The sequence below is a fragment of the Pseudophryne corroboree genome, chromosome 3 (assembly GCF_028390025.1).
Source record: "Pseudophryne corroboree isolate aPseCor3 chromosome 3, aPseCor3.hap2, whole genome shotgun sequence".
Classification (NCBI taxonomy): Eukaryota; Metazoa; Chordata; class Amphibia; order Anura; family Myobatrachidae; genus Pseudophryne; species Pseudophryne corroboree.
Window position 1 is genome coordinate 511,861,742 of NC_086446.1, and position 1,025,091 is coordinate 512,886,832.

A 1,025,091-nucleotide genomic window follows, 5' to 3' on the forward strand; every position below is an offset into this window, starting at 1 on the left:
GACAGGGTCTGCCACATGACTGTGGCTGAAATGACTGGTTGGTTTGGGCCCCCACCAAAAAAGAAGCAATCAATCTCTCCTTGCACAAACTGGCTCTACAGAGGCAAGATGTCTACCTCCTCCTCATCGTCCGATTCCTCACCCCTTTCACTGTGTACATCCCCCTCCTCACAGGTTATTAATTCGTCCCCACTGGAATCCACCATTTCAGGTCCCTGTGTACTTTCTGGAGGCAATTGCTGGTGAATGTCTCCACGGAGGAATTGATTATAATTCATTTTGATGAACATCATCTCCTCCACATTTTCTGGAAGTAACCTTGTACGCCGATTGCCGTCAAGGTGACCGGTTGCACTACACACTGGAGGGGGGGGGGCAACTTAGGTAAAATAAATCCAGTTTGTGCAAGGGCCTCCAAATTGCCTCTTTTTCCTGCCAGTATACGTACGGACTGTCTGACGTGCCTACTTGGATGCGGTCACTCATATAATCCTCCACCATTCTTTCAATGGTGACAGAATCATATGCAGTGACAGTAGACGACATGTCAGTAATCGTTGGCAGGTCCTTCAGTCCGGACCAGATGTCAGCACTCGCTCCAGACTGCCCTGCATCACCGCCAGCGGGTGGGATCGGAATTCTTAGCCTTTTCCTTGCAGCCCCAGTTGTGGAAGAATGTGAAGGAGGAGCTGTTGACGGGTCACGTTCCGCTTGACTTGACAAGTATCTCACCAGCAGGTCTTTGCACCTCTGCAGACTTGTGTCTGCCGGAAAGAGAGATACAACGTAGGCTTTAAACCTAGGATCGAGCACAGTGGCCAAAATGTAGTGCTCTGATTTCAACAGATTGACCACCTGTGAATCCTGGTTAAGCAAATTAAGGGCTCCATCCACAAGTCCCACATGCCTAGCGGAATTGCTCCGTTTTAGCTCCTCCTTCAATCTCTCCAGCTTCTTCTGCAAAAGCCTGATGAGGGGAATGACCTGACTCAGGCTGGCAGTGTCTGAACTGACTTCACGTGTGGCAAGTTCAAAGGGTTGCAGAACCTTGCACAACGTTGAAATCATTCTCCACTGTGCTTGAGTCAGGTGCATTCCCCCTCCTTTGCCTATATCGTAGGCAGATGTATAGGCTTGAACGGCCTTTTGCTGCTCCTCCATCCTCTGAAGCATATAGAGGGTTGAATTCCACCTCGTTACCACCTCTTGCTTCAGATGATGGCAGGGCAGATTCAGGAGTGTTTGCTGGTGCTCCAGTCTTCGGCACGCGGTGGCTGAATGCCGAAAGTGGCCCGCAATTCTTCGGGCCACCAACAGCATCTCTTGCACGCCCCTTTCATTTTTAAAAAAATTCTGCACCACCAAATTCAATGTATGTGCAAAACATGGGACGAGCTGGAATTTGCCCAGATGTAATGCACGCACAATATTGGTGGCGTTGTCCGATGTCACAAATCACCAGGAGAGTCCAATTGGGGTAGGCCATTCTGCGATGATGTTCCTCAGTTTCCGTAAGAGATTGTCAGCTGTGTGCCTCTTATGGAAAGCGGTGATACAAAGCTTAGCCTGCCTAGGAACGAGTTGGCGTTTGCGAGATGCTGCTACTGGTGCCGCCGCTGCTGTTCTTGCTGCGGGAGGCAATACATCTACCCAGTGGGCTGTCACAGTCATATAGTCCTGAGTCTGCCCTGCTCCACTTGTCCACATGTCCGTGGTTAAGTGGACATTGGGTACAACTGCATTTTTTAGGACACTGGTGACTCTTTTTCTGACGTCTGTGTACATTCTCGGTATCGCCTGCCTAGAGAAGTGGAACCTAGATGGTATTTGGTACTGGGGACACAGTACCTCAATCAATTCTCTAATTCCCTGTGAATTAATGGTGGATACCGGACACGTTTTACACCACCGCAGTTGCCAAGACTTGAGTTATCCGCTTTGCAGCAGGATGACTGCTGTGATATTTCATCTTCCTTGCAAAGGACTGTTGGACAGTCAATTGCTTACTGGAAGTAGTACAAGTGGTCTTCCGACTTCCCCTCTGGGATGACGATCGACTCCCAGCAGCAACAACAGCAGCGCCAGCAGCAGTAGGCGTTACACTCAAGGATCCATCGGAGGAATCCCAGTTAGGAGAGGACTCGTCAGACTTGCCAGTGAAATGGCCTGCAGGACTATTGGCTTTCCTGTCTAAGGAGGAAATTGACATTGAGGGAGTTGGTGGTGTGGTTTGCAGGAGCTTGGGTACAAGAGGAAGAAGGGATTTAGTTGTCAGTGGATTGCTTCCGCTGTCACCCAAAGTTTCTGAACTTGTCAATGACTTCTGATGAATGCGCTGCAGGTGACGTATAAGGGAGGATGTTCCTAGGTGGTTAACGTCCTTACCCCTGCTTATTACAGCTTGACAAAGGCAACACACGGTTTGACACCTGTTGTCCGCATATCTGTTGAAATAACTCCACACTGAAGAGGTGATTTTTTTTGTAATTTGACCAGGCATGTCAATGGCTGTATTCGTCCCACGGACAACAGGTGTCTCCCCGGGTGCCTGACTTAAACAAACCACCTCACCATCAGAATCTTCCTTGTCAATTTCCTCCTCAGCGCCAGCAACACCCATATCCTCATCCTGGTGTACTTCAACAGTGACATCTTCAATTTGACTATCAGGAACTGGACTGCGGGTGCTCCTTCCAGCACTTGCAGGGGGCGTGCAAATGGTGGAAGGCGCCACCTCTTCCCGTCCAGTGTTGGGAAGGTCAGGCATCGCAACCGACACAATTGGACTCTCCTTGGGGATTTGTGATTTAGAAGAACGTACAGTTCTTTGCTGTGCTTTTGCCATCTTAAGTCTTTTAATTTTTCTAGCGGGAGGATGAGTGCTTCCATCCTCATATGAAGCTGAACCACTAGCCATGAACATAGGCCAGGGCCTCAGCCGTTCCTTGCCACTCCGTGTCGTAAATGGCATATTGGCAAGTTTACGCTTCTCATCAGACGCTTTTAATTTTGATTTTTGGGTCATTTTACTGAACTTTTGTTTTTTGGATTTTACATGCTCTCTACTATGACATTGGGCATCGGCCTTGGCAGACGGCGTTGATGGCATTTCATCATCTCGGACATGACTAGTGGCAGCTGTCAGAATCCGTTTGGATCTCTCATTGTGGAAACATATTAGCAGGGACTGATGTTCACGGTATAATGCAAGTTTATTAAACACTGTACAACTGTAAATAATAAATATAAACCAGGGGTAACTAGAGAACACAAAAGGAAAACTGAAGGGACATAGGATACCAGGAGACTATGAATACACGGGATGCCAGGATTGCACTGTGGTAGCTGGATCACAGGATAGCAACAAGCTGAGGAAATACAGGTTACCTGAGTACTGGGAGAATGCAGGCCAGTTACTCAGTTCTTTAACCACAGGCTGAGAGAATACAGGTTACCTGAGTACTGGGAGAATGCAGGCCAGCTACTCAGTTCTTTAACAACAAGCTGAGGGAATACAGGTTACCTGAGTACTGGGAGAATGCAGGCCAGCTACTCAGTTCTTGAACAACAAGCTGAGGGAATACAGGTTACCTGAGTACTGGGAGAATGCAGGCCAGCTACTCAGTTCTTTAGCCATAGGCTGAGAGAATACAGATTACCTGAGTACTGGGAGAATGCAGGCCAGCTACTCAGTTTTTTAACCACAGGCTGAGAGAATACAGATTACCTGAGTACTGGGAGAATGCAGGCCAGCTACTCAGTTCTTTAACCATAGGCTGAGAGAATACAGGTTACCTGAGTACTGGGAGAATGCAGGCCAGCTACTCAGTTCTTTAACTATAGGCAGAGAGAATACAGGTTACCTGAGTACTGGGAGAATGCAGGCCAGCTACTCAGTTCTTTAACAACAAGCTGAGGGAATACAGGTTACCTGAGTACTGGGAGAATGCAGGCCAGCTACTCAGTTCTTTAACAACAAGCTGAGGGAATACAGGTTACCTGAGTACTGGAAGAATGCCGGTCAGCTGCTCAGTAATCCATTAACAATGGGCTGAGATATTGCAGCCTCAAAGAAGACTTGATGAACTGGCACAGGAGTGCTTGTGAACAGAGGATAAATAGCAGCTTCCCAGGTGCAAACCACAGCTGCACATAACTAGATAATCAATGCTGCCAGGTCACAGAGTGGGAACTGCTAGACAGACCAGGAGGCAGAGAGTGACACCTAGAGGCAGAAAGGATATATGGCACGGATCATGACAGTACCCGCCTCCTCAAGGGCGGATTCCAGACGCTCCACAAATTATTTCTTCTTCTTTCTCCTCTTTGTGGATTTCCCAGTAGGAACAGTAGACTGAAGCTGAAGAAAACCAACAGGTAAGCTGATTGCTGGAGTCTAAGTTAGCAACAGGATTCTCTGATGAACCAAGATAGATAGGAACCTTAGATGACACCGGCTGGGCAGGAACCTTAATTGGGACTGAAGACTGGTAAGACCATGAATTGAATTTCTTAATTACCACTTCACTGAAGGCCACAAGATTGAGAAGGACTGGGTCATTGGTTTCAATTAATGGACTAACCCATGCCAAGACTTCTCCTCTGAAGGTCAGGAATAAAAATGTAACTATGTTGGATGGAGTAATTCCGAGGGAAGGATCTGTCTCCATCATGGAAAGATATCGATTAACTAGTGCGAAGTATTGCGTTAAATCTCCATCAAAGTAATCCAAAGATGGAGCGTTGGATGAATTCTGTGAAGTGGAAGCTTGATTTTCTGGAAACGTTGGAGATGGATCATCAGGACACTGAGGAGGGGACAGACTTTCAGGAGACTGGTCAGAAATATATGATGATCCTAACCGAACTTTGACTAGAGACTTGGATGGCACTTTTTGGATTTGGTCCTTCCTGGAAGTCCTTGGGGACTGGGCTGTACCCAAATCGTGAGCCAACAAGTTAGTAGTAGGATTAGAACCCAGGACTACAGCAGTGCCTACGTGCCTAGATATATGGCCTGTGTTGTGAAAAGCAAGGGTGCTAGATTCCTCTTCTGAGATTGGCATAATGCTCAGAGCCCCCTCCTGGGGCTGGACTAAGGCAGACGCCCCCACTTCACGGGGCTGGACTAAGGCAGACGCCCCCACTTCACGGGGCTGGGCTGAGGCAGACGCCCCCACTTCACGGGGCTGGGCTGAGGCAGACGCCCCCACTTCACGGGGCTGGGCTGAGGCAGATGCCCCCACTTCACGGGGCTGGGCTGAGGCAGACGCCCCCACTTCACGGGGCTGGGCTGAGGCAGACGCCCCCACTTCACGGGGCTGGGCTGAGGCAGACGCCCCCACTTCACGGGGCTGGGCTGAGGCAGACGCCCCCACTTCACGGGGCTGGGCTGAGGTAGACGCCCCCACTTCACGGGGCTGGGCTGAGGCAAGAGCCCCCTCTTCACGGGGCTGGGCTGAGGCAAGAGCCCCCTCTTCACGGGGCTGGGCTGAGGCAAGAGCCCCCTCTTCACGGGGCTGGGCAGCGCTCTGAAGGCTCTCTGGCTGGGCAGCGCTCTGAAGGCTCTCTGGCTGGGCAGCGCTCTGAAGACTCTCTGGCTGGGCAGCGCTCTGAAGACTCTCTGGCTGGGCAGCGCTCTGAAGACTCTCTGGCTGGGCAGCGCTCTGAAGACTCTCTGGCTGGGCAGCGCTCTGAAGACTCTCTGGCTGGGCAGCACTCTGAAGACTCTCTGGCTGGGCAGCACTCTGAAGACCCTCTGGCTGGGCAGCACTCTGAAGACCCTCTGGCTGGGCAGCACTCTGTAGACCCTCTGGCTGGGCAGCACTCTGTAGACCCTCTGGCTGGGCAGCACTCTGTAGACCCTCTGGCTGGGCAGCCCTCTGTAGACCCTCTGGCTGGGCAGCTCTCTGTAGACCCTCTGGCACTGGACCCTCGGAACCCCTTCCTGGGGCTGGACACTCTGAAGAACCCCCTCCTGGGGCTGGACACTCTGAAGAACCCCCTCCTGGGGCCGGACACTCTGAAGAACCCCCTCCTGGGGCTGGACACTCTGAAGAACCCCCTCCTGGGGCTGGACACTCTGAAGAACCCCCTCCTGGGGCTGGACACTCTGAAGAACCCCCTCCTGGGGCTGGACATGCTAAACCCCTCACTGGGGCTGGACACTCTAAAGAACCCCCTCCTGGGGCTGGACACTCTGAAGAACCACCTCCTGGGGCTGGATGCTCTGAACCCCTCACTGGGGCTGGATGCTCTGAACCCCCTCTTGGGGCTGGACATTCTGAAGAACCCCCTCCTGGGGCTGGACGTGCTGAACCCCTCGCTGGGGCTGGACACTCTGAACCCCCTCTTGGGGCTGGACACTCTGAACCCCCTCTTGGGGCTGGATGCTCTGAACCCCTCACTGGGGCTGGATGCTCTGAACCCCCTCTTGGGGCTGGACATTCTGAAGAACCCCCTCCTGGGGCTGGACACTCTGAAGAACCACCTCCTGGGGCTGGACGCTCTGAACCCCTCACTGGGGCTGGACATTCTGAAGAACCCCCTCCTGGGGCTGGACGTGCTGAACCCCTCACTGGGGCTGGACACTCTGAACCCCCTCTTGGGGCTGGACACTCTGAAGAACCCCCTCCTGGGGCTGGACGCTCTGAACCCCTCACTGGGGCTGGATGCTCTGAACCCCCTCTTGGGGCTGGACATTCTGAAGAACCCCATCCTGGGGCTGGACGTGCTGAACCCCTCACTGGGGCTGGACACTCTGAACCCTCTCTTGGGGCTGGACACTCTGAAGAATCCCCTCTTGGGGCTGGACACTCTGAAGAACCCCCTCTTGGGGCTGGACACTCTGAAGAACCCCCTCCTGGGGCTGAATACTCTGAAGAACCCCCTCCTGGGGCAACAGACTCGGAAACTTTAGGTGGAAGACCAGTTTTGTGACAGATGGTATTTAAAGATTGGAGATGCACTCTGCCCCCATTCCTTGGTTTTCGAATGGGACAAGTTAGAATAAAATGTCCTTGACCCCCACAATACAAGCAAAGTTTATTGTCTCTACCATACTGGCGTTCTGCTTCTGAGAGGCTAGGTCGAGGGAAACTTTGGAACCTGCCTCTTGTCTGTGGAGGAGAGGTGCCCCTAGCATGCCTAGTCCATGGGTCAGAAGAAAACCCCTTTTCTGGAGCTATTTTACTGGGTTCCACCAGTCTCCCCAGGAATTCAGGTAGAATGCATTGAATACTGGATACTAAAGTCTGTAGCTGGTCTAACTTCCCCTTTAAAACTCCCAGTTGTAAGAAATCTAAAGAAGGTGATGTCCTGGGAGCTGAGGGGTTAACGAGCTGTGAGAAAACTCCCTCAGGCAGACTGCAATTATCTCCCCTGCTGTTTGTTTTAGGCCAGTTCATACTGTCAGAATCCGTTTGGATCTCTCATTGTGGAAACATGTTAGCAGGGACTGATGTTCACGGTATAATGCAAGTTTATTAAACACTGTACAACTGTAAATAATAAATATAAACAAGGGGTAACTAGAGAACACAAAAGGAAAACTGAAGGGACATAGGATACCAGGAGACTATAAATACACGGGATGCCAGGATTGCACTGTGGTAGCTGGATCACAGGATAGCAACAAGCTGAGGAAATACAGGTTACCTGAGTACTGGGAGAATGCAGGCCAGTTACTCAGTTCTTTAACCATAGGCTGAGAGAATACAGGTTACCTGAGTACTGGGAGAATGCAGGCCAGCTACTCAGTTCTTTAACCATAGGCTGAGAGAATACAGGTTACCTGAGTACTGGGAGAATGCAGGCCAGCTACTCAGTTCTTTAACAACAAGCTGAGGGAATACAGGTTACCTGAGTACTGGGAGAATGCAGGCCAGCTACTCAGTTCTTCAACCATAGGCTGAGAGAATACGGACCACCTGAGCACTGGGAGAATGCAGGCCAGCCACTCAGTTCTTTAACCATAGGCTGAGAGAATACAGATTACCTGAGTACTGGGAGAATGCAGGCCAGCTACTCAGTTCTTTAACCATAGGCTGAGAGAATACAGATTACCTGAGTACTGGGAGAATGCAGGCCAGATACTCAGTTCTTTAACAACAAGCTGAGGGAATACAGGTTACCTGAGTACTGGGAGAATGCAGGCCAGCTACTCAGTTCTTTAACCATAGGCTGAGAGAATACAGATTACCTGAGTACTGGGAGAATGCAGGCCAGCTACTCAGTTCTTTAACAACAAGCTGAGGGAATACAGGTTACCTGAGTACTGGGAGAATGCAGGCCAGCTACTCAGTTCTTTAACAACAAGCTGAGGGAATACAGGTTACCTGAGTACTGGGAGAATGCAGGCCAGCTACTCAGTTCTTGAACAACAAGCTGAGGGAATACAGGTTACCTGAGTACTGGGAGAGTGCAGGCCAGCTACTCAGTTCTTTAACCATAGGCTGAGAGAATACAGATTACCTGAGTACTGGGAGAATGCAGGCCAGATACTCAGTTCTTTAACCACAGGCTGAGAGAATACAGATTACCTGAGTACTGGGAGAATGCAGGCCAGCTACTCAGTTCTTTAACCATAGGCTGAGAGAATACAGGTTACCTGAGTACTGGGAGAATGCAGGCCAGCTACTCAGTTCTTTAACAACAAGCTGAGGGAATACAGGTTACCTGAGTACTGGGAGAATGCAGGCCAGCTACTCAGTTCTTTAACAACAAGCTGAGGGAATATAGGTAACCTGAGTACTGGGAGAATGCAGGCCAGCTACTCAGTTCTTTAACAACAAGCTGAGGGAATACAGGTTACCTGAGTACTGGAAAAATGCCGGTCAGCTGCTCAGTAATCCATTAACAATGGGCTGAGATATTGCAGCCTCAAAGAAGACTTGATGAACTGGCACAGGAGTGCTTGTGAACAGAGGATAAATAGCAGCTTCCCAGGTGCAAACCACAGCTGCACATAACTAGATAATCAATGCTGCCAGGTCACAGAGTGGGAGCTGCTAGACAGACCAGGAGGCAGAGAGTGACACCTAGAGGCAGAAAGGATATATGGCACGGATCATGACAGCAGCAGCTTCAGCACGAGGTAGAAGTGGATCTTGATCTTTCCCTATTTTACCCTCCACATTTTTGTTCTCCATTTTTGAATGTGTGGAATTATATGCCAGTAATATATCAATAGCAATGGCCTACTGTACTTTACTATATATGTATACTGTTGGTCACCAAAATGCTGCACTGTAATACTAGAAGCTATAGAAAAGTATATATATTATTGTATATATATATCAGTACAGAGCAGTGTAACTGTGACACGTGTGTCCTGACAAGCAGTATAGAAGCTATAGAAAATGATTTAAAATTATTCTGTATAATTCAGTACAGAGCAGTGTAACTGTAACACATGTGTGTCCTGACAAGCAGTATAGAAGCTATAGAAAATGATTTAAAATTATTGTATATAATTCAGTACAGAGCGGTGTAACTGTGACACATGTGTGTCCTGACAAGCAGTATAGAAGCTATAGAAAAGTATATATATTATATACTGGTGGTCCCCAGTCCCCACAATGCAGCACACTGATCAGATATTTGCAGCACACTGAGCACAGATATGGAGCGTTTTCAGGCAGAGAACGTAGATATTTTCAGCACGCTGAGCACAGATTATTTGCAGCACACTGAGCACAGATATTTTCAGCACACTGAGTACAGATTACGGAGCTTTTCAGGGAGAGAACGCTGCCACGTCCTCTCCGTTCAATCTCCAAAGCACGAGTGAAAATGGCGGCAACGCGCGGCTCCTTATATAGAATACAAATCTCGCGAGAATCCGACAGCGGGATGATGACGTTCGGGCGCGTTCTGGTTAACCGAGCAAGGCGGGAAGATCCGAGGCTGCCTCGTAACTGTGTAAAATGGGTGAAGTTCGGGGGGGGGGGTCGGATCCCGAGGAGCCGAACCCGCTCATCTCTAGTATTGACTAGAAGATAGGTTAAGTTAGAGACGGAAAAGCACATGAAGGAAGAGGGGCCTGCTTGTAAGAGCTTACATTCTACTCAAGCATTTCACTAATATCTACTGTTAAGCTTGTGTTGTATTTTGTGCTGTAAAGGCAAATGTAAAGCACTTTTGAGTCCTATTAGGAGAAAAGTGCTATATAAATAACATTATTATTATTATTATTATTATTATTATGTTTGGGATATATATACCATATAACGCTTTTTGCCCTAATAACTATCACCTCGTATTGCCACTACTTGCAGGCGATTACAGATACTCTATCAGGGCAATTACCAAGAGACTCTTGTCGGGAAAGCACGTCCCATAAGAAGCTGTCCGAGCGATGAGTTTTCAGCATAATGATAGCTTCTGCTACAGTATCGCAATATAGCCTGGTCCTGACTTGCCCACACATACAAAGAGGGAGAGGAGGAGCTTCAGTCTCTAGCTCTGGTTTTACCACTGATTAAATTGGCTAGTGCCATCTAAACATTGTGTTAGCTAATGGAGGAAGCTCCGAAAAGTTAATACAGTAGTCCACCCCTATAGATAGAGAACTATTTAAATGGCTGCTGTGTGCACTGTTGATACAGCTGATTACGTATATTTAAGAATATAAATCATTTGATAAATAAGCCCCAGTGATCATATTTGTGGCTGATCATGGTTTGTGTAAGAAAGGAGACGACTCCTTATGCCAGGCAGCAAAATAGTTATTTGCAGTCCTGAACACAACCTTGCCGCAAACAGTTTTGCAATAAAATGTAAAAATTGAAATATTAATGTTCAACATCGAAACATGAGCAGTGACACAAAATAATTAATCCATTACCCTGTTGGCTTTGACTTGTCAATACATTTAACACTATGGTGTTTATGTACCATTTGTGGCTCAGTGACTGATATGACATCTTGCTGTGTAAGGTAAGCATATTTTAACCTAAGTATTATATTGAAATGATAGATAGATAGATAGATAGATAGATAGATAGATAGATAGATAGATAGATAGATAGATAGGTAGATAGATAGATAGATAGATAGATAGATAGATAGATAGATAGATAGATAGATAGATAGATAGATAGATAGAAATTGTAAAAGTGAAGGAAGAGGATATGTATGTATTGTACAGTGGGGTTGTAATTGGATAGGAAAGTTTGTGAAGGCTGAGTGAGCGGTTCTGGAATTTGATAGGCTAGCCTGAAGAGGTGAGTTTTCAGGAAACGCGTGAAGGTTCAGAGACTAGAGGAAAGTCTTATTGTGTGCGGTAGGGCATTCCACAGAGTGGGTGCAGCACGAAGAAAGTCCTGCAATCGTAACTGGGAGTGTGGGTGAGAGACGTGGATATTGTGAAGACCAGACAGGTCGGATTGGGAGATATTTTGAGATAAACGAAAAGATGTACATTGGTTTAGTTTTGTTAATGGCCTTGTGTGTAAGTTGAAGTATTTTATATTGAATACAGTAGAATACTGGTAACCAATGGAGGGACTGAGAAAGCGGATCTGCAGACTATGAACATCTAGCAAAGAAGATTAGCCTTGCAGCTGCATTCAGAATGGATGTAATGGTGAGAGTCTCTTTTTGGTAAGACCAGTAAGAAGAGTATTGCAATAATCAATCAGAATCAGCTTTATTGGCCAGGTATACTTGCATATACTAGGAATTTGTCTTTGGTTTGCTATACAACAGCTAAGTAGGTAACAGATAAGCAGGTGGTGGGGGCAAGTAAAGTCACACAGATAGGCATACCCTAGGGACACAAGTTAGTTACATGTACGTCTAGTCAGTCAATGTTCAGAAGTTCACTAGGCAGACCGCTTGGGGAAAGAAACTTTTGAGGCTTCTAGTGGACCTGGCGGGGACGGCCCTGTAACGCCTACCTGAAGGAAGCAAGTTAAACATGCTGTGGCCGGGGTGTAGCTGGTCTTTTACTATCTTCGTTGCCCGCTTTTTAGCTCTGGACAGGTACAGGTCCTGGACTGAGGGAAGGTCGGCTCCGATGATCTTCTCTGTGGTTCTGACCACCTTTTGGAGCCTGCATCTGTCCCTCACACTGGAGGAGCCGTACCATACCAGTATCGAGGAGCACAGTACCGACTCCACAATCACGGAGTAGAAGAGGAGCAGAAGCTTCTGTGGGATGTTGAACTTCCTTAGTTGCCTGAGGAAGAACAACCTCTGCTGTGCTTTCCCAACAGTGGTGTTAACATTGGTCCCCCATTTAAGGTCCCGGGAGATTGTGGTCCCTAGAAATTTGAAGGAGTCCACTAGTGATACCACACTGTCAGCAATCGTTAGCGGAGCTGCACTAGATGACTTCTTCCTGAAGTCCACGATCATCTCGACAGTTTTGAGGGGGTTGAGCTCAAGGTTGTTGTGGATGAACCACTGGGCCAACCGGTCTACTTCCCGTCTATAGGCCGATTCGTCCCCGTCCTTGATGAGGCCAATGACAGTGGTGTCATCTGCGAATTTGATGATCTTTACTGATTGCACCTCTGTGGTGCAGTCATTTGTTTACAGGGAGAAGAGCAGGGGTGAGAGGACACAGCCCTGAGGGGCCCCTGTACTAATAGACCGTGCTTGAGAGGTGAATTCCCCCGCTTTCACCACCTGTGTCCTATTTGTCAGGAAGTCTACTATCCAGGAACAGGTATCTTCTGGGACCCCTAGGCGAAGTAATTTGGGGTAGAGGATGCTGGAGACGATTATATTGAAGGCCGAGGACGCTCGAAAGTTTTCATGACCATAGACGTCAGTGCTATCGGCCTATTGTCGTTCAGGTTCGTGATAGAGGGTTTATTGGGGACCGGGACGATAGTAGACCTTTTGAGGCAGGAAGGGACTTTCTGTAGCTCCAGCGATTTGTTGAAGATCTTGGTGAATATGGGGGCGAGCTGACCCGCACATGCTCTTAGGGCAGATGGTGACACTCCGTCAGGACCCAGAGCTTTCCTGGGTTTGACCCTTTTGACCAATGCCTCCACCTCTTCTTGGGCGACTTGCAGTGCCTGGGGTTGGCCGTCGGTGTTCGTGGCATCGTAGAGGCGATTGTTTGGGTTGCAGGGGACTTCTTTTGTGAACCTGCAATAAAAGTGGTTCAGTTCATCTGCTAGGTCTTGGTGCATGGTGGTGGACTTCGATTTTTTCTTATAGTTGGTTATGGATTGCATTCCTTTCCATACAGATACGGGGTCATTGGTGGAGAGATCGTTTGTCAGCTTGTCCGAGAACCGCTTTTTTGCTAGCCTGATTCCTTTAGTCAGAGAGTACCTAATTCGGTTGTATAGTGCTCCGTCACCGCTGCTATAGGCTTCCTCTTTGGCCCGACGAAGTTGCGTGAGCTGGGTGTTGAACCAGGGCTTGTTGTTGTTTTAAATGCGGTAAGTCTTGGTAGGTACACACATGTCCTCACAGTAGCTGATGTAGGATGTGACAGTGTCTGTCAGGTCGTTCAGGTCGGTTGCCGAGGCTTCGAAGATACCCCATTCCGTGCAGTCAAAGCAGGCCTGGAGCTTCATCTTAGCCTCATTGGTCCATTTCTTAACAGTCTTGACGACGGGCTTAACCGCTCTCAGCTTCTGTGTATAGGAAGGAAGTAGGTGGACGAGGCAGTGGTCAGATAGGCCGAGTGCAGCACGCGGGATAGACCGGAAGGCAGACTTGATGGTAGTGTAGCAGTGATCAAGGGTGCGCCCTTCCCTAGTGGGACACATGACTTGTTGTTTGTACTTAGGTAGCTCCTTGCTATCACTGACCTGGTTTGGGAGTGTTGTGGACTCGGGGCTTCTTCCGATGACCGGGAAGAGGAACCGCTACTGGGTCGCAGTAGAGATGGCCGGATGTAGGTCTTCCTCATGCAGGATTAAGACGGCAGGCAGGAAGCACAGAGGAATTCCTGAAGGTCTCCTGAAAGACAAGACTTGTAGAAATACTGAAGGCTGAGGTACTGAGATATTGAAGGCACTGTGGTGTTGGAGACACTGTGGTGTTGGAGGCACTGAGGTGCTGGGAGTACAGGGAGTGCTGGGAGGCACTCGGAGGCACGAGGGTGCTTGGAGGCACGGAGGTGCTTGGAGGCACGAGGTAATTGGAGGCACGGAGGTGCTTGGAGGCACGGGGGTGCTTGGAGGCACGGAGGTGTTTGGAGGCACGGAGGTGTTTGGAGGCACGAGGTGCTTGGAGGCACGGAGGTGCTTGGAGGCAGGGAGGTGCTTGGAGGCACGAGGTAATTGGAGGCACGGAGGTGCTTGGAGGCACGAGGTGCTTGGAGGCACGGAGGTGCTTGGAGGCACGAGGTAATTGGGGGCACGGAGGTGCTTGGAGGCACAGAGGTGTTCGGAGGCACCAAGGTGTTTGGAGGCACGAGGTGCTTGGAGGCACGGAGGTATTTGGAGACACCAAGGTGTTTGGAGGCACGAGGTGCTTGGAGGCACGGAGGTACTTGGAGGCACGGAGGTGCTTGGAGGCACGGAGGTGCTTGGAGGCACGAGGTGCTTGGAGGCAGGGAGGTGCTCGGAGGCACGGAGGTACTTGGAGGCACGGGGTGCTTGGAGGCACAGGAGATCACAGGGACGAGGGAGCTCTGGAATCACAGCTTCCGCAGGAGAAACGAAGATACTCAGGCACCGGATCTCTGCCTGGTGTCTGGTTTTAAATCCCCCGCCCTAGCCTGATTGGCGGAGCAGGCAGGTGACGTCAGACCTGCTCCGCCTCCTTGCCCTCGCTTATGATGGCGGCGTCCTTGCTTCCGGGAAGCCGCCGGAGGGACGCGCCGACCCGCCGCCGAAGCCGGAGACCGCCAGGAGAAGAGAGGCGCCGGGCAGACCAGGCCACCCGCAGGGACAAGCGCGGTCGCCGCTGCCCGAGGTGCGTGACAGTACCCCCTCCTCCAGGAGTGGCCCCTGGACACTTCCCGGGCTTAGTCGGATGTCTGGAGTGGAAGATCCGAACCAGACGAGGAGCCGTTACTTCAGTAGCCTCAATCCAACTTCTCTCCTCAGGACCATAACCCTTCCAGTCCACCAAGTACTGTAATTTTTTATGAAGATAACGAGAGTCAAGAATAGCTTTGATTTCAAACTCCGCTCCAGCTTCTGCCACTACAGACGTTGGCCTAGGGAATGCTGAGTGGAACCGATTCAGAATGAGGGGACGGAGTAGAGAAACATGAAAGGCGTTAGGTATTCGAAAATGAGCAGGCAAACCCAGTTTACAGACCACAGGATTTAAGACTTGTAGCACCGGGTAAGGACCGATGAACCTTGGAGCGAATTTCATGGTGGGCACCTTCAACCGGAGATTACGTGTGGACAGCCATACCCTGTCCCCAACTTTATATTGAGGTGCGGCTCGCCGTTTCTTATCTGCGAAGAACTTGTACCGGACAGAAACCTTCTTAAGATTAGCATGAACCTTTCTCCAAATTTGTCCAAAGTGTTGTAGAGTGGACGCTACAGCAGGAACCTCTACTATCAGAAGGCTTGGAAATTCTGGAACACGGGGATGGAACCCGTAGTTGACGAAGAATGGTGATTCCCCAGTGGAAGAATGAAACAAATGGTTATGGGCAAACTCCGCCCAAGGCAACAACTCCACCCAGTTGTCCTGTGAAGGAGAGAGATACAAACGAAGAAAAGTCTCTAGATCTTGATTGACTCGTTCCGTTTGACCATTTGTTTGGGGATGATAAGCGGACGAAAACTTAAGTTTAATTTGTAGGGTTGAACAGAGGGCTTTCCAAAACCTGGCGGTGAACTGTACTCCACGGTCAGAAACAATCTCTTGTGGCAACCCATGCAAACGAAAATGTTCTTGGATAAACAGTAGAGCCAGTTTCGGTGCTGTCGGGAGACCAGTCAAAGGCACAAAGTGTGCCATCTTCGAAAAACGGTCAACGATAACCCAAACGGTGTTGCAACCCTTGGAACAGGGCAAGTCAGTGATGAAGTCCATGGAAATGTGAGTCCAGGGTCTCACAGGGATAGGCAGAGGACGAAGTAACCCTGCAGGAGGCAGACGAGGAGATTTATGTTGTGTACATTGGGGACAAGAATTAACGCAATCTTGTACATCCTTCCTCATGGTGTTCCACCAGTAAGACCTTTGCAGAAACTTGTACATCTTCTGGGCACCGGGATGACCGGAAAACTTGGAGTTATGGACCCACAGTAGTATTCCTGGCCGGAATCTAGCTGGTACGGACATTCTTCCAGGAGGAGGAGCTGGAGTAGTTAAAGCAGCAGAGACAGAAACTGGATTCAGAATTAAACCCCGCTCAGGAGGTTCATCCTCGTCTGTGGAAACTTGTGAACGGGAAAGCGCATCTGCTTTAATATTGAGAGTCCCGGCCCGGTACTTGATAATGAACGAGAATCGGGAAAAGAAAAGTGCCCATCTCGCCTGGCGAGGATTCAAGCATTGTGCGGATTTGATGTACAGCAAATTCTTGTGATCCGTGTAGATGGTAAACACATGTTTAGCCCCTTCCAGAAGATATCTCCACTCTTCCAAGGCAGATTTGATAGCCAAGAGTTCCTGGTCTCCAATAGTGTAATTTCGTTCGGCCTGAGAGAATTTACGAGAATGGAAGCCACACGGATGTAATTTCTTATCAGAGGAGTACTGGGAGAGAACAGCCCCAACCCCGACTGAAGATGCATCAACTTCTAAGAAGAAGGGTTCATCGAAATTTGGTTGTTGGAGAACTGGAGCCGTCATGAAAGCTAACTTTAAGTGAGAAAAAGCTACAATGGCTTCCGGAGGCCACAAACTTGGATTAGAACCCTTCCTCGTCAGGGCGGTAATGGGCACAACAATGGTGGAGAAACCCTTAATGAATTTCCTGTAGTAGTTCGCAAAGCCCAGGAACCTTTGTATTGCTTTCAAAGAAAGAGGCTGAGTCCAGTCACGAATGGCAGACAGCTTTTCCGGATCCATGCGAAGCTCCGTCCCCGAGATGATATAACCGAGGAACGGAATAGATGTTACTTCAAAGGTACATTTGGAAAGCTTGGCATAGAGATGATTCTCTCGTAAACGGTGGAGCACCTCTTTGACTTGAGTCCTGTGTTCAACAAGATTCTTGGAAAAGATCAGTATGTCGTCCAAATATACCACAACACTCTGATACAGCATGTCACGAAAGATTTCATTGACGAATCCCTGGAAAACCGCGGGAGCATTACTAAGACCAAACGGCATCACCAAGTATTCGTAATGCCCATCTCGGGTATTAAAGGCAGTCTTCCATTCATCCCCCTCTCGGATGCGTATAAGATTATAAGCTCCCCTCAAGTCGAGTTTGGAAAAAATGCGGGCACCACGAACCCTATCAAATAATTCTGTGATTAGTGGCAAGGGGTATTTATTCTTAATAGTAATGTCGTTTAAGCCACGGTAGTCGATGCATGGTCTCAACCCCCCGTCCTTTTTCTTCACGAAAAAGAAGCCCGCACCAGCAGGGGAGGAAGAGGGGCGAATAAATCCCTTGAGCATATTGGACTTAATATACTCCGACATGGCTTGAGTCTCGGGAAGAGGGTATATGTGCGACCACGGGGTGGCGTCTTCCCTGGGACAAGGTCAATAGGGCAGTCCCAAGGCCTGTGAGGTGGTAACAGGTCAGCAGCTTGTTCCGAAAATACGTCCTTGTACCCTTGATATGCCTCCGGAATGTGCTCTTCATCCGTTTTGGAGGTGACACGGAGCGGACAAACAGGAGTAAGACAATTAGTGTGACAAAAGGAACTCCAGGACAGAATTTGTGACGACTTCCAGTCGATGTGGGGATTATGACTTTTTAGCCAAGGCATTCCAAGAACCAGATCATGGGGCATTTCTGGGATTACCAAGAGTTCCAAATCTTCCTGATGTAGAGCCCCGACCTGCAGCTTAACTGGCCCCGTGCGCCACATTATAAGACCTTTGGAAATTCTAGTCCCGTTGATGGCCGTCAGTGAAATTGGCCGCTCGATAGGCCGTAACTTTAAACCCAAGCTTTGGGCACAGAAGGAAGAAATGAAGTTCCCTGCAGCTCCGGAATCCAATAGGGCTTCACAAGATTTGGAGACTGAATCGGAGACTAGAGTTACTGGAAGCAAACAGTCCGAAGTTGGAGAAGCTTTTGTCGTAACCCCCAGCTTGACTCCTCCGGAACAAGCTAGGCCTGCCCGTTTCCCGGACGAGATTTACAAGATTTAAGAAAATGATCCGCGGTTCCACAGTAAAGGCAGAGTTTACCCTCACGACGACGCTGTCGTTCTTCCGGAGACAGTCGGGATCGGTTAATTTGCATGGGCTCATCTGAGCTAGGTGAGGCCACCGGTCTAGGAGTAGGATTCCGGAACCTGGAACGATCCGGACAGCTACGTTCTCTTCCACGCTCCTGCATCCGAAGATCCACCTTGACGCAAAGGGAAATCAAATCTTCTAATGGATCCGGCAGATCTCTGGTAACCAGCTCATCTTTCAGCCGGTCGGAAAGACCGTTCCAGAAGGCAGCTCTCAGGGCGTCATTAATCCAGCGTAGTTCGGAAGCAATGGTCTGGAAATGAACCACGTACTGACCCACGGAACGGGCGCCCTGTCGAACACGGAGCAAGTCGGAAGAAGCAGTGGTCATTCTGCCGGGTTCGTCGAAAATCCTTCGAAAGGACGAGATGAAGTTGGTATAGTTGGAAACCATGGGATCAGATCGTTCCCATAATGGAGACACCCAATCCAAAGCAGAACCTTCCAGCAGAGAAATAATATATGCTACCTTGGACCGGTCTGTAGGAAAGTTGTGTGCAAGTAGCTCGAAATGTACCTCGCATTGGTTCAAGAAACCACGACAATTTTTAGGATTCCCATTATAGCGGGACGGAGTAGGCAGCTGAAGGCGTGGAGTGATACCGGCCGATGGTTGAACATTGCTGGCAACGGCGACTGGTGCGACTACTGGAACAGGTGCCGGAATTACTGAGGCTAGAGACGCCTGAATCTGATCCAGACGCCCGGACAACTGCTGGAGGTACTGCATCACCTGCAGGGCCGGTTCAAGGGCGCTCTGCGCCCCGGGCAGGAAATGGGGCGTGGCCTAATACAGGGGGCGTGGTCAATTATGCCCCCTGCACATTAAAAGCGCCGCTTGAATGCTGAGCGGTGCGCGATGACGTCATCGCGCACCGCACAGCAAAAGGTCCTCTCCACGAAGGGAAACTAGACGCTATGAGTCTAGCTCCCTTCGTAGAGAGGACCTTTGCTGTGCGGTGCGCGATGACGTCATCGCGCACCGCTCAGCAAAGTTACTCTCCAGGAAGGGAAACTAGACGCATAGCGTCTAGTTCCCTTCAGGAGGCGGATGGGGACGCGGACGGGGATGGGGACGGGGACGGCAGCGGAGGCGGACAGGGACACAGCGGGCAGCAGTGGCGGATCTTGCCACGGTGCGGCGCCCTCCGGATGGCGCCAGCGCCCTCCGGAAGGCGGCGCCCCGGGCAAAAGTCCTGCTTGCCCGTGGCAAGATCCGCCACTGATCACCTGGCCTTGTGCCGCTTCCTGACTTTGTACTCGAGAAGCCAGGTTCTGGATGGCACTTGAGTCCGTGTTCCGATTCCCCGGGTCCATGGGGTCTGAGTATACTATCACTGACCTGGTTTGGGAGTGTTGTGGACTCGGGGCTTCTTCCGATGACCGGGAAGAGGAACCGCTACTGGGTCGCAGTAGAGATGGCCGGATGTAGGTCTTCCTCATGCAGGATTAAGACGGCAGGCAGGAAGCACAGAGGAATTCCTGAAGGTCTCCTGAAAGACAAGACTTGTAGAAATACTGAAGGCTGAGGTACTGAGATATTGAAGGCACTGTGGTGTTGGAGACACTGTGGTGTTGGAGGCACTGAGGTGCTGGGAGTACAGGGAGTGCTGGGAGGCACTCGGAGGCACGAGGGTGCTTGGAGGCACGGAGGTGCTTGGAGGCACGAGGTAATTGGAGGCACGGGGGTGCTTGGAGGCACGGGGGTGCTTGGAGGCACGGAGGTGTTTGGAGGCACGAGGTGTTTGGAGGCACGAGGTGCTTGGAAGCACGGAGGTGCTTGGAGGCAGGGAGGTGCTTGGAGGCACGAGGTAATTGGAGGCACGGAGGTGCTTGGAGGCACGAGGTGCTTGGAGGCACGGAGGTGCTTGGAGGCACAAGGTAATTGGGGGCACGGAGGTGCTTGGAGGCACAGAGGTGTTCGGAGGCACCAAGGTGTTTGGAGGCACGAGGTGCTTGGAGGCACGGAGGTATTTGGAGACACCAAGGTGTTTGAAGGCACTGTGGTGTTGGAGACACTGTGGTGTTGGAGGCACTGAGGTGCTGGGAGTACAGGGAGTGCTGGGAGGCACTCGGAGGCACGAGGGTGCTTGGAGGCACGGAGGTGCTTGGAGGCACGAGGTAATTGGAGGCACGGAGGTGCTTGGAGGCACGGAGGTGTTTGGAGGCACGGAGGTGTTTGGAGGCACGAGGTGCTTGGAGGCACGGAGGTGCTTGGAGGCAGGGAGGTGCTTGGAGGCACGAGGTAATTGGAGGCACGGAGGTGCTTGGAGGCACGGAGGTGCTTGGAGGCACGAGGTGCTTGGGGGCACGGAGGTGCTTGGAGGCACAGAGGTGTTCGGAGGCACCAAGGCGTTTGGAGGCACGAGGTGCTTGGAGGCACGGAGGTATTTGGAGACACCAAGGTGTTTGGAGGCACGAGGTGCTTGGAGGCATGGAGGTACTTGGAGGCACGGATGTACTTGGAGGCACGGAGGTACTTGGAGGCACGGAGGTGCTTGGAGGCACGGAGGTGCTTGGAGGCACGAGGTGCTTGGAGGCACGGAGGTGCTTAGAGGCACGGAGGTACTTGGAGGCACGGGGTGCTTGGAGGGACAGGATGCTTGGGGGCACAGGAGATCACAGGGACGAGGGAGCTCTGGAATCACAGCTTCCGCAGGAGAAACGAAGATACTCAGGCACCGGATCTCTGCCTGGTGTCTGGTTTTAAATCCCCCGCCCTAGCCTGATTGGCGGAGCAGGCAGGTGACGTCAGATCTGCTCCGCCTCCTTGCCCTCGCTTATGATGGCGGCGTCCTTGCTTCCGGGAAGCCGCCGGAGGGACGCGCCGACCCGCCGCCGAAGCCGGAGACCGCCAGGAGAAGAGAGGCGCCGGGCAGACCAGGCCACCCGCAGGGACAAGCGCGGTCGCCGCTGCCCGAGGTGCGTGACACGTGCTCAGGTTTGTTCTGTTGAAGTCACTATGTACTATAAGCAGAGAGTCTGGGTGTTTTTGTTCTATGTCAGATATGCATACGAGGTGGTGCAGGGCTTCGTTCGCACAGGCGAGGGGGGAATGTACACTTCCACAAGCACAATTGAGGCAAATTCCTGGGGGGGGGGGGGGGTTGCAGTTGATACTTAGCATCTCCAGGTGAGGGCTACATGATTTGCCTAGGATCGTGACATTGGTGCACCATCCGTCGTTGATGTAGAAGCAGACTAAAACCCTTAGTTTTTCCTGATAGAACCTTGGAGCGATCGGCCCTGAAGAGACTGAAGCCCGGCAGAGACATCGGGTTGTCTGCAATATGGTCGTCCAGCCACGTCTCCGTAAAGCAGAGGACGGACGACCGTGTAATGCCTGACCCTGCGCTGCCCAGAAGGAGGGAACAATTCGTCAAACTTCTTTTCCAGTGAGCGCACATTCAAAAGCAGGATCGCAGGAAGTGCTGACCGATGCCCTCGCCGCCGCCACCCCACTAGGGCCCCTGCGCGACAGCCTCTCCTCTGAGCCCAGGTCCTTCTGCTAGGGCCGACATGAGGGCCTCCGTCATTCTCTTTCTGGGGCTGGCGATCCACGCACCAGTCGCCGCCCAGGCTGCGCGGGAGGGGGCGCGGCCGCTCGGTCATCCACTTTGGTGTCCACGACATCTGTATTCCTGCCACACAGGACAGCAAGGGCTGCAAGGGCCGCTGATCCGCCCGCCGACGGGCCTGAACGTGGGGTAAGCACTGCAGGAGCGCTCCAACTTAGGAGGGCTTCCCTGCTGTATTTGGTCACCGGTGAGGTAGAAAAGGGCGGGGGAAAACAAGGGGAAACAGGTATTTTGGCTGAGCTGCGTAGCTCTGAGGCAGCCATCTGCGGCGCCATCTTAGATTGTAATCTAAGGATGCAGGAGATAATGAGAGTATGGATTAGAGATTTGCAGTGTCTTGTGTAAGATATGATCATATTTTAGATATGTTTTTTAGATGCATGTAACATGATTTTGAGACTGATTGATTGTGTGGGACATAGGATAGGTCAGAGTCAAGGATGACACCTAATCAGCGAGCTTATGGTGCAGAATTGATTTTTGAGTTCTCAACAGTGATATTTTTCACCTCAGTAGGCTTATCATGTGACTGCCTAACATCACAAACCGGCTTTGTGATGTCACTCACCTTTTGTAAATAATAACGATGGTGTGTTTCACCTCTGTGGTCCTTGTTGTCCATTCAAACCCTGGTACCCATTAGCATGTGTGTTCTTCCGGCATCTCCCTTGGGGAATTGAGTATGTGGGATGCAGTTTGAATTGCAATCTAGTCTATTTATCTATCTATATTTTTATATAATGCTTGATTTCAGAAGGGAGTGTCGAGTACTGGGCATTGGGACTCCTCAAATAATTGCATGACTGGACAGTAGTGACAGTAGCACCAGCAGAGATACCTAAGAACCCAGAGACTGCACAGGATGTAGTTATGGTATTGAAAGTTACTATGTCAACAGTGTTGATCCCAGAATGCAGGTGCAGGCATTTTGAGAAAGTAAACATGCTTATAGCATGTTAACCAGATAGGCAGTACAACTGTAAAAAATGATGCTTTACCAGCACCTGTACACGTAATGCCAATCCAGTTAATATGCTGTAAGTAGGATGTTAACCTTCTCGACATGTTGGTGTCTGCACTCTGGTATCAATATCATCACTGTTGACAATACCGGCTTATCTCCAAGCAACTCCAGCAGCAGCCAAAAGTGCCCTCCGCCAGCTTCTCAACTTGCACTTAACCATTATACAATATTAATGAGAAAAACGCAGAGCCCACTTCTGATGCACTCCACTGACCCCTCTATTAACCCCCCTTCCTGACCCCTCTATAACCCCTCTTCAGCAATATTATCTGATTTACTTTGGTTTATTTATTCTCCCGAGGTTGTTCGTGCCTGCTCTTCTCACTTGACCTCAGCTTGCCTGGGTCCCTCGCACATGCGCAGTCACTCCTTCCAAAGCCTGCCGAGGTCAAGGAGTCTGCACTTCTTGGCTGTTCCTTTGTGCTATTATAGCTCTGCTGCATAGAGTTGCCAGCCGCCGGGGAGCTTCGTGCATTCCTCTGCCTGCCTCACACAGCCAGCCATGTACATGCAGAGTGCCGCTGCAGATGGCACCCTGCGCCTGGCCAAGCCCGCCACTGATGGAGCATGTAGTCACAAGACAGAGCAGCACAGAGTGGCACTGCCCTGCACAACTCATACCCTCACCAGACGTTCATGAAATGATTTTTCTCATTCCCCAGCTTATTATTCCTTGCTAATAAAAGAAAACAAGTTTGACATAAAATGCTGGCAGGAAAGAGCTCTCAGGCTTTTGGGCCTAATTCAGACCTGATCGCTAGGATGCATTTTTTGCATTCCTGCGATCAGGTAGTCGCTGCCTACAGGGGGGGGGGGGGAATCGCTGTGCAGGGGTGCGATCGCTTGTGCAGGACAGCTGCACAAACAGAAGTTTGTGCAGTCTCTACACATCCCAGGACTTACTCTTCCAGTGTGATGGTTGGGGCCGGAGCTGACGTCAGAAGCCCTCCCTCCAAATGCCTGCTCCCTCCTGCGTTTCTCTGGACACTCCTTAAGAACGGTCAGTTGCCACCCACAAATGGCCTCTTCCTGTCAGTCACCTCACTTTTCTCGCACCATCCTGTCACTGCCCGCCGATCCCCGTCACTGTAGACCAACGTGCCTGCGCATTGCGCTGCATATGCATGCGCAGTTCAGACTTTGTCGCAGGCAGTAGGAAACGCAGCCTAGCGATCAGGTCTGAATTAGGCCCTTTGTCCTGTAGACTTAGGCCTCTGTGCCGAATACTAAATATGGCCTAGCTGTAGAACAATGTACTATTTATTAAACAGGAATAGAGTGTGAAGGTGTGTGTGTCCGTTGGTGAGAAGAGGGGTAGTAAACAAAGGAATACCTATTAATTACTTAAATTGGAAAACTCCCTTTATTTTCAGGTTGACTGATGAATGAATTATGGGCGTGATTCAGATTTGTAAGTAGAGCACAAAAAAGCACGTAACTTTGTGTCTGGAAATAAAACCTATTGCAAAGTAAGGGGAGCAAATCTATATATATAAAAGTCAAGTACTGTATTTATATGTTTTTGTTCCCCATAGGCTCCTACGTGCCTTGATGGATCTGGACCAAACTTGGTACACAGGGGGTAATTCAGACCTGATCGCTAGGCTGCATTTTCGTACAGTGTGCGATCAGGTCTAAACTGCGCATGCGTATGCATCGCAATGCGCAGGCGCGTTGCACTGGTACAAAGTGGATCGCCGCTCAGCGATGGGTTTGTGCGAAGGATCCATTCGTACACGTGTTCGCAAGGAGATTGACAGGAAGAAGGCGTTTGTGGGTGGCAACTGACTGTTTTCTGTGTGTGGTTGGAAAAACGCAGGCGTGTCCAAGCATTTGCAAGGAGAGTTCCTGACGTCAATTCCGGTCCCGGACAGGCTGAAGTGATCGCAGCGGCTGAGTAAGTCATGTGCTGTGCAGACACTGCACAAAATCTGTTTGTACGGCTCTGCTACACATGTGTTCGCACACTTGCACAGCTAAAATACACTCCCCGGTGGGTGGCGACTATCTGATCGCAGTAGTGCAAAAATCGCTTGCTAGCGATCAGGTCTGAATTACCCCCACTTACCCTTCATTATCCAACTTAAAATGCCAGCGGGGTTTCAAGTGAAAAAATCCACCACTTGTTGGGCCTCTGCTCCATTTACAAATATACATATCGAAAATGCATTGGTCTGTTTGTGTGTCTGTCTGTGAGGTCATGCTATGATGTCATGATGGTAACAACTGCCTATACCAGGACTTTGCTGCTGCAGCCCTGTTTCATACTCCTCCAGAGCTCTGGCAACACACAGCTCACCAGCAGTAGGCAATATCACCGGAAAAGCTACTCAATGGGGGTCATTCCGGCCCAGTCACACGCTGCAGTTTTTTGCAGCCGTGCAATTGGGTCCGGAATGCGCATGCGCAACGGCCACAATGCGCAGGTGCGCCGCTGCCCGGCGAAGGGGAATGGCAGGCAGCGATTGTTCTAACAAAGATTTCGATCGCAGCGGCGATCGCAAGGTGACTGACAGCAGGAAGGCGTTCCAGGGTGGCAACTGACCGTTTTCTGGGAGTGGAGAGGAAAACGCAGGCGTGTCCAGGCGTTTGCAGGGCGGGTGTCTGATGTCAATTTCGGGACCTGACAGGCTGAAGTGATCGCAGTGGCTGAGTAAGTACAGAGCTACTCAGAAACTACACAAAACCTTTTTGACCCGCTCCCCTGCACATGCGATCGCACACTTGCTAAGCTACAATACACTCCCCCATAGGTGGCGTCTATCTGATCGCACAGCCTGCAAAAAGTTGCAGCATGCGATCAACTCGGAATGACCCCAAACAATAAGGTTAGTGACTGGACAAAGATACGGGCAGCTTAGTGCAATGCAGTGGCGGCAGACTTGGAGCGTGATTAATGAGAGTCAAAGGAAAATACATACCCTTCATACTTAAAATGCTGGCGGGGTTTCAAGTTAAAAAAATCCACGCCTTTTGGGGCCAGGATCATATATATTTATATCTTATAGATAAAGATCATTGCTCTGTTTGTTAGTTTGTTTGTCTGTCCGGTTATGCGTTCGGACACCCCTGCACCGACTGGTATGAAACCAGTGCAAGGTAATTTGGATCCTGGTCAGGTTTTAGCGGGGTTAGTGTCCCGGTCGGACCTCACAGCAGAATGCGCCTTGATACAGGGAGCCTGTTCGGGGCCTTCCACTGGATGGATTTGAAAGAAAACCTCACAGAGTAGTAACACTGGATCCCAGAAGACATACTAGGGGGTTGAGGTCCTGGGAGGTCCTCAGGGCTTCTGGCGACACCCCAAAAACAAAAACACTTGGCATCCACCTCACGGGTGGAAGAGCTACTAATTATTTATAATATGTTGACAGTTCCAACCAACTCATTGCTAAGTTAATAACAGGAAACTTTTCTGCACGGTAAATACTGGCTGTTTGTGCATGTAACCCACAAATGTTAAAAAGCTTTATTTTTTACACTGCAATTTAGATTTCAGTTTGGACATACTGGGGCAGATGTATTAACCTGGAGAAGGTATAAGGAAGTGATAAACCAGTGATAAGTGCAAGGTGATAAACATACCAGCCAATCAGCTCCCATATGTAAATTAACAGTTAGGAGCTGATTGGCTGGTGCCTTTATCACCTTCCACTTATCACTGCTTTATCACTGGTTTATCATTTCCTTATGCCTTCTACAGGTTAATCATACCTCCCAACTTTGTGAAGATGTGAAGAGGGACATGCCGTGCCACGGGCAGAAAGGGGGCGGGCCTCGGGTTTGGACCCGGGGCCTCAGGTGATGGGGGCGGGGCATCACACTACGATCCCTGTTTTTTTAAGTTTTGGGGGCGTGCCCAGCGCTCCTTGAGCAGCTGGGCAGCCCCTTCCTCTCCTCCCCGCACTGTTCAGATGGCGTGCGCATGTGCACGGCATCTAGTCAGTGATCGCCGGCTGCTTTGCAAAGTAGAGCAGCGGTGATCACTGGTTCCCCCAACTGCCCCCCCCCCATCCGCCCACGGAACACTGCAACCTGCGGTAGGGACAGCGGGACAGTGTCCGAATAGCGGGACTGTCCCGCTGAAATCGGGACAGTTGGGAGGTATGGGTAAATACATCTACCCCACTGCACCCAAATCTAAGTCTCTCAGCACATGTTACATCTGCCCCACCTGCAGTGCTACATGGTTTTGCCCAGGTGCACAGTTACATGCTTTTTTGCTCTACTTCCAAATCAGAATACAGTCTGTCCCAATGTACTTCAGGGTTAAGAGTTGCATACTACATTGAAGTGTATGTGCGTGTGTACGTGTGTGTGTGTGTGTGTGGGGGGGTTTCCTCAGCCAATGTTCTGAATACTGAAATGCTAATGTCACTGACCTGGTTTGGGAGTGTTGTGGACTCGGGGCTTCTTCCGATGACCGGGAAGAGGAACCGCCACTGGGTCGTAGTAGAGATGGCCGGATGTAGGTCTTCCTCATGCAGGACTAAGACGGCAGGCGGGAGGCCCAGAGGAATTCTTGAAGGTCTCCTGTAAGACAAGACTTGTAGAAATACTGAAGGCTGGGGTACTGAGATATTGGAGACACTGTGGTATTGGAGGCACTGAGGTGCTGGGAGTACAGGGAGTGCAGGGAGGCCCTTGGAGGCACGGAGGTGCTTGGAGGCACGAAGGTGCTTGGGGCACGGAGGTGTTTGGAGACACCGAGGTGTTTGGAGGGATGAGGTGCTTGGAGGCACGAGGTGCTTGGAGACACGGAGGTAACTGGAGGCACGGAGGTGCTTGGAGGCACGGAGGTGCTTGGAGGCACGGAGGTGCTTAGAGGCACGGAGGTGTTTGGAGACACCGAGGTGTTTGGAGGGATGAGGTGCTTGGAGGCACGAGGTGCTTGGAGGTAACTGGAGGCACGGAGGTGCTTGGAGGCACGGAGGTGCTTGGAGGCACGGAGGTGCTTGGAGGCACGAAGGTGTTTGGAGACACCGAGGTGTTTGGAGGGATGAGGCGCTTGGAGGCACGAGGTGCTTGGAGGTAACTGGAGGCACGGAGGTGCTTGGAGGCACGGAGGTGTTTGGAGGGATGAGGCGCTTGGAGGCACGAGGTGCTTGGAGGTAACTGGAGGCACGGAGGTAATTGGAGGCACAGAGGTAATTGGAGGCACAGGATGCTTGGAGGCTCAGGATGCTTGGAGGCACGGAGGTGCTTGGAGGCACGGAGGTGTTTGGAGACACCGAGGTGTTTGGAGGGATGAGGCGCTTGGAGGCACGAGGTGCTTGGAGGTAACTGGAGGCACGGAGGTAATTGGAGGCACAGGATGCTTGGAGGCTCAGGATGCTTGGAGGCACAGGATGCTTGGAGGCACAGGATGCTTGGAAGCACAGGATGCTTGCAGGGACGAGGGAGCTCTGGAATCACAGCTTCCGCAGGAGAAACGAAGATACTCAGGCACCGGATCTCTGCCTGGTATCTGATTTTAAATTCCCCGCCCTAGCCTGATTGGCGGAGCAGGCAGGTGACGTCAGACCTGCTCCGCCTCCTTGCCCTCGCTTGTGATGGCGGCGTCCTTGCTTCCGGGAAGCCGCCGGAGAGCAGCGCCGACCCGCCGCCGAAGCCGGAGACCGTCAGGGGAAGAGAGGCGCCGGGCAGACCAGGCCACCCGCAGGGACAAGCGCGGTCGCCGCTGCCCGAGGTTCGTGACAGTACCCCCTCCTCCAGGAGTGGCCCCTGGACACTTCCCGGGCTTAGTCGGATGTCTGGAGTGGAAGATCCGAATCAGACGAGGAGCCGTTACTTCAGTAGCCCCAATCCAACTTCTCTCCTCAGGACCATAACCCTTCCAGTCCACCAAGTACTGTAATTTTTTATGAAGATAACGAGAGTCAAGAATAGTTTTGATTTCAAACTCCGCTCCAGCTTCTGCCACTACGGACGTTGGCCTAGGGAGTGCTGAGTGGAACCGATTCAGAATGAGGGGACGGAGTAGAGAAACATGAAAGGCGTTAGGTATTCGAAGATGGGCAGGCAAACCCAGTTTACAGACCACAGGATTTAAGACTTGTAGCACAGGGTAAGGACCGATGAACCTTGGAGCGAATTTCATGGTGGGCACCTTCAACCGGAGATTCCGTGTGGACAGCCATACCCTGTCCCCAACTTTATATTGAGGTGCGGCTTGCCGTTTCTTATCTGCGAAGAACTTGTACCGAACAGAAACCTGCTTAAGATTAGCATGAGCCTTTCTCCAAATTTGTCCAAAGTGTCGTAGAGTGGACACTACAGCAGGAACCTCTATTATCGGAAGGCTTGGAAATTCCGGAACACGGGGATGGAACCCGTAGTTGACGAAAAATGGTGATTCCCCAGTGGAAGAATGAAACAAATGGTTATGGGCAAACTCCGCCCAAGGCAACAACTCCACCCAGTTGTCCTGTGAAGGAGAGAGATACAAACGAAGAAAAGTCTCTAGATCTTGATTGACTCGTTCCGTTTGCCCATTAGTTTGGGGATGATAAGCAGACGAAAACTTAAGTTTAATGTGTAGAGTTGAACAAAGGGCTTTCCAAAACCTGGCGGTGAACTGTACTCCACGGTCAGAAACAATCTCTTGTGGCAACCCATGCAAACGAAAATGTTCTCGGATAAACAATAGAGCCAGTTTCGGTGCTGTCGGGAGACCAGTCAAGGGCACAAAGTGTGCCATCTTCGAAAAACGGTCAACGATAACCCAAACGGTGTTGCAACCCTTGGAACAGGGCAAGTCAGTGATGAAGTCCATGGAAATGTGAGTCCAGGGTCTCACAGGGATAGGCAGAGGACGAAGTAACCCTGCAGGAGGCAGACGAGGAGATTTATGTTGTGTACATTGGGGACACGAATTAACGCAATCTTGTACATCCTTCCTCATGGTGTTCCACCAGTAAGACCTTTGCAGAAACTTGTACATCTTCTGAGCGCCGGGATGACCGGAAAACTTGGAGTTATGGGCCCACAGTAGTATTCCTGGGCGGAATCTAGCTGGCACGGACATTCTTCCAGGAGGAGGAGCTGGAGTAGTTAAAGCAGCAGAGACAGAAACTGGATTCAGAATTAAACCCCGCTCCGGAGGTTCATCCTCGTCTGTGGGAACTTGTGAACGAGAAAGCGCATCTGCTTTAATATTGAGAGTCCCGGCCCGGTACTTGATAATGAACGAGAATCGGGAAAAGAAAAGTGCCCATCTCGCCTGGCGAGGATTCAAGCATTGTGCGGATTTGATGTACAGCAAATTCTTGTGATCCGTGTAGATGGTAAACACATGTATAGCCCCTTCGAGAAGATATCTCCATTCTTCCAAGGCAGATTTGATTGCCAAGAGTTCCTGGTCTCCAATAGTGTAATTTCGTTCGGCTGGAGAGAATTTACGAGAATGGAAGCCACACGGATGTAATTTTTTATCAGAGGAATACTGGGAGAGAACAGCCCCAACCCCGACTGAAGATGCATCAACTTCTAAGAAGAAGGGTTCCTCGAAATTTGGTTGTTGGAGAACTGGAGCCGTCATGAAAGCTAACTTTAAGCGAGAAAAAGCTACAATGGCTTCCGGAGGCCACAAACTAGGATTAGAACCCTTCCTCGTCAGGGCAGTAATGGGCGCAACAATGGTGGAGAAACCCTTAATGAATTTCCTGTAGTAGTTCGCAAAGCCCAGGAACCTTTGTATTGCTTTCAGGGAAAGAGGCTGAGTCCAGTCACGAATGGCCGACAACTTTTCCGGATCCATGCGAAGCTCCGTCCCCGAGATGACATAACCGAGGAACGGAATAGATGTTACTTCAAAGGTACATTTGGAAAGCTTGGCGTAGAGATGATTCTCTCGTAAACGGTGTAGCACCTCTTTGACTTGAGTCCTGTGTTCGACAAGATTCTTGGAAAAAATCAGTATGTCGTCCAGATATACCACAACGCTCTGATACAGCATATCACGAAAGATTTCGTTGACGAACCCCTGGAAAACCGCGGGAGCATTACTAAGACCAAACGGCATCACCAAGTATTCGTAATGCCCATCTCGGGTATTAAAGGCAGTCTTCCATTCATCCCCCTCTCGGATGCGTATAAGATTGTAAGCTCCTCTCAAGTCGAGTTTTGAAAAAATGCGGGCACCACGAACCCTATCAAATAACTCTGTGATTAGTGGCAAGGGGTATTTATTCTTAATAGTAATGTCGTTTAGGCCGCGGTAGTCGATGCATGGTCTCAACCCCCCGTCCTTTTTCTTCACGAAAAAGAAGCCTGCACCGGCAGGGGAGGAAGAGGGGCGAATGAATCCCTTGAGCATATTGGACTTAATATACTCCGACATGGCTTGAGTTTCGGGAAGAGACAGAGGATATGTGCGACCACGAGGTGGCATCTTCCCTGGGACAAGGTCAATAGGGCAGTCCCAAGGCCTGTGAGGTGGTAACAGGTCAGCAGCTTGTTCCGAAAATACGTCCTTGTACCCTTGATATGCCTCCGGAATGTGCTCTTCATCCGTTTTGGAGGTAACACGGAGCGGACAAACAGGAGTAAGACAATTAGTGTGACAAAAGGGACTCCAGGACAGAATTTGTGACGACTTCCAGTCGATGTGGGGATTATGACTTTTCAGCCAAGGCATTCCAAGAACCAGATCATGAGGCATTTCTGGGATTACCAAGAGTTCCAAATCTTCCTGATGTAGAGCCCCGACCTGCAGCTTAACTGGCCCCGTGCGCCACATTATAAGACCTTTGGAAATTCTAGTCCCGTTGATAGCCGTCAGTGAAATTGGCCGCTCAATAGGCCGTAACTTTAAACCCAAACTTTGGGCACAGAAAGAAGAAACGAAGTTCCCTGCAGCTCCGGAATCCAATAGGGCTTCACAAGACCTGGAGACTGAATTGGAGACTAGAGTTACTGGAAGCAAGCAGTCCGAAGTTGGAGAAGCTTTTGTCGTAACTCCCAGCTTGACTCCTCCGGAACAAGCTAGGCCTGCCCGTTTCCCGGACGGGCTTTACAAGATTTAAGAAAATGATCTGCGGCTCCACAGTAAAGGCAGAGTTTACCCTCACGACGACGCTGTCGTTCTTCCGGAGACAGTCGGGAGCGGTTAATTTGCATGGGCTCATCTGAGCTGGGTAAGGCCACCGGCCTAGGAGTAGGATTCCGGAACCTGGAACGATCCGAACGGCTACGTTCTCTTCCACGCTCTTGCATCCGAAGATCCACCTTGACGCAAAGGGAAATCAAATCTTCTAATGGATCCGGCAGATCTCTAGTAACCAGCTCATCTTTCAGCCGGTCGGAAAGACCGTTCCAGAAGGCAGCTCTCAGGGCGTCATTATTCCAGCGTAGTTCGGAAGCAATGGTCTGGAAATGAACCACGTACTGGCCCACGGAACGGGCGCCCTGCCGAACACGGAGCAAATCGGAAGAAGCAGTGGTCATTCTGCCGGGCTCGTCGAAAATCCTTCGAAAGGACGAGATGAAGTTGGTGTAGTTGGAAACCATGGGATCAGATCGTTCCCATAATGGAGACACCCAATCCAAAGCAGAACCTTCCAACAGAGAAATGATATATGCTACCTTGGACCGGTCTGTAGGAAAGTTGTGTGCAAGTAGCTCGAAATGTACCTCGCATTGGTTCAAGAAACCACGACAATTTTTGGGATTCCCATTATAGCGGGACGGAGTAGGCAACTGAAGGCGTGGAGTGACACCGGCCGATGGTTGAACATTGCTGGCAACGGCAACTGGTGCGACTACTGGAACAGGTGCCGGAATTACTGAGGCCAGAGACGCCTGAATCTGATCCAGACGCCCGGACAACTGCTGGAGGTACTGCATCACCTGGCCTTGCGCTGCTTCCTGACTTTGCACTCGAGAAGCCAGGTTCTGAATGGCACTCGAGTCCGTGTTCCGATTCCCCGAGTCCATGTGGCCTGAGTATACTGTCACTGACCTGGTTTGGGAGTGTTGTGGACTCGGGGCTTCTTCCGATGACCGGGAAGAGGAACCGCCACTGGGTCGTAGTAGAGATGGCCGGATGTAGGTCTTCCTCATGCAGGACTAAGACGGCAGGCGGGAGGCCCAGAGCAATTCTTGAAGGTCTCCTGTAAGACAAGACTTGTAGAAATACTGAAGGCTGGGGTACTGAGATATTGGAGACACTGTGGTATTGGAGGCACTGAGGTGCTGGGAGTACAGGGAGTGCAGGGAGGCCCTTGGAGGCACGGAGGTGCTTGGAGGCACGAAGGTGCTTGGGGCACGGAGGTGTTTGGAGACACCGAGGTGTTTGGAGGGATGAGGTGCTTGGAGGCACGAGGTGCTTGGAGACATGGAGGTAACTGGAGGCACGGAGGTGCTTGGAGGCACGGAGGTGCTTGGAGGCACGGAGGTGCTTAGAGGCACGGAGGTGTTTGGAGACACCGAGGTGTTTGGAGGGATGAGGTGCTTGGAGGCACGAGGTGCTTGGAGATAACTGGAGGCACGGAGGTGCTTGGAGGCACGGAGGTGCTTGGAGGCACGAAGGTGTTTGGAGACACCGAGGTGTTTGGAGGGATGAGGCGCTTGGAGGCACGAGGTGCTTGGAGGTAACTGGAGGCACGGAGGTGCTTGGAGGCACGGAGGTGCTTGGAGGCACGGAGGTGCTTGGAGGCACGGAGGTGTTTGGAGACACCGAGGTGTTTGGAGGGATGAGGCGCTTGGAGGCACGAGGTGCTTGGAGGTAACTGGAGGCACGGAGGTAATTGGAGGCACAGGATGCTTGGAGGCTCAGGATGCTTGGAGGCACGGAGGTGCTTGGAGGCACGGAGGTGTTTGGAGACACCGAGGTGTTTGGAGGGATGAGGCGCTTGGAGGCACGAGGTGCTTGGAGGTAACTGGAGGCACGGAGGTAATTGGAGGCACAGGATGCTTGGAGGCTCAGGATGCTTGGAGGCACAGGATGCTTGGAGGCACAGGATGCTTGGAAGCACAGGATGCTTGCAGGGACGAGGGAGCTCTGGAATCACAGCTTCCGCAGGAGAAACGAAGATACTCAGGCACCGGATCTCTGCCTGGTATCTGATTTTAAATTCCCCGCCCTAGCCTGATTGGCGGAGCAGGCAGGTGACGTCAGACCTGCTCCGCCTCCTTGCCCTCGCTTGTGATGGCGGCGTCCTTGCTTCCGGGAAGCCGCCGGAGAGCAGCGCCGACCCGCCGCTGAAGCCGGAGACCGTCAGGGGAAGAGAGGCGCCGGGCAGACCAGGCCACCCGCAGGGACAAGCGCGGTCGCCGCTGCCCGAGGTTCGTGACAGCTAATTTGCAGCGTTCTGCGATGGTGCATTTCCATCTTGGGGTATCTGTAGACACACCATCAAAACTTGCATCAGCCCTATGGCAGGGGCAATTTCTCCATCTGACGATGGCCTCCAGTGTGAGCGGTTGTGCTCACAGCAACACACCCGCAGTATGCACTCATGTGCATAGCCAATCCGCTGTTACCTAGCAGGAACATCCACTGAATAACACAGACCATACATGCAATTCTATTCCACGTCTCCCATCAATTGGGAAGCATGCGCTGTGCAACTTGGACATATGAGCAGACTTAAAACATCGGCCAACTTCATGCTGAATCGACACTGCTGTGTGCATCTCAGTATCAGGACCTTGATCTAGTGTCATGCTCTGAATATTGTTTTTTTGAGAGCCTGTGTAATATAAAGTGTGGCAATAGGTGCAGTGTGCTACAAGGTGTTTATTTGTTATGCCCAGGAAAACCTTGCATTTGCAGTATAGGAAATGTGTGTCTTACTTGCTTGATTCATTTCAGTGCAGTTCTCCCCCCCAGCCTGGGGAAGCTGAAAGCATGAGATGAATCAACCAGAACAGCTGTGAAGAGCTTGCTTTTAATGACAAGGTGGGAGTGTTATTTGCCTGTCAGTCTCGGAAAGGGAGGAGGAGTCTAAGGTATAAAAGAGTGTTTGGGGGGGATTTATGTTAATGACCAACGCCAGGAAAGCTGGCCGGTGACTATGGAGTAGACCTCTATTAGTCAATGACAGGACCATTTTTGTTAATTCTATTTTTGTTTGCAAATAAAGGAGTACGAAAATTACAATAATAACAAAGCCATTGACAGTGCAAAACAGCTCAGTTCAAAACAATACAGTACAGCAGAGATAACAATATACGTCAACTAAATAGAACATAATGTGCTGAACACAAAGTACATATCTGAGCAATATATTAATGTATTACATTGTATAAATAAAGAACGAAAATCAAGAGCACTGGTACTTATATAATAAAAAGTCATTTAAGGAAAATTAAAAAAAGAAGAAAAAGGGGAAAGAAAGAATATGGTTGGGAAGGGGGGGTCATGAACATTTTTACTGTGTAGTGGTTGCTGGTCTGTAGTCATCCTGATGAAATAAAGCCATAGTGGAGAAGTCTGGAGTCAGTGTGTGCTTCCACTACACAGCTTCTTTATCACAGACAATCTTGTCATGAATGGCATGTAAATTGTAAAGGGGGTACACACTATGGTGGCCAATCCCGGGATCGGCGGGATCCCGGGATTTAGGGCCAAAAATGGTCGGGATTCAATCCCGGGATTGGAAGCCCCAATCCCGAGGATTGAGGGATCAGCGTTGAGCATCCACAGGACGTTCAGACGCTGCCCGGCTTCTTCCTTCCGGCTACCCAGCGCAGCAGCTGCTGCAGGGAGCCGCCAGGAGAGATCAGAGGTTGTTCCTCACCCGCCCGCCCCTGTATATGGTGAGCTATGTGTGCGGGGCAGGCGGGGCGGGGTGGGGTGGGGCGAGGGGGTGGCCACATAGCTAAAAGCCAATCCCGGGACTCTCGAGATTGGCCATTTTTCAATCCCGATACCCGGGATTGAAAAAATGGCCTGGGATTGGCTTCCCTAGTACACACAGAGAGATCCGTTCTTAAAATCTAACCAATCTGACTAGATTGCTTAGAAGTTAAGCATGGATCTCTCCGTGTGTATGCCCCCCAGCGATAGTGATGCGCGGCGAGGTGCGGCGCTATCGCCGGTGCTAGATTGGCCTGCATGCACCAAATATGGTGGGTGTGAATGTGTGTGTTTCACTATATAGATAATGCTCTCAGCCGCTCTACAGAGACTGGAGCCCACAGGGAATTGTCAGGGCTCCAGCTACGCTGTGTGTCAGCATGGTCAGACTCACGAGATTCAGCGGTCTGCAGCATGTAGTGGGTCCTATCTCACAGTCCAGCAGCAGCAGCGGTGCACCATTGCTTGCTGCAGCGTAGGCTGAGTGGTACCAAGCCGTCCTTTATTGTACATTATTAGGCTATCCAATTAATGCCTGTTTTTTGGGGGACAAAATGTCCCGTTTTCAGCTGATAACATATGGAAGTCGGGATAGATATCTGGCCCCATGTATTATTGCAGCTCTGAGGACTGCTTATCAGGGGTTATGGTTTGCGCGCCTGAGGCATGTGAAGCTAATTTCCAATAAGTGTCGGCTATTGGGGCTAACAGATAGCCCCTGGCGAATCCATTAACAACGGTAAATTGCCATGGCTAATTGGATACCGCCCTTAGATTTGGGTGGGTTATTTTATTTCTGTGCAGGGTAGATACTGCCTGCTTTATTTTTATATTGCAATTTAGATTTCAGTTTGAACACACATCAACCAAATCTAAAGCGCCCCATACACTACAACGATATGTCTGAGGCTGAAGTCAGAGGTGATTTCCCTTGAACTCTCCTGGGAGCTTCCCGGGAGTGGTTCCATATAATTCCATACGATTTGGTACATTTTGCATGCGATATATCGTATGCGATCCCAGCCATACCTGCGGTAACCGACATATCACGAGTGCAGCACTAACGATCTAGGGGAGCTGATCCGACCCTCACGGGGAACGCGCATCGGATCGGATCGGATACACCTCCAAAATGCCAGATTTCACCCGATATATCGGCCCGATTGCCCGAAAGTGGATGAAATCGGGCATTATTGTTCTAGTGTATGGGGCCCTTAAATCCCTCTGCACATGTTACATCTTCCCCACTAGCAGCGCAACATTGTTTCGCCCAGTTGCTTGATAATTTGCTTTACTTACGAACATGAATCAGGCCCATAGTTACATATTATGATAGCATAACATTAACTGATGAGGATAAATAACATATGCATTATACAGAAAGTGCTGCATTGTGACCTGGATAACACATATCTACAAGAATTTCCAGGCATATGGAACTAATGATTACAGGCCAACATATATTATTAAAGGTCATCACTTTATTGTAGGTTGAGATACACATTTCTAGAATAACATTCAATTTCACAGTGTAACTTTCACAATTTTTTTCATAGTGATCCTGCATTTGTGCATAATGGCCCTCATTCCGAGTTATTCGCTCGCTAGCCGCTTTTCGCAGCAGTGCACATGCTAAGCCGCCGCCCTCTGGGAGTGAATCTTAGCTTAGCTGAATTGCGAACGAAGTATTCGCAATATTGCGAAAAGATTTTTCTTTGCAGTTTCTGAGTAGCTCGAGACTTACTCTTCCAGTGCGATTAGTTCAGTGCTTGTCATTCCTGGTTTGACGTCACAAACACACCCAGCGTTCGCCCAGACACTCCCCCGTTTCTCCAGCCACTCCCGCGTTTTTCTCAGAAACGGCAGCATTTTTTCACACACTCCCATAAAACGGCCAGTTTCCGCCCAGAAACACCCACTTCCTGTCAATCACACTACGGTCAGCAGAACGAAGAAAAAATCTCGTAATGCCGTGAGTAAAATACCAAACTTCTTAGCAAATTTACTTGGCGCAGCCGCAGTGCGAACATTGCGCATGCGCAGTTAGCGGAAAATCGCACCGATGCGAAAGAAAAGAACGAGCGATCAACTCGGAATGAGGGCCAATGTGCTTACATTGAAATGGACCACTCGCATAGTCACAGTGGTGACAGCTATTCTGTATGCTGAACGAATATTTATCATAATGCAGCCAATTAGCTCACTAGGAAATGGTAATATCACTGATAAGGCCACGGGCACACTGGAAGAAAAGCTTTCTTGACAATTTGCTGTCTTTATAGTCACTGTAGAAGTGTTGGGTGAGGTGCTGTATATGCAGAGACACTGGACAAGAGTGTGTTCTTCCATATTTGCACCATTGTTCATACAGTATGTGGCAGTAATTAAACAGAACATTAAGTGGCTGGGTATTGGGCTATAAACTGTCATTACAAGTAGAGCATTTACTTATATACAGTCATGATGTTTGACCTTTGTCCCTTTCATGGTTAATTCTCCTCTTAAAGGTCTTTATTCAATGATTGCAGGGTTACACGCAGGCATAGCCCCTAATCGTACATGCTACATGGATGCAGACATTGGTGGCATACTGGCATGCAAGAGTCATGGGGCATCTTTCGAAGAGGGTAAAGGCAAGCAGCCATGTAAAACATCTCTGGACATAATAAAATACACGTGTGTAGATGTTATTATATTGTGATTTAGGGGCTTTTAGCTACACCATTGCTGTGTGCATTAATGCCAGCCATATAGATCTCTATTTATTTTATATTAAGTAATTATATAATACAATGGACTGCTGCTAAGAACACTTCTCCAAACATTTATGTTATTTTTCATATTTACTTATCACATGATGAAAACACATCTGAAAATCAACCAATAACAACATTATTCACAGCCAAAAATGTATACCAGTATAAAATAAAGGAAAATGACACACAGGAATGCCTAGGCCATATACAGAAAAGAAAACATGAGGATGTCCCAAAACAGCAGAACTGTAACTAAACATTTTGGTGATGCATGCCAGAAAGAGCACTGCCCCAATCCCCCATATTATGATTAGAGGACTATGGGCCCAATTCAGACCCTATCGCAACAGCAAAATTGTTCTCTACTGGGTTGTGTTAAAACTGAAATCTAAATTGCAATGTAAAAATAAATCAGCCAGTATTTACCCTGCACAGAAACAGTATAACCCACCCAAATCTAACTCTCTCTGTACATGTTATATCCCCCCCCCCACTGTGCACATGGTTTTGCCCAATAGAGAACAGTTTTGCTGCTGCGATCAGTTCTGAATTAGGCCCCATGCACGCCGAAGGTGCACAACAAACAAATGGGTGTGTTCTCATGGATAAGGGCCGTGGTCACACAATAGTTCCACCCAATTCAAATTACGCTACACAGTAGTGCAGTCTTATTTACATCAAACCACACAGTAGTGCCCCTTATTCCCATTATGGCCCAAATGTATTAAGCCTTAACAAAAGATAAAGTGGAGATGGATAAAGAGTGATAAATTACCAGCCAATCAGCTCCTAACTGCCATGTAACAGGCTGTGTTTGAAAAAAATGACAGTTAGGAGCTGATTGGCTGGTACTTTATCACTCTTTATCCATCTCCACTTTATCACTTTTTAAGACTTAATACATTTGGGCCTATGTCACACAGTAGTACACCTTATTCATATTACACTACACAGTAGTGCACCTTATTCACATTACTTCACACAGTAATACCCCTTATTCACATTTCGTCACACAGTACTGCGCCTTATTTATGTTGCATCAATAATAATACTCTGTATACATGTTACACCACACAGTAGTACCTCTTATACATGCTACACCATAGGGAGAGAAAGAGGGGGAAGAGCATTAGAGTGATAAAGAGAAATAGAGGAGGAAGATAACGAAGAAAAATGAAATTATGGGCATAGAGAGAGGAGGAGAAAAAGGGAGGAAGCGCTGAAGAAAGAGATTAGACAAAAGGGTGACAGGAGGAAATAGAGAGAGATAAAGGACCTCCGGCAGTGTGTGGACAACAGCTAGTTCCCCATAACCATTTTCCATAGTCCCTTGTAAATCAGAATCTGATTTTTAGTGACCTATAGTATCGGCTTTAATGCACGCAACTCCTGGATCCCGATATAATAACATCTTAATATGAATTGATAAATACTAATTATGGGGCGATTTTTTCATACAGCAGAATGCATTTAATTATACTTATCCTTGAGGTTACTGGAAAAGTTTCAGTGTGTGACCCAGGTGATCATTAGATCTTGCATTGTCATACACTTGTAATTGTAACAACACAATAAAATTAATCACTTCTAAACTATGTTGCAACATCAACAATGACAGCTAGGATTGCTATGACATCTCCGATCACCTCCCTGCTAGTCCACAACACAACTCTAGGAGTAGTAGTGGTGTGGACTAGATGGCGCTATCGCTCAGGCAGTGATGGTGAATGTGAGAGTGCTAGAGCAAATACTTAGCTGTGTTGTCTCCAGACGAAGGATCAGGTACAATCTATGTCCAGTTTCTGATGGAGAGCTCAGCCATATTAAGAAAACAAAACAGAAAAACAATGTGTAGCGATATCGCTTGAAATAGGGAAAATGTAGAAATATTTTATCTAGGGTTATTTCATCAATGAGGTCTGAGGATTTTCACTAGGTGATATGAATAGTCAGAAAATAAGTAGTCTTTTAAATCCCAACATTCAGAGACAGTATCCTCATCTGAACACACCTGACTTACTCAAAGACAGGTGGTGACAGGTCCATAAAGGTATCTTTTAGAGATATGATGTGCTCTTTATCAATAGATGGTTTAAGTGGGCGTACCTAACACTCACGTGAAGGACAGTAGATATCCTCATATAACGGTTTCTTTCTATGACATCATTCCAAAGGGATTACCATGGTAGTTGAATGTTCAATGATGAAATGCTCGATCATATATGGAATGTGAAACATAAACACACAATGTGTAGTATGTTCAAGAAACGTAAGATATCCTAGATGCTATATATAGGCGTACCTAGGTATCTTTCTAGGCTGGTAATGCAAACATAGAATTCTTGTAAACACACCTGACTTACATAGAGACAAGTGCCTGGATGACCATAACAGTATCTTTCATAAAATATGCGATTCTCTATCAGTCAATGGTGAGTAACCAATTTTATAATGGTAGGAGAGGCGTACCTCACACTCACATGCAGAACGGTCGATATCCTCATATAACGGTATCTTTGAAAGACCTCGCTCCAGAAGTAGTAAAATGTAAAAAAATTATTCAAGGTGTATAGCATAAAATAACATAAAAAACAGGCTAATCCCAGCGCACGAGTCCGGCTCTGATGGAAGTAAGAACCGTCTTGGAACCATAAGGGGCCAACTTTGGGGTTCCAAAAAAGAAGATAATTGTAAAATTATGACAAGGTCCTACCTTCCTTCAGAGTCCAGAACAAAAGGGACAAGTCCGCCGCAGAGAAGCCCACCTCAGAGCCAACGCGTTTCGAGTCAGAAGACTCTTTTTCAAGGCATGAGGGACCAAACAAACAGGTTCCCCTATTTATGGCAAAACATAATTACATAATTTCCTGTCACATGACAGGAACAGGTTGTTAAAAAGTTAGAAAAATAAATAGAATTTTTCCTTGCTGTTTAAAATATATGTCAGCATATAAAATACTACATTATGAACATAAAACAGTACTCTTATGAGATGAAGATTCTCACATAGGATTATGGGACATGTAGTTTTTCATAGTCTAAGAAATCTCCGTGACCGGAAGTAGTTAAACTTGCTGGGAAATGTAGTCAAAATCTATACAGGAAGTCGCGCTGTTGGCGGCCTGATAGCTTTGTTATTAACATAAAAGAGGGCTTATTTGGATGATCTCATTCCAAGATTGACATATGAGTTGTTAAACAAATTCCTGTGACAGGAAATGATGTAATTATGTTTTGCCATAAATAGGGGAACCTGTTTGTTTGAAAAAGAGTCTCCTGACTCGAAACGCGTTGGCTCTGAGGTGGGCTTCTCTGCGGCGGACTTGTCCCTTTTGTTCTGGACTCTGAAGGAAGGTAGGACCTTGTCATAATTTTACAATTATCTTCTTTTTTGGAACCCCAAAGTTGGCCCCTTATGGTTCCAAGACGGTTCTTACTTCCATCAGAGCCGGACTCGTGCGCTGGGATTAGCCTGTTTTTTATGTTATTTTATGCTATACACCTTGAATAATTTTTTTACATTTTACTACTTCTGGAGCGAGGTCTTTCAAAGATACCGTTATATGAGGATATCGACCGTTCTGCATGTGAGTGTGAGGTACGCCTCTCCTACCATTATAAAATTGGTTACTCACCATTGACTGATAGAGAATCGCATATTTTATGAAAGATACTGTTATGGTCATCCAGGCACTTGTCTCTATGTAAGTCAGGTGTGTTTACAAGAATTCTATGTTTGCATTACCAGCCTAGAAAGATACCTAGGTACGCCTATATATAGCATCTAGGATATCTTACGTTTCTTGAACATACTACACATTGTGTGTTTATGTTTCACATTCCATATATGATCGAGCATTTCATCATTGAACATTCAACTACCATGGTAATCCCTTTGGAATGATGTCATAGAAAGAAACCGTTATATGAGGGATATCTACTGTCCTTCACGTGAGTGTTAGGTACGCCCACTTAAACCATCTATTGATAAAGAGCACATCATATCTCTAAAAGATACCTTTATGGACCTGTCACCACCTGTCTTTGAGTAAGTCAGGTGTGTTCAGATGAGGATACTGTCTCTGAATGTTAGGATTTAAAAGACTACTTATTTTCTGACTATTCATATCACCTAGTGAAAATCCTCAGTCCTCATTGATGAAATAATCCTAGATAAAATAGTTCTACATTTTCCCTATTTCAAGCGATATCACTACACATTGTTTTTCTGTTTTGTTTTCTTAATATGGCTGAGCTCTCCATCAGAAACTGGACATAGATTGTACCTGATCCTTCGTCTGGAGACAACACAGCTAAGTATTTGCTCTAGCACTCTCACATTCACCATCACTGCCTGAGCGATAGCGCCATCTAGTCCACACCACTACTACTCCTACTGTTTTTATTTTTTGGACTATCTGGGATAAGTCCACCGTTGGATTTAGAAGGCAGCAATCGGTTCGTTAGAAGCGCCATTAAGGATTTCACCACTCTCTTTTCAAGTCTAGCACAACACAACTCTGCTCATCTTCAGCTGTACGTGTGTAGTAAAATGTTCCGGAAAACCTCTACAATCCACTGCTCTCAATTCCTCATGTGGGGAATTGTGTGACATGCTATCATTTTCTAAACAATCTTTAACTGTATATTATTTACATTTTGCCACTTCTGTGATTGACTTTACAAAATAAAGGATAGTAATATAAGAATACACTTTAAACACTACAAATCACAATAATCAAATTGTTGATGCCCATCTACCACATGGTTACCTTATCTATCTATCTATCTATCTATCTATCTATCTATCTATCTATCTATCTATCTGTCTGTCTGTCTGTCTGTCTGTCTGTCTGTCTGTCTGTCTGCCTGCCTGTCTGTCTGTCTGTCTGTCTGTCTGTCTGTCTATCTATCTATCTCTGTCTTTCTGCAATACAAACCCTTGTAGCACCACCTCCTTTTTCTTTCCCTCTCCAGATCTCTCTGCCTCCGTATGTCTCTCTCTGCCCCCATGCGTCTCTCTCTGCCCCATGTGTCTCTCTCTGCCCCATACACAGTGGCGTATCTATAATGGGTGCACCCATTTCTTCTATACTTACCTTTCTGGTGTCCGTGCATGGGCCCCCTCCTCTCCTCTCACCATAGCCAGCAGCAGCGCTGTTAGCGCTCTGTCTGAGCCGTAGAGACTCTGGCATAGTGCCAGAGTCTACAGCGCATGCACAGGTCTTTGACAAAATGGCCACCATGCCGCTGCTGCCAGCTACGGGACGTGAGAGGAGGGGGCCCACACCCAGAGACTGCACACGGGTCCCCTCCTCTCTAGATATGCCCCTGTCCATCCATACGTCTCTCTCTGCCCCATACGTCTCTCTCTGTCCCTTGCTTCTCTCTCTGTCTCTCTCTTGACTCTTACTAGAGACTGCATTTTTTTTTCTATAGCAACTTGTACCAGTAATGTTAAATTAAGAAAATTGGCTCTGCATAGTCCTGTAATTCTGTGGTAATAAATTTAGCGAATGAGGCTGGACTCATGGGGCCCCTGCTATTTTGCGTCCTGGCCAGTAACCCTATCAGCTCCTATTTTTGTGTAGCTGTCTCATGCATCACGGAGAATTGCCCTAATACATCTTGTTGCTGCTGCTGCTGCTTCCTGCTTCACCTCGGTAAAGAGGTGAAGCAAGACGAGCTATAGTGGCACGATCCATGCCGCTATAGTACATCTTCCCCTCTGTTCCTACCCCACTCATTACTCTTCATCAGCTTCTCCCATCTGGACAGAAAGAAGAAGAGGACCTAATGCCGATTATTGCATGCCATTAATAGGTAGATTTTAGAAATGGTCATCGACCATCGCCGGTCAGCAATCGATGGCTTAACACCAATGATCAATGGTTTCCCATCAATGGCTGAGTTCTAATGGTTCTCCACATCGACGGCAGACAGGGCACCAATGTTTTTTTTTCCCTGACAGAGGGTGGCACAGAGCTTTCCCCCACCCTGTGCAACTAATTCCCACCCTGCATTGCATATTTAAAACCATCCCTTGATCTGATTGGCCCACAGCCCGCCATGATCACTAGCCAAGATAACCATCGATGAGTGCAAACCATTGATGGTTCCATGACATAGATGTTCATCACCAGTGGCACCATTGATGCTGAACAGCTATTGTTAAATCACTGTTGGTCAGCATGGTGCATATGTTATAACAGCAGAGCATGAGAGAAATTGTTATTTTTCTTTTTTTTTTTTGAAGGAAAGAAGATGAAAAAAGTTTATTTTATTAAATTATTTTTCACTTAAAAAAAAGGCACACTTCAGCCATTTAACAGCTTAAATACCTCCAGTACTTTCCTTATGACCTCTAACAGCCTTCTCTATGATTCTGCAAATGAAATTACATACCTCCCAACTTTATTCTTTCTGTAATAGGGACACTCTGGAAAGGGGGTGTGGCCTATGGAAATGGGGCGTGACTTCACGGAGGACCCGTGATCGCAAGCCACGTCCCCGTTTTCGTCACTGAGGGGGCATGCCCAGCGCTCCGTGAGCTGCTGCCATTCCCCCTCTCCTCCTGTCTCCACTGATAGCCTTCCAACTGCCCCCCCCCCCTCCACTGCGGGACACTGCGGCCCGCGGGTGGGACAATGGGACATTCACAAAAAAATGGGACTGTCCCGCGAAAATCGGGACAGTTGGGAGGTATGAAATTGTCATATTTTTGAGGTCCAGGAAGGCCACCCCATTTTTTCATGCACTTCTCTCACATTGCATATGGCTGACATATTGCAAACCCCCACTACGAGTACTGCAAATAGGCATTTTTAATTGGGTTGTAGTATTCTCAGGAGCACTCATTTGCGCAAATGTCTGTGAGTTTCATGAAACAACTCGCAACTCACACCTACTGTAATTGGATTGATTTCAATGAGTTAATTATATTGCACCATATGGAAAAACCAATGCATTTTTATAAAAATGTTTCTTAATAAAACAATATTTTTATATATTGTAATTTGGAAGGTAAATGAAAAAGAAAAAAAAAATCTCAGAAGTTGTTTTCTGGTCAAGCTCATTTTTGTGACACTTATACCCCTTTTCCACCTACTAAGCACGGGTCGCAGCCGGGAGCCTGACACGGGTGCTACCCGGCTGCGGCCCGTGCTCAGCCCACTTTCCCACTGCGCTCACCAACCTGGCATATTGCCGAGTTGGTGACGCTGCTAGCAACGCGGCAGTGGCGGAGCTGGAAGATCACATGATCTCCCAGCGCCGCCCTTCCATAGACTGTGAACGGGAGCCGTGTCGCATCGACACAGCTCCCGTTTACACTGCAGAGCTAACCGGGTTGAACTCGTGTTCAACCCGGCATACAACCCGGGTAGGATTCCCGGAACACTTGATCCGGGTTGACCCTTTTCCACTAACAAAAAACACGGGTAAATGCGCGCCCCCGTGTATTTACCCGTGTTTTTGAGCTAGTGGAAAAGAGGTATAACCGACCTCATAATTCGACCAGTAGTTGAGGATATGAAACACTTCACTCCGTAAGTTGCCATTAAGCAGTTAAAACACAATAAAAAAAGGTGAAAATAATAGACTGAAGCCTTATAGTAATAACAATAATAATAATCAAAAAATCAACAAATGCTGTGACAAAATATGGAACGCTTCACGAATTTGCGTGTCATCCTTGCGCAGGGGCCATGCTAATCTTCTCTGTATCGTTCCAATTTTAGTATATGTGCTGCCGAAGCGAGCACAAACACACTGCTCACCCCAATGGTATATATAGTACAAAAAAAACGTTTATTTTAACTCATGGAGAGATATTGCATTCACATAATGACTGAAGTCTCTCGAGAACATCCATTTAAAATGAACTAATAACCTTTGTTGTTTAAAGCCAGAGTACTGCAATATGTATATATGCAAGCTGCTACACACAGAATCAAAACTCTATATGCAAATAAAGATTCTATATGCAAATTAGTAGGCGAGCTGCAGGGGATTATGGGAGCATCCGGCCAGCTCGCTTTGCAAGTTGCAGCCGCTGTGGGTGGGTTTACTCATATGCTGCACGCAGAAAGACCGAAAGAGGCGTTCTGTTCTCAGAGTAGGAAGACTGCATAATGGGATGTAGCAAGCTGGTAGCTACAGAGATCACGGTTTTGTGTCAGGATATTCTCTGTTAGCGCTAGAATGTGTGCGTCGCAATATGCTCACCTTGACTGTGTGTATCAGAACAGTATCTGCTTAGTTCCAGAATGTCTGTGTCAGAAGAGTCTCTTCTTAGCTGTAGGATGTTTGTGTCAGACTATTCTCTGCCTACTTGTAGAAGACATTTGTGACAGGCAATTAGGGTCTATGAGACTCCTAGCCTGTGCTTGCTTCCCCAGTGCCAACACATCTTTATTCCACACATAGACACAACCATGCAGACAGTGCAGTACAGTCATGTGATGACCGATCATGCTGTGTTCCCGCCAGTGTCCCTGTAGCAGCGGCAGTGCATGTACTCCGGCATATTAGACTACCTGGCTGCTGTATAACCAAGTAGCAGAGTGGCGCAGCGGAAGCGTGCTGGGCCCATAACCCAGAGGTCGATGGATCGAAACCATCCTCTGCTAGATGTTTTTTTTTTTGCATAATTACAAGAATTTGTTTTACAGTAACAAAATATTCTCCTGTAGAAGAACGCAGCCAACGATTATTTATAGTTTTATTTTTCTGTTGTGGTATCTTTGAAATGCCCCACTAATTTTGCCTTCTAAACTCACCAGTAATGCAATGAAAACGTCACTATTTTAACCAGAAAATCCGCGTTTAGAGCTTTAGATCAACATATGCTCCTGTAACAACTAAGTGGTTGCTTATTCACTTTACCATAGGTCACTAATTTTACATTACATGGATATGTAGATTCAGATTGTAAATGTGTGTGTATTTTACAAGTCAGATTTACATTTTTTCGCTTCACAGTATTCAACTATTTGTATTCCCCTATTTGTATTCCCACTGCATTCCCCTATGTGTATCCACACTGCATTCACTGTATTCCCCTATGTGTATTCCCTCTGTATTCCTTTTATTCCCCATGGTATTTGAAAAGTCTGCGATGAATCAGCATCTAGAACTAGATAAACTATATAGTATAGTATATTTGTATAGTTAATGGGACTACAAATCTCCCAGACACAGGCTCTGCTAGCAACTATGTTATCACAACAGGTGAAAAGTGACCTATCCCTGACTGCATGGGACACTGCTGTTGGTTCACCAAATATACACTTATACGTTGATTTAATAATATCACTAATTAGGACAAAGTGACGTTTACAAAGTGTACTTTCCTGCCTGTACAGAAGGTGGTTCCATGGTGTAATGGTTAGCACTCTGGACTCTGAATCCAGCGATCCGAGTTCAAATCTCGGTGGAACCTAAGATTTTTTTTTTTTTTAAACTAGTGTTCATGTAACGATTTCTGTGCTAGCAGTTTTCTAAAAACATCGTTAGCATTTGTGAAGAGAGACCGTATCTGGTAATTAAACCAGTTTCACAGTTGTAAGTGGTATTCTCTTTCATTGCAAACATAATATACATGAATGAATAAATAGTCCACTTTTCTGAAGTAATAATTTTTGGAGCCACCTCAATGTGTATAAAATGTTGGACATAACTGTACACTTGTGTAGCATCTGCTTTCTGTTTACTTCACATTCACTTTTCTGTTTCAAGTCAATTATGTATTGGCCGCTGAATCTACCCTGCTAAAATTCAGCTGGTTTCAGTGGTGTCTGCGTGATACATATTTGTAAGTACTGTAGACACGAGTAACATGCAAAGGACTTAAAGACTCTATACAAACACGTTTCTAGGGGTGCTAGTCTGGAATTCAGTCATCCACACTCATAACGCCAAACCCCATAAGCAGAATGATCCTAACAAACATGTACTATAAATATAAAGACAGGAGTGATGAGCCTTGTACTTTGACTGAGCTATCAGCTGGTTCCATGGTGTAATGGTTAGCACTCTGGACTTTGAATCCAGCGATCCGAGTTCAAATCTCGGTGGAACCTGAGTTTTTTCACCCCCCCCCCTGATTTTTTTTTTACTATAATTTCTCATACGTCCTAGAGGATGCTGGGGTCACTTCAAGAACCATGGGGTATAGACGGGATCCGCAGGAGACATGGGCACTTTTAGAGTTTCAAAGGGTGTAACCTGGCTGCTCCCTCTATGCCCCTCCTCCAGACTCCAGTTTAGAATCTGTGCCCAGTGAGACTGGATGCACTCTGAGGAGCTCTACTGAGTTTCTCTGAAAAAGACTTATGTTAGGTTTTTTATTTGCAGGGAGAACTGCTGGCAACAGTCTCCCTGCATCGTGGGACTTAGGGGAGAGAAGTCAGACCTACTTCTGTGAGTTTCAACGCTCTGCTTCTTTGGCTACAGGACACCATTAGCTCCTGAGGGTTTGATCACTAGGTACGCCTAGGGGCTCATTCCCAGAGCCGGCTGTCACCCCCCTTGCAGAGCCAGAAGTCAGAAGACAGGTGAGTAGAAGAAGCAAAGAAGACTTCAGTGATGGCTTCTGAGGTACCGCACAGCGATCGCACGCTGCGCGCCAGGCTCCCACCCACAGAGGCACTACAGGGTGCAGGGCGCGGGGGGGGGGGGGGGCCTGGGCAGCATATATACCTCAATATAAGACTGACAACAGGGGACATAGGGCCTGTATAAAGATTTTTAACAAAAATAGTGGGACTGAAGCGCGTCATTATGGGGGCGGGGCTTAGCCCTCACGGCTCACACAGCCAGTGCCATTTTCTCTTGCAGAGACACTGGTCCTTCCTCACACTGCTGAAAGTATCAGGGTGCAAAACGGGGGGGGGGGGAGGGGGCACAGTAAATTTGGTGCAAACTATAACATTCTATAGTGTTCAGAACTGTTGATTAAGCGGCGCTGGGTTATGAGCTGGCAAACTCTATCTGTGTCTCTCTGACATGTTTGGTACACGTGTGTCGGCATGTCTGAGGCGGAGTGCTTCCCACAAACGGCTGTGGGAGTGACCCTGTCGGCACCGCCGACTCCTGATGGTACTTGGTACATGTGTGTCAACATGTCAGTGGATCAATGTTTTTTCCCAAGAGAAAACTATATTAGGGACACAGACGTGTGTGGGTGGCCCAGTTGGCACCACCAGTTTCTGACTGGGTAAAAAAATTGCATGTTAATGTGATGCATATCAGAAAGGGCTATGTATATATATATATATATATATATATATAGTAAGGTTGCATAAATCGGTGACACAGACGTAGAAATATCTATGGAGGATGTCTTGTTCATAGCTATATTTCCCTCAGACCCCTCGGGGTCGCAAAAATGTTATTTTGCTCAGTTACTACTCCCTGATACCGACACAGATGCTAATTCCTATGTCGACCATAATGTTTCCTGATGAGATCCGGAAAAAAAAAAAAAGAGCATTTAGTACATGATTAGTGCATAATAAGGACGTATTAACGTAACTGTGGACCCTGCTGTTCCGAACAAAGGCGTCTATGTGTGTATATATGTATATATTTGTATGTATGTGTATATATATATATAGAGAGAGAGAGAGAGAGAGATAAATTTATAATAAAGCTGAAGTAACATTCTTCATTCTCATGTGCTGAACGCTCTGTTTGAGAAAGTCTGGGTCAGCCCTGACAAGATGGTTTCAAATCCTCAAGAGGATTCCGATTGTTTATTCTTTTCCCGCCGCGGATAGAATAAAGTGGGAGTCACCCCCTGTTCTGCACGGGGCCCTGTCACAAAGCCAGCGGATCATATGTAGGAAGCTACATTATATTCTAGTTATGTGTCCACGTGTACATCAGTTAGACCTGCCATTACATGCGCATGGGGGAGTAGTAGTATTCAAAAATGGTCGGTTGCCTGGTCATCTGTTATAGATACCCTGGGGAGAGATGGGATACTCCTTACGTTGGGTCATATCATGGACGCTGCAGCATGCTTTTCGTGTGACTGCAAGGGATATAGGACTCTTGGGTTCGCGGGCCAATTCCATGGCAGTCTCGGCTAGGAGGGCGTTGTGGATTCACCAATGGAATGCTGATGCTGACTCAGAGAAGAAATGGAGTCTCTTCTCTATGAAGGTGAAGCCTGGTTTGGTGACGGGCTAGTTAATTTGATCTCGGCAGATGCCGCTGGTAAGTCTACCTTCTGGGCCTATGTTCCCTCACAACGGATGATGACGTATAATTGTCGGATGCAGTCATGTCGGCCCAATAGATACTGATTCCCCTTTTCTTTGCAGGTAGAGTAAGGAGAAAAGGGAAGAGGTCAGCAGCCTCTTCAAGGTCACAGGAGCAGAAATCATCCTCTGTTTCTGCCAGATCCATGATGGCATCTCGTATTAACAAGAAGCTTCAGAGTCCAGGTCAAGGGACCCTCAAACAATAACAGTGAATGCTCTGGTGACACCGTGAGTATTTTTTAGTTGGTATATGTATTCCCTCCGGTTTCTCTCATTCCAAAGGTTCTGGGATCATAAAAAGTACAGAAATTCGAGCGAGCCTCATTGTCCCAGACTGGCCAAGGAGAGCTTGGTATCCAGATCTAAGTAATTGCTCATAGGAGATCCCTGGCCTTTTCCTTTGCGCGAGGACCTGTTGCGGCGGGGGCCGTGTGTCTATTAGGACGACATGGCGGTTGAACGCTAATTCCTAGTCCGTAAGGGTATTCCCACGGAAGAAGTTCCCACAATTATTCGGGCTAGAAAAGGGGTAACGTCTAAAACATTACTACCGTATTTGGAGAAAATAAGTTTCTTGGTGGGAGTCCAAGAAGACTCCTATGGCAGAGTTTCAGCTAGGACGTTTTCTCCATTTTCTACAAGCAGGTGTGGATGCGGGCCTAAAGTTGGGCTCAATTAAAATCGGCCTTATTGGTTTTCTTTCAGAATCAATTGGACTCCCTTCCAGAAGTTCAGGCTGTCGTGTAGGGCGTGTGTTGCACATCCGACCTCCTTTTGTGCCCCAGTGGCACCATGAGATCTTAATGTGGTGTTGCAGTTCCTTCAATCACATTGGTTTGAACCTTTATGTAAGGTGGAGTGTAATTCTTCACTTGGAAAGTGGTCATCAGGTTGGCCTTGGCATACGCAAGGCGAGTGTCTGTTAGGCGCCGAGGGTCCGCCCGTCAGTGCGGCCCGGCGCCTAGCAACTAGGGACGCCGCAGGCACACAGCCGCCGGCTCCCTAGCAACGCTAGACGCCGGGCGCACGGAGCCGCTCAGACCATAGCAACGGGGACGCCACTGTCGGACCGCGTTCCCCGTTGCTAGGTCTAGATAATGAGTTCATTTGTATCCTGGCCGTGCAGCATGCAGCTGCACGGCATGATGTTTATTATCCTGTCTGGATCCTGATTGGAGGGTTCCCAAATAAAGGCACTCTCAGGACTTCTTACAGACGCCGGTGATAGCTTCCTGTTTGCTTAGTCTGTTACAGAGAGTTTCCAGTCCTGCTCTATCCGGTTGTTCCTGTCCTCAGTGATCCAGTACTCGGAATTTGTCATCTATTCCTGGAGTCCGACCGAGCACCTTTAACATCCTGTGGTGTTCGTGAGTCGCGGCGTAGCCGTGTGTTGCGGCCTGACCGCTTACTATTTATTATTTAGTTTCTTTGTGTTCCGGAGTTTTTGCGGAGGATTCCGCTCCCACAGATCCACTCTGGTATCCAGCGGTGCTGGATAGGAGTAACGGATCAGGGGATCTTTTGGTTGTCCTTTTCCCTGGCGGTTTGTCCGCACATACTTTTGGTTTAAGTTAGATAGCTTGTAACCCCTGGCCTGGTTGCTTAGTCAGAGGGCCCCTTGTTATCACCCTGTCTCGGATTTCCCTTTGTCTCCCATTAAGACCTGAGGGGGCATCGGGGTTGGGCAGACATAATCCGCCCTTCGAACGCGGCTGCCATGGGCTCAAGCAACCATAGTCTCGCAGGGGATTTCTGACAACACGGGCGAGACAACGGAGTTAGGGCGCCAGGGGTTACTAGGCTTTCCTGCTCCCGTAACCAGTATATCTTTCCAGTACCCAGACCTCTGCCATAAGATCTCCTCTGGTCTGGAGTACGGGAATCATAACATTATCACCGGCCAGACTAACATTTAAAATTAAACAGGAGTTAATTTTTTCCTTTATTCTGTTGGGAGATTTGTCAGCCTCATGAATCCCACCGGTGTTGGGCCAAATCCTGGCCAGCTTTTAGTTAGCCAGATTCAAGAGCTTACTCAGATGGTTCAGGATCTGTCCCTTCGGGTGAGGTCACAGGAAGATCTGTTACGGACTTCCCCGAGGGTCATTCCTGAACCAAAAATGCATCTGCCTGACCGTTTTTCTGGGGATAGAAAGCAGTTTTTTAATTTTAAAGAGTCTTGTAAACTGTATTTTCGTTTAAGACCAGTCTCCTCAGGTACTGAATCTCAGCGGGTAGGAATTATTATTTCTTTGCTACAGGGGGATCCTCAGACCTGGGCTTTTGGTTTAAAGACAGACGATCCGGCTTTATTGTCTGTAGACGCCTTTCTAGGGTCTTTAGGGCTATTGTATGACGACCCTGATAGAGAGGCATCCGCCGAGAGTCAGTTGCGTGCTCTCAGACAGGGTAGGAATCCCGCAGAGATTTATTGTACGGAGTTTCGCCGTTGGTCGAACGACTGTGGATGGAATGACCCAGCCCTGCGCAGTCAGTTTCACCTCGGCTTATCCGAGTCTATAAAAGACAGTCTCCTTCAGTATCCCGCTCCTGAGACGCTCGATAAACTCATGGAGCTCTCTATTAAGATTGATCGTCGTCTCAGAGAGCGGAGGGCTGAAAAAGGAGCATCTGTCAGGTCTACTCCTTGTGTTTTTTCCATTCCTGTGGACATAGAGGAGCCCATGCAGATAGGCCTCTCCAAACTGTCTCCTGAAGAAAGAACCAGAAGGCAAAATTCTGGTCTTTGTTTATACTGTGGGGGTAAGGGACATTTTGCCCGTAGTTGTCCGAACAAGTCGGGAAACGCCTTGACCAAGTGAGTTGTGAGGGGGTTCACTTTGGTCTGCAGCTTATCTCCTCAAATAATTCACTGTTGGTTCCAGCTAAGGTTTCCTTTGGCAGCCTCTGTTCCTCGGTCTCGGCTTTTGTGGACAGTGGAGCTGCAGGGAACTTTATGGATTTAACATGGGCCAAGGCCTTAGGTATTCCTCAGTTAGCCTTGGGTAGGTGTATCACCATGCATGGTTTAGATGGGAGTCCCTTGTCCAATGGGGTTATTTCTCTCTGTACACCTCCTGTTCTACTTTCGGTAGGAGCTCTGCATTCTGAAAAGATTGAGTTTTTCCTTACCCATTGTCCAGCAGTTCCTGTGGTTCTGGGTCACCCTTGGCTGGCCTTTCATAATCCCATCATTGATTGGCAGTCGGGGGAGATCTTACAATGGGGTACCATCTGTATTAAGGAATGTATTACGCTTCCCATCAGAATAGCTGCTGTCATTCCCGCACCCATTCCTGTGGAATACCAGGATTTTGTTGATGTATTTTCCAAGGGCAATGCGGATATTCTGCCTCCCCATAGGCCTTATGATTGTGCTATTGAGTTAATTCCTGGTGCCATTTTTCCTAAGGGAAGGTTATATGCATTGTCCGGACCTGAAACTGTGGCCATGAATGAGTATGTTAAAGAAAGTCTAGGGAAAGGATTTATCAGGCCTTCTAAATCCCCTTTAAGTGCAGGCTTCTTCTTCGTGGAGAAGAAGGATGGATCACTCAGACCTTGCATTGACTTTAGAGCCTTGAATAAAATCTCAGTAAAGAATACTTACCCTTTGCCGCTGATTTCTGTCCTCTTTGATCAGCTACGTTCGGCTGTGATTTTTTCTAAGATTGACCTGAGAGGAGCATATAACCTTATCAGAATCAAGTCAGGGGATGAGTGGAAAACGGCATTCAGTACTCAGTCAGGCCACTATGAGTATCTGGTTATGCCATTCGGCCTGTCCAACGCTCCGGCAGTTTTCCAGGATCTCATTAACGATGTGCTCCGTGAATTTCTTGGAAAATTCGTTGTAGTCTACTTAGACGATATTTTGATATATTCTGACTCTATAGAACAACATGTTACCCAGGTGCGTCAGGTTCTAAAGAAATTACGTGAAAATCACCTATATGCCAAGCTGGAGAAGTGTGAATTTCATGTCACGGAGGTATCCTTTTTAGGGTACATTATTTCCCCTCGGGGATTCTGTATGGAACCAAAGAAGCTCCAAGCCATCCTTAGTTGGGCGCAACCCACCAATTTAAAAGCAATTCAGCGCTTTTTAGGGTTTGCGAATTACTATAGAAGATTTATTCACTCTTTCTCTGACCTAGTTGCTCCCATTGTGGCACTGACTAAGAAGGGAGCAGATCCTACCAACTGGTCACATGAAGCGGAGTTATCTTTTCAGGCCTTGAAACAAGCCTTTGTCTCAGCCCCTGTCCTCAGACATCCCAACCCAGATTTGCCTTTCATTGTTGAGGTTGATGCCTCGGAGGTTGGAGTAGGGGCCATCCTATCTCAGAAGGATCCGGATTCCCTAGAATTACATCCCTGTGCCTTTATGTCCAGGAAATTCTCGTCTGCTGAATCCAACTACGATGTTGGTAACCGGGAATTACTGGCTATTAAATGGGCTTTCGAGGAGTGGAGGCATTGGCTTGAAGGAGCCACTCATACCATTTCAGTTTTGACTGATCACAAAAATCTTCAATACATTGAATCAGCTAAACGGCTGAATGCCCGGCAAGCTCGTTGGGCTTTATTTTTTACTCATTTCAAGTTCATTATCACCTTCAGGCCAGGTTCCAAGAATACCAAGGCAGATGCCCTGTCACGCAGTTTTCTTCCAGTTCAAGACAACAGTCCTGTTACTCCCATACTTCCGTCTTCAGTCATTCGGGCAGGCCTCACACAAGATTTATTTACCCAGTTAAAGCAGCTTCAACATCAAGCTCCTGGAAATACTCCTGCTGGTCGTCTTTATGTCCCCGAGTTTTTGAGAGCAACAGTTTTGACGGAGTTTCACGATAGCAAAGTTGCCGGGCATCCGGGGATCGCTAAAACCTTTGAATTAGTTTCCCGCTCGGTATGGTGGCCTGGTCTTTCCAAAGACGTTAAGGAGTTTGTTTTTTCTTGTCAGGTCTGTGCACAGCATAAGGTTCCCCGTTCCTTGCCTATCGGTCAACTTATGCCCTTGAATGTTCCTCTTAGGCCATGGTCTCATATTTCCATGGATTTTGTGGTGGACCTCCCTCTGTCAGCCGGATGCCGAGTCATATGGGTGGTAGTGGACCGTTTTAGCAAAATGGCCCATTTCATTGCTCTTCCCCGATTGCCATCTGCCCAGGGATTGGCAGTTTTGTTCCTCCGCCATGTTTTCAGACTCCATGGGTTACCCACTGATATTGTTTCTGATCGGGGTCCACAATTCATTGCACAATTTTGGAAGTCTTTTTGTGCCTCATTAAAGATGAAATTATCCTTAATGTCTGGCTACCATCCCCAATCCAACGGGCAGACTGAGCGAGTTAATCAGTCATTGAAACAATATTTGCGTTTGTACTCGGCCAAACTCCAAAATGACTGGTCTGAGTTTCTTCCGTTAGCAGAGTTTGCTTACAACAATGCCTGTCATTCCTCCACCAATGTATCTCCATTTTTTACAGTTTTTGGTTTTCACCCCAGAGCTAATTCCTTTTTTCAACATTCCTCTGTCTCCTCACTGACCTTGACCTCTCATCTCAAACTCATTTGGAGAAAAGTGCACCTGGCTCTCAGAAAAGCGGCATTTCGGGAGAAATTTTTTTCTGACAGGCTCCGGCGGCCGTGCACTTTTAAAGTTGGAGATAGGGTATGGTTGTCGACTCGCAACATTAAACTTCGACAAACCTCAGCCAGATTGGGTCCTAAATTTATTGGACCATTTCATATTATCAAAAAAGTCAACCCAGTTGCTTTCCGGTTACGTTTACCAAAAACTTTACGGATCGGGAATACCTTCCATTGCTCCTTGTTAAAACCATATGTTTCGTCCAGTAGATTTCCTCGCAAGATCCCTCAGGGGAAATCACCAATAGATGTACAGGGTCAGCAGGAGTTCTTGGTGGAGAAGGTTCTCGATTCCAAGTTGTCCCGGGGTCGGCTTTATTTTTTGGTGCATTGGAGAGGTTATGGTCCAGAAGAAAGGTCTTGGGTCCTGAATGAGGATCTCCATGCTCCAAGGCTTAAAAAGGCATTTTTTCGAGAATTTCCTCAGAAACCTGGCTTTAGGGGTTCCTTGACCCCTCCTCAAGGGGGGGGTACTGTTAGGCGCCGAGGGTCCGCCCGTCAGTGCGGCCCGGCGCCTAGCAACTAGGGACGCCGCAGGCACACAGCCGCCGGCTCCCTAGCAACGCTAGACGCCGGGCGCACGGAGCCGCTCAGACCATAGCAACGGGGACGCCACTGTCGGACCGCGTTCCCCGTTGCTAGGTCTAGATAATGAGTTCATTTGTATCCTGGCCGTGCAGCATGCAGCTGCACGGCATGATGTTTATTATCCTGTCTGGATCCTGATTGGAGGGTTCCCAAATAAAGGCACTCTCAGGACTTCTTACAGACGCCGGTGATAGCTTCCTGTTTGCTTAGTCTGTTACAGAGAGTTTCCAGTCCTGCTCTATCCGGTTGTTCCTGTCCTCAGTGATCCAGTACTCGGAATTTGTCATCTATTCCTGGAGTCCGACCGAGCACCTTTAACATCCTGTGGTGTTCGTGAGTCGCGGCGTAGCCGTGTGTTGCGGCCTGACCGCTTATTATTTATTATTTAGTTTCTTTGTGTTCCGGAGTTTTTGCGGAGGATTCCGCTCCCACAGATCCACTCTGGTATCCAGCGGTGTTGGATAGGAGTAACGGATCAGGGGATCTTTTGGTTGTCCTTTTCCCTGGCGGTTTGTCCGCACATACTTTTGGTTTAAGTTAGATAGCTTGTAACCCCTGGCCTGGTTGCTTAGTCAGAGGGCCCCTTGTTATCACCCTGTCTCGGATTTCCCTTTGTCTCCCATTAAGACCTGAGGGGGCATCGGGGTTGGGCAGACATAATCCGCCCTTCGAACGCGGCTGCCATGGGCTCAAGCAACCATAGTCTCGCAGGGGATTTCTGACAACACGGGCGAGACAACGGAGTTAGGGCGCCAGGGGTTACTAGGCTTTCCTGCTCCCGTAACCAGCATATCTTTCCAGTACCCAGACCTCTGCCATAAGATCTCCTCTGGTCTGGAGTACGGGAATCATAACAGTGTCTGAGCTAGCGGCCTGATCTCACAAGAGACCTTATTTGATCTTCCATGAAGATAAAGCAGTGTTGGTAACTCATCAACGATTCCTACCGAAGGTGGTTTCTTCCTTCTACATGGACCAACCTACTGTGGTGCCTGTGGCTACTGACGCCTTCGCTGAGTAGAGGTCTCTGGATGTGGTTAGAGTTTTGAAGTTATGTCGCCAGGATGGCTCAGATTAGGAAAACAGAGGCTCTGTTTGTCCTGTAGGTTCCCGACAAAGATTGGGTGTCCTGCTTCCAAGCAGACCATTACGCGCTGGATCTGTGGTGCGATTCAGCATGCTCATACCACGGCTGGATTGCCGTTACCGAAATCGGTGAAGGCCCATTTTACTAGAACGGTGGGCGCGACCTGGGCAGCTGCCCGGGGGATCTCGGCATTACAACTTTGCCGAGCAGCTGTTTGGTCGGGTTAAAACACCTTTGCAATGTTTTACAAGTTTGATACCCTGGCAGATGAGGACCTCATGTTTGGTCAATCGGTGCTGCAGAGTCATCCACACTCTCCCGCCCGTTTTAGAGCTTTGGTATAACCCCATGGTTCTTGAAGTGACCCCAGCATCCTCTAGGACGTATGAGAAAATAGGATTTTAATACCTACCGGTAAATCCTTTTCTCTTAGTCCGTAGAGGATGCTGGGCTCCCGTCCCAGTGCGTACTGTATCTGCAGTTATTGGTTGTGGTTACACACAGGTTGTGTTACGGTTTTTGTCAGCATAGTGCTGAAAATTCTTCATGCCGTTGGCTTGTGTTCTATTGAATGCCACGTTTTGCAGCATGCTTGAGGTGTGAGCTGGTAAGATGCTCACCGTGGTTTAACAATAAATCCTTTCCTCGAAATGTCCGTCTCCCTGGGCACAGTTTCCTTAAACTGGAGTCTGGAGGAGGGGCATAGAGGGAGGAGCCAGGTCACACCCTTTGAAAGTCTTAAAGTGCCCATGTCTCCTGCGGATCCTGTCTATACCCCATGGTTCTTGAAGTAACCCCAGCATCCTCTACGGACTAAGAGAAAAAGGATTTACCGGTAGGTATTAAAATCCTATTTTTTTTCTACTCGTTTGTTTTCGTTTTTCATTTAGTTCATAGGTGCCCTTATCCACTTCTCTAACACTATACAGCCAACCACTACACAAAAAGTTTACCGTGTTATATAAGCATAATTATCAAGCAAGCAATCTGAAATTAGATGTTGCTATGTGACTTCCAACACTTGCTTCCACTTACACTGGCCAAAAAAGCCAGAAGGGGATTAGTTGAAAGCCGGAACGGTCCAGACTCTGGAATGCTGGAGGGAACCAGCAGCCTGCACTGCAGTGACCTTGGCCGATAGAGAGCATCCTGTGAGAGTCTATCTGCACAGTTTGCTGTATGTTCAGCTGTCACATACAGTGATGTGCGGTGAGGTCAATTGCTGGGTAGGCACCAGATTATAGGGTGGGGGGGGGCCCTAACAAGGATATATATATATATATATATAAAATATATGTGTGTGTGTCTCTATATTCCATAACTACTGTTTAAATTCTCACATAAAAAGGCTGATGGGGGGGTAGGCAATTGGGGATCTCCCCGTTACCTCTGGGTAAAAACACTTCTCGGTGTCCCGTCCACACAGCGCTGGGCTCACTCTCCAGGACATCGCCCTCCGGTTCCTTCCGCACATCCTGCAGGGACAGCACCGGGTCCTCGGCAGGGGCCTTCTCTGTGCTCAGACCCAGACTCCCACAGCCCATTTTCTGCCGCCATCAGCCCAGGGACAGGAGACTGACTAACTCTGGCGGCAGGCGAAACTAGTCAGCGCAGCCGCTGGCTGGGAGGATGTGAGCGTGGAGTGTCCGTGCAGCGCAGAGCGGGGGATGGCGAATACACCAGGACAATCACCGGAGGTGGTGTAGCTCCAGTAGCGTAACTTCATCCCAGTTGTCTGGAGGCAAGATAGATGTTGGTGCCCCACACTTTACTCACCACATGCTAAATAGGGACAGCACCAATAAAGACCTTTGAAAAAGCTGCAGGTCCTGCAGCGAAACGCGTCAGGTATTCCAGATCACCTTGCCCATTTGGAAGTTGTATGAGCTACATCCGGACCTTTAGTGGAATTTGACTACTCATACAGATGACCAGATGAACCATCATCCTATATTGGTGACACCCAATTACCAACTCAGCATTGAGGATTCCGCAATCTAGTGAGGACTAAGGACCCCAAAGATCCCATCCATTCAAAGGGACGCCATCCAGAGGACTCCTTCCCTCCAGCGGTAATCATTGTGGTAACTATCACCAACAGGACTGTGCCATCAGTCCTAATGTTCATTCTGATTTGATTCATCTGACGTCCACACTAATTAAGGAACGGACACACACCTAGTAGCTCCCTGGTGATCTGAATATTGATCTTACTAGTTATCAATTTCTAAATATATTTTTAATATTGCCTTCGCAATGTTGTGCACTTTTAATTATTCATGCTATTAAATAATTTGGTACCTTTTCTTTTCAGTCCATTCATCTCCATTTGTTCCAAAGCGATATACATTGTTGTGTTGATTATACATTCCAATTGTTGACTGTAGCGCTGCTATTTTGTTTGTTATTCGTTGTTTCCATATTTGCAGGATTGACTAGTCCTGCTTGTGTAGCAGCCGCTCAAAATTAGCACAGCAGCCCTTCTTGCGCCTGATTTAACTTTGGTTAAATCCCCCTTTTTGTGTCAACACACTGAGCCCAGCACGGTAATTTAGACTGATCCGGAGTCTGACTGCAGGTATTGCGGCACTCCGACGGAAATGCCCTCCCTGCCAGCGGATACTATTCCTGCACTACATGGACGAGAGGACAGTGAAGGAGCCAAGTGCCCCCTTCAGGGCTAGAGCCCGGCGGCAACTGACTCCGTTGTCTCCGGGACTTCCGCCCCTGGGTAGCTCTCTCTGGCCGGCCCGGCAGCAGGAACAACAGTGGATTTGATCCGCCACTGTCTGTATGCGGGCGGCAGGCTTAACTCGGCTCTGAAGGGCAGAGAAGTAGGGGAGAGAGCGCACTGCTGCACCCGGCTCTGCCACCAGCGGGGTATCTGGAGTACTGGATCCGCTGTCCAATCACATCTGCAGCGCTGACAGGGATGTGCTTTCATGTGAGCTGAAAGCCCGTCCCTGTCAATGAGGCACTGATACTAGTGCCGCTTTCACCACCTTTTTCAATGGGCTTTTTCAGCCCAGTACTTGGCCCCGCCCCCCCACTGTATCCCATTCCCATTGTGAATGGGAGGCACTGCTATTAGTGCCTCCCAAACTAATTATATGTATTAAAATGATTGGAATAATATAAAAGAAGAAACTTATGACACAGAATATGTGTCATAAGTATCTTCTTTCTATTATTTTAATTATTAATGACAGGGGAGGCACTGCCTCCCCTGACTGCACGTCCCTGGTCACATACATGGGAACAGAGGTCTCCACAGCGGCAAAAGTGGCTGTAGGGAGCCAGCCCGGACTGTTTGGGCTATGCTTCTCTCATTCTCGCTGCCTGAGTGCAGCAGCTGCAGGTCAAGAGGGGTCTGTAGATCTCCCTGCACCATTTGCTGTGTGTCATGCATGGGATCACGCATAGAGAGCTCCGCAGCTGCAAAGGTCACTGCAGGGAGCCGTTCCAGTCTGGAGTTCCGGAGTCCGGACCGTTCCAGCTTTCATCCAATCGTGCCAGAAGGTGCTATGATGAATTTCTGGCTGATTCACGGTAGCTTAGCTTTATACCCATGGGAGACATAGGTGCTTAAGTGGGTGCAATATTTGTGCTGCTACAGCTACTAAACATGTCTATGCATGACATTTGTACGTCATAATGGGAGGGAGTTGCTGTTTACATGAGCTCCTTCTAATCACTTTAAAAGGTTGCCTAACATGGTAATGGCCATACCGAGAAACTACAGCCAAATGCTTCCCATTAAAATATAATTAAGTTTAATGAATCTGGTAATGTTTTCCATTACAAAAAATAGTGTGCACTTAGGAGGATCACATCATAAAGATTATACAATTACCTTATATAAATATTCTGATTACATGAAAGAATGTGTGATTAAAGCACCCATGCAATAATAGAACTGTATTAAAAGAAACATTTGAACTTATACATTTGCAATTGATGCAATCTGATGTTATTCTAAAGCCCAGTACACACTAGGCGATACCCGTCTACGCCAATATTGGCGTCGGCGGGGACCCGGCGGTGTGCCTGCATCGGCAAGTGCATACACACTTGCTGATGCTGGCGGGAAAGGGAGCGACAGCGGGGTCGGGCGGCAGGGAGGAACGGCAGCCATGCTGCAGATCTGTTGTTAATGAGGATCTCTCTCGTCTGTACATGTTGAGACGAGGGAGGGGGTCGTTAACACAGGAGCGCGCATCGTTAACGATGAGTGTACCCCCGTAGGCAATATTGTGAACAATATCGCTCAGAAAGCCCTTCCTGAGCAATATTATTCACAATATTGCCTAGTGTGTATGGGGCTTAACAACATCAAATATATTGTAAGCATTCTATGGTAATGCTGTGTGGGTGCATAGTGTAATCAAATAATAAGATTTTAAACCTATCGGTAAATCTTTTTCTCGTAGTCCGTAGAGGATGCTGGGGACTCCTTAAGGACCATGGGGATAGACGGGCTCCGCAGGAGACATGGGCACTTTAAGAAAGACTTTAGGTATGGGTGTGCACTGGCTCCTCCCTCTATGCCCCTCCTCCAGACCTCAGTTAGAGAAACTGTGCCCAGAGGAGACGGACAGTACGAGGAAAGGATTTTTGTTAATCCAAGGGCAAGATTCATACCAGCCATACCAATCACACCGTATAACTTGTGTATCCATTAAAAAGTTAACAGTAAAAAAAAACAACTTAGCATCAGTCCAAAACTGATGAAACTATAACATAACCCTTATGTAAGCAAAACTATATACAAGTTTCGCAAGAAGTAGTCCGCACTTGGGACGGGCGTCCAGCATCTTCTACGGACTACGAGAAAAAGATTTACCGGTAGGTTTAAAATCTTATTTTCTCTTACGTCCTAGAGGATGCTGGGGACTCCGTAAGGACCATGGGGATTATATCAAAGCTCCCAAACGGGCGGGAGAGTGCGGATGACTCTGCAGCACCGATTGAGCAAACAGGAGGTCCTCCTCAGCCAGGGTATCAAACTTATAGAACTTTGCAAAGGTGTTTGAACCCGACCAAGTAGCAGCTCGGCACAGTTGTAGTGCCGAGACCCCTCGGGCAGCCGCCCAAGATGAGCCCACCTTCCTAGTGGAATGGGCCTTGACCGATTTTGGTAACGGCAATCCAGCTGTAGAATGCGCCTGCTGAATCGTGTTACAGATCCAGCGAGCAATAGTCTGCTTTGAAGCAGGGGCGCCAACCTTGTTGGCTGCATATAGGACAAACAGTGCTTCTGTTTTTCTGACTCTAGCCGTTCTGGCCACGTAAATTTTCAAAGCCCTGACTACATCAAGGGACTCGGAATCCTCCAAGTCTCGCGTAGCCACAGGCACCACAATAGGTTGGTTCATATAAAAAGATGACACCACCTTAGGCAAGAACTGAGGACGGGTCCGCAATTCCGCCCTATCCATATGGAAAACCAGATAGGGGCTTTTATGAGACAAAACCGCCAATTCCGACACTCGCCTAGCCGAAGCCAAGGCTAATAACATGACCACCTTCCAAGTGAGATATTTTAACTCCACCGTTTGAAGTGGTTCAAACCAGTGCGACTGAAGGAAACTCAACACCACGTTAAGGTCCCAAGGCGCCACCGGAGGTATAAAAGGAGGCTGAATATGCAGCACTCCCTTCACAAAAGTCTGTACTTCTGGGAGAGAAGCCAATTCTTTTTGAAAGAAAATGGATAAGGCCGAAATCTGAACCTTAATGGAGCCTAATTTTAGGCCCAAATTCACTCCAGTCTGTAGGAAGTGAAGGAAACGGCCCAGATGGAATTCTTCCGTAGGAGCATTCCTGGCCTCACACCAAGAAACATATTTTTGCCATATTCGGTGATAATGTTTCGCTGTCAAGTCTTTCCTAGCCTTTATCAGAGTAGGAATGACCTCATCCGGAATGCCCTTTTCCGCTAGGATCCGGCGTTCAACCACCATGCCGTCAAACGCAGCCGCGGTAAGTCTTGGAACAGACAGGGCCCCTGTTGCAACAGGTCCTGTCGCAGAGGAAGAGGCCACGGATCTCCTGTGAGCATTTCCAGCAGATCCGGATACCAGGCCCTTCGTGGCCAATCTGGAACAATGAGAATTGTTCTCATTCCTCTTTTCTTATTATTCTCAACACCTTGGGTATGAGAGGAAGAGGAGGAAACACATAGACCGACTGGAACACCCACGGTGTCACTAGGGCGTCTACTGCTACCGCCTGAGGGTCTTTTGATCTGGCGCAATACCTCTGTAGCTTTTTGTTGAGGCGGGACGCCATCATGTCTATCTGGGGCAGTCCCCACTGACTTGGAATCTGTGCGAAGACTTCCTGATGAAGTCCCCACTATACTGGATGCAGGTCGTGTCTGCTGAGGAAGTCTGCTTCCCAGTTGTCCACTCCCGGAATGAACACTGCTGACAGTGCAATACAAAATTTATAGGAAAATATCGTGCGCAAAAAAGCAGCTGGTAGAGTCCCCAAGTTTCTTAGGAGGTTTTCCTTCTCCCCTCACCCATAAAGTGCACAACAAAGAATAGAAACTGGGACTTAACTAGCGCGTCTTAATCTTCTGCTGGTACTTGTTGTTCCACGTAGTTTTGTTACTCACAACGGGGTACCATATATAAAGGAAAAAGGTATGTATATAGGCCCTCATTCCGAGTTGATCGGTCGCAAGGCGAATTTAGCAGAGTTACACACGCTAAGCCGCCGCCTACTGGGAGTGTATCTTAGCATCTTAAAATTGCGACCGATGTATTCGCAATATTGCGCTCACAAACTACTTAGCAGTTTTAGAGTAGCTCCAGACTTACTCTGCCTGTGCGATCAGTTCAGTGCTTGTCGTTCCTGGTTTGACGTCACAAACACACCCAGCGTTCGCCCAACCACTCCCCCGTTTCTCCGGCCACTCCTGCGTTTTTTCCGGAAACGGTAGCGTTTTCAGCCACACTCCCATAAAACGGCCTGTTTCCGCCCAGTAACACCCATTTCCTGTCAATCACATTACGATCGCCGGAGCGATGAAAAAGCCGTGAGTAAAAATACTATCTTCATAGCAAAGATACTTGGCGCAGTCGCAGTGCGAATATTGCGCATGCGCACTAAGCGGAATTTCACTGCGATGCGATGAAAAATACCGAGCGAACGACTCGGAATGAGGGCCATAGTGTAATACCGTTTTAATAGTAAACATATATAACATACAATGAGATAAAAGTAATGGTAAAAGAATCCAAAATATTGCACAATCCCTTCAAGTACAATAGGAAGATGGGCTAATTACCGGATAGTTCAGAACTGTTGTTTAGACAACAGTTCTGAACTATCCGGTAATTAGCCCGTCTTCCTATTGTACTTGAAGGGATTGTGCAATATTTTTGATTCTTTTACCATTACTTTTATCTCATTGTATGTTATATATGTTTACTATTAAAACGGTATTACACTATATACATACCTTTTTCCTTTATATATGGTACCCCGTTGTGAGTAACAAAACTACGTGGAACAACAAGTACCAGCAGAAGATTAAGACGCGCTAGTTAAGTCCCAGTTTCTATTCTTTGTTGTGCACTGCTGACAGTGCGCTTACATGATTTTCCGCCCAGCGAAGAATCCTGGTGGCTTCCGCCATTGCCACTCTGCTCCTTGTGCCGCCTTGGCGGTTTACATGAGCCACTGCGGTGATGTTGTCTGACTGGATCAGAACTGGTTGGTCGCGAAGTAAGTTCTCCGCTTGACGTAGGGCGTTGTATATGGCCCTCAGTTCCAGGATGTTGATGTGAAGACAAGTCTCTTGACTTGTCCAAAGTCCTTGGAAGTTTCTTCCCTGTGTGACTGCTCCCCACCCTCTGAGGCTCACGTCCGTGGTCACCAGGATCCAGTCCTGAATGCCGAACCTGCGGCGTTCTAAAAGGTGAGCACTCTGCAGCCACCACAGGAGAGATACCCTGGCTCTGGGGGACAGGGTGATCAGCTGATGAATTTTTAGATGTGACCCGGACCACTTGTTCAATAGGTCCCATTGGAAAGTCCTTGCATGGAACCTGCCGAAGGGAATGGCTTCCTATGTTGCCACCATCTTTCCCAGGACTTGAGTGCAATGATGTACTGACACTTGTTTTGGCTTCAATAGGTTCTTGACTAGAGTCATGAGTTCCTGAGCTTTTTCTATCAGAAGAAAAACCCCTTTTCTGGTCTGTGTCCAGAATCATGCCCAAGAAGGTCAGACGAGTCGTAGGAACCAGCTGCGACTTCGGGATATTGAGAATCCAGCCGTGTTGCTGTAACACCTTCAGTGAAAGTGGCACGCTGTTCAGTAACTTCTCTCGTGATCTCGCTTTTATGAGGAGATCGTCCAAGTATGGGATAATTGTGACACCCTGCTTGCGCAGGAGCACCATCATTTCCGCCATTACCTTGGTGAAAATCCTCGGGGACGTGGAAAGCCCAAACGGCAACGTCTGAAATTAGTAATGACAATCCTGTACCGCAAATCTCAGGTACGCCTGGTGAGGTGGATAAATGGGAACATGAAGGTACCATAAAATCCCCCCCTTCCAGGCTGGCGATGACCGCTCTGAGCGATTCCATCTTGAACTTGAACCGTTTTAAGTATAGGTTCAGGGATTTTAAATTCAAAATGGGTCTGACCGAACCGTCCGGTTTCGGGACTACAAACAGAGTTGAGTAGTATCCCTTCCCTCTTTGAAGCAGGGGAACCTCGACCACCACTTGTTGAAGACACAATTTATGAATAGCATTTAACATTATCTCCCTTTCTAGGGGAGAAGTCGGTAGAGCCGATTTGAAAAACCGGCGAGGAGGCACCTCTTCGAATTCCAGCTTGTATCCCTGAGAAACAATTTCTATTGCCCAGGGATCCACCTGTGAGTGAACCCAGATGTGGCTGAAAAGTCGAAGACGTGCCCCCACTGGGGCGGACTCCCTCAGTGGAGCCCCAGCGTCATGCGGTAGATTTTGCAGAGGCCGGGGAGGACATCTGTTCCTGGGAACTAGCTGTGTTGTGCAGCTTCTTTCCTCTGCCCTTACCTCTGGCAAGAAAGGACGATCCACGTACTCTTTTGCTTTTATTTGACTGAAAGGACTACATTTGATAATGTGGCACTTTCTTAGGCTGTGAGGGAACATAAGGCAAAAAATTAGATTTACCTGCCGTAGCTGTGGAGACGAGGTCCGAGAGACCTTCCCCAAACAATTCCTCACCCTTGTAAGGCAAAACCTTCATATGCCTCTTTGAGTCGGCATCACCTGTCCACTGCCGGGTCCATAAGACTCGCCTAGCAGAAATAGACATAGCGTTTATTCTGGAACCCAGTAGACTAATGTCTCTTTGAGCATCTCTCATATATAAGACAGCATCTTTTATATGCCCTAGGGTCAATAAAATGGTATCCTTATCTAGGGTCTCAATTTCCGCTGACTAGGAATCTGTCCATGCTGCTACAGCGCTACAAACCCAGGCCGACGCAATTGCCGGTCTGAGTAACGTACTAGAATGTGTGTAAATGGACTTCAAGGTAACCTCCTGCTTGCGGTCAGCAGGATCCTTGAGGGTAGCCGTATCTTGGGATGGCAGCGCTATCTTTTTTTGATAAGCGTGTCAATGCTTTATCTACCCTAGGGGAGAATTCCCACTGTATCCTATCCTTTGGCGGGAAAGGATACGCCATAAGAATCCTTTTGGGAATCTGCAGTTTTTTGTCTGGAGATTCCCAAGCTTTTTCACATAATTCGTTCAACTCATGTGAGGAGGGAAAAGTTACCTCAGGTTTCTTTCCCTTATACATGTGTACCCTCGTGTCAGGGACAGGGGGTTCCTCTGTGATATGCAAAACCTCTTTTATTGCAATAATCATATAACGAATACATTTAGACACTTTTGGCTGTAACTTTGCATCATCGTAGTCGACACTGGAGTCAGAATTCGTGTCGGTATCTGTGTCTCCTATTTGGGATAGTGGGCGCTTTTGAGACCCCGAAGGTCCCGGCGACATAGGGACAGACATGGGTTGACTCCCTGACTGTTCCCTAGTTTCAGCTTTGTCTAATCTTTTGTGCAATAAATTTACATTAGCACTTAAAACATTCCACATATCCATCCAGTCAGGTGTCGGCGCTGCCGACGGAGACCTCACATTCATACGCTCCCCCTCCTCCCTAGGCGAGCCTTCTACCTCAGACATGTCGACACACGCGTACCGACACACCACACACACAGGGAAACTCTTATCTGAAGACAGTTTCCCCACCAGGCCCTTTGGAGAGACAGAGAGAGAGTATGCCAGCACACACCCCAGCGCTATATGACCCAGGAAGAAACACAAAATGTTTACCCAGTAGCGCCTTTTATATGTATATGCGCCAATTATGTGCCCCCCCCCCCCCCCTCTTGAATACCCTCTGTCACCGTGAGTAAGCAGGGGAGAGTCCGGGGAGCTTCCTCTCAGTGCTGTGGAGAAAATGGCGCTGGTGAGTGCTGAGGGAGAAGCCCCGCCCCCTCGGCGGCGGGCTTCTGTCCCGCTCAAAAATCTTTAAAAACTGTCGGGGGCTCTTTATATACATGTACAGTGCCGAGCTGTACATGTATATACACTGCTCAAAAAAATAAAGGGAACACTTAAACAACACAATGTAACTCCAAGTCAATCACACTTCTGTGAAATCAAACTCTCCACTTAGCAAGCAACACTGATTGACAATCAATTTCACATGCTGTTGTGCAAATGGAATAGACAACAGGTGGAAATTATAGGCAATTAGCAAGACACCCCCAATAAAGGAGTTCTGCAGGTGGTGACCACAGACCACTTCTCAGCTCCTATGCTTTCTGGCTGATGTTTTGGTCACTTTTGAAAGCTGGCGGAGCTTTCACTCTAGTGGTAGCATGAGACGGAGTCTACAACCCACACAAGTGGCTCACGTAGTGCAGCTCATCCAGGATGGCACATCAATGCGAGCTGTGGCAAGAAGGTTTGCTGTGTCTGTCAGCGTAGTGTCCAGAGCATGGAGGCGCTACCAGGAGACAGGCCAGTACATCAGGAGACGTGGAGGAGGCCGTAGGAGGGCAACAACAAAGCAGCAGGACCGCTACCTCCGCCTTTGTGCAAGGAGGAACAGGAGGAGCACTGCCAGAGCCCTGCAAAATGACCTCCAGCAAGCCACAAATGTGCATGTGTCTACTCAAATGATCAAAAACATACTCCATGAGGGTGGTATGAGGGCCCGACGTCCACAGGTGGGTGTTGTGATTACAGCCCAACACCGCACAGGACGTTTGGCATTGCCAGAGAACACCAAGATTGGCAAATTCGCCACTGGCGCCCTGTGCGCTTCACGGATGAAAGCAGGTTCTCACTGAGCACATGTGACAAACGTGACAGAGTCTGGAGACGCCAAGGAGAACGTTCTGCTGCCTGCAACATCCTCCAGCATGACCAGTTTGGCAGTGGGTCAGTAATGGTGTGGGGTGGCATTTCTTTGGGTGGGCCGCACAGCCCTCCATGTGCTCGCCAGAGGTAGCCTGACTGCCATTAGGTACCGAGATGAGATCCTCAGAACCCTTGTGAGACCATATGCTGGTGCGGTTGGCCCTGGGTTTCTACTAATGCAAGACCATGCTAGACCTCATGTGACTGGAGTGTGTCAGCAGTTCCTGCAAGACGAAGGCATTGATGCTATGGACTGGCCCGCCCGTTCCCCAGACCTGAATCCAATTGAGCACATCTGGGACATCATGTCTCGCTCCATCCACCAACGCCATGTTGCACCACAGACTGTCCAGGAGTTGGCGGATGCTTTAGTCCAGGTCTGGGAGGAGATCCCTCAGGAGACCATCCGCCACCTCATCAGGAGCATGCCCAGGCGTTGTAGGGAGGTCATACAGGCACGTGGAGGCCACACACACACTACTGAGCCTCCTTTTGACTTGTTTTAAGGACATTACATCAAAGTTGGATGTGTGAACTCCAAATCCAGACCTCCATGGGTTAATAAATTTGATTTCCATTGATAATTTTTGTGTGATTTTGTTGTCAGCACATTCAACTATGTAAAGAACAAAGTATTTAATAAGAATATTTCATTCATTCAGATCTAGGATATGTTATTTTAGTGTTCCCTTTATTTTTTTGAGCAGTGTATGTATTTTTGCCAAAGGAGAGGTTTATATGCTGCCCAGGGCGCCCCCCCTGCGCCCTGCACCCTTACAGTGACTGTCGTGTGTGAGGTGTTTGGGAGCAATGGCGCACAGCTTTACTGCTGTGCGTTACCTCTGTGAAGATCAAGAAGTCTTCTGCTGCCTCTGAAGTCTTCTTTTCTTCTCATACTCACCTGGCTTCTATCTTCCGGCTCTGCGAGGAGGACGGCGGCGCGGCTCTGGGACGGACGGCGAGGGTGAGACCTGCGTACCAATCCCTCTGGAGCTAATGGTGTCCAGTATCCTAAGAAACAGAGCCTTGAAACTCACAGAAGTAGGTCTGTTTCTCTCTCCTCAGTCCCTCGATGCAGGGAGTCTGTTGCCAGCAGGCCCCCTGAAAATAAAAAACCTAACTAAAATACTTTCTGACAGGAAACTCAGTAGAGCTCCCTGTAATGCACCCAGTCTCCTCTGGGCACAGTATCAAACTGAGGTCTGGAGGAGGGGCATACAGGGAGGAGCCAGTGCACAACGATACCTAAAGTCTTTCTTAAAGTGCCCATGTCTCCTGCGGAGACCGTCTATCCCCATGGTCCTTACGGAGTCCCCAGCATCCTCTAGGACGTAAGAGAAATAGCGTTTATCATTTTCAATGAGCGGTCACACAGTTTCCCGCACAAGCACATTTCTTGGCTGCAAAATGCAGTGTTCTCAAGCATGTGACAACATTAACTGGTCAAGGACTGTATCAGGGAAGGGCCGCATTGAGAAGCATGAAGTAGCTCCACATGTTTATAGAAATGGCACCCCCACTCAAAACTGCTTGCTCCATAGTAATGCACATGAAAACATAGTAGTACAGTTTAATGTCTGACATTAGGACCGGCATTACTAACCTCTGTGGTTGCCAAGTGCATTAATCGTTTGGAGGCTCCGAAGCAGTGAATGAGTGGCGTAATAGTAGGGAATTCAATTCCAGGTGAAGACATCTGCCTGGCTGAATGAGTGCTGCAGTAGCCGCGCTTTACGGCAGCCCAATCTTGCACAAAGGCATTCCCAGCCCTATAGAGTAGCGAACACTTTTGAGCTATTTTGGGATTCGGCAAATAGGGCAAAGGCTATGGGAAGCAGTGCCGTTGCCGGCGTTGAAATGCTGCAGCAATGGCAATTTGCACCCTTTGTTTGGAATTGATTTCCCACCAGTGTCTCTCATCCTGTGTTTTTTATTCCCACACTGAGGCGCAGATGTATTAACCTGGAGAAGGCATAAGGAAGTGATAAACCAGTGATAAGCGCAAGGTGGTAAGCGAACCAGCCAATTAGCTCCAATATATAAATTAACATTTAGGAGCTGATTAGCTGGTGCGTTTATCACTATGCGCTCATCACTGGTTTATCACTTCCTTATGCGGTCTCCAGGCTTAATACATTTGCTCCTGAGTTAGCACACATGGGGTGGAATTCAAATGTTTTGTATGCCGGCAGCCTCTAGATGGCGCCCTATGGAGCTATTTATTTGTAGCTTTATTCGGGCGCAATGGCTGCCGGTGTCTGCATTTTAGCTTGCACCCCCAGGGGATGCGAGTTGAAATGCATGAAAAGTGACCCGTTTGGGTACCCAAACTGCACTTTTCGTTATCACACCCAGCATGTGTTACGTGGCTAAACTCAACCTTTATGGGTGCAGTCTGTGCAAAAATAAAATACAATTGAATTGTGCCCCGCAATCTCCAATCACTTTAGACTGGAGATCAGGTGTGCAAAATAACTGAATACCACCCAGAGTGCCATATGCTGACATGGAGAAGCAACCAGTGGTTTCTTCCATTACGCTTCTGGCTATTGCTCTTCCATGAAAGTGTTACATTAGCAGTGATGCCAGTGGCACAGTCAAGGGAATATTTGTGACTCTAGGAACAAATTCTTGCCCGGAGGGATCAGCTAGATGCTATGGGTAGCTCCTTTCCTTATCATTTACCAAGTAGCACATAGGAGTACATCATGGGGAGGGCTGATGAGAACAGAAGCCCATCAGTCACTGGACATCCTCTATCATTACCATGCTTTACAACAGCGACCAGAGCGCAACCTGTGGAAACTGGCGTATAGCAGCTGTCCAAACAATATATGTTTGTTTGTTTTTAATTGCTGACCATAAGAATGGAACACTATATATGTACTAGACACCATTTTTCCCTTTTACACTGGCCACCCGATTGTGGGCCTGATTTATATACTAGTCAACAGCATACCTCCCAACATGACCCTCTCCAGGAGGGACAGAATGCTCTGCTTCTGGATTTTTCTCTTAATTTATGATCGCCATCACCTGTGCTGAAACACCTTTCTTATCCATTTACCTGTTCAGCACAGGTGCCGGCAATCATAAATTAAGAGAAAAGTCCAGAAGCAGAGCATTCTGTCCCTCCTGGAGAGGGTCATGTTGGGAGGTATGCAACAGATGTGGGTCAGTTTTGTAGAGCTGTCTCTAGAACCCTAGAAGTGGTTGCTGTTTACTAACCACCAGACTGTGGGCCTAATTCAGACCTGATCGCAGCAGCAAAATCTTTCTCTAATGGGCAAAACCATGTGCACTGCAGGTGAGGCAGATGTAACATGTGCAGAGAGAGTTAGATTTGGGTGGGTTATATTGTTTCTGTGCAGGGTAAATACTGGCTGCTTTATTTTTACATAGCAATTTAGATTTCAGTTTGAACACACCCCACACAAATCTAACTCTCTCTGCACATGTTATATCTGCCCCACCTCATACCTCCCAACATGACCCTCTCCAGGAGGGACACAATGCCCTGCTTCTGGACTTTTTTCCTAATGTATGATTGCCGGCACCTGTGTTGAACAAGTTAATGGATATGAAAGGTGTTTCACTACAGGTGATGGCAATCATAAATTAAGAGGGAAGTCCAGAAGCAGAGCATTGTGTCCCTCCTGGAGAGGGTCATGTTGGGAGGTATGCCCACCTTCAGTGCACATGGTTTTGCCCATTAGAGAAAAATGTTGCTGCTGCGATCAGATCTGAATTAGGCCCTGTATTCAGAATGAAGTGTGGATCAGGCAGGTTGTACAGGATCTCAACAAGTCCAATGGCCACTTAGCTAGTGTAATAAGACACAGCTGAGTCAAGATAGTAAAACTGGCCATACAATGATCTATGGGCCTGATTCAGTTATACACTAATGAATTCACAGCTACGATCCCATACGCATTTATGTTCTCAGCCACCAGCACTTTTATTGAGACGCCCATGGGTGGCTTTGCTAATCTCAGAACTGCGTGCAAAGACGCAGTGCGATCGCATAACCTTGGATAATCGACCTTCAGCGTGACCCCATGGTCACACAGAATGGCCGTGTGTACTGAGATACTGGAGCAATCTAACAGTAACGTGAGGTGAGGCAGACCCTTTCCGGTCATACTCCAGAGTTTTGTCTATAAAATTATATGAAAAATACAAATAAATCTCTACTCTGTATTATTCTAATCCTTTTTATAGTCAAAACTCTGGAGTAAAAAGTCTATGGCAGTGTCTCCCCTGCCTCTCTTCCACACATCTCTGACCAAAACTCAACAAATTTCCAGCAGTACATACTGCTGCAGCTGTGTATAATGCCCACATGTATATACTGCTGCTCCTGTGTATAATGCCCACATGTACTGTATATACCACTACACCTGTGTATAATGCCCGCATGTATATACTGCTGCACCTGTGTATAATGCCCACATGTATATACCGCTGCACCTGTGTATAATGCCCACATGTATATACCGATGCATCTGTGAATAATGCCCACATGAATATACAGCTGCACCTGTGTATAATGCCCACATGTATATACCGCTGCACCTGTGTATAATGCCCACATGTGTATACCGCTGCACCTGTGAATAATGCCCACATGAATATACCGCTGCACCTGTGTATAATGCCCACATGTATATACTGCTGCACCTGTGTATAATGCCCACATGAACCCTTTGGCTCATATATTGTGTATAAATCTGGCTCTGGTGCTAGCCAGTGCCTCCGAAGCCATTTACCTCACCACATGTCACTGCAATCTAATGTATAAAGGATCGCAGATGCAGGCAGCGTCACAGCCAAAAAATGCCAGCAACACCCCTGCAGTTTTACCGGTACTCCCCGTTTCCTCCCACAAAATACTTCCCGTCAATTACTTTGTGAATAAATCCTCACAGTGAGCAACGATAATGGACTTTGATGCATAATGGACGATAATTGCTCAACAGAGAAAACATCGGTATAGCATAAAACTCTGAATCAGGCCCTATAAGAATTCAGATCAGCTGGTGAAATAAATATCATTCAGTGAATGGACCTGAGTGATAATCATTCAAAGCCATTTGTTTTCATTACCAAACCTGTCCGATCCTGCCGACTACCTGTCAGTTGACGCTAGGCACTGAAATGGACACGGACACTGTACATCTTGCAGAGTATGGGAGGGCTGCACCATCATGCAGTCTATGGCCAGCGTAACTTGAAGGATAGTGTTTCTCAGCTCCAGCTCCCAAACACACACAAGTCACATTGTGAGAATTTCTTTTTCTCTAACGTCCTAGTGGATGCTGGGGACTCCGTAAGGACCATGGGGAATAGACGGGCTCCGCAGGAGACATGGGCACTTTAAGAAAGAATTTAGATTCTGGTGTGCTCTGGCTCCTCCCTCTATGTACCTCCTCCAGACCTCAGTTTGAATCTGTGCCCGGACGAACTGGCTGCTGTTCAGTGAGCTCTCCTGAGCTTGCTATAAGAAAGTATTTTGTTAGGTTTTTTTTATTTTCAGGGAGCTCTGCTGGCAACAGACTCCCTGCATCGTGGGACTGAGGGGAGAGAAGCAGCCCTACTCTCTGCAGATAGGTCCTGCTTCTTAGGCTACTGGACACCATTAGCTCCAGAGGGATCGTACACAGGATCTCACCCTCGTCGTCCGAGCCCAGAGCCGCGCCGCCGTCCCCCTCGCAGAGCCAGAAGACAGAAGCCGGGTAAGTATGAGAAGCAAGAAGACTCCGTTCTTCACATGAGGTAATGCACAGCACTGCAGCTGTGCGCCATTGCTCCAAACACACCTCACATAAACCGGTCACTGTAAGGGTGCAGGGCGCAGGGGGGGGGGCGCCCTGGGCAGCATATGGACCTCTGTTGGCAAAAGTACTCATATATACAGTTGGGCACTGTATATATGTATGAGCCCCCGCCATAAAGATATGTATTTTAGCGGGACAGAAGCCCGCCGTCGAGGGGGCGGGGCTTCTCCCTCAGCACTCACCAGTGCCATTTTTTCTCCACAGCTCCGCTGAGAAGAAGCTCCTCAGGCTCTCCCCTGCAGATCACGGTAGAAAAGGGTAAAAAGAGTAGAGATGAGCGGGTTCGGTTCCTCGGAATCCGAACCCGCCCGAACTTCAGGTTTTTTTACACGGGGCCGAGCGACTCGGATCTTCCCGCCTTGCTCGGTTAACCCGAGCGCGCCCGAACGTCATCATCCCGCTGTCGGATTCTTGCGAGGCTCGGATTCTATATAAGGAGCCGCGCGTCGCCGCCATTTTCACACGTGCATTGAGATTGATAGGGAGAGGACGTGGCTGGCGTCCTCTCCGTTTAGACTAGAGTACTAGAGAGAGACACAAATTTTGGGGAGCATATTATTAGGAGGAGTACTACTTTCTGCTGATAGTGTGACCAGTGACCACCAGTTTAATTAATCCGTTCTCTGCCTGAAAAAAAACGATACACAGTGTGACACAGTCACATACCATATCTGTGCTCAGCCCAGTGTGCTGCATCATATGTAATACTGTATATCATTATCTGACTGTGCTGAGTGCTCACTGCTCACACAGCTTAATTGTGGGGGAGACTGGGGAGCAGTTATAGCAGGAGTACATATTTTAAGTACAGTGCACACTTTTGCTGCCAGAGTGCCACTGCCAGTGTGACTGACCAGTGACCACTGACCACCAGTATTGTGATTGTCTGCTGACCACCAGTATATTGTGATTGTCTGCCTGAAAAAGTTAAACACTCGTCGTGTGGTGTTTTTATAAACGCATTCTGCAGACAGTGTCCAGCAGGTCCGTCATTACATAATATATACCTGTCCGGCTGCAGTACTAGTGTGATATATATATATATTTTAATTTTATCTCATTATCATCCAGTCTATATTAGCAGCAGACACAGTACGGTAGTCCACGGCTGTAGCTACCTCTGTGTCGGCAGTCGCTCGTCCATCCATAATTGTATACCACCTACCCGTGGTTTTTTTTTTTCTATCTTCTTGATACTAGTAGCTTACTTTAGGAGTCTGCAGTGCTGAGTCTGACAGACAGTGTCCAGCAGGTCCGTATTACATAATATATACCTGTCCGGCTGCAGTACTAGTGTGATATATATATATATTTTAATTTTATCTCATTATCATCCAGTCTATATTAGCAGCAGACACAGTACGGTAGTCCACGGCTGTAGCTACCTCTGTGTCGGCAGTCGCTCGTCCATCCATAATTGTATACCACCTACCCGTGGTTTTTTTTTTTCTATCTTCTTGATACTAGTAGCTTACTTTAGGAGTCTGCAGTGCTGAGTCTGACAGACAGTGTCCAGCAGGTCCGTCATTACATAATATATACCTGTCCGGCTGCAGTACTAGTGTGATATATATATATATTTTAATTTTATCTCATTATCATCCAATCTATATTAGCAGCAGACACAGTACGGTAGTCCACGGCTGTAGCTACCTCTGTGTCGGCAGTCGCTCGTCCATCCATAATTGTATACCACCTACCCGTGGTTTTTTTTTTCTATCTTCTTGATACTAGTAGCTTACTTTAGGCGTCTGCAGTGCTGAGTCTGACAGTGTCCAGCAGGTCCGTCATTACATAATATATACCTGTCCGGCTGCAGTACTAGTGTGATATATATATATATTTTAATTTTATCTCATTATCATCCAGTCTCTATTAGCAGCAGACACAGTACGGTAGTCCACGGCTGTAGCTACCTCTGTGTCGGCAGTCGCTCGTCCATCCATAAGTATACTAGTATCCATCCATCTCCATTGTTTACCTGAGGTGCCTTTTAGTTGTGCCTATTAAAATATGGAGAACAAAAATGTTGAGGTTCCAAAAATAGGGAAAGATCAAGATCGACTTCCACCTCGTGCTGAAGCTGCTGCCACTAGTCATGGCCGAGACGATGAAATGCCAGCAACGTCGTCTGCCAAGGCCGATGCCCAATGTCATAGTACAGAGCATGTAAAATCCAAAACACCAAATATCAGTAAAAAAAGGACTCAAAAATCTAAAATAAAATTGTCGTCGGAGAAGCGTAAACTTGCCAATATGCCATTTACCACACGGAGTGGCAAGGAACGGCTGAGGCCCTGGCCTATGTTCATGGCTAGTGGTTCAGCTTCACATGAGGATGGAAGCACTCAGCCTCTCGCTAGAAAAATGAAAAGACTCAAGCTGGCAAAAGCACAGCAAAGAACTGTGCGTTCTTCGAAATCCCAAATCCACAAGGAGAGTCCAATTGTGTCGGTTGCGATGCCTGACCTTCCCAACACTGGACGTGAAGAGCATGCGCCTTCCACCATTTGCACGCCCTCTGCAAGTGCTGGAAGGAGCACCCGCAGTCCAGTTCCTGATAGTCAGATTGAAGATGTCAGTGTTGAAGTACACCAGGATGAGGAGGATATGGGTGTTGCTGGCGCTGGGGAGGAAATTGACAAGGAGGATTCTGATGGTGAGGTGGTTTGTTTAAGTCAGGCACCCGGGGAGACACCTGTTGTCCGTGGGAGGAATATGGCCATTGACATGCCTGGTGAAAATACCAAAAAAATCAGCTCTTCGGTGTGGAAGTATTTCAACAGAAATGCGGACAACATTTGTCAAGCCGTGTGTTGCCTTTGTCAAGCTGTAATAAGTAGGGGTAAGGACGTTAACCACCTCGGAACATCTTCCCTTATACGTCACCTGCAGCGCATTCATAATAAGTCAGTGACAAGTTCAAAAATTTGGGCGACAGCGGAAGCAGTCCACTGACCAGTAAATCCCTTCCTCTTGTAACCAAGCTCACGCAAACCACCCCACCAACTCCCTCAGTGTCAATTTCCTCCTTCCCCAGGAATGCCAATAGTCCTGCAGGCCATGTCACTGGCAATTCTGACGAGTCCTCTCCTGCCTGGGATTCCTCCGATGCATCCTTGCGTGTAACGCCTACTGCTGCTGGCGCTGCTGTTGTTGCTGCTGGGAGTCGATGGTCATCCCAGAGGGGAAGTCGGAAGCCCACTTTTACTACTTCCACCAAGCAATTGACTGTCCAACAGTCCTTTGCGAGGAAGATGAAATATCACAGCAGTCATCCTGTTGCAAAGCGGATAACTGAGGCCTTGACAACTATGTTGGTGTTAGACGTGCGTCCGGTATCCGCCGTTAGTTCACATGGAACTAGACAATTTCTTGAGGTAGTGTGCCCCCGTTACCAAATACCATCTAGGTTCCACTTCTCTAGGCAGGCGATACCGAGAATGTACACGGACGTCAGAAAAAGACTCACCAGTGTCCTAAAAAATGCAGTTGTACCCAATGTCCACTTAACCACGGACATGTGGACAAGTGGAGCAGGGCAGGGTCAGGACTATATGACTGTGACAGCCCACTGGGTAGATGTATGGACTCCCGCCGCAAGAACAGCAGCGGCGGCACCAGTAGCAGCATCTCGCAAACGCCAACTCTTTCCTAGGCATGCTACGCTTTGTATCACCGGTTTCCAGAATACGCACACAGCTGAAAACCTCTTACGGCAACTGAGGAAGATCATCGCGGAATGGCTTACCCCAATTGGACTCTCCTGTGGATTTGTGGCATCGGACAACGCCAGCAATATTGTGTGTGCATTAAATATGGGCAAATTCCAGCACGTCCCATGTTTTGCACATACCTTGAATTTGGTGGTGCAGAATTTTTTTAAAAACGACAGGGGCGTGCAAGAGATGCTGTCGGTGGCCAGAAGAATTGCGGGACACTTTCGGCGTACAGGCACCACGTACAGAAGACTGGAGCAACACCAAAAACGCCTGAACCTGCCCTTCCATCATCTGAAGCAAGAAGTGGTAACGAGGTGGAATTCAACCCTATATATGCTTCAGAGGTTGGAGGAGCAGCAAAAGGCCATTCAAGCCTATACAATTGAGCACGATATAGGAGGTGGAATGCACCTGTCTCAAGCGCAGTGGAGAATGATTTCAACGTTGTGCAAGGTTCTGATGCCCTTTGAACTTGCCACACGTGAAGTCAGTTCAGACACTGCCAGCCTGAGTCAGGTGTTGACATATAGGTAATTGTCCGCACTCAATATAATATTAGGGCAATGGATGTTGTCTGAATCAAAATATAATTCATTATAAATAGGCGATGTAACCATAATGAACAGTATACTGGATATATATATAGTAAGGAATAGATATGAAATAAGTTTGAATGTATGAGGTAATGTGTATGCTTTTGTGTGTATATGCATAGTAGGGAATAATGTAATGCAATGTCTGCATACAGATATATGTCTGTAGCAAATGAATAATTTGATTCTGATAGATAAAATCAGCAAGCCACTTGGTTTAGGTCACTTCAAAGGCACACAGGTAATGGCATGCGCAAGGAAGTGCCTAAGACTACAATCAGGAATCTGCATATCCTGAGCAATGTATGTTATTCGGCCTTCTGCTTTGAGACAATGACTCCTAGGATCAATTGAATTAACGAAGTCTCAAATGTTGATGAACACTAGCAGTATTTACACTCCAAAATAACCAAAGGAAAACCTTGATAGACAAACAAATATCAGACGCTATGACTCCAGAATTCACCCCCTGCTCGTCACTGTTGAACAAATTATCTGATATGTTTTACAACACCTTTGAATATGTAAATTGGGATTGTTAAAGTTGGGATATAAGACAGGGTTTGGAGCAGTCTTTAGTTAGTGCAGAGGGAAAGAGACAAGGAAGGATCCTAAGACATCAGAAGAAGGTAGCTATGCATTTAACCCTCAATAATTCTTGCAAGTGTACAGTATGTGTGTTAATTGTTTAAGTTTGTAATATTGTTTGTGTTTGTTTAATATGTACTGCAGTTAATAATAATTATAGGATTTATTATCATTGTGTTTTTTATATCTTGTATTTTGTATACCTAGAATAAAGTGTTATTGAAATAGAGCTATTATTCCATGGTTCAAACTCATTTTTTGGAATCTCTAAATCATACAAATCTGCATATATTATATAAGGCTCTGCAAAGTTGGACAATATATTTATACCCCTAAGGTATAGAGCATTGATATATCAAATGAGCCAGAAGGATACATCCCTGCATAAAGTATATTTACCATGTGCACAGATGTATTGCTTGGACAGTAATTGTTTTCAGTAGCTATATTCATACCCACATAGTCAATGAGCCAGGATTATATATCTCTGTAAAGTATAATTACACTTTACCTTGACATATCTCTTGGACAAGTAGATATATAATTCCTAAACCCAAATGAGCCAATCACATGCATATGTATAGGAATGTTCATATAATGTACATTGCTGTGTGATTGGACTAGTGCTAATCTCTGCCCCTTTAGCTATGAGCCAACCTAATTTGTAAGCCTATTATAATATATTTGCAGATGTAAGATACATAAAGCATAAATCAATATATGATATAATAAATATATATTATATAAGATTCCACACTTCAATACAGGTCATTCCCCTCATCAGGCTTTTGCAGAAGAAGCTGGAGACATTGAAGGAGGAGCTAACACAGAGCGATTCCGCTAGGCATGTGGGACTTGTGGATGGAGCCCTTAATTCGCTTAACAAGGATTCACGGGTGGTCAATCTGTTGAAATCAGAGCACTACATTTTGGCCACCGTGCTCGATTCTAGATTTAAAACCTACCTTGGATCTCTCTTTCCGGCACACACAAGTCTGCTGGGGTTCAAAGACCTGCTGGTGAGAAAATTGTCAAGTCAAGCGGAACGCGACCTGTCAACATCTCCTCCTTCACATTCTCCCGCAACTGGGGGTGCGAGGAAAAGGCTCAGAATTCCGAGCCCACCCGCTGGCGGTGATGCAGGGCAGTCTGGAGCGACTGCTGATGCTGACATCTGGTCCGGACTGAAGGACCTGACAACGATTACGGACATGTCGTCTACTGGCACTGCATATGATTCTCTCCCCATTGAAAGAATGGTGGAGGATTATATGAGTGACCGCATCCAAGTAGGCACGTCAGACAGTCCGTACTTATACTGGCAGGAAAAAGAGGCAATTTGGAGGCCCTTGCACAAACTGGCTTTATTCTACCTAAGTTGCCCTCCCACAAGTGTGTACTCCGAAAGAGTGTTTAGTGCCGCCGCTCACCTTGTCAGCAATCGGCGTACGAGGTTACTTCCAGAAAATGTGGAGAAGATGATGTTCATTAAAATGAATTATAATCAATTCCTCCGTGGAGACATTGACCAGCAGCAATTGCCTCCACAAAGTACACAGGGAGCCGAGATGGTGGATTCCAGTGGGGACGAATTGATAATCTGTGAGGAGGGGGATGTACACGGTGATATATCGGAGGATGATGATGAGGTGGACATCTTGCCTCTGTAGAGCCAGTTTGTGCATGGAGAGATTAATTGCTTCTTTTTTGGTGGGGGTCCAAACCAACCCGTCATTTCAGTCACAGTCGTGTGGCAGACCCTGTCACTGAAATGATGGGTTGGTTAAAGTGTGCATGTCCTGTTTATACAACATAAGGGTGGGTGGAAGGGCCCAAGGACAATTCCATCTTGCACCTCTTTTTTCTTTAATTTTTCTTTGCGTCATGTGCTGTTTGGGGAGTGTTTTTTGGAAGGGCCATCCTGCGTGACACTGCAGTGCCACTCCTAGATGGGCCAGGTGTTTGTGTCGGCCACTAGGGTCGCTTATCTTACTCACACAGCTACCTCATTGCGCCTCTTTTTTTCTTTGCGTCATGTGCTGTTTGGGGAGTGTTTTTTGGAAGGGCCATCCTGCGTGACACTGCAGTGCCACTCCTAGATGGGCCAGGTGTTTGTGTCGGCCACTAGGGTCGCTTATCTTACTCACACAGCTACCTCATTGCGCCTCTTTTTTTCTTTGCGTCATGTGCTGTTTGGGGAGTGTTTTTTGGAAGGGCCATCCTGCGTGACACTGCAGTGCCACTCCTAGATGGGCCAGGTGTTTGTGTCGGCCACTAGGGTCGCTTATCTTACTCACACAGCTACCTCATTGCGCCTCTTTTTTTCTTTGCGTCATGTGCTGTTTGGGGGAGTGTTTTTTGGAAGGGCCATCCTGCGTGACACTGCAGTGCCACTCCTAGATGGGCCAGGTGTTTGTGTCGGCCACTAGGGTCGCTTAGCTTAGTCATCCAGCGACCTCGGTGCAAATTTTAGGACTAAAAATAATATTGTGAGGTGTGAGGTGTTCAGAATAGACTGAAAATGAGTGGAAATTATGGTTTTTGAGGTTAATAATACTTTGGGATCAAAATGACCCCCAAATTCTATGATTTAAGCTGTTTTAAGGTGTTTTTTGAAAAAAACACCCGAATCCAAAACACACCCGAATCCGACAAAAAAAATTCGGTGAGGTTTTGCCAAAACGCGGTCGAACCCAAAACACGGCCGCGGAACCGAACCCAAAACCAAAACACAAAATCCGAAAAATTTCAAGTGCACATCTCTAAAAAAGAGAGGGGGGGCACATAATTAGGCGCAAAAAACACAATATACAGCAGCTACTGGGTTAACATTAAGTTACTGTGTTATTCCTGGGTTATATAGCGCTGGGGTGTGTGCTGGCATACTCTCTCTCTGTCTCACCAAAGGGCCTTGTGGGGGAACGGTCTTCAAAAAGGGCATTCCCTGTGTGTGTGGTGTGTCGGTACGCTTGTGTCGACATGTCTGATGAGGAAGGCTATGTGGAAGCAGAGCGGGAGCAAATGAATGTGGTGTCTCTGCCGACGGCACCGACACCTGATTGGATGGATATGTGGAAGGTTTTAAATGATAATGTTAATTCCTTGCATAAAAGGTTAGACAAAGCTGAAACCTCAGGACAGTCAGGGTCCCAACCCATGCCTGATCCTATGTCGCAGAGGCCGACAGGGTCTCAGAAGCGCCCACTATCCCAAATTATTGACACGGATACCGACATGGATTCTGACTCCAGTGTCGATTACGATGATGCAAAGTTACAGCCAAAATTGGCTAATTCCATCCGTTATATGATTATAGCTATTAAGGATGTGTTGCACATCACAGAGGAAACCCCAGTCCCTGACAGGAGGGTTCATATGTATGGGGAAAAGAAGCCGCAGGTAACTTTCCCCCCCCCCTCACACGAGGTCAATGAGTTATGTGAAAAGGCTTGGGAATCTCCAGATAAAAAACTGCAGATTTCCAAAAAGATTCTTATGGCGTATCCTTTCCCGCCAACGGACAGGTTACGCTGGGAATCCTCCCCTAGGGTGGACAAAGCTTTGACACGCTTATCCAAGAAGGTAGCCCTGCCGTCACAGGATACGGCTACCCTCAAAGATGCTGCGGATCGCAAACAGGAGGTTACCCTGAAGTCCATTTATACACATTCTGGTACCTTACTGAGGCCCGCAAACGTGTCAGCTTGGGTGTGTAGTGCTGTAGCAGCATGGACGGATACCTTATCTGAGGAACTTGATACCTTACACAAGGATACTATATTAATGACCATGGGGCATATTAAAGACGCTGTCCTTTATATGAGAGATGCTCAGAGAGACATTAGCCTACTAGGTTCTAGAATAAATGCTATGTCGATTTCTGCCAGAAGGGTCCTGTGGACTCGGCAATGGACAGGTGATGCAGACTCAAAAAGGCACATGGAGGTTTTACCTTACAAGGGTGAGGAATTGTTTGGGGAGGGTCTCTCGGACCTGGTCTCCACAGCTACGGCTGGGAAGTCAAATTTTTTGCCATATGTTTCCTCACAACTTAAGAAAGCACCATATTACCAAATGCAGTCCTTTCGATCACAGAAAAACAAGAAAGTCCGAGGTGCGTCCTTTCTTGCCAGAGGCAGGGGCAGAGGAAAGAAGCTGCACAACACAGCTAGTTCCCAGGAACAGAAGTCCTCCCCGGCTTCCACTAAATCCACCGCATGACGCTGGGGCTCCACAGGCGGAGCTAGGCCCGGTGGGGGCGCGTCTCCGAAATTTCAGCCACAAGTGGGTTCACTCACAGTTGGATCCCTGGGCAATAGATATTGTGTCTCAGGGATACAAGCTGGAATTCGAAGAGATGCCCCCTCACCGATACCTCAAGTCGGCCCTGCCAGCTTCCCCCTTAGAGAGGGAAATAGTGTTAACTGCAATTCACAAATTGTATCTTCAACAGGTGGTGGTCAAGGTTCCTCTCCTTCAACAAGGAAAGGGTTATTATTCGACCATGTTTGTGGTACCAAAACCGGACGGTTCGGTCAGACCCATATTGAATTTAAAATTCCTGAACATGTACCTAAAAAGGTTCCGGTTCAAGATGGAATCGCTGAGAGCGGTCATTGCAACCCTGGAAGGGGGGGGATTTTATGGTGTCTCTGGACATAATGGATGCATACCTTCATGTCCCATTTATCCACCTCATCAGGCGTACCTCAGATTTGTGGTACAGGATTGTCATTACCAATTTCAGACGTTGCCGTTTGGTCTCTCCACTGCTCCGAGAATATTTACCAAGGTAATAGCGGAAATGATGGTTCTCCTGCGGAAGCAAGGGGTCACAATTATCCCATACTTGGACGATCTCCTCATAAAAGCGAGGTCAAGAGAGCAGTTGCTGATCAGCGTAGCACGTTCTCTGGAAGTGTTACGGCAACACGGCTGGATTCTGAATATTCCAAAGTCGCAGTTGGTTCCTACGACTCGTCTGCCTTTCCTGGGCATGATTCTGGACACAGGCCAGAAAAGGGTTTATCTCCCAATAGAGAAGGTTCAGGAACTCATGACACTGGTCAGGGACCTATTAAAACCAAAACAGGTGTCAGTGCATCACTGCACTCGAGTCCTGGGAAAGATGGTGGCATCGTACGAGGCCATTCCCTTCGGCAGGTTCCATGCGAGGACCTTTCAATGGGACTTACTGGACAAATGGTCCGGATCACATCTTCAGATGCATCGGTTAATCACCTTATCCCCCAGGGCCAGGGTGTCTCTCTTGTGGTGGCTGCAGAGTGCTCACCTTCGAGGGCTGCAGATTCGGCATTCAGGACTGGGTCCTGGTGACCACGGATGCAAGCCTCCGAGGGTGGGGAGCAGTCACACAGGGAAGAAATTTCCAAGGTCTGTGGTCAAGTCAGGAGACTTGCCTTCACATCAACATCCTGGAACTAAGGGCCATTTACAACGCCCTACGTCAAGCAGAGACCCTGCTTCGCGGTCAACCAGTTCTGATTCAGTCAGACATCACCGCTGTGGCTCATGTAAACCGACAAGGCGGCACAAGAAGCAGGGTGGCGATGGCGGAAGCCACCAGAATTCTTCGCTGGGCGGAGAATCATGTAAGCGCACTGTCAGCAGTGTTCATCCCGGGGATAGACAACTGGGAAGCAGACTTCCTCAGCAGGCACGACCTCCACCCGGGGGAGTGGGGACTTCATCAAGAAGTCTTCGCACAGCTTGCAAGTCGGTGGGAACTGCCACAGGTGGACATGATGGCATCCCGCCTCAACAAGAAACTACAGAGGTATTGCGCCAGGTCAAGAGACCCTCAGGCGATAGCTGTAGACGCCCTGGTGACACCGTGGGTGTTCCAATCGGTCTATGTATTTCCTCCTCTTCCTCTCATTCCCAAGGTGTTGAGAATCATAAGAAAAAGAGGAGTGAGAACAATACTCATTGTTCCGGATTGACCAAGAAGGACTTGGTATCCAGATCTGCAAGAAATGCTCACAGAGGACCCGTGGCCTCTTCCTCTAAGACAGGACTTGTTGCAACAAGGGCCCTGTCTGTTCCAAGACTTACCGCGGCTGCGTTTGACGGCATGGCGGTTGAACGCCGGATCCTAGCGGAAAAAGGCATTCCAGATGAGGTCATTCCTACGCTGATAAAGGCTAGGAAGGACGTGACAGCTCAACATTATCACCGTATATGGCGAAAATATGTTGCTTGGTGTGAGGCCAGGAATGCCCCTACGGAGGAATTCCAGCTGGGCCGTTTCCTTCACTTCTTACAGTCAGGAGTTACTTTGGGCCTAAAATTGGGTTCCATTAAGGTCCAGATTTCGGCCCTATCCATTTTCTTTCAAAAAGAGCTGGCTTCTCTACCTGAAGTTCAGACATTTGTGAAGGGAGTGCTGCGTATTCAGCCCCTTTTTGTGCCGTCGGTGGCACCTTGGGATCTTAACGTGGTGTTGAGTTTCCTGAAATCCCACTGGTTTGAACCACTCAAAACGGTGGAATTGAAATATCTCACGTGGAAGGTGGTCATGCTACTAGCATTGGCTTCGGCTAGGCGTGTGTCAGAATTAGCTGCTTTGTCACATAAAAGCCCCTATCTGGTTTTCCATGCGGATAGAGCAGAATTGCGGACCCGTCCACAATTTCTGCCAAAAGTGGTTTCATCCTTTCATATAAACCAACCTATTGTGGTGCCTGTGGCTACTACAGACTTGGAGGATTCCGAGTTACTTGATGTGGTCAGGGCTTTGAAGGTTTATGTAGCCAGAACAGCTAGGGTCAGGAAAACAGAATCTTTGTTTATCCTGTATGCTTCCAACAAGCTTGGTGCTCCTGCTTCAAAGCAAACTATTGCTCGCTGGATCTGTAATACGATTCAGCAGGCTCATTCTGAGGCTGGATTGCCGCTGCCAAAATCAGTTGAGGCCTATTCCACTAGGAAGGTGGGCTCTTCTTGGGCGGCTGCCCGAGGGGTCTCGGCATTACAGCTGTGCCGAGCGGCTGCTTGGTCAGGTTCAAACACTTTTACAAAGTTCTACAAGTTTGATACCCTGGCTGAGGAGGACCTTGTGTTTGCTCATTCGGTGCTGCAGAGTCATCCGCACTCTCCCGCCCGTTTGGGAGCTTTGGTATAATCCCCATGGTCCTTACGGAGTCCCCAGCATCCACTAGGACGTTAGAGAAAATAAGATTTTACTTACCGGTAAATCTATTTCTCGTAGTCCGTAGTGGATGCTGGGCGCCCATCCCAAGTGCGGACTTCTTCTGCAACACTTGTATATAGTTATTGCTGCAATAAGGGCTATGTTATTGTTGCATCAGGGTTGAACTGATGCTCTGTTGTTCATACTGTTGACTGGGTAAGTTTATCACAAGTTATACGGTGTGATTGGTGTGGCTGGTATGAGTCTTTCCCTGGATTTCCAAAATCCTTTCATTGTACTGTCAGCTCTTCCGGGCACAGTTTCTCTAACTGAGGTCTGGAGGAGGGACATAGAGGGAGGAGCCAGAGCACACCAGAATCTAAATTCTTTCTTAAAGTGCCCATGTCTCCTGCAGAGCCTGTCTATTCCCCATGGTCCTTACGGAGTCCCCAGCATCCACTACGGACTTCGAGAAATAGATTTACCGGTAAGTAAAATCTTATTATTAACTACATGGAAATTATTCCCAATTATTTCCCACAGACGGTAATTCCTACAAAGAGAAACCTTCAGAATATGACTGCTGCTCAGTATTTAAGAAACCTTATTAAAGACAATCATATTTGCAGTATGATCTATGTGTGATATGAACAGCCAAAGTTGCTATGCAATATGTTATTATATCACTGGACTGTATAAATGAACACACGCAGGGACAGGGGCTCCGAAAGGAGACCGTTCCCCGATGTATTCATTCCTGTATGCGCGGTGGCCATGGCAGGGGAGGGTCCAGAGGATTTCTGAAGATTGGAGCCTATAGGCTATAGTGGCTGATGTTATCTTTGGATGGTGTTAGCTGTGGAGACCCAAACTCCAGAATGCGAGGATGGTGAATCTGATAGCATCGCATCCGCCATAGAAACCTATGGGGGCTGCTGCTGCTATCAGAAATGGAGGCACTGTGGAAAATATGGAGATATCTGCTGCAGTCTCTTCTTCTTACATTTGGGTGTTTTCTGGGAATATACCACAAATATTTAATGATAAATGGCCCCCTAAGAGTATCTGGTGGCGATAAACCATGTTATGGATGAAACTTATATACATGGGAATGCAGCCTATTCATTCACTAGGCACTACTAGTTTGGGTCCAGGCCACAAAATGTCTACCTCCACACTGTGTTCTTTAGGATGCAGTACAAATACTTTGGGGTCTATTCAATTAGTGCCAGTATTTCCGACAGTCGGAAATACCGTCACTTTCCGACAGGAATAGGTTGAATTTGCATTTGGCCTATTCAATGCAAGTGCCATTTTTCCAACTGTCTGAAAAACTGGCACTTGTCGAAAACCACGTGGATCAGCGGATTAGTCGCGGATCCACGGGTTTTGTCTAATTCGCGGCCAATTCCGGCAGGATTTTGGCACGTTTTCAACAATGCTGATCCGACTTCAAAAAGAGTCGGATCAGCATTGTCGAAAAATGGGCAAAACCTGTTGGAATTGCCCGAGAATTGAATACTGCACTGTTGGATCCTCTACGTCGAAGAGGATCCGACGTGCATTGAATACCCCCGTTTATATACAAAGGAGGGTATTCAATTGTTTGAAAAGTCAGTTGGGTATCTGTTTTTTCAAAAAGACTTTTCAAACAATTAAATTCCACCCAAAGACTTTATTTCACATTTAAAAGGCATTTCTATGAAATTCTAAGCAAATGAATAAGCAGATTGACTTGCCCTTTTGGCCATGTGGTAACAATGCCCTGATGATCTCTCAGTTTACCCCGCAGGATAAGCTATGCGGCAGCTTATGCACATCTTAGATATTGATTACTATTCAAATAGGAACACCTTGATTTTAAGGTTGATTCATGGGCTGCACTTAAAAGAAAAATGTATGTAACAAAATAAAATTGGAAAATCAAATATTTTTATAGAGTATCTTTACATCATACAACATAAACACAATTCTTGAAGGCTTCCTTATTGATTAAATACAGAAAAAGAAAAAATACACAGAAAACAGTAGAAAGTTTGTATGGAAAACAGACATGTAGCCAATTTAATTTGAAACAGCAACAAATCAGACTAATGCCCAAAAATATTTACAATTTGCTAAATATTTGTTTTTCTTCATCGTTTCAGTTTGCCATGACAGCAAATGATGTCATGAAATGTAAAGACATTTTATGGAATACCAAATAAAATAAACATTTTGATAAATAATTTATCTCTTTGCCACATAAGAGTCTTTAATACAGAAAATACGAATGATATGATGATTTAATATGGTATTGATGTGTAATCAAATATGTGACATAAGAATATTACTAGGAATTATTGTATTTTCCTATATAAATCTCATTAAGAACAAATACTGCTTTGTAATTAGTTAGGGCTGGAATCTTGGCATTACAATTTAAAACTGGAGTTAAAACTGGACGGATACATGAAAATGGATGCAATTTAAATAACACAGAAAGAAAAAAAGACTGGTAATCTGAGATATATTGAATGGTTTCAATCCCAAATTCCTTTAGCGCTACATATAAACGGTACCATTACTTTTACTGGTAAATTTGATAACATCAAAAGACAATGTGGGTGCAAATTTCTGTTTTCTTCCACCAAGTAATGTACCATGTACCACAGAATTGCTGTTTTTGAGTCACCTACAAACAGTAATGGCAGCCATTTTGTGGTCTATTATTTCTTTTGGAACTAGTTACATTACTATGCCTCGTGCCTGAAGACATCACTAGCTCCTAGTAAAATAATAGCGTGGCTTGTCTCAAAACACAAAATGGCTGCCTGCATTGTGCAAAGGCAACACGACAAGTATGAGATATCGTTCTGGAAGCAAATTGCGGAGTATTCTTTGGATAGTTTCATGGCAGTAGAAGACATTTAACAAGACTCGACAAGATAAATCTTTGGCTGCCAGAGCTAGCACCACTTCAGGGATACATGGGTTGCCATGCCAAGAATGTTAAAAGGGCCGTTGTAAGCAGCAATGAAATGAAAAGAAGGCAATATAAATAAAATACAAACTGCATTCTGGGATGGAATAGGTCAAGAGGCATGCACCGCAGCGTGAACCCTTTATCACCACAAGGTCGATCCAGCAGCAAAGGGTTAAGTGTTTAATATTTATATTGGACATGTCGACCACCTAAACACATATTACATCAAGCACACAAATACATAATTTCCCCTCTGCTTTTTAGCCTTTTCCACTTGCAATACATCTGTAACAAGTTTTTTTTTACCCATGGTTCTGATTTCTCCTCAGCAGCATTGCGAGATGTTTAGCATGTAAAATGGTCCATTTTGTCCATTCCTTTGTGAGGCAATAGACAACCTACTACTGGCAGCAGTCACCTGTATATTGCATAGGACAGTACAAGTGTGGGACTTCAGTCAATGCCCAAGGGATGTCACCATTTCATATCCACCCGTGTAGCATTCAGGGAAGTGGGTACCAATTTGGTATGCAGAGTCTCCCTTGATTTCTGGGACTCTGCTCCTTCAAGCCAGTTGGCATATAGGTCTTGTATGTGTGGGTTGCTCTCTGGGTTCTGCACTGGCACACGTGTGTATAAGGCCTCCATCTCTTGCAGCTGGGCCCGCTCTGGCTTTCCATCAGCTGTCTGTGCCTGGCCTTTTCCATTGAAACACCCTAGTAACAAGAGAAAAAGTAGAATTAGAAATAAAGGCAAAGCTAAAACCCTTTCTACATGATTAGAACCTTTTCTCTGACGTCCTAAGTGGATGCTGGGGACTCCGTCAGGACCATGGGGAATAGCGGCTCCGCAGGAGACAGGGCACAAAAATAAAGCTTTAGGATCAGGTGGTGTGCACTGGCTCCTCCCCCTATGACCCTCCTCCAAGCCTCAGTTAGGTTTTTGTGCCCGTCCGAGCAGGGTGCAATCTAGGTGGCTCTCTTAAGGAGCTGCTTAGAAAAAGTTTTTAGGTTTTTTATGTTCAGTGAGTCCTGCTGGCAACAGGCTCACTGCATCGAGGGACTTAGGGGAGAGAAGTTCAACTCACCTGCGTGCAGGATGGATTGGCTTCTTAGGCTACTGGACACCATTAGCTCCAGAGGGAGTCGGAACACAGGTCTCACCCTGGGGTTCGTCCCGGAGCCGCGCCGCCGACCCCCCTTGCAGATGCTGAAGATTGAAGGTCCAGAAACCGGCGGCAGAAGGCTTTTCAGTCTTCATGAAGGTAGCGCACAGCACTGCAGCTGTGCGCCATTGTTGTCACACACTTCACACCTTAGGTCACGGAGGGTGCAGGGCGCTGCTGGGGGCGCCCTGGGCAGCAATGTATAATACCTTTTATGGCTAAAAAATACATCACATATAGCCCTTGAGGCTATATGGATGTATTAAACCCATGCCAGATATCTCAAACTCCGGGAGAAAAGCCTGCCGGAATAGGGGGCGGGGCTTATTCTCCTCAGCACACAGCGCCATTTTCCTGCTCAGCTCCGCTGTGAGGAAGGCTCCCAGGACTCTCCCCTGCACTGCACTACAGAAACAGGGTAAAACAGAGAGGGGGGGCACTTTTTTTGGCGATATTTTATATATTTAAGCTGCTATAAGGATACAACACTTATATAAGGTTGTTCCCATATATATTATAGCGCTTGGGTGTGTGCTGGCAAACTCTCCCTCTGTCTCCCCAAAGGGCTAGTGGGGTCCTGTCTTCGATAAGAGCATTCCCTGTGTGTCTGCTGTGTGTCGGTATGTGTGTGTCGACATGTATGAGGACGATGTTGGTGTGGAGGCAGAGCAATTGCCGATAATGGTGATGTCACCCCCCAGGGAGTCGACACCGGAATGGATGGCTTTGTTTATGGAATTACGTGATAATGTCAGCACATTACAAAAATCAGTTGACGACATGAGACGGCCGGAAAACCAGTTGGTACCTGCCCAGGCGTCTCAGACACCGTCAGGGGCTGTAAAACGCCCTTTACCTCAGTCGGTCGACACAGACCCAGACACGGACACTGAATCTAGTGTCGACGGTGATGAAACAAACGTATTTTCAAGTAGGGCCACACGTTATATGATCACGGCAATGAAGGAGGCTTTGCATATCTCTGATACTGCAAGTACCACAAAAAGGGGTATTATGTGGGGGGTGAAAAAACTACCTGTAGTTTTTCCTGAATCAGAGGAATTGAATGATGTATGTGATGAAGCGTGGGTTAACCCAGATAGAAAAGTGCTAATTTCAAAAAAGTTATTGGCATTATACCCTTTCCCGCCAGAGGTTAGGGCGCGCTGGGAAACACCCCCTAGGGTGGATAAGGCGCTCACACGCTTATCAAAACAAGTGGCGTTACCGTCTCCTGATACGGCCGCCCTCAAGGATCCAGCTGATAGGAGGCTGGAAACTACCCTAAAAAGTATATACACACATACTGGTGTTATACTGCGACCAGCCATCGCCTCAGCCTGGATGTGCAGTGCTGGGGTGGTCTGGTCGGATTCCCTGACTGAAAATATTGATACCCTGGATAGGGACAGTATTTTATTGACTATAGAGCAATTAAAGGATGCTTTTCTTTATATGCGAGATGCTCAGAGGGATATTTGCACTCTGGCATCGAGAGTAAATGCGATGTCCATTTCTGCCAGAAGAAGTTTATGGACGCGACAGTGGTCAGGTGATGCGGATTCTAAACGACATATGGAAGTATTGCCGTATAAAGGGGAGGAATTATTTGGCGTCGGTCTATCGGATCTGGTGGCCACGGCAACTGCCGGAAAATCCACCTTTTTACCTCAGACCCCCTCCCAACAGAAAAAGACACCGTCTTTTCAGCCGCAGTCCTTTCGGTCCTATAAGAACAAGCGGGCAAAAGGACAGTCATATCTGCCCCGGGGCAGAGGAAGGGGTAAGAGAGGACAGCAAGCTGCCCCTGCCCAGGAACAGAAGCCCTCCCAGGGTTCTGCAAAGCCCTCAGCATGACGCTGGGGCTTTACAAGCGGACTCAGGAGCGGTGGGGGGTCGACTCAAGAATTTCAGCGCACAGTGGGCTTGCTCACAGGTGGACCCCTGGATCCTGCAGGTAGTATCTCAGGGTTACAGGTTGGAGTTCGAGAAGTCTCCCCCTCGCCGGTTCCTAAAGTCTGCTTTGCCAACGTCTCCCTCAGACAGGGCGACGGTATTGGAAGCCATTCACAAGCTGTTTTCTCAGCAGGTGATAGTCAAGGTACCCCTCCTACAACAAGGAAAAGGGTATTACTCCACGCTATTTGTGGTACCGAAGCCGGACGGCTCGGTAAGACCTATTCTAAATCTGAAATCTTTGAACCTGTACATACAGAAATTCAAATTCAAGATGGAGTCACTCAGAGCAGTGATAGCGAATCTGGAAGAAGGGGACTTTATGGTGTCCCTGGACATAAAGGATGCTTACCTGCATGTCCCAATTTGCCCTTCACATCAAGGGTACCTCAGGTTCGTGGTGCAAAACTGTCATTATCAGTTTCAGACGCTGCCGTTTGGATTGTCCACGGCACCTCGGGTCTTTACCAAGGTAATGGCCGAAATGATGATTCTTCTACGAAGAAGAGGCGTATTAATTATCCCTTACTTGGACGATCTCCTGATAAGGGCAAGGTCCAGAGAACAGCTGGAGGACGGAGTAGCACTAACCCGATTAGTGCTGCAACAACACGGGTGGATTCTGAATTTTCCAAAATCTCAGTTGACACCGACAACACGTCTGCTGTTCCTGGGAATGATTCTGGACACGGTTCAGAAAAAGGTGTTTCTTCCGGAGGAAAAAGCCAAGGAGTTATCCAAACTTGTCAGGAACCTCCTAAAACCAGGAAAAGTGTCTGTGCATCAATGCACAAGAGTCCTGGGAAAGATGGTGGCTTCTTACGAAGCGATTCCATTCGGCAGATTCCACGCACGAACTTTTCAGTGGGATCTGTTGGACAAATGGTCCGGATCGCATCTGCAGATGCACCAGCGGATAACCTTATCACCACGGACAAGGGTGTCTCTTCTGTGGTGGTTGCAGAGTGCTCATCTGTTAGAGGGCCGCAGATTCGGCATACAGGACTGGGTCCTGGTGACCACGGATGCCAGTCTGAGAGGCTGGGGAGCGGTCACACAGGGAAGAAACTTCCAGGGAGTATGGTCAAGCCTGGAGATGTCTTTTCACATAAATATACTGGAGCTAAGAGCGATTTACAATGCTCTAAGTCTGGCAAAACCCCTGCTTCAGGGTCAGCCGGTGTTGATCCAGTCGGACAACATCACGGCAGTCGCCCACGTAAACAGACAGGGCGGCACAAGAAGCAGGACAGCAATGGCAGAAGCTGCAAGGATTCTTCGCTGGGCGGAAGATCATGTGATAGCACTGTCAGCAGTGTTCATTCCGGGAGTGGACAACTGGGAAGCAGACTTCCTCAGCAGACACGATCTACACCCGGGAGAGTGGGGACTTCATCCAGAAGTCTTCCACATGATTGTGAACCGTTGGGAAAAACCAAAGGTGGATATGATGGCGTCCCGCCTCAACAAAAAACTGGACAGGTATTGCGCCAGGTCAAGAGACCCTCAGGCAATAGCTGTGGACGCTCTGGTAACACCGTGGGTGTTCCAGTCAGTATATGTGTTCCCTCCTCTGCCTCTCATACCAAAAGTACTGAGAATTATACGGCAAAGGGGAGTAAGAACGATACTCGTGGCTCCGGATTGGCCAAGAAGAACTTGGTACCTGGAACTTCAAGAGATGCTCACGGAGGATCCGTGGCCTCTACCTCTAAGACGGGACCTGCTTCAGCAGGGACCGTGTCTATTCCAAGACTTACCGCGGCTGCGTTTGACGGCGTGGCGGTTGAACGCCGAATTCTAAGGGAAAAAGGCATTCCGGAAGAGGTCATTCCTACACTGGTAAAAGCCAGGAAGGAGGTGACTGCACAACATTATCACCGCATTTGGAGAAAATATGTTGCGTGGTGTGAGGCCAGGAAGGCCCCCACAGAGGAATTTCAATTGGGTCGATTCCTACATTTCCTGCAAACAGGATTGTCTATGGGCCTCAAATTGGGGTCCATTAAGGTTCAAATTTCGGCCCTGTCGATTTTCTTCCAGAAAGAATTGGCTTCAGTTCCTGAAATCCAGACTTTTGTAAAAGGAGTACTACATATACAGCCCCCGGTTGTGCCCCCAGTGGCTCCGTGGGACCTTAATGTAGTTTTGGATTTTCTCAAATCCCATTGGTTTGAGCCACTCAAATCGGCGGATTTGAAATATCTTACATGGAAAGTAACCATGCTACTGGCCCTGGCTTCAGCCAGGAGAGTGTCAGAATTGGCGGCTTTATCCTATAAAAGCCCATATCTGATTTTCCATTCGGACAGGGCAGAACTGCGGACGCGTCCTCATTTTCTGCCTAAGGTGGTGTCAGCGTTTCACCTGAACCAGCCTATTGTGGTGCCTGCGGCTACTAACGATTTGGAGGATTCCAAGTTGTTGGACGTGGTCCGGGCATTGAAAATATATATTTCAAGAACGGCTGGAGTCAGAAAGTCTGACTCGCTGTTTATATTGTATGCACCCAACAAGCTGGGTGCTCCTGCTTCTAAGCAGACGATTGCTCGTTGGATTTGTAGCACAATTCAACTTGCACATTCTGTGGCAGGCTTGCCACAACCAAAATCTGTCAAGGCCCATTCCACAAGGAAAGTGGGCTCATCCTGGGCGGCTGCCCGGGGGGTCTCGGCATTACAACTCTGCCGAGCAGCTACGTGGTCGGGGGAGAACACGTTTGTAAAATTCTACAAATTTGATACCCTGGCTAAAGAGGACCTGGAGTTCTCTCATTCGGTGCTGCAGAGTCATCCGCACTCTCCCGCCCGTTTGGGAGCTTTGGTATAATCCCCATGGTCCTGACGGAGTCCCCAGCATCCACTTAGGACGTCAGAGAAAATAAGATTTTACTTACCGATAAATCTATTTCTCGTAGTCCGTAGTGGATGCTGGGCGCCCATCCCAAGTGCGGATTGTCTGCAATACTTGTACATAGTTATAGTTACAAAAAAATCGGGTTGTTATTGTTGTGAGCCGTCTGTTCAGAGGCTCCTACGTTTGTCATACTGTTAACTGGGTTCAGATCACAAGTTGTACGGTGTGATTGGTGTGGCTGGTATGAGTCTTACCCGGGATTCATTATCCTTCCTTATTGTGTACGCTCGTCCGGGCACAGTATCCTAACTGAGGCTTGGAGGAGGGTCATAGGGGGAGGAGCCAGTGCACACCACCTGATCCTAAAGCTTTATTTTTGTGCCCTGTCTCCTGCGGAGCCGCTATTCCCCATGGTCCTGACGGAGTCCCCAGCATCCACTACGGACTACGAGAAATAGATTTATCGGTAAGTAAAATCTTATTATCTCAAGTATACTTTCAAACATACTTGCTGAACCAAACCCTTGAAACATTTGCATATGAACTGTGAATAATAACTGCAGCTCACTCATATAAAGTAATTACGTTTTAAAATGTTTAAGCACTTTCGTCAGCGTTCACACAACATAAAATGTACGTTTCTGACTCACAATACATTTAATTTACTTTTGAAAGAAAGCTAATTACATCTCTCCATCCCTTTCATGGCTTATGTTTACCAAACAATCCAACAATCTAACATTTTTTTGAGGCTTTTGCAGCGTGCCAAAAGCTATTCTGTAGAACGTACCCCCTGGGCAAGCTAAAACCTCCACAAAGTGATAGTGAAATTTCCCCTTTCGGAGTTTGAGCACCATGTTCTGTATGTTCCGGAATCCATATGCAGCAGCAAATCTCAGGACGGTTTCTCCATCCTTTTCTAAGCATATCTCTTGGAAGTCTTTGTTCCTGAACATAATAAAATAAAAACATCTGTCACTTAAGTTCCCATGATGTAGGACTATTTTATTAGCAGGCTGGGGCCCACTCCAACCCCCCCTCAAAAAATATGCCTAAATATACAAAAAGAAATATAAATAAGCCATATAAAATTATTTGTCTACCATCAGTGTTAGATTGCTATTAATGTGCTCAGTTAAGCTCATTGTGCCAGTCCTACTCATATAATATATTTCAGAAAGTTTTGTTGCTTTGTTATTTCCATCTACCAAATATAAAGCAAATAATATTACATGTATCTTTTAAAATATTGATCAAAGGCTTATCTAGTAACTGACAATACTACCAGAATCAAGTATTTGTCTGGAGATATTGGACACTGTGTGATCTTGGCAATGACAGACATTTGGTTCTGGTCACATTTATCTGAGAAGCCCCTTTATGTGCTCATTAATAATTGCAGTAGGTGCATCTATGGGGCCACACTGCCTCTCTGCTTGGGAAGTTAGCCATCATCACTTAGCAAAGAACAGGTGTGCAAGAGAGACACCTGAAATCAGAGGAGTCTGTGTGTAAAGTCAACCCAACATGGGTCCTAATTCAGTAAAGATTGCAAATTCGGCTAAGTAGCAGAATTTGCAATCCTTTTCCTAGCATGCTGGGGGCTGCCCAGCATGCTGACCGCTGCCTCCCCCTTTGATGAAGCAGAAATTGCGATCGCCTCGCAATTTCTGCTTCATCGTAGAAATTAGTGAAGCCTCTTAGCTGCGCCTTGCAGGAGGCCTGCCGTGTTCTTCTCGATCGCGGCTGCTGCGTGTGACGTCATGCAGCCGCCGTGATCACGCTCCCGACACGCCCCCGTCTATCCACCTCCGCAATGCCCCGTCTCCGCCCTGGAAGCAGAACGTTGCAGCCCCCCCCCCCCCCCGCCAGTTTGACAGGCAGAGGCGATCGCATTTTCTGCGCCCCCCCCCGCAGAAGGTGCGGGCACATGTGCAGGACAGGAGATGCGCCTACGGGGCGATCGTAATAATTTCCGGTTGGATAGAGATTTGCGATCATACCTGAATTAGCCCACAGTCCGCAGTTCCTCCTACATGCCCACAACCCGTCCCCACAACACTTAGCCTGCATGCAAACATCCAGTTGCCGCCCAGTTATGCCCATTAAGCCACAAGTGAAAGCAGCAGTGTTATAGAGGACTCTAAATTTAAGTAATGGGTTCTATTGCCACCATGGCCCTAACTGTGTGGAGTTTGTATATTCTCCCCGTACTTGCGTGGGTTTCCTTCGGGTACTCCGGTTTCCTCCCACAATCCAAAAATATACTGGTAGGTTAATTGGCTCTCAACAAAATTAACCCTAGTGTGCGCGTGTACATGTGGTAGGGAATATAGATTGTAAGCTCCACTGGGGCAGGGACTGATGTGAATGGCCAATTCTCTGTAAAGCGCTGCGGAATATGTGTGTGCTATATAAATAACTGTTAATAATTATAATAATAAATTGCTCATAGGTGAAGGACTTTGGAGAGCTCTCCAACCTTAAGATTAATGCTGCTAAAACGGAGGTCCTTGATTTTAACCTTTCTGACACTCTCCGATCGACATGGTCTCAAAACTTAAAATTTAACTGGGAACAGACACAACTTAAACATCTAAAGAAAAGCATTATTCTCAGTTGTATGAAGCGAAATACCCTGGCCTGTTCTATGTTATTGCCGGGGACCTCCGAAGCTGGTCTACTCAGTTTATCTTGTGAACAGGGCGAGCTAACGCCCTTAAGAAGAATGTCCTTCCCCGTCTCTTCTATAAGTTTTTCAGGCTCTTCCTGTTAAAATTGCTTCATCTACACTCTTAGTTTTACAAAGAAAATTCTCGTGTTTCCTTTGGGCAGGCAGAAAGCCACAGGTATGGTTGAGGGTGTTACATAACCCGGCTAGAAGAAGGGGCTTAGGGGTCCCAAATCTTTAATTATACTTTTATGCAGCACAGCTTACTCAGGATGTGCTCTGGCACTCAGATCCAGCTTCTCGTAGTTGGGTCAAACTTGAATATGATCTTTTGCAAACTTTATCCATTTCATCTATATTGCGGGTCCCTCGACTATGTAGGACACCATCTGTGTCTAAATTTCTATCAATCACTCTTACAGCCGCAATTTGGGCTGAGTCAATACAGGCCTTTGCTCTCCTATCTTCACCGCTCCCGCTTTGACCTGTATAGGACAGCCTGGCTTTCCCTCTTGGCTTTAATCATAGGGACTTTTCACCCAGCATAGGAAAAGGTATTCGGTGTCTAAATGATATTGCCTTATTAGGCTCTTTTCCGTCTTTTGCAGATCTTTGGGAGCGATATTGCCTTCCCTCTTAATGCTTCTACCAGTACCTGCCATTGCGTAGTTTTTGTACCTCAACTAATTTCCCTGGGAGGCTCTCAGAGAACTACATTTGAAACACTTTGCTTCCTCTGCTCTTCCACTAGGGGCTTGCTTTCCACTATCTACCGCCTCTTACTCTCTCATAATTCTCTGCCTTTGGCTTCCCATGAACAGTCCTGGGAGTGTGACACGGGGGAGACTCTAGGGATAGATGTCTGGGAACAGGTTCGATTCAAACTGGTTTCCTCAGCTACTTCAGTCAGACACTGCGAAAATTCATTGAAAATATATTTGCGGCAGTACATGATCAATCAGTGCTTACATAAAAATTTCCTGGCTTTCTCTGAACTGTGCTGGTGGGGATGCAGCCAGAAGGGCACCTTGCTCCATATATTTTGGTCATGTCCAAATCAAACCCCTGTTTGGGCCTCCTACAAGTAACCAATGGTGCCATGCCGGCTTCCCACACTTACCCAGACCAATAGATTGGGTTTCTAGACCCAAGCAAAAACTTATCTGGCATATATTAAATTCAGTAAAATGCTACACAGCGTTTCTTTGGAATTCTCCTTTGCCACCCTTACCGACTTCAATCTCAAAAGCAATTTGGGTCACTTATCAAATGGAATTTATCTTCGGTGTCATTGACAATAAAGCAGCTCCACCTGGACCCCTTGATTATCATTTAATAAAGCTCCTCGGCCACTGACCAATGGACTGTAACTTGTTCTTTGGTAGTAGATCGTCACCTGGGTACTATGGGTCCTCTTGTGTTCGGCTTTATGAGGGTATTATGAAGCCTATTGTTAATGTCAGACCTAAAATGATTTTACTCTTCACTTTTTACAACTGCTCTTAGCTTTTATGTCATGCCATACGTAATATCTCTTGCCCCTACCCTTTTTTCCTTTTGTCCTTTCCCTCCCTCCTTCTTTTAATTTTGCTATGACAACTTCAATAAAAGTTGGTATGTGAAAAACTCCAAAAAAAAAAAAAAAAAAAGCTCATAGTTGCATATTCTTGGACACATGTACACTGCTAAAAACTCAAGATACAGCTGCAAAGTGGACTTACATGTAACTCTGAAGCAGGCCCATTATGCAATTATACATACAAACAATAAGCCTTCTTTGGTAAATCAAATGTCTGTTTCTTTTATGAAGACCTAGTCTGACTACTTACTTTAGTGTTTTGTATGTGATCTCCTGGACATCCATATCAAACAGTTCTTTAGCTGCATGACGGAACACATGTGCTAAATACCCGTCAGAGCTTGTGCCTTCATGGCGGACAAATTCACAAGTTGTTCCTCCAAAGCTGTAGAATAAAACAAAACATTTCAGCTCAGGATTAGAGGAGAGTGCAGGTCACACCATGAAGTAGTCTACCCCATGACCGCTGGTCACAGCGTACCAAAGTCAATCAGCTGATTAACACAAGAGATAGGAAATCAAAACAGTTTGGGGAAATAATCAGTACTTGTGCTGCAATATTCCTGGAACAAAGACATTTGTTTTTCTCTAACGTCCTAGTGGATGCTGGGGACTCCGTAAGGACCATGGGGAATAGACGGGCTCTGCAGGAGACATGGGCACTTTAAGAAATAATTTAGATTCTGGTGTGCTCTGGCTCCTCCCTCTATGTCCCTCCTCCAGACCTCAGTTTGAATATGTGCCCGGACGAGCTGGGTGCTGTTCAGTGAGCTCTCCTGAGCTTGCTGTAAGAAAGTATTTTGTTAGGTTTTTTATTTTCAGGGAGCTCTGCTAGCAACAGACTCCCTGCATCGTGGGACAGAGGGGAGAGAAGCAGCCCTACTCTCTGAAGCTAGGTCCTGCTTCTTAGGCTACTGGACACCATTAGCTCCAGAGGGATCGTACACAGGATCTCACCCTCGTCGTCCGATCCCAGAGCCGCGCCGCCGTCCCCCTCGCAGAGCCGGAAGACAGAAGCCGGGTGAGTATGAGAAGCAAGAAGACTTTGAAATCGGCGACAGAAGACTCCAGTCTTCACTGAGGTAGCGCACAGCACTGCAGCTGTGCGCCATTGCTCCCACACACACCTCACATACTCCGGTCACTGTAAGGGTGCAGGGCGCAGAGGGGGAGGGGGGGGGGGGCGCCATGGGCAGCAATTGGAACCTCTCTGGCAAAAGTTTAGCATATATACAGTTGGGCACTGTATATATGTATGAGCCCCCGCCAAGAAAATGTATATTTAAGCGGGACAGAAGCCCGCCGTCGAGGGGGCGGGGCTTCTTCCTCAGCACTCACCAGCGCCATGTTTTTTCTCCACAGCACCGCTGAGAGGAAGCTCCCCAGCCTCTCCCCTGCAGATACACGGTAGAAGAGGGTAAAAAGAGAGGGGGGGCACATAATTAGGCGCAAAAAATCATTATAAACAGCAGCTACTGGGTTAACATTAAGTTACTGTGTTATTCCTGGGTTAATAGCGCTGGGGTGTGTGCTGGCATACTCTCTCTCTGTCTCTCCAAAGGGCCTTGTGGGGGAATGGTCTTCAGATGAGCATTCCCTGAGTGTGTGGTGTGTCGGTACGTGTGTGTCGACATGTCTGAGGTAAAAGGCTCCCCTAAGGAGGAGATGGAGCAAATATGTGTGTGAGGGGTGTCTCCGTCGACAACGCCGACACCTGTTTGGATATGTGTAATTAAGTGCTAAGGTGAATTTATTGCACAAAAGATTAGAGAACAGACAGGGAATCTACCCATGTCTGTCCCTATGTCGCAGAGACCTTCAGAGTCTCTCAATGCTCACTATCCAAAATAATAGACACTGATATCGACACGGAGTCTGACTCCAGTGTCGACTACGATAATGCAAAGTTACAGCCAAAATGGCAGGAAAGTATTCAATATATGATTATTGTAATAAAAGATGATTTGCATATCACTGATGACTCATCTGTCCCTGACACAAGGGTACACATGTTTAAGGGGAAGAAAGCCGAGGTAAATTTCCCTCCTCTTATGATGAAAAAGAGCGGGAATCTCCAGACAAGAGTTTCCCACAAAGAATTCTCAGGGAATATCCTTCCCCTACTAGGGCCAGGATACGATGGGAATCTTCCCCTAGGGTGTCACGTTTGCCCAAAAGGTAGCCCTGACTTAACAGGTATCCTCAGGGATCCTGCGGATAGCGTACACATTCTGGTACACTACTCAGACCGGCGATTGTGTCGGCATGGGTTTATAGCACTGTAGCAGCGTGGACAGCTACCTTATCAGCAGAGATTGAGACCCTAGTATGTATATATATATATATATATATATATATATATTAAAGATGCTGTCTTAAGATAGATATATATATATATATATATATAAATAAAACATGCCCAAAGAGGCATTAGTCTACTGGGTTCTAGAGTCAACGCTATGTCGATTTCTGCTTGACGTGTCCTGTAGATATGCAATGGACAGGTGATGCCGACTTAAGAGGCATATGGAAGGCTGAGGATTTTGTGGAGAAGGGATCTCGGACCTGGTCTCCACAGCTATGGCTGGTAATTCTGATCTTTTGCCTTATATTCCTGCACAGCCTACGAAAGCACGACATTATCAAATGCAGCCTTTCGATCACAAAGAAACAAGAAAGTCCGAGGTACGTCCTTTCTTGCCAGAGGCAGGGGCAGAGGAAAGAAGCTGCACAACACAGCTAGTTCCCAGGAACAGAAGTCCTCCCCGGCCTCTACAAAATCCACCGCATGTCGCTGGGGCTCCACAGGCGGAGCTAGGCCCGGTGAGGGCACGTCTTCGTAATTTCAGCCACAAGTGGGTTCACTCCCTGTTGGATCCCTGGGCAATAGATAGTGTGTCTCAGGGATACTAGCTGGACTTTGAGGAGATGCCCCCTCACCGTCGGCCCTGCTGGCTTCCACCCACGAGAGGGAAATAGTGTTAACTGCAATTCACAAATTGTATCTTCAACAGGTGGTGGTCAAGGTTCCCCTCCTTCAACAAGGAGGGGGTTATTATTCGACCATGTTGTAGCCCCGAAACCGGACGGTTCGGTCAGACCCATATTGAATTTAAAATCCCTGAACATATACCTAAAAAGGTTCCGGTTCAAGATGGAAACGCTGAGAGCGGTCATTGCAACCCTGTAAGGGGGGGATTTTATGGTGTCTCTGGACATAATGGATGCATACCTTCATGTCCCCATTTATCCACCTCATCAGGCGTACCTCAGATTTGCGGTACAGGATTGTCATTACCAATTTCAGACGTTGCAGTTTGGTCTCTCCACGGCCCCGAGAATCTTCACCAAGGTAATTGCGGAAATGATGGTGCTCCTGCGGAAGCAAGGTGTCACAATTATCCCGTACTGGGACGATCTCCTCATAAAAGCGAGATCAAGAGAGCAGTTGCTGAACAGCGTATCACTTTCTCTGGAAGTGTAACGGCAACACGGCTGGATTCTAAATATTCCAAAGTCGCAGTTGGTTCCTACGGCTCATCTGCCTTTCCTAGGCATGTTTCTAGACACAGACCAGAAAAGGGTTTATCTCCTGATAGAGAGAGCTCAGGAGCTCATGACACTGGTCAGGAACCTGTTAAAACCAAAACAGGTGTCAGTGCATCACTGCACTCGAGTCCTGGGAAGGATGGTGGCATCATACGAGGCCATTCCCTTCGGCAGGTTCCATGCGAGGACCTTTCAATGGGACTTACTGGACAAGTGGTCCGGATCACATCTTCAGATGCATCGGTAAATCACCCTATCCCCCAGGGCCAGGGTGTCTCTCCTGTGGTGGCTGCAGAGTGCTCACCTTCTCGAGGGCCGCAGATTCGGCATTCAGGACTGGATCCTGGTGACCACGGATGCAAGCCTCCGAGGGTGGGGAGCAGTCACACAGGGAAAAAAGTTCCAAGGTCTGTGGGCAAGTCAGGAGACTTGCCTTCACATCAACATCCTGGAACTAAGGGCCGTATACAACGCCCTACGTCAAGCGGAGACCCTGCTTCGCGACCAACCGGTTCTGATTCAGTCAGAAGCCACCAGAATTCTTCGCTGGGCGGAGAATCACGTAAGCGCACTGTCAGCAGTGTTCATCCCGGAACTGGACAACTGGGAAGCAGACTTCCTCAGCAGGCATGACCTACACCCGGGAGAGTGGGGACTTCATCAAGAAGTCTTCACGCAGATTGCAAGTCGGTGGGAACTGCCACAGGTGGACATGATGGCATCCCGCCTCAACAAAAAGCTACAGAGGTATTGCGCCAGGTCATAAGACCCTCAGGCGATAGCTGTGGACGCACTGGTGACACCGTGGGTGTTCCAGTCGGTCTATGTATTTCCTCCTCTTCCTCGCATACCCAAGGTGCTGAGGATAATAAGAAAAAGAGGAGTGAGAATAATCCTCATTGTTCCAGATTGGCCACGAAGAACCTGGTATCCAGATCTGCAAGAAATGCTCACAGAAGTCCCGTGGCCTCTTCCTCTAAGACAGGACCTGTTGCAACAGGGGCCCTGTCTGTTCCAAGACTTACCGCGGCTGCGTTTGACGGCATGGCGGTTGAACGCCGGATCCTAGCAGAAAAGGGCATTCCGGACGAGGTCATTCCTACGCGGATAAAGGCTAGGAAGGACGTGACAGCTAAACATTATCACCGTATATGGCGAAAATATGTTTCTTGGTGTGAGGCCAGGAATGCTCCTACAGAGGAATTCCAGCTGGGCCGTTTCCTTCACTTCCTACAGTCGGGAGTGAATTTGGGCCTAAAATTGGGTTCCATTAAGGTCCAGATTTCGGCCTTATCCATTTTCTTTCAAAAAGAGTTGGCTTCTCTACCAGAAGTTCAGACGTTGGTAAATAAGATTGTACTCACCGGTAAATCTATTTCTCGTAGTCCGTAGTGGATGCTGGGAACTCCGTAAGGACCATGGGGAATAGCGGCTCTGCAGGAGACTGGGCACAACTAATAGAAAGCTTTTAGACTACCTGGTGTGCACTGGCTCCTCCCACTATGACCCTCCTCCAAGCCTCAGTTAGGATACTGTGCCCGGAAGAGCTGACACAATAAGGAAGGATTTTGAATCCCGGGTAAGACTCATACCAGCCACACCAATCACACCGTATAACTTGTGATACTATACCCAGTTAACAGTATGAAATATAACTGAGCCTCTCAACAGATGGCTCAACAATAACCCTTAGTTAGGCAATAACTACATACAGGTATTGCAGACAATCCGCACTTGGGATGGGCGCCCAGCATCCACTACGGACTACAAGAAATAGATTTACCGGTGAGTAAATTCTTATTTTCTCTGACGTCCTAGTGGATGCTGGGAACTCCGTAAGGACCATGGGGATTATACCAAAGCTCCCAAACGGGCGGGAGAGTGCGGATGACTCTGCAGCACCGAATGAGAGAACTCAAGGTCCTCCTCAGCCAGGGTATCAAATTTGTAGAATTTTGCAAACGTGTTTGCCCCTGACCAAGTTGCAGCTCGGCAAAGTTGTAAAGCCGAGACCCCTCGGGCAGCCGCCCAAGATGAGCCCACTTTCCTCGTGGAATGGGCTTTTACAGATTTAGGATGCGGCAATCCAGCCGCAGAATGCTCCAGCTGAATTGTGCTACAAATTCAGCGAGCAATAGTCTGCTTAGAAGCAGGAGCACCTATTTTGTTGGGTGCCTACAGGATAAAAAGCGAGTCAATTTTCCTGACTCCAGCCGTCCTGGAAATATAAATTTTTAAGGCCCTGACTACGTCCAGTAACTTGGAATCTTCCAAGTCCCTAGTAGCCGAAGGCACTACAATAGGTTGGTTCAAGTGAAAAGCTGATACCACCTTAGGGAGAAACTGGGGACGAGTCCTCAATTCTGCCCTATCCATATGGAAAATCAGATAAGGGCTTTTACATGACAAAGCCGCCAATTCTGACACACGCCTGGCCGAAGCCAAGGCCAATAACATGACCACTTTCCACGTGAGATATTTCAAATCCACAGTTTTAAGTGGCTCAAACCAATGTGATTTTAGGAAACTCAACACCACGTTGAGATCCCAAGGTGCCACAGGAGGCACAAAAGGGGGCTGAATATGTAGCACTCCCTTTACAAATGTCTGAACTCCAGGCAGTGAAGCCAGTTCTTTCTGGAAGAAAATCGACAGAGCCGAAATCTGGACCTTAATGGAACCCAAGTTTAGGCCCATAGTCACTCCTGACTGTAGGAAGTGCAGAAAACGACCCAGCTGAAATTCCTCTGTTGGGGCCTTCCTGGCCTCACACCACGCAACATATTTTCGCCAAATACGGTGGTAATGGTTTGCGGTTACTTCTTTCCTGGCTTTTATCAGCGTAGGAATGACTTCCTCCGGAATGCCCTTTTCCTTTAGGATCCGGAATTCAACCGCCATGCCGTCAAACGCAGCCGCGGTAAGTCTTGGAACAGACAGGGCCCCTGCTGTAGCAGATCCTGTCTGAGCGGTAGAGGCCATGGGTCCTCTGATATCATTTCTTGAAGTTCTGGGTACCAAGCTCTTCTTGGCCCATCCGGAACCACGAGTATCGTTCTTACTCCTCGTCTTCTTATTATTCTCAGTACCTTTGGTATGAGAGGCAGAGGAGGGAATACATAAACCGACTGGTACACCCACAGTGTCACTAGAGCGTCCACCGCTATCGCCTGATGGTCCCTTGACCTGGCGCAATATCTAGTTTTTTGTTTAGGCGGGACGCCATCATGTCCACCTGTGGCCTTTCCCAACAGTTTACCAACAGTTGGAAGACTTCTGGATGAAGTCCCCACTCTCCCGGGTGTAGGTCGTGTCTGCTGAGGAAGTCTGCTTCCCAGTTGACCACTCCCGGAATGAACACTGCTGACAGTGCTAAGACGTGATTTTCCGCCCATCGGAGAATCCTTGTGGCTTCTGCCATCGCCATCCTGCTTCTTGTGCCGCCCTGTTGGTTTACATGAGCGACTGCCGTGATGTTGTCTGATTGGATCAGTACCGGCTGGTTTTGAAGCAGAGGCCTTGCCAGACTTAGGGCATTGTAAATGGCCCTCAGTTCCAGAATATTTATGTGTAGGGACGACTCCTGACTTGACCAAAGTCCTTGGAAATTTCTTCCCTGTGTGGCTGCCCCCCAGCCTCGAAGGCTGGCACCCGTGGTTACCAGGACCCAGTCCTGTATGCCGAATCTGCGGCCCTCTTGAAGATGAGCACTCTGCAGCCACCACAGTAGAGATACCCTGGTCCTTGGAGACAGGGTTATCAGCCGATGCATCTGAAGATGCGATCCCGACCACTTGTCCAAGAGGTCCCACTGAAAGGTTCTTGCATGGAACCTGCCGAATGGAATTCTGCTTCGTAAGAAGCTATCATTTTTCCCAGGACTCGTGTGCAGTGATGCACCGATACCTGTTTTGGTTTCAGGAGGTCTCTGACTAGAGATGACAGCTCCTTGGCTTTCTCCTGCGGGAGAAATACTTTTTTCTGTTCTGTGTCCAGAACCATCCCCAGGAACAGTAGGCGTGTGGTAGGAACCAGCTGTGACTTTGGAATGTATAGAATCCATCCGTGCTGTTGTAGCACTTCCCGAGATAGTGCTACTCCGACCAACAACTGCTCCTTGGACCTCGCCTTTATAAGGAGATCGTCCAAGTACGGGATAATTAAAACTCCCTTTTTTCGAAGGAGTATCATCATTTCTGCCATTACCTTGGTAAAGACCCTCGGTGCCGTGGACAGTCCAAACGGCAGTGTCTGGAATTGGTAATGGCAATTCTGTACCACAAATCTAAAGGTACTCCTGGTGAGGATGGTAAATGGGGACATGTAGGTAAGCATCCTTGATGTCCAGGGATACCATGTAATCCCCCTCCTCCAGGCTTGCAATAACCGCCCTGAGTGATTCCATCTTGAACTTGAATTTTTTTATGTATGTGTTCAAGGATTTCAAATTTAACATGGGTCTCACCGAACCGTCCGGTTTCGGTACCACAAACAGTGTGGAATAGTAACCCCGTCCTTGTTGAAGTAGGGGCACCTTGACTATCACCTGCTGGGAATACAGCTTGTGAATTGCCTCTAGCACAGCCTCCCTGCCTGAGGGAGTTGTCGGCAAGGCAGATTTGAGGAAACGGCGGGGGGGAGACGCCTCGAATTCCAGCTTGTGCCCCTGAGATACTACTTGAAGGATCCAGGGATCCACCTGTGAGCGAGCCCACTGATCGCTGAAATTTTTGAGGCCGCCCCCCACCGTAACTGGCTACGCCTGTGGAGCCCCCGCGTCATGCGGTGGACTCAGAGGAAGCGGGGGAAGAATTTTGATTCTGGGAACTGGCTGACTGGTGCAGCTTTTTCCCTCTTCCCTCGTCTCTGTGCAGAAAGGAAGCGCCTTTGACCCGCTTGCTTTTCTGAAGCCGAAAGGACTGTACCTGATAATACAGTGCTTTCTTAGGCTGTGAGGAAACCTGAGGTAAATTTTTTTCTTCCCAGCTGTTGCTGTGGATACGAGGTCCCAGAAACCATCCCCAAACAATTCCTCACCCTTATAAGGCTCTATGTGCCTTTTAAAGTCAGCATCACCTGTCCAGTGTCGGGTCTCTAATACCCTCCTGACAGAATGGACATTGCATTAATTCTGGATGCCAGCCGGCAAAATATCCCTCTGTGCATCCCTCATATATAAGACGACGTCTTTAATATGCTCTTATGTTCGCAAAATAGTATCCCTGTTTGACAGGGTCACAGACCACGCTGCAGCAGCACTATCTGCAGGTCTCAGTCTAGTACCTGAGTGTGTAAATACAGACTTCAGGATAGCCTCCTGCTTTTTATCAACAGGCTCCTTCAAAGTGGCCGTATCCTAAGACGGCAGTGCCACCTTTTTTGACAAACGTGTGAGCGCCTTATCCACCCTAGGGGATATCTCCCAGCGTAACTTATCCTCTGGCGGGAAAGGGTACGCCATCAGTAACTTTTTAGAATTTACCAGTTTCTTATCGGGGGAACCCACGCTTTTTCACACTTCATTCACTCATTTGATGGGGGAACAAAACACTGCCTGCTTTTTCTCCCCACACATAAAACCCTTTTTTAGTGGTACTTGGGTTAATGTCAGAAATGTGTAACACATTTTTTATTGCCGGGATCATGTAACGGATGTTCCTAGTGGATTGTGTATATATCTCAACCTCGTCGACACTGGAGTCAGACTCCGTGTTGACATCTGTGTCTGCCATCTGAGGGAGCGGGCGTTTTTGAGCCCCTGATGGCCTTTGAGACGCCTGGGCAGGCGCGGCTGAGAAGCCGGCTGTCCCACAGCTGTTACGTCATCCAGCCTTTTATGTAAGGAGTTGACACTGTCGGTTTATACCTTCCACCTATCCATCCACTCTGGTGTCGGCCCCACAGGGGGCGACATCACATTTATCGGCATCTGCTCTGCCACCACATAAGCCTCCTCATCAAACGTGTCGACATAGCCGTACTGACACACCGCACACACACAGGGAATGCTCTGACTGACTGAGGACAGGACCCCACACAGCCCTTTGGGGAGACAGAGAGAGAGTATGCCAGCACACACCAGAGCGCTATATAATTTAGGGATTAACACTATATTGAGTGAATTTTTCCCAATAGCTGCTTGTATATACAATATTGCGCCTAAATTTAGTGCCCCCCCTCTCTTTTTAACCCTTTGAGCCTGCAAACTACAGGGGAGAGCCTGGGGAGCTGTCTTCCAGCTGCACTGTGAAGAGAAAATGGCGCCAGTGTTCTGAGGGAGATAGCTCCGCCCCTTTTTCGCGGACTTTTCTCCCGCTTTTTTCTGGATTCTGGCAGGGGTATTTATCACATATATAGCCTCTGGGGCTATATATTGTGATATATTTGCCAGCCAAAGTGTTTTTATTGCTGCTCAGGGCGCCCCCCCCCAGCGCCCTGCACCCTCAGTGACCGGAGTGTGAAGTGTGTATGAGGAGCAATGGCGCACAGCTGCAGTGCTGTGCGCTACCTTGGTGAAGACTGATGTCTTCTGCCGCCGATTTTCCGGACCTCTTCTTGCTTCTGGCTCTGTAAGGGGGACGGCGGCGCGGCTCCGGGAACGAACACCAAGGCCAGTTCCATGCGGTCGATCCCTCTGGAGCTAATGGTGTCCAGTAGCCTAAGAAGCCCAAGCTAGCTGCAAGCAGGTAGGTTCGCTTCTTCTCCCCTTAGTCCCTCGATGCAGTGAGCCTGTTGCCAGCAGGTCTCGCTGTAAAATAAAAAACCTAAAATAAACTTTCTTTCTAGGAGCTCAGGAGAGCCCCTAGTGTGCATCCAGCTCGGCCGGGCACAGAAATCTAACTGAGGCTTGGAGGAGGGTCATAGTGGGAGGAGCCAGTGCACACCAGGTAGTCTAAAAGCTTTCTTTTAGTTGTGCCCAGTCTCCTGCGGAGCCGCTATTCCCCATGGTCCTTACGGAGTTCCCAGCATCCACTAGGACGTCAGAGAAAAGGGGAGTGCTACATATTCAGCCTCCTTTTGTGCCTCCAGTGGCACCTTGGGATCTTAACGGGATGTTAAGTTTCCTGAAATCACACTGGTTTGAACCACTTAAAGCGGTGGAGTTAAAATATCTCACGCGGAAAGTGGTCGTGCTATTAGCCTTGGCTTCGGCGTGTATCAGAATTAGCGGCTTTGTCACATAAAAGCCCCTATCTGGTTTTCCATATGGATAGAGCAGAATTGCGGACCCGTCCACAAGTTCTGTCAAAAGTGGTGTCATCTTTTCATATGAACCAACCTATTGTGGTGCCTGTGGCTACTCGTGACTTGGAGGATTTCGAGTTACTGGATGTGGTCAGGGCTTTGAAGGTTTATGTAGCCAGAACGGCTAGAGTCAGGAAAACGGAGTCACTGTTTATCCTGTATGCATCCAACAAGCTGGGTGCTCCTGCTTCAAAGCAAACTATTGCTCGCTGGATCTGTAACACAATTCAGCAGGCTCATTCTGCGGCTGGATTGCCGCTGCCAAAATCAGTAAAAGCCCATTCCACTAGGAAGGTGGGCTCTTCTTGGGCGGCTGCCCGAGGGGTCTCAGCATTACAACTATGCCGAGCTGCTACTTGGTCAGGTTCAAACACTTTTGCAAAGTTCTACAAGTTTGATACCCTGGCTGAGGAGGACCTATTGTTTGCTCAATCGGTGCTGCAGAGTCATCCGCACTCTCCCGCCCGTTTGGGAGCTTTGGTATAATCCCCATGGTCCTTACGGAGTCCCCAGCATCCACTAGGACGTTACAAAAAATAAGATTTTACTTACCGGTAGATCTATTTCTCGTAGTCCGTAGTGGATGCTGGGCGCCCGTCCCAAGTGCGGACTTTTTCTGCAATACTTGTATATAGTTATTGCCGCAATAAGGGCTATGTTATTGTTGCATCAGGGTTGAACTGATGCTCTGTTGTTGTTCATACTGTTGACTGGGTAAGTTTATCACAAGTTATACGGTGTGATTGGTGTGGCTGGTATGAGTCTTGCCCTGGATTTCCAAAATCCTTTCCTTGTACTGTCAGCTCTTCCGGGCACAGTTTCTCTAACTGAGGTCTGGAGGAGGGACATAGAGGGAGGAGCCAGAGCACACCAGAATCTAAATTCTTTCTTAAAGTGCCCATGTCTCCTGCGGAGCCCGTCTATTCCCCATGGTCCTTACGGAGTCCCCAGCATCCACTACGGACTACGAGAAATAGATTTACCGGTAAGTAAAATCTTATTTTTTTAAAGAAGCACTAGGAAACTAAAATTCCCCGGGTTGGTGGGCCCATCATCAGTGACTCTCAAAACCAATTCAGCCATGCAGTTACTCAAAAGGATTAGTGGTAGCGACCTGGTTATCAGGAGCAGAAATGGTGTGTGAAGAGACCGACTTCTATTGATCAGAACAGGCACACAGTGTTGCATCATATAGAAGGTGCACTTGATGACAGCTATAGCAACAGTCACTGTCTAATACTGCCTGATTTTTCCAGGCTATGATTAAACAGAACTGTTTTAAATGGAAATCAACCTGTGAGATGCTGCTCAGTTAACAAAGTGATAGTGTATAATCTAGGTATGGATCATCAGATCTACGTGAAAAAGATCTACAGTCATTAGGCTAACCACTAATGGTTGACATGCATGAGGTCGACAGGGTGAAAAGGTCAACACATGAAAAGGTCGACACACCATTTTGAAAGTTTTTGCTGTCAAAGTACGTGGAACCCCAATTAGTGTACCGCGTCGCTTGCCATGCTTTGGGCAGGGTGCCTCGCTTTGCTACCGCTGCGCTCGCCACAGGTTACTATTCCCAATCATAGTCGATATGGATGGTAAAGTATGAAAAGTTGATTGAAATGCTAACCCCCCCCCCTCCAAAAAAGCTGTGTCGACCTTTTAGAACTGTTGACCTTTTACATAATGACCTATTGCCAATGTTGACCATTAGTGGTCGAACTAATGAGCCTGGATACCATATAACCTTGTGATTTAAAGTGAGGCCCATCTTTTTCTTCTCAACAAATATAATAATCTTCAATATTGGTTATAAATTTCGTCAAGATTACATATCGAGGTTTATTTAACTAACAGTTAAAAAACACGGAGATAGGCCTTTTGTGGACCAGGTAATGCGGAGCAGAGAGGCATGGCTGTTCAGCAGGAAGCACTGACATATCTATATACTACTGATTTAAGGTAGGTACACTCTGTTATATATTGTCCGTTCACAGAAATACTGCGTTAGCCCTGCAGCACAGCCGAGGTATCCTGCATATATATCGGCAAGTCTGGCGACACACCAACCGCCCATACACTGGCTGCAGGGACTGAAGTCACAGCTGGGCTAGCAAATTCAAATGCCTGCCCAGCTGTGATGTCAGGGCCGGTATATTGAGCAGCTGATCAGTAAATGTACATGCTTATCTCAGTCAGTCAGCCGTCTGGCAGGTGTGTACCCAGCTTTACAGGGCCTAGGAACCCTTAGCTTAGGCACAGAGTCCTAATAGCCTGACATGCCTCACCCAGAGTAGGGAGGAAGCAAGGAAGAAATTCAATCTTACGCTTGTGACTTCTGGTGCTAGGGATTATACGTCTCAAAATGAGCAGCATGCAGCATGACATAAACACAGGCGCTTTACTGCACAGCATGGGTGACAACTTGAAGTCTGTTTCTTTATGCGGTACACTGGTGTTGGACAGGTTACCATTCTTGTTACGGCATCTGGGACAGCGCTAGCAGATCTGACAATGTAACATGTAGGCAACCTATTTAAGCAGTGAGGTGTCAAAACCCAAATTCAATCAACATTTTAAAAAACACCCCGCTGTAAATCAAATGGCTTACAAATAAGTATTGATATGGAGATCTTGCTACAAGAATTCTTTTTTACTTATTTGATAAAAAAATACAAAAAAAAATATATGACAAATATTTGATAGGGCCATTTAGACTGTCAAGGTGACCACTCGACCAGAAAATGGAGGCCTTGACAGAGGCCATTGTTAAAAATAGATGGTCTCTCATGAAACTTTGTCTCTTATGAAATGTCAAGGTCCCCGGGCACGAACCTAAGGGGAGATGTACTATAGCGGCACATGTCGTACCTCTTCCTACTTCACCGCTTTATCGAGGCAAAGCAGGAAGCTACACCACAAACTGTACTAACATCTCATTTGCTGGAGTGGGGGAGTGAATATTCTCCCCTTCTACAATCCCAGCCAGTGCCCACAGCGCATCATCTTAGTGTCTCTCCCCCTGGCCGGCTCACTGGGCATGCGCATAGTGCCCCTGTCATGTGCAACACATATGCTCCTTAGTACATGGGGGCAGTGGCGTGCAGTGAGGTCAGTGGCTGGTGAGGCATGCCCACTAAAGCCGCCGCTATGGCCGCTGCCAGAGGCGAGTTTAGACCTCATGGGGCCCTAAGCAACACACCGATTTGGGGGCCCCTTTCTCATACAATCCATAGCACTATACCATGTCATCACCGCCCCTGGCTGTGCCTGGGTTGTGTCTATGTTGCCTTCGTGCAAAGGACCTGGACGTGACAAAACGAGTGGGCAGGAGACAACTTCCGCCCTTACAGTTCCTAAATGTTTTCTTCGTTCTCCGTTCTTTTGGGGTATTTTTTTTTCTTTCTATGCAGCATTGGACCCTCGCGGGCTCGCTTCGCTCGCCACGCATCGGGCTCGCTTCGCTCGCCACGCATCGGGCTCGGTGTCTCGCTTCACTCGCCACACTTTTCTATTCCAAATAGATGGTGACATGGACCCAGGGGGTTATGGGAAAGGTCCTCTGCACGAAGAGAATCTAGACGCTACCGCTGTGCCTGCTGTACTTGTGTCTCCTTCTACCTTCACTACAGCAGTAGGGGGCAGATTCTGGAGCCTACCCTCTCGGACAGCATGGGGACAGACTCTGCTTACCTCCATTCTCCGCCAGCAGCAGCAGGTCTCCCAACAGCTGCGCTGCTGCTTGTGGTGGAGGCTGGAGACAAGCAGAGTCATCCCTGGCCAGCAGTACCAGTTTAGGAATGGGCTCTACCTGGCACAGTTTAGAAACAGGCTGCAGGCCGGGAGGGTTTGGGGGGTTGTCGGGATCCTGCACATCGGGATGACGCTGTCGGTATTCTGACAGTCGTCATCTTAAGCGCCAGGATTCTGATACTATCCCTCACAGTGGTCGAAGTGGAATTTTGAAGTGGGGATATGGAAAAGTGAAGGTTGCAATTATGTGCGCGGCGAAGGTGCGTGCACTCCGGATAAGGGGGCATGGCCACTCACATGTGGGCGTGTCCTTCCATGTAGTTTACCACACCATATACCCCACAATAGTAGGACCCCTTATACTGTCTAGTACTGGTGCCCGTTTCACATTATACCACACAGTATATGTGGAAATTCACTTTATAGCACACGGTATGAGCCGAAATTCACATTATAGCAAACTGAATGAGCCGAAATTCACATTATAGCAAACTGAATGAGCCGAAATTCACATTATGCTACATGGAATGAGAAAAAATTCAGGGAGAGTGACAGCAGGGACAGGGAGAGTGAAAGAGGGACATAGGGAAAGGGGGAGTGACATGGAGAGTGACAGCAGGGACATAGGGACAGGGAGAGTTACAGATAGAGGGACAGGGAAAGTGACAGTAGGGACATAGGGACAGGGAAAGTGACAGCATAGACATAGAGATAGGGAGAGTGACATGGAGATGGACAGGGAAAGTGACAGCAGAGACATAGGGACAGGGAAAGTGACAGCATAGACATAGAGATAGGGAGAGTGACATGGAGATGGACAGAGAAAGTGACAGCAGAGACATAGGGACAGGGAAAGTGACAGCATAGACATAGGGACAGGGAGAGTGACAGGGAAAGTGACAGCAGGGACATAGGGACAGGGAAAGTGACAGCATAGACATAGGGACAGGGAGAGTGACATGGAGAGGGACAGGGAAAGTGACAGCAGGGACATAGGGATAGGTAGAGTGAGAGATAGAGGGACATGGAAAGTGACAGCAGATACATAGGGAAAGGGGGAGTGACATGGAGAGGGACAGGGATGGTGACAGCAGGGACATAGGGACAGGGAGAGTGACAGAAGGGACATAGGGAAAGGGGGAGTGACATGGAGAGGGACAGGGAAAGTGACAGCAGGGACATAGGGACAGGGAGAGTGACAGAAGGGACATATGGACAGAGAGAGGGACAGCAAGAGCATACAGTAGGGACTAGGGGGAGAGAAAGGCAGCAGGGTAAGATTACCTCTTTAGTAGCGGCGGTGCTGAGGATGCTGTGGTCTGCGGTGCAGTGGATGAGGAGGCTGTGGTCAGCATGGTGCGGAGAAGGCAGAGGTGCAGAGAAGGACTGAGGGCAGCCGCGCGGCTGAGGGTGGCAGAGGTGTAGCGAGGAGGAGGCAGAGGGTGGCGGCGGTGCAAGGAGGAGGAGGCTGTGGTCAGCGGCACTGCGGCTCCTATGACTGCGGCGCTACTATTTCAAATCTGCTGCGGACCAGCAGCCTATCAGGAGCGGTACACCACAGAAGAGCCGCTTATACACGTTACACCACAGAAGAGCCGCTTACACATGTTACACCACAGAAGAGCCGCTTATACACGTTACACCACAGAAGAGCCGCTTATACACGTTACACCACAGAAGAGACGCTTATACACGTCACACCACAGAAGAGCCGCTTATACACGTCACACCACAGAAGAGACGCTTATACACGTTACACCACAGAAGAGACGCTTATACACGTTACACCACAGAAGAGCCGCTTACACATGTTACACCACAGAAGAGACGCTTATACACGTTACACCACAGAAGAGCCGCTTACACATGTTACACCACAGAAGAGCCGCTTATACACGTTACACCACAGAAGAGCCGCTTATACACGTTACACCACAGAAGAGCCGCTTATACACGTTACACCACAGAAGAGCCGCTTATACACGTTACACCACAGAAGAGCAGCTTATACACGTTACACCACAGAAGAGCCGCTTATACACGTTACACCACAGAAGAGCCGCTTATACACGTTACACCACAGAAGAGCAGCTTATACACGTTACACCACAGAAGAGCCGCTTATACACGTTACACCACAGAAGAGACGCTTATACACGTTACACCACAGAAGAGACGCTTATACACGTTACACCACAGAAGAGCCGCTTACACATGTTACACCACAGAAGAGACGCTTATACACGTCACACCACAGAAGAGCCGCTTATACACGTTACACCACAAAAGAGCCGCTTATACACGTCACACCACAGAAGAGACGCTTATACACGTTACACCACAGAAGAGACGCTTATACACGTCACACCACAGAAGAGACGCTTATACACGTTACGCCACAGAAGCGACGCTTATACACGTCACACCACAGAAGAGACGCTTATACACGTTATGCCACAGAAGCGACGCTTATACACGTCACACCACAGAAGAGACGCTTATACACGTCACACCACAGGAGAGACGCTTATACACGATATGCCACAGAAGAGACGCTTATACACGTTACACCACAGGAGAGCCCCTTATACACGTTACACCACAGGAGAGACGCTTATACACGTTATGCCACAGAAGAGACGATTATACACGTTACACCACAGGAGAGCCCCTTTGGGGGAGGGATGGAGCGGAGGGGAGAGAAGGCAAAAAGCTACTCACCAGTGTCTGTCAATAGCGGCTGTGGTCTCTCACATATTCCCAGATGCTGCGGCCAAACCTCTGCAACTTCTCCTGCGCTCCCTACAGCTGACAAACCAACCCAGCTCATCTGGCAGGTGAACGGCGGGCGGCAGTGAGGGGGGGGGGGGGGGGATAGGCAGTGAGCAGCTGTGATGAGCAGCGGGGGTGGGGCTGGGGGTGATGAGAGGTGAGTTGGGGTTGATGACTTTGATGAGCGGCGCTGGGGTTGATGACTTTGATAACTTAGTTGAGTCTGGTTGGTGGTGATGAGCGGCACCAGCGCTGAGCCGGGAGGGAGGGGGGGTGGTTGATGAGCGGCACTGGCGGTGAGCGGATGGGGTGATGAGCGGCACCAGCGGGGGTGGGGGAGGGTGATGAGCGGCATCAGCAGGGGTGGGGTGATAAGCGGCACCAGCGGTGGTGGTGGTGGGGGGGTGATGAGCGGCACCAGCGGAGGTGGGGGGGTAATGAGCGGCACTGGCGGTGAGCGGATGGGGTGATGAGCGGCACCAGCGGGGGTGGGGGAGGGTGATGAGCGGCATCAGCGGGGGTGGGGTGATAAGCGGCACCAGCGGTGGTGGGGGGGGGTGATGAGCGGCACCAGCGGGGGTGGGGTGATAAGCGGCACCAGCGGGGGTGGGGGGGTAATGAGCGGCACCAGTGGGGGGGGGGGGGGGGGGGGGGGGGGGGAGTGATGAGTGGCACCAATGGTGATGAATATCTTTCACAACAAAATTCTAACCAGGGTAAATGAGTTTGGGAACTCTAGTTCGGAAGAACAATATGTTATACAATCATTTGATAAATAGTTATTACCCTCTGGGAAATACCTGTAGGTGCAACTGTGTGCACTTCAAGGATAACAGTGGCCATGGAATAAGTTCCTGTCTGGTTTGTGGTACCTCAATGAGAACATGCTGGGTACTGGAGAGCTGAATGAGAATACCACTCCTGTTATAGAAGGCACTGGCGGTGAGCAGGGTGGGGGGGGGGGGGGGGGGGGGGGGGGTGACGAGCGGAGCCAGCGGTGAGCAGCGGGGGGGTGAGCAGGGGGGGTGACGAGCGGTGCTGGCGGGGGAGATGAGCGGAGCCAGCGGTGAGCAGGGGGGGGGTGAGCGGCACTAGCGGTGAGCAGGGGGGGGTGACGAGCGGTGCTGGCGGGGGAGATGAGCGGAGCCAGCGGTGAGCAGAGGGAGGGGGGGTGAGCGGCACTAGCGGTGAGCAGGGAAGGGTGACGAGCGGTGCTGGCGGGGGTGATGAGCGGAGCCAGCGGTGAGCAGGGGGAGGGGGGGGTGAGCGGCACTAGCGGTGAGCAGGGGGGGTGACGAGCGGTGCTGGCGGGGGAGATGAGCGGAGCCAGCGGTGAGCAGGGGGAGGGGGGGTGAGCGGCACTAGCGGTGAGCAGGGAAGGGTGACGAGCGGTGCTGGCGGGGGTGATGAGCGGAGCCAGCGGTGAGCAGGGGGAGGGGGGGTGAGCGGCACTAGCGGTGAGCAGGGAAGGGTGACGAGCGGTGCTGGCGGGGGAGATGAGCGGAGCCAGCGGTGAGCAGGGGGAGGGGGGGTGAGCGGCACTAGCGGTGAGCAGGCGGGGGGTTGTTGAGCAGAGAAGCGGGTGATTAGCGGCACTGAGCGGGGGGTGAATGCAGCAGCGCCCATCGCTCTACTCAGCCGCCTGGTCAGGGGAGCAGAGGCGGACAGGGTCTCTTCGGCAGAAGTTCTGCAGAGGGTCTGGGTGGAAGAACAGAAGTGCCCGGCGGGAGTAGCCAATGATCGGACAGCGAAAGTAGGCTGGTGAGTGCAATCATATTTGCATCAGTGACACAGGGGCGTGCTTTCATATGGGCTGAAAGCACGCCCCTGTCACTGAGGCACACACACTGGTGCCGCTTTCCTGTTTTTTTCAATGGGCTTTTACAGCCCTGTCCTTGGCCTCGCCCCCTGCCCGCCCCCCGCTTCCGGCCCTTTGTCATTATACACAGGAGGCACCGCTCTCGGTGCCTCTAAAAAATCTTTTAACCTGTTTTAAAATGTAGAAATGAGTACAATAATATAAAGCATATACATAGGACACAGAATATGTGTCATAAGTATCTTCTTTATATTATTCATGTAATCATTAATGACAGGGGAGAATGACAGGGGAGGCACTGCCTCCCCTGCCTCCCCTGACTGCACGTCCCTGCATGGGGGAGAAGTGGTATCAGCACACATAACGTGCACTGATACCACTTTCCTCCCATAACACCCTTTCATACATCTACCCCCAAATGCCTCATCTCCACACTTTTTTCTAGGATTCCTGTGGAGGAGTATTTTTGTTCCCAGCAGATTTAGGGCTGATTCTGAGATGGGAGCAAAGTGAAAAGAGCAAGTAACTTTGCACCATGATTTAGATGCCAGAGGGGCGCGTCAATCTCAAATCTAAATTACAATGTTAAACCAAAGCTGTTCAGCAATTGTGGGCTACATGTAAAGGCAGTCAGTATTTACCTAACATCAGTGGTATTTAGTGTTCATTCCAGACTGTACTGCTGTGTGCGCACACTGGAAAAGGGGGTGTGGCCACTCAAAAGGAGGTATGTACTTAAGAGGACAAGGGCGGTGAGGCAAGCTGGGGTGGCGAGCCCCTCATCACCTTCCTCATCCCTTATTACCTTCCTTACCTTCTTCTGCCCCTCAGCACATTCCTCTGCCCATAATCATCAATGTCAGCCCTCATTACCTTTCTCAACCCCCTCGTCACCTTCCTCTGCACCTCATCACAGTCCTCTGCCAGAGGTTCCCCCGATGCTCCTCCTTACACAGTATCTTGCTGAGCTCCACATTGTGAAGGTCCAGGTTCTGCTGGGCTGGGGTGCCTTATGGCCCAAGTCTGTCCCGGGGAAGAGTGGAGAGCTGCTCTGCAGCTTATGGGTGGGTAGGTAGGTGCTGGAAGCAGTGATCGGGAAGAGACTGCTAAAAAAAAAAGTGCAGTGCTTGAAGTGTTGGTATGCCATACTGTTGTATACTGTCACACTTCGAGCACTGCCCTTCATGCATGAACAATATATGTAATTTTCACCCTTGCATTGCAACATGGTTTGTTCGAGATACAAAGTTACTTGCTTTTTCTGCTCCCAACTCAGAACTAGCCCCTTGATGCAGACCATACACAAGAAATGGTTTGCCTTAGCTAAATAAGCCTTTGCATGACTTGAATTCCGTCTGGCATTAATCTGCAGACACACAGGTTGTGGGAATGGGTGTAGTATGGTATGCCGACAGCTGGGATCCCGGCGGCCAGCACACAGACAGCTGGGTGAGCGCAAATGAGCCCCCTGCGGGCTCACGCTGCGCGCGCCACACTATTTATTCTCCCTCCAGGGGGGTCGTGGACCCCCAAGAGGGAGAATAGTTGTCGGTATGCCGGGTGTCAGGATTCCGGCGCCGATATATTGAGCGCCGGGATCCCAACAGCCGGCATACTGAATACCACCCATCGGAATGTGTCAGTCTGTAAATCCTGCATTCCCTAGCAGTGTTATTTTGTCGACAAAACTTCTGACTAAAAGTCCTCGTTGACTACAGTTTTATTTCAGCTCTAAAATTAAAACGGAGATCCACTGACTAAGGGGGTCATTCCGACCCGTTCGCACGCAGCGTTTTTTTCGCTGCGGTGCGAACGGGTGCGGAATGTGCATGCACGCCGGGCGCTGTGCGCGATGTTGCCCGGCGACAGGGGTCTCCGGGTTATGTCGCGGCTACCGACGGAAGTGGTCGCAGCGGCGACCGCTAAGAAGATTGACAGGAAGGGGGCGTGGATGGGCGGATCCGGACCGTTGGAGAGCGTTTTCGGGGAGTGGTGAGTAAAACGCAGGCGTGTCCAGGACAACGGAGGGCGAAGGAGTGACGTTAAAGCCGGGCCCATCATCGCTGGATCCATCGCACAGGGTAAGTATGTCCAGGTCTGGTCTATTTCTGCTTGAAATTTTTTTAGCTTAGCAGGGCTGCACAAGCGATCGCAGCCCTGCTAAGCTAAAATACACTCCACCATAGGCGTGGACTATTGATCGCGGCAGCAGCTAAAAGTTGCTGGCTGCGATCAACTCGGAATGACCACCTAAATCTTGATTAAAACAAAGCAAAGAAAAAAAAAAAAGCAACTGAGATTAAAACTAGATTTGTCAAAATTAACACTGAAGTAGGGTATTACATTTTTAAAAGAACAATTCTGTATTCTAGATAATTGTGGAAAATAAATATGACCTGCTGTGAAGGAAATATGATTACGTATTGCACTTGTTTGTTCTAACAAACTTAAGGCATTCATTTGCATATGATATATGGGAGTACAGTACAACGTATGTAACAAGCTCTCAGCCTGACTAAAACAAAGCAATAAAAATAAATAAATAAATAAAGACTACAATGTGCCCCTACAAGCCCTACACTGGCTCCCCTTCTTCAGAACCCAACTCAAGCTTCTCACGCTCACTTGCAAAACCCACACCCAATCCTCCCATTTACAACTCTTATCTCAACTCCCTTTACACTCACACTCGCTCGCTTCACTCCAGAAATAAAGGACGCCTCTCCTCCCAACTGATTACTGCCCCAAGATTTTCCTGAACTGCTACCTACCTCTGGAACTTTATCCCTTCTCCTTATCAGACTTTCCACCTCTCTACAAAACTAAAAACAGGCTCTCAAGAGCCACTTCTTCCTCAAAGCCTTCCAGCTCTCATCTTAACCCAGTGCTCCATGCTCCTTGCTCACGGTCTCTCCACTCTACAGTATGTCACCCCTGTCTGTCTATCCCTCCCCTTTAGATGTTAAATCTCTCAAGTAGGACCGTCCTCCCTCATGTATTTTTCCTTCCCTCACTTACACCATCATCTCCTTCCCACTGCCTACAATGGCGCCTAACCATTTGTTTCTGCCGCTTATTTGAGAATTATGACTGCTGATACAGAAATGTTTATGAACCATGTCCTGATATGTTCAGTACTGTAAATGTGGGTACACACCTAAAGATATACAGGTTGAGTATCCCATATCCAAATATTCCGAAATGCGGAATATTCCGAAATACGGAATTTTTTGAGTAAGAGTGACATAGTGAAAACTTTGTTTTCTGATGGATCAATGTACACAAACTTTGTTTAATAGACAGTTATTAAAAATATTGTATTAAATGACCTTCAGGCTGGGTGTATAAGGTGTATATGAAACATAAATGAATTGTGTGAATGTACACACACTTTGTTTAATGCACAAAGTTATTAAAAATATTGGCTAAAATTACCTTCCTGCTGTGTGTATAAGGTGTATATGTAACATAAATGCATTCTGTGCTTAGACTTGGGTCCCATCACCATGATATCTCATTATGGTATACAATTATTCCAAAATACGGAAAAATCCGATATCCAAAATACCTCTGGTCCCAAGCATTTTGGATAAGGGATACTCAACCTGTATTTGCAGATGGTACACACTGACCAACCACCACTGCCATCTGCAGATATATCTGTTGTTGAGGACATTGGACAATTAATCTTTCTTCCATACACACTGAGATTGCGGTCGTGAAATGTGCCAAATATTCCAGCAATTTACACCTCCAGTCTCTCTCTCACTCCTTCCATTTCCTACCATCTCTATCTCGCTCCGTCTCCCACTGTTTCTCTCTCGCTGTCTGTCTCCCTCCATCTACTTCTTGCTCCTTCTGACTCCCACTGTCTTTATCTCGCTCTCTCAGTCTCTCTCTCTCAATCCTTCAGTCTGTCTCCATTGGTCTACTTCAATCCTTCATGTTTCTGATGAGACAATATATAACTAGCGTGCGTAACTGACTTGCCTCCACAAAACCCAGGGCACATGCTGGCCAAGGCACCTACATGTTCTCGCTGATCAGGCTCCTGGAGAACATGGCTCCAGCTGGTAGGATCTCAATGTCACCAGCTGTCACGCCCCCCCCCCCCTCCCCCTCCCCTCCCCTGATGGTCAGAGCACACCAGCACACGCTCACCTCCCCACCCCCGATGGTCACAGCACTGGCAACAGACACCCCATGTACAATGTCTGCTGGAAGACAATAAGCTTGGGTAGATGCTAAAGGACCTCTGATGTCACAACCATGTGACCTGCCTCCTTACTATGAGGATTCAACCCACTAGAGGGGGTTAGGGTTAGGCTGCCAGAAGGGGAGGTTAGGGTTATGCTGCAGGAGGGTCGCTGTGCCCTGCCTGATTTGTAAATGGCGGAATGTACCCTGCACTTATTGGGACACACTGCTAAAGCCTTGTACAGTCACCACCCGTGGGCCAGAAAACTTGCAGTTACTGATCACCACTGGGTGAATAGATGCCATACGCAAAACCACACCCCCTCCCCTGCAACCATGCCTCCTTTTTGGGAGCAAGCACACTGGGATGGCCTCTCCACAACGCCCTGCCCCACCCTTGGTCTGGTATGATCCATATTGCTAATGGATCTTTTAGCCGTTAGCAAATGTAAAGCTCAAAAACAACAAATTGGTGCGGATACAGTAACATAGACTAAACACGACGGAGGACCCCAGGGATGGACTGGAGCTGTTAGCAGTCCTGGCACGTACCTGTGCGCACGCGCTTCGTGGGTGCACACTCATGTCAATGGGGAGGAACGGCCGTGGCTGAAGGGGACGTGCCACGAGTCCGGGGGGCCTGGGCTCACTGCATGCCCCCAACTGTCAGAAACATGCTATAAATGGGCAGATAAGAGCAGAATAAGAATCTAGGGATTATATGTAAAAATGTAACCCAACATTACAGTAGGTATAATCACAGCAGGGCAAGTGTCCTACCATCTGAGATTGTCCTTACATGACAGGCATCCCAGCAGTGCAATGTATACACTATCCTTGCACAGTAGCAGTCCTAGCAGTGCCCTATTATTTATTACCTGTTATTTATGTAGCGCACACATATTCTGCAGCACTTTACACAGAATATTTGGCCATTCACATCAGTCCCTGCCCCAGTGGAGCTTACAATCTATATTCCCTATCACATGTACACACAGACACATTCACACTAAGGTTAATTTTGTTGGGAGCTAATTAACCTACCAGTATATCATTGGAATGTCGGAGGAAAGCAGAGTACTCGGAGGAAACCCACGCAAGCACAGGGAGAATATACAAACTCCACACATGACCTCAGTGCTGTGAGGCAGTAATGCTAACCCTTTCAACATCCGTACTGCCCATAGATATACTGTCCTTACATGGTGGCAATGTATACACTGTCCTATAAGTGCCCTGGATGCACTGTCCCTATAGGATGGAGGTCCTAGCAGTACCCTGCATGCACCCCCCCCTCCCCCCCGATCGTCCAATATATCTGCCAGTGTGTACCCAGCGTAAGTCACTTTTTTCTTGTTTTGTTCATATGGTTTTTGTTTATGTACTTTGTATGCACTGTATACATAAAGGATAATAATAATAAACCCTCTTATGATCAGAGAGTATCCTTCTTTATAGTAATTGCCCAGCAATGTTCCCGGAATGACCTCTAATATCTATGTAAACTACAGCCAAGGCTCAGCAAGTTGCGGAAACTCCCAATGCGGCTCTCTATGCCCATCGTAGGCGGCTCCCCCTCACATTGTGCCTCAACACCGCTTAAAGTGAGTGAGGCACCCTCTCCTCCTGGGAATGGAAGTGTGGCAGTTGGCATCTTTGTATCTCAGTTCAACAATTGCATAAGGACTAACAACCGGCAGCTATTCAATGTAAAAAGCTGCTGGCTGCCTTTCATTCATTTCAGTGGTGAGAGCACCTTGTGGGTACTAAAAACACTGGATAAGTGATATTATAACAGGAGAGAGGAGAAGCCCTTAACTTGGGTACAGACTCCTAAGGGACTGAAAGTATTATTTTATACAGAATATTAGCATTAAAGACCTACACAAAGTGACACATATACAGTATCTAACACAAGGGTTCTCAGAGGGACACTAACCCAATTTTTTTTTTTTTTTTTAGGTAGTTGAATAAAAGTACAAACGTTGAATAAGAATATTCTTGTTAGGAGACTTCTTAGATTCTAAGATGGCACTAGTAAGTACTTTTCTATTGTTTGCTTTCTCTTCTCCAAAATCACTTAACCACTGACAGAGGTCTGCCATCAATCTAACTGAGGTGATAATCCTTCCCACAGAAACTTGGAGGACATGGTCTACAGACAAGGAATAATTGTGACATCACTGGGGGGGGGGGAATAAGATACCAGTGGGGATGCGCCATGTCCAGGTAGGTCCAAGAATATAACAAGAAGCAGATACAGTAGCAGCAGACACTGGGGGTCATTCCGAGTTGATAGCACGTAGCAACTTTTTGCTGCTCGTGCAATCAACCCGCCGCCGCCTATGGGGGAGTGTATTTTAGCATAGCAGGGCTGCGATCACTTGTGCAGCCCTGCTATGCTAAAAAAGTTTCACGTAAAACAAGACCAGGGCTGCAGTTACTCACCCAGTGCGACGGATCCAGCGATGAAGGTACCGGTCCTGAAGTCAGACCTCCACCCTCCAAACGCCTCGACACGCCTGCGTTGTACTCACCACGCCTGGAAAACGGTGAGTATCCGCCCCGGAACGCCTCCCGCCTGTCCGTCTTCTTGTGATCGCCGCTGCGATCACATTTGTTGCTGGCGTCGTCGTTGCCCGCAACGAGGCGCATGCGCAATGCTTCCGCCGCGCATGCGCATTTCCGACCCGTTCGCACCGCAGCAAAGAACTGCTACGTGCGAACGGGTCGGAATGACCGCCACAATGCCTTGAGGTTGCTAACAGCCTGCACACTGGGATAGCAGAAAACTGTGGGACTGTTTTAGGAGTAGGAGCAAATTCAGATACTGGGTGCACCTGAAAGAGTTATTTTGTGCCTGACAAATGCACCATCTAATTTATAGTCGTGATGGGGGAATGACCTAGTCTAACCTAGACTGACACAGTCGCATGAGTTGCAACCAAGCAAAGCTGGGCTTTCCCTAAGTTGCATCTGATGAAAAAGTGCCAGAGGAGCTAATCTTCCAGTAAGTGCCGGGACCAAGCCATTGGGTCAGCACCTCGCTTACCGCAGCATCCTCCCTAACATCTTCCTGCCAGACTACAGAAGGGTGGTGATAGTCAACCATCCGCGGCTTCAGACAGTTTTACCCGCCGATTGCGGATTCTGCACATCAGCGAAACAGCTGAATTAGGCTCCATGTCCCCTTCCAAACAGCTGCTAGTGGCTCACCAGAAGCGGAAGTAAAATTCGATTTTATATAATATTATCACACATACACTTGCACACATAGCATAACGGATTTTTTTTTAATTTTTTTAACCAAAATAAGACTATTCAAAAAATGTCCACATTTTTTTTAGTATTCTTTAAATGATGAAAAATAGGATTTTAATTACCTATCGGTAAATCCTTTTCTCGTAGTCCGTAGGGGATATTGGGAATCCAATTAGTACCATGTAGTATAGACGGGTCCACTTGGAGCCATGGGCACTATATAGTAGTTTGATTACGTGTGCTGGCTCCTCCCTCTACGCCCCTCCTACCAGACTCAGTCTAGGAAACTGTGTCTGAGGAGACGGACATACTTTGAGAGAAGGATATAGAAAAAGTAAAGTGGTTACAATACGAACCAGCACAACCAGAACAAGAGGAAAGCCATGCTAACCAAACTTGCAAACCGGGACAGCAACAGCTGAACCAAACAACATTACTTAACCAAGTAACAGAGCAGGAAGAACGAAGCACCGGGCGGGCGCCCAGTATCCCCTACGGCAGGGGCGGCCAGACTTTTGGAGTCGGTGATCTACTGTGAAAGCTAAAAAGCTTTTGTGATCTACCTAGGAGGAATAATAGCGCGCGCGCGCAAAAAAAGGGGCGTGGCACAACAAAAAGTGGGCGTGGTATAACTAAAAAAATAAGAATTTACTTACCGATAATTCTATTTCTCATAGTCCGTAGTGGATGCTGGGACTCCGTCAGGACCATGGGGAATAGCGGGCTCCGCAGGAGACAGGGCACATCTAAAAAAGCTTTTAGGTCACATGGTGCGTACTGGCTCCTCCCCCTATGACCCTCCTCCAAGCCTCAGTTAGGTACTGTGCCCGGACGAGCGTACACAATAAGGAAGGATCTTGAATCCCGGGTAAGACTCATACCAGCCACACCCATCACACCGTACAACTTGTGATCTGAACCCAGTTAACAGTATGATAACACAAACGAAGTAGCCTCTGAACAGATGGCTCACAACAACAGTAATAACCCGATTTTTGTAACAATAACTATGTACAAGCATTGCAGACAATCCGCACTTGGGATGGGCGCCCAGCATCCACTACGGACTATGAGAAATAGAATTATCGGTAAGTAAATTCTTATTTTCTCTAACGTCCTAGTGGATGCTGGGACTCCGTCAGGACCATGGGGATTATACCAAAGCTCCCAAACGGGCGGGAGAGTGCGGATGACTCTGCAGCACCGAATGAGAGAACTCCAGGTCCTCTTTAGCCAGAGTATCAAATTTGTAAAATTTTACAAACGTGTTCTCCCCTGACCACGTAGCTGCTCGGCAAAGTTGTAATGCCGAGACTCCTCGGGCAGCCGCCCAAGATGAGCCCACTTTCCTTGTGGAATGGGCCTTTACAGATTTAGGCTGTGGCAGGCCTGCCACAGAATGTGCAAGTTGGATTGTACTACATATCCAACGTGCAATCGTCTGTTTAGACGCAGGAGCACCCAACTTGTTGGGTGCATACAATGTAAACAACGAGTCAGATTTTCTGACTCCAGCTGTCCTTGAAATATATATTTTTAATGCTCTGACAACGTCCAGTAACTTGGAGTCCTCCAAGTCGCTAGTAGCCGCAGGCACCACAATAGGCTGGTTCAAGTGAAATGCCGAAACCACCTTAGGGAGAAATTGAGGACGTGTCCTCAATTCTGCCCTGTCCGAATGGAATATCAGATATGGGCTTTTGTATGACAAAGCTGCCAACTCCGAAACTCTCCTGGCTGAAGCCAGGGCCAACAGCATGGTTACCTTCCATGTAAGGTATTTTAAATCTACCGATTTTAAAGGCTCAAACCAATGAGATTTGAGAAAATTTAGAACCACGTTCAAATCCCACGGTGCCACTGGAGGCACTATTGGGGGTTGTATATGTAGTACACCTTTGACAAAAGTTTGTACTTCAGGCACTGACGCCAATTCCTTCTGGAAGAAAATTGATAAGGCCGAAATTTGAACTTTAATGGACCCCAATTTGAGGCCCATAGACAATCCTGCTTGCAGGAAATGTAAGAATCGACCCAATTGAAATTCTTCCGTTGGAGCCTTCTTGGCCTCACACCACGCAACATATTTTCTCCAAATGCGGTGATAATGTTGTGCGGTCACTTCTTTCCTGGCTTTAATTAAAGTAGGAATAACTTCCTCAGGAATGCCTTTCTCTTTTAGAATCCGGCGTTCAACCGCCATGCCGTCAAACGCAGCCGCGGTAAGTCTTGGAACATACAAGGTCCCTGCTGAAGCAGATCCCTTCTTAGAGGTAGAGGCCACGGATCCTCCGTGAGCATCTCTTGAAGTTCCGGATACCAAGTTCTTCTTGGCCAGTCCGGAGCTACCAGTATTGTTCTTACTCCTCTTTTCCGTATAATTCTCAGTACCTTTGGTATGAGAGGCAGAGGAGGGAACACATACACTGACTGGTACACCCACGGTGTTACCAGAGCGTCCACAGCTATTGCCTGAGGGTCTCTTGACCTGGCGCAATACCTGTCCAATTTTTTGTTGAGGCGAGACGCCATCATGTCCACCTTTGGTTTTTCCCAACGGTTCACAATCATGTGGAAAACTTCTGGATGAAGTCCCCACTCTCCCGGGTGAAGGTCGTGTCTGCTGAGGAAATCTGCTTCCCAGTTGTCCACTCCCGGGATGAACACTGCTGACAGTGCTACGACATGATTCTCCGCCCAGCGCAGAATCCTTGCAGCTTCTGCCATTGCACTCCTGCTTCTCGTGCCGCCTTGTCGGTTTACGTGGGCGACTGCCGTGATGTTGTCGGACTGGATCAACACCGGCTGACCCTGAAGCAGCGATTTTGCCAGGCTTAGAGCATTGTAGATCGCTCTTAGCTCCAGTATATTTATGTGAAGAGACGTCTCCAGGTTTGACCACACGCCCTGGAAGTTTCTTCCCTTTGTGACTGCTCCCCAACCTCGTAGGCTGGCATCCGTAGTCACCAGGACCCAGTCCTGTATGCCGAATCTGCGGCCCACTAACAGATGGGCAGTCTGCAACCACCACAGGAGAGACAACCTTGTTCTCGGTGACAGTGTTATCCGCTGATGCATGTGCAGATGCGATCCGGACCATTTGTCCAGCAGATCCCACTGAAATGTTCGTGCATGGAATCTGCCGAATGGAATCGCTTCGTACGAAGCCACCATCTTTCCCAGGACTCTTGTGCATTGATGTACTGACACAGTTCCTGGTTTTAGGAGGTTCTTGACAAGTTCGGATAACTCCCTTGCTTTCTCTTCCGGGAGAAATACCTTTTTCTGAACCGTGTCCAGAATCATGCCCAGGAACAGCAGATGTGTTGTCGGGGTCAATTGAGATTTTGGAAGATTTAGAATCCACCCGTGTTGCTGAAGCACTACTTGTGTTAGCGCTACACCGACTTCCAGCTGTTCTCTGGACTTTGCCCTTATCAGGAGATCGTCCAAGTAAGGGATAATTAATACGCCTTTTCTTCGTAGAAGAACCATCATTTCGGTCATTACTTTGGTAAAGACCCGAGGGGCCGTGGACAACCCAAACGGCAGCGTTTGAAACTGATAATGACAGTCTTGTATCACGAACCTGAGATACCCTTGGTGTGAGGGGTAAATCGGGACATGTAGATAAGCATCTTTTATGTCCAAGGACACCATGAAGTCTCCTTCTTCCAGATTCGCTATCACTGCTCTGAGTGACTCCATCTTGAACTTGAATTTCTTTATGTACAGGTTCAAGGATTTCAGATTTAGAATAGGCCTTACCGAACCGTCCGGTTTCGGTACCACAAATAGTGTGGAATAATACCCCTTTCCCTGTTGTAGGAGGGGTACCTTGACTATCACCTGCTGAGAATACAGCTTGTGAATGGCTTCCAAAACCGACGTCCTTTCTGAGGGAGACGTTGGTAAAGCAGACTTTAGGAACCGGCGAGGGGGAGACCTTTCGAACTCCAGCATGTAACCCTGAGATACTATCTGCAGGACCCACGGGTCCACTTGTGAGTGAACCCATTGATTGCTGAAAATCTTGAGTCGACCCCCCACCGTTCCTGAGTCCGCTTGTAAAGCCCCAGCGTCATGCTGATGGCTTTGTAGAAGCCGGGGCGGGCTTCTGTTCCTGGGCAGGGGCTGCTTGCTGCCCTTTCTTACCCTTTCCTCTGCCTCGCGGCAGATAAGACTGTCCTTTTGGTCGCTTTTTATAGGAGCGAAAGGACTGCGGCTGAAAAGACGGTGTCTTTTTCTGTTGGGAGGGGGTCTGAGGTAAAAAAGTGGATTTGCCGGCAGTTGCCGTGGCCACCAGGTCCGAAAGACCGACCCCAAACAATTCCTCTCCTTTATATGGCAATACTTCCATATGCCTCTTGGAATCCGCATCACCTGACCACTGTCGCGTCCATAAACTTCTTCTGGCAGATATGGACATCGCGCTTACTCTTGATGCTAGAGTACAAACATCCCTCTGAGCATCTCGCATATAAAGGAAAGCATCCTTTAATTGCTCTAGAGTCAATAAAATACTGTCCCTATCCAGGGTATCAATATTTTCAGTCAGAGAATCCAACCACACTACCCCAGCACTGCACATCCAGGCTGAGGCTATTGCCGGTCGCAGTATAACACCAGTATGTGTGTATATACTCTTCAGTGTAGTTTCCAGCCTCCTATCTGCTGGATCCTTGAGGGCGGCCGTATCAGGAGACGGCAACGCCACTTGCTTTGATAAACGTGTGAGCGCCTTATCCACCCTAGGGGGTGTTTCCCAGCGCGCCCTAACCTCTGGTGGGAAAGGGTATAATGCCAATAACTTCTTGGAAATTAGCAGTTTTCTATCGGGGTTAACCCACGCTTCATCACACACGTCATTCAATTCCTCTGATTCTGGAAAAAATACAGGTAGTTTTTTCACCCCCCACATAATACCCCTTTTTGAGGTACCAGCAGTATCAGAGATCTGCAAAGCCTCCTTCATTGCCGTGATCATATAACGTGTGGCCCTATTGGAAAATACGTTTGTTTCTTCACCGTCGACACTAGATTCATCTGTGTCGGTACCCGTGTCGACTGACTGAGGTAAAGGACGTTTTACAGCCTCTGACGGGGTCTGAGACGCCTGAACCGGTACTAACTGGTTTGCCGGGCGTCTTATTTCGTCAACTGACTTTTGTAATGTGCTGACATTATCACGTAATTCCATAACTAAAGCCATCCATTCCGGTGTCGACTCCCTAGGGGGTGACATTACCATCATCGGCAATTGCTCTGCCTCCACACCAACATCGTCCTCATACATGTCGACACACACGTACCGACACACAGCAGCCACACAGGGAATGCTCTAATCGAAGACAGGACCCCCTAGCCCTTTGGGGAGACAGAGGGAGAGTTTGCCAGCACACACCAAAAGCGCTATAAATGTATATAAACAACCCTAGAAGGTGTTGTTTACTATATATGCGCTCTTAATATATAAATATCGCCAATTTATGCCCCCCTTCTCTTTGTTACCCTGTTTCTGTAGTGCAGTGCAGGGGAGAGACCTGGGAGCCTTCCTCACCAGCGGAGCTGAGCAGGAAAATGGCGCTGAGTGCTGAGGAGAATAAGCTCCGCCCCTTTTCCGGCGGGCTTTTCTCCCGGTTTTTAAGAAACTGGCCTGGGTTAAAATACATACATATAGCCTTAATGGCTATATGTGATGTATTTATTTTGCCACTAAAGGTAATTATATTGCTGCCCAGGGCGCCCCCAGCAGCGCCCTGCACCCTCCGTGACTGAGTCAGTGAGCCGTGTGACAACAATGGCGCACAGCTGCCGTGCTGTGCGCTACCTTCAAGAAGACTGAGGAGTCTTCTGCCGCCTGCTTTCCGGACCTCCGTTCTGCCGTCTCTTCAGCGTCTGTAAGGGGGATCGGCGGCGCGGCTCCGGGACGAACCCCAGGCTGACCTGTGTTCCGACTCCCTCTGGAGCTAAGTGTCCAGTAGCCTAAGACTCCAATCCATCCTGCACGCAGGTGAGTTGGAAATCTCTCCCCTAAGTCCCTCGATGCAGTGATCCTGTTGCCAGCAGGAATCACTGAGATTGAAACCTAAAAAAAAACTTTTCTAAACAGCTCTTTAGGAGAGCCACCTAGATTGCACCCTCTCGGACGGGCACAAAAACCTAACTGAGGCTTGGAGGAGGGTCATAGGGGGAGGAGCCAGTACGCACCATGTGACCTAAAAGCTTTTTTAGATGTGCCCTGTCTCCTGCGGAGCCCGCTATTCCCCATGGTCCTGACGGAGTCCCAGCATCCACTAGGACGTTAGAGAAAAGGGACGTAGCCTTGCTGCACAGAGTGTAATGACTGCCTCACACGAAATAACACATTGGCCCCCACAGGTAAAAACCTCAAACACATATGCCCCCGCAGTGCCAGATACACATGCCCCCACAGTGCCATGTGCCCACAGTGCCAGATATGCCCCCACAGTGCCATGTGCCCACAGTGCCAGATATGCCCCCACAGTGCCAGATTACAGATATGCCCCCACAGTGCCAGATATGCCCCCACAGTGCCAGATACAGATATGTACCCACAGTGCCAGATATGCCCCCACAGTGCCAGATACAGATATGCGCCCACAGTGCCAGATATGCCCCCACAGTGCCAGATACAGATATGCGCCCACAGTGCCAGATATGCCCCCACAGTGCCATGTGCCCACAGTGCCAGATATGCCCTCATAGTGCCATGTGTCCACAGTGCCAGATATGCTCCCACATTGCCAGATATGCCCCCACAGTGCCAGATACAGATATGCCCCCACAGTGCCAGATACAGATATGCCCCCACAGTGCCATGTGCCCACAGTGCCAGATATGCCCCCACAGTGCCAGATACAGATATGCGCCCACAGTGCCAGATATGCCGCCACAGTGCCAGATATGCCGCCACAGTGCCATGTGCCCACAGTGCCAGATATGCCCTCATAGTGCCATGTGCCCACAGTGCCAGATATGCCCCCACAGTGCCAGATATGCCCCCAGTGCCAGATACAGATATGCCCACAGTGCCAGATATGCCCCCACAGTGCCAGATATGCCCCCACAGCGCCAGATTACAGATATGCCCCCACAGTGCCAGATATGCCCCCACAGTGCCATGTGCCCGCAGAGCCAGATATGCCCCCAGTGCCACATATGACCCCACAGTGCCAGATATGCCCCACATTGCCAGATATGCCCCCACTGAGCCATGTGCCCACAATGCCAGATATGCTCCCATAGAAGAGCTCTCCGTTGCTGTGTGGAGAGCGCAGCGCGCGCTTCTCCTGCCTGCCGCCCTGCTTCTCAGTCTAATCTCCGGCGGTGACGGCAGCGTGTATAGCTCAAATCAGGCGCCGGGCCGCGAGCTCTCATTGGCTAACGAACCGGCACCTGATTTGAGCTATACACTCGGCCGTCACTGCCGCAGACCAGACTGAGGAGGCAGAGCGGCAGGCAGGAGAGGCGCGGCTTCGGGTGGCTGGGCGGCGGATCGCGATCGACTGGTCGCATGTCCGCGATCGACCGGTCGATCGACCGGTCGATCACGATCGACTGTTTGGCCACCCCTGCCCTACGGACTATGAGAAAAGGATTTACCGGTAGGTAATTAAAATCCTATTTTCTCTTACGTCCTAGGGGATACTGGGAATCCATTTAGTACCATGGGGAAGTACCAAAGCTCCCAAACTGGGTGGGAGAGTGCAGAGGTTCCTGCCGAACTGATTGACCAAACTGAAAGTCCTCAGAGGCCAAAGCATCAAACTTGTAAAACTTAGCAAACGTGTTCGATCCTGATCAAGTAGCTGCTCGGCAGAACTGTAAAGCCGTAGGAAGAAAGTATAAGAAAGTACGACTCATGGGATATGATATCGGCAGAATTGAGCCATTGCTTGTACCTATTCCCCACCTAAAAGGTTTGATTTTAGGCAATGGTTTTGGTATCGGCGTTGCACCTGTGAGAGCGTAGAGATGTCAAGCTTGCAAATGTCTAAAAGGCGTACGTCTCTAAATATTAAAGATAGTACAGATCGTACAGGTTGAGTATCCCTTATCCAAAATGCTTGGTACCAGAAGTATTTTGGATATCGAATAATTGCATACCATAATGAGATATCATGGTGATGATGATATCATGGTGATGGGACTCAAGTCTAGGCACAGAATGCATTTATGTTTCATATACATCTTATACACACATCCTGAAGGTAAATTTTAGCCAATATTTTTAATAACTTTGTGCATTAAAATAAGAATTTACTTACCGATAATTCTATTTCTCGGAGTCCGTAGTGGATGCTGGGGTTCCTGAAAGGACCATGGGGGAATAGCGGCTCCGCAGGAGACAGGGCACAAAAAGTAAAGCTTTAGGATCAGGTGGTGTGCACTGGCTCCTCCCCCTATGACCCTCCTCCAAGCCTCAGTTAGGTACTGTGCCCGGACGAGCGTACACAATAAGGAAGGATTTATGAATCCCGGGTAAGACTCATACCAGCCACACCAATCACACTGTACAACCTGTGATCTGAACACAGTTAACAGTATGATAACAGCGGAGCCTCTGAAAGGATGGCTCACAACAATAATAACCCGATTTTTGTAACTATGTACAAGTAATGCAGATAATCCGCACTTGGGATGGGCGCCCAGCATCCACTACGGACTCCGAGAAATAGAATTATCGGTAAGTAAATTCTTATTTTCTCTATCGTCCTAGTGGATGCTGGGGTTCCTGAAAGGACCATGGGGATTATACCAAAGCTCCCAAACGGGCGGGAGAGTGCGGATGACTCTGCAGCACCGAATGAGAGAACTCCAGGTCCTCCTTAGCCAGGGTATCAAATTTGTAGGATTTTACAAACGTGTTTGCCCCTGACTAAATAGCCGCTCGGCAAAGTTGTAAAGCCGAGACCCCTCGGGCAGCCGCCCAAGATGAGCCCACCTTCCTTGTGGAATGGGCATTTACATATTTTGGCTGTGGCAGGCCTGCCACAGAATGTGCAAGCTGAATTGTATTACACATCCAACTAGCAAAAGTCTGCTTAAAAGCAAGAGCACCCAGTTTGTTGGGTGCATACAGGATAACAGCAAGTCAGTTTTCCTGACTCCAGCCGTCCTGGAACCTATATTTTCAGGGCCCTGACCACATCTAGCAACTTGGAGTCCTCCAAGTCCCTAGTAGGCGCAAGACACCACAATAAGCTGGTTCAGGTGAAACACTGACACCACCTTAGGGAGAGAACTGGGGACGAGTCCGCAGCTCTGCCCTGTCCGAATGGACAAACAGATATGGGCTTTTTTGAGAAAAAAAAACCCACCAATTTGACACTCGCCTGGTCCAGGCCAGGTCCAAGAGCATGTTCACTTTTCATGTGAGATGCTTCAAATCCACAGATTTGACTGGTTTTAAACCAATGTGTTTTGAGGAATCCCAGAACTACGTTGAGATCCCACAGTGCCACTGGAGGCACAAAAGGGGGTTGTATATGCAATACTCCCTTGACAAACTTCTGGACTTCAGGAACTGAAGCCAATTCTTTCTGGAAGAAAAATTGACAGGGCCGAAATTTGAACCTTAATGGACCCCAATTTGAGGCCCATAGACACTCCTGTTTGCAAGAAATGCAAGAATCGACCGAGTTGAAATTTCTTCGTGGGGCCTTCCTGGCCTCACACCACGCAACATATTTTCGCCACATGTGGTGATAATGTTGTGCGGTCACCTCCTTTCTGGCTTTGACCAGGGTAGGAATGACCTCTTCCTGAATGCCTTTTCCCTTAGGATCCGGCGTTCCACCGCCATGCCGTCAAACGCAGCTGCGGTAAGTCTTGGAACAGACATGGTACTTGCTGAAACAAGTCCCTTCTTAGCGGCAGAGGCCATAAGTCCTCTGTGAGCATCTCTTGAAGTTCCGGGTACCAAGTCCTTCTTGGCCAATCCGGAGCCATGAGTATAGTTCTTACTCCTCTACGTCTTATAATTCTCAGTACCATAGGTATGAAAAGCAGAGGATGGAACACATACACCGACTGGTACACCCACGGTGTTACCAGAACGTCCACAGCTATTGCCTGAGGGTCTCTTAACCTGGCGCAATACCTGTCCCGTTTTTTGTTCAGACGGGACGCCATCATGTCCACCTTTGGTAATTCCCAACGGTTTACAATTATGTGGAAAACTTCCCCATGAAGTTCCCACTCTGCCGGGTGGAGGTCGTGCCTACTGAGGAAGTCTGCTTCCCAGTTTCCATTCCCGGAATGAAACACTGCTGACAGTGCTATCACATGATTTTCCGCCCAGCGAAAAGTCCTTGCAGTTTTTGCCACTGCCCTCCTGCTTCTTGTGCCGCCCTGTCTATTTACGTGGGCGACTGCCGTGATGTTTTATCCCACTGGATCAATACCGGCTGACCTTGAAGCAGAGGTCTTGCTAAGCTTAGAGCATTATAAATTTACCCTTAGCTATATTTATGTGGAGAAAAATCTCCAGACTTGATCACACTCCCTGGAAATTTTTTCCTTGTGTGACTGCTCCCCAGCCTCTCGGGCTGGCCTCCGTGGTCACCAACATCCAAAACTGAATGCCGAATCTGCGGCCCTCTAGAAGATGAGCACTCTGTAACCACCACAGGAGAGACACCCTTGTCCTTGGATATAGGGTTATCCGCTGATGCATCTGAAGATGCGATCCGGACCATTTGTCCAGCAGATCCCACTGAAAAGTTCTTGCATGAAATCTGCCGACTGGAATTGCTTCGAAGGAAGTCACCATTTTTTTACCATGGCCCTTGTGCAATGATGCACTGATTTTAGGAGGTTCCTGACTAGCTCGGATAACTCCCTGGCTTTCTCTTCCGGGAGAAACACCTTTTTCTGGACTGTGTCCAGAATCATCCCTAAGCACAGGAGACTTGTTGTCGGGATCAGCTGCGATTTTGGAATATTTAGAATCCACCCCTGCTGTTGTAACAGTATCCGAGATAGTGCTACTCCGACCTCCAACTGTTCCCTTGACTTTGCCCTTATCAGGAGATCGTCCAAGTAAGGGATAATTAAAACGCCTTTTCTTCGAAGAAGAACCATCATTTCGGCCATTACCTTGGTAAAGACCCGGGGTGCCGTAGACAATCCAAACGGCAGCGTCTGAAACTGATAGTGACAGTTCTGTACCACGAACCTGAGGTACCCTTAGTGATAAGGGCAAATTTGGGACATGGAGGTAAGCATCCCTGATGTCTCGGGACACCAGATAGTCCCCTTCTTCCCGGTTCGTTATCACTGCTCTGAGTGACTCCATCTTGATTTGAACCTTTGTAAGTGTTCAAATTTTTTTAGATTTAGAATAGGTCTCACCTAGCCTTCTGGCTTCAGTACCACAATATAGTGTGGAATAATACCCCTTTTCTTGTTGTAGGAGGGGTAATTTAATTATCACCTGCTGGGAATACAGCTCGTGAATTTTTTCCCATACTGCCTCCTTGTCGGAGGGAGACCTTGGTAAAGCAGACTTCAGGAGCCTGCGCAGGGGAAACGTCTCGACATTCCAAACTGTACCCCTGGGATACTACTTGTAGGATCCAGGGGTCCTGTACGGTCTCAGCGTCATGCTGAGAGCTTGTCAGAAGCGGTGGAACGCTTCTGTTCCTGGGAATGGGCTGCCTGCTGCAGTCTTCTTCCCTTTCCTCTATCCCTGGGCAGATATGACTCTTATAGGGACGAAAGGACTGAAGCTGAAAAGACGGTGTCTTTTTCTGCAGAGATGTGACTTAGGGTAAAAACGGTGGATTTTCCAGCAGTTGCCGTGGCCACCAGGTCCGATGGACCGACCCCAAATAACTCCTCTTCCTTTATACGGCAATACACCTTTGTGCCGTTTGGAATCTGCATCACCTGACCACTGTCGTGTCCATAAACATCTTCTGGCAGATATGGACATCGCACTTACTCTTGATGCCAGAGTGCAAATATCCCTCTGTGCATCTCGCATATATAGAAATACATCCTTTAAATGCTCTATAGTCAATAAAATACTGTCCCTGTCAAGGGTATCAATATTTTTAGTCAGGGAATCCGACCAAGCCACCCCAGCTCTGCACATCCAGGCTGAGGCGATCGCTGGTCGCAGTATAACACCAGTATGTGTGTATATACTTTTTATGATATTTTTCCAGCCTCCTGTCAGCTGGCTCCTTGAGGACGGCCCTATCTATAGACGGTACCGCCACTTGTTCTGATAAGCGTGTGAGCGCCTTATCCACCCTAAGGGGTGTTTCCCAACGCGCCCTAACTTCTGGCGGGAAAGGGTATACCGCCCATATTTTCTATCGGGGGGAACCCACGCATCATCACACACTTCATTTAATTTATCTGATTCAGGAAAAACTACGGTAGTTTTTTCACATCCCACATAATACCCTCTTTTGTGGTACTTGTAGTATCAGAAATATGTAACACCTCCTTCATTGCCCTTAACGTGTGGCCCTAATAAGGAATACGTTTGTTTATTCACCGTCGACACTGGATTCAGTGTCCCTGTCTGTGTCTGTGTCGACCGACTAAAGTAAACGGGCGTTTTAAAACCCCCGACGGTGTTTTTGAGACGTCTGGACCGGTACTAATTGTTTGTCGGCCGTCTCATGTCGTCAACCGACCTTGGCGCGTGTTGACATTATCACGTAATTCCCTAAATAAGCCATCCATTCCGGTGTCGACTCCCTAGAGAGTGACATCACCATTACAGGCAATTGCTCCGCCTCCTCACCAACATCGTCCTCATACATGTCGACACACACGTACCGACACACAGCACACACACAGGGAATGCTCTGATAGAGGACAGGACCCACTAGCCCTTTGGAGAGACAGAGGGAGAGTTTGCCAGCACACACCAAAAACGCTATAATTATATAGGGACAACCTTATATAAGTGTTTTCCCTTATAGCATCTTTTTTATATATTTCTAACGCCAAATTAGTGCCCCCCCTCTCTGTTTTAACCCTGTTTCTGTAGTGCAGTGCAGGGGAGAGCCTGGGAGCCTTCCCTCCAGCCTTTCTGTGAGGGAAAATGGCGCTGTGTGCTGAGGAGATAGGCCCCGCCCCTTTTTCGGCGGCCTCGTCTCCCGCTCTTAACGGATTCTGGCAGGGGTTAAATATCTCCATATAGCCCCCGGAGGCTATATGTGAGGTATTTTTAGCCAAAAAAGGTTTTCATTTGCCTCCCAGGGCGCCCCCCTCCCAGCGCCCTGCACCCTCAGTGACTGCCGTGTGAAGTGTGCTGAGAGGAAAATGGCGCACAGCTGCAGTGCTGTGCGCTACCTTAAGAAGACTGAGGAGTCTTCTGCCGCCGATTCTGGACCTCTTCTCGTTTCAGCATCTGCAAGGGGGCCGGCGGCGAGGCTCCGGTGACCATCCAGGCTGTACCTGTGATCGTCCCTCTGGAGCTAATGTCCAGTAGCCAAGAAGCCAATCCATCCTGCACGCAGGTGAGTTCACTTCTTCTCCCCTAAGTCCCTCGTTGCAGTGATCCTGTTGCCAGCAGGACTCACTGTAAAATAAAAAACCTAAGCTAAACTTTTCTAAGCAGCTCTTTAGGAGAGCCACCTAGATTGCACCCTTCTCGGCCGGGCACAAAAATCTAACTGAGGCTTGGAGGAGGGTCATAGGGGGAGGAGCCAGTGCACACTACCTGATCCTAAAGCTTTACTTTTTGTGCCCTGTCTCCTGCGGAGCCGCTATTCCCCCATGGTCCTTTCAGGAACCCCAGCATCCACTAGGACGATAGAGAAACAAAGTGTGTGTACATTCACACAATTCATTTATGTTTCATATACACCTTATACACACAGCCTGAAGGTCATTTAATAATAAGATTTTACTCACCGGTAAATCTATTTCTCGTAGTCCGAAGTGGATGCTGGGAACTCCGAAAGGACCATGGGGAATAGCGGCTCCGCAGGAGTCTGGGCACAACTAAAAGAAAGCTTTTAGACTACCTGGTGTGCACTGGCTCCTCCCACTATGACCCTCCTCCAAGCCTCAGTTAGGACACTGTGCCCGGAAGAGCTGACACAATAAGGAAGGATTTTGAATCCCGGGTAAGACTCATACCAGCCACACCAATCACACCGTATAACACGTGATACCATATCCAGTTAACAGTATGAAACATAACTGAGCCTCTCAACAGATGGCTCATAACAATAACCCTTTAGTGAACAATAACTATGTACAAGTATTGCAGACAATCCGCACTTGGGACGGGCGCCCAGCATCCACTACTGACTACGAGAAATAGATTTACCGGTGAGTAAAATCTTATTTTCTCTAACGTCCTAGTGGATGCTGGGAACTCCGAAAGGACCATGGGGATTATACCAAAGCTCCCAAACGGGCGGGAGAGTGCGGATGACTCTGCAGCACCGAATGAGAGAACTCAAGGTCCTCCTCAGCCAGGGTATCAAATTTGTAGAATTTTGCAAACGTGTTTGCCCCTGACCAAGTAGCAGCTCGGCAAAGTTGTAAAGCCGAGACCCCTCGGGCAGCCGCCCAAGATGAGCCCACCTTCCTTGTAGAATGGGCTTTAACCGATTTAGGATGCGGCAGTCCAGCCGCAGAATGCGCCAGCTGAATTGTGCTACAAATCCAGCGAGCAATAGTCTGCTTAGAACCAGGAGCACCCAGTTTGTTGGGTGCATACAGGATAAATAGCGAGTCAGTTTTCCTGACTCCAGCCGTCCTGGAAACATAAATTTTCAAGGCCCTGACTACGTCCAGCAACTTGGAGTCCTCCAAGTCGCTAGTAGCCGCAGGCACTACAATAGGTTGGTTCAAGTGAAAAGCTGATACCACCTTAGGGAGAAACTGGGGACGAGTCCTCAACTCTGCCCTATCCATATGGAAAATCAGATAAGGGCTTTTAAATGACAAAGCCGCCAATTCTGATACACGCCTGGCCGAAGCCAAGGCCAATAACATGACCACTTTCCACGTGAGATATTTCAGATCCACGGTCTTTAGTGGCTCAAACCAATGTGATTTTAGGAAATTCAACACCACGTTGAGATCCCAGGGTGCCACTGGAGGCACAAAATGGGGCTGAATATGCAGCACTCCTTTTACAAATGTCTGAACTTCAGGCAGTGAAGCTAGTTCTTTTTGGAAGAAAATCGACAGAGCCGATATCTGTACCTTAATGGAGCCTAATTTCAGGTCCATAGTCACTCCTGCCTGTAGGAAGTGCAGAAATCGACCCAGCTGAAATTCCTCTGTTGGGGCCTTATTGGCCTCACACCAAGCAACATATTTCCGTCATGTGCGGTGATAATGTTTTACAGTTACATCTTTCCTGGCTTTAATCAGCGTAGGAATGACATCCTCCGGAATGCCCTTTTCCTTTAGGATCCGGCGTTCAACCGCCATGCCGTCAAACGCAGCCGCGGTAAGTCTTGGAATAGACAGGGCCCCTGCTGCAGCAGGTCCTGTCTGAGCGGCAGAGGCCATGGGTCCTCTGAGATCATCTCTTGAAGTTCCGGGTACCACGCTCTTCTTGGCCAATCCGGAACCACGAGTATTGTCCTTACTCCTCGTTTTCTTATTATTCTCAGTACCTTTGGTATGAGAGGCAGAGGAGGGAACACATAAACTGACTGGTACACCCACGGTGTCACTAGAGCGTCCACCGCTATCGCCTGAGGGTCCCTTGACCTGGCGCAATATCTCTCTAGTTTTTTGTTTAGGCGGGACGCCATCATGTCCACCTGTGGCCGTTTCCAACGATTTACAATCAGTGTGAAGACTTCTGGATGAAGTCCCCACTCTCCCGGGTGGAGGTCGTGCCTGCTGAGGAAGTCTGCTTCCCAGTTGTCCACTCCCGGAATGAACACTGCTGACAGTGCTAGCACGTGATTTTCCGCCCATCGGAGAATCCTTGTGGCTTCTGCCATTGCCGTCCTGCTCCTTGTGCCGCCCTGTCGGTTTACATGGGCGACCGCCGTGATGTTGTCTGACTGGATCAGTACCGGCTGGTTTTGAAGCAGGGGTTTTGCCTGACTTAGGGCATTGTAAATGGCCCTTAGTTCCAGAATATTTATGTGTAGGGAAGTCTCCTGACTCGACCATAGTCCTTGGAAGTTTCTTCCCTGTGTGACTGCCCCCCAGCCTCAAAGGCTGGCATCCGTGGTCACCAGGACCCAGTCCTGTATGCCGAATCTACGGCCCTCTAGAAGATGAGCACTCTGCAGCCACCACAGCAGAGACACCCTGGTTCTTGGAGACAGGGTTATTAGCCGATGCATCTGAAGATGCGATCCGGACCATTGGTCCAACAGGTCCCACTGAAAGATTCTGGCATGGAACCTGCCGAAAGGAATTGCTTCATAAGAAGCCACCATCTTTCCCAGGACTCGCGTGCAGTGATGCACCGACACCTGTTTTGGTTTCAGGAGGTCTCTGACTAGAGATGACAGCTCCGTGGCTTTCTCCTCCGGGAGAAACACTTTTTTCTGGACTGTGTCCAGAATCATTCCCAGGAACAGTAGACGTGTCGTCGGGACCAGCTGTGACTTTGGAATATTCAGAATCCAACCGTGCTGGTGTAGCACCTCCTGAGATAGTGCTACTCCTACCAACAACTGCTCCCTGGATCTCGCCTTTATTAGGAGATCGTCCAAGTACGGGATAATTAAAACTCCCTTTTTTCGTAGGAGTATCATTATTTCCGCCATTACCTTGGTAAACACCCTCGGTGCCGTGGACAGTCCAAACGGCAGCGTCTGGAATTGGTAATTCTGTACCGCAAATCTGAGATACTCCTGGTGAGGATGATAAATGGGGACATGCAGGTAAGCATCCTTGATGTCCAGGGATACCATGTAATCCCCCTCGTCCAGGCTTGCAATAACCGCCCTGAGCGATTCCATCTTGAACTTGAATTTTTTTATGTATGTGTTCAAGGATTTCAAATTTAAAATGGGTCTCACCGAACCGTCCGGTTTCGGTACCACAAACAGTGTGGAATAGTAACCCCGTCCTTGTTGAGGTAGGGGCACCTTGACTATCACCTGCTGGGAGTATAGCTTGTGAATTGCCTCTAGCACAGCCTCCCTGCTCGAGGGAGTTGTTGGCAAGGCCGATTTGAGGAAACGGCGGGGGGGGGGGGGGGGGGAGACGCCTCGAATTCCAGCTTGTACCCCTGAGATACTACTTGAAAGATCCAGGGATCCACCCGTGAGCGAGCCCACTGATCGCTGAAATTTTTGAGGCGGCCCCCCACCGTACCTGGCTCCGCCTGTGGAGCCCCACAGTCATGCGGCGGACTTGGAAGAAGCGGGGGAGGACTTTTGCTCCTGGGAACCAGCTGTTTGTTGCAGCCTTTTTCCCCTACCTCTGCCTCTGGACAGAAAGACCCGCCTTTTCCTCGCCTGTTTTTCTGGGTCCGAAAGGACTGTACCTGATAAAACAGCGCTTTTTTAGGCTGTGAGGGAACATGGGGTAAAAATGCTGACTTCCCAGCTGTTGCTGTGGAAACTAGGTCCGAGAGACCATCCCCGAATAACTCCTCACCCTTATAAGGCAAAACTTCCATGTGCCTTTTGGAATCTGCATCCCCTGTCCACTGCCGAGTCCATAAGCCTCTCCTAGCAGAAATGGACAATGCACTTATTTTAGATGCCAGCCGGCAGATCTCCCTCTGTGCATCTCTCATGTATAAGACTGAGTCTTTAATATGCTCTATGGTTAGCAGAATAGTGTCCCTGTCTAGGGTGTCAATATTTTCTGACAGGGAATCTGACCATGCAGCGGCAGCACTGCACATCCATGCTGACGCAATAGCTGGTCTAAGAATAATGCCTGTGTGTGTATATACAGACTTCAGGATCGCCTCCTGCTTTCTATCCGCAGGCTCCTTCAGGGCGGCCGTATCCGGAGACGGAAGTGCCACCTTTTTAGACAAACGTGTGAGCGCTTTATCCACCCTAGGGGGTGTTTCCCAACGTGCCCTATCCTCTGGCGGGAAAGGGAACGCCATTAGTAATTTTTTTGAGATTATCAATCTTTTATCGGGGAAAGCCCACGCTTCTTCACACACTTCATTTAATTCTTCAGATGGGGGAAAAACTACGGGTAGTTTTTTCTCCCCAAACATAATACCCTTTTTAGTGGTACCTGGGTTTATATCCGAAATGTGTAACACCTCTTTCATTGCCTCAATCATGCAACGAATGGCCTTAGTGGACATTAGATTAGACTCATCGTCGTCGACACTGGTATCAGTATCCGTGTCGACATCTGCGTCTGCCATCTGAGGTAGCGGGCGTTTTAGAGCCCCTGATGGCCTTTGAGACACCTGGGCAGGCACGAGCTGAGAAGCTGGCTGTCCCGCATTTGGCATGTCGTCAAATTTTTTGTGTAAGGAGTCGACACTTGCACGTAATTCCTTCCATAAAACCATCCACTCAGGTGTCTGTCCCGCAGGGGGTGACATCACTTCTATAGGCATCTGCTCCGCCTCCACATAATTTTCCTCCTCAAACATGTCGCCACAGCCGTACCGACACACCGCACACACACCGGGAATGCTCTAACAGAGGACAGGACCCCACAGAAGCCCTTTGGGGAGACAGAGAGAGAGTATGCCAGCACACACCAGAGCGCTATATAATGTAGGGACTAACTGAATTATGTCCCCTATAGCTGCTATAATATTTACTGCGCCTAAATTTAGTGCCCCCCCTCTCTTTTTTACCCTTTTCTGTAGTGTAGACTGCAGGGGAGAGCCAGGGAGCTTCCTTCCAGCGGAGCTGTGAGGGAAAAATGGCGCCAGTGTGCTGAGGGAGATAGCTCCGCCCCTTTTTCGCTGACTTTTCTCCCGCTTTTTTAAGGATTCTGGCAGGGGTAATTATCACATATATAGCCTCTGGGGCTATATATTGTGATTGTTTTGCCAGCCAAGGTGTTTTTATTGCTGCTCAGGGCGCCTCCCCGCAGCGCCCTGCACCCTCAGTGACCGGAGAGTGAAGTGTGTATGAGGAGCAATGGCGCACAGCTGCAGTGCTGTGCGCTACCTTGGTGAAGACAGAAGTCTTCATGCCGCCGATTTTCCGGACTTCTTCTTGCTTCTGGCTCTGTAAGGGGGACTGCGGCGCGGCTCCGGGACCGAACACCAAGGCCAGTTCCATGCGGTCGATCCCTCTGGAGCTAATGGTGTCCAGTAGCCTAAGAAGCCCAAGCTAGCTGCAAGCAGGTAGGTTCGCTTCTTCTCCCCTTAGTCCATCGTTGCAGTGAGCCTGTTGCCAGCAGGTCTCACTGTAAAATAAAAAACCTAAAATATACTTTCTTTCTAAGAGCTCAGGAGAGCCCCTAGTGTGCATCCAGCTCGGCCGGGCACAAAAATCTAACTGAGGCTTGGAGGAGGGTCATAGTGGGAGGAGCCAGTGCACACCAGGTAGTCTAAAAGCTTTCTTTTAGTTGTGCCCAGACTCCTGCGGAGCCGCTATTCCCCATGGTCCTTTCCGAGTTCCCAGCATCCACTAGGACGTTAGAGAAACAATATTTTTAATAACTTTGTGTATTAAACAAAGTTTGTGTACACTGATCCATCAGAAAACACGGGTTTCACTATCTCACTCTCACGTATTTCGGAATATTTGGATATGGGATACTCAACCTGTGTTACACAAAATGAGTTATTGTGGTGCTGTGTGATGAAACCCCGGACTTCGAACAAAACACAACACATTCATGATGCTCCAAACAAATTTTGTATTATATAGAACTAACTCCAATACAGATAAATGCTGTCTGTGGGGAAGGAAACGGTAACCAATGGTGGAGGGAGAAATAAAGATCATAGTATTTAGCATCCCATGAGTATAATTACTAAAGTGCAGGTGGAGATGTTGCCAACAGCAACCAATCAGATTCTAGCTATTAGTTTCTTGGTAAATGATAAGTAGAATATAATTGGTTGATAAAAAATACTGCACTTTAGTAAATATACCCCCAGAGTTAACTTCTTTAGGGCAAACAGAGACAGGGATCTCATTGGTCCACAGAAATGTAATCTCTTTCAAGCACTCACAACCAACATACCTTGTCACTTCCCCGCCGACAGTCACATTAGGATTAACACATTTAATATAAACACACTCAAACATTTGGGGAAGTAGCACTCACAACTTATATACCTTAACAAAACCTTTCTCCTACACACAGCAATAACAACTCGCCATGCTTTAAGAAACCCCCCTTCCAGCCCATCTGAAATATGTGGAGTTGGAACGCCAAAACTTCAAGAGGTGACAGAGCCCAGGGACTGGATGAGAGGGGGTTTGCAGATTCTGATGGTGAGCTGGGTCAGCACCTAAAGGGTTAATGCCAGTGTGAAAACATGGGGCCGCTAGCTATAATGAGAGTGCAGCAGGGGCCATTACTCCTGCCAAAGTCTCTACCGGCTCAACCCCACAGGCTGAGCATCAGGGGTCAGGGGGAGTGTAGTTGTAAGCAAAGTGTTAGAAATGCACACATTGTGTACAACTGTACACTATATTAACCTGTACAGCTAGCTATAGAGTCCGCTTTAAGAAATAGATCATTCTGAACAATTTAGAACAAACAACAACAACAGTAAGCCGTTTCCTATACAGTGCCCAAAGGAGCTAACAATATCTGTGGACCATGGAGATCCCTGTGTCTGCCAAAAAGAAATGTTCTCTTACTCTGCTATTAGATACCACGATCTGTATTATCTGAAGGACAATCAGTTCTGCATGTATGTTTACCCCCTCCACTATTGGCTGCCCTTTGTGTACACCCCCCTCCCCACCCTTCCCCTCAGCCAGTATTTATCTGTAAGATAGTTGGATCTACATTATACAAGATTTGTTTAAAACTTTACCAATTTGTTGTGTTTGGTTTGAAGTCTACAGTTTCACCACACAGCACCGCAACCACACATTTTGTGTAACGCTGTCCTTAATACATAGACATACCCCTTTAAGACTTATGTGAGCAAATGCTATATTCCACGTATCACAGGTGCAGCGATGATACCAAACCCATTCTCCATGTACATTATGAATCAAAAGGCTGAGCATATTTTAAGGTACAGGAGCTCCCAACTCCCCATATTAATTATCCAACTACTCAGTGCTGCCAGCACCCCCCCCCCCCCCCCAAATCATAAGTATTAACATTATTTAATATGCTTCTTCACAGAGAACTTCATTCAATTCATATGGACATGCATCTCAACCCTCAGAGCCTATTTCTTTGTGTTTAATCACATGAACCTGTACAACCCTTCAATAAAGCCATGACACTGCAGTGAGGCATAAATTACTCACACATTCTCTAGAGGGCATTCTTCCACTTCTTTGACAGATATGTTTCTCTGCTCCATAATGTGTATCACTTCTCCTAGAAAACAGTGTAGAAGACACATAAAGCACATGTATACATTTATAAAATGGCATTCGGTTTGAAAACACCCCACCCAAATCTAACTCTCTCTGCACATGTTATATCTGCCCCCTCTGCAGTGCACATGGTTTTGCTCAACTGCTAACAAATTTGCTGCTGCGATCAACTCTGTATTAGGCCCATTATTTCCCAACAACAGCAAATCTTCCAGCGTAACCGCACAGTCGGTGGATGTATTGGAGTCAGATCGCTGGAGGTGTGGGATGCCGGCAAATCACTTACAAGACATGGTTTTGCCTTGTGTTTGCCCCTTTAACAAAAAAAACAAAAAAAAGGAAGTCTGAGATTGGCCAGCATCCCGCACCTCCAGCAATCCCGGACTTCATTACTTCCCGCCGGTAGCGTTCATTCTAGCACCCTGCATCTGTCACAACCAGTGCAGTTCCTCTTTCCTGTCTGGGATGTCGCTCTGCTCTGGTGCTTCTAGCACACTCTGGTCTGTATCTCAGTGCTGATGTACAGACCAGAATGTGCAAGAAGCACTAGAGCAGAGAGCAACAACCCAGACAGGAAAGAGGAACTGCATGGGTTGTGACAGGTGCAGGGTGCTAGAATGAACACTACGTACACTTGAACTGCTTGCAACTGTCACACTGCTATCTGTAAACAATTCAACTGTAACATCACTCACAGAGACAATACTCACATACAAGCAGCTCATCACTGCCTCACTGACAGCAGCTCATCACTGCCTCACTGACAGCAGCGCATCAACGCCTCACTGACAGCAGCGCATCAATGCCTCACTGACAGCAGCGCATCAACGCCTCACTGACAGCAGCGCATCAACGCCTCACTGACAGCAGCGCATCAACGCCTCACTGACAGCAGCGCATCAACGCCTCACTGACAGCAGCGCATCCCCGCCTCACTGACAGCAGAGCATCACCGCCTCACTGACAGCAGAGCATCACCGCCTCACTGACAGCAGAGCATCACCGCCTCACTGACAGCAGAGCATCACCGCCTCACTGACAGCAGCGCCTCACAAAGAGATAGAGAGAGAGTGAGAGAGAGCATGTGTGAGAATGAGAGAGATGGGTGGGGACCAACACTCGTGGATAGCAGTTAAACAGTTACCTTTATTTAAAGATGTGCACAGTGTTATTTATGATTGTTTGCTTTAATTAAGTGCTGCTTTTATATCATAATTACCATTAAGTCTGGTCTGGGAATTCTAGTCGGACTGCCATGTGGAAGATCCTCAAACTAAAACAAGTCAGTGATTCTCCGTCTGGCAGATGATATGACTAAGTGGAAGCCATTTTGTTCTCTAGTATTTTATTAAGAAGGCATGCGCTCTCCAAATTAGCACACATTCTAGAATTGAATAATCACTACCTTTAAGATTGCAGAGGGTAGCAGAAAAAAAATTACCTAATGTCAGCACACAGTCAACATCACGGCAATTATACAGCTCAGTGTAATAGTCTTCCCTGAGGGCCTCCATTTTCCTGTCATAACAAGGAGCCACAGTGAGATGGAATATTTTGTCAGGAGCCAGGTTCTGGGAGAAACGAGAAACAGCAGATGCATTCTGAGAACAGGTTTAATGGCTTCCTCCATGGAACGTGTTGACAGAGGCATTTGTACAGCATGTTAAGAGGACAGAGCTCGTGAATGTCATGCTAACCTGTTGTGTCGCAAAGTACCCCTTCACTAATGACCCCATAATCTGCTGAGCCGATTTTGCACTGCAGATGTGAGGAGTCACAGAATCACCCAAAACCCGCTCAGCATACTGCACCCACCCTAGGAAGAAAGACAGAGTCAGTACAGACAAATGGACTGCATGTGCAATGCTCTACTAGAGTCTAGTCCAAGTTTAAAAAATTCTAATGAAAAAATAATAATAATGCTTACAAACTAATGAAGTAAATGATTTTAAAGACACTTAAAACAACCTCCCCACTTTTCTGCATTCACTTTGATACATCTGGGGGCAAAAAACACAGGAAATATATTGTGGGCTACAAAAGGTCAGTACTAAGTTCTAAAAATATGTATGAGATCTCAGAATCCATACAGGAGGGATAGAGTAAAACGAATAGGTCCTACACATTAGGCAATATCACTGAAAGATATGAACGATCTCGTTCATTAATGAACAAGATATCGTTCATATCTTTCAGTGTGTAGGCACCAACGATGAACGATGCGCAGCCGTGGTGGTGCAATCTCGTCCATATTAGCATGGATTGCTATGGGGCTGGATGACGGAGGGAGTGAAGAAACTTCACTCTCCCCCTGCCACCAGGTTGCCCGTATCGGCTGTTGGGCACCTCGGCGGCATATTGCCTAATGTGTAGGGCCCTTAAGTTTCACATGTGCATAACTCAATACTAGTCATAATTTGGCAAAGGTTAATGAGAATGTAATTCATCTTCTGGTTCTCAAGAAAAATAATCTTAAAATGTTCTCTAGCCTAAAACAAAAATTTGCAAATGTACAACATTTACATTCACTACGAGTAATTGCAATCAGTGAGGCATGACGTTTCTAGTGCCTCAGTTTGAAATATTGTTTTAACTGGAAAAAAGTGAAATATATAAATTTAAGATCAGATTAAAGATAGTAGCTTATAAATTCGTAGTACTCATTTGAGTTGCAGTATGTGAATTATGGTGCTAAACCGGCTGATGTGAAACTTAAATCTCAGTACCTCACCCTAGTTATGGCCAAGAAGAAGCTTTTAGGATTTAGCTGTGTCACTGTTGACTCAAATGGAATTCTCCATGACTAAGCACATAGTGCATTTTTAGCAGAACTGAATGCAAACAAGATGTTCTGTCCTTCCCTTTCAATGTTTTTACCATCCATCAGCATATTCACTTCTACAAACTGTTTGCTAATCGGATACCTTGGGGGAGGAAGTAGAAGAAAGTATATGGCTCTGCATTTTGATATATTATATGGGAGAGGGCAGAATATAGCTAGAATTATTACTAGACTGAGGGAAGTATTTATATGATGGAATGGGTATGTGTTATCAGAAAGTTGACAATGAGAAGGACCGCATTATGGTGGTCATTCCGAGTTGTTCGCTTGTTGCCGATTTTCGCTATATTGCGAATAGTCGCTTAATGCGCAAGGTTCGCAGAGCGCATGCGCTTAGTTATTTTACACATAAGTTAGGTATTTTACTCACGGCATAACGAGGAATTTTCATCGTTCTGGTGATCGTACTGTGATTGACAGGAAGTGGGTGTTTCTGGGCGGAAACTGGCCATTTTCTGGGCGTGTGCGAAAAAACGCTGGCGTTTCTGGGAAAAACGCGGGAGTGTCTGAAGAAACGGGGGAGTGTCTGGGCGAACGCTGGGTGTGTTTGTGACGTCAAACCAGGAACGAAACTGACTGAACTGATCGCAATGGCTGAGTAAGTCTGGAGCTACTCAGAAACTGCTAAGAAATTTCTATTTGCAATTCTGAGAATCTTTTGTTCGCAATTCTGCTAAGCTAAGCTACACTCCCAGAGGGCGGCGGCCTAGCGTGTGCAATGCTGCTAAAAGCAGCTAGCGAGCGAACAACTCGGAATGAGGGCCTATGTCGACATAGTAGTAATGCAATGTAAAGCACTGCAACTGTGTTGACTTTAGAACTGTGGTAGAGCATCATGTCTCAAGTTCTAAAGTCCAAAGAGTTATAATGCTTTATATCGTATTACTAAAATGTTGGAATGCCGTGTTCGACATAGTGCTGTCCTTCTTCACATTGTCGACATTCTGACTTTCAACAAAGTAATTACATCCCGATGTGATGAGTATGCAGCAAATGACTTCGTTATTATGTTTCTGGTTCCTTGTGAAGTCATAGGCTGAATTCTGAGTGATTTTGCTTATTCCAAATTAACGGATATGTCCACTTCTCATGAATATGGTTTAAATTAAAATGGCAAGAGGTCCACTTTAGGAGTCCACTTAAAACACAGCCCATGTGAGCAGACTGCAGCTTATGTTTGTTCCATGTCCATACTGCATTCTCATCCTAACCAACCGTTTTATCCTCCTTCACTCACTGTCTCTCCCTTCTGTACTGTCTGCCCCTCTCCTTTGGATTGTAAGCTCTCATGATTAGATCCCTCTTCCCTCTTGTGCTTTTCCCTCCCTCACTATATCATCTCCACCCCATTGTCCACAATGGCACCAAGCCCTTGGGTCAACATCTGGTTCTACTTTTGTTGATATTTTGACTGCATATGCAACAATGTTTATATAGCTTGTATTCTGTTTTTTTGGCAATGTTTGACACTGTAAGGCTGAAACCTGTGCCCAGTAACATGGGTGCAACTAATAGGTTTAGAGCCACTAAAAGAGGTGCAAAGACAATACAGCAGTGGAGCCAAGGGGCAGATAGTCCAAGGAGGAGGTGCACACCGTTAATGGTGAGCAAGAGTAAGGGGATCTGAGGGCAAGAAAAGAAAAAAAAAAAAAAAAAAAGAGTGGGAGAGAAAAGTGTGAGGTATACTACATGGTGAAATGGTTAAACGCAGGACTGGTATGCTTTTATAAAACAGGTTGTTTTTTCAATGACCATTTGAAACTATACAGGATAGTGGATAGTCTGAAAGAATGAGAGAAATCATTCCAGTGGTGGGGGGCAGCATGGGAGAAATCTAGGATTTGGGAGTGAGACGTGGTTACCAGAGGTGAGAAAAGCCGGAGTCAGTGGCTAACCGGAGGGGGGGGGGGGGGGGGGGGAGGGAGAGGTGCGGCTGGAGATGTTGAGAGCAGTGGAGTTGTAGATGGCCTTGTATGAAAGGGTGAGAAAATTCAAGAGGATCCTGTAGGGGAAGGGGAGACAGTTTAAAACTTGGTAAAGAGGGGAGGCAGAATGGATTGGCGATACAGGAAGATAAGTCTAGCTGCAGCAATAAGTATAAAACAAAGAAGAGTGAGATGGGAGCACGGGAGGCTCAACAAGGTTGCAGTGGTGGAGATGAGAAATAAAGAGTGAGTGGACAATAGTTCTGGTAGCATCCTGGGAAAGTAAGGGATAAATTTACTTAAGCTTCTAAAACAGAGAATTGGTGATGTTGCCCATAGCAACCAAACAGATGCTGTCTATCATTTCTCTATTGCCTTTTAGAAAATGATAGAATCTGATTGGTTGCTTTGGGCAACATCAGCAATTCTCTATTTTAGAAGCTTTAGTAAATTTACCCCTAAGGGTCTGATACGAGCGATTATGCGGTGCAAGAAATTGAATGTGGGGGGCGAAGAGGATGAGGGTATCAAGAATGACCCCAAAGCAGTGAAGTAGGTAAACAGAAGGGATAGTGGTGTTGTCAATAGTGATAGAGAGGTCGGAAGAGGAGAAGACTCTTGATGAAAGAAAGATAATGAGTTCAGTTTTGGCAATGTTGAGTTTGAGAAAGCGTAAGGACATCTAGGAGTAGATGGTGAAGACAGGAGGTAAGAGGAGAGATTAGGAGATAAGAGGTGGGTGTTGCCGGTACAGAGATAATACTGGAGGAGAAGATGCCAGTGGAGAAGGATAGATTAAAAAGGTGGGAGCAGGCAGTGGGAGAGACGGAGAAAACAAGGTGAGAGGGGTTGGGATTCAGTACCAGGTTGAGGGGGGAGAGGATAATATGAGTGAATGGACTTCATCACCCATAGTGGGGTGGAGGAGCACAAAAGGTGGTGCCTGGAGAAAGAAGATAGCGGCGTGGTAGGGGTGGCAGAAGATTAATGGGTAAAGGAGGTTTCCGGATGGCCTCAGTTTTGGAAGTGAAAAAGGAGGCAGTAATAGAGGATGGGTGGGAGACAAAAGAGTGTGTTGAAAGTGGCAAAAAGGAGTCTGGGACTGGAGGACAGTGAAGAAATGAGACGTAAGAAGCATTGCTTAGCAAGGGAGAGGGCGGAACTGTAGGATGAGAATATGAACTTAAAATGAAAATAATCCGCCAAGAAATAAAGATTTCCTCCAGTGACATTCAGCGATACTGTATGTGTGCATTTTTGAAAGAATCAGGTAAATTTGGAGTGCCAAGGTTGGGGTTTATAATGGCGAAGGTGGACATAAGAGGTGGGAGCAGCAAAGTCAAGAACGGTGGTGAGGGTGTGATTGTAGAAGGAGACTGTCTGGTTGCGGCAGGCCAAGGTGGAGAGGAGAGTTCCAAGCGAAGAGGATAAAATAACGGGATCAAGAGCATCAATACTGCATCTAATAAGAGTAGATTTAGGTGTGCGGAGGGGTGCAGGAGAGTGAAGTAGAGGAGATGATAGCGAATAGGAAACTTCAGAGAAAGCACAATGATGCGAGAAGAAAGGTTAAGGGAGTGATCGAGACAGTGGGTGGGGTAAGATGTCCATTGAGAGAGGTGAAAGAAGGAAGAAAGGTCAAAAAGTTTGATGGACGTTGAGTCAGCAGAGTTGTCAATGCAGATGTTAAAAGTCACCGAGGATGATGGAGGGGAGGTCTGAGAAGCGTTTATCTGGTCTTAAGGTCGTCAGTAAAAAGATCGACAGTCAAAAGGTTGACTACTAATGGTTGACATGCATTAGGTCAACGTGGTCCAAAGGTCAACACAAGGAAAGGTCTACATGAGGTTGTTGTTTTTTTAAATCCAACTTTTTCATACTTTACCATTCACATGGACTACAACTTGGAATAGTATGGCATGCAAAGCAAGCTCTGCAAGGGGTTGCAGTACACTAATTGGGGTTCCCGGTAGTTGGACAAAGTAAACGACACCAAAAATCATAGAAATACCCTCATGTTGATTTTTTTCTGTGTCAACCTAATGATCCACAACCGTGAAGTGGTAGCGGGAAAAACAGGCAAAAAAGTTATCAAGGACTAGGGAAGTAGGGCCACGGAAAGGTAGCCAAGAAATGGAGATGAATGGGGTAGACGAGAGGCTCAGGGGAGATGACACAAAATGTGCAGTTGAGGGATAGGAGGATGCACAGCAGTATGGACGACCATCATGTCTGATGGAGTGGGTGAAGGAAAGGCCCCCATAGGAGAAGGCAGTGGGGGAAGCTGTATCAGTGGAAGAAAGCCTGGTTTCTGTGATGGCAAGAAGGTTAAGAGATTTAGGGATGAAGAGGTCATTGATAGAGGGCAATTTCTTTTGGATGGATGTGGAATGTCAGTGGAAGCATGAGAAAGTGAGCGAGGGACGTGGGGAGATATGGATGAGATTGACCTGGTTGCTGGTGCGTGGGGGGCGGGCTGGATCTGGGACTGAGAAGATGGCAAAGGGTGAGAATTGGTACTGGATGGTAGCGAAGTGACATGGTGACAGATTGGGAGAAGAGGGCGGAAGGAAAGAAGTGGAGAGGATGGATTAGCTACTGTGTGGGCGAAAGGTGTAGGGGTACTAATAGGAGGAGAGAAAAAAAAGACAGAATAATGAGATGGATCAGATTAGTTACAGAGTAAAAAACTGTAGGAAGAGAAAGCAAACTTGAGTGATGGATACATGAAGTATCTAAAGTTTGTGAGGATTATGTGGCTTTTCGCAGGACCTATGTAGTTTTGTGAAAAATACATTAAATTGTAAATAGGCAAGAGAGTCCAGACAGAGCAGGCCAAGCTAGTAGTAGTAAAATCAAACTCACTGGAAGTTTTAGGTAAAAGAATTTCCACATGTATAGTGCAATGGGACCAAAGTGGGACAAAAGGGGGTAAACTAAAGTGTAGAGCAATGCGTACAACACACTCGGAAAAGTAGGTAGAGAGAGGGAGGATAGGAGGAAGAACAATCAGTACTGTGGGGGCTGCAAATGTTTTCCCAACAAGGAGTTAAGGAGGAAGAGCAGTCAGGAGTCAAGGGCAGTCTTGAAGATCAGTCCCGACGTGAGAAGGGAACCCCATACCGCAGCAGGTCCACGGAAAGGATTGAGGAGCCTGGTCTTCAGGGTGATAGGTGTAGCATGGGGGCAGAGGAGAGGCATGGATGAGGACCGGCATGGCAGCAAAGCCCACAGGGACCCTAGCAGGTCAAACAAGGAGCTGAAAAGTTCAGAGGAAAAAAACCAGCAGTGGATACACCAAAAAACTTCCCAATCCCTACAGGGGAATCCATCACAGTACCAGCAGGCAGGCATAGTCCTCCACCGGAGCCCCTCTACAGAAGCTGCCGCCCCTGGATTGACTTCAGCGGTGAAGCAGAAGACCGTTAATTCTGTCATGGCTCCAGTTGCTGTAATTTCAAGATGGTTTCAGCAGTGGGTACTACACCAGTAGAGCTCAGCTCCCAGGACAACAGCATTCCAGAGCCAAATTAAATGGCTCATAGGAGAGCTCCCACACTGTGGCAGCAACCAGGGACCACAGAGAAACTAAGACAAGGGCCCTCATTCTGAGTTGTTCGCTCGCTAGCTGCTTTTAGAAGCATTGCAAACGCTAGGCCGCCGCCCTCTGGGAGTGTATCTTAGCTTAGCAGAATAGCGAACGAAAGATTAGCAGAATTGCTACTAAAAATTTTCAAGCACTTTCTGAGTAGCTCCAGACCTACTCCTAGATTGCGATCACCTCAGTCCGTTTAGTTCCTGGTTTGACGTCACAAACACGCCCTGCGTTCGGCCAGCCACTCCCCCGTTTCTCCAGCCACTCCTGCATTTTTCCCTGGCACGCCTGCGTTTTGTAGCACACTCCTGGAAAACGCTCAGTTACCTCCCAGAAACACCCACTTCCTGTCAATCACTCACCGATCAGCAGTGCGACTGAAAAGCGCCGCACGAACACCAGCAAATCTACTAAGTTTTGTGTTAAATAACTTAGCACATGCGCACTGCGTACCATGCGCATTTTCCACCTAATCGCTGCGTTGCGAAAAACAGCAACGAGCGAACAACTCGGAATGACCACCAATGTTCGGATACTGACGGAGCTCAGCTAAGGTGCATTTTCCATTGTGGACATGCCTCTATAGCAGCAATGGGCCAGGTTTAGCAGAGCGGCAGAAATTATGATGTTACATTTCTGCTGTCAACTATGCAATATTAATAAATGCTAAATATTTTTTTTAAATAGGTAGATTATGCAATATAACTTCTCCATGTCTTTTCTTTATTGGGTGTTAGGGACAATATCAATCCTACATTTGTTATGGTAGGCATCAGAAATTACTAATTTTATTTTGCTGTAAAAGGGTTAACTTGTAATATACTTCTAGGAGCGGCTGAGAGAATTATTGTGTCACACTCAGGTCATTAACAATGTATGCTAAAGACTCTGCAGACTCTGCAGTCAGATGTGTGTTGGAGGTGACTGGGTGAGATTAACCTCTCCCCTACTATGGAATAACAAACAGGTACCTAATCCCCATGGGTGTTCCTGATGCAACAGAATGTGTTACTCTGGTACTTCCACTTATGGAGGTAGGGTTGGGATTAAAATGCCGGTGTTCGGGATGCCAGCAGCCAGAATACCGACCCCAGCATCCGATGTTCAGAATCCCGACAAGGGATAGTAAGTATACTTACCTTCCCCCAATGGCTCCCTAACCCTCCCTTCTAGCAGCCTAAATTTAACCCACTCAACCCCCCCCCCCCCCGCAGGCAGCCTAACCCTATCCTCTACAGTGGTGCCTAAACCTAACCCCTCCCTACCCTGCAGCCTAACCCTTTCCCTCCCCCCAAGAGTACCTAAACCTTGGGGGGAGGGCCAACAGACATTGGTTTGGGATACCGGTGCCGGGCTGGTGACCCTATTCGGGATGACAGTGTTGGCATTCAGAGTAGTGTCGGAATCCTGGCGTCAGCATTTCAACTGGGGGATCACGACCGGATCCCATGGAGACACTATGGTTGTCGTAAACAGTTGTTTGCATTTGCTTTGACTATTCCCCCCCCCCCCTAAATTGCCCAGAGGGGTGTGGATCATTAGATCGACAGTGTCTAGGTCGACCACTATAGGTCAACAGTCACTAGGTCGACAGGTCAAAAGGTCGACATGAGTTTTTCATGTTTTTTTGTGTCATTTTCTCCGTACAGTGACCGGGAAGCCCAATTAGTGCACCGTGTCCCCTCGCATGGCTCGCTTCGCTCGCCATGATTCGGGTTACCGTTCCCAATCGTAGTCCGCGTGGATCGTTAAGTATGAAAACGTTCAGAAAAATATTTTTTTGGGGAAAAACTCATGTCGACCTTTTGACCTGTCGACCTAGAAATCCTGTCGACCTATAGTGGTCGACCTAAACACTGTCGATCTTTAGACGGATTCCGCCCAGAGAGCTTTGTCTATCCTGATCCTACAAACAGTTTCTAAATTGCTAGCTGGAAACATGCAATAACATTCACTCTGTTATATAAGTTCAATTCTCTGAATGGGAGAAAGTAGACTCCTTAGTGCTGACCATACAAATCAATTTAAATCCACATTAAACATGGCAGTTTCTATAGCTTAGTCAGGTGGGAAAAATAAGAATTTACTTACCGATAATTCTATTTCTCGGAGTCCGTAGTGGATGCTGGGGTTCCTGAAAGGACCATGGAGAATAGCGGCTCCGCAGGAGACAGGGCACAAAAGTAAAGCTTTCCGATCAGGTGGTGTGCACTGGCTCCTCCCCCTATGACCCTCCTCCAAGCCAGTTAGGTACTGTGCCCGGACGAGCGTACACAATAAGGGAGGAATTTTGAATCCCGGGTAAGACTCATACCAGCCACACCAATCACACCGTACAACTTGTGATCTAAACCCAGTTAACAGTATGATAACAGCGGAGCCTCTGAAAAGATGGCTCACAACAATAATAACCCGATTTTTGTAACTATGTACAAGTATTGCAGATAATCCGCACTTGGGATGGGCGCCCAGCATCCACTACGGACTCCGAGAAATAGAATTATCGGTAAGTAAATTCTTATTTTCTCTATCGTCCTAGTGGATGCTGGGGTTCCTGAAAGGACCATGGGGATTATACCAAAGCTCCCAAACGGGCGGGAGAGTGCGGATGACTCTGCAGCACCGAATGAGAGAACTCCAGGTCCTCCTTAGCCAGGGTATCAAATTTGTAGAATTTAGCAAACGTGTTTGCCCCTGACCAAGTAGCTGCTCGGCAAAGTTGTAAAGCCGAGACCCCTCGGGCAGCCGCCCAAGATGAGCCCACCTTCCTTGTGGAATGGGCATTTACATATTTTGGCTGTGGCAGGCCTGCCACAGAATGTGCAAGCTGAATTGTATTACACATCCAACTAGCAATAGTCTGCTTAGAAGCAAGAGCACCCAGTTTGTTGGGTGCATACAGGATAACAGCAAGTCAGTTTTCCTGACTCCAGCCGTCCTGGAACATATTTTCAGGGCCCTGACAACATCTAGCAACTTGGAGTCCTCCAAGTCCCTAGTAGGTGCAAGGCACCACAATAAGCTGGTTCAGGTGAAACACTGACACCACCTTAGGGAGAGAACTGGGGACGAGTCCGCAGCTCTGCCCTGTCCGAATGGACAAACAGATATGGGCTTTTTTGAGAAAAAACCACCAATTTGACACTCGCCTGGTCCAGGCCAGGGCCAAGAGCATGGTCACTTTTCATGTGAGATGCTTCAAATCCACAGATTTGACTGGTTTTAAACCAATGTGATTTGAGGAATCCCAGAACTACGTTGAGATCCCACAGTGCCACTGGAGGCACAAAAGGGGGTTGTATATGCAATACTCCCTTGACAAACTTCTGGACTTCAGGAACTGAAGCCAATTCTTTCTGGAAGAAAATCGACAGGGCCGAATTCGAACCTTAATGGACCCCAATTTGAGGCCCATAGACACTCCTGTTTGCAGGAAATGCAGGAAACGACCGAGTTGAAATTTCTTTGTGGGGCCTTCCTGGCCTCACACCACGCAACATATTTTCGCCACATGTGGTGATAATGTTGTGCGGTCACCTCCTTTCTGGCTTTGACCAGGGTAGGAATGACCTCTTCCGGAATGCCTTTTTCCCTTAGGATCCGGCTTTCCACCGCCATGCCGACAAACGCAGCTGCGGTAAGTCTTGGAACAGACATGGTACTTGCTGAAGCAAGTCCCTTCTTAGCGGCAGAGGCCATAAGACCTCTGTAAGCATCTCTTGAAGTTCCGGGTACCAAGTCCTTCTTGGCCAATCCGGAGCCATGAGTATAGTTCTTACTCCTCTACGTCTTATAATTCTCAGCACCTTAGGTATGAGAAGCAGAGGAGGGAACACATACACCGACTGGTACACCCACGGTGTTACCAGAACGTCCACAGCTATTGCCTGAGGGTCTCTTGACCTGGCGCAATACCTGTCCCGTTTTTTGTTCAGACGGGACGCCATCATGTCCACCTTTGGTATTTCCCAACGGTTTACAATCATGTGGAAAAAACTTCCCGATGAAGTTTCCACTCTCCCGGGTGGAGGTCGTGCCTGCTGAGGAAGTCTGCTTCCCAGTTTCCATTCCCGGGATGAAACACTGCTGACAGTGCTATCACATGAATTTCCGCCCAGCGAAAAGTCCTTGCAGTTTTTGCCATTGCCCTCCTGCTTCTTGTGTCGCCCTGTCTGTTTACGTGGGCGACTGCCGTGATGTTTTTCCCACTGGATCAATACCGGCTGACCTTGAAGCAGAGGTCTTGCTAAGCTTAGAGCATTATAAATTTACCCTTAGCTCCAGTATATTTATGTGGAGAAAAGTCTCCAGACTTGATCACACTCCCTGGAAATTTTTTCCTTGTGTGACTGCTCCCCAGCCTCTCGGGCTGGGCTCCGTGGTCACCAGCATCCAATCCTGAATGCCGAATCTGCGGCCCTCTAGAAGATGAGCACTCTATAACCACCACAGGAGAGACACCCTTGTCCTTGGATATAGGGTTATCCGCTGATGCATCTGAAGATGCGATCCGGACCATTTGTCCAGCAGATCCCACTGAAAAGTTCTTGCGTGAAATCTGCCGAATGGAATTGCTTCGTAGGAAGCCACCATTTTTACCAGGACCCTAGTGCAATGATGCACTGTTTTTAGGAGGTTCCTGACTAGCTCGGATAACTCCCTGGCTTTCTCTTCCGGGAGAAACACCTTTTTCTGGACTGTGTCCAGAATCATCCCTAGGCACAGCAGACGTGTCGTCGGGATCAGCTGCGATTTTGGAATATTTAGAATCCACCCGTGCTGTTGTAGCAGTATCCTAGATAGTGCTACTCCGACCTCCAACTGTTCCCTGGACTATGCCCTTATCAGGAGATCGTCCAAGTAAGGGATAATTAAGACGCCTTTTCTTCGAAGAAGAATCATCATTTCGGCCATTACCTTGGTAAAGACCCGGGGTGCCGTGGACAATCCAAACGGCAGCGTCTGAAACTGATAGTGACAGTTCTGCACCACGAACCTGAGGTACCCTTAGTGAGAAGGGCAAATTTGGGACATAGAGGTAAGGATCCCTGATGTCCCGGGACACTATATAGTCCCCTTCTTCCTGGTTCGTTATCACTGCTCTGAGCGACTCCATCTTGATTTGAACCTTTGTAAGTGTTCAAAAAAAATTTTTTTTTTTTTTTTTTTAGAATAAGTCTCACCTAGCCTTCTGGCTTCAGTACCACAATATAGTGTGGAATAATACCCCTTTTCTTGTAGTAGGAGGGGTAATTTAATTATCACCTGCTGGGAATACAGCTTGTGAATTTTTTCCCATACTGCCTCCTTGTCGGAGGGAGACCTTGGTAAAGCAGACTTCAGGAGCCTGCGAAGGGGAAACTTCTCGACATTCCAATCTGTACCCCTGGGATACTACTTGTAGGATCCAGGGGTCCTGTACGGTCTCAGCGCCATGCTGAGAACTTGTCAGAAGCGGTGGAACGCTTCTGTTCCTGGGAATGGGCTGCCTGCTGCAGTCTTCTTCCCTTTCCTCTATCCCTGGGCAGATATGATCTTATAGGGACGAAAGGACTGAGGCTGAAAAGACGGTGTCTTTTTCTGCAGAGATGTGACTTAGGGTAAAAACGGTGGATTTTCCAGCAGTTGCCGTGGCCACCAGGTCCGATGGACCGACCCCAAATAACTCCTCTTCCTTTATACGGCAATACACCTTTGTGCCGTTTGGAATCTGCATCACCTGACCACTGTCGTGTCCATAACATCTTCTGGCAGTTATGGACATCGCATTTACTCTTGATGCCAGAGTGCAAATATCCCTCTGTGCATCTCGCATATATAGAAATGCATCCTTTAAATGCTCTATAGTCAATAAAATACTGTCCCTGTCAAGGGTATCAATATTTTTAGTCAGGGAATCCGACCAAGCCACCCCAGCTCTGCACATCCAGGCTGAGGCGATCGCTGGTCGCAGTATAACACCAGTATGTGTGTATATACTTTTTATGATATTTTCCAACCTCCTGTCAGCTGGACCTTGAGGACGGCCCTCTCTATAGACGGTACCGCCACTTGTTTTGATAAGCGTGTGAGCGCCTTATCCACCCTAAGGGGTGTTTCCCAACGCGCCCTAACTTCTGGCGGGAAAGGGTATACCGCCCATAATTTTCTATCGGGGGGAACCCACGCATCATCACACACTTTATTTAATTTATCTGATTCAGGAAAAACTATGGTAGTTTTTTCACATCCCACATAATACCCTCTTTTGTGGTACTTGTAGTATCAGAAATATGTAACACCTCCTTCATTGCCTTTAACGTGTGGCCCTAATAAGGAATACGTTTGTTTATTCACCGTCGACACTGGATTCAGTGTCCCTGTCTGTGTCTGTGTCGACCGACTAAAGTAAACGGGCGTTTTAAAACCCCTGACGGTGTTTTTGAGACGTCTGGACCGGTACTAATTGTTTGTCGGCCGTCTCATGTCGTCAACCGACCTTGCAGCGTGTTGACATTATCACGTAATTCCCTAAATAAGCCATCCATTCCGGTGTCGACTCCCTAGAGAGTGACATCACCATTACAGGCAATTGCTCCGCCTCCTCACCAACATCGTCCTCCTACATGTCGACACACACGTACCGACACACAGCACACACACAGGGAATGCTCTGATAGAGGACAGGACCCACTAGCCCTTTGGAGAGACAGAGGGAGAGTTTGCCAGCACACACCAAAAACGCTATAATTATATAGGGACAACCTTATATAAGTGTTTTCCCTTATAGCATCTTTTTTATATATTTCTAACGCCAAATTAGTGCCCCCCCTCTCTGTTTTAACCCTGTTTCTGTAGTGCAGTGCAGGGGAGAGCCTGGGAGCCTTCCCTCCAGCCTTTCTGTGAGGGAAAATGGCGCTGTGTGCTGAGGAGATAGGCCCCGCCCCTTTTTCGGCGGCCTCGTCTCCCGCTCTTAACGGATTCTGGCAGGGGTTAAATATCTCCATATAGCCTCCGGAGGCTATATGTGAGGTATTTTTAGCCAAAATAGGTATTCATTTTGCCTCCCAGGGCGCCCCCCTCCCAGCGCCCTGCACCCTCAGTGACTGCCGTGTGAAGTGTGCTGAGAGGAAAATGGCGCACAGCTGCAGTGCTGTGCGCTACCTTTAGAAGACTGAGGAGTCTTCTGCCGCCGATTCTGGACCTCTTCTTACTTCAGCATCTGCAAGGGGGCCGGCGGCAAGGCTCCGGTGACCATCCAGGCTGTACCTGTGATCGTCCCTCTGGAGCTGATGTCCAGTAGCCAAGAAGCCAATCCATCCTGCACGCAGGTGAGTTCACTTCTTCTCCCCTAAGTCCCTCGTTGCAGTGATCCTGTTGCCAGCAGGACTCACTGTAAAATAAAAAACCTAAGCTAAACTTTTCTAAGCAGCTCTTTAGGAGAGCCACCTAGATTGCACCCTTCTCGGCCGGGCACAAAAATCTAACTGGCTTGGAGGAGGGTCATAGGGGGAGGAGCCAGTGCACACCACCTGATCGGAAAGCTTTACTTTTGTGCCCTGTCTCCTGCGGAGCCGCTATTCCCCATGGTCCTTTCAGGAACCCCAGCATCCACTAGGACGATAGAGAAAATAAGTTAGGCATGCGTATAACATTTTTAACTATGCAGCACAGAAAATAATTGACAGATTCAAATAAGAAGATTGTGAAAAGCTACAGCTTAACCTAAGCACAGGGGATTATAAAATAAAGAGACTTTAACAGGAAAAATAGCTAATAGGCAAGATAATTCTGTAACATCAAATGCTACATCGCCTACACAATGCAGGCCCAGATGAAGTACCCAGCGAGTGGCAGGAACCAACATTAATCCAGTAATTTAGACTGTAGATTTAAAATGGCAAAAATGTAAAATGCAAAATCACGTTGGTTTTGCCTTTTATAGTGTTCCTTCTAGGCTGTTTCAGCAGGGTGCTGCACCCTGCCCATTTTTGAAATGTGAAAAAATAAGAATTTACTCACCGGTAATTCTATTTCTCGTAGTCCGTAGTGGATGCTGGGAACTCCGTAAGGACCATGGGGAATAGCGGGCTCCGAAGGAGGCTGGGCACTCTAGAAAGATTTAGGACTACCTGGTGTGCACTGGCTCCTCCCACTATGACCCTCCTCCAAGCCTCAGTTAGGACACTGTGCCCGGACGAGCAGACATAATAAGGAAGGATTTAGAATCCCGGGTAAGACTCTTACCAGCCACACCAATCACACCGTACAACTCGTGATACTATATCCAGTTTGACAGTATGAAAACAACTGAGCCTCTCAACAGATGGCTCAACAATAACCCTTTAGTTAACAATAACTATTTACAAGTATTGCAGACAATCCGCACTTGGGATGGGCGCCAAGCATCCACTACGGACTACGAGAAATAGAATTACCGGTGAGTAAATTCTTATTTTCTCTGACGTCCTAGTGGATGCTGGGAACTCCGTAAGGACCATGGGGATTATACCAAAGCTCCCAAACGGGCGGGAGAGTGCGGATGACTCTGTAGCACCGAATGAGAGAACTCCAGGTCCTCCTCAGCCAGGGTATCAAATTTGTAGAATTTTGCAAACGTGTTTGCCCCTGACCAAGTAGCTGCTCGGCAAAGTTGTAAAGCCGAGACCCCTCGGGCAGCCGCCCAAGATGAGCCCACCTTCCTTGTGGAATGGGCATTTACAGATTTTGGCTGTGGTATGCCTGCCACAGAATGTGCAAGCTGAATTGTACTACAAATCCAGTGAGCAATAGACTGCTTAGAAGCAGGAGCACCCAGCTTGTTGGGTGCATACAGGATAAACAGCGAGTCAGATTTTCTGACTCCAGCCGTCCTGGAAACATATATTTTTAGGGCCCTGACAACGTCTAGCAACTTGGAGTCCTCCAATTCACTAGTAGCCGCCGGCACCACAATAGGCTGGTTCAGGTGAAACGCTGACACCACCTTAGGGAGAAATTGGGGACGAGTCCTCAACTCTGCCCTATCCATATGGAAAATCAGATAAGGGCTTTTACATGATAAAGCCGCCAATTCTGACACTCGCCTGGCTGAAGCCAAGGCTAATAACATGACCACTTTCCACGTGAGATATTTCAGATCCACGGTTTTTAGTGGCTCAAACCAATGTTATTTTAAGAAACTCAACATCACGTTGAGATCCCAAGGTGCCACAGGAGGCACAAACGGGGGCTGAATATGCAGCACTCCTTTCACAAATGTCTGAACTTCAGGTACTGAAGCTAGTTCTTTTTGAAAGAAAATCGACAGAGCCGAGATCTGTACTTTAATGGAGCCTAGTTTTAGGCCCATATCCACTCCTGCTTGCAGGAAATGCAGAAATCGACCTAGTTGAAATTCCTCTGTTGGGGCCTTATTGACCTCGCACCATGCAACATATTTTCGCCATATGCGGTGATAATGCGTTGCCGTAACATCTTTCCTGGCCTTAATAAGCATAGGAATGACTTCTTCCGGAATACCCTTTTCTTTTAGGATCGGTGTTCAACCGCCATGCCGTCAAACGCAGCCGCGGTAAGTCTTGGAACAGACAGGGCCCCTGCTGTATCAGGTCCTGTCTGAGCGGTAGAGGCCACGGGTCCTCTGAGAGCATCTCTTGAAGTTCCGGGTACCACGCTCGTCTTGGCCAATCCGGAACCACGAGAATTGTGTTTACTCCTCGCTTTCTTATTATTCTCAATACCTTTGGAATGAGAGGCAGAGGAGGGAACACATAAACCGACTGGTACACCCACGGTGTCACTAGAGCGTCCACAGCTATCGCCTGAGGGTCCCTTGACCTGGCGCAATATCTTTTTAACTTTTTGTTGAGACGGGACGCCATCATGTCCACCTGTGGTTTTTCCCAACGGTTTACCAGCATCTGGAAGACTTCTGGGTGAAGTCCCCACTCTCCCGGGTGGAGGTCGTGTCTGCTGAGGAAGTCTGCTTCCCAGTTGTCCACTCCCGGAATGAACACCGCTGACAGTGCTAGTACATGATTCTCCGCCCATCGGAGAATTCTTGTGGCTTCTGCCATCGCCATCCTGCTTCTTGTGCCGCCCTGTCGATTTACATGGGCGACTGCCGTGATGTTGTCTGACTGGATCAGCACCGGCTGGTGTAGGAGCAGGGATCTTGCTTGACTTAGGGCATTGTAGATGGCCCTTAGTTCCAGAATATTTATGTGAAGGGAAGTCTCCTGACTCGACCATAGTCCTTGGAAGTTTCTTCCCTGTATGACTGCCCCCCAGCCTCGAAGGCTGGCATCCGTGGTCACCAGGACCCAGTCCTGTATTCCGAACCTGCGGCCTTCTAGAAGATGGGCACTCTGCAGCCACCACAGTAGAGACACCCTGGTTCTTGGAGACAGGGTTATTAAGCGATGCATCTGAAGATGCGATCCGGACCACTGGTCCAACAGGTCCCACTGAAAGATTCTGGCATGGAACCTGCCGAAGGGAATTGCTTCGTAAGAAGCCACCATCTTTCCCAGGACCCGTGTGCAGCGATGCACTGATACCTGTTTTGGTTTCAGGAGGTCTCTGACTAGAGATGACAACTCCCTGGCTTTCTCCTCCGGGAGAAACACTTTCTTTTGGACTATATCCAGAATCATACCCAGGAACAGTAGCCGTGTCGTCGGAACCAGCTGTGACTTTGGGATATTCAGAATCCAGCCGTGCTGGTGCAGCACCTCCTGAGATAGTGCTACTCCCACCAACAACTGTTCCTTGGACCTCGCTTTTATTAGGAGATCGTCCAAGTACGGGATAATTAAAACTCCCTTTCTTCGAAGGAGTATCATCATTTCCGCCATAACCTTGGTAAATACCCTCGGTGCCGTGGACAGTCCAAACGGCAGCGTCTGGAATTGGTAATGGCAATCCTGTACCACAAATCTGAGGTACTCCTGGTGAGGATGGTAAATGGGGACATGCAAGTAAGCATCCTTGATGTCCAGGGATACCATGTAATCCCCCTCGTCCAGGCTTGCAATAACCGCCCTGAGCGATTCCATCTTGAACTTGAATTTCTTTATGTACGTGTTCAAGGATTTCAAATTTAGAATGGGTCTCACCGAACCGTCCGGTTTCGGTACCACAAATAGTGTGGAATAATAACCCCGGCCTTGTTGAAGTAGGGGTACCTTGATTATCACCTGCTGGGAATACAGCTTGTGAATTGCCGCTAGCACCGCCTCCCTGTCTGAGGGAGCAATCGGCAAGGCAGATTTTAGGAACCGGTGGGGTGGGGACGCCTCGAATTCCAGCTTGTACCCCTGAGATACTATTTGCAGGATCCAGGGATCCACCTGTGAGCGAGCCCACTGGTCGCTGAAATTTTTGAGGCGACCCCCCACCGTACCTGGCTCCGCCTGTGGAGCCCCACCGTCATGCGGCGGACTTGGAAGAAGAAGCGGGGGAGGACTTTTGCTCCTGGGAACCTGCTGTTTGTTGCAGCCTTTTTCCCCTACCTCTGCCTCTGGACAGAAAGGACCCGCCTTTTCCACGCCTGTTTTTCTGGGTCCGAAAGGACTGAACCTGATAAAACGGCGCCTTCTTAGGCTGTGAGGGGACATGGGGTAAAAATGCTGACTTCCCAGACGTTGCTGTGGAAACTAGGTCCGAGAGACCATCCCCAAATAATTCCTCACCCTTATATGGCAACACTTCCATGTGCTTTTTTGAATCTGCATCTCCTGTCCACTGGCGAGTCCATAAGCCTCTCCTAGCAGAAATGGACAATGCACTTACTTTAGATGCCAGTCGGCAGATTTCCCTCTGTGCATCTCTCATATACAAGACTGAGTCTTTTATATGGTCTATGGTTAACAGGATCGTGTCTCTGTCTAATGTGTCAATATTTTCTGACAGTTTATCTGACCACGCAGCGGCAGCACTGCACATCCAAGCTGACGCAATAGCTGGCCTAAGTATAATGCCTGTGTGTGTATATACAGACTTCAGGATCGCCTCCTGCTTTCTATCAGCAGGTTCCTTGAGGGCGGCCGTATCCGGAGACGGAAGTGCCAACTTTTTAGACAAACGTGTGAGCGCTTTATCCACTCTAGGGGGTGTTTCCCAACGTGACCTATCCTCTGGCGGGAAAGGGAACGCCATTAGTACCTTCTTAGGAATTACCAATTTTTTATCAGGGAAAACCCACGCTTCTTCACACACTTCATTTAATTCATCTGATGGGGGAAAAACTACGGGTAGTTTTTTCTCTCCAAACATAATACCCTTTTTAGTGGTACCTGTAGTTATATCAGAAATGTGTAACACCTCTTTCATTGCCTCAATCATGCAGTGAATGGCCTTAGTGGGCATCAGGTTAGACTCATCGTCGTCGACACTGGTGTCAGTATCAGTGTCGACATCTGGGTCTGCTTGAGGTAGCGGGCGTTTTAGAGCCCCTGACGACCCATGCGACGCCTGGGCAGGCACGAGCTGAGAAGTCGGCTGTCCCACATTTGGCATGTCGTCAATTTTCTTATGTAAGGAGTCTATACGTGCACTCATTACTTTCCATAAGCCCATCCACTCAGGTGTCTGCCCCGCAGGGGGTGACATCCCTTCTAAAGGCATCTGCTCCGCCTCCACATCATTATCCTCATCAAACATGTCGACACAGCCGTACCGACACACCGCACACACACAAGGAATGCTCCGAATGAGGACAGGACCCACAAAAGCCCTTTGGGGGGACAGAGTGAGAGTATGAAAACAGAAATTATTCCCCCTCACAGCGCTGGTAATCAGCTGCTCAACTCCAATCCCAGGTATACACCAACACCTGTAGTTAACACTGCACAAAAAAGAGATTTGGAGAGGAGTGTACAGCGCTGAAAAACCCTTAAAATCCGGATAGTGTCTATATATAAAACACAAAAAGGATTATTCTATCCTTTGTACATAAAAATGGGCAGTAATACAAGCTCTAACAAATAGCTTAGTGGATAATTAGTGAAAAAGCATATGATATAGAGAGCATTAATTAGAGCAGTTGGTAATCGTTATGCAAACTTCTATGAAAACAGAAATTATTCCCCCTCACAGCGCTATGTACAAAGGATAGAAGTTTGCATAACGATTACCAACTGCTCTAATTAATGCTCTCTATATCATATGCTTTTTCACTAATTATCCACTAAGCTATTTGTTAGAGCTTGTATTACTGCCCATTTTTATGTACAAAGGATAGAATAATCCTTTTTGTGTTTTATATATAGACACTATCCGGATTTTAAGGGTTTTTCAGCGCTGTACACTCCTCTCCAGAGTGAGAGTATGCCAGCACACACCAGAGCGCTATATAATGCAGGGACTAACTGAGTTATGTCCCCTATAGCTACTTTTTCTATATAATATATACTGCGCCTAAATTTAGTGCCCCCCCTCTCTGTTTTTACCCTGTTCTGTAGTGTAGACTGCAGGGGAGAGCCAGGGAGCTTCCTTCCAGCGGATCTGTGAAGGAGAAATGGCGCCAGTGTGCTGTGAGAGATAGCTCCGCCCCTTTACCGCGGACTATTCTCCCGCTTTTTTCCATATTCTGACAGGGGTATTTTCCACATATATAGCCTCTGGGACTATATATTGTGGAGTTTTTGCCAGCCAAGGTGTTATTATTGCTTCTCAGGGCGCCCATCCCCAGCGCCCTGCACCCTCAGTGACCGGAGTATGAAGTGTGTATGAGGAGCAATGGCGCACAGCTGCAGTGCTGTGCGCTACCTTGGTGAAGACTGATGTCTTCTGCCGCCGTTTTTCCGGACCTCTTCTTGCTTCTGGCTCTGTAAGGGGGACGGCAGCGCGGCTCCGGGACCGAACACCAAGGACTGGGCCTGCGGTCGATCCCTCTGGAGCTAATGGTGTCCAGTAGCCTAAGAAGCCCAATCCGGCTGCAAGCAGGCAGGTTCGCTTCTTCTCCCCTTAGTCCCTCGCTGCAGTGAGCCTGTTGCCAGCAGGTCTCACTGAAAATAAAAAACCTAAACTATACTTTCTTTCTAAGGGCTCAGGAGAGCCCCTAGTGTGCATCCAACCTCGGCCGGGCACAAAATCTAACTGAGGCTTGGAGGAGGGTCATAGTGGGAGGAGCCAGTGCACACCAGGTAGTCAAATCTTTCTAGAGTGCCCAGCCTCCTTCGGAGCCCGCTATTCCCCATGGTCCTTACGGAGTTCCCAGCATCCACTAGGACGTCAGAGAAAGCACCCTGCCTTTTTTAAGTGCACCCTGCAGGACCATAAATCGCCCCCTTGTATACACAATGCAACAGTCAGAGTGCATGTTACAATGTTGTCGTCTACTCCTTGCCTACCTCTGAAATCGGAACACAATTTCTATCCTTAGCCAACTGAACGGCAGAGGAGGCACTGTAAATAACACAGCACTCTGATAAAGAGGGAAAGAACAGGGTAAGCAGTGAGCATGTACTGCTTACAGTATTTCCCTAGTACAACAGACTTATTTTTTTCCTATATATTTTAACCCATTGTTTAACTTTTCTGTTTTATAACACATATGGATTATAACTACTTCAGCACTGAAAAAGACATTTATAATTATCTACTTATGTATATGCTACAGCCGATCTTTCAAGAAGACTGGACATATACAGTATGTTTCTCAGTACAGATGTTAGGTGTCTTATATGTATGCATGGGTATATGATTTACTAAGGGCAAAATGTATGTACAAAAACAATAAACATATGCGCTATGCTTTGTGCGCAAAGCGTCACATGAAAAATGTGCCCTTCAAAATAAAAATGTGCCCTTCAAAATAAAAATGTGCCCTCTTCAATGCTCAGCATCCTGCCCTAAAAAAATCCTAGATTGAACACTATTTTAAATTATTGCTGTATAAAATGGCCAGTTCCTGAAACTCGCAGACTATTATTCATGGGCAACCGTCATTGTATTCAAATTGACACTTTCATCTGAAGGAGAACCAGACAAGACATTTTTTAAAAGTGGAGATGTTGCCCATAGCAACCAATCAGATTCTAGCGGTTATCTTCTAGAAGGTGCTAGATAGATGATAAAAATAATCTGATAGGTTGCTATGGGCAACCTCTCCACTTTAAAAAAAACACCCACTTAAGTAAATATACCCCTTAGTCTGGCGGTTCCCAAACTGGGTGCTCCCCCTGGCACACTTGCAGGGGTGGGTTGGTGCCTTGGTGGGGCAGGTCAATTAAATTATTTATGGTCAATATAACAGGTAAAACAAGTGCTTGTGGCTTTCAATCATAAAATGTATGACCAAACAGAAGCGCAACACTGTCCCTCACCACATTACCGAAACTAAGGATGACCTATAAACACATTTACTTCATTTAATATTTTTTTTCTGAACATCTTAATAAGAAATGTTTGGCTTAGGACTAATGTGAAAAGAATTCTGATACTCTAGGGCGCTGAGATTAAAAAAAGTTTGGGAACCGCTGCCTTAGGCTATGGCCACACAAAATGGCCAAGCGGGTCATGCTGAACAGGACACGCTGGGCTGGGCTGGGGGGGCATGTGCACACGGATCCTGTTCTGCGGGATTCCGCAGAACTGGATCCGGCCAGTGACACAGGATTTCATTGAACACAGTGCGGCACAGCTGCACTGTGTGAACACATACATTGAAATGTATGTGGTCACAATGAAATCCCATTGTCCTGCCGTCCGGCCCAACCGCATACTGTGGTTGGATCCGGCGGGACTGCCGCACATGTGTGGGCGCCTGCATAGGCACCCATGTGCACTCTCCTTCCGCTGACCGGGACTCACTTGGCTGCTATGTGTTGCCGTAGCCTTAGACTCTTCTTACCAGGGCATGCTGACGCAAACATGGGGAAGGCGTGCTCGTCCTGTGTCTGCCGTCTAAACCTTTGAATAAAATCTTTCTGGGTCTCAAGGATGCTGAAATCTGCAGCAATGGTGGTGTCAAAAACATGATGAACACCTAAGGATGAAGAAATAAACACACATAATATCTGCAGGTCTAATGTCTCATACACTGATACTCAAGAGTGGAATAAACCACAGAGCTGTGCCAAAAAAAACCCAAGCAAACTGAACTGCAGGCATCAGCAGGTTTTGCACGAGTCTGCTTAATGTTTTAAAGTAGCAATCATTCAAAAGACGAAATTATCCGACAAGTTGGGAATTTCGACTTGTCGGAAAGCATGTGGATCGCCGAAATAGCTGCCGATCCGTGTGCTTCTGTAGCAAACAAGGCCAAATCCGACAGGTTTTGGCCCCCATTCCGACCATCTCAATCCGACTTTAAAAATAGTCGGCTTGAGATGAGGGAGCTGAGAGGAGGAGACGAGGGAGAGCAGCGGCTACAGCAGTGTAGCAGGAGGATGGGGCACCGCCGCCGCTTACGGCAGCGTCCATCCGGCTCCAGCAAGCGAGGTCCCGCTTGTTGGAGCCGGGTGGACGCTGGTTGAGGTCTGGCAGTGGTGCCACATCCTCCTGCTACGGCGCTACGTTGCTGTAGCCGCTGCTCTCCCCTGTCTCCTCCTCTCAGGTCCCTCATCTCAAATCAGACTTTTTTTAAAGTCGGATTGAGATGGTCGGAAAGGGGGTCAAAACCTGTCGGATTTGGCCGTTCATTGAATAGTCCTTGTCGGATCCATTCCGACAAATGCATGTCGGAATGGATCAGACTTTAATTGAATATACTCCTATGTCTTTTTAATGATTGAGACTTTAAAACATCGGACAGACTCGCATGGAACCTGACGATGCCTGCAGTTCACAGGCCTTTACATTACATTAACCCCTCAATCTGACATTAACATATAGCAAAGGATGTGTACTATTGAGCTGCATAAGTCTGAAATATGCCTGTTTATACTTCTATAGATGGTAAGCTTGTGAGCAGGGCCTTCCTACCTCTGTGACTGTTTGTTATTACCCAGTTTTGTTTTATCACTGTGTCCAAATGCAAAGTGCAACGGAATTTGCTGCACTATATAAAGAAATGGTTAATAAATAAATAATACTAAATATTTCCACTATAACCTCTTCTATCATGTTAGGAGGGAGAAATGTCTGAGGCGGATGTCGGATGTGATTTCCCTTGAACTACCCCGGGACCTTCCTGGGAGTGATTCCATATGATTGTGTACTTTTGTGCTATTTTTTGTATAAGATATAGCGCATGCGGTTGATCAAGCTGCTATAAATTGCATGTTATATATTGTATGGCATACAATTGTACCATAAGATACAGTGTATCTGATGGGCTGGATTATCACCTTGCGCTTATCACTTCTTTATCCCTTCTCCAGGCTTAATATATCTGCCCCATAGGGACTTACAGTCCTCCCAGCATACTTTCATTCATTTTCAGGTTTCCTTTTCTTTTCCAAATCTGAAACACGGCGACGTCAGTGCCCGGCACTCGGCTCAGGTCCTGAATACAGAATCCACCAGTCATCTGGACTGGTGGGTGGGATTTTTTTTTGCTTGGCAGCAGGATGCAGTCAATGTTGATGACATGTGGAACTCGTTGTTGGCAGTATAGGTGTATATACAGATGACGAGTCCCACTGAACAACACATTTTACCTCCATGATTGATAATTTAAAATGTAAGTTTGGGTATATGTAATGGATCTTTAAAATGTACATCAACTTACCTAGGCCTTTGAGAAACCCACAGAGCTTCCTCGCCGCCTCGCAGACAGACAGATGGAACTTAACAGCAAAATAAGGCACGGCCTGTGGACTTACAGATGCCACAACCACCCTATGCAGCGCAGAGTCACATTTCTGTAAAAAAATGGAACTGTGTTTAGTATAGGTTATGATAGTGCCTGCTACAAGCAGCGATCAGTGTATATGAACCACCACAATTCTTCCTTTTGCACTACTCTCCCTACTTTAGAAAGAAGTACTTTACTTTCTACTCAGACATCCGTTTAGAAGGGAAGATGCAGGGAGGGAGCAAAGTGACCACCAAGAACTATTTATGGCTTCTAGCTGTGAGAGTTTGAGTTTCAGTGTCTAAAGAGGTAACATAAAACCAAACCCTCGTTTCCCCATTTATGTTCTTAAACACAACACACAAATAAAAACAAAAAAAACATTGAGGCAGCCAACTGTACCTTATTGAGACTTAAAACATTTAAAAGCTCCTTCTGGTTCTGTGCAAAGATCTGGGCACCCTCCTCTGAGGTCACACAGTTTCCACATGCCAGGCAATCGCTCAGAAAGATACGGGCATCTGACAGGCGGTGAAATTCACTTTTCTGGAGAGGGAATAAAAGTGGTATAACTTTACTGTGAGGGAAGGGAGTTCAGAGTCTACCTGCAGATAGAGGTCAGAAATCTAAGCGGAAACAAAGAGCACAGTACTTTCAGATTTTTTTTTTTTTATTACATGAATCTTAAACTTTGTCAGTAGACAACAAAGAAGGATTGCAAAGTTAAAGGGGGTTACCACTATATGAAATTACACTATTTATTCTAATTATAGTACTTTGCTTAAGACCCCCCCACCTTTATTGTGATTAGCAGAGTCCTGGCACTCACACAAAGGATCTCTTCAGAGGCTTCTTACCACCTTTGGCATTGTGCCAGTCTCCCAGTATCAGGAGTTAACACTACAGCAGTGAATGTAGGGTTAACGTTCATATTTATAGAACTCAGAATAAATGTGCCGTTAAGTAATCCTGTAAGAATATTAATTTAATGTCACTTACAGACCTTTATTCATACTATACTACTGAAGTATACTTTTCATGCTGAAATATAGTAGAAAGACCCCCCATGTGGCAAAGAGTAAGTCATCAGACAACACCTGCTGTAAAAGGGTGGCTTTGTCCACGTAAAAATATATAAAACATTATATGAACAGTCTGATTTAATACTGAAATTCAACCTATACACTAAATATTCTTTCCGTGGCTATACACTTTTAGACACAATAGACATCAAAGTGAGTATATAATGAACTATTTTTAACCTACTTGTGACATTAAAATATATGAATATTTCCCATTCTTGAAGGTAAGTTTGTTTGCAGAATTGCCGGTTATTGAAGGATCTATACTTGATATAAATAAAGTGAAAACTAGTAACTTTCAAGGGTGTCGACGATGAGTCTAGCTTGGGGCAGGGTGACAAGCACAGATAAGTCTGTAGGATGGGTGTGTTGTTGAGCAAGATGGTCTCATCTGCAAGGACATGTGGAAGGTCTGAGATAAGGAGCTGGATCTTACCTCATCTTCATCTGCAACAGACAGTGGCTCGGACAGTTCAGCGTCTTCCTTATCCTTCTTCTTCCTGCTGCATTCCTAAACACAGACACCAGGGGAGAGGTAAAGGGACAATGCTTTGCAGTATACTTATTTTGCACAGTTTCCAGATGTTTTGGAAAAACATAGCGATTAATAATATATACACATACACAAGGAGGGATCATAAAGTTTCAATTATCACCATGAACAGAATGAGATAGCAAGTTAAATGTAGTATATTGAACTTTAGTCTTCTCCATGTAGTTGCCCTGCAGAGTCACACATTTCTGCCAGCGTTTCTTGACCTTCCGTAGCCCATCATTATAGAAGTCCTGCCATTGCCTCGAGAACCATTATTCCACTTCCCGAATGACATCATCTGTGTTGTCAAATCGCCTACACCTGAAGTGTTTTCTTTATCTCAGGGAAGAGATAGATGTTGCTGGGTATGGGATCAGGTGAATAGGGAGGGAAGAGGCAAAAGTTCATAGCAGCACCTGTCTGCTTCCACAGTGAATGCTTGGGTGGAATGTGCGGGTGCGTTATCGGCTAGCAGACTGATGCCTTTGCTGATCATACCACAGCGGTTTTCTTTCACAACATCTCTCAATTTCTGCAGAAGGGTGCATTAGTAAGTGCTGGTGATGGTCTGACCCGTCGGAAAGCAATCAGTTAGGATTACGCCACGACAGTCCAAACAAAACGAACAGCATGACCTTTCCTGCAGATTTCTGCTCCTTAACTTTTTTTGGGATGAGGGAGGAGTGTTTCCACTCCTTGCTAATTTCTTTGATCTTTCGATCATACAGGTAGACCCAGAATTCATACATAGTCATAAGACGTGTAAAGAAATTCTCTTCATCCTGCTCCAACAGAGTCAACATCCGCTGCAAAATTCACATCAAGTTTGCTTGTGAAATGGGGTGAGCAAGAGGGAAACCCATCGTGATGACCCTTTAGACTAGAGATGAGCGGGTTCGGATTTACTCGGTTCCTAACGCCCAAATTAACGCAAGTTCAGATTTTCCAGATTTTTCTTATTGGCTAACCAAAACACATCCATAACCAAGACCAACTTCTTTCATGATCAATTTAATGGTTTGCCGTCTGTCTTTGAGGACAAGAGCCTCCACTTTCTTCACCGTGTCAGGATCATCCTTGATAGAGGGTTTCCTGGAACAAGGCTCATCTGAGAGGAACATGTGTCCAGTCTGAAAGTTCCTTTTCCACCTCTCAACACTGTCATATGATGGAATGTCATCGCAATAAACAGCTAGCATTTCATCATGGATTGGGTGGGCGCTGTTACCCTTTAATTGGAGGAACTTAACACTGCAGGTGTCAATTGTGTCCATAATGAAGGTTACGGACATATACCAGCTCCAGAAACCAAATAAGTTAACATAAGTAGCTGTAATTTACAACATAAGGATCAATGATTATGTTCATCAAATTACATCTAGATATCTCAATAACTTCATGGTGATAGTTAAAACTTTATGAGACGTGTGCGTATATATATATATATATATATATATATATATATATATATATATATATATATATATATACATACATACACACACACACACACACACACACACACACACACACACACACACACACACACACGTGTGTGTATATTGTAAACTCAGTATATGTTAAACGCTGTCGGTATGCATGTAATGCCTTGATTGCACAATAGAAGGAATTGCTAAATTTCACAGAATATCACCGCACGTCACCGGTATACAGTGCAATGAAGGAACAATTGTGCATGTGATGTAAATACGTAGCTGAAAAGCACTGAAGGAAGCCAATATATGATAAAAAGCACGAAAATAGAACAAGCACACATTGAAAGCTAAAGGAGGACATGTACATGTCAATACATTAAAGTAATGTGAAGGTGGATAATCCTTGAATGTCGGACATTTAATTTATATGATATGGCGGCAGAGTCAAAATACAGAATATTTAAAAAGGGAAAATAGCCACTGACACAGCAGTCTTGAAGAAAGATAAGAAGTGGGACAATTGTAGAAATCCCAGTAATTACATGGTTACCCAAAATGGACATTTATTTTAGACACTTATTTAGCTTTATGTGGAGACTAGAGGTGTAGACAACCCTCCTCATAGCATATCTCCCAACACAGTGGAGTCCTAGGGGCCGATTCAATTGTTTTTCTCTGCGACTACCACCAGGGGACACAAAACGGAGCAATTCAATTGTTGCGCAATTTAGATGGCCAGTAGTTACGGGACTGACATTTTTTCTTGCAACCTTCTGAGGTGCGAGAAAAAATTGGACACTTTGGACGCCCAAAGCAGGGAGGCTGCTAAACCCGGGCTGTTTTTGCGCAACATGCACAATGCTGTGACATTTGTTTGGGCGTCTAAAAATCCTGTCTAAACAATTGAATCGGCCCCTAGATGTGAAAAGTCTATTATAACTAATAACATATAAAGGTATACGGTGATAAAAAGTATCATGTGACAATTACACAGCCAGATTCCATGTACTACAGCACACAACAAATAAAGGGTTGTCCTCCTCGAGATTACTTTACAGCTTCGAACATGGCAGCATTTTGTTAATACATTATTTTATCTTTTTTTTTTTTTTTGTCTTCTCTGCCTTCCAGACAGAATGATTGGAAACATCCCACCCCCAAAAAAACAAACAAAAATGGATGGGTTGGATAAGCCCACTCAGCGGCGGTCTTAGGTGCGGGCTAGCAGGGTGGTCGCCCAGGGCGCTGTGGCTTATGGGCCCGGCCGCAGTCACCCGCAGTCACCCCGCCAGGGTCATCTCATTTGCGTACGCTTGCCCACTTCCTAGACCGCACTGGCCACCTCCCACTGCCCGCCCCCCGCTGGCTGCTTCCCACTTAAGTGAGGTATGCACTGCCTGCAGCTTGAGTAGGAGAGATGGTCGTAAGCCGGTGGACCTACTGGGGCAACGTGTCTGAGGGGCTCTTCCTGGGGCAACGCGTCTATGGGGCTCTACCTGGGGCAACGCGTCTACGGGGCTCTACCTGGGGCAACGTGTCTACGGGGCTCTACCTGATGTTATGTGCATTAAAGGGGCTCTACATGGCAGGGACGTGCGGTGAGCTAAATGGCTCAGGAGGCACTAGCTGGCCCCAGAGCCAGATTTACACACAATATATGAGTCAAAGGGTACATCTGGGCATTATACACAGGTGCAGCAGTATAAACTCCTGGATATTTGGTGAGTTTTGATCAGAGATGTGTGGAAAAGATAAGCAGGTGAGGCACTGCCTCACCCTCCATATACTTTTTACTCCAGAGTTTTGGCTATAAAAATTATTAGAATAATGCAAAGGAGATAATTTCAAACATGTTCTTTGTATTTATCATATACTTTATACAGCCAAAACTCTGGCACAAACGTAAGTATGACAGGAAGGGCTCTGCCTCACCCCACCGCACGTCACTGCTACATGGTGTAATCTGTATAAGAGGCTCTACTTAGCGTAATGTGTATAAGGGGCTCTGCCTAGCGTTATGTGCATTAAAGGGCCGCTACCTGGTGTAATGTGTATAAGGGGCTCTACCTGGCATAATGTGTATAAGGGTCTCTGCTCCACTGTGGTGTAATGCAAGTAAGGGGCTATAACATGGCATAATGTGTATAACGGTACTACTGTGTGGTGCAATGTTACTGACAGACACTACTGTGCAGTGTAATGTGAATTGGTACTATTCTGTGGCCATACCACTTCCCCACGAGGCCACACTTCAATATTTTTACCACACACACCTTTGGCGCTTACCGTCTCTGTTTTAAATGAATTAAAGGATATATGAATATTTACAAAATGTATGTTACCAGCTGGTTCTGAAGAATATTATTGGATTTTCAAAATATTTGTTTTCCTGCCCTCTTGCTGAGGCCTTGACCAGGATGTTTGGTAAAAAAACATGTTTATCCTCTAGCAGTGTTAAGCTATTGACACTGACAATCTACCTCAGTGACAACACATAATACCCAATGATTAACAGATGGGATAATACATGTTCTGCTGTAAATTATATGGATATTAGGGTAAACAAGAATTTCTGTGATCATACAAAAATACGAGGCTATGCGACGGATTTTTACAAGCTATGAATCTGTGGAGACTTCCAACATCCTTAATAATGTACAATAAAATAACAATTCATTTGAATACAAAAAAAGCTTTCATGCTTAAGTGATTACGTCAGAATTCCCCATTTATACATGTATAGTTTACAGGCGCTCCTACATCTATTGGAACTACCTGCATATTATGAACAGGTAAATGAAGTAGAATGTGAGAGACACACATTTTGGAGGAAGTTTCAATAGGGAGATACGAAAGGGATTAAGCCTCAGTATAGCAAAATTCACACAGAGATTTGGCTATTTCTGTTAGAAATATACATGTTTAGGCTTGTGCTTGTGCTTATCCCTACCAACAATGAAATCCCGATGCTAGGTCATTCTAACACTTATAAAGAAAGTGCTCTTTTTAGTAGAGATGAGCGGGTTCGGTTTCTCTGAATCCGAACCCGCACGAACTTCATGTTTTTTTTCACGGGTCCGAGCGACTCGGATCTTCCCGCCTTGCTCGGTTAACCCGAGCGCGCCCGAACGTCATCATGACGCTGTCGGATTCTCGCGAGGCTCGGATTCTATCGCGAGACTCGGATTCTATATAAGGAGCCGCGCGTCGCCGCCATTTTCACACGTGCATTGAGATTGATAGGGAGAGGACGTGGCTGGCGTCCTCTCCGTTTAGAATAGATTAGAGAGACACTTGATTTACTAATTTTGGGGAGCATTAGGAGTACTCAGTACAGTGCAGAGTTTTGCTGATAGTGACCACCAGTTTTATTTATAATCCGTTCTCTGCCTGAAAAAAGCGATACACAGCACACAGTGACTCAGTCACATACCATATCTGTGTGCACTGCTCAGGCTCAGGCCAGTGTGCTGCATCATCTATTATCTATATATAATATTATATATATCTGATTATCTGTCTGACTGCTCAGCTCACACAGCTTATAATTGTGGGGGAGACTGGGGAGCACTACTGCAGTGCCAGTTATAGGTTATAGCAGGAGCCAGGAGTACATAATATATTATATAGTGAGTGACCACCAGACACACAGTGCAGTTTATTTAATATATCCGTTCTCTGCCTGAAAAAAGCGATACACACAGTGACTCAGTCAGTCACATACCATATCTGTGTGCACTGCTCAGGCTCAGGCCAGTGTGCTGCATCATCTATATATATTATATATCTGTCTGACTGCTCAGCTCACACAGCTTATAATTGTGGGGGAGACTGGGGAGCACTACTGCAGTGCCAGTTATAGGTTATAGCAGGAGCCAGGAGTACATAATATTATATTAAAACAGTGCACACTTTTGCTGCAGGAGTGCCACTGCCAGTGTGACTAGTGACCAGTGACCTGACCACCAGTATATATAATATTAGTAGTATACTATCTCTTTATCAACCAGTCTATATTAGCAGCAGACACAGTACAGTGCGGTAGTTCACGGCTGTGGCTACCTCTGTGTCGGCACTCGGCAGCCCGTCCATAATTGTATATACCACCTAACCGTGGTTTTTTTTTCCTTTCTTTATACATACATACATACTAGTTACGAGTATACTATCTCTTTATCAACCAGTCTATATTAGCAGCAGACACAGTACAGTGCGGTAGTTCACGGCTGTGGCTACCTCTGTGTCGGCACTCGGCAGCCCGTCCATAATTGTATATACCACCTAACCGTGGTTTTTTTTTTCTTTCTTTATACATACATACTAGTTACGAGTATACTATCTCTTTATCAACCAGTCTATATATTAGCAGCAGACACAGTACAGTGCGGTAGTTCACGGCTGTGGCTACCTCTGCGTCGGCACTCGGCAGCCCGTCCATAATTGTATATACCACCTAACCGTGGTTTTTTTTTCTTTCTTTATACATACATACTAGTTACGAGTATACTATCTCTTTATCAACCAGTCTATATATTAGCAGCAGACACAGTACAGTGCGGTAGTTCACGGCTGTGGCTACCTCTGTGTCGGCACTCGGCAGCCCGTCCATAATTGTATATACCACCTAACCGTGGTTTTTTTTTCTTTCTTTATACATACATACTAGTTACGAGTATACTATCTCTTTATCAACCAGTCTATATATTAGCAGCAGACACAGTACAGTGCGGTAGTTCACGGCTGTGGCTACCTCTGTGTCGGCACTCGGCAGCCCGTCCATAATTGTATACTAGTATCCAATCCATCCATCTCCATTGTTTACCTGAGGTGCCTTTTAGTTGTGCCTATTAAAATATGGAGAACAAAAATGTTGAGGTTCCAAAATTAGGGAAAGATCAAGATCCACTTCCACCTCGTGCTGAAGCTGCTGCCACTAGTCATGGCCGAGACGATGAAATGCCAGCAACGTCGTCTGCCAAGGCCGATGCCCAATGGCATAGTACAGAGCATGTCAAAACCAAAACACCAAATATCAGTAAAAAAAGGACTCCAAAACCTAAAATAAAATTGTCGGAGGAGAAGCGTAAACTTGCCAATATGCCATTTACCACACGGAGTGGCAAGGAACGGCTGAGGCCCTGGCCTATGTTCATGGCTAGTGGTTCAGCTTCACATGAGGATGGAAGCACTCAGCCTCTCGCTAGAAAACTGAAAAGACTCAAGCTGGCAAAAGCACCGCAAAGAACTGTGCGTTCTTTGAAATCCCAAATCCACAAGGAGAGTCCAATTGTGTCGGTTGCGATGCCTGACCTTCCCAACACTGGACGTGAAGAGCATGCGCCTTCCACCATTTGCACGCCCCCTGCAAGTGCTGGAAGGAGCACCCGCAGTCCAGTTCCTGATAGTCAGATTGAAGATGTCAGTGTTGAAGTACACCAGGATGAGGAGGATATGGGTGTTGCTGGCGCTGGGGAGGAAATTGACCAGGAGGATTCTGATGGTGAGGTGGTTTGTTTAAGTCAGGCACCCGGGGAGACACCTGTTGTCCGTGGGAGGAATATGGCCGTTGACATGCCAGGTGAAAATACCAAAAAAAATCAGCTCTTCGGTGTGGAGGTATTTCACCAGAAATGCGGACAACAGGTGTCAAGCCGTGTGTTCCCTTTGTCAAGCTGTAATAAGTAGGGGTAAGGACGTTAACCACCTCGGAACATCCTCCCTTATACGTCACCTGCAGCGCATTCATAATAAGTCAGTGACAAGTTCAAAAACTTTGGGTGACAGCGGAAGCAGTCCACTGACCAGTAAATCCCTTCCTCTTGTAACCAAGCTCACGCAAACCACCCCACCAACTCCCTCAGTGTCAATTTCCTCCTTCCCCAGGAATGCCAATAGTCCTGCAGGCCATGTCACTGGCAATTCTGACGAGTCCTCTCCTGCCTGGGATTCCTCCGATGCATCCTTGCGTGTAACGCCTACTGCTGCTGGCGCTGCTGTTGTTGCCGCTGGGAGTCGATGGTCATCCCAGAGGGGAAGTCGTAAGCCCACTTGTACTACTTCCAGTAAGCAATTGACTGTTCAACAGTCCTTTGCGAGGAAGATGAAATATCACAGCAGTCATCCTACTGCAAAGCGGATAACTGAGTCCTTGACAACTATGTTGGTGTTAGACGTGCGTCCGGTATCCGCCGTTAGTTCACAGGGAACTAGACAATTTATTGAGGCAGTGTGCCCCCGTTACCAAATACCATCTAGGTTCCACTTCTCTAGGCAGGCGATACCGAGAATGTACACGGACGTCAGAAAAAGACTCACCAGTGTCCTAAAAAATGCAGTTGTACCCAATGTCCACTTAACCACGGACATGTGGACAAGTGGAGCAGGGCAGGGTCAGGACTATATGACTGTGACAGCCCACTGGGTAGATGTATGGACTCCCGCCGCAAGAACAGCAGCGGCGGCACCAGTAGCAGCATCTCGCAAACGCCAACTCTTTCCTAGGCAGGCTACGCTTTGTATCACCGCTTTCCAGAATACGCACACAGCTGAAAACCTCTTACGGCAACTGAGGAAGATCATCGCGGAATGGCTTACCCCAATTGGACTCTCCTGTGGATTTGTGGCATCGGACAACGCCAGCAATATTGTGTGTGCATTAAATATGGGCAAATTCCAGCACGTCCCATGTTTTGCACATACCTTGAATTTGGTGGTGCAGAATTTTTTAAAAAACGACAGGGGCGTGCAAGAGATGCTGTCGGTGGCCAGAAAAATTGCGGGACACTTTCGGCGTACAGGCACCACGTACAGAAGACTGGAGCACCACCAAAAACTACTGAACCTGCCCTGCCATCATCTGAAGCAAGAAGTGGTAACGAGGTGGAATTCAACCCTCTATATGCTTCAGAGGTTGGAGGAGCAGCAAAAGGCCATTCAAGCCTATACAATTGAGCACGATATAGTAGGTGGAATGCACCTGTCTCAAGTGCAGTGGAGAATGATTTCAACGTTGTGCAAGGTTCTGATGCCCTTTGAACTTGCCACACGTGAAGTCAGTTCAGACACTGCCAGCCTGAGTCAGGTCATTCCCCTCATCAGGCTTTTGCAGAAGAAGCTGGAGGCATTGAAGAAGGAGCCAAAAGGGAGCGATTCCGCTAGGCATGTGGGACTTGTGGATGCAGCCCTTAATTCGCTTAACAAGGATTCACGGGTGGTCAATCTGTTGAAATCAGAGCACTACATTTTGGCCACCGTGCTCGATCCTAGATTTAAAGCCTACCTTGGATCTCTCTTTCCGGCAGACACAGGTCTGCTGGGGTTGAAAGACCTGCTGGTGACAAAATTGTCAAGTCAAGCGGAACGCGACCTGTCAACATCTCCTCCTTCACATTCTCCCGCAACTGGGGGTGCGAGGAAAAGGCTCAGAATTCCGAGCCCACCCGCTGGCGGTGATGCAGGGCAGTCTGGAGCGACTGCTGATGCTGACATCTGGTCCGGACTGAAGGACCTGACAACGATTACGGACATGTCGTCTACTGTCACTGCATATGATTCTCTCAACATTGATAGAATGGTGGAGGATTATATGAGTGACCGCATCAAAGTAGGCACGTCACACAGTCCGTACTTATACTGGCAGGAAAAAGAGGCAATTTGGAGGCCCTTGCACAAACTGGCTTTATTCTACCTAAGTTGCCCTCCCACAAGTGTGTACTCCGAAAGAGTGTTTAGTGCCGCCGCTCACCTTGTCAGCAATCGGCGTACGAGGTTACATCCAGAAAATGTGGAGAAGATGATGTTCATTAAAATGAATTATAATCAATTCCTCCGCGGAGACATTGACCAGCAGCAATTGCCTCCACAAAGTACACAGGGAGCTGAGATGGTGGATTCCAGTGGGGACGAATTGATAATCTGTGAGGAGGGGGATGTACACGGTGATATATCGGAGGGTGAAGATGAGGTGGACATCTTGCCTCTGTAGAGCCAGTTTGTGCAAGGAGAGATTAATTGCTTCTTTTTTGGGGGGGGTCCAAACCAACCCGTCATATCAGTCACAGTCGTGTGGCAGACCCTGTCACTGAAATGATGGGTTGGTTAAAGTGTGCATGTCCTGTTTTGTTTATACAACATAAGGGTGGGTGGGAGGGCCCAAGGACAATTCCATCTTGCACCTCTTTTTTCTTTTCTTTTTCTTTGCATCATGTGCTGATTGGGGAGGGTTTTTTGGAAGGGACATCCTGCGTGACACTGCAGTGCCACTCCTAGATGGGCCCGGTGTTTGTGTCGGCCACTAGGGTCGCTAATCTTACTCACACAGTCAGCTACCTCATTGCGCCTCTTTTTTTCTTTGCGTCATGTGCTGTTTGGGGAGGGTTTTTTGGAAGGGACATCCTGCGTGACACTGCAGTGCCACTCCTAGATGGGCCCGGTGTTTGTGTCGGCCACTAGGGTCGCTAATCTTACTCACACAGCTACCTCATTGCGCCTCTTTTTTTCTTTGCGTCATGTGCTGTTTGGGGAGGGTTTTTTGGAAGGGACATCCTGCGTGACACTGCAGTGCCACTCCTAGATGGGCCCGGTGTTTGTGTCGGCCACTAGGGTCGCTAATCTTACTCACACAGCTACCTCATTGCGCCTCTTTTTTTCTTTGCGTCATGTGCTGTTTGGGGAGGGTTTTTTGGAAGGGCCATCCTGCGTGACACTGCAGTGCCACTCCTAGATGGGCCCGGTGTTTGTGTCGGCCACTAGGGTCGCTTATCTTACTCACACAGCGACCTCGGTGCAAATTTTAGGACTAAAAATAATATTGTGAGGTGTGAGGTATTCAGAATAGACTGAAAATGAGTGTAAATTATGGTTTTTGAGGTTAATAATACTTTGGGATCAAAATGACCCCCAAATTCTATGATTTAAGCTGTTTTTTAGTGTTTTTTGAAAAAAACACCCGAATCCAAAACACACCCGAATCCGACAAAAAAAATTCGGTGAGGTTTTGCCAAAACGCGTTCGAACCCAAAACACGGCCGCGGAACCGAACCCAAAACCAAAACACAAAACCCGAAAAATTTCAGGCGCTCATCTCTACTTTTTAGAGGAATTAAACCAAAACTATTACTTACCTCCCAACGTCCCAGGTCATCTGTGGTACCCCACTCCAGCAGACATCGTGCTTACCTCACTCCTGCTGACAGCTGACATTGGGTTGTCGATAAATAGTCGATAGGGGCTGAGGCAGACATAGGAGACCCTCTTCTCTCATTTTAATTTGCTTTTTTTTTCTTTTTAGTTTTGAGTGAGGGTAATCTTTACATGCAGTGGTGGCAACACTTTTTTGTACCTCAAATCTCACTTCTGTCACAGGTTCCTAATTAATTAATACCTGCTATTCTCAAAAATGCTGGTTCAGATCACAAAATAGATGCCTCTATACATATACTGTAACACTTGAGTCTACTATACCTTTTTTAGGTCTATTGGGAAGCTTCGCTTACAGGAGAAGTGACATCAAAACCTCTCATGCTAACACAATGCAGGTTTTTTAGTAGAAAAATCTTGCTACACTGCAAACATTAATCAAGGTTTTCTTTCCTCATGTAAGTACCCGCAATGTGCACAGCCACACATTGGGGATCATTCTGACCTGATCGCACGCTAGTTTTTTTCGCTGCGCTGCGATCAGGTCAACACTGCGCATGCACCGCAATGCGCAGGCGCGTTGTACGGCTACAAAGCGGATCGTTGCTGGGCGATGGATTGTACGAAGAATCCATTCACACGGGCGTTCACAAGGAGATTGACAGGAAGAAGGCGTTTGTGGGTGTCAACTGACCGTTTTCTGGGGGTGTTTGGAAAAACGTAGGCGTGTCCAAGCGTTTGCAGGGCGGGTGTCTGACGTCAATTCTGGGACTGGACAGGCTGAAGTTATCGCTAGGTTTGAGTAAGTTCTGAGCTACTCAGAAACTGCACAAACTGTTTTTGCACAGCTCGGCTGCACATGCGATCACACACTTGCACAGCTAAAATACACTCCCCTGTGGGCGGCGGCTATGTGTTCGCACGGCTGCTAAAAACAGCTACCGAGCGATCAACTCGGAATGACCCCCATTGTCCCAGGTGCCAACAAAACCTTAAGCTTAATTGAATATCCCACTATGTACATAAACAATACCTACAGCTCCTGTCCATTGGATATTAGAGGTAGGCAAAGTATTGCTCTGTATGTGCTGTGGACCATCCCCTGTGCCTATTCTTCTGCTGACTGGCAGGAAAGGCTGGGGCCTGTAATACTACAACAGCTTGAGCAAAACTAGCTTAATACTGGTTTTTACCAAGGTTGTAAGCACAAATTGACAATATTAATAAATATATATATATATATATATATATATATATATATATGGGAACATCATACTGATTTTTTTTAAAACTCAAGTCCATATATTTAATTTGCATTTTGCAGCATGCATTAAAAAACTAAATTCTGAATCACATTTGAAGAAAGAGCTAGTAACCATTCTAAAACTAAAACATAGACACTCTAAAACTTTAATAACGATAGTGTTCATTCCAGCACTTGTCACCTGTCACATCCCATGCAGTTCCTCTTTGCTGCCTGGGGTGTTGCCCTCTGCTCTGGTGCATCTAGCACATTCTGGTCTGTATCTCAACACTGAGCTACAGAGATTGGCGTATTTATAATGGGTGCAGTGTGCACCCATTTTTGGAATACTAACCCCTCCGGAGTCCCGCGCAGACGTCAGCAACACTGTTAAAACTCTGTGAAAATGGTGCAGCGGCCATTTTCATGGAGTTCTGCACATGCGCAGTAAGGAAATCACTGGGAAAATGGCCACTGCACCATTTTTTCAGAGATCTAGAGCTCGGATTCTCAGCATTGCCAGCAGAGAGGAGGGGTCCTGAACAGAGGAGGCTGCACACGGGCCGCCTCCTCTCTTAAAGCGCCCCTGGATACAGACCAGAGTGTGCTAGAAGCACCAGGGCAGACAGCAACATCCCCAGGCAGGAAAGAGAGACTGCATGGGTTTTAACAGGTGCATGGTGCTAGAATGAACACTGGTGCTATGTCTACATATAGGGCTATTGCAAAATTGACTACTCACAGATTACGTGAATGGAACTAAGATTACGATTTGTATGCAATTGCACAGTCGCAGCGGTTGTACAATTCTGTACAAATAAAATACAAATGCAGCATGGCAGTAGTCGTCTGTAGGAGATAAATGCCTCCTGCATACATCTGTGATCGAGTGCTACATCCGATGATGCAGCATCGGATCAACATCGTGACTATAGGTCCCAACATTAGCTGACCGCGGTCAGTCTACATATGCCGAAGTTTATGCAGTCTGGCAGACCCTGATCTCGGCACGCCTACAAAATGTGGCAGCGACACCCCACCATTTTGAAGAACGGTGCCAGTTGCCACCCCCTCAACATGTCAATCATGTTGCAGCTAAGGGGGTGAGGGGGGGCTAGGAGTAATATTGCAAGACCTGTTCTGCACATGTGCAGATCACTAGCCTTCGCATATGCATGTAAACTATCAAGTTTTTGTACAAATCCGAATCTGGCCCTAAATGTGTATTTGTTTTACCCCATTTTTGTACACTTGGTTTGAAACCAGTCACTGGGCAGGATGTAATGACACCAGAATTGGCCGGAGGTGCAGGTTCCCAGCTGAACTCTGACCTTTTTCTTTTAAAGGGGCAATCATTTACAAGGCATGATTTTGCCTTGTACACGATTGCCTCTTTAAAAAATAAAAATAAATAAATAAATAAATCAGAGTTCAGCTGGGAACCCGCACCTCCGGCCACCTCTGGCGTCATTACATCCGGCCCCTAGTCATTAGTGTGAACTCAAAACAGCCCTATTATTGAAGCATACAGTATTTACTCTTCTAGCAAACACTGCGTATCCCACAAATTCCATCGACACATTCACTGAACTCACATTTTTTTTTACTTTTTCATACTTTATGATCCAAGTGGACTACAATTGGGTATAGTAACTTGTGCCGAGCTCAGCGGTAGCTGAGCGAGGCATCTTGCTCCCCATGGGAGGGGACACGGTGCACTAACCGGGGTTCCCGGTCACTTTACAAAGAAAATTACACCAAACAAGAAAAACCTCATGTCGACCTAATAACCGTGTCGACCCAACGATTCACACCCATTTACAGTGGGAATAAAGGCTGTGCATACAACTTTACTTAAGCCCCATATGCTCTAACAGACAGCAGATAATCAGATGTTTGCTTTGCAATTTCTAACCTATACTACAAAAATTTCTGAAACTCCACCATTTTATCACAGAAATTTACCAAGAGAAGTTCTGCTCAGTGATGATAAGATGCAGCTGAAATACAGTATTACATGTTATTATCATGTATTTTCTTAAAATAAGAATTTACTTACCGATAATTCTATTTCTCGGAGTCCGTAGTGGATGCTGGGGTTCCTGAAAGGACCATGGGGAATAGCGGCTCCGCAGGAGACAGGGCACAAAAGTAAAGCTTTTACAGGTCAGGTGGTGTGTACTGGCTCCTCCCCCTATGACCCTCCTCCAGACTCCAGTTAGGTACTGTGCCCGGACGAGCGTACACAATAAGGGAGGATTTTGAATCCCGGGTAAGACTCATACCAGCCACACCAATCACACCGTACAACTTGTGATCTAAACCCAGTTAACAGTATGATAACAGAGGAGCCTCTGAAAGATGGCTTCCTAAACAATAACCCGAATTAGTTAACAATAACTATGTACAAGTATTGCAGATAATCCGCACTTGGGATGGGCGCCCAGCATCCACTACGGACTCCGAGAAATAGAATTATCGGTAAGTAAATTCTTATTTTCTCTATCGTCCTAAGTGGATGCTGGGGTTCCTGAAAGGACCATGGGGATTATACCAAAGCTCCCAAACGGGCGGGAGAGTGCGGATGACTCTGCAGCACCGAATGAGAGAACTCCAGGTCCTCCTTTGCCAGGGTATCAAATTTGTAAAAATTTACAAACGTGTTCTCCCCTGACCACGTAGCTGCTCGGCAGAGTTGTAATGCCGAGACCCCTCGGGCAGCCGCCCAAGATGAGCCCACCTTCCTTGCGGAATGGGCCTTAACAGATTTAGGCTGTGGCAGGCCTGCCACAGAATGTACAAGTTGAATTTTGTTACAAAACCAACGAGCAATCGACTGCTTAGAAGCAGGTGCACCCAACTTGTTGGGTGCATACAGTATAAACAGCGAGTCAGATTTTCTGACTCCAGCCGTCCTTTAAATGTATATTTTTAAGGCTCTGACAACGTCCAACAACTTGGAGTCCTTCAAGTCGTCTGTAGCCGCAGGCACTACAATAGGCTGGTTCAGGTGAAACGCTGATACCACCTTAGGGAGAAAATGCGGACGCGTCCGCAGCTCTGCCCTATGTCGAATGGAAAATTAAATAAGGGCTTTTATAAGACAAAGCCGCCAGTTCAGATACTCTCCCGGCCGAAGCCAGGGCCAGTAACATAGTCACTTTCCATGTGAGATATTTCAAATCCACATTCTTTAGTGGTTCAAACCAATTGGATTTGAGGAAATCTAAAACTACATTTAGATCCCACGGTGCCACCTTAGGCACCACAGGAGGCTGTATATGCAGTACTCCTTTGATAAAAATCTGGACCTCAGGGACTGAGGCCAATTCTTTGTGGAAGAATATTGATAGGGCCGAAATTTGAACCTTAATAGATCCCAATTTGAGACCCATAGACAATCCTGATTGCAGGAAATGTAGGAAAACGACCCAGTTGAAATTCCTCCATCGGAGCACTCCGCTGCTCGCACCACGCAACATATTTTCGCCAAATACGGCGATAATGCTTCGCGGTGACTTCCTTCCTTGCCTTTATCAAGGTAGGAATGACTTCTTCTGGAATGCCTTTTCCTTTTAGGATCTGGCATTCAACGCCATGCCGTCAAACGCAGCCGCGGTAAGTCTTGAAAAAGACAAGGACCCTGCTGAAACAGGTCCCTTCTCAGAAGTAGAGGCCACGGATCGTCCGTGACCATCTCTTGAAGTTCCGGGTACCAAGTCCTTCTTGGCCAATCCGGAGCCACTAGTCTTACTCCTCTTTGCCGTATAATCCTCAATACCTTTGGTATGAGAGGCAGAGGAGGAAACACATATACCGACTGGTACACCCAAGGTGTTACCAGCGCGTCCACAGCTATTGCCTGCGGATCTCTTGACCTGGCGCAATACCTGTCCAGTGTTTTGTTGAGGCGAGATGCCATCATGTCCACCATTGGTTTTACCCAACGGTTTAATAGCATGTGGAAAACTTCTGGATGAAGTCCCCACTCTCCCGGGTGAAGGTCGTGTCTGCTGAGGAAGTCTGCTTCCCAGTTGTCCACGCCCGGGATGAATACTGCTGACAGTGCTATCACGTGATTCTCCGCCCAGCGAAGGATCCTGGCAGCTTCTGCCATTGCCCTCCTGCTTCTTGTGCCGCCCTGTCTATTTACATGGGCGACTGCCGTGATGTTGTCCGACTGGATCAACACCGGTCTTCCTTGAAGCAGAGGTTCCGCCTGGCTTAGAGCATTGTAGATTGCTCTTAGTTCCAGAATGCTTATGTGAAGAGACTTTTTCAGGCTCGACCACACTCCCTGGAAATTTCTTCCCTGTGTGACTGCTCCCCAGCCTCTCAGGCTGGCATCCGTGGTCACCAGGATCCAATCCTGCCTGCCGAATCTGCGGCCCTCCAATAGATGAGCCTCCTGCAACCACCACAGAAGGGATACCCTTGTCCTCGGCGACAGGGTTATCCGCAGGTGCATCTGAAGATGCGACCCTGACCATTTGTCCAACAGATCCCTTTGCATGGAATCTGCCGAAAGGGATTGCTTCGTAAGAAGCTACCATTTTTTCCCAGGACTCTTGTGCATTGATGTACAGACACCTTTCCTGGTTTTAGGAGGTTCCTGACCAGGTCAGATAACTCCTTGGCTTTTTCTTCGGGAAGAAAAACCTTTTTCTGAACTGTGTCCAGAATCATCCCCAGGAACAGCAGACGAGTTGTCGGCATTAATTGGGATTTTGGAATATTCAGAATCCATCCGTGCTGCTTTAGCACCTCTTGAGATAGTGCTAAACCCATCTCTAGCTGTTCTCTGGACCTTGCCCTTATTAGGAGATCGTCCAAGTATGGGATAATTAATACGCCTTTTCTTCGAAGAAGAAATATTATCTCGGCCATTACCTTTGTAAAGACCCGAGGTGCCGTGGACAAACCAAACGGCAGCGTCTGAAACTGATAGTGACAGTTTTGTACAACGAACCTGAGGTACCCCTGGTGTGAGGGGTAATTGGAACGTGGAGATACGCATCCTTGATGTCCAAGGATACCATAAAGTCCCCTTCTTCCAGGTTCGCTATCACTGCTCTGAGTGACTCCATCTTGAACTTGAACTTCTTTATGTATAGGTTCAAGGACTTCAGATTTAGAATAGGCCTTACCGAGCCATCCGGCTTCGGTACCACAAATAGAGTGGAATAATACCCCTTCCCTTGTTGTAGAAGAGGTACCTTGACTATCACCTGCTGAGAATACAGCTTGTGAATGGCTTCCAAAACCGTCTCCCTTTCTGAGGGGGACGTTGGTAAAGCAGACTTCAGGAAACGGCGAGGTGGCTCTGTCTCTAATTTCAACCTGTACCCCTGAGATATTATCTGCAGGATCCAGGGATTTACCTGCGAGTGAGCCCACTGCGCGCTGTAATTTTTGAGACGACCGCCTACCGCCCCCGAGTCCGCTTGCGAAGCCCCAGCGTCATGCTGAGGCTTTTGTAGAAGCCGGGGAGGGCTTCTGTTCCTGGGAAGGAGCTGCCTGTTGCTGTCTCTTCCCTCGTCCTCTGCCTCGTGGCAGATATGAATAGCCCTTTGCTCTCTTATTTTTAAAGGAACGAAAGGGCTGCGGTTGAAAGGTCGGTGCCTTTTTCTGTTGGGGAGTGACTTGAGGTAGAAAGGTGGATTTCCCGGCCGTAGCCGTGGCCACCAAATCCGATAGACCGACCTCAAATAACTCCTCTACGCATCGCCTGTCCACTGTCGTGTCCATAAAGCTCTTCTGGCCGAAATGGACATAGCACTTACCCGTGATGCCAGTGTGCAGATATCTCTCTGTGCATCACGCATATAAAGAAATGCATCCTTTATTTGTTCTAACGACAGTAAAATATTGTCCCTGTCCAGGGTATCAATATTTTCGATCAGGGACTCTGACCAAACTACCCCAGCACTGCACATCCAGGCAGTCGCAATAGCTGGTCGTAGTATAACACCTGCATGTGTGTATATACCTTTTTGGATATTTTCCATCCTCCTATCTGATGGATCTTTAAGTGCGTCCGTCTCAGGAGAGGGTAACGCCACTTGTTTTGATAAGCGTGTTAGCGCTTTGTCCACCCTAGGAGGTGTTTCCCAGCGCTCCCTAACCTCTGGCGGGAAAGGGTATAAAGCCAATAACTTCTTTGAAATTAGCAGTTTTTTATCGGGGCACCCCACGCTTCATCACACACGTCATTTAATTCTTCTGATTCGGTAAAAACTACTGGTAGTTTTTTCACACCCCACATAATACCCTGTTTAGTGGTACCTGTAGTATCAGCTAAATGTAACATCTCCTTTATTGCCAAAATCATATAACGTGTGGCCCTACTGGAAAATACGGTTGATTCGTCACCTTCACCACCGGAATCAGTGCCTGTGTCTGGGTCTGTGTCGACCGACTGAGGCAAGGGACGTTTTACAGCCCCTGACGGTGTTTGAGGCGCCTGGACAGACACTAATTGAGTGTCCGGCCGCCTCATGTCGGCAAACGACTGCTTAAGCGAGTTGACGCTATCCCGTAATTCCACAAATAAAGGCATCCATTCTGGTGTCGACCCCCTAGGAGGTGACATCCTCATATTTGGCAATTGCTCCGCCTCCACACCAATAACGTCCTCATACATGTCGACACACACGTACCGACACACAGCAGACACACAGGGAATGCTCTATACGAAGACAGGACCCACTAGCCCTTTGGGGAGACAGAGGGAGAGTCTGCCAGCACACACCAAAAAACGCTATATATGACAGGGATAGCCTTATGATTAAGTGCTCCCTTATAGCTGCTTTTATATTAATATATTGCCATTTATTCTGCCCCCCCTCTCTGTTATACCCTGTTTCTGTAGTGCAGTGCAGGGGAGAGACCTGGGAGCCTTCCTGACCAGCGGAGCTGTGACAGAAAATGGCGCCGTGTGCTGAGGAGATAGGCCCCGCCCCTTTTTCGGCGGGCTCGTCTCCCGCTATTTAGTACATTTAGGCAGGGGTAAATATCTCCATATAGCCTCTGGGGCTATATGTGAGGTATTTTTAGCCTTTTTAAAGGTTTTCATTTGCCTCCCAGGGCGCCCCCCCCCAGCGCCCTGCACCCTCAGTGACTGCCGTGTGAAGTGTGCTGAGAGGAAAATGGCGCACAGCTGCAGTGCTGTGCGCTACCTTAAGAAGACTGCAGGAGTCTTCAGCCGCCGATTCTGGACCTCTTCTTGCTTCAGCATCTGTGAGGGGGCCGGCGGCGTGGCTCCGGTGACCATCCAGGCTGTACCTGTGATCGTCCCTCTGGAGCTTCATGTCCAGTAGCCAAGAAGCCAATCCATCCTGCACGCAGGTGAGTTCACTTCTTCTCCCCTCTGTCCCTCGTTGCAGTGATCCTGTTGCCAGCAGGAATCACTGTAAAATAAAAAACCTAAGCTAAACTCTCTAAGCAGCTCTTTATGAGAGCCACCTAGAATTGCACCCTTCTCGGCCGGGCACAAAAATCTAACTGGAGTCTGGAGGAGGGTCATAGGGGGAGGAGCCAGTACACACCACCTGACCTGTAAAAGCTTTACTTTTGTGCCCTGTCTCCTGCGGAGCCGCTATTCCCCATGGTCCTTTCAGGAACCCCAGCATCCACTTAGGACGATAGAGAAATTATTATTATTATTATTATCATCCTTTATTTATATGGCGCCACAAGGGTTCCGCAGCGCCCAATTACAGAGTGCATAAACAAATAATCAATGGTTACTTTTCAAGGCATTACACTCCCATAAACAATTTCCACCTAATTAACAAAAAATAATTAACAAACGCAAATGTTGGAACGTAATTTGTTGCCAAAACACTTTATTAATAATGACGACGATGATAAATATGAAACAGCAATAATAATAGGTCAAAAGAATCTTACAAAGCTTGAGGCATATTCTAAATCAGGGGTGGGGAACCTCAGGCCCGAGGGCCGTATAAGGCCCTCAAAGCCACTTGATCCGGCCCGGCCAGGCTCACCTAAACGAGAGGAGATGCTGAACACCTGCTGAGATTTTACCACCAGCGGGCGCCCGGCTCAGCAGCAGCCGGAGGCAGGAGCTCACTCCTGAGCTCCAGCTTCTGACTCAGGCAGTGTACATGTGTGGCTGTGCGGCGCTATGGGAGAGACGTCATGACATCTCTCCCATAGTTTCAAGGAGAGGGAGAGCAGCGGTCCGGAAGCAGGAGCAGGGCTGGTGAGCATTGTGGGGTTTTTTCCTTTTAATGTGTGTGTGTGTAAGCGGCACTACTAGGGGGCATATTAAATGGGGCATAACTACAAGGGGCATATTTAATGGGGCATAACAACTGACGGGGCATAACAACTGACTGGGGGCAAATCTAATCGGGCATAACAAGAGACTGGGGGCATAACTACTGACTGGGGGCAGGCTAATTTTTAAGTTGATAATTTTTGTATGGCCCCCCGAAGGATTTTAGAAATATCCAAATGGCCCTTGGTAGAAAAAAGGTTCCCCACCCCTGTTCTAAATGCTTAATAATAATAATAATAATAATAATAATAATAATAATAATAATAATAAATATTATTATTATTATTCTATGCACACATTTATCCCCTAAAAAAGAATATTAGAAGTTCCCAAGTTGTTTGTTTATTCATAATCATCCTTTGCTATATCCACAATACAACTGTAAACATCTTATGAAACTAGTTAACACAAACTAAAAATAAGAACGGCACAAAAACAACGATTGCATGAATCTTTATATAATAGTAAAAGGTTAATAAAAAAAAATAAATATATATATATATATATATATATATATATATATTTTTTTTTTTTTTTTGTAGTGTTAATTAAACACATCACAGACAGCTGGAAATACATAAATAAATAAAATAAATTATACACACACTTACTAATAGTATATAAATCCAAAGTTTGTAAACTTCCAAGAAAGCGAATTTCACAGAATAAATATCATGATTAACTATAAAAAAAGGTACTGTTACTTCTTATGTCCCTCATTGTTAAAACAAACAAAAACAAATAAATCTTAGCAAGGGTTAACCTTATGTTGGTTTATTTTTCTTACTCACTCTGTCTCACAATACATAATCGCTAAAACACTGAAATGAGAAGAAACTCCAATGTTTCACATAACGATGGGTTTATTGGGTGTAGATTATAAAAGGTAAACAACCTACCATAGGAATGCAAGATAAGCAAACCACACTGCCTACTCTAGCTAAATATGATAGCATAGTGATATTCAAAAATAGTGTAACAATAATGTCATTCGCTATGTACAAAATGACACAGGTGTGGGTAATTTAGCCACATAAAAGACACTGCGCCCCCTGGGCTATGGGCATGTCAGCCATTTAAAGGATTCCAAATAAACAGAGCCATTACCGTTTTGGTGCAGTTTTCACACTTCATGCCTCGCTGCGGGTCCGCACTGTGCCCAGGGGCGAGTATTGCTGGGTGTCCTGGCACAGGTGGTACACAGACTGCCCCTCTGCTGTCACCCTGCCCTTTGTTACACACACTCTGTTCTCCTATGTGCTGCTGAGTGACAGCTGCCAGGCCAATAGGAATCAGAGAAGGGAAGATTTCCTTCTAACACCCGCCCTGAGCTTCCTCCCCCTCCGCTTCTCATCGGTAACACATGGGATAGGAGAACCTCCACGAAGTGTCTGCTATGCTGTAAAATGGTTTGTACGTGTAGACGCCATTTTTATGAAGACCCCATGTGTATTTAAGTGAAAGAAGCTCCAACAAAATGCCTCTTCTAAGACGGACAAAACAGGAGCGCAGCGTTCATTCAGTTTAGCTGTCTTGTTATAGATCATGTGACCAATAGTTTTCTTGCTGCTGATAAAGTGTGGCGGCGTCTCCCTTTATGAAATAGTATCCATCAAGTGGGCTAAAGGACCTCCAACGTCAGGGGGAGGAGCTAGTCCAGAGGGCTTCTACTATCTGCGCCACCAACTACAGTACTACCTTTAGTAACGGTAGATGCTAGAATCAAGTGGGCTAAGGGACCTTTTCCGTAAGGGGGAGGAGTTACGACGCAAGGGGGAGGAGCTACTATCCACGCCACCAACTATTACCTTTAGTAATTAGGTGGTGAGCGAAGCGAGCCACCGTGCCCGAAGCGTGGCGAGCGAACTTTTCGATTTCGGGTACCCTGTTCGCCCGTAGCTCCTCCCCCTGGTGACGTAGCTCCTCCCCTCAATACGTCACAAGGTCCCTTCAGCCCCTCCGATATAGAACCAACCCTTTAGTAACCCGGTGGCAAGCGAAGCGAGCGTACATTTCGAGTACCCTGTTTGGCCATGGCTCCTCCCCCTGGTGGTGACGTCAGAGGTCCCTACTCCAACTTGGTTTTAGACCTAACCGTATCCATTGAGGGGGGAGAAGGTGCATTAGGCATTATTGCCTCTATTGTATGGAACAGCAGGATTACAGGAAATATGTAGGCTGCATTTTCCACATCCATATGTATAATACGGTGGATGCCCACAGGAGCTAGCCTATATATGCAGGGTTTAGCAATTTTGGGCTTTCCACTTGAAAAGGAACTAGTAGTCCCAGCATTCTGAGCCTCTGTTTGGCAAAACATGCGGACACAGGTAATAGCACCACAGCTGGGAAGACTGATATCGCTACCTTCTTGCAGTGCGCGTTTAATGCTTCACTCTTAATTGGATTCCCCCTTAGAATTTGAAAGCAATAGCTCTGCAGGACCGGGCTGGCTGCCAGTGCCGTCTTGTGCTATGCGGAGTAGATGCAGCGCCGCCGCCGCCACCTAGTGCTCAGGGCGGGCACTGCGAAATGATTGTGAAGCCTGGGTGGGTCCTCCCGCATCCCAGCATGCCCCGGGCCTGTACCGTGTGCTCAGGAAGCGCAGTAGATAGTAGTGGCTGCTGCAGCTGCGGAGAGAGCTGAGGTTCGGGTGCAGACAGCCAGGTATGCGGTGGGTGTGTGTGTCTGTGTGCTGCTCAGTCACTGGGATGCGTGTGCTGCTAGTACAGGGATAGCAGCGTGGGGAGTCACTAAATACTTCTTGTGCATTCTGCAGCAGGAACAAAGGGAGGGAGGGGTATTGCTCTGTTATGTACAGTGTACCATTGTGGTATCCATTCTCACGGTTATTTTACATGATGACATCCTAGGACCCAAACATACAGAACTGTAGAAGGATCCCCAAGGTAGTCTGAACTTAGATTAATATTGATAATGAGTTATGGAACTACAAGTCCCAGCATGCAATAGTTCTGGACTGCTTATGTATCTGTCAAAAAAAATCGCATAAACTCACACCTGCCACAGGTCTGGGAAGCCTATGGTTCTCTTCATCTGTTGTGGAACAACACGTACCATCATGACATACCTGTTTCATCTGAGGCAATTGAAACTTGCTAGTTGTTTTTGGCACGTAACTCCCAGTATGCCCATTCCAGCTTCTGGAGTAGGTAAACTGGGTTTAGGCATTCAGTGGGTCCTTACAGCTAGACTACAGTAGAAGTATAAGCCCCAGAATGCCTGGCCCATTGTATGCTCTTTAGCTTGTGTTTACCTACAGATATCTGCATGCTTTGCTTTGCCTACTGCTTATGCAGTCATAAAAACATAGAATTTGATGGCAGATAAGAACCACTTTGCCCATCTAGTCTTCCCCCTTTTTTTATCCTTTAGGAAATCTCAACCCATTTTGAACCTTAAGGCCCATATAGATGGGCCGATGTGGGAGAGATGTGTGCTGAGCGAACCGCTCAGCACACATCTCTTCCGCTGCTCAGCACAGCGTGATCTGTGATGAGCGTGCGGGGGGAGATGGGGGGGCCGCTCATTTCACCCAGCGGGTGAAGTGAGCGACCCGCTAGATTGGCCTGCATGCAGGACAATCTAGCACCAGCGATAGCGATGCGCGGGGATGCACATCGCAATCGCTGTAGGGGGTACACACGGAGCGATAATGCTCAAATTCTAAGCAATCTAGTCAGATTGTTTAGAATATCGCTCCGTGAGTACCCCCCTTTAGTTCTTTGTAAAGATATTCATATGCCTATTCCAAGCATTTTAAATTGCTCTACAATCTGTAGATTAGGGATGGTCATTGCAATATGCCCTGCAAAGGTCTGCAGCCATTACAAGATAACAGTTTAATGGTTCATCCATCAAGCATATGATTTTGGCAACTATTGCAACCCTGCCATCAAATGGTAGAAACATTTCCATTGAATGAGTAACATCAATTGGTGCCAGCCTTCGGATTCCAATGGCTACTCTTATACCACTTTTATAATAAAATGACAGATCACACCCGGGAGTTGTACACGGGTGCGACGCGTCAGACAGTGGCCCGACCTATCATATTGCCGGGTTGGTGATGTCTCCGCCGACATGTGCGGAGGCGTCACTTGGAGATGAAATGATCTCCAAGCGCCGCCTCTTCTCTATGCAGCGAACGGGTCCTGGGTTGCATCGACCCAGCTATCCAGTTTACACTGCACCACAATGCGGGGCCTTCCCGGGACCAACCCTGCAAGCTAGCCAGGTTAACCCTTTTACATCAAACCACTCCTGGGTTATCACGGCAATAACCCACGTTCTTAGTGGCGGTGTGAAAGGGGTATGAGGGCAGAATTCAGCTAGCTGTGAGAATTTACCACATGCTAAAATGAAGCAGTGAGACTGCTCAGTAGCCCCGAAGGATGCCGCAGCCAGCTGTTAATGGAGATTTTTTTTTTTTTTTTGAGGCTGAGAAGGCTCGGCAATAAATCCTGATAAATAGCCTATTTCTCTAACGTCCTAGTGGATGCTGGGGACTCCGTAAGGACCATGGGGATTAGCGGCTCCGCAGGAGACTGGGCACAACTATAAAGAAAGCTTTAGACTACTGGTGTGCACTGGCTCCTCCCACCAAGACCCTCCTCCAGACTTCAGTTAGATTCTTGTGCCCGGCTGAGCTGGATGCACACTAGGGGCTCTCCTGAGCTCCTAGAAAGAAAGTATATTTAGGTTTTTTATTTTACAGTGAGATCTGCTGGCAACAGACTCACTGCAGCGAGGGACTAAGGGGAGAAGAAGCGAACCTACCTAACAGGTGGTAGTTTGGGCTTCTTAGGCTACTGGACACCATTAGCTCCAGAGGGATCGACCGCAGGACCCGACCTTGGTGTTCGTTCCCGGAGCCGCGCCGCCGTCCCCCTAACAGAGCCAGAAGCAACGAAGAGGTCCGGAAAATCGTCGGCAGAAGACTTCGGTCTTCACCAAGGTAGCGCACAGCACTGCAGCTGTGCGCCATTGCTCCTCATGTACACATCACACTCCGGTCACTGATGGGTGCAGGGCGCTGGGGGGGGGGCGCCCTGAGGGCAATATATGACACCTTGGCTGGCAAATCTACATCATATATAGTCCTAGAGGCTATATAGATGTAAAATTACCCCTGCCAGTATTCCAGAAAAAGCGGGAGAAAGTCAGCCGAAAAAGGGGCGGGGCTATCTCCCTCAGCACACTGGCGCCATTTTTCCCTCACAGTTCCGCTGAAAGGAAGCTCCCTGGCTCTCCCCTGCAGTCTGAACACTACAGAAGGGTAAAAAAGAGAGGGGGGGCATTAAATTTAGGCGCAGTATAGATATATATATATATGATATATAAAAAAGCAGCTATAAGGGAAAACACTCATTTATAGTGGGATCCCTGTGTTATATAGCGCTCTGGTGTGTGCTGGCATACTCTCTCTCTGTCTCCCCAAAGGGCTTTGTGGGGTCCTGTCCTCTGTCAGAGCATTCCCTGTGTGTTTTCGGTGTGTCGGTACGGCTGTGTCGACATGTTTGATGAGGAGGCTTATGTGGAGGCGGAGCAAATGCCTGTAAACGTGATGTCACCCCCTGCGGGGTCGACACCTGAGTGGATGGTGCTGTGGAAGGAATTACGCGACAGTGTCGACTCCTTGCATAAAAGGTTTGACGACATACCTAATGTGGGACAGCCGGCTTCTCAGCCTGTGCCTGCCCAGGCGTCTCAAAAGTCATCAGGGGCTCTAAAACGCCCGCTACCTCAGATGACAGACACAGATGTCGACACTGATACTGACTCCAGTGTCGACGACGATGAGACTAATGTAACTTCCAGTAGGGCCACATGTTACATGATTGAGGCAATGAAAAATATGTTGCACATTTCTGATGTTACCCCCGGTACCACAAAAAAGGGTATTATGTTTGGATAGAAAAAACTACCAGTAGCTTTTCCTCCATCTGAAGAGTTAAATGAAGTGTGTGAAGAAGCGTGGGCTTCCCCTGATAAAAAGCTGGTAATTTCTAAGAGGTTACTAATGGCGTACCCTTTCCCGCCAGAGGATAGGTCACGCTGGGAAACATCCCCTAGGGTGGATAAAGCGCTCACACGCTTGTCAAAGAAGGTGGCACTACTGTCTCCGGATACGGCCGCCCTGAAGGAATCTGCTGATAGAAAGCAGGAGGCTATCCTGAAATCTATATATACACACACAGGTGTTATACTGAGACCGGCTATTGCTTTAGCCTGGATGTGCAGTGCTGCTGCTGCGTGGTCAGATTCCCTGTCAGAAAATATAGATACCCTAGACAGGGACACTATATTGCTAAACGTAGAGCATATAAAAGACGCACTTTTATACATGAGGGATGCACAGAGGGATATTTGCCGGCTGGCATTCAAAATTAGTGCAATGTCCATTTCTGCCAGGAGAGGGTTATGGACCTGGCAGTGGACAGGAGATGCAGATTCCAAACGACACATGGAAGTTCTGCCTTATAAGGGTGAGGAGTTGTTCGGGGATGGTCTCTCGGACCTCGTTTCCACAGCAACAGCTGGGAAGTTTACATTTTTACCCCATGTTCCCTCACAACCAAAGAAAGCACCGTATTATCAGGTACAGTCCTTTCGGCCCAATAGGGGCAAGTGGGTTAAAGGCGCATCCTTTCTGCCCAGAGGCAGAGGTAGGGGAAAGAAGCTGCAGCATACAGCCAGTTCCCAGGAGCAAAAGTCCTCCCCCGCTTCCTCTAAGTCCACAGCATGACGCTGGGGCTTCACAGGCGGAGCCAGGTACGGTGGGGGCCCGTCTCAAATATTTCAGCAATCAGTGGGCTCGCTCACGGGTGGATCCCTGGATCCTTCAAGTAGTATCTCAGGGGTACAAGCTGGAATTCGAGACGTCTCCCCCCCCCACCGTTTCCTCAAATCTGCCTTGCCAACCACTCCCTCAGGCAGGGAGGCAGTGTTACAGGCAATTCACAAGCTGTATTCACAAGTGATAGTAAAGGTGCCCCTACTTCAACAAGGAAGGGGTTACTATTCCACAATGTTTGTGGTACCGAAACCGGACGGTTCGGTGAGACCCATTTTAAATTTGAAATCCTTGAACACATATATAAAAAAATTCAAGTTCAAGATGGAATCGCTCAGGGCGGTTATTGCAAGCCTGGACGAGGGGGATTACATGGTATCACTGGACATCAAGGATGCTTACCTGCATGTCCCCATTTACCATCCTCACTAGGAGTACCTCAGATTTGTGGTACAGGATTGTCATTACCAATTCCAGACGTTGCCGTTCGGTCTATCCACGGCTCCGAGGGTCTTTACCAAGGTAATGGCCGAAATGATGATACTCCTTCGAAAGAAGGGAGTTTTAATTATCCCGTACTTGGACGATCTCCTCATAAAGGCGAGGTCCAGAGAGCAGTTGTTGGTCGGGGTAGCACTATCTCGGGAAGTGCTACAACAGCACGGCTGGATTCTAAACATTCCAAAGTCACAGCTGGTCCCTACGACATGTCTACTGTTCCTAGGGATGGTTCTGGACACAGAACAGAGAAAAGTGTTTCTCCCGGAGGAGAAGGCCAGGGAGCTGTCATCTCTAGTCAGAGGCCTCCTAAAACCAAAACAGGTGTCGGTGCATCACTGCACGCGGATCCTGGGAAAAATGGTAGCTTCCTACGAAGCGATTCCATTCGGCAGGTTTCATGCAAGAACCTTTCAGTGGGACCTGTTGGACAAGTGGTCCGGATCGCATCTTCAGATGCATCGTCTGATAACCCTGTCTCCGAGGACAAGGGTGTCTCTGCTGTGGTGGCTGCAGAGTGCTCATCTTCAAGAGGGCCGCAGATTCGGCATACAGGACTGGGTCCTGGTGACCACGGATGCCAGCCTTCGAGGCTGGGGAGCAGTCACACAGGGAAGAAACTTCCAAGGACTATGGTCAAGTCAGGAGACTTCCCTGCACATAAATATTCTGGAACTGAGGGCCATTTACAATGCCCTAAGTCAGGCAAAACCCCTGCTTCAAAACCAGCCGGTACTGATCCAGTCAGACAACATCACGGCGGTCGCCCATGTAAATCGACAGGGCGGCACGAGAAGCAGGACGGCAATGGCAGAAGCCACAAGGATTCTCCGATGGGCGGAAAATCACGTGTTAGCACTGTCAGCAGTGTTCATTCCGGGTGTGGACAACTGGGAAGCAGACTTCCTCAGCAGGCACGACCTCCACCCGGGAGAGTGGGGACTTCATCCAGAAGTCTTTCAAATGATTGTAAACCGTTGGAAAAGGCCACAGGTGGACATGATGGCGTGCCGCCTAAACAAAAAGCTTGAAAAATATTGTGCCAGGTCGAGAGCCCCGCAGGCGATAGCTGTGGACGCTCTAGTGACACCGTGGGTGTACCGATCGGTTTATGTGTTCCCTCCTCTTCCTCTCATACCAAAGGTACTGAGGATAATAAGGAGAAGAGGAGTAAGAACTATACTCATTGTTCCGGATTGGCCAAGAAGCGCTTGGTACCCGGAACTTCAAGAAATGATGTCAGAGGACCCATGGCCTCTACCGCTCAGACAAGACCTGCTGCAGCAGGGGCCCTGTCTGTTCCAAGACTTACCGCGGCTGCGTTTGACGGCATGGCGGTTGAACACCGGATCCTGAAGGAAAAGGGCATTCCGGAGGAAGTCATTCCTACGCTGATTAAAGCTAGGAAAGAAGTAACCGCAAACCATTATCACCGCGTATGGCGAAAATATGTTGCGTGGTGTGAGGCCAGGAAGGCCCCAACGGAGGAATTTCAGCTGGGCCGTTTCCTGCACTTCCTACAGTCAGGGGTGACTATGGGCCTTAAATTGGGTTCCATTAAGGTCCAGATTTCGGCTCTGTCGATTTTCTTCCAGAGAGAACTGGCTTCACTACCTGAAGTTCAGACTTTTGTTAAGGGAGTGCTGCATATTCAGCCCCCTTTTGTGCCTCCAGTGGCACCTTGGGATCTCAACGTGGTGTTGGATTTCCTAAAGTCACATTGGTTTGAGCCACTGAAAACCGTGGATTTGAAATATCTCACGTGGAAAGTGGTCATGTTGTTGGCCTTGGCTTCGGCCAGGCGTGTATCAGAATTGGCGGCTTTGTCATGTAAAAGCCCTTTTCTGATTTTCCATATGGATAGGGCAGAATTGAGGACTTGTCCCCAGTTTCTCCCCAAAGTGGTATCAGCTTTTCATCTGAACCAACCTATCGTGGAGCCTGCAGCTACAAATGACTTGGAGGCTTCCAAGTTGTTGGACGTAGTCAGGACCCTGAAAATCTATGTTTCCAGGACAGCTGGAGTCAGAAAGACTGACTCGCTCTTTATCCTGTATGCGCCCAACAAGTTGGGTGCACCTGCTTCAAAGCAGACTATTGCTCACTGGATCTGTAGTACGATTCAGCTTGCACATTCTGCGGCTGGACTGCCGCATCCTAAATCAGTAAAAGCCCATTCCACGAGAAAGGTGGGCTCTTCTTGGGCGGCTGCCCGAGGGGTCTCGGCTCTTCAACTTTGCCGAGCAGCTACTTGGTTGGGGTCAAACACGTTTGCTAAATTCTACAAGTTTGACACCCTGGCTGAGGAGGACCTAGAGTTTGCCCATTCGGTGCTGCAGAGTCATCCGCACTCTCCCGCCCGTTTGGGAGCTTTGGTATAATCCCCATGGTCCTTACGGAGTCCCCAGCATCCACTAGGACGTTAGAGAAAATAAGAATTTACTCACCGGTAATTCTATTTCTCGTAGTTCGTAGTGGATGCTGGGCGCCCATCCCAAGTGCGGATTGTCTGCAATACTTGTATATAGTTATTGCTTAACTAAAGAGTTATTGTTGAGCCATCTGTTGAGAGGCTCAGTTGTTATCATACTGTTAACTGGGTATAGTATCACGAGTTATACGGTGTGATTGGTGTGGCTGGTATGAGTCTTACCCGGGATTCCAAATCCTTCCTTATTGTGTCAGCTCTTCCGGGCACAGTATCCTAACTGAAGTCTGGAGGAGGGTCTTGGTGGGAGGAGCCAGTGCACACCAGTAGTCTACAGTTTTCTTTATAGTTGTGCCCAGTCTCCTGCGGAGCCGCTAATCCCCATGGTCCTTACGGAGTCCCCAACATCCACTACGGACTACGAGAAATAGAATTACCGGTGAGTAAATTCTTATTTTTTGGGTGCCACAACTACATTAACCCATAGGTCTGGGAAATTATCCCGTATTGTATGGGTTAACATTGGTTAAAACTGTAATTTTACTGGGTGAGATAAAGGGGCTGTAATTGAATAGACCCTGCTGTTAAAGCCTGAGGCTACCAGCATATTTCACACACTGTCAGTTACCGCATCTGATCGAATTTCACCCACAAGGTGCATACACACTGAGCGATGGAGCGCGCATCAGCGCTCATCGCCGGGGCATACACACTGGGCGGTTTTGAGCTGAAAGCAGCTCAACACACCAAAAGAGACTTGCTTTCAGCTCAAAATCACCCAGTGTGTATGGGCCTTTATCTGTGGCTTTTCAGGGACTTCTTTAATAGGTGGAGAGCTTAAAGCTGCCAGTATATAGTTTCAAGCACTTCCTGTGTCCCTGACTATGTAGTTTGGACGCCATAGCAGGACTTTAGACGGGTTTAGTTGTTTCACGAGGCTAAACCCTCTGTGTTTGGGCGCGATATGCATGGCGCCCAAACACAATTGAATACTGACAATTGTTTGGGTGTCTAAACGGATTCTGTATGAGATCCCGGCGGTTAAGAGACCAACGCTGATATCCCGACAGCGAGAAGCCCAAAACAATTTAATTCCCCTCAGAATCGCTGAAATGGACGTCAGGGGGACGCCATATGTTACCTGTATGACTACCTTGGAATAAAGTGGTATTCTTCCACTTATTTTTTTCCTGTCTGGGAAAGGGCGAGTGTTGACATTTTGTATATTGATGATCTCTTAAAAAGAAAACTGTCAGACTGTTGTAGACTTCTGCTGCTTAACTTCTAGGTAGAGGGTGAATGATGAGAATTCAAACCTGCTCAATCATTTCCTGGCAGAGTGTTATGTATCAGTATTCCTTGTACAAATGGAAGTTCTGCACCTTGCTGTATTGCTCTAACCCAATAGCAAGCTACGTTCCCTCATCAAACATTCATGTTTTGTGAAATGAAATACAAAAATGTAATACTCCACATCCTCACTTCCTGCTGACTGTAATAGTAAATACTGATGGCAAATGGGAAGAGGTTTAAGGAAGTAGAACAAAATGGGGAAGTTACACTGTAATGAATCAAGTGAAAATTACCATGCAAATGAGGAGCAATTGAGTGTCGTGGCAGGCATTTTGTGGGCTAATCCACTAAAAAATGTTTTTAAATGCATTCTATAAATAAAGATGACATAGCTGTAGTACAATGTGCATTTGTGATGTCACTGATTGCTAATGAATTACTAGGTTACAGTTTTCAACATATTGGTTCATCTCACAAAATGGCTGCCACAAAGTCCCTCACTGATGTCACTGGATCCTACTAAATTATTAGACTGCATTATTATTAACATTGTGTCAGTCAGCAAGACTGCTGCCTCCATTGTTTGTGTGACATGCAGTTTAAATATGTCAAATATCTTGACATCATTTTAATTGTTTCAAAATGAAATAATATAAAATGTGGATGCTTTAGTATTTTATCATCATTTAGGAAATGCACTATACAGTGCATATTGCTTCAGTTCAGTACCAGTTCAGAGAACTTATAGTGAATAGTAGTTGGCAATGTTACCGACACAATTGCTGGAGTAAAGGAGATCTGCACTTACTATTTGTACCATCCTTCAGTTACTCATTCCTTGCAAATCCTACTCTTCGTAGTAATGGAGGAAAGAAAAGTACTAGGCACCATCGGAGAGAGTTAGGGTTAGGCTGTGGGAAGGTTGGGGTTAGGCAGGTGTCAGGATCCTGCGGGTCAGGATGTGTCTGTTGGTATTCTGACTGCCGGGATCCCGATGCCATCCCTCCACATTCTGCCTCTGCTGCACATGTCTGTTTAGCTCTATAGGTTAGGCCTATATGGACCCTCTCTCCCTAGGGTATCCGGTCTCTAGGTCGGCCACTATTGGTCGACAGGGTTTCTAGGTCGACATGACAAAAGGTAGACATGAGTTTTTAAAACCAGAAAAAACAACCCTGATCCAGGCGCTAATTTGTTAATTGTATTATTTATTCTTAATTTAAGATTTATAAATTTAGAGCTGCAATCTTTGTCCAGCTGTACCTGTGTACGTACAGCTAAAACTTGATCAAAACACTGATCAAGAAGCTACACAAGAAAAAAGAAAAGTGACTGATTGCGCTATTTCTCCAGGTGCGTATATGAATACTCTTTGAGGAAGCACCTGTGTGCGAAACACGTTAGAGCAGGCATGTCCAAACTGCGGCCCTCCAGCTGTTGAGAAACTACACATCCCAGCATGCCCTGACACAGCTTTAGCATTCTCTGGCAGCAAAACTGTGTCAGGGCATGCTGGGATATGTAGTTTCACAACAGCTGGAGGGCCGCAGTTTGGACATACCTGCGTTAGAGAATTGCCTTTCACCCTGCCAAGTGATCAGCGACATTGTTTGGGATCAACCCTGCCGGATTGGGAGCTAAGGACAACCAACGAGACCTCCTACACACCTGCCGCTCCAGCTGAACTGCAATCAAAGGAGACGCGGCTAGCAAGGTGGAGAGTCTATTCTGAAAATTGTCCACATACAAGCGGCCCCACTCACGTTGAGGGTTAGAAACCATCCAGCACCGCTACCACCACGGAGGATGGACGGGGAGAAGGAAAGCAAACCAGCATCGCTGTGCACGGCGAGGATCTCCCCATCACGTCTGCATCCACGGACACGGTGGTAAGCGGCTCAATTTAGAAACTGTCAGTCTATGGACTTTGCAATTATATGAATGAGAACTGTGGTCCTATGCTAAAGACTGAGTTCTAATACAACGAAGATAAGCAGTATTCAATGTTGTGGAAACTGTGTCTTTAAACAGAGAACTGAGTTTTCACCTTGGAAAATCACCGTTTAAACGTTGTGGATACATAAATCATGTTGCATTTTAATCCAGGAGTGTAACTATTAATTGTCTCTGATAGATTTGAGCACTGGATGTCTAAAACAGAGAAATATCATTTTTATTATTATAAAATAATTTTTTAGAATGTGCCCATAATGAGTATGCATACTTAATTTTTTTATTATATTGTTGTATGAGATATAACGTTTGTACTAAAATAAACACCAGAGAAGTGAAAAACACGTGTTTTTATTCATATACGCACCTGGAGAAATAGCGCAATCAGTCACTTTTCTTTTTTCTTGTGTAGACATGAGTTTTTCACAATTTTCTTAATTTTTTTTTTTTTTTACTTTTTCATACTTTACAATCCAAGTGGACTACAGTTGGGAACGGTAACCTGCCCGAAGCACGCCGAGCAAAGCGAGGGGACACGGTGCACTAATTGGGGTTCCCGGTCACTCTACGAAGAAAACAATACAATTTTTTTTAATTTTTTTTGTAAACCCACATGTCGACCTTGCTCATGTCAACCTATTTTGGGTGTCGACTTAGTAACTGTCGACCAATAGTGGTTGACCTAGACACTGTCGACCCTATGAACCACACCCCTCCCTAGTGCTGGCAGCAGAGCTGCATTAAGGCTTAAGGAGGCATGGGGCATTTAAGATACTATGGTCTGAAACCCAGCATCATTATGCATGACAGAGTTACTAGTGGGTGTTAAATAGTAGAGAGTATATCAAAAAGGAATATTTAACATATATCCAAATATAAAAGTACAGTACCGTGAAAAGCATTTGCCTCCTTCCCGAATTAGTTTAATATTTCATGTTTGTAATACTAAATGTTTTTTGACTACATTAAATGTAAGATACAAACAATATGAGTGAATAATTATACTTTATTGGGATGTGTGAGGTCTGCAGGGGTTTGAGGCTGTCATCAGGGATCTTCACTGGGGAGGGAATTACGTTTTTTTTGTTTCAGCTATTTGACCCAGGAATTATTTTGAGTATTCAAATCTTTTTACCCCCTTCCACACTCGTTCTGTTTCTGCTGACAGGCGTGGTATAATCATTTCAGTTTGCTTCCCCCGACCCTTTATGCAGCTAAACCTGATTACTGTGGGCGCGATATGCGCAATAACGGGTATCATTTTAGAAAGGGATTGGGCGTGCCCCGTCGCTTGTGCATGCAGGCCAATATGGACGATCTCATCCATATTTGACTGCACTGCTATGGAGCCAGGTGACGGGGGGAGTGAAGAAACTTCACTCCCTCCCGTCACTGCCCCCCCTCCCGCCGCCGGGTCGGCCGTATCCGCCGTCGGGGCATCTCGGCGGCGGATCGCGCAGTGTGTAGGGCCCATTAGACAGAGGAGACAGATTCGGCAGCCATTTTGTTTTGTGTGTGTGTGCACATAACTTCACTTGTTATTCCAGCCTGTTATAATCTAAAAGGAAATGTGTTTGATACTGCTAAATATGCGATTTGCCCTATATGGTTTGTACTAGGTGGCCCCAGCGGTGCTCCACAGATGTTGGCGCCCTAGGCAGATGGCTAATTGCAGCACTGACCCTGGATACATGATGTTTAAATGCCCTTATTCCACCATGAAGCAACAAACAATTTGTAACAATGATCTTTCTGTCTTTTTCTATCCTATACTCCTATACCTTGTTACCTACTACCCCTTGATCATTTACACTTTGCTTTTATCTGTCTATTACAGGAGACAGCCAGTCATGTATATGCAAGTAGAAAACCGTACAGGCACCCTCTTACATTTGAAGAGGAATCCCAGCATTCGCTCCTGGTCCCTTTTAGTTGGTGAGTTTATTTGCCACTTTTGTTTGGAGGCTAGCTCATGTAACCACCATCATTCATTGGATTTCTCAGAACCTTAATGGTTTGTTCACCCAAATTATTATCCCTTCCTCCACATAAGGCACAGAATTATATGGGTTCCACACTTGAGATACCCTCTGGTCTGGTGCTGTAACCTTTACTTAGATAAAACTATGCAGGATTATTCAGGGAGGCAGAGCGGACAAGTGGCATCTATTGACAGAGCTATCGCTATTGGGTGACTTTTACTGGCAACTCCTGATGATGATCCCACCCATTTTGTAATTCTTTTGGTAGTGTTCAGAATAATTTAGGAAACAATGGGAAAGGGCGGGGCTATACAAGGGGATCTGCCACAGTTGTGTGGCATATTTATGGAATGCCACATGGCAGCCAAACGAACATTTTCTGTCATTTTCTAAATAGTGCTAATATTGATTGATATTGGTTGCTATGGGCTACAAATCATGTATGCACGTTTACTTTATTAAATAAGTACGTAAATAGTGTTCATTCATTTCACCTTTATTTCTGTAAATATATTTAATGCAGAATAACAATTTCTATTTATTTTAGGGCTCTCATCTGTGGGTTTGGCTGCTGCCTATTATAGTACAGGTATGTTCAAAGTAAATCTTTTTATTTGATTCTCATTTACCTTTTACCACAGTATTATAAATGTCTTCATTTGTTTGCAATCTAACGGCTGGCTGTAGAAATTGCTAAGCCACTATAGCAATACAATACTGTAGTGACTAGTGAAGCAGGACCATTGCTCTGCAGTGAGTAGCCAATCAGCTGCAGAGGACAGGATGTTATTTAGAAGGTGAGGCCTAAAGCATAATTTGTGTCTAGCACAGCTTTATGTGCCCAGTGTCACCCACCATTCTATATGCCAGTGCTCGTTACCAGTCTGACATAGATGGTGCCAAGCTGGACAGATGGCTGCCTAATAGGAATTATTGGGCTCTCCGTACGCATCACATAATCACCTGTCTGGTTTTACAATAGCTTAGATTCAGTATTTGAGTACCAGATGACCCCTTAACATTTTCACATACAAAATCACTATTCTATACTTTGCAGTCTGGAAAAGAGAAAATACTACAGTTGGTCAGTTTAGAGATAATAATGTAGAAGTACTTTACCACTTTGGCTGTGACAGAACTCACTGGCTTAGTCATCCCCATAAGTAGCATCTGGGGAGCGGATTAACAGTGTCTGTATCTCATTCTGCGCTCTAGACCATCTGATGTAAAACACTTTCGACTCATGTCTTTGACTGGATTGAGAGTACCTCCGGTGAATGGTCAGCCTTTATTGTATCACTAAAGCTGACCTGTATCTCTCCAACACTAGATTCCTGGGCCTGGAAGCTGTTTTATGTGGCCGGCTGCCTGTTTGTGGCTATTCAAAATCTAGAAGATTGGGAGGCGAGTATTGCTTGTGGTATCTTCTCTATTTTTGTTATTTTGATGCAGTTTTCTTCACTTTTCTTCACTTTAGTTGGTAGACTATTCCCTGAGGCTCCCACTACTTCTTTTATTTAGCAGGGTCCCAACATTCAGTTATAACAAGGACCACTTACCATTTGTTTCAGTGCTGCTCGGTCATCTCCACATTATAGGGGATCCGCTACAGCAGCTATAATTGAATTAGATGTGTTGTGTTAAGCTAGGAGCAACGGGCATTCGTTCCGGCATCATAATGAATACCCTTGAGCCCAAATTCTGTGTACACACTGGGACAATCATGTTCCGTCCTTCATTAGCACAAACAAGGTCACTAGTGATAGCGGTAGGTTTGATGTGCAGCACATAAAAACTAGCGTCCGTCACTAGCAACCGCGGGAGTGCGCAGTCATCCGTACATAGCGATTTGTTGTTATGAAACGGCAAATCAGCCCGACATCGCTTCAGTGTGCACCCAGCTTTAGATCTGCGGAGACCTTTAACTTTTTATCTGATTTTATCAGTTTTTGTTTTACTAAACATAATGGGAAACATCTGGTTGGTTACTATAATCAACACCAATGACTCCCAATATATATCTGCTTTTATGTGTAAAAACTTTTTTCTTACAAATCGTACTGTATCATTTTCACCGTTGTCTCTGTGCCAGCTTTAAGTGGAAAGTCAAATAGGCATTCTCCCACTTTCAATATAATGTGGCTGCTGAGGGTTTTCTGGGGATTTAGCTTTTTTGCCTGTAAGTATATTTCTCTAACGTCCTAGTGGATGCTGGGAACTCCGTAAGGACCATGGGGAATAGCGGGCTCCGAAGGAGGCTGGGCACTCTAGAAAGATCTTAGACTACCTGGTGTGCACTGGCTCCTCCCACTATGACCCTCCTCTAAGCCTCAGTTAGATTTCGTGCCCGGCCGAGGTTGGATGCACACTAGGGGCTCTCCTGAGCTCTTAGAAAGTTATAGTCTTAGAATTTGTTTTTTTCAGTGAGACCTGCTGGCAACAGGCTCACTGCAGCGAGGGACTAAGGGGAGAAGAAGCGAACTCGCCTGCTTGCAGCCGGATTGGGCTTCTTAGGCTACTGGACACCATTAGCTCCAGAGGGATCGACCGCAGGCCCAGCCTTGATGTTCGGTCCCGGAGCCGCGCCGCCGTCCCCGTTACAGAGCCAGAAGCAGGAAGATGGTCCGGAAAATCGGCGGCATGAAGACGTCCTGTCTTCACCAAGGTAGCGCACAGCACTGCAGCTGTGCGCCATTGCTCCTCATACACACTTCACACTCCGGTCACTGAGGGTGCAGAGCGCTGGGGGGGGGGCGCTATGAGGCAGCAATAAAAACACCTTGGCTGGCTAAAATACCTCAATATATAGCCCCTGGGGCTATATATGAGGTAAATACCCCTGCCAGAATCCCAAAATAAGCGGGAGAATAGGCCGCGAAAAAGGGGCGGAGCCTATCTCCTCAGCACACTGGCGCCATTTTTCCCTCACAGCTCGGCTGGAAGGAAGCTCCCTGGCTCTTCCCTGCATTTCTACAATACAGTAAGAGGGAAAAAGAGAGGGGGGGCACTAAATTGGCACTGTATACAGTATAAGCAGCTATTAGGGACATAACTCAGTTAGTCCCTGTATATATATATATATAGCGCTCTGGTGTGTGCTGGCATACTCTTACTCTGTCCCCCCAAAGGGCTTTTGTGGGTCCTGTCCTCTATTTGAGCATTCCCTGTGTGTGTGGAGTGTGTCGGTACGGCTGTGTCAACATGTTTGAGGAGGATAATGAAATGAGTGCACGTATAGACTCCTTACATAAAAAATTTGACGACATGCCGACTGTGGGACAGCCGAGTCTTCAGCTCGTGCCGGTCCAAGGGTCTCAAAAGTCATCAGGGGCTCTAAAACGCCCGTTATCTCAGGTGGCACAAGTAGATGTCGACACGGATACTGACGCCAGTGTCGACGACGATGAGTCAAATTTAATGCCCGTTAAGGCCATTCGCTGCATGATTGAGGCAATGAAAGAGGTGTTAAATATTTCTGATTTACATCCAGGTACCACAAAAAAGGGTATTATGTTTGGGGAGAAAAAACTACCTGTAGTTTTTCCCCCGTCAGATGAATTAAATGAAGTGTGTGAAGAAGCGTGGGCTTCCCCTGATAAGAAATTGGTGATTCCTAAGAAATTACTAATGGCATTCCCTTTCCCGCCAGAGGATAGGTTACGTTGGGAAACACCCCCGAGGGTGGATAAAGCGCTCACACGTTTGTACGGCCGCCCTTAAGGAACCTGCTGATAGAAGGCAGGAGGCGATCCTGAAGTCTGTATATACACACTCAGGCATTATACTCAGACCAGCGATTGCGTCAGCTTGGATGTGCAGTGCTGCCGCTGCATGGTCAGATAACCTGTCAGAAAATATTGACACACTAGACAGAGACACGATCCTGTTAACAATTGACCATATTAAAGACTCAGTCTTATACATGAGAGATGCACAGAGGGAAATCTGCCGGCTGGCATCTAAAGTAAGTGCACTATCTATCTCTGCTAGGAGATGCTTATGGACTCGCCAGTGGACTGGAGATGCAGATTCCAAAAGGCACATGGAAGTTTTGCCTTATAAAGGGGAGGAATTATTTGGGGATGGTCTCTCCGACCTAGTTTCCACAGCAACGTCTGGGAAGTCAGCATTTTTACCCCATGTCCCCTCACAGCCTAAGAAGGCGCCATTTTATCAGGTTCAGTCCTTTCGATCCCTGAAAAATAAGCGGGGAAAAGGAGGGTCTTTTCTGTCAAGAGGCAGAGGCAGGGGAAAAAGGCTGCAGCAAACAGCAGGTTCCCAGGAACAAAAGTCCTCCCCCGCTTCCTCTTCCAAGTCCGCCGCATGACGGTGGGGCTTCACAAGCGGAGCCAGGTACGGTGGGGGCCCGCCTCAGGAATTTCAGCGATCAGTGGGTTCGCTCACAGGTGGATCCCTGGATCCTTCAAATAGTATCTCAGGGATACAGGCTGGAATTTGAGGCGATTCCACCCCGCCGTTTCCTAAAATCCGCCTTGCCGATTGCTCCCTCAGACAGGGAGGCAGTGCTAGCGGCAATTCACAAGCTGTATTCCCAGCAGGTGATAATCAAGGTACCCCTACTTCAACAAGGCCGGGGTTACTATTCCACACTATTTGTGGTACCGAAACCGGACGGTTCGGTGAGACCCATTCTAAATTTGAAGTCCTTGAACACATATATAAAAAAATTCAAGTTCAAGATGGAATCGCTCAGGGCGGTTATTGCAAGCCTGGACGAGGGGGATTACATGGTATCCCTGGACATCAAGGATGCTTACCTGCATGTCCCAATTTACAATTCTCACCAGGAGTACCTCAGATTTGTGGTACAGGATTGCCATTACCAATTCCAGACGCTGCCGTTTGGACTCTCCACGGCACCGAGGGTATTTACCAAGGTTATGGCGGAAATGATGATACTCCTTCGAAAAAAGGGAGTTTTAATTATCCCATACTTGGACGATCTCCTAATAAAGGCACGATCCAAGGAACAGTTGTTAGTGGGAGTAGCACTATCTCAGGAAGTGCTGAGCCAGCACGGTTGGATTCTGAATATCCCAAAGTCACAGCTGGTCCCCACGACACGTCTAATGTTCCTGGGAATGATTCTGGACACGGCCCAGAAAAAAGTGTTTCTCCCGGAGGAGAAAGCCAGGGAGTTGTCTTCTCTAGTCAGAGACCTCCTAAAACCAAAACAGGTATCGGTGCATCACTGCACGCGGGTCCTGGGAAAGATGGTAGCTTCTTACGAAGCAATTCCATTCGGCAGGTTCCATGCCAGAATCTTTCAGTGGAACCTGTTGGACAAGTGGTCCGGATCGCATCTTCAGATGCATCGTTTAATAACCCTGTCTCCACGAACCAGGGTGTCTCTTCTGTGGTGGCTGAACAGTGCTCATCTTCTGGAGGGCCGCAGATTCGGCATACAGGACTGGGTCCTGGTGACCACGGATGCCAGCCTACGGGGCTGGGGGGCAGTCACAAAGGGAAGAAATTTCCAGGGACTATGGTCAAGTCAGGAGACTGCCCTTCACATAAATATTCTGGAACTAAGGGCCATTTACAATGCCCTAAGTCAAGCAAAATCCCTGCTCCTACACCAGCCGGTGCTGATCCAGTCAGACAACATCACGGCAGTCGCCCATGTGAATCGACAAGGCGGCACAAGAAGCAGGACAGCGATGGCAGAAGCCACAAAAATTCTCCGATGGGCGGAGAATCATGTACTAGCACTGTCAGCAGTGTTCATCCCGGGAGTGGACAACTGGGAAGCAGACTTTCTCAGCAGGCACGACCTCCACCCGGGAGAGTGGGGACTTCATCCAGAAGTCTTCCAAATGATTGTAAATCAATGGGGTCGTCCACAGGTGGACATGATGGCGTCCCGCATAAACAAAAAACTAGAGAAGTATTGCGCCAGGTCAAGAGACCCTCAGGCGATAGCGGTGGACGCCCTAGTGACACCGTGGGTGTACCGGTCAGTGTATGTGTTCCCTCCTCTACCTCTCATACCAAAGGTACTGAGAATAATAAGAAAGCGAGGAGTAAACACAATTCTCGTGGTTCCGGATTGGCCAAGAAGAGCGTGGTACCCGGAACTTCAAGAGATGATCTCAGAGGACCCTTGGTCCCTGCCGCTCAGACAGGACCTGCTACAGCAGGGCCCCTGCCTGTTCCAAGACTTACCGCGGCTGCGTTTGACGGCATGGCGTTTGAACGCCGGATCCTGAAGGAAAAGGGCATTCCGGAGGAAGTCATTCCTACGCTTATTAAAGCCAGGAAAGATGTTACGGCAAAACATTATCACCGCATATGGCGGAAATATGTTGCATGGTGCGAGGCCAAAAAGGCCCCAACAGAGGAATTTCAACTGGGTCGATTTCTGCATTTCCTGCAAGCAGGAGTAAATATGGGCCTAAAACTAGGCTCCATTAAAGTACAGATCTCGGCTCTGTCGATTTTCTTTCAAAAGGAACTAGCTTCAGTACCTGAAGTTCAGACATTTGTGAAAGGAGTGCTGCATATTCAGCCCCCGTTTGTGCCCCCTGTGGCACCTTGGGATCTCAACGTGGTGTTGAGTTTCTTAAAATCACATTGGTTTGAGCCACTAAAAACCGTGTATCTAAAATATCTCACGTGGAAAGTGGTCATGTTATTGGCCTTGGCTTCAGCCAGGCGAGTGTCAGAATTGGCGGCTTTATCATGTAAAAGCCCTTATCTGATTTTTCATATGGATAGGGCAGAATTGAGGACTCGTCCCCAGTTTCTCCCTAAGGTGGTGTCAGCGTTTCACCTGAACCAGCCTATTGTGGTGCCTGCGGCTACTAAGGATTTGGAGGACTCCAAGTTGCTAGACGTTGTCAGGGCCCTGAAAATATATGTTTCCAGGATGGCTGGAGTCAGAAAATCTGACTCGCTGTTTATCCTATATGCACCCAACAAGCTGGGTGCTCCTGCTTCTAAGCAGACTATTGCTCGTTGGATTTGTAGTACAATTCAGCTTGCACATACTGTGGCAGGCCTGCCACAGCCTAAATCTGTCAATGCCCATTCCACAAGGAAGGTGGGCTCATCTTGGGCGGCTGCCCGAGGGGTCTCGGCTTTACAACTTTGCCGAGCAGCTACTTGGTCAGGGGCAAACACGTTTGCAAAATTCTATAAATTTGATACCCTGGCTGAGGAGGACCTGGAGTTCTCTCATTCGGTGCTGCAGAGTCATCCGCACTCTCCCGCCCGTTTGGGAGCTTTGGTATAATCCCCATGGTCCTTACGGAGTTCCCAGCATCCACTAGGACGTTAGAGAAAATAAGAATTTACTCACCGGTAATTCTGTTTCTCGTAGTCCGTAAAGGATGCTGGGCGCCCATCCCAAGTGCGGTCTATCTGCAATACTTGTACATAGTTATTGTTAACTAAATCGGGTTATTGTTGAGCCATCTGTTGAGAGGCTCTATCGTTTCATACTGTTAACTGGGTTTCATATCCCGAGTTGTTCGGTGTGATTGGTGTGGCTGGTATGAGTCTTACCCGGGATTCAAAATCCTTCCTTATTGTGTACGCTCGTCCGGGCACAGTACCTAACTGAGGCTTGGAGGAGGGTCATAGTGGGAGGAGCCAGTGCACACCAGGTAGTCATAAATCTTTCTAGAGTGCCCAGCCTCCTTCGGAGCCCGCTATTCCCCATGGTCCTTACGGAGTTCCCAGCATCCACTACGGACTACGAGAAACAGAATTACCGGTGAGTAAATTCTTATTTTTTATTTTCTCTTGCACCTGTTCCAGGAAGCAATTTTTGACAAGAGGGAAAGAAAAGCCACTCTGAAAACTTTCAATTTGTACAAGAAAATCCTGACATTATGTAAAGGAGGGCATGAGCAAGGTAGGTGAGGAGGTGTTAGATAATAGAAAGCCCATTAACTTGGTTATGGTAAACACATAACTATATTTTCTTCCACAGTCGTGGTTCTTCTCAGTGACATCCGGGATGTGAATGTCGAGGAGGAAAAAGTGAGATATTTTGGAAAGGGCTACCTAATTGTCCTGCGTCTTGTAACAGGAATTTCCCACCCCCTTACACAGAGCGCAGTACTAGGAGGCAGAAGGTAAATACGCAACAGATTTCTTGTACTAGAAAAGTGGAGAAGTTACATCTATTATTTTTTTATATTTTTTTATATATATGATAAATATATTTTATATTTTAACTATTCTACCTCCAGCGACGTAGAAGCTGTAGCCAAACTACTCACAACATTCCTAGATCTAGACCTGGCTGGTTTTCACTCCCGGATAGCAGAAGAGAGCAGTGACAGCGAGGAGACATTGGACAAGGAGGATGAAGAATGAGTCTGCATTAAAACAGGGCATGGAGGAATTCCGCAATTAAGGCAGGCTGTCATCCCAACATCAGCCACTTCATTTGGTGGCATTACAGTGCTGTTGCCTAATTTTTATCCTGGTGACATCACAACTTGGCTTGTCCCATAGACCCTTCTGTACCATCACAAAAGATTTATCTGATCTTGAGGTAGAAATCTTTGTTGCCTTTCTTCAAGCTGGTCTTTTCACAGAAACATAGGTATGCATCTAGTAAGCCTGGCTGCTGTTTCTCACTGTGATGTGAGATGAAGCATGCCATAACCTGGATATTTGATGCCACAAGGGAAAACCTTCTTTAATTTTCTGGAAAGCTAAAACCTGCATCTGCTAACTGTTTTTTTTTTTTTGTTTGTTTTTTTATAATCTTGCCTCAAGATGGTCAACTTGATTTATTTTAACAATTTTATTGCACTAATCCTTATTGCGTTAACTCCTGCTCTTTTTGAAGGACGTGCCTTAGTACATCAATTCCATATGTTTTTATTTATAGAAGAGAAATACCAAAATCCATATGTGGCTCAGTGTTAAACTATATAAAACTTGAAAAAAGAACCATTAAATTCCGCTAAGAGAGAAAGTATTAAAACGCTTGCCACTTGAAGGGCTGGCCACCTTTGCTTGCTTTCCCCACTAGAGAGAGTTTAATGAGATCTGATTTTGCTGACTCCACATCAGATACCTTCTAGAATAGATGTCTGTTCTTGATTGCCTACCCTGCCTTTGGGGGGTCATACAAATCTAAGACTCACTATGTCACCAAACCCAACTTCTATGACCAAATCCAGGATTAACTGAAAAATACAAGTGTTCTTTTCGTTTTTTAAAAGTTTTTTTTTGAACATTGTTATGACCAGTATATCTGAGTAAGACTAGCTGTTGAATCGTTACGTAGTTGTATTGAAAGCAACTCGCTGAGCTGCTTTGTTCCATAACAACATTCACATTCTCGTATAGGTACTATAGAAACATTAAGCACTGCTATGTTCTCCTGACACTTCCACTGTTCTTTGCAGCTGACAGAAGGTACGGTATTGGCCTCTATCAGGAGATCTAGCAGTCTAATATTTGGGAGGTCTTGGTTGGTTTGCACCGTTTCCACTGTGAAGGAGATGCAGTTTTTTCCATACCTATTATGTTTTAAATATATTTACAGATATAATAGGTAATACAGGTTGAGTCTCCCATATCCAAAATGCTTAGGATCAGAAGTACAGTATATTAGATTTTTCTGTATTTTGGAATATTTGCATCCTATAATGAGATCTCTTTGGGATGGGACCCAAAGCTAAACACAAAATGCATTTGTTTTATATGCACATTGCCTAAAGGTAATTTTATACAATGTTTTTAATAATTTTGTGCATGAAGCAGTTTTGTGTACACTGAACTATCGGAAAGCAAAGGTGTCACTATCTGTCAAATATATTTAGATTTCAGAATATTTTGAATATCTGATTTTTTTGAAACTCGGGGCCGGATGTAATGCCGTCCGAATTCGGCAGCTGTGTGTGATACTGGACTCTGGCATTTTTTTAAAGGGGCAATCGCTTACAAGGCAAAACTATGCCTTGTAAGTGATTACCCTTTTAAAAAAACAACAAAAAGTAATAGACTTCACCTATGCGCTCATAATATACAAGTATATGGATTATCGCTATAAAAGTCCAAAGTCTTTCAATAAAATATGGGAATAAACGTATGACCAGTTTGAACAATTGATGGTTTCCTCTTAAGTTCCTCTACATGAGAAATATGACATCGAAGGAGGCACTGGTGTTCGTACCGTACTCACGTTGAAACAGGTGGTTTTCCTCCTATAAAGGTATCTTTTATAATCGTATTTCATGATCCTCGGTGCAGACTGCTCTTTTGGACACTATTTGGCTGTGAGAAGCTTTTTGTGTACAGCTATCCACTGTGAATGATATTTACATGGTTTGTGACTTGAAGTGAACTATTGGCATTGACATGTCCATACTGCATTTGTTGTGAACTACTGTCACATGATCTATAGAAGTTCTCGTATCTGATCCATGGGAATCATTTTTTGACGTGAAGACTACATCGAGGATCACGAAATACGATTATAAAAGATACCTTTATATGAGGAAAATCGCCTGTTCCAACGTGAGTACGGTACGAACACCAGTGCCCCCTTCAGTGTCATATTTCTCATGTAGAGGAACTTAAGAAAAGGAAACCATCAATTGAACAAACTGGTCATATGTTTATTCACATATTTTATTGAAAGGCTTTAGACTTTTTTATAGAGATAATCCATATACTTTTATATTATGAGCGCAGAGGTGAAGTCTACTACTTCTTGTTGATATTGTTGCGGTTGTTAAGGGACATCCTATAGACATCCCCACTGCAGCTCTAAGGAGCGCTGTAATTCTCTAAAACATTTTTTCGTCCTTTTAAAAAAACGTCCGAGTTCGGCCGGCATCCCACACAGCCGCCAAACTCTGGCGGCATTACATCCGGCCCTTAGCGCGGTATCAAGTTACCCACAATGAAACATTGGGAGCGAAAAAACTGGAGTTTTTCATGATTGTTCCTGATGTTTCACTAATATTGTGTTACGGGTTATCCAATTAGATCTCCCGTAAAAAAAACAAAAAACACTTTTTCGTGTGAAAACACGCAGGTTCAGTGAAACTTATGTCTTCATTCCCGCAGCCCCCGAAAAACCTGAGGCAGTTGAAATCAAATCCCTGATAAGCCGTGGCTTGTGCTGTCTTATCAGGGCTAATAGGATTGCCTCCGGGGAAGCAATTGGTAATTAAATACCGCTTTTGACCTGTCTGCTGTATTTCTGGTACGCTGTGCATTTTAATTAATTTTTATTTTTTATTTTTTTTTATTTATGGCTGGTCGTGGTCCATATGAGACATATACATTTTGTTTGGTACAATTTTCAGGGTTCAACTATATGCTTGCTAGCATGGAAATGTATGTGCGACAAATACGGTAACCCTCCATGTACAAACCGTTATACATAGCTTGTTAGTTGGCGTTTGTGTGTGATGTCCTTAGTGGTACTGCAAAAATCTTATGCCTACGTTGTTTTGGCAAGTGGTGGTGATGAGTGTATGTAGGACTGATGTAAAAGCAATGAATAATGAAAATAAAAAGTTTTCATTGTATAAATGAAATGGAAAAGACTTAATAGATCATGAAAAAGAAACAAAGGAATGTAATTAGATGTAAAAATGTATATATAAATTATTTTCCAAAGTAGATAGATGACTAAATAAGTGTCAAAGTTTAATGATGCCAATGAATACCATGAATTTAAATGAGTATGGTGGTATAAACTTTACAGTGATGACAAACTACAAGTCTTATAAAATTGAGAGTTGGTTGTGGGATATAAATATTAGTGAATAAAGATATGAATAAAAATTAAATAGATTGATAGCCATTTGAAGTGTTCGGTTTTATTTGGATCTCAAAATGGCATCTTACTGTGTTTTGGATAGCTAATAAGAAAAATCTGGATAAATCTGAACTTGCGTTAATTTGGCATTAAGAACTCCGTAAATCTGAACCTGCACATCTCTAATAGAAATAGTAATAAGGTAAAATAAAAATGTGCTATAAAAGTTATTCCAATGTGTGAAGTACATGTATATGAAACATGATACTAATGATATAATTACATAGACTAGATTACATTTGGTGTGCAAACTGCAGTGGTAGTCATGTTTCTTTTAGTAATGCCCTATGGGATGTGTTGATTCACAGCAGCTGGATTGCCACAGGTTGTCTACCCTAGCGTGACCACCTTGAGCAGCAGTGACTTCAGTAAATTGTTCATTTCAATTGTTGACCAGTCCCACACAATCATGGGTGTTGATGGTCTTCATTTTATGAACATCCTACTTCAAATTCTGTCACAGAATTTCCATTGGCTTCGCTTTACAGCATAACATTTTTTCTGCTTAAACCATTTTTTTAGACTGACTTGTGTGTTAAGGATCGTTGTCTTGTTGCAAGGCCCATCTTCTTTTGTGCTTCACTTCAGACTGATACCCTGACATTTTTCTGTAGAATTCTTGGGTACAACCCACAGTCCATAGTTCCACCACTGATGGCATGCTGCCCTGATCCTGAAGCAGCAAAACAGACCCGAGCCATGATATTGCCATTGCAACGTTTCATGGTTAGTATGAGGTTCTTATGTTGGTTTGTAGTGTTTAGTTTTCTCCAAATACATTATTTCTCCTTTTAACTCCAAAAAAAAGTTCTGTTTTAGACTCATACATTTACAGAACTCTTTTCCAGTAGTCCTCTGGCTCATCCAGGTGGAGACTAGCAAACTTTTTAAATGGGTACCAATATTTTTCTTGAGTTGTGTCTTCCTCCTTACTATCCTCTCATGTACATTGAGTGTTATCCTAAAGGGTTGTCTAAAGCTGGAAACACACCTGATGGCGTGCTGATTATCCAACGGTCCTTCCAATGGTGCGGATTGTGTGTACCTGCGTACACACTATGCAAAAATCGTGTGCAATGCCGGTGTCTACTCCACAACACATTCTCCCATCTGCCGTGCAGCACAGTTCTTTGTAAGGCCTGCAGAAATCTACTTTGATTAAGGCATGTCATGTGATCATAAACTTGTTTGGTGAAGACCAACCATTACATTTGAAGATAACGGTTTGTTTGTTTTTAAATAGGACAAAACCACCAAAATCTGCACCTGATTGTCATGCAATTGATTGAAACTCCTGACTGTAATTATCCCCATAAGATAGCTAGCATACTACTAATTAATTTAACTGTGCAGTCCTGGAGCTGTGTGTGATTTTCTGCACACATTTTATGGTACATTAACGGTTTGTAGATAATCAGAAAATTATAATGGCTTCACAGCTATCGCCATTGTATTTTTATTATACTATTAACTCTGTGGGATAATATCCACCGTAAATATACTTTTGATTACTATTTCTATCAATTTTCTTTCTAATGATTATCTTATGCCTTTCTTCATTCTTCTATGCTAACACTCACCACCAGCTCTTATACATTAGAAAGACTTAAACCTTGATAGATATATATATATATATATAGTTTACAGAAGACCTTGGGGTGCCCTATAAATGATAATACTATAACGATACGTTTCTAAATTTCATTGTATTCATTGGCTTCAATCTGTCACTATTATTTAGTCCTCTATCTCCATTACTTTTTCAACATTTCTTTACATGTTTTATTTCTACATTTTAAATTCTCCACATACATTCCCTATTTTTTATTTTGGGTTTTATTTTCCATTTACAGTGTATTTAACTTGTAAAATACATTTTTACTAACCGTTCTGTATTCATCCACCACCAGCTGCCAAAATTACCTTAGGACATGTCTTTTATCTGGACATCTAGGTGAAGGAAACCAAAGTCTCAGCACTCCATGCCAACTTATGGTTATGTGTACATCTTTCTGTTCTGTAACAGAGTTTTGTGTACCTGTTTTTATTATCAACTTAGATCATTATATGCGGAAAATGTCTGTTACAGTTTGCTTTCCAAAATATTTATTCAGCTCAGTTACACTGTAGACATTAATAATATAAATTGTGTATTGCAGTCTGTAATGATGCAGTCACTACACTGTTACTTTTTGTACAGATGCCAACACCGCGATATGGCATGGTTTGCGGTGTAGCAAAAAGCGATGGTATGTGCGGTATGCTCCTACCCCCTGAATATATATTTAGAAAGGCGTTTTATTTGAGGTAGCATTTATTTGTACCGAACGTGACAGTGCATCAAATGCCACATTCCATACCTGCCCATCATTTCCTTTTTCAGTTCCCAACAATTAAAGATTTGTCTACAAAGAAACTGTTTAGTGCTTTAAATTCTTTATTTTTCAGTCTGCTTTGCAGTACCTTTGGAGATGACAAGGGATTATGCCTACAGAAAGAATTGCTCAATGTTAATGCCACACTCAGATGTGATCACTGAGCACTTCCTCCTACAGTTACTGTCAGAGAAGCACTGTTACACAAGGTAGTGAGGATAAGAATGTATTGTACAGACATAGTGGGGGAAATTCAAATGTTTGAAAAGTTGGTCAGGTGCCTGTTTTTTCCTGTCTATTAGATAGGAAAAAACAGACACCCAACTGACTTTTCAAACATTTGAATTCCCCCCCAGTCACTGAGGATCTCCTCCTACAGTCACTGTCAGAGAAGCACTGCTACACGAGATAGTAATACTGGGAATGTAATAGAGACATGATCACTGAGCACCTAGTCACCGAGAAGCACGCTACACAAGTTAATGAGCACCAGCTACTGATAGTCACTGCGAGGAGCACTGTTACATAAGGAAATGAGAATTAGGAAGTAGTTATAGTCTACAGTTAAGCTGCAGACATCATAATGCCAGTGAGAAAAAAAACAATGCAGTTGTAATGTTTAAAACAAAACAAAACACATTAACAGTTTTATAACTGCATGTGATACTTTACTATCATGGCTAAAGTTATGATGCTGGCATGGTTAAATACTTAAAATAACATTACAACCATGTCTGCATTACACTGTCAACATTTTGACTGTTGACTAATCAAATGCATCCCTGAGAATCTTCTACCCAGACATGACCATCGATGAAGAAGCAAAATGACTTAGGATAATATAGATGCGCTTGCAGTACATACATGGCCATGGAGCACCTCCTACAGGCACTGTAAGGAGCGCAGCGACACGAGGGAATGAGGAATGATATACCATACAGACATGATCACTGAGAACCACTTTCTACAGTCTCTGGAAGGAGCAATTCTGTACAAGGTAATGAGGATGGAAATGTAATGCACAGACTCTGGGAGCGTTCTAATTCCATTTTGCACTTTAGAATAATAAAATGCAGTTCTAGGTTAGCAACCCAGTGTATGAATGTTATTTCTGGATTCTATGCATAATTTGTGCAAACAGTAATTATTTTGTATTACTTGAAAGTACATGCCAGGTGTTTAAATGTTTTATACAATCAATAAAGTAATAAGATGCTGAGGACGGAGTCAATTTCTTGCTTATAAAAGGACTTTTATTGTCAAAGTATGAGGCCTGTGGATTCCAATGACTGCTGAAAAATCCATTTAAATCATAGTATTGTTTGTAGAAATTTGGATGAGTTTAAATAATCTTGTGACCGTTTGCCTGATTAACCTAAGTGAAGGCTGAAGTGCTTTAGGGATTTTAACACCTTCATATCTAGAGTTTTTCAGATAAACTGCCCGATAGTGATCCAATGCCAGTCCTAGGACGCAGCTTGGATCATTTACTGCAGCTGGAGGTAACAGATGCCTCCATTTACATACAGAGTTATTGGTAAGCAGCAGCGATAGCCACTCCGTCCACATCCGAATTAGCCCCTATACGTGTCCAACCAGTGGAATTACGTTAAATGGGGTTCTGCCAAATCCATTTTCTCTAATGGGATGAGGTAGGGTTGTAAACTACTATTTGGAATAGCTAAAGCCAACACTTCCATCACTATCAGAAAAGATACATTAAATGAAATCCATATTAAAGACCATAGAATTGCTTTATTTGCAGAAGACTTCTTGCTACCATCACACCAACTTCAGTCTTGTCATGTGCGCTTAATAAATTACATTGGTTTGGAAATTATGCTCTTTTCAAGGTAAACATAACAAAAAAACAAACCTTGTCTCTGTGCCCCAGTCCGCCCCTGCTTATTTCCCAACATAAAGTCACCCTTCTGCCTAGATCATCTGAAAAATTGTACCAACACCTCCAAATCTGTAATATTGTTTGAACCTGACTAAAGGTTGGCGATCGGGACAGGGCTGTTGTCTGTAGCTGCACACTATACTCATGTGTCTGACCGAAAAGTCTACTTGTCTCCTCCAATTGTGTTTTTAACACATTAGAGTGGCTGGGCAGAATTTTCTTCCTGCATCTCTGGCACAGACGTGTAGCATGCGGCTGTGGTGGCACACGAGAGATGAATGGCAACAGTCATACGGTCATTGCCCCCTCTGGATCTGCCACAGCAAGCCAGTTAGCAACATTTATACCCCTTTCACAAAGAATGTGAAGGTAATTCGACGATTTGTCATTTTGTCTGTTTACCAAAACACACGTAATGAAGACGGTTTAAAGTGCAGTTATTAGCTTTAATTTAAGGATATTCACATCCAAATTGGAGAAAGGGTTTAATAAGTGATATAATATGTAGCCCCCTCTTTTTCAAGGAACCAAAAGTAACTGGACAATTGACTCAAAAGCTATTTCATGGACGGGTCTGGGCTATTCCTTTGTTATTTCTTCATCAATCAAACAAACTTGATTTGGCAACTTCTAAGAGGTTCCTGTAATCTTTCTGATGGATTTTGTTTGGTTTTGCACCCTAAAGGGCCCCATACACTAGAATGATAATGCGCAATTTCAGGCATTCGGCCCGATATATCTGGTGAAATCGGGCATTTTGGAGGTGTTTCTGATCCGATCCACGTTCCCGTGAGCATCTGATTGGATCCTCCAGATTGAACGTGCTGCACTCGTGATACATCGGACCCCGCAGGCATGGCTGGGATCGGCCAAGGTATATTGTATGCAAAAGGACAGCATACGATGCATCTTGGGCGATCCTGCCGCTGGGGTGATCGCCTGCGACATGTTAGACGGACATGTCGCAGTAGTGTATGGGGCCTTTAAGGATGTCTTGTTTCGCTTGCATTGAGACCTGCTTTGACCATATGTTGTGAGTTCACAGCAACAGATTCCACATGCAAATACCACACTTGGAATCAACTCCAGTTCTTTTGCCCGCTTAACTGATAGAGAAATAAAGAATAGCCTAGACATGTCCATGAAACAGCTTTTGAGTTACAGTGGGGATTGAAAGTTTGGGCACCCCAGGCAAAAATTCATTTTAATGTGCAAAAAGAAGCCAAGGAAAGATGGAAAAATCTCCAGAAGGCATCAAATTACAGATTAGACATTCTTATGTCAAAAAAAGTTTGATTTTATTTCCATCATTTCCACTTTCAAAAGAACAGAAATCAAAAAATGGCGTCTGCAAAAGTTTAGGCACCCTGCAGAGTTAATACCTTGTACTGCCCCCTTTGGACAGCTGAGACCTGGCAGTGTAATGGATTGTTCTCAATCATCGTCTGGAAAGAACAGGTGATGTCAATCTCAAAGGTTTTAAAAGTCCAGACTCATCTGACCTTGCTCCAACAATCAGCACCATGGGTTCCTCTAAGCCAGGCATTCCCAACCACGGTCCTCAAGGCACACCAACAGTGCAGGTTTTAGTGGTATCGAGGCTTCAGCACAGGTGACTTCATTAGTAGCTCAGTTATTTTGATTTAACAATCTGTGCTGCAGCCTGGATACCACTAAAACCTGCACTGTCGGTGTGCTTTGAGGACCGTGGTTGGGAATGCCTGCTCTAAGCAGTTGTGTAGAACACTGAAACTGAGAATAGTTGACGCTCACAAAGCAGAAGAAGGCTATAAGAAGATAGCAAAGAGTTATCAGATGCCCATATCCTCTGTTCGGAATGTAATTAAGAAATGGCAGTCATCAGGAACAGTGGAAGTTAAAGCAAGATCTGGAAGACCAAGAAAAATATCAGACAGAACAGCTGGCAGGATTGTGAGAAAAGCAAGTCAAAATCCACATTTGACTGCACGATCCCTCCAGGAAGATCTGGCAGACACTGGAGTTGTGGTACACTATTCCACTATAAAGAGATACTTACAAATATGGTCTTCATGGAAGAGTCATCAGAAGAAAACCTCTTCTACGTCCTTACCACAAAAATCAGCGTTTGAAGATTGCAAATGAACATATAGACAAGCCTGATGCATTTTGGAATAAAGGTCTGTGGACCGATGAGGTTAAAAATCGAACTTTTTGGCCGGAATGAGCAAAGGTACGTTTGGAGAAGGAAGGGCACAGAATTTAATGAAAAGAACCTCTGTCCAACTGTTAAGCATGGGGGTGGATCAATCATGCTTTGGGGTTGTATTGCAGCCAGTGGCACAGGGAACATTTCACGAGTAGAAGGAAAAATGGATTCAATAAGATTCCAGCAAATTTTGGACGCTAACTTGATGCCATCTGTGAAAAAGCTGAAGTTAAAGAGAGGCTGGCTTCTACAAATGGATAATGATCCTAAACACACCTCAAAATCCACGGTGGATTACATCAAGAGGCGTAAACTGAAAGTTTTGCCATGGCCTTCACAATCTCCTGACCTCAACATAATTGAAAATCTATGGATAGACCTTAAAAGAGCAGTGCGTCACAGACAGCCCAGGAATCTCAAAGAACTGGAAGACTTTTGTAAGGAAGAATGAGCGAAGATACCTCAAACAAGAATTGAAAGACTCTTGGCTGGCTACAAAAAGCGTTTACAAGCTGTGATACTTGCCAAAGGGGGCAGTACAAGGTATTAACTCTTGCAGACGCCATTTTTTGTTTTCTGTTCCTTTGAAAGTGTAAATGATGGAAATAAAATCAAACTTTTTTTGACATGTTATAAGAATGTCTAATCTGTAATTTGATACCTTTTGGAGATTTTTCCATCTTTCCTTGGCTTCTTTTTGCACATTAAAATGAATTTTTGCCTGGGGTGCCCAAACTTTCAATCCCCACTGTACTTTTGGTCCCTTGGAAAATAGGGGACTACATATTAAACAGTCTTAATTTCAAAACCCTTCCTCCTATTTGGATGTGAATACCGTCAAATTAAAGTAGATGGTCTGCACTTTAAAACCATCTTTATATACATTATATAACTAACTTGAATATGTTTTAACAACTAAAACAAAAAAAATTCAGTGTCCAAATATATATGGACCTAACTATACTGATGAGATACAGTATCCTACCTGAACTTTATATGACACTGCTGCGGGATCTCCAAGAATCCCTATTTCTCTACTTCTTGACCCCCGTGTCCTCCATGATATCTGGTATACATTGATGAACACAATCTGGAATCTCTTTGCCCTCCAGGATATCCGTCTACGAAATACATATGTATTCCAGGCGGATGGGATGCCGGCTGTCAGTATCCAGACAGCAGGATGCCACCTGCCAGAATACCAGCAGCGCGCGAGTCCCCTTGCGGGCTCGGTGGCTCGCCACAGGATCTATTCCCACTCTATGGATGTCGTGGACACCCACGAGTGGGACTAGCCCCTGTGAGTCGGTATTCCGGCTGGCGGCATTGCCGGCTGGCGGGATTCCGGCATCTCTCTCCTGACCATCGGGAACCCGACAGCCGGCAAATTGATTATCTTCCTTGACTACAAGCAGAGGTTCTCAAATGCAGGCCTCAAGGCACCCCCAATGGTCCTGGTTTTAAGTTTATCCATGCTTGGCTGCAGTGACTTAATTATCAACTCAGTCAAGTTGATTTAACCATCTTGTTGAGCCATCTTGTTGGGGTGCCTTGAGGACCACATTTGAGAACCTCTAGTCTACTGTAATGAACACAATTTGGAATCTGTCCTCCAGAATATTTTGTATATAGTGATGAATACAAATTGGAATCTTTGGGCGGGATTAAATCTTTTATTGCCCCCGATCTCCCGTCTAAAGTGACTGGAGATCGTGGGGCGATATTCTATGGCCCCCTGTTATCGCGCCCATAAGAGATGGGTTTAGCCGCGTAAAGCAGCTAAACCCGACTAAAGTCACGGGCGCGATTGTGAAAAGTCCCGTTTGGGGCGTCCAAACGGGTCACTTTTCGTGCATTTCAGCTCACCACCCCAGGGGGTGGCAAGCTGAAATGCTGATATCGCAGCCCATCGGCAGTAACATTTGAATACTTCCGGCGGGCGGGAGGGGAGCTGCAAGATTTGAATCCTGCCCTTTATGTCTTCCAGTGATGAACACAATCTGGAATCTCTGTATCTGCCAGGATATCTGGTATATGGTGATGAACGCAATGTGGAATCTCTATGTCCTTTGAGTATCTGGTATACAGCGATAAACACAATCTGGAATCTGTATGTACCCCTGGATATGTGATCTACAGCGATCAACTCAACGCCAAATCAAATAAAATTTTGTGTCTAGTTATATGCCGACTTGTTGCTTTCCTACAGATAACTGATCAAAAATTGAGAAACAATCATTTGTATTAAAGTATGTATCATGTTTACATAATAAACGAACAGCAGAAATGGTGCCGTACATTACAAATATTGGTTTACAAAAAATTAAAAGTTCATGTAGTGATGTAGAGAGTAAGACTGACAAAAAATGTTGGAATTAAAATGATATAGAAGAATTGGCTGCCAGTTAAGTCTGGGTCAGTGGAGGAAATTAGTGCACTGAATGCTATAACTTATGTCTGGTTCTCCAGAGCAGTTTTAAGATCTTCCACTAGCTCTTGAAGTTGCAAATAACAGGGCAGTGCGTTCTCCTCCATCCATTCCTCGGCTGTAACTGAAGGAAAGATCTTGAGCAGAGCGGTCTGGAGATCGCCCATTACTGAACTCCATTTAGACAGGAGGCTGAGGGCAAAAGTGAAAGGTTAATAACCATTACCCCATTTCATTACAATCTTCTTTATACATTGAGAGTCAATATTAACCTCTTTCTTTCCATTCTGTTTTGCTTGCATGATTTTACACATTGGGTGGTTGGTTTGAGAGTGGACCTAGTGGTGAGTTTCCAAGACCCTCCCCTCCACTTAAATTAGTACAATGGTTGGGATCATTCCTCTGAGACCACAAGGTTTACAAGATGTCGCTACCCAAAAGAGATCTCCAAGGGATTGGTACATTATGCTAACACGCTGGTGTCTTTTACAAGGCAATTACTCATCTATATGACTGTTTAGAAATACAGACACACAAGGCCGGCTCCAGGTCTACTAGCACCAGGTCTACTAGCTGTTTTTCGCAGCGAACAAGTGAAAAAACTGCAATTATGCGCAGCGCGCATGCGCTAAGTACTTTCATACAAAACTTTGTAATTTTACCCAAGCTCCAGCGACGTTTTTCAGTCGCTCGAGTGATCGTAGTATGATTGACAGGAAGTGGGTGTTTCTGGGCGGCAACTCAGCGTTTTCAGGGAGCGTGCCAGGCAAAAACGCAGGAGTGGCTGGAGAAACGGGAGTGGCTGGAGAAACGGGAGTGGCTGGCCAAACGCAGGGCGTGTTTGTGACGTCAAACCAGGAACTAAACAGGCTGCATTCATCGCAAGATAGGAGTAGGTTTGGAGCTACTCTGAAACGGCATGACATTTTTCACGCGCAGTTCTGCTAATCTTTCGTTCGCACTTCTGCGAAGCTAAAATACACTCCCAGAGGGCGACGGCTTAGCGTGTGCACTGCTGCTAAAAGCAGCTAGCGAGCGATCAACTCGTAATGAGGGCCAATGTCTCCAGTATAATGTCAGATACACATAATGTTTACAGTAGTGTAGTGCCAGATAGACCTGATACGCCCCCCCAGCAGTGCCAGATAGACATGACATACCCCCCAGCTGTGCCAGAGAGACATGACATGCCCCCCCAGCAGTGCCAGTGTCAAAGTCAGAAAAATGTCTCAATGCACGTTGCCATATTTGCACCGCACACTGGTCCGTGCTGCGCATGCGTACGCTCTCCCGTGGAAGCGCATACCCGCAATAGCGTGCACTCGCACGCGCAGTATGCGCATTTACGGTAGAGTTTATGTGATCGTAGCGTGCGACTCATTAGTTACAAATGTTCACAATTAATGTAGTTTATAGATCATGATCCCTTTGATAGTTTCTGTAAGTTTGGTTAAAGTATAATGTCCCAGAGCTGAGGAATCCCTCTTTGCATCGTACTAAGGGTTTAACAGGAATCATACTGCAGTGTTTGGTACCCATCGGAAGAGTATTTAATTAGCAATATTCCGGTGTTGGTTTGGAGCGTATTAATCGCTCGTGCGAATAGTTATGGACATAAGAAGTTTATGTCCATTTCTATGATTTGCACATACTCAGGTATGCGGCGGGAAACCCAGTTTCCCACCCACCTGAGCTGTTGGAAATCGTCACAGCCCACCTGTATGAATCACCCTATGACCTTTTGTTATGATGCAGGGCCGAATTCCTTCGGCCAATGGACAATGGGATTGTAGGACCAGGAGATTGCATTGTGTGTGGAGCATAAATAGGCAGGCCGACCACATCCAGCTCTCACTCTCTCATCAACGGTTATCTGCTGATAATCGGGAGCTGGATATCGAGGCGCTGGCGATCATACCCTTTGTGCGTAAGTTCTCTCCATAATCATTGTCTTTCTGCGAGCCAATCTCTCTCTCTCTCTCTCTATCTCTCTCTCTCCTCTTTTTCTCTTAAATACCTTATAGTATTATAGTATTGTATCGTATTGCATTTAGGTCAGTGTAGTATTGTCTTTTTGTATTTATTGTTTAGTTCTGTGGTTAGGAAGTCTCTGTTATATTGTAGTGTATCATATGTACTGTTATCCCCTTTTACAAGTATATTAGACATAATACAGTTAATAGGCCTTGGAAACCTAAACCAGTATCTGTGTATTTCCTATAGTGTTAAGTGTTCACTTGAGCGTCGGTGACGCTCAAACAGCTTTGTAGATAGTCAGGTTACACAAGGTTGCATTTACACCCTGTACTCACATTAAGGTATTCTGTGTGTTTCATCGGTATAAGGTTTAATATCAAGGTATAGTGTTGTGAGCGTCTGCACCGCTGGTGACCTCCTCGTGGTCTCTAGCGTATGCTACGTTACAGCGAATCTTTCCCCTAGACATAACCAATAACGTGTCCTGTGATCACTAGGCCGTGAGCGAACGTGACGCTTGAGCGTCTCGCTTACCGCTGAGCGATCGTTACGCAAATAGCGTATCTTTACGGTATTTCCTAAGCAAACAGCGTACAGTGTTCTTAGCTTCATAAAGGGTTGATTATACGACAAAGGAATTTAGCATTGTCAATTGCGGGCTCGTCCGGTCCTTTTCACATCTGCACTAGGTAGATCAGCAGACATTATCCCCCAGCAAAAGGGTGGGAGGTTGTCTCGCAGTTGCTGACGGGATAAGCGTCTGCTTCGCTTAGGTAAAGAGTGCTGAAGGAATCCGGTAACCGGAAGTAAGAACAAAACGCTTGTGTCTTTTAAAACTGTTTAGTTTTCTTTTGTCTTGCGTACGCATACATTTATCTGCATTTCTTTTTCAAATTTCGTATATCACTATTCCTGTTTGCCAATTTTTTTATAGTTGATAGAAAGTGCTAAAAAAGAGATTTGCTGTTATTTAAAAGTAGAGGTAATAGTTAAAGTATAGAACAAACACACGGTTTGTCTGAGATACAAGGCAGTCAGTGTGGATTGCGGTAGATGATCAGGGATCATCTACATTGATAAATAAATATATTGTGTTACGGTGGATCCTTTGCATTGCGTACACGTGTCGCTAACAAAGACTAGCGTACGCAATCCAAAAGGCAGACGCACGCAGCGTTCATTACGCAACGTAGCGTCTGGTTACGCCCACGTAGCCCAAGTCACGAAAAGCGATAATTAGCGCAAAAGCGATAAGTAACGCACAGCGGTAGATAACGCGACGCGGTAAATAACGCAAATCTATTTTTTGGAAAATCTGAAATTTAGTTTAACAGATCCTGCTCCTAATTGGTAACACTCTTGGCCTGAAGACAATTTCTGCGCAGAAATAGATATAGAAACAAAGTGTACATGTGTTGAGTGAGTGTGTTTTGTATACAAAAGTTTATATAACTTTAAGGTGGAACCAAAAGGAAAGTTGGGTACTCGTTAAGGAACATACGTGTAAGTGACATATACGGTGGCCAGGGAGGCATCTCTGGTTAAAATAATATTTGAGCATTAGAGTATAGCGGACCATAAGGTAACAAGACCAGGAGGTCATAAGGAACAAGACCAGGAGGTCGTAAGGTAAAAAGGTCCGCTATAAAAGTCCAGTGGCACAACGCCTGGGGTGTTGGTGCAGAACCCATATAGGCCATACAAGCTCTGGTTGAAGGAATCGCAGCCGGAAACATCGATTCCATTGATCTTTCAGTACATGACAAGTAGTGCTCGTATACTGAACGATTGGACCGCACGTTATTGTGTGCAGTAGTTAGTAATCTGACCTAATACCATTAGAGTAAAGTGGTCACAAACGCTATCTGTACATTCTGACGTGATTTGTGTAATTTTTTATTTTTGGAAGGGAAGTTCGCTGGTCACTCAGGAACTATCTAACAACCCCAACTTTACTGGAAAGAGTAAGTGTCCTGCGGGTAACCCTCATATGTTCCAGTAAACTAAAGGTTCACAGGGGCCCTGGGTTGGGTACCACAGCTCTGGTTTACAGTGATTGCGGCACAGGCCAACGTGGGCGAGAAGTAAGTGGGGTACTTGATAAACCACCACCGCCGGCCTGCCCAAGGACATCTTGGTTTGTTTGTAAGGGTTCGCTGAAAACCTTGAGATAAAAGATCCAAGGAGGAATAAGCAACGCCTACAGATTATGGGGGCCATTTGTTCCGGTAGGGGGCGATCAACCCAGGTTCAGGTTGATTCGGAGGACCGACCAATTGGGTCGGCAAGATACATTATGTGTGAAAAATACGGTAGTCACACAGAGGTTTTATGTGATGAATGGCAAAGAATGACTGTACAAGACAGGGACAAGTTCCCAAGAATAGGTAGCTTCAGTCCAGAGGTGTTACAAAATTTAAGGAGGAGGATAAGTCTCGTTGAACTAACGAAGAGACAAAATAAACATTATGAATATTTACAGTTATGGCAACAGGAAAGTGAATTACAAAGAGAGTCTATTGACTTTTCTGACTCTTATCTTGAGAGGAGAGACATGGCATCGGGAGAGGAGTTGATTGCGGAGAGAAAAGCACAAGGGTGGAACAATAAAAACGCTCTTAGCAACTGTAATATAGATTATAAGAATAAGTGTAATAAATGTAACAATGATTATTGTAATACTGTTGAATGTACAACTATTAACCTGTGCCAGTTGCACCCCATGTCAAACCTCCCTCAGGAATACAAACAAGACAGTGAGCCCAGAACGATGTCAGCACCTCTTCCAACAACCATCACAGAAGCCATCCAGGTGGACACGACCAAATGGGTAAAGGCAATAATCGAACCCCCTAACGGAGGGTCAGGTGAGGTCGTGTCCACAGGTACGTACAATGTTTCATATCACGCACAAACAGATGTACCCCATATTGTAAGGCCAACACAAGATGATGGAACTGAGCTCAATCTGGCCAGGGTGATCTCAGTCCCCAATGGGAAGACTGACGATCAGGGAATCATTCCCGTCAAGGACAGTGCAATGCGCTGTCTCTTGTCCCGGACCGAATTGAGATCAATTGTGTCTGAATTTCCTGATCCTAGGAAAAATCTAGCCAAATGTCAAAGGTTTATAAAAGAACTAGGAAACGCCACAGAACCCACCAACAAAGAGTGGCGGACAGTGCTGAGGGCATGTTTGCCCTCCAGGGTTGACCCTGAAAAGTTCATTGCTGATTGTAAATTAAACACAGAGGTACCTTGTACGGAGGAACACAATCAGGAATGTATTAGGCAGATTAACCGACAGTTAGGAATATATTTCCCAGCTGCTGTCAAGTGGAATGAAATTTTCTCCATAAGACAAAACGAAAGGGAAAATGTTTCTAATTATTTCAATCGAGCACTGCAAATAATGGCTGGAAACACTGGGATCACAGACATCAAGACAAATGCACAACATAGAGGAATAGCGGTTAAGGTATTAATGAATGGTTTAAAAGATGAATTAAAAACAAGGGTACAGACCACCAACCCAAACTGGAGAGATATCTCGGTGACTGCACTAAGAGAGGCCGTCATCAATCAGGATCAGAATATCACCAGATACAGAGAGTCACAAAGAGATAAGTTAATGGCAACAAAAATACAGGCCCAAACCACAAGACCACCCCAACAAAAGCCCCACACCCCTGCGAGAAATCCAGATATGGTAGTCTGTTACCATTGTCATAGAAAGGGACACATTGCAAGAGATTGTAGATCACGAGAAAGACAACACCATAATCATAAAATCCAAGGAACCAGGGAAGTACAGGGGAAACGATTGATGATGATGAGCATCCGAGCGTTTGAGGAGGCATCAAATCAGCCAAGACCCCATTTCACTGACACTTGGAGGAAACCCAGGATTTGTTACCATTGTAGGAGAGAAGGGCATTATGCCCACAACTGCAACAGCCCACATAAAGTTAGACCCCCTAGACCAAGAAATGAGCAAAATTACAACACACACCATTATAATCAAGAATCACATAGGCAGGAAAGGTGATTGTTAGGAATGGAGGCAAGCCTGAGGTAACGGTTAATGAAGTGGGAGGTCATTCACTGAAGACACGGGAATGACCAGGTTAAACGTTGTAAATGTATTTGTGAAAAATGTTTTTCCCTTTTCTCACTCTCTATCCCCATCTCTGATGATTATTGGTAAGAATTCAAACATTGCATATTCGCCTGGTCCTTGCAGAAGTCTACCAAACCCCAGCATGACCTATCCGCCACTATGTATTCTGGCCAGATACAGACAAGTGGAGTAATGCAAGTGCTGGTGGGGAGGGACTGCTCAAGGAGACCATTAGACACGTAGATACGACAGCCAAATAGTCTGACAATGTTTTCTTAATGTTGACAATGTTTAAAAATGCTTTGTTTCCCTTCTCTTATTGGTGGTTATTGTCGGGTTATGTAATGTATATATGCACATGAATTGTTCTCTATCTCTTTTGTTTTTTTTATTTTCTCTCTCTCCTCACTCATGTTCCCATGATTTAAAGATGGTATGCCACCCCTAAGTGTTAACCAATGGTAATGCCAGATTTTGCTCCACACAGAAAGATCGCTAGTTAGGAAGAAAGATTACATCACCAGAAGGTTCATTCGGAAGACTGAAGAGACAGCACCTTTTGAGAGGACAGCAGAACAAAAAGAACAACAAAACGAGAGAACTTATTATCGTAACGAGTTCTCTCCCCCTCAAACTGATTTTCTTATACCCCATTTACAAATTTCTTCTTTTCTCCTCCTGTAAGATGGACTTGCCCCAAGAGACTGTGACATGGATTTTCCCGCTAACCATGATGTTTACCAGAGCAGTCTGTTTCGGTGAGAGTACCAGTGAGGTCGAGAAAGGATCCAGAAAGGTCCTGATGACTGAGACGGAGGTGTAAATTTCCAATAGCAACCCAATCACCAAGCAAAGGCGAGTACCGGGCACGATCTAACAACCATGTTATTTGTAAACAACTGTGAAGGAATGTTAGTTCAAAAAGAAAATTGTATCTGTAGGCTCTGTAACAAAGTAATGCCAATCCAGTTTTAATATCCATATGGACCGGCATCCATTGAGTGACTATCACTCTCTAGTGGGTAACGTGTTGAACCAAACAGATTGTTGGGTATGCTCTCAAGTACCTCAGGGTCACAGCAAATCAGGGCTAGTACCATTTCCTTTAACGTTAGGGGAGGTACTTGAGCTAAGTGGTGGGAGACCGGTGGACCGGAGGTTTAATATCTCCAGCCCTCCTAGTTTGAAGCTCCACCAATACCATGTGGATAGGTCCCTCATATGTTTTAACATCTCCAATCCCAGAAAACCGGGAAATTGGGAAGTGTCATGGAGCAACCTTACCATGACCTTTTCACACAGAGCAGATAGAATGCCTACAGATACAGAGCTCGTACGCCACATAGACAGTAGAGGAAAATCATTCCGGTATCGATATACCTTAGGAAATAGGATTACTAAAGTTGGAGAGGTATCACCAGGATGCTGTGCACATATCGTACAAACTGATACGTGCATTAGACAGATGGAAGAATTAGGGTCAGGAGATTTCACCTGGAAGGTTTGTAACATGGTCATGTCCTTCTCCGTCCCTTATGTTCTCCCCGATGATGCATATTTCATATGCGGGAGAAAGGCGTACAAGTGGCTTGCCCCAAACTCTGAAGGATTGTGTTATATTGGAAAAGTATTGCCTGAAGTAATGACTGTTACACATGACAAAATGAAGGACATACACCGTGGTGCCCAAACTCCTTATACTCACACTCACTACGAGCACCTTGTTAAAAGACAACTGTCAGAAAGGTTAGAGCATCCGGCCTCTGATCTTATCCATGAATCCACCGGGATTCAGGTTCTGGTAGCGTTAGATTTCACTCGCACCGCTCGAGGTGTGATGAATTATAAATACATTTCCGCACTCGCCAATTTGTTAGATAATATCACTGAAATGTATGATGACACGTTTAGATACACTGGAAGAGAACTTCAAGCTTACAAAACAGAACTAGTTCAGCATAGAATGGTTCTTAATTATCTTACAGCAGTAACAGGTGGATATTGTGTTACATTGGCAACACAGTACGGCATAAAGTGTTGCACGTATATCACAAATAGCACCGAGGATCCGGTAGAGGTCATAGACCAAAAGATGGACGATATTCTCCAATTGAAGCGGGAATTTCGTCGAAAACACAATCTCACCCTTGCTGCTGTAGGTAATGAGCTGACTGGTTGGGTGTCATGGTTGAACCCGCGAAATTGGTTCTCCGGTTTGGGAGAGTGGGCTCAAGGAGTCATAATGGATGTTGGAAAGTTTCTACTGTGTATCTTGGGTGTCGTTATATCGATTGGATTGATATTTAGATGCGGGCAGGCTTTGACGAAGTGCAAACAAAGTACAAAAGTGATGAGCTTGAGGAGTGAGGAAACTGTAATTAACCTGGATTTGATTTATGACCCAATGATAGAAACCAGAATGTGATGAAAATGCGATTATACGGTCCGTTTCTTTCACCTGTTTTTCTGCTTTTCCCCAAGATACAAAGACCCCCTTGGACGAGGAAGTTGACGAGACGGTATACAGACAAAGACCACAGACAAGACCAAAGATGAAGAAGATTTGACAACTTTAAATATGGACACTTGATGAACTTTGCCATGGATCCCCAGTTTCCCTAGTACTTTTAAATTCACGCTAGCCCAACATTTTTTGTAAATCTGATGGCTTAGACAAAGCTATTTGCTCATGCTTAAGGAGCAAAACAGCGCAAAGAAGACGACTCTCAACAGATACCGAAAACGACTTCGACGACAGATGTACATTCCCCTGACATAGAATACCATTGCATTTTTCATAAGTGTTCTCTATCTTCATCTCTACAACCCTCAGGTAATGACACACATAGACGATAGGGAATTCAGGCACAGATATCAGCAACCACATACCTCCCCAATTCATGTATCATCAACTAAAATGTGCATCCCCATTGTGTTACAACCACAGCCGAAATGAGCTCGGTAGAGTTTGACAGCCCATCCACAGACCTGTACCACAGGATAAGAAGGAATTCAAATGTATACTTCGCAATACCTCGAAGCTTGATTTACCACACGTACGGCACGATGATACATGACCCTCCAAACATGGACTCATACACACATGCTTCTACTTTCTCACTAGGTCATACTCTCTTCACACCTACTCCATTCTTCCTCCTTTCCCCACCATGGAAATCAATTAACCCCTGACTTACATTTTTTCTCCTTAAATATTTTGTGGCAGTTATTATTGACTGCCAAAGGGTGGACTGTCAAAGTCAGAAAAATGTCTCAATGCACGTTGCCATATTTGCACCGCACACTGGTCCGTGCTGCGCATGCGTACGCTCTCCCGTGGAAGCGCATACCCGCAATAGCGTGCACTCGCACGCGCAGTATGCGCATTTACGGTAGAGTTTATGTGATCGTAGCGTGCGACTCATTAGTTACAAATGTTCACAATTAATGTAGTTTATAGATCATGATCCCTTTGATAGTTTCTGTAAGTTTGGTTAAAGTATAATGTCCCAGAGCTGAGGAATCCCTCTTTGCATCGTACTAAGGGTTTAACAGGAATCATACTGCAGTGTTTGGTACCCATCGGAAGAGTATTTAATTAGCAATATTCCGGTGTTGGTTTGGAGCGTATTAATCGCTCGTGCGAATAGTTATGGACATAAGAAGTTTATGTCCATTTCTATGATTTGCACATACTCAGGTATGCGGCGGGAAACCCAGTTTCCCACCCACCTGAGCTGTTGGAAATCGTCACAGCCCACCTGTATGAATCACCCTATGACCTTTTGTTATGATGCAGGGCCGAATTCCTTCGGCCAATGGACAATGGGATTGTAGGACCAGGAGATTGCATTGTGTGTGGAGCATAAATAGGCAGGCCGACCACATCCAGCTCTCACTCTCTCATCAACGGTTATCTGCTGATAATCGGGAGCTGGATATCGAGGCGCTGGCGATCATACCCTTTGTGCGTAAGTTCTCTCCATAATCATTGTCTTTCTGCGAGCCAATCTCTCTCTCTCTCTCTCTATCTCTCTCTCTCCTCTTTTTCTCTTAAATACCTTATAGTATTATAGTATTGTATCGTATTGCATTTAGGTCAGTGTAGTATTGTCTTTTTGTATTTATTGTTTAGTTCTGTGGTTAGGAAGTCTCTGTTATATTGTAGTGTATCATATGTACTGTTATCCCCTTTTACAAGTATATTAGACATAATACAGTTAATAGGCCTTGGAAACCTAAACCAGTATCTGTGTATTTCCTATAGTGTTAAGTGTTCACTTGAGCGTCGGTGACGCTCAAACAGCTTTGTAGATAGTCAGGTTACACAAGGTTGCATTTACACCCTGTACTCACATTAAGGTATTCTGTGTGTTTCATCGGTATAAGGTTTAATATCAAGGTATAGTGTTGTGAGCGTCTGCACCGCTGGTGACCTCCTCGTGGTCTCTAGCGTATGCTACGTTACAGCGAATCTTTCCCCTAGACATAACCAATAACGTGTCCTGTGATCACTAGGCCGTGAGCGAACGTGACGCTTGAGCGTCTCGCTTACCGCTGAGCGATCGTTACGCAAATAGCGTATCTTTACGGTATTTCCTAAGCAAACAGCGTACAGTGTTCTTAGCTTCATAAAGGGTTGATTATACGACAAAGGAATTTAGCATTGTCACCAGATACACATGACATGCCTTGCAGCAGTGCCAGATACACATGACATGCCCCCCAGCAGTGCCAGATACACGTCCCCACAGTGCCAGATACACATGTCCCCACAGTGCCAGATAAGCCCCCAATGCCAGATACACATGTTCCCACACAGTGCCAGATATGCCCCCAATGCCAGATACACATGTTCCCACAGTGCCAGATACGCCCCCAATGCCAGATACACATGTTCCCACACAGTGCCAGATACGCCCCCAATGCCAGATACACATGTTCCCACACAGTGCCAGATACGCCCCCAATGCCAGATACACATGTTCCCACACAGTGCCAGATACGCCCCCAATGCCAGATACACATGTTCCCACAGTGCCAGATATGCCCCCAATGCCAGATACACATGTTCCCACACAGTGCCAGATATGCCCCCAATGCCAGATACACGTTCCCACACAGTGCCAGATACGCCCCCAATGCCAGATACACATGTTCCCACACAGTGCCAGATACGCCCCCAATGCCAGATACACATGTTCCCACACAGTGCCAGATATGGCCCCCCTCTCAAGTGCCGCTCACCTCGCTGTTCTTGAGGCGGCGAGGCTGTTGCTGTTCCTGAGGGCGGGGAGCAGAGCGCAGCATGCGCCCCTCCTGACCCTCAGGCTCCTGCGGCCGCGGCGGTGTCTAGCTCCAATTAGGTGCTGGTCCGCAAGCCAAACAAAGCTTGCGGTCCGGCAGTTGAGCCTCCTGATTGGCTGCTGGACCGCGAGCTTTGTTTGGCTCGCGGTCCAGCAGCCAATCAGGAGCCTCAACTGCCGGACCGCGAGCTCTGATTGGCTCACGGGCCAGCACCGGTTAGCAGGGAGGGGGTTTACTTAGATGGAGGGCTGTGGGATGCAATGCAGTGTGCACACGTCTCTGCTAGGAGGCGGACGCTGCTGCTGTAGGGACGGCTCCAGGCTCCAATATGGCTGCAAGGGCTAGCGGCACCCGTTAAGTGTGGCGCCCTGTTCGGCCGCTCTATTAGAACGTGCCTGGAGCCGGCCCTGTGGACACAAACAAGTACAGTTGAAGCCTCAGATAGTTTATCTACACATCCATCCATCTTACCTGACTGCTTCTGGCTCAATCTGCTGCACCATAATGGGGTGGACAACTTTTCTCTTCCTGTGAAAGGGACTGAACCAGCCTGTAACAAACCTTCAAATAAAAGGATAAAAAGTGATGTATATGACTGTAACGTTAATGTACTGTATATACGCAGATAACTGACGATGCCTGCGACTGTGCATATGATGTAAAACGTGTCTTTTTCTTTTACTTATGTCATTTACACTATAGTATATATACTAGCGGCAGATCTCTTCAGTGTATTACACTGGCTAATCCTCATGGTCTGCCTTAGTGTGTAGGAAAACTCCACTGTGTAAATGCTGTGGCGCTACCTACGGCTTCTTATTGGGGCTCCGTAAGGGTCAAGTCATCTGGGTTTAAATATTGGCAAAACATGGATGCCTTTATTATTTATTAGATTTTACAGGTACATCAAGTTCTGTGCCGATTATCAGTATCAACATCAGTAACAAATGCACAAGAGGGGAGAAAGCCACAGTAAATACACGTGTAAAAACGTATATCTAGATTTTCCCTCCTCTACATAGTATGGAGCGTGAACGCCCTTAATGTCTGGAGCTACGTGAGCCGGCCCGCTCTCCTCCGTGTTCCGTCAGTCAGTCTGTTTACAGAATGAAACGTACACATTTTTACTACACATGCTTACACGAGCCCATTTGTATCCTAGATATCTGTCTGCACTACTTGAATACCTGATGTTAATGAATATCTGTAAGCAGCGCTGGACACTATACTGAATCCATTCATCAGTATATCCTCTTAGATATCTGGTCTACATAACTCAACACCGCTCTGAATCCTTCTGTCATCCTGATTGTCACTTTCATATTTTATGCTGAATTTACTCAATAAGCTATGTCATTGCTCTGCACATTTATACCCATGTTTGTATTATTATATTTACCGTTTTAAGGTACTGTATGTCATATCTGTGCGAGTATGTCCGGTACTATGCAATATGTGGCTCCATACAAATAACGGAGGGTGATCCTTGAATCTTTGTTGTCCTATATAGCTAGTTTGAGCAGTCATCCTCAGAGACTTGAGCTGCGCTGATAGATGACAAGCCCATTGATAAATGATTGACATATGGTAATGAGGAAGCCACTAACTCTGCACCAAACAAGTAGCTTTCACATTCCTAGCTGTCAGTCATTTGCATATGTCATAAACTGGCACTCCATCCATCAGCGGAAGCCTCAGGTTGTTGTAGATCCATCCCAGGAGATGGCTCTAGAAGTAAATACTAGTATATTCAAGTTATTTTAGGTTAAAATATAACTTGCATAAAATGAAAAAATGTTACCATTATAAAAGGTCTGGACGAGCGCTCTAACCATCAGAAAGATTACCATTACACCATTATCATGCTGGTTGCCCTAACGACAAGACTCTGGCATGGTTGGAGAAACTTTTTATTTCAATACGTTCCTAATCAATTAGTAGATCACCGCCTTATTAGACATAATAAAAACTAAAATATTAAAGGTCATTACTTCATAGGTGTTTGCACTTACCGGTTTTCCTCCAGGAAATCTTTTGTAGGCGTCTTCAGAAAAAATGTAACCTGAGTTATAAGTGTCAGCACATCACTGCCTGGGAAACTGGCTGAGATCTCACTGTCAGCAGAAAAACACAGTCATTATTGATGGTGAGGCAATGAGGCATGTAAGCCTTCTACACGGTTTGCTCACCCAAAGTGGTTGCCATAAAGACAACTATTTTGAGACTTTAGTTATATATAGCGCTACAACAAAACAGCTTCCCTAACACTTATGATATACCGTATTTTTCGGACCATAAGACGCACTTTTTCTCCCCAAAAATGTGGGGGGAAAAGTACATGCGTCTTATGGTCCGAATAATACATATGCAGAGCAATAAAAACCTTATGGAGCGCTCTCAATGCGCTGGGTGGGAGCGCACTGGGTGGGAGAGGCAGCAGTTATCGAGTGCGGGTAGCGGCGGGTCCTGTCTGCTGCTGCTGCTTTGCCGTCATCTGAGAGCGCGGCAGCAGAGCGCCGGCATCACGTGACTCCCCCGCTCCCTCCCCTCACCTCCTCCGAGTCCTCGGGCAGCGCAAACTGACAGGCTGGATGCGGGGAACCTTGTATACACAGTACATGTATAATATTTGCCACAATAAAGTGACTCCCCCCCCCCCCCCCCCTCACCTCCTTCTTCCTCAGAGTGCTTTGGGCAGCGTAATATTTGCCGTAATAAGGTACCCATATACTACCATACAGTACTGGTATATTAGTGGTAGTAAGTGAAGAGCCATGATGAGCAATATTTCTGCTGCTTCAATTTATAATGAATGGGGATTTTTTTTTAAGTTCCTTATACTGTATGTTGTGAGGTAAAAAGGTTCTCATCTGCCTTAAAAAGCTGCTCTGTACTGTGACTATGGCTGTGCTTGTGTGGTTGCCTCTGTCACACACTGTCCCAGAAAAATCTTATATTACACTATTTGGTTCAGAATATTTTTTTTCCTGTTTTCCTCCTCTAAAAACTAGGTGCGTCTTATGGTCAGGTGCGTCTTATGGTCCGAAAAATACGGTAACATGAATGGATGCCAAATAGTGCATTGTGCAGGACTGAGCCAAGCAAAATCTGTCCTGAACTAGTGAGAATTATTTACTAACAATACTGAACAATGCTAGAAACAAGACAGAAATTAGATTTATTCCATCCAGTTAGCACTACACAGATAAATACTAATACTGGTTCTGGGTTTATTGCAGATAAGCAACTTTGAGCGGGTATGGGTTGTTGGGTAGACACAACTTAGGTCGACAGTCATTAGGTCGACCATGGAAGGTCGACATGCATTAGGTCGACATGGTCATTAGGTCAACAGGCCAAAAGGTCGACATGGTTTTTTAAAAACTTTTTTCGGCGTCGTTCACTTCGTAAAGGGACGGGGAACCCCAATTAGTGCACCGTGTCTCGCCATACTTCAGGTTACCATTCCAATCATAGTCCACGTGGATCGTTAAGTATGAAAAAAATAAAAAAAATTGAAAAAATTCATGTCGACCTTTTGACCCGTCGACCTAGTACATGTCAACCTAATGACCACGTCGACCTATTGCCCATGTCGACCTTCAGTGGTCGACCTAAGTTGTGTCGACCTAACGACCGTATCCCCTTTGAGCAACTCTCTATTCAAGTATGGTCATGTACTGGTTGGCATGACTGTTAAAGCTATGTGCTGTTAGGCTAAATATTATTATCAGAACATTACAATACTGAGGTTGTCGTGGAGCCACCAAAAAGCATCAGAGAACAATATCTGGACCACCAGCTTCTAATTATGTTGTAAGTCATGGGTCTTCATCCTGTGGCCCTCCAGCTGCTGTGAAACTACACATCCCAGCATGCCCTGCCACAGTTTTGCTATAAGGTATGCTAAAACTGAGGCAGGGCATGCTGGGATGTGTAGTTCCACAGCAGCTGGAGGGTCGCAGGTTGAAGACCCATGTTGTAAGTCAATGAATTCCTCCTAATTATGCATGATACATAAGTGAACCCCAACTGTAGGTGTAATCTACAAAAACAGGATTTACTCAACAATATATAGCTAATGCTGTTTACTAATCTAGACAAGTAGTTCTCACAAGGTGAAGAGATTGTGACTCTGGGGCTGGATCAGAAATCAGTAGCAGGCTCACGTGTCCTTTTCCCTTTGTTGTACAACCCAGCATCCATCAATCAATACTAATCTCATTTTGCTATGATTTTATTTTTGTTGTAAAAAATTATTACATCATTTACATTCTAGTTCAGTACCTCTCCGTGATAATTAATTTAGCAGGGTCTATCTTGTTTTATTGTGTTTGATAAGATGAATGTTCCTTGGATACATTCAGTGACCAGAAAAACATAGGTAGTGTTCAGTCTAGCACCCTGCATCTAATAAGTAAGGACGACAGATTTTAATTTTGAAGAGCAAAATGTTAGATGTGATATATTGCTACTTTTAGTGTAACGATACATCAACTATAAAATTTTGCACTTAAAAATTAAAATATGCCCTCTTCACTGATTAGGTGCAGGGTGCTAGACTGAACACTATATAGGTGATCCTAATGCTAAGCTTCCAACATTGCATTTAGGGGGTAATTCAGACCTGATCGTAGCAGCAAATTTATTAGCAGCTGGGCAAAACCATGGGGGTAATTCTGAGTTGATCGCAGCAGGAATTTTGTTAGCAGTTGGGCAAAACCATGTGCACTGCAGGGGGGGGGGGGGGCAGATATAACATGTGCAGAGAGAGTTAGATTTGGGTGTGGTGAGTTCAATCTGCAATCTAAATTGCAGTGTAAAAATAAAGCAGCCAGTATTTACCCTGCACAGAAACAAAATAACCCACCCAAATCTAACTCTCTCTGCACATGTTATATCTGCCTCCCCTGCAGTGCACATGGTTTTGCCCAACTGCTAAAAAATTTCCTGCTGCGATCAACTTGGAATTACCCCCCATGTGCACTGCAGGTGGGGCAGATATAACATTTGCAGAGAGAGTTATATTTGGGTGGGTTATATTGTTTCTTTGCAGGGTAATTACTGGTTGCTTTATTTGTACACTGCAATTTAAACTTCAGTTTGAACACACCCCATCCAAATCTAACTCTCTCTGCACATGTTATATCTGCCCCCCCTCCCCCCCTGCAGTGCACATGGTTTTCCCCAACTGCTAACAAATTTGCTGCTACGATCAAGTCTGAATTACCCCCTTAGGTGCAACATTCTCACTAAATCCCAGTAACAATGCACTTGCTACCATTGGGTTCAATTGGTAACATTAAGCTTTTTAGTATTAAGGCCCTTATTCAGTAAGAATTGCAGTTTCTGCTAAAACGCAGTTGCTGCGATCAAATAGTTGCCGCTAAGAAAGAGAAAAAATGCCCATTGCAGAAATTGTGATTACATCGCAATATGTGGTCTGATCGCAAAACCATACACAATTACCGGTACATCGAAGATTTTTCCGATCTGTGTCAGGCAAGATCATCCACAATTCTTGCGACACAAGAGGCAGGAAGTGGTCATCACCGACGTCAGAGTCCCTCCTTAAAAACACCTGCGTTTTTTCAGACACAACCAGAAACGCCAGCTTCCCGTCAGTCAAACAGCGTTTGCATTGCAATCGCAATGTGTACGCATTTTCTGACGCTATTTTTACTCACGTGTGCGCAATGCGAACGTTCGATAATCGGCCAGATAGCAAATCGCAAATTTTGCAATCCTTACTGAATAAGGTTCTAAGACTCATAAGGCTTATTCTCCTCCCAGCCTATGAAGGTGTGAAAAGAATCCGCCTACTGTAAAAGGCTGGAAAGTGCGCAATACATGCTAATTAAATGTGGCCCATTGTCTAACCTGTGCCAGGCTGAAAAGAAGCAAATTGCTGATGTAGATGTATACAATGCATGAGTTCTACAGGGTACTAGATCACTGGCAGGTGCCAGCTCATGGCAAATCAAACCATAATTATCATCATCCTCAAACAAATATACATGTTAGAACTAAATATTTAAGTCATACCAACTTAAAGACACATGAAGCAGACTCTACTACTAGATGCTAATGCTGGTGTCCGTTGTACCGGTGCACAGTGGTAATCTCACAATATAAACTGTGCACGTGCAACTAGTGTCCATGGGGTATATTTGCTACAGTGCATGTTTTCAGAAGTGGAGGAGATGTTGCCCATAGTAATATCAGATTCTACTTATTTATTTAGCAACTTGTAGAAGATAATACCTAAAACCTGATTGGTTGCTATGGGCAACATCACTTCTGAGAAAACCAACACTTTAGTAAATATACCCCGATGAATCTGGAAATGTATTACTTGTTTCTATACTGTGTGTCTAATTGACAATACAAAGCTGTTTACCTTATCACATCTGGGGGTATATTCAATGTAGGTCGAAACTGCCATCTTGTTGAAAAGACGTCAGTTTTTGACTTTTTCAGTCCCCAACTTTTTTATTTGACAAGTCGGGGAATTCGACTTGTCGAATAGTACGTGAATTGGTGGTATAGCTGCTGATTCACATGCTTCTGAGGAAAACTGGGCCGAATTCGACAGGTATTGACCCCGTTTCCGAACCATCTCAGTCCGACTTAAAAAAAAAAGTCGGACTGAGATGAGGGACCCGAGAGGAGGAGAGGGGGGGGGAGTGCTGCGGGCAGACGGGGGACAGCAGCGCTACAGCACAGCGCTGCATGAGGATGTGGCACAGCCGCCACTCACGGCAGCGTCCACCCGGCTCCAGCAAGTGAGGTCCCGTTTGCTGGAGCCGGGTGGACGCTGCCGTGAGGTCTGGCGGCTGTGCCACATCCTCCTGCAGCACTGCTGTCCCCCGTCTGCCCGCGGTTGTCCCCCGTCTCCCCGCTGGCCTCCCCCCTCTCCGGTCCCTCATCTCAATTCGACTTTTTTAAAGTCGAATTGAGATGGGCATTGAATAGCCCTTGTCGGATCCATTCCGACAAATGCATGTCGGAATGTATCCGACCTCAATTGAATATACCCCAAAATGTATTTAGCACCTTATGCTCACCTTGAGTAGTTTTCAGTGTCCAAGTGGGACATCCCCAAGAGGTCTCTGACTGAAGCGGCTATCTGTTCAGAAAAAAAGCCTGGAGGGATACAGAAGGCACAAATGTGGTCATACAGTATATATATATATATATATATATATATATATATATATATATATACACATACATACATACACACACACACACACACACACACACTATATACACCATATACTATATGTATTTCAGTCTTATGATGGATATATATTAGGAGGGGAATGTAAGATTTATGCCACATGTCAGGTCATGCTATGGATAACACAGCAAGTAAATAAATACTATTATTGAGCAAGTCTGTTCCTGTTGAAATACAATGGCAAACAGAGCCTCCTTCCATGGGTCGATGAGAGAATCTTATCTCATTGTGATGAAGAGTTGAGATTCTCAGCAAACTCCTGGTCTCCAGGTCTTCTCCTGATTCCTGTACCTTCCCAATCACCGCTCTCACAGACAGAGAGTGCTATGTGACCCTATATCCTACCATAACTTTACCAGCAGAGGAAGGATATTTTTTCTCCTTCCTGGAATTTCTGCTCACACCACCAGGCATACCTCTGGTAATGCAGTGGTTACAACAGAAACCAGGGTAGTGTGGTGGAATTATAGAGTGGAATGTCACTGCTGACAAGTACAAACCAAGTCCCGTCACCTGATCAGAAACTTGACTTAATCCTGGGTGCAAATGCTGAAATCTGTTCATTCACCAAGCTAATAAATCTGGGGTGTTTAGAGACAATACTTGAAGTATGAGACTGAATAACTACATCTCAAAGTAATGAGGCCATCCTAAACGTCCATGATCTCAAACATGTGCCACATGTAGTCATTTTCAAATGCCAATGAAGGTTTTTAGGATCCATCTGACAAAATTTGATCAGAGGATGAGCGGATATGGATTGGATGAGAATCTACTTGTCAGCATGTACACACGGACTTCCATAAGAATATGAGACTTTGCATCAGAAAGGACTCAAGGTGTTTATGAAGGATCATACCATTCTTCAAAGTCTGCAGACACACGGCCAGCGAAGGTATTCCCACTGGCAAAAGCTCGCAGAGAACGGAGAAGTGGTCATACCTAAAAGACACAGAGAGAAGATTCATTGGTTACGCTACACAAGCTAAATTGACTATCGGGGTCATTCTGACCCGATCGTATGCTGCGCTTCCTCGCAGCCGTGCGATCGGGTCGGAACTGTGCAAGCGGCGGCCGCATTGTGCAGGCGCGTCGTTTCCCGGCGACGGCCATCGCCAGGCAGCGACGCCGCTAGCGAGAAAAGCGGTTGCAGCGGCGACCGCAGGAAGATTGACAGGAGGAAGGCGGAACCGGGCGGCAACTCACCGTTTTCAGGGAGTGGTGAGTCCAACGCAGGCGTATCCAGGCGTTTGGAGGGCGGATGTCTGACGTCAATTCTGGGACCTGCATCGCTGGATCGATCGCACAGGGTAATTAATTCTTACCCTGGTCTTCTTTTACAGGAAACTTTTTTTGCATAGCAGGGCTGCACAAGCGTTCGCAGCCCTGCTATGCAGAAAAACACTTCCCCATAGGTGGCGTCTAGTTGATCGCACGTGCAGCAAAAAGTTGCTATGTGCAATCAACTTGGAATGACCTCCTAAGTGGCTTGTGCCTATTAGCAGTACAAAGTAAACTGTAGTAACTGCCCTTTGCTGCTCCTGCCGGCAGCTAAACTGCAACATTCCTGACTCCTGTATGTTCACTGCGCCTTGTTTTGTGCAGCGAGGTTCACTTTAAACTATGATTTGACAGCTCTAAACTACTCTCCAAGCTGCGTATAGAGGCATGCTATTTCAAAACATGCACCTTTTATGTGCTGTGTGGAACCTGAGACAGCGATATACAAAGGGAACAAGGGGGACACAATAAGAACAGAGTGAAGGACTTGCTGGAAGTACTATATGCCTGGAAATACATAGGGCCTAATTCAGACCTGTTTGCTCCTCTGCGAATTTGCAGTGGTTTGCAATCAAATAGTTGCTTCCTAGACAGAGTAGAAAACCCGCCTGTGCAAGTATGCGTATGTCTTGCAAAAATCTCTGCGAACGCCGGTCAGCTGCAAATCCGTACGCAACCTACTCACCATCGAATTATTTTTTTCCAGTCTGTGCGTAGCCCAGAACCTGCCCCTACAGTGCGATAGAATCAGGTTGATCGGAGCTGGAGCTGACGTCATACACTGTCCCTGAAAACGTTTTGTCCATGCCTGTGTTTTTTCTGACACTCCCAGAAAACGGCTAGTTACCACCCCCCTCCCCCTTCCTTTCGCAGTTTAGCCTTGCGCGTGTGCACTATGACCCGTACGCATATAATCGTCCACCTTGTGAATTCGCACAACAGAGATTAGGTCCGAATTATCCCCATAGTTTGATGTTAACCATAGGACTTATTAAGTAAAATAATTACTGCTCAAGGAAAGGGGTTATACACTATATAATATATGTCAACAATGCCTCTCCATATACAGGACCACAGGGACACTTGTTCACACAGGGTGAACCCTAGTTATATATACATTAATGTTCTTTTTTTATTTATTTTTCGTGTTGTACACTACTGAAAAAAAGCTCATGCGGAACCCAACTCCACCTGTCATAAGTTGGCTACAAGCTGGTTTTAGTATTTTTTATTAGTGTTTTTAATTAAGTGATACAAAATAAAATCTCACTCATTCATCTAGGAGAGAGGCTGCACTGCTGTGTGCCCTATATGCTAAACAGGATGTGGGCAGTGCGATATTCCCTTTGCTAACCAATAGAAGCACTGGGAGGGCTGATGTAGGCTGGACAGGATGGAGACTGGTGCGGGACACACTGTTTAATGATCCATCATATCACAGGGTGAAAACATGTTTTATTTAAATGACCTATGAAAAAGTACTTTTCTATAAATAAATCCAGAAATAACGATACTTTTATATTACGATAATGGTATAATATAACAAAATACATTTTATAAAAGATCCACATATCTTAAAGTGAGAGAAAAGAACCGCCATTGTTATATAGCGCTGTACCTCTGCCAGCCTGTAATCGCTAGTCCTTGCAGGATACCCTGGGGTATTTTCTTGACCACCTGCTGCCAACGTCTGTGGTTTTCTAGATGATGTCCAATGTGGGTCAGCTGTTGGGAGGTGCCAGTGGCACCTTTAAAAGCACTTGCAAGCCAGATCTTATGGAAGCCACACTGCCAGTATTTGTCAATCAGGGCAACTGCAGGAATGCACACACAAAAAAATAAAATAAAATTAAAAAAAATCAGCGACAAGGGGGCAAAAGTGACATTGATAGAAAAGAAAAAAAAAACCTGAAATGGTGATACTCTTTTATGAGTTTGATAAAAGAGCCATGTTGCAACAATTGTGAATTCAAAAAGTGCATTTGTTGCTTCACATTTCTAGTAGCAGGGTCAATTTGCACACTGCCTTAAAAAAATAAAACTCAAAGCTTAACAAGAGGTGATTCTGAGTTGCATGGAACTCTCTTCATGGACGCAAATGGTGAGTTTGTGCGTACAATGCATGCGCAGACGCTAATTTATGCATTTGTGCTTCTGTCTGTCCTATTCTGCATCGGACACAACTTGGCCGGATCAGTCTTTCAGTGAAATAGGGCGTTTAGGGATTTGAACTGGGCAGTGTCAAAGCAATGTGTACGAAAATAAGAATTTACTTACCGATAATTCTATTTCTCGTAGTCCGTAGTGGATGCTGGGAACTCCGTAAGGACCATGGGGAATAGCGGCTCCGCAGGAGACAGGGCACATCTAAAGAAAGCTTTAGGATCACCTGGTGTGCACTGGCTCCTCCCCCTATGACCCTCCTCCAAGCCTCAGTTAGGATACTGTGCCCGGACGAGCGTACACAATAAGGAAGGATTTTGAATCCCGGGTAAGACTCATACCAGCCACACCAATCACACTGTACAACTTGTGATCTGAACCCAGTTAACAGCATGATAATAGAGAAGCCTCTATAAAAGATGGCTCACTACAACAATAACCCGAATTTTTTGGTAACAATAATTATGTACCAGTATTGCAGACAATCCGCACTTGGGATGGGCGCCCAGCATCCACTACGGACTACGAGAAATAGAATTATCGGTAAGTAAATTCTTATTTTCTCTGACGTCCTAGTGGATGCTGGGAACTCCGTAAGGACCATGGGGATTATACCAAAGCTCCCAAACGGGCGGGAGAGTGCGGATGACTCTGTAGCACCGAATGAGAGAACTCCAGGTCCTCCTCAGCCAGGGTATCAAATTTGTAGAATTTTACAAACGTATTTGCTCCTGACCAAGTAACTGCTCGGCAAAGTTGTAAAGCCGAGACCCCTCGGGCAGCTGCCCAAGATGAGCCCACCTTCCTTGTGGAGTGGGCATTTTAAGATTTTTGGCTGTGGCAGGCCTGCCACAGAATGTGCAAGCTGAATTGTACTACAAATCCAACGAGCAATCGTCTGCTTAGAAGCAGGAGCACCCAGTTTGTTGGGTGCATACAGGATAAACAGCGAGTCAGATTTTCTGACTCCAGCCGTCCTGGAAACATATATTTTCAGGGCCCTGACCACGTCAAGCAACTTGGAATCCTCCAAGTCCTTAGTAGCCGCAGGTACCACAATAGGTTGCTTCATGTGAAATGCAGAAACCACCTTAGGTAGAAATTGAGGACAAGTCCTCAATTCTGCCCTGTCAGAATGAAATATTAAATAAGGGCTTTTATATGATAAAGCCGCCAATTCTGACACACGCCTGGCTGAAGCCAGGGCTAACAGCATCGTCACCTTCCATGTGAGATATTTTAAGTCCACAGTGGTGAGTGGTTCAAACCAATGTGACTTTAGGAAAACTCAACACAACATTGAGATCCCAAGGTGCCACTGGAGGCACAAAAGGAGGCTGTATATGCAGTACCCCTTTTACAAATGTCTGAACTTCAGGCACTGAAGCCAGTTCCTTTTGGAAGAAAATCGACAGGGCCGAAATTTGAACCTTAATGGACCCTAATTTTAGGCCCATAGACAGTCCTGTTTGCAGGAAATGGAGGAAACGACCCAGTTGAAATTCCTCTGTAGGGGCCTTCTTGGCCTCCCACCACGCAACATATTTTCGCCAAATGCGGTGATAATGTTTTGCGGTTACGTCCTTCCTGGCCTTGACCAGGGTAGGGATGACTTCATCTGGAATGCCTTTTTCCTTCAGGATCCGGCGTTCAACCGCCAAGCCGTCAAACGCAGCCGCGGTAAGTCTTGGAACAGACAAGGCCCCTGCTGGAGCAGGTCCTTTCTTAGAGGTAGAGGCCACGGTTCGTCCGTGAGCATCTCTTGAAGTTCCGGATACTAAGTCCTTCTTGGCCAATCCGGAACCACGAGTATAGTTCTTACTCCTCTCCTTCTTATGATTCTCAGTACTTTTTGAGAGGCAGAGGAGGGAACACATACACTGACTGGTACACCCACGGTGTTACCAGAGCGTCCACCGCTATTGCCTGAGGGTCCCCTGACCTGGCGCAATATCTGTCTAGTTTTTTGTTTAGACGGGACGCCATTATGTCCACCTTTGGTTTTTCCCAACGGTTTACAATCAGGTGGAAGACTTCTGGGTGAAGTCCCCACTCTCCCGGGTGAAGGTCGTGTCTGCTGAGGAAGTCTGCTTCCCAGTTGTCCACTCCCGGAATGAACACTGCTGACAGTGCTATCACATGATTTTCCGCCCAGCGAAGAATCCTTGCAGCTTCTGCCATTGCCCCCCTGCTTCCCGTGCCGCCCTGTCTGTTTACGTGGGCGACCGACGTGATGTTGTCCGATTGGATCAATACCGCCTGACCCTGAAGCAGGGGTTTCGCTTGACTTAGGGCATTGTAAATGGCCCTTAGTTCCAGAATGTTTATATGAAGAGATGTCTCCAGGCTTGACCATAAGCCCTGGAAATTCCTTCCCTGTGTGACTGCTCCCCAGCCTCGCAGGCTGGCATCCGTGGCCACCAGGACCCAGTCCCGAATGCCGAATCTGCGGCCCTCTAGAAGATGAGCACTCTGCAACCACCACAGGAGGGATACCCTTGTCCCCGGTGACAGGGTTATCCGCTGAAGCATCTGAAGATGCGACCCGGACCATTTGTCCAGTAGGTTCCACTGGAAAGTCTTGCGTGGAATCTGCCGAATGGGATTGCTTCGTAGGAAGCCACCATTTTTACCCAGAACCCTTGTGCATTGATGCACTGAGACTTGGTTCGGTTTTAGGAGGTTCCTGACTAGCTCGGATAACTCCCTGGCTTTCTCCTCCGGGAGAAACACCTTCTTTCTGGACTGTGTCCAGGATCATCCCTAGGAACAGAAGACAAGTCGTCGGAACCAGCTGCGATTTTGGAATATTGAGAATCCAATCGTGCTGCCGCAACACTACCTGATATAGTGCTACACCGATCTCCAACTGTTCCCTGGATCTTACCCTTATCAGGGAATCGTCCCAGTAACGGATAACTAAAATTCCCTTCCTTCGAAGGAATATCATCATTACGGTCATTACTTCAGTAAAGACCCGGGGTGCCGTGGACCATCCCTACGGCAGCGTCCGAACTGATAGTGACAGTTCTGTACCATAACCTGAAATACCCTTGGTGAGAAGGGTAAATTTTGACATGAAGGTAAGCATCCTTGATGTCCCGAGACATCATGTAGTCCCCTTCTTCCAGGTTTGCAATCACTGCTCTGAGTGACTCAATTTTGAATTTGAACCTCTGTATGCAAGTGTTCAAAGATTTTAGATTTTAAAATCGGTCTCACCGAGCCGTCTGGCTTCGGTACCACAATAGTGTGGAATAATACCCCGTTCCCTGTTGCAGGAGGGGTACCTTGATTATCACCTGCTGGGAATACAGCTTGTGAATGGTTTCCAAAACTGCCTCCCTGTCAGCGGGAGACGTCGGTAAAACAGACCTTTGGAAACGGCGAGGGGGATACGTCTCGAATTCCAATTTGTACCCCTGAAATATTACCAGAAGGATCCAGGGGTCTACTTGCGAGTGAGCCCACTGCGCACTGAAATTCATTGAGAACGGGACCCCACCGTGCCTGAACTTGTAAAGCCCTAGCGTCTTACTGAGGGCTTGGCAGAGGCGGAAAGAGTTTCTGTTCCTTGGAACTGGCTGATCTCTGCAGCCATTTTCCTCTCCCTCTGTCACGAGCAGAAAAGAGGAACCCTTTTGTCCGCTTGCCAACCAGGCCTGCGCCTGATAATACGGCGTCTTATTTTGAGAGGCGACCTGGGGTACATCCCCTCTTTTAAGGCAATACTTCCAAATGCCGTTTGGAATCCGCATCACCTGACCACTTTACTGGTATAATTGGACAACGCACTTATACTTGATGCCAGTCGGCAAATATTCCGCTGTGCATCATGCATATCTAGAAATGCATCTTTTAATTGCTCTATAGGCAATAATATACTGTCCTCATCTAGGATGTCATATTTCCAGTCAGGGAATCCGACCACGCCAACCCAGCACTGCACATCCAGGCTGAGGCGATTGCTGGTCGCAGTATAACACCAGTATGTGTGTAAACACATTTTAGGATACCCTCCTGCTTTCTATCAGCAGGATCCTTAAGGGCGGCCATCTCAAGAGAGGGTAGAGCCCTTGTTCTTACAAGCGTGTGAGCGCCTTATCCCCCCTAGGGGGTGTTTCCCAACGCACCCTAACCTCTGGCGGGAAAAGGTATACTGCCAATAACTTTTTAGAAATTATCAATTGTTATCGGGGGGAAACCCACGCATTTTATTTCTCAGATTCAGGAAAACTACAGGAAGTTTTTCCTCACCAACATAATACCCCTTTTTTTTGGTGGTATTCATATTATCAGAAAAGTGTAAACTTTTTTCATTGCCTCAATCATGCAATGTGTGGCCCTATTTGGAAATCACGGTTGTCTCTTCACCGTCGACACAGGAGTCAGTATCCGTGTCGGCGTCTGTATCTGAGGTAACGGGCGCTTTAGAGCCCCTATATGAGACGTCTGGACATGCACAAGCTGAGTAGCCGGCTGTCTCATGTCAACCACTGTCTTTTATACAAAGCTGACACTGTCACGCAATTTCCACAGTACATCCACTCAGGTGTCGACCCCCAGGGGGTGACAACACTATTACAGACACTCTACTCCGTCTCCTCATCATTTTTCTCCTCATACATGTCGACACAAACGTACCGACACCCAGCACACACACAGGGAATGCTCTGATAGAGGACAGGACCCCACTAGCCCTTTGGGGAGACAGAGGGAGAGTTTGCCAGCACACACCAGAGCGCTATATATATACAGGGATAACCTTATATAAGTGTTTTTCCCTTTATAGCTGCTGTATTGTTTATACTGCGCCTAATTTGTGCCCCCCTCTCTTTTTTAACCCCTTTCTGTAGTGTAGTGACTGCAGGGGAGAGCCAGGGAGCTTCCCTCCAACTGAGCTGTGAGGGAAAATGGCGCCAGTGTGCTGAGGAGATAGGCTCCGCCCCTTTCTCGGCGTCCTTATCATCCGTTTTCTTGTATGTTTTGGCAGGGGTTAAATGCATCCATATAGCCCAGGAGTTATATGTGATGCATTTATTTTAGCCATAAAAGGTTTTCTAACGATTTATTGCGTCTCAGGGCGCTGCTCCCCCAGCGCCCTGCACCCTCAGTGACCGGAGTGTGAAGTGTGCTGAGAGCAATGGCGCACAGCTGCGGTGCTGTGCGCCTACCTTTATCTGAAGACAGGAAAGTCTTCTGCCGCCGATTTTTCCGGACCTCTTCGCTCTTCTGGCTCTGTAAGGGGGCCGGCGGCGCGGCTCCGGTGACCCATCCAGGCTGAACCTGTGATCGTCCCTCTGGAGCTAATGTCCAGTAGCCTAAGAAGCCCAATCCACTCTGCACGCAGGTGAGTTCGCTTCTTCTCCCCTTAGTCCCTCGATGCAGTGAGCCTGTTGCCAGCAGGTCTCACTGAAAATAATAAACCTAAACTAAAACTTTCACAAAGAGCTCAGGAGAGCCCCTAGTGTGCACCCTTCTCGTCGGGCACAGAAATCTAACTGAGGCTTGGAGGAGGGTCATAGGGGGAGGAGCCAGTGCACACCAGGTGATCCTAAAGCTTTCTTTAGATGTGCCCTGTCTCCTGCGGAGCCGCTATTCCCCATGGTCCTTACGGAGTTCCCAGCATCCACTAGGACGTCAGAGAAAAAACTATGTGTTCCCTAATGCACACCGAGTGAAAAATATTACTACATAATAGTCAGATAATACGGAGATCTTAGTTGCGTATATCTGCAGATATAGGGTTAAGCCCCCAGGCCGATCGACAAGGCTTCTCAGTCACTGGGGTCCCTAATACTAGGTATGGGTCCGGGGTGCAGGACCCCAAGATGTCGGCACAGGTCGGCCACCCCAGGTCAGCACACAGGTGAGAATTAATAGGGGTTAATAAGAAGCACAGAAGTGCTATGTAAGTGGTCAAAGCAATCACAAGTTACCACCCTGATGTGTTGGAGTGTCATGGGAGTGTCCGGTGTAAGTGTACAGGGAAGGGAAGCCTGTGTGACTGATCTCTTGCACCTAGATTGGATCTGGTGCAAGTGCAGATACCAATGCCGACATCTGCAGCGGCTGTCGTAAAATGAATGGGCGGTACTGGTTACTGCTTGCATATGCACAGTCCTCCACATTAGTTGAACAGATACTTGCATTAGTATAATGTACTGAAAACAGGTTTCCATGGCTGCCCGCAACTAAAGCTACTGCATGAACATGCACTCAGGAACAGTCCCAAAGTACGCTCATAAAATATGAAGATATATGTGTTATCGGCACAAAGGTGCCAGCTGAAACTTGTTGGTTTGAAAATAATGTACAATCACACAGTATACATATAGTAAATGGAACTATGGTGATACATATGACCCCATGCAGATTAGTATCTCATGCTACAGCTAACCTTTTCTTTTGTATGTAAACAACTTTGTATTTTCTCATTTGGTATTACATAAACTATATGTAAACTACATACAGTTTACAAACAGTCTCTGAAATTGTTATACTGCACATCTTTTAGGATTATATATATATATATATATTCTATCCCATTTTATTCTGTCATTATATGCTAATCTGCCTTATCATACCCTGCTATTTGAATATAGTGTATATGTCATTCAGGTTTCGAAACCCAAGTCACCAACATACTACGACAGTCTACAATTAGAATGTAACAATAGAACACACGTCTAACACCACTGTATTAATAATATATTCCATTAAGCCGCATTCTTTTAATTGTGGTATGTAGCGTTTTTTATTGTTCTTATTTATATACTAAAGCTGTGCACTAACACCAGGGTGAAAATACGCCCTGTTTCGTAGCCGCCCATGTGACATGATGACATCACAACGTGGTGGCAGGGCTGATGAGGCCAAGGAATAGCTGATCAGCCAGAGTATCCAAAGGCTGATCCAGGTGGTGGCTTTCTAGGCTGCAGAATACCATTCTGTGCAACCAGCATATCAAATACAGGTGCCATAGGGAGGCAATGGTGCCACGCCCTAGGTTCTAAGCCCTAGGCAGCGCACTGCTAACCCATCCCTAGTTATGGCCCTGATTAACACTAAAAAAATTATTCACTAAGTATAAGTTTATTTGTCATCATATTTATATATGTTTATAAACTTGATTATGTATTCAAAATGATTTTCTAGAAATATACATATTTCTGTAATTATGAGCTTAAAGCCCAGTACACACTAGGCAATCCCCACCGACGGCGATATTGGCGGCGCCGGGGACCTGGCGAGGTGCATACACACTTGCCGATGACGGCTGTCATTAACAAGACCTCCCTCCTCCGGACATGTTCAGACGAGGGAGGGGGTCGTTAACGATGTGCGGGAGTGCGCATCATTAACGACACAGAGTGTACACACTGGACGAGATTGTGAAAGATCTCTTTCAGATAGGCCCTTCTGAGCGAGATCTTTCACTTTCTCGTCTAGTGTATATGGGGCTTTACACACATTCTCTATATAGTTATTTTTTTTAAATTAACAAATGGAGGTAATGTAATAGGGTCAGAGAACGGCCGTATTTTTAAAGCAGCAATCATTTACAAGGCAAAACCAGGTTGGTTATGCTTTGTAAATGATTGCCACTTTAAAAATACGCCCATTCTCGGTTGAAATCCCAGACCTCTGGCAACTCGGATCCTATTACATTTACCTGATAGAAATTGAAAACACAATATAATAAGTATCACTTATTTTTACTTTAGCACATATATGGGGCCGGATGTATTGGATTGCGAGACGGACGGAGCCCCGAGACCCCGGCCGAACTTTTAAGTTTTTTTAAAGCAGCGAACGTTTACAAGGCAAAACCAACCTGGTTTTGCTGTGTAATTGTTTGCTGCTTTAAAAAAAATGTACGCGTTCGGCCGGGGTCTCGGAACTCATTCCGTCTCGCAATCCAATACATCTGGCCCTATATATGTGCTAAAGTAAAAATAAGTGATACTTATTACCATTGTGTTTTAAATTTCTATCAGGTAAATGTAATAGGGTCTGAGTTAGCATTTGCTACATACTGTATGGGAGATATATGTAAGATATCAGATCAGGATGATTTTATTCGCTATACATGGATAGGTCTGAATTCAACTGCATAAAAAGTATAACTTGTTATGGAACATATACCACCATTATATAAATGAGACAATTGGATAACTAGAAATTATTACAATAAATTATAGTACTACAACCAATAGATCAATATAACTTAGCTAATTGGATAACCATCATTGCATCATAGACATTATTACAATTTTTAATTTCGCACCTAAAGTAACAGTTATCCAATTAAACAATTGAAACTATCATCCTATTTATGGACTGTTATATAGCAATGTTTACCATGTAAACTGGATCATTTTTGAATACGTAATTATATAGTCCTTATCTTCTAAACCATGGACAAGAGGTCTATGGCTAAACATCCCTTTTTTCTGACTGAAGTGCGTCACAGATGCCGCAAAGCTTTTGAGAACAGGCGATAATACAGAACTGCACACTAGTGTTTTTTATTAACAATAGGTGATTCTGGTGCAGGCGTATGTGCCTGGAGACTGTAATGGAGTACCACAGGGTGCTTTCTGCAGAATGGAGCAGCTGTGATATCCTAACACTTTCAGGCACAGTGCTCTCTGCAATTACAGTACTAAGAACGCTAGTTAGTTTCCAAGCTGGTAACTGCATTCAAAGTGCCTGTGACACTCATTTCTTCATTGACACTGTTTGTAGCAAATATAAGCCGCGTGTTTTATATAGGTCTCTTATTCATTAAGACTTTGCTACATTTTCATAAAAACAAAACAAAACACCAGAACAAATTTTCATAAAAAAACAACAGCTTGTATCTTCAGGTGTATTTATGGCTGCATCTAAAAACAGAACAAATTTTCATAAAAAAACAACAACTTGTATCTTCAGGTGTATTTATGGCTGCATCTACCATAGAATAAAAATCACATTATATTTGTATATATTCCACGTACTTCTGTTGTCAACATCCAGGTTTGGTGTGTAGTCCCAGATCATAGGCTCTACCAGCTGGGCCACGCCGGATTCTGAGGAGACAGCAATTACTTGTTGAGGAAGTATAAATACCAGGCATCAATTTCTAACAAGTGTTAGGGTGCAAGACCAAGATGAAAATACTGCGAACCTATGCCTACGGAAAACATTACATTTACTAAAAATGCTTATTAAAATGCCACTTGCTGTATGAGCTACTGAGAGCATTCATTAATATGCCTCATACAAAGGCTTACAGAGCTTATTAGACGTTATGCAGGACAAGTTTGCCTAAAATGGCTTATAACAGACTATTGTAATTTACAGTGAGGGAGACGATACAGTTAAATACAATATATCAACTGCTCTCATGGCTTTGAAACTATACATTTCTGAATGTTAAACCAGGTCTGTTTAAATTAAAGTAGGTTTTAGGTTCACTGCCATGAAAAAACACACAAGTATATTATAACAGTATACAACAGCTGCGGGGTAAAGGCTAATGGGACACTGCTTGCTGCTCACTGTTGTGGCAAGTCTGAAAGGGCATAAAACGAGGTTGCTTTACTAATGATTACTTTTCAAACTAGAGAGAAAATAATATTTTAAACAGTTTTGTAAAAAAAACCAAATACTTATTTGGTTAGGACAAAGCAGGTTTGCACTGATCTTTCTGAGCAAGTGCCAGTCATTCCAATCAATGCCTAAAACCTCTCTGCTGCATTGTATCTTATCATGCCCTAATGCTCACACTCCTATGACACCTTGGTGGTGACTGCCAGCCTGAGTGGTGGCAGCCAGTGAATAGACACAAACAAAACTACAGTAAGAGGAACAATACAGAAAATACAATGGTAAGGACAATAGGAAAGAGGGAAGGACAGCAGCGGTTGACAATGAGCAGATGATAGGGACAATGGGGGTAATTCAGAGTTGATTGCAGCAGCAAATTTGTTAGCAGTTGGGCAAAACCATGTGCACTGCAGGTGTGGGGGAGGGCAGATATAACATGTGCAGAGAGAGTTAGATTTGGGTGGGTTATATTGTTTCTGTGCAGGGTAAATAATGTCTGTTTTTTTTTTAATACTGCAATTTAGATTTCAGTTTGAACACACCCCACCCAAATCTAATGATGTGTACACACGGTGAGATATTTTCTTACGATTTGACAATTTAGTCAAAATCGTAAGAAAAGTTAGTGCAGATCGCAAGGTGAAAGTCGCCTTGCGATCCAGATTCGATGCCGATGTGCGGTCCCACGTGGTCGGCATCGCAAACCTAGATAGACTGTGCAGGCAAGTCAATTTTGACTATCTAGTATAAAAGATAGTCAAAATTGACACTTAGCCAAAATCGCACAGTCAGTATCGCAAGCACACTCATTATGTGCTTGCGATACCGACCTAGCCCGTCGTATAATGAGAATCGGGCATAGCCCGAATCTCACCATGTGTACACACCATAACTCTCTGCACATGTTACATCTGCCCCCCACCCCCCCCCCCCCCCACCCCACCTGCAGTGCACATGGTTTTACCCAACTGCTAACAAATTTGCTGCTGCGACCAACTCTGAATTAGGCCCAAAGAGCAGAAGAAAAACACAGCCAGGAAATTATTATTATTTTATTATTATCCTTTATTTATATGGCGCCACAAGGGTTCCGCAGCGCCCAATTACAGAGTACATATGCACATAATCAAAACAGGAAAACAGTGACTTACAGTTGAAGACAATATAGGACAAGTACAGGGTAACTAAGCATAACTACACCAGTTTAACATAGAGATAAGTTCCACGTGGCCAAAAAACTGCGGGATCTGGGCAGTTGAGGATTATTAAAGTAAGAAACATATAAGCACATGAGGGAAGAGGGCCCTACTCGTGAGAGCTTACATTCTAAGGGGAGGGGAAATGCAAGATAAATGTTCATGGGCAACTCTACTTGCAATCAAATGCGAAGGAATTATCTAAATAGCAGTTATAGGATGCGGTCAGCAAACTGGCAGTCGGAATGCTGACGTTATGACACTCCTGTAAGCCATATCACCATTTTCATTGTAGGAACCAGCAAATGTTATGTAACCAAATCCACTGACCTGTCAGTGTCTGAGCACATGCCCCGCGCAGCATGTCATCCCATGCAATTGGCTTGACACCAGGATAAGAAGAAACTACATGTGAGGCCACTTTCTTCAGGTGGGATAGAAAGAGGTCTTCTACGGAGTGGCCATTTTCAGAAAAATACTTCTTAGACTCCTCTCCTTCCCCAAGATAATAAACCTAAATGTGGGGCGGCAATAGTTCTGGTCTGAATATCTGCACATCACTGTCTCATCATACTAACAGTGTCACAGTTTCTGTGGTCTTGTACCTCATCAGAGCCAATATGAAGCCACTGAACCTCAGGATGAAGCTCCATCACCTGTCTTATCATAGCTCGGAGGAGTTTGTGAGATTCCTCCTTGTGGGGATTCAAGCTGTTTGGGTACATTGGGACCTCTCTCAGGTGGGAAAACTCTTTGTGCTTCAGAGCGAACTGCAAAAGGAGAAGACATTATCAATATTAGTACCTGGATATCCCATAAAAAGAGCACTTCCAAATCCACTGTTTTACCTCCATGTGGCCAAATGTTTGTATGAGCGGAATAACTTCTAAGCGGTGGAGTTGTGCCAACCTCAATATCTCTCGGATCTCCTGAGGGCTGGAAGCACACAAGCAATTTAAACACAGTTAAATTACCAAAAGCTCTTCCTATCCACACCATGAAGTTCCTGTTCTGTGTGACCTTGCAGTTCAGAAGTTACTTGTCCTTACCAGCAGCTCACTGCTTGTCATTGGGAAAAGTAAGACAGTAAACTGTGATAATTATGGAAGTCAATGGAAATGAGGTGGTGGGATCTGAGGCTAGAACTATCATCTCCATGAACAACTACTCAGTGATAACAGAGTACTTGCCTACTTCTCCCGCACCATTGCCACTGTTTCAAGGAAGTTAGTCACAGGCAGACAATTACAGGGCACCAGTACAGAACACACATTAGGGGCTTCCTCTTTTTTACATAAAATGATTACTCATCAAACAGAAAACACGGAAGACTTTTGGTTTTGTAAAGGACCCAAAATGCCTTTCTATGTGTGAACATGTTTAACGCACAGTAATATTACTAAATGGAAATATGCACAGAAGTGACTAAGTAGCAGATGGACCCCTGTTCAACATGGGTAAATTTAGACATTCAAATTGTCAACACATTAGTGATGGGTTATGCTGCAATTAGAGCTAGGCTAAAATGGCGGTGTCATAATACAGATAACGGGATCCCGATGTGCAGAATCCCAACACCTTGCAGGAAGTACCCTAACAATCACCCTCTATCCCCCTAACCCTCCCTGTCCGCAGCCTAAACCTAACCTAACCCCTCCTCCCCGCAGCCTAACTTTAACCCACCCACCCCTGCTGTCTAACCATAACCTCCCCAGTCGTACCTAACACCCCCTCTCCGCGATGTAAACCAAAGCCAGCCCGCATATTTACGTTTGGGATGCTGACAGTAGGGATCCCGGCCACGGCATTGTGAATGATGTCAGGTTTCCGGCGTCAGTCTCCTGACCAGTGCCAGGATTCCGGTGTCAGGATTCCGACTGCCGGCATCCCAAACGCCGGTATCATGACTGCATCCCTCCTCACTAGGTTTATATAAATAATATGAAGCATATGGACAGTAGTCATTCATTATCAAGTATTAATCCTCAATTCTCTTGATACATAAACATATAATTATGTATCGGTCAAAACAGATAAAGTGCAGCTGAACGCTCATGAAACAGTTTAAGTCAGTGGTTCTCAAACTGTGTGCCGTGACACCCTGGGGTGCCGTGGCACACTTGCAGGGGTGCCTCAGGTTGGTGGTCCTGGACCAACTCAAACTATTTATTGTCAATGTAATGGGCAAAACCAAGCCCTCAAGCAAATCTTGTCCCTCAACACACAATTGAACCTTAAGATAAATATAAACATAATTTACTTAATTTTGTAATTTTTTTCTAAATTTGTCAATAAGAAACTTTTGCCCTCTGGGTGCTGTGAATTTTTTTTGATAATCTAGGGTGCTGTGATTCAAAAAAGTTTGGGAACCACTGGTTTAAGTATTTTTTTTAAAATACATTTTATTATTGTCACATTAAATAAGGGACAGGGTATAGAAAAGAATAGGGATAGGAGGAGCTAAGAACAAGCATGATCACATTCTTATATTGGGATGCAGTTAAAATGCCATATGTCAGGATCCCGGCATTCAGGAGACCGACGCCGAAATCCCGACAGCTGGCATTTTACCGGCGGACAGAAGCCCAACACCCGCCCGGTACTCCCACTCAGTTGGTGGGTCCATGCCACCAACCTAATGGAAACTGAACCTGTGGCTAGCCACAGGGCCGGAAGCGCGGTGAGCAACTTGCTGCCAGGATTCCAGCAGACGGGATGCCGCTGTAGGTATACTGACAGCTGGCATCCCATCTGCTGGTATATCATACCGGATCCCTTATACTGAACACATATCATGGTAGCATTAGGCATATATTCATGGTTAGCATAACCTATACAACATATGACATAATAAATCAAACTTCTGGGCGAACTGTGACCTGCAGAAGCTGCTAGCCAGATATGAGAGTAAAGATGGATAGAGCGTGGTAGGAAGGGGGTTATAGTTTCATGGAAGAATCAAAGGAGGGAATGTGGAAGCTGCAACCTTTGTTTTATGAGGGATTAAATTATAAGGCCTGGACAACAAGGCCATGATATTCAGTCAGGATAATCACTGTTATATGCTCCATGAGGGAAAACTTCCTACATTCTATAAAGAAGAGCTGTGTGTAGGCAGTCATATAGGTGGTCATTCCAAGTTGTTCGCTCGCTAGCAGTTTTTAGCAGCCGTGCAAACGCTATGCCGCCTCCCACTGGGAGTGTATTTTAGCTTAGCAGAAGTGCGAACGAAAGGATCTCAGAGGGGCTACACAGTGTTTTGGTGCAGTTTCAGAGTAGCTCAAAACCTACTCAGCACTTGCGATCACTTCAGACTGTTCAGTTCCTGTTTTGACGTCACAAACACGCCCTGCGTTCGCCCAGCCACGCCTGCGTTTTTCCTGGCACGCCTGCCTTTTTTCGAACACTCCCTGAAAACGGTCAGTCGACACCCAGAAACGCCCTCTTCCTGTCAATCACTCTGCGGCATCCAGTGCGACTGAAAAGCATTGCTAGACCTTGTGCGAAACGACATCGTCTGTTGTAATAGTACATTGCGCGTGCACATTGCGCTGCATACGCATGCGCAGAAGTGCCGTTTTTTTCCTCATCGCTGCACAGCAAACTAATGCAGCTAGCGAACAACTCGGAATGACCCCCATAATAACCTGTAACCAATAAGATCACCAGACTTTTCACTGCAGCACATAGTATTTTAGGAGATCAGTTGGCTGCTCTTGTAGGAGGAAGAGCCCTGTCCACTTATGCGATTAGGTTAGTTAGTTAGGACAGGACTGCATGTGACAGGGGCAGTTTCATGGCGTGTGAAGACAGAGAATTAAATAGGAAAGGAGCAAAGGTCCCCAAATTGCAGTGTACAGGTATTACCACACATATCATTATCAAGAAAAATCAGCTATTAAACTGCACCCCTCCCTCTCAGTGTCATAAATGTCTTAAGCATTATTTACTTAGTTGTCAGTATTAACAAATGTAAACATAATGTGTTATTTGTTCATATATTTGAGTAAGGTGGTGTTGAATGTAATTAACAGTTACACACGTGCAGCTGCAGTACAGAGGTGTGGTACAATTGATCAGTATATTTTATATTAAGCTTCTTATATGATAAATACTTGTCTGCTTCAAAAGATCTACAGTAAAAAGAGTCAGTCAGTAGGTCGACCCCAAATGGTCGACATGGTCAAAAGGTAGACAGGTACATAAGGTTGGCATGACTACATGGTCGACGCGATTTTTTATTTTTTTTGGGGGTGTAATTTTGTATATTTCATCATGTGTGAGCCAAATTAGTGAAAACGTTTACGCTCGCCATGCTATGGGAAAGGTGCCTTCGCTCTGCTACTGCTTGGCACAGGTTACTATTCCCAATCATAGTCCACGTGCGTGAATAGTACATGATTAAAAAGTTGATTTTTTTTTTAAACAATAACTTGTGTCGACTTAAGCATTGTCTACATTCTACCAGTCGACCTTTTGACTATGTCGACTGTATCTTTTTACAGTAGACCTATCAACCAGATACTGCTAAATACATGTTATGGGCGTCTTTGTTCTTTGACTTAGATTCTGAAGTTATACAGGAGTATAAAACTAGGGTGTGAATGGTTTTATTACACTCATACCTGTAGGCATGTGCAGCCCGCAGCTGGAGGAGCTCTCCATAGTATGGGAAGGTGTCCTCGTACTCTATCAGCAGTCCACTTGCTCCGAGGGCAGAGAAGAGAGGCATGACCTAGACAGGGAATGTAACCACCATCAGATGTACAATACAAGATACAGGCAATCAAGGAGACAGAAAAAGATAATGTGACACAACTTTAAATGTACATACTAACATTAGGAGACCATTGTATTATATGGCAAATGCATAACTACTTTCTGGAGCAATCCATGAACATGGTATAGTGATTATTTACATGCATGGTATATTGCATGACTCAAAACAATCGTATAATGCAAATTTTGACTTATTTCACTGTCGAAGTTGAAAATATTTCAGTACACACATCACGTACAAACTACACACAGACGGCCTCCGTGCGCGTACTTGTTCTGCCGTGCGTGCACATATTCGCAAGTTGCGTATGATCGCTCCCGCGGTCCTGCGTATTAATGCGTGGTATAAGTAATTACGGTAGTATTTGTAATCGCATGGAAAAGCCATAAAAACACATTACATATTTAATCCAAATAGTGCACAATGTACACATAGTCTACATGCACCACACCAGCAAGTTACACTTGCTTAAAGGGTATAATAACAAAGGGATTCACCTTTACAGGATAGGAGGGGACAGAATTAGGTTATAAGGTGGTGTTTGGTACCCAGCTGTAGGGTATTTTAAGAACAATATTCCGGTGTTGGTTTGCGGAAGATTGCAAGCTCCTGCGCATAGTTATGTGCAGGAGCAGAATATTAATATTAACTGTATTTACTGTACTCCTGATATTCGGCGGGAACCCAGTGGAGACCAACTGCAAGTACACCTGGACCAGACATCGCCCACCTATTCAAACCGACCTATGACCTCTCCTGTACTGTAAATGACCATCCCAGTTACCAATAGACAAAGAGATTACAGTTTCCATTGTGTTAGGTTTTGGACAAATGTATAAAAAGCCAGCTGCAGGCCCGGTCACACACAATCTCTGAAGGTCATCTACCTTGATGACTGAGGATCGGACCGGGAAGCGCAGGCGAACAAACGTATGTACCATTGACTGTAGCCTCTTTTCAGTTATTGTAATTGTATCTTTGTTGTAACCCCCTTTTTATCAATTATATGTTGGCGGGTCGGATCCCAACTTCTTAAATACAATTGGTGTCGTGTCTCTTTCCCTGCTAAGGTTATAAGTGTATTTCAACCACACGTGAAGCTGCATTGTGCTCTCAGTGTGTCGGTGTGTGTGTGTGTATGCACTGCGTGTACTTTGTACGTCCGTCGCGGCGTGTGTACACAAAGTGCGTACACGGTACGGGGCTTTGTACGCTGAGTAAAAAGTACGTAGGGTACGGATTGAATACAGTGGCCGCAGCGGCTCCATTTTAAAGTGTATTGAGTGTATTTTAAAGTATTGCTTTTAGTCCTGTAAGTAAATCAGCATTTACATCACTTATATAAATACATTTTATGCCTCTCCCATAAAGCTACAGTACCTGGTCTATTACAGTATTTGATTTTTATCTATGTAGAGTAGATGCTGCATCTGTCCACCCAACTCCACACCTCAAGTTGTGCAAACGTCCATCCTTCTACAAATGCTGCCATCTTGCTCTGTAAAACTTTGATTTGGGGGAAATTGTGGCACAAGCTGACTCAAAAATGTGCCTTGTCTGGTGTGTGCTTCATATATTACCCCCATTGTGTGCAGACAATGGTTCAGTTTAACAAAAACATGTGCAAAACAATTTCAGGGCCACCATTAGGGGGTTTACAAGTGGTAGATCTATATGGGGCCCAGGCAGACAAGAGGGATCAGAGGCCCCAGTGATCATGGCATGTGGCTGATTCTGTGCATCACAACATGCTTCTGAGTCTGTAAATCAGAAGCAGTTCTTGGCTGGGATCTTTAGTGCAAGCAGCAGGGACAGAGTATGAATTAGGCTTCTGCCCACAGGCCTCCCGTCCTCTCAGACAGGTCACTGCTCAGGCACCCACGGGATCAGCTTCCACTTGGCCTTGGCAATTGGCCACTCCTAGCTCTCCTTCTCTCTACTCCTCCTCCCCTCCTGCTCCCACTGGCCAGGCATAGTGTGTACTGTGCCCCACGCAGAAGAAGGCAACGGAGCTGTGGTGCGGCTAAAAAGTTCTCCTCGCATCCCTCTTCTCTTTTCTCCTGTAAAGTCTGTCCCACTGTATAAAAGAAAAACTGCTTCCGTCCCCTCCCCATATATGTGCGTAAGAGCCCTCCCCAGATCTGTACTGCTATCTCCTCAGATTTGTGCATGTTACCCCTTCCCATATGTATGCCTCTGCTCCACCTGTGTCTCTTCACCCCTACCCATGGCTGCGACAGGTGATCATTAGAAGTGGCATGAATAAATGGAGGACCAACCATGTTCAACCCCACATAAGGATTGCAGGTAAGCAACATTTTCTGTTACTCAAACACTAGGGAGTTTCTCATTTTCAAAAAACCTTCATTTCTTTTAAAAGTTTTAAAATTGATTTTTTTTAAATACTTTCCATCTACTTTATCACAGCACCTATGGAAGCCCATGGGGGCTGGTTTAGCAAATGAAAATGTGGACAGATCTTGTGAGGTCTCTCCCTAGAGACATTCTAGGGATGCTTTGAACATATCCTACAAGCTTCTTAGGATAATTATGGCCCATGCAGATGTCTGAGGGGCATGTGGGGCACATTGAACTGCATAGCATACACCTGCTCTGGGTACCAGAGAAATTGAGGCGGTGGGGGGGGGGTTCTGTCTTTTTGATTTGTACTGGGCCCCACAATTTCTGATGGCAGCCCTGATAGCAATGTATTACAGGGAACCGGAGCATATGCAAACAATAAAGTTTAGAATAAAAACACTTACCTCAGCAAGGTATGAGACCTTCGGGGGAGCTCCTTTCAGGTCTAGATGAACCAAAGTCAACTTGAAGGCCACTTTTTCATCTGCACTGAGGCCACCATTGTCTGAGACGGTGAGCTGTCTATAGTAGGAGCACAAAAGGTTACAATTACTAAAAGTATCCCTTTAAAAATAAAAATAACATTTGCTTTTGTAAAAAACATCTGCATGTTGATGACTGTTTATTTGCTTCATTCCTTAAAAAAAACATTTACAGTATATAATGACTAAAGAAGAAAAAAACAGACTAGGCTGCTACTGAAAAACAGCAATAGAGAATAAGGAAACATGTAATAAAGTGTACACCGGCGCCTACATTAACATTTGCAGTTGTTTGTTTTCAGAAATGTAAAGAAAACTAGTGGTTTAGTCCCTATAATAAACATTATTTATTGCAATTAGTGCATTCAGCTACTACTAATTGTATATTATACAGCACATTACAATGTGCCTGAACATTCCATATACTGTAGGACATGGGTGGGGAACCTTTTTTCTACCAAGGGCCATTTGGATATTTATAAAATCCTTCGGAGGCCATACAAAAATGATCAACTTAAAAATAGGATTTTGGTACTTACCGATAAATCCTTTTCTCCTAGTCCGTAGAGGATGCTGGGGACTCCAAAAGGACCATAGACAGGATCCGCAGGAGCTTGGGCACACTAAAAAGACTTAATCTGGGTGTGAACTGGCTCCTCCCTCTATGCCCCTCCTCCAGACCCCAGTTATAGGAACTATGCCCAGGAGAGACGGACATTTCAAGGAAAGATTTTTGTTTTAACTAAGGGCTACCAAACTACCAGCCCACACCATAAACATACCGTACAACCGGAATAACCTCAAACCAGATAACAGTATGCATTAATGCCAGCAACAAGCTGCAACAAACCAATACACAACCCGTGTATAGACTAAATTAACCAGCAAGAAAAAACACTGCAAGTAATAGTCCGCACAGGGATGGGCGCCCAGCATCCTCTACGGACTAGGAGAAAAGAATTTATCGGTAAGTACCAAAATCCTATTTTCTCTTACGTCCTAGAGGATGTTGGGGACTCCAAAAGGACCATGGGGATTGTACCAAAGCTCCAGAACGGGCGGGAGAGTGCGGACGACTCTGCAGCACCGACTGAGCAAACGCCAGGTCCTCATCGGCCAGGGTATCAAACTTATAGAACTTAGCGAACGTGTTAGAACCCGACCAAGTAGCCGCTCGGCAAAGTTGTAACGCCGAAACGCCCCGGGCAGCCGCCCAAGATGAGCCCACTTTCCTGGTAGAATGGGCTTTTACCGACTTCGGTATCGGTAGTCCAACCGAAGAATGAGCCTGCTGGATCGTACTACAAATCCAGCGTGCAATAGTCTGTTTTGAAGCGGGATGACCAATCCTGTTGGCAGCATACAAAACAAACAACGCCTCAGTCTTCCTAGTAACAGCTGTCCTAGAGACGTAGATTTTCAACGCTCTTACAACATCTAGAGATTTCGGAATCGCCACCGTTTCCGTAGCCACCGGAACCACAATAGGTTGGTTAATGTGAAATGAAGAAACCACCTTCGGTAGAAATTGTTGACGAGTCCTCAATTCCGCCCTATCCGAATGAAAAATCAAGTACGGGCTCTTATGAGATAAAGCCGCCAACTCCGACACCCGCCAGCGCCAAAAGCATAACCACCTTCCAGGTGAGAAACTTCAACTCAACCTTACGCAAAGGTTCAAACCAGGAAGACATGAGAAACCGTAAGACGACATCAAGGTCCCATGGAGCTACAGGAGGTACAAACGGAGGATAGATATGCAATACTCCTTTCACAAAGGTCTGAACCTCCGGGAGGGCAGCTAATTCTTTTTGAAAGAAAATAGATAAAGCCGAAATCTGCACTTTGATGGAACCCGCCTGTAAAAAGTGGAGAAAACGACCCAAGTGAAAAACCTCCGCAGGAGCCCTTTTAGCCTCACACCAGGAAACATACTTCCTCCAAATACGGTGATAGTGTTTCGCCGTAACCTCCTTCCTAGCCTTAATGAGAGTTGGAATGACCTCCCTGGGAACACCCTTACGAGCTAAGATCTGACGCTCAACCTCCATGCCGTCAAACGCAGCCGCGGTAAGTCTGGAAACACGCATGGACCCTGCAACAACAGATCCTCTCTTAGAGGAAGCGGCCACGGATCTTCCACCAGTAAGTCCTGAAGATCCGGGTACCAGGCCCTTCTTGGCCAGTCTGGAACGACGAGAATCGCCTGAACCCTTGCTCATCGAATGATCCCCAGCACCTTTGGAATGAGAGGAAGTGGAGGGAACACATACACCGACTGGAACACCCACGGAGACACCAGGGCGTCCACTGCAGTGGCTTGTGGGTCCCTTGACCTGGAACAATACCTCGGGGGCTTCTTGTTGAGCCGAGACGCCATCATGTCTATCAACGGAATTCCCCAGCTTCTTGTCACCTCTGCAAAAACCTCTTGGTGAAGAGCCCACTCTCCCGGATGGAGATCGTGTCTGCTGAGGAAATCTGCTTCCCAGTTGTCCACCCCCGGCAGGAAAACTGCTGACAGTGCGCTCACGTGTTGTTCCGCCCAGCGAAGAATCTTTGTGGCCTCTGCCATTGCCGCTCTGCTCCTCGTTCCGCCTTGCCGGTTTATATGCGCCACTGCTGTGATGTTGTCTGACTGTACCAGAACTGGTCGACCCTGAAGAAGGCTTCTTGCTTGTAGCAGGCCGTTGTAAATGGCTCTTAACTCGAGAATATTTATGTGGAGACAGGCTTCCTGGAGCGACCATTTTCCCTGGAAGTTTCTTCCTTGGGTGACTGCGCCCCAGCCCCGGAGACTTGCATCTGTTGTCAGAAGTACCCAATCCTGGATACCGAATCGACGTCCCCCTAGGAGGTGATGACACTGTAGCAACCACAGGAGAGAAATTCTGGCTCTGGGAGATAGACTTATCTTCCGGTGAATGTGTAGGTGAGACCCGGACCATTTGCTCAGCAAGTCCCACTGAAACACCTGGGCGTGAAATCTGCCAAATGGTATGGCTTCGTACGCCGCAACCATCTTCCCCAGAACCCGAGTACAATGATGGATCGACACACTCGTCGGCTTCAGAAGTTCCCTGACCATCGTCTGCAGTTCCCGAGCCTTTTCTTCTGGAAGAAATACCTTTTGTAAATCCGTGTCCAGAATCATGCCCAGAAAAGGAAGCCGAGTGGTCGGAATCAACTGGGATTTCGGCAAATTGAGCACCCAACCGTGCTGTCGCAGAACCGAGAGTGACAACTCTACACTTCTCAGCAACCGTTCCTTGGACCTCGCCTTTATCAGGAGATCGTCCAAGTACGGGATAATTGAAACCCCTTGTTTGCGAAGAAGAACCATCATTTCCGCCATGACTTTGGTGAAAATCCTCGGAGCCGTGGAAAGCCCAAACGGCAACGTCTGAAATTGGTAATGAGAATCCTGTATCGCAAACCTGAGGAAAGCCTGATGCGGAGGATATATCGGCACATGTAAGTAGGCGTCTTTTATGTCGACTGACGCCATAAAATCCCCCCCTCCAGGCTGGCAATCACCGCTCGAAGGGATTCCATCTTGAACTTGAACACTTTCGAATATGGATTGAGGGATTTTAGATTTAGAATTGGTCTGACCGAACCGTACGGTTTCGGCACCACAAAGAGGCTCGAGTAGAACCCCTCCCCCAGCTGGGACGGGAACAATGACCCTCTGCAGACACAATTTTTGAATCGCTGCCGGGACCACATCCCTGTCCGGAAGAACTACAGGTAATGCCGAAATGAAGAACCGGTGAGGGGGCATCTCGCGAAACTCCAGTTTGTATCCTTGAGACACGATCTCTAACACCCAAGGATCCAGGTCTGATTGAATCCAGACCTGACTGAATATCCGAAGACGGCCCCCCACCGGTCCGGACTCCCCCAGGGAAGCCCCAGCGTCATGCGGTAGACTTGGTAGCAGCAGGGGAGGACTTTTGGTCCTGTGCGCCTGAGGCTGCAGGAAGTTTCTTTCCCCATCCTCTACCCTTTGAGGCGAGGAAAGATGAACCTTTCCCACGCCTGTATTTGTTGTGACGAAAGGACTGCATTTGTTGATGTGGTGCCTTTTTCTGTTGTGTGGGAACATAAGGAAGAAAAGAGGACTTACCCGCGGTCGAGACTAGGTCCGCCAAGCCGTCCCCAAACAAGACCGTACCTTTGAAGGGTAGTGCTTCCATAGACCTCTTGGAGTCGGCATCAGCATTCCATTGATGGATCCACAGGGCCCTCCTAGCAGATATCGACATGGCATTGGTCCTTGAACCCAAGAGACAGACGACCCTCGCCGCGTCCTTTAGGTAATCTGCAGCGTCCTTAATATAACCGACAGTTAAAAGGACATTATCTTTATCAAGAGTATCCATGTCACTAGCTAAATTCTCAGCCCATTTAGCAATAGCACTACTCACCCATACCGACGCCACAGCGGGTCTGAGCAGAGCCCCCGAATTAGCGAAAATGGACTTCAGACACGTCTCCAACTTGCGATCCGCCGGATCCTTGAGAGCTGCCGTGTCAGGAGATGGAAGCGCCACCTTCTTAGACAAACGGGATAGAGCTTTATCAACGGTTGGAGATGTCTCCCATTTTTCCCTGTCATCAGAGGGGAAAGGATGCGCCATATAAATCCTCTTGGTAATCTGCCATTTCTTATCCGGCGACTCCCAAGCCTTTTCACAAAGAGTATTCATTTCCTGAGAGGGGGGAAACTTTACCTCAGGTTTTTTTTCCCTTGAACAAGCAAATCCTTGTTTCCTGTACCGCAGGTTCATCAGAAATGTGTAAATCATCTTTTATAGCCACAATCATGTACTGAATACTCTTAACTAAACGTGGATGTAATGCAGCCTCAGTGAAATCGACCTCGGAATCAGAGTCCGTGTCGGTATCAGTATCCCCCACCTGAGTAAATGGCCTCTTATGGGACCCGGATGGGGTCTGTACCTGAGACAAAGCCTCCTCCATGGACTTTTTCCACACCTGCGTCTGTGACTCAGACTTATCTAACCTCTTCGATAAAGAAGCTACATTGGAATTGATCGTATTAAGAAGTGCTAGTAAGTCAGGTGTCGGCTGCGTCGACAGTGCCAATTCTAGCCCCGCATCCACACCTCCCATAACCTCCTCTGGTGAATAACATTCAGCCTCAGACATGTCGACACTTAGTACCGACACACACAACACACAGAACGTCCCAGCAAGGTGACAGGCCCACACTGCAGCCCAGAAAGAGGAGACAGAGGGAGTATGCCAGCTCACACCCCAGCGCCCATATATCGGTATAACGATGTATGTACCCAGCGCTGCCTGTTTGATAAAAAAAAACCAGCACCCCACTGCTGCTCCCCTCTGGAGATGCCCTCGTTACTTGTTGTGAATCGTGGAGGTCCCGGCAGCGTCTCTCCCTCAGCCGTGTGTAGGGAGAAAATGGCGCGTGTGAGCAGCGGACCGAAGCTCCGCCCCCTTCCCGGCGGCCACGGCCCGCCAAATTCAAACTAACTAAAAATGCCGGCGGGGGTCTGTAAAGGGTGCCTAGGCACCCACTACCATAATATGCTGCCCTGAACTCCAGTAACATGCCTCCCAGGGCGCACCCCCCCCCCCCCCAGCGCCCTGCACCCAGTGACTACCGTTGGTGATGTGTGTGGGAGCATGGAGCACAGCGTTACCTTCCGTTACTGAAGTCTTCTGCCGTCCTGAAGTCTTCTGATCTTCTCATACTTACCCGACTTCTGACTTCTGTGAGGGGGTGACGGCGTGGCTCCGGGAACAAGCAGCTAGGCGCACCAAGTGATCGAACCCTCTGGAGCTAATGGTGTCCAGTAGCCGAGAAGCAGAGCCTTGAAACTCACAGAAGTAGGTCTGCTTCTCTCCCCTCACTCCCACGCTGCAGGGAGCCTGTAGCCAGCAGGTCTCCCTGAAAATAAAAAACCTAACAAAAGTATTTTCTAGAGAAACTCAGTAGAGCTCCCCTAGTGTGCATCCAGTCACTCCTGGGCACAAAGTCTAACTGGGGTCTGGAGGAGGGGCATAGAGGGAGGAGCCAGTTCACACCCAGATTAAGTCTTTTTAGTGTGCCCAAGCTCCTGCGGATCCCGTCTATACCCCATGGTCCTTTTGGAGTCCCCAGCATCCTCTAGGACGTAAGAGAAAATTAGCCTGCCCCCCCAGTAGTTAAGCACTGGCAGTGGATGCACGCGCCAAAGGCGCGCACAAAAAAATGGGTGTAGCCAATTAAAATGGGACGTGATACACATATGCCCCCAATAGTGCAGTGCCAGATACACATATGCCAGTGCAGTGTCAGATACACATATGCCCCACAGTGCCAGATACACAAATGCCCCACAGTGCCAGATACACAAATGCCCCCAGTGCCAGATATACATTGTCCCACACATGCCCCCACCATCCCACTGTGCTGCTGCTGCTGTGTGTCAGGGGAGGGGAGGAGAGCGCAGCATGCACCTCTCCTGCCCCTTAGTGCACCGTCTGGCGGCGTGTAGGACCTCAAACCAGCCCCCGGTTCGTGAGCCAATCAGAGCTTGCGGACCAGCAGCAGCGGCTCCTGATTGGCTGCCGGTCCGCGAGCTCTGATTGGCTCACGAACAGGCGGCTGGTTTGAGATCATACTCGCCGCTAGCACAGGACCTAGCTGCGATCCCCTCCCTGCCACTGGACTGAGGTGCGGCGTGTCTCGCTGACACACAGCAGTGGGTGGGCCAGAACAAACGGCTTTGTTGCCCTTATATGGCCCACGGGCCGGAGGTTCCTCACACCTGCTGTAGGACATCACAGCCTGTAGTTTATACACATTTATACACAGGGCTGGATTAAGGTTTTTGGGGGCCACAGGGTTGACAGAGATTTGCATGTTAAAATGACATCAAACAATAAGCCCTGTTAATTATTATCCCAATTACCAGTTTTGCTGTACCAGAAATAGAGATCATGTAAAAAAAAGGTATAAAAGAATGTGATGGTTTATATGTAGATTATGCCATGCATTGCATATTTATCCTTTCCATAACATCCCTTTAATCTGTAACACTCCTTTATACCCCTTTCCACTGACATGAAAATGCCAGGATATTGCCCAGGATTTTGTCAATGGGAAAGGCTCAACCCGGGTCCAGAGTCCCGGGAATCCATCCCTGCTAGCGAGCAAAGTTTTTCCCCACGAAGGACCTAGGTAAGGCTCAATGTAAATGGGGACCCGTTTACAGCAGAGGGAGAGCCCATACCTCCCAGCTGCAGTACCCTGTGGGCAGTTGGGAGGTTAGGGTACAGGCTGCCTCCGCTGCCTGCTATGAAGACTGGCACGTGGCATTCATTTGGTGCACAGAGGAAGCTGGAGGTAGCCCAGCAGCTGGAAGAGCGGTGGGCTCACCCCCAGTGTGACGTGGAAAGGTGGGCTCACCCCCAGTGTGACGTGGCATGGCATCGATGAGGGGGCATGGCCTTATGGGACAGAGGCCACGGCCCGGGGTACCAACAGGATGACTACACCCATTTGCAGTGCAAGACTCCAACCCGGGAATAATTCGACTTGGAGCCGCGGTGGAAAGGTGTCTGTTTTAGGTCTGACCCGATTGGAACTGTGCTCCAAATCTTGGGTCAGACCCGAGAAAAGTGGCATTACAGAGGTTCTGTAGCTGGCTAAATTCAAGTCTGCTTTTCACCTGGTTTTAATCAGCCACAGAACCACTGTAAATAATAGGTGTCCCGGATTAAAGGGATATTATGGCTAGCCTCTACATATTAGGTGCAGTAGTTAATGGGTTTGATATAGGTCAGGAGTTCTCAACTTCAGTCCTCAAGTACCAACAGGTCATGTTTTGTAAACTTCTGTCTTAAATCATGTACAGTAAATGTGAGATCAGCTATTTGGCTGGGTCAGTATCCCACCTGCTTCCATAGACAGCAATCCCAAAACATGAATGTTGGGGAAACTTGAGGGTACTTATTTACAGTATATAGGACAGTGGTTCTCAAACTCAGTCCTCAGGACCCCAAACAGTTAACTTTTTCCAGGTCACTCAGCAGGTGCAGAGGTGTATTCATTACTCACTGACACATTTTAAAAGATCCACAGGTGAAGCCAATTATATATCTTCTGATTCAGTGAATAGACCTGGAAAACATTAACTGTTTGGGGTCCAGAAGACCAAGTTTGAGAACCTATGATATAGGCATGGAGTTCCCTACAATGGTCCTCAAGGAACCATCTATGCTCAACAATGGATATAACTAAAACCTGGACTCTGGGGGTAAATTTTCTACAGCTTCTTAAACAGAGAATTGGTGATGTTACCCATAGCAAACAGATGCAGTCTATCATTTCTCTATTGCCTTTTAAAAAATGATAGACAGCATCTGATTGGTTGCTATGGGTAACGTCACCAATTCTAAGTTTTAGAAGCTTTAGTAAATTTACCCCTACAGCTAGGTACACACTGTCCATTTTTGAAAAATTTGGACGAAAATAGGTCCCAATATCTGTGCTATAGACTTTTTGTTATTTATGAAAAATCTGCAGATTTCTCATTACATCAGCCGAGGAAGAAAAATCAGGTTTACCCACACATTACCCAATTTTTACACCAGGACATACGGTCAGATTATTGAGAATGTACATGCAATCAACAGTCAATATCGAGAGATTGAGGCCGAGATTTTCGGTCTTGATGTACCAAACAGATAATCGTAAGTGGTGTTTGTGGGCAAGATTTCTCCGACTGCCGAAATGATCGTTCATACACACTATACAATAAATCAGGTTGCTCACCCGATTATTGGCAAATCGGCTCAATAATTGTATAGTGTCTACCTAGCTTAAAGCTAGGTACACACGGTCATGTTTTTTGGGGGTCGGCCCTATAATCGGACGATTTTTTGGGAAATTGTAGGCACCAATATCTGAGCTACACACTAAAAGATTTTTGTTCAAAGTTACCAATTTTCTGCCACACCACACTGCATTTGCATATGTCCACCCACAAGGAGGATGACATAGTGACAGGAAAACAGGAAATATGGGCAGATTATTGAGAATGCACACGCACTACTTGATATCGGAAGACTGTGGCCGAGATTTTTGGGTTTGGGACGACACATCGTCAAATTGTTCGCTCGTATGTGTGGGCAAGATATTTCAGATTTATCGCCTAAACTATCATTCGTACACACTACACGATAAATCAGGCCAAAGACCCAATGGTATAGTGTGTACTTAGCTTTAGTGTGCTTTGTGGACCAAGGTTGGGAAACACTGATTTAGGCAAATGTTTAAGATGTAGTAAAAAAATAAGAATTTACTCACCGGTAATTCTATTTCTCGTAGTCCGTAGTGGATGCTGGGAACTCCGTAAGGACCATGGGGAATAGCGGGCTCCGAAGGAGGCTGGGCACTCTAGAAAGATTTATGACTACCTGGTGTGCACTGGCTCCTCCCACTATGACCCTCCTCCAAGCCTCAGTTAGGACACTGTGCCCGGACGAGCTGACATAATAAGGAAGGATTTAGAATCCCGGGTAAGACTCATACCAGCCACACCAATCACACCGTACAACTCGTGATACTATATCCAGTTTGACAGTATGAAAACAACTGAGCCTCTCAACAGATGGCTCAACAATAACCCTTTAGTTAACAATAACTATTTACAAGTATTGCAGACAATCCGCACTTGGGATGGGCGCCCAGCATCCACTACGGACTACGAGAAATAGAATTACCGGTGAGTAAATTCTTATTTTCTCTGACGTCCTAGTGGATGCTGGGAACTCCGTAAGGACCATGGGGATTATACCAAAGCTCCCAAACGGGCGGGAGAGTGCGGATGATTCTGCAGCACCGAATGAGAGAACTCCAGGTCCTCCTCAGCCAGGGTATCAAATTTGTAGAATTTTGCAAACGTGTTTGCCCCTGACCAAGTAGCTGCTCGGCAAAGTTGTAAAGCCGAGACCCCTCGGGCAGCCGCCCAAGATGAGCCCACCTTCCTTGTGGAATGGGCATTCACAGATTTTGACTGTGGCAGGCCTGCCACAGAATGTGCAAGCTGAATTGTACTACAAATCCAGCGAGCAATAGACTGCTTAGAAGCAGGAGCACCCAGCTTGTTGGGTGCATACAGGATAAACAGCGAGTCAGATTTTCTGACTCCAGCCGTCCTGGAAACATATATTTTCAGGGCCCAGACAACGTCTAGCAACTTGGAGTCCTCCAAATCCTTAGTAGCCGCAGGCACCACAATAGGCTGGTTCAGGTGAAACGCTGACACCACCTTAGGGAGAAATTGGGGACGAATCCTCAATTCTGCCCTATCCATATGGAAAATCAGATAAGGGCTTTTACATGATAAAGCCGCCAATTCTGACACTCGCCTGGCTGAAGCCAAGGCCAATAACATGACCACTTTCCACGTGAGATACTTCAGATCCACGGTTTTTAGTGGCTCAAACCAATGTGATTTTAAGAAACTCAACATCACGTTGAGATCCCTAGGTGCCACAGGAGGCACAAATGGGGGCTGAATATGCAGCACTCCTTTCACAAATGTCTGAACTTCAGGTACTGAAGCTAGTTCTTTTTGAAAGAAAATCGACAGAGCCGAGATCTGTACTTTAATGGAGCCTAGTTTTAGGCCCATATTCACTCCTGCTTGCAGGAAATGCAGAAATCGACCTAGTTGAAATTCCTCTGTTGGGGCCTTTTTGGCCTCGCACCATGCAACATATTTCCGCCATATGCGGTGATAATGCTTTGCCGTAACATCTTTCCTGGCCTTAATAAGCGTAGGACTGACTTCTTCCGGAATACCCTTTTCCTTCAGGATCCGGTGTTCAACCGCCATGCCGTCAAACGCAGCCGCGGTAAGTCTTGGAACAGACAGGGCCCCTGCTGTAGCAGGTCCTGTCTGAGCGGTAGAGGCCACGGGTCCTCTGAGAGCATCTCTTGAAGTTCCGGGTACCACGCTCGCCTTGGCCAATCCGGAACCACGAGAATTGTGTTTACTCCTCGCTTTCTTATTATTCTCAATACCTTTGGTATGAGAGGCAGAGGAGGGAACACATAAACCGACTGGTACACCCACGGTGTCACTAGAGCGTCCACAGCTACCGCCTGAGGGTCCCTTGACCTGGCGCAATATCTTTTTAACTTTTTGTTGAGGCGGGACGCCATCATGTCCACCTGTGGTTTTTCCCAACGGTTTACCAGCATCTGGAAGACTTCTGGATGAAGTCCCCACTCTCCCGGGTAGAGGTCGTGTCTGCTGAGGAAGTCTGCTTCCCAGTTGTCCACTCCCGGAATGAACACTGCTGACAGTGTTAGTACATGATTCTCCGCCCATCGGAGGATTCTTGTGGCTTCTGCCATCGCCATCCTGCTTCTTGTGCCGCCCTGTCGATTTACATGGGCGACTGCCGTGATGTTGTCTGACTGGATCAGCACCGGCTGGTGTAGGAGCAGGGATTTTGCTTGACTTAGGGCATTGTATATGGCCCTTAGTTCCAGAATATTTATGTGAAGGGAAGTCTCCTGACTCGACCATAGTCCTTGGAAGTTTCTTCCCTGTGTGACTGCCCCCCAGCCTCGAAGGCTGGCATCCGTGGTCACCAGGACCCAGTCCTGTATGCCGAACCTGCGGCCCTCTAGAAGATGGGCACTCTGCAGCCACCACAGTAGAGACACCCTGGTTCTTGGAGACAGGGTTATCAAGCGATGCATCTGAAGATGCGATCCGGACCACTGGTCCAACAGGTCCCACTGAAAGATTCTGGCATGGAACCTGCCGAAGGGAATTGCTTCGTAAGAAGCCACCATCTTTCCCAGGACCCGCGTGCAGCGATGCACTGATACCTGTTTTGGTTTCAGGAGGTCTCTGACTAGAGATGACAACTCCCTGGCTTTCTCCTCCGGGAGAAACACTTTTTTCTGGACTGTATCCAGAATCATACCCAGGAACAGTAGCCGTGTCGTCGGAACCAGCTGTTACTTCGGGATATTCAGAATCCAGCCGTGCTGGTGCAGCACCTCCTGAGATAGTGCTACTCCCACCAACAACTGTTCCTTGGACCTCGCTTTTATTAGGAGATCGTCCAAGTACGGGATAATTAAAACTCCCTTTTTTCGAAGGAGTATCATCATTTCCGCCATCACCTTGGTAAATACCCTCGGTGCCGTGGACAGTCCAAACGGCAGCGTCGGGAATTGGTAATGGCAATCCTGTACCACAAATCTGAGGTACTCCTGGTGAGGATGGTAAATGGGGACATGCAAGTAAGCATCCTTGATGTCCAGGGATACCATGTAATCCCCCTCTTTCAGGCTCGCAATAACCGCCCTGAGCGATTCCATCTTGAACTTGAATTTTTTTATGTATGTGTTCAAGGATTTCAAATTTAAAATGGGTCTCACCGAACCGTCCGGTTTCGGTACCACAATAGTGTGGAATAGTAACCCCGGCCTTGTTGAAGTAGGGGTACCTTGATTATCACCTGCTGGGAATACAGCTTGTGAATTGCCGCTAGCACCGCCTCCCTGTCTAAGGGAGCAATCGGCAAGGCAGATTTTAGGAACCAGTGGGGTGGAGACGCCTCGAATTCCAGTTTGTACCCCTGAGATACTATTTGAAGGATCCAGGGATCCACCTGTGAGCGAGCCCACTGATCGCTGAAATTTTTGAGGCGGCCCCCCACCGTACCAGGCTCCGCCTGTGGAGCCCCACCGTCATGCGGCGGACTTGGCAGAAGAAGCGGGGGAGGACTTTTGCTCCTGGGAACCTGCTGTTTGTTGCAGCCTTTTTGTTTTTCTGGGTCCGAAAGGACTGAACCTGATAAAGCGGCGCCTTCTTAGGCTGTGAGGGGACATGGGGTAAAAATGCTGACTTCCCAGACGTTGCTGTGGAAACTAGGTCCGAGAGACCATCCCCAAATAAGTCCTCACCTTTATATGGCAACACTTCCATGTGCCTTTTAGAATCTGCATCTCCTGTCCACTGGCGAGTCCATAAGCCTCTCCTAGCAGAAATGGACAATGCACTAACTTTAGATGCCAGTCGGCAGATTTCCCTCTGTGCATCTCTCATATATAAGACTGAGTCTTTTATATGGTCTATGGTTAACAGGATCGTGTCTCTGTCTAATGTGTCAATATTTTCTGACAGTTTATCTGACCACGCAGCGGCAGCACTGCACATCCAAGCTGACGCAATAGCTGGCCTAAGTATAATGCCTGAGTGTGTATATACAGACTTCAGGATCGCCTCCTGCTTTCTATCAGCAGGTTCCTTGAGGGCGGCCGTATCCGGAGACGGTAGTGCCACCTTTTTAGACAAACGTGTGAGCGCTTTATCCACCCTAGGCGGTGTTTCCCAACGTGACCTATCCTCTGGCGGGAAAGGGAACGCCATTAGTACCTTCTTAGGAATTACCAATTTTTTATCAGGGAAAGCCCACGCTTCTTCACACACTTCATTTAAACTACGGGTAGTTTTTTCTCCCCAAACATAATACCCTTTTTAGTGGTACCTGTATTTATATCAGAAATGTGTAACACCTCTTTCATTGCCTCAATCATGCAGTGAATGGCCTTAGTGGGCATCAGATTAGACTCATCGTCGTCGACACTGGTGTCAGTATCAGTGTCGACATCTGTGTCTGCGGTCTGTAGCGGGCGTTTTAGAGCCCCTGATGACCTGTGCGACGCCTGGACAGGCACGAGCTGAGAAGTCGGCTGTCCCACATTTGGCATGTCGTCAAATTTCTTATGTAAGGAGTCTATACGTGCACTCATTTCTTTCCATAAGCTCATCCACTCAGGTGTCTGCCCCGCAGGGGGTGACATCCCTTCTAAAGGCATCTGCTCCGTCTCCACATCATTATCCTCATCAAACATGTCGACACAGCCGTACCGACACACCGCACACACACAAGGAATGCTCCAACAGAGGACAGGACCCACAAAAGCCCTTTGGGGGGACAGAGTGAGAGTATGCCAGCACACACCAGAGCGCTATATAATGCAGGGACTAACTGAGTTATGTCCCCTATAGCTGCTTTTTCTATATAATTTATACAGCGCCTAAATTTAGTGCCCCCCCTCTCTTTTTTTACCCTTTTCTGTAGTGTAGACTGCAGGGGAGAGCCAGGGAGCTTCCTTCCAGCGGATCTGTGAAGGAGAAATGGCGCCAGTGTGCTGCAGGAGATAGCTCCGCCCCTTTTCCGCAGCCTATTCTCCCGCTTTTTTCTGGATTCTGGCAGGGGTATTTTCCACATATATAGCCTCTAGGGCTATATATTGTGGTATTTTTGCCAGCCAAGGTGTTATAATTGCTTCTCAGGGCGCCCCCCCCCAGCGCTGCACCCTCAGTGACCGGAGTGTGAAGTGTGTGTGAGGAGCAATGGCGCACAGCTGCAGTGCTGTGCGCTACCTTGGAGAAGACTGATGTCTTCTGCCGCCCATTTTCCGGACCTTCTTGCTTCTGGCTCTGTAAGGGGGACGGCGGCGCGGCTCCGGGACCGAACACCAAGGACTGGGCCTGCGGTCGATTCCTCTGGAGCTAATGGTGTCCAGTAGCCTAAGAAGCCCAATCCGGCTGCAAGCAGGCGAGTTCGCTTCTTCTCCCCTTAGTCCCTCGCTGCAGTGAGCCTGTTGCCAGCAGGTCTCACTAAAAATAAAAAACCTAAATCTATACTTTCTTTCTAAGGGCTCAGGAGAGCCCCTAGTGTGCATCCAACCTCGGCCGGGCACAAAATCTAACTGAGGCTTGGAGGAGGGTCATAGTGGGAGGAGCCAGTGCACACCAGGTAGTCATAAATCTTTCTAGAGTGCCCAGCCTCCTTCGGAGCCCGCTATTCCCCATGGTCCTTACGGAGTTCCCAGCATCCACTAGGACGTCAGAGAAAACAAAATAAGTCTGTAGGAACTTACTGTTATTATGGTGGCATACACAGCATCAGATTTATAACTGTATGAAACACTAGGATCCCAGTACATTATTTGCCTTCTAATCTATAAATACCCTAAACTGTGCTACTCGCTTATGTCAATTATATAGGATATAACAGCAGTGGCCAAACCGGTCTCCAAGGACCCCTAACGGTTCATGGTTTTCAAGTCCACCTGTGAATCTGTAGAATTTGTCAGTTAGGAATGAATGCACCACATCTTTTAAAATGTGACAGTTAAGGCCAGTACTCACTTGCCGATGCGGGAGAGATGTGCACACATCTCTCCCGCCGCTCAGCACAGCGCGATGTGTGCTGAGCGTGCGGGGGGAGACGGGGGCCGCTCATTTCACCCAGTGGGTGAAATGCGCGACCCGCTAGATTGGCAAGCCAATCTAGCACCAGCGATAGCGATGCGCGGGGCTGCGCATCGCTATCGCTGTAGGGGGTACACACGGAGCGATCAGTCTTAAAATCTAAGCAATCTAGTCAGATTGCTTAGATTTTAAGCAGCGATCGCTCCGTGAGTACCCCCCTTTAATGTAGTACAGGTTGTGTCTCCCATATCCAAAACGCTGATAGCCAAAATATTCTAAAATAAAATAAAATTGTAGTGCGCCTGAGATAGAGACACCTTTACTTTCTGATAGTAAATGTACACAATCTCTGTTTCATGCACAAAATTATTAAAAATATTGTATAAAATGATCTTCAGACTATGGGCCCTATTTATCATTAAATATCTGTGGCTTATTCCCCAAAATGCCTGTTTTCAGGAGATAACCATAAATATTTAGTATCACCCTAATCTTTGAAGGAAGGTCCTCAGCAGATATCAGGTTTCTATGAGGAATGGGATGCTGTCAGATTTTGAGTTTAGTCACTGCAGCTAACGCCGTCTGAAGATGGCGTTAGGCACAGTAACCTATACTTTGCAAAATTAGCCAGCAGAGGGTTCCTCTGTGACCATCCCCAGCAATTGTTCCAGTGCACGCATGGTCAGTAGGAATCCAGTTAGGCTAGGGCCACCCATAGGGGGATATCCAATTAGCCCTTTGAATTTACCGGGGCTAATTGTCCCGCCGGGGGCTATCTAATTAGCCCTGGTAAAAAGACACGAACGGCGGCTTATCCGGGGTTACCTGATGCTGTACCGGTTGCTGACTCCCGACAGCTCACGATGCAGTGCTGCAGTTCCGGCTCCCTCCGGTCACATGACCGCTCCCAATGTGACCAGGGGTGGGGGAAGATGGGGGATTCGGGTCATGTCGCTGTCTGGGCTCCCCTGCCAGGGTTAAGCGCCAAGTGCCGGCTCCTGGGCCGCGGCGCCCTTCCTGCAATCCCAGCCTGCCGCTGTTGCCTACTGGGCCGGCGGGTGACACTGCAGGTCGCCGTGGTTATCAAGGATTTTGAATCGCCTGCCTCACTGAACATGTGTGTTTTCGAGAGGTGAGCTTTTTTTTTTTACGGGCGATCCATATTGGATAGCCTGTAATAAAATAAAATAAAAATAAAAAAAATTGGTGAAACATCGGAAAAAAGTCCGAAAAAAACGGTTGTTTTTTGGACCCGATGTTAATTCACCGGTAATTGGATATCCCCCATAGCATTTTAGTGGGACCCGCTAGGCAGGAAGGAGCCTGCACATGGACTCCTATGCGGCCATCTACACATATGCAACGGTGCCGCACCCGCCTGATCCAACCAAGCAGGATGACAGGACAACCGGATTTCTAGTAGAACACAATGGGCGATATTCAATTGTTTGAAAAGTCAGTTAGATGTCTGTTTTTTCCTATCTAATAGACAAGAAAAAACAACCAGACGACTTTTCAAACATTTGAATTCCCCCCATAGTGTTCTACTTGAAATCCCGTTTGCGGCGATACTGCATTTGTGTGAACCCAAAATGCTCCTTCTTGCCCGTACCACGCTTCCTGTTTGATTTCTGCTCGCACTTCGCTATGTGTGGCCCTAGCCTTAGTCACTCCGAGCACATTGCAGAGACAGGCTCGTCTATGCGTGTGCTCTAAATACATGCCAGCGGTATAACTGCATACAGCACTGCAGTTTTGGTCGCTAATATTGTGCCCAGATTACAATGCAAATGCGATAACTGGACCCTATGTGTATAAACAGGTTTGCCCTCATATACCTTTAATCCAGTACACCTATGAATTATGGTGTTCTCACTAGACTTTAGGCAGGACAGGACACTGAAGTTCCAGGCACTGTATTTACACGAAAAGGATGTGTGGCCCCATCGTTACTCTTGGGCATGCCCAGCACTTACAGACATGTTGGGCTTCCCCCAAGCTCTCCTGTGACTGTGAATACATGCCGTGCACATTTCCACAGAGCAAAAGGCAAAAATCAGCATTGTACCACCACTCTTGTTTGATTCCTGCTCGCACCCCCGAAAGGGTTTGAGAAAAAAGTCCTCTCGTCGGGTGTCACAGCTTGCTGAATTGAATAGCACCAGGAGCTAATTCCTGGCACTATTCAATCTGCACTGAATTGAATTGAGCCCAATGAAGTACTAATTAAATCACCTGTGGCAAAGCATGGATTGCCTTAAAACCTTGACTGTTAAGGGCCCTACTCACTGGCCGACCCGCCGCCGAGCTGCCCGACGGTGGATACGGCCGACGAGCGACCCGGCGGCGGGGGGGCAGTGACGGGGGGAGTGAAGTTTCTTCACTCCCCCCGTCACGCGGCTGCATTGAAGTGCAGGCAAATATGGACGAGATCGTCCATATTGGCCTGCATGCACAGCCGACGGGAGACCAGCGATGAACGAGCGCGGGGCCGCGCATCGTTCATCGCTGGAGTCTCCACACTGAAAGATATGAACGAGTTCTCGTTCATTTATGAACGAGATCGTTCATATCTTTCAAAAATTCGGCCAGTGTGTAGGGCCCTTTAGGGTGCCTTGAGGACAGAGTTTAGGAACCACATATGACATATTATATCAGTGTTTCCAAAACTTAGTTCTCAAAGCACACCAACAGTCCATGTTGTAGTGATATCCATGCTTATGCACAGATGGTTACTGTAGGTACTGATTAAGTCACCTATGCTAAAGTATGGATATCCTTAACACTTGGACTGTTGGTGTTCCTTGAGTACTGTGGCTGGGAATATCCTGCAATATATGTTGGGTACATAAAGGACTTTAAAGCAAATGCCAAGACAAATTTTAAATGAATGACTCAACTATAAAGAAACTGACAGGGTGCACCAGGTTTAGGCAACCACCTAATCCCAATCAGTTGGCGGAGCATTCTGGGATTTGTAGTTTCATAGAAGCTAAAAAAACATACACTGACCTGGTCATTGCATGGAACAGATTGCCTTTGACTGCCCGGGAATACTGGGATTTGTAGTTCCACAGCAGCTAAATAACCATATTCTGACCCATGCATGTTATAGAGACTATCATACAGTGCCTCTGACTGTCCAGCACGCTGGGATTTATAGTTCGTTCCACAGCAGCAGATTACCCATTGGGCAGACAGACTGTGATTGGCATCGGTGCGCTGGGACATAGAGCAGGGAACACGGGGTCACTAGATGAGCGTGAGGCCAGCAGAGGCAGGTAGTGGGGGCTGCGAATACTAATGACAGGAATAGGAGGGCAGCTCTTACCCATCCATGTCTCCGGATCCTCTTGGCTCGATTGCTTTGACCTGGCAGTCTGTGCCTGGCCAATCTGCAATCTCCGCGTATGAGCACCGATCGCCAGTGACTGATCACCATGGCAACCAAGCACCGGAGGCGTCTAAGAGTAACGGGAGAGAGCAGCGGGGATGCAGCTGGGCCTAGCCGCGGTGCTCAGGCAGGGAAGTGTAGGTGAGCGGAGAAACGGTGTTGCAGCCATGTGTGTAGGTGACAGGAGGACGGTGTGACAGCACAGGGCAGAACGCATGGCAGGGAGGGAGGATAGCATATGGTACTACATGGCGCTAACTTCAGGCCTAATATGCAGCGCCAGATCATCATCCCTTTAAGAAGGGGCACACCTGAGTGGTTGACATTCACCTGGTTCTAATCAGCCATACACCCTGTGTAATTGTTATGAGCCCCCTATGAAAGGGATGATCTGGCAACCCTCTTACATACCGTGGGGTAAATTTATTAAGATGGGAGTTCTATTTAAGATGGGATGTTGCCCCTAGCAACCAATCAGATTCTACTTCTCATTTATCTAGCACCTTTTAGAAGATAATACCTGGAATCTGATTGGTTGCTATGGGCAACATCACATTTTAAATAGAACTCCCATCTTAGTAAATTTACCCCCTTGTCAGGAAATAATAGCAGCTGTCTGGGGTACATAGGGTAAGTGGGGGAAATAACACTACAAGTGGGGACAAAAACAAGAAGATTTTAAACGCGGAGACAAGAAATGGGAGTACAGGTTGAGTATCCCATATCCAAATATTCCGAAATACGGAATATTCCGAAATACGGACTTTTTTGAGTGAGAGTGAGATAGTGAAACCTTTGTTTTTTGATGGCTCAATGTACACAAACTTTGTTTAATACACAAAGTTATTAATAATATTGTATTAAATGACCTTCAGGCTGTGTATATAAGGTGTATATGAAACATAAATGAAATGTGTGAATGTAGACACACTTTGTTTAATGCACAAAGTTATAAAAAATATTGGCTAAAATTACCTTCAGGCTGTGTGTTTAGGGTGTATATGTAACATAAATGCATTCTGTGCTTAGATTTAGGTCCCATCATCATAAGATCTCATTATGGTATGCAATTATTCCAAAATACGGAAAAATCCGATATCCAAAATACCTCCGGTCCCAAGCATTTTGGATAAGGGATACTCAACCTGTATAAGACAACGCATTTCGGGACAGGGAAAGAGAAGATTACTATATTTGTGGGGACAGAAAATGGTAGGAAGAGAGATCACCGTAATTGTAAACATAGAAACATAGAATTTGTCGGCAGATAAGAACCACTTGGCCCATCTAGTCTGCCCCTTATTTTTTTTTTTAATATTATTTTTTAACACTAACCTTATTTGATCCTTATTTCTTTGTAAGGATATCCTTATGTCTATCCCATGCATGTTTAAATTGCTCTACTGTCTTAGCCTCTACCACCTCTGATGGGAGGCTATTCCACTTGTCCACTACCCTTTCTGTGAAATAATTTTTCCGCAAATTTCCCCTGAACCTCCCCCCCTCCAGTCTCAGTGCATGTCCTCGTGTCCTATTGCTTCTCTTCATTTGGAGAATGTTTCCCTCCTGGACTTTGTTAAAACCCTTCATATATTTGAAAGTTTCTATCATGTCCCCCCTTTCCCTTCTCTGCTCCAAACTATACATATTGAGATTTCTTAGTCTTTCTGGGTATGTTTTGTGATGTAGGCCATGCACCATTTTAGTTGCCCTCCTTTGTACAGTTTCTAATGTATTAATATCCTTTTGAAGATATGGCCTCCAGAACTGAATACAGTATTCTAGATGAGGCCGTACCAATGACCTATACAGTGGCATTATTACTTCTTTCTTTCTGCTGCTGATTCCCCTCCCAATGCAGCCAAGCATCTGACTAGCCTTCCTCATTGCCTTGTTACATTGCTTACCTGCTTTTAAGTCATCTGAAATAGTGACTCCTAGATCCCTTTCCTCCTCAGTAGTTTCCAGTATAGTGCCATTAATACTATATTTAGCTTTAGGATTTTTGAGACCCAAGTGCATGATTTTGCATTTTTTGGCATTAAACTGTAATTGCCAGACTCTTGACCATTCCTCTAGTTTACCTAGATCCTCAATCATTTGTTTTACCCCACCTGGTGTGTCTACCCTGTTGCATACCTTTGTGTCATCTGCAAAAAGGCATACTTTCCCTTTAATGTCATTTGCAATGTCACCAATAAAGATATTAAAAAGCACTGGTCCAAGTACAGATCCCTGGGGTACTCCACTGGTAACATTTCCCTCCTGTGAATGCAGTCCATTTACCACAACTCTCTGTTTTCTATCCTTCAACCAAGATCTTATCCATTCAATAATCCTAATATCCAATCCCAAACTTTCAAGTTTATTTAGCAATCTGCGATGTGGAACTGTGTCAAAAGCCTTACTAAAGTCTAGATAAGCTATATCCATGGCTCCACCTTTATCCATCACTTTAGTCACACAATCAAAAAAGTCAATAAGATTTGTTTGACATGATCTCCCCCCAGTGAATCCATGCTGTTTGGGATCCAGTAATGTAGGGAATGCTAGTGGGAGATATCAGTTCTGCTCCCATTTTATCTCTTTCTCTTAGTACATAGACCCCAATGAGGGGTAGGCCATGAGGAGGAGACAGGGGCGTTTCTACAGAGGAGGGGGCCCGTGTGCACCTCCGGGTGGGCCCCCTCCTCTGAACGGCGCTGTAGACTTCGGCAATGTGCCGGAGTCTACTGCGCATGTGTAGGTCTCCGGAAACATGGCGCCCGCCATGATCCGGAGACCAATTTGGCTACTGCGCATGCGCAGCGGCCATTTTGGTGGCGATTTCCGCCGTGGACGCTGCGTCCGCCGCTGGACTCCATTTAGGTAAGTATTTAAATGGGTGCAATGTGTGCGGTGTGGCCCCCCCCCCCCCCTGGACCGCACACATTGCACCCATTATAGAAACGCCAGTGGGAGGAGATATCAGTAATACCTCTTTCACACCACACAAATAATATTGCCAGGTCGAGGTGCGGTGTGAAAGGGATATGTTTGTATTTCCCTTCTTGACTGACACGGTATTTCAACCCGGGAATAAAGCAGGGTTATTTCTGAGTTACTACCGTGTCAGGTGCGGTGTGAATGGGTAACCCAGGTCGATGTGATCCGGGACCGATTCACACTATTGAGGAGGCGGTGTGGAGATGATCTCATCTCCAATTGCCGCCTCTGCACCCGCCCCCGATTATGTTAGAGCCACCCCTGATGGCAACCCAACCCGGCATGTTGCCGGTGGAGTTTCCAGTCTGAAAGAGGTCTCATGGCGGGTCACACTCGTGAGGCTTCTGTGTACAATTCCTGGGTACGACCCGCCTTTGCGATGTGAAAGGGGTATAAATGTGTGTGTGGGGGGGGGGGAGTGGAGGTGATAGTAAATATAGACACAGGGAATGAGAGGAGGAGAGAACTGTAGATGCAGGCATTTGGAATGTGAGACCGTAACAGTAAATGTGGGGGTCAGGAAATGGGCAGTGGAGATAACACCAATGGCAATGATGTAAATGTAAGGACAGGGAATGGTAGGAAAAGAGAACTGTAACTATGGGGACACCCGGGATAGGGAATGGTATTAGAAGATACTAGTAAGTGTGAGATATAGGAAATGGGAAGAGGCGATAGTAAATGGGGGTGGGGATGTAGTTAAAATGCCGCCGGATGGGATCCCAGTGGTTGAAATACAGATGCCGGAATCCCAAAAGCGGCATAGCCGGCATCAAAATCCCGGTGGTGCTCCAGATCCTGGTGTCAAAGTACTGATGCCTGGAATCCTGATGTTCTTTTAGCAGGACGCACTCGTTTCCTGCTGCTGGGGGGTTGGGGTTAGGTTTAAGCTTTAGAAGGGGGGTTAGGGTGTAGGGATGGGAAGGGGATGGTTGGGTACTGGGGAGGGGGGGTTAGGCTTAGGCAGCGGGAAGGGAGGGTTAGAGTCAGTAACCTCTGGGGAGGGTTAGGGTTAGACACCCACAAGGGAGGGTTAGGTTTAGAGTAGGGGGCCAGGGGAGGGTATGGGTACTCTGAGGGGCTGTCGGGATGCTGATATCGGTATTCTGACCGCCAGCATCCTGTCCATCAGTATAGCATACCGAATCTTGGGGGAGATGGGAAATGGGAGGAAATAACACTAAATATTGGGACGGAGTGAGAGATGGCGAATATAATTGTGAAGGACATACCGTGAGAGAAAGAGAGAAAGGCACAGGGAATGGTTGGAGGAAATAATGGTAAATGTGGGTGCTTGGAAATGGAATTAGAATATAACGTTAATGAGGGAAGTACAAAATATAAGGAATAGAGAACAGTACATGTAGGTATGGGGAATGAGAGGGGGAGGTTAATAAATGTGGGTGATATGCGGTTATTGCAGGTGATAACAGTAAATGTTGGGAGTAGGAATGGGAAAAAGGGATAATGGGGGTAATTCAGACTGGATGGCGGCAGCGGTCGCAGTCTGAATTTTTCTGTGGAGAGCACACGCGCAGCGGCCGCACTGCGCATGCGCACCCCGAGAGCCCAGTGAGATGCTATCAGCATCTCTGGGCTGCGATCGCCTCTGCCTGATTGGCAGGCAGAGGCGGTGCGGGAGGGGGCGTGCCAACAGCGTTAAAACGCCTTTGGCGGGGCGCGGTCCAGACAACGGAGGCGTATCCGGACAACAGAGGCATGTCCGTGCTGTTTGGTGGGCGTCACACGCATCCGCTGCATCCCGGGACATGGCCAGTAGGAGGGGGGTAGGGCCTGGCATGCGGGGTGGACTAACCCTGTGCTGGGCTTCCCCTCGCATGTCAGAGTAAATGATCGTAGACCACATCTACGATCAACCCCGAATTACCCCCAATGTTGGGACAGGCAATAAAAGGACGATATAACAGTAAATATGGGGAAATGGAATGTCCCAGAACACTTAGGAGAACAAGTATAGGTGTTGCCCATAGCAACCATCAGATTCTAGTGATCATTATGTAGAATATATTAGATAAATGATTTTTAGAATCTGATAGAGTGCTATGGGCAATACCTCCTCATGTTCTCTTTGGAAGGTTTAATAAATCTCCCAGTAACTCTCATTTCTCTAACGTCCTAGTGGATGCTGGGAACTCCGAAAGGACCATGGGGAATAGCGGGCTCCGAAGGAAGCTGGGCACTCTAGAAAGATTTAGGACTACCTGGTGTGCACTGGCTCCTCCCACTATGACCCTCCTCCAAGCCTCAGTTAGATTTTGTGCCCGGCCGAGGTTGGATGCACACTAGGGGCTCTCCTGAGCTCTTAGAAGAAAGATAGTCTTAGGTTTATTATTTTCAGTGAGACCTGCTGGCAACAGGCTCACTGCAGCGAGGGACTAAGGGGAGAAGAAGCGAACTCGCCTGCTTGCAGCCGGATTGGGCTTCTTAGGCTACTGGACACCATTAGCTCCAGAGGGATCGACCGCAGGCCCAGCCTTGATGTTCGGTCCAGGAGCCGCGCCGCCGTCCCCCTTACAGAGCCAGAAGCAAGAAGATGGTCCGGAAAATCGGCGGCATGAAGACATCAGTCTTCACCAAGGTAGCGCACAGCACTGCAGCTGTGCGCCATTGCTCCTCTCACACTTCACACTCCGGTCACTGAGGGTGCAGGGCGCTGGGGGGGGGCGCCCTGAGGCAGCAATAAAAACACCTTGGCTGGCAAAAATACCTCAATATATAGCCCCAGGGGCTATATATGAGGTAAATAACCCTGCCAGATTCCTTAAAAATCGGGAGAATAGGCCGCGGAAAAGGTGCGGAGCTATCTCCCTCAGCACACTGGGCGCCATTTTTCCCTCACAGTTCCGCTGGAAGGAAGCTCCCTGGCTCTCCCCTGCAGACTACTCTACAGAAAAGGGTAAAAAAGAGAGAGGGGGGGCATTTAATTTGGCGCAGTATATAGTTTATATTAAAAAGCAGCTATAAGGGACATAACTCAGTTAGTCCCTGCCTTATATAGCGCTCTGGTGTGTGCTGGCATACTCTCACTCTGTCCCCCCAAAGGGCCTTTGTGGGTCCTGTCCTCTATATTGAGCATTCCCTGTGTGTGTGGAGTGTGTCGGTACGGCTGTGTCGACATGTTTGATGAGGATAATGAGGTGGAGGCGGAGCAGATGCCTTTAGAAGGGATGTCACCCCCTGGGGGGCAGACACCTGAGTGGATGTGCTTATGGAAAGAAATGAGTGCACGTATAGACTCATTACATAAGAAATTTGACGACATGCCGACTGCGGGACAGCCGAGTTCTCAGCTCGTGCCTGTCCAGGTGTCTCAAAAGTCATCAGGGGCTCTGAAACGCCCGCTATCTCAGATGGCACAAGTAGATGTCGACACGGATACTGACACCAGTGTCGACGACGAGGAGTCAAATTTAATGCCCATTAAGGCCATTCACTGCATGATTGAGGCAATGAAAGAGGTGTTAAATATCTCTGATTTACATCCAGGTACCACAAAAAAGGGTATTATGTTTGGGGAGAAAAAACTACCTGTAGTTTTTCCCCCGTCAGATGAATTAAATGAAGTGTGTGAAGAAGCGTGGGCTTCCCCTGATAAGAAATTGGTAGTTCCTAAGAAGGTACTAATGGCGTTCCCTTTCCCGCCAGAGGATAGGTCACGTTGGGAAACACCCCCTAGGGTGGATAAAGCGCTCACACGTTTGTCTAAAAAGGTGGCACTACCGTCTCAGGATACGGCCGCCCTTAAGGAACCTGCTGATAGAAAGCAGGAGGCGATCCTGAAGTCTGTATATACACACTCAGGCATTATACTTAGACCAGCTATTGCGTCAGCATGGATGTGCAGTGCTGCCGCTGCGTGGTCGGATAAACTGTCAGAAAATATTGACACACTAGACAGAGACACGATTCTGCTGACAATTGACCATATCAAAGACTCAGTCTTATATATGAGAGATGCACAGAGGGAAGTCTGCCGACTGGCATCTAAAATAAGTGCATTGTCCATCTCTGCTAGGAGATACTTATGGACTCGCCAGTGGACTGGAGATGCAGATTCCAAAAGGCACATGGAAGTTTTGCCTTATAAGGGGGAGGAATTATTTGGGGATGGTCTCTCCGACCTAGTTTCCACAGCAACGTCTGGGAAGTCAGCATTTTTACCCCATGTCCCCTCACAGCCTAAGAAGGCGCCATTTTATCAGGTTCAGTCTTTTCGGACCCAGAAAAACAAGCGGGGAAAAGGAGGGTCTTTTCTCTCTAGAGGCAGAGGTAGGGGAAAAAGGCTGCAACAAACAGCAGGTTCCCAGGAGCAAAAGTCCTCCCCCGCTTCCTCTTCCAAGTCCGCCGCATGACGGTGGGGCTCCACAGGCGGAGCCAGGTACGGTGGGGGCCCGCCTCATGAATTTCAGCGATCAGTGGGCTCGCTCACAGATGGATCCCTGGATCCTTCAAATAGTATCTCAGGGGTACAAGCTAGAATTCGAGGCGGCTCCACCCCACCGGTTCCTAAAATCTGCCTTGCAGATTGCTCCCTCAGACAGGGAGGCGGTGCTAGCAGCGATTTACAAGCTGTATTCCCAGCAGGTGATAATCAAGGTACCCCTACTTCAACAAGGCCGGGGTTACTATTCCACACTATTTGTGGTGCCGAAACCGGACGGTTCGGTGAGACCCATTTTAAATTTGAAATCCTTGAACATATACATAAAAAAATTCAAGTTCAAGATGGAACGAAGCAATTCCATTCGGCAGGTTCCATGCCAGGATTTTTCAGTGGGACCTGTTGGACAAGTGGTCCGGATCGCATCTTCAGATGCATCACTTGATAACCCTGTCCCCAAGAACCAGGGTGTCTCTTCTGTGGTGGCTGCAGAGTGCTCATCTTTTGGAGGGCCGCAGATTCGGCATACAGGACTGAGTCCTGGTGACCACGGATGCCAGCCTACGAGGCTGGGGGGCAGTCACAAAGGGAAGAAACTTCCAAGGACTATGGTCAAGTCAGGAGACTTCCCTTCACATAAATATTCTGGAACTAAGGGCCATTTACAATGCCCTAAGTCAAGCAAAATCCCTGCTCCTACACCAGCCGGTGCTGATCCAGTCAGACAACATCACGGCAGTCGCCCATGTGAATCGACAGGGCGGCACAAGAAGCAGGATGGCAATGGCAGAAGCCACAAGGATTCTCCGATGGGCGGAAAATCATGTACTAGCACTGTCAGCAGTGTTCATCCCGGGAGTGGACAACTGGGAAGCAGACTTTCTCAGCAGGCACGACCTCCACCCGGGAGAGTGGGGACTTCATCCAGAAGTCTTCCAAATGATTGTAAATCAGTGGGGTCGTCCACAGGTGGACATGATGGCGTCCCGCCTAAACAAAAAACTAGAGAGGTATTGCGCCAGGTCAAGAGACCCTCAGGCGATAGCTGTGGACGCTCTAGTGACACCGTGGGTGTACCAGTCAGTTTATGTGTTCCATCCTCTACCTCTCATACCAAAGGTATTGAGAATAATAAGAAAGCGAGGTGTAAACACAATTCTCGTGGTTCCGGATTGGCCAAGAAGAGCGTGGTACCCGGAACTTCAAGAGATGATCTCAGAGGACCCGTGGTCTCTGCCGCTCAGACAAGACCTGCTACAGCAGGGGCCCTGTCTGTTCCAAGACTTACCGCGGCTGCGTTTGACGGCATGGCGGTTGAACGCCGGATCCTGAAGGAAAAGGGCATTCCGGAGGAAGTCATTCCTACGCTTATTAAAGCTAGAAAAGAGGTTACAGCAAATCATTATCACCGCATATGGCGGAAGTATGTTGCATGGTGTGAGGCCGAAAAGGCCCCAACAGAGGAATTTCAACTAGGTCGATTTCTGCATTTCCTGCAAGCAGGAGTTAATATGGGCCTAAAACTAGGCTCCATTAAAGTACAGATCTCGGCTCTGTCGATTTTCTTTCAAAAAGAACTAGCTTCAGTACCTGAAGTTCAGACATTTGTGAAAGGAGTGCTGCATATTCAGCCCCCATTTGTGCCTCCTGTGGCACCTTGGGATCTCAACGTGATGTTGAGTTTCTTAAAATCACATTGGTTTGAGCCACTAAAAACCGTGGATCTGAAATATCTCACGTGGAAAGTGGTCATGTTATTAGCTTTGGCTTCAGCCAGGCGTGTGTCAGAATTGGCGGCTTTATCATGTAAAAGCCCTTATCTGATTTTCCATATGGATAGGGCAGAATTGAGGACTCGTCCCCAATTTCTCCCAAAGGTGGTGTCAGCGTTTCACCTGAACCAGCCTATTGTGGTGCCTGCGGCTACTAGGGACTTGGAGGACTCCAAGTTGCTAGACGTTGTCAGGGCCCTGAAAATATGTTTCCAGGACGGCTGGAGTCAGAAAATCTGACTCGCTGTTTATCCTGTATGCACCCAACAAGCTGGGTGCTCCTGCTTCTAAGCAGACTATTGCTCGTTGGATTTGTAGTACAATTCAGCTTGCACATTCTGTGGCAGGCCTGCCACAGCCAAAATCTGTAAAAGCCCATTCCACAAGGAAAGTGGGCTCATCTTGGGCGGCTGCCCGAGGGGTCTCGGCTTTACAACTTTGCCGAGCAGCTACTTGGTCAGGGGCAAACACGTTTGCAAAATTCTACAAATTTGATACCCTGGCTGAGGAGGACCTGGAGTTCTCTCATTCGGTGCTGCAGAGTCATCCGCACTCTCCCGCCCGTTTGGGAGCTTTGGTATAATCCCCATGGTCCTTTCGGAGTTCCCAGCATCCACTAGGACGTTAGAGAAAATAAGAGTTTACTCACCGGTAATTCTATTTCTCGTAGTCCGTAGTGGATGCTGGGCGCCCATCCCAAGTGCGGTTTATCTGCAATACTTGTACATAGTTATTGTTAACTAAATCGGGTTATTGTTGAGCCATCTGTTGAGAGGCTCAGTTGTTTCATACTGTTAACTGGGATTCATATCACGAGTTGTACGGTGTGATTGGTGTGGCTAGTATGAGTCTTACCCGGGATTCAAAATCCTTCCTTATTGTGTACGCTCGTCCGGGCACAGTGTCCTAACTGAGGCTTGGAGGAGGGTCATAGTGGGAGGAGCCAGTGCACACCAGGTAGTCCTAAATCTTTCTAGAGTGCCCAGCCTCCTTCGGAGCCCGCTATTCCCCATGGTCCTTTCGGAGTTCCCAGCATCCACTACGGACTACGAGAAATAGAATTACCGGTGAGTAAATTCTTATTTTTTCTAGAAAGTGAAGTGAAACATTGGTTGTTATGGGTTACAGCACCATCAGATGCTTGATCACACAGATTAGGTTTATACAAGCCTTTAAAAATAAATGTGGTCTTTGGCACAGAAAACTGGATGTAGATGTATAGGTTGGAAAATTAAACCTTTTAAAACCAGACCATGTAGTACTGTATGTTCTTCTGAGTAGGGTGTGGGGTGATGCAATTGTCCTGTCCATCATTGTGTTCTTTGTCTTTTCTACTGTGCAGTTTTAAGAAAAGAGGAACTCGGGAAATATCATGGAGAAGTCTCTTGGTATGGGGTGTTCTCTCCGTCATTATGGCAATCGCTGTCATATTCCTTCTATGGCTCTATCCCAGTGGCGACGTGATGGAGGTCCTAGCTGCGCAGCGGGAAACCCTGCAACACAGGTTTTACCCAGTGCCTTGCTCACAGGATTACAATAACCACAAGATGTTTACAGGTAATGGTGAAATGAGGTTCTCGCCTGTCTAGGATACATCGTAGGACAGAGTTTCCTGCCATTACAATCCAGGTTTTAAAGATATCCATTCTTGAGCCCAGGTGGTTAAATCAAATTGACTTGTGCCAAATCATGGATATCCTTAAAGCCTGGACTGCAATGGCGGAGTTTAGGAACCTCTGTCGTAGACTATTGATAATTTAATATAATAGTTCCACAATCACAACTGTTGTCAGTAATACATTTTTGTAATAGCAGTGCTTTTTTTAAAAGTGACTAAAGAAATGGTGTTTGCACAACACAAGATTTAGTTTTATGTGTAAGGATTATTTCAATTAAATAAAGGAGTGGAGAGGTAACATTTTACCGGGCGCTCCGTGTTTTGCGGATATATGTACAGCCTTTTTCTTCTTGCCAGCTCATGGCCCAGAGGTCAGATTTTGTCCCTATACTTCAGATTTTGTCCCTATACTTGTAGTGGGGCACCTTTTCCTTCCAGTATAACTTCTGTAGAACATTGCTCTTTAAGGTGCAGTTGACCAATGTAATGAATTGATACAAAAGTGAAATTATCTGTTGTAGACAGTTGCAGCTGGAACAAGCAGATGATTGACACATTGGACGGGATTCAAATGTTTTATTTCACTCGATCTCCAGTCTACAGTGACGGGAGATCGCGGGGCGATATTCTAATGACCCCCGTTATCGCGCTGATCGCGCCCATAAGAGACGGGCTTAGCCGCGTAAAGCAGCTAAACCCGACTAAAGACATGGGCGCGATCGTGAAAGGTCCTGTTTGGGCGTCCTAACGGGTCACTTTTCGTGCATTTCAGCTCAACACCCCTGGGGGTGGTAAGCTGAAATGCGGATCTCGCACCCATCGGCAGTAACATTTGAATACTGCCGGCGGTCGCAATGGGGGCGGGAGGTGGGGGACAGAAGATGTGAATCCCGGCCACTGTATTGTAGTCATTTCTTGAAGCATCACTGCAGTGTAGTGGCCCTTCAGACTCAGATGATAACAGTAGTAGATATGATTTGCCTGCGGTACATCAGAGCCTCTATTCAGTGAAGCTGGACAGATCTAGTCTCGCAGGTCAGTAAAGTGTCTCCGATGAGCTCTGAGAGTAGACCTGCGCGCTCTTCTCAGTCCTGACTCTATTGGCTAAATGGGACACAGTCGTCATGTCGGCATGGACATTATTCCAACATACACAAGTTTAACATGGTACTTTTCTTTTTCATCCACTAGGGGTCACTGGAGTACTCTTGGAATATGGACGGTGCGATAACAGGGATAGGCACATTTAAATATTTAAATGTGTAACCCACCTTCCCCTCCATACTCCCCAGATGCCTCAGTGTTTTTTGTGCCTTCACCAGGAAAGGTCGCATCCTGGAGTCATTCCAGGGTTTACTTTTTATTTTTATAAAGATTTTTTTCTTTTTTCAATCACACTCCCTTCCCATCTTATTAAGAAGCGTGGGTCCGGGAATGTGTGCTGCTGTTGTGCAGCAAAGGCTTGTCGGTGCTTGGACAGAGGAGCCTCGCCATAGACCTTCATCAGCGTTAGCTGACTCAGTCATGGCTGCAGGAGCTGGACAGAGCTTAGAGAAAAGCCCTGTCGGAGCCTCCACATTACACAAAGTTAACGAGCGGGCGGTCAGCCGTTCCGTTGGGCCGGTGTGGTTGCTGTGGCTAGTGGCGCGGTCAGCTCCTTCTACCGCCCACCACGCATGGGGAAACATTTATCTTTACATGTGATTGTATCTGCACCCCGCTCCCAGCCGCGGTCAGATCACTCTGCCACCGCTGGCCACCATCACGCTGCACTGCTCCCCCGCTTCCTGTCCCAGCAGTGGTCAGACCCCAGCAGGGCGGCTCCCGGCGGCACTGTCACGCTCCATACTACAGGACCGCCTCGCCCGCTCCCCGCAGTGCGGCTCCCAGCGGCGGTCAGATCACACTGTTGCCGTTGGGCGCCATCACGCTGCACTGCTCCCCTGCTCAGCGGCTTTCGGCAGCAGTAAGAGCAAGAAGTTGGGCGCCCGTCACTGGACACGGGTGCAAGGTGTACAGCGGGAGGGGGTATAATGACTGGAGTAGCTAGTTCATACAGCAGCTTGTCTCCAATAACCGTTATAATGGGTTACGTGACAGTGTGTTTTGCAAATACGTGTCCAATATGGACCCCTGGCTGTTCCCCCTTGGCCGATAATGGCATATGTAAGGGCTACTTTGCTGTCAGAGCTGTCCGCTCCATGGTTAGAACATAAGGCAGCTAGGTCTGATTTCAGGATAATTCCATCTGAGCAGCCATATCTGCCAATTCAATGCCAGACCTAATATTTCACAAAGTGAAGTTTAATTTGCTAAGGGCAAAAGGGTGACTGTGTGTTTTTCTTCTTCACGAAACAGATAAACGATTTACTGTGCCTAGGCCATTTTTGTCTACCTACCCTTTCCCACAGGTTCTGACATAAATGGAAAATACCACAGGGGTTCTTCAGTGTCAACCCTTTCAAAGAAGTTACCTATTCCAGTCCCAGCTGCAACAACGCTTAGAGCCGTCAGAGCGTAAGCTGGAGGACTTGCTAAAATCCATTTATATAGATGCACAATGTTGCTTAGACCTGCTTTAGTTGGGGGTTGGGTTAACACGGCTGTAGTTGCATAGTCCATACAGTTCAGGTTAGACCCACAACAGGGTCTTTTCTCAGACCAGCTTATACTGCTAACCACTTACATTTGTGAATCGCCACAGTATTTGCGTATGGCATCTCTGAATGTCGCAAGAGTTAGTTCTCGATTGTTCTGCCTCTATAGTTGCGGGCCGCCATGCGCTTTGGTTGCGGTCTTGGCATGCCGAGGCTGAGTCAAGCAACGAATACAGATGTTGTATGCAGCTGGGGGTGTGGTCTGCACTCCCTGAAATAAATGATGTGTGTATGGGAAAAATATCCGTGTGGCCTAGGTCACGATGTAAAAATATTTTCAGATATTTCTTGTTTTGGCAGTGTCTAGAACAAAAGAAACCTCCGGCGCTACTGGATGGTATTAATATAAATTAAGGTTAAAATTGAAGAGTGGAAAAAATGGGAATATGATTGTGTGTGTGTGTGTGTGTGTGTGTGTGTGTGTGTGTGTATATGTATATATATATATATATATATATATATATATATATATATATATATATATATATATATATAAATAGTATTTGTATTCGGCACTCATGAAATAAACATCACTGTCAGCTTGCCCGGTGCCCTCTAAATCAACTTTGCAGGTTGAAGATACAAGCACAATGAAGCGGCACTCCAGGGGGTATATTTACAAAGATTCGTGTTTTGGCCGTTTTGACGGGTGTTTGAACTCGAATGGTATCGGGTGCATTTTACTGCAACTTTTTGAATCCTGATACGGTCATTCACTAAGCTGCCGACTTTTCACAATTCGTATTTTCCGATGTCGATGTGATTCGTAATATCAGGCAGTGTTTTACGGGAGTGATGAGTAAAACACTGCCTGACAAAACGCAAGGAATCCCGGCCGGATCTGTGAGATCTGTGCAGGGCTTTATTGTGTACCTTAAAAAGGTTTTTAAAGTGTTTAAGAATCTGGAAAAAATTGCGTGGGGTCCCCCCTCCTAAGCATAACCAGCCTCGGGCTCTTTGAGCCGGTCCTGGTTGAAAAAATATGGGGGAAAAATTGACAGGGGTTCCCCCATATTTGATTAACCAGCACCGGGCTCTGCACCTGGTCCTGGTGCAAAAAATACGGGGGACAAAAAGCGTAGGGGTCCCCCGTATTTTTTGAACCAGCACCGGGCTCCACTAGTCAGATAGATAATGCCACAGCCGGCGGACACTTTTATAAAGGTCCCTGCGGCCCTGGCATTAAATCACTAACTAGTCACCCCTGGCCGGGGTACCCTGGAGGAATGGGGACCCCTTAAATCAAGGGGTCCCCCCCCTCCAGCCACCCAAGGGCCAGGGGTGAAGCCCGAGGCTGTCCCCCCCCCATCCATGGGCTGCGGATGGGGGGTGATAGCCAAGTGTAAAATAAAAGAATATTGTTTTTTGCACAAGAACTACAAGTCCCTGCAAGCCTCCCCCGCAAGCTGGTACTTGGAGAACAACAAGTACCAGCATTCGGGGGTTAAACGGGCCCGCTGGTACCTATAGTTCTTCTGCAAAAAAAATACCCAAATAAAAACAGGACACACACACCTTGAAAGTACAACTTTATTACATACATTCCGACACACACATACTTACCTATGTTCACATCGGTCAGCGGCGAGGTTACTTTCGGTCAACCGCTGACCGCAAAGTTCCCACCATTGGCTACAATGGAGCGCATAGGCGCTACATTGTATCTCTGCCGTGTGCTGCCTCACAGACACTACAGGAGCACACAGCCAATCAGGAGAGTGCCACGACGTGGCGCTCCCTGATTGGCTGAAGGGACCCTCTTTGACAGGAGTCAGGGGGGGTCCTGGCAGTCGAGGAAAGGGGTCCCATGTGTAAACATGGGACCCCTTTCAGTGCGTGGTCGGGTTTCCGTTTTTTTGTTTTGCCAAGTACGTGGATTATTACAAAAGGACACGACACACAGGATTTAGGTGAGTATAATTTTATTTTCAGGTACCCTGGAATCGCCGTCGAGACGTGGGCCGAATCGGTATGTGAACATACGTAAGTATGTGTGTGTCGGAATGTATGTAATAAAGTTGTACTTTCAAGGTGTGTGTGTCCTGTTTTTATTTGGGTATTTTTTTTTGCAGAAGAACTATAGGTACCAGCGGGCCCGTTTAACCCCCGCATGCTGGTACTTGTGGTTCTCCAAGTACCAGCTTGCGGGGGAGGCTTGCAGGGACTTGTAGTTCTTGTGCAAAAAACAATATTCTTTTATTTTACACTTGGCTATCAGCCCCCCATCCGCAGCCCATGGATGGGGGGGGACAGCTTTGGGCTTCACCCCTGGCCCTTGGGTGGCTGGAGGGTGGGACCCCTTGATTTAAGGGGTCCCCACTCCTCCAGGGTACCCCGGCCAGGGGTGACTAGTTAGTGATTTAATGCCAGGGCCGCAGGGACCTATATAAAAGTGTCCCCCGGCTGTGGCATTATCTCTCTGACTAGTGGAGCCCGGTGCTGGTTCAAAAAATACGGGGGACCCCTACGCTTTTTGTCCCCCGTATTTTTTGCACCAGGACCAGGCGCAGAGCCCGGTGCTGGTTGATCAAATATGGGGGAACCCCTGTCAATTTTTCCCCATATTTTTTCAACCAGGACCGGCTCAAAGAGCCCGAGGCTGGTTGTGCTTAGGAGGGGGGACCCCACGCAATTTTTTTTCCTGTTTTTACACTAAACAGACCCTTTCCCATAGATAACCATGCACAGATCTCACTGATCCGTGCATGGTTATCCAAACTCGACTGGAAAAAGCAGGTCTATTTTTTTGCTGCTTTTTTTTAACGAATCGAAAAAAAATAGACCCGCACTTGAGCACTCAGAGACTAACACCCAAATACGAATGAATAGTGAATGCCCGTATTGTATGAAATAACAGCCGCGTTTGACCGATGGTCTATTCATTCGTATTTCAGAACTTTGCCAATCAAACCATTACGAATAGACCAGACACTGCCGAGTTTTCTGCTTAGTGAATTCCCGGATTGGGACTTAGAAAAAAAAACACAAATCGGCCAAACTCGGATTTTTAGTAAATACTGGCCCAGGACTTAATTCAAATAAACGTGTGCTCTTATATATATAATAATGTGCATATATATATATATATATATATATATATATATATATATATATATATATATATATATAATTTATTTTGTTACAAACAGATTAATAAATAAATGAATAACTGCATAAATACTGGATAATGGACAGTTTCCTTGGATATATGTTAATTGGGTGAACAGAAATCGGGGTTAGTGTGTAGTGAAGAAGGATGGTGTGAGAAATCCTGATTAGTAATTTTTAGTGTGCTGGCAACACACCCAATGACTGGTTAAATGGTTACAATTAAGATACAATAATATCAAATGAATTCAAACAATCCACAGTTAATAGCAAATGGTTTCAAACAATCCACAATAAATATTTAAAGTTTGCATTGAACGGAGATCGATCCTCTACTATCCCTATAATGAGTCTGTTGCGTAAATGCTTTGGTTGTTTTTAAAAACTGTCCACAGTCAATATTTCATTCTGAGTCCAGTTAATATCAATGGCCTTGTGAGGCTCCAAGTTCGGCGGCCTGTAGTGAATATAAGGACTTACATATCTTCACCCCGTATGGGGTTGTGTGGTTTTTTCCTCGAGCGTTAGTGGGCTGTCAGCGTCTCTGTCCCCGGAGCCGCGATGTGATTACAGGCGCCTGTATTGCCGATCTCAGTGGGGTTTTGGCCGGCGTCTTCCACGGGATCAGGATCTCCGGATCTGAGACGAGTAGGGGGCGTGGTCCAACACGTTTCACTCGGCTCAATAGTGCCGTGCTTCGTCAGGGACTGCTGCTTCCTCGGTTGCTAAAGCAGATCAAAAGAGAGTCCACGACCGTCATACTAATGGCGGCTCATTGGCCTCGGAGAGCGTGGTGCTCGGATCTCGCGAGGTCTACTTGCAGACGAGCCATGGCCGCTTCCGCTACGTCCAGACCTATTACAACAGGGTCCGTTCCTTTACCCCGATTTAGCGCTGCTGCGTTTGTCGGGGTGGCTGTTGAAACTGCTCTCTTAAGACGAGAGGGCATTCCACAGTTGGTTATACCAACCATGTTACTTGCTAGGAAGTCAGTTACAGCAGCTCATTATAGCACGATTTGGCGAACTTAGATTGGTTGGTGTGAAGCTCGGAAGTTTCCGACATCATCTTTCAAGTTATCCAGTCTTTTGCCATTTTTACAGGCGGGATTAGATGGAGGTCTACCTTTAGCTACATTAAAAGTGCAGGTTTTTGTCTTGTCCAAAGGCATTTGGGCTCTTTTGCCAACAGTTCACACTTTCCTGCAAGGTGTCCTTAGAGTTCAACCTCCACTTATACCACCTACAGCGCCATGGGACTTTAATCTTGTTTTAGATTTTTTTTTTTTTTTGCAGACTTCAATTTTTGAACCCTTAAATCAAGTGGATGTTAAGTTGCTAACTTGGAAAACAGTTTTTTTTCTAGCCTTAGCTTCGGCAAGGCGTGTTTCAGAATTGAGTGCCTTGTCATGCAAGCGGCCGTATCTGGTGTTTCATGATAACTGAGCGGAACTTCGGACAAATTCCGCTTTCCTACCAAAGGTAGCATCTTCTTTTCACATCAATCAGCCAATCGTAGTTCCTGTTTTTTCAGAAGGTTCAGGAAATCCAGCTACATTGGATGTGGTACACGCACTCGCGTTTATGTAGCCCGACCATTAACAGTACGTCAAACAGATACATTGTTTGTTGCAGTCAAAATAGGGTGACCAGCTTCCAAGCAGACCTTGGCCAGACAATTCGTCAAGCTAACTTTCATGCTAGTCTACAACCACCTGCATCTGTCTCAGCACATTCCACACGTTCTGTGGGAACGTCACGGGCAGCAGGTCGTGGAGCTTCTACGACGCATCTTTGCTGTGCGGCTACATGGACATCAGTGCACACGTTTGTGCGCTTTTACAAGTTTGATACGTTTATGGCATCAGCATCTAGCTTTGGCCGTCTAGTGTTACAGGTGACAAACAGCTCTCCCACCCAAGGGGGAAACTTTGGTACGTCCCAAGAGTACTCCAGTGACCCCTAGTGGATGAAAAAGAAAATAGGATTTTGATACTTACCAGATAAATCCTTTTCTTTGAATCCACAGGGGGCACTGGACGCCCGCCAAGAGCAGTTTAGCCTGGCTTGTGGTAAGTTCATTAGATCTTATGGTAACCCATTCTCACCGACTTGTTCAAATGTTAAGGTGATTGTTATCGTCGCGTCAACTTCCAGTTGTCCGTTATGTGTCAACTTTATAGTTGTCCGTTATGTTATAATGTTATATGTAATTCTCCATTGTTCATTCTCTCTTTCACTCCTGTTCGGCTCAGCAAAAAAACACTGAGGCATCTGAGGAGTATGGAGGGGAAGGAGGGTTACACATTTAAATATTTAAATGTGCCTATTCCTGCTATCGCACCGTCCATATCTCAAGAGTACTCCAGTACCCCCTGTGGATTCAAAGAAAAGGATTTATCTGGTAAATACCAAAATCCTACTATTTTTACATTGAGCAGGTTGAAAGTACATTTTAGTGCTATATTTCAGGTTTACATGGGGAAAAAACACTGTCAGTGTACAGTTAGGGGGATATCCAATTAGCCCCGGTAATTTACCGGGGCTAATTGTCCCGCCGGGGGCTATCCTATTACCCCGGTAAGCAAGCACAAGCGGTGGCTCCTGACAGCTCCCGGTGCAGCTTGCCGCCGCCGACTGCCCGTGAGACACACAGGAACGTCGCCGAACGCAGATCCCCAGCAGCAGTCACCCGGCGGCTTCCCCCAGCCAGCGGCCACACAGCACCCATGTCATCTGGACAACGCAGCCGTACACAGATTCCCCAGCAGCAGCAGTCACCCGGCGTATTCCCCCAGTCTGTGGCCACACAGCATCCCCATCGTCAGTAGGAGGATGGGGACGCTGCAGGTTTTACCAGTCATCGGGGATTTGGTTTCGCCTGCCTCAGGCAGGCGAAACCAAATCCCCAGGAACAGCCCTGTTTTCGTGCGAAAACGGGTCAGTTTCTACCGAAAACACACAGGTTTCACTGAACCTGTGTGTTTTCGGGAGAAAGGGTATATTTTTTTTACAGGGGATCAATCTGGATAGCCTGTAAAATAAAATTGGTGAAAAAACTCAATGTTTTTACCGGGGCTAATAGGATATCCCCCTTAGTGTTTAAATAGTGAAAAAACACAATGTTGACATAATATCCATGTCGACATACATACCACAACCAGCCAGATAGAGCCACCAGTGTAATACACTGAATCCCACTGTGTAACTCCACCTTGTTTCAAAAAAATTACTATAATGCAAGAAAACAACTTTGATTGACAAAAACCCTGCCACCTGTTGCAGACAAGTGCGGAATGATATGAAGAGGGACAGAATCTCTTCATACAGTCCGCACTCATTTGCAGTGGGTGGAAGGTTTTTTTCAGCCTCCCTATGTCTGTTTTATCAGCACATGTAATCATTGGAATCAACAGATTACAATTTTGAGGTATGCTCTGATAACTATTGGACAAAACACCATAAATTATGTTACACACCCTTCCCCGATGATTATAAACCTTAACGTGTTTACATATATAATTTGCTATTAGTCTCCTCAACGTCGATTATAAGATTTCGGCAAAGATTATGGCGACGAGGCTCCAAGTGATTCTCCCAGACATTCTCGCTGATACTCAAATGGGGTTTGTACAGGGCCGACATGCAGTCAAGGCTATCCGCACAGCAATAGCAGCGGTAGTATCATCCCATCATTTCCACGATGATTCGAAAAGGCTTTTAAGTCTTGATGCTCACAAAGCATTTGACATGATGTTATGGCCACATTTATATACAGTTTTGGAAAACAGGGGTTTTGACACAACTTTCATTGACTATATCCGGTATATATACAACAAACCCTCTGCCTCTCTCCTTATAAATGGAATTCGAGGACCGCGCTTTTTTCTAGAAAGGGGCACTCGTCAGGGCTGCCCCTTGTCCCCTCTTTTGTTTAATCTGGCACTTGATCCTTTATAGCGTACACTCCAAGATTGGACAGCGTTTCAGGGAATCAGAATTGGTGCACAGGAAATTAAATGATCTGCTTTTGCCGATGATATACTCCTTTATATCAATAATCCAGAACGGGTCCTTCACCAAATACTCGAAAAAATACATATGTTCGGCTCTATTTCAGGGTTTAGCATAAATGTTGACAAATCTAGGGCATTATTACTATGCAGCACTACCACTGGCACTAGGTGGACTACTGAATATCCTTTACATTGGGCCGATGCGTACATTCCATATCTGGGAATACTGATACCAAAAAACATAGATGCTTTATACAGACTAAATGTTAGTAAAGCTATATCTACCTTATCTTCCGACATAAAGGGGTGGGACCGTCTCTCATTATCTTATTTGGGAAGGGCCAACTTACTTAAAATGGTAGCCATTCCCCGTCTACTTTGTCCACTGCAAACACTTCCGGTCCTGCTTACAAAATCAGATATTCAATCCATCAACAAGCTTATCGGGGGATTTGTTTGGAGGGGTGGCAGAGCTAGAATAGCGATGCGGAAGTTGGCACAACCCAAATCAAATGGAGGGATCAATTTCCCTGATATTGAGGTGTGCAATCACGCTGCTCTCCTACGTCACTTGAGGGATTGGATACAAAAAAGTTCAGTCTACACAAACACATCACTGGAACAGAATTTCCTACAGGGCATTGACCTGACATGTTTCCTCCATCAGCGTGACCAGGAGGTTCCGGATTCTGTTAAATCTAACCCACTCCTGTGGACCACCAGAAAACTATGGCACATTCTGCGCCATCATGCTAATTTGAATCATTATCACTCCCTGCATCTGCCCTTACTCCAAAACCCTGAATTTCTGGACGGCATGGCTGCTCACCCCTTTACTGTATGGGGGTCGGCTGGGTTGCACTCTATTCGATCCTTGGTCTCCACGGAGGGTCAGAGGATGCTGACCTTTTCTGAGGTATCCTCAACGTTTACCATGGTTAGCCCACACCCCTTGGCATTTGTACAATTGCGATTTTACATAAATCATGTGCTCAGGCACTTTACAACTGCGGATTGGAATAACTCTCTAGACAGTCTTTTATCCTACCCAGTCCCACAACGTAAAGCTATTTCCTCCCACTATACTTTCCTGAGAAAAATCTTGGACCATGCGACTGTTACGGGAGGCATGTCTATGTGGTTGAATCATTTTCCTAGGTTGACGATACCTTTAATGGAAAGGGCCCTACTGTTCTCCCGCAAAGTTCTTCCCGCTAGCATGTATACAGAGTTATTTTAAAATATATATCACAATACGTATTTATCCCCCCTGCGACGTTTTCATATGGGAACCTCGGATTCCCATTCTTGCCCGAAATGCCATCAATCTGAAGCTGATACTTACCACTGTTTATGGGCTTGCCCAATCATACAATACTTTTGGCATCTCGTTAGGCGATATGCTGAAGCCAAATTAATCACCTATGTTCCCTTTACACCAGAATGGGCAATTCTAGGCATTATTGACCCAAATCTTAGGATGCCAATGGAGTGTAAAAAACTACTTATAGCTCTTAGCGCAGCGGGGAAGAAAACAATTCTTCAGGGATGAATAGACACTACACCTCCGCAGATACCATTATTTTTGTCTAAAATATATCATCTGTTCAGAATGGATTGGGTGGAGGCAATAGTGGATAGGGGTAAGCAGGTGGATCGTTTCTTTACATTATGGGAATCATATATATCTACTCTCCCGCTTACCACACGGCAACAAATACATCATAGCTTAAAAAACACCACATGGCATTTAACGAGATTGGCAGCACAAGATCCACCTGTTTCCCTATGCTGATGCTGGAGGTCCGTCCACGAGACTAATTTATTGCTCCTGTCGGTATAACGTAATTATTGGTGAAATGAATGGACATCGCTAACAAGACATAATTATTCATTGCCACTGTTTTATTTCTGTTAACATATGTTCTGCTGTACGATTTAAAATCTTTTCAGGACAATTGGCATTTATACCAGATCAATTATCTGTTTACTCATGACTCAATAAAGAAATGTTAAAAAAACCAAAAACATATATAATTTGCATAAAAAGTTATCATGCTACTTGCTGTCTTAATACCTAAATCATTATTTTTTATTGATAATCTCATTTATTAGGACATATTCCGACAATTGTATAGGTGTGTACCCAGTTTAAGTAATTTTAGTCTTGATTGATTGTGTTTTGAATACAGTAATTGTGTTCGGAATCTTCGCGTTGTCGTTCTCCACTCTTATTACTCTCTTTTGGCATCCTGGTGTCTGGTTAAGGTGAAATATATCCTGTTTATAAGAATTATTACTAGTAACCTTTATTTACATAGTGCCAAAATATTCAGTAGCTCTTTAATATTGGGAAGAAGCGTAATAGTAAAACAAGACTGAGTATTTACTAACAGAGAGGAAAGAGTGTTCTTCTCACAAGTTTACAATCTGTAAGACGATAGACGTTTAATACCTGAGGCGAAGAATCACATTTGCTTTTTGGTTCTCAAAACAGATTGAAGTGGCAAAAAGTGCTTGGTGGACTATATCAGTGGTTCTCAACCTCGGCCCTCAAGTACCCTCAACAGTTCATGTTTTTCCTTTAACTTATCTCTCTGCTACGCCATCTCCTCTACCTCCTGAGGCTACCATCACTAAAAGTAACATTGGGGCTATCGACACCACTTCTCTATCCTCCATGCTTGACTCACTTCTCTTCCTCTGTCTCTCTCATGCCCTGAACAAGCCACTTCCCTATATAATGCTTCCCTTACTCCTGCTCTTGACTCTGTCACCCCACCGACCACTATTCACCTTCGCAGATCAACACCTCAACCCTGGCACACCAAATGCACCAAATATCTGCAAAAATGCTCATGTACTGCCGAGCGTCAGTGGAGAAAATCGCACTCTAAGGCAGACTTCCTCCATTTTAAACTTATGCTCTCATCCTTCAGTGCTTCCCTTTCACTCGTTAAACAGTCGTACTTCAAGAACCTCATCTCCCAGTTTTCAAACCCCCGTCACCACATTGCCACTGTCAACTCCCTCCTCTACCCAGCCCCACCTCGTCTCCCTCCTCACTCTCCGTTCTTGACTTTGCCACTTACTTCACATACAAAATTTACTTCATATGTCAGAACATCACATCCAACCAAACCATCTGCAACCAGCCACCTCCTTTCCCCTACCACCCCTCCCCATCCCTTTTACCAACTCTGGCAACTTTCTTCCATGCATCTGGTGAGGAAGTCATAGCCCTCATCCTTCACCCCTCCACCTCCACCTCCCCACTTGACACTTTCCCCTCCCGCCTCCTACGCTACCTCTCTGCTTCTTCCTGTTCCCATCTTATCCACCTCCTCAGTCTCTCACCAGGCACTGTCCTCTCTGCCTTCAAGCATGCACTCATCTCCCCTATTCTTAAAAAACCTATCCTTGATCCACACACTCTCTCCAACTACCGACCCATCTCTCTCCTCCCTTTTGCCTCCAAACTCCTTGAGCGAATTGTTTACAACCGCCTTACTGCCTTTCTTTCCTCCCACTCACTGCTTGACCCATTCTAGTCTGGCTTCCGTCCTCTCCACTCCACTGAAACTGCCCTCACGAAAGTCTGCAATTACCTACTTTCTGCTAAATCCAAGGGCCACTACTCTCTGCTTATTTTCCTTGACCTTTCTACTGCTTTTGACACCACGGACCACCCTCTCCTTCTGCCTATCCTTTACTCCCACGGTATACTTGATACTGCCCTCTCCTGGCTATCCTCCTACCTCTCTGACAGTTCCTTCTGTCTCCTCTCATGACTTCACCTCCCACCACTTCCACTAACTGTACGTGTCCCCCAAGATTCTGTTCTTAGTACGCTCCTTTTCTTTCTATATATGTCCTCTTTATGTGATCTAATTAGTTCTTTTGACTTACAATATCATCTCTCTGCTGATGATACTCAAATCTACCTTTCTCTTACTTCCTAGAGGATGCTGGGGACTCCGTAAGGACCATGGGGTATAGACAGGCTCCGCAGGAGATAGGGCACATAAAAAGAACTTTGACTATGGGTGTGCACTGGCTCCTCCCTCTATGCCCCTCCTCCAGACCTCAGTTAGATTCTGTGCCCAGAGGAGAAAGGGTACACTGCAGAGAGCTCTCCAGAGTTTTCTGTTTTAAAAGAATTTTGTTAGGTTTTTTATTTTCAGGGAGTCCTGTTGGCAACAGGCTCCCTGCATCGTGGGACTGAGGAGAGAGAAGCAGGGCTGGCTTTACGGTTGGGCTCTGTTTCTAGGCTACTGGACACCATTCGCTCCAGAGGGTGTCGGAACACAGGTCTCACCTGGGGTTCGTCCCGGAGCCGCGCCGCCGTCCTTCTCACAGATTCCGAAGATAGAAGCCGGGTGAGTATGAGAAGGCAGAAGACATCAGGCGGCAGAAGACATCAGATCTTCATGAGGTAAGGCTGCGTGCCATTGCTCCCACTATACACACACAGAGCAGCACTGAAGGGTGCAGGGCGCTGGGGGGGGGCGCCCTGGGCAGCAATATTCCTCACTTCTGGCCATGTTAAGATAGATTAGGCTGCGGAGGCAGTAAATCCAAGAATCCCCAGCCATTTTAATAAGCACTGGGACCGAAGCCCGCCGTCGGGTGGGCGGGGCTTGATCCTCAGCACTAACCAGCGCCATTTTCTCCACAGAAGCTGCATGCTGAACGCTGGCTCCCTGGTCTCTCCCCTGCTGAACTTCACAGGCTGGAAAAAAGAGGAGGGGGGCACACTGGCGACGCAGTGAGTGGGAATTGGAATATTATTATATAAAAAAGCGCTATCTGGTCATATTTTTCCACAGTGTTATTAAGCGCTGGGTGTGTGCTGGAATACTCTCTCTCTGTCTCTCCTAAGGGCCTGGTTGGGGTTTTGTCCCCTTGTAGGTTAATCCCTGTGTGTGTGGGGTGTCGGTACGTGGTGTCGACATGTCTGAAGCGGAAGGCTTCTCCAAGGAGGAGGTGGAGCAAATGAGTGGTGTGTCCCCGTCGGTTGTGCCGACTCCGGAATGGATGGACATGTGGCATATGTTGAATGCAAGTGTGGCATCTTTACATAAAAGGCTTGATAAGGCTGAATTAGGGGGGACATCAGGGGGTCAATCCTCGGATTGGACCGACAGACAGGGCCCGTCGGGGTCTCAAAAGCGTCCCTTAACACAAGACACTACTACCGACACGGATTCTGATTCCAGTGTCGACTATGACAAAGTATATTTGCACCCTAGGGTGACTAAAACCATTCAGTGTATGATTGTGGCAATAAGGGATGTGTTGCATATTGAGGATGAACCCTCGGTCCTCGACACAAGGGTACACATGTTTAAGGGAAAGAAACAGATTATTAATTTTCCCACATCTCATGAATTAAATGATTTCTTTGGAAAAGCTTGGGAGACTCCCGAAAAGAGACCGCAGATCCCCAAAAGAATTTATATGGCATACCCCTTCCCTAAGCAGGACAGGGAGATTTGGGAATCACCCCCCACTGTGGACAAGGCCCTGACGCGCTTGTACAAGAAAGTGGCGCTACCGTCTCCTGACACAGCGGCCCTTAAGGACCTTGCAGATCGCAGGCAAAAAACTACCTTAAAGTGTATCTATTCTCATACGGGTGCTGTGCTAAGACCGACAATTGCGTCGGCATGGGTGTGTAGCGCAATTGCAGCTTGGACAGATGAGCTGACAGATCAATTTGATAATATGAATAAGGATACTATATTCTTAACTCTAGCCCATATTAAAGACGCAGTCTTATTTATGAGGGATGCTCAAAGGGACATTGGACTGCTAGCTTCTAGGGCCAATGCCATGTCTATCTCGGCGAGAAGATCCTTATGGACTCGCCAATGGACGGGTGATGCGGATTCCAAAAAACATATGGAAGTACTACCCTATAAGGGTGAGGTATTGTTTGGGGATGGGCTGACGGACCTGGTTTCCACAGCTACAGCAGGTAAATCAAATTTTTTACCATATATTCCCCAAAAGCAAAAGAAAGTAACACCCTATCAGATGCAGTCCTTTCGGTCGCACAAGTCCAGAAAAGGTCGGGGATCCTCTTTCCTCGCCAGAGGTAAGGGCAGAGGCAAAAGAGCACCTGCTTCGGCAGGTGCCCAGGACCAAAAGTCCTCCCCGGCTGCTCCAAAACCCACAGCATGACGCTGGGGCTCCCCTGAGGGAGTCCGCATCGGTGGGGGCACGTCTTCGACTTTTCAGTCAGACCTGGGTCAGATCAGACCTGAATCCCTGGGTGTTGGAAATAGTTTCCCAGGGTTACAAACTGGAATTTGAGGAGGTGCCCCCTCGACGATTTTTCAAATCGGCCCTACCAGCTTCCACATCGGAAAGGGATGTAGTGTTAGCTGCAATTCAAACGCTGTGTATACAGCAAGTGATAATCAAGGTTCCCCTGCACCAGCAGGGAAGAGGTTACTACTCAACCCTATTTGTGGTCCCGAAACCGGACGGTTCGGTCAGACCTATTTTGAATCTGAAATCCCTAAACCTGTACATAAAAAGATTCAAATTCAAAATGGAATCACTGAGAGCGATAATAGCCAACATGGAGGAGGGGGAGTTTATGGTGTCTCTGGACATAAAGGATGCGTACCTTCATGTCCCCATATATGCCCCCCATCAGGAATACCTGAGATTCGCTGTACAGGATTGTCATTACCAATTTCAGACGTTGCCGTTTGGACTTTCCACGGCCCCGAGGATTTTCACCAAGATAATGGCGGAAATGATGGTGGTCCTGCGCAAGCATGGAGTCACAATTATCCCATACTTGGACGATCTCCTGATAAAAGCGAGATCAAGGGAGAAATTGCTGAGCAGTGTGGCGCTCTCTCTGAGAGTGCTCCAGCAACACGGTTGGATTTTAAATCTACCGAAGTCACAGTTGATTCCGACAACTCGACTAGGTATGATACTGGATACGGAACAAATGAAGGTCTTCCTCCCGATAGGGAAAGCCCAGGACATCCAGAACATGGTCAGAGACCTGCTAAAACCGAAAAGGGTGTCAGTTCACCAATGCACTCGAGTTCTGGGAAAAATGGTGGCGGCCTACGAGGCCATTCCCTTCGGAAGGTTCCATGCAAGGACTTTTTAATGGGACCTTCTGGACAAGTGGTCCGGGTCCCATCTGCACTTACATCGGAAAATAACTCTGTCCCCAGGGGCCAGAGTGTCTCTCCTGTGGTGGTTGCAAAGTGCTCACCTGCTGGAGGGTCGCCGGTTCGGAATTCAGGACTGGATCCTGGTTACCACGGACGCGAGCCTCCGAGGATGGGGAGCGGTCACACAGGGAAAAAATTTTCAGGGACTTTGGTCAGACCAGGAGTCCTGTCTACACATCAATGTGTTGGAACTCAGGGCCATTTACAACGGCCTTCGACAAGCGGAGAGTTTTCTTCGAAACCTTCCGGCTCTGATTCATTCAGACAATGTCACAGCAGTGGCTCATGTGAACCGCCAAGGCGGGACAAGAAGCAGAGTCGCATTGGCGGAAGCCACAAGGATCCTTCGCTGGGCGGAAAATCATGTAAGAGCTCTGTCGGCTGTCTTCATTCCGGGAGTGGACAACTGGGAAGCAGACTTCCTCAGCAGACACGATCTCCATCCAGGAGAGTGGGGACTTCATCAAGAAGTCTTTGCAGACGTAACACGTCTTTGGGGAACTCCTCAAATAGACATGATGGCGTCACGCCTCAACAAAAAACTTCGGAGGTATTGCGCCAGGTCTCGGGACCCTCAGGCAGTAGCAGTTAGACGCACTGGTAACACTGTGGGTGTTCGACTCGGTCTACGTGTTTCCTTCTCTTCCTCTCATCACGAAAGTGTTGAGGATCATAAGACGAAGAAGAGTACAGACGAGTCTTGTTGTCCCAGACTGGCCTCGAAGGGCTTGGTACTCGGATCTACAAGAGATGCTCACAGGAGACCCCTGGCCTCTTCCTCTGAGGGAAGACCTGTTGCAGCAGGGGACCTGTGTATTTCAAGACTTACCGCGGTTACGTTTGACGGCATGGCGGTTGAACGCCGAATCCTAGCAAAAAAGGGGATTCCGGAAGAGGTCATCCCTACTTTAATAAAGGCTAGGAAGGTGGTGACGATAAAACATTATCACCGTATCTGGCGAAAGTACGTGTCTTGGTGTGAGACCAAGAATGCATCTACGGAAGATTTTCATTTGGGTCGTCTTCTACACTTCCTACAGACAGGAGTGGATATGGGCCTGAAATTAGGCTCAGTTAAGGTACAGATTTCGTCCCTCTCGATTTTCTTTCAGAAGGAATTGGCTTCTTTTCCAGAAGTCCAGACGTTTGTAAAGGGAGTGCTACACATCCAGCCCCCTTTTGTGCCTCCAGTGGCACCATGGGCCCTGAACGTGGTGTTGCAGTTCCAAAAATCACACTGGTTTAAACCGCTTAACAAGGTTGAATTGAAATTTCTTACCTGGAAGGTGGTAATGTTGTTGGCCTTAGCATCAGCAAGGCGAGTGTCAGAATTGGCGGCTCTATCACACAAGAGCCCCTACTTGATTTTTCATGTGGATCGAGCTGAATTGAGGACACGTCCGCAATTTTTGCCTAAAGTGGTTTCGTCGTTCCATATGAATCAACCTATTGTGGTGCCTGTGGCTACTGGTGACCTGGAGGATTCCAGATCCCTGGACGTAGTCAGGGCCTTAAAAATGTATGTAGCCAGGACGGCTAAAATTAGGAAAACAGAGGCTCTGTTTGTCCTGTATGCGGCCAATAAGATTGGCGCCCCTGCTTCAAAGCAGACTATTGCTCGCTGGATCTGTAATACGATTCAGCAGGCTCACTCTACGGCTGGATTGCCGGTACCAAATTCGGTTAAGGCCCATTCCACTAGGAAGGTGGGCTCTTCTTGGGCGGCTGCCCGAGGCGTCTCGGCTTTACAACTTTGCCGAGCGGTGACGTGGTCGGGGTCAGACACTTTTGCTAAATTCTACAAGTTTGATACCCTAGCTGATGAGGACCTAGCGTTTGCTCAGTCGGTGCTGCAGAGTCATCCGTACTCTCCCGCCCGATTGGATGCTTTGGTATAAACCCCATGGTCCTTACGGACTCCCCAGCATCCTCTAGCACGTAAGAGAAAATAAGATTTTAAACCTACCGGTAAATCTATTTCTCCTAGTCCGTAGAGGATGCTGGGCACCCGTCCCAGTGCGGAAACTCTGCAAGACTTGTATATAGTTGTTGCTTACATAAGGGTTATGTTACAGTTGACATAGGTCTTGGACCGTTACTGTCGTTTGTTCATACTGTTAACTGGTTGAGTATGATCCAGGTTACATGGTATGATTGGTGTGGGCTGGTATGAATCTTGCCCTTGGATTGCTAAATCCTGTCTTGTATTGTCCATCTCCTCTGGGCACAGTTCTCTAACTGAGGTCTGGAGGAGGAGCATAGAGGGAGGAGCCAGTGTACACCCATAGTCAAAGTTCTTTTTAGGTGCCCTATCTCCTGCCGGAGCCCGTCTATACCCCATGGTCCTTACAGAGTCCCCAGCATCCTCTACGGACTAGGAGAAATAGATTTACCGGTAGGTTTAAAATCTTATTTTCTCTGACGTCCTAGTGGATGCTGGGACTCCGTCAGGACCATGGGGATTAGCGGCTCCGCAGGAGACAGGGCACAAAAATAAAAGCTTTAGGACTAGGTGGTGTGCACTGGCTCCTCCCCCTATGACCCTCCTCCAAGCCTCAGTTAGGTTTTTGTGCCCGTCCGAGCAGGGTGCAATCTAGGTGGCTCTCCTAAAGAGCTGCTTAGAAAAAGTTATTAGGTTTTTTATTTTCAGTGAGTCCTGCTGGCAACAGGCTCACTGCAACGAGGGACTTAGGGGAGAAGAAGTGAACTCACCTGCGTGCAGGATGGATTAGCTTCTTAGGCTACTGGACACCTTTAGCTCCAGAGGGATCGAACACAGGCCAGCCATGGAGTCCGGTCCCGGAGCCGCGCCGCCGACCCCCTTGCAGATGCCGAAAAGTGAAGAGGTCCAGAAACCGGCGGCAGAAGACTTTTCAGTCTTCATGAGGTAGCGCACAGCACTGCAGCTGTGCGCCATTGTTGTCAGCACACTTCACACCAGCGGTCACTGAGGGTGAAGGGCGCTGGGGGGGGGGCGCCCTGGGCAGCAATGATAATACCTTGTTCTGGCTAAAAATACATCACATATAGCCCCTGGGGCTATATGGATGTATTTAACCCCTGCCAGGTCTCACAAACACCGGGAGAAGAGCCCGCCGAAATAGGGGGCGGGGCCTATCTCCTCAGCACACAGCGCCATTTTCCTGCACAGCTCCGCTGCGAGGAAGGCTCCCAGGACTCTCCCCTGCACTGCACTACAGAAACAGGGTAAAAAAACAGAGAGGGGGGGCACTTTTTTGGCGATATTGTTATATTAAGCTGCTATAAAGGAAACAACACTTCTGTAGGGTTGTTCCTATATATTTATAGCGCTTGGGTGTGTGCTGGCAAACTCTCCCTCTGTCTCCCCAAAGGGCTAGTGGGGTCCTGTCTTCGATAAGAGCATTCCCTGTGTGTCTGCTGTGTGTCGGTACGTGTGTGTCGACATGTATGAGGACGATGTTGGTGTGGAGGCTGAGCAATTGCCGGTAATGGTGATGTCACCCCCTAGGGAGTCGACACCGGAATGGATGGCTTTGTTTATGGAATTACGTGATAATGTCAGCACGTTACAAAAATCAGTTGACGACATGAGACGGCCGGCAAACCAGTTAGTACCTGTCCAGGCGTCTCAGACACCGTCAGGGGCTGTAAAACGCCCTTTACCTCAGTCGGTCGACACAGACCCAGACACGGACACCGAATCTAGTGTCGACGGTGAAGAAACAAACGTATTTTCCAGTAGGGCCACACGTTATATGATCACGGCAATGAAGGAGGCTTTGCATATCTCTGATACTGCAAGTACCACAAAAAGGGGTATTATGTGGGGTCTGAAAAAACTACCTGTAGTTTTTCCTGAATCAGAGGAATTGAATGAAGTGTGTGATGAAGCGTGGGTTAACCCCGATAGAAAACTGCTAATTTCAAAGAAGTTATTGGCATTATATCCTTTCCCGCCAGAGGTTAGGGCGCGCTGGGAAACACCCCCTAGGGTGGATAAGGCACTCACACGCTTATCAAAACAAGTGGCGTTACCGTCTCCGGAAACGGCCGCCCTCAAGGATCCAGCTGATAGGAGGCTGGAAACTACCCTGAAAAGTATATACACTCATACTGGTGTTATACTGCGACCAGCCATCGCCTCTGCATGGATGTGCAGTGCTGGGGTGGTTTGGTCGGATTCCCTGACTGAAAATATTGATACCCTGGATAGGGACAGTATTTTATTGACTATAGAGCAATTAAAGGATGCTTTTCTTTATATGCGAGATGCTCAGAGGGATATTTGCACTCTGGCATCGAGAGTAAGTGCGATGTCCATATCTGCCAGAAGAAGTTTATGGACGCGACAGTGGTCAGGTGATGCGGATTCCAAACGGCATATGGAAGTATTGCCGTATAAAGGGGAGGAATTATTTGGGGTCGGTCTATCGGATTTGGTGGCCACGGCAACAGCCGGGAAATCCACCTTTTTACCTCAGGTCCCCTCCCAACAGAAAAAGACACCGTCTTTTCAGCCGCAGTCCTTTCATTCCGATAAGAACAAGCGGGCAAAAGGACAGTCATATCTGCCCCGAGGCAAAGGAAAGGGTAAGAGAGTGCACCAAGCAGCTCCCTCCCAGGAGCAGAAGCCCTCCCCGGCTTCTGCAAAGCCCTCAGCATGACGTTGGGGCTTTACAAGCGGACTCAGGGGCGGTGGGGGGTCGACTCAAGAATTTCAGCGCACAGTGGGCTCACTCACAGGTGGACCCCTGGATCCTGCAGGTAGTATCTCAGGGTTACAGGTTGGAATTCGAGAAGTCTCCCCCTCGCCGGTTCCTAAAGTCTGCTCTGCCAACGTCTCCCTCAGACAGGGCGACGGTATTGGAAGCCATTCACAAGCTGTATTCTCAGCAGGTGATAGTCAAGGTACCCCTCCTACAACAGGGAAAGGGGTATTGTGCCACACTATTTGTGGTACCGAAGCCGGACGGCTCGGTAAGACCTATTCTAAATCTGAAATCTTTGAACCTGTACATACAAAAATTCAAGTTCAAGATGGAGTCACTCAGAGCAGTGATAGCGAATCTGGAAGAAGGGGACTTTATGGTGTCCCTGGACATCAAGGATGCTTACCTGCATGTCCCAATTTGCCCTTCACATCAAGGGTACCTCAGGTTCGTGGTGCAAAACTGTCATTATCAGTTTCAGACGCTGCCGTTTGGATTGTCCACGGCACCTCGGGTCTTTACCAAGGTAATGGCCGAAATGATGTTTCTTCTGCGAAGAAAAGGCGTATTAATTATCCCTTACTTGGACGATCTCCTGATAAGGGCAAGGTCCAGAGAACAGCTGGGGGACGTAGTAGCACTAACCCAAGTAGTGCTGCAACAGCACGGGTGGATTCTGAATTTTCCAAAATCTCAATTGACCCCGACGACGTCTGCTGTTCCTGGGAATGATTCTGGACACGGTTCAGAAAAAGGTGTTTCTTCCGGAGGAGAAAGCCAGGGAGTTATCCGAACTTGTCAGGAACCTCCTAAAACCAGGAAAAGTGTCTGTGCATCAATGCACAAGAGTCCTGGGAAAAATGGTGGCTTCTTACGAAGCGATTCCATTCGGCAGATTCCACGCACGAACTTTTCAGTGGGATCTGCTGGACAAATGGTCCGGATCACATCTGCAGATGCATCAGCGGATAACTTTGTCTCCACGGACAAGGGTGTCTCTTCTGTGGTGGTTGCAGAGTGCTCATCTGTTAGAGGGCCGCAGATTCGGCATACAGGACTGGGTCCTGGTGACCACGGATGCCAGTCTGAGAGGCTGGGGAGCAGTCACACAGGGAAGAAACTTCCAGGGAGTGTGGTCAAGCCTGGAGATGTCTCTTCACATAAATATACTGGAGCTAAGAGCGATTTACAATGCTCTAAGCCTGGCAAAACCCCTGCTTCAGGGTCAGCCGGTGTTGATCCAGTCGGACAACATCACGGCAGTCGCCCACGTAAACAGACAGGGCGGCACAAGAAGCAGGAGGGCAATGGCAGAAGCTGCAAGGATTCTTCGCTGGGCGGAAGATCATGTGATAGCACTGTCAGCAGTGTTCATTCCGGGAGTGGACAACTGGGAAGCGGACTTCCTCAGCAGACACGATCTACACCCGGGAGAGTGGGGACTTCATCCAGAAGTCTTCCACATGATTGTGAACCGTTGGGAAAAACCAAAGGTGGATATGATGGCGTCCCGCCTCAACAAAAAACTGGACAGGTATTGCACCAGGTCAAGAGACCCTCAGGCAATAGCTGTGGACGCTCTGGTAACACCGTGGGTGTTCCAGTCAGTGTATGTGTTTCCTCCTCTGCCTCTCATACCAAAAGTACTGAGAATTATACGGCAAAGGGGAGTAAGAACGATACTCGTGGCTCCGGATTGGCCAAGAAGAACTTGGTACCCGGAACTTCAGGAGATGCTCACGGAAGATCCGTGGCCTCTACCTCTAAGACGGGACCTGCTTCAGCAGGGACCGTGTCTATTCCAAGACTTACCGCGGCTGCGTTTGACGGCATGGCGGTTGAACGCCGAATTCTAAAGGAAAAAGGCATTCCGGAAGAGGTCATCCCTACCCTGGTAAAAGCCAGGAAGGAGGTGACTGCACAACATTATCACCGCATTTGGAGAAAATATGTTGCGTGGTGTGAGGCCAGGAAGGCCCCGACGGAGGAATTTCAACTGGGTCGATTCCTACATTTCCTGCAAACAGGATTGTCTATGGGCCTCAAATTAGGGTCCATTAAGGTTCAAATTTCGGCCCTGTCGATTTTCTTCCAGAAAGAATTGGCTTCAGTTCCTGAAGTCCAGACTTTTGTAAAAGGAGTACTACATATACAGCCCCCGGTTGTGCCCCCAGTGGCTCCGTGGGATCTTAATGTAGTTTTGGATTTTCTCAAATCCCATTGGTTTGAGCCACTCAAATCGGTGGATTTGAAATATCTTACATGGAAAGTAACCATGCTACTGGCCCTGGCTTCAGCCAGGAGAGTGTCAGAATTGGCGGCTTTATCGTATAAAAGCCCATATCTGATTTTCCATTCGGACAGGGCAGAACTGCGGACGCGTCCTCAGTTTCTGCCTAAGGTGGTTTCAGCGTTTCACCTGAACCAGCCTATTGTGGTGCCTGCGGCTACTAGCGATTTGGAGGATTCCAAGTTGCTGGACGTTGTCAGGGCATTGAAAATATATATTTCAAGGACGGCTGGAGTCAGAAAATCTGACTCGCTGTTTATACTGTATGCACCCAACAAGCTGGGTGCTCCTGCTTCTAAGCAGACGATTGCTCGTTGGATTTGTAGCACAATTCAACTTGCACATTCTGTGGCAGGCCTGCCACAGCCTAAATCTATCAAGGCCCATTCCACAAGGAAGGTGGGCTCATCTTGGGCGGCTGCCCGAGGGGTCTCGGCATTACAACTCTGCCGAGCAGCTACGTGGTCGGGGGAGAACACGTTTGTAAAATTCTACAAATTTGATACCCTGGCTAAAGAGGACCTGGAGTTCTCTCATTCGGTGCTGCAGAGTCATCCGCACTCTCCCGCCCGTTTGGGAGCTTTGGTATAATCCCCATGGTCCTGACGGAGTCCCAGCATCCACTAAATCGTCAGAGAAAATAAGATTTTACTTACCGATAAATCTATTTCTCGTAGTCCGTAGTGGATGCTGGGCGCCCATCCCAAGTGCGGATTGTCTGCAATACTTGTACATAGTTATTGTTACAAAAAAATCGGGTTGTTATTGTTGTGAGCCGTCTGTTCAGAGGCTCCTACGTTTGTCATACTGTTAACTGGGTTCAGATCACAAGTTGTACGGTGTGATTGGTGTGGCTGGTATGAGTCTTACCCGGGATTCAAAATCCTTCCTTATTGTGTACGCTCGTCCGGGCACAGTATCCTAACTGAGGCTTGGAGGAGGGTCATAGGGGGAGGAGCCAGTGCACACCACCTAGTCCTAAAGCTTTTATTTTTGTGCCCTGTCTCCTGCGGAGCCGCTAATCCCCATGGTCCTGACGGAGTCCCAGCATCCACTATGGACTACGAGAAATAGATTTATCGGTAAGTAAAATCTTATTATTACTGGGTGTAAATTAACATGATACCTGTGTGTGTGTGTGTGTGTAACTATATATATATATATATATATATATATATATATATATATATATATATATATATATATATATATATATATGTCCATGTAATTGGGGTCCCTGGCACTCCGGACTTACGTTCACCTTGCTCCGGTGCCTTCCCTGCAGAACAACGTCTGTGTATATATCCTTTGTGTGGGCGGCACTCAGAGACTTGCAAACAGCGTTTAAAGTGCAAAAAAAGACCACACTGGGCCAATTTATTGGTAACGTTTCGGGGTGTTGTTCCCCTTCCTCAGACAATTTAACACATCAAAAACAGTGACATTTATAGACAAACAACCAAACAATCAAACCTGTGACTCTCCTGTGCCCTCCAGTGTGCGCCCCACGCTCCCGGCCGCCGTCCCTCCGAGGCACTTCCGGTCGCGGGACTCCCGTCGCACTGGAAGTGGCGTCACCCGCCCGGCCCGGTCGTCATGGGAACACACTGTGAACGTGCAAAACCAAATCATTATAGCAGCATTCCATCACTTTTAGACATGAACAACTCTGTGTAAACAAGCAGCCTATCATGTATCCTTAAAGGTATCCTTAAATGTTACAAAATAGTGAAATAATAAGATCAAAAAATAAATATGTGCAAACTTCATAAAGTGCTATTGTGTTACAATTGCATTAAACCTGACCAGCCGGGTGGCATCAAGAAGTAGCCGTGTGGGGACCTCTGTCCAAAAAAGGGTGTGATCTCACAGGGAAGAGGCGTGGCCACACAATAGTACCAATTTATGTTATGCCTACACCATACACCCTCTTATTGCACAATATGCCCACACAGTATGACTCCTTATTACATAGTATGCCTACCCAGCAGTGCCCCTTATGCCCATTATGCCACACAGTAGTGTGGCATATCTGATACTAAAGAGTGGACTGGTTCTAATATCCAGCCACTCAACAGGTGCTCAGGCTGTTGCCTGCCTACCTTAGGGTACATAAAGTGATCTTGGCCTAATGCCCAGAGTCACTTTTATTTATGGCACATGCCCTCTGCCCTCCTAACAGGCCTGAATATACCCACGTACCTAATGCCTGACACCTGGTGGTCTAGGGAGTGGGTATGTTACTGGTGGCCAATGCCGCCTACCAGTACGTTGGGAGAGGCTGCAGTGGGGAGCTTGACTCATCTCTTTGCTTCCCACCAGCTGCAGCACTCTCCGGTCCTCATCTTCTTTCTTCTGCCACTCGCCTGTTCTGGTCAGCGGCAGCGTATTCTCGCCTCTTCACAGCGACCGAAGTGAAGGTTCCTTTTAGCAGTATCTGATGTCAGATGCAGTGAGGGAGCGAAGCTATGATGCGGCGAGCTGTGATTGGCTTGCCGCGGATACTTGTGATTGTCTACCTCTTTTGTGAGCTGTGATTAGCTCTGAAACGGCAGAAAATTTAAATGGGCGCTGACCACAGCCCGACTCTTACAGTTAGCAACAACAGTGGCCGAAATGTCAGTGCAGCATGACTTTTAGCCGTGTCAAAGTTCCGGGCCGCACAAGAAATAAATCGTGGGGAGAACACGGCTGATGGTTTACTTACATGTCTGATGGTGGGGGTGCCTGTGTAGGATCCTTTCTGTGTTGTACCCCCTGAGCCATTTAGGGGTGGGCGGTGCTGGCAGCATTCCTGAAAATGGGATATGACGCCCTCATTTTTGGGAGTGACGAGGTAAGCGTCTTCTGACTCAGGTTTCCTGACCCCAGCAGCATGAACAGTCCGGCCCTCCTGAGTAACCTGAGGGTTACTCAGATAGGCGATGTTCAGGCAGAGTGCTCCGAAGACGCAGCTGCTGTGTGAACTGTATCCATCTCTGAATCAGGCCCTATATAAACTCTGCATGAGCCCCCAAGTATCCAAATACACAGTTATAACCATGCTCCTTATGCATGAGCCTTTTCTGGAAAGTATGACCCTGGCTGTGGGATCAAGTAGATGGTGTTACTGTTTCCCATTTTGTTTCTCACGGGCTTTTCCCCATGAAAGGCTTACATCAGCCATGATGAAGGGGGTTAGGAAGCGACACCTAATTTGTAACTTCAGTATTTTATTCCCGCCTACCCTGCAATTCGCATATTCTGTCTTCCATCAAGAGGGAGATCCCACCATTTCCATGTAACTTGTGAAACTTTATATTTCTGTATTTCACCACATCTCCCCCTTAAATTGAGTGTACCACAACGGAATCCATATTTGGTCTGATAACTACAAAATATACGTGGCTGGCACTGGTCTAGTCTCTAGTGTCCTATATCGGCCTAATGCCTCAGCAGTCTAAGTTATTTCTATAGAATTAATAATCTTTAGTCTGATATTTTTGGCTTCAGCCAACAAAATGTTTTTTTTTGCACCTAGTGTAGGGTGAACAGCGTACTTCCACCCCACCGTGTGCTATTCCTGTAATGTGTACCTCCACTGATTGCACACCCTGCTAGCAGCAACCTACGCAGCTCACCCCAGATTGTTGCATCGGATGGTTACTCCACAGGCAGGATGTATTTCATGTGGATCTTTCCGTACAGTGTACATCATACTACTACACAAGTGTCAGTTTTCCCATATATTCATTGTGCCCTTATATGGTTCACCTCCCACAGTGTAACCTTTGTAGTGTGCCCAACATGACTGCCTCATCTGGTATGCTTGTGGATGGGATGTAAAATACATGGACCTGACTGTTTTGTTGGGACCCTACTCAGAGCGTTAGGATGCTGCAGTCACCCCATTTTGTGTCATATCTTCTAGGGGTAGACTATTCCATCCAGGGTAATACTACGCAGTGCGCCCAAGATGGCTGGCTATCCTTCTACTTTGTGAGGGTGGAACACAGAATCCGTGGAAGTTATTACCTACAATTCCTACACCAGTCCTGCAATATGCTTGCTGTGCGCTCGAGGTTTTCTTTTTTATGTCTGTGTGTTGTCAGTTGCTGTATTACTTAAATCTTCTGTATTATGGGGGCTATTCAGAGTTGTTAGCAAACCAAAAAAGTAATTGGGCAAAACCATGTGCACTGCAGATGCTGCAGATATAACATGTGCAGAGAGAGTTAGATTTGGGTGGGTTATATTGTTTCTGTGCAGGGTAAATACTGGATGCTTTATTTTTACACTGCAGTTTAGATTTCCGTTTGAACACACCCCACCCAAATCTAAAGGGCCCCATACACTAGACCGATAATGCCCGATTTCAGCCCAATTCGGGCATTCTGCCCGATATAATGGGTGAAATCGGGCATTTTCTGTGTGTTTTTCCGCCGTTCCGACATATCACGAGTGCTGCACTCGTTATATGTCGGATCCCGCAGTACATGGATGGGAAAGTAAAAGATACATCGTATGCAAAAAAAACTGCATACGATGTATCTAATACTATCCTGCCAACGGGAAGGCTGCCGGGAGGTTGGAGTAAATCTTATATGACATGACGGACCGTCAGGTCATATACGTGGTTTGGGGCCCTTAACTCTCTCTCTGCACATGTTATATCTGCCCCACCTGCAGTGCAACATGGTTTTGCAAAATTGCTAACTTTTTTTGTTTGCTAACAACTCCCTATGTGCATCGTTTTTGATGTCTGCAAAGCGCTTTGAGTCCTGTTAGAGAAAAAGCGCTATATAAATAATAAAATTATTATTATTATTATTACTACTACTCCTTAAATGAAACCTCAGAACCTCAACATCAGTCAATGTGAATGTTTTATACTTCCAAGTACATGTAGCCAAGAACAATAAATAAATATACAGTGTGTGTATGTATATATAAGCATTTTAGTCCTATAGTTACTATGAGTCACTATCCTTAAATCCTAAGGGAACATTGCGAAACGTTCTGGATAAGCAGAGATACTTTGCACAGCTGTGACAGGGTTCCTGTGAACTTGTGGGAAATCAGAGCGAGTGTGTACTGTATGTCACCTCTATTCCCATACCCCCAGTTTGTCCTTCCATGTATTACAGAACACTTAAGAATTCCTTGCAGGCACAAGTATCTGGCTATAAATCAGCAATTAGAGCAGGGGAGCCACTGCCTTGTAAAGATATGGCTTCCCTTCAGTGAGATGCTCTAATGAGCTCTGAAGATGAGATGCACATGGCTAGAAATAACCAAAGAGGAAAGTAATGAGTTTTTGCCACAAACACCTCCCACCCACTATTCTTCATGTCTCATTACGTAACAGATGTCATAGTGATGGTATGTACTCCCCATGCTCCACTGCTTCCTGTCATCGGCGATCCCGCAATGGGGGAGCGAGAGAAAAGAGCTGAGTGTTCTCTGCTTCTTACACCTGAGCATAGAGAACGGTGATGGAGAGGGGTCACCTGCATTGTTTGTGATTGATGTGGGAAAGTGGAACATCTGTTATATATGTCTGGATATGGAACAGATTGCTTTGTTACATGTTACCAGTCAGGACTCTTATGCAGTGACATTGATAAATATACTGTACTATTGATTGTTTTCCTCTTCTTCCTAGAAGAGAAAGTATTGTGTATTTCAGTAAACAAAAATGGTTTCCTATTTTAGCATTGCTGAGTAAAAGCTATATAAATATGTACTGCGATACCCCTAAATATAAATACAGAGGCAATTGATATTAAATGTAAGCTCAAGACAAGGGTTACTTAAATGTAAATCCAGTGCAAAACCTCTAAGGGACAAATTCAATTTGCCGTGCATTCGTGTGAAATTCTGTTACATTATTGCACACTGTGCATGATCGCTTTACGACGCACACTTCTGATACATATGCAAATAAAATTACAAATGGCAAGTTGCGGGCATAACAGCAATGTTACATATTTCTTGTGATGGTTGAGACCTATGTGAAGTGCATGAAAGATTGGGGGAGATCCTGAACCCACCAAAAAAAGAGAAAAAAAAGATAGCATGTAGTAGTGGCCCAAGTATTTGAGGCAGCTGAATAGTGTCAAACTTGCAACTTTTCTTATTGATTAAAAACTGATAGCAAGTGTATTTCAGCAAATAAAAGTCTAGAATATTTTGTATGTTCATTAAAATGTGTCTATAGTGTTATATGTAAGTGTGTATATACAAGCTTGTAGTGTTCATTCTAGCACCCTGCACCTTTCAAATCCTGTGCAGTTCCTGCCTGGGGTGTAGCTCTCTGCTCTGGTGCTTCTCAGCACACACAGGTCTGTATCACAGCACTGAGTAACAGATCAGAGTGTGCTGAGAAGCATCACAGCAGAGAGCGACACCCCAGACAGGAAAGAGGAACTGCACAGATTTTGAAAGGTGCAGGGTGCTAGAATGAACACTAAGCTTGTAAAAAGTTGGAAAATATACTCGCAACTCCCATCTGCAAGTTCACAATCGTCTTTCCCATCAATACAGCAACTCAATATAGACAACAAGACATGTCTTTATTGGCCAGATTTTACTACAGGTTGAGTCTCCCTTATCCAAAATGCTTGGGACCAGAGGTATTTTGGATATGGGATTTTTCCGTATTTTGGAATAATTGCATACCATAATGAGATATCATGGTGATGGGACCTAAATCTAAGCACAGAATACATTTATGTTTCATATACACCTTATACGCACAGTCTGAAGGTCATTTAATACATTATTTTTTTTATAACTTTGTGCATTAAACAAAGTGTGTGTACATTCACACAATTCATTTATGTTTCATATACACCTTATACACACAGCCTGCAGGACATTTAATACAATATGTATAATAACTGTGTGTATTAAACAAAGTTTGTGTACATTGAGCCATCAAAAAACAAAGGTTTCACTATCTCACTCTCACTCAAAAAAGTCCGTATTTCGGAATATTCCGTATTTCGGAATATTTGGATATGGGATACTCAACCTGTATTTATAAACCTCTGCAAATATTATTCATTACATTCTAAGCTTGCAAGCAGGGCCTTCCTACCTCTATATCTGTCTGTTATCACCTAGTTTGTCTTATCACTGTTGTTTCCAATTGTAAAGCGCAATGGAATATGCTGTGCTAAATAAGAAACTGTAAATAATAATAATAATTAGGAGCTCTTCTGCGTCTTTCACCTGAGCATAGAGGACATTGATAAGGAGGGGCCACCTGCAGTGTTTGTGATTGATGTGGGAAAGTGTACTGAACTGTGACCTGACGCCCCAGGTGTACTGCACTGTGACTTGACATTATTACACTAAAATAAGGATTTTCCCCCCCTACTTTTCACATACTCTGGAGGCGCAAACTAAAAGCTACGTTAACTCCCACTGAAACCAACATGTCAACTTATTTGGATTTGTAATTGAATTGGTAAAATTCGTGACCATGGATTTTACCCACAGTAAACCTTGGGCAACCTAGTTTACAGTCTAATTCAGTGGTTCCTAAACTTTATTGAATCACGGCGCCCTAGAGTATCAGAATTTCTCTGACGTCCTAGTGGATACTGGGAACTCCGTAAGGACCATGGGGAATAGCGGCTCCGCAGGAGACTGGGCACAAAGGTAAAAGCTTTAGGACTACCTGGTGTGCACTGGCTCCTCCCCCTATGACCCTCCTCCAAGCCTCAGTTAGATTTTTGTGCCCGAACGAGAAGGGTGCACACTAGGTGGCTCTCCTGAGCTGCTTAGTGAAAAAGTTTAAGTATAGGTTTTTTATTTTCAGTGAGTCCTGCTGGCAACAGGTTCACTGCACCGAGGGACTAAGGGGAGAAGAAGCGAACTCACCTGCGTGCAGAGTGGATTGGGCTTCTTAGGCTACTGGACATTAGCTCCAGAGGGACGATCACAGGCCCAGCCATAGATGGGTCCCAGAGCCGCGCCGCCGGCCCCCTTACAGAGCCAGAAGACAGAAGAGGTCCGGGAAATCGGCGGCAGAAGACGTCCTGTCTTCAATAAGGTAGCGCACAGCACCGCAGCTGTGCGCCATTGCTCTCAGCACACTTCACACTCCGGTCACTGAGGGTGCAGGGCGCTGGGGGGGGGGCGCCCTGAGACGCAATAAAAACACCTTAGATGGCGAAAAATACATCACATATAGCTCCTGGGCTATATGGATGCATTTAACCCCTGCCAGTTTTTCCTTTAAAAAGCGGGAGAAAGGCCGCCGAGAAGGGGGCGGAGCCTATCTCCTCAGCACACAAGCGCCATTTTCCCTCACAGCTCCGCTGGAAGGACGTCTCCCTGACTCTCCCCTGCAGTCCTGCACTACAGAAACAGGGTAAAACAAGAGAGGGGGGGCACTAATTTGGCAGATTAATCAATACAGCAGCTATATAAGGGAAAAACACTTATATAAGGTTATCCCTGTATATATATAGCGCTCTGGTGTGTGCTGGCAAACTCTCCCTCTGTCTCCCCAAAGGGCTAGTGGGGTCCTGTCCTCTATCAGAGCATTCCCTGTGTGTGTGCTGTGTGTCGGTACGTTGTGTCGACATGTATGAGGAGGAAAATGGTATGGAGGCGGAGCAATTGCCTGTAATAGTGATGTCACCCCCTAGGGAGTCGACACCTGACTGGATGGTCTTATGGAAGGAATTACGTGATAGCGTCAGCACTTTACAAAAGACTGTTGACGACATGAGACAGCCGGCAAATCAGTTAGTACCTGTCCAGGCGTCTCAAACACCGTCAGGGGCTCTAAAGCGCCCGTTACCTCAGATGGTCGACACAGACCCAGACACGGACACTGACTCCAGTGTCGACGGTGAGGAAACAAACGTGTTTTCCAGTAGGGCCACACGTTACATGATCACGGCAATGAAGGAGGTTTTGAACATTTCTGATACTACAAGTACCACAAAAAAGGGTATTATGTGGGGTGTGAAAAAACTACCCGTAGTTTTTCCTGAATCAGATGAATTAAATGAGGTGTGTGATGAAGCGTGGGTTTCCCCCGATAAAAAACTGCTAATTTCTAAAAAATTATTGGCATTATACCCTTTCCCGCCAGAGGTTAGGGCGCGTTGGGAAACACCCCCTAGGGTAGATAAGGCGCTCACACGCTTATCAAAACAAGTGGCGTTACCGTCTCCTGATACGGCCGCCCTCAAGGAGCCAGCTGATAGGAAGCTGGAAAATATCCTAAAAAGTATATACACACATACTGGTGTTATACTGCGACCAGCAATCGCCTCAGCCTGGATGTGCAGTGCTGGGGTGGCTTGGTCGGATTCCCTGACTGAAAATATTGATACCCTGGACAGGGACAGTATATTATTGACTATAGAGCATTTAAAGGATGCATTTCTATATATGCGAGATGCACAGAGGGATATTTGCACTCTGGCATCAAGAGTAAGTGCGCTGTCCATTTCTGCCAGAAGAGGGTTATGGACGCGACAGTGGTCAGGTGATGCGGATTCCAAACGGCATATGGAAGTATTGCCGTATAAAGGGGAGGAGTTATTTGGGGTCGGTCTATCGGACCTGGTGGCCACGGCAACGGCTGGGAAATCCACCTTTTTACCCCAGGTCACCTCTCAACAGAAAAAGACACCGTCTTTTCAGGCTCAGTCCTTTCGTCCCCATAAGGGCAAGCGGGCAAAAGGCCACTCATATCTGCCCCGGGGCAGAGGAAGGGGAAAAAGACTGCAGCAGGCAGCCTCTTCCCAGGAACAGAAGCCCTCCCCCGCTTCTGCCAAGTCCTCAGCATGACGCTGGGGCCTTACAAGCGGACTCAGGTATGGTGGGGGTTCGTCTCAAGAATTTCAGCGCGCAGTGGGCTCACTCGCAAGTGGACCCCTGGATCCTGCAGGTAGTATCTCAGGGGTACAAATTGGAATTCGAGACGTCTCCCCCTCGCCGGTTCCTGAAGTCTGCTTTACCAACGTCTCCCTCCGACAGGGAGGCGGTATTAGAAGCCATTCACAAGCTGTATTCCCAGCAGGTGATAATCAAGGTACCCCTCCTACAACAGGGAAAGGGGTATTATTCCACGCTGTTTGTGGTACCGAAGCCGGACGGCTCGGTGAGACCTATTTTAAATCTGAAATCCTTGAACACTTACATACAAAGGTTCAAATTCAAGATGGAGTCACTCAGAGCAGTGATAGCGAACCTGGAAGAAGGGGACTATATGGTGTCTCTGGACATCAAGGATGCTTACCTCCATGTCCCAATTTGCCCTTCTCACCAAGGGTACCTCAGGTTTGTGGTACAGAACTGTCACTATCAGTTTCAGACGCTGCCGTTTGGATTGTCCACGGCACCCCGGGTCTTTACCAAGGTAATGGCCGAAATGATGATTCTTCTTCGAAGAAAAGGCGTCTTAATTATCCCTTACTTGGACGATCTCCTGATAAGGGCAAGGTCCAGGGAACAGTTAGAGGTCGGAGTAGCACTATCTCAAGTAGTACTACGACAGCACGGGTGGATTCTAAATATTCCAAAATCGCAGCTGATTCCAACGACACGTCTGCTGTTCCTAGGGATGATTCTGGACACAGTCCAGAAAAAGGTGTTTCTCCCGGAGGAGAAAGCCAGGGAGTTATCCGAGCTAGTCAGGAACCTCCTAAAACCAGGCCAAGTGTCAGTGCATCAATGCACAAGGGTCCTGGGAAAAATGGTGGCTTCTTACGAAGCGATTCCATTCGGCAGATTCCACGCAAGAACTTTTCAGTGGGATCTGCTGGACAAATGGTCCGGATCGCATCTTCAGATGCATCAGCGGATAACCCTGTCTCCAAGAACAAGGGTGTCTCTCCTGTGGTGGTTGCAGAGTGCTCATCTTCTAGAGGGCCGCAGTTTCGGCATTCAGGACTGGGTCCTGGTGACCACGGATGCCAGCCTGAGAGGCTGGGGAGCAGTCACACAGGGAAGAAATTTCCAGGGCTTGTGGTCAAGCATGGAAACGTCATTTCACATAAATATCCTGGAACTAAGGGCCATTTACAATGCCCTAAGTCAAGCAAGGCCTCTGCTTCAGGGTCAGCCGGTGTTGATCCAATCGGACAACATCACGGCAGTCGCCCACGTAAACAGACAGGGCGGCACAAGAAGCAGGAGGGCAATGGCAGAAGTTGCAAGGATTCTTCGCTGGGCGGAAAATCATGTGATAGCACTGTCAGCAGTGTTCATTCCGGGAGTGGACAACTGGGAAGCAGACTTCCTCAGCAGACACGACCTCCACCCGGGGGAGTGGGGACTTCACCCAGAAGTCTTCCACATGATTGTGAACCGTTGGGAAAAACCAAAGGTGGACATGATGGCGTCCCGCCTCAACAAAAAACTAGACAGATATTGCGCCAGGTCAAGGGACCCTCAGGCAATAGCTGTGGACGCTCTGGTAACACCGTGGGTGTACCAGTCAGTGTATGTGTTCCCTCCTCTGCCTCTCATACCCAAGGTACTGAGAATCATAAGAAGGAGAGGAGTAAGGACTATACTCGTGGCTCCGGATTGGCCAAGAAGGACTTGGTACCCGGAACGTCAAGAGATGCTCACGGAGGACCCGTGGCCTCTACCTCTAAGAAAGGACCTGCTCCAGCAGGGACCCTGTCTGTTCCAAGACTTACCGCGGCTACGTTTGACGGCATGGCGGTTGAATGCCGGATCCTGAAGGAAAAAGGCTTTCCGGATGAAGTCATCCCTACCCTGATCAAAGCCAGGAAGGATGTAACCGTGCAACATTATCACCGTATTTGGCGTAAATATGTTGCGTGGTGTGAGGCCAGGAAGGCCCCTACAGAGGAATTTCAACTGGGTCGTTTCCTGCATTTCCTGCAAACAGGACTGTCTATGGGCCTAAAATTAGGGTCCATTAAGGTTCAAATTTCGGCCCTGTCGATTTTCTTCCAGAAAGAACTGGCTTCAGTTCCTGAAGTTCAGACGTTTGTCAAGGGGGTACTGCATATACAGCCTCCTTTTGTGCCTCCAGTGGCACCTTGGGATCTCAATGTAGTTTTGGGGTTCCTAAAATCACATTGGTTTGAACCACTCACCACTGTGGACTTAAAATATCTCACATGGAAAGTGGTAATGCGGTTAGCCCTGGCTCTCAGAATTGGCGGCTTTATCCTATAAAAGCCCTTACCTAATTTTTCATACGGACAGGGCAGAATTGAGGACTCGTCCTCAATTTCTCCCTAAGGTGGTTTCAGCGTTTCACTTGAACCAGCCTATTGTGGTACCTGCGGCTACTAGGGACTTGGAGGACTCCAAGTTGCTGGACGTAGTCAGGGCCCTGAAAATATATGTTTCCAGGACGGCTGGAGTCAGAAAATCTGACTCGCTGTTTATCCTGTATGCACCCAACAAGCTGGGTGCTCCTGCTTCTAAGCAGACTATTGCTCGTTGGATTTGTAGTACAATTCAGCTTGCACATTCTGTGGCAGGCCTGCCACAGCCAAAATCTGTAAAAGCCCATTCCACAAGGAAAGTGGGCTCATCTTGGGCGGCTGCCCGAGGGGTCTCGGCTTTACAACTTTGCCGAGCAGCTACTTGGTCAGGGGCAAACACGTTTGCTAAATTCTACAAATTTGATACCCTGGCTGAGGAGGACCTGGAGTTCTCTCATTCAGTGCTGCAGAGTCATCCGCACTCTCCCGCCCGTTTGGGAGCTTTGGTATAATCCCCATGGTCCTTACGGAGTTCCCAGCATCCACTAGGACGTCAGAGAAAATAAGAATTTACTTACCGATAATTCTATTTCTCGTAGTCCGTAGTGGATGCTGGGCGCCCATCCCAAGTGCGGATTGTCTGCAATACTTGTACATAGTTATTGTTACAAAAATCGGGTTATTATTGTTGTGAGCCATCTTTTCAGAGGCTCCTCTGTTATCATGCTGTTAACTGGGTTCAGATCACAGGTTGTACGGTGTGATTGGTGTGGCTGGTATGAGTCTTACCCGGGATTCAAAATCCTTCCTTATTGTGTACGCTCGTCCGGGCACAGTATCCTAACTGAGGCTTGGAGGAGGGTCATAGGGGGAGGAGCCAGTGCACACCAGGTAGTCCTAAAGCTTTTACTTTTGTGCCCAGTCTCCTGCGGAGCCACTATTCCCCATGGTCCTTACGGAGTTCCCAGCATCCACTACGGACTACGAGAAATAGAATTATCGGTAAGTAAATTCTTATTTTTTTTCACGGCACCCCTAAGCTAAATGTTTCTTATTGATAAATTAAGAAAGAAATATTAAATTTAAATTGTGTTTAAGATATTTTATATGTCATCCTTAGGTTCAATTGTGTGGCGAGGGACAAGATTTGCTACTGTTTGTGCACATACAGCGGGTAGCATAAGTATTGTAAATGTCAATACTATCAATACATCAAAAATGTTCTCAGTAAATATATTTGTAACTGGGCTATTGTAATGAAATTTCCAACAAATATTAGCAACAACCCATGCAATCCACACATTCAAAGTAATCAAACCATAAATGTCCATAAATTATGTGTAATAGTGAAATGACACAGGGAAAAGTATTGAACACGCCTACTGAAATGTATTTAATACTTTGTACAAAAGCCTTTGTTGGTAATGACAGCTTCAAGACGCCTCCTGTATGGAGAAACGAGTCGCATGCTTTGCTCAGATGTGATTTTGGCCCATTCTTCCACACAATCTTCAAATCTTGAAGGTTCCGTGTGCCTCTTCTATAAACTCTGATCTTTAGTTCTTTCCAGAGATTTTCAATTGGATTCAAGTCAGGTGATTGGCTGGGCCATTCTAGCAGCGTTATTTTCTTTCTCTGAAACCAATTGAGAGTGTCCTTAGCTTTGTGAAACAAACAAACGAGGAATACCTGCTACGCTGGCACTAGGTTTAGCTGCCCTGGATTATTCACCACCCTCAGATGTCACCACACATCCATAACAATCTCCTATATATTAGCCTTGTGACTCTGTGCTTGGCTTTGTAACGCTGGGCGGAGCCACAGTCACAGATCTGTGTGGCTGGATGCAGGCCAGGAACAGTCCCCTCCCTCGGTCCGCCCATCCCCACCCAGTCCCCTCCCCATCTCCGCCCAGTCCCCTCTTTCTCTCCTCCCTGTACACTCCCTGCACCCTGGTGACACTGCAGCCGGTGAGTCTTGCGGCTGCCGCACAGTCCGGAGGAGAATGCCGTGGACGACCTCTGCCTGCCCCACCCGCGGCACCCACAGCCTTCACATCATCTACCCGCGGCACCCACAGCCTTCACATCATTCGCCCCCACACGCCCTGCACCCTCCCACCCGCGGCACCCACGCCTGCAGCACCCCCCACCCGCGCCCCTCCCCCACCAGCGGCACTCTCGCCCCCTCCCCCACCCATAGCATCCACATCTGCGGCACCCCCCACCCACTGCACTCCCGCCCCTCCCCCACTCGCGGCACTCCCGCCCCTCCCCCACCCATAGCACCCATATCTGCAGCACCCCCCTCCCGCGGCACTCCCGCCCCTCCCCCACCCGCGGCATTCCCGCCCCCACCCATAGCACCCACATCTGCAGCACCCCCCACCCCTCCCCCACCCGCGGCACTCCCGCCCCTCCCCCACCCATGGCAGACACCCCTCCCCCACCCGCTGCATTCCCACCCCCACCCGTTGCACCCACACCTGCAGCACCCCCTGCCCCTCCGCCACCCGCGGCACTCCCACCCCTCCCCCACCCGGGGCACACGTCCCTCCCCCACCCACGGCACTCCCTACCCTCCCCCGCCCGTAGCACCCACACCTGCAACACCCCCCTCCCCCACCCGCGGCACTCCCTCCCCCACCCGCGGCACCCACCACATCTGTCCGCAACCACGGTACACGCCCCGCCCCCACCCACACCACTCCCGCCCCCACCCGTAGCACCCACAAACCACGGTGCCCCCCCTCCCCCACCCACGGCACCCCCGCCCCTCCCCAACCCCCATACCCACCTCTCCCCCCCCCACCCCTCCACCCTCGCACCCTCCACCCCACCCGCGGCACCCACAGCATCCACCACATCTGCCCCCCACTCGAGGCACACACCCCTCCCCCGCCCGCTGCACTCTCCCCCACCCGTAGCACCCCCTCCCCCACCCGCAGCATCCCTGCACCTCCCCCAGCCCCATACCCACCACTCCCCCCTGCTACAGCCCTGCACCATAAACACCACCCGCGGCACCCCCGCACCTCCCCGTCCCGCGGCACCCACAGTATCCACCACATCCGCCCCCCCCACCCATGCCATCCACCACATCCGCCTCGCGCCCCCTACCCCACCCGTAGCATGCTTCTGTATTATCTGAAAAGCTTTTCTTTACTTCATTATTTTCTGTACTATATTATGCTATGTATCTGTTAAGCGCCTTGAGTCCTATTGGAGAAAGAGCGCTATATAAATAAAATTATTATTATTATTATTATCTTTGGTCAATAAAAGAAGGCGTACCCCACTCACAGTGCAATAGACGATATGAAACTCATCAAGGTATCTTTCTTGGAGATGTCCTATAGTGTTCTCCAGACCAGGTGAAATTTTTAATCCGTATGTACCCAAAACAAGAAAAACAATATTCCAATGTGTAGTACAGTTTTGCAGACCTTACGGATATCACTGCAACTACCAAAATGCGTACTTGTTAATTGATAATTTGTGACCATGGTCTAAGAAATAGGCGTACCCAACTCACATGAAATTGGAAGCTTATATGTACATCAAGGTATCTTTCTATGTTCTTAAATTGAAAGCGTAGAATGCGTACCCCACTCACAGTGTTTGTAGGAGTTCTCAAAGCGCATAAAGGTATCTTTCACTTTCAAACTTCATTCAAGGGAATTCATATCGAAAGCCGGGGTTTTTTTGAGAAACAAAAAAAAAAATTATTGCACAAAAGCCCCAAACAGCAGGGGAAAAGTCCAATATGACCTTAAAATTCACAAGATAAAAATACAAAAAAATGTAATAAAGATAAAAACCATCCATGCTAAACCTCTGGGGTATTTCTCTAAAAAAACAAATGATAGAGATTACCTGGTCCAGAGGTAGCAGAGTCGTTTGGATGGTGTACAATCAAGGAGAAAATGCTGGCTGTCCACACTCCTTCTGTCAAGGCATTTCTGTCAGCTAGTGACCTTTTTCAAGCTTTGTGTTTGGGATCATTGGGGGTCATTCCGAGTTGATCGCTCGCTGCCGATTTTCGCAGCGCAGCGATCAAGTGAAAAAATGGCAATTCTGCGTATGCGCATGGTACGCAGCGCACATGCGCTAAGTACTTTCACACAAAACTTTGTAGTTTTACCCAAGCTCGAGCGACGTTTTTCAGTCGCTCGAGTGATCGTAGTATGATTGACAGGAAGTGGGTGTTTCTGTGCGGCAACTCAGCGTTTTCAGGGAGTGTGCTAAAAAACGCAGGCGTGCCAGGCAAAAACGCAGGAGTGGCTGGAGAAACGGGGGAGTGGCTGGCCGAACGCAGGGCGTGTTTGCGACGTCAAACCAGGAACAAAACAGACTGCATTCATCGCAAGATAGGAGTAGGTCTGGAGCTACTCAGAAACGGCATGAAATTTTTCACGTGCAATTCTACTAATCTTTTGTTTGCACTTCTGCTAAGCTAAGATACACTCCCAGAGGGCGGCGGCCTAGCGTGTGCACTGCTGCTGAAAGCAGCTAGCGAGCGATCAACTCGGAATGAGGGCCATTGTCTTGCTGAAATGTCCTACCTCGTTTCATCTTCAGCATCCTGGTAGATGGCAGCAGATTTTTATCAAGAGTGTCTCTGAACAATTCTATGAAGTATGCCAGTACCGTATGCTGATAAATATCCCCACACCATGATATTCCCACCTCCAAACCTCACTGTTGGTATAGTGTGTTTGGGCTGATATGCAGTGCCATTTCTTCTCCAAACATGGTGTGTATTATGGCATCCAAAGTGTTCAATTTTGGTCTTATCTATATTCTCCTAGTATTTCACAGGCTTGTCCAAATGTTGTGCAGCAACGTCAACATGCTTTTTCTTCAGCAATGGAGTATTGCGTGAGCGTTCATACAGGCCATGGTTGTTGAGTGCATTACTTATTGTTTACTTTGAAATAATTGTACCTGCTAATTCCAGGTCTTTCTGAAGCTTTCCATAAGTGGTCCTTGGCTCTTGGACAACTCTTCTGATAATTCTTTTCACTCCTCTGTCAAATCTTTTGCGAGGAGCACCTGGTTGTGGCCGGTTTATAGTAAAATTATGTTCTTTCCACTTCTGGATTATGGACCCAACAGTGATCACTGGAACATTCAGAAGTTTTGAAATCCTTATGTAACGAATGCCACTAGCATACCCTCCAACATGAAACATTCCATTAGGTACAAAATGCTCTGTTCCTGGACGTAGTTTCGAGTGGCGGCTCCAGAGGTGGGGCTGCAGCATAGTCCAAATTTCAGATACGGGAGCCACAACAATTGCCACCCCCAAACTGCAAAACATTGCCTGCCAGGACTTAATGGCAGTTGGTGTGGCTCCCCTATTTGAATTTCGGATTGTGCTGCAGCCCCACCTCTGCAACTGCCACTTGAAAGGAAGTCCAGGAACAGAGCATTTTGTACGTAATGGAATGGGTCATGTTGGAGGATATGCAATAGTATGTTTTGCAACAATAAGTTAGCGAAGGTCTTGGGAGAACTCTTTTTGCTTTTACCCATCATGAGATGTTTCTTTGGTGACACCTTGGTAATGAGACACTTTTTTTACGCCATCAGTTGTGACTGAACCAGCTTATATTAATTTGCGCTGACAAGGGGCAGGATTGCTTTCTAATTACTGATAGATTTCAGCTGGTGTTTTGGCTTTCCATGCCTTTTTGCACCTCCCTTTCCTCATGTGTTCAATACTTTTTCCCTGTGTCATTTTACATTATTATATATAACTCAATTTCTGGACATCTATGGTTTGATTTGTTTGCATGTGTGGATTGCATGGGTTGTTGCTGACATTTGGTGAACATTTCATTACAATAGCCCCATTACAAATATATTTACTGAGAATTATGTTGATGTGTTCAATACTTATGTTACCCGCTGTATTTTATGACTGGCAGCCACCAGCACTGGTTTTGCCTATTACATTGACCATAAATAATTTGAATTGGTCCTGGACCACCAACCCAGGGCACCCCTGCAAGTGTCCTGAGGCACCCCAGGGAGCCACGGCACACAGTTTTAGAATCACTGATCTAATTAAATCTGCTCCTAAGCATAGAAAGAGCTGTCCAATGATTAATAAGTTTATTTACTTCATAGTGATATTTTTTTTCTTTTAAGTGGTCAGTTCAAGTGGATTCTGCACCTTTTCCCCTTTGAATAATGTACTTAATGGCGATTGCACAGTACATCGGCCGTTTTGTTATCCTTTTGTGCATTATGTGGTCCAGGGCTGTAGTATGAATGCTAATATAAAGAAAATATGTATCATTTATTTTTATGATAAAGGCTGTAGCAATCTCTAGTCACAGTAATTTCAGAAGACATTTGAAGGACCAAAAAGCATTCATAGTCTATCTGCTGTTGGCAAAAAAATAAGGTCAATATACTTAGCCTATTTTGTACAAAACAGTGGCTACTGTTATTACTGCTGAATGCATTACATGTGAACAAATCTGTATGAGCTCCTTTCATGATTCTCTATATCCCTGCTTACCCATGAGCATTGCAATGTGACATTTGTTTTGCTATTGGATGCTTTCTAAAGTAAACTAGGTGTCTATTCCCAAAAATGTATTTGCTTAAATTGACACAGGAAATATGTATTATATATTTTGTGTTATTTTATCCTATTTATGACATGAGTAAACTTGGTTAGTTGTGATTGGGACCTTTTGCCAATTGTATAGCCTGTCTTTTTAAACCACACATCCAGGCTTGGACTGGCCCTCAGGGGTACAGGGGAAACCACCAGTGGGCCCCACCTCCTGCTCTAAGAATCAGGTTCCAGACTTTGCACTTGAATTATACAAGTTACCTTATACTGTATTATGGTGTATTTTCTACAGTGCATTGCTGTTATTAATCTGTTATTAATCTGGTACATTATCATGCTTGCAGCAGCTGAATTTACTGTATATATTTATGAAGGTGCCCAGACCATGCACTCTTTAATGGTTAGTCAAACCAATGAGGTGCAGACTAGACACACCCCTAACATGGACTCCTACCACTGCATTCCCCCGGTGGGCCCAGTCCGACACTGCACACAGCCCAAGATGCCGCTACGCCTTGGCTTATTACACTATCCCTTGTAGAGAAGCAAGCTACCTCTCATCCCCGTACCACCTAAGCCTAACCCTCCCTTACTGCAGCCCAATTCTCACCTTCCTCCCCCCCCCCCCCCCCCACCCCTTCCCTTTGCACCCTATTCCTAACCCTCCCTGGTGGTGCCTAAACCCCCCAAATCTGCCCTCCTCCTCCTTCCCGCAGCCTAACTCTAACCCCCCCCCCCCCTCCCGGGAGTTTAACCCTTGCCAGTTGTACCCTGTTTTAAATTTTCCCCAGGACTACGAACAAGAGGATGAGTCCAGCACGATATTGGCACTCTCTCTAGCAGCCACAATACAAGACACTCAGGTGGGCACGGCCCAACCAGCAAGAGCAGTAGTCAGGCCCCCTAGTGGAGGGATAAGTGAGGTCGTGTCCACAGGTAAGTACGGTACCGTACATTATGCAGAAACCATAGCACCTCACATTGTAGAGTCAAATCAAAATGATGTAATTGAATTAAATCCTGTCAGGGTGATCGCAGTCCCCAATGGGAAGACTGACGCTCAAGGAGTAACTCCCGTCAGGAACATTGCCATGCATTGTCCCTGGTCCCGGACAGAATTAAGGTCAATTATGTCAGAATTTCCCGATCCCAGAAAAGATCTAGTCGCATGCCAGAGGTTCATTAAAGAGTTAGGTAATGCCACCGAACCCACAAACAAAGATTGGCGAACAGTGCTACGGGTATGTTTACCCTCAAATATTGACCCCGCAAAATTTATAACTGATTGCAACTTAGACACAGAAGTACCTCTCACTGATGAGTACACTCAGGCGAATGTACGACAAATCAATCTGCAATTAGGAATATATTTCCCTACTGTTGTCAAATGGAATAAATTTTTTTCCATAAGACAAAAGGAAGGTGAAACGGCATCCGAATATTTCCATCGAGCACTGCAGGAAATGGCTAGATACACTGGGATCGAGGACATTAGAGACAATGTACATCACAGGGAGGTAGCTGTTTCAGTATTAATGGACGGGTTGAAGGAGGCACTCAGAACAAGGGTACAGACTTCTCTACCAAACTGGAGAGGTATCTCGGTGGCTGCATTGAGAGAGTCCGCTATCGAGCATGATAGGAACATCATTAAACACAGGGAGTCACAGGGGGGGAAACTGATGACGGTAAGTATACAGGCCCTTACGGCAAAACCCCATCAGCCGAAAACCCGGACCCCTGTTGTTTTGGACAGACCTAGAACATGTTACACTTGTAGGAAGGAAAGGCATTTTGCCAAAGACTGTAAGAGTAGTAGAGCGCATAACCAAGATAGACCCCTAGACAGAAAATACGAACCACACTACTACTCACATAATTGGGATCAGGGACCACATAGGAGAAGTTACGAGCCACATGCAGGGGAAACAAGGAGGTACCCACCAAGGAGAGATGGGCAGACCTCTGAAAATTCTCAGCTACCTCCCCCACATATCGTAGCTGCCAATGCGCTGCGGGAGGGTCTCACCACACAATAGGGGTTGGGCCACACCTGTAGTCTGCAGCCAGTGAAGTTGATTGCTAGCCTTGGTAGTGAACCTGAGGTCACGGTTGATGTAGCTGGTGTACCATTACCTTTTCTTGTAGATACAGGGGCGGCCAGGTCAGTGCTAAATTCGACTGTAGGTATAAAAACCACGGGTAAAACAATTTCGGCAATGGGAGTAACAGGAACGGTGCAACACTACCCTTTGAGTAGACCGGCAGAGATTATGATAGGGCCCCTGCAGACCAAACACTCTTTTCTGCTGGCTGCATCGGCTCCGACTAATCTGCTCGGCAGAGATTTATTGTGTAAAATGCGCAGTGTCATATATTGTACTCCTGAGGGTGTCTTCTTGGATATACCCGAGAATCACGTTCATGAAGTGCAAGATATATTAGACACCCCTCAAAGGCTAATGTCGCACTCTGCTGTTATAGACAAGTGTCCATCAAAGGTAGAGGAAATGATCTCACAAATACCGGGTTCCCTTTGGACCAAAGATGGACAAGACACTGGATTGATGGTAAATGTAGCTCCTGTAGTAGTGCAAGTAAAAGATGGTAGGATAGCTCCAAAAATCCCGCAGTATCCTCTGAAGCCAGAGGTAGAATTAGGAGTGTACCCCGTCATAGAGCGGTTGCTACAACAGGGCATCCTAGTCAGGACGTCCAGCACTGCCAATAGTCCCATCTTTCCTGTGAAAAAGAGTGGGGGGAGGGGTTACAGGCTAGTGCAGGATTTAAGGGGGATAAACAAGGTAGTTGAGAGCCAATTCCCCGTAGTGCCCAATCCAGCTGTCATCCTCATGCAAATTCCCCCTACTGCAAAATTTTTCACTGTTATTGACCTCTGTTCTGCTTTCTTTTCTGTCCCTCTGCACCCTGACAGCCAATACCTCTTTGCATTTACATACAGGGGAGTACAGTACACCTGGACTCATCTCCCCCAAGGTTTCATTGACAGCCAAGTATTTTCTCCCAGGCTTTGCATGATTGTTTACAATCCTTTCAACCTGAGAGTGGATCAGTGCTAATACAGTATGTCGATGACTTATTGTTGTGTTCTGATTCACTCGAATCGTCCTTGAAAGACACGAAACAGCTTCTGTTTCATCTTTCCCAAACGGGACACAAGGTTTTAAAGGATAAGTTGCAGTTGTGCCGGACCAGGGTAAAATATTTGGGACATTGCTGGACTCAAGGACTTAGACACCTCACCGTTGATAGAATACAGGCGATTCGCGACATGACTGTGCCACAAACCCAGCAACAGAGCCGCACTTTCCTTGGAATGTGTGGGTACTGCCGAAACTGGATCCCAGGGTTCTCCATACTGGCTTTACCTTTGCAAGAGATGGTCTCTTCGAACAAACCAGATCGGATCTCGCGCACAGATGAGTCCGAACTGGCATTTGAGAGACTCAAACAGTGCCTATCACAGGCACCTGCATTAGGTATGCCAGATTATGGGAAGCCCTTTGAATTATACGGTACAGAAAGTGCAGGGTGCGCAGCAGGAGTTTTAACCCAGAGACATGGTGATGCCAGCAGGCCGGTATCTTACTACAGTGCACAGTTGGACACCGTAGCACGGTCTCTCCCCACATGCTTGCGAAGTGTTGCAGCGATAGCTTTGCTAGTAAGTAAAAGCGAAGACGTAGTGTTAGGACACAACCTGACCATCCATACACCTCATGCTGTATCAGCCTTACTGAACTCCGCCCAAACCATACATGTCTCATCCGCGCGGTTTACAAGGTGGGAATTATCACTGACGGCCCCTGTAAACATCAACATTAAGCGATGCAGCGCACTAAATCCTGCAACTTACTTGCCAAGTGTGCCTGGACAGACACAAAGGGTGGAGGATGAGAATGATGGTGAAGGAGGATTTAGTGCAGACACTGATACGCATGACTATATGGAATACCTGAATCAGACTTTCACTGCGAGACCTGACATCAGTGACAACCCACTGGAAGGCGTAGATTTTACCTTTTACACTGACGGTAGTTGCCACAGACAGACGGACTCGGGAGACCTGTGTACTGGATACGCAGTTGTAGACGACAGAGGTATCATAGAAGCTGAACCCCTGGGCCCACCGCACTCAGCACAAGTTGCTGAGTTGGTTGCCCAACCAGAGCGTGGGAATTGGCCAAGGGTAAGTCAGCTAATATATACACAGATTCTAGGTATGCCTTTGGAGTGGTGCATGATTTCAGGGCCCTATGGTGCCTCAGAAATTTCATGACGGCAGCTGGCACACCTGTAGCGCATGCGTCCCACATAAAAAGGCTCCTAACAGCGATACAGGAACCAGACAGAGTGGCTGTTATCAAGTGTAAAGCACATACTTACAACCAAGACCCAATTTCACTTGGTAACAGCCGGGCAGACGAAGCTGCTAAATCAGCAGCCAGCACCCCCATACAAACGAACATCACATCACTGATGACATTTAACACAATCAATACACAACAATTAATTGAAATGCAAGATTTGTGTTCTTCACAGGAAAGGGCAGTCTGGAGGTCAAAGGGATATGGCCAGGAACCCTCGGGACTGTGGACAGGTGGACAAGGTAAGCCAGTAGCCCCCAGAGCATATCTTCCAAGCTTAGCTGAGGCGGCACACGGTCTGACTCATCTGGGTAAAGAGGGTATGTGTAAGCTGGTGAGAGCCTACTGGTGTGCGCCAGGATTCTCTTCTCATGCAGGTAAGAGAGCAATGACATGTTTTACTTGCTTGAGGAAGAATATTGGAAAGTCAATACCAACAGAGCCACCCATATCCCTCCGACAGACGGTCCTTTTCAGGTAATACAAATCGATTTCATACAGTTACCACCTTGTAGGAATTTAAAATGTGTTAGTTTGTATTGACGTATTTTCAAATTGGGTAGAAGCGTTCCCTGCTGCCACAAATACTGCTACGTTCACTGCAAAGAAAATTGTGCAGGAATTTGTGTGTAGATATGGTATCCCTAGAATAATTGAAAGTGATAGGTGTACCCATTTTACAGGTGAAGTCTTTCAGGTCATGTGCAAACTGATGGGAATTAATAGCAAGCTGCATACTCCGTACCGTCCACAGGCGAGTGCAAAGATGGAGAGAGTGAATAGCACTATTAAGAACAAGCTGAGCAAATTAATGGTTGAAACTGGATTGTCGTGGCCAGAAGCTCTGCCACTAGTGTTGTACAGCATCAGAACCACTCCCAGGTCTCCCCTTAACCTATCACCCTTTGAAATCCTTTTTGGTCGACAACCTCATGTAATGATAGACCCCCAGGATGATATGAAATGTAATAATGAAGTGACTGTGAAATATTTGGTTGGGATGAGCCAGCAGCTGAGAAATCAACAAAGAAATTTAAAGCTGGTGATTCCTGACCTGCCGAACAGTAATTGTCATGACATTGAACCTGGGGATTATGTGATGATTCGAAATTTCTTATGCTCAGGTTGCCTCATAGACAGGTGGGAAGGACCATATCAAGTCTTGTTAACCAGCACAACAGCATTGAAAGTCGCCGAAAGAGAGACGTGGATCCACTCGTCCCACTGCAAGAAGGTCGCTGACCAGGAGAGAACTCGTGACAAAGAGCAGAGTGTAGAGAATCTCGTATCACTGGAGTGTCTGTTCCGGGAAAGTTGAGAGGCAGGACTGTTGAAAGGCATCTGAGCACAGAGAGTAACAAGAGCTAGAACGGTTGTCGTACCACTTTCTTTTTTCACCTCCCCCTACATTTTTCCTTTCTTTTCTCCTTCTTTTCTATGACGTCCTAGTGGATGCTGGGAACTCCGTAAGGACCATGGGGAATAGCGGGCTCCGAAGGAGACTGGGCACTCTAAGAAAGAATTAGGACTACCTGGTGTGCACTGGCTCCTCCCTCTATGCCCCTCCTCCAGACCTCAGTTAGAATCTGTGCCCGGCTCGAGCTGGATGCACACTAGGGGCTCTCCTGAGCTTCTAGAAAAGAAAGTATATTTAGTTTTTTTTATTTTCAGTGAGATCTGCTGGCAACAGACTCACTGCTACGAGGGACTTAGAGGAGAGAAGCGAACCTACCTGCTTGCAGCTAGCTTGGGCTTCTAGGCTACTGGACACCATTAGCTCCAGAGGGATCGAACACAGGCCCAGCCTCGGTCGTCCGGTACCGGAGCCGGGCCGCCGTCCCCCTTGCAGAGCCAGAAGCAAGAAGAACGTCCAGGAAATCAGCGGCTGAAGACTCCGGTCTTCATTAAGGTAGCGCACAGCACTGCAGCTGTGCACCATTGCTCCCCATGCACACCTCACACTCCGGTCACTGATGGGTGCAGGGCGCTGGGGGGGGGGCGCCCTTGGCTGCAATAAGGTTACCTTACATTGGCAAAAATACACATAATATAGTCATTAAGACTATATATGTGTAAAATCCCCTGCCATATATCCATGAAAAAAGCGGGAGAAGTCCGCCGTGAAGGGGGCGGGGCTATCTCTCTCAGCACACTGGCGCCATTTCCTCTCACAGCTCCGCTGGAAGGACGCTCCCCAGGCTCTCCCCTGCAGTTTCCAGGCTCAATAGGGTAAAAAAGAGAGGGGGGGCACTAAATTTAGGCGCAAATACATATATATATATAGCTGCTATAGGGTAAAATCACTCATTATAGTGTACATCCCTGTGATTATAGCGCTGTGGTGTGTGCTGGCATACTCTCTCTCTGTCTCCCCAAAGTACTTTGTGGGGTCCTGTCCTCACTCAGAGCATTCCCTGTGTGTGTGCGGAGTGTCGGTACGGCTGTGTCGACATGTTTGATGAGGAGGCTTATGTGGAGGCGGAGCAGGTGCCGATAAATGTGATGTCACCCCCTGCGGGGTCGACACCTGAGTGGATGGTTATGTGGAAGGAATTACGTGACAGTGTCGACTCCTTACATAAGAGGTTTGATGACATAGCAGATGTGGGACAGCCGGCTTCTCAGTCCGTGCCTGCCCAGGCGTCTCAAAAGCCATCAGGGGCTCAAAAACGCCCGCTACCTCAGATGGCAGACACAGATGTCGACACGGATACTGACTCCAGTGTCGACGACGATGAGACTAGTGTACATTCCAACAGGGCCATCCGTTACATGATTACGGCAATGAAAAATGTGTTGCACATTTCTGACATTAACCCTGGTACCACAAAAAAGGGTATTATGTTTGGGGAGAAAAAGCAACCTGTGGTTTTTCCCCCTTCTGAAGAGTTAAATGAAGTGTGTGATGAAGCGTGGGTTTCCCCCGATAAGAAACTGGTAATTTCCAAAAAGTTACTAAGGGCGTACCCTTTCCCGCCAGAGGATAGGATACGTTGGGAGACTTCCCCTAGGGTGGATAAAGCGCTCACACGCTTGTCAAAGAAGGTGGCACTACCATCTCCGGATACGGCCGCCCTAAAGGAGCCTGCGGATAGAAAGCAGGAGGCTATCCTGAAGTCTGTATATACACACTCAGGTATTATACTGAGACCGGCTATTGCTTCAGCATGGATGTGCAGTGCTGCAGCTGCGTGGTCAGATTCCCTGTCTGATAACATTGATACTCTTGACAGGGACACTATATTGCTAACAGTAGAGCATATTAAAGACGTAGTCTTATACATGAGAGATGCACAGAGGGATATTTGCCGGCTGGCATCTAGAATAAATGCAATGTCCATTTCTGCCAGGAGAGTATTATGGACTCGGCAGTGGACAGGTGATGCGGATTCTAAAAGGCACATGGAGGTTTTGCCTTACAAGGGTGAGGAATTGTTTGGGGATGGTCTCTCGGACCTCGTTTCCACAGCGACGGCTGGGAAGTCGACATTTTTACCCCATGTTCCCTCACAGCCAAAGAAAGCACCGTATTATCAGGTACAGTCCTTTCGGCCCCAGAAAGGCAAGCGGGTTAGAGGCGCGTCCTTTCTGCCCAGAGGCAGAGGTAGGGGGAAAAAGCTGCACCAAACAGCAAGTTCCCAGGAACAAAAGTCCTCTCCCGTTTCCTCTAAGTCCACCGCATGACGCTGGGGCTCCACAGGTGGAGCCAGGTGCGGTGGGGGCCCGTCTCCGGAATTTCAGCGACCAGTGGGTTCGCTCACGGGTGGATCCCTGGATTCTACAAGTGGTATCTCAGGGGTACAAGCTGGAATTCGAGACGTCTCCCCCTCGCCGTTTCCTCAAATCAGCCTTGCCAACTACTCCCCCAGACAGGGAGGCGGTGCTGGAGGCGATTCACAAGCTGTACTCCCAGCAGGTGATAACCAAAGTACCCCTCCTTCAACAGGGACCGGGTTACTATTCCGCAATGTTTGTGGTACCGAAACCGGACGGTTCGGTGAGACCCATTTTAAATTTGAAATCCTTGAACACTTATATAAGAAGGTTCAAGTTCAAAATGGAATCGCTCAGGGCGGTTATTGCAAGCCTGGACGAAGAGGATTACATGGTATCACTGGACATCAAGGATGCTTACCTGCATGTCCCCATTTACCCTCCCCACCAGGAGTACCTCAGATTTGTGGTACAGGACTGTCATTACCAATTCCAGACGTTGCCGTTTGGTCTGTCCACGGCACCGAGGGTATTTACCAGGGTAATGGCCGAAATGATGATACTCCTTCGAAAGAAGGGAGTTAGAATTATCCCGTACTTGGACGATCTCCTTATAAAGGCGAGGTCCAGGGAACAGTTGTTGATCGGAGTAGCACTAGCTCGGGAAGTGCTACAACAGCACGGCTGGATCCTGAATATTCCAAAGTCGCAGCTGGTTCCTACAACGCGTCTACTGTTCCTGGGGATGGTTCTGGACACAGAACAGAAAAAGGTGTTTCTCCCGGAGGAGAAGGCCAAGGAGTTGTCATCTCTAGTCAGAGACCTCCTAAAACCAAAACAGGTGTCGGTGCACCACTGCACGCGAGTCCTGGTAAAGATGGTAGCTTCTTACGAAGCAATTCCATTCGGAAGGTTCCATGCAAGGATCTTTCAGTGGGATCTGTTGGACAAGTGGTCCGGATCGCATCTTCAGATGCATCGGCTGATAACCCTGTCTCCAAGGACCAGGGTGTCACTGTTGTGGTGGCTGCAGAGTGCTCATCTTCTAGAGGGCCGCAGATTCGGCATACAGGACTGGGTCCTGGTGACCACGGATGCTAGCCTTCGAGGTTGGGGGGCAGTCACACAGGGAAGAAACTTCCAAGGACTATGGACGAGTCGAGAGACTTCCCTACACATAAATATTCTGGAACTAAGGGCCATTTACAATGCCCTAAGTCAGGCAAGACCCCTGCTTCAACACCAGCCGGTGCTGATCCAGTCAGACAACATCACGGCGGTCGCCCATGTAAACCGTCAGGGCGGCACAAGAAGCAGGATGGCGATGGCAGAAGCCACAAGGATTCTCCGATGGGCGGAAAATCATGTGTTAGCACTGTCAGCAGTGTTCATTCCGGGAGTGGACAACTGGGAAGCAGACTTTCTCAGCAGGCACGACCTCCACCCGGGAGAGTGGGGACTCATCCAGAAATCTTCCAAATGATTGTACACCATTGGGAAAGGCCACAGGTGGACATGATGGCGTCCCGCCTCAACAAAAAGCTAAAAAGATATTGCGCCTGGTCAAGGGACCCTCAGGCCATAGCTGTGGACGCTCTGGTGACAACGTGGGTGTACCAGTCGGTTTATGTGTTCCCTCCTCTGCCTCTCATACCCAAGGTTCTGAGAATAATAAGAAGGAGAGGAGTAAGAACTATACTTGTGGTTCCGGATTGGCCAAGAAGAGCTTGGTACCCAGAACTTCAAGAAATGATCTCAGAGGACCCATGGCCTCTGCCGCTCAGACAGGACCTGCTACAGCAGGGGCCCTGTCTGTTCCAAGACTTACCGCGGCTACGTTTGACGGCATGGCGGTTGAACACTGGATCCTAAAAGAAAAGGGCATTCCGGAGGAAGTCATTCCTACGCTGATTAAAGCTAGGAAAGATGTGACCGTGCAGCATTATCACCGCATATGGCGAGAATATGTTGCTTAGTGTGAGGCCAGAAAGGCCCCAACGGAGGAATTTCAGCTCGGTCGATTTCTGCACTTCCTACAGTCAGGAGTGACTATGGGCCTAAAATTGGGTTCCATTAAGGTCCAGATCTCGGCTCTGTCGATTTTCTTCCAAAAAGAACTGGCTTCACTGCCTGAAGTTCAGACTTTTGTTAAAGGAGTGCTTCATATTCAGCCCCCTTTTGTGCCTCCTGTGGCACCGTGGGATCTCAACGTGGTGTTGGATTTCCTAAAGTCACATTGGTTTGAGCCACTTAAGACCGTGGAGCTAAAATACCTCACGTGGAAAGTGGTCATGCTGTTGGCTTTGGCGTCGGCCAGACGTGTATCAGAATTGGCGGCTTTGTCTTGTAAAAGCCCTAATCTGATTTTTCATATGGATAGGGCGGAATTGAGGACTCGTTCCCAATTCCTTCCTAAGGTGGTTTCAGCTTTTCATGTGAACCAACCTATTGTGGTGCCTGCGGCTACTCGGGACTTGGAGGATTCCAAGTTACTGGACGTAGTCAGGGCCCTGAAAATATATGTTTCCAGGACGGCTGGAGTCAGGAAAACTGACTCGCTATTTATCCTGTATGCACCCAACAAGCTGGGTGCTCCTGCTTCTAAGCAGACTATTGCTCGCTGGATCTGTAGCACGATTCAACTTGCACATTCTGCGGCTGGACTGCCGCATCCTAAATCTATAAAAGCCCATTCCACGAGGAAAGTGGGCTCTTCTTGGGCGGCTGCCCGAGGGGTCTCGGCTTTACAACTTTGCCGAGCTGCTACTTGGTCGGGTTCAAACACATTTGCTAAATTCTACAAGTTTGATACCCTGGCTGAGGAGGACCTTGAGTTTGCTCATTCGGTACTGCAGAGTCATCCGCACTCTCTCGCCCGTTTGGGAGCTTTGGTATAATCCCCATGGTCCTTACGGAGTTCCCAGCATCCACTAGGACGTCAGAGAAAATAAGAATTTACTCACCGGTAATTCTATTTCTCGTAGTCCGTAGTGGATGCTGGGCGCCCATCCCAAGTGCGGATTGTCTGCAATACTTTTATATAGTTATTGCCTAACTAAAGGGTTATTGTTATGAGCCATCTGTTCGTGAGGCTCAGTTGTTGTTCATACTGTTAACTGGATATAGTATCACGAGTTGTACGGTGTGATTGGTGTGGCTGGTATGAGTCTTACCCGGGATTCCAAATCCCTTCATTATTGTGTCAGCTCTTCCGGGCACAGTTTCCCTAACTGAGGTCTGGAGGAGGGGCATAGAGGGAGGAGCCAGTGCACACCAGGTAGTCCTAATTCTTTCTTAGAGTGCCCAGTCTCCTTCGGAGCCCGCTATTCCCCATGGTCCTTACGGAGTTCCCAGCATCCACTACGGACTACGAGAAATAGAATTACCGGTGAGTAAATTCTTATTATTTTCCTCCTTTCTCCTAACGAAATGGATCGATCACAAGAGACTGCGTTTCGGGTTCTGTTAGTAATTCTGGTTTTGATAAGGACAGTTTGTTTTGGTGAGGGTCCCAGAGAGGTCGAGCAGGGATCTGGAATGGGTTCTGATGGCAAGTACGAATTTGTAGGATCTCAGGATCAGCACATCATTTTGGTAAAGGCTGGCATCAGTAAGCGCTCTGGTAGTCAAGGAGCTCGGAGGCACTGTGAGGGGTTATTGTCTGATGAATATTGTATTTGTAGGAATTGTGAGAATATAGTTGAGGTTGGGTGCATCCAGAGATGTCAGTCCAACCTTAATATCGACATGGACCGGCATCCGTTGAGTGATTACCACTCACTAGTGGGTAAGGTCTTAAACCAGACAGAATGCTGGGTGTGCTAACAGGTACCTCAAGATCAGAGCAAGTCAGGATTAGTACCATACCCTTTAGCAATAGATGAGGTACTCGAATTACGGGGTGGGAGACCGGTGGACAAGAAAGTCAATATTTCTAGGCCCCCTAGTTTGAAGCTCCACCGGTATCATGTAGATAGATCCTTATTATGTTTTAATATTTCCAATTACCGAAAACCGGGAAATTGGGAAGTGACGTGGAATAACCAGACAATCACCTTTTCACACAGAGCTGATAGGATACCCATAGACTCTGAACTTGTACGCCAAATAGCCAACAGTGGGAGGTATTTTCGGTATAGGTATACTCGTGGAAGCAAGACCATGTGGGTTGGAAAAGTATCGCCAGGGTATTGTGCTCATATCATCCAGCCCGATACTTGTACTGAGCAGATGGGAGAACTGGGGATGGGTTTCTTTACTTGGAAAGTTTGTAATATGGTGATGTTATATTTTGTCCCCTATGTTCTCCCAGATGATGCCTATTTCATATGTGGGGCGAAGGCGTACAAGTGGCTTGCCCCGAGCTCAGAGGGATTGTGTTATATTGGGAGAGTACTGCCAGAGGTCATGACCATAACCCATGATAAGATGTTCACCGCAGTGCTCAGGCTCCTTATACTCATACTCACTATGAACACATCGTCAAGAGACACCTCATAGATAGGACAGAGCATGCAGCCTCTGATTTGATCCACGAATCCACCGGGATTCAATTCCTTCTCGCATTAGACATCACCCGTACTGCCAGAGGAATTATAAATTATAGGTATATCCATGCGCTAGCGAACTTGATAGATAATATCACTGATATGTATGACGATACCTTCAGGTATACGGGAAGGGAATTACAAGCTTACAAGAAGGAACTGATTCAGCACAGGATGGTCCTGAATTATATCACAGCCGTGACAGGTGGGTACTGTGTTACTCTGGCAACTCAATATGGGGTGAAGTGCTGTACGTATATTACAAACAGCACTGATGACCCAACGGAGATTATCGATCAAAAGATGGACGATATCTTACAGTTGAAGTGGGAGTTCAGGAGGAAACACAACCTTACCTTGGCGACTGTGAGTAATGAACTGACCGGCTGGGTCTCATGGTTGAACCCACGAAATTGGTTCTCAGGTTTAGGAGAGTGGGCTTAAAATGTTTTTATGAGTGTAGGGAAGTTTCTCCTTTGTATCCTGGGAGTCATCATAATTATTGGTTTGATATTTAGGTGTGTTCGAATTCTGACGGCGCAAGCACGGCACAAAATTGATGAGTCTAAAGAGCAAGGGCGCTGTTATAGCAGCAGATTTAATTTTTGACCCATCCATAGAGAAAGTGTTATGATAAGGATTGTAAATGAATTTCATGGCCTGTTTCTTTCACCCGTTTCTCTTGTGTTTCCCCCTCTGCCCAGATACATCCATCCGGAAAAGACATCTACCCTACCCAAAATGTTTATGTGAGTGTATTTTAGATATGTGTCTTATCTTCATCTCTGCAACCTCCAGTTAATAGCACACATAGTCGACAGGTGATATCCACATATACTAGCACTCACATATGTCTCCCCTCCGTGTATCATCAACTAAATGTGCACCCCATTTGTTGGATCAATCCGACAAGAGCTCGGTAGTGTTTGTTGGCCCATTTACAGACCCTGAGTACGGGATGAGAAGGATTTAATGTATACTTCGCAATACCTCGAAGCTTATTTAGAACATATACGGCACGATGATACATGCCCCTCAGACATGAATTCATACATACATGCTTTTTACTATCCCACTAGGTCATACATTTCCTACCTACCCCTCTCTCCCGTCTATCCAAACTTCTGTAGATATTGTGTAGATATTTTTCTGTTTAGTGATTAGATAGTGGCAGTTATTGGTGACTGCCAAAGGGTGGACTGTCAATGTAAAAAAATATTGCAGTACACACATCACGTACAAACCACACACAGATGGCCTCTGCGCGTGTACTTATTCTGCCGTGCGTGCACATATCCGCAATTTGCGTATGGTCGCTCCCGCGGTCCTGCGCATCAGCGCGTGGTATGGGTATTTACGGTAGAGTTTGTGAACGCATGGAGAGCTATCAAAACACATTACATATTTAATCCAAATAGTGCACAATGTACACATAGTCCCCCTGCACCACATATGAAATTAACAACAGTTTAAATGGTTTCAGAACAAAGGGATTCGCCTTTACAGAATAGGAGGGGACAGAACAAGGTCATAAGGTGGTGTTTGGTATCCAGCTGTAGGGTATTTTAAGGGTAACATTCCGGTGTTGGTTTGAGGAAGATCGCATGTTCCAGCGGATAGTTATGTGCAGAAGCAGAATATAGATATAAACTGTATTTACTGTACATTATGTATGCGGCGGGAATCCAGAGGAGACCACCCACAAGAGCAGTTGGGAAAGACATCGCCTACCTATTCAAACCGACCTATGACCTCTCCTGTACTGTAAAGGTGCATTCCTATGTCCAATGGACAAAGGGATTACAGTATCTATTGTATTGCTTTTGGAAGAAGTGTATAAAGAGAGCCTGCTTCTGGCCTGGTGAGACACAAGACTCACAGAGTTATCTATTTGATGACCGAAGACCGGGCCGGGAAGCGCAAGCGAATCTACTCAAGTATGTACCATTGAATGTAGCCATTTACGCTGTTATATTGTATTGTATTATTTGTATTGTAACCCCCTTTCAGCAATAATCCACTGTGGTGTCGGAACCCAGCGGTTAAATCACAATTGGTGTCGTGTCTTCATTGCCCTGCTAAGGTTTAAAGTGTTTTATCATTGCATTGCATTACTGTGAAGGTTTAAAGTGTATCTCTGGGTGTGTGCGCGCTGTGTGTACTTTGTACCCCCAGTGCGGCGTTTGTACGCTAAGTCCGTACAGTGATATGGGACTCCGTACGCAAACAGTGTATAAAGTACGTAGCGTGTGTACTAAGTTTAGCGGCCGCAGCGGCTCCATGGTAAAGTGTATTCTAAGTGTGTATAAGGTATAGCTTTCTTTCCTGTAAGATAATCGACATTATCAACAGGTTCTGTGGCTGGCTGACTTCAAGCCTGCATTTCACCTGGTTTTAATCATCCACAGAGCCTGTGTTATCCATGAGTGTCCCTGTTTAAAGGGATAATATCGTAAGCCTAACTAGGCCACAAGCACAGCTAATATACTCTGAGAGGATTATCATAACTAGGCTTACCATACTATCTCTATAAACCGGGACACTCATGAACTACACAGAGTCTGTGGTTGGCTGACTTCAAGCCTGCATATCACTTGCTTTTAATCAGCCATAGAACCTGTGAAATTCATTATTGTCATGGTTTAAAGGATTAGTATGGTAAGCCTAATCATAACTCGGTAAGATTGACAGGGGGCTCTAGAGGAAGATAAGGGTATTCAAGTGAAAGGGACAAACGATGGGAGCCTTGTAAGCAGATCATCACCATCATAAAAACTAGGTGAGTCCCTATAATGAAAATATGTGTATACATCATCTTTTACTAGGCATAAGGAGAGCTTTAATGCAGCACTTTATTTTAAAAGGTGCTCTCAGCTTAGCTGGTTAATGTTAATGTTGTCACTAGGGCTTCAAAGGTGGCTCAACCTCCCACAAATCAAACTATTAATTAAGCAATGTTTGTTCTTCTTGCCAGAAGCTAATTGTCGGCTGCTGGTCTTTACTGCTTCCGCAGCCGCTGAAGGTGCCTTTTCCTCTGGGTCCCGGTCAGCAGCAGTTAGGTTCCCGTCATCCCACGTGGTGAGTCTCCCAAGGGCTCTAGAGCATGGACGCCACCTTGTTTGGTCAGATCAGCTGACCATTACTCCACCAATAGGAGACCAGTTCCTGCACTCCCGGCCAATCCGCTTCCATTAGTTTCTTTAAAAGAGACCCCTGTTTGACCTTCAAGCCATCAGTACAATAAGTCCCTCTGCTCACAGTGTGTTTCATGTACCTGCGCTCAACAAAGTGTTTCGCCGAGATTGCTCCTGCGGATTCTTCTGTCAAGCCTCACTGGTACCAGCTCAGTGTTCAGTTAATGCCTCACCGATACCAGTCCAGTGACCAGTTAACATCTCACTGAAACCAACCCAATGTTCAGCCAAAGCCTCACCGGCACAAACCCCATGACTAGTTAACATCTCACCGGTACCGGCCCGGTGTTCAGTAAATGCTCCACCAGAGCCAGCCCAGTATCCAGTTATTGTCTTACTGGTTCCAATCCAGTGTTAAACCCAGAGACTCCTCTGCCCTACTTAGTGTCCTAAGAGTCTTCAGTCATAGTCCAATGGTTAACCTGAGGCCACACATATTTGTCCAGCTGACAGCTATATAATTTTAGCACCTCTCCAGAGTCCAGCTTTAGTTCGATACTATCCAGTATACTGCAGTCTCAGTTCAGTTCCCTGAATCTTCAGTTCACGTCCAGTATCCAGCTCTGGCACTGCAGTATCCATTCTGTAGACATTATCTACTGTCTACACTAGGGGTGGGCAAAATACGGCCCGCGGGCCGGATGCGGCCCGCAAACCGATCCTGCCCGGCCCACTGCCTCCCACTAGCAAGCAATGACAAGCGGCCCGACCGGCTGAGCTGCTTGTCATTGCTCTGCAGTACCTCCAAGCTGCCGGTGCCAGTCTCCCCTGCTGCTGCTGCTGCACCGCGCCTGTGTTGTAGTAGCCTCCTCCTCCTCCCGCCTGCAGAGTCCCCAGTGACAACGACTGTGTACAGCCGAAAAAAGGCGGAGCTACGTGTCGAGGGGGCGGGGCTACACGGGACCTCAGGGGGCGGAGCTACACGGGACCAGAGCCAGACTGCTACAGATCAATCTTTCCTGCACTGCCAGCCAGCCAGATCAGTGAGTTAATGGAAAAAGTGAGTGAAAGAAAGTGTATTTGTGTGTGTGTGTGTGTGTGTATATGTGAGAGTGTGTGTATATTTGTGTGTGCGGGCAGTGGCGTCAGACTGTCTTTAGGTTGGGGGGTAGAGATCTTTAGCTCTTGCTGTACCAACCCCTCCAGTGTTCTGTCACTGTGTCACCCCCACCGTGTTCTGTCACCATGTCACCCCCTAATGTTCTGTCACCGTGTCACCCCCTAGTGTTCTGTCACCGTGTCACCCCCCCCATGTTCTGTCACCGTGTCACCCCCCCCATGTTCTGTCACCGTGTCACCCCCCCATGTTCTGTCACCGAGTCACCCCCCAGTGTTCTGTCACCGTGTCACACCCCCGTATTCTGTCACCGTGTCACCCCCCCATGTTCTGTCACCATGTCACCCCCCCATGTTCTGTCACCGTATCACACCCCAGTGTTCTGTCACCGTGTCACCCCATGTTCTGTCATTATGTCACCCCCCCCATGTTCTGTCACCGTGTCACACCCCAGTGTTCTGTCACCGTGTCACCCCATGTTCTGTTACCGTGTCACCCCCCCATGTTCTGTCACTATGTCACACCCCCGTGTTCTGTCACTGTCACCGCCCGTGTTCTGTCACTGTGCCACCCCATGTTCTGTCATCGTGTCACCCCCCTGTGTTCTGTCACTGTGTCACCCCCCCGTGTTCTATCACTGTGTCACACTTTTCCCCAGGGGCCATAAGACACTGGATAATTTGCTTGCTGCGCAATGATTATCCCAAATAAAATGTTAATGTGTAAAAGGGGGCTCTACCTGCTGTAATGTGTAAAAGGGAGCTCTACCTTCCGTACTGTGTAAAAAGGGGGCTCTACCGTCCATACTGTGTATAAGGGAGCTCTACCTGCCATAATGTGTGTAAAAGGGGCTCTACCTGGTATAATGTGTGTAAGTGGCGCTACTGTGTGGCGCAATTTGAATAATGGAGACTATTGAGCAGCCTAATATGAATCTATTCTTTTTTGGCCATGCCTCTTCCACATGAAGCCACATCCCTATATTTTTGGCACGGGGGGGGGCTGCTATTTTATGTGTGGCCCTCGGATACTGACAAAAAAGCGTCAAGTGGCCCCTCAGCTGAAATAATTGCCCACCCCTGGTCTACACAGAGGTCAGCCTCTAATTCCACTTGACATTCTACTCCGCATCTTTCTTTGCTTCCTCAGCAACTATGTGCAGAAATGTTATCAGACTGCCCAGTTTCCAGCCCACAGCTTCACCGGCAACTCCAAGCACTGATCCAAGTCCTGAAACACAAACAGACCCAGTTCTAATTGTTACAATAATAATCCCACATACTTCAGGGGCAGCCAAGCTAATCTCCTATTTAATACTAGATAGTAATCATAGACAACTCGTGGGGCAGTATAATAACAATAATGTTATTTCTCTGACGTCCTAAGTGGATGCTGGGACTCCGTAAGGACCATGGGGAATAGCGGCTCCGCAGGAGACTGGGCACAACTAAGAAAGCTTTAGGACTAACTGGTGTGCACTGGCTCCTCCCACTATGACCCTCCTCCAGACCTCAGTTAGAATCTTGTGCCCGGCTGAGCTGGATGCACACTAGGGGCTCTCCTGAGCTCCTAGAGAGAAAGTATTTTATTTTAGTTTTTTTATTTTACAGTGAGATCTGCTGGCAACAGACTCACTGCAGCGAGGGACTAAGGGGAGAAGAAGCGAACCTACCTAACTGGTGGTAGCTTGGGCTTCTTAGGCTACTGGACACCATTAGCTCCAGAGGGATCGACCGCATGGAACCGGCCTTGATGTTCGGTCCCGGAGCCGCGCCGCCGGCTCCCTTACAGAGCCAGAAGCAAGAAGTGATCCGGAAAATCGGCGGCAGAAGACTCCTGTCTTCAACAAGGTAGCGCACAGCACTGCAGCTGTGCGCCATTGCTCCTCATGCACACCTCACACTGCGGTCACTGATGGGTGCAGGGCGCTGGGGGGGGGGCGCCCTGAGCAGCAATATAAACACCTTGCATGGCAAAATCATCACAATATATAGCCCCAGATGCTATATATGTGATAAATTACCCCTGCCAGAATTCCTGAAAAAAGCGGGAGGAGTCCGCGAAAAAGGGGCGGGACTATCTCCCTCAGCACACTGGCGCCATTTCTCCCTCACAGCTCCGCTGGAAGGAAGCTCCCTGGCTCTCCCCTGCAGTCTACACTACAGAAGGGTAAAAAAGAGAGGGGGGGCACTAAATTTAGGCGCAATATACATATATAGCAGCTATAAGGGGATATAATTTAGTTAATCCCTGTATTATATAGCGCTTAGGTGTGTGCTGGCATACTCTCTCTCTGTCTCCCCAAAGGGCTTTGTGGGTTCCTGTCTCCTGTCAGAGCATTCCCTGTGTGTGTGCGGTGTGTCGGTACGGCTGTGTCGACATGTTTGATGAGGAGGCTTATGTGGAGGCGGAGCAGATGCCTATAAATGTGTTGTCACCCCCTGCGGGGCAGACACCGGAGTGGATGGACTTGTGGAAGGAATTACGTGAAAGTGTCGACTCCTTACATAAAAAATTTGATGACATGCCAAATGCGGGACAGCCGGCTTCTCAGCTCGTGCCTGCCCAGACGTCTCAAAGGCCATCAGGGGCTCTAAAACGCCCGCTACCTCAGATGGCAGACACAGATGTCAACACGGATACTGATACCAGTGTCGACGACGAAGAGACTAATGTAATGTCCAATAGGGCCACTCGTTACATGATTGAGGCAATGAAAAATGTTTTACACATTTCTGATGTGACCCCAGGTACCACAAAAAAGGGTATTATGTTTGGAGAGAAAAAACTACCAGTAGTTTTTCCCCCTTCTGAAGAATTAAATGAAGTGTGTGAAGTAGCGTGGGCTTGCCCAGATAAAAAATTGGTAATTTCTAAAAGTTACTAATGGCGTACCCTTTCCCACCAGAGGATAGGTCACGTTGGGAAACACCCCCTAGGGTGGATAAAGCGCTTACACGCTTATCAAAAAAGGTGGCACTACCGTCTCCGGATACGGCCGCCCTAAAGGAACCTGCTGATAGAAAGCAGGAGGCTCTCCTGAAGGCTATATATACACACACTGGTATTATACTGAGACCAGCTATTGCTTCAGCATGGATGTGCAGTGCTGCAGCTGCGTGGTCAGATTCCCTGTCAGAAAACATTGACACCCTAGACAGGGACACTATATTGCTAAACATAGAGCATATTAAAGACGCTGTCTTATACATGAGAGATGCACAGAGGGATATTTGCCGGCTGGCATCTAAAATAAGTGCACTGTCCATTTCTGCCAGGAGAGGGTTATGGACTCGGCAGTGGACAGGTGATGCAGATTCTAAAAGGCACATGGAAGTTTTGCCTTATAAGGGTGAGGAGTTGTTCGGGGATGGTCTTTCAGACCTGGTGTCCACAGCAACGGCTGGGAAGTCAGCATTTTTACCACATGTCCCCTCACAACCAAAGAAAGCACCGTATTATCAGGTACAGTCCTTTCGTCCCCAAAAGAGCAGGCGGGGTAGAGGCACGTCCTCTCTGCCCAGAGGCAGAGGTAGGGGAAAAAAGCTGCAGCATACAGCCAGTTCCCAGGAACAAAAGTCCTCCCCCGCTTCTTCTTCTAAGTCCGCCGCATGACGCTGGGGCTCAACAGGCGGAGCCAGGTACGGTGGGGGCCCGTCTCAAAAAATTCAGCAATCAGTGGGCTCGCTCACAAGTAGATCCCTGGATCCTTCAAGTGGTATCTCAGGGGTACAGGCTGGAATTCGAGACATTTCCCCCCCGCCGTTTCCTCAAATCTGCCTTGCCAACAACTCCCTCAGGCAGGGAGGCTGTGATAGAGGCAATTCACAAGCTGTATTCCCAGCAGGTGATAGTAAAGGTGCCCCTACTTCAACAAGGACGGGGTTACTATTCCACAATGTTTGTGGTACCGAAACCGGACGGTTCGGTGAGACCCATTTTAAATTTGAAATCCTTGAACACATATATAAAAAAATTCAAGTTCAAGATGGAATCGCTCAGGGCGGTTATTGCAAGCCTGGAAGAGGGGGATTACATGGTATCACTGGACATCAAGGATGCTTACCTCCATGTCCCCATTTACCATCTTCATCAGGAGTACCTCAGATTTGTGGTACAGGATTGTCATTACCAATTCCAGACGTTGCCGTTTGGCCTGTCCACGGCACCGAGGGTATTTACCAAGGTAATTGCCGAAATGATGATACTCCTTCGAAAAAAGGGAGTTTTAATTATCCCATACTTGGATGATCTCCTGATAAAGGCGAGGTTCAGGGAGCAGTTGTTGGTCGGCGTAGCACTATCTCAGGAGGTGCTACACCAGCACGGTTGGATTCTAAATATTCCAAAGTCACAGCTGGTTCCTGCGACACGTCTACTGTTCCTGGGGATGATTCTGGACACAGTCCAGAAAAAAGTGTTTCTCCCAGAGGAGAAAGCCAAGGAGCTGTCATCTCTAGTCAGAGGCCTCCTGAAACCAAAACAGGTGTCGGTGCATCACTGCACGCGAGTCCTGGGAAAGACGGTAGCTTCCTACGAAGCAATTCCACTCGGCAGGTTCCATGCCAGAACTTTTCAGTGGGACCTGTTGGACAAGTGGTCCGGATCGCATCTTCAGATGCATCGGTTGATAACCCTGTCTCCAAGGACCAGGGTATCTCTGCTGTGGTGGCTGCAAAGTGCTCATCTTCAAGAGGGCCGCAGATTCGGCATACAGGACTGGGTCCTTGTGACCACGGATGCCAGCCTTCGAGGCTGGGGGGCAGTCACACAGGGAAGAAACTTCCAAGGACTTTGGTCAAGTCAGGAGACTTCCCTACACATAAATGTTCTGGAACTGAGGGCCATTTACAATGCCCTAAGTCAGGCAAAACCCCTGCTTCAAAACCAGCCGGTTCTGATCCAGTCAGACAACATCACGGCAGTCGCCCATGTAAACCGACAGGGCGGCTCAAGAAGCAGGACGGCGATGGCAGAAGCCACAAGGATTCTCCGATGGGCGGAAAGTCACGTGTTAGCACTGTCAGCAGTGTTCATTCCGGGAGTGGACAACTGGGAAGCAGGCTTCCTCAGCAGGCACGACCTCCACCCGGGAGAGTGGGGACTTCATCCAGAAGTTTTCCAACTGATTGTAAACCGTTGGGAAAGGCCACAGGTGGACATGATGGCGTCCCGCCTAAACAAAAAGCTAGAAAAATATTGCGCCAGGTCAAGGGACCCTCAGGCGATAGCTGTAGACGCTCTAGTGACACCGTGGGTGTACCGGTCGGTTTATGTGTTCCCCCCTCTTCCTCTCATACCCAAGGTACTGAGGATAATAAGGAAAAGAGGAGTAAGAACTATACTCATTGTTCCGGATTGGCCAAGAAGAGCTTGGTACCCGGAACTTCAAGAATTGATCTCAGAGGACCCATGGCCTCTGCCGCTCAGACAGGACCTGCTGCTGCAGGGGCCCTGTCTGTTCCAAGACTTACCGCGGCTGCGTTTGACGGCATGGCGGTTGAATACCGGATCCTAAAAGAAAAAGGTATTCCGGAGGAAGTCATTCCTACGCTCATTAAAGCTAGAAAAGATGTAACCGTACAACATTATCACCGCATATGGCGAAAATATGTTGCGTGGTGTGAGGTCAGGAAGGCCCCAACGGAGGAATTTCAGCTCGGTCGATTTCTGCACTAACTACAGTCAGGGGTGACTATGGGCCTAAAACTGGGTTCCATTAAGGTCCAGATTTCGGCTCTGTCGATCTTCTTCCAAAAAGAACTGGCTTCACTGCCTGAAGTTCAGACATTGTTAAGGGAGTGCTGCATATTCAGCCTCCTTTTGTGCCTCCAGTGGCACCTCAACGTGGTGTTGGGTTTCCTGAAGTCACATTGGTTTGAGCCACTTAAAACCGTGGATTTAAAATATCTCACGTGGAAAGTGGTCATGCTTTTGGCCTTGGCTTCGGCTAGGCGAGTGTCAGAATTGGCGGCTTTGTCATGTAAAAGCCCCTATTTGATTTTCCATATGGATAGGGCAGAATTGAGGACTCGTCCCCAGTTTCTCCCTAAGGTGGTATCAGCTTTTCACTTGAACCAACCTATTGTTGTGCCTGCGGCTACTAGGGACTTGGAGGACTCCAAGTTACTGGACGTAGTCAGGGCCTAGAAAATTTATGTTTCCAGGACGGCTGGAGTCAGGAAGACTGACTCGCTATTTATCCTGTATGCACCCAACAAACTGGGTGCTCCTGCTTCGAAGCAGACTATTGCTCGCTGGATTTGTAGCACAATTCAGCTTGCGCATTCTGCGGCTGGCCTGCCGCAGCCTAAATCTGTAAAAGCCCATTCCACGAGGAAAGTGGGCTCTTCTTGGGCGGCTGCCCGAGGGGTCTCGGCTTTACAACTTTGCCGAGCTGCTACTTGGTCAGGGGCAAACACGTTTGCAAAATTCTACAAATTTGATACCCTGGCTGAGGAGGACCTTGAGTTCTCTCATTCGGTGCTGCAGAGTCATCCGCACTCTCCCGCCCGTTTGGGAGCTTTGGTATAATCCCCATGGTCCTTACGGAGTCCCAGCATCCACTTAGGATGTCAGAGAAAATAAGATTTTACTCACCGGTAAATCTATTTCTCGTAGTCCGTAGTGGATGCTGGGCGCCCGTCCCAAGTGCGGACTGTCTGCAATACTTGTATATAGTTATTGTTAACTAAAGGGTTATTGTTGAGCCATCTGTTGAGAGGCTCTGTTATGTTCATACTGTTAACTGGGTATAATATCACGAGTTATACGGTGTGATTGGTGTGGCTGGTATGAGTCTTACCCGGGATTCAAAATCCTTCCTTATTGTGTCAGCTCTTCCGGGCACAGTATCCTAACTGAGGTCTGGAGGAGGGTCATAGTGGGAGGAGCCAGTGCACACCAGTTAGTCCTAAAGCTTTCTTAGTTGTGCCCAGTCTCCTGCGGAGCCGCTATTCCCCATGGTCCTTACGGAGTTCCCAGCATCCACTACGGACTACGAGAAATAGATTTACCGGTGAGTAAAATCTTATTATAGTAATGGTTAAAAAATCATCCATGACTATATTGGGTACAGATCATAGTTGCCTACCCTCCCTCATTCTGCAGGAGACTCCATGAAATAGTAGTAATCTCCGTGACACCCTGAATAGACCAGCAGTCTCCGTGATTGCACCTTACCCCATTATGCAGCTGTTACATTCTTGGGGAAAAATAGGATTTTGGTTACCTACCGGTAAATCCTTTTCTCGTAGTCCGTAGAGGATGCTGGGGTCCACATTAGTACCATCGGTATAGACGGGTCCACCAGGAGCGATTGGCACTTTAAGAGTTTGAGAGTGTGGGCTGGCTCCTCTCTCTATGCCCCTTCTACCAGACTCAGTCTAGAAACTGTACCGAGGAGACGGACATCTTCGAGAGAAGGATTTAACACAGATAGTGGCGAGATTCATACCAGCTCACACATACAAGGCACATCAAGCTAACTTAGCTTGAAAACTCAGCAACCGCTGAAAACATTACTTACCAAGTAACAATGCAGTACTTAACTAAAAACAAAGTTCTACTGAACCAGATAGCAATTGCAGGAAAACAAAGCGCTGGGCGGGCGCCCATCATCCTCTACGGGCTACGAGAAAAGGATTTACTGGCAGGTAACCAAAATTCTACTTTCTCTTACATCCTAGAGGATGCTGGGGTCCACATTAGTACCATGGGGATGTACCAAAGCTCCCAGAACGGGAGGGAGAGCACGGAGGCTCCTGCAGAACTGATTGACTGAAGTTCAGATCATCAGAGGCCAAAGTATCGAACTCGTAGAATTTTGCAAACTTGTTCGACCCATACCAAGTTGCAGCTCGGCAAAGTTGTAACGCCGAGACACCCCGGGCAGCCGCCCAGGAAGACCCCACCTTAGGAGTAGAGTGGGCCTTGACGGACGTAGGACACGGCAAGCCTGCTGTAGAGTACGCATGCTGGATAGTGAACCTGATCCAGCGAGAGATCGTCTGCTTAGAAGCAGGACACCCAATTTTCTTGGGATCATACAGGACAAACAGAGAGTCCAATTTCCTGTGCAAGCAGTCCTCTTCACATAGATTTTCAGAGCCCTTACAACATCCAAGGACTTTGATGAAATTGAGGAGTCAGTAGCCACTGGCACCACAATAGGTTGGTTGATATGAAATGCCAACACAACCTTCGGAAGAAACTGCTGACGTGTCCGGAGCTCAGCTGTATCTTCGTGGAAGATCAAGTATGGGCGTTTACAGGACAAAGCCCCCAACTCCGACACACGTCTAGCAGAAGCTAAAGCCAACAACGTGGCAGCCTTCCATGTAAGAAATTTGACCTCAAACCGCCTGTAGAGGCACGAACCAGTCCGAATGGAGGAACTGCAACACCACGTTAAGGTCACAAGGCGCCATAGGTGGTACAAAGGGAGGTTGGATGTGCAGAACTCCCTTCAAAAAGGTCTGAACCTCAGTGAGGGCAGCCAATTGTTTTTGGAAGAAAATGGATAGGTCCGAAATCTGGACCTTCACAGATACCAACCTCAGGCCCATATCCACACCAGCTTGTAGGAAGAGGAGAAACCGTCCCAGTTGAAACTTCACCACAGGAAATTTCTTGGGCTCACACCAAGATACATATTTTTTTCCAAATTCAATGGTAATGTTTAGACGTTACTCCTTTCCTAGCCTATATCAGGGTATACACCCCTGGATGGAGATTGTGTCTGCTGAGGAAGTCCGCTTCCCAGTTATCTACTCCCGGAATGAAGATTGCCGACAGGTCTAACGCATGCTTTTCTGCCCAGAGGATGATTCTTGTGACCTCTGCCATTGCAGCTCTGCTCTTCGTTCCGCCCTGTCGGTTTATGTAAGCCACCATTGTCACAGTGTCCGACTGCACTTGAATGGCCGATTTCTCAGAAGATGGGCCGCTTGGAGAAGACCGTTGCATTTTAATGGAAAAAGTTGCACGTAAAGAGGCTTGGCGCTACTTAATCACCCTGCGGCATAGTGTGACTAGACAAGCTTTTTAACTTGCAGGCAGGCTAGATGTGAGTGGACACATCTGTTAAGGCCCATACACACGGTGAGATTCGGGATATGCCCGATTCTCACTATACGACAGGCGCTAGGTCGGCATCGCAAGCACATGACTGTGCTTGTGATACTGACTGTGCGATTTTGTATGAGATAGTCAAAATTGACTTGCCTGCACAGTCTATCTAGTGTTGCGATGCCGACCGCGCATCGGCATCAAATTGGGATCGCAAGGTGACTTTCACCTTGCGATCTGCACTAACTTTTCTTACGATTTTGACTAAATAGTCAAATCGTAAGAAAATATCTCACCGTGTGTACACACCATAAGACTTATTTGGACAATAATAGTGTTGAATGGCAGGTACTATAAGATCTCTTGCAGCTGTTGTTAGGCTTTGTGCATTAAACATCTAATAGCTAGTAATTAGTCAGCTGAAGATGCCTTAAGCCCAGTACCCACGGGCCGATGCAGGAGAGATGTGTGCTGCGCGATCTGTGCTGAGCGTGCGGGGGGAGACGGGGGCTCACTTCACCCACTGGGCGACCCGCTAGATTGGCCTGCATGCACGCCAATCTAGCAGCAGCGATAGCGATGCGCGGGGTTGCGCATCGCTATCGCTGCAAGGGGTACTCAAGGAGCGATCAGGCTTAAATTTTAAGCAATCTAGTCAGATTGGTTAGAATATTGCTCCGTGAGTACCCCCCTTTACATTCTGTACACTATCACTATTTCAGACACTATACATTGTTAGTGGTTTGGCTTCCTGTATCATACAGAATGTATTCTAGCCAGCCTGGCTGATTAACCCTTTATTGCCAGAAGAGAGTATCTTATTTGTTTTAATTGCTGTAGTGGTTTGGGTGAACTTTATAGACCACTTAATTTAATAATTAAAAATGTATATGAGAACAATGATGTTCCAAAGTTTCACTATATGAATAATGTATAAGCATTTTGTACACAACAGTATTACCAATTGTAAATGAGCTCAAACAGAAAATAATTTTGAGGTACAGATGTGTACTCATAAACCTAACCTCAATACACCATGGATCTTTCTCACCCAAATATTTGTGTCTAAGGAGGATATCCAGTTACCTGCAGTACATTATCGCGAGTAATGATATTGCCCAGGACTATCCTATAAGCCTCGGTAAGTCGGCACAAGCTGCGGCTTATCAGGGTTTTTGTGTTACTGCACCGGTTGCCGACTCCTAACAGCTCCCAGTGCATCCAGAGTAGCGCTGCACCTCTGGATCTTCAGTCCCATGACTGATCCCCCATCATGTGACTGCTGCCAGGGTGGGGGAAGAGGGGGATGCGGGTCACTGTGCTGCCTCGGCTTCCCTGCCGGGTGTCACAACGCTGAATGCAGGCTTCCAGGCCGCAACGCCCTTAATACAGTCCCAGCCTGCTGTTACTGCGGTGGGCATGGGACACTGACGGGTCGCCGTGGCTTATCAGGAATTTTGTATCCCCTACCTCGGACAGGCAAAACCAAATGCCCGGAAACAGCCCCATTTTGAGAGCGAAAACGGGTCTTTTTCTCACGAAAACACACAGGTTTCACTGAACCTGTATGTTATTGGGAGGAAAACTGTTTATTTACGGGCAATCCTTATTGGATAGCCTGTAAAAAATACACCCCCAAAAAAAACTAGAGGTGTGGTTTTGGATTTATCCGAATCTCAAAACAGCATCATATTGGCTCTCGGATGTCACATGTTTTGGATAGCCAAAAAGAAAAATCCAGATAAATCCAAACTCTCATTAAAAACCGAGTAAATCAGAACCCGCACATCTCTTAAAAAAACATTGGTGAAACTTGGAAAAAAGTGCGAAAATCGGAAGTTTTTTGCACCCGATGTTTTATCTCCTCTAATAGGATACTGCCCTTAGTCGCAACATGATGCGACAAAACCGCTTCACGATACTATAGTGATTAATTTAATAAGCAACATTTGCATATCTGTGTGTGGCTGAACCTGTGTAAGAACAACAACGGAACTTGGCATAAAAATAAGATGCAGCCGCTGCGTTGTAGCACTCATATACAGATTCAGTCCCATACAGTTATGCATGTGTCGCATATTAACTAAAATGCAAATTTGGCTGAAAGAGTCGCTTAGTATAAGCTCATGGGACCTAGTGCTCCAAGAAGGGCTGCAGCAACATTCTATGAGGAAACATTTGTACTTTAGTCATTTATTTATATAATTTTTAAGTTATTTACTTATATTTATTACGTAGTATTTTATTTTTCTACAGTGTGCCAGAAATATTCCTTGCAGTGCTATTGATTTTTGTTTTCTTAAGTCTGATCTGTGTGTGTCTCAAGTACTATACACTGTCTAAATGGGTGCCTTCCTTTTTCTCTTAAGCGATCTCTGTTTTTCAATCTTTTTTTTTTTTTTTTGTTTGTTTCCTTCGTGCCAATCATTCAGTCTCAATATTTATGTCTGTCTCTTTCTGTCTATTTCTGTATTTCAAGTATGCAACATCCAGGCTTTATCTATCTCTCAAGGGTGAGTCTTTCTGCTATAATGAGTGTCTTTCCCTGAAGTGTCCATTTTTCTTTCTTAATCAGTCTGTATCAAGGCGCTCCCTGTCTCATCATCCATTTTCCAGTCTGTCTGTCTCACTTGTGAGTTCCTCTGTCATTTTCTACCTGTCTTGGAGAATTTCTATCTTTATCCTGTCTAGATTCATGCCACCATCGTCTATCCTGTTTAACCTGTTTTCTATTAGAAACATTTTGCTTCCAGCTGATATTCCACATGAAAGTAATGGTGTGTACACACGGTGAGATTTTTTCTTTCGATTTTGACTATATAGTCAAAATCGCAAGAAAAGTTAGTGCAAATCGCAAGGTGTTATGCCACTTGCGATCCCGTTGCGTGATCCCACCAGGTCGGCATCGCAAGAAACGATAGACTGTGCAGGCAAGTAAATCCTTGCTAGATCAGTGTACTATCTAGTTCATCTCACATGTCAATTAAATCTTACATAAGCCAAAACCTCACATAAGCCAAAATCGTAAGCACACATAGTACATATCTCAAGAAAAATTAGTCAAAATCGGTGGTGCTGGGCTCCGGGGAGTTCAGGGGAAATCGCAAAGTGAAAATCGGGCATAGCAAGGATCTCACCGTGTGTGCACACCATTAGATTCTCTCCCTCTGAATATTTATAGGGAATAGCTAAATTAAACCTTTCCTAAAATGTCTAATTTCTGTTTACCTCTTTGATGTTCGTTTTTCATAGAATAAAGGGTGTTAGGCTTGGAATGTATACTTAATCATTAGGTGCACAATGCAGTGTGTCTGATCATTGATTTACTTGTTTTAAGGCCTTTCCAGCAGTTTAGTGGTACAATACTTTCCATCCTCTTCGTGTATCCAGCGCAGATTGTTCTTACTTGGATGTTTTGGGGCTTGATCAGTTTTGGAATGGTTCTTTTCGCACTGGGTACGGGAACCCGGTGGTCAAAATCCTGACCACTAGAATGCCGGCAGGTGGACGAGTGCAACGAAGCCCCTTGTCGTGGACACCCTGGAGAGGGAATGGCTGTGGCACCACTGCCGGCATTCTGGCGGTCGGGATTTCGGCATCAGGATTTTGACCGTCGGGTCCCGACTACATCCCTTCTTTTCTATGTCTAAGCAGCCTCCCATTAAGCAAAGTTGCTAGCTCAAAGTGCACTTACACCCCTTTTGCTGAGTTGTGTTTTGGGTCTCTATTCTCGCCTGGACAACATTATCCTATTCCTTAAATACACCGTCTCTGTAATTTTGGGATTTGTTATTGCGGCAGTAACTTGCACCAAATGAGACTTTTTGTTCAGTATGGCCGTGCTACTGTATATTCGTAGTGGTGAATTAAAACTTCATTTTCTTTCTCAGAACATTTTGTTAGATGAATCTCTTATTTGTTTTAAGACACCCTTATGACATCTATAAGTAGCGTTATCATGCTAAGCATTGCATTGGTACGTTGAATGTTAGTTGATTATTGATTCTCATTTTGGAAGGTACAAGTGACTGAGGTATGAGTATTTTTTATTATTGCTACTCCTCACTTACTGCTATTCCATAAATTCAGGTTGAAATGGAGGGTTGATATTAGGATACCGGCTCTCGGGATGCCGGCGAACAGAATACCAACAATGGCATGCTGATGTGTAGGATCGCAGTTAGGGTCTGGCTCCCCCCACCCCCGCAGCCAGACCCTAACCTAGCCCGGCATACTTCGGATGTTGGTAGTCTGGATTCCTGCATCGGTACGGTGACTGAATGCCGAAGTGGCTACTGATAAAACCATCTGCTGCCAATGATACTGTCATTCAAAGTTGCTCAGAGGTTTTCAAGAGATGAGCATGCTGATGTTGCAGGAGGCAGTGGCCAGTTCTTTTTGTGTCATGTTAGTGTGGACAAGGCTGCATGTGACAGAAGTGGTGTCATGATATGTAGGGGGAAGTGGAGGCATGCAATCATGCAGGAAGCCACAGATTGTGTTGAGCTGGGTACACACTTGATAGCTTGGCCTAATGATGCTAGGGACTAGACATTTTTTGGAGCTTAAAAATGATCCAGAGACCATCCAATTTCGAGCATACAAACTACACAATTATTGAGCTGAGGGAGGCACTTCATTGATGATTTAAATACAAATGTCACAAAAGACTGACAGTCGGAATTCCGTACACACAATATTTTTAGACCATTAAGTTATCGGGTCAGACTGATATTGTGCAGCACTCCTCATATTGGGGCCTAATACTGTACCACTGGTTTTGGCCCTACCACCGGCACTGCAGTGTAGTTATGTGAATCTCCTGTCAAACAAATGGAGTCTGATTTTAGTGTTAGACATTCCTGTCCATGAAATTAGATTTTGTACATCCAACTTGTTAATGTCTTTTATTTTTTTTTCTATGTATAACATTTGTTGGTCTGTTTGTTTGTTTGTTTGTTTGTTTGTTTGTTTGTTTGTCTGTCTGGTTAAGCATTCAGACACCCCAGCACCTATTAGGATGAAACCAACATAAAGTGGCCCAGTTGGATCCTGGTCAGGTTTTAGGGAGTTAGGGACCCAGTCGGATCTCCCTTTGGTGTACGCTGGGCAGAACTTTGACCCAGGGAGCCTGTCCTGTGCCTTGCAGTGGATGGATTTGGATGAAAACGTTCATGAACTGTAGTAACTGACAGAAATAACCATAATTCAATGACCTGATATAACCATAAATCAATTAACTAAAATAAGTGACAGAAATGGAGGGGGGAATACAAAATTATTGTGTGTTCCCAAAAGCCTTGGAATAGCAACACTGATAACAGAAGGAAAACTTAAAACCCACCTCGCAATGGAAAAGTGATTATAAAATTGAACAGAAAGTAAATCCGGGAATTTGGGCTACTGGCGACCCCTCCCCAAAAAAAAAGACACTGCACAGCCACCTCATGGGTGTGTTGGAAGAGCTGCTGAGTTGCTAATTATTTTTAAAATGTTGCCAGTTATATGTAACTCATTGATAACTGGAGATGTAAACCCGGGCAATGCCGGGTACTAGTACTACAGCTAGTAGTTTTAGAAATTAAGCTCACAAACTCTACATAAGAGATTGGTCCTAGTCTCACCTTGAGCTGTTCCATGTGATAAGTGATAAATAAGCATTTTATTTGTAAGCTGTGCACAAACCTTAGTCTGAGAACTATTGGCAATCTTTTCACTGCAACTATACTCTAGTAAGGGCTGAACTGTATTATTTGGGTACTCCACAAGGGGGCGATGGTGTTACACTTGAAGCTGTAAGCTTACTGCAGGGCTAGATCTATTAGGAAGTAACATCTGTGTAGCACTGAGGTATGCAGGCTGCTAGGAGTTCATGCTACTGAATGATTTAACACAGTACAGGAGAGAAACATTTTGTTCTGGGAGAGAAATGTTGCTATATTAAAACGTAATGTCTTTAAGTATGACTGTAACAATTTAGAGAAATAGTTGAAACTAATCTACCAGAGGTGGCGATACTGGTTGTACTACTTTATATGGTGTTTTTCATGCAGCTCAAAATGGGTGGAAAAAAATAAACATCTACTTAAAAAAAAAAAAAAAAAATTGTGGCATAGTTATGGAGAAATATTATTGGAGTACAATAAATAAAATTATTTTACAAAAATAATTAGGGGATATTTAACATTTGTCTGTCTATTTGTAAAAGCTGGTGTCTGATGGGGGGTATCCAATTAGCCGTGATCACAAGTAAAGTTACTGTACCTATCGTCCGGAAAAACTGCTTATCACAGGTATGTGCGCTCCCATTTTTTGGCCTATCCTATTAGAAAAATAGGGAAAATTGGAGACCTGACAAGTGTTAACCAGTGAAAACTGCACTTTTTCACTCCAAAACTGACATTTTATTATTGGCTAATTAAAAATAATTAAAAGCTTCAAAGTGCCTAATTAATCATTAAGGAGGGTGTCCAAGGGGTTCTGAACAAAGTCTCGACATTTTTGCCCAACTTTTCACCTGCTCAGAGTAGATGAAGGGAAATTTGCGATAAACCCTATGGAGAGCTAACTCATGCGAGTAATTAGATAGCTGTGATGTTGCAAGTCATGAAAACCGCATTTTTGCAGTTTTTGCCACGTTATCGTGGCTAATTGGCTATCCCCCATAGTGTTATATCTCTATTAATAGAGTTCAGGCAGGAAGCTATTTTAATATTAAGAGAATTTATTAGGGACACTGAATTTGGAGGGAAGACGTATGAAAGAGTAAGAATTCTATGTTAGAGCCATGAAAATAAACTACAGCATTTGTGGTGGAGATGCATGCAATAAGACAGTTCAACAATGCATGTTACAAATACGTTACTATTGTTGAGACTTAGGGGTATATTTACTAGAGTGCAGGTTTATAGAAGTGGAGATGTTGCCCATAGCAACCAATCAGATTCTACTTATTTATATAGCACCTTTACAGAAGATAATAGCTAGGATTATCTTACTATATGGTTTGTATAGGCAATATCTACACTCCTGTAAATCCGCACTTTAGTAAATATACCCCTTAGAGAGAGAGAGAGAGAGAAAAACAATTATATAAGGCCCTATCTGTGTGGGGGTTTCATGTTCCCTTCATGTTTGCACGTGTTTCCCCGCGATTTTTACCCACAAAGTCTCATAAAGTAGTGGTAGGTTATTAGCTTCTGACAAAATTGGTTGCTCGTGTGTTGTGATGTGAATGATTACTTAGAATAGTAAATAAGCGCACTCAAGATGGCCGCCTCACCGTCTGCAAAATACTTAATGGGTTCCTGTTGGGAGAAAGGTATTCTTATAAATAAATTATTATTATTATTATTCCCCCTTCCAAAATAAATACATAAAAAGAGCAGACAAAATGGACCAGTATGGGTTTTTTCCCCCCACCGTATACTATCCATTTCTGTGTTAATACTTTTAGTATTTAATCTGTGATAGAGAAACCACATAGCACATTTGATTTGGTTCATTAAAAAAATTTTTAAACGGAACACCCCCAATGTTTCCCAGACTCAGCCATCATGGTTACCTAACAGTCAAGGTTTTATGGATATCAATGCTTGAGCACTGGTGAATTAACTAGTACTTCATTCATTTTGATTAACCTATCTGTGTACAAGCCTAGATAACCTTAAATCTTAGGGATACACTAGAGTACACTGAGTTACAATAAATGTTGCGTGTTGTAGCTTTGGTAAGTATACTGCAGCTGTGAGCATGTACTGCATTTACAGAGGGAAAAAGGTGATCCTGCACATGGGTGGTATTCAGGTGACCGGCAGTCGGTAGCCTGCCGGTCAGCCATACCACACCCCTGCACAGGACTCTGATGTACCTCCTAGAAAATTGTAATAGGTAACTAATGTATACACAGGCAATGAGACTCTATTGTCCTAGTATATTACATAGTTGGAGGTGCTCCCTGGAATCAAATATTTAATACTCCAAAGAACCATTAGCCGTGGCTAATAAAAATAATAATTTCCTTTTCTCTAACGTCCTAAGTGGATGCTGGGGACTCCGTAAGGACCATGGGGAATAGCGGCTCCGCAGGAGACTGGGCACATCTAAAGAAAGCTTTAGGACTAACTGGTGTGCACTGGCTCCTCCCCCTATGACCCTCCTCCAAGCCTCAGTTAGATTTCTGTGCCCGACGAGAAGGGTGCACACTAGGGGCTCTCCTGAGCTTCTTAGTGAAAGTTTTAGTTTAGGTTTGTTATTTTCAGTGAGACCTGCTGGCAACAGGCTCACTGCATCGAGGGACTAAGGGGAGAAGAAGCGAACTCACCTGCGTTCAGAGTGGATTGGGCTTCTTGGCTACTGGACATTAGCTCCAGAGGGACGATCACAGGCCCAGCCGGCCCCCTTACAGAGCCAGAAGAGCGAAGAGGTCCGGAAAAATCGGCGGCAGAAGACGTTCCTGTCTTCAATAAGGTAGCGCACAGCACTGCAGCTGTGCGCCATTGCTCTCAGCACACTTCATACTCCGGTCACTGAGGGTGCAGGGCGCTGGGGGGGGCGCCCTGAGACGCAATTAAAACATGATAAAAATACCTTACATGGCAAAAAAATACATCACATATAGCTCCTGGGCTATATGGATGCATTTAACCCCTGCCAGAATATACAGAAAAACGGGAGATAAGGCCGCCGAAAAGGGGGCGGAGCCTATCTCCTCAGCACACTGGCGCCATTTTCCCTCACAGCTCAGTTGGAGGGAAGCTCCCTGGCTCTTCCCTGCAGTCACTACACTACAGAAAGGGTTAAAAAAAGAGAGGGGGGCACTAATTAGGCGCAGTATTAAAACATACAGCAGCTATAAGGGGAAAAACACTTATATAAGGTTATCCCTGTATATATATATAGCGCTCTGGTGTGTGCTGGCATACTCTCCCTCTGTCTCCCCAAAAGGCTAGTGGGGTCCTGTCCTCTATCAGAGCATTCCCTGTGTGTGTGCTGTGTGTCGACATGTATGAGGAGAAAAATGATGTGGAGACGGAGCAGAGTGTCTGTAACAGTGATGTCACCACCTAGGGGGTCGACACCTGAGTGGATGTACTGTTGAAAATTACGTGACAGTGTCAGCTCTGTATAAAAAAACAGTGGTTGACATGGGACAGCCGGCAACTCGTCTCATAGGCCGTCAGGGGCTCTAAAGCGCCCGTTACCTCAGATGGCAGATACAGACGCCGACACGGATACTGACTCCTGTGTCGACGGTAAAGAGACAACCGTGATTTCCAGTAGGGCCACACGTTACATGATTGAGACAATGGAAAATGTTTTATACATTTCTGATAATACGAGTACCACCAAAAAGGGGTATTATGTTCGGTGAGGGAAAAACTACCTGTAGTTTTCCTGAATCTGAGAAATAAAATGAGGTGTGTGATGATGCGTGGGTTTCCCCCCGATAACAATTGATAATTTCTTAAAAGTATTGGTGTATACCCTTTCCCGCCAGAGGTTAGGGTGCGTTGGGAAACACCCCCTAGGGGGGATAAGGCGCTCACACGCTTGTAAGAACAAGGGCTCTACCCTCTCATGAGATGGCCGCCCTTAAGGATCCTGCTGATAGAAAGCAGGAGGGTATCCAAAAATGTATTCACACACATACTGGTGTTATACTGCGACCAGCAATCGCCTCAGCCTGGAGGTGCAGTGCTGGGTTGGCATGGTCGGATTCCCTGACTGGAAATATTGATATCCTAGATAAGGATAGTATATTATTGCCTATAGAGCATTTAAAAGATGCATTTCTATATATGCATGATGCACAGCGGAATATTTGCCGACTGGCATCAAGTATAAGTGCGTTGTCCAATTCTACCAGTAAAATGGTCAGGTGATGCGGATTCCAAACGGCATTGGTATTGCCTTTGAAAAGGGACATTTGGGGTCGGTCTTTTAGACCTGGTGGCCACGGCAACAACTGGGAAATCCACGTTTGTACCCCAGGTCGCCTCTCAAAATAAGACGCCGTATTATCAGGCGCAGTCCTTTGTTGGCAAGCGGACAAAAGGTTCCTCTTTTCTGCTCGTGACAGAGGGAGAGGAAAAAGGCTGAAGAGATTAGCCAGTTCCCAGGAACAGAAACCCTTTCCCGCCTCTGCCAAGCCCTCAGTATGACGCTAGGGCCTTACAAGCTCAGGCACGGTGGGGGCCCGTTCTCAATGAATTTCAGTGCGCAGTGGGCTCACTCGCAAGTAGACCCCTGGATCCTTCAGGTAATATCTCAAGGGTACATATTGGAATTCGAGACGTCTCCCCCCCTCGCCGTTTTCCAAAAGTCGGCTTTACCGACGTCTCCCTCTGACAGGGAGGCAGTTTTGGAAGCCATTCACAAGCTGTATTCCCAGCAGGTGATAATCAAGGTACCCCTCCTGCAACAGGGAACGGGGTATTATTCCACACTATTGTGGTACCGAAGCCAGACGGCTCGGTGAGACCGATTCTAAATCTAAATCTAAAATCTTTGAACACTTACATACAGAGGTTCAAATTCAAGATTGAGTCACTCAGAGCAGTGATTGCGAACCTGGAAGAAGGGGACTACATGATGTCTCGGGACATCAAGGATGCTTACCTTCATGTCAAAATTTACCCTTCTCACCAAGGGTACCTCAGGTTATGGTACAGAACTGTCACTATCAGTTCAGACGCTGCCGTAGGGATGGTCCACGGCACCCCGGGTCTTTACCAAGGTAATGGCCGAAATGATATCCCTTCGAAGGAAGGGAATTTTAGTTATCCCTTACTTGGACGATTCCCTTATAAGGGTAAGATCCAGGGAACAGTTGGAAGTCGGGGTAGCACTATCTCAGGTAGTGTTGCGGCAGCACGATTGGATTCTCAATATTCCAAAATCGCAGCTGGTTCCGACGACTTGTCTTCTGTTTCCTAGGGATGTTCCTGGACACAGTCCTGAAAAAAGGTGTTTCTCCCGGAAGAGAAAGCCAAGGAGTTATCCGAGCTAGTCAGGAACCTCCTAAAACCGAACCAAGTCTCAGTGCATCAATGCACAAGGGTTCTGGGTAAAAATGGTGGCTTCCTACGAAGCAATCCCATTCGTTAGATTCCACGCAAGAACTTTCCAGTGGAACCTACTGGACAAATGGTCCGGGTCGCATTTTCAGATGCATCAGCGGATAACCCTGTCACCAAGGACAAGGGTATCCATCCTGTGGTGGTTGCAGAGTGCTCATCTTCTAGAGGGCCGCAGATTCGGCATTCAGGACTGGGTCCTGGTGACCACGGATGCCAGCCTGCGAGGCTGGGGAGCAGTCACACAGGGAAGGAATATCCAGGGCTTAGGGTCAAGCCTGGATACATCACTTCACATAAATATCCTGAAGCTAAGGGCCATTTTCAATGCTCTAAGCTTAGCAAGACCTCTGCTTCAAGGTCAGCCGGTGTTGATCCAGTCGGACAACATCATGGCAGTCACCCACGTAAACAAGACAGGGTGGCACAAGAAGCAGGAGGGCAATGGCAGAAGCTGCAGGGATTCTTCGCTGGGCGGAAAATCATGTGATAGCACTGTCAACAGTATTCATTCCGGGAGTGGACAACTGGGAAGCAGACTTCCTCAGCACGACCTCCACCCGGGAGAGTGGGGACTTCACCCAGAAGTCGTCCACATGATTAAAAAACTCGACAGGTATTGCGCAAGGTCAAGAGACCCTCAGGCAATAGTTGTAGACGCTCTGGTAACACCGTGGGTGTACCAGTCAGTGTATGTGTTCCCTCCTCTGCCTCTCATACCCAAGGTACTGAGATTGATAAGATGGAGAGGAGAAAGCACTATATTTGTGGCTCCGGATTGGCCAAGAAGGACTTGGTAACCGGAACTTCAAGAGATGCTCACGGAGGATCCGTGGCCTCTACCTCTAAGAAGGGACCTGCTCCAGCAAGGACCCTGTCTGTTCCAAGACTTACCGCGGCTGCGTTTGACGGCATGCCGGTTGAACACCGGATCCTGAAGGAAAAAAGGCATTCCGGATGAAGTCATCCATATCCTGATCTAAAGCCAGGAAGGATGTAACCGCAAAAACATTATCACCGCAATTGGCGAAAATATGTTGCGTAGTGCGAGGCCAGTAAGGCCCGACGGAGGAAATTCAACTGGGTCGATTCCTACATTTCCTGCAAACAGGAGTGTCTATAGGGCCTGAAATTGGGGTCCATTAAGGTTCAGATTTCGGCCCTGTCAATTTTCTTCCAAAAAAGAACTAGCTTCAGTCCCTGAAGTTTAGACGTTTGTAAAAGGGGTACTGCATATACAGCCTCCTTTTGTGCCTCCAGTGGCAATTTGGGATCTCAATGTAGTTTGGGTTCCAAAAGTCACATTGGTTTGAACCACTTAAATCTGTGGAGTTAAAATATCTCACATGGAAAGTGGTCATGCTGTTGGCCCTGGCCTGGGCCAGGCGCGTGTCAGAATTGGCGGCTTTATCCTGTAAAAGCCCTTATCTGATTTTCCATTCGGACAGGGCGGAATTGAGGACTCGTCCTCAGTTTCTCCCTAAGGTGGTTCCAGCGTTTTCACCTGAACCAACCTATTGTGGTGCCTGCGGCTACTAGGGACTTGGAGTAATCCAAGTTGCTGGATGTTGTCAGGGCCCTGAAAATATTTCCAGGACGGCTGGAGTCAGGAAATCTGACTCGCTGTTTATCCTGTATGCACCCAACAAGCTGGGTGCTCCTGCTTCTAAGCAGACTATTGCTCGTTGGATTTGTAGTACAATTCAGCTTGCACATTCTGTGGCAGGCCTGCCACAGCTAAAATCTGTAAAAGCCCGTTCCACAAGGAAAGTGGGCTCATCTTGGGCGGCTGCCCGAGGGGTCTCGGCTTTACAACTTTGCCGAGCAGCTACTTGGTCAGGGGCAAACACGTTTGCTAAATTCTACAAATTTGATACCCTGGCTGAGGAGGACCTGGAGTTCTCTCATTCGGTGCTGCAGAGTCATCCGCACTCTCCCGCCCGTTTGGGAGCTTTGGTATAATCCCCATGGTCCTTACGGAGTCCCCAGCATCCACTTAGGACGTTAGAGAAAATAAGAATTTACTTACCGATAATTCTATTTCTCATAGTCCGTAGTGGATGCTGGGCGCCCATCCCAAGTGCGGATTGTCTGCAATACTTGTACATAGTTATTGTTACAAAAATCGGGTTATTACTGTTGGGAGCCATCTTTTCAGAGGCTCCTCTGTTATCATACTGTTAACTGGGTTCAGATCACAAGTTATACGGTGTGATTGGTGTGGCTGGTATGAGTCTTACCCGGGATTCAAAATCCTTCCTTATTGTGTACGCTCGTCCGGGCACAGTATCCTAACTGAGGCTTGGAGGAGGGTCATAGGGGGAGGAGCCAGTGCACACCAGTTAGTCCTAAAGCTTTCTTTAGATGTGCCCAGTCTCCTGCGGAGCCGCTATTCCCCATGGTCCTTACGGAGTCCCCAGCATCCACTACGGACTATGAGAAATAGAATTATCGGTAAGTAAATTCTTATTTTTTTGGCACTCTTCTACTTTGAAAAGTGTGTATAAATTCAATCAAAAATGAAAACCGTCTACTGGTGGGAAATCTATTAGAGAATATCTTCACCACTAAACAATTTTAGTTTTTGGTTGAATTTATGCTTTCATTTGCTTATTTCCAGCAAATAATTTGCTTATCACAAGCAGACATTGATATCATGTTAGGGGCAAACTAACCATCTCTATACAGTATGTCTGCATAGGCCTATTTTCTTAAATTAAATATGTTTTATAAATTACACAATAATAATTTTCTATACTATGTAAAAAAAAAAGACCTAATTTTCTTTATTAGTCACGGCTAATGATTCTTCTGACCATGTACTACATTTAGCCTGTCACAGCATGTATACATAGTAGAATTCCTTTTTTAATATGATAATATTATGTTTTTTTCACAGATTTTATTGGATTCAACTGTGATTAGTATAGAGCAGAGGTTCCCAAACGGTATCCATTTGGATGGTCGACCATGTTATGGTCGACAGTCATTAGGTCGACCACTATTGGTTGACATGGACACATGGTCGACACATGAAAATGGTCGACACATGAAAAGGTCGACATGAGCTTTTCACATTTTCTTTCTTTTGGGGAACTTTTCCAAACTTTACGATCCACGTCGACTACGATTGGAACGGTAATCTGTGCTGAGCGCAGCAGTAGCGGAGCGAGGCACCTTGGGGGTCATTCCGAGTTGTTCGCTCGTTGCCGATTTTCGCTATACTGCCATTAGTCGCTTACTGCGCATGTGCAAGGTTTGCAGTGTGCATGCGCTTAGTTATTTTACACAAAAGTTAGGTATTTTACTCACGGCATAACAAAGCTTTTTCATCGCTGTGCTGATCGGAGTGTGATTGACAGGAAGTGGGTGTTTCTGGGCGGAAACTGGCCGTTTTATGGGAGTGTGCGGAAAAACGTAGGCGTTCGAGTTACAAAACGCAGGAGTGGCTGGAAAAACGGGGGAGTGGTTGGGCAAACGCTGGGTGTGTTTGTGACGTCAAACCAGGTACGAAAAGGACTGAGCTGGTCGCAATGGCTGAGTAAGTCTAGAGCTACTCAGAAACTGCTAAGAAATTTCTATTCGCAATTCTGCTAATCTTTCGTTCGCACTTCTGCTAAGCTAAGATACACTCCCAGAGGGTGGCGGCTTAGCGTGTGCAATGCTGCTAAAAGCAGCTAGCGAGCGAACAACTCGGAATCACCCCCCTTACCCGAAGCATGGCGAGCGAAGCAAGCCATGTGAGGGGACACGGTGCACTAATTGGAGTTCTCCGTCACTTTACGCAGAAAACGACACCAAAAAAAGTGAAAAAAACTCATGTCGGCCTTTTTATGTGTCGACCTTTCATGTGTCAACCATTTTCATGTGTCGACCATTTGACCTAATGATTGTCGACCATAACATGGTCGACCGTTCTGTAAACGCTGATTTACATACAGAACTAAAAGCAACACTTTAAAAGACATTTCATACACTTTAAATGAAGCCGCTGCGGCCGCTATACTTAATCCACAATCTACGTACTTATTACACCATTAGCGTACAGAGTCCCGTACTGTGTACGGACTTTGCGTACAAACGCCGCGCTGGCTGTACAAAGTACACACAGCGCGTACACACCCAAAGTTACACAGTGAACCCTTAACAGATATGCATGCGAAAACACTACAGCAGATTTGTATTTAAACTGCTGGGTTCCGACACCACAGCATATTATTACTGAAAGGGGGTTACAATCACAAAGCAATACAATACAATAGAATAATGGCTACAGTCAATGGTACATACTTGTTTGAATTTCGCTGCGCTACCCAGTCTGGTCCTCAGTCATCTAGATAGATAACTTTGTGAGTCTTGAGAGAGAGAGAGAGACCAGGCCTGCAGCTGGCTCCTTTTATATAATCTTCCAAAATTGAACACAATGGATACTGTAATCTCTTTGTCCATTGGACACAGGGATTGTCATTTACAGTACAGGAGAGGTCATAGGTTGGATTGAATAGGTGGGCGATGTCTGTTCAATATGCATTTGTGGGTGGTCTTCTTTGTGTTCCCGCTGCATACCTAATGTACAGTAAATACAGTTTATATCTATATTCTGCTCCTGCACATAACTATTCGCAGGAACGTGTGATCTTCTGCAAACCAACACCGGAATATTACCCTTAAAATACCCTACAGCTGGATACCAAACACCACCTTATAACCTTGTTCTGTCCCCTCCTATCCTGTAAAGGTGAATCCCTTTGTTCTGATACCATTTAAACTGTTGTAACTTGCTGGTGTGATGCAGGGAGACTATGTGTACATTGTGCACTATTTGGATTAAATATGTAATGTGTTTTGATAGCTTTTCCATGCATCCACAAACCCTACCGTAAATACTCATACCACGCTCTAATGCGCAGGACCGCGGGTGCGACCATACGCAAATTGCGAATATGCGCACGCACGGCAGAACAAGTACACACACGGAGGCCATCTGTGTGTAGTTTGTACGTGATGTGTGTACTGCAATATTTTTTTACTTCGACAGTCCACCCTTTGGCAGTCACCAATAACTGCCACTACCTAATCGATAAACAGAAAAATATCTATACAATATCTACAGAAGTTTGGATGGTCGCGGGAGAGTTGTAGGTGGGAAATATATGACCTAGTGGGATAGTAAAAAGCATGTATGTATGAATCCATGTCTGGGGGAGGCATGTATCATCGTGCCGTATATGTTATACATAAGCTTCGAGGTATTGCGAAGTATACATTAAATCCTTCTCACCCCGTATTAAGGGTCTGTAAATGGGCCAACAAACACTAACAAGCTCTTTTCGGCTTCTTGTTCCAACAAATGGGGTGCACATTTAGTTGATGATACATGGATGGGGAAATATATGTGAGTGCTAGTATATGTGGATATCACCTGTCGACTATGTGTGCCATTAGCTGGAGGTTGCAGAGATGAAGATAAGACACGTATATAAAAATACATTCACATAAACATTTTGGGTAGGGCTGATGTCTTTTCCGGATGGATGTATCTGGGCAGAGGGGGAGACAAAAGAAAAACGGGTGAAAGAAACAGGCCATGAAATTCATTTGCAATCCTTATCATAACACTGTCTCTATGGATGGGTCGTAAATTAAATCTGCTGCTATAACAGCGCCCTCGCTCCTTAGACTCATCAAATTTGTGCCGTGCTTGCGCCGCATTAGAATTTGAACACACCTAAATATCGAACCAATAATTATGACGACTCCCAGGATACAAAGAAACTTCCCCACACTCATAATGACATTCTGAGCCCACTCTCCTAAACCTGAGAACCATTTGCGTGGGTTCAACCATGAGACCCAGCCGGTCAGTTCATTACTCACAGACGCTAAGGTAAGGTTGTGCTTCCTCCTGAACTCCCACTTCAACTGCAAGATATCATCCATATTTTGATCGATGATCTCCGTTGGGTCGTCAGTGCTGTTCGTAATATAAGTACAGCACTTCACACCATATTGAGTTGCCAGAGTAACACAGTACCCACCTGTCACGGCCGTGACATAATTAAGGACCATCCTGTGCTGAATAAGTTCCTTCTTGTAAGCTTGTAACTCCCTTCCCGTATACCTGAAGGTGTCGTCATACATCTCAGTGATATTATCTATCAAGTTCGCTAGCGCATGGATATACCTTTAATTTATAGTTCCTCTGGCAGTACGGGTAATGTCTAATGCGAGAAGGAACTGAATCCCGGTGTATCCGTGGATCAAATCAGAGGCTGCGTGCTCTGCCCTATCTATGAGGTGTCTCTTGATGATGTGCTCATAGTGAGTATGAGTATAAGGAGCCTGAGCACTGCAGTGAACGTCTTCTCCCAATATAACACAATCCCTCTGAGCTCGGGGCAAGCCACTTGTACGCCTTCCTCCCACATATGAAATAGGCATCATCTGGGAGAACATAGGGGACAAAATATAACATCACCATATTACAAATGTTCCAAGTAAAGAAACCAGTCCCTAGTTCTCCCATCTGCTCAGTACACGTATCGGGCTGGATGATATGAGCACAATACCCTGGCGATACTTTTCCAACCCACATGGTCTTGCTTCCACGAGTATACCTATACCGAAAATACCTCCCACTGTTGGCTATTTGGAGTACAAGTTCAGAGTCTATGGGTATCCTATCAGCTCTGTATGAAAAGGTCGTTGTCTGGTTATTCCACGTCACTTCCCAATTTCCCGGTTTTCGGTAATTGGAAATATTAAAAAACAATAAGGACCTGTCTACATGATACTGGTGGAGCTTCAAACTAGGGGGCCTAGAGATATTGAATTTCTTGACCACCGGTCTCCCACCCCGCAATTCGAGTACCTCATCTATTGCTAAAGGGTATGGTACTAATCCTGACTTACTCTGACCTTGAGGTACTTGTGAGCACACCCAGCATTCTGTCTGGTTTAAGACCTTACCCACTAGTGAGTGGTAATCACTCAACGGATGGCGGTCCATGTTGATATTAAGGTTGGACTGACATCTCTGGATGCAACCATCCTCTACTATATTCTCACAATTCCTACAAATACAATATTCATCAGACAATAACCCCTCACAGTGCCTCCGAGCTCCCTGACTACCAGAGCGCTTACTGATGCCAGCCTTTACTAAAGTGATGTGCTGCTTCTGAGATCCTACAACTTCGTACTCGCCATCAGTACCCATTCCAGATCCCTGCTCGACCTCTCTGGGACCCTCACCAAAACAAACTGTCCTGATCAAAACCAGAATTACTAACAGAACCCTAAACGCAGTCTCTTGTGATCGGTCCATTTCGTTAGGGGAAAGGAGGAAAAGAAGAAGGAGAAAAAGAAAGGAAAATGCAGAGGGAGGTGAAAAAAGAAAAATGGTACGGCAACCGTTCTAGATCTTGTTACTCTCTGTGCTCAGATGCCCTTCAACAGTCCTGCCACTCAAATTTCCCGGAACAGACACTCCAGTGATACGAGATTCTCTACACTCTGCTCTTTGTCACGAGTTCTCTCCGGGTCAGCAACCTTCTTGCAGTGGGACGAGTGGACCCAAGTCTCTCTTTCGGCGACCTTCAATGCTGTCGTGCTGGTTAACAAGACTTGGTATGGTCCTTCCCACCTGTCTATGAGGCAACCTGAGCGTAAGAAATTTTCGAATTATCACATAATCCCCAGGCTCAATGTCATGACAATTACTGTTGGGTAGGTCAGGGATCACCAGCTTTAAATTTCTTTGTTGATTTCTCAGCTGCTGGCTCATCCCAACCAAATATTTCACAGTCACTTCATTATTACATTTCAAATCATCCTGGGGGTCTATCATTTCATGAGGTTGTCGACCAAAAAGAATTTCAAAGGGTGATAAGTTAAGGGGAGACCTGGGAGTGGTTCTGATGCTGTACAACACTAGTGGCAAAGCTTCTGGCCACGACAATCCAGTTTCAGCCATTAATTTACTCAGCTTGTTCTTAATAGTGCTGTTCACTCTCTCTACCTTTGCACTCGCCTGTGGACGGTACGGAGTATGCAGCTTGCTATTAATTCCCATCAGTTTGCACATGACCTGAAAGACTTCACCTGTAAAATGGGTACCCCTGTCACTTTCAATTATTCTAGTGATACCATATCTACACACAAATTCCTGCACCATTTTCTTTGCAGTGAACGTAGCAGTATTTGTGGCAGCAGGGAACGCTTCTACCCAGTTGGAAAATACATCAATACAAACTAACACATATTTTAAATTCCTACAGAGTGGTAACTGTATGAAGTCGATTTGTATTACCTGAAAAGGTCAGTCTGTAGGAGGGATTATGGATGGCTCTGTTGGTATTGTCTTTCCACTATTCTTCCTCAAGCAAGTAAAACATGTCTCTCTTACCTGCATGAGAAGAGAATCCTGGCACACCAGTAGGCTCTCATCAGCCTGCACATACCCTCTTTGCCTAGATGAGTCAGACCATGTGCCACCTCAGCTAGACTTGGAAGATATGCTCTGGGGGCTACTGGCTTACCGTGTCCACCTGCCCACAGTCCTGAGGACTCCTGGCCATATACCTTTGTCCTCCAGACTGCCTCTTCCTGTAGGGAACACAATTTTTTTTCATTTTAATTTACTTTTGTGTGTTATCAGTTGTGTGAAGTAAACCGTCTCTGGATGAGAGGAGAGAGAGGAAAAAATAGTAAATAAAGAAAAGAAAAATGTCAGGTTTGGCATTCACCAACAGGCTGTCACACAATCATGCATATCAGTGTCTATACACAGTCTCCCTTCACCAGTATTCTCATTCTCCACCCTTTGTGCATGACCAGGCACACTGCAGTAATACTGGTGTCCCTGAGCTGGTGAGATATACTGGATTTGGGCAGAGCTCTGAAGGACCGATTAGGCATGTGGCGTTTGAACTGTAATCGGGTCCATGTATTGTACCCTCCTGTTGGTGAATGTAAGAAATGAGGCGGAAACTTTGAAGGGAAATCACATAGATGTTAGTAACAGATACGTTTGTAGAGGCAAAGAGAATTTTATAAAATTTGACAACTGGATTGGGCACTATGGGGAAGTGATTCTCTACTGTCTATACCCCTAAAAAAAATTATGTGTGTCTTATCTCTACTGGGACTATCCCAGCCATCAATCCAGTGTCCTGTCCATCCAAAGTTCATAGGGAACCCGGTATCTGTGAGATAATTTTCTCTTCCTGTGATGGACATGCATCTAAAACAGTGAAATGCAACATTAGTCTCCGTGGGTATCCAACATACTTTTGTGCTTCCTGGGCGGGAGCACGGTATATGTATATCATCTCTAACAAAACTCCTGTTATGTTAATCAGGGGCCATTTCTGCTAGAGCGAGAAGCAAAAGTTTAGAGGCCTCCTTTTAACCCCAGCAAGTTCTGTCAAAAGGGTAAAGTTGCATTTATTCTGTTCTTCCCATTAATCGAATCTGTGTTTTCTATATGGCTCGTGATTCCTTACTATATGTCCCTTGATCCCGCCTTCTGTTTAATACTGTGGCTTGTTTTCTTGTCTAGGGGTCTATATTGACTATGTGTTCTACTATACCTACAATCTCTGGTAAAATGCCCTTCCTTCCTACAAGTGTAACATATCCTAGGTCTTTTCCTACTATCCGGATTTTGGGGTTTAGGTTGATGAGGGTTTGCTGCAAGAGCCTGTAGACTTATTGTCATCAGCTTCTCCTCCTGCTGTTTTCTACGCCTAGCAATATTCTTATGATGTTCAATTGCGCATGCTCTAAGACAAGCTACTGTGGCCCCTCTCCAATTAGGCAAAGATGCTTGTACCCTGTCCCTAACTGCCTTATTGAGTCCGTTCATTAGCACAGAGACAGCCACTTCCCTATAATTCGCATCGTTCCCTGTATCTGATACCTCAATGTATCTATCCATTATTTTCAGGGCCCGATGGAAATATTCAGATGCCATTTCATTTTCCCTCTGTTTTATGGAGAAAATTCTTCTCCACTTAACAGTAATGGGGAAACACAACTCTAGTTGCCTATTAATTCGTTCTTTATTCTCCTGATTGTTTCCGTCAGTCATAGGACTATCCGACTCTACCCTACAATCAGTGATACATTTTTGGGTGTCAATATTAGGGGGTAGGCACGCTTTTAAAAATATCCGCCAATCTTTATTAACTGGTTCATAAGCATTACCCAGATCTCTGATAAACTTTTGACATCTGGCTAAATACTTCCGGGGATCGGGGAATTCTGAAATGATTGACCGCAGCTCAGCTCTGGACCACGGGCAATACATTGCATTATTCCTGGTGAGGATTACTCCTTGACTATCGGTACCCCCATTGGGAGTTACTATTTCCAAGACAGGATGTAATCCTACCATTCCGTTTCTAATCTGTTTACTGTAGGGTGTTGTTGTCTCTGTGCAATGACCCATCTCACACTTACCTGTAGTTGTGACCTCACCAGTTCTTTCAGTGGGGAACACTGGTACTGCTCTACCTGGATGGACAGGCCCCACCTGACTTTCCTGCAAAGCGACTGCCTGAATAAGAGCTGTGATTTGGCTGGATCCTTCATCTTCCTGTGACCTATGACCTTGAAAAGACTTCAAAACAGGATACAACTTGCAAAGGTTAGGGTTAATACATTGCTCTTGCATACTACTATCATTCACAGATGTACCATTGATTGTAGCCATCTTATTCCCTTCGACCTGTGTCGGTAATGGTGGGTTCGTGTCTCCATTCCTGCTAAGTTTGGAACCTGCTTTACGAGTTTGTTCCCTTTGCATCTCCCCCTCCTGCTGCCATAAATTTAAACAATCGTTATGTCTAATCCTTTGTTTTCTGGATTTAAGAAGACATATTTTACTGCTTACATTCTGCAGCACCTCGGGTTCAAAGCTGCCCACCTTAGGGAATGGTACCCTATCTTTGTCAGTCAGACGTAACCATTCATTGCAAAAAGCCTCCGTGTGTGATCCATACTTTTCACACATAATAAACCTTGCTGATCCTTTCGGTCGCAATTCTTCAGCTTGAACCCTAGCTACCAAACGCCCACTGCTTGTGCAATTGGATCCCATCGCGGACTTTTTGCCAATAAACGCAATCCCCAATGCACACCGCAGATAGACGGTGAAAGACACCTAGCGCTTTCACTCGCTCCTTCTCCGCTGAGTACCACGACTCACTCCAATAGTGACCACTGCGTACCCAGTGAGGCCCTATCTAGTTTCTATTTACTGGAAGTTGTTAGGAGTGACTTACCTTATCCAGTAAATATCTGCCGCTGTAGATTTTCCTGAGTGAGACCAGCGAAAACTCCCTATACTCTTATACACAAATCACGCTTGCGTATGCTCTATACAGCGCTAATGATACCGCGATTCTATGCAAAAAGCTCGTAAAAGGGGTATCAAGTTGAGCTATATATCACACCCACAAACGCGCGGTCCAATCGCACAGCGTATAGGTACTTGTTACCTATCTGCCGTACAACCATGAGTCGATGTACAAACTGCGACCCTCAGCTCGGAGCGTAACAAAAAACCTTTTTACTTCAATACTACACAATGCACAATTCCCTATTACGCTCCTCTGCAAATCTCCTCACGATTTGCGTATTTCAATCTATATTAACGTGAGTCAGCCGCCTCACGCCACCAAGCCTCCACTTACTTGGTGTACCACGGGACCCGATTTCCGGGGTTCAAATCCACTCTCACCTACGTTCGCTCACTCAAATACACTTTGGTGTTTTTTTTTGTACAGAAAATTTTCATTCATTCAGATAGGCAGCTTTACCCCAGAGGCAATACAGTTTAAACAAAAGTTTTATACTAATCTGCTTTAGAAATCGAGTAGTTTTGTGCTATTGTAGCATGGCTACTGTCCCACCTTTGAACTAAACAACACTATTGTGTAATTTGTACTTATCGCCCGCACTTCTTACGCACTTTGCGTAAACACGCAACCGTGCGTGTCTTTTTTTACGCTGCTTGCGCAGTCCTGTACTTTGTCCGAGACACGTGTACAAAACCGTGCGTCTGCAGTAAAACAAATCCCACAACTTCTATAAATGTGAGCAATGCTAGCTATAATCGCTCACTTAACCCAACACCCAGTTTTTTCTGTATAAACCTTTACAACCATGCCAGACTGAGTTTGTGTCTTTACACTTACTTCCTTAAACACTTATTTTTTTTTTAAACTATATAGCAACAAATATCTCCGGTTTCACACAGATCTAAATAAATTAACAAACTGAGTTTTATGGCAACAATGTGAGAGGGTATGCAAAGTATGGGTGCCTTTTGTGTACGCTATTTGGCGCCAAAAAAAATTCACAGATTTTTAAATAGCTTTTTTCCTGTTGTATTACGGGTTCTACCAGCACCTCTGCAAACCATACAGAGCAGACGTCAGCTAATCAGCACACAAGTAGGGTTTTCAGTGTATCCATCGACCACGAAAAGGTTACGTAGGATACTTACTGTCCACCCTTTGCTGATAGATTAAGTCTGCTATGACCTGTTAGGCTGTGAGTATGTGGAAAATCGGACGATGCCCCCAATTGTAAATGCTGATTTACATACAGGACTAAAAGCAACACTTTAAAAAGACATTTCATACACTTTAAATGAAGCCGCTGCGGCTGCTGTACTTAATCCACAATCTACGTACTTATTACACCATTAGCGTACAGAGTCCCGTACTGTGTACAGACTTTGCATACAAACACCGCGCTGGCTGTACAAAGTACACACAGCGCGTACACACCCAAAGTTACACAGTGAACCCTTAACAGATATGCATGCGATAGTAATACACTTTAAACCTTAGCAGAGAAAGGAAAACACGACACCAGATTTGTATTTAAACTGCTGGGTTCCGACACCACAGCATATTATGACTGAAAGGGGGTTACAATCACAAAGCAATACAATACAATAGAATAATGGCTACAGTCAATGGTACATACTTGTTTGAATTTCGCCAAGCTACCCAGTCTGGTCCTCGGTCATCTAGATAGATAACTTTGTGAGTCTTAAGAGAGAGAGAGAGAGACCAGACCTGCAGCTGGCTCCTTTTATATAATCTTCCAAAACTTAACACAATGGATACTGTAATCTCTTTGTCCATTGGACACAGGGATTGTCATTTACAGTACAGGAGAGGTCATAGGTTGGTTTGAATAGGTGGGCGATGTCTGTTTAAGATGCATTTGTGGGTGGTCTCCTCTGGGTTCCCGCCGCATACCTAATGTACAGTAAATACAGTTTATATCTATATTCTGCTCCTGCACATAACTATTCGCAGGAACGTGCGATCTTCTGCAAACCAACACCGGAATATTACCCTTAAAATACCCTACAGATGGATACCAAACACCACCTTATAACCTTGTTCTGTCCCCTCCTATCCTGTAAAGGTGAATCCCTTTGTTCTGATACCATTTAAACTGTTGTAACTTGCTGTGATGCAGGGAGACTATGTGTACATTGTGCACTATTTGGATTAAATATGTAATGTGTTTTGATAGCTTTTCCATGCATCCACAAACCCTACCGTAAATACTCATACCACGCGCTAATGCGCAGGACCGCGGGAGCGACCATACGCAAATTGCGAATATGCGCATGCACGGCAGAACAAGTACACGCACGGAGGCCATCTGTGTGTAGTTTGTACGTGATGTGTGTACTGCAATATTTTTCGACTTCGACAGTTCATACCGGAACCTTCCCAAACTCGGCCTTCAAGGCATCCTACCAGTCGAGATTTTAAGGGTATCTATGCCTGAGCACAGGTGATTTAATTAGTACCTCGGTCAATATGATTATACCACTAGTGCTCAATTATGGATATCCTTAAAACCTGGACTGTTAGGGTGCCTTGAGGACCAAGTTTGGGAACCAGTGGTATAGAGACTTTCATTTATGGCTCTGAACGAACATAGAAATTGGTCCATACAGTGGCTGTAATATAAATGCATGTACCTACAGTGCATGGAATTTGCAGATGTGGGTATATAATAAATAGAAGAATTTTAACATCAAACACCTTCTCTGATTAATAGTGCCTGGAACAGATGAATGCATGCCTCCCAACTTTGCTGATTTAGGTGCAATAGTCCTGATTGAGGTATACTATACTGACAGGACTTTTGCCCATTAAGGGAAGAATAATCCTACAAGCAGTTACAAAAGTACGTATAATTGTGTGTATAATTTTAGTAAGAAATAATTATTCATATATAAATTATGAAAACACGTTGCAAAAATACAATAACCATAGCAAGCTGTATTCAGCTGTGGTTCCAGATACAATATAAACGATCACCACATTGATACACAGAGTATTTGCTCTCATTGAGAACATAAAGAGCCCATGTATATCAGAATCAGAGTCCGCTTTATTGGCCAGGTGTACTCACGGACACTAGGAATTTTTTGCGGTACAGTGCATCGCCAAGCAGCAACATGAAGGGGGAATACATAGAATAAGAAGGGGTAAAAACGTAGCATACATTACACGTATGAGTTCATACTGCACATTGCAACTGTACGATAGACTCGACATATTGGACATATTATACATGCTAGGCTTTTTATATATTGTTCAGTTGGTGGGAAGAAGCTTTTAATGGATCTGGTCGACTTCGCGGCAATGGACCTGTAGCGTCTGCCTGATGGAAGCGGTTCAAACAGTTTGTGACCTGGGTGCTGCATATCTGCCACGATTTTCTCTGCCACGATTTTCTCTGCTCGCTTCCTGACCCTTGACTGGTATAATTCCTGGACGGGAGGGAGGTCAGCCCCAACAATCTTTTCAGCTGTCCTCACCACCCTTTGCAGCCTCCGTCTGTCACTCTCATTGGCAGCTCCATACCAGACTGTGATCGAGGAACATAGAACTGATTCTACGATCGCTGTGTAGAAGATGAGCAGCAGCTTCTGCGGGATGTTGAATTTTCTGAGTTGCCTCAGAAAGAACATCCGCTGCTGCGCCTTCTTTTATTACAAGTGGTTGCATGGCATTGGGTTTCCTTCTGAAGTCCACCACCATCTCAACTGTTTTGAGCGGATTTAGGTCAAGGTTGTTCCTGCCGAACCACTGTGTTAGCCGTTCCTCTTCGCATCTGTATGCAAATTCGTCTTCAACCTTGATTAAGCCAATGACGGTGGTGTCGTCTGCGAATTGTATAATTTTTACCAATTGCTCGGTCGAGGTGCAGTCGTTGGTATATAAAGAGAAGAGCAGCTGCGCTCTTTGGAACCGGGACGATTGTTGAACATTTAAAGCAGGAGGGAACCTTGCAGTGAGGTGTTGAAGATCTTGGAGAAGATGGGGGCGAGCTGAACAGCACAGTTCTTTAGGGCAGTTGGCGATACTCCATCCGGGCCTGTAGCTTTCCTAGGTTTGACCCTTCTGAACCTTCCTTCTATCTCTTTCTGATCCGCAGTGCATGGGAGTGTAGACCCGGATAGGGGAGTGAGTGGACAGCTTCTCCCGGGACAGGGGTAAGACTGGGACAGGGGGCCTCCTTCTCAAATCTGCAGTAAAAGTTGTTCAGCTCATCCGCCAGTTCCTGGTGCATGACAGTGGGTTTTCTTGTAGCTAGTTATGGCTTGCATACTTCGCCAAACTGACGCGGGTCGTTGGCCGAAAGGTTGTTAGTCAGCTTGTTGGAGTATCGTTTTTTTGCCAGCCTGATTTCGCATGTCAGTGAGTTCCTGGCCTGTTTATACTGGGCCCTGTCCCCGCTGCTGTTTGCCTCCTCCTTGGCCCGACGAAGCTTCCTGAGCTGGGAGTTGAACCAAGGCTTGTTGTTATTGAAGGTGCGGACTCTTTTTGTTGGCACACACGTGTCCTCGCAGAAGCTGATGTAGGATGTCACCACATCAGCCAGGTCGTCCAGGTCGGTAGCAGAAGTTTCATAAACCCTCCAATCTGTGCAATCAAAACAGATCTGAAGCTTCAGCTCTGCTTCGCTTGTCCAGTGTTTGACGGATCTGACCACAGGCTTTTCCGTCCTCAGCTTCTGGATATATATGCATATAAGAGTAATCTACTCCACAATAGTAAAAAAAGGCAACCACTGATATATCATACTACAGTTCATATCAATTAGCAATGGTATCCGGTCTATAGCTCTATACTAAAAATGTCTACAGTCAATAGGGTAGACCACTAATGGTCGACATGTAAAAGGTTCAAAAGATTGCCCGACAGGGTCAAAGATTGACGTGACAATGGTCGACGCAAGTTTTTCTTTTCATTTTTTCCCCCAGCTGTACCATCCTCGTGGACTACGATTGGGAATAGTAACTTGCACCGAGTGCAGCGGCAGCAGAGTCCGAAGCATGGCGAGCGAAACGGTACACTAATGAGGCTTGTTTGTGTCAGAAAAGTGGCAAAACACCCCAAAAAATGAACAAAATAATGGTCTACCTTTTTTGTATCGACCATTTCCATGTTGACCTTTTGACCCGGTCGACCTTTTCTACTGTCTGTCTATTCCATGTCGACCTTTTGACCCTGTCAATCTAATGCATGTCGACCATTAGTGGTCTACCTATAGATTAGATATACACCTTTTTAGTGTATATCTAATAATCCACACCCATTAGCAACAATATAGTCCCATAAAATAATTGGTTTCCAATATGTTGCAGGTCCAGTGTGAATATAGTGATCCCAGCATATTTGTGTTGTGTCCTGTAGTATGCCACATTCCTGAGGAGGCATTACACAGAAATAATAATGCATGGGTAGAGGCTGTTAGACATTTTTATAAATGCCATGAAGGGAGGAAGACTGACCACAAAAGAAAACACTGTCTGCAGTATTTCTGCTATGCCTAAATGTCTCCTATTGAGTATTGGCAGCCGTGGATTCTGCTATAAGCCGACTCATTAGCAACCAGGCAAGTTGCTTTCCAGATGCACCTCCCTTTAGCAAATGATTGCTGGGTCTTTATTGGTCCCCTAGAACCTTTTATGTTAGACTTTTTATTGTCTTAAAATAGGTAGCTCCAAAAATATCAAACATATTTGTGTCTGCCAGATGGCAGTTATTGAAACAGAACGTTATTGAGTGGGCTCAAACTGTTCGGCAACATATTCTTCAATGCTGCACACTGGGTATATAAACAGCTTTTCCATTTATTGCAGTGTATTTTTCTGTGTCATGTTTATTGGTATTGTAGCTCTGCGTTACAGACTATTATTGGTTTGGATCTGGTAAGATTAATGAGTGTACCTGACAGACTGTTATTTCTGTAAAGAAAACAGTGTTTAATAATGCAGTTGGAAGGACAGTCTTGCCCTCCTTCTAGACATCATAAATGATGAATACTGTTTTCTCTTTCTTTTCTCCTTCGCAGCCAGCTATTCACATACAAACGTAAAAAAAAAATCTTTGAAGGCTAGCTCAACCCAAGTTGCCATTTGTACCCGACCTAGGGCCTATGCGGTCTGCGCGATTATGCGTCTAAGCAGCACTGCACACTCATTAAGGTACCTTAGCGATGCTGCTCGGAATGAGGATTTACAGTGAGTGATTGACCGTCAGGAAGCGTTTTGGTGAGGTAAAGCAGACTGGCGGCAAAAATGCAGGCGTGGCATCACTTTTTGGGGGGCATGTCTCAGCCTACGATTGCGATCTCATATGCAGAAAACATGGCGCTTGTGTCTCAATACACATGGCCATTCTGCATGACCATAGGGCTACGCAGCGGTTGGGTACGATTATTGACAATCCGAGCCAGAAGACCGACAGCGGGAAACCGATGGCCAGAATGCAGACACATCCTGGTTACTATTTTTAGACTACCCCTGATCCTAACCCCCCCTCCCTTAGCCTAACCCTAACTGCCAGCCGTCCTAGTGCCTAACCCTGATACTTAACCTCCAGGATGTGTCAGGATTCTGTCAGTTGGGATCCCGCAGTTAGTATTTTTACTGTATTCTCAGATGGTTGATTATCGAAGCCTCTGTGTACGCTGCCACTGATATTTGCGATGCTGCTGGTGGACATCTCAATCTATTGGCAGTCAGCAACAGCGTTAGCATATTTTTGCACAGTAGCTGCGTGTGGTATTGCAGCTGCGAATGCATTAGCATACATCTCTGAGTCAGGCCCTTACCCTCCATGACGTGCCTCATAGTTATATAGCAAGGTTAAAATAAGAATCCATTTTTTTATTCTTTTAGAGTGAATTCTGCATTCACTGGGGGTCATTCTGAATTGATCGCACGGTAGCAGTGTTTTGCAGCCGTGCGATCAGATAGTTGCCACCTACTTCTATGGGGGAGTATATTTTAGCATAGCAAGTGTGCGATCGCTTGTGCAGGGGAGCTGTGCAAAAAGTTTTTGTGCAGTTTCTGAGTACCTCTGAACTTACTCAGCCGCTGTGATCACTTCAGCCTGTCAGGTCTCGGAATTGACGTTCGACACCCGCCCTGCAAACGCTTGGACACGCCTGCGTTTTCCACGGCACTCCCATAAATGCCTTCTTCCTGTCAATCACCTTGCGGTAACTGGTGCGATCGCTTTCTTCGTAAGGTCCCACGCTGCCCGGTGTTTCCCATCACTGGGCAGCAATGCGCCTGCGCATTGCGGTCGTGGCGCATGCGCAGTTCAGACCTGATCTCACTGCTGCGAAAAACTGCTGCGAAAAACTGCAGCGTGCGATCGGGTCACAATGACCCCCACTGTTAGACGGTATCCGGTAACAGTGAAGACATATACGTCAGGTAGGAATGTTAGTTCAACCAACCAAATGGCTTCTCCAGTGGCGTGGTGGTTCACTTAACATGGCCACACACTATGCAGTCCAGTCGTTTAGGTATATTACTGCTTATCTGAATCTTCTGTATAAGTATTACAGGTTGAGTATCCCTTATCCAAAATGCTTGGGACCAGAGGTATTTTGGATATCGGATTTTTCCGTATTTTGGAATAATTGCATACCATAAAGAGATTCATGGCGATGGGGCCTAAATCTAAGCACAGAATGCATTTGTTACATACACACCTTATACACACAGCCTGAAGGTCATTTTAGCCAATATTTTTTATAACTTTGTGCATTAAACAAAGTGTGTGTACATTCACACAATTCATTTATGTTTCATATACACCTTATACACACAGCCTGAAGGTCATTTAATACAATATTTTTAATAACTTTGTGTATTAAACAAAGTTTGTGTACATTGAGCCATCAAAAAACAAAGGTTTCACTATCTCACTCACTCAAAAAAGTCCGTATTTCGGAATATTCCGTATTTCTATTTACAATGGAAAATTATAAAATGCCAATGATGAAATTAGTTGCTTTATGAAAGGAATCCTGCAATATTTTTCCCGTAAGGGCTGTAAGCAGCTTGGCCACACACATAGGTGACAAAATGGCAGACATAATGCACTGAGCAACTGGCACTGTACATCTGACTGTTTACTGCTCTCCACTACAAATCTGACACAGATTTCACCAATGTGCCAATGGAAGTCAAATCATCTTTCTTGTATGGAGGTGGACATGCTGCAAAAATGTCTAAATTGGACCATTAAATCTGTATCTGTGTGGCTGGTTTTAGTTTGAGAAGCAGATTTGTAATCCGAGGACATCAAATTTATACAACCTCTGTGGAAATTGCTTTAGGCAGTTTGTATAATCTGTTTTAGCTACAAAGCCTATTAGAAAACTTGCCTTAGTCAGGATAATTCCTTTAGATAACCGATTGCTTGGTGGAATTTTATATTTTTGTTTTGTACTCAGCGTTTATGTGAAAGATTTTTGTTTTAATGGTATTACTATATATTTATTACTCTAAGTAAGAGAGGTAAAATCTTGCAACCCAGCTTTGGTGTCTGGCTGTCTTTAGTAAAGGGCAGTTTATATAGGTACCTCTGTGTTAACACACTCGTACTGATGGATGAGGCATGATTACACAGACTATGTATAACTGCACATTTTACAGCAAGAACCTGGCAGCAGGTGTCTGCCATGGAACCGGGTTTGCCAGAGGCATAGAGTAACAGAGCATCTCGACAACCGAATGGAACAAGCTACAACCACCTAAAACATCTGCTATGTACATATGTGAAAAGCACAGAAAACGTCAGGTCTGACTTGGAATCTTTAAAAAAAACAAAATAAAATGCTGCTGTCTGAAGCATAGTATAAATGTATTTAACTGTTATGTAAATATGCTTGGAACTCAGTCTAAGTTTGTATTCCTTTTAAATTAGGGCGAATAGCTGAAATGTAACATTTGATATCTATCCACACGGATATGCACATCTGTGTTATAAACTGTCATTTAAAATTATGGAAGACAATCTTAGGGAAGGATTATTACTTTGCAAAACGTCATATGGGCAAATAGTAAATGATGGCGCATAGCACATAGTAGAAAACACAGATTCTGCATCCCCCCCCCCCCCCCCTTTCCTTCCTGATTTAATGATTCTGCAATCCACCAGTATGTGCCCATACCATACCAATATTTTTCAGTGATTTGCAGATTTGTTTTCATTCAAAGATCAGATCTGCGAATTACGGAAATGCCCATTTTACTAGTAACACAAAAACCAAAATATATTTAACAAAGAATGCAATATTTAGGACCCTGTAGCAGTGCCAAAGGGCCCTACACATTTAAAGATCCGCCTGCCGAGCTGCCCGACGGCGGATACGGCCGACGGGCGACCCGGCGGCGGGGGGGCAGTGACGGGGGGAGTGAAGTTACTTCACTCCCCCCGTCACACGGCTCCATAGAAGTGCAGGCAAATATGGACGAGCTCGTCCATATTGGCCTGCATGCACAGCCGACGGGGCAACAGCGATGGTCGAGCGCGGGGACGCGCATCGTTCATCGCTAGTGCCTCCACACTCAAAGATATGAACGGTATCTCGTTAATCGTTCATATCTTTGAGTGATATCGCAGTGTGTAGGGCCCAGAATTCTTAGAACAATTGCCCCATCACTTTCTACTTATAATCCATATCAATTTCCTTTAAAATGTGAGTGTTCTGACAGTCACGGTCTGTAAGTTGTTGGGGTGTTTTTGGGGTTTTGTTTTCTCACCTGAGGACATAATCCTGTATCACATTTTATAAACTAGCATTACACAATTTGGTTTTACTTTGTGAATTACCCTTATTTCTCTGTTTGCAGATCTGCGCTTCGACAGTTTTGGTTTTGTTGTGTGTGTTTTTTTTCTCACTGATCATGTACATTTTGTTTACATTAAGTTAGTCAAGTGTTCTGGGTGGAAGAATAAGGGAATTGAAAGGGTGTATGCTCAAATAATACAACACACATGAGCGTTACATTTTTATACAAATACTGGAAGGTTATTACATAATTTGTAAATCAGTGGTGGCCACACAATGCTTTAAAAACAGAACTACATTCACTGTATGTTAATGCCAGCCCGCTGTTAATATGATTGGAGACATAATGCTTTCTTCTCCCCAGAAATTGGCTCAATTTGTGAAGTTTTACAACAGGGAGAATAGAGCAGACACGTGTCTTTTTTTATCTACTGTCACTTCACTGTTCTTGTGATGAGGGAGTAAAAAGAGTTGGCAAGCAACCACCAGTTCTTCTGATCCATGCCCCGTAGAGTTGTCCTGACCTCTCACAGGGGCAGTAATAACACCTAGAGGGACGCACACCTGACAGGAGAAAGGGTGGCATAATTTCATACATTATCTGCTGCTGCAGCCTGCAGGGATCCTTCTCTATCGGAACATTCTTGGCAAGAACCACAAAACATCTTGAGTTGGCTTGAAATTAATTACAGCTGTTTTGATTTAATGGGAATTTGCAGTTACTTCAAGCATTAACCGATAGTATGCTACAGAGGCCCTGAGATGGGCTTGTAAGCAAACAGTTACAACAAAACAGTTAGGAATAGGTAAAAAAAAAAAAAGTTATTAATTATTTAAAAATATATTCGGTTTTAGAGCCTGATGGGCATTGTTTCTCCTTAGTCCCACCCACGTTCGTTGTCTAAAAATGTATATTTGAAAGAGTTGCCAGGAAATAAAAAGAATGTACATAGAACTATTAAAATGCTACAGAGATAAGTGGGGTTCTCAGCAGAAGGCCAATCTACTCATGGGCTTTGCAATTATCGGTGGAGCGGTTCCATGTTCTCATGTTTGTTTGTTTTTATAAAATTGAAGCTTATTTTTAACTAATCAAGTCCAAAGAAAGTTCCAGTTGCTCGGTGTTTGCCTCACTGCACATGATTTAAATAATTGTTAAAATAGAAATAGAATTAAGTTATTTTGTCTTTCTCTCCCAGGGTGCACCCCACTGAAATGTGGGAGAGCGGTGACAGATGCTGTTGTAACGCAACAGGAAGCCCAGAGAATGCTGAGGTAACTATTTTATAATCTTGCTGCTCATTTGTGAGAATGTGGATAGCTATACCTGGTCAAGCACTTCTATGGACCCTATTACACGTCAGTTTGCACTAGTTCATTTTTTTTTTTTTTTTTTTTACACTGTGCGTGTGATTTTATATTAAACTATTGTTGCAGAGCAGTCATGACACTCTGGACCATGCTACATTGCTATATACCGATATGATTTACTACACTATAGTACAATAAAGATTGCTGGACTTTTAGCCATGTGCCTGCGACTCTATGGAACTCGCTTCCCTGCACAGGTCGAGAGCCCTCACTTTAGAATCCTTCAAAAAAAGACTCTCTCCTGTTTAATCAATGCTTATGTCCATGCTCTCTGTATTTCCTTTCCCTGAGGAGGACAGGAAAAAGTGTGAAAACCCGCCAGTAGTAGATGTTTCTGTATCTAGGTTGTCTAAGAAGGTGGTTTTACCTGTCCCTGGGTCCACCGCTTTGAAAGAGTCGTCAGACCGGAAGATTGAGACTTCTCTCAAATCACTATACACAGCAAATGTAGCAGTGGCGTGCAGTGTGGTCAGTGGCTGGTGAGGCATGGCCACTACCACCGCCGCTATGACCGCAGCCAATGCCCGCTACTGTACTGACACCCATGCCAGCTGCCAATGCCTGCTAAAGTCGCCGCCAGCTACCGCCCCCCACAGCTAATTCCCAGTCCGATGCTGCCGCCCATGCCCGCAAAGTCTTGGGAGCAGGAGCAGCAGCAGCCAGGGCTTGGGCAGCAGAAGCGCCCGGGGTTAAGGATAGCAGTGGAGGGTCTGCATGGAAGTGGGATTACAGCTGCAGGCTGGTTGAGACAGTGGTAGTAATTGCCCCCTCCCCTTATACCGCGGAACACAGACAGGAATCACCCCCCGTTCCCTTACACCTCAGCAGACACACAGTAATCACTTCCACTCCCCTTATACCCCAGCCCATATGCAGTAATCACCCCCCTCCTCTTTTTCCACGGCACACATGTAGAAATTGCCCTTTTCCCACAGCACACAAGGAGTAATTGCGTCCCCTCCCTTTATAACCCCGGCACATTGCGCACATCTCCGTGCTGAGCACTTCTGTGTACTGACCATGGGTTGCCCTGCTCTCTGAAACAGAGTGCAGGGCAGCCCATGGTCAGCACACAGCAGCGCTCAGCACGGACACCGGGAGATGGCTGGATAGTGGATATACACACTGCTGACTACGGCGGCAGGAACACTGCCCAGTGGAGGGGTCGGGGCGGAGCGCGTAGTTCATGAGCCGAAGATGGTGGAGGCTCAAGTATGTCAGGCTGCTGCGCCCCCGTAAGTGTGGCGCCGGCTCTTACCTGGAGTGACGGTAGGGCCAATCCTGGCGGGAGTGAGAGCGGCTACCCACGGCTTTTAGCTGCAATCAATCAGTGAGAGATGAGCAGGGCAGGAGGACAGGGGGCACTGGTGCAGGGGCCTCTCTCTGGGTGGATACTGGACAACAAGGAGTCAGTCCCTGTGAAGGTGGGCTGGACCCCAGGGTGAGCACGGGTATCGCTATCTTTATGTAGTGGTACTTGGCACAGTTGTTAATCACAGCCTAACAAGAGAACATACAGCAGGGAGAACAAACAATACTGGTGCATGTGTGTACTGAAGCCATTAATGTCAGTAGTAAATTATGTGAATACCTCGCCACTATTTTTCTCTAACGTCCTAGTGGATGCTGGGACTCCGTCAGGACCATGGGGAATAGCGGGCTCCGCAGGAGACAGGGCACATCTAAATAAAGCTTTTAGGATCACATGGTGCGTACTGGCTCCTCCCCCTATGACCCTCCTCCAAGCCTCAGTTAGGTTTTTGTGCCCGTCCGAGAAGGGTGCAATCTAGGTGGCTCTCCTAAAGAGCTGCTTAGAAAAAGTTTTTTTAGGTTTAAATCTCAGTGAATCCTGCTGGCAACAGGATCACTGCATCGAGGGACTTAGGGGAGAGATTTCCAACTCACCTGCGTGCAGGATGGATTGGAGTCTTAGGCTACTGGACACTTAGCTCCAGAGGGAGTCGGAACACAGGTCCTCCTGGGGTTCGTCCCGGAGCCGCGCCGCCGATCCCCCTTACAGACGCTGAAGACGGAGGTCCGGAAAGCAGGCGGCAGAAGACTCCTCAGTCTTCATGAAGGTAGCGCACAGCACTGCAGCTGTGCGCCATTGTTGCTACACGTCTCACTGATTCAGTCACGGAGGGTGCAGGGCGCTGCTGGGGGCGCCCTGGGCAGCAATATTAAATACCTTTAGTGGCAAAATAAATACATCACATATAGCCATTAAGGCTATATGTATGTATTTAACCCAGGCCAGTTTTCTTAAAACCCGGGAGAAAAGCCCGCCGAAAAAGGGGCGGAGCTTATTCTCCTCAGCACTCAGCGCCATTTTCCTGCTCAGCTCCGCTGGTGAGGAAGGCTCCCAGGACTCTCCCCTGCACTGCACTACAGAAACAGGGTAACAAAGAGAAGGGGGGCATAATTTGGCGATATTGATATATTAAAAGCGCTTATATCAAAAACAACACCTTCTAGGGTTGTTTATATACATTTATAGCGCTTTTGGTGTGTGCTGGCAAACTCTCCCTCTGTCTCCCCAAAGGGCTAAGAGGGTCCTGTCTTCGATTAGAGCATTCCCTGTGTGGCTGCTGTGTGTCGGTACGTGTGTGTCGACATGTATGAGGACGATGTTGGTGTGGAGGCAGAGCAATTGCCGGTAATGGTGATGTCACCCCCTAGGGAGTCGACACCGGAATGGATGGCTTTAGTTATGGAATTACGTGATAATGTTAGCACATTACAAAAGTCAGTTGACGAAATGAGACGGCCGGAAAACCAGTTAGTACCGGCTCAGGCGTCTCAGACACCGTCAGGGGCTGTAAAACGTCCCTTACCTCAGTCAGTCGACACGGGTACCGACACAGATGAATCTAGTGTCGACGGTGAAGAAACAAACGTATTTTCCAATAGAGCCACACGTTATATGATCACGGCAATGAAGGAGGCTTTGCAGATCTCTGATACTGCTGGTACCTCAAAAAGGGGTATTATGTGGGGGGTGAAAAAACTACCTGTAGCTTTTCCAGAATCAGAGGAATTGAATGACGTGTGTGACGAAGCGTGGGTTAACCCAGATAGAAAACTGCTAATTTCCAAGAAGTTATTGGCATTATACCCTTTCCCACCAGAGGTTAGGGCGCGCTGGGAAACACCCCCTAGGGTGGATAAGGCGCTCACACGTTTATCAAAGCAAGTGGCGTTGCCGTCTCCTGATACGGCCGCCCTCAAGGATCCAGCAGATAGGAGGCTGGAAACTACACTGAAGAGTATATACACACATACTGGTGTTATACTGCGACCGGCAGTAGCCTCAGCCTGGATGTGCAGTGCTGGGGTAGTGTGGTTGGATTCTCTGACTGAAAATATTGATACCCTGGATAGGGACAGTATTTTATTGACTCTAGAGCAATTAAAGGATGCTTTTCTTTATATGCGAGATGCTCAGAGGGATATTTGTACTCTAGCATCAAGAGTAAGCGCGATGTCCATATCTGCCAGAAGAAGTTTATGGACGCGACAGTGGTCAGGTGATGCGGATTCCAAAAGGCATATGGAAGTATTGCCATATAAAGGAGAGGAATTATTTGGGGTCGGTCTTTCGGACCTGGTGGCCACGGCAACTGCCGGCAAATCCACTTTTTTACCTCAGACCCCCTCCCAACAGAAAAAGACACCGTCTTTTCAGCCGCAGTCCTTTCGCTCCTATAAAAACAAGCGACCAAAAGGACAGTCTTATCTGCCGCGAGGCAGAGGAAAGGGTAAGAGAGGGCAGCAAGCAGCCCCTGCCCAGGACCAGAAGCCCGCCCCGGGTTCTACAAAGCCATCAGCATGACGCTGGGGCTTTACAAGCGGACTCAGGAGCGGTGGGGGGTCGACTCAAGATTTTCAGCAATCAGTGGGCTCGCTCACAAGTGGACCCGTGGATCCTGCAGATAATATCTCAGGGTTACATGTTGGAGTTCGAAAGGTCTCCCCCTCGCCGGTTCCTAAAGTCTGCTTTACCAACGTCTCCCTCAGAAAGGACGTCGGTTTTGGAAGCCATTCACAAGCTGTATTCTCAGCAGGTGATAGTCAAGGTACCCCTCCTACAACAGGGAAAGGGGTATTATTCCACACTATTTGTGGTACCGAAGCCGGACGGTTCGGTAAGACCTATTCTAAACCTGAAATCCTTGAACCTGTACATACAGAAATTCAAGTTCAAGATGGAGTCACTCAGAGCAGTGATAGCGAATCTGGAAGAAGGGGACTTCATGGTGTCCCTGGACATAAAAGATGCTTATCTGCATGTCCCAATTTACCCCTCACACCAAGGGTATCTCAGGTTCGTGATACAAGACTGTCATTATCAGTTTCAAACGCTGCCGTTTGGTTTGTCCACGGCCCCTCGGGTCTTTACCAAGGTAATGACCGAAATGATGGTTCTTCTACGAAGAAAAGGCGTATTAATTATCCCTTACTTGGACGATCTCCTGATAAGGGCAAAGTCCAGAGAACAGCTGGAAGTCGGTGTAGCACTAACCCAGGTAGTGCTTCAGCAACACGGGTGGATTCTGAATCTTCCAAAATCTCAATTGACCCCGACAACTCGTCTGCTGTTCCTGGGAATGATTCTGGACACGGTTCAGAAAAAGGTGTTTCTCCCGGAGGAGAAAGCAAGGGAGTTATCCGAACTTGTCAGGAACCTCCTAAAACCAGGAACTGTGTCAGTACATCAATGCACAAGAGTCCTGGGAAAGATGGTGGCTTCTTACGAAGCGATTCCATTCGGCAGATTCCATGCACGGACATTTCAGTGGGATCTGCTGGACAAATGGTCCGGATCGCATCTGCACATGCATCAGCGGATAACACTGTCACCAAGAACAAGGTTGTCTCTCCTGTGGTGGTTGCAGAGTGCCCATCTGTTAGAGGGCCGCAGATTCGGCATACAGGACTGGGTCCTGGTGACTACGGATGCCAGCCTACGAGGCTGGGGAGCAGTCACACAGGGAAGAAACTTCCAGGGCGTGTGGTCAAACCTGGAGACGTCCCTTCACATAAATATACTGGAGCTAAGAGCGATCTACAATGCTCTAAGCCTGGCAAAATCGCTGCTTCAGGGTCAGCCGGTGTTGATCCAGTCGGACAACATCACGGCAGTCGCCCACGTAAACCGACAAGGCGGCACGAGAAGCAGAAGAGCAATGACAGAAGCTGCAAGGATTCTGCGCTGGGCGGAGAATCATGTCATAGCACTGTCAGCAGTGTTCATCCCGGGAGTGGACAACTGGGAAGCAGACTTCCTCAGCAGACACGACCTTCACCCGGGAGAGTGGGGACTTCATCCAGAAGTCTTCCACATGATTGTGAACCGTTGGGAAAGACCAAAGGTGGACATGATGGCGTCTCGCCTCAACAAAAAATTGGACAGATATTGCGCCAGGTCAAGAGACCCTCAGGCAATAGCTGTGGACGCTCTGGTAACACCGTGGGTGTACCAGTCAGTGTATGTGTTCCCTCCTCTGCCTCTCATACCAAAGGTACTGAGAATTATACGGAAAAGAGGAGTAAGAACAATACTGGTGGCTCCGGACTGGCCAAGAAGAACTTGGTATCCGGAACTTCAAGAGATGCTCACGGAGGATCCATGGCCTCTACCTCTAAGAAGGGATCTGCTTCAGCAGGGACCTTGTATGTTCCAAGACTTACCGCGTCTGCGTTTGACGGCATGGCGGTTGAACGCCGGATTCTAAAAGAAAAGGGCATTCCAGAGGAAGTTATTCCTACCTTGATTAAGGCTAGAAAGGAAGTGACTGTACAACATTATCACCGCATTTGGCGAAAATATGTTGCGTGGTGTGAGGCCAAGAAGGCTCCAACGGAAGAATTTCAATTGGGTCGATTCTTACATTTCCTGCAAGCAGGATTGTCTATGGGCCTAAAATTGGGGTCCATTAAAGTTCAAATTTCGGCCTTATCAATCTTCTTCCAGAAGGAATTAGCATCAGTGCCTGAAGTACAAACTTTTGTCAAAGGTGTACTACATATACAACCCCCAATAGTGCCTCCAGTGGCACCGTGGGATTTGAACGTAGTTTTGAATTTTCTCAAATCTCATTGGTTTGAGCCTCTAAAATCGGTAGATTTAAAATACCTTACATGGAAGGTAACCATGCTATTGGCCCTGGCTTCAGCCAGGAGAGTTTCAGAGTTGGCGGCTTTATCATACAAAAGCCCATATCTGATTTTCCATTCGGACAGGGCAGAACTGCGGACACGTCCTCATTTTCTCCCTAAGGTGGTTTCGGCTTTTCACTTGAACCAGCCTATTGTGGTGCCTGCGGCTACTAGCGACTTGGAGGACTCCAAGTTACTGGACGTTGTCAGAGCATTAAAAATATATATTTCAAGGACAGCTGGAGTCAGAAAATCTGACTCGTTGTTTATATTGTATGCACCCAACAAGATGGGTGCTCCTGCGTCTAAACAGACGATTGCACGTTGGATCTGTAGCACAATCCAACTTGCACATTCTGTGGCAGGCCTGCCACAGCCTAAATCTGTAAAGGCCCACTCCACAAGGAAAGTGGGCTCATCTTGGGCGGCTGCCCGAGGGGTCTCGGCATTACAACTTTGCCGAGCAGCTACGTGGTCAGGGGAGAACACGTTTGTAAAATTTTACAAATTTGATACTCTGGCTAAGGAGGACCTGGAGTTCTCTCATTCGGTGCTGCAGAGTCATCCGCACTCTCCCGCCCGTTTGGGAGCTTTGGTATAATCCCCATGGTCCTGACGGAGTCCCAGCATCCACTAGGACGTTAGAGAAAATAAGAATTTACTTACCGATAATTCTATTTCTCATAGTCCGTAGTGGATGCTGGGCGCCCATCCCAAGTGCGGATTGTCTGCAATACTTGTACATAGTTATTGTTACAAAGATCGGGTTATTACTATTGTTGTGAGCCATCTTTTCAGAGGCTACTTCGTTTTTTTGTTATCATACTGTTAACTGGGTTCAGATCACAAGTTGTACGGTGTGATTGGTGTGGCTGGTATGAGTCTTACCCGGGATTCAAGATCCTTCCTTATTGTGTACGCTCGTCCGGGCACAGTACCTAACTGAGGCTTGGAGGAGGGTCATAGGGGGAGGAGCCAGTACGCACCATGTGATCCTAAAAGCTTTATTTAGATGTGCCCTGTCTCCTGCGGAGCCCGCTATTCCCCATGGTCCTGACGGAGTCCCAGCATCCACTACGGACTATGAGAAATAGAATTATCGGTAAGTAAATTCTTATTAACTGCCGGCTGCCTGGAATAAACACACTGAGCAGCAGCTTCACATGAGACTTCAACTTAGTAGCTTATTTCAGGTAGTGACTGACATTTGCCGACACATGGGCTATGTTAGAACTTTACATAGCTCTATCCTTTTGATTATTGTTCCCAATGCCAACCTATATTCAGCGCTCCAAGCCGCAGCTATGGTGATTTATAGTGTAAGTGCCATCTCTCCCCCAGTTCAATTTCTTCCTAACCTTATCCTCTTACGAAGCAGCGTGCCTGTACAGTCACCATGGTGAGGAGAGAGGAGAGGAGGGCTTGATCCGTGCAGACCACTGTGAACTTGTGGTAGGTTGACTGGTCAATGGGGAGGGGCCAGCCACTGTATAGCAATGACTGGCCTGCCCCAATACCTGACCTAAGTGAGAGGCCTGGCTGCCGCTGGTCATTTGCTACACACTTCATTGCTGCAGCTCCGAGCCCGACGTGAATGAGTTTCTGCACATGCGCAGCAGAATCTCTGATCGCGGCAGCTCCTTTATATGAATCAGCCAAGAATGGGGGTAGCATGGCCACTGAGGTTAGTAGGGGACCCAGCCGACCGGTGGGTGTACTGTCCGTCCTGGAGTCCCGCCGTACCAATCCGCCCTGAATCTGGTGCCCAATCATATCTACCTCAGGGACAGGGGCGTGCTTTCATATGGGCTGAAAGCACGCCCCTGTCACTGAGGCACTCATGCTAGTGCCGCTTAGAGCGCTTTTTTAAATGGGCTTTTCTCTGACGTCCTAGTGGATGCTGGGAACTCCGTAAGGACCATGGGGAATAGCGGGCTCCGAAGGAGGCTGGGCACTCTAGAAAGATTTATGACTACCTGGTGTGCACTGGCTCCTCCCACTATGACCCTCCTCCAAGCCTCAGTTAGATTTTGTGCCCGGCCGAGGTTGGATGCACACTAGGGGCTCTCCTGAGCCTTTAGAAAGAAAGTATAGAAATTAGGTTTTTTATTTTCAGTGAGACCTGCTGGCAACAGGCTCACTGCAGCGAGGGACTAAGGGGAGAAGAAGCGAACCTGCCTGCTTGCAGCCAGCTTGGGCTTCTTAGGCTACTGGACACCATTAGCTCCAGAGGGATCGACCGCAGGCCCAGCCTTGGTGTTCGGTCCCGGAGCCGCGCCGCCGTCCCCCTTACAGAGCCAGAAGCAAGAAGAGGTCCGGAAAATCGGCGGCAGAAGACATCAGTCTTCACCAAGGTAGCGCACAGCACTGCAGCTGTGCGCCATTGCTCCTCACACACACTTCACACTCCGGTCACTGAGGGTGCAGGGCGCTGGGGGGGGGGCGCCCTGAGAAGCAATAATAACACCTTGGCTGGCAAAAATACCACAATATATAGCCCCAGAGGCTATATATGTGGAAAATACCCCTGCCAGAATATAGGAAAAAGCGGGAGAATAGTCCACGGAAAAGGGGCGGAGCTATCTCCTTCAGCACACTGGCGCCATTTTTCCCTCACAGCTCCGCTGGAAGGAAGCTCCCTGGCTCTCCCCTGCAGTCTACACTACAGAAAAGGGTAAAAAAGAGAGGGGGGGCACTAAATTTAGGCGCAGTATACATTTATATAGAAAAAGCAGCTATAGGGGACATAACTCAGTTAGTCCCTGCATTATATAGCGCTCTGGTGTGTGCTGGCATACTCTCACTCTGTCCCCCCAAAGGGCTTTTGTGGGTCCTGTCCTCTGTTGGAGCATTCCCTGTGTGTGTGCGGTGTGTCGGTACGGCTGTGTCGACATGTTTGATGAGGATAATGATGTGGAGGCGGAGCAGATGCCTTTAGAAGGGATGTCACCCCCTGCGGGGCAGACACCTGAGTGGATGAGCTTATGGAAAGAAATGAGTGCACGTATAGACTCCTTACATAAGAAATTTGACGACATGCCAAATGTGGGACAGCCGACTTCTCAGCTCGTGCCTGTCCAGGCGTCTCACAGGTCATCAGGGGCTCTAAAACGCCCGCTACCTCAGACCGCAGACCCAGATGTCGACACTGATACTGACACCAGTGTCGACGACGATGAGTCTAACCTGATGCCCACTAAGGCCATTCACTGCATGATTGAGGCAATGAAAGAGGTGTTACACATTTCTGATATAAATACAGGTACCACTAAAAAGGGTATTATGTTTGGGGAGAAAAAACTACCCGTAGTTTTTCCCCCATCAGATGAATTAAATGAAGTGTGTGAAGAAGCGTGGGCTTTCCCTGATAAAAAATTGGTAATTCCTAAGAAGGTACTAATGGCGTTCCCTTTCCCGCCAGAGGATAGGTCACGTTGGGAAACACCTCCTAGGGTGGATAAAGCGCTCACACGTTTGTCTAAAAAGGTGGCACTACCGTCTCCGGATACGGCCGCCCTCAAGGAACCTGCTGATAGAAAGCAGGAGGCGATCCTGAAGTCTGTATACACACACTCAGGCATTATACTTAGGCCAGCTATTGCGTCAGCATGGATGTGCAGTGCTGCCGCTGCGTGGTCAGATAAACTGTCAGAAAATATTGACACACTAGACAGAGACACGATCCTGCTAACCATAGACCATATCAAAGACTCAGTCTTATATATGAGAGATGCACAGAGGGAAATCTGCCGGCTGGCATCTAAAGTAAGTGCATTGTCCATTTCTGCTAGGAGAGGCTTATGGACTCGCCAGTGGACAGGAGATGTAGATTCTAAAAGGCACATGGAAGTTTTGCCTTATAAGGGTGAGGAATTATTTGGGGATGGTCTCTCGGACCTAGTTTCCACAGCAACGTCTGGGAAGTCAGCATTTTTACCCCATGTCCCCTCACAGCCTAAGAAGGCGCCGTTTTATCAGGTTCAGTCCTTTCGGACCCAGAAAAACAAGCGTGGAAAAGGCGGGTCTTTTCTGTCCAGAGGCAGAGGTAGGGGAAAAAGGCTGCAACAAACAGCAGGTTCCCAGGAGCAAAAGTCCTCCCCCGCTTCTTCTTCCAAGTCCGCCGCATGACGGTGGGGCTCCACAGGCGGAGCCAGGTACGGTGGGGGGCCGCCTCAAGAATTTCAGCGATCAGTGGGCTCGCTCACAGGTGGATCCCTGGATCTTTCAAATAGTATCTCAGGGGTACAAACTGGAATTCGAGGCGTCTCCACCCCACCGGTTCCTAAAATCTGCCTTGCCGATTGCTCCCTCAGACAGGGAGGCGGTGCTAGCGGCAATTCACAAGCTGTATTCCCAGCAGGTGATAATCAAGGTACCCCTACTTCAACAAGGCCGGGGTTACTATTCCACACTATTTGTGGTGCCGAAAGCGGACGGTTCGGTGAGACCCATTTTAAATTTGAAATCCTTGAACACATACATAAAAAAATTCAAGTTCAAGATGGAATCGCTCAGGGCGGTTATTGCAAGCCTGGACGAGGGGGATTACATGGTATCCCTGGACATCAAGGATGCTTACTTACATGTCCCCATTTACCATCCTCACCAGGAGTACCTCAGATTTGTGGTACAGGATTGCCATTACCAATTCCAGACGCTGCCGTTTGGACTGTCCACGGCACCGAGGGTATTTACCAAGGTTATGGCGGAATGATGATACTCCTTCGAAAAAAGGGAGTTTTAAATATCCCGTACTTGGACGATCTCCTAATAAAGGCGAGGTCCAAGGAACAGTTGTTGGTGGGAGTAGCACTATCTCAGGAAGTGCTGCACCAGCACGGCTGGATTCTGAATATCCCAAAGTCACAGCTGGTTCCGACGACACGGCTACTGTTCCTGGGTATGATTCTGGATACAGTCCAGAAAAAAGTGTTTCTCCCGGAGGAGAAAGCCAGGGAGTTGTCATCTCTAGTCAGAGACCTCCTGAAACCAAAACAGGTATCGGTGCATCACTGCACGCGGGTCCTGGGAAAGATGGTAGCTTCTTACGAAGCAATTCCCTTCGGCAGGTTCCATGCCAGAATCTTTCAGTGGGACCTATTGGACAAATGGTCCGGATCGCATCTTCAGATGCATCGCTTAATAACCCTGTCTCCAAGAACCAGGGTGTCTCTACTGTGGTGGCTGCAGAGTGCCCATCTTCTAGAGGGCCGCAGGTTCGACATACAGGAATGGGTCCTGGTGACCACGGATGCCAGCCTTCGAGGCTGGGGGGCAGTCACACGAGGAAGAAACTTCCAAGGACTATGGTCGAGTCAGGAGACTTCCCTTCACATAAATATTCTGGAACTAAGGGCCATTTACAATGCCCTAAGTCAAGCAAAATCCCTGCTCCTACACCAGCCGGTGCTGATCCAGTCAGACAACATCACGGCAGTCGCCCATGTAAATCGACAGGGAGGCACAAGAAGCAGGATGGCGATGGCAGAAGCCACAAGAATTCTCCAATGGGCGGAGAATCATGTACTAGCACTGTCAGCAGTGTTCATTCCGGGAGTGGACAACTGGGAAGCAGACTTCCTCAGCAGACACGACCTCCACCCGGGAGAGTGGGGACTTCATCCAGAAGTTTTCCAGATGCTGGTGAACCGTTGGGAAAAACCACAGGTGGACATGGTGGCGTCCCGCCTCAACAAAAAGTTAAAAAGATATTGCGCCAGGTCAAGGGACCCTCAGGCGATAGCTGTGGACGCTCTAGTGACACCGTGGGTGTACCAGTCGGTTTATGTGTTCCCTCCTCTGCCTCTCATACCAAAGGTATTGAGAATAATAAGAAAGCGAGGAGGAAACACAATTCTCGTGGTTCCGGATTGGCCAAGACGAGCGTGGTACCCGGAACTTCAAGAGATGATCTCAGAGGACCCGTGGCCTCTGCCGCTCAGACAGGACCTGCTACAGCAGGGGCCCTGTCTGTTCCAAGACTTACCGCGGCTGCGTTTGACGGCATGGCGGTTGAACGCCGGATCCTGAAGGAAAAGGGTATTCCGGAAGAAGTCATTCCTACGTTTATTAAAGCCAGGAAAGATGTTACGGCAAATCATTATCACCGCATATGGCGGAAATATGTTGCATGGTGCGAGGCCAAAAAGGCCCCAACAGAGGAATTTCAACTAGGTCGATTTCTGCATTTCCTGCAAGCAGGAGTGAATATGGGCCTAAAACTAGGCTCCATTAAAGTACAGATCTCGGCTCTGTCGATTTTCTTTCAAAAAGAACTAGCTTCAGTACCTGAAGTTCAGACATCTGTGAAAGGAGTGCTGCATATTCAGCCCCCGTTCGTGCTTCCTGTGGCACCTTGGGATCTCAACGTGGTGTTGAGTTTCTTAAAATCACATTGGTTTGAGCCACTAAAAACCGTGGATCTAAAATATCTCACGTGGAAAGTGGTCATGTTATTGGCCCTGGCTTCAGCCAGGCGAGTGTCAGAATTGGCGGCTTTATCATGTAAAAGCCCTTATCTGATTTTCCATATGGATAGGGCAGAATTGAGGACTCGTCCCCAGTTTCTCCCTAAGGTGGTGTCAGCGTTTCACCTGAACCAGCCTATTGTGGTGCCTGCGGCTACTAGGGATTTGGAGGACTCCAAGTTGCTAGACGTTATCAGGGCCCTGAAAATATATGTTTCCAGGACGGCTGGAGTCAGAAAATCTGACTCGCTGTTTATCCTGTATGCACCCAACAAGCTGGGTGCTCCTGCTTCTAAGCAGACTATTGCTCGCTGGATTTGTAGTACAATTCAGCTTGCACATTCTGTGGCAGGCCTGCCACAGCCAAAATCTGTAAATGCCCACTCCACAAGGAAGGTGGGCTCATCTTGGGCGGCTGCCCGAGGGGTCTCGGCTTTACAACTTTGCCGAGCAGCTACTTGGTCAGGGGCAAACACGTTTGCAAAATTCTACAAATTTGATACCCTGGCTGAGGAGGACCTGGAGTTCTCTCATTCGGTGCTGCAGAGTCATCCGCACTCTCCCGCCCGTTTGGGAGCTTTGGTATAATCCCCATGGTCCTTACGGAGTTCCCAGCATCCACTAGGACGTCAGAGAAAATAAGAATTTACTCACCGGTAATTCTATTTCTCGTAGTCCGTAGTGGATGCTGGGCGCCCATCCCAAGTGCGGTTGTCTGCAATACTTGTAAATAGTTATTGCTAACTAAAGGGTTATTGTTGAGCCATCTGTTGAGAGGCTCAGTTGTTTTCATACTGTCAAACTGGATATAGTATCACGAGTTGTACGGTGTGATTGGTGTGGCTGGTATGAGTCTTACCCGGGATTCAAAATCCTTCCTTATTATGTCAGCTCGTCCGGGCACAGTGTCCTAACTGAGGCTTGGAGGAGGGTCATAGTGGGAGGAGCCAGTGCACACCAGGTAGTCATAAATCTTTCTAGAGTGCCCAGCCTCCTTCGGAGCCCGCTATTCCCCATGGTCCTTACGGAGTTCCCAGCATCCACTACGGACTACGAGAAATAGAATTACCGGTGAGTAAATTCTTATTTTTACTGCCCATTTTTTGGCCCCGCCCCCCGCTTCCGATCTTTTATTATTGGCTGCTGGAGGCACCGCTCTCGGTGCCTCCGAAACTACTTTAAATCAATTTTTACATTGTAAAAATTAATACAATAATATAAAGCATATACTTATGACACAAAATGTGTCATAAGTATCTTTATATTACTGTAATCTTTAATGACAGGGGAGGCACTGCCTCCCCTGACTGCACGTCCCTGTAATGTAGTAGCTTTAAGACCCACTATTGCTTGTGCATGGATTTCTAAAGCTATAGTAAAGTGGTCAGGCACTTTACTAGAGGAATTAGATTCCATGGATAGAAGTGACATTTAATTGTTTTTACGTCACATACAGGATTCTGCGGGCTTCATGGTGGAAGCCATGAAGGACCTGGGACATCTTAATGCGAGGGCTTCTGCCATGGCTGTCTCGGCACGCAGGGGACTCTGGCTGCGCCAATGGTCAGCGGATGCAGAATCCAAGAAGAGTGTTGAGACCCTACCCTTCACTGGTCAGGCTCTGTTTGGGGAAGCATTAGATGCGTGGATCTCCACGGCAACTGTGGGTAAGTCTACCTTTCTTTCCTTTTGCACCTGTCATTTCTTGCCTACACTCCTGCACTATTTGAAGTTCGGCTCAGTCGGAGCCTTTGCAGGAGGTCAGTTCCTTCATGTCCGCTGTTTACAGCTTTCCGTCTGTCAGCTGCTGCCGAGGTGCTGACCTTTCTTCTGCTCACGCTGGTGGTCGAATTGAAGCCCTGTGCGGCAAGCACCACATCATCACTGCGGACCATAGTAAAGCTGGTTCCGAGCCCACAGCCTGTCCAGCCGATTGTGGCTCCATCACTACCTCCGTTCCACGCCGGGTGACCGCAGGGAGGCTCAATAGGAGCTGCCCGTGGGAGCACAGGTCAGCCGTTTTTGTTGAGAGCCTTTCCACACTGTGCCATATAAAGCAACATCCAGCCGTCCGGACCCCATAGCTGCCTGTCAGCTTTCTACAGCTGCAATTCATCCAGCCCGGCGGCTATCACAGGCACTACTCTCCATTCCCCGTGCAGGGGCCAGCGGCTGACCGCATCAACATCACTCCGGGCTCTCCCTCCCGTCACCACTATAGCGGCCTGAGGAATTTCCACAGAGTTCATCTGCTCATCAGCATTTACTATTTGAGCACCACATCATCGCTCCAAGGGTCCCCCTCAATTTAGGACCACTGGAATTGACATTTAGTCATACGTATTTAGGACTGTCCGGGACTTTCATGGATCAAGTGAGTTACATGCAGATGCATATAGACCCTTTATCCATTTCAAATAGGTATTAGCTACTATTGCTGTCATTATATTTAAAACGATACCTCCGGGGTCATACGCTTTAGAATAACAGGAATTTTTTATTCAGCTAAAAGAATATCCCGCAATTATAATTCATTTTGGCATAGGGATAATGTATTTTTATGTTGAATTGTTATAATTATACTCCCGGGAGATTGGTTGTTATTATTACAATGTTTTATATATATAAAAATAAATGTTTTAGAGTACTACACCCATGTGAACGCACGTACACTCACTACTCAGTCCCCCACAATTTACACTCCAGAATAGATCTATTCTTGGTAGACTCCTCCACTGTGCAGGGTTTGGTCAGAACTTCAGCTTCCCCGGTGGTGTGGTCGGATCACTTAGCAGTGTCCCTGACCATTGACTCCTCCCCTGCACTCCCCACAACTTTCCGCTGGAGATTGAACACGGCCCTCCTATTGAAAAAAGAATATCTTACCCAGACTGCCGAAGTCTTGAAAGAATTCTTTACTCTAAATTCCACTGACGAGATCTCACCTGCAATAATATGGGAAGCGCACAAAGCTTCCATTCGAGGTCACTTCATCTCCCTAACTAAAGCGCAAAAACTGAAGGACCTCCGGGAGGTCGCGGATCTCGAGAACCAAATTAAAGAACTCACAGCTCGACACCAGCGTACCCCCAAACGCACGATTTATAACAAACTCCTGGCTCTTAAAGGCCAGCTATATCAAATTCTGTCGGCCAAAGCTGCTAAGACCATGCGATGGCTACAACACAAATTTTATTCTAAGGGTGACAAGGCGGACTCCCTCTTGGCCTCTCGCCTACGGGCCCGCAAACAGAGAAATAGGATCCTCTCCCTAAAAGACCAACAGCACAAACTGACGTACGATCCTCAACAAATAGCCCATTGTTTCAAGAAGTATTATCAATCCCTATACAATCTCCCCACCCCTGAGGACCCCACTAGTTTGCAAAAACGTATAGATAGTTTCCTTTCTACTTGCTCCCTCCCAACCCTATCTCAGCTACAGATAGACTCACTTAATCAGGAAATTTCCTCTGAAGAAGTTGATCTCACAATTAAAACACTGAGGAATACCTCAGCTCCCGGTCCAGACGGTCTACCGGCCCTATACTATAAAAAATTCAGTGGAACACTGACCCCGGCCCTGACGATATTGTTCAATGCTATTTTGGCTGGTACGCCCTTCGACAGCGCCACCACTAGAGCGGAAATAGTTGTCATCCCCAAGCCCGGCCGCGATCCCACGGAGTGTAGTAACTACCGCCCGATATCATTACTGAATTCAGATCTGAAGTTATTCGCAAAAATACTCGCTAATCGCCTTGCGGTGATGATCACCTCTTTGGTCCACCCGGACCAAGTCGGATTCATCCCAGGCAGACAAGCGTTTGATAACATCAGAAGAGCTATTGATACCCTACACTTTGCAGACGCCTCCGCAATTCCCTCCTTAGCGATGGGGCTGGACGCTGAAAAGGCGTTCGATCGCATATCATGGGCATATATGGACCGCACTCTCCGACGCTTTGGATTCACGGGCCGGTTCCTCACGGGCATTGAATCCCTTTACTCCTCCCCTTCAGCCTGCGTTCTAGTAAATGGTCAACTGTCCCCTCCATTCACGATTGCGAATGGTACAAGACAGGGCTGCCCTCTGTCACCCTTAATCTTCGCGCTGATGATGGAACCATTGGCGTCGAGGATCCGCGGCTGCCCGGATATCTCAGGGATTACAATTGGTTCTTCTCAGTTTAAGATCTCCTTATATGCAGACGATATCTTGCTTACTCTCTCGAACCCCCACATCTCCCTCCCAAACCTTCTACACGTTATACAAGAATTTGGATTCATTTCAAACTTTAAAATTAACGATGCTAAAACAGAGGTGCTAGACTTTCATCTCCATGCCCAGTTAAAGATATCTTTGCACAGTAATTTCAAGTTTGATTGGAAGAAATCTCACCTAAAATACTTAGGCGTTTTCCTCACCAGACAACACTCCCAACTATTTAAAGCCAATTACCCTGAACTTATTCATAATGTCACTAGAGATCTGCAGAAATGGTCAGATCAGTATATTTCTTGGTCCGGACGAGCCAACGCCCTGAAAATGAACATCCTGCCTCGTCTCCTATACCTATTCCAGGCACTCCCGATACGAATACCCTCAAAGGTGTTCGCAGACTTACAGAAGAAATTTTCACACTTCCTGTGGTCAGGTAAAAGACCCCGGGTTCGCTTCAAGACACTCTACAACAGGAACAGAGAGGGTGGACTTGGAGTACCTAACATTAAATTATATTATTACGCGGCCCACCTATCTCAGGCCGTCTTATGGCACTCACAGACAACGTCACGTAGATGGGTTCAATTGGAATCCGAACTCGTACGTATGAGATCCATCTCCACCCTCCTCTGGATCCCACGAACTGATAGACCTCCAGAAAGCGCTAATTTCCCGTCAATAGCATTTACTGTCACACTTTGGGACAGACTCACTAAGACTTTCTCCTTATTGTCCTCCCCCCCCGCTCTGGCACCCCTCTGGAACAACCCGTTGTTCCCCGAGGGACAGTTCACTCGTACTTTCCAACACTGGCAGACGCACGACCTATTGTTCATCAACGACATAGCACCATCTCGCTCTTTCCCAGCCTTCTCCGATATTCAGAGTAAATATAATCTCCCTCCACACTGCTTTTTCCAATATCTACAACTGCGTAGTTTTCACATTGCATACTTACATTCACATAGTTCCTTAACACGTTCACCTCTTGAATCATTATGCTTGCTGCGCTCTCCCTCAAGGGGCCTTCTGTCATCTATTTACCGTCTCATGCTTACTCATGATCTTCCCACAAGGACCCCTCATGAAATAGCCTGGGAATCTGAATTACAGGACCACCTAGAACCAGACACCTGGGAACAAATTAAACAAAACCTAGTATCCTCAGCGACCTCAATCAGACATAGAGAAAATTTGTTTAAAATTTATGTCCGATGGTACTTGGTACCATCCCGTCTGAGTAGAATATTTCCTTCCGCATCAGACAGGTGTTGGAGGAATTGCGGGTCGGAGGGTACCCTGCTCCATATATTCTGGGATTGTCCCCGGATAACACCGCGCTGGAAAGCCATTCGGAATTTGATATTACGAATCACCGGAGTAACGGTGCCCTTCTCCCAACTTTCTTCATCTTTCCAAGGCCCCTCCCCGGAATTCCAAAACCTAGACAAAGACTCATTTGGCACATTGCGACCGCACTGAAATGTAAGATTGCCTTTCACTGGAAATCGCATACAATCCCCTCCATTGCGGCGGTGATTGCGGCTGTATGGGATACATATCACATGGAGTTCCTCTCTAGCGTAATCGAAAGCAGGGCGGAAACCTTCACTGAGGTCTGGTCCCCATGGTTGGCACACTTCAAATGCCCTCCTCCGTTGACATTCGGTTTCTAATATACTTACAAAATGAATAACAAATGCGTGCATTGCTGTATTCCCCCCCCCTCCCCCCTTTCCCTCTTTCCTTCTGTCTTTCCCACCCCCTTCCTCCAATGTATTTTGAAAAAACTTCAATAAACAGTGTTTAAAAAAAAAAAATGTTTTATACATTTGATTGTTGAGCGCAACTTGGTATTTTTTTCTATATAGTTTTATCTTTAGGGATTGGCATTCTCTTTCCAAGTCGCTGCTGACAATCTTTTATACACTACCACTCACCGAGCGCTTAGCTGATTCTTTGCTCCCAGGAACAGAAACCTGTTTCTGTTTCCTCAAAATCCTCGGCATGACGGTGGACCTCCCAGCCTGAAAATCGGGCAGGTGGGAGCAAGACTAAGGAATTTCAGTACGTCTGGGCGGCATCAGGCCTGGACCCCTGGTACAAGATATTGTTACTCAGGGGTACAGACTGGAGTTCCAAGAACTCCCGCCTCACAGATTCTTCAAATCAGGCTTACCAGCTTCACTGACAGAAAGTGCTATCTTACAGGAAGCCATTCAAAAATTGCTAAGGTCAAATGTCATTGTTCCAGTTCCATCTCACCTAACAAACAAAGTTTATTACTCAAACCTGTTTGTGGTACCGAAACCGGATGGTTCGGTCAGGCCAATATTGAACCTATAGTCATTGAACCCTTGTTTGAGGGAATTCAAGTTCAAAATGGAGTCTCTGAGAGCGGTGATCTCAGGTCTGGAGGACGGGGAGTTTCTGGTATCCCTAGATATCAAGGATGCGTACCTTCACAAATTCCGATCTGGCCGCCTTACCAGGCTTATCTAAGATTTGCGCTACTGGACTGTAACTATCAGTTCCAGGCACTACCATTTGGCCTCTCCACGGCGCCGGGGGTGTTCACCAAGGTCATGGCGAAAGTGATGCTACTCCGCAAGCAGGGTGTGAACATAATTCCTTATCTGGACGACCTGCTGATAAAAGCGTCTTCCAGGGAGAAATTGTTACAGAGCATTGCTCTCTCGACTCAACTTCTCCACGATCACGGATGGATCCTGATTCTTCCAAAGTCGCATTTGGAGCCGACAGGGAGACTGTCCTTCCTGGGGATGATTCTCGACACGGAAGTTCAGAGGGCGTTTCTACCGGAGGAGAAAGCGTTGGTTATTCAAACAATCGTCCGGGATGTCCTGAATCCAGCCCGGGTGTCGGTTTATCAGTGCATTCGCCTTCTGGTGAAAATGGTGGCCTCCTTCGAGGCTCTACAGTATGGAAGATTTCATGCACGACCCTTCCAACTGGATCTCCTGGACAAATGGTCGGGATCTCATCTTCACATGCACCAGAGGATACGTCTGTCGCCGAAAGCCAGAATCTCGCTCTTCTGATGGCTGCAAACTTCTCACCTACTGGAGGGCCGCAGGTTTGGGATTCAGGATTGGATCCTCCTAACCACGGATGCAAGTCTCAGAGGTTGTGGAGCAGTCACCCAAGGGGAAAACTTCCAAGGAAGGTGGTCAAATCTGGAATCCATCCTTCAAATAAACATTCTGGAACTAAGGGCCATGTACAATGGTCTTCTACAAGCGACACATCTGACTGATCAGGCCATTCAGGTTCAGTCAGACAATGTAACGACGGTGGCCTACATAAACCGACAAGGCGGAACGAAGAGCAGAGCTGCAATGTCAGAGGTAACAAGAATCATCCTCTGGGCAGAAAAGCACGCAGTGGCGCTGTCCGCAATCTTCAGAGGTGTTCGCAGAGGTGGCAAGTCTTTGGGGCGTACCTCAAATAGACATGATGGCCTCCTGCCTCAACAAGAAGCTTCAGAGGTACTGTTCCAGGTCGAGGGACCCACAGGCAGTGGCAGTGGACGCCCTGGCAATTCCGTGGGTGTTCAAGTCAGTGTATGTGTTCCCTCCACTTCCACTCATCCCAAGGATTCTCAAACTAATCAAAAGAACAAGAGTTCAGGCGATCCTCATTGCTCCAGACTGTCCAAGAAAGGCTTGGTACGCAGATCTTCTGGAGTTACTGCTGGAAGAACCGAGGCCTCTTCCTCTTCGAGAGGACCTTCTGCAACAGGGGCCATTCGCTTATCAAGACTTACCACGGCTACATTTGACGGCATGTAGGTTGAACGCCAGTTCTTAGCTTGGAAGGGCATTCCGAACAAAGTTTCTCTAACGTCCTAAGTGGATGCTGGGACTCCGTAAGGACCATGGGGAATAGCGGCTCCGCAGGAGACAGGGCACAAAATAAAAGCTTGAGATATCAGGTGGTGTGCACTGGCTCCTCCCCCTATGACCCTCCTCCAAGCCAGTTAGATTTTTGTGCCCGGCCGAGAAGGGTGCAAACTAGGTAGCTCTCCTGAGCTGCTTAGAATAAAAGTTTAGTTAGGTTTTTTTATTTTCAGTGAGTCCTGCTGGCAACAGGCTCACTGCACCGTGGGACTAAGGGGAGAAGAAGCGAACTCACCTGAGTGCAGAGTGGATTGGGCTTCTTAGGCTACTGGACATTAGCTCCAGAGGGACGATCACAGGTTCAGCCTGGATGGGTCACCGGAGCCGCGCCGCCGTCCCCCTTACAGAGCCAGAAGAGACGAAGAGGTCCGGTGAAAGCGGCGGCAGAAGACATCCTGTCTTCAAGACTAAGGTAGCGCACAGCACCGCAGCTGTGCGCCATTGCTCTCAGCACACTTCACACTCCGGTCACTGAGGGTGCAGGGCGCTAGGGGGGGAGCGCCCTGAGACGCAATATAAATCAAATACCTTAGCTGGCTAAAGGAATACATCACATATAGCTCCAGGGCTATATGGATGTATTTTTTCCCCTGCCATTTTACACAGAAAAAGCGGGAGATGAGGACGTCGTGAAGGGGCGGGGCCTATCTCCTCAGCACACTGGCGCCATTTTTCCCTCACAGCTCCGCTGGAAGGACGGCTCCCTGACTCTCCCCTGCAGTCCTGCTTCTGATTCAGGGTAAAAAAGAGAAGGGGGGGGCATTTTGGCAGCAGATTATAACAAAACAGCAGCTATAAGGGTTTAACACTTATATAAGGTTATCCCTGTATATATATAGCGCTGGGTGTGTGCTGGCAGACTCTCCCTCTGTCTCTCCAAAGGGCTAAGTGGGGTCCTGTCCTCTATCAGAGCATTCCCGGTGTGTGTGCTGTGTGTCGGTACGCGTGTGTCGACATGTATGAGGAGGAAAATGAGGTGGAGGCGGAGCAGTTGCCTGTGTTAGTGATGTCACCCCCTAGGGAGTCGACACCTGACTGGATGATTGTGTTTAAGCAATTAAGTGATAATGTCAGCAGTTTACAAAAAACTGTTGACGACATGAGAAAGCCGGCAAATCAATTAGTGCCTGTTCAGGCGTCTCAGACACCCTCAGGGGCCCTAAAACGGCCGCTACCTCAGTGGGTCGACACGGATCCAGATCCAGATACTGAATCTAGTGTCGACGGTGACGAGACAAACGTAATGTCCAGTAAGGCCACACGTTACATGATCACGGCAATGAAAGAGGCATTGAACCTTTCTGACACTACAAGTACCACAAAGGCGGGTATTATGTGGGGTGTGAAAAAACTGCCAATAGTTTTTCCTGAGTCTGATGAAATAAATGAGGTGTGTGATAAAGCGTGGGTTTCCCCCGATAAAAAACAGCTAATTTCTAATAAATTATTAGCACTATACCCTTTCCCGCCAGAGGTTAGGGCGCGGTGGGAAACACCCCCTAGGGTAGATAAGGCGCTCACACGTTTATCTAAACAAGTAGCGTTACCGTCCCCTGATACGGCCACCCTCAAAGAACCAGCTGATAGGAGGCTGGAAAATATCCTGAAAAGTATATACACACATACTGGTGTTATACTGCGACCAGCAATCGCATCAGCCTGGATGTGCAGTGCTGGAGTCGCATGGGCGGATTCCCTGACTGAGAATATTGATACCCTGGACAGGGACAATATTTTGTTAACTATAGAAGTTATTTGGGGCTGGTCTAACAGACCTGGTGGCCACGGCAACGGCTGGAAAATCCACCTTTTTACCCCAGGTTACTTCACATCAGCAGAAAAAGACACAGTCTTTTCAAACTCAGTCCTTTCGTTCCCATAAGTACAAGCGAGCAAAAGGCCACTCTTTTCTGCCCAAGGGCAGAGGAAGAGGAAAAAGGCAGCACCATGCAGCCGCTTCCCAGGAGCAGAAGCCCTCCCCTGCTTCTGCCAAGTCTTCAGCATGACGCTGGGGCTTTACAAGCAGACTCAGACACGGTGGGGGCACGTCTCAAGAATTTCAACGCGCAGTGGGCTCACTCACAAGTGGATCCCTGGATTCTACAGGTAGTATCACAGGGGTACAAACTGGAATTCGAGGCGTTTCCTCCTCATCGGTTCCTGAAGTCTGCTTTACCAAAGTCTCCCTCCGACAGGGAGGCAGTTCTGGAAGCCATTCACAAGCTGTACTCCCAGCAGGTGATAATCAAGGTACCCCTCTTACAACAGGGGAAGGGGTATTATTCCACACTATTTGTGGTACCGAAGCCGGACGGCTCGGTGAGACCAATCTTAAATCTAAAATCTTTGAACACTTACATAAAAAGGTTCAAATTCAAGATGGAGTCACTCAGAGCGGTGATAGCGAACCTGGAAGAGGGGGACTATATGGTGTCGCTGGACATCAAGGATGCTTATCTCCACGTCCCAATATACCCTTCTCACCAAGGGTACCTCAGGTTTGTAGTACAAAACTGTCATTATCAGTTTCAGACGCTGCCGTTTGGATTGTCCACGGCGCCTCGGGTCTTTACCAAGGTAATGGCCGAAATGATGATTCTTCTACGAAGAAAAGGCATCTTAATTATCCCTTACTTGGACGATCTCCTGATAAGGGCAAGAACCAAGGAACAGTTAGAAGTCGGAGTGGCACTATCTCAGGTAGTGCTAAGTCAGCACGGATGGATTCTAAATATCCCAAAGTCGCAGCTGATCCCAACGACACGTCTACTGTTCTTAGGAATGATTCTGGACACAGTCCAGAAGAAGGTGTTTCTCCCGGAGGAGAAGGCCAGGGAGTTATCCGAGCTAGTCAGGAACCTCCTAAAACCAGGACAGGTATCAGTGCATCAGTGCACAAGGGTCCTGGGAAAAATGGTGGCTTCTTACGAAGCGATTCCATTCGGAAGATTCCATGCAAGAACGTTTCAGTGGGATCTACTGGGAAAATGGTCCGGATCGCATCTTCAGATGCATCAACGGATAACCCTGTCGCCAAGGACAAGGGTGTCTCTCCTGTGGTGGCTTCAGAGTGCTCATCTACTAGAGGGCCGCAGATTTGGCATTCAGGATTGGATCCTGGTAACCACGGATGCCAGCCTGAGAGGCTGGGGAGCAGTCACACAGGGAAGGAATTTCCAGGGCTTGTGGTCAAGCATGGAAACATCTCTTCATATAAACATTCTGGAACTAAGGGCCATTTACAATGCCTTAAGTCAAGCAAAACCTCTGCTTCAGGGTCAGGCGGTGTTGATCCAATCGGACAACATCACGTCAGTCGCCCACGTAAACAGACAGGGCGGCACGAGAAGCAGGAGGGCAATGGCAGAAACTGCAAGGATTCTTCGCTGGGCGGAAAATCATGTGATAGCACTGTCAGCAGTGTTCATTCCGGGAGTGGACAACTGGGAAGCAGACTTCCTCAGCAGACACGACCTTCACCCGGGAGAGTGGGGACTTCACCCAGAAGTCTTCCACCAAATTGTAAACCGTTGGGAAAAACCAAAGGTGGACATGATGGCGTCACGTCTAAACAAAAAACTGGACAGATATTGCGCCAGGTCAAGGGACCCTCAGGCAATAGCGGTGGACGCTCTGGTAACGCCGTGGGTGTACCAGTCAGTGTATGTGTTCCCTCCTCTGCCCCTCATACCAAAAGTATTGAGAATCATAAGAAGGAGAGGAGTAAGAACTATACTCGTGGTTCCGGATTGGCCAAGAGGGTCTTGGTACCCGGAACTTCAAGAGATGCTCACGGACGAACCGTGGCCTCTACCTCTAAGAAAGGACCTGCTACTGCAGGGGCCTTGTCTGTTCCAAGACTTACCGCGGCTGCGTTTGACGGCATGGCGGTTGAACGCCGGATCCTGAAGGACAAGGGCATTCCAGAAGAAGTAATCCCTACTCTGGTAAAAGCCAGAAAGGAAGTAACCGCAAAACATTATCACCGCATTTGGCGTAAATATGTGGCGTGGTGTGAGGCCAAGAAGGCCCCTACAGAGGATTTTCAACTGGGTCGTTTCTTGCATTTCCTGCAAACGGGACTGTCTATGGGCCTAAAATTAGGGTCCATTAAGGTTCAAATTTCGGCCTTGTCGATATTCTTCCAGAAAGAACTGGCTTCAGTACCTGAAGTTCAGACATTTGTGAAAGGGGTGCTGCGCATACAGCCTCCTTTTGTGCCTCCAGTGGCACCTTGGGATCTCAATGTTGTGTTGAGATTTCTAAAATCACATTGGTTTGAACCATTGTCTACGGTAGATTTAAAATATCTCACGTGGAAGGTGTCGATGCTGTTGGCCCTGGCTTCAGCCAGGCGTGTGTCAGAATTGGCGGCTTTATCATGTAAAAGCCCTTACCTAATTTTTCATTCTGACAGGGCGGAATTGAGGACTCGTCCTCAATTTCTACCTAAGGTGGTTTCTGCATTTCACATGAACCAACCTATTGTGGTTCCTGCGGCTACTAGGGACTTAGAGGACTCTAAGTTGCTGGACGTTGTCAGGGCCTTGAAAATATATGTTTCCAGGACGGCTGGAGTCAGGAAATCTGACTCGCTGTTTATCCTGTATGCACCCAACAAGCTGGGTGCTCCTGCTTCAAAGCAGACTATTGCTCGTTGGATTTGTAGTACAATTCAGCTTGCACATTCCGTGGCAGGCCTGCCACAGCCAAAATCGGTAAAAGCCCATTCCACAAGGAAAGTGGGCTCATCTTGGGCGGCTGCCCGAGGGGTCTCGGCTTTACAACTTTGCCGAGCGGCTACTTGGTCAGGGGCAAACACGTTTGCAAAATTCTACAAATTTGATGCCCTGGCTGAGGAGGACCTGGAGTTCTCTCACTCGGTGCTGCAGAGTCATCCGCACTCTCCCGCCCGTTTGGGAGCTTTGGTATAATCCCCATGGTCCTTACGGAGTCCCAGCATCCACTTAGGACGTTAGAGAAAATAAGATTTTACTTACCGATAAATCTATTTCTCGTAGTCCGTAGTGGATGCTGGGCGCCCATCCCTAGTGCGGATTGTCTGCAATACTTGTATATAGTTATTGTTACAAAAAATTCGGGTTATTATTGTTGAGCCATCTTTTCAGAGGCTCCTTTGAATTTATCATACTGTTAACTGGGTTCTGATCACGAGTTGTACGGTGTGATTGGTGTGGCTGGTATGAGTCTTACCCGGGATTCAATATCCTTCCTTATTATGTACGCTCGTCCGGGCACAGTATCCTAACTGGCTTGGAGGAGGGTCATAGGGGGAGGAGCCAGTGCACACCACCTGATATCTCAAGCTTTTATTTTGTGCCCTGTCTCCTGCGGAGCCGCTATTCCCCATGGTCCTTACGGAGTCCCAGCATCCACTACGGACTACGAGAAATAGATTTATCGGTAAGTAAAATCTTATTTTTTCCTACCCTGATACAGGCTAGGAAAGGAGTAACGTCTAAACACTACCATCGAATCTGGAAAAAGTACGTGTTTCGGTTTCTGCTCTTTCTGCAAGGAGGTGTGGATGTGGGCCTGCGTCTGGGCTCCATAAAAGTCCAGATTTCAGCCTTGTCCATTTTCTTCCAGAAACAATTGGCTGTCCTCCCTGAGGTTCAGACTTTCTTGAAAGGGGTTCTGCGCATCCAGCCTCCCTTTGTGTCTCCTACGGCACCTTGGGATCTTAATGTGGTGCTGCAGTTCCTGCAGTCGGATTGGTTTGAACCTTTACATGAGGTTGATGTCAAGTTTCTTACTTGGAAGGCGGTCACACTATTGGCATTGGCATCTGCTAGACGTGTGTTGGAATTGGGGGCATTGTCCTGCAAGAGCCCCTACTTGATTTTCCATGAAGATAGAGCTGAGCTCAGGACGCGTCTGTAATTTCTTCCGAAGGTTGTCGGCTTTTCATATCAACCAACCTATTGTGGTGCCAGTGGCTACTGACTCCTCAATTACTTCAAAATCCTTGGATGTTGTAAGGGCTTTGAAGATTTATGTGAAGAGAACTTCTCGTCACAGAAAGTCGGACGCTCTGTTTGTCCTTTATGATCCCAACAAGGTTGGGTGGCCTGCTTCTAAGCAGGCGATTTCTCGCTGGATCAGGTGTACTATCCAGCATGCTTATTCTACGGCAGGCTTGCCGTGTCCAAAATTCATTAAGGCCCACTCTACTCGTAAAGTGGGCTCTTCTTGGGCGGCTGCCCGGGGTGTCTCGGCTTTACAACTTTGCCGAGCGGCTACTTGGTCAGAATCGAACACGTTTGCTAAGTTCTACAAGTTCTATACTTTTGCCTCTGAGGACCTAAAGTTTGGTCAATCGGTTCTGCAGGAGCCTCCGCGTACTCCCTCCCGTACTGGGAGCTTTGGTACATCCCCATAGTACTAATGTGGACCCCAGCATTCTCTAGGACGTAAGAGAAAATAGGATTTTAATTACCTACCGGTAAATCCTTTTCTCGTAGTCCGTAGAGAATGATGGGCGCCCGCCCAGCGCTTCGTTTTCCTGCATTGTTACTTTGTTAAGTACTGCATTGTTACTTGGTTAAGTACTGTTGTTCAGCCGTTGCGGAATTGTTTCATGCTGATTAGCTTGGCTTTCTATTGTTATGTGTGAGCTGGTGTGAATCTCACCACTATCTGTGTATTTCCTTCTCTCGAAGTATGTCCGTCTCCTCGGGCACAGTTTCTAGACTGAGTCTGGTAGGAGGGGCATAGAGGGAGGAGCCAGCCCACACTATTAAACTCTTAAAGTGCCCATGGCTCCCAAGGGACCCATCTATACCCCATGGTACTAATGTGGACCCCAGCATTCTCTACGGACTACAAGAAAAGGATTTACCGGTAGGTAATTAAAATCCTATTTTATTTTTATCGGTACTCAAAACAACATTCTTTGTCATCCATTCTGGGGGACACTGCTCACCATAGGGTGTAGAGGGCACTATGAGGAGTTGGCAAATCAAACTACACTTGTTTGTAGCTAAGCCCTCCCCTATACATCCCATAAGTCCCACTGGAGCTAACAGGTCTTCCGTTTACTTCATGTGCCTGTGAAAGTATGCACCATCATTGTTTGCAGTAGGAGCAGCGTCTGTGAGTTTTTAATTTTCATTTCTATTTTTGAAAGGATGATGTTTTTGATATTAAGTTCCTCAAAAGGAAAATGTTTGAAGGGGCGCTGAATAGAATGGACTGCGATCTGAAAAGTTGCCGCTCCAGTTCCAGCGTTCTCTAGGGACTCAACAGAAGGTGTCCCATTTTCCCCTGTTTTGGTGGCTAGTCTCTACCTGCTGCAAAGTGGTAGGCCATGCACTGGGACCTGCGGCTATATTAATCAGTACAGCCCCGTCTCCCTCACTGTGATAGAGACGGGTCATAAAACCCTGATATTTCAGGTTTATCCGTAATTTACCATTCTGATACAATATGATTGTATATATTTAATACAACTTAAAAGCAACAGTCAGCGCAGGTTGGTACGTACAGACACAGCAGTCGGCGCAGGCCTGGACAGACACTCCTGTGCATGAAATGGCCGCAGCAGCATAGGCATGCCCACAAATCTTGGCTGGGACTGAAGAGGACTTGCTTCCTCCCTACCTCCATAATCTGGTAGCCAGGCAGCATAATCTAGGGGCCATGGCGACTTAACCCCTGGGATTTGTCGAGCTCTGTGTTAGGGCCTCATACACTACAATGATATGTCTGAGGCTGAAGTCGGATGTAATTTCCCTTGAACTCCCCCGGGACTTTCCCGGGAGTGAGTCCATACGATTTGGTACTTTTGTGCTATTTTTGCATAAGATATATCGCATGCGATTGATGAAGCCGCTATACATCGCATGCAATATATCGTACGGCATACAATTGTACCATGAGATATATCTGATGGGCTGGATAGAGGGCTACGGGGGAGGGGAGTGTCCTGAGAATGCCAGTCAAACTTCCCTGTGACACATCGCATGTGATATATCACATGCACAAAAAAACACTATCACTGACCTGGTTTGGGAGTGTTGTGGACTCCGGGTTTCTTCCGGTGACCGGGAAGAGGAACCGCAACTGGGCCGCAGCAGAGATGGTCGAATGTAAGTTTTCCTCATGCAGGATCAGGTCGGCAGACAGGAGGCACGCGTGGACGCTGAAGGTCTCTTGAAAGGTGCTGGTGAATCAGAGAAGAACACCAGGTGCTGGAGGCACAACTGCGCTAACGTGCACTGGTGCTTGGAGACACTGAAGTGTTTGTAGACGCTGAAGTGCTTCGAGGCACTGAGGTGCAGGGAGGCGCTGAAGTGCTTGGAGGCGCTGAGGCGCTTGGAGACACTGAGGTTGCTTGGAAGTGCTTGGAGGCACTGAGATACTTGGAGGCGCTAAGGGGCCTGGAGGCACCCAGGTGCTTGGAGGCGCTGAGGCGCGTGGAGACACTGCGGTGCTTGTAGGTGCTAAGGCGCTTGGAGGCACTGAGGTGCTTGAGGCACGGAGGTGCTGGGAGGCACGGAGGTGCTCGGAGGTGCTTGAGGCACGGAGGTGCTTGGGGCACTGAGGTGCTTGAGGCACGGAGGTGCTGGGAGGCACGGAGGTGCTTGGAGGCACGGAGATGCTCGGATGCATGGAGGTGCTTGAGGCACGGAGGTGCTGGAAGGTGCTCGGAGGCACGGAGATGCTCGGAGGCACGGAGGTGCTTGAGGCACGGAGGTGCTTGGAGGCACGGAGATGCACGGAGGTGCTTGGAGGCACGGAAGTCTGGCGATCACCACTCCTCAGGAACTGATGATACTCAGGCACTGATGCAGTGCCTGGTGCCTGAATTTATACTTCCCACCACCAGCTGGTTGGTGGGAAGTGCCTGATGACGTCACCCGCCCAGAAGCCGGGCCGAGCGACGGGAGCCGCCAGCGAGGACGGACGCAGAGAGGACCAGCGCGCCCGGAGAGGTAAGTAAGGGTACCGGGGCGGCGGTGTGACAGTACCTCCTCCTCTAGGGGTGGCCCCTGGACACTTCCCAGGTTTCGTAGGGTGCTTGGCATGGAAGATCCGGACTAGTCGAGGAGCTGAGACCTCAGAAGCTCCTATCCAACTTCTCTCCTCAGGACCATAACCTTTGCATTCTACCAGATATTGCAGGTTCTTATGAAGATAACGAGAGTCCAGAATAGTTTTGATCTCAAAGTCTGTCCCAGTTTCAGTTTCTACCGAAGTGGGGCTTGAGGGCTTAGAATGAAAACGATTAAGGATGAGAGGACGAAGGAGAGAAACATGAAAGGCATTTGGTATGTGTAGATGGGAAGGTGATCCCAACTTGCAGACCACAGGATTCAGGATTTGTAGCACAGGGTATGGACCGGTGAACCTTGGGGCGAACTTCATGGTGGGTACCTTTAGCCGGAGGTTACGTGTGGAGAGCCATACCCTGTCACCAACCTTGTATTGAGGAGCGGCTCGCCGTGTCTTGTCCGCGAAGAACTTGTATCGGACAGAAACCTTTTTAAGACTAGCGTGAACCTTACTCCAAATTTGTCTGAAGTGTAGTAGAGTGGAAGTCACAGCTGGAACCTCTCCTGTTGGAAGAATTGGTAAGTCCGGAATTGTGGGTGGAAGCCATAGTTGATGAAGAACGGAGATTCAGGCAAACAGAAGAAAAGTATTCCTTTGATAGGGCACACACAGACTAATACAATTTAAATTTACTAAAGTCATTACCCCTTAGGATAAGGACCACTAATGTTAAAATATAACTTTTATTGGATTATCGTTAATAGCTAGCGAAATATGTGAAGTGAAAAAATATGATTGTGAAAAAATAATAATAAAGTGATATTAAGAGGCTAAACCACTGAGTATATATGCTTGATTTATTATTCCTTATTAGGATAAATTCCTGATTGCTGACACAATGTGTTGTCACTATATGACGCTTTTAAGGAGATGATATGTTGTGAATTATTAAATTTGGCATTAATCCAAATATAATCCAAGAATTGTTATTGTACTTCAGTTAGTTATAAACAGCTTCCTATTAGTGGTGTGCGCATCACCATTTGTTAGCTGCTTCTATTCAATATTTAAGACAGTAACTCGATCTTGGAAATATATGCCATGTAATATCCCTCAGTTACAACCTGATGAAACTGGTGGATTATCTTCACATATATATTTCTCCGCTAGTGGAGGTGCTTGGAGGCACGGAGATGCTCGGAGGCACGGAGGTGCTTGAGGCACAGAGGTGCTTGAGGCACGGAGGTGCTTGGAGGCACGGAGATGCTCGGAGGCACGGAGGTGCTTGGAGGCACGGAAGTCTGGCGATCACCACTCCTGGGGAACTGATGATACTCAGGCACTGATGCAGTGCCTGGTGCCTGAATTTATACTTCCCACCACCAGCTGGTTGGTGGGAAGTGCCTGATGACGTCACCCGCCCAGACGCCGGGCCGAGCGACGGGAGCCGCCAGCGAGGACGGCCGCAGAGGACGGCCGCCAGCGCGCCCGGAGAGGTAAGTAAGGGACCCGAGGCGGCGGCGTGACAAACACACTTTTTTCATCCGATTCCATCCAATTCCGATATATTATTAGTGCAGCACCAATGACCTAGGGGATCCTATCCGAAGCCACGAGGACACGCATCAGATTGGATACGATCTAAAACACATACGATTGTACACAATTTCATACAATTTATCAGACGGATATATCGGAATTGTATGAAATCATGTAAAATCGTCCTAGTGTATGGGGCCCTTATAGACTATGTATTGACTGGCAGATTTTTGTATTCTAGTTGCAATGAACAGACAGTTCATAGGAGATGGAACAATGTGATTTTGGCAAGTATTGTGTTCTGTAGGACCTGTGAGTCTGAAATGTGCTGTATTTGCACATTGTGGTGCTAATTCTTTATCTGCTTGAAGCTGGGAACAGGCTAAGCAATAATAGGGAAAGACAAAATCCTTTGGTATTTCTGAGGATCCATAGTCTCTATATTTAATTTAGTTGGAGTATGAGAGGACACGGTCCTAGACTCTCTACTTTTCTTTATCTGTACAACATCTCCTGAAATAAGCTTGTTTGTATTAAAATTATCATCTCTATGCCAATGACACCCAAATCTATCTTTCCACTCCAGCACTTTCATCATCTGTGTGGCACACAATAAGGATTTCCTTTCTGTTATATCATAAGAGATATTGGGGAATTAGTACGATGGGTATAGACAGGGTCCAAAGGAGCCAGTGCACTTTAAATTTCTTCAACTGGATGTGCTGGCTTCTCCCCTCTATGCCCCCTCCCACGGGCACTTTAGAAAAAAAGTACCCTTAGGAGAGGATGCACACTCTGGAGCTCCAGAGAGTTTTCTTAAGTTTCTATTAAAACTTTATTATTTTCGGCATGCTTTTTGGGCAACAGCATGCCTGCACCGTGGGAGTTAGGGGGAAGAGGGGCGGTCACCGTCCTTTGTAAGGCGTCAGAGCTGCTTCCCCGCTGCAGGACCACCGTCCTGAGTGGTTGTTGTACAGTGGGGCACTGCGCCTTAGCGGTCACCATCGCAGCATGCCACACATCCCTAACATTGCCTGAAGGTGACGACAGTGGTGAGTACAAACCGGGGGCCTCGCTAGGGGGGGTCCCCCCGGTTCTTGGTGTGACAAAGACGCAGAGTCGGCATACGGGACTCTCCTGGGGGGGTCCCACTATAGCTCCCCTGTGTACACTGGCAGTGGTAGTGAAAACTAACACTTGCTGTGATATTTTATACTTATATGGAGACTGCCAGTATAAATATTCCTGAAGCACCGGCGCTATTACAGGGTGCGGAGCTTCCTCAGAGTGGCGCCTTCCTCTGCTTACAGCTGCAGCAGCAGGCACACACAGCTCCACCAGACACTCAGGATATGCAGGAAAACTGGTACAGGGGTGTAGCAAAAGGGGAGAGCCGCTATTGTACAAAATCTGTGTCCTGAAAAGGACTAATACTCCGGTGTTACACCGTGATATAACAGCTTGCAGCCTCACTGGGGCTGTTTAACTTGGGTGTGCTGTTCCCTTCCCTCTGTCTCCGTCTCGCATGCAGTAAGGGCAGGCTTGCTATTGTATTACTTGTTTGTGTGTATATAAGTGTTGTTTACTGTAAACATGGTAAAACACCAATTATGCAGTACATGTCACACCAGATTCTCTCCCTCTACATATGGTTCCATATCATGTGAACAATGCAGCCAGTCCTCACAACTCAGTGAGGGGGCTGGGGGGAGGGTCAAGAGCCTTCCTAGCTAGGTGCCATAAAATCCATGATGTCATCTCATCTCACTGCTAATACTCCAAAAACTCATCAACTGCAGCAGGCTGTTGCAGACCTAGCTGCAAGGGAGCCCCCCCCCCCCCCCCCCCTCTAGATCAGGACCATAAAAACGTGGGTTACCTGCTTTACTATCAGACTCTGATGAGGAAATACAGAAGGAGGGGGAGGACTTGGATCCTGTTACTGAGGATTCTCCTTCTACTGTACACAGGGTATTGAACCCCTCATTGTAGCTATACGGGATGTGTTAAAACTCCCTCTAAAGGACGCTGCGGCACAGCAGTCATTTTTCTTAACAAAACGAGCTCCGTGTCACTTTGCCTGATTCTGCAGAGTTAGATGACTTGTTTAAGTTAGCCTGGAAAAATCCAGATAAAAAATACAAGTGTCAAGACGGTTTTTGCACACTTTCCCATTTGCTCCTGAAAGCAGGAAAATCTGGGAAGAACCCCCGGCTTTTGACGTATCAGTCTCCCGCCTCTCTAAAAAGGCGGTACTGCCAGCTCCGGGCTCCTTTACCATAATGGACCCTGGGGATAGAAAGTCTATCTGCACAGCAGCAGGTATATCACAAAGACCGGTCATAGCAGGTTGCTGGATGACTCATGCCATTCATGGGCTATGTCCCTGGTCATTATGGTGACTCCCCTAAAACACATTCAGGACACTGCACGCGTCCGGTGTGACTCTCAAGGAGATAGGCAGTATTAATGCTAGGAACACTGCAAAGCCAGTGCCAGCACGCAAAGCTTTGTGGCTGCGTCTGTGGATAGCGGATGCAGAGTCCAATCGCAGTGTAGAGTCTCTCCCTTTTTCAGGGGATTGGCTCTTCGGGGTGGAATTGGATACGTGGAATTCTAAAGTTACTGCCGGAAAATCCACGTTTCTCCCGTCTGGGACCCCTGCCGGCTAGACGTTCCAACCCAGGGCTGTCTACCCAGTCCTTTCGGTCTAACAGATTTAGATCTAGGGCCAGAGGTGCCTCCAATGTGGCTATAGGCACCAGAGGTAAGACAAGAAAACCAGCAAATGCAGGTACTCAGGAGATCACCAGTTCAGCTTCCGCTAAGGCCTCAGCATGACGGTGCCCACCCACCCCGATCTCGAGGTGGGAGCTCGACTGCGTCACTTCAGCCGCATCTGTGAAAGCTCCTGCCAGGATACCTGGGTAAAGGACCTAATTTCTCAGGGCTACAAGCTGGAGTTCAACAGTGCTCCTCCCCAGCGATTTTTCAAATCAGGCTTACTAGCTTTGGAGGATACGCGTGTTACGCTGCAACAGGCCATCCTAAAATTGGTCCAATCACAACCAGTTCCAGGTGCTACCCTTCGGCCTGTCCACAGCTCCGAGGTGTTCACGAAGGTGATGGCGGAGGATCCTCAATTTACAGAAGTCCCACCTGGAGCCAACTCAGCGGCTCCTGTTCCTGGGAATGTTACTGGATACTGTGGCCCAGAAAGTGTTCCTCCCAGAGGACAAAGCGAGAACACTTCAAGGGATGGTCCAAATGGTTCTTTGGCCTACTCGAATATCCATCCATCTTTGCATAAGATTGTTGGGGGAAATGGTAGCCTCATACGAGGCGATCCAGTATGGAAGGTTCCATGCCAGAACATTTCAATTGGATCTCCTGAGCAAGTGGTCCAGTTCACATCTTCAGATGCACTGGATAATACGTCTGTCACCTCAGGCAAGGATATCCCTCCTGTGGTGGCTGCAGTCCTCCAACCTACTGGAAGGTCAAAGTTTCGGGATTCAGGATTGGGCCCTCTTCACGACGGATGCGAGTCTGAGAGGATGGGGATCCTGTTACTGTTACCCAGGGGGCTCAGTACTAGGGCAGGTGGTCAGTCCACGAAGCCCTACTTCCGATCAACATTCTGGAACTTCGGGCGATCTACAATGCTCTGATTCAGGCCTCTCCTCTACTCTGGGATCACCCGATCCAAGTTCAGTCAGACAATGCCACGGCAGTGGCATACATCAATCAGCAAGGAGGGACAAAAAGGAGGGACAAAAAGCAGGGCCTGCATGCGAGAGCTCCCAAGGGTGCTAAAGCGAATCCGGAATCAAGGAGTCCAGGCAATTCTGATTGCCCGGATTGGCCTCGGGGGGCGTGGTACGCGGATCTTCTGGACATGTCCGTTGAAGACCCTTGGCTTCTGCCACTGAGAAAAGATCTTCAACAGGGACCGTTTGTCTACCTGGACTTACGACGACTGCGTTTGACGGCATGGAGGTTGAGCAGAACATCCTAGCTCACAAGGGCCTTTCCAAAAATTTTATTTCTACCATGGTTCATGCTAGGAAACCTGTGACGTCAAAACGCTATCATCATATCTGGAGAAGATTTGTCTCTTGGTGCGAGGAACATGCATATCCGCCTGCGGAGTTCCACTTGGGACGTTTCCTCCGTTTCCTGCAGGTTGGTGTGGATAAGGGCTTGCGTCTAGGTTCCATTAAGGTCCAGATTTCAGCTCTCAATTTTCTTCCAGAAGAAATTGGCTGTGTTGCCAGAAGTTCAGACCTTCTTGCAAAGGGTACTTCACATACAACCTCCTTTTGTGCCACCCACGGCACCCTGGTATTTGAATGTAGTTTTGGAATTTCTACAGTCCTCCTGGTTTGAACCTCTGATGATGGTAGAAGACAAGTACCTCATGTAAAAAACTGTGATGTTATTGGCCCTGGCTTCTGCTAGGAGTGTCTCAGAATTGGGGTCCTTATTGTGTAAAAGTCCCTACTTGGTCTTTTACAAGGACAGAGCGGAGCTCAGGACTAGGCAGCAGTTCCTGACGAATGTCGTCTCTGCATTCCACTTAAATCAGCCTATTGTGGTTCTGGCACTTCTGCTCCTTCGGAGGCATTGGATGCTGTGCGAGCCTTGAAGATCTAGGTCAAGAGAACTACTCGGATCAGAAAGACGGATTCCTTGTTCGTGTTATATGATGCGCAGAAAAAGGGTTGCCCTGCTTCAAAGCAGTCCATTGCCAGTTGGCTTAGGCTTACTATCCAACAGGCCTATGTGTCAGCAGCCTTACCTGTTCCACAATCTCTGAAGCCCACTCTACAAGATCGGTGGGGTTTTCCTGGGCGGCTGCCCGTGGAGTCTCGGCCTTGCAGCTATGCCGAGCTGCTACCTGGTCGGGGAAGAACACCTTTGAGAAGTTCTACAGGTTTGATACCCTGGACAAAGAGGATACACAGTTTGGGCAGGTGGTGCTGCAGGCGTCTCCGTACATTCCCGCCCATTTTGAAAGCTTTGGGACGTCCCCATCGTACTAATTCCCCAATATCCCTTATGGATGCTAGAGAAATTAGGATTTTAATTACCTACCGGTAAATCCTTTTCTCGTAGTCCATAAGGGATATTGGGCGCCTTCCTCAGTGTGTTTATTTTTCTGCAGGTTGTCTCTTATTTGGTTACCTGTTCAGCTATTGCTGTATTGTTGCCAGCCGTTACTGGTCATTTTATGTTATTGGAGTGCTGGTGTGTGAATCTCACCACTCATTGTTGTTATGTTCCTTCTCTCAAGTATGTCCTTTCTCCTTTGGGGACTATTTTACCTATAACTGCCTGTGAGATGGGGCATAGAGGGGAGGAGCCAGCACACACAGTTGAAGAAATTTAAAGTGCATCAGCTCCTTTGGACCCCGTCTATACCCCATTGTACTAATTCCCCAATATCCCTTATGGACTACGAGAAAAGGATTTACTGGTAGGTAATTAAAATCCTATTTTACTCCTTCAAAAACTGAGCTACTAATCTTTTGGTATTTCAGTTCACAATATAACAATAAACCCTTTATCTCAAGCTCATTGTGTAAATGCCATCCTTTAAGGGGGGTACTCACGGAGCGATATTCTAAGCAATCTGACTAGATTGCTTAGAATTTGAGCATGATCGCTCCGTGTGTATCCCCTACAGCGATAGCGATGCGCAGCCCCGCGCATCGCTATCGCTGGTGCTAGATTGGCCTGCCGTGCAGGCCAATCTAGCGGGTCGCTCACTTCACCCGCTGGGTGAAGTGAGCGCCCCCCCCCCCCCCCCCCCCCCCCCGTCTCCCCCGCGCGCTCAGCACAGATCGCGCTGTGCTGAGCAGCGGGAGAGATGTGTGCATCGGCCCGTCTATATGGGCCTTTAGTCTTGTGATTTGTTCCTGAATATGTCTCTTTCTGTTAAATATACTGTATCTATAAAAACAATTCCAGAAGACACAAGTACGGCATACAAATCCTTACAAAAACAATATTTTTTTTATAAACTCCCTCATTCACTATTGTAATTCCCTTCTAATTCCCTTTTCAGACAGAAAGTCAAATTACCGGGTGAAGCAGTTCTACCTGCTAATTTGCCGATTAATACGGGTCCTTTTTCTGTGTGAAAGGGTCAACCTGAGTTGAAATTCCCGGGACTTCTACCCAGGAATTTTCCAAGGTCAGAGACCCAGGAATTTCGACCTGGGTTGACCCTTTCACACAGACAAAAAAACCAGCGTTGATCTGCAAATTACCGGATAGAAATGCTTGTCTGTGTGAAAGGGGGGTCAGGCAGGGACCGGCAAAACTACCTGGCACTGAAATGCCGGATTTTTCAGACATTTCTGTCTGAAACGGTTACTGGACTTCCCTTAACAGGAATTTCTCATACGTCCTAGAGGATGCTGGGGACCACATCAAGACCATGGGTTATAGGCGGTTCCGCAGGAGCCATTGGCACTCTTAAGACTTTTCAGTGGGTGTGAACTGGCTCCTCCCCCTATGCCCCTCCTCCGGACCTCAGTTCTAGAAATGTTCCCAGGCAGACTGGATGCACTCTGAGGAGCTCTACTGAGTTTCTCTGAAAACTTATGTTAGGTTTTTTATTTTCAGGGAGATCTGCTGGCAACAGACTCCCTGCTTCATGGGACTGAGGGGGCAGAAACAGAACCAACTTCCTAAAGAGTTTCATGGCTCTGCTTCTGGCTGACTGGACACCATTAGCTCCTGAAGGGAACTGAACGCTAGCCGTGTCTAGATGCTCACTCCCACAGCACGCCGTCACCCCCCTCACAGAGCCAGAAGTCAGAAGACAGGTGAGTATGAGAAGATTGATCTTCAATCAAGTAAGTGACGGCTGAGGTGCGGCGCGGCTGCTGGGAGCGCAGCGTGCTATTGCTGCCCACACACACAGGCACTGCAGGGCGCGGGGGGGGGGGCGCCCTGGGCAGCAAAAATATACCTCAAAACTGGCTAAAAGGGGGCATAAGGTGCCGCTGACACAGCCATACTCCCGCCAGTATAAATATTACAATGATAACTGAGTGTAAGGACGCGCCATTGCGGGGGCGTAGCTTCTTCCTCAGGCAGCCAGCACACTGCTCAGTGCCATTTTCTCTCCTCTGGCTGCAGAGAACACGCTGGTCCTCTCCTCCACTTCTAACAAGTACAGGGTGATATTTGGGGGGGCACAAGGGGTTGTGGTGCATTTTATAGTGTGATTATCTGTATAAAAGCGCTATTTGGCTGTGGGCATTCTGTGTTCACACTCATTACATACTGGCGCTGGGATTGTGAACTGGCTGCTCCTATACTGTGTCCCTCTAACAGATTTTACTGTTGGTCTGTCCCCAAATAAGTCCCAGTGTGTCTGTGAGTGTGCTGTACACGTGTGAGGCATGTCTGAGGCAGGGAGTTCCTCCCCGGAGGAAGCAATTTTAGAGACACAGAGTTGTAATGTGGTGGCGCTGCCGGCACACCAAGAGCCTGCATGGGTGAAAGAGATACATGACAGTATGCATCTGATTAACCAAAGATTAGATAAGTCTGAATCTAAGGCTGCATGCTGGAGAAAATCTGTGGAAGATGTGATTTTTCAGGATTCTGTTATTCCTTATGGAGACGGCCCCTCTGGGTCACATAAAAGACCATTTGCGAATGTAGTAAATACTGATACCGACACGGACTCTGATTCTTGTGTCGACGATAGTGACTCCAGAGAGATATATCATAAATTGTCGAAAAGTATACAATATATGATTGTGGCTATAAGGGACGTGTTGGAGGTTACAGAAACCACTCCTGTACCTCAGGAGAAGGCTTATTTTTATCAGGAAAAGAAATCCAAAGTCACGTTCCCTCCTTCCCACGAACTAAATGCTCTCTTTGAAGGGATGTGGGTGAATCCTGATAATAAATTTCGTATTCCCAAAAGGATTCAGATAGTTTACCCTTTCCCGGCTTAGGACAGGAAAAAATGGGAATCATCCACTGTGTTAGACAGTGCACTTTCCAGGTTGACAAAGAAGGTAGTTCTCCCTGCACCTGGCACGGCTTCGCTTAAGGAGCCGGCAGACTGTAAAATGGAAACGACATTGAAATCCATTTATGTAGCCAATGGTACACTGCTCAGGCCCACTATTGTCTGCGCGTGGGTGAGTCACGCTATTGAAAAATGGTCAGAAAGCGTGTCATCAGAAATTGACACGATTGATAAAGATGAGATACTCCTTAAGTTAGGTAATATCAAGGACGCTGCCGCCTACATGCTGGAAGCAATGAAGGTTATTTGACTCTTGAGTTCACAAGCTGCTACCATGGCAGTATCGGCTAGGCGGGCGTTGTGGATTCGCCAGTGGAACGCGGATGCAGATTCCAAAAGAAACATGGAGGCTCTCCCATATAAAGGTGAGGCCTTATTTGGCGATGGCCTGGATGCGTTAGTCTCGGCGGCTACCGCAGGTAAGTCGACATTTTTGCCCTCTGCGCCTGCACCGGCAAAAAAGACCTATCACCCGCACATGCAGTCCTTTCGGCCCAATAAATACAAAAAGACAAGAGGTTCCCCCTTCTTTGCAGGTAGAGGAAGGGGAAAGGGAAAGAAGTCCGCAGCGGCTTCCGGTTCCCAAAAGCAGAAGTCTACCCCTACTTCTGCCAAATCTTCAGCATGACGCTGGAGCTCCCTTGCGGGAGGCCGCTCGGGTGGGGGCACGTCTCAAACTGTTCAGCCAGGGTTGGATTCTGTCTGGCCTGGATCCCTGGGTATTGCAAATAGTATCCCAGGGATACAAACTAGAGTTTCAGGACGTTCCACCATCGCCGATTTTTCAAATTGACCTTGCCAGTTTCTCCGCCAGAGAGAGAAGCAGTAACAGCGGCAATCCAAAAATTACGTCAGGACCAGGTCATAGTCCTGGTACCGTTGTCACAACAAGGGCTGGGTTTTTATTCAAGCCTCTTTGTTGTTCCGAAGCCGGACGGCTCGGTCAGACCGATCCTAAACCTAAAAGCTCTGAATTGCTACCTGAAAAGGTTGAAGTTCAAGATGGAATCACTTCGGGCGGTGAGTTCCAGTCTGGAGGAGGGGGACTACTTGGTGTCGGTGGACATAAAGGATGCTTACCTGCATGTTCCCATTTATCCTCCTCACCAGGCTTATCTGAGATTCGCGGTTCAGGATTGCCATTACCAATTCCATACGTTACCTTTCGGCCTCTCCACAGCGCCGAGGGTATTCACCAAGGTAATGGCGGAGATGATGGTCCTCCTTCGTCAGAAAGGAGTCAATATAATTCCTTATCTGGATGATCTCCTGATAAAGGCGAGATCCAGGGAGCAGTTGCTACAAAACATCTCACTCTCTCTGTCAATACTCCAACAACACGGGTGGATCATAAATTATCCAAAGTCACAGTTGGAACCGACGACAAGGTTGTCTTTCCTCGGGATGATTCTGGACACAGAAGTTCAGAGAGTATTTTTACCGTTGGAAAAGGCTTTGGAAATACAGAAAATGGTAAAACAGATACTGAAACCATCCTGTGTGTCGATCCATCAGTGCATTCGGTTGTTGGGGAAGATGGTGGCGGCCTACGAGGCCATACAGTTTGGCAGGTTCCATGCCAGAGTATTCCAGTGGGACCTGTTGGACAAGTGGTCAGGGTCACACCTGCACATGCACCGAAAGATAATCCTGTCGTCAAAAACCAGGATTTCGCTCCTGTGGTGGTTACACAGCTCTCACCTACTAGAGGGACGCAGGTTCGGGATTCAGGACTGGGTCCTGGTAACCACGGATGCAAGTCTCCGAGGCTGGGGAGCAGTCACTCAGGGAGAAAACTTCCAAGGACGTTGGTCACATCAGGAAGCCTGCCTTCACATAAACATGCTGGAGCTGAGAGCCATTTACAACGGCCTTCAACAAGCGGTACATCTTCTTCAAGCCCATCCCGTGCAGATCCAGGCGGACAGTGTAACAGCAGTCGCGTACATAAACAGGCAGGGCGGAACGAAAAGCAGAGCAGCAATGGCAGAGGCGACAAAAATCCTCCGCTGGGCAGAAAAACATCTACAGGCTCTGTCTGCAATATTCATTCCGGGAGAAGACAACTGGGAAGCAGACTTCCTCAGCAGACACGATCTCCATCCAGGAGAGTGGGGCTTCCACCAAGAAGTCTTCGCAGAGGTGACAAGTCTTTGGGGAGTTCCTTAAGTAGACATGATGGCATCTTGCCTCAACAAGAAGCTTCAAAGATACTGTTCCAGGTCGAGAGACCCTCAAGCAGTAGCAGTGGATGCGCTAGTGACCCAGTGGGTTTTCCCGTCAGTGTATGTCTTCCCTCCACTTCCGCTGATCCCAAAGGTACTCAGGATCATAAGAAAAACAAGGGTTCGAGCAATCTTCATTGCCCCAGACTGGCCAAGGAGGGCTTTGTACCCAGATCTTCAGCAGTTGCTCATAGAAGCTCTTTGGCCTCTTCCTTCTCGCGAGGACCTGCTGCAGCAGGGGCCGTGCGTGTATCAAGACTTACCACGGCTACGTTTGACGGCATGGCTGTTGAGCGCCGGATCCTAGCCAGGAAGGGTATCTCCAAGGAAGTCATCCACACTCTTATTCAGGCCAGAAAAGGAGTAACGTTGAAACATTACCACCGTATTTGGAGAAAATATGTGTCTTGGTGTGAATCCAAGAAAGCTCCTACGGAAGAGTTTCACTTAGGACGTTTTCTCCATTTTCTACAGGCTGGTGTGGAAGCGGGCCTCCAATTGGGATCAATCAAGGTCCAGATTTCGGCCTTGTCAGTGTTCTTCCAAAAACAATTGGCCTCTCTTCCAGAGGTTCAGACCTTCATGAAAGGGGTTCTGCACATCCAGCCTCCATTCGTGCCTCCAGTGGCACCATGGGACCTTAACGTGGTGTTGCAGTTTCTTTTTATTTATTTTTTAAGTTTTATTGGTCGATTTACAGTAATATACAGAAACGGTGCGTTTCACAGGCATAGAAAAACAAAGTAGTACTAAGATACACACAACAATGAAATGGGTGGTCTTCTGTATGCCGGCGGTCGGGCTCCCGGCGCTCAGTATACCGGCGCCGGGAGCCCGACAGCCGGCATACCGACACTTATTCTCCCTCGTGGGGGTCCACGACCCCCCTAGAGGGAGAATAAAATAGTGTGGCGCATGTAGCGCGCCACCGTGCCCGCAGCGTGGCGAGCGCAGCGAACCCGCAAGGGGCTCATTTGCGCTCGCCACACTGTCGGTAAGCCGGCGGTCGGGCTCCCGGCGCCGGTATGCTGGTCGCCGGGAGCCCGACCGCCGGCATATCGTAGTGAACCCCAATGAAATAGCATAGCAATCGAATGAGTAAATTTTTTTTTTTTTTTAAGTGAGACGACAGAGATAGAGCAAAAGAAGAAAGAGTCCTCTAGGTCCATGGCGTGGCCAAACAGCCCAGGGGAGTGAGAGAACAGGAAGAATAGAGACAGGAAAAGGAGGAGACAAGATCGTGGGTAAAAGGGGAATGGATATAAGAGGAAGGGGTGGTGGGGTCCGGGCAGCCAACATACAAAGTGGGGTACGTAGCTTAATCAGCTACTGAATGGGGAGGAGGCATTTTGAGTAGTGAGCCAAGGTGCCCAGATTTTATCGAATGCCCTGGCAGAATGTCTAATGACACTGGTCATATATTCCGTCTTATAAATATTAGAGATGAGCGCCTGAAATTTTTCGGGTTTTGGTTTTGGGTTCGGTTCCGCGGCCGTGTTTTGGGTTCGAACGCGTTTTGGCAAAACCTCACCGAATTTTTTTTGTCGGATTCGGGTGTGTTTTGGATTCGGGTGTTTTTTTCAAAAAACACTAAAAAACAGCTTAAATCATAGAATTTGGGGGTCATTTTGATCCCAAAGTATTATTAACCTCAAAAACCATAATTTACACTCATTTTCAGTCTATTCTGAATACCTCACACCTCACAATATTATTTTTAGTCCTAAAATTTGCACCGAGGTCGCTGTGTGAGTAAGATAAGCGACCCTAGTGGCCGACACAAACACCGGGCCCATCTAGGAGTGGCACTGCAGTGTCACGCAGGATGTCCCTTCCAAAAAACCCTCCCCAAACAGCACATGACGCAAAGAAAAAAAGAGGCGCAATGAGGTAGCTGTGTGAGTAAGATTAGCGACCCTAGTGGCCGACACAAACACCGGGCCCATCTAGGAGTGGCACTGCAGTGTCACGCAGGATGTCCCTTCCAAAAAACCCTCCCCAAACAGCACATGACGCAAAGAAAAAAAGAGGCGCAATGAGGTAGCTGACTGTGTGAGTAAGATTAGCGACCCTAGTGGCCGTCACAAACACCGGGCCCATCTAGGAGTGGCACTGCAGTGTCACGCAGGATGTCCCTTCCAAAAAACCCTCCCCAATCAGCACATGATGCAAAGAAAAAGAAAAGAAAAAAGAGGTGCAAGATGGAATTGTCCTTGGGCCCTCCCACCCACCCTTATGTTGTATAAACAAAACAGGACATGCACACTTTAACCAACCCATCATTTCAGTGACAGGGTCTGCCACACGACTGTGACTGATATGACGGGTTGGTTTGGACCCCCCCCAAAAAAGAAGCAATTAATCTCTCCTTGCACAAACTGGCTCTACAGAGGCAAGATGTCCACCTCATCTTCACCCTCCGATATATCACCGTGTACATCCCCCTCCTCACAGATTATCAATTCGTCCCCACTGGAATCCACCATCTCAGCTCCCTGTGTACTTTGTGGAGGCAATTGCTGCTGGTCAATGTCTCCGCGGAGGAATTGATTATAATTCATTTTAATGAACATCATCTTCTCCACATTTTCTGGATGTAACCTCGTACGCCGATTGCTGACAAGGTGAGCGGCGGCACTAAACACTCTTTCGGAGTACACACTTGTGGGAGGGCAACTTAGGTAGAATAAAGCCAGTTTGTGCAAGGGCCTCCAAATTGCCTCTTTTTCCTGCCAGTATAAGTACGGACTGTGTGACGTGCCTACTTGGATGCGGTCACTCATATAATCCTCCACCATTCTATCAATGTTGAGAGAATCATATGCAGTGACAGTAGACGACATGTCCGTAATCGTTGTCAGGTCCTTCAGTCCGGACCAGATGTCAGCATCAGCAGTCGCTCCAGACTGCCCTGCATCACCGCCAGCGGGTGGGCTCGGAATTCTGAGCCTTTTCCTCGCACCCCCAGTTGCGGGAGAATGTGAAGGAGGAGATGTTGACAGGTCGCGTTCCGCTTGACTTGACAATTTTGTCACCAGCAGGTCTTTCAACCCCAGCAGACCTGTGTCTGCCGGAAAGAGAGATCCAAGGTAGGCTTTAAATCTAGGATCGAGCACGGTGGCCAAAATGTAGTGCTCTGATTTCAACAGATTGACCACCCGTGAATCCTTGTTAAGCGAATTAAGGGCTGCATCCACAAGTCCCACATGCCTAGCGGAATCGCTCCCTTTTAGCTCCTTCTTCAATGCCTCCAGCTTCTTCTGCAAAAGCCTGATGAGGGGAATGACCTGACTCAGGCTGGCAGTGTCTGAACTGACTTCACGTGTGGCAAGTTCAAAGGGCATCAGAACCTTGCACAACGTTGAAATCATTCTCCACTGCACTTGAGACAGGTGCATTCCACCTACTATATCGTGCTCAATTGTATAGGCTTGAATGGCCTTTTGCTGCTCCTCCAACCTCTGAAGCATATAGAGGGTTGAATTCCACCTCGTTACCACTTCTTGCTTCAGATGATGGCAGGGCAGGTTCAGTAGTTTTTGGTGGTGCTCCAGTCTTCTGTACGTGGTGCCTGTACGCCGAAAGTGTCCCGCAATTTTTCTGGCCACCGACAGCATCTCTTGCACGCCCCTGTCGTTTTTTAAAAAATTCTGCACCACCAAATTCAAGGTATGTGCAAAACATGGGACGTGCTGGAATTTGCCCATATTTAATGCACACACAATATTGCTGGCGTTGTCCGATGCCACAAATCCACAGGAGAGTCCAATTGGGGTAAGCCATTCCGCGATGATCTTCCTCAGTTGCCGTAAGAGGTTTTCAGCTGTGTGCGTATTCTGGAAAGCGGTGATACAAAGCGTAGCCTGCCTAGGAAAGAGTTGGCGTTTGCGAGATGCTGCTACTGGTGCCGCCGCTGCTGTTCTTGCGGCGGGAGTCCATACATCTACCCAGTGGGCTGTCACAGTCATATAGTCCTGACCCTGCCCTGCTCCACTTGTCCACATGTCCGTGGTTAAGTGGACATTGGGTACAACTGCATTTTTTAGGACACTGGTGAGTCTTTTTCTGACGTCCGTGTACATTCTCGGTATCGCCTGCCTAGAGAAGTGGAACCTAGATGGTATTTGGTAACGGGGGCACACTGCCTCAATAAATTGTCTAGTTCCCTGTGAACTAACGGCGGATACCGGACGCACGTCTAACACCAACATAGTTGTCAAGGACTCAGTTATCCGCTTTGCAGTAGGATGACTGCTGTGATATTTCATCTTCCTCGCAAAGGACTGTTGAACAGTCAATTGCTTACTGGAAGTAGTACAAGTGGGCTTACGACTTCCCCTCTGGGATGACCATCGACTCCCAGCGGCAACAACAGCAGCGCCAGCAGCAGTAGGCGTTACACGCAAGGATGCATCGGAGGAATCCCAGGCAGGAGAGGACTCGTCAGAATTGCCAGTGACATGGCCTGCAGGACTATTGGCATTCCTGGGGAAGGAGGAAATTGACACTGAGGGAGTTGGTGGGGTGGTTTGCGTGAGCTTGGTTACAAGAGGAAGGGATTTACTGGTCAGTGGACTGCTTCCGCTGTCACCCAAAGTTTTTGAACTTGTCACTGACTTATTATGAATGCGCTGCAGGTGACGTATAAGGGAGGATGTTCCGAGGTGGTTAACGTCCTTACCCCTACTTATTACAGCTTGACAAAGGGAACACACGGCTTGACACCTGTTGTCCGCATTTCTGGTGAAATACCTCCACACCGAAGAGCTGATTTTTTTGGTATTTTCACCTGGCATGTCAACGGCCATATTCCTCCCACGGACAACAGGTGTCTCCCCGGGTGCCTGACTTAAACAAACCACCTCACCATCAGAATCCTCCTGGTCAATTTCCTCCCCAGCGCCAGCAACACCCATATCCTCCTCATCCTGGTGTACTTCAACACTGACATCTTCAATCTGACTATCAGGAACTGGACTGCGGGTGCTCCTTCCAGCACTTGCAGGGGGCGTGCAAATGGTGGAAGGCGCATGCTCTTCACGTCCAGTGTTGGGAAGGTCAGGCATCGCAACCGACACAATTGGACTCTCCTTGTGGATTTGGGATTTCGAAGAATGCACAGTTCTTTGCTGTGCTGCTTTTGCCAGCTTGAGTCTTTTCATTTTTCTAGCGAGAGGCTGAGTGCTTCCATCCTCATGTGAAGCTGAACCACTAGCCATGAACATAGGCCAGGGCCTCAGCCGTTCCTTGCCACTCCGTGTGGTAAATGGCATATTGGCAAGTTTACGCTTCTCCTCCGACAATTTTATTTTAGGTTTTGGAGTCCTTTTTTTACTGATATTTGGTGTTTTGGATTTGACATGCTCTGTACTATGACATTGGGCATCGGCCTTGGCAGACGACGTTGCTGGCATTTCATCGTCTCGGCCATGACTAGTGGCAGCAGCTTCAGCACGAGGTGGAAGTGGATCTTGATCTTTCCCTAATTTTGGAACCTCAACATTTTTGTTCTCCATATTTTAATAGGCACAACTAAAAGGCACCTCAGGTAAACAATGGAGATGGATGGATTGGATACTAGTATACAATTATGGACGGGCTGCCGAGTGCCGACACAGAGGTAGCCACAGCCGTGAACTACCGCACTGTACTGTGTCTGCTGCTAATATATAGACTGGTTGATAAAGAGATAGTATACTCGTAACTAGTATGTATGTATAAAGAAAGAAAAAAAAACCACGGTTAGGTGGTATATACAATTATGGACGGGCTGCCGAGTGCCGACACAGAGGTAGCCACAGCCGTGAACTACCGCACTGTACTGTGTCTGCTGCTAATATATAGACTGGTTGATAAAGAGATAGTATACTCGTAACTAGTATGTATGTATAAAGAAAGAAAAAAAAACCACGGTTAGGTGGTATATACAATTATGGACGGCCTGCCGAGTGCCGACACAGAGGTAGCCACAGCCGTGAACTACCGCACTGTACTGTGTCTGCTGCTAATATAGACTGGTTGATAAAGAGATAGTATACTCGTAACTAGTATGTATGTATAAAGAAAGAAAAAAAAACCACGGTTAGGTGGTATATACAATTATGGACGGGCTGCCGAGTGCCGACACAGAGGTAGCCACAGCCGTGAACTACCGCACTGTACTGTGTCTGCTGCTAATATAGACTGGTTGATAAAGAGATAGTATACTCGTAACTAGTATGTATGTATAAAGAAAGAAAAAAAAAACCACGGTTAGGTGGTATATACAATTATGGACGGGCTGCCGAGTGCCGACACAGAGGTAGCCACAGCCGTGAACTACCGCACTGTACTGTGTCTGCTGCTAATATAGACTGGTTGATAAAGAGATAGTATACTCGTAACTAGTATGTATGTATAAAGAAAGAAAAAAAAACCACGGTTAGGTGGTATATACAATTATGGACGGGCTGCCGAGTGCCGACACAGAGGTAGCCACAGCCGTGAACTACCGCACTGTACTGTGTCTGCTGCTAATATATAGACTGGTTGATAAAGAGATAGTATACTCGTAACTAGTATGTATGTATAAAGAAAGAAAAAAAAACCACGGTTAGGTGGTATATACAATTATGGACGGGCTGCCGAGTGCCGACACAGAGGTAGCCACAGCCGTGAACTACCGCACTGTACTGTGTCTGCTGCTAATATATAGACTGGTTGATAAAGAGATAGTATACTCGTAACTAGTATGTATGTATAAAGAAAGAAAAAAAAACCACGGTTAGGTGGTATATACAATTATGGACGGGCTGCCGAGTGCCGACACAGAGGTAGCCACAGCCGTGAACTACCGCACTGTACTGTGTCTGCTGCTAATATAGACTGGTTGATAAAGAGATAGTATACTCGTAACTAGTATGTATGTATAAAGAAAGAAAAAAAAAACACGGTTAGGTGGTATATACAATTATGGACGGGCTGCCGAGTGCCGACACAGAGGTAGCCACAGCCGTGAACTACCGCACTGTACTGTGTCTGCTGCTAATATATAGACTGGTTGATAAAGAGATAGTATACTCGTAACTAGTATGTATGTATAAAGAAAGAAAAAAAAACCACGGTTAGGTGGTATATACAATTATGGACGGGCTGCCGAGTGCCGACACAGAGGTAGCCACAGCCGTGAACTACCGCACTGTACTGTGTCTGCTGCTAATATAGACTGGTTGATAAAGAGATAGTATACTCGTAACTAGTATGTATGTATAAAGAAAGAAAAAAAAACCACGGTTAGGTGGTATATACAATTATGGACGGGCTGCCGAGTGCCGACACAGAGGTAGCCACAGCCGTGAACTACCGCACTGTACTGTGTCTGCTGCTAATATATAGACTGGTTGATAAAGAGATAGTATACTCGTAACTAGTATGTATGTATAAAGAAAGAAAAAAAAACCACGGTTAGGTGGTATATACAATTATGGACGGGCTGCCGAGTGCCGACACAGAGGTAGCCACAGCCGTGAACTACCGCACTGTACTGTGTCTGCTGCTAATATATAGACTGGTTGATAAAGAGATAGTATACTCGTAACTAGTATGTATGTATAAAGAAAGAAAAAAAAACCACGGTTAGGTGGTATATACAATTATGGACGGGCTGCCGAGTGCCGACACAGAGGTAGCCACAGCCGTGAACTACCGCACTGTACTGTGTCTGCTGCTAATATAGACTGGTTGATAAAGAGATAGTATACTACTAATATTATATATACTGGTGGTCAGGTCACTGGTCACTAGTCACACTGGCAGTGGCACTCCTGCAGCAAAAGTGTGCACTGTTTAATTTTAATATAATATTATGTACTCCTGGCTCCTGCTATAACCTATAACTGGCACTGCAGTAGTGCTCCCCAGTCTCCCCCACAATTATAAGCTGTGTGAGCTGAGCAGTCAGACAGATATATAATATATATAGATGATGCAGCACACTGGCCTGAGCCTGAGCAGTGCACACAGATATGGTATGTGACTGACTGAGTCACTGTGTGTATCGCTTTTTTCAGGCAGAGAACGGATATATTAAATAAACTGCACTGTGTGTCTGGTGGTCACTCACTATATAATATATTATGTACTCCTGGCTCCTGCTATAACCTATAACTGGCACTGCAGTAGTGCTCCCCAGTCTCCCCCACAATTATAAGCTGTGTGAGCTGAGCAGTCAGACAGATATATATAATATTATATATAGATAATAGATGATGCAGCACACTGGCCTGAGCCTGAGCAGTGCACACAGATATGGTATGTGACTGAGTCACTGTGTGCTGTGTATCGCTTTTTTCAGGCAGAGAACGGATTATAAATAAAACTGGTGGTCACTATCAGCAAAACTCTGCACTGTACTGAGTACTCCTAATGCTCCCCAAAATTAGTAAATCAAGTGTCTCTCTAATCTATTCTAAACGGAGAGGACGCCAGCCACGTCCTCTCCCTATCAATCTCAATGCACGTGTGAAAATGGCGGCGACGCGCGGCTCCTTATATAGAATCCGAGTCTCGCGATAGAATCCGAGCCTCGCGAGAATCCGACAGCGTCATGATGACGTTCGGGCGCGCTCGGGTTAACCGAGCAAGGCGGGAAGATCCGAGTCGCTCGGACCCGTGAAAAAAAACATGAAGTTCTGGCGGGTTCGGATTCAGAGAAACCGAACCCGCTCATCTCTAATAAATATACCAAATGTAAGCGACAATGGACTGTAGAGATGGTGGGGAGGGCAACCTCCAGGCCTTCGCAATTTGACATGTCGTGGCAGTAGCCACATGACGTAATAACTTGTTCTGATGTTTAGATAAAGTCGGGAGGTCCAGAGGCAGTAGAAAGTATTTAGGGTCCAGGGGGATTGGGGTAGAAAATAGGAACTAAAGAAGTCGGACAACTTCTTTCCATAAAGGTACTAGTTTCGGGCAAGTCCACCAAATATGCATGTACGTCCCCTCAGAAGCACAACCCCTCCAACAACCGTCAGAAACATCCGGGTACATCGTCTTCAAACGAGAAGGTACATAGTACCAACGATATACCAGTTTATATACATTTTCCTTTATCCTAACACAGATAGAGCTAGAGGACGCATTACTCCAAATTTCACCGAACTCCTCCTCATCCAAAGTGACACCCCGATTTCTCTCCCAGGCCAATTCTCTGTGATCTCTGGAAGTAGCAGAGCCATGCAATAGTAAAGCATAGAGATCCAATATAAGACCTCTCGTAGAAGCGCGTCGCATGCATATATTTTCAAGAGTAGTGAGAGGCCTAGAAGAGAGAGTGGTATGAACCCCGGAGTGAAAGTGTCTAAGTTGAAGGTAGCGAAAAAATTCAAAATGAGGGACAGAATATTGTGTCTGAACCTGAGTAAACGAAGGAAAGGGCGTACTAGAGGCAATGTCGTTGAGGAAGGCAATGTTTCCCTGTTTCCAGAGTGAGAAAGCAGATTTTACCATTCCTGGAGGGAAAGCAGGGTTATGGAACAGGGGTATGAGGGGGGATGGGTTAGGGACCAATTGATATTTCCTCACTACAAAATCCCAAATATATAAAGAACGGGCCACCACTGGGTGAGATGAGGTGGCACGAGGGCGGGCGGCTCTCGGAAGCCACAAAAGGGAAGAAAGTGTGGAGAGTCCCAGCTCACCGGCTTCGATAGTTATCCATACCTTGTCCGCCCTCGGACCACACCACTGGACACAGGATGCCATCTGAGCTGCGTAATAATAGTATTTAAAATTGGGTATACCTAAACCTCCATTCCCGGGAGGCCGTTGTAGCAGCAAGAGTTTAATTCTAGGATGTTTATTGACCCAAACAAAACGGGAAGTTTGATGCTGCAAGAATTTAAAAACGTATGGGGGAACGTAGATCGGGAGCGTCTGGAAAAGGTAAATAAGTCTAGTAAGAACATTCATCTTTACCGAATTGGCACGTCCAATCCATGAGATGAAATAAGAAGACCAAGTTTGGAGATCCGAGCGAATTCGGTCTAAAAGGCGTGGGAAGTTCGCTTGAAAGAGTTGATGGTGTCTGTGGGTTAGATAAATACCTAGGTATTTGAGTTTTCGGTTATGCCAGGAGAATGGGAATGTTGATTCAAGTTGTGTCCTAGACGCAGGAGTAATGTAAAAATCGAGTACTTCTGTTTTAGTAGCGTTAATCTTGTAACCCGAGTGTTGTGAATAGAGGTCAATCTCAGAGAGGAGAGGAGAGAGTGACAATGTCGGGTTTGAAAGAGAAACCAGTACATCGTCAGCATAAAGTGCAATCTTGTGTTCCGTGTGGCCGATTTGAATCCCCGTAATATTCGGGTTGAGACGAACCCTGGCTGCTAAAGGCTCCATGACGAGGGCAAAAATCAAGGGCGAGAGCGGGCATCCCTGTCTGGTACCATTAGATATCTCAAAGCATGAAGAAGTGACTCATTGACAGAGACCCGCGCTGAGGAATTGCGATACAGTGCCGAGACGCCATCATAAAACTTACCGGAAAAGCCCATGCGAAGGGCCACGAAATGCGATCAAACGCCTTCTCCGCATCCAGGGCTAGCAACAGGGAAGAGGACTTTTGTCGGTGGATAGAATGGATAATATCAATGGCTCTTCTGGTGTTATCAGAGGCCTGTCGGCCTGGGATAAATCCAACCTGATCGGGATGTACCAGTGCAGGGAAAAGGGGGGCCAACCTCAAAGCCAGAATTTTCGCATAAATTTTCAAATCGACATTGAGCAATGAAATGGGCCTATAATTACCGCACTGAGTGGGGTCTCTGTCAGGCTTAGGGATCACAACGATATCAGCTTGAGTAGTCACCGTAGCAAAGGATGCGCCCCCCAAGATCTGGTTAAAAAGGGCGGTAAGGTGAGGGGCTAACACTTTAGCGAAGTGTTTATAATAGTGTGCCGTGAAACCGTCAGGGCCGGGGGCGGCTGAAGACCGCATGGATTTCACAGCTGTTAACGTCTCCTCTACTGAGATATCCTGATTTAGTATGTCTAATTGAGCTGCGGAGATGCCCGGTAAAGGGGTCGAGGACAGGTAGGAACGCAACCTCTCCGGGTCGAGGGAAGGGGAATGCGTCGGGGTCGTCAAGTTATAAAGGGAGCTGTAGTAGTCCTTAAACTCATCAACCATTTGTTTAGGGTCATAAGTAGGCTCACCCAGAGTTCGGGAGTACAATTTGTCAATTGCACCAGTCGCTTGTTTATGTCGCAATTTATTCGCTAGTAGGGAATCTAATTTGTCCGCCTTGTCATAGAATTTCTAATTTAATCTTCGCAGAATGAGAGCCGCACGACGGGACAATAGCGCATTCAGTTGGCCATGTAAGTTAGTGATTTGTGCAAATAAAGCAGGGCAGGAAGTTAGTTTATGCTGGGCAGTTAGGGTAGCTATTTGAGACTCTAACAAATGTATCTCCTGCGTCGCTTTTTTGCGCAGCGAGGAGGTCCGTGCCATAAGGAGACCCCTCAAGGTGGCCTTATGAGCCTCCCAAATTATACTAGAAGAGACATCAGGCGTGATATTCTCAGTAAAATATTGTTCTATTGCCATGTGTATTTCCGTGGAGACTGATGGGTTAAGCAACAGGGATTCATCGAATCGCCATTTACGAACAGTGTGTGTGGAATGATGTAGATCTATGAGAATATAAACACCGGAATGGTCAGTCCAAGTGAAAGGGGTTATTCCCGCATCAGTAATTTTAGAGGCAATGGAGGACGAAATGTGTAACATATCGATCCGGGTGTAGTGCTGATGCGGCGCCGAATAGTGGGTATAGTCTCTGGCTACAGAGTGGCAAAGACGCCACGAGTCCCGGAGGTCGTGAAACTTAAGGGAGGCTGCAAGCGTACGTGAAGCTCTAGAGGCAAGGGAGGGACCAGTCCTATCTAAAATGGGGTCGAGAATGGTGTTAAAATCCCCACCCAATACAATGTGGCCCTGTGCAACTTTGCCAATGACGGAAAAGGGAGTGGAAAAACATAGGCTGATCCTGGTTAGGAGCATGTACAGAAATAAGAGTCAGGACTTCAGAGCGGAGGGTACCAATAACCATCAAGTACCGACCGTCTGGATCCGCCACGGTTTTGCTATGTGTAAATGGAATGTGACGATTAATTAAAATTGCAACCCCACGTTTTTTACAATCTCCTGAAGCAAACAAAGTTTGCGTAAACTGCCTACCACGGAGTTGCGTATGGGAGCCCGTAAGGTGGGTTTCCTGAAGAAAAACTACGTCAGCTTTCTCACGTCGACAGGCGCCCAGGAGCACCGTCCGTTTTTTGGGGGAGTTGAGGCCATTTACATTAATGGATAATATCTTTAGGGGCATGGTGGACTGAGTAAAAATATCTCATTGAGAATCATAAAAAAGGGGGTATAAAAACAAAAGCCTCCCAGGACCCAACTATCCATAAAAAAATAAGGGCAAGTGAGATGGATACCCAGGACCCACCACAAGGACAAGGGGGGACAAGGGAAATGAGAGAAAAGACGGCCACAGAAGGAAACTAAAGAAAAACAAGAAGAGAGGGAAAAAAACCCATTCGGGCAGAAACCCTGTAGCAACGGGGCCCATAACAGGACTGCCAAACAAAAGAAAAACCTAATCAATAAAGTACTCAAAGCAGGGAGCATGGGGGTAGTGGCGCGAACCACCATATCAGGCTGTGCGGCCTGACCAAGAATAAAGTGGCCAAGGCCAAAAAAGTATAAAACACGAAGATAAAACCTGTGTCAAGAGGGGTAGGGATGGGGAGAAGGGGAAAAGGAAAGAGGAGAAGAAAATAAAAAGGGTGGGGGGTGGAGAAATGGGAAGGAAGTAGAGGGAAGTGGGACATCAAAGGGGATATTATAGCAACAATATGTGGTCCACATAGTAGGTTAGGCATCGTAGGACCAAACCGCAAACCAACCGGTCATCTCGTGACCACGAACATGAAGGCAAAATGTGCAATAGGAGACATAACAGGTGGACCATTTAAAGAACGATCATAGAAAGTGCCTGAACTAAACCAGGGGGGTCCACGGAGCAGGGACCAGGTCGACCAGCTCTGCGGAGGGCCCTCAGTACTCAAAGAAACTTTCAACATTAGGCATAGAACATAAAAGGCGATATATCAATCAACATATTACATAAAACAAAGGAGGTCCAAAGAACCAGGGACGGTCAGTCCAGTCCAGGGGGGGAATCTCCAGCAAAGTGGTGCAATGGCATAGAGAAACCAATGAAAGAAATGAGGGTGGGCAATCAAGGGGGAGCATCATCTTCACCCCTCTGGCGAGACACTCTCGTCCAATCCGGCTCAGGTGGACGGGGTCGTTGTGATTTTGGCGAAGCAGATGGGTCGACAGAGGAGGACAACGATTCTGGAAGAAGGTCATGCTTGCGAAGCAGTTCCTGTCCTTGTGCCAGGGTCTTAATTGCATAATTGATGCCATCAAAAGAAAGCTGCAACTGAAAGGGGAATCCCCAGCGGTATCAAATTTGGTGTTGGCGTAGAAGCCTAGTAATCGGTTGGAGGTCCCGTCGTTTCTGAATGGTCGAGGGAGCCAAGTCCTGATAAATCTGCAATTGCATGCCCCGGAAGGCTATATCAGAGGAATCCCGGACGGAAGCAATTATTTTTTCCTTTGAGCAGTAATAATGTAGACGGGCTATAATGTCCCGAGGGGGTTGTGATGTTGAAGGTTTGGCCCGCAGGGCCCGGTGTGCCCTATCAAAGAGGCAATCTTCATCAGATAAGTCTGGAACCAAATGCTGTAACAGGTCTTTCAGGAAGGAGGGCAGCGTAGAGCTCTGGACTGATTCCGCCACGTTACGTATACGCAAGTTATTGCGACGGGATCGATTCTCCTGGTCCTCTTGGCGCTCCTTCAGGGTCTCCACTTCAGCAAGGAGCCTTGAAAGTTCGTGGTCAAGACGCTGTTGTGAGCGGCATAAGTCGTCGGTCTTTGTCTCCAAAGCATCAGTGCGATTTCCAAGTGAGGCAATCTCCGTTTTAAAATCCAAGACAGCTTTGGACAGTTCTTTTATAAAGGCTGTTTGGACGCCGTCCAGGAGGCCGGACATCACTGCTTGTATCTGAGGGTCAATACCAAACTCCGAGGAACGTGGTGATGAAGGGGACTCCGGGGAGTGCGTCATGTTCTGAGGACCCTTAGCCTTGCTGCCGCAGAAGTTTGCGGAAGCCTAGGGAGCTTTCTTGTTCCTTTGTGACATAATGAATGCAGGCAGGGGGAAGTCTATCTTCTCCAATAAAGTTGCAATAGAAAGGGGGAGGGAGCGGTGGGGTAGAGACCGGGAGCTGACACAGGTGGGTTATGAGGCGGTCAGGCCGACCAGGGGGTGTTATTTATCCAGAGACCATAGCAGCCACGAGGAACACCAGGGACAGACTGTATAGGTAGCTAAGACGGAGAGGCAATATTCAAACCAGTAGAGGGATTTACAGGAGAGTGTCCAGAATCTGTGCAGTAGGTGAGGGGGATGCAATATAAGAACCAACAACAGGGGGCTCTGGCACACTGTGCGGTGAGTGAGGTCCAGACAATGCCTATAAAGTACTGGGTAACAGTGAGAGGTATGAGGCACTGAATGTACTGTATAAGCTTGTGCCAGTAAATATATAATGTAGGCTGTTCCAGGCTATAAAGATATATCACCAGCATGCAGCAGAATCATCACCTCATGAGTGCTGAATGTGCCCCCTCCAAGATGGCCGCCGCCCTCCAGCTCCAGCGAGCCTCACCTCCGTCTGCTGCTATCCACGATCTGCCAGCCCGGGGGCTATGTGCCGTCCCCGCAGCCCTCAGCTGGAAACCGTCGGTGAGAGGGCTGTGGCTAACGGGGGCCGCCCGTATGAGCGCGGCGCCCGGAGTCCACCGCCCGCCTCCACCAAGATGGCCGCCGGCACCGGATCCCCGCGAACAGGGCCGCAGCTCGTCTCAGCTCCGTGATCGCAGCTCCAGGTGCTCAGTTCCACCGCCGCAGCTCCCGGTAAGGCTCCACAAACAGGGGATGTATTGGAGAGAAGCCGTTTGGTGGAGCACAGCGTTCGTTCCACGGAGGAGCCTGGTCGGAAGTCCCTAAAATATAGGCCCCGGCTTCACCTCAGGAGGGAGGCCGCAACCTGCAAGTATGGGATTAACCCACACTCCGGCTCCTCAGCTCACCCCCGTTAGATGCAGGGCACGGAGGGAAGCATAAGAGTGCCCTGGGTATAAATTAGGCAGCGTTGGTCCGGCACTTAAGGGGTTTTCAGGGCAAAAATGTGCAGGAGCTTTCCTAGGACACGTCCTATCAGGCTGATTGCAAGCCACGCCCCCGGTGTTGCAGTTTCTTAAATCGGATTGGTTTGAGGCTCTACAAGAGGTAGAGTTGCAGTTTCTCACTTGGAAAGTGGTGATGCTTTGGCATCGGCAAGACGGGTGTCTGAATTGGGGGCCTTGTCTCACAAGAGCCCTTACCTGTTCTACCATGAAGATAGGGCAGAGCTGAGAACTCGGCAACATTTTCTTCCTAAGGTGGTTTCATCTTTCCACATAAACCAATCTATTGTAGTGCCAGTAGTTACTGACACATTCACTGAATCAAAGTCTCTAGATGTGGTTAGAGCTTTGAAAATCTATGTTGCTAGAACGGCTCGTATACGGAAAACAGATGCCCTGTTTGTCCTGTATGCTCACAACAAAATTGGGTGTCCTGCTTTCAAGCAGACTATTGCACGTTGGATCAGAAATACGATTCAGCAAGCTCATACTACGGCTGGATTGCCGTTACCGACGTCGGTAATGACCCACTCCACTAGGAAGGTGGGCTCATCCTGGGCGGCTGTCCGGGGGGTCTCGGCATTACAACTGTGCCGAGCAGCTACTTGGTCAGGGTCAAACACATTTGCAAAGTTCTACAAGTTTGACACCTTGGCCGATGTGGACCTAAAGTTTGGTCAATCGGTGCTGCAGGGTCATCCGCACTCTCCTGCCCGTACTGGAGCTTTGGTATAAACCCCATGGTCTTGATGTGGTCCCCAGCATCCTCTAGGACGTATGAGAAAACAGGATTTTGATACCTACCGGATGCTGGGCGCCCGTCCCAGTGCGTACTTTACCTGCAGTTTAGTTATTAGAGTTACACAAGTTGTGTTATCTTAGTTCAGCATGTTGCTGCAATTAGTTCATGCCTGTTGGCGTGTGTTATGTTGATTGCCATGTGTGCGACATGGTTGAGGGTGTGAGTTGGTATGTATCTCACTACTAGTATTAAAGTAAGTCCTTCCCTCGAAATGTCCGTCTCTCTGGGCACAGTTCCTATAACTGAGGTCTGGAGGAGGGGCATAGGGGGAGGAGCCAGTTCACACCCATTGAAAAGTCTTAAGAGTGCCCATGGCTCCTGCGGAACCGCCTATACCGCATGGTCTTGATGTGGTCCCCAGCATCCTCTACGGGTTAGGAGAAAAGGATTTACCGGTAGGTATCAAAATCCTGTTTTCACCAAAACACATCCCCACTGGGTCAAATAAACACGTATGTGCGGCCAGTGGCCATGTATTTGCATGCTGCAGGAACTCTTGAGCTGCGTTGATCAGCCTGTGAGAAGGAGGAAAACTGTTGCATAGCAGCAAAACTCAAATCTGTGTCTCCATGAAAACTGGCGATAGAGGTTTGCAGTTTGCTTAGAGTCTACAAAAATAGATCTCTATCATCTATCTGTTAATAATAATGGGAGAATACATTTCATAAAATGTAGCTGCTTATTATGTTGTATTATAGTGGACCAGTGGAATTACTTTTCTGGATTTAACAGTGAAGAGATGCCCAAGAAAGAAGAAGTTATAAATAATTTATGAATTTCTAGCATATTCTGCAGGCCTGTACTTAAAGAAATTGTTTTAAACATAATTACAGACCCAAGATCATGCTGTATAACAGCGGGAGCTTATTGTACAGCAGGGAACACATGAGACTCAAAGACAGTCAGATCAGAGTGGAAGAAAGTCTGCTGCAAAGGAAGAAAGGATGCATATAAAAATGTGCTCTTTGTTGGGATGTGGTATTTGCGTGTAGTGCATGTAAGTGTACATGCACATACAGTGTACAGTGAACACATGATGTTAAAATATATATATACGTCTGTAAATACTACTAGCATCAACAGTGAGGTCATAGTGCAGTGGTTCCTAAATTAGGGGTGCCGCGGGTGGTCCAGTACCAAATGAAATGATTCCGGGCAGAATGTCTGTAGGCTGAGCTGTGTGCTGCTTGTTAGCATTAAAGAGGCAGCACGCAGCATGACCTGCATTCTAGCAAAATCTCTGCAAATTGAATCTTCCCCATGGCCTAGGTTTGCTGTGAAAAATTGCTGAGAGTCTAAGGGCACCGTTATTAACTGATAGAGTTTGGGATATTTGAATTATCTGACTGGCGGGTTCTAAGATGATCATAGTAGTTCAGCGATGCTCGCTACCATCGGAAATGTGCTATGTGAGCATGATGGCTATATTGAAGAGCATGTCTTGGCAGGAGCAAGAAAAGATTTGCTGGAACATTGCAGACTATAGCATAGTGAGTTCTGGTGTCATCACTGAAATGTTCTTTGGCTAAGCTTGTGTTTACTAAGGACAACTGACCAGCTAATGTAATTTGTTAGGGTTAATAGAAGTCACATTGGATTTCCCTGATCCTTATAAAAGCACTTGTGCTGGGCACACATGTACTTGGTTACTACGAAGAGACATATAAATTACAGTACAAACCATATCAAACAAGTCATGCATACCTGTGACATTACTCACACTCAGGGGCATATACCGTGAGACAATAGCCTCAAGCTTTAACGCCCAGAGCTATTGACTTTTAAGCCTGTTAACCTCAACAAATATAGAGAACTAGAAAGACGGTTGTGGAGTTGGGTGCACAGTATCAATTAATTGGATTGATTGTCAAATATAAAACATAACTTTTATTATTTATATTAATATTCAGAAGGTCCTTGTCTTAGGACACATACAGCAAAATATAGAGGTTAAAAAACATGACATATACAAACACATAAGTGATATAGAAGAAAAACGAATGTGAGCAGAAATAGTATTTAAGCACTGGTTCATGAGTATATTACAGTTTATGAGTCAGCAGTAGCGATATCTATCACCAATAGAATCATCTCAGAGAGGACACTCATCCCAAATTGGGATAACTGACCCCCTAGGGCACTAGGAATACTGCTTTATTACATATTGTTGAAAGACACATATATGTTCCTCCATTAACACTTTGGTATTCCCGCAGCGGATTACATCACACTGAGTACACAGTGATATATCCAATAAAATCAAATGATGTATTTCCAATCAGGTACATACGTATGATCAACAACGATTAGAGTGTATTGCATACAGGGTGTGTGATTTGTTAACACCACACACATCAGTGAAGTAATATCCCTATGAATCCTCCTTCCACTATAAGAATTGATATTGCAACAATTGTTGCTCTTGTGCCAGATCAGTCCTAGGACACTTTGTAACATTTTTTTCCCTTCACCTCTAAACAAGTGTGGACTGAAACATACTTACTCTGTGCTCCTATTTATACACAATCATTTCTGCAATGTTCTAGCACATCCCTTTGACTCCATTAGTATAAGGGGCACAACCCCGATTACCCGGGAGTTACTGTAAGGGGGGATGTCCAATATCCATACAGATTTTCATTGATTGATTCATATATTCTATTTCTATGACACATTAGTGTACATCATCTGTGTGAACGTTCCAAATAGGAATAGAGTGTGAGTATCTCAGAACCTGCTAGTGTCAATTCCTGACAAACATATACACCTCTAGCATTATGGATTCGCCTACTAGTTATCTATAAGGGGATACATCACACACTTAATATAGGGCACCAGTGGCACAATTTTCTTTATGATGTCATTCTCAGCATCAATTCAGTTAATGATTTTTACCTAAGAGTAATCCATTATTAATAGATTGGCAAGAGGTTCCAGCAGTATCACACATTATATTGCATCTACGCACCAGAGGTAGTGTCCCATTAGAAATACCCCACCATCTGTGGCTATACCCAATCGCTCCACACGATATTAAATATATCTAGAACTGATAAATGTGATTCAAGCTGTATCCTGAGTGGATAACGTCCCACATATAAACAATCATACTTGTTGCAGGAGTCATTGTGGTGATCCCACTTTTTAAGAATCTGTCTCACATTCTTTTTTCTTCTATATCACTTATGTGTTTGTATATGTCATGTTTTTTAACCTCTATTTCTCTGACGTCCTAAGTGGATGCTGGGGACTCCGTCAGGACCATGGGGATTAGCGGCTCCGCAGGAGACAGGGCACAAAAGTAAAAGCTTTAGGATCAGGTGGTGTGCACTGGCTCCTCCCCCTATGACCCTCCTCCAAGCCTCTGTTAGATTTTTGTGCCCGGCCGAGAAGGGTGCAATCTAGGTGGCTCTCCTAAAGAGCTGCTTAGAGTAAAAGTTTGTTAGGTTTTTTATTTTCAGTGAGTCCTGCTGGCAACAGGCTCACTGCTACGAGGGACTTAGGGGAGAGAAGTGAACTCACCTGCGTGCAGGATGGATTGGCTTCTTAGGCTACTGGACACCATTAGCTCCAGAGGGAGTCGGAACACAGGTCTCACCCTGGGGTTCGTCCCGGAGCCGCGCGCCGCCGACCCCCCTTGCAGATGCCGAAAAGTGAAGGTCCAGAAACGGCGGCAGAAGACTCTTCAGTCTTCATAAGGTAGCGCACAGCACTGCAGCTGTGCGCCATTGTTGTCAGCACACTTCATAGCAGCGGTCACTGAGGGTGCAGGGCGCTGGGGGGGGGGCGCCCTGGGCAGCAATGATAGTACCTTATTCTGGCTAAAAATACATCACATATAGCCCCTGGGGGCTATATGGATGTATTTAACCCCTGCCAGGTCTCAGAAAAACGGGAGAAGAAGCCCGCCGAAAAGGGGGCGGGGCCTATTCTCCTCAGCACACAGTGCCATTTTCCCTCACAGAAATGCTGGTGGGAAGGCTCCCAGGCTCTCCCCTGCACTGCACTACAGAAACAGGGTTAAAACAGAGAGGGGGGGGGGCACTTATTTGGCGATATGTATATATATATTAAAATGCTATAAGGGAAAAACACTTATATAAAGGTTGTCCCTGTATAATTATAGCGTTTTTGGTGTGTGCTGGCAAACTCTCCCTCTGTCTCCCCAAAGGGCTAGTGGGGTCCTGTCCTCTATCAGAGCATTCCCTGTGTGTGTGCTGTGTGTCGGTACGTGTGTGTCGACATGTATGAGGACGATGTTGGTGAGGAGGCGGAGCAATTGCCTGAAATGGTGATGTCACTCTCTAGGGAGTCGACACCGGAATGGATGGCTTATTTAAGGAATTACGTGATAATGTCAACATGAGACGGCCGGCAAACAAATTAGTACCTGTCCAGGCGTCTCAAACACCGTCAGGGGCTGTAAAACGCTCATTTACCTCAGTCGGTCGACACAGACACGGACACTGACTCCAGTGTCGACGGTGAAGAAACAAACGTATTTTCCTTTAGGGCCACACGTTACATGTTAAGGGCAATGAAGGAGGTGTTACATATTTCTGATACTACAAGTACCACAAGAAGGGTATTATGTGGGGTGTGAAAAAACTACCTGTAGTTTTTCCTGAATCAGATAAATTAAATGAAGTGTGTGATGATGCGTGGGTTTCCCCCGATAGAAAATTATTGGCGGTATACCCTTTCCCGCCAGAAGTTAGGGCGCGTTGGGAAACACCCTTTAGGGTGGATAAGGCGCTCACACGCTTATCAAAACAAGTGGCGGTACCGTCTCCAGATAGGGCCGCCCTCAAGGAGCCAGCTGAGAGGCTGGAAAATATCCTAAAAAGGTATATACACACATACTGGTGTTATACTGCGACCAGCGATCGCCTCAGCCTGGATGTGCAGCGCTGGGGTGGCTTGGTCGGATTCCCTGATTGAAAATATTGATACCCTTGACAGGGACAGTATTTTATTGACTATAGAGCATTTAAAGGATGCATTTCTATATATGCGAGATGCACAGAGGGATATTTGCACTCTGGCATCAAGAGTAAGTGCGATGTCCATATCTGCCAGAAGATGTTTATGGACACGACAGTGGTCAGGTGATGCAGATTCCAAACGGCACATGGAAGTATTGCCGTATAAAGGGGAGGAGTTATTTGGGGTCGGTCCATCGGACCTGGTGGCCTCGGCAACAGCTGGAAAATCCACCTTTTTTACCCCAAATCACATCTCAGCAGAAAAAGACACCGTCTTTTCAGCCTCAGTCCTTTCGTCCCCATAAGGGCAAGCGGGCAAAAGGCCAGTCATATCTGCCCAGGGATAGAGGAAAGGGAAGAAGACTGCAGCAGGCAGCCCATTCCCAGGAACAGAAGCCCTCCACAGCTTCTGCCAAGTCCTCAGCATGACGCTGGGGCCGTACAAGCGGACTCAAGTGCGGTGGGGGGGTCGTCTCAAGAGTTTCAGCGCGTAGTGGGCTCACTCGCAAGTGGACCCCTGGATCCTACAAGTAGTATCCCAGGGGTACAGACTGGAAATTCGAGACGTCTCCCCCTCGCAGGCTCCTGATGTCTGCTTTACCAACGTCTTCCTCCGACAGGGAGGCAGTATTGGAAACAATTCACAAGCTGTATTCCCAGCAGGTGATAATCAAAGTACCCCTCCTACAACAAGGAAAGGGGTATTATTCCACACTATATTGTGGTACTGAAGCCAGACGGCTCGGTGAGACCTATTCTAAATGGGAAATCTTTGAACACTTACATACAAAGGTTCAAATCAAGATGGAGTCACTCAGAGCAGTGATAGCGAACCAGGAAGAAGGGGACTATATGGTGTCCCTGGACATCAAGGATGCTTACCTCCATGTCCCAAATTGCCCTTCTCACCAAGGGTACCTCAGGTTCGTGGTACGGAACTGTCACTATCAGTTTCAGACGCTGCCGTTTGGATTGTCCACGGCACCCGGGTCTTTACCAAAGTAATGGCCGAAATGATGATTCTTCTTCAAAGAAAAGGCGTCTTAATTATCCCTTACTTGGACGATCTCCTGATAAGGGCAAGGTCCAGAGAACAGTTGGAAGTCGGAGTAGCACTATCTCAAGTAGTTCTACGACAGCACGGGTGGATTCTAAATATCCAAAATCGCAGCCGTTTTCGACGACACGTCTGCTGTTCCTAGGGATGGTTCTGGACACAGTCCAGAAAAAGGTGTTTCTCCCGGAGGAGAAAGCCAGGGAGTTATCCGAGCTAGTCAGGAACCTCCTAAAACCAGGAAAAGTGTCAGTGCATCATTGCACAAGAGTCCTGGGAAAAATGGTGGCTTATTACGAAGCGATTCCATTCGGCAGATTCCACGCAAGAACTTTTCAGTGGGATCTGCTGGACAAATGGTCCGGATCGCATTTTCAGATGCATCAGCGGATAACCCTATCTCCAAGGACAAGGGTGTCTCTCCTGTGGTGGTTACAGAGTGCTCATCTTCTAGAGGGCCGCAGATTCGGCATTCAGGATTGGATGCTGGTGACCACGGAGGCCAGCCTGAGAGGCTGGGGAGCAGTCACACAGGGAAAAAATTTCCAGGGAGTGTGATCAAGTCTGGAGATTTTTCTCCACATAAATATACTGGAGCTAAGGGCAATTTACAATGCTCTAAGCTTAGCAAGACCTCTGCTTCAAGGTCAGCCGGTATTGATCCAGTGGGACAACATCACGGCAGTCGCCCACGTAAACAGACAGGGCGGCACAAGAAGCAGGAGGGCAATGGCAGAAACTGCAAGGATTTTTCGCTGGGCGGAAAATCATGTGATAGCACTGTCAGCAGTGTTCATTCCGGGAGTGGACAACTGGGAAGCAGACTTCCTCAGCAGGCACAACCTCCACCCGGGAGAGTGGGGACTTCATCGGGAAGTCTTCCACATGATTGTGAACCGTTGGAAAAGACCAAAGGTGGACATGATGGCGTCCCAAAAAACTGGACAAGTATTGCGCCAGGTCAAAAGACCCTCAGGCAATAGCTGTGGACGTTCTGGTAACACCGTGGGTGTACCAGTCGGTGTATGTCTTCCCTCCTCTGCTTCTCATACCCAAGATATTGAGAATTATAAGACGTAGAGGAGTAAGAACTATACTCGTGGCTCCGGATTGGCCAAGAAGGACTTGGTACCCGGAACTTCAAGAGATGCTCACAGAGGACTCATGGCCTCTGCCGCTAAGAAGGGACTTGCTTCAGCAAGTACCATGTCTGTTCCAAGACTTACCGCGGCTGCGTTTGACGGCATGGCGGTTGAACGCCGGATCCTAAGGGAAAAAGGCATTCCGGAAGAGGTCATTCCTACCCTGGTCAAAGCCAGGAAGGAGGTGACCGCACAACATTATCACCACATGTGGCGAAAATATGTTGCGTGGTGTGAGGCCAGGAAGGCCCCATGAAGAAATTTCAACTCGGTCGTTTCCTGCATTTCCTGCAAACAGGAGTGTCTATGGGCCTCAAATTGGGGTCCATTAAGGTTCAAATTTCGGCCCTGTCGATTTTCCTCCAGAAAGAATTGGCTTCAGTTCCTGAAGTCCAGAAGTTTGTCAAGGGAGTACTGCATATACAACCCCCTTTTGTGCCTCCAGTGGCACTGTGGGATCTCAACGTAGTTCTGGGATTCCTAAAATCACATTGGTTTAAACCGCTCAAATCTGTGGATTTGAAATATCTCACAGGGAAAGTGACCATGCTGTTGGCCCTGGCCTCGGCCAGGCGAGTGTCAGAATTGGCGGCGTTTGTCTCAAAAAAGCCCATATCTGATTGTCCATTCGGACAGGGCAGAGCTGCGGACTCATCCCCAGTTTCTCCCTAAGGTGGTGTCAGTGTTTCACCCGAACCAGCTTATTGTGGTACCTGCGGCTACTAGGGACTTGTGAACCGTTGGAAAAGACCAAAGGTGGACATGATGGCGTCCCAAAAAACTGGACAAGTATTGCGCCAGGTCAAAAGACCCTCAGGCAATAGCTGTGGACGTTCTGGTAACACCGTGGGTGTACCAGTCGGTGTATGTCTTCCCTCCTCTGCTTCTCATACCCAAGATATTGAGAATTATAAGACGTAGAGGAGTAAGAACTATACTCGTGGCTCCGGATTGGCCAAGAAGGACTTGGTACCCGGAACTTCAAGAGATGCTCACAGAGGACTCATGGCCTCTGCCGCTAAGAAGGGACTTGCTTCAGCAAGTACCATGTCTGTTCCAAGACTTACCGCGGCTGCGTTTGACGGCATGGCGGTTGAACGCCGGATCCTAAGGGAAAAAGGCATTCCGGAAGAGGTCATTCCTACCCTGGTCAAAGCCAGGAAGGAGGTGACCGCACAACATTATCACCACATGTGGCGAAAATATGTTGCGTGGTGTGAGGCCAGGAAGGCCCCATGAAGAAATTTCAACTCGGTCGTTTCCTGCATTTCCTGCAAACAGGAGTGTCTATGGGCCTCAAATTGGGGTCCATTAAGGTTCAAATTTCGGCCCTGTCGATTTTCCTCCAGAAAGAATTGGCTTCAGTTCCTGAAGTCCAGAAGTTTGTCAAGGGAGTACTGCATATACAACCCCCTTTTGTGCCTCCAGTGGCACTGTGGGATCTCAACGTAGTTCTGGGATTCCTAAAATCACATTGGTTTAAACCGCTCAAATCTGTGGATTTGAAATATCTCACAGGGAAAGTGACCATGCTGTTGGCCCTGGCCTCGGCCAGGCGAGTGTCAGAATTGGCGGCGTTTGTCTCAAAAAAGCCCATATCTGATTGTCCATTCGGACAGGGCAGAGCTGCGGACTCATCCCCAGTTTCTCCCTAAGGTGGTGTCAGTGTTTCACCCGAACCAGCTTATTGTGGTACCTGCGGCTACTAGGGACTTGGAGGACTCCAAGTTGCTAGATGTTGTCAGGGCCCTGAAAATATAGTTTCCAGGACGGCTGGAGTCAGGAAAACTGACTTGCTGTTATCCTGTATGCACCCAACAAACTGGGTGCTCTTGCTTCTAAGCAGACGATTGCTAGTTGGATGTGTAGTACAATTCAGCTTGCACATTCTGTGGCAGGCCTGCCACAGCCAAAATATGTAAATGCCCATTCCACAAGGAAGGTGGGCTCATCTTGGGCGGCTGCCCGAGGGGTCTCGGCTTTACAACTTTGCCGAGCTGATACTTGGTCAGGGGCACACCCTGACTGAGGAGGACCTGGAGTTCTCTCATTCGGTGCTGCAGAGTCATCCGCACTCTCCCGCCCGTTTGGGAGCTTTGGTATAATCCCCATGGTCCTGACGGAGTCCCCAGCATCCACTTAGGACGTCAGAGAAAATAAGAATTTTCTTACCGATAATTCTATTTCTCGTAGTCCGTAGTGGATGCTGGGCGCCCATCCCAAGTGCAGATTGTCTGCAATACTTGTACATAGTTATTGTTACAAAAATCGGGTTATTATTGTTGTGAGCCATCTTTTCAGAGGCTCCGCTGTTATCATGCTGTTAACTGGGTTCAGATCACAGGTTGTAAAGTGTGATTGGTGTGGCTGGTATGAGTCTTACCCGGGATTCAAAATCCTTCCTTATTGTGTACGCTCGTCCGGGCACAGTATCCTAACTGAGGCTTGGAGGAGGGTCATAGGGGGAGGAGCCAGTGCACACCACCTGATCCTAAAGCTTTTACTTTTGTGCCCTGTCTCCTGCGGAGCCGCTAATCCCCATGGTCCTGACGGAGTCCCCAGCATCCACTACGGACTACGAGAAATAGAATTATCGGTAAGTAAATTCTTATTATTTTGCTGTATGTGTCCTAAGACAAGGACCTTCTGAATATTAATATAAATTATAAAAGTTATGTTTTATATTTGACAATCAATCCAATTAATTGATACTGTGCACCCAACTCCACAACCGTCTTTCTAGTTCTCTATATTTGTTTCGATATTTTGGTTGTAATAGGGTCGCACCCCCAGAGAGGCCTAAAGTCTAATCCAGACACATGTATATTGGGGTTTCATTGATTCATTTATTAATGAACTAAACCGTTAATGTAGACCATTCAAGTGTGCAGATGTACTTTTCTTTCTTTTGTTTTCAAGCCTGTTACCTCCAATGGGAACCCCACGGCTAATGTGTGTTACTGCGGGCTTCAATTAAATACCTCCAGGCACTGCAGCAAGCCTATGGTAAGCCTGTGGATAATTGAATATGCTCCTCAGTGTAAGACACTTATATCAAAGGCTGTTCTAGCCAACTCTACAAGCTAGGTCTTGGATGGAATAGCAGAAATGAATCATTACTGAAAAATATTACTTCTCGGTTGCTCCCAACCCAACGGTTACCCTGATGCACTCATTTCTCCTTGATTGTGCCAAGACAGGCTATCAATACAGGCATCATGTTGAGTCGGCATACTTCTGTTAGGAGCGATGTGATCATCGCTGGACTACTATGAACATCTTGGAACCCTCATTAGATCCCAGACGAGTAATGTCATCTAAAACCAATAGCAGATTATGCAGTAAAACCAAGGCTTCCAGAAAGATATTTGCTTTCATTATCAAGCCTGTACACAACAGATAGTTGGTACAGGTACATCACCGATAATCCACCACCCTTCCTTCCAGCACTGTGCCGGATTATTGGTGGTACATACAGCGGCATCCCGATAGTTTAAAACCCCCCCCCCCCCCGGCCCCACCTTCCCCCTATCCGCCTAATCATAAACCTCTCGCAGCCTGACTCCCTCCCGCAGACTAGCTGAGCCCTCCTGCAGCCTGAGGGGTCTATTCATGAATCAGTGAAAAATGTGGAGAAGTGAGCCAATGGAGAAGTTTCCCATGGCAACCAATCAACTGCTCTGTATTATTTTATAGAATGTAAATTATAAATGTTACTTCAATGCTGATTGGTTGCCAACTTCTCCACTGGCTCACTTCTCCACACTTTTCACTGCTTCATGAATAGATCCCTAACTCCATTATGCAGCACCTGTGAGTGATGCTACTGTTTACAGACAGTAGTGTGAATATGTCTTTTCATATTATACCCCTTTCAGACTGAAAACAAACCGTGTTCACACAGCAGGTTGGACCCGGATTATTGCGGGGTCATCCCTTGCTGTAGCTTGGAGATGACATCTCCAAGCGCCAGTGATCCAGCTTTCTGATGCTTTTAGCATTACCTGTGTTGAATAACCTGGGTTGCGCATTCACAAATGCAGACTACCCAAGATGATTCCGGGTTCGTTCCTCATCACGACCCGGATAGCAGACCCTGGTAGACCCTGTCGCACCGAGCCAAGATGGTTAATATGGCAATCTGTAATGTATATGGATTTTTTAATTTGGACCTAAAAATACCATTTTAATGGAAGACAAGACCCATATAAATCAGGGCTGGGCTAATGCGAGTTTGTCCTAAATTTGGATCCTTCTGTTGTGAATTATATATAACAGTAGGCTGTGTTTTATGATCTGCAAGAAAGTGAAAGAAGTCCAGAAATCCCCATTAGTTAGAAGTAAAATACCTGCACATCCCACCCAGGCTTGCCTGTTTTTATAGTCCTTATAAACATAATATGCCATCTGCCATTCAGCTTCTTGTACACACCAACAGATGTGCCCAATGTCTGGTTTCACCACTATATTACTATATATTACTGTATCTGTCATGTCTATTTTTAGTTGTGTCATGAGATGTGATTACTGGCTCTGTGTTTTCCTACAGGATAGCTGAGGCTGGCTTTTCCCTTGGAGGCTCTGACGGAGGGGTAAGTGTTGGATATCGTAGGCTGCAGAAGATTAATGCAGTCTTTTCAACACGTTTCTTGAGTTCCTCTAGCTATGAACCAAGTAATCCATCTTCTCATTTCATACTGTACATCTGAAAGTGAAAATGTGTGTGGAGAAGATTATCTTAGAAATGTATACATTACAATCCTAGCTCCCTTGATCTAGCCCCATATATTACATTTTGAGAGTACATCAACATTGATAGTCCAAGGCTTATGCGCACTAAGGGCCTAATTCAGCATGCATCGCTAATCTGAGAAATGCACTTGTCTGTGAGTAGAAAGGCGCCACCCTGACAGAAAAAAAAAAAAACCCTGCAAATGTGCGAATGCATTGCAAATAGCTATTCATTCGCAGATGCATACGCAATTTCCGGAACATCGAACATTTTTTGCCATCTGAGCAAATATAAGTAGGTCTGAGGATGCCAATAATCTCCGACTGGAAGTGGTCTGCACTGACGTCAGAGACCCTCCCCAAAAATTTCCTGGGCATACCTGCGTTTTTTCTGACACACCCAGAAAACTCCAGCTTTATGTCAAACAGCGGCTGCTTTGCGATTACGATCCGTACACATTTTCTGTCGCTGTTACCCTGCAAACACTACGCATTCGCAGTCGTTCGATAATCGCTCGATTTGCGATTTCTCTGAATAGCAATCCATGCTGCGTTAGGCCCTATATCAGTAAAACATTATTTTTTTATGGTTTATGTCATACTGATCTGATTGCAGTAATTATTACCTGGAAAAATATATTTCTCATACGTCCTAGAGGATGCTGGGGACTCCAAAAGGACCATGGGGTATAGACGGATCTGCAGGAGCTTGGGCACACTATAAAGACTTAAACTGGGTGTGAACCGGCTCCTCCCTCTATGCCCCTCCTCCAGACCTCAGTTAGACTTTGTGCCCAGGAGTGATGGGACACACACTAGGGGAACTCTCCTGAGTTTCTCTGGAAAGACTTTAGGTTAGGTTTTTTATTTTCAGGTAGACCTGCTGGCTACAGGCTCCCTGCAGCGTGGGAGTGAGGGGAGAGAAGCAGGACCTACTTCTTCTTAGTTCAAAGGCTCTGCTTCTCGGCTACTGGACACCATTAGCTCCAGAGGGTTCGATCACTTGGTGCGCATAGCTGCTTGTTCCCGGAGCCACGCCGTCACCACCCTCACAGAAGCCAGAAGAAAGAAGTCGGGTGAGTATGAGAAGAATAGAAGACTTCAGTGACGGCAGAAGACTTCAGTAACGGAGGTAAAGCGGTCGCGCTGCGCTCCATGCTCCCACACACCAACGGCACTCACAGGGTGCAGGGCGCTGGGGGGGGGGGAGCGCCCTGGGCAGCAGGTTGCTGATTTCTTCCTAAGGCTGGCTTAAAAGCATTTCGGTGCCGGGGCACCGTGTATCATTCCCCCGCCGGCATATACCTGCGCGCTGCGCGCCTTTACTTCCCCGCCGCCGGCTCCCACGGGTGCAGGGCGCAAGGGGGGGAGCGCCCTGGGCAGACATTTTATGGTTACAATACTGGGATGGAGCCCTGGAGTGGTCATTATTTACTGTGACACTTTGGCGGTGCTGGGGCTCCGTGTCCCGGACGCCCGCCAGCATCTTGTAGCGCACTATGCGCCATTTCTTCCTCGGCTCTCGCGGGTGCAGGGCGCTGGGGGGGGGAGCGCCCTGGGCAGCATTTTACAGTGGATGGTGTATAGTTCAGCTGGCGGTGCCGGGGCTCCGTGTCCCGGACCCCGCCAGCGTGTTGTAGCGCACGGGGCGCCATTTCCCCACCGCCGCCGGCTCCATGGGTGCAGGGCGCTGGAGCGGGAGCGCCCTGGGCAGCATTTAGGGAATCATCCCGGGCGGGGGAACATACCCAGACACCGGGTGTCTTCACCCCGCCAGGGCACCGCAGCGTACGCGCTGCACTCCACTTGCTCCCACACACCAACGATCTCCGTGGGTGCGGGGCGCCCCGGGCTGCGTTTTGTACATATAGGGGTATATACAGGGGGTTAATCCCTGTATATAAGCCCCAGTTCAATTTTAAGGTTATGTATATGTGTTTGAGCGGGCTTAAGCGCGCCGGGAAGGGGCGGAGCTTAGCCCTCATAGAGTCAGCGCCATTTTCCTTAGATCCCCGTCAGGGGGGGGGGGGGGGGGGGGGGGGCACAGTGTTTTAATGCTATATGGTTGTCATATAGCGTTATGGGTGATAATGGACGCATAATCGCTCTTTTGTTACATAAATTCACTGTTTCCCTGTTGTACCCACTATTGGTTAGTCGACATATGTCGGCAGGTGTGAGGGCTTTGTCATAAGCTGCTGTGGGGATAATTGTCGGCTTCGCCGGCGCATGGCGGTACTTGATTCGGGAAATTAAGTATTAGCAAATGGGTGTTTGTGTGCTTAAACAGTAAACACGATAGGGGAGATACAGTTGTTTATGGATGCCCGGTCGGCATCAACGGTATTTCCTGGGTAAAGAATTATCAGGCTGTCTTGCCTTGTACCTGTATATATATGTATATTTATAGGTTTATCTGGGGGGAGTGTTATTAAAATTGTATTTGTCTGCTTCCCTCAGATCCCTCGGGGTTCCGTGGTTATTAGTATTTTTTGCCACTTACTATTCCTTGCTGTCGACACTTACTAAGTTTCTGTCGACCATACCGTTCCTGGTAGATCCACATCGGGGGCATGTCAGTGCATGGTCATACACATTCGCAACACATTACTGTCGCTAGAGACCTGACAGGTCGGGACAATCCACTTGCGTATAGGTTATATCTATATGTATATATATGTAGATATAGGTTATATATGCATGGTTGGGATATATGTGTTTTATTGTGTATTACATGATGTATATCCAGGAATGCTGAAATAATGGTATTCTTATCATGTGCTGATCGCTCTGTTGATTAAGCTTTAGATTGGCCGGGAAGAGTTGGCTTCGATTTTCTCAAGGAGTCCAAATATTCTTCTCTTCACAACGCGGAGAGAAAATCATGACAGTCAACTCCTGGTCGACGCAGAGCCTGGTCGCAAGGGATCATACACAGGCAGCTAAGTGAAATTTTATTTCTATACTTTGACCGTATTCGCACTGTAGTGTGGTGTTCGGGTAGGCATCCGACAAGATTGTCCTACCCAGAGTGGGTAGGCTTGCCTATGTTTATTCTACCGTATAACATTACAGCAGGCTGCCACGTGACAGCAGGAGGTGTGACCGGAAAAATGCGGAGGATGTCTCCGGGAGATGCTGGTGGGAGGTATGCAGCTGTTTGGTGTGGCCTATGGTCAGTCAATCTCGGCGGATACCTCTGGTAGGTCTAGCTTCGTGAGTTAGCCTCCTTCGCAACGGTTGGTGACACATTTTTTTGTGGGATGCAGTCGTTTTAACCGGTTCGATACTGTTCTTTTGTCTCCTTTTCTGTGCAGACAGTGGAAGGTGAAAAGGTAAGTGTACTGCTGCCTTGTTAGGGTAGCAGAAGTGGATGTCGTTTTCTGTTCCACTACATCCATCACTGGTCGCTGTGTCTATCGGGCTGGTCCTCACTCCAGTGAGCACTCGGATACTAATTTTCAGTTAGTCCAAGAATAGACTAGGACCTGTGAATTATTTCTAGAATCCAAACGGGAACATTCTTTCTTGCGGTTGTTTCCCCTTACTGGTTTTTCTAATAGATCTTGCCGTTCCCCTCTGGTGGGGGAGGTAGTACGCGACGCCATACAGAGGTGCGTCAGGTTCAAGACATTGTCTGATTGTCCCTGTATAAAGGGGCAAGTCATTGTCTCTCTCTGCTTGTTCTTCGGCACAGGGATTGACTGTTGTTCCCAACGACGCAGTGGTCGAAAGTGGCTTTTGGAGTAGATACTGACCGGTTAAGGTTCGGCGTTTTTCCTGTCGAAAGAGGTCTGAGGATCCAGAGTTGGATCGGCTTTGAGGTGACACCTCATCAATATGTTCTATTAATAAAACAGATGGGTGCGGCCTAAGAGGTTTTTTTTCGGTGAGCAGGTCTAATACCAGAGTGGTGTTCAAGGGACCAGTTGGAAGTGTGTTCTGGGTCTCACATGCGCATGCACCGGAATATAATCCTATCGGCCAGGACATCGCTCCTGTGGGGTCGGCTCGGTTCTCTCCTTCTAGAGGAATGAAGATTCGGGATCCAAGGTTAGATCCTGGTGTCCGTGCATACAGATCTCCGACGCTGGGGAGCGGTCCTTTGCAAGAGACGTATTTCCAGAGGATAAGGTCAAGTTGGGAAGCTTGTCTGTTATAAGCTTTCTTGAATTAAGAGTTATTTTCGACGACCGTATTCTTCGTGTTCTGCCAGTGTTGGTTCTGCCAGACAACTTGTCAGCAGGGGCGTAAGGGAGCCGCTATGGCGGAACGAGGAGCAAAGCGTCAATGGCGGAAGATGCACAGTTTGCAGTTGAGTGGGAAGTCTGGGAAACGCTATGTTAGCAGTCTTCGTTCCGGAGGTGGATGGCGGGGAAATAGATTTCCTCTGCTGATGCGATATCCAACTGGAAAAATTCAGTCGTCATCGAGAAGTTTTCCCAGACGTGCCAAGTCTTTGAGGAGTGTAGCAATTGGACATGTTGGCGTCTCGCCTCAACGAGAGGCCTCGGGGAGATTGTTCCAGGTCAAGGGACACTCAAGATATATCAGGGGCCATACTCGTGACACCGTGGGTGTTTTTAGTCGGTCTATGTGGCCTCTCCGTTTTCTCTTTTCGGACGATGGTTAGCGTAAGAGATTCAAAGGTTCCGGTGATCCTCTTGAATCCAGTCTAGCCAGCGAGGGTTGGCTATCTAGTTTTTCATGGTTTACTCATAGAAGATTACTGCCCTCTTCCTCTACGTGAGGTTATGTTACAACAAGATCACGGCGTGTAGCATGACTTACCGTGGCTGCGTCTGACGGTGGGGCGATTGAATACCATATCCTAAGCCGAACGGGTGTTCCCAGTGAGGTTGTTTCCCCAATTCTTCAGGCTAGGAGAGAACTAACAGTAAAGCGTTACCACCATAGTTGAAGTAGTTATCTGGCTTGGGCGTATCCAGGAAGGCTCCTATGGCAGACTTTCAGCTAGGTCGCGCTTCTCCATGCTTTACTAGCCGGTGTGGATGCAAGACTATTAAGTTTCTTTACAAGATTTCTCTCTTGGAAGGTGGTCATGCTATTGGCTTTGACGTCCGCAAGGCGGGTGTCGGAAGTGGTGATTTTGTCTCACGAGTGCCTTGTTTGGTCTTTCAGGTGGATAGAGAGGAACTGAATTATCGCTTGGTAGTTCTACCAAGAGTGGTTTCTGGGTTTCGCAGAAATCTGCCTTTTTTGATGCCGGTGGCTAATTAGGCATTTGCTGATTCAATTTCCCTCGTTCTAGCCAGGGTTTTGAGTATGTAGGTCGCCAATTTTGGCTCAGTTTGGAGAAACAGAGGCTCTGTTTGTCTGGTTTGTTCCCAACATGGTTTGGGAGGCTGCGTTCAGCAGTCTGTTTCACGCTGAATCTGTGATGCGGTTTGGCATGTTCGTTCTATGGCTGGATTGCCGTTACCGAAGTCGGTGGAGGCCCATTCTAGTGGAAAGATGGGCTCTTCTTGGGCTGATGCTCGAGGAGTTTCGGCGGTTCAACTTTGCCGAGCGGATTCTGGGTCGGAATCAAACGCTTTTGCTATGCTCTGCAAGTTTGATGCCCTGTTTTTTGGGGACCTTTGTTGCTCATTCGGTGCTGCAGAATCGTCCGCACTCTCCCGCCCGTTTTGGAGCTTTGGTATAAACCCCATGGTCCTTTTAGAGTTCCCAGCATCCTCTAGGACGTATGAGAAAATAGGATTTTGGTACCTACCGGTAAATCCTTTTCTCTTAGTCCGTAGAGGATGCTGGGCGCCCGTCCCAGTGCGTACTGTGTCTGCAGCTATTGCTTTTGGTTACACCCTGGTGGTGTTTTTTTTCTATCAGGCGGTTGATACCGTTGTTCATGCCATGGTATGCGGGGTCTTATTTTTGCTTATGTGGACACACGATTTGTGTTACATATTCTCTCAGCATCTGGCTGGGTTTTGTTCATGCCGTTGGCTGGTATTCTACTGAATGCCACGCTCTACGGTGTGTTTGAGGTGTGAGCTGGTAGGACACTCACCGTGTTTATAACAATAAATTCTTTCCTCGAAATGTCCATCTCTCCTGGGCACAGTTTTCTAACTGAGGTCTGGAGGAGGGGCATAGAGGGAGGAGTCGGTTCACACCCAGTTTAAGTCTTTATAGTGTGCCCAAGCTCCTGCGGATCCGTCTATACCCCATGGTCCTTTTGGAGTCCCCAGCATCCTCTACGGACTAAGAGAAAAGGATTTACCGGTAGGTACCAAAATCCTATTTTTTCTTACCAATGTCTTTGCATTAAGCCACTTTAAAATTAATGGAGATAGACCAGCCTGTCAGGGTATTAGAATCAGGGCCGGCAACAGACATCTTGGGGCCCGGTACAATGATATCTCTGGTGTCCCCTCAGAGCAACGGAATTTGCCGCGCTATAGAATAAACGGTTATTAAATAAAAAAAAAATATCTATTTATCTATCTATCTATCTATCTATCTATCTATCTATCTATCTATCTATCTATATATATATATATATATATATATATATATATATACTGCTCAAAAAAAATAAAGGGAACACTAAAATAACACATCCTAGTTCTGAATGAATGGAATATTCTTATTAAATACTTTGTTCTTTACATAGTTGAATGTGCTGACAACAAAATCACACAAAAATTATCAATGGAAATCAAATGTATTAACCCATGGAGGTCTGGATTTGGAGTCACACTCAAAATTAAAGTGGAAAAACACACTACAGGCTGATCCAACTTTGATGTGATGTCCTTAAAACAAGTCAAAATGAGGCTCAGTAGTGTGTGTGGCCTCCACGTGCCTGTATGACCTCCCTACAACGCCTGGGCATGCTTCTGATGAGGTGGCGGATGGTCTCCTGAGGGATCTCCTCCCAGACCTGGACTAAAGCATCCGCCAACTCCTGGACAGTCTGTGGTGCAACGTGACGTTGGGGGATGAAGCGAGACATGATGTCCCAGATGTGCTCAATTGGATTCAGGTCTGGGGAACGGGCGGGCCAGTCCATAGCATCAATGCCTTCGTCTTGCAGGAACTGCTGACACACTCCAGCCACATGAGGTCTAGCATTGTCTTGCATTAGGAGGAACCCAGGGCCAACCGCACCAGCATATGGTCTCACAAGAGGTCTGAGGATCTCATCTCGGTACCTAATGGCAGTCAGGCTACCTCTGGTAAGCACATGGAGGGCTGTGCGGCCCCCCAAAGAAATGCCACCCCACACCATTACTGACCCACTGCCAAACCGGTCATGCGGGAGGATGTTGCAGGCAGCAGAACGTTCTCCTTGGCGTCTCCAGACTCTGTCACGTCTGCCACATGTGCTCAGTGAGAACCTGCTTTCATCTGTGAAGAGCACAGGGCGCCAGTGGCGTATTTGCCAATCTTGGTGTTCTCCGGCAAATGCCAAACGTCCTGCACGGTGTTGGGCTATAAGCACAACCCCCACCTGTGGACGTTTGGCCCTCATACCACGCTCATGGAGTCTGTTTCTGATCGTTTGAGTAGACACATGCACATTTGTGGCTTGCTGGAGGTCATTTTGCAGGGCTCTGGGAGTGCTCCTCCTGTTCCTCCTTGCACAAAGGCGGAGGTAGCGGTCCTGCTGCTGGGTTGTTGCCCTCCTACGGTCTCCTTATGTACTGGCCTGTCTCCTGGTAGCGCCTCCATGCTCTGGACACTACGCTGACAGACACAGGAAACCTTCTTGCCACAGCTCGCATTGATGTGCCATCCTGGATGAGCTGCACTACCTGAGCCACTTGTGTGGGTTGTAGACTCCGTCTCATGCTACCACTAGAGTGAAATCACCGCCAGCTTCCAAAAGTGACCAAAACATCAGCCAGAAAGCATAGGAGCTGAGAAGTGGTCTGTGGTCACCACCTGCAGAACAACTCCTTTATTGGGGGTGTCTTGCTAATTGCCTATATCCCAGTATCACATATGATACTGGGACACACAGCACAGCACACTATTGGTACAAAACCATTGAATGCTACTAATGATTTTGATTCTTTGAGTATCACATGCCGATTTTAAAGATCGAACAGGTAGTGAATTATATGACTCTCCAGTGGGTTTTTGATTCCATAATTTCCACACTTTTATCCCTCCTGATTAGCCAGGCATTATTGGCTATGTACTCATAGTGGATGATCCACTTTTTACCGATGTTAATATCCCAGAGCAAATGAATCCATTGATTGTTTGAGGCTAATTACTCGAAAAAGATGTACCCCTGATGAAGTCTCTGTGAGAGACGAAATGCGTTGGCTTATCAAATTTGTTGTGATCTGACCTCCAACTTACAATCCTTGAAGGAGGAGTTCGCAAAATAAATATTTGTACATCTGCTCTTATGTGGACCACCACTGGATGTTAGTGGTGGTTGAAATGTTTTATGGACAGTTATATCAATACAGTATAAGATGATCTTTTATACATTTTAATAAATTTTGCATATTGGAACATATTGTTTGTTTTGCTAAACAAGATTTTTTTTGACATTAGGTATTTCTGTCACAATAATAGGGGTGTTATAACAACCCCAAGGCGCCAATTACACTAATACTACATATTTGTTCTTTGGTTCCTCATAACAGGGAACCTAGTGTAATAAGGCAGCCGATCCTAGTTATTGAATGTGATCTCTACCCTATTACTCTATTTTCAATCAGCGCAGAAAGAGGGTTTTTATTGTTTTATATATATATATATATCTACAATATACAGATATATAAATATGTATATCCCTCCTTCCTCCCCCACACACACCACGGTCTGTCTCTCCCCAATAACTCCATGATGATTCCCTGCTCACATTCCTGCCGACACTAAGTGGCATATACTTGGTACCCCTCTGATCCCTGGGGCCCGGTACAGGTGTCCCCTTTAACCCCCCCCCCCTCTCGCCAGCCCTGATTAGAATGTTCACGTTACTACACTACAATACTTGTATAACCTAAATACTGATATTTGGGAGTTATTATTTGGCAGTGGGGTTGGCGCTCCACTTTTTTGCTTGTTAAGAAATAGTTGAGAAGGAAATAGTTACTCATTCACCACTTACATACATTGAATTTTCCATAGATGCTCGAACCGACTGAGATCTGGGGAATTTGGAGGCCTTTGCAACCCTTGAACTCTTTGTCATGTTCCTCAAACCATTCCTGAACCGTTTTTGCGCTGTGGCAGGGTGTATTATCCTGCAGAAAGAGGCAGCTGACTCTAGTTGTGTACACATTTGTCCAATTTTTCAGCAGACCTCCAATCTGTGTCTCCTGAAACAATATGCTGGAAAAATTAAATTAGGCTATAGGAGACGTGAGATTCATTAATGATAACATGGTGGGGGAAGGGGAATAATTTATTAATAATAATAATAGTGAAGGGGGAGGTTGAGAATATTAACTGATGTGAATTATGTTTCTCATATTAAAAAATAATAAAGAAGTGGAGTCTCCCCAAAATCTCAGTTACCAGCCCTGTACCCTCAGCCTGATCTGGTAATGGAAATTAGGGGGAAAAACCAACTTGGGGTACTCCCTATTTTCCAACAACCAGCATCATGCTGAACCAACCAGGGGGATGCCATCATTTTACCCAGCCCCAAAACTGGTCTGCTCAGGACTGGAATTGGGGACCCTTAAAAGTAAAATGGGGTCCGCCCTCCCAAACAACACCCAGCACCCAGAGCTACAGTATGCCTCGCACCCTTGGTGATGATGGTTGCGGGGTTCATAACAGGTGACTTACAGGTCCCAGCAAGCCAGCCCTGGCATGCCAGCACTTAGAGACCCAAGTGCCTGGAGTACTTGATCTGCAACAATGTTTAGGTAGGTGGTATATGTGTCAAAGTAACAACCACATGAATGCCAGAACCCAGGTTTTCCCAGCAGAACATTTCTCAGAGCATCACACTGTCTCCGCCAGCTTACCTTCTTCCCATAGTACATCCTGTTGCCATAATTTTCCCAATTAAAACATGATTCATCAGATCAGGCCACCTTCTTCCATTGCTCCATGGTCCATTTCTGATTCTCACTTCGGACTCACTGAACGGTCTGCAGTTACGCAGCCCCATACGCAGTAAGCTGCGATGCCTTGTGTTATGACACCTTTCTGTCATACCCTGCATTCACTTTTTCAGTAATTTGAGCTACAGTAGCTATTTTGTGCGATGGGAACAAACAGGCTAGCCTTCACTCCCCGCGTGCATAAATGAGCCTTGGCGCCCATGATCCAATCACCTGTTCACTGCTTCTCCTTCCTTTCACCACTTTCAGTAGTTCCGAACTACTGCATACACAAGACCTGCCTTTTTGGAGATGCTGTGACCCAGTCTGCTAGCCATCACAATTTGGCCTTTGTCAAAGTCGCTGCTTATACTTTATATTTCTCTGACGTCCTAGTGGATGCTGGGAACTCCGTAAGGACCATGGGGAATAGACGGGCTCCGCAGGAGACTGGGCACTCTAAAAGAAAGATTAGGTACTATCTGGTGTGCACTGGCTCCTCCCTCTATGCCCCTCCTCCAGACCTCAGTTAGAATCTGTGCCCGGCCAGAGCTGGATGCACACTAGGGGCTCTCCTGAGCTCCTAGAAAAGAAAGTATATTTTAGGTTTTTTATTTTCAGTGAGATCTGCTGGCAACAGACTTACTGCTACATGGGACTAAGGGGAGAAGAAGCGAACCTACCTGCTTGCAGCTAGCTTGGGCTTCTTAGGCTACTGGACACCATTAGCTCCAGAGGGATCGAACACAGGGCCCGACCTCGATCGTCCGGTCCCGCAGCCGCGCCGCCGTCCCCCTTACAGAGCCAGAAGCATGAAGATGGTCCTGAAAATCGGCGGCAGAAGACTTCGGTCTTCAACAAGGTAGCGCACAGCACTGCAGCTGTGCGCCATTGCTCCTCATGCACACCTCACACTCCGGTCACTGATGGGTGCAGGGGGGGGGGGCGCCCAAAGCAGCAATATTAATACCTTGGCTGGCAAATATTCACAATATATAGTCCCAGAGGCTATATATGTGAAAAATACCCCTGCCAGGATCCATAAAAAAGCGGGAGAAAGTCAGCCGAAAAAGGGGCGGGGCTATCTCCCTCAGCACACTGGCGCCATTTTTCCCTCACAGCTCCGCTGGAAGGATCGCTCCCAGGCTCTCCCCTGCAGTTTCAAGCTACAAAGGGTAAAAAAGAGAGGGGGGGCACTAAATTTAGGCGCAGCAATATATATATTTAAGCAGCTATAAGGGAAAATCACTCCGTTATAGTGTTCATCCCTGTGTTATATAGCGCTCTGGTGTGTGCTGGCATACTCTCTCTCTGTCTCCCCAAAGGGCTTTGTGGGGTCCTGTCCTCTGTCAGAGCATTCCCTGTGTGTGTGCGGTGTGTCGGTACGGCTGTGTCGACATGTTTGATGAGGAGGCTTATTTATGTGGAGGCGGAGCAGATGCCGATAAATGTGATGTCACCCCCTGCGGGGCCGACACCTGAGTGGATGGTTATGTGGAAGGAATTACGTGACAGTGTCGACTCCTTACATAAAAGGTTTGACGACATACCAAATATGGGACAGCCGGCTTCTCAGCCTGTGCCTGCCCAGGCGTCTCAAAAGCCATCAGGGGCTCTAAAACGCCCGCTACCTCAGATGGCAGACACAGATGTCGACACGGATACTGACTCCAGTGTCGACGACGATGAGACTAATGTAACTTCCAATAGGGCCACACGTTACGTGATTGAGGCTATGAAAAATGTGTTGCACATTTCTGATGTTACCCCAGGTACCACAAAAAAGGGTATTATGTTTGGAGAGAAAAAACTACCAGTAGTTTCTCTGACGTCCTAAGTGGATGCTGGGGACTCCGTCAGGACCATGGGGATTAGCGGCTCCGCAGGAGACAGGGCACAAAAGTAAAAGCTTTAGGATCAGGTGGTGTGCACTGGCTCCTCCCCCTATGACCCTCCTCCAAGCCTCAGTTAGATTTTTGTGCCCGGCCGAGAAGGGTGCAATCTAGGTGGCTCTCCTAAAGAGCTGCTTAGAGTAAAAGTTTTGTTAGGTTTTTTATTTTCAGTGAGTCCTGCTGGCAACAGGCTCACTGCATCGAGGGACTTAGGGGAGAGAAGTGAACTCACCTGCGTGCAGGATGGATTGGCTTCTTAGGCTACTGGACACCATTAGCTCCAGAGGGAGTCGGAACACAGGTCTCACCCTGGGGTTCGTCCCGGAGCCGCGCCGCCGACCCCCTTGCAGATGCCGAAAAGTGAAGAGGTCCAGAAACCGGCGGCAGAAGACTTGTCAGTCTTCATAAGGTAGCGCACAGCACTGCAGCTGTGCGCCATTGTTGTCAGCACACTTCATAGCAGCGGTCACTGAGGGTGCAGGGCGCTGGGGGGGGCGCCCTGGGCAGCAATGATAGTACCTTATTCTGGCTAAAAATACATCACATATAGCCCCTGGGGGCTATATGGATGTATTTAACCCCTGCCAGGTCTCAGAAAAACGGGAGAAGAAGCCCGCCGAAAAGGGGGCGGGGCCTATTCTCCTCAGCACACAGCGCCATTTTCCCTCACAGAAATGCTGGTGGGAAGGCTCCCAGGCTCTCCCCTGCACTGCACTACAGAAACAGGGTTAAAACAGAGAGGGGGGGCACTTATTTGGCGATATGACTATATATATTAAAATGCTATAAGGGAAAAACACTTATATAAAGGTTGTCCCTGTATAATTATAGCGTTTTTGGTGTGTGCTGGCAAACTCTCCCTCTGTCTCCCCAAAGGGCTAGTGGGGTCCTGTCCTCTATCAGAGCATTCCCTGTGTGTGTGCTGTGTGTCGGTACGTGTGTGTCGACATGTATGAGGACGATGTTGGTGAGGAGGCGGAGCAATTGCCTGTAATGGTGATGTCACTCTCTAGGGAGTCGACACCGGAATGGATGGCTTATTCAAGGAATTACGTGATAATGTCAACAGAGACGGCCGGCAAACAAAATAGTGCCTGTCCAGGCGTCTCAAACACCGTCAGGGGCTTTAAAACGCCCATTTACCTCAGTCGGTCGACACAGACACAGACACGGACACTGATTTCAGTGTCGACGGTGAAGAAACAAACGTATTTTCCTTTAGGGCCACACGTTACTTGTTAAGGGCAATGAAGGAGGTGTTACATATTTCTGATACTACAAGTACCACAAAAAAGGGTATTATGTGGGGTGTGAAAAAACTACCTGTAGTTTTTCCTGAATCAGATAAATTAAATGAAGTGTGTGATGATGCGTGGGTTTCCCCCGATAGAAAATTATTGGCGGTATACCCTTTCCCGCCAGCAGTTAGGGCGCGTTGGGAAACACCCCTTAGGGTGGATAAGGCGCTCACACGCTTATCAAAACAAGTGGCGGTACCGTCTCCAGATAGGGCCGTCCTCAAGGAGCCAACTGATAGGAGGCTGGAAAATATCCTAAGAAGTATGGCCCTCATTCCGAGTTGATCGGTCGCAAGGCGAATTTAGCAGAGTTACACACGCTGAGCCGCCGCCTACTGGGAGTGTATCTTAGCATCTTAAAATTGCGACCGATGTATTCGCAATATTGCGATCACAAACTACTTAGCAGTTTTAGAGTAGCTTCAGACTTACTCTGCCTGTGCGATCAGTTCAGTGCTTTTCGTTCCTGGTTTGACGTCACAAACACACCCAGCGTTCGCCCAACCACTCCCCCGTTTCTCCGGCCACTCCTGCGTTTTTTCCGGAAACGGTAGCGTTTTCAGCCACACGCCCATAAAACGCCGTGTTTCCGCCCAGTAACACCCATTTCCTGTCAATCACATTACGATCGCCGGAGCGAAGAAAAAGCCGTGAGTAAAAATACTTTCTTCATAGCAAAGATACTTGGCGCAGTCGCAGTGCGAATATTGCGCATGCGCACTAAGCGGAATTTCACTGCGATGCGATGAAAAATACAGAGCGAACGACTCGGAATGAGGGCCAATATACACACATACTGGTGTTATACTGCGACCAGCGATCGCCTCAGCCTGGATGTGCAGAGCTGGGGTGGCTTGGTCGGATTCCCTGACTAAACATATTGATACCCTTGACAGGGACAGTATTTTATTGACTATAGAGCATTTAAAGGATGCATTTCTATATATACGAGATGCACAGAGGGATATTTGCACTCTGGCATCAAGAGTAAGTGCGATGTCCATATCTGCCAGAAGATGTTTATGGACACGACAGTGGTCAGGTGATGCAGATTCCAAACGGCACAAAGAAGTATTGCCGTATAAAGGGGAGGAGTTATTTGGGGTCGGTCCATCGGACCTGGTGGCCACGGCAACTGCTGGAAAATCCACCGTTTTTACCCTAAGTCACATCTCTGCAGAAAAAGACACCGTCTTTTCTGCCTCAGTCCTTTCGTCCCCATAAGAGTCATATCTGCCCAGGGATAGAGGAAAGGGAAGAAGACTGCAGCAGGCAGCCCATTCCCAGGAACAGAAGCCTCCACCGCTTCTGCCAAGTTTCTCAGCATGACGCTGGGGCCGTACAGGACCCCTGGATCCTACAAGTAGGATCCCAGGGGTACAGATTGGAAAGTCGAGACGTTTTCCCCTCGCAGGTTCCTGAAGTCTGCTTTACCAACGTCTCCCTCCGACAGGGAGGCAGTATTGGAAACAATTCACAAGCTGTATTCCCAGCAGGTGATAATCAAAGTACCCCTCCTACAACAAGGAAAGGGGTATTATTCCACACTATGTTGTGGTACTGAAGCCAGAAGGCTCGGTGAGACCTATTCTAAATCTGAAATATTTGAACACTTACACAGGTTCAAATCAAGATGGAGTCACTCAGAGCAGTGATAGCGAACCAGGAAGAAGGGGACTATAGGGTGTCCCGGGACATCAGGGATACTTACCTCCATGTCCCAATTTGCCCTTCTCACCAAGGGTACCTCAGGTTCGTGGTACAGAACTGTCACTATCAGTTTCAGACGCTGCTGTTTGGATTGTCCACGGCACCCCGGGTCTTTACCAAGGTAATGGCCGAAATGATGATTCTTCTTCAAAGAAAATGGACGACCTCCTGATAAGAGCAAGGTCCAGAGAACAGTTGGAGGTCGGAGTAGCACTATCTCAAGTAGTTCTACGACAGCACGGGTGGATTCTAAATATTCCAAAACCGCAGTTGTTTCCGACGACACATCGGCTGTTCCTAGGGATGATTCTGGACACAGTCCAGAAAAGGGTGTTTCTCCCGGAGAAGAAAGCCAGGGAGTTATCCGAGCTAGTCAGGAACCTCCTAAAACCAGGAAAAGTGTCAGTGCATCATTGCACAAGGGTCCTGGGAAAAATGGTGGCTTCTTACGAAGCGATTCCATTCGGCATGTCACGAACCTCGGGCAGCGGCGACCGCGCTTGTCCCTGCGGGTGGCCTGGTCTGCCCGGCGCCTCTCTTCCCCTGTCAGTCTCCGGCTTCAGCGGCGGGTCGGCGCTGCTCTCCGGCGGCTTCCCGGAAGCAAGGGCGCCGCCATCACAAGCAAGGGCAAGGAGGCGGAGCAGGTCTGACGTCACCTGCCTGCTCCGCCAATCAGGCTAGGGCGGGGAATTTAAAATCAGATACCAGGCAGAGATCCGATGCCTGAGTATCTTCGTTTCTCCTGTGGAAGCTATGATCCAGAGCTCCCTCGTCCCTGCAAGCATCCTGTGCTTCCAAGCATCCTGTCCCTGCAAGCATCCTGTGCTTCCAAGCATCCTGTCCCTGCAAGCATCCTGTGCTTCCAAGCATCCTGTCCCTGCAAGCATCCTGTGCTTCCAAGCATCCTGTCCCTGCAAGCATCCTGTGCTTCCAAGTATCCTGTGCCTACAAGCATCCTGTGCTTCCAAGCATCCTGTGCCTACAAGCAACCTGTGCTTCCAAGCATCCTGTGCCTACAAGCAACCTGTGCTTCCAAGCATCCTGTGCCTACAAGCACCTCCGTGCCTCCAGTTACCTCCGTGTCTCCAAGCACCTCGTGCCTCCAAGCACCTCGTCCCTCCAAACACCTCGGTGTCTCCAAACACCTCCGTGCCTCCAAGCACCTCCGTGCCTCCAAACACCTCCGTGCCTCCAAGGGTCTCCCAGCACTCCCTGTACTCCCAGTACCTCAGTGCCTTCAATACCACAGTGTCTCCAATATCTCAGTACCCCAGCCTTCATTATTTCTACAAGTCTTGTCTTACAGGAGACCTACAAGAATTCCTCTGGGCCTCCCGCCTGCCGTCTTAGTTCTGCATGAGGAAGACCTACATCCGGCCATCTCTACTACGACCCAGTGGCGGTTCCTCTTCCCGGTCATCGGAAGAAGCCCCGAGTCCACAACACTCCCAAACCAGGTCAGTGATAGTATACTCAGGCCTCATGGACTCGGGGGATCGGAACACGGACTCTAGTGCCATCCAGAACCTGGCTTCTCGAGTGCAAAGTCAGGAAGCAGCACAAGGTCAGGTGATGCAGTACCTCCAGCAGTTGTCCGGGCGTCTGGATCAGATTCAGGCGTCTCTGGCCTCAGTAATTCCGGCTCCTGTTCCAGCAGTCGCACCAGTTGCCGTTGCCAGCAATGTTCAACCATCGGCCGGTGTCACTCCACGCCTTCAGTTGCCTACTCCGTCCCGCTATAATGGGAATCCCAAAAATTGTCGTGGTTTCTTGAACCAGTGCGAGGTACATTTCGAGCTACTTGCACACAACTTTCCTACAGACCGGTCCAAGGTAGCATATATTATTTCTCTGTTGGAAGGTTCTGCTTTGGATTGGGTGTCTCCATTATGGGAACGATCTGATCCCATGGTTTCCAACTACACCAACTTCATCTCGTCCTTTCGAAGGATTTTCGACGAGCCCGGCAGAATGACCACTGCTTCTTCCGATTTGCTCCGTGTTCGGCAGGGCGCCCGTTCCGTGGGCCAGTACGTGGTTCATTTCCAGACCATTGCTTCCGAACTACGCTGGAATAATGATGCCCTGAGAGCTGCCTTCTGGAACGGTCTTTCCGACCGGCTGAAAGACGAGCTGGTTACTAGAGATCTGCCGGATCCATTAGAAGATTTGATTTCCCTTTGCGTCAAGGTGGATCTTCGGATGCAGGAGCGTGGAAGAGAACGTAACCGTTCGGATCGTTCCAGGTTCCGGAATCCTACTCCTAGGCCGGTGGCCTCACCTAGCTCAGATGAGCCCATGCAAATTAACCGCTCCCGACTGTCTCCGGAAGAACGACAGCGTCGTCGTGAGGGTAAACTCTGCCTTTACTGTGGAGCCGCAGATCATTTTCTTAAATCTTGTAAAGTCCGTCCGGGAAACGGGCAGACCTAGCTTGTTCCGGAGGAGTCAAGCTGGGAGTTACGACAAAAGCTTCTCCAACTTCGGACTGCTTGCTTCCAGTAACTCTAGTCTCCAATTCAGTCTCCAGGTCTTGTGAAGCCCTATTGGATTCCGGAGCTGCAGGGAACTTCGTTTCTTCCTTCTGTGCCCAAAGTTTGGGTTTAAAGTTACGGCCTATCGAGCGGCCAATTTCACTGACGGCTATCAACGGGACTAGAATTTCCAAAGGTCTCATAATGTGGCGCACGGGGCCAGTTAAGCTGCGGGTCGGGGCTCTACATCAGGAAGATTTGGAACTCTTGGTAATCCCAGAAATGCCCCATGATCTGGTTCTTGGAATGCCTTGGCTGAAAAGTCATAACCCCCACATCGATTGGAAGTCGTCACAAATTCTGTCCTGGAGTTCCTTTTGTCACACTAATTGTCTTACTCCTGTTTGTCCGCTCCGTGTTACCTCCAAAACGGATGAAGAGCACATTCCGGAGGCATATCAAGGGTACAAGGACGTATTTTCGGAACAAGCTGCTGACCTGTTACCACCTCACAGGCCTTGGGACTGCCCTATTGACCTTGTCCCAGGGAAGACGCCACCTCGTGGTCGCACATATCCTCTGTCTCTTCCCGAGACTCAAGCCATGTCGGAGTATATTAAGTCCAATATGCTCAAGGGATTCATTCGCCCCTCTTCCTCCCCTGCTGGTGCAGGCTTCTTTTTCGTGAAGAAAAAGGACGGGGGGTTGAGACCATGCATCGACTACCGCGGCCTAAACGACATTACTATTAAGAATAAATACCCCTTGCCACTAATCACAGAGTTATTTGATAGGGTTCGTGGTGCCCGCATTTTTTCAAAACTCGACTTGAGAGGAGCTTATAATCTTATACGCATCCGAGAGGGGGATGAATGGAAGACTGCCTTTAATACCCGAGATGGGCATTACGAATACTTGGTGATGCCGTTTGGTCTTAGTAATGCTCCCGCGGTTTTCCAGGGATTCGTCAACGAAATCTTTCGTGATATGCTGTATCAGAGCGTTGTGGTATATCTGGACGACATACTGATTTTTTCCAAGAATCTTGTCGAACACAGGACTCAAGTCAAAGAGGTGCTACACCGTTTACAAGAGAATCATCTCTACGCCAAGCTTTCCAAATGTACCTTTGAAGTAACATCTATTCCGTTCCTCGGTTATGTCATCTCGGGGACGGAGCTTCGCATGGATCCGGAAAAGTTGTCGGCCATTCGTGATTGGACTCAGCCTCTTTCCCTGAAAGCAATACAAAGGTTCCTGGGCTTTGCGAACTACTACAGGAAATTCATTAAAGGTTTCTCCACCATTGTTGCACCCATTACTGCCCTGACGAGAAAGGGTTCTAATCCTAGTTTGTGGCCTCCGGAAGCCATTGTAGCTTTTTCTCGCTTAAAGTTAGCTTTCACGACGGCTCCAGTTCTCCAACAACCAAATTTCGAGGAACCCTTCTTCTTAGAAGTTGATGCATCTTCAGTCGGGGTGGGGGCTGTCCTCTCCCAGCATTCCTCTGATAAGAAATTACATCCGTGTGGCTTCCACTCTCGTAAATTCTCTCCAGCCGAACGAAATTACTCTATTGGAGACCAGGAACTCTTGGCAATCAAATCTGCCTTGGAAGAATGGAGATATCTTCTAGAAGGGGCTAAACATGTGTTTACCATCTACACGGATCACAAGAATTTACTGTACATCAAATCCGCACAATGTTTGAATCCTCGCCAGGCGAGATGGGCACTTTTCTTTTCCCGATTCTCGTTCATTATCAAGTACCGTGCCGGGACTCTCAATATTAAAGCAGATGCGCTTTCCCGTTCACAGGTTCCCACAGACGAGGATGAACCTCCGGAGCGGGGTTTAATTCTGAATCCAGTTTCTGTCTCTGCTGCTTTAACTACTCCAGCTCCTCCTCCTGGAAGAATGTCCGTACCAGCTAGATTCCGCCCAGGAATACTACGGTGGGTCCATAACTCCAAGTTTTCCGGTCATCCCGGCGCTCAGAAGATGTACAAGTTTCTGCAAAGGTCTTACTGGTGGAACACCATGAGGAAGGATGTACAAGATTGCGTTAATTCATGTCCCCAATGTACACAACATAAATCTCCTCGTCTGCCTCCTGCAGGGTTACTTCGTCCTCTGCCTATCCCTGTGAGACCCTGGACTCACATTTCCATGGACTTCATCACTGACTTGCCCTGTTCCAAGGGTTGCAACACCGTTTGGGTTATCGTTGACCGTTTTTCGAAGATGGCACACTTTGTGCCCTTGACTGGTCTTCCGACAGCACCGAAACTGGCTCTATTGTTTATCCGAGAACATTTTCGTTTGCATGGGTTGCCACAAGAGATTGTTTCTGACCGTGGAGTACAGTTCACCGCCAGGTTTTGGAAAGCCCTTTGTTCAACTCTACACATTAAACTTAAGTTTTCGTCGGCTTATCATCCCCAAACAAATGGACAAACGGAACGAGTCAATCAAGATCTAGAGACTTTTCTTCGGTTGTATCTCTCTCCTTCACAGGACAACTGGGTGGAGTTGTTGCCTTGGGCGGAGTTTGCCCATAACCATTTGTTTCATTCTTCCACTGGGGAATCACCATTTTTCGTCAACTACGGGTTCCATCCCCGTGTTCCGGAATTTCCAAGCCTTCCGATAATAGAGGTTCCTGCTGTAGCGTCCACTCTACGACACTTTGGACAAATTTGGAGAAAGGTTCATGCTAATCTTAAGCAGGTTTCTGTTCGGTACAAGTTCTTTGCAGATAAGAAACGGCAAGCCGCACCTCAATATAAAGTTGGGGACAGGGTATGGCTGTCCACACGGAATCTCCGGTTGAAGGTGCCCACCATGAAATTCGCTCCAAGGTTCATCGGTCCTTACCCTGTGCTACAAGTCTTAAATCCTGTGGTCTGTAAACTGGGTTTGCCTGCCCATCTTCGCATACCTAACGCCTTCCATGTTTCTCTACTCCGTCCCCTCATACTGAATCGATTCCACTCAGCACTCCCAAGGCCAACGTCCGTAGTGGCAGAAGCTGGAGCGGAGTTTGAAATCAAAGCTATTCTGGACTCTCGTTATCTTCATAAAAAATTACAGTACTTGGTGGACTGGAAGGGTTATGGACCTGAGGAGAGAAGTTGGATTGGGGCTACTGAAGTAACGGCTCCTCGTCTGATTCGGATCTTCCACTCCAGACATCCGACTAAGCCCGGGAAGTGTCCAGGGGCCACTCCTGGAGGAGGGGGTACTGTCACGAACCTCGGGCAGCGGCGACCGCGCTTGTCCCTGCGGGTGGCCTGGTCTGCCCGGCGCCTCTCTTCCCCTGTCAGTCTCCGGCTTCAGCGGCGGGTCGGCGCTGCTCTCCGGCGGCTTCCCGGAAGCAAGGGCGCCGCCATCACAAGCAAGGGCAAGGAGGCGGAGCAGGTCTGACGTCACCTGCCTGCTCCGCCAATCAGGCTAGGGCGGGGAATTTAAAATCAGATACCAGGCAGAGATCCGATGCCTGAGTATCTTCGTTTCTCCTGTGGAAGCTATGATCCAGAGCTCCCTCGTCCCTGCAAGCATCCTGTGCTTCCAAGCATCCTGTCCCTGCAAGCATCCTGTGCTTCCAAGCATCCTGTCCCTGCAAGCATCCTGTGCTTCCAAGCATCCTGTCCCTGCAAGCATCCTGTGCTTCCAAGCATCCTGTCCCTGCAAGCATCCTGTGCTTCCAAGTATCCTGTGCCTACAAGCATCCTGTGCTTCCAAGCATCCTGTGCCTACAAGCAACCTGTGCTTCCAAGCATCCTGTGCCTACAAGCAACCTGTGCTTCCAAGCATCCTGTGCCTACAAGCACCTCCGTGCCTCCAGTTACCTCCGTGTCTCCAAGCACCTCGTGCCTCCAAGCACCTCGTCCCTCCAAACACCTCGGTGTCTCCAAACACCTCCGTGCCTCCAAGCACCTCCGTGCCTCCAAACACCTCCGTGCCTCCAAGGGTCTCCCAGCACTCCCTGTACTCCCAGTACCTCAGTGCCTTCAATACCACAGTGTCTCCAATATCTCAGTACCCCAGCCTTCATTATTTCTACAAGTCTTGTCTTACAGGAGACCTACAAGAATTCCTCTGGGCCTCCCGCCTGCCGTCTTAGTTCTGCATGAGGAAGACCTACATCCGGCCATCTCTACTACGACCCAGTGGCGGTTCCTCTTCCCGGTCATCGGAAGAAGCCCCGAGTCCACAACACTCCCAAACCAGGTCAGTGATACGGCAGTTTTCACGCAAGAACTTTTCAGTGGGATCTGCTGGAAAAATGGTCCGGATCGCATCTTCAGATGCATCAGCGGATAACCCTGTCTCCAAGGACAAGGGTGTTTCTTCTGCGGTGGCTGCAAAGTACTCATCTACTAATGGGCCACAGATTCGGCATTCAGGAAGGGTCCTGGTGACCAGGGATGCCAGCCTGAGAGGCTGGGGAGCAGTCACACAGGGAAAAAATTCCAGGGAGTGTGATCAAGTCTGGAGAATTCTCTCCACATAAATATACTGGAGCTAAGGGCAAGTTACAATGCTCTAAGCTTAGCAAGACCTCTGCTTCAAGGTCAGCCGGTATTGATCCAGTGGGACAACATCACGGCAGTCGCCCACGTAAACAGACAGGGCGGCACAAGAAGCAGAAGGGCAATAGCAGAAACTGCAAGGATTCTTCGCTGGGCGGAAAATCAGGTGATAGCACTGTCAGCAGTGTTCATTCCGACGCCCGGGAGAGTGGGGATTTCATCGGGAAGTCTTCCACATGATTGTGAACCATTGGGAAAGACCAAAGGTGGACATGATGGCGTCCCGCCTGAACAAAAAACTGGACAGGTATTGCGCCAGGTCAAGAGACCCTCAGGCAATAGCTGTGGACGCTCTGGTAGCACCGTGGGTGTACCAGTCAGTGTATGTGTTCCCTCCTCTGCTTCTAATACCCAAGGTACTGAGAATTATAAGACGTAGAGGAGTAAGAACTATACTCGTGGCTCCGGATTGGCCAAGAAGGACTTGGTACCTGGAACTTCAAGAGATGCTCACAGAGGACTCATGGCCTCTGCCGCTAAGAAGGGACTTGCTTCAGCAAGTACCATGTCTGTTCCAAGACTTACCGCGGCTGCGTTTGACGGCATGGCGGTTGAACGCCGGATCCTAAGGGAAAAAGGCATTCCGGAAGAGGTCATTCCTACCCTGGTCAAAGCCAGGAAGGAGGTGACCGCACAACATTATCACCACATGTGGCGAAAATATGTTGCGTGGTGTGAGGCCAGGAAGGCCCCACGAAGAAATTTCAACTCGGTCGATTCCTGCATTTCCTGCAAACAGGAGTGTCTATGGGCCTCAAATTGGGGTCCATTAAGGTTCAAATTTCGGCCCTGTCGATTTTCTTCCAGAAAGAATTGGCTTCAGTTCCTGAAGTCCAGAAGTTTGTCAAGGGAGTACTGCATATACAACCCCCTTTTGTGCCTCCAGTGGCACTGTGGGATCTCAACGTAGTTCTGGGATTCCTCAAATCACATTGGTTTAAACCGCTCAAATCTGTGGATTTGAAATATCTCTGTTGGCCCTGGCCTCGGCCAGGCGAGTGTCAGAATTGGCGGTTTTGTCTCACAAAAGCCCATATCTGATTGTCCATTCGGACAGGGCAGAGCTGCGGACTCGTCCCCAGTTTCTCCCTAAGGTGGTGTCAGTGTTTCACCTGAACCAGCTTATTGTGGTACCTGCGGCTACTAGGGACTTGGAGGACTCCAAGTTGCTAGATGTTGTCAGGGCCCTGAAAATATAGGTTTCCAGGACGGCTGGAGTCAGGAAAACTGACTTGCTGTTATCCTGTATGCACCCAATAAACTGGGTGCTCTTGCTTCTAAGCAGACGATTGCTAGTTGGATGTGTAGTACAATTCAGCTTGCACATGCTGTGGCAGGCCTGCCACAGCCAAAATATGTAAATGCCCATTCCACAAGGAAGATGGGCTCATCTTGGGCGGCTGCCCGAGGGGTCTCGGCTTTACAACTTTGCCGAGCAGCTACTTGGTCAGGGGCACACCCTGACTGAGGAGGACCTGGAGTTCTCTCATTCGGTGCTGCAGAGTCATCCGCACTCTCCCGCCCGTTTGGGAGCTTTGGTATAATCCCCATGGTCCTGACGGAGTCCCCAGCATCCACTTAGGACGTCAGAAAAAATAAGAATTTACTTACCGATAATTCTATTTCTCGTAGTCCGTAGTGGATGCTGGGCGCCCATCCCAAGTGCGGATTGTCTGCAATACTTGTACATAGTTATTGTTACAAAAATCGGGTTATTATTGTTGTGAGCCATCTTTTCAGAGGCTCCGCTGTTATCATGCTGTTAACTGGGTTCAGATCACAGGTTGTACAGTGTGATTAGTGTGGCTGGTATGAGTCTTACCCGGGATTCAAAATCCTTCCTTATTGTGTACGCTCGTCCGGGCACAGTATCCTAACTGAGGCTTGGAGGAGGGTCATAGGGGGAGGAGCCAGTGCACACCACCTGATCCTAAAGCTTTTACTTTTGTGCCCTGTCTCCTGCGGAGCCGCTAATCCCCATGGTCCTGACGGAGTCCCCAGCATCCACTACGGACTACGAGAAATAGAATTATCGGTAAGTAAATTCTTATTTTTTCCTCCTTCTGAGGAATTAAATGAAGTGTGTGAAGAAGCGTGGGCTTCCCCCGACAAGAAACTGGTAATTTCTAAAAGGTTACTAATGACGTACCCTTTCCCGCCAGAGGATAGGTCACGTTAGGAAACATCCCCTAGGGTGGATAAAGCGCTCACGCGCTTGTCAAAGAAGGTGGCACTACCGTCTCCGGATACGGCCGCCCTAAAGGAGCCTGCTGATAGAAAGCAGGAGGCTATCCTGAAGTCTGTATATACACACACAGGTATTATACTGAGACCAGCTATTGCTTCAGCATGGATGTGCAGTGCTGCAGCTGCGTGGTCAGATTCCCTGTTGGAAAATATTGATACCCTAGACAGGGACACTATATTGCTAACCGTAGAGCATATTAAAGACGCAGTCTTATACATGAGAGATGCACAGAGGGATATTTGCCGGCTGGCATCTAAAATAAGTGCAATGTCCATTTCTGCCAGGAGAGGGTTATGGACTCGGCAGTGGACAGGTGATGCAAATTCTAAAAGGCACATGGAAGTTTTGCCTTATAAGGGTGAGGAGTTGTTCGGGGATGGTCTCTCGGACCTCGTTTCCACAGCAACAGCATTTTTACCCCATGTTCCCTCACAGCCAAAGAAAGCACTGTGTTATCAGGTACAGTCCTTTCGGCCCCATAAGGGCAAGCGGGTTAAAGGCGCGTCCTTTCTGCCCAGAGGTAGAGGGAAAAAGCTGCAGCATACAGCCAGTTCCCAGGAGCAAAAGTCCTCCCCCGCTTCCTCCAAGTCCACCGCATGACGCTGGGGCTCCACAGGCGGAGCCAGGTACGGTGGGGGCCCGTCTCAAAAACTTCAGCAATCAGTGGGCTCGCTCACGGGTGGATCCCTGGATCCTTCAAGTAGTATCTCAGGGGTACAAGCTGGAATTCGAGACGTCTCCCCCCCACCGTTTCCTCAAATCTGCCTTGCCATCAACTCCCTCAGGCAGGGAGGCAGTGCTAGAGGCAATTCACAAGCTGTATTCCCAGCAGGTGATAGTCAAGGTGCCCCTACTTCAACAAGGACGGGGTTACTATTCCACAATGTTTGTGGTACCGAAACCGGACGGTTCGGTGAGACCCATTTTAAATTTGAAATCCTTGAACACATATATAAAAAAATTCAAGTTCAAGATGGAATCGCTCAGGGCGGTTATTGCAAGCCTGGACGAGGGGGATTACATGGTATCACTGGACATCAAGGATGCTTACCTGCATGTCCCCATTTACCATCCTCACCAGAAGTACCTCAGATTTGTGGTACAGGATTGTCATTACCAATTCCAGACATTGCCGTTTGGTCTATCCACGGCCCCGAGGGTATTTACCAAGGTAATGGCCGAAATGATGATACTCCTTCGAAAGAAGGGAGTTTTAATTATCCCGTACTTGGACGATCTCCTGATAAAGGCGAGGTCCAGGGAGCAGTTGTTGGTCGGGGTAGCACTATCTCGGGAGGTGCTACAACAGCACGGCTGGATTCTAAATATTCCAAAGTCACAGCTGGTCCCTACGACACGTCTACTGTTCCTGGGGATGGTTCTGGACACAGAACAGAAAAAAGTGTTTCTCCCGGAGGAGAAGGCCAAGGAGCTGTCATCTCTAGTCAGAGGCCTCCTAAAACCAAAACAGGTGTCGGTGCATCACTGCACACGAATCCTGGGAAAAATGGTAGCTTCCTACGAAGCAATTCCATTCGGCAGGTTCCATGCAAGAACCTTTCAGTGGGACCTGTTGGACAAGTGGTCCGGATCGCATCTTCAGATGCATCGGCTGATAACCCTGTCTCCAAGGACCAGGGTGTCTCTGCTGTGGTGGCTGCAAAGTGCTCATCTTCAAGAGGGCCGCAGATTCGGCATACAGGACTGGGTCCTGGTGACCACGGATGCCAGCCTTCGAGGCTGGGGGGCAGTCACACAGGGAAGAAACTTCCAAGGACTATGGTCAAGTCAGGAGACTTCCCTACACATAAATATTCTGGAACTGAGGGCAATTTTCAATGCCCTAAGTCAGGCAAAACCCCTGCTTCAAAACCAGCCGGTACTGATCCAGTCAGACAACATCACGGCAGTCGCCCATGTAAACCGACAGGGCGGCACAAGAAACAGGACGGCGATGGCAGAAGCCACAAGGATTCTCCGATGGGCGGAAAATCACGTGTTAGCACTGTCAGCAGTGTTCATTCCGGGAGTGGACAACTGGGAAGCAGACTTCCTCAGCAGGCACGACCTCCACCCGGGAGAGTGGGGACTTCATCCAGAAGTCTTCCAACTGATTGTAATCAGGTAGAGTTAGACCAGAAGATGTGCGCTAATCGGGTTTAGTAAATATGAAAAGGTACTTCCCTTACAAAGCATCTGTCATGGGATTTACCGTATATTTCAAACAACATGGATCCATATGTGGGAGGAAAATAAACATATATAGTGTAGTATGTTTGAAACAATACAATTTTAATACAGTACACTGACGAGTAACAATAAAACCATAAAAGGTGGCTGAAAATAATTGGTAGTAGATGGAAAATTACCAGAGAGTGGTAAAATAAATGCTTTTAAATGATATCTTAAAACTCCTGTTTGCTGATGAATATTTCTAAAACATCACAATCTTAAAGTCAAGTGAAGGTGGAGGTTTACCAGATTTAAATGAAGTGAATGCGTTAATGATGTTGCCCAGGGGAGATAACGGCTCCGGAACCTATTCTCCAAAGTCCACAACACTCCGTCCGTCTGGTAAAATTTCCCTCAGTCAAGGTTTGCTTGTCATACAGTGCCGACGCGTTTCGGGATCTCTCCCTTCATCAAGGCTGCATGACAAGCACTGATAAGAATGACATATTTAAGCTATTGATGAGAATCACATCCGGGTCACAAGGTCACATCCTGATCAAAAAAAATTCCATATAAAACATAAATAATACATGCATATACCCTTAATTCATAAGATATCCCTTAAGCTGGATAAAATAAGTCCAAGAAGTTTATTTAAAAACATTTAAGTAATAAATAAAATCGGAATTCCCGGAAGTCGTAATCCCCTTACTTCCGGTCCGGCGGAAATAGTCCTCTCATATCAATCCCATAATTTCCAGTTCAATTGTGACATCTTTCTTAGGATCTTATATGTCCCCATTGGTGGTCACAGTGGATACAACGAGTGTGTTTAACAGTTTAGTGGTGCTTCGCGGATCTCCGCCGGGCACTTCCGGTAAATGGAACGCATGGTGGACCGCATGGTGGACCGCAAGCAGGCTTCCTGTGACGCACTTCCTGCTCGTTGCTGAGAGCCGCAAATCCTTGCAGACAGAGAACTAAGCCTAAGTCTGCAATGTATCTAAATGAAACATCACATAATACATGTCATATAAGGAGGGGGACTTTCTGATAGGATTAAAGTAAGGTCCATAAGCATTAAGAGTTTTTAAAAATCGTGACCCCCACTATATTGAAATATCTGAGTGAAAAAAGTTGTGGTTAGACATGATGAATATGGTGCAGAGATGGTGGAAGCAAAGAAGGAGAAGAAAGGGGGGGGGAGAGAGGGGAGGGTTGGGAGGTGTCTTCAGAGGAACCATTTGAGTTCATAGTCAGCATTCAAGCCGTTCGGAATGAGGCTTTTCAATCTATATATCCATTTCATCTCTGTTTTGGCGAGTCTTGTTGTTTCGTCTCTGTGTCTCCAAGAATTCTTTATATTTTCAATTGCCAGGAATTGTAGAATATGTTTAGTGGAGGAGTTGTGTTTATCCTTGAAATGACTGGATAAAGGATGTGTCATGACTCCTTTCTTAATATTTCTTATATGTTCACTCAAGCGGGTTTTCAGTGCCCGACTAGTTTTTCCCACATAGAACATGTGACAACTGCACTCTATAAGGTAAATCACATTTGTAGTGTGACAGGTCATGAAATTGTGGAGTTTATGTGAAGTCCCATTTGCCGTGAACTCTTCATATTTTGATTTGATTGTTTGTACTTCCCGGCAAGCCTGACATGTTCCGCATCTGTAGAAGCCCTTACTTCTGATTGGGTGGTGCTCTTGTGATGATAGTGCACTTTTAGTTAGTTTATTTTTTAGATTAGGTGCCTTGCGATATATGAATTTGGGCCTTGTTGGTATAGTGTCCTTTAGTAGTGGATCTCTCTGCAGAAGGTGCCAATGTTTCTTCACTATTGATTCGATCTTTTTGTGTTGTTGGGTGAATTGTGTGATAAAGGCCAATTTGTGCCCTCCGTCCTCAGTACTTCTTTTCTCTTTTCCTTTCAAGAGCTCTTTCCGGTCTTTACTCAACACTTCCTCTTTAAATTTTCCCAATCGATCTTTATCATAACCTTTTTCTTCAAAACCTCTTTTCATTAGATCAATCTGTTCTTCGCATATGTTTTTCTTGCTACAATTTCTTCTTAGCCTGAGAAATTGGCTTTTTGGGACGCTATTTAGCCAATTCATATGATGTTCACTCGATATGTCAATGTAATTAGTTGCATCGGTGGGTTTTATACCAACATCCCTCATGAAAAAGGTATAGAAGCAGTCAAGTACTACTTGGATAAGACGGATCTCACAGAGAACAAAAAGAATCTACTGCTACAAGGCATTACTTTCATATTGAAAAATAATTATTTTTATTTCAATGGATCCTACTACAATCAACTAATAGGCACAGCAATGGGCACTAAATTTGCGCCTAGTTTCGCTAACTTATATATGTCTTATTGGGAAGAGAAACAGGTGAAAACAAACCCCAATTACAAGAATAATCTTAAGCTATGGTTTCGTTATATAGACGACATCATATTTTTTTGGGAAGGCACACAAGAAGGACTCGAATGTTATTGCCAATCATTGAACAACAATGACTTCAATCTGGTTCTTAGCTGCACAACAAGCCAAAAAGAAATAGATTTTTTACATTTCTCAGATCTCAGTATTTATATCGAAGATGGAGACGAAATGTTACAAAAAACCCACCGATGCAACTAATTACATTGACATATCGAGTGAACATCATATGAATTGGCTAAATAGCGTCCCAAAAAGCCAATTTCTCAGGCTAAGAAGAAATTGCAGCAAGAAAAACATATGCGAAGAACAGATTGATCTAATGAAAAGAGGTTTTGAAGAAAAAGGTTATGATAAAGATCGATTGGGAAAATTTAAAGAGGAAGTGTTGAGTAAAGACCGGAAAGAGCTCTTGAAAGGAAAAGAGAAAAGAAGTACTGAGGAGGGAGGGCACAAATTGGCCTTTATCACACAATTCACCCAACAACACAAAAAGATCGAATCAATAGTGAAGAAACATTGGCACCTTCTGCAGAGAGATCCACTACTAAAGGACACTATACCAACAAGGCCCAAATTCATATATCGCAAGGCACCTAATCTAAAAAATAAACTAACTAAAAGTGCACTATCATCACAAGAGCACCACCCAATCAGAAGTAAGGGCTTCTACAGATACGGAACATGTCAGGCTTGCCGGGAAGTACAAACAATCAAATCAAAATATGAAGAGTTCACGGCAAATGGGACTTCACATAAACTCCACAATTTCATGACCTGTCACACTACAAATGTGATTTACCTTATAGAGTGAAGTTGTCACATGTTCTATGTGGGAAAAACTAGTCGGGCACTGAAAACCCGCTTGAGTGAACATATAAGAAATATTAAGAAAGGAGTCATGACACATCCTTTATCCAGTCATTTCAAGGATAAACACAACTCCTCCACTAAACATATTCTACAATTCCTGGCAATTGAAAATATAAAGAATTCTTGGAGACACAGAGACGAAACAACGAGACTCGCCAAAACAGAGATGAAATGGATATATAGATTGAAAAGCCTCATTCCGAACGGCTTGAATGCTGACTTTGAACTCAAATGGTTCCTCTGAAGACACCTCCCAACCCTCCCCTCTCTCCCCCCCCCCTTTCTTCTCCTTCTTTGCTTCCACCATCTCTGCACCATATTCATCATGTCTAACCACAACTTTTTTCACTCAGATATTTCAATATAGTGGGGGTCACGATTTTTAAAAACTCTTAATGCTTATGGACCTTACTTTAATCCTATCAGAAAGTCCCCCTCCTTATATGACATGTATTATGTGATGTTTCATTTAGATACATTGCAGACTTAGGCTTAGTTCTCTGTCTGCAAGGATTTGCGGCTCTCAGCAACGAGCAGGAAGTGCGTCACAGGAAGCCGGCTTGCGGTCCACCATGCGTTCCATTTACCGGAAGTGCCCGGCGGAGATCCGCGAAGCACCACTAAACTGTTAAACACACTCGTTGTATCCACTGTGACCACCAATGGGGACATATAAGATCCTAAGAAAGATGTCACAATTGAACTGGAAATTATGGGATTGATATGAGAGGACTATTTCCGCCGGACCGGAAGTAAGGGGATTACGACTTCCGGGAATTCTGATTTTATTTATTACTTAAATGTTTTTATATAAACTTCTTGGACTTATTTTATCCAGCTTAAGGGATATCTTATGAATTAAGGGTATATGCATGTATTATTTATGTTTTATATGGAATTTTTTTTGATCAGGATGTGACCTTGTGACCCGGATGTGATTCTCATCAATAGCTTAAATATGTCATTCTTATCAGTGCTTGTCATGCAGCCTTGATGAAGGGAGAGATCCCGAAACGCGTCGGTACTGTATGACAAGCAAACCTTGACTGAGGGAAATTTTACCAGACGGACGGAGTGTTGTGGACTTTGGAGAATAGGTTCCGGAGCCGTTATCTCCCCTGGGCAACATCATTAACGCATTCACTTCATTTAAATCTGGTAAACCTCCACCTTCACTTGACTTTAAGATTGTGATGTTTTAGAAATATTCATCAGCAAACAGGAGTTTTAAGATATCATTTAAAAGCATTTATTTTACCACTCTCTGGTAATTTTCCATCTACTACCAATTATTTTCAGCCACCTTTTATGGTTTTATTGTTACTCGTCAGTGTACTGTATTAAAATTGTATTGTTTCAAACATACTACACTATATATGTTTATTTTCCTCCCACATATGGATCCATGTTGTTTGAAATATACGGTAAATCCCATGACAGATGCTTTGTAAGGGAAGTACCTTTTCATATTTACTAAACCCGATTAGCGCACATCTTCTGGTCTAACTCTACCTGATTACGCTTCTATTTGGTAATTGGGGTTACCTTTCTGACCAGTCGGGCTGCAGCTCATATCGGTTGGCGCCACGACTCTTCTCTATCCTATACTATATTTGTTCCAACTGATTGTAAACCGTTGGGAAAGGCCACAGGTGGACATGATGGCGTCCCGCCTAAACAAAAAGCTAGAAAGATATTGCGCTAGGTCAAGAGACCCTCAGGCGATAGCTGTGGACGCTCTAGTGACACCGTGGATGTACCGGTCGGTTTATGTGTTCCCTCCTCTTCCTCTCATACCAAAGGTACTGAGGATAATAAGGAGAAGAGGAGTAAGAACTATACTCATTGTTCCGGATTGGCCAAGAAGAGCTTGGTACCCGGAACTTCAAGAAATGATCTCAGAGGACCCATGGCCTATGCCGCTCAGACAGGACCTGCTGCAGCAGAGACCCTGTCTGTTCCAAGACTTACCGCGGCTGCGTTTGACGGCATGGCGGTTGAACACCGGATCCTGAAGGAAAAGGGCATTCCGGAGGAAGTCATTCCTACGCTGATTAAAGCTAGGAAAGAAGTGACCGCAAACCATTATCACCGCATTTGGCGAAAATATGTTGCGTGGTGTGAGTCCAGGAAGGCCCCAACGGAAGAATTTCAGCTGGGCCGTTTTCTGCACTTCCTACAGTCAGGGGTGACTATGGGCCTAAAATTGGGTTCCATTAAGGTCCAGATTTCGGCTCTATCGATTTTCTTCCAGAGAGAACTGGCTTCACTACCTGAAGTTCAGACTTTTGTTAAGGGAGTGCTGCATATTCAGCCCCCTTTTGTGCCTCCAGTGGCACCTTGGGATCTCAACGTGGTGTTGGATTTCCTAAAGTCACATTGGTTTGAGCCACTTAAAACCGTGGAATTGAAATATCTCACGTGGAAAGTGGTCATGTTGTTGGCCTTGGCTTCGGCCAGGCGTGTATCAGAATTGGCGGCTTTGTCATGTAAAAGCCCTTATCTGATTTTCCATATGGATAGGGCAGAATTGAGGACTCATCCCCAGTTTCTCCCTAAGGTGGTATCAGCCTTTCATCTGAACCAACCTATCGTGGTGCCTGCGACTACTAAAGACTTGGAGGCTTCCAAGTTGTTGGACGTAGTCAGGGCCCTGAAAATTTATGTTTCCAGGACAGCTGGAGTCAGAAAGACTGACTCGCTATTTATCCTGCATGCGCCCAACAAGTTGGGTGCACCTGCTTCAAAGCAGACTATTGCTCGCTGGATCTGTAGTACGATTCAGCTTGCACATTCTGCGGCTGGACTGCCGCATCCTAAATCAGTGAAAGCCCATTCCACGAGGAAGGTGGGCTCTTCTTGGGCGGCTGCCCGAGGGGTCTCGGCTCTACAACTTTGCCGAGCAGCTACTTGGTCGGGGTCAAACACATTTGCTAAATTCTACAAGTTTGACACCCTGGCTGAGGAGGACCTAGAGTTTGCCCATTCGGTGCTGCAGAGTCATCCGCACTCTCCCGCCCGTTTGGGAGCTTTGGTATAATCTCCATGGTCCTTACGGAGTCCCAGCATCCACTTAGGACGTCAGAGAAAATAAGATTTTACTCACCGGTAAATCTATTTCTCGTAGTCCGTAGTGGATGCTGGGCGCCCATCCCAAGTGCGGATTGTCTGCAATACTTGTATATAGTTATTGTTTAACTAAAGGGTTATTGTTGAGCCATCTGTTGAGAGGCTCAGTTATTGTCATACTGTTAACTGGGTATTGTATCACGAGTTATACGGTGTGATTGGTGTGGCTGGTATGAGTCTTACCCGGGATTCAAAATCCTTCCTTATTGTGTCAGCTCTTCCGGGCACAGTATCCTAACTGAGGCTTGGAGGAGGGTCATAGAGGGAGGAGCCAGTGCACACCAGTTAGACCAAAAGCTTTCTTTTAGTTGTGCCCAGTCTCCTGCGGAGCCGCTATTCCCCATGGTCCTTACGGAGTCCCAGCATCCACTACGGACTACGAGAAATAGATTTACCGGTGAGTAAAATCTTATTTTCCACCATCTGATGAATTAAATGATTTGTGTGAAGAAGCGTGGAGTTCCCCTGATAAGAAACTAGTGATTTCTAAGAGGTTACTGATGGCGTACCCTTTCCCGCCAACGGATAGGTTACGTTGGGAAACATCCCCTAGGGTGGACAAGGCGCTAACACGCTTATCTAAAAGGGTGGCACTGCCGTCTCAGGATACGGCCGCCCTAAAGGATCCTGCGGATAGAAAGCAGGAAACTATCCTGAAGTCTGTGTATACACACTCTGGTACTCTACTGAGACCTGCTATTGCTTCAGCCTGGATGTGTAGTGCTGCAGCAGCATGGACTGATACCCTGTCAGACAACATTGATTCCCTCGACAGGGATACTATTTTGCTAACCATCGAACATATAAAAGACGTTGTCTTATATATGCGGGATGCACAGAGGGACATTTGCCTGCTGGCATCTAGAATTAATGCAATGTTCATTTCTGCCAGGAGAGTATTATGGACTCGGCAGTGGACAGGTGATGCTGATTCTAAAAAACACATGGAGGTTTTGCCTTATAAGGGTGAGGAATTGTTTGGGGACGGTCTCTCGGACCTCGTATCCACAGCAACTGCTGGGAAGTCGACTTTTTTACCTCAGGTTCCCTCACAGCCTAAGAAAGCACTGTATTATCAAATGCAGTCCTTTCGGCCTCAGAAAGGCAAGCGGGTCAGAGGAGCATCCTTTCTGGCCAGAGGCAAGGGTAGAGGAAAGAAGCTGCACCAGGCAGCCAGATCCCAGGAACAAAAATCCTCCCCTGCTTCCACTAAGTCCACCGCATGACGTTGGGGCTCTACAGGCGGAGCCAGGTGCGGTGGGGGCGCGTCTCCGAAACTTCAGCAACCAGTGGGTTCGCTCACAAGTGGATCTCTGGGCTGTACAAATTGTATCTCAGGGATACAAGCTGGAGTTCGAGGTGACTCCCCCTCGCCGTTACCTCAAATCAGCCTTGCCAGCTGCTCCCAGGGAAAGGGAGGTAGTACTGGCGGCAATTCACAAGCTGTACCTCCAGCAGGTGATAATCAAGGTCCCCCTCCTTCAACAGGGCAGGGGTTACTATTCCACAATGTTTGTGGTACCGAAACCGGACGGTTCGGTGAGACCCATCCTGAATTTAAAATCCTTGAACATTTATATAAAGAAGTTCAAGTTCAAAATGGAATCGCTCAGGGCGGTTATTGCAAGCCTGGAAGAGGGGGATTTTATGGTGTCGCTGGACATCATGGATGCTTACTTGCATATCCCCATTTACCCACCTCACCAGGAATACCTCAGGTTTGTGGTACAAGACTGTCATTACCAATTCCAGACGTTGCCGTTTGGTCTCTCCACGGCACCGAGAATATTTACCAAGGTAATGGCCGAAATGATGATACTCCTTCGAAAGAAGGGAGTTATAATTATCCCGTACTTGGACGATCTCCTCATAAAGGCGAGGTCCAGAGAGCAGTTGTTGGTCAGCGTAGCACTCTCTCGGGAAGTGTTGCAACAGCACGGCTGGATTCTGAATATCCCAAAGTCGCAGCTGATCGGTGCATCACTGCACGCGAGTCCTGGGAAAGATGGTGGCTTCTTACGAAGCAATTCCCTTCGGCAGGTTCCATGCAAGGATTTTTCAGTGGGATCTGTTGGACAAATGGTCCGGATCGCATCTTCAGATGCATCGGTTGATCACCCTGTCCCCAGGGGCCAGGGTGTCTCTGTTGTGGTGGCTGCAGAGTGCTCATCTTCTTGAGGGCCGCAGGTTCGGCATACAGGACTGGGTCCTGGTGACCACGGATGCAAGCCTCCGAGGATGGGGGGCAGTCACTCAGGGAAGAAACTACCAAGGACAGTGGTCAAGTCTGGAGACTTCACTACACATAAATATACTGGAACTAAGGGCCATTTACAACGCCCTGAGTCAAGCAGAGCCCCTGCTTCAAAACCACCCAGTTCTGATTCAGTCAGACAACATCACGGCGGTCGCCCATGTAATCCGCCAGGGTGGCACGAAAAGCAGGATGGCAATGGCAGAAGCCACAAGGATTCTTCGATGGGCGGAGAATCACGTGCTAGCACTGTCAGCAGTGTTCATTCCGGGAGTGGACAACTGGGAAGCAGACTTCCTCAGCAGGCACGACCTCCACCCGGGAGAGTGGGGACTTCATCAAGAAGTCTTCACACAGATTGTAAATCGCTGGGAACTGCCACGGGTGGACATGATGGCGTCCCGCCTCAACAAAAAGCTAAAAAAATATTGCGCCAGGTCAAGGGACCCTCAGGCGATAGCTGTGGACGCACTAGTGACACCGTGGGTGTACCAGTCGGTTTATGTGTTCCCTCCTCTTCCTCTCATACCCAAGGTACTGAGGATAGTAAGAAAGAGAGGAGTAAGAACTATACTCATCGTTCCGGATTGGCCAAGAAGAACTTGGTACCCAGAACTACAAGAAATGATCTCAGAGGACCCATGGCCTCTGCCTCTCAGACAGGACCTGTTACAACAGGGGCCCTGTCTGTTTCAAGACTTACCGCGGCTGCGTTTGACGGCATGGCGGTTGAACGCCGGATCCTAGCGGAAAAGGGCATTCCAGATGAAGTGATTCCTACGCTGATAAAAGCTAGGAAGGATGTGACAGTAAAGCATTATCACCGCATATGGCGGAAATATGTTGCTTGGTGTGAGGCCAGGAAGGCCCCAACAGAGGAATTCCAGCTGGGTCGATTTCTGCACTTCCTACAGTCAGGGGTGTCTATGGGCCTAAAATTGGGGTCCATAAAGGTCCAGATTTCTGCCCTATCTATTTTCTTTCAAAAAGAACTGGCTTCACTGCCTGAAGTTCAGACGTTTGTTAAGGGAGTGCTGCATATTCAGCCCCCTTTTGTGCCTCCAGTGGCACCTTGGGATCTTAACGTTGTGTTGGATTTCCTGAAATCACACTGGTTTGAGCCACTTAAGACCGTGGAACTAAAGTATCTCACGTGGAAGGTGGTCATGCTGTTGGCCTTAGCTTCGGCTAGGCGTGTGTCAGATTTGTCGGCTTTGTCATGTAAAAGCCCATATCTGATCTTCCATATGGACAGGGCGGAATTGAGGACTCGTCCCCAATTTCTCCCAAAGGTGGTATCAGCGTTTCATCTGAACCAACCTATTGTGGTGCCTGTGGCTGCTCGGGACTTGGAGGATTCCAAGTTGCTGGACGTAGTCCGGGCTTTGGAAATTTATGTTTCCAGGACGGCTGGAGTCAGGAAAACTGACTCGCTATTTATCCTGCATGCACCCAACAAGCTGGGTGCTCCTGCTTCAAAGCAAACTATTGCTCGCTGGATCTGTAGTACGATTCAGCTGGCACATTCTGCGGCTGGACTGCCGCATCCTAAATCAGTAAAAGCCCATTCCACAAGGAAGGTGGGCTCTTCTTGGGCGGCTGCCCGAGGGGTCTCGGCTTTACAGCTTTGCCGAGCTGCTACTTGGTCGGGTTCAAACACATTTGCTAAATTCTACAAGTTTGATACCCTGGCTGAGGAGGACCATGAGTTTGCTCATTCGGTGCTGCAGAGTCATCCGCACTCTCCTGCCCGTTTGGGAGCTTTGGTATAATCCCCATGGTCCTTACGGAGTTCCCAGCATCCACTAGGACGACAGAGAAAATAAGAATTTACTCACCGGTAATTCTATTTCTCGTAGTCCGTAGTGGATGCTGGGCGCCCGTCCCAAGTGCGGACTCTCTGCAATACATGTATATAGTTATTGCTTCACTAAAGGGTTATTGTTATGAGCCATCCGTAAAAGGAGGCTCAGTTGTTGTTCATACTGTTAACTGGGTATGGTTATCACAAGTTGTACAGTGTGCTTGGTGTGGCTGGTATGAGTCTTACCCTGGATTCCAAATCCTTTCCTTGTTGTGTCAGCTCTTCCGGGAACAGTTTCCCTAACTGAAATCTGGAGGAGGGGCATAGAGGGAGGAGCCAGTGCACACCAGATAGTACCTAATCTTTCTTTTAGAGTGCCCAGTCTCCTGCGGAGCCCGTTTATTCCCCATGGTCCTTACGGAGTTCCCAGCATCCACTACGGACTACGAGAAATAGAATTACCGGTGAGTAAATTCTTATTTTTTTCTGTTTCCAACACATCAACTTCATGAACTGACTGTTTACTTGCTGCTTAATATATTTCACCCCTTAAGCTGCCATTGTAATGAGATAATTACTGGTATTCACTTCACCTGTCAGTGGTTTTAAGGTTATGGCTGATCAGTGTATATTTGCAGATGTTTTTTATGTCTGAACTTTGTCACATTGTGATGCACTGTTAAAAGTGTCAATAGGGATATTAAGTATGCATCTGTTTGAATATATGTGTCACGTACTTGGGGTTCAAATCCGAGGCAGGACCCTTGGGCTGGACTGCCAATTATCAGAGAAACCTTGGAGGCTGATTATAATGTCTGCTCATAAAGCAGAGTGGCCTAACAAGCAGGAAATTACTCTAAACCATTGACCATTACTCTGATGCATTGACCAGAAAACTGTAATCAACTAGCCAGCCCCTGGAACCAAGGAGAGAAACTGAGCTGTGGAGCTGGAACATTATACCAGCTGGAACTCAAGGAACTGCATTAGAGAAAACTCCATAAACTTGTCATAATCTTGTAATCCTGACTGGAAACTGATAAATAGGGCACCTCCCAGGAACCAGCATAGGGCGACTTGAACTTGTACCCTAATTAAGGGTTACAAACCCAGAGCCCACACCCTTAGCACCCATGGCAGGCCAAACATCGGAAACTCAGCACAGACCTCAACTACCAGCATGTGGAGCCCAGAGAACGAATCACCACCATTGATGGTAGTGCTGATGGCACGGTATACTAAAGTCTGTCTCAGAAGTTGATGTAAAGTATGATATATACTTCAGAAGTGAGGCAGAGGTGACCGCGACAGCACCAGGAATCACAGATGTTGCATGTGAAAGCAGCAGTAGGATGCTATAAGAAGTGAGATAGAAACATGTCCATGTGGACCCTCAATGAACAGGCGAGATAACAATAAGTAACTTGATTAGCGACTCACAGGAAGTATCGAGTACCTGTGACGTAACTGGCCAGATGATTGTAATACAGACTGTGACAATAGGAATGTTAACTTCAGGCAAATGATGGTAGTGCTGAGTGGAAACTGTGAGTGACCATAGATTATTCATGGCAAAGGCTGGCCGAGGCACTGAACACAAGCCAGTAAATTCAAGCAATAATTTATAGTGCTGCACAAAGCTAGATTACAGAAGTGCTGGACACAGGTAGATAACAGGGGCGCTGAATACAGGCAGATGACTACTACAATACCAAGTGACAGTGACACACTGCTGATATTGGTTCAATAAGGATACCAAGTAGACTGGCTAGAAAAATAGATAGTTTTGAATATAAGCCTATATGACTCACAGCTATGACAACGCAAAACAGAGATACATAGCATGAGATAGTTATATTATTTACGAGTGTGCAGTGCATTGAGTTGTGCTATTGACCAGTGATGTGCTGTAAGCTCAGTTGCTGGGGAGGCACTGTCAGCCTACCCCCTGCCCCCCCTCCATAGAGGGAAGGGGGGGGGGAGTGCAGTCCCCCACACACCACAAAAACCAGAACCAGCCATGGGGGGGTAATGCCATAGCAGGGAAGACACTCAGTGTGAGGTCCCCCTGCCATAACATTAATCAGCCCCCCAAGCTAGTGAGCCCAGGGCTGGAATTCCAGCACCCCTGGTGGCGGTGGGTGCGGGGTTCATTGTATGTTTATATTGTTATTTACAGGTGGCCTACATGTCCCAGCAAGCCCGGAGAACCACAAGTGCCAGCATGCCCAGGTATAAAGGGCCTGTTGGCACCTGTAGTCCACCTGTAAAGAAAATCTTAAAATAAAACACAACACCATCTTAAACAAAATGTTTTATTAGTCAGGGTCTTCACCCGGGGGCGGCGGCCTTTAAGCACTTTTGCATGGCCACCGCCTTCCCAGGGCTTCCGGCGTCTTCACTTGGGGGGCCGCCGCCTCCCTAGGGATTCCGGCGTCTTCACCTGGGAGGCGGCGGCCTTTAAGCTCTTTTGCATGGGCACCGCCTTCCCAGGGCTTCCGGTGTCTTCACCTGGGGGGCGGCGGCCTTTAAGCTCTTTTGCATGGCCGCCGTCTCCATAGGGCTTCCGGGGTCTTCACCTGGTGGGCAGCGGCTGTTAAGCTCTTTTGCATAGCCGCCGCCCATCCAGGACTTTCACGGCGTCTTCTTTCTTCAGGAGCTCTTCACTGCTCCTCCTCCGCCGTTGGACTGACGCCGCTGCCTCGCGCTGACTTATATAAGTCAGCCGGAGGTGGCGGGGTGATGACGCAGAGAGCCGTGATTGGCTCGTGGCGACCATCTTGAATTTTAAACTGGTACTGCTCTGCTGCCAAACTCTGCAGAATGGCATGCAGTTATCTCGGATCCCTGCCTGCCGCTAATCCTCTCACCTAAACCGCGTCCCGCCGCCCTCACCTCAGCCGCATCCCGCCGCCCACTCCTCTGCCGCATTCCGCCTCCGCCCGCACCTCCGCCGTCCGCACAGTGATGACAGCGGATCCAGTGACGGATCCGCTGTCCAATCACTGTGGCCTCATTGACAGGAGCGTGCTTTCATGGATTGAAAGCACGTCCCTGTATGACAGCGGCACTTCTAATGGTGCCGCTTTCCTATGTATTTTCAATGGGCTTTTACTACCCATGGCTTGGCCCTGCCCCCGCCCGTCCCCCTCTCCCACACCTTTCCTATTGACAACGGGAAGCACCGCAATCGGTGCCTCCCAACCCCATTTAAACAGCTATAATGATTAGATTAATACAAAGAAGATACTTATGACTCATAACAGTGGCAAACGCAGGATTTGCATGGGGGGGTTTCCAGAACTGGGCGGAGCCAATCACGGGGGTGGGGACTGAGGTGACCCAGTATATGCTGGGTCCGTAAAACTAGTGTGTCTGTGTGTGTGTATTTATATATATATATATATATATATATATATATATATATACATACATACATATATCTACACATATATACATACACACACACATACATATATACATATACATAGCATATTAAACATGCATATATATATATATATATATGTACACACACATACAGTACACATATATATACACATGTATATATATATCATATCTGTGTGTGTGTGTTTATATGTATGTATGTATGTATGTATGTATATACATGTGTATATATGTATGCACACGGATATATATGTACTATAATTAAAATAAAGTAGACTTTTATTGTACTTGCAAGTGCCACCAGGAAGACAGCAGGCTGCAGAGGACGGTAGACAGTCATTAATAATACTCATGCAGCTAAAAAAAAAAAAAAAAAAAAAAATTTTTTTTTTTTTTTTTTTAGTGGAGGGGGGTTTCTGGGTACTCGGAAACCCCCCCTTGGTTGAAGATACTGCATAAGTATCTTCTTTGTATTATTTTCATCATTAATGACAGGGGAGGCACTTCCTCCCCTGACTGCACGTCCCTGCTATTGACCCATACCTGAATGACAAAATAATGTTTTTTATGACCTCTGACATATAGTTACACTACTTTTTGTGCTGAACCTAATATGAGATATCTGAATCCAGCATTTGCTGTTACATACTGTCTGAGATTATGATAACGTTTTCACCTCAATACCTCTGAAAGAATCAGAAGATAATTTCTTAAAAAATTCAGATGCTGAAACTTGTTTTCTTCATTTAGAGCCAGTATGCCTCAGTTTCTGAAGTTTGGCTCCACGGTTCAGTATGCTCCATCGGCTGCTTTGATTCTCTAAGCGACAGTCATTTCTGCGGATCTCTACCCATAGTCTCCTGTGTGTTCCTGAGATACTCCGAGTGCTAGTCACCTTTACTGCATGCTTCTCACATTCTCCACTGTATTTCTCATTGTGCTCCAAGTATAAGTCATTATTAGTGAAACAAATATCTATACGGCCTCCAGTGTGCACCTTTGACACTCCAAATATCAGCAGTTCTATTGGAGGCTTCCTACAGTTCCTGTGTGTTTACATCTCACAGGCTCCAGTTTCCTCCGAGACAGTTCCAGCATTTCTCCACTGTATGCTAGTTCCTATACAGTATACTATCTGCTGCCATGCAACCATTATATGTCATCTGAATACCCATTGTTTCCTGTGCGACAATTCACTGTTACTACCTATAGAAGCTGTCTATGCTTAGTCTGTACCGGGCACTCTCCACAGTTCTCTGTGTAGATCATACAGTATTTGCCAGCCTTTGCTATTAACCAGTGACTGTTCATTGTCAGTCCGCCTAGTTTTCATCATACAGCCTCCAGCCATATACAGACCTTGCTTTCTGCTCCAAGTCCAGACATTTTACAGACACTGCCAGTAGTCTCAGTGCTGATGATACTCAGATCTGCCTTTCCACATCTTTCCTTACTCATGTCCAGTTTTCTCTCTGAGATTCCCTCCCGCTTTCTTATCTTACACATAACGTGTCTCAGACTGAGTTGATCGTCTTCACACCCTCCTGAGTCTCCTCACCTCCTTCAATTTCATTATCCGTCAAAAAATTACCATTTCTCCTGCACGGTCCACAGATTATCCACAGAATAACAATGGTATATAAGGTAGCATCAGCGGAATTGGACCAATCGATCAAAGCTTTTGGCCTCCCAGAATGCAACGAGCCAGTCTCCTATATTCCTGGCTCAGGCAATTCAGTTTTTTGTTTGGTGCGGCAGGAGCCCGGACCATGGTCAATGGGCTGGTGGTTTTTAGCAGCCATAAGCTTATCCACGTGTACAGTGCTGTTTCGGCGTGTATGATGTACTAGCAAGTCTAGCAGACGTAACCATGCTGTGGCCGGAGTATGGGTAAAGCGTCAGTTCTGCTTAGCGGGGGAGACACAGCTGCACTGTTTTGGATGGAGAATACTGAACAGTTGCTGATGCAACTGCCACCTCGGGTGCACCAGCGCTAGGCCTTAGGGATCATAGGCTCCAGGGGTTAGTATGATGCTGCGATCCCTGGGGTTGATGTCAGCAGTGGGGGGTAAGACGCTACACTCCCGGTTCATGACCAGTTTCCTCCGAGTCTCCCGCCTTGAACTGATTTCCCGTTTCCGTCTGAGATGCTAGATACTAACTAACCTAGTCGCAGCTTAGGCGGCTGTGTCACTGGTGCATCTCTGTTCACTGATAATGGATGTGTTCACTTAAGCGTCTGTATTCACTATTAGCGTCGGGATCCACTCAGCGTTTGCTAGCGTATTGATCGATCCTGAAAGCGGGGTTAAGTCTCCCTGTATCCCGCTGTCCTGAGGCAGGTGATACAGCTCTAAGTCTCTCCCTACCATTGGGGTACGAGTAGTTGTATAAGTGCCTATTGCATGTGAGTCTTGTAAACGTTTACTGCTGTTTCTTTCGCCTGTGCGACTGAATACTTTAAAGTCCTATATAAGGTAAGGCAGTGTTTTTCCTACATACCTGAAATGTATCTATAGTTGAATATGTGCTGATATTGCCAATGTATACTAATATATAACAATTTGACTGATTGCTAGTGTGGCTGCTGACTTATCCTGTCAATTTTGCTTTCTCATATATCTGATCTTCAATACTGGTGCAAAGCAGGAAGGGGTTGGATTGTATATCACTTTAGCAAGCATTAAAGTGATTTCAGTCACAAATTGTGTAGTCAGGGGTGTGATTTGTTTATCATGTCAAAGAGAGGCAAGGGTAAGCTGTACCTACATTGATATCATGGTTGTCATGCAAAGCAGGGTTAACCTCTCAAGATCTGGTTCAAAATGGGTTATGTGAAAAGTGTTATAGCTTCTATCAAAGCCTCTTTGCGCAAACATTATCGAATAGTGCCAGCTCCAGTACCAGGTATAAGTTTCCCTATTAACCCTTACGTGCAACATTCCCCCTAGATTATGACACATCCAGTTCAGGAAGCTGCAGCCTTTCAACAAAAACATGCTGAAAGGCCTGTGGTAATTAAATCACACAGACATGAAACATCTTCACAGTCTACACATGTTTCGGAAGGGGACACTTCGGAGGTGATTCCTAACATTCTGGGTCTGCATACAGAGATGAGGACGATGATTCCAGCTCGGTAGGTATATATGAGCTAGTTAATGCTATGAAAGCCATTCTATCCTTAGAGGAGGCAGCAGAGCCTTTGTTAAAATTCAAGGCACCTGTGTTTATACGTCCCAAAACAGTCAGGACTGAATTTCCGGAGTCAGAGCAGCTGACGGAAATCAGGCAAGAGGCTTGGGTCCCACCCAGTAAGAAGTATCCTCTTCAGGCTGGGGATTGTTTGAATAGGGAGGTTGCTCCCAAAGTAGATACGCATGGGATTCGACTAGTGCGTAAATCTACATTACCTATACCTTCAACATCTGTAAATGATGTAACGGATAGGAAAATAGATGGTTTTCTTAAAACTGTTTTTCCCTGTCAGGGACAGTTGTGAGGCCATGGCCACAACATGGATGGCGAAAGGTGGCAACCTGGGCTGATGTATTGGAAGATGATCTTTTATTGGCTACTAGAGAACAAAAGTCCCATATTGCACATATTAAACAGGCAGCTATTTTTATAAGAAGCAGCCTTGGATAGGGGTACAGTAGTTTCTCAAGCATCAGCCTCAGCAGTAACTGCACATAGAGCGTTCTGGCTACGTACATGGAAGGCTGACTCAGAGTCCAAAAGGGTACTAAAGTCTTGGCTTTTTACTGGAGATATTATTTTTGGAATTAAAACAATATTTTGGAGTCTGAAGCAGACTCTAAGAAAGTGAAGTTTCCTTCAGTTTACAAGTCTAAACCTAAATTTCCAGCTTTTCGGTCCTTTCAGACCCAAGGAAAAGCGCAAGGAAAGGGTTACGGCAAACAGTACCAATCAGATAGGTCGGGAAAGTCTAAGAAGCATTGTGCTACCAGAGGGCCTGCTTCCAAAGATAAACCAGAAGATAAGCCATCAGCCTGATGGCATGGGCCTCCACCTCGGGGTCCCAGGGTGGGAGGCTGGCTTCTTTTATTTGCACAATACTGGCAGCAGTCCACCACAGATGCATGAGTGCAAGAAGCGGTATCTTACGGTGATGCGTTGCCTTCAAGAAACACCCTCCGCAAGGTTTTTTTCTCTTACGTCCTAGAGGATGCTGGGGTCCATATTAGTTCCATGGGGGTATAGACGGGTCCACTAGGAGCCATTGGCACTTTAAGAGTTTGAGAGTGTGGGCTGGCTCCTCCCTCTATGCCCCTCCTACCAGACTCAGTTTAGAAAATGTGCCCGGAGGAGCCGGTCACAGGTAGGGGAGGTCTACAGACCTTCTTTAGTAAATGTTTATTTTAGAGTTTATTATTTTACAGGGAGGCTGCTAGCAACAGCCTACCTGCGTCGTGGGGGAGGAGTAGTGTCCGCCCTGTGGGGTCTGAGCCACTATCTTCGCTGACAGGACACTAAGCTTCTGAAGGGATAGAACGTTCCCCGCCACAGGGGATCGCTCACCCCGGCAGCATGCCGCCACCCCCAGAAGTTCAGTGGCGAGTGAGTCACCGGCCCCCCTAGCAAGCGGGGAGCCGGTGTGAAGATGGAGGCAATAGGGTATGGAGCGCAGTACTAACTGCGCTCCGGGGCTCAGCGGTACATAGTGCGGCGCTGTGAGGGGCACCCTGAGCCAGCGCCTACACCCTACACTGACCTCTAAAGCCTGTCAGGGTCCCCGGATCGCTGCCAGCATGAATCCTCAGGCCAGTATAATCTTCTGAAGAGCAGGAAGACAGCGCCATTAAGGGGGCGGAGCTTCTCAGAGCGGACCCAGAAGCGTTCAGCGCCATTTTCCTGCCTGCAAAAACGCTGTCAGTGAAGAGCAGTCCCTCCAGAACAACTCCAGCTATCTCTTACGGTACCAGGGGGTTGTAGAAAGGCGGGAAGGTTGTGTAAAGACAGTCAGAGCGACTTCCGGTCCCGGCGGCGCATGGAGTAGCAGCGCTCCTCTCAAGCTCCGGTGCCTGCCGCTTCTATACCCGGCGTATTGCCTCTTTAGGCATCCCCACTGCAACCAATTACCCCTTCAAGCCTCTTTGGGGTCCCCCCTCCTCTATATGGAGAGGTACTTAGCTGGTAGCATGCCTCTGAAACAACAGAAATTGGGAAGGGACGGTGACAGGAATGCCACATCCAAGATGGCCGCCGCAACTGCTCCTAATCCTGGGCTTTCAGACACTGCTCATTCCGTGGAACTACAGGTACAAAAACAACCTCGCAAGGTTCCTGCTATAGATGCAGCACCAAGTGCCACACTAAACCCTGCTTTATCCTATGCTGATATTATGCGGGCTGTTAAGGAGACAGTGCAAACTTTACTGCAGGAGCAAGCTCAATCACAGGCAGCTGCATTACAGCAAGCAGTGCTAGATATTAAAAGCCAATATAAGCAACTCACTAAGAGGCTGGCACATGTGGAACAAACTGCAGGCTCTAATTTTCAGGATGTAGCTGATTTAAAAGACACTGTGGCGGTTCTGCAGAAATCTGATACGCAGGTTTGGGCGAAGCTAGATGATTTGGAGAATCGCTCGCGCAGATGTAATCTACGCCTCATAGGCTTACCAGAGTCCATCTGCGGTCCTGAGTTGTATAACCACACGTTGCCTGAACTCTTGGATGTACGGGAAGTATGTGCAGACTTGGTCGTGGAACGTGCTCATAGAACCGGCCCTTCCAGGCCCTCGGGCTCCGGTTCCAGACCGCGTGCGGTCCTGTTTAAGTGCCTTAACTTCCTCCATAAGGAAGCGCTGTGGTCGGCATCTCGTTGCCTCAGGGATATCTCGTGGGACGGGAATAAACTGCTACTGTTCCAGGACTACTCTCCGGAATTAACACGACTGCGGAGAGCTTTTACACCCATATGTTCATCACTGGTGTCGGCCGGTCGTAAATTTGCGTTGTTGTACCCTGCACGCTTACGAATCTTTGATGGAAACTCCTTTAAAGACTTTTCCACACCTGCAGATGCTGAGAGTTTCCTATCGGAGGGGAATGACAGGATGGAAGAAGAAGGAAACTAATCTATTTATTCGACGAATAATGAAGGGTTTTTATGATTAGATTCTTTACATAGGAACAAGCTTTTATTATATGGAAAAACTTTCACATTAAAAGTTGTATATGAATTTTTATCTAATGAATATGTTCTATATTTGAATATTCCTAAAATTATGCATATTTTCCTCCAATTCCCCCGATCACTGAGGACACGGAGAAATGTGAGATCATCCCCTTTGTTTAGGTTTGCCAGGGGAGGTACCGCTACATGTTATAAAAGAGAGAACAAGCAAAGGCGAACGTCACAGGAAGTGACGTGACGCAACTCCGTAAACCCGACCACGGACAACCTCACTAGATATCTTGACGGGGACGTCCTCTCGACTGCAGATGATCACATACGAGAGGAACGGGTCCGGAGCGGATAGAAGGAAGTGAGCAACTTCAACAAGATAATGGAAGGAATTAACACCGGGAAGGACGCATCGATTACCATGGAGACAAGTGGACTTTCCGGAAGTGCTCACCGGGAGTTGTCAAACATTACCATGGCAACAGGGGTCAATCTGGAAACCATAGGACGTAGCAGCAGATCACGGGACATGGTTAGGTAATTACTCTGTATAGGACACAGCTGCTGCGTCTACGGTACGATTGGCCAGGGACAATTTAAATATGCATGTTAGCAGCCCCAAACCATTACACCTTGAAAAAGACCTCAGTCAGAGGTAGAAACGCGTCGGTGTTGATAGGACGCTGAGGAGGAAAGCAGGAGAGAGATTACCGGTTCCAGTACGGCAAGGTTCAGGGGATTCCCGGGTTTCCCTGCACCAAAATAACCCGCAAGCTGGTTCAGAACTGTTTATTCAGTTCGCAACATCTGGTAATTTCCCTCATTTCTCTCCACCCCAGCTCTATTTTTGCTGCTCTAATCATTGTATCACCACTGTCCATTCATTCAGTGTGTATCTTCTTTTGCATCCATATATTGCAATGTATATGGTTTTTTATTATTTATATTAAATAAATGCTCATGTTTTACCTCAATACCAAACGTTATTTCACCATGTATGCAAAATTTCTTCTTATTTCCCGTATGTCATCTATATGAATTTTCAATACATATCTGGGAACTTCTTGAGACAACAACAGACAGTGGAGCGCAGGATAAGTCCCCTTTACTCATATTTTTTCTTTGTCACATGTATTGAAGGGTTTGGGAACCTTCCTAGTAGGAAAGGGGTGCTATCCAGCGGCTCTATCTTTGCGCACTAAGATCTTCCTTGCACCCTATTTTTCTGTTAATCTATTTATTCAGCTATCGTATCCTGAATACCTGTCGAATTAGGCTTTTGAACTGCGTGCCCTGGTTCCTTTCCTGATGCTGGACTTATGGCCCGGAATGTACCTTCCAGGCGGCACGTGATCCTGAGGGTGCTGCTCTGGCCTACATGATCTGTTTTCTCTATGAGGACCTCTCCCATTGTTGTCTTGTGTCTTCCCCTCCCTCCCCTCCTATTGTGTCCTTGGTGTTTGATATTAGGTTACTGTTCCTATTGGGTGTACATTACTACTGCTACTTGGTTTCCTTCTGGGAGCCTGATGGCAGGTCCTCTCTCCATTGGAGGGAAACACATATCATTAAATTTGTAGTTTAATGTCTAGTTTCAAAGTGGCTACGTGGAATATTGAGGGTATCCACTCCCCTATAAAGAGGAAGAAAATACTCTTGTATCTTAATAAACTGCGTTTAGATCTGGTTTTCTTGCAGGAGACTCACCTCCTCTCCCCAGAAGCTCAGAAATAAGGCACACTCGGAGTTGTGGCTAATGCTCCCTACTCTTCTAAGGCCAGAGGAGTCCTCGTCCTGGCCAAGTGCTCCTTGGGACTGGAGGTGGTCTCTTCTGTGGCGGACCCGGCAGGCAGGTATCTTATTCTAGAAGTGACCATTTGGGATGCTAGATATGTGCTGTGTACTGTTTATGCTCCAAATCAGTATTCAAAAGCCTTTTTCGGCTCTCTGCTTAATGCCCTATATCCTTATTCCACCTCACCCTTGATTATAGCGGGTGATTTTAATGTTATTGCTTCAAAGTATATGGATGTTCAGTCCTCAACCTCTGCTCGTAATCCCCCTAAATTTGGTATTCCTTATATGGAGCAACAGCTCCAGGTATCAGATATTTGGAGATTTTTACACCCCACGGATAGGGAGTACACCTGCCTCTCCGCTGCCCATCATTCCCTATCCAGGATTGATTACTTGATGGGCTCTGATTCCCTGGTTCTACATACCCTTGATTCTTCTATTGAACCAATGGCGCTGTCGGACCACTCAGTGGTCTGGGCTTCCATGTCCACTAAGGTAGACGTAGGTTCCTTTAAGCGCTGGCGTTTTCCCACAGATTTCTCCTCCTCTATAGAATTTCATAAAGACCTGGAGTCATTTTGGGATGATTATTCTGCTACTAATGCCCAAATGGCGCGAGACGATCCTTTGGTTTTCTGGCAGGCCTCTAAAGCAGTCCTTAGGGGACGTCTTATTGACTGTTTCCCGCAGGAAAAAGATGTTCGCTTCCAATTTTAAGAGCTCACAACAGAGACTGACTGAGGCCTATCAGAGAGTCAAACAGAACCCCTCCCCCGCTATAAAGAATCAATATTTGGATGCTAAAGTGGCTTTTAATGTGGTTCTGCAGGCGTTGGGAAATAAACACACATTTCATAAGAATCATAGATTTTATCGTTTTGGCAACAAGACAGGCAAATTGTTATCACCCTTATTGAAAGGGTCTACTTCCAATTCTCTCATTCATCCACTTAAACAGTCAGTTGGCTCTCTGGCTTCTAAATCTAAAGACATAGCGAAGGTCCTATCTGATTTTTACACTATTGTTTATGAAACCTCTTCTGTTAACGAGAATGCTAAACAGTCATTCTGGGATTCTATTTCTCTGCCTCAGATTCTTCTTTCACAGAACGTCTTTGCTCACCCATCAGAGAGTCTGAGGTTGAGAAGGCTATAAAACACCTGAAACCCTTAAAATCTCCTGGGCCGGATGGCTTCTCTGGGGAATATTATGGACTGCTCTCTGCAAAATTGATCCCTCCCCTTACTTCCCTTTTTAATGTCATCCTAGTATCTCATAAAATACCTTCATATTTTAATGATGCCTTTATACGTCTCTTACCTAAACCAGGCAAAGATTTACAGCTCCCTGGGTCCTATATCCCGATTCCGCTCTTAAATGTAGACTATAAATTGTTTACAAAGATTCTCGCTGACAGACTGAAACCCCTCCTCCCTTCTGTAGTCCACCACAATATTCGTAAGATGCTGGCTGCAGCGCACTGGCTGGGCTACACGGGGAATGTGGACCCACATTTTCTCTTCTCGCTGGATGCCGAAAAGGCCTTTGATCTGGTGAGCTGGGACCATTTATATACCACTCTAGCGAAGTTTGGGTTCCCGTTGGGCCTAGCCAGTGTGCTGCGGGCTTTGTACTCCAATTCTAGTTCTCGTATCCTATGTAATGGATTTCTCTCGGATCCCGTGCGGTTGGGAAGGGGCACCAGGCAAGGTTGCCCATTATCGCCGCTATTATTTTTAGCGCTGGCTGTAGAACCTTTGGCGCTGCGGGGGCTCTCTTCATTCTCGGGTATTTCGATTTTTGACCAGGAACTTAGAATAAGCTTATTTGCAGATGATATGTTACTCTTTATATCTCGCCCTGAAGTATCCATCCCAGCCATAATGGAAAAAATTGGAGAATTCGGTCTATTTGCTGGATATAGGGTGAATTCTTTCAAATCTGAATTACTCCCTCTAACTCAGACAGCTTTTAATATGTCCTCCCTCCCTCTCCTCTCCCAATTTACTGTTAACAAAACCAAGTTGAAGTATTTTGGGATTTATTTACCGCCCAGTTTATCGGATCTATACAAGGTGAATTATACTCCCATACTACAGGCTATTTCTATCCAGCTCCAATCTTGGTCAGCGCTCCCTTTGTCTTTGCTAGGCCGCGCGGCGGTCCTCAAGAGCATTATATTCCCCAAAATTTCTGATTCGCTCCAGTTATTGCCCTTAAAAATCTCCAGAGCGGATGCTCTTGTTTATGACAAAATGTGCACAAAATTCCTGTGGGCAAATAAAAAACCAAGAATAGCATTAGCTAAACTTAAGTTGTGGAGGGAGGAGGGGGGGTCTTGCGATTCCGTATCTGCTTACTTTCTCTAGGGCGGTGGCTTTCAGATATATTTATGATTGGCTTACGGCAAAAACCACATACACGAATTAGCAAATTGAACAGGCTTTAGTGTCCCCCTATGACTTGAAGGCCTTGCTACATACTCCGCTTACCCTGCTCCCCTCACAAGCGAAGACGAATCTCTTATTTTGGGACGCTTATAATGCCTGGAAAGTAATAAATAAAGCACTGCACAGGAATTTTGTCCGTTCTGATTTTATTCCTATCTGTGGGAATCCTTGTTTTACCCCTCCCTTGGAGAACGCAAAATTCGAAGTGTGGCGGGCTAAGGGAAGTAGCAGTATCAGAGATGTTTTTGATCCTGGAAGTTTGGTGTATTCCTTTTCTGGGCTGGTGGAGAGGTATGGTGTGCATCGATCGGAGTTCTTCATGTAGCTCCAAGTTAGGCATTATGTACAATCCCTACCCGATGCATTGCTCCACCCCGGTGGTTCTGACCCCCTCACCTCCTTACTCACTCGAACTACTGAGTTACCCTATAAAACGAAATGGTTATATTGGGACCTTCTTCCTAGTGTTGTGGATAAGTTATGGAGTCAGCTGTTCGAAAAATGGAAGGTAGACCTCTCCATGCAGGGGTTCCTAATTGATTTTTTCCGCCCTCTACCCGGTATTTTTAAAGCTCTGCACTCTTCGAACCTTCAGGAGATCCATGTAAAGTTTTTAAACCGAGCATATATATCCCCTAGTCAGAGGAGTCATATGGTGCCTTTGGATTCTGGACAATGTCTTAAATGCAGAGCACCCCATGCAACCCTGATGCATGCATTTTGGAGCTGCCCCAAGATACAAAGATTTTGGAATAAAATTCTATGGTATTTAAACAGTAAGTTTGGGTTGCGCCTCCCCTTATCACCTATGGCTCTGCTGGGTTTGCATTTCTCTCATGGGGGTTTACCGGCTGAGTCCCTCCCCTTACGTCCCTTTCTCTGCGTGTTTCTCACACTGGCAAAGAAGGCTATTCTGACGCAATGGATCCATAGATCCCCTCCCAGACTAGAGCAACTTCTGTGTATGGTGAAGTCGACTATGTATTATGATAGACAATCTGCCCTATACGATGTGGACAAGCATGCTCATCTGTTCTATAAGAAGTGGGGACCGTTTATTGAAGTTCTGGATCCCATCTCATATCCTTAAATTTTTTGACTCGCTGAAGAGAACAACCCTGAGAGAAATATATACCCCCCCACAACCCACTATGTAAGACCCTGGCTGGATTGATATATATTGAGATTTTCTTTAGCCTTAACACCACTAGAGCTCCAACTTGACTGGACCTATTGGCCATGGCGCGCTTTGTAATGTGGCCTTCCTGGCGAGAAATGTGTAGCCTGATTCAATGTATGCGTATCCCCCCCCCCCCCCTTGTCTTTGTCTTGTCGTTTGAATGTTTTGTTTATTATGTATTGGATGTGTACATTGGATTATTTCTCCGATTTTGTGATTATCATGTGGCTACAAACGATAGTGCTATGTAGAATGTACCTTTTCAATGTATGTGTTTATTATTGAAAAATTTGAATAAATACATAAAAAATAAAAATAAAAAAATAAAAAGCGCTGTTTGGGGTCTCCCTATACCTTGAAAGCGCTGTGTGTGAGTTGGCTCCAATCTCTGTGTCTCTCTTGCCATTCTTATGGATGAAACTCTGTCTGTCCTTCCCTATGTGTGTGTGGAGTGTTTGGGGTCTTCTTTTAGCTATGTCCAGGGACTCTGTGTCATATGCTGCAGAGGATATGTCCTCTCAGGATTATCTCATTCCATGTAATCAGGATTGCACTGTTTTAGCACAGATACCAGCAAGGGAGCCTGAGTGGTTATCCTCTATCAAATCTATGATTTCTCAGATTTCTACTAGGGTTGCCTAAAATGAATCTGCAACTCATGTTTTACAGACCTCTCTGGCAGTTTGGTCCAGTTCTGTTACCTCAGGGCCCCCCTCTGTTGGTTCTCACAAACGTGCTCTTGCCCAGATTATGCAAGATGACACGGATACCGATTCTGACACGGCAGACTGTGATGGGGATGTGCACAGGGGGGCGGCATCTCTTGCTAAAGGGGTGCAGTTGATGATAGAGGCTATCAGGGATGTGTTGAATATTGTTGATACAACACCTGAGCAGGTTGAGGAGGCTTACTTCACTGATAATAAGAAAGCCTCGCTAACCTTCCTTGCGTCCAAAGAATTAAATGCTATTTTTTAAAAAGCATGGGAAAACCCGGAGAAAAAATTCCAGATCCATAGAAGAGTTCTGGTTGCTTTCCCCTTTCCTGAGGAGGATAGTAAGAAATGGGAAAACCAGGTGGTTTTATCTGTCCCAGGATCTACTGCCTTAAAGGAGCCGGCTGATCGCAAAATTGATATTACGCTCAAATCCATATACACGGCTTCAGGGGCGATACTACGTCCTGCTATTGCCTGTGCATGGATTTCCAAAGCTATAGTAAAGTGGTCAGGCACATTACTTGAGGATTTTGATACAATTGATAAAAGTGACGAATTGTTTTTACGTAACATTCAGGATTCTGCAGGATTTATGGTGGAATCCATGAAAGACCTGGGTGGAGGAATATCTTCCATGTCTGTCTCAGCTCGCCGAGGCCTATGGCTGTGCCAGTGGTCTGCCGACGTGGAATCCAAGAGAGGTGTGGAGACCCTACCCTACACAGGTCAGGCTCTCTTTGGGGAAGTGTTGGATGCGTGGATCTCCATGGCTACAGTGGGGTGAGTCACCTTTTCTCCCCTCAGCTGCACCTGCTACGAAGAAACCTTTTTCTTTGGCATCATCACAGTCCTTTCGGGTTGCTAATACAACAAAGGCCAACAAAGGCCAAACCGTCCAACACCTTCTTTAGAGGAGGTCGACTAAAATCAAGAAACAGAAGCCTGCTTCTGGTACGCCAAAGTCCTCAGCATGACGGTGGACCGCGCGGCCTGGAGGTAGGGCCAGTGGGGGTGAGACTCAGACATTTCAGTCACGTCTGGGTGTCGTCTGGCCTGGATCCCTGGATTCAAGATACTGTGTCCCAGGGGTACTGGCTGGAGTTTCAAGATCTCCCTCCTCACCGGTTCTTCAAATCAGGCTTGCCAGCTTTGCCGGCAGACAGGGCTACCCTGCAGGGAGCCATCCAGAAATTGGTGGAGGCACAGGTTATTGTACCAGTTCCTCCCCAGATGCAAAACAAGGTTTACTATTTGAACCTTTTCGTGGTACCGAAACCGGATGGTTCGGTCAGGCCCATTCTGAACTTAAAATCACTAAACCCCTTTCTGAGGGAGTTCAAGTTCAAAATGGAGCCTCTAAGGGCGGTGATATCAGGTCTGGAGGAGGGGGAATTCCTGGTATCCCTGGATATCAAGGATGCGTACCTCCACATTCTGATTTGGCCGCCGCATCAAGCTTATCTCCGATTCGCACTGGTGGACTGTCATTTTCAATTCCAGGCCCTGCCATTCGGCCTCTCCACAGCACCTAGGGTATTCACCAAGGTGATGTCGGAAATTATGGTTCTACTCCGCAGACAGGGGGTGAACATAATTCCATATCTGGACGATCTGCTGATAAAGGCATCGTCCAAAGAGAAGCTGTTACAGTCCATAGCTCTCACGACCCAGTTTCTCAGGAAACGTAGTTGGATCCTGAATCTTCCAAAATCCCATTTGGAACCTACCAGGAGGTTGTCATTTCTGGGAATGATCCTCGACACGGAAGTGCAGAGGGTGTTTCTTCCAGAGGAAAAAGCGTTGGTGATACAAACAATGGTCCAGGATGTCCTGAAGCCAGCCCGGGTGTCAGTTCATCAGTGCATTCGCCTTCTGGGAAAGATGGTGGCCTCTTACGAGGCTCTGCAGTACGGGAGATTTCATGCTCGGTCCTTCGAACTGGATCTCCTGGACAAATGGTCGGGATCTCATCTACACATGCAGCAGAGAATACGTCTGTCGCCAAAGGCAAGGATCTCACTCCTCTGGTGGCTGCAATTGCCTCACCTTCTGGGGGCCGCAGGTTCGGGATTAAGGACTGGATCCTTCTAACCACGGATGCAAGTCTCCGGGGCTGGGGCGCAGTCACTCAAGGGGAAACCTTCCAAGGAAGGTGGTCAAGTCTGGAAGCCGACCTGCTGATAAACATTCTGTAACTAAGAGCCGTCTACAATGGTCTTCTCCAAGCGGCCCATCTTCTGAGAAATCGGGCCATTCAAGTGCAGTCAGACAATGTAACGACAGTGGCTTACATAAACCAACAGGGATGAACGAAGAGCAGAGCTGCAATTTCAGAATTAACAAGAATCATCCTCTGGGCAGAAAAACACGCGTTGGCGCTGTCAGCAATCTTCATTCCGGGAGTGGACAACTGGAAAGCGGACTTCCTCAGCAGAATTGATCTCCATCCAGGAGAGTGGGGACTCCATCCGGAGGTGTTCATGGAGGTAACAAATCTTTGAAGTGTAACTCAAATAGATATGATGGCCTCTCATCTCAACAAGAAGCTTCGGCGGTATTGTTCCAGGCCGAGGGACCCACAAGCCGTAGCAGTGGACAGCCTAGTGACTCCGTGGGTGTTCCAGTCGGTGTACGTGTTTCCTCCACTTCCACGCATTCCAAGAGTTCTAAAACTTATAAGGAGAACAAAAGTTCAGGCAATCCTCATTGCTTCTGACTGGCCAAGAAGGGCTTGGTACGCGGATCTTCTGGAACTACTGCTAGAAGAGCTGAGGCATCTTCCTCTTTGGGAGGACCTGCTGCAGCAGGGGCCGTTCACTTATCAAGACTTACCGCGGCTACGTTTGACGGCATGGAGGTTGAACGCCAGATACTAGCTCGGAAGGGCATTCCGAACAAAATCATTCCTACCCTGATACAGGCTAGGAAAGGAGTAACGTCTAAACATTATCATCACATTTGGAAAAAATATGTGTCTTGGTGTGAATCCAAGAGGTTTCCTACTGGGGAGTTTAAACTTGGACAGGTGTCTCCTCTCCCTCCAAGCAGGTGTGGATATGGGCCTGAGAATAGGTTCCGTAAAGGTCCAGATTTCGGCCCTATACATTTTCTTCCAGAAACAGTTGGCTGCCTCTCCTGAGGTTCAGACCTTTTTGAAGGGAGTTCTGCACATCCAGCCTCCCTTTGTGCCGCCTACGGTGCCCTGGGATCTTAACGTGGTGTTGCAGTTCCTCCAGTCGGACTGGTTTGAGCCTCTACAGGAGGCTGAGGTCAAGTTTCTCACGTGGAAGGCTGTCACTTTGTTGGCCTTGGTTTCTGCTAGACGTGTGTCGGAGTTGGGGGCTTTGTCATGTAAAAGCCCATACTTGATCTTCCATGAAGATAGAGTTTAGCTCAGAACACGTCAGCAGTTCCTTTCCGAAGGTTGTGTTGGCATTTCATATCAACCAACCTATTGTGGTGCCAGTTGCTACTGGCTCCTCAATTTCATCAAAGTCCTTGGATGTTGTAAGGGCTCTGAAAATCTATGTGAAGAGGACTGCTCGTCACAGAAAATCAGACTCTCTGTTTGTCCTGTATGATCCCAAGAAAATTGGGTGTCCTGCTTCTAAGCAGACCATCTCTCGCTGGATCAGGTTCATTATCCATGCGTATTCTACGGCAGGCCAGCCATGTCCTATGTCTGTTAAGGCCCACTCTACTCATAAGGTGGGTTCTTCCTGGGCGGCTGCCCAAGGTGTCTCAGCATTACAAATATGCCGAGCGGCTACTTGGTCAGGGTCAAACACGTTCGCAAAGTTCTACAAGTTCGATACTTTGGCCTCTGAGGACCTGAAGTTTGGTCAATTAGTTCTGCAGGAGCCTCCGCGCTCTCCCTCCCGTTCTGGGAGCTTTGGTACATCCCCATGGTACTAATGTGGACCCCAGCATCCTGTAGGACGTAAGTGAAAATAGGATTTTAATTACCCACCGGTAAATCCTTTTCTCGTAGTCCGTAGAGAATGCTGGGTGCCCGCCCAGCGCTTCGTGATCCTGCAGTGGTTACTTAGTTCAGTACTGCTTAGTTCTTCGTAAGTACTGTTTCGTTACTTGGTAAGTAATATTGTTCAGCCGTTGCTGATGTTTCAAGCTAGGAGGCTTGGTTTGCCTTGTGTGTGAGCTGGTGTGAATCTCGCCACTATCTGTGTAAAATCCTTCTCTCGAAGATGTCCGTCTCCTCGTGCACAGTTTCTACACTGCGTCTGGTAGGAGGGGCATAGAGGGAGGAGCCAGCCCACACTCTCAAATTCTTAAAGTGCCAATGGCTCCTAGTGGACCCGTCTATACCCCCATGGTACTAATGTGGACCCCAGTATCCTCTACGGACTACGAGAAAAGGATTTTACCGGTAGGTAATTAAAATCCTATTTTTGTTCCAGCCCGTCTTCAATGGAAACGAATGCCAGAGCTTTACGGGAGGCAGTTCAGAAGTTGTTACAATCAGGGGTGATAGTACCGGTTCCTCCTGCTCAGCAGGGACAAGGTTTCTATTCCATCCTGTTTTCTAGTACAGAAACTGAATGGGTCATACTGGACCATTCTCAATCTCAAAACTCTGAACAGATACATTTGGGTGCCTCGGTTTCATATGGAAACTTTACGTTTCATTGGCTTGGCCTTGGAGCTGGAGGATTTTATGGTATCTCTAGATATCCAGGATGCTTACCTACAGGTACGTATAGCACTATTCCATCAATGCTATCTCAGGTTTGCTATCCTCCGGCAACATTTTCAGTTTCAGGCCCTACCATTTGGACTGGTTATAGTTCCAAGAAGGTTCACCAAAATTATGATGGTGATGGCGGCCTATCTCCGTTGTCAGGTGATTAGGATTTTCCCATAGGTGGATGACCTGTTAATCCTGACTCAATCTCAGGAAATTCTCCAGTGCCATCTACAAATGACAATAGCCTGTTTACAAAGCCAAGTACGGCTCATAAATTGAGCAAAATTATCCCTGGTTCCGTCACAACACATGACGCACCTGGGGGCTGTATTGGATTCCAGACTCCAGAGTTTTTCGACACAGTCGAAGAGTATCCATTCATGCAGCAATGCGAGTGATGGGATCTATGGTATCAACATTCTACATGGTGGAATATGGTTAATTCCACTCGAGACCCCTTCAACATCCAATGATTTTCAGATGGAATAGACTGTATCAGACGATAAAAACCCAGACTATGGTCCTTCCTCAGGAAGTACGGAGGTCGTTAGCCTGGTGGCTACAGACATTCCATTTGTACAAAGGGTGACACTTTTGGATTTCAGAGTGGGAGAGTCTGACAACGGACGCCAGTCTTCAGGGCTGGGGAGCAGTGTCAGAAAAGTGTTACTTCCAGGGGCAGTGGACCAAGGAAGAAAGTTGCCTGCCAATAAATATATTGGAACTTCTGACCATATGTATGGCATTCACTCAGACAAACGACATACTTCAAGGAAAACTGGTTCAGATTCGCTAGGACAATGCGACGGCAGTAGCGTACCTCAATCATCAGGGAGGAACTCATGGCCAAAAGGCAATGAAGGAAGTAAGCCGCACATTAAGGTGGGCAGAACTTCATCATCCGGCCTTGTCCGCAGTGTTTGTTCCGGGAGTCCAAAACTGGGAAGCGGATTTTCTCTGTTGACATGCCATTAATGTTATCAAATGGGCCTTACACCCAGAAGTTTTCCAGATTCTGGTAGCCAAGTGGTGGCTGACGTAGACCTTATGGCTTCTCGTCAGAACAACAAAGTTCCCGCATATGGGTTAAGGACAAAGGATCTCAAAGCGATCTTCGTGGGTGCTCTGTCAGTGAGATGGGTGTTTCATCTGGCCAATTACCTATTGCCCAGGGTGATTTGGAAAATCAAACAAGGAAAGGGCGCTGAAATATTAATAGCTCCGGCATGGCCCATAAGACATTGGTACACAGATCTGCAGAGGCTGTCTGGGGATATTCCGTTTCTGCTGCCTCGACATCCAGATCTATTGTCTCAGAGTCCTTATTATTACAAACACCTGGATTGGCTGTCTTTGACGGATTCGCTTTTGAGACATCCATCCTGAAAGCAAAGGATTTTCACAACAGGTAATTTAAACAGTGCTTAGGGCAAGGAAACCATCCTCGGCTCGCATATATTACTGGTTATGGCACTGCCAGAAATTATGATCCGAGGTCTTTCGGAGTTTCAAGAGTTCTAGCATTCCTTCAAGCAGGAATGGATAAAGGTCTACGTGTGTATTCCTTTAAAGTACAAGTGTCTGCACTAACTGTATGGTTCCAAAAGGAAAATTGCTAACCTACACTTATGGCGTGACCGGACCCGTGTGGGGGGCAGGCCATGGCGGCTGCGTGACGTCACACACAGCTGCTGCGACCCTCACAGCGACGGGTAGCTCTCTGCTAGCATGCAGGAGCTGCACTGGTGGGGAGCTACTCTTCAAGTACAAAAGCATCACCGCTGTGCGATGCTTTTGAACTTGTGCGACGGGGCAGGGCCTGACATGCGGTTCAAACTAGCCCTGTGCTGGGCGTCCCCCCGCATGTCAGTGAAGCTGATAGTAGATGTGCTAAATTTAGCACATCTACGATCAGGTCTGAATTACCCCCTATGTACTTCAGTTCCAATTAACCAGATCTTTTCAGGCCATGTTAAAAAGGATACATCTTGAACAAGGTTATGAGAGAGTCACCTCTAAAAATAATTTTGTGTCCATCTGGACTGTCCCAATGTCCCTGTCTACTGAAGGACAGTGCTTAGGAGTGAGTGACTAATTCATTAACCTCCAGCACTATGAGAGTTGAAAAACCCCACAGATGTGGGCCCAAGAAACTGTGAGGATAAGTGTGAGCTGTCCCAGCACAAAGGGTACGTTACCTTAAGGAGAGTCCGAACCAAAAATGTTGGAAACATTTTTAGGATTAATATATATTTAATCTAGCGTATTCTCCATGCTGCTTGTTGAACCTGCGAGCCTCAGAGCTCCCGTGCTACGTAGCTATGTGTAATTAAGTGTGAAATATTAATATTTGGGCGGGCAATGGAATGAACCATTTAATTTCATTTCTGGTGAAAGAATAAATGGCATATGTATCCAAGTGACCGAAGTGTGCAACTATCATGACAGTGATGATGTAGATTGCTGTATCTGAGTGCAAGCTGGAATTGTGACAATACAGTGCCTTGCTAAAGTATTCCCCTCCCTTGGCTTTTTACCTATTTTGTTACATTACAACCTATAATTTAATTTTTTTAATCTGAATTTTATGTGATGGATCTGCACAAAATAGTCTAAGTTGGTGAAGTGAAATGAGAAAAATGTATATAAAAAATAATTTTTATAAATAAAAATTTTTAAATTGGCATGTGCATATGTATTCTCCATCTTTACTATGAAGCCCCCCAAAAGTTCTGGTGCAGCCAACTACCTTCAGAAGTCACATAATTAGTGAAATAAAGTCCACCTGTGTGCAATCTAAGTGTCACATGATCTGTCAGTATAAACACACCTTTTCTGAAAGGCCCCAGAGGCTGCAACACTACTATGCAAGAGGCATCATACCATGGAGACCAAGGAGCTCTCCAAACAAGTCAGGGACAAAGTTGTTGAGAAGTACAAGTCATGGTTGGGTTATAAAAAAAAATATCCAAATCTTTGATGTTGTTAGGGTCTCCTGCTCTGTGCTGCCACGTCGTCATGGCAACCGGGAGACAAGTGCTAGCGGAGTAACCTGAGCGTAGCTGATACTCCGGTTCGGGTCTTTTGCTGTGCAATGGTTACAGGCTCTGTGCACGGCAGGGGATCCGGTGCTGGTTTTTGTGCTCACAGTCTGTGAGGTCTGAGTGGGGCGTGGACAGCACCTGCTATATAAACCCTCTTCTCAGGTTAGGCAGATGCTGCTGAATCTTTGTTGGTTAGTCAGTTCCTGAAAGCTAGCTAGTACTGTGTAAACTTTGTATTTGTTTGTTGCTTACTGCAAATAGGCCTTGGGATTTGGTATTACACTCTGCCAATCCAGACCTAGCAGTAAGACTGGAGTCAGTCGTTTAACCTGCTGGGGTTCTTTTGCTACTCTGTGAACCTAGCAAGTTTGCGGCTGTATTCTCAGACTTGCCTGCCAAAATCCTTTCTCACTGTGCAAGGTGTTCAGGTGTCAGTTTAGTGGCAGTAAGCTGAACCAGTGCACTGCAAGTGAGGACTAGGATTGTGGAGACTCTCCTTGTGTCTATTATTCCATCTCTGACCAAGGAGTTTACTGCCACACCCGTTGGTAACCCTTTAGGGTTTTGCTGTTGCCTTTAGCAACAGCATTTCGGGTTCTCTACGTATTAAATCACTACATCTCGCTTCTTTCCATCTGAGCATTCCTAATACTAGGGAGACACCCAGTTTCTTAGCCTTTGGGCTTCTCTGTTCACTTTGTGTTTATTTTGTTACCCTATCACCTTCTGTGTATGTAATGTCATATTCCCCAGTCTGTCTGTGAGTTCATTTGTTTTGCATCCCTCACCGTTCAGACACCAGTACATTCCTGCTGGCACTGGTGTGCATAACAGATGTTCCCCAGAGCACCATCAAATCCATCATCTTCAAATAGAAAGAACATGGTACCACAACAAACCTGCCAAGAGAGGGTCAGCCACCAAAACTCACAGACCAGGCATGGATGGCATTAATCAGAGAAGCAGCACACAGACCAAAGGTAACCCTGAAGGAGCTGCAGATTTCCACAGCTCCACAGTGTATCTGCGCATGTGACCTCAACAAAACGTACACTCCATAGAGCAGGGCTTTATGGAAGAGTGGCCTGAAAAAAAGCCATTACTTAGGGGTAAATTTGCTAAGATGGGAGTTCTATTTAAGATGGGATGTTGCCATAGCAACCAATCAGATTCCAGGTATTATGTTCTAGAAGGTGCTAGATAAATGAGAAGTAGAAACTGATTGGTTGCTATGAGCAACATCCCATCTTAAATAGAACTCCCATCTTAGTAAATCTACCCCTTAGTGTTAAAAATAAGAAGGCACATTTTTAGTTTGCCAAAAGGCATGTGGACGACTCCCCAAATGTATGGAGGAAGGTGCTCTGGTCAGATGAGACTAAATTGAACTTTTTGTCCACCAAGGAAAACGCTATGTCTGGCGCAAACCCAACACATCCCACCACCCCAAGAACACCATCTCCACAGTGAAACATGGTGGTGGCAGCATCATGCTGTGGAGATGTTTTTCAGCACAGGGACTGGTAAACTGTTTTGAGTCGAGGGAAAGATGGATGGTGCTAAATACTGGGATATTCTTGAGAAAAATCTGTTTCAGTCTGTCTGTCTGATTTGAGACTGGGACGGAGGTTCACCTTCCAGCAGGACAATGACCCAAAGCATACTGCTAAAGCAACACTCGAGTGGTTTGAGGGGAAACATTTAAATGTGTTGGAATGGCCTAGTCAAAGCCCAGATCTCAATCCAATTGAGAATCTGTGGTCAGACTTGAAGATTGCTGTTCACAAGCGGAAACCATCCAATATGAAGGAGCTGGAGCAGTTTTGCCCTGAGCAATGGGCAAAAATCCCAGTGGCAAGATGTGGCAAGCTCATAGAGACTTATCCAAAGCGACTTGCAGCTGTAATTGCAGCAAGAGGTGTCTCTACAAAGTACTGACTTTAGGGGGGTGAATAATTATACACGCTGAAGTTTTCTGTTATTTTGTCCTATTTGTTGTTTGCTTCACAATAAAAAACAAAACATCTTCAAAGTTGTAGGCATGTTCTGTGGATGAATTGATGCAAACCTTCAAACAAATCATTTCAATTCCAGGTTGTGAGCCAACAAAACATGAAAAATGCAAAGGGGGTGAATACTTTAGCAAGGCACTGTACATTATAGCGCTGGTCTGTTTATTTAATGTATTTACGTTATAGCCCTTGTCTACCCCACCGGTGACCAAATACAGCAGGGAAGCGCTCCTGAGGTGCTTACCACACGTTCGGGCCCGTCGGCGGGCAGATCAGCGGCCCTTGCAGCCCTCACTGCCCTGTGTGGCAAGGATGCAGACGTCGTGGACACCGATGTAGATGACCGAGCGGCCGCGCCCCGCAGCCCGGGTGGCGACTGGCGGGTGGATCGCCGGACCCGGAAAGAGAATGATGGAGGCCCTCATGTCGGCCCTAGTAGAAGGACCTGGGCTCAGAGGAGGGGCTGTCGCGCAGGTGCCCTAGTGAGGTGGCAGCGGCGAGGGCACCAGTCTGCACTTCCCGCGATCCTGCTTTCGAATGTGCGCTCACTGGCAAACAAGTTCGACGAATTGTCCCTCCTTCTGGGCAGCGCAGGGTCAGGCATTACCGGGTTGTCCGTCCTCTGCTTTACGGAGACGTGGCTTGACGACCATATTGCGGACAGCCCGATGTCTCTGCCGGGCTTCAGTCTCTTCAGGGCCGATCGCTCCAAGGTTCTCTCAGGAAAAACGAAGGGTGGTGGCATCTGCTTCTACATCAACGACAGATGTGCACCAATGTCACGATCATAGGCAAATCATGTAGCCCTCACTTGGAGATGCTGAGTATCAACTGCAACCCCTTCTATTCCCCCCGGGAATTTGCCTCAATTGTCCTTGTGGGAGTGTACATCCCCCCCTCGCCTGTGCGAACGAAGCCCTGCACCACCTGGCCGTATGCATATCTGACATAGAACAAAAACACCCAGACTCTCTGCTTATAGTACTGGGTGACTTCAACAGAACTAACCTGAGCAAGGAGCTACCGAAGTACAAACAACAAGTCATGTGTCCCACTAAAGAAGGGCGCACCCTTGATCACTGCTACACTACCCTCAAGTCTGCCTTCCGGTCTATCCCGCGTGCTGCACTCGGCCTATCTGACTACTGCCTCGTCCACCTACTCGCTACCTATACACCGAAGCTGAGAGCGGTTAAGCCTGTCGTCAAGACTGTTAAGAAATGGACCAATGAGGCCAAGATGAAGCTCCAGGCCTGCTTTGACTGCACGGAATGGGGTGTCTTTGAAGCCTCGGCAACCGACCTGAACGACCTAACAGACACTGTCACATCCTACATCAGCTACTGCGAGGACATGTGTGTACCTACCAAGACTTACCGCATTTACAACAATAACAAGCCCTGGTTCAACGCCCAGCTCAGGCAACTTCGTCGGGCCAAAGAGGAGGCCTATAGCAGCAGTGACAGAGCACTATACACCCGTACTAGGAACTCTCTGACTAAAGCAATCAGGCTAGCAAAAAAGCGGTTCTCGGACAAGCCAACAAACGATATCTCCACCAATGACCCCGTATCTGTATGGAAAGGAATGCAATCCATAACCAACTATAGGAAAACATCGAAGTCCACCACCATGCACCAAGACCTAGCAGACGAACTGAACCACTTTTATTGCAGGTTCGCAAAAGAAGTCCTGCAACCCAAACAATCACCACTACGATTCCCCGAACACCGAAGGCCAACCCCAGGCACTGCAAGTCACCCAAGAAGAGGTGGAGGCATTGTTCAAAAGGGCCAAACCCAGGAAAGCTCTGGGTCCTGACGGAGTGTCACCATCTGCCCTAAGAGCATGTGCGGTCAGCTCGCCCCCATATTCACCAAGATCTTCAACAAATCGCTGGAGCTACAGAAAGTCCCTTCCTGCCTCAAAAGGTCTACTATCGTCCCTGTCCCCAAGAAACCCTCTATCACGAACCTGAACGACTACAGGCCGATAGCACTGACGTCTGTGGTCATGAAAACGTTTGAGCGTCTGGTTTTGGACCCCCTGCAGTTCGCCTATTGATCAAATCGGTGTGTCGAGGATGCAGTCAACCTGGGCCTGCACTACATTCTACAGCACCTAGACATTCCCGGTACCTGTGCGAGGGTCCTGTTTGTCGATTTCAGCTCGGCCTTCAATACGATCGTCCCCAGCATCCTCCACCCCAAATTACTTCGCCTAGGGGTCCCAGAAGCTACCTGTTCCTGGATAGTAGACTTCCTGACAGATAGGACACAGGTGGTGAAAGCGGGGGAATTCACCTCTCAAGCGCGGTCCATTAGTACAGGGGCCCCTCAGGGCTGTGTCCTTTCACCCCTGCTCTTCTCCCTGTACACAAATGACTGTACCTCAGAGGCGCAATCAGTAAAGATCATCAAATTCGCCGATGACGCCACCGTCATCGGCCTCATCAAGGACGGGGACGAATCGGCCTATAGACGGGAAGTAGACCAGTTGGCCCAGTGGTGCATCCATAACAACCTTGAGCTCAACCCCCTCAAAACTGTCGAGATGATAGTGGACTTCAGGAAGAAGTCATCTAGTGCACCTCCGCTAATGATTGCTGACAGTGTGGACTCCTTCAAGTTTCTAGGGACCACAATCTCCCAGGACCTTAAATGTTGGTCCAACGCTGACGCCACTGTTGGGAAAGCGCAGCAGAGGTTGTTCTTCCTCAGGCAACTAAGGAAGTTCAGCTTCCCACAGAAGCTTCTGCTCCTCTTCTACTCCGCAATTGTGGAGTTGGTACTGTGCTCCTCGATACTCGTATGGTACAGCTCCGCCAGCGCGAGGGACAGATGCAGGCTCCAAAAGGTGGTCAGAACCGCAGAGAAGATATATACACATCTATCTATCTATCTATCTATCTATCTATCTATCTATCTATCTATCTATCTATCTATCTACCTATCTGGATAGATAGATGCAAAAGATAAGTTGTTGAAAATGTACATTAAAATGCAATCACTTAGCCAGATATGATAGTGACATTCATTATTTATAATATAACCATATATTATTATACTATAACTTCTTAATGTTATTTTCTTGGCTTCTATTTGTAAAAAAAAAAAAAAAATTTCCTCTTGAACACCATTAATTTTAGTTTCCAATTTTGGACATAATATTTAATTATGTAACATCCCAACATATACCCACCTTTCTTTCTTTTCACAACACTCAAGAGGCTAAGGCACATTTCATTCAAATATTGTTATTATTGCCCTGTTATATTTATGCTCATTTGTCTTCCTGTCGCACTTTAATTTTGTTTTCTTTTGCAAGGCTCCTGTTCTTGCTTGTTCCTCCTTCGCCATGACTGGATAACTAGCTAATTGAAAAGGGTTTAAGCAGCTGTGAATTATTTTACTCTCATTTTCCAGGTGTCTTGTGATTAGTAATGGAAATGCTTTTCCATTAAGTATTTTGCTGGGCAGCTTAGTGTTGTTGCCACTTCTCACGGCCAGCCCTTCTTAGCACTTTATTTCTGTGAATGTCTCTGTGATATAATCAGGAACAAAAAAAATACATATATGCAGATTATACAGCTGACTTTAATATTATAAACTGTACAGCAGATGTAAACATATAGACTACTAACATATATTCTCAGCAGCCCTATACAAAGATGTTCTCAGGTGCAGATTTTATTCATGTGAAACCTTAAAAAATTCCCACAAGAATTTAGTTTAATTAAGCAATATGTGCACATTTTTTTTTACCAAGCAATCATTTTTGATTAAAACTCTGAGACCTCTGTTTTATTAACTGGAATATGCTTACCATTGCTTTATTTTAAAAAGATGATTTGATCTTTCATAATAGACTTCTAAGATATTAATTTTGCACTCATTTATCTGTTTGTTTGTCCTTCTTAAACAGGCAACTTACTTGAATGTTGTTGCTACTAATGTCTGATCCTTGAAAATTGTTTTTCTTGACATTTAAGAGCAGTTAAGGAGCAAAACCTACATTATGTGAGACTGAGATGTTATGTACAAGATCAGTATGGTCATTCATGTTGGTCGAGAGGGAGTGAGGGAAGAAACATTTGGTAATGTCCAAGTACAAATCACCATATAGCAGTAATACCATTTTCCTTTCTGTTTGTCAGGACTTACTGTATAACAAGTTTTCAAATAAAAGATCCTGGTTAACCTTACATTATTTCTTATATGCCTTAATGCCAGTTTTGGTTTTGTTTGGAGTCATTCTTGAAATCTTCATACTTTGCTTTAGTGATAACATTTTTTATTATGGTAGCTGATCTTTCTTTTTTTATTCTTTTTTATATGGTTGTTCTGGTATGTAGTTCAACAAAGCACATAGCACAAAGAAGATGTTTAACATAGACTTTGAGAGAACAATACTGTTTTGTAAGCTTGCGAGCAGGGCCTTCCTACCGCTATGTCTGTCTTTGCCCTGTTTTGTTCTATAACTGTTGTTCTAATTGTAAAGCGCAACGGAATATGCTGCGCTATATAAGAAACTGCTAATAAATAAATATGCTTAAATGGAATGGCCTTAGACTTTACCATTTGCACATGTACTAATATATATGTCTACACACATACGTTTCCCCATCGTTATTCAGGTACATAAATCTTAATATACAGTATGTGCAACTTTAAATCAACTCCAGATCCACATTGTCCAATTGTTCCATACTAAAATAAACAAGTAGTTGTGCACGTGTTATGTGAAAAGCAAGTAATGCTGTAGACATGCATTTACTTGCGTCTCTAAATCAGGACCTGCTACCATGAGTGTACTCTAACACTGATGGTAGCTGGTGTGTTAGAGTACAGTAAATAATATGAGGCGGGTTGTAATGCCGTCCGAGTTGGCCGGAGGTGCGGGTTACCGTCCAAACTTGGACGGCATTACATCCCGCCCATTGTGCATAACACGTTTATCTCTAACTGGAGCTAAGTGTTATGTCCTGTATTAAGCAATTTTCTCTTTGTGTTTCCAGGCTTCTATTTTAGACCTGCACTCTGGAGCACTATCAATGGGAAGGAATTTTGTAAATATGTATCGGTAAGAAATTTAGTCCAACTTTGACTTTTCTTCTGAGATTCACAAGCTTTCTTTGAATCCCACTCATACATATTGTTACACTGTTATTTAAATCAGTCTTCAATACTTATATATATATATACATATATATATATATATATATATATATTCTTTCTCTCCACCCCTTAGCTATTTTCTAACGCTTTCTCTTTCATTTTCTTCCTCCACTGCATGTGATTTAGTTTTATTTATATTTCATTTTGTCTCTAGCCTTTTCTCGCCTTCCCCCGCTGACTAGTCAGGCTAATTTCAGTGTTCTTATCAGTTTTGTTAGTGAAGAAGGCATTGCCATTGCTTCTCTCTCTACTGTACCATATGTCTTTCTTTAAATACCTGTTATAATAATATCTGTTCATTTTGAATCTCCACGCTTCCAGTAATTTAAGTTAGTGCATGCGTTTACAGCCCAATCAGCTGCAACTGACACAAGTGTCAAAGCACTGAGATGTGCAATTCTCTCATCACTTATATAGAATTGTGATTGGAGTTTTTACTTTGGAAATGGCTGTAAAACAATAATAAATGCTGTTCACATGTACACGTCTCGTCATAGATTTTTTTGCAGTGTTGGACAGTAACTTTTGCTTCTACAATTTCTTTGTCTTTTACTTCCCCTTCTCTCTTATGCCTTTGAGTTTACTATTTCTATTATCCCTTTCCGTTTCCCCTCTCTAATATACCTTTCACTTTCCTCTTATGTTTCTTCTACTGTTACCTCTTTATACTTTCACATTTCTCTCCCACAGTGCTCCTTTCACTTTCCTCTTGTAATATGCCTTTTACTTTTTTTTTATGCTTCTTTTACATTTCCCAGTTACTACTTTCACATTTCTCCCCCACAGTACTCCTTTCACTTTCCTCTCTTACTACTTTCACTTTCCCCCATCTCTTGCTTCGATCACTATTCTCTTTGGCCAGCTGCAAGTGCATCCAACTTAACATTGTATTTCACTGTGTCTTTCATTTTCTACTATTCAGTGCTGTCTTACTCTTGTTTCTCTCCATTCATTTAATTCTTATGGTACATATCACTCTCTCTTTCTCTTCTTTCCGACCATTATAATGCTGGGAACATCTGACCTCTGCTACTCACTACACCCCCAATCCTGAGGCCATAGTTTCAATACAGTTACTTTGTGTTATACTTTGTTACTAACGCTCCACAGTGATTTATTGCCAATTATTCCATAATAATATCTTGTATGAATGAATTTTTCTCAGATACAGAAGATAAATTGTGCTGTTCACTTAGAGAATAGCACGGCTAGCCTGCAAAATCAGTCATTTTCTCATTAGGAATTCCAGGTGTCAGCTTTTCCCACCCAGTCCTTAATTTCCCTGCCTGCAATAAATCTGTGGAGGGTGAGAGAATGATAATGGCCAGGACCGACTTTTACTCTGGTACTGGGAGTATTCTCTGAGTGGTTGTGCTCCCTCAATGAGCAGATCTTCGGTTGTGCTGGTTAAAACTTCTTCAGTAATATTCTTTAACCGATATTTCTCCTGTCTGTTCTTTTTTTTTGGCTACCTTGTGTAGTCAACTAATGATTTTCTATGCAATTGGTTAAAAAGTCTGACTTTCATTTTATATTATGTCAATTATAACTTCCTAATGGGAAAAGTATATGGAACTAAAATATCATTGCTGTACTTCCGATCTTGTAACTTTTGTATAGTTAAAGTTGTTGATCTAACACTGTAATGTTGCTAGGAGAAAATGGAGAAGGGTAGTTTATGCTTTCTGGATGACCCTCTTCTCATTGTCATTGGATGACTCCACTGGTACTAGAGCTGGCACTGTCAGTTACACTGTAGACAATTATTTAGTGTGCTTAACCAACATGAGGTAAAGTGGAATCTATCTAAAAAAAACCCTCTAACTTATCTAATTAACGTGGCATAGTCTAGTTCCTGTGAGACATACAGACTGATGATTTGGGTGCTTTTTGTTTCTGATGATATTCGCTTAAACATGAACAAGACCTATAATGTGTGTTGCATTTTGTCTTTCAGCAAGGGAAGAAATGCTGTTCAGTAACACATTTTTAATGGGTTGTTAAAGATTATTGACTATTTGCCTTGTTGTTATGGATTTGTACATTCCTAAGGTGCTGTACATGAGTTCACATGTATCCGTAGTGTACATTTGTGGTTAAATAAAAACAAAACGGAATGTGTATGTCCACAAGGAATTTTTACAGAAACAGTGCTTTTTTTGTATAATGGCAAATGGATGGTGCATAAAGGGACACAATATTTTGCTGTTGGTTTCTTAGTATGCCATGTATTTCGAAAGTTTTTAGGATGCAAGTAAAGTCTGTATATGCACTTAAACAGGGTGATTCAAAAGTCGCAGTACACCCTTTTGTTTCAAAAACTGTGCAGGAAATGGGAAAACTGAATACTCCAGTAAGGTATGGGTGAGGTGGGCTATCTTTTAGGGTATGAACCGCACATGGGCCACCTTGAAGCTAAGTCAGTTTTTTCAAATAGAAAGGGGGCAGTGTAACATGTCAGACAACATCAGAATTTGCTAAAAAGATTATTGCTGCAAACATTTGAAATAGCAGTTATGGTTCAGAAGTTACCATACTTTTTTTGTTGGAATTACTGGCTGAATTGTTCTCCATAAAGGACAGTAATTTAATGTGTTCAACATGTTGTCCCTCTTGGTCAACTCAAATTCGGACACAGGTACTGGAGTGACCATTATCCATACTGGATGGAACCTTCCAAGGTTGTTGGTAACATAAAGGTTATGGTGTGGTGTGGGATATGGGGTACCCATGCTTTTGGACCCATTTCTCAGACCAGAACCTAAATGTACAACGCTACTTCGAAATGCTACAAGAAGTGGTGTTCCCCTCAGTTCTGAATGAAGTTGGCAGTTTCCCCTGTTACTTTCAACAGGATGGGGCTCCACCACACTACGGAGCAGTTGTTCGTCAGTGGTTAGATGGTTAATTTCCTGGTCATTGGATTGGGTGGTCTTCAGTATACCGCGGGCCAGGATCCCGGCGACCAGCATACCGGCGCCAGGATCCCGACACATATTCTCCACGACCCCCCTGGAGGGAGAATAAATACCGTGCCCGCAAGGGGCTCATTAGCGCTCGCCCCGCTGTCGGTAGGCCAGCGGTCGGGATCCCGGCGCCAGTATACTGGCCCCCGGGATCACGGCCACTGGCCACTCATACTACACCCATTGCATTGGATTGGCCGACGTGGTTCTGTGGAATGGCCACCCAGATCACCTGACCTCACACCACTTGACTTTTGTCTGTGGGGTCATTTAAAGCAACTCGTGTATGCAGAGAAAATAAGAAACAGACATCATCTCCAGCAACGCATTGAAGAAGCGTCTGCCAGCATTTCTACGGAAATCCTTCTGCGAGTGCATAACGATTGGATCCAGCGCCATCAAATTTGTGTTGACCAAGAGGGATACCATGTTGAACACATTAAATGACTGTCCTTTATGGAGAACAAGCAAAAAAGGAAAAAGAGAGCGCAAATAGACTTGAATTATTCCATATTTATTATATCTAAAATTGCACATACACCAAAATTTAATTTAAACTATACCAATTGGCAAATGGATTTAAAACAACTTAGCACTTTAAAAATATGTATTTATACCGTAATAATGGTTATTGTTTCTTTTAAGAAAGAATTGAAACCGTTAATGTAGCAAATATACTGATACTTCAGGTAGCTAAAAGTCAGTTTGTAAAGCAAAACTGACTTTTAGCTACCTGAAGTATCAGTATATTTGCTACATTAACTGTTTCAATTCTTTCTTAAAAGAAACAATAACCATGATTACGGTATAAATACATGTATTATCACACAGGACGTGACTGGTGGATATAAATAAGGGTCTTTCACCATTCTTGGACTCTTTCTACACTGATTTCACTAAAGGACACCAGTGAAAACTATCTGGTAATCAGTAGGGTATTACTTGAGTGGAACCATAAGGATATTCGAGTGTTAGGGATCCTATGCTATGAAATATATTTTTAAAGTGCTAAGTTGTTTTAAATCTATTTGCCAATTGGTATAGTTTAAATTAAATTTTGGTGTATGTGCAATTTTAGATATAATAAATATGGAATAATTCAAGTCTATTTGCGCTCTCTTTTTCCTTTTTTGCTTGTTCACTTTATATAGGGACGCTAATACCCTATTCTGAGAGCAGCAAATAGCATCTCAACACAGGTTCTATCACAGGCGCCTTTCTTTTTAGTGGACTTTATGGAGAACAGTTCAGCCTGTAATTCCAACAAAAAAGTGTTGTAACTTTTGAACCATAATTGCTATTTCAAATATGTTTGCAGCAATACAATTCTGATATTGTTTGACATGTTACACGACCCCCTTTCCATTTGAAAAAACTGACTTAGATTCAAGATGGCCGATTTCAAGATGGCGCCCATGATCGGTACTTGCTCTAAAAGATAGCACACCTCACCCATACCTTACTGGAGTATTCAGTTTTCCCATTTCCTGCACAGTTTTTGAAACAAAAGGGTGTACTGCGACTTTTATTTATTATATGACCTGTTCTTCATAAACCCCTGCAGTTTTATCAGGACATTTAAATCTGTCTGTCTCCTATCTCTTGCTACCTTTCTGTGAAAGGCTTGTATGAACAAGAGAATATTCTATAAATCTCGTAGGTGTTAATGCGTCCACACCTAATTGAGGACAGGAGGGAGGAGGGGGGATTCTCTACCAGTCACCCCAATGTTTATATCATAAGCAGCAAGAGGCGTGCTGGTCTCCTGCCTGCTCCCCTTGCATCCCAGGGATTGTGAGTGCTCTGACTCCACTGCTGGTGCCTTTAAACGTGCTGGTTATTGTGGTGCCTGTTTCTTTTCACAAGCTGATGACTCCTGGGACTGTGAGAACGCCACCTGCTTTCATCGCTTGTAGGTTTTGGTGAGTGTCCCCACTGTCCTGCATTACATATTACATCCAGCCTCAGGGGCAAACGCAGGAATTTTAGGGGGGAGGGGGGTGATTTTCAGATATAGTATGTGCAACTATGAAGGGTGGAAGAGAGGGAAAGAGACATGGGGGCAAATTCAATTCAGCACGGATTGAATAGTGCCAATAGGGTCTCCCGCTGCTAATCAATTTAGCACTCTGTAAATCAGAGAATGCCGGTTCTCGCAACTTAAACCTGCTGTTTTGTAGGGAGAACCAGCATTCTCTGACATAACTGCCCCGCTGCAATGTTGTTTGCGCTGCGGCACAAAACACATCGTTGTCCTAGTTGTGTAATCATGTACTATACGATAAGATTTGATCGGCGTCCTCTTCAAACTCCAGTCAGGTGCATGCTGTCCTTCCTCCTTCAGATAAAATCCTCTATTGCAGCAAGATATGTTAGTTGAAACAACTAAGAAGGGAGAGGGACAAACCACTTGCTAAACTAGCCAGTTGGAATATAAATATGTTGGATTGAAAAATTAAACCTATTTACACCATTTGTAATAACTTAGTATTAAATTCAAAACAAACATTTGTAAACTCTCACCCCTTGGAGGATGAGAGAAAAAAAGGGAGAGTTTAAGTCTAAAATTGTCGGGATTCGAACGCTCTCCCCACCCGCGAGTTCATTGAATTGGTCTGACCATTATAACCTATAGGGAGAACAAATTGTCGGGAATTGTATATACATCGCCGACTACAACTGAACATCACCGACTAAACAGTCACATTAGCGAGAATTGAATTAGTGGGAATTCCAATTGTCGACAAAACTTAAGTAAACTAGTGGAATTGGCAACTAGTCATCGAATTGAATTGACCCCATGGTGAGAGAGAGAAGGGACATGAGAAAGAGAGACAAGGCGAGACAGAGAGAGCCACGGGAGGGAGAGAGATGGCTTGGAAGAGACATGGTGAGAGAGAGCGGGATGGCGAGAGCGATAGGGAGATGGCGAGAGTGAGAGAGAGAGACACGGCGAGAGCAATAGACCGATGACGAGACGGACATGGCGAGAGAGATGGAAAGGAGAAAGTGCGTGCTACATGGAGAAAGAGAGCTACTGTACATGGGGAGAGAGAGAAAGCTACATGGAAAGAGAGAGAGCGTGCTACAATCATGGAGATCTTTTCACCCCCCCTTCCCCCCATAGACAGACAGCACAGCTGAGCCACCATGACCACTCAAGCACCCCCTGCCCTCCATAGGCAGCAGCACAAATGCCATCATGCCTCGCCTCAAATGCCCCCCCCCCCTTCTCCCTCGCTGCCCGCACTCATGCTGTACAAAGAGCATAATTTATTATAGCCTACCTGCTACAGAGAGGTCACCTCACATGGCCGCAGTGGAAATACTGTGGGGATTCAGGACCCAAGACAGTGCTGATACCACTCGAGTCGGGCCACGATAACAGAGAGGAGCTGCTCCCCATGCCTGCCAGCGGCCATCCTGTCAGTGTGAGTGACTCGCTGTGTACAGAGCGGAGCTGCTGCAGCCATGGCTGATCTCTGGCAGACAGGACAGTAGTGTATAAAAATAAATGAATAAATTGGTCACCTGCTTTGCATAGTTACATAGTTAGTGAGGTTGAAGAGAGGCAAAATGCCCATCGGGTTCAACCTGTATCCGTATTAAGCAGTGCATATTATAATGCACCAGCCAAAATAATGGTTTCGTACCTATGACAAGGATATTTCCTATCACTCCCATATACATAATGTCAATCTATTAAATGCTATTGCCTTAGATGCCTTTTTTAGCTAGAATACTGTCCAGTCCATTTTAAAATGCATTTTCTCTTACGTCCTAGAGGATGCTGGGGACTCCGTAAGGACCATGGGGGTGTATAGATGGGCTCCGCTGGAGATAGGGCACCTAAAAAGAACTTTGACTATGGGTGTGCACTGGCTCCTCCCTCTATGCCCCTCCTCCAGACCTCAGTTAGATCTTGTGCCCAGAGGAGAATGGGTGCACTGCAGAGAGCTCTCCAGAGTTTTCTGTGGAAAAAGAATTTTGTTAGGTTTTTTATTTTCAGGGAGTCCTGTTGGCAACAGGCTCCCTGCATCGTGGGACCGAGGAGAGAGAAGCAGAGCTGGCTTGTCAAGTTGGGCTCTGTTTCTAAGGCTACTGGACACCATTAGCTCCAGAGGGAGTCTGAACACAGGTCTCACCTGGGGTTCGTCCCGGAGCCGCGCCGCCGTCCTCCTCACAGATGCCGAAGATAGAAGCCGGATAGAGAAGGCAGAAGACATCTTAGGCGGCAGAAGACATCAGATCTTCATGAGGTAAGGCGCGGATCGGTAAGCTGTGCGCCATTGCTCCCATTCACACACACAGAGCAGCACTGAAGGGTGCAGGGCACAGGGGGGGGGGGGGGCGCCCTGGGCAGCAATAAACCTCACATTTGGGCACTGACAAGGTAGATTAGGCTGCTGAGCGGTAATTCTACGATATTCCGCCATTTTCTATAAAAAAATCACCGGGACCGAAGCCCGCCGTCGGGTGGGCGGAGCTTGATCCCCAACACTAACCAGCGCCATTTTCTCCACAGAAGCTGCATGAGGAAAACGCTGGCTCCCTGGTCTCTCCCCTGCTGAACATTCAGGCTGGAAAAAAGAGGAGGGGGGCATTTTGAGCGCAGTGAGTGGGAATCTGGTCATTTTATATATATATATATAAAAGCGCTATCTGGTCATATTTTTCCAGTGTTATTAAGCGCTGGGTGTGTGCTGGCATACTCTCTCTCTGTCTCTCCTAAGGGCCTGGTTGGGGTTTTGTCCCCTTATAGGTTAATCCCTGTGTGTGTGGGGTGTCGGTACGTGGTGTCGACATGTCTGAAGTGGAAGGCTTTTCCAAGGAGGAGGTGGAGCAAATGAGTGGTGTGTCCCCGTTGGTTGTGCCGACTCCAGATTGGATGGACATGTGGCATATGTTGAATGCAAGTGTGGCATCTTTACATAAAAGGCTTGATAAGGCTGATTTAGGGGGGATATCAGGGGGTTATCCTCAGATTGGACCGACTCACAGGGCCCGTCGGGGTCTCAAAAGCGTCCCTTAACACAAGACACTACTACCGACACGGATTCTGATTCCAGTGTCGACTATGACGAAGTAAAATTGCACCCTAGGGTGACTAAAACCATTCAGTGTATGATTGTGGCAATAAGGGATGTGTTGCATATTGTGGATGAACCCTCTGTCCCCGACACAAGGGTACACATGTTTAAGGAAAAGAAACAGATTATTAACTTTCCCACATCTCATGAAGTAAATGAATTCTTTGGAAAAGCTTGGGAGACTTCGGATAAGAGACCGCAGATCCCCAAAAGAATTTATATGGCATACCCTTTCCCTAAGCAGGACAGGGAGATTTGGGAATCACCCCCCACTGTGGACAAAGCCCTGACGCGCTTGTCCAAGAAAGTGGCGCTACCGTCTCCTGACACAGCAGCCCTTAAGGACCCTGCAGATCGCAGGCAAGAAACTGCCTTAAAGTGTATTTATTCTCATACGGGTGCTGTGCTAAGACCGACAATTGCGTCGGCATGGGTGTGTAGCGCAATTGCAGCTTGGACAGATGAGCTGACAGATCAATTTGATAATATGGATAAGGGTACTATATTCCTAACTCTAGCCCAAATTAAAGACGCAGTCTTATTTATGAGGGATGCTCAAAGGGACATTGGATTGCTAGCTTCTAGGGCCAATGCCATGTCTGTCTCAGCGAGAAGATCCTTATGGACTCGCCAATGGACGGGTGATGCGGATTCCAAGAAACATATGGAAGTACTACCCTACAAGGGTGATGTATTGTTTGGGGATGGGCTGACGGACCTGGTTTCCACAGCCACAGCAGGTAAATCAAAATTTTTACCATATATTCCCCAACAACAAAAGAAAGTAACACCCTATCAGATGCAGTCCTTTCGGTCGCACAAGTCCAAAAGAGGTCGGGGATCCTCTTTCCTCGCCAGAGGTAAGGGCAGAGGCAAGAGAGCACCTGCTTCGGCAGGTGCCCAGGAACCAAAGTCCTCCCCGGCTGCTCCAAAACCCACAGCATGACGCTGGGGCTCCCCTGAGGGAGTCCGCACCGGGGGGGGGGGGGGGCACGTCTTCGACTTTTCAGTCAGGCCTGGGTCAGTTCGGACCTGAATCCCTGGGTGTTGGAAATAGTTTCCCAGGGTTACAAATTGGAATTCGAGGAGGTGCCCACGCGCCGATTTTTCAAATCGGCCCTACCAGCTTCCACATCGGAAAGGAAAGTAGTGTTAGCTGCAATTCAAACACTGTGTATACAGCAAGTGATAATCAAGGTTCCCCTGCACCAGCAGGGAAGAGGTTACTATTCAACCCTATTTGTGGTCCCGAAACCGGACGGTTCGGTCAGACCTATTTTGAATCTGAAATCCCTAAACCTGTACATAAAAAGATTCAAATTCAAAATGGAATCTCTCAGAGCGATAATAGCCAACATGGAGGAGGGGGAGTTTATGGTGTCTCTGGACATAAAGGATGCGTACCTTCATGTCCCCATATATGCCCCCCATCAGGAATACCTGAGATTCGCTGTACAGGATTGTCATTACCAATTTCAGACGTTGCCGTTTGGACTCTCCACGGCCCCAAGGATTTTCACCAAGATAATGGCGGAAATTATGGTGGTCCTGCGCAAGCATGGAGTCACAATTATCCCATACTTGGACGATCTCCTGATAAAAGCGAGATCAAGGGAGAAATTGCTGAACAGTGTGGCGCTCTCGTTGAGAGTGCTCCAGCAACACGGTTGGATTCTAAATCTACCGAAGTCACAGTTGATTCCGACAACTCGACTACCGTTCCTAGGTATGATACTGGATACGGAACAAATGAAGGTCTTCCTCCCAATAGAGAAAGCCCAAGACATACAGAACATGGTCAGAGACCTGCTAAAACCGAAAAGGGTGTCGGTTCACCAATGCACTTGAGTTCTGGGGAAAATGGTGGCGGCCTACGAGGCCATTCCCTTCGGCAGGTTCCATGCAAGGACTTTTCAATGGGACCTTCTGGACAAGTGGTCCGGGTCCCATCTGCACTTACATCGGAAAATAACTCTGTCCCCAGGGACCAGAGTGTCCCTCCTGTGGTGGTTGCAAAGTGCTCACCTCCTGGAGGGTCGGAATTCAGGATTGGATCCTGGTTACCACGGACGCGAGCCTCCGAGGATGGGGAGCGGTCACACAGGGAAAACATTTTCAGGGTCTTTGGTCAGACCAGGAGTCCTGTCTACACATCAGTGTGTTGGAACTCAGGGCCATTTACAAAGGCCTACGACAAGCGGAGAGTTTTCTTCGAAACCTACCGGTTCTGATTCAATCAGACAATGTCACAGCAGTGGCTCATGTGAACCGCCAAGGCGGGACAAGAAGCAGAGTCGCGATGGCGGAAGCCACAAGGATCCTTCGCTGGGCGGAAAATCATGTAAGCGCTCTGTCAGCTGTCTTCATTCCGGGAGTGGACAACTGGGAAGCAGACTTCCTCAGCAGACACGATCTCCATCCAGGAGAGTGGGGACTTCATCAAGAAGTCTTTGCAGACGTAACACGTCTTTGGGGAACTCCTCAAATAGACATGATGGCGTCACACCTCAACAAAAAACTTCAGAGGTACTGCGCCAGGTCTCGGGACCCTCAGGCAATAGCAGTGGACGCTCTGGTAACACCGTGGGTGTTCAAATCGGTCTACGTGTTTCCTCCTCTTCCTCTCATCAAAAAAGTGTTGAGGATCATAAGACGAAGAAGAGTACGAACGATACTCGTTGTCCCAGACTGGCCTCGAAGGGCCTGGTACTCGGATCTACAAGAGATGCTCACAGGAGATCCCTGGCCTCTTCCTCTGAGGGAAGACCTGTTGCGGCAGGGGCCCTGTGTGTTTCCTGACTTACCGCGGTTACGTTTGACGGCATGGCGGTTGAACGCCGAATCCTAGCGAAAAAGGGGATTCCGGAAGAGGTCATCCCTACGTTAATAAAGGCTAGAAAGGAGGTGACGATAAAACATTATCACCGTATCTGGCGAAAGTATGTGTCTTGGTGTAAGACCAAGAATGCACCTACGGAAGATTTTCATCTGGGTCGTCTTCTCCACTTCCTACAGACAGGAGTGGATATGGGCCTGAAATTAGGCTCTGTTAAGGTACAGATTTCGGCCCTCTCGATTTTCTTTCAGAAGGAATTGGCTTCTCTTCCAGAAGTCCAGACGTTTGTAAAGGGAGTGCTGCACATCCAGCCCCCTTTTGTGCCTCCAGTGGCACCATGGGACCTGAACGTGGTGTTGCAGTTCCTAAAATCACACTGGTTTGAACCGCTTAACAAGGTTGAGTTTAAATTTCTTACCTGGAAGGTGGTCATGTTGTTGGCCTTAGCATCAGCAAGGCGAGTGTCAGAATAAGGCGGCTTTGTCACACAAGAGCCCCTACTTGATTTTTCATGTGGATCGAGCTGAATTGAGGACACGTCCGCAATTTTTGCCTAAAGTGGTTTCTTCGTTCCACATGAATCAACCTATTGTGGTGCCTGTGGCTGCAAGTGACCTGGAGGATTCCAGATCCCTGGACGTAGTCAGGGCCTTAAAAATTTATGTAGCCAGGACGGCTAGAATTAGGAAAACAGAGGCTCTGTTTATCCTGTATGCGGCCAATAAGATTGGCGCTCCTGCTTCGAAGCAGACTATTGCTCGCTGGATCTGTAATACGATTCAGCAGGCTCACTCTACGGCTGGATTGCCGGTACCAAATTCGGTTAAGGCCCATTTTACTAGGAAGGTGGGCTCTTCTTGGGCGGCTGCCCGAGGCGTCTCGGCTTTACAACTTTGCCGAGCAGCGACTTGGTTGGGGTCAAACACTTTTGCTAAATTCTACAAGTTTGATACCCTGGCTGATGAGGACCTAGCGTTTGCTCAGTCGGTGCTGCAGAGTCATACGCACTCTCCCGCCCGATTGGATGCTTTGGTATAAACCCCATGGTCCTTACGGAGTCCCCAGCATCCTCTAGGACGTAAGAGAAAATAAGATTTTAAACCTACCGGTAAATCTATTTCTCCTAGTCCGTAGAGGATGCTGGGCGCCCGTCCCAGTGCGGAAACTCTGCAAGACTTGTATATAGTTGTTGCTTACATAAGGGTTATGTTACAGTTGACATCGGTCTTGGACCGTTACTGTTGTTTTTGTTCATACTGTTAACTGGTTATGTATGTTCCAGGTTACATGGTATGATTGGTGTGGGCTGGTATGAATCTTGCCCTTGGATTGCTAAATCCTGCCTTGTATTGTCCATCTCCTCTGGGCACAGTTCTCTAACTGAGGTCTGGAGGAGGGGCATAGAGGGAGGAGCCAGTGCACACCCATAGTCAAAGTTCTTTTTAGGTGCCCTATCTCCTGCGGAGCCCGTCTATACCCCCCATGGTCCTTACGGAGTCCCCAGCATCCTCTACGGACTAGGAGAAATAGATTTACCGGTAGGTTTAAAATCTTATTTAAAGAGTCCACCATTATTATCTTCTCTGGCAGGGAGTTCCAAATTCTTATTGCCCTTACAGTGAAGAACCCTTTCCTACGCTGTGTACGGAATTTTCTCTCCTCTAGCCTCAGTGAGTGCTCACGTGTCCTATACAGAGTTTATTAATAAACAAATCCCCTGCTAACTCTTTGTATTGACCCTATACATATTTGAAGATATTAATAATGTCTCCTCTTTTCAAGGGAATACAAATTAAACCTAGTAAGCCTTTCCTCATACTCCAGTGTCTCTAACCCTTTAATCAGTTTAGTAGCACGCCTTTGAACTCTTTCGAGCTCCCCGATATCTTTTTTTATAATATGGTGCCCATAATTGAACACAATATTCCAGATGCGGACGTACCAGTGATTTATACAGAGGCAGGATTTGCGATAGATTGGCGGCCAGGGTGGGTTTCCAGGAGCTTATGCGGATAAATGTAAAACAATTTATTCAAATAAAAATTGGTTGATGAAGTCACAGTGCTCTTCTATTTGTTGAGTCTTTTTATGTGAATGGTCAATCACATGTACATAAGTATTCACAGCCTTTGCCAGGAAGCTCAGAATTGAGCTCAGGTGCACCCTGTTTCGACTGATCATCCTTGAGATGTTCCTACAGATTAATTGGAGTCCATCTGTGGTAAATTCAGTTGATTGGACATAATTTGGAAAGGCACACACCTGTCTATATAAGGTCCCACACTTGACAGTGCATGTCTGAGCACAAACCAAGCATGAAGTCAAAGGAATTGTCTGTAGACCTCTGAGACAGGATTGTCTCGAGGCACAAATCTGGGGAAGAGTACAGAAAAATATCTGCTGCTTTGAAGATCCCAATGATCACAGTGGCCTCCATCATATGTAAATGGAAGAAGTTCTGAACCACCAGGACTCTTCCTAGAGCTGGCCGGCCGTCTAAACTGAGTGATCGCGGGAGAAGGGCCCTAGTCAGGGAGGTGACCAAGAACCCGATGGTCACTCTGTCAGAGCTACGGCATTCCTCTTTGGAGAGAGGAAAACTTTCCAGAAGGACAACCATTTCTGCAGCAATCCACCAATCAGGCCTGTATGGTAGAGTGGCCAGACGGAGGCCACTTCTTAGTAAAAAGCAAAAATGCACCTGAAGGACTCTCAGACCATGAGAAACAAAATTCTCTGATCTGATAAGACAAAGGGTGGAATTCAATTGTTTGAAAAGTCAGTTGGGTGTCTGTTTTTTCCTATCTTATAGACAGGAAAAAACAGATACCCAGCCGACTTTTCAAACATTTGAATTCCCCCCAAAGATTTAACTTTTTGGCGTGAATGCCAGGTGTCGTGTTTGGAGGAAACCAGGCACCGCTCATCACCAGGCCAATACCATCCCTACAGTGAAGCATGGTGGTGGCAGCATCATGCTGTGGGTAGGGAGGCCAATCCCGGCCTGTTTTTTCAATCCCAGGATTTGGGATTGAAAAAAACTCAATCCGGGATTCCCGGGATCCCGGGATTGAACTGTATTTTAATCTACAGCCCCATTTCAAGTTCAGAAAAAAAAAAAATAGAATGTACTCACCATAAAGGGTCAGTAAAAGGGTCCCCAAGGTTGAGAGGCAGGCAGCAGCAGCACAGTGACAGCACTGCAGCAGAGACGCTAGTGTGTCACTCACAGTTCAGCAGCTTTGATGGCGGATGGACTCACTGGCGGGCAGGCGCGTTGAAGCACAGACGCTGCGGGCATGGCTGTGGATACGCAGCGTGACCTTGCTGACGTCACGCTGCGCACAGCAAGGCAGCCGGTGTTGGGCAGCGTGAGGCTGAGCCAAGCGCTAGAGCTCAGTGGCGCTGCCCGTCCAAAAAACCCAGTAATGTACATGTGCACCTTAATCCTGTGAATCCCGGGATTGCAGCCTCCAATTCCGGGATTCAAATTCCGGGATCCCGTCGATCCTGGGATTGGCCTCCCTGGCTGTGGGGAGGTTTTTCAGCGACAGGAACTGGGAAACTAGTCAGGATAGAGGGAAAGATGAATGCAGCAATGTACAGAGACATCCTGGATGAAAACCTGCTCCAGAGTGCTCTTGACCTCAGACTGGGCGACAGTTCATCTTTCAGCAGGACAATGACATGAAGTACAGAGCCAAGATATCAAAGGAGTGGCTTCAGGACAGCTCTGTGAATGTCCTTGAGTGGCCCATCCAGAGCTCAGACTTGAATCCGATTAAACATCTCTGGAGAGATCTGAAAATGGGTGTGCACCGACGCTTCCCATCCAACCTGATGGAGCTTGAGAGGTGTGCAAAGAGAAATGGCTTCATATTCAAAAAGACTTGAGGCTGTAATTGCTTCCAAAGGTGCATCAACAAAGTATTAAGCAAAGGCTGTGAATACTTATGTACATGTGATTTCTTAGTTTTTTATTTTTAATAAATTTGCAAAAATCTCAAAAAAACTTGTTTCACATTATATATTTGGGGTATTGTGTGTAGTATTTTGAGGGGGAAAATTAGTTTATTCCATCTTGGAATAAGGCTGTAACATAACAAAATGTGGAAAAAGTGAAACACTGTGAATACTTTCCGGATGCACTGTAAATCTCAGTTTAGGCTGGTCTAGATAATGAGGCTCAACATAATACACAGTCTTGGTTTTATTATTGTTTTATATACTGTATTGGTGTGACTGTGCAAAATAAACAAAAATGCCATTCATCTACTGCACTCACCACATCCATAACTGATAGATAGTCTACATTAACCAAATGCATTGTTAGTACCATATATTAGGATAAGCTAACCAACTCTCGCCAAAGTTCCCCTTCAGTCTTTATTGACTGATCCCCATTGTAAATGTTTTTACCTCCCACTTTATTAACTTGATTTTTCTTTTACACAGGTACTATGGGGAAAAAATGAAAGAAATCCTGACCGAGGAGGATTTACAGCTGTATCGGTAAATTATATGTGTATTTATTTTTTAAGAGGATATTCAAAAGACTCACATTTGCTGCATTTTTGTCTAGTATAAGACAAGAATTTTTGTGATTCCAGTGTATCTGGGTTCTGCATGTACTATACCTTACGCTAGTGATGGGAAACCTTTGACACTCAACTGTTGTTGAACTACACATCCCAGTATGCCCTGCTACAGTTTTAACATCACCAAATAGCAAAACTGTAGCAGGGCATGCTGAGATGTGTAGTTCAACAACAGCTGGAGTTCCAAAGGTTCCCCATCACTGCCTTACGCCATAGCTGGGTTTAACACATAGGCAAACCTAGCACTGGCCTAGGGGCAGGATGGATAATGGTTCCAGGTTATTATTATATTGACTTTTGAATTTTAGCTTTCCTTATCACAGTATAGAGTTTGAAAGATGGGCTATTTATGTATGAGAACATAGGATGCATTATTACAGATGTAAAGCACATTCATACGGCATGGTGTATATAGATCACTGGTCTCGGCACAGGGGCGTTTTAAGAGAGGAGGAGGCCCGTGTGCAGCCTTCTGCTTCAGGGGCCCCCTCCTCTCTGACTGATGCACAGGATTTAATACTTACCTCTCCGGAGTCCTCCGGCGGTGCCATCCTTCTCCGCAGCAGCGGCGACAGAGTCTGAGAACAGACTCTATTGCGCATGCGCAAACCTCCGGGAACACGGCGCGGCGGCCATTTTCCCGAAGATTTTGCTAATGCGCATACCATCTTTCCGGAGTTTTCAACAGGCGCAATAGAGTTTGTTCCCCCTAGTGTTCAAACTCTATTGCGCTGCAGAAAAGGGATGGCTTCACGGGAGGACTTCAGAGAGGTAAGTATTAAGCAAATGGGTGCAGTGTGTGCAGGGTGGGCCCCCCTGGACCTGGGGGCCCGTGTGCCTCGCACACACTGCACCCATTATAGAAACGCCAATGTCTCGGCACAAGGAGTACAATGTTCTAGCCAGCTTCTTGTTGCTGGCTCTTTCCCACAGCTCTGATGTTATTAACTGCAGAACATGTGTATTGACTAGCACAAAGTGTCTCCGTAAACGTTCCAGGCAATAAACTGACTGTCGCTGTGTAATTACTCAGCAAGCTACTAACCTGTTTAAAGGCTCAATTCCTGTCTAATTAAGCTGATTAGCGCCCTATATTTTTGAGACCATTCATCTAAGCAGTGCATGGGGCAGCTTTAATAAGCCAGAACAATCTGGAGGGAAAAAAAACAGCCACCTAAATTGTTGTGCTTGCTTCAGTTTTGTATAGACCTGTATCCTGATTTTGATATGATCCTGAATTATTACGGTTACTGTGACCTGTGCTGATATAACACTGATATGCTGTTAAACATGAATTATATAGGAGTAAATGTAATAACGACGTATAGGCATCTGCGACTTCCCCACAAGTCTGGCCGATGATTTAAAGGGTCTTTCATTTGAAAGGCAAAACCAGATTGGTCTTGCTTTATCAATTCGGGGGAAAGAAAAGACAAAAAAGTCCCTTCCAGGAGCACTCTTATGTTTGTTTATTTCAAACAATCATTTGTATAATCATGTATTAAATGAACAATTATGCATCACAGAGGAAAATACAGATGTATATTCTAAAAAAACATAACCTTTAATGGAGTAATTCAAAATAAAACAAGAACAATCAGAAGTTCTTTAATGAACCTGAAGAAATTAAAAATGGTGCAAAAATTCGCCCCTTGTCTACACCTGTAGATCTGGGTAACAATAAGCCTTTAAAATAGGTGACACTTGTTATAATAATATATAATAATATATATTATATCAAGTCTCTATATCAGGGGTGGGGAACCTGTGGCCCGCGGGCCGTATAAGCCCCACAAAGCCGCTGGTTCCGGCCCAGCTAGGCTCACCTAGCCGAGGGAGATGCCGGCCGCTTGCTGAGATTTTGTTACCAGTGGTCGTCCGGCTCCTTCCCCTTAGCAGCAGCCGGAGACAGGAGCTCATTTCTGAGCTCTGGCTTCCGGCTCTAGCAGTGTGCGTGTGCGGCTGTGCGCTATGGGAGAGACATAATGATGTCTCTTCTATAGTTCCAAGGAGCGGGTGGCCAGGCGGAGGGCAGCGTTCCAGAAGCAGGAGAGGAGCTGATGAGTATTGTGTTTTTTGATCTTTTAATGTGTGTGTGTGTGTGTGTGTGTGTGTGTGTGTGTGTGTGTGTGTGTGTAAGCGGCACTACTAGGGAGCATATCTAATGGGGAATAACTACAGGGAGCATATTTAATGGGGCATAACAATTGACTGGGGGCATATATAATAATAATGGGGGTCATTCCGAGTTGTTAGCTCGTTATTTTTTTCTCGCAACGGAGCGATTAGTCGCTAATGCGCATGCGCAATGTCCGCAGTGTGACTGCGCCAAGTAAATTTGCTATGCAGTTAGGTATTTTACTCACGGCATTATGAGGTTTTTTCTTCGTTCTGCTGATCGGAGTGTGATTGACAGGAAGTGGGTGTTTCTGGGCGGAAACTGGCCGTTTTATGGGAGTGTGTGAAAAAACGCTACCGTTTCTGGGAAAAACACGGGAGTGGCTGGAGAAATGGGGGAGTGTCTGGGCGAACGCTGGGTGTGTTTGTGACGTCAAACCAGGAACGACAAGCACTGAACTGATCGCAGATGCCGAGTAAGTGTGGAGCTACTCAGAAACTGCTAAGAAGTGTCTATTCGCAATTCTGCTAATCTTTCGTTCGCAATTTTGATAAGCTAAGATTCGCTCCCAGTAGGCGGCGGCTTAGCGTGTGCAAAGCTGCTAAAAGCAGCTTGCGAGCGAACAACTCGGAATGACCCCCAATAATAATAATAATTTTATTTATATAGCGCTCTTTCTCCAATAGGACTCAAGGCGCTTAACAGATACAGTACATAGCATAATATAGGGGGTCATTCCGAGTTGTTCGCTCGCAAGCTGTTTTTAGCAGCTTTACACACGCTAAGCCGCCGCCTACTGGGAGTGAATCTTAGCATCTTAAAATTGTGAACGAAAGATTCTCAAAATTGCGATTACACACCTCTTAGCAGTTTCTGAGTAGCTTCAAACTTACTCGGCATCTGCGATCAGTTCAGTGCTTGTCGTTCCTGGTTTGACGTCACAAACACACCCAGCGTTCGCCCAGACACTCCTCCGTTTCTCCAGCCACTCCCGCGTTTTTTCTCACACACCCATAAAACGTCCAGTTTCCGCCCAGAAACACCCACTTCCTGTCAATCACATTACGATCACCAGAACGAAGAAAAAACCGTGAGTAAAATTCCTAACTGCATAGCAAATTTACTTGGCGCAGTCGCAGTGCGAACATTGCGCATGCGCACTAAGCGGAAAATCGCTGCAATGCGAAGAAATTTACCGAGCGAACAACTCGGAATGACCACCATAGTACAGAAAATAATGAAGTACATTTTCATAAAATACAAAAGCATGAAGATACTAAAAGGGACATTATGGAAATGCTTGAGTAAACAGGAAAGTCTTGAGTCTACTTTAGAAGGATTCTATAGTTGGGGCCTCTCGCACTGTGCGGGAAAGTGAGTTCCATAGAGTCGGAGCCGCATGACTAAAAGCTCGACCCCCAGATGAGTTACGGGAGATTCTAGGTACTGCTAAAAGTCTTTCATCTACAGATTGCAGTGATCGAGTGGGGCAGTATGGGGTCAGTAGCTGCTTCAGGTACCTTGGGCCCTGGTCATGTAATGCTTTGAAACTCAGTAAGCCAATCTTGAAGATTGTAATCTTGAAGATCTAATGGGGCATAACAAGTGACTGGGGGCATATCTACTGGGGCATAACAAGTGACTGGGGGCATATCTACTGGGGCATAACAAGTGACTGGGGGCATATCTACTGGGGCATAACAAGTGACTGGGGGCATATCTAATGGAGCATAACAACTGACTGGGGGCATATCTACTGACTGGGGGCATATCTACTGGGGCATAACAAGTGACTGGGGGCATATCTAATGGAGCATAACAACTGACTGGGGGCATATCTACTGACTGGGGGCATATCTACTGGGTCATAACTATTGATAACTACTGGGGGCTGGCTAATTTTTAAGTTGATATTTTTTGTATGGCCCCCGAAGGATTTTATAAATATCCAAATGGCCCTTGGTAGAAAAATGGTTCCCTACCCCTGCTCTATATGATGAATGTCATATTCTCACCTATTTTAAGGGCTTATTGATACCCAGATCTACAGGTGTAGACAAGGGGCGAATGTGACCCATTTTTAATTTCTTCAGGTTCATTAAAGAACTTCTGATTGTTCTTGCTTTATTTTGAATTACTCCATTAAAGGTTATGTTTTATAGAATACTAGTTTGAGTACCCGGCGTTGCCCGAGAATTTAAGAATGTCTTTTTACAAAAATAAATTGAAATATTAAACACACAGTATAAATAACATTGTAGATAGCTGAATACTCGTGCTTCGCTACAGGATGAGGATGGTAAATTAAAATGATAGTTGTTCGTTAATTTACGTTGGTTGGAGATCTAGTATATAGGCATATCTTGCTTCCCTGACGCACTTTGGGGGTCATTCTGAGTTGATCGCTCGCTAGCAGTTTTTAGCAGCCGTGCAAACGCATTGTTGCCGCCTACTGGGGAATGTATTTTAGCTTTGCAGAAGTGCGAACGCTTGTGCAGCAGAGCGCCTACAAAATCGTTTTGTGCAAAACAAGAGTAGCCCTGTAGTTACTCTTCGTGTGCATTGATTCTAACGACGGAGGGACAGCTTTTGACGTCATACACCCGCCCAGCGAACGCCTAGCCACGCCTGCGTTTTTTCTGCCACGCCTGCGTTTTTCTAAGCACTCCCTGAAAACGGTCAGTTGACACCCAGAAACTCCCTCTTTCTGTTAATCTCCTTGCGACCGGCTGTGCGATTGGAATCGTTGCTAGAACCAGTGCAAAACCACAATGGACTTTGTACCCGTACGACGCGCATGCGCATTGCGGAGCATACGCATGCGCAGATTAGCCATTTTTTTCACTGATCGCTTCGCAGCGAACAACGGCAGCTAGCGATAAACTCGGAATGACCCCCTTTGTGTAGTGGCCGGACTCCTTTTTGGTCCCCCAAGGGATCCTTCTCTTCCCACTATACAACTCTCAGTCTGTGGCTTCCTGCTGCCTCCATTCCCCTCACATCATGTCAGTACCCCTGTGAAATTATCAAAATTTTTTTTTACAATTTCTTATATAGCGTAGCACATTATGTATCTCCTTATATACTTTGTGCTGCTGGGGGACCGTGCTACTTCTACTATATAACTCTCACTGTGTGGGTTTGTGCTACCTGCATTCCCCTTCTCACATCCTGTCACTGGCCCTGTCACATGCAGCCCTGTTATCAGTGACATATCATGCATGTCTTGATATAGTCTGTGCTGCTGGCCCACCCCTAGGGGCGCTAGTGGTATATTACCTCCACAGTGTTTGTTCACAGAGTGTAAGTCATATGTGTAGCAAGTTTGGTGTAAATTGCTTCAGGCATTCCAGAATTATGCTGTCTGCTGAAAAATTCTCTGCTGTCCATCCCCTAGTGGTGCTAGGGGTGTCTTACTCCCACAGTGTTTGTTCCCAGCTTGTAAGTCATATATGTACCAAGTTTGTTGTAAATTGGTCCAGGCATTCTGGAGTTATGCTGTCTCCTGAAATACTCTGTGCTGCTACCTCACCCCTAGGGGTGTCTTCCCCCCACAGTGTTTGTTCCCAGATTGTAAGGCATATGTGTACCAATTTTTTAGTACATTGCTCCAGCAATTCCGGAGTTATGCTTTCTCCTGATATACTCTTGTGCTGCTGTCTTCCTCCCCAGGGGTGCTAGGGATTTCAAAATGTTTTAGTTGCCTCGGCCGTGTTTTAATACGCTCGTATGTAAAATTTCACGATCTTCGCTTGTAAACTGTGGATTTGTATAGAAAGACAGAAGGAGAGAAGGACAAATTTTCATTTTTATATATTAGATGCATCTGTATTTTCCTCTGTGATGCATAATTGTTAATTTAATACATGATTAAACAAATGATTGATTGTTTGAAATAAACAAACATAAGAGTGCTCCTGGAAGAGACTTTTTTTGTCTTTTCTCTCCACCGAATTGTGTAGTCTGATCTACCAAAAATTCGGGAGCACCACCAATAGTGGTAAATCTTAAAATACAGTACAAGCATAATGGTTATATATTTATCTTCATCATAACTATTTCTTCATTGCCAGTGCGGACTCACCCCCTTTTTTTGTATATGGTCTTGCCTTTTAAATTACTGTTTCTAAAACATGGAGCAGAATCGCCAGGAACTCCCTGATGCCTGCAAGTCGCCAGATATTACATTTACCCCATAGTATTTGCACCTTGCGTGCAGATTCTTATTTTGTCATTATGTGCTTTCATGAACTTATATACTGTGCTCTGTGATACCGTATCCATATCCTGTGGTTTGTGAGCTGAATTATTCTGCTCTAGAATAATCCAAAGTCCACTGGTACCTGTATCCCCTACCAACTTTGGGTAGATGGAGAAGTACACTCACCGAGAAACTGGTAAGTGATCAGCGCTGTTGGGACACCTCCGGAGTATGACACTGTACCACTTTTTGGACATGACTTAATTTATTTGGGACTTTGGATTATTTTAGTGGATTTAAGGGACACACGCATCCCAAGAATAAGTTAAAGACTAATCACTGCACTATCTTTTGTATATCACAAGAAGGGGGAGCATTAACTCCGGCATCAGGCAGATTATGCATTACGTGTTGCTAAAGATTAACCTGAAAACCTGCCCTTAGTGGGGTCCTCCAAAATAGTGGGAGTATACCACGTATGAAAGTATACAGAAGGGTAGTCTCATATACAGTAGTCATACCTGATAGAGAGCACTGGGGCAGATGTATTAAGCCTGGAGAAGTGATAAAGAAGTGATAAGTGCAAGGTAATAACTCACCAGCCAATCAGCTCCAATGTGTACATTTACAGTTAGGAGCTGACTGGCTGGTGCATTATCACCTTGCACTTGTCACTGCTTTATCATTGCTTTATCACTTGTCCTGGCTTAATACATCTGCCCCTATGTGACTGTTCTATATCTGACATCTGATAAATGGTTTTATCCATAAAGAGTTCTTGACCTTCATGTACACACCTATTTGATACACATAGATATATATTTCTGTAGCAAGATACATTTGTTTCCACAGGAAAATATTGGGGGGTGTAGAGTGGATCTTGATCCAGAAGCACCAACAGGCTAAAGCTTTAGGCTGTCCCAGGATGCATTGGGGCCTCCTCTATAAACCCCGCCTCCAGGCACTGGGCAGCCCTGAAAAAGCTTCTAAGAAGATTTTTTCTCCGGGCTACCAGCGCTGTATGTCAGGGTGACACTTCAGCGCTGCAGCTCCATCACCTTCCAAGCAGCGTTGCATACTCCCGCGGCTCGCTTCCCAGGTACTTGTGGCGGAGACACTCCGGCTTAGGTACACAGTCGCAGATGCTCTCCTTGTTTGCGAGACTGCTACGAGGAGGAGGTAAGATGGTTCCTCACGTGGGACCCACCATTAAATTGCGTTCCGACCGTGACCTAGGGAGACAAGTCTCAGAGCAGGGATCCCACTAAACCACCGGGGCGTTTCAGTACAGGTCGGGTGTACGAATACCCCATTTATAAGACTCCCAGTACCTGGGGTGGAAGTCCAGCATAGGGGAGGTGGCGCTTGACCTGTAGACCCTACCCCGGCCTAGGGCGCCAGCTCTGAGCAAATTTTCCAGCTCTGGTGCTGCCTCACACTATCCCTCACTCCCTGACTGAGACGCTGGGTGCCATCTTCTGAGCATAGCTGTGGCTGGTCTCCGGGACTGCAGTGCAAGGTCTCCTTTGTAAAGCCGCCTGTATACAGCGCTGTGACTTTACAAACACTTGAGTATTCTACATGTCTTTATACAAACAGCGTTAGTTAAGAAAAAATGTACCTGTTATAGAATATATTGTACGAGTATTCTAATATATACCTCCGGTCTAGGACCACGCTGTGATCTATCTATCTATCTATCTATCTATCTATCTATCTATCTATCTATCTATATATATTCTAGTCCAGTGCAGCTGTATTGTTTAATAATTTCTGCATTGCCTGTGACTGTGTGTGCCTGTATCTGCTGTGTGGTTTCACTTTCAGTGTTTCCCAGATATAACTGTCACTATATTCTGTACCCTAAGAGGCTAGGTGCATTTGGGTCTGCTAATATAGTGCGTCACAGTATTTATCCAATACGCATATTCTACTGTGTACTCAGTCACATAATACCGGATTTATTCGCAGGTATTGTACTTTGTGTGGCTTTATAGGTACTAAGTTGCTCTGTTGTTGCATTTTTACATATTGTCTAAAAAAAAGGGCAGTAAATCATTGGAAGCTCCTGCATCATGCAGAGCATGCTCCAGGCATTTACCAGAAGGGAAAGTTTTGTATGACGGTCTATGTACTATGTGTCATACACCTCCTAGTCAATACGCAGCTCCTGGGTCTACTCAGGAGCCACCCTGGGCTGCGTTCACTAACGTACTGGGTACTCTGGCATGCCTCTGGGTCATATAAGCCGGCTACTTCCTCCTCACAGTCCACATACCTCTCTGTTGTTTCATCTGAAGAGGAGGGGAGCATACGGTCCTGTCAGACACTGAATCTGGTGTTACTGATAAGGATTTTCCCTTGCAGATTGATGTCCCTGCCTTAGTGGTTGCTTTTAAACAAATCCTACAAATCTCTGATGATGAGGATTCCACTACTGTGGCAAAGAAAACCGATATGTTTAAACAGCAGAAGGTGGTTAAAACTCTGTTACCCCATTCTGACCATTTAGTGGATATCAGGCGGGAACAACGGTCTACTCCAGGGAAGAAATTCCCTCTGCCTAAACAGGCCTTGGCTCGCTATCCTCTCCCTGCAGAGTTCTGTAGCAAGTGGGAAAATCCACTGCCGGTGGATTCTCACGTCACCCGCCTTGTGGTGTCGTCCACTCTGCCTGTCACCTCACTGAAGGACCCTACAGATAAGCGTGTGTGGAGGCATGCCTGAAGTCTATCTACTCCATTACAGGAGCTGTGCATAGGCCCACTATTGCTGCCTCCTGGGCTGCAAAAGGTATTGAAGCGTGGGTTCTGCCCGAGGATATTTCTGACAAGGCCAGACAATACCTGTCTCACATTACCACCACCGCCTATTACATTCAGGAGACGTCCTATGAGGTGGGTGTGTTGGCGGCAAAGTCATCGACTACGTCTGTCCTGGCTCGCCGTATTCTGTGGTTGAGGTCGTGGAAAGTGAACATAGACTCCAAAAAGACCTTGGAGGAACTCCCGTTTTACTGGGGACATTTTGTTTGGGGAAGACCTGAATAAAATTGTGTCTGAGTTAGCAGCTGCTAAGACTGCTTTTCTCCCAAATACTAATCTTTCTGCACAGAAGGCAAAAGGTACCACTTTTCGTTCCTTTCAGCCTCAAGGGAAAGCAAAAGGTCAGGCATACCCGAGACGGCCTGCTTCTAAACAAGACAAGCCTGCTGCATGACGGGCCGGGCCTCCCCCTGGTGAACCCCAGGGTGGGAGGCCGACTTCTACAGTTCACACAGTGTCAAGTGTCCGTTCTCTCCTGAGTACAGGAGTGGTTGTTCCGGTACCTCAGTCCCAGAACGCAGAGGTTATTACTCAACCCTGTTTCTAGTCCCAAACCAAATGGGTTATTCCGGCCTATACTCAACCTCAAATCCCTGAACAAATTTGTGGGAGTGTCCAGGTTTTGTATGGAAACACTGCGCTCTATTATACTGGCTATGGAACCCGGAGACTATATGGTATCCCTAGATATACAGGATGCATACCTGCTTATATCTATTGCCATGTATCACCAGCAGTTTCTGCGGTTTGCTATTGGCAACCAACATTATCAATTCCAGGCTCTACCATTTGGACTGGCCATGACTCCTCGGATCTTCACCAAGGTGTGATGGCCATTATAACGGCCCATCTTCCTGTCGCCAGGGGATCAGAATCCTGCCGTATCTGGATGACCTGCTGATTCTGACAATTTCCCACGATGTCCTCCTCAGTCATCTGCAACTGACTGTAAACTTCCTGCAAGCCCACGGGTGGCTTATCAATTGGAAAAAGTCTTCGCTGGTCCCAGCTCAGAGCGTGGTGCACCTGGGGGCACTTCTGGACGCACACAGTCAACGGCTGTTCAACATGGTAGAGTATGCTCAATTTCATTCCCACCCACTACAGAGGTTAATCCTTTCCAAATGGGACGGCCAATCTCATCGGATCAGATCTCAAATGATCACTTTAACTCCGGAGATTCATCTGTCGCTGACCTGGTGGCTACAGGTCCAGCAATTAAAGAGGGTCCGTCCCTTCTGTATCCCCGACTGGGTCCTACTGACAACGGACGCCAGTCTGAGGGTATGGGGTGCGATGTTGGAGCAACACTCATTTCAGGGTTGCTGGACCAAGGAGGAATCACTCCTCCCAATAAACATTCTGGAGTTGAAGGCGGTGTTCAATGCATTATCTCTCGCCCTGCCTCTGGTACAGAACAGGCCTGTTCAAGTACGGTCAGACAATGCCACTATGGTGGCATACATAAACCATCAAGGTGACACTCGAAGCCGCATGGCAACGATAGAAGTGTCAAAAAATGTTGTTGGGCGGAATGCCATCTGCCAGCCATATCGTCAGTGTTCATTCCGGGTGTCCTAAACTGGGAAGCGGACTTCCTAAGTCACCAGGACATCCGGAAGTCTTTCAACTCCTAGTGGACAGATGGGCCCTACCGGACGTAGACTTCATGGCATCTCGATACAATCACAAGGTACAGATCTTCGTTGTCAAGGACCAGGCATCCTCAGGCAGCGTTCGTGGATGCACTGGCGGTTCCTTGGAACTTTTGGCTGCCCTACGTGTTCCCTCCAGTGTCACTCAGGGTCCTACGGAAGTTCAAACAAGAAGGAGGAATGATACTTCTAGTCGCTCCAGCGTGGCCTCGAAGGTATTGGTTCTCAGACCTGCAGGGTCTATCGACAGAGAGACCCCTTCTACTTCCTCAGCTCCCGGACCTTCTCGTACAGGGCCCTTTACCCAGACCTGGCCAGACTGGCTTTGACGACGTGGCTCTTGAAGCATCACTCCTGAGGGCCAAAGTATTTTTACTATGTTGAAAGCCCGCAAACCGGCATCTTCTCGGATTTATTACAGGATCTGGAATTCTTACTTCACCTGGTGTGCCGATAAGAATTATGATGCATATAGATTCAGAACGTCCAGAATCCTGGCTTTTCTGCAGTGAGCAAGAAAATACCAGCGCTAAGAGTTGTTTTAACCAAAGTATTGATAGGAAACAGTTGGATCAATTAATCAGTAGCTTTATTTTATTTAATAGATATAAAATAATATTGTTAAAACATTAATAAAAACCGTAATAAAGACTAAATAGTCACCAACAGCATATAAATAAAAAATAGGAAACAATAATTGATCCTATATGGCTCTGAGATAATCAAAATATTAGGTTTTGCTGATAGGAACAATACCATCAATTTAAAAGATCCCGGACTTAAGTGGAAATCCGCTCCTCCTCAAATAGCAGTAAAAAGCACAGTCAGCTGGTAATACCCTAGATATACCTCATCCACAGTTCCACGAAAAAGATGACTCTCAATATTCGTCTGTGTAGGTGATTGAAGGGGTTTCCATAAATTGCTGGAAGTGCTCAACACAGGGAGTATCTGCGGTTTAATTGTATTCCAATGTGAAGGGAAAAGTCCTTATCCAGATCTATAATAGATGGTAGAAGGTGCAAAAGTTCCTCAGCATGGGCCTTAACGCGTTTCCCTGGACTAGGTCGTCCAGCTTCCTCAGAAGTGAATCATAAAGACACCGGGAGCCATTTTTATACCTCACTAATAATTAATTATGCAACAGCTGTGACAACTCTAATTAGCTGATCCTTATTTTGAAACAGACATTAGTAAGCTTTTTTGGGAAGGCAGTCCTAAACCACTTGTAATACATGTTTTTAAAAGTAAATTTATTAGAAGACAAGCTGTAATATATATAAATAAATAAAGACAAAAACACATGTGCCGGTCATGTGACCATTTTGTCACTTACCGGTATCCTAATTGGTATCAGATGTGTGGTGATCCCGCTATTAGGTCCATTGTGCCCCAGGGTCCGTCGGGACGTCCACCCATATGCTGGGTGAGCGCACCTGTGTCACGCTCCCCCATGCGTCACCACGTCTCATCGGTCATAGACCGGAAGACGCCCGTGAACCGCATGAATGGAGCGCACCCGACGCTCCCTGGGACAGCGTCACGTGCCCCAGAGTGGACACGTGATCAGACCAATGTAGCGGTCCGCCCCACCATTCCTGAATGTGTTGCCTGGATACAGACAACATACACGTGTTTCACCTTGTATGTATCAATATGATATAAATACGATTGTATAATTAATGTAGTTTCAGTAATCTCATATACATACATATATATAGATATACAAAGAAAAAGAAAGAGTAAAAGGAGAGAATTTTTGAACAAGAGAATTTTTAAAAAAGTTTTATATTTACATTTATTATAGATTTTTTTTTTTTTTTTTTTTTTTTTTTTTAGAAGAGGGTTATACAGAATAAATGGAAAGAATCTTGAGAAACATATATAGGGCACTTGTACATGGATACTGGGCAGAAGGAAGAATTTTTCATTAACACAGTTTTTATGTTATTATTATCTACACATCGTTAGGATCATTATACGAACGAGATAGAAAGGAATGGATAGAGACCATAGATCTCAATATGTATACATCACTAAAGGACATTCATATAATGGAATTAATCTCCATACTTTCATTTAAACCATCGGGGTATACAGAGTTGAATTGAAGCATCCAAAAGACTTCTCTTTTACATAGATTGGTATATCTATCCCCCCCTCTTGCTGTCGGATATACAATCTCTAAAGCTAAAAGTTTTAGAGTTTCCGGATCACCATTGTGTTTCTGGCAAAAATGTCTCGAGACACTATGTTTCATATATTTTCTAAGTATGTTTCTTCGATGTTCCAGAAACCGTATTTTTAACGGTCTGGTGGTGCGTCCTATATATGGGAGATTGCAACTACAGGTTAGTAGGTAAACTACATATGAAGAGTTACAATTAATAAAAGATTTTATAATATGTATCTCTTTTTTGTATGGTATCTCTACCTGGGTTGTTCTTCTCCCCATGTATTGACAGGTGGTGCATTTTTTATGTCCACATTGAAAGAAACCACATGGTTTTCCCATTGAGGTTAGCCAATTTTTACTCTCAGTGTCATCTGTATTTTCCTTAATGCTCCTCAGATGGCTTGGGGCTAATATTAGTTTCAAGGACTTATTCCTCTTATAAATGATTTTGGGATTGGAGGGAATAATGGTTCCCAAAATATTATCATGTCTTAATATTTTGTAATTTTTTCTTATAATATTTTTAATTTCACCCGCACATGTATTATATTTGCAGATAAATGGTAGATTTCTATCAATAGTGGATTCTTCATCCTTATCTAAATTATTCTTTTTGTTAGTCTCTTTTTTATTTATCAGGAGAGTATTCCTATCTAGGTTGCGAGTAGGTTGCAACCTAGATAGGAATACTCTCCTGATAAATAAAAAAGAGACTAACAAAAAGAATAATTTAGATAAGGATGAAGAATCCACTATTGATAGAAATCTACAATTTATCTGCAAATATAATACTTGTGCGGGTGAAATTAAAAATATTATAAGAAAAAATTACAAAATATTAAGACATGATAATATTTTGGGAACCATTATTCCCTCCAATCCCAAAATCATTTATAAGAGGAATAAGTCCTTGAAACTAATATTAGCCCCAAGCCATCTGAGGAGCATTAAGGAAAATACAGATGACACTGAGAGTAAAAATTGGCTAACCTCAATGGGAAAACCATGTGGTTTCTTTCAATGTGGACATAAAAAATGCACCACCTGTCAATACATGGGGAGAAGAACAACCCAGGTAGAGATACCATACAAAAAAGAGATACATATTATAAAATCTTTTATTAATTGTAACTCTTCATATGTAGTTTACCTACTAACCTGTAGTTGCAATCTCCCATATATAGGACGCACCACCAGACCGTTAAAAATACGGTTTCTGGAACATCGAAGAAACATACTTAGAAAATATATGAAACATAGTGTCTCGAGACATTTTTGCCAGAAACACAATGGTGATCCGGAAACTCTAAAACTTTTAGCTTTAGAGATTGTATATCCGACAGCAAGAGGGGGGGATAGATATACCAATCTATGTAAAAGAGAAGTCTTTTGGATGCTTCAATTCAACTCTGTATACCCCGATGGTTTAAATGAAAGTATGGAGATTAATTCCATTATATGAATGTCCTTTAGTGATGTATACATATTGAGATCTATGGTCCCTATCCATTCCTTTCTATCTCGTTCGTATAATGATCCTAACGATGTGTAGATAATAATAACATAAAAACTGTGTTAATGAAAAATTCTTCCTTCTGCCCAGTATCCATGTACAAGTGCCCTATATATGTTTCTCAAGATTCTTTCCATTTATTCTGTATAACCCTCTTCTAAAAAATAAATAAAAAAAAATCTATAATAAATGTACCGTAAATATAAAACTTTTTTAAAAATTCTCTTGTTCAAAAATTCTCTCCTTTTACTCTTTCTTTTTCTTTGTATATCTATATATATGTATGTATATGAGATTACTGAAACTACATTAATTATACAATCGTATTTATATCATATTGATACATACAAGGTGAAACACGTGTATGTTGTCTGTATCCAGGCAACACATTCAGGAATGGTGGGGCGGACCGCTACATTGGTCTGATCACGTTTCCACTCTGGGGCACGTGACGCTGTCCCAGGGAGCGTCGGGTGCGCTCCATTCATGCGGTTCACGGGCGTCTTCCGGTCTATGACCGATGAGACGTGGTGACGCATGGGGGAGCGTGACACAGGTGCGCTCACCCAGCATATGGGTGGACGTCCCGACGGACCCTGGGGCACAATGGACCTAATAGCGGGATCACCACACATCTGATACCAATTAGGATACCGGTAAGTGACAAAATGGTCACATGACCGGCACATGTGTTTTTGTCTTTATTTATTTATATATATTACAGCTTGTCTTCTAATAAATTTACTTTTAAAAACATGTATTACAAGTGGTTTAGGACTGCCTTCCCAAAAAAGCTTACTAATGTCTGTTTCAAAATAAGGATCAGCTAATTAGAGTTGTCACAGCTGTTGCATAATTAATTATTAGTGAGGTATAAAAATGGCTCCCGGTGTCTTTATGATTCACTTCTGAGGAAGCTGGACGACCTAGTCCAGGGAAACGCGTTAAGGCCCATGCTGAGGAACTTTTGCACCTTCTACCATCTATTATAGATCTGGATAAGGACTTTTCCCTTCACATTGGAATACAATTAAACCGCAGATACTCCCTGTGTTGAGCACTTCCAGCAATTTATGGAAACCCCTTCAATCACCTACACAGACGAATATTGAGAGTCATCTTTTTCGTGGAACTGTGGATGAGGTATATCTAGGGTATTACCAGCTGACTGTGCTTTTTACTGCTATTTGAGGAGGAGCGGATTTCCACTTAAGTCCGGGATCTTTTAAATTGATGGTATTGTTCCTATCAGCAAAACCTAATATTTTGATTATCTCAGAGCCATATAGGATCAATTATTGTTTCCTATTTTTTATTTATATGCTGTTGGTGACTATTTAGTCTTTATTACGGTTTTTATTAATGTTTTAACAATATTATTTTATATCTATTAAGTAAAATAAAGCTACTGATTAATTGATCCAACTGTTTCCTATCAATACTTTGGTTAAAACAACTCTTAGCGCTGGTATTTTCTTGCTTAATGTTCATTCACTTTCTGGAGGTCTGACAAACCTCTTCCAGCAGCTGTGACTTTCCAGTGGGTTTATATACATATTTTTTTTCTGCAGTGAGGCCTTGACCGAGGTCTAAGTCTGGCCACCCTCATGGTTCATATATCTGCTTTGTCGGTATGGTTTCAGAGAAAAATTGCGTCTATACCTGACGTTCATACTTTCACTCAGGGCGTACTTAGGATTCAGCCTCCTTATGTCCCCCCTGTGGCTCTATGGGATTTGACTGTTGTACTAAAAGCCCTGCAAGAGTCTCCATTGAACTTCTTGAGTCGGCGGACCTTAAAGGTCCTGTTTTTGCTGGCTATTGCCTCTGCAAGACGGGTGTCGGACTTAGGCGCTTTGTCCTGTCGTCCACCCTATTTGATTTTTCACCATGACCGGGCAGTTCTACGAACTCGACCAGGTTATTTGCCTAAGGTGATTTCATCTTTTCACCTTAACCAAGAGATTGTTGTTACGGCCTTTATCTCTTCAGACTTGTCTTCCAAAGAGCGTTCTTTGGATGTGGTATGGGCTCTCTGTATTTATGTGGAGAGGACTGCCTCTATCAGGAGGTCAGATTCCCTTTTTGTACTGTTTGGTTTCCACAAACGGGACTGGCCTGCGAATGGCCAGATGGATTAGAATGGTGATTGCACAAGCTTATGCACAGGTTACACTCCCAGCTCTTGCTGCTATTAAAGCCCATTCTACTCGGTCTGTTGGCCCTCCTTGGGCGACCCGCCGTGGCGCGTCCGCAGAACAGTTGTGCAATGCGGCTATGTGGTCCTCAGTGAACATGTTTATTAGGTTCTATGCCTTTGATACTTCTGCCTCCCAGGATGCTTCCTTTGGATGCCGGGTTCTCGTACCCGCTAAGGCGCGCCCTCTCCCTTGAGGAACTGCTTTACGACATCCCCAATGTTTTCCTGTGGAAACCAATGTATTCTGCTGCAGAAAAGGAGTGTTATGGTAGACTTGCCATGGTTAACACTTTTACTGCAAGGTACATTTATTCCACAGGGCGCCCACCCTGACGCACCTAGCTTCTATGGGTTTGTATGGCATTAGCCGCTGGTCCTTCTCCTGTCGTGAGAATGTGGTTCTTTGTGACTAACATCTGCCTTATCTCTTGCATGCTCCTGCATTTGACTGGTGAACGAAACTGAGCTTCAGTGCCTGGAGGCGGGGTTTATAGAAGAGGCCCCAATGCACCCTGGGACAGCCTAAAGCTTTAGCCTGTTGGTGCCTCTCTGAATCAAGATCCACTCTACAACCCCCGACGGTTTCCTGTGGAGCCAATGTACCTCGCAGAAAGAGTGTTAACCATGGTAAGTCTATCATAACACTTCTTTTTTCACACTCATACCAATTCTCCCCTCACTGACTCCTTTTACTCCCATCCAATCCCCCCCCCCCCCCCCATTTTTTTCATCCACCCACTATCTTCACCTCTATTCTTACTGGTCCTTCCCATCTCCATCTACAGCTTCCTTCTTTTCCTTCCTCTGAGCTGCGCTGTATCCCACCACATTCAATACTGTATACAAGAGGGATTTGGCACACCCCTAGATACAGCAGCATACCTCCCAACTTTTTGTTCCCGAAAAAGTGGCGTGGCCTCACTGGAGGACCCGCGATCGCGAGCGACGCCCCGTTTTATTCACTGAGGGGGTATGCCCAGCGCTCTGTGAGCCGCTGGCATGCCCCCTCTCCCTCTGACTCCAGTGAATAGACGCTGTGCGCATGCGCACAGCGTCTATTCACCACTGCTCTGCTAAGCAGGGCAGCGAGTGCATGAGATTCCCAACTGCACCCCCCCCCCACCGCGGGACATTGCGGCCCGCGGGTGGGACAGCGGGACAGTCCCCAAAAAACGGGACTGTCCCGCAAAAATCGGGACAGTTGGGAGGTATGCAGCAGCACCAATTTTCAACTCCCCATGAGGTGAGCGCAGTACAAACTTTTGCTGAAACATTCCTTACTAAAGTGTTGGCAATCAAGTTGCTGTACTATATAGAATGCTAGGTGCTTTCAGTCTGCAAAGTATTGGGATAGATGCTGCCTCAAAGAGAGTATAAATATTACAGAAAATTGCAAAAGCCACATTAACAGTATACTATAAACCTTTTTTTCTATTGTTTCTTCCGATAGGGATATCAGGCTGAGAATCCAGCAGGAAATTGCGAGAACATTCAGTCTTGACGCCACTTCTCTGTATCTTACAAAACCCACTTTCTTTTCCCGTATAAACAGCTCTGAAGCGAAGACCACTCATGATGAATACTGGCACCCCCATATTGATAAGGTAAGGAGGCCATTCCTGAGATGTTGCTGCTTGGACATTTGTACAAGCATATTACCTCTGCAGAGGTCATTTTAGTGATGCTAGTGACTTTTTCTTCAGTAATAATAGCAGACGTAGTGAAAGCAATCAGTTACAGGAACAAGCTTTCGGTGCTTGTTGGGACTCCAGGATGCTGTATTACAGAGGTTCTCAAACTCGGTCCTCGGGGGCCCACACAGTGCATGTTTTGCAGGTCTCCTCACAGAATCGCAAGTGAAATAATTAGCTCCACCTGTGGACCTTTTAAAATGTTTCAGTGAGTAATTAATACACCTGTGCACTTGCTGGGTTACCTGCAAAACATGCACTGTGTGGGGTCTTGAGGACCGAGTTTGAGAACCTCTGCTGTATTAGTTCAGTGCAGTGCGTTTCTTTTCTCTTGGTTGTTATTATGATTGCTCTAACCTGGGTTAGGTGTGGTGTGTGGAGAGATCAGGTGGGCCCCAAATCAAACTTCACTTACACAGGATAACTCCTTCGCAACAGAATATGCTGCGTTATATATGATACTGTTAATAAATAAAGGGATAGATGTATGAAGCAGTAATTAGAGTGCAGAAGTCAGCCAGTGGAGAAGTTGCCCATTGCAACCAATCTGCTTTGGAGTAAACATTTAAGTGCAATCTATAACATAATACGCTGCAGCTGTTTGGTTGCCATGGCACACTTCTCTACTCTTATCACTGCTTCATACATCTACCCCAAAATACCATGTCAGTATTTTGCTGCACAGTCCTGTTGGTCAGCGTTCTATGGCTATTACTAGTAATTAAGCACTGCAGGGTTTTGTGATTTGTTTTAAGTTATACACACACAAATTACTGAATACCACTCCACCAGTGCTTGAGAAATCACAATTGGTTTGATGATTCCTTCAGTCTCGTATACTGCTCCCCTCTTTTCTGAACCAGACAGCAAGGGTATGTATTACACCTCAATGGGTTATGTACAACCGGAAAGAGAGGGGATAGATGGATACATAGTGTGATATAAAAAAGTAGGTATTATATGGAAAAGAAACCCCCAATATAAGAACAACACTAATACTACTCCTGGAGCACATGAAAAAGTGCTAAGACACAGATGCAGCCGGAATAAAAAAGAAATGATATCAATCATACCAGGCTGAGTGAAAAAGATAAGGGCGGCCACAGAAGCTATGGCAACTAAGTATGTGGACATGCTAAGAGCACATTAAATTGCTAGAGACGCTGCGTTGTGATGTCACATGATCAGGATCACCCGGAAGCGGGAAGAAGGACCGTGTTTATGTGGCGCCATGGTAACACATATTATAAATGAAGAGTTAATCACGTGACCAGGGGATTAGAGAATGCAATTTTGGTTTCCATAAGCACGGTGGCTGGCCACTACAATCTCGGCACACAGAGTCACGGACTTTTAGGCTGATTGTGTGTAGGGACCAGATGTGCCGGGACCAATTAGGATGTAGTGTGGGGAATATAAACCCAGCATCCCGCAATGTGTCCGCAGTTTCATTTCGGATGCATCAATTTTAGGTTGACCCCTGGCAGGCAGTCCGGTGCCATTTTTTTGATCAGATTGGCTGCATGTGACATCACGCAGCCGCCCCGAAAAATGATCCTGACACCCCCTGTTTCTCTTACGTTCTAGAGGATGCTGGGGACTCCAAAAGGACCATGGGGTATAGACGGGATCCGCAGGAGCTTGGGCACACTAAAAAGACTTAAGACTGGGTGTGAACTGGCTCCTCCCTCTATGCCCCTCCTCCAGACCTCAGTTAGACTTTGTGCCCAGGAGTGACTGGATGCACACTAGGGGAGCTCTCCTGAGTTTCTCTAGAAAAGACTTTTGTTAGGTTTTTTATTTTCAGGGAGACCTGCTGGCTACAGGCTCCCTGCAGCGTGGGAGTGAGGGGACAGAAGCAGGACCTACTTCTGTGAGTTTCAAGGCTCTGCTTCTCGGCTACTGGACACCATTAGCTCCAGAGGGTTCGATCACTTGGTGCGCCTAGCTGCTTGTTCCCGGAGCCACGCCGTCACCCCCTCACAGAAGCCAGAAGAAAGAAGTCGGGTGAGTATAAGAAGATCAGAAGACTTCAGGACGGCAGAAGACTTCAGTAACGGAAGGTACAGCACAGCGGTAACGCTGTGCTCCATGCTCCCACACACATCACCAACGGTATTCACTGGGTGCAGGGCGCTGGAGGGGGGCGCCCTGGGCAGCATGTTACTGGAGCTTGTTTGGGGCGGCAGAAAGATTGTGGGTGCCTCGGCACCGTGTACAGACCCCCGCCGGCATTTTTACACAGTTTTGAATTTGGCGGGCTGAAGCGCTCCGGGAAGGGTGCAGAGCTTCGTCCCGCAGCTCACGGGCGCCATTTTCCCTGCTACACGCGGCTGAGGGATAGACACTGGCGGGACCTCCACGCTTCTCCAAGTAACGGGGGGGGGGGGCATTTTCAGAGGGGGGCCGCAGTGTGGTGCTTAATAGTGGCATAAGGCAGCGCTGGGTACATATATCGTTTTTTGCGATATATGGGCGCTGGGGTGTGAGCTGGCATACTCCCTCTGTGTCCTCTATCTGGGCTTTATTGTAGGCCTGTCACCTAGCAGGGACGTTCTGTGTGTTGTGGTGTGTCGGTACTACGTGTCGGCATGTCTGAGGCTGAAGGTTATTCACCGGAGGATGTTATTGGGGGAGCAGATGCGGGGCTAGAGTTGGGACTGTCGACGCAGCCGACACCTGATTTGCTAGCATTGCTCAGTAAGATAAACTCGAATGTAGCTTCCTTATCAAAGAGGTTAGGTAAGTCTGAGGCACAGACACAGGTGTGGAAAAAGTCCATGGAAGAGGCTTTGTCTCAGGTACAGACCCCATCCGGGTCGCAAAAGAGGCCATTTACTCAAGTGGTAGATACTGATACCGACACGGACTCTGATTCCGACGTCGATTTCACTGAGGCTGCTTTACATCCACGATTAGTTAAGAGTATTCAGTACATGATTGTGGCTATAAAAGATGTTTTACACATTTCTGATGAACCTGCAGTTCAGGAAACAAGGATTTGCTTGTTCAAGGGAAAAAAACCGGAGGTAAAATTTCCCCCTCTCATGAAATGAATACTCTTTGTGAAAAGGCTTGGGAGTCGCCGGATAAGAAATGGCAGATTCCCAAGAGAATTTACATGGTGTATCCTTTCCCCTCTGAGGACAGGGAAAAATGGGAGGCATCTCCACATGTTGACAAAGCTTTATCTCGTTTGTCTAAGAAAGTGGCACTTCCGTCTCCTGACACGGCAGCTCTCAAAGATCCGGCGGGCCGCAAGCTGGAGACGTCTCTGAAGTCCATTTTCGCTAATTCGGGTGCATTGCTCAGACCCGCTGTGGCGTCGGTATGGGTGAGTAGTGCTATTGCTAAATGGACTGAGAATTTAGCTAATGATATGGATACTCTTGATAAAGATAATGTCCTTCTAACTCTTGGTTATATTAAGAACGCGGCAGATTACATAAAAGATGCGGTGAGGGACGTCTGTCTCTTGGGTTCAAGAACCAATGCCATGTCAATATCAGCCAGGAGGGCCCTGTGGATCCATCAATGGAACGCTGATGCCGACTCCAAGAGGGCTATGGAAGCGCTACCCTTCAAAGGTACTGTCTTGTTTGGGGACGGCTTGGCTGACCTAGTCTCGACCGCGACTGCCGGTAAGTCCTCTTTTCTTCCTTATGTTCCCACACAACAGAAAAAGGCACCACATCAGCACATGCAGTCCTTTCGTCACAATAAATACAGGCGTGGAAAAGGCTCGTCCTTCCTCGCTTCAAAAGGTAGAGGAAGAGGAAGGAAACCTTATGCAGGTTCGGGCGCCCAGGACCAAAAGTCCTCCCCTGCTGCTACCAAGTCCACTGCATGACGCTGGGGCTTCCCTGGGGGTGTCCGAACCGGTGGGGGGGCCGTCTACGAATTTTCAGTCAGGTCTGGATTCAATCACTAACAATAGCTATGGTGAGATGAGAAAATAGCAAAGAACCTTATCTCATGCAATAGCCCAGACAGACTTCTTACATATAACCAAGAAGTAATAAATATGTGCAGTAGGAAATTGTGGAGAAGAGAAGATGAGTCAGTAGTGTGAGAGGTAATGGAACTTCAGGGGGTATTGGTCCGAGGGAATGGGGTGGGGGAGACCCAGACACAGGGGCAGATTTATTAAGCCTGGTGAAGTGATAAAATGCACCGTGATAAAGTACCAGCCAATCAGCTCCTAACTACCATGTCACAGGCTTGGTTTGAAAAATGACAGTTAGGAGCTGACTGGCTGGTGCTTTATCACCTTCCACTTTATCACTTCACCAGGCTTAATAAATCTGCCCCACAGTTCTCATTTCTATTTGGCCTAGTTCAATAGATTATGCCAACATGCTTGAGCCACAAACCCTGAGTCAGATTTTCAGGGAAGGTCGATCTGCAATCAATAGTTATCTGTTTGTTTGTTTGTTTGTTTGTTTGTTTGTTTATTTATTAGCCTATATAACGCCAATATATTCGGTTGCATTTTAGAATTGGGAACAGAACAGTAATAAGTTGTGGTAATAGACAGACCAAGAGGTAAGAGGGCCCTGCTTACAAGCTATAGGGAAATAGGCATTGGTACATGAGGATATGTGCTGCATATTGCATATACAGTGCTGTAGGTCCAGCCAGATTGCAGAGGTTCTTGGTGGGCTATGTGATCCAGTCACACATTGGCACTGTATCAGAGGGATGTGTGACTAGGTGTGGATCATTAGGTCGACTTTGAAAACGTTGACATGGTCAAAAGGTTGAAACATAAAAAGGTCGACATAATTTTTTTTGTTTGTTTTTTGATATAGTTAACCCTGTATACACTGTAGATTCTGCGTTGAGCGCAGCGAGCCCGCAAGGGAACTCATTGCACTCACCCCGCTGCCAGCATTCTAGCGGGCTGGATGCAGCTTTCGGGATCTTGACAGCTGGCATCCCGTCTGCCGGTAAATAGTATGTATTCTGAATGCACAGTAGCTCCTGAGTGACCAGTATTGTCTATCCTGTTGTTACATTGCATTCTCTACAGACCTGCTGGGTCCTTCTATCAGCAATATTCCTGTTGGGAGAGTTAATTGAAACTTCTCTGTGGTTCCTGAGCTGCAGTATCTCCAGAGATGTGGAAGATAATAGGGAGCAGAGGTGACCTCCTCTCTCACCTCAAGCTTGATGGGAACTTCCGTAAACAGAGCCAGGCTGTTAATCCCTATTGTCACTGAAACCATAGTGTGACACACAGACTCAAAGATCTAGAGGCAGAGAGGTTAAACTGTTGACCTGTGCTGCTTAGCAAAATGTAGAGACCCCGTAATATTTAACCTATTTCTTTGTGTAGTGTTATGTTCTTATGTGCGAGTATCAACACACACACAGTCACACACATATATACACACACCCCCACACACACAGTCACACACATATATACACACACCCCCACACACACAGTCACACACCGGCCTTCCCGATCAGCAGCAACCACTGCTAAGATAAAGACTTTCACATTCAATATTGAGTACAATAAATCATGCGATTGGGTCAGGTTTCGGAGAGAGATGACCCATAATCAAAATTCTCTGTATAATTTGAATGCACATTGGCCCTCATTCCGAGTTGTTCACTCTGTAATTTTCTTCGCATCGCAGCGATTTTCCGCTAATTGCGCATGCGCAATGTTCGCACTGCGACTGCGCCAAGTAAATTTGCTAAGAAGTTTGGTATTTTACTCACGGCATTACAAGGTTTTTTCTTCGTTCTGGTGATCGGAGTGTGATTGACAGGAAGTGGGTGTTTCTGGGCGGAAACTCGCCGTTTTATGGGAGTGTGTGAAAAAACGCTGCCGTTTCTGGAAAAAACGCGGGAGTGGCTTGAGAAACGGGGGAGTGTCTGGGCGAACGCTGGGTGTGTTTGTGACGTCAAACCAGGAACGACAAGCACTGAACTGATCGCACTGGCAAAGTAAGTCTCGAGCTACTCAGAAACTGCACAGAGAAGTCTTTTCGCAATATTGCGAATCTTTCGTTCGCAATTCTGCTAAGCTAAGATTCACTCCCAGTAGGCGGCGGCTTAGCGTGTGCAATGCTGCTAAAAGCAGCTTGCGAGCGAACAACTCGGAATGAGGGCCATTATGCAAATGTAAGTAAAGTGTACCCATCGCCTTCACACAGTGGTTTTAACCACTTAACTAGCAATTTTTCCCTTCAAAACTGTTCATATAGTTTTGTTTGTTTTTGTTTTGTATATTTTATTTAATATAGTTTAAAAAGTATTTATATTTTAATATTATACCGTGCATCCGGAAAGTATTCACAGCGCTTCACTTTTTCCACGTTTTTGTTATTTTACAGCCTTATTCCAAACTGGAATAAATTAATTTTTTCCCTCAAAAGTCTACACACAATGGGGGTAATTCTGAGTTGATCGCAGCTTCAAGTTTGTTAGCAATTGGGCAAAACCATGGCCCTCATTCCGAGTTGTTCGCTCGGTATTTTTCATCGCATCGCAATGAAAATCCGCTTAGTACGCATGCGCAATGTTCGCACTGCGACTGCGCCAAGTAACTTTGCTATGTAGAAAGTATTTTTACTCACGGCTTTTTCATCGCTCCGGCGAACGTAATGTGATTGACAGGAAATGGGTGTTACTGGGCGGAAACACGGCGTTTCAGGGGCGTGTGGCTGAAAACGCTACCGTTTCCGGAAAAAACGCAGGAGTGGCTGGAGAAACGGTGGGAGTGCCTGGGCGAACGCTGGGTGTGTTTGTGACGTCAACCAGGAACGACAAGCACTGAACTGATCGCACAGGCAGAGTAAGTCTGGAGCTACTCTGAAACTGCTAAGTAGTTAGTAATCGCAATATTGCGAATACATCGGTCGCAATTTTAAGAAGCTAAGATTCACTCCCAGTAGGCGGCGGCTTAGCGTGTGTAACTCTGCTAAATTCGCCTTGCGACCGATCAACTCGGAATGAGGGCCCATGTGCACTGCAGGGGAGGCAGATATAACGTGCAGAGAGAGATAGATTTGGGTGTGGTGTGTTCAATCTGCAATCTAAATTGCAGTGTAAAAATAAACCACCCTGCATAGAAACAAAATAACCCACACAAATCTAACTCTCTCTGCACATGTTATTTCTGCCTCCCCTGCAGTGCACATGGTTTTGCCCAACTGCTAAAAAATTTCCTGCTGCGATCAACTTGGAATTACCCCCAATACTCTATAATGACAACGTGAAAAAAGTGTTTTTGAGATTTCTGCAAATTTATTAAAAATAAAAAGCTAAGAAGTCACATGTACATAAGTATTCACAGCTTTTGCTTGATACTTTGTTGATGCACCTTTGGCTGCAATTACAGCCTCAATTTTTTTTGAATATGATGCCACTAGCTTGGCACACCTATTTTTGGGCAGTTTCGCCCATTTCTCTTTGCAGCACCTCTCAAGCTCCATCAGGTTGGATGGGAAGCGTCGGTGCACAGCTATTTTCAGATCTCTCCAGAGATGTTTAATCGGATTCAAGTCTGTGCTCTGGCTGGGCCACTCAAGGACATTCACAGAGTTGTCCTGAAGCCACTCCTTTGATATCTTGGCTGTGTGCTTATGGTCGTTGTCTTTCTGAAAGATGAACCATCGCCCCAGTCTGAGGTCAAGAGCACTCTGGACCAGGTTTTCATCCAGGATGTCGCTGTACATTGCTGCATTCATCTTTCCCTCTACCCTGACTAGTCTCCAGTTGCTGCCGCTGAAAAACATCCTCACAACATGATGCTGCCACCACCATGCTTCACTGTAAGGATGGTATTGGCCTGGTGATGAGCAGTGCCTGGTTTCCTTCAAACATGACGTCTGGCATTCACGCCAAAGAGTTCAATCTTTGTCTCATCAGAACAGAGAATTTTGCTTCTCATGGTCTGAGTTCTTCAGGTGCATTTTGTCAAACTCCAGGCGGGCTGCCATGTGCTTTTTACTAAGGAGTGGCTTCCGTCTGGCCACTCTACCATACAGGTATGATTGTTGGATTGCGGCAGAGATGGTTGTCCTTCTGGAAGGTTCTCTTCTCTCCACAGAGGAATGCTGTAGCTATGACATCGGGTTCTTGATCACCTTCCTGACTAGGGTCCTTCTCCCCCATTCGCTCAGTTTAGATGGCCGGCCAGCTCTAGGAAGAGTCCTGGTGGTTCAGAACTTCTTCCATTTACGGTTGATGGAGGCCACTGTGATCATTGGGACCTGCAAAGCAGCAGATATTTTTCCGTACCCTTTCCCAGGTTTGTGCCTCGAGACAATCCTGTCTTGGAGGTCTACAGATAATTTCTTTGACTTTATGCTTGGTTTGTGCTCAGACATGCGCTGTCAAGTGTGGGACCTTATATAGACAGGTGTGTGCCTTTCCAAATCATGTCCAGTCAACTGAATTTACCACACGTGCACTCTCAGGGATGATCAGTGGAAACAGGATGCAACTGAGCTAAATTTTGAGCTTCACGGCAAAGGCTGTGAATACTTATGTACATGTGAGTTGTTAGTTTTTTATTTTTAATAAATTTGCAAAAATCTCAAAAAAATATTTTTTCACGGTCATTATGGGGGACTGTGTGTAGAATTATGCTGTAGCATAACAAAATGTGGAAAAAGTGAAGTGCTGTGAATACTTTCCGGATGCACTGAATTATGCACATCTGTATAACGAATCTCCTCGTCAAAAACTGGGGACACAGTGGCGCGGCGCCTTACATGTAAAATGACCATGCCAATTAAAGGATAACTCCAGCACTGTGAAGATAACTTTTCATGTTTTTAAATGATTTAACTCCTATTCTAGGTGAACACTTCGGAGTGTACGTAAGGAATACCTCACTGATTAATTTATTTGGCTGTGTTAACAGTCCTCTATCAGTGCCCAGCCTCTGTGTCATCCGGTGGCTATGGTTATGTATGAAGTGACTAATAATTCGCTTTTTTGCATGAATCATTTTAAACTACTGGGTATAGTTTACATATTTAACAGCTACAAATAAAGTCTGCAAAGGTTAATGATCCTTTAAGCCAGGGTTGGGTACAATAATGTAGAATTTAGAAGCAAATAAGTCAGTTTTATGAATCAGCAGGACATTTTTTGTGTCAATGAAAAATAAATGAAATATTAGTCAGCAACAACGTTTTCTTAGGCAAATTGGCTGTCTGACTACTATGGCCAGCATCGCTTTTAGTGACATAAACATCTGCCCATTCTGATTACTAGCCCCTGCATGCAAGGGGGGCATGTTACCGTTGCGATGGTGTGCAGGCCCCAGATTCACAGGTTCTTGTTCTCAAAACCATTAGTACAACAAGTGCGGCTTATAGCCACACTTACTTGCACTCTTGAGTAAATCACAGCTAATTGGATTGAGCCCTAAAGACTTGATTATTTCAGCATTTGGGGCCAATCCAAACCAATGAACTTGCCCCCACACAGGGGGCTGGGAGAGTTTCAGTAGCGACAGCTGTTTATGCCGGCGACAGCATTGGCACTCGCTCCCCTTGCGGTGCTGTCTCACCAATATTTACAGATTTTTTTTTTTGTACATAGCACTATGGAATATTCACAAGTAAATAGCGGCTATTGGATTGAGGGCCCGATTCAGTAAGGACTGCAAATTCTGCTAATTAGCAGAATTTGCAATCCTTTTGCTAGCATGCTGAGGGCCACCCATCGCAGGGCAAGGCCGTTCAGCATGCTGACCGCCGCCTCCCCCCCTTCAACAAGCAGAAATTGCGAACGCATCGCAGTTTCTGCTTGTTAGCAGAAATAGAGGATGCCTCCCACTGATGCAGCTGCGCCCGCAGGAGGCCCACCGCCATGTTCCCGATCGCGGCGGCTGCGTGTGACACCACGCAGCTACTGCGATCAAACACCCGCTCGCGCCGCACCGTCCCCCGTTTGGCCGTCTCCACCCTGGAAACTGAGCGTTGCCACCCCCCTGCCCAGCAACAGCCTCTGCCTGATTGACAGGCAGAGGCGATTGCGTTTTTTGCGGCCATCCCCACAGAAAATGCGGGCGCAGGACAGGCACTGCGGATGCGTCCGCATCTTTGTCTCTGTTTTTGCAGTTGGATCGCATACTGTGATCCGACCTGAATTAGGCCCAGAGCCCTTTATTTTTTAAGTTATCCTAACCACATTTTTTAAACAAACTGAAATATTGTCTAAAGTGGACGCAATTCATGGTGATTTATTTCTGTGTAAGAGAGACTGAAACACACTTCGATACATGTAGTGCTTTATACTTTCCTGCTTATGAAAAATATACTGTATTTTTTTTTCTTCAAAAGGATTTTGTTGGAGAACTGCACACATAATAATGTATATTTTGCGCATTGTTTGTTCGTGACTAGAATTATTAGCATGTCAATTAAAGCAAAACAAAGATACATGGCAATCAAAAAACAATAGAAGTATAAGAGAACTGCACGCCTTCCAGTGAAAACCTGTAGGCTTCGAAAATAAAGAAAGGTCTGCCCATAACCGTAGTAAGCTACACCGGCTATGTGGCCTAAAACGGGGGGACATCCCATTGAAAGTACCTCTTGGTTATACCAGGAGATTAGCAATACTGCACAGTGGAGAGTACCCTTTATAGAAGATGGTAATGTACGTATGTATGGTATCCAAATTGCGAAGAATTTCTCCAATCTTTTATCCTTATTAATGGACATTTCTAACCAATCCATGTGAAATAGATAGGAAATACATGGCATCAACAAGAACAGGGACAGCATATTAGTAGAGACCCATTGAGAAAGAATGGTTTGCTTTACTGCTGCTGCAATTTTAGCTAATAAAAGTTGGTGACCCACCAGATGTCTGGTTCAAGAGAGGTTAACATATATGTCCCAGAGGGCCCATTCAGGGGAAATGTCAATAGATATACAGTACCTAAAGAGTCTTTCTCCTGCAGGGTCCACAGGTTATCCACAGGATAACATTGGGATATGAGGCAGCGACAGCGGATTGGCACCAAACGATCAAAGCTTTTGGCCTCCCAGAATGCAACGGGCCTGTTTGGTGCGGCAGGAGCCGGACCATGGTCAATGGGCTGCTAGTTTTTAGCAGCGATTAGCTTTTTTATTTTATTTTTATAGTCTTACTATATTTTTTGAGCGATCTTTCTAAAAAGCGTCTTTTACGTACCTTTGGAAAGAGCTGATCCAACATCTCCCCGCCGGGTCACGACAACGGTTACCCACGTGTACAGTGCTGTTTCGGCGGGCGTCTTTGTAGGATGTACTAGCAAGTACAGCAGACGTTACCAGGCTGTGGCCGGAGCACGGGGAAAAGGTAAGGCATCGGTTCCGCTTAGTAGGGGAAACGCGAGACACAGCCGCACTGTTTCGGGATGAAGACTACTGAACAGTTGCTCACGCGGCTGCCACCTCGGGTGCACCAGCGCTAGGCCTCAGGGATCATAGGCTCCATGGGGTAGTATGAGGCCGCGATCCCTAGGGTTGATGTCAGCAGTGGGGAGTAAGACGTTTCCTTGGTCGCCCCTCCACCTGGTCCATGACCAGTTTCCCTCGAGTTTCCCGCCATGAACGGAGTTCCTGCTTCCGTCTGAGACGCTGTGTATCTAAAAGGACAGGCCGCTGTATGACTGGTGCGTCGGTGTTCACTTGGGCGTCTGTGTTCACTGTAGGTTTATGGGGCGATTGTGCACACTAATAGCGTCTGGATACACTCAGTGTTCACTAATGTATTGATCGATCCTGGAAGCGAGGTGAAGTCTCCCTGTATCTCACTCTCCTGAGCTGGGTGATACAGCACTAAGGGGGTCATTCCGAGTTGATCGCTAGCTGCCGTTTTTCTCTGCCTAGCGATCAGTGGAAAAACCGGCTAATCTGCGAATGCGTATGCTCCGCAATGCGCACACACGTCGTACGGGTACAAAGTCCATTGTGGTTTTGCACTGGTTCTAGCGACTATTCCAATCGCACAGCCGGCCGCACGGAGATTGACAGAAAGAGGGCGTTTCTGGGTGTCAACTGACCGTTTTCAGGGAGTGCTTAGAAAAACGCAGGCATGGCAGAAAAAACACAGGCGTGGCCGGGCGTTCACTGGGCGGGTGTGTGATGTTAAAATCCGCCCCTCCATCGTTAGAATCAACGCACACGAAGAGTAACTGCAGGGCTGGTCTTGTTTTGCACAAAAAGATCTTGCAGGTGCTCTGCTGCACAAGCGTTCGCACTTCTGCAAAGCTAAAATGCACTCCCCAGTGGGCGGCGACAATGCGTTTGTACGGCTGCTAAAATCTGCTAGCGAGCGATCAACTGGGAATGACCCCCTAAGTCTCTATCTAACTTTGGTACGAATAGTTGGATAAGTGCCTGATGCATATGAGTCTGTAAACTATTGCTGCTGTTTTCTTTTGCTGTGCAACTGAATACGTTTAAACTCCTACGTATATAAGGAATGCAATACTATGTTTATCCTACATGCCTGAAATGTATCTGTAATTGATTATGTGCTCATATTGCTTATTATACTAATGTATAACCTGTGACTGATTGCTAGTGTGATTGCTGACTTTACTATTTTCTGTCAGTTTCTGTGTATTCCGATCCTCAATGCTGGTGCAAAGCAGGGCGGGATCAGATTGTATGTCACTTTTACTAATTTTAAAGTGATTGCAGTCACAATTTGTGTAGTTAACACTGTAAATGTGTGTGATTTATTTATCATGTCTAAGAGAGGCAAGGGTGAGGAGGATACACTCTCCACAGCAGCACCAACACTCATGTAATGTTTTTCTTGCAAAGCTGGGTTAACCTCTCAGGATCTGGTTCAAAATGGATTATGTGCAAATTGTTTTAGCTTTCACCAATGCCTCTTGAATTATCCGAGGCAGGCACAGGTTAAGGTTGAACCCACATGGGCTACTTTTGCACAGACATTATCCAGTATAGCTGAGCGGATAATGCCAGCTCCTATACCAGGGATAGGTTACCCTATTAACCCTTACATGCAACATTCCACCTGGGGGTTATCACATCCAGTACAGGAATCGGCAGCCACTCAACAGAAACAGGCTGAAAGGCCGGTGCTAAGTAAATCACATAGACCCGAAACAACATATTCACAGTCTACACGTTTCAGATGAAGACACGTCGGAGGATGAGGACTCATCACACTCCTGGTCTGCATACAGAGATGAGGTGAAGGCCTCAGCTCAGTGGACATTCCTGAGCTAATTAGTGCTATTAAAGCCATTCTATCCTTAGAGGAGGCAGCATAGCCTTTGTTAAAATCTAAGGCACTTGTGTTTAAACGTCCCAAAATAGTTAGGACTGAGTTTTCCTGGGTCAGAACAGCTGACGGAAATTTTGCAAGAGGCTTTGGTTACACCCAGTAAGAAGTTTAGAATTCCAAGGAAATGGAATTCCCATTATCTTCTTCCAGCGGGGGACTGTTTGAAATGGGAGGTGGCTCCCAAATTAGATACGAATGTCATCCAATTGGTGCAAAAATCTACACTACCTCTGCCTTTAAATGATATCACGGATAGGAAAATAGATGGTTTTCTTAAAATCATTTTCTCCTCATGGCTGGTCATAAGACCAGCCATGGCTTCAGCTTGGATGTTAAAAGCAGTGGCAGCCTGGGCTGATGCACTGGAGGATGACCTTTCAATGGCATCTAGAAAGCAAAAATCCCATATTGCACATGTCAAACAGGCAGCTATTTTTATGGAAGAAGCTGCCTTGGACATGGGTAGAATTGCCTCTCAGGCATCAGCCTCATCAGTAGTAGCTCGCAGAGTGGTTTGGCTACGTACATGGAAAGCTGACTCAGAATCTAAGAAGGTTCTGGAGTCTTTGCCTTTTACTGGAGATTTTCTTTTTTAGTAAAGAATTAAACAGTATTTTGGAGTCAGAAGTAGATTCCAAGAAAGTGATGTTTCCTTCCACACATAAATCCAAGACTAGATTTCCAGCTTTCGGCCCTTTCGGACTCAAGGGAAAACCAAAAGGAAAGGGTTATGGCAGACAGTCTCAATCTGACAAGTCTGGTAAGACTAAAAAGCATTGGGCTACCAGAAGGCTGGCTTCCAAATCAGAAGATAAATCAGCCTGATGGTGCGAGCCTCCACCTGGGGGACCCCAGTGTGGGAGGCTGACTTCTTCAGTTTGTACTGATCTGAAAAGGATTAGGTTGGGAATGCCGCACAGGATTAAGTGATTTATAATGAATAATAATAAATAAAATGATGTCTCCGAGAAAAGCTGACGGGTTAGACAGTAGTCTAAAATTAATCACCTTCTGCCAGTAAGGATAAATATCTATGGGTAGAAAAAAATGGTGATTGTCAGCGGTGCACCCAAAGGTCCAAACGTATTTAAGGATAGGAAGAGAAAGCTAGAAAAAAGTGACCTTGGTTGGGAGCACTCACTCCCGGAGAGTAGCTTGAAATTATTGATATATGTATGAGTAGTGATGTAACATTGAGATAATTAAAACGTAACTTTTAATAGTATATGTATATAAAAAACTGGGTACACCAATTAGAATTACTGATCTGGCAGCAGTCTACCACAGATGCCTGGGTGCTAGAAGCGATATCTCACGGTTACGCATTTGCTCTCAAGAATCACCCTCCTCAAAGGTTTTTTTGTACCAGCCCGTCTTCAGTGGAAATGAAGGCCAGGACTTTGCAAGAGGCAGTTAAGAAGTTGCTTCGGTCAGGAGTGATAATTCCAGTTCCTCCTGCAGAACGAGGACAAGGTTATTATTCCAACCTGTTTCTAGTCCAGAAGCCAAATGGGTCGTTCCGGTCCATACTCAATCTCAAAGTGCTGAGCAAGTACATTTGGGTGCCTCGGTTTAATATGGAGAATTTACGTTCCATTATTTTGGCCATGCAGCCGAAGGTTTTTATGGTATTTCTAAATATCCAGGATGCTTACCTTCATGTTCCTATAGCACTGTCCTATCAGCGCTATCTCCAGCAACATTTTCAGTTTCAGGCCCTACCATTTGGACAGGCCACAGCTCCCAGAGTGTTCACCAAAATTATGGTGGTAATGGCATCTTATCTCCATCAGCAGGAGGTAAGAATTTTTTCATTCCTCGATGATTTATTAAGCCTGGCACAATCTCAGGAATTGCTTCAGTGTCATCTGCGGCAGACAATAGCTTGTTTGCAGAGACACGGTTGGCTCATAAATTGGGCAAAGTCGTCCCTGGTTCCCTCACAACGGATGACTCACTTGGGGGCTGTGTTGGATTCGAGTCTTCAGAGAGTAATTTTACCTCTGAACAAAATATCCAAAATTCAGTCAATGATTCAGGAGCTGCTACACAGTCAAGAGTATCCATTCACGCAGCAATGCGTGTGATGGGGTTGATGGTGTCGACATTCGACATGGTGGAGTATGCTCAATTCCACTCAAGGCCTCTGCAACGTCTGATCCTTTCCAAATGGAATGGTTTTCATCAGACAATAAAAACGCAGACTATGGTCCTTCCCAGTGTCGGACTGGAGCATGTAGGGCCCTCCAGGGGAATGCAGTGGTAGGGGACCATGTTTAGGGGTGTGGTCAGTCTGCAGAGGTGGTGTGGCCTGCCACCTCATTTGTTTGACTAACCATTAGAGAGTGCAACATCTGGGCCCCTTCATAAATGTATACAGTAAATTCAGCTGCTGCATGCATGATAATGTATCAGATTAATAACCGCAATGCACTGTAGAAAATACACCATAGACCAGTATAAGGTAACATATGTATAATGTATAATTCAAGTGCACAGTCTGGAACCTGATCCTAAGAGCAGGAGGTGGGGCCCCAGACAGTGGGGCCCACTGGTGGTTTCCCCTGTAGCCCTGTGGACCAGTCCAAGCCAGGTCCTTCCTCTGGAAGTAAGGAGCCTGGTGGCTGCAGACATACCATCTGGACAAAGGGAGACCCTTTTGGATATCAGATTGAGAAATTCTGACAACGGTTGCCAGCCTTCAGGGCTGAGTTGCTTCCAGGGGCAGTGGACCAAGGAAGAAAGTTGCCTGACAATAAACATATTGGAACTTCGGGCTACATGTATGGTGCTTATTCAGGCAAAGGACATCCTTTAGGGGAAACCAGTCCAAATTGGCTCGGACAATGCATCAGCAGTAGCGTACCCAAACCATCAGGGAGGAACTTGCAGACAAAATGCAATGAAGGAGGTAATTCACATGTTAAAGTGGGCAGACTTCATCATCCAGCCTTGTCAGCAGTGTTCATTCCGGGAGTCCTAAACTGGGAAGCGGATTTTCTCAGTCGCCACCCCATTCATGAAACGAATGAGCTTTACATCCCGAGTTCTTCCAAATTCTGGTAGACAAGTGGGGGTTACCGGAGATAGATCTTATGGCGTCCCATCAGAACAACAAAGTTCCCACATACGGGTCAAGAACAACGGATCCCAAAGCGATCTTTGTGGATGCCCTGTCAGTGAGATGGGACTTTCGTCTGGCCTATGTGTTTCCACCAATCGGCCTATTACTCAGGGTGATGAGAAAGGCAAAATAAGAAAGGGACGCCGTGATACTAATAGCTCCGGCTTGGCCCAGAAGACATTGGTACACAGATCTGCAGAGGTTGTCGATGGATGCTCCATTCCTACTCCCTCAACGTCCAGATCTATTGTCTCAGGGTCCTTGCTATCACAAGCACCTGGATCGACTGTCTTTGACGGCGTGGTTCTTGAGACTTCCATCCTGAAAGCAAGAGGATTCTCACAATAGGTAATTCAAACAATGCTCAGAGCAAGGAAACCTTCCTCAGCTCGCATTTATCACTGAATATGGCAAGCCTATATTCAATGGTGCAGTGACCGGAAATTTAATCCTAGGTCTTTCAGAGTTTCCAGAGTCCTAGCATTCCTTCAGTTAGGAATGGACAAAGGTCTAAGGGTGGCTTCCTTGAGAGTGCAAGTGTCAGCATTGACTGTATGGTTCCAAAAGAAATTTGGTAAACCTGTAGGATGTGTGCACTTTTTTCCAGGGAATGCTGCACATTCAACCTTCTTTTGTTCCTCCTACAGTGCCTTGGGACTTAAGTTTAGTCCTGAAGGCCCATCAAGTTGCTTCATTTGAACCACTAAAACAAGTGGATTTTAAATGGTTGACAGCTAAAGTCCCCTTTCTACTGGCTTTTGCTTCAGCTAGAAGAGTTTCAGATTTAGGGGCATTGTTATGTTGTCCTCCTTTTCTGATTTTTTTATCCAGATAGATCGGTTCTCAGAACCAAATATGGATATCTTCCTAAGGTGGTGTCTAAATTCCACCGTAACATAGAAATTGTAGTCCCGGCCTTCCAAGGGCCGGACCTTTCTGCAGGAGATGCATCGTTGGACATAGTCCGTGCTTTAAGGATCTACGTGGATCGTACCAGTGCCATCAGAAAAACAGACACTCACTTCGTTCTCAGCTGGCTTCGAATGACGATTTCAGAAGCATATTCTCAAGCTGATCTCCCTGTCCAGGCTAATGTCTCTGCTCACTCTCCTCGTAAGGTAGGTTTGTCATGGGCAACACAACGTGGTGCTTCAGTAGAACAGATATGTAAGGCAGCCACATGCTCTTCCATTAGCACATTCATTAGAGATTATGCCTTTGATACCTTTGCTTCTCAGGACGCCGAATTCGGGCAAAGGATTCTCCTGTCCAATCAGGAGCATCCCCACCACTAAATTGCTTTGGGGCATCCCAATGTTTTCCTGTGGACCCTGCAGGAGAAATAATCCTTATGGTAGACTTACCGTTGATAACTCTATTCCTCCTAAATCCACAAGATCCACACGGGTCCCACCCTGATGCACCTGATTTAAGGATCCTTTCACTTATTAACCTTTTCCTTCTTGTACCGAAAGGGTGTGCATGTGTGTTCTTCTTGCCTGATTAGGGCTCTCTATGATGCTCCTGCCTTGAGCTTTGGAAAACAACTGAATTGCCTGAGCCAGGAGACGGGGATATAGGGACTGGCCCGTTGCATTCTGGGAGGCCGAAAGCTTTGATCACTTGGTGCCAATCTGCTGTCGCTACCTCGTATCCCAATGTTATCCTGTGGATCCTGTGGACTTAGGAGAAATCGAGTTATCAACGGTAAGTCTACCATAACGATTATTTTATATACATTTTAACAATAAACCAAAATCTATTGACCTCAGGGCAACTCCTCATACAATGGTCGAGGTCTGCCTCAGGCGCATGACATTTACAACAGTTGGAATCTGGAGAAACATCCATCATGAAACGCAGTTTGGGGGGGTATAATAAGCATGATGGAGACGTTTATAATGCATTTGTCTTTAATTAAAACAAGTAAATACAATTTGAATAGATTTAAGAGAAACATCTGAAAAAGCTCATTTAACAATACCTGATTGTAATTTATCTAGATCATTTGTGCGCATAATAGAAACATATAAGAGGGAAGTAGAGCAACTCCCACTATGGGAGCAACGCAGCACACCATGAATCTCATTTGCTCTAAAATATTGTACTTTTTATGTGGCCACAGATTATTTAAAAGGATACAGTATGTACTTTTTAATGAATTTAAAAATGTATATGTGTTCTTTTGTGTCTCAATATTGTCTATGGTTTCATTAGTGAACCATATATGAATCTAAAAAAATATGTAGATATAATTAAATATATTCATGTTTTCATTTAGCAGCTGCATCACATCGCTTTTAATTTGTATTGATTTGAAGGCATACTACGTGCAGAAAGAACTTGATAGCGCAACAAGCCGTACCACTTTATGAAGCCAATCCCGCCTAATTGTTTCAATTCCGGATTGAAGAAATCCCAAACCCAGGATTCAGGGATTGAGGGAATAACGTTCATGCCGCCTGACCAGCCCCACACTAAGAAAAAAACATTAAATTGGTTACCTTTTCCAGACACTCTAAAAATATTGACGCACAGCAGCACTAGTCCTCTGCAGAAGCTGCAGCACACACAGGCAGGCTCAGGCAGCTTCAATCACTGACAGTCTAAGTCCGCATCACTCAGCAGTCGACTCAATTTGGCACTCATAGAGCAATGTGCAGGCAGTGTGAGCCCAGGCACTCACTTGCGCTGGCAGCACAGCACGTATCCGGTGTTCCACTCCCTCCCAATCCTCAAAATACTTACAAACTAGTCACTCAGAGCAGTGACACAGTGACAGTCCCAGACCCACATCCGGCCGCTCAGACAGTGACACAGTGACTCACACAACAGGGGCTCTCACTAGATTGGTGGGCAGACCTCTCCATTGTTTAAGTGGGCAGGCGCTGCCCTTCAAGGGGAGGGCTGGCATGTGGCTGCGCAGTGTGACCGCTGACATCACGCACAGCCGGCCTAGGACAGGGCAGCATCCGTGCTGAATACTTAACGCTGCCTGGCAGAAAACAAGTCCGTACATGCATGCTGTAATCCCAGAATCCCGCCTATTTTGGGTTAAAATTCTGGGATCCCGCTGATACCGATCCTGCTTCTGATTTTATATTTTTATCCTTATTAATCTTGCAGTCAGAACTGCCAGAAATTGGAGTATCTGTAAAGCCTCTGCCTAATAAATATTTCTCTAGAGCACTCTGCCAACAAGAATGACAAGAGTGAGCATCTCACAGTGTGGTGGACACGTGAGCTTTTCTGGGATAATGCATTAGCTAAGTATCTCCACCCAAAACTGATTTTTCAGTTTCATATCTTTTTATTTCCATGGAGCGTGGTGGATCTACCAGAGATCTGTGGTTGGTGGTAGTGGCAAGCTTATGTCTACATGTACGGTCATTGCTTGGCTGGCTATGTTTTTATAAATCACTACAATATATGCAGGCATACAAGGGATTTGCTTTAGGGTAAAGTAAATGCTTCTGTATACTCCGAGCAATAAATAATGTCTCACTGTCAACAACTGCTCGGCTTCTATAATTGGCATATGTAGGTTATGTGAGATTGAATAAACTTTCAATCAGCAGCTCTAATAACTGCAGTAATTCCCCTGAGAGTGAGCAGAAGGAGCACCACAATCCCACCAGGCCACGTTTCACTGACAGTGAATTCATGTTGACAATTTTTGCATTTGTTCATTGGTTTGGTTTTCCTTTTTATTCCTTATGTACGTTTCGGTCTCAATAGACCAGAGAACATGCAGAGGGTCAATAATGCTTTGAAATGGTATTGTCTGGAATTCAAAACGTCTCCTTTTACTATTAACTAGTGATGAGCGGGTTCGGATCCTCGGGATCCGAACCCGCCCGAACTTCACCTTTTTTTTCACGGATCCGAGCAACTCGGATCCTCCCGCCTTGCTCGGTTAACCCGAGCGTGCCCGAACGTCAACATCCCGCGGTCGGATTCTCGCGAGATTCGTATTCTATATAAGGAGCCGCGCGTCGCCGCTATTTTTCACTCGTGCATTGGAGATGATCGTGAGAGGACGTGGCTGGCGTCCTCTCAGTTTCTAAGTTCAGTGGGCTGCAAATATCTGTGCTCAGTGTGCTGCAAATATCTGTGCTCAGTGTGCTGCAAATATCTGTGCTCAGTGTGCTGCAAGTGCAAATATCTACGTTCTCTGCCTGAAAAACGCTCCGTATCTGTGCTCAGTGTGCTGCAAATATCTGTGCTCAGTGTGCTAATTGCTTTATTGTGGGGACTGGAGACCAGCAATATTATATAGTAGGAGGACAGTGCAGAGTTTTGCTGACCAGTGACCACCAGTATTATACGTTCTCTGCCTGAAAAACGCTCCATATCTGTGCTGCATTGTAGTATATAGTAGGAGGACAGTGCAGAATTTTGCTGACCACCAGTATAACTATATATATAGCAGTACGGTACAGTAGTCCACTGCTCTACCTAACTCTGTGTCGTCAAGTATACTATCCATCCATACCTGTGGTGCATTTTAGTTTTGCACAGTTTGCTGACAACCAGTATATAATATATAGCAGTACGGTACAGTAGGCCACTGCTCTACCTACCTCTGTGTCGTCAAGTATACTATCCATCCATACCTGTGGTGCATTTCAGTTTTGCACAGTTTGCTGACCACCAGTATATAATATATAGCAGTACGGTACAGTAGGCCACTGCTCTACCTACCTCTGTGTCGTCAAGTATACTATCCATCCATACCTGTGGTGCAATTCAGTTTTGCACAGTTTGCTGACCACCAGTATATAATATATAGCAGTACGGTACAGTAGGCCACTGCTCTACCTACAGTACCTCTGTGTCGTCAAGTATACTATCCATCCATACCTGTGGTGCATTTCAGTTTTGCACAGTTTGCTGACCACCAGTATATAATATATAGCAGTACGGTACAGAAGGCCACTGCTCTACCTACCTCTGTGTCGTCAAGTATACTATCCATCCACACCTGTGGTGCATTTAAGTTTTGCACAGTTTGCTGACCACCAGTATATAATATCTAGCAGTACGGTACATTAGGCCACTGCTCTACCTACCTCTGTGTCGTCAAGTATACTATCCATCCATACCTGTGGTGCATTTCAGTTTTGCACAGTTTGCTGACCACCAGTATATAATATATAGCAGTACAGTACAGAAGGCCACTGCTCTACCTACCTCTGTGTCGTCAAGTATACTATCCATCCATACCTGTGGTTCATTTCAGTTTTGCACAGTTTGCTGACCACCAGTATATAATATATAGCAGTACGGTACAGTAGGCCACTGCTCTACCTACCTCTGTGTCGTCAAGTATACTATCCATCCATACCTGTGGTGCATTTCCGTTTTGCACAGTTTGCTGACCACCAGTATATAATATATAGCAGTACGGTACAGAAGGCAACTGGTCTACCTACCTCTGTGTCGTCAAGTATACTATCCATCCATACCTGTGGTGCATTTCAGTTTTGCACAGTTTGCTGACCACCAGTATATAATATATAGCAGTACGGTACAGTAGGCCACTGCTCTACCTACCTCTGTGTCGTCAAGTATACTATCCATCCATACCTGTGGTGCATTTCAGTTTTGCACAGTTTGCTGACAACCAGTATATAATATATAGCAGTACGGTACAGTAGGCCACTGCTCTACCTACCTCTGTGTCGTCAAGTATACTATCCATCCATACCTGTGGTGCATTTCCGTTTTGCACAGTTTGCTGACCACCAGTATATAATATATAGCAGTACGGTACAGAAGGCCACTGCTCTACCTACCTCTGTGTCGTCAAGTATACTATCCATCCATACCTGTGGTGCATTTCAGTTTTGCACAGTTTGCTGACCACCAGTATATAATATATAGCAGTACGGTACAGTAGGCCACTGCTCTACCTACCTCTGTGTCGTCAAGTATACTATCCATCCATACCTGTGGTGCATTTCAGTTTTGCACAGTTTGCTGACCACCAGTATATAATATATAGCAGTACGGTACAGTAGGCCACTGCTCTACCTACCTCTGTGTCGTCAAGTATACTATCCATCCATACCTGTGGTGCATTTCAGTTTTGATGTTTGCTGACCACCAGTATATAATATATAGCAGTACGGTACAGAAGGCCACTGCTCTACCTACCTCTGTGTCGTCAAGTATACTATCCATCCATACCTGTGGTGCATTTCAGTTTTGCACAGTTTGCTGACCACCAGTATATAATATATAGCAGTACGGTACAGTAGGCCACTGCTCTACCTACCTCTGTGTCGTCAAGTATACTATCCATCCATACCTGTGGTGCATTTCAGTTTTGCACAGTTTTCTGACCACCAGTATATAATATATAGCAGTACGGTACAGTAGGCCACTGCTCTACCTGCCTCTGTGTCGTCAAGTATACTATCCATCCATACCTGCGGTGCATTTCAGTTTTGCACAGTTTGCTGACCACCAGTATATAATATATAGCAGTACGGTACAGTAGGCCACTGCTCTACCTGCCTCTGTGTCGTCAAGTATACTATCCATCCATACCTGTGGTGCATTTTTAGTTGTGCGCAGTATATATAGTAGTAGGCCATTGCTATTGATATATTACTGGCATATAATTCCACACATTAAAAAATGGAGAACAAAAATGTGGAGGGTAAAATAGGGAAAGATCAAGATCCACTTCCACCTCGTGCTGAAGCTGCTGCCACTAGTCATGGCCGAGACGATGAAATGCCATCAACGTCGTCTGCCAAGGCCGATGCCCAATGTCATAGTAGAGAGCATGTAAAATCCAAAAAAATAAAGGTCAGTAAAATGACCCAAAAATCTAAATCAAAATCGTCTGAGGAGAAGCGTAAACTTGCCAATGTGCCATTTACGACACGGAGTGGCAAGGAACGGCTGAGGGCCTGGCCTATGTTCATGGCTAGCTGTTCAGCTTCACATTTTTCGCTAGAAAACTTAAAAGAGTTAAGATGGCAAAAGCACAGCAAAGAACTGTGCGTTCTTCTAAATCACAAATCCCCAAGGAGAGTCCAATTGTGTCGGTTGCGATGCCTGACCTTCCCAACACTGGACGGGAAGAGGTTGCGCCTTCCACCATTTGCACGCCCCCTGCAAGTGCTGGAAGGGGCACCCGCAGTCCAGTTCCTGATAGTCAAATTGAAGATGTCACTGTTGAAGTACACCAGGATGAGGATATGGGTGTTGCGGGCGCTGGGGAGGAAATTGACAAGGAGGATTCTGATGGTGAGGTGGTTTGTTTAAGTCAGGCACCCGGGGAGACACCTGTTGTCCGTGGGATGAATATGGCCATTGACATGCCTGGTCAAAATACAAAAAAAATCACCTCTTCGGTGTGGAATTATTTCAACAGAAATGCGGACAACAGGTGTCAAGCCGTGTGTTGCCTTTGTCAAGCTGTAATAAGTAGGGGTAAGGACGTTAACCACCTAGGAGCATCCTCCCTTATACGTCACCTTTACCGCATTCATCAGAAGTCAGTGACAAGTTCAAAAACTTTGGATGACAGCGGAAGCAGTCCACTGACCACTAAATCCCTTCCTCTTGTAACCAAGCTCCTGCAAACCACACCACCAACTCCCTCAGTGTCAATTTCCTCCTTAGACATGAAAGCCAATAGTCCTGCAGGCCATGTCACTGTCAAGTCTGACGAGTCCTCTCCTGCCTGGGATTCCTCCGATGCATCCTTGAGTGTAACGCCTACTGCTGCTGGCGCTGCTGTTGTTGCTGCTGGGAGTCGATCGTCATCCCAGAGGGGAAGTCGGAAGACCACTTGTACTACTTCCAGTAAGCAATTGACTGTCCAACAGTCCTTTGCGAGGAAGATGAAATATCACAGCAGTCATCCTGCTGCAAAGCGGATAACTCAGGCCTTGGCAGCCTGGGTGGTGAGAAATGTGTTTCCGGTATCCACCATTAATTCACAGGGAACTAGAGACTTGATTGAGGTACTGTGTCCCCGGTACCAAATACCATCTAGGTTCCATTTCTCTAGGCAGGCGATACCGAAAATGTACACAGACGTCAGAAAAAGAGTCGCCAGTGTCCTAAAAAATGCAGTTGTACCCAATGTCCACTTAACCACGGACATGTGAACAAGTGGAGCAGGGCAGACTCAGGACTATATGACTGTGACAGCCCACTGGGTAAATGTATTGCCTCCCGCAGCAAGAACAGCAGCGGCGGCACCAGTAGCAGCATCTCGCAAACGCCAACTCGTTCCTAGGCAGGCTACGCTTTGTATCACCGCTTTCCATAAGAGGCACAAAGCTGACAACCTCTTACGGAAACTGAGGAACATCATCGCAGAATGGCTTACCCCTATTGGACTCTCCTGGGGATTTGTGACATCGGACAACGCCAGAAATATTGTGCGTGCACTACATCTGGGCAAATTCCAGCACGTCCCATGTTTTGCACATACATTGAATTTGGTGGTGCAGAATTATTTAAAAAACGACAGGGGCGTGCAAGAGATGCTGTCGGTGGCCCGAAGAATTGCGGGCCACTTTCGGCATTCAGCCACCGCGTGCCGAAGACTGGAGCACCAGCAAACAGTCCTGAACCTGCCCTGCCATCATCTGAAGCAAGAGGTGGTAACAAGGTGGAATTCAACCCTCTCTATGCTTCAGAGGATGGAGGAGCAGCAAAAGGCCATTCAAGCCTATACATCTGCCTACGATATAGGCAAAGGAGGGGGAATGCACCTGACTCAAGCGCAGTGGAGAATGATTTCAACGTTGTGTAAGGTTCTGCAACCCTTTGAACTTGCCACACGTGAAGTCAGTTCAGACACTGCCAGCCTGAGTCAGGTCATTCCCCTCATCAGGCTTTTGCAGAAGAAGCTGGAGACATTGAAGGAGGAGCTAAAACAGAGCGATTCCGCTAGGCATGTGGGACTTGTGGATGGAGCCCTTAATTCGCTTAACCAGGATTCACGGGTGGTCAATCTGTTGAAATCAGAGCACTTCATTTTGGCCACCGTGCTGGATCCTAGATTTAAAACCTACGTTGTATCTCTCTTTCCGGCAGACACAAGTCTGCAGAGGTTCAAAGACCTGCTGGTGAGAAAATTGTCAAGTCAAGCGGAACGTGACCCGTCAACAGCTCCTCCTTCACATTCTCCCGCAACTGGGGGTGCGAGGAAAAGGCTAAGAATTCCGAGCCCACCCGCTGGCGGTGATGCAGGGCAGTCTGGAGCGAGTGCTGACATCTGGTCCGGACTGAAGGACCTGCCAATGATTACTGACATGTCGTCTACTGTCACTGCTTATGATTCTGTCACCATTGAAAGAATGGTGGAGGATTATACGAGTGACCGCATCCAAGTAGGCACGTCAGACAGTCCGTACGTATACTGGCAGGAAAAAGAGGCAATTTGGAGGCCCTTGCACAAACTGGCGTTATTTTACCTAAGTTGCCCCCCCTCCAGTGTGTACTCCGAAAGAGTGTTTAGTGCAGCCGCTCACCTTGTCAGCAATCGGCGTACGAGGTTACTTCCAGAAAATGTGGAGAAGATGATGTTCATCAAAATGAATTATAATCAATTCCTCCGTGGAGACATTCACCAGCAATTGCCTCCTGAAAGTACACAGGGACCTGAGATGGTGGATTCCAGTGGGGACGAATTAATAATCTGTGAGGAGGGGGATGTACACAGTGAAAGGGGTGAGGAATCGGAGGAGGAGGAGGAGGTGGACATCTTGCCTCTGTAGAGCCAGTTTGTGCAAGGAGAGATTGATTGCTTCTTTTTTTGGTGGGGGCCCAAACCAACCAGTCATTTCAGTCACAGTCGTGTGGCAGACCCTGTCGCTGAAATGATGGGTTCGTTAAAGTGTGCATGTCCTGTTTATACAACATAAGAGTGGGTGGGAGAGCCCAAGGACAATTCCATCTTGCACCTCTTTTTTCTTTCATTTTTCTTTGCATCATGTGCTGTTTGGGGGCTATTTTTGGAAGTGCCATTCTGTCTGACACTGCAGTGCCACTCCTAGATGGGCCAGGTGTTTGTGTCGGCCACTTGTGTCGCTTAGCGTAGTCACACAGCTACCTCATTGCACCTCTTTTTTTCTTTGCATCATGTGCTGTTTGGGGACTATTTTTTTGAAGTGCCATCCTGTCTGACACTGCAGTGCCACTCCTAGATGGGCCAGGTGTTTGTGTCGGCCACGTGGGTCGCTTAGCTTAGTCATCCAGCGACCTTGGTGCAAATTTTAGGACTAAAAATAATATTGTGAGGTGTTCAGAATATACTGAAAATGAGTGGAAATTATGGTTATTGAGGTTAATAATACTATGGGATCAAAATGACCCCCAAATTCTATGATTTAAGCTGTTTTTGAGGGTTTTTTGTAAAAAAACACCCGAATCCAAAACACACCTGAATCCGACAAAAAATTTTCAGGGAGGTTTTGCCAAAACGCGTCCGAATCCAAAACACGGCCGCGGAACCGAATCCAAAACCAAAACACAAAACCCGAAAAATTTCCAGTGCACATCACTACTATTAACCTATTAATATAAATCATTCTAATTCAAGTTTCACAAATATCCCAACACGCTTCAACACTGTTGTGTCTCAGCCATATTGTGCAGCATTAATTCAAAGTCATGCAGACAATGACTTACCTGTTACCGACAGTTACAGGGGCTCCAGTCTTCCATGTCCCGGTAGTCATGTGACTTCCGGGTCAGACCTGATTCTCCGTTGTTCAGGTGAGCCCAGCTATCCATAACCCTAATCCCTTACCCTCCCTTCAGTGCCTTATTCTAAACCCCCCCTCCCCAACCTTACCCTAACCTTCCCACCCACAGCCTAACCCTAATGTCAACATTCTGACAATGTTTATATTTCACCTGCCGACATTCTGACAGTGTTGACCCATCACCATTACCCATCTTATTGGGTAGTAGACAAGCAGAGTACTCAAAATGAGCACTGTTTTGTGTCAGCATGGGGTAGACTAGAGTCTGTCTCAGTGACAGCTCCTCCAGCTCTTTACTCCATAGTAAACAACCAATTAAGTAAACTTTGCTAATATTTGAGATGACTCTGAAATATTTTTTTTTCTGCCACTGTAGAGTCTTCATATCAAAGTTTAACTTTTATAACGAGGAACAGCAAGCTTAATTGTTATAATAGAGGTCTGTTTTAATTATTCTTATTCATTAGATCTACACTAAAAAGGTCGACAGTCAATAGGTCAACCACTAATGGGTGACATGCATTAGGTCGACAGAGTCAAGGAATAGGTAGACATTTTTTTTTTGTGGGGCGTGTTTTGTCATATGGTCGCTCCGTTCTCCATGCTTTGTGCAAGGTGTTTCTCTTTGCAACTGCTGCGCTCAGGTTACTATTCCCAATAGTAGTCCACGTGGATGGTAAGGTATGAAAAAGTTGGAAAAAAATAACTAATAATAATGAAGAAAACTTGTCAACGTTTTAGCTATGTCGACCTAATACATGTCAACCATTAGTGATCAACCTATTGACTGTAGATCTTGTTTGTAGTGTAGGTCTGTACACTGGATACCACTGCCACCTAGTGACTCCAGTGCAGTTACATCGAGCTTTCTCATCTGTTCTCTGTTTGATCAAATCAGAGCCTAGCATCACTGGTATCAAGGATTGGCTTTGATCATTGGACATGTGTATTTTGCAGCAATTCATTATCCATAAATAGCTGTTTTTTAAATTGAGTAATATTTATGGAAGGTGTTAAAGATTTACATCTATACAGAATTAAAATAATAAAACATTAATAAGTAAGGCAGACATGAAAAGTGGCAAAAAGCAATAAGAAGACATTATCAAACAGACCAGCAATAAATGTGGAGCAAAGGTGACCCACACCAAAATAATAGTCATCTAACATAAGTATTGCACCATTACAGAACCATGACAAAATTACCACATAACAAGAAAGAATAAATAAGAAATGGTGAAAAAAATCCACCATAAAATCCACCAGTGTCAAATTTAAACACACCAAAAATTACAACCCCCTTCCCATAGCCCTCCACCCTGTATAACCTAACCCTAACTTAGATCCTGAAATACATCCCCCCTGCCCCCGTCCCCAAAACTAAACTTAGTTACCTAACAACCCCATCCCCCCCAACCCAAATAAAGGATAGACATGAGTGACAGGGGCTACTAACTAAATGAGTAATGACCATAAGTGAAACATGTCGCAGCTCCCCCGCACAAAACAGAATATGGAGTTCAACCCACTTATAAATGCAGAGTAATAATCAGACTTAGCATAAAATATGTGAACACTTTAAAAACAGCTTATATATAAAAACACATCAGTGAGGAAAACAAAAAAGACATAAAAAGCATCAAAACAGAAAGGCATAACGATGGATTCCAGAGCTCTAATCAGGCCAAGCCTCAGCCCCGTGCAGGGAATTGAATAAAGTCTTAGTCTCATCAGTCTACCACGAGGACATACAGGGAAAAGAACAAAGAATACTGCAACAGCGAATCTAGTAGCCTCATCTTAACGGTATGAATTGACAACGTCTTTTTCACACAGCCATGTGATGTGTCGAGATACCTAGAGACAGAATATTTGTCGAGCTTGGATGTAACTGCAACCAGTTGAGAGGATAGATCAGATCTTCCATAGAAGTGAGGTTTTCCGGATCTAAAATCCATGGTTCAACCTCCCAGACACCTTCTAAAAGAAGATATCCATCTGAAGGTCCCCAATCATATTAGCAACCATCTGAGTAGAGGCACTAATAGCCTGAAGGATCTGTTGAATGTGTATGACCTGCCCAACTGATCCTCATTGAGTCCAAATCTATCAATAGTTGAATTATATAGTCACAGATAGGTAATTACCAAAAACAGATGCAAAACATATAGGAAAAAGTCATAGCATATAAATAGGCAGTTCAGTTCAGAGCACCAACCTGAATCCCGTAGGAGAAATGGCAATAGTGGCACCAGGCAGACACAAACACTAAACAGCAGCAAAAGAGGCACAGGATGTCTGACATGGCACAATATGTGTGAGCTGTGCAATCAACAGGGCCCTGGAGGGTTCAGGAAACCCAAGCTATTCACATTTGTCCAAGATGGCCACCATCACCACATTCCGCCCCCGAGACAATGAATCTGGCAGGAGGCAGCAGGCAAGCATGATCACCACTTAAGCAGAGAAGTCTGCCAACGGGTTAATCCACAGACCAAGGAGCACCGGAGTAACAAGGAGATCTGTGTGACAGCCGGAGAGGATTACAGCTACAAGAAGATGGTGGTCCATGTCCAGTATGCCCCAAACGCTGCAGCAGATAGACGGGAGCCAGTAGGAGACAAGGTAAACAGCGGGAATCACTTCAAGGACCCAGAAGAATGCTGCCAAGAGTCAGGATGGAACCAGTAGGTTAGCTCCACTACACGAGGCAGGAGCCGGAGACAGGAACACCAAGCCCTAGTGTGGAAGAATGGAGAGGGTACCACACTACGGCAAACAATTTAGTGAAGTAGCATCCAAACAGGCAGGGTATGGACAAGATATAAGTGGGAGAGCTGGCAAGGTGCCTGCCTATGCCATGCTACTACATGCCGGCGCTGACATTACTGTTTTGGTGTTCCGTCTTTATGACAGGCTTATAAATACTTGTCCATTTTCTGGTGATACATACATATGTCTAAACCGTAAGGTGAGGACTCACCAACTAATAATAAATATTCATTATCCCTAATACCAATGTCAGCAGACTTAGCATCACATGTATTAAAAATATAAAAACATTTTTTTGAGAACTGCATCTGCATAATAGGGGTATGGTACTCAGGGTCGACAGTGCCTAGGTCAACACTGGCATTAGGTCGACATGACTTTTTAATGGGGTTTTTTGTGTCGATTTCTTAGTAAAGTGATCGGGAACCCCAATTAGTGCACCGTGTCCCCTTGCATCGCTTTGGACAAGATTTTTTCTTTTTTTTGTGGGGCGTGTTTTGTCATATGGCTCGCTTTGTTCTCCATGCTTTGGGCAAGGTGTTTTGCTTCGCTACTGCTGCGCTCAGTGCAGGTTACTGTTCCCAATTGTAGTCCACGTGGATTGTAAAGTATGAAAAAGTAAAAAAAAAAAAATGTGAACAACTCATGTCGACCTTTTTCCATGTCAACCTATTCCTGGTGTCGACCTAGTCACTATAGGCGTTGACCTAAGTGCTGTCGACCCAGAGTCTGGATATCGCATAATAGACGTGGCATAGTCCTATGAAGATAAATGAATCATATTGCAATATAAACAACTTACATGATTTATAAACATAACCTCTTTTCTGTCAACATAGTTGAGAAAAGATAAATGAACATTGATAATGGCCCTCATTCCGAGTTGATCGCTCGCAAGGCGATTTTAGCAGAGTTACACACGCTAAGCCGCCGCCTACTGGGAGTGAATCTTAGCTTCTTAAAATTGCGACCGATGTATTCGCAATATTGCGATTACTAACTACTTAGCAGTTTCAGAGTAGCTTCAGACTTACTCTGCCTGTGCGATCAGTTCAGTGCTTGTCGTTCCTGTTTTGACGTCACAAACACACCCAGCGTTCGCCCAGACACTCCCCCGTTTCCCCGGCCACTCCTGCGTTTTTTACGGAAACTGTAGCGTTTTTTCCCGCACGCCCATAAAACGGCCTGTTTCCGCCCAGTAACACCCATTTCCTGTCAATCACATTACGATCGCCGGAGCGATGAAAAAGCCGTGAGTAAAAATACTATCTCCATTGTAAAATTACTTGGCGCAGTCGCAGTGCGAATATTGCGCATGCGTACTAAGCGGAATTTCACTGCGATGCAATGAAAAATACCGAGCGATCAACTCGGAATGAGGGCCAATGTTCCTACTATCGATGGATAAGATACTAATGGATATATGAGAATAGCAAAAAATATACATATCCTTTGCTCATAATAGCTAATTTGTGTATTTCAGGAACATACACTAAAATCGCTGATTCTGAGAACAAAACCTTTCTGGTGATAGATACGATATATATGAATCACATATACATATAAAACCTCAAATAATGACTATATAATATTAAATACGCAGTGAGTCCAAAAAAATGTTTAATCATCACATTTATTAGCTTCTCACAATTATGTTGAAAAAAAGGGGCAGACTAGATGGGCCAAGTGGTTCTTATCTGCCGTCAAATTCTATGTTTCTATGTTCGTTGATATTTCACATATAAAATAAAAGTTACATTTTAAGTAAAATAATTGTTTACATTGAGATATATATACTTTCTTCTCTACAAGTGGGCCAACAAAAAAGATAATCCTGTCCTTTTGTGTTCTGATACTTGTCCATAAAGCAAGGTGGACGTAGTAACTCTGTTTAATTCAGATACAGTATGCATGTCTCCCAAAAACAGTATCTAGTCAACAGTTCCTTCAGCTGACTTTAGACTTCTGCTGCTTTGATGTCTAGCAGGGGCGGTGTAATGGGAGAGGATACGGTCATTAGGTCGACACAGCTTAGATCGACAGCCATTAGGTCAACCACTGAAGGTCTACATGGTCATTAGGTCGACATGATCATTAGGTCGACATGGTCATTATGTCGACATGCACTAGGTCGACATGAGTTGTTGTTTTTTAAAAAAATTGGGGGATTTTTTCATACTTAACGATCCACGTGGACTACGATTGGAACGGTAACCTGTTCTGGGCGAAGCGGTAGCGGAGCGAGGCACCTTGCCCGAAGCGAGAGGACGCGGTGCACTAATTGTGGTTCCCCATCACTTTACGAAGAAAACAATGCCAAAAACAGTAAAAAAACAAAACATGTCGACCTTTTGATCTGTCTACCTAGTACATGTCGACCTAATGACTATGTTGACCTATTGTCCCTGTCGACCTAATGCATGTCGATTTTCCATGGTCGACCTAATTACTGTCATCGTAAGTTGTGTCTATCCAACGACTCATACCCAATGGGATGGCCAGGCTAGTAGAAGATTTAATGGATGTTAAGAGGCTCAGGGAACAGGCTTTATGAACCCAATAAGGAAGTAGTTAGGAGCTAGTGACTCGTGGCATCTACACAAACCCAGCATGGCTCAGCATCTGTATGCGGTACTTACTGTTGGTAAGCTCTGAAGGTAAAAATTGGATGCAATGAACACTCCAGTAAATTGCGCCTGAAGAGCTACATGGTTGATATGTTACATAAACCTTAATATCTAATACAAATATATAAATTCTGACAAAAATACAAATATCTATTTATACAAATGTGATACTTTCCTTCATTAAAGTTAAAATGTGTGTCTAAATGTGCTATTCAGAGATGTCACTTAGTCACAACTGATTTTCTGGTTGGTGGGCATGGAGGGCAGGTTAGGTGAGTGAAACAGTTGCTGTCCATTCACCTCTTCTGTTTGCAGGAAAACCTCTCAGCTGCCGTGGTAAGGACTGTGCTTTCCCAGAGACGCTCTCCCTGACAAATGCCATTTGTTTGTGGCAGCGCGGCAGAGGTGTGAGGGAAGTGTGCTTTTATCATCACAGTTTTAAATTAGCGGCAAGCTTTGGGATAGGCGTGTATCCTCAGGGACATCAACGTAAAACCCATAGAAATTATTTCAAGTGCCACAAATGGAGTGAAAAGAGCTTATTCATCTGCACCTTGAAAAGATGAGTGACTCCCACCTGCCTTCACTGTTTAATAAACCACTATATTGTCATCTAAATAGTTACAAAACAGCATTGGGGTGTAGTCAATGAATGTTGGATCCTCTTTGACGGAGAGGATCCGACAGTTCACTTTTCAATGCTGGCTGTAAACTGCTAGCATTCCGTCAATGCAGATTCGACTTGTTAACAAGTCGAATCTGCATTACCCTAAAACTGTCGAAAACAGCCGTGTTTTTTTGACAGAAACATGTGGATCCACGGCCAATCCGCCGATCCACGTGTTTTTCGACAAGTGCCGGTTTTTCCGACAGTCGGAAAAACAGCACCTTCATTGTAAAGGTCGAATGCAAATTCGACCTATTCCTGACGAAAAGTGCCGGTATTTCCGACTGTCGGAAATACCGGCACCAATTGAATACACCCCTTAGATTGATTAAATTGAAGATCTATTACAACCAACACTTAACCTTGTTCATGCACTTGATAATGTCAGATTTGGCATAGGAGAGAGGGGTCATTGCTATCATTGGGAGCCATGCTTTCTGCCTCATTTATTATTTATTAACTGTTATTTATATACGTTATTCTCTCACATAGGCACACATACACACTAGGATAAAGTTTTGTCAGAAGTCAGTTAACCTATGTTTTTGAATTATGCAAGAAAATCCAGACAATACCCACGGAAATGTCAGGAGGGGTTGTGTACGAAATCCGTAAGTCGGGAGGCTGACAGCGGCATCCTGATGGTCAAAATTCTGGCGGATCCTGGTAAGTATTTAAACTCTCCCCATCACTAACCCACGCCTCCCGCGGCCTAACCCTCCACCTAAGTGCCTAACCCATGTACTTACCGTTGGGATTCCACTGTCAGTATCCTGACCACATCCTGTTGGGAGTACATACAAACACAGCACAGATAGGGCCCTAGTTTTCCTCTGTTGTACGATTATTCAAACACTGACCTCAAATTAACTTTTTTGCAATGGTGGGCTACAGGGCGGAGTAGCAATAGTGTGATATTGCACAGCAATGGGTTTTCTTCTTTTTTTATTTTCTTGTATGCTGCTGTACTCTGCTCCTGCGATTGTGATGATATCCTCTACATGCTCTTATGCCAGACCAAGTACTGGGATACCAGCTATATATGGAAGATTAGAAATAATTTGGTTTAAACATATTATGCCATATGTCAGTGGTTCTCAAACTATGTGCCGTGGCACCCTGGGGTGCCTCAGGGCACTTGCAGGGGTGCCTTTTATTGGTGGTCCAGGACCAATTCAACTTATTTATGGTCAATTTAATATGCAAAACCAATGCTGGTGGGGGGCGTGGCCTGGCAGGCAAGCTGGAGGGACGTGCCTGAGAACAGCTCCTGGCACCAGAGCTGAAAAATAGATGAAACTGCCCTCTATTTGGCCCATATTCCGGCCCACTCAACTCCTGCTGCCTTAAATAATCCCCCCTGCACCCGACACGTCGAGTCCCGGAGCCGGAGGAGGCCTCCTGCCTCCTTGCGGGTTGGGGCCTAGCTGCCAAGTATAAGCTGGGGGCTAGATTTCGGAGGAGACCCCGCTCGTGGTGGACGGGGGCTGCGGGACCTGCCGTGAAGAAGCGAGACCCAGCTATCTGCGCTGCAGCCTCACCAGCAGTCTCCGTAAGTGCAGTGCCCCGTCAGCGTCCGGCGGAGAGTGAGACCGGGTGCGGGCTGCTGCCTGCACGGAGCCCTGTGGTTGCCGGGACGACCGCCGTGACCCGCCGGAGGCTGGCGGTGGGCCCTTTTAGCGTGCGACAGACGGCGGCGGCGGCTCTCTCCAACTACGCCGGAGCCGCCTGCACTATCTACCTTTGTATCCTGCAGTGCCCCCCACGAGGGCCTGCGGGAGGCAGTCTGGCTGCTGGCGGCCATCTTGGATTGGGAGCTCAGGCACGGGTGCGGCCCTCGGCGGCTGAAGGTGAGACTAGGGGACCCTGTGAGTCGGCTGGACCGCAGATAGGAGCCCCCCCCCCTGTGGATCCCCGTAGTGTGCCCCAAATATACATCCCTGACCTGCAGGAATAGAAGGGGATGCCCGCTGAGCCCGGAGTCCCTCGCCCAGCATTACCTCACTACCCCCCACCACATCTTCACAAGAGCAGCCCAGCTCACCCGGGCATACAATAAATAAGCCCAGAAGGGACCCTCTGGTCCTGTCGCTTAACCAGCGCAGAGTATTTCACCACAAGTATTATTCACCATTTACTCTGCTCTGCTTCACCTATGATATATGAGCCTGGAGCTCCACCTACTGGCAACCCCCATATCTGATCCCATCTGCAGGCTGTGTACTTTATCTCTCATAATGTGATCCATCGGAATATGCCCTGAGTCTCGGGATCACTTATGTTATAAAATAGAAGCTGCTCCATCTCCGCCACCGGGACTTTTTCAAACACACTGATGCAGTGATTTTCTCTAAATCAGCATATACACACGCACGATCAACATGTCTAAAGGCAACAAAAAGCAACAAGGGGCAGCGGCGACCCCGAGCCTGAAGAAATATGCCTATTCAAACACCAAAACATCAGGTCAAGAGGCCACACCACAACTCGACGTCTCAGACTCGGAGGACTCCGACCATTCTCCTCTGACCCGAAAGGATCTTCACCTGCTTTTCTGCGAAATCAAGGAGACAAGGAGATCTGTACAGGCGGTACAGGCGGAGGTCCATACCGCTATTACCTCTCTTAAAGCCGACATCACAGACCTGGGGGACAGGACAGACCACTTGGAGTCCAAAATGGACGAAGTGGTCGCCTTTCAGCAGGGGGTGGAGGATGATGTCCATACCCTGAGACAAGAAATGCGCCTAATCCTGGAACTCCAGGAGGACCAGGATAATCGGGCGCGCCGGAATAATCTTCGCATCAGGGGGATCCCCGAGGAAGTTGATATGACATCCCTCCCCGGCTTCCTCAAGAAATTGTTTGTCCATCTCTTGCCCTCAACGCCGGAAGATCAATTTCTGCTGGATAGGGCCCATAGAGCTCTTCGCCCCCGTTCTCAAGACCAAGCACAACCCAGAGATGTTATTCTCCGCTGCCACTACTATTCGGCTAAAGAGGACTTGCTCCGGGAGACTAGAAAGCTTCCCAAGCTGGATTTTCTAGGACATTCCCTACAAATATTTCAGGACATTGCTCCTAGTACACTAATTAAAAGAAAGGAATTCCGTCCTATCACTATGGCTCTACGAGATAAGGGCATTCGATATAGATGGGGATTCCCCTTCCGCATACTTGTGTGGCACCACAACCGCCTACACTCGGCTAGGGACCTAGCTGAAGCTAAAGATCTCCTACGCAACCTAGGCGTTACCCCGTCTCTGACTATCCCCGAGTCTCCGTTGAGGATAAATGAGGCTCCCCCCGCAGAATCGTCCGACACTCCGAGACGCTCTCTGAACCGTGACTGGACACGTGTTCCATCAACACGGAAATCCGCCTCTGTTGGTCGCGACCCCTGAGGACAGCCCAGCCTAAATGTTATCTTATTCTTCTATTCTATATTGCTTATTTGTGTGTCTATCTCTCTCAGATGTGGCTTTCCCCTGCATCCGCCCCAACAGCGTCCCACCTCCCCGCATCCAATGCACCGCCATCTAGGTGCGTCAACCTAGGCTGGCCGCTGACATCTCGGTGGATAACTTAGGGGAGGGTGGAGTTGGGGAGCAGATGTCTACGTATATATCCCTTTAAATGTAGGTTCCCAGACTTGGGGCACTGAGATGAGTGCCCGCTACCCTTGATGCGTCTGGCTCGGCCAGGCCGCGTCCCCACAGTTGGGTCTTATACCCTAGTCCGGTCGCTGTCACCTGGTGACCCCCTATGGTTTCCCCCTGACCGGCACGTATGGCCAGATGCTGTCTTTTCTGGTCTCCAACCCCCCTCTTTTCCCTGTCTTTCCCATGTTTTGTCCTCCCTGTTTCTATCACTATCTTGGTATCTGTGTTTTTTCTTTTCTTTTGTCCGTCTATGCATAAATACCAACCAGATACTGCACACATTTATACTGTTTTTGTCCTGGTTTTTCGTAGAGCTGCGGTGTCTGGAGGGAGGCGATGAAGCGTTTCGGGATCCGGTCGGACATGGCTCTTAAAGTCTATTCGCACAACGTTAAAGGTTTGAATAGCCCCTACAAACGCACCAAACTATTCCTCTCCCTTAAGCAGGCCAAGGGAGATTTAGTCTTCCTACAGGAAACGCATTTTAAGAAATCCCTACACCCCGACCTAAAATCCAAAGCTTACCCACTTACGTTTCATGCATGCGATGCCACACATAAGAAGAGGGGGGTTTCCATTCTGATAGCTGCTCACCTCACGTTTGAATTGCTGGACAGTCATGCAGATAAAGCAGGTAGATGGCTTATCCTAGTGGGGAAGCTGAATGATAGCCTATGTACCCTAATTAACATATACGCCCCAAACCAAAACCAAGCTACATTCTTCGGAAGAATAAGTGCACAGCTGACTTGTCTCGGCCGAGGAGAAGTCATCATGGCTGGAGATTTTAATGAGGTGCTAGATGCCTCCCTGGATAGGTCAACCCCTCCCCGTCCTCGGTCCCCTCACCATCCCCGTCCGACTTTGGCGTCCCTTGCTTTGCTAGACCTTTTGAAAACCCACTTGCTATTCGATTCCTTTAGGGTATCTGAACCACTGACCAGAGACTACACCTTTTATTCCTCGGTACACAAAACCTACTCTAGAATTGACATGATCCTACTCAGCCGGGATATATCCTCAAAATTGAAATCTGCCGGTATTCTCCCTATGATATGGTCTGACCATTGCCCAATCACTGCCGAACTCCAATCCATCACCCCACGACCTCCCCCCGTTTCCTGGCGTCTGAACGACTCCATCTTACACAACCAAGAAGTCACCACTCAAATTAAAGACTGCCTGGCCGAATACTTCCTTCTCAACGATTTCCCAGAGATTTCCCCAACTACTTTGTGGGAAGCACACAAAGCTGTCCTCCGAGGCCATCTGATAAGCCAGACGGCTAGGTTTAAAAAATCCCAGAAGCTCAGCTTCCTTTCCCTCTCTACGAAACTCCAGGCCCTTGAGCGTCAGCATAAACTTTCCCCTACCCTGTCTAACCTAGAGCCCCTACTAGAGGCTAGGAACGCAATGTCACTTTCTCTGTCGGAACGCACGGCGAAGACTCTTCAGAGGCTTAACCAGACCTTCTACGAGAAAGGCGACAAAGCCGATAGAATCCTGGCATCTCGCCTTAGAGCACAAAGATCCCGTAACAATATCTTAGCGGTAAATACCGAATCTGGTGAACTTACATATGACCCAGGGGGTATAAACAGGGAGTTTCGAGATTATTACACCAAGCTATATAATTTAAACCCCAAGGCCCCAAGCCCCAACCCTCCTGATGCATTAATCTCAGAATTTCTCCGCCGAGCCGACCTCCCCCAACTATCTGTCACTGACTCAGCAGATCTGAACAGAGACATCACAGAGGAGGAAATAACGGCCGTCCTGAGAAACCTTAAATCTTCTAAAGCCCCAGGCCCTGATGGCTTTTCGGCTTCATATTACAAAAAATTTGCCCCCTTGTTGGTCCCCCATCTGCGGGTACTATTTAACGCAGTCCTACACGGTGCCCCATTTCCAAGTACCATGCTGGAGGCCAGAGTAATAGTTATTCATAAAGAGGGCAGAGACCCACAAAATTGCGCTATCGCCCCATATCCTTATTGAATCTTGATATTAAAATATATGCAAAGATCTTGGCCACCCGCCTTAACGGTGTGTTATCTGAACTGATACACTATGATCAGGTGGGATTTATCCCAGGACGCCAGGCTAGAGACAACACTAGAAAAGCGATCGACATTATCCACCTGTTGAATAACAGGCAAACCCCATCTATTATCCTTTCCCTAGACGCTGAGAAGGCGTTCGATCGTATCTCTTGGCCGTTCTTATTGCAGACGCTTCAGGCGTTCGGGATATCGGCGGAATTTCTGACTGGGGTCTCAGCACTCTATTCCTCTCCGATAGCAAAAGTCCTTACCAACGGGATATTGTCCCCCTCCTTCCCATTAGCTAATGGAACTAGACAGGGTTGCCCTCTCTCCCCCCTGGTGTTTGCCATGGTCATTGAACCATTAGCAGCCATGATAAGGAAGTCCGGCAGTGTTCGGGGAGTGCAGATGGGCTCACAGGAGTCCAAGATCTCCCTCTTCGCCGACGACGTTCTGCTATCTCTAACCCAGCCGCAGTCTTCCCTACCCGCCCTATACAGGATTATAGAGGAATATGGCTCCCTCTCGGGATATAAAATAAACTATTCTAAATCGGAAGCCATGCTGCTCCATGTCCCTGGAGACCTCAGGCGTTCCCTACAGTCCTCCTTTGACTTGCGTTGGCAGACTAATAAGATCAAGTACCTAGGAGTCCATATTACCTCCCATTATAACTCCCTATACTCTGAAAATTTTCCACGAATTCTGAGCAAGATCAAATCAGATTTGACAAGATGGAGGACGCACATCATATCCTGGCTGGGTAGGATAATTGCCCTCAAAATGACAGTTATGCCACAACTTCTATATCTTTTCCAGACCCTGCCTGTGAGGGTCCCGGAGAAGGTCCTCAGGGATGCCCAGGCCTCATTTGTGAAGTTTGTCTGGAACGACAAACCCCCACGGATTGCCTTTAATGTACTTCGACTTCCTCGCTCCGCGGGAGGCCGAGGATTCCCCGATATCAAACTCTACTACCTGGCTAGCCATCTCAGTCAAATGGTGGCCTCATTTGCACCCCGTGGCTGTATCGCCTGGGTTGATCTTACCGCACTTTCCATGGGAATTCGTTCAATGGCTTCGCTGTGGGGCCTGGGCAAACCACACCGGCCGGCTCTTAGAGACATCTCTCCCTCCCTTAAGTTTCACCTATCTACCTGGCACAAGTCTAGTACGAAATACTGCTTATCTTCCCCACACTCCCCTCTTACACCCCTTTGGGACAACCTAGATTTTCCCGCCGGGATCCCTCCTCGTAAGTTTACATCCTGGTTTAATGCCCGGATCCTTGTGGTCCACGACTTATCCCTACAAGGCCAATGGATGTCATTAGATGATATTAAATCCAAATTCCCCTCACTGTCCCCTCCCTTCTTTGAATATTTCCAACTCCGTCACTTCCTTCTATCCCTGCCACAGGCCGACGCCCAGCGGGACCTTACACTCTTTGAGTCTCTATGTCTTGCAAAACCCATAAGCAGAGGCCTAATCTCGCAAATATATACCCTGTTGGTTGGGACCTCCTCTGGGCCGCAGACCCGCCACGAGCGGGAGTGGGAGAGGGACTTGGGCCCCCCCCCCCCCCCCCCCCCGACGAAACCTGTTGGGAGGAAGTACGGGAGGGCATTGCTAAAAGTTCAATCTCTACCCGACTCAAGGAGACATCCTATAAATTGTATTACCGGTGGTATTATACTCCAGACAAACTATCGCGGATGTTCCCTTCTGCCACCCCGGTATGCTGGCGGGGATGCGGCCTACGGGGTACTCTCCTCCATATTTGGTGGACATGTCCACGTATCGTTAACTACTGGAAGAAAGTGCTCGACATTTTGAACTCGTTAGCAGGGCTTAAGCTTACACTAGACCCATGGATGTTTCTACTGGCCCGCCCGCACCCGGACCTTGACCCCCTATTGAATAAATTATTTTCCCATATATTAGTAGCGGCTAAATCCTTGATTGCCAAAAACTGGAAAACCGCCGCCCCGCCCACGATTCTTGCCCTGAACAATCATATATGGTTCGTAGCCAACATGGAAAAAATCACCTATTACCTGCATGACTGTCCCCACAAATTTGAATTAGTTTGGGGTCCATGGTTAACCGCACGGTCCCCCTCAACTTAGGATTCAAACCTGGCCTCTGACCCTATCTCATCGACCTCCGAGTGGGTCGCACCCAGACCCTCCCTCCGGACGCCGCCCCGCACTCTTGGTACCCGATTATCTCTGCACTGCTACACATCACACAGGTATGCCTATTCTATAAGTAGTGTTTATAACTATTGTGGATAATCCAGCTGTTGTGCTCCCACTGTTGCATAGAACGGATTTGTTGCCCCCTCTCTCCCCTTTTTCTTTTTTCTTTCTTTTCTCTCTCTATGTTCCCCCTTCCCCCCTTCCCGATACCTGCTGATGTTCCCATTTTCCCCATTTATGCGCTCCCTATTCGAGGAGAAATTTTGTTTATCTGTTTAACTATATACAAAATAATTGGAAAACTGACGCCTTGAAGACTGTTATGTACATTTTATTATGCCACCGTTTTTTTGTGCCATGTGTTGTAGATCTCTCAGTCTCTCTTGGTGTGAATAAAGAAAACTGTTAATAAAACCAATGCTGGTGACTGTCAATCATTAAATATGTGGACAAACAGAAGTGAATCCTTCCACTCACCATACAATTGAACCTAAAGGGGGCTACTCACGGAGCTAAAATCTAAGCAATCTGACTAGATTGCTTAGATTTTCAGCAAAATCTCTCCGTGTGTACCCCCCACAGCGATAGCGATGCGCGGCCCCGCGCAACGCTATCGCTGCCGCTCGTTTGGCCTCTATGCAGGCTCAATCTAGCACATCGCTCATTTCACCCGCTGGGTGAAATGAGCGCCTTCCCCCGCACACTCAGCACACGTTGCGCTGTGCTGAACGGGGGGAGAGATGTGTGCTGAGCGGTTCGCTCAGAACACATCTCTCCCCTGATCTGCCGGTGAGTACTGGCCTTAAGGATGACATATAAACACAATTTACTTAATTCAATACTTCTTTCTAAATTTCTCAATAAAAAACCTTTGGCCTAGGGGAGCCATGAAAAAATTCTGACGTTCTAGGGCATCGTGATTCAAAAAAGTTTGGGAAACACTGCCATAGCTGTTATTTTCACTTCACATATCGTCGTTACCATCAAATTTTTTTGCCAGTATACACAGTACGGTATGTGGTCTATAGATCTACAGTGTCTATATAGACAGTCAGTAAGTCTACACCAAATCATCGACACATCATATTGTCGACATGATTTAATATTTTTATTTTCTCATTTTTAAAACTTTTTTCATACTTTGCCATCGATGTGGACTATGATTGGGAATAGTAACCTGCAGCATGGTGAGCGAAGTGGTACAGTAATTGGGGTTCCCTGTGCTGTGACGTCGAAAAATACACTAAACAAATTAAAACAAATGTTGTCAACCTTAATCTGTGTTGACCATTTTTCACATCGACCTTTTCATGTGTCAAGCTTTCTAATGTTGACCATTTAGAGGTCAACCTGATGACCATGTTGACCTTTTGTCCATGTCGACCATATCACTGCCGACCATTTGGTGTCAACCAATTCATTGTAGACCTTCTTGCTGTAGATCTATTGAACCGAAACCACACGCTACGTGTGACTTAAACTTTTCCTTTGAGTCACCTAAAAATCTTATCAATGTATTACACGAGGAGGTGCCTGTTGTCTCTATTTTTCCCAGATTCACCACCTATGTAAATCATAGGATTTTGACTAAAAGCTGCCACCCGAATAAAGGGAGAGTGTTTCACCTTCGAGTAGTTTCATCTCTGGACTAATGCTGGCTATACATTAGAACCACCAGCATCCAAAGCGAGTCGTCTTACGATTTCCCTTGAACTCCCCAGGAGCTCCAGGCAGTCCCGGACTTATGATTTGGTGTTTTTATGACACACGATGTGCATACGATCTTACGACCCATCGCTAGTCCCTATACAATGGATCGTCTCTCGATCCATCGTATGACTCACAAAAAGCATACAATGACCTTACAGATTTGAGCTAAATTTAAATAGTGGGCTGGCCTTCACTGGAAGGTATATAAAGCGAGTGCCATTTTAGCTCTGTGCACTTCTGTTTGCTCTGTGACTAGTGAGGCTTGGTTTTTATTGGTGGTCAGTGTGTTTGTACAAACATTGGTGATCAATGTCTGCAGGGGTAAAAAAAAAACTCCCTAAGCATATAAAAAAACGTGGACAGTGGGTATTGGTGAACAGCAAATAAATACCAGATGGTGTACAATTTGGTCCTGAATCGGTGGCGAGGTGTGTGTGCTGATCCGCTCCTCTCTTTCCATCAGCGATGGAATGGTACCTACATTGTATATCAGTCACCAGAATACGCGCCACTCAGTCAGTTGGGGCTGGTAGTATTGGTTTATAGCTCATTGATACAGCAATTTTTTTATATATTTAATGTCATGTATAAACCATACCCACATTATTCAGATCATACCTACCTGGTATCTGCCACGCCTGATTTTTCCTTTGCAGTGCGCTTGTAGAGAAGCCAAGGTCACTTGTAGTCTGTTGTTGACTGCCAGTCCTTGGCTGTTGGAAAACCCTGCGTTGCTATCAGTACTATTATCTAGGAGGGCAGGAACATGCAGGAAGAATTCCTAATTCGTGACAGGATGTATTAGTCATTTTGAGGTCTGTTAACTGGTCATTTGCTGCGGCATCGTGAAAGGACAAGGGTGTCTGCGCTGTTGGCTTATATAAATTTGCTTCTTCCTATGGGTTCCAATGTATATACACTAGACAGTCATTAGGAGGTTGTCATACATTAGGTCCACAGGTAACAGGTAGACAGTGCTTAAAGTTGACAGGTACGATAGATCCATAGGGTCAAAAGGGCGACATGACAAAGGGTGGCACATATATAGTCAACACAAGTTTTTTGGGGTGGTTTCACATATTTTTCAGCTTTTGCTCGATTTACCACCTATGCGGACTAAAATTGTGAATAACAACCTAGCAAAGCAAGCCTGTGAGGGTATACATGTGCAATTATGGTGGTCTCATATGATGAAACATAGAAATTTACACCCAAAAACGTAAAGAACTTGTAGGAACCTTTTTTTTAGTCAACCATCTCCATGTTGACCTTTTGATTCCGTTGATCTCTTGTATCTGAAGACCTTTTCTACTGTCTACCTTTTTCCATGTTGACATTTGGACCCTGTCGACCTAATGCATGTTGACCATATTGGGTTGACATAATGACTCTCTATCTAATTTCTGTGGCTCTCCTATACCACACCAGTATGGGATACCATAGAGAATTCAGTGATCTCTCCTGCTATCCTATTTATTATTTTACAGCAGTCCCCATAGCCTACTATACTTCTGTGAATCTCTGCAATTTATTAAATTGTGAAAAGCTCAGGTTTTCAAAGTGTGAGCACAAAATCCAGATGTCACTTTGTATACTTACAAGCAGTTGGGGATTTTACCTGTATGCTGCAGCCATCCAGTAAAATCTGCCAATTTCAGGGACTCCCTAGCAGTGGCAGTAACTTCCCATTGGAAGCACTCCCTGCTGATCACAGACAGGCAGTCCCAGGGGGAGGTGTTTTCTTCCCCTGGGACTGCCATAGCCAAAAGTACTCTTCCCATTGGAAGCCACCCAAAAGTTATTACGGAAGTCCAATCTGACTTCTAGGGGCTGCAGCCAATCCTGTAATGTAAGCCGTCAATCACAGGAGGAAGGAGCCAGGAGGAAATCACCCAACCCTCCCCCGGCCAGGTAAGGAGCTGCCACTGCCATTTGGAGTCTTCTCTCTAGGGGAAACCCAGACAGGATGCTGAACACTTCGTGGGGTGGGGTCAGGCTCTCACAGAATTAGGTCCCTGAGCTCTCACATAAATTATGCTATTTGTGTAATTTAGCCCTGCCTCCTTATTGCGGACCCACGAATTGCAGCATTTTCCCGTGACGGGAGTCGGGCCTAATTATGTGAGTGCACAGCTGCCCAAAGTGTCCAGCAGCAAGGAGGCTAAACAACGTGATTCCTGATTCTTCTCATTATCTCCCCATCCTGCCCACTCTACTAGGAAATCCACCTGGGAACTACCCGAAAAATTGTGAGTCTTTCGCAACTTCCGGGAGAGTAAGAAAGTCTGGTCCACAGATGTCCAAACCCTTATTGTGCAGTGCAGTATAGAAAAGACCTACAATACTTATGATGGGGATGCAGTCAAAATGCCGGAGGTCAGGATCTCGGAGTTCAGGAGACCGACGGCAAAATCCCACACACGCTCCTAATTCCCACTCGGTTGGTGGGTCCACTCAACAGACCAAGTGGAAATAGCTCTTGCCACCAGGCCTGCAGCGTGTCGACGCAGCGAGCCCGCAAGGGGACTCGCTGACAATATTCCGTCAGACAGGATGCCACTAACGGTATACTGACAACCGGCATCCTGTCTGCCAGTATATATTACCGGACCACTTGGCATGTTCTGTTTGCCCGGGATGCATATGCACATGCACAATACTGAATTCTAACCTATGCATATATAGAAGCCTTTCACTGGATTATTACTGTACTGGCGAAGGCTGTGTAAAATATTGCTGAGTTAGATGTTGTTTGATCATTTGAAACAGTAACACATACTGCATTATGTTGCTGCGATACAGTATGTAATTACTGCTGTTGAAGAGAAAATCATGGTAAATAGAGTTATATACGCTTGTAAAAGTTACGTTTAAACATACTGTGTTACACAGGTTTTTGGAGAGAGTACATTTGTAATAAGTACATCATACCTTGGCTGGATGGTACTAGATATGGAAGTACCCAGTGACATTAATAACCAACTATACACAGCAAGATATCAGTACAGAGTCCTCCAGCAATAGAGCTCTTCCTCTACTTCTGCAGCTGCCCCTGTACACTGCTGGAAGCGTTAAATAAAATATGTTTTTATGAATCACTGGCCTTAAAATAATGAGCAGACCTATTCAGGCATAGACACTGCTTATATCAAAAGAGTAATTATCTTCCTGAACCCAGAGCAATTTCTTGAGAGTAACGGCAATCTTGCAGCGTACATTGGCAATTTATGCCCCTTTTCTCTATCGTCCTAGTGGATGCTGGGGTTCCTGAAAGGACCATGGGGAATAGCGGCTCCGCAGGAGACAGGGCACAAAAAGTAAAGCTTTTCCAGATCAGGTGGTGTGCACTGGCTCCTCCCCCTATGACCCTCCTCCAGACTCCAGTTAGATTTTTGTGCCCGGCCGAGAAGGGTGCAATCTAGGTGGCTCTCCTAAAGAGCTGCTTAGAAAAAGTTTAGCTTAGGTTTTTTATTTTACAGTGAGTCCTGCTGGCAACAGGATCACTGCAACGAGGGACTGAGGGGAGAAGAAGTGAACTCACCTGCGTGCAGGATGGATTGGCTTCTTGGCTACTGGACATCAGCTCCAGAGGGACGATCACAGGTACAGCCTGGATGGTCACCGGAGCCGCGCCGCCGGCCCCCTTGCAGATGCTGAAGTCAGAAGAGGTCCAGAATCGGCGGCTGAAGACTCCTGCAGTCTTCTAAAGGTAGCGCACAGCACTGCAGCTGTGCGCCATTTTCCTCTCAGCACACTTCACACGCAGTCACTGAGGGTGCAGGGCGCTGGGGGGGGGCGCCCTGGGAGGCAAATGTAACCTATATAAAGGCTAAAAATACCTCACATATAGCCCCCAGAGGCTATATGGAGATATTTAACCCCTGCCTGGATTCACTAAATAGCGGGAGACGAGCCCGCCGGAAAAGGGGCGGGGCCTATCTCCTCAGCACACGGCGCCATTTCCTCTCACAGCTCCGCTGGTCAGGACGGCTCCCAGGTCTCTCCCCTGCACTGCACTACAGAAACAGGGTAAAACAGAGAGGGGGGGCAAATTTATGGCGATATTTTGATATATATAAAGCAGCTATAAGGGAGCACTTATTATAAGGCTATCCCTGTTATATATAGCGCTTTTGGTGTGTGCTGGCAAACTCTCCCTCTGTCTCCCCAAAGGGCTAGTGGGTCCTGTCTTCGTTAGGAGCATTCCCTGTGTGTCTGCTGTGTGTCGGTACGTGTGTGTCGACATGTATGAGGACGATATTGGTGTGGAGGCGGAGCAATTGCCAAATATGAGGATGTCACCCCCTAGGGAGTCGACACCAGAATGGATGCCTTTATTTATGGAACTACGGGATAGTGTCAACACGCTAAAGCAGTCGTTTGACGACATGAGACGGCCGGACAATCAATTAGTGCCTGTCCAGGCGACTCAAACACCGTCAGGGGCTGTGAAACGCCCTTTGCCTCAGTCGGTCGACACAGACCCAGACACAGGCACTGACTCCAGTGGTGACGGTGACGAATCAACCGTATTTTCCAGTAGGGCCACACGTTATATGATTTTGGCAATGAAGGAGGCGTTACATTTAGCTGATACTACAGGTACCACTAAACAGGGTATTATGTGGGGTGTGAAAAAACTACCTATAGTTTTTCCTGAATCAGAAGAATTAAATGACGTGTGTAATGAAGCGTGGGTTGCCCCTGATAAAAAGCTGATAATTTCAAAGAAATTATTGGCATTATACCCTTTCCCGCCAGAGGTTAGGGAGCGCTGGGAAACACCTCCTAGGGTGGACAAGGCGCTAACACGCTTATCTAAACAAGTGGCGTTACCCTCTCCTGAGACGGCCGCACTTAAAGATCCATCAGATAGGAGGATGGAAAATATCCAAAAAAGTATATACACACATGCAGGTGTTATACTACGACCAGCTATAGCGACTGCCTGGATGTGCAGTGCTGGGGTAGTTTGGTCAGAGTCCCTGATTGAAAATATTGATACCCTGGACAGGGACAATATTTTACTGTCGTTAGAACAAATAAAGGATGCATTTCTTTATATGCGTGATGCACAGAGGGATATCTGCACACTGGCATCACGGGTAAGTGCTATGTCCATTTCGGCCAGAAGAGCTTTATGGACGCGACAGTGGACAGGCGATGCGGATTCAAAACGACATATGGAAGTTTTGCCGTATAAAGGGGAGGAGTTATTTGGAGTCGGTCTATCAGATTTGGTGGCCACGGCTACAGCCGGGAAATCCACCTTTCTACCTCAAGTCACTCCCCAACAGAAAAAGGCACCGACTTTTCAACCGCAGCCCTTTCGTTCCTTTAAAAATAAGAGAGCAAAGGGCTATTCATATCTGCCACGAGGCAGAGGTCGAGGGAAGAGACAGCAACAGGCAGCTCCTTCCCAGGAACAGAAGCCTTCCCCGGCTTCTACAAAAGCCTCAGCATGACGCTGGGGCTTCTCAAGCGGACTCGGGGACGGTGGGTGGTCGTCTCAAAAATTACAGCGCGCAGTGGGCTCACTCGCAGGTAGATCCCTGGATCCTGCAGATAATATCTCAGGGGTACAGGTTGGAATTAGAGACAGATCCACCTCGCCGTTTCCTGAAGTCTGCTTTACCAACGTCCCCCTCCGAAAGGGAGACGGTTTTGGAAGCCATTCACAAGCTGTACTCTCAGCAGGTGATAGTCAAGGTACCTCTTCTACAACAAGGGAAGGGGTATTATTCCACTCTTTTTGTGGTACCGAAGCCGGATGGCTCGGTAAGGCCTATTCTAAATCTGAAGTCCTTGAACCTGTACATAAAGAAGTTCAAGTTCAAGATGGAGTCACTCAGAGCAGTGATAGCGAACCTGGAAGAGGGGGACTTTATGGTATCCTTGGACATCAAGGATGCGTATCTCCACGTTCCAATTTACCCCTCACACCAGGGGTACCTCAGGTTCGTTGTACAAAACTGTCACTATCAGTTTCAGACGCTGCCGTTCGGATTGTCCACAGCACCTCGGGTCTTTACAAAGGTAATGGCCGAGATGATGATTCTTCTTCGAAGAAAAGGCATATTAATTATCCCATACTTGGACGATCTCCTAATAAGGGCAAGGTCCAGAGAACAGCTAGAGATGGGATTAGCACTGTCGCAAGAAGTGCTAAAACAGCACGGGTGGATTCTGAATATTCCAAAATCCCAGTTAATGCCGACAACTCGTCTGCTGTTCCTAGGGATGATTCTGGACACGGTTCAGAAAAAGGTTTTTCTCCCGGAGGAAAAAGCCAAGGAGTTATCCGAGCTTGTCAGGAACCTCCTAAAACCAGGAAAGGTGTCTGTACATCAATGCACAAGAGTCCTGGGAAAAATGGTGGCTTCTTACGAAGCAATTCCATTCGGCAGATTCCACGCAAGAATTTTCCAAAGGGATCTGTTGGACAAATGGTCAGGGTCGCATCTTCAGATGCACCTGCGGATAACCCTGTCTCCAAGGACAAGGGTGTCTCTTCTGTGGTGGTTGCAGAGTGCTCATCTATTGGAGGGCCGCAGATTCGGCATACAGGATTGGATCCTGGTGACCACGGACGCCAGCCTGAGAGGCTGGGGAGCAGTCACACAAGGAAGAAACTTCCAGGGAGTATGGACGAGCCTGGAAACGTCTCTTCACATAAACATTCTGGAACTAAGAGCAATATACAATGCTCTAAGCCAGGCAGAACCTCTGCTTCAGGGAAAACCGGTGTTGATCCAGTCGGACAACATCACGGCAGTCGCCCATGTGAACAGACAGGGCGGCACAAGAAGCAGGAGTGCAATGGCAGAAGCTGCAAGGATTCTTCGCTGGGCAGAGAATCATGTGATAGCACTGTCAGCAGTGTTCATCCCGGGAGTGGACAACTGGGAAGCAGACTTCCTCAGCAGACACTATCTTCACCCGGGAGAGTGGGGACTTCATCCAGAAGTCTTCCACTTGCTGGTAACCCGTTGGGAAAGACCAATGGTGGACATGATGGCGTCTCGCCTCAACAAAAAACTGGACAGGTATTGCGCCAGGTCAAGAGATCCGCAGGCAATAGCTGTGGACGCGCTGGTAACGCCTTGGGTGTACCAGTCGGTGTATGTGTTTCCTCCTCTGCCTCTCATACCAAAAGTATTGAGAATTATACGGCAAAGAGGCGTAAGGACGATACTAGTGGTTCCGGATTGGCCAAGAAGGACTTGGTACCCGGAACTTCAAGAGATGATCACGGAAGATCCGTGGCCTCTACCTCTAAGGAGGGACTTGCTTCAGCAGGGTCCCTGTCTGTTTCAAGACTTACCGCGGCTGCGTTTGACGGCATGGCGGTTGAACGCCGGATCCTAAAGGAAAAAGGCATGCCGGAAGAAGTCATTCCTACTTTGATTAAAGCAAGGAAGGAAGTAACCGTGCAACATTATCACCGAATTTGGCGAAAATATGTTGCGTGGTGCGAAGATCGGAGTGCTCCGACGGAGGAATTTCAACTGGGTCGATTCCTACATTTCCTGCAATCAGGATTGTCTATGGGTCTCAAATTGGGATCTATTAAGGTTCAAATTTCGGCCCTGTCGATTTTCTTTCAAAAAGAATTGGCTTCAGTCCCTGAAGTCCAGACCTTTGTTAAGGGAGTGCTACATATACAGCCTCCTGTGGTGCCTCCAGTGGCACCGTGGGATCTCAATGTGGTTTTGGACTTTCTAAAATCTCATTGGTTTGAACCACTAAAGAAGGTGGATTTGAAATATCTCACATGGAAAGTGACCATGCTTCTAGCCCTGGCTTCGGCCAGGAGAGTGTCAGAACTGGCAGCTTTATCTTACAAAAGCCCATATCTGATTTTCCATTCGGACAGGGCAGAACTGCGGACTCGTCCGCATTTTCTCCCTAAGGTGGTGTCAGCATTTCATCTGAACCAGCCTATTGTAGTGCCTGCGGCTACAAGTGACTTGGAGGACTCCAAGTTACTGGACGTTGTCAGAGCATTAAAAATATATATTGCAAGGACAGCTGGAGTCAGAAAATCTGACTCGTTGTTTATATTGTATGCACCCAACAAGATGGGTGCTCCTGCGTCTAAGCAGACGATTGCTCGTTGGATCTGTAGCACAATCCAACTTGCACATTCTGTGGCAGGCCTGCCACAGCCTAAATCTGTAAAGGCCCACTCCACAAGGAAGGTGGGCTCATCTTGGGCGGCTGCCCGAGGGGTCTCGGCATTACAACTTTGCCGAGCAGCTACGTGGTCAGGGGAGAACACGTTTGTAAAATTTTACAAATTTGATACTCTGGCTAAGGAGGACCTGGAGTTCTCTCATTCGGTGCTGCAGAGTCATCCGCACTCTCCCGCCCGTTTGGGAGCTTTGGTATAATCCCCATGGTCCTTTCAGGAACCCCAGCATCCACTAGGACGATAGAGAAAATAAGATTTTACTTACCGATAAATCTATTTCTCGGAGTCCGTAGTGGATGCTGGGCGCCCATCCCAAGTGCGGATTATCTGCAATAATTGTACATAGTTATTGTTAACTAATTCGGGTTATTGTTGAAGGAAGCCATCTTTCAGAGGCTCCGCTGTTATCATACTGTTAACTGGGTTTAGATCACAAGTTGTACGGTGTGATTGGTGTGGCTGGTATGAGTCTTACCCGGGATTCAAAATCCTCCCTTATTGTGTACGCTCGTCCGGGCACAGTACCTAACTGGAGTCTGGAGGAGGGTCATAGGGGGAGGAGCCAGTGCACACCACCTGATCTGGAAAAGCTTTACTTTTTGTGCCCTGTCTCCTGCGGAGCCGCTATTCCCCATGGTCCTTTCAGGAACCCCAGCATCCACTACGGACTCCGAGAAATAGATTTATCGGTAAGTAAAATCTTATTTTTTTATCTAGACAATAAAGCTCTTTTTTTTTATTGTTCTGGGGTCTAAACCTACTGCTGCCCGATCGGTCACAAGTCCCTTTACTTCCAATTGTCCGTTGAAAGCCTAGTATTATGGCATACTGCACAGCAATGAGATTGGCTCCCACTTGATAGAAAATTACATATATTCAATGCCCTATAAATGAAAAGCAAATAATTTTCACAGCCATCTTTGCTTGATGGCCCATAAGATTACAAGATCGATGGAGACTGAACACAGATAAGGGATAAAGGCAAAGGGCTCTGATTATTAATGACCCAAGATGCCCAAGACTGTAGATTATGGCCATTAATGTCAGAGCATCAATTTAATGGCTGCTAAGATTGTGACTGTGGGAAGGACAGCACAGGGTCAAATTGTAGTCCTCACACTGACGTTGTGAATGCATTGCAGTGTCCAATAATGACCTGCTTATCTTCAATAAAAAATACTCTATACGTACGTGTGACAGCATGATGCTCAACAGCCTGTCCACATCTATCACATAATCATGAAGGTCATGACATGACAGCTAAAGAACATCTTGCTGATCCCATAATGTGCAGCAGTATTTACATTTATTTTTTAAATGGAACAATTCCATTAAAATATTTTACTCAAAATGATTCAGTTGCATGAAACATGCTGCCATATTTCTGTGAAACACAATATTGCACTAGACCAACTATCATCCAACCATCCAACTAGTTGATTGGTTGGAATTAAAATCTGGTAATGTATGGGGGCAAATTACAATCAGCACTTTGCTCCCAAACCCCGGGAAATGGACAAAAACTGTCGTTCAAACTAGTTAGTTGATTTAAACAACAAACGACCGTTTGTTTTCCAGGGTTTGGGAGCAAATTGTTGATTGTCATTTGCTTCCCATACAGATGTGTCCTATCTTGTCTCAGGGGGTAATTCAGAGTTGATCGTAGCAGCAAATTGTTAGCAGATGGGCAAAACCATGTGCACTGCAGGTGTGGCAGATATAACATTTGTAGAGAGTTAAATTTGGGTGGGTTATATTGTTTCTGTGCAGGGTAAATACTGGCTGCTTTATTTCTACACTGCAATTTAGATTTCAGTTTGAACACCCCACCCAAATCTAACTCTCTCTACACATGTTATATCTGCCCCCCTGCAGTGCACATGGTTTTGCCCATCTGCTAACAAAGTTGCTGCTACAATCAGGTCTGAATAAGGCCCTCAGTACGCAATGTAGCGGGAGATGCCTGGCGTGAGTGAGCTGACAGGTCCCGCGCAACTCCGTTAGCGTCAGGCATCTTTTTTTGACAGAAAATGCGTCTTATTCGCATCGCTGTGTACAGTACAAGTAGACTCTGCTGCTTAAAATTATATGCAGCATGCCTATATTCTCTGTGTGTCTACGGCTGAATCTTCATCTGAAATGCTATGATACAGTGTCAGTGGCTGATATCTAAATAAAAAACACTCTAAAGTACCATTACATATGCAGATGCAGCCGCGGTCGCACACAGAATATACGCATGCAGCATATTGTTTTAATCAACATAAGCTGCTTGTGTGTCCTATTCGCATTGTTTTGCGAATAATACACATTTTAACGGAAAAAGTTGCACGTAAGACGCTCGCTGCTACCGAGTCCTGCCACGGTATGGTGCGACTAGAAGAGCTGTTTTACGTACAGTGAGGCTAGATTCAAGTGCACAGATCTGTACATTACTAGTTTTTCTCTAACGTCCTAAGTGGATGCTGGGGACTCCGTAAGGACCATGGGGAATAGCGGCTCCGCAGGAGACTGGGCACATCTAAAGAAAGCTTTAGGACTATCTGGTGTGCACTGGCTCCTCCCCCTATGACCCTCCTCCAAGCCTCAGTTAGATCTCTGTGCCCGAACGAGAAGGGTGCACACTAGGGGCTCTCCTGAGCTTCTTAGTGAAAGTTTTAGTTTAGGTTTTTTATTTTCAGTGAGACCTGCTGGCAACAGGCTCACTGCATCGAGGGACTAAGGGGAGAAGAAGCGAACTCACCTGCGTGCAGAGTGGATTGGGCTTCTTAGGCTACTGGACATTAGCTCCAGAGGGACGATCACAGGCCCAGCTTGGATGGGTCCCAGAGCCGCGCCGCCGGCCCCCTTACAGAGCCAGAAGGCAGAAGAGGTCCGGAAAATCGGCGGCAGAAGACGTCCTGTCTTCAACAAGGTAGCGCACAGCACTGCAGCTGTGCGCCATTGCTCTCAGCACACTTCACACTTCGGTCACTGAGGGTGCAGGGCGCTGGGGGGGGCGCCCTGAGACGCAATAAAAACACCTTGGATGGCAAAAAAATGCATCACATATAGCTCCTGGGCTATATGGATGCATTTAACCCCTGCCAGAATACATAGAAAAACGGGTGATAAGGCCGCCGATAAGGGGACGGAGCCTATCTCCTCAGCACACTGGCGCCATTTTCCCTCCCAGCTCCGTTGGAGGGAAGCTCCCTGGCTCTCCCCTGCAGTCACTACACTACAGAAAGGGTTAAAAAAGAGAGGGGGGCACTAATTAGGCGCAGTATAAACTATACAGCAGCTATAAGGGGAAAAACACTTATATAAGGTTATCCCTGTATATATATATAGCGCTCTGGTGTGTGCTGGCAAACTCTCCCTCTGTCTCCCCAAAGGGCTAGTGGGGTCCTGTCCTCTATCAGAGCATTCCCTGTGTGTGTGCTGTATGTCGGTACTTTTGTGTCGACATGTATGAGGAGAAAAATGATGTGGAGACGAAGCAGATTGCCTGTAATAGTGATGTCACCCCCTAGGGGGTCGACACCTGAGTGGATGAACTGTTGGAAGGAATTACGTGACAGTGTCAGCTCTGTATAAAAGACAGTGGTTGACATGAGACAGCCGGCTACTCAGCTTGTGCCTGTCCAGACGTCTCATAGGCCGTCAGGGGCTCTAAAGCGCCCGTTACCTCAGATGGCAGATATAGACGCCGACACGGATACTGACTCCAGTGTCGACGGTGAAGAGACGAATGTGACTTCCAGTAGGGCCACACGTTACATGATTGAGGCAATGAAAAATGTTTTACACATTTCTGATAAACGAGTACCACCAAAAAAAAAGGGGTATTATGTTCGGTGAGGAAAAACTACCTGTAGTTTTCCTGAATCTGAGAAATTAAATGAGGTGTGTGATGATGCGTAGGTTTCCCCCGATAACAAGAAAAAATGTTATTGGCATTATATCCTTTCCCGCCAGAGGTTAGGGTGCGTTGGGAAACACCCCCTAGGGTGGATAAAGCGCTCACACCAGTGGCGGAACAAGCAAGCGATGGGCCCAGGTGCGACAAAATGCTTTGGGGGCCCCCCCCCATCCAAGTCCACCCCAGGGGCAGTGCGCGCCGTAGGCGCGCGCAAAAATACATAGTGGCGTGGCTTCGTGGGGAAGGGGTGTGGCCACAAAATAATACCAACACAGTAGTCTCCATTATTCAAATTACGCCGCACAGTAGCACCACTACACCAGGTAGAGACCCTTTTACACCTTACAGCGAACAGATTCCTCTTTTTACACATTACAGCAGACAGCGTGCCCTTTTTACACATAACGGCAGACAGCGTGCCCTTTTTACACATAACGGCAGACCGCGTGCCCTTGTTACACATTACGGCAGACAGCGTGCCCTTGTTACACATTACGGCAGACAGCGTCCCCATTTTTACACATTACGGCAGACAGCGTGCCCTTGTTACACATTACGGCAGACCGCGTGCCCTTGTTACACATTACGGCAGACAGCGTGCCCTTGTTACACATTACGGCAGACAGCGTCCCCATTTTTACACATTACGGCAGGCAGATTCCCCATTTTTACACATAGTAGCAGGCAGATTCCCCATTTTTACACATAGCATCAGGCAGTCCCCCTGTTTTACACATAGCGTCAGGCAGTCCCCCTTTTTTACACATAGCGTCAGGCAGTCCCCCTTTTTTACACATTACGGCAGGCAGATTCCCCTTTTTACACATTGCGTCGGGCAGATTACCCCTTTTTACACATAGCGGCAGGCAGTCCCCCATTTTTACACATTGCGGCAGGCTGATTCCCCCTTTTTACACATTGCGGCAGGCAGTCCCCCCTTTTTACACATTGCGGCAGGCAGTCCCCCCTTTTTACACATTGCGGCAGGCAGTCCCCCCTTTTTACACATTGCTGCAGGCAGTCCCCCCTTTTTACACATTGCTGCAGGTAGTCCCCCCTTTTTACACATTGCGGCAGGCAGTCCCCCATTTTTACACATTGCGGCAGGCAGTCACCCCTTTTTACACATTGCGGCAGGCAGTCCCCCCTTTTTACACATTGCTGCAGGCAGTCCCCCCTTTTTACACATTGCTGCAGGTAGTCCCCCCTTTTTACACAGTGCGGCAGGCAGTCCCCCCTTTTTACACAGTGCGGCAGGCAGTCCCCCATTTTTACACAGTGCGGCAGGTAGTCCCCCATTTTTACACATTGCGGCAGGCAGGCACAAGAAAGAAGGAAAGAAAGAAAGAAAGAAGAATTATACTTACCCTCTCCGCTGGCTCAGGCTCCTCGGTGCAGCGTCAGAGACGATTCCCGGGCTGGAGAGAAGGAGGAGGAGGGAGGCTGAGAAGGGAGCCGCAGCAGCGCTGTGTTACTGGTGGAGGCGCTGCTGCTGCTGCCCCTCTGCTTCCCTATAGGCTGTTCTCGGAAGACAGCCTATAGGGAAGCAGAGGGGCAGCAGCAGCAGCGCCTCCACCAGTAACAAAGCGCTGCTGCGGCTCCCTTCTCAGCCTCCCTCCTCCTCCTTCCCCCGTCTGTAGTACCGCTGCTCCTCTCCTCTCTTCGCCGGGCGGCTGTGCGCTGCGGGCAGCGGTTGCCCGCAGCGCACAGCGGCATGTAATGAGTCAGTTTGACTCATTACATGCTTGGGCCCCTGGACAGAGGCGGGCCCCAGTGCAGTGCACTGCCTGCACTGCCGGTAGTTCCGCCTCTGGCTCACACGCTTGTAAGGGCTCTACCTTCGCCTGAGATGGCCGCCCTTAAGGATCCTGCTGATAGAAAGCAGGAGGGTATCCTAAAAGGTATTTACACACATACTGGTGTTACACTGCGACCAGCAATCACCTCAGCCTGGATGTGCAGTGCTGGGTTGGCGTGGTCGGATTCCCTGACTGAAAATATTGATACCCTAGATAGGGACAGTATATTTTTGCCTATAGAGCATTTAAAAGATGCATTTCTATATATGCGTGATGCACAGCGGAATATTTGCCGACTGGCATCAAGTCTAAGCGCGTTGTCCATTTCTACCAGTAGAGGGTTATGGACACGTCAGTGGTCAGGTGATGCGTATTCCAAACAGCATTTGGAAGTATTGCTTTATTAAGGGGAGGAGTTATTTGGGGTCGGTCTTTCAGACCTGGTGGCCACGGCAACAGCTGGGAATTCCACGTTTGTACCCCAGGTCGCCTCTCAACATGAGAAGACGCCGTATTATCAGGCGCAGTCTTTTCGTGGACAAGCGGGCAAAAGGTTCCTCATTTCTGCCCCGTGACAGAAAAAGGCTGCAGAAATCAGCCAGTTCCCAGGAACAGAAACCCTCTCCCGCCTCTGCCAAGCCCTCAGTATACGCTGGGGCTTTACAAGCAGAATCAGGCACGGTGGGGGGCCCGTCTCAATGAATTTCAGCGCGCAGTGGGCTCACTCGCAAGTAGACCCCTGGATCCTTCAGGTGATATCTCAGGTGTACAAATTAGAATTCGAGACGTCTCCCCCTCGCCGTTTCCTAAAGTCGGCTTTACCGATGTCTCCTTCTGACAGGGAGACAGTTTTGGAAGCCATTCACAAGCTGTATTCCCAGCAGGTGATAATCAAGATACCCCTCCTGCAACAGGGAACGGGGTATTATTCCACACTGTTGTGGTACCGAAGCCGGACGGCTCGGTGAGACCGATTCTAAATCTAAAATCTTTGAACACTTACATACAGAGGTTCAAATTCAAGATTGAGTCACTCAGAGCAGTGATTGCGAACCTGGAAGAAGGGGACTACATGATGTCTCGGGACATCAAGGATGCTTACCTTCATGTCAAAATTTACCCTTCTCACCAAGGGTACCTCAGGTTTATGGTACAGAACTGTCACTATCAGTTCAGACGCTGCCGTATGGATGGTCCACGGCACCCTGGGTCTTTACCAAGGTAATGGCCGAAATGATGATATTCCTTCGAAGGAAGTGAATTTTAGTTATCCCTTACTTGGACAATTCCCTGATAAGGGTAAGATCCAGGGAACAGTTGGAGGTCAGTGTAGCACTATCTCAGGTAGTGTTGCGGCAGCACGATTGGATTCTCAATATTCCAAAATCGCACCTGGTTCCGACGACGTGTCTTCTGTTCCTAGGGATGATCCTGGACACAGTCCAGAAAAAGGTGTTTCTCCCGGAGGAGAAAGCCAGGGAGTTATCCGAGCTAGTCAGGAACCTCCTAAAACCGAGCCAAGTCTCAGTGCATCAATGCACAAGGGTTCTGGGTAAAATGGTGGCTTCCTACGAAGCAATCCCATTCGACAGATTCCACGCAAGAACTTTCAAGTGGGACCTGCTGGACAAATGGTCCGGGTCGCATCTTCAGATGCATCAGCGGATAACCCTGTCACCAAGGACAAGGGTGTCCCTCCTGTGGTGGTTGCAGAGTGCTCATCTTCTAGAGGGCCGCAGATTAGGCATTCAGGACTGGGTCCTGGTGACCACGGATGCCAGCCTGCGAGGCTGGGGAGCAGTCACACAGGGAAGGAATATCCAGGGCTTATGGTCAAGCCTGGAGACATCACTTCACATAAATATCCTGAAGCTAAGGGACATTTACAATGCTCTAAGCTTAGCAAGACCTCTGCTTCAAGGTCAGCCGGTGTTGATCCAGTCGGACAACATCACGGCAGTCACCCACGTAAACAGACAGGGTGGCACAAGAAGCAGGAGGGCAATGGCAGAAGCTGCAAGGATTCTTCACTGGGCGGAAAATCATGTGATAGCACTGTCAGCAGTATTCATTCCGGGAGTGGACAACTGGGAAGCAGACTTCCTCAGCACGACCTCCACCCGGGAGAGTGGGGACTTCACCCAGAAGTCTTCCACATGATTAAAAACTCGACAGGTATTGCGCCAGGTCAAGGGACCCTCAGGCAATAAGCTGTAGACGCTCTGGTAACACCGTGGGTGTACCGGTCAGGGTATGTGTTCCCTCCTCTGCCTCTCATACCCAAGGTACTGAGATTGATAAGATGGAGAGGAGTAAGCTCTATATTCGTGGTTCCGGATTGGCCAAGAAGGACTTGGTAACCGGAACTTCAAGAGATGCTCACGGAGGATCCGTGGCCTCTACCTCTAAGAAGGGACCTGCTCCAGCAAGGACCCTGTCTGTTCCAAGACTTACCGCGGCTGCGTTTGACGGCATGGCGGTTGAACGCCGGATCCTGAAGGAAAAAAGGCATTCCGGATGAAGTCATCCCTATCCTGATCAAAGCCAGGAAGGATGTAACCGCAAAAACATTATCACCGCAATTGGCGAAAATATGTTGCGTGGTGCGAGGCCAGTAAGGCCCGACGGAGGAAATTCAACTGGGTCGATTCCTACATTTCCTGCAAACAGGAGTGTCTATGGGCCTGAAATTGGGGTCCATTAAGGTTCAAATTTCGGCCCTGTCAATTTTCTTCCAAAAAGAACTAGCTTCAGTCCCTGAAGTTCAGACGTTTGTAAAAGGGGTACTGCATATACAGCCTCCTTTTGTGCCTCCAGTGGCACTTTGGGATCTCAATGTAGTTTTGGGTTCCAAAAGTCACATTGGTTTGAACCACTTAAATCTGTGGAGTTAAAATATCTCACATGAAAAGTGGTCATGCTGTTGGCCCTGGCCTGGGCCAGGCGCGTGTCAGAATTGGCGGCTTTATCCTGAAAAAGCCCTTATCTGATTTTCCATTCGGACAGGGCGGAATTGAGGACTCGTCCTCAGTTTCTCCCCAAGGTGGTTTCAGCGTTTCACCTGAACCAACCTATTGGTGGTGCCTGCGGCTACTAGGGACTTGGAGGCCTCCAAGTTGCTAGACGTTGTCAGTGCCCTGAAAATATATGTTTCCAGGACGGCTGGAGTCAGGAAATCTGACTCGCTGTTTATCCTGTATGCACCCAACAAGCTGGGTGCTCCTGCTTCTAAGCAGACTATTGCTCGTTGGATTTGTAGTACAATTCAGCTTGCACATTCTGTGGCAGGCCTGCCACAGCCAAAAATCTGTAAATGCCCACTCCACAAGGAAGGTGGGCTCATCTTGGGCGGCTGCCCGAGGGGTCTCGGCTTTACAACTTTGCCGAGCAGCTACTTGGTCAGGAGCAAATACGTTTGTAAAATTCTACAAAATTGATATCCTGGCTGAGGAGGACCTGGAGTTCTCTCATTTGGTGCTGCAGAGTCATCCGCACTCTCCCGCCCGTTTGGGAGCTTTGGTATAATCCCCATGGTCCTTACGGAGTCCCCAGCATCCACTTAGGACGTTAGAGAAAATAAGAATTTACTTACCGATAATTCTATTTCTCATAGTCCGTAGTGGATGCTGGGCGCCCATCCCAAGTGCGGATTGTCTGCAATACTTGTACATAGTTATTGTTACAAAAATCGGGTTATTATTGTTGTGAGCCATCTTTCAGAGGCTCCTCTGTTATCATGCTGTTAACTGGGTTCAAATCACAGGTTATACGGTGTGATTGGTGTGGCTGGTATGAGTCTTACCCGGGATTCAAAATCCTTCCTTATTGTGTACGCTCGTCCGGGCACAGTATCCTAACTGAGGCTTGGAGGAGGGTCATAGGGGGAGGAGCCAGTGCACACCAGATAGTCCTAAAGCTTTCTTTAGATGTGCCCAGTCTCCTGCGGAGCCGCTATTCCCCATGGTCCTTACGGAGTCCCCAGCATCCACTACGGACTATGAGAAATAGAATTATCGGTAAGTAAATTCTTATTTTTAACTAATTCATCTCCATTATTTACGTTTTTCTTTTCAATGCAGCACAAGACTGAATCTCATACCTTCCTTTCACTTCATGTTTTATTTTCACATGCTTATGCCACATTACATACCATTACCACACCACCTCTTATTTTTATTTTTTTATTTTACCTATTCACTTCACCATTGTTTAATACTCTTACTAATTTTCCCTATCACAACTCACCCATTTCTTTATCCGGTATCAATCTCTTCATCACAATTACATGTGGATCACTATCGGCATTTAATTTACTTAGCTACAGTATATATATATATATATATATATATATATATATATTTTCTAAACACATCCGCCCATTTTTTCCTTTCCTTTTTTCCTTTCCTTTTTTCTTTTCCTTTTCTTCCCTGTTCCTCCAACATTATCTTTTTATGTATATATCTATACATATTGTTTCTGACTCAGGGACTTAGAGCTTCTCTGATTGTAGACTTTACCATATACTTTCTTCATGCCCGTATATAAATATGTCTCACACTTGTTCATCAAATTCCCTATCATATTGTGTGTTAAACGCTCCAGACATATTATACTTGCCTTACAATACAGGCATTATATCAGGTTTCTTTTTTACTAAACTACTTCCCTATATGTTTCCTATTCAGTGACCAAGATTTTAATTAATTTTTCGTGTCCATTGCCCCTGATCCATTATACCTTGTTACTAACTATTAATTTGCCATGTAGTTCTCCATTCCTCTCCCCGCATTACAGTATCTTTACACCTACGAGTTGACTAATTGCATATTAGACCCGCTATTGAACTCTGATGAGATCTTCTAAGTATCTCACCTTTTTCATAAAATAATTCTTCTGTAAAGAAAGTAGTGTCAATTTATCTATTTTGACAGAGGGTCAATTATGCACTAATCGATTAATAAGCAACTACAGCTGGCAATCGTGATTTTGACCCTTCACCTTGTTATATATGGCATGCTAATATACTGCCTAAACATATATGCTTTCCTCTGTTTTTCCTCTATCATTGAGGTATTCATAGTCTTGCATGTATATATCTTTTGTTTCAAATTATGGCTGTGTTTTAAACCCGGTTTTTAACCTTTTATTTTTCTTCCTTTTTCATGACTTTTTTCACATAACAACACGGGTTTCCCTGCGGAGTCTGATTCACTTTGGCTTTAATATACAGCCTATTTAGGCTGCATTATACTAATGGATTCAGCTGCTGAGCAACACATCCACTCACTGATTGGACACGTATCAGCTCAAACCGTATTAATACCAAAACCTCTGACGAAACCGCATGCCCTACTGGCGGAGAAACGCGTAAGGAGGGCACTTATCACCTGAATCCTGTTGTCTGACGACTCCTCACTTCTCTCTGTGGCTGCATCATTGGCCGGCGAGCCGCTAATCGGGGTTTTTGCTGAAGCGTGACCTGGCTAAAGAGGCACGCTCCCCGCTCATCACAAGCTGCGGCAGTTGTGAGTATCCATCAGCTCACATTGCAGCTATATCATTCCGGGGTCGCAGTATACCGCTGGAGACATCTTACTATCACAGCTGCGGCTGCCGTGAGTATCCATCAGCTCACACTGCTAATTCGGGGTCGTAGCATACCGCTGGAGACATCTAAACATCACAGCGCTCTCCCCCGTGGACACACATGCATATGTGGTTATAAGAAACTGGGTCACAGAGACTATATAATTTGGATGCCAAATATATCCTCATGAGAAATTGATATAGACTTACCTCAGTACATATATGGATGGATTTATATAAAAAACTTAACGGACATTTATATTGAGTCAGAGGCACAGGATTTAAGTAATTCTTATATTTATTTTAAATGTGGTCATATATGTGGATTATATTTTAATAAAGCTGTACAAAATATATTTTTTATATCTGGTTTCAGCGCTCCTTGTTTGTTTATTGTATAATTGTCTGTTTTATTTGGTGGAACAGTACCACCATTAGGAGCTGCAAAAACCGGATATTAACTAAATAGTGGTCATTAATTGACAATTTTATGGTTTGCTTGGTGGTTTAGTAAGCGCTGTGTTTTATAAGAATTATTCGTATTAATACCAGCAGGGACCCAGCCCGTGACAGGAAGTGATCAAGCCCGGTATACGGGTGAAACGCGTCTTCCTTATCTTCTCTTTCCGGCTGCCTGAAGCATCCTCGTCCTTACACACTTATCGCTGCCCGACGCCTCTCCAGCCCAGCTACATTTCATCCTCCGAACGACTGACATCAACCGCACTACGGGACGCCCGCGCTTGTCCGTGTTTGGAGACTGCACAGCTCTGGTTCCAGACGCCTACATCAGTCCGCCGGCTGGTGCCGTTTCACCGGGCGGCCACGTACCATCCTCCACGGACGGCGCCACACTGCCTTGTGGCCAATTAACTTTATCCTACATTTGGACTCACTGCCTTTGGAATAATGGATTTTTTCACCGGCTAATCACTGCCACAGACTGATCGCAGCAGGAGATATCCACACCCGCCCGTGTTCTACACTTTTCAAGTACGGCTGCCAGATGTACTCCTCACACCGGTGGTGACGCAATAGAATAGGACTCAGGATATTTCTTCTGATAATCACCACTGGTAATATCAGTATTTCATTACCCTAAAAAAAAATTTCTCCTACATTCTTAATCTGTCCTGCTCTCTATGACAGGATTTTTATTATGATCATCTGTGCAGTTCTTTGTCAGTTCATGTAATATTATTATTCATCTACATATGCCTATGTGCCTATCACCACTTAATTATTAAGAACAATATGTGCTCTGTGTGCAGTTATCTGTTCATTTGACTACACTCACCTTTTCAGACATTTATTTATATTATCCTTATGCACTCTCAGCCTCTGAGTGGCAGTCTGTGTATTTGTTACAATGTTCATTACTATCAGCTACATGCTACATAAGTATCATTTCTGTTGAAACCTCTAAGCATAGAATATTATAGGTTCAAAGTCCGTTTCTATGTAATTGCTACACTGTTATTTTTTCCAATTTTGGGCATATATAAAAAAAAAAAAAATTCCACTTGCTGGATTTCTGTATCTGGCTTCAGAACCAACTGCTCCAGATAATATTCAATATTAAGTTATCCAGCTTATCTAAGAATGTCATTATATTTTGCTTGATTATAGCAGTCGATAAATTGTTATTTCCAAATCAGATCTGTTATACTTTTCCTATATATAGAGCATACTTTTCTTTCACTTATTTCAGTCTTATTCTATTTTTCATGGACTCTCACCACTGATTCAGGGGTTGCCCCTGTCTAACATTGGCAGCAGATCCATCTTATCTCTGGCACTCTTTTGATACTGTGTAATTCGTGAACTCTCATCAGTGATTCCAGAAGCATTGGATCATCATTCATTTTCGTCTCTACTATCATACCACACTGGTAACGCCCAAAACCGTCCGATCTTGGAAGCTAATCTGTGTAGGGCTGGGTCAGTACTCAAGTGGGCGACCCTTGAGGAATACTCAGTTTAGTAGAGATAAGACTGGCCTATTACGCTCAGAGTCTAACACTGACAGCAGATTCACTCTGCCATCTTACTTCTTACTTTTCTCTTTCCTTATGACAGCTGGGTACATTACGCCTGTTTGCTAGCACATATTCTAATCTCCATCAGGCATTCTAACCATATTAACACTGGGCTAGTGCATTTAGGTGTCCTATCTGTCACTTAAACTGGTTGGGTTAATCCCCCATAAAGACCTTGGACACTGGCAGCCGGAACCTATCATGCTAAAATTAGCATCTGATTATTACTGATTATATCATAGTAATGCATTATTCTATCTAGTATCAGCAAACTTACTGCTACTCAGTTCACTTGTTCGATTACTATTTTGATGCCACTGACCACTGAACACATTTTATCGTTGTATTATTAATAAAAGTTAATTTCTCTAACGTCCTAGTGGATGCTGGGGACTCCGTCAGGACCATGGGGATTAGCGGCTCCGCAGGAGACAGGGCACAAAAATAAAGCTTTAGGATCAGGTGGTGTGCACTGGCTCCTCCCCCTATGACCCTCCTCCAAGCCTCAGTTAGGTTTTTGTGCCCGTCCGAGCAGGGTGCAATCTAGGTGGCTCTCCTAAAGAGCTGCTTAGAAAAAGTTTTTAGGTTTTTTATTTTCAGTGAGTCCTGCTGGCAACAGGCTCACTGCATCGAGGGACTTAGGGGAGAGAAGTCAACTCACCTGCGTGCAGGATGGATTGGCTTCTTAGGCTACTGGACACCATTAGCTCCAGAGGGATCGAACACAGGCCCAGCCATGGAGTCCGGTCCCGGAGCCGCGCCGCCGACCCCCCTTGCAGATGCCGAAGATGGAAGAGGTCCAGAAGCAGGCGGCAGAAGACTTTTCAGTCTTCCTGAGGTAGCGCACAGCACTGCAGCTGTGCGCCATTGTTGTCAGCACACTTCACACAGCGGTCACGGAGGGTGCAGGGCGCTGGGGGGGCGCCCTGGGCAGCAATGTATAATACCTTTTTATGGCTAAAAAATACATCACATATAGCCCTTGAGGCTATATGGATGTATTTAACCCCTGCCAGATCTCACAAACTCCGGAGAAGAGCCCGCCGAAATAGGGGGCGGGGCTTATTCTCCTCAGCACACAGCGCCATTTTCCTGCTCAGCTCCGCTGTGAGGAAGGCTCCCAGGACTCTCCCCTGCACTGCACTACAGAAACAGGGTAAAACAGAGAGGGGGGGCACTTTTTTTGGCGATATTACTATATTTAAGCTGCTATAAGGATACAACACTTATATAGGGTTGTTCCCATATATATTATAGCGCTTGGGTGTGTGCTGGCAAACTCTCCCTCTGTCTCCCCAAAGGGCTAGTGGGGTCCTGTCTTCAATAGAGCATTCCCTGTGTGTCTGCTGTGTGTCGGTACGTGTGTGTCGACATGTATGAGGATGATGTTGGTGTGGAGGCAGAGCAATTGCCGGTAATGGTGATGTCACCCCCCAGGGAGTCGACACCGGAATGGATGGCTTTGTTTATGGAATTACGTGATAATGTCAGCACATTACAAAAATCAGTTGACGACATGAGACGGCCGGAAAACCAGTTAGTACCTGCCCAGGCGTCTCAGACACCGTCAGGGGCTGTAAAACGCCCTTTACCTCAGTCGGTCGACACAGACCCAGACACGGACACTGAATCTAGTGTCGACGGTGAAGAAACAAACGTATTTTCCAGTAGGGCCACACGTTATATGATCACGGCAATGAAGGAGGCTTTGCATATCTCTGATACTACAAGTACCACAAAAAGGGGTATTATGTGGGGGGTGAAAAAACTACCTGTAGTTTTTCCTGAATCAGAGGAATTGAATGATGTATGGGATGAAGCGTGGGTTAACCCAGATAGAAAAGTGCTAATTTCAAAAAAGTTATTGGCATTATACCCTTTCCCGCCAGAGGTTAGGGCGCGCTGGGAAACACCCCCTAAGGTGGATAAGGCGCTCACACGCTTATCAAAACAAGTGGCGTTACCGTCTCCTGATACGGCCGCCCTCAAGGATCCAGCTGATAGGAGGCTGGAAACTACCCTAAAAAGTATATACACACATACTGGTGTTATACTGCGACCAGCCATCGCCTCAGCCTGGATGTGCAGTGCTGGGGTGGTCTGGTCGGATTCCCTGACTGAAAATATTGATACCCTGGATAGGGACAGTATTTTACAGACTTTAGAGCAATTAAAGGATGCTTTTCTTTATATGCGAGATGCTCAGAGGGATATTTGCACTCTGGCATCGAGAGTAAGTGCGATGTCCATATCTGCCAGAAGAAGTTTATGGACACGACAGTGGTCAGGTGATGCGGATTCCAAACGGCATATGGAAGTATTGCCGTATAAAGGGGAGGAATTATTTGGCGTCGGTCTATCGGATTTGGTGGCCACGGCAACTGCCGGGAAATCCACCTTTTTACCTCAGACCCCCTCCCAACAGAAAAAGACACCGTCTTTTCAGCCGCAGTCCTTTCGGTCCTATAAGAAGCGGGCAAAAGGACAGTCATATCTGCCCCGAGGCAGAGGAAAGGGTAAGAGAGGGCAGCAAGCAGCTCCTTCCCAGGAACAGAAGCCCTCCGCGGGTTCTGCAAAGCCCTCAGCATGACGCTGGGGCTTTACAAGCGGACTCAGGAACGGTGGGGGGTCGACTCAAGAATTTCAGCGCGCAGTGGGCTTGCTCACAGGTGGACCCCTGGATCCTGCAGGTAGTATCTCAGGGTTACAGGTTGGAATTCGAGAAGTCTCCCCCTCGCCGGTTCCTAAAGTCTGCTTTGCCAACGTCTCCCTCAGACAGGGCGACGGTATTGGAAGCCATTCACAAGCTGTTTTCTCAGCAGGTGATAGTAAAGGTACCCCTCCTACAACAGGAAAAGGGGTATTAGTCCACGCTAATTGTGGTACCGAAGCCGGACGGCTCGGTAAGACCTATTCTAAATCTGAAATCTTTGAACCTGTACATACAAAAATTCAAGCTCAAGATGGAATCACTCAGAGCAGTGATAGCGAATCTGGAAGAAGGGGACTTTATGGTGTCCCTGGACATAAAAGATGCTTACCTGCATGTCCCAATTTGCCCTTCACATCAAGGGTACCTCAGGTTCGTGGTGCAAAACTGTCATTATCAGTTTCAGACGCTGCCGTTTGGATTGTCCACGGCACCTCGGGTCTTTACCAAGGTAATGGCCGAAATGATGATTCTTCTGCGAAGAAGAGGCGTATTAATTATCCCTTACTTGGACGATCTCCTGATAAGGGCAAGGTCCAGAGAACAGCTGGAGGACGGAGTAGCACTAACCCAAGTAGTGCTGCAACAACACGGGTGGATCCTGAATTTTCCAAAATCTCAGTTGACCCCGACAACACGTCTGCTGTTCCTGGGAATGATTCTGGACACGGTTCAGAAAAAGGTGTTTCTTCCGGAGGAGAAAGCCAAGGAGTTATCCGAACTTGTCAGGAACCTCCTAAAACCAGGAAAAGTGTCTGTGCATCAATGCACAAGAGTCCTGGGAAAGATGGTGGCTTCTTACGAAGCAATCCCATTCGGCAGATTCCACGCACGAACTTTTCAGTGGGATCTGCTGGACAAATGGTCCGGATCGCATCTGCATCAGCGGATAACCTTATCGCCACGGACAAGGGTGTCTCTTCTGTGGTGGTTGCAGAGTGCTCATCTGTTAGAAGGCCGCAGATTCGGCATACAGGACTGGGTCCTGGTGACCACGGATGCCAGTCTGAGAGGCTGGGGAGCGGTCACACAGGGAAGAAACTTCCAGGGAGTATGGTCAAGCCTGGAGATGTCTCTTCACATAAATATACTGGAGCTAAGAACGATTTACAATGCTCTAAGCCTGGCAAAACCCCTGCTTCAGGGTCAGCCGGTGTTGATCCAGTCGGACAACATCACGGCAGTCGCCCACGTAAACAGACAGGGCGGCACAAGAAGCAGGAGAGCAATGGCAGAAGCTGCAAGGATTCTTCGCTGGGCGGAAGATCATGTGATAGCACTGTCAGCAGTGTTCATTCCGGGAGTGGACAACTGGGAAGCAGACTTCCTCAGCAGACACGATCTACACCCGGGAGAGTGGGGACTTCATCCAGAAGTCTTCCACATGATTGTGAACCGTTGGGAAAAACCAAAGGTGGATATGATGGCGTCTCGCCTCAACAAAAAACTGGACAGGTATTGCGCCAGGTCAAGAGACCCTCAGGCAATAGCTGTGGACGCTCTGGTAACACCGTGGGTGTTCCAGTCAGTGTATGTGTTTCCTCCTCTGCCTCTCATACCCAAAGTACTGAGAATTATACGGCAAAGGGGAGTAAGAACGATACTCGTGGCTCCGGATTGGCCAAGAAGAACTTGGTACCCGGAACTTCAGGAGATGCTCACGGAAAATCCGTGGCCTCTACCTCTAAGACGGGACCTGATTCAGCAGGGACCGTGTCTATTCCAAGACTTACCGCGGCTGCGTTTGACGGCGTGGCGGTTGAACGCCGAATTCTAAGGGAAAAGGGCATTCCAGAAGAGGTCATTCCTACACTGGTTAAAGCCAGGAAGGAGGTGACTGCACAACATTATCACCGCATTTGGAGAAAATATGTTGCGTGGTGTGAGGCCAGGAAGGCCCCCACGGAGGAATTTCAATTGGGTCGATTCCTACATTTCCTGCAAACAGGATTGTCTATGGGCCTCAAATTGGGGTCCATTAAGGTTCAAATTTCGTCCCTGTCGATTTTCTTCCAGAAAGAATTGGCTTCAGTTCCTGAAGTCCAGACTTTTGTAAAAGGAGTACTACATATACAGCCCCCGGTTGTACCCCCAGTGGCTCCGTGGGACCTTAATGTAGTTTTGGATTTTCTCAAATCCCATTGGTTTGAGCCACTCAAATCGACGGATTTGAAATATCTTACATGGAAAGTAACCATGCTACTGGCCCTGGCTTCAGCCAGGAGAGTGTCAGAATTGGCGGCTTTATCGTATAAAAGCCCATATCTGATTTTCCATTCGGACAGGGCAGAACTGCGGACGCGTCCTCATTTTCTGCCTAAGGTGGTGTCAGCGTTTCACCTGAACCAGCCTATTGTGGTGCCTGCGGCTACTAGCGATTTGGAGGATTCCAAGTTGCTGGACGTTGTCAGGGCATTGAAAATATATATTTCAAGGACGGCTGGAGTCAGAAAATCTGACTCGCTGTTTATACTACATGCACCCAACAAGCTGGGTGCTCCTGCTTCTAAGCAGACGATTGCTCGTTGGATTTGTAGCACAATTCAACTTGCACATTCTGTGGCAGGCCTGCCACAGCCTAAATCTGTCAAGGCCCATTCCACAAGGAAGGTGGGCTCATCCTGGGCGGCTGCCCGAGGGGTCTCGGCATTACAACTCTGCCGAGCAGCTACGTGGTCGGGGGAGAACACGTTTGTAAAATTCTACAAATTTGATACCCTGGCTAAAGAGGACCTGGAGTTCTCTCATTCGGTGCTGCAGAGTCATCCGCACTCTCCCGCCCGTTTGGGAGCTTTGGTATAATCCCCATGGTCCTGACGGAGTCCCCAGCATCCACTAGGACGTTAGAGAAAATAAGATTTTACTTACCGATAAATCTATTTCTCGTAGTCCGTAGTGGATGCTGGGCGCCCATCCCAAGTGCGGATTGTCTGCAATACTTGTACATAGTTATTGTTACAAAAAAAATCGGGTTCTTGTTGTGAGCCGTCTGTTCAGAGGCTCCTACGTTGTCATACTGTTAACTGGGTTCAGATCACAAGTTGTACGGTGTGATTGGTGTGGCTGGTATGAGTCTTACCCGGGATTCAAAATCCTTCCTTATTGTGTACGCTCGTCCGGGCACAGTATCCTAACTGAGGCTTGGAGGAGGGTCATAGGGGGAGGAGCCAGTGCACACCACCTGATCCTAAAGCTTTATTTTTGTGCCCTGTCTCCTGCGGAGCCGCTAATCCCCATGGTCCTGACGGAGTCCCCAGCATCCACTACGGACTACGAGAAATAGATTTATCGGTAAGTAAAATCTTATTTTTTACATCAATTTTCCAATTTCTCATATATTAATTTAAGTTAAGAGTGCGCCCACAAAAGAGTCTCTTTTTTTCTCCTTTTGTTGTCTCAAGTTGCCATTGACTCTGGGTGCACCACCAAATTAAAAATAAGAAAATATGGTTTTCTCTATATCTTTCTACTTTGGTTATTATATTGATTTGTAATATCTATTACATACCGGTGCGGTATTCTACCAAAGATAGTTTTTTAATCCAACCAACCAATTAGTTTGCTAGTTGGATGAAAGTTGTTCTAGTGTATGGCCAGCTCAGATCAATTTATATGCCCACCACAGGTGCATACAATGGAGGAGTAAATCTACACTAGAAAAAAAAACAAAACAGAATTCCTTCAGCACACTGCAAACAGGCCAGTAACAATTTTTCTGTGAAAGTCTGCTCCATTCCCTAGTCACAACATATAATTGATAAATTAACTGGCTTATTGGCCGCAATGTACTAGGTTTTTTTTGTTTCTCTTACGTCCTAGAGGATGCTGGGGACTCCAAAAGGACCATGGGGTATAGACGGATCCGCAGGAGCTTGGGCACACTATAAAGACTTAAGCTGGGTGTGAACTGGCTCCTCCCTCTATGCCCCTCCTCCAGACCTCAGTTAGACTTTGTGCCCAGGAGTGATGGGACACACACTAGGGGAGCTCTACTGCGTTTCTCTGAAAGACTTTGTTAGGTTTTTTATTTTCAGGTAGACCTGCTGGCTACAGGCTCCCTGCAGCGTGGGAGTGAGGGGAGAGAAGTCAGACCTACTTCTTCTTAGTTCAAGGGCTCTGCTTCTCGGCTACTGGACACCATTAGCTCCAGAGGGTTTGATCACTTGGTGCGCCTAGCTGCTTGTTTCCGGAGCCGCGCCGTCACCCCCTCAAAGAAGCCAGAAGAAAGAAGCCGGTGAGTATTGGAAGAAAAGAAGACTTCAGTGACGGCAGAAGACTTCAGTAACGGAGGCACAGCGGTCGCGCTGCGCTCCATGCTCCCACACACCAACGGCACTTTCAGGGTGCAGGGCGCTGGGGGGGAGGGCCCTGGGCAGCGGGTTACTGTTTTTCTTCATAAGGCTGGCAGTGAAAGCAAATTCGGTGCCTCAGCACCGTGTCTCAACCCCCGCCAGCATGTTACAGCGCGCTGCGCGCCATTGATTCCCCGCCGCCGGCTTACACGGGTGCAGGGTGCTGGGGGGGGGGGGGGGAGTGCCCTGGACAGCAAGTTACAGGTTTTTTTTTTTTAGAGGCCGTACTGTCTTGCATTGGCGGTGCCGGGGCTCCGTGTCCCAGACCCCGCCAGAATGTTACAGCGCACTGCGTGCCATTCTCCAGCGCCGCTGGCTTCTATGGGTGCGGGGCGCTGGGGGGGAGCGCCCTGGGTAGCGATCGCTGTAGGCTGTGTTCACTGCTGGGAAAGGTACATGCGATGGCCCCAGACGCCGCAGCCGATGCCCCCGCCATTTGGTGGCTACGGGCGCGCTGTACGGCGATGTTCCCACACGCCGACAGTTTGCTGGGGTGCAGGGCGCACGGGGGGGGGGCCCTGACGAGCATTCCTTTACGATGGTGTATAGTGTCTTAGCACTATATACGGTACCCAACCTTTATGTTTATAATGTAGTGGAGCTATAGCGCGCCGACGGGGGTGGGGCTTAGCCCTCACACATACATGGTCAGCGCCATTTTCCCTCTGTCCCCGCCGAGAAGTACGTAATGTACAAACAGGGGGGGAAGGGGGGGGCACAGTGTTTAGTGTTATGTTAAACACACATAACACTAGTTGAGTTAGGAATGAGCATCAGGTCATTCTTGTATGTATTTTCTGTGTACCCAATTTTAGTACACTCGGGTCGACAGGTGTGAGTGTTCTGTTATAAACATCTATGGGGTTCACTGTCGGCATCCCCGACGCACGTGGGTGCTTGCTACAACATAAACATTGAACATTATATGGGAGGCACAATAGTATGTGGGTGACCCTGTCGGCACCAACTGTTGTCACCGGGGGTAAATGGACATGCTGTATCTGACTTATACCTATGTATATACAGTTGTATGTTACTTTCCTCAGACCGCTTGGGGTCGCAAGACGGTACTTTTGCCTGGTAACTAATCTGCTGTCGACGAATACTGGGGTTTTCTGTCGACTGTAATGTTTCCTGGTAGATCCACAACTGGGTCTTTTCAGTACATGGTCATACGGGTTCACTACGGCTGGCCGGCGGTCGGGCTCCCGGCGACCAGCATCCCGGCGACGGGAGCCCGACCGCCGGCTTACCGACAGCTTGGCGAGCGCAAATGAGCCCCTTGCGGGCTCGCTACGCTCGCCACGCTACGGGCACGGTGGCGCGCTACGCGCGCCACACTATTTTATTCTCCCTCTATGGGGGTCGTGGACCCCCACGAGGGAAAATAAGTGTCGGTATGCCGGCTGTCGGGCTCCCGGCGCCGGTATACTGAACGCCGGGAGCCCGACCGCCGGCAAACAGAAGACCACCCGGTCATACACGTTCAGAACACATTAATGTCACTGGGGTACAGAAGGCTCGGGACAATCCGTTTATATGTATGTTATATATACTTTTAGGATATGTGGCTATGTGTATTACAGTATGTATATTCATATTATGATTTATGATGAATGCTGGTGTACTAGTATTCCTTCTCATGTGCTGGTCGCTCTGTTGATAAAGCTCTAGGTCGGCTGTGACTCACGCTCTCTCCAGAAGTCCGAAGGGTTATTCTTTTTCCGCCACGGATGGAATATTGTGAAAGTCAATGACTGGTCGACACGGGGCCCTGTCTCAAAGGATCGTATACAGGAAAGCTAAGTGATATGATTATTTATCTATGCTGTGGGCTGTTTGCAATAGAGGTTTGTGTTCGGTAAGTCATAAAATAGATTTACCCTAAGGAGAGAGGGGAGGATCCTTATGTTGGATCTTCTCTATAAATCTGCGGCAGGCTGCCGTACGTATACGGGTAGTGTGGCCGGGGGACTGCTGAGGCTGACTCCGAGAGTTTTTCCCTGGGACGGTGTACCACTGTTTGGGGGGATGCCTCAGTTCAGCCAATCTCGGTGGATATTCCTGGTAAGTTTAACTTCGGGAATTAGATTCCCTGGCAACAGTTGGTGACGCATTCTTTTGGGGGATGCAGTCATTTTAATCGGTTAAATAAAGTGTTTTGTTTTTCCCTTTCTGTACAGCCTGTGAAAGGTGAAAAGGTAAGAGGTCTGCAGCCTTGTTAGGTTCGCAGAAGAGGATGTCGTTTCTATTTCTACCACATACACCACAGGTCGCAGAATCTATATGGTGGAATTCCGCTCCGGTGAGGACTTAGTTACTACTTTCAGTTAGTCCGGGAATAGACTAGGACCGGTGAGTTACGGATAGAATCCAAATGGCCATTCTGGAGTTACAGATGGTTCCCCTCACTGATTTTCTAGTGGATATTGCCGTTTCCCCTCTGGAAGGGGACGTAGTACGCAACGCCATACCAGGGGTGCGTAAGGTTCAGGGCCTTGTCCTCCTGTCCCGGTTAATAAAAAAAAAAGTTACATGCGTTATTCTACGCATTCAGATTACCTGGGCGGATAGCCAGGATTGTCTTGGCCGTTTCACTGGAGGATGATGGTTTTCTTTCAATAGTAAGAGTAATTGTTATTCTGTACTGAGATGTTCGCCTGGTTGGGGCGAGGGCGAGAAACAAGTGGTGTAAATCGTTGTTTCTCTCTGACTGTTCTTCAACACAGGGAAGGGCAGATGTTCCCAACAGCGCAGATGTCGGAAGTGGTATCAGGGTAGATACTGCATGGTTGAGGTTCTGTGTTTCCTGTGGAAAAGAGGTCTGAGGATTCTGAGTCGGATCACTTTTGTAGTGCCACTCCATAATATGTTCCGTTGATGAAGAAGTTGGGTGCGGCCTAGGAGGCCTTTTCGGTGAGCAGGTCAAAGGCCAGAGTGGTTGTCCTGGGACCTGTTGGGAATGTGGTCCGGGTCTCACCAGCACATGCACCAGAATGTAGTTCTAATGGCCAGGTTATCACTTCTGTGGTGTCGGTTCAGCTCTCACCTCCTAGAGGGATGAAGGTTCGGTATCCGGGATTTGATCCTAGTGTCCGTGTAGGCAGATCTCCGAGGCTGGGGAGCAGTCCTTACATGGGAAGTATTTCCAGAGGAAGAGGTCAAGCTGCGAAGCTTGTCTACAATAAGCTTTCTTGAATTAAGAGTGGTTTTCAACGAATATATTCTTTGTGATCTGCCTGTGTTAATTCTGACGGATGACTTGACAACAGTAAGTAAGTAACAGTAAGTAAGTAAGTCGCTAGGGCGGAACAAGGGCCAAAGCGGCATTGACAGAAGCTGATAGTTTTCCGCTGAGTGAAAAGACTGGTAAGCATTATATTAGCAGTCTTCGTTACGGATGTAAACGAGGGAGAAATAGATTTCTTCTGCAGACGCGCTCTCCATCCGTCATTGAGAGGTTTTACAGAAGTGACAAGTCTTTGAGGAGTGTCTCAATTGGGCACGTTGGCGTCTCGCTTCAACGAGAGACCTCAGGAATAGAATTCCAGGTCAAGCATCACTCAAGCTATGGTAGTGGACGACCTCGTGACACCTTGGGTGTTTTCGGTCGGTATATGTATCCCCTCCGCTTTCACTCTGCTGAAGGTGATAAACGTAAGAAGGACAGAGGTACCGGCGATCTTCATTGTTCAGGTCTAGCCAAGGAGGGCTTGGTATCCAGTTCTTTAATATTTGTTCATATAGGATCCCGGGCCTCTTCCTCTATGGGAGGAACTGTTACAACAAGTTCCGGGCGTGTATCAGGACTTACCGCGACTGCGTTTGACGGCGTGGCGGTTGAACACCATATTCTAATCCGAATGGGTATTCCAGTGAGGTCATTTCCACATTTCTTCAGGCTAGAAGATAAGTAACGGGCAAAGCCTTACTACCGTATTTGGGTTTCAGGGCAGTTTTGGCCTTATATATATTTTCTTTAAAAAAAAAAAATTTTGGCCACCTTTCCGGAAGTTCAGACTTTTCGTGAAAGGAGTATTGCACTTCCAACCTCCATTTGTGCCCCCATTGTGCACAGGGGGATCTTGACGTGGTGTTGCGTTTCTTGTGTTTCACTGATTGGAACCTTTATTAAAGGTTGTGTTACATTTTCTCTCTTGGAGAGTGGTCATGCTTTTGCCCTTTGGGCGACTGCGTGGCGATTATCGGAAGTAGCGGCTATGTCTCACAAGAGACCCTGGGGCAGATGTATTAACCTGGAGAAGGCATGAGGAAGTGATAAATCAGTGATATGTACAAGGTGATAAAGGCAGCAGCCAATCAGATCCTAACTGTTAATTTACATATTGGAGCTGATTGGCTGGTGCCTTTATCACCTTGCACATATCACTGGTTTATCAATTCCTTATGCCTTCTCCAGGTTAATACATCTGCCCCACAGTTTGATCTTCCAAATGGATGGAATTAAGAACTCAGATAGTAGTTCTGACGAAAAGGGTTTTCGGTGTTTATCAAAAACTGCCTATTTTGATGCCTGTGGTAACTTCAGCATTGGCTGCTTCAAAGTCTCTCGATGTAGTCAGGGCTTTGAAGATTTACGTCGCCAACTGGGATCAGTTTGGGGAAACAGAGGCTCTGTTGTCCGGTATGCTCCCAGCGTGCTTGGGGCGCCTGCGTCTATGCAGTCTGTTACACGCTGGATCTGTGATGCGATTCGGCGTGCTAGTTTTACGGCTGGGTTGCCTTTGCCGAAGTCGGGGGAGACCCATTCTACTAGGAAGATGGGCTCTTCTTGGGCGGATGCCCGAGGTGTCTCGGCGGGTTAACTTTGCTAAGCTCTACAAGTTTGATACTGGCTAATGGGGTCCTCATGTTTACTCAATCGGTGCTGCAGAGTCGTCTGCACTCTCCCGCCCGTTCTGGAGCTTTGGTATAGACCCCATGGTCCTTTTGGAGTCCCCAGCATCCTCTAGGACGTAAGAGAAAATAGGATTTTAGTGCCTACCGGTAAATCCTTTTCTCCTAGTCCGTAGAGGATGCTGGGCGCCCATCCCAATGCGTACTGTGTCTGCAGTTATTGATTTTGCTGGCACTTTGTGGTATTGCTTATCTGTCAGGCTATTGCTGACGTTGTTCATGCCTTGGCATGTGGTTTCTTATTATTGGTTGGGTTGACACACAGATTGTGTTACATATTCTCTCTGCATATGGCTGTCTGTTTTTCATACCGTGGGCTGGTATTCTATTGAAGGCCATGTCTTGCGGTATGTTTGTGGTGTGAGCTGGTGTAACACTCACTGTGTTTAAATTATAAATTCTTTCCTCGAAATGTCCATCTCTCCTGGGCACAGTTTTCTAACTGAGGTCTGGAGGAGGGGCATAGAGGGAGGAGCCAGTTCACACCCAGTTTAAGTCTTTATAGTGTGCCCAAGCTCCTGCGGATCCATCTATACCCCATGGTCCTTTTGGAGTCCCCAGCATCCTCTACGGACTAGGAGAAAAGGATTTACCGGTAGGTACTAAAATCCTATTTTCTTTTAAATCTTTAACACTCACTAACCTTTTTATTAATTAACTTTTGAATGTATTATATAATAACCAGCCCGTCAAAATGACGGAACAACATAGCAGTAATGTCAGCACTAGCGGCTGTGCGCGCCCAAACGGAGCAACACTTCAATTGCTCTGTAGGGCACCATCAAGTGCCTGCTGGCGTGCAAAACACTTGAATTTCCCCCATAGAAGTGAGGAGCAGCGTTAACCTTTTATTATGTAGTATTACTATGCTGTTGTAATGTTATTTGTTTTTTTGTGTGTGTAGGTTTTTTTTACTCATCTTTTCTGCCGAAGGGACTTATTTATTATTAAATATTACCTGAAGACAGCTGTTTTCAGGTGTACCCACAAATATTAAGTATACCCCAAATGTACTATGAAGGGATTGTAGCAGATACCTGATATCTGCTGTGGTCCTTCCAAATTTCGTTCACAAATGCAACCCCCATATGAACAATCTACGGGGGCTTAGCCCATGTGACGCAAATGCCGGGCGGTATCTACGCATGAACATTGGCTGCCGGGGACCCGAAACAGGAATTAGACTATTACGCTGCTTCCAGTTCTTCGCCGGGATGGACTCTTATCAGAGTCTATCTCCTGGGAAGAGCATTATAGTAAATTTGTGTGAAAATATACATTTTCACATAGTGAATTTGAGCAGAAAATATTTATCACATCCGCATCAAAAATGTCTCAAAGTGTTTCTAAATATGTAGCAATTTTGAGTTTCCCAGTTTCGTACTTACTTTGGTGCAGACTCACAATCGGCATCTTTCTGGAAATATCCAATAGGTGATAACGCCAGAATATTTAGTGGACGTTCTCTTGCTTAACATTACTAGTTGTGTCCCATTTGGCCTGACATTTCTGTGCACACGGGTGCGCACGTGAAAATGGGTGTGTCACGAGTCAAGGGGCGTGGACTCTTGGCACGCTCCCATATTTTTTGGAAACAGGCACTTTGGGTGGGGGGGGGGAGCAAAATGGAGAGTCAGAAGCTGCACTGCGCACATCCTTCCTGGCTCTGTGTGAACGGACCAGACCATTGGCCCTTCTGGTATGTGCCAGAAGTGCAAGCTGGGCAGTCCGGCCCTGCCCATTAGAGATTGTGCCTACATCTTGTGCACAGAATAGCTGGATCTGTCCAATTTCCCAAAATCAGAGCTTGACAATGGTTTTGTATGTAATTATTCACTAAAGAAGAAGATGAAATTGTGGTTTTGTATAACATTGCGGTTCAAAAGTACTTATCTGTGGTTATATTCAAAACTTGAAAAATGACAAATAGATTGCTTTTTTTAACGCTCCTCCCAGTACAGCCTGTTTCTTTCACAACCAGATTACCATCAATTCGAAAAGATTCAACACTTTTAATGACAAAAACTTAGCAGTATCTGTAACAATGGAGTGAAAAGATGTATAAAAAAAGTCATTTTTGGTGAACAAACAATCCACAATTGTGTTAAATGAAAATCAGTCTCCATATCAATATTGTTTTTCACACTTGTGTTCTTGGATTACTTTTATATTCTCAAAGAAAAAAATGTTTTCAGTTAAATCTTAGAACCTCTCCCACATGGAGAAAAACAAATCCACCAGTGATACAGTAGTACAGGTTGAGTATCCCTTATCCAAAATGTTTGGGACCAGAGGTATTTTGGATATCGGATTTTTCCGTATTTTGGAATAATTGCATATCATAATGAGATGTCATGGAGATGGGACCTAAATCTAAGCACAGAATGCATTTATGTTTCATATACACCTTATACACACAGCCTGAAGGTCATTTTAGACAATATTTTTTATAACTTTGTGCATTAAACAAAGTGTGTGTACATTCACACAATTCATTTATGTTTCATATACACCTTATACACACAGCCTGAAGGTCATTTTAGACAATATTTTTTATAACTTTGTGCATTAAACAAAGTGTGTGTACATTCACACAATTCATTTATGTTTCATATACACCTTATACTCACAGCCTAAAGGTCATTTAATACAATATTTTTAATAACTTTGTGTATTAAACAAAGTTTGTGTACATTGAGCCATCAAAAAACAAAGGTTTCACTATCTCACTCTCACTCAAAAAAGTCCATATTTCGGAATATTTGGATATGGGATACTCAACCTGTATACTACTACCACACCTTAGTGATAAATATTTAACTAATTTACACTCCAGAAAACTGGATATTTATGTCTTCTTGCAAGAGCTCTTCCTTTGAGGTAGAAAGGGAATGTTCTCCAACTGGGGTACGTGTGGCACCCCAGCGGTCAGGATGCTTGCGATCATGTGACCTGTGCCCCGGATCACAGACAGCCGATATCCCCAAGATTAGGGTTAGGTCCCGAGAGGGGGGAGGGGTTACGGTTAGGCACTTATGAGTAGCCGTAGCTGACACCCCCAGAGGGTTAGCCCTAGCCGATACCCCCCGAGGGGTAGGGGAGAGGGGTAAAATACCTACCCTCATGCGCTGTCGGGATTCTCACTGTCGGGATGCCAAGGTCAGTCATGTGACCGCCGGCATTTCATACCCAGCCCCTCCTGCAAAGAGAAATATACATACATGTATATTAATTTAGCTGCAGGGTTTACCGATCCAATCAGTGGGGATTCACCCACACGTTTTTTTCTGAAGGTGAACTTTTCTTTTGCAGCTTAAGTAGCTGTGAGGAAAAGGCTGCGAGAAAAAGGCACAATCGGGGTTTCACATGTGGGGAAAACCCATTGATTCTGCAGTTAATGCAAAATCAGTGAGTCCACAATTTTAGGCCTTGGGAAAAAGGCTATTTAATCGAATAGACTTTACCTATGCCACACAGTAATTAGTCATCAGTTAGTCATGTGGTAAACCTCATGGCTAATTGAATATGCCCGATAGTGTGACACCAGGCTGTGCTTCCCAGCATAGCTTAACGTGTGGAGTGTGCCTGATTAAGATAGAAACACAGGTAATACCAATTACAAGCAATTCGAAGTTGCAGTTTGCAAGATGAGATGAAGTCACATACATTTATAAACAGATTATTATTATTTTTTGTGTTTGTTTTAATGCTTGTAATAAATTATTTTTAAACAATGTGAAACTTCCCCTGGGCCCAGAAGTAAATCTTTCTGCCCAAGGCACATGTCAACATTCTGCAGATGCTGACATGTTCAATGCCAACATCATATATGTCAACATTAAGGGCTAAATCCATTTACGTGCGAGTCCCATCACGGCACAAGTAAGTGCTACTGTAGGCCGCAATACTTAATACCAGACTTGCAGATTTTTGTTTGCAGAGACTGAGGTGAGATTAGGCTGCAAGGGGGGCCAGTTGCGATGCTGTTGCCAGTGTTTCTACTGCAGCTTGCCCCCTTCACACTTAATTTGATTGAGCCCTATTAAAGCATCCCCTAAAAAAAGTGTCTGGAGAAAACAACATAAATGGTGGTTTTTGGAGTGAGCAGTGTTTCACCTCAGGACATTATGGGGTATATTCAATTGAAGTCGGATCCATTCCGACATTCAATTGTCGGAATGGATCCGAGGTCTCGCTTGCTGGAGCCGGGTAGACGCTGCTGTGAGCAGCGGCTGTGACATCCTCCAGCGCTACTCTCCCCGTCCCCGCCTCGGCTCTCCAGTCTCCGGCGCTGCTCTCACCATCTCAGTTCGACTTTTTTTAAAGTCGAATTGAGATGGTCGAAAAGGGGGCCAAAACCTGTCGGTTTTGGCCCCATTTTCGACACAAGCACGTGGATCGGCAGCTATTCCGCCGATCCACGTGCTTTTCGACAAGTCGAATTCCTCGACTTGTCTCAAAATTTGGGGTTTGATTGAATAGGTCGAATCACGATTCTACCTTAAAAAGTCGAAATCTGCCGTCTTTTCGACAGACGGCAGCTTTCGACTTCAAGTAAATATACCCCTTTGTCTATTATTTGTCTTTGTAGTGATATTTATGATTAGTTAACAGCCAGTCAAAATGATGGAACAACATTACAATAATGTCAGCGCCGTCATCTGTGCGTGCCCAAACGGAGCAACACTTGAATTTCGCCGTTGGGTGCCATCTAGTGGCCGACAGCACGCAAAATACTTGTATTCCCCCCATAGAGGGGAGGAGCAGTGTTAGCCTTTTATTATATAGGATACTTAGTTCACTGCTGCACTAAAAAAAGCAAGATTCAGTACAAAATCACTTATGGCTTAGTTTATTTAAAAAAAAATGATTAAAATACTGTATGAACTCTTTATACTGGGCAACTAAAACGCTAAGTTTTTGTCATAGGGTCAGTGATTCCTGAGACAGCTGCATTTTATGTATTTTAAAGAAGTGTCTACCTCTGGACAGCCACTGCTACATTATTCCAAACTTCTAACTTGTATTCCACATTCTGTCTATTTATTTAAGCAACTCCACCATCCCACATCACAAGCATATTGTCCTATTTTATTCCACAAATCCAAGCCTCAGTGAAGTCATTGCTATTATCACAGAAATATCCCATACTTTCATTATACTCTCGCTACTTGCTAATACATTGTCTGTCTTGGCTTTTTGTCCACAAACTGTTAAGAGTTCATACTTCATTAATTCTGCCTGACATGCTATCAATTAGAGAAAGCTGATTATTTAAAATGGCTAATTAGAAGAATGGCGCTGTTCTGTTATTCACAGTGGGACCATAAGCCAGAGTTTGAGTGATTTTCTTGTAGTCTCCTAGATAACAGAATAGTTTATGAAGCTTGGTGAATTGGCACTCTGGTGCATTGCTAGCACTGTCACTGCCTGCATAATTGGCTTGCCATACTTTCTAATGAATCATTTTTATTTTATTTTTTATATTTAGGCATCTCTATAGACATTGTGTGGGTGTAGCTATAGCTGTATAGGCTGGAGTGTTTATTTGTAAATTCAAGTGTATTTATTGGTTGCACACAGTGGAGGCAGCCATTTTGACAGCCCAACTGGTGTTCATAAAATGCAGCCTAAAATTCTGCAGAAACCAGTGACATCATTGAGGCACAAAGTACATCCTTGTTTCACCCCTCAGAATTCTTTTCTCCAACGTCAACTTGAGAAATTAGATTTTTATATTTTATTCAGTTTGTTAGAGAGCAGTTCTCAGGGTCATGCATTATTTCATTTCTTTGCGAACCTAAGTTCCTTTCATGAGGCTTTTTTTTTTTTTAGAACTAGTTATGTGACTGAACTCTTTTTATCTGTGTTTCTAGGTGACCTATGGATCATTTGATTACACATCCTTGCTGTATCTGTCTGACTACTCTAGAGATTTTGGTGGAGGGAGATTCATTTTCGTTAATGAAAAGATGAACAGCACAGTGGAGCCTAGAGCTGGTAAGACATAGGTTCTTTGGGTGGAATTCAATTGTTCAACATGGATGCGCTGTTCCGTTCCAGATTGGCACATTGCGTCTGCTGGTATCGCAAGTTTTCCCTCACAACTCGATGAAATGTCTTTACTTCAGTCATTTCCAATATACGTGCAGCCGGGCATCGACTTAATGCTCAAAGGCACATTGTGGCTATTGTAATCCACATTTGTTGTAATAAAAGTTGCGTCTCCACTAAAATCAGTCTTGCTGACTTTCAAAAACCCCACACCTGAAGAGTTCTGTAGGGGACAAACGTATATGATGGGTGGAGGTGTGTAGTTCCTCCTTATCATGGCCCCACCCCCACTGTTTAAGGGATCTATTCATGAAGCAGTGAAATGAGCCAGTGGAGAAGTTGCCCTTGGCGCCCAATCAGCATCGAAGTAACATTTATAATTTGCATGCTGTATAATTGTACGGAGCAGCTGATTGGTTGCCATGGGCAACTTCTCCACAGGCTCACTTCTCCACTCTTTTCTCTAACGTCCTAGTGGATGCTGGGGACTCCGTAAGGACCATGGGGAATAGACGGGCTCCGCAGGAGACTGGGCACTCTAAAGAAAGATTAGGTACTATCTGGTGTGCACTGGCTCCTCCCTCTATGCCCCTCCTCCAGACCTCAGTTAGAATCTGTGCCCGGCCAGAGCTGGGTGCTCCTAGTGGGCTCTCCTGAGCCTGCTAGTAAAAGAAAGTATTTATTAGGTTTTTTATTTTCAGTGAGCTTCTGCTGGCAACAGACTCACTGCTACGAGGGACTGAGGGGAGAGAAGCAAACCTACCTGTCTACAGCTAGGTTGCGCTTCTTAGGCTACTGGACACCATTAGCTCCAGAGGGTTCGAACACAGGCATCTGTCCTCGATCGTCCGTTCCCGGAGCCGCGCCGCCGTCCCCCTCGCAGAGCCAGAAGAACAGAAGCTTGAAAACGGCGGCTGAAGACTCCTGTCTTCATTTAAGGTAGCGCACAGCACCGCAGCTGTGCGCCATTGCTCCCAGCACACTTTCACACTCCGGTCACTGTAGGGTGCAGGGCGCTGGGGGGGGGGGGGCGCCCTGGGCAGCAATTGAAGTACCTTTTTGGCATAACATACATATATACAGTCAGGCACTGTATATATGTAAAAACCCCCGCCATTTTTTTCACACAGAAGCGGGACAGAAGCCCGCCGCTGAGGGGGCGGGGCCTTCTTCCTCAACACACCAGCGCCATTTTCTCTTCACAGCTCCGCTGGAAGGACGCTCCCCAGGCTCTCCCCTGCAGTATCCAGGTACAAGAAGGGTAAAAAAGAGAGGGGGGGCACATAAATTTAGGCGCAAAAGACATAAAATCGGCAGCTATTGGGTAATCACTTATTATAGTGAATATCCCTGGGTTATATAGCGCTGTGGTGTGTGCTGGCATACTCTCTCTCTGTCTCCCCAAAGGCCTTTGTGGGGTCCTGTCCTCAGTCAGAGCATTCCCTGTGTGTGTGCTGTGTGTCGGTACGGCTGTGTCGACATGTTTGATGAGGAGGGTTACGTGGAGGCGGAGCAAGTGCGGATAAATGTGGTGTCGCCGCCGTCGGGGCCGACACCTGATTGGATGGATATGTGGAAGGTCTTAAATGATACTGTAAGCTCCTTGCATAAAAGGTTTGATGACGCTGCAGCCTTGGGACAGCCGGGGTCTCAACCCGGGCCTGCCCAGGCGACTCAGAGGCCGTCAGGGTCTCATAAACGCCCACTATCTCAGATGGTTGACACAGATGCCGACACGAATCCGACTCCAGTGTCGACGATGATGAGGCACAATTACAGCCTAAGATGACCAAGGCCATCCGTTACATGATTATTGCAATGAAAGATGTATTGCACATTTCAGAGGTTAACCCTGTCCCTGACAAGAGGGTGTATATATTTGGGGAGAAAAAGCAGGCAGTGACTTTTCCCCCGTCACATGAATTAAATGAGTTATGTGAAGAAGCGTGGAGTTCCCCTGATAAGAAAGTGGTGATTTCCAAAAAAATTACTCCTGGCGTACCCTTTCCCGCCAACGGACAGGTTACGTTGGGAATCCTCCCCTAGGGTAGACAAGGCGCTGACACGCTTATCTAAGAAGGTGGCCCTGCCGTCTCAGGATACGGCCGCCCTAAAGGATCCTGCGGATAGGAAGCAGGAAGCTATCTTGAAGTCAGTGTATACACACTCTGGTACTCTACTGAGACCAGCTATTGCTTCAGCCTGGATGTGTAGCGCTGTAGCAGCATGGACAGATACTCTGTCAGAGGACATAGATGCCCTGGACAGGGATACTGTCTTGCTAACCCTGGGCCATATAAAAGACGCCGTCTTATATATGCGGGATGCCCAGAGGGACATTTGCCTGCTGGGCTCTAGAATTAATGCAATGTCCATTTCTGCCAGGAGGGTCTTATGGACTCGGCAATGGACAGGGGATGCCGATTCTAAAAAACACATGGAGGTTTTGCCTTATAAGGGTGAGGAATGGTTTGGGGACAGCCTCTCGGACCTTGTGTCCACTGCGACAGCTGGAAAGTCGACTTTCTTGCCTCAGGTTTCCTCACAGCCTAAGAAAGCACCGTATTATCAAATGCAGTCCTTTCGTTCTCAGAGAAGCAAGAAGGTCAGAGGTGCATCCTTTCTTGCCAGAGGCAGGGGTAGAGGAAAGAAGCTGCACCATGCAGCTAGTTCCCAGGAACAAAAGTCCTCCCCGGCTTCCACTAAGTCCACCGCATGACGCTGGGGCTCCACAGGCGGAGCCAGGAGCGGTGGGGGCGCGTCTCCGAAAATTCAGCAACCAGTGGGTTCACTCACAGGTGGATCGTTGGGCTATACAAATTGTATCTCAGGGATACAAGCTGGAGTTCGAAGTGACTCCCCCTCACCGTTACCTAAAATCAGCCTTGCCAGCTTCCCCCACGGAAAGGGAGGTAGTCCTGGCGGCAATTCACAAGCTGTACCTCCAGCAAGTGATAATAATGGTCCCCCTACTTCAACAGGGAAGGGGTTACTATTCCACACTGTTTGTGGTACCGAAACCGGACGGTTCGGTAAGACCCATTCTGAATTTAAAATCCTTGAACATTTATATGAAAAAATTCAAGTTCAAAATGGAATCGCTCAGAGCGGTCATTGCAAGCCTGGAAGAGGGGGATTTTATGGTATCTCTGGACATCAAGGATGCTTACTTGCATGTCCCCATTTATCCACCTCACCAGGAGTACCTCAGGTTTGTGGTACAGGACTGTCATTACCAATTCCAGACGTTGCCGTTTGGTCTGTCCACGGCACCGAGAGTATTTACCAAGGTAATGGCCGAAATGATGGTACTCCTTCGGAAGCAAGGAGTTACGGTTATCCCGTACTTGGACGATCTCCTCATAAGGGCAAGGTCCAGGGAGCAGTTGTTGATCAGCGTAGCACACTCTCAGGAAGTGTTGCAACAGCACGGCTGGATTCTGAATATTCCAAAGTCGCAGCTGATTCCTACGACGCGTCTGCCCTTCCTGGGTATGATTCTGGACACAGAACAGAAGAAGGTGTTTCTCCCGGAGGAGAAGGCCCAGGAGTTAGTGACTCTGGTCAGGAACCTCCTAAAACCAAAACAGGTGTCGGTGCATCACTGCACGCGAGTCCTGGGAAAGATGGTGGCCTCATACGAAGCCATTCCCTTCGGCAGGTTCCATGCGAGGATCTTTCAGTGGGATCTGTTGGACAAGTGGTCCGGATCGCATCTTCAGATGCATCGGCTGATCACCCTGTCCCCGAGGGCCAGGGTGTCTCTTCTGTGGTGGCTGCAGAGTGCTCATCTTTTCGAGGGCCGCAGGTTCGGCATACAGGACTGGGTCCTGGTGACCACGGATGCAAGCCTCCGCGGATGGGGGGCAGTCACTCAGGGAAGAAACTTCCAAGGGCTGTGGTCAAGTCAGGAGACTTGTCTGCACATAAATATACTGGAACTAAGGGCCATATACAACGCCCTGAGTCAAGCGGAGCCCCTGCTTCGAGACCAACCAGTGCTGATTCAGTCAGACAACATCACGGCGGTCGCCCATGTAAACCGCCAGGGCGGCACAAGAAGCAGGGTGGCGATGGCAGAAGCCACAAAGATTCTTCGTTGGGCGGAGATTCACGTACAAGCACTGTCAGCAGTGTTCATTCCGGGAGTGGACAACTGGGAAGCAGACTTCCTCAGCAGACACGACCTCCACCCGGGAGAGTGGGGACTTCATCAAGAAGTCTTCACACAGATTGCAATTCGATGGGAACTGCCACAGGTGGACATGATGGCGTCCCGCCTCAACAAAAAGCTAAAAAGATATTGCGCCAGGTCAAGGGACCCTCAGGCGATAGCTGTGGACGCTCTAGTGACACCCTGGGTGTTCCAGTCGGTATATGTGTTCCCTCCTCTTCCTCTCATACCCAAGGTACTGAGAATAGTAAGAAAAAGAGGAGTGAGAACAATACTCATCGTTCCGGATTGGCCAAGAAGGACTTGGTACCCAGAACTACAAGAGATGATCACAGAGGACCTGTTGCAACAGGGGCCCTGTCTGTTCCAAGACTTACCACGGCTGCGTTTGACGGCATGGCGGTTGAACGCCGGATCCTAACGGAAAAGGGCATCCCGGATGAAGTGATTCCTACGCTGATAAAAGCTAGGAAGGATGTAACAGCTAAGCATTATCACCGTATATGGCGAAGATATGTTGCTTGGTGTGAGGCCAGGATGGCCCCTACAGAGGAATTCCAGCTGGGTCGATTTCTGCACTTCCTACAGTCAGGTGTGACTATGGGCCTGAAATTAGGGTCCATAAAGGTCCAGATTTCGGCCCTATCCATTTTCTTTCAAAAAGAACTGGCTTCACTGCCTGAGGTTCAGACGTTTGTAAAGGGAGTGCTGCATATTCAGCCCCCTTTTGTGCCACCAGTGGCACCTTGGGATCTTAACGTTGTGTTGGATTTCCTGAAATCCCACTGGTTTGAACCACTTAAGACCGTGGAACTAAAGTATCTCACGTGGAAAGTGGTCGTGCTGTTGGCCTTAGCATCGGCGAGGGGTGTATCAGAATTGGCGGCTTTGTCATGTAAAAGCCCTTATTTGATCTTCCATATGGACAGGGCAGAATTGCGGACTCGTCCCCAATTTCTCCCAAAGGTGGTATCATCGTTTCATTTGAACCAACCTATTGTGGTCCCTGCGGCTACTCGGGACTTGGAGGACTCCAAGTTGCTGGACGTAGTCCGGGCTTTGAAAATATATGTTTCCAGAACGGCTGGAGTCAGGAAGACTGACTCGCTGTTTATTCTGTATGCACCCAATAAGCTGGGTGCTCCTGCTTCAAAGCAAACTATTGCTCGCTGGATCTGTAGCATGATTCAGCTGGCTCATTCTGCGGCTGGATTGCCGCATCCAAAATCAGTGAAAGCCCATTCCACAAGGAAGGTGGGCTCTTCTTGGGCGGCTGCCCGAGGGGTCTCGGCTTTACAGCTTTGCCGAGCGGCTACTTGGTCGGGTTCAAACACTTTAGCAAAGTTCTACAAGTTTGATACCCTGGCTGAGGAGGACCTTGTGTTTGCTCATTCGGTGCTGCAGAGTCATCCGCACTCTCCCGCCCGTTTGGGAGCTTTGGTATAATCCCCATAGTCCTTACGGAGTCCCCAGCATCCACTAGGACGTTAGAGAAAATAAGAATTTACTCACCGGTAATTCTATTTCTTGTAGTCCGTAGTGGATGCTGGGCGCCCGTCCCTAGTGCGGACTTTCTGCAATACGTGTATATAGTTATTGCTTAATAAAGGGTTATTGTTATGAGCCATCCGTTGAGTGATGCTCAGTTGTTGTTCATACTGTTAACTGGGTAAGGTTATCACGAGTTATACAGTGTGATTGGTGTGGCTGGTATGGGTCTTACCCTGGATTCCAAAATCCTTTCCTTGTAATGTCAGCTCTTCCGGGCACAGTTTCCCTAACTGAGGTCTGGAGGAGGGGCATAGAGGGAGGAGCCAGTGCACACCAGATAGTACCTAATCTTTCTTTAGAGTGCCCAGTCTCCTGCGGAGCCCGTCTATTCCCCATGGTCCTTACGGAGTCCCCAGCATCCACTACGGACTACGAGAAATAGAATTACCGGTGAGTAAATTCTTATTTTTTCACTGCTTCACAAATAAAATCGTTTAGAAATCAAATTAACATCTACGACACCTTCTTATGTAATTGGCTGAGCAGCTGTGAAATCATAACTCTCATTCCAAGAGGACTTGTATTTCATACTTTTCTGAAGTAAATATGTTGAGAAACCTTTTGAAGAAATATGCTGTTAGCCTGTAGAATTAGTGATGATTTAGTTTGTATACATTGGATGTCCCTGCTTTATGTATATTGTATTACACGTTGCCTGCTGCTGTAGAGCACTATGGTGAATTACAAATCAACAACATTATTGTGGAAAGAGGGCTGTGAGATAGATAGCAGGGCTACATACCACTACAGACCTTTCCTTGATACCAAAGAAAGTGAAATGTCTCTCCATATTATATCATTGTTCTATTTTACATTTAGGAACATACACAAGGGGATTCCAGCAATGGCCCCATTAGGTGAGCCCACTGCCGGATTCTCACCAATATTAGAACACAGCAACCTACACTGTCACATCTGACAGCAGAGATCTGTGAGTGTAATTTGTATCCTAGCATCTAGGACAGAATATGTACTGCAGTGAGAGATTTGGCTTCAGGTACTGTCCAGCCATGTCACACCTACTTCAGCACTACCTACCTAGCTGCACTGGTAGTTCTCAGTGTCTATATAAGGACCTAACTAGTGAGCATTGGGGCTAAGGTGGTCATTCCGAGTTGATCGCAGCCAGCAACTTTTTGCTGCTGCTGCGATCAACTAGTACACGCCTATGGGGGAGTGTATTTTAGCTTAGCAGCGCTGCGATCGCTTGTGCAGCCCTGCTAAGCTTAAACATTTTCAACCTGGACACGCCTGCGTTTTCCTTACCACTCCCTGAAAACGGTCTCCAATGGTCCGGATCCGCCCAGGTACGCCTTCTTTCTGTCAATCTTCTTTGCGATCGGCTCTGCGACCACTTCCATCGTAGGCCGTGACGTAACCGGCGACCCCAGTCGCCGGGCAACCATGCGCAATGCGGCCGCCGCGCATGTGCATTCTGGACCCGTTCAACTGCAGCGACAAACCGCTGCGTGCGAACGGGTCGGCATGACCCCCTAATTCAGGTTGGATCGCAAATCACGATACAACCGGAATTATTGCGGTCGACCCAAGGGCGCATGTGCAGCACCCGTCTTGTGCATGTGCCCGCACTTTGTGGGGGGGGGCACAGAAAATGCGATCACCTCTGTCTGTCAGTCAGACGGGGGGGGGGGGGGGGGGCGGCAACGTTCCGTTTCCAGGGCGGACACAGATCTGCTAATTAGCAGAATTTGCAATCCTTACTGAATTAGGCCCATTGTACAAAAATTAACTGCCTCATTATAAAGTAACTAAGCACTTCATTTTCCTATGGAGGCCACTGGATTTTTACATTGTTTTTCTTTCCCACTTATAGTACAAAATTCCATTCCTGCAAATTAACAAATAGATAACAAATATATAGCATGTGTAATACCAATACATAGCCATATTTATTTAAACACATCCCGTTTTGTTTACTTGTTTATTATAATTTGACGTCTTTTAATAATCTAACCAGCGCTGAGAATTTTGTGGTTCTTTGAAGCTTAATTATGCCTTAAAGTTCAAATTTAATCACCATGCTTTTTACTAATTAAACTGAATTTTGTTTAATTATGCCAGCTGCCATAGACAATAGTCAAATAAATTATATAGCAGTTTATAACTAGCTGTGGATATACTGTGTTTATCATGTAATAGTCCCTTTTGGGTAGTCTGGGACTGAAATATAAATGTAATAGCCTCTGTTATGACTTGTTTATTTACACTTTCCAATGACTCCATACCATATTATTACTTATACTGAGCTGTAAGCCTGCTGTGTAAGACTGTCTATATTGTTCTATTCTTGTGCTGCTCTGCTGTTGTACTGTACTGCTGCATTAACACTCACTTCAGTAATACTTTTTCCTCCATCTGGTGTAATTCAGTTTATTGTATCCTAGTCCTTCTGTTATGTTCAATAAAGCCTTCTGTTCATAGTAAATGCTTTCAGGTGATAGGGATTACCACTTTTTCTCAGAATTTCTTTATTGAGTCACACCAACACAGTTAATGCTTATATATAAAAGGGGGGAAGGAGGAAATTACTGGTGATAGTATTAGCATAATGACATAGTTAACATCCTCCTTTAAGTCAGGTAATACCCGTGAGTGGGGGGGGGGGGGTATAAGGTGTGGAGGCATCGGCGTTGCAGGGTGGCAGGGCACCCCGGGATGGCCTGGTCCTGCCCTCTGAGTTCATGATGTCATGCAGAGTGAGTAGGGCCACCTGCACTGGGAAGTACAGACTGTATGATCCATGAAGCAGCGATACTGCAATGCATGACAGGATTAATTTCATATAGAGCAGTGGTGCAAGTAGAAAAAAATGTGTTACAGGTACTGTATGCACGCCAAAAAATGGGTGTGGCCACACGAGGCGTGGCCGATGAAAATGGGGCGTGATACACATATGGGGGAGGGGCAGATACACAGATGACCCCAATAGTGTCAGATACACGTTGCCCACGGTGCCAGATGTACATTGCCCCACAGTGCCAGATGCACATTGCCCCACAGTGCCAGATGCACATTGCCCCACAGTGCCAGATACACATTGCCCCACGGTGCAGATACATATTGCCCCACGGTGCCAGATACATATTGCCCCACAGTGCCAGATACACATTGCCCCACGGTGCCAGATACATATTGCCCCACAGTGCCAGATACATATTGCCCCACAGTGCCAGATACACATTGCCCCACGGTGCCAGATACATATTGCCCCACAGTGCCAGATACACATTGCCCCACAGTGCCAGATACACATTGCCCCACAGTGCCAGATACACAAATGCCCCCACTGTGTCAGATATACATTGCTCCCACTGTGTCAGATACAGATATGCCCCCAGTGCCAGATACATATATGCACCCAGTGCCAGATATGCCCCCAGTGCCAAATACAGAAATGCCCCCAGTGCCAGATACACATGTCCCCACAGTGCCAGATATGCCCCCAGTGCCAGAAACTGAAATGCCCCCAGTGCTAGATACACATGTCCCCACAGTGCCAGATATGCCCCCACAGTGTCAGATATGCCCCCAATGCCAGATACAGAGATGCCCCTAGTGCCAGATATGCCCCCACAGTGCCAGATATGCCCCCAATGCCAGATACAGAGATGCCCCCAGTGCCAGATATGCCCCCACAGTGCCAGATATGCCCCCAGTGCCAGATACAGAAATGTCCCCAGTGCCAGATAGATATGCCCCTGCAGTGCCAGATATGCGCCAGGTACACATGCCACCCCCCTTCCCCTGCTGCTTACTGCGCTGCTGCTGTCGTCCTGTTCCTGTGTGCGAGGGGAGGAGAGCGCAGCAAAAAAGGGTACATTAGGCTGCGGAGGCAGTAAATGAAGAGATCCCCCGCCATTTTTTAATATTGAAGCGGGACCGAAGCCTGCCGCTGGAGGGGGTGGAGCTTGATCCCTCAGCACTAACAGCGCCATTTTCTCCACAGAACGCTGACGAGAAGCTGGCTCCCCGGACTCTCCCCTGCTGAACTCGGTGACAGTGGGCTGGATAGAGGGGGGGGGGGGGGGGGGGGGGGGGTGTCATGTTTTAGGCGCAGTGAGTGTATAACATTGATTATATATATAAAAAGCGCTATCTGGGTTATTCCAGTGTCAGTTTGGCGCTGGGTGTGTGCTGGCATACTCTCTCTCTGTCTCCCCAAAGGGCCTTGTTGGGGAATTGTCCCCTTATAGATATATCCCTGTGTGTGTGGGGGTGTCGGTACGTGCGTGTCGGCATGTCTGAAGCGGAAGGCTCGTCCAAGGAGGAGCTGGAGCAGATGTGTGGTGTGTCTCCGTCGGCAACGCTGACTCATGATTGGATGGACATGTGGCATATGTTAAATGCGAGTGTGGCCTCATTACATAAAAGACTGGACAAAGCAGAGTCCAGGGAGAAAGCAGGGAGTCAATCCACGGATTGGACTGGGTCACAGGGCCCTTTTGGGTCTCAAAAACGTCCCCTATCCCAAATAGTGGACACTAGTACCGACACGGATTCTGACTCCAGTTTCTACTACGATGATGCAAAATTACACCCAAGGGTGGCAAAAAGTATTCAGTTGTATGATTATTGCAATAAAAGATGTTTTGCATATCACTGATGACCCCTCTGTCCCTGATACGAGGGTGCGCATGTATAAGGAAAAGAAACCTGAGGTAACCTTTCCCCCATCTCATGAGCTTAACGAGTTCTTTGAAAAAGCTTGGGAATCTCCAGATAAAAAACAGCAGATTCCCAAAAGGGTTCTTATGGCGTATCCTTTCCCTGCACAGGACAGGGTACGTTGGGAATCCTCTCCCAGGGTGGACAAGGCTTTAATGCGCCTGTCCAAGAAGGTGGCGCTGCCGTCTCCGGATACGGCAGCCCTCAAGGATCCTGCTGATCGCAGACAGGAGACTACTTTAAAGTCTATTTATGCGCATACGGGTGCTTTGCTCAGACCGGCAATAGCATCAGCATGGGTATATAGCGCAGTTGCAGCATGGACAGATACCTTGTCAGCTGACCTTGATACCCTAGACAGGGATACCATTTTATTAACCTTAGCCCACATTAAAGACGCAGTCTTTTATATGAGGGACGCACAAAGAGACGTTGGGCTGCTGGGTTCCAGAGCCAATGCCATGGCTATTTCTGCGAGACGAGCTCTATGGACCCGCCAATGGATGGGTGATGCAGACTCGAAGAAGCATATGGAGGTTTTACCTTACAAGGGTGAAGTGTTGTTTGCGGAGGGGCTCGCGGACCTGGTTGCCACAGCTACCGCGGGTAAATCTACCCTTTCTCTGACGTCCTAAGTGGATGCTGGGGACTCCGTCAGGACCATGGGGATTAGCGGCTCCGCAGGAGACAGGGCACAAAACTAAAGCTTTAGGATCAGGTGGTGTGTACTGGCTCCTCCCCCCATGACCCTCCTCCAAGCCTCAGTTAGGTTTTTGTGCCCGTCCGAGCAGGGTGCAATCTAGGTGGCTCTCTTAAGGAGCTGCTTAGAAAAAGTTTTTAGGTTTCTTATTTTCAGTGAGTCCTGCTGGCAACAGGCTCACTGCATCGAGGGACTTAGGGGAGAGAAGTTCAACTCACCTGCGTGCAGGATGGATTGGCTTCTTAGGCTACTGGACACCATTAGCTCCAGAGGGAGTCGGAACACAGGTCTCACCCTGGGGTTCGTCCCGGAGCCGCGCCGCCGACCCCCCTTGCAGATGCTGAAGATTGAAGGTCCAGAAACCGGCGGCAGAAGGCTTTTCAGTCTTCATGAAGGTAGCGCACAGCACTGCAGCTGTGCGCCATTGTTGTCACACACTTCACACCAACGGTCACGGAGGGTGCAGGGCGTTGCTGGGGGCGCCCTGGGCAGCAATGTATAATACCTTATTCTGGCTAAAAATACATCACATATAGCCCCTGGAGGCTATATGGATGTATTTAACCCCTGCCAGGTCTCAGAAAAACGGGAGAAGAAGCCCGCCGAAAAGGGGGCGGGGCCTATTCTCCTCAGCACACAGCTCCATTTTCCCTCACAGAAATGCTGGTGGGAAGGCTCCCAGGCTCTCCCCTGCACTGCACTACAGAAACAGGGTTAAAACAGAGAGGGGGGGCACTTATTTGGCGATATGTATATATATATTAAAATGCTATAAGGGAAAAACACTTATATAAAGGTTGTCCCTGTATAATATAGCGTTTTTGGTGTGTGCTGGCAAACTCTCCCTCTGTCTCCCCAAAGGGCTAGTGGGGTCCTGTCCTCTATCAGAGCATTCCCTGTGTGTGTGCTGTGTGTCGGTACTTGTGTGTCGACATGTATGAGGACGATGTTGGTGAGGAGGCGGAGCAATTGCCGGTAATGGTGATGTCACTCTCTAGGGAGTCGACACCGGAATGGATGGCTTATTTAAGGAATTACGTGATAATGTCAACACGCTGCAAGGTCGGTTGACGACATGAGACGTCCGGCAAACCAAATAGTACCTGTCCAGGCGTCTAAAACACCGTCAGGGGCGTTAAAACGTCCTTTTACCTCAGTCGGTCGACACAGACACGGACACCGACTCCAGTGTCGACGGTGAAGAAACAAACGTATTTTCCTTTAGGGCCACACGTTACTTGTTAAGGGCAATGAAGGAGATGTTACATATTTCTGATACTACAAGTACCACAAAAAAGGGTATTATGTGGAGTGTGAAAAAACTACATGTGGTTTTTTCCTGAATCAGATAAATTAAATGAAGTGTGTGATGATGCGTGGGTTTCCCCCGATAGAAAATTATTGGCGGTATACCCTTTCCCGCCAGAAGTTATGGCGCGTTGGGAAACACACCTTAGGGTGGATAAGGCGCTCACACGCTTATAAAAACAAGTGGCGTTACCGTCTCCAGATACGGACGCCCTCAAGGAGCCAACTGATAGGAGGTTGGAAAATATCCTAAAAAGTATATACACACATACTGGTGTTATACTGCGACCAGCGATCGCCTCAGCCTGGATGGGCAGCGCTGGGGTGGCTTGGTCGGATTCCCTGACTGGAAATATTGATACCCTTGACAGGGACAGTATTTTATTGACTATAGAGCATTTAAAAGATGCATTTCTATATATGCGAAACTCTGGCATCAAGAGTAAGTGCGATGTCCATATCTGCCAGACGATGTTTATGGACACGACAGTGGTCAGGTGATGCAGATTCCAAACGGCACATGGAAGTATTGCCGTATAAAGGGGAGGAGTTATTTGGGGTCGGTCCATCGGACCTGGTGGCCACGGCAACAGCTAGAAAATCCACCTTTTTTACCCCAAGTCACATCTCAGCAGAAATAGACATAGTCTTTTCAGCCTCAGTCCTTTCGTCCCCATAATATCTGCCCAGGGATAGAGGTAAGTGAAGAAGACTGCAGCAGGCAGCCCATTCCCAGGAACAGAAGCCTTCCACCGCTTCTGCCAAGTCCTCAGCATGACGCTGGGGCCGTACAAACAGGTGCGGTGGGGGGTCGTCTCAAGAGTTTCAGCACGCAGTGGGCTCACTCGCAAGTGGACCCCTGGATCCTACAAGTAGTATCCCAGGGGTACAGATTGGAAATTCGAGACGTCTCCCCCTCGCAGGTTCCTGAAGTTTGCTTTACCAACGTCTACCTCCGACAGGGAGGCAGTATTGGAAACAATTCACAAGTTGTATTCCCAGCAGGTGATAATCAAAGTACCCCTCCTACAACAAGTAAAGGGGTATTATTCCACACTATATTGTGGTACTGAAGCCAGACGGCTAGGTGAGACCTATTCTAAATGGAGTCACTCAGAGCAGTGATAGCGAACCAGGAAGAAGGGGACTATATGGTGTCCCTGGACATCAAGGATGCTTACCTCCATGTCCAAATTTGCCCTTCTCACAAAGGGTACCTCAGGTTCGTGGTACAAAACTGTCACTATCAGTTTCAAACGCTGCCGTTTGGATTGTCCACGGCACCCCGGGTCTTTACCAAGGTAATGGCCGAAATGATGATTCTTCTTCAAAGAAAAGGCGTCTTAATTATCCCTTACTTGGACGATCTCCTGATAAGGGCAAGGTCCAGAGAACAGTTGGAGGTCTGAGTAGCACTATCTCAAGTAGTTCTACGACAGCACGGGTGGATTCTAAATATTCCAAAATCGCAGCTGTCTCCAACGACACGTCTGCTGTCCCTAGGGATGATTCTGGACACAGTCCAGAAAAAGGTGTTTCTCCCGGAGGAGAAAGCCAGGGAGTTATCCGAGCTAGTCAGGAACCTCCAAAAACCAGGAAAAGTGTCAGTGCATCATTGCACAAGGGTCCTGGGAAAAATGGTGGCTTCTTACGAAGCGATTCCATTCGGCAGATTTCACGCAAGAACTTTTCAGTGGGATCTGCTGGACAAATGGTCCGGATCGCATCTTCAGATGCATCAGCGGATAACCCTGTCTCCAAGGACAAGGGTGTCTCTTCTGTGGTGGCTGCAGAGTGCTCATCTACTAAAGGGCCACAGTTATGCATTCACGACTGGGTACTGGTGACCACGGATTCCAGCTTGAAAGGCTGGGGAGCTGTCACACAGGAAAAAAAAATAAAAAAATTTCCAGGGAGTGTGATCAAGTCTGGGGACTTCTCTCCGCATAAATATACTGGAGCTAAGAGCAATTTACAATGCTCTAAGCTTAGCAAGACCTCTGCTTCAAGGTCAGCCGGTATTGATCCAGTGGGACAACATTACGGCAGTCGCCCATGTAAACAGACAGGGCGGCACAAGAAGCAGGAGGACAATGGCAGAAACTGCAAGGATTCTTCGCTGGGCGGAAAATCATGTGATAGCACTGTCAGCAGTTTTCATTCCGGGAGTGGACAACTGGGAAGCAGACTTCCTCAGCACGACCTCCACCCGGGAGAGTGGGGACTTCATCGAGAAGTTTTTTCCACATGATTGTGCACCGTTGGGAAAGACCAAAGGTGGACGTGATGGCGTCCCGCCTGAACAAAAAACTGGACAGGTATTGCGCCAGGTCAAGAGACCCTCAGGCAATAGCTGTGGACGTTCTGGTAACACCATGGGTGTACCAGTCGGTGTATGTGTTCCCTCCTCTGCTTCTCATACCAAAGGTACTGAGAATTATAAGACGTAGAGGAGTAAGAACTATACTCGTGGCTCCGGATGGGCCAAGAAGGACTTGGTACCCGGAACTTCAAGAGATGCTCACAGAGGACTCAGGGCCTCTGCCGATAAGAAGGGACTTGCTTCAGCAAGTACCATGTCTGTTCCAAGACTTACCGCGGCTGCGTTTGACGGCATGGCGGTTGAACGCCGGATCCTAAGGGAAAAAGGCATTCCGGAAGAGGTCATTCCTACCCTGGTCAAAGCCAGGAAGGAGGTGACCGCACAACATTATCACCACATGTGGCGAAAATATGTTGCGTGGTGTGAGGCCAGGAAGGCTCCACGAAGAAATTTCAACTCGGTCGATTCCTGCATTTCCTGCAAACAGGAGTGTCTATGGGCCTCAAATTGGGGTCCATTAAGGTTCAAATTTCGGCCCTGTCGATTTTCTTCCAGAAAGAATTGGCTTCAGTTCCTGAAGTCCAGAAATTTGACAAGGGAGTACTGCATATACAACCCCCTTTTGTGCCTCCAGTGGCACTGTGGGATCTCAACGTAGTCCTGGGATTCCTCAAATCACGTTGGTTTAAACCGCTCAAATCTGTGGATTTGAAATATCTCACATGGAAAGTGACCATGATGTTGGCCCTGGCCTCGGCCAGGCGAGTGTCAGAACTGGCGGCTTTGTCTCACAAAAGCCCATATATGATTGTCCATTCGGACAGGGCAGAGCTGCGGACTCGTCCCCAGTTTCTCCCTAAGGTGGTGTCAGCGTTTCATCTGAACCAGCTTATTGTGGTACCTGCGGCTACTAGAGACTTGGAGGACTCCCAAGTTGCTAGATGTTGTCAGGGCCCTGAAAATATAGATTTCCAGGACGGCTGGAGTCAGGAAAACTGACTTGCTGTTATCCTGTATGCACCCAAAAAACTGGGTGCTCTTGCTTCTAAGCAGACGATTGCTAGTTGAATGTGTAGTACAATTCAGCTTGCACATTCTGTGGCAGGACTGCCACAGCCAAAATATATAAATGCCCATTCCACAAGGAAGGTGGGCTCATCTTGGGCGACTGCCCGAGGGGTCTCGGCTTTACAACTTTGCCGAGCTGCTACTTGGTCAGGGGCACACTCTGGCTGAGGAGGACCTGGAGTTCTCTCACTCGGTGCTGCAGAGTCATCCGCACTCTCCCGCCCGTTTGGGAGCTTTGGTATAATCCCCATGGTCCTGACGGAGTCCCCAGCATCCACTTAGGACGTCAGAAAAAATAAGATTTTACTTACCGATAAATCTATTTCTCGTAGTCCGTAGTGGATGCTGGGCGCCCATCCCAAGTGCGGATTGTCTGCAATACTTGTACATAGTTATTGTTACAAAAAAATCGGGTTGTTATTGTTGTGAGCCGTCTGTTCAGAGGCTCCTACGTTTGTCATACTGTTAACTGGGTTTAGATCACAAGTTATACGGTGTGATTGGTGTGGCTGGTATGAGTCTTACCCGGGATTCAATATCCTTCCTTATTGTGTACGCTCGTCCGGGCACAGTATCCTAACTGAGGCTTGGAGGAGGGTCATGGGGGGAGGAGCCAGTACACACCACCTGATCCTAAAGCTTTAGTTTTGTGCCCTGTCTCCTGCGGAGCCGCTAATCCCCATGGTCCTGACGGAGTCCCCAGCATCCACTACGGACTACGAGAAATAGATTTATCGGTAAGTAAAATCTTATTTTTACCTTTTGTTCCCCAACAGCAAAAGAAAACTCCACAGTATCAGATGCAGTCCTTTCGGTCCCATAAATCCAGAACAGGTCGGGGCTCCTCCTTCCTTGCCAGAGGTAAGGGTAGAGGAAAGAGAACACCTGCTTCGGCTAGTTCCCAGGAGCAGAAGTCCTCCCCGGCTTCTACAAAATCCACCGCATGACGCTGGGGCTCCCCTAAGGGAGTCCGCACCAGTGGGGGCGCGCCTTCGACTTTTCAGCCAGATCTGGATTCTTTCAGACATGGATCCTTGGGTGATGGAAATTGTTTCCCAAGGCTACAAGCTGGAATTCGAAGAGGTGCCCCCTCGCCGATTTTTCAAGTCGGCCTTGCTAGCTTCACCCCAGGAGAGGGAAGTAGTGTTAGCTGCAATTCAAAAGCTGTGTCAACAGCAAGTGGTGGTCAAGGTTCCCCTGGTCCAACAGGGAAAAGGGTATTATTCAACCCTGTTTGTGGTCCCGAAGCCGGATGGTTCGGTCAGACCCATTTTAAATCTAAAATCCCTAAACCTGTACTTGAAAAAGTTCAAATTCAAGGTGGAATCGCTCCGAGCTGTAATATCCAGCCTGGAAGGGGGGGATTTGTTGGTGTCACTGGACATAAAGGATGCATACCTTCATGTCCCCATATACCCCCCTCATCAGGAGTACCTGAGATTCACTGTACAGGACTGTCATTACCAGTTTCAGACGTTGCCGTTTGGGCTTTCCACGGCCCCGAGGATTTTCACCAAGGTATTGGCAGAGATGATGGTGCTCCTGCGCAGACAGGGAGTAACAATTACCCCATACTTGGAAGATCTCCTGATAAAGGCGAGATCGAGAGACCAGTTGCTGAAGAGCGTGTCGCTCTCCCTAAAAGTGCTACAACAGCACGGTTGGATTCTGAATCTGCCAAAGTCACAATTGGTTCCAACGACTCGGCTATCATTCCTAGGCATGATTCTGGACATGGAACAAAAGAGGGTTTTTCTCCCATTGGAAAAAGCCCAGGATCTCCAGAACATGGTCAGAGACCTGCTAAAACCAAAAAGAGCGTCTGTTCATCAATGCACTCGAGTTCTGGGGAAAATGGTGGCAGCCTACGAGGCCATCCCCTTCGGCAGGTTTCATGCGAGGACTTTTCAGTGGGACCTTCTGGACAAGTGGTCCGGGACCCATCTACAAATACATCAGAAAATAACCCTGTCCCCCAGGGCCAGGGTGTCTCTCCTGTGGTGGCTGCAGAGTGCTAACCTTCTAGAGGGTCACAGATTCGGCATTCAAGACTGGGTTCTGGTGACCACGGACGCGAGCCTCCGAGGATGGGGAGCAGTCACACAAGGAAGACATTTTCAGGGACTATGGTCAAGCCAGGAGGCTTGTCTACACATCAACATACTGGAATTGAGGGCCATATACAACGGCCTACGACTAGCAGAGAATCTTCTTCGCGACCTAGCGGTTCTGATTCAGTCAGACAACGTCACAGCCGTGGCTCATGTAAACCGCCAAGGCGGGACAAGGAGCAGAGTGGCGATGGCGGAAGCCGCCAGGATTCTTCGCTGGGCGGAAAATCACGTAAGCGCTCTGTCAGCTGTCTTCATTCCGGGAGTGGACAACTGGGAAGCAGACTTCCTCAGCAGACACGATCACCATCCGGGAGAGTGGGGACTTCATCAAGAAGTTTTTGCAGAGATAACAAGTCTTTGGGGAATTCCTCAAATAGACATGATGGCGTCACACCTCAACAAAAAGCTTCAGAGGTATTGTGCCAGGTCTCGGGACCCTCAGGCAGTAGCAGTAGACGCCCTGGTGACACCATGGGTGTTTCAGTCGGTCTATGTATTTCCTCCTCTTCCTCGCATCTCAAAAATATTGAGAATCATAAGACAAAGAAGAGTGCAGACAATACTCATTGTCCCAGATTGGCCTCGAAGGGCTTGGTACTCAGATCTTCAGGAAATGCTCACAGAAGATCCGTGGCCTCTTCCTCTCAGGGAGGACCTGTTACAGCAGGGGCCATGTGTGTTCCAAGACTTACCGCGGTTACGTTTGACGGCATGGCGGTTGAACACCGAATCCTAGCTGGGAAAGGTATTCCGGAGGAAGTTATCCCTACTCTGATAAAGGCTAGGAAGGAGGTGACGGCAAAGCATTATCACCGTATCTGGAGAAAGTATGTATCTTGGTGTGTAGCCAAGAATGCATCTACGGAAGATTTCCATCTGGGCCGGTTTCTCCACTTTCTACAGACAGGAGTGGATATGGGCCTGAAGTTAGGTTCCATTAAGGTACAGATTTCGGCCCTATCTATATTCTTTCAGAGGGAATTGGCTTCTCTCCCAGAAGTCCAGACATTTGTGAAGGGAGTGCTGCACATCCAGCCCCTCTTTGTGCCCCCAGTGGCACCGTGGGACCTTAACGTGGTGTTAAGTTTCCTGAAATCTCACTGGTTTGAACCTCTTCAAACAGTGGAATTAAAATTTCTCACGTGGAAGGTGGTCATGTTATTGGCCTTGGCATCTGCAAGGCGGGTGTCCGAATTGGCGGCCTTGTCCCACAAGAGCCCCTATTTGATTTTCCATGTGGATAGAGCGGAGTTAAAGACACGTCCTCAATTTTTGCCTAAAGTGGTTTCTTCATTTCATATGAACCAACCTATTGTGGTGCCTGTGGCTACGGGGGACTGGGAGGACTCCAAGTCCCTGGTTGTAGTCAGGGCCTTAAAGATTTATGTAGCCAGGACGGCTAGGGTTAGGAAAACAGAGGCTCTGTTTGTCCTGTATGCAGCCAACAAGGTTGGCGCTCCTGCTTCTAAGCAGACTATTGCTCGCTGGATCTGTAACACGATTCAGTAGGCTCATTCGACGGCTGGATTGCCGTTACCAAATTCAGTAAAGGTCCATTCCACTAGGAAGGTGGGCTCTTCTTGTGCGGTTGCCCGAGGCGTCTCGGCATTACAGCTACTTGGTCGGGTTCAAACACTTTTGCTAAATTCTACAAGTTTGATACCCTGGCTGATGAGGACCTTGCGTTTGCTCAGTCAGTGCTGCAGAGTCATCCGCACTCTCCCGCCCGGTTGGGAGCTTTGGTATAATCCCCATGGTCTTTACGGAGTCCCCAGCATCCTCTAGGACGTAAGAGAAAATAAGATTTTAAACCTACCGGTAAATCTTTTTCTCCTAGTCCGTAGAGGATGCTGGGCGCCCGTCCCAGTGCGGACTGCATCTGCAAGACTTGTATATAGTTGTTGCTTTCATAAGGGTTATGTTACAGTTGGAATCGGTCTTTGACTGATACTGTTTTTTGTTCATACTGTTAACTGGTTGCGTGTATTCCAGGTTATATGGTATGATTGGTGTGGGCTGGTATGAATCTTGCCCTTAGATTAACAAAATCCTTTCCTCATATTGTCCATCTCCTCTGGGCACAGTTCTCTAACTGAGGTCTGGAGGAGGGGCATAGAGGGAGGATCCAGTGCACACCCATACTAAAAGTTCTTTATAGTGCCCATGTCTCCTGCGGAGCCCGTCTATACCCCATGGTCCTTACGGAGTCCCCAGCATCCTCTACGGACTAGGAGAAAAAGATTTACCGGTAGGTTTAAAATCTTATTTTCTGTTTTTTACATTACAGTTAATGCTCGTGAAAGCACCTTATAGGTTTGGAATACACAACTAAACTTCTAGTAACTCCTGGAATTTGAAGGGTGGCAGGTCTTTTAGAAATACATATTCCTGACCACATTTAGAGTTACCCAGGCTAAATTGCCTTCTAGTACCTCTAGAATTGCCTCTTCTGGTACTTCATGGTACTGACTTTAAATGCTGTGTTCACCAGTAACGCAGCCTGCAGCTTTCTTCATGATGGTAAATGGATTACTGGTATGTTCAGCACTGTGCTAATTATTTAGTTCATACGCAGAATATGCAAGCCCACATTTTCAGGGACACTCTGTTATTAGGTCCTTTAGTTTTGTTGGCCCCGCTGCCTGACAGCACCTACACCCTCCTTTTTACATCATTAAAATGTACAAAAATGTGCTGCACAGCATGATTCATTACTGAGCTAGAAACTAGCTAGTTGGCCACATCATAGAGCACTATTTGTGTCTGTTCCAGTGTACAAAGCAAATTACTTTGTGTTTCCTTAGCCATACCTTAATAAGCTTTAGCGCGCAGTGCCCTCTCATCTTCTGCTTCATTGCCTGCTATTCTATTGCTGTTCAGTCTGTTTCATTTGTCTCCCTGATAGCCTTCACTGGATACGGTGTCGCTGCAGTACACATAATGGGTATTAATAATATAATAGCTGCGGAAATACGGCATGCATATAAACTAATTGCCATATGGAATGCTGCATGACTATTTTATGTGCGTCTGATTTTACATAGCTGGTCTGGCAGCTGTGCCCACTACATTTTCACAAAGGTCCTTGCTTGTGATGGCTTGCAATTACCTGACAGTCTCATGCAACAATGAATAAACATTTACCTTCTGGAGTGCACACTGGTCGCACTCGTTATGTGCCCTTGCAGAGACTAGTTTTTCCAAATAGGTTTCATCTGTCATTGAACTACCACACCCATGATGCTCAGCCATCTGTTTTGAACAGAAGTGCAAGAATGGCTGGCGTACCAAAACATCCATATCCTACTAATGTATATATTATATTTATACGACTTGATATTAGCTATATCACTGTTTGATGATCATCTGGTAATGTCCTGACTTAGATGAGGGATGTGCTGATTCACTTGAATATACATTTCCTGCTAAACACACAAATATCTTCATAATATGATACAGTATATGTAATTTATTGCACAGGCTTTCTAGTTTGTACTTTTTGTATGTAGTACAGTTAAAGTCACCATACAGTATTTAACATCTACCAGAAAACAGCATTGTGTATGTTGGTGGTATTCGTAGAAGCACAACTGACAGATGTCTAGATGCCAGTGTGTGTACCTCTAGTTAGTGATATTCACTATATTAAAGGGTATTTCTGCCTTTTACAGAAATGTAGCTTCGGGTCAGATTTGTTTCCTTTCTGTGACCTTGCACAGTTGCAGCAGACTACGTGTGGTGTTGGTGGTGGGACGGGTTACACAGCCACGTCACAGTATGGAGGGTGGTGTACATGCACAGTACAGGGATGGCATGCACAGCTGCATCACAGTATGGGTGGTGGTGTGTTACATAGCAACATCACAGTATGAGGGGTGGGGGAGGTGTGCAGGTGCAGTACGGGGGGGGGGGGGGGGAAGGGGTATGCACAGTACGGCTGGTGTTGGTGGTGGATGGATTGGGTTACACAGCCACATCAAAGTATGCGTGGTGCACCAGCACATCAGAGTATGAAGGGGGTGGGGGTGCACATACGCAGTTCAGTGATGGCGTGCACAGCTGCATCACAGTATGGGTGGTGGTGTGTTACATAGCAACATCACAGTATGAGGGGTGGGGGAGGTGTGCAGGTGCAGTACGGGGGGGGGGAAGGGGTATGCACAGTACGGCTGGTGTTGGTGGTGGATGGATTAGGTTACACAGCCACATCAAAGTATGCGTGGTGCACCAGCACATCAGAGTATGAAGGGGGTGGGGGTGCACATACGCAGTTCAGTGATGGCGTGCACAGCTGCATCACAGTATGGGTGGTGGTGTATTACACAGCCACATCACCGTATGGGGAGGGTGCACAGCCACATTACAGAGTATGAGGGGGGGTACAAACATCACTGTATGGTGGGTGCACATCACTTTTAGGGGGGGTTGCATAGTCACATCACAGTATGGAGGGATGCACCACCACATCACAGTATGGGGGCATAGGGGTACACAGCCATAGTCATAGGGGCGGGGGGAGGGCTGCTACGTCACATCACAGTTTGAGGGCTGTACAGCCACATCACCATGCAGGAGAGATACACAGACACATCACAGTATGGCAGTGTGGGATGCATACTGTAGCTACATCAGAGTATGGGAGTGTGCACTGCCATATCACAGTGCAGGTTGTACACAAACATATCACTGTATATTTGGTGCATGGCCACATCCCTATACCAATGGCTGCACCACCACATCCAGTATGAGGGCTGTACAGCCACATCACCATGCAGGAGAGATGCACAGACACATCACAGTATGGCAGTGTGGGATGCATACTGTAGCTGCATCAGAGTATGGGAGTGTGCACTGCCATATCACAGTGCAGGTTGTACACAAACATATCACTGTATATTTGGTGCATGGCCACATCCCTATACCAATGGCTGCACCACCACATCCAGTATGAGGGCTGTACAGCCACATCACCATAGCGGAGAAATACACAGACACATCACAGTATGGCAGTGTGGGATGCATACTGTAGCTGCATCAGAGTATGGGAGTGTGCACTGCCATATCACAGTGCAGGTTGTACACAAACATATCACTGTATATTTGGTGCATGGCCACATCCCTATACCAATGGCTGCACCACCACATCCAGTATGAGGAATGTACAGCCACATTATTACAGTATGAGGGGTGCATGGCCACATCACTATACTGGGGAATGCACAGTCACATCATGATGGGTGCACAAACATCACCATACGGGGGCACACCAACATCACAGTACTGGAGTGCACAGGCACAGTATGGGGGTTAGATAGCCATATCACAGTATGGGGGTACACAAGCACATCACAGTACAGAATGGAGAGGAGCCGGTCCTGCACAGCCACATCACCGTACAGGCTGGGGGTGCTCCACCACATCACTAAAAGAGGGTGGGGTTGCATAGTTTCATCATAGTACAGGAGTTACATAGCCACATCACCATACGGGTTGGGGTGCTCGACCACCTCACTATACGGAAGGGGCGCACAGTCACATCACAGTGCAGGGGTTACACAGACACATTACTACTTGGGTTGGAGAAGTTTGAGCAAATCACAGTGCTAGGGGGGGACAGACACTATACATGGAAAGCACAGGGTGAAAACATTAAACTGTCACATCAAGTTCCAATTCCCAGCATCTGTAGTAAAGACCCTGCCATTTAATAAAGCTCTTCCTTTTTTATTTTTTGTATACAATACTGGCTGGCTTATCCCCATTTACACCTTAAATTACCCATGAGAGTTACAGGACATTGGTGAGTGCGCTTATATATGTGTAAATGGGGAAGCAGTAAGAATCCCGGGAGGGTGCACCATCCCGGCGCCGTAATCCCGACAGCCAGGATACCAAACGAAGAGACACCGCAGCGCTGGAGAGGTAAGCCACAGGCGGAAGGAGGTTATGTTTAGGCTGCGTTCCGGGTAGTTAGGGTTAGGCTGCAGCCCAGGGGGTTAGGATTAGGGGTGTTAGGGTTAGGCAGCCCCTTCGGGGGGTTAGAGCTATGCTACGGGAGGGGGGGGGGGTTAAGTTTAGGCACTAAGGGTGGGAGGTTAGGGTTAGGCTGCAGGTAGTTAGGGTTAGGGAGAGGGGAGAACACCCCTTACTCACCCCTGTCGGCTTTTAATCAGCCGGATCCCAGAATCGGTATTTCGAACGCCAGGATCTCATAATGATCCCGTGTAAATGGGAGGTACAAAGTATGCTTCATTACATGTTGCAGAGAATTGAATTCTGTCCAGTGCAGAAGTGGTAGTGTCCCATTATTTGTAACACTTTCATATAATTTTTTACTAATATTTACTCCTTTAAGCTTTTTATTTACACTTTTCACTTGTGTATCACCTTTTACACATAGCTTTTACTTCCTTCTTATTGACATTCACTAACACTTTAGCCTCTCACTGTTGTGCTGCTCTGGGATAGCTGGCTTTTGCCGGTTTGTGGGGTGCCACGCCCTGGACTTAGACTTAGTATTAGGGAACCCCAGTACTCAGAGATGCCTTGAAGTTGGCCTGGGGGCTTACCATATCTTTGCAAATATATGCAACTGAGAGCTCTAATTTATCTACGACCATGTAGGTTTCAAATCCTGTTGCTGATGTCATCTCGAGTGCTGGGGGTTACCTGTTTTTTGCCCATTATTAAATGCCCCATCTCTACTTCTTTGCATTATTTACATAATGCCACCCCACAAAATAAAATCTAGTTTCTACACTTCAGAATTATGTGTTTGTTGTCTGAATAGAAGCTGAGATTCTGGCAAAAATGTAAGTGACCGTTTAAACGCTCCTTAGAGACTTCTGTGTGATGAAAGTATTAGGACATCAGATTGCTTTCCATTCTCTTACAGAGGGTATATCAGGCAAATTAAGTTTACTCTCATTTGATAGTCAATTATATCTTGCATCTATTTTATTCTATATTTGTGTCGCTTTCATTGTCTGAATACTTATTTAAGGAAAGATGACAATATAATATCTCATCCTTCTTCTATACCATATTTCTAGTCAGACACATTTACTGCACCCTTTTGTGTTCCGGGCACTTGGCAGTGTAATGGATTGACGTATGTTCCCTGGGCAGTCTGTTGTTGGCTGGTACATAGAGTCCTGCTCTCATCTTTCTGCGTCTCTCTAATACCAAGGCATTTCATTACCAGACGTAATTGTAATTTCATAAACTTTAAAGGCCCTGTAGACTTGGGAAGATCCCATTACATCCTGGAGCAGACAGTCGTAAAACACAGCTCATTGCCCTCTGCAACCATTAACATGCATATATAATGTGAGATTGTTGTCTCTTACGCTTTGTTAATCTGAACTGTAGCATTGGGTTTTATACTCACAGGGCGTCAGTAAGGGTAGAAAAACAGCCTGTGTGTGATGTGCCCCTTCCTTCCTTGTCACCCTCTGTTCATCTAACTTGACATTTTGTATTTGGATTCACTGATGCATGAGGCATGGCGAGAAGACAGAACACCTGTTACAGAGTCTTTTTGATGCCAGAGGCAGTATGGGAAGCAGTTCAATTATCTCTACTTGGGATCCTGGCAGTCACAATGCTGATGTCGGGATCCCGACTTGCGGTGAAATGCCGTCGCCGGAATTCCCGGCGACACAGGCTATTCTCCCACTGTGGGTGTCCACGACACTCATAGAGAGGAGAATAGAACCTGTGGCTAGCGCAGCAAGCCACCGCGCCTGCAAGGGGTTTACTGGTGCTCGCCCCACTGCCGGCATTACGGCGGACTAGATCCCGCTGTCAGGATCATGACAGCCGGGATCCCGTCCGCCAGCATTTCATACCGATCCTGGCAATATTATGTATGATGCATGAAGCTTTTGTGCGTAAGTAAAAGATGTTTGGGAAGTATAGGATGAAAACAAATTACGTTTTTGGGTTATTCCTTTTCTCAGACGTCCTAGAGGATGCTGGGGACTCCGTAAGGACCATGGGGTATAGACGGGATCCGCAGGAGACATGGGCACACTATAAGACTTTGAATGGGTGTGAACTGGCTCCTCCTCCAGACTCCAGTTTGACTCTATGCCCAGGAGAGACTGGACACACACTAGGGGAGCTCTACTGAGTTTCTCTGAAAATACTTTATGTTAGGTTTTTTATTTTCAGAGAGACCTGCTGGCTACAGGCTCTCTGCATCGTGGGACTGAGGGGAGAGAAGTCAGACCTACTTCTTCTGAGTTAAGGGCTCTGCTTCTTAGGCTACTGGACACCATTAGCTCCAGAGGGTTCGATCACTTGGTTCGCCTAGCTGTTTGTTCCCAGAGCCGCGCCGTCACCCCCCTCACAGAAGCCAGAAGAAAGAAGCCGGGTGAGTATTAGAAGAACAGAAGTCTTCAGTGACGGCAGAAGACTTCAGAGTCTTAGAGGTACCGCGCAGCGGTCACGCTGCGCGCCATTGCTCCCACACACTAACGGCACTACAAGGGCGCAGGGGGGGGGGCGCCCTGGGCAGCAATATACCTCTCTAATGAGCCTGGCTAAACATGTATACAGTGCATAGGCACTATATACGGACCCCCGCCAGTATAAAACGCTAAAATAATAGCAGGGCTGAAGCTCGCCGAGAAGGGGGCGTGGCTTAGCCCTCACAACATGATACAGCGCCATTTTCTCCACAGTCCCCGCCAAAGCACTGTATACAGCTAGCAGTGTAAACCGAAGGGGGGCACAGTGATTTAGTGCAATATAGAATAAAATATAGCACTATATTAGATAATGGGTGTGTAGTCTTTGAGTTGTGCATAAGTGTCTGTGTTTTCCCTGCCAGATATACCCACTATAGCTTTTTTAGTACACATGTGTTGACATGTGTGAGTGCTCTGTCGGAAAAAAAAATCTGTCGGCATCGCCGACTCCTGTTGGTACTTGATTCAGTAGATGTAGTGTTAGCAGGTCGGTAGTTGTATGCTTTTTCAAAAGTAAACACTGTATGGGAGACACAGTAGTATGTGGGTGACCATGTCGGCACCAACTGTTATTACTGGGTGTAAATTAACATGCTGTAACTAAATTATACCTGTATATATATTTATATGTATATGTATGGTACGGTGCCATGGGCCTGTAGCTCGAGCACAGACATGGTAGTATTGTGGGGGAGTGATATGAAAATGATATATGTATACTTCCCTCGGGGTCGCAAGAATGTTATTTTGCCTGGTTACTACTCCCTGTTGTAGATGAATACTATGTTTTATGTCGACCATAAGGTTTCCTGGTTAGATCCACAACTTGGGCAATCAGTACATGGTCATACACATTCAGAACACATTAATGTCACTAGGGACCCGGCGGTTCCGGACAAAATGCCTATATGTATGATAGATATATATATATATATATATATATATATATATATAGGATGTGTGTGTGTATATGTGTATTAAAATATGTATATTCATATTACAATTTCTAATGAATGCTAAAGTAAAAGTATTCCTTCTCATGTGCTGGTCGCTCTGTTGATAAAGCTCCAGGTCAGCCGTGACGAGTTGGTCTCAGTTCCTCACGAGGAGTCTGAGTGTTTATTCTTTTCCCGCCGCAGATAGAATACAGTAAAAGTCAACTCCTGGTCTGCACGGGGCCCTGTCACAAAGGATCATATACAGGAAGCTAAGTGATATTTTAATTATATGCTTTGATGATATTTGCATTACATGCGCATGGGGGAGTGCTTGTATTCAGAAATGGTCGGTTACCTTGGCATCCGATAGAATTACCCTAGAGAGAGAGGGGATGTTTCTTATGTTGGGTCTTCTCTATAACATTGCGACAGGCTGCCGTGCGACTACAGGAGGTATGGCCAAGGGAATGCTGAGGCTGACTCCGAGAGCTACTGGAGTATTGTCCCTGTGAAGGTGTAACCGCTGTTTGGGGATGCCTTAGTTAAGTTACTCTCGGCAGATACCACTGGTAAGTCTACTTTCGTGAGATAGGTTCCCTCACAATGGTTGATGACACATTCTTTTGTGGGATGCAGTCATTTTAACCGGTTGGATACCGTTCTTTTTTCCCTTTCTTTGCAGATAGTGGAAGGTGAAAAGGTAAGAGGTCTGCAGCCTTTTCAGGTTCGCAGAAGCGGATATCGTCTTCTGTTTTTACCACATCCACCGCATGTTGCTGGGTCTATCTTGCTGGAGCCTGCTCCGGTGGGAACTCGTCTAATACTCTTCAGTCAGTCCTGGAATGAACTTGGATCTGTGAGTTAATAATAGAATTCAAAGGGGGACATACTGGAGTTTACAGATGATTCCCCTCACTGATTTTTCAAATAGATCTTACCGATTCTCCTCTGGAAGGGGAGGTAGTATGCAACGCCATACCAGAGTTGCGTCAGGATCAGGACATTGACCTGCTGTCCCTAAGAAAAAGAAAAAAAAAAAGATTTCTACTTAAGAAGTTGAACTACAGGATGGAATCTCTCAGGCCAGGGATCTCCAACACGTAAAAGAAGAAAGTGGGTTTAAATGCGGTTTCATCCGCATTAAGCTTACCTGGGTTTGCTATCCAGGATTGTCTTTGCCACTTCACCGGAGTGATAGCAGTATGATGGTAAGAGCCACTATTAGTCTGTACTGAGACGCTCTCCTGACTATGGCGAGGTCAAGAAACAAGTGGTACAAATCGTTGTTTCTCTCTGACAGTTCTTCACCACAGAGAATGGCTGTTGTTCCCAACGACGCAGATGTCGGAGGTGGGTATCAGATTAGATACGGAACGGTTGAGAGTTTGTTTTTTCCTGTGGAAGGTGATTTGAGGATCCAGAGTCGGATCAGATTTGCAGTGGCAACCCATCAATATGTTCCGTTGATGAAGAAGATGGGTGCGGCCTAAGATGCCTTTTCGGTGAGCAGATCAAATGCCAGAGTGGTTTCACGGGACCAGTTGGACATGTGGTCCGGGTCTCACCTGCACATGCGCCGGAATATAATCCTGAGGACCAGGATATCGCTCCTGTGGTGTCTGCACAGTTCTCACCTCCTAGAGGGACGGAGGTTCGGGATCCAGGATTAGATCCTGGGGTCCATGCATGCAGGTCTCCGAGGCTGGGGGCAGTCTTTCCAAGGGAAGTATTTCCAGGAGAAAAGGTCAAGCTGGGAAGCTTGTCTGCAATAAGCATTCTTGAATTAAGAGCTATTTTCAACGAACATCTTCTTCGTGATCTGCCCGTGTTAATTCTGTCGGAGGACTTAACAGCAGTGGCGTAAGTAAGCCGCTAGGGCGGAACAAGGAGCAAAGCCGCAATGGCAGAAGCTGCAAAAAATTTCAGCTGTGCGGAAAGGCAGGTAAACGCTATATTAGCAGTCTTCGTTCCGGATGTAGACGACCGAGAAATAGATTTCCTCTGCAGACGCGATCTCCATCCGGGAGAAATGCAGTCGTCATCGAGAAGTTTTCACAGAAGTGACAAGACTTTGAGGAGTGCCTCAATTGGACATATGGCGTCTCGCCTCAACGAGAGACCTCGGGGATATTGTTCCAGGTCAGGGGACACTCAAGCTATAGTAGTGGACGCCTTCGTGACACCTTGGGTGTTTTCAGTCGGTCTATGTGTCCCCTCCACTTTCACTCTTTCCGAAGGTGGTACACATAAGAACAAAGGTTCAGGCGATCCTCATTGTTCTGCTCTAGTCGAGGAGGGCTTTGTAGCCAGATCTTCAAGACTTACTCATAGAAGATCCATAGCCTTTTTTCTTCTGCGAGAGGACCTGTTGCAGCAGGGACCGGGCATGTATCAAGACTTACTGCGGCTGCGTTTGACGGCAGGGCGTTTGTACACCATATCCTAGCCTAAAAGGGTATTTCCATTGAAGTCATTCCCACTTTGCTTCAAGCTAGGAAAGGTGTAACGGTGAAGCTTTACCTCCATATTTGGAGGAAGTAGGTGTCTTGGTGTGAATCCTAGAAGGCTCCTACGGAAGAATTTCAGCTGAGTCGTTTTTCTCCTTTCTTAGCAAGCAGGTGTGGATGCTGGCCTAAAGTTCGATTCCATTTCAGTGCAGTGTTCTGTCTTATAAATTTTCTTTCATAAAGAATTGGCCACCTTTCCGGAAGTTCAGACTTTTGTGAAAGGAGTGCTGCACATCCAACCTCCGTTTGTGCCCCCAATGGCACCGTGGGTCCTTAACGTGGTGTTGCAGTTTCTTATGTCACACTGGTTGAAACCTTTATGAAAGGTTGTGTTAAAAATTTCTCTCTTGGAATGTGGTCATGTTATTGGCCTTGGCATCCGCACGGCGGGTGTCGGAAGTGGAGGCTTCGTCTGACAAGAGCCCCTATTTGGTCTTCCATGTGGACAGAGTGGAATGGTGAACTCGGAGAATAGTTCTGCCACAAGTGGTTTCTGTGATTCCCAGAAACCAGCCTATTTTGATGCCTGTGGTTACTTAAGCATTGGCTGATTCAAAGTCTCTCGATGTAGTCAGGGCTTTGAATATTTATGTCGCCAGATCGGCTCAGATTGGGGAAACAGAGGCTCTGTTTGTCCTGTATGCTCCCAGCAAAATTGGGGCGCCTGTTTCTTTGCAGTCTGTTGCACGCTAGATCTGTGATACGATTTGGCATGCTCGTTCTACGGCTGGCTTGCCGTTACCGAAGTCGGTGGAGACCCATTCTACTTGGAAGATGGGCTCTTCTTGGGCGCATGCCCGAGGAGTCTCGGTGGTTCATCTTTGCCGAGCGTCTACTTGGTCTGGTTCAAACACTTTTGCTAAGTTCTACAAGTTTGATACCCTGGCTGATGAGGACCTCATGTTTGCTCAATCGGTGCTGCAGAGTCGTCCGCACTCTCCCGCCCGGTCTGGAGCTTTGGTATAAACCCCATGGTCCTTACGGAGTTCCCAGCATCCTCTAGGACGTCTGAGAAAATAAGATTTTAATACCTACCGGTAAATCCTTTTCTCTTAGTCCGTAGAGGATGCTGGTCGCCCGTCCCATTGCGTACTGTATATGCAGTTATTGGTTATGGTTACACTCTTGTGGTGTTTCTTTCAGTCAGGCTGTTGCTGACGTTGTTTATGCCATGGCATGCCAGTGGCGCACCCAGGGGGGGTTTCCGAGCACCCAGAAACCCCCCTCCACTAAAAAAAAATAAATTTTTTTTCATCTGCATGAGTATTATTAATGGCTGTCTAGAGTCCTCTGCAGCCTGCTGTCTTCCTGGTGGCACTTGTAAGTGCAATAAAAGTTTACTTTATTTTAATTATAGTACATATATATCCATGTGCATACATATATACACATGTATAGACATACATACATATATACACACACACACACACACACACACACACACACACACACGATATATATATATATACATGTGTATATATATATATGTGTACTGTATGTGAGTGTACATATATATATATATATATATATATATATATGTATGCATGTTTAATATGCTATATATATGTGTATATGTATGTGTGTGTATATGTATATGTATATATATATATGTGTGTGTAGATAGATATATATATATATATATATATATATATATACAGACACACTAGTTTTACGGACCCAGCATATACTGGGTCACCTCAGTCCCCACCCCCGTGATTGGCTCCTCCCAGTTCTGGAAACCCCCCCATGCAAATCCTGCGTTTGCCACTGCATGCGGTATCTTATTATTGGTTGTGTTGACACACAGGTTGTGTAACATATTCTTTCAGCATGTGGCTGTGTATTTTTCATGCCGTTGGATGGTGTTCTATTGAATGCCACGTTCTGCGGCATGTTCGCGGTGTGAGCTGGTATGACACTCACCGTGTTTACACAATAAATTCTTTCCTCGAAATGTCCGTCTCCCTGGGCACAGTTCTCTAACTGGAGTCTGGGGGAGGGGCATAGAGGGAGGAGCCAGTTCACACCCATTCAAAGTCTTATAGTGTGCCCATGTCTCCTGCGGATCCCGTCTATACCCCATGGTCCTTACGGAGTCCCCAGCATCCTCTACGGACTAAAAGAAAAGGATTTACCGGTAGGTATTAAAATCCTATTATCTGTAACTGTGAAAATACATACTGTATATAACACAAATGACTGACGCCTAAAACATAATGTTCTCTAGATATGGGCCCTCATTCCGAGTTGATCGGTCGCAAGGCGAATTTAGCAGAGTTACACACGCTAAGCCGCCGCCTACTGGGAGTGTATCTTAGCATCTTAAAATTGCGACCGATGTATTCGCAATATTGCGATTACAAACTACTTAGCAGTTTCAGAGTAGCTCCAGACTTACTCGGCATCTGCGATCAGTTCAGTGCTTGTCGTTCCTGGTTTGACGTCACAAACACACCCAGCGTTCGCCCAACCACTCCCCCGTTTCTCCGGCCACTCCTGCGTTTTTTCCGGAAACGGTAGCGTTTTCAGCCACACGCCCATAAAACGCCGTGTTTCCGCCCAGTAACACCCATTTCCTGTCAATCACATTACGATCGCCGGAGCGATGAAAAAGCCGTGAGTAAAAATACTATCTTCATAGCAAAGATACTTGGCGCAGTCGCAATGCGAATATTGCGCATGCGCACTAAGCGGAATTTCACTGCGATGCGATGAAAAATACCGAGCGAACGACTCGGAATGAGGGCCATGGTTGCTTTGTCTTACCACCTGCAGGTGCTGATTGTGAGTTGGTTACTGCTGCTGCGTCTGCTTTAGTGTTTTGTGTTTTTTTTGCTGTAGTCGCGTCCAACTTTATGCTAATGCTAGTCTCAGCCCTTCCTCTGGGGTACAACTATGCGTTTGAGTGTGCGGAATGGCTGATTCACCCACTATATGTGTCTGCAGTCCCAGCCCTGTGCTCGGTGCAAAACCTCCGTCAGAGTATGGCCTCCAAAGTATGCTGTTAAGCGTCTGAGTCTGATACCATGCAACACTTCTATAACACACCTAAAATATCTTCATGTGTCTACATAGCATCCTCTCAGTCATCACGCGGGAACAACCCAATACATTCCACACTCCGTTTACACCATGGTGTTAGGGATGGGACTGCTTTAACATTACCCCAGCAATGGGGTAAATTTACTAGGATGGGAGTTCTACTTAAGATGGGATGTTGCCCATAGCAACCAATCAGATTCTACTTCTCATTTATCTAGCACCTTCTAGAAAATATACTTAAAATCTGATTGGTTGCTATGGGAAACATCCCATCTTAAATAGAACTCCAATGTTTGTTTCAGTGACAGAGAACATATGTAAATGTCAAATGTAATAGCCTACAATTTGCAACGGGTGTGAGATTTACAGGTAAGTCCTTCAACTTACTTGCAATTATTTGCAAAAACGAAAATAGTGCCCGCAAATAGGCGCGTACGTTGCCTACGCACCAGCTTCCCATAGGGAATGCATGGTGCGTATGGACATGTGGCTAAACGCATCTGTGAATAGACGTTTGTTGTGATGCATATGTGCGCATCGCACGCAAGCTGACACATCTGTAAAGATGCTTCTTTTTGTTTCTTACAGCACAGCCACTTGCTGCAACTTGCAGGGTATTACATTTGGCCCGTAGATTGCATTTACGATGGTGGATCCAAAAGTTGTGTCCTGACCATAAATAACAGAGAAATTTAAGTTCAAATGGCGTTTATTTTTCGATGTAGTCTCCATTTACTTTAATACACTTCTCCCATCGATGTTCCAACCTCTTGATTCCGTTCAGGAACAAGTCTGAGGCTTGGTCCTCAAACCAGTCCTGTACAGCAGTCCTTTCCCCGTTATGCAAAAAGTCTTCCCACAAATATGTTTTTTGAGCTTTGGAAAGAGGAAGTCGTCACTAGGGGCCAGGTCCGGTGAATAGGGAGGTTGGTAAACCAGTACTAAAAATTCAAGAATTTCAGTATTCTCCATTTTTAAACATTTAGTGATGTTACGTTTTTCGGGGGTCATTCTGAGTTGTTCGCTCGCTAGCAGTTTTTAGCAGCCATGCAAACGCTATGCCGCCTCCCACTGGGAGTGTATTTTAGCTTAGCAGAAGTGCAAACGAAAGGATCGCAGAGCGGCCACAAAAAAAATGTGTGCAGTTTCAGAGTAGCTCCAGAACTACTCAGCGCTTGCGATTCAGACTATTCAGTTCCTGCTTTGACGTCACAAATACGCCCTGCGTTCACACCCAGAAACGCCCTCTTCCTGTCAATCACTCTGCGGCCAGCAGTGCGACTGAAAAGCTTCTCTAGTCCTTGTGTGAAACTACATCGTTCGTTGTAATAGTACGACGATCGCAGTGCCGATTTTTTGCCTGATCGCTGCACAGCGAACAAAATCTGCTAGCGATCAACTCAGAATGACCCCCATTATTCAATATCTGCAAAAATAAAAGAATTGTGCTGTCATTTCCACAGTGTTCTGCTAATACTTCTAGCACATATATACAGAAAATCAATACGGGGCAACATCTAATACTACGTCAGGACACAGACTTTTGGTTCCACCCTTGTATATCACAGTGTACCTTGTGTCTCTCTATAGCAATGGCTGCTAGAATTATGTGAGTTCACATATTATATAAATAATAAAGGTGAAGCTTTCTACTCTGTAATGACATATATAGGGAGCAGAAGGCATTGCTTCAAGCTCAAAGATACATTCCTTCTTTATATGTTAAATCTGATACAACAGAGCATACGCAACTGCAACAAATGTTTCCAAAAGAACTCTCCAAGTCAGTTAGTGATTACACAGAGATAACTGTGATATGACATAATGTGGCAGCTGTGAATAAAATAACACTAATATCTAGTGCTACTTGGAAAATCTATCCTTATTAGGTGGTACATATCAGGATAATAAAATCTTCATTCAATACGTCGCTATTTATATACACTTAATGAAGGTTTCTCCTTCTTAATAATTATATTAGATGTTCAATGGTGACGCATAATCTGGGAAGTTGTACACTGATATTTAAGTCCTATTATCAGCAATACAGTCCTTAACAAATGAAGATGCTCTTCTTCTAAGGACATATTAATGTAAATATCTAATAGATCGTAACATATGTGGCCTAGTATGAAAAACTGAGGGAAAGATATATTCCCATACAACACATTGGATATTATAAACAACAGTAATACAATAAACGATTCCCCTTCCTAATGAATCATCTGGATGTTTGATGATGGTGTATAATTTAATACTCTGGTTATAACAGAAAGGTGCCACTAATCCTTCATAATGAGGACGCCTTTTCCTCTAGGGATAATAATGTTGTGAACACCTAACCACTATAACCAACTGTTATATACTCAATCACGAATAACACCAAGCATTTGGAAGGTATTGAATCAAATTAATTGAGTGGGTATCACCAGCCCCTATGAATGGAGGTGCTTTCCTTCAAGGGATAACAATGGTGTGATTACCTAACCATTATAAGAGGACGTTACATATGTCACTGATCATAAACAATTGAGGAAGATATTCATCCCCCCCAGAGTGTATCATATATCTACATTGAATTTATAGCATCACCTTTGTATTTTACACTTGATTACACATCTGATCCAATTAGATATTGCGACGATTATTTTGTTACACACAAGTTGATATCAAACAGCTCATATTGAAATCATACCTGAGATACCACCATAATTAATATCTACATTCCCTAAATGCCTCTTTCAAGAGCATAATAATGACTAAACATATGAATGAATACTGATCCCATTATGGAATAATAGATTATACACATTTGGACATTGGAATAAGACACGTGGACACACATTTTAATCTTCAAATCACCTTTACTTCATTTGCACTTTGTATGTTTTGTCTACGTCACAATTTTAACCTCTATGTTTCGCTTATACTTATGGTTATGTGTAAGCAATATACACTAGTTTTAAACAGATACCAATAAAAGTTAAATTTTAAACAAATATAGGTAGATGTGATAACCAGATCTAGTCTTCCTTTTGTGCACCGACAACACAGCCCTTTCCTTCTTCCTTTTGTGCATCTATGATAGCTGTAGTTGGTAGCACCCCCATAGTAGATGGTAATTACCACAAATTTAAATAGGGGTCCGTGATGGAACTTATGTTTCAAATGCAGATTTAAGACAAATACAGTGTGTGTGCAGATACAATTTTTGTTTACTCTGAAATGAATGATGTCTCATTCATCCACACAATGTCTTCATACAAGTGATTAACCAAAATGTGTCCTCCTCCCATCAAAGTAATTATTGATTGTTCAGCTAGTCAATTAGAGGCAGAACCTAGGAGACACGAGCCTGGCTCGCTGCACTCTTGAAGCTAGACAAAGAATCAAGGCAGTTCGGACACAAAGAAGGAGAGCTGATACCACAAAGGACTCTTCAGGGAGAGACATGCCAGGATCTATTAGCTGTGCCCAGAATTATTAAGATGGTTTTATGCCAAGCTGAAGCACTTCATAACAAAGGACAAATTGCTTTCAGGTAGCTGAATGTTAATATTATTATACTTTACATATTGTAGTACTATCAATTATGCTGTGCTGTATATTTGTCATTTAAATCAGTACCTGCCCTGTTTGATCTTACGGTGTGCTGTGATAAAGCTAAATATTTATCGTATATAAAACACTTTAAGAGGTCTAAGAACACTGTACGCTATCTACGTAAGAAGTACCGTAAGGGTACGCAAGTTGCGTAACGATCGCTCAACCGTAGTCGAGACGCTCAAGCGTCACGTTCGCTTACGGCCCAGAGATCACAGGCAGGCACGCTATTGGCTGCCGACTAACGTAATGATTCGCTATAGCGTAGCGGACGCTCGGGTCCACGAGGAGATCACCAGTGGTGCAGACGCTTATAACGTTAAACCTTTATTTCTCTATCGTCCTAAGTGGATGCTGGGGTTCCTGAAAGGACCATGGGGAATAGCGGCTCCGCAGGAGACAGGGCACAAAAAAGTAAAGCTTTACTAGGTCAGGTGGTGTGCACTGGCTCCTCCCCCTATGACCCTCCTCCAGACTCCAGTTAGATTTTGTGCCCGAACGAGAAGGGTGCAATCTAGGTGGCTCTCCTAAAGAGCTGCTTAGAGAAAGTTTAGTTTAGGTTTTTTTTCTTTACAGTGAGTCCTGCTGGCAACAGGATCACTGCAACGTGGGACTTAGGGGGAAAGTAGTAAACTCACCTGCATGCAGAGTGGATTTGCTGCTTGGCTACTGGACACCATTAGCTCCAGAGGGATCGAACACAGGCCCAGCCGTGGAGTCCGGTCCCGGAGCCGCGCCGCCGACCCCCTTGCAGATGCTGAAGCGTGAAGAGGTCCGGAAACCGGCGGCTGAAGACTCCTCAGTCTTCATAAGGTAGCGCACAGCACTGCAGCTGTGCGCCATTTTCCTCTCAGCACACTTCACTGGGCAGTCACTGAGGGTGCAGAGCGCTGGGGGGGGGCGCTCTGAGAGGCAAATATAAACCTTATACAAGGCTAAAAATACCTCACATATAGCCCATAGGGGCTATATGGAGATATTTAACCCCTGCCTGACTGGAAAAATAGCGGGAGAAGAACCCGCCGAAAAAGGGGCGGGGCCTATCTCCTCAGCACACGGCGCCATTTTCTGTCACAGCTCCGCTGGTCAGAACGGCTCCCAGGTCTCTCCCCTGCACTGCACTACAGAAACAGGGTAAAACAGAGAGGGGGGGCACATTAATGGCTATATATATATATATTAAAGCAGCTATAAGGGAGCACTTAATATAAGGATATCCCTTGTATATATAGCGCTTTGTGGTGTGTGCTGGCAGACTCTCCCTCTGTCTCCCCAAAAGGGCTAGTGGGTCCTGTCTTCATTAGAGCATTCCCTGTGAGTTTGCGGTGTGTGTCGGTACGTGGTGTCGACATGTATGAGGACGATATTGGTGTGGAGGCGGAGCAATTGCCAAATATGCAGATGTCACCCCCCAGGGGGTCGACACCAGAATGGATGCCTTTATTTGTGGAATTACGTGATGGTTTATCTTCCCTTAAACAGTCAGTTGAGGACATGAGGCGGCCGGACAATCAATTAATGCCTGTCCAGGCGCCTCAAACACCGTCAGGGGCTGTAAAACGCCCTTTGCCTCAGTCGGTCGACACAGACCCAGACACGGGCACTGATTCCAGTGACGACGGTAGAAATTCAAACGTATTTTCCAGTAGGGCCACACGTTATATGATTTTGGCAATGAAGGAGACGTTACATTTAGCTGATACTACAGATACCGTAAAACAGGGTATTATGTATGGTGTGAAAAAACTACAAACAGTTTTTCCTGAATCAGAAGAATTAAATGACGTGTGTGATGAAGCGTGGGTTGCTCCTGATAAAAAGTTGATAATTTCAAAAAAGTTATTGGCATTATACCCTTTCCCGCCAGAGGTTAGGGCGCGCTGGGAAACACCCCCTAAGGTGGACAAGGCGCTCACACGCTTATCCAAACAAGTGGCGTTACCCTCTCCTGAGACGGCCGCACTTAAGGATCCATCAGATAGAAAGATGGAAGTTATTCAAAAGAATATATACACACATGCAGGTGTTATACTACGACCAGCTATAGCAACTGCCTGGATGTGCAGTGCTGGAGTAGTTTGGTCAGAATCCCTGATTGAAAATATTGATACCCTAGATAGGGACAATGTTTTACTGTCGTTAGAACAAATAAAGGATGCATTTATCTATATGCGTGATGCACAGAGGGATATTTGCACACTGGCATCTCGGGTGAGTGCTATGTCCATTTCAGCCAGAAGAGCCTTATGGACACGACAGTGGACAGGCGATGCGGATTCAAAACGTCACATGGAGGTTTTGCCGTATAAAGGGGAGGAGTTATTTGGAGTTGGTCTATCAGACTTGGTGGCCACGGCTACTGCCGGGAAATCCACTTTTTTACCTCAAGTCACTCCCCAACAGAGAAAGGCACCGACCTTTCAACCGCAGCCTTTTCGCTCCTACAAAAATAAGAGAGCAAAGGGCTTGTCGTACCTGCCACGAGGCAGAGGAAGAGGGAAGAGACACCAACAGGCAGCTCCTTCCCAGGAACAGAAGCCCTCCCCGGCTCCTGCAAAAACCTCAGCATGACGCTGGGGCCTCTCAAGCGGACTCGGGGACAGTGGGGGGCCGTCTCAAAAATTACAGCGCGCAGTGGGCTCACTCGCAGGTAGACCCCTGGATCCTGCAGATAATATCTCAGGGGTACAGGTTGGAATTAGAGACGGATCCTCCTCATCGTTTCCTGAAGTCTGCCTTACCAACCGTCTCTTCCGAAAGGGAGAGGGTGTTGGAAGCCATTCACAAGCTGTACGCTCAGCAGGTGATAGTCAAAGTACCCCTATTACAACAAGGAAAGGGGTATTATTCCACTCTATTTGTGGTACCGAAGCCGGATGGCTCGGTAAGGCCTATTCTAAATCTGAAGTCCTTGAACCTCTACATAAAAAAGTTCAAGTTCAAGATGGAGTCACTCAGAGCAGTGATAGCGAACCTGGAAGAAGGGGACTTTATGGTATCCTTGGACATCAAGGATGCGTATCTACACGTTCCGATTTACCCCGCACACCAGGGGTACCTCAGGTTCATTGTTCAAAACTGTCACTATCAGTTTCAGACGCTGCCGTTCGGATTGTCCACGGCGCCTCGGGTCTTTACCAAGGTAATGGCCGAGATGATGATTCTTCTTCGAAGAAAAGGCGTATTAGTTATCCCATACTTGGACGATCTCCTAATAAGGGCAAGGTCCAGAGAACAGCTGGAGACAGCTTTAGCACTATCTCAAGAGGTGCTAAGACAACACGGGTGGATTCTGAATATTCCAAAATCCCATTTAATCCCGACAACTCGTCTGCTGTTCCTAGGAATGATTCTGGACACGGTTCAGAAAAAGGTTTTCCTTCCAGAGGAAAAAGCCAAGGAGTTATCCGATCTGGTCAGGAACCTCCTAAAACCAGGAAAAGTGTCAGTACATCAATGCACAAGAGTCCTGGGAAAAATGGTGGCTTCTTACGAAGCAATTCCATTCGGCAGATTCCATGCAAGAATATTCCAAAGGGATCTGTTGGACAAATGGTCAGGGTCGCATCTGCAGATGCACCTGCGAATAACCCTGTCACCAAAGACAAGGGTGTCACTTCTGTGGTGGTTGCAGAAGGCTCACCTATTAGAAGGCCGCAGATTCGGCATTCAGGATTGGATCCTGGTGACCACGGACGCCAGCCTGAGAGGCTGGGGAGCAGTCACACAAGGAAGAAACTTCCAGGGAGTATGGACGAGTCTGGAAAAGTCTCTTCACATAAACATTCTGGAACTAAGAGCAATCTACAATGCTCTAAGCCAGGCGGAACTTCTCCTGCAAGGAAAGCCGGTGTTGATTCAGTCGGACAACATCACGGCGGTCGCCCATGTAAACAGGCAGGGCGGCACAAGAAGCAGGAGTGCAATGGCAGAAGCTGCCAAGATTCTTCGCTGGGCGGAGAATCACGTGATAGCACTGTCAGCAGTGTTCATCCCGGGCGTGGACAACTGGGAAGCAGACTTCCTCAGCAGACACGATCTTCATCCGGGAGAGTGGGGTCTACATCCAGAAGTCTTCAACATGTTAATAGACCGTTGGGAAAGACCAATTGTAGACATGATGGCGTCTCGCCTCAACAAGAAACTGGACAAATATTGCGCCAGGTCAAGAGATCCACAGGCAATAGCTGTGGACGCACTGGTAACTCCTTGGGTGTACCAGTCAGTGTATGTGTTTCCTCCTCTGCCGCTCATACCAAAGGTATTGAAGATCATACGGCAAAGAAGAGTAAGAACAATACTAGTGGTTCCGGATTGGCCGAGAAGGACTTGGTATCCGGAACTTCAAGAGATGCTCACGGACGAACCGTGGCCTCTACCTCTGAGAAGGGACCTGCTACAGCAGGGTCCCTGTCTTTTTCAAGACTTACCGCGGCTGCGTTTGACGGCATGGCGGTTGAACGCCAGATCCTAAAAGGGAAAGGCATTCCAGAAGAAGTCATTCCTACCTTGATTAAGGCACGGAAGGAAGTCACCGTGAAACATTATCACCGCATTTGGCGAAAATATGTAGCGTGGTGCGAGGATCGGAAGGTTCCGACGGAGGAATTCCAACTGGGTCGTTTCCTACATTTCCTGCAATCAGGATTATCTATGGGTCTCAAATTGGGATCCATTAAGGTTCAAATTTCGGCCCTGTCAATATTCTTCCAAAAAGAATTGGCCTCTGTCCCTGAGGTCCAGACTTTTGTCAAGGGAGTACTGCATATACAGCCTCCTGTGGTGCCTCCGGTGGCACCGTGGGATCTAAATGTAGTTTTAGATTTCCTCAAATCCCATTGGTTTGAACCATTGAAAAAGGTGGATTTGAAATATCTCACATTGAAAGTGACTATGTTACTAGCCCTGGCCTCTGCCAGGAGAGTATCTGAATTGGCGGCTTTATCTTATAAAAGTCCTTATCTAATCTTCCATTCGGATAGGGCAGAACTGCGGACTCGTCCGCATTTTCTCCCTAAAGTGGTATCAGCATTTCATCTGAACCAACCTATTGTGGTGCCTGCGGCCACTAGCGACTTGGAGGACTCCAAGTTGTTGGACGTTGTCAGAGCCTTAAAAATATACATTGCAAGGACGGCTGGAGTCAGAAAATCTGACTCGCTGTTTATATTGTATGCACCCAACAAGTTGGGCGCACCTGCTTCTAAGCAGTCGATTGCTCGTTGGATTTGTAACACAATTCAACTTGCACATTCTGTGGCAGGCCTGCCACAGCCTAAAACTGTAAAAGCCCACTCCACAAGGAAGGTGGGCTCATCTTGGGCGGCTGCCCGAGGGGTCTCGGCATTACAACTCTGCCGAGCAGCTACGTGGTCGGGGGAGAACACGTTTGTAAAATTTTACAAATTTGATACCCTGGCAAAGGAGGACCTGGAGTTCTCTCATTCGGTGCTGCAGAGTCATCCGCACTCTCCCGCCCGTTTGGGAGCTTTGGTATAATCCCCATGGTCCTTTCAGGAACCCCAGCATCCACTTAGGACGATAGAGAAAATAAGAATTTACTTACCGATAATTCTATTTCTCGGAGTCCGTAGTGGATGCTGGGCGCCCATCCCAAGTGCGGATTATCTGCAATACTTGTACATAGTTATTGTTAACTAATTCGGGTTATTGTTAAGGAGCCATCTTTAAGAGGCCCTTTCTGTTGTCATACTGTTAACTGGGTTTAGATCACAAGTTGTACGGTGTGATTGGTGTGGCTGGTATGAGTCTTACCCGGGATTCAAAATGCCTCCCTTATTGTGTATGCTCGTCCGGGCACAGTACCTAACTGGAGTCTGGAGGAGGGTCATAGGGGGAGGAGCCAGTGCACACCACCTGACCTAGTAAAGCTTTACTTTTTTGTGCCCTGTCTCCTGCGGAGCCGCTATTCCCCATGGTCCTTTCAGGAACCCCAGCATCCACTACGGACTCCGAGAAATAGAATTATCGGTAAGTAAATTCTTATTATCTATACCTTTAACAACGAAATATACAGTAAACCTTAGTGTGGTGACAGAGTGTAAGTGCAACCTGGTGTAACCTGATTAACTACAAAGCTGCTTGAGCGTCACCGACGCTCAGGGAATACTTAACACTATAAGAAATACACAGATACCTGGGCTTAGGGTCCAAAACCTATTATATGTATTATGACTATTATACTTGCAAAAGAATCACAGTACAAAGCATACACTACAATATAACATAGACTAACTAACCAGATAACTACACAGGAAATACAATACAATACAATTAAGGGAAAAATACGGGAGAAATAGAAGAGAGAGAGAGAGAGAGAGAGAGAGAGAGAAATGGCTCACAATAACATCAAGACAATATGATTGCGGAGAAACACTTACGCACAAGGGGAAACGATCGCATGCGCCTCGATATCCAGCTCCCGATTATCAGCAATGAGAACCGTTGAAGAGAGAGAACTGGATACGGTCGGCCTGCCTATTTATGCCCCACACACAATACAATTCAATGGTCCCTACAATCTCATTGTTCATTGGACACAGGAATTCGGCTTCGCATTATAACAAAAGGTCATAGGTTGATTCATACAGGTGGGCTGTGACTGTTTCCAACTGTCCAGGTGGGTGGGATACTGGGTTTCCCGCCGCATGACTAAGTAAGAACAAATAATAGTAAATGGACATAAACTTCTTATGTCCATAACTATTCGCACGAGCGATTAATCCGCTCCAAACCAACACCGGAATATTGCTATTTAAATACTCTTCCGATGGGTACCAAACACTACTGTATGACCCTTGTTAGACCCTTCGTACAATACAAAGAGGGATCTCTCTGTTCAGGAACATGCTATGTTAACTAAACTTTCAGTATCTATCAAAGGGACCATGATCTACAAAATACATTATTAGTGAAAATATGTAACGAATGAGTCGCACGCTACGATTACATAAACTCTACCGTAAATACGCATACCGTGCGCCTGCGGGTGCCCGCGACTGTGAGTATGTGCACGTACGGGAGAGCGTACGCATGCGCAGCGCGGACCAGTATGAGGTGCAAATATGGCAGTGTGTGTAGAGATATTTTTCTGACTTTGACAGTCCACCCTTTGGCAGTAAATAATAACTGCCACCTTCTAAAACATTTCAAAAGGAGAAAAATATATGTCAGGGGTTAATTCATTTCCATGGTTGGGTAAGGGAGGAGAGAGGAGTAGGTGGGAAGAGGGTATGACCTAGTGAGATAGCAGAAGCATGTGTGTATGAGTCCATGTTTGGGGGGTCATGTATCATCGTGCCGTACGTGTTGTAAATCAAGCTTCGAGGTATTGCGAAGTATACATTTGAATTCCTTCTTATCCCGTGGTACGGGTCTGTGGATGGGCTGTCAAACTTTACCGAGCTCTTTTCGGCTTTGGTTGTAACAAAATGGGGGAGCACATTTTAGTTGATGATACATGAATAGGGGAGGTATGTGGTTGCTGATATCTGTGCCTGTATTCCCTATCGACTATGTGTGTTATTACCTGAGGGTTGTAGAGATGACGATAAAGAACACTTATGGAAAATGCAGTGGTATTCTATGTCAGGTTAATGTACATCTGTCGGTTGAAGTTTTGTTCGGTATCAGTTGAAAGTCGTCTTCTTTGCGCTGTTTTGCCCATTAGGTGCGAGCAAAAAGCTCTGTCAATGCCATTAGATTTACAAAAAAAAATGTTGGGCTAGCGTAAGTTTAAGAATTCTAGGGAAACTGGGGATCCATGGCAAAGTTCATCAAAGGTCCGTATCTACAGTGGTCAAAACTTCTTCTTTGGTCAATCCGTTGTCTGTATAGCGTCTCGTCAAATTCCTCGTCCAAGTGGGTCTTGTTACCTTGGAGAAAACGGAAAAAAAAACAGGTGAAAGAAACGGACCGTAGAAATCGCATTTTCATCACATCATTGTTTCTACATTTGGGTCATAAATCAAGTCCAGGTTAATTACAGTTTCCTCACTCCTTAAACTCATTACCCTAGTACGATGATTGCACTTCATTAAAGCCTGACCGCATCTAAATATCAATCCAATCGATATGACAACACCTAAGATACATAGGAGAAACTTCCCAACATCCATTATGACTCCTTGAGCCCAGTCTCCTAAACCGGAGAACCAATTTCGCGGGTTCAACCATGACACCCAACCAGTCAGCTCATTACCTACAGCAGCAAGAGTGAGATTGTGTTTTCGGCGAAATTCCCACTTCAATTGGAGAATATCGTCCATCTTTTGGTCTATGACCTCGACCGGATCCTCGGTGCTATTCGTGATATACGTGCAACACTTCACGCCATACTGTGTTGCCAGTGTGACACAATATCCGCCTGTCACTGCTGTGAGGTAATTGAGAACCATTCTATGCTGCACCAGTTCTGTTTTATAAGCTTGAAGTTCCCTTCCAGTATATCTAAACGTGTCATCATACATTTCAGTGATATTATCTAACAAATTTGCGAGCGCCGATATGTATTTATAATTCAGCACTCCTCTAGCGGTGCGGGTGAAATCTAACGCGATTAAGAATTGAATCCCGGTGGATTCACTTATCAGATCAGAGGCCGGATGCTCTGTCTTCTCTATCAGGTGCCTTTTAACAACGTGCTCGTAATGGGTGTGAGTATAAGGAGCTTGGGCACCACGGTGTATGTCTTTCATTTTGTCATGTGACACAGTCATTACTTCAGGCAATACTTTTCCAATATAACACAATCCTTCAGAGTTTGGGGCAAGCCACTTGTACGCCTTTCTCCCGCATATGAAATATGCATCATCGGGGAGAACATATGGGACGGAGTAGGACATAACCATATTACACACCTTCCATGTAAAATCTCCTAACCCTAATTCTTCCATCTGCTTAGTACACGTATCAGGTTGTACGATATGTGCACAGTATCCTGGTGATACTTCTCCAACTCTCGTAATTCTATTTCCTAAGGTGTACCTATACCGGAAAGATTTTCCTCTACTGGCTATGTGGCGTACAAGCTCTGTATCTGTAGGCATTCTATCTGCTCTATGCGAAAAGGTCATGGTTTGGTTGCTCCATGACACTTCCCAATTTCCTGGCTTTCGGGGATTGGAGATGTTGAAACATAATAGGGACCTATCCACGTGGTATTGGTGGAGCTTTAAACTAGGAGGACTGGAGATATTAAACCTCCGGTCCACCGGTCTCCCACCATTTAACTCAAGTACCTCCCCTATCGTTAAAGGAAATGGTACTAGCCCTGATTTGCTATGACCCTGAGGTACTTGAGAGCATACCCAACAATCTGTTTTGTTTAACACACTACCCACTAAGGAGTGATAGTCACTCAATGGATGCCGGTCCATATGGATATTAAAACTGGATTGGCATTTCTTAATGCACCCATCCTCAATGACATTGTTACAGAGCCTACAGATACAGTTTTCTTCAGCTAACAATCCGTCGCAATTTCTTCTATGGTCAATGCTATCGGATCGTTTTCTGATACTCGCCTTTGCTTGTTGGTTAGGTTGATCTTGGAAAACTACGCCTCCATCTTTATCATCAGAACCCATTCCAGAACCTCTCTCGACCTCCATGGTACTCTCGCCGGAACAGACTGCTCTGGTCAACATCATGGTTAACAGGAAAATCCGGATCACAGTCTCTTGGGGCAAGTCCATCTTATAGGAGGAAACGGAGAAGAATGAGAAGGGGGAAAAAGAAATTTTAGGGAGAGGGGATGGGAAGCGGAGAAAAACAATAAAAGGGAGTGGGGAGTCGACAACAGCTCTTGGTCTTGAGATTTTCACGGCTCAGGTGCCGCCTCAGTCCTCCTGGAACAGACACTCCAGTGATACAACCTCTACCGTCTGTTCCTTATCACGGGACTTCTCTGGATCAGCAACCTTCTTGCAGTGGGATGAATGAACCCAAGTCTCTCTCTCAGCAACCTTCAATGCTGTAGTGCTAGTCAATAAGACCTGGTATGGTCCTTCCCATCTGTCAATAAGGCAACCTGAGCGTAGAAAATTCCGTATCATCACATAATCCCCAGGTTCAATGTCATGACAATTACTATCTGGTAAATCAGGAATCACCAACTTCAGATTATCATTTTGATTCCTTAACTGTTTACTCATGTTAATCAAGTACTTTACAGTCACTTCATTGTTACATTTCAAATCATCCTGAGGGTTAATCATGACATGCGGTTGTCGACCAAACAAGATTTCAAAAGGGGACAGATTAAGAGGGGACCTGGGAGTGGTTCTGATACTGTACAATACAATGGGTAAAGCTTCTGGCCATGTCAATCCTGTCTCTGCCATCACTTTACTCAATTTATTTTTAATAGTGCTGTTCACTCTTTCGACCTTCGCTCTCGCCTGTGGACGGTACGGAGTGTGCAGCTTGCTATCAATTCCCATCAACTTACACATTCCTTGAAAGACATCACCTGTAAAATGGGTACCCCTTTCACTTTCGATTATTCTAGGGATACCATATCTACATACAAATTCCTGCACAATTTTCTTAGCAGTAAACATAGCGGTATTTGTAGCCGCAGGAAATGCTTCGACCCAATTTGAGAAAACATCTATACAGACAAGTACATATTCCAAATTCCGACAAGGGGGTAATTGTATAAAGTCAATTTGTATTACCTGGAAAGGGCCGCCGGCAGGTGGGATATGGGATGGTTCTGTAGGTATTGCCTTTCCAATATTCTTTCTCAAACAGGTAAGGCATGACATTGCTCTTTTACTCGCATGAGAGGAGAATCCTGGGGCGCACCAATATGCTCTTACCAATTTGCACATCCCTTCCTTGCCTAGATGAGTCAGCCCGTGAGCTGCTTCAGCCAGACATGGAAGATATGCTCTGGGGGCCACTGGTTTACCATGTCCATCCGTCCAGAGTCCTGAGGACTCCTGGCCATATCCCTTTGCCTTCCAGACTGCCTTTTCCTGTGTGGAACACAAATTCTGCATTTCACGCAACTTTTGTGTGTTGATGGTATTAAATACCATCAGTTGTGTCTGTCTGTCTGGGGGTAGCAGCTGCTAACTTAGCTGCTTCGTCTGCTCGGCTGTTACCAAGCGATACTGGGTCTTGGCTATATGTATGTGCTTTACATTTGATAACAGCCACTCTGTCGGGTTCCTGTATCGCTGTTAGAAGCCTTTTTATGTGAGCTGCATGCGCTACCGGTGTACCAGCTGCCGTCATGAAATTTCTGAGGCGCCATAGGGCTCCGAAATCATGAACTACCCCGAAGGCGTATCTAGAATCGGTGTAGATATTGGCTGACTTACCCTTAGCCAATTCACATGCTCTGGTTAGGGCGACCAGTTCAGCAACCTGGGCTGAGTGAGGTGGGCCTAGCGGTTCCGCTTCTATGGTGTCTTGGTCATCTACGACTGCGTATCCAGTACACAAGTCTCCCGAGTCTGACTGTCTATGACAACTACCGTCCGTGTAGAACGTGAGTTCTGCATCTTCCAGTGGGTTGTCACTGATGTCAGGCCTTGCGGTTAAATTTTGGGTCAAATATTCCATACAATCATGTGTATCTTCCTTTGTATTAAATCCTCCTTCCCCATCACTCTCACCTTCCACCCTTTGTGCCTGACCAGGCACACCTGGGAGATATGTTGCAGGATTTAATGCACTGCATCTCCTTATGGTGATGTTTACGGGGGCCATTAGGGCCAATTCCCATCTTGTAAACCTCGCTGATGATACGTGTCTGGTTTGGGCAGAATTCAATAAGGCTGACACTGCATGTGGCGTATGGATTGTGAGGTTGTGGCCTAGCACGACATCTTCGCTTTTTGTCACTAGCAATGCTATCGCAGCAACGCTTCGCAAGCATGTGGGGAGGGATCGCGCTACCGTGTCTAGCTGAGCGCTGTAGTATGCAACTGGCCTGCTGGCATCACCGTGCTTTTGGGTTAGTACGCCTGCCGCGCAACCAGCACTTTCTGTTCCGTATAGTTCAAAGGGTTTCCCATAGTCTGGCATACCTAGTGCTGGTGCCTGCGTTAGGCACTGTTTAAGTCTCTCAAATGCTGTTTCGGACTCGTCTGTATGCGAAATCCTATCAGGTTTGTTTGAGGAGACCATTTCCTGCAAAGGTAACGCTAAAATGGAAAACCCTGGGATCCAATTACGGCAATACCCACACATTCCTAAAAACGTTCTGATCTGTTGCTGGGTTTGTGGCAGAGTCATGTCTCTAATTGCTTGGATTCTATCAGCGGTCAGGTGTCTCAGTCCTTGTGTTAGACAGTGTCCCAAATATTTTACCTTAGTTTGGCATAATTGTAACTTGTCTTTGGAAACCTTGTGTCCTGTGTCTGAAAGATGAAACAGGAGCTGTTTCGTATCCTTCAGGGATGCTTCCAGTGAAGCTGAACACAGCAGTAAATCGTCCACATACTGTATCAATACTGATCCACTCTCTGGTTGGAAAGACTGTAAACAATCATGTAAAGCCTGAGAAAATATACTTGGACTATCTATGAAACCTTGGGGTAATCGAGTCCACGTGTATTGGACTCCTCTGTATGTGAATGCGAATAAATATTGGCTGTCAGGGTGCAGAGGTACCGAAAAGAAAGCGGAGCAGAGGTCAATGACAGTGAAAAATTTGGCAGTGGGAGGGATTTGCATTAGGATGACAGCTGGATTTGGCACTACGGGGAACTGACTCTCAACTATTTTGTTAATCCCCCTTAGATCCTGCACTAGTCTGTAACCCCTCCCCCCACTCTTTTTAACAGGGAAGATGGGACTATTGGCAGTGCTGGACGTTCTTACCAGAATGCCCTGTTGTAGCAAGCGCTCTATTACTGGGTAAACTCCTAACTCCACCTCTGGCTTCAGAGGGTACTGTGGGATTTTTGGAGCTATCCTACCATCTTTTACTTGTACAACTACTGGAGCTACGTTTGCCATTAATCCAGTGTCCTGTCCGTCTTTTGTCCAAAGTGACTCTGGTATCTGAGATGTCATCTCTTCTACTTGGGATGGATTCCTATTTGTCATAATGGTATGCGACATTAATTTTGATGGGGAGTCTAACATGTCTCGCACTTCCTGAGCGTGATTCTCAGGTATGTCCAAGAATACACCTTCAGGAGTACAATAAATGACGCACCCCATTTTACACAGTAAGTCTCTTCCCAGGAGATTAGTTGGTGCCGATGCAGCCAGCAAAAAGGAATGCTTGGTATGCAAAGGCCCTATTGTAATCTCGGCTGGTTTGCTAACAGGGTAGTGCTGGACTACTCCTGTTACTCCCATGGCTGGAATTGTCCTACCAGTGGTTCTCATGCCCACTGTCGAATTTATCACTGACTTGGCCGCCCCTGTGTCTACAAGAAAGTTTAATGATTTACCAGCTACATTAATTGCAATTTCGGGTTCACTTCCAAGGCAATCAATTTTACTGGCTGCAGATTACAGGTATGGCCACACCCCTATTGGGTATGGTGACCTCCCTGAATCCCGCTGGCAGCAACTACTTGTGAGGGAGATAGCTGGGAACTACCAGAGGCATGCCAGTCTCTGTTCGGGGGATATCTTTTTGTTTCCCCTGTATGTGGCTCATAGCTCCGTCTCTGTGGACCCTGATCCCAATGTCGTGTGTCGTGTCGTTGTCTAGGGGGTTGGTAAGACTTTTGTCGATTTCTTGATCTACAGTCTCGTGCAAAGTGTCCCTGTTTGTGACAAAAATAACATGTTACCACAGTTGACTTACCCACAGGGTTTGGTGATATTACCACAGGCTGCTTTGTGGTCAGGGCCTGTATACTTACTGACATTAACTTATCACCTTGTGACTCCCTGTGTCTGGTGATGTTCCGGTCGTGATCAATAGCAGCCTCTCTCAAAGTGGCCACTGACAGACCTCGCCAACATGGTTGCGTGGTCTGTACCCTTGCCTTTAATGCTTCCTTTAAACCATCCATTAGTACAGATACTGCTACTTCTTGATGGTTTGCATTGGTCTTAATGTCCTCTATACCAGTGTACTTTGCCATTTCTAATAGTGCCCGGTGAAAATATTCTGCTGCCGTTTCTGACTCCTTTTGTTTAATGGAGAATATTTTGTTCCATTTAACAACGGCTGGGAAATACTCCTTTAACTGTAAATTTATCCTTTTTACGTTATCTTTGTTGTACACATCTGTAAGAGGTACATCCTGATCTAATCCACAGTCAACTAAGAATTGAGCTGCGTCGACATTGGAGGGTAAACAAGCTCTTAGCAATATCTGCCAATCTTTATTATTGGGCTCTAAAGTGTTTCCTAGGTCCCTGATGTATTTTTGGCTAGCAACTAAATCTTTTCTAGGGTCAGGGAATTCAGACACTATGGTCCTCAATTCCATTCGGGTAAACGGGCAATACATGGCAATGTTCCTAACGGGTGTGGCTCCTGACGTGTCTGTTTTCCCATTGGGAACTACTATTACCTTAACAGGATTTACTCTAACAACCTCATTCTGTGTAGATTCTACAGCCTGTGGTGAAATTGTTTCAGCATAATGTATGGTGCCGTACTTACCCGTTGACACGACCTCACCTATCCCTCCGCTAGGGGCCTTTGTTACTAATCTCGGGGGTGGAGCAGTTCCTACTGTGGTTTCCGATATGGTGGCCGCTAGAGAGAGCGCTGAAATTGTTGCCGAATCGTCTTCTTGATCACACTCCTGAGGAAAGTTCAAAACAGGGTACAACTTGCACGGGTTAATACTTGCATGGGTTAATGGTTCAACATTATCTTTAACATTTACATGGTTACTAAGTGATTGTGTGTTACACCTTAGTGCGTCTTTCTCCGCAATCAACTTCTCTCCCGCTATATATGGTGGCGGTGGGGCCGTGGCTATCAGTTTCCTGACCGACCCAGATCCCGCCGCCTGAGCCAAACCTCTCTGTATCTCACCTTCCTGTTGCCACAACTGCAAATAATCATAATACTTGATTCGTCTCTTTGCTGATTTTATGAGACATATCCTCCTCCTTAAATTTTGTAACACTTCTGGGCTGAAGCTACCTATTCTTGGGAATTTCTCCCCGTCATGTACCGTCATTCTCTCCCATTCATCACATAAAACCTCTGTGTGACTTCCATATTTCTCACACATTACGTATCTGGCCGATCCTACTGGTCGGTTTACAGAGTCAACCCGAACCGAGGTTGATCGCCCCCTTCCTGAACAACTGGCCCCCATAATCTGCAGGTGTTGCTTGCTCTACCTCTGATCTCTATATCAGGGTCTTCAGCGAACCCTTACAGAAAACCAAAATATTCACGATAGGCAGACGGTGAAGTTTACCGAGCACCCCACTCGCTCGCCCACGCCGACCAATGCGACCTGATCACACCGATATGGTGCTGGCGCACTCGACCCAGGGCACCTATTAACCTTTGTTTACTTGAAAAATGCGAGTGTGATCCGAAGAGCACTACCCTTTCCAGTAAAGGTGGGGTTGTCAGATAGTTCCTGAGTGACCAGCGAACTTCCCTTTTTGAAAAAATAAAAAATTACACAAATCACGTTAGAATGTACAAATAGCGTTTGTGACCCCTTTACTCTAATGGTACTAGGTCAGATTACTAACTACTGTACACAATTACGTGCGGTCCAATCGTTCAGCACACAAGCAACTAAGCTTATGTACGGAAAGACCAATGGAATCGAAAATTGCGGCTGCGAATTCCTTCAGCGAGAGCTTGTATGGCCTATATGGGTGTTGCACCAACCCTTTTTGGTGTTGTGCCTGTGGACTGTATAGCGGACTTCCTTGTTTACTGTACCTGGACCTGCTGGTCTACTATGACCTCCTGGTCTTGTTCTATACGACCTCCTGGTCTGACCTCCTGGTCTTGTTTTATACGACCTCCTGGTCCGCTATACTCTAATGCTCAAATTGTATGTTTAACTAAGGATGCCTCCCTAGCCACCGTGCATGTCACTTACACGTATGTTCCTCACGAGTACTCGGTGATTTCTTTTGGTTCAACCTCCAAGTTATATAAACTTATGTAATACAAAAACACTCACTCATCACATGTACACTTTTGTTTCTATTTCTATTTCTGCGCAGAAATTTTTCTTTAGACCAGATGTGTTACCAATTAGGAGCAGGATCTGTTAATTTAAATTTCGGACACCCAAAAATAGACTTGCGTTATTTCTCGCCTCGCGTTATTTACCGCTTTGCGTTATTTATCGCTTTGCGTTATTTATCGCTTTGCGTTAAAAATCGACTTATCGTGACTTGAGCTACGTGGGCGTAACCGGACGCTCCGTTGCGTAATATACGCTGCGTGCGTCGGCCTTTGGATTGCGTACGCAAGTCTTTGTTAGGGACACGTGCACGCAAAGCAAAGATCCACCGTAACACAATTTATACTTTTATCAATGTAGATGATCCTTGATCATCTACCACACACCACACTGACTTCGCCTTATCTCCCAGGCAAAACTGTGTGTTTGTCTATATTTTAACTTTATTACCTCTATTCTTAAATTATGAAATAACAGCAAATCTCTTTTAGCACTTTTATCAACTATAAAACTGGCAGACAGGAGAGTGATATACGAAAATACACAAATGAAAAAGGAATGCAGATATATATGTGTGCGTGTGTACGCAAGATAGAAAAATAAACAGTTTTAAAAGACACTAGCGTTTTGCTCTTACCTCCGGTTCCCGGATTCCTTCAGCACCCTTTACCTAAGCGAAGCAGACGCTTATCCCGTCAGCACTACGAGGGATACAACCTCCCGCCCTTTGCTGAGGGATAATGTCTGCTGATCTACCTAGTGCAGATATGTGAAGGACTGGACGAGCCCGCAATTGATAAAGCTAAATATTTATCGTATATAAAACACTTTAAGAGGTCTAAGAACACTGTACGCTATCTACGTAAGAAGTACCGTAAGGGTACGCAAGTTGCGTAACGATCGCTCAACCGTAGTCGAGACGCTCAAGCGTCACGTTCGCTTACGGCCCAGAGATCACAGGCAGGCACGCTATTGGCTGCCGACTAACGTAATGATTCGCTATAGCGTAGCGGACGCTCGGGACCACGAGGAGATCACCAGTGGTGCAGACGCTTATAACGTTAAACCTTTATATCTATACCTTTAACAACGAAATATACAGTAAACCTTAGTGTGGTGACAGAGTGTAAGTGCAACCTGGTGTAACCTGATTAACTACAAAGCTGCTTGAGCGTCACCGACGCTCAGGGAATACTTAACACTATAAGAAATACACAGATACCTGGGCTTAGGGTCCAAAACCTATTATATGTATTATGACTATTATACTTGCAAAAGAATCACAGTACAAAGCATACACTACAATATAACATAGACTAACTAACCAGATAACTACACAGGAAATACAATACAATACAATTAAGGGAAAAATACGGAAGAAATAGAAGAGAGAGAGAGAGAGAGAGAAATGGCTCACAATAACATCAAGACAATATGATTGCGGAGAAACACTTACGCACAAGGGGAAACGATCGCATGCGCCTCGATATCCAGCTCCCGATTATCAGCAATGAGAACCGTTGAAGAGAGAGAACTGGATACGGTCGGCCTGCCTATTTATGCCCCACACACAATACAATTCAATGGTCCCTACAATCTCATTGTTCATTGGACACAGGAATTCGGCTTCGCATTATAACAAAAGGTCATAGGTTGATTCATACAGGTGGGCTGTGACTGTTTCCAACTGTCCAGGTGGGTGGGATACTGGGTTTCCCGCCGCATGACTAAGTAAGAACAAATAATAGTAAATGGACATAAACTTCTTATGTCCATAACTATTCGCACGAGCGATTAATCCGCTCCAAACCAACACCGGAATATTGCTATTTAAATACTCTTCCGATGGGTACCAAACACTACTGTATGACCCTTGTTAGACCCTTCGTACAATACAAAGAGGGATCTCTCTGTTCAGGAACATGCTATGTTAACTAAACTTTCAGTATCTATCAAAGGGACCATGATCTACAAAATACATTATTAGTGAAAATATGTAACGAATGAGTCGCACGCTACGATTACATAAACTCTACCGTAAATACGCATACCGTGCGCCTGCGGGTGCCCGCGACTGTGAGTATGTGCACGTACGGGAGAGCGTACGCATGCGCAGCGCGGACCAGTATGAGGTGCAAATATGGCAGTGTGTGTAGAGATATTTTTCTGACTTTGACAGCTGTAAGGGCGCAATGGGCTTCTGCACATGTACAGCGGCCATTTCCAGCAAAGGGTTCCGGGGGTAAACCTTCCAGAACTACAGCTGCATTGTGTAACCCATAGGCTACAACGGGCTACTGCCATCTTCAGATTCGCATTCCGGAAATTGATAAATCTGACAGCATCGCATCCTCTTTAGAAAGCTATTGGGGGGAGCGGCTGCAGGCGTGAATGGAGGGATCTCCGATACCTGTTGCAGTCCCTCCTACATACATTCAGGTGATACTAAATATTTGCAGCTAACCCTCCAAAATGGGTGTATTTTGGGAAATAGCCACAAGTATTATTTAATAAATTGGCCCCTAAATCTCTAACTTACAAGCGCACAAACTCACTGGTACCTGGAGGATTACTACGCAAACACAGGGAGAACATACAAACTCATTACCTCAACATTTATTTATTGAGAGCAAGTACACTATACACCTATTGGAACAAGCTCAGTATAAGCACACAGACAGGTGACCAGGTAAGAGGGTCTTGCTCTCATACTTAGTCTATAGGACAATTGGAATTGATATATTAGTTTCAGTGTTGCATACTGCATAGGCCCAGTTTGATTGCAATTGTGAAAAAAAGGACTTAGTTCTTTATTTATTTATTTTTTAATCGTGTCATTTTATTAGATTGACAAGATATAACAAGAAGATAAAGTAACCTGTGGGGGAATGACAATAATAAGAAAAATAAGGTTACAAACACAAAGTGGTTACAAATAGTATACCAGGTTATGGGGTATATGCAATTCCGGGCGAATTGCGGCTTTTTTTCGCCCGTTTTTAAATTCAACACAATTCGACCGTCGAATTCCGGCCGGTGGGTGCCGGAATTTGGACATGTTCAATAAAAACCGGATTCGACAGTCCCGCTGTCGAAAAACGGACCCATTGACAGAAAGTGCGTCCTGGATTCGACTTTTCGGACGGCACAAAAAAGGTTAAAAAACCCGAAAAAAAATTGTGTGGGGTCCTTCCTCCTAAGCATAACCAGCCTCGGCTCTTTGAGCCGGTCCTGGTTGTAAAAATACGGGGGGGAAATGGACATGGGATACCCCGTATTTTTAGAACCAGCACCGGGCTCGGCGTCCGGTCCTGGTGCAAAAAATACGGGGGACAAAAGACGAAGGGGTCCCCCGTATTTTTTACACCAGCACTGGGCTCCACTAGCTGGAGATAATGCCACAGCCGGGGGACACTTTTATATGGGTCCCTGCGGCCGTGGCATTACCCCCCCAACTAGTCACCCCTGGCCGGGGTACCCTGGAGTGATTTAAGGGGTCCCCCCCCTCCAGCCACCCAAGGGCCAGGGGTGAAGCCCGAGGCTGTCCCCCCCATCCAAGGGCTGCGGATGGGGGGCTGATAGCCATGTGTAAAAATAAAAGAATATTGTTTTTTGCAGCAGAACTACAAGTCCCAGCAAGCCTCCCCTGCAAGCTGGTACTTGGAAAACCACAAGTACCAGCATGCGGGGAGAAAACGGGCCCGCTGGTACCTGTAGTTCTACTGCAAAAAAAATACCCAAATAAAAACAGGACACAGACACCGTGAAAGTAAAACTTTATTACATACATGCCGACACACATACTTACCTATGTTCACACGCCGACTCTGTCCACACGTCTCCAAGTAGAATCCGGGGTACCTGAAAATGAAATTATACTCACCTAAATCCAGTGTGTCCTGTTCTTTTTTTGTAATCCACATACTTGGCAAAAAAACAAACCGCATACCCGGACCACACACTGAAAGGGGTCTCATGTTTACACATGGGACCCCTTTCCCCAAATGCTGAGACCCCTCGTGAGTCCTGTCACAGAGGGTTCCTTCAGCCAATCAGGGAGCGCCACGTCGTGGCACTCTCCTGATTGGCTATGCGCGTCAGAGCTGGCAGACAGCGCATCGCAAAGCCGTTCCATTATATTCAATAGTGGGAACTTTGCGGTCAGCGGTGAGGTTACCTGCGGTCAGCGGCTGTCGAAAAGCACTGTTGTCGAATCGACATTCTTAAATTGAATATACTTTTGTCGAAAAGCCGCATTTTTACCATTGCAGACATGTCGAATTTGACAACTGTCGAATTTGAAAAAGTAGAATCTGAAAAGCCAGTTTTTTTGTCGAAAAGTACTGTATTGCATTGTCGAAAAAAAATTTGTGTCGAAAATGCCCCGTTTTATTTACATTTGCGGCAATTTGACCGCAATTGCATATACCCCTATGTGATGATAACAGAAAGAGGGAAAAAGTAACCCATCTTAAACAAAATATGCAACCCCTGACAAGAGGGGCGAGAAAGAAACAAAAAGCAGCAAGAAACTAGAGGAACAGTAAAAGTGGACAAGTTATAAAGAGGACATAAGGAGAGGTGGGGGGAGAGGAGGAGGAGGAGGAGAAAAAAAAAGAAAAGATGAAGGAGGAGGAGGTGAATGGAGGGAGAAAGAGGTTTTGAAGTGAGCCTAGATGACGAGGCGGAAATGGTCAAGGTTATGGGTAGAAAACAAATCTGTCAAGAAAGACTGCAAAGATTTTTACTGTGATATAAATACCGGGGCCCATATAAAGTGAATAATTTGTCCACTGTATTGATTCGAAGACTAGTGATAGGAAGGAAGATCAGCTTTCTTCTAGTGGCAAGCGAACCCGGTATATGGTGGCATAGGAAATATGCATAATCAGCTTATTGGTGCACTTAGCTATATGGCGAACTGGAGAATACAAGAGATTAGCTGACAAGAGGGAGACATCAAGGGCTGTCACAGCGATTGAATCATAGCCGAATATGAGGCAATTTTTGTGCATTATCACCAAATATGAAAAAAAAAAAACCCATTAGGATCATACAGTCTCCAACACAGGTCAAAAGCATTAGAATAAATTTGATGAAGGCATTTGAGAACCATCTGGTGAGTTCTTTGTATGTGTGTGAGTTCTCCTTTATGGGTACGCTAGAGACATTAGAGCGAATAATGGTCCAATGACCAAGTCCAACTTCTAGGTGGATTCATGCATGGGTGGTAATTAGTCAGTTAGGGTTAAATAGCTTGGTATAGGTAGTAAATGGCTCATTTATTATTGGGATTGTTTATGCAGAGGCGAGAGGGGGCAGATGAGAAGGTATAGAAAAAATGGTGAATCTGGAGATACTGGGGGAAAAAAGGAGTGGGGAATAGGATAGTGAGCCTGGACATCCTCAAAAAAATATGGAGCAAACTTACCAATGAAATGCCAGAAACATGGTACCAGCAGCTGCCATGAAAGGTGATTGGCCATGTAGGAAGAAGAGGTCTGAGAGGACAGGTATTCAGAAAGAGAGAACTTACAGTTGAAACTATCCCAATTAAAAAGCATAAGTGCAACCAAAGAAATTCAAAGTGGTGTTCAAGGTCTGTGTTTGGGAAGAAGCCAGGACAAGTAGGAAATCAAGTCCACTCCTGCTAACTCCACCTTCAGGGCCACCCAGCATTTTGCGTTGTGCAGGAAGTGCCAAGCCACCATCTGACTTAAAGTAGAAGCATTATAGTAATGTAGAAGTAAGGGCAACCTCAAACCCACATCCATTGAGTACTGGGAAAGGATATACCAGCACAGGTGAAGCTTTTTTATCATATCAGGTAAATTTACTAAAGGAGGATTGAAGAGTGGAGAATTCCACGGGGTACCGCAATAGAAAGTGTCTGATAAAAGTAAAACATTTTAGGAAGTACATTCATCTTGAAAGCTTAAGGACCATACACACTGAGCGATATAGCTGAGACATATTGACTATATAGTCAAAATCGCTCAGAAAGTTAGTGTATATCGCTCTGTGTATACACAACCAGCGATAGCGATGGGCATCTCCGCCAGGTCGCTATCGCTGCTAAAAATATTTTGGCTAGGTCGCTGGAAAAGAAAAAGCATCCCCTTGCTTAAATGAGTTAGCCAAAGTCGCCCATAGCCAAAATCGCTGGTAAAGTTAGTCAAAATCGCTGGAAAAGTTAGTCAAAATCTCCTACAGCCAGTTCAAGGGAAAACGCTCAGTCAAAATCTCTCGGTGTGTATGCACCTTTAGTCAGGGTGAGGAGAACATCGTTGGAGAAGAAGGAGAATATGTATTAAAAAGAAAAAATAGAGGAACAGACATAAAGGCTAAGCATTTGCTCCGTTTTCTCTCTTTTAAGGAAAACTTTTTAAAATATTATTAGAATGCAATGGTTGTAGGCCTCATCACAAAATGAGAGGTTTACTGAAATATTTTTCAAGATATGGGAAAGTTACATACTGTAGATACCCTCTCCTGCTCACTTAAGGAGCAGGTTTGGAAGTGTTTTAGGAACATGCTATGGTATGAGACGCATGTATATGAGTAAGACCGCCTGATTTCCCTCATTGATAATTAGCTCATGGTTGATCTACATCTTGGTGACACTTTATTTTTTTTTAGACAATGTGGAAGGAAAGTGGAAGGCATGGATCGGGGGCTCACACCATTTTATTACTCCTTTTTTTTTGTCTTGATGGAACATGATACTTAATCCTGGCGTGTGTTATACTGTATTCCTATTGCAAGGACTTGTTTGATGTTATGTATGTACTAGGTGACTCATCGCACCCTACGGATGCTCTTCACACCGTCGCAAGAGGCTACGTCCCCTTAACCCCTGCCCGCCTTTCTGGCATTCAATATTATATGGAGTATTACCTGCATTCCTAGTTTTGTTAGTGGTTAAATATTGCAGGACGAAAGGGCATCTGATGGTGAAGGGGGCGTAGCCCCTTGCGACAGGGAGGGGGCAGGGGCGTGGGGGCCGCAGATGGGGGAGGGGGTCCGGAGGCGCTGCAGGTGCTGGAGAGGGGGGTGCTGCGGGTGGGATAGGGCGGTCCGGGGGCGCTGCGGGTGGGGGAGGGTCGGGTGCGTGGGTGCCACGGGTAATTTTCTAACACTGGGCGGAGTCACAATGCTGGGCGGAGTCAGAGTAAATGAGTTAAAGAGTCACAGATCTAAATGCATATAGGAAAAACGCACACACCCGCACAGTATAATGCATATAGGGCTTTAGTGGGGTTCACTACGATATGCCGGCGGTCGGGCGACCAGCATACCGGCGCCGGGAGCCCGACCGCCGGCTTACCGACAGTGTGGCGAGCGCAAATGAGCCCCTTGCGAGCTCGCTGTGCTCGCCACGCTACGGGCACGGTGGCGCGCTACGCGCGCCACGCTATTTTATTCTCCCTCCAGGGGGGTCGTGGACCCCCACGAGGGAGAATAAGTGTCGGTATGCCGGCTGTCGGGATCCCGGCGCCGGTATACTGTGCGCCGGGATCCCGTCAGTCGGCATACTGAAGACCACCCCCTTAGTGTTATGGGGCCAGCTGCAATGGGGAAAAGTGGGGCAGGACTTTATAATGCCGGGACAGCTGTCAGCTGTGATGCATATTTCAAGGTATAGGGGCTTCAGGGGAGCACCGGGCGTCTGTGTACCCCAGGTATATGTGTGACCTGCAGGAGCCATTACCTTGGCCGGTGTCCGTGGGTCTGCAGCAGCCTCAGTCTCTCCTCATTCCTCCCCGGCTGCAACTGTAACCACACCAGCCGCCCGGAGCGCCGCAGCCAATCACAGAGGCCGATCATTTGGCAGCCAGTCACAGGGGGCATCACAGCGCACAGGCGCCCGCTGCATGGCGGGAGTTGTAGTTTTAGTCTGCTTGTGTAGGGAGTGCTCACACCAGTATAACTGGTTACAGTTGTAGCCGGGGAGGAATGAGGAGAGTCTGAGGCTGATGCAGACCCGCGGACACCGGGCCAGGTAACGGCTCCTGCAGGTCACACATATACTTGGGGTACAAAGGTGCCAGATGCTCCCCTGCAGCCCCTATGCCCTGCCATATGCATTAATATGTATCATAGCTGACAGTTGCCCTGGCTTATAAAGTCCTGTCCCCACTTTTCACCATTGCAGCTGGACCCATAACATGCACTAAGGCCCTATATGCATTATGCTGTGTGTGTGTGTGTGTGTGTGTGTGTGTGTGTGTGTGTGTGTGTGTGTGTGTGTGTGTTTTTCCTATATGCATTCAGATCTGTGACTCATTTACTCTGACTCAGTGTTGTGACTCCTCCCAGCGTTATCCACACAGTCACAGAGTGACAGATCTTGGCAAATATATAGGAGATTTGTCATGCTTCAATAAAGAAAACTTTGCTTGAAAAAAACATAATAATTATGGAACAGGATCTGATTAGTTGTGGGAATCAAAGGACAGTTCTGAGTTCTGATACCTAGGTAGCGAACTTGCCGGATAGGTTTCCTACATAAATGGAGATGCTAAGCATAAATACTGGTGCCAGGTTAGTATCTTCTGTTTACTGATGGGATGGTTAGCTGAGTTTTTGAAAGATTAAGAGCCTAATTCAGACCCGATCGCTGTGCTGCAAATTTGCAGAGGGCTGCGATCAGATAGTCACCGCCCGGGTGAAAACCCGCCCTGTGCAAGTGTGCGAATGCATATGTACGCCATGCGAAAACTTTGCCAGGCAGTGGACATCTGCAAATCCGTTCGCAACTCACTCACCATCTAATGATTTTTCCATACTGTGCAGTCTGTGCGTAGCCCAGAACTTACTTCTATGGTGCGATACAAACAGGCTGATCGGGGCCGGAGCTGACGTCACACTAACTCCCAGAAAATGATTGGGAACGCCCGCATTTGTACTGGCGCTCCCAGAAAACAGCCAGTTCCACTTCCTGTTAATAACCTTGTGTACGCCTAGCGATCAAAATTTTCGCACCATTCTGTTACTGTTTGGCGTTGCGTCTGCACATTGCATGCACAGTCATTCAATAATCGTCCGCTGTGCGAATTTGTACAACAGTCATCAGGTCTGAATCGGGCCCTAAGTTTGAGATGGTGAGAGGACTTCAAGGATGTAATGTTGGCCAAATTGTGGAAAAATTCAAAGAAGGTAACACATTGCTCTACATCAGTAGTAATTAGCAGATGAAGGCAACCTGCTTCCGTTTAGACGTGTGTTGATTTGATTATTTTGGCTAATTTCAGTAATCCTAAAAGATCCCTGTTTTATCCTTGTGCCACCACACCAGCAGGATATGGTATGAAGCCGATAAGTGCCCACAGCAGGCAGTCAGATTTTAGATATAGGTATAAGGTATGATATGTCTTGCTCCAAGTATTACTTTCCATATTTTACTGTTCTACTAAATATCTTCCCCTTGGTTACATAAACCTAAAAATATATTTCATATGGTGTGTAATTACTCTCCTTCCCTGGCAAAAGTACTATCCATACTAATGTGAGCTAAACACGTGAGGGTGAAGCCAACCTGTCACTTGGGTTTTCACAGGTTCAATATATTTTTTTACCTTTTCCCTTCTGATTACTCTATGAATTAAACAGCTATTTGTTCTATTTACTCTAAGCCAAGCAACCTTGTAAAGACCGGCTTGTGTGCAAGATGTATGGTCCTCACTGACACAACCGAGGCAGTACACAAAGCACAGGCAGCCACCTTGTGGGCTTAGGGGGTAATTCAGACCTGATCGTAGCAGGATTTTGGTTAGCAGTTGGGCAAAACCATGTGCACTGCAGGGGGGCAGATATAACATGTGCAAATAGAGTTAGATTTGGGTGTGGTGTGTTTAAACCGAAATCTACATTGCAATGTAAAAATAAAGCAGCCAGTATTTACCCTGCACAGAAACAAAATAACCCACCCAAATCTAACTCTCTCTGCACATGTTATATCTGCCCCCCTGCAGTGCACATGGTTTCGCCCAACTGCTAACAAAATTGCTGCTACGATCAGGTCTGAATTACCCCCTATGTCTGACCGTTCTGGGCAAAGGTGTAACTAGGGTTTTCGGAGCACAGGGCAAGATGAAGAGTGGCGCCCCCCCTTAAAAAAAAAAAATACCCTAAGAAAATGTATGTGCGCATGCCAAAGGCACGCGCCAAAAAATGGGCATGGCCATGCAGCAAAAGGGGTGTGGCCATGTGCCAGAAGGGGCGTGGTCACTGAAAATGGGGCGTGCCAACACAACTATCACCTACCCCCTGCGTCGTCTCTCAGCACACTGTCACCTCCCCCTTGTGTCGCCTCTCAGCACACTATCACCACCCCCTTGTGTCGTCCCTCAGCACACTATCATTCAATTTTTGCACGTTACGGCAGTAGAGTCCCCTTTTTACACAGTACGCAGGCCGAGTCCCTTTTTTTACACAGTGCGCAGGCAGAGTCCCCTTTTTACACAGTACGCAGGCAGAGTCCCCTTTTTACACAGTACGCACAGTGCCAGATACACATTACCCCACAGTGAAAGATGCACATTGCCCCACAGTGCCAGATACACATTGCCCCACAGTGCCAGATGCATATTACCCCACAGTGCCAGATACACATTGCCCCACAGTGCCAGATACACATTGCCCCACAGTGTCAGATACATATTACCCCACAGAGATACACATTGCCCCACAGAGATACACATTGCCCCACATTGCCAGATACACATTGCCCCACAGAGATACACACTGCCAGATAGATATCCCCCCTCTCCCCCCACTCACCACTCTCAATGCTGGCGCCACTGCTATTTGCAATGTGAGGGAGGGGAGGGGAGGAGAGCACAGTGCAGCGCAGATTCGTTAGCCAATCAGAGCTTGCGGACCGGCAGCCAATCAGGAACGTGCCTTGCTCGACCCCCCCCTTAGTTACGCCTCTGGTTCTGGGAAGCACTTCATTGTCATGACTGAGAATTCAATCTCCTCTATTGCCTAGTAATGCAGTCGGCATGTGATCATACACAGTCACACAAGAGGATTGTTGTCTTTTCTGACAGTTCTAAAGAGCAATTGATTTATCAATTGTTAGAAAGGATTATTAGCTCTTTTGGGGGCTTTTATATTTCTCTGACGTCCTAGTGGATGCTGGGAACTCCGTAAGGACCATGGGGAATAGCTGCTCCGCAGGAGACTGGGCACAAAAGTAAAGCTTTAGGACTACCTGGTGTGCACTGGCTCCTCCCCCTATGACCCTCCTCCAAGCCTCAGTTAGATTTTTGTGCCCGGCCGAGAAGGGTGCACACTAGGGGCTCTCCTGAGCTTCTTAGTGAAAGTTTAGTTTTAGGTTTTTTATTTTCAGTGAGACCTGCTGGCAACAGGCTCACTACATCGAGGGACTAAGGGGAGAAGAAGCGAACTCACCTGCGTGCAGAGTGGATTGGGCTTCTTAGGCTACTGGACACCATTAGCTCCAGAGGGACCGAACACAGGCCCAGCCTCGGAGCTCGGTCCCAGAGCCGCGCCGCCGGCCCCCTTACAGAGCCAGAAGCAAGAAGAGGTCCGGAAAAATCGGCGGCAGAAGACATCCTGTCTTCACCAAGGTAGCGCACAGCACTGCAGCTGTGCGCCATTGCTCCTCAGCACACTTCACACTTCGGTCACTGAGGGTGCAGGGCGCTAGGGGGGGGCGCCCTGAGCAGCAATAAAAACACCTTGGCTGGCGAAAATACATCACATATAGCCCCCAGGGCTATATGGATGAATTTTAACCCCTGCCAGATTCCACAGAAAAACGGGAGAAAAGGCCGCCGAGAAGGGGGCGGAGCCTATCTCCTCAGCACACTGGCGCCATTTTCTCTCACAGCTCCGTTGGAGGGAAGCTCCCTGGCTCTCCCCTGCAGTTACTACACTACAGAAAGGGGTTAAAAAAGAGAGGGGGGCACTAATTAGGCGCAGTATAACAATACAGCAGCTATAAGGGGAAAAACACTTATATAAGGTTATCCCTGTATATATATATAGCGCTCTGGTGTGTGCTGGCATACTCTCCCTCGGTCTCCCCAAAGGGCTAGTGGGGTCCTGTCCTCTATCAGAGCATTCCCTGTGTGTGTGCTGTGTGTCGGTACGTTGTGTCGACATGTATGAGGAGGAAAATGAGGTGGAGGCGGAGCAATTGCCTGTAACAGAGATGTCACCCCCTAGGGAGTCGACACCTGAGTGGATGAGCTTATGGAAGGAATTATGTGACAGTGTCAGCTCTTTACAAAAGCTTGATGACATGAGACAGCCGGCGACTCAGCCTGTGCCTGTCCAGGTGTCTCAAAAGCCATCTGGGGCTCTAAAACGCCCGTTACCGCAGATGGCAGATACAAACGCCGACACGGATACTGACTCCAGTGTCGACGATTAAGAGACGAATGTGACTTCCAGTAGGGCCACACGTTACATGATTGAGGCTATGGAAAATGTTTTTACACATTTCTGATAATACCAGTACCACTAAAAACTGCCTGTAGTTTTTCCTGCATCTGAGGAATTAAATGCGTGGGTTTCCCCCGATAAAAACTGTTAATTCCTAAAAAGTTATTAGCATCATACCCCTTCCCGCCAGAGGATAGGGCACGTTGGGAAACACCCCTTAGGGTGAATAAAGCGCTCACACGCTTGTCTAAACAGGTGGCACTACCGTCCCCGGATACGGCCGCCCTTAAGGAACCTGCTGACAGAAAGCAGTAAAATATCCTAAAAGGTATATACACTCACACGGGTGTGATACTGCGACCAGCAATCGCCTCAGCCTGGATGTGCAGTGCTGGGGTGGCTTGGTCGGATTCCCTGACTGACAGTATTGATACCCTAGATAGGGACAGTATATTACTAACTATAGAGCATTTAAAAGATGCATTTCTATATATGCGTGATGCACAGAGGGATATTTGCCGACTGGCATCAAGAGTAAGTGCGCTGTCCATTTCTGCCAGAAGAGGGTTATGGACAAGACAGTGGTCAGGTGATGCTGATTCCAAAAGGCATATGGAAATATCGCCTTATAAAAGGGAGGAGTTATTTGGGGTAGGTCTAACAGACCTGGTGGCCACGGCAACGGCTGGAAAATCCACATTTTTACCCCAGGTAGCTTCTCAACCTAAGAAGACGCCGTATTATCAGGCGCAGTCCTTTCGGCCCCATAAGGGCAAGCGGGCAAAAGGCGCCTCATTTCTGCCATGTGGCAGAGGGAGAGGAAAAAGGCTGCAGCAAACAGCCAATTCCCAGGAACAAAGCCCTCTCCCGCCTCCGCAAAGTCCTCAGCATGACGCTGGGGCTTTACAAGCGGTCTCAGGCACGGTGGGGGCCCGTCTCAAGAAATTCGAGACGTCTCCCCCTCGCCGTTTCATAAAGTCTGCATTACCGACGTCTCCCTCAGACAGGGAGACAGTATTGCAAGCCATTCACAGGCTGTATTCCCAGCAGGTGATAATCAAGGTACCCCTCCTGCAACAGGGAAAGGGGTACTATTCCACACTATTTGTGGTACCGAAGCCGGACAGCTCGGTGAGACCAATTTTAAATCTAAAATCCTTGAACACTTACATACAAAGGTTCAAATTCAAGATGGAGTCACTCAGAGCAGTGATTGCAAACCTGGAAGAAGGGGACTATATGGTGTCTCTGGACATCAAAAGATGCTTACCTACATGTCCCAATTTACCCTTCTCACCAAGGGTACCTCAGGTTTGTGGTACAGAACTGTCACTATCAGTTTCAGACGCTGCCGTTTGGATTGTCCACGGCACCCCGGGTCTTTACCAAGGTAATGGCCGAAATGATGATACTCCTTCGAAAGAAGGGAGTTTTGGTTATCCCTTACTTGGACGATCTCCTGATAAGGGCAAGATCCAGGGAACAGTTGGAAGTCGGGGTAGCACTATCTCAGATAGTGCTGCGGCAGCACGGTTGGATTCTCAATATTCCAAAATCGCAGCTGATCCCGACGACACGCCTTCTATTCCTAGGGATGATCCTGGACGCAGTCCAGAAAAAGGTGTTTTCTCCCGGAGGAGAAAGCCAGGGAGTTATCCGAACTAATCAGAAACCTCCTAAAACCAGGCCAAGTGTCAGTGCATCAGTGCACAAGGGTCCTGGGAAAAATGGTGGCTTCCTACGAAGCAGTTCCATTCGGCAGATTCCACGCAAGAACTTTCCAGTGGGACCTGCTGGACAAATGGTCCGGATCGCATCTTCAGATGCATCAGCGGATAACCCTGTCACCAAAGACAAGGGTGTCTCTCCTGTCGTGGTTGCAGAGTGCTCATCTTCTAGAGGGCCGCAGATTCGGCATTCAGGACTGGGTCCTGGTGACCACGGATGCCAGCCTGCGAGGCTGGGGAGCAGTCACACAGGGAAGAAATTTCCAGGGCTTGTGGTCAAGCCTGGAGACATCACTTCACATAAATATTTTGGAGCTAAGGGCCATTTACAATGCCCTAAGCCGAGCAAGACCTCTGCTTCAAGGTCAGCCGGTGCTGATCCAGTCGGACAACATCACGGCAGTCGCCCACGTAAACAGACAGGGCGGCACAAGAAGCAGGAGGGCAATGGCAGAAGCTGCAAGGATTTTTCGCTGGGCGGAAAATCATGTGATAGCACTGTCAGCAGTGTTCATTCCGGGAGTGGACAACTGGGAAGCAGACTTCCTCAGCAGGCACGACCTCCACCCGGGAGAGTGGGGACTTCACCCAGAAGTCTTCCACATGATTGTAAACCATTGGGAAAAACCAAAGGTGGACATGATGGCGTCCCGCCTAAACAAAAAATTGGACAGGTATTGCGCCAGGTCAAGGGACCCCCAGGCAATAGCTGTGGACTCTCTGGTAACACCGTGGGTGTACCAGTCAGTGTATGTGTTCTCTCCTCTTCCTCTCATACCAAAAGTACTGAGAATTATAAGACGGAGGGGAGTAAGAACTATACTCGTGGCTCCGGATTGGCCAAGAAGGACTTGGTACCCGGAACTTCAAGAGATGCTCACGGAGGACCCGTGGCCTATACCTCTAAGAAGGGACCTGCTCCAGCAAGGACCCTGTCTATTCCAAGACTTACCGCGGCTGCGTTTGACGGCAGGGCGGTTGAACGCCGGATCCTGAAGGAAAAAGGCATTCCGGATGAAGTCATCCCTACCCTGGTCAAGCCAGGAAGGATGTAACCGCAAAGCATTATCACCGCATTTGGCGAAAATATGTTGCGTGGTGCGAGACCAGTAAGGCCCCGATGGAGGAATTTCAACTAGGTCGATTCCTGCATTTCCTGTAAACAGGAGTGTCTATGGGCCTAAAATTGGGGTCCATTAAGGTTCAAATTTCGGCCCTGTCAATTTTCTTCCAGAAAGAACTAGCTTCACTACCTGAAGTTCAGACGTCTGTAAAAGGGGTACTGCATATACAGCCTCCCTTTGTGCCTCCAGTGGCACCTTGGGATCTCAATGTAGTTTTGGGGTTCCTAAAGTCACATTGGTTTGAACCACTTGAATCTGTGGAGTTAAAATATCTCACATGGAAAGTGGTCATGTTGTTGGCCCTGGCCTCGGCCAGGCACGTGTCAGAATTGGCGGGCTTTATCCTGTAAAAGCCCTTATCTGATCTTCCATTCAGACAGGGCGGAATTGAGGACTCGTCCTCATTTTCTCCCTAAGGTGGTTTCAGTGTTTCATCTGAACCAACCTATTGTGGTACCTGCGGCTACTAGTGACTTGGAGGACTCCAAGTTGTTGGACGTAGTCAGGGCCTTGAAAATATATGTTTCCAGGACGGCTGGAGTCAGGAAATCTGACTCGCTGTTTATTCTGTATGCACCCAACAAGCTGGGTGCTCCTGCTTCTAAGCAGACTATTGCTCGTTGGAATTGTAGTACAATTCAGCTTGCACATTCTGTGGCAGGCCTGCCACAGCCAAAATCTGTAAAAGCCCATTCCACAAGGAAGGTGGGCTCATCTTGGGCGGCTGCCCGAGGGGTCTCGGCGTTACAACTTTGCCGAGCAGCTACTTGGTCAGGGGCAAACACGTTTGCTAAATTCCACAAATTTGATACCCTGGCTGAGGAGGACCTGGAGTTCTCTCATTCGGTGCTGCAGAGTCATCCGCACTCTCCCGCCCGTTTGGGAGCTTTGGTATAATCCCCATGGTCCTTACGGAGTTCCCAGCATCCACTAGGACGTCAGAGAAAATAAGAATTTACTTACCGATAATTCTATTTCTCGTAGTCCGTAGTGGATGCTGGGCGCCCATCCCAAGTGCGGATTGTCTGCAATACTTGTACATAGTTATTGTTACAAAAATCGGGTTATTATTGTTGTGAGCCATCTTTTCAGAGGCTCCTCTGTTATCATGCTGTTAACTGGGTTCAGATCACAGGTTGTACGGTGTGATTGGTGTGGCTGGTATGAGTCTTACCCGGGATTCAAAATCCTTCCTTATTGTGTACGCTCGTCCGGGCACAGTATCCAAACTGAGGCTTGGAGGAGGGTCATAGGGGGAGGAGCCAGTGCACACCAGGTAGTCCTAAAGCTTTACTTTTGTGCCCAGTCTCCTGCGGAGCCGCTATTCCCCATGGTCCTTACGGAGTTCCCAGCATCCACTACGGACTACGAGAAATAGAATTATCGGTAAGTAAATTCTTATTATAGATATTAGGTGCTATCTTGGGGTAAAATGACCAAATTAGCCATCCACATCACTGTGCATTTAATTAGCCAAGTAAATGTATGCACTAATTGGGGGTCCACCTGCTGCTAGGAACATTTTGACACCAAAATAACATTAAAAAGCCCTGTCAACCTTTTCATGTGTCAACCATTTCAATGTCTACCCATGTAGACCTGTGCATGTCGACCTTATGGTGTCGACTTTCTGATTGTTGACCCATTGATCCATAATAATTTTATTTCTCACGGCTAATTGATATCGTTGGTTCTTCAGTAATATCACTATAGCCTATGAAGTCCAGGGACCAATAACCTCACTGAGGCATGAGGAACAATATACCTAGCACCTAGTGCTTCAGTGCCTCACGCCTCCATGATGTCCCAAGTTCCCAGTGCAGTTATAGTCTGTATTGTTATAAATATTGGTTCAACACACAGAATAGCTGCCTTTGCAGTATGTAATACCCCTTTCACACCGCACAAATAACCCGGTGTCTACCTGGTATATTCACCGGTCGCTGTGCGGTGTGAAAGGGGTCAGTCCAGAAGTGGGAATAAAGCAGGGTTATTATTACCGGGTAAGATGCAGTGTGAACAGGTTGCAGGGTTGATGCGACCCGGGACCCGTTCACAGTATAGGCAGAGGCGTCATAAGATGATCTCATCTCCCAGCGCCGCCTCTGCACCCGCCCCTGATGCTGCCACCGTCCCCACATCCAATGGCGACCCGGCCGGGTCAAGAAGCCAGTGTCAAAAAGTGCAATGCCGGGTCATACACCTTGGAAGGACCCGTTTCCAAATCTCGGGTGCGACCCACAATTACGATCTGAAAGCGGTATAAGTCATCTGTTCCAATAATTATGAATCTGAAGTTTTGTTTTTGTTACATTTATGGTGCGGCGACAAAGAGACTTTTCCTAAGACACAAGAAGATGATAATGAGATTCAAGTCTCCATCCAATTTCTTAGCGTTGTTATTTTCTGTCTGCACTTTATAAAAGAATGTAAGATTGGCCTCCCTCTGTTGTGCCATCTGACAGCGTATTTTGGTTTTAATCTCCCTTTCCAGGGGTGCGGATGAACCAACAAGGTTCTTCATTGCAGCTAATAAATGCTTCAGGTATATGCGATCTAGGGGATAACATCAAACAGAGAGACAGAACATAAACACAGCATGCATTGCGGCAAAGCAGGAACCATTACTTAAGGGGGTGGAGAGAACCTAATGGAGGCTTTCAGAAATTGAAAAATTCCTTGGTGTATTTTCATCTTGCTGTATTTCATTCTTAAGTGTTTTTCCTTATTCCTTTATATGGCTTTCAATAAAGAAATAAAATGGAAGATACCATTCTTTATAGGATTTCAGCTCATTAGGTTTTTTTTCTGTGCAAACTACAGTATAAGTTATTTCTCTAACGTCCTAGTGGATGCTGGGGACTCCGTCAGGACCATGGGGAATAGCGGGCTCCGCAGGAGACAGGGCACATCTAAAAAAACTTTTAGGTCACATGGTGCGTACTGGCTCCTCCCCCTATGACCCTCCTCCAAGCCTCAGTTAGGTTTTTGTGCCCGTCCGAGAAGGGTGCAATCTGGATGGCTCTCTTAAAGAGCTGTTTAGAAAAGTTTTTTTTAGGTTTTCATTCAGTGATTCCTGCTGGCAACAGGATCACTGCAACGAGGGACTTAGGGGAGAGATCTCCAACTCACCTGCGTGCAGGATGGATTGGGATCTTAGGCTACTGGACACTGAGCTCCAGAGGGAGTCGGAACACAGGTCAGCCTGGGGTTCGTCCCGGAGCCGCGCCGCCGATCCCCCTTACAGACGCTGAAGAAAGACGGCAGAACGGAGGTCCGGAAACAGGCGGCAGAAGACTTCACAGTCTTCATGAAGGTAGCGCACAGCACTGCAGCTGTGCGCCATTGTTGTCACACGGCTCACTGACATGGTCACGGAGGGTGCAGGGCGCTGCTGGGGGCGCCCTGGGCAGCAATATAAGTACCTATTTGGCAAAATAAATACATCACATATAGCCATTAAGGCTATATGTATGTATTTTAACCCAGGCCAGTTCTTAAAATACCGGGAGAAAAAGCCCGCCGAAAAGGGGGCGGAGCTTATTCTCCTCAGCACTCAGCGCCATTTTCCTGCACAGCTCCGCTGGTGAGGAAGGCTCCCAGGACTCTCCCCTGCTCTGCACTACAGAAACAGGGTAAAACAGAGAGAAGGGGGCATAAATTGGCTATATATATTATATAAGAGCGCATATATAATAAACAACACCTTCTAGGGTTGTTTATATACATTATAGCGCTTTCTGGTGTGTGCTGGCAAACTCTCCCTCTGTCTCCCCAAAGGGCTAGGGGGTCCTGTCTTCAATTAGAGCATTCCCTGTGTGGCTGCTGTGTGTCGGTACGTGTGTGTCGACATGTTTGAGGACGATGTTGGTGTGGAGGCAGAGCAATTGCCGATGATGGTAATGTCACCCCCTAGGGAGTCGACACCTGAATGGATGGCTTTAGTTATGGAATTACGTGATAATGTCAGCACATTACAAAAGTCAGTTGACGAAATAAGACGCCCGGCAAACCAGTTAGTACCGGTCCAGGCGTCTCAGACACCGTCAGGGGCTGTAAAACGTCCTTTACCTCAGTCTGTCGACACGGGTACTGACACAGATGATTCTAGTGTCGACGGTGAAGAAACAAACGTATTTTCCAATAGGGCCACACGTTATATGATCACGGCAATGAAGGAGGCTTTGCAGATCTCTGATGCTGCTGGTACCTCAAAAAGGGGTATTATGTGGGGGGTGAAAAAACTGCCTGTATTTTTCCCAGAATCAGAGGAATTGAATGATGTGTGTGATGAAGCGTGGGTTACGCCCGATAGAAAATTGCCAATTTCAAAGAAGTTATTGGCATTATACCCTTTCCCGCCAGAGGTTAGGGCGCGCTGGGAAACACCCCCTAGGGTGGATAAGGCGCTCACACGTTTATCAAAGCAGGTGGCGTTGCCGTCTCCTGATACGGCCGCCCTCAAGGATCCAGCAGATAGGAGGCTGGAAACTACACTGAAAAGTATATACACACATACTGGTGTTATACTGCGACCGGCAATAGCCTCAGCCTGGATGTGCAGTGCTGGGGTAGTGTGGTTGGATTCTCTGACTGAAAATATTGATACCCTGGATAGGGACAGTATTTTATTGACTCTAGAGCAATTAAAGGATGCTTTTCTTTATATGCGAGATGCTCAGAGGGATGTTTGTACTCTAGCATCAAGAGTAAGCGCAATGTCCATATCTGCTAGAAGAAGTTTATGGACGCGACAGTGGTCAGGTGATGCGGATTCCAAGAGGCATATGGAAGTATTGCCATACAAAGGAGAGGAATTGTTCGGGGTCGGTCTTTCGGACCTGGTGGCCACGGCAACTGCCGGCAAATCCACTTTTTTACCTCAGACTCCTTCCCAACAGAAAAAGACACCGTCTTTTCAGCCGCAGTCCTTTCGCTCCTATAAAAAGCGACCAAAAGGACAGTCTTATCTGCCGCGAGGCAGAGGAAAGGGTAAGAAAGGGCAGCAAGCAGCCCCTGCCCAGGAACAGAAGCCCGCCCCGGCTTCTACAAAACCATCAGCATGACGCTGGGGCTTTACAAGCGGACTTAGGAACGGTGGGGGGTCGGCTCAAGATTTTCAGCAATCAATGGGCTCACTCACAAGTGGACCCGTGGGTCCTGCAGATAATATCTCAGGGTTACATGCTGGAGTTCGAAAGGTCTCCTCCTCGCCGGTTCCTAAAGTCTGCTTTACCAACGTCTCCTTCAGAAAGGACGTTGGTTTTGGAAGCCATTCACAAGCTGTTTTCACAGCAGGTGATAGTCAAGGTACCCCTCCTACAACAAGGAAAAGGGTATTATTCCACACTATTTGTGGTACCGAAACCGGACGGTTCGGTAAGGCCTATTCTAAATCTGAAATCTTTGAATCTGTACATACAGAAATTCAAGTTCAAGATGGAGTCACTCAGAGCAGTGATAGCGAATCTGGAAGAAGGAGACTTTATGGTGTCCTTGGACATAAAAGATGCTTATCTACATGTCCCAATTTACCCCTCACACCAAGGGTATCTCAGGTTCGTGATACAAGACTGTCATTATCAGTTTCAGACGCTGCCGTTTGGTTTGTCCACGGCTCCTCGGGTCTTTACCAAGGTAATGACCGAAATGATGGTTCTTCTACGAAGAAAAGGCGTATTAATTATCCCGTACTTGGACGATCTCCTGATAAGGGCAAAGTCCAGAGAACAGCTGGAAGCCAGTGTGGCACTAACACAAGTAGTGCTTCGGCAACACGGGTGGATTCTAAATCTTCCAAAATCTCAATTGACCCCGACAACACATCTGCTGTTCTTGGGCATGATTCTGGACACGGTTCAGAAAAAGGTATTTCTCCCGGAGGAGAAAGCAAGGGAGTTATCCGAACTTGTCAGGAACCTCCTAAAACCAGGAACTGTGTCAGTACATCAATGCACAAGAGTCCTGGGAAAGATGGTGGCTTCGTACGAAGCGATTCCTTTCGGCAGATTCCATGCACGGACATTTCAGTGGGATCTGCTGGACAAATGGTCCGGATCGCATCTGCACATGCATCAGAGGATAACATTGTCACCGAGAACAAGATTGTCTCTCCTGTGGTGGTTGCAGACGGCCCATCTGTTAGTGGGCCGCAGATTCGGCATACAGGACTGGGTCCTGGTGACTACGGATGCCAGCCTACGAGGTTGGGGAGCAGTCACAAAGGGAAGACACTTCCAGGGCGTGTGGTCAATCCTGGAAAAGTCTCTTCACATAAATATACTGGAGCTAAGAGCGATATACAATGCTCTAAGCCAAGCAAGACTTCTGCTTCAGGGTCAGCCAGTGCTGATCCAGTCCGACAACATCACGGCAGTCGCCCACGTAAACAGACAAGGCGGCACGAGAAGCAGGAGTGCAATGACAGAAACTGCAAGGATTCTACGCTGGGCGGAGAATCATGTCGTAGCACTGTCAGCAGTGTTCATCCCGGGAGTGGACAACTGGGAAGCAGACTTCCTCAGCAGACACGATCTGCACCCGGGAGAGTGGGGACTTCATCCAGAAGTCTTCCACATGATTGTGAACCGTTGGGAAAAACCAAAGGTGGACATGATGGCGTCTCGCCTCAACAAAAAACTGGACAGGTATTGCGCCAGGTCAAGAGACCCACAGGCAATAGCTGTGGACGCTCTGGTAACACCGTGGGTGTACCAGTCAGTGTATGTGTTCCCTCCTCTGCCTCTCATACCAAAGGTACTGAGAATCATACGGAAAAGAGGAGTAAGAACAATACTGGTAGCTCCAGACTGGCCAAGAAGAACTTGGTATCCGGAACTTCAAGAGATGCTCACGGAGGATCCGTGGCCTCTACCTCTAAGAAGGGATCTGCTTCAGCAGGGACCTTGTATGTTCCAAGACTTACCGCGACTGCGTTTGACGGCATGGCGGTTGAACGCCGAATTCTAAAAGAAAAGGGCATTCCTGAGGAAGTTATTCCTACTTTAATTAAAGCCAGGAAAGATGTGACCGTACAACATTATCACCGCATTTGGAGAAAATATGTTGCGTGGTGTGAGGCCAAGAAGGCCCCAACGGAAGAATTTCAATTAGGTCGATTCTTACATTTCCTGCAAGCAGGATTGTCTATGGGCCTCAAATTGGGGTCCATTAAAGTTCAAATTTCGGCCTTATCAATTTTCTTCCAGAAAGAATTGGCGTCAGTGCCTGAAGTACAAACTTTTGTAAAAGGTGTACTACATATACAACCCCCAATAGTGCCTCCAGTGGCACCGTGGGATTTGAATGTGGTTTTAAATTTTCTCAAATCTCATTGGTTTGAGCCTTTAAAATCGGTAGATTTAAAATACCTTACATGGAAGGTAACCATGCTATTGGCCCTGGCTTCAGCCAGGAGAGTTTCAGAATTGGCGGCTTTATCGTACAAAAGCCCATATCTGATTTTCCATTCGGACAGGGCAGAATTGCGGACACGTCCTCAATTTCTCCCTAAGGTGCTTTCGGCTTTTCACTTGAACCAGCCTATTGTGGTGCCTGCGGCTACTAGCGACTTGGAGGACTCCAAGTTACTGGACGTTGTCAGAGCATTGAAAATATATATTTCAAGGACAGCTGGAGTCAGAAAATCTGACTCGTTGTTTATTTTGTATGCACCCAACAAGATGGGTGCTCCTGCGTCTAAACAGACGATTGCACGTTGGATCTGTAGCACAATCCAACTTGCACATTCTGTGGCAGGCGTGCCACAGCCTAAATCTGTAAAGGCCCACTCCACTAGGAAAGTGGGCGCATCTTGGGCGGCTGCCCGAGGGGTCTCGGCATTGCAACTTTGCCGAGCAGCTACGTGGTCAGGGGAGAACACGTTTGTAAAATTTTACAAATTTGATACTCTGGCTAAGGAGGACCTGGAGTTCTCTCATTCGGTGCTGCAGAGTCATCCGCACTCTCCCGCCCGTTTGGGAGCTTTGGTATAATCCCCATGGTCCTGACGGAGTCCCCAGCATCCACTAGGACGTTAGAGAAAATAAGAATTTACTTACCGATAATTCTATTTCTCATAGTCCGTAGTGGATGCTGGGCGCCCATCCCAAGTGCGGATTGTCTGCAATATTTGTACATAGTTATTGTTACAAAAATCGGGTTATTATTGTTGTGAGCCATCTTTTTAGAGGCTACTTCGTTTTGTTATCATACTGTTAACTGGGTTCAGATCACAAGTTGTATGGTGTGATTGGTGTGGCTGGTATGAGTCTTACCCGGGATTCAAGATCCTTCCTTATTGTGTACGCTCGTCCGGGCACAGTACCTAACTGAGGCTTGGAGGAGGGTCATAGGGGGAGGAGCCAGTACGCACCATGTGACCTAAAAGTTTTTTTAGATGTGCCCTGTCTCCTGCGGAGCCCGCTATTCCCCATGGTCCTGACGGAGTCCCCAGCATCCACTACGGACTATGAGAAATAGAATTATCGGTAAGTAAATTCTTATTTTTTTAAGTATCTGTAGAATTAAACACCAGTTGCTGAATATTCATCAGTAGTAACATGCTACCCAGGTCTAAGCGTTATTTCAGGGTTACCGATGACATAGGTATGCCACATTTACTGTCATTGAAGTTCTGCACTTCAAGGGGGGAATTCATTTTCTGGCAGCGCAGGGTTTTGGTCAGTGGCGTAACTAAACAAATTTCTCCCCCAAGCCAAAAAATTCTACGGCGCCCCCCCCCCCCGCCCCCATAATTGGCACTAGTAAAGGGACAAACATGTGCGCGCCGAAGACACGCCGCCAAAAAGGGGGCGTGGTTTCGTTTAAATGGGCGTGGCTTTGCATAAAGAGGCGTGGCATTGCAGGAAAAGACTACCTTATACCCCAGTTTTGCAACCTGCACGCCCAGACGTTAGCCACCACAGGAAAGAAAAATAATCCTGATCCATGCCCCTTACATTATTTGTCATTTTTCCTCCTTATAGTAATGCCCAGTATACATTATGCCACATACTGCAAAGGCCCTCAGACATTATGCCACACACAATAATGCACACACCGTAATGCCCCCGACACATTATGCCACACACCGTAATGCCCCCGACACATTATGACAGGAATCGCAATGCCCGTTATACATTATGCTACACACTGCAATGCCCCTGATACATTATGACACACACTGCAATGAACCTGAGACATTATACCACATACCACAATGCCCATGATATAGTATACCACACACCGCAATGTCCGTGATACATTATGACACACACCGCAATGTCCGTGATACATTATGACACACACTGCAATGACCCTAAGACATTATACCACATACCACAATGCCCATGATATAGTATACCACACACCGCAATGTCCGTGATACATTATGCCACACACCGCAATGTCCGTGATACATTATGACACACACTGCAATGAACCTGAGACATTATACCACATACCACAATGCCCGTGATATAGTATACCATACACCGTAATGCCTGTGACACACACCGCAATGCCAGTTATACCCTATGCCACACACCGCAATGCCCGTTATACATTATGCTACACACTGCAATGCCCCTGATACATTATAACACATACAATGTCTGTGACACATTATGCCACACACCGTAATGCCTGTGACACATTATGCCACACACCATAATGCCTGTGACACATGACAGGAATCACAATGCCCGTTATACATTATGCTACACACTGCAATGCCCCTGATAGATTATAGCACATACAATGTCTGTGACACATTATGCCACACACCGTAATGCCTGTGACACATTATGCCACACACCGTAATGCCTGTGACACATGACAGGAATCACAATGCCCGTTATACATTATGCTACACACTGCAATGCCCCTGATAGATTATAGCACATACAATGTCTGTGACACATTATGCCACACACCGTAATGCCTGTGACACAATATGCCACACACCGTAATGCCTGTGACACATGACAGGAATCACAATGCCCTTTATACATTATGCTACACACTGCAATGCCCCTGATACATTATAACACATACAATGTCTGTGACACATTATACCACACACCGTAATGCCTGTGACACATTATGCCATACACCGTAATGCCTGTGACACATGACAGGAATCACAATGCCCGTTATACATTATGCTACACACTGCAATGCCCCTGATAGATTATAGCACAAACAATGTCTGTGACACATTATGCCACACACCGTAATGCCTGCGACACATTATGCCACACACCGTAATGCCTGTGACACATGACAGGAATCACAATGCCCGTTATACATTATGCTACACACTGCAATGCCCCTGATAGATTATAGCACATACAATGTCTGTGACACATTATGCCACACACCGTAATGCCTGTGACACATTATGCCACACACCGTAATGCCTGTGACACATGACAGGAATCACAATGCCCGTTATACATTATGCTACACACTGCAATGCCCCTGATAGATTATAGCACATACAATGCCTGTGACACATTATGCCACACACCGTAATGCCTGTGACACATTATGACACACACTGCAATGACCCTGAGACATTATACCACATACCACAATGCCCGTGATATAGTATACAACACACCGTAATGCCTGACACATTATGACACACACCGCAATGTCCTTGATACATTATGCCACACACTGCAATGACCCTGAGACACTATACCACAATGCCCGTGATATAGTATACAACACACCGTAATGCTTGACACATTATGACACACACCGCAATGTCCGTGATACATTATGCCACACACTGCAATGACATTATACCACAATGCCCGTGATATAGTATACAACACACAGTAATGCCTGACACATACCGCAATGCCCGTTATACATTATGCCACACTGCAATGACCCTGAGACATTATACCACATACCACAATGCCCGTGATATAGTATACAGACACCGTAATGCCTGACACATTATGCCACACACCGCAATGCCCGTTATACATTATGCCACACACTGCAATGACCCTGAGACATTATACCACATACTACAATGCCCGTGATATAATATACCATACACCGTAATGCCTGTGACACATACCGCATTGCCCGTTATACCCTATGCCACACTGCAATGCCCCTGAGACATTATACCACATACCACAATGCCCATTATATAGTTTGTCACACACCGTAATGCCTGTGACACATTCTGACACACACCGCAATGTCCGTGATACATTATGCCACACACCGTAATGCCCATTACACATTAAGTCCTACAGTAAGGCTTCTAATTACTTTTAAATTACCTGCTCGTTGCCAGGGGTTTCATGCTCTTGGTTCCATGCACGGTGCCAGGGGTTTTCATGCTCAGGGTGTCATGCTCGTTGCCAGGTGTTTCATGCACTCGGTGTCATGCTCGTTGCCAGGGGTTTCATGCTCGTTGCTAGGGGGTAGTGCTTGTTGCTAGGGCTGTGCTCCCAGTGCCACATATGTCCTCAGTGCCAGATATTCCCCCACGGTGCCAGGTACTCACATGCCCCCCAGTGCCAAATATAGCCTCTCCCCCCAGTGCCACATATGCCCCCAGTGCCAGATATTCCCCCACAATGCCAGGTGCTCACGTGCCCCCAGTGCCAAATATAGCCCCCCCATGTGCCAGGTACACATACAGTGCCATATATGCCCCCTCAGTGCCCCCCCAGAGCCATATATGCCCCCTCAGTGCCCCCCCAGTGCCATATATGCCCCCTCAGTGCCATATATGCCCCCTCAGTGCCCCCCAGTGCCATATATGCCCCCTCAGTGCCATATATGCCCCCTCAGTGCCCCCCCAGTGCCATATATGCCCCCTCAGTGCCATATATGCCCCCTCGGTGCCCCCCGCAGTGCCATATATGCCCCCTCAGTGCCCCCCAGTGCCATATATGCCCCCTCAGTGCCCCCCCAATGCCATATATGCCCCTCAGTGCCTCCCCAGTGCCATATATGCCCCCTCAGTGCCATATATGCCCTCTCAGTGCCCCCCCCAGTGCCATATATGCCCCCTCAGTGCCCCCCAGTGCCATATATGCACGCGATGGGGGGGGGGGAGGGGCAGTTGGAAGGCTCCTACACTCACTGCATAGCAGAGCAGTAGTGAATAGACGCTGTGCGCATGCGCACAGCGTCTATTCAGCGCAGACAGTGGGAGAGAGGGCATGCCAGCAGCTCACAGAGCGCTGGGCATGCCCCCTCAGTGCCGAAAACGGGGGCGTGGCCCGCGATCGCGGGTCCTCCCGCGAAGCCACGCCCCCTTTTCATAGACCACGCCCCCGACACGCCGGAGACTCAGAGGGACACGGGAGAGGCGCGCGCTGTGCCCTCCGTGTTCCTACTTCGCAGCGGGGGGCTAGTGACAACAGATTGACATGCGGACGCTCGTCCGCATGTCAATCTGCTCTAAATCAGTGGCGGCGCCCCCGCAGCCCCTCGCCCCCAAGCCACCGCGAGGGCTGCGGGGGCAGTAGTTACGCCACTGGTTTTGGTATTCGGTTGCAGGACAGAAAATGGGATTCGTGATTTCTATAGAAACAGAGAGACACATGCTGGTACTTGCGGTTCTCCAGGTGCAGACATGAAAGGAGGCTTGCTGGGACCTGTAGTCCTCCTGTAAAAAACAATGGGGTCATTTAGATGCAGTTGCACCTGCGACATCACGTGCAAAGTTCAAATGTTCAGTATTTTGGGCATGCGCAGAACCCGTTCTATGCGTGCGCGAATGGGTCCTGTGACGTCGGAAGCAGGATAGCAGCAGACTGTCAGTGAATGACAGTCTGCTGCAGTTCTAGGGGTGCAGAGGGCGCGGTGACGGTCTCCGTTTGTGAAAATGGAGGTGTGATGCCGCCGTTTAGGGGCTTTGAAGAGGTAGCGCTACCGTTGATATAGAAGGAAGAATCTACCTTGTTTTCAAATCTCTTCCTGCCAAATGCTTTCAAAGCAAGTGTTTAATGCTGTACATACTGTAAAAGCAACGTTTTTCCAACTTGGAATACTAACCATGTAATGTGGCTGTTTTTGTGATCAGAATAATTGCAGGATATTAGAATGTGATGTGTTATATATCAGAAGTATCCCAAACAGCTCACTGCCAGTTGTATATTTTCTTCAACTTGGAATATTGGGGGTAATTCTGAGTTGATCGCAGCAGGGACTTTGTTAGCAGTTGGGCAAAACCATGGGGGTAATTCTGAGTTGATCGCAGCAGCAATTTGGGGGGTAATTCCAAGTTGATCGCAGCAGGATTTTTTTTTAGCAATTGGGCAAAACCATGTGCACTGCAGGGGAGGCAGATATAACATGTGCAGAAAGAGTTAGATTTGGGTGGGTTATTTTGTTTCTGTGCAGGGTAAATACTGGCTGCTTTATTTTTACACTGCAATTTAGATTGCAGATTGAACACACCCCACCCAAACCTAACTCTCTCTGCACATGTTATATCTGCCTCCCCTGCAGTGCACATGGGCCCTCATTCCGAGTTGTTCGCTCGCAAGGCGATTTCAGCAGAGTTACACACGCTAAGCCGCCGCCTACTGGGAGTGAATCTAAACTTCTTAAATGTGCGACCGATGTATGCGCATTTTTGCGATCAAAAACGAGTTAGCAGTTTCTGAGTAACTCCAGACTTACTCTGCCTGTGCGATCAGTTCAGTGCTTTTCGGTCCCGGCTGACGTCAGAAACACACCCAGCGTTCGGCCAAGCACTCCCACCGTTTCTCCAGACACGCCTGCGTTTTTTCCGGAAACGGTAGCGTTTTCAGCCACACGCCCATAAAACGCCATACATCCGCCCAGTAACACCCATTTCCTGTCAATCACAATGCGATCGCCGGAGCGATGAAAAAGCCGTGAGTAAAATTACTTTCTTCATAGTAAAGTTACTTGGCGCATGCGCAGTGCGAACATTACGCATGCGCACTAAGAGAATTCTCACTGCGATGCGATGAAAAATACAGAGCGAACAACTCGGAATGAGGGCCCTGGATTTGCCCAATTGCTAACAAAAATCATGCTGCGATCAACTTGGAATCACCCCCTTTGTTAGCAATTGGGCAAAACCATGTGCACTGCAGGGGGGGGGGGGGGGGGGGGGGGGCGGCAGATATAACATTTGCAGAGAGAGTTAGATTTGGGTGGGTTATTTTGTTTCTGTGCAGGGTAAATACTGGCTACTTTATTTTTACACTGCAATTTAGATTTCAGTTTGAACACACCCCACCCAAATCTAACTCTATCTGCACATGTTATATCTGCCCCTCCTGCAGTGCACATGGGGGGTCATTCCGAGTTGTTCGCTCGCAAGCGGATTTTTGCAGATTTGCTCATGCTAAGCCGCCGCCTACTGGGAGTGAATCTTAGCATCTTAAAATTGCGAACGATGTATTCGCAATATTGCGATTACACACCTCGTAGCAGTTTCTGAGTAGCTTCAGACTTACTCGGCATCTGCGATCATTTCACTGCTTGTCGTTCCTGGTTTGACGTCACAAACACACCCAGCGATCGCCCAGACACTCCTCCGTTTCTCCGGCCACTCCTGCGTTTTTTCCGGAAACGGTAGCGTTTTTTCCCACACGCCCATAAAACGGCCTGTTTTCGCCCAGTAACACCCATTTCCTGTCAATCACATTACGATCGCCAGAACGATGAAAAAGCCATGAGTAAAAATCCGAACTGCATAGCAAATTTACTTGGCGCAGTCGCAGTGCGGACATTGCGCATGCGCATTAGGCGGAAAATCGCTGCGATGCGAAGATTTTTACCGAGCGAACAACTCGGAATGACCCCCATGGTTTTGCCCAACTGCTAAAAAATTTCCTGCTGCGATCAACTTGGAATTAGCCCCCATGTGCACTGCACGGGAGGCAGATATAACATGCGCAGAGATAGTTAGATTTGGGTGGGTTATTTTTTTTCTGTGCAGGGTAAATACTGGCTGCTTTATTTTTATACTGCAATTTAGATTGCAGATTGAACACACTACACCCAAATCTAACTCTCTCTGCACGTTATATCTGCCTCCCCTGCAGTGCACATGGTTTTGCCCAACTGCTTACAAAGTTCCTGCTGCGATCAACTCAGAATTACCCCCATTGTGTCAGACTTATTCTGTGAAATGTTTGCATTAGGAACAAAAATAATATTAATTGTAAAACAACGGGGCCATGTATTTGGAATGTAATAATAGTCCCTTTAGAGCGTTAACAATTTCTACTATACAATTTAAATTATATAAATTCATGATTTTTTTGAACCTGCACAAATTGCAGTAGAAAGGAAAAAACACCAAAAACAGTTGCGCATAAACCTTTACAATTGCAGCCCGGGTAAACTCACAATGGTTCACCAACCAATTGATAAAGCAATATAGTACAGAAAGAAGAGAAACCCAGTGGCGCAAAAAGGTAACAAATGTGGTATGTGAAATAATACAAAATAAAAGTCTTTCCTCTTAATGAAGAATCCTTTTCATAGAAGAAATTCTTCTTTATGGCTTTTTCTTCCAAAAGATGTACCTCAAACAGGAAAGAGAGTAATCCTTAGTGCAACACCGTTTAGCAACTGGATTTATCACACGCTAGTGTAACAATTGCACACTCACATTTAATGAATCATAAATAGGCTCATCATCCTCCACATTAGGAAATGTATCTCGTTCTCCACTTGGAAATATGCAGCTCAAAAAGAAAAGAAACAGATATAGTGCAACACTGTTTCTTAAAAACATAACAATTTATTCATGACAAATGCACTCACATTTAGTACAAGCATAAAAGGCACATAACACCTCCTGTGGGAATAGACGACTCTTACAAAGATAAGAAGCGGAACCAGCCGATCCTAAATTCATGCAAGTCGAAGTCCCTGTAGAGTTACCCGGAGGAGAAAGTGTCCAGTCTCAGCATAAAAAGAATCCACCAGCTTAACGCGTTTCGGACCAGCAAGTCCTTCTTCAGAAGCATGGTGGTGTACAACAGTTTGACATATTTATACCACTATTCATTAACATAATGATACATGGTGGACACCCCCACCTCCCAGAGAGAAGGGCGCCAATATTCAAAAAGACCAATCGTTGTGGGGAATTAGAAAAGAGTCCAATTAGAATTGCGCTGACATCACTATGGAATTGTGCTACATCACTTCCGGTATTAACCGGAAGTTACGCATATGCGTTCCACCGCGTTCCACATGGTGTTTGATGTATTCAGTGTGTTACACAACTTCCGGTAATAAACAGGAAGCGGAAACGAGTGCGTTCCACCGCGTTCCACAGACGGATCCAGGGATTTAAACCCATTTTGTTTATAGAATATTGTCATGGCAGCGGGTGGTACCGATAAAATTGACACAGCGTCCATTCATATAGAAGGTGGGGGTGGCCTAACAGAACATAAAAAAGAGAAATCGAAAGTTAATATCATAACACTTAACAAAATATCCTATATAAAAACAGAGAAGGAGACATATCTATAAAAAATGCTTAAGCTCAAAATCCCCATTCAGACCTCTGGGGACAAGAGTTTTTAGGAGAAAGATCCATTTCATTTCGGCTTTTGATAATCTAAGGTCTGTGTTTCTTGATTTCCAATTGGGTTGGATAACTTGAATACCCCAAAAGGACTTTAAGTAGCATTCTTTTGAATGATGCTTTTCTTTAAAGTGAACAAAAAGTGTATGCTATTCAAAACCCTTTTTGATGTTGTATACGTGCTCCGCCAATCTAGTTTTTAGATTTCTCGTGATTTTACCCACATATAAGAGATTGCAGGTGCACTGTACAACATATATTACATTCTTTGTGTTACATGTAATAAAGTCCCTAATGGGATATGTAGTCCCATTAGCAACAAATTCCTTAATTTTTGAAGGATTATTCTTAGTGGTAATTTTGCACATGGTACATAGTCCGCAGCGATGAAAGCCTTGTATCCTAAGACTACTACGTTTAACATCATCTACACTACTACGTACCAGCTTGTTTTTAAGATTAGGAGCTCTTCTGTATATAAAGGATGGTTGTATTCTGCATGGACAATCAACGCACAGCATTTTGTGGTGTGCTTCATTAGTTTCCTCCTTGTAGTCTACAGTATGTACAGTAAATGATTACAAGATAGCGATCAACAGGTGAAATCTGTCTACTTTATTATGGCTTCTATAACCCATAGATATATTTGGGGGGGAATTCAATTAGCCACGGTAATTTACAGCGGGCTAATTGATCTCCTGGGTCTTTCAATTACCCTTCAATTTACAGCGGGCTAACTGATCTCCTGGGCTTTCAATTGCTAGCAGTGCCTATCTGGGATTTTTTTCACTCAAAAGGTCCCCAATAACTAGGGGGTTAACGGGTTCCGCAACCCTGTTAACACACAAATCCATGAACATTTTATGGATTCTGTTTGTTAACGTGCTGGCAAGGTGCAGCACCCACCCTTCAAACCCGTGCCCGAGCCTTTCTACAACCTGCTATGGACAGCTACCTCGAGCATGCTCACTTCATGAACTGTGCTCAGAAGTATAATGGCTGTTTCCAAATGACATAATTTGGGGTCCAGCAGGTTGTAGTAGTCTGCTTCATGCCGACCTTCATAGTTCAGGGGCAGGTGTATCACTAGGTGGGAGGTGTCTGCTGCCAAAACTTCAATAGAAAGACAAACTCTTGAAATTATATTTTGTAGGCGAAGATGACAGGGAAGTGCGCTTGAGGTGCAGCACCTTTCCTGACATAAAAAAATAGCTTGGTTAAACAACTGCTGCAGATGCTACACAACGTCAACAGCTACATAAAGGACAGGAAGACCATCCTGCACAAGGTGCCTTCAACCTGCAAGAAGTTCAAAGTCGCCATCCATGAAGATAGATAGCCCACTGATGCTCATGGAGGTCGCTTCAATGCACCAACAGCTGATGGGTGGTCAGCAATAACTGCAGCGAGACATCGTCCTGCAGAGCCACGACAACCCACTGCGGCGCATCAGCGAGATGCACCAGTTGTAAAACACCCTGCAGTACCCACTCCTGTTCTGCCATGGCAAGAATAGGTATTCAATTGCACTGCCTCAGCACTACCTCAAGATCAATTTGCCCCTCAAAAATACAGTCTCCCTGCAGCAAGCTTTTAGTCCTACCACATCATGGTCAGGCAAGGGGAAGACAACCATCTGATGTACTTCCACTCCCTCTTCAGTCATTTTTTGGTTGACACATATGCCAGAATAGAGTCTGAGAGGTTAAACTACATTAAGAACAACCAAGAGCAACTGAGGGCAGACAGCTACATGCACCTAAGGGACAGCAGGATGCTGGTGGTCCTGTTATCATTTATTGGGGACTTTGCTATGTGCATGATCGGACTCAAGACACCATGACATAGGCCATCGACTGGTGCATGTGATCAACAGTCCTCTGTTCTGAAATACCTGACCCTGAGCAAGACCCTCTCCTCCACGACATTGTCAAGGCCAACATGATTCATGGGCCCTGCGGTAGCTTGAACTACAATTCACCCTGCAGTAAAGGAGGAACTGTACCTGCAGCAAGAGGTACCCCTGGCCACTTCTCAAGGATACCCGGGAGACGATGGATACCGCAGTATCTGAGGAGTTCTCCAACTTATGGTGGCTTCACTGTAGATATAAAAAGGCTGGAGCTGGGCAACCACTGGGTGGTGCCCTACAGTACTATCTTGTCATATACTTTCAGTGCACATATTAATGTGGAGTACTCTGTTAAGTCCATCAAGTACATTTGTAAGTATGTGACCAGGCAGCTTTTGCCCTGGAGAATGAGAGTGATGGGGTTGTACAAGAGCATCAGCAACTTGTGCGATTTGGAGGATCTTGGCACTCCCCATTCATTGGAGGTACCACACTGTATTGTTGTTCACCTCGAGAATGTCACAACTGAGGGCCTGAGCTGACGGAAGGCAGCCTCAGTTGTAGGGGCTGAGATGTACCGGAACCTGGGAGGTTGTATCAGACCCCTGGACATGTAAGTAACATGAAGAGAAACCGCCCGAAGGCGTGACCACGACAACTTGAGTAAAAGTCAATGATATTTATTTATGACAAACTCCATGCATCACAGTAGCAGTAAAAAGTAACATAAAAATCAGCAGAGAAATAATAATACAGTTCCTGGGTACTACAGGGTGGCAGGGGCCACAGAGCTCTGGTGGTATGAGACAGTTCTTGTTATCTGCAAGTTGGAAAGTCCTTACCAGGCTCAACTGTAGAAATGAGGATAGCCCAGGGTCGTACCAGCTGGTGTTCCAGGGAAAGCTGGACTGCTGTAGATAAAATGCTGCTGTGGGTACTGGTTAGAACCAGACAGGTGTTGGCACGGAGTGGATACTGGCTGGAACCAGTTAAATAATAAATAGAACTTGAGAGCGATGCAATATAGATGAAATGTAGAATTTGAGAGCGGAGAAATAATAATACCGGTGGAGAGTGGTAAACTGCAGAAAGGACACCGGCCCTTTAAGAGAAGCTGTACACTGCTGGAAGCTGAGCTGGAAGCAGGTGATGTTGTAGCTGGAAACAGGTGAGTCCAGAATGGATCGGAGAGTCAGGCTACACCGCAGATGGAATGCTGGTGCGGGTCTCTATAGCAGAAGTCTGGAGACAGGAGCTGGAACCTGGAAGACATTCACAGAAGAGAGACAAACTGGAACTAGGTTTGAGAACCAAAGCACTGACGCCTTCCTTGCTCAGGCACAACCTATTTATGCCTGCAGCAAGGAAGGCATTGGCTAGACAATTATGCAAATTAATAAAACTGACAACGGGTTGGTAGGAATGATCAGCTGACAGAATCCAAGATGGCTGCGCCCATGCAGACACTTGGAGGGAAGTTTGGATTGTAATCCATGTGGTCTGGAAAACAGTAATGGCGGCGCCGGCCACTGGAGACAGGAGACGCCAGGCTGACAGATGCACATCCGACCACGCGGACACAGCGGAGGCCGCGGCTGACGTAATCGCCACTCTGAATGCAGAAGCTCAGGGACGGCGGCGGAGGCCGCCGGAGACGCCATGCCAGATGTATAAGGCGTTACTGTGACTGCGTCCAGAGAGACAGGAGAGGATGCGGGAATGTGCACATCAGGATAACAGCTGGGATCCGGTCCTGGAGCGCTGAGCCAGCCTTAGGAGGCATCTGATAGGTAAGAAATGGCGTCCAGATACCCGGATCGTGACAGCACCCCCCCCTTTAGGAGTGGCCCCAGGACACTTCTTTGGCTTTTGAGGAAACTTGGAATGGAATCTCCGGACCAAGGCAGGAGCATGGACATCAGAAGCATTGGTCCATGAACGTTCTTCATGGCCATAACCCTTCCAGTCAATAAGATACTGAAGTTGACCGTAACGGTGACGTGAGTCCAGGATCTTGGCTACTTCATACTCAACGCCTCGTTGAGTTTGGACTTTCGGAGTTGGAGGAAGTGAGGAATGAAACCGATTCAAGATTAGCGGTTTCAACAGGGAAACATGGAATGTCCTGGGTATCTTTAAGAAGGGAGGCAACTGGAGTCTGTAAGCAACAGGATTGATGACTTGATCAATTTTAAAAGGACCGATGTAGCGAGGTGCAAACTTCATACTGGGAACTCTTAACCTCAAATTCTTCGTGGATAACCATACCCGATCACCCACCTTGAGAGCAGGAACTGCTCGACGCTTCTTATCCGCAAACTTCTTGTACCTGAACGATGCCTTGAGCAGAGCTGATCGTACGCTCTTCCAGATATTGGCAAACTGATGCAAGGTGATATCCACTGCGGGAACAGAAGTTGCTGGAAGCGGTTGGAACTCAGGGACTTTAGGGTGGAATCCAAAGTTGGTGAAGAATGGTGTTGACGAAGATGAAGAATGATACTGGTTGTTATGACAGAACTCGGCCCAGGGAAGTAATTGAACCCAGTCATCTTGAGAGGAGGACACATAGATGCGGAGGAAGGACTCCAAGTCCTGATTCACCCTCTCAGTTTGACCATTGGTCTGAGGATGGTAAGCCGTGGAAAACTTTAGCTTGACTTGGAGGGCTTGACATAAACTTCGCCAGAATTTGGCTGTGAATTGAACTCCTCGATCTGAGATAATTTCTTCTGGAAGACCGTGGAGTCGAAAGATCTCTTGTATGAATACTTGAGCCAACTTGGAAGCTGACGGAAGACCGGTGAGAGGAATGAAGTGTGCCATCTTGGTGAACCGGTCAACTACCACCCAGATGGTATTAAACTTGTTGCACATGGGCAAATCTGTAATAAAATCCATCGACAAATGGGTCCATGGTCGACGGGGAACAGATAGTGGAACCAGTTGCCCCGCAGGCGACTGGCGGGATACTTTATGTTGAGCACACTTTGGGCAAGATGCAATAAACTCCAAAACGTCCTTTTTCAGAGTTGGCCACCAATAGGACCTAGAGATAAACTCCAGGGTTTTTTGGACACCTATATGTCCGGCAAAGCGGGAAGCATGGGCCCAATGCATGAGCTTCTTCCTTAGTGTCGGCTTCACAAAACTTTTCCCTGATGGGGGCGTAGAGTCCATCCCTACCGTGGAGAATGCCAACGGATTTATAATAGGATGCTTGTCTGAAGACTCTGACTCATTTTCTTGCTCCCATGAGCGGGAAAGGGCATCGGCCTTGCGATTCTGAGAGCCCGGACAGAACTGGAGTTTAAAGTCGAACCTGGAAAAGAAAAGTGCCCATCTGGCCTGACGAGGGTTGAGACATTGTGCGCCTTTCAGATATAGAAGGTTCTTGTGGTCTGTAAGGATGGTGATTGGATGAGAAGCTCCCTCCAACAGATATCTCCACTCCTCTAGAGCGAGCTTGATGGCTAGCAACTCCTGGTCGCCAATGGCATAGTTGCGCTCCGCTGGGGAGAACTTCCGTGAGAAGAAACTGCAAGGATGTAAATGGCCATCTTTAGCCCTCTGAGATAACACCGCTCCTACTCCAACGGAGGAGGCATCCACCTCTAGGATGAAAGGAGAGTCGATGTCAGGCTGTTTCAGGACAGGTGCAGAGATGAACCTCTGTTTTAAAAGATGAAAAGCTTGCATGGCTTCTTCAGACCACTTGGACGGGTTAGCACCCTTCTTGGTGAAAGCAGTAATAGGCGCCACAATGGTGGAAAAGTCTCGTATAAACTTTCGGTAATAATTGGCGAACCCTAAGAACCTCTGGACCCCTTTGAGGGTTAAGGGTACCGGCCAATTCTGGATTGCTTGTAGTTTCTCAGGATCCATCTCTAGTCCGGAACCGGACACAATGTACCCTAGAAACGGAATGGACTTGACTTCAAAGACGCATTTCTCTAATTTGCAATAGAGATGATTGACACGGAGACGGGACAGAACCTCCTTTACCCAAAAACGATGTTCCTCTAAATTGTTGGCAAAAATGAGGATATCATCTAGATAGACCACGACATGACGGTATAGAATGTCTCTGAAGATCTCATTGACGAAATGCTGGAAGACAGCTGGAGCATTGCTCAATCCGAAGGGCATGACGAGGTACTCATAATGTCCGTCACGGGTGTTAAATGCGGTCTTCCACTCGTCACCCTCACGGATCCGGATGAGATTGTATGCACCTCTCAAGTCCAGCTTTGTAAAGATTGTAGCTCCGCTAACTCTGTCAAAGAGCTCAGTAATCAGGGGTAAAGGATAGCGGTTCTTGATGGTAATGTCGTTCAAACCTCTGTAGTCGATGCACGGCCGCAGACCACCATCTTTCTTTTTTACAAAAAAGAAGCCTGCGCCGGCTGGAGAAGAAGAAGGTCGAATGAACCCCTTTGCTAGGTTCTCTTTAATGTATTCCTCCATAGAATGCGTCTCGGGCAGAGACAACGGATAAGTTCGGCCTCGAGGTGGAACCTTCCCTGGAACGAGATCAATCGGGCAGTCCCATTCTCTATGAGGAAGAAGGATATCAGCAGAAGCTTTACTGAACACATCCGTGAAATCTTGATATGGAGGAGGTGGAACATCAGACGACCTGGGGGAGGAAGAACAGACAGGCAATACTTTAAACAAACATGTCTCAGCACAGGAGGAACCCCATGCCAGGATTTGCGTAGTCGTCCAATCAATTGTAGGATTGTGAAGACGGAGCCATGGAAGGCCCAGGACCACAGGATGTGTGGCTCTTGGAATCACTAAAAGTGAAATAAGTTCGGAATGAAGAACTCCCACTCTCAGACGAACTGGTAGAGTCCTTAGAGCAATAACTGTATCAAAAATGTTACTGCCATCCACGGCAGTTAAGGAAAAGGAGGAAGGAAGTCTCTCGGTGGGTAGGGACCACCGTTTAACATAGGCTTCGGTAATAAAGTTCCCAGCTGCTCCGGAATCCAGGAGGGCAATGACGTTCTGATAACGTTGAGCAACTTGAAGCGAGACTGGGAGATTACAATCTTGAGGAGATGGAGAGGAGATCATTACTCCTAGCCGGCCCTCTCCTTGGCGAGCTAGGATTTGGAGTTTCCCGGACGTTTGGGACAGGCATTAATAGTGTGAGACGGAGCTGCACAATACAGACAGAGAGACTCAGAGAGACGTCTTCGGCGCTCAGCAGGAGTTAAACGGGAACGACCAATTTGCATGGGTTCATCTTTAGTTGGTGACAGTTGGCGAGGAGGAGGAGCAGAAGATTTTGGAGCAGATGATCTTCCACGCTCAATTGCTCTCTCTCTGAAACGTAAGTCAACTTTTGTACAAAGTGAGATTAGCTCATCTAACTTGGAGGGTAAGTCTCTGGTAGCTAACTCATCTTTAATACGCTCGGATAAACCATGCCAGAATGCAGCATACAGGGCCTCGTCGTTCCATGCCAGTTCAGATGCCAGGATCTGGAACTGTATAAGATATTGTCCTACAGTATGTGATCCCTGGCGTAAACGGAGAATCTCAGACGAAGCTGAAGTTACCCGGCCTGGCTCGTCGAAGATGCGCCTGAATGTTGACACGAATGCAGTGTAAGAAGATAGCAGGATGTCGGACCTCTCCCATAACGGTGATGCCCAGTCAAGGGCTGAGCCACTGAGAAGAGAGATGATGTAGGCAATTTTTGTACGGTCACTGGGAAAATTGCCAGGTTGTAGCTCAAACTGAATCTCACACTGGTTGAAAAATCCCCTGCAGAATCTTGGAGATCCGTCAAATTTTGCTGGCGTTGGAAGATGAAGACGTGGAGCATAAACGGGTAAGGTGGGTGGGGTTATAGTTGGAGTCACTGTGGTTGACGCCCCAGATGCGCCTGATCCACGGAGAGTTGTCTGAATCCCATCCAGCCGAGTAGAGAGATCCTGGAGACAGCGGATGATGTGGCCCTGTGCAGCCTCCTGATGTTCAGGTCGGGCTGCCAGTTCTTGCATCGGCCTGGCCGCTTGATCCTGGTCTCCGGCTGGATTCATTTGGTCAGTGCTTACTGTCACAACTGAGGGCCTGAGCTGACGGAAGGCAGCCTCAGTTGTAGGGGCTGAGATGTACCGGAACCTGGGAGGTTGTATCAGACCCCTGGACATGTAAGTAACATGAAGAGAAACCGCCCGAAGGCGTGACCACGACAACTTGAGTAAAAGTCAATGATATTTATTTATGACAAACTCCATGCATCACAGTAGCAGTAAAAAGTAACATAAAAATCAGCAGAGAAATAATAATACAGTTCCTGGGTACTACAGGGTGGCAGGGGCCACAGAGCTCTGGTGGTATGAGACAGTTCTTGTTATCTGCAAGTTGGAAAGTCCTTACCAGGCTCAACTGTAGAAATGAGGATAGCCCAGGGTCGTACCAGCTGGTGTTCCAGGGAAAGCTGGACTGCTGTAGATAAAATGCTGCTGTGGGTACTGGTTAGAACCAGACAGGTGTTGGCACGGAGTGGATACTGGCTGGAACCAGTTAAATAATAAATAGAACTTGAGAGCGATGCAATATAGATGAAATGTAGAATTTGAGAGCGGAGAAATAATAATACCGGTGGAGAGTGGTAAACTGCAGAAAGGACACCGGCCCTTTAAGAGAAGCTGTACACTGCTGGAAGCTGAGCTGGAAGCAGGTGATGTTGTAGCTGGAAACAGGTGAGTCCAGAATGGATCGGAGAGTCAGGCTACACCGCAGATGGAATGCTGGTGCGGGTCTCTATAGCAGAAGTCTGGAGACAGGAGCTGGAACCTGGAAGACATTCACAGAAGAGAGACAAACTGGAACTAGGTTTGAGAACCAAAGCACTGACGCCTTCCTTGCTCAGGCACAACCTATTTATGCCTGCAGCAAGGAAGGCATTGGCTAGACAATTATGCAAATTAATAAAACTGACAACGGGTTGGTAGGAATGATCAGCTGACAGAATCCAAGATGGCTGCGCCCATGCAGACACTTGGAGGGAAGTTTGGATTGTAATCCATGTGGTCTGGAAAACAGTAATGGTGGCGCCGGCCACTGGAGACAGGAGACGCCAGGCTGACAGATGCACATCCGACCACGCGGACACAGCGGAGGCCGCGGCTGACGTAATCGCCACTCTGAATGCAGAAGCTCAGGGACGGCGGCGGAGGCCGCCGGAGACGCCATGCCAGATGTATAAGGCGTTACTGTGACTGCGTCCAGAGAGACAGGAGAGGATGCGGGAATGTGCACATCAGGATAACAGCTGGGATCCGGTCCTGGAGCGCTGAGCCAGCCTTAGGAGGCATCTGATAGGTAAGAAATGGCGTCCAGATACCCGGATCGTGACAGCACCCCCCCCTTTAGGAGTGGCCCCAGGACACTTCTTTGGCTTTTGAGGAAACTTGGAATGGAATCTCCGGACCAAGGCAGGAGCATGGACATCAGAAGCATTGGTCCATGAACGTTCTTCATGGCCATAACCCTTCCAGTCAATAAGATACTGAAGTTGACCGTAACGGTGACGTGAGTCCAGGATCTTGGCTACTTCATACTCAACGCCTCGTTGAGTTTGGACTTTCGGAGTTGGAGGAAGTGAGGAATGAAACCGATTCAAGATTAGCGGTTTCAACAGGGAAACATGGAATGTCCTGGGTATCTTTAAGAAGGGAGGCAACTGGAGTCTGTAAGCAACAGGATTGATGACTTGATCAATTTTAAAAGGACCGATGTAGCGAGGTGCAAACTTCATACTGGGAACTCTTAACCTCAAATTCTTTGTGGATAACCATACCCGATCACCCACCTTGAGAGCAGGAACTGCTCGACGCTTCTTATCCGCAAACTTCTTGTACCTGAACGATGCCTTGAGCAGAGCTGATCGTACGCTCTTCCAGATATTGGCAAACTGATGCAAGGTGATATCCACTGCGGGAACAGAAGTTGCTGGAAGCGGTTGGAACTCAGGGACTTTAGGGTGGAATCCAAAGTTGGTGAAGAATGGTGTTGACGAAGATGAAGAATGATACTGGTTGTTATGACAGAACTCGGCCCAGGGAAGTAATTGAACCCAGTCATCTTGAGAGGAGGACACATAGATGCGGAGGAAGGACTCCAAGTCCTGATTCACCCTCTCAGTTTGACCATTGGTCTGAGGATGGTAAGCCGTGGAAAACTTTAGCTTGACTTGGAGGGCTTGACATAAACTTCGCCAGAATTTGGCTGTGAATTGAACTCCTCGATCTGAGATAATTTCTTCTGGAAGACCGTGGAGTCGAAAGATCTCTTGTATGAATACTTGAGCCAACTTGGAAGCTGACGGAAGACCGGTGAGAGGAATGAAGTGTGCCATCTTGGTGAACCGGTCAACTACCACCCAGATGGTATTAAACTTGTTGCACATGGGCAAATCTGTAATAAAATCCATCGACAAATGGGTCCATGGTCGACGGGGAACAGATAGTGGAACCAGTTGCCCCGCAGGCGACTGGCGGGATACTTTATGTTGAGCACACTTTGGGCAAGATGCAATAAACTCCAAAACGTCCTTTTTCAGAGTTGGCCACCAATAGGACCTAGAGATAAACTCCAGGGTTTTTTGGACACCTGTATGTCCGGCAAAGCGGGAAGCATGGGCCCAATGCATGAGCTTCTTCCTTAGTGTCGGCTTCACAAAACTTTTCCCTGATGGGGGCGTAGAGTCCATCCCTACCGTGGAGAATGCCAACGGATTTATAATAGGATGCTTGTCTGAAGACTGACTCATTTTCTTGCTCCCATGAGCGGGAAAGGGCATCGGCCTTGCGATTCTGAGAGCCCGGACAGAACTGGAGTTTAAAGTCGAACCTGGAAAAGAAAAGTGCCCATCTGGCCTGACGAGGGTTGAGACATTGTGCGCCTTTCAGATATAGAAGGTTCTTGTGGTCTGTAAGGATGGTGATTGGATGAGAAGCTCCCTCCAACAGATATCTCCACTCCTCTAGAGCGAGCTTGATGGCTAGCAACTCCTGGTCGCCAATGGCATAGTTGCGCTCCGCTGGGGAGAACTTCCGTGAGAAGAAACTGCAAGGATGTAAATGGCCATCTTTAGCCCTCTGAGATAACACCGCTCCTACTCCAACGGAGGAGGCATCCACCTCTAGGATGAAAGGAGAGTCGATGTCAGGCTGTTTCAGGACAGGTGCAGAGATGAACCTCTGTTTTAAAAGATGAAAAGCTTGCATGGCTTCTTCAGACCACTTGGACGGGTTAGCACCCTTCTTGGTGAAAGCAGTAATAGGCGCCACAATGGTGGAAAAGTCTCGTATAAACTTTCGGTAATAATTGGCGAACCCTAAGAACCTCTGGACCCCTTTGAGGGTTAAGGGTACCGGCCAATTCTGGATTGCTTGTAGTTTCTCAGGATCCATCTCTAGTCCGAAACCGGACACAATGTACCCTAGAAACGGAATGGACTTGACTTCAAAGACGCATTTCTCTAATTTGCAATAGAGATGATTGACACGGAGACGGGACAGAACCTCCTTTACCCAAAAACGATGTTCCTCTAAATTGTTGGCAAAAATGAGGATATCATCTAGATAGACCACGACATGACGGTATAGAATGTCTCTGAAGATCTCATTGACGAAATGCTGGAAGACAGCTGGAGCATTGCTCAATCCGAAGGGCATGACGAGGTACTCATAATGTCCGTCACGGGTGTTAAATGCGGTCTTCCACTCGTCACCCTCACGGATCCGGATGAGATTGTATGCACCTCTCAAGTCCAGCTTTGTAAAGATTGTAGCTCCGCTAACTCTGTCAAAGAGCTCAGTAATCAGGGGTAAAGGATAGCGGTTCTTGATGGTAATGTCGTTCAAACCTCTGTAGTCGATGCACGGCCGCAGACCACCATCTTTCTTTTTTACAAAAAAGAAGCCTGCGCCGGCTGGAGAAGAAGAAGGTCGAATGAACCCCTTTGCTAGGTTCTCTTTAATGTATTCCTCCATAGAATGCGTCTCGGGCAGAGACAACGGATAAGTTCGGCCTCGAGGTGGAACCTTCCCTGGAACGAGATCAATCGGGCAGTCCCATTCTCTATGAGGAAGAAGGATATCAGCAGAAGCTTTACTGAACACATCCGTGAAATCTTGATATGGAGGAGGTGGAACATCAGACGACCTGGGGGAGGAAGAACAGACAGGCAATACTTTAAACAAACATGTCTCAGCACAGGAGGAACCCCATGCCAGGATTTGCGTAGTCGTCCAATCAATTGTAGGATTGTGAAGACGGAGCCATGGAAGGCCCAGGACCACAGGATGTGTGGCTCTTGGAATCACTAAAAGTGAAATAAGTTCGGAATGAAGAACTCCCACTCTCAGACGAACTGGTAGAGTCCTTAGAGCAATAACTGTATCAAAAATGTTACTGCCATCCACGGCAGTTAAGGAAAAGGAGGAAGGAAGTCTCTCGGTGGGTAGGGACCACCGTTTAACATAGGCTTCGGTAATAAAGTTCCCAGCTGCTCCGGAATCCAGGAGGGCAATGACGTTCTGATAACGTTGAGCAACTTGAAGCGAGACTGGGAGATTACAATCTTGAGGAGATGGAGAGGAGATCATTACTCCTAGCCGGCCCTCTCCTTGGCGAGCTAGGATTTGGAGTTTCCCGGATGTTTGGGACAGGCATTAATAGTGTGAGACGGAGCTGCACAATACAGACAGAGAGACTCAGAGAGACGTCTTCGGCGCTCAGCAGGAGTTAAACGGGAACGACCAATTTGCATGGGTTCATCTTTAGTTGGTGACAGTTGGCGAGGAGGAGGAGCAGAAGATTTTGGAGCAGATGATCTTCCACGCTCAATTGCTCTCTCTCTGAAACGTAAGTCAACTTTTGTACAAAGTGAGATTAGCTCATCTAACTTGGAGGGTAAGTCTCTGGTAGCTAACTCATCTTTAATACGCTCGGATAAACCATGCCAGAATGCAGCATACAGGGCCTCGTCGTTCCATGCCAGTTCAGATGCCAGGATCTGGAACTGTATAAGATATTGTCCTACAGTATGTGATCCCTGGCGTAAACGGAGAATCTCAGACGAAGCTGAAGTTACCCGGCCTGGCTCGTCGAAGATGCGCCTGAATGTTGACACGAATGCAGTGTAAGAAGATAGCAGGATGTCGGACCTCTCCCATAACGGTGATGCCCAGTCAAGGGCTGAGCCACTGAGAAGAGAGATGATGTAGGCAATTTTTGTACGGTCACTGGGAAAATTGCCAGGTTGTAGCTCAAACTGAATCTCACACTGGTTGAGAAATCCCCTGCAGAATCTTGGAGATCCGTCAAATTTTGCTGGCGTTGGAAGATGAAGACGTGGAGCATAAACGGGTAAGGTGGGTGGGGTTATAGTTGGAGTCACTGTGGTTGACGCCCCAGATGCGCCTGATCCACGGAGAGTTGTCTGAATCCCATCCAGCCGAGTAGAGAGATCCTGGAGACAGCGGATGATGTGGCCCTGTGCAGCCTCCTGATGTTCAAGTCGGGCTGCCAGTTCTTGCATCGGCCTGGCCGCTTGATCCTGGTCTCCGGCTGGATTCATTTGGTCAGTGCTTACTGTCACAACTGAGGGCCTGAGCTGACGGAAGGCAGCCTCAGTTGTAGGGGCTGAGATGTACCGGAACCTGGGAGGTTGTATCAGACCCCTGGACATGTAAGTAACATGAAGAGAAACCGCCCGAAGGCGTGACCACGACAACTTGAGTAAAAGTCAATGATATTTATTTATGACAAACTCCATGCATCACAGTAGCAGTAAAAAGTAACATAAAAATCAGCAGAGAAATAATAATACAGTTCCTGGGTACTACAGAGTGGCAGGGGCCACAGAGCTCTGGTGGTATGAGACAGTTCTTGTTATCTGCAAGTTGGAAAGTCCTTACCAGGCTCAACTGTAGAAATGAGGATAGCCCAGGGTCGTACCAGCTGGTGTTCCAGGGAAAGCTGGACTGCTGTAGATAAAATGCTGCTGTGGGTACTGGTTAGAACCAGACAGGTGTTGGCACGGAGTGGATACTGGCTGGAACCAGTTAAATAATAAATAGAACTTGAGAGCGATGCAATATAGATGAAATGTAGAATTTGAGAGCGGAGAAATAATAATACCGGTGGAGAGTGGTAAACTGCAGAAAGGACACCGGCCCTTTAAGAGAAGCTGTACACTGCTGGAAGCTGAGCTGGAAGCAGGTGATGTTGTAGCTGGAAACAGGTGAGTCCAGAATGGATCGGAGAGTCAGGCTACACCGCAGATGGAATGCTGGTGCGGGTCTCTATAGCAGAAGTCTGGAGACAGGAGCTGGAACCTGGAAGACATTCACAGAAGAGAGACAAACTGGAACTAGGTTTGACAACCAAAGCACTGACGCCTTCCTTGCTCAGGCACAACCTATTTATACCTGCAGCAAGGAAGGCATTGGCTAGACAATTATGCAAATTAATAAAACTGACAACGGGTTGGTAGGAATGATCAGCTGACAGAATCCAAGATGGCTGCGCCCATGCAGACACTTGGAGGGAAGTTTGGATTGTAATCCATGTGGTCTGGAAAACAGTAATGGCGGCGCCGGCCACCGGAGACAGGAGACGCCAGGCTGACAGATGCACATCCGACCACGCGGACACAGCGGAGGCCGCGGCTGACGTAATCGCCACTCTGAATGCAGAAGCTCAGGGACGGCGGCGGAGGCCGCGGGAGACGCCATGCCAGATGTATAAGGCGTTACTGTGACTGCGTCCAGAGAGACAGGAGAGGATGCGGGAATGTGCACATCAGGATAACAGCTGGGATCCGGTCCTGGAGCGCTGAGCCAGCCTTAGGAGGCATCTGATAGGTAAGAAATGGCGTCCAGATACCCGGATCGTGACAGCGAATGGTCAGCGTGTGTACTTCACCTCCAATAACGTGGCCAAGGAGCTCAGCAAGCCACCTCAGACAGCACTCTTGGCCTTCTTCAACCAATGCAAAACCGCCTATTTTGAAACAAAAAGCAATTCCTATTCTGTGAAGTCCCTTCTTACTTTGTGTGGCAGAATAACAAATTCACAAGAAGGAAGCCAGGGAAGGATGTCAATGGCTGGCCAGGAGTGAAGAAGGACCACAGGCTGTAAAGGTGTACACCATTCATCCAAACAACAACACAGAGTGTCATTTCCACCTGCTGCTTCATGAGGTTCGAGGCCCAACGTCCTTTTCAGAGATAAAAACTATATATGATGTCCTCCATCCCACATTCCAGTGTGCCTGCAAGACATTATTTGCTGGAGGATGACAAGCACTGGCACACCTCTGGAAGGAAGCTGCCCTGTGTTTTCCTCTGAGTCTTTGAGGGATAACCAATGAGCCTCTGTAATTTACCAGGGCTAATTGTGTCGCCGGAGGCTATCTAATTAGCCCTGATAAGCAGGCGCGAGATGCGGCTTATCAGGGATTTTGTTTTACCTGCCTCAGGCAGGCGAAACCGAATCCCCAGAAACAGCCCTGTTTCTACCGAAAACACACTGAACCTGTGTGTTTTCTGGATATTTTCTTACAGGCGACCAGATTGGATAGCCTGTAAAAAAAATATTGATGAAACATCGGAAAAAGGTGTGAAAAACTGCGGTTTTTCGCAACGGATATTGTTTCGCCTCTAATTGGATATCCCTTTTGGGAGAAGTACAAAGAGTCTCTCAGAGGACATCACGTGGCAGGTGGAGAAAGAGCTGCAAGGCAGTGCACAGCAGGTGATGGACGAGGTGTACAGATGCCTGGTGCTGACTGACAGCAGTATTGGCTTTGGACCAACAAGGTCTGGAGAATAGGGTCTATCTAAGAGAGACTAGCTATGACATAAAGGTCTTGGCACAAGTGGTGTTGAATAATGAAGGTTCACTGATGGATGGGCAGCTCGCTGTCTATCGTCAGGTCCTTTGCAGCATTGAGTCAGGTGCTGGGCAGGTCTTTTTCCTGAATGCTCCTGGTGGCTTTGGGAAGACGTTTCTCATCAACTTGCTTTTATCAAAGGTAAGGAGTGATCATGGCATTGCCTTGGCTGTCGCATCCTCTGGCATAGCTACGACGATGGTGGAGGGAGGCAAGACACCCCATGCTGCCTTCAAGCTGCCCTCAACCTCATCCATGCAGAAACCCCCCTGTGCAACATCTCAAAGCAAAGTAACGTGCTGTGGAGCTGTAAGCTCATTGTCTGGGACGAGGGTACGATGGTGCACAAGTGGGTTTTGAGGCACTAAGCAGAACCTCCAAAAGACATCAGGGGCAACGATTGAGTGATGGATGGTGTCACTGTGCTGCTGACTTCCGGCAGACTCTGCCAGTGGTGCCGAGGGGAACTTGAGCTGACGACGTTAAGACATGCGTCAAGGCATCGTATCTGTGGCCCCTCATCTGGAAACACTCTCTCAGGAAGAACATGCAGGACCACTTGAGAGGCAATGTCCCCGGTGGGCAATTCTCCAAACGCCTACTCTAAATAGGGGATGAACAGTATTCTGAGTCCAAGGGAAGGGTGACCATCCCTGCAGGCCTAGGCTCAGTGGTGACAACCCTATCAGACCTCACAGCCAGGATATAACCTGATATCAACAAAAATCCCATAGTCTGGCTGTGCCATTCTGACCCCCAAGAACGACAAGGCTACCATCATTAATCACACTCTACTTTAGTCGCTCAAAGGGGCAGAAATGGAGTATAGGTCTGTGAACTCTGTGTTTCGTGGATGACACGATCCACTACCCCAAGGATTTACTCAACGCCCTCACATAGAGAAAAAAGGTTTACATACATCTTATAACCCACCTTCAAGTCATTCATATTAAAACTGTTTAAATATCTTTATTTAATCTTGATACTACCATGCTCCTGTTCACCGAGGCATAAAATGAACTAAGCAAATAAGTTAAGATGGGATGAAGGAAATGGAAACTAAACATCTAAGGTATGAAATGGCACAATAGCTAGTGCTGTATATTTTAGAATTTTGATAGCTGTACTGGTCAGTATACTTGAGGATATGAAACACTTTCATGATGTTGTTCCTAGGCAGTAATTACTAGTATAGAATTTTACTCCTTACCCTATTCTTGTCTTCTGTTATACATAGTCTGCTTTGTCAGTAAGAATTTTTGTTGCTAATGTGCTGTAACTTCCCTCTGTCACAACTGGTTATTCTGCTACAGACTTATGGGCATGCATAAGAAGACTTCTCTGCTTTACAAAGTATAGCTTTTTTCTCCAGAGGTTATAACCCATGTGTTCTGTGTAACCTAATCACAAACCAAATCCCCTATATTGTGGTTACCCAGACACTGACAGCACTCCTCAGATGCACATTACTGATTCATTGGCAGCACGCAATCTCCTTCTAACCTGATCACTGGCAGCTCCCATAAATCACATTTAACACAATCACTGCCAGCAACCCTTCATTCTCTGATCCTTATTATTAATAGATTAGTAGATAGACTGCAAATCTATTTCTCTAAAACACAACCACCTCATATCACTGAAGGGATCTGGGGAAATATGTAACTGAGGCATCATTTACCTTTCTTTTGTGAAAATCCTTTACATTTATCCACATGAAGCACAAGGCTATTCTAATATATCTCCACACTTTATAAAAGGTCTGTAATGTTCAATATTTACGTATTGGAAGAAACTCAGTCCTTCCTCTATTATTACTAGCATTACATGAACATTTCCACCTGCCTATTTATCAAAGGGGTGTTTTTTTATATATAAAATCATATACAAATTGCAGTTTCTGCATTATTTTATGTATACCCTCTATGGGCCTAATTCAGACCTGATCGTAGATGTGCTAAATTTAGCACATCTACGATCTGTCACACAGACATGCGGGGGGACGCCCAGCACAGGGCTAGTCCGCCCCGCATATCAGCCCCCCCTCCCGCACACGTACAAAAGCATCACTCAGTGGCGATGCTTTTGTACTGGAAGAGTAGCTCCCTACCAGCGCAGCTCCTGCGCGCTGGCAGGGAGCTACTCGTTGCTGTGAGGGTTGCAGCGACTGCGTGTTACGTCACGCAGCCGCCGCCCCCCACACAGTCCGGGCACGCCTGCGTTGCCCGGACCGTGCCACTAAAACGGCGGACAAACACCGCAGGTCCACCGCCTCCCGCCTAGCGAACGCCTCTGCCTGTCAATCAGGCAGAGGCGATCGCAGGGCTGAGACGGTCGTCGGCTGTCTGGCATGCGCCGGCGCAATGCGGCGCCGGTGCATGCGCAGTTCAGCACCGATCAGGTCTGAATAAGGCCATATGTACTAGCAGCCAAATGCAGGAGATTTCACAGATATCTGCAATAAATAACTACCGCTGTAGATCGCAGACCCCATTATTGTCAGTGGGGACTATGGTCTGATCACTAAACTTTTCAGAGTGTTGCCTCTTTTGTTTACATCATCCTTCTTACATTGGAAACTTGTGGCTGTTAATCCTCCATGTCTGTCACGTCTAGCAAAGTTTCAGGATACGGCAGCTGAGATTTGCCCGAGGAGGTAGCAGGCTGGGGATGAACAAGATGAGGGGGTTGGATATAGTTCCTTCGCATGGGACACGGAGCAATTAAGAACGTAGGCGGGGTTTGAGAGTCAATAGAAAGTATTTATTATGTACAGGGCTGAGGTAGAGAACTGAGGCTGGAGCACGATGGTTAAGGAACGTAATTGCGGATAAAGAACTGCGGGTTGTGGCTTGAAAGACGAGGTTGTGATTAATGAACTGCGGAACTGTGGATAGTGGTTAAAGACGTGGCTGGAGGCGAAGAACCTGTGGACTGTGGTTGGAAAGACGAGACTGTAGATGATGAACTGTGGAACTGTGGATGGTGGTTGAAGATGTGGCTGGAGACAAGGACTGTGGTTTGGAAAACGAGGCTGAAGATAATAATCTGCAGGCTGTGGTCGGTGGTACAAAGGCGTGGCTGGTGAAGGAGATCTGTGGAGTGTGGCTTGAAAGACGAGGCAGAAGACCCGGGGCCGACTGTGCCCAAAGAGTCTTACTGGACCGGGTTTTCCAGGAGCGCTTCCACAGGCAGTAGCAGGCTAGAAACGGAAGGGCTGCAGCAGCAACAGAGAACCGACCAAGCAGGATCAGGAGGAACCAGAATACAGCAGGAATCCTGGGAGCACAGGCTAAACAACCTACAACAGGGTTTTAACTTGAAGCACTGGCGTCCCTGTCCTAAACCAGCCCCCTTTTATAGGGAGAGCTTCCCCTGGATTGGCTGGAAGAAACGGGAAACAAGAACTATGCTTAAAACTTGGTCTCCAACATGGCAGCGCGCAGTAATGCAGACCTTTTTGCAAAGCCACATTGCTCACTGCCCCAGGTCTCCTAGCAACGGCTCAGCAAGAGCGACCCGCTGTAGCGGCGACCCGCCGCCACGAGCGGACCCCCTCACCGCCACTACTGCTGCCTACGGATCCGGCGCAGCAGCCCACCTCTGCCGCTGCCCGCACATCGCCAAGGAAGCCAGCCCCGCGGACCCAGCGTACTGGTAATGCTCCGGACGCTGATAGTACCCCCCCCCCCCTTTGCGGGTGGACTCCGGACACCTATGTGGTTTAGTTGGAAACTTGGCATGAAATGTCCGAAGAAGTCTTGGAGCATGGACATCCTCTGCATCTACCCAAGATCTCTCCTCTGACCCATACCCCTTCCAATCAACAAGGTGCTGGATGCGACCATAACGTCTGCGAGAATTGATGACCTTGTGAATCTCAAATTCGTCTCCATGTGCTGATTGGATCTTGGGTGATTTAGGCAGAGCGACTCTGAACCGATTAAGTACCAATGGTTTTAAGAGAGAAATATGAAATGCATTAGGAATTCTTAACTGCGGAGGTAATTTCACTTTGTAAGCCACAGGATTCAACACTTTTTCGATTGGGTAAGGCCCAATAAATCTGGGAGCAAACTTTCTTGTAGGAACCTTTAAACTTAGGTTACGTGTGGAATTCCAAACCCGATCTCCTACCTTAAGGCTTGGTACAGCTTTTCGTTTCATAGGTCTTATATCTCTTGGATGTCTTGAGCGAAGTCTTGTGAATTTGTTTCCAGGCTTCAGTAAATTGTCGAAGTGTTGACTCTGCGGCAGGAACCTCGAGCATAGGCAGAAGTTGGAAGTCAGGAACTCTTGAATGGTAACCATAATTAATGAAGAATGGAGAAGATTTTGTGGCAGAGTGATAAAGATTGTTATGGGCAAATTCTGCGAACGGGAGGAAGTTCAGCCAGTCGTCCTGTGAGGAGGACATGAATAAACGCAGAAAAGTCTCCAGATCCTGGTTCACTCTCTCTGTTTGACCATCTGTTTGGGGATGATATCCTGAGGAGAAGTTTAATTTCACGCCAAGAGTAGAAGATAGGGAACTCCAAAACTTGGCCACAAATTGAGGACCTCTATCCGACATGATTTCCTGTGGTAGACCATGGAGTCAAAAGATCTCTGCTATAAACAATTTTGCCAACTGGGATGCAGATGGAAGATTAGCCAGAGGAACAAAGTGTGCCATTTTAGAGAATCGGTCAACTATGACCCATATGGTGTTCCGCCCACCAGACGTAGGTAAATCTGTAATAAAGTCCATAGAAATATGCGTCCATGGTCTTAGTGGTACCGGCAAAGGATGGAGTAACCTGACTGGTGGACCTTTGGGACTTTTATGCTGGGCACATTTTGGACAGGCAGCTACGAATTCCTGAACGTCAGTCCTGAGATGAGGCCACCAGTAGGAGCGCTGAATGAATTTAAGTGTTTTATGACCGCCCACATGGCCTATGAAGGAGGAGGAGTGAGCCCATGTAAGAAGTTTTTTGCGAAGATTTGGTGTAACGAAGATCTTCCCTGGAGGAGGAAGTGGAGAGGTATTAGACGCAGAAAAAGAGGTGGATTCCAGGATAAATTGCTCTTTTGAACGGTCAGAGGGTTCTTCTGAACTTAGGGAGCGAGATAATGCATCTGCCTTTTTGTTGAGGGAACCTGGCCGGTAACCGAGTTTAAAATTAAAACGGGTAAAGAAGAGTGCCCATCTTGCTTGGCGTGGGTTCAGACATCGGGCTGACTGTAGATACAGGAGGTTCTTGTGATCCGTGGTCACCGAAATTGGATGCTGAGCTCCCTCCAGCAAATACCTCCACTCCTCAAAGGCCAACTTAATTGCCAGTAATTCCTGTTCCCCAATAGCGTAATTCTGTTCAGCGGGGGAGAATCTTTGCGAGAAGAACGCACAAGGATGGACCTTCTTGTCCTCGAATAGCTGGGATAGTACTGCTCCTACTCCTACAGTAGAGGCATCAACCTCCACCAAGAACGGACGGCTGAGATCGGGTTGTCGAAGAACTGGAGCAGTCATAAAGGCCTCCTTTAAAGACGAAAAAGCTTCCAAAGCCTCTGGAGACCACTTGGCAGGATCGACTCCCTTCCTAGTTAATGCGGTTATAGGAGCTATGACAGAAGAATAATTTTGAATGAATCTTCGGTAGAAGTTAGCGAACCCCAGGAAACGTTAAATTCCTTTAAGGGTAGCTGGAAGCGCCCAATCCTCAATCGCCTGGACTTTAGCGGGGTCCATCTGTAACCTCTGCCCTGAAAGAATGTAACCGAGGAATGGAATCGTGGGTACTTCAAAGGTGCACTTCTCTAACTTACAGAATAACTGATTCCTTCGTAAACGAGTTAGCACTTCTTTGACTTGTTCCCGAAGGGTCTTCAGATCCCTAGAAAAAATGAGGATGTCATCCAGATACACTACCAAGCAGTCATAGAGGAGATCTCTGAAGATTTAGTTGACGAACTCTTGAAAAACAGCTGGGGCGTTACATAGGCCAAAAGGCATTTCCAGGTATTCGTAATGGCCGTCGCGGGTATTAAATGCCGTCTTCCATTCGTCCCCTGGGCGAATACGTATAAGATTGTAGGCCCCCCGTAAGTCCAGCTTAGTAAATATAGTAGCTCCTTTAACACGGTCAAACAGTTCTGGAATCAGAGGTAACGGATATCTGTTCTTAACTGTTATGTCATTGAGAGCTCTATAGTCAATACAGGGCCGCAACCCCCCATCCTTCTTTTTGATGAAAACCCCACTCCGGCCGGAGATGTAGAAGACCTGATGAACCCCTTTCTCCAAGTTCTCCCGGATATACTCCGACATGGCCTGTGTCTCGGCAAGTGAGAGAGGGTAAATTCAACCTTGGGGAGGAGTCTTACCGGGTACTAGCTCAATGGGACAATCCCAAGTACGATGCGGAGGCAAGGTGTCCGCCCCATGCTTACTGAAAACATCTTGAAAAGATGGTACTCCACAGGAAGGGCTGGAAGAACAGAGAGGTCTAACTGAAGGTAAACAGTTCTGAAAGCAGTCTTGTCCCCAAGAGAGAACATCCATAGTTTGCCAAGCTATGTGGGGATTGTGTCTGATTAACCATGGAAACCCTAGGATTAGTTCATGAGAGGCTTTAGGAATTACAAGGAAAGAGATTCTGAATGGAGAACTCCGACCTTCATCTTGAGAGGAATAGTACGACAGGATATAATACCCTCAGGGATATAACTTCCATCCACCGCGGTAACAGAAATGGTACGATCCAAAGGAACCGTTTGTATTCCAGATCGTTTGACCAGAGCTGACGTAATGAAACTTTCGGCGGCTTCGGAGTCGAGTAGTGCAGGGATGAGAAGAGAAGAAGTAGGGAGCTCCAATTGGGTTAACAAGACAGACTCTTTCTTGGTATGTAATTCTGAGAATTCTCCTAGCTTGACCTCTCCAGCACAAACTAGGAGCGGGCGTTTCCCGGACGTAGATTGCAAGTTTTAACAAAGTAATCAGATGCACCACAATAAAAGCAGAGGTTCCCTTGTTGCCGTCTCTGACGTTCTTCATTAGAGAGGCGGGAGCGATTAATCTGCATGGGTTCCTCCGCAGTTGATGATGATGGTGTTGGTGGAAGAACAACTGTAGGCTTAGGGCGATCTGACCGCAACCTCTCCATACAGCGTTCTGTGTACCTCAGGTCTAACTTATTGCATAAAGAATTAGTTTATCCAACTTATCAGGTACGTCCTGAATTGCGAGGTCATCTTTGATCTTTTTGGAGAGACCGCTCCAGAAAGCTGCAATGAGAGCCTCCTCGTTCCAGTTCAGTTCTGAGGAGAGGGTGCGAAACTGGATCACGTACTGACTGACCGTATGCGTGCCCTGACGCAGGTGCAGGGTCTCCAATGAGGCGGCAGAAGTCCTGCCCGGTTCGTCGAAGATCCTTCGAAAGGTGGCCACGAATTCTGGATAGTTAGATAAGATGGGATCCATCCTCTCCCACAAAGGTGAAGCCCATTCCAACGCTTGCCCAGTAAGTAAAGAAATTATATAGGCTACTTTGGTTCGTGCTGATGGGAAGTTGACCGACTGTAGTTCGAACTGGATTTCGCACTGGTTAAGAAACCTGCGGCATTGTTTTGGATTCCCATCGATTTTACTGGGAGATGGCAAATGCAACCGTGGAAGTGGTACTGGTACAGGAGGAAGCGGGACCGGAGGTGCTAATGTGGGAGCAGCTGTAGATACTTGAGGGGCCGTCATGGCAACACAGAGAGAATCGAGACGTTTGGACATACTCTGCATGAACTGCACGATTTGAGATTGTGTGGCCTCCTGCTTACTTAAGCGAGACCAGATATCTGCAGTTGAATCCCCTCCTGAGGCCTGATCACCCGTCGAATCCATTTAGCCAGTGCTTACTGTCACGTCTAGCAAGGTTTGAGGATCCGGCAGCTGAGATTTGCCAGAGGAGGTAGCAGGCTGGGGATGAACAAGATGAGGGGGTTGGATATAGTTCCTTCGCATGGGACACGGAGCAATGAAGAACGTAGGCGGGGTTTGAGAGTCAATAGAAAGTATTTATTATGTACAGGGCTGAGGTAGAGAACTGAGGCTGGAGCACGATGGTTAAGGAACATAATTGCAGATAAAGAACTGCGGGTTGTGGCTTGAAAGACGAGGTTGTGATTAATGAACTGCGGAACTGTGGATAGTGGTTAAAGACGTGGCTGGAGGCGAAGAACTGTGGACTGTGGTTTGAAAGACGAGACTGTAGATGATGAACTGTGGATGGTGGTTGAAGATGTGACTGGAGACAAGGACTGTGGACTGTGGTTTGGAAAACGAGGCTGAAGATAACAATCTGCAGGCTGTGGTCGGTGGTACAAAGGCGTGGCTGGTGAAGGAGATCTGTGGAGTGTGGCTTGAAAGACGAGGCAGAAGACCCGGGGCCGACTGTGCCCAAAGAGTCTTACTGGACCGGGTTTTCCAGGAGCGCTTCCACAGGCAGTAGCAGGCTAGAAACGGCAGGGCTGCAGCAGCAACAGAGAACCGACCAAGCAGGATCAGGAGGAACCAGAATACAGCAGGAATCCTGGGAGCACAGGCTAAACCACCTACAACAGGGTTGTAACTTGAAGCACTGGCGTCCCTGTCCTAAACCAGCCCCCTTTTATAGGGAGAGCTTCCCCTGGATTGGCTGGAAGAAACAGGAAACGGGAACTATGCTTAAAACTTGGTCTCCAACATGGCGGCGCCCAGTAATGCAGACCTTTTTTGCAAAGCCACATTGCTCACTGCCCCTGGTCTCCTAGCAACAGCTCAGCAAGAGCGACCCGCTGTAGCGGCATCCCGCCGCTACGAGCGGACCCCCTCACCGCCGCTACTGCTGCCCACGGATCTGGCGCAGCAGCCCACCTCCGCCGCTGCCCGCACATCGCCAAGGAAGCCAGCCCCGCGGCCCCAGCGTACCGGTAAGACTCCGGCTGCTGACAATGTCTGTGTGCTGGGACATCTCTCCCACAGTGCTGAGGAGCCCTTGTGTGGCAGCAGTGGCAGACTGGCAGCAGACTCGGTGTCAGTGGGTGAGTCACATTATACAAGTGTGGGGGGGAGGTAATAGGGGGGGACTGACAGAGTTCAATTAAATTACAGACTACAGAAAACTAGTCCTGCAGTTCTTCTCCTAGATCAAGCTTAGGCAGGGGGCGAGGAGGATATTAGAATTCAGCTATTAAATAATAATTATTTTGTTGTTCTTTAATTTAATAGTTGAATTGTAATTTCCCCCATTCCCCTGCCTAAACCTAATCTAGCAGTAGGACTAGTGTTTTTATTGTCAGTAAGGGGTACTGCTGTGTGGCATAATGTGTATAGGAGTACAACTGTGTAGCGTAACAAGTATAAGGGGTACTACTATGTGAAATAATGGGGGTAATTCTGAGTTGATCGCAGCAGGATTTTTGATAGCAATTGGGCAAAACCATGTGCACTGCAGGGGAGGCAGATATAACATGTGCAGAAAGAGTTAGATTTGGGTGGGTTATTTTATTTCTGTGCAGGGTAAATACTGGCTGCTTTATTTTTACACTGCAAATTAGATTGCAGATTGAACACACCCCACCCAAATCTAACTCTCCCTGCACATGTTATATCTGCCTCCCCTGCAGTGCACATGGTTTTGCCCAATTGCTAACAAAAATCCTGCTGCGATCAACTTGGAATTACCCCCAATGTGTATAAGTGGTACTACTATGGGGTATAACATGTATAAGGGAAACTACTATGTGGCATAATGTGTATAAGGTGTACTGCTGTGTGGCATAGTGTGTATAAGGGTTACTGCTGTGTGGCATAGTGTGTATAAGGGTTACTGCTGTGTGGCATAATGTGTATAAGGGGTACTGTTGTGTGGCATAATGTGTATAATGGTTATTACTGTGTGGCATAGTGCGAATAACCTGTACTACTGTTTGGTGTAATGTGAATAAGAGGTACTACTGTTTGGTGTAATGTGAATAAGAGGTACTACTGTGTGAAGTAACATGCACTACTGTGCAGTGTTATGTGAATAAGGTTGCACCCCTGTGTGGCTTATGAATTGGGGATAGTATTGTGCTGTGCTCTTTCTGGCACAGGGCACCAAAATGCCCCCTCTGTGACTGGAAGTGTGGTACTTGCCAATGATTTCACAGCCAAGCACCACACTCCCATTCAGAGGAGCCCAGTATGCCGCCACAACATCTAAAAGTACTGATATTCACTGCCAACATGTATCCAGCTTCACCAATAAAGGTGTTTTAAGAATTTTGGTCACCCTGTGAGCATCCAAAAGTAGCCATATTTATAATGGGTGCAAGGTGTACGGTGCACTTGGTTCTCCAGTGTACTTACCTTGTGTCCATACGCGGGTCCCTCCTCCGCGGCGCTATCTTCCCATTGACATTTTCAGGAACCTGGCACTGCCTAGTGAAAGCTAAGGACGCAAACCTCCCAACATTGATGGTCTCAGAATCTGGTCCCCATGCGTACATAAGAAAGGATTGGAGCTTTGTAGGAAAGGCGACTGAGCCTCACAGCACCCCCCATTTTCATAACTGTGGGAATGTGTTCAGCACTCTCCAAAATAACTGGGCTGCCCCCATGTTCTCCCTGTACGGTGAATAGATGCCATACGCATGACAGTGCTTTCCCCCAACATTACCTCCCGTGGGGCATACTGTACCCAGTCCCACCAAAAGTAGGACAGTTCGGAGGTACGACAATGTTTGCTCTCAATACCAGAACTAGTCACCATTATGTAAAAATATAGGTAGAAGACAAACATAAAAGAGAATTTGATGGAACTAATATATGCAAGAATATTAAAAAGGCTTTTTTTTTCATTACTCCTAAATTACTGTTGCTGGTAATGTATGCTCCTTTAGGACGCTATATACAAAAGACTTATTAAGTACATTTTTAGCCATGAATACAAACACATAATTGTTTTTGTCCAAGCATAGATCCTGTTGGCAGGAAGATACACAGAGAAAAGTAGTTATCACTTAATTATTATCAAGTTACAGTATGTGTGCACACACTCATTTTGTTAATTTTTTTTTTGTATAGTATTTCAGTTCCTTGTGTTTGTTCCGCTGTGGAGGATATCAAGATATAGATTACCAATCACATCAGTGGACACACAGTAAGCGGCCTCTGGTATTGCAGTGGTTAATTCCAGATGGTTTCCTAGCTTTTGTCAGCTGCACAGCAAGATTTTACTGGAGTACACCATATTGGATGAATTCCTTTAATGTGATGCCGTGCTGTGGCAGCTGCCACTTCAGGATCCTCCTGCATGAATAGTGTGCGGGATGTGAGAATGCTTGATGTGTTTTGTAAACAAACCTGACCATATCTGGGAAATCAGCATCTACTTTTACATACTGAATATTGCTTCACTATATAATTTTTTTTCACCATTCAGTAATTGTCATCCATGATTAGCTAAAGTGAAGGTCGCATTGATTCAAACGAGCAAGAGTGAGAAAAAGCATTCTATTTATTGTGCTGAAACTGAGCGCACATCCATCTCATCTCCTATACAAAGTGCAATTAACATTCCTGTACAATTAGTGTTGCAGTAAGTTGCAGGTATTTTATTTTAATGTTACATCAATGTTACATCTGCTGGAAACATAGAAATCACTATTTGTTTGCCTCACAATGCATTCCAAGGTGAGCAGGGAAGATTTGAAGTACATAAATATAGATCTAATGCTAGCCACACCCTGCATATAGCATCCAAAATCTGGTAAATCTGAGTTCTGTGCCATATGAATAACTGCAATTCCCAATAATAGTCAGATAAAGATAATTCAGATCATTTTTGGGCATGAAAATAAACAGATAACCACATAAAATCGCTGCCGGTGTGCTGCAATCTTCCAGCCAGTGGCGGAACTAACAGCAGTGCAAGCGGTGCCTTGCACTGGGCCCCACCGCTGTCAAGGGACTGACATCATGAACTGGGCGGGCGTGTACACACGCCCGCCCAGTTCAGCTGTCAATCACCGACGGCCGCCGCATCATGTGTACGGGCGGTCAGCCGACCACCCCGTACACACACAGCGACGCGCCAATATATCGGTAGATATATTGGCCGTCGGCTGTGCTGCGCGGCCGACGCGATACGTCTGTGAACGACGGAGTTCACAGACGTATCGGCCGTACACACTGGCCGACGGTCCCGCAATATATCGGCCGTTCAGGAGAACGGCCGATATATCGACCAGTGTGTACGGGCCTTAACCCACCCTTCTCCAAGGCCTAACCCTCCCCAGGGGTGGCTAGAACCAAACCTCCCCTTTCTGCATCCTAAATCTAACCCCCAATTCCCTCAGCCTAACCCTCCCAGGGGGTGCCTAGCCCTAATCACCCCCCTCTCCACATCCTAAATCTAACCCCCCTTACCGCAGCCTAAACCTAACACCCCTACCCCCTGCAGCTTACCTCACCGATGTCCCGACAGTCAGTTGATCGGGATCTCGGCTGTTGTGATCATATTTGGGATGCCAGCGCCGGCATTCTGAACAGTGTTGGGATTCCGGCGTCGGTCTTTTGACAGCCGGGATCCCAACAGCTAGGATCCCGAACGGATCTCATCTGTATGTGTACTGTATCTCTACCCTGTTATGTCATACTGTACCTTGCATCCCTGAGTGCCGCTGAATATTGTATATGTATATAGATAGATATTATACGAGAGCATGCAAAGAATTCCTAATGTGGAGTTGAGGGTGAGGGGGGTGGACTTGGACGGGATGAGAGGGGGGGGGGGCAAAGCATTTTAGTGCACCTGGGCCCACCGCTCGCTAGTTCTGCCACTGCTTCCAGACACGTAATTAGGCATCAACCATTATGGGAATGGTTAAGGCTGCGTAGTCCATGGGAACAGCCACAAGTCGGTCATCGCTTCTGTGGCCAAACTAATCTTATAACACAGGAAAATTATCAAGGAAAAAATCTAACCATTGCAATTAGCTGATGTATTAATGTTTACATTTATTCACCGTATTAACAGTTACAAATTGTTAGCCGTATTCCTGATAAGTGTGCAGTACAGATATATATCCTGTGCTGCTGAATTAAATATAAAATGAGTGAGTGTGTGGTGTTTGGTAAAAAAAAATTCTAAATGAAGAGAGCAAATATATTAAATGTTTCTTTTTATTTTTCAAGCTGCATCAAATATACCATCCTGACCTGTTCAAGTATTTATGTCCCTCTGTAATATTTTAAACAAAGAATAATCTCAGACAGTGCTGCATTACTGTATTATACGGGTTGGTAATGGGATCCCGGAGGTCACCATACCGACCCCGGGATCCCGGTCTCCAGTAGGCTGGCGAGAGGGGGGGGGCGAGCGCAACAAATCCCCTTATGCTCCCCACGCAGCGGGCTCGGACACCCACGAGTGGGAATAGTCCCTGTTAGACGGCATGCTGACTGTCGGGCTGTCCAACGCTCTGGATTCCGGCGTCGGTATGGTGACCGGCAGTCTCCTGACGGCCAGTCACATGACTACATCCCCTCATATCTACTGCTGTAGCTGTGAGGAAATTGCAGAATGTAAAGTCGTTTTGTATAAAATATACAGTAGTTACTTTTGTTTTATGAAAATGATCCTTCAACTGGCAGAACGTAAGGGGCGCCAATGGTTTAAGAGGAAAGCGACCTGGCTTTTTATACTTTTTAATACAGGTTGAGTATCCCATATCCAAATATTCCGAAATACGGACTTTTTTGAGTGAGAGTGAGATAGTGAAACCTTTGTTTTTTGATGGCTCAATGTACACAAACTTTGTTTAATACACAAAGTTATTAAAAATATTGTATTAAATGACCTGCAGGCTGTGTGTATAAGGTGTATATGAAACATAAATGAATTGTGTGAATGTACACACACTTTGTTTAATGCACAAAGTTATAAAAAAATATTGGCTAAAATTACCTTCAGGCTGTGTGTATAAGGTGTATATGTAACATAAATACATTCTGCGCTTAGATTTAGGTCCCATCACCATGATCTCTCATTATGGTATGCAATTATTCCAAAATACGGAAAAATCCCATATCCAACCTACCTCTGGTCCCAAGCATTTTGGATAAGGGAGACTCAACCTGTATTGCATTTTAATAAATAAAAAAAATGAAGACAGTACTTTTGATAGCTGGAATCTTCTGCAAGTGTTGTTTGGTTCTGTGGGGTATTTATTGGTTGACATTTTTCACGGGGATTGGCAAAAACCTCTAATGGATTAGCTAGTATGATCAATAGGCAGAGGCGGATTGGCCATAGGGTTCACAGGGAAGATTCCCGGTGGGCCGGAACACCAGCGGGGCCTGTTTTGTTTGAGGACATGTGGTCCTATTTATAGTCATAATGAATAAGATAATAAAAATAAATAATTTGCATATATGAAAATGACTTTGCCACTTTGCCTGTGTATGCTCTGTCTGCCTGCCTGGCTGACCTATAAGATTGAGTGAATAGTGATTGGGATACGGTTGGTGTAATAAGCAAGAAAATATATCTTTCTGAAGAATGATATAATTTACTAAATTCTGAAGATGTATCATATAATGTGCTCATAATATTTAATTTTATTTCTTTTTAACTTCCCCCTTGATGCTGGACATGCCCACTATCTGGAAAGTCTTGTGGGGAGGGTGCTGCTGCCATGGCCCATGGCTAGACCTTACACCTCTGGTGCTGCCCATGTAGGGCCACTAGTACAAATTTTTCCAGGGACGTTTTTTGTTCCCAATCCGCCCCTGTCAATAGGTAAATGTATTACCCGTCATTATGGGGGAGAAGAGGTATCAGCGCACGTTATGTGCTCTATATGGCTTCTTCCCCATGTAAGCTCCCCTGTCCTTATCGGCACTTCTATCTAAAAGATAGCAGGCCGATAAGAGTGGGCATTGTATGACCGGCATCGCTGACCATTCCGACACCTGCAGGTGGCGATGCCCATTCACCACAGCAGTGACAGAGCTGTCCCTGGCTGTGGCAGGTGCCGGCTTCGGAGTGCGCAGAGGATCTCTCATGAGTAGTGAGATCCAACGCATGCACAGGAGCCGGCTGGGACAGGGAGACACAGCACATCAGCACTGAGCTGAAGGGGACAGGGGACATCGCTGGAGGGAGGATCTTTCGCTCCCCTGCTTCGGCAGACAAGATGTTAATACATCTTGTCGATGTCCCTTCCTGCTTCGCACGATCCGTGCCGCTATAATACTGTACATTTACCCCATAGGCCCGTTAATTTAACAGGAGTGAAACGGGGGAAAGCCTCGAGCTTTAACGCCCAGGGCTATTCTGTTACAGACTCTTTTTCTTGCCCATTAAATAACCGTCCGAAAACAAGCTAATTATCAGGGATTTTTTTTTCATGTCTGTTCAGATGCAAAAAGAAATCCCCATTAAGGGCAGCCTGTGGGCTCACTTCGGGGACTAATTGAATAGCCCTGAGGGATCAGTTAGTCCGTGGTAAATTATTCCAGCTAATTGAATTCCCCCCTAAATGTCTGTTTTTGGAAGATTTTTATGATTGCAATTATTTGACAAATTGCATTATTTGTTCCATGTATTATTAGTGACTGAATAATTGAGGTCTATATACCAGCTTGATCAGAGCACAGATATACTAAAATCCCCTGTCCTTTGTTCCAGGCCGCCTTTCTTTCTTTACATCAGGATCTGAGAATTTGCATCATGTGGAAAAAGTGAGCTGGGGCACCAGATATGCCATCACCATCTCCTTTACCTGCAATCCAGACTACAGTATCAAGGACCCTACGTGGACTTAGCACTGTTTCATAGCTCCGACCTTATGGCCATTCCTGAATGTATCACTGTACTTCTGCCTGGCCTGGGCTGGCAAAGTATTATGGATAAAAGAACGCATGCGACTCAACATTGTACACAAACATAAACGACATGGACACAGCAGCAGAGACCTTATATGGATATAATAGAACATCTCCAGCATCTTCGGGAACTACTCCGCAGAAGCCCCTCTGGACATGAAACAACTGCTATAACCCCTGGTACTGAAATAAAGACATTTACTTTCCAGCCAACCTCTACTCAGCCACTATTTTGTTGTTTACTCTAGTATTGGACAAAATCAGTAGCATGCACAGAGAGTACACATTGGGGGTCATTCCGAGTTGATCGCTCGCTGACTATTTTTGCAGCGATCAGGTGAAAAAATTGCATTTCTGCGCATGCGTATGCCCCGCAATGCGCACGCGCGACTTACGGGTACAAAGCTCTTTGTGGTTGTGCTCAGGTTCTAGCGAAGTTTTCCTTCGCACTGGCGGCCACAAGAAGATTGACAGAAAGGGGACGTTACTGGGTGTCAACTGACCGTTTTCAGGGAGTGTTTGTAAAAACGCAGGCGTGGCTGGGCGTTCGCCGGGCGGGTGTATGACGTCAAATCGAATAGGCTGAAGTGATCGCAAGCGCTGAGTAGGTTCAGAGCTACTCTGAAACTGCACAAACTGTTTTTGTAGAGCTCGGCTGCACATGCGTTCGCACTTCTGCTAAGCTAAAATACACTCCCCAGTGGGCGGCGGCATAGCGTTTGCACGGCTGCTAAAACTAGCTAGCGAGCGATCAACTCGGATGACCCCCATTGTGTGAAGCAGCCCTTAATCGTATTTTACTCTTCTGTGCAACTGTATATTTGTAATTTTGCACAAAATAGCTATAAGAATATTGCTCTAGTGGGAATGATCCAATCAGAACTGAAGATCTCACTGTTCAGTATGTTTTGTGGAATGTTTTTCACCTTTTTAGTTGGCATTTTTCCTGTCTCCAAACACCATGTACAGTACCACATGTATTCAAAATAAGGGATTGGGTAAAAGGCGGGACAGTCCAGACCGGCTACCTACAGTACAGTGACCTTTGCCACAGTGGAGCTTGTAGTGCGCCTCCCTGTCTGGGGTATGTCTGGGAAGGCTGTCACCGGGGATACGGGAAGGGAGAGATTACAGCCTCCCCATATGGTCCAGGGATGGGGTAAAAACCAGAACAGTCCGGACAATGCGAGAAGGCTGTAATCTCTCCCTCCTTAGTGACAGCCTTCCCAGACACCCCCCAGGCGGGAAAGCCCCCAACGGGGACGCAAACTACAAGCTCCAAAGTGGCAAAGGTCACTACATAGAGACAGTCTGGTCAAGCCTTTCCGGGTCCTGGACCGTTCCAGTTTTTACCCAGTCTCTAATAATAATACTATGTAAGACTAAAAGTTTTATCCATTGATTTAACATATAATATTATGCTGCATTACAGATTTCATGTGTACACGGACTTGAAATGTTAATCCTAAGTAGATTCATTGCTGTTGTATAGCCCCCTATATTGATTAACATGCAGAAATGTATTTATATTATAGAGAAATGATTCAGAGGTTATGCATAAAGATTTAAAAAAAAAAAAAAAAAAAAGCATTAGCACCAGTTTCTCTAACGTCCTAGTGGATGCTGGGGACTCCGTAAGGACCATGGGGAATAGACGGGCTCCGCAGGAGACAGGGCACTTTAAGAAAGAATTTGGATTCTGGTGTGTTCTGGTGTGTTCTGGTGTTCTATGTCCCTCCTCCAGACCTCCGTTAGAATCTGTGCCCGGACGAGCTGGGTGCTACTTAGTGAGCTCTCCTGAGCTTGCTAAAAAGAAAGTATTTTGTTAGGTTTTTTATTTTCAGAGAGATCTGCTGGCAACAGGCTCTCTGCTACGTGGGACTGAGGGGAGAGAAGCAGCCCTACTCACTGAAGATAGGTCCTGCTTCTTAGGCTACTGGACACCATTAGCTCCAGAGGGATCGTACACAGGATCGCACCCTTGGTCGTCCGATCCCGGAGCCGCGCCGCCGTCCCCCTCGCAGAGCCAGAAGACAAAAGCCGGTGACAGAAGCAAGAAGACTTCGAAATCGGCGGCAGAAGACTCCAGTCTTCATATGAGGTAGCGCACAGCACTGCAGCTGTGCGCCATTGCTCCCACACTAAACCCACATACTCCGGTCACTGTAGGGTGCAGGGCGCAGGGGGGGGGGGGGGGGGCGCCCTGGGCAGCAATTAGAGACCTCTTTGGCAAAAGTTTGCATAATATACAGTTGGGCACTGTATATATGTATGAGCCCCCGCCAAAATTGTACATGGAAGCGGGACAGAAGCCCGCCGTCAAGGGGGCGGGGCTTCTTCCTCAGCACTCACCAGCGCCATGTTTTTTCTCCACAGCACCGCTGAGAGGAAGCTCCCCAGTCTCTCCCCTGCAGTTACACGGTAGAAGAGGGTAAAAAGAGAGGGGCGGCACATAATTAGGCGCAAAAATGAATATAAACAGCAGCTACTGGGTTAACATTAAGTTACTGTGTTATTCCTGGGTTAATAGCGCTGGGGTGTGTGCTGGCATACTCTCTCTCTGTCTCTCCAAAGGGCCTTATGGGGGAATTGTCTTCAGATGAGCATTCCCTGAGTGTGTGGTGTGTCGGTACGTGTGTGTCGACATGTCTGAGGTAAAAGGCTCCCCTAAGGAGGAGATGGAGCAAATATGTGTGTGGGAGGGTGTCTCCGCCGACAACGCCGACACCTGTTTGGATATGTGTAATTAAGTGCTAAGGTGAATTTATTGCACAAAAGATTAGAGAACAGACAGGAAATCTACCCATGTCTGTCCCTATGTCGCAGAGACCTTTAGAGTCTCTCAATGCTCACTATCCAAAATAATAGACACTGATATCGACACGGAGTTTGACTCCAGTGTCGACTACGATAATGCAAAGTTACAGCCAAAATGGCAGAAAAGTATTCAATATATGATTATTGTAATAAAAGATGATTTGCATATCACTGATGACTCCTCTGTCCCTGACACAAGGGTACACATGTTTAAGGGGAAGAAAGCTGAGGTAAATTTCCCTCCTCTCATGAGGAAAAAGAGCGGGAATCTCCAGACAAGAGACTGCAGTTTCCCACAAAGAATTCTCAGGCAGTATCCTTTCCCCACTAGGGCCAGGATATGATGGGAATCTTCCCCTAGGGTGTCACGTTTGCCCAAAAGGTAGCCCTGACGTAACAGCTATTCTCAGGGATCCTGCAGATAGCGTGCACATTCTGGTATACTACTCAGACCGGCGATTGTGTCGGCATGGGTTTATAGCGCTGTGGCAGCGTGGACAGGTACCTTATCAGCAGAGATTGAGACCCTAGTATGTATATAGATATACATATGTATATATAGAGATATATATATATTAAAGATGCTGTCTTAAGAGATATGTATATATAAAACATGCCCAAAGAGACATGATTATACTGGGTCCTAGAGTCAAAGCTATGTCGATTTCTGCTTGACGTGTCCTGTAGAATATGCAATGGACAGATGATGCCGACTTAAGAGGCATATGGAAGGCTGAGGATTGTGTGGAGAAGGGTTCTCGGACCTGGTCTCCACAGCTATAGCTGGTAATTCTGATATTTTGCCTTATATTCCTGCACAGCCTAGGAAAGCACGACATTATCAAATGCAGCCTTTCGAATAAAGAAACAAGAAAGTCCGAGGTGCGTCCTTTCTTGCCAGAGGCGGGGGCAGAGGAAAGAAGCTGCACAACACAGCTAGTTCCCAGGAACAGAAGTCCTCCCCGGCCTCTACAAAAATGCACCGCATGTCGCTGGGGCTCCACAGGCGGTGCTAGGCCCGGTGGGGGCACGCCTTCGTAAGTTCAGCCACAAGTGGGTTCACTCCCTGTTAGATCCCTGGGCAATAGATATTGTGTCTCAGGGATACGAGCTGGACTTTGAGAAGATGCCCTCTCACCGACGGCCCTGCCGGCTTCCCCCCACGAGAGGGAAACAGTGTTAACTGCAATTCACAAATTGTATCTTCAACAGGTGGTGGTCAAGGTTCCCCTCCTTCAACAAGGAGGGGGTTATTATTCGACCATGTTGTAGTCCCGAAACCAGACGGTTCGTCAGACCCATATTGAATTTAAAATCCCTGAACATATACCTGAAAAGGTTCAAGTTCAAGATGGAATCGCTAAGAGCGGTCATTGCAAGCCTGAAAGGGGGAGATTTTATGGTGACTCGGGACATAAAGGATGCATACCTTCATGTCCCCATTTATCCACCTCATCAGGCGTACCTCAGAATTGCGGTACGGGATTGTCATTACCAATTTCAGACGTTGCCGTTTGGTCTCTCCACGGCCTTGAGAATATTCACCAAGGTAATGGCGGGAATGATGGTGCTCCTGCGGAAGCAAGGTGTCACTATTATCACGTACTTGGACGATCTCCTCATAAAAGCGAGATCAAGAGAGCAGTTGCTGAACGGCGTATCACTTTCTCTGGAAGTATAACGGCAACACGGCTGGATTCTATATATTCCAAAGTCGCAGTTGGTTCCTACAGCTCATCTGCCTCTCCTAGGCATGATCCTAGACACAGACCAGAAAAGGGTTTATCTCCTGATAGAGAGAGCTTAGGAGCTCATGACACTGGTCAGGAATCTATTAAAACCAAAACAGGTGTCAGTGCATCACTGCACTCGAGTCCTGGGAAGGAGGGTGGCATCATACGAGGCCATTCCCTTCGGCAGGTTCCATGCGAGGACCTTCCAATGGGACTTACTGGACAAGTGGTCCGGATCACATCTTCAGATTAATCACCCTATCCCCCAGGGCCAGGGTGTCTCTCCTGTGGTGGCTGCAGAGTGCTCACCTTCTCGAAGGTCGCAGATTCGGCATTCAGGACTGGGTCCTGGTGACCATGGATGCAAGCCTCCGAGGGTGGGGGGCAGTCACACAGGGAAGAAATTTCCAAGGGCTGTGGTCAAGGCAGGAGACTTGCTTTCACATCAATATCCTGGAACTAAGGGCCATATACAACGCCCTAAGTCAAGCGGAGACCCTGCTTTGCGACCAACCGGTTCTGATTCAGTCAGACAATATCACCGCAGTGGCTCATGTAAACCGCCAAGGCGGCACAAGGAGCAGGGTGGCGATGGTAAAAGCCACCAGAATTCTTCGCTGGGCGGAGAATCACGTAAGCGCACTGTCAGCAGTGTTCATTCCGGGAGTGGACAACTGGGAAGCAGACTTCCTCAGTAGGCACGACCTCCACCCGGGAGAGTGGGGACTTCATCAAGAAGTCTTCATGCAGATTGCAAGTCGGTGGGAATTGCCACAGGTGGACATGATGGCATCCCGCCTCAACAAAAAGCTGCAGAGATATTGCACCAGGTCAAGAGACCCTCAGGCGATAGCTGTGGACGCACTGGTGACACCGTGGGTGTTCCCGTCGGTCTATGTATTTCCTCCTCTTCCTCTCATACCCAAGGTGCTGAGAATCATAAGAAAAAGAGGAGTGAGAACAATACTCTTTGTTCCGGATTGGCCAAGAAGGACTTGGTATCCAGATTTGCAAGGAATGCTCACAGAGGACCCGTGGCCTCTGCCTCTAAGACAGGACTTGTGCAACAGGGGCCCTGTCTGTTCCTAGACTTACCGCGGCTGCGTTTGATGGCATGGCGGTTGAACGCCGGATCCTAGCAGTAAAAGGCATTCCGGATGAGGTCATTCCTACGCTGATAGAGGCTAGGAAGGATGTGACGGCTCAACATTATCACCGTATATAGGGTGAAAATATGTTGCTTGGTGTGAGGCCAGGAATGCCCCTACGGAGGAATTCCAGCTGGGCCGTTTTCCTTCACTTCCTACAGTCGGGAGTGACTTTGGGCCTGAAATTGGGTTCCATTAAGGTCCAGATTTCGGCCCTATCCATTTTCTTTAAAAAAGAACTGGCTTCTCTTCCTGAAGTTCAGACGTTGTAAAGGGAGTGCTGCATGTTCAGCCCCCTTTTGTGCCTCCAGTGGCACCTTGGGATCTTAACGTGGTGTTGAGTTTCCTGAAGTCATACTGGTTTGAGCCACTCAAAATCGTGGAGTTAAAATTTCTCACGTGGAAGGTGGTCATGCTATTAGCCTTGGCTTCAGCTAGGCGTGTGTCAGAATTAGCGGCTTTGTCACATAAAAGCCCCTATCTGTTTTTTCCATATGGACAGGGCCGAATTTCGGACACGTCCACAATTTCTGCCAAAAGTGGTGTCATCTTTTCATATGAACCAACCTATTGTGGTGCCTGTGGCTACTCGTGACTTGGAGGATTCCGAGTTACTAGATGTGGTCAGGGCTTTGAAGGTTTATGTAGCCAGAACGGCTAGAGTCAGGAAAACTGAGTCGCTGTTTATCCTGTATGCACCCAACAAGCTGGGTGCTCCCGCTTCAAAGCAAACTATTGCTCGCTGGATCTGTAACACGATTCAGCAGGCTCATTCTGCGGCTGGATTGCCGCTTCCAAAATCAGTAAAAGCCCACTCCACAAGGAAGGTGGGCTCTTCTTGGGCGGCTGCCCGAGGGGTCTCGGCATTACAGCTTTGCCGAGCAGCTACTTGGTCAGGTTCGAACACTTTTGCAAAGTTTTACAAGTTTGATACCCTGGCTGAGGAGGACCTTGTGTTTGCTCATTCGGTGCTGCAGAGTCATCCGCACTCTCCCGCCCGTTTGGGAGCTTTGGTATAATCCCCATGGTCCTTACGGAGTCCCCAGCATCCACTAGGACGTTAGAGAAAATAAGATTTTACTTACCGGTAAATCTATTTCTCGTAGTCCGTAGTGGATGCTGGGCGCCCGTCCCAAGTGCGGACTTCTTCTGCAATGCTTGTATATAGTTATTGCTTAAATAAGGGTTATGTTTGGTTGCATCAGGGTTGATCTGATGCTCCGTTGTTGTTCATACTGTTAACTGGGTAAATTTATCACGAGTGATACGGTATGATTGGTGTGACTGGTATAAGTTTTGCCCTGGATTCCAAAATCCTTTCCTTGTACTGTCAGCTCTTCCGGGCACAGTTTCTCTAACTGAGGTCTGGAGGAGGGACATAGAGGGAGGAGCCAGAACACACCAGAATCCAAATTCTTTCTTAAAGTGCCTTGTCTCCTGCGGAGCCCGTCTATTCCCCATGGTCCTTACGGAGTCCCCAGCATCCACTACGGACTACGAGAAATAGATTTACCGGTAGGTAAAATCTTATTTTTACTGTGCTACTATGCTACACTTTGCATTAATTACTAAACCCATTACATTTAATTTAAAAAAAAATATTTTTATTATAATCCTACTTGGAATAGATTTTAAGCAGAACTCCAGCTAAAAATACATTTTTATCTATATTGCTCACACCTTCCCATGCCAGGGTGTCTTCAGATTCAAGATAACTCCTCTCTCAACAACTTGTTACGGTTGTGATAAGAGAAGCAGTGACAATTCAAGTATCACTGCTTCCAGCAGGTGTTCTGATTGGACGCGCTTGGGTCCATTTACCACATATACAGTAAATACCATGTCACTGTTTGAACAAATCCTTATACCAGATATCAATATCAGGACAAGAAGTGTTGTAGCGGCCCCAGGTATGAAACACCCACTATTATAAGTGTGGGAGAAAAAACTATTTACCTAGAGTTCTTCTCTAAATGCCGCTGAACTGATCACACCATTTTGTTTGCAGTCTGTGAAAGAAAAAGATGTCATCGTTAGGCCTATATTAAATTTTGAAGTAGAAAATTGTAACGTCTTGATTTCTTTTCTATGCATGTGATAAAGAAACAGTTATCTAGGGTCAGGCATGTCATCTCCTCAGCTTGTGTATTGTTCATCCTATCATTCCTTTAGAAGAATACAATCATATTCTGTGATTTCATTTTTTCTGTACGCAATTCTGAGTAAACTAAAATATATGTATTTTTCTCTAAAATATCTCATTTCTTTCCCGTCACAAAGGTTTCATTTCAAATGTCAATGAAGTGAGGGGTTTTTCCTCTGTGCCCAGGATATAAAGACATTCTTCAGACGTCATAGCTGATATACAGTATGCGAGAGTAGGAGTCACAGTGACTGGCCATCACCTATACTTCCTGTCTTTTCTTTACAGTGAGCTCTAGTTGTTGATTTGTAGTATGTACATTAGGGCACTACGGCTACTGGCGGCTAGCTACGCTTTGAAATTCATATTTATTTATTTTTTTGAGAATTACTCTTCTCTGTTCAGTTAGTAAAGGGTGAACAGATGTTACATAAAAGAACAAGCTGAAACAAAGACTAAAAGTAACCATTCTTATTAGAGCTTATGGGGGTCATTCCGAGATGATTGTAGCTGTGCAAAATTTAGCACAGCTACGACCATTCACACTGACATGCGGGGGGACGCCCAGCACAGGGCTATCCCGCCCTGCATGTCAGTGCCGCCCCTTCCCCTCTCAGAAGTGCAAAGGCATCGCACAGCGGCGATGCCTTTGCACTTCAATAGTAACTCCCGACCAGCGCAGCTTTAGCGTGCTGGCCGGGAGCTACTCAACGCTCCCCGGCCCGCAGCAGCTGCATGTGACGTCACGCAGCCGCTGCGGCCTGCCCCCCATTCGGTCCGGCCACGCCTGCGTTGGCCAGACCGCGCCCACAAAACGTCGGCCAAACGACCAGCGCAGCTTTAGCGTGCTGGCCGGGAGCTACTCATCGCTCCACGGCCACAGCAGCTGCGTGTGACGTCACGCAGTCGCTGCGGACCGCCCCCCATTCGGTCCGGCCACGCCTGCGTTGGCCAGACCGCGCCCACGAAACGGCGGCCAAACGCCGCCGTTCCGCGCCCCCCCTTTCCCCCCGCCCAGCGACCACCTCTGCCTGTCAATCAGGCAGAGGCGATCGTAGCAGCCCGACAATCTTCGGCTATCTGGCATGCGCCGGCGCATGCGCAGTTCTGACCCGATCACACCGCTGCGATAAACTGCAGTGTGCGATCGGGTCAGAATGACCCCCAATGTACGGGAGAGTAAGGTAACGAAAAGAGGCCTTATTGTCACTGATGTGCTGTTACCCGGGGCAACCAGCCATATGCTAGTTGATTCCTGACAGTTTGCTGCTAGCAGACAGGTTTACATGAACCCTACCACCCACTCCTCTCTTAAAAAATGAAAAATAGTCAGCTTGTGCAACTAAATATATAGATTACTAAGGCAACACACTGACTTGCGTTAGGGCTTTAAAATGCCTACAATGGAATTATGTACTGGAACAGATTTATCATCTCTGCATCACGTGTTTCAAGCTGACATTTTCTCAGCTATGTGCAAGTGAAGTCACTGGTTCCTATTGAATGTTAAGGGGTATCCAATTAGATGCTGTAAAACATCTGCACTTTTTCCCAATGTTTCACTGATATTTTTTACAAGCTATCCAATTAGATCGCCATGAAAAAAAATACATTTTCTGACGAAAAACACACAGGTTCAGTGAAACCTGTGTGTTTTCGCCGGCCGCAGGGGCTGCTTTTGGAGCTTTGGTTTTACCTGCCTAATGTAAGTGAAACAAAATCCCAGATAAGCCGCGTCTCGCTCCGGCTTATCGCGGCTAATTGGATAGCCCCCAGCGAGACAATTACCCACTTTCTACAACCGCGGGTAATTGGACACCTCCCTTAGGCCACTTTTATATATATATATATATATATATATATATATATATAAGTGTGTGTGTGTGTGTGTGTGTGTGTGTGTGTGTGTATGTATATATATATATTGTTTCAGCTTAAAATAGCTTCCTCAGCAGAGTGCAGGGGAGGGGATATATATATGTTAGATTTGTTTTTTATCACTATAGAGCATCCACGCAGAAAGGAGTAGGCTTTAAATATTTGGATAAGACAGCAAATACAGTTTACCCTCTTTAGGGTTGCGTACGAAATCCACTGCATACGAAATTCCCCTCTTTATAGGGCCAGATTCTCCCTATCCCGCACCCTATTGCGCCTGCCAGCAGTATTCTAATGTTACTGCCGACGGGCGCAACACGTTTATTTCAGCTCGCTACCCACGGAGGTAGCGAGCTGAAATTCACGCATAGAGACCCGTTTGGGTGCCCAAACGGGTCTCTTCTCGATTGCGCCCATTAGTTTAGTCGGGTTTAGGTGCTTTGCACGTCTAAACCCGACTGTACTGGGCGCGATCATCGCGAACAGGGGCCATTTCAATATCGCCCCTCTATCTCCCATCACTTTAGATGGGAGATAGGGGGCGCGCGAACATTTGAATTCCCCCCATAATGTCTTATTTATAATGCCACTGTAGCTTACCAGTAGATATATTTAAATGTATTATCTTCATTATATGTCACCATGTTTTTATTGTTCCTGTTGTTATAACATCATTGCTTTCAAAGGCGTGAAAACCTGTTTAAACGTTGTTTGGGGTTTTTTGGTCTTTTTTACACATTTAACCTTTTATGCGCGGGAAACAAACATCTAAACTGGTTAAGTGATAATTCTAATTATAATAATATAGAGAGCTTATACATCTAGTCTCAATACACCATGTACCACGAGATGTCTGGCATGAGTGAACTGGCAGTTCCCACATAACTCTGCTAACGACGGGTGTCTTATTGTACTTTTTTCCCCACAAAAATGCATCTTATTCGCATTGCTGTGCGAAAGAGATGCAAAGCTAACGTTACTGATTAAAATGATATGCATCATGCCTATATTCTGTGTGTGACTGCAGCTGTAGCTGCATGCGAAATGCTAGATTACAGTGTTTTCCAGGAAATGCATGCCACATATCATTTTAATCAGCAGAGTCTGCTTGTGCGTCTTATTTGCATAGTGATGTCAACGTGCTCACGACTAGGCGAGACTAGAAGGACTGTTTTATGCGACTGCAGCAATGATGAGGGAGAGGACACATCTGTATGTATTACGTTGCCAATAAAGAAAAACATTTCCTTTTATTGCAAATGGCGAAGAAAATGTACATTTAAAATATTTAGGGGTCATAATATTTTCCCTGAAGGTTGTCCTTTTCCTCGGCCTTACAAATTTAAGAAACAGTTTCAATGAATTTATTCCAAACAGATTGCAACTTATTTATGGGCGTTATCCTATCATTTAAAAAAGGTACTTATCAGGTGCATATGATGCAGGTAAAGGGCCCTACACATTTAACGATCCGCCGTGAGCTGCCCGACGGCGGATACGGCCGACGGGCAACCCGGTGGCGGGGGAGCAGTGACGGGGGGAGTGAAGTTACTTCACTCCCCCCGTCACATGGCTCCATAGAAGTGCAGGCAAATATGGACAAGATCGTCCATATTGGCCTGCATGCACAGCCGACGGGGCACCAGCGATGAACGAGTGCGGGGCCGCGCATCGTTCATCGCTGGTGCCTTCACACTCAAAGATATGAACGGTATCTCGTTCATTAATGAACGAGATCGTTCATATCTTTGAGTGATATCGCCCAGTGTGTAGGGCCTATCAGACCATTTATTTAAATTTCACATTTGCACACATTCTTGTTTGCATGCAATCCTGCAAAGATACTCAGATCTCTATTTCCAGGAGCAGTGTCCTAATGCAACTACTGTAATATCAACAGTGCTGTAGCTTTCCCAAGGTGGTAGGACACACGCGCTCACATAATGGGGCCATCAAGTCTGGGCGCTTCTGATATATAAGATCTGTTTGCTGGGAGCTTCAGCACACCACCATTGGACTCAGTGGAAACAAGGTCTCTGAACTGATAAATTGCGTTTAACCATCTGGCAGTGGGAAAGACAAATTTGGGTTTGCCCGATGCCAGGAGAACTCTTCATATTTAAATGCATATTGGCAACTGTAATTATTAAGAGTAATTATGGTTTGCTACTCTTTTGCCTGGCCTCCTAAGTTCCAGTGCAAGAAAATCTTATTGCTACAGCATTCAATCACATTCTAAGAGTTTGTCTGCTTGCAACTTTTTTTTAGCAATGGTTTGTGTGAGCCCTTTCCTGTTTCAGCATGATAATAGCCACATGCACAAAGCAAGGTCGATCAAAAAATGGTGCAAGTTTGGTGTGAATGATCTTGATTGGTCTGCACATAGTCTTGACATCACACCCATCAAACACCTGTGTGATGACTTGGAATGCTCCCTTTGACTCAGGTCTTATCATCCAACTTCAGTTCCTAATGTACTGTACTTGTTGCTGAATGGATGCAAATCCTCATAGCCATTTTCCAATATCTAATGGAAAGCAATCCCAGGAAAGTGGAGTCTGTTATAGCAGCAAATGGAGACCAACTCCATTTTAATGCATATGGTTTTGAAATGAGACATTGGTGTTATACTCAGGTTTCTATATGTTAGAAATACAGGCCCTCAAATCCTCAGGATTTAACCCCAAGACATTGGGAACGTGAGACCAGTGATCCAGCCAGTTGAGCCACAGCAGAGACATGCATGCTGTCGGTATATAAAGCAGGAAGTGAACAAATTTACTTAAGTGGCAGTTTTTTTAGAACTGGTGATGTTGTCCATAGCAACCAATCAGATTCTACCTATTATCGTCTAGTAGCAGCTAGAGAAATATTAACTAGAATCTGATTGGTTGCTATGAGCAACATCACCAGTTCTCAAAAAAACTCCTACCTTAGTAAATATACCCCATCCAGTGCTGGTGATAATGCTTGTCCTTGAGATTGCGTCTGCTACTGACCCTGCAATGTATCAATCCGCTCTTTCACTAATGCCTACCAAGACCCAGCTAGTTTGACTATGGGCAGCAGGGACGGCTGACGGCCGTAGTAGGACAGCGATCGCCTCTGCCTGATTGACAGGCAGAGGCGATCGATGGGCGGGAGGGGGCGAAACGGCGGCGTTTAGCCGCCGTTTCGTAAGCGTGGTCCGGCCAACGCAGGCGTGGCCGGACCGAACAGGGGGTGGGCCGCAGCGGCTGCGTGACGTCATACGCAGTCGCTGCGGGCAAGGGAGCGAGGAGTAGCTCCCGGCCAGCACGCTAAAGCTGCGCTGGCCGGGAGTTACTCCTGAAGTGCAAAGGATGCCTTTGCACTTCTGCGATGGGGGCCGGACTGACATGCGGGGGCGGAGTAGCCCCGTGCTGGGCAACCCCCCGCATGTCAGGAAAGTTGATCGTAGCTGTGCAAAAATTTGCACAGCTACGATCAACTCGGAATGACCCCCTATGTCTCTGCTTCCTGCATTCTATACCTTGGTGTTCCTCTCAACCAATCCTCATCATGTCTGATACGCAACAGCCAGGGGCGTAAGTTCATCCCAGTTGCCTGGAGGCAAGTTGGATATTGGTACACAAATAAAAACCCCACATGATTTACAAAATTATATAGATATCGCTGGGGCATACACACTAGCATATTTAAATGGACAGTATGCATGGTAAAGATATTATCATACATATCAAGTCTGTATGCACGTTAACGATGCGTGCTCCCGTGGGTCGTTTATCTTTATCAACTGAACATGCTGTCCAATTTAGGCTATATCTTTCATGACTGCATGCTCAGATCTGGGAGGGGTGACGTCACTGAACGATATCGGTCATTATATCATTCAGTGTGTATGCTCTATACGACTGTCTACAGGGACCAGAGCCTGCAGTGAATTGGCAGGGCTTCAGCTACACTGTATGACAATGGCCAGTGGGTTAGGGTCAGACTCACGAGATTCATGCAGAATCCGTGTTCACTGCTGGGTCTCATCTCACAGTCCAGCAGCACCATCGCTTGCTGCAGCACAGGCAGAGCGATACCTGGCAGGTGTCATCATGTACCCTATTGTAGGTGTTATCAGGGCTCCTTGGACAGAGCTGATTAACTCTGAAACAGCAGCGGGTTTGCTGCAGAGCTCCGTTGGAAGAGCAGCAGTCACATTTGGGTCCTGCTGTGAACCACACAGGTGCTGCTGTACATGCAGGTGCCCGTTCAGGGCTTGGAGCCCGGATGCAGGCGTCTCCATTGCCTCGCTCCTGGCAACAGCTAAGTCAATATCCCCATGGGGGGGTTATTGGTAAAGACCTGCATTACGTTTAGACTCTGCGCCCTCATAATAAGTGGTGCCAAGCTGGACTTGCGGATCTGCAGGATCACTGAACAGGTTAGTGATTCATAGCACTATATACAGTTCTCCCTACATTATGCTTTAAGCCATAGAACATTTATATGAGATGCTTTTCGTCCTGTCTGAGCTGCAGTTGAGCTATACAGATTAGGGGAAGGTTGAGGCAGGAGAAAGCAGGTGCCTGCCCAGTATATGGGTGGGATGTGGTTATGTGACCGGCAGTCGGGAGACCGCCGGTCACTATACCGACGCCGGAATCCCACCCAGTGGAAAGCCCGACAGGCAGCATGTTAACTGACAGGGACTATTCCCACTCGTGGGTGTCCACAACACCCATAGAGTGGGAATAGAAGCTGTGGCGAGTGCAGCAAGCCACCGAGCCCAAATGGGGCTTAGTTGCTCTCACCCTTCCCCGCTGGTAATCTAAACACCGGGATCCCGGCGTCGGTGTGGTGACCGGCGTTATACCAACCGCTGGTCACCCATACCCAACCCATATGGGGAACATCACTTTCCTTCAACTCACTGCTTTACATATAACTGGTAAAAGTGGAAATGGAGCTACTTTCAGGACTTTCTTCAGTCCTGGTGGAATCACGCCTATAAATGACCTGATTCTTAGTTGTATGCTGCTGCGACTGTATCTTAGCATCTCTTGGCATAGGCGTGCCTGATACTTTATGTTAATGCTAGGATAAGCTCATTCCCTGGTGTACAGCCGTGCCTCTGAATTTGCACTTGGGCCTAATTCAGAGTTGATCGCAGCAGCAAATTTGTTAGCAGTTGGGCAAAACCATGTGCACTGCAGGGGGGGGCAGATATAACATTTGTAGAGAGAGTTAGATTTGGGTGGGTTATTTTGATTCTGTGCAGGGTAAATATTGGCTGCTTTATTTTTACACTGCAATTTAGATTTAAGTTTGAACACAACGCACCCAAATCTAACTCTCTCTGCACATGTTATATCTGTCCCCCCTGCTGTGCACATGGTTTCTTTTTCATCCACTAGGGGTCACTGGAGTACTCTTGGGATATGGACGGTTCGACAGGAACTAGGCACTGAATAGTTAAACTTTGACTATACCTCCCCTCCATATCCCAGAGTACCTCAGTGTTTTTTTCGGTGCTCACCGAGACTAGGCTTGTGGAACTTGATCCATAATTACTGAATTTTTTGATTATTTTTTTTTTGGAATCCCTTTCCCCCTTCCAAGTAGGCGAGGGTCTGGGATAGTGAAAGCTGCTGAAGCAGCTGTGGGTGTCGGACCTCTCTAGAAGAGCTCCCTCACTACCACGTGCAGGACACCTGCAGTAAAGGCTGACAGTGCTTACAGAGAAGCCCCGTCATTGCCCTCACCAGAGGGTCCAGGTATGTGTTCGGGCGGTCAGCTCATGCTGCCGCCCCGCTGTGTGGATTACTGTGTGTGTATGTGCCGCCCGCCGCCGCTTCCAGCGCCGCTGTGTATGTGCCTCTCCCGCCGCTCGGAGCCACGCCGGCCGCTCCACGGCTTTATGCGGCATGTTCACCTGCTCCGATGCGCTTCCGGAAGGCACAGTGTCATAGCCCGGTGTCCGTGTACAGAGAGCGGTACACGGAGCACGGGGGAGAGGGGGAGACATACTTAAATAAATGGAGTGTGTATGAAGCCTAGCACAAGGCCAGCTGCGCTGCATAGAGGATTAAGCCTTTGTAACAGGATATATGTGCTTTAATACATATAAAAGAAATATAAATCTGCAACATAGTTATAAGTTTGCACTTTGGTGATATTCTGTGAGCATGGGGACATATTAAACCATGCTTCCGGTTTTTCCTGTTTTCTTTTCCAGAATTCCTGATTACATCTCTCCACCATTGAAGGCGCAGGGGTGTTAGGGGGATTTTGGGATCAGGCATATTACTGGCACACTTGGCCAGAGATATAGAGACACCTTAGTGCTATTTACTGAGTCGCGCATGTTGTTTGTCTTTGTATTTTGTTTTGTCTGTTTGCATAATGAGTAAAACACCAACAAAGTCCAAAAAGCAGTTTTACTGCCATGTCTGTAAGGGTGTATTACCTGATGGATTTACCACATGTAAAGTATGTTTTGTAAATTCAGAAACAAATACAATTTCTGCTCCGGTTTCAAATTGAATTTCAACCCCGGACCCACCATGGGCTATATTAGCAGATGTCTTAGCTGGATTGCAATCAGAGTTGGCCGCCTCTCGGCAAGAGCGAGAGGCGGCAAGATCTGAATCTAGGGTGAGACTGCTAGAACTACCAGAGGGGTCTCAGCCTTACCAAAGGTCCAAATCCTCTTTGGCTAAGGGGGATAGGTTTCATTTTTCTTATAAACTACCGGTTTCTGCTATGTTACTGTCTGATGATTCTTCGCCAGACCTCACTGTACAAGATGTGGGTGAGGAGGGCGAAGTAGACCAGCAGTCAGAGGGTGACAATTTTGACAGCCCGGGCATTGATAATCTCATCAGAGCGGTGCGTCAGTCTCTGAATTTTACAGAAACTGAGGAGCCTCTGACAAATGATGAGGTCGTTTTTACTAAACGACAGAGAACTCCAATATGTTTCCCTGTTTCAGAATCTCTTAATAAAATGTTACTAGAAACAAGGAAGAATCCGGATAAACGGTTTTCTGTACCTCACAGATTTAGGTCTAGTTATCCGTTTCCAGAGTCTGTGACAGCTACATGGGAGAATCCGCCGTTGGTGGATTCATCTGTGTCGAAACTTTCAAAGAAATTAACCATACCAGTACCAGCTGCAACTACACTCAAGGACCCTTCGGATCGTAAATAGAGGTTATGCTGAAGTCCATGTATACAGCAGCAGGAGTGCTGCTAAGACCTGGGTTGAGTGGCATCTGGGTAACTAAGGCCCTAATGGTATGGATAACAGAACTCAGATCTGCCTTAACTGATGATCATCTTATACTTCTCGCTGATCAAATCTGGGAAGCGGCTGACTATTTATGTACAGCTTCTACTGACGTCTGTCAGCTTACTTCTCGCCTTTCATCGTCGCTAGTCGCAACTCGGCGGGCGCTCTGGCTACGTTCTTGGCGAGCGGAGACAGAGGTCAAAAAAGGAATAGAAGCGTTACCTTACGAGGGCGAGAAGTTATTCGGTCCTGAATTGGACAAATGGATTTCTGAGGCCACGGGAGGAAAGTCGGTTTTCTTACCATTTCCTCCAACAGTACCTAGAAAAAGGTATTCTGGACCGGCGTTCAAATCCTTTACACCTCAGTCCTTTCGCGGGCGTGGCAGGGGAACGGCCACACCAGGTAGACGAGGTCGGGGACGTGGTTTCCAATGAACCAATACCACTCGTCAGGATACTAAAGTCACCGGTAAGCCAGTGGCATGACGGGCTCCCAGCTCGGATCTCCTATTGTGGGAGCACGTCTTCAGTCATTCCAGTTGGCGTGGCTTCAGACGTCCACAGATGGGTGGATCCGCAATTTAGTTTTAACAGGTTACAAAATAGAGTTAGACTGTCTCCCGCCAATGCGGTTTTTCAGGACAGGACTGCCTCTGTCGGACGGCAAGAGGGCGATTCTGCAGACTGCCATTCAGTCTCTGCTGGACGCAGCAGTTTTGGTTCCGGTCCCTGTGCACCAACAGGGTCAGGGTTATTACTCCAGTCTGTTTCTGGTACCGAAGCCGGATGGCTCGGTCAGGCCAATTTTGAACTTAAAGGGCCTCAATCAGTACGTCACTTACTACAGATTCAAGATGGAATCTCTACGGTCAGTAATTGCAGGTCTAGAGCCACAGGAATTCATGATTGCGCTGGATCTCAAGGATGCGTACTTACACATTCCGATTTGGCCTCCTCATCAAAGGTTTTTGCGGTTTGCAATACGACAGAACCATTACCAGTTTCAGGCTCTACCGTTTGGCCTCTCGTCAGCGCCTCGGGTATTCACCAAGGTGATGTCTGTGATGATAGCTCATCTCAGATCCCTAGGAGTGATAATAGTTCCGTACTTGGACGACTTACTCATCAAAGCTCCGTCTCAACAAATCCTCCTTCAACAGGCATTGCTGACATACAATGTACTGGTTCACCACGGTTGGATTGTCAACTTCAAGAAATCGCATCTAGTTCCGTCTCAACGACTTCAATTCCTAGGTATGGTTCTCGATACGGTAGATCAAAGAATTTACCTACCCGAACAGAAAGTACAGGTCATTCGTCATCTGGTACAATTAGTGCTCAAGCCACGCACGGTATCGGTTCATTTGTGCATTCGCCTTTTAGGCACAATGGTGGCAGCTTTCGAAGCGCTTCAGTTCGGAAGACTTCACTCACGTCCTTTTCAACTGGACGTGCTCGCACAGTGGTCGGGCTCGCATTTACAGATTCACCACAGGGTAAGGTTGTCTCCAAGGACCAGAGTGTCTCTACTCTGGTGGCTCAAAGTACAGAATCTAACCACAGGGAAACGGTTCGGCGCCTGGAATTGGATAATTCTCACGGCAGACGCAAGTCTCAGAGGTTGGGGAGCTGTAGTTCAACATTTTCAGCTCCAGGGCCTCTGGGCGGATCACGAAAGATTGCTGTCTATAAATGTATTGGAACTCCGGGCAATTTACAATGCTTTGCGACAAGCAGTGCACTTGTTGCAGGCTCAAGCTGTTCAGGTGCAGTCAGACAATGCGACGGCGGTCGCATACATCAACAAACTAGGCGGAACGAGAAGCCGCATGGCAATGCGGGAAGTAGCTCGAATCCTCAATTGGGCCGAATATCACCAAGTGATATTGTCAGCAGTGTTCATTCCGGGAGTGGACAACTGGGAGGCGGATTATCTCAGTCGTCGGGATTTTCATCCAGGAGAATGGGCATTAAATCCAGAAGTGTTTCACATGCTGGTCCAGAGGTGGGGTTGCCCGCAGGTGGATCTGATGGCATCTCGCCACAATCCTCAAATGCCCCAGTATGTGTCCAGAACGAGAGATCCAGAGGCAGTGGCGGTGGATGCTCTCACAGTCAGGAGGCCATACAGTCTAGTGTATCTGTTTCCACCGTTTCCGCTGCTCCCTCTATTGCTAAAACGGATCAAAAGAGAGTCCGTCACAGTCATACTAGTGGCGCCTCATTGGCCACGGAGAGCTTGGTTCTCGGATCTTCGCGGATTACTCGCAGACGATCCTTGGCCGCTCCCACTTCGTCCGGACCTGTTACAACAGGGTCCATTCCTTTACCCCGATTTAGCGCGGCTGCGTTTGACGGGGTGGCTGTTGAGACCGCCCTCTTAAGGAAAGAGGGCATTCCAGAATCAGTCATTCCAACCATGTTACAAGCTAGGAAGCCGGGGACGGCAGCTCATTATTACAGAATTTGGCGTGCCTATATAGGTTGGTGTGAAGCTCGGAAGGTTCCGACATCTTCTTTCAAGTTATCCCGTCTTTTGTTATTTCTACAGATGGGGTTAGATGTAGGTCTACGTTTATCTACACTAAAGGTGCAGATATCTGCTTTGTCAATTTACTTTCAAAGAAGATTGGCTCTATTACCGTCGGTACACACCTTTATGCAGGGTGTCCTCAGAGTACAGCCTCCATTCACTCCACCTACTACGCCATGGGACTTGAATCTGGTGTTAGATTTTTTGCAGTCTTCATATTTTGAACCCTTACAAGAAGTGGATATTAAGTTTCTCACTTGGAAAACTATTTTTCTCCTAGCCTTGGCTTCGGCAAGGCGGGTTTCAGATTTGGGTGCCTTGTCATGCAAGCCACCGTATTTGGTGTTTCATGATGACAGAGCGGAACTTCGGACGAATCCCGCTTTCTTACCAAAAGTAGTGTCATCTTTTCACATCAACCAACCAATAGTAGTTCCTGTGTTGACAGGACATTCTGAAACTCTGGATGTGGTACGCGCTTTACGCGTTTATGTATCCCGAACGTCTACAGTTCGTAAACGGATACGTTGTTTGTTCTCTATGATGCTGCCAAGAGAGGTTGGCCAGCCTCTAAGCAGACCTTATCCAGATGCATAAAACTGACCATACGTCAGGCTTATCTTCAGGCTAGGTTACAGCCGCCTACATCGGTAACAGCTCATTCCACACGTTCTGTGGGAACTTCATGGGCAGCTGGTCGTGGAGCTTCTACGACACAGCTTTGCCGTGCGGCTACATGGTCATCAGTGCACACGTTTGTGCGCTTTTATAAGTTTGATACTTTTGCGGCATCAGCATCTAGCTTTGGCCGTTTAGTGTTACAGGTGCCAAATAGCTCTCCCGCACACGGGGGAAACTTTGGTACGTCCCAAGAGTACTCCAGTGACCCCTAGTGGATGAAAAAGAAAATAAGATTTTGGTACTTGCCAGGTAAATCCTTTTCTTTGAATCCATAGGGGGCACTGGACGCCCACCCAGAGCAGTTGTTACCTGGTTGTGGTAAGTGCAGGGAATATTATGGTAACACACTCTTACCGACTGTTTCAAATTAGAAATTTATCGGGTTGGTGTCAACTGTTAGTTGTCAGATTTGTTTTGTGTCAACTTTATTGTTGTCCGTTTTTTTTTGGTTATATGTTTTTCTCCATTGTCAACCTCTATAGCTCCAGTTCGGCTCAGTAAAAAAACACTGAGGTACTCTGGGATATGGAGGGGAGGTATAGTCAAAGTTTAACTATTCAGTGCCTAGTTCCTGTGGAACCGTCCATATCCCAAGAGTACTCCAGTGCCCCCTATGGATTCAAAGAAAAGGATTTACCTGGTAAGTACCAAAATCCTATTTTGCCCAACTGCTAACAATTTGCTGCTGCGATTAACTCTGAATTAGGCCCGTTGTTCCCCAAATAGATGTACCTTATGTCAGGAACCAAGGAGTGGGTAACATTTTAGCTTGGAGGGCTCTAATATAATTGCAATACAAACCCCATTTCAAGGCTATTGAATTACTGGCTTCATTGGCGGATTCAGGGGGGGGGGGGGGGGGGGGGGGGGGGGGGGGGGGGGGGCACCCAGGCACGTGCCCCCCCCTGTCGTTTAGGATATATTCAGAATACAGTAGCTCAGCTGCATGGGCTGTGGGGCTGCAGGTTGCATGCGTCCCCAACCCCATTAGCGGAGGAAGCAGGGCTGGCCGAAGCGGAGTGGCGTGAGCGGCGGTTCTTCAGCGGCGGTTCACTGACAGACTGTGTGTCTGTCTGTGTGATGAGATCATGAGAAGAACTGACTCGCTCCCGGACGGAAGTGGAACAGAAGCGGCGCAGTGAGCGGCGCTTCTACACCAAGTCAGTGTCAGTGAAGAACTGCCGCTCACTGCGCCGGCTCTGTTCCACTTCCGGCCGGGAGCGAGTCAGTTCTTCTCATGGTCTCATCACACAGACATTAGTCTGTCAGTGAACCGCCGCTCGCTTGAAACGGCTCACTCGGGCGGCTCACTCGATCTAGGCAGGAGAACAGTTAATTCAGCACTCACAGTCAGTACAGCAGCCAGGGGATCACACTTTGTAATATCACAGTATCTATCTAGGAGATCCAGTGCACCAGCTGCTGTATAAACATACAGAATAGATAAGATGTCATAAAAACTGGAGCATTATCTGGAGTTTGCCAAAACACTATGCTTATAGTGGCGTGGCGGCGGCCGTGATTTGGGGGCACTCCTTCTACCTCCCCTCAGCCCGGACTACTGTGGCCGAGTCCCACTGCTGCCCGTACCCGCTGCGGTCGCTGTCAGTCTGGGCAGCCTGATCATGGCGATGCCCTTGTGTGTGCGGGCGCTGCGCCTCTCTGAGGCCGCCCGGCTCCTATGCTCCAAGGCACCCATGTCCGCCGCAACAGGTCACGGTCACGACAACTATGAGGATGATATGTCTGACTCCTATGCCAGGGTAAGACCCCTCTTATATACCTACAGTGTCATTGCCCATATGTGCTGCATGTCATACCCCCTATATCCTGTACCACGTGTACTGAAGTGACAACCCCTGTATACTTGTCCATACTATTCCTATATACCGTGTGCCCTGTATGAGGTGATACCCCCTATATACGCACACTCACTCCATCCCCTACCAGACCTGTCCCCACACACTCACCCTGTCCTCTACCAGGCCTGTCTACGCACACTCACCCTGTCCCCTACCAGGCCTATCTACGCACACTCACTCCGTCCCCTGCCATACCTGTCCCCACACACTCACCCTGTCCTCTACCAGGCCTGTCTACGCACACTTACTCCGTCCCCTATCATACCTGTCCCCACACACTCACCCTGTCCTCTACCAGGCCTGTCTACGCACACTCACTCCGTCCCCTACCATACCTGTCCCCACACACTCACCCTGTCCTCTACCAGGCCCGTCTACGCACACTCACTCCGTCCCCTACCATACCTGTACCCGCACACTCACCCTGTCCTCTACCAGGCCTGTCTACGCACACTCACCCTGTCCCCTACCAGACCTGTCTCTGCACACACACCCTGTCCCCTACCAGGCCTGTCTACGCACACTCACCCTGTCCCTGCACGCTTACCCTGCCCCCCTACCAGACCTGTCCTTGTATACTCACCCTGTCACCCACCAGACCTGTACTCCATGCCCACAGCGTGATAAAAATGAGGTTGTGGCTCGTTGGTATGGCACTGTGACGCCACAACCCTTATTATGAGACCACACCCACCTGCCCAGGAGTGTGCGCAAAAGCCCCCCCCCCCCCCCCCCCCCCCCAGCCTTCCCCTATCATGGTGCCCCCCCTGTCATTTTGTTCTGGATCCGCCCCTGACTGGCTTATAGGTGTCCTTTGACTACCATGCGATATGCAGCACACATTCACAATTAGGTAAATATCCGCTAATAAGCATAACATCATTTATTATACTAATATATATAGAAATATTATATTATACTATTAACGCATTCCGGACCACAGTTATTAGGCTACTATTAGCAACCACACTGTTCCCACAATAAGCCACACTGTAATAACCTGCAGTCCTCATGAAGACTACTGTAAAGCTGGGGACACTATATGATATATTGGCCCATCTTGTGATCCGCGATGGATGGCAACAACCATCGTATTGTGTGTTCCCCCATTTCATCGTTTAATGAGTGTGTGGTCTCATCTTTCCATCTGATATGCTGCACATCAGATGGGACAATGCAAAATAGTATGCGTTGCAGTAACTTTACACCTGTCATCATATGGGGCAGATCGTGTAGTGTGTACTGTATGTGGACACGATATATCGCTACATCCTGCCAGACCGTCGCTAGGTTGATGTGTCTTTCAGGTCTGTAAGATAGAGATGAGACTTACCAGTCTCAGGAGCATCCGGGTTGCTGGCATGGAACTGTAATAACTCAGAGGAGCTGTACTGCACTTGTGTCTGTGGTCTCAAATTCGTCCTCAACTCTGGCTGCTAAAGCTTGAGGTGCCTTGTTGCTCTAAACTGGTGACCAGGGTGTCCACGATTTCAAAGGGCACACATGCAGCAGACAAAGCATCCTGGTACATGCACTGACTCACATGCCAAGTCGCTATGGGTGTGGTTCATAGGGTCGACCACACTTAGGTCGACAGTGTCTAGGTCGACCACTATTGGTCGACAGTAACTAAGTCGACACCCAAAATAGGTCGACACAAGCATAAGGTTGACATGAGATTTAAAAAAAATTGTGTCGTTTTCTACGTAGAGTGACCGGGAACCCCAATTAGTGCACCGTGTCCCATCGCATGGCTCACTTCTTTCGCTATGCTTTGGGCAAGGTGCCTCGCTGCGCTTGACACAGGTTACCATTCCCAGTTGTAGTCCACATGAATCGTAAAGTATGAAAAAGGGAAAAAAAAGGAAAAAAATCATGAAAAACTCATGTTGACCTTTTGTCATGTCAACCTATAACATAACCTACTGACCATGTCGACCTAGAAACCCTGCCGACCTAATGCATGTTGACCAATAGTGGTCGACCTAGTGACTGTCGACCTAAGTATGGTCAACCTAGAGACTGGATACTGTTGCTATTATGTCTGCAGTGTGGAATTAGCAAACTTCCTTTCCTGCCTAGTTGTTTCCCTCATCAGAGCTGAATCCTTGCTTAGACCTATAATATCCCTTTCAGACCTACAGCAAAACCCAGGTTTTTGCCAGCAAATGTACAACAATGCGGGTTTTTTGCTGTGTGTGAACAGAAATAACCTGTGTCGAAGTCCCAGGTCAATGACCCTGTTCTGTACCAGGGTTTTTCCTGGGAATAACTCGGGTCGCCTCTAGTGTGAATGCATCCAGCCTGGGTTTTCCGACCCGGGTTAGAAGAAAAGTGTCTGACTGGCTGTTCGGCTAATGGCTATAACATAACCCAGCTACTGTAAGTTTAGTCTATTACACAGCAAACTGGGCAAATGCTATATACTTACAGGAAGTTCACACATAAGAAAGGCATATTTGACACTGAGGAATGGTAATACTGGCAGATAGCTGGGTGTGTTAAGGGTGTCAAAGTCGGAAAAATATCATGCTACACGTTGCCATATATTCTCCTCATGCGCTTGCCCGCTGCACGTGCACATTCTCTCCCGTGCGTGCGGATACTCGCAGCTGCGTGATGGCGCCTCCTTGGCCATGCGCTCGAGCGCGTGGTATGTGCATTTACGGTAGAGTTTGTGTGCGTCTAGCGGGCGACTCAATCGTTAAATAATAAAACCAAATAGTTTGTTTTATAGATAATGTTCCCCTTAATAATGACTGTAAGTTTGTTTAATGTAACTGGTCGCTGGACAGAGAAATTCCTCTTTGCATGGTACGAAGGGTCAGACAGGGTTTGAGCAGTTGTGTTTGGTACCTAACTAAAGAACATTTTATTAGAAACAATCCGGTGCTGGTTAGGTAAAGATTAATCGCTCCTGCGTATAGTTATGTCTATTAGTAGTTTCTGGACATTTACTATATTTGCGGTTCATTATCCATGCGGCGGGAATTCTCAGATTCCCTCCCACCTGAGCAGTTTGATATAGTCACAACCCACCTGTTCAAACTAACCTATGACCTTTTGTTATGATGCGAGGAGACATTCCTGTGTCCAATGAACAATGAGATTGTAGGTCCCTTTGTAGTATACTGTACGCAGTGTATATAAGGACAGCCAGCCTGGCCAGCTCAGCCTTCTCTCCACAAACGGTTTTCATCTTGACTAACTCGGAGCTGGTACCAGAGCTGCGCAGCGATCATTCCTCAGTGTGTGTAAGTTATTCTCTGTAACCATTCTAAATCTCTGTTTGTATTTGCCATATTCTCTCTCTCTGTTATTGTATAAGATTGTGACGATATTGTATATTTATGTGTAGTTAGCCTGCTTAGATATTGATGTTAGCCTGTAGTGTATGAACTGTTAACTGTTTTAACTTTTACATAGCTAGATATTGTTAGTAAAGGTGTTGGAACCTTAGCAAGGTATTGTGTGTTTATTACATTGCTGAGAGTATTCAGAGTGTCTCAATCGCTCAAGAGCCTTTCATACAATAGAGGTTAATTAGCATTGCATTGTGCTCACATTACAAAACCAAGGTTTACAGTACAAACTCAATCTTTCACTGTGTTGCATACAAGGTTTACTGAGTGTCATCCCGTGAGCGTCTGCGCCGCTCGGGTTCTCCTCATGGTCACGAGCGTACGCTACGCTAGTAGCGTAGTATTACGGTAGTCGGCCGCCTATAGCGTGCTCGACACCACGCGTTAAGTTGTGAGCGAGCGTGTCGCATGTGCGTCTCGACCACGGCTAAGCGTCTGCTACGCTAAGTGCGTACCCTTACGGTACCCCATACGCCAATTGCGTACTGAGTCTCTTACCCATTTTATAGTGAATGTAATAAGATAAATAGTTAGCTTTATCAATTGGCGGCTCGTCCGTCCTCCACATATCCGCACCAGCGAACACAGACTTTATCTGTCAGCAAGGGCGGGAAGGCAGTATCCCTTCGTATCGGGATACAGTAGTGCTGGCTAGATAAGCGTCTGTTTCGCTACGCTGTAGGAGTGCTGGTGGAATCCGGAACCGGAAGGTAAGAACAGTACGCTATTGTCTTTTAAAACTGTTTATTTCTGTTTTGCGTACACACGCACGCACACACCTGTATTTCTTTTCATTTGTGTATTTTCACACCTCACCTTCCTGTTTGCCATTCCACAATTGATAACGTGCTAAGAGATTTGTTGCTATTGGTAGTTAAAAGTAATATTAATACGTTAAGGAATAATTTGTAAAACACGCACACGGCTTGCCTAAGATACAAGGAAGTTCTGTGTGGTGTTCAGTAAATGATTACAGTTAAAGATCATCTACATTGATATAAACGTGATAATTGTATTTCTGTGGATATACCTGGCTTGCGTACATGTGTCTCTAACAAAGGGCGGGACTAGCGTACGCGACGCAAGGGCCGACGCACGGAGCGTATATTACGCAACGGAGCGTCTGGGTACGCCCACATAATACAAATAACACGATAGTATTGTTTTAGTTAGGCGATAAGGAGGCAAACGCGATAATAGCGCAAACCAATCTCAGTGTCCAAAATTTTAAGCTAATAGATCCTTCCCTAGTTGCAACTCCTCGGGATTAGCCTGCGATACTGAATGAAAGGGATTTCTGCGCAGAAACGAAAGTAAAGAGTATATGAGGTGAAAGAGTGTGTATATATATATAAGTTTCTAAAATTTTGGGGTTGAACCACAGGAAATCATCGAGTTCTCGTGAGGTACATACGTGTAAGTGACGGAACGGTGGCTTGGGAGGCATCCCTTGTTAAACATTTAAAAAAAAGAGCATTAGAGTATAGCAGACCAGGAGGTCTACTGTAGCACAGACCAGGAGGTCCAGACAGACCAGGAGGTCTAGGTACAGCAGACTAGGAAGTCCACTATAGATAAAGAGATAAAGAAGCACAACGCCAGGAAGGGTTGGTGCGGTACCCATATAGGCCATTAAGCTCTGGCTGAAGGAATTCGCAGCCACAATTTTCGATTCCACTGGTCGCTCCGCACATAAGATTAGTTGCTTATGTGCAGAACGATTGTACCGCACGTAATTGTGTGCATTAGTTAGTAACTTGACCCAGTACCATTTGCGTACGTAGAGGGGTCATAAACGCTATTTGTACATTCTAACGTGATTTGTGTATTTTTTTTTATTTTAAGGGAGGTTCGCTGGTCACTTGGGAATTCTCTAACAACCAATAGTTACTGGGAAGGGTTAAGTGCTCTTCGGATAACACCCACATGTTCCAGTAAATAGAGGTTCAGGTCGCAGGGGCCCTAGGTTGAGTACGCCAGCGCTAAGGCAGTGTGTGGGCGTATTGGTCGACGTGGGCGAGTGAGTGGAGGTACTCAGTAAACTTCCGCCGCCGGCCAACCCCGGACATCTTGGTTTTTGTAAGGGTTCGCTGAAGACCCTGATTTGAAGGTCAGAGGTAGTGAAAGCAACACCTGCAAAGATGGGGGCCAGTTGTTCAGGTAGGGGGCGATCAACCTCGGTTCGGGTTGACTTAGTAAACCGACCAATTGGGACGGCAAGGTATGTCATGTGTGAGAAATACGGTTCACACACAGAGGTTTTGTGCGATGAATGGGAAAGAATGACTGTGCATGATGGGGAAAAGTTCCCACGGGTAGGCAGTTTTAGTCCCGAGGTGTTACAAAATCTAAGGAGAAGGATATGTCTCATTAAATCTGCAAAGAGACGGATCAAACATTATGATTATTTACAGTTATGGCAACAGGAAGGTGAAATACAAAGAGGATTGGCTCAAGCGGCTGGATCTAACCCTATCAGGAAACTGATAGCCACCGCTCCCCCACCACCATACATAACGGGAGAGAGAGTGGTTGCGGAGAATGACACACTGGTGAATGATAAACATGCACTTAGTAACTGTATAAATGTTAAGAATAATGTAACCAAGATTGTTGATGCTAATATTAACCCGTGCAAGCTGTACCCTGTTTTAAACTTTCCCTAGGATTGTGACCAAGAGGATGAGCCAACAACAATATCGGCACTCTCTCTAGCAGCCACCATAGCAGAAACAACAGTGGGCACGTCCCAACCAGTAAGAGCAGTATCAAAGGCCCCTAGTGGAGGGACAGGTGAGGTCGTATCAACTGGTAAGTCTGGCACCATACACTATGCTGAAACCATTACACCACATGTTGTAGAATCTACTCAGAATGATGTTATTGAACTTAATCCCGTTAGGGTAATTGCAGTGCCAAATGGGAAAACTGACACTTCAGGAGTCACTCCTCTCAGACACATCGCCATGCACTGCCCCTTTTCCCGAATGGAATTAAGATCAATGGTGTCTGAATTCCCTGATCCTAGGAAAGATCTAGTTGCAAGCCAGAAATACATTAGAGAGCTAGGAAATACTGTGGAGCCCAATAACAAAGACTGGCAGATATTGCTGAGGGCATGTTTACCCTCCAATGTCGACTCAGCGAGATTTATAGCTGACTGTAAATTAGATGAAGAGGTACCCCTTACGGATGTGTACAACCAAGATAATGTAAAGAGAATAAATTTACAGTTAAAAGAGTATTTTCCAGCTGTTGCCAAATGGAACAAAATTTTCTCCATCAAACAAAAAGCGAGAAACAGCTGCTGATTATTTTCATCGGGCACTACAGGAGATGGCTAAGTATACAGGCATAGAAGACATTAAGACAAATGTGAATCATAGAGAAGTAGCAGTATCTGTGTTAATGGATGGTTTAACGGAAGTATTGAGGACGAGGGTACAGACCACCCAACCTTGTTGGCGAGGTCTGTCGGTGGCTACTTTGAGAGAGGCCGCTATTGATCATGATCGGAATATCACCAGACACAGGGAGTCACAAAGTGATAAGTTAATGGCCGTAAGTATACAGGCCCTGACCACAAGGCCACCTCTGTATAAATCTCCGACCCCTGTGGGTAAGTCAAATGTGGTAACTTGTTATTACTGTCATAAAGAGGGACATTTTGCACGAGACTGTAGATCGAAAAATGCACAAAAATCATATCAACCCCCTAGACAACGACATGACACACGAAATTGGGATCAAGGACCGCAGAGACGGAGTTATGAGCCACACGCAGGGGAAACAAAAAGGTATCCCCCAAAAAGAGACTGGCAAGTCACTGATAGTTCCCATTTACCCCCTTCACAGGTAATAGCTGCCAGCGCAATGCAGGGAGGTCACCACGCACCATAGGGGCGGGGCCACACCTGTAATCTGCAGCCAGTGAAATGAATTGCGAGCCTTGGAAGTGAACCCGAGGTCACAATTGATGTAGCTGGTAAATCTCTAAATTTCCTTGTAGATACGGGGGCGGCCAAGTCAGTGATAAATTCGACCGTGGGCATGAGAACCACTGGTAAAACAATTCCAGCCATGGGAGTAACAGGAGTAGTACAGCACTACCCTTTAAGCAAACCTGCAGAGATTACGATAGGGCCTTTGCATACCAAGCATTCTTTTCTGCTGGCTGCATCGGCTCCGACTAATCTCCTAGGGAGAGATTTATTGTGCAAAATGGGATGCGTCATATACTGTACTCCTGAAGGTGTGTTCTTGGACATACCCGAAAACCACGCTCAGGAAGCGCAGGATATGCTAGACTCCCCAACAAGATTAATGTCACACACTGTTGTTGTAAATAGGTGTCCGTCCAAGGTAGAGGAAATGATTTCCCAGATACCGGAATCACTTTGGACCAAGGATGGACAAGACACTGGATTGATGGCAAACGTAGCCCCAGTAGTTGTGCAAGTAAAAGATGGTAGGATAGCTCCAAAAATCCCACAATACCCTCTGAAGCCAGAGGTGGAGTTAGGAGTTTACCCTGTAATAGAGCGCTTGCTACAACAGGGCATTCTGGTAAGAACGTCCAGCACTGCCAATAGTCCCATCTTCCCTGTTAAAAAGAGTGGGGGGAGGGGTTACAGATTAGTGCAGGATCTAAGAGGGATCAACAAAATAGTTGAGAGTCAATTCCCCGTAGTGCCAAATCCAGCTGTCATCCTTATGCAAATCCCTCCCACTGCCAAATTTTTCACTGTGATTGACCTCTGCTCCGCCTTCTTCTCGGTACCTCTGCACCCTGACAGTCAATACTTATTCGCATTCACATACAGAGGAGTTAAGTACACTTGGACTCGATTACCACAAGGTTTCATAGACAGTCCAAGTATTTTCTCACAGGCCCTGCATGATTGTTTACAGTCTTTCCAACCAGAGAGTGGATCAATATTGATACAGTATGTGGATGATTTACAGCTGTGTTCAGATTCACTGGAAGCGTCCCTGAGAGATACGAAACAACTCCTGTTTCATCTTTCAGACACAGGACACAAGGTTTCCAAGGACAAGTTACAATTATGCCAAACCCGTGTGAAGTATTTGGGACACTGTTTAACACAAGGACTGAGACACCTTACCGCTGATAGAATTCAAGCAATTCGTGACATGACCCTGCCACAAACCCAGCAACAGATTAGAACATTTTTAGGAATGTGTGGGTATTGCCGTAACTGGATCCCAGGTTTTTCCATACTAGCCCTACCTTTGCAGGAGATGGTCTCCTCAAACAAACCTGATCGGATTTCGCACACAGACGAGTCTGAGATGGCATTTGAGAGACTTAAACAGTGCCTAACGCAGGCACCGGCATTAGGAATGCCTGACTATGGGAAACCCTTTGAGCTGTACGGAACAGAGAGTGCTGGGTGCGCAGCAGGTGTCTTAACCCAGAAGCATGGTGATGTCAGCAGGCCGGTAGCCTACTATAGCGCTCAGCTAGATACGGTAGCACGATCCCTCCCCACATGCTTGCGAAGCGTTGCAGCAATAGCATTGCTAGTCACAAAGAGCGAAGATGTAGTGCTAGGACACAACCTCATAATTCATACACCACATGCAGTGTCAGCCTTACTGAATTCGGCCCAAACCAGACACGTCTCATCAGCGCGGTTTACAAGATGGGAATTGGCATTGATGGCCCCCGTAAACATCACCATAAGGAGATGCAGCGCATTAAATCCTGCAACGTATCTCCCAGGTGTGCCTGGACAGGCACAAAGGGTGGAGGATGAGAGTGATGGTGAAGGAGGATTTAATACAGGGGATGACACGCATGATTGTATGGAATATTTGACCCAAAATTTCACGGCAAGGTCTGACATCAGTGACAATCCACTGGAAGATGTAGATTTTACTTTCTACACTGACGGTAGTTGTCACAGACAGACGGACTCGGGAGACTTGTGTACTGGATACGCAGTCGTAGATGACCAAGGTACCATAGAAGCGGAACCGCTAGGCCCACCACACTCAGCACAAGTTGCTGAACTGGTTGCCCTAACCAGAGCATGTGAATTGGCTAAGGGCAAATCAGCCAATATTTACACAGATTCTAGGTACGCCTTCGGAGTAGTCCATGATTTCGGGGCCCTATGGCGCCTCAGAAATTTCATGACGGCAGCTGGCACACCCGTAGCGCATGCAGCCCACATCAAAAGACTTCTAACAGCGATACAGGAACCCGACAGAGTGGCTGTTATCAAGTGTAAAGCTCACACATATAGCCAAGACCCGGTATCACTTGGTAACAGCCGAGCAGACGAAGCTGCTAAATCAGCAGCTAGTAACCCCATACAGACAGACAGTACACAACTGATGGTATTTAATACTGTAAACACACAGAAATTGTGTGAAATGCAAAATTTGTGTTCCCCACAGGAAAAGGCAGTCTGGAGGTCAAAAGGATATGGCCAGGAGTCCTCAGGACTCTGGACAGATGGACAGGGTAAGCCAGTGGCACCCAGAGCATACCTTCCAAGTCTAGCGGAAGCGGCACATGGGCTGACTCATCTAGGTAAAGAAGGAATGTGTAAGTTGGTAAGAGCTTATTGGTGCGCCCCAGGATTTTCTTCCCATGCGGGTAAAAGTGCGATGACATGTCTCACCTGCTTGAGGAAGAATATCGGAAAGGCAATACCGACAGAGCCATCCCATATCCCTCCGACAGATGGTCCTTTCCAGGTAATACAAATTGATTTCATACAATTGCCACCTTGTAGAAATTTAAAATATGTATTGGTCTGTATTGATGTGTTCTCAAATTGGGTTGAAGCATTTCCAGCGGCCACAAATACCGCTGTATTTACTGCAAAGAAAATTGTGCAGGAATTTGTGTGTAGGTATGGTATCCCTAGAATCATTGAAAGTGATAGGGGTACCCATTTTACAGGTAAAGTCTTTCAAACAATGTGTAAGTTGATGGGAATTAATAGTAAGCTGCACACTCCGTACCGCCCCCAGGCGAGTGCGAAGGTGGAAAGAGTAAACAGCACTATTAAAAATAAATTGAGCAAGGTAATGACTGAAACAGGACTGTTATGGCCTGAAGCTTTGCCAATTGTATTATACAGCATCAGAACCACTCCCAGGTCCCCTCTTAATCTGTCTCCTTTTGAAATTCTGTTTGGTCGACAACCCCATGTTATGATTAACCCCCAGGATGATTTGAAATGTAACAATGAAGTAACCGTAAAGTACTTGGTTAAGATGAGTAAGCAATTGAGGAATCAGAATGATAATCTAAAGTTGGTGATTCCTGATCTGCCAGACAGTAATTGTCATGACATTGAACCTGGGGATTATGTAATGATACAGAATTTTCTACGCTCAGGTTGCCTTATTGACAGATGGGAAGGACCATATCAAGTCTTATTGACCAGCACAACAGCATTGAAGGTTGCCGAGAGAGAGACTTGGGTCCATTCGTCCCATTGTAAAAAGGTCACTGACCCAGAGAGGTCCCGTGATAAAGAACAGACGGTAGAGGTTGTATCACTAGAGTGTCTGTTCAGGGAGGATTGAGACGACACCTGAGCGCTGAGAATAATAAGACCGGAAGCTTGTTGAGCCAGATTTCTTTTTCCCATTTGTTATTTTCTCCAGTTCCCACCTCCCTCCTATTTCCTTTCCCCTTTCTTATTTTTCTCCTTTTACTCCTCTAAGATGGACTTGCCCCAAGAGACTGTGATCCGGATTTTCCTGTTGACCATGATGTTGACCAGAGCAGTCTGTTTCGGTGAGAGTACCATGGAGGTCGAGAAAGGATCGGGAATTGGTTCTGATGATCAGGATGCAGGCGTAAATTTCCAAGAGCAACATAATCTCAGAGTAAAGGCGAGTATCAGAAAACGATCTGGTAGCATTGACAATAGAAGAAATTGTGAAGGATTGTTAGCTGAAGAGAACTGCATCTGTAGGCATTGTGACAATATAGTTGAGGATGGGTGCATCAAGAAATGTCAGTCCAGTTTTAATGTCCACATGGACCGGCATCCATTGAGTGACTATCACTCCTTAGTGGGTAAAGTGTTAAATCAGACAGACTGTTGGGTATGCTCTCAAGTACCTCAAGGTCATAGCAAATCAGGACTAGTACCATTCCCTTTAACTGTAGGAGAGGTACTTGAGCTAAGTGGTGGGAGGCCGGTGGACAAGAGGTTTAATATCTCTAGTCCTCCTAGTTTGAAGCTCCACCAATATCATGTGGATAGGTCCTTAGTGTGCTTTAACATTTCCAATCCCCGAAAGCCGGGAAATTGGGAAGTGTCATGGAGTAATCAAACCATGACCTTTTCATACAGAGCCGACAGAATGCCCATAGACACAGAACTTATACGCCAGATAGCCGACCATGGAAAATATTTCCGGTATAGGTACACTCTAGGAAGTAGGACCATGCGAGTTGGAGAAGTATCACCAGGATACTGTGCACATATCGTACAACCTGATACGTGTACTAAACAGATGGGAGAATTAGGGTTAGGAGATTTCACATGGAAAATTTGTAACATGATAATGTCATACTCCGTCCCATATGTTCTCCCCGATGATGCATATTTCATATGCGGGAGGAAGGCGTATAAGTGGCTTGCCCCAAACTCAGAGGGATTGTGCTATATTGGAAAAGTACTGCCTGAAGTAATGACTGTAACCCATAACAAAATGAAAGATATTCACCGCAGTGCCCAAGCTCCTTATACTCATACTCATTACGAGCACGTCGTTAAACGGCACCTGATAGAGAGGACAAAGCATTCAGCCTCTGATCTGATCCATGAATCCACCGGGATTCAATTCCTACTCGCGTTAGATATCACTCGTACCGCCAGAGGAGTGATAAATTATAAATATATATCTGCGCTTGCAAATTTATTAGACAATATCACCGAAATGTATGACGACACATTCAGGTACACTGGGAAAGAGTTACAGGCCTACAAAACAGAACTGGTTCAGCATAGGATGATTCTCAACTACCTCACAGCTGTGACAGGCGGGTATTGTGTTACCCTAGCAACTCAATATGGAATAAAGTGCTGCACGTACATTACAAACAGCACGGAGGACCCAGCCGAGGTCATAGACCAAAAGATGGATGACATTTTACAATTAAAATGGGAGTTTCGAAGGAAACACAATCTCACACTCGATGCTGTGGGTAATGAGCTGACCAGTTGGGTGTCATGGTTGAACCCACGAAATTGGTTCTCGGGCTTAGGAGAATGGGCCCAAGGTATTATTATGGATGTAGGGAAATTTCGTTTGTGTATTCTGGGAGTCGTCATATTGGTTGGCCTGATATTTAGATGCGTTCAGGTTTTAACGAAGAGTAAAAGTAATACCAGGGTGATGAGTCTAAGTAGTGAGGACACTGTACTAACAACAACTAATTTGATTTATGACCCAACGATAGAGACAATGTTGTGATGAAAATGTGATTCCACGGTTCGTTTCTTTCACCCGTTTCTCCTTTGTTTTCCTCCAAGGTACAAAGACATCCACTTGGAAGAAGAATTTGACAACCTCTTTTATACAGACCATTGATGAACTATGCTACAAGCCCCAATTTCCCTAGTGACTTTAACTTTTACGATAGCCCAACACTTTAGAGACTGTAACTTTATGGACAATGGAACAACTTTTGCTCGTTATTTATAGCAAAAGCACCGAGAGACATCAGACAACATGTACATCAAGACAAGACATCAGACAAGACCTCAATCGGCGAATGCATATTAAACTCACATAGTTTACGACTGCATTTATAATAATTGCTTCTTATCTTCACCTCTACAACCTTCAGGTAATGACACACATAGTCGATAGGGAATATAGATACAGATATCAGCACTCACATATCCCCCCATTCATGTATCATCAACTAAATGTGCTCCCCCATTTGTTGCAACCAAAAGCCAAAAAGAGCTCGGTAAAGTTTGACAGCCCATCCACAGACCCGTAATACGGGATAAGAAGGAATTCAAATGTATACTTTGCAATACCTCGAAGCTTGATTTAAAACACGTACGGCACGATGATACATGACCCCTCAAACATGGATTCATACACACATGCTTCTACTATCTCACTAGGTCATACCTTTTTCCCACCTGCTCCTTTCCTCCCTTTACCCAATCATAAAAATTGTATTTACATTATGACATATATTTTTCTTTTTGAACTGTTTTAGGAAGTGGCAGTTATTGATGACTGCCAAAGGGTGGACTGTCAAAGTTGGAAAAATATCATGCTACACGTTGCCATATATTCTCCTCATGCGCTTGCCCGCTGCACGTGCACATTCTCTCCCGTGCGTGCGGATACTCGCAGCTGCGTGATGGCGCCTCCTCGGCCATGCGCTCGTGCGCGTGGTATGTGCATTTACGGTAGAGTTTGTGTGCGTCTAGCGGGCGACTCAATCGTTAAATAATAAAACCAAATAGTATGTTTTATAGATAATGTTCCCCTTAATAATGACTGTAAGTTTGTTTAATGTAACTGGTCGCTGGACAGAGAAATTCCTCTTTGCATGGTACGAAGGGTGAGATAGGGTTTGAGCAGTTGTGTTTGGTACCTAACTAAAGAACATTTTATTAGAAACAATCCGGTGCTGGTTAGGTAAAGATTAATCGCTCCTGCGTATAGTTATGTCTATTAGTAGTTTCTGGACATTTACTATATTTGCGGTTCATTATCCATGCGGTGGGAATTCTCAGATTCCCTCCCACCTGAGCAGTTTGATATAGTCACAGCCCACCTGTTCAAACTAACCTATGACCTTTTGTTATGATGCGAGGAGACATTCCTGTGTCCAATGAACAATGAGATTGTAGGTCCCTTTGTAGTATACTGTACGCAGTGTATATAAGGACAGCCAGCCTGGCCAGCTCAGTCTTCTCTCCACAAACGGTTTTCATCTTGACTAACTCGGAGCTGGTACCAGAGCTGCGCAGCGATTATTCCTCAGTGTGTGTAAGTTATTCTCTGTAACCATTCTAAATCTCTGTTTGTATTTGCCATATTCTCTCTCTCTGTTATTGTATAAGATTGTGACGATATTGTATATTTATGTGTAGTTAGCCTGCTTAGATATTGATGTTAGCCTGTAGTGTATGAACTGTTAACTGTTTTAACTTTTACATAGCTAGATATTGTTAGTAAAGGTGTTGGAACCTTAGCAAGGTATTGTGTGTTTATTACATTGCTGAGAGTATTCAGAGTGTCTCAATCGCTCAAGAGGCTTTCATACAATAGAGGTTAATTAGCATTGCATTGTGCTCACATTACAAAACCAAGGTTTACAGTACAAACTCAATCTTTCACTGTGTTGCATACAAGGTTTACTGAGTGTCATCCCGTGAGCGTCTGCGCCGCTCGTGTTCTCCTCGTGGTCATGAGCGTACGCTACGCTAGTAGCGTAGTATTACGGTAGTCGGCCGCCTATAGCGTGCTCGACACCACGCGTTAAGTTGTGAGCGAGCGTGTCGCATGTGCGTCTCGACCACGGCTAAGCGTCTGCTACGCTAAGTGCGTACCCTTACGGTACCCCATACGCCAATTGCGTACTGAGTCTCTTACCCATTTTATAGTGAATGTAATAAGATAAATAGTTAGCTTTATCAAGGGGAATGTGAGTGGAAGCACCTTAATAAGAATACATAAATAATTACCTAGTAAGTAGCACAGCTTTAAAGCAAAATGTATTTAAATAGGAAATAAACCACAAATTTGCCATTAACAAATTGCAAAGGATGAATAACAGACGTGAAAGTGTGACCATTAAATACCCATCAAATTCCAGGGCAGATCCGGGTTCAGTGTGATTGCATCCGACCCAGGAAATTCCCAGGTTTTTGGTGTAGTGTGAATAGGGGACACAGACTGAGACTCGGGAAATTTCTGTGTTTTTGGTGTCGTGTGAATGGGGGACTCAGACTGAGACCTGGGAAATTCCTGTGTTTTTGGTGTAGTGTGAATGGGGGACTCAGACTGAGCCCCAAGAAATTCCCAGGTTTTTGGTGTAGTGTGAATGGGGGACTCAGACTGAGCCCTGGGAAATTCCTGGATTTTTGGTGTAGTGTGAATGGGGGACTCAGACTGAGCCCTGGGAAATTCCTGGGTTTTTGGTGTAGTGTGAATGGGGGACTCAGACTGAGACCCGTGAAATTCCTGAGTTTTTAGTATAGTGTGAATGGGGGACTCAGACTGAGACCCGTGAAATTCCTGGGTTTTTAGTTTAGTGTGAATGGGGGACTCAGACTGAGACCTGGGAAATTCCTGGGTTTTTGGTGTAGTGTGAATGGGGGACTCAGACTGAGACCTGGGAAATTCCTGGGTTTTTGCTGTAGTGTGAATGGGAAACTCAGACTGAGACCTGAGAAATTCATGGGTTTTTAGTGTAGTGTGAATGGGGGACTCAACTGAGCCCTGGGAAATTCCTGGGTTTTTGGTGTAGTGTGAATGGGGGACTCAGAGTGAGACCCGGGAAATTCCTGGGTTTTTGGTGTAGTGTGAATGGGGGACTCAGACTGAGCCCCAGGAAATTCCTGGGTTTTTGGTGTAGTGTGAATGGGGGACTCAGACTGAGACCCAGGAAATTCCTTTCTTTTTTGCAGTAGTGTGAATGGGAAACTCAGACTGAGACCTGGGAAATTCCTGGGTGTTTGGTGTAGTGTGAATGGGGGACTCAGACTGAGCCCCGGAAAATTCCTGAGTTTTTAGTATAGTGTGAATGGGGGACTCAGACTGAGACCCGTGAAATTCCTGGGTTTTTAGTATAGTGTGAATGGGGGACTCAACTGAGCCCTGGGAAATTCCTGGGTTTTTGGTGTAGTGTGAATGGGGGACTCAGAGTGAGACCCGGGAAATTCCTGGGTTTTTGGTGTAGTGTGAATGGGGGACTCAGACTGAGCCCCAGGAAATTCCTGGGTTTTTGGTGTAGTGTGAATGGGGGACTCAGACTGAGACCCAGGAAATTCCTTTCTTTTTTGCAGTAGTGTGAATGGGAAACTCAGACTGAGACCTGGGAAATTCCTGGGTGTTTGGTGTAGTGTGAATGGGGGACTCAGACTGAGCCCCGGAAAATTCCTGAGTTTTTAGTATAGTGTGAATGGGGGACTCAGACTGAGACCCGTGAAATTCCTGGGTTTTTAGTATAGTGTGAATGGGGGACTCAGACTGAGACCTGGGAAATTCCTGGGTTTTTGGTGTAGTGTGAATGGGGGACTCAGACTGAGACTCAGGAAATTCCTTTCTTTTTTGCAGTAGTGTGAATGGGAAACTCAGACTGAGACCTGGGAAATTCCTGGGTTTTTGGTGTAGTGTGAATGGGGGACTCAGACTGAGCCCCGGAAAATTCCTGGCTTTTGGTGTAGTGTGAATGGGGGACTCAGACTGAACCCGGAATATTCCCGGGTTTTTGGTGTAGTGTGAATGGCGGACTCAGACTGAGACCTGGGAAAGTCCTGTTTTTTTTGCAGTAGTGTGAATGGGAAACTCAGACTGAGACCCAGGAAATTCCTGTCTTTTTTGCAGTAGTGTGAATGGGAAACTCAGACTGAGACCTGGGAAATTCCTGGGTTTTTGGTGTAGTGTGAATGGGGGACTCAGACTGAGACCTGGGAAATTCCTGGGTTTTTGGTGTAGTGTGAATGGGAAACTCAGACTGAGACCTGGGAAATTCCTGGGTTTTTGGTGTAGTGTGAATGGGGGACTCAGACTGAGACCTGGAAAATTCCTGTCTTTTTTGCAGTAGTGTGAATGGGAAACTCAGACTGAGACCTGGGAAATTCCTGGGTTTTTGGTGTAGTGTGAATGGGGGACTCAGACTGAGCCCCGGAAAAATTCCTGGCTTTTGGTGTAGTGTGAATGGGGGACTCAGACTGAACCCGGAATATTCCTGGGTTTTTGGTGTAGTGTGAATGGGGGACTCAGACTGAGACCTGGGAAATTCCTGTTTTTTTTGCAGTAGTGTGAATGGGAAACTCAGACTGAGACCCAGGAAATTCCTGTCTTTTTTGCAGTAGTGTGAATGGGAAACTCAGACTGAGACCTGGGAAATTCCTGGGTTTTTGGTGTAGTGTGAATGGGGGACTCAGACTGAACCCCGGAAAATTCCTGGCTTTTGGTGTAGTGTGAATGGGGGACTCAGACTGAACCCGGAATATTCCCGGGTTTTTGGTGTAGTGTGAATGGCGAACTCAGACTGAGACCTGGGAAATTCCTGTTTTTTTTGCAGTAGTGTAAATGGGAAACTCAGACTGAGACCCAGGAAATTCCTGTCTTTTTTGCAGTAGTGTGAATGGGAAACTCAGACTGAGACCTGGGAAATTCCTGGGTTTTTGGTGTAGTGTGAATGGGGGACTCAGACTGAGACCTGGGAAATTCCTGGGTTTTTGGTGTAGTGTGAATGGGAAACTCAGACTGAGACCTGGGAAATTCCTGGGTTTTTGGTGTAGTGTGAATGGGGGACTCAGACTGAGACCCGGAAAATTCCTGTCTTTTTTGCAGTAGTGTGAATGGGAAACTCAGACTGAGACCTGGGAAATTCCTGGGTTTTTGGTGTAGTGTGAATGGGGGACTCAGACTGAGCCCCGGAAAAATTCCTGGCTTTTGGTGTATTGTGAATGGGGGACTCAGACTGAACCCGGAATATTCCTGGGTTTTTGGTGTAGTGTGAATGGGGGACTCAGACTGAGACCTGGGAAATTCCTGTTTTTTTTGCAGTAGTGTGAATGGGAAACTCAGACTGAGACCCAGGAAATTCCTGTCTTTTTTGCAGTAGTGTGAATGGGAAACTCAGACTGAGACCTGGGAAATTCCTGGGTTTTTGGTGTAGTGTGAATGGGGGACTCAGACTGAGACCTGGGAAATTCCTGGGTTTTTGGTGTAGTGTGAATGGGAAACTCAGACTGAGACCTGGGAAATTCCTGGGTTTTTGGTGTAGTGTGACTGGGGGACTCAGACTGAGACCTGGAAAATTCCTAAGATTTTGGTGTAGTGTGAATGGGGGACTCAGACTGAGACCCAGGAAATTCCTGTCTTTTTTGCAGTAGTGTGAATGGGAAACTCAGACTGAGACCTGGGAAATTCCTGGGTTTTTGGTGTAGTGTGAATGGGGGACTCAGACTGAGACCTGGGAAATTCCTGGGTTTTTGGTGTAGTGTGAATGGGAAACTCAGACTGAGACCTGGGAAATTCCTGGGTTTTTGGTGTAGTGTGAATGGGGGACTCAGACTGAGACCTGGGAAATTCCTGGGTTTTTGGTGTAGTGTGAATGGGGGACTCAGACTGAGACCTGGGAAATTCCCAGGTTTTTGGTGTAGTGTGAATGGGAAACTCAGACTGAGACCCAGGAAATTCCTGGCTTTTTGGTGTAGTGTGAATGGGGGACTCAGACTGAGACCTGGGAAATTCCTGGCTTTTAGTGTAGTGTGAATGGGGGACTCAGACTGAACCCGGGATATTCCCGGGTTTTTGGTGTAGTGTGAATGGGGGACTCAGACTGAGACCTGGGAAATTCCTGGGTTTTTGGTGTAGTGTGAATGGGAAACTCAGACTGAGACCCGGGAAATTCCTGGGTTTTGGTGTAGTGTGAATGGGGGACTCAGACTGAGCACTGGGAAATTCCTGGGTTTTTGATGTAGTGTGAATGGGGGACTCAGACTGAGACCTGGGAAATTCCTGGGTTTTTGGTGTAGTGTGAATGGGAAACTCAGACTGAGACCCAGGAAATTCCTGGCTTTTTGGTGTAGTGTGAATGGGGGACTCAGACTGAGCCCTGGGAAATTCCTGGCTTTTTGGTGTAGTGTGAATGGGGGACTCAGACTGAGACCTGGGAAATTCCCGGGTTTTTGGTGTAGTGTGAATGGGAAACTCAGACTGAGACCCAGGAAATTCCTGGCTTTTTGGTGTAGTGTGAATGGGGGACTCAGACTGAGACCTGGGAAATTCCTGGCTTTTGGTGTAGTGTGAATGGGGGACTCAGACTGAACCCGGGATATTCCCGGGTTTTTGGTGTAGTGTGAATGGGGGACTCAGACTGAGACCTGGGAAATTCCTGGGTTTTTGGTGTAGTGTGAATGGGAAACTCAGACTGAGACCCGGGAAATTCCTGGGTTTTGGTGTAGTGTGAATGGGGGACTCAGACTGAACCCTGGATATTCCCGGGTTTTTGGTGTAGTGTGAATGGGGGACTCAGACTGAGACCTGGGAAATTCCTGGGTTGATAGGCCTGGGTCGTAGCCGTGTATTTCCCAGGTCTTACGTATAAAAGTGGTATAACTGGAGTTCTTCTACACATGTGAAGCAAATCAGCGTATTAGTACACAATTACACATACACTGCTGGAGAATTGTGTATTCTTTATGGCCATTTTTTTTAGTTTTAATCAAGTCAAACTTGCATGTTCTCCAACCTTCAATTTGAAACCGTAACCCTATCAAACGTTATATATAAAAACTGTGCAAATGAACTGCACAAAAAATGGTAGTTTATTTTATTTAGACTTGTTTCTGTATCCATGTGCATGCTGTCACTTATAGGGGGTTATTCCGATTGATCGCTCACTAGCAACTTTTTGCAGCGCTGCGATCAGATAGTCGCCGCCTATGGGGGAGGGAGTGTATTTTTGCTTTGCAAGTGTGCGAGCGCCTTTGCAGCCGAGCGGTACAAAAACAGTTTGTGCAGTTTCTGAGTAGCTCTGGACTCACTCAGCCGCTGCGATCACTCCAGTCTTTTTGGTCCCGGAATTGACGTCAGACACCCGCCCTGCAAACGCTTGGACATGCCTGCGTTTTCCCAAACACTCCCAGAAAACAGTCAGTTGACACCCATAAACGCCCTCTTTCCGTCAGTCACCTTGCGATCGACTGTGCGAATAGAGTCTTCGTTAAATCCATCGCTCAGCACCGATCCTCTTTGTACCCGTACGACGTGCCTGCTCATTGCGATGCATGCGCAGTTTTGCAGTTTTAACCTGATTGCAGTGCTGCAAAAAGTTGCTTGCGAGTGATCAACTCAGAATGACCCCCATAGTGCCACAAGTAAGCATCATGAAATAGTACGTATTGATCCCTTCAAATTATTATAAGTATTGTCCTCTTAATCTATTTTTAAATCAATTTCGCCCTGAAAAAGATCATTAAAACTAATTGGGATCCCGTCATGTAAATAATAATTAATATGGAACCCATAATTAATAAATAACGAACGGTCTCATTATTTACAGATGTGTCCACTTACATCTTTGCTATTTTGCTCAATTTGGCACAACATGCAAAACACGGCTAAGCTCTTTTTCACGAGTACCGAGTGGATGGATTTTAACATTTTTGTTGGCCATAATAGAATATGTATAAAGTAACATATTAAAGAATGAAATTAAGAAAAATCACAAGGCATGGCTAAATCTCTGAGTATATGGCATGCAAAACCGTGCCACACAGTACATGGCGGGATATAGCAAAGATGTATGTGGACACACCTGTATATGTGATTTGTGTTTCCTCTTATTTATTTAACGTTAAGGCATACTTACCTACTTTTCTTCTCTCCTCTCCGGGAGATACTCGGAGAGGAGAAGCAGGTGGGTGGTGACGGAGGCGGGGCCGGGTCAATTACGTCATCAGGCCCCACCCACTTCACAAGCAAATACCGCGATTGGGCGGTATTTGCATATGGGCAGAGCTTCAATGACGCGATTAACATATAATCGCATCATTAAGCCCCGCCCCCTCCGCTTGGTCCCCGATTCAGCACTGTTTAGCTCCCCATTCAGCCCACTTTCCCAGTAAGTGGGCAGAATGCGGGAGGGGTGCCCACTCTTCCGGGGCTGCGGGGGACTACCCGAGAAACCGGGTGTCTCCCGCAGAATCCGGGAGAGTAGGCAAGTCTGCGTTAAGGTAGTAAATTTCTTTTCTCCTGCAGTTTATTGTAAACTGGATGTGGCTTACAGTAAGCACAGTATTTGCAAACCACCACATATCATAGGCAGCAGGGGTTTCAGCTTATAAACCTCATGTCTGTTGGGGCTAGGAAGTACTGTAGGAACCGCGTGCAATGTGAGGTTGTTTTAAAAGTGTACACAACACTGCACTTTGACGAATTTCCACAACATGATCTAATACCGTATATATTCTTTCAACCATTGTGTTAACTTAATTTACAGTTTGTTTGTTTATGTTTGCTTCATTAAAATGCAGTTTAAATCGGAAACCAATGTTATATATAATAGGCCCCAGCTCAATACCAACATCAAGATTGTTAATTAAAAACATTTTTGTTCCAGGAGCTCTTACATGTTTCCTGTATTGTGCATTGATTAGAAAAACCTTGAGCATATGTTTTATCTCACACTTTGGGGGGTTGCTAACTAGGGGAGTCCTCACAGCAGGGGAAATCTGTTCCAGGCAGAAAGTGAGTATTACTCCAGATGCTACAGCCATTAGCATGAAAAGTCGTCTGTACCGGATTTTATGTGTGTTTTATACTAGTTACCAGCCTGTCAAAACGACAGAACATCTTAACAATAATATCAGCGTCCGAATGGAGCAAAACTTGAATTGCTCCGTCGGACGCCATCTAGTGGCCGCCGGCGCACAAAACATTTGAATTTACCCTGTAGCGGTAAGGAGCAGTGTTAGCCTTTTATTCTATAGGATATATTTTATACTACTTACCAGTGCTTTTTTTGTAGAAAAATAGGTTCAGGAACTCCCGGGGGTAGGCAGCGGTGGGTGAAGCTCTCAGCAATGTGGGCGGAGCTACAGTGGAAGAATAAATAAAGTAAATAAATAAATAAAAAAGAATAAAGAATTTTCCTAGAAAAAATAAAGAATTTGCGTGCCAAGAAGGTGGTGTGGCCTTGCTGCAAGAGGCATGGCCTTGCAGGAAAATACTACACTATACCACAGTTTTGCAACCTGCACCACCAGACATTGGCCACCATAGGCAAAAAAAAATCCTGATTTATGCCCTTACATTATTTGCCATTTTTCTTCCTTATAGTAATGCCCATTACACAATATGACACACACCATAATGCCCATTGCACATGATGTCACACACTGTAATGCTCATTTCACATTATGCCACACACTGTGATGCCGATTACACAATAAACCATACACCATAATACCCATTTCATATTATGCCACACACTGTAGTGCCCATTACACAATATGCCATACACTTTAATGCCCATTATACATTATGCCACACACCGTAATGCTCATTACACATTATGAGGGACATGTATAAAGCAGTGATAAAAGTGTAGAAGTGAGCCAGTGAAGAAGTTGCCCATGGCAACCAATCAGCTGTTCTGTATATTCTATATATATTAGTATGCAAATTATAAAATGTTACGTCAATGTGATTGGTTGTCATGGGCAACTTCTCCACTGGCTCACTTCTCCACACTTTTCATGCTTCATACATTTACTCCTTAGCCCTGGAAGCCCAACATCGATTAAGATCGATTCTTAATAGATATGAAATTGACGGAGGTCGATTAAAAACAACCTTTAGTAAATATACCCTCAAGAGTCCAAACAAACGATCTTGTAACCTAGAGGTCTGTATCCTCTTTAGGAAATGCAATCCCCGATGTCCAGATGGCAGCTTTAGAACAATGGGGGTCATTCCGACCCGATTGCAATCTGCAATTTGTCGCAACGCAGCGATCAGGTCGGAACTGCGCATGTGCCGGCGTCGCAGTGCGCCGGAGCATGGCAGCTTTCGTTACCTAGCGATCACCTCTGAGACAGAGGCGGTCGCTAGGTGGGAGGGGGCTGAACGGTGTTTAGGGGGAGCGGTCCGGCCAACGGAGACGTGGCCGGACCGTTGGGGGGGGCGGGCCACAGCGGCTGCGTGACGTCTCACGCAGCCGCTGCAGCCAACGGGAGCGACAAGCAACTCCCGGCCAGCCGCAAGAGCTGCGCTGGCCGGGAGTTACTCCTCAAATACAAAGGCATCGCCTCTGTGCGATGCTTTTGTATTTGTGCGAGGGGGGGGGGGGCGCACTGACATGCGGGGCGGAGTAGCCCTGTGCTGGGCATACCCCCGCATGTCTGAGTTAACGATCGTAGCTGTGCTAAATTTAGCACAGCTACGATCAACTCGGAATGACCCCCAATATCCTACAGCTTACATACAGTAGGTGCAAATCCTGAAAGACAGAGACCAAAAGCGCCTCCTAGTGCAATATAATAGTGAGACTGTAAAATTTAATCCAGTAAATTCCCAAGTGCAAACGTACCGTTTATTAAGGCAAAACAATGCCTTATATGAGCCTTTTAGCATCCATGAAGTGCATCCCCATTTCATATGTATAAACCAACTTCTAGCCTCTATAACCACTCTTGGCTCCAAGGAATATGATGAACATAGAATAGCAGCATATGGGGGGTGATTCCGAGTTGTTCGCTCACTAGCTGCTTTTAGCAGCATTGCACACGCATTGCACACGCTAGGCCGCCGCCCTCTGGGAGTGTATCTTAGCTTAGCAAAAGTGCGAACGAAAGATTAGCAGAATAGCGAATAGAAATTTCTTAGCAGTTTCTGAGTAGCTCCAGACTTACTCTGCCACTGCGACCAGCTCAGTCCTTTTCGTTCCTGGTTTGACGTCACAAACACACCCAGCGTTTGCCCAACCACTCCCCCGTTTCTCCAGCCACTCCTGCGTTTTGCAACTCGAACGCCTGCGTTTTTCCGCACACTCCCATAAAACGGCCAGTTTCCGCACAGAAACACCCACTTCCTGTCAATCACACTACGATCAGCACAGCGATGAAAAAGCTTTGTTATGCCGTGAGTAAAATACCTAACTTTTGTGTAAAATAACTAAGCGCATGCGCTCTGCGAACCTTGCGCATGCGCAGTAAGCGACTAATCGCAGTATAGCGAAAATCGGCAACGAGCGAACAACTCGGAATGACCCCCATGGTGTAGTACGTTTAAACCATATTTATTGCATACATAATTAAGGTACATTCAGAACATTCAGTGCAGCTTATCAGAGTAACAGGAGCAGAGCAGCAAATCAAGATGGAGTCTTCCAATAGGAGGACAAAGGTGTATAGATTCAAATACATTTTGTTTGAATGCCTGGTTGCTCATTAGCATACAAATTCATTGCTTGAACTCTTCTTTTTGTGTCAAAACATTTTTTTCAAGTCTGTGTTTATTACCAATGGCATCAATTATGTCAACAGCTTTTCTGTTTATGAGGAAAACTTTGCAATTAGCATGTTATCTAATCAGCAAAGAAAATGTGTACAGCTGTAAAAGGGCATAATTTAAACTGACTTATTTTTCTTTTAATTATTAATACCACATGTAGACCTGCACAATTAGAGTGTGTATTTATATTTAGCACTTCAGGTTTAATTTATTTCTTTTATTGAGTAACACTTGAGAGCTTATCGTTGTCAGTAGTTGTCACCCTTACTGTTCAAGTAAACCATTCAGATGCACCGTAGTTCTGTTACCCTTGTAAAACCTGACGCCTCAGATTAAATATATAACAAATATGTTACAGCTGTGGTTATAGAGTTACATTATATAGAACATCTTCTCTCTGCTTCATTCCAGAAAGCTACAGTCTCCTTTCTATCTCCTAATGGACTCTAATAAGTAACAAAAACCTAACATTTCAGTCTCATAAACTACTGTAACATATCTGATTCTGGTCATGGGTGTGCATTCAATCCGTACAGTGGATTTCTGCGGAGCAGACCAGCTCTGCAGGGGCATATAGAGAAGCAGCTGTTTCCCAACATAGTATACCTACTGTACAGTGGTGATAGACAGCATTACTGTAGGACAGATATTCAGGCTTTGTGTCTACTTGGCTTACATATAGACAACAACAAAAATTTCCCTTGATGCACAAGGTTTAAAAAGTGAGCACATGTAATGTACACTTTATACACATTATGCCATGTTAGAGTCCCTTACACACGTTACACCACAGTAGAGCAGAGCCCCTTATATACATTACACCATGTAGAGCTCCTTATACACGTTACTCCAGGTAGAGCCCCTTTTATACACGTTACGCCAGATAGAGCCCCTTTTATACACGTTACACCAGGTAGAGCCCCTTATACACGTTACACCAGGTAGAGTCCCTTTCATACACCTTACACCAGACAAAGCCCCTTTATACACGTTATACCAGCAAAGCCCCTTATATACATTACACCATGTAGAGCTCCTTATACACGTTACTCCAGGTAGAGCCCCTTTTATACACGTTACGCCAGGTAGAGCCCCTTTTATACACGTTACACCAGGTAGAGCCCCTTATACACGTTACACTAGGTAGAGCCCCTTTCATACACCTTACACCAGACAATGCCCCTTTATACACGTTATATCAGGTAGAACCCCTTATACACGTTATGCCAGGTTGAGCCCCTTATACACGTTACACCAGGTAGAGACCCTTACACACATTACACACCAGGTAGAGCCCTTTTCTACAAAGAGTGAGAGAAAAGAAAGTGTGTGTGTGTGTGTGTGTGTGTGTGTGTATGTCCGGTCCGCCTCGTTGTCTGTGTCCCTGTCATTCACTGCACATCAGCTCTGGGTCCCGCCTGCCGAGGCATTAGGGCTAAGTGAGCAGCGGATGGGCACAGTCAAATTAGATGGCAGGATGACTGCGGCTGCACACTCAGGCCGCAGTCATCAACCGTCCTGCTTGCTCGCCCCTAAAACCACCACTGATTATAGTAAAGCTGTAGGTTTAAAGAAATAAAATCTTAAAAAATGATAAGTATCTCCAGTGTACCACAAGTAACAATAATTTATTAAAAGAGCAGCTAAAAACAATATACTATTACAGATAAATCCAATACTGACTTTCTTGGAGCGGGTCTGGGACTCAGGGTCGACAACAAAAAGGTCGACACACCTTATGTCGACGCCAATTAGTCGACACACCTTAGGTCGACATGGACAAAAGGTCGACATGGAGAAAAGGTCGACATGGAGAAAAGGTTGGAGCAGCAAAAGATTGTATAATGATGTTATCCAATAGGAAATACGTATGATTAAAAGTAAAAAGGTGTAAAAGCAGTAGTCAGTGAAAGTGTTCTTATGTAACTCTGCGCCAGTGCCATTTCTAGCGGCAGACGAGCTGTGTGATCGCACAGGGCGCTCGCCACAGCACTTGCTGGGTCCTATCCTGTTCCCCATGCTCCCGCCGATATTACTTTGCTCAGGAAAGAGAGTTTTGTGAAATAACTCGGTTGCGTTTTGATGTCGACCTTTGTTGACCTTTTGACCCTGTAGACATTTTGACTGTCGGCCTTTTGACCCTGTCAACCTTTTTGTCTGTCAAGCTAATGGCTGTCTATCTTTTTAATGTCTATATTCTGTATCTGAACCAGTACTTTGCTGGTAAGTATTCTCGGGAGTAAGCTGGAGCAGTGACATATGTAGAAGGGGTCTAAGTTGTGCAGTGAACACGGACACCCATTTCTTGAAAACTTACCTTTGTACAGAGTCCCACAGTGGCAGCCCTGCAAAACTACCGGGAAAATAGCACAGCGGCCATTTTCCCAACATTTTGCGCATGTACAGTAGGAAAAGCATCGGGGAAAATGGGTGCCGCACCCTTTCCCTGGAGTCCTGCGCATGCACAGTAGACTCTGGCAGCTCCAATATCTACTACTAGTGCTTGGTGTGATGCACTTCCAGCTAGAGGGGAGGGTTTCCAGACAGAGACTGCAAGCGGCCCTTCCTCTTTTGATAAGCCCCTACGATGGAGTATAAAGTGCTGCCAAATCGATTCGGTATCATTAAAACCAGTGTCACAGGTGTTTACTGATATGTTTCTGCGCTGATTGCACTTTCTCAAATGTAGTGAGCAGCCAATAGTAGGGGTTGGGCATTCCTGAGGATATCTCATCACTGCTGCTAGGGAGAGCCTGGGTAAGAGCAGGCTAGTAGACAATCCTGTTAGGGCCAGTGTCTGTCGCAAGGGGAGAGAAGGGAAGTCGCGGCCCCTTGAACTCAGGCTGCAGGAAGATTTATCTAACAGGATAATCTTTCTGTACTCAGGCTGGGATGCAGAGGAGAGTGCAGCAGCCATTCAAGGGGGAAGAAGGACCGGCTGGGTAAGCTATGCCCGACTGCAAGTCTAACACAGTTGAATCAGATGTGACTGACAATGCCAAGCAAGTGGTAATGAGACCATCCCAGAAGCACACCCCATCCACATTCCCCTCAGCCTTTTTCCCTCCTCATTTACAGAGCTCCTTACTCCGCCTTGTTTGTTCTACTTGTTTTGTTTAAAATAAAATGAAGAAGAATTAGATCATTTATATTAATTATTTGACGTGATTTTAATTACTACCATATTGTCTTGTCTCAGATATGTGTAATAATAATAACTGCATGTTATGTGACTGATTTATTCTAAACTGTGATGATCTTCAATAGAAATAGATCATAGAATCATATGCAGCATTTCATACATTGCAATGACAAATACTCTATTCGAGCCTTACTTTGGAACACCTGAGTCATCACAGAACTAACGAATGACACAAGTTGTATGTGTAAACTTTGTTTCTTATGGAAGTACATTTGTCACCACAATCACACTGCATAATTTTGACAAGAGCCATTCATAACTCTTCAGTACTGTCTGACAACTAGAATAATTTCACTATCTAACTCTTAAGGGTAAATTTATCAATTACTGTTGTTTTGGAGATCTTGTAATGGCTGCGCACACACACACACACACACACACACACACACACACACACACACACACACACACACACACACACACACACACACACACACACACACACACACACACACACACACACACACACACACACACACACACACACACACTCTCTCTCTACCTTACCTGCACTATAAGGCTGGCTACTACCTTCTAATAGTTGCTATGACTTGCACAGGGGCGCAGCCAGAACTTAATGGGCCCCATAGCAACATTTTGAAGGGCCCCTGTCCTGTTAATTTTATGCCCCATAATAATGCTCTAGTTCATTTTCTGAACCACAGTAGTGCCTTACTTAATGTTATGTCCCATAGTAGTGTGCTAGTATATTTTATGAACCACAGTAGTGCTCTAATTCACATTATGTCACATTGAAGGGCTGCCTGTACATATTATGCAAGACAGTATCCCCAATTCAAATTATGATAAAGTTCATATTATGCCACACTATAGTGCCTTCACTTTATAGTGTGCCACATTACAGTGCTTTAGTTTATATTATGTAACAGTATAATGCACTCCAGCTCATTTTATACCACATTACAATGAGCAGGTCCAGGGGACCTATATAAATAGATATATTGTAGCCCCCAAGGTAAAAGTTTGCAAGTGCCCCTATGCATCTACCAACAGTGAAAAATCTATACAGTGCAACATATTTAATTTTGACAGGGAAGGTGGGCCCCTCTCAGGTCTGGGCCCCATAGCAGCTGCACTACCTGCACCTATGGTAGCTACGCCCTTGGACTTGCAGGAGTTAGTAGTTGAAGAGTGACTCACACTGCATGATTCTTTTAGCAGTGATCTGCCCTACCCTTGTCTGATACTTCTACTGCCGAGTCTGGGGTGGGGTGGCAGGGTCAGACTGGCCTGTCGGGGAGCCAGGTGAATAACCAGTGCTTTGGAGCTCCGCCCACTACCATAGGGTGCAGGACCATGCAGGGGTAGGCTGGTCCCTATACTATGTCCATACTACATGGGTCATCTTACAGCTGTACAGCAGCTGCTTTGTGCAGAAACAGGAAACTTTGTTCTCACATTGTCCGCTCAGCATGGTTGTAACTAGGGTGGTGCGGCCGATGCCGCCACACAAAGCACATGATGCTCTTGGGTTGGAGCCAGCCGTCGCTGCAATGTACATTTGCAGAGAAACTGCTTGGATGTTGTTACTAGCACTCACTATCTCCCCTTCTCAGCACTGGAAGCTCCGTCTTACAGCTCACACAGCAGTGTGTGTATAGAGCGTGGAGTAGCTGTTGGGTGGCACAGTAGTAAAGGCAGCATGATGCCTCTGGTTTAAAGTTGGGGAGGCAGGGAGACAAATGACCAGGATCAGTAGTGAGTTACAGTGTACAATTGGTGGGCACATCCTCTTAGGTACCTGTATACTTGATGATGGTCAGTAACTGAGTTAAGCCAGGTAGAGCCCCTTATACACGTTACACTAGGTACCATTGCTATATTTACCCATTTTTGTACACGCTTGGCTAAACTGGGCCAATAAAAGCCCACAATTTGTGTAGTATTCAAAATTTAAAATCTGGTATTTTAAGAGGCGTGTGATGGCATATTATATTAAAATGCATATTTTCCATAATGTATGCAAATAGTGTATAATCCACTAATAGCTTATCATACACTAAGGGGTATATTTACTAAAGTGCAGGTTTTTAGAAGCAGAAATATTGCCCATAGCAACCAATGAGAATCTAGTTTTTATCTCCTAGAAGGTGCTAGGTATTTTATTACTTTTTCCATGCTGCACTATAGATCCCAGTTGGCCCTGTATAGAAGCATATGCAGACCAACTCAGGGCTAGTTGGTACTATGGCTAGTTGGCACCTCTGCCACCAGCCCTGGCAGGCATGAAGTAGTGCTGGTATTGACAATTTCTAGGGTATACAGCCCCCCCCCCCCCCCAAGGGTGTTTTGAGGAGAGGGTCTGTGTGTAGCCTCCGTTCGGGAATCTGAGGCGAATAATATTATGCCATAACCTTTGTGGAATGGACAAGCCTTTCCAGTTGATGACCACACCTACCTAATGGGCGGTAAACAAACAGTGCGAGTTAGATTTTGCATAAAAGGGTAAAACAATCATGAGCATACTGAATCTGAATTTATAAACAATTATATGTGGAGAGTGTGTCAATGATCATGTCTCTGGTCTACATTTCTGCATATTATGGTTCTGTAGCTCCTCCTACCTCATGCCTCTCCTCTACACACTTCACCACTGACCATACATTGGTCTTCCAAAAGGTTTTCCACCTCTGCCATATTGCCATAGACAGGTTTGCAAAGAGGGATGGGTAATATTTAATAAGTTTCCTAGACCTTAAGGGGACAATGGTTTTCAGCATTCAATGGGGGGAACTCAATTGCTTTTCCCCACGGCCGCCACTAGATTGCGCCCGATGGAGCAATTCAATTGTTGCTCTATTTGGACACGATTAGCCACGTGGTGACACATTGCAGCTCGCAGCCCACTGCATTGGCTAGCAGAAATGTGTGAAAAGTGACCTGTCTGGGCGCCCAAACAGCACTTTTCGCGTCTCACCCCAGCACTATGGTTGGGTTTAGCCATTTGTACACCATCCAAAAAAGTGATCAATTTGCTGCTTTATAAATTTATCTATTAGTCTGTATGTTCCCTAATAAACATAATTATACTGGCCTAGGGTAATGCAGCACTTTCCTGAATCACACGGTCACACAAGCAGTCCCCGCCTCCTGCAAGATAAGTACTGAATTACTGAAATTTTTGCTACTGTAGAATTCTAGTGTCATGCAGTGTAGGGACCGGCGGTATCAGTGGCTTACCATGTATTTGCAAATGCATGCAACAAATATCTCTGAATTTCTATTATCATATACTTTTTCAAGTATTGTTGCAAGTTCTATTTGGTGTGCTGGGGGACACCTGGAGGGACAACCCCTCTTTCTGTTTTCTGTTTGGTATGACCCTTCCCTTCACACACCTGAAAAGTGCTGCCAGATTGATTTGAAGAGCTTCCACTGTGTTTGCTGTTCTAGGATTCAAATGATCTGTTTGGCTATAAAATGACACTACCGACGTCAGAACTAGAGATAAGAGATGCAGTACATGGATGTGCAGAAATGAGGATTGATGACTTTTGTCACACCCACATTTAAATGATTACTTTTATCTTTATTCAGACCAGGACATGAAGTTTAGTTTAATTTTTTTTGTTATATTCAAAACTAATGAATGTCTGACCCAGAGGCATTTTATAGAGGAGGAATCCTGTGTGCAATCTCGTGTCGCCCCAGCCCCAATCCTTTTTTGTGTTGAGTCTCCTATGCATGCACATATCTCTGGGAAAATGGTGCTGGCTCCATTTTTCCTTGTGGTTTCTCTACTCCTTATAAACATTCCCCCAGAAAATTATTTTCCCAGTAGCGGCTGCAAGGTAATTATATTCAGTGGAGACAAGGTGTGCAGTGTGGAGACAAGGTGTGGGGTGTGGAGAAGAGGAGTGCGGTGTGGAGACAAGGTGTGGGGTGTGGAGAAGAGGAGTGCGGTGTGAAGACAAGGTGTGGGGTGTGGAGAAGAGGAGTGCGGTGTGGAGACAAGGTGTGCAGTGTGGAGAAGAGGAGTGCGTGGTGCAGACAAGGTGTGCGGTGTGGAGACAAGGTGTGCAGTGTGGAGAAGAGGAGTGCGGGGTGCAGACAAGGTTTGCGGTGTGGAGAGAAGGGGGGTCATTCCGAGTTGATCGCATGTAGCAACTTTTTGCTGCCCGTGCGATCTAGACGCCGCCTATGGTTAAGGGCTTTTTCTATAGCAAGGCTGCGAATGCTTGTGCAACCCTGCTATGCAAAAAAAGTTTTGTGCAGAAGTAAACTAGTGTAAGACTTACTTACCCTGTGCGTTCGATCCAGCGATGCAGGTCCCGGAATTGATGTCAGACATCTGGTCTCCAAACGCCTGGACACGCCTGCATTCGCCGCACCACTCCCAGAAAATGGTGAGTTGCCGCCCCGGAATGCCTTCCTCCTGTCAATCTTCTTGCGGTCGCCGCTGTGACCGCTTTCTTCATTCACAGCGTCGCTGCCATCGCCGGTCAACGACGCGCCTGCGCAATGTGGACACCACGCATGCGCATTTCCAACCCGATCGCATGGCTGCGAAGAAGTGCAGCGTGCGATCGGGTTGGAATGACCTCCAAGGTGTGGGGTGTGGAGAAGAGGACTGCGGGGTGGAGACAAGGTGTGCGGTGTGGACACAAGGTGTGGGGTGTGGAGAAGAGGAGTGCGGTGTGGTGACAAGGTTTGCGGTGTGGGCCCCCTTGGCTCAGGAGCCTGTGTGCTCCACATATCCTGCACTAGTGTATCTGACATGGGATGTAGACAAAATGTCAACAATAGCAAATGTTGACTGTTATGATGTCGGTAGTGTTAAAATGTTGACATGCATGTCAATATTCTCAGAACTGCAGTTAGGGTTAGACTGCAGGGGTGGGGTTAGGGTTAAGCCCTAGAAGGAGGGTTAGGGATTAGGGTTATAGATACTGGAGAAATACCAAAACTCAGGAGGATCAGAGGTCTGACCGGGAAGTGTTGGTCACATGACCCCCTGGAAAATGTCAACATTCTAACATGTCAACATTTCATCACTGCTTATATGATGACTGTTGACATTATGAAAAAACAAAAATATATATTTTGTGTGCTCACAGGTACCAGGGGAAACACCAGAATTTTTCTGATGTTCCCACGTGTACCAGTGAGTGAACAAAAATCCAGGCGCAACAGTTAGTGGTTAGATCACCAATTCATCAATAAATGGCTAAGAATTATACTAATCACCAGGCAATTATACAAGCTGCTCCCACTTAATAGCCTAGGGTTAAACTATAGTCAATATACAAACATAAGGTACTTAATAGAGAGCGCTTAAATTCCAATCACATTTATTAGATATATTAAAAAGTAAATATAGATAAAAATAATCACATTTATATACATAAATTATGCATGTATGGCACTTAAAAAAGCTGAAAGACACCTCAATTGATACTGAAACTGTATGGCTAAAAAATATTCTTAAAGTTCATAAATGTATAGGCAGTCCATAGCCATATATTATGTATCTCAGTAGGCTAGTTTGGCCAGAATTACTTGATATCCAGTTATTTATATATCATAGGAATTCTTTGTGTATAAGGATATATACACTGACTATAGCAAATTTGCTGTTATTGAGAGTCCAGATATTTAAATGGATAAAAAAGCTGCAGTCATTAGATCCAAAATCTACTTTCAAAAAAGAGGTGGACTGCAATAAATTTTTTAATTATTCTAGCTGTCACCATTTACCATGGCTTAGAAACATACCAAAAAGCCAATATAATAGACACAGACGCAATTGTACAGATATTGCAGAATATGATCGACAAGCTCGTGATCTCACCCTTGCACTTATAGAACAAAACTATCCTGAGAATTTGTTGAATGAAGCAAGGGAACAGAGGCGTAACTAGGGTTTTTTGAGCCCACGGCAAGATGTAAAATGGCGCCCCCCCCCCCCCCTCCCCCACAAAAAGAGTCATGTGTGCGCGCCGAAGAATGGGTGTGGCCACACATCAGAAGGGGTGTGGCCACGCTCCAGAAGGGGTGTGGACACTGAAAATGGCCCACAGTGGCAGTTACATTGCCCCACAGTGCCAGATACAATGCCCCACAGTGCCGGATACATGCCCCGCAGTGCCGGATACATGCCCCACAGTGCCAGTTACATTGCCCCACAGTGCCAGTTACATTGCCCCACTGTGCCAATTACATTGCCCCACAGTGCCAATTACATTGCCCCACAGTGCCAGATACAATGCCCCACAGTGCCGGATACATGCCCCACAGTGCCAGTTACATTGCCCCACTGTGCCAGATACATGCCCCACAGTGCCAGTTACATTGCCCCACTGTGCCAGATACATGCCCCACTGCCCCACTGTGTCAGATACATGCCCCACAGTGCCAGTTACATTGCCCCACTGTGCCAGATACATGCCCCACAGTGCCAGTTGCATTGCCCCACTGTGTCAGATACATGCCCCACAGTGCCAGTTACATTGCCCCACAGTGCCAGATACATGCCCCACAGTGCCAGGCCCCACTCAGTGCCAGTTACATGCCCCATTTGGTGCCAGATACATGCCCCACTGTGCCTGCCCCCCCCCCCCCCCGTTCATTCACCGGCCGCTTATGTGAGGGGAGGAGAGCGCAGCGCCTCTCCTCCTTCCCCTCACCGCCTCTCCTTCCCCTCACCGCTCCGTCCAGGTCTCCCGTCCCGTCTCCGGCGGCTGTGTCTGGCGCCGGTTCGCTAGCCAGTCAGAGCTCGCGGACCAGCAGCCAATCAGGAGCCGGTCTGCAAGCTCTGATTGGCTAACGCCGGAGACCGGACACAGCAGCTGGTCAGCGCTGCTAGTGCTGGCAGCGGCGGTGAGGGGAGGGAGAGACGCTGCGCTCTCCTCCCCTCACATTTAGGGTTGATGGGGGCGAGTGGGGCATGATGCCCTGGCCGCCGGTGGCGCCCCCCTCTCCTGGGCCTGCCAAGGCGCCCAGGGCACGTGCCCCACTCGCCCTACCCTAGATACGCCTCTGCAAGGGAACAAGCTAGAGAGAGAGACCGAAAATCACTGTTGACCGTTAACAACATTAATCCCATTCCTCCTCAGGAAAATATTGAGCTTAGATTTATAACTAAGGGGTACATTTACTAAGCAGTGATAAGAGTGGAGAAGTGAGCCAGTGGAGAAATTTCCCCATCAACCAATCAGCAGCTCTGTATCATTTTATAGTATGCAAATTATAGATGTTACTTCAGTGCTGATTGGTTGATGGGGCAACTTCTCCACTGGCACACCTCTCCGCTCTTATCACTGCTTAGTAAATGTCCCCCTAAATATAATTCCAGCTCAAGAGAAATCAAATCCTTGATTAAGAAAAATATGTCCGTCTTGAAGGCAGATAAACTATTAGTACCGCTATTAGAAGTAGAACCGCAGATTGTTTTCAAAAAAACGAGAAACCTGCAGAGTTATCTTACCCCCAGCCATTATGTGGGTACATCTCAAGCAGTAAAAACAGACAAGACATGGCTTAACCATATTCCTCTGAAAAATGGCTGCTTTAGATGCGGTCGTGTAAAATGTATAACATGTAAACATATAATACATAATAGCACACACTTTCGCTCGACAACCTATAACACTGTATTTGAGATTAAGGGACATATTGATTGTAACGCCACATACGTGATCTATTTGATCACATGTAGATATGGCGTGCAATATGTGGGTCGTACCACTAGAAAACTTAACATCAGGTTCCTAGAGCACAGACGAAATATATTGAAGGGTACAAGAACACACAGTCTATCAGCACATATGAAAAATAAGCATCAGGGTAGTCTGGATGGTCTAGAGCTACAGGGGATTGAACATATACCAATAACAGCCAGAGGAGGTGATAGATATAATAGATTAAGTAGAAGAGAGGCATTTTGGATTTTCTCTCTAGGCTCTCTATCTCCGCTAGGTCTAAACGATAACATAGAAATGAACAACATATGAAGTCAAAACACAATATATGGCTATGGACTGCCTATACATTTATGAACTTTAAGAATATTTTGGAGCCATACAGTTTATCAGTATCAATTGAGGTGTCTTTCAGCTTTTTTAAGTGCCATACATGCATAATTTATGTATATAAATGTGATTATTTTTATCTATATTTACTTTTTAATATATCTAATAAATGTGATTGGAATTTAAGCGCTCTCTATTAAGTACCTTATGTTGACATTATGGCTGTCCAAAATTCGTACCCAACCTGTCTGACACACAGGGCTGGCACAACACACTCAGCAGAGTATGCAAAGCTGGGAGGCCCAGCTCTGCTACCCTGCTGCTGACTATTGGTGTTACCAGCTGACACTCTGACTGTCAAACTATCTGACAGGCAGCAACGTCGGCAGCTTGTAGCACCCTCTCACCCCCCTGTGAAGGGTTCACTATGGTATGCCGGCGGTCGGGCTCCCGGCGACCAGCATATCGGCGCCGGGAGCCCGACCGCCGGCTTACCGACAGTGTGGCGAGCGCAAATGAGCCCCTTGCGGGCTCGCTGCGCTCGCCACGCTGTTTTATTCTCCCTCCAGGGGGGTCGTGGACCCTCACGAGGGAGAATAAGTGTCGGTATGCCGGCTGTCGGAATCCCGGCGCCGGTATACTGTGCGCCGAGATCCCGTCAATCGGCATACTGAAGACCACCCCCTGTGAAAGCATCAGTGATCAGGGCCTGAAAAGTGGGCTGAGCTACATGGGACTGAGTGAGCAGGGCTGCTGTATGTCAGAGGGAGAGGAGGACCTGCTACAGATCCAGCTAGACAGACATTGGGGCCCATATATCAATGAGTGATAAAACTCATACCCTCCAGCTGTACCTTTTGTTAATGGTCTGTACCGATTTTTGGCTCTCCAAACTTCCATTGAAAGTATAGGAAAAGGGCCCTTTAGCCATGACTATGCCCCTTTTCGGATTTTATACTGATTTTTATGTGCAAAATGTTGGAGGGTGTGAAAACTCTTTGTCAGTGATAAAATGTGAAGCACCATTCAACGTATGCAACAAGTTTTATGATCCACAACGAGTATTATCACGCGTTGGAAAATGAGCCACTTTGGAAAGTGGTAGGAAACAGGGTGAGAGTGTGTGAGTGTGTGTGTGTTTGTAGCATGTTAGCTCAGTGAAGGAAGACGTGGGGGATTGAGGTGCTGTGTGGGAGAAATTAATTTGGGTGATTAATTTAGACATGAACGGTTCTGAGACATTAGGGGAGCAGTAGGAGGGTAATGAGCTGGCTGGGGAGGGGGAGCAGTAAGGTATGATGACAGCAGTGAGCTGTAATGGGGCAGTAAGGTGTGAGGTTGAGCAGTGAGGTATGATGAGAGCAGTGACATGTAAGGGGGAGCAGTGAGGTGTGAAGCTGGCAGTGATATATGATGAGAGCAGTGAGGTGTGACGCTGGCAGTGAGGTATGATGAGAGCAGTGAGGTGTAACGGTGACAGTGAGGTACGATGAGAGCAGTGTGGTGAGGGCAGTGATGTGTGAGAGGGAGCAGTGAGGTATGATGAGAGCAGTGAGGTGTGACGCTGGTAGTGAGGTATGATGAGAGCAGTTAGGTGTGACGGTGACAGCGAGGTACGATGAGAGCAGTGTGGTGAGGGCAGTGATGTGTGAGAGGGAGCAGTGAGGTACAATGACAGCAGTGAGGTGGGACGCTGGTAGTGAGGTATGATGAGAACAGTGAGGTCTGAGGGGGAGCAGTGTGGTATGATAAGAGCAGTAATGTGTAAGGGGGAGCAGTGAGGTATGATGAGAGCAGTGAGGTGTGACGCTGTCTGTTAGGTATAATGAGAGCAGTGAGGTCTGAGGGGGAGCAGTGAGGTATGATGAGAGCTGTGATGTGTGAGGGGGAGCAGTGATGTATGATGAGAACAGTGAGCTGTGATGGGGCAGTGAGGTGTGAGGTTGAGCAGTGAGGTATGATGAGAGCAGTGACATGTAAGGGGGAGCAGTGAGGTGTGAAGCTGGCAGTGATATATGATGAGAGCAGTGAGGTGTGACGCTGGTAGTGAGGTATGATGAGAGCAGTGAGGTGTGACGGTGACAGCGAGGTATGATGAGAGCAGTGTGGTGAGGGCAGTGATGTGTGAGAGGGAGCAGTGAGGTATGATGAGAGCAGTGAGGTGTGACGCTGGTAGTGAGGTATGATGAGAAAAGTGAGGTCTGAGGGGGAGCAGTGAGGTATGATGAGAGCAGTGATGTGTAAGGGGGAGCAGTGAGGTATGATGAGAGCAGTGAGGTGTGACGCTGTCAGTTAGTTATGAAGAGAGCAGTGATGTGTGAGAGGGGCAGTAAGGTATGATGAGAGCAGTGAGGTATGAAGATAGCAGTGATGTGTAAGGGGGAGCAGTGAGGTGTGATGAGAGCAGTGATGTGTAAGGGGGAGCAGTGAGGTATGGTGAGAGCAGTGAGGTGTGACGCTGGCAGTAAGATATTATGCGAGCAGTGAGGTGTGACGCAGGCAGTAAGGTATGATGAGAGCAGTGAGGTATGAAGATAGCAGTGATGTGTAAGGGGGAGCAGTGAGGTATGATGAGAGCAGTGATGTGTGAGGGGGAGCAGTAATGTATGATGAGAACAGTGAGCTGTGATGGGTCAGTGAGGTGTGAGGTTGAGCAGTGAGGTATGATGAGAGCAGTGACATGTAAGGGGGAGCAGTGAGGTGTGAAGCTGGCAGTGATATATGATGAGAGCAGTGAGGTGTGACGCTGGCAGTGAGGTATGATGAGAGCAGTGAGGTGTGACGGTGACAGCGAAGTATGATGAGAGCAGTGTGGTGAGGGCAGTGATGTGTGAGAGGGAGCAGTGAGGTATGATGAGAGCAGTGAGGTGTGACGCTGGTAGTGAGGTATGATGAGAAAAGTGAGGTCTGAGGGGGAGCAGTGAGGTATGATGAGAGCAGTGATGTGTAAGGGGGAGCAGTGAGGTATGATGAGAGCAGTGAGGTGTGACGGCAGTAAGATATTATGCGAGCAGTGAGGTGTGACGCTGGCAGTAAGGTATGATGAGAGCAGTGAGGTATGAAGATAGCAGTGATGTATAAGGGGGAGCAGTGAGGTATGATGAGAGCAGTGAGGTGTGACGCTGGCAGTAAGATATTATGCGAGCAGTGAGGTGTGACGCTAGCAGTGAGGAAGGGTGCAAATTAATAGTTTGCAAGGGGGCGCCGAACACCCTAGTACCGGCCCTGTTGATGCAGCCCAAACCAACCAAACTCTAACAGCCCTGCTGTTGTTATCCTAAGGTGAAATCTCCCTGTATATGGCCTCACCTTCTTTAGTGACAAATGTTCTAGTGTGACTTGATATTATCCATTTTCGAATTTTAACCATTAATATAAATAGCCATTTAATTTGTTTTCTTTTGTCTTGTATGTTCTACCCAGGTTGAATGTTCTTTCAGTATATCTATTGTGTAATCATTTAAGCTCAGTCACTGTGTTATGAATGTACCGGCCACTTCGTATTGACATTGTCAATTCTACGAAAGACTTCAGGTTTGTCATTTACTATTCCCGCAGGAGTCCTTCGATCGAATTCACTGGGTATAAATTATTCATTGTATTTTTGTCGCTTGTGATGGTATCTCTCTGTCATGCTTGCTTTTGTGTATACAGTTTTCAATATTTATGAGAGCAGTTAATCCAACAACACCAGATCCTAATTGGTTAAATTAATGTTAACCCTTTCATGTGTTTTTAAAAACAAGTTCAAATTTAAACTCCCTTTCATCTGCAAACTCCCCGGGTCCTTTTCATTTTTATATGTTTTATATTATTTGTTTTTATCGATTTTTTTTGTTTTTTTGTTAAGCGATTTAATTATATTTTTTAAATGCAGTAAAAGTGACATTGAGACAGAACAAAAAAAATAAAAATAAATAAAAAATAGAAAAACATCACAATAACTTCCAATCCCGGGATTTCAGGATCAGTGTTTGCGGTATGTATTTATTATTTATTTATTGTGTATGTCGAGCAGCGCTGAGCACCTGCAGCACTCGCTCAAATGCTGTGTGTGGCGTGACATAACGTCAGAGATTACGATGTGCAGCCTCATGCTGGTCTGTAGTGTCTCACAGGGTCACACACAGCAGCTCGGGCAGCCATGGAGAGAGGAGCAAAGCGCACAAGTGGGGAGGAAGTCTGACTCATGGTCAGTGCTCGAGGGAAATAGGGGGAGGGGTTTGAGAGAGATATAAGGTGGGGGGGGGACTTATTCACTTATACAATCATTACGTTCAATAACCTGTGCCATCTCTACTTTCTGCAGTTCACTTAGTAAGTACCATGACATAACCTCTGCCATTACATATCCCCAGTTACCAAACGTTTGGCTCTGCTGGTGCTAGCTACATGTGACAAACAGCATCATTGCCATTATCTAATTCTCTTGCATACTGTCAAGCAGGGACAGGTTGGGGCTGTTGGCCCTGATTCCGAGTTGTTCGCTCGGTAAAAATCTTCGCATCGCAGCGATTTTCCGCTTAATGCGCATGCGCAATGTCCGCACTGCGACTGCGCAAAGTAAATTTGCTATGCAGTTAGGAATTTTACTCACGGCTTTTTCATCGTTCTGTCGATCGTAATGTGATTGACAGGAAATGGGTGTTACTGGGCGGAAACAGGCTGTTTTATGGGCGTGTGGGAAAAAACGCTACCGTTTCCGGAAAAAACGCAGGAGTGGCCGGAGAAACGGAGGAGTGTCTGGGCGAACGCTGGGTGTGTTTGTGACGTCAAACCAGGAATGACAAGCACTGAACTGATCGCATATGCCGAGTAAGTCTGAAGCTACTCAGAAACTGCTACGAGGTGTGTAATCGCAATATTGCGAATACATCGTTCGCAATTTTAAGATGCTAAGATTCACTCCCAGTAGGCGGCGGCTTAGCATGAGCAAATCTGCTAAAATCCGCTTGCGAGCGAACAACTCGGAATGACCTCCGTTATACAGCCCTGGCATGTTTTTGTGTGCACCTGACCGAAAAGAGGCAGACCGTGAGCAGGGCAGTAGAGAGCCTGGCCGGGCCCAGGTACGTTTCAATGGGTGTGAACTAATCAGAGGAGGCATGGTTATGAGCCCATCAAATAAAATACAGAACAAAATAGTGTTTTAAGCGCCTCCCTGGCCAGGCCACACTGCAGCCCAGCACACAGCAGCGTGTGTTGAGCTGAGGAGAAGAGCTGCAGCTGCCAGGTAAGGGGGGAGGGGACACCTGGGCCTCTTCTGGGCCCTTCCATCAGACCTGGGCCCAGTTAAATTGTACCCTTCTCCACCTCTCGGCACCACTGGTCGTGAGTCACAGAACTCTGGCCTCACCCACAGTGCCTTAACTAGACATTTTAGCGCTGTGTGCAAGAGCATGAGCGCACCCCCTATATAAAATGGTGTCAGTGCGTGCTGTAGGCAGGCAGAGTCCCCCTTTTTACACATTACGCAGGCAGAGTCCCCCTATTTTACACATTAGGCAGGCAGAGTCCCCCTTTTTACACATTATGCAGTCAGAGCCCCCCCTTTTTACACATTAGGCAGGCAGAGTCCCCATTTTTACACATTAGGCAGGCAGAGTCCCCCTATTTTACACATTAGGCAGACAGAGTCCCCCTTTTTCTACATTAGACAGGCAGAATCCACCTTTTTACACATTAGACAGGCAGAGACCCCCTTTTCCACATTAGACAGGCAGTCCCCCTTTTTACACATTAGACAGGCAGAGTCCCCCTTTTTTCCACATTAGACAGGGGGAGAGAGGGAGAGACTTGCCTGCCGTCGGGCGGAGCCGCCAATGTTCCTGTGAGCGCACAGCACGGGGGGAGTCACCTCTCTGCTCCTAGAGGCCGGCTCCGCGAGACAATAGCGGGGAAGGGGGGGGGAGCAGCTACTCCTGTAACAGTGACAGCCAGCGGGGGAAACCACAGCATGGAGACCACAAGCTACAGCACCCGGCAGCCAATCTATATCACAAACTGACAAGGTTGCTGTCAGGTTTCTGATTTTGTCTGTCCCCGGAGGGGGCACTAGTGGGTCAGTGTTGGTACAATATATAAAACGTGGAGGCAGAATAAAAGTCCTGCGCATATGTGCTGATGTTTAATGCGCACAGAGGTCACAGAGCAAAGATGTTACAACAGATGGTACTTAGCATCGGTAATGGCAGAAATGAAATAATGAAACGGTAACTGAATCAAAGGTAAAAAGTTTCTGACAACACAAATATATATTGAGAATAACTTGATGGCTGAATGCGGAAGGGTTAAGGCCAGAGATTTTCAACCCTTTACAACTCGCGGCACACTGAACAAGATTTAAGTATTGCCAAGGCACATTCAAATATAATGGTGATGCATGGTGTAGTTGCATGTCCTATGATGTCATGTTGCAGCTTCTCCATAGGTAACGCCTGAGCCACATCTGAGAAAGCCAGAAGAGCCCAACACTGCCCGGGTCCAAAATAAGAACTGGCTCTGCAACCACTAAACCCACCAGCATTGATCGTTCCAGGGCCTCAGTAGCGGCAAAACACTGACGGGCCTGGCTGTGCTTCTATGGCGGCACACCTGGAGACTGCTCAGGGCACACTAATGTGCCACGGCACAGTGGTTGAAAAACACTGGTTAAGGCAAATTAAGTCTCTGATAACAAAACGTGGAATAACTCGGTAAATGGATGCAAATGGTTTAGAGAACAAAACTCCGGTGTTACTTGTAAAGCAAATAAAGTCTCTGATAACAAAACGTGAAATAACTTGGTAAATGAATGTAAATGGTTTAGAAGACAGAACTCCAGTAATACTTGTGAAGCACACAGTCTCTGTATAGCTCAGTTCTTATTACCACACAGGGCCCAAGCAGGAGATAGTCCCAATACAAAAAGCTTTGTATAAATTGATATAAAGCTAACGAGGTGCACAGGTAAAGCAATGGAACAAACACCTGAGGAGAGTCTCTTACCGCTGATGAGCTGCGACTGGCTGTGGCTGGAGTCTGTAGCAGAATGAAGGAAATGCAGGATGATGAAATGAACGATGAGAAGGATCACAGGGAACCACTGAAGAACATGAGAACCAGGAGAACTTGAGGCACCAATGTGACTCGTTGTCCGAGGCGATGTGACTGAGCCACGGACTGGAACTTATACCCCTTGCTCTGTGGTGATTGGCTGTTTAACCTCTGGGGGCAAGCACAGTGCTGGTTTGGATGCCTGGGTCAGCTGACTGCAGATGTCATGGCGGCGCCCATGCAGGCCGGATGCCAGCACCCAGCAAGGCACAAATGGAACTTGACTCAGGGGTACTTAGTGACACTGAAGATGATGCTCGCAGTCAGCGCATCCATGCAGCCGCGACTGGGGCCATGACCTCCGGAGGCCTGCACACCAGCGCGCTGGTAAGTGAGACGCTGCTGAATGCCGATTCCTGACAGTTGCCGGGCGCTGCAGCTTGTCGACTGCACGCTGGCTTCTCTTGTGCGACGCGGCCCTATGTGACGTGTGTGGGCCAGCGGATGTGCCTACAGTGCAGATGCGCTGTGGGCAACGCACCGTTGGCCCAGACGTAGTTACGGCTATGCTCACCCATCTCTCTATGCTGGGTGGATGAGCAGAGTGCCAGGAGGCAGAACGCTCGGCTAGCACCTGTCTATGGGAGCCGGGCAGCCAAGCAGATTGTCGAGTGGCTGAGCTGCTCGGCCAGCCCGGTCTCTCCGTTTGGCCAGCCCAGCCCATTGGCCCATCTGGAATTTGCCAGAAGTGCCAGATGGGCAGTCCAATTGGAATGGATAAGGTATGTTAATTATGACAGACCATTGGAAAAACAAGAACAATCATATAAAATCTTTTGATTGGGGTTCTGTATAGCCCTGAGTGATGCAGCAGTTACAGTGGAGATTGTGGGCCTTAGTGTGAGTTACACATTAGTTTGAATGCAGTCACATCAAATGAGTTTTAGCCGCCAGTACATGTGCCGTAGCGAATATAGACATCTTGGCGTATGTCCTGGTGATCCAGAGTCAGACGCATCTCGGACACTTCTCTCCATCCATAAAATAGGAATTTACGGATGCCAACTGGGAGGACCGCAGGTGCATGCACAGAAGACAGACGAGAAGCGTCTCATGGGAGGATCATGGACTAATAGTGGACGTGTAGCCAGAGTTACACCATACTATATATGAGTTGTACATATGCTGGAGAAACGCATATTTCATTCGTATAGTTTGCACCTAACATGAGGTAGGTGTGTGCTGCTGCTGCTGATAATGATGATGACTACTGTCACATGTATGGATAAGTGCGGCAGTGCAATGCGTGCACATTATAATGTTCTTGTAATCATAATAGTATTCAGTTTGCATTCCATTCGCATTCAGAGTGCGGTCACATTTGGACCTGCATGCGTCTCGGAATCAGCTGTCACAAATAAGTTGTGCACTAAATAATGACATTTTTACTACTATCAGTAGACAAGAGAGTAATTATTATAAGTCCAAAATTATTTGCAAAGTTACTCACCAAGTTAGTATTTGAATGAAGTGATCAAAGGGAGATTCTCATAACAGGTATAAAATACTAACGGGTGTGGATTATTAACTCTACACTAAAAAGGTCTACAGTCAATAGGCCTACCACTAATAGTAGACATGCATTATGTCAACAGGCAGGCTTGGACTGGCCCACAGGGGTACAGGGTCAGGTTCTAGACTGTGCACTTGAATTATACATTATACATATGTTACTTTATACTGGACTATGGTGTATTTTCTACAGTGCATTGCTGTTATTAATCTGTAACATTATCATGCATGCAGCAGCTGAATTTACTGTATATATTTATGAAGCAGCCTAGACGTTGCATGTTCTAATGGTTAGTCAAACCAATGAGGTGGCAGGCCACACCCCCTCTGCAGACTGGTCACACCCCTAACATGGGCCCTTACCACTGCATTCCCCCGGTGGGCCCTACATGCCCCAGTCCGACACTGTCGACTATGTCAAAAGGTCGACATAGAATAGGTAGACAGTAGGAAAGGTCGACAGGGTCAAAGGGTCGACATGTAAATGGTCGACGCAAGAAAGGTAGACACCTTTTTTTTTTTGAGGGGGGGGGGGGGGCGTTTTGTTACTTTTCTGCCACAAACAAGCCTCTTTGGTGTTCTTCTGCACTCGGCACAGATTACTATTCCCAATCTTAGTCTACGTGGATGGTAAAGTATGAGAAAGTTGAAAAAAGTTAATTTAAAAAAAACAAAAAACTTGTGTCTACCATATGTATTTCGACAATTGTCATGTCGACCTTTTGACCATGTCGCCATTTCGACCCTGTCAACCTTTTGAACTGTCTGCCTTTTACATGTCGATCCTTTTGACCCTGTTGAGCTAATACATCTTTACCATTAGTAGTAGACCTATTGACTGTAGACCTTTTTATTGTAGATCTATGGGGGGTAATTCAGGGTTAATCGCAGCAGCAAATTTATTAGCAGTTCGGCAAAACCATGTGCACTGCAGGTGTGGGGCAGATATAACATGTGCAGAGAGAGTTAGATTTGGGTGGGGTGTGTTCAAACTGAAATCTAAATTGCAGTGTAAAAATAAAGCAGCCAGTATTTACCCTGCACAGAAACAAAATAACCCACCCAAATCTAACTCTCTCTGAACATGTTATATCTGCCACACCTGCAGTGCACATGTGGGGTCATTCCGAGTTGTTCGCTCGTTGCCGATTTTCGCTATATTGCGATTAGGCGCTTACTGCGCATGCGCAAGGTTCGCAGAGCGCATGTGCTTAGTTATTTTACACAAAAGTTAGGTATTTTACTCACGGCATAACGAGGATTTTTCATCGTTCTGGTGATCGTACTGTGATTGACAGGTAGTGGGTGTTTCTGGGCGGAAACTTGCCATTTTCTGGGCATGTGTGAAAAAACGCTGGCGTTTCTGGGAAAAACGCAGGAGTGTCTGAAGAAATGGGGGAGTGTCTGGGCGAACGCTGGGTGTGTTTGTGACGTCAAACCAGGAACGAAACTGACTGAACTGATCGCAATGGCTGAGTAAGTCTGGAGCTACTCAGAAACTGCTAAGAAATTTCTATTCGCAATTCTGCGAATCTATCGTTCGCAATTCTGCTATGCTAAGATACACTCCCAGAGCGCGGCGGCTTAGCGTGTGCAATGCTGCTAAAAGCAGCGAGCGAGCGAACAACTCGGAATGAGGGCCATGGTTTTGCCCAACTGCTAACAAATTTGCTGCTGCGATGAATTACTCCCATTGGCCCTCATTCCGAGTTGTTCGCTCGCTAGCTGCTTTTAGCAGCATTGCACACGCTAAGCCGCCGCCCTCTGGAAATTTCTTAGCAGTTTCTGAGTAGCTCCAGACTTACTCAGCCATTGCGATCAGTTCAGTCAGTTTCGTTTCTGGTTTGACGTCACAAACACACCCAGCGTTCGCCCAGGCACTCCCCTGTTTCTTCAGACACTCCCGCGTTTTTCCCAGAAACGCCAGCGTTTTTTCGCACACGCCCAGAAAACGGCAAGTTTCCGCCCAGAAACACCCACTTCCTGTCAATCACAGTACGATCACCAGAACGATGAAAAATCCTCGTTATGCCATGAGTAAAATACCTAACTTTTGTGTAAAATAACTAAGCGCATGCGCTCTGCGAACCTTGCGCATGCGCAGTAAGCGACTAATCGCAATATAGCGAAAATCGGCAACGAGCGAACAACTCGGAATGACCACCATAGTCCGGATACCATCTGCACAGAGGCCAGTTATGTCATGAAAAGCTGAAAAATATGAACTGAATAGTAGCTCAGGGAAATGGGTGAAAGGCTACAAGTGAGCGAGGTAATGTGGTTGTTTGTACTAAAAGAAAGCCAAGTGATCTGGTGGACAATAGTCATCACTAGCACATGTTCTATACTGTTTAGGGTATTTATCTGTCTAGTCTGGGTGACTTTCAAATTTTTATATGATTGACCGGTATCTTAATTTATACCTAAAATTTAAAAGGATACAAAAAATCCTTAATAAGTTTTCAATGAAACACATATTTATTCACAGAAATACCTGATTAAGATCAATGGACTGTTCAGGACAATTCAGCAACCTGATCTTACGCTTTATTTTGCCAAGTGATTTGAAGATGTCCAACACCAGTGGCTGACATGCATTCCCAGAACATGACTTTTACCTCCTAATGCTGCACCCTCATGCTTAAATACTCGAAACAAAATCCTTTTGTGGAAATTGTCAATATCTTGCTTAATTGCCATAAAGACGTGACTGACACTAGAAATAACATTGATCAAGTCTACGGAATCCAGAGACGGACTGGGGGCCTCAAACGGCCCTGGCATTCTAGGTCACAGCTCAAGGGTGTGTGGCTTAGCAGCATGTTCTCGTCTTTCTGTATGTCGGGCACCCGAGCAGAGCACCATGAGGTGGAGCTGCTCGGCCAGCCCCTGGCTCTCTGTCTGTTGTACATCTGAGCACAGCTACTCGGCCAGGCAGTTATGAGGGACTGGCCCATCAGCACTTCTGGCATTTGCCAAAAGGCAAGTCCGACCCTGCCTGGATCTATGCTCTTTTGCCCAAACTAGTAGGCACCTGCATTGAAACTTTATCAGCAGCGGCTTTCTCCTTGCCCTCCATGATTTGAGGCCAAATTTTCTGAAATCTTCAACCCACCATTCTTGTTGACACATCAGAGAGCAAATCAGGAAAGGTCAAGTAAGGATTATTTAGGCTAATGCACTACAAAGTTTGATCTTGAGTTGAAGGTCTTCTTTTGACTCCAAGATCTTGGCAGGTCATATTTAGATCCTGTCTTCTTAATTTTGGTAAGTATCCTGGCAACGGTAGACTGGTTATAGTTGATCCTTTGAGCTATTTGTCTTCTAGAATACACCTATTCAGCAAGCATGATCACCTGAACACAGTTTTTTTGCAGACACAGGTCAGATGCTTCAACTGCTTTATATATAAAAACAACTGAGGTACTGTATTTATAGCTGACAAAATTTCTCCAGTGGCCTACCTACCTGCAAGTGCCCTTTAAAATTAAGCAGTAAGGCAAATGTACCTACACCATCCACCAAGTGAGCAAGAGCGTTTACATTTTTCTGTCTTAAATTTAATTGCTGCTAGCCAAGGCTGGATTGGTCATTTAAAGTGTGGATGGAAAATATTGTAAAAAATTGACTCTTGTTGCAGGTGGAGCCAAATTGTCAATAACCAGGCCATATTATATAAAGGCAGGGATGGACATTTGTTACCAATACTCAACTGTTGTGCATGGCTCTCATGCTGCAGGATTAGGCATGGCTATTGCTTTAGACAGTGTTAGGGTACCCACCAACCTTTTTTCCCCCTTAAAACACACCTACAGTAGCAATGCACACTATTGATACTTGTGGCTTCACCCTTGCAAACAAAGCAGCTTTTACAGGGACTTAATTTCCTGCTCTTTTTAGTCTTTGTCTTAATAGGCCTATTAATTAATAACTGCTTTCTCTTTACTTCCATGTTCAGAACCAGTCGAGGTAATATGCATGCCTGGCCAGTGATTTGCAATATTGTTGTCTATAACCAATGGGGTTATTATGAAGTCCACACAGAAAGCTATGGGATCTGCTTTTACGTTCATTAAGGAGAACCAGTGATTTTGTAGGAATTAATTTTTTTTTTTTTTACAAACTGTTTTATTGAGATAAAAGCAGTATAAGATATGCATGGCCGAAAAATGCTCTGATCAGATAAAAAGAAAGCCAGAAATATTTCAGTATAGTGCCACCAAACCATCATATATGTCACATAGTATTACAGTGCACTACTAGGGTAACAATAGCGAATAGGAGAAAGATAAGAAAAATAAATGAGATGAATGAAATGTCAAAAGAAAGGTGATGGGACAAAAGAGGGGGAAGAAAAGGGGAGGAAGGGGGGGGGGGTGGGGTAAAAGTCAGCTGTGTTAATCACACCCACGTTGTTGTAGACAAGGAAAAAGAAAGGTGTTCACTGCAGTCAGGGTTTTTTTTTTTAAACTGACCAGTTATGCCAGGTAGCCATAAAATCAGAAGAAGGTGACTTCATGAAAGAGGATAAGTCATCCATGAGCATATGATGATCTACTGTATCCTCTGGATCCACCGAGCGATAGGAGGGCAAGTCTCAACTCTCCAGTAGCACGGTACAGTCGCTATTGAGGCATTCATCAGATGGGAAAGACATTTTTTAATTATCATTAATAGGCCTCATAAGCTCAGTCCCTGCTAAGCTGGATTCTGGAATGTTAAGTACATGTGTGGATCTATGGAAAGATCAGCACTGACTGATCACTCTAGACCTCCCTCACACAAAGCATTTGCCAACAATAAGTTCTGACATTAAATTAATAGCATTTCTATTTAATAAGTAGGCCTCTTTTTGCCCCAACCAGACCCACACTGAGCAGCCATCAAATTAGCCCTACCTACTATTAATGCACAGATTTATCAAGCCTTGGAGAGTGATAAATTGCATGGCGATAAAGTACAAACCAATCAGCTCCTGTCATTTTTTAAACACAGCAGTTAGGAGCTGATTGGCTGGTACTTTATCACCGTGAAATTTATCACTCTCCAAGGGTTGATAAATTTTGGCCTAAATGAGTAAACCCACAAATAACTTAATGACCCCACCACGTTACATAGTACTCCTTCTTCCCCAGTTGGTTTCTTCCATATGAAGCTGTGTGTCGCCTCTTCCTTCTCTTGCTGCTTACACTTGTGGGGCAGTACTGTTATTGGTGGGGTGGGGGTAGGGAAGGGGACATGCAGCCTGAGTGGAGCTTCATTAACTGACAGGGGGTAAACATATAAACAATTTAATGATATAATATCTGGTCCCAGAAGATGGGCAAACTCCTAGTAAGCACATCAATGTTAGTGGGTACCTTCTATGAGCCAGTGTTGGCCCCTTCCATGTTCAGAAACTGTAAATACATGTAAAAACAATCTTCTGTCATGGGGGCACCGGCCTTTGTGAAACTCCTGGTAAGGTCTGTCCCCAATACGCAAGGTCGGACTAGCCCACAGGGGAACCCACCGGTGGGCCTCATTGCCTGTGGGCCCTCCTCCTCCTCTAGGGATCAGGTTCCAGACTCTATCCTAGTGCACTTGAATTATGCATTATACTTATGTTACATTATACTTCACAAGAATATGGTTTACCATATAATTATCAAGGGGAACAGAACATGTACTCTGTAAGGGTTAGCCCAGTGCCATAACTAGGTATTTTAGCGCTGTGTGCAAGGAATGGCATTGGTGCCCCCCCCCCTACGCAAGATAGGAGCAGTGCGCGCCGCAGGCGCGCGATAAATATATAGGGATGTGGCTTCATGGGGAAGGGGCATGGCCACAAAATAATGGCAATTCATACTACGGTGCATAGTAGTCTCCATTATTCAAATTACGCTGCACAGTAGCACCACTACACCAGGTAGAGCCCCTTTTTACACATTACGGCAGACGGCGTGCCTTTTTACACATTACGGCAGACAGCGTCCCCTTTTTACACATTACGGCAGACAGCGTCCCCCTTTTTACACATTACGGCAGACAGCGTCCCCTTTTTACACATAACGGCAGACAGCGTCCCCCTTTTTACACATTACGGCAGACAGCGTCCCCTTTTTACACATAACGGCAGACAGCGTCCCACTTTTTACACATTACGACAGACAGCGTCCCCTTATTACACATTACGGCAGACAGCGTCCCCCTTATTACACATTACGGCAGACGGCATCCCCTTTTTTACACATTACGGCAGACAACGTACCCCTTATTACACAAAATACCCTAAATATAAAAAAAAAAAATAACTTTGAAAGCAACATTTAAAATACTTTTTTCTCTTTGCTAATAATAGTCAAATATTTACTAACCTTACCAGACAGCAGCACTGACACAGGCTCTTCCACGTTCTAGAGGCTCGAGTCCAGGGCTCCTCGGTGTGCAGCAGTAGAGTGTGGGCGCAGGGCAGTGTGGGAGAGACGTCTGACATCATCACGTGATGTCTCTCCCGAATTGCAGGGGAGGGGGGCCGGGCTGCCGCTGGGCCATCATCAGACTGCTGTCATCATACAGTAACAGTGAAGCCGCAGCGCTGCGGCTTGAAAACCTCTGAAGTTGAAGCCGCCGCCGCCGTCCGCCTGCCCATCCGTCCGCCTGTGTCCAGCTGAAGCCGACGGCTTCAGTTAGACACAGGCGGGCAGGCGGACGGCGGCGGCTTCAACTTCAGAGGTTTTCAAGCCGCAGCGCTGCGGCTTCACTGTTACTGTATGATGACAGCAGTCTGATGATGGCCCAGCGGCAGCCCGGCCCCCCTCCCCTGCAGGCAGCGGCTGCAGAGGGACACGGGCGGCGCCACCGTCCGCGGACACAGGCGGCGCCGCCGCCGCCATCAGCAGGCAGTCAGTCAGAGGCAGAGCTAGCAGCGGGTGTGATGGCCGATGGTGCGCCCTCAGTGCATTTGCGCTGTGTGCAAGGCACCATCGGCACACACCTAGTTACGGCTCTGGGTTAGCCAAACCTCTGTGGTGGCTGGCCATGTCCCAGTGGAGCCTGGACACACCCTAAAGCATGGGCCCCTACAACAGCATCCCCCCGGTGGGCCCTTCATGCCCCAGTCTGACACTGCCAATACGTCACTAACAGCCACTCCTTAGGTAGAACATTTTAATTAAGCAGAAATTCCAAATGATTTAAAAGAAAGCTGTCTGTTATGTATGTAGCTTTGTGGATGGCATTTCAAATGTGTTACCACCATGCAATCATCCTTTAGGTTTTAGCAGCACCATTCTTGTGTAGGATGTGAAGATGATGAGTCCGCTTTAAGATACTGCTCTTTTTTGCATATGTCTTCTCACGATTGCTCCTTTTCTATAAATCCATTGTGAAGATTTGCACCTGTCCCCCCAGTAAAAACTGCACTAAGTGAGATGCAGCACTCTCTTATCTGGTATAATGGATGTGCTAGCCTTTTGATTTACTCTACCGGGGTAATCGATCCCGTCTCTGTGTGTTTTGTGTTCCCAGCAGCCAGTATCAGAAAGAACTTGTCAAGATTAAATGGTATTTGGATATGAGCCTGACACCAAGAGTATGTGTTTAATTCACTCCTTTATGGAAGAATAAGCCAGTCATACTCTAAATGGAAAATCACAGATAAACCACATCCTCACTGTTTATGTGTCCATATTGGTGATCAACAGGTAAACGCCAACATACTGTACTGTACATTGGCGTCAGTATATTGGACATGAATTGTGTCTAATAGTATTAGAGTAATTACATTGTCTTCTATGTTTGGCCTTTCCTCATGTTTCAGTTCTTAACTGTTCACCTTCAATGTTTATTATATAAAGATTCATCATCGTCATTTTATATGTTTGTACGTAATGCAGATGTTCACGTGAGGGAACGATAATAGGCAGACTGCACATGTGCCATGATTACATTGCGCCAAGGTGCCTTTGCACTCACACTCGTGCTGAGAACCTTAACGCAGAGTGATGGACAGCAAGGGACCATTATGGGGAGGTTATTGGGAGTGGCGGCAAAAACACAGGTGTGTAATGGTTGTTTTCAGGGCATGTATCTGCCTTCACCTGCCATCATGTAAGTAGAGAAACATGGCCCCAGCATCGCTACCACCGTGACCAGTCTGCATAGCCATAGGGCAACCCTTGGAGTTGATGTTGCTTGCTCTTCTGCAAATGTGTATGCGGTTCCGAATGAGTTTGCGATCACTCTGTTGGGCGGCTTTTTTAATTTCAGGGCCGCAGCTTCACTTGCTAACATTAGCATTTCCATAGCCTAAAGCATTGTGTACAAACATGACTTATGCCCTAGATATGCTAGTCTAAGTCTATCAGCACAACTGTCCCATTAGATCTGGTCAGCCATTTATTTTCACATTTGCGGTTGCAGGTTCAAACGCCCTCTTAAAACCAAGGCCTGCGCATGCCTCCGTGGTACCTGCACAACCTGCTGAGCCTGTTCAGTTTCATGACCCTGGGTCCTTTCTGCCAGGTGGTAGAGTCTCAGGAATCTCACAGCACCCTGCATGTAAGCAAAACAGAAGTGTTCAGCAGTGACGTGCGGTGAAGTCAATGGCTGGGGAGGCACTGGCTTCTCATGTACATCCACAGTCGCACAAGAACACAAACCTCAGCTCACTTTTTAGGGAAAGCAAATACATTAGAGTGCACAGGGGGTAGTGTGGTACTGCAGCAATTGTGTATATACTGTGATTACAGGACAGATCGCAAAGTACCCATAGTATTCACTCTAGGATTTTTTTAGGGCAGGGTGCTGATCACGGGTAGGGCACATTTTTCATTCGGGAGGACACATTTTTAAGTTACAGATGGGTCCACGGTTATCTTGGCTAGTTTGCTGCGCCTAGGCACACCATGGTTTATTAACATAAACCCTTCATCTATTGTTCTCAGCTGCAATACAATACAGAGAACAATACAGCAGGGGATTAAGTCATTACAGCAGGGGATTAAATCCGACTGCCCAATCTCAGTTAATCCTATTAAAGGTCAAGATAAACATGGACCCATCAGTAGATGGGCAAAATTAGGTACATACTATAATGCTTGGTCCTCCCATTCCTACACGTGAAAGCATGGACAGTGCGCGCCGAAGGCGCGCAGCAAAAATTTAGGGGCGTTGTTTCATGGGGAAGGGGCGTGGCAACATAATCCTGGCAATTCACATTACACCACACAGTAGTGCAGCTAATACACATTGCACCATGTAGAACCTCCTATACACACTGCGACAGGCAGAGCACGTTATACATATTGCGCCACATAGAGCACGTTCTACACTTTGCGCCAGGCAGAGCACATTATACACATTGCACCAGGTAGAGAGCACTGAGACACACTGCACCAGGTAGAGAGCACTGAGACACACTGCACCAGGTAGAGAGCAATGAGGCACATTGCACCAGGTAGAGAGCACTGAGACACATTGCATCAGGTAGAGAGCACTGAGACACACTGCACCAGGTAATGAGCACTGAGGCACATTGCACCAGGTAGAGAGCACTGAGGCACATTGCACCAGGTAGAGAGCACTGAGGCACGCTGCACCAGGTAGAGAGCACTGAGACACATTGCACCAGGTAGAGAGCACTGAGACACGCTGCACCAGGTAGAGAGCACTGAGACATGCTGCACCAGCTAGAGAGCACTGAGACACACTGCACCAGGTAGAGAGCACTGAGACACGCTGCACCAGGTAGAGAGCAATGAGACACATTGCACCAGGTAGAGAGCACTGAGACACGCTGCACCAGGTAGAGAGCACTGAGACACGCTGCACCAGGTAGAGAGCACTGAGACACGCTGCACCAGGTAGAGAGCACTGAGACACACTGCACCAGGTAGAGAGCACTGAGACGCTGCACCAGGTAGAGAGCACTGAATAGTTACCGTCACAGAGAGGTTAGGGTGCGGGGGAGGGAGGGTTAGGTACCGCCGCAGGGAGGTTAGGTACCGTCGGTACCGTCACAGGGAGGTTAGGCTGCGGGGGAGGGAGGGGTAGGTACCGTCACAGGGAGGCTAGGGTGCGGGGGAGGGAGGGTTAGGTACCGTCACAGGGAGGTTAGGGTGCGGGCAGGGAGGATTAGGTACCGCCGCAGGGTGGTTAGGGTTAGGCTGCTGGGTGGGAGGGTTAGGTTTAGGTAACGCCACGGGGAGGTTAGGAACTATGGGGGGAGATTAGGGTTAGGCTGTGGGAAGGGTGTAAACTTCAGGATCCCGGCGTCGGTCTTCTGATTGCTGGGATCCCAAGCGCTGGCATCTCATACTATATCCCTCACTACAAGTGGACCAAACAAAAAAAGCTATATGCTATATTGCACAATCACCTCTAATCTCCCACCACCAATTTGGGGCCCCCAGCCCTCCCTACCTGCTGCTTCTCCATGGTCCCTGCAGAGCAAAGATGAAGTCTGGGGATCCATGTAGGGACAAGTGGAAGTACCTTGTCTGATCTGTGGCGGCGGGCCCTCTCACATGGAAGAGCAGTCTGGGCTGGAGCTGGCAGCGCTGGGTCCCGCGCAGAAGCCACCGTCGGGAGAGTGCAGTAGACATTGTGGCGGAGGAGGAGATCACCGGCCGCCGCACAATTTCTTCCCTAGGTCTGGGCTTCCCACCGATGCTGCTGCACGGCGGCACTTGGCTGTACCCCCTCCCCGGTTCTTCTACCTGTAAATCACCGGGTGATGGCGGGTGACGGCATGGCGGGTGCTGGCAGCTGATGGCATGGCGGGTGCTCGCAGCTGATGGCATGGGGGGTGCTGGCATGGCGGGTGCTGGCAGGCTCCCTCCGGCCTCCGGTGGGACAGAAGTCAGGGGGAGATGAAGAGAGGGGAGCTCTGAGTCCCTTCCTTGTCCTGCCACTACGTATTGGTGATTGGGCCAGCGGATCCAGTGCTGGATCCGCTGTCCAATCAAATGTGCCTCGCTAGCAGGGGCGTGCTTTCCCTGCCAGCGAGGCACTTACATAAGTGCCGCTTTCACTGTTTTTTGTAATGGGCTTTTTCAGCCCAGTGATTGGCCCCGCCCCCAGCTTTATCCCCCGTTCCCACTGTGTACCCACTGTCTACGGGAGGCACTTGCTATCAGTGCCTCCTAAACTAGTTTAATAGACTAGAATTATTAGAATAATATAAACAGTATACATATGACACAAAATATGTGTCATATGTATCTTTTTGTATTATTTTAATCATTAATGAATGACAGGGAGGCACTGCCTCCCCTGCCTTCCCTGACTGCACGTTCCTGGTGTTCAGCCATTCTGACATCAGACAAGTTGATGCAGGTGCTTGGTCCCCTTTTATAGGCATCATAAGTGAGTACACATTGATGTTTAAGTACTCACACATGTCAAACACTCTTGGGAAAAGGTAGTGTATTTCAAACTTCTATTTTGTGCTGAGTTTCCACCATTTACTGTACACCCGTGTTACTCCCGTGTTTGCAAACACGAATTAAGGTAAATTCCTGTGTTTCATTGTTGCCTATGAAAAAGACATCTGAGTTTGGCCGATGGTGTATTTACTTGTATGTCCATATCCTCCTATGTTTTGTACTTCTATTTGTACAAACACTCTCGTGTTTGTTCTGTGGTAAATTTCTGTGATTGGAAAAAAGGGCAAACATTCCCGTATTTGCAAACTCAGGCAAATACGGAGCTTAGTAAATTCACCCCTTAGAGTGCCCCCAAAAAGAGTCTTTTTTTTTCACCAGCCATACTAAATTACCAGAAGGGCTCATGTGTATGAGAATATAAGTGGGCTTCTACCCATTTGTTAAAATGTTTTACCCTTAGCCCTCTCAGTTTAAGCAGCACAGGTCCAAGATGTTGCGCAATCTGTGGAGAATCTGTTACTTTAATAGATATACAGAAGGGATATAGGGCTTAATTCAGACCCGATCGCTGCAACATCAGCGATCGCAGACTGAAGCCCTTTGTGTAGTGCGCGTGCGCACACAGTGAGATGCTAAATTTTAGCACATCTACGATCAGCTCTGAATTAGGCCCATAGATAATCACAACTTCAACTTGTGGCTGTGGCAGAGAAGAAACTATCATTGGTGTAGCAGGTACATTGCACCAGGGCCCCTGAGAACAAAGGGTCCCACTGCTGTCCAGACCAACAATGTGTTATCCCCCCCCCCCCCCCACCGCAGACCATATTGAGAAATGTCATATGAATGGCCCTGGGCAGAGAGCAGGGTGGGCCTCACTGTCTGCCGAATCTACCAATTACCTTAGGTAGGCAGGGCTGACCTTGTGTGCACTGATAGAGGAGTCCCACCACCTATTAGCACTGATGATAACAGCCACATACTGCCTCTAAGTAACAGACATCTGTACATTTTTTTCTGATTCACTGCTGTCTGTGAATTAAAGGCACATCATAACTAGTGTGACTGGCACTGTCAGAGTCTGCCTGACCGACTGCCAAACTGAGACAATCACCAGCAAGGTATAGGTGCCCTTGTCATAGACAGAGCAAAGGCCCAGGGCTGCCATCAGAAACTGTGGGGCCCGGGACTGATGAAATAGGCAGCCCCCCCCCTCATAAAAATGGTGGGTGGAGCTACAGCCGGCGTAGGGCATCAATTAGTGTGTAAAACAATTTTTCCTTTTAATTTTTTTAAGTTTGGGATATGGTGGTGGGGAGTCGATAATAAATATATAGTGATGAGGCAGGATGAGGGGCAGGGCAAGAGGAAAAGTGGTTTGTGAAGGGCACAGGGAAAAGGTGGGTGGCGGAGGCTTTATATGAGATCAGTGATGTGTGGATATGGGAGGACTGAAACTGAAGGTCACGGGACAGGGAAGACAGGACCAAAGGGGGATGCAGGGACAGGAGGTCTGAACCAACTGGAGGCACAGGGTTGGTAGACATGGTGAAGATGGCACAGGGCAGGAAAGAAGGTGTGCAGGGCAGGAGAGACTGTAGTCAAACTGGACCATGCTTATGCTCTGTCTCAGGTCTGCATAAACTCCTGGCTGTATTGCACTTTCTGGCTACTGGGAGGTTTCAGAATTTGATCGGTAGAGTTATTTGGATCTCACAGGCCACCTCTCCAAATAATATACCTCACACAGGTGCTTTATGCTTCTCAGCCCTCATAGACACCTCTATCTGCTTCCCTAACCAAGAAGCACAGTGGCATGTAGTCAGGATAGCTTTTTATCATATTGCAGGCATGTCTAATGTCCTGGGTGCGATTGACTGCACACACATTAGGCTGAGATCACCTAGGGCCAGGTAATAATATCACCCTGAACAGACATCTTGTGCACTCAACTAATGTGCAGGTGGTTTGTGATGCAAACATGAAAATCACGAGTCTAGTGGCAGGCTACTCTGGTGCATGTCACGATCCCTTCATTCTCAGCCAGTCAGCATTCTATGATAAATTTGAGGCAGGACAAATGCCAGAGGGTTATCTGCTGGTTACTAACCAATATCAATGGCCATTTAATGCAAATACACAATCCAAAAAAAAGGGAAAGAGGGCTGCGCTGTCAGAGGAAAGAACAATACCATTCACTAAGTGTGTAAATTTTAAAACAATTTATTATAAAACAATAACTCATTAAAAAAGACAGTATTTTGTGCAAATAAGCCAATTATAAGCAAGATGTATTTTTGCCAATTATATATGATGGATGAAGTTTACCCGAGGTAATGATTCAGGACTGATGTTTTATATTCTGTAGGATCCGTTCCACATTTTGCCCATAGATGATATGTCCAGTTTGATTCCACTGTAAAGAGTCCCTTTTAGATGGTATTATAGAGAGTCCAAAGGAAGTTCCATATGCCGCTAGAGGGTTATTGCAATGTCCCATGTATGGTGGGTACCTCATGCAGTGCGGAGATTGAATGGTGCCTCTCTTGGACTCCACTGGATAGCTGGTAAGCGATGTGGGCTGGTTCGGGTCCAATTCAGGGTTGTCCTGTTCCAAAGGGTAAATGGCTGACGCGTTTCACTGCATAGACCTTGCAGCTTTTTTAAAGGTGTACTTTGCTGTCTGGGTTTGAGCTTTATATACCCTAGACAAAATGGTGGCTTAATTGGCATATATAGGCATATATAGGATAATAGGCATATATAGGATACAGTGAGCAGGTAGTGGAGTTTGGACGGGTATAGGTCATTAGGTCGACCGCACTTAGGTCGACAGTCATTAGGTCGACCACTATTGGTCGACATGCATTATGTCGACATGGTCACTAGGTGGGCATGTTCATTAGGTCGACATGAACCAGATCGACCTGGGAAAAGGTCGACATGAGTTTTGTTACTTTTTTTGATGTTGTTTTCTTTGTAAAGTGAAAGGGAACCCCAATTAGTGCACCGTGTCCCCTTGCATGGCTCGTTTCGCTCGCTACTGCTGCGCTCGGCACAGGTTACTATTCCCAATCGTAGTCCACGTGGATCGTAAAGTATTAAAAAGTAAAAAAAAACAAAAAAAAAACGCATGTTGACCTTTTTCCATGTTTTCCTAATGACTGTCGACCTAATGACCGTATCCCGTTTGGACAACTTGAGCACTTAAAGTGGGAGGCAGGTAAGGTAGCAGATCATTGATGAGTACTTCACCAGTAAGTATATGGCTCACAATAAACCCTTATTGAACCATCTCAAAATGTATTAATAAACTAATGGGTTAATATTATTATGCCACCATACAGGTATACAAAATATCATGTTCCTAAAAATGTCTGAGTTATGTAGTGTAAAGAACATTCATTAATGTTCTTTGTATTACAAATACATCCTCATACTTTTGTTGTTCAGAAACTGACTTGCATGTGTTGCTTGATTTGTATTTAAAAAAATACATATAATGGTTTGGTTTTTATTACATAGACTACCCTTATATTTCTTTTGTATGTATGTGTCCTACAATTGTGATGTTCACATTTAACAATGTGTTGGATATTGATTAAAGTGTACATTGTTATATATTTAGATGTTGGCCATAGCAACCAAGCACATTTTCCCTTTTTTTTTTAATCAACATAAAACTATTTTTCCATCTGTTTGGCTGATTCTGTATGGTTGTTTTAGTCAACATCTCCACTTTTCTATGCCCTCAAAGTTATAATTATAGGCAAATTGTGTGTATAATTAGACACAATATTACATACATTTAAAAAATGAAACAAATAAAAAATACATTCCTTTGACGTTTTTTAGTCAATGTATGTGCAAAAGCACAAAGTACATTACTTAATGGATTATTCAAAATGTAGTTTTCAAAATTACCAGGGCTGTAACTAGCGGTGGGCCAGCGGTGCCTGGCACACAGTGCATATGCACTGTGGGCGTAAGACCGCTGGCAACACCCACATGGCGGCCCCTGTCCGTCCAACGCACCAGCTTCCCCTCTGTAGCTTACCGTTCGGTGTCAGCAGAGCTGTAGTGTTTGGGCAGGAGGAGGCTGGTAGGAAGCAGCTGCTGCTCAGGACCAAACGTACTGTAAGTATAAAACACACTCTCACTCTCTCTCTCACTCACTCTTACATATAAAAGGGGGCTCTACCTGGTGTAATTTGTATAAGTGTTACTACTGTGTGGCGTAATTTGAATAATGGAGACTACTGTGTGGTGTAACTTGTACATTGGTATTATTTTGTGACCACACCCCTTCCCCTATAAAGACACCCCCCTATATTTCTGCCATGCCTTCTGTGTGCACTGTCTCTGTTTTAAATGTGTGTGTGTGTAAGTGTGGAAGGGGTGGGGGGCACCAATTCTCTTTCTTGAATAGGGCACCAAAATGTCTAGTTACGACTCTGAAAATAACATTTAAACCGATACAAATATAAAATAAAAACAGTTACATCGGTGGAGTAATGATAGAAATAAACAGCTGCAAAATGTTATCTGCAACAAAACAACATAAAACATGTTTTTTATTTTCACTGACGACCCCTAGTTGATGTTGTTGCTCTGTGCTGTGATCCACGCCCATCATGACTGCGCAGTGCATGCCTTTGGGGACTCCCCAGAGGAGTAGATTGTGGGGTTGTTCCCCCTGAGGTGATGTATTTGGCTCAGGTAAGCAGCTGATCAGTTGCGTTCCCAACTGGCCAATGGTGGTATTTAAATCCTGGCAAATAGCATTTTGGGAGTCCATTAGCCGAATCACAGTTTGTTGGTTGTTGGTATTTGATTCCAATAGATAAATTTAGGCCTGGTGAAATTTTTTATTATCCTCCATTAGCTTTCAGAAGGAGTCATGGTATCAGTTGTTATTTACTCTCATTTGGTAAGGTGTTGGCCACTTGTCATTTCTGCTGTGAGGTGGCTGATATTGAGGTGAATCCGATGTGTGCTTTTAGTTTGGCCAGCTATTTGTTGGACTTCCCTTTGTAAGCAGTCAAGCTGTTGTCCTTGGTGGTGGGACCAGCTGTTTGAAAACAGATGCTTAGGGTTCTGTTGTGGCTCAGATGTCTGGCTGAGTGTTGGTGCCAGTGGTGTTGGCTTCAATGGAGGTGAGGGAGATTCTTGGTTGATGGCCTGCAAATTTAAAGTGGATGTGTCTTCTTTTGTTTCAGACCCCACTGTGGCTGCAGGCTGCTGGTCGGCCAGGGTCTCTGAAACTAAGGCTGAGAAGTGTATAAGTATTTTATATTTTTAAGAAACATCTTCCCACACATTTATATTACTACTAAAAAGAGGGAATGGAACAAAGACAGACAGGAGCGAGAGAGAGAGATGTAAGGGAGAAAGAGAGAAAGGGATGAGGGGAGGAGAAAAAAAGGGCATCAAGGAGAGAGAAAGGGGGTCAGAGAGAGAGATAAAAGGAGGGAGAGAGGGAGGGGAGTGAGTGAGAGAATGTCAGGGAGAGAGAGAGAGAGAGAGAGGTTGTCAGGGAGAGAGAGAGAGAGAGAGAGGTTGTCAGGGAGAGAGGTTGTCAGGGAGAGAGAGAGAGAGAGAGACAGAGAGAGAGATGTAAGGGAGAAAGAGAGAAAGGGATGAGGGGAGGAGAAAAAAAGGGCATCAAGGAGAGAGAGAGAGAGGGTGTCAGAGAGAGAGATAAAAGGAGGGAGAGAGGGAGGGGAGTGAGTGAGAGAATGTCAGGGAGAGACAGAGAGGGGGAGAGAGAACAAGAGAGAGAGAGAGAGAGAGAGAGAGAGAGGTTGTCAGGGAGAGAGGTTGTCAGGGAGAGAGAGACAGAGAGAGAGAGAGAGAGAGAGAGAGGGAGAAATGTGTAAGCTAAGAGCCAGCAGACTCATCAACAAGCTGTGGAGAATGGAGTTCTACACGTAGTACCCCATTTTTGTTATTTAGTTACTGTAATGCCAAGTTTTGTCTCCCTGTACTGTCCTTTGTACGGCGCTGCAAAACACTTGTGGCGCCCTATAAATAAAATGTAATAATGACAATGTACAGAGACATCCTAGATGAAAACCTGCTTCAGAACGCCCTTGACCTCAGACTGGGGCGACGATCATCTTTCAGCAGAACAATGACCATAAGCACACAGCCAAGATATCAAAGGAGTGGCTTCAGGACAACTTTGTGAATGTCCTTGAATGGCCCAGCCAGAGCCCAGACTTGAATCCGATTGAACAACTCTGGAGAGATCTGAAAATTGCTGTGCACCAACACTTCCCATCCAACCTGATGGAGCTTGAGAGGTGCTGCAAAGAGAAATGGGCGAAACTGCCCAAAGATAGATGTGCCAAGCTTGTGGCATCATATTCAAAAAGACTTGAGGCTGTAATTGCTGCCAAAGTTGCATCAACAAAGTATTGAGCAAAGGCTGTGAATACTTCTGTACATGTGATTTCTTAGTTTTTTTATTTTTAATAAATTTGCAAAAATCTCCCAAAAAAATTATTTCACTTTGTCATTATGGGGTATTGTGTGTAGAATTTTGAGGGGGAAAAATTAATTTATTCCATTTTGGAATAAGGCTGTAACATAATAAAATGTGGAAAAAGTGAAGCGCTGTGAATACTTTCCGGATGCACTGTTGGTACAATTAGCTGAAGACACTTTATGAAGAGAAATGTCAGTTTGTGGTATATTACAATACAACATTACACTTAAAAAAAAACATTCTGAAGGGGGATAAACATTTGTTAAATACACAACTTTTTTAGGTAGTTTAGCCATCTGTGGTGCATAAAACACACTTGCCACAACTTTTAAGTCAGACCTTGATAACCAGTAGCTCTATGGGGGTCATTCCGACCCGTTCGTACTGAGAATGCCAAATTGATTTCTCACAAATATTTAAAATGCCCGCTCTAATATATATTGTAAACGCCTGCACCTCTTATTGCCATATCCCATGAATGTGCGCTAAACATCGCAAAACACTGCATCCCATAAGAGAAAACAATACACCCACACATTATCTGAGTTCCAAAGCTCATTGATGTATATATTTGTTATTAAAAAGGATATGGATTCAATATATATTACAAAGTACAGTATACCTATAGTTACATGGTTACACTCACACGGTAAGCAGTTAAAACATAGATACATACAATTACATGCAGTTACATATAGTTACAGTTACATGCCAGCGATACAATAACATATCTTTCTCATATAAATTTGTTCCTCCATATGACTCTCTCTCTCTCTGTAAAATCATGCAAGACCTCCATCATCGTCTCAGACCTTACAGCCACTCTCAGACCAAAACAAAAACTACTTTCCTGTGTGACCAGCAAAATGTGTTAACTAGTTTCTGGGGGAGGGGTTCATGATGAGTCACTATTCTCTTTGTATATGCTGATCAGGTTCAGCCTTGAAGATATCCAAAGGGCTGGCCTGAGTTTCCTGTCCACTGTAACATCCATTGTTCTAACAAAAGTGATTTTAGCTTTTATACATGTAATCATAACTATTCGCTGCAATGTCCCACAACTTCATAACAAGTATCAAATTAATCTACACATTAAGCTGGTTGTTTTTATAGTAAATAGGACAGGTCTATCTTGCTTCATTCAAATAATACACATTCATGACATTAATTCATTAGATCATTTTAAATCATCATGATGTCTGGCGCTTGATATTATTATAATTATGTACTGTATGAAATAAGTGTCGAATCCATCTCTGTTGCATGTCCGTGTAAATGCGTGTGTTACCATATATTGCTGTGCTCGCTGCGCGTATTTGCAAGTATAGCGACTTAAATGTGTGTAGTTTGTATGTTCTCTTTATGTAATATTTTTTTGACTTCGACAGTCCACCCTTTGGCAGTAAACAATAACTGCCATCAATTATTAACATAAGAAAAAATATTTCATACCATAATCGGTGACCTAGACACAAGTATGTATGCATTTCGCAAATCAGACACTTGACTATATTTGGGGAAGACAGGGAGGAGGACGAGACATCCTCTATATGCACTCGGCGGTCACGGGACCACTGGTTGGGTGTGGGACAACATTCAACCTATAGAGTATGCTGGGACAGTGCTTTGGCCTATAATGTCTGATTTGCGACGAACATTTCTCACATACATGTACCTACGTCTTTGTACACTGATGTTTGGATTCGATTGAGGTTCTGCTGGGTAGGTGAAGAAGACACAAACAAATCGTGACAGTGACATATAAAATTTTCATGATCTACATATTCCTATCATTTTCTGAACATTGTTTCCATTTCTGGAACGTATGCTAGGTCTGTTTAATAATTGAACAAGGGTTATAAGTAGTGTCCTTCCTAAATAACATAAACCTTCAGAGTTCGGGGAGAGCCACTCATAAACCTTTCTTTCACATATATTAACAAGCTCTTTATCTGCAATGTGTGAATAGCCATTGTCTGACTGTTCCTGATAACCTCTGAACTCCATAACTACTAGAACTTTGATTTTTCTCTGATTTTAACAAACTGATCGGCTAATCCTGGGATCCTATAAGGAAATCACTCCTTCCTCCAGAACCAGTTCCAGTCCCACACTCGACTCCTCATAAAAAAACCTCGCAAAAATAGAATATCCTGAAAGAAAATGTTTGTCAGCGGGAAAGAGAGAAAAGAGAAATAGAACAAAACAACTCTTGTTCATAACAAATCAATTACAATGACTGGTCTTTCTGCAGTCCTTTAGTACGCTCAGGTAGTGTTCAACAGTGCCGCCTCTCAGTCTTCACGGAACAGAGTCTCTAGTGATACTTTTGCGATCTATTTGCCTTGCTCTTTGAAAACACAGTTCACTTGGAACACACAGTTCACTTTGCTCTCCACCTTGCTCTTTGAACACACAGTTCACTTGTAACACACAGTTCACTTTGCTCTCCACCTTGCTCGTTGAACACACAAACTCGATGAATGTGAGCAATAAACTACTTTGTCACGAGTTCTCTCCGGGTCAGCGACCTTCTTGCAGTGGGACGAGTGGACCCAAGTCTCTCTTTCGGCGACCTTTAGTGCTGTCAACAAATCTTGGTATGGTCCTTCCCACCTGTCTATTAGGCAACCTGAGCGTAAGAACAATCACACAGTCTCTTGGTTCATAATCAAGACAGTTAGCATTTGGCATACCAGCAATCAACAGTTTCAAGTTCTTTGTCAAGTTCTCAAATGCTGGCTCATCTCAATAAGGTACTGTACTGTCACATCATTGGTGTATTTCTGATCATTGTGCGGATCAATCATGACATGAGGTTGTCTTCCAAAAACAACCCAAAAAGACACAAATACCAAAACAAAAACAAGTTTCGAAGAGGGTGATTCGTCGAGTGAAGATATGGGAGTGGTTCAGAAGCTACATAATACTAGTGGCAGTATCTATGATCACAATAGTACAATTTCAGGCTTTGCTCCTACTTCTAGGGGTACCATTATCTACACACAAATTTCTGCGAATTTTTTACTTTGCGGTAAACACAGCAGCATCCGTGGCGGCAGGAAATGCCTCTACCCAGTTTGAGAAAACATCAGTGCACACCAATACATATACAGGGGAGGGGTCCTGGGGTGCACACCGGTAATGAGAGGTGCGACCCTGTGGAGACCTTTCAGTAGAACTGCATACAAAGAAAAAGGTTGCACCAATACATAACAATAATTCCTAAAAGGGAGGGTGTTAACTGTACGAAGTCGATTAGTATTTCCTGAAAAGATCCGTCTGCAGGAGGGATATGGGATGGCTCTGTTGGTATTGCTTTACCAATATTCTTCCTCAAGCAAGCAAAGCAGGTCATTGCTCTCTTACCTGCATGAGAATAGAATCCTGGCGCACACCAGTAGGCTCTCATCAGCCTGCACCTACCCTCTTTGCCTAGATGAGTCAGACCGTGTGCCACCTCAGCTAGACTTGGAAGGTATGCTCTGGGGGCTACTGGCTTACCGTGTCCACCTGCCCACAGTCCTGAGGACTCCTGGCCATACCCCTTTGTCCTCCAGACTGCCTCTTCCTGCAGGGAACACAATTTTTTTTTATTTTAATTTAACTATCGTGTGTTTGCAATGTAGAGTACCATGAGCGTAACTCAAAAAAAAAAGAAAAGAAAAAAGAAACATATCTGTAGGAGAGAAAGAAGAAGAAAATGAAAAAGAAAACGTCAGGTTTGCCATTCACCAACAGGCATATCAGTGTCTATACAAAATTTCCCTTCACCAGTATTCCCATTCTCCACCCTTTGTGCATGACAAGGCACACTGCAGTAATACTGGTGTCGTTGTGCTGTTGAGATATACTGGGTTTGGGCAGAACTCTGAAGGACCTAGGCATGTGGAGTTTGAACTGTACTTGGGTCCATGTATTGTACCACCCTGTGTGAACGCAAAAGATGAAGAGGAAAACTGTAGAGAAACAGAATAGAGGTTGGTGACAGATGAGTTTGTAGAGGTGAAGAAGATTTTATAAAAATTTGACAACTGGATTGGGCACTACGGGGAAGTGATTCTCTACTTGGTCTACTCCCCTTAAAAAAATTCTGTGTTTATCGTATCGCTATTGGGACTATCCCAGCCATCAATCCAGTGTCCTGTCCATCCTACATTCATAGGGAACCTGGTATCTGTGAGTTAATTTCCTCTACCTGTGATGGACATGCATCTAGAACAGTGAAATGTAACATTAGTAAGTTGCATTTATTCTGTTCTTCCCATTAACTGAATCTGTGTTTTCTATATGGCTTATGATTCCTTACTATATGTCCCTTGGTCCCGTCTGTGTTTAATAATGTGGCTTGTGTTTTCTGTCTAGGGGATCTATATTGACTATGTGTCCTACTACTCCTACAATCTCTGGCAAAATGCCCTTCCTTCCTACAAGTGTAACATATTATTGACCATTAGAGATCTGGGGTTTGGACTGATGGGTCTTTCCTGTATGTGCCAGTATGCTTACCGTCCTCAACCTCTCCACCTGTTGTTCTCTGCGCCTAGCACTATTCTTGTGATGTTCAATAGCACACTATCTAAGATTAGCTACTATGACCTCTTTCCAATTTTGCAAAGAAGTCTGCACCCTGACACTCAATGCCTTATTGAGCCCGTCCATTTGCACAGAGACAGCCACCTCCCATTTGCCGAATTAGTGTTTACCAGTGGTCTTATCCAGATTGAGAGTTTTCTATTTCTGCAAAAGACAAAAACAAAAAAAAGTTTAACAAGCTTCTAGGTCATGCAAAATATTTCATTCAATCCTTCTCATCCCATATTAAGGTTCTGTACGTGGTCCAACAAACATTTCCAAGCTCATCTTTACTAGGGGCATTACTAGGAATGAATACTTCTTATATGGTAAATGAAAGAAATACCCTGGGGTTACCTTGTCTCTGTCCGCTTTCCTACTGGCAAATACTAATGTGCAGACAGGTTTTTTTTCCCCCCTCCATTTCTGACGTTACTTTGTTGATTTTTTTTGTTTTATTTTTTTGTTTTACTATATATGTACACGAATGATACCATACTTACCTGTTCCACTGGTCTCAGCCACTTCCCCCATAGGCTACTGCTCTTCTTGGTTGGATACTCCTCTGGGTACATGAGAAATGTCTGAAAACGATCAGGTCACCTTCTCCTCCTAAATAAAACTTCAACATTCATTAGTACATATATAGGTTACAGTCATATTTTTCATATTTTTATTATTTTCTATCATTTGTATGCTGGCCGTAACTGCTTCCACATCTACATAAGGCGGTATACTTGCATTCTCTTTTTTTTTTCCTACTTATTTATTGTTGCTACAAGTTCAAACAGTTCTTATATTTCCATTCTTGTCTTATATGACTTTGGTTAAACATACCACCTGCAATACCTTAGGATCAAACTCGCCAACCCCTCTTGCTGTCACAGGTTTAAACAATTTGTATGTCTGACCCTTTGTTTTCGGGATTTTATCAGACATATTCTTATCCTTAAGTTCTGCAATACCTCTGGTTCAAAGCTGCTCACCTTAGGGAATGGTACCCTATCTTTGTCTGTCATACATTCCCAATCAGACAAAAAGTCTTCAGCGTGTGGACCATATTTCCCACACATAATACTTTTTCCTTTAAACTTCGCTGACCCCCTGGGCCGCGGCTCTTCAACCTTAACCCTGGTTAAACGTCCCTTACTTGAGCAACTGGCTCCCATAATTGTGGGCCTTTTCCCACAAACACCAAAATACTCAATATAAGTAGACGGTGGAAGTATCCCTGAGCGCCTTCCACTCGCTCTCGCCCACGCTGGCCAGTACAACGATACACTGTTGGTAGCGGATCGCAATGTACCCAACTTAGGGCTCCTATCAGACCTTACAACACCGTAATTTCTTTCGGTGGAAGTTCTGTTTGGAATATTTTATAGAGAGGCAGCGAAAAATTCCTTTTCGGTATCTTTCAACTGGAATTGTTTGTAGGGTGTAAAACAGAGAAATTAGATAACTATCCTTTACCCTTTCCAGTGAAGCCCACCAGGGAGATTTCCCGACGTTATCAAAGAAAAACCCCTTTGTCTATACAATCACGTCTGCGTATGCTCTTCCACAGCGCATATGACACAATGGTATCACATTGTGCTGTGCAGAACAAACGGACATGCGATGCAATAGCACAGCCTATAGATACTAGTTATCTATATGCCCTACAATTGCTGTAGACCACTTTAGCCTAGACCACTCCAGACCACTTTAGACCACTTCAGTTGTATGGGATCACTTCAGACCACTTCAGTTCCTAATAACGCAGGGTAGCGAACCCTACGCCGCCGGGCCTCTACTAACCGGGGGAACCACTTCAGACCACTTCAGTTTCTGGGTTCAGTTCCACTCGCTCCGCTTTCCCTCACTCAAATACACTTTGGTATTTCTGTACAGAAAATTTGGATTCATTCAGATAGGCAGCTTTACCCCAGAGGCAATACAGTTTTTAAACTAAATTTATAGTAACCTGCTTTTGAAATCTGATAGTTATGTGCTATTGTATTAAATGTCTACTATCCCACCTTTGAACTAAACGACACTATTGTATAATTTGTACTTAGCGCCCGCATTCTTACGCACTTTGCGCAAACACGCGACCGTGTGTGTCTCTTTCGCTGCGTGCGCAGTCCTTTACTTTGCCCGAGACACGTGTACAAAACCCTGCGTCCGCAATAAAACAAATCACACAGCTTCTATAAATGTGAGCAATACTAACTACTATTGCCCACTAGACACAACTTGTTCTGTATAAACTTTTATGCAGACCTGCGTTTGTGTCTTTATACTTACTTCCTTAAACATTTATTTTAGTTTTAACTATATAGCAACAAATGTATCCTATTTCACACAGATCTATAATGACTCTAGCAATAATCAATAATTTAAATGATATGATTCAGATTGGATAGCTATCTTGCAGAACATACACTGATATAAATATACACATAATTATAATAATTATATATATGTACCATTCACTGGTCTCCTGAGACTCATTTACCCATTCAGTGCTTCTAATTTGCATATCAACAGAGGTTCATATGCCTGTTCAAGAGGGTAGTGGGACAGGTTAATTAACATTTCAATGGCTATCCTAAACTAGCAAGCAGATTTTAACTAAATCCTAGAGGTAAAAGAAAAAAAAAAACTTTTCCTTTTTTTATCTGTGTGTAATTCTTACATCAAGTATTCATCTCACTATTAACTTTCACTAGGCCCAGCTGAAACTATTTGTAATTGACTATGGAATGGGTTAAATAAATGCATTGGTAACTCATAAATGGTGTTTCATGTGACCAAGGAAAGCTGATTATTCTGAGCAGTGAAAATCAGCCATTTAGAAAATGACCTTCCCCAGATGGCCGCTGCTCCTCCCCCTTCCACATCCATGTGGCCCGCAATGGGGTAAGCCATTCTGCGATGATGTTCCTCAGTTTCCGTAAGAGGTTGTCAGCTGTGTGCCTCTTCTGAAAAGCGGTGATACAAAGCATAGCCTGCCGAGGAACGAGTTGGCATTTGCGAGATGCTGCTACTGGTGCCGCCGCTGCTGTTCTTGCTGCGGGAAGCAATACATCTACCCAGTGGGCTGTCACAGTCATATAGTCCTGAGTCTGCCCTGGTCCACTTGTCCACATGTCCATGGTTAAGTGGACATTGGGTACAACTGCATTTTTTAGGAAACTGGTGACTCTTTTTCTGACGTCTGTGTACATTCTCGGTATCGCCTGCCTAGAGAAGTGGAACCTAGATGGTATTTGGTACCGGGGACACAGTACCACAATTAATACTCTAGTTCCCTGTGAATTAACGGTGGATACCGGAAACACGTTTAACACTGCCCAGGCTGCCAAGGCCTGAGTTATCCGCTTTGCAGCAGGATGACTGCTGTGATATTTCATCTTCCTCGCAAAGGACTGTTGGACAGTCAATTGCTTACTGGAAGTAGTACAAGTGGTCTTCTGACTTCCCCTCTGGGATGACGATCGACTCCCAGCTGCAACAACAGCAGCGCCAGCAGCAGTAGGCGTTACACTCAAGGATGCATCGGAGGAATCCCAGGCAGGAGAAGACTCGTCAGACTTGACAGTGACATGGCCTGCAGGACTATTGGCTTTCCTGTCTAAGGAGGAAATTGACACTGAGGGAGTTGGTGGTGTGGTTTGCAGGAGCTTGGTTACAAGAGGAAAGGATTTAGTGGTCAGTGGACTGCTTCCGCTGTCATCCAAAGTTTTTGAACTTGTCAATGACTTCTGATGAATGCGCTCCAGGTGACGTATAAGGGAGGATGTTCCGAGGTGGTTAACGTCCTTACCCCTACTTATTACAGCTTGACAAAGGCAACACACGGCTTGACAAATGTTGTCCGCATTTCTGTTAAAATAATTCCACACCGACGAGGTGATTTTTTTAGTAATTTGACCAGGCATGTCAATGGCCATATTCGTTCCACTGACAACAGGTGTCTCCTCGGGTGCCTGACTTAAACAAACCACCTCACCATCAGAATCCTCCTTGTCAATTTCCTCTTCAGCGCTAGCAACACCCATATCCTCATCCTGGTGTACTTCAACAGTGACATCTTCAATTTGACTATCAGGAACTGGACTGCGGGTGCTCCTTCCAGCACTTGCAGGGGGCGTGCAAATGGTGGAAGGCGCCACCTCTTCCCGTCCAGTGTTGGGAAGGTCAGGCATCGCAACCGACACAATTGGACTCTCCTTGGGGATTTGTGATTTAGAAGAACGCACAGTTCTTTGCTGTGCTTTTGCCAGCTTAAGTCTTTTCATTTTTCTAGTGGGAGGATGAGTGCTTCCATCCTCATGTGAAGCTGACCCACTAGTCATGAGGAACATAGGAGAGGGCCTCAGCCGTTCCTTACCACTCCGTGTCGTAAATGGCATATTGGCAAGTTTACGCTTCTCCTCAGACACTTTTAATTTAGATTTTTGGGTCATTTTACTGAACTTTTGTTTTTTGGATTTTACATGCTCTCTACTATGACATTGGGCATCGGCCTTGGCAGACGACGTTGATGGCATTTCATCGTCTCGGCCATGACTAGTGGCAGCAGCTTCAGCACGAGGTGGAAGTGGATCTTGATCTTTCCCTATTTTACCCTCCACATTTTTGTTCTCCATTTTTTAATGTGTGGAATTATATGCCAGTAATATATCAATAGCAATGGCCTACTGTACCGTACTGCTATATATTATATACTGGTGGTCAGCAAAATTATGCACTGTCCTCCTACTATATATACTGCGCACAACAACTAAAATGCACCACAGGTATGGATGGATAGTATACTTGACGACACAGAGGTAGGTAGAGCAGTGGCCTACTGTACCGTACTGCTATATATTATATACTGGTGGTCAGCAAAATTATGCACTGTCCTCCTACTATATATATTGCACACAACAACTAAAATGCACCACAGGTATGGATGGATAGTATACTTGACGACACAGAGGTAGGTAGAGCAGTGGCCTACTGTACCGTACTGCTATATATTATATACTGGTGGTCAGCAAAATTATGCACTGTCCTCCTACTATATATACTGAAGAACAACAACTAAAATGCACCACAGGTATGGATGGATAGTATACTTGACGACACAGAGGTATGTAGAGCAGTGGCCTACTATACCGTACTGCTATATATTATATACTGTTGTCAGCAAAATTATGCACTGTCCTCCTACTATATATACTGTGCACAATAACTAAAATGCACCACAGGTGTGGATGGATAGTATACTTGACGACACAAAGGTAGGTAGAGCAGTGGCCTACTGTACCATACTGCTATATATTATATACTGGTGGTCAGCAAAATTGTGCACTGTCCTCCTACTATATATACTGCGCACAACAACTAAAATGCACCACAGGTATGGATAGATAGTATACTTGACGACACAGAGGTAGGTAGAGCAGTGGCCTACTGTACCGTGCTGCTATATATTATATACTGGTGGTCAGCAAAATTATGCACTGTCCTCCTACTATATATATTGCACACAACAACTAAAATGCACCACAGGTATGGATGGATAGTATACTTGACGACACAGAGGTAGGTAGAGCAGTGGCCTACTGTACCGTACTGCTATATATTATATACTGGTGGTCAGCAAAATTATGCACTGTCCTCCTACTATATATACTGCGCACAACAACTAAAATGCACCACAGGTATGGATGGATAGTATACTTGACGACACAGAGGTATGTAGAGCAGTGGCCTACTATACCGTACTGCTATATATTATATACTGTTGTCAGCAAAATTATGCACTGTCCTCCTACTATATATACTGTGCACAATAACTAAAATGCACCACAGGTGTGGATGGATAGTATACTTGACGACACAGAGGTAGATAGAGCAGTGGCCTACTGTACCATACTGCTATATATTATATACTGGTGGTCAGCAAAATTATGCACTGTCCTCCTACTATATATACTGCGCACAACAACTAAAATGCACCACAGGTATGGATGTAAAGTATACTTGACGACACAGAGGTAGGTAGAGCAGTGGACTACTGTACCGTACTGATATAATACTGGTGGTCACTGATCAGCACAGTTCTGCACTGTCCTCCTACTATATACTACAATGCAGCACAGATATGGAACGCTTTTCAGGCAGAGAACATATAATACTGGTGGTCACTGGTCAGCAAAACTCTGCACTGTCCTCCTACTATATAATACTGGTGGTCCCCAGTCCCCACAATAAAGCACACTGAGCACAGATATTTGTAGCACACTGAGCACAGATATGGAGCGTTTTTCAGGCAGAGAACGTAGATATTTTCAGCACACTGAGCACAGATATTTGCAAGCACACTGAGCACAGATATTTGCAGCACACTGAGCACAGATATTTGCAGCACACTGAACACAACTGAGAGAACGCTGCACACGTCCTCTCCCTATCATCTCCAATGCACGAGTGAAAATGGCGGCGACGCGCGGCTCCTTATATAGAATACGAATCTTGCGAGAATCCGACTGTGGGATGATGACGTTCGGGCACGCTCGGGTTAACCGAGCAAGGCGGGAGGATCCGAGTCTGCCTCGGAACCGTGTAAAATGGGTGAAGTTCGGGGGGGTTCGTATCCCGAGGAACCGAACCCGTTCATCTCTGTGTTGAACAGTAGTAGCGTGCTCAGGTGCCTTTCCAAATAGTAATATAGATACACATACAAAGTGGATGGCACTCCAAGTCAGTCATCACAATAAAATAGACACCAGCATACCTTTATAGCACACCTACAGAACTCCCTCACCCAACAGCATGTCACAATGTAGATGCTTTGGCGCAGTGGTGTGCCGATATACAGTATATACATAAAAAACACACAAACGCCTCTTTCACTTAAACACACACACGCCTCTCACTTACTCTCACACCTTTTACTTACACACGCCTCCTTAGCTTAAACACACACATGCCTCCTTCGCATAAACACACACACCTCCTTCGCTTAAACACACACAATCCTCATTTACACACACGCCTCTCACACACATGCCTCTCACTTACACAAACGCCTCTCACTTACACATGCTTCCTTCACTTAAACTCTCACACACATGCCTCCTTCATTTAAACTCACACACACGCTTCCTTCACTTAAACACACAAACATGCCTCTTTCACTTATACACACACACACGTCTCCCTTACACGCACACACGCCTCTTTATCTTAAAAACACACTCACAAAAACAAACACATGCTTCCTTCACTTACACACACACACCTCCTTCATTTAAACTCACACACACACACACACACACACACACACACACACACGCTTCCTTCACTTAAACACACAAACATGCCTCTTTCACTTATACACACACACATACACACATATGCCTCTCTCACGCATACACACACACACGTCTCCCTTACACGCACACACGCCTCTTTCACTTAAAAACACACTCACACTCACACAAACAAAAACAAACACATGCTTCCTTCACTTACACACACACACACACACACACACACACACACACACACACACACACACACGCCTCCTTCATTTAAACTCTCACACACACACGCTTCCTTCACTTAAACACACAAACATGCCTCTCTCACTTACACACACACACACACACACACACACACACACACACACACACACACAAACACACACATATGCCTCTCACACACACACACGTCTCCCTTACACGCACACACGCCTCTTTCACTTAAAAACACACACACAAACAAAAACATGCTTCCATTACACACACACACACACACACACACACACACACACACACACACACACACACACACACCTCACTTAAACATGCACACATAAAACACAGTGCTGCCAACATTTATTAAAGACCCCCCCAGCACCCCTCCCCTTTCCAACTACACCCTACCCCCCACAGAGCAGCTTGAGGCAAGTGCTGCCAATGCCTACCTGCTGCTATCAGCCCAACGGATGAACAGAGAGCTTCACTCGGCCAGCTCATCTGGAAGGGCCTGGCTCTCTGTATATACTAGGACAGGGGTGGCCAACCAGTCAGAGGCAAAGAGCCAGAAAAGATCTGTAGTCAAGGGCAAAAGCCAGTATCATGCGCGCGTGCGCAAAAATGGGGGCATTGTTATGATTCCAGCACTCCTGACCGGAGGAGATTTTATGACAAGGACCAGAGCGCTGGAATGGAATGCAGGTAACGGGAGCAGGAAAGACTAGTTGCCCCTGGCGCCCTAACTCTATTGTCTCACCCGTGCTATCGGAAATCCCCTGCGAGACTATGGTTTCTTGAGCCCCTGGCAGCCACGTTTGAAGGGCGGATTATGTCTGCCCAACTCCGGTGCCCCCCGGTCTTAGTGAGAGACAAAGGGAAATCCGAGGCAGGATGATAACAAGAGGACCTCTGACTGACAACAGGCCAGGGGCAACAAGCTAACTAACAAAACCTGAAGTATGTGCGGAAACCCGCCAGGGAAAAGGACAACCAAAATCCACTTGTCCAATACTCCTACCCAGCACCGCTGGATACCAGAGTGGACCTGTGGAAGCGGAACCCTCCGCGAAATGCTCCAAAACACAAATAATAAATAATAAAGCGGACAAGCCGCAACACACGGCAAAGCCGCGACTCACGAACACCACTGGATGTTATACGGTGATTAGTCAGGACTCCAGGAATAAGATGACAACTTCCGAGTTCAGGACTTCCGAATACTGGAATGACCGGATACAGCAAGACTGGAACAGACTCTCAGCAAACAGAGACAGCATGCAGGAAGCTATTACCGGCGTCTGTGAGAAGCCCTGAGAGTGCATATGAACAGGAGTCCTCCAATCAGGTGCTGACAGGGCTAATTACCTACATGCCATGCAGCTGCCTTGCTGCATGGTCAGGAAACAGGTGTAGGTTCATTAAACCCTGGACCCAGCAACGGGGAACGCGGTCCGTCAGTGGCGTCCCCGTTGCTAGGGTCCGTGCGGCTCAGTGCGCCCGGCGTCCAGCGTTGCCAGGGAGCCGGCGGCTGTCCGCGTACGGCGTCCCTGGTTGCTAGGCGCCGGGCCGCACCGACGAGCGGACCCCAGCGCCTAACAGTACCCCCCCCTTGAGGAGGGGTCAAGGAACCCCTAAAGCCAGGCTTCCAAGGAAATCCCCCAAAAAATGCCCTTTTGAGCCTTGGGGCATGAAGATCCTTATCCAGGACCCGGGACCTTTCCTCTGGACCATAACCTCTCCAGTGAACCAGAAAATAAAGCCGGCCCCTGGACAACTTGGAATCGAGAACCTTCTCCACCAGGAACTCCTGTTGTCCCTATACATCCACTGGAGATCTTCCCTGAGAAATCTTCCGAGGAAATTTATTGGAAGAAATGTATGGCTTCAACAGGGAGCAATGAAACATATTACCAATCCGAAGAGATTTTGGTAAACGTAACCGGAAAGCAACTGGGTTAACTTTTTTAATGATATGAAATGGTCCAATAAATTTGGGTCCCAACCTAGCTGAAGATTGTCGAAGTCTAATGTTACGAGTCGACAACCATACCCTATCTCCCACCTTAAAATTGCAAGGACGTCGGAGCCGGTCAGAAAAAATTTCCTCTCGAAAGGCCGCTTTTCTGAGAGCAAGGTGCACTTTTTTCCAAATGGCTCTGAGATGGGAGGTTAAGGTTAGCGAGGAAACTGAGTAATGTTGAAAAAAAGAATTAGCTCTGGGGTGAAAACCAAAAACTGAAAAGAATGGAGACACGTTGGTGGAGGAATGACAAGAATTATTGTAAGCAAACTCCGCCAATGGAAGAAACTCGGACCAATCATTCTGGAGTTTGGCTGAGTACAAACGCAAATACTGTTTCAATGATTGGTTAACTCGCTCGGTTTGCCCGTTGGACTGTGGGTGGTAACCAGATGTTAATGACAATCTCATCTTTAATGAAGCACAAAAACACTTCCAGAATTGTGCAATGAATTGTGGACCCCGATCAGAAACAATATCAGTGGGCAACCCATGAAGTCTGAAAACATGGCGGAGAAACAACACTGCCAATCCTTGGGCAGATGGCAGTCGGGGAAGGGCAATGAAATGAGCCATCTTGCTAAAACGGTCTACTACCACCCAAATGACTCTGCATCCAGCTGAAAGGGGAAGGTCCACCACAAAATCCATGGAAATATGAGACCATGGCCTGAGAGGGACATTCAAGGGCATAAGTTGCCCGATAGGCAAGGAACGGGGAACCTTATGCTGTGCACAAACCTGACATGAAGAAACAAACTCCTTAACGTCTTTAGAAAGACCAGGCCACCATACTGAGAGGGAGACTAACTCCAATGTCTTAGAGATCCCTGGATGCCCGGAAACTTTGTTATCATGGAACTCAGTCAAACAGTAGCTCTCAAGAACTCAGGGACGTAAAGACGACCAGCAGGAGTATTTCCAGGAGTTTGGTGTTGAAGCTGTTTTAACTGGGTAAATAAATCTTGTGTGAGGCCTGCCCAAATGACTGAAGATGGAAGTATGGGAGTAACAGGACTGTTATCATGAACCGGAAGAAAACTGCGTGACAGAGCATCTGCCTTGGTATTCTTGGAACCTGGCCTGAAAGTTATAATAAATTTGAAACGAGTAAAGAACAAAGCCCAACGAGCCTGCCGGGCATTCAGCCGCTTAGCTGATTCGATGTATTGCAGATTCTTATGGTCAGTCAATACTGAAATGGTATGTGTTGCTCCCTCCAGCCAATGCCTCCACTCCTCGAAAGCCCATTTTATTGCCAGTAATTCCCGGTTACCAACGTCATAGTTGGATTCAGCGGAGGAGAATTTCCTGGACATAAAGGCACAAGGATGTAGTTCCAGAGACTCTGTATCCTTTTGAGATAGTATAGCCCCTACTCCAACCTCCGAGGCATTAACCTCCACAACGAAGGGCAATCCTGGATTGGGATGTCTGAGGACTGGAGCCGAGACAAAAGCTTGTTTCAAGGCCCGAAAGGACAACTCCGCTTCACGCGACCAGTTGGTAGGATCCGCTCCTTTCTTTGTCAGGGCCACAATGGGAGCAACCAGGTTGGAAAAAGAATGAATGAACCTCCTGTAATAATTCGCAAACCCTAAAAAGCGCTGAATTGCTTTTAAATTGGTGGGTTGCGCCCAACTAAGGATGGCCTGGAGCTTCTTTGGTTCCATGAAAAATCCCCGAGGGGAAATAATGTACCCTAAAAAAGATACCTCCGTGACATGAAACTCGCATTTTTCCAGTTTGGCATATAGATGATTCTCACGTAACTTTTGAAGAACCTGACACACCTGGGTAACATGTTGTTCAATAGAGTCAGAATAAATCAGGATGTCGTCTAAGTAAACGACCACGAATTTCCCTAGGAAGTCACGGAGCACATCGTTAATGAGGTCCTGGAAAACTGCTGGAGCGTTAGACAAGCCGAACGGCATCACTAGGTACTCGTAGTGACCCGACTGAGTACTGAAGGCTGTCTTCCACTCATCTCCGGACCTGATTCGAATGAGGTTATACGCTCCTCTTAGATCAATTTTGGAAAAAATCACAGCCGAACGCAGCTGATCAAAGAGGACAGAAATCAGCGGCAGAGGATAAGTATTTTTAACTGAGATTTTATTAAGGGCTCTATAGTCAATGCAAGGTCTGAGCGAGCCATCCTTTTTCTCCACAAAGAAGAAGCCTGCACTTAAAGGAGATTTAGATGGCCTAATAAATCCTTTCCCTAGGCTCTCTTTAACATAGTCATTCATGGCCGCAGTTTCTGGCCCGGATAAAGCATATAACCTTCCCTTTGGCAATGCGGCACCAGGAATTAGCTCAATGGCGCAATCATAAGGCCGATGGGGAGGCAGAATGTCTGCATTGCCCTTGGAGAACACATCAGCAAACTCCTGGTACTCCACGGGAATGAGTTCAGGAATGGCAGCAGCTATTCTGACTGGAAACGAAATACATTCCTTATCACAGAAGGCACCCCATTGAGAAATCTCCCCTGACCGCCAATCAATGGTGGGATTGTGAAAGGCCAGCCAAGGGTGACCCAGAACCACTGGAACTGCTGGGCAATGGGTAAGGAAGAACTCGATTTTTTCAGAATGAAGAGCTCCTACCGTAAGTAGTTGTTAGGGTCTCCTGCCCTGTGCTGCCACGTCGTCATGGCAACCGGGAGACAAGTGCTAGTGGAGTAACCTGAGCGCAGCTGATACTCCGGTTCGGGTCTTTTGCTGTGCAGTGGTTATAGGCTCTGTGCACGGCAGGGGATCCGGTGCTGGTTTTTGTGCTCACAGTCTGTGAGGTCTGAGTGGGGCGTGGACAGCACCTGCTTTATAAGGCCTCTTTTCAGGGTAAGCAGATGCTGCTGAATCTTTGTTGGTTAGTCAGTTCATGAAAGTTAGCCAGTACTGTGTAGCTTTGTATTTGTTTGTTGCTTACTGCAAATAGGCCTGGGGATTTGGTATTACACTCTGCCAATCCAGACCTAGCAGTAAGACTGGAGTCAGTCGTTTAGCTTGCTGGGGTTCTGTTACTACTCTGTGAACTTAGCAAGTTTGCGGCTGTATTCTAAGACTTGCCTGTCTAATCCTGTCTCACTGTGCTAGGTGTCAGGGGTCAGTTTAGTGGCAGTAAGCTAAAACCTGTGCACTGCAAGTGAGAATTAGGATTGTGGGGACTCTCCTTGTGTCTATCATTCCATCTCTGACCAAGGAGTTTACTGCCACACCCGTTGGTAACCCTTTAGGGTTTTGCTGTTGCCCTTAGCAACAGCATTTCGGGTTCTCTACGTATTAAAACACAACATCTTGCTTTTTCCATCTGAGCAGTTATAATACAAGGGAGATACCCAGTTCCTTAGCCTCTGGGCTTCTCTGTTCACTTTGTGTGTATTTTGTTACCCTATCACCTTCTGTGTACGTTATGTCATATTCCCCAGTTTGTCTGTGAGTCCATTTGTTTTGCATAACAGTTCTGACACCAGTACTTTCCTGCAGGCACTGGTGTGCATAACATATTCAGCAGCCTAATACTCCTGTTGAAATTTTGTGGGAATATGGAGCATACCCCTCAAAATACGTTGCAACAGGTGGTCGATCAGGTGCAGGTCCTGACTCGACAATTTAATGATTTGTCCATTAAAATGCACACCTCCCAGGCTGCTGGCGGAGCTCCCGCAGCAGCAGCACCTGCAGGGGTTAAGGAGCCGAAAGTAAATCTCCCGGATCGTTTTTCTGGAGATCGCTCGCAGTTCTTTTGTTTCAAGGAGAGCTGCAAGCTATACTTCCGGCTTAGGCCTCAGTCTTCTGGGTCGGAGATTCAGCGGGTGGGCATAGTGATTTCCTTGCTACAAGGAGACCCACAGGTCTGGGCATATGGGTTGCAGCCTGACTGTCCGTCGCTTAAAAGTGTTGATGCTTTTTTTACGGCACTGGGCATGTTGTATGATGACCCTGACAAAACGGCCTCAGCCGAGGCTCATATTTCGATCCTTAAGCAAGGGCGAAGGCCAGTTGAGGTTTACTGTACGGAGTTTCGGAGGTTGGCCCATGATACCCAGTGGAATGACCCAGCCCTGAGACACCAGTACCGAAGAGGTCTTTCTAACCAGATAAAAGACCAACTGGTACAATATCCCTTGCCTGATAGCTTGGATCAGCTCATGCAGTTATCCATCCGGGTGGATAGACGGCTGAGAGAGCGTAGGCTTGAAAAGGAGACTGAGATTTCCTTCCTTCCCAAGGGAACCTCAGACTCTGAGGAATTTTCTGAGGAGCCTATGCAGATTGGGGCTACCCGCCTCTCCTCGCGTGAGAAGACGCGGAGGAGACAGCAGGGGTTGTGTTTGTACTGTGGGAATAAAGGTCATGTGGTAGTATCATGCCCAGAAAAGCCGGAAAACTTCAGGGCCTAAGGGTGATGGGAAATATCCTGTCAGGCCAGAAGTCAGAATTTCCCAAGAAGACTTTTATCATTCCGGTGACCTTGAAGATCCTCGGTCAAACTGTCAAGACTGAGGCCTTTGTGGACAGTGGGGCCGACGGGCTTTTTATGGACCGCCAATTCGCCCTGAAACACTCTGTTCCCTTAGTACCCTTGGCATCGGAAATTGAGATTTGTGGGTTAAACGGGGAACCATTATCCCAAGGTAAAATTACCTCTAGCACTAGCCAGATTTCTTTGTTTATTGGAGCCACACACTCTGAAAAATTGTCCTTTTATGTGACTGTCTGTACTTTTGCCCCATTGGTGTTGGGGTTACCCTGGTTAAGGGCCCACAATCCTCAATTTGACTGGGTCTCTGGGGAGATTCTTAGTTGGGGTACTGATTGTTTCAGGAGTTGCTTGAGCCTTCCAGTCAGGCTCTCGCAGCTAAGTTTGCCAGGATTGCCAGGGTGTTATGCAGATTTTGCGGACGTGTTCTCCAAAAAAGTTGCAGAGGTACTACCTCCCCATCGCCCCTATGACTGTGCCATTGATTTGTTGCCAAATGCTAAGCTTCCCAAGAGCAGGTTGTACTCCCTGTCACGTCCTGAGACTCAGGCTATGGCAGAGTACATTCAGGAGAACTTGGCTAAGGGATTTATCAGACCTTCACAGTCTCCAGTTGGGTCGGGGTTCTTCTTCGTGGGTAAAAAGGACGGTTCGTTGCGACCCTGCATCGACTTCAGGGAATTGAACCGTATCACGATTAAAAACTCATACCCACTGCCTCTCATTTCGGTCTTGTTTGACCAGCTTCGTACTGCCACCATTTTTTCTAAGATTGACCTACGCGGTGCGTACAATCTAATCCGAATAAGAGAGGGGGATGAATGGAAGACTGCCTTTAATACCCACTCAGGGCATTATGAATATTTGGTGATGCCTTTTGGGCTCTGTAATGCCCCGGCAGTCTTCCAGGATTTCATGAATGATGTGCTCAGGGAATATTTGGATAGATTCTTAGTTGTATACTTAGATGACATCCTAATCTTCTCCCATTCCCTGGACGAACATCGGAAGCATGTACGCTTAGTCCTCCAGAAACTCAGAGACCACCGGCTTGGGGCGAAGCTGGAGAAGTGCGAATTTGAAGTTCAGCAAATCACATTTCTAGGATATATTATCTCCCCAGAAGGTTTCCAAATGGAGGGTTCCAAGGTACAGGCAGTCCTGGATTGGGTGCAGCCCACTAGTTTGAAGGCGCTTCAGCGTTTCCTGGGCTTTGCGAATTTTTATAGACGATTTATCGCTGGATTTTCGTCTATAGTGGCGCCCTTGGTGGCACTCACTAAGAAAGGGGCGGATGTTGCTCACTGGTCTTGTGAGGCTAAAGCGGCTTTTGCCCGTCTCAAAAGGGCATTTGTTTCGGCCAAGGTGCTGCGACACCCAGATCCAGAGCGTCCTTTTGTGGTGGAGGTGGATGCCTCTGAGATGGGTATTGGGGCAGTGCTTTCTCAGATGGGAGTGTCTGATAATCGCCTTCATCCCTGTGCTTACTTTTCCCGTAAATTTTCGCCTGCCGAGATGAATTATGACGTGGGTAACCGGGAATTGTTGGCTATTAAGGATGCACTCGAGGAGTGGAGACACTGGCTTGAGGGGGCTAAGTTTGTGGTCTCAATTCTCACTGACCATAAGAATCTGGCATATTTAGAGTCAGCGAAGCGTCTCAATGCCAGGCAGGCACGATGGGCTTTGTTTTTTGCTCGCTTTAATTTTTTGATAACATATCGCCCTGGGTCAAAAAACATCAAGGCTGATGCGCTCTCGCGGAGTTTTGCTCCAATCCAGGAGACCACCGAGGAGCCATTGCCCATTGTTTCCCCATCATGTATTAAAGTGGGCATTACCCAGGACCTCTTATCATTAGTCCTTAGAGCACAGGAGCAGGCTCCTCCAGACCTTCCGGTAGGTCTATTGTTTGTGCCTCCTAGGTTAAGACAGCGAGTGTTCCTGGAATTCCATGCCAAGAAGTCGGCAGGTCACCCGGGTATTGCCAGAACTCGGGAGTTGCTATCTAGGGCGGTGTGGTGGCCCTCGGTGGCTAAGGATGTGGATCAGTGGGTTCGGGCATGTGACATCTGTGCCCGAAATAAGACTCCTAGAGGGGTTCCTGTTGGCCCATTACATCCACTCTCTATCCGATCTAAGCCATGGACCCACATTTCAATGGATTTTGTGGTGGACTTGCCCAAATCCTCGGGGATGACAGCCATCTGGGTTGTCGTTGACAGGTTTTCGAAGATGGCGCACTTCGTTCCACTGGTTGGGCTGCCATCAGCCAGACGCCTGTCTGAATTATTTATGCTGCATGTTGTGCGTCTCCACGGGTTGCCACTTGATGTGGTCTCTGACCGCGGATCCCAGTTTGTGGCCAAATTCTGGAGGGCATTTTGTTCCGATCTCCAGATTTCTGTCAGCTTGTCGTCAGGCTACCATCCGCAGTCTAATGGGCAGACTGAAAGGGTGAACCAGTCCTTGGAGCAGTTCCTCAGGTGTTATGTCTCCAAGTGTCAGACTGACTGGGTTGCTCATCTGTCCATGGCGGAGTTTGCCTATAACAACGCGGCTCACTCTGCTACAGGGATCTCTCCCTTCCTTTGTGTGTATGGGCATCATCCTAAGGCCAATTCTTTTGACCCCCTGGACTCCACGCCTGGTGGTTCCTCTGTGGTTTCGGTCCTTAGAGGTATTTGGCGGAAAGTGAAGAAAGCCCTTGTGTCTGTGTCATTAGTGACCAAAAGGGTTTTTGATAAGCGGAAAAGACCCTGCAGCTTCAAATTAGGAGACTTCGTCTGGTTGTCTACCAAGAATTTGAAGTTGAGACAGCCATCTCATAAGTTAGGCCCCCGGTTCATCGGCCCTTATAAGATCACCAGGGTTATCAATCCGGTGGCATTTCAGTTAGATCTGCCCCGTTCTTTGGGTATCAATAAAACATTTCATTGTTCCCTTTTAAAACGGGCGATTAGTAATCCTTCTTCCAGTGGAAGACCTTCCCCTCTTCTGATACGTGGCCAGAGGGAGTTTGTTGTTGAAAGGATTCTTGACTCCAAGGTGGTTCGGGGTCGGCTGTCATTTTTGGTGCACTGGAAGGGGTATGGCCCGGAGGAGTGGTCGTGGGTGCGCAGTTGTGATCTTCATGCCCCCAGACTGATACGCTCTTTCTTCTCGCAGTTCCCCGATAAACCCGGTGGTAGGGGTTCTTTGACCCCTCGTCAGAGGGGGGGTACTGTTAGGGTCTCCTGCCCTGTGCTGCCACGTCGTCATGGCAACCGGGAGACAAGTGCTAGTGGAGTAACCTGAGCGCAGCTGATACTCCGGTTCGGGTCTTTTGCTGTGCAGTGGTTATAGGCTCTGTGCACGGCAGGGGATCCGGTGCTGGTTTTTGTGCTCACAGTCTGTGAGGTCTGAGTGGGGCGTGGACAGCACCTGCTTTATAAGGCCTCTTTTCAGGGTAAGCAGATGCTGCTGAATCTTTGTTGGTTAGTCAGTTCATGAAAGTTAGCCAGTACTGTGTAGCTTTGTATTTGTTTGTTGCTTACTGCAAATAGGCCTGGGGATTTGGTATTACACTCTGCCAATCCAGACCTAGCAGTAAGACTGGAGTCAGTCGTTTAGCTTGCTGGGGTTCTGTTACTACTCTGTGAACTTAGCAAGTTTGCGGCTGTATTCTAAGACTTGCCTGTCTAATCCTGTCTCACTGTGCTAGGTGTCAGGGGTCAGTTTAGTGGCAGTAAGCTAAAACCTGTGCACTGCAAGTGAGAATTAGGATTGTGGGGACTCTCCTTGTGTCTATCATTCCATCTCTGACCAAGGAGTTTACTGCCACACCCGTTGGTAACCCTTTAGGGTTTTGCTGTTGCCCTTAGCAACAGCATTTCGGGTTCTCTACGTATTAAAACACAACATCTTGCTTTTTCCATCTGAGCAGTTATAATACAAGGGAGATACCCAGTTCCTTAGCCTCTGGGCTTCTCTGTTCACTTTGTGTGTATTTTGTTACCCTATCACCTTCTGTGTACGTTATGTCATATTCCCCAGTTTGTCTGTGAGTCCATTTGTTTTGCATAACAGTTCTGACACCAGTACTTTCCTGCAGGCACTGGTGTGCATAACAGTAGTACAGGGGTGTACAGAGGGAAATAACCCCATTGGACAGTGGACTCCCATCTAAGCCATGCATGGTGACACACCTACCCAAAGATAACTGAGGAATGCCTAAAGCCTTAGCCCAAGTTAAATCCATAAAGTTTCCTGCGGCTCCACTGTCGACAAAAGCCGACACCGAGGAACTGAGGCTGCCAAAGGAAACCTTAGCTGGGACTAAAAGGGAGTTATTCGAGGAGATAAGCTGCAGACCTAGGTGAACCCCCGCACAATTCACCTGGTCAAGGCGTTTCCCGACTTATTCGGACAATTACGAGCAAAATGTCCCTTACCCCCACAGTACAAACAAAGACCAGAGTTTTGCCTTCTGGCTCTCTCTTCAGGAGACAACCGGGGGAGACCCATCTGCATGGGCTCCTCTATGTCCTCAGGGATGGAATATACACATGGAGATGACCTGACCGATGCTCCTTTTTCAGCCTTCCGCTCTCTGAGACGACGATCAATCTTAATAGAAAGCTCCATGAGTTTATCGAGAGTCTCAGGAGCGGGATACTGGAGGAGACTGTCTTTAATAGATTCTGATAAGCCGAGGCGAAACTGACTGCGCAGGGCTGGGTCATTCCAGCCACAGTCGTTCGACCACCGGCGAAACTCCGTACAATAAACCTCTGCAGGATTCCTACCCTGTCTGAGAGCGCGCAATTGACCTTCAGCGGATGCCTCTCTATCAGGGTCATCATATAACAGTCCTAAAGACCCAAAGAAAGCGTCTACTGACAAAAACACCGGATCATCTGCTTTTAAACCAAATGCCCAAGTCTGGGGATCCCCCTGGAGCAAAGAAATAATAATCCCGACCCGCTGAGATTCAGTACCCGAGGAGATCGGTCTTAAACGAAAATAAAGTTTACAGGATTCTTTAAAATTAAAAAACTCTTTTCTATCACCAGAAAAACGGTCAGGCAAATGCATTTTTGGTTCAGGAACTACCCTCTGGGAAGTTCGTAAAAGATCTTCCTGCGACTTCACCCGAAGGGAAAGATCCTGAACCATCTGAGTAAGTTCTTGAATCTGACTGACTAAGAGCTGACCAGGATTTGGTCCTAACCCTGTTGGATTCATGAGGTCGACAATTTCTTACAAAAACTGAATAAGAAAAAATTAAACTCCGTTTAATTTTAAGTTTTGGTAGGGCCGGTAATAATGTTATGATTCCAGCACTCCTGACCGGAGGAGATTTTATGACAAGGACCAGAGCGCTGGAATGGAATGCAGGTAACGGGAGCAGGAAAGACTAGTTGCCCCTGGCGCCCTAACTCTATTGTCTCACCCGTGCTATCGGAAATCCCCTGCGAGACTATGGTTTCTTGAGCCCCTGGCAGCCACGTTTGAAGGGCGGATTATGTCTGCCCAACTCCGGTGCCCCCCGGTCTTAGTGAGAGACAAAGGGAAATCCGAGGCAGGATGATAACAAGAGGACCTCTGACTGACAACAGGCCAGGGGCAACAAGCTAACTAACAAAACCTGAAGTATGTGCGGAAACCCGCCAGGGAAAAGGACAACCAAAATCCACTTGTCCAATACTCCTAGCCAGCACCGCTGGATACCAGAGTGGACCTGTGGAAGCGGAACCCTCCGCGAAATGCTCCAAAACACAAATAATAAATAATAAAGCGGACAAGCCGCAACACACGGCAAAGCCGCTACTCACGAACACCACTGGATGTTATACGGTGATTAGTCAGGACTCCAGGAATAAGATGACAACTTCCGAGTTCAGGACTTCCGAATACTGGAATGACCGGATACAGCAAGACTGGAACAGACTCTCAGCAAACAGAGACAGCATGCAGGAAGCTATTACCGGCGTCTGTGAGAAGCCCTGAGAGTGCATATGAACAGGAGTCCTCCAATCAGGTGCTGACAGGGCTAATTACCTACATGCCGTGCAGCTGCCTTGCTGCACGGCCAGGAAACAGGTGTAGGTTCATTAAACCCTGGACCCAGCAACGGGGAACGCGGTCCGTCATTGGCGTCCCCGTTGCTAGGGTCCGTGCGGCTCAGTGCGCCCGGCGTCCAGCGTTGCCAGGGAGCCGGCGGCTGTCCGCGTACGGCGTCCCTGGTTGCTAGGCGCCGGGCCGCACCGACGAGCGGACCCCGGCGCCTAACAGGCATGGCCTAGTTTTCACAAAGCCATTTTGTGCGCACACCTTTCGTTATGACGTTTGTAGGAGTATGACCTTGTGTCATAACTCCATTTTTAGTCATGTTATACAGTGCCACATACATATAAAAATTTCAAAAATAAGTGCCTCCACAGTGCCAGATACATATATGCCCCCACAGTGCCACATTCACATATGCTCCCACAGTGCCACATACACATATGCCCCAAAGTGCCAGATACATATATGCCCCACAGTGCCAGATACATATATGCCTCACAGTGCCAGATACATATATGCCTCACAGTGCCAGATACACATGACCCCCCATTGCCAGATATACATTTCCCCCCAGTGCCAGATATGCCCCAGTGCCAGATGTTTATATGTCCCCACAGTGCCAGCTATGCCCCTGGTGCCAGATATATATTTCCCCAAAGTGCCAGCTATGCCCCCAATGCAGTGTCCCCACAGTGCCAGATATGCCCCCAGTGCCAGATATACATGTCCCCACACAGTGTCAGCTCTGCCCCCAGTGCCAGATATACATGTCCCCCCAGTGCCAGCTATGCCCCTGTGCCAGATATGCCCCCAGTGCCAGATATATATGCCCCCACAGTGCCAGCTATGCCCCTAGTGCCAGATATATATGTCCCCAAAGTGCCAGCTATGCCCCAGTGCCAGATATGCCCCAGTGCCAGATATATATGACCTCACAGTGCCAGCTATGCCCCTAGTGCCAGATATATATGTCCCCACAGTGCCAGCTATGCCCCCAATGCCAGTGTCCCCAGTGCCAGATATGCCCCCCAGTGCCAGAAATACATGCCCCCCAAGTGCCAGATATATATGTCCCCACAGTGGCAGATATATATGTCCCCACAGTGCCAGCTATGCCCCCAATGCCAGTGTCCCCAGTGCCAGATATGCCCCCCAGTGCCAGATATACATGTCCCCCAAGTGCCAGATATATATGTCCCCACAGTGGCAGATATATATGTCCCCACAGTGCCAGCTATGCCCCCAATGCCAGTGTCCCCACAGTGCCAGATATGCCCCCCAGTGCCAGATATACATGTCTCCCCAGTGCCAGCTGTGACCCCAGTGCCAGGTATACATGTCCCCACAGTGCCAGCAATGCCCCCAGTGCCAGATATACACGTCCCCCAAGTGCCAGATATATATGTCCCCACAGTGCCAGATATATATGTCCCCACAGTGCCAGCTATGCCCCCAATGCCAGTGTCCCCCCAGTGACAGATATGCCCCCCAGTGCCAGACATATATGTCCCCACAGTGCCAGCTATGCCCCCAATGCCAGAGTCTCCACAGTGCCAGATATGCCACCCAGTGCCAGGTATACATGTCCCCACAGTGCCAGCAATGCCCCCAGTGCCAGATATACATGACAACCCCCCCATGCTGCTCACCGCGCTGCTGCTGTCTGTGAGGGGAGGAGAGCGCAGCGTGCGCCTCCCCTACCCCTCACTCTCCGGCGTCTGTGTCTCTCTTCAATTAGGCGCCGGTCCGTGAGACAATCAAAGCCCGCAGACTGGCAGCCTTAGCTGCCGGTCCGCGAGCTCTGATTGGCTCATGGACCGGCGCTGAATTGAAGCATGACGCCGCTGCGGGAGAGTGAGGGGCAGGGGAGGCGCACGCTGCGCTCTCCTCCCCTCACAGACAGCAGCAGCGGCGCGGTGAGCGATCGTCAGCGGGAGACAGTGAAGGAGAAGTGCCCCCTTGAGGTCAGGAGCCCGGCGGCAGCCGACTCCACTGCCTCCCAGAGTTCCGCCCCTGGTTCCCGCCCTGGAGCTGCATCTCTGTCTTTTCCTCACTCCCTGTCAGTGTCTGCGGCGCCATTATCCCTCAGCTCACTGTTCCTGGGACTGCTTGGGCAAATCCTCCTATGTAAAGCCGCCTGGTTGTCAGCGCTGTGCCTTTACATGACACTTAAGTATTCTTCATGCCTTTTTAGACAGTGATAGTTAAGAAAGAGTGCACTTAGTCAGGGTTTTATAGTACAATTACCCTGTGATATACATACAGTTCTTACTGTGTACTGTTATATCTCTTGTTATATAGCTGTGTAAGCTGGTCCAGGGCAGTATTATTGTCAGTAATAACCTCTGCATTGTACAAACTGTGACTTTCTGTGTGTGCATTGATAGCTGAGTGGTGTCCATTTCGTGTCTTTCACTCAACTTGCTATCCCTATATTCTATAACCTAAGGGGGCTTGGTGCGTCAGGTTTTATCTAATATAGGATTTTCACAAAGATATACTGTATTACGTATTTTTCTCTGTGATTTAGTCACCATATCGCTCCTTTATCTCTGCTAGTGCTGACTACACTGCGCAGGGGTTTGGGTTTAGAGGTATAGTGCTGCTGATAATTGTACTGTGTTACCTCATACTGCAAGTTATATCATGTCTGCTTCTCAGGGTAACGGTTCTGGGGCTGAACACACTGCCGGTGTTGCTGAAGCCACAGACCCATATGAGGAGAATATAGCAGCTGTGGGCTCTGGTTCTGGGGGCTCCTTGCCCCCCAGTGGGACTGTGGCAACGGAGGCACATACTGACCCACCGTGGGCCGCTTTTTCCACGCTTCTGCATATGCTAGTTCATAAACTAACACCCCCTATGGGACCCCCAATGCCGGTACAACCGTATGTGGTCCCTGCAGCTAACCCACCGTGGGCGGACGATTTATCTGCTCAATTAAAGAAGTTGAACCAGTCCCTGACTACTAAAAAGTCTGACCATCGCTCGCCTAAGTCCAAGGGGTCCTCTAAGCGAGCGCTTGTCTCCTCACAATCCACTGCTGTCACTGACACCTCGTCTGATGAAGACGGCACGTACACTGACCCCACAGGTTCTGACTCAGATATGGCTGATGGGGAGGGTAGTTCACATGTGGATGTTCCTGATCTTTTGGAGGCTATTAAGTTAATTCTACAGATTACAGATGATCCCGAGCCATCATTCCCTCCTAAGAAACCAGATAGGTTCAAGCGTCAGAAGGTGGTTAAACAAGTTTTACCTCACTCTGACCACCTAGTGGATATACGTCAGGAACTCTGGGAAAACCCGGGTACGGAGTTTGATCCTCAAAAGAAGATGCTGGCTCGCTATCCCCTTGCGCCAGAGCTGTCTAAGAATTGGGAAACGCCTCCTCCAGTGGACTCACATGTGGCTAGGATGGTGGTTTCCTCAGCTCTGCCTGTCACTACCGTCACGTCTCTAAAAGAGCCTACGGATAAGCGTGTGGAGGGTTGTCTGAAAGCGATTTACACCCTCACGGGTGCTGCGCAAAGGCCCACTATTGCAGCTACATGGGCTGCCGAGGCAAAAATAACACCTACCTACTAAATGGGGTAAAATTAGGGGATTCTGTACTGGAAAAGGACTTAGGTGTCCTCATAGATAGCAAACTAAGCAGTAGTACCCAAAGTAGGACTGCAGCAAAGAAGGCTAATAAGATATTAGCATGCATAAAATGGGGAATTGATGCTAGGGACGAGAGTATTATACTCCCGTTATATAAATCACTTGTGAGGCCACACCTTGAATACTGTGTACAATTCTGGGCACCTTACTACAAAAAGGATATCCTGGAGCTAGAAAAGGTTCAAAGGCGGGCGACCAAACTAATTAAGGGTATGGAGACGCTGGAATACGAGGAAAGGCTTGCAAGACTAGGCATGTTTACACTGGAAAAGAGGAGATTAAGAGGGGACATGATCAACATTTACAAATATATAAGGGGACATTATACAGATCTTGCGCAGGACCTGTTTTTGGTTAGATCAACACAGAGAACTCGTGGACACTCGCTTAGGTTAGAGGAGAGGAGATTCCGCACAATACGGCGTAAAGGCTTATTTACGGTAAGGACGATACGTGTTTGGAATTCCCTGCCTGAGGGAGTTGTAATGGCAGACTCAGTCAACACCTTTAAGAATGGGATAGATAAATTCCTAATGGATAAGGATATCCAGGGTTACGGGGCATAGTCACGCACTATGGTTATTATAAAAAAGAGGGGTAAAACGTAACGGCAGTCATCAACTTCAGTCAAAATTTTATACAAAATAATCATGCATAGGAGACCACAAATAGGTTGAACTCGATGGACAATTGTCTTTTTTCAACCTTAGATACTATGTTACTATGTTACTATGTTACTATTGAAGCATGGGCCTTGGAGTTAGAAGCTGAAATCTCCTCTGACCATGCTAGACAATGCTTGTCATATATTGTCACAGCTTCTCGATATATTAAAGAGGCGGCTTCGGATGCCGGTATCCTAGCAGCCAAGGCCTCTACTACGTCAGTCCTGGCTTGCCGGATATTGTGGCTGAGATCCTGGTCTGTGGATCTGGACTCTAGAAAAACCCTGGAGGTACTCCCTTTCAAGGGAGATATTCTGTTTGGGGAGGACTTAAATTAGATAGTGGCTGACTTGGCTACTGCCAAAACTGCCTGTCTGCCAAATACCGCTCCTTCTGTGTCGAAGGCTAAAGGTATGTCCTTTTGCCCCTTTCACCCTTCAGGTAAAGCAAAAGGTCAGGCGTACCACAAGCAGGCCCGCACTTCCAAACCTGGTAAACCGAAGCCCAAAAGAGCCTGGGCTGCCCGTCAGCCAGCTTCCAAGACCAATAAGCCTGCCGCATGACGGGGTGGGCCTCCCCCTGGGGGATCCCAGGGTGGGGGCCCGGCTTCTAGGGTATACCCAGGAATGGTTGAAGTCGTCACTCGAGGTTACACCATAGCCTTCAAAAACCGACCCCCTCATCGATTTTGCCAGACAGACGTCCCATCGGACCAGACAAAAGCAAACAGTCTGCATTAGGTGGTACAGACCCTCCTGGATACAGGAGTTGTAGTACAGGTGCCTCTTGCTCAGAGGGGCCGGGGGTACTATTCTCCGCTGTTTCTAGTCCCGAAATCGAATGGGTCCTCCCAGCCCATTCTCAACCTCAAGGCATTGAACAGGTTTGTGAAGGTTTCCAAGTTCCGTATGGAAAGCCTTTGCTCTATAGTTCTGGCCTTGGAACCTGGGGACTACCTGCATATTCCTATAGCAGCGTCACATCAGCAATACCTGAGGTTTGCTATTGGCAACCTCCATTACCAGTTTCGGGCGTTACCTTTTGGTTTAACAACGGCTCCGCGAGTCTACACCAAAGTAATGGCGGTGATGACGGTGGTATTCCGCCGTCAAGGGTTCAGGATACTGCCGTACCTGGACGACTTGTTAATCCTGGCAAATTCCCCAGAACTTCTCCTACGTCATCTGGATATGACGGTCCGGTTTCTACAAGCCCACAGGTGGCTCATCAACTGGAAGAAATCCTCCCTGGTCCCTGCTCAGAGCATGGTGCACCTGGTAGCGCTATTGGACACTCACAACCAGCGGTTGTTCTTGTCTCAGGAGAAAGTCCTGAAGCTTCAGGACAGGATTTGTTGCTTCCTTTCTCGTCCGCAAGTGTCGATACAGTCGGCAATGCAGGTGCTGGGCCTCATGGTCTCAGCATTCGACATGGTGGAGTATGCTCAATTCCATTCTCGCCCCCTCCAGAGGTTGATTCTAGCCAAGTGGGATGGCCTACCTTACCGGATCAGGTCTCAAATGATCTCATTGACTCCGGAGGTCCGTCTGTCGCTACTTTGGTGGCTCCGGGACCAACAATTGTGCAGGGGCCATCCCTTCTGGATATCCAACTGGGTCCTGTTGACGACAGATGCCAGTCTAAGAGGTTGGGGCGTGGTGCTGGAGCAACACTCCCTTCAGGGTTGGTGGACCAAGGAGGAATCTCTCCTCTCGATCAACATTCAGGAATTGCGGGCGGTCTTCAATGCGTTGAACCTGGCCCAGCATTTAATTCAGAACCATCCTGTTCAAGTACAGTCGGACAACGCCACCACAGTGGCTTACATAAATCATCAAGGCGGCACTCGAAGCCGTTTGGCAATGAAGGAAGTCTCACAGATTCTACGTTGGGCGGAACGCCATCTACCGGCCATATCGGCAATATTCATTCCGGGAGTCCTGAATTGGGAAGCGGACTTTCTCAGTCGTCAGGACATGCATACCGGTGAGTGGGGCCTCCATCCAGATGTGTTTCAACTCCTAGTGGAAAAGTGGGGTCTTCCAGATGTAGATCTGATGGCGTCTCGACACAATCACAAGGTTCCGGTCTTCGGAGCAAGGACAAGGGATCCTCAAGCAGCATTCGTGGATGCGCTGGCGGTGCCGTGGAGGTTTCGGCTGCCGTACGTGTTCCCTCCGGTGTCACTCCTGCCCAGGGTAATTCGGAAGTTCAAGCAAGAAAAAGGAAATCTGCTTCTCATTGCTCCGGCATGGCCCAGATGGCACTGGTTCTCAGACCTGCAAGGCCTATCGTCAGATCATCCACTTCTACTTCCACAACGCCCAGACCTCCTCGTTCAGGGCCACTGTGTCTACCAGGACCTAGCCCGGCTGTCTTTGACGGCGTGGCTCTTGAAGCTTCCGTCTTGAGGGCTAAGGATTTTTCTGAAGAGGTCATTAAAACTATGTTGCGGGCCCGGAAACTGGCTTCTGCTCGGATTTACCATAGCGTCTGGAATTTACTACTTTGTTTGGTGCGCATCTAATAATTATGATTCTTCCAAGTTTAGTACAGCCAAACTTTTGGCTTTTCTGCAGCACGGCCTAGATTTAGGCCTGCGTCTGGCCTCCCTCAAGGTTCATATTTCTGCCTTGTCGGTGTGGTTTCAGAGAAAAATTGCGACTTTACCTGATGTTCATACTTTCACTCAGGGTGTGTTGTGTATCCAACCTCCCTATGTCCCGCCTGTGGCTCCTTGGGACTTGTTGGTGGTTTTAGAGGCGTTGCAGGAGCCTTTGTTTGAACCCCTGGGTTCAGCTGACCTTAAGTGGCTTTCCCTTAAGGTGGTGTTCTTGCTGGCTATTGCCTCTGCTAGAAGAGTGTCGGATCTGGGTGCCTTGTCTTGTAGTTCCCCATATCTGATTTTTCACCGTGCCCGGGCGGTTCTTAGGACTCGTCCCGGATATTTGCCTAAGGTGGTTTCTTCGTTCCACCTTAATCAGGAGATTGTGGTTCCGGCCTTTGTCTCTCCTGATTTGTCTCCCAAAGAGCGGTCTTTGGATGTGGTACGGGCTCACCGTATCTATGTGAAGAGAACTGCTTCTATTCGAAAATCTGATTCTCTCTTTGTTTTGTTTGGATTTCACAAACGTGGCTGGCCTGCTCACAAGCAGACCCTGGCCAGATGGATTAGAATGGTGATTGCACATGCTTATGTGAGGGCTGGTCTGTCAGCTCCTGCTCACATCACGGCCCATTCTACTCAGTCTGTTGGACCTTCTTGGGCGGCCCAACGTGGTGCGACCCTTGATCAATTGTGCAAGGCGGCTACGTGGTCCTCAGGGAACACGTTAATAAGGTTCTATGCCTTCGATACTGCCACTTCCCAGGATGCTTCCTTTGGATGCCGGGTTCTTGTGCCCGCTACAGTGCGTCCCCTCCCATAAGGACATCCCCATTGTCCAATCCTTGTGGAGCCCAGCAGAAAACGAGATTTATGGTAAGAACTTACCTTTGTTAAATCTCTTTCTGCGAGGTACACTGGGCTCCACAAGGCGCCCACCCTGACGCACTTAGCTTCTTTAGGTTGGTATGGCATTAGCCGCTGACACTTCTCCTGTCATGAGAGTGTGGTTTATGTAGCTACTAACCATTGTCGTCTCTTTTCCTGCTACTGCATTGGGCTGGTTAACTAAAAACTGAGCTCCTGTGCAGGGAGGCGGGGTTATAGAGGAGGCGGCGCTGTGCATTCTGGGAACAGTCAAAGCTTTGAGCCTGTTGGTGCCTCGGATCAAGATTCTACTCTACACCCCATTGTCCAATCCTTGTGGAGCCCAGTGTACCTCGTAGAATGAGATTTAACAAAGGTAAGTTCTTACCATAAATCTCGTTTTTAATGGTTACACTGTGAAGATATCGGGTTCCAAATCATTCAAGCTTGGTGGTAGATGAAAAACCAACTGGGGTTTATTGACAGAATAGGTTATAACACAGTTCAGCACACTTCTGTAATTCAATTCTACATGACGATTCCCTCTTGGGACTCCTGACAGAACTTTACCTCTTAGCCAGTCATCTGCAACATTCTACACTTACCACAGCTCACACTCTCCCTGTTCCTCAGTCGAGGTCACTCTCCTTGTTCCACCCCCCATCTATACCTCACACAAGCCGGTCAGTGAGGGTGTCACAGAGGAGTGGAGATGAGGTGTCTGAGTTCCTGCACACAATGGGGTGTACATGATCAGATTATCTGCAGGCCCATACATAACCTGTTTACTGTTTAAACTGCTCATCTTACTCCCATCTGATTGTGCAGCTAGGGGACTTAAATTACAATGGACTGACTTAACTATATTAAACAACTCTGGCATCCACTTATCCTGTTAACAGTTACATTGCACACAGTATAACTAAATAACCTACATCTTCCAAATATAGCAGATAAACATTAGAGATGAGCGGGTTCGGTTTCTCTGAATCCGAACCCGCACGAACTTCATGTTTTTTTCACGGGTCCGAGCAGACTCGGATCCTCCCGCCTTGCTCGGTTAACCCGAGCGCGCCCGAACGTCATCATGACGCTGTCGGATTCTCGCGAGACTCGGATTCTATATAAGGAGCCGCGCGTCGCCGCCATTTTCACACGTGCATTGAGATTGATAGGGAGAGGACGTGGCTGGCGTCCTCTCCATTTAGATTAGGGTTGAGAGAGAGAGAGAGAGATTGACCTGAGGCTGTGATACTGTAGAAGAGAGTGCAGAGTTTAGTGACTGACGACCACAGTGACCACCAGACAGTGCAGTTGTTTGTTTTATTTAATATATCCGTTCTCTGCCTGAAAAAAACGATACACACAGTGACTCAGTCACATACCATATCTGTGTGCACTGCTCAGCCCAGTGTGCTGCATCAATGTATATATATATCTGACTGTGCTCAGCTCACACAGCTTATAATTGTGGGGGAGACTGGGGAGCACTGCAGTGCCAGTTATAGGTTATAGCAGGAGCCAGGAGTACATAATATTATATTAAAATTAAACAGTGCACACTTTTGCTGCAGGAGTGCCACTGCCAGTGTGACTAGTGACCAGTGACCTGACCACCAGTATATATAATATTAGTAGTATACTATCTCTTTATCAACCAGTCTATATTAGCAGCAGACACAGTACAGTGCGGTAGTTCACGGCTGTGGCTACCTCTGTGTCGGCACTCGGCAGCCCGTCCATAATTGTATATACCACCTAACCGTGGTTTTTTTTTCTTTCTTTATACATACATACTAGTTACGAGTATACTATCTCTTTATCAACCAGTCTATATATTAGCAGCAGACACAGTACAGTGCGGTAGTTCACGGCTGTGGCTACCTCTGTGTCGGCACTCGGCAGCCCGTCCATAATTGTATATACCACCTAACCGTGGTTTTTTTTTCTTTCTTTATACATACATACTAGTTACGAGTATACTATCTCTTTATCAACCAGTCTATATATTAGCAGCAGACACAGTACAGTGCGGTAGTTCACGGCTGTGGCTACCTCTGTGTCGGCACTCGGCAGCCCGTCCATAATTGTATATACCACCTAACCGTGGTTTTTTTTCTTTCTTTATACATACATACTAGTTACGAGTATACTATCTCTTTATCAACCAGTCTATATATTAGCAGCAGACACAGTACAGTGCGGTAGTTCACGGTTAACTAAATAACCTACATCTTCCAAATATAGCAGATAAACATTAGAGATGAGCGGGTTCGGTTTCTCTGAATCCGAACCCGCACGAACTTCATGTTTTTTTCACGGGTCCGAGCAGACTCGGATCCTCCCGCCTTGCTCGGTTAACCCGAGCGCGCCCGAACGTCATCATGACGCTGTCGGATTCTCGCGAGACTCGGATTCTATATAAGGAGCCGCGCGTCGCCGCCATTTTCACACGTGCATTGAGATTGATAGGGAGAGGACGTGGCTGGCGTCCTCTCCATTTAGATTAGGGTTGAGAGAGAGAGAGAGAGATTGACCTGAGGCTGTGATGCTGTAGAAGAGAGTGCAGAGTTTAGTGACTGACGACCACAGTGACCACCAGACAGTGCAGTTGTTTGTTTTATTTAATATATCCGTTCTCTGCCTGAAAAAAACGATACACACAGTGACTCAGTCACATACCATATCTGTGTGCACTGCTCAGCCCAGTGTGCTGCATCAATGTATATATATATCTGACTGTGCTCAGCTCACACAGCTTATAATTGTGGGGGAGACTGGGGAGCACTGCAGTGCCAGTTATAGGTTATAGCAGGAGCCAGGAGTACATAATATTATATTAAAATTAAACAGTGCACACTTTTGCTGCAGGAGTGCCACTGCCAGTGTGACTAGTGACCAGTGACCTGACCACCAGTATATATAATATTAGTAGTATACTATCTCTTTATCAACCAGTCTATATTAGCAGCAGACACAGTACAGTGCGGTAGTTCACGGCTGTGGCTACCTCTGTGTCGGCACTCGGCAGCCCGTCCATAATTGTATATACCACCTAACCGTGGTTTTTTTTTCTTTCTTTATAGTCATACTAGTTACGAGTATACTATCTCTTTATCAACCAGTCTATATTAGCAGCAGACACAGTACAGTGCGGTAGTTCACGGCTGTGGCTACCTCTGTGTCGGCACTCGGCAGCCCGTCCATAATTGTATATACCACCTAACCGTGGTTTTTTTTCTTTCTTTATACATACATACTAGTTACGAGTATACTATCTCTTTATCAACCAGTCTATATTAGCAGCAGACACAGTACAGTGCGGTAGTTCACGGCTGTGGCTACCTCTGTGTCGGCACTCGGCAGCCCGTCCATAATTGTATATACCACCTAACCGTGGTTTTTTTTTCTTTCTTTATACATACATACTAGTTACGAGTATACTATCTCTTTATCAACCAGTCTATATATTAGCAGCAGACACAGTACAGTGCGGTAGTTCACGGCTGTGGCTACCTCTGTGTCGGCACTCGGCAGCCCGTCCATAATTGTATATACCACCTAACCGTGGTTTTTTTTTCTTTCTTTATACATACATACTAGTTACGAGTATACTATCTCTTTATCAACCAGTCTATATATTAGCAGCAGACACAGTACAGTGCGGTAGTTCACGGCTGTGGCTACCTCTGTGTCGGCACTCGGCAGCCCGTCCATAATTGTATATACCACCTAACCGTGGTTTTTTTTTCTTTCTTTATACATACATACTAGTTACGAGTATACTATCTCTTTATCAACCAGTCTATATTAGCAGCAGACACAGTACAGTGCGGTAGTTCACGGCTGTGGCTACCTCTGTGTCGGCACTCGGCAGCCCGTCCATAATTGTATATACCACCTAACCGTGTTTTTTTTTTCTTTCTTTATACATACATACTAGTTACGAGTATACTATCTCTTTATCAACCAGTCTATATATTAGCAGCAGACACAGTACAGTGCGGTAGTTCACGGCTGTGGCTACCTCTGTGTCGGCACTCGGCAGCCCGTCCATAATTGTATATACCACCTAACCGTGGTTTTTTTTTCTTTCTTTATAGTCATACTAGTTACGAGTATACTATCTCTTTATCAACCAGTCTATATTAGCAGCAGACACAGTACAGTGCGGTAGTTCACGGCTGTGGCTACCTCTGTGTCGGCACTCGGCAGCCCGTCCATAATTGTATATACCACCTAACCGTGGTTTTTTTTTCTTTCTTTATACATACATACTAGTTACGAGTATACTATCTCTTTATCAACCAGTCTATATTAGCAGCAGACACAGTACAGTGCGGTAGTTCACGGCTGTGGCTACCTCTGTGTCGGCACTCGGCAGCCCGTCCATAATTGTATATACCACCTAACCGTGGTTTTTTTTTTCTTTCTTTATACATACATACTAGTTACGAGTATACTATCTCTTTATCAACCAGTCTATATATTAGCAGCAGACACAGTACAGTGCGGTAGTTCACGGCTGTGGCTACCTCTGTGTCGGCACTCGGCAGCCCGTCCATAATTGTATATACCACCTAACCGTGGTTTTTTTTTCTTTCTTTATACATACATACTAGTTACGAGTATACTATCTCTTTATCAACCAGTCTATATATTAGCAGCAGACACAGTACAGTGCGGTAGTTCACGGCTGTGGCTACCTCTGTGTCGGCACTCGGCAGCCCGTCCATAATTGTATATACCACCTAACCGTGGTTTTTTTTCTTTCTTTATACATACATACTAGTTACGAGTATACTATCTCTTTATCAACCAGTCTATATATTAGCAGCAGACACAGTACAGTGCGGTAGTTCACGGCTGTGGCTACCTCTGTGTCGGCACTCGGCAGCCCGTCCATAATTGTATATACCACCTAACCGTGGTTTTTTTTTCTTTCTTTATACATACATACTAGTTACGAGTATACTATCTCTTTATCAACCAGTCTATATATTAGCAGCAGACACAGTACAGTGCGGTAGTTCACGGCTGTGGCTACCTCTGTGTCGGCACTCGGCAGCCCGTCCATAATTGTATATACCACCTAACCGTGGTTTTTTTTTCTTTCTTTATACATACATACTAGTTACGAGTATACTATCTCTTTATCAACCAGTCTATATATTAGCAGCAGACACAGTACAGTGCGGTAGTTCACGGCTGTGGCTACCTCTGTGTCGGCACTCGGCAGCCCGTCCATAATTGTATACTAGTATCCAATCCATCCATCTCCATTGTTTACCTGAGGTGCCTTTTAGTTGTGCCTATTAAAATATGGAGAACAAAAATGTTGAGGTTCCAAAATTAGGGAAAGATCAAGATCCACTTCCACCTCGTGCTGAAGCTGCTGCCACTAGTCATGGCCGAGACGATGAAATGCCAGCAACGTCGTCTGCCAAGGCCGATGCCCAATGTCATAGTACAGAGCATGTCAAATCCAAAACACCAAATATCAGTAAAAAAAGGACTCCAAAACCTAAAATAAAATTGTCGGAGGAGAAGCGTAAACTTGCCAATATGCCATTTACCACACGGAGTGGCAAGGAACGGCTGAGGCCCTGGCCTATGTTCATGGCTAGTGGTTCAGCTTCACATGAGGATGGAAGCACTCAGCCTCTCGCTAGAAAAATGAAAAGACTAAAGCTGGCAAAAGCAGTAGCACCGCAAAGAACTGTGCGTTCTTCGAAATCCCAAATCCACAAGGAGAGTCCGACTCCAATTGTGTCGGTTGCGATGCCTGACCTTCCCAACACTGGACGTGTAGAGCATGCGCCTTCCACCATTTGCACGCCCCCTGCAAGTGATGGAAGGAGCACCCGCAGTCCAGTTCCTGATAGTCAGATTGAAGATGTCAGTGTTGAAGTACACCAGGATGAGGAGGATATGGGTGTTGCTGGCGCTGGGGAGGAAATTGACCAGGAGGATTCTGATGGTGAGGTGGTTTGTTTAAGTCAGGCACCCGGGGAGACACCTGTTGTCCGTGGTAGGAATATGGCCGTTGACATGCCTGGTGAAAATACCAAAAAAATCAGCTCTTCGGTGTGGAAGTATTTCACCAGAAATGCGGACAACAGGTGTCAAGCCGTGTGTTCCCTTTGTCAAGCTGTAATAAGTAGGGGTAAGGACGTTAACCACCTCGGAACATCCTCCCTTATACGTCACCTGCAGCGCATTCATAATAAGTCAGTGACAAGTTCAAAAACTTTGGGTGACAGCGGAAGCAGTCCACTGACCAGTAAATCCCTTCCTCTTGTAACCAAGCTCACGCAAACCACCCCACCAACTCCCTCAGTGTCAATTTCCTCCTTCCCCAGGAATGCCAATAGTCCTGCAGGCAATGTCACTGGCAATTCTGACGAGTCCTCTCCTGCCTGGGATTCCTCCGATGCATCCTTGCGTGTAACGTCTACTGCTGCTGGCGCTGCTGTTGTTGCTGCTGGGAGTCGATGGTCATCCCAGAAGGGAAGTCGTAAGCACACTTTTACTACTTCCACCAAGCAATTGACTGTCCAACAGTCCTTTGCGAGGAAGATGAAATATCACAGCAGTCATCCTGTTGCAAAGCGGATAACTGAGGCCTTGACAACTATGTTGGTGTTAGACGTGCGTCCGGTATCCGCCGTTAGTTCACAGGGAACTAGACAATTTCTTGAGGTAGTGTGCCCCCGTTACCAAATACCATCTAGGTTCCACTTCTCTAGGCAGGCGATACCGAGAATGTACACGGACGTCAGAAAAAGACTCACCAGTGTCCTAAAAAATGCAGTTGTACCCAATGTCCACTTAACCACGGACATGTGGACAAGTGGAGCAGGGCAGGCTCAGGACTATATGACTGTGACAGCCCACTGGGTAGATGTATGGACTCCGGCCGCAAGAACAGCAGCGGCGGCACCAGTAGCAGCATCTCGCAAACGCCAACTCTTTCCTAGGCAGGCTACGCTTTGTATCACCGGTTTCCAGAATACGCACACAGCTGAAAACCTCTTACGGCAACTGAGGAAGATCATCGCGGAATGGCTTACCCCAATTGGACTCTCCTGTGGATTTGTGGCATCGGACAACGCCAGCAATATTGTGTGTGCATTAAATCTGGGCCAATTCCAGCACGTCCCATGTTTTGCACATACCTTGAATTTGGTGGTGCAGAATTTTTTAAAAAACGACAGGGGCGTGCAAGAGATGCTGTCGGTGGCCAGAAGAATTGCGGGACACTTTCGGCGTACAGGCACCACGTACAGAAAACTGGAGCACCACCAAAAACTACTGAACCTGCCCTGCCATCATCTGAAGCAAGAAGTGGTAACGAGGTGGAATTCAACCCTGTATATGCTTCAGAGGTTGGAGGAGCAGCAAAAGGCCATTCAAGCCTATACAATTGAGCACGATATAGGAGGTGGGATGCACCTGTCTCAAGCGCAGTGGAGAATGATTTCAACGTTGTGCAAGGTTCTGATGCCCTTTGAACTTGCCACACGTGAAGTCAGTTCAGACACTGCCAGCCTGAGTCAGGTCATTCCCCTCATCAGGCTTTTGCAGAAGAAGCTGGAGACATTGAAGCAGGAGCTAACACGGAGCGATTCCGCTAGGCATGTGGGACTTGTGGATGGAGCCCTTAATTCGCTTAGCAAGGATTCACGGGTGGTCAATCTGTTGAAATCAGAGCACTACATTTTGGCCACCGTGCTCGATCCTAGATTTAAAGCCTACCTTGGATCTCTCTTTCCGGCAGACACAAGTCTGCTGGGGTTCAAACACCTGCTGGTGAGTAAATTGTCAAGTCAAGCGGAACGCGACCTGTCAACAACATCTCCTCCTTCACATTCTCCCGCAACTGGGGGTGCGAGGAAAAGGCTCAGAATTCCGAGCCCACCCGCTGGCGGTGATGCAGGGCAGTCTGGAGCGACTGCTGATGCTGACATCTGGTCCGGACTGAAGGACCTGACAACGATTACGGACATGTCGTCTACTGTCACTGCATATGATTCTCTCCCCATTGAAAGAATGGTGGAGGATTATATGAGTGACCGCATCCAAGTAGGCACGTCACACAGTCCGTACTTATACTGGCAGGAAAAAGAGGCAATTTGGAGGCCCTTGCACAAACTGGCTTTATTCTACCTAAGTTGCCCTCCCACAAGTGTGTACTCCGAAAGAGTGTTTAGTGCCGCCGCTCACCTTGTCAGCAATCGGCGTACGAGGTTACATCCAGAAAATGTGGAGAAGATGATGTTCATTAAAATGAATTATAATCAATTCCTCCGTGGAGACATTGACCAGCAGCAATTGCCTCCACAAAGTACACAGGGAGCTGAGATGGTGGATTCCAGTGGGGACGAATTGATAATCTGTGAGGAGGGGGATGTACACGGTGATATATCGGAGGATGATGATGAGGTGGACATCTTGCCTCTGTAGAGCCAGTTTGTGCAAGGAGAGATTAATTGCTTCTTTTTTGGTGGGGGTCCAAACCAACCCGTCATATCAGTCACAGTCGTGTGGCAGACCCTGTCACTGAAATGATGGGTTGGTTAAAGTGTGCATGTCCTGTTTATACAACATAAGGGTGGGTGGGAGGGCCCAAGGACAATTCCATCTTGCACCTCTTTTTTCTTTTCTTTTTCTTTGCGTCATGTGTTGTTTGGGGAGGGTTTTTTGGAAGGGACATCCTGCGTGACACTGCAGTGCCACTCCTAGATGGGCCCGGTGTTTGTGTCGGCCACTAGGGTCGCTTATCTTACTCACACAGCTACCTCATTGCGCCTCTTTTTTTCTTTGCGTCATGTGCTGTTTGGGGAGGGTTTTTTGGAAGGGACATCCTGCGTGACACTGCAGTGACACTCCTAGATGGGCCCGGTGTTTGTGTCGGCCACTAGGGTCGCTTATCTTACTCACACAGCTACCTCATTGCGCCTCTTTTTTTCTTTGCGTCATGTGCTGTTTGGGGAGGGTTTTTTGGAAGGGACATCCTGCGTGACACTGCAGTGCCACTCCTAGATGGGCCCGGTGTTTGTGTCGGCCACTAGGGTCGCTAATCTTACTCACACAGCTACCTCATTGCGCCTCTTTTTTTCTTTGCGTCATGTGCTGTTTGGGGAGGGTTTTTTGGAAGGGCCATCCTGCGTGACACTGCAGTGCCACTCCTAGATGGGCCCGGTGTTTGTGTCGGCCACTAGGGTCGCTTATCTTACTCACACAGCGACCTCGGTGCAAATTTTAGGACTAAAAATAATATTGTGAGGTGTGAGGTATTCAGAATAGACTGAAAATGAGTGGAAATTATGGTTTTTGAGGTTAATAATACTTTGGGATCAAAATGACCGCCAAATTCTATGATTTAAGCTGTTTTTTAGGTTTTTTGGAAAAAAACACCCGAATCCAAAACACACCCGAATCCGACAAAAAAAATTCGGTGAGGTTTTGCCAAAACGCGGTCGAACCCAAAACACGGCCGCGGAACCGAACCCAAAACCAAAACACAAAACCCGAAAAATTTCCGGCGCTCATCTCTAATAAACATAACTGTACACTGTAACAATAACATCATACAATATAATACAATACAATATTGCCTAGTATATTGCCAAATACAGATCGGCAATTAGTGTAGTCCATGGGATTGGACCAGGGCCAGGGAAGTAATTGCATGTCTTTTACCACTGTGCGACACAACGCGCCGGCTGTGTCGTTACAGAGGCTATGCTGGGATTTGTTGTGTTTAGGTGCAACACCTAAAGAACCTGAGGTTGGCAAGGCCTTTACTAACCGTAGTGTTTTTTTGAGGTTTTTTTTTTCAAGGATTGGCCGTGTTTTAGAAATGACTCAGATTAATACATATTACAATTGTATGCTTCTGCAAACCACCAGGGAGTTCCTCTGACATATATACGGTAGTGATGTGCACCGGCAATTTTTCGGGTTTTGTGTTTTGGTTTTGGATTCGGTTCCGCGGCCGTGTTTTGGGTTCGAACGCGTTTTGGCAAAACCTCACCGAATTTTTTTTGTCGGATTCGGGTGTGTTTTGGATTCGGGTGTTTTTTTAAAAAAACCCTAAAAAAAGCTTAAATCATTGAATTTGGGGGTCATTTTGATCCCATAGTATTATTAACCTCAATAACCATAATTTCCACTCATTTTCAGTCTATTCTGAACACCTCACACCTCACAATATTATTTTTAGTCCTACAATTTGCACCGAGGTCGCTGGATGGCTAAGGTAAGCGACCCAAGTGGCCGACACAAACACCTGGCCCATCTAGGAGTGGCACTGCAGTGTCAGGCAGGATGGCCCTTCCAAAAAATACTCCCCAAACAGCACATGACGCAAAGAAGAAAAAAAAGAGGCGCAATGAGGTAGCTGTGTGAGTAAGCTAAGCGACCCTAGTGGCCGACACAAACACCTGGCCCATCTAGGAGTGGCACTGCAGTGTCACGCAGGATGGCCCTTCCAAAAAATACTCCCCAAACAGCACATGACGCAAAGAAGAAAAAAAAGAGGCGCAATGAGGTAGCTGTGTGAGTAAGCTAAGCGACCCTAGTGGCCGACACAAACACCTGGCCCATCTAGGAGTGGCACTGCAGTGTCACGCAGGATGGCCCTTCCAAAAAATACTCCCCAAGCAGCACATGACGCAAAGAAAAATGAAAGAAAAAAGAGGTGCAAGATGGAATTGTCCTTGGGCCCTCCCACCCACCCTTATGTTGTATAAACAGGACATGCACACTTTAACCAACCCATCATTTCAGCGACAGGGTCTGCCACACGACTGTGACTGAAATGACTGGTTGGTTTGGGCCCCCACCAAAAAAGAAGCAATCAATCTCTCCTTGCACAAACTGGCTCTACAGAGGCAAGATGTCCACCTCATCATCATCGTCCGATTTATCACCCCTTTCACTGTGTACATCCCCCTCCTCACAGATTATTAATTCGTCCCCACTGGAATCCACCATCTCATGTCCCTGTGTACTTTCTGGAGGCAATTGCTGCTGGTGAATGTCTCCATGGAGGAATTGATTATAATTCATTTTAATGAACATCATCTTCTCCACATTTCCTGGAAGTAACCTCGTACGCCGATTGCTGACAAGGTGAGCGGCGGCACTAAACACTCTTTCGGAGTACACACTGGAGGGAGGGCAACTTAGGTAGAATAAAGCCAGTTTGTGCAAGGGCCTCCAAATTGCCTCTTTTCCCTGCCAGTATACATACGGACTGTCTGAAGTGCCTACTTGGTTGCGGTCACTCATATAATCCTCCACCATTCTTTCAATGGTGAGAGAATCATATGCAGTGACAGTAGACGACATGTCAGTAATCGTTGGCAGGTCCTTCAGTCCGGACCAGATGTCAGCATCAGCAGTCGCTCCAGACTGCCCTGCATCACCGCCAGCGGGTGGGCTCGGAATTCGTAGCCTTTTCCTCGCACCCCCAGTTGCGGGAGAATGTGAAGGAGGAGATGTTGACAGGTCGCGTTCCGCTTGACTTGACAATTTTCTCACCAGCAGTTCTTTGAACCCCTGCAGACTTGTGTCTGCCGGAAAGAGAGATCCAACGTAGGTTTTAAATCTAGGATCGAGCACGGTGGCCAAAATGTAGTGCTCTGATTTCAACAGATTGACCACACGTGAATCCTGGTTAAGCGAATGAAGGGCTCCATCTACAAGTCCCACATGCCTAACGGAATCGCTCTGTTTTAGCTCCTCCTTCAATGCCTCCAGCTTCTTCTGCAAAAGCCTGATGAGGGGAATGACCTGACTCAGGCTGGCAGTGTCTGAACTGACTTCACGTGTGGCAAGTTCAAAGGGCAGCAGAACCTTGCACAACGTTGAAATCATTCTCCACTGCGCTTGAGACAGGTGCATTCCACCTCCTTTGCCTATATCGTGGCCAAATGTATAGGCATGAATGGCCTTTTGCTGCTCCTCCATCCTCTGAAGCATATAGAGGGTTGAATTCCACCTCGTTACCACCTCCTGCTTCAGATGATGGCAGGGCAGGTTCAGGTTTTTTTGGTGGTGCTCCAGTCTTCTGTACGCGGTGCCTGTACGCCGAAAGTGGCCCGCAATTCGTCTGGCCACCGACAGCATCTCTTGCACGCCCCTGTCGTTTTTTAAATAATTCTGGCGTTGTCCGATGCCACAAATCCCCAGGAGAGTCCAATTGGGGTAAGCCATTCTGCGATGATCTTCCTCAGTTGCCTTAAGAGGTTTTCAGCTGTGTGCGTATTCTGGAAAGCGGTGATACAAAGCGTAGCCTGCCTAGGAACGAGTTGGTGTTTGCGAGATGCTGCTACTGGTGCCACCGCTGCTGTTCTTGCAGCGGGAGGCAATACATCTACCCAGTGGGCTGTCACAGTCATGTAGTCCTGAGTCTGCCCTGCTCCACTTGTCCACATGTCCGTGGTTAAGTGGACATTGGGTACAACTGCATTTTTTAGGACACTGGTGAGTCTTTTTCTGACGTCCGTGTACATTCTCGGTATCGCCTGCCTAGAGAAGTGGAACCTAGATGGTATTTGGTAACAGGGGCACACTACCTCAAGAAATTGTCTAGTTCCCTGTGAACTAACGGCGGATACCGAACGCACGTCTAACACCAACATAGTTGTCAAGGCCTCAGTTATCCGCTTTGCAACAGGATGACTGCTGTGATATTTTATCTTCCTCGCAAAGGACTGTTGGACAGTCAATTGCTTACTGGAAGTAGTACAAGTGGTCTTCCGACTTCCCCTCTGGGATGACGATCGACTCCCAGCAGCAACAACAGCAGCGCCAGCAGCAGTAGGCGTTACACTCAAGGATGCATCGGAGGAATCCCAGGCAGGAGAGGACTCGTCAGACTTGCCAGTGACATGGCCTGCAGGACTATTGGCTTTCCTGGGTAAGGAGGAAATTGACACTGAGGGAGTTGGTGGTGTGGTTTGCGCAAGCTTGGTTACAAGAGGAAGGTATTTACTGGTCAGTGGACTGCTTCCACTGTCGCCCAAAGTTTTTGAACTTGTCACTGACTTATTATGAATGCGCTGCAGGTGACGTATAAGGGAGGATGTTCCGAGGTGGTTAACGTCCTTACCCCTACTTATTACAGCTTGACAAAGGCAACACACGGCTTGACACCTGTTGTCCGCATTTCTGTTGAAATACTTCCACACTGAAGAGATGATTTTTTTTTGGTATTTTCACCAGGCATGTCAATGGCCATATTCCTCCCACGGACAACAGGTGTTTTCCCGGGTGCCTGACTTAAACAAACCACCTCACCATCAGAATCCTCCTTGTCAATTTCCTCCCCAGCGCCAGCAACACCCATATCCTCATCCTGGTGTACTTCAACACTGACATCTTCAATTTCACTATCAGGAACTGGACTGCGGGTGCTCCTTTCAACACTTGCAGGGGGCGTGCAAATGGTGGAAGGCGCAAGCTCTTCCCGTCCAGTGTTGGGAAGATCAGGCATCGCAACCGACACAATTGGACTCTCCTTTGGGATTTGTGATTTCGAAGAACGCACAGTTCTTTGCTGTGCTTTTGCCGCAAGTCTTTTCTTTTTTCTAGCGAGAGGATGAGTGCTTCCATCCTCATGTGAAGCTGAACCACTAGCCATGAACATAGGCCAGGGCCTCAGCCGTTCCTTGCCACTCCGTGTCGTAAATGGCATATTGGCAAGTTTACGCTTCTCCTCAGACGCTTTTAATTTTGATTTTTGGGTCATTTTTTTACTGATCTTTTGTGTTTTGGATTTTACATGCTCTGTACTATGACATTGGGCATCGGCCTTGGCAGACGACGTTGATGGCATTTTATCGTCTCGGCCATGACTAGTGGCAGCAGCTTCAGCACGAGGTGGAAGTGGATCTTGATCTTTCCCTATTTTTTTAACCTCCACATTTTTGTTCTCCATATTTTGCGCACAACTAAAAGCCACCACAGGTATACAATGTAGATGGATGGATAGTATACTATTATTACTTATACTTATGGACGACGAGTGATGACACAGAGGTAGGTACAGCCGTGGCCTACCGTACTGCTGCTTAGTGCTTATATATATAATATACTGTATAACGGACCTGGTGGACACTGTCAGCAGACTGCTAAACAAACTAGTATGAAGAAAAAAAAAAACACCACAGGTATACAATGTAGATGGATAGATAGTATAGTATTACTTATACTTATGGACGACGAGTGCACTGACGACACAGAGGTAGGTACAGCCGTGGCCTACCGTACTGCTGCTTAGTGCTTATATATATAATATACTGTATAACGGACCTGGTGGACACTGTCAGCAGACTGCTAAACAAACTAGTATGAAGAAAGAAAAAAACAACAACACAGGTATACAATGTAGATGGATGGATAGTATAGTATTACTTATACTTATGGACGACGAGTGCACTGACGACACAGAGGTAGGTACAGCCGTGGCCTACCGTACTGCTGCTTAGTGCTTATATATATAATATACTGTATAACGGACCTGGTGGACACTGTCAGCAGACTGCTAAACAAACTAGTATGAAGAAAGAAAAAAAAAACACCACAGGTATACAATGTAGATGGATGGATAGTATAGTATTACTTATACTTATGGACGACGAGTGCACTGACGACACAGAGGTAGGTACAGCCGTGGTCTACCGTACTGCTGCTTAGTGCTTATATATATAATATACTGTATAACGGACCTGGTGGACACTGTCAGCAGACTGCTAAACAAACTAGTATGAAGAAAGAAAAAAAAAAACACCACAGGTATACAATGTAGATGGATGGATAGTATAGTATTACTTATACTTATGGACGACGAGTGCACTGACGACACAGAGGTAGGTACAGCCGTGGCCTACCGTACTGCTGCTTAGTGCTTATATATATAATATACTGTATAACGGACCTGGTGGACACTGTCAGCAGACTGCTAAACAAACTAGTATGAAGAAAGAAAAAAAAAACACCACAGGTATACAATGTAGATGGATGGATAGTATAGTATTACTTATACTTATGGACGACGAGTGCACTGACGACACAGAGGTAGGTACAGCCGTGGCCTACCGTACTGCTGCTTAGTGCTTATATATATAATATACTGTATAACGGGCCTGGTGGACACTGTCAGCAGACTGCTAAACAAACTAGTATGAAGAAAGAAAAAAACAACAACACAGGTATACAATGTAGATGGATGGATAGTATTAGTATTACTTATACTTATGGACGACGAGTGCACTGACGACACAGAGGTAGGTACAGCCGTGGCCTACCGTACTGCTGCTTAGTGCTTATATATATAATATACTGTATAACGGACCTGGTGGACACTGTCAGCAGACTGCTAAACAAACTAGTATGAAGAAAGAAAAAAAAAACACCACAGGTATACAATGTAGATGGTTGGATAGTATAGTATTACTTATACTTATGGACGACGAGTGCACTGACGACACAGAGGTAGGTACAGCCGTGGCCTACCGTACTGCTGCTTAGTGCTTATATATATAATATACTGTATAACGGACCTGGTGGACACTGTCAGCAGACTGCTAAACAAACTAGTATGAAGAAAGAAATAAAAACACCACAGGTATACAATGTAGATGGATGGATAGTATAGTATTACTTATACTTATGGACGACGAGTGCACTGACGACACAGAGGTAGGTACAGCCGTGGCCTACCGTACTGCTGCTTAGTGCTTATATATATAATATACTGCATAACGGACCTGGTGGACACTGTCAGCAGACTGCTAAACAAACTAGTATGAAGAAAGAAAAAAACAACAACACAGGTATACAATGTAGATGGATGGATAGTATTAGTATTACTTATACTTATGGACGACGAGTGCACTGACGACACAGAGGTAGGTACAGCCGTGGCCTACCGTACTGCTGCTTAGTGCTTATATATATAATATACTGTATAACGGACCTGGTGGACACTGTCAGCAGACTGCTAAACAAACTAGTATGAAGAAAAAAACAACAACACCACAGGTATACAATGTAGATGGATGGATAGTATAGTATTACTTATACTTATGGACGACGAGTGCACTGACGACACAGAGGTAGGTACAGCCGTGGCCTACCGTACTGCTGCTTAGTGCTTATATATATAATATACTGTATAACGGACCTGGTGGACACTGTCAGCAGACTGCTAAACAAACTAGTATGAAGAAAGAAAAAAAAACACCACAGGTATACAATGTAGATGGATGGATAGTATAGTATTACTTATACTTATGGACGACGAGTGCACTGACGACACAGAGGTAGGTACAGCCGTGGCCTACCGTACTGCTGCTTAGTGCTTATATATATAATATACTGCATAACGGACCTGGTGGACACTGTCAGCAGACTGCTAAACAAACTAGTATGAAGAAAGAAAAAAACAACAACACAGGTATACAATGTAGATGGATGGATAGTATTAGTATTACTTATACTTATGGACGACGAGTGCACTGACGACACAGAGGTCGGTACAGCCGTGGCCTACCGTACTGCTGCTTAGTGCTTATATATATAATATACTGTATAACGGACCTGGTGGACACTGTCAGCAGACTGCTAAACAAACTAGTATGAAGAAAGAAAAAAAACACCACAGGTATACAATGTAGATGGATGGATAGTATAGTATTACTTATACTTATGGACGACGAGAGCACTGACGACACAGAGGTAGGTACAGCCGTGGCCTACCGTACTGCTGCTTAGTGCTTATATATGTAATATACTGTATAACGGACCAGGTGGACACTGTCAGCAGACTGCTAAACAAACTAGTATGAAGAAAGAAAAAAAAAACACCACAGGTATACAATGTAGATGGATGGATAGTATTAGTATTACTTATACTTATGGACGACGAGTGCACTGACGACACAGAGGTAGGTACAGCCGTGGCCTACCGTACTGCTGCTTAGTGCTTATATATATAATATACTGTATAACGGACCTGGTGGACACTGTCAGCAGACTGCTAAACAAACTAGCATGAAGAAAGAAAAAAAAAACACCACAGTGTTTTTCAGGCAGACAAACGTATACTGGACTGGTGGTCACTGTCAGCAAAACTGTGCACTGTACTCCTGCTATAACTGCTCCCCAGTCCCCACAATTAGGCAGTGTGAGCAGTGCACTCAGCACAGATATATCATGCAGCAGTGCAGCACACTGAGTGAGCACAGATATGGTGGAGACTTTTTTTCAGGCAGAGAAACAAAGGATTAAACTAATCAAAACCCTGCACTGTACTCCCTAACAGCTGCTCCCCGTCCCCCCAATTATAACTAGCTAAGTCACTCTGTGTTCTACTATAACGGAGAGGACGCCAGCCACGTCCTCTCCCTATCAATCTCAATGCACGTGTGAAAATGGCGGCGACGCGCGGCTCCCTTATATAGAATCCGAGTCTCGCGAGAATCCGACAGCGGGATGATGACGTTCGGGCGCGCTCGGGTTAACCGACAAAGGCGGGAGGATCCGAGTCGCTCGGACCCGTGTAAAAAAAAGGTGAAGTTCGGGCGGGTTCGGATTCCGAGGAACCGAACCCGCTCATCACTAATATACGGGTGTAGTATGGTATGCCGGCAGCCGGGCTCCCGGCGACCAGCATACCGGCGCCGGGAGCCCGACCGCCGGCATACCAACAGTGTGGCGAGCGCAAAGGAGCCCCTTGCGGGCTCACTGTGCTCGCCACGTTGCGCTCGCCACACTGCAGGCACGGTGGCGCGCTACGTGCGCCACGCTATTTATTCTCCCTCCAGGGGGGTCGTGGACCCCCACGAGGGAGAATAGCTGTCGAGATGCCGGGTGTCGGGATCCTGGCGCCAGTATACTGTGCGTCGGGATCCCGACATTTGGCATACTGAAGACCACCCATATATACAGTAGATGTTGCTGAAAGGGACGAAACCCTGCATGTCAGTGCAATGCATACTTCCCAATGTATACCTGCTATTTTTCTGGGACAGTCCTACTATTCCACCTGCGTGCAGCAGTATCCCACGGTGGGGTGGGGGGTATAGTTGGGAGGCTCTGTCACTTGCTGCTCTATGGTGAATAGATGCTGTGTGACAGCTGCTCACAGTTCTCTGGGCATGCCCCCACAGTGTCAAAAACAAGGGCATGGCTCGCTATCATGGCATTCCCATGAGGCCACGACCCTTTTCTGGGGCACGCACACCTTCAGCACACAAAGGAGTCCCAGGCTGGGACTGCTCAATGTTGGGAGGTATGCAATGCCAATACACCTTAAGCAGTACTAAAATATAATCACAATAACTGGCAACACACAATATGACAAAATATGGTGTTGCAGGCCACACACAGGCCAAAGCAATACCACTCACAAAACAACAAAAACACAAACCTATGAACTTGCCACAATAACATACATCTAAAATGATGTTTTGTGTGAAACATTACAGGCAACAACAAAAAGCCATTATCATTAATGTATTAGATATTCATACAGTCTGCAGAAAACTAACATATACAGTACTATGCAGAGCAATGTATGCACTATGCATGTATTTTAATAAATTACGGTACCTGAACCCCCAAAAATTGCAGAAAACGTTATTTGCGCTTACAAAAAACATTGGGCCCGATTAATACCTGATCGCTGCTGTGTGTTTTCGCACAGCGGTCGATTATCAATAGACTGAAAATGTTTATGCACCGAAATTCGTCAAACAACAACAGGCATCGCCGAACAGTGACAGGCTGGTGCGAAGATTTTTATCGCACAGCCATTCACATGCTGATTGACAGGAAGAGGCTGTTTGTGGGTGGTAACTGACCGTTTTCTGGGAATGTCAGGGAAAACGCAGGCGTTCCCACGCATTTTCAGGGAGGGTGACGTCAGCTCCTGCCCCGATCAGCCCGTTCTCATCGCACTGTAGGAGTAAATCTTGGGCTGCACACAGTGGAGAAACCATTCGATGTGTTGCGAACGGATTTGCAGCTGTCCGCTGACTAAGGGACATTTTCGCATGGCGTAAACATGCGATCGCACACTTGCACAGGAGAATTTACAGTCCCCTTGGGCGGCCACTATCTGAACGCAGGACAGCAAAATTAGCAGCACAGCGATCAGGTCTGAATCAGTAGAAACTAAGGACCATATTCAGAGATGAATGCAGATCGCCGCATACACAGCCAGATCTGCGTCCATTTCCTCACATGCTGGGGGCCGCCCAGCATGTGTGAGGCAGCCTCCCGATGCTTCGGAACTAAGGTTGATCCCTGGCAGCGCTGTCAGGCGGTCTGACGACATTTTTTTCTGGAGCGACTGCGTGTGACATACCACAGCTCCCCCAAAAAACGGTCCTGGCCCGACCCCATTCGGAACGCCCTGTCCCCTAAATCCACGATGATCACCCCCTGACGTCCACCAATGTCAATCACATACAAAATGAAATGACTGTACACTTACCAGGCTGCCTTGGCGCATCAGTGTCACGCACATACGTGCTCCTGACAACTTCTGCTGGGATCATCGCCTTGAGTGGCCAAATACTGTATGGAGAGACGTCACTTGTTCCCCACGATGGCTTGGCCTCCTTTGACATTTTAGCCTTCACCTGGTGATTGATGTCATACAGCATCTTCTTACACGTGTCCTCACTCCTGCACACAGGTCCCTCGGCATTGACTGCAGCACCACCTTGACCCATATGGTGTTTTTCTTCCAGCCTCCTGACCAAACAGCTGATGGTAATATTTCATCACCTCCATCACTAGAGTCATATTCTCCGCAAAGGAAAACTTCACATTGCGGTCCCTCTTGGTCCTGGTGCATGGCATGGGCTGCCCATCACTATCCTCATCAGAGGACTGAGGATCCTGGGCTGCCACCTCCTTCACCTCAATACCCTCTGCCCTAGACATTCACACTACAAAAATCAGAATCAGAATCATCTTTACTGGCAAGGTGTACTCACGTACACTAGGAATTTGTGGCGGTACAGTGCATCGCCAAGCAGCAACATGAAGGGGGAATACATAGCATAAGAAGGAGAAAAAGCGTAGCATACATTATGAACATTTCACATTGCAACTGTACGATGGACTCGACATATTAGACATATTATACAAGTTAGACTTTTAATATATTGTTCAGCTGGTGGACAGCTAGTGGGAAGAAGCTTTTACTCTGGACGACTTTGCGGGAATGGACCTGTAGCGTCTGCCTGATGGAAGCGGTTCAAACAGATTGTGACCTGGGTGCTGCATATCTGCCACGATTTTCTCCGCTAGCTTCCTGACCCTTGAGTGGTATAGTTCCTGGACAGGAGGAGGATCAGCCCCAACAATCTTTTCAGCTGTCCTCACCACCCTTTGCAGCCTCTGTCTGTCACTCTCATTGGCAGCTCCATACCAGACTGTGATTGAGGAACATAGGACTAATTCTACAATCACTGTGTAGAAGATGAGAAGCAGCTTCTGCGGGATGTTGAATTTCCTGAGGTGCCTCAGAAAGAACATCCGCTGCTGGGTTTTCTTTACAACAGTACTTATGTTGGGTTCCCATTTGAGGTCTCGGGAAATTTTTGACCCTAGGAATTTGAAGGAGTCGACCCACAAAACCACGCTGTCGGCTATTACGAATGGTTGCATGGCATTGGGTTTCCTTCTGAAGTCCACCACCATCTCAACTGTTTTGAGGGGATTTAGGTCAAGGTTGTTCCTGCCGCACCACTGCATTAGCCGTTCCCCTTCGCGTCTGTATGGAGATTCATCTTCGTCCTTGATTAAGCCAATGACGGTGGTGTCATCTGCAAATTTTATAATTTTTACTGATTGCTCGGCCGAGGTGCAGAGAGAAGAGCAGGGGGGAGAGGACACATCCTGTTTGCTCGGTATGCAAACTTCAAGGGGTCTAGGTGGGTGTTAGTCGCTTCTCTCAGGTGGTTCAGCCAGAGCTGTAGCTAGGCACCATGGTGCCCAGAGCAAGGGTATGTTTTGGCGCCTCCTCCCCTGTACTGAATTGGGTGAATGTTACATTTGAAAAGAAAAAAATATAAAAAAAATCCTAAATTAGTGACAGGGCTGGTTCTAGAGCTCAGAGTGAAAGTTTCCTTTGGGTGCCCATATGTTAATCAAAATTATAGGGGTGTGGCTTTATGGGGAAAGGGTGAGGCACATAATAGTTCCATTTCAGATTACACAGCACAATATTGTCTTTTATTCACATTACACCGCACAGTAGTATTCCTCTTATACACTTTACGCCACACAGTAGAGCCCCTTATATACGTTATGCCACACTAGAGACGCTTATACATGTTACTAAGCAGCTTCTAATGCAGAGAGAGGTGCTGCAACAGCCGGGCCAGAGATATGTGCTGCAGCAGCAGGGACACAGAGAGAGGTGCTACAGCAGCTAGGGCATAAAGAGGTGCTGCAGCATTGGGGGCAGAGAGTGGTGCTGCAGGACAGAAGTAACTCTGCTGCACAGCTACAAGCAGACAGTGAGACATATAAAGAGGGTGGCAGAGCTCCAGCATGTGCCGATCCGATGTCAGTGTGTCCTGCTGTCGCCTCTGCCCTACCCTGTTCCATATTGAGTCTCCAAATATGAGTCAGTGTGCACCACCTCTGCTTCCTCCTGCTATGTGGCTGCCTGTACAGCGGCACACGGTATAGCGGGCGAAGGGAGGGGTGAGTCAGGCGGCAGAGCGCCCTCTAACTTTTCCAGCGCCCGGAGCTTGTGCTTCACCGGAGCCACCCTTGCTACACCCCTGGGTTCAGCACCAGCCATTCAAACACTTTCATTGCCACAGATGATAATGCGATTGGCTTGTAGTCGTTTAGGTCTTTTGCAGCTGCGCTCTTTGGAACCGGGACGATTGTTGAACATTTAAAGCAGGAAGGAACCTTGTACGTCTCCAGTGAGGTGTTGAAGATCCTGGAAAAGATGGGGGCGAGCTGAACAGCACAGAACAAATAACTCAGAAAAATAATGACAAACACACTCCTCCACTACCACCACACAAACAGCACACACGCCACAGACACACACACACAGAAACAGTGACAAGAGACTTTAAATTAAATTTAAATGACAATGTCAGACTAATAAGAACAGCACAATAAGAAACACAGGACAACTTTCAAACACAGTACAGCGCTTAGAAATCGAAACCCCCCCCACTTCAAAGGGGTCGATCCTATTACCCACAAAGGGTGCAAGTGCTGTTGCAATGGCGTTTAAACTAGAGATGAGCGCCTGAAATTTTTCGGGTTTTGTGTTTTGGTTTTGGGTTCGGTTCCGCGGCCGTGTTTTGGGTTCGAACGCGTTTTGGCAAAACCTCACCGAATTTTTTTTGTCGGATTCGGGTGTGCTTTGGATTCGGGTGTTTTTTTCAAAAAACACTAAAAAACAGCTTAAATCATGGAATTTGGGGGTCATTTTGATCCCAAAGTATTATTAACCTCAAAAACCATAATTTCCACTCATTTTCAGTCTATTCTGAATACCTCACACCTCACAATATTATTTTTAGTCCTAAAATTTGCACCGAGGTCGCTGTGTGAGTAAGATAAGCGACCCTAGTGGCCGACACAAACACCGGGCCCATCTAGGAGTGGCACTGCAGTGTCACGCAGGATGTCCCTTCCAAAAAACCCTCCCCAAACAGCACATGACGCAAAGAAAAAAAGAGGCGCAATGAGGTAGCTGTGTGAGTAAGATTAGCGACCCTAGTGGCCGACACAAACACCGGGCCCATCTAGGAGTGGCACTGCAGTGTCACGCAGGATGGCCCTTCCAAAAAACCCTCCCCAAACAGCACATGACGCAAAGAAAAAAAGAGGCGCAATGAGGTAGCTGTGTGAGTAAGATTAGCGACCCTAGTGGCCGACACAAACACCGGGCCCATCTAGGAGTGGCACTGCAGTGTCACGCAGGATGTCCCTTCCAAAAAACCCTCCCCAAACAGCACATGACGCAAAGAAAAAAAGAGGCGCAATGAGGTAGCTGTGTGAGTAAGATTAGCCACCCTAGTGGCCGACACAAACACCGGGCCCATCTAGGAGTGGCACTGCAGTGTCACGCAGGATGTCCCTTCCAAAAAACCCTCCCCAATCAGCACATGATGCAAAGAAAAAGAAAAGAAAAAAGAGGTGCAAGATGGAATTGTCCTTGGGCCCTCCCACCCACCCTTATGTTGTATAAACAAAACAGGACATGCACACTTTAACCAACCCATCATTTCAGTGACAGGGTCTGCCACATGACTGTGACTGATATGACGGGTTGGTTTGGACCCCCCCCCAAAAAAGAAGCAATTAATCTCTCCTTGCACAAACTGGCTCTACAGAGGCAAGATGTCCACCTCATCTTCACCCTCCGATATATCACCGTGTACATCCCCCTCCTCACAGATTATCAATTCGTCCCCACTGGAATCCACCATCTCAGCTCCCTGTGTACTTTGTGGAGGCAATTGCTGCTGGTCAATGTCTCCGCGGAGGAATTGATTATAATTCATTTTAATGAACATCATCTTCTCCACATTTTCTGGATGTAACCTCGTACGCCGATTGCTGACAAGGTGAGCGGCGGCACTAAACACTCTTTCGGAGTACACACTTGTGGGAGGGCAACTTAGGTAGAATAAAGCCAGTTTGTGCAAGGGCCTCCAAATTGCCTCTTTTTCCTGCCAGTATAAGTACGGACTGTGTGACGTGCCTACTTGGATGCGGTCACTCATATAATCCTCCACCATTCTATCAATGTTGAGAGAATCATATGCAGTGACAGTAGACGACATGTCCGTAATCGTTGTCAGGTCCTTCAGTCCGGACCAGATGTCAGCATCAGCAGTCGCTCCAGACTGCCCTGCATCACCGCCAGCGGGTGGGCTCGGAATTCTGAGCCTTTTCCTCGCACCCCCAGTTGCGGGAGAATGTGAAGGAGGAGATGTTGACAGGTCGCGTTCCGCTTGACTTGACAATTTTGTCACCAGCAGGTCTTTCAACCCCAGCAGACTTGTGTCTGCCGGAAAGAGAGATCCAAGGTAGGCTTTAAATCTAGGATCGAGCACGGTGGCCAAAATGTAGTGCTCTGATTTCAACAGATTGACCACCCGTGAATCCTTGTTAAGCGAATTAAGGGCTCCATCCACAAGTCCCACATGCCTAGCGGAATCGCTCCGTGTTAGCTCCTCCTTCAATGTCTCCAGCTTCTTCTGCAAAAGCCTGATGAGGGGAATGACCTGACTCAGGCTGGCAGTGTCTGAACTGACTTCACGTGTGGCAAGTTCAAAGGGCATCAGAACCTTGCACAACGTTGAAATCATTCTCCACTGCGCTTGAGACAGGTGCATTCCACCTACTATATCGTGCTCAATTGTATAGGCTTGAATGGCCTTTTGCTGCTCCTCCAACCTCTGAAGCATATAGAGGGTTGAATTCCACCTCGTTACCACTTCTTGCTTCAGATGATGGCAGGGCAGGTTCAGTAGTTTTTGGTGGTGCTCCAGTCTTCTGTACGTGGTGCCTGTACGCCGAAAGTGTCCCGCAATTCTTCTGGCCACCGACAGCATCTCTTGCACGCCCCTGTCGTTTTTTAAAAAATTCTGCACCACCAAATTCAAGGTATGTGCAAAACATGGGACGTGCTGGAATTTGCCCATATTTAATGCACACACAATATTGCTGGCGTTGTCCGATGCCACAAATCCACAGGAGAGTCCAATTGGGGTAAGCCATTCCGCGATGATCTTCCTCAGTTGCCGTAAGAGGTTTTCAGCTGTGTGCGTATTCTGGAAAGCGGTGATACAAAGCGTAGCCTGCCTAGGAAAGAGTTGGCGTTTGCGAGATGCTGCTACTGGTGCCGCCGCTGCTGTTCTTGCGGCGGGAGTCCATACATCTACCCAGTGGGCTGTCACAGTCATATAGTCCTGACCCTGCCCTGCTCCACTTGTCCACATGTCCGTGGTTAAGTGGACATTGGGTACAACTGCATTTTTTAGGACACTGGTGAGTCTTTTTCTGACGTCCGTGTACATTCTCGGTATCGCCAGCCTAGAGAAGTGGAACCTAGATAGTATTTGGTAACGGGGGCACACTGCCTCAATAAATTGTCTAGTTCCCTGTGAACTAACGGCGGATACCGGACGCACGTCTAACACCAACATAGTTGTCAAGGCCTCAGTTATCCGCTTTGCAGTAGGATGACTGCTGTGATATTTCATCTTCCTCGCAAAGGACTGTTGAACAGTCAATTGCTTACTGGAAGTAGTACAAGTGGGCTTACGACTTCCCCTCTGGGATGACCATCGACTCCCAGCGGCAACAACAGCAGCGCCAGCAGCAGTAGGCGTTACACGCAAGGATGCATCGGAGGAATCCCAGGCAGGAGAGGACTCGTCAGAATTGCCAGTGACATGGCCTGCAGGACTATTGGCATTCCTGGGGAAGGAGGAAATTGACACTGAGGGAGTTGGTGGGGTGGTTTGCGTGAGCTTGGTTACAAGAGGAAGGGATTTACTGGTCAGTGGACTGCTTCCGCTGTCACCCAAAGTTTTTGAACTTGTCACTGACTTATTATGAATGCGCTGCAGGTGACGTATAAGGGAGGATGTTCCGAGGTGGTTAACGTCCTTACCCCTACTTATTACAGCTTGACAAAGGGAACACACGGCTTGACACCTGTTGTCCGCATTTCTGGTGAAATACCTCCACACCGAAGAGCTGATTTTTTTGGTATTTTCACCTGGCATGTCAACGGCCATATTCCTCCCACGGACAACAGGTGTCTCCCCGGGTGCCTGACTTAAACAAACCACCTCACCATCAGAATCCTCCTGGTCAATTTCCTCCCCAGCGCCAGCAACACCCATATCCTCCTCATCCTGGTGTACTTCAACACTGACATCTTCAATCTGACTATCAGGAACTGGACTGCGGGTGCTCCTTCCAGCACTTGCAGGGGGCGTGCAAATGGTGGAAGGCGCATGCTCTTCACGTCCAGTGTTGGGAAGGTCAGGCATCGCAACCGACACAATTGGACTCTCCTTGTGGATTTGGGATTTCGAAGAATGCACAGTTCTTTGCTGTGCTGCTTTTGCCAGCTTGAGTCTTTTCATTTTTCTAGCGAGAGGCTGAGTGCTTCCATCCTCATGTGAAGCTGAACCACTAGCCATGAACATAGGCCAGGGCCTCAGCCGTTCCTTGCCACTCCGTGTGGTAAATGGCATATTGGCAAGTTTACGCTTCTCCTCCGACAATTTTATTTTAGGTTTTGGAGTCCTTTTTTTTCTGATATTTGGTGTTTTGGATTTGACATGCTCTGTACTATGACATTGGGCATCGGCCTTGGCAGACGACGTTGCTGGCATTTCATCGTCTCGGCCATGACTAGTGGCAGCAGCTTCAGCACGAGGTGGAAGTGGATCTTGATCTTTCCCTAATTTTGGAACCTCAACATTTTTGTTCTCCATATTTTAATAGGCACAACTAAAAGGCACCTCAGGTAAACAATGGAGATGGATACTAGTATACAATTATGGACTGCCTGCCGACTGCAGACACAGAGGTAGCCACAGCCGTGAACTACCGTACTGTACTGTGTCTGCAGCTAATATAGACTGGTTGATAAAGAGAAGATGTCTATGTATCTATGTATGTATAAAGAAGAATAAAAAAAAACCACGGTTAGGTGGTATACAATTATGGACGGACTGCCTGCCGAGTGCAGACACAGAGGTAGCCACAGCCGTGAACTACCGTACTGTACTGTGTCTGCAGCTAATATAGACTGGTTGATAAAGAGAAGATGTCTATGTAACTATGTATGTATAAAGAAGAATGAAAAAAATCCACGGTTAGGTGGTATTACAATTATGGACGGACTGCCTGCCGAGTGCAGAGACACAGAGGTAGCCACAGCCGTGAACTACCGTACTGTGTCTGCTGCGACTGGATGATAAATGATATAAAAAAATATATATATATCACTACTGCAGCCGGACAGGTATATATTATATATTATATAATGACGGACCTGCTGGACACTGTCTGTCAGCAGAATGAGTTTTATTTTTATAGAATAAAAAAAAAAAAACACACAAGTGAAGTCACACGACGAGTGTTTAACTTTTTCAGGCAATCACAATATAAGTATACTACTAACTATACTGGTGGTCAGTGTGGTCAGGTCACTGGTCAGTCACACTGGCAGTGGCACTCCTGCAGCAAAAGTGTGCACTGTTTAATTTTAATATAATATGTAGTCCTGGCTCCTGCTTTAACCTATAACTGGCACTGCAGTAGTGCTCCCCAGTCTCCCCCACAATTATAAGCTGTGTGAGCTGAGCAGTCAGACAGATATATAATATATATAGATGATGCAGCACACTGGCCTGAGCCTGAGCAGTGCACACAGATATGGTATGTGACTGACTGAGTCACTGTGTGTATCGCTTTTTTCAGGCAGAGAACGGATATATTAAATAAACTGCACTGTGTGTCTGGTGGTCACTCACTATATAATATATTATGTACTCCTGGCTCCTGCTATAACCTATAACTGGCACTGCAGTAGTGCTCCCCAGTCTCCCCCACAATTATAAGCTGTGTGAGCTGAGCAGTCAGACAGATATATATAATATTATATATAGATAATAGATGATGCAGCACACTGGCCTGAGCCTGAGCAGTGCACACAGATATGGTATGTGACTGACTGAGTCACTGTGTGTATCGCTTTTTTCAGGCAGAGAACGGATATATTAAATAAACTGCACTGTGTGTCTGGTGGTCACTCACTATATAATATATTATGTACTCCTGGCTCCTGCTATAACCTATAACTGGCACTGCAGTAGTGCTCCCCAGTCTCCCCCACAATTATAAGCTGTGTGAGCTGAGCAGTCAGACAGATATATATAATATTATATATAGATAATAGATGATGCAGCACACTGGCCTGAGCCTGAGCAGTGCACACAGATATGGTATGTGACTGACTGAGTCACTGTGTGTATCGCTTTTTTCAGGCAGAGAACGGATATATTAAATAAACTGCACTGTGTGTCTGGTGGTCACTCACTATATAATATATTATGTACTCCTGGCTCCTGCTATAACCTATAACTGGCACTGCAGTAGTGCTCCCCAGTCTCCCCCACAATTATAAGCTGTGTGAGCTGAGCAGTCAGACAGATATATATAATATTATATATAGATAATAGATGATGCAGCACACTGGCCTGAGCCTGAGCAGTGCACACAGATATGGTATGTGACTGAGTCACTGTGTGCTGTGTATCGCTTTTTTCAGGCAGAGAACGGATTATAAAGTAAACTGCACTGTCCTCACTAGTAAACTCTCTCCACTCAGTCTCTACACTTCTACAGTAACAGTACTCCTCCTAGTCAGCTCCAGTAAATCTCTCTCAGTCTCTTATAATCTAAATGGAGAGGACGCCAGCCACGTCCTCTCCCTATCAATCTCAATGCACGTGTGAAAATGGCGGCGACGCGCGGCTCCTTATATAGAATCCAAGTCTCGCGATAGAATCCGAGCCTCGCGAGAATCCGACAGCGTCATGATGACGTTCGGGCGCGCTCGGGTTAACCGAGCAAGGCGGGAAGATCCGAGTCTGCTCGGACCCGTGAAAAAAACCATGAAGTTCTGGCAGGTTCGGATTCAGAGAAACCGAACCCGCTCATCTCTACTTTTTTGTTAAAATACTAACCGCATGCGCATTTTTGCCTTAATCGCTCCGTTGCGAAAATCGGCAACGAGCGAACAACTCGGAATGACCCCCAATGTACGGTTTAAAATATAACATTAATCTAATCTGTTTAAAACAAGGAAGGGAGGACGATACAAAATAATAATTAAATATTAAATGCAAATGTACACAAGTTCAATAATATTGTCAATAAAGGAATTTTCTGACAAAAATCTTCACTGTTGGTCTCGGTGAGTATTTATTATATGTTAAAACATTCCTGTGTTCATGTGTGGACCTTGATGGTTTCATTTTTAGAGGAATAGTTAATATGAATTCCTCTGGTATTAGGCTCCAGTAAACATTAGTTATAGCTGTATCAATACAAATGTGTACAATATCACAATTACCTGTTTCACTTTAGACATTTAGGGGTCTATTTACTAAGCCTTGGATTGAAATAAAGTGGATGGAGATAAAGTCACAAAAAAATATAAAAATTACAGCGCTTATACAACTGATGCTAATAATGTGTGAATTTATTAATTACAAGATACTGATTTATCAAACATATAAATAAAATTGATAATAAAATATAAAATTGCTCATAGACCAATTCGTGGACAAATACTCAGCTCCTTAGAAATACCTTATTAAGGCAAGGGTCCACATGTTAATATTCGGACACAAAGTCTAATTTAGACCAAGACCAATGTGGTTTATTACCCATCAAGTGTTCCAATACATGGATCCGGATCCAAGTCCTAAGTTATGGAATGGATTCTGGTTCACAGTCTGTTAAGATGATGATGTAATGTCCTGCACACTGTGTTCCACTTTAGATGAATCCTGGGAAATTAATTCCTTGTTGGACCAAAATTACCGATTACCCTTTGACAAAGCTGCCTAGAGCGGCGAAACGCGTAAGGGAACCCTGCTCTAGACCATTGGACGTTACCTAAGACAAACCCTACTGGCTCCAAATCCAGGACGACCCATCTTTATGCTATATGTGAACCAGGATCCCGATTCCATTTTGGTCCAACAAGGAATGAACCTTAACAAGGTATTTCTGAGGAGCTGAGTATTTGTCCACGAATTGGTCTATGAGCAATTTTATATTTTATTATCAATTTTATTTATATGTTTGATAAATCAGTATCTTGTAATTAATAAATTCACACATTATTAGCATCAGTTGTATAAGCGCTGTAATTTTTATATTTTTTTGTGACTTTTATTAAGGAGATTGACTTTCTCCTTCTTACAGCAGCTAGGAGGAACTACTCATTTCAGCGCCTGTTTATTATATACTTGATATATAATTTTTCTGGATGGAGATAAAGTACCAGCCAATCGGCTCCTAACTATCATTTTTCAAACACAGCCTGTGACATGGCAGTTAAGAGCTGGTTGGCTGGTACTTTATCTCCATGCACTTTATCTCCATCCAAGTCTTAGTAAATAGACCCCTTAGTTTTTCACTTTATAACATAACAAAAAATGATAAGAGAAAAAATATTTCCTCTCTCCTGAAGGGAACTCCTGTTATGTGTGTTCCAATATGTGCCCCAATGTGTATTTTTAGTCAGAGATCTTCTGTAATTATTCCTATATGTATTAGTTTTCCACAACCAGGAATGAATAGATTACAGGTTAAACACTGCAAACCTCAAATAGTTACTATTTTAATCAAATCAGACAGGAATGAATAAGTAACAGTTTAGTTTGCAATCAAATACAAATAGTATCAACTGTAATCACATAATTATCATGTATTAGTGAGAAGCCACATCAAAGTTGATCAAATAACTGTTGTTTTGCAGAACTGCACCTGTGCATATGCAAATTGACGTGCTCAAGAAAGGCACATCATTGTTTCAATATTACACATTCACATTACTTACTACCATAAGCATCAAGAGTATATGGACCCAATATTTCATACACATTCATATTAATCCGATAAACATTGGGAATATATGCACCCAGCAGGAACATGCGGTGAGGTAAATGACTGAGGCACTGACCAGTACCAGAGCCAGATTTACACACAAAGGGGTAAATTTATTAAGGGGGGGGGTGAGTTTTTTTTTTTTTGTTAGTACTGGTGATGTTGCTCATAGAAACCAATCAGCTTCTACTTAAAAGTTCTAAAAAACTCCCACCTTAGTAAATTTACCCCAATATATGAGCCCAAGGGTACATGTGGGTATTATACACAGGTGCAGCAGTATATACTGCTATACATTTGTTGCGTTTTGCTCAGATATGTGCGGAAAAGGTAGGCTGGGTTAGGGTTATGGCACTTCCTCGCCTGCCATAGACTTTTTGCTCCAAAGTTTTGACTATAAAAATTATAAGAATAATACAAAGAAGATATTTATAATATATTCTTTGTATTTTTAATATACTTTATATAGTCAAAACTCTGCCCTATACTGGAGCATTACAGGAGGAAGGCTCTGCCTCACCTAACAGCACGTCACTGGGACCCAGTATAGAATAAACTTTAGGAAAGTCCAGTACAGTATGTCTGTTCCATCCTGCTGGATGAGTGTTGTTGTTTGTAAAATGGGCCAAAATTTCTTGGTGATTTTGTCAATGGTAAGACTATGATTGTTAAATTGATTAACCCAAACTAGTCTATCAGTAGTTTTATTATCAACCTTAGGAGTTAGCAAGGAACTGCGTGGTATTTTTAATACCTTTCTTTTGATGGAAATAAGATCTGGTACATTATACTGTCTCTGTGTAAATTTAGTAATCATCTTGTCACATGCTGCTTCCAATTGCGTCTCATTGCGTGGCAAAAAATAAAAAAAATATATGACTGCATGTTGTGCATCCCACGCACTTGAAGCAGCCTGGACGTAGTGAATAAAGAAACGTATTGGTATTGGTCTGAGTAGTTGTCAGTGTCTGGATATTTGTTTTAACGACAAAATCACAAATATTTTTTTCCGCGGCGATATGCCGACATAATACGTGTATCAGATAATTTTTTTTGTCTGTTTGTATAATGGACCATAATTTCTTGATGATTTTGTCAATGGTAGGACTATGATTGTTAAATTGATTAACCCAAACTAGTCTATCAGTAGTTTTATTATTGGGTAGTCTTCAGGTTGCCGACTGTTGGGATCCCGGCGCACAGTATACTGGCTCCGGAATCCTGACAGCTGACATACTGACAGTTTTTTTCCCTCGTGGGGGTCCATGACCCCCCTGGAGGGAGAATAAATAGCGTGGTGCGCATAGCACGCCACCGTGCCCGCAGCGTGGCGAGTGCAGTGAGCCCGCCATGCTGGCGGTATGCCTGTGGTCGGGCTTCCGGCGCCCGGCTGCCGGCATACCATACCACACCCTTATTATCAACCTTAGGAGTTAGCAAGGAACTGTGTGGTATTTTTAATACCTTTCTTTTGATGGAAATAAGATCTGGTACATTATACCCTCTCTGTGTAAAATTTAGTAATCATCTTGTCACATGCTGCTTCCAATTGCGTCTTATCGCTAATGATGCGTTTAAGTCTCAGCATCTGGGAATATGGAAGCCCCTTACGCAATGAAATGGGATGGTGACTCGATGCTAACAGAATATTATTTCTGTCAGTGACCTTTGTGTATAAATTAGTGACAATTTTATCTTCCTTAATCTGGATCTGTACATCCAAAAAATTAACCTGTTGTTCATCAATGGTGTAAGTAAATTTAACCGGAGAAGGTGACTGATTGTGAGAGTCTATCAATGTTTGAAGCTTCTCCCGTGACCCTGTCCACATGAGAAAGAGATCGTCTATATAATGTAAATACCTGTACAGTAATAAATCTGATCTGATGTCATCACACTTTTTTTTATATTGACAATTTTTATTTTCAGTAAGAATTGACAAAGAACATATAAAACATACAAAGGTAAGATACAGTGCAACATAATCATTTTTCCATATCAACAAACAGCAGATGCATTAAGACCAACACATTGAAAGAGAGTACAGATCATATGGGTAGAAAACAGATAAAAAAACAAAAAACCTTGGTTAAAGCTGTGGAGATGTTAATCAGGTAACGCTAAAATAACCGAATAGCAATGTGAAGCTGCAAACACATCTTATATCAAGAGACATATGACTATTGGAAGAACAGTAGGTATTATATAACAGTGAAGATTCCTCAGCATACGTCCAGATAAAAAACTACTGTACATCAATACGGTGATCACATCAAAAATAACCTAAGGAACTAAGAAGAGTAAGAGGACAGTGGACAAATAAAGTAAGTAAAGAGAAAAGAAGGAAAAGGAAAGAAGAATGAAAGACACAAAAGGATACATACTGTGTACACGGACATGAATAGCGGGGATCAATGAAAAAAATAAGGGCATGCCTGACTTATGATATGGCAGCTGTAGTATTCCATAACCTGTAGTGAAAACCACCCGGAACCTCAAGGGCAGTAAAAAAATAAAAAAATATTTTGATAGAGATGATTCTAGCTGTCTATGTAAATACCAAGTAGTATTTTCAAATAGCTTATATATATATATGCGTCTGTGTATCATCATCTAAAGCGGATATGTAACATCCCCACTTTTTAGTAAAGGAAAGGACTCCCTTTTCAATATCGGGAAGGGTGGCTCTCCTCTCCAAGTATATAATACGAAGAATCATATTTTTAGCCTCTGTTATGGAAGGGGAAATACGTTTTATCCAGTATTTCAAAATCAACTTTTTTGCTACAGCCAATATTACATGCAGTACTGGAGCCAAAGTCCTTGCAGTCGGGCCCAAGCACCACGGGTAAAATCATGCAGTAAACAGGCCAGAGGTTGCTTTTGCAAGGACACTGAAAACATTGGATTTATAAATCCCATAATTTTGTGCCAAAACACAGCCACCCTACTACATTGCCAGAAGCTATGGAAGAAGGCACCGGCGATATTATATTTCGGGCAGCGTCCGGAATCATCAGGCAGCATATGCCGTCTCTGAGCAGGAGAGACATAGGCCCTATGCATCGTTTTTAAATAAACCTCTTGAAAAGAGGCAGAATGGAGATATCTATATAACTTTGTGATATGCGATAATATAACATTTAAGTCTGGGAGATTTGGGATGTCTGAATTCCAGCGACTAAGAGAATTGTGCCACATCCTATCTCTGTTATTAACTGTTAAATCAGAGTAGTAAAATTTTAAGCAATATAATTTGTGCTTGTAAAGGATAAAAGAGAGCATATGGGGTCCAGCGACTCCCTAGTGGGCATAGCCTCCGGCAATGTCTGGGCAAAGTGTCTAACCTGGAGGTACATATAGAATTGTTTATTATATTCACCATATTTATCTTTCAATTGTGAAAAAGACATTAACCTTCCACCTGGATCAAACACGTCTCTGATGGATGCCAATCCTGCTTCCCTCCACACTCTAAAGCCACCATTTTCCAACCCAGGCGGGAAAGCTGGGTTGCCCCAGAAGGTAGTAAAAGAGGATGACTGTGGATCCCTTCCCATTTTTTTATTGGTGAACCACCAGGTACTGTGGACATCTTTAAACAAGATATTAGACATAATAGCAGTTGGAATATCTTTTTTTGGGTTGTGAGGCAGTGCGCTAGGGGAGAAAAAATCCATCATCTCCCTCTCCAGATCAAAATTTACAAATGACCCCAGTACCAGTCGACGCAGTATCTGAAAGAGACGGATCTACCAAAAGCCGCTAAGTCTGGGATGTTAAGACCACCCTCGGAACGAGGCATTTGTAACTTAGGATAAGATATCTTGGGCTACTTACCAGCCCAAAGAAACTTAGAGAACAAGGAATTAATTAGATGGATATCGCTCTTCAGGAGACCGAAAGGCATCATTTGCATGAGATATGAAAGCTTAGGAAAAGCTATGCTTTTGATGACAGCTGCCCGTCCAGTCAACGAAAGGGGCAGACCCATCCAACCCATCAATAACTGGGTAATAGAGCTAATGGCTGGACCAAAATGTGCTTTATAAAGAGTGTGGAGTGTTTTAGGTATTCTGACTCCTAGGTATTTAAGAAAAGAAGAAACTAGGGGGAATTGTGAGAAAATAGGATGGTTAGTGTATTGAGATATATCTCCTGCAATAGTTAAGAGTTCCGATTTGGAGTAATTCACCCGGAAGCCAGCAAAAGAACCAAATTGTTCAATTATCTTAATTATGGTTGGGATAGAGTCCTCTGGTTCCGATATGAATAATAGCATATCGTCTGCGAACAATGGAATTTTGGCCTCCACCCCGCCAATCTGTACTCCAGAAAAACGAGAGGATGAACGTAAGGCAATCGCCAGGGGTTCCAAAGAGGCCGCAAAGAGCAGTGGAGACAGGGGACATCCCTGATGAGTACCCCTCTGAATAAAAAAGGGAAGGGATAAGTATCCGTTCCCTATAATTTCAATGGCGGGGGTTAAGTAGAGGTTGGTTATTAATTGAATAAAGTCTTCCGAGACTCCAAATCTGCGGAATGTATTAAATAAGTGATTCCATGATATAAGGTCAAAAGCCTTTTCGGCATCTAACGATAGAATCACTTTATCAGCAGAGCAACCAGAATCCTAAATATGCTACATTATAGAAAGGACTTTCCTGATATTAACTACATATTGTTGGCCATGTATAAAGCCGGATTGATCAGGGTGTATGATCTGGGGTAAAAGCAATTTTAATCTATTAGATATAATTTTAGTAAATATTTTGTAGTCCGAATTCAGCAATGAAATAGAGCGGTATGATGTAGGCAGGGTGGGGTCACGGCCTGGTTTGGGTATCACCTTTATAAGTGCAGAATTGAAATATTGAGGTGGGCCTTGACCCGTAAGAATAGAGTTAAACACGGCAGTTAAGGGTTCGCTAATTATGGGTGCTAAAATTCTGTAAAATTCATTGGAAAAGCCGTCCGGGCCCGGGGCTTTGTTGGATTTAAGTTTAGAAATAACCGTTCTCGTTTCGTCAGGGGTAATAGGGGACATCAAAGAGGCAGACTAAGCCACTGACAGTTGCGTCAAGTTACAATTAGACCAACAATCCGCCTCCCTCTCCAGATTAACGACTGGCTCCAAGTACAACTGGGAGTAAATGGACCGGAAAATATCAGTTATACACTTATTAGACCTGGACAGGGTACCATCCGAGACGCATAGCGCTTTAATGGTAATAGGAGGCCTACGGCCTCTTAATAAATTTGAAAGAAGTTTACTAGATTTGTTCCCATGTTTGTGAAATACGGCCTCCCTGTAATATGTATATTTTGACTCCATGTTTAACAGTATGTTATCAAATAGACTTTTTTGGTGGTAATAAGCTGCCTTAGAAGCACGGGTGGGTGTGCATTTAAATTCCTGAAAAGCTTCTGTGAGAGTCCTCTGACCTTCCAGATAGACCTCCCCCATCCTTCTATCGTTATGTTTACAATATGAAATAACATGGCCCCGTACCACAGGCTTAGCTGCCTTCCAGAACAACAGTGGCTGGGCTTCAACACAATCTGAGTTATTGGTCTTATAATCAAGCCACATGGACTCCAACATATTGCGGAGTTTCAAAGAAGAAGATAAGTGGGAAGGAAATCTCCACTGTCTGATAGGGCCCCTGTCTGTAACAACCAAGAGCATCAACCAACACAAAGCATGATCAGACAGGTGGATGGGTTCTATACTGGAGTCTAAAATCCGAGAAAAAGTGTGCTCAGCCAGCAGAAGATAGTCAATGCGGGAGAGCGTGACATGAGCAGGCGATAAACAAGTATAGTCGCGTTCTAAAGGATGGCACGCCCTCCACACATCCACCACCCCCAACTCATGAGCAATATATGGAATCCCCACCTTCGGATTAGGTACACGATCGTTTCTGGAAGTATTCCTGTCCAAGATATTCGAGGACACCAGGTTAAAGTCCACTCCAATGATAAGGGGTGCGGTTGAATGACAGTACAATTTAGATACCAGTTTTTAAAATAAATGATTTTGTTCCTATATTAGGTGCATAGACATTACAGAGTACATAGCAGAGTTAATAGAGACCTCAACAATAACATACCGACCCTGAGGATCGGAGATAGTGGTATGAATCTGAACATCTAAATTATGTTTAGCTAACACCACAACCCCCCTAGCCTTAGAGGTATACGTAGAGGAGGCCAATACAGACCACCTTAACATATTCAGCTTTAAAATCTCTGGAGGCAATAAGTGGGTTTCTTGAAGGAAAGCTATATCAATATTCAATTTATTGAGATATAGAACTATTTTTTTCCTCTTAATTGGGGAGTTAATAGCCCCAACGTTCCAAGTGCTTATATTTTAAACTAATATAAGTAATCATCCAAACAGTATATGCAGTTAGGCCATTATATAAATAAAATCCAGCCATCACATCCACGAGTATGACAGAAACAAACGGAAAAAAAAATTGTAGACACGACAAGAAACATAAGGAATGAAGACGGAGGTAAAGGGGTGAAGAACAGAAAGAAAAAATAAATAAACAAATACATACATCTGAAGAACAAAGGGGGCACTAAAGTACCCCATACATGTGGTAGAAATTTGACTTCCAGTGCTAAAAACAAAAAAACAAAACATTCTCATGGTATTCATGAGGAAGCTCCTAGAGCAAACCGGCGATAATCACCAGCATAACTGTAACAATAATAGGTTTTGCAATGGGCAAATATAAAATAATTAAAGTGGGATATACTTGCGTATACATGCAAACAGAAATATGGCTGCATATGTGCAGAGAACTAAAGGCACAGAGGGGCTGCCAGTGCAGCCAACAGTGCCACATCATGGCCGGGAACAGAACAGAGGGCCACCACTAGTAATGCGTATTGACTTCAAAAGTAAGCACCAATCATCACAATCACATCTAAAATATGCAAACTATAAGAGCAACGAGGTGAAATCTCAAACTGGCACAGAAAGCATGAATTGTATAAAATGACCATAATAATAAGGGAGTTACATGATAAGGTCACTCCGGTAGAAAACAGGATGGTGTTGCCCAGATGAGGGCATCAGGTATAGCAATGAGCTAAGCCGAAGCTAACATATCAGCATAAGTGGTATCTCAGAACAATTCGGCAGAAAACTCAGGCGTTAGGTGGTAAGTCATCAGAGAGAAAACGATCAGCATCACCTGCTGATAAAAAATCCTTAAAGGAGTCACCTTCAAAAGTCCAGAGCTGAGCAGGATATATTAAGGCAAACTTGCAACGAGCTTTAAACAGACGAGAGCATATAGGTGAAAATTCTTTGCGGGCACGGGTGACTTCTGCTGAATAGTCCTGGAATATATGAATTTTTACCGTCCCATTTGTGATCACGCTGTCGCCTGGAAGCAGACCATATAGCATCTTTGTGTTGGTAATTCAAGCAGCGAAAAATCGTCACACGTGGTCTCTTATCGGTAGACGGTCATGTTGAACCAATTCTATGTGCTCTTTCCACAGCCATATTGGAGCATTCTGCCTGCATACCCAGCAATTCCGGGAGGGACACCGTTAAAAAGTGATGCAGTTCAGCACCTCTCAAGGATTCACTTAAGCCCACTATTCTGGGGTTATTTCTCCTTGAACGATTTTCCAGGTCGTCGAGCTTATTAATGAGATCATTATAAGTTTTCTGCAGGGAGGCATTAGTAGCTTTCAGCTCCTCAACATCATGAAACATCACCCCAACTCTGTTATCAGTGGTGTTCACCTTCTGTGTGAGCTGTTTGAGTTGTGATTTTATATCCAAGACAGCCTGTGATAATTTTGCAGAGTGTGCACCCATAATAGGACCCATCGTTTCCTGGATGGCCTTACAACCTCACTGTAAGTGACAGGACAATCTGAGAGGTCTGAGGGGGGTAATGTGGCTGGGACGCTGTGAGCATATCAACATGTGCAGCAGCGCGTGTGTCCCGATCCCCTGTGTGCAGTGTTTCATCAGCGGCGGCCATTTTGGTAGAGGCTCTCTGTTTTTCAGAGCGGGAGTGGTGTACCTTAGGCGGCTGCTGTGGGGGGAAAAACTTCTCCATCCGATCCCTGGGTGTTTAGCAAGCAGGGGGGGTGTGTGCGCCGTGCAGGGAGCCACGGGTGCGGCGTTGTAGAGGTGAGATCGCCGGTGCAGCAATGGAGCCTCTCACCAAGCTGCCATCCGCCACTGCGCCGGAAACGGAAGTGTGATGTCATCACATTTAAAGAATAACTCATCCTCTATTTGAAGCATGAATCTGTTGGGAAATGAAGGTGATACATTGCTGCCCATTGCGCATCCCTCTAGCTGCAAAAGAAATTGATTGTTAAAGAGAAAATAGTTACGTTGTAATGTAAGCTGTAACAGTTCACAGTCCATTACTATTATCTTGGACATTGGAGTGCCGTATATTGCTTTTGTTATATATGCATGTATATGTATGTATGTATGTATATATATATATATATATATATATATATACATACACATATGTAGATCTTTTTTTACTGCTGCATTACATAAAATGGCTCCAAAATGTATGCCTAATGCAGAATTGGAAGTGAATCGGGTGCATGCTGCTTCAAAGTATACAGCAAGGGAAAAATGAGTCTATTTGCCTGTATATAGGGTTGTATGCATCTCTGTGTATCCTGATTTGCTGTTATTTATCATATGTGGGAAAATGGCACTTCCCATATACGAAATGTAAGAGTTACACATTTAAACAGCCGTATTTCCACTTACTGGATGAGTGTTTAAGGTGCAGCCCATCCCTATTGCCATATCACGGAACCAATGTCATCTGATCTGGTTTTGATTGCTTAAATAAGAGGGGTGGGAGAGAGGGCAGTATTTATTGGGCTTGGTACAGCTTGTCTAATGAAGATCTGAAAAACTACCACGACATAGTGGTTGGTTGCACATTATTACAGAGTGTGCTGTGAAAATTATTACAAAATGTTATTTGTCTAATCAAGGTAACTCACAATATAGTGACCACACCCGGCGCTACTAATTTCACCAAACAAGGATAAATCTTCTTAATTGCTTACTTTTTTTAGGTAACAAAGTTTTACACTTGTTGTCATGAATTCATTTCAAAGAAGACACATGTCTGAAAGAGTAAGACATACACAACATAGTGCAACCAATTTTGATGGTAGATAGAAGGACTATTTAATTGTTCAACTCACATAAGTATGAATAAAAATAGCATATCATCCACCAGGCAGTATTGGTTCTCAGCTCCCATGAAAACTTCAATATAGTATTGGAAATCATCCACTAGATGGCATCGGACACCCAGAGCCGCACATATGCTGGGGACTTAGAATAAAATAGATATGGTGCAGTATGTACAACCATAAAACAGTTTTATTTTGACAAGTACACACTCACATAAAACAAGTAGTTTAAAAGCATATATCACCCATCAGTGATTAGTACCGGATACCAGGGTCCAAACAGAGTCAGCTGAAACGATGTCCTGGACAGAGCTCCGGAACGACAGAACCTTGTGCTTAAACACACAATATAGTGACCACACCCGGCGCTACTAATTTCACCAAACAAGGATAAATCTTCTTAATTGCTTACTTTTTTTAGGTAACAAAGTTTTACACTTGTTGTCATGAATTCATTTCAAAGAAGACACATGTCTGAAAGAGTAAGACATACACAACATAGTGCAACCAATTTTGATGGTAGATAGAAGGACTATTTAATTGTTCAACTCACATAAGTATGAATAAAAATAGCATATCATCCACCAGGCAGTATTGGTTCTTAGCTCCCATGAAAACTTCAATATAGTATTGGAAATCATCCACTAGATGGCATCGGACACCCAGAGCCGCACATATGCTGGGGACTTAGAATAAAATAGATATGGTGCAGTATGTACAACCATAAAACAGTTTTATTTTGACAAGTACACACTCACATAAAACAAGTAGTTTAAAAGCATATATCACCCATCAGTGATTAGTACCGGATACCAGGGTCCAAACAGAGTCAGCTGAAACAATGTCCTGGACAGAGCTCCGGAACGACAGAACCTTGTGCTTATTGGGGTCTTGGTGAAGGCTCATATGTACCACATAGGCTGCCACTATTAAGTTTTAGCGCAGATCAAACTACACCATTCTACTTTGCTAATCAAGGTAACTATTGAATATAAGGTGCAAATGAAAAAAATAACACTGTCTAAAACTTTCTGTAAGTAATGAATTTATTAAAATTAGTATGTATTTTACACTGATATAATACCTATAATAACAGGTGCCAGGATGATCTCCACAGAATTCTGCTATGTATTGAGTCATGTTAGTGATTTATAATGTGGGATGGCTGTAACAAAAATCTAGCATTATGCAGTGAGCAACTTCAGTTTAATTTTCTGATTAACTTGAGTCAAGAAAAGAGAAGACAGTACAGCTCAGTTCAGGTCCAGATTGGTTATATGAAGATTTTTGGGCCTGGGTGCCTCACAGAATTAGTGGGTTGGTTGGCCAGTTCTCCAAAATGTTTATTAAAATGGACAGGTTAGCTTCAATCAACCGGTTTCTGTCAGTAAAATGTGTGTTGGCAGCAGGGCTGGACTGGGTCTAAAAATAGGCCTTGTCATTTAAACCACACAGGCCCACCTCGGCATCAGCCTCCTGGCACAGGGGTTTATTTACTAAGCCTTGGACTGAGATAAAGTGGATGGAGATAAAGTACTAGCCAACCAGCTTCTAACTGTTACTTTTCAAACACAGTCTGTAAAATGGCAGTCAGGAGCTGATTGGCTGGTGCTTTATCTCTGTCCACTTTTTCTCTGGCAGGATAACACTGGGATACGATGACGCGACAGTGGATTTGCACCATACGGTCAAAGCTTTCGGCCTCCCAGCATGCAACAGGCCCGTCCATATATCACTGCCTCCTGGCTCAGGCAAATCAGTTTTTTGTTTGGTGTGGCAGGAGCTGGACCATGGTCAATGGGCTGCTGTTTTTTTAGCAGCCATAAGCTTTTACATTTTATTTTTATAGTCTTACTATTTTTTTGAGTGATCTTTCTAAAAAGCGTCTTATATGTACCTTAGAAAGAGTCGCTCCAACAACTCCCCCGACAACGCTTACCCATGAGTACAGTGCTGTTTCGGCGGGCATCTGTGTTGGATGTACTAGCAAGTCCAGCAGATGTTACCAGGCTGTGGCCGGAGCACGGGGAGAAGGTAAGGCATCGGTTCCACTTAGAGGGGGAACATGGACACAGCCGCACTGTTTTGGGAGGAGACTACCAAACAGTTGCTGATGCGGCTGCCAGCTAGAGTGCACCAGTGCTAGGGCCCTAGGGATCATAGGCTCCAGGGGGGTAGTATGAGGCCGCGATCACTAGGGTTGATGTCAGCAGGGGAAGTCAGACGCTCCATTGGTCGTCCCTCCCCCAGTTCATGACCAGTTTACTCCAAGTCTCCCGCCATGAACTGTTTTCCTGCTTCCGTCTGAGATGCTGTGTATCTAAGGGGACCCAGTCACAGCATAGGCGACTGTGTGACTGGTGCGTCAGTGTTCACTTGGGCGTCTGTGTTCACTGGGTGAGTGTGTACACTAATAGCGTCTCGATCCACTCAGCGTTCGCTAATGTATTGATCGATTCTGGAAGCGGGTTGAGTCTCCCTGTATCCCACTCTACTGGGCCGGGTAATACAGCACTAAGTCTCTAACTACCTTTGAGTACGAATATTTGGATAAGTGCCTAATGCATGTGAGTCTGATAACTATTGCTGTTGTTTTCTTTCGCTGTAGGACTGAATACGGTTAAATCCTAGATAAAGGTAATGTAGTAATATGTTTCTCCTACATACTTGAAATTTGAGATGTGAAATTTTTTGGGTTTTGTGTTTTGGTTTTGGATTCGGTTCCACGGCCATGTTTTGGATTCGGACGTGTTTTGGCAAAACCTCCCTAAAATTTTGTCGGATTCGGGTGTTTTAAAAAAAACAACTTCAAAAACAGCTTAAATCATAGGATTTTGGGGTAATTTTGATCCCATAGTATTGTTAACCTCAATAACCATAATTTCTACTCATTTCCAGTCTATTCTGAACACCTCACAATATTAATTTTAGTCCTAAAATTTGCTCCGAGGTCGCTGGATGACTAAGCTAAGCGACCCAAGTGGGCGGCACAAACACCTGGCCCATCTAGGAGTGGCACTGCTGTGTCAGACAGGTTGGCAAAAACAAAAATTTAGCCCCAAACATCACATGATGCAGAGATAAATAATAAAAAAAGAGGTATTGTCCTTGGGCCCTCTCACTGTCAAAGTCGAAAAATATTGTAATGCATACATCATGTACTAACCTCACACACATTCCCGCTGCGCGTGCACTTGTTCCGCCGTGCGTGCACATATCCGCAATTTGCGTATGATCGCTACCGCGTTCCTGCGCGTGGTATGGGTATTTACGGTGGAGTTTGTGAGCGCATAGAGGGTTATCAGAACATTACATATTTAACCCAAATAGTGCACATTGTACACATAGCCCCCCTGCACCACATCAACAAGTATCAACAGTTTAAATGATTCCAGGGCTAAGGGATTCGCCTTTGCATGATAGGAAGGGACAGACAAAGGTTATAAGGTGATGTCTAGTATCCAGCTGTAGGGTATTTTAAGGGTAACATTCCGGTGTTGGTTAGAGAAAGATTGCATGTTCCTGCGTATAGTTATGTGCAAAAGTAGAAAATAGATATAAACTGTATTTACTGTATATTATGTATGCGGCGGGAATCCAGAGGAGACCACCCACAAGAGCAGTTGGGAAAGACATCGCCCACCTTTTCAAATCAACCTATGACCTCTCCTGTAATGTAAAGATGCATCTCTGTGTCCAATGAACAAAGGGATTACTGTAACCATTGTATTGTTTATGGAAGTTGTGTATAAAAAGCCCATTGCTGCCTGGCCGGTCAGAAGGCTCTGTACACTATCTACCTGATGAGCGGAGGACTGGTCCAGGTTGCGCAAGCGAACATTCTCACGTATGTACATTGACTGTAGCCATTATTCTGTTATAGATTTATCTTGTTAGCCTTGTAGTGTATAATTTGTACTGTTATCCCCTTTCAAATAATCCGCTGTGGCATTAGAACCCAGCGGTTAACTACATATCGGTGTTGTGTCCTCATTTCCCTTCTAAGGTTTAAAGTGTATTTAACTGTATAAGGTTTAAGAGTGTATTGATAAGGTATGTACACACTGCGGGTACTTTATACCATCAGCGCTGCGTAAGGTTTAAGGTTAACATCATTGCATTGCATTTACTAACAAGGTTTAAAGTTTATTAAGAGTGTGTGCGCGCGCTGTGCGTACTTTGTACACCCATCGCGGCGTGGGTACGCTAACTCCGCACAACATACGGGACTCTGTACGCAAATAGCGTACAAAGTACGTAGAGTGTATATTAAGTATTGCGGCTGTAGCGGCTCCATGGAAAGAGTGTGTTTAAAGGTATAGCTTTTTGGTGTAGGATAATATCGACATTATCAATTGGAGGCATCGTCCGGTTTTTCCTCATACCCGCAGCCTAGCAGGTTACAGCAGACTTTATCTATCAGCAAAGGGCGGACAGGTATCCACGTAAGCCTTCTCCTGGTTGGTGGATACACTGGTAAACCCTATTTCAATTTCTGATAAGATAAGCGTCTGCTCTGCGTGGTTTGTAGGGATGCTGGTGGGATCCGTAAGGTAAATACGCAAAGCTATTTTAAAAGTCTGTGAATTTCTGTTTGGTGCCAAATGCGCACGCAACACACGCATACACCTGTATTTTGTACTTTGTATACCTGCTCGTATTGTTGCCATAAGTAGTGATTATTAGATCATTTTGACCTGTGCTGAGAAATTTGTTGCTATTTAGTTAAAACATAGACTAGATAATAAGAATTTACTTACCGATAATTCTATTTCTCGTAGTCCGTAGTGGATGCTGGGAACTCCGTAAGGACCATGGGGAATAGCGGCTCCGCAGGAGACTGGGCACAAAAAGAAAGCTTTAGCACTGGCTCCTCCCCCTATGACCCTCCTCCAAGCCTCAGTTAGGATACTGTGCCCGGACGAGCGTACACAATAAGGAAGGATTTTGAATCCCGGGTAAGACTCATACCAGCCACACCAATCACACCGTACAACTTGTGATATGAAATCCAGTTAACAGCATGATAACAGAGGAGCCTCTGAATAGATGGCTCACAACAAGAACCCGATTAGTTAACAATAACTATGTACAAGTATTGCAGACAATCCGCACTTGGGATGGGCGCCCAGCATCCACTACGGACTACGAGAAATAGAATTATCGGTAAGTAAATTCTTATTTTCTCTGACGTCCTAGTGGATGCTGGGAACTCCGTAAGGACCATGGGGATTATACCAAAGCTCCCAAACGGGCGGGAGAGTGCGGATGACTCTGCAGCACCGAATGAGAGAACTCCAGGTCCTCCTCAGCCAGGGTATCAAATTCATAGAATTTTGCAAACGTGTTTGCCCCTGACCAAGTAGCTGCTCTGCAAAGTTGTAAAGCCGAGACCCCTCGGGCAGCCGCCCAAGATGAGCCCACCGTCCTTGTGGAATGGGCTTTTATTGCAGAATGCGCCAGCTGAATAGTGCTACAAATCCAGTGCGCAATAGACTGCTTAGAAGCAGGAGCACCCAGCTTGTTGGGTGCCATCAGGATAAACAGCGAGTCAGTTTTCCTGACTCCAGCCGTCCTGGAAAAATAAAATTTTCAGGGCCCTGACTACGTCCAGCAACTTGGAATCCTCCAAGTCCCCAGTAGCCGCAGGCACCACAATAGGTTGGTTCAAGTGAAAACCTGAGACCACCTTCGGGAGAAACTGAGGACGAGTCCTCAACTCTGCCCTATTCATATAGAAAATCAGATAAGGCCTTTTACATGACAAAGCCGCCAATTCTGACACACGCCTGGCAAAGGCCAAGGCCAACAGCATGACCACTTTCCACGCGAGATACTTTAGCTCCATGGTTTTAAGTGGCTCTACCCATGCGACTTTAGGAAATCCAACACCACGTAGAGATCCAAAAAGTGCCACAGGAGGCACAAAAAAGGAGGCTGAATATGTAGTACTCCTTTAACCAAAGTCTGAACTTCAGGCAGTGAAGCCAGTTCTTTCTGGAAGAAATTCGACAGAGCCGAAATCTGGACCTTGATGGACCCCAATTTGAGGCCCAAACGTCACCCCTGCTTGCAGGAAGTGCAGGAATCGACATAGTTGAAATTCCTCCGTCGGGGCCTTCATGTCCTCCCACCAAGCAACAAATTTTCGCCAAACGCGGCGATAATGTCTTGCGGTGACATCCTTCCTGGCTATGATCAGGGTAGGGATGACTTCCTTCGGAATACCCTTTTCCTTTAGGATCCGGTGTTCTACCGCCATGCCGTCAAACGCAGCCGCGGTAAGTCTTGGAACAGACAGGGTCCCTGCTGCAGCAGGTCTTGTCTGAGCGGCAGAGGCCAAGGGTCCTCTGCCAGCATCTCTTGAAGTTCCGGGTACCAAGCTCTTCATGGCCAATCCGGAACCCCGAGTATGGTTTTCACTCCTCGCCTTCTTATTATTCTCAGTACCTTGGGTATGAGAGGTAGAGGAGGAGACACATAAACCGACTGGTACACCCATGGTGTCACTAGAGCGTCCCCAGCGATCGCCTGAGGGTCCCTTGACCTGGCGCCATATCTTTTCAACTTCTTGTTGAGGCGGGACGTCATCATGTCCACCCGTGGTCATTCCCAACGGTTTACCCGCATTTGGAAAACTTCTGGATGAAGTCCCCATTCTCCTGGGTGTAGGTCGCCCATCGGAGAATCCTTGTGGCTTCTGCCATCGCCATCCTGCTTCTTGTGCCGCCCTGTCTGTTTACATGGGCGACCGCCGTGATGTCGTCTGATTGGATCAGTACCGGCTGGTTCTGAAGCAGGGGCCTTGCTTGGCTTAGGGTATTGTAAATGGCCCTTAGCTGCAGAATATTTATGTGAAGCGAAATCTCCTTGGAAATTTCTTCCCTGTGTGACTGCACCCCAGCCCCGAAGGCTGGCCTCCGTGGTCACCAGGACCCAGTCCTGTATTCCGAATCTGCGGCCCTCTAGTAGATGAGCCCTCTGCAGCCACCACAGCAGCGACACCCTGTTTCTTGCTGACAGGGTTATCCGCTGTTGTATCTGTAGATGGGACCCGGACCATTAGTCCCACAGGTCCCACTGGAACGTCCTTGCGTGGAGTCTTCCGAATGGAATTATGCTTCATACGAAGCTACCATTTTTCCCAGGACTCGTGTGCATTGATGTACCGACACCTGTCCTGGTTTTAGGATGTCTCTGACTAGAGATGACATTTCCTCGGCTTTTTCCACTGGAAGAAACACTCTTTTCTGGTCTGCGTTCAGAAACATTCCCAGGAACAGAAGATGTGTCGTCGGGACCAGCTGTGACTTTGGAATATTGAGAATCCAGTCGTGCTGTTGTAGCACTTCTGCTACCCCCACTACCAACTGTTCTTTGGACCTCGCCTTTATCAGGAGATCGTCCAAGTACGGGATAATAAAAACTTCCTTCTTGCGAAGGAGTATCGTCACTTCGGCCATTACCTAGGTAAAGACCTTCGGTGCCGTGGACAACTCCAACGGCCGCGTCTGGAACTGATAGTGACAGTCCTGTACCACATATCTGAGGTACTCCTGGTGAGGGGGGTAAATGGGAACATGCAGGTACGCATCCTTGATGTCCAGGGAGACCCTGTAATCCCCCTCGTCCAGGCTCGTAATAACCGCCCTGAGCGATTCCATCTTGAACTTGAATCTTCTGATATAAAAGTTCAAGTATTTTAATTTCAAGATGGGTCTCACCGAACCGTTTCGGTACCACAACCACTGTGGAATAGTAACCCTTTCCTTGCTGAAGGAGGGGTACCTTGACAATCACTTGTTGTGATTATAGTGTTGAATATCCACCAACACCGTCTCCCTGGCAGAGGGAGGTGCCGGTAAGGCAGATTTTAGGAAACGGCGGGGGAAAGAACGTCTCGAACTCCAGCCTGTACCCCTGAGATCCTGCTTGAAGGACCCAGGGATCCATGTGAGAGAGCCCACTGTCCGCTGAAATATCTGAGACGGGCCCCCACCATACCCGGGTCCGCCTGAGCAGCCCCAGCACCATGCTGTGGACCTACCGGACGCAGGGAGGACTTCTGCTCTTGGGAACTAGTTGTGTGTTGCAGCTTTTTCCTCTACCTTTGCCTCTCGGCTGAAAGGATGAGCCTCTAGCCCTCTTGCTTTTCTGGGGCCGAAAGGACTGTACTTGATGATACGGTGCTTTCTTTTGTTGTGGGGTAGCCTGTGGCAAAAAAATCGATTTCCCAGCAGTAGCTGTGGAAACGAGGTCTGAAAAACTATCCCCAAACAGTTTTACCCCCTTATAGGGCAACTTCCATGTGCCGATTCGAGTCGGCATCGCCTGACCATTGTCAAGTCCATAACCCCCGTCTGGCGGCAATGGACCTAGCGCTTATTTTTGATGCCAGCCGGCAAATATCCCTCTGTGCATCACGCATGTATAAGACCACGTCTTTTATATGCTCTATTTTCAGCAAAATATTGTCCCTATCCATAGTTATTTTCCGACAGGGAATCTGACCACGCAGCGGGAGCACTGCACATCCATGCCGAAGCAACGGCTGGTCGCAATATAATGCCCTAGTGTGTGACCATATCTTATAGGGTAACCTCCTGCTTTCTATCTGCAGGTTCCTTCAGGGCGGCCGTATCCGGAGACGGTAGTGCCACCTTTTCTGATAAGCGTGTAAGCGCTGTATCTACCCTATGGGGTGTTTCCCCCCCATGACCTATCCTCTGGCGGGAAAGGGTACGCTGCCAATAACAATTGTAGAAATTATCAATTTCTTACCGGGGGAAGACCACTCTTCGGGGCCCTATGGCGCCTCAGAAATTTCATGACGGCAGCTGGCACACCTGTAGCGCATGCATCCCACATAAAAAGGCTTCTAACAGCGATACAAGAACCAGACACAGTGGCTGATATCAAGTGCAAAGCCCATACTTACAGTCAAGACCCAGTGTCACTTGGTAACAGCCGGGCAGACGAAGCTGCTAAATCAGCAGCCAGCACCCCCATACAAACAGATATCACATCACTGATGATATTCAACACCGTCAACACACAAAAATTAAGTGAAATGCAAAATTTGTGTTCTCCACAGGAAAAGGCAGTCTGGAGGTCAAAGGGGTATGGCCAGGAGTCCTCAGGACTCTGGACAGATGGACAGGGTAAGCCAGTAGCCCCCAGAGCATATCTTCCAAGCTTAGCTGAGGCGGCACACGGTCTGACTCATCTGGGTAAAAAGGGTATGTGTAAGCTAGTGAGAGCCTACTGGTGTGCGCCAGGATTCTCTTCTCATGCGGGTAAGAGAGCAATGACATGTCTTATTTGCTTGAGGAAGAATATTGGAAAGTCAATACCAACAGAACCATCCCATATCCCGCCGACAGACGGCCCTTTCCAGGTAATACAGATTGATTTCATACAGTTACCACCCTGCAGAAATTTAAAATTTGTGTTAGTCTGTATTGATGTGTTTTCCAATTGGGTAGAAGCGTTTCCCGCTGCCACAAATCCTGCTACGTTCACTGCAAAGAAAATTGTGCAGGAATTTGTGTGTAGATATGGTATCCCTAGAACAATTGAAAGCGATAGGGGTACCCATTTTACAGGTGAAGTCTTTCAGGTTATGTGCAAACTGATGGTAATTAATAGCAAGCTGCATACTCCGTACCGCCCACAGGCAAGTGCGAAGGTGGAGAGAGGAAACAGCACTATTAAGAACAAGTTGAGCAAAGTGATGGCTGAAACTGGATTGTTGTGGCCGGAAGATTTGCCACTTGTAATGTACAGCATCAGAACCACTCCCAGGTCCCCCCTTAACCTATCTCCCTTTGAGATTCTTTTTGGTCGACAACCCCATGCAATGATATACCCCAGGATGATTTGAAATGCAATAACGAAGTGACTGTAAAATATTTGGTTAAGATGAGCCAGCAGCTGAGGAATCAAAACAGAAATCTAAAGCTGGTGATTCCTGACCTACCGAACAGTAATTGTCATGACATTGAACCTGGGGATTATGTAATGATTCGAAATTTTCTACGCTCAGGTTGCCTCATTGACAGGTGGGAAGGACCGTACCAAGTCTTACTAACCAGCACGACAGCATTAAAGGTTGCCGAAAGAGAGACTTGGGTCCACTCGTTCCACTGTAAGAAGGTCACTGACCCAGAGAGAATCCGTGACAAAGAGCAGAGTGTCGAGAACATCGTATCACTGGAGTGTCTGTTCTGGGAAGGCTGAGAGGCAGTACTGTTGAGACGGCACCTGAGCACGGAGAACAACAAGACCAGAGGCAGTTGTCGCACCAGTTTTCTTTTTCCCTTATTATTATTTTTTCCATCTCCCATTACCCTCCTTTCCTCCCCCTTCTTGTTCCCTTTCTCTTCCCTTATCAAGATGGACTTACCCCAAGAGACTGCGTTCCGGGTTTTCCTGTTAACCCTGTTGTTGACCAGAGCAGTCTGTTCTGGTGAGAGTACCAGAGAGGTCGAGAAAGGATCTGGAATGGGTTCTGATGGCGAGGACGGATTTGTAGAATTCCAAGAGCAACACATCAATCGAGCAAAGGCGAGTATCAGAAAACGATCTGGTAGTCAGGAAACTAGGAGGCACTGTGAAGGGTTATTGGCTGAGGAAAATTGCATTTGTAGGAATTGTGAGAACATAGTTGAGGATGGGTGCATCCAGAGATGTCAGTCCAGCCTTAATATCAACATGGACCGTCATCCATTGAGTGATTATCACTCACTAGTGGGTAAGGTCTTAAACCAGACAGAATACTGGGTGTGTTCACAAGTACCTCAAGGTCAGAGCAAGTCAGGATTAGTACCGTACCCTTTAACAATAGATGAGGTACTCGAATTACGGGGTGGGAGACCGGTGGACAAGAAATTTTATATTTCTAGGCCCCCTAGTTTGAAGCTCCACCAGTATCATGTAGATAGATCCTTAGTGTGTTTCAACATTTCCAATTCCCGAAAGCCGGGAAATTGGGAGGTGACATGGAATAACCAGACCATGGCATTTTTGCACAGAGCTGATAGGATACCCGTAGACTCTGAACTTATACGCCAAATAGCCAACAGTGGAAGGTATTTTCAGTATAGGTATACTCAAGGAAGCAAGACCATGTGGGTTGGAGAAGTATCACCAGGGTACTGTGCACATATCATACAGCCTGATACTTGTACTGAACAGATGAGAGAGCTAGGGATTGGGTTTTTCACTTGGAAAGTTTGCAATATGGTAATGTCATATTCTGTCCCATATGTTCTCCCCGATGATGCCTATTTCATATGTGGGAGGAAGGCGTATAAGTGGCTTGCCCCAAACTCAGAAGGATTGTGTTACATTGGAAAAGTGTTGCCAGAGGTCATGACCATAACCCATGATAAGATGAAAGACGTTCACCCCAGTGCTCAAGCTCCTTATACTCATACTCATTATGAACACATCGTTAAGAGACACCTCATAGATAGGACAGAGCACGTAGCCTCTGATTTGATCCAGGAAATCCACCGGGATTCAATTCCTTCTCGCATTAGATATCACCCGTACTGCCAGAGGAATTATAAATTATAGGTACATCCATGCGCTAGCGAACCTGATAGATAATATCAGGGAGTTGCAAGCTTACAAAACGGAACTGATCCAGCACAGGATGGTCCTCAATTATATCACAGCCGTGACGGGTGGGTACTGTGTCACTTTGGCAACTCAATATGGTGTGAAGTGCTGCACGTATATTACAAACAGCACTGATGACCCAACCGAGATCATTGATCAAAAGATTGACGATATCTTGCAGTTGAAGTGGGAGTTCCAAAGGAGACACAACCTTACCCTGACTGCTGTGAGTAATGAACTGACCGGCTGGGTCTCATAGTTGAACCCACGCAATTGGTTCTCAGGTTTAGGAGAATGGGCTCAAAATTTTATTATGAGTGTAGGAAAGTTTCTCCTTTGTATCCTGGGAGTCGTCATAATTATTGGCTTGATATTTAGGTGTGTTCGAATTTTAACGCGGCGCAAGCGCGGCACAAAATTGATGAGTCTAAGGAGCGGGGGCATTGTTACAGCAGCAGATTTAATTTATGACCCATCCATAGAGACAATGTTGTGATATGGATTGCAAATGAATTCCACGACCCGTTTCTTTCACCCGTTTTTCCTGTGTTTCCCCCTCAGCGAAAATACACCCATCCGGAAAAGACTTCAATCAACACCCAAGAATGATTACGAAAATGTTATGTGAATGTATTTTTGATATGTGTCTTATCTTCAACTCTACAACCTTCAGTTAGTGACACACATAGTCGACAGGTGATATCCACATATATTAGCACTCACATATGTTCCCCCTCCATGTATCATCAACTAAATGTGTAACCCATTTGTTGGAACAAGAAGCTGAAAAGAGCTCGGTAGTGTTTGTTGGCCCACTTACAGACCCTTAATACGGGATGAGAAGGATTAAATGTATACTTCGTAATACCTCGAAGCTTGCCTAGAACATATACGGCACGATGATACATGCCCCTCAGACATGGATTCATACATACATGCTTTTACTATCCCACTAGGTCATACATTTCCCACCTACACCTCTCCTCCTACCATCCAATCATCTGTAGATATTGTATTGTATATTTTCTGTTTAATGTTTAGATAGTGGCAGTTATTGTTGACTGCCAAAGGGTGGACTGTCAAAGTTGGAAAATATTGTAATGCATACATCATGTACTAACCTCACACACATGCCCGCTGCGCGTGCACTTGTTCCGCCGTGCGTGCACATATCCGCAATTTGCGTATGATCGCTACCGCGTTCCTGCGCGTGGTATGGGTATTTACGGCGGAGTTTGTGAGCGCATAGAGGGTTATCAGAACATTACATATTTAACCCAAATAGTGCACATTGTACACATAGCCACCCCGCACCACATCAACAAGTATCAACAGTTTAAATGATTCCAGGGCTAAGGGATTCGCCTTTGCATGATAGGAAGGGACAGACAAAGGTTATAAGGTGATGTCTAGTATCCAGCTGTAGGGTATTTTAAGGGTAACATTCCGGTGTTGATTAGAGAAAGATTGCATGTTCCTGCGTATAGTTATGTGCTAAAGTAGAATATAGATATAAACTGTATTTACTGTATATTATGTATGCGGCGGGAATCCAGAGGAGACCACCCACAAGAGCAGTTGGGAAAGACATCGCCCACCTTTTCAAATCAACATATGACCTCTCCTGTAATGTAAAGATGCATCTCTGTGTCCAATGAACAAAGGGATTACTGTAACCATTGTATTGTTTATGGAAGTTGTGTATAAAAAGCCCATTGCTGCCTGGCCGGTCAGAAGACTCTGAACACTATCTACCTGATGAGCGGAGGACTGGTCCAGGTTGCGCAAGCGAACATTCTCACGTATGTACATTGACTGTAGCCATTATTCTGTTATAGATTTATCTTGTTAGCCTTGTAGTGTATAATTTGTACTGTTATCCCCTTTCAAATAATCCACTGTGGCGTTAGAACCCAGCGGTTAACTACATATCGGTGTTGTGTCCTCATTTCCATGCTAAGGTTTAAAGTGTATTTAACTGTATAAGGTTTAAGAGTGTATTGATAAGGTGTGTACGCACTGCGGGTACTTTATACCATCAGCGCTGCGTAAGGTTAACATCATTGCATTGCATTTACTAACAAGGTTTAAAGTTTAATAAGAGTGTGTGCGCACGCTGTGCGTACTTTGTACACCCAGCACGGCGTGGGTATGCTAAGTCCGCACAACATACGGGACTCTGTACGCAAATAGCGTACAAAGTACGTAGAGTGTATATTAAGTATTGCAGCCGTAGCGGCTCCATGGAAAGAGTGTGTTTAAAGGTATAGCTTTTTGGTGTAGGATAATATCGACATTATCACCACCCACCCTTATGTTGTATAAACAGACATGCACACTTTAACAAACCCATCATTTCAGCGACAGAGTCTGCCACACGACTGTGGCTGAAATAACTGGTTGGTTTGGGCCCCCACCAAAAAAGAAGCAATCAATCTCTCCTTGCACAAACTGGCTCTACAGAGGCAAGATGTCCACCTCCTCCTCATCGTCCGAATCATCACCCCTTTCACTGTGTACATCCCCCTCCTCACAGAGTATTAATTCGTCCCCACTGGAATCCACCATCTCAGGTCCCTGTGTACTTTCTGGAGGCAATTGCTGGTGAATGTCTCCATGGAGGAATTGATTATAATTCATTTTGATGAACATCATCTTCTCCACATTTTGTGGAAGTAACCTCGTACGCTGATCGCTGACAAGGTGACCGGCTGCACTAAACACTCTTTCGGAGTACACACTGGAGGGGGGGGGGGGGGGGGGGGAAACATAGGTAAAATAAAGCCAGTTTGTGCAAGGGCCTCCAAATTGCCTCTTTTTCCTGCCAGTATACGTACGAACTGTCTGACGTGCCTACTTGGATGCTGTCACTCATATAATCCTCCACCATTCTTTCAACGGTGACAGAATCATATGCAGTGACAGTAGACGACATGTCAGTAATCGTTGGCAGGTTCTTCAGTCCGGACCAGATGTCAGCACTCGCTCCAGACTGCCCTGCATCACCGCCAGTGGGTGGGCTTGGAATTCTTAACCATTTCCTCGCAGCCCCAGTTGCGGGAGAATGTGAAGGAGGAGCTGTTGACGGGTCACGTTCCGCTTGACTTGACAAGTGTCTCACCAGCAGGTCTTTGAACCTCTGCAGACTTGTGTCTGCCAGAAAGAGAGATACAACGTAGGCTTTAAACCTAGGATCGACCACGGTGGCCAAAATGTAGTGCTCTGATTTCAACAGATTGACCATCCTGGTTAAGCGAATGAAGGGCTCCATCCACAAGTCCCACATGCCTAGCGGAATCACTCCGTTTTAGCTCCTCGTTCAATCTCTCCAGCTGCTTCTGCAAAAGCCTGATGAGGGTAATGACCTGACTCAGGCTGGCAGTGTCTAAACTGACTTCACGTGTGGCAAGTTCTATGGCGGATCTATGTGCTGCCATACGTTCGGAAAATTTGCGAATCATCTTACCAACATAAAACGAGCCACAGGGGCAAACAATAATATACACCACATACGAGGTGGAGCATGTCAACACAAACCTGATGTCATACTGTTTGTTATAATGGGGGTGTTTAAATGCTTTACAGTGCAGCATGTACCTACAAGTGGTACATCCGCTGCACTGGTAACAGCCAGGGGCTTTGTAACACACATTGGGATTGTTCAATTTACACATTCCGGTAATATCTGTTCTGACAACTCTGTCCCTAATTTTCCTCCCACAGCGGAAGGACATCAGAGGAGTGGATCTATGATATATTTTAAGGTCAGGATCAGAGGAAACAATTGGCCATAAGGCCTTAGTTGCTCTCCTGATAACTATACTAGAGGTAGTAAAGTCACTAGAAAACGAGATCTTTTTAGTAAGATGTTTAGTAGTTGGGTCTAACAAAGATTGACGGGACATTTTTAACACTTCCTCTTTTTGGATTTTAAGATTGATGGGGTCATAACCATGAGAAGCAAACTTATCAATCAGCGAATCAAGCTCTTCAGTAATTGTGGACGGATTAGAGGCAATCCGTGCCACTCGCATCATCTGAGAGCGTGGTAACCCCTTCTTAAGCGTCTCTGGATGGTGGCTAGAGGCCAGCAGCAGAGTATTGCACTCTGTGGGCTTATGGAAGACCTCTGTACATATTTTGCCCTCCAACAACTTAATATTTACATCTAAGAAATGTACTTCCTCATTACTGTAAACATATGTGAATTTAATTGAGGACTCAGAACCATTAATCCTATCCATAAGATTCACCAGAGTATCCTGACCTCCACCCCATAGCATAAAAATATCGTCTATATAGCGACAGTACATCAAAATATTGTCGCTAATATCCAAATTGTCAAAAAAGATCTTACTTTCTTGGTCGAACATGAAGATATTAGCATACGAAAGGGCCACCGGGGACCCCATCGCACATCCTCTACGCTGCAAAAAGAAAAAGCCATCAAACAAGAAATAATTACGTTTCAGTGTTAACTCAAGTAAAGACAGAAATAAATCATGGTCAAACAAATGCAGCAAGAGTTCAGCCATCAGGAAATTCTTCATAGCCTGTAGTCCCTCAGCATGCGGGATCACCGTATATAGGCTACATACGTCTAAACAGCATAGTAAAGTTCCTGCAGGAATATTAGAAAAACCTTGGATCTTTTTAAGAAAGGAGGTAGTGTTTTTCAAAAATGTGTCCTGGTGGACGAGTAGAGGTTGTAAAATAGAATCCAACAGCTGGGCTACAGACCAATATAGTGAATCAGGGGCCGAGATGATCGGGCGTCCAGGGGGTGTTTCAGAGTTCTTATGTAACTTAGGGAGCGTATATAAGATAGGCACTTTTGGATATTTGATGGTGAGGGCTTTATGGACTTTATCTGGAAGTTTCCCAGACTCTTTAGCTGATTTAAGAATCCCCTCTAGTTCTTTCTGAAACCTGATTGTGGGGTCAATTGACATCTTCTGGTATACTTCCTTGTCAGCCAGTTGAAAATAGATCTCATCTCTATAGTACTGTAAGTCCAATACAACAATGGCCCCGCCTTTATCGGCAGGCCTGATCACAATATCGTTATAGGACGCAAGGGCATTAAGGGCCTGGGTTTCCACTTTAGACAGATTAAATTTCATTTTAGCAGGTGCAGCTGTAAATATAGTAATCGAGTCATCAAGAAGTCTATGAAATGACTTCAAAGAAGCATTTGTGGAAACCGGATCGAATGTAGATCTAGATGAGCGTTTAAGAAAATTTGAAAAAATAGAGGAATCCATGGTGTCCGGTGAATTCTGGAAGTATTCTTTGAGTCTTAATTTCTGAGAGAAGGCATGAAGGTCTTTTGACCAATTAAAAGAATCGTACAGATTGGTAGGAACGAAGCTGAGTCCCTTGCTAAGGACTGAGATTTCTGCTTCATCCAATATGCGTTGAGAAAGATTAAAGATCAGCGATGATGTTGTTTCTGGGTTATGGCTCTTATTCCTTTTGTTCTGGCCACCCCGACGGGTGGCAGAGATGTTGTAGGGTTTGTAGTTACCCGGGTGCGCTCCCCTAAAGGGGCATCCCTGCTACCTGAACCATCATCACCTTCTGAAGCCGCAAACTCACTATCAGAACTTGAGCGAGGAATGTTCCTAGCCTGTACTGAAGATTTTTTATGCCACGGTCTTCTTGCTCTCGGAAATTTTCTAGGTGCATTGGAAGGTTCACCCCCTGACAGCCAGCGGTATACCTGGTAGTCTTCATAATCCGCATCCACGTACATTTTTTTGTTCCTCTTAAAGTTCAGCAGCTCCTTTTTATACTGAAGGCATTGTGATTCGAGTTTCCTCATCCAGTCCTGTGACGTATCCTCTTCCAAGGTCTTAATGTGATCTCGTTCAAATGCACTAATTTTAGATCTGGTAGCTATTAATTCTTCGTTAGCTTCATCAATTACCAAAATCATCAGGTCAAAAGCGCATTTGTTGAGTATCGTTATCCACTTACGTACAAATTCTTGGTTGTTACGTCCGATAGTCGGGACATTGCGGACCCTAAACCCTCTAGGAATTTTATATTCCCTGAAGTACTCAGAGAGAGACGTTGCATGCAGTAAATAATCAGTCTCTCTACGCTTCAATCTCCAAATTTGATGAAATAAAATCTCGACATTATGTGTAGTATCAGAGTCGGCCGGGGTCTTTTTGACTAGGATTTGATTAATCTCTGTTTTGGAGAAACTGAACGTCTCTCCCATGTCCATGATCCTAGTATACCGGCAGCCAAGAGCATCCTGGGGGAGAGGTGCTGCATCATCCATGCTCAACAAAAAAGTTCTAAACAACTCAAAGGATAAATGCTGTAGTAGTTACCAAACGTAAGAGAACATCCAGGGTGCTATGCAACGTGTGCTTAAATGGAAAGCACTATCATAAACATACAGCAGCAGCCGGCACCCCTATAATCAGCACAACATGCTCAGGTGCCAGAGTCAAAACAATGTAGAAAGTCCAATAGAGCACGGCACTCAGAGACAGCAATGTTAGAAGATGATTTTATATTCCAGTGTCAACAATTGTTTCGGAGCAACACACTCCGTCGTCAGGACAACTAATAAGTAACTGAGTAACAAACAAACAAACATTTACCCCCCTAAATACCTGTAAAATCATGATGCCACTGCCCACCGCGTTCGCGCCCGCACACCGATCCCCGGGCTGACTTCCGCCATCCACTTCCGCTCCCAGCGCCGGCCATCGCCCAGGAGACCACGTTGTGCGTTCCACCTGGCGGCGGTTTGTGTTCCAGGACCAGGAGGAAGCAGGATGTCGCGTCTCGAGGAGATGGGGGGCTAAAACGAAAATGGCAGGGATAAGCATCACAGTGATATAGTGCAGTACACAAAACAATACATTACATACATATAGCAAGCAAAAATAGTATGCAGCACAGGCCACCAAGGATTGCCCCAAAGCTAATAATAATCATAAAAAATAAACTAATTACACATACAGAAAAATCACTACCTTATACTAGCGAGTTCCAGTTGATTTTTTCATTTAAACCCCCTGGGGAAATAGTTCCAAGTCTAGTGATCCACCTGGCTTCTTTTACCAGTAAAGATTTAGTCTGTATATACAGTGCTTAAAGTGGTCCTGGAGAGGTGGTGGAACTCCCCCCCACCCCCCCAGTGCCCCAGTTCTAAAGGTATTGCGCGCACAAAAAAGGAGCGTATTCTCAAAAAAGAAAGGGGCGTGGTCACCCAATAGTATCCCCAATTCAAATTACGGCACACAGTAGCACAATCTTATGTTATGACACACATTAGTGTCCCTTATACACAAAGCCCACAGTAGTAGCACCCCAAATACACATAATGACCACAGCAGTAGCAACCCTTATACAATGCCCTCAGTAGCAGTGCCCCTTATGCAATGCCCACTGTAGTCGTAGTGCCCACAGTTGTAGTGCCCCTTATGTAGAGCCCATGGTACATATGGCCCCCAGTGGTAATGCCCCGTGTAGTATTGCCCCCAGTAGTTATGCCACCTGTAGAGATGCCCCCTGTTGAGATGCCGCCTATAGAGATGCCCCCTGTGGAGTTGCCCCCTATAGTTATGCCCCCTATAGTTATGCCCCAGTACAGATGCCCCCAGTAGTACTGCCCCCTGTAGATATATATTTACCTATATATAGAAATTGATAAAATATACATACTGTGTCCACACCCACTCCAAGGGGGCATGAGAAGTTGTTGTACCGGGGCACAGGATTTCTCTTGGTGGGGGAGGCCGACATCTTCAGTTTGCACAGATCTGGCAGCAGTCTACCACAGATGCCTGGGTGCAAGAAGCGGTATCTCACGGTTATGCGTTTGCTTTCAAGAAGCACCCTCCTCAAAGATTTTTTTGTACCAGCCCATCTTCAGTGGAAACGAAGGCCAGGGTTTTGCAAAAGGAAGTTCAGAAGTTACTTCAGTCAGAAGTAATCATTCCAATTCCTCCTGTGCAGCGAGGACAGGGTTTTTATTCCAACCTGTTTCTAGTCCAAAAGCCAAATGCGTTGTTCTGGCCTATACTCAATCTCAAACTGCTGAACAAATACATTTGGGTGCCTCGGTTTCATATGGAGACTTTACATTCCATCATTTTGGCCATGGAGCCAGGGGATTTTATGGTATCCCTGGATATCCAGGATGCTCACCTATATGTTCCTATAGCATTGTCCCATCAGCGCTATCTCATGTTTGCTATCCTCCACAACATTTTCAGTTCCAGGCCCTTCCATTTGGATTGACCACAGCCCCCAGAGTATTCACCAAGATTATGGTGGTAATGTCAGTTTATCTCCGGCAGCAAGGGATACTAATTTTTCCATACCTCGGGGACCTATTAATCTTGGCACAATCTCAAGAATTGCTTCTCTGTCATCTGCAACAGACAATAGCTTGTCTGCAGAAACACGGTTGGCTCATAAATTGGGCAAAGTCATTTCTGATTCTGTCACAACGGATGACTCACGGGTGCTGTATTGGATTCAAGGCTTCATAGAGTAACCTTGCCTCTGAACAAAATATCCAAAGTTCAGTCAAGGATTTAGAAGCTGCTACACAGTCCAAAGGTATCCATTCACGCAGCAATGCCTGTGATGACATTGATGGTGTCAACATTCGACATGGTGGAGTATGCTCAGTTTCACTCGAGGCCTCTGCAATGTCTGATCCTTGCCAAATGGAATGTTTTTCATCAGACAATAAAAACGCAGACTATGGTCCTAACTCTGGAAGTAAGGAGGTCATTAGCCTGGTGGCTACAGACACCCCGTCTGGACAAAGGGAGACCCTTTTGGATATCAGATTGGGAAATTCTGACAACGGATGCCAAGCTTCAGGGCTGGGGAGCGGTGTCAGGAAGGAGTTGTTTCCAGGGGCAATGGACCAAGGAAGAAAGTTGCCTGCCAATAAATATATTGGAACTTCGGGCATTATACATGGCACTGATTCAGGCAAAGGACATCCTTCAGGGGAAACCAGTTCAGATCCGCTCGGACAGTGCAACGGCAGTAGCATACCTGAACCATCAGGGAGGAACTCGGAGCCAGAAAGCAATGAAGGAGGTAAGTCACATGTTAAAGTGGACAGAACTTCATCATCCAGCCTTGTCCGCAGTGTTCATTCCGGGAGTCCTAAACTGGGAAGCGGATTTTCTCAATCAACGCGCCATTCATGCAAACGAATGGGCTTTACATCCCAAGGTCTTTCAAACCCTGGTAGACAAGTGGATGTTGCCAGAGATAGATCTCATGGCGACCCGTCAGAACAACAAAGTTCCTGCATACGGTCAAGAACAAAGAATCCCAAAGCGATCTATGTGGATGCCCTGTCAGTGAGATGGGACTTTCGTTTGGATTATATGTTTCCACCAATCGCCCTATTACCTAGTGTGATGCGAAAGGCAAACCAAGGAATGGGTGCCGTGATACTAATATCTTTGGCTTGGCCCAGAAGACATTTGTACACAGCTCTGCAGAGGATGTTGATGGATGCTCCATTCCTACTACCTCAACGTCCAGATCTACTGTTTCAAGGTCCTTGTTATCACAAACACCTGGATCGACTGTCTTTGATGGCGTGGCTCTTGAGACTTCCATCTTGAAGTCAAGAGGATTCTCAAACAATGCTCAGAGCAAGGAAACCTTCCTCAGCTCGCATTTATCACCGAATATGGCAGGCCTATATTCAATGGTGCAGTAAGTTATGTCCCACACAGTAATGCTCTTTACAGCAAGTTATGCCCCTTACATCATATTATTCCCCACACAGTAATTCCCCTTACACCACATAGTTATACCCCTTACACCACCTTATGCCACACACAGTTATGCCTCTTACACATTATTATGCCCCACACAGTAATGTACCTTATACCATATTATGCCACATACAGTAATGCCCCACACACTTATGCCCCTTACACCACCTAGATATACCCCTTATACCACCTTATGCCTTACACAGTTTTGCCCCTTACACCATATTATGCCCCATACAGTTATATCCCTTATACCACATAGTTATGCCCCTTATACCGCCTAATGCCCCTTACAGTTATGCATATTAAACCATATTATGCCCCACAGAGTAATAATGACCCTAACAGCAAGCTATGCTCCAAACAGTAATGCCCCTTACACCATATTATGCCACACACAGTAATGCCCCTTACACATTATGCCGCACAGTAATGTCAAGGTAACACCAACCTTTAAACTTTCTCAATGGTGGATGTGTTCTGCTCGTTGTCAGAGAGATTTTATATGCAACATGCTCCTCCCCATTTTGTGCCCACTGTCATTGGCCCCGCAACTTCCAGGTACCACTGTTCACACGTGCCCTTCCCTGTTACTAGAAGTACCAGTGGTCCTCTAGCGTCCACCGGCAGCAGCACATGCGCAGTGGGGATCTCTCGGTTCTCAGTGTGCCACAGTTGTCTCCTTTGAGGCTGTGGCTACAGTATTTTGGGAGGGACATGTTTAATTCCATGTGGCTCTTCTGGCCGGAAGTGCCAGATGGCCAGTCCAGCCCTGATTGTCAGTCACTGTATTCTGTGCATTTATTGCCCCAGTACTGTTATGGGTTGGCCACAACTCAAGTACTGTATCTAATAAAGCATGGTAGCCTTCATCACTAGTGGTCACTCAGGCATGTGCACAAACGTACGGTTATGGTTTGTATACCAGTGATGCTCTTCATTCCCAGTCCGGAACTGGCTACACTTCCTCTACAAATTTGATAAATGTTATGTTATCAAATTTCTTGGATGATCTGGGTCAGGTTTAAGATCCTGCAAAAATATTATTTATAAGTTTTAAACAGACCAATATGAACAAACTTTCCTGTGAAATATGCATGCTGAAGGTCACTGCAATTTTATAAAATATCACTATAAGTATAATTAAATGCTTGGTATACGTTCTTCCTCAAGAGTTTATTTTATGCTGGTTTGTAGTTGCTGCCCTTTGATACAAACCTATTCATTACTGATAGACAGAGGATAGACCTCCGTATGACACCAGTCTGACACAAGCACTGAAGGATAAGACACACTTCAGTATGACAGACAACGACATATAAACATACTTATCATCAAGTACACAGACAAATCAATAGAGGAGATGTTCTACTTAAGGTGCCCATATAAACAATTAGGCCAAGGTGACCCCATTGCTGTTCATAGCTCCCAAAACTATAACAATTGTGAAGTCCATCGGGTATGCACAATGGTAATAAATAATCTGCTTATAGTAAATATAATAACATGTGACCTGCAGGCATGAGCGGGTTCCTGGCGAGTCTGCCCAACATTTTGAATTGGCAACCATTTAAAAATGCTGTGCTATGATGGTTAGAAGGTTGGAGGAGCTTTTAACCACTTAACTGACAAATTTTCCCTTCAAAATCGTTCATAACATTGGCCCTCATTCCGAGTTGTTCGCTCGCTAGCCGCTTTTCGCAGAAGTGCACACGCTAAGCCGCCGCCCTCTGGGAGTGAATCTTAGCTTAGCTGAATTGCGAACGAAGTATTCGCAATATTGCGAAAAGATTTTTCTTTGCAGTTTCTGAGTAGCTCCAGACTTACTCTTCCAGTGCGATCAGTTCAGTGCTTGTCGTTTCTGGTTTGACGTCACAAACTCACCCAGCGTTCGCCCAGACACTCCCCCGTTTCTCCAGCCACTCCCGCGTTTTTCCCAGAAACGGCAGCGTTTTTTCACACACTCCCATAAAACGGCCAGTTTCCGCCCAGAAACACCCACTTCCTGTCAATCACACTACGATCACCAGAACGAAGAAAAAACCTCGTAATGCCATGAGTAAAATACCAAACTTCTTAGCAAATTTACTTGACGCAGCCGCAGTGCGAACATTGCGCATGCGCAGTTAGCGGAAAATCGCACCGATGCGAAGGAAAAGAACGAGCGAACAACTCAGAATGAGGGCCATTGTTTTTTTTATATTTTTTATTTAAAATAGTTTAAAATTATATATTTTTTTACAATATTTAAATGTTATACTATCCACATCTGCAGAACGGATCTCCTCGTCAAAAACTGAGGGACACAGTGGGGTGACGCGGTTGCATGAGATCTGACCATGCCAGTTAAGTGTTAACTAGGAGCCTGGGGGGAGGGTTTAGCTAGAAGATATGGGTCAAACAGTGAGAACAGTAAGGATGGGGCTAGTGAACAAAATGAGGGTGGTGAAGGGAGGAGGGAAAGAACAGCCGGCAAGGGTATTTGCAGGGGCACTAACATAGGAATTACTGACATAGGTATTGCCCATGGTATTCCGAAATTATTAACTTATGACAATTATGGTACAAAAGTACTGTATATAGAAAATGATGTCCATAGCATAAGGGAAAGTATCTACATCAGGGGGGACGGTTTAGAAAGACCTAATAGGTCAAATAGGGATAGTAGTAAGAAAGGCTGTATTAAGTATGATGGTGGTGGTAAGGGAGGGAAGAGAATAACAGCCTGTAAGATTAATCCTAGAAAGGCACTTGTAACTAAGGGTAAGTTACCTTTAAAACAAACGGGCAAAGGAAATATTAAGCTAAAATGTATGCTTGTGAACGCAAGAAGCCTATCAGTTAAAATGGGGGAATTGGAATGGCTTGTATCAAAAATTCAGCATGATATTATAGGTATTACGGAAACATAGTGGGATGACTCTCACGACTGGGTTGCAAATTTGGAGGGATATTCACTCTTCAGGAGGGACAGGGCTACCAAAAGAGGAGGAGGGGTATGTCTCCATGTAAAACCATCTCTAAAAGCAAACTTAATAGATGTTATTTTCGAGGGGACTGGAGACAATGTGGAATCGCTATGGGTTGAGATCGCAAGTGGGGGCATTGAAGCAAAAAAACTAGTCATTGGCACATTCTACAAACAACCGGATATTAGCGTACATGAGGAGAAACAACTCTTGCAGCAAATTTAAAAAGCTGTGGGAATGGGGGACATCCTAGTGATAGGGGATTTCAATTATCCTGATATAAATTTAAGTAACGATTCATGTGTAAAAGCTAGGAGCAGCAGGTTCCTAAACACATTAAAGGATCAATACTTGTCTCAATTAGTCGAGGAACCAACCAGAGATAATAATATTCTGGACCTAGTTATTACCAATAATGTGGACATTATATCTAACATTACAGTTGGGGAGACCTTGGGAAACAGTGATCACTATATGATCACATTCGACATCAGTTTTAAGAAACATAGCTATAATGGATCAACCAAAACATTAAACTTTAGATAAGCCAACTTCAATATGCTGAGACAGGCACTAAATGACATTGACTGGGAAGTTTTGTTTCATGGTGAGGACACATCGGAAATGTGGGATGCTTTAAAAGGGTTGCTTGAGAGCAATATTCACAAATTCATTCCAATGGGCAGTAAATGCAGGAGTACTAAACACAAACCAAATGTGGCTTCATAAAGAGGTAAAAAAGAAATGGATTAAAAGAGGCGTGCTTTTAAAACATTTAAATCCATTGGAGGGGAGGAGTCATTCCAGTATTACAAAGAGTGCAATAAAAGATGCAAAAAAAGCAATAAGAGCAGCTAAAATTGTAAATGAAATCAAATCGCTATAGAGAGTAAAGCCAATCCTAAAAAGTTTTATAAATACATAAACAGTAAAAGGTTAAAAAAGGAGAACGTAGGTCCAATAAAAGATGAACTGGAAGCCTTGAAAAATTATGACAAAATAAAAGCGGATATACTGAAACACTTTTTTCATCAGTATTCACCAAGGAGGATCAGGCGGTGACAGTAGTGCATAACGACAGTAAAGGTAATGATCCTTGGCTAGATGCTTGTTTAAGTGAGGAAGTAGTCCTGGAGACACTAAGCAACATAAAGATTAATAAATCACCAGGCCCAGATGGTTTTCCCCCGAGGGTTATTATGGAGCTTCAGGCACAGCTTGCAAGACCCTTATACTTGATTTTCTATAGTTCAATTAGATCAGGTATGGCACCGAGGGATTGGCGTATAGCTGAGGTAGTGCCATTATTTAAAAAGGGATCTAAAAATCATCCTGGGAACTATAGACCAGTTAGTTTAACCTCTATAATGGGTAAAATATTGGAAGGAATTTTGAGGGATAGCATAGAGGATTATCTGCAAAATACAAAGTTTATTAGCAAGAGTCAGCATGGGTTTGTGAGGGACATATCGTGTCAAACTTATTTAATTAGCTTCTACGAGGAACTGAGCAATAATCTTGACCAGGGAAAAGCAGTGGATGTGGTCTATTTAGATTTTGCAAAAGCCTTCGATACAGTTCCTCACAGGAGACTGATCATCAAATTAAGGGAACTTGGCCTAGGAAATACTATTTGTACCTGGATAAGTAATTGGCTGGATAACAGGGTACAACGAGTAGTGGTCAATGGGATGTTCTCCAGCTGGGCACCAGTAGTCAGCGGAATACCACAAGGGTCCATACTTGGCCCACTACTGTTCAATGTATTTATTAATGATCTAGGAATAGGCCTGGGAATCACAGTGTCAATCTTTGCAGATGATACTAAACTGTGTAAGGGTATTAGTTCAGAAATAGATGTCGAGTCTCTACAGAATGACTTATTTAAACTTGAAACCTGGGCGTCTAAATGGGGAATGAGGTTCAATATTGAAAAATGCAAAGTTATGCATTTTGGGATTAAAAACAAACTTGCATTCTACACATTAATGGGCAAAATATAGGGGTAACAGTAGCGGAAAAAGATTTGGGGGTGCTCATAGATAATAGGTTTGATAATAGTACACAATGTCAAAATGCAGCAAAGAAGGCATGTAAAGTCCTTGCATGCATAAAACGGGGTATTGAGACAAGGGACGAGGATGTAATCCTGCCGCTGTACAAAGCATTGGAACGTCTGCACCTGGAATATTGTGTTCAGTTTTGGGCACCATATCATAAAAAGGATATCGGGGAACTCAAAAGAGTTCAAAGGCGAGCTACTAAACTAATTAAAGGGTTACAGACACTGGATTTTGAGGAAAGGCTTACTAGGTTAAATATGTATACACTAGAAAAGAGGCGACTAAGAGGAGACATTATTAATATCTTCAAATATGTAAAGGGTAGAGATGAGCGGGTAAAGTTCCCTGAGAACCGAACCCTACCGGACTTAACTACCCGAGCCCGGATCCGAGTCTGGTTTGCGTTTTCCCGCCTGACTCTGAAACCAGAACAAGGCAAAATGTCATCATCCCGCTGTCGGATTCTCGCTGGGTTTGGACTCTATATAAGGAGCCGCGCTTCGCCGCCATTTTCACTCAGACATTGGAGAGTGTAGCGAGAGGACGTGTCTCCGTCTTCAGTGTTCTGTATCAGTACAGTGATAGTATCTTGTGCTGCATCAGTCCAGTCACAGTGGTGGTGTCCTCTGCTGCCATATGTCCAGTGCTGCTGTATAAGTCCAGTCCAGCGGTGCTGTGTTGTGCTGCATCAGTCCAGTGGTGGTATCTTGTGTTGCATCAGTCCAGTCACAGTGGTGGTGTCCTCTACTGCCATATGTCCAGTGCTGCTGTATAAGTCCAGTCCATTGCAGTGGTGCTGTGTTGTACTGCATCAGTACAGTGGTAGTGTCTTGTACTGCATCAGTACAGTGGTAGTGTCTTGTGCTGCATCAGTCCAGTCACAGTGGTGGTGTCCTCTGCTGTCATATGTCCAGTGCTGCTGTATAAGTCCAGTCCATTGCAGTGATGCTGTGTTATCCTGCATCAGTGTAGTGTTGGTGTCCCTGTGCTGCTGTATATGTCCAGTGGTACTGCCAGAGCCGGCCCTAACCAATATGATGCCCTAGGCAAGATTTTAGCTGGAGCCCCCTAGCACCACCGCTAGCTCCGCTTCTGACCCTGCACCCCTTTCCCAGCACCATCACTCCTCACCCATAGCAGTCCTTATTTTGGTGTTCCTACCTCCTATATTTTAAATAGGAACAGTGCACACATTCGGCGCACAGCCCAAAAGGGGCATGTTTTTGCTGGCAAGGAGTATGGTCACACAATAGTACCCCCAATTCAAATTACGCCACACAGTAGTGCAACTTTATTCACATTTTATCATGCGATAGTGTTCCTAATTCACGTTACATCATACAGTAGTACCACTTTACCTTATATACATTACTCCTCACAGTAGTGCCCCTTATTCACATTACATCACACTGAATTGCTTCTTATTCACATTACATCACACCATATTGCTCTTTATTCACATTAGACCACACAGTAGTGCCGTTTCTATATGTAACAGCACACAGTAGAGCACCTTATACACATGCATTTATACACATAATACCACACAGTAATGCCCCTTACACATGACACACATTATTAATTTGCTTATAAACATAATACACCTTACACATTATGCCAACCTTTATTAATGCCCTTATACACATAATGTCCCTTACACATATGCCACACAATATTAATGCCCTTATACACATAATGACACACATAGTGCCCCTTACACATTTGCTACACATTATTAATGCATTTATACACATGACACGCATATTGCCCCTTACATATATGCTGAACACTATTGCACAAACCACTCACTCACACAGCCGCTAACACTGTGACCTCTGCCTCTGCTTGGATACAGATGTGTGTGTGTGATAAATCTTGCCTCAATGCGCCGTGCAGCAGGAGTTGCCTGGCGTGATACTGCCTGTTTTTCATAAAAATCCAATAATGGTAAAAGTGCAAACGTACAGAAATGTTAAGTTAAAAAAGCTTATCTGTCCATAAAGAGGTCTCAGGTGCTGCACAGGATGTACCTAATTGCATATACGGACTGATAAGCTTGAATTCTTGTTTTATTCTGTACGCTTGTATTTTTACTATTTGTTTTTATATGTTGTATGAAAATTATGTGAAAAACCTTTAAAATAATCCCTGCTGGTGGATTTTTAATATTGAGGATTTGCTTGTCCTTAGAAGGTTTTTTAGATACAACTAAAATCTATGGAGAAATACGTTTAAAAAAAAACTGTACGCGCCATGTTATTTTTGTTCTATTTCTTTCCACATATGTACATTGGTCACGTGACCGAAGATATTGTTTGCATCAAATAAGTGATGTCCATATATTACCACTTGGTTCACTTTATACCATTTTTTTAAACACTAGTAGGCGCCCTTTTTCTCCACTTGTTCTATTTCATACCGTATATGTGCCATCCAAGCACATATCACATTGCTTAAGGTTGCTGCCATCCACTAATTGGAGAAGTGTTATTTTTAACCATTTTATTTATTCACTCATTTATAAATCACCGAATCACGTGCACTTATAGTGCTCACCTAATGTTACCTGTGCGCCCCCGTATCAATCGTTTTTTATACTTACATATATACAAAACTCACCAGGTGTGTGGCGCCGTCAGCCCGGAAACGGGACAATCACCCACCCGGCAGCGTCTACGTCAACACTGACGTCATCCATGTGCTCCCCTCTCACCATAGCAACCACATAAACTGTAACTGAACACAGCAAAATTGATACTTTGTAGTATATCTACAGACTTATTTCTAGCAAAAATTGAATATACTGCCATATATATGTCCAGTGGTAATGCCGTATATGTCCAGTGGTAATGCCGTATATGTCCAGTGGTACTGCCGTATAATTCCAGTGATACTGCCGTATAGATTCAGTTGTACTGGCGTATAAATCCAGTCCAGTGATACTGCCGTATATGTCCAGTGGTACTGCTGTATAATTCCAGTGGTACTGCCATATAATTCCAGTGATACCGCCGTATAATTCCAGTGGTACTGGCGTATAAATCCAGTGATACTGCCGTATAAATCCAGTCCAGTGGTACTGCCATATAAGTCCAGTGGTTCTGCCGTATAATTCCAGTGATACTGCCATATAATTCCAGTGATACTGCCGTATAATTCCAGTGATACTGCCGTATATTTCCAGTGGTACTGGCGTATAAGTCCAGTGATATTGCTGTATAATTACAGTGGTACTGCCACATAATTCCAGTGATGCTGCCATATAATTCCAGTGGTACTGGTGCATAATTCCAGTGGTACTGGCATATAAATCCAGTGATACTGCCATATAAATCCAGTCCAGTGGTACTGCCGTATAAGTCCAGTGGTACTCCACTGCCGTATAAATCCAGTCCAGCGGTACTGCCGTATAATTCCAGTAATACTGCCGTATAATTCTAGTGTTACTGCCCTATAAGTCCAGTGATACTGCCATATAAATCCAGTCCAGTGGTACTGCCGTATAAATCCAGTGGTGCTGCCATATAATTCCAGTGATACTGCCGCATAATTCCAGTGGTACTGCCGTATAAAATTCCAGTGGTACTGGCATATAATTCCAGTGGTACTGGCGTATAAATGCAATGAAACTGCCGTATAAATCCAGTCCAGTGGTACTGCCGTATAATTCCAGTGATATTGCCGCATAATTCCAGTGTTACTGCCGTATAAATCCAGTGATACTGGTGTATAAATCCAGTCCAGTGGTACTGCCCTATAAATCCAGTGGTACTGCCGTATAATTCCAGTGATACTGACATATAATTCCAGTGATACTGCCGTATAATTCCAGTGATACTGCCGTATATGTCCAGTGGTACTGTCATATAATTCCGTATATATTGGTGTATATGTCCAGTGGTACTGCATATAAATCCAGTGATACTGCCATATATGTCCAATGGTACTGCCGTATAAATCCAGTGGTACTGGCATATAAACCCAGTCCAGTGATACTGCCGTATATTCCAGTGGTACTGCCATATAAATCCAGTGATACTGCCGTATATGTCCAGTTGTACTGCCATATAATTCCAGTGATACTGCAGTATATATATATATATATATATATATATATATATACCCTGTTGCAAAGCGGATTACTCAGGCCATAACAACTATGCTGGTGTTAGACGTGCATCCGGTATCCGCCATTAGTGCAGTGGGACTGCAGTACCACTTCTAGATGGGCCAGGTGTTTGTGCCACACACTTGTGTCGCTTAGCTTAGTCATACAGCTACCTCATTGCACCTCTTTTACTTCTTTGCATGATATGCTGTTTGGGGACTATTTTTTTAAAGTGCCATCCTGTCTGCCATTGCAGTGCCACTCCTAGATGGGCCAGTTGTTTGTGCCACACACTTGTGTCACTTAGCTTAGCCATCCAGCTACCTCATTGCACCTCTTTTTCTTCTTTGCATCATGTGCTGTTTGGGGCCTATTTTTTTAAATCTGCCATCCTGTCTGCCACTACAGTGGCACTCCTAGATGGGCCAGGTGTTTGTGCCGCCCACTTGTGTCACTTAGCTTAGTCATACAGCCACCTCGGTGCAACCTTTTGGCCTAAAAACAATATTGTGTGGTGTGAGGTGTTTAGAATAGACTGGAAATGAGTGGAAATTAATGTTATTGAGGTTAATTATACCGTAGGATCAAAATTACCTCCAAATTCTGTGATTTTAGCTGTTTTTATGTTTTTTTCCAAAAATCATCCAGATCCAAAACCAAAACACAAAAGGGTGGTTTTGGCAAAACCAATCCAGATCCAAAACACGAGCATGGAACCAGAACCAAAACCAAAACACGCAAAGTGCCCGCCGCACATCTCTAGGGTCATTACAAGGAGTTAGCAGGGGATTTATTTATTAATAGAACTCTGTATAGGATACGTGGGCACTCACTGAGGCTAGGGGAGAGAAAATTCCATACAAAACGTAGGAAAGGGTTCTTCACCGTAAGGGCAATAAGGTTTTGGAACTCCCTGCCGGACAAGGTAATAATGGCGGACTCTGTAAATGCATTTAAAAACGGATTGGACGGTTTTCTATCTGAAAAAAGTATCCAAGGCTATAGCATTTAATATATTGACATTAAGTATCTGGGAGTGGTACGAAATATATTTGTCAATTGGTATGAAACCATTACTTCAGCTGGTGCATTATAATGTGCACATCTTAATACAGAATACAGGTTGAACCTGATGGGCATTTTGCCTCTTTTCATCCTCATTAACTATGTTACTAAAGAAAAGCAAAACCAACCTATTTTAAAGCATCGGGCAGGCTCACTAGGTTCCGCCGATGCCCGCTGTTGGCAGGCTATTACATTTGCCCTGTGTGTGTGTACTCACTCACTTGCCAAAGTAATTGAACCATTCTAAGCATTTGCATGTTAGGATCTGTCTAATTTGGCCATATGTGTAAGAAAAATACATAGGTCTGTAATGACTTGACATTCAATATAATGATTTACAATGACTTTTGATTTATACATTTTTTATTGTCACATTTTATTATGCCATCGTGAACTATTTTTTTTTTAAATGATGTTGTGTATATTAGCTAGGTAGAAATAGACGGGAGTAGAACCAACCTTTAGATCAGGTGTAGGCAACCTGTGGCACTGCAGCTGTTTTGGAACTACACCACCCAACATGCCATGCCACCAGGGGCGGGTTGGGAACAAAAAGCGGCCCTGGAAAAAATTTGTACTAGTGTCCCCACTTGGGCAGCACCAGAGGTGTAAGGTCTAGCCATGGGCCATGGCAACAGCACCCTCCCCCCAAGATTTTCCAGATAATGGGGATGTCCAGCATCAAGGGGAAGTTAAAAGGAAATAAAATTAAATGTTATGAGCACATTATATGATACACCTTTAGAATTTAGGAAACTATATAATTCTTTAGAAAGATATATTTTCTTGCTTATTACACCAACCATATCCCAATCACTATTCACTCAATCTTATATGTCAGCCAAGCAGGCAGACAGAGCATACACTAGATCATCTGCAATCACAGGATAAGTGGCAAAGTAATTTTCATATATGCAAATTGTTTGGCATCTTATTCATTATGTCTATAAATAGTACCACATGTCCTCAAACAAAACAGGCCCCACGGGTGCGTCGGCCCACCGGGAATCTTCCCTGTAGACCCTATGGCCAATCCGCCTCTGCATGCCACAGTTTTGACGTTAGGGAATGCTAAAATTGGCAGGCATTCTTGGATGTGTTCCCACAGCACTTGGGTTGCCACAGGTTGCCTAAATCTATCTTTTGATGCACATATAACAGTCAGCTTCTGTAGGGTATATTTACGATTTTCAGATTGTTTTTAAAATCAGTCTAAATCGGTGAATATTGATGTCGTGTTGCAGGGTCTAAATTGCATATTAACTAACAGAAAAGTTGATTTTAAAATCGACATTGATGTTGTATGATTTTTAGTAGTGTAAAGTCTGAGACTTTTGTCAGTTCCATTAAAAATCAACTGCAGATGTAGACCTAAAAAAAATAAGCTACAAAAATCATTGACCCTAGATCAACAAAAATCTATTATAAATCAACCAAAAGTCCGATGGCTGATGGTCTAGCTGATGAGACCACCACTTGGCACTCAGCACTTGGATCTGTGATGCCATCAAGAGGCATCTTTTTCCTCAGAAATTAGCATATTTTCACAGCGCTGCTACGTCCAGAGATTTAGGAGCAATGGGGGTAATTCTGAGTTGATCGCAGCAGGAATTTTGTTAGCAGTTGGGCAAAACCATGTGCACTGTAAGGGGGCAGATATAACATGTGCAGAGAGTGTTAGATTTGGGTGTGGTGTGTTCAATCTGCAATCTAAATTGCAGTGTAAAAATAAAGCAGCCAGTATTTACCCTGCACAGAAACAAAATAACCCACCCAAATTGAACTCTCTCTGCACATGTTATAGCTGCCCCCCCTGCAGTGCACATGGTTTTGCCCAACTGCTACCAAAATTCCTGCTGCGATAAACTCGGAATGAGGGCCAATGTGCACTGTGTCCATCTCTGTATGAGGCCCATAAATCCTACAGCCACAGTGAGCCAAATGGCTGGTTCCCTTTGTTATTACAGATGTGAGCAGACCCCCAAGTGTTTTGGTTTGTGATCTGGATTTACAAAAAAAAAAAAAAAAACAGCTAAAAACAATTTGGATCTGTTTTTGTTCCTATGGTATTATTAACATCTGGCCTGATTCACTGATGGACACTTTGGCGATCGCAACTACGATTGTGCACGCTGAGGATGTGTGAAATTATGCATGACACCCAGCAGCCCTAGAAAGTACAGAGACACCCTTCAGAGCCATCCCAATGGCACAGCAACCGCGTACACATGCAAAAGCGTACACGCAGATCTTTTCATAATTGGCAGCTCAAGCGAGTCCACAGCCATGCAGCATGGCAGCCTGAACAGAGACACCGGAGCCATGGTTTTGCAGATGCAGCCAGCAAAACGCCCAAACACCAGCAGTGACATGTCTGCATTTTTGCCACCGCTCCCTTGTCAATCACTTTGCATGAAAGTATGTGCTGTGAACAGCATTGCTATTAGGCTTTGGTACATGAGCAGTGTTAAGCATATGCATGTGGCATGTGAGTTACTGCAGCTAAAAGATTCCCTGTGGCTATCCAATTAACCTCGTAAGCCGGCACTTATTGGGGATTATGCTTCACGTGCATCAGGCATGCAAGGCAGAATTCCCGATAACCAGCCCCAGAAGACCCGTTTTCGGTCAGTAACACATGGGTCCGTGAACTTATAATGGATCCAGTGTGTTATCGCCGGGTGATTTACCGTACAGTAAAAATGGCAAATCAGATGTATGTAACAGGAATCAGATGTATGGATATACTCTGCTTGCTCCCAGGCACGTCTGACTCCTAGTCTTCCTAGTATCCTCCTTTGGTCAACTCCTTCTGTGTGAGTTATCTATAACCACACTGACTACAGACTAATTTTGTTTATTTAAATATTGTAACACCAGATTTGAAAAACATTTTATCAATAATTATATTAAGTTAGCATTCTACAATAACAATTGGTAAGTTTTTACACTGTGGGCCTAAATCAGAATTGCATGTAAGTCCAGTCTGCTCTACATAGCCTGCATATTCAATTTTAAGTAATTGAATGGGTGTAATTTGGCAGCAGCTGAACATTTGCACATAGGATGAGTGTGAGGTGGCCCTGTAGAAGAAATTGCATGCTATGTAGGGGTGACTGTGTGCAGAGGTCCGGCAGATTTCAGACTGATCTCTTACACCAAGGATAGGGCTGATAGTGATGACTGCTAACTTCAGAAGCAGAATTATGACTATAGGCTGAAATCATGGGCGTAGCTACCATAGGTGCAGGGGATGCGGCTGCTATGGGGCCCAAGCCTTCCCCTGCACCCAGCTACTGAGCCCCGGCGCTGGCAGCTTTTTAGTATTTACGTTACAAGAAGTGTGCTGCACTGCTGCACTGCAGCCACACTTGCTTACCCGGCCGGCTCCGCCTCCCCTGGGTACTAACTAATGCTGGGAGGAGGCATGGCTGAGTACGCAGGGACGTCTGACATCCCCTGACCATGTCCACGCCTCCACCCAGTGTCTGTGAAGAGACAGTGGAGGTCATTCCGAGTTGTTCGCTCGCAAGCGGATTTTAGCAGATTTGCTCATGCTAAGCCGCCGCCTACTGGGAGTGAATCTTAGCATCTTAAAATTGCGAACGATGTATTCGCAATATTGCGATTACACACCTCGTAGCAGTTTCTGAGTAGCTCCAGACTTACTCGGCATCTGCGATCATTTCACTGCTTGTCGTTCCTGGTTTGACGTCACAAACACACCCAGCGTTCGCCCAGACACTCCTCCGTTTCTCCGGCCACTCCTGCGTTTTTTCCGGAAACGGTAGCGTTTTTTCCCACACGCCCATAAAACGGCCTGTTTCCGCCCAGTAACACCCATTTCCTGTCAATCACATTACGATCGCCAGAACGATGAAAAAGCCGTGAGTAAAATTACTAAGTGCATAGCAAATTTACTTGGCGCAGTCGCAGTGCGAACATTGCGCATGCGCATTAAGCGGAAAATCGCTGCGATGCGAAGATTTTTACCGAGCGAACAACTCGGAATGAGGGCCTGTGGACGGAGCCGGGCCGGCCAGCATAGCAGATGTGGCGGCAGTGTAGCAGCAGCAGCACACTGCGTCCACAATGGTGAGTGCTCTATGGGGGGGGTGGGGGGGTATTTATGCTATGGGGCCCCAAATGAGCGGGGAAAGGGGGGGCGTGTGTGTATGGAATTATGCTATGGGGCCCCAAATGAGATAGCTACGCCCCTGGCTAAAATTTTAATTGCGAAGGAATTGTGTGTGACTCTAAATCAGGCCCTGTACTTGCAGATTTTGGTGTTATATGTGAAGTTGAGAATTACAGTTTTAATTCAATTGCTATTTCGAGTATAGCAGTGTAATGAATGCCCTAAATGTAGTTAGGTTAGGTAAAGGGTGTGTTTATAAATACCATTGTCTATCTAAATGATCTATAGCAACTTTGTCTCTATGGAGCATATCCAATAAGCTATGGGACATGCATTAACCTATAGATCCTGGGTTAAGTGCAAGGAGTTATGGAGATGCCCTGCTTGGTAAGCCCCAGAGGGTGCACTTAACACTGCTGAGGTTGCAAGGAACAATTTGCATTATGTGTACCCTGTTGGGTTCACCACGTGGGGTAGCAGCAGTAATTGAATAGCTCCGGTACGGGCTGCAGCCACTTGGCAAGCCCCTCAGCTAACTGAATCTGCCAATATGTGTTAAAAGCTATGGGAGAAATCTACTTGGGGCGACTCTGCTCCTCTTATCTACAAAATTAAATATCTATGTTCTGAGTGTTTTTGTGAAACTTTGAAGAACCTCTTAGTATCGCATTTTAGATCTACAGGCTTTTTAGAATGTTTGAATTGTTTTCAGCACTGGTAAATGAAAAGTGACAAAGCTCTTAGATCTGTCAGAGGTACTTAGTCGTTTTTCAGTTTCACTACTTTGTCATTGTTCATACATTATTAATTATATTGTTTATACTGATTAGCAGTCTATAATAAAGCAAACATTTTGAACTGCAGCAAACTGACTAGCTTAAAATGTACTTAAATCGAATATCAAATGGGTTTGTTACTACTACACCAATAGCATATAACGAACAAACACACAAATACTCTTAAAATGTAATTTCCATGCTCCCAGGTCTTACCTCAGATCCATAGTGCCAGACAGTCACAGCTGCACCTCTCGTATCTCCCGCGCGCCTTCCCTGTGGGCCGCACGCCAGCGGAAGTGAGGGTGAAGCACAGACCGGTGGAACGCATCCACCAGAGTAATCATATCGTAGCAGCACTCCACATGCCGGCGGAAATTAGGTCACTGCAAGAACCGGTGAGACGCATCCCTGACAGTATGCAAACCCCCCACAGGAAGCCCCGCTTCATCCGGCTGACAACACCCGCTCAGAACGGCACAGTTAGGGAGGCCAATCCTGGAATTTAGGCCCAAAAATGGCTGGGATTCAATACCGTGATTGGAAACTCCAATCCCGGGGATTGAGGGATCAGCGTTGAGCTCCTCAGGACACACAGACGCTGCCCGTCTCCCCCTGCGCAGCGTGACCTGTGAGATCACACTGCGCTGTCAGCAGCCGCAGAGCCGGAAGGTACGGCGGTATTCATCCACTGCATCCTCCTGGCTCCCCATGCACTCACCCGCCGCCTACTCCTCATCCGCTACCCGACTGTGCAGGTTTGTACGTTTTTTTTAATGTCTGCGGGGAGGGTGGGGAGGGGCGGGGTGTGGGGGACGGCCGGACACAGTTGAAAGCCAATCTCGGGAATCCCGGGATTGACCATTTTTCAATCCCGATACCCGGGATTGAAAAAATGTCCCGGGATTGGCCCCCCCTAGGCACAGTCTCCGTTAGTCCGTTGCTTAGCAACGGTCATAACAAAGAGACAAATTTAGATTTAATAAGAGCCTGTCTGGTCACTTGTGGTTTTCATATCAAACATATAAACATATACAAAATGTAACTATTATACTAATGGCGTTTATTGCATATAGAGACTATAGGAACACAGTCTATATGGAAGATGCTGGGAACATGAAAGCCGCGATCATTAAAAACAATACATCACATATTTAGGGAAGGGCACAAATTGGAACATACCATATCGTGATATACATAGATTCACAGCAACTATGGACCAAGTATAGTATCGAACCACCAATCACAACACACTTAGGGCCAGATGTACTAAGCTTGAAAAGTGATAAATATCACTGTGATAAAGTACCAGCCAATCGGCTCCTAACTCATTTTTCAAACACAGCCTGTGACATGGCAGTTAGGAGCCGATTGGCTGGTACTTTATCACAGTGATATTTATCACTTTTCAGGCTTAGTACATCTCCCCCTTAGTGTGGAAACTTCAAAAAAATATGTATCAAAAAATTAAAAATTAAAAATTAAGATAATATATGAATCAAGGCACATATCAGGGTCCATACATCTAAGAGGAAAATACTCCAATGTATAGAATCATTCAGGCCTTTTGGCCACACAGTGCCCAATCTGTGTATCCAATAAGACTCTCTGCGTAAAAGGACTTTCGCACGATTGCCTCCCCTCTGTAGTGGCGGTATTCGATCAATCAACATATACCGTAGAGATGACAGCTGATGTTGGTGTTGTACAAAATGTCGTGCTACAGGCTTAGCGGAACCACCTGTCTTTAATGCCAACCTTATAGTGGAACCATGATTAGATATACGTTCACGAAAAGGTCTTATTGTTTTGCCAACGTATACCAATGAACAGGGGCATAGTAGAATATACACAACAAAATCAGATGTGCATGTCAACCGATGTTCAATGGATATTCTCTGACCATTTTGTGGATGGGGAAAGGTGCTGCCTGTAATCATACTCCTGCAAGTTGTGCAATTTGGACATCTAAAGCATCCCATCTCTGCAGGAGGTAACCAATACTCTTTTTCTTTACTAAAAGACATGTCTGGACGCATAAGAATGTTGCGCAGATTCGAACCCCTTCTATAAGCCACAAGAGGCTTCTTAGGAAGGGACTTACTCAATACATTATCCGTTGCCACAATCCCCCAGTTCTTCTTAATGGCAGTTCTGGTCGCATAGCTGCCTGTATCGAAGGTTGTAAGAAAGACAAAAGGTTCCTTCTCGGTATTCAGTGGTTTTTCTCTTCCATATTTAAACCGATGCTCTGCTTTATGTAAACATTTCTCGATCACATCGGGATGGTAACCTCTTTTAAGAAATCTATGCTGCATCTCCATTAATTGGAACCTTAATGTCTCTTCATCCAAGTTATTCCTCATAACCCTTATGAGTTGTGAGATGGGGAGACTTTCCTTAAGGGGTTTGGGATGATAAGTATTGTATTGCAAAAGTGTATTGTGAACGGTGGCCTTCCTATATAATCTATGTCTATATCCCCCACTGCTGGCGAACACAGTCAAATCAAGAAAATGAATCTGTTTACAATCACAAACCATAGTAAAACGAATAGGGGTTTCCAGCTGATTAAGACATGCTACCATATTCTGAACGGAGGCCCTGTCTCCAGACCACAGCAGGAATATGTCATCAATGTAGCGTTTGTAGTAGTAACCGATATTACCCCCAAACTCCGGGAATATATAGCGTTGTTCATATTCATTCATATATAGATTGGCATACAACGGGGCTATATTACTCCCCATGGTGGTCCCGGACATCTGGAGGAAATATCGGTCACCAAATATAAAATAATTGCAAGTTAGAGTCATTTCCGGCAGATCCAACAAAAATTCTATGGGTGGCACCAATGTTCCAATTTGTGCCCTTCCCTAAATATGTGATGTATTGTTTTTAATGATCGCGGCTTTCATGTTCCCAGCATCTTCCATATAGACTGTGTTCCTATAGTCTCTATATGCAATAAACGCCATTAGTATAATAGTTACATTTTGTATATGTTTATATGTTTGATATGAAAACCATAAGTGACCAGACAGGCTCTTATTAAATCTAAATTTGTCTCTTTGTTATGACCGTTGCTAAACAACGAACTAACGGAGACTGTGCCGTTCTGAACGGGTGTTGTCAGCCGGATGAGGCGGGGCGTACTGAGGGGGGCTTGCATACCCTCAGGGATGCGTCTCACCGGTTCTTGCAGTGACCTAATTTCCACCGGCATGTGTAGTGCTGCTACGATATGATTACTCTGGTGGATGCGTTCCACCGGTCTGTGCTTCACCCTCACTTCCGCTGGCGTGCGGCCCATAGGGAAGGTGCGTGGGAGATACAAGAGGTGCAGCTGTGACTGTGGCACTATGGATCTGTGATAAGACCTGGGAGCATGGAAGTAACATTTTAAGAGTATTTGTGAGTTTGTTCATTATATGCTGTTGGTGTTCTTTAACACCATGTTTTTGATGTTACACTGTGTTTGTAATTTAAGGGGGTATAGAGGGATGTAATGTGTCTACAATGTTTGAACCTTGACAAAGGTCCCAGGGGGGACTGAAATGTCTGCATTTTCTCTGTACACATGCTGCAATAAAATCTTTGATGATTCTAAGAATGGACTGGTAAGTGCACTCCCTAATCTGGCTTAAATAGTCGTGAGTGTTGATTGTTTTCTTCTACTCATGAGAACGGAGTGTCACCCCAGCAAGCTGACTATCTTTATGTGTGTGCTGGGATCCTTTGGAACATATATATATATATATATATATATATATATACACACACACACACACACACACACACACACACACACACACACACACACACACACACTGTACAGTGCATCTGGAAAGTATTCACAGTGCTTCAATTTTTCCACATTTTGTTATGTTACAGCCTTATTCCAAAAAGGAATAAATTCATTTATTCCCTCAAAATTCTACACACAATACCCCATAATGACACTGTGAAAAACGTTTTTTGAGATTTTTGCAAATTTATTAAAAGATAAAAAACTAAGAAATCACATGTACATAAGTATTCATAGCCTTTGCCAAAAGTTCATCAATGATCTGCTACCTTACCTGCCTCCCACTTTAAGTGCTCAAGTTGTCCAAACTCCACTGCCTGCTCACTGTCTCTTATATAGTCATGTGGCAGATTTTGACACAAACACATGTTACAGTGCAACCAAAGAGTATTCACAGCGCTTCACTTTTTTCACATTTTGCTATGTTACAGCCTTATTCCAAAATGGAATAAAAAAATTTCCCTCAAAAATCTACACACAATACCCCATAATGACAATGTAAAAAAAAGTGTTTCAAATTTATTAAAAATAAAAAACTAAGAAATCACATGTACATAAGTATTCACAGTCTTTGCCGTGAAGCTCAAAATTGAGCTCAGGTGCATTCTGTTTCCACTGATCATCCTTGAGATGTTCCTACAGCTTAATTGGAGTACACCTGTGGTAAATTCAGTTGATTGGACATGATTTGGAAAAGCACACACCTGTCTATATAAGGTCCCACACTTGACAGTGCATGTCTGAGCACAAACCATCATGAAGTCAAAGGAATTGTCTGTAGACCTCAGAGACAGGATTGCCTCGAGGCACAAATCTAAGGAAGGGTACAGAAAAATATCTGCAGCTTTGAAGGTCCCAATGAGCACAGTGGCCTCCATCATCCGTAAATGGAAGAAGTGTCAGAGCTACAGCATTCCTCTGTGGAGAGAGGAAAACCTTCCAGAAGGACAGATATCTCTACAGCAATCCACCAATCAAACCTGTATGGTAGAGTGGCCAGACGGAAGCCACTCCTTAGTAAAAAGCACATGGCAGCCCGCCTGGAGTATGCCAAAATGCACCTGAAGGACTCTCAGACCATGAGAAAATAAATTCTCTGGTCTGATGAGACAAAGACTGAACTCTTTGGTGTAAATGTGAGGCGTCCTGTTTGGAGGTAACCAGGCAACGTTCATCATCAGGCCAATACCATCCCAACAGTGAAGCATAGTGGTGGCAGCATCATGCTGTGGGGATGTTTTTCAGTGGCAGGAACTGGGAGACTAGTCAGGATAGAGGGAAAGATGAATGCAGCAATGTACAGAGACATCCTGGATGAAAACCTGCTCCAGAGCACTCTTGACCTCTGATTGGGGTGACGGTTCAACTTTCAGCAGGACAACAACCCTAGGCACACAGCCAAGATATCAATGGGGTGTCTTCATGCCAACTCTATGAATGTCCTTGAGTGGCCCAGCCAGAGCCCAGACCAATGTGTAGGAATAATATGGTAGCACAACAATGCAAGTCATTGTGGAAAGTAGACCACCTACTGTATCAAATGAGGGGACCACTGTTTTTATTGATGCCAGAGGGGAAGAACTGTACTTGAGAACTCCCTCTTATCCCTAGACTTTTTGATACTTTCTCTAGTATAGTGTGTTATTGTCTATCTATCACCATACAATGACTACTCTGGGACGTAAGGGTGTCTTCAAGTGTGTAGGTGCCATAATAAAAAAGTTAAGACATGAAGTGACCTCCCCCATCTGCCAGCTCCACTAGTATTTCTGTTGAGTATTTCTGTTGTGCAGGTTGATCTTTGTTTGGTGATCACATGTGCTGTGTTATACAGGAATCTGAAGTGTGCTCTTTGGGGTATATTTTTCACAAACTGCAACGGCATTTTTAATGCGGATGTGAAAAATATTTTCGACTGAAATTTACAACATTAAAATAAATATTTTCAAGTAAATTGTCCATAGACCTCTTTCTTAGAAACGGGCTCCTATAAGAGCACGTTCTAGTGAACAGCTGGAATCGGTGTGTCTTCGGTGCACACTGCGCATGTGCAGTTGTTGGCTGGCACTAGCGTCATAGTGGCTGAAAGAAAGGCATACAAAATTATTATTATTATTATTATTATCCTTTATTTATATGGCGCCACAAGGGTTCCGCAGCGCCCAATTACAGAGTACATATGCACATAATCAAAACAGGAAAACAGTGACTTACAGTTGAAGACAATATAGGACAAGTACAGGGTAACTAAGCATATCTACACCAGTAGACAACATAGAGATAAGTTCCAGGTGGCCAAAAAACTGCGGGATCTGGGCAGTTGAGGATTATTAAAGTAAGAAAAGTATAAGCACATGAGGGAAGAGGGCCCTACTCGTGAGAGCTTACATTCTAAGGGGAGGGGTAGACAGACAGGGGTGACACAGATGGGGTACATAGAGAGCGTGGAACAGAGGGTTAGGATGAGATTTGGCTGGGTTTGGTAAAGAAATGGGTCTTAAGAGCCCGTTTGAAGTTTTGTAGAGAGGTGGAGAGTCTGAGGGGGAGAGGTAAAGAATTCCAGAGAAAGGGAGCAGCACGTGAAAAATCTTGGAGATAGGAGTGGGAGGAAGTAATCAGAAGACAGGAGAGTCAGCGTGCATTAGCAGAGCGAAGAGGACGGGTGGGAGAGTAAAGGGAGATAAGGTCAGAGATGTAAATGGGAGAGGAGTGGGTGAGTGCTTTGTAAGTGAGTGTGAGAAGTTTGAATTGGATTCTGAAAGGGAAGGGAAGCCAGTGAAGGGCCTGTAGGAAAGGGGAGGTAGACGTAGTGCGTTTGGTGAGAAAGATGAGCCGGGCAGCAGCATTGAGGATAGATTGGAGTGGAGAGAGGTAATTGTCAGGGACGCCAGTTAGGAGGAGATTACAGTAGTCCAGTCTGGAAATAATCAGTGAGTGAATAATGATCTTAGTGGCAATCTGGGTGAGAAAAGGTCTGTTTCTGGAAATGTTTTTGAGATGAAAATGACAGATTTGTGAGAGGTGCTGAATGTGTGGTTTGAAGGAGAGGGAGGAGTCAAGGATTACGCCAAGACAGCGTACTTGGGGGCTAGGGGAGATAGTCGTGCCATAAATGGATAATGAGATTATAAGAGGTGAGGCTGTGCGGGAGGGTGGGAAGATGATCAGCTCAGTCTTAGACATGTTGAGTTGAAGAAAGCGCTGGGACATCCAGGAAGAGATAGAAGAAAGACAGTTTGAGGTACGAGTGAGGAGAGCCGTGGAGAGATCAGGGGAGGAGAGGTAGATTTGAGTGTCATCAGCATAGAGGTGGTATTGGAAGTTAAAAGAACTAATGAGTTCACCTAAAGAGGACGTATAGAGAGAGAGAAAAGGAGAGGACCAAGAACAGAGCCTTGGGGGACACCAACAGTTAGTGGAAGTGGGGGGGGAGGTAGCATCATGAGAGGAGACAGAGAAGGAACGATGAGAGAGGTAGGAGGACAGCCAGGAGAGGGCAGTATCACGCAGACCAAGAGAGTGAAGGATTTGCAGAAGGAGAGGGTGGTCCACAGTGTCAAAAGCAGCAGAGAGGTCAAGAAGAATAAGCAGAGAGTAGTGGCCCTTAGATTTGGCTGCATGGAGGTCATTGCAGACTTTTGTGAGGGCAGTTTCAGTGGAGTGGAGAGAATGGAAACCAGACTGGAATGGGTTAAGCAATGAGTGAGAGGAAAGAAAGGCAGTGAGGCGATTATAGACAATACGCTCAAGAAGTTTGGAGGCAAAGGGGAGGAGAGAGATGGGTCGATAGTTGGAGAGAGTGTTAGGATCAAGGGTGGGTTTTTTAAGAATAGGGGAGACAAGAGCATGCTTGAAGGCAGAGGGGACAGTGCCTGATGAGAGGGAGAGATTGAGAAGGTGGGCAAGATGGGAACAGGCAGAAGGAGAGAGGTAGCGGAGGAGGTGGGAGGGGATAGGGTCGAGCAGGGAGGTTGTGGGGGGGGGGGAGAACGGATGAGGGTCATGACTTTCTCACCAGTTACATGGGAGAAAGATATAAGAGTTGGTAAGAGGGAAGGGGAGGGGTGGCAAGGGGTGGGTGGTGGCTGGTTGCTGGTCTGGTGGGATGTGATATCCTGACGTATGGAGTCAATCTTGGATGTGAAATAAGTGGCAAAGTCAAGAGCAGACAATTAGGAAGGGAGAGGAGGTGGTGGTGGGCAGAGGAGGGAGTTAACAGTGGCAAAGAAGCGCCGGGGGTTGGAAGACTGGATAAAGATGAGGATTTTGAAGTATGATTGTTTAGCGAGGGAAAGGGCAGCACTGAAGGATGAGAGCATAAATTTGAAATGGAGGAAGTCTGCTTTAGAGCGTGATTTCCACCACTGTCGCTCGGCAGTACGTGAGTATTTTTGTAGATATCTGGTGCATTTGGTGTGCCAGGGTTGAGGTGTTGATCTGCGAGGGTGAATAGTGGTTGGTGGAGCAACAGAGTCAAGGGCAGAAGTAAGAGATGCATTGTATAGGGATGTGGCTTGTTCAGGGCATGTGAGAGAGAGAAGAGGAGAGAGAAATTAGTCAAACAGGGAGGATAGTGATGAGGTGTCAATAGCCTCAATGTTATGCTTAGTGATGGTAGCCTTAGGAGGGAGAGATGGGGAAGCAGAGATAGATAAGTTGAAAGAGAGCAAGTGGTGGTCAGAGAGGGAAAAGGGGAATTGGAGAAATTCGAAATATCACAGCGGTGAGTGAAAAACAGATCCAGTGAGCTCCCGTTCACATGGGAGGGTGAGGTGGTCCACTGGGAGAGACCAAGTGAAGAGGTGAGGTTAAGGAGTTTAGAGGCAGGTGATTTTGTGGGGTTATCGATAGGGATGTTGAAATCACCTAGAATAACGGAGGGAATGTCAGAAGAGAGGAAGTGAGGTAGCCAGGAAGCAAAGTTGTCGAGGAATTTGGAGGAAATGCCAGGTGGACGGTAAATGACAGCAACTCGAAGATTAGTAGGTTGGTAGAGGCGTATTGCATGGACCTCAAATGTAGATGGTTCTGGAGGTATAAGTTGGTATGTGTAGCTTGAGGGTAAAAGGATCCCAACACCACCCCCATGGCGACCCCCAGGTCGGGGTGTGTGTGAGAATGTGAGGCCCCCAGCAGAGAGAGCAGCAGGAGAAGTGGTGTCATGGGGAGTAATCCAGGTTTCTGTAATGGCCAGGAGGTGCAGGGAGTTGGAAATGAAAAGGTCATGAGTGGGGGCCAGTTTGTTGCAAACAGATTTGGCATTCCAGAGTGCACAGGATAGGGGGTATGAGTTTGTGGGAGAGATGTGAATGAGATTATCCGGAATGCTGTAGCATTGAGGTAGGAGTAATTTGGAAGGAAGGTATAAAGAGGGTGTAATGATGGTGCTTGCGCCTTGGCTAGGAAGGGAGACTGCAGGAGTGAGGCAGGGAGGGAGTGCAGTTTGATACTGGTGGAGGAGAGGGGAGGAGACAGGCAGAGGAGGGAGAGAGCAGGGTTGAGTGGTGGGGTATAAATGGTGTGAAGGGGCAGAAGTGAATTGCAATGGGGAAACAGAAGAGGGGAAGGGAGGCAGACAGAGGAGAGAGGATGAGATGTAGGAGACTGGGAGAGAGGGATAGAGGTGGTACCAGGGGACAGAATAAAGGATTAGGAAGACAAGGGATTAATGGGGGTTGCCAACCTGGCCATAGTGTGGATGGGGTGAAAAGTGGTAGTAAAATGAGAATAGGAGGAGGAGTGGTGGCTGAATTAATATAGGTTACTAGTGAATAACGGCATCTGGAAATGGCGTTACCTATTGGGACAAAGCTCTGGGGCTGCATTTACGGACAAAAATTGAGGGACCACGGGGATACTTTATATTTGTGGGTACCAGGGGCACCAGATTTTTAGGGGATGTAGTTATTTTAGGAGATTTAGTTATGTGACCTGTGGTCACAATACCGAATCCTGCATCCCGCCCCCTCTAAATCCCCATAGTCGGCATGCCGACTAACAGGGACTATTTCCTGGATTCCAGTGTTGGTATGTTGACCGGCAGGATCCCAAACACCGGTCACCCATACCCAACCTCATTTTTAGGCCTTCCCTGTTCCAAAACTTATGGTGGGTACCCACCGAAAACAACTGTTTTCAACTGTTTTCGGGGAATATCCTGCAAATATTTAATTATTATTAGGCCCCTTGTCTCTATAATGATGTCTGTAACGTCCTGTGAGTGCCACCTGTGCGCTATTTATCAGAGATCCAGCAGGGAACCTAGGCAAGTATTAGAATCCAGGCCTCCTGTGGCTGCCTCTGGAAAAACTGCAGACTGGGCTATTCTGGCTCTTGGACAGCTCCTTGCCCATACAATTGCACATGAGAAGCTGAAAAGGAAATAGTATACAAAGTTGCAAGCGGACATTTATAAATCATTACATTAAACTCCCCTGCAGCTGGAAAACATTAATAGGCCCTACACACTGGGCGATATGAGTGTAAGATATGAACGATCTCGTTCATTAATGAAGAGATACCGTTCAAATCTTTCAGTGTGTAGGCACCAGCGATGAACGATGTGCGGCCCCGCGCTCGTTCATCGCTGGTGCCCCGTCGCTTGTGCATGCAGGCCAATATGGACGATCTTGTCCATATTTGCCTGCACTGCTATGGAGTCGGGTGACGGGGTAGTGAAGAAACTTCACTCCCCCCGTCACTGCCCCCCCGCCGCAGGGTCGCCCGTCGGCCGTATCCGCCGTCGGACAGCTCGGCAGCGGATTGTGCAGTGTGTAGGGCCCATAACTGTTACATGTGCCTTATGCAAAGCTACTAACTAGTGCACCCAACAACACATTGGAACAAATAATGAATGTGTGTACTTTTAACCTTGCAGCCAAGAACTGTTTGTCTATATATGCTCTTCTATATCTCCTGCTCATCTGTCCTATTGATTTAATGTTTTCATCCCTCAGTGTTATTTACACTGTGACATATAATTATCATTGCTGCTGTCCCCATACAGCCTACAGTTCCTATCAGCAGTATAGATTGTTATTGAAGAAGCAGGCGTTCCCCCTTTTTTGTATCTTGCTCAATTTCAGTGTATCACCAGCTAAAAATCTCAGTTCCTTCATTCTCATCTAAGCCATTATTCCTCTCCAGGGTCACAGAAACACAACGACTTATTCTAAAACCTGAAAATTAATGCTTTAAAGAAGACAATGTCTGATTCTGAGAGCAAAAAGTTGTCAAGAAAATGGGAAAAGTGCCATATTAATGATGTTCAGTTTTTTAAATCACTGTAAGAGAATTTTAACATAATTTCTTGCAAATATTCCCTGTTTCCAGGTCGGCGTACATTCTGGGCTACTGTGGGTGAATATACAGTAGCACTCACCAGCAGACTATGAGGGTAATTCAGAGTTGATCGCAGCAGAAAATTTGTTAGCAGTTGGGCAAAACCATGGGGGTCATTCAGACCCGATAGCTACTGTGCATTTTCGCACAGCAGCGATCGGGTCTGAACTTTGCATGCTCCGGCGCATGCCACACAGCCGACGGCTGTCTTAGGCTAGCGATAGCCTCTGCCTGATTGACAGGCAGAGGTAGTCGCTGGGCGGGAGGGGACGGGACGTCGGCATTTAGCCGGCGTTTAGGGGGCGCAGTCCGAGTAACGCAGGCGTGCCTGGACTATTTGGGGGTGGGCCACGGTGGCTGTGTGACGTCACACGCAGCCGATGCGACCTGGGCAGCAGCGGGTATTTTCCTGGGGGTGGGGGCCTAACATGCGAGGCGGACTAACCCTGTGCTGGGCGTCCCCCCACTTGCCAGGGAAGCTGATCGTAGATGTGCTAAATTTAGCACATCTACGATCAGGTCTGAATTACCCCCCATGTGCACTGCAGGTGTGGCAGATATAACATTTGCAGAGAGAGTTAGATTTGGGTGGGTTATATTGTTTCTGTGCAGGGTAAATACTGGCTGCTTTATTTTTACACTGCAATTTAGATTTCAGTTTGAACACACCCCACCCAAATCTAACTCTCTCTGCACATGTTATATCTGCCCCCGCTGCAGTGCACATAGTTTTGCCCAACTGCTAACAAATTTGCTGCTGTGATCAACTCTGAATTAGGCCCTATGTAGGAAGGTTTAACTAGATTCTCATGTTCCAGAACTAGAACTGCCTTAGCTAGGTGATACGGTTCAAGGGAGATGTATCAAACGTTTGAAAGTGATAAATAGAGATGTTGCCCATAGCAATGATAGATAAATGACAGAAGATTATTGGTTGCTTTCGGTAACCTCTCCATTTTATCTCTCTCCAAGGCTTTATACATCTCCCCTCAACTCTATTACCAGCACAGGGCTTGTGAGATTGCTGGATTTTGGGGGTAATTCCAAGTTGATCGCAGCAGGAAATTTTTTAGCAGTTGGGCAAAACCATGTGCACTGCAGGGGAGGGGCAGATATAACATGTGCAGAGAGAGTTAGATTTGGGTGGGTTATTTTGTTTCTGTGCAGGGTAAATACTGGCTGCTTTATTTTTATACTGCAATTTAGATTGCAGATTGAACTCACCACACCCAAATCTCTCTCTCTCTGCACATGTTATATCTGCCTCCCCTGCAGTGCACATGGTTTTGCCCAACTGCTAAAAAATTTCCTGCTGCGATCAACTTGGAATTACCCCCTTTGTCTTATCATTGAAGCACTGTTCTTGAATTAGGAGGCATTGAGTTTTCAGTAGTTGATAGCTCATTAATTCCAGCTGAATGAGAATTTACGTCAGTTAGAATACAGTATTTTATACTTTACATCAGGGCAAATTGTCAGACATAGATGTGATTCATGGTAGCCTACACACAGTGAGGAAGCCATTTTGTGTATTTAATAAATTGATTGATGGTAGCCTAGACACAATGAGGAAGCCATTTTGTGGACTTAATAAATGTAACTGATGATAGCCTACACACAATGAGGAAGCCACTTTGTAGACTTAATAAATATTAATATCCTAACCACTTATCTACAGCTATAGTAACTATTTTGCTTGGGCTTGTATTATGCAGATAAAGGCCTTTTATCAATAGTATATGAAGTGCTTCACTCCACTGATTTGTTGCCTAAGGATACACAGGAAATTGCCTGGGAGCGGAAGTTAGGTGAGGCCGATGACACAGGTATCCGGTTGATACCTAGACAGTGTCTAGTTAGACAGTCAATAGATAGACACCATATGTTAGATAGACATTAGGTCGACAGGGTCAAAAGGTCGACATAAAAAAGGTAGACAGTACAAAAGATCGACAGGTCAAAAGGGTCGACATGAAAATAGTCGACAAAAAAAAGATAGGCAAATGTTTTTTTAAAATGTAACATGTTTTTGGACTATTTCACGCTTTCTCTATCCATGTCGGCATAAAGTTGGTTATAAACCTAGTGGCGAGCGCAGTGAGCCACCGTGCCCGAAGGGTGGCGAGCGAAGCGAGCCCCGCGAGGGTATGCCTTTCTACAATTGGGGGTCCCAGGTGACAAAACTATCCACACAAACCACAAAAATGCAAAAAACATGGTGTTTACCTTTTTTCATGTCGACCATTTTCATGTTGACCTTTTGACCCTGTCGACCTTTTGTACTGTCTACCTTTTTCATGTGGACCTTTTAACCCTGTCGACCTTTTGTACTGTCTACCTTTTTCATGTCGACCTTTTGACCCTGTTGACCTAATGTCTGTCTAACATATAGGGGTATATTTACTAAGGTCCCGATTTTGACCGAGATGCCGTTTTTTCTTCAAAGTGTCATCTCGGTAATTTACTAAACTCAAATCACGGCAGTGATGAGGGCATTCGTATTTTTTGGGTAGTCCATGAAAATAATTACGACTGAATACACCATCGGTCAAAACGCGGCTGTTTAAGTATGAATCTCGGTCATTTACTAAGAAGTGCAAAGCAAAAAAAAATAAAACACTGCCGTGAAAAATTACAACTCGTAAAAAAGTGCTAAAAAAAAACAGACCTGCTTTTTTAATCCGTGATTGGATAGGCATGCAGGGATCCATGAGATCCGTGCATGTATATCAGTGGGAAGGGGTGGGAAAGTGGTTATTTTCTAAATAAAAATTGCATGGGGTCCCCCCTCCTAAGCATAACCAGCCTCGGGCTCTTTGAGCCGATCCTGGTTGCAGAAATATGGTGAAAAATTTGACAGGGGTTCCCCCATATTTAAGCAACCAGCATCGGGCTCTGCGCCTGGTCCTGGTTCCAAAAATAAGGGGGACAAAAAGCGTAGGGGTCCCCTGTATTTTTAAAACCAGCACCGGGCTCCACTAGCTGGACAGATAATGCCACAGCCGGGGGTCACTTTTATATAGTGCCCTGTGGCCGTGGCATCAAAAATCCAACTAGTCACCGCTGGCCGGGGTACCCTGGGGGAGTGGGGACCCCTTCAATCAAGGGGTCCCCCCCCCAGCCACCCAAGGGCCAGGGGTGAAGCCCGAGGCTGTCCCCCCCATCCAATTGGCTGCGGATGGGGGGCTGATAGCCTTTTGTGAAAATGAAAAGATATTGTTTTTAGTAGCAGTACTACAAGGCCCAGCAAGCCTCCCCCGCATGCTGGTACTTGGAGAACCACAAGTACCAGCATGCGGCGGAAAAACGGGCCCGCTGGTACCTGTAGTACTACTACTAAAAAAATACCCAAAAAAAGACAAGACACACACACCTTGAAAGTAAAGATTTATTACATACATCCACACAAACATACAAACATACTTACCTATGGCCCCACGCAGGTCTGTCCTCTTCTCCAGTAGAATCCAAGGGGTACCTGTTGAATAAATTATACTCACCAGCTCCAGGGTCCCAGGCTCCTCGTAGCATCCATTTGTAATCCACGTACTTGAATAAAATAAAAAAACGGACACCCGAGCCACGCACTGAAAGGGGACCCATGTTTGCACATGGGTCCCCTTTCCCCGACTGCCAGAAACCTACTCTGAGTTCTGTCTAAGTGGGTTTCTTCAGCCAATCAGGGAGCGCCACGTTGTAGCACCCTCCTGATCGGCTGTGTGCTCCTGTACTGACTGACAGGCGGCACACGGCAGTGTTACAATGTAGCGCCTATGCGCTCCATTGTAACCAATGGTGGGAACTTTCTGCTCAGCGGTGAGGTCACTTTCGGTCAACCGCAGGGCAGAAAGTTCCCACCATTGGTTACAATGGAGCGCATAGGCGCTACATTGTAACACTGCCGCGTGCTGCCTGTCAGACAGTACAGGAGCACACAGCCGATCAGGAGGGTGCTACAACGTGGCGCTCCCTGATTGGCTGAAGAAACCCACTTAGACAGAAGTCAGAGTGGGTTTCTGGCATGGGTCCCCTTTCAGTGCGTGGCTCGGGTGTCCGTTTTTTTATTTTATTCAAGTATGTGGATTACAAATGGATGCTACGAGGAGCCTGGGACCCTGGAGCTGGTGAGTATAATTTATTCAACAGGTACCCCTTGGATTCTACTGGAGAAGAGGACAGACCTGCGTGGGGCCATAGTTAAGTATGTTTGTATGTTTGTGTGGATGTATGTAATAAATCTTTACTTTCAAGGTGTGTGTGTCTTGTCTTTTTTTGGGTATTTTTTTAGTAGTAGTACTACAGGTACCAGCGGGCCCGTTTTTCCGCCGCATGCTGGTACTTGTGGTTCTCCAAGTACCAGCATGCGGGGGAGGCTTGCTGGGCCTTGTAGTACTGCTACTAAAAACAATATCTTTTCATTTTCACAAAAGGCTATCAGCCCCCCATCCGCAGCCAATTAGATGGCGGGGACAGCCTCGGGCTTCACCCCTGGCCCTTGGGTGGCTGGGGGGGGGGCCACTTGATTGAAGGGGTCCCCACTCCCCCAGGGTACCCCGGCCAGGGGTGACTAGTTGGATTTTTGATGCCACGGCCGCAGGGCACTATATAAAAGTGACCCCCGGCTGTGGCATTATCTGTCCAGCTAGTGGAGCCCGGTGCTGGTTTTAAAAATACGGGGGACCCCTACGCTTTTTGTCCCCCGTATTTTTGGAACCAGGACCAGGCGCAGAGCCCGATGCTGGTTGCTTAAATATGGGGGAACCCATGTCATTTTTTTCCCCATATTTCTGCAACCAGGATCGGCTCAAAGAGCCCGAGGCTGGTTATGCTTAGGAGGGGGGACCCCACGCAATTTTTTTTAAAGTTTTACAGTGTTTATTTAAAAAAAAAAAAAAATGAACCCCAGCACGGATCACACAGATCCGGCCGAGATTCATTTTGAAAAAGTCGGCAGTGTTTTGCTAATCACTGCCGTAAAAAACAGAAAAAAAACACGAATGACATCGACATCGGAAAACCCGAAAAGGCAAAATACGGCAGCTTAGTAAATTAGTCGTAATCAATTCAAAAAGTTGCAATTTTACACTGTCGATGTCATTCGTGATTGAACTTTGACCTTTTTCCGAAAATTACGAATGTTAGTAAATATACCCCATGGTGTCTATCTATTGACTGTCTAACTAGACACTATCTATCTTTTATACCGGAACTGATGACACACAGGATTGGTAAAAAATAAGGTAAACTGTGGCCACAAGTTCAACTTATGTAGAAAATAATAGAGTAGATACAACTTGTTATATCGCTGGTGCTGTATCACCTGACATTCCCAGCAGCTTTGTAGAGGTTGCAATCTGGATGGCACTTTTCTCCCCATATGGTGGCATTTCCCAGGGCATACCTCTAAGTCAGGAGTTAAGAGGCTTGTTACACTATCTGTTAGATATATAACTATCTCCTAAATATTTATCTTCCCTTAGATGTCTCTTTTGCAACCCATCATCAAAATAGTTAGACATATTCTGCCAATTGGAGTTTCTTGGAAACAACTCCTCTCTCCTGCCTTACTATTAATTCAAGGATCTAGTATACATATGAGTTAATGAGTAATATCAAAAGGAATTCTTCTAAATCTTATAGGACAGTTTTGGGGAAACCTGGGCCTCCTTCCGTAACCTTCAGATACCCTTCTTTTGATATATAGTCTTGTTAGTATTCATTTTTGGTGTTTCTTGCTCCAGTGTTATTTGCCAGAAATGTATGTAATGGACCCATTATATATATATATATATATATAGATAGATAGCGGTTAGGTTCGGCACTCAAAAGGGTATGTAGCGTAATACTTGCTGCGGTGCCCTCTGTGATCTATGGCAAGATCCAAATAGGTGCGGAGGTCAGCGGCACTCAGCAGACGGGATAAAGCAGTGAAAATTCATTATTGACGTCCGCTTTATCCCGTCTGCTGAGTGCCGCTGACCTATATATATATATATATATATATATATATATATTTTTTTTTTTTTACAAATTCCCCCGGCACTCCCCACATTGCCCTTGTTATTACCCTCATTGGTTTGCTTCCAAGGTAACTAACCAACAGTAAATGTTTTTGTGAGTATTTTTGTAAACAGGTAACAGGTAGTCAATACTGGCCATCTTCTTGAAAGTCTCCCTTGAGGTACACAAAGGCAGATTTTATTTCCACCATCTAAAGGTCATTCTTGTAATATTCCAACTCAAAACTCATTCTTTAGTCTTTCTTCTTGTGTTTTTTTCTCAATGAATCTTCTGTTAAGCGTCACAAAACATCACCTGAGCAAAAAAAACAAACCTCTGAAACTGCTGCCTGCTACTCTTACGGATAGAGAAAGGAATATCTTCCTGTGGAGTGGCAGGAGTACAAGCCCTTTAATAAGACAGCTTTCTAGATCATTTATCACTCTCATTACTGACTCAATAGAGCGCACAGCTTGACGTTCAGCTGGATACACTAAACGTGTTCTTTACAAATAATTGGATGGGGGGGGGGGGGGGGGGGGGGGGAGGGGGGGACCTTTGCAGAAGTGTGACATACACCCGGAAAGGCAGAGTATGCCTTCACATTCCAGTCATGGAGTGGATTAAACACTTCAGAGAGTCTCCATAATACATAGGGATCTGACTGCACATTTTCAGGACATGGTCTGAGAGTCATGGGATTTCCTGATTGCAGATTATCATGACAGGATCAGATACAGCGGAAGTTGAGTGGAGGGAGCCCAGCCCCATATGCACTCTTTGTGCATGCTCTCTCCTCTCTTGTGATGCAGTAGACTCTGACACTGTCTCAGAATCTACTGCACATGTGCAGGTCTCTAGGAACATGGTGCTGGCGCCATGTTTCTGGTGAATTCTTTGATGTGCATGTGATATCTGTAGATAGCGTTTGCTATCCGGACAAAGCTTCGGAGTACATTGCATTCCAGGGCTTGGTAAATCCGAGTGCATAGCAGCCCCCATAGAAACGCATCGGAGCTGCATTTGTGGACAGAAATGGAGGGGCTGTGGCAGCCACTTTGCGTGCAAGCCCACAGCGTGAGCAAGATTACCGGGAGTTATATACAAAATTTTATATTTTATTTAATAAATCAAAATGTAAAGATTCATTACCAAAATATTTTTTATCTGCTAATTATGACGTGTTTTGAGTAGTTATCCCCCCAGATTTGGATTTAGGTTCAAAATATGTTATAGGCTGTTGTCAACAGTTCTGCCATTGTCAGTTACAAGGAAAATGAGAGAAACTTTTTTAAATAATATTCAAATCAATAACTTATTTATTTACAGAATATTACAAAAGAAGAAAATGCATTTCTGGAGATATATGCTCTATAAACCTAGTTCTGCCTAGAGCAGTGATGGCTAACCTTGACACTCCAGCTGTTGTTGAACTACACATCCCAGCATGCCCTGCTACAGTTTTGCGCTATTTGGCCTTGCTAAAACTGATGCAGGGCATGCTGGGATGCAGGGACGTGCAGTCAGGGGAGGTAGGGGAGGCAGTGCCTCCCCTGTCATTCCTGATTAAAAGAATACAAAGAAGATAGTTATGGCACATATTGTGTGTCATAAGTATCTTTTTTATATCATGTTAATGTTTTTACAAGTAAAATTGCTTTGTAAAAGCTTTTGTGCGCCATGTGCGGCACCGAGTACAGTGCCTCCCGCTGTGCACTGTAAGTGGGCGGAAGCAGGGGGCGGGGTCATGTAAAGGGCTGTAAAAGCCCATTGAAAATAGTAATGCAAGCGGCACCTATGTAAGTGCCGCAGAACAGCAGGGGCATTGTGATTGGGCAGCACTGACAGTGACTATATCCGGATGTCACTGCCAGTGCTGTACGGGGGAACATCTAAACGACCTGCACAGAATGGAAGCGTCTGGAGCAGCCAGCGTCTGGTAAGTGGACGAGTCAGTGTGTGTGTCTGACACGATCTGTCCCCGCGTCTCTGTCTCCTAGGCCCCGCTGTCAGTGCCCCCTGCCCGTCCGGCATTAACACCCCCGCTCTCCGTCCGCGGCGGCAGTGTAACAACTACTGCTGCGCCGCGGCCAGTTTGTGATAGCAGCGCAGCGGAAGGCTTTCATAGCCCTCCCTGCGCCGCATACTCACTGGGACCCGGCGCCTTCTCCCCCACGTGTGATGTCCCTGCCACCGCCACCGGCGCGCCCAGATCCCTGGACTCCACATCCCAGCACCTGACCAAAGTGATGGAGAAGGAACGGGCAGAGCGGGTGCCGCTGCGGGGAGGTGATGTTTGGACGCCGCACAGATATTACAGGTGAGTGCTTTACTGTTGCTTCTCCCTATGCCCTCCCTATCGCCCAACATCTCTCTATGCCCTCCCTACCACCCCTCATATCTATGCTCTCCCTACCGCCCTACATCTCTATGCCCTCTCTACCGCCCCACGTCTCTATGCCCTCCCTACCGTCCCGCGTCTCTATGCCCTCCCTACCGTCCCGCGTCTCTATGCCCTCCCTACCGTCCCGCGTCTCTATGCCCTCCCTACCGTTCCGCGTCTCTATGCCCTCCCTACCGTTCCGCGTCTCTATGCCCTCCCTACCATCCCGCATCTCTATGTCCTCTTTACCGCCGCGCGTCTCTATGCCCTCCCTACCGCCCTGCGTCTCTATGCCTTCCCTACCACCCTGCGTCTCTATGCCCTCCCTACCACCCTGTGTCTCTATGCCCTCCCTACCACCCTGCGTCTCTATGCCCTCCCTACCACCCTGCATCTCTATGCCCTCCCTACCGCCCTGCGTCTCTATGCCTTCCCTACCGCCCTGCGTCTCTATACCTTCCCTACCACCCTGCGTCTGTATACCTTCCCTACCACCCTGCGTCTGTATGCCCTCTTTACCGCCTCGCGTCTCTATGCCCTCTTTGCCGCCCCGCGTCTCTATGCCCTCTTTGCTGCCCCGCATCTCTATGCCCTCCCTACCGTGCCGCGTCTCTCTGCCCTACCTACTGCCCCACGTCTCTCTGCCCTCCCTACCGCCCCGTGTCTATATACCCTCCCTACGGCCCCACGTCTCTCTATGCTGTCAATGCCGCCCTGCGTCTCTCTATGCCCTCCCTGCCAGGACAGTCGGGAAGTATGTAATAGGTCTTGCAGAAATTTAACTCCAGGCCCATGAGGATCTTAATCTGGCACTGTGTAGGGATACACACTACATGTGTAAGGCAGGTGAGACCTCTCCTCTCCCGTATAGCTCCCTGCAGCCCAGCTCATTACCAGTTCATTAGTAGCCTAGAAATTATTAATAGGAACCACAGACAGAGCCGCGGAGAACATGAAACTAGCATTTCTGCCTGAAAATGTTTTTTTTCTTTTTAAATTGTGATCACTTTCCTCTCTCGACACTTCACCTCTGTTGCACCTCTATGCCAGATGCTCCGTCGGCTCTCTGTCCTTTGCAGAATCAATCCCCCTTCTCCCCACTTCTCCCTCCCCCCTCTCGCTCTCTCTCCCCTCCCCTGTCTCTTTCTCCCCTCCCGTCTCTCTCTCTCTCCCCTCTCACTCCCCCCCTCTCACCCCCCTCTCTCTCTCTCTCTCTCTCCCCTCCTCTGGATTAGAATAAAGTTTGTAAGTATAATTTTCATTTTTACAGGTACCCCTAATGGATTCTACATGGACAAGTGGACGTGATCGGCGTGGGATGTAGGTAAGTAATCTCTCTCTCATTTTACAGGTACCCCTATTGGATTCTACTGGACAAGTGGACGTGACCGGCGTGGGATGTAGGTAAGTATGTGTGAGTGTGTAAGTGTGTGTTAATAAATTTTTACTTTCACGGTGTGTGTGTTGTGTTTTTATTTGGGTATTTTTGTTGTTGTAGAACTACAGGTACCAGCGGGCCCGTTATTTCCCTGCATGCTGGTACTTGAGGTTCTCCAAGTACCAGCAAGCGGGGGAGGCTTGCTGGGCCTTGTAGTTCCACAACAAAAAAACATATTCCTTTGTTTTACACACTTATGGCTATCAGCCCGGCACCCACCGCCCAGGGGTGCTGGGGACAGCCTCGGGCTTCACCTCTGGCCCTTGGGTGCCTGGAGGAGGGGGGACCTCTTGATTTAAGGGGTCCCCACTCCTTCAGGGAACCCCGGCCAGGGGTGACTAGTTGGGGGGGTAATGCCATGGCCGCAAGGACCTACATGAATGTGTCCCCCCGGCTGTGGCATTATGTCCCTGGCTAGTGGAGCCCGGTGCTGGTTTTAAAAATATGGGGGACCCCTACATCTTTTGTCCCCCATGTTTTTGGAACCAGGACCGGACTGAGCCCGGTGCTGGTTGTCTAAATACGGGGAACCCCTGTCCAATTTTTCCCCCTGTATTTAAACAACCAGGACCGGCTCAAAGAGCCCGAGGCTGGTTATACTTAGGAGGGGGGACCTCGCGCATTTTTTTCCCCATTTTTTAAATCATTCAGACCCTTTTCCATTAAGTTAATGGAAGCCCTGGACAGCAAAATTGCATTCATGTTCTCCTCCCACTCCCTTCCCAGTCCCAAACACTAATTTTATTTTTTTTCTATAAAAAAGTACAATATATCACAAGTATGATGAGCAGGCAGGCAGCGGGCATTGGCGTCATCAGACTGAGATGCAAATTAGTGGCGGAGGGCTGGGTCAGTTGATGGTGGGCGAGTTTGTAAGCCATTGGTGGTGGCAGCGGGCATCGGCTCAGGGGCAGTAGTGGGCATTGGCTCGGCGGCGGTAGGGGTCTTCGACAGGATTTGGCGGACATTATGGCTGTAGTGCCTCACCAGCCACTGACCTCACCGCACGCCACTGCTGGGATGTGTAGTTCAACAACAGCTGGAGTGTCAAGGTTAGCCATCACTGGCCTACAGACACACAGACAAATCACATCCTCACAATGGACTGCTCTGCCACATCAGCATGATTCAGTAAGTAGTTCCAGCATATTTTGAAGGTGTCACTCATTAAAGCTTATAAACAAAAGGGCACCCAGTTTGCTGGCCACATTATAAGCGCACAGGAAGATGGCATTATGGGCCTGATTCCGAAGTGAATGTATATTTAATTTGCGATTGCATATGTGTTCACATCGGTACTGCGAATATATGCTAAAGCAGCAGCCAATGAAATTAGAAATTAGAGCATTAGAGCATTGATGCCCATCAGCTGTGTCACTAATCAGTAGTCTCACAATCGGTTGCACCACGAACATCTAAACAGCCCTATTATTACTGTTCAGAATGTCCGTTGGAACTGAGCAGTCAGAGCCATTGCAACTGCGTCTTCTAAATCCACATTGTGACCATAGCTGGTAAATAATCGCGATCAGGGGTGGCTCCAGGGGTGAGGCTGCAGCACAGTTCAAAATTCAAATAGGGGAGCCACAGCAGCTGCCGATGAGTCCCGGCCAGTGATGTTTGGCAGCGTTTGGGATGGCAGTTGGTGTGGCTCCCCTATTTGAATTTTAGACTGTGCTGCAGCCCACCTCTTGAGCCGCCATTGATCGCGATGCAAGAACAGCACGACTCAGATACATGCGCAGCATAAAAACCATCGGCCAACTGCGCAAATGTGGACATACTGTCCACCTCTGAATCAGGCAATATATCTGTGGGTATAAAATCTGAATATGTGATTTTTGTGTGGTTTTTGGCAGAGCACTGGGGTGGGGATGAAGATTTTGGTGCACCTACTTTTGCGCCCGTACGATACAATATTTAGTTTTATTTTAATTACATAAGCAGGGAGGGTGCATTTAGTAGGAAGTTCCTAGCACAGCCTTATTTTCCTTCAAAAGTAGTGTTTTAAGATCAGATCTCATTTTATAGTTTTAATGAACCGCATTTTGTTGCTTCCAGTTTAACATCTTTTAAAATGCGCATTCCTTGGTGCACCTCAATTAAATGTAATAAAAAGATTTAAACACACAAAAAGTACAAATATAATAAAGAGTTCCCTCACTTAGAATTACTTTAAGAAATAACAATAATAGCTAAAGCTAGCCAAACCTATATTTGTTACACGTATTTTCTATTTTACACCTATTTTAGCAGAAAGAAATAAAAGGTGAAATTAATAAAGTTGGTAGTCATAAAGGGATAGCTGGACATTGAAGATAGTTTTACTAGTTCAAGCCATGTGCATTTCCAGGTGGATCCATAAACTTCAGAGTATGGCCCTATTTCCTATTTGTCTGCTGGGAAATACCCAGTCTAGTGATACTAATGTATTTGCTAATAATGTTAATACTAGTAAATGTGCACAAATAGGAACATGGGGGGTCATTCCGAGTTGATCGCTAGCTGCCGTAGTTCGAAGCGCAGCGATCAGGCTAAAAATGGGCATTTCTGCGCATGCGTATGGGACGCAATGCGCACGCGCATCATACGGGTACAAAGCCCGTTGTGGTTGTGCACAGGTTGTAGCGAAGTTTTCAGTCGCACTGACGGCCGCAAGAAGATTGACAGGAAGGGGGCGTTTCTGGGTGTCAACTGACCGTTTTCAGGGAGGGTTTGCAAAAACGCAGGCGTGTCTGAAAAAAGGCAGGCGTGGCTGGCCATTCGCTGGGCCGGTGTATGACGTCAAATCCGAACACGAATAGGCTGAAGTGATCGCAAGCGCTGAGTAGGTTCAGAGCTACTCTGAAACTGCACAAACTGTTTTTGCAGAGCTCGGCTGCACAAGCGTTCGCACTTCTGCTAAGCTAAAATACACTACCCAGTGGGCGGCGGCATAGCTTTTGCACGGCTGCTAAAACTAGCTATCGAGCGATCAACTCGGAATGACCCCCATGGTGATTTTCCTGAGGCAATTCCAAGAACCAGGAGGTATGCACATTAAGTATATGCACTTATGCAGTGCAAGTTGAATTTTTTTTTTGTAAATAAACTTTATTTGTTACAATCAGTGTATAGGCTGAGGCAACATTCCTGAAAGCCTCTATATTCAGTAGGGACTACTAAACTCATTGAGGCACAAGGCACACACTGCATTTGCTCAGTTATTTCACTAGGTCTTACTGGTTGCCTCCATTTTATATGTGTAAGCAACAGACACGCATTAAGGGAGACATGTAGCGTTGTGTACTCAAAGAAGTATATATATATATCTATATAATGACTAGTGTACTTGCCAGCGAATGATAGTATTTTTTTCTTCTTTCCCATCCTACCCATTTCTCTCCTCAGTCTTCCACCCATTTCATCTCTTCTTCAGATCTCTCTCTCTCTCTCTTCCCCATCTCTCCCGCTACATCCCATTTCTCTCTCTCTCCCCCTCTTCCTTCCATACAGTATTTCTATCTCCCTCTTCCCTCCATCACTCTCTAATCTTGTTCCACCCATCTTTACCTTCCCATATTTTCACTTGAAGCTGTAGACAGAGTGGGAGAAAGTTCATGACCTTCTTCTCCAGGCAGGGAGGACTTGGTTTGACACCTTCAATTACAGGAAGAGGTAGTGGGGGTTTGAGGTTGTCTGTTTAGGAGTGAGGCAGTCAGTGAGAGCTATGGGCGTACTGAGGAGAAATGGCTTTCCTCCAGCTCTCACTGACTGTGACACATTAGCCCGTTATTTAATAAATTGTGGATGGTCTGTCCTGTCTCTGATATACATAGTGGTTAACGCCCCATTCCCAACGGTTCCTACTGTATGCAAATATGGAGCAGAATGGTGTAGAATATAGGATGCCCTCTGGGACTGGAAAAGCAGAGTGGGGTAGGGTGGGGGTAAGAGGGGTGGGAAGAGGGAACCGATGAGTGACGGGTCCAAACAAGTAGTAATTCTACAGCATATGCAGCTTTTGTTGTATCTTATGCTTTTTGTTGGAGGGTCAGGGGAGGGTTGGCAGTTATAGGCTGATTACAGTAAATGGCGCGTTCACAAAATTGTAACTGAAGTAGACCAGAAACAGTTATGCCTGTTAGGATACTTATCTCTTGTGGGTGCTGAAAGGCTAGTGACCTCTCTAATGGATTGTACTTAAATAATTAGTATGACTGTTATATTATTTAAAATTGTGATGATCTATTCACATACCTTAATTGATATTTCCATTTGGAAGGTAATTGGAAAGAAGAAACCCATTTGATTTATAAAGGGGAAATCAGCATTTAGATTTAATTTTAAGTCATTTGTTTTTAATTATATGGTAAATGGGACTTCTGTATTTATTAAAAGTTGTCAAGACACTATTTTCTGTTGTGTATATGACACCTACATTGTGACAAATAATTCTGCACTTACTGCTATGACAATTACGTCGTACTCATTCTTTGCACATTCTCTACACTATTGAGGGCCTAAGTACTGTATACACAGTTGTTACTCTATACATACACGTGGCACAAATTGTAGCTGGATGCATCTTGAGATGCGTGAGAGGATGCACGCTATGCATCTTTATCTCCATACAATTGATCACAAATGATTCAACCCAGAATGAACCCCATAGCGTACAGATTGTCCTCATTGTTTATCTTATGATTTCCCTTGGAAAATGTCTATTTGACCACTGCTTTTTTGTCCTTGGAGTATGGTTTGCCTAATGTATTTGCACATTAAGAAATATCTTCTTGGTTTCTCCTAGCAAAGTGGACACACATAGAAAATCAAGCATAAAGTAAGCTTGTCTAAGTTGCCGCTATAGTGGAACTACATAATACTGTATACATATTTTAATATGTTCTAGTAACGTTTGAATGTCTTCAGCTTTGATAGTATCTGTGTTTGTCTCTACCTCCTAACATTTTCCCTTGTTAACCGGGCTAAAAGTAGTGGACAACAACAAAACAGCTGCACGCTTTGAAAAAGAATAGATAATAAGAATGAGCATAGTTCTTTGCGATACAAAAATAATGCACAACCTAGTTAGCAAACCTAACATAATTTCTTACAGTGCACATGTCATCCACGCACAGTTGAGATAGGCAGGTTATGGTTAGGGTGGCCAATCTCGGAATCAGCGCTGTCCCGTGATTTAGGCCTAAAATTGTCCGGGATTCAATCCTGGAATTTGAGCTTCCAATCCCGGGGATTTCGCTATTAGAAAGCCCCCTTGTTTTTTCAATGTCAGGCAGAATCCAATCCCAAATTTTCAAGTTATTTTAACACTATGCAATATGGGACAGTGTCAAAAGTCTCACTAGAGCAGGGGTGGGCAAACTATGGCCCGCGGGCCGTATACGCCCCGCGAACCGATCCTTCCTGGCCCGCTGCCTCCCACCACTAAGCAATGACAAGCGGCCCGACCGGCTGCTTGTCATTGCGCTACAATAGCTTCAAGCCGCGGCCACCGTTGAGTGTGGAGAGAACAGGTCACTCACTGTGTGCAGCCGGGTGTACTGGACGCAGTGCAGTGGACAGAAGGACCAGGTAGACGTCATGCATTGGGCGGAGACTCTGAGTTGGGGGTGGAGCAAACTGCAGCACCCGGACCCGGGAGATTTAAATGAAGCTGCACTGTCTGCAGTGGGGGAGCGGCGGGCTGTCTGTGGCTGTGGATTGTCAATGCTACCGAAAGTCTGCCAGTGCCCAGTATGCAGGGGGTGGGAGGGGGAGCTGCTAAGTGTGCCCAAGGAGGGAGAGATAGGGAGAGAAGCTGCTAATATACTGGATGCTGTTTCTTTGTTTTCAGCAGTTTTTAATTTTATTTTCTTATTATTTACTTATAGTGGTCTCTTTACTTGAATGAAGACCTTTTGTTTTTAGAAATTGCTATTTATTTTGCCAGCCCCCATTATATATGCTATATATATATATATATATATATTTATTTATTTATTAACAGTTTCTTATATAGCGCAGCATATTCCGTTGCGCTTTACAATTAGAACAACAGTAATAGAACAAAACTGGGTAAAAACAGACAGACATAGAGGTAGGAAGGCCCTGCTCGCAAGCTTACAATCTATAGGGAGAAGTTATAACACTGTAAGGGTACAAGGTGCTGTTTCCTGGGGTAAATGGCAGCACGCAGCAGATGAGGAACCACACAAGTCCAGTTTCTGGTGCAACTGGCCACAGCCAGTTTTATTATACAGAAAATAAAACAAACACCAAAAGAAAATACCTTGCCTGTCCGGCACCAACTAAACACAAGATGTTCCTAACTATCGCTAAACAAAAACACAGAGTTCTCCAGTAAACACTGTATAGCTCACTTGTATCAGGAAGCGTGTTTCTCTCACAGAGATCCTGCAGTCTTCCCAGGCAGTCTGCACACATTAATCAGGCTAGAAGCCCTATAAGGCTCTTGCACAGCTGAAAGCCCTGATTAGCCCTCTGTGAGGCCAAAGATCCGAACTGGGCCCAATGTCTGGAACTCGCCCTATCTCTCTCTCAGAGCCTTTACCCAGCTTTTCCAGCAAACTGAAAAGGTTCTAACAACACAAAAGCATTTTCCTAGAAGTTTTCATTTTCTAAAACATGTAAGACAAGAACCTGCGACAAACATACCTGCCCTCAAACACTATCCCAGTGTTCTTGTCACATATCCCCCTCCCCTGTTTCGACCTAGGGGCCGAAACACTTGTAGCCCCCAAACAGAAGATGCAGGACAATGCATCTGCGTTGGCCAATTGTGTTCCGGGTCTATGTTCGACAGTAAACTTAAAATCCTGCAATGCTAGAAACCATCTAGTTACACGAGCATTCTTGCCTCTATTTACATCCATCCATTTTAATGGGGCATGATCTGTCACTAGTCTGAATTGTCTACCCAAGAGGTAATATCTCAAGGTATCTAGTGCCCACTTAATGGCCAAAGCCTCCTTTTCCACAATGGCATACCTTATTTCATGCTCATTGAGTTTCCTGCTCAAATAAATGATAGGGTGTTCGTCCCCATCTCTGGTTTGGGACAGCACAGCGCCTATCCCTACCTCTGAGGCATCTGTCTGTACCACAAATTCTTTTGAAAAATCTGGTGTTATCAATACAGGTTGTGAACACAGCCACTTAACGCTTGGAACGCTTTTTCTGCATCAGGGTTCCATTTCACCATATTTGACTGCTTCCCTTTGGTAAGGTCTGACAACGGCACTGCTGTGGTCGCAAAATTGGGAATAAACCATCTATAGTACCTAGTAATTCCCAAAAAAGCCCTTACCTTTTTTTTATTCACTGGACGAGGCCAGTTTTGAATAGCATAAATTTTATTCAATTGGGGCCTAATCAGACCTCTGCCTATGGTGAAGCCCAAGTATTTGACCTCCTCCATTGCGAGGCAGCACTTCTTTGGGTTAGCAGTTAACCCTGCCTCTCTGATTGAGTCCACTACTGCTTGTACTTTAACCAAATAGGACCCCCAGTCTGTACTGTGAATTACCACATCATCCAAATAGGCAGCTGCATATTTTCTATGGGGCCTCAAAATTTTATCCATCGCCCGTTGAAAGGTTGCTGGAGCCCCATGCAACCCAAAGGGTAACATCTTATACTGGTACAGCCCCTCCGGAACCGAAAAGGCTGTTTTTTCTTTTGCGCTATCAGATAAAGGTATTTGCCAGTAACCTTTGGTCAGGTCCAACGTGGTGAAAAACCTGGCTGTTCCCAGCCTTTCTATAAGCTCATCCACACGGGGCATGGGGTATGCGTCAAACTTGGACACCTCATTTAACTTACGAAAGTCATTACAGAAGCGTATGCTACCGTCTGGCTTCGGGATGAGAACTATGGGACTGGACCACTCACTGTTAGATTCCTCTATGACTCCAAATTCTAACATGGTTTTAACTTCTTTAGAAACAGCTTCTGGCTGAGCTTCAGGAATCCTATATGGCTTTAAATGGACCCTGACCCCTGGTTCTGTGACAATGTCATGTTTTATTATGGTCGTTCGGCCAGGCAGCTCTGAAAGTATCTTCCTATTTTGGATGAGAAATTCTTTAACCTGATTGTTCTGATCAGCTGATAATGTCTCTGACACCTTTACTGCGGGAAGCAACCGAGGTGAAGACACCGAAGGGCAAGGCTCCGCTGACAGAGACAACCTATCTTTCCAGGGTTTGATTAAGTTAACATGGTAGATTTGTTCGGGTTTTCTCTTTCCCGGCTGGTATACTTTGCAATTAACCTCATTCACTTTTTCCCTAATCTCAAATGGAACCTGCCATTTAGCTAGGAATTTACTTTCCACAGTGGGTACCAAAACAAGAACTCTATCTCCAGGAGCAAATTCCCGTATCTTGGCACTCCGGTTATATACCCTCTGTTGAGCATTTTGGGCCTGTTCCATGTGCTCTCTGACAATAGGTACCACGGCTGCAATCCTATCCTGCATTTGTGTTACATGTTCAATAACGCGATTTATATATAAGGAGTGGGCTGTCCTTCCCACGTCTCTTTGGCAATGTCCAACAGCCCCCTGGGGTGTCTACCATACAACAAATCAAATGGAGAAAACCCAGTAGAGGACTGAGGAACTTCTCTGATGGCCATTAACAAGTAGGGCAACAAACAATCCCAGTTTTTCCCATCTCTATCAACAACCTTTTTTAACATACTTTTTAATGTTTTATTAAACCTTTCCACCAACCCGTCAGTTTGGGGATGGTAAATGGACGTCCTGAGGTGAGTGACCTTAAATAATTTGCACAATTCTTTCATGATCCTTGACATAAATGGAGTACCTAGGTCAGTCAAAATTTCTTTTGGTATTCCCACTCTACTAAAAACTTGCACCAGCTCCCTAGCTATCGCCTTGGTTGTGATAGTGCATAAAAGGGACAGCCTCAGGATATCGAGTGGCATAGTCCATAATTACCAGGATATATTGATGGCCCCGAGCAGACTTTAACAAGGGCCCCACGAGATCCATGGCTATTCTGTCAAACGGGACCTCTATAATAGGCATGGGAACTAGTGGGCTCCTGAAATGGGGTCTAGGGGCATGATACTGGCATTCAGGACAGGAAGAACAATATTCAGACACTTCTTTATAAACCCCTGGCCAAAAGAACCTTTGTAAAACTCTTTCAGTGGTTTTTTCTGCCCCTAAATGTCCTGCTGTAACGTGACTATGAGCTAAATCTAGTACAGTTCTCCGATAAGGCTGGGGAACTACCAGTTGTTCCACCACATCCTCACCCCTTTTGACAATGTGGTACAAGAGCTCATTACAGATGGCCATGTGGAGATATGTAACCCTGTCACCTGGTACCACAGGTTCCCCATTAACAACCTTAACATTCTCTCTAGCCTTTATTAAGGTAGGATCCTTTAACTGTTCAGACACAAACAGATCCTTCTTTACCTCCAGGGCACGCTTTCAGTTCTAACTACTATGTCTCTGTTCCCAGCAAGAGGGTCCTCATCTGTCACTTCCCCAGCCAAACTAGCAAAAGGCAAAGGGTCAGAAAGTTCAGAAGACGCACGTACATTCATAAAATCACCGGTATTATCAACTGGCTTTTTACTTCTCACATCTGTTGATAACCGTGATTCCCACAGTTTCCAAAAATGAGGAAAATCCCTCCCTATTATGGCCTCATGCACCAAGGTGGGGACCAGTCCTACTTTAACAATTGCTGACCCACAACAAGTTTCTATATTCAATTCAGCAGTGACATAATGTTGGGTATCCCCATGTATGCAAGTTTCCCCAATAGGTATTTGCTGGACCGTTAAGGGGTTCACTAACCCAGCTTTCACGAGGGTAACTAAACTTCCTGAATCTAGCAAGGCCTCTACCCGGTTACCCTCTAAGAACACATCACACATTTGATTTTCCATCTCAGGTGAAGAAACCACAGTTCAGGCTAACCTAGCAAAGAAAGACATTCTGCGACATTCAAAGGCAGCATCACATTGCATGGGTTCTTGCATGACTGGGCAATTGGCAATAACATGACCTGGCATACCACACCTAAAACATTTAACCACACGATTATCAACCCGTTTGGGCAGCATAGACCGTTCTAGCCCCATTGGCCTGTCTCCAGGGCCAGAGTTTACAGTCTCTCCAGCCTTGCGTTCTCTTAACCGCCCAGCAACGTTTTCCCATGGAACAGTCTTACCAGTCCTTACTGAAGGGCGCTGTTGGGGATCTATGGGTTGCTGGGAGGTCATCACTAGTTCCTCTGCCACCAAATACCTCTCTACCATGTCCACTAATTGGTCAGCAGTGTCCGGGTTTCCATGGCTCACCCACTTGCACAGGACCACGGGCAAAGATCTCAAATAGCGGTCCATGACAACTCTTTCAACCATATGGGGACCAGTTTATGTCTCTGTCTGTAACCATTTTTTTGTTAGCTGAATAAGGTCATGCATCTGGGAGCAAGGAGGCTTCTCCATGGCGTACACCCAACGGCGCACCCGTTGTGCTCGTACTGACAGCGTGACTCCCAGGCAGGTCAGGATCTCAGTCTTTAGTTTATCATAATCCCTAGCCTCAGCAGGGCTTAAATCAAAGTACGCTTTTTGGGGCTCACCTGACAGAAAAGGTGCCAGCAGACTGGCCCACTGTGCTTTTGGCCAGTTCTCACGCTCGGCAGTCCTTTCAAACGTGGTCAGGTAGGCCTCCACATCATCAGACTCTGTCATTTTCTGCAGGAAGTGACTGGCCCGTATAGAACTAGAGCTGGTCGGAGCACTGATGGCCATATCTCCAATCCGGGCTGCAAGGCTCTTCACCACTTCTGTTAAGGCCTCTCTATCCTGACGCTGTTGCCTGTAAAGTTTGTCAATAGCCACCTGCTGCTGTCTCCTATTTTCCTCCATTGCCACCTGCTGCTGTCTCCTATTTTCCTCCATTGCCACCTGCTGCTGTCTGTTGGCCTCCTGCTGAGCCGCTGTAGCTTGCAGCAAGGCTTTGAGCAGTTCCTCCATGTCGACAGACTTTTCAGGCAGCTTTGTAGCTGCTTTCACCCAGGACATATATCAAATCCTCAGGGCGAGTCTCAGTAACTTCACACTGGGCTGTATCTGCATAAACCACCGTTTTTCTGCAGGCCTCATAAAGCTGCTGCTTTCACTTATGCGCAGAACGGCATGCTTGCATTCTCCACCAAGTTGTAAAACTGTAAGGGTACAAGGTGCCGTTTCCTGGGGTAAATGGCAGCACGCAGCAGCTGAGGAACCACACAAGTCCAGTTTCTGGTGCAACTGGCCACAGCCAGTTTTATTACACAGAAAATAAAACAAACACCAAAAGAAAATACCTTGCCTGTCCGGCACTAACTAAACACAAGATGTTCCTAACTATCACTAAACAAAAACACAGAGTTCTCCAGTAAACACCGTATAGCTCACTTGTATCAGGAAGCGTGTTTCTCTCACAGAGATCCTGCAGTCTTCCCAGGCAGTCTGCACACATTAATCAGGCTAGAAGCCCTATAAGGCTCTTGCACAGCTGAAAGCCCTGATTAGCCCTCTGTGAGGCCAAAGATCCGAACTGGGCCCAATGTCTGGAACTCGCCCTCTCTCTCTCTCTCAGGACCCTTATCCAGCTTTTCCAGCAAACTGAAAAGGTTCTAACAAAACAAAAGCATTTTCCTAGAAGTTTTCATTTTCTAAAACATGTAAGACAAGAACCTGGGACAAACATACCTGCCCTCAAACACTATCCCAGTGTTCTTGTCACAATATATGTATATTGTCAAAGTCGAAAAATATTGTAATGCATACATCATGTACTAACCACACACACATGCCCGCTGCGCGTGCACTTGTTCCGCCGTGCGTACACATATCCGCAATTTGCGTATGATCGCTCCCGCGATCCTGCGCGTGGTATGGGTATTTACGGTGGAGTTTGTGGGCGCATAGAGGGTTATCAGAACATTACATATTTAACCCAAATAGTGCACTTTGTACACATAGCTCCCCTACACCACATCAGCAAGTATCAACAGTTTAAATGATTCCAGGACTAAGGGATTCGCCTTTGCATGATAGGAAGGGACAGACAAAGGTTATAGGGTGATGTCTAGTATCCAGCTGTAGGGTATTTTAAGGGTAACATTCCGGTGTTGGTTAGAGAAAGATCGCATGTTCCTGCGTATAGTTATGTGCAGAAGTAGAATATAGATATAAACTGTATTTACTGTATATTATGTATGCGGCGGGAATCCAGAGGAGACCACCCACAAGAGCAGTTGAGAAAGACATCGCCCACCTTTTCAAATCAACCTATGACCTCTCCTGTAATGTAAAGATGCATCTCTGTGTCCAATAGACAAAGGGATTACAGTGACCATTGTATTGTATATGGAAGTAGTGTATAAAAAGCCTGTTGCTGCCTGGCTGGTCAGAAGACTCTGAACGCTATCTACCTGATGAGCGGAGGACTGGCCCAGGTTGCGCAAGCGAACATTCTCACGTATGTACATTGACTGTAGCCATTATTCTGTTGTAGATTTATCTTGTTAGCTTTGTAGTGTATAACTTGTACTGTTATCCCCTTTCAAATAATCTACTGTGGCGTTAGAAATCAGCGGTTAACTACAAATCGGTGTTGTGTCCTCATTTCCCTGCTAGGGTTTAAAGTGTATTTAACTGTATAAGGTTTAAGAGTGTATTGATAAGGTGTGTACGCACAGCAAGTACTTTATACCGTCAGCGCTGCGTAAGGTTTAAGGTGTAACATCATTACAGTGCTTTGCGGCACATGGTTTAGAGTGTAAGAATAACATTGCATTGCATTACGAATAAGGTTTAAAGTTTATAAGGAGTGTGCGCGCGCTGTGCGTACTTTGTACACCCAGCGCGGCGTGTGTACGCTAAGTACGTACAACGTACGGGACTCTGTACGCAAATAGCGTACAAAGTGCGTAGCATGTATATTAAGTCTAGCGGCCGCAGCGGCTCCATGGTAAAAGTGTGTTTAAAGGTATAGCTTTATGGTTTAAGATAATATCGACATTATCAATTGGGGGCATCATCCGGTTTTTCCTCATACCCACAGCCTAGCAGGTTACAGCAGACTTTATCTATCAGCAAAGAGCGGACAGGTATCCACGTAAGCCTTCTCCTGGTTGGTGGATACACTGGTAAACCCTATCTCAATTGCTGATAAGATAAGCGTCTGCTCTGCATGATTTGTAGGGATGCTGGTGGGATCCGTAAGGTAAATACGCAAAGCTATTTTAAAAGTGTGAATTTCTGTTTGTCGCCAAATGCGCACACAACACACGCATACACCTGTATTTTGTACTTTGCATATCTGCTTGCATTGTTGCCATAAGTAGTGATTATTAGATTAATTTTGACCTGTACTGAGAAACTTGTTGCTATTTAGTTAAAACATAGACTAGATATTAAGGAAGTAAAACGTAAAACACAAATACAGTCTGGCCTAGTTAAACAGGTTTATACAGAAAAACCAAAGTGTATTTGAGTGAACGAACGTGAGTGTGCAAACAAAGGTTTTGTGGACCCAGGGAATTCGGGATCCCGTAGGAGACCACACCAGGTGAGTGGACACTTGGCGGCGTGAGAGTAGCTTGCTCACGTTAACATAGATTAAAGTACAAAGGAGCAAGGTAGCAGATACCGCAGGCCAGAAGGTCAGCGAAGGTTTAGAGTACCGCAGACCAAAAGGTCAGCGAGGTTTTGTTTAGGTGCCGCAGCCCAAGGGGTTAGCGAAGAACCCTTATAGGCCCGTTTTGATACGCTCTGGCTGAGGTTTCGCAGCCTGAAAAATCGATTCCATTGGTCGTACGGCGGATAAGTAACAGTTACCTATACGCTGTGCGATTGGACCGCGCGTTCGTGAGTGCAATACTTAGCGCAAGGTGATACCCTTTTTACGAGCTTTGCCTAAAATAGCGGGATCATTAGCGCTGGGTGTAGCATACGCAAGTGTGATTTGTGTAAAAATTTTTTTGTTTTAAGGGAGTTTCGCTGGTCACTCAGGAAATCTCCAACAACCAATATTTACTGGAAAGGGTAAGTCACTCCCATATACTTCCAGTGAATAGAGGTTACATAGGGGCCCTAGGTTGGGTACGTACCGGCGCTGACGACAGTGTTTGGGGGTATTGCCCAACGTGGGCGGTGAGTGGGTGAGAGCACTCGTTGAACTTTCACCATTGCCTTATATTGAGTATTTTGTTTTTTTTGTGGGAATTAGCTGAGAAGGCAATACCTGCAAAATATGGGGGCCAGTTGCTCAAGTAAGGGACGTTCAACCAGGGTTCAGGTTGATATTCCGCGGCCCAGGGGATCAGCGAGGTACATAATGTGTGAGAAGCATGGATCACACACTGAAGTTTTTTGCAATGAATGGGAACGTATGACTGCGGATGATAGGGAACCATTCCCTAAGGTAGGCAGTTTTGAACCAGAGGTATTGCAGAATTTAAGGGTTAGGGTATGTCTGATAAAATCCCAAAAGAAAAGGGTCAGACACACAAACTGTTTAAATTTATGGCAGCAAGAGGGCGATATGCAAAGAGAACTAGCTCACGTAGCCGGTTCCAAACCTAGCAGGAAACTGATGGCAACCGCACCACCACCACCGTATATTGTAGGGGAGAAAGTGGCTACAGACAATGGCATACTAGTATATGATAAGAGTAAAGTTGATAAATGTACTAATGCTAACCCGTGCAAGTTGTATCCCATTTTAAACTTCCCTCAGGACTGCGAGCAAGAAGATGAGCCCAGCACAATATCGGCACTCTCTCTAGCAGCCACCATACAAGACACCCAGGTGGGCACGGCCCAACCAGTAAGAGCAGTAGCAAAGGCCCCTAGCGGAGGGATAGGTAAGGTCGTGTCCACACGTAAGTACGGTGCCGTACATTATGCAGAGACAATTGCACCTCACATTGTAGAAGCAACTCAGAATGATGTCATTGAACTAAATCCTGTCAGGGTGATCGCAGTCCCCAATGGGAGGACTGACGCTCAGGGAGTCACTCCCATCAGGAACATTGCTATGCATTGTCCTTGGTCCCGGACAGAATTGAGGACAATTATGTCTGAATTCCCCGATCCCAGAAAGGATCTAGCCGCATGTCAGAGGTTTATTAAAGAATTAGGTAATGCCACCGAACCCACAAACAAAGATTGGCGAACAGTGCTACGGATATGTTTACCCTCCAATATTGACCCCTTGAAATTCATTACTGATTGTAAATTAGACGTAGAAGTACCTCTCACTGATGAATACACTCAGGAGAATGTACGACAGATCAATCTGCAAATAGGAGTATATTTCCCTACTGTTGTCAAATGGAATAAAATCTTTTCCATAAGACAAAAAGAAGGTGAAACGGCATCTGAATATTTCCATCGAGCACTGCAGGAAATGGCTAGATACACTGGGGTCGAGGACATTAAGGAAAATGTACATCACAGGGAGGTAGCTGTGTCCGTATTAATGGACGGGTTAAAAGACACACTGAGAACCAGGGTACAAACCTCTCTACCGAACTGGAGAGGTATCTCGGTGGCTGCATTAAGAGAGTCCGCTATCGAGCACGATCGGAACATCATTAAGCACAGGGAGTCACAGGGGGATAAGCTGATGACAGTAAGTATAAGTGCCCTTACAACCAAACCACATCAGCCAAAACCCCAGACCCCTGATGGTAAGTCGCATGTAGTATGTTATAACTGTAAGAAGGAAGGACACTATGCACGGAATTGTAGGTGTAAGGACACACATAAGGTATACCGACCCCCTAGACCAGGATATGAACCACATTATGATACACGTAATTGGGACCAGGGATCGCATAGGTGGAGTTATGAGCCGCATGCAGGGGAAACAAGGAGGTACCCACCTAGGAGGGACTGGCAGACCTCTGAAAATTCTTAGCTACCCCCCTCACATATTGTAGCTGCCAGCGCGCTGCGGGAGGGTCACAATATACAATAGGGGTTAGGCCACACCTGTAGTCTGCAGCCAGTGAAGTTGATTGCTAGTCTAGGTAGTGAACCTGAGCTCACAGTTGATGTAGCTGGTAGATCACTACCTTTTCTTGTAGAAACAGGGGCGGCCAGGTCAGTGTTAAATTCAACGGTAGGTATGAAAACCACGGGTAAAACAATTTCAGCAATGGGAGTATCAGGAATAGTGCAACACTACCCTTTAAGTAGACCAGCGGAGATTATGATAGGGCCTTTACAGACCAAGCATTCCTTTTTGCTAGCTGCATCGGCTCCGACTAATCTACTTGGGAGAGATTTATTGTGTAAAATGAGGTGTGTCATATATTGTACTCCTGAGGGTGTCTTCTTGGATATACCCGAGAATCACGTTCAGGAAGTGCAGGATATGTTAGACACCCCACAAAGGTTAATGTCACACTCTGCTGTTATAGACAGGTGTCCATCCAAGGTAGAGGAAATGATCTCCCAGATACCGGAATCCCTCTGGACCAAAGATGGACAAGACACTGGATTGATGGCAAATGTAGCTCCTGTAGTAGTGCAAATAAAAGATGGTAGGATAGCTCCAAAAATCCCACAGTATCCTCTGAAGCCAGAGGTGGAATTAGGAGTGTACCCAGTCATAGAGCGTTTGCTACAACAGGGCATCCTAGTTAGGACGTCCAGCACTGCCAATAGTCCTATCTTCCCTGTGAAAAAGAGTGGGGGGAGGGGTTACAGGCTAGTGCAGGATCTAAGGGGGATAAACAAGATAGTTGAGAGCCAATTCCCCGTAGTGCCAAATCCAGCTGTCATTCTCATGCAAATTCCCCCTACTGCAAAATTTTTCACTGTAATTGACCTCTGTTCTGCTTTCTTTTCTGTCCCTCTACACCCTGACAGCCAATACTTGTTTGCATTCACATACAGGGGAGTACAGTACACCTGGACTCGTCTACCCCAAGGTTTCATTGACAGCCCAAGTATTTTCTCCCAGGCTTTGCATGACTGTTTACAATCCTTTCAACCTGAGAGCGGGTCAGTATTAATACATTATGTAGATGACTTACTGCTGTGTTCTGATTCACTCGAATCGTCCTTGAAAGACACGAAACAGCTTCTGTTTCACCTTTCTAATACGGGACACAAGGTTTCAAAGGATAAGTTGCAGTTGTGCCAGACCAAGGTAAAATATTTGGGACATTGCTTGACACAAGGACTTAGACACCTCACCGCTGATAGAATACAGATGATTCGCGACATGACTCTGCCACAAACCCAGCAACAAATCCGCACTTTTCTTGGAATGTGTGGGTACTGCCGAAACTGGATCCCAGGGTTCTCCATACTGGCTTTACCTTTGCAGGAAATGGTCTCCTCGAACAAACCAGATCGGATCTCTCACACAGATGAGTCCGAACTGGCATTTGAGAGACTTAAACAGTGCTTATCACAGGCACCTGCATTAGGCATGCCAGATTATGGGAAACCCTTTGAATTGTACGGTACGGAAAGTGCTGGGTGCGCGGCAGGTGTCCTAACCCAGAGACATGGTGATGCCAGCAGGCCGGTAGCTTACTACAGTGCACAGTTGGACACCGTAGCGCGGTCTCTCCCCACATGCTTGCGAAGTGTTGCAGCGATAGCCTTGCTAGTGAGTAAAAGCGAAGACGTAGTGTTAGGACACAACCTGACCATCCATACACCTCATGCAGTGTCAGCCTTACTGAACTCTGCCCAAACCAGACATGTCTCATCTGCACGGTTTACAAGGTGGGAATTAGCACTAATGGCCCCTGTAAACATCACCATAAAGAGATGCAGCGCACTAAATCCTGCAACTTATCTGCCAGGTGTGCCTGGACAGGCACAAAGGGTGGAGGATGAGAATGATGGTGAAGGAGGATTTAGTACAGACACTGACACACATGATTGTATGGAATATCTGAACCAAACTTTGGCTGCAAGACCCGACATTAGTGACAACCCACTGGAAGGCGTAGATTTGACTTTTTACACTGACGGTAGTTGCCACAGACAGACGGACTCGGGAGACTTGTGTACTGGATACGCAGTCGTAGATGACAGAGGTATCATAGAAGCTGAGCCCCTGGGCCCACCGCACTCAGCACAAGTTGCTGAGCTGGTCGCCCTAACTAGAGCGTGTGAATTGGCCAAGGGAAAGTCAGCCAATATATATACAGATTCTAGGTATGCCTTTGGAGTAGTGCATGATTTCGGGGCCCTATGGCGCCTCAGAAATTCATGACGGCAGCTAGCACACCTGTAGCGCATGCATCCCATATAAAAAGGCTTCTAACAGCGATACAAGAACCAGACAGAGTGGCTGTTATCAAGTGCAAAGCCCACACTTACAGTCAAGACCCAGTGTCACTTGGTAACAGCCGGGCAGACGAAGCTGCTAAATCAGCAGCCAGAACCCCCATACAAACAGATATCACATCACTGATGATATTCAACACTGTCAACACACAAAAATTAAGTGAAATGCAAAATTTGTGTTCCCCACAGGAAAAGGCAGTCTGGAGGTCAAAAGGGTATGGCCAGGAGTCCTCAGGACTCTGGACAGATGGACAGGGTAAGCTAGTAGCACCCATAGCATATCTTCCAAGCTCAGCTGAGGCGGCACACGGTCTGACTCATCTGTGTAAAAGAGGGTATGTGTAAGCTGGTGAGAGCCTACTGGTGTGCGCCAGGATTCTCTTCTCATGCGGGTAAGAGAGCATTGACATGTCTTATCTGCTTGAGGAAGAATATTGGAAAGTCAATACTAACAGAACCATCCCATATCCCGCCGACAGACGGCCCTTTCCAGGTAATACAGATTGATTTCATACAGTTACCACCCTGCAGAAATTTAAAATATGTGTTAGTCTGTATTGATGTGTTTTCCAATTGGGTAGAAGCGTTCCCTGCTGCCACAAATACTGCTACGTTCACTGCAAAGAAAATTGTGCAGGAATTCGTGTGCAGATATGGTATCCCTAGAATAATTGAAAGCGATAGGGGTACCCATTTTACAGGTGAAGTCTTTCAGGTTATGTGCAAACTGATGCGAATTAATAGCAAGCTGCATACTCCGTACTGCCCACAGGCGAGTGCGAAGGTGGAGAGAGTAAACAGCACTATTAAGAACAAGCTGAGCAAAGTGATGGCTGAAAATGGATTGTTGTGGCCAGAAGCTTTGCCACTTGTATTGTACAGCATCAGAACCACTCCCAGGTCCCCACTTAACCTATCACCCTTTGAAATCCTTTTTGGTCGACAACCCCATGTAATGATTGACCCCCAGGATGATTTGAAATGCAATAACGAAGTGACTGTAAAATATTTGGTTAAGATGAGCCATCAGCTGAGGAATCAAAACAGAAATCTAAAGCTGGTGATTCCTGACCTACCAAACAGTAATTGTCTGGGGATTATGTAATGATTCGAAATTTTCTACGCTCAGGTTGCCTCATTGACAGGTGGGAAGGACCATACCAAGTCTTACTAACCAGCACGACAGTATTAAAGGTTGCCGAAAGAGAGACTTGGGTCCACTCGTCCCACTGTAAGAAGGTCGCTGACCCAGAGAGAACCCGTGACGAAGAGCAGAGTGTAGAGAACATCGTATCACTGGAGTGTCTGTTCCGGGAAGGCTGAGAGGCAGGACTGTTGTCACGGCACCTGAGCGCGGAGATCAACAAGACCAGAGGCGGTTGTCGCACCAGTTTTCTTTTTCCTTTTTGTTATTTTCTCCATCTCCCATTACCCTCCTTTCCTCCCCCTTCTTGTTCCCTTTCTCTTCCCTTAACAAGATGGACTTACCCCAAGAGACTGCGTTCCGGGTTTTCCTGTTAACCCTGTAGTTGACCAGAACAGTCTGTTTCGGTGAGAGTACCAGTGAGGTCGAGAAAGGATCTTGAATGGGTTCTGATGGCAAGGACGGATTTGTAGAATTCCAAGAGCAACACATCAATCGAGCAAAGGCGAGTATCAGAAAACGATCTGGTAGTCAGGAAACTAGGAGGCACTGTGAAGGGTTATTGGCTGAGGAAGATTGCATTTGTAGGAATTGTGAGAACATAGTTGAGGATGGGTGCATCCAGAGATGTCAGTCCAGCCTTAATATCAACATGGACCGTCATCCATTGAGTGATTACCACTCACTAGTGGTTAAGGTCTTAAACCAGACAGAATGCTGGGTGTGCTCACAAGTACCTCAAGGTCAGAGCAAGTCAGGATTAATACCGTACCCTTTAGCAATAGATGAGGTACTCGAATTACGGGGTGGGAGACCGGTGGACAAGAAATTTAATATTTCTAGGCCCCCTAGTTTGAAGCTCCACCAGTATCATGTAGATAGATCCTTAGTGTGTTTCAACATTTCCAGTTCCCGAAAGCCGGGAAATTGGGAGGTGACATGGAATAACCAGACCATGGCATTTTCGCACAGAGCTGACAGGATACCCGTAAACTCTGAACTTATACGCCAAATAGCCAACAGTGGAAGGTATTTTCGGTATAGGTATACTCAAGGAAGCAAGACCATGCGGGTTGGAGTAGTATCACCAGGGTACTGTGCGCATATCATACAGCCTGATACTTGTACTGAACAGATGAGAGAGTTAGGGATAGGATTTTTCACCTGGAAAGTTTGTAATATGGTAATGTCATATTCTGTCCCATATGTTCTCCCCGATGATGCTTATTTCATATGTGGGAGGAAGGCGTATAAGTGGCTTGCCCCAAACTCAGAGGGATTGTGTTACATTGGAAGAGTGTTGCCAGAGGTCATGACCATAACCCATGATAAGATGAAAGACGTTCACCGCAGTGCTCAAGCTCCTTATACTCATATTCATTATGAACACATCGTTAAGAGACACCTCATAGATAGGACAGAGCACGTAGCCTCTGATTTGATCCACGAATCCACCGGGATTCAATTCCTTCTCGCATTAGATATCAATCGTACTGCCAGAGGAATTATAAATTGTAGGTATATCTATGCGCTAGCGAACCTGATAGATAATATCACTGAGATGTATGACGACACCTTCAGGTATACGGGTAGGGAGTTGCAAGCTTACAAAACGGGACTGATCCAGCACAGGATGGTCCTCAATTATATCACAGCCGTGACGGGAGGGTACTGTGTCACATTGGCAACTCAATATGGTGTGAAGTGCTGCACGTATATTACAAACAGCACTGATGACCCAACCGAGATCATCGATCAAAAGATGGACGATATCTTGCAGTTGAAGTGGGAGTTCCGAAGGAGACACAACCTTACCCTGACTGCTGTGAGTAATGAACTGACCGGCTGGGTCTCATGGTTGAACCCACACAATTGGTTCTCAGGTTTAGGAGAATGGGCTCAAAATGTCATTATGAGTGTAGGAAAGTTTCTCCTTTGTATCCTGGGAGTCGTCATAATTATTGGCTTGATATTTAGGTATGTTCGAATTCTAACGCGGCGCAAGCGCGGTACAAAATTGATGAGTCTAAGGAGCGGGGGCATTGTTACAGCAACATATTTAATTTACGACCCATCCATAGAAACAATGTTGTGATAAGGATTGCAAATGAATTCCACGGCCCGTTTCTTTCATCCGTTTTTCCTGTGTTTCCCCCTCAGCAAAAATACACCCATCCGGAAAAGACTTCGATTAACACCCAAGAATGATTACGCAAATGTTATGTGAATGTACTTTACATATGTGTCTTATCTTCATCTCTACAACCTTCAGTTAAGTGTCACAAGTAGTCGACAGGTGATATCCACATATATTAGCACTCACATATGTTCCCCCTCCATGTATCATCAACTAAATGTGCACCCCATTTGTTGGAACAAGAAGCCGAAAAGAGCTCGGTAGTGATTGTTGGCCCACTTACAGACCCTTAATACGGGATGAGAAGGATTTAATGTATACTTCGCAATACCTCGAAGCTTATCTAGAACATATACGGCACGAAGATACATGCCCCTCAGACATGGATTCATACATACATGCTTTTACTATCTCACTAGGTCATACATTTCCCACCTACACCTCTCCTCCTACCGTCCAATCATCTGTAGATTTTGTATTGTATATTTTTCTGTTTAATGTTTAGATAGTGGCAGTTATTGTTGACTGCCAAAGGGTGGACTGTCAAAGTCGAAAAATATTGTAATGCATACATCATGTACTAACCACACACACATGCCCGCTGCGCGTGCACTTGTTCCGCCGTGCATGCACATATCCGCAATTTGCGTATGATCGCTCCCGCGATCTTGCGCGTGGTATGGGTATTTACGGCGGAGTTTGTGGGCGCATAGAGGGTTATCAGAACATTACATATTTAACCCAAATAGTGCACTTTGTACACATAGCTCCCCTACACCACATTAGCAAGTATCAACAGTTTAAATGATTCCTGGACGAAGGGATTCGCCTTTGCATGATAGGAAGGGACAGACAAAGGTTATAGGGTGATGTCTAGTATCCAGCTGTAGGGTATTTTAAGGGTAACATTCCGGTGTTGGTTAGAGAAAGATCGCATGTTCCTGCGTATAGTTATGTGCAGAAGTAGAATATAGATATAAACTGTATTTACTGTATATTATGTATGCGGCGGGAATCCAGAGGAGACCACCCACAAGAGCAGTTGAGAAAGACATCGCCCACCTTTTCAAATCAACCTATGACCTCTCCTGTAATGTAAAGATGCATCTCTGTGTCCAATAGACAAAGGGATTACAGTGACCATTGTATTGTATATGGAAGTAGTGTATAAAAAGCCTGTTGCTGCCTGGCTGGTCAGAAGACTCTGAACGCTATCTACCTGATGAGCGGAGGACTGGTCCAGGTTGCGCAAGCGAACATTCTCACGTATGTACATTGACTGTAGCCATTATTCTGTTGTAGATTTATCTTGTTAGCTTTGTAGTGTATAACTTGTACTCTTATCCCCTTTCAAATAATCCACTGTGGCGTTAGAACCCAGCGGTTAACTACAAATCGGTGTTGTGTCCTCATTTCCCTGCTAGGGTTTAAAGTGTATTTAACTGTATAAGGTTTAAGAGTGTATTGATAAGGTGTGTACGCACAGCAAGTACTTTATACCGTCAGCGCTGCGTAAGGTTTAAGGTGTAACATTATGACAGTGCTTTGCGGCACATGGTTTAGAGTGTAAGAATAACATTGCATTGCATTACGAATAAGGTTTAAAGTTTATAAGGAGTGTGCGCGCGCTGTGCGTACTTTGTACACCCAGCGCGGCGTGTGTACGCTAAGTACGTACAACGTACGGGACTCTGTACGCAAATAGCGTACAAAGTGCGTAGCGTGTATATTAAGTCTAGTGGCAGCAGCGGCTCCATGGTAAAAGTGTGTTTAAAGGTATAGCTTTATGGTTTAAGATAATATCGACATTATCAATATATATATATATATATATATATATATATATATATATATATAAAAACCGGCACTCCGCCTAGAACATATAGCCAGTCTTGGTGCCCTCACAATCAATGAATAGAGCATTGCAGAGGTGCGGCACTCAAAGACATTTTTCTTCAAGAAAAAAAGACTCACGAACACCCAGGTCAGTAGTTTAACTACTGACCTGGGTGTCCGTGAGTCTTTTTTTCTTTTCTTTCTTTTTTTCTTTTCTTGAAGAAAAATGTCTTTGAGTGCCGCACCTCTGCTATGTTCTATATATATATATTGCTATTTATTTTTTCCGGCTCCCATTGTATATGCAATATATATATATATCTATATATATCTATACATATCTATATCTATATATATATATATATATATATATATATATCTCTCTCTCTCTCTCTCTCTATATATATATATATATAGGAACACAAATGTACGGCACTCACAACCGTTTGGCAAGAAAAACAAGAAGCACGTTTGCTTTACAACGTTTCAAACTCTATTTGAGTTTTTCTTCAGGTAAACATACATTACATAAACCACACTCATCTTAAATCCCCTCTAAACAACATAGTGAAGTACAACGATTGGTGGCAATTTCGAGCACGGAAATTCCTGCCCGCCTCTCTGGCCCACACAAATGACGTCACCGCGTATGAACGCGGCGCACGCCGTACACGTTACCTGGCAACCATCCGCTCCACTGTAGAGACAGAGCGGCATGTTACCATGACAACATCAACCAACATGGTACAACTTGCCGGAAAAGGCATGAATTGATCGTGCATTTAAAAAGCATCAAGATAGTATTGAACAAACATTAATTGAACGCATAAATCCCACTTATTAAGTGTAGCCTGTAAAAGATAAATCTGGTTGCCATTAAAGTGACAGTATATTGGATTACATTATATGATATTATACACTAACTAATCTGATATCATATGCCAATCATCACCAGAATAATAATACATCCTGATATTACAAAAAACTGAGAAATGAATTAACCTCATTGAGACCTCTTGGATGGATAACATCCATCCTGTGAATACACTCAGTTTCACGTCTAAGCAATCTAAGATTACGATCACCACCTCTACGATCTGGTGGAATATGATCAATCATTCTATATCTGAGGCTATTTAACGCATGTCTTGCTTCAACAAAGTGGCGAGCCACCGGTTGATCACTAGTGCCCTTATTAAGGGCCAGGCGAATAGAAGAACGATGTGCTGCCATGCGCTCTTTAAATTTACATTGGGTCTTCCCAATATATGTCAATCCACAAGGGCAAAGAAGCTGATATATTACATGCGTGCTTTCGCAAGTAAGATGATACCTGATTTTATATTTAGTGCCCAAATGAGGGTGACAGAAAGTGTCGCCCACAAGCAAAAAATTACAAGTAGTACATGGGCATTTAAAACAACCTTTACGAATTGTAGAAAGAAAGTGTTGTTTAGTATTAACGGTGGTTGTAGAAATATCTGGTTTGACTAATAAATCCCTCAGGTTTTTAGCACGGGAGTAGCAAGATCTTATTTTACTATCTTTTAAGCCTATCTCTCCATCAGAGGAAATAACTGGCCATAATTTCTTAGACACTACACTAACGACCGGAGAAGCCGTGTTGAAGCGATTTACCCAATTAAATGTTTTGTTACTAATTTTAGGGGCTTGTTTCTGTAATAAAGAGGCCCTACTCAGGGACATAACTCTTTCTTTTGCATTTAATAAATCACGTAAAAAATACCCCCTCTGTAGGAATTTGTCAATCAGCGTATCAATTTGCAAGGACGCAACTGTATCAATATTATTAATTCTTCTGATGCGAAGCATCTGTGAAAAAGGTAGACTTTTTTTTACATGCACCGGATGACAACTCTGATAGTGCAAAATTGTATTTCTATCTGTATCTTTTGTAAATAATGTAGTAGATAGAACCCCATTAATGTTACCAATTTTAACATCAAGAAATGAAATCTCTTGCTGGCTCATAACAAAAGTAAATTTAACTGGTGAAGAAGAGCTGTTATGATCATTCATCAATACACGAAAACTATCTTGCGAACCAGTCCAAATCAAAAATAAATCGTCTATAAATCTAGTGTAAAACATAATTTTAGACGACACATCAGGATGATCAAAGAATAATTTCTGTTCGACACCAAACATAAATGAATTTGCATAGCTAGGGGCCACAGAGGACCCCATAGCACAGCCCATTGACTGTAAATAAATTTTGTTGTCGAACAGAAAAAAATTACATGTCAAAACAACTTCCAGCATGTTAAGCAAAATCTCAACATGAGAGATGTCAACACCACCCTGTAGCAACAATAATTCTCTAACAGACCTCATACCCTCCTCATGAGGGATAATGGTGTATAAACTAGAGACGTCGGCTGTAATAAGCCACGCCCCTGTAGGTAGAGTCTCCAGTACCAATAATTTGTTAAGTAAAGCTGTTGTATCCAAAAGAAAGTTTTTGTGCTGTTGCACCAAAGGTTGCAGTATAGAGTCCAAGAAGATTGATGTTGGTTGTAAGAGGGACCCACGGGCCGAGACGATAGGGCGTCCTTTGGGTGGAGAAACCCCCTTATGAACCTTGGGTAGTGAATACAACACAGGCATAATGGGATGTTTAGGAAGCAAAATAGACAAGATCTTATCATCAATGATATTTGCATTCAAAGCAGTAAGTAACACTTCACGTAATTTCTTCATCACCTCCATCGTAGGATCCCTACTAAGGAGTTGATATACAGTTGAGTCACTCAGTTGACGCAAGATTTCCTCACGGTAATCGCTCAAATCTTGCAACACAATACCACCACCCTTATCCGCAGGGCGGATCACCAACTGTTCATTTTGCGACAAGGTCTTAATTGCCTCTTTTTCCAAAGCGGAAATATTGAGGTGTTGGCGTGGTAACTTCTTAATGCTGGATTGTGTTTCAGCTTCTAGCATACGCATAAATGTTTTTATTGAAGCATTAGTTGAGGGTGGGTCAAACGTAGATTATTCCTGGATCTTCTTCAGCTGGAGTGGTATGTCAATTGCTTTCGAGTTGTTGGCTTCAGTCTCAGATTTTGAAAAAAATTCTTTAATTTTCAACTGCCTATGCAGGCAAAATTTTTCAATCTGCCATTGAAAATCATTAAAATGTGAGCTCGGAATAAAAGAGAGTCCTTTTGACAAAAGACTGGTCTCACTTGCACTTAACGTATGAGAGGACAAATTAAAAATTATTTGGTTTTCTTCTGTAATGGGGGTTTTTTGGAAACGTTTTTGTCTCCGGTTTTGCCCACCTCTTCGATTAAACCTTCTTGATCTTGCCTGACGCGGTTTCGCGTCTCTGCCGCTAAAGGGATGAATGCCTTATTTCTGCGTGCAGCGTTTGGCCACTCACCGTCACTTGTTGCACTACTTCCTTCTTGTGAGGACTCTGTGTCAACTATGTTTTTTTGTAGTCGATTTCTTCTAAAGAAAGGTTTTTTATGGTCAAAGGATTTAGACTCCCTATTGCCTGTTAGCCACCGATAAACTTGATGTTGCTCATAATCAAGCTGAACTTTACGTAGTTTCTCACGTTTGAATTTCAGAATATCCTTCTTGTAAATAGTCAGTTGATTATTCAATTTGCTCAGCCAATCAGCATCAGCATCAGTCTGGAGGCAGGCTAAGTGCACCGTTTCAAATGCCGCAATTTTAGAGTTAATAACGATCTCCTCCTTCTTGGTTTGTTCAATCACCAATAGCATGAGATCGAATGAGCATTTATTAAGGATATTGATCCATTTTTTGCAAAAAAACGGATCAAATCGTCCGATTGTCGGACAATTCCGGACTCTAAACCCTCTGGGTATTTGTTTTGCACGGTAGTAATCACTCAGAGAAACTCCATGAAGATGAAAATCAATTAATTTCTTTTTTAAAGATAATAAATCACGGAATATAATATCATTTGGTAAACCCTCTACCTGGTCACTCATATGTTCTTGATGTAAAATAGATTCAGATTCAGGTTCTGAGTAACTGAACATATCATGTAGTGGCACCAATAATGGGTTAAAATGTTCGCTGATGTTTTCAGATGATTCAGCCATCGTGCCTACTCAATGTGATCAGGAGAATTACCACAATCGTTTTAAAGTGCAAGTGCTCACAACAAGCTTGATGTAAAAATAAACATCTAAGTGCAAGTGAAAAACCAGTAAAAACCGTAATAAACCTGTGCACATACCACCTCCACTTGATACTGCAGACTGGTCAAAAGACAATATGTTGTTTAGCCCGGAGCAAACAAAAACTCAGGTGCCCTGGTCCGATCCAGTGTCACTGTGATCCATATACGATACAGCAGGCCCGGCACTCCACGAGGAACAGACAACTTGGTTTGGTGCCCTTACAGAAAGGGAAAATACAGGAACACAAATGTACGGCACTCACAACCGTTTGGCAAGAAAAACAAGAAGCACGTTTGCTTTACGTTTCAAACTCTATTTGAGTTTTTCTTCAGGTAAACGTACATTACATAAACCACACTCACCTTAAATCCCCTCTAAACAACATAGTGAAGTGCAACGATTGGTGGCAATCTCGAGCACGGAAATTCCTGCCCGCCTCTCTGGCCCACACAAATGACGTCACCGCGTATGAACGCGGCGCACGCCGTACACGTGTAAGGGCACCAAACCAAGTTGTCTGTTCCTATGAGTGACCAGGTAGAGGGTTTACCAAATGATATTATATTCCGTGATTTATTATCTTTAAAAAAGAAATTAATTGATTTTCATCTTCATGGAGTTTCTTTGAGTGATTACTACCGTGCAAAACAAATACCCAGAGGGTTTAGAGTCCGTAATTGTCCGACAATCGGACGATTTGATCCGGCTTTTTGCAAAAAATGGATCAATATCCTTAATAAATGCTCATTCGATCTCATGCTATTGGTGATTGAACAAACCAAGAAGGAGGAGATCGTTATTAACTCTAAAATTGCGGCATTTGAAACGGTGCACTTAGCCTGCCTCCAGACTGATGCTGATGCTGATTGGCTGAGCAAATTGAATAATCAACTGACTATTTACAAGGAGGATATTCTGAAATTCAAACATGAGAAACTACGTAAAGTTCAGCTTGATTATGAGCAACATCAAGTTTATCGGTGGCTAACAGGCAATAGGGAGTCTAAATCCTTTGACCATAAAAAACCTTTCTTTAGAAGAAATCGACTACAAAAAACATAGTTGACACAGAGTCCTCACAAGAAGGAAGTAGTGCAACAAGTGACGGTGAGTGGCCAAACGCTGCACGCAGAAATAAGGCATTCATCCCTTTAGCGGCAGAGAAGCGAAACCGCGTCAGGCAAGATCAAGAAGGTTTAATCGAAGAGGTGGGCAAAACCGGAGACAAAAACGTTTCCAAAAAACCCCCATTACAGAAGAAAACCAAATAATTTTTAATTTGTCCTCTCATACGTTAAGTGCAAGTGAGACCAGTCTTTTGTCAAAAGGACTCTCTTTTATTCCGAGCTCACATTTTAATGATTTTCAATGGCAGATTGAAAAATTTTGCCTGCATAGGCAGTTGAAAATTAAAGAATTTTTTTCAAAATCTGAGACTGAAGCCAACAACTCGAAAGCAATTGACATACCACTCCAGCTGAAGAAGATCCAGGAAAAATCTACGTTTGACCCACCCTCAACTAATGCTTCAATAAAAACCTTTATGCGTATGCTAGAAGCTGAAACACAATCCAGCATTAAGAAGTTACCACGCCAACACCTCAATATTTCCGCTTTGGAAAAAGAGGCAATTAAGACCTTGTCGCAAAATGAACAGTTGGTGATCCGCCCTGCGGATAAGGGTGGTGGTATTGTGTTGCAAGATTTGAGCGATTACCGTGAGGAAATCTTGCGTCAACTGAGTGACTCAACTGTATATCAACTCCTTAGTAGGGATCCTACGAAGGAGGTGATGAAGAAATTACGTGAGGTGTTACTTACTGCTTTGGATGCAAATATCATTGATGATAAGATCTTGTCTATTTTGCTTCCTAAACATCCCATTATGCCTGTGTTGTATTCACTACCCAAGGTTCATAAGGGGGTTTCTCCACCCCCAGGACGCCCTATCGTCTCGGCCCGTGGGTCCCTCTTACAACCAACATCAATCTTCTTGGACTCTATACTGCAACCTTTGGTGCAACAGCACAAAAACTTTCTTTTGGATACAACAGCTTTACTTAACAAATTATTGGTACTGGAGACTCTACCTACAGGGGCGTGGCTTATTACAGCCGACGTCTCTAGTTTATACACCATTATCCCTCATGAGGAGGGTATGAGGTCTGTTAGAGAATTATTGTTGCTACAGGGTGGTGTTGACATCTCTCATGTTGAGATTTTGATTAACATGCTGGAAGTTGTTTTGACATGTAATTTTTTCTGTTCGACAACAAAATTTATTTACAGTCAATGGGCTGTGCTATGGGGTCCTCTGTGGCCCCTAGCTATGCAAATTCATTTATGTTTGGTGTCGAACAGAAATTATTCTTTGATCATCCTGATGTGTCATCTAAAATTATGTTTTACACTAGATTTATAGACGATTTATTTTTGATTTGGACTGGTTCGCAAGATAGTTTTCGTGTATTGATGAATGATCATAACAGCTCTTCTTCACCAGTTAAATTTACTTTTGTTATGAGCCAGCAAGAGATTTCATTTCTTGATGTTAAAATTGGTAACAATAATGGGGTTCTATCTACTACATTATTTACAAAAGATACAGATAGAAATACAATTTTGCACTATCAGAGTTGTCATCCGGTGCATGTAAAAAAAAGTCTACCTTTTTCACAGATGCTTCGCATCAGAAGAATTAATAATATTGATACAGTTGCGTCCTTGCAAATTGATACGCTGATTGACAAATTCCTACAGAGGGGGTATTTTTTACGTGATTTATTAAATGCAAAAGAAAGAGTTACAGTATGTCCCTGAGTAGGGCCTCTTTATTACAGAAACAAGCCCCTAAAATTAGTAACAAAACATTTAATTGGGTAAATCGCTTCAACACGGCTTCTCCGGTCGTTAGTGCAGTGTCTAAGAAATTATGGCCAGTTATTTCCTCTGATGGAGAGATAGGCTTAAAAGATAGTAAAATAAGATCTTGCTACTCCCGTGCTAAAAACCTGAGGGATTTATTAGTCAAACCAGATATTTCTACAACCACCGTTAATACTAAACAACACTTTCTTTCTACAATTCGTAAAGGTTGTTTTAAATGCCCATGTACTACTTGTAATTTTTTGCTTGTGGGCGACACTTTCTGTCACCCTCATTTGGGCACTAAATATAAAATCAGGTATCATCTTACTTGCGAAAGCACGCATGTAATATATCAGCTTCTTTGCCCTTGTGGATTGACATATATTGGGAAGACCCAATGTAAATTTAAAGAGCGCATGGCAGCACATCGTTCTAATTTTTGTGTGATTTTGTTGTCAGCACATTCAACTATGTAAAGAACAAAGTATTTAATAAGAATATTTCATTCATTCAGATCTAGGATGTGTTATTTTAGTGTTCCCTTTATTTTTTTGAGCTGTGTATATATATATATATATATATATATATATATATATATATATTGCATACACGGGGGGTTGGGGGGGGGGGGGGTTCCTGGGGTTGCAGTAGAAAAATGCCACTATATAGGGGCATATTGTGAGTGTGCGGCCCTCGAATAATCACTGGAAAATGTAAAGTGGCCCCCGGCTGAAATAATTGCCTACCCCTGCACTAAAGTCTAGATATGCCCCCCCCCCCCCCCCCACAATCTATTACTTTAGTATGAATGGCACTATAATGGAAACTACTGAAGTGAAAAAGGATCGAAGAGTCACTATTTCAGGTGACTTAACAGCAGGTAAGAGGCAATGAGGAAGGGAAAGGAATCACCACCAGAGTTCTGTGTTCAGTTCTGGAGGCCATATCTCCAGAATTAGAAGAATACATTACCGAGTGTACACAGAAAGGCAACTAAAATGTTGCATGGCCTACAGCACAAAACGTACCCGGAAAGACTAAAAGATCTTAACATGTATAGTTTGGAGCAGAGAAAGGAAATGGGGGACATGATAGAAAGTTTAAAATATAGCAAGGGTTTTAAGTTACAAGATGCAGGAGGGAAACATTCGTCAAAGAAATAAAAGTATTAGAACACAATTACATGCACGGACACTGGGGGGAGGTAGGTTCAGAAGAAACTTGAGTAAAAATTACTTCACAGAAAGGGTAGTGGACAAGTGGAATAGCCTCCCATGAGAGGTGGTAGAGTCTAATATACAGTAGTAGAACAATTTAAACATGCTAGACATAAGGATATCCTAACAAAAAATAAGGATCTAATAGGATTTGAGGTAACAAGATTAAAAAAGGTGCAGAATAGATGGGTCAAGTGGTTTTATCTGCCGTCAAATTCTCTGTTTCCATGTGGTTGGGTTAAAACAACTCGATTTGCAGCATTTTGGCCTAGAGATGAGCGGGTTCGGTTTCTCTGAATCCGAACCCGCCCGAACTTCATGGTTTTTTTCACGGGTCCGAGCAGACTCGGATCCTCCCGCCTTGCTCGGTTAACCCGAGCGCGCCCGAACGTCATCATGACGCTGTCGGATTCTCGCGAGACTCGGATTCTATATAAGGAGCCGCGCGTCGCCGCCATTTTCACACGTGCATTGAGATTGATAGTGAGAGGACGTGGCTGGCGTCCTCTCCATTTAGATTATAAGAGAGAGAGATTTACTGGAGCTTAGGACTAGGAGGAGTACTGTAGAAGTGTAGAGAGTGCAGAGAGTTTACTAGTGAGTGACCACCAGACAGTGCAGTTTATTTAATATATCCGTTCTCTGCCTGAAAAAAGCGATACACACAGTGACTCAGTCACATACCATATCTGTGTGCACTGCTCAGGCTCAGCCCAGTGTGCTGCATCATCTATATATATTATATATCTGTCTGACTGCTCAGCACACACAGCTTATAATTGTGGGGGAGACTGGGGAGCACTGCAGTGCCAGTTATAGGTTATAGCAGGAGCCAGGAGTACATAATATTATATAGTGAGTGACCACCAGACAGTGCAGTTTATTTAATATATCCGTTCTCTGCCTGAAAAAAGCGATACACACAGTGACTCAGTCACATACCATATCTGTGTGCACTGCTCAGGCTCAGCCCAGTGTGCTTCATCATCTATATATATTATATATCTGTCTGACTGCTCAGCTCACACAGCTTATAATTGTGGGGGAGACTGGGGAGCACTGCAGTGCCAGCTATAGGTTATAGCAGGAGCCAGGAGTACATAATATTATATTAAAATTAAACAGTGCACACTTTTGCTGCAGGAGTGCCACTGCCAGTGTGACTGACCAGTGACCTGACCACACTGACCACCAGTATAGTTAGTAGTATACTTATATTGTGATTGCCTGAAAAAGTTAAACACTCGTCGTGTGACTTCACTTGTGTGTTGTTGTTTTTTTTATTCTATAAAAATAAAACTCATTCTGCTGACAGACAGTGTCCAGCAGGTCCGTCATTATATAATATATAATATATACCTGTCCGGCTGCAGTAGTGATATATATATATTTTTTATATCATTTATCATCCAGTCGCAGCAGACACAGTACGGTAGTTCACGGCTGTGGCTACCTCTGTGTCTGCACTCGGCAGGCAGTCCGTCCATAATTGTATACCACCTAACCGTGTTTTTTTTTTCTTCTTTATACATACATACTACTACGACATCTCTTTATCAACCAGTCTATATTAGCAGCAGACACAGTACAGTACGGTAGTTCACGGCTGTGGCTACCTCTGTGTCTGCACTCGGCAGGCACTCCGTCCATAATTGTATACCACCTAACCTTTTTCTTTGCATCATGTGCTGATTGGGGAGGGTTTTTTGGAAGGGACATCCTGCGTGACACTGCAGTGCCACTCCTAAATGGGCCCGGTGTTTGTGTCGGCCACTAGGGTCGCTAATCTTACTCACACAGTCAGCTACCTCATTGCACCTCTTTTTTTCTTTGCGTCATGTGCTGTTTGGGGAGGGTTTTTTGGAAGGGACATCCTGCGTGACACTGCAGTGCCACTCCTAGATGGGCCCGGTGTTTGTGTCGGCCACTAGGGTCGCTAATCTTACTCACACAGCTACCTCATTGCGCCTCTTTTTTTCTTTGCGTCATGTGCTGTTTGGGGAGGGTTTTTTGGAAGGGACATCCTGCGTGACACTGCAGTGCCACTCCTAGATGGGCCCGGTGTTTGTGTCGGCCACTAGGGTCGCTAATCTTACTCACACAGCTACCTCATTGCGCCTCTTTTTTTCTTTGCGTCATGTGCTGTTTGGGGAGGGTTTTTTGGAAGGGCCATCCTGCGTGACACTGCAGTGCCACTCCTAGATGGGCCCGGTGTTTGTGTCGGCCACTAGGGTCGCTAATCTTACTCACACAGCTACCTCATTGCGCCTCTTTTTTTCTTTGCGTCATGTGCTGTTTGGGGAGGGTTTTTTGGAAGGGCCATCCTGCGTGACACTGCAGTGCCACTCCTAGATGGGCCCGGTGTTTGTGTCGGCCACTAGGGTCGCTTATCTTACTCACACAGCGACCTCGGTGCAAATTTTAGGACTAAAAATAATATTGTGAGGTGTGAGGTATTCAGAATAGACTGAAAATGAGTGTAAATTATGGTTTTTGAGGTTAATAATACTTTGGGATCAAAATGACCCCCAAATTCTATGATTTAAGCTGTTTTTTAGTGTTTTTTGAAAAAAACACCCGAATCCAAAACACACCCGAATCCGACAAAAAAAATTCGCTGAGGTTTTGCCAAAACGCGTTCGAACCCAAAACACGGCCGCGGAACCGAACCCAAAACCAAAACACAAAACCCGAAAAATTTCAGGCGCTCATCTCTATTTTGGCCCTGCCCCACCCATACAGCGATTCCTGGTATTAGATCCCCATCCTGCCCACTTCTCTAGGAAGTAGGATTCAGGAGGTACACCCACTCTTCTGAGAGTCAGGTAAACTACCTGAAAAATCGTGGTCTTGCACCTTTGGGGAGAGTAGGTATGGGAACTTTTTTTTACCTCTTACCCTAAATTATATTTAGATACGCCAACGTTACCCCCTTGATTTTATTGTGCATATATACTGGTTATCACGGTTTATATGGCATTTCTGAGATACTGTGTGTATATATATATATATATATATATACACAGTACCAGTCAAAAGTTTGGACACACTTTCTCATTCAAATGAATGAGAAAGTGTGTCCAAACTTTTGACTGGTACTGTATATATATATAATTATTTCTTTTTACTTTTTTTTATTATTTTTGCCAAATTTTTTTTGTAATGGATGGGTTAATTAACACTTTCTCCCCAAAACACCAGAATTAATGTAAGAAAGATGGATGAGGGGGGAAGGGACACGACTTTTAGGAAACAGATGGTCACATCCTCACCTCAGTAATGTCAGTGGGATTTTCCCACTGTTATGTGGGCCACTGTCTGATCCTGCAGAACTCCGTCAGAGGTCAGCCACAGAACACTTCAAGTTCTGTGTGTGGGTTGGCGGGCCACGGGAGGGAGGACAGGACAGCGCAGGATGGGCGGACGTGAGGGAGCGCAGTGTGACATCAGCACGGCACACCACGGCCAGGAACATAACACAGGGCGGCCAGGAGCACAGCGCAGAGCGGGCAGGAGGGAGCGCGGTGTGACGTCAGCATGTCACATCGCGAGCCGGACAGTGCTGGACTGTGTCTCGCCAGCACGACCGTCCATTACCCCCAGGAGTTTCATTTTTACCTTTGTTCCCCGACCACTGCTCTACACTGTGTAGCTGACAGGTGCTCTCTAGGGGGCTGATTCTCAGTTAGACAGATTTCTTTGCACAGAGGCAAATAGTTTTAGTATATAGCGCACGTGCAGATGCAAATCTATGTATTTTTGCCTATCTCCTTCATTATGTGAAATGGGTGTTTTGGGGCAACATTGTGATTTTACAGAACTGTTCTGTTGTGTGGGAATGTTATGTGTGCGTAGCTAGAGGTCCAGGCTATGAGCCATGTGTGCACAGAGAAGGGTAGACGGGTCTCTTGCACTTAGCAATTGCTGATACTGATGATGGCTATTGTGGCTGTTGATGGAAACACAGTGGGTGGAGCGCCTTCCTGCTTGATGCTGCACGGATCATCCATTAATGTAAAGTAGTAAATCAGACTTTGGCGGCATCACAAATCACATCCACGTTGCATCCTACTCAGAATCAGTCCCTAGATCATTATACTGAGATATTATAATAAGATAATGACCGATACATTCTTGCTTATACACTCCTCTAAAATACCTTACCTAAAGGATGAGCACCTAGATCTTATAAACATTGCTACATATTTTGGTTATTGGATGCAACTGCGAATAGATAGAGGTTGCAAAAGGTTCGGTATGTATTATCAATGGACGGGATGCTGGCTGTCCATATCCCGACAGCGGCATCCTGCAGGCCAGAGTGGATGAGTATCCTGAACGCCGGGATCCCGACCGACGGCAAATTGACTGCATCCTGCTGCCACAGATGCTTGAAAAAGCACAAGTGAGTTGATCTCTATCTTCAATTTTAAGTTGCTATTTTTCTTTCTTAAAGGGATTAATAGATGCCGGCACTCTGCTCGGCTGCCCGGCATAGATAGATGGGGCGGTGCCGCAAGGCCAGGCCCCTGTGACTTGCTGCACTCCCCCAATAAGCCATGACTACGCCCCCTTTTTGTGTGCGTGCTCACTATTATATGCCAGGCCGTCCCTGTAAATAAGCAAGTGGCTTCATATGACACGTTGGAGCCTTTTTTTTTAAATTCTGTCGATCATGTGAAAATGGCTGTTTCTGCAGTATTATGGGAAAATTTGCGTGAGTAACATAAGCATTTGTCAGAGCTTTACACAAAGTACACTGGATACCGCCATCCCCATAGTCCTCCATGGAAATGGAAAACATGTAATTTATCAACCTCCCAAAAGCTTGTTGTAGCTTGGACTGTATCGCTAACACCTTCTGCTGATGGTGTAATTAACTGACTTGACACACTACAGTCTTGAAGTGGAGAATATCAGACCTTTCCCTGTCTGACTGCAGCTCCTCCCCTCGCGCCACTCAGCTATCAATATACTCATCACTTTGGCCAAATATTCATAGCTCTTTGTTAATTTAATGTGTGCATTTATTTTCAATTTTACGGACTATGACTATATAAATGTAT

The 1,025,091-nt window shown here is 46.4% G+C and overlaps 4 protein-coding genes, 1 long non-coding RNA gene, 4 other non-coding genes and 1 pseudogene across 10 annotated transcripts; 6 read left to right on the forward strand and 4 right to left on the reverse strand.

Annotated features, from left to right (window-relative positions):
- Positions 1 to 46,128: 46,128 nt before the first annotated feature.
- On the reverse strand, positions 46,129 to 46,235 carry LOC134899959 (U6 spliceosomal RNA). The gene has a single exon (XR_010173483.1). It is a non-coding gene; the product is annotated as a U6 spliceosomal RNA (small nuclear RNA).
- Positions 46,236 to 47,030: 795 nt separating this feature from the next.
- TRNAM-CAU (transfer RNA methionine (anticodon CAU)) lies at positions 47,031 to 47,102 on the forward strand. The gene has a single exon. It is a non-coding gene; the product is annotated as a tRNA-Met (tRNA).
- Positions 47,103 to 47,842: 740 nt separating this feature from the next.
- Positions 47,843 to 47,914, forward strand: TRNAQ-CUG (transfer RNA glutamine (anticodon CUG)). Its single transcript has one exon. It is a non-coding gene; the product is annotated as a tRNA-Gln (tRNA).
- Positions 47,915 to 48,482: 568 nt separating this feature from the next.
- Positions 48,483 to 48,554, forward strand: TRNAQ-UUG (transfer RNA glutamine (anticodon UUG)). Its single transcript has one exon. It is a non-coding gene; the product is annotated as a tRNA-Gln (tRNA).
- A 40,530-nt stretch (positions 48,555 to 89,084) lies between these two features.
- On the reverse strand, positions 89,085 to 198,324 carry NARF (nuclear prelamin A recognition factor). The gene is made up of 11 exons (XM_063961066.1): positions 197,591 to 198,324; positions 176,263 to 176,337; positions 175,147 to 175,290; positions 174,679 to 174,811; positions 172,858 to 172,992; positions 150,355 to 150,473; positions 150,099 to 150,228; positions 148,586 to 148,658; positions 100,872 to 101,006; positions 97,162 to 97,319; positions 89,085 to 91,110 (listed from the first exon to the last, which is right to left on the reverse strand). Exons 1-11 carry the CDS (start codon positions 197,615 to 197,617, stop codon positions 90,869 to 90,871), a joined length of 1,371 nt encoding a protein of 456 aa, XP_063817136.1. The 5' UTR covers positions 197,618 to 198,324; the 3' UTR covers positions 89,085 to 90,868.
- Positions 198,325 to 211,116: 12,792 nt separating this feature from the next.
- Positions 211,117 to 221,272, forward strand: LOC135056200 (cytochrome b-245 chaperone 1 homolog). The gene is made up of 7 exons (XM_063961067.1): positions 211,117 to 211,209; positions 211,310 to 211,407; positions 212,002 to 212,043; positions 212,785 to 212,858; positions 219,237 to 219,333; positions 219,412 to 219,556; positions 219,674 to 221,272. The coding sequence occupies exons 1-7, from the start codon at positions 211,175 to 211,177 to the stop codon at positions 219,798 to 219,800; spliced, it is 618 nt and encodes a 205-aa protein (XP_063817137.1). The 5' UTR covers positions 211,117 to 211,174; the 3' UTR covers positions 219,801 to 221,272.
- Positions 221,273 to 230,512: 9,240 nt separating this feature from the next.
- On the reverse strand, positions 230,513 to 291,593 carry HEXD (hexosaminidase D). 2 transcript variants are annotated; one of them, XM_063961068.1, is made up of 13 exons: positions 291,298 to 291,593; positions 272,599 to 272,716; positions 269,679 to 269,788; positions 265,902 to 265,989; positions 265,659 to 265,823; positions 265,384 to 265,567; positions 263,266 to 263,337; positions 253,716 to 253,911; positions 251,676 to 251,758; positions 250,641 to 250,719; positions 245,586 to 245,687; positions 244,045 to 244,134; positions 230,513 to 232,361 (listed from the first exon to the last, which is right to left on the reverse strand). In XM_063961068.1, exons 1-13 carry the CDS (start codon positions 291,303 to 291,305, stop codon positions 232,193 to 232,195), a joined length of 1,464 nt encoding a protein of 487 aa, XP_063817138.1. In that variant the 5' UTR covers positions 291,306 to 291,593; the 3' UTR covers positions 230,513 to 232,192. The 2 variants fall into 2 exon arrangements, with proteins under 2 accessions (XP_063817138.1, XP_063817139.1); XM_063961069.1 differs by lacking the exon at positions 291,298 to 291,593 and adding an exon at positions 290,979 to 291,229.
- OGFOD3 (2-oxoglutarate and iron dependent oxygenase domain containing 3) lies at positions 291,284 to 775,710 on the forward strand. The gene is made up of 9 exons (XM_063961071.1): positions 291,284 to 291,501; positions 301,862 to 302,076; positions 404,294 to 404,369; positions 473,923 to 473,965; positions 541,530 to 541,594; positions 557,037 to 557,093; positions 575,319 to 575,472; positions 657,771 to 657,894; positions 773,870 to 775,710. The coding sequence occupies exons 1-9, from the start codon at positions 291,407 to 291,409 to the stop codon at positions 774,004 to 774,006; spliced, it is 966 nt and encodes a 321-aa protein (XP_063817141.1). The 5' UTR covers positions 291,284 to 291,406; the 3' UTR covers positions 774,007 to 775,710.
- LOC135056203 (uncharacterized) lies at positions 539,716 to 683,329 on the reverse strand. The gene is made up of 3 exons (XR_010243923.1): positions 683,263 to 683,329; positions 678,683 to 678,798; positions 539,716 to 540,053 (listed from the first exon to the last, which is right to left on the reverse strand). It is a non-coding gene; the product is annotated as an uncharacterized LOC135056203 (long non-coding RNA).
- LOC134898362 (5S ribosomal RNA) lies at positions 639,748 to 639,866 on the forward strand (annotated as a pseudogene).
- Positions 775,711 to 1,025,091: the final 249,381 nt, after the last annotated feature.

Excerpts from the sequence above, each read along its gene's own strand:
- OGFOD3 (XM_063961071.1), top strand. The coding sequence starts at position 291,407 with ATGGCAACCAAGCACCGGAGGCGTCTAAGAGTAACGGGAGAGAGCAGC. Across the intron at positions 302,077-404,293 it reads TAACCACAAGATGTTTACAG|GGTGCACCCCACTGAAATGT; the intron begins GTAATGGTGAAA and ends TTTCTCTCCCAG. Across the intron at positions 473,966-541,529 it reads TTGGAGGCTCTGACGGAGGG|GCTTCTATTTTAGACCTGCA; the intron begins GTAAGTGTTGGA and ends TTGTGTTTCCAG.
- LOC135056200 (XM_063961067.1), top strand. The coding sequence starts at position 211,175 with ATGCCCTTATTCCACCATGAAGCAACAAACAATTT. Across the intron at positions 211,408-212,001 it reads CTCCTGGTCCCTTTTAGTTG|GGCTCTCATCTGTGGGTTTG; the intron begins GTGAGTTTATTT and ends TATTTATTTTAG. Across the intron at positions 219,334-219,411 it reads TAAAGGAGGGCATGAGCAAG|TCGTGGTTCTTCTCAGTGAC; the intron begins GTAGGTGAGGAG and ends TTTCTTCCACAG.
- HEXD (XM_063961068.1), bottom strand. Across the intron at positions 269,789-272,598 it reads AGGTCTCATACCTTGCTGAG|GTCATGCCTCTCTTCTCTGC; the intron begins GTAAGTGTTTTT and ends TTCCCTGTCTAG. Across the intron at positions 265,568-265,658 it reads TTCATATTGGCTCTGATGAG|GTTTATTATCTTGGGGAAGG; the intron begins GTACAAGACCAC and ends CCCCACATTTAG.
- NARF (XM_063961066.1), bottom strand. The coding sequence starts at position 197,617 with ATGAAGTGTGAAAACTGCACCAAAACG. Across the intron at positions 175,291-176,262 it reads CTGTTGCAGATGAAGATGAG|AAAAGTGAATTTCACCGCCT; the intron begins GTAAGATCCAGC and ends TTCCCTCTCCAG. Across the intron at positions 101,007-148,585 it reads GAATGCCCTCTAGAGAATGT|CTTTGGAGGAACAACTTGTG; the intron begins GTGAGTAATTTA and ends TTTATTCTACAG.